At 44.2% G+C, this 1,153,433-nt stretch overlaps 2 protein-coding genes, 2 long non-coding RNA genes and 1 other non-coding gene across 18 annotated transcripts; 1 reads left to right on the plus strand and 4 right to left on the minus strand.

Annotated features, from left to right (window-relative positions):
- Window positions 1–5,377: 5,377 nt before the first annotated feature.
- TOP2B (DNA topoisomerase II beta) lies at window positions 5,378–101,542 on the plus strand. 8 transcript variants are annotated; one of them, XM_060407104.1, is made up of 37 exons: window positions 5,378–5,499; window positions 5,845–5,918; window positions 53,512–53,667; window positions 54,609–54,699; window positions 56,021–56,084; window positions 60,194–60,339; window positions 61,167–61,264; window positions 61,958–62,170; window positions 65,357–65,530; window positions 66,925–67,026; window positions 67,112–67,249; window positions 71,044–71,182; window positions 71,497–71,654; window positions 71,801–71,926; window positions 73,045–73,155; window positions 73,237–73,342; window positions 75,548–75,657; window positions 76,239–76,331; window positions 76,428–76,542; window positions 78,029–78,150; window positions 78,352–78,500; window positions 79,357–79,588; window positions 81,089–81,223; window positions 81,823–82,023; window positions 83,002–83,197; window positions 83,345–83,436; window positions 86,202–86,357; window positions 86,513–86,596; window positions 87,847–88,041; window positions 90,341–90,482; window positions 90,665–90,826; window positions 92,578–92,779; window positions 93,672–93,751; window positions 97,056–97,166; window positions 98,569–98,688; window positions 100,096–100,190; window positions 101,057–101,542. In XM_060407104.1, exons 4-37 carry the CDS (start codon window positions 54,612–54,614, stop codon window positions 101,219–101,221), a joined length of 4,620 nt encoding a protein of 1,539 aa, XP_060263087.1. In that variant the 5' UTR covers window positions 5,378–5,499; window positions 5,845–5,918; window positions 53,512–53,667; window positions 54,609–54,611; the 3' UTR covers window positions 101,222–101,542. The 8 variants fall into 8 exon arrangements, with proteins under 8 accessions (XP_060263087.1, XP_027818426.1, XP_042097426.1 ...); XM_027962625.3 differs by lacking the exons at window positions 5,378–5,499; window positions 5,845–5,918 and adding an exon at window positions 38,963–39,620 and having other exon boundaries at window positions 53,497–53,667; XM_042241492.2 differs by lacking the exons at window positions 5,378–5,499; window positions 5,845–5,918 and adding an exon at window positions 38,963–39,620 and having other exon boundaries at window positions 53,497–53,667; window positions 98,584–98,688.
- On the minus strand, window positions 27,362–40,369 carry LOC132658706 (uncharacterized). Its single transcript, XR_009598652.1, has 2 exons — window positions 40,245–40,369; window positions 27,362–32,432 (listed from the first exon to the last, which is right to left on the minus strand). It is a non-coding gene; the product is annotated as an uncharacterized LOC132658706 (long non-coding RNA).
- TRNAC-GCA (transfer RNA cysteine (anticodon GCA)) lies at window positions 46,698–46,770 on the minus strand. The gene has a single exon. It is a non-coding gene; the product is annotated as a tRNA-Cys (tRNA).
- A 48-nt stretch (window positions 101,543–101,590) lies between the features above and the next one.
- RARB (retinoic acid receptor beta) lies at window positions 101,591–970,948 on the minus strand. Of its 7 annotated transcripts, none has more exons than XM_042241494.2 (10): window positions 970,886–970,948; window positions 689,180–689,231; window positions 547,448–547,902; window positions 250,451–250,599; window positions 204,311–204,452; window positions 129,073–129,233; window positions 123,169–123,345; window positions 105,534–105,738; window positions 104,396–104,554; window positions 101,591–103,002 (listed from the first exon to the last, which is right to left on the minus strand). In XM_042241494.2, the coding sequence occupies exons 3-10, from the start codon at window positions 547,623–547,625 to the stop codon at window positions 102,806–102,808; spliced, it is 1,368 nt and encodes a 455-aa protein (XP_042097428.1). In that variant the 5' UTR covers window positions 547,626–547,902; window positions 689,180–689,231; window positions 970,886–970,948; the 3' UTR covers window positions 101,591–102,805. The 7 variants fall into 7 exon arrangements, with proteins under 7 accessions (XP_042097428.1, XP_060263089.1, XP_027818479.1 ...); XM_060407106.1 differs by lacking the exon at window positions 970,886–970,948 and adding an exon at window positions 892,269–892,431; XM_027962678.3 differs by lacking the exons at window positions 547,448–547,902; window positions 689,180–689,231; window positions 970,886–970,948 and adding an exon at window positions 285,908–286,010.
- On the minus strand, window positions 158,111–179,172 carry LOC132658707 (uncharacterized). Its single transcript, XR_009598653.1, has 2 exons — window positions 160,690–179,172; window positions 158,111–160,619 (listed from the first exon to the last, which is right to left on the minus strand). It is a non-coding gene; the product is annotated as an uncharacterized LOC132658707 (long non-coding RNA).
- Window positions 970,949–1,153,433: the final 182,485 nt, after the last annotated feature.

A 1,153,433-nucleotide genomic window follows, 5' to 3' on the forward strand; every position in this document is an offset into this window, starting at 1 on the left:
TACTGAAAATACTGGCAGTGTTCTCAACCTAAAAGCCAGACACCTGCTAGTATTTGAGAAGAAGCAAAACAGAGACAAATTTTACTCCTCTTTTTCTGTCTCCAGAGCTTCTGAGTTCATCAGTGTGTCCTTGGGGGCTCTCTCAGGGGTCAGCCCCACTTCACAGATGCAGAAACTGAAGGTCAACCAGAATCACTTGCCTGAAGTCACACAATGAGTTAACAGCAAAGTGGAAACTAGAATTAGTCCATTCTAGTTATGGAAACACGTGCGGAGTGTGTGCCAATAGTGGGCATATGGCCACAAGGCCTTCTCCCCAGCCCCTCCTCCCACACCACACACCCTCTAAGCCTCCCTCTCCAAGATTGCAACTGTCCCTTCTGTTTGGACCAAGTAGGGCTCCACCCCCGTCTTTGTCCATTTGCCTCTATAATAAAACATCAGTACCATAAAGCGGGTGGCTTGTAAACAAGTTATTGCTCACAGCCCTGGAGGCTGGAAGTTGGTGCAGCTGGGCCAGGAGAGGGCTCCATCTCCAGGCTGCAGGCGTCTGGTGGTGTCCTCATGGGGAAGAACTCTCTGGAGCCTCTTTCAGGAGTCCCTAATCCCTGCTATGAGTGCTCCACCCTGGAGACTGAAGCATCTCCCAACGGCCCCGCCCACTGAAAGCATCACATCACGTTAAGATTTCAACAAATTAACCTGGGGGTGGGGCACAAACCTTCGGCGCATTGCACGCCCTTTACCCAGTGTTCCTGTATCCTGGAAGTCCTCAGAAAACAGGAGTGATTTCTTGTTACAAAGCAGAGAGGTGCTGGGAATTCCAGAGTGTCAGCATCACGCAGATTTGAATATTTGTGTTGTTGACTGCATACTAGTTGACAACTAACAAACTGTCGGTTGGGTACCTCCTGAAGCACCAGAAGTTAAAGTGTCATTCTACTGTTCTCTTTAAAAAGGCTTTTTAACTGTTTGTTTGGTTTTGTGGGGTTTTTTTAAAACATCTTTTAAAATTGAAGTTTAGTTGATTTACAAGTGTTTCAAACTTACACACACACAAGAAAAACTCTCATCCCAGTTTTGGAGAGCTGTAGGGCAAGGCCTAAACAGACACAGACATATATCCGAACGGATGGTCAGGTTTCAAGAGCAGACGTACGGCTTCACTTTTTTTCTCCCTCCTGCAGTGTTCAAAATATTTTAAGAAGAGAATCTCTGATGAAATAAATTGAGGTATTGAGGTTTTCAAGATTCAGATCATGAGTGGGTTTTATTACTTTCCTCCAAAGCGTAATATATTGCTGGGTTTCTCAGCTATTAGCTTTGTGGAACTGTGTTCTCTTGCCCAAAGAGGAAATTCTAATTAACTCAAAGCACTTTGATTCAACCTCTAAGCCATTTACAGACTGGGGGTTGTGCTACAGTTAGTTTTTTTTTTTTTTTCCTCTCAAGTCCTTTGTTAGCTTCATAAAACTTCTAGGGATATGAATCTTAATAGATTTCAGTCTTGTTCTATTTTCACATTCCTGCTTGTCCTAGGGGAGTAGTATAGTGTGCTTAGTGTTGGTCTGGGATGCAGCTGGAAAAAGAATGTCAAGTTTATGGGAGAGGGGGGTGGGGTCCCTGCTTGTTTCTGCTGCCAGAAATGTGTGTCTTGCAACTCCTAGCGTTTGTGCAAGACATGATATGAAAGGAAATGAAACAGCAGAGGCTAGAGCCTCGGCACATGAAATGGGCAAGTTTGGGGAAGGATGTTAGGGGACAGGATCGAGGCTCCACAACTAGTAAGCCCTTTGACGTCTTCCTTTTGTTCAGGCCCCTCAGCCTGCTCCAGGTGTTGCTTCCCTTCCCGCCCGCCCGAGCCTCTGGGCCGCGGCATTTTGGCTCCTGCCTCACTCACTCTACCACCCTCATCCATCGCTCAGTGGTCCAGTGCCCCCCGCACCCCTGCATGTGGTGAGTCAGGCGGGTGGCCTGTTCTGCAGCCTCGTCCTGCCTGGCACGCTCTGCCTGGGTCCCTGCTTTGAGGCTGCACCCAGCGAACCTGTGCTGGCGTGCTGCAGAGCTGGGCCTGCGGGCCAGATCTCTGTCCTGACTTCCAGCCCCATCTCCTCCCATTTAGTGCAAATACTCAGTTGTCCCAGGCGGAGTTCACCTATGTCTCTCTTAAATCTCCAGCTCTTTTGATGACTGCCAAGACCCTAAGGTCCTTGGGGGGGGTGGGGGGGAGTGGGGAAGCAAAGAAATCAAAAGCCAAGAACCTGGAGTCTTTCGCCTCCCCTTCTCCTCCAAAGCTAATCAGAGCTAGTGCATCAGAAGGCTGACTCTGCTTCGCTCTTCAGTAACCTGGTGATCTCAGTCACTCTGTGCAGAAGGTCAAGGCTTCAGGATGGGACATGTTCATTTGTTCGTGGTGTCAGCAATGATGCCAGATATGGGCCTGGAATATGAAGATCTCCTTAGATAAATAAAGACAGGTTGTGCTATCGTCTTTACATGCGCTGCACGATTGTAAACATTTCCTGAATAACCAGTTTCCCTGGGGAATCCGCCTTTCTTCTAAACGTCTGTGCACTGCCCACCCCTCCTTCCGTGGGAGGAGTTTGCATTTAGAGCGTTGTCTCAATGTATAACTTTCTAAAGGGGCTATAAAGAAGGCCATAGATTTCCTTTAGGATCGCTATAAAGCCAACGTCACATTGCATAGGAAAAAATCATATGCCTCAGCTTCCCTGGTGGCTCAGATGGTAAAGAATCTGCGTGCAATGCAAATGTGGGTTTGATCCCTGGGTTGGGAAGATCCCCTGGAGGAGGAAATGGCAAACCACTCCAATACTCTTACCTGGAGAATTCCATGGACACAGGACTCTGGTGGGCTACAGTCCATGGCGTCGCAAAGAGTCGGACATGACTGAGCGACTAACATTTTCGACACTTTTTGGCCAGGAGACAACTACGGGATTAGGAGTGATTAAATCTTACCTGCAGGGCTGAGTGTTGGGAAGGACTGAGTTGTGGAGCAGGTTCCAGGGGCCGTTGATGGCCTGGCCCTTGGCTCTCTCAAAAAGGACATGATGATTTGGGTTTTACTTCTTCAACCAAAATAATCGTCAAAAAATTAAGGTGCCCATGTTGAGGTTTGGCTTCTCTGCAGGGATTTGTTCAAGTAGAAAGAGCAAGGAGCTGCGAGAGAGCTTGAGTTCCTCTGAGCCATGTGATCTGAACCAGGTGACTTTGTTTCCCCGGCTTCAGTTTCCTCTGCTGTTAACGATTCCTGTATTCCATGTGAAATCATTTTGGACCTCTAGTGAAACACTCAGGAAAGTCATGTTTGGGATAAATATGTTTCTATAGCACAGAAAGACCATATCTTTAAGACCTTGTGATTCTGATTCTAAGAATTCCTGTATTGGTTATTTTTTAAAATTTATTTTTTAATTGAAGGATAATTGTTTACAGAATTTTGTTGTTTTCTGTCAGAGGGGGTATATGCACACCTATGGCTGATTCATGTTGTATTTTTGTTTTTGAGAGCGATGCTTGGATTTGAAGTACTTTAATTGTTGGATGTGAAAAATTAAGTTTAAATTAATAACTTCAGGATTATTGGCTGCGAGCTCCTAGTCGCCAGGCCCCCTTACACAGAATAATGGTATATGTGAAACTGGAGTGTTGTATCCTGGGGGCCTACGAACCCTAAGGAGAGGAGGGGTATGTCCGAGTCAGGAAGAGGGATGGGCCTTCCCCGGAGATGGAACGGGCGGCGGGGCAGCTGGGGAGGGTGGCCGGGCTGGAGGCCCGTCAAGTCAGAGCAAGCCACTGGCGCTGAGACTCAGGCGGCTCCACCGCCCGGGGCGGACCTGCGGCGCCCCCGCAGCGAGCAGGACCCGCGCGCCGGCCGCGCCGCTTCCCCAGACCCGGCGCCGCCCTCCCGCCGCCGCCTCCCCGCAGTCGGCAGTTGTCCTCCCAGCGCTCACGGCCTCGCTTTCTTCAGGCTTCTACCCAAATGCCGGCTTATGGGGGGGACCTTTCCTAGCCACTGCAGCGTCAAGAGCACTCCCGCTCCCGCTTCCTTGGCTCCTGGTCCCTTCCTTTCCCTTACCTGCCTTTCTGGTTCTCAAGCCCCTGCATGTATGCGAGCGAAGTCGCTTCAGTCGCATCCAACTCTGTGAGACCCCATGGACTGCAGCCCACCGGGCTCCTCTGTCCACGGGATTCTCCAGGCAAGAAGACTGCAGTGGGTTGCCCTGCTCTCCTGCAGGGGATCTTCCCGGCCCAGGGATCGAACCTGCGTCTCTTACGTCTCCTGCTTTGGCAGGCAGGGTCTTTACCACCAACACCTCCTGGGGAGCCCTCTCATGCCCCTGCCACCACCTCAGCTCTGACTGTTTATCAATCTGTCTGTCCTCAGGTGAACATCGAATGCAGGGGAGAGGGGATACCTAACTATTATGGTATCCTCAGCACCTAGAAATGGCCCATGGCAGATGCTCAATAGACCATTTTTCCCTTTTATTTCTTAATTTTTACTGGAGTATAGTTGATTTATAACGTTATGTTGGTTTCAGGTGTATAGAAAAGTGAGTCAGTTATGCATACACGTATCTGCTCTTTTCTAGACTCTTTTTCCATATAGGTCAGTACTGTGTAGGCTCCCCTGGCGGCTCGGCGCAAGAATCCAGCTGACATTGCAGGAGACGCAGGTTTGATCCCTGGGTCGGGAAGATCCCCTGGAGAAGGAAATGGCAACCCACTCCAGCCTTCTTGCCTGGAGAATCCCATGGACGGAGGAACCTGGCGGGCTACAGTCCACGGGTCGTAGAGAGTCAGACCCGACTGAGTGACTAAGCAACAGCATTACAGGGTACTGAGACTAGGTCCCTGTGCTGCGCACTAAGTCCTTACCAGTTCTCTCTTTTATATTCAGTAGTGTGTGTGTGTCGGTCCCAAGCCCACAGTTCTTCCCTCCCCCGCCCCTGGCCCAATAAGCCATTACTGAATGAAGAAAAGCAATGCCTCTGAGACTTGCGGAAACAGAGGTGTCTCGGTTCCATCAAAGAGGAACCACACGGAAGGAGCTGAGCACCGCAGGTCCCACGGGGAGGCCCACGGGGTCTCTGGCATTTGGGGGGAGCGGGTGAGGAGTGAGAGGAGGCAGAGCCAGGTCTGCGTCCCGGGGACACCGGCCCTGAGGCGCGGGGGACGGGGACAGACCCGTGAAGGGGACTGAGGAGGGGCAGTGACTGAGGGCAGAGCAGCCCGGCTGGGCGCGGGGAGCCCGGCTGGGCGCGGGCAGCGCTGGGAGCAGGGCGGGCCGCGGCGCCGGGGGTGCGGCTGGGTCCCCGGCGGGCTCCCTCGTGCCCTGAAGGCAGAAGCCGGCGGCGGCGGGCTGAGGAGCCTGAGACCAGAGAAGCAGCCGGTGGTGCAGGACTGCGCCGAGGCAGGACAGCGGCCTTCTTCAGTGAGAGGGGAGGTGAAAGGACGGAGCGAGAGCCGGAGGTGGGTGCAGACCCGCGGGCACAGCCCGTGTGGGCACGCCGCGCGGTCTGCGGTTGGCACAGGGCGGGGGCAGGGGCAGAGGTGAGCCGGGCCCCCCGGGACCTAGGCCGGGGCGGCGGCGGCGGAGGACCGGCGCCTTCGGTCCCCCCGCCCGGCATCACCAGCAAATCAAGGCAGAAGGGGTGCCCTCGGGCTGGCCAAGTGGGAGAAGCCAGGGATGGGCTTGCAAACAGAAGGTCAGCTTTGGGGAAGGGGTTGACATGGGTGCCCAGCGGTGGCCAAGACGACCTGGGACTGGAGACCGCGTTTCTTTCTTTCTTTTTGAAACTTATTTATTTTACACAGAACACTTCAGCAACCTGTGTGCCATCCTTGCCGGGCGGCGGGGGACCGGCTAGTCTTCTCCGCGTCGGTCCGCGGTGAGTGCGTTTGCTGCTGCCGAAGCGAGCCGAGACCGCGAGTCTCGAGCAGCCCCGGTGTTCCGTGTCTGGCCGGCCAATTTTCCGGGGCGGGGGATCACCTGGGGATCTTGCTAAAAACCGTGAATTCGGACTCTGCGGGCCCAGGAGCTCCGCGGGAGGCCGAGGCGGCGGGCTTCCCGTGGAAGGCGCTGGGGGATGTTCTTCGCCCGCATCCTGCGGCCCGTCCTGCGTCAGAGCGCGGGGCGCGGGGTCTGGGGGTCGCCAGGTGGGCTCCGACAGAAGGGAGCGGGAGGGAGGCTGAGGCGGCTGGAAGGCCAGGCCGAGGCGAGGCGCTTCGGCCTGGAGACGCTGGAGATGGACGCGAGCACCACGGAAGCAGGCGCCTGAAGGGTGAGCGCGGCGGACCCAGAATCGGAGGTGAGTGCGCACCGGGCCTGCGCTCGCTGGACCGGACCGGGTCCTGGGCGCCGGGGTGTAAGTGCATCCCCCCGGGGCCGGTACCCGCGAAACGGGGAAGGGAAAATGCCAGCAGTTTACACCGCCTTCTAAGCACACACGAGTTAAGCCAAGGGCATTAAAGTTCTTACCCTCTTTCTTCGTAATTAAACGTCTCTTCTTTTTCCTGTTATTCTTGTTCCGGATTTTAAATGTCAACTGGGCCGAGATTTTCCTTTCAGGTTAACACGTATACCCTGATGCTGGGAAAGATTGAAGGCAGGAGAAAGGGATGACAGAGGATGAGATGGTTGGATGGCATCACCGACCCAATGGACGTGGGTTTGGGTGGACTCCGGCAGTAGGTGATGGACAGGGAGGCCTGGCGTGCTGCCGTCCATGGGGTCGCAAAGAGTCGGACACGACTGAGTGACTGAACTGAACTAACAGGTGTACAGCCCTACATGGCACAGGGAGCTGGCTGGTCAACATGCTGAGGGAATTCCCTGGCCGTCCAGTGGATGGGACTCGGGGCCATCTCTGCGGTGGCTGATTTCAATCTCTGGCTTGGGAGCTAAGATGCCGAAAGCCCGGGGGAGGCCAACAATAAAAACGAACCAACAAACAAAAAACCCACGTGCTGAAATACTTTTCTTCTGGGCAAGCACATGGACTCAAATGATCCATGACTGTGATCATTCTTTATCAGGAAGATCTGTTACCATCATCCTCACATTATTTCACAGTTATTTTTCTTTGGAATAGGGCATCCCTCACACGCCTAGAAACACAACTCCGGTGAAACATTGCAATATGTGGCAAGCCCATAAGTCTTAAGAATTACACTGACCAATTATACTGTGTTTTAAGTTACTTTTTGTTGATTTACAATGTCTTAGATTTCTGCTGTACAGCAAAGTGACTTAGTTATATATATGTTCTTTATTTTCCCTTATGATTTATCCCAGGAGATTGGACATCGTTCCCAGTGTTACACAATAGGACCTGGCTCTTGATCCATTCTCTACAGTAGTTTGCATCTGCTGACCCTCACCTCCCTCCCCTCCCCTCCCGCAGTCACCGGTCTGTGACAGGTTCGTCTGTGTCATGTTGTAGACTCCGTGTGAAAGTGAGACCATATGGTGTCTGTCTGTCTCTAACTGACTGCACTTAGTGTGATCATCTCTCGGTCCATCCGTGTTGCTGCACGTGGCCTTATTTGGTTCTCTTGTGGCTGAGTAATATTTCATTATCTATACACGCCTTCTTTATGCATTCCTCTGTCCATGCACGCTTAGGCTGGCTCCGTGTCTTGACTGCTGTGCATAGTGTTGCTGTGAATATAGGGGTGCATGTCTTCAAATGATACTTTTTTTTCCCCCAGTTATATGCCCAGAAGTAGGACTGCTGGAACATAGGGCAACTCTGCTTTTAGTTAGTTTTCTGAGGGACCTCCATACTGCTTTCCATAGTGGCTGCACAGATTTACATTCCCGGTTATACTGTTTTATACCAAGATGTCTTATATTTGAAGGATTCATTATTGACAATCTTTAGGACATGGTAGTGCATGATGGGAATACAGAGGCCTAAAGTAGGGCCCCTCCCCTCAGCTCTAATCAGAAACTAAGATGCATATGTGTGTATGGGTGTCTTGCAAGCAGCATCAGGCAGTATGGTTAATTAAGTACCAGGATGAAAAAACTTAAGAACTTGTACTAAAGGCACCTTGAAAGGAAAGGTGCTTGCTTAGCCGCTCAGTCATGTCCAACTCTTTGTGACCTCATGGATTGTAGCCCACCAGGTTCCTCTGTCCATGGGGATTTTCCAGGCAGAATACTGGAGTGGGTTACCATGCCCTTCTCCAGGGGATCTTCCCAGCTCAGGGATTGAACCCAGGTCTCCCACATTGCAGGCATATTCTTTACGTTCTGAGTCAAGTCCAAGTAATTCAAAACAAAAAGCAGTTACCAGATTTTTCTGCTTTCGGATCAGTTTGAAGGTATGATTTCCAATTAGCATTAATCCTAACTCCGCCTTGATTGCTAGGTATTTTTCAAAAGCTGACACCAATATTAGCAGTTGTTACCAACCAAACTAAAACTGAATGATTTTAATTATACTCCTTTAAAAGCGTAAACTCTTTCAAGCATACACAAAAGCATAAAGAACAATATACAAAGTAACTATTCTCTCATACTCGCCAATCTTTATCCTGATGGGTGCTCAGTAAATGTTTGTTGAATGAATAAAGGATTCTCATTTATTATTAAATACCTTGTCTCCATATTTATTGCATCCTTGGAACCAAGGACGATGTTTTACATTTGTTTTCTTTTCCATAGTGCCGTTCAATGATGCTTACGTGGTTGGTGTTCAGTCAGTACTTGTAGACTGGCTGATTATTTAAGGTCTAGGCTCCCTATGTTTGTAACTGCTTTTACACTTGAGCCCTAACTGGTAGCTTTTTTTTTTTTCCCCACTCTAAGCCAACTTTAACTTAATTGAAATGATTTTAATTGTAACACATTATTGATGAAGTACACCTCTAAAACTTGAAAGTGAGAGAAGCTGAAAATCATTTAAGCTATAGCTTTTACTGAATTTTATTATAACATCCTAACATCTTTTATTGCTACCTTCTATTTTTAATGTTTGAATTAGCAATTTGTTTAAAGCCCTGAGTTTTAATTAGAGTAAGAATAACTCAAAGGCTGACATTGCAAAATGTTTAAACACAGGTTTCTCTTGTAAGGGGAAGAGGAAGACTTGGTTTTTTCAGGGTCCTCTTGTGACTACTACAGATGCCACAAAATCCCAGAAATTATTTCTACACTGCCACATGCATTTATTTTTGGCTGCTTTCTCTGGTTCACTGTTTCAGCGTGGCTGGAAATCTCTGGGGCCCTTGTGGTACAGGTCCCCGACTCTCACCTCAGTCGTCCTATGTCCCAAGCAGGACGAGGGGTAGCAGGCTGGCGCCAGCACTTTTAAGGGTTCCCTGTGCTTCTTCAAGGTGCTAAACTTGGATGAAGTGTTAACTGCTGCTATCTTAGCTCGGCTTTCTTGTTTGACTTTCCCTCTCACAGTAGCTCTCTGTTTCTGTTCCCATTTCCCCCTTTCTGCTGATCCTTCCATACCCCATCCCTGCCCCCACTCCGGCCCCTCCCTCAAGGGTCTCTTCCCTCCTCCAAGGTCCCCATGACCCACCCCCCAGTTCAGAAACTTTGCGGTAGCCTGGCTCACAGAATCACTACCCCGCCTCACCTAAGTCTCAGGGGATGTAGTCACCAAAGACACTGGAAATCATTATTCTGTTTCAAGTGTGACGGGCTGTAGATCAGAGCTATTCAAAGGAGCCTGTTCAGGAGATAAACTCAGGCTTAGATAATCAATGCACACTTTCCTTTTGAGGAAAGTCTTGCTACAATCTCATATTTTGGTGCAAGCTCAACTCTTCATGGACTAACAAAAGACAGCTCATGGAAAGCACAGTTCCACTAACCACATCTTGAGTATTTGTGCTATAGATTATTTTTGGGGAAAAGCTCTATTGAGATATAGTCGTATACCATAGGACTTCCCTGGTGGCTCAGACAGTGAAGGATCCACCTGCAATGCGGGACACCTGGGTTCAATCCCTGGGTTAGAAAGATCCCCTGGAGGAGGGCAGGGCAACCCACTCCAGTATTCTTGCCTGGAGAATCTCACGAACAGGAGACACTGATAGGCTACAGCCCATGGGGTTGCAAAGCGTCAGACGTGACTGAGCAACTAAGGACACCACAGTCATGTACCGTGAAGCTCATTTCAGTACATAAAAAGTGACTCTCAGAGTTCGCAACTTTCACCACAATCAACTTTGGAACATTTTCATCTTCACTGGGAACTTCAGAAAGAAACGTGATGCTCCTTTAGCTGTCCACCACCTGCCCTTTCATCTCTTTCCCCAGCTAATCACTAATCGACTTTCTATCATGGTATCCTTTTCTGGATATTTCACTTAAAGGGAATCACAGAATATGTGACCTTCTGTGACTGGCTTCTTGTACTTAGCATAATATCTTAAAAGTTTCTCCATGTTGCAGCATGCATTAGTAGTTTATCCCTTTCACAGTCAAATTCCAAAGTCTAGATATAATTTGATTATTCATTTATCAATTGATGGACATAGTTTCCACCTTTTGGGTATTATAAACAACACCACTGTGAACATTCATATGCAAGCTTTTGTGTGGATGTACATTTTCAGTTCTCTTGGGTATATAATTAGGAGTGGAATTGCAAAGTCAAATGATAATTCTGTTTAAATATTGAGAAGCTGTCAGATGGCTTTCCAAAAAGTGACTGAACTGCTTTATGTTCCTATAGCTGAGTATGAGGATTCTGATTTCTCAATATTCTGCAAGCACTTCAGTGACTTTTACGGTCATCTTCCTGGATGTGAAGTGGTACTGTGGTTTTGGTTTGTCTTTCCCTAATGACTGATAATGAGTATCTTTTCATGTACTTATTGGCCATGTGTCTATATTCTTCAGAAAAATGGTAATCCAGATTTTTTTTTGCCCTCCTTAAAATTGCTTATCCTTTTTATTGGAATTATAAAAGTTCTTTATTCTGGCAACAAGCCCCTTATTAGCTCTGATTCGCAATTTTTCCCCCTCTTCTGTGGCTTTTCTTTTCACTGTCTTGATAGTGTCTTGTTGCACAAGAGTTGTTAATTTTGATAAAGTCTGCTGCTGCTGCTGCTAAGTCGCTTCAGTCATGTCCGACTCTGTGCGACCCCATAGACGGCAGCCCACCAGGCTCCCCCACCCCTGGGATTCTCCAGGCAAGAGCACTGGAGTGGGTTGGCATTTCCTTCTCCAATGCATGAAAGTGAAGAGTGAAAGTGAAGTCGCTCAGTCGTGTCCGACTCTTCGTGACCCCACGGACTGCAGCCAACCAGGCTCCTCCGTCCATGGGATTTTCCAGGCAAGAGTACTGGAGTGGGGTGCCATTGCCTTCTCCGTTGATGAAGTCTAATTTGTCTTTTTTTGTTAATGCTCAAGCTTTTGGTGTTTCAGAATTCATGCCAAATTCAAGGCCATGAATATCTACCCTTGTGTTTTTCTCTAATAGTTTATAGTTTTGACTCTGCATGTAGCTCTTTGATCCACTCTTTAATTTTGCACATGGTGTAAAGTAAGGGTCCACCTCCAGTCTTTTGCATGTGGCTATCCAGTGTTCCAGCACCATTTGTTGACTAGGCTACTCTTTCCCTATTAAATGATCTCGGTACCCTTGTTGAAAAATCTACTGACTATAGATACAGGATTTACTTCTGGATTTTCAAGCGTATTCCACTGACCAATATGTTTATCCTTATGCCACTTCCTCATTGTCTTGATGAGTGTTGCTTTTGTAATAAGTTTTAAAATTGGGAATTTGGGGGTCTTCCAACTTTGTTCTTCTATTTCAAGATCGTTTTAGCTGTTTTAAGTCCTTTGAGTCTCCTGTGAATTTTAGGATCAGCTTGTCAGTTTCTACAAAGAAGCCGCCTGGGATCCTGCTAAGGATGGCATTAAACCTGTAGATCAATTTGTGGATTATTGTCATTTTTACCTATTGTTTTCTAATCCTTGAATATGAGATGAATTTCCATTTATTTAGATCTTATTTGATTTCTTTCAACAATGTCTTATAGTTTTCAGAGTATAGTTGGTACTTCTTTGGTTAAATTTATTCCAAAATATTTTATTTTTGATGCTATTGTAAATAGGATTGTTAATTTCATTTTTGGATCATTCATTGTAGTTCTTACTCATTAGGGACACATGGAGGAAAAAATCAGCTATTGCAGGGAAAACTTGGCTAGTCTTCTGTGAACTAACATTTCCTAAAAGAAATTGCTTGAGATTCTATGTAGAGAAAAAGTATTCCATCTCAAGTAGTCTTGGAAGATGTTTCCTGTCTGAAAGGTTCAGGATCTCTGTGAACATATAGAATAATCTGAGAAATCAGGCAGAAGTTTTAAATCCTAAGGAAGCAAAGTCTTTTGTCTGTTTTGAAGTACTTAATCCTGAATGATTTTCAGACCCTTCTTAGGATGTGATGAGACAAGAATTTACGTGGCCAGTGTCTTGAAAGACAAAGTTCAGTTCAGTCGCTCAGTCATGTCTGACTCTTTGTAACCCCATGAATCGCAGCACGCCAGGCCTCCCTGTCCATCACCAACTCCCGGAGTTTACTCAGACTCACGTCCATTGAGTCAGTGATGCCATACAGCCATCTCATTCTCTGTCGTCCCCTTCTCCTCCTGCCCCCAATCCCTCCCAGCATCAGAGTCTTTTCCAATGAATCAACTCTTGGCATGAGGTGGCCAAAGTACTGGAGTTTCAGCTTTAGCATCATTCCTTCCAAAGAACACCCAGGGCTGATCTCCTTCAGAATGGACTGGTTGGATCTCCTTGCAATCCAAGGGACTCTCAAGAGTCTTCTCCAACACCACAGTTCAAAAGCATCAATTCTTTAGCACTCAGCTTTCTTCACAGTCCAACTCTCACATCCATACATGACCACTGGAAAAACCATAGCCTTGACTAGATGGGCCTTTGTTGGCAAAGTAATATCTCTGCTTTTGAATATGCTATCTAGGTTGGTCATAGCTTTCCTTCCAAGGAGTAAGCGTCTTTTAATTTCATGGCTGCAGTCACGATCTGCAGTGATTTTGGAGCCCCCAAAAGTAAAGTCTGACACTGTTTCCACTGTTTCCCCATCGACTTCCCATGAAGTAATGGGACCAGATGCCATGATCTTCGTTTTCTGAATGTTGTTATTGCTATTTCATAATTTTGCCTAGAGTAGATGTTGTCATGGTTGGTCATAATATTCTAAAATGTACTGTTAATGCTAGCGAAAATAGTTCTTTTTGAAAGTGACATTTAAATTCACCCAGTAATATACTGTCTTTTGTTGAATTGTTTCCCCCTTGGATTAAGTATCATAAATGTTCATAATCAATACTATATAATGATAAGGATAGAGTATTCAAGACTGAAGAAAGGGGCCTTGGGGAACTATTAGATGAGTAAGCTTTGAGGAGCTATTAGATGATTAAGCATACACAGTTTGGAGTTTAGGAGGGTAAGGAGAAAAAACAACGTGGCCTGGGAGTTGGACATGCTCATATTAGACTCTGAACTCTGTGTGTGTGACCTGAGTGATAGTGAACATGTGTAAAACTGAATCTCAGTTTTATCACTTTAAAAAATGGCCTTAAGAGCTGTATCACTTTATAAAATGTATAGTACGGTACATACATAACTCAAAGATAAAATGGCTCTGTTCTCTAAAGTGGGGCTATAAACATTTATATCCCATTTTGCATATGCTTTACCTTCAGATTTGTGTCTGATTTGAAAGAATGCTGGGGACTGAATTCCTGGAACAAGTTTAGGGCCTTGCTTCAAGACAGTGGACCCAAGCACTCCATCGACGTAAACTACACTCCAAGCTGGCTGCAGGCCAGCTTTGTTACTGTTGTCGCTTTGAAATTGTCTGTCTTTCTTTTGGCCGTGCTGGGCCTTTCCTGGCGCACAGGCTTCTCGATGCGGTGGCCTCTCTTATGGAGCACAGGCTCTGAGCCCGTGGACCCCGGAGCTGTGGCTCACAGGCTCAGCAGCTGTGATGCCCACACAGGCTTATTTGCTCTGCAGCATGTGGGATCTTCCTGGATCAGGGATTGAACCCGTGTCTCCTGCATTGGCAGGCAGATTCTCTACCACTGAGCCCTTAGGAAAGCCCTGCAGGCCAGCTTTGAGTCAGGCAACTTACCTGGAGTGTTCCACCAACACTTTTTTCCATCTTCTTTCCCTCCAATTCATTCCCTTCTCTCTGAAATATGTCTGTTCTGACAAAACTAACTTTCTGGAAAAGTAATGTCTTTGTCTGAGCTGCTGTAACAAAATGCAAGACTAATAAACAAACCGGTCTCTTAATTCTGCAAGCTGGAAAGTCCAGTATGATGGGACTGCCAGACTTAGCGTCAAGCTTACCCTCTTCTGGGTTCCTGTGTCTTCATGTGACCTAAAGGGCCAGGGATACCTCTGTGTCAGGCCTCCCGTTGCCCTCCCGCTCCCTGATGCCTTCATCTCCCTTAGCATCTAGCTTATTTCTGAGCAGCATCAAGTCACCTTGGAAACAACTGCTCAGTCTCATTTTCCTTGTACTTACTGTTTTCTTCCATAATTTCAAATGCCTAATATACTGCACCAATGGATGATACAGGAAAACTTGTACATTTTCTTTTATTGATAAACATATGATTTTAACATTATAACTAGTGTTACAGATTGTTCTCCCCTGATTTGTGATTTCTTCAAGGGCAAGGCTCTACCGTATTCATATTTCTCAGCCCTTTTTAAAATAAGGGCATTAATCTCTGAGAGTAGACCCTTAGGCTAAAAACTTCCACAAGGCCCCACCTCCTAATACCATCACATTGGGCATTAGGATTTTAGTATGATGTTTGGGGGGAACACAAACATTCCAATAAAAATATGTAAAGTATCATCTAGTTAAGTTGCCGGTAGCAGTGATATTTGGCAACTTTTCTGTCTTCTCTAAATATGGACCGAAAGGCATGGTTTCCCATTAAATGTTGCAACTTTGTCATGGAGGGCGGTGAGAAAGTATGGAATTCTGTTTTGAACAGATGACCCTTTCCTGATACTTCTGGTTTTATTATGTTTGCCTGATGACTAATTCCATTATACTTCTTCTACTGGGCTCTGAATCACCAGTTAACTTTCTGGGGAAGGAAAGCACCAAATTTGGGGTTTTGATGCTTTTTTGGATTTAGATCTGGTCCTATAGGAAGTTGGTGTGGAAAAGGAAAGAATAGCTAGTTACAAGAGATGGAGTATATATAGAGAAAATATCAACAGAATTCATGTCCGACACCAAAGCATAACAGTGCGGGGGCTAGACTTGGTTTTTACTTTCTCCCAAACAATTTTTTTGTGCTGGAGATAACAACTCTCTAAGCATAACTGTTGACAGGATGCTTGAATGATAGCAAGTTACCAGGGGCCATAATAGTGCTTTTGTTTTTTATTCTTGAGTTTGTTACAATTTAAGTTTATTAGCAAATGATTTGGGGACTTGTTTTGAGCTGATTAAAATTAAATGTAAAAAATCAGTCAAGGGGTAGAACAAGGGAATTCTGGAAATAAAAACAACTCAGTTCAATAGAACTTCACCCGGTGCATGTAGAGGCCATTGAGGGTTTGGAGAAATCTAGGTGGATCTTCCTCAGTAGAAGTGAGTGAAGAGTGAGCTCATTTAGGGCCTGAACAGCCTGAGCAAAAGGATCTGTCTCGTGTTCAACTCTCTCCAGTGGAAGAGGCTGGCTGATGACATGACGTGAACCTATCATTTCCAGAAGCATGGCTTCTTCCTCCATGGTCTTTGAAGAGGACATTTTAATGAAAGGAAAATATACCAAAATAACATTTTAATAGCAAAGCACAATTTTAAAAAATGCTATTGGGCTTCCAAATGGCTCAGATGGTTAAGAATCTGCCTGCCATGCAGGAGACCCAGGTTTGATCCCTGGGTCAGGAAGATGCACTGGAGAAGGGGATGGCAGCCCACTCAGTATTCTTGCCTGGAGAATCCCATGGACAGAAGAGTCTGGAGGGCTACAGTCCATGGGGTTGCAAAGAGTAGGACATGACTGAAAAACTCACTTAGACTTGTAGTTGATTTGCAATGTTATGTTAGTTTCAGGTTACAGCAAAGCAAATCAGTTACACACACACACACACACACACACACACACACACTATTTTTCAGATTCTTTTCCCATTTAGGTTACTACAAAATGTTGAGTGGAGTTCCCTGTGCTATACTGGAGGTCTTTATTTTACATATAGTGATATGTACATGTTAATCCCAAACTCCTAATTTAACCCTTCCCCTTACATTTCCCCTTGGGTAACCTCAAGTTTGTTTTCCAAGACTGTGAGTCTGTTTTGTAAATAAGTTCATTTGTATTGTCTTTTTAGATTCCACATATGAGTGTTACATGTGGTACTTGTCTTTGTCTGACTTACTTCACTGAGTTTGGGAATCTCTAGATTCATCCATGTTGTTGCAAATGGCATTATTTCATTATTTTTTTTATGGCTGAGTATGTATTATGTACGTGTATGTTGTTGCCGTTCATCTGCTAAGTTGCGTGTGACTCTGCAATCCCATGGACTGCAGCACGCCAGGCTCTCCTGTCCTTCACTATCTGCTGGAGTTTGCTCAGATTCATGTCCATTGAGTCAGTGATACTATCTAACTGTCTTATCCTCTGCCACCCTCTTCTCCTTTTCCCTTCAATCTTTTCCAGCATCAGAGTCTTTTCCAATGAGTTGGTTCTTCCCATCAGGTGGCCAAATATTGGAGCTTCAGTTTCAGCATCAGTCCTTCCACTGAGTATTCAGGGTTGATTCCCTTTAGGATTGACTGGTTTGATCTCCTTGCAGTCCAAGGGACTCTCAAGAGTCTTCTCCAACACCACAATTCAGAAGCGTCAATTCTTCGGTGCTCAGCCTTTTTTTAAGATCCGACTCTTATATCCATGCATAACTACTGGAAAAACCATAGCTTTGACTATACAGACCTTTGTCAGCAAAGTGATGTTTTTGCTTTTTAATGTGCTGTCTAGGTTTGTCATAGCTTTCCTTCCAAGGAGCAAGCATCTTCCGATTTCATGACTGCCGTCAACATTCAAGGTGATTTTGGAGCCCAAGAAAATAAAATCTGTCACTGTTTCTACTTTTTTCCCTATTTGCCATGAAGTGATAGGACCAGATGCCATGACCTTAGTTTTTTGAATGTGTGTTTTAAGGCAGGTTTTCACTCTCCTCTTTCACCTTCATCAAGAGGCTTTTTAGTTCCTCTTCACTTTCTGTCATTAGAGTGGTATCATCTTCATATCTGCGGTTGTTGATATTTCTCCTGCCAATCTTGATTCCAGCTGGTGGGTCATCCAGCCCAGCGTTTCTCATGATGTGCTCTGCATAGAAGTGAAATACGCAGGGTGACAATGCACAGCCTTGATGTACTCCTTGACCTGTCAGTTGCTCCATGTCTGGTTCCAACTGTTGCTTCCTGACCTGTATACATGTTTCTCAGACAGGTTAAGTGGTCTGGTATTCCCTCTCTCTAAGAATTTTCCACAGTTTGTTGTGATCCACACAGTCAAAGGCTTTAGGGTAGTCAGTAAAGCAGAAGTAAATGTTTTCCTGGAATTCCCTTGTTTTTCCTATGAGCCAACAAATGTTGGCAATTTGATCTCTGGTTCCTCTGCCTTTTCTAAATCCAGCTTGTACATCTGGAAGTTCTCGGTTCACTGAGAACCTATATTATCTAAAGCCTAGCTTGAAGGATTTTGAGCCTTACCTTGCTAGCATGTGAAATAAGCACAATTACATGACAATTTGTATGTTCTTTGGCATTGGAATGAAAACTGACCTTTATCAGTCCTGTGGTCACTGCTGAGTTTTCCAAATTTGCTGACATTTTGAGTGTGGCACTTAATAGCATCATCCTTTAGGATTTTAAATAGCTTTGCTGAATTAATCACCTCCACTACCTTTGTAGTAATGCTTCCTAAGGCCCACTTGACTTCAGACTCCAAGGTTGTTAGGCTCTAGGTGAGTGATCACCATTGTGGTTATCTGAATCATTAAGACCTTTTTTGTGTAAGTGAGTGAAGTTGCTCAGTCGTGTCTGACTCTTTGTGACCCTATGTACTGTAGCCTACCAGGCTCCTCTGTTCATTGGATTTTTTAGGCAAGAGTACTGGAGTGGATTGTCATTTCCTTCTCCAGGGTATCTTCCCAATCCAGGGATCAAACCTGGTTCTCCTGCATTGTAGGCAGACGCTTTACCGTCTGAGCCATGAGGAGTTGGAGGTTAGATTTCAGAGACCTGAAGCTTTTTGAATAGTTCTGTGTAATCATGCCGCCTCTTCTTAATCTCTTCTGTTTCTCTTAGGTCTTTATTGTGTCCATCCTTGCATGAAATGTTCCCTTGGTATCTCCAGTTTTCATGACATCATTTCTAGTCTTTCCCATTCTATTTTTTTCCTCTACTTCTTTGCACTACTCATTTAAGAAGGCCTTCTTATCTCTCCTTTCTGTTTTCTGGAACTCTCATTCAGTTAGGGATGTCTTTCCTTTTCTCCCTTGCTTTTGCTTCTCTTCTTTCCTCAGCTGCATAAAGACTCCTCAGACAACCACTTTGCCTCCTTGAATTTCTTTTCCTTTGGGATGGTTTTGGTCACTGCTTCCTGTACAATGTAATGAACCTCTGTCCATAGTTCATAAGGCACTCTGTCTACCAGATGTAATCCCTTGAATCTATTTGTCAGCTCCACTGTATACTCATACGGAATTTGATTTAGGTCATACCTGAATGGACTAGTGGCTTTCCCTACTTTCTTCAATTTAAGCCTGAATTTTGCAATAAGAGCTGATGATCTGAGCCACAGTCGGCTCCAGGTCTTATTTTTGCTGACTGTATAGAGCTTCTCCATCTTTGGCTGCAAAGAATATGATCAATGTGATTTTAGTATTGACCATGTGGTGATGTCAATGTATAAAGTCAGTCTCTTGTGCTGTTGGAAAAGGGTGTTTGCTATGATCAGTGCATTCTCTTGGCAGAATGCTGTTAGCCTTTGACCTGCTTCATTTTGTACTCCAAGGCCAAACGTGTCTATTATTTGGGGTATCTCTTGACTTCCTATTTTTGCATTCCAGTCTCCTATGATGAAAAGGAATCTTTTGTGTGTGTGTGTGTGTGTGTGTGTGTGTGTTCTAGAAGGTCTTGTAGGTCTTAATAGAAATGTTCAACTTAGGCTTATTTAGCATTAGTAGTTGGGGCATAGACTTGGACTGTTGTGATGCTGAGTGATTTGCCTTGGAAACAAACAGCAACCATTCCGTTTTTGAGACTGCATCCAAGTACTGCATTTCAAACTCTCTTGACTGTGAGGGCTACTCCATTTCTTCTAAGAGATTCTTGCCCACAGTAGTAGATATAATGGTCATCTGAATTAAATTTTCCGGTTCCCATCCATTTTAGTTCACTGATTCCTAAGATGTCAACGTTCACTCTTGCTATCTGCTTGTTGTTCAGGCGCCCAGTCGTGTCCGACTCTTTGTGACTCCTTGAATTGCAGCACACCAGGCCTCCCTGTCCCTCACCATCTCCTGAAGTTTGCCCAAGTTCATGTCCATTGCATCGGTGATGCCATCCAGCCATCTCATCCTCTGATGCCCTCTTCTCCTTCTGCCTTCAGTCTTTCCCAGCATCAGGGACTTTTTCATTGAGTCAGTTGTTCGCATCAGATGACCAGAACACTGGAGTTTCAGCTTTAGCATCAGTCCTTCCAGTGAATATTCAGGATTGATTTCCCTTAAGGTTGACTGGTTGGATCTCCTTGCAGTCCAGAGAACTCTCAGGAGTCTTCTCCAACACCACAGTCTGAAGGCATCAATTCTTTGGCTCTCTGCCTTCTTTATGGTCCAGCTCTCACATCCATACACGACTACTGGGAAGACCATAACACTGGCTATACCGACCTTTGTTGGATGGTTTGTTGGACCTATGTTTGCTTTTCAACGCACTGTCTAGGTTTGTCATAGCTTTCCTGCCAAGATGCAAACGTCTGATTTCATGGCTGCAGTCACCATCTGCAGTGACTTTAGAGACAAGAAGAGGAAACCTGTCACTACTTCCACCTTCCCCCTTCTATTTGCCATGAAGTAATGGGGTTGGACAGCATGCTGCTGCTGCTGCTAAGTCGCTTCAGTTGTGTCCGACTTTGTGCGACCCCATAGACCATAGCCCACCAGACTCCCCATCCCTGGGATTCTCCAGGCAAGAACACTGGAGTGGGTTGCCATTTCCTTCTCCAATGCAAGAAAGTGAAAAGTGAAAGTGAAGTCACTCAGTCGTATCTGACTCTTAGCGACCCCATGGACTGCAGCCTACCAGGCTCCTCCGCCCATGGGATTTTCCAGGCAAGAGTACTGGAGTGGGAGTGCCATTGCCTTCTCTCAGACAGCATGATCTTAGTTGGTTTTTTTAATATTTAGTTTTAAGCTGGCTCTTTCACTCTCCTCCTTCACCTTCATCAAGAAGCAACGTTCCTCTTCGCTTTTAGAGTGGTATCATCTGCCTATCTGAGGTGGTCGATGTTTCTCCTGCTTGTAACTCACCCAGCCCAGCATTTCTCATGTGCTTAGCATATAGATTAAACAAACAGGGTGACAGCAGACAGCCCTGTCGTACTTCTTTCTCAGTCTTGAACCAATCAGTTGTTCCATACAGGGTTCTTAACGGTGGCTTCTTCACCCACATGCAACTTTCTGAGGAGACAGGGAAGATGGTCTGGTATTCCCATCTCTTTAAGAGCTTTCCACAGTTTATTATGATCCACAAAATCAGAGGCTTTGAGGTAGTCGATAAACAGAGGTAGATGTTTTTCTGGAATTCCCTAGCTTTGTCTATGACCCAGTGAATCCTGGCATTTGATCTCTAGTTCCTTTTCCTTTTCTAAATGCAGCGTGTACATCTGAAGTTCTTGGTTCGCATAATGCTGAAGCCTAGCATGCAAGATTTTAAACATGACCTTATAGCATGAGAGGTGAGTGTAACTGTCCGATGGTTAGCACGTTCTTTAGCACTACCCTTCTTGGGAATTGGGATAGGGATTGACCCTTTCCAGTCCTGTGGCCACTGCTGGCTCTTCCAGATTTGCTGACATAGTCAATGCAACACCTCAATGGCATCACCCTTTAGGGATTTGAATAGTTCTACTGGAATTCCATAGCATCCACTAGCTTTATTAACAGCAGTGCTTCCTAAGGCCCACTTGACTTCACTCTCCAGAATGTCTGGCTTTGGGTGGCGGAGCATACCGTTGTAGTCATCCGGTTCATTTGGATCTTTTTTGTGCAGTTCTTTCCAGCTCTCCTTGATCCCTTCAGCATCTACGAGGTCTCTCCTGTTTATGTCCTTTATTGTTCCCATCGTTGGGCAAAATGTTCCCTTGATATCTCCAATTTTCCTGAAGAGATCTCTAGTCTTTCCCCTTCGGTCGTTTTCTCCTAGTCTTATACACTGTTCATTTTAGCAGGCCTCCTCGTCTCTCCAGGCCATTCTTTGGAACTCTGCACTTAGTTAGATATACCTTTCCCTCTGTCCCTTGCTTTTTGCTTCTCTTCTTTCTTCAGCTGTTTGTAAGGCCTCCTCAGATCACCTGCTTTGCCTTCTTGCTTTTTTTTTTTTCCTTTGGGATGGTTTTGTTTGCTGTCTCCTGTACAATGTTACGGACCTCTGTCCATAGTTCTTCAGGCACACTGTCTACAAGTTCTAATCCCTTGAATCTACTTGTTACCTCTACTTCATAAGGGATTTAAGTCGCACCTGGCTGGCCTAGTGGTTTCCCCCGCTTTCTTTAGTTTAAGCCTGAATTTTGCTACAAGAAGCTGGTGATCTGAGCCACAGTCAGCTCCAGGTCTTTTTTTTTTTTTTTTTTTGGCTGATTATATAGAGCTTCCATCTCTGGCTGCAAAGAATGTAATCAATATGATTTCAGTATTGGCCATTTAGTGATATCCATGTGTAAAGCCGTCTGTTGTGTTGTTGGAAAAGGCACATTCTCTTGGCAGAATTCAGTTAGCCTTTGCCCTGCTTCATTTTGTTTTCCAAAGCCAAACTTGGCTGCTACTCCAGGTATCTCTTGACTTCCTACTTGAGCACTGCAATCCCCAGTGATGAACAGAACATCCTTTTTTTTTGGTGTTAGTTTTAGGAGGCCTTCTAGGTCTTCATGGTCTTCTGTGTGACCATGTCCAATTTACCTTGATTCATGGACCTAACATTCCAGGTTCCTATGCAATGCTGGTCTTTACCGCATTAGACTTTACTTTCACCACCAGACACACCCACAACTGGGCATCGTTTCTGCTTAGGCCCAGCTGCTTCACTCTCTCTGGAGCTGTTAGTAAGTGCTCTTTGCACATTGGACGCCTTCCGGCCTGGGGGAGGGCACTCATCTCCCAGCGTCATCTCTTTGCCTTATCACACTGTTCCTGGGGTCTTGCGGCAAGAACACTGGTGTGGTTTGCCATTCCTTCCTCCAGTGGACCATGTCTTGTCAGAATTCTCCACTATGACCCATCCATCTTGGGTAGCCCTGCATGGCATGGTTCTTCGCTTCATTGAGTTGTGCAAGCCCCTCCAGCACGACAAGGCTGAGATCCATGACGTGTGTGTGTGTGTGTGTGTGTATCACGTCTTCTGTGCCCATTTCTCTGTGGGTGGGCATTTAGGTTGCTCCCTTGTCTTGTCTCTTGTAAATAGTGCTGCAGTGAACATTAGGTGCATGCGCCTTTTCAGATCACACTTCTGTCCAGACACACGCCCAGGAGTGGGGTCATACGGTGGCTCTTCATTTAGTTTTTAACAAATCTCTGTACTGTTCCTGATAGCGATTGTACCGATTTACAGTCCCACCAACAGTGTAGGACTTTTGTCCACACATGCCCTCTCCAGCATTTGCTGGCAAAACTCATCTTTGACATTACCAAAACCAAGCACAAAATGGAGCGAGTCACACGTCTCTCTCCTGTTTAACTAGAATATTTGATTTTTGAGCCCTACTCCAAACAATGGATGCTCTCATTCAGTGCTGCTGAAAGAAGCCTGGTTGTATTCATTTTCTCAAAAACCAACAGTGTGGGCAAAGTATGCAACGTTTGGTATCAAGTTACAGAAAAGAAGGTTCTGTAAAATCATGAAGGGGTAAATGCAACTCACTGATCCTATTTCTCAAATTACTCCTACATTTGAATAATGGGAGAACTAAAGGAAATGATGGAAACACTCAGGAGTATCAAATCCAAATTCTTTACATTTTACAGGGGAAGAAACCAGGCACCCCGAGAAATTACGCTTTGAAACAAATGATTTAACCAACAAAACCTGTAAAACTGAGGCCAGGGAATTAAAAACAGCTGTGAAAAACATTCTTCACCGTTAGTTCCTGCAGCTCATTGAACAAACGAGATGTAACATGACCAAGTGAAGATGAGAGATAGCTTAATTAAAGAGCAAGAAATGTGTGATAAGTTGCTGAGAGAAATGCACAACCAGGGTAACGGGCAAAACGTTTCGGGTTTTCACTCCTCTGTATTATCAGGTGAAGCAGTCATCCTGCGGTTGTCAGGCGACAGTCTGACGTCTAGGTTGCTTCCCTGTCTTGGCTATTGCAAATAACGTTGCATTGAACATTAGGGTGCATGTGTCTTTTGTGATTTATAATTTTGTCCTGATATATGCCCAGGCTTCCCAGGTGGTGCTAGTGGTAAAGAACCTGCCTGCCAATGCAGGAGACATGAAATGTGGGTTCAATTCCTGGGAAGATCCCTTGGAGGATGAATTGGCAGCCTACTCCAGTGTTCCTGCCTGGAAAATCCCATGGACAGAGGAATCTGCTGGGCTAGTCAGTGGGGACACAAAGAGTCAGACACGACTGAAGTGACTTAGCACAGATATATGCCCAGGAGTGGGATTGCTGGATCAGATGGTAGCTCTGTATTTAGTCTTTTAAGAATTTGAATGTTGACCCTCTGGAAAGGGTCAGCTCAGATGCTATGGAGACTACTTCATCACCAGTGAAATAAGAAAGCAGTGACTTTCCGGATGGTATCTTTAGGAGGGCAGATTTTAAAATGACATCTCATACCTGGTGCTTGCCTGGACTTACAATCACTGAGATTTTTTTGTTCTTAGAACTTTTAATAGCAATCAATATTTATTCATCATATTATTCTTCCACCAGGTAATTCATTAGAAGGAATATTTTCAGTTTGCAGGTATGAAAAGTAAACAAAACAGAAGCAGAGAATCAATAGCAACATATCATCTGTTAAGCTTTTGAGGACTTGGTTCATTGTTTTGCCAGAGGTCCAAAAATCCCCAGTAAGGGGGACATTTTAAGGTCACTGCTGTGAAGGAGCCATTACTTGTTAAAAAGAGGAGAACAACAACCCTGACCTGCTTTATCTTATTTTTCTAGGGGGGAGAGAATTTGTTATAATAGGCAAGTTAGCCTAATCTTAGAGATTAGATTTGGGCTCTGATTGACAGGAAGGCCTGGCATGCTGCGATTCATGGGGTCGCAAAGAGTCAGACATGACTGAGCGACTGAACTGAACTTCCTTTTCTGTAAGAGTAAGATAACTGTAATAATATTCAAACAAAAAGACTTCGGAAACTCCAAATGTAATCGTGAGACTCCACTGCTCACAAAACCGCCATTGATTCCCCCCCACCTTGGACTGTGTCGGAGCAGAGAGTAAAATCCGTGACGTGACCGCATGTGCCCTGCTTCGCCTAATCCTGGCTGTTCACCTTCTCTCATTTCCCCAGCTACCCCGTGAGCCAGCATCAAGACAGGCCCACTCGTGCCATGGCCAGGCTTGAGTGTTCACTCATGCCCCATTCTCGGAGCGCAGCATGTGTCTGAAGCTTTTTATTTTGTACTGGCGTACAGTTGATTGGCAGTGTTGTGTTTCGGGTGTGCAGCAAAGTGATTCAGTTCTGGATGTATCGATTCTTTCTCAAATTCTTCCCCCATTTAGGTGGTTTTATAACATTGAGAAGAGTCAATGTGTTTTTAAGGGGCCTCTCCCCTCCGCCTACCTTGCTATGTTCACCACTGATCGGTTGTTTAAGCAACTAGTTATCAAATGTCTCTCACATGCTTAAGCCAAGGCAGGCTTCATGCCGCTGGTTTGCTCCTGTATCTCTAGCACCTGGTGCCCCATCTGATACCTAGGAGAGGCTTAAGTATTTGTGGAATGGAAGGCAAGAACAGCTGATTGCAATACGCAGTCAACATTGACAGCTGTTAGTTAACAGATTGATTCTGAATTTGTGTCTCACTCCCTCTGCTGCTTGATCTGCCTGGTTCGCAGTTGCTCAGGGTTCTGAGACATCAGCCCAGCTCTGGGGACTAGCGGTTTGCCGCTGTGTGCTGTAGGAACTTTGTATACGTCTGCACTCACTGCTATGAGGACAGGTCTAGGATCCTGACCTTGGATCTGCTACCGGCATAAACTTGCTTAGCTTTCAGGGCACTTCATCATCGTTGGATATATTAACTGTGGTGATACTACCTCAGCTCTCGCTTTATAAAATTCATGAGGTTTCCTGTTTAAATGTTTATTGCAGATGACTTGTTCTGCTACGGGCACGTTTTAGAAAGCAGAAAGAATTTTAACTCCTGGTTCTGTCTGAGAAAACTGAAAGATGTCTGTGAGAACTGCTTTCCTATTTATTTCACTCTCAGCAGTTAGTGCTACTGTTCAGACAGTCTCCTTTAGCGTGGCTTCTAAAACAACCTCTGGATGTCAACTTAAGCAGAGCTGAAGATTAAAATCACGAACTCTGGTGACAGGAACAGGCTGGGTTCCTATCTCCCCTTTGCTACTCAGAGCAGTGGGACTTCAGGCCACCAACCGTCCTAGCCTTGGGTTTTCCATCCTGTAAAAAGTAGTGTATAATCACATCAAGTTGTTAGGCAAATCCCTTTCGCATCGTCGAAAATAACAATGTGAATATCCTATGCCAGTGGCTCTCACTGGTGGTGGGAGGAAAGGAGTTTTGTCTCCCAGCAGACGATATGTCTGGAGATGTTTTTTCATTTGTCATGATGTGGGTGGGTGGGTGGTTGGGGGGAGAGGTGGTTTGTTACTGGCTTCCAATGGGTGGAGGCTGGGAATGCTGGTAAACATGCCACGATGCATGGGGCAGCTCTTTTGTTTTTTCAATTTGTTTTTATATTTTTATTTATTGGTGAAGGAAAGTGCAGTGTTTGTTTTCTGGCCATACAAGTAATCTGGGACAGCTGGTGTTCAAAAAGCCCAAACTCTCCCATGGGTTTCAGGGAAGGGTTTTTACTTACCAGCTCTATGACCTTGATTCTTTTACTTAATCTCACTGTTACTTAATCTCAGTTACTTAATAAAATGATGGCAGCCTGTATGGGAGAGAAGTTTGGGGAAGAATGGATACATGTATATGCATGGCTGAATCCCTTTGCTGTGCACTTGAAACTCTTCCAACATTGTCAATAGGCTGTGCTGTGCTTAGCTGCTTCAGTCATGTCTGACTCTTTATGACCCCATGGACTGTAGCCCACCAGGCTCCTCTGCTGATGGGGCTACTCCTGGCGGGAATACTGGAGTGGGTTACCATGCCCTTCTCCAGGGGATCTTCCCAACTCAGAGATCAAAGTCAGGTCTCCTGTGCTGCAGGTGGATTTTTTACCTTCTGAACTGGTGGCAGGGGGCAGGGGAGGCGGTTAATAGGCTATACTCCAGTATAAAATAAAAAGAAAAAGGACGGAGGTTTAAAGGCCAGATGAGGGAAGGGGGTCACAGGGGTTAACATCATCAGTCCTCAGGCTACAGCAGACCTGGGGGCTGTGTGCTTGTGGTCAGCAAGTAATTAAACATCTTCCACCTGATGGGAGTTTCAGCATCTGTAAAACAACTCAGGAATGGGCATCAGATGGTGTTATCCAGGTTCTTCAGGGAGGAGCTACAGCAGAGCACAGAGGGGAGGGGTCTGTCCCGGGAAGACCCCGTAGGGTCCACTCGGTTATAGAAGGACTGTTGAAATCCATGCCTCTGCCATCCCCTCTCTGGGCCCCTCTGGGCACTCCAGAGTATGGGGAGTCACCTCCAAAGTGAGGCAGTGCTGGGAGGGAGCTCGTTGTGAAGCCAGCATCAGGAGGCCATCTCTAGGGTGGAGCTGAAACCACACAGCTCAGATGGGGACTCGAACCCTCTGTCTTTTTAACTAAAATCACACACCTGGTCTCAGGTCTTAATACAGCTCAGGCACCTTGTGTCTCATTGCAGAAAGAATGCAGTGAAAAACAAAAGTGATGGGGAAGAGGTGGGTTTATTTAGAGAGGTACACATTCCGTAGACTGCTGGGAGCCAGCGTGAGGAATCCCGCCCATGGCAAAGGTCATGAGGAAGGAAGCCCGACAAAACACAAAGGCATGATCTGGCTTCAGGGGTTCCTCCTGGGTTTTCCTGAACATCTACCCCCCAAAACCAGAGTCTGCCTGCCTTATTGTACTGTGCTTTCCACACACCACCACCTTTCTCTGGAAAACGTTAACTTAGAGCTCCAATTAGTCTTCTGCATACGAAAAGAATGTTTCAGCTCAAACCCCTTTGATAGCTCTCTAACTTGCCTGACAGGTTCCCCTGGACTTTTTGCAGCTTGTGAACTGCTTACCGCCCCCCAACTGTGAAAGGCACAAAGCTTAAAGCATCTTAGAGATACAGAGCCTTTTCTAAAGAGCTAAAAATCATGTTGGTGATGGGTTTCACTGTTGAGTCAATGACTGCTGCCAGGCCTCCATATTCTTTATCCTTTAGGCACCTGAAAGATATTAATCAATGTAATTGGGATATAGGAATAGGAATATAGTAGTTTTGATGTTAGCAACACTAGACTTTTGAGTTAATTACTTTTCTTTGTTATATATCACTGCACTCCTCTTGTGTCCTTGCTATGTAAGAATGTAACTTTATTTAGTGCTTTCTGAGAGTGGCACCAGACTTTGGGAAGAGCAACATAAATAAGTCTTCTGGTTGACAAACTCTTACCAGAAAAGGGCCGTAAAATGTTAATTGGCCTTCTGGCCAGAAGATGATGTAAATCACCTAAGACATGTGTATACGACTAAGTATGCAGAGAGAAAGCCTGGTCTCAGTAAGAGTCAGGGCTGCTGACGCTGCATAATTTTATATTATCCATTGATCTCTATGTACAAAAAAGGTATAAAAGACCTTTCTGAACAATAGAGGAGGGGCCAGTCATTGGAAAGACTGGTTTCCCCTATGTCGTCTTTTCTTACTCTATTTTCTGGCTGAATTCCCATCTGGGGCATGGAGGCTCACCATGTCTACTTACTTGCCCCGGCTTCTAAGATCCATGAGAGAGGGAGCCCAATGCGGGGCACCCCCCTGCTATTCAAGAGGACACTGGTGGCCTAACATAGATGGTGCAAGTTCCTTGTCTTGGAACTTTATTGGTTTTCCATGTAAACCAAATTATTCAGCCTCTTTTCTCCACTAAATTTTCCTACTACACTATTTCTTCCTAATCTCTCTCTATATTTCTAATTAAATAAGTTTCCCTCACCTACTCCATCTCCCCTTTGAATTCCCTGGATCCACTGGGACAGGACCCTGGCAGTAGACAGATTGCAGTCTGGCTCAAATGGTGAGAGCACCCCCAGGGCGTGGGGTCATCTGGGGAAGTGAGAGTGACCCCGGGAGAAACACCCCCAGACAGTGTGGACTGGCTCAGAAAGTGGGGGGCAGGATGAGCCTGTAAAGAATCCTCCAGTCCAGGGGCCTCACTAGTGGTCCAGTGGTTAAGACTCCATGCTTCCAATGCAGGGGGTGTGGGGTTGAGCCCTGTTTCAGGGAACTAAGGGGCTTCCTTGGTGGCTCAGCTGGTAAAGAATCAGCCTGCAATGTGGGAGACCTGGGTTTGATCCCTGGGTTGGGAAGATCCCTGGAGAAAGGAAAGGCTTCCCACTCCAGTATTCTGGCCTGGAGAGTCGGACATGACTGAGCAACTTTCAGGGAACTAAGATCCCATATGTTTTGTGATGCAGTAAAAACAATTTTTTTAAAATCACCCAATCAAAAAAGTCCATAGTGCTCCTGGTTGAGTGCCTGCTTATTGTGAATGGTTAAATAATTTCTGCAGCTATTAAAAAATGAGGTCTCTGCACAGACAGACATAGAAGAATTTCCAGGGGTCACCAAGTAAGTAAAGCCACTCAAAGGCATGTATTTATACTATGATCTCTTAATCACGACCTCTCTTCCGTGCACACGTGTGTTTCCACATACATACGAAAGATCTGGAAGGGCAAACACCAATGTGTTAATCACGGATATCTATGGGGGAAAGACATGTTAAGGAGTGTCTGTATTTCTTACTGGACACACTTTTTACTGGCTTTTTATAGCCAGAAGCTACTACCATTATAATTTGGAAAATTCCTAGCTCATACTGTTCCTGTAAGAATTAAAGTAGATAATGAAAGTAAAATGTTGGTACTGTGCCAATATATAGTAAGCCAATAATAGTTAAAATTATTGTTTATTAGGACAATTCTATATTTCTTGAAAACTGGGAGTTTAAGAAGTGAATATGGTAGTTAAAAGATTTATTATTGATTTTTCCAGAGCTTCACATGTGGCAGCAAATTCATTTTTTTATCACAGAAATTTCCTTTTCTGCTTCCTGAAAGAGCCGTTCAACCTTACATCATTTGGGGGGCACACATAATAAAGGAAACCATGAAGTAAGTTGGTGAGGGTACTCATGCTCAGGATACGAAGCTTCTAAATCAGTGATCAACCCAGAGGCATCACTGAGCCTGTCTTCCCCATATACTCTCATCCTTGTTTCTATCAAGTGTTGGTGATACAGTATTTGTAAGTTTTATTTATTCTTTTGTGGTGCACTTGAAGGATTTTAGTTCCTCGACCAGGAATTGAACCAAGCCCTTAGCCATGGAGGTGCCAAGTCCTAACCACTGGGCTGCCAGGGAATTCCCCAAAGTAAACTTTTAAATTAACATTCATTTAGCAAGGTATAAAATTAAAATATGCACACTGGGATGAACTTTCAAAATGAACATAATCATGTGCTCACCTTCTAGTTGAAAAGATAGAAATTACCAGCACCTAGCCTCCTCCTACAGGCAGCCGCATCCTGACTTCTAATAGCACAGGTTAGTGTTGCCTGTTAAAGGGAATCACACAGTATGTACCCTTTATTGGACTTCTTTAGCTTACCATCCGTTTGTGACATGTTCCTGGTGGGTGAAGCAGTGGTCATTATTATTGCTGGACTGTTTCCCACTGTGCGCACATATGATCCAATATACCATTGGTTGTATCTGATTCGGGGCTCGTACAGAGAGTGTTGCTTTGTACATTCTTGTCTGTGTGTGCATTTCGATTTGTGTATAACCAGGAGTAGAATTTTCCATTCATATTCTATATAAATGTTTAGCTTTGGTAGATACAGTTTGGTAGTCAACTTTTCCAAAGCAGCTTTGCTAAGCTATACACTACTCACAATATATGAGACTTTTTGTTGTTCCATATCCTCACCAACAGTTGATATTTTAATGTTAGCCCATCTGATAGGATGGAACTTCTTTTTAAATTTTAAAGAACTCACTAGCACTATTGTTGTCCCCTTAAAAAAATATGAAAGTATGTTTTTGAGTATTCACAAAAGGAATGAATGATTGTCACCAAATTGTTAATAGTGATGCAATTGTGGGGTCATTTTGTTGTTTGCTTTAATACTTTTACTTTCTAAACTTGTAAAATAAACATGTTACAATAACAGAAATAATATCAAAAGTAGCTGCATTTCTGAAAGCATTTTCATTGAAACAAAAATTCAGCAATGTTACTAGATATCTCTGTAAATAGGTTCAAGGCTAAATAAGTTTGCCTTTGTTCCCAACAGGGTTGCTCGGAGACCTACAGGGCTCGTGTATCCGATGGATCTCTTATGCATGGGTACTACGCAGCAGTGTGTGTGGTTTCTGGGAGTTACAATTTCCAAAATATCCACGAATGACTCAAGGAGCTAGTATATGACAAACATTTGAAAAATGCTGGAATGGGAGATGAAAAAAATGTAATGCCTAAGAATTATTTGCCTTAAAAAAAAAAGTTTTTGGTTGAGCTGGATCTTCATTGCCATGCATGGGCTTCCCTAGCTGGGTAGGGGGCTACTCTCTAGTTTATGGCACGTGGTGGCGGGCTTCTCGTGGTGGAGCACGGGCTCAAGGCATGCAGGCTTTAGTAGTTGCAGTACTTGGTCTCAGTAGTTGTGGCTCGTGAGCTTAGTTGCTCCAAGGCATGTGGAATCTTCTGGACCAGGGATCAAACTTGTGTCCCCTGCATTGGCAGGTGGATTCTTATCCACTGGACCACCAGGGAAATCCAATTTGCCCTTTCGTAATTTACTCTTATCATAGATGGAGTGTCCATAGGCAAGTCTTCCCTGGATGACTGAACACTCTTGAGGATTTTTAATGCTGCTTAAAGTATCTTTGACTAAATGAATTTGAAGTTCTCCAGACTGTGAATCCGAGTCCAGCCCCTTTGTACTTCTATATTTCCCTCCTTACATCTGAAAGTTAACTGTTTGAGAGTCTTCTATGATTACAAGACTGGATTTCTATTATAAGGTTTAAAATCATGTAGATGGAGAGATGTCCCAGGACTCACAGGTCTAAGATCTCAAGTGTTGATGCTTTGGACTGATTCCAAAAAGCAACTTATTTTGTAACAAGGTAGGATAAAGCAGAATCAGGCTAGTTTCCAAAAGCGCTCATCAGTCACACAAATTGTGGATGCTTGTCACCGTAGTTCAACAATAAAATGTAACAATGGAAGGGTTTTACCAAGGGCCAGATTTGTTCACCAGTATTGCCAGCTCCCAAACACGCTGCCAAGTGGGCTCTCTTGCCAAGTATGTTAGCCAGCTTGGCAGTGTGACCAAAGGGTGTGGTTTGGACCAAGACAGACCTGGGTTTGAATTTCAGTTCCATCATTTATTCAGCTCTGTGGCTTTCTATGACATTTAATTTCCTCGACCGTGAAATAGGAATGCTAATAATTCTCTTAGGGTTGTTGAAAGTTAACTAATATGTGTGAAAGTGCCTGCCCAGTACTGTCCTAAACAGATAACAGGGTTCATGATAGATGGGGTCTTCCTTCTTCATAGGATCAAGCATGAGCATCGGCTGGGCTGCAGCTGGGCTTCCATAAGCGGAACATAGTCACTTTCTCCACTCAGTTTCAGTCAGTCTTCTGCCCCCACCCCCCGGTTCTTTTTTCTGGTTCCATAATCTCACTTCTTTCCCTCTTTGTACCATCCTGTTCTTCATTCCTAAAGAAGAGCAATGCTTTAATCAATATTTTCAGAAAACATTTCTATTTATTTATTTGGCTGCAGTGGGTCTTAGCTGTGGCTCCTGGAATCCTCAGTTTTTGCTGTGGCATGTGAGATCTCTAAGTTGCATCCTGTGAACTCAAGAGTTGCTTCATGGGGGGTCTAGTTCCCAGACCAGGGATGGGACCCAGGCCCCTAGCTGATAAAGTGTAAGCAACTTTCTCCTCTCTGGCATTCAACCAAGAACACTTAAAGAAACAAGACTTAAGGATCCAGGCCAAATGTCAGCATCATTGTAAGGTGGGTGAGATGTTTTGCTTTGAGGAACTTTTTGATATGCCTCAAATTCATTCTTTGAGAAGCTGCTTATTGAATACCTACCATGTGCCAGGCTTTCTAGGACTGGGTAGCTCTGTGTAATGTACCATTTACTGATCAGACTGGTCTTTCAGTTTTTCCAAACAACATTTAACCCAGAATATATTCCTTAAAGAGTTAGCATTCTTGGGTTTGCTTTGGGATTTTTCCACATTCAAACAGCACTCTCAAAGTGAAGAAGAAAGCTATTAGACAAAGGTATCAGTTACATAAGATATCTGGGTTAATCTGGGCTTAATTGTTTCAGAAATAGGGAACAGTTGCTTTTTGTTAACTGGTACACTAAACGGTGGAATGTTTTCAAAGTTCTGACTTTAAATTATCACCTTAGGTAACCTATGGGTATCTTTATTGTTCTGTTCCAGAAACCCCTCTAACTTTTGACAGTTTTCCATCTTAGATTCTTCTGGTGTAGAAGTTTCTCACATTTCCTTGCCCTGACCCCCGGCTGCCTGTGCTACTTCCATTACATTAAAAAAATATACTATAGGATATTTTAAAATATATCCTATACATTAAAAAAAATACTTTAGAACTTGACAACTCCAGCTTTAGAGTTCCTAGCTCTTCTGAAATGCAAATAGTTGATTTAGGAAAGCCACTGCTATCTCATTTCTTTAGATCTGAATCTTAGAAGCTTACTAAGTCACTGACTTTGATTCTCCAGAGATTTCTAGTGTCAATACAACATAGTGATACACACGTTGGATCACATCATGTTCTGTGGGTGAAGGTCAGGTGAATGATGGTTCCCCCAAGACAGAGTTTGGGCTTCCCTGGTGGCTCAGTGGTAAAGAATCTGCCTGCCAAGCAGGAGATGTGGGTTCAGTCTCTGGGTTGGGAAGATCCTCCAGAGAAGGAAATGGTAACTCACTCCAGTATTCTTGCCAGGGAAATCCTATGGACAGAGGAACCTGGTAGGCTACAGTCTATGGGGTCGCAAAAGAGTTGGACATGATTTAGCAACTGAATAACAACATAGATGGAGTTTGCTCAGAACAAAATGCTGTTTTGAAAGCTTGAACCTAATGTTATTCCCTTTCAAAGCCCAAGTCCAGTCTTTTAAATGATATGCTAATCACATGCTAATTAATTTTTCATATTATACAATTTAGTATTTTTTTTTAGTAGAGTATTTAAGAGGTCTGATCTATACCATCTGAAATAAGTGAAAATGTCCATTCTGTCTGTTCAAGTAATTAAAGATGTCTGTCACCAGAGGATCAGCATAGTTTGGCTTGGCCAAAACCAATCAAAATAAACTTTTTCAAAGCAAAATGTCAGACAAAAACGAACCTCCCAGCATTATTATAGGTAGAAATCAAAGACCATTAGCCTTTATCTGTCTTCCCAGTGGTGGTAATACTCAGGAATGTGGTGGTCATTAATGTTTTCCACCATCAATAAACACCTGTTATCTTTGGTGCATAAGTATCTTTTTAAAAATAAAAATATGCTTAGGAAATGCTTGGAGCAGTTGGTCTCAGAATTAGTAATCATTCTAATATTTAGGATAGAAATGCAAAAATACAAACGGCTACACTGATGGTAGCTTTCCTCTTTAACATGAGCATATACTTCTCGAGAAATATAACAAAGTAAATTACATTGAAAACAATAGTCATTATCTAGAAAATCATTTATTGGGTTTACTGAATTGTTCTTATTCTTTGCCCAGCAACTTTGTATATGTTATTGGTCTATAAAAGCTAATATGATGAGAGGAAGGGAGCGGTAACATTGCAGACGCTGAATTTTGAGTCAAATATTAACTTCTTTAAATGTCACTGAGTGAAAGCTTAGCACCTCTCCCCTCACCTCCCAACTGAACCTCAGTGTTGGAACAAGATATGATTTGAGTGGAAACTTTTGAAATTTTGCCACGTATCTCAAAGTATAGTTTTGAGTTACTCTCTTAGTAAAACTGTATTTATTGACTAACAAACCTGATGAAAGGTTTGAAACATCAGGTCAACTGTCTATTGACAAGCAAATGAATACATATAAGTTTTTTTTTAAAGTTTCTCTCAAAACTTTCAATATATTACAAAAGGTGTAAACTCAGGGCCAAGACTACATCCTCATAACCTTTTTGAATTATGAGGTCCTGAGTACCTAACATATAGTAGGCATTAATTTTTTGTATTGTCATAATAGGGGAACATAAGATCTAAGACTAAAAATGCTAAAGTAGTTAGATTACGGAAGCTACTCAGAAAGCTTGATTAAATAAAGGACTTTATTTCGACAGTTAATGGTTTTGATTTGTACAATTTTTCATTTTGTCTAGTGCTAGCTATGAGGTGGAACGTAAGTCTTTAAATGTAATGAACACATGAATAAAAAGTAGTATTACAAATGAGACAAACCTTGACCCAGAAGCTTTTTAAATTGAAATGTTGTTGATTTACAATGTTGTGTTAATTTCTGCTGTACAGCAGTGATATACATATATACATTCTTTTAAATATTCTTTTCCATTATGGTTTATCATAGGATACTGAATATAGTTCTGCGCTATACAGTAGGACCTTGTTTATCCATTCTCTATATAACAGCTTATATCTACTAATCCAACCTCCCATCCCATCACTCGCCCAAACCCCTTCCCCTTGGCAACCACAAGTCTGTTCTCTGTGAGTCTGTTTCTATTTCATAGATAAGCTCATTTGTGTCATTTTAGATTCCACACATAAATGATACATGATATTTCTCTTTCTCAGTCTGACTTCACTCAATATGACAAGGACCGTCAATGTTGCTGTAAATGGCATTATTTCAATCTTTTTTATGGCTGAGTAATATTCCACTGTATATGTGTACCACATCTTCGGTGGCTCAGATGGTAAAGAACTTGCAGGCAATGTAGGAGACCCAGGTTCGATCTCTGGATTGGGAAGATGCCCTGGAGAATGAAATGGCTACCCACTCCTGTATTCTTCCCTGGAGAATTCCACGGACAGAGGGGACTGGTGGGTTCTATGACCACAGTCCATGGTGTCACAGAGGGACACAACTGCGCAACTAACACTTTCATTTTTTCACCACGTCTTTATCCATTCCTTTGTCAATGGACATTTACGGTGTTTCCACGTCTTGGCTACTGTAAATAGTGCTGCTTGGAAATAGGGATGCATGTATCTTTTTGAATTAGTTTTGTCTGGATATATGCCCATGAGTGGGCTTCATTGTGGCTCAGCTGGTAAAGAATCTGCCTGTAATGTGGGAGACCTGGGTTCGATCCTTGGCTTGGGAATGTCCCTTGGAGAAGGGAAAGGTGTACCACTCCAGTATTCTGGCCTAGAGAATTCCATGGACTGTACAGTCCATGGGGTCACAAAGAGTCAGACTTTCACATGCCCAACAGTGGGATTGCTAAGTCATATGGTCATTCTATTTTTAGTTTTTTTAAGGAAGCGCCATACTGTCCTCTCTAGTGGTTGTACCAATTTACATTCCCACCAACAATGTAAGAGGATTTCCTTTTCTCCACATCTTCTCCAGCATTTGTTATTTGTAGAGTTTTTAACGATGGCCATTCTGACCTGTGTGAAGTGGTAGCTCCTTGCACTTTTGATCTGCACTTCTCTAATAATTAGCAATGTTGAGCACTTTTTCATGTGCTTATTGGCCAGTTTTATTTCTTCTTTGGAGAAATGTCTACTGAGGTCTTCTGTCCATTTTTAGACTGAGTTTTTTGTTGAGGAATTTGAGCTGTTTTTATATTTTGGAAATTTAAGCCCTTGTCAGTTGCTTTGTTTGCAAATATTTTCTTCCATTTTGTAGGTTGTCTCTTTGGTTTTGTTCTTTTTTTTTTTTTAATTATTGTTTTTATGGTTTCCTTTGCTCTGCAAAAGCTTGTAAGTTTGATTGGGTCTCATTTGCTTATTTTCATTTCTATTGCCTTGGGAGTCTGACCTAAGAAAACATTGGTACGATTTATGTCAGATAATGTTTTGCCTATGATCTCTCATGGAAGCTTTTTAATATGGCGATTATTGCTATGATTACTCAGTAAATGGAAGTTATTTGACAAAGTCCCAGCAGGGAATGCTGTACTGAAGTTCAATGCAATCACTTTTATCATAAATACATGTTGTTGGCTGCTTGAGGTTAAACAGGTCATTGTGTCTTCAGGAGCTGAGAAGCTTGTGATCTAGGTACTTTTTCCCATTTATTGTGAAGCTCTGCTTTAAACTGTTGATTTGCATTTCTATTCAACAGCTCCTTTATTAGTGATTTTTTTAGGTAAGTCAGTATTTTCAAGAGAATAATCTTGCTACGTTTACTAGAGGGTCAAGCTACATTTATTATAGGGTTTTCACGCTTAGAAGGCTAAAGACCTCAGTACCTCACATATGAAGCAAGTGAAAAGATGAACATGAATTTCCATTAACCCATCTGGCTTTTGAATATATGATTTTATTCATTTGAAAATTTGAGATTGAAGAGCTTTGAAAACTGAGGCTTAAGAAAAAGATATGGGTATAAATTTTATAGCTTGGCTTCTATTTAATGCATATATCTTTATTAACCTCAGGGCCCTTATTTACCCCTTTTCAAACCTGTAGAATATATGTGTACTTTGAAGAAGTAAAGACACAGTAAATACAAGGGCAAAAATCCTCAATTTAAGGAGGTGCAAGCAGAGAGGTCCATGAAGGTAAAATAACAAGGCAGGGATACTTAGCTGATCTGGCTCAGCCCAGACTAGACCCTGGTCTGATTTACAAGCTGGCACCTCAAGTTCAAGGTAAAGAAAGGCTTCACTGTTCTAGACTAAAGTCCCAGATATGCCAAACTTACATGGTCGCTAGAGAGCTAATTAAGAACAACTATGTTTAAATTATTTCCACCTTTCCGAGTTCTCCACCTCTTCAGATTCTGAAGTCAGTTGAAAGCTGTGACCCGAGACATTTTTGTTTCCCCTCGAGGGGAAACACACAGTTGGAAGTTCACAAAACACACCGTTTCTCCAGGCAGCAATAAGGTTTTCACCTTCTCAAAAAGCTCTCTTGTCCCAGCTATTTGGTGGCACGTCGCGCCCTCAAGTACTCATGTTGGATGATAGCTCCCTTTTAGCCTGTCTTTCGAGCCAGGTTATAAACGACTTGAAACCAAGGCCCGGGTTTTATCTTGAGCCCGTGGCACAGCCTGGCACAGGGTGGCACGGATTTCTCCCCAAGAGCAGGACCCGAAGTCAAGCCACTTTCGTCGGCCAGGCTGAGGTGCAAGCCATGTGTGGGTGATCTTCTTAGAAAGCTTAAAGGGCAGTGACACGGTTCCTCGGAGGTGCGCTGGGACACTGAGAGGTTACACGTGCTCCCTCTTAAAGACAGGAGGCGGCACGGCTGTGGACCGAAGAGGCTCAGAAGTGACAGATACATGCTCTCATTGTTTGGAGGAGAGGGAAGGTCACCGACGAGGCGAACCCTCACGCCGCCCGGCCTCCTTCCCCTGGAACGTTCTCGGCGCGCCCCTTTATCAGCTACGTTCCTTCAGAGCGGGTTTTTTTTCTCCAGACGGACCGGGTGTCTTTTGGGGAGAGAGAGAGAGGAGGTGGAGGAGGGGCAGGTCTGAGCGGAGGCGCCTCTCACCGCGGCGCTCCCCCGGGGCCTCGGGGCCCCTCCTCGCACCAGCGCTCTGCAACGTCCTGCCGGCGGTCACAAGCGCTCTTTAAAAAATACTTTCCCTCCGGGACGCCCCCGGCTTCTTCCGGCCCCCACCCGCGGTCCCGGGCCGAGGAGCACCCCGCTTCGCCCGCCGGTCTAGAGGAAACGGCAAGCTTGGCGGATTCAAAACCGAGCCGAGGCCAAGTCGACCCTAATCCTCTGCCGCCCTCAGGTGACCCTTGACAGCAGCCCCTGTGCAGCCTTCAAACCGAAAACCCCCTCAGAGACACCACACCACACACACACACTCACACACGCACACACAACAAAAACCCCAAGTCTTCCCTTCGGTTGCTACCCGCAATGACGTTTCCCCCCCTCGGGTCCCGCCCCTCCGGGGGGGCTTGGAATTTTGGGATAGGCCGAGAGGCTTGGCGACAGGGCCCCGATTGGGCGCCGCGGCGTGAGTGACAGCGGGGCAGGCCGCTCGCCCGCCCTCTCCCCGCCGGCCTTCCCCAGCCCTCCCTGGGTGCGAGTGTGTGTGCGGTGTTATGCCGGACAGGAGGGAGGCGACCGCGGCCGCGGCGGCTCCGCTTATTGTCCGTCTCGGCGAGGGGCTGTGAGGAAGTCGGGCTGCTGCTACGCGGCCGACATACGCAGCTTCGGCTTCAGCGGCGACCTCGCTCCAGCTCCCCGAGGGGCGGCCTCCGCGGAGCCGGTGGAGAGACAGGGCGCCGCCGCCGCGTCCCCGGCGCCGCCGCCGCCGCCGCGTCCGGACGCCCGACTGCCGGCCGCGCTCGCCGCCCGCACTCGGGGCCTCGGCCCGGCGGGGAGGAGGCCGCGCCGCCGCCCACCGCCGGCCTCGGCGCTTCCTGCTCCGGCGCCGCCTCCTCAGGGCCGCGCTAGGCCCGGGCGCCGCGGCCGCGCGCCTCGAGTTTGAGGGCGGCGGGCGGCGCGGCCTCCTCAGCGGGCTCGGCCGGGCGTCCGCCCCGGGCTTGGCGATGGGGCGCGCGGGGCGGCGCCGCTAGGAGCGCGGCGGGCGCGCGGTCGGTGCGGAGCGGAGCGGGGGGCCGGGCGGCCGGCGGGCGGCGGAGCGGCGGCCTCGGGCCCGGAGCGGAGGAGGCGCGCCATGGCCAAGGCGGGCGGCGGCGGCGGCGGCGTGGGAGCCGGCGGCCACGGGGCGCTGACCTGGGTGGTGAGTGGGGCGGCGGGGCGGGCGGGGGTCCGGGCCGCGGCATTGTTCCCCGCCCGCGGCGCCGGGGGTGGCGGGGAGGAGGGTCCCCGCCCGGCCGGAGGAGGGCGGGAGGACAGGGAAACCCGGCCTCCCGGACGCGCGCCCCGTCGGGGCGGCTGCCAGCCGAACCCCCGCCCGCCCCTTTCTTTCTTCTCTGCCTCGGCGGAGGTTCGAGCGTGCAACGCGCACCTGAAACTTGGGGCGACTAGCTGTCCGTCAGCAGCGCCCGGAGCCCCGTCTCTGCTCCTCCCCGGGGCTCCGGGCCTGGGGGCGAGGGGCGGCAGTGGTGCGTGTGTGTCCGGGTCCTGAGATGTGTCCTGAGAGCCACCGGAGAGGCGCCCGGCCGCGAATGTGTGTGTGTGCGCGCGCGCGCGCGGGTGTCTGTGTTGTAAATGCTGAAGGGCGTCTGACGCCCTCCTCTCGGAGGAGAAAGGGTTTGGCCGGGGCACTCGGCTCGGGCCAGTTCCCTTCGGTCCCGAGAGGCTCGCCGGGTGGAAAGCGCGTTCAGGATGCCTTCCGCCGCAGTGAATGTTACGGTGTAGGGCGTCCATCTGTCACAGCGGGATTATTAAAAGAAGCGCTTACCTGTGTCAGCATAGCAGGCCAGACGGGTGGGGGCTGCGCGGGGAGTGTTGGAGAGGTGACCCGAGTGGTTCGACCTGGAGTTGAAGGCTTGAGGCGGCGCTCAGTTCCTGCTGGCAAAGTAGTAGAGCAGGGAAGACCTTAGAGGGATCCGATTCCCACGGCAGATCGATAATTCATCCGCATTTCACTTGCTCAGCACCGAGTTCAGACCAGGGTCACTTCCTATACACACACAGCCCAGCTCAGCCAACTGGCTGTGTATCCAGGAGAAAAATAAAAAGCGTTCCGTTTTCCCAGGGACTTTTTCGGGGAACCTTCCCTTTTGCAAAACACCTAAGGAAACTTTCGTATTGGCGTGTTTTTTGTTTTTTTTTTTGAAAGTTCTTCGTTGGTTTTTTTTTTTTTTTTTGATTGGGTGAGGGTTAGGTGAGGTGAATAGCACTTTTGCTATATTGACAAGCATTCCTTGTAAAAAGGATGTTACTGATAACAGGAAACTATATATTTATGTTTGCATGCCAACGTGCAGACTGTTATTGCTGGATCTCACCGAACTTTGCATGTTTTACTTCAGTAATGTATAGTATGCATGAATAGACTAGACCCAGGAAAGAGAAAGTGTTGATAATAAAATAAGTTAGCCATCCCTGTGAGCATAGGGGTTGGGGGCCTTTTGCCCTTGTTACTAAAATCAAACAACTTCTGAAAATAACAACACTTCTATGTTGGCCAGATGGTTCTCATTCGTTGTTTGGAACTGTTGAGGCCCGATCAGTGTTTCCTCTTAGAACTGCTGATTCTCTGTAATGGTAAATATTTTGCTCCAAGATTGAATTGGTTAGCTCTAACAGTTAAAAGCAGCATTTTGTTTACTGTTAGTTAATTTTGTAGATGTTTAAATGACCACTTTTTCATTCATGCTCAATGGAAAAATTTCTTTTCATTCATATAAAAAGTTTGATGAAACTTAGAGGATATCATTCAAAATCAGAAAAATTCATTTAAAACTAAAGTTGACTTACTGATTAAATATTTTCTCATTATAAAAAGTATTAAGGGAAATAGAGTAAAATTAAAGTAAAAATCACTTACTCTTTTATTGATAAATTATTTCCTCCTGTTGAATTAGAAGTTTATTAAAAAGGTGATCACTCCGTAAGTTCACTTTAAGATTTGATGCTTGCTCTAAATTTAAGTTGGATTATGTGGGCATCTTTATGTCCATAATACACATCATTGACCGTAGGCCATAGTGGTCATAGTTAAATTTTATTGGGGGCAATGTAGGGAAGTGGTTGTGAGCATGGACTTTGTCAGATTGAGGTAGATTTGGAACTCATGTCTTTAACTGTCACTGAGACTTTGCAGAAAGGGGCCTAATCTTTCTAAACCTATTTCTTCATCTGTAAAATAAGGTTGCATTGATAATTAAATGAGACAGTATATGTAGCACATTGCTGAGCTTAATAAATGTTTGCCTTTGTCAGTGAAGCTCAAGAAGCACACATTAAGAAATGTAAAGTTGCTTTCACACAGAGTATCTTTGAGCCAGAGTGAAAGCATTTTATTTCTTTGCAAGAGTTCAGGGATTTGTTGTGGAGGTCATCTATTTCTGAAGATGGTTAATTTTGCTTGCTTTATTGAAACATGTTATGTTGCTACCTCTTTGTGGGTAACAGGAAGAAATAAAAATGGAATCAGTCCCTGATACTGTGGTTCTTTTCAGGGAGCTGGGGGTGTGGCAACGCCAAGGGTTGGGATGTGTGCTGCCAGGCAGTGTGAACATGGTCAAACTTCACCGAAGTTTACATTTCAGTATCTGAAACCACAAAGCACAGTGGTTGAACATTATTAATTTCTTTTAATAGTGCGCTGGGTTTACGTTTGATTTACAGTATCTTAAGATTTTTTTTTAAATTAATAAGTGACAAACATAAGTACTATAGTAGAACTATTTTGAGTAAAAATTGACAACAGCTGTGAAGGCTTCTCTGAAGCAAACAGAATTTCTTGAATTAATTTTTAGTTTGTAAAGTTTGATTTGTAGACTAATAATCTATTTCATTCAGTCTTTAATCATGTTTAAGTGGTTGCAAAAAATAAATGTATGGAAATATTAGAATACAGTTAATCTCTTTACGAATATTCATCTTTTCCCAGTACTACTGTAACTTGGTAGGTTAAAAAGAACATTAGCATGGAAAATATTAGGCCTATACAATTATGATGGCCAGAATGATGCAGAGGCTCATCAAGCTTCAGTGGTCATCAGCTCAAGGCCACTCACCTTTCCCTTTCTCATAATTTGAAGCAAAGCAAATCCACTTTATTTGTAAATATTTCAGTATTTCTAAAATGTAAGTTTCTTAAGTATAAAATTACTGTTAACCATGGAGTTTATAAAAATAAAATTGAAATATAAAACTTTTTTGACCAAGAATATTTCTAGTTTAGGAAACATGACTGTGTATATAAATAGTTTAAATATTTGTATTAAAAATTTTGCTTTCGTGGCTAATTTTTTAAGTCTAAACTTCTCAACCAGACTTTCAAGTCAATTTTTTATAAACTATGTTCCAATTGACATTTATTCCATATTGTCATGGATGGAGGAGCCTGGCAGGCTTCAGTCCATGGGGTCGCTAAGAGTCCAACACGACTGAGCGACTTCACTTTCAATTTTCACTTTCGTGCATTGGAGAAGGAAATGGCAACCCACTCCAGTGTTCTTGCCTAGAGAATCCCAGGGACGGGGGAGCCTGGTGGGTTGCCGTCTATGGGGTCGCACAGAGTCAGACACGACTGAGGCGACTTAGCAGCAGCAGCAGTCCTCATAGTTAGATTTAGCTCTTCACTTGTACCCTGGGCATCACGCTTGTTTTTGTCACTTTGTGTTCTTGTCTTCCAATAGGACTGCCTCTTGCTCTTCTCTTTACCAGGCTAAATAACACTTGAAGGCTAGTTCAAAGTCTCATCAAAGTTTTGTTACCCTTATGGATCATAAAACATAAATGTTCTTTTTAATGTAACTTTCACGGTGTGATACTTTTGTTTTAACAATTAGATTATCAGCTCTTAAAGTCAGAGACCATGTATCCTTTATAGTTTTTAGCAATAAGCTGGATACTTAGTCCAAACTTAGTTATTGTTAACCAATTAGATAGTTACATTCTAACTTCTGAAAAGTCTTCTGCCCCTAGGACAAGTGATGAGGTTGCAATGTTCTTTAGATACATTCTCAAGTAACTAATTGCAGTATTTAGAAACAGTTTTTATAGACTGTTCTAACTTTTCTGAATACAACTGTGTTTACCAGTAGTTTCAGATACATTAATACTGGTAGCAACAGTTGCATTTTACTAAGTATGTTAAAAAAAAAAAAAAAACCTCTTCTGTATTTTAAAAAATCTTAATGTAAATAGGACCCAGTTTTAAAGAAGAGGGGAGATCAGTAAAATTATAGCCATTTCCAGAGATGGAAACAAGCTTACAGATTAGGTAACAAAATGTGTGTTACATGGCTAAGGCAAAGGTGGTATTTAAACCAGCCCTATGGGCTTCCCTCATAGCTCAGTTGGTCCTTCATAGCTCACTTGGTAAAGAATCTGCCTGCAATGCAGGAGGCCCTGGTTCAATTCCTGGGTCAGGAAGATCTGCTGGAGAAAGGGACAGGCTACCCACTCCAGTATTCTTGGGCTTCCCTGGTGGCTCAGCTGATAAAAAATCTGCCCGCCATGCGGGAGACTTGGGTTTGATCCCTGGGTTGGGAAGATCCCCTGGAGAAGGGAAAGGCTACCCACTCCAGTATTCTGGCCTGGAGAATTCCATGGACTGTACAGTCCATGGGGTTGCAAAGAATCAGACACGACTGAGCAACTTTCACTTCACTTTCACTATTTTCTTAACCATCCTTTACACATTCCCCTGCTTAAAAAGTTACAACCAAAGCAGTTTGTCTTTGAGATGATGATATCACAAGGTAAAAACAGAAAAGCCTCCTGAGGAATATGTGTATACCTCTTTCTAATAACCTTTCTTTTTCTTTCACATGAAAGACTAGGGAGTACACTTCCTTTTCAAGGTATATGTATTTTGAATAATATTGTAAGCATGATGCCTTTTAAGAATATGGGCTACAAAATCATACTACCTGGTTTCATAACTCAGCTTTTTCCATACTAACTTTGTTAGCTTAAACTCTTCAAACCTCAGTTTCCTTGCTGTAAAAAGGGAATAATTATTAGTAGTGTCTACTTCCTGGAACTTTTATGAGGCTTGAGAGTATTCATTTAATTCCTGCAATACTTTTCATACAGTAAACTCTTGGATGAGTGCCCGTGTGTGCATATGTGTGCGCGTGCACACACACACACACACACACTTGTATTCCCCTTCTTTATATTAAAAAAAAATCCAGTGAGTAGTATTTTCATTTTTGAGTCAGAGAAAATTTTTGTATTGTGAAATGATCGTCACAATGAGTCTAGTTAGTATCACCGTACATAGTTACATATTTTTTTCCTTGTGATGAAAATTTTTAAACCTACTCTTAACAACACAGTATTATTAACTATACAACATGGTGCTGTTAACTATAGTTGCCTTTCTGTACATTACATCCCAGGGCTTAGTTATTTTATAACTGGAAGTTTGTACTTTTTGACCACCTTCACCTATTCCCCTCCCCGCCCTCAACTCTGGCAACCACTAATTTGTTCTCTGTATCTGTGAATAAATAGATACAGATTGGTTTTTTGTTTTGCTTTAGATTCCAAATATAAGTAAGATTGTACAGTATTTTTGTCTTTCTCTGACTTATTTCACTAAATGCAAATCCTCTTTAAATCTACCCATGTTGGTCCAAATGCCAAGATTTCATTCTTTTTTATGACTGAATAATATTCCACTGTATATAAACACCACATTTTCTTTATCCATTCATTCACTGATGGACATTTATGTTGCTTCCTTGTCTTAGCTTTTGTAAACAATGCTGCAGTGAACCTGGGGGTGCATATATCTTTGCAAATTAGTGTTTTCATTTTCCTTATGTAAATACCCAGGAGTGGAGTTGCTGGATCATATGGTAATTCTATTTTAAATTTTCTCAGGGACTTTCATGTTATTTTAGATAGTGACTACACCAGTGTACAGAATGTACACCAATGTACACAAGGGTTCCTTTTCTCCACATTCTGCCAATACTCGTTATTTCAATAATAAGCATTCTAACAGGTATGAAGTAGTGTTTCACTGTGGTTTTGATTTGCATTTCCCTGAGATTAGTGGTGTTGAGCACCTTTCATATACCTGTTGGCCATGTGTCATCTTTGGAAAAATGTCTATATCTGCTGCCCAGTTTTTAATGAATCTATTTTTTGCTCTTGAGTTGTGTGAATTCTTTATCTATTTTGAATATTAACTCTATCAGGTATATGGTTTTCTCCCAGTCAATGATTTGCCTTCTAAGTTCGATGGTTTTCCTTTGCTGTGCAGAGCTTTCTAGTGTGTTGTGGTCTTACACGTTTATTTTTGCTTTGGGGGTCAAGTAAAAAAACCATCGCCTAGACTGGTGTCACAGCGTGTACTCCTGGCTTTCTTCCAGGACTTTTATGGTTTCAGGTCTTACATTCAAGTCTTTAATCATCTTGTGTTATTTTTTCGTATGGTGTAAGATAGGGGTCCAGTTTCATTTTTTTGCATGTGGCTGTCCTTTTTTTTTTAACCCCAGTTATTTGCAATTTTATTTTTGGCTGCGCTGGGTCTTCGTTACTGTGAGCGGAGGCTCCTCTCGTTGCTGTGTGGCTTCTCCTTGTGGTGGCCTCTCTTGTTGTGGAGCATGGGCTCTGGGGTGCCTTGGGCTTCAGCAGCTGTGGGTCCTGGGCTCTAGAGCACAGGCTCAGTAGTTGTGGCTAATGGGCTTACTTGTTCTGTGGCATGTGGGATCTTCCCAGATCAGGGATCAAACCCTTGTCTCCTGCGCTGGCAGGCAGATTCCTTACCACTGAGCCACCAGGGAAGTCCCTCAACACCACTTCTTGAAGAGACTGTCCTTTTCCCAGTGTACATTCTTGCCAACTTTGTCGTAAAGTAATTGCCCATTTAGGCGTGTGTTTATTTCTGGGGTCTGTTCTGTTCCACTGATTTGTCTTTCTTTTTTTTTTAATGCTATTACCACACTGTGCTGATTACTATATTACTTTGTAAATAAGTAATACAGTTAGTTTTTGTTTCTTTTTTTGCCTGAGCCGTAGGGTGTGTGGCAGCTTAGTTCCCCTGCACTGGGAGTGCAGAGTCATAACCACTGGGCTGCCAGGCAGAAGTGAAAGTTGGTCACTCAGTCAAGTCCAGCTCTTTGCGGCCCCATGGACTGCAGCCCACCCGCCTCCTCTGTCCATGGGATTCTCCAGGCAAGAACACTGGAGTGGGTTGCCATTTCCTTCTCCAGGGGATCTTCCCGACCCAGGGATCGAACCTGGGTCTCCTGCACTGCAGGCAGATGCTTTACCAGCTGAGCTACCGGGGAAGCCCCCAGGAAATCCCTATAATAGAGTTTTGAATCTGGGTATGTGATGCTCCAGCTTTGTCCCTTTTCAAGATTGCTTGGGCAGTTCAGTTATGTGGTTCCATATATATTTTAAGATTCTTTATTCTATTTCTGTGAAAAGTGTTGGAATGTTGATATGAGTTACATTGAATCTGCAAGATTGCCTTGGGAAATTGGACATTTTAGCAGTATTAATTCTTCTATTCCATGAACATAGAATTTCTTTCCATTGATTTTTGTCTTCAATTTCTTTAATCAGTGTCTTAACAGTTTTCAATATTGAGGTCTTTTTCCTCCTTGTTTAAATTTATTCCTCGGGAGGGACTTACCTGGCCCTCCAGTGATTACGACTCCAGAGTCCCACTGCAGGGGGTGTGGGTTCGGTCCCTGGTTGGGAAACTAAGGTCCTGCACGTACTGCGCAGAGTGTGCGTGATATATATGTATACCATATTATCATGTGATATAGATTATTATAGATTATGTATAACAGAGATATATTCCTGGTATTTTAATTTTTGTTGTTCCCATTATAAGTGGGATTGTTTTCTCAATTCCTGACAGTTCACTGGTAGTTTACAGAAACAGAGTGGATTTTTGATTTTGTATCTAACAGCTTTCCTAAATTTGTTTGTTAGTTCTAATAATTTTACAGTGGAGTCTTTAGGGTTTTCTCTACATAATATCATTTCCTCTTCAATTAGTGACAATTTTACTTCTTCCTGATTTGGATTCTTTTTAGAGAAAGTATGTTTTATTTTCACTGTGGACATTTAAGCATTTCTTATGATATTAAAGTATCCCTCATCTTCTGACTTCTCTCCTGTCCCTTGGTTTGGGAGGGCATTTCTGGAGATACATTGTGATATTTGTTTTTATTAATGGTGGGTAGATAGCATGGCCCTCTCCATGGTTATTATGGGTGAGGGTTATATGGGTGATAAAATGAATTATCAAAGCCTGGCAGCCTTGAGGGAAAGAAGAGGAGACGCTATTAAGTTGTGATATGGACGCTGAGGGAGTCTGTAGAAGATATAGGAGGCTTGTTGCTAAGCTTTTGCTGGTCCACCTCCTGTTGGCTTGGTGATGGTAAGATTTCTCTGCCTCTAACCCACTCCAGTGTTCTTGCCTGGAGAATCCCAGGGATGGGGGAGCCTGGTGGGCTGCCATCTGTGGGGTCGCACAGAGGCTGACACGACTGAAGCGGCTTAGCAGCAGCAGCAGTGTGAAAGAATGGTTCAGTTCCTTTTTTTTGCACCAACTGGCAAACCATCTCCTTTCCCCTCTTTGGCAGCAGTTGTTTCTCCCACAGAAAAACAAACTATGAGTGATTGCCCCAAATTGCTGTGTATCAGGTGACCACTCTGTAAATGGAAGAATCTTTCTTTTTACAGAATGATCTTGGTACATACTTTCTGAAATTAAGAGTTTGTTTTATTGAAAATTTTTCCTTTCTAGTACTTGAGAAATATTCTTGATAAAGGTTGTATCTTTGATAATTATTAAATCTATATTGTTTTATTAGAAGTTAGCAATGCTGCAAAAATGCTATAAATATATTAATATTTTAAAACAGATTTTTATGTATTTTGACATTCTCATTATAATTTAAAAATTCTCAATGCATTAGTGCATTGTTTAACATGGCAGTCAGCTTTTGAACTTTAGAAAGTCAGTTATGGCATCATCATATGTATAAACCACAAGTGATTAATCACAAATCAAAATTGTAGATATATGGAGAATGTTTTAACATGGGTTTTCTTTGCACTTTCATTGTCTTTAGCTATATGTGGGAGTAAAAATGTTGCCCTCAGTGCTTAGATTCCATTATTTACTGCTATAGTGCTGCTGCTACTGCTGCTGCTAGGTCGCTTCAGTCGTGTCCGACTCTGTGCGACCCCATAGATGGGGGCCCACTGTCTCTGGGATTCTCCAGGCAAGAACACTGGAGTGGGTTGCCATTTCCTTCTCCAATGCATGAAAGTGAAAAGCGAAAGTGAAGTCGCTCAGTTGTGCCTGACTCTTAGCGACCCCATGAACTGCAGGCTACCAGGCTCCTCCATCCATGGGATTTTCCAGGCAAGAGTACTGGAGTGGGGTGCCATTGCCTTCTCTGATTTACTGCTATAAATAGTTTTATTTGTCCACACAAAGACAATAAAATAAATTACAGATAAACTTAACTCCTAAGATTTCAATTTTATCAAACCCTAAAGAAAATTTATTCAGAATGCTCTTGGTTGTTGATTATTTTCGAGGGCATACTGTTAATTTTTATTCAATGTGAAATACTTAGTGTAGTTACTATAGTATAAGATATTATAAAACAATACTTTACATAGTACAAATACTGTGAGCATACAGGATAAGAAAAGGTTGAATCATTTTTTAATCTGAAGACCCCTTGTTTTCAGTGTCGAAAATAAGGCTAATTCTCTTAGCCTATAGGTATTGAAGGGGCTTCCCAGGCAGCACAGTGGTAAAGAACCTGCCCGCCAATGCAGGAGATGTAAGAAACACAGGTTTGATCCCTGGGTCTGGAAGATCCCCTGGAGTAGGAAATGGCAACCCACTCCAGTATTCTTGTCTGGAGAATTCCATGGACAGAGGAGCCCGGTGGGCTACAGTCCATGGGGTTGCAGAGAGTCGGAAATGACTGAAGTGACTCTGCATGCATAGGTATCGAATATGTATCATTCTCCTTTTCATGTGTGGATTGAGAGTACTTTTTATAAATGTAGGTGTGAGCTTGCTGGACTATTTTTGTTGAAGCTAATTTCTTGATCTTTTTTCTGAATATTATCAGCAACAGTGTTTAAACTGAATTTCTACTCAGAGTGACTTTCTTTTTAAGAGCTTGAGATAGTGGTAATAATTACTGTGGGGAAAGTGATCAATGAACTTTTTTCATTTAACTTCTCTGTTCTCAGGCTAAGGATGTTGTATTTACATCTGTTTGTTCAAGGGATCAGGTCATCCCATTAAAGTGTATGGAGTTGCCCTCTCTTTCCTTCTCAGATTTTGATTTTTAGTGGCTTGGACAATATTCAAGGGGCAACTTTCTAATAATAAACAGGAGCTGCTAGAGACCATTAATCCAGGCTTCTCTCAGAAAAGCTGACAGACCGCTCAGGGGAGAGCCTCCTGGGTTTACTGCCTGGAGTCAGTGAGCAGTGCAGGCTGCTGTTTGTGGAGGGTAGGAAGGTACAGATAGGTCCGACCGCGGTGTGGACCCCGTTGCCGGGACCCCTGGGCTTGCTTGTTCTGGCTTCTCTTACCTTTTTGCCTAGATCCTGGTGAGAAAGTGGGGGCTGCGGAAGCAGTAAGTAGGACAGACAGTGCCTCTAGAAGAAAGAGACACCTTCAGCATTGCTCTCGCTTAACTGTGTCTCCATATACATGGATTAATAAGCTTTTGAAGGCTGTAATATATGCTCACTGTAGATTAGAAAATGTCTACCAGGAGAGAAAATGAAAAGCTTTTCTACTTCTCACTAGTAATTTTTGTGGATATTCTGTTGAGTATATTTCATATTTTCCCTAGACATGTACATATTGTGTATGATTTTTTTCTGATGAAAATGGACTCATATTTTTTAATATGTTTTTGTAATTTTATTCTCTAAACACTATAGTTTTATTAAAAAGCAATTTGTTTATGGCTGTGCAGGATTTTCTCTAGTTGCTACGAGCGAGGGCTACTCTCTAGCTGTGGTGTGCAAGCTTCTGATTGTGGTAGCTTCTGTGGTTGCAGAGCACACCCTCTAGGGCATAAGGGCTCAGGAGTTGTGGCTTGCAGGCTTAGTTTTATTCCATGGCATGAGGGAGCTTCCCAGACCAGGGATCAAACCCATGTCTCCTGCACTGGCAGGCAAATTCTTTACCACTGAGCCATCAGGGATGCCCTAACAGTATAGTTTTAATAAGCTACTGATTTAAAAATACTTGATTATGTACAATTTCATATAAAAGTTATAGTAAGAGAAATTTATAATTAACATACTTATTTTTTGGTATAAGCAATTAAGTATTTACTCAATGAAATAGTCAGGTTTAAACGTTTACATGAAGTTTTGAAATTTAAAATCTTCATTGTGAATTGATTTGAAATATTTACAAGCCATCTGTTTTATTGTGATATTCTATAGATAATGTGTATTTCTTAATGCTTTTCACTACTTTAGATAGAATGATACCTTTTTTCCTTTCCTCAGCATCTGTTGTATGATATTTAGGAAGAAATATTTTGGCATAAAATGCTTTAAGTATATCATCACACTTATTTTTTAATATTTATGTATTATTCCTCTGGAAAATTGCAAATAATAATCTGACAAAGGCGACTGCTTTTTGTATAGTCTCTGACTTTTGAGAGTTTATTCTAGCAAAAATGACAACTTTTTGAAATTGATAGGGATCTGGTAGGTGCAAACCAAACATTCCCTATTCTCATGCACCCACTTGGGTGGACAAGTGAGGTAGGTTTCACCCTGTTTTCCATACCTGCGTGCCGCTTTGCGTGTCTGTGTGCATGCTAAGTTGCTTCAGTCAGGTCTGACTCTTTGTGATCCTCTGGGCTGTATCTCAGTGTTATCAGGGCCAAATGCAGAGCCCAGATTAGCTAACCCTGGGCCTTTGTGAGAGTCTAATCTTACAAATGTTTTCTTTGTGGTGGGATTTGTTTTGGAAGAGTAGCCTGAGATACGAAAGCCTTACTTGCATGGTTATTATAAGTTCCATATAACTTTATACCAAAATTGCAAACAGTTCTAAGTTAATGGTAAGAGGTTACTGTTATCCACCTTTGAATGCATGGTATTTATTATTCTTAAGCACTTAAAGAATGTGATCTTAGTAATTATGATATTCTAACTATTCTGAGGATCCATTAATATAATCAGTTATGTTTTTATTGTTAAATTAATTGCTATGAATTATCTAAAAAAGCGAGGAACATCATTGAGATTTGGAGACTGACATTGTAGAAATATAGTTCATTTTTCTGGCCCACTAGTTCATCATCCAACTAACTTGACATAAACAGAATATGAAGACTATGAAATAATTATTATGTCCAAAGCTATTTTTAATTGACTCTGAGCAGTGTTAATGGGTAACCATATAAATCAAAGAATATGTAAGAAAATCTCTTTAGTTTTATGTAAAATTTATGGCAATCAAAGATTATAATTGATGCTTGGATTTCCATAGGTTTTGTTTGTTAAAAGCTTGCTAAGGTTAGGTCTACTCAGAGGTCATGTATTTTGATTTTTAAATGTACATTTGCCGTGCTTTTAAAAATAATAACTTTAAAGATGATGGTATGGATATGTTTAAGTCTCAAATTGAAGTGGTGTGTTGCTTGCTTGTTGAAATGCACAAAATCTCTCCATCTCCCGTTGTTTGTTTTCTGTTTCATTTCTACTAAAATTCAAAGACCTATGAAAATATCTCATTGTGTCTTGAGTTACTTTGGGACTCAAAAAGATAGGCCATCATAATAACTCTCTCTTACTGAGATATCTAATTTGTCAGCATTAGGGAGTTCTAGAAGGAGAAAGATGTTTTCCTTGCTGCTATTAAAAAAAAACAGGGAAATCTGCAGCCTGCAGAAATTTTTTTTTTTAAATCCCTATCTGCTGTAAGTGTTAGAATTACAACTTCTGCCTCCATGGAATTGGCAAAGAAGAGAATTACATACATAGGCTACTATTTCTGGCCCCCCTTTACTGTAGTCTTCAGTGGCTTAATGGGGGGGAACTTGTATCTGTGAGCTTTTGGGACCCCTGCTGTCAGCCAGGTTCAGTCCTTGCCAGCCTATAACCTGATAAGAACAGACATTCCTTGGAAAGTTTTTAAAAACTAATTACTGAGCTGACTTTGGGCAGTGCTGGGTCATCACGGCGGCGTGGAGGGCCTGTGCTGTTCTCTAGCTGCAGCGGGCGGCTCCGCACCACACGGGCTTCTCTTCTGCAGCACTGGGATTAGCTGCTCTGCGGGATGTGGGATCTTCTGGACCAGGGATCAAACCCGTGTCCCCTGCATTGGCAAGTGAATTCTTAACCTGGGACTACCTGGCAAGTCCTTCCCAGGGAAAGTTTTGAGGACTGCAACATTAATCTGGTATCTTATAGAATTGGGAAATATTTATTTCTTGATTGAATAGTTGTTGGCTGTTCTAGCAGCTCTGGTGTCTATGTTGACCTACTTTCTGGGTTCGGTCAAAACTTCAGTTTCACACTATATTACAAAAGAACTAAACTGTCAGTGAATAGACCTGTGTTCTTTCTGTTGTTTAGTTGCTAAGTCATGTCCGACTCTTGGCGACCCCATGGACTGCAGCGTGCCAGGCTTCCCTGTCCTTCACTGTCTCCCAGAGCTTGCTCAAACTCACGTCCATTGAGTCAGTGATTCTATCCAACCATCTCATTCTTTGTCACCCCCTTCTCCTCCGGCCCTCAATCTTTCCCAGCATCAGCGTCTTTTCCAGTGAGTCGACTCTTTGCATCATATGGCTAAGTATTAGAGCATCACCATCAGTCCTTCTAATGAATATTCAGGGTTGATTTTTTAAAATAACGTAATAAAAATGAGCCTGAAGGATAGGTTTTCTCTTTAACAACAAAATAATGTCATGTGTCCATATACATTTTAGTTTACCCTTTGGTAGGTTATTTAAATTTGATTTTTTGGTTAATTTTAGACTCTTTTTGATCAGAACAATGCTACAAAAAAGGAAGAGTCAGAAACTGCAAACAAAAATGATTCTTCAAAGAAGTTGTCTGTCGAGAGAGTGTATCAGAAAAAGACACAACTCGAACATATTCTCCTTCGTCCTGATACGTACATTGGGTCAGTGGAGCCATTGACACAGGTAGTTATTAAATTTTACTGAGATTAGATGTATATCTGTATCTACTGAATACCACTTTTGTGATTATATGGCTTGTGAATACATAATTTCATGTCTCTAGTAATAACACAAAGCAGGGAGCGCGATCTAAGAGGCAGAAATGTCTCCATTTCCTTCTAGAGAGTATAAAACTAGAGGTAAAAACAGAAGTGTAGAGTGTGGGGATGTGTATAGTGAAATGGTGCTGTATGAACTTCTTAAAAGTTCTTAAGTTCTGGCTGTGGTTTATTTTAAATTATAGAATTTGTATGTACACATTGATATTGTTTAATACTTACTTGGTTTACAGTTAATATCTTATTTGATTCTAGCAATTTTGGAAAGCAGGCACTATTTTCTTCATTCTATAAGACACTGAAGTTTAGATAGATTTCTCTCTCTTTTTTTTTTAAGTGACTTGCTCAGATCCCTCAACTAGTGAGAGCTGGGATTCATAGCTAGGTATCTTTGACTCTAACATCATGCTGCATTCATGTTGTTTTACTCCATGCTGCTTATTTATTAGAAAATATAAAACGGGAAGCAAAAATATAAAGTAAATATGATTTGGTTTTTTTCCTGTTTTATTGGCCAAAAAGTTCGTTTAGGTTTCATAACACCTTGGGGAAAAACCTGAATGAACTTTCTGGCTAGTTCCATATTTAAATAGTTATTAACAATTTTTGGTGCCTTACATTAAAGCTGACTTTATGAATAAAAAGACAGACTTGATATAAAACAAACAATTTCTCAATTTATAGGCTATTTAAATTGAATATGGATTCAGTAAGGTTGCTTGTGACTGAAGTAATATGTTTTTCTACTTTGAAGACCTAAGTATTTACAGTGTAGGTGACAAATACAGGCTTATGTTTTGTAAAATTTTACTCTATAAATTCTTTTGAATGTCTTTCTCAATGCAGCTCATGTGGGTATATGATGAAGATGTAGGAATGAATTGCAGAGAGGTTACCTTTGTGCCGGGGTTATATAAGATCTTTGATGAAATTTTGGGTGAGTATTTGTTTAAGATTTAATGAATTTGTTTCTATTGATATCATTTATAATGTTCCTGTGTATGTAAAGCCAAACTTATAAATTTTAGAGGCATGTCTCAGGTTTTTATGTTGAGTATAAATATTCTTTAGAAAATCTGTTACCTGCTGTAATATGTTCATATTTCTGGACATTATGTCTTTGTGTTTGGTCTGTTCATCTGTGAAATGCGTGTATTGTGCTTGGTCAGTAACCCCAAGGTTAGTGTGTGGTCCTGTCTGTGCAGTTGTCTTGGGGTTGATTGCATCCCAGTCACCAGGGAGGGGATGTTAAAGATAGATTCCAGGGCCTGATCTTTGCAGATTCAGTTAGTTTTGGGTGAGACACATAAAATTGTGTTTCTAAACAGCACATTAGGTATTTATTTCTGTTGGGCAACCAGGTTTAACAACCCTTGTTCCAAATACCTCTGTGCTTTCCAAATCACACAGTTAATTCAGTCACAATGAAATGTTGATGTGAAATTGACTCCTGGGGAGTACTCAGACTTTGGGAATGTTTTTAGCCTCACAGATGCATCAGTGCCACTGGGTTTCCTGCCAGGGTTGTGTGGGTCTCTGGAAGCTGCTTTTCATCTTTGGGAAAAAGAAAGGAGAGTAAAACTGGTTACTTAGTTTTGTAAGTTTTGTACTTTTGCTCATCTCACAACTATCTGCCAGTTTTACTTTTAGGTTATACAGTGTTTATCAGGAACATATTCCTTCTGTGATTGAAGTTCAGTTTTACAGCTAGCTTGTGCTCAAATTTTACTGAAGCCATGATTAATGTATGCAAATATTATCAGTTATAGTTCATAGCATTTAGTATTGTGATTTCTGTGGATGCTAAAGAGTGCCTTTCTAATTCAAAAACAACTGGTTTCAGCTCATTCTATCTATAAAATCAGTAGTTTATTGAAGGAGATCAAGAGAAAGTAGTTATTTGTTACCAAGATAAAATATAATTAAACCCGATTTTTAACTTTTAGGCCTGGATAGGGGATTGTAAACTGCAAATGTTTGTTTTTATATATCACAAAATCATTCCCCCACCTACCCCACACCTTGTTTTGTAGAAGACATAATAGTAATTTAGTGTGACATAAAAAAATTTAAGAATATTATTTGGAAAATACGGTCTTGTAATAGAAGTTACCAGTAGCTACTCTCTCTAACTATTGCCGTATGTGAATATGTATGTTCAGCAGTGATGCGCTGGCAGCCATATGTTTATTTATGTCATGTGTGTCTGTTTACTATGACTTTTTATATATTACTCACCAAAATATTTATTTTTGTAGTTAATGCAGCTGATAATAAACAGAGGGATAAGAACATGACCTGTATTAAAGTTTCTATTGATCCGTAAGTATATTTCAAATTTAATTTTTTATGCTAAGCTGTTTTATTCAGATAGTCCCAGTTTACGAACATGTCTCAAATGAATAATTCATATAGTTAGTTTCCTATTGCTCGAGACCCTGTTATTCTTACCTCTTTTAGCCAGAATGCTGTCCTCTTAGATTCCTCTGTTGTTCAGAGTCTTTTTCTCCAAAGTACTTTCTGATGGGAGCTCTCGGAGACCATTTTTCTCCTTCTCTGGTGCTGTGGATGCTGTTTCAGCTGCTAGAATAATCACTGGGTATTTTTTCCTTTTGCTTTGGTACTCAAGGTCAAGTGCACTATCATTAGTACTATTCCAGTTACATTATGGATTAAATGTATTCTTTCACAACCAACATTTAGGCTTTTCCATTATTTATAACATCATTTGTAAATTGGGAACTGCTGGCAGTATAGAATATGTACCGGGTATTCAGCTAATCACTATGGTGACTTTTTTCTTTTTGGAGGACTGAGGGACGTGTAAAAATAATAAAGTTCTAAGTTCAAAATACAGTTTTTATGTTTATGCTAGTTTCACCAGTATGCCTTTTGTAAGATATTATATTTATCCCTTGTAATTTCATTAGTAGGTTAGCATGATTTTAAGATTTTTTCCTTAACATGAAAGTTTAATAATTCAGTTACAACTTTATTGTCAATAATCTAATTTCAGAGGGCATGGTTAAGATAAATGATATAATAAAAATATAATTTATATTTGGTTATACAATGAAGTTGACTATATCTTATATGAAAATATTACTACATAACTATACTATTAAAGTTCTTGATTTTCTTTTTCTTCCTTTCTTATTTTTTACTTTCATCATTCTATAATGAATACACTATACTGAGAATTTATATGGTAAGATGCATACTTAACAGTAAGTGGTATGGTATGACGGACACTTAAAATTTACAACTTATGCAGACATTTAAGATAGTTTTAAGGAAATTTTAGCTGTCAAGATTTCTTTTCTTCCATAGTTAGGAAATTGTCAGTTAAAAATGAGTATATTTTAGGAGGGTAGTATGGAGTAATAGATGTTTAATGTTTAATATCTTCATGCTTTTTTAAAAATCAGAACTGACTGAAAACTAAGGAAGTCCTTTTTAAAAATACATTCTTGATGAACATGGTTACAGTTATTTGATTCTTTTATCTTAATTGTTTTGGCCACATTGATCCAGCAATGTGCAGTTAAAAAACAGCTTAGATAGAATCCCATTATAGCGAAGTGATTAAGAAGTGAGCTATAAAATAGTTATGTAGACCAAATAGTGGCTCATAGTGACAAGCTTTACTTTATTCCAGATTCTGGATAAAGTAATTCTGGGTAACTAGTGCTCTTTCTCTTTTGCATTCTTTTATGTAGCAGATTTTATTTTTCTTTGTGCATGTGTGTTCATGAACTCTTTGTGTAAAAGAAAGGTTACATTTTAATAGTGAATGGGTCAAATGTAGAGTATACCCCATCTAGGTTAGCTCTTACTATTCCTCTTTCGATAGTACTCTGTGACGTGGAGATTAAGTACAAAGCCATAGTTGTAAAAGACACAGGAATAGGTCAGCAAGGGATGCTGTACAGGATTTGGACTGCAGTTATAAGAAGCTAGAGAATTTGAAGCAACTTCTCACAGGGGAGTCTAAAACCCATTAAACAGTATAGTGTAATGGTTAGTATTGAAACAGCTTACTTGACGGCATCAATTTGATTAAAAACTAACACATGTGAAAAGCACAGTAACCAGAGTTCTAATTATTTCTCTAGCTTAAGTATTCTTATTTATTTAGGGTTGAAATTCTTAAAGCTGTAGCTTTCCAAAAAATGGACACTCATAGAGAATATACAGTATGTATACATTTTAAAAATTGCTTTCTATATACTACTTTGTACCTTTCTATTTTACATACTGAGGACAGCCTTCCTTATTAACTTACATAAATCTACTTAATTCTTTTAACTATCCTTAAGTATTATGTCAGTATATCATTAATTAACCTCTTTCCAGTTGATGAATATTGGATATTCAGCTTGTTTCCCAAGTTTCTTTTTAGCTTTAATTATTCTGGAATTTTATTTGTAGCTTATTCAAGCACATCATTCTTTTAATACTTCTGTGAAGATTATTGATGGAGCGAAAAATGCAGTTATATAATTCTGAATCATTGTTTAGAGATTATAGAAATAAGTTCCAGACCTCAGAAGTTAAATAAACTGAAATTTTTTAATAGAGAGGTGACTTTGATAGAAAGTTTTAGTTTCATACTCATATAGGCTTATAGAATGTATGAGGTATCGTCTTATTTTTTTGAAACTGTGAAGATAATGAATTTACAAAGTGCCTTATTTTAATTATAGTACTATATATACTAAGGATGAAAAGATTTTAAGGATTTTTTTCATGAGTATATTGACTTTAGTGTCATTCTGAGATGTTTAAGATCTATAATTTTCCATCCATTATCTTTCTTTGTTTCCTTCAGAATTGTTCTCTATTAGTTTTAAACTCCATGAAGTGTCTTGTGTAAAAAAAAAAATAAGTTACAGGTTTTAAACTCAAGCTAGGAACTATTTCGATATTTAAAAAAATAATGCAATACAGGGCCCTTGTTTTTAAGACTTCACTCTTGACCTTGGGATATGGGACATGCAAGGTAAAGTACAGTAGCTCATTTGAACTGTTACATATTTAAATATTTAGCTGTGTATTCTGTAAAGAGTGTATAGCCACACATTAGATAACCTAATTATGTCCTGAGGTCCCTAGTAAATAATTTAGATTTTTTTATTGGCCAGTTTCAATATAAGGAATGTTGGAAAACATTATTTTAGGCTGGGAGGACAGAAGTCATAAATTGATTATTGAAGTTAAAGTAAAATTTGGCTAGACAGAGAAGAAAAGGATTTTATAGGCAAAGGAAAGACGATGAAGAAATGAAAGAATTGAGACTGAGTAAAACTGTAATAAAGTAATAAAACTGTATTGAAGGAAAACTGACTTGAAGGAAAATATGATGCATGTTGGAGAACAGTAGTTCAGTTTGACTGCAAGTAGGGGTATGCATAACGGCCTTAAACATGCAATAGAGGACTGCTAAGCTTGATTTCATAGAAAACATGGAGCTACTGCTGTGTCCTGGTGCAAAAAATAGTGTTATGAAAGCTGTGGTAAGTCCATCATTGTTATGAAGAATGTATTTAAAGGGAGTGGCTAATTCTGTTCTTAGCTGTGTTACAGTAATCAGTATTTAAGGTGATAACTAATTTAGACTCATACAATGGCATTTGGAATGAAGGAAGATTGGATAGTGATGAAACAAATCTAATAGGACAAACTAAGTTTAAAACATTAAACTCATCTCTTAATGATCAGGAGATATGAATAAAAATAACAAAATTTGAGTCCACATGATTCGGAGAGTTGAACTCATATTGTTAAAAGTGAGGGAAAGAAAAGTTGAGTCTCTGATTCAGAGAGTTGAACCTGTATTGTGAAAAGTGAGGGAAAGAAAAGTTGGTTTGCTGATTTTGGGAAAGAAAATGATGTGCTTTTTAGTCTAACAGTGATTGCTACAGTATAAGGACCCTCTAACATTTAGATGGAGAGTGGGACATATTCTAGGCAGCTTTCCTTTGCTGTCTGCACTCCTCAGCAGTCTGGTGGGAGGTGAAAGTGGCAGTGGCTGCTAGCCCCGTAGAGCCTGTGGTCACAGGGGGTCGACTGGCGGGAAGAAGCATAAAGGTCATGGCTCCTATGTATGAAGAGAAAGTGGAATTGATAGCTAGCTTCTTATACAAGCTTCTCTGCTTTTACTGTTGAGAAGAGTTTTGTTTTCTTGGGAGACTTTTGCAGTATCACCTGCAGAACTTATTGACCCTAGTTAGACTTACGACTCAGGGATGGTAACGTGTGTCCTCAGCAAGGGTTTTCTTGAAAGATGAGTGAGTGTCTTCCAATTGGTAATGGCTGGCCTTTTGCTTGTAATCATTCATGTTTATTCTGGGTCACTTTACTTTTGATGGAAATTAATTGATTTATCTTTAAACTATTTTAAGCTCCAAACTCTGCTTGTTTATTTACAGTGAATCTAACATTATAAGCATTTGGAATAATGGGAAAGGCATTCCAGTAGTAGAACACAAAGTAGAGAAAGTTTATGTTCCTGCATTAATTTTTGGACAGCTTTTAACATCCAGTAACTATGACGATGATGAGAAAAAAGTAACAGGTAAAGTCTGAATGGCTGATCGGAATTTTTATTGAGAAATACTGTTCTCTTAACGTAGAAGTCTGTTACTATTTCTATATGATATTACAGAAAAGGGAGCTTTTCTAGTTTTGTTGTGAGAAAATCCTTTTTAGAATTAATATCTATAAAAACTATCATGTATTACTGTTGTCTTGATTATAGACGCTTAACTGGTAGTACATTGACTTCTGCTAGAACTCCTGGAACTCTGTCTAACCTGGCTGATAGTTTGGGTTTTGAATTAGAGTACTGATGAGAGTAAGATGCATATGATTCCTGTATGTGTGAATTTGTTTTTACATAAGCACCGTGTCATCAATTAAATTACTTTTGAACCATTTTCTTTGAGTCAAGATTGAAAGTCTAGACTCTATAGAGTTGAAAGTGCTTTGACCATAGCCAGTTGTTTTGCTACTTACTTACATTTCCCTGAAGATGATTTTTTTCCAAAACCAAAGTTCTAGAAAGTTCATAGATTAGAGTTTTGTAATAGAAGTGACTGTGATAGAAAGCTCAGATTCACACTCACGTAGACTTACTGGATTGTTTGAAGATACAGTGCTTAATTCTTTTTAAATTGTTATGAAGATAATCTACAAAATGTGTATTTTAATTATATTACTGTATGTGCTAAATCTTAATTGTATGTTTCTTTAAATGAAAAATCTAAATATGCTTTGAAATATTCAATCAATGATTAAAAAGTGGAAACTGTTTTGCAACAGACGTGCCCTATGGTACGTGAGTTAACAAAGTCCCTTTAAAATTGTTTTCATTAAACCTTTCACATTTAATTGTTCTTACAGGTGGTCGCAATGGTTATGGTGCAAAACTTTGTAATATTTTCAGTACAAAGTTTACAGTAGAAACTGCTTGCAAAGAATACAAACATAGTTTTAAGCAGGTATGATAGAAGTGTGACCAATTCTTTCTTAAGAATAATCATGTTTGTTGCTTTGCCAAGGTAATACCTGTATAATACCTTAGATACCTATATAAATTATTATTTTAAGTTAAGCAAGTCATCAGAGTAAAAAGGCTACAGAATGCTTGGGAGATTTTATGTAAATCCATTTTCCTCCCATTCCTTTAAAACAAAATGCTTTATTTGACAGACTTCTTTTTAACGTGTTTAACCAATAGGGAAAATGTCTTGAACCTTGCAGTCTAATTGAAATGCACCCACTTAGCATGTTTGAAAATTTCCTTGTTGATTAATCATTATATTTCAAATTTTTATATTTCACTTTTGTAGACCTTTGAAAATTTTACATAAGCTAAAATAGTTTTGTGAGAAAAGCATTGTACCTTTTTATTTTTGTATAATTTTGTGTATGGTCATTTGTAGATTTTGAAAGATTTAATTAACAATATATAAAGCTGTTCAGTTGATTTTGCTTATTTTCAGCATGAGGTTGTTATAATAGTTTTATCTAAAATTTCTTCATTTATAGTATAGTTTTAAGGATTGGTTTGTTGTGAAAGTTGGAAAATTATTCTAGTTGTGGTAAATGAATGTATTTCATTAGCTGAGTCTTTATGTATTATCTAATATAGAAGCACAATAGAAATATTTAAATATTTTTTCTTTTAAAAGACATGGATGAATAATATGATGAAGACTTCTGAAGCCAAAATTAAACATTTTGATGGTGAAGATTACACATGTATAACATTCCAACCAGATCTGTCCAAATTTAAGATGGAGAAACTTGACAGGGATATCGTAGCTCTCATGACCAGAAGAGCTTATGATTTGGCTGGCTCCTGCAAGGGGGTCAAGGTCATGTTCAATGGGAAGAAATTGCCCGTAAGTGTCTTCCAAAATAACTCGTGCTTTGTTAATTTGTAGACAGCCTGTAGTTAGATCTTGCTTTTTAAATTGTTAGTCTCTTTTAACAAGCGTGTTTAGATGATTGACATTTAAAGTAATTATTGATACATTTGGATTAAAGCTTACCATCTTGTTATATGTTGATTTATTGTATTTGTTCTTGGTTACTTATGTCCTTGTATCCTGCCTTCTTTGGTTTTAATTCAGCATTTTTAAAAAATGATTTCATTTTATCTTCTCTATTTACTTATCGTGTGTGTGCATGTTCTTGGTTGCTCACTTATCTGACTCTTTGAGGCCCCGTGGACTGTAGCCTGCCGGGCTCCTCTGTCCATGGGAGTTTTCAGGCAAGAATACTGGAGTGCTTGCCATTTCCTTCTCTAGGGGGTCTTCCCAACCCAGGGATTGAATCCATGTCTCCTGCATTGATTGGCAGGCAAATTTTTACCACTGTGCCCCCTAAGAATCCTCTTTACTTATTATTCTTATTTTTAAAACTTCTTTAGTGATTATCTTAGGGTTTATAATACTCGTTTGTAAATAATTTGAGTCCCCCTTTTTTTGTCACTTGGTGTGTAGAGCAAAAACTTTATGACAGTGTATCCCCAGGTCCTCCTCTCTGTCCCTGTGCCCTCTTCATCATACATTTCGCTTTGGCATATTCTCTAAACAACAGAAGAAGAGAGAGAATGAGGAGGAAGAAATATTTGGAAAAGTTATGGCAGAAATATTTCCACAGTCAAGTTCATTGATTTTTTTTTTTTAAACTGTGTCAAGTTTCTGACTCGATGATGTTGCTACTGCTTTAAGCAGTCAGTTATACTTTAGAGCAATAAAAAAAATAGTTTACCTTCTTTTATTCCATTTCCGCTGCTCTTAATTTCTTGTTGTAGGCCTAAGTTTCTGATCTGTTTCATATTCCTTCTGGCTGGAGATTTTTCTTTAATATTTATTTCCTGTGGATACCTTTGCTGATAATAGCTTCCCTCAGTTTATGATTGTCTGAGAGAATTTTTTCCTTCACTTGAAAGGATGCAGAGTTTCACTGAGTATAGAATCACAGTCAACAGCTGTTTTTTTTTAGCACTTAAAAATGCCACTCTGTTGTCTTCTTGCTTGCATGGTGTCCGCTGTGACCCCTATCCTTTCTCTGTTGGTAAGGTTTCTTTTTCCTCCCCCTGCCTAGAAGATTTTCTATTTGTCTTTCGAGTATGATATACTCAGTTGTATATATAGGTTTTGTTGTTGTTGTTTTGGGGTGGTTTTTTTTTGGTACTTAATTCTGTTTGGCGTCTCCTGAGCTTATTGGATCTGTTGTTTGGTGTCTGTCACTAATTTTGGGAAAATTTTGGCTGTTATTTCTGAACGTGCTGCTCTTCCTTCTCCTTCTGGGAGTCTAATTATGCATGAATTGTAGGACCCGTGCTCTTGGATGCTTTACTCCGCTTTACTCACTCTGTTTTCTCTTTGAGTTTCAGTTTGTTTGATTTCTGTTGCTATATTTTCAAGTTCATTGACTTTTTCCTCTACTGGGTCAAGTTTACTTCTGAGCCTGCCAAAGGCATTCTTTGTGTCTTCTGCTTTTCTTAATTTCTAGCATTTGCATTTGATTCATTCTTAAAGGTTCTGTCTCTCTGCTGAAGTTGCATATTAGACAATATATATTAGACAATATGCAACTTCCACAAGAGCCTTTAACCTGTTAGGCATTGTTGTTGTTCAGTTGCTAAGTTGTGTCTGACTCTTTGTGAGTCTATGCGCTGCAGCATGCCAGGCTTCCCTGCCCTTCACTCTCTCCCACACTTTGCTCAGACTTGTGTCCATTGAGTCAGATGCCATCCAGCCATCTCGTCCTCTGTCCCCTTCCTTCTCCTCTTGCCCTTTTAGTCTTTCCCCGCATCAGGGTCTTTTCTAATGATTTGGCTCTTTGCATCAGGTAGCCAAAAGCCCTATCTGATAGCTAAAACATCTGCGACATATCTAAGTTCTGATGATTGATTTGTCTTTTCCGACTGTGTTTTCCCCTTGCCTTTTGGCATACCTTTTGAGATTCTGTTGAACACCAGCTATGTCGCATAGCATAGTAAATATGGTGTGAATAGGCTTTAGTATGAGGATTTATATTAATCTGTACAGGGAGCGGGCTGTGTTTGCAGGCTGTTGTTGCTGCAGTTACTAGTGGTGAGGTCTGTTGTTGCTGTGGGCACCAGATACTTCAGATTCTATCTTGTCCTTTCTCTATGCTTTCGGGCTTGCCTTGGAGCTGCTGGTCTTCCAGCTGGAAACCGCTGTTACAGTTGGAGGCCTGCTGGCCTGGGTATAGGTTGTGAGAGACCCCCATATCTGATTAGTCTCAGGCTTTGGACTGCTCAGGGCCTGTGTCTCGGGGTTTAGCCTTCTCAGGAGTGTCTATGCCTCCGCTTGAGGTGGAGACGTTCCCTTTGTCCTCTGTTTTCCTCTGGTTGCATCAGGTCACACCAGTGCTCTCCTCCTGTGCCCTGCAGGATAAGCCTTTTTAAGATGTAAATAAGATGGGCATAGGAGGTGTGGGGCTGGGCAGAAGTACTTTATCCCAGCTCTGGTGGTATTTCACCACTGCTTTCCAGCAGTGTCCTTCCCCCTGTGAAGTAAGCCATTCTTCTTTTTTCTTTTCTGATAAGGGTGAAGGGTCTGGGTTGAATTCCTAGTGGCTGCTGTTCTCCACCTGGCCCCATGAGGGTCACTCTTTCTAAATCCTTTCTGACCTACTGTGAGGAAAGGCCTGCAAAAGACTAGGACCCCCTTCTGACCAGACTTCAGGGGCTTCACACACACACTAGTCCACACTTGTCTATAGAGAGAAATTCATCAGAAGCTCTGGTTCCAGGTTCCTATGGGCTTATAGCACACCAAGCAGCTTCTGCCCAGATAAGCAAATGATTTAGGTTCTGTGTCTCCCTACAAACACCTGTCTCTCTTCAGACTTGGGATGCTCAGCTGTCCTGCGATCTCAAGTTTTTGAAGATGCATAGAAAATTTGTTGTTTAACCAACTCTTTTCTTATAAAGGAGAAGAAAACTTCTTTGAGCCTTCCCTTCTACATGTCTAAACTGGCTGGTGTTCACCTAGTTCAGCTGCCAGTGCAAGAGGAATTGTTCATTGTTTTTGTTTTCCAAATTTTAGGTAAATGGATTTCGCAGTTACGTAGATCTTTATGTGAAAGACAAATTGGATGAAACTGGAGTGGCCCTAAAAGTTATTCATGAACTTGCAAATGAAAGATGGGACGTTTGTCTCACATTGAGTGAAAAAGGATTCCAGCAAATCAGCTTTGTAAATAGCATTGCAACAACAAAAGTAAGTACACTAATTCTTTGTTTCCAAGTCGGTTGTAGAACAGTCTTCATTAAAAACAAGATAAAACAACAAAGAATACCCCTCCACCCTGCTTTTGTGAAATCAAAATTGACTTATGAAAATAAAAGTGTATTTTCTATGAAATATCTGTCTTACAGTTTATTTAAGCGTCCACTGAGAAATAAATTTACATGATTAGAACTTATAGTTGAATACATTTGTATTTTATGGAATTTAGAATGATAACAAATTCCTTGTTCTGTGTTCTGAGTTTTGAGTGTAAAAGAACAAATAATAAGAGATGAGTCTGTTTTGAGATCACATCGTGAAATACCTTACCTGTGGTTCTAAGGAGTTTGAACCTTTTTTGTAGGCTTTTAAATTTCCAAATCAAATGAAATTCTTCTCATCTATATGCGTTTATCCATTGACCATAATGAAATATTGGGCAATATAAGTGTGTATTTTAGAATAAAGCCATGAGCTATCACTTTGTCACTCTTGTTCAAGTTTGAACTTATTTTTTTATCATCTAGCATCACTTTTTCTAGTCAACAGAAATCCTGTATCAGATTGGATTGCATTTTATTATGTGTAATAGAAACCTAGTATGCAGTGGTTTGTAGACATGTGAAGGTTTTCCTTTTCCTCTTCTGGGGACTGATGGCATGCAGTCTTAGTCTGGTTCTGTGACTTTACAGTGTCAACAGGGTCCTGTTCTCTTCCTGGCTTGCTTGCTTTTCTGCCTCTCTTAGCATGTGGCTTTCATTTTCATGCCTTTGATATGTCTGCTGCACCTTTCTAAGTCCTAAGGAGAGAGTGAAGTTGGACAAATGCGTATGTGAATTATATCTCTCCGCTTTTATCAGGAATTCAGTATTGTTCCTGGAAACCTGATCCAGTGGACCTCTGCTAGCTTCTCTGGCTAAAACTGGGTCAAGGGTCCCTTTACCTGCAAGGGAGATTGGTAAATCTTTGTAACTGGACATGTTGCCAGTTAAAAACGCAGTTGGATTTGCCCAGAACATGAAAGGGAAGACACTGTTGATGGCTACCATGGTCCCTAAGTGGCAGTCTTGTGAGCGCCATCGCTACCACCAGGCCAGTGTTCATTCTCACCTCCGTGTCTCTCTTTCGTTGTTTTCACTTGGTGGGGAGTTATATAGAGTTGCTAATTAGCTCTGTGGCCAAAAGGACTATGTTTTAAATCCCAGCTCTTTCCTTCTGAGACTTATCATATTACCTCTGATATATAGGGTGAGTAATATAGTCATACTAACTTAAAAAAGTTGTGTTGAAGATTAAATGCTCACTCTAGAAAAATGTGAATGTTACTGTTTTGCTGCCTTAATTATAGAAGATTTTGTATTCTTTTTTTTTTTTTTCCTCTTTAGGGTGGACGGCATGTGGATTATGTAGTAGACCAAGTTGTTGGTAAACTGATTGAAGTGGTTAAGAAAAAGAACAAAGCTGGTGTGTCAGTGAAACCATTTCAAGTAGGTGATGTTTTATATGTTCTGTTGAATTGTTAAGTAATAATCAATTCTGATATTGACCTTTCTTTGGATATGTTTTCAACAGGTAAAAAATCATATATGGGTTTTTATTAACTGCCTTATTGAAAATCCAACTTTTGATTCTCAGACTAAGGAAAACATGACTTTGCAGCCCAAAAGTTTTGGATCCAAATGCCAACTATCAGAAAAATTTTTTAAAGCAGTGAGTAAAACGTATATTACTTTTCAGTGTTTTTTGTTTAATTTAGAGTTGATTAAGTAGTTTTCTTGATTTATTTATTCTGATTAGTTTGTTATTTTAACTGCAGATACAGGCATACTTATCCTAAAAACCAAAATGCTTGATTCTGAAAACTTCAAAGGTTAGATAGACACTGTTTCATAAAACAGTTGATTATTTTGCCAAGCTTTAAAGTAGGGAATCATGTAACTAATTATGTTTTCAGTTTGCATTGGTCTTTAAAAAGCCAGTTTTGCCTCTAAAAAATGTACAGGTCCTCACAGGACTCCTGTCTTCATCTTTTCCATTCCTTTCAAATTCATCTACTGATTTTGTAGATGTAACTTAAAAAATTATGGTAACATATGTCTAACATAAAATTTACCATATTCTACATATTTTTTTTTTCATTTTACTTAGCACATATTTATTTAGGCTGCCTTAACCTTTCTGAAACAAGATGAAAATATAAATAATAAATCTTAGATTTATAACTAAGCCTTGTGGCTGCTCTATACAGTCAACAAAAACAAGACCAGGAGCTGACTGGCTCAGATCATGAACTCCTTATTGCCAAATTCAGACTTAAATTGAAGAAAGTAGGGAAAACCACTAGACCATTCAGGTATGACCTAAATCAAATCCCTTATGATTATACAGTGGAAGTGAGAAATAGATTTAAGGAACTAGATCTGATAGAGTGCCTGATGAACTATGGACAGAGGTTCGTGACATTGTACAGGAGACAAGGATCAAGACCATCCCCATGGAAAAGAAACGCAAAAAAAGCAAAATGGCTGTCTGGGGAGGCTTTACAAATAGCTGTGAATAGAAGAGAAGTGAAAAGCAAAGGAGAAAAGGAAAGAGATAAGCATCTGAATGCAGAGTTCCAAAGAATAGCAAGGAGAGATGAGAAAGCCTTCTTCAGTGATCAATGCAAAGAAATAGAGGAAAACAGAATGGGAAAGACGAGAGATCTCTTCAAGAAAATTAGAGATACCAAGGGAACATTTCATGCAAAGATGGGCTCGATAAAGGACAGAAATGGTATGGACCTAACAGAAGCAGAAGGTATTAAGAAGAGGTGGCAAGAATTCACAGAAGAACTGTACAAAAAGATCTTTACAACCCGGACAATCACGATGGTATGATCACTCACCTAGAGCTGACATCCTGGAACGTGAAGTCAAGTGGGCCTTAGGAAGCATCACTAAGAATAAAGCTAGTGGAGGTGATGGAATTCCAGTTGAACTATTTCAGATCCTGAAAGATAATGCTGTGAAAGTGCTGCACTCAATCTGCCAGCAAATTTGGAAAACTCATCAGTGGCCACAGGACTGGAAAAGGTCAGTTTTCATTCCAATCCCAAAGAAAGGCAATGCCAAAGAATGCTCAAACTACCACACAGTTGCACTCATTTCACACGCTAGTACTGCTCAAAATTCTCCAAGCCAAGCTTCAGCAGTATGTGAACTGTAAACTTCCAGATGTTCAAGCTGGTTTTAGAAAAGGCAGAGGAACCAGAGATCAAATTGCCAACATCCGCTGGATCATGGAAAAAGCAAGAGAGTTCCAGAAAAACATCTATTTCTGCTTTATTGACTATGCCAAAGCCTTTGACTGTGTGGATCACAATAAACTGTGGAAAATTCTGAAAGAGATGGGAATACCAGACCACCTGACCTACCTCTTAAGAAACCTATATGCACGTCAGGAAGCAACAGTTAGAACTGGACATGGAACAACAGACTGGTTCCAGATAGGAAAAGGAGTACATCAAGGCTGTATATTGTCACCCTGCTTATTTAACTTCTATGCAGAGTACATCATGAGAAACGCTGGGCTGGAAGAAACACAAGCTGGGATCAAGATTGCCAGAATAAATATCACTAACCTCAGATATGCAGATGACACCACCCTTATGGCAGAAAGTGAAGAGAAACTAAAAAGCCTCTTGATGAAAGTGAAAGAGGAGAGTGAAAAAGTTGGCTTAAAGCTCAACATTCAGAAAACGAAGATCATGGCATCCGGTCCCATCAACTTCATGGGAAATAGATGGGGAAACAGTGGAAACAGTGTCAGACTTTATTGTTTTGGGCTCCAAAATCACTGCAGATGGTGACTGCAGCCATGAAATTAAAAGACACTTACTCCTTGGAAGAAAAGTTATGACCAACCTGGATAGCATATTGAAAAGCAGAGACATTACTTTGCCGACAAAGGTCCATCTAGTCAAGGCTATGGTTTTCCAGTAGTCATGTATGGATGTGAGAGTTGGACTGTGAAGAAAGCTGAGTGCCGAAGAATTGATGCTTTTGAACTGTGGTGTTGGAGAAGACTCTTGAGAGTCCCTTGGACTGCAAGGAGATCCAACCAGTCCATTCTGAGGGAGATCAACCCTGGGATTTCTTTGGAAGGAATGAGGCTAAAATGATGCTGTACTTTGGCCACCTGATGTGAAGAGTTGACTCATTGGAAAAGACGCTGATGCTGGGAGGGATTGGGGGCAGGAGGAGAAGGGGATAAGATGGCTGGATGGCATCACCAACTCGATGGACGAGAGTCTGAGTGAACTCCGGGAGTTGGTGATGGACAGGAAGACCAGGCATGCTGCGATTCATGGAGTCGCAAAGAGTCGGACATGACTGAGCGACTGAACTGAACTTGTGGCTGCTAATAATTTTTTATAGTTTTTTCTGAATAAGCTTTGCCTCGTTTCTCTTGTTCACCAGTGCCACCAAACATATATATATTAAGTGCCTTTATGTTTGCCCTGGGAATGTAGAGATAAATAAATTACAGCCCCTCCTCTTTGAAAGTTTTTAGTTTTTTTGGAGGAATATTGTGTAATATTTCAATAGAAATAACATTTTTATCAAATTTTGGTATTGGAATTTCAAAGGTAGGGTCTCATGAACAAAAACAAAAGTTGATTTTTAGGTTTAGCTAAAGGCCTATAGAATAGTACTTTTGGGTCTGATTGTAATGAATTCTGAATACCGCTGACCTGATGCTAATCATTTCCCAAATTTCTCCCCTCTTCACAGTTGTTCTTTTTATAAAGTAATTTGATTTTAATTTTTATACTTTTTCATTTTTGGGAAAGGAGGTTTAGATTTGATAACATAGTTCACTTCTTTTTATATTTGAAACGTTCCAGAAAACTTATTTCATACACCTATAATCAAACTACCCAGGTTGATGAAAAATAACTCAAACTTGGAGACGCTTTACTTTTTTCAGGGAGTAGAGTTTGACATCGTATCGCCCATTAACTCACTGCAGAATGACACACATGTATAATGTTAGAATCCTTATCACCAAGCTCTTTAAAAAATAAGGACTATTCATAAGTTCTTAAGTTTATCCTGATACTCCCTTCATGTTAATATTTTTTTTGTCATAGTGAATTCCAGATTCATGTTTTTGTGTTGAAGGATATCAGAAATGTCAGTGTCTATAATTGCCCAGGTAGTAAATTCATAGGTGGATCAGCCTTTACTGTGTTCATTTTAACAAAACTAACTTGTAACAAAAGCTGTGTATATTTCTTATGGAGTTTATTCTAATAAAATTTTTTTCACATGTGGTAAAGTTGCCTTTTTCTCATGTGTTTACATTTCCATATAATAGGTTATGGTGATTAGCTGCCTCAATTAATTTACTGTAATTAGAATAATTTGCCGTCATATATCCTTATCATTTTGCATTACAACTGCCCAGATTCCAAGTATTACATTAGGTGTGAACTTCTTGCTTGCTTCTTTGATTTTTAGGCCTCTAACTGTGGCATTGTAGAAAGTATCCTGAACTGGGTGAAATTTAAGGCTCAGACACAGCTGAACAAGAAGTGTTCATCAGTAAAGTACAGTAAAATCAAAGGTATTCCCAAATTGGACGATGCTAATGATGCTGGTAAGATTCAGTTTTTGTTTGGTTTTTAGATTTTAAGTTTTTATTCAGTTATAGATGGTTTTAATTTTCCACATATATAGGATTTTATTTTCAGAGGATAATTTCACTAAAATTGTCACATATAACACATATTACAATTTTGGGGGGATAAAACTTCAATAAAATGTGCCTCATTTTTACATTATACTGAGCATAATATAAGATGACTCTTTACAATGTTTTACTATCATTGTGATTGTTAATTTTTTGGTTTCATGCTTTTCATTGGTAAGATTAGGAGATGTGGAGTATGTATCGTTGCTCATCTCTCTTAGGTGGCAAACATTCCCTGGAGTGCACGCTGATCCTGACAGAAGGAGACTCTGCCAAGTCCCTGGCCGTGTCTGGATTAGGTGTGATCGGGAGGGACAGATATGGTGTCTTTCCCCTCAGGGGAAAGATTCTTAACGTGCGGGAAGCTTCTCACAAACAGGTGTGTATCTACATATGTACCCACATGTGTCTATGACAATTTATTACTTTAACTAAAATTGTTGTGTTTTTATGTGTCAATTCTGACTCATCTTTTGTATATTTTGACACTTTAAAATACTTGCAATTCTTTTCATTTTTGCACAGATCATGGAAAATGCAGAAATAAACAATATTATTAAAATAGTTGGTCTACAATATAAGAAAAGTTATGATGATGCAGAATCTCTGAAAACTTTGCGCTATGGAAAGATTATGATTATGACTGATCAGGTTGGTTAAGAGTTGCCACATAATAAAACATCTCTTTTTTAGAATGTCCTTTGGATATTTGTTTCATGAGATTTGTTCCAAGATAGTAAATTGAAAATGATTATACTTCAAGGGGAATAATATTATTTAATGGCAGGGTTTGTGTGAAGTACATTTTACATTATCTAATTTATGGTAGCGACCTTTTTGGTTAGTTATTTTAAACTGTTTTTAAATTCAGTAAATCTGGAAAGAGTCGAACACACTGCAGTATTATGACATTGAAGCTTGCCTGTAAACAGGAAGGAAATGGTGAAATTTAGGAAGATGTCTAATATTTGTTTATGATAGCATAATTGGGGATTCACAAAAAACTAGGAGGATTTGAATAGTAAAATGGCAATAATTAGGCAAGAACTAGAAAACTGAAGAGTTTCATATGCTTCCCTGGTGGCTCTGATGGTAAAGAAGCCGCCTGCAGTGTGGGAGACCTGAGTTCAGTCCCTGGGTTGGGAAGATCCCCTGGGAGATCTTCCGGTTTTCCATTCCAGCATTCTTGCCTGGAGAATACCCATGGCAGAGGAGCCTGGTGGGCTGCAGTTCAGGGGGTCGCAGAGTTGGACATGACTGAGTTTACTGAGCATACACATAAAATTGAATAGTTTCATATCCATCCAACTGCTTGTGTCTCATGTACTCTAACTGAAAGCATTTGTAGGAAAATCTTCAACTGAGAAGCTGCTGTGTAGTTTTAAGCAGAAATTTATCAGTTTTTATGTTAAGAGAAGACTTGTGAATACTTGTATTCCATAGATTTCTCCTTTCAGTGAAGTGGCATTATAACTGTGTTTCTTGTATTTCTGTCTTCTAGTGAAATCTGGGGAAACTATAAAAAAGATAATGGTAGTATGTTTTATAGCAACAGAAAGATTCAGTTTATCACATAGCTATATTCTTTATTTGAATTTTAAGAAAGAAATTCTTTAATCATCCAAAGAATAATCTGTTTTGTACAATGCAGTTCTAAAATGTGAATGGAATTTTGCCTCATTGCTGCATTCATATATTAAAAAATTTGATTATATAAGTAATTATATTTCATAAAATTATCATGACATTCTTTACTGATACTTATTTAGGATCAAGATGGTTCTCACATAAAAGGCCTGCTTATTAATTTCATCCATCACAATTGGCCATCACTTTTGAAGCATGGTTTTCTTGAAGAGTTCATTACCCCTATTGTAAAGGTACTATTTACATTAATATACTTTTATACTATGGTCTTAAATGGTAGCAGAAAAACTAATTTTTTTTATTATTCATTTAAGGCTAGCAAAAATAAGCAGGAACTTTCCTTCTACAGTATTCCTGAATTTGATGAGTGGAAAAAACATATAGAAAACCAGAAAGCCTGGAAAATAAAATACTACAAAGGTCTGTATTCTAAAACACTTAAATTTTGTGAACTTAACTATTGACATAAATTTCCTGTTAAGAGAGCATTATAAAATATTTTGAAAGTTAAAAGCTTTCAAAAACAACTATTGCTGATTTTTAAAGAGTTATTATGGAAAATTTTATGTAAGTAGAATAGGTTAATGGGCTTCCCATGTACTTAAGTGTCATCATTTCATGAACAATCTTGTTTCATCTGAACTCTTCTCATCGCCTTCCCATTAGTTTGAAATATTACGTTGGTGCAAAAGTAATTGCAGTTTTCCTTTGTTGAACTTTGTCATTTGATATTGGAGTACATTCTTAAATAAATGTGGTTATATTATACATCATTTTACTGTGCATTTCTTGCTATATGTTCTTTTCGTTAATGACTTGTTACTTGTTATTTATTATATATTGATTTTGGACTGTGGAGATGATGTTAGACAAAAAGCAAATTTGAGCAGTTTTCTTATTCAGGTTCAAATGGGTTGTAAAGCAGTGGCGACAACTTGTAACATCAATAACACATTTGGCCCAGGAACTACTAACAAACGTACAGTGCAGCTGTGGTTCAAGAAGTTTTGCAAAGGAGACGAGAGCTGTGACGATGAGCACAGTGGCCGGCCATCAGAAGGTGACAGTGACCAGCTGAGAGTCATCTCTTAAGCTGATTTTCTCACAACTACATAAGAAGTTGCTGAAGGACTCAACAGTGACCGTTCTATGGCCATTTGGCATTAGAAGCAAATTGGAAAGGTGGACAAAGCTCGATAAGTGGGTGCCCATGAGCTGAACAAAAATTTTAAAAATCATCATTTTGAAGTTGTCTTCTCTTGTGCTGTGCAATAAGAACTAACCATTTCTTGATCGGGTTGTGACGTGTGATGAAAAATGGATTTTATATGACAACCAGCGACGATCAGCTCAGTGGCTGGTCTGAGAAGAAGTTTCAAAGCACTTCTCAAAGCCAGACTTGCACCAAAAAAATGTTCACTGTTTGGTGGTCTACTGTCCATCTGATTCATTACAGCTTTCTGAATCCTGGCAAAACCATTACATCTGAGAAGTATGCTCAGCAAATCGATAAGCTGCATCAGAAACTGCGATGCTAGCAGCTGGTATTGGTCAGCAGAACGGGCCCAGTTGTCCACAGCAGTGCTCAACCGTTGTCACACAGCCAGCGCTTCAAAAGTTGAACAAATTGAGCTATGAAGTTTTACCTCACCCACCATATTCACCGACTTCTCACTAATTAACTACCACTTCTTCAAGCATCTCAACAACTTTTTTGCAGGGAAACTGCTTCCACAACAAGCAGGAGGCAGAAAATGCTTCCTAAGAGCTTGTTGATTCCTGAAGCACCAATTTTTATGCTATAAGAATAAACAAGCATTTCTTGTTGGCAAAACTGTATTGATTGTACTGGTTCCTATTTTGATTAATAAAGATGTGTTTGAGCCTAATTACAGTGATTTAAAATTCATGGTCTAAAACCTCAGTTACTTTTGTACCAACCTAATAAATTCCAGGCATTAATAATATAATTAATTTATATAGTACTTTAGTATGTATTTCTAAAAGAATTTTTTGCTGCCCATCATACCATTATCATACCTTTCTTTAATAACCTTAAATATTCAATCTGTTAAAATTCTCCTGACTATATTAAAAATGTTCATTTATATATATATATATATATATATATATTTTTTTTTTTTTTAATCAGGATCCAAACAGAGCCCACACAGTGAATTTGGTTCATAGGTCTATTAAATCTTATTATATTGTTTTTCTGTTTTCCTTGTGATTTATTTGTTTAAAAAGTTGGATAGTTTGTCCTATATCATTTCCCACATTCTGGATTTTGTTAATTTCTATAGCTTTTTTTTTTTTTGAGAGAACATTTAATGTCTATTCTAAGTAATTTTCATATATGCAGTATGGTGTTATTAACTATAGGCATTATGCTGTAATTAGATTCTCCAGAATTTATTCATTTCATAACTGAAAGTTTGTACTTTTGACTGACATCTCTCTATTTCCCTCTTCCCTCAGCCCCTGGTAACCACTATTCTACTCTGTGTTACTATGAGTTTGACTTTTGTTTTTTTTAGTTTCCACATACAAGTGAGATCATACAGTATTTGTCTTTTTCTTTCTGTCTGGCTTATTTTTACTTTCATTTTAAAAATTGTGCAGGGTTGGGTACCAGTACAGCTAAGGAAGCCAAGGAATACTTTGCTGACATGGAAAGGCACCGTATCTTATTTAGATATGCTGGTCCTGAAGATGATGCTGCCATTACCTTGGTAACAAAGTTAATTAAGAAATCTCTCTAGACAGAGGGGTGGGGAATGCATTGAGAGAGAGTCGCATTGACTTGCATGTACTACCACGCGTAAGGTAGTTCACTGCTATAGAGCACAGGGAGCCTAGTTCGATGCTCTGTGATGGGGGAGGGAGGGAGGGAGGCTTCAGAGGGAGGGCATACCTGTATACTTATGGCGGACTCATGTTGTACAGCAGAAACCGACAAAGCATTGTAAAGCAACTAAACTCCAATTAAAAATTAAAAAAATCTCTCCCAGTATCCTTTTCCTCTGTCTGCCATCCTCCCCCTCCCAGTCTTGGCTTGCTGTGGTATGTCTCTTTTTAATTCTAAGCCCAGCCTAGTTAATCTTAGTGTCATTCCCCATCACCTCAGATTATGCTCTGCTTTCATAGTTCTTTAATTCAGAGACCTCTATTCAAATGTATTTTTGATAGAAGTGTATTGGAAAAGACTGTATAATTTCCCAGAAATTAATAATTAATTATTTGCTTTTATAAATTTTAATTCTATAGTGAAATTAATTTTTTTTAATGTATTAAATTATCTGGAATTTTTCAGGCATTCAGTAAGAAGAAGATCGATGACAGAAAAGAATGGTTAACGAACTTTATGGAAGATCGGAGACAGCGTAGGTTACATGGCTTACCAGAGGTTAGTCATAAAGAGCTGTGATCTGGGGGAAGAAAGAGAAAGGCTAAAAATCCATGTAGTAATAATGACATAATTGCTGTGTGACTTTTCCCTTAGCAATTCTTATATGGTACAGCAACCAAGCATTTGACTTATAATGATTTCATCAACAAGGAATTGATTCTTTTCTCAAACTCAGACAATGAAAGATCTATACCATCTCTTGTTGATGGTAAGTAGCTTTTGTTTAAGAAGCTTTTTCATTTTTGAATGTTATTGAGCGTATTTTAATTTCATGTATTTTAACCCATCCTTATAATAATTTTTAAAATTCTAAAGTTGCTTTTGAGATGTTTTAGAAGTTTTGAAATATTTTATAGTCTTTAATTTGAATCTTAAGGCCTTTTTGAGTTTCTAAATAAATTATTAATAGCTTGCAAATTTTTGAAGTTTTAGCTCCAACTTATTGGAGACTTTTTAAAATAAAAAGTAAAATGTGATTTTGGTAAGTTCCAGAGTATTTATCAGACCAAATTTTAAAAGTACCTTTACTCCTCAGTACCCGGAACCTCCCATCCAACTACTAACCAGGCCCAACCCTACTTAGTTTTCAAGATCAGACAAGATAAATCTCATTCAGGGTGGTATGGCCATAGACCTCAGTTCCCCAAATTTAATGCTTTAGCTTATCTAACGTGACAAAAAAATTAGACTGCTACCGAGTAGTTGGAGCAGATTTTAGTCTTTTATCTAGAGTGTTTTGATTTTATAACTTTTAAAAAATTAGTTTATCTTTATGTCCCTTGGTTTTTCAGCTAAAACAGATGGTTCTATAATCTATCTAATTCTAGCTTTCGGTCACATCCAGTCTCTGAAGTCTTCGTTAGAAGTTGCAGTCGAAATTGGTCTCAGGTGCTGTCAACTTCTATGCCAGTAGTTGTGTGCCTCTTATTTTACTTATGTTAGTTTTGCCTCCTCAATTAGATTATAAAATTCTCAAGAAAAGTGGCCATGTTTTATTATCCTTTTGCTTCTGCTATGCTCTGGGCCCATGGTAATGACGACAGCTGGGATCCACTGGAAAGTTCACCACTGTGCTCCTTGGTCTACAGCAGGAAGAGTGATCAGGAAGCAGAGTGCTTTGCTTACATTATCTCTTGTAATCTATGGTCACCCTATTAAGAGGGTAATTATTTATGTTACACTGAAGAGACACTGAGACTTAATGGTTTAGTAAGGTGTAGAAAGTCATGGCTAAGTTGAGAAGAGTATCCAGATTAGTGAGATTCTAAAGCCTGCATTCTTAATTACCAGAATATATCTCTACTTTATAAGAGCATTCCAGATTTAGGGTATTCTAATAATAGTTTTTAGGTTATTTGATGACTCGCTGACACTTTCATCACAACTGGCATTTTGGGAATATGAGTGTTGTGAAAGCTCCTGTGAAAGGAATTTGGTGCCACCCGGCAGTTCTTTAAGACTAGAAGGGGTTTTTCAATTGGTTCTTCACTTTCAGAATAGCTTAAGATGATATAAAAATATGTTAGTAGGTACTCATTTTGTTAGAGTCTCAGCAATTTTAGTGATTTTTAATAAGCAGACTATGTCTTTGCTTTTTTCTCTTGAATATATAGAACATTATTGTCACTAAAAGAAACATTGCAACTCAATCTTGAGTAATATTTTTAAAAGAGGGTTTTTCTTTTTAAAATCAGGTTTTAAACCAGGTCAACGAAAAGTTTTATTTACCTGTTTCAAGAGGAATGATAAGCGTGAAGTAAAAGTCGCACAGTTGGCTGGGTCTGTTGCCGAGATGTCTGCTTATCACCATGGAGAAGTAAGCAAGCATGGAGACTGGAATTAATTGAGAGCTATACTTATTGGCATGAAGAATGATAATAGGAGGATAATCCAGCATAATCAAGTGTTTTTGCTTTTATGAGGTCTTTGGAAATGTTAAAGAATTGAGGATTTGTGTTTTAATAAAAATGAGGTTCATGGAGGAACTTTGTGAATGTACTTTGTGTCTGTCCTGCAGCAAGCATTGATGATGACTATTGTGAACTTGGCTCAGAACTTTGTGGGGAGCAACAACATCAACTTGCTTCAGCCTATCGGTCAGTTTGGAACTCGACTTCACGGGGGCAAAGATGCTGCAAGCCCTCGTTATATTTTCACAATGTTGAGGTAATAATTTGCAGATATAATGGCATAAATACTATTTGAAGGTTATTGGAACTAACAAAATGTGTAATAGAAGTGTAGCTATGGAGAGAGAGCCATATTCCCTGGTGGCTCAGACGGTAAAAGCATCTGCCTATAATGTTGAGACCTGGGTTCATTCCCTAGGTTGGGAAGATCCCCCTGGAGAAGGAAATGGCAACGCACTCCAGTATTCTTGCCTAGGAAATCCCATGGATGGACAGAGTAGCCTGATAGGCTACAGTCTATGAGGTTGCAAAGAATTGGACACGACTGAGCATCTTAACTAACTTAACTATGGAGAGAGAAGCTTGAGTGTCATGTTCAGGGTCAATGTTCCAAAGTATTTGATAACATACAGAATGAAATTTGTTGATCTCGGTTTTTATGAATTATTGGTGAAGCCAGTCCTAATGAATGTAAGGATTTTTCTGATCTAACTATTTAGGCTGAAAGTGGGTTTTGTGGTTTAGTCAGAATAAGAGGAAATCCTTATCAGGTGAAGAATTTAGGCAGGTTAGTCAGTAAGTAATATAAGTAAAACAGGGCTGTTTTATTCTGGCTTTGTGCCTGAGAGAAACACATTTGGTAATAAAGTTAAGTAAATTTTATTAAGTTTAAGGACTTGTAACCAAAATTTCTAAATGCATTCTTTTAAAAGATTTCTGACATGTAAAGTAATTACGTGTAAAGTTAAGTAAATTTTATTAAGTTTAAGGACTTGTAACCGAAATTTCTAAATGCATTCTTCTAAAAGACTTCTGACATGTAAGGTAATCACGTGTGAAGTTTTTTTCTCAAACTGTGACATTGCTGCGCGTTTCTCTTTTCCTTTTATTAGCACTTTAGCAAGACTGCTTTTTCCTGCTGTGGATGACAACCTGCTTAAATTCCTTTATGATGATAATCAGCGTGTGGAGCCTGAGTGGTATATTCCCATAATTCCCATGGTTTTAATAAACGGTGCTGAGGGCATTGGCACAGGATGGGCCTGTAAGCTGCCCAACTATGATGCCAGAGAGATTGTGAACAATGTCAGGCGAATGCTTGATGGCCTGGATCCTCATCCCATGGTAATGATGCAGAATTTACTGCTTATATTGGTTTTATTTGTATTTAACAAATGATATTGTGTGAACTACAAAGTCAGTAATTTTAGAAAAGAAATGGAACCATTTTTATATTAGAATGTATTTTAGACAGTAAGGACCTTGTTAGTATAGAACTTGATGTGTGCTTACAGTAAAAGATAAAGTTTGCAAAACCTGCAGATAACGCTTATGGGGAGAAACTTTATTAAAATTTTAATGTAAAAGTATTTCAGACTTTTAAATGTTTAAATTATATAAAGAATAAGGCTTGTATGATAAAGTTATATGCAACTTTTTATTGTTCTTCAACAACTAAATCAGGTTATAGAGTCATGAGGATACTTAAAAACACACTGCAGGTATTTTAATATGTCTCCATATTTACTTTTCCCCTTTCCTACATCATTGATTGTTCAGCCCCAACTCCCTCTAAGGGAAACCTTTCGACATGGTTTACCCTCTTCTACATGGTTTAAAATCATCTAGATTCATAAGCAAAGAGGAAAACATACTCCATGTATATAGAAACTTACTATTTTTATGTATTTCACTCTAAATTTTATTTCATTTTTGTATTTAAAAAAATTAGATTGAGTGTGATTTAAAATCTGTTTCTCCCCTAAATAAAGTACTTTAAAATATTTCTAACAGGAGTATCAAATTACTTATAATGATTATAGCATTTTATTTTAATTATTTCAGATACATTGAGTATTAAGTTAATATGTTTCTTACATATTCATATGTGTATATGTATATATACACATATATATATAATCTTCTATATATGATACTGTGCTAAGTGGTGAGATAAAATATTATCCCTGTCTTCAAAAAGTTAATCTTTTGTCAAGGCAAGACATCTGGGCTTGTAGTTTACAGTGACAGAAGATAGTAATAGTTGCTCAGTGTGCCAGAAGAAATGTCCTGTGCTGTGTACCTAACTGCTTAGTGATAATAACAAATAGGAATTAGAGAAGCGGGGGGTAGCTTGTCGTTTGGCTGAGGGGCTGAGTGAGAGTCATACAGGTGTATAGGGTGTGAGGGCATGCTGGGTAGAGGAAAGTGAGAATATTCAAAATATTCAAGACGTATAAGTAGTGACCTGGAAGGCAGATCATTGGCTCTGGACTGCAGAGCTAACATAACATCTGAGGAATCTGAATTTAGAGAATTTTTTAATCTACAGGAGAAGGAAGGATTTAGGTAATAGACTGGGGAGAGAAAAAAGGTAATATTCTTGGAAGACTAGGAAAGATGATGCTAAGGTTTCAAGGTTAGGGAATGCTGGGCCTTTGAGAACAGATGCTGTGAATTCAAGCCCGAGTGATTGTATGGAGAGGGCCTGCTGTGGACGAGAGGAATTTTGGTTCAGTCGTGTGAACCTGAGCTGGCAAGAGCTCCTGACTGGGGGCGCTCAGAGGTGATGCTGGCACTCGGTGAGGAGTTGGGCTCTTAAGGGATTTTTATTTGTCTCTTCAGCTTCCAAACTACAAAAACTTTAAAGGAACGATCCAAGAACTTGGTCAAAACCAGTATGCAGTCAGTGGTGAAATATTTGTGGTGGATAGAAACACAGTGGAGATTACCGAGCTCCCTGTCAGAACTTGGACACAGGTTGGTACAAGATGCCAGCTGCCTGTGAGGAGGGTGGTTGCATTAGGCAGCGTGTTCTGGTTTGAATGGGATTCCATCTCTGTTTGCCCTGAGTCTGTAGAGTGTTTAAACATTCCTGCATGCATTTTTGGCACATTCATGTGAATATTCAAATTGTAATTAAAATGTTTTTTAACTTATCTAAATGTAGAATGACTGAAGCTAACTTTTAAAAAGACTGTTATCTTGTTTACACTGAAATGAGTAGAATATGAAATGAGTAAGGAATAACGTTTGGAACCCTTGCAAGTGTGGTCAGTAAATTCACGTCAGTCAGTGTAGATGGGTGTCAAGCTGTCAGCTCTAGCTGATGCCATCCTATTCGTACTCTCGGCCCCTTTTCACCCTTCGAGCAGGTCAGAACCGTGCCCTTGTCTTCTTTCTCCATTAAGATCCCTGCGTGTTGTTGACTGCAGTGGCTGGGCTGGAGATGGTGGAGCTGGAGGTTTCCCCTTTTTCTTCCGACTGGAACTGAGAATTTTTAGAAGAGTGTGTGACTTGTAGTTTAAGAACATGAATGTGTGTCATGAAAGAATTACTTATTTTTTAATCTTTTGTAGGTATACAAAGAACAGGTTTTAGAACCTATGCTAAATGGAACAGATAAAACACCAGCATTAATTTCTGATTATAAAGAATATCATACTGATACAACTGTGAAATTTGTGGTGAAAATGAGTGAAGAGAAGCTAGCACAAGCAGAAGCTGCTGGATTGCACAAAGTTTTTAAACTTCAAACTACTCTCACTTGTAATTCCATGGTACGTGAACTAGATTTACTATGAATTTAACCTGTTATTATGTAAGTGGGGTTTTTGCAGCTGGCTTCGTGACACCAGTGAATGTAATGAGTCTGAATGCTTCTCCCCTTGGATGTTTGCTAAGGAATCCAGAGGTACTTTCCTTTTCCTCTAGTATTATCCTCTGCTCTTAATCCCAGCTCTGCATTTTGAGTGTGGGGTTGAACACACAGGGTACACATACTTTCACACACACTGACTTGAAGTTCTGGGAGGGATTATTGCAGGATTTCTGTGTGCCTTATTGTCTGTCTCTATTAGCATTTTAATTGTGAAGTACTTATCTTCTTGTAACTATAATTTGCTTTATTAAGCTTATAAATAATTGAGGAGGAAAATAAAAGTGAGTATGTATGATTATTCTCGTTCCATTCCAAGTTAGCTTTTAAACTTAAAAAAGAAAAATCCAGCACAGTGACTGAGAAAAAGTGCCATCATTGATAGAAAAAGGATACAAAGGATAGAGAAGTAAGATTTCTCTGTAAATTGAGGTTTGAGTGAATTATAGCACATTTCAAAAAATCAAAAGTGAGGCAAATGCACACCCGCTGAATATATGGGAAAGAGAGAACCTTAAATTTAACATTTAAAGACTTACAGAGAGAATGCATTTCTTTTTGGTTTGAAAAAAATATTAGGTGGTTTTATAGCCATAGTTTATATAGTTTTAAATAAGAACCTTATTTTAAGGTCCTATCTTAAAAATTTATTCCAACTTAACATATTTTCATAGTTCTGAGAATTGAATTTTATCCATTTCTCAAAGTTACCAAAGGAATATTCACAGAAATGTGCTGAATAATTTTGGTTCTGGCTTTTAGGAATGGTATGTATTCATGTAAGTGTATTATGGTTATTTAAAATACTGTAGGACATAATTCAAGCTAAAAATACCAACACAGATTTATATAATCTTTGAAAATTTTGTGTTTTGCATAGGTACTCTTTGATCATATGGGATGTCTGAAGAAGTATGAAACTGTGCAAGATATTTTGAAAGAATTCTTTGATTTACGATTAAGCTATTATGGTTTACGAAAGGAGTGGCTTGTAGGAATGTTGGGAGCAGAATCTACTAAGCTTAATAATCAAGCCCGTTTCATTTTAGAGAAGATACAAGGGAAAATCACTATAGGTAAGATGCAACCTTTAAAAATTTGAACATTAGTTAAAATGGAAAAAAAAAAACTTTATTAATAGAAGACATTTTTATCAGTAGAATATAAACAAATACAAATTGAATCTCTTTTCTTGATCCTAACTTTATTTTTCCCTCACATAGAGAATAGGTCAAAGAAAGATTTGATTCAAATGTTAGTCCAGAGAGGTTATGAATCTGACCCAGTGAAAGCCTGGAAAGAAGCACAAGAAAAGGTAATCATTTGCAGAATGAGACATTCAGAGAAGCTTTTAAAAGCAACTTCCAAAGCGAACCAAAAACCCAACCCCTGAATTTTGAATTTAGTACTGCTAACGGTGCTGAGTGGTGTGTTTGGAGACTGAAGTCTTCTGTTTATCCACGAAACGGATATGGTACAGGAATTTGCAGTGACACCCGCCGCAAAGCACGTGGCCAGTGTGGCTCTGCCTGGGCCTGGGCTGTGACTCCAGGTCTGAGGAGGTAGCTAGTCTCCTCGGCCTTCTTTTTGTGAGCTGCTGTTAATGGACGGTGGTGGTGTGTGGTGCAGGTCACTCTGGGAACTGCTCTGGTCGTGCGTAAATGATTCCCCCCGGGCAGTCTGCAGTCATAGTGTGGAGTCACCACTCCCTCGATCTGGTTTTGCTGTACTCTGGGGATATGAGAGATGGAATGGTTCATACTTACCAGTATTTATTGAGCCCCATGGTGTGCTCTGACCTTGGCTTTAGATCTTTAGCTGGAAATTTAAACCCTGGGACTTCAGATTAAAAGTCTGGTGTTTTGTTAATTGTCCATTTTAGATCATAGAGTACTAACACTAATTCAGTGAGTGGAATATTGAAACTGTGAGAGTTCTCTCAAAAATTAGCTTCTTGCTGTTGTGGGTAATTTAAAGAGGTGATAACACATTGTGATTGAGAACACAAATGTACAAAAAAGAAGAAACTTGGAAAGGATTAGTTTTCAGATACTTAATTGAATATTGTATACATATATAATACTGATAATGTTTGCATTTTAAAAAATAGTTATGATTATGTGATATAACTTGCACTGAAACATTAAACCTCCCAGCATTTGAGTTCTCAACCATAATGTTTTTCATATATTTCAAACTACATATAAATACTGCTTTCATTTACATTTAAGTTTTTTTCAATTTTGAACTGTCCTTAGAATGACATATACTAGAATAAGTAAAACTAAAATGAATTATGTATCAATTTACATATTGAGATAATAGGTTGATTCATTGAGGGAAGTGGGTAGGACAAAGTGGGAGAGTGTTCAAAATTAAGATGCCTTAAGCACTTGCTTTCCTTTCAGTGTGTTTTAGTGCATTCTTAAACCCCAAGTTATGGTTTATACACTACTTGCCCATCTGCATCACTGTTGGTTTAAATTATATCTTAAAAAATTTTGCTAGTAAGCTAATGAATTTAATGTTTAATTTTTAAAAATCAAAGTGTTTAGGGTTTGAGAATGCCCGTCTGGTGGAAATAGACCTCACGGGTAAAAGCTCATGCTCGTTTCAGTACTTTCATTGTTACCCTCAAAAATCTCTCAGCATCTTGACCATGCGTTGTTCACTTTGGGGGTTTCAGAAACAGAAGGAGCTGCTCTTACAAGAGTGTCTTGTTATGTAGAGTTGGAGGAGAGAAAATTACAAAGCAGATAATTAGAAGCTCGAAAGCATGGTAGAATTGTCACTGGAACTTGAAAAGCGGTGTTTTTTTTTTCTTTTTTCCCCTGAAAGTATCCTTAGTCATCTTCATGTTAACAGTGATAGATACACACATTTATGGAGCACTCATTAACAATACTTGGTGTGTTATTAAAACCTAGAGCAAACAGACTTCTAAAGTGTGGGTCTAAATAGGATTTTATGACACCTGACACCCTAATAGGATTTTAATAGTAGTGTAAGAAATTCCATAGCAGCACACTATTTCATGAAGAAATTTTAAAAGCTGTAGACTGTATTAATTTGTCCTAAATTATCTAGGTACTTATATAATCTATCAACTGAACAACAGCATTCCTTACTTGGATAATGTTACTTAATTGAGTTTATACTTTGAATGCAATGAAGCACCTTTCTTTGTAATTTTTATTTTTATCTCTTCTAAAATAAACTTAAACTTTAATTTTTGTATATATACATTATTTTATTGAAAATTTAAAATTGTAAAACTTTTTTTAAATTGTAAGGCTTTTTTTCTTTTCTTTTTTGATTACTGGAAGTGAACTTTTTGTTTTATGGAGTATCATGGTTAACTCAGTCATTTTTAATGATCTGAGTGCCTTTAGCAATTGAGATTCAATTTTATTTTAACAGCTGTTGTTATTTAAAAAATTTTAAAGATGATGTCACTTTAATAAATTCATTGGATTTTGAAATTTAGTACTAGTGTAAGAAGATTGTTTTAATTGTAACTATTTCTGTGAAAAAAAGACCTTTGAATACAATTTTTGAATAGCCCTTACAATTCTTACTCTAACCTACCAGCTCTTCAACTCTTAAGTGAATTTTTCTTAGTCCTTACTTGAGTGTTCTTGCTTGAGAAAAGAATTTACCCTTAGTGACTGACTATCTTAGCATATTTATTATAACTGTAGAACATTTTTTTAGGTTTGAAATTGTTCATTCACTCTCCAGTGCAAAGATCTGACAGTCACATGATAGAATATTGCTTCTGCTCTGTTACATTTAGGATGTGGGGTCTTCTCAAGCAGTTAATTTTTCACCAGATTCCTGAATAGAGGCTGAATATACTGTTCCTTTGGATGACATTGTTTTGCATTTTTAGAAAATTTAAACTTTTTATAGGAAATATATTTTCATAGATAATCTTGTAGATAATCTAAAATCCACCACCCTGAAGATATAGCTTTAAGAGTGTAGCATGTGTGGAATTTTAAACTTAGTATTCAGTAAAATTCAACATTGATTTCATACTATACAGGACTTTAATATAAAGTTTATTATTTTTTGCAGGCAGCAGAAGAGGAAGAATCACAAAACCAGCATGATGATAGTTCCTCTGATTCAGGAACTCCGTCAGGCCCTGATTTTAATTATATTTTAAATATGTCTCTATGGTCTCTAACTAAAGAAAAGGTTGAAGAGCTGATTAAACAGAGAGATGCAAAAGTATGAACTTCTGTGGGTTAAATAATTTGAAATTATTTCAGTGTTTTCCATATATTTATTTTTCTTTTCCAAAAATAGTTTTATATATCCTTTATCCATTTTAAAATTATACATTTATAATTGAATGTTTAAATCACACTACTTTTTTATTATAGGGGCGAGAGGTCAGTGATCTTAAAAGGAAATCTCCTTCAGATCTTTGGAAAGAAGATTTAGCAGCTTTTGTTGAAGAACTGGATGTAGGTTAAGTCTCCATTAAAATATATTTGAAAGAGTAATGTGTGTCAAACAAAATGAAAGTTTTTAAAATTAAATTATCTCAGGATTTCTTTTAGCTCTACAAAGGTTAATGTGTTTATAAGCTGCAGAGGATTAAGCTTGTAGCTATATGAAGTCATAGAAAAAGTTATGTCTGATGTAGATGAATAAAAGCTATGGAGTGGGATTTTAGAATGAGTTGAGTTCTAATACTCTCTACTAGTTAAATTTGCTTAACTGACTTCAAATTAGCTTATTGCTTCAATTTTAATGTTTTTCCCCAAAAGAGGAAACCATATATATATGTGATTGAATATAGGTATTTGATTTTTAAAAAGTAGAATGATAGTCTCTTTAGACTTTTAATAGAGAAATTTTAAATTTTTTAAAATTTAGTTTTCTCCAAGTAGAATTCCATTTTAAAAAATAAAAGAAAAAATGTAGAGAAAGATATAAAATACAAACTTTTCCTAAAATTGCCTAATTTATTTTTAAGCAATTAACTCACTTAAAATTTCACGGTAGCAATATGATCATCTAATTTTGAGTAGTACAAGGTAAATTGCTATTTATTATTAATCATGATATTACTTACATTTATTGGTTTTAGTTGTTTCATTGATTTATTGTCCACATGCTCTAGTTTTATAACCTAAGTCAGAATTCGAACTCTCAGGAATGAGTGTGGTATATCAGTTGCCTAATAAAATTTCTGGAATTTTAATGATCTCTCAAGTATCACAGTATCACGTGTTGCCTTGATTTATACTTTTCTTCTGTTGTTAAGAATTAGATTTTTTAAAAATTTGAGGCTTTTCCCTGCTGACTTATACATTTGAAAATTAATATCCATTAAGATTGAAGCATGGTAAAGCAAGAGTAAAGAATGGCTTCATATTTGTTACCAGAACTGCCTTTTTGTATGATTTGCTAGGCATCTGATGATACCAGGTCATCAACAGTCCTGATGCCATAATATGTCATAGGGTTCTAGAGGTGGAAGGGACCATGTAGGTCATTTAGATACAACCCCCTTGTCTTACAAATGAGAAGCTTGTTAGATAGAACTGGGACTACAACCCAGGCCTTCTGATTTAGAATTGTTTTTCCCTTAGGTTAGATCACCTGAGTGAATAAAATGAGATTTGACTTCTTCTGAAGTCCCAGTTGTCTTTTCTGATGAGTTGTTTATGCCCCACCCTCCTCCCCATCCTTAACGATTCCCCTCCAGAAAGTGGAAGCGCAGGAACGAGAAGACGTTCTGGCTGGGATGGCCGGAAAAGCAATCAAGGGGAAGGTTGGCAAACCTAAGGTGAAGAAGCTTCAGCTAGAAGAGACGATGCCCTCCCCTTACGGCAGGAGAGTGGTTCCTGAGATCACTGCCATGAAGGCAGATGCCAGCAAGAAGCTGCTGAAGAAGAGAAAGGTAGAACACTGCCCGTGGGTGGGCTCCACCTCAGTGATGGCATTTGTAGGAATCGAAATTTTACTGTTATGAAATCATGCTGTATTTTTGTTTCAAATGCATCTCTATTTCACTGTGATAGGAAGTCATTTGTTCATGAAAGCAGTTGATCCATACATAGGATGAAGACATACTACTCAAGGACCCACATATATGTAAAGAGTGACTTGACTTGATCCCATTTCTAAAAAGAGAGAAATATTCTACTCAGTATTCTAAATTAAAATCATGGAACAATAGCAACAAGAAGTATAAACCATAAACTTTAGATTTGTATCATGACCAGTTAAGGAAGTCTTACAGTAGAAAAGGGTCTGTTTGGCTTTTGAAGTAAACTGTCATCTTTTACTATTTGTTTTTACCTTTAGTTAAAAGATCATTAGACACAGCCTATATCATTGGGTTGATTGATGTTATAGTGGATTTAAAAGCCTCCTGGAGAATGGGGGTCAGTTAGCCAGAGGAAGGAAACATCTCAGAGGTGAGGAAGCAGGAGCCTGATGGTCACAAGGAGAAAGGCCGACTTTTCTCGGCAGGCTGAGTTTAGAAGCAGAGCGTGCCAGGTGGACCTGGGAACTCGGGAGACAAGCCCGGGCGCTGGGTGAGGCTGGAGGGTTCTCTGTGCAGAGAGAGAGTGGAGCCCCAGGTGGGACACTGGGGTGCAGGGGAGCCCTCTCCTGCTGTGCTGAGGACCAGGGTCTCACACGTTCACCTACACACAGAGCTTTCTCTTCTCAGAGATGGCTTCTCTTCTCTCCATTTCCCATGGTGTTAGTCAGGATCTGTTTTCAGCACATTTCTCTGAGCCTTTTGTACTCCTTGAGTGACTGCGTTTGTGCCCAGAGTTCATCACTTGACTCTTGAATCGATGTCCTGAAGTGGTCATGGTTCCAGGAGAGCTGGACTAACACAGCCATCAGAACACTCCCAAGCCCCATACACTCCGCATGCTTGAATTAATTCCTGGTTTTAAAACTCCCCTCTTGCCTCTGCCTGATCTAGCTTCTGGCATGATCAGCCATCACTAACATAGGCCAGAAGCTGGCAAGTATCTCATTTAATCAGTAACTTAGTCCTACTGACTGACTATAAAAGAGTCCCAAAATCCACGCTCTGCTCTTGGTCCCCACTGACTCTGTTTTAGGATTCAGTCTGTTTTCTCTGAGGCAGTTTAAGGTCAGCCATGTGGCTCCAGCAGTCCTGTCTGTAGTCAGCCAGTCCTGACTCTACCTATTCACTTCTTTCCTCTGTCTTATCTCTTTCCACCAGGGTGATGTTTCAAAAATACAAGACTGGTTATTACACAGTGACCCCTTGTGTGCAGTGATTGACCTTCCACCTGGCTGCCCTCATGCTTCCCAGGTGGCGCTAGTGGTAAAGAACCCGCCTGCCAATGCAGGGAGACATAAGAGACGCCCGTTCTATCTGTGGGTCGGGAAGCTCCCTTCGAGGAGGGCATAGCAGCCCCCTCCAGTACTCTTGCCTGGAGAATCCCACGGACAGAGGAGCCTGGTGGGCTGCTGTCCATGGGGTCACAGAGAGTCAGGCATGATGGACCTTTCCTCTCAGCTGTCCTCCAGTCCCAGCAGACTGAGGCATCGTCTTTTCCCTCGTCACTCTGCTCTCTTGGTGGATGTACCCGAGTCACTCTGCTCACTTGGTGGATGTACCGTCTTCAGTACCCAGCAGAAAGGGCTCCTTTTCCCTGTTGTCTGTCCTGCCCTGGGCAGGATTGCTCACTTCTCTTCACGGGTCAGTGTTCTTTCTCCATTTCAGGGTCAGGGGACTTTGTCTTATGCTTAGCAGTATATGACATGTCATGTTTTGTCCTCATAATAATAAAGATTATTTTTATTATCGTCAATAATCTGAAGGATTTTTCCTAGTGGATAGAGGCCTGAGCTATAGCAATGAAATTTTTTTCAGGTGCCTTTTGGTACCTTGTCCTTAGCTTTCAGTCTGAAAGTCCCTTGGATAATCAGAAGCTGCCTTCTTATTTCTTACAGTTGGTTTTAAGTAGCTATCATCTCACAGAATGCACTAATAGATTAGAGTGGTAAGCAGGATCATTTTCCATAGCTACATAAAAAGCTTGGTCTGATCAATGTCATCTCTTAGGGCCTCAGTAGACCCATGCATTCTTTTTATTCATCTGATACAGAAAATCTATCTATTGACTGGAAATGTACCTCTAAAGCACATATGATATTAGTTCAGCTTGTATTTTTCCTGATGGTTTGGCTTTCTTTTGAATGTGTAGGGTGATCTGGATACCTCAGCAGTGAAAGCGGACTTCGATGAAGAGTTCAGTGGAGCAGTGATGGAAGGCGGAGAAGAAGCATTGACCCCACCAGCTCCTGCAAACAAAGGTCCCAGACCCAAGAGGGAGAAAAAGGAGCCTGGTGAGCAATCATTACACAGTGTTTTGTTTGTGAGAAAATGTGTATGTTCAGGGCATTAGTAGATTCTTTGTGCTTTTTTTCTGGTAGGTGAAGTGATATCTTCAGTTCTCACAAACATTAAAATAAAACTATTATTTAGATGAGTATTGATACATACCTTATTGTTACTCATTTGTTTTTAGGCACCAGGGTGAGAAAAACACCTACGTCGTCTGGCAAACCCAGCGCAAAGAAAGTGAAGAAACGGAACCCTTGGTCAGACGATGACTCCAAGTCAGAAAGTGACTTGGAAGAATCAGAACCTGTGGTTATTCCAAGAGACTCTTTACTTAGGAGAGCGGCTGGTATTCTGATATATTTTATACTTATTTTATCATTTTTTTGTGGTTTGACAAAGTTAGTATTACTTATAAGTTGGTATTGTTAGTATCATCAATATTACTGAAGTAGTAAACCATTAGTATTTCAGAAGTTAGTTCACAAAGACCAAAAAGCCTTCTTTATAGAATGATCTTTTCTAGCAAAGTTGGACATACATTTCTCCAAAGTGAAATCTGGAGAAAGTGTTTTCTTACTGACTTTTACGATAAAGTTTGGGTTACATTCTGTCGATAGTTTGGAGATGTTTGCTAGAAAATGCACCTTGATATGGGCTCAGTAGTAAAGAATCCCCCTGCCAATGCAAGGAGATGCAGGAGACATGGGTTTGAGCCCTGTGTCGGGAAGATCCCCTGGAGGAGGGCATGGCATCCTAGTCCAGTGTTCTTGCCTGGAGAATCCCACGGACAGAGGAGCCTGCTGGGTTACAGCCCAAGGGAGTTGCAGAGAGTTGGATGCAACTGAGTGAGTGAGCTCACACGTGTGTACCTTGGTGTAGGGCACTAGCAGCGGGGGGTCCACAGGCCGTGCTGGGTCCATAGGCCGTGCTTCGTTGGTTTCCTTTTGGTGTGTTGTCTGTCATATCATGAGAAACCCCTCACTTTATCGGCTGGTTCATATGCACACAGCATTATTTAGGTAATTGCAGTGCCAGAGCTCAGGTTGTAGAAGCCCATTTGCTAGTGTATATTAGTGTTAAGCATGTGATTTGATCCTCTTTGAATATTTATTAATTTGAAGTCTTCAAATACTTAAAAACTGATGTGTCCTATTTTATAGTTTCTTCTCAAATTTTAAGTCCTAATTTACATAAAATGAAAAAACATTCTGATTGTTTTCTTTGGGAGATACTTTTATATTTCAGGCCTTCAGTCACTAAGTAATTGAATTTCTTTCCCTAAAGTACATAGGTAGTATAACAGGGGTAAAATTTTTTTTTGTTATAGTTGATTTACAATGTTGCATTAGTTCAGAGGTGAGTTTTAATACTGTATCAAGTTACATGAAAATTAATTTATTAACAGCTTTAAAATTGTATTTAGGCTTTCCCCATACATTTAAAATGAAGTATAAAGTTGCATAGCATCCAAATGAGTTTAAAATTTTATTCCATAGTATATGCTAGAAATTATAGTAAAGCTTATTTGCATTATACCAGTGTGCCCTTCTCCATAGTGGGTGCTTTTTTATGTGTTATATTATTTTGCTAATATATTGAGATCTTAACTCTGTTTCTCCTCATTCATCTGAAAAATTACTATTTCTGTTATTTCATGGTAAAACTACTGTGAAGAGAGATGAGACGTTTTTATGTAAGAAGAGAAAGCACTTTCTAAAGATATACAGGTTGTCTTTTGTAATTGCAGAAATGGGGGAGTCGCATATTAGTAGTCACTTTTACAGTGGCCATGTGCCCTTTCCTCACTGTTTGGAGTAACGTTTAAGTGTGAAAAGCAGCATCCTGACGCTCTCATCAGGATCACGTTGTGTTCTCTGACAGCTGAGCAGGACCCCAGGGCCCCCTGGGAGTGCAGGCTAGACGTTAAGACCATCCGAGTAACTGAGGCCAAACTTGGGCACTTTTATTCTCTAATGCTTGTCTTTTTCTCTTGCATGTGTTCAGAGACTGCTGGATTATTTTTCAAGTGTATGGTTTGGAATAATATTTCACTTTGATAAAGCTGGGTTTAAAGTCATTTTTTTTTTTTTGTCCTAGCTGAACGGCCAAAGTATACATTTGATTTCTCAGAAGAAGAGGATGAAGACGCCGATGATGATGATGACAATAATGATTTAGAGGAATTGAAAGTTAAAGCATCTCCCATAACAAATGATGGAGAAGATGAGTTTGTCCCTTCAGATGGCCTAGATAAAGATGAATACACGTTCTCACCAGGCAAATCGAAGGCTACCCCAGAGTAAGTAACACAGCAACAGCTCTTCAGTGACACGGCGCAGTCAGGTATCTTGGCATCACAGGAAGCACCAAGAAACTGTTACTGTTCTGGGGAAGGCCCGCCCCATGAAGGAATAAATCTGGTTAATATTGTAGCTGTTTCCATAACTGTCCTTATAGTTGAGAGCATAGGGTGGCAAATGTTTTCCATACAAATTTGAAATAGTAAACATTTTAGGCTTTGCAGGCCATATGGTCTCTTGACTACTCAATACTGCCACTGTAGCAAAAAAGCAGCCATAAATGATACGTGAATGGATGCGTGTATTTGTGTTCCAGTAAAATTCCATTTAAAAAGTTAGGCAGCAGGTGTATGGGACATACCTTGACAACCCTGGTTCGAGGAAAGTTAGGGTGTCGCTAGAATCGGGAGGTCACTTTGCCTCCTTTGCTTTGGTCGTGGTTGACTTTTCTTGCTCTGCTGTGTCGCAGCAGGGACATGTAGGATATGAAGTTTGCAACTATTTCAGATTTTTAAGGAAGTATTTTACCACACGCAGTAAAGTATGAGAAATCAGATTATTGCCTCCTCTGATGGAGACGGACTTTCTTCTTGGATTTTTGCCACTTTACTGGTGTTAAATTCTGAAGTGGTTCTGTCAACCACAGAACTTAGTGGTATTTTGATTAACTTGGAACTTTTGCTTTTCTGTTAAGTAATTGCTTTTTCTGGTGTCTGTGTATGCGCACTAATGCTTATGAGAGAGCAAAAAGGAGTATGGTTGCCCTGGTTTTACAAAGAGAAACATGAGAGGGCTAGACTGTTCTGTAGTTATAACCTTGCAGTACATATATATAAACTCTTCAGGTTGAGATAGTGACTGATAGGTGATTGATTTCTTTTTCTTTAATAGAAAGTCTTCCCACGACAAGAAGAGCCAGGATTTTGGGACTCTCTTCTCTTTTCCTTCATACTCTCAGAAGTCAGAAGATGGTATGCTCATTTCATCTTTTCATTGTCTATTTACATATTATTGCTATGGCTTTTTTTGAGTAGTAAACTTACTTTCTCTTTACATTTTCTTCAATGTAATAAGGTTTATTTTTTCCTGATGTGATTTCTAACTGAATGGTCAGTATTGGCATTATGGAAGCACTCAGGTGGAGAGGCAGGTGCTGACATGGTTGTGTGGGTGAGGGGTAAGGAGTGTGAGTGTTTTAAGGAGAAAAAAGTATAGACAGAAACATTGGAAGGCTGAAAATTTTCACAGCAGTGAGAGTAGGTTTATGACAGGATTTTTAAAGCTACAGGCCTACCAATATGCCAGTTCGTTTTACTAAATTCTAGTAGCTATAAGACAAAACCTTCATAGAAGCAAATTTAATCAGTGTGCATACTTTTAAAAATTGCCTACATTTGTGTATAGAATTTCTAAGGTCAAAACAAATCTAGTTATATTTGAGTTACCATTTTCCATGTTTTAAATACTCATCCATGTAGCTAGACAGACACGTAGGCTGTCATCATTCAGTTGCTGAGTGTGTCTGACTCTCTGTGACCCCAAGGACTGCAGCGGGCCAGACTTTCCTGTCCTTCACTATGTCCTGGAGCTTGCTCAAACTCATGTCCATTGAGTCAGTGATGCCATCCAACCATCTCATCCTCTCTTGCCCCCTTCTCCTCCTGCCCTCAGTCTTTCCCAGCATCAGGGTCTTTTCCAACGAGTTAGCTCTTCACATCATGTAGCCAAAGTATTGGCGCTTCAGCCCTTCCAATGAATTCCTTTAGGATTGACTGATTTGATCTCCTTGCTGTCCAAGGGACTCTCAAGAGTCTTCTCCAGCACAAGTTGAAAGCATCAATTCTGCGGTGCTCAGCTTTCTTTATGGTCCAAGTCTTACATCCATACATGACCATTGGAAAAACCATAGTTTGACTATATAGACCTTTGTTGGCAAAGTAAGGTCTCTGCTTTTTGATATGCTGCCTAGGTTTGTCATAGCTTTCCTTACAAGGAGCAAGTGCCTTTTAATTTCATGGCTGCAGCCACCATCCACAGTGATTTTGGAGCCCAAGAAAATAAAATGTCTGTTTCCACTTTTCCCCATCTATTTGCCATGAAGTGATGGGACCGGATGCCATGATGTAAATTTTTTGAGAGTTGTTTCATGCCAACTTTTTCCATCTCGTCTTTCACCCTCATCAAAAGGCTCTTTAGCTCCACTTCACTGTCATTAGAGTGGTATCATCTGCATATCTGAGGTTATTGGTATTTCTCCAGCAATCTTGATTCCAGCTTGTGCTTCATCCACCCCAGCATTTCACATGATATACTCTGCATATAAGTTTAAGCAGGGTAACAATATACAGGATTGATGTACTCCTTTTCCAATTTTGAACCAGTTCATCATTCCATGTCTGGTGCTGACTGTTACTTCTTAACCTGCATACCTGTTTCTCAGGAGACAGGAAAGGTGGTCTGATATTCCCATCTCTTTAAGAATTTTCCAGAGTTTGTTGTGATCCACACAGTCAGAAGGCTTTAGCGTAGTTAGTGAAACTGAAGACGTTTTTCTAGAATTCCCTTGCTTTCTCTTATGAGCCGATGAACATTGGCAGTTTGATCCCTGGCTCCTCTGCCTTTTCTAGATCCAGCTTGTGTATCTGGAAGTTCTCGGTTCATACACTGCTGCAGCCTAACTTGAAGGATTTTGAGCATAACATTGCTAGCGTGTGAAACGAGTGCAGTTGTGCAGCAGTCTGAACTTTCTTTGGCGCTGCCCTTCTTTGGCACGGAAATGAAAACTGGCCTTTTCCAGTTCTGTGGCCACTGCTGAGTTTCCCAAACTCGCTGACATACTGAGTGCAGCACTTGAATGGCATTATCATTTAGGGTTTAAGTAGCTCAGCTGGAGTTCCATCACCTCTACTAGCTTTGTTTATAGTGATGCTTTCTAAGGGGCACTTGACTTCACACTGCAGGATGCCTGGTCCTAGGTGAGAGACCACACACCATGGCAGTTATCTGGGTCATTAAGGGTCATTTTTTGTATAGTTCTTCTGTGTATTCTTGCCACCTCTTCTTAGTCTGTTCTGTTAGATCCTTACCGTTTCTGTCCTTTATCATGCCCATCCTTGTATGGAATGTTCCCTTGATATCTCCAGTTTTCTTGAAGAGATCCCTAGTCTTTCCCATTCTCTGGTTTTCCTCTATGTCTTTGCACTGTTCACTTAAGCCTTTCTTAGCTGTCTTTGCTGTTCTCTGGAACTCTTCACTCAGCCGGGTGTCTTTCCCTCTCCCCCTTGCCTTTTGCTTCTCACATTCTCTCCGCTGTTTGTAAGGCCTCCTCAGACAGCCACACTGCTGTCTTGCATTTTCCTTTTGGATGCTTTTGACCACTGCCTCCTGTACAGGGTCACGAGCCCCCACAGTTCTTTAGGTGCTCTACCAGGTCCAAGCCCTTATATGTTTGTCACCTCCACTGTATAATCCTAAGAGATTAGATTCAGGTCCTACTTGAATGGCCTAGTGGTTTTCCCTGCTTTCTTCAGTTTGAGCCTGAATTTTGTGATAAGGAGCTGATGATCTGAGCCACAGTCAGCTCCCGCTCTTCTTTTTCTGGATGCAGAGCTGCTGCTTCGGTTGCAGAGCATCATCAGTCTGATCCCAATGTGACCATCTGGTGATGTCATACGCGTAGACAGACATACACAGACCTGGTACATGTTCTAAGGTGTATGTAGAGAAAGCCTGTCAGAACAGCCATATAAAAGTCTCACTCACATCCAAGTTGCCATTTTAAGAGTACCTTTTTGGTTTGAGAAAAGGAAGGATGGAGGGAAAAACTGATTAAATTGAGTGTAAAAGTAACTGAAGGTACCTACTTGCCTTTTAAGTTAAACTTTAAGGGTGTAAGATTGGTGAATGTTGTTACTGATATTCATGAAATAGTTAATTAGCTGTGTATATACTAAAATAATCACAGTGAGAACTTTTATTAAATACCTCATTTTAAAATCAGTATTTTTGAATTGACCAGTTTAAAATGATTAGCATTTGGGAGTATTAAGAATTTTTATTACTCTGTGCATTTCTATGTGGTTTTACCGAGTTAACATTTTTGAAATACAACACTGTAATATTTTTATTTCTGCTGTTTGTACATTGTGGACTATATGATCACAAAACAGAAACATATGTTTACTATCTAGCTAGAGGTGTCATCAGTAAAGATGAAGTTTAACTACTTAGTGGTCCTTACAGAATCTCTTTACTAAAAAAATGACTGATTTTTAGATTCAGCTAAATTTGACAGTAATGAAGAAGATTCTGCTTCTGTATTTTCACCATCATTTGGTCTGAAGCAAACAGAAAAAGTTCCAAGTAAAACAGTAGCTGCTAAAAAGGGTATGTACTTATTTTTGTTAAGCATCACATAAACCGTATATAGTTGATTTCAAAGGAAATTTAATACAATTCGAAACTAATTGCACTAGTATTTCAATAGAAAATAGCTATAAAGTATAAATGTATATACAGAAAATCCCTCTGGTTTTCGTAACTATTGAGGTAATTATTAAAATGTCTGTAAGATCTCATTTTAAAGCTCTTATAGAATAATCCCATGTACTGATATCAAGAGACAGCTTTCTAGTGCAGGTGTCCTGTAGTGAGAGTTCGTCCCTAGCGCAGCCGGTTGTGTTGTGTGGGGCCTGCCTTCACTCATCCGGGGAGCCACTGGTCAGTCCCTGGTGTCCTTTTTTGAGTCAGGTAGCTTCTTTCTTTTCCATAACCTTAGGTTGTTTATCAACAGGCTGAGTTGAGTCATGAATCTGTTACTAGCACTAAGGCACACCCCTCAGAGGAGGCCAGTGTTAGTGCTCCGGGTCTACTCACCCAGCAAGTCAGTAAACAGTCTGGAATGTCCCTTTAGCATCTGAGAAAGGCGGCACACAGACCACCACGGTAGATACACGTGTTAGAGGGGCAGACAAGCAAGGGGAGGCCCTGCTTCCTCTGCACACACCAGGGCTGTGGTGAGAAATCGTTTGGCTCATGGGTTCTCGCCCGCACGCCCTCGTCCCTCTCTTCATGGGCGGACTCTCCTCCGCGGGGCTGTACCTGCCCCTTCACCAGTGACTGAGGGAAGCTGGTTTGTCTCGGGGCTCTTGCCCTCAGGCTAGCTCACTCTGGTTTCACACCAGCTCTCAGTCTTGTGCGGTGAAGCGTTCAGAGTGATGGCAGGCTCCACACCCCACCCATTCCCAGCTGCCCTCACACATCACCTCCCAGACAGCCCTAACTGCAGTGTGTGTGAGGGTCAGGGTGGCTTCTGGGGCGCTCAGACTTCCCTGCAAGCATCTTATCTTGATGGCAACACCTGAGAGCCATCCTGAACACTTGGAGCCAGTGCCTCTTCCAGTGATAAGTCTGTTTCCTTCATCAAGCCGTTCACTCCTAACAGGTTAAGAGTTCAGTGTTAAGGCCAGCACAGCTGGCACTCGCCTGCCCCGAGGCTCCGGCTCAGGAGAATCAGGGGTGACCTACTCTCGCCCTTACTCACTCACTTTAATGGCCCTTGTTTAAAATGTCACTTGAATCATCAAAAGGCAAGTTACATATAATAAAAAAAGCATTCTGTCACCAATCAGCAGTTATTTGCCTTACGCTGGCACCAGATGAGACCATTTTACTATGCAAGGCCACTCATCTCCATGTCAGCAGTAAGAAACCCTGTCATTACGGGATTCAGCTTGGGTTGTTGTTAAGTATATTACATTGATCTGTGAAATGGACATTTGCTTAATAGGAAAACCGTCTTTAGATACAGCCCCTAAGCCCAAGAGGGCCCCCAAACAGAAGAAAGTAGAGACTGTGAACTCTGACTCGGATTCTGAATTCGGCGTTCCAAAGAAAACAGCACCAAAAGGTGAGCGATTACCTTTGTGTGACTATCTCAACACATTCCATGTGCAAAGCTTTTGTTTCTTCTACTTATTGAGGTTAGAGAGACTGGGTACCTGTTTTAAGTCTCTTTACTCTTCAATAAACAATGTTCTAAGAATCAGTGCTCAATTAGAATCCTAAGGAAGTGTACAGCAGTTTGGCCCAGTCAGTGAGCCTCAATTTCTTGATCTGTGAAACAAAGATCTCTCTTGCAACCAGAGAATGGGTCAAAGACCCCCTGCAGGGGACTCACTGGAAGTCATTCCTTAAAAGGCAGCGAGGGCTCCTCTTAAAGTGTGGGACTCCTTGCAGGAGGCTGGAGGGCTGGCAGGCAGAGCCTCGTCCTCGTCTCGGGGTGGAAACAGCTGCCCTCGGGGCCCCTCCTGGCACAGCACCAGCTCCTCTCCCCGTGGCCTGTGGGTCTCAGGGGTGCTTTCAGCGGAATCCATGGCTTCTCTAAGGGTAGTGGTTCTGTATTTCACCATCTGATAAGATACTGGCGTCAGTGTGTCTATTTCTTAAAATGGTGGTTGGGGTAAGGAGATAGACCTACGTGGCCCCAAGGGAGAATGGGGGCAGACGAGAAACAGGGACTTGGGAGGTGGACCTGTTCACGTGCATGGCTTAAAACAGTGCCATCTTACTGATTCATCTGATCAGACGTGACATCCCAAGGCCACATAGCTATCTTTTCTTACCATACAATCTAGCCATAGCTCCTGAACTTTAACACATTTAGAGGTGCCATTTACTTCCATTTCCTGTCTCCGGCTTCACTGTAGGAACATTTGGTAACCATTCATGTTTTACCTTTCACTTTCTTCCAGTGAGAATGAGGTAGAGGAAAAAACTAGGCTTACAGGGGGGTGATTCTAATCTGAGAAGGAATGTGGAGATTTGACAGATGCTCTCATGACTAATGCTGGGGTGACTTACTTTAGGATTGTGCTGCTTAAAATGGGATATGCAACTGGTTGTTATTAGTGTGATAAGTAAAATTTAGAGTAGGCATTTAAACCATGTATTACTTTCCTAGTGATTCATATTACATTTTTAAAAGTACTAGTCTGTGGCAAATAGGAACTAATTTTTAGTACCGCATACTCTTTAAGATTTTTGCTTCACGCCCAAGCACCACGGGATGTGCAGATGTTTTATGCATTAGGGGCTTGGTCATTAGAATCTGCCACGAGGACGTCCCCACTGGTTTAAATGTAGTTGTGAACTACCGTACGCTCTGGGGTTGGCGTGACTAGTGCTGCTGACGGACTTTTTCCACGTCAGTCACGCTAAGAGATCAGGGCTCCCAAGAAGGAAAGTGGGTTCTGGCATCTATCTTTTTATCCTGCACTTAACTTTGGGAGAAAAAACTGCTTTGTATCATTTTAAGGTAAAGGCCGAGGGGCAAAGAAGAGGAAAGCATCTGGTTCTGAAAATGAAGGTGATTACAATCCTGGCAGGAAAACCTCCAAACCACCAAGCAAGGTAATAGGAGCATCTTTTAATGTATGGTTTTAAGATGATGTGTAACTGGCTTCGTTTGCTTATTACTATCATGTCTTGATACAGCTTTAACCCAGCATCTCTTATCCATAGGGGGCTTGTTTATGGTTAAAAAGTTATCCAGGTATAAAATTTATATAATCAGGACCATCTCTTGGATACAAGTGTGGCATAAATTAGCTTACTTAAGAGTACTCCACTTCCTCCAGTGGCAGAAGTTACATGCTTCCTTAACTGAAATATTAATTTTCAGATCGAATAAAAGCTATTTCTTTTTTGCAAATTGATTTGACAAGGACCAATTTGATTTTCTAACTTGAAGTCATTTGACTGTGGATAATTTTCCCAATTAGCCTGACGCTTCTCCAGACGTACACTCTCTCTTTTAGGTAAATTAACAACATCACACGCCCCCCTTTTCTCTGTCTTCCTTTTAAAACTTAGAAATACGAACAGATGCTGTTGGCTGTGTAGTGGTCTTTACACTGACCCTTTCCACCCAGCCGTCTGCTGGGACTGGGGTCCTCCCTGGTGACCATTCTCTGCACGTTTATAAATACGCACCTTGTGTGCACCTGCTGTGCACCGTCTTGTTCTCGTCTCATGAGTTGACAGGTACTTAGCAGTGAGCTGAATTTTTATTTTTCTGTGCATAGTTGCTGGGTAACATAAGGTTAGAAAGAAGTAATGGTGTAAGTATTATTATCATAGAGAATTAGGTAATGGGCCTCACACTTCAGTTACTTAGCATTACAAGAACCATTATTTTCCGTATGTCCCAAAATAAGTGAAGGAATAACTAGTCCTTTAACTTTGGTGTTTTACCTTTTTTTTTTTTTAAACCCCAGAAGCCGAAGAAAACCTCTTTTGATGAGGACTCAGACGTGGACCTCTTCCCCTCAGACCTCACCACTGAGCCACCATCGCTGCCGCGGACTGGCCGGGCGAGGAAAGAAGTGAAATATTTTGCAGACTCTGATGAGGAAGATGTCGATTTTGCAATGTTTAATTAAGTGCCCACCGAGCACAGAAACAGTTCTCAGAAGATAACTTGTGTTGTTCTTTTTGTCTTTTCTGTCTCAGACTTTTGTACATCTGGCTTATTTTAATGTGATGTAATTGATGGTTTTTTATTATTGTGGTAGGCCTTTTAACATTTTGTTCTTACACATACAGTTTTATGCTCTTTTTTACTCATTGAAATGTCCTGTACTGTCTGACTGGCTTGTAGAATTGTTATAGACTTGTGCATTAGCACAGATTTTAATTGTCACGATTGCAGACTACAGACCTGCTTTTTGAAATGAAATTTAAACATTAAAAATGGAACTGTGTTCTCCGTCTCTTTAAAGATGAACGTGCAGTAAAAGCTCCCATACACCTTTAAAATAAATATACTTTATTCTTTGCCAGGAGACTCCATGGAAAAAGGTAAACAGCATATGAACATAGAAAGCACTGTTAAACGATCTCAATGTACAAACAGCCAGTGAAAGCACATCACAGACTTGCTAATATATCAAAAAAAATCCACTAGTGCTTAAATGAGAACTAAGAAACTGACACTTGCGTCTGTGAACCACTCCATCCCACCTCATAGTGACTGAACCGGGCCCGAGGATGCAGACTCTGCCCATGACTTTGTGGGGGGGTCGGGAGGTCAGCCCCTACCTCTCAGGACACAGCGTTACCTGGTACAGGTGGCAGACCAGCCCGCCGTCATCCCATGAATCCTCCGTAATGGCTTGTGAACAGGTAAACAAAAACGTATTAACACTGAACAGTGTTGCTGCCTTGGAGGCTATCATCACTGTAAAAATGTCTCTTTAAAAAAAATTGTGTAGTTATGTCATTAAACAAGTAATAAACCATTTTTAATTTAAAGTGACATCAACAACTGAACAAATGGCGTTTGATAACTGAGCTGGCAGTTACACTGATAGAGAACGCTCTCCTGCCAGCGCAGCGGACCTGTATACATTTACTGGGCGACAGGAAATATAAGACGCGGTTTGAGAGCATCCGAAGAGCAAGGACAAGCGTCTACACTAACTGAATTAGAGTATCTTTAGCCTTATCTCGTCACACTTCAATACTCCGCTTCCTTACCTGGATGTCTTGATTGTTCTGTGAAAGCAAAATACGCATCCTTTCGACCCTCTCTCAACCGGACACGCACAGTAATCTGCTCCGTGACCGCGGTCTTGGTGACCTGGAGTGTGGACATGAAAGAGCCGCGGACGCATGGGAGCGCAGAGCCGCACTGCTGTATGTACAGAGTCTCCGGAAATGCGACCAGGGTGAACCGAGCTGGCTGGGTCTTTGCCATGCAATCTTGAGTGTTCAAACGGGAAAATAGAGGCTTTTAACTAGCTTGGGGTTGCATGAAATGGCTGATTTTTAGAATTTAAAAAGTTTGTACTTCTAGGTAAGTTAGACAGCGAGGGGTATATATTGATACATACGAAAACTTCTTGGTCCTTCTTGAGTTTTAATATATTTTCAGTCCAAAAACTAAGCAGCAGTAAAAATGTTTCTTGCATTTTAAATCCCAGGAGTGAAGGTTCTCGGGAATGTTGGAGTAGCCAGAAAGTGTCTCACTGCAGCAGTGGGGACTGGCCGACGCCGCTGTGCTCCACGGAGCTGGGGGAGACGCTGGGGCTGGGCTCCGCCGTGTGCCCGCTGGAGCTGGGGGTCAAGGGCTCGTGCCCTTCAGAGTTCTCCAGCATTTCCTGAATGAGCGGCGGCATCGAGCCAGGGATTTCCATCTTCAAGGTAATTACACGCTCTGCACCTTTTAGAGAGAGAGAATAGAATCCAGTATACCCGGGTCTGCTCTCACCCCCTCACGGTGGGGGAGCTCAGGGCGCTCGGGCCTGCGCGTGGGACGGCGCCCAGACACCCCCGCTCCCTCTGTGGGCAGCAGCGGAGACGGGAGGATGGGAGATGTGATCGACTCCACCACTCGGCCAGTTCTGGGAAACAGTCCTGGTGTGTGTTTACTCAGCATCATTGACAGAGAAGCTCCTGGTGCGAGACCAGGAAGCGTCTCTTGAGAACAGTGAAAGGACGGCAGCGCCCAGGAGAGGCGGCAGGACCCGAGGGCCCAGGGGGGCGCCAGCAGCCCCGCCGCTCGCTACCTGCGGCTCCTCAACACTGAAGGGCTTCGCTCGGGGCTCAGGCGGCAGAGAATCTGCCTGCAACACCGGAGACCCGGGTAAAATCCGTCACACTGCCTCAGGGGCACCAACCACACTGCAAGCGCCCGAGTCCCCCGTGTGGACGAGGCGGGTCACAGGACTCGCATCCCGTAAGCATTGCCGGGCGAGCGCGGGCCCAGCAGCGTCACTGCTGTGAGGTCAAAGCCCTCAAGACGCCAGTGGTCGGCACTACATGTCCTCCCAGGCCTCTGAGAAGGGGCTCGGGGGCCGGAACTGCCTGCCAAACGTGAGTGCTGTGCTTCTAAGCACACTTTCTGAAACGTGACCTGCCCCCTGCTCAGCGGTCCTCAGGGAAGGGGAAGCAGCAGGTCCGCCCAGGGACGCGGCCCGGCCTGCCCTCTGGCAGGATAGCTCTGCTCTCGCCCGCAGCCGGCTTGTGGCTCCACGCACTTCTGTAACCGCCCCAGTGGCCGTGCAAACTGGAAATCACTAGGCAAGAACAGGAACACCTCTCCAGGAGGAAAACTCCCCTTTCTTAGAGGTGCACAAGCAAACCTGCCTGTACCCAGGGTGGCCGGCAGCCTGCGGAGAGAGGGGGCCGCAATGGGCGCCTGAAGCACTGCTGACTTTCTCGTGAGGTTTGGGTGATCAGGAAAAACTGGGATTAAGTGCACACAAACCAGAGAGTGTGTGGAAAGCTGGAATGAAACGTACGCAGCGAGAAAGTGACAGAGCCAGTCACCCGGCATGCAGCATGTTCTCTTGGAAACGCTTTTTCTAATCACTTAAGTCACATGAAACTGTAAAGCCCTTCTCATAATCTGCTAAGATCACTGCGTGGGCTAAGGTATGAGGTTTAAGAGGAGGCACCCTACTTCTTTTTGTGAATGAGAAATGAATTCCAAAATGATAACAGAAAGGTACCTATGGTCAAACGCCCTGCATTAAAACCCTTCTATAAAGGCCAAGTGCAGCAGTCAGGACAGCCAGCCCACCTGGCGGGGGGGTGCGGCGGGCGGGACGCACCTTTCGCGCTGATGCTGCGGAGGTCTGTGATCTTCATCAGGATCTTTGGGAACATGTGAGGCTTGCTGGGCCGTCTCTTTCTGATGTAAATCTTTAGTGCTTCCAGCAGTGGTTCTTGTAGCTTATCTACTTTTGTTGGTTCTTCAAGGTCCTGACGGTCTGGATTCCAGAAACAAGGTATTAAATAATTGAGGTCAGGACAGAATGAGCTCTGTACTCTGGCGAGTCCCTGCCCGTGCCCCCACCTCCTCACATGAATCTTGCGATTCAATCCCATAAGCACATTTGAAGGTGTGTGCGGCTGTTCTGGGCTTTCCAGGTGGCTCAGTGGTAAAGCACCCGCCTGCCACTGAAGGAAACACGGGTTCCATCCCCGGGTCGGGAAGATCCCTTGGAGGAAATGGCAACACACTCCAGGGTTCTTGCCTGGAGAATCCCACGGATGGAGGAGCCTGGCGGCATAGAGTTCAAGGGGTCACAAAAGAGTTGGACATGACTGAGCGTACAGACGCCACTGTTTTAAGCTGTGATACTTGAAAATGACTGCCCTTGTTGGTCAAACCACATTTGGAAGGCTGGTGGCCTTTATCCCAAGCAGAGAATTACTTCGCTTGACCAGGAGATGTCACTACTGAACTGAATTAGAGGAGCCCTCACCCAGATGGTTAAAATGCAGGTAAACCAGCCCCCAATTAAAGGCAGTGGCTCCTAGTGAGCCAGTGAGGCTGTCACCACCAAATAGAACCTGGCTTCACACCAGCCCTCTCGAGGTGGGGGGGCCAATGGCGAGACTACACTTCCTAGTCCCCGCCTTGGCAAACAGCACCAGCAGGCTCCCTGACTCATCCTAAGAATGTCCCCAGGCAATTCACTTTACGATGGTCTGATCCTACCTTTAAAACAGCAGCTGTGCAATGCAGAAGTAGCATTTTGGTATTTCAGAGCAGGAAAACCCCAAATGCCTTTAACTTATAATAATACGGAAAAATGCAACAAACTCTAAGCATGCATGCCTGGTTTCATCCACATGTCCTTTCCATGCAAAATAACTCCAAAGTGGAGATGAAGAGTCTCCCATAATTTACAAGTGTGAGCTGCTCTCCACGGACTCTCACGAGGGTGTTCTGGGCGGTGATACCTCCACAGATCAGGCAGATGGCGCTGAGAAGGCCCGTCTCCGCGTCGTCCATCTCCAGCGGCAGGAGCTGGCCGGCGAAGGTGAACACCAGGTCGGTCAGAGGGCCAAAGCCGGCGTTGTGCATCTGGGTTCGATTCAGGGTCAGGCCATCCGAAAACGTCATGGTGTCTTGCTCTGGGGTGTACCTGGTGCAGATCCTGAGAATCTGGGAGGAAACCACCACGGCTGGGTCATCAGCACGGGCCTGGCCTGACAGCCTCTCCGGGGACCCAGGGGGGGAAGCCCAGGAAGGTTCCAAGGGCTCTAGGGCAGATGGCCCCCCCCCCCACCCGCCTTGGGTGCCAACGCTGCTCCAGCTCTTCCTCCAAAAGACCACACACGTCAAAACAAGGGCAAAACCTTATTTAGGGAATAATAAATAGGACACAAGAAATTTTGAGAAATATCTGTTTATGCTAAAAGTGATTCATTTGACTCAAGTAAACATTCACTGAGTACCTACTTATATCCCAGGCACTGCGCCAGGTGCTGGGGATGAAAAGAGGAAGACTCAGTTTTTTTTTTGAAGAGCTCAGTCCACCAAAAAAAAGGCCAACATTTACACTGTAAGCACCCAGCGCAAAGCCAGAGCTCCGCGTGCTCTCCGTTACGATAGCCGAGGAGCTGGAGGGCTGATGACGCTTCTTACAGACCAGGGGCTCCGGGCTCAGGAAGGCTGGGCTGAGCTGGGGCTGGCCCCCCACCTGGGGGACACCCCGAACACCCCCGTCCGGAGACCGTGACCCCAGGGGACAGGCTGAGCCAGAGAGGGGCTGGACGCAGCGGGGGGCAGCAGGGTAGCCCCACAGCGGGGAGGGGGCTCAGCCCGGAGGCCTGGCAAGGTCTCCTGGAGAAGCAGCCCTACAGGCCAAGGTCACCCCACCGCCGGTCAGGGCGCCTGTAAAGGCCCGAACTGCAGTATCCGCCGGAGGCAGACACCACCGGCACGCCAGCCTGCAGCCACCAGCCTGTCCTGGGGCACATGGGTCCTGGGCACTCAGCCTCCGCCCCCAGACCCCGGCCGCCTCTCGGGGAGCTGGCCTCCCGCCCCGTGAGGGTCTGCCGCCCCCAGCTGGTGTGGCCCTCCTCGGGGACCTCCCCACCGGGAGTGGCGGCCCCATGACACCACCGGAGGGGCTCAGGCGGCATTCCCACGGAGGCCCGCAGCTGCCCCGCTGTCAGAGCGTGGAGGGGCCCGGACATCACGGGCCGAGGTCACACGCCAGGCAGTGCCCGGCGGGAGGGGACCCGCGTCCTGGAGTCCACAGAGGCTCACGGCGCGGGGCCTCTACCCTCGCTTCCGGTGGGGCCAAGAGGCACCAGACGAGCCTCTGCAGCTTCCCGCGCATAAGAGCCCCCCGGGGTCTGCAAGGCGCCCAAGGCTCCCCCGAAACCCGTTCCACCCTGCGGGGCCTCGCTCCTCAGGCCAGACGACAAGCGGTTCTGATGCAGCGATTCCACCGCCGACCAAGGAGAGCGGCGTCGGGAGGGGAGAACGCGGGGCCGGGGGAGGGCGTGGGCCCCGGAGACACAGCCCGGAGCCCCGGCTCGTCCCACGACAGCCCCGGCGGCAGACCCAGCCCTTCTCGGGGTGGCCGCCCCTCGCCGGAGGGCCGGGCTGCGGACGAGTGGCTGGCGGGGGTGCAGCGCTCACAGGCGGGCCGGCCGTCCCCGGGGCAGGCGCCCTCCTCGCCCCGCGGGCGGTCAGGGCAGAGCCGCGCACGGCCTCACACGCCGGCCGCAGTCGTCCCAGCGCCGCGGGCCCCCAGACCCCGGCCTCCGCCTTCCCCGGCACCGGCTGGGCCTGCGACCCTCCACGCGGGTCGGCGGGCAGCCGATCCGCTACCTGGGGCTCAGCGCGCCGTCACCTCCTCGGGAGCAGGGAACACTAGTCCTAAAAACTACCACTTCATACCACTTCACCCTTTCTTTTTTTTTTTTGAACCATGAAATAAAACTGTTTAAGAGCTGAGGTGTAACACATGGGGCGGTGTGAAACCACTCTGTGCGGCCCCTCCTCCAGGGAGTGGAACTTCAGCCCACTTGCAAAGGTCACAGCCCGCGACCTGGCCCTGAGACGGGCGCAGGGGCCGGCCGGGCCGTGACAAGGCCATGGGAGGCGGCGGCCGCATCCCCAGCAGCCCAGCCCTCTGCTCAGCAGCAGCTGCAGCCTCTGGGCAAGTGTGATGAGCCGGCCTGGAAGCATCGGCCGCCCCGGTCAGGCCTGCAGATGAGGCAGCCCCCCGAGTACCCACGGCCACCCTCCTAGAGCCCCGCCGTGAGCTCCCAACAGCGGGGGCTGCGGGACGAGACTGTCCTCGGGGGCTCTGTCTGGGCAGCGTCTCGGGGTCACAGACTACGGACAGCGCACACCCGGGGAACAGAGCGGGACGCGCCCGGCCCTCCCGGCCACACACCCCCACCCGCGGCCTGCACCCGTGCCCCCACAGCTCCCCCTGTGCGCCCTGAGCCACGGATGCCGCCCAGCTGGCTGGCTCGGGGCTGTCACTGCCGCGCGGCAGTGCGAACCCTTCGACGGGGACGCCCTGCTGTCCCCTCAGCACCGAGCGAGGTGGCCACACGGCAGTGACGAGCGAACAGGCACCCACTTACTGAGGAACCTCTCCCACCTGCTAACCCCCTGCAAGGGGCGTATGGAATCCGGCGATTTCTAAGTGCTTTGGGAGAGAAAACACCCGTTCACCATCTCGTTCTCTGCACTGACTGGCCATCGGGGCAGGTCCTGATCGAAGCGTGTAACCCCGGGGGCTGCGGTGTGACGAGGCCGCCCCACGGGACAGCGGCCGCCCGGAGACCTGCGGCACGGGGCTGCCCGAGAAGGAAACGCAGGGCGGTGAGCCCGGCCCTCCCTGCCCAGCCTGAGGTCAGGCTCAGGGAGGCACGCCAGGCGAGATGAACAGGCCACCGCGGGCCCTGGCGTCGCGGCCACTGGCTCGGCCCGTGGCCCCCAGCCCGGCAGGTGCTGAAGGGTCAGTTGGCTGCAGACACGTCTGCAGAGTGGAAGGGGCCCGGGCTCACCAGCTAACTGCGAACCACCATCGGCTGGAGGCCTGGAACCTACTGACACACACACTCCACTTCCAAAGACAACGCAGCGCCAGTGACTGGGAGGAGGGACACTTCCACAGAACGAACGAATCCCACACCTGCTGCGGGAGGGGCACCGACCCACACGCTGGACAGCGATGCCACTGAGATTCTCTCACAACCACCAGAGCCCCACGGCCACTGCCCAGCCCGGGGTCCTGGCGCTGGGAGGAGGAGCCCGGAGCATCTGGCTGTGGAGGCCAGCGGGGCCTGACTGCAAGGATTCCACAGGACTCGGGGCACCAGGGCCTCCACTCGGGAGGCACACAAGGCTCACGTGCACTGAGACCCAGCGAAAGCAGACTCCACGGGAGCGTGGCCCAGACCACGGGCTGCTCGAGAGGGCCTCGGGGGCACAAGGACACTGGGAGAGAGGGGCCGTGGACGCCCCCAGAGGCCGCCGTCTGCACTGAGGCCTGGCCTGGCCAGCGGGTTCCAGCACAGGGACACCTCAGGCCGAATGACGGGCGAGAGGACAGCCCCGCTGGCGGCAGGCCGACTGAGCCCACAGCTGCCTCAAGCGCACCCCTTGACACGGTCCTCCCAGCACAGGGCCAAGACCCAGCTGCGGCCCCTAGTGGGCGGGCTCCAGCCCTTCCCACCAGCAGGGCTGCACAAGTCCCAGAACCAACCTCACCCTCCACCGGGCAGACACCAGAACCCAGAAGAATCACGGTTCTGCCTTGAGGAATGGAGACCACAAACCCAGAAAGTTGGGCAAAAATAAGATGGCAGAGAAATATGTCTCAGACAAAGGAAGAAGATGAAACCCCAGAAAAATAACTAAGTGGGGTAGAGAGAGGCAATCTGTCTGAAAAAGAATTCAGAGTAATGGTCCTCAAGATGGTCCAAGATCTCAGAAAAGGAACACAGAATAGACCAATAAAATACACATGTTTAACAGAGACCCAGAAAATTCAAGCGACAGAAAGCTGTGCAACGCAGGCACTGAAATGAAAGACACACCAGAAGGTCAGACAAAGACAGCACACACACAGCTACGGGCCGGGTGTCACCGGTGAACACAGACGCAAACATCCGCACCAAAAGCCTACCAAACAGATCCCAACAACACATTGAAAACCTCATACACCATGATCAATTTGGGTTCATCTGAAGGATGTAAGGATTCTTCAATATATGCAAAATTGATGTGATATATCATAATAACAAATTGAAAGATATGATAATCTCAATAGATGCAGAAAAAGCCTTTGACAAAATTCAGCACACATTTATGATAAAAACTCTTCAAAAAATGGGCACAGAAGGAACCTACCTCAATGTAGTTAAGGCCATATATGATAAACCCACAGCAAACATTATTCTCAACAGTGAAAAAATGAAAGCATTCCCTCTAAGATCAGGAACAATACAAGGGTGACAAGCTCACCACTATTATTCTACATACTTTTGGGAAGTCCTAGCTTCAGCAATCAGAGAAGAAAATGAAATAAAAGGAATCTAGGTTGGAAAAGAAGAATTAAACCTCTCACTGTTTGCAGATGACATGATACTGTACAGAGAAAACCCTAAAGACGGTATCAGAAAGTTACTAGAGCTCATCAGTGAATTTAGCAAAGGTGCAGGACACAAAATCAATACCCAGAAATCACTTGCATTTCTATATACTAACAATGGAAAATCAGAGAAGTTAAGGAATCAATCCCATTCACCAATGCAACAAAAAGAATTAAATATCTAGGAATAAACTTACCTATGGAGACAAAAGAACTGCACACAGAACATTATGACACTGACTGAAGAAATCTAAGATGACACACACTGATGGAGAGGCAGTCCACATTTCTGGGCTGGAAGAATCAATACTCTGAAAATGACTGTACTACCAAATGCAATCTGCAGATTCAATGTGATGCCTATCAAATTACCAATGGTATTTTTCACAGAATCAGAACAAAAATATTTCACAATTTACATGGAAACACAAAAGACCCCGAACAGCCAAACCAATCTTGAGAAAGAAGAATGGAGCTGGAGGAATCAACCTCCCTGAAGTCAAGGACTGACTTCAGACTATACTACAAAGCTACAGTCATCAAGACAGTGTGGTACTGGTACAAGAACAGAAATGTAGATCAATGGAACAAGACAGAAAGCCCAGAAATGAACCCATGCACCTATGGGCACCTTATTTTTGACAAAGGAGGAGGCAAGACTAGACAATATACAAGAGGCCAAGATAGCCTCTTCCATCAGTGGTGGAGGGAAAACTGGACGGCTACACGTAAAAGAATGAAACTAGAACACTTCCTAACACCATCAACTCAGTTCAGTTCGGTCACTCAGTCGTGTCCAACTCTGTGCGACCCCATGAATTGCAGCATGCCAGGCCTCCCTGTCCATCACCAACTCCCAGAGTCCACCCAAAACCATGTCCATCAAGTCGGTGATGCCATCCAGCCATCTCATCCTCTGTTGTCCCCTTCTCCTCCTGCCCCCAATCCCTCCCAGCATCAGAGTCTTTTCCAATGAGTTAACTCTTCGCATGAGGTGACCAAACACAAAGATAAACTCAAAATGGATTAAAGACCTAAATGTAAGACCAGAAACTATAAAACTCTGAGGAAAACATAGGCAGAACACTTGATGACATAAATCAAAGCAAGATCCTCTATGACCCACCTCCTAGAGTAATAAAAACAAAAGTAAACAAGTGGGGCCTCACTAAACTTAAAAAGTTTTTGCACAGCAAAGGAAACTATTAACAAGGTGAAAGACAACCCTCAGAATAGGAAAAATAATGCAAATGAAACAACTGACAAAGGATTAATTTCCAAAGTATATAAGCAGCTGATACAACTCAATGCCAGAAAAACCAACCACCCAGTCAAAAAGTGGAAAAAAGACCTCAATACACATTTCTCCAAAGATGACATCCAGAGGGCTAACAAACACATGAAAAGCTGCTCAACATCGCTCGTTATTAGAGAAATGCACATTAAAACTGCAATGAGATATCACCTCACACCGGTCAGAATGGCCATTATCAAAAAGTCTACAAACAATAAGTGCTGAAGAGGGTGTGGAGGAGAGGGAGCCCTCCTGCACTGTTGGTGGGAATGTGAACTGACACAGCCTCTATGGAAGATGGTATGCAGATTCCTTAAAAAAAAAAAACTAAGAATAAAGCTACCATATGACCCAGCAATCCCACTCCTAGGCATATACCCTGAGCAAACCAAAACTGGAAAAGACACACGTGCCCCAGTGTTCACTGCAGCGTGAGTTGCAATACCAAGAGCATGGAAGCGAGCGAGACGTCCATCGACAGATGAACGGATGAAGAAGCTGTGATACGTTTATGAGAAAATGTTACTCAGCCTTAAAAAGTAATGCACTTGAGTCAGTTCTGATGAGGTGGATGAACCCAGAGTCTGTTATACAGAAAGACGTCAGTCAGAAAGGCAGAAACAAGTACCATATACTAATGCAAATATATGGAATCTAGAAAGATTATACTGACGAAATAATCTGCAGGGCAGCAATGGAAACACAGACATAAAGAGACTTATGGACATGGTAGGGGGCAGGAAGGAGGGGGGGATGTATGGAGAGAGCAACATGGAAACTTAATTACCATATGCAAAACAGACAGCCAATGGGGATGTGCTGGATGACTCGGGGATCGCAAACGGGCTCTGTACCAACCCAGAGGGGTGGGGTGGGGAGGGGCGCGGCAGGGAGGTTCAGTGGGGAGGGGACACATGCACACCTGTGGCGGATTCGTGTCGATGTTTGGCAGAAACCAACACAATTCTATAAAGCAACTAACCTTCAATTGAGTAAAATACACCAGAAGGAATAAGCAGCAGGATAGCTGAGCAGAATGAAGAGATAAACTGGAGACTAAATGCTCAGAATCACTGCCATGGAATAAGGAAAAAGGAACGAAACAAGGACAATCTAAGAGGCCCAACACGAAATCCACCAACATTCTCATTATGCAGGGGAAGAGAGGAAGGGCCTGAGAAAATATCTGAAGAGGTGATAGCTCAAAAGTTTCCTAACACTGGAAAGGAAACAGTCACCCAAGCCCAGAAGTACAGAGCCTCAGGCAGGACAAACTCAAGGAGCAACATGCCAAGACACACGGTAATCAAACTGAAAAATGAAAAGACAGAGAAAATATTGAAAGCAAAAAGGGAAAAGCAATAACGTAACATACTAGGAAATCTCCACAAGGTTCTCAGTTTATCTTCCAGGAGAAACTGTGGGGACCAGAAGGGAGTGGATGAGGTGTTTAAGGTCATGAAAAGCAAGAAGCTGCAACCCAAAATACTCTACCCAGCAAGACTCTCATTCAGATTTGGCAGAGAAATGAAAAGCTCTGCAGACAAGCAAGAGGCTAAGAGCATCCAGCACTATCAAACCAGCTTTGAAACAAATGCTAAAGGAACTTCTCTAAGCAGAAAATTAAACACTGCAGCTAGAAACACAAAAATCATGAATGGGAAAACTCACTGGTAAAGGCAAGCATACAGTACAGGTAGGAAATCACCCCCACAGAACATGACCTCAAAACCAGTAACTGTGAGAGGAGGAGAGAGCACATGCAGGGTACCGGAGATGCACCGGAAATTAAACGACCAGCAACTTAAAACAGCTTGCTTATGTATAGATTTCAGCATCAAAACTTCATGGTAACCATAAACCAAAACTGTACAATAGATAGACACACAGAAGAGAAAACAATCCAAACACAACAATAAAGGCAGTCATCAAATCACAAAAGAAGGGAACCAAAGAGGGAGGGAGGAAAAAGGCATACAAAAACAGCTTCGCTCCAGAGCATGAGGGCTTGAGCTCATTCCCTTCTCACACCACCACCAAAATCACAACTGATGAAAAATCATCATCATCAAAAAACAAAAACCACACTGGAATCTACTAAAAGGATACTCCACGCCCAAAGACAAAGAAGCCACAATGAAATGGCAGGAGGGAGGAATCACAATAAAACCAAACTTCATAGCCTCCGGGTGGGCAATGCAAAAACTGGGAAACAGTCTCAGCAGAGAAGCTCTGCCCAGGCGTCCCAGCCTGGGGCTCTGGCGATGGGAGGAGGAGCCCCCAGAGAACCCGGCTTTGAGGGCAAGCAGGTGTGACTGCAGGAATTCCAGGCAAGCTGGGGAGACAGAGACTCTACTCCTGAAGGGCACACACGAAGATCTGTGCATCCCAGGGCCTGGGGGAAGAAGCGGTGGCTTCGTGGGAGACTGGCACTGCACGGTCTCCTGTGGAGGCTGGTGGGGTGGGGGCGGTGTGTGGAGAGCACGTGTCTGAGGCTCACTGTGGGGACAAAGGCAGCGGCAGCAGCAAGTCTGGGAAGTGCCCACTGGTGTGACCCCCCTGAAGGCCACCATCAGCCCTATCAAACATCCTGTAGGAGCCTGTGCTGCCGAGCAACACGGCACGGGGACACGGCCTGCTCCATCAGCAGACAAGCTTCAGGTTTCCCTTAGCACAGGCCTGCGCCCCAGAGGGACAAGACCCAACTCTACCTGCTGTGCAGTCCCATCAGGGAGCCCGGACAAGCCTCCCGGCCTCAGCCACCAGGGAACAGACAACAGAAGCAAGAACGACAATTCTGCAGCCCGTGGAACAGAAAATACAATCACGGAAAGTTAAGACAAAATGAGACATCAAAGGAATATTCCCAGAGGAAGGAAGGAGATGGAACCCCAGAACAACGACGAAGTGAAGAGGTGACAGGCAACCTCCTGTGGAAAGAACTCAGAATAACAATAGTGAAGAGGACCCACGAGTTCAGAAAAAGAATGGAGGAAACACAGAAAAGGCGCAAGAAGTGTTTAACGAACACCTAGAAGAACGAAAGAAAAAACAAACAGATAAACAATAACTGAAACGGAAAATACATTAGAAGGGATCAAACCAGAGTGAGGAAGAAGACCAGATAAGCTGAGCTGGAACACAGAACGCTGGAGATCTCTGCCATGGAGCAGAACAGAGAGAAGAGAAGGAAGGAGGAGGCCTCTGGAACAACGCTGAACGCGCCAACACGCACGGAGGAGAGAGCACGGACCCGAGAAAGCATCTGAAGACGTGACAGCTGAAAACATCCATAACACGAGAAAGGAAAGACTCAAGTCCAGGAAGTACAGAGAGTCCCAGGCAGGATAAACCCAAGGAGAAAGATGCAGTAATCACATCAGCAAAAATCAAAGGCAAAGAAAACATATTAGAAGCAACAAGGAACAGTAACAAATAACACACAAAAGAACTCCCTAGGGTATCAGCAGATTTCTCAACAGAAACTCTGCAGGCCGGAGGGGCGTGGCACACTTTTAAAGTGATAAAAGGGAAGAACTACAACCAAGAATGAGCCACCCAGCAAGGCGCTGACTCACACCTAAGAGAAAAATCAACAGATTCACAGACAAGCAAAAGCTAAGAGAATTCCGCATTACCAAACCAGCTTTATAACAGATACTAGGGGAACTTCTCTAAGTGGAAAAGAAAAGGCCAAAACTAGAAACATGGAAATTATGAATGGAAAGCATACCAGTGAAAGCAAACGGACAGTCAAGGTAGGAAATCACCCCACGTGAAATGACATCAACCCAGGCAGCGAGACGCCAGGGGGGCAGACACAGACCGCAAGCGCGTCTGAAGCGAAAGGGCCAGCAGCCTCAGAAGCACACGAACCTTCTTCACACAGAAGATGCCACATCGAAACCTCACAGCAAGGCCTCCCTGGTGTCCGCTGGCTAGCAATCCATCTCGCAAGGCAGGAGACACAGGTCTGATCCCTGGCAGTGGCCACCCACCCCAGGGTTCTTGCCTGGAGCATCCCACGGACAGAGGAGCCTGGCGGGCCGCAGTCCACGGGGTCACAGACTGGGTCATGGGGCCGTGACTGAGGGACTCAGCACAGCACTGGGGAACCAAGAGCTCCTACGCTGCGGAGCTGCCAAGCCCACGCGATGCAACCACTGAGCACCTGTGCTGAGAGTACTGAGCCCAAACACCACAGCGAGTCTGTGGGCCACGGGAGGGAGCCCCGCAGGCGCAACGCACAGCCCACGTGCGGCAGCCAAACAACTCCGTTTTTTGTTTTTTTAAGAGAAACTTGTGGTAATTGCAAACAGAAAAATCGACAACAGATACACCAAGCAGAAAAGGGAATCCAAACACAACGCTAAAGTTAATCATCAAGTCAGGAGAAGGGGCTTCCCTGGGGGTAGAGTGGGTAAACACTGCCTGCCAAGGCAGGCTCCAGAAGATTCCACTCGCTGTGGCCAACTAAGCCCATGCACCACACTGCAGAGTCCACGCTCTGGGGCCTGCAAGCCACAACTGCTGAAGCCGGTGAGCGCCAGCAACTGAAGCCCGCCTGCCCGAGAGCCTGCGCTCGGCAGCAAGAGACGCCTGTGCACGGCCACTACAGAGGGTCCTCACATGCCTGAACGCAGCAGCAAAGACTGAGTGCCGTTCAGCTCAGTCACTCAGTCGTGTCCGACTCTGCGACCCCATGAATTGCAGCACGCCTGGCCTCCCTGTCCATCACCAACTCTTGCAGTTTACCCAAACTCAGGTCCATTGAGTCGGTGATGCCATCTAACCGTCTCGTCCTCTGTCGTCCCCTTCTCCTCCTGCCCCCAATCCCTCCCAGCATCAGGGTCTTTTCCAGTGAGTCAGCTCCTAGCATCAGGTGGCCAAAGGATTGGAGCTTCAGCTTCAGCATCAGTCCTTCCAGTGAATATTCAGGACTGATTTCCTTTTGATCCATTTCAGCCAGTCTATGTCTTTTGGTTGGAGCATTTACTCTACAAGAGACCCACTTCAAATATAGGAAAATGTATTCCATGCGAAGAGAAATCAGAAGAAAGCTCAAAGAGCAATACTCATATCAGACAAACAGACTTTCTTTTTTCAAATTGCTTCTCTGGCTGCCCCAGGAGGCAGTGTGGTGTGCAGGCCCGGCAGCTGTGGCCACAGGCTCAGGAGCTCTGCAGTGTGTGGGATCTTAGTTCCCCAACCAGGGAGCGGATGGTGTCCCCTGCACTGCAAGGTGGATTCCTAACCACTGGACTGCCAGGGAAATCCTACAAACAGACTTTAAAATAAAGACTTGTAAGAGCCAAAAAGAGACACTACATAAAGATCACAAGGATCAACAAGAAAATGTCACTGTGAATCTGTATATCCACCACAGGAGCACACCAATATATAATGCAAATGCTGAGAGCCATAAAAGGGAAAACCGACAGTAACACAGCAGCCGTGGGGACTTTTACACTTTTCATCAATGGGCAGAGCATCTAACACCAAAATCAACAACGAAACACAGGCTTTAAAGGACACATTAAACCAGATGGACTTAATCGATGTTCATAGAGCATTTAATCCAGAATCAGCAAATACACATTCTTCTCGAGTGTTCAGGGAACATTCTCCAGAACAGATCTTATGCTGGGCAACAAAGCAAACCTATGCAAATTCAAGAAAACTGAAAGCACATCAAGCATCTTCTCTGACCACAACTCTATGAGATCAGAAATCAACTGCAAGAAAAAAATTCTAAAAACCACAAAAACCTGGAGGCTAAACAATGTTACTAAACAAACAACGGACTGCTGAAGAAATCAAAGAGGAAACCAAAAAATTCCTAGAGATGAGTGAAAACGAAAACATCACAACCCAAAAACCTACGGGATTCAGCAAAAGCAGTTCTAAGAGGGAAATTTACAGCAATACAAATGTAGCTCAAGAAACAAACAAAACCCCCCTCAAACAACCCAATCTTATACCTAGAGCAGTTAGACAAAGAACAACAAGAAAACCTCAAAGTTTGAAAAAATCATAGAGCAAGGCAGAAAAAATAGAAACGAACAACAACAAAAAAAAACAGCAAAGGTCAATGAAGTCAAAAAGCCATTTCTTTGAGAAGATAAAGAAAATTGATAAACCTTTAGCCACATTCATCCAAAAAAAAAAAAATGAAATGAAATCAGAAATGGAAAAAGAGAAGGTACAGTGCAAAGAAACAGAATCGTAAGAGATTATTATCACAAGCAACTATACGCCGATAAAACTGAGAACCCAGAAGAAACGGACAAACTCCAAGAAGAAAGGAAGACGGAAGGAGGCAGGAAGAGAGAGAAAATGTGAACAGACCAATCAGTCAGACGTCCTGAAACTGAAACTGTGATTTAAAAACTTTCGACAAACAAGAGTCTAGGACCAGATGGCTTCGCAGGCAAATTCTATCAAACATTAAGAGGAAAGTTAATGCCTATCCTTCTGAAACTCTTCCCAAAAGTTTCAAAGGACAGAATGCTGCCCAACTCACTCTCCAAGGCCACCATCACCTTGATACCAAAACCAGGTATGACATCCCAGAAAAGGAAAATTACAGGCTGAGAGTCCTGATGAACACAAGATACAAAAATCCTCAACAAAATACCAGCAAACCGAATCCAACAATACATTTAAAGATCATACACCACAGCAAGAGGGATTTATCAGAGATGTGCGGATTTTTCAGTATCTGCAAATCCACGTCATTACATTAACCACCTGAAGAATAAAAACTGTATGATCATCTCAACAGATGCAGAGAAAAGCGTTAGACAAAATCCAACCCCATTTATGATCGAAAACTCTGCAGAAAATGGACATAGAGGGAATCTTCTTCAACATAATAAAGACCATATACAACAGACACATAACTATCGTCATAAGCAACGGGGAAGAGCCGAAAGCCGTTCCTCTGAGACTGAGAACAAGAGAAGGATGCCCACTCTTGCCACTTTTATTCAACATTTATGGGAGTCCTAGCCATGGCAATCAGAGAAGAAAAATAAAAGGAATCCGCACCGGCAAGGAAGCCAGCCTGCGTCACTGCCGATGGCATGCCACTGCACGCAGAAGTCCTGCGGCGGCTGCAGAAACCTCCTGGGGCTCGGCAGTAAGCGCAGTGCGGTGCGCGCACAAGAGATACACAGGACTCCCTTACGTATTTACACACTAATAATGAAAGATCAGAAAGACAAACTAGGGCAACAATCTCTCTTAGCTCTGCAACAAAAATAATAAAATACCTAGGAATAAACCTAGTATCTAAGGAGGCCAAAGACCCGTACCCTGATACCTGTAAGACGCTGATGAACAAAACTGATATTGATACACGGATGGAAAGACATACCACATGCTTGGATTGGAAGAATCAAAATTGTCGAGATGAAATGTACTATTCATGGCAATCCACAGATTCAATACAATCTCTATTAAATTACCAATAGTATTTTTCACAGAACTAGAAGAAAAAAAAAAAATCCCTAAAAATCTGTACAGAAACACACAAAACCCAGAAGCCAAAGCAATCTTGCAAAAGAGAAATGGAGCAAATGGAGCAGGGAGGATCGAGCCCCGGCTGCAGACCACACTACAGAGCTGCAGGCAGCAAAGGAAGCATTTTCTGGCACAAAACAGAAACAAATATGAGCGGGACAATACAAAGCCCAGAGATAAACCGTGCCCATCATCAGTCCATCGATGACAAAGGAGACAAGGCCACACAGTGTCAGAAGAACAGGCTCTTCAACAAACGGTGCAGAGAAACCCGAACAGTTACATACCAAAAAAAAAAAAAAAAAAAAATCAGATCATTCTTTAACACTACACACAAAAATGAGCTCAAAACGGATTAGAGACCTAAATCTGAGACTGGACACTTAAATCTCCTAGAGGAAAACACAGACAGAACTCTGATATAAAATTGGAACAGTATCTTTTTTGATCCATCTCCCAGAATAATGGAAATAAAAATGAAAATAAACAAATAGCATCTACTCAAAAGCTTCTGCACAGCAAAGGAAACAATACACAAAATGAAAAGACAACCCACAGACTGGGAGAAAATATTTACAAATGATGAGACTGACAAGGGAATAGTCCCCCGAATTTAGCAACAGTTCAAGATGCTTAATAGCTTCAAAACGAACAACCCACTTAACAGACACTTCTCCAAAGAAGACGTACAGACAGGAACGTGAAAAGATGTTTGACATTGCTAATTATTGAAAAATTCAAATCAAAACCACAATCAGATATTAAGATCACCTCACATCAACCAGAATGGCTATCATCAAAAAAATCCACAAACAACAAATGTTGGAGAGGGTGCAGAGAGAAGGGAAGCCTCCTCCACTGTTGGTGGGAATGTAAGCTGGTGCACCCACCCTGGAGTAATAGCGTGGAGGGTCCTTAAGAAACTAAAAACAGACCTACCATACGATCCAGCAACCCCATTCCTGAGCGTATATCCAGAGAAAACCGTAACTCAAAAAGATACATGCACCCTTATGTTCAAAGCAGCACTGTAACAGCCAAGACATGGAAGCAACCTGTATCCGTTGACAGACGAATGGATAAAGATGCGGTATACATGTCTACAATGGAACACCATTCAGCCATTTGAAAAAATGAAATAATGCCATTTGCAGGAATGTGGATGGACCTAGAGATGATCACACTAAATGAAGTAAGACAGAGAATGAAAAATGTCACAGGCTATTGGTTAAAAGTGGAACCTAAACTATGATACAAAGGAACTTATTTACAGAACAGAACCAGACTTTGGGGGAGAAAACCTTGCAGTTACCACGGGGGAAAGCAGAGGAGAGCGATGAATTAGGAGTCTGTGTGAATATGTGCCCACTACTGTGTATAATCAACACGGATCCCCTGTGTAGTAGAGGGAACCCTGCTCAGAGTGCTGTAATAACCTACGTGGAAAACCTCTGGGAGAAGCGGAGGGATACGTATAGCTGAACTGCTTCCCTGTGCACCAGAAACAAGCACAGCATTGCCAATCAGCTGCTGCTGCTCACCCGCCAGGTCGTGTCCGACTGCGACCCCCAGACGGCAGACCCCCGGCTCCTCTGCCCTTCACTGTCTCCTGGCGTTGCTCACACTCACGCCCACTGTGTCAGTGATGCCATCCAACCATCTATGCTCCATTATAAAATATTTTTAAAAATCTAACAATATGTTTTAGTTAACCCAATAGATCCAACATACTGTTTTAACATGTTATCAGCTTAAAGAATCATAAAGGAAATACTTCAGGTTACCAAGCGCTAAGTCTGAAGCCAAGCTTCCTTTACAATTGCAGCTCTCGAGGACGGGCCGCCTCCACGCAGTCCTGGGGGCACAGCTCGAGACAATGCGTGTGGACGTCTGTGCACACACACGTCTGTGAGTGGCTCACACAGACACTGGGCTTGCAGGCGACGGTGCTGGTGAGGAGGGCCCGATGGCCAAAGGGAAGAGAGTACTAAGTGCGGGCACTGAGCCAAGGGTTTGCAGACAAGGCCCCTCGGTTCTCCCGACAGCCTCACTGCAGAGGAGTCTCTAAGACCAGAGTTTAAGCGGCACCAGGAGAGTGGGGGACAGAGGAGCCTGGGGCCTGCCGTCCAGGGGGTCGCCGGGTCGGACGACTCGCAACTGAGCGACAACAGAGCACAGAGCGTCCCTCCTCTCCACCCCCAGGCCGGCAGGCCGAGGCCTTTCTCCCAGGGAGCCGGCCTCCACGCACAGAGCTGCTCCTCGCGGGCCGGGACCCGTCTCCACCGAGGCCCCGTGGCAGGGGGCCAGGGGCGCAGGAGCGCCTCCCTGGATGGACCCCGAGCGCTGAACGGCGCCGGGCGTCGCGACGGCGATCCGCACCGGAGGGCGCGCGGCCTCGGACCGTGAGCATCCCGTCTGCCCGTCTCCTTCGGCCCTGCTAGAGCTTACCCCCCCCCCGCCGCCCCCCCCCGCGCCACGCCGCCCCCCCCGCGCCACGCCGCCCCCGCGCGCCACGCCGCGCCCCGCGCCACGCCGCCCCCCCCCGCGCGCCACGCCGCCCCCCCCCCGCGCGCCACGCCGCCCCCCCCCCCCGCGCCACGCCGCCCCCCCCCCGCGCCACGCCGCCCCCCCGCGCCACGCCGCCCCCCCCCCGCCACGCCGCCCCCCCCCGCGCGCCACGCCGCCCCCCCCCGCGCCACCCCCGCCACCCCCCCCGCGCCACCCCGCCACCCCGCCCACCCCCCCGCGCCACCCCGCCACGCCGCCCCCGAGAGGCCCGCAGAGCGCCATGGAAGACAGCCTGCCTCCGGCCCAGAGCCTGTAGCCGCCCGCAGGCCTCGCAGCCGCTGGCCGAGCCCTGGGCCGGTCCACCCTCTGCCCAGGACCCTGTGAAGGCCCTTCCCGGGTGACCTCATGCCTGCCCTTCACGTGGGTAAACTGAGGCCAGGCCACAGAAAGCGTTTCCCCTCCCTCCTGACTCCAAGGAGAAGGGCTGACGCGTGGGCCCCCAGGCAGACGGAGGGAGCGGCCCCTGGACAAAGGGAGACCCGGTAGCCGGGAGACCGAAGCCTGGAGGCGCCGGGCCAGCGGGGGGCGCAGGGTCAGGACCCCGGTCCCGGGGGCCGCCTGGCTGGGACTCAGCCTCACCGCAAGGCGGGACCCCACGAGGGCGTGCGGGGCCGGGTGATGGTCTCCGAGCGCGGCACGTTCAGCGCCGGGGTCAGTCCTCCGGACCAGCCCCCAGCACCGGGACCCAGGGGCCCGCGGGGCTCCATCCTCCCGTCCACACCAGAACGCCCCGCTCGCGCCCCGGAGCCTCACCGCACTGCCGCGCACCCGCACCCTCGGAGGCACCGGGAGCTCCGCGCCCACCCCCGGCCGGAAGACGCCGGTCTCGGCCCACCGGGTCAGGCGAGCTGAGCTTTACCAAGGACAGGCGTGGGCACGAGACGGGCAGCCCAGCTCAGACATTTCATTGTCCTGAACGTTTCCAGGGCCATCCAAGACCCTCTGATTTCACAAGAAACATCACACACACTCAAAGGATCCCTGGCAGCTGCAGCTTCCAGAGTAACCATTACCACTCTTGGAGAGATCCAGCTCCCTGAGGAAGTCACACACACACTCGTGTGTCCTGCATGACTGGACTGAGTCCTCCTCCTCCTGAGAAGGGCTGTGTGGGTGTGTCTAATTACAGTCACTGGATTTGCTCTGCAGAACTGTTTATACTCGAAGCCAGCAAAGGTGTAACGCAAAGAAAAATCGATGCTTTCAAAGCACCTTGAAAGCTCACTTCACTCTCCCCGCATTCGACTTCCTCCAGAGACCCTGCACACTCCACACCAGGTGGGACACGCCCCTACCACCTCCACCGCTTCCCTGCTCAAGGGCGCTGGCCCGGCCAGCGCTGGGCAGAGGACAGGCGTGACAGGCCTGCACGCCTCCAAGGCCCGGAAGCCACACTGCGGGGTTGCGGGCCCTTTCCCAGGACACCCAGAGGGGCCCCCACCCCAGGGGGAGTAGGTGGTGCTGCCCAGCTCTGGGGGAGCCTGTGGCTGTCAGGCAGCAAACCCAGAGCTCCCGGGGGTCCCCTGAGCACCATGGCCCCTCCTCCCCACTCACCCCGACGGCGGGTGCAGAGCCCACATACCAGGATGTCGAGGCAGGCGGCCTTCAGCAGGGTGATCTGGTCTGCGATGGTCAGGCCGGTGAAACCTGGCAGGCGTTTGGCAAACTCCACGATCTTAATAATGCACTTGGTGGCCAGTTCACTGAATTTGTCCCAGAGGCCCAGGTCCAGCCGGACTCGATGGTCAGCGCTGGAATTCTAGGGGGGAGAGAAAACTCGGTCAGGGCTAGCTGAGGGAAGCTGGTGGAAGGCAAGGGACTGAACCCGCTCCTTCTGAACATGCAGACGATTCACTCTTCACCAGGGAGCCGTTGGTAGTTGATTTTTTAGCTTAGATTCATCTTTTTTAAATGATCAGAGTCTCATCCCCCAGACCAGTGGATAACCGCGTAGTGGAGAAGCTCTCTTCAGCAAATACTCCAGCCAATGAAGGAAGGGATGGGAGGCGGCGGTGTCACCACTTTGTAATCTGATGAACCATTGGCTCCACTCAACCCAGGCCAACCACAGGCAGAGAGGGCCCTTCCTGGGGACACCGAGCTGCCGCATCCAGCCTCACCTGATCACACCAGGGTTTTATTGTTTAGTCTAAGTCGATTTGCATTTAGTTTCTATCACCTGCGACAGGAAGATGTCTAACTGATGTCAAGTTATGGGTTAAGATGGACTAGGGGTGAGAGTTTCACATTCCCCTCGCAGAGAGGTGTCAGGACCTGGAGAAGGGGGTCCCGCCCCACGGCCCCCATCACCTCCTGCCTGGACCTTCCTCACTCCACCCTGGCCTCCTCACAGCTCGTTCTTTAAGCAAAGGAATGTGGGTATCCTTTTAAAGCCTAAGTCACAGTGAGTCAGTGTTGCTCAAAGATGTCCCATCTCACTCAGGCTAGAAGGCTAAGTTCTCCCCGTGGCCTGCAAGGCTGTCTAGCTGACTTGCCTCTCCCAGATCCTTCTGTCCAGGGGAAGACGCCCAGCGGGACATGGCCTCAGGCTCTCTGCCCAGGCTGCCCCTCCTGTTGGCCTGCCCTGCTCTGGGGTGCACCCCTCGCCCCCCAGTCTGGGCAGAGCTGGGCTCCCCCAGCCATTCGGAGACAACCCCCGCAGGGGCCGCCTGCATTCTGGGCCTGCGCTCCCCGCCCTCAGCCCCGACACACCGCCCTATCCCCAGGGGCCACACAGCCCGGCACTCAGCAGGGGTGCTCAAACATCTGGGAGTGAGTGCATCACTGAGTGAGGTGCTTCCCGATGTTGATGTGGACGTGAGCATGAGGCTGGGCTGGGTAGTGGGGGCGGGGGGGCGGGGGTAGGATCTGGCAGGCAGGGAGAGGCAAGGTCGAGGCTGGGGCTTGGGCCCTGGATGCCTTGGGACACACCGCCAACCCAGAGTGCTGGCCCCTCAGCTCACCGAGTCTATACCCGGGGGTCTGCTTGTGAAGGTTGGTTCGGAGCTGCAAGGGAGCCGTGTGTGAGGGATGCTCAGATGCCTGATGCAGGCGGAGGCTGTGGTCCCACTCACCGCCCCCTGTTCCCACGGACCTGGGGACACGGCGCACCCGGGCAGCGGGAGGCCTCCGCGCCTGTCCCTCAGTGTGCTCCGCGCTCTGTCTGGCCGTGGGAAGGTGACACAAGGGCGGGCCCTCCTCTGGGCTTCCCTGGAGCCAGGCCCCTTCTCAGTGCTGGACAAGGAATTCCCTCTCTCAGGAGCTCTCCCCTGGCGGGCGGATCGCCACCCACCTGAGCCGCGGTCTGTGGCCCCGGGCCTGCTTCTCGGGGCCCCGCAGAGCCTGGACTTTGTCTCCAGGAGCCTGTCTCCTGGCTGGAAACCCCAGAGACTGGAAGATACCGGGCCTCCCCATGGTGAGGGCGTGACACGCTGCAGCTCCCTGCAGTCCAGAGACTCAGTGAAGAGCAGCCAGCACGTCCGTCCGCAGGAGGACGGGGCACAGAGACCCCAACACACATGCTGTGTGGTCCTCAGACCTGGGTGCTTCTGCCAGCCCCGCCACTCCAGGAGGCGGGGGAGGCCCCCCAAGACGGCTGGCGAGAAGCAAGGGAGACAGGGCAGGATCTCCCTGAAGGCGATCTTTCAGGGGTGCTCCCAGACCCCCTTCTAAGATGCCTGGGCTTGGACAGGAGCATGGAGGCACCCCTCTGGCTGGCCTGGTGGTCTCAGCGATCAGGGGCCCTGCAGGAGGGCAGGGCATGGCCTCGGGGCACCAGCTGCCAGATGGAGTGTGTCCACCGCTCCTCCAGGAGATCCAGGCTGATCTGTGACCCGCGCGCCTTCTCTGAGGGCGCCTCACGGAGCCACGGTGCTCCCCTCCCCACACCCCCGAGGGCAGCCTGCACCCCTGGGGCCAGCGAGGTGGGAAAAGCCAGGAACAGCAGAGAGTGGGCCCAGGCCGGCCCGCACCTCCTGGAGATCACCTCTGTCAGGCAGAGTCAGGCCCGGGTGAGGCCACACAGGTCCGGAGGGGGAGCCCTGCCCACCTGGTCTCTGCACTGCAAAGTCACGTACGTGTCCCTCTTTTAACCTCCTTGGCAGCCCCACAAGGCAGTCCTCGCTCCAAGGTCATGGAGCCCCCAAGCAACCCGGGCAAGGCTTGAACCTGGCCTCAGAGGCCCTAAGACCAGGATGCCACGGCGATGCTCTGTAAAGAAGCAGAGCAAACGCCCTGGCACTGGGCTGTTTCCTCTTTGGAGGGTGGGTCATCCGCCGCTCTGCCGCCACAAGGACTTCCTCCTCGCTTTGTTTTTGGGGAGGGGTCAGAAGTCTCCCCAAGGAATGCAGTACCTGCCCAGGCCTCGGTGTGGAGTGGGGGCCAGGTTCCTGCGCTTCCCTTCCATAGCCTCCTGGGCCCTGACTAGGGTCCCAAATCTTCCTGAGTTAGGGAAGAGAAGGAGCCACTCTTTCAGGGATCTGGAGATGGGCGGCTAGCTGCCTTTTTAACTCCTCTCCACCCACTTCTGCCACAGGCGTCTGATGGGGGTGCCAGCTTGGCGAAGGTGCACGAAGTCCCCTCGCAGTGGGAGCTGTTGACAGTAGGAAAGTTCTTACAGAAAGACCTCATCTCAGAACCAAGAAGCTGCAAGGGATGCATCGTGCCTGCTGTTCTTTATTTACTCCTGCACGCACGTCCCCAAAAGACTGGAAGCCACTTACAGCAAAAACGGAACTACATCCTATGCTCTGGGGCAGCTTCGGCAAGGGATCAGGCTACCCCAAGGTCAGGGGCACCCCCTGAAGATGGGACTTAACAGTCGCATTCCCTGCTAGATCCAAAGAGGCACAAAAAGGGGTACTGGAGGCTCTCGGGGAAGCCCCTGTCGAGGGCTGAGAGCAGACCCTGAGACTAGGAATCGAACAGAAGCAGCTCCTTTGAGCGGAAATTCCGGGCAGCATGGGGCAGGGAGAGGGCGGTGGGAGGGGGCTCCACCCTGCTGGGGAGCTCGGGGAGCTGGTCATTCTCTGCCATCGGGCGGAGGTTGCTCCCAGGAGTGTCCATCACCTCCCCTCCAACCCTCCGCGTGTACCACACTCACCCCGCAGCCACACAAAGCCTTGAGGCGGGTGGTGGGCCTGCTGCGTGAGCCACTGTGACGGGGGGCAGGCTGGATCAGACCTCAAGCCCAAAAAGAATCCCAAAGGAGAGGCTCCCCAGGAGGAGGGAGGTGGGGAAGGGCTCAGAAAGGCCCACCTGAGTCCTTGTATGCCAACCACAGATGGGACCGTCGTGCGGGGAGGTCTGGTCCCGGCCACGTGCTCTAGAGGGGCAAGTGCCATCCACACTTGTGTTTGCCTCGCCCTCCAGACCCGAGTGCCGCCACTTTACCTGATGATCAGGTGAGTCAGGGGCTGCAAGACGGACACGGCCACCCTAAGACAGCCCCACCAGCAGAAGAGGGCTGGGGCCCCGACTGCACAGCAAGTGACCCCTCAACTCTCTCACTGCTGGACCTGGCTCAGAAGCTTCCACCTCCAGGAAGCTCTCCCTGCTGTGACTGTTCGTCTTCTGGAGCGAAAGGTCTGATTTAAGGATAACAGCCCCTCCTCCTACAGAGACGCCCAGGGGTTCCTGCCTCCATCCTGCCTGGTCACCCACCCTCCTGAGGTGCAGGGTACTGTCTGGGGTTAAAAGAGCTGCCTTCAGACTGCCCGTGTCTAAGGCCGCTTGGTATCTATGGGACGTGGGGAAAGACTTACTCCTCTGAGACACGGGGCCCTTGTGCCGGCCTCAAGGAGGCCTTGGAAGGAACCAAAGAATCCACAAGGCAAGAGACTTGGTATGGCCCTTGGCACAGAGTAAATGCTGAGTATCAGCTGTAACAACGATGATGGTAACAGTAATAAAGACCCTGAATCACAAACTAAGGACTTCTCTCCACTGCTTACGGACTGAAACCCAAAAACGAGGCTGAGGGAAGCCAAGAAATGAGCACAAGGTCCCACCGCTGCCAAGTGGTTAAGCGGGATTTAAACCATACACACTTGGCACCTGGTTCCTGATTCAGAGCATCACCCAGGTCTCTGGCCCCGCTTCCCCTCCCAGGCTGTCCTCAAAGCTCCCAACGCTGCCAGTCCTGCATGTGTTCTGGGCGGGATGGTACCCTGAGCTCAAGGGGACTTGTTTACTAGGTCAGTACTAGGCCAGGCCAGGTCAGCGCCTTCACAGACCGGCCAGCATCTCTTCCCCCTGACACCAGGGCATGGGGCGCCGGGCCCAGAACGTCATGCTGGGTCTCGCTACTCGAAGCGCATCTGTGGCCTTTGCTACTCAGGAGTGTGGTCTACAGACCAGCGGCACCTGGGAGCCACACCTGCTGAATTAGAACCTGCACTTGAAGGGCCACCAGGTGCTCTGTGAGCTGGCCAAGGGGGAAGCAAGCGCTTGGTTCCTCCTCCGTCGGCAAGTCCGCCAGGGGACCTGTGTCCAAGTCCAGGGCCAGCCCTTCAGAAGTTGGTGCCACTGACCACACAGCCTGCGGGCGCCTCACTCCCTCTTTTTCTGGCTCCATTATCGCCTCTTATCTCTATAACCTTTCACGCAATTCTTTTTCTAGTGCCATCAGTCACTGAACCAGCAAAACTCTGCAACATTTGGAGTTTTTACAAAAGAACCCACATCTTAGGTGGGCAACGTGAACTTAAGAGCCCAGAACGACTTTCGAATTACACTCACTCATTTTTGAGGGCTTATTACCTTCTACTCATTAGAAATACATTTACACATCAGCGAACACAACACGTGTAAACATCAGTTTGAAAACATCCAAATACCTGAAGCCATCTCCCCCGGCACAGCCAGACCAGCCAACACAGGCCCCCTGCCCCGTCTCCCCGTCTCCCCTTTCTCTTGTTTCTGGCCCAGCGAGGCCAATGCCCGGGGTCCGGGAAGGGCAGGGGAGGGCCCCTCAGGGCAGCCCCCCTTTGCTTTCCCAGGGCCCCTCCACCCTTGTCCTTCGTCCTTCGGAGGCCTTGCTCCCCTCGGGCTCTCCCAGTTGGAGAGCCCTGTGCTTCGCGCCGCCATCTGCTGAGACCCCCGACTCCTCCCTGGCTCCCCTCGACCACTCACCCCGGGGGAAGGTCCCCGTGAGCAGGAGCCTCGTCTCCATCACCTGGTCCTGGAGCCACGCACGGGTCCCACCTGTGCGTTGTGACTGCGAGGGAGGAAGCGCCCACTCGACGCAACCATAGCTGAAACCCCTAGACTGGACGGGGTGGTGAAGAGACCCCCTTACCAAGCCGGGTCCCTGCAGCCCAGGGTCGGCCGGCGGGTGCACGTGTCTGCTAGTCCATGCTAGTGCGCCGGCGCAGTAGGGCGCGGGCGCATGCGTATATGAGCATATGCGGGAGTCTGTGCGTGCGTGCGTCTGTGCGTGCGTGCGTGCGTGCGTGCGTGGCGGCGCGGGGTGGGCGGGGCCTCTCACCGTGGTGTACTTGCCCAGCTGGCAGAGCGAAGGGAAGGTTTCTTGGTGAGCCTTGCGGATCTTCTCGGTGAGGTCGTCCAGCTCTGCCGTCATCTCGTAGCTCTCCGTGCACTCCTGCTTCGAAGGCTCCTTCTTCTTCTTGTTTCTGTCATTCCTGACCGCTGCGGATGAGAGAGCAGACAGACGGAGCAGGGTCACCAGAGGCCGGGCTGTGCCGCCGCGTGTTGCCCGGTGCGGGGCCGGGGAAGGCGGTCGGCACAGCACAGCGTCCCCGGTAAACAGGCGGCTGGCGGACAGCGGCGCGCCGGCTCCTGAGGAGCGCTCAGCTCACCCACAGGGAGGGCCTGTTTGTTTGGAGGGAACCTCCCGTGTGCACTGGTTCCTCGAAGACTTTCCGGGCACGTTCCCCCCCAGTTCCGGAGGGGGTGGCCCGAGGGGCGTGCCAAGAAAACCCCTCTTGCCTGGGACACACATCCCGGAATGGAGCCAGGGATTCCTAGCTAGGCCTTTCGGTTCACTTTTTTTGCTTTTCAGTTTTCTTAATTAACGGGCAGTTTTAAAGAGACTCATTTTCAAGAGGATGGGATATGGGGTTTTTGTCCCTTCATGTGTTTCTGCTTCGTTAACGTTCTGTGTTAATCACAGTCTTTTCTGTGAAGTTTTAAAAAGTAATAATCCACGTGTCAGGAGCCGTCGGCCTGGGAAGCTGTCCGTTCCTTCATCCCTTTCCTGCCCTGAAGCCCTTGTCCCCACGCCCTGTCTGGCAGCGGGCCTCAGGCAGCACAGCCTTGGCCTCTGCTCTGGGCGTGAGCACAGCCTCTCTGACGGCTCAGAGCCGAGGGCCACTCAGAGCTCTGGCGAGGGTCTCCTGGGGAAGAAAACTGGGACCCAGGGAGGCAGACAGCGGAAACTAGACCATGCAACTCCCCCCGTGCTGCCGAGGGACCCAGGGGTGCCAGGCTGGACACCACCTGCTGGAGCTCCCGCCGCCCTGACCTGGGAGTCTGTGCTGCAAATGACCCAGGGCATAATCTGATCCTTCCTGAGAGGATTCAGCCTGGCCCTCCTTGAAAGCCCCCAGGCGATCTGACAGCCAGCAGCTCCCCAGGTCGGGGTCTACACTGTGAGGACCCCCAAAGCCGTCTGGGAGCTGAGGGCAGAGTGAAAGCAAGGCACCTGCATGGGGGGAGGAGAGAAGGTGGAAGGAGAGAAATGGGAAGGGGGGCGGGGAGACAGGGAAAAGGCGGGTGTGGTGGTGCTGAAAACCTCAGCTCTGTAAGAGCACCTCATGCCTGCCGTCGGGGGAGTACTTGTGAGTGCCTTCAGATCCTTCTGGGAGCCGTGTCCACAGTATGCCACTTGATCCCCTTGCCAGGTAGGCAATTTTAAACCCATTTTACAGATGAGGAAACAGAGCCTCCGTGAGATTAAGGTATGTGCCCATGACTACGAAGCTGGCAAGTCCCTTCCTCTCTACTTGCTTGTTCCTAACAAAATAAACACATTTGAAAAAACTTCTCCAGGCGATTTTCTTTTCCAGGACTCTGAAATGTCACTGTTCTTTGGCTCAGAATGTTTCCAGGTCTAGGACAAGTAAGTAAAGACAGTTGGAGTATCTAAGCCTCACAAGAAGGCAGACTGTGCCCAGGCCACTCCCACAGGTTGCAGACACAGGGGAGGAGAGCATGGTTTAAAGCAGGGAGAGTGCAAAAGTGAAAAGCCAATTCGTTTTAAAATTGCATCCAACAACAACAACAACAACAAACAAACCCTTAGGAATAAACCTGACCAAGTTGGCAAAAGACTTAGGTGCTAAGAACTATAAAACATTAATAAAGGAAACGGAAGATGATTCAAAGAAATGGAAGATATCCCATGCTCCTGGATCAGAAGAATTAATATTGTTAAAATGGCTATACTACCCACAGCAATCCAGAGACTTCATGTGATCCCCATCAAGTCACCCATGACATTTTTCACAGAATGAGAACAAATAATCCTAAAGTTTATATGGAACCATGGAAGACCCAGAATTGCCAAAGCAACCCTGAGGAAAAAGAACAAAGCAGGAGGCACAGCCCTCCCAGACTGCAGACAGCACTACGAAGCTAGAGCAATCAAAATGGCATGGTATTGGCACAGGAAGAGATACAGATCATCAGAACAGAATAGCCAGTACAGAAATAAACCCACTCACCTAAACACCACTTGACTGTTCAACAAAGAAGGCAAGAATATACAATGGGGAGAAGACAATCTCTTTTGCAACTCATACTGGAAAAGTTTAAACAGCTGCATATAAATCAGTGAAGTCAGAACACATCCTCACACCACACACAGAAAGAAACTCAACACAGCTTAAAGGCTTAAATGTAAGACAGGATACCATAAAGCCAGAAGAGAACATAACAAAACATTCTCTGACATAAATCACACCTGTGTTTCCTTAGGTCAGTCTCCCAAAGCAATAGAAATAAAAGCAAAAATAAATGGGATCTAATCAAATTTACAAGCTTTTATACAGCAAAGGAAACCATAAACAAAATGAAAAGACACTCTATGGACTGGGAGAAAATATTTGCAAATGATATGACTGACTGACAAGGGCTTAATTTCTAGAATATACAAGCATCTCATATAACTCAATAACAAGGACAATCCAATCAAAAAAATGGGTAGAAGACCTAAATAGACATTTCTTCAAAGAAGAAATACAAATGGCCAACAGGAACAATGAAAAAGTGCTCAACATCGCGAATTAGAGAAAACTACAGTGAGGTGCCCCTCACACCGGTTAGAATGCCCATTGTCTAAAAGTCTACAAATCACAAATGGGGGAGAGGGTGTGGAGAAAAGGGAACCCCGCTACACTGTTGGTGGGAATACAGACTGGTGTAGCCACGATGAAAAACAGCATGGAGGTTCTTAAAAAAACTAAAAATAGAATTGCCAATGATCCAGCAATCCCACTCCTGGGCATACAGCTGAAGAAAACTCGGCTTCAGAAAGAGGAATGCACTCCTATGTTCACTCTTGTTTGTTGTTCTGATTCCTAAGTTGTGTTCAACTCTTTTGGGACCCCATGGGCTTGTAGCCTGCCAGGCTCGTCTGTCCATGGGATTTCCCAAGCAAGAATACTGCAATGGGCTGCCATTTCCTTCTTCCCTGCCCAGGATCAAACCCACATCTCCTGCATCGGCAGGGGGTTCTTTACCACTGAGACACCTGGGAAGCCCTAGGTTCAGAGCAGCACTATTTATCATAGCCAAGACATGGGCTTCCCTTGTGGCTCAGCTGGTAAAGAATCTGCCTACAATGCAGGAGACCTGGTTTTGATCCCTGGGTTGGAAAGATCCCCTGGAGAAGGGAAAGGCTACCCACTCCAGTATTCTGGCCTGGAGAATTCCATGGACTGTATAGTCCATGGGGTCACAAGGAGTTGGACACGACTGAGCGACTTTCACTTTCCCTTTTCATGACATGGAAGCAACCTGAATGACTAACAACAGATGGATGGATAAAGGTGTGGAACACACATAAAGTGGATTACTGCTCAGCCATAAAACGGAACGAATGGGGTCATTTGTAGAGAGGCGGATGGACCAAGAGATTATCATACTAAGTGGAGGAAGTCAGGCGGAGAAAGACAAACACCATGGGGTATCACTTACAGGTGGAATCTAACATATGACGCAAGTGACCGTATCTGTGCAGCAGAAACGGACCCACAGACATAGAAACAGGTCTGTGGTTGCCACGAGGGAAAGGAGGTGGGAGAGGGAAGGATCAGGAGTTTGGGGTCAGTAGATGCAAACTATAATATATAGGATGGATAAACACAAGGTCTTACTGTATAGCACAGGGAACTCTATTCAACATCCTACGATAAAGTATATGGAAAAGAAAGCGTATAGATATATGTACACCCAAATCACCTTGCTGTACAGCAGAAATTAACAGCACATTATAAATTAACTATACTTCAATAAATTAGGGAGAATGCAGAGAAAAGAGTCGACATGGGAGCCAAGTGGTCACCTGGGTTTGGGGGGCCGTGGCCTGAGGTCCTACGTGAACACTGGGCTCTGCGGGCAGGTTGTTGGCACATGCCCCCCGCCCTCTCCTGGCCCTGCTGAGAACTCTGTCCTTCAGCTAACATGAAAGTCCTACCTAAGCAAGATGGTCTTCTGACAGAACAGTTTGGCATGAGAAAAACAGTTTGGTAGGTCCTCAAAAAAACACATCCAGCAACTCTATTGCTTGGTGGACATGCCAGAAAACAGAAAATACACGTCTGTGCAAACCTACAGCCAAACATTCACAGGCGCATGATTCCTAACAGCCCAGAAGTGGAAATCACCCACCTGCCCATCCATTGATGAATGGATAAACAAAACTGGTCTGTGAACAGTGGAATCTTAATGGGCACAAAAAAGAACAGGATTCAGGCACATGACAACACGGATGAACGTTGGCGACATGATGCTCAGTGGAAAAAGCAAGCCTTCTTTTCTATTCCTGTGGTTCTAATGCTATGGGATGTTTGGAGTAAACTAATCCATACAAAGCCAGTTGGTGGTTGCCAAAGGGTGGGGTGAAGGTGGGGGGAATGGGAAGTGACTGCAGGTGGGCCCAGGGTTTCTTCTGGGGAGATGAAGATACTCCAGAATTAAACAGTGGTAATGGCTCTGCATGCCAAAGAATGTTCAAACTATGCACAATTGCACTCAACTCACACGCTCGCAAAGTAATGCTTAAAATTCCCCAAGCCAGGCTTCAACAGTACATGAACTATGAACTTCCAGATGTTTAAGCTGGATTTAGAAAAGGCAGAGGAACCAGAGATCAAATTGCCAACACCCACTGGATTATCGAAAAAGCAAGAGTTCCAGAAAAACATCTATATTTGCTTTATTGACTATGCCAACGCCTTTGACTGTGTGGATCACAACAGACTGTGGAAAGTTCTTCAAGAGATGGGAATACCAGACCATCTGACCTGCCTCCTGAGAAGTCTGTATGCAGGTCAGGAAGCAACAGCTAGAACCAGACATGGAACAACGACTGGTTCCAAATAGGAAAAGGAGCACATCAAGGCTGCATATTGTCACCCTGCTTATTTAACTTGTATGCAGAGTACATCATGCAAAATGCAGGAGTGGATGAAGCACAAGCTGGAATCAAGATCGCTGGGAGAAATATCAATAACCTCAGATCGCAGATGACACCACCCTTATGGTAGAAAGTGAAGAGGAACTAAAGAGTCTCTTGATGAAAGTGAAAGAGGAGAGTGAAAAAAACTGGGTTAAAACTCAACAATCAGAAAACTAAGATCATGGCATCTGGTCCCATCACTTCATGGCAAATTAAATGGGGAAAAAATGGAAACAGTGAGAGACATTTTTTTTTTTTTTTTTTGGCTCTAAAATCACTGCAGATGGTGAACCTGCAGCCATGAAATTGAAAGACACTTGCTCCTTGGAAGAAAATCTATGACCGACCTGCTGCTGCTGCTGCTGCTGCTAAGTCACTTCAGTTGTGTCTGACTCTGTGCGACCCCATAGACGGCAGCCCACCAGGCTCCCCCGTCCCTGGGATTCTCCAGGCAAGAACACTAGAGTGGGTTGCCATTTCCTTCTTCAATGCATGAAAGTGAAAAGTGAAAGGGAAGTCGCTCAGTCGTGTCTGCCTCTTCGAGACCCCATGGACTGCAGCCTACCAGGCTCCTCCATCCATGGGATTTTCTAGGCAAGAGTACTGGAGTGGGGTGCCATTGCCTTCTCTGATGACCAACCTAGACAGCATATTAAAAAGCAGAGACATTACTTTGCCAACAAAGGTCTGTCTAGTCAAGGCTATTGTTTTTCTGGTAATCATGTATAGATGTGAGAATTGGACTATAAAGAAAGCTGAGTGCTGAAGAATTGATGCTTTTGAACTGTGGTGTTGGAGAAGACTCTTGAGAGTCCCTTGGACTGCAAGGAGATCCAACCAGTCCATCCTAAAGGAAATCAGTCCTGAATATTCATTGGAAGGACTGATGCTGAAGCTGAAACTCCAATCCTTTAGGCCACCTGATGTGAAGAACTGACTCACTGGAAAAGACCCTGATGCTGGAAAGATTGAAGGCGGGAGGAGAAGGGGATGACAGAGGATGAGATGGGTGGATGGCATCACTGACTCAATGGACATGAGTTTGAGTAAGCTCTGGGAGTTGAAGATGGACAGCGAGGCCTGGCGTGCTGTGGTTCCTGAGGTCACAGAGTCAGACACACCTGAGCGACTGAACTGAATGGCTGCGCAACCATGTGAAGTGTTACAGATCCCTGGACTGTATACTTTAAAGCAGGGGTCCCCAACCTCCAGGACCCAATGTCTCATGATCTGAGGTGGAGCTGATGTAATAATAATATAATAAAGTGCACAATAAACATAACGTGCTTGAATTCCAAAATCATCCCACCCTGCTCTGGTCCATGAAAAAATCATCTTCCACAAAACAGGTCCCTAGTGCTAAAAAGGCTGGGGACCGCTGCTTCAAAATGATGAGTATTACGTGACTTATATCTTAAAACGACAAGAGCCAACAACAAAAGCCCAAAGCCCCTGGGTGGGCTCAGTCACCCAGCACTCGGGCCTGCTCTGGCCACGACGGCACCTGGACCGCCTGACTTAGCCACGGCAGCAACATTGCTCACTGACGGCTTAGCGAGGGCCAGACCCTGCCTCAAGGGACTCAGTAAATTCCACAGCGAACCGGGGTGGTGGACATTCTGATTCCGTGTCTACAATCTAAAAACTGGAGGCCCCGGGTCACCCTGTATGCAAGTCATCAGGATGTGAGCGGATCATACGGAGAAGTAAAGAGGGGCCACGTGCACTGCCCACAGCCCCGAGGCGCAAGCACCATCCACTGCCTCTCCACCCGCAGCCCCCGGAATGTGAAGCTCTGAGGAGCAGTCACAGCGCTGGAGGGTCACCTGGGGGGAGGGGCCAGCTCTGAGCGCCCGCTCCCCGCCAGGAAGCAGAGGTGAGGTGGGAAGGGGTACCCGTGAGCCAGGCAGGGAAGCAGCATTGCTCATTTCAAGGCCAGAGCTCTGCCTGCTGTGCTTGGGGTCCAGGCCTGGACGCTCTCAGTGGCTGTCTGGTGGCCAAGGGACCACAACTTGACCTCTATTCCCTTCCAGATGGCTCGTGCCCTCCCCAAGCAAAGTCCCCCCCTCCCCCATATCTCCATTGCCAGAGGACTCCTGGGACTACCGCAGACTCCTCTGCAGCTGCACCACGCAGCACCCCCACCCTGGTGACAATGCCCCGATTACCGAGAGGCTCCTACGGTGATGGACGGGTTTTCTAAACACTGGCTCCAGCCGCTCGCTCTGCTCAATGGTTCTGAAGTGCTGTGGAACGCAGACATGGTGTCTGGGCCAGGCGTGTGGATGGCTGCCAAAACCACCAGCAGCGGGGGACGAGGTGGTGCAGAGCCAGGGGCGCTGGCTCCATCCCCCCTTGGGCTCATGTTGGCGGTGGCCGGGCTGGAGCAGAAGCTCTCTCCGCACAGGGCACTGGTAAGGTATGAGGTGCTGCAGGGCTGGGATGTGACTGCATCCCCTCCTGGAGTGGCCGGCCCCTGTCACAGCCTCTCTCCTCTGTGGTCACTGGGAGGGAAGGGCGGGTCCCCTACTCACACAGGAAGAAGGATGGGAGCCCTTCCGTGTGGCCAAGGGTGAACCTGAGCACCCTGAGCCTGTGGGCAGCATCGTGGGTCGGTGGCTGCAAGTGGCAGTCAGGCTTTTGAAGAAGCCGGCGGGTAGCAGCACCACGTGAGCGGGTGGACCATTGCTTTGTCCGTCCATTCATTCATTGGCCAAATACTATGCGAGTACCCACCCTGTGCCATCTGCTGGGGGCAATGAGGTGGGAAGCACACAAAGCCTCCTGCTCCTACGGCACTCACTCGTGGTGGGAAACGCACGGTCATCTGATAGCAGTGACAGAGGCAGAGGACTGTTGGCACCACTGCTATCACACGTCCTGTCACTCGAGCCAGAGTTATTATGAGACTGGAATGTTAGCACAACGCCCACAGCAGCTATGGGGCACTTGCTGAAGCCCTCTGCTCATGTTAGATCACTCAGTTCCCACGGCCACCTGACAGGGAAGCATCACCGTCACACCCGTTTTGCAGATGAGAACACCAAGGCACAGAAATGTAAGTAACCTGCCCCTTCCTCTAACTGATGTAGAGGGGGTTTGGAATTCAGAAATCCTGGCTCCAGGGCCCTCAGCTGTGTGTGTCACACTCGTACGTGATGCTGCAGTATGGCGAGTGTCATGAAGGAGGCTGCAGGACCACTGAGGGTTACTGGGCGTATGTGGGTGTGTGTGTTTGGGGGGGGAGTGGGTGTGTGTGCGTGTGTGTGTGTATGGGGGGGAGTGGTGTGTGTGTGTGTGCATGGGGGGAGTGGTATATATGTGTGTGTGTGTGTGTATGGGGGGGAGTGGGGGGTGTGTGTATGTGTGTATGTGTGTATGGGAGGGAGTGGTGTGTGTGTGTGTATGGGGGGACTGGTGTGTATGTGTGTGTGTGTATGGGGGGAGTGGTGTGTGTGTGTGTGTGTATGGGGGGAGTGGGGTGTGTGTGTATGTGTGTGTGTATGGGGGGAGTGGTGTGTGTGTGTGTGTGTAGGGGGCAGTGTGTATGTGTGTGTGTAGGGGGGCAGTGTGTGTGTGTGCATGTGTGTGTATGCATGTGTGTGTATGGGGGGGAGGAGTGGGGTGTGTGTGTGTGTATGGGAGGGAGTGGTGTGTGTGTATGTATGTGTGTGTCTGTATGGGGGAGTGGGGTGTGTGTGTGTATGGGGTGAGTAGGGTGTGTGTGTGTGTGTGTGTATGGGGGGAGTGGTGTGTATGTGTGAATGGGGGGGAGTGGGGTGTGTGTGTATGTGTGTGTGTCTGTATGGGGGAGTGGTGTGTGTGTGTGTGTATGGGGGGAGGGGTGTGTGTGTGTGGTGTGTATGGGGGGAGTGGGGTGTGTGTGTGTATGGGGGAGTGGGGTGGGGGTGTGTGTATGGGGGGAGTGGGGTGTGTATGTGTGTGTATGGGGGGAGTAGGGTGTGTGTGTGTGTGTATGGGGGGAGTGGGGTGTGTGTGTGTATGGGGGGAGTGGGGTGTGTGTGTGTGTCTGGGGGCAGTGGGATGTGTGTGTATGGGGGGAGTGGTGTGTGTGTGTGTATGGGGGGAGTGGGGTGTGTGTGTGTGTATGGGGGGCAGTGGGGTGTGTGTGTGTGTGTGTATGGGGGGAGTGGGTGTGTGTGTGTGTGTGTGTGCACGCGTGCACAGGGAGCTGTTGGGGAGGAGGTGCCGGATCAGGCACTGATGCTGGAGAAAGGGGAGGACGAGAGGAGGGCAGGCTGGGCTGGTGGGGGAGGCCCATGAGTCTCTGCTCTCCAGGTCTGGGGAGGCTCAGGCCCACAGGGAGCCTGCGGTGTGTGACGTTTGGTCTCTTCTTTCACTCCCGCTGCAACTGGCTGGCACGTGCGTCAGCTGTGATGCTCCAGGGACCAGGCGTGGTGCAGCCGTCAGAGGGCTGGGGGTGGGGGGCCCCTATCGTCGCCTCTGCCTCAGTGCCTCCATCCCGTGGGGGGACAGGAGGTCTCCCGCACGGCGCCCCCGCCCAGGCTGTGAGCCTCTGGAAGGCGAGGGCTGGCATTTACCTGTCTGTGTGTCTACAGGGCTCGATGCCCGCTGCGGTCCACGGTGAAGGGTTAGCATGGGGTGGACATGGGCTGTCGGCTGTCAGGACCCAACAGCGGCACACAGAGCCCACCTGAGCCTGCTTCTTCCCCAAATTCAAGGTCTCACCCTCACGCGTAGGGGAGTCACGGCCATCCTCGGCCCCAACAGTGCGGCTGATAGACCAGCAGACGTGCAGAGGGTTGCGAGCGTGATTTACATGCCAGGCAGAGCCTGGCCCCGTGTGGCAAAATGCTTCTTGGACGAAAGGCGCTCCATAAAATATCAAGTATTCTCCTTGTGAGGGCTAAGTGCCACAAATCAGATTTGGTGGCATAAAAGTAACATATTTATGATCCACTATCATATTGCAAATGAAATGAATGTAATAAAAATGTCACTTATACAAATACCTCTGATGTACGGATCTCGACCTATGAATATGAAAACAGACACCCAAGCACTTTTATTTGAATGTCTAATCATGAAAATAAATGAAGTCGTGTTCATTTCAATGTGTGCACTTGTGCATGTATCTGGAATATTGATTCCTAGGCACACAATAAAAATGTAATCCAGGAAACACGTGAAAGGGAAGAGATTTCACTGGGACTCAGGAGAAGATGAAACAACACTTCGCTAGAAATTCTTTCACATCAAAAATAAAATAGGAAAGGAAAATACAATCAACAGTGTTTCTGTCCTTTAAAATCCTCTAGATTCAGTCCAGTGAAGGAGGCATAATGGTCTGTTTATTCTTGTTTGAATACTAAAGTCTGGAGTCCCTTCATCCTGACTCTTCACCTCCTTAACTAAATGCACAAATAACGGGCCTCAGCCGGTGATGACAGCTGTCTTGGCCATGAGCAGGGGAGGGTCTGTAACTAACAGACCGCTATACTTGAAAGAAAACCACAAAAACATAGTTTCATCTTAGTTTAAAAACCATTTGCTGAGCTAATTATGTAGATGAACCACCCATGGACTTGAAGGCAGGTGGATTGCAACTAACAGGAAATACTCAGAAATACTTCCCCATGACTTCAGGATTTGGGATTCTTTCTCAAGCAATTAACAGAGCAGGTCCCAGTGCGGCCTTGGGCAGGGCTGGGGTGAGGGCGACACACAGCCCCAGGGTCAGGACCCCCTGGGCGGTGGGGACTACGCCTTTCTCCCAATATTGCAGTCGCCACGGAGGCACGCGGAGAAACTGGAACAAATACACAGAGAAAGGAGGTTAGAGGATGAGGCTTGCGGCTACATTGTCTGCCACCAACACGACACGTGCCCTTCGGACCAGTCTGAGGACAGGACGCCCGTGAGTGTCTGTTAAATGAGTACAGCCCTGGTGGCTTCCCTGGTGCTCTGTGGTTAAGAGCTCAGGCCTCGCATGTGCTTAATCGAGTCCGACTCTTCGCAATCCCAGGGACTGTAGCCCACCAGGTTCCTCTGCCCGTGGGATTTCCCAGGCAAAGAAGACTGGGGTGGGTTCCCATTTCCTTCTCCACCGGATCTCCCCGACCCACTGATTGAACCTGCCTCTCTTTCATCTCCTGCCTCGGCAAGTGTAAACTTCATGGGCTGAACCACCAGGAACCTACGTGTCAATTCAGGAGACACGGGTTCGATCCCTGTGCAGGGAAGATCCCACGCGCCTCAGGCAACTACAGCTGCCTGTGCAGCGCAGCCACGGGGCCTGCTCTCTAGAGCCTTTGCTCCGCAACCAGAGAAGGCTTTGCCGCGATGAGACGTTCACATCGCAGCTAGGGAGGAGCCCCCGCTCACCGCCAGCTGGAGAAAGCCCGCCCAGCAATGAAGACCCCGCGCAGCCAGACTTTGCAACAACACCACAATGAATACAGCCCTGTGCTTGGACCTTGCTTTGGGGGTTTCGAAACGGAGGTCAAAACAGCATCCTCCAGGGGCCGTTCCAGTGAGCCACGAGGCAGCATCTGAGGGCGTTGCAGGCCCTGCACAAGGGCAAAGCCTTAGGAACGGCCAGTGCTCACGGTGACCGCGCACACAGCATACTTAGAATTTTTGGAGAATATTAAATATGCAGGTCTTGGTGGGGAGGGAGAATAGTCTGGACATAGCATTCAGAGAGTTTAACTGGGATCTACCAGCCCCGCTCAGCTTCTTCAAATTATCCCAAGGACTTACAGAAAATCCTCCAATAGCAGAATAACAGAAGGTCCAAATACTTCTGTTAAAGTGGTACGTTCTCCTAATAAAACTCCAAGCGATTGTAAACACACTTCCCTCTCCCTGGCTGCTTGCAGTCATGCCGCGCTGACCTCTTAAGGGAGCCGTGCTCCTCTCCCCTCACACCACCAAGCCCTTCCCTGCCGTGTCGGGGCGGGCAGGCGGGCAGCGGGGTGCGGCCGCCTGTCTCTCCGGTGGGCCCAGTGCGGTGGGCACCCTTGCACGGCAGGAGATTAGAGCTTACTGGCTCTGCTGGAAGGGACAAACCCTTTCCTCTGGAGAAGAATCTTGGATGAACTATAGCAGATACCCTACATTTAACTCCGGAGACAAACCCTCCTGCCTGACGCATGAAAGGCAGCACTCGGCCAGGAGCACAGGCGGCCTCTCGGGGGCGCCACTGGGGCCCTCCTCTGCCCCCGCCTCTGGCAGCAAGGGCCTCTCTGGCCAGGGTGGCTCCCGAAGCCCTCTCCACTGGAGGCGCTGTTTCCCCTGCGCGCCATCCAGCATCATCAGGGCTGAGATGGAGGATTTTACTGATGCTATTAAATCGGATGCTAGGACCGCCCTGCTGGCGCAGCGGCTGAGGTTCACTCTCTGGTGGGGGAAGACTCCACATGCGGCGGAACAACTAAGTCCACGCGCGACACCTACTGAGTTCATGCCCACAACTGCCGAAGCCCACGCTCTTAGGTCGGGTGCTTTGCAACAAGAGAAGCCGCTGCGCTGAGAAGCCTGAGTACTCCAACGAGAGAGCAGTCCCCGCATGCTGCAACGAGGGAAAAACCCACACGGCAGTGAAGACCCGGCACGGCCAAACAAGTAAAGAAAATTATAATAAAAAATGGGATGCTAAAAAGTGGACATTAAACTGTGCCTGGCCATCTGCCTTTAAATCAGGAGTAAACTCACCCACTGCATGATCAACGCACCTCATCTGTTAAAACCTCCAGTTTAGGAAGGACAGTTCAGTGTCCACGTCCAGGAGCCAGTTTCAAGGGCAGGACGTGCCTTGCTACATAAGCAGAAGTTAGCTCTGCCGAGCTCAACCTGCCCTCGTCTGTCTGAAAGGCTGCTAAGTGGGTTTTTCTGACTCGGTAAAACTGCAGGGAGTTTGAGAGTCAGGAATCCAGAGTCTTAAAATAAGGACCATGTATCCAGAGTGACAGGGCTGAGCAGAAGCGCTGGTACTTCCCTTTAGATTTGTTTTCACGTGAAGACTTTCTTTAAGGTAGTATCTGATGCTGGGGTGGGGTGGAGTCTTCAAATAACAAGAACAAATTTCCCAGCAGACTTTCAGAGAAGCCTGCATCCTGCTCTCTGTCCTATTCATCCCTCACAGCAAGTTACAGGCTGTCAAATATGAAACAACACTCTCCATCAAGATTTGTATGGAAATAGAAAGACCCCAAATAGCCAAAGCAATCTTAAGAAAGAAGAGTGAAGCCGGAAGAATCAACCTGCCTGGCCTCAGACGGTACTACAAAGCTACAGTAATCAAGACAGTGTGGTACTGGGACAAAAATAGAAATATACATCAGTGGACAGGGTAGAAAGCTGAGAGGTAAACCCATGAACTACGGTCACTTATTCTGTGACAAAGGAGGTAAGACTATACAATGGAGGAAAGAAAGTCTTCACTAAGTGCTGCTGGGAAAACTGGACAGCTACATATAAGAGAATGAAACTAGAACACTCCCTAACACCATACACGAAAACAAACTCAAAATGGATTAAAGGCCTAAATGTAAGGCCACACACTGTAAAATTCTTAGGGGAAAACATAGAACAGCATATGACACAAATCACAGCAAGATCTTTTTTGAAGCACCTCCTAGAATATGAAAATAAAAACAAAAATAAACAAATGGGATCTGACTAAACTTAAGAGCTTTTGTACAGCAAAGTAAACCATAAACAAAACAAAAACACAACCCTCAGAATGGGAGAAAGCATTTGCAAATGAAGCAATCAACAAGGGATTAATCTCTAAAATATACAAACAGCTGCTGCTGCTGCTGCTGCTAAGTTGCTTTAGTCGTGTCCGACTCTGTGCGACCCCATAGACGGCAGCCCACCAGGCTCCCCTGTCCCTGGGATTCTCCAGGCAAGGGTACTGGAGTGGGGTGCCATCACCTTCTCCAACGCATGAAAGTGAAAAGTGAAAGTGAATTCGCTCAGTTGTGTCCGACTCCTCTCCTCTCGACCCCATGGACTGCAGCCTACCAGGCTCCTCCATCCATGGGATTTTCCACGCGAGAGTACTGGAGTGGGGTGCCATCGCCTACTCCTATACAAACAGCTGAGGCAGCTCCATATCAGAAAACACAACTGAATCCAAAAAATGGGCAGAAGACCTAAACAGATGTTTCTTCAAAGAAACCAAGATTGCCAAAAGGTAACATGAAAAGATGCTCAACATCACTAATTATTGAAGAGATGCAAATCGAAACCACAATGAGGTACCCCCTCACACCAGTCAGAACGACCATCATCAAAAGGTCTACAAACAATAAATGCTGGAGAGGGTGTAGAGAGAAGGGAAGCCTCCTACACTGTGGGTGGGAATATAAATTGGTGCAGCCACTGTGGAGAACAACACAGAGGGTCCCTAAAAAACTAAAAATAGAGCTGCCTCATGACCCAGCAATCCTACTCCCGGGCATGTATCCAGAGAAAAGTCCATTTAGAAAAGATACATGCATGCCAATGTTCACACTACTTACAACAGCCAAGACGTGAAGCCTCCATTTCCATAGGCAGAGGAAAGGACAAAGAAGATGTGGTACCTACGTACTGGAATACTATTCAGCCATAAAAAGAACGAAACAATGCCATTTGCAGCAACATGGATGAACCCAGAGATTGTCATACTCAGTGAGGTCAGACACAGAAAGATAAATTTCATATGACATCACTCCTATATGCTGGAATCTTTTATGTTTTTTAAAAAAGTACAAATGAACTTATTTCAAAACAGAAATAGAGTCATAGTCACAGAAGACAAACTTTCGGTTATTTATGTGGATGGAGAGGGGAGGGATAAATCAGGAGATTAGGACTCACATATACACACTATGATGTGTAAGACAGGTAACTACCAAGAATCTGTCGTTCCGCACAGGGAGCTCTAGTGAATGCTCTGGTAGTGGCCTAAATGGAAAACACGCATATGCGTAACTGAACCAGGGCTTCCCTGCTGGCTCACTGGTAAACAATCTGCCTGCCAAGTAGGAGACACGAGTTCGACCCCTGAGTCAGGAAGATCCCCTGGAGAAGGAAGTGGCAGCCCACTGCAGGATTCTTGCCTGGGAAATCCCATGGACAGAGGACCTGATGGGCTAGAGTTCATGGGGTCGCAAAAGAGCTGGACATGACTAAGAGACTAAACAGGGACAATAACAACAGAATCACTTTGCTGGGCAGTGAAATTAACGCAACATTGTAAATCAACTCTACCGCAATATATTCTTTTTAGAAAAGATGAGTTCCAACAACCAAAAATTTCATTCCTCTGGGCCCCTAAACCCAATTCATTTTCAGAAAATGAATTTCCGTTCTCGTTGACATTCTCCTGTTTTCCCTCCTAAAACATTTTATAAAACAGAAACCAGGTCCTTTGCTTGGGGAAAGTCCTGAGATGCAGCCTCAGGGACTGCCCTACGGGCACAGGATCCCTGACAAGCCCTCAGGGCCAGGGCGGGGGTGCAGCGTGGGAAGGGCAGCGGCCCTACCCTTTGGCTCTCCCCCTGCAGACCCCCTCTGCACCCCGACGCCTCAGCACCTCCATCCAGAGGTGGAGGCTGTTCCCAGCCCCTGTATCAGGGCTGGCCCATGATGAACTCTGACCAGAGCCCAGCTGGAGAGCCTCTGCGCCAGCCTCAGCATGGAGAGCGCCATTACTGCGGGAACAGGCCAGGGCAGCCTGCTGGAGGAGGAGGGACAGCAGCCCAGGCAGGACGTTCCCTGATCAATCAAGAGCCCTGAGCCTGGGAGGGTGCTCCGGCAAGACTGGGGGCAGGGGTAAGTTGGGAGACTGGGCTTAACATATATACAAACTATTATACATAAAATAAATAACGGGTAAGAACCTACTGCATAGCACTGTTTATAATAGCCAGGACATGGAAGCAACCGAGATGTCCATCAGCAGATGAATGGATAAGCAAGCTGTGATACATATACACAATGGAGTATTACTCAGCCATTAAAAAGAATACATTTGAATCAGTTCTAATGAGGTGGGTGAAACTGGAGCCTATTATACAGAGTATGTCAGAAAGAAAAACACCAATACAGTATATTAACACATATATATGGAATTTAGAAAGACGGTAATGATGACCCCGTATGCAAGACAGCAAAAGAGACACAGATGTATAGAATAGACTTTTGGACTCTGTGGGAGAGGGAGACGGTGGGATGATTTGGGAGAATGGCATTGAAACATGTATATTATCATATGTGAAACAGATCGCCAAGTCCAGTTTCGATGCATGAGACGGGGTGCTCAGAGCTGGTGCACTGGGATGACCCAGAGGCATGGGATGGGGAGGGAGGAGGGAGGGGGGTTCAGGATGGGGAACACGTGTACACCCATGGCGGATTCATGTCAATGTATGGCAAAAACCACTACAGTATTGTAAAGTAATTAGCCTCCAATTAAAATAAATTAATTTACAAACAAACAAACAAAAAAAAAACCCTCCCATATAGCACAGGGAACTCTCCTCAGTACTCTGTGACAGCCTATATGGGAAACGAATTTAAAAAGAATGGATATGCGTGTGCATAATCTGAACCATTTTGCTGGACCAACTAGTGTTAGTTTCAACTACCAATGTTGAAACACAACACTGTAAATCAACTAGATTCCAACATAAAACAAAAGTTAAAGAAACAAACAAAAAAAACCCTTCTTTCCCAAAGGACTTCCTTCCCAAAACACACTGTGGGGGGATCCGGCCCCCAGGCTGAAGTTGGCAGAACCATGCTCTAAAAACATGTCCTTGATTTTTAAGAAGTTGTTTGCACGATAAATCCAAATTAGGGAAGAAAGTATTTTTAACAAACAGAAAGGGCTTAACTCCCACTCTCCCACGTTTGTCCTTCCCTTTGATTTCAGTAATCAAGCCACAGGGTGGACGTCAACTGCTTTTTCTGCCCGGCGCCACAGACTTTCTTCTGGAGACCCTCCTTCCCATCTCCCCGCCGCCCCTGACTGTGACCCACAGTACATCCTGGCCCTGGCTGAGAGCTAGAAGTGGGCTCTTCCCCTCACCACACACAGAATAAAAAGGTGTCACTCCGTGAGAGCAGGACTTCAGCACAGTAGTATAGAATCTACCTATCACTGCAGGAGATATGGGTTCAATCCCTGGGTCCAGAAGATCCCCTGGAGAAGGGCAGGGCATGGCTACCCACTCCAGCGTTCTTGCCTGGAAAACCCCATGGACAGAGGAGCCTGGCGTGCTGTAGTCCATGGGGTCGCAGAGTCAGACATGACTGAAGCGATGGAGCAGGCACATATACCCCCTCCTCCCCAGAGAGCATCGGGGACCGTGGAGCAGGAGGTGGGGGGCAGGGCAGCCAGGGGAAACCCTCCCAGGGAGGGAACACCTGAGCTGACAGCAGTGAAGTCAGTGGAGAACCTCCCAGGCCTTGGGGAAGGGTGAGCACCCTGGAAGCAGAGAGACTCGGGGGCCTGAAGTCCTGGTGCTCTGGGACATGTTCTAAGGGTGTGAGGGGGTTCCAACTCTCACAAGGCCTCTGAACAAAGCTTGCAAACCCACCCGGTGCAGTGACGCCCAACACCGATGCCCAGTGCATCCGGCAGACATGCGCCAAAGGCCTCCGGGCACAGCCCTTGCTGGGGGAGGGAGCCTGCATACACGAGGCGCCATCAGTGCAGCGCGCTCACTGCTCCACAGTCTCGTGAAGCAACACCTCAGATGGTCTGGTGCGGGGGGTGTCTCCTTCCCAAATCCTTATTCTTTAATTTCTATTCAGAGTGTCTCCAAAGTTGTTGCATTCCCCTCTGTCCTTTTGCAAGATGGCCTATTCAAAAAGGAAAGTGAAGTCACTCAGTTGTGTCCGACTCTCTGTGACCCCATGGACTGTAGCCTACCAGGCTCCTCCGTCCATGGGATTCTCCAGGCAAGAGTACTGGAGTGGATTGCCATTTCCTTCTCAAAAAGGGGGTCTCACAAACAGTGAAACCTAATTCACATGGAGAAGAAGAGGAAAGATGTAAAGACTCTGGAGATTCTCTAAAGAGAACTGACCTGCACCCTGCCCACCCTTCCTCCAGGGGTGCCGAAGAGCACCCCCGGGCACCTTCCACAAGGAGGGACGGTGAGACTTGCCGGCCAGAAAGGTCAACAGACAGCAGCCAGTAGGGTTCTGTTTTATTCACCCAAGTCTTTCCAGAAAAACAAACAAACAAAAATCTGCACAAGATGGCCAAAAATATCCTCTCCCCAGAACTGAAATTTTAAGACATTTAAGCACCATTACTTTTCATCACTGACTCAATGGACACGAATTAGAGCAAACTCTGGGAGACAGCGGAGGACAGAGGAGCCTGGGTGCTACGGTCCGTGGGGTTGCAGAGTCGGGCTTGACTTCAGAGGCTGAGCAACAACACTGTTCACATATTTCATAAAATTCACCAAGTAAACGATACTTTGTACATCTTCCTTCCTAAGATTTCTGTTTTCATTTCAAAGCTTCAAAACATGAAATTATACCTTAATGGACATGTCATTAATTCTTCCTGTCCTGACAACATGTATTTATATTTAAGTGTATCTATTATGGAAAGTTTCAAGCATGCTACAAGTAGAGAAAATGGTACCACAAGCCCCTAAGCCACTCAACGGCCGGCTTCAATGATCAACTTCTGGCCAATCTCCTTTGCTCCCCGACTCCTCCCTTCAGAGGATTTTGAAGAAACCCCAAGAGGTCAAGATGTTGCGTGCTTTCCTCTGAAATATTTCCAACTCCTTTTTTTAAATAACTTTTTCCATACCCTTGCTTCATTTTAGCGGAGTGAGGTTTCATCTTTTTCTTACAGATTTTAAAAGGGAGAGAGGCCAAGGGGGGGACTCGACCTGAATACTGGACCACAAGTGCAAGACGGTGACCTTCCTGTACTCAGAGCAGAGCCAGCTGCCCTGGAAACGTCCAGAACGTGAGGAGTGGTCACGCCGCCCTCACCAGCCACCGAGACGAGGATGTCTACCACCTCCTCTCCGCATCCCTTCTGACCAGAGCCAGCAGCACTCCCAGCTCAGCATGCCCCGTGTCTTGAGACGCACACAGAACTCTGCAGGCAGTTAAGGGTGGCCGGACCTTCAGCTGGAGAGGAACGCTGGACTCTGTAGTGATAATTCTCATTAATTCCACCAGGCCCCCTGTCCGGCCTGTTCCCCCACTTACCCTGGAATCTTCTGACTAAATTTGGGACACTGCACAATGGTAGGGCCGCTCCAGCAAGTGACATCTTTAATCACACAGACGTTCTGCTACCAGGCATCCTGACTGCAGAGGGGCCCATGGTCAACCATGAGGGTCAACTTGACCCTCCCAGCCAGGGCTCTCGCTGATAGCCACCTTATTTCCAAACTGGGAAAGGTCAGTAAGTTGGACTTCCTTAGGATGCATCTGGACTTTTAAAAAAATAGCAAGAATTATGAAACAGTAAAAAGTTCCTCGAGCTAACTTCAAAAAGAGCAATGCTGGGACGTCCCTGGGGGTCCAGCGGGCGAGACTCCGAGCTCCCAATACAGGGGATTCAGCTTCCACCCCCGGTCGGGGAACTAGGTCCCACGTGCCACAGCTCAGAGTTCACATGCCACAGCTGAAGACCGCAGATGAAGGATCCCACGTGCAGCAGCGAAGGCCCAGGGCAGCCAAACACACACATTCAAATGCAAATACAAGTAAGAGACTTGTAATATTCGTAACAGACTTCCCTGCTGGCTCAGACGGTAAAGCGTCTGCCTGCCATGCAGGAGACCTGGGTTCCATCCCTGGGTTGGGAAGATTTCCTGGAGAAGGGAATGGCAACTCACTCCAGCATGCTTGCCTGGAGAATTCCATGGACAGAGGAGCCTGGTGGGCTACAGCCCATGGGGTTGCAAAGAGTCGGACAACTTCACTTCACTTCAATAGATTTATATATAAATATATTTATATTTAAATATATAGATTTATACTTAAATATATACATATATTTACAGAGGAATGCTGATGAACGTGGACCGGACTTCTCGTCTCCGAGAGCTCTTGGTGATCCCCAGATTCATAAGGAGGTGATGCAGGGCCCTTTTGAGAAAGCTAACAAGAAACACTGCAGCTGAGACAGCCGTATCCTGGGATCCCCACGAGGCCTCCCTGCAGCTCATTTAAAGGACTCTCTACCCCGGGAGCACCCGGAGCCTTCCTCTCCCCCTTCATGAGTCCTGAGATTGTGCGCAAGCTGTCCGAGCACATGCACCCAGAAGGCATGTGCCCCACCTCTGCCCCTGACTCCCCCCCAGTGTCAGAGGTGCACCTACCACCCCTGAACGTCTCCCAGCCCCGCCCACCGACCCCCTCCTAAGGGTGCCCCCGATGCCCTCACCCGACCCTGCCCTGTGGTGCTGTCAACTCAGTAACTCCAGAACTTCCGCCTGGCCTGGGCCCCAGTGGGTCCCCCTCTTCCCGTGGGCCCGCTGAGGTTGGCTCCGTCTGCTTGCATCCTCTCTGTGAGTGACGTTTGCAGACAACAGCCCAGCTGTGAACGCTTGGCAAAGTAATAATAAAATAGAAGTAAAAGTGTTGGAGGTAGAACAGGCCGTTTCCACAGAGCTATCCTGACTCACTCCCTCTTGTGGGGCCCCATAAAGCGTCCAGGGGAGCGCTCAGGTGACCAAGGTCCTCACTACCGCACTTCATTGGAGGGAGTGACTTGCTGCTCCCCGCACCCTGCTAAGACCCTGTCCCTGCAGGCTTCATGACGATCTTATTTTGCAGGTCATGCATGACCTTCTCAACCCCCTGAGACAGACACACATACACACGCTCACACTCACTCATTCCTTTTCCAGAGGCTCCAGGAAAGTAGAGATGGTGAACTGGCCACTGCCAACCATGCAGACGGCATTGACTCCCCAGGACCTTAACTGCAAAGCGGCCCCTGGTCTCCACCCACTGTGTTTAAGTGGCACGTGTTCTCAGGCTAACCTCACCTTTTTTGGGTACTGTGACAGAAGACTCCCTCCCTGTGCCTGGAATGTTTCAAACATCAGGAAGGGACTTTGAACGTGTGTCCTGAATGGAGACCTGGGTGGGTTCCAGCTGCTAGGGATCCCCTTACTGATCCCTGGAGTCCCTCTCTGGATGTCTCAGTTATGACAAGGCAGCAAGCGCTGGGTCCAAGAGCTGGTTTACATCTTGACCCTGGCCCTGGAGCTGAGCGAATCTCAGCAAGGTACCTGGCTTTTCTCCATGGTAGCTGCCCCGACCAGGAGGGCAAGGTACTAGTCCAACACAGGCACTGAAAAGATCCAGAGTGCGAAAACAGTCGCCAACTTTGCGGCTCTCCTTAGGGCGTGGGGCCCCTCATAACGGTTCAGAGCAAGCATCTCCTCCTTGTGGCTGGATCTCCCAGCCCCTGAATTCCCAGCGTGCTCCGTCGTGTCTCCCAGTGGACAGCTGGGTCCCAGGAAGTCCTGCTCCAGCTGCCGTGGATGATGTTCTGAGAATGAGGTGCGCAGAGCAAAACCCGTCAGGGCTCCCAAATGCACTCTGCCCAGCTGCAGAGAGCCCCGCGGGCCTCCAGGGTCTGATCCGCCCAAGATCGTAGGAGCAGACAGGCTGGCCCGCGGGGAGCCTATGGCCTCGGTCTCTCGGGCCGGCCGCCCAGGGCATCCCGTGGCGCTGCATCCGGACACCTCATCTCCGCAAAAGGCGTCTCTGCTGGACCCGCCTGTCATCTGTCTCTCTCGAGATCTAGTCTTCCATGCTCTTCTCCGGGACCAGCTGTAGGTTGGAGGTCTCTCCCTTGAGTCTATCTGTCTATCTGCGGGCCTGACAGCCCCATGCGGCCTCCTCCCCCCGGTCCAGGACCCCTCGGTGCCTCAAAGGGGCCCAGCAGGCAGGGGGACCCTCAGAGGGGCCGCTGCTCGCCAGGGGCCCCGGTGACTGCGCAGCACATGCAGCGGACGGATTCGTCACTCCCAACCCGGATGCCAGTGAGACTTCAACCTGGAGAGGCCAGAGACGGGAAGAGCCCAGCCTCCCTCCTAAAGAGGCGGGCAGGCCTTCCACCAGAGTCAACAGTCAGATGATTACGAGGCTCCAAATGCAGAGGCAAACCTCCTCGAAATGAGATCCCCCGGGGCTCACCCTGAAACATCCGTAATGTCAGCTGCCGCTTCAGTGGGTATTGGAAAAATATTTAGAACTAAAATATGGTATTTCTCCAGGGGGCGTATATCAAAAACGGGGGGAGAGCAGCAATTACTAGAGGAACTCAATAAATCTCCTGGCTCCCTGTCCGTCTTCTCCAGGTGCGCCAGTAACAGGCACTAGAAGGACTCACATCTTGCTGTTTCCTCCCCCAATTTTTTTTTTTACGTTTGTTTGTTTGTTCAAGTCTCGTGAAGCTCCATTCAGATCATGGGCAGGAGAAAAACACACCCTATAAGATGCAGTCAGTGACTTAGAGCGTGCACCACATTTAAAGGAATGGGCTTCAGAAACGTAGAAAACAAACTTAGGGTTAGCAGGTGGAAAGGGGGCGGGAAAAGCGAGGAGACTGAGATACACACACTGCTACATATAAAACAGACAACCAGTGACGACTAATGCATAGCACAGGGAACTCTACCCAGGGCCCTGGGATGACCTATACGAGAAGAGTCTAAAAGAAAGCGGGTACACGCATACGTGTAACAGATGCACTTTGCTATACACCTGAAACTAACACATTGCAAATCCGCTATATTCCAATAAAAATTAATTTTTAAAAAGCGCATGTACAATTCAGAAATGTTGTCCTACTAAATTAAAACAATTAACACCAGAAGAATGGACTTAGCGAAGACTTTCCCTCAGTGCTGCTTACAATCCAGGGAATCCAAAGCCAGTCTTCCTGTATTATTCATTCCATAATTGCTGGGTTTTATTAGAAATATGATCTATTATAACCTTGAATAGAGTACATTAAATGACATTGAAAATTAGATTATTCTGATTATTAGAGAAGTGAGAAATGTGCTGAACATTTGTAAGACTGATAATCAATCAGGGTATCCATCTGAGTGTAATAAAAATCAATCTGGAGCCAGCGCGTTTAAATCTAATTTTTTAAGCACGACATTTTCCTCCGAGTTTCTCTCTAAAATGTCACCATCTTCTACAACGGTGATTGATTCTGTCTCTAGGGAGAAGCACTCACTCCAATTACTTCATCCACTGCACACAAACCACAGTCCACTTACAAAAAGGCCGAATGAATCACAGCAAGAATGATACATTTTGGGGGGCGGGGCACAGATAGATTTATGTCACTCAGGCTGGAAAATCACCAGTGTTCCTCCCCCAGCTCAGACAGAGAAAATATGCTACTTAGATCTCACGCGGCTCTTTAGTATCTTCCAACAGAAACTAAGAATTTCCATAATGGGTTTTTATTTCAACTGAGATTTAAAAAAAAAAAAAAAAAGAGGAAAACACCGTGGCTTATGTAAAAAGCATGCTTCTGTTCATGTCTTCTTCAGAGAAAGAAAAAAAGGTATGGCTGTTGATTCAGCCTTCCTTCCCCACAAACTTCGATCCATCTCTTAACCCATTCACCCACCAGTAGACGATTACTGAACTTCAACTGAGGTTACCAGGAGACTGGCCAGCTGGGGACTCTTTCTCTTGAGGATATTTACCTGGTGGAGGAAGGTTAATGAAGTGACTTCCAAGGGGGACCTCCTGAGCTGACCCCACATTCTGTGGAGGGACCACTAGCTTGGCACTCCCTACCACTAACTCAGCTTGGCCCCCAAGAATGGCACATGAGGATACTGACTTTAGAGAATGTTGGTATTTTCCTGGCAATGGTAGGAGAAAGGGGAAGATGACATTTATGGAAACTTTGCCATGACCAAGAACTTGACGTCCATCATTCACTAAATCCTCAGGGGTGGGGCCCTGGGGCTCCTGGCCCTGGGTTTGCTGAGCCGGTGATCGGCAGCGAGCCTTGGCTTTCTCCCTGCCTCCCGTCTCGTTTTCCCAGGAGCAACGACTTGTCTTAGTGAGTCTGCGGGAAGGCACTGGACGTTCTTAGCGGCAGCCCTTTCAGGCCTTCTCTGCCTCTGCCCTCCTCCCCCTAGAAAAGGGCATCTGGCCTGTTCTCGGTGCTGTGGAAGCTCCCAGGGGCGGGCTCTGCCTGGGGGAGGCCTTTGGGTATCAGTGCTGCCCAGGATAGGGCAAGGAAGCTCACCTGACTCAGGGGTGAAGTCCAGGAAGCCATGAGCCACTGGGGCTGCACATGGCAAGCTGTATCTTCCAATAAGCAAATGACTCCATAAGTTAACTCACACCCATTGAAAGGAACATTACACTGCTATCAAAACTCATCTTTTCAAAGGCGATTTAATGACATGGCTAAATATCCACAATGCTGAATTTAGTATCTCCTTTAAAAAAAAAAAGGAGATCAGAAAAAAATGGAATACACACATATATGCATTGAAAAAAGCAGAATAAAAAAAGTCAAAATATTCATAGGTCTTATATCTGGGACATAAGATTCACTGTGATTTATCTCTTCTTTGTTGATAAATTTCAGTACTTTCCAAATCATCTGCAGTGAGCTAATGTTGCTTCAATTATTGTTTTTTAGGTTCTCATTAATTATCTATTTTATTCAAAGTATCAATAGAGTATAGAGGTCCATCCCAGTCTCCCAATTCATCCCACCTTCCTGCCCTTGGTGTCCATACATTTGTTCTCTATGTCCGTGTCTCTGTTTCTACCTTGCACATAAGATCATCTGTACCATTTTTCTAGATTCCACATGTAAGCGTTAATATACAATATCTGCTGCCGGGGGCCAGAGTGAGGAACTCCGCCCATGGCAAAGGTCATGAGGAAGGAGGCTTGGCATACGCAAAGGCATGATCAAGCCTCAGGAAACCCCCTGTTCCCGAGCATCTAACCCCAAGACCAGAGTCTGTTTTATGCTCTCACCTACACCTCTGACTTTACGGGGGGCTCTCCCCATAACCGTTTCTCTCGGAGAAGGAGTAAACGTGCAGCTCCAAGGCAATAAAAATTCCTGGGCGTGACAAGAGTGTTTCAGCTTACGGACTCCTCTGAAGGTTATCTAGCCCACCTGTATAGGTTTGTCCGGCCACATGTGATTGTTTACAGCCTCCCAACCTGAGAGGCATGAGATGTTTTAGACTTACTAAAGGCAAATTATTTCGGGGAGTTAGAAATTATTAGTACAATGGTTGGTTAGGAATTATATTGGTGAAGGGTTTTTCATTTGTTGTGTCAATAATTGCTGCTAATTCCCTGCTCTGGGTGGGACAAGGATGTCTCAGGTCAAACCTCTCTGCTGACAGACTAGCTTGTGTGACAGGATTATCCATACTCCTGCCACATGATTATTTACTACCTCTCAACCATAAACAGCACAGAGTTTTGGAGTATTTTGAGAGTCTTAATTAGCACAGGGCTTTTTCTTCTTGTTGAGTCAATGATTGCCACCAGGCCTCCATATCCTTAGGCACTTGGGAATATATTAATCAATGTATTTGGAATATAGCAAAGGAAATATAGTAGTTTTTGATGTTAGCAATACTAGACTTTTTGAGTTAATGGATTTTCTCTTTTGTAATAGATCACTGTACTTTGTTATAAATCACTGTGTCCTTGCTATGTAAGAATGTAACTTTATCATATCTTAAGACTAAATAGATCTTAAGGGGAGCATTGGTGAAAGGATTTTCATTTGTTGGGCTGATGTTTGCTGCTAAATCTCCATGTTCCCTACCCTTATAATGAATATAACTAGCATATAGGAAGAAATAAGTATTAACCTTTAAGCATATAGGAGAAATAAGTATTAACCTTTAAGACTAATCATGTTAACCTTGGGTTAAATAAATTCCTTTCTTGATTGTAACTCACTACACCCTCACCCTATAGGAATGTAACTTTATTTGGAGGGTGTTGCCTGATTTAAGAAAAAACACCCTTGGAAGAAATAAGTTTTTGGTTATCAGAAAGAAAGGATCATAAAATGTCAGCAGGTCTCACTCATGGCCAGAAGATGATGTACCTTTTTATACATTTATGTGAAGCACCTGATTTTGATAAAGGTCAGGACTGCTGACCCCCGCGTGACTCTGTATTCATCCCTATGTGTAACAAAAGATATATAAGCAAACCCAAAAATAAAGAAATCGGATCAGTTTCCGGAAAGACTGATTCCCCCATGTCGCTTCTTTCTTGCTCCCGTTTTTCTGGCTGAGTTCCCATCTGGAGCATGGATGCTATTCCACGTAATCCAAGTTATTCAGCCTCCTTTTCTCCACTAATCTTCCTACTACACGATCCGTTTCTAATCTCTCTATATCTGTGATTAAATATGTATTTTTCCAAAGACGCCGACTCTGTCCCCACCTTCGAATCACCCTGGATCCACCAGGGCTGGACCCCGGCAATCTGCTTTTCTCTGTTTTTTGTTCTGAATGACAGTCTCTAGGTCCATCCATGTCTCCACCAATGACCTAAACAATGCAATTCCTTTTAATGGCTGAGTAATATTCCACTATATACAAGGACCACATCTCCTTTATCCATTCATCTGTCCATGGACATTTAGGCCGCTCCCATGTCCTGGCTACTGTAAACAGTGTTGCAGTGAACGCTGGGGTGCGTGTGTCTTTTTGAATCATGGCCATCAACATGGCAAACAACAAATGCTGGAGAGGGTGTGGAGAAAAGGGCACCCTCCTACACTGTCAGTGAAAGTCGCTCAGTCACGTCTGCCTCTTTGCAACCCCATGGACTATATAGTCCATGGAATTCTCCAGGCCAGAATACTGGAGTGGGTAGCTGTTCCCTTTTCCAGGGGATCTTGCCAATCCAGGGATTGAACCCAGGTCTCCCGCATTGCAGGCAGATTCTTTACCAGCTGAGCCACCAGGGAAGCCCAAGAATACTGGAGTGGGTAGTCTATCCCTTCTCCAGCAGATCTTCCCGACTGAGGAAGCAAATGGGGGGTCTCCTGCATTGTAGGCAGAGTCTTTACCAGCTGAGTCACGGTGGGCATGTAGATTGGTGCAGCCATCATGGAGAACAGTATGGAGGTTCCTTAGAAAACTAGAAATAGAGCTACCATATGATCCAACAATCCCACTCCTGGGTATACTCTGGAGAAGACCATAATTCAAAAAGACAAATGCTCTGAGTATTTTTTTTTTTAATGTAGAGTTTTTTGTTTGGTTTTGCCCTTCAAAGGAAAGTGGCTTTTCTCTAACAGGAAGAAGGTTTTCAGGCTGTAAGGTGAGTCTCAGAAACGAGCTGCCAACATGGTGATTCCTGCAGTTACTTCTCAACTAACTCCTGAAGACTCCCACTGCCAGCATCGCCTCGCTGCTCCCACATTCCCTCTGCGGCCCCGAGGTGCTCCCTGCGCCTGCCCTGACCTCTTGATGATGTACAGTCTCAATATAACAGCCATCTTGGACTTACGGAAACCCAACTTCCGCCCTAAACACCCGACCCCTTCCCATCAGACCTGCAGTAAGAGCAGGGGCCTGGACAGATCCCCTGGGCCTCTCTCATTCTTTGCCCTGTCTTATGCCTTTTGTTCAAAACTGGCTTCCTCCTGTGTCCTCAAACATACTGGGGAATGCCCCACCACAGGGCCTTTGCACCAGCTCTTCCTTCTGCCTGGAGCCTCTCCTTCCTGCATTTCTTTATTCAGATGTCACCGTGTAAAGCCTGAAGCCTGCCCTGACTACTTCATCGCAAACTGCAACCCTCCACCCCGTACACCCCCCACCCCACAGTCCTATTCCCTTTCCCGGTTCAGTCTCCTTATTTGTCCTTTTAATTATCTTTCTCCCCCATAAGAAGGTAAATCCCTGGAGGGCAGGGATTTTAGGAATTCTTCACCCCAAACAGCATCCTAAACAAGTCTCTGTTGCTGATGGAGGCTCTGAGAGGGAGGCTGAGTGCTGGGGTGGGCAGGCTCTGCTCCTGGTGGGAGACCTGTGTCAGCACTGTGCTGGGGTGAAGGGCTGAGGGGGTGAGGGCACCTGGCCGGCAGGAAGACCCCGGACACGGGGACAAATCGGGCAGGGAAGAGGCGCAGTCCCATCAGAGGTTGGGCCTCTCGGGCCTCTTTAAGAAGACGAACAGAAGCTCCCTCTGCAGGAAAGTGCAGATGCATGCCCGCCGGGAGATGGAGAAAAAGAAAAGTTCCCTAAATGCTCAGACCCTAGTTCAGGTGAACTTAATACAAGTGTGACGGCCGCAGATTCTGCCACAGACTGCTGTTCAGTTAGGACAAGTCTAAATATTCTAGAGGCCATAAAGGAAAGCATTTGGCAGGAGAGCAGCTCCTTGGAGACACGCCAAGGAATGTCCATCCTTCACCGGAGCAGCACCTTGGGGATGGTCATGTCAAACAAGCCAGGCAACTTCCTCTGTTTTCTAAGTTCCAGCTAGAGCAGCTTACGGGAGGGGGAGACGGGAAGGAGGGAAGGGGGGAGGAGAGGAGGGAGGGGGCAGATGTTTTCATTTTCAACTAGACATCTTAGGAGTGCAGTGCGACCAACCACATGAACTAACTTCCTCTATCTTCCAGATAACGACTGGGTTTTTGGTTAAACTAGGTCTGGGACAACTAGTTTCCTAGAGTCTCCAAACAATACGAGAACCTTCACAAAAAGTTACCTTCTCTGGAAAGAAAAGAAAGAGTAGATTTTTAAAAACAGCAACATACATTCACTGCACACATTTGGAAAGTTATCAAATCTGCAAAGAAGAAAATACAAATTATAATTAATCCATGTCCCAGAGATACACCCTGTTAAGGTTTTATTTTTTCTCTTCCTTTTTATGCATTTATATGTATATTTTTATTACAGATCATAGACCATCTCAATTTTCTCATCTTGTTTTTCATTTAAACTTAACATTGTGGATATTTCCCCATATCATGAAAAAATCGCTTTCGCTGTGGCATAATGTTCCTTTCTATGGAACTAAAGAACCTCTTGAAGGTGAGAGAAGATAGTGAAAGAGCTGGCTTATAGCTCAACATTCAGAAAACTAAGATCATGGCATCCAGTCCCATCACTTCATAGCAAACAGATGGGGCAACAATGGAAACAGTGAGAGACTTTATTTTCTTGGGCTCCAAAATCACTGCAGATGGTGACTGCAGCCATGAAATTAAAAGATGCTTACTCCTTGGAAGAAAAGCCATCACACACCTAGACAGAGCATTTAGAAACAGAAACATCACTTTGCCAACAAAGGTCCGTCTAGTCAAAGCTATGGTTTTTCCAGTGGTCATGTATGGGTGCGAGAGCTGGACCATAAAGAAGGCTGAGTGCCAAAGAATGGATGCTTTTGAACTGTGGTGTTGGAGAAGAATCTTGAGAGTCCCTTGGACTGCAACAAGATCCAACCAGTCCATCCTAAAGGAAATCAACCCTGAATATTCACTGGAAGGACTGATGCTGAAGCTGAAGCTCCAATCCTTTGGCCACCTGATGAGAAGAGCCGACTCACTGGAAAAGACCCTGATGCTGGGAAAGATTGAAGGCAGGAGGAGAAGGGGATGACACAGGACGAGATGGTTGGATGGCATCACTGACTCGATGGTCATGAGTTTGAGTAAGCTCCGGGAGATGGTGAAGGACAGGGAAGCGTGGCGTGCTGCAGCCCATGGGGTCGCAAAGAGTTGGACACGACTGAGCGACTGAACAACAATTACTCAGCCACAAAAAGGAATGACATTGGATCGTTTGCAGAGAGGCATGCATGGACCTAGAGACTTCCTTCATAGAGTGAAGCCAGTCAGAAAGAGAAAAACAAATATCATATATTAATGCATCCATGTGGAATCTAGAAAGAGTGGTCCAGATGGACTTATGAGCAGGGCAGGAACAGAGGCACAGACAGGCACAGAGACGGGCATGTAGGCACGGAGGGGGTGGAGAGGGAGTATAGTGACCTATACACTCCCGTGTGTAAACAGACGGCTCGTGGGAAGGCGCTGTGTAACACGGGGAGCTCAGCTCCGCGCTCTGTGATGGCTGAGAGGGGAGGGTGGGGGCGGGGCGGGCCAAGAGGGAGGGGATTTGTGCGCACATACAGCTGATCCACTCCAGCAGCAGAAACCAACACTGCTTCACAGCACTATGAAGCAACTGTACCCCAACAAAAATGAAAAGCCTGGAGGAGAAACCGCCACCTTCCCCCAGGGACATGGCAGAGCCCCGTTCTGGTACCCAGCACTGGACACAGAGGGGCCAAGTGTCAGTGAGGGAAGGGGCCAGGCAGCCGTTTGGTGGCTGTTCCCCACTCTCTCCGTGACCTTACCAGGTCTCAGCCGCTGTCCCGGGCCAGACTGGATGAACAGAAGATTTACAGGAGCGCCACTACCTTCAATCACTGTAGCCATAATAAGTCAGAACAAGGCCAGACTTGGGGCCAGCGAAATGGAAAACAACTGCCTAAAAGGTCCCGGTCTTGGCTGTGTAAGGGGACACGCTCCTGATTCCAGGCGGAGCTCTCCCACATGACTACCTCTGGGGTCCACCTGTTCACCTGCGAGGTCAAACAGGACTCTCCCGCAAGGTGAGCTCTGGTCGACCCCCAGGCAGAGCTAGACTTGCTCACACGTGCCAGGCACTGTTCAGGCAGCGGGAGACCGCACTGACCCAAATGCCTGAAACCTACACCCCACACAAGTTTCCGCTGAAACGAGGTCAGCGTGGAGATGGAAGAAGCATGGCCAGAGAGAGCAGAGAGGACAGTGAGGTTCGCTGCACCACGGGGGTGAGAGAAGGCACAGCTGTGAAGGATGCTCGCGAGAGGGGAGGAGCCGGGGCAGGGCTTCGGGACCACCAGAGGCCAGATTCACGGACCTGTTGACACAGGACAGAGGCCAGCAGGCTGATCTCTGCGGAGAACCGAGAGCAAGTATTTCACGCTTTGGGGGCCACCCAGCCTCTGTCACAGCGGCCCACGTCTGTGGTTGAGTTCAGAAAACGGCCACAGATCATCAGCAGAAACAAACGGGTGTGGCTGTTCCAATAAAACTTTATTTGTACGTCCAGGTGACCCACTGGGTCTGGCCCACTGGGCTGCAGCTTGCTGACCTCTAAATCAGGTCATTCATCAGCCTGAACAAAGTGGTTTTGCTTCTGTCTGCAGGGGGCCTGGGGGAGAGGCGTCTGGAAGTGAGTGGGGCGTGAGTAAGCCAGGTGGCCCCAGGGAGGCGGCTTCCACTAGGCGGGCTGACTGCCTTCTTCCCTCTTTAATCTTCTCTATTATTCCTCTTAATTACAGATGTCAGACGCACTCATTATCACCTGTGAAACACGGTGATAATGACTCCCTCCCACTCCCCTTCCAGCCCGGCCCCCTGAGGCTACTACCCACATAGGATGTCTGGCGGGGTTCAAGGACGCGGGGGCCACACGGTCAGAGGCTGGGGTGCTGGGGGTGGTCAGATGTCACGAAGGTCACAGCAAAGAGGCCTCCTTGACTGACAGCCCTGAAAAGGAAGGAGGACAAGGGAGGCGGCTAAAACCAACGCACTGCCCCCCTGGGGACGCCCCCCTCCCCCTGGGACGCCTGGGGACGCTGCCCACCTGGGGAGCTGGCCGAGAAACGCGGGTTCTGGAGTCACAGCTGGCCAGGGCTTTGTTAACAGGCTGACCTTACCCTGGAGTGACCTGATGAGAACCACACTACGTGGACTGAGAGAGGTGGGCATTTTCCTGTGCCCTGGGCAGACCGCGCTGGGAACGCCAGGGTCGTCTTGGGGGGACTCACCCATTGCAGGACGGACACTGACTCAACAGAACTCGGGGAGTGGGGACCAGCAGGGCAGGAAGACTGAGGATGGGGTGTGGAAGGAGATTCAGAAGCAGCACAGAGTCTAGAACCAAATCCCAGGACGGAGTCTCTGTATCCTGGGGAGGCAGAGCTAAGCCCACCGGTGAGCGGCAGACACGTGGGCCTGGCGGGAAGAAGGACTTTCTAGCCATCCCTGCTATCCCCCTCCAAGAGGATGCCACCTGCCATGATGCGGCCCTCCCACGGAAGACGGGCTGCCCATGGGCAGGTCAACACCAAGGGTAGCACAGCCCCCAGAGTCTCTCCCAAACCTTGAGCTTCTGTGCAGCTGTGATCTTTCAATTGCTTTGGAAAACATAGGGAACGGCCCATCTGTTGAGGGTCTAAATGATTTTCTGAACGGAGAGAACTCAAATGTTACCATAGGTCACCAGGGTTGACGGTCCACAGAGATCCCTCCGTCTCTCAGGCACGGGCGTCCCTGGTTGTCCAGTGGTTAGGAGTCCGCCTTGTAGTGCAGGGCACACGGGTTCGATCCCTGGTCGGGGAACATCCCCTGTGCCACGGAGCAAGTAAGCCCGTGCACCACAACTACTAAGCCTGCGGCTCTGGAGCCCGGGAACCCCGGGTCCTGAGCCCACGCGCCCCAGAGCTGTGGTCCACAGCAAAAAAAAGCCCCCGCAGCGAGCAGCCTGAGCCTCACAATTCGAGAGCGGCCCCACTCTCCGCAACTAGAGACACCGGATGCGCAGAAGAGAGGAACTGGCACAGCCAGAAATCCAGAAAAGCCTCAGGCAAGAGCTCCTGCATCTCTGCCGGCTCGGCTGTGTCTGTGATTAGAAGCATAGGGTTATCGCAGAGAGCCGCTGGCTTCAGGTGTGAAGCTAGATGGAGACAGCCCACAGGTGACACAAAATCCCTGGGTCCCTCACAAAACTGGAAGCAGCAGCACGTGGGGCGATGGATGCTGCAACAAGCCATTCCCGACCTATCTGCAGGAAAACACCAGCCGTTTGTTTTGCCCACTTGTAACCCACAATAGGCAAATATCTGTATAAAATACAAGACAGATGAGTCGCTAGGAAAATGACACACCCCTTGGATGTTACAGCAGCAACACACTGCTCAGAGTTTCTCAGTTCTGTGCCTCCCTTTTCAAAAAACATTTTACTGAAGGAGAGTCGATTTACAACATTGCGTTAATTTCCGCGGCACAGCACAGCGATGCAGTTAACACACGCACGCCTTTGTTTCCACCTTCTCGCTCCTCGTGGTTTATCACAGGATACTGAGTGTGGCTTCCTGTGCTACATGGTCCGCTCCTCACTTCCGTACACACCTATCGTTCCCGTCGGGTAACAGCTCATTGCCTGGCTCTGGCCCACAAACCACATTGTGTGTAATTCTACTCTAAAATATTGAAAAGTATTATTCTAAAGCAGCATCACTGTGGCGTGAAAACATTAAAAAAGTCACAGTGATAACGACACCTACAACCTCGATGAGAAGATACTGGTGTTTAGCAACTGTAAGGACCCCTTTCTCTTCTGATAACCAGTCTGGGTTCAATGATCATTACTGGGTCAGCTGATGGAAATACCAAGGAAACTCTGCAATCACGAGGCGGGGCTCTGGGGTTCAGTCAGGGGCATGCCAATCTTCCTGGATGTTGATATGGCACCATTGCAATCTCACTTCAAATCCTTTCACAATCAAAGAGCCTGGATAAATTGAGTGTCCGACGAAACAGTTAAAAAGACACCCACATTACCAGGAACCACCATTTCTTAGGGGAAAAAAAGGATTTTCCTTGTTGATTTTCAATCTAACTGATAACCTAGAAGCCTCTGAAAACTGCCTGAGAACATGCCCAGACACAAGGGACTTTGTTTCTATAAAGCATTAAGGCAGCAGTTTGCACAGAGTTAACTCAATAAAATAACACTTTCTACTTGGATAAACTGACCTAGATTCTCTGACTTTCATGCAGAAATGAAACCGGCGGGCTGCCATCTTGGGAGCCACCCGTGAGAGCAGAGGGGTGGGAGACCCAGGGCTGGGGGCGAGTCCTGTGCGAAGAACGGCAAGAGGTTCCCTCCCGATCCTGGTTGTGACTTTCATCCCTACTTTGTGAGTGGAAGGGATCTGTTGCTCTGAGCTTCGAGGAAGGGCTTTGTAAGCTGAATGCCATCCCTGTTGGAGGCTGGGCTGATAGAAGAGGCCCTCTTCTTTAGAATGATTTTATTTACTTATTACTTTTGTTTTTGGCTGTGCTGCACCTTCGTTGCTGCGTGCAGGCTTTGTCTGGTTTCAGAGACTGGAGACTCCTCTCCGGTTGCGGTGCGCAGGTTTCTCCCTGCTGAGACTTCTCTTTTGGTCCAGGAGCTCGAGCTTCAGGAGTCGAGGCTACCTGCTCCAGAGCACGGGCTCAGTATTGTGGTGCACGGGCGTAGGTGCCCCATGGCCGGGATCCTCCTGGACCAGGGATTAAACTCATGTCCCCTGCATTGAGAGGCGGATTCTTAACTACTGCCGCATCAGGGAAGTCCAGGAAAGGCCCTCTTGATCAAGGAGCTCAGAAACACACACGCATCCAGACAGGCCTCATTCAGGGCATCTTTGTGGTCTGGCAGCACGGATGAGTGAATGGATGGAGAGCGCTGCAGCCGAACAGCCCCTGCAGGGCCGCGGCGTCTACGTCTGTGATGCGGGATTACGCTCCTGCCACATAAAGGGGCAAACTGGCCGTCAAATCGGTCCGTGCGCAGTGGTGGGAATGCAGACTCTGACCAAGAGACTCCGGTCACTCTGCACACTCAGGGACACACACACAGACACAGCTCCAGCCCACTCAGAGCCTCACCAAACACACGACAAATGCTGACCTGCAGGGGCAGGCGATCTCAGGGGAAGAAGCACACACAGCTGTGATAATTGATGCGAGCCCACGCTCACATGACTCAGCTTGGCGTGCGTGTAAAGCACTCGATGGTGCCTTCCAGATGCTCCTTCCTTTTAGCCGTGCTCCTTCGCAGGCCTCTCTCCTTTCCACCGGGCCAAGCCACACACTCAACGCCCTCTGCCCCTGAGGATTTGGGGTCTCTTCCTGACTGGGATCCAGGCCGCCCCTCCCGGCAGGCTGCAGAGTCAGCGCTTCCCTCTGGGGGCTCCTCGGGGAAGGCTTTGAGGAGTTTTTCTCGGGAGTTTGGGAATGCAGTCTCTTCCTCAGCTTCTCCGAACTGGATCTACCATCGTGTTCAGGACAGCGTGGGTTTATTTTCTTTCTCAATCCAACATGTCACTGGAAAACTCCCCAGCTTTCTTTCTCTAGGGCTCCTGAAGTTCTCGTTTTATGTTAACGCTCTTTCTCTCCCAGCAGCCCCCCAAACTCCCCACCGTTACCTCCCAAACACCCGCCTCACGCCTCCACGTACCCATCAGTTTCTGAGACATCGTTTCTTCCCGAAACACCCAGCCATATTTGCTGAGAAGAGCAAGGTGTCTGCATTTTATTTTTCACTAAGCGAGGAAGCCTGACGGTTCAGAGGGTAAAGAATCCACCTGCCATGCGGGGCACACGGGAGATGCGGGTTCGATCCCCGGGTTGGGAAGATCCCCTGGAAATGGAGGAAATGGCCACCCACTCCAGTCTCCTGGCCTGAAAACACCCGTGGGCAGAGAAGCCTGGTGCGCGACAGAGCTTTGGGTCTCCAAAGGGCTGGACATGACTAAACGTACGCATTGAGCTAAATCCCTCACACTGGCCAGAGCCCCGAGATTAAAAACAACAACCACCAAACTTGGACTGTTTTCGTTTTGGAATCTCAAACATTATTTAGCTTTGCACCCTGCTTTGTGCGGAAGGGCTTGACTTGAAACATTTTTTTTGTCCTGTAGATGTCTCGGTTCCATTCTGTCTTTTCCCTGGGCTGTGCAATCAGCTGGCTGTGTGGCTCGAACGAAGTGGTGTCACCTCTCATCGGAGCTCCGGGGTGGACGAGGCTGGGCCTGTGAGTGCCCTGGGCATTTACACTGCAGGATTCCTTATTCCGGGAACGCGCTCGCGGGCGTCCTGCCCGAGGCCCAGCCTCCAAAGTCACGGCCGCGGGCCTGCAGAAAAGCCACGGATGCTCTGAAGGGAGAGGGGATGCTTCTCTGCATCTCCGCCCACCCTAACACTCGGGTGAAAGAGCAGGTGGAAAGAAAGGATGCCTGTGTGCGGTGGGCAGAGGCTGGACGGGGGCCCTGGGCCCCCACCACCCTCCCCAGGAGCCTCCTGCCTTAAGTGACCCCGGGCGGGCTTCCCCGGCGCCCTGCACACTTGAAGCGCTTGTACATACGGTGCGTTTCCTTGCCCAGCAACACAGTGAGAGCAAAACTCCTGCCCTCTCCCCTTACAACCAGGACACTGACACACGGGGGCTTCCGGGCCCGAAGTCCAGCCATGCTGCCCTCAGTGGATGGGGGACCCCTCTGGCGTCGCCCCAAGTGCCCACAGCCAAGTCCACACTCGGCCATTTCTTCCACGCACCTGGCCGGCACACAGAAGAGGTTTAGGCTTCTGAGGGACAGCGGGGCCTCCTGAAGGGGGCGGTCTTTACAGGACTAACTGGGCACACCCCCCTCAACCCTGGATCCTGCCCCAGGGCAGAAGCAGGAATTGCTCCAAGTTTCCGCGCACTGGCTGGCCCTGCGTTCTGTCCGTTTAGTTAAAACGACCATCTCTTGGGTGCTAATCCCAAAGCCAACACGGAAGGACTCTACATAAATCGAAGCACAGTAAATGTGTTTGTTTACATTTATTTAATATTTTTTGGTCATGCCACACAGCTTGTCGAGTTTTAGTTTGAACCTGGGCCCTCGGCACTGAGACAGCAGAGTGCTAACCACTGGACTGCCAGGGAATTTCCCGGTAATGATTTATTTGAAAAGAAATACGGTCTCTGGGCTTCCCTGATGGCGCAGTGGTAAAGAATCCGCCTGCCAGTGCAGGAGACGCAGGTTCTATCCCTGGTCCGGGAAGATCCCACAAGCCGTGGAGTGACAAAGCCCGTGTGGCGACGGCTACTGAAGCCTCATGCTCTAGAGCCCGTGCTCGGCAGCAAGAGAAGCCGCCACTGCGAGAAGCCCACGCCCCACAACTAGCCCCTGCTCTCTGCAGCTGGAGAAACCCCTGCACAGTAAAAAACAAAAAACAAAACCAAAATGGCCTCTGGCAAGAAAACGTCATCACCCAAGCCGGTGTATTCCGCAAACAGTGCCCCAGGGGGACCCAGGAAAACCGCCACTAAGGGCCCTGGGGGTTGCTGACACCCAGACGCTGAGTGGAAGGCCGAGGGTGGCGTTTCCGCAGGAGCTGTGAAGCAGGGACCTTCTCTGCTTTTACTTCTGGTGTGAATATAAAAGTAAGCTCAGTTCAGTTCAGTTCAGTCGCGCAGTCATGTCGGACTCTTTGTGACCCCATGGACTACAGCACGCCAGGCTTCCCTGTCTATCACCAACTCCCAGAGCTTGCTCAAACTCAGGTCGATCAAGTCACTTAAGTAAGCTTAAGACCCTTAAACAAAAACTAGAGTCAGCGTACGGTCCAGCAGTCCCACTCCTGGGCAGTATCCAGAAAAGACAACGCCTCTACTAAGAACAGACGCACACACCGCGGCATTCACAGCGGCACTGCTCACAACAGCCAGAGCTCGAGAACCACCTGGATGCCCGCCGACGGGTGAGCGGGTGAAGATGGTGGCGCACAGACAACGGGCTACTCCTCAGCCATTAAAAAGCATGAAACACGGTAATCCACAGCAACCTGGATGGACCTGCAGAGTATCGTACCAGGTGAAGTAGGTCACACAGAGACATACCATAAGATACTGCTTGTATGTGGATTCTTAAGAATGATGCAAATAAACTTATTTACAAAACAGAAACAGACTCACAGAAACAGAACACAGGCTTACAGTTACCAAAGGAAACGTAGGGAGGGATAAATTGGAAATCTGGGATTACAATATACACATTACACTACTATCTATAAATTAGATACACAACATGGATCTGCTGTATAACACAGGGAACTATCTGCCATATCTTATAATAACCTGCAAAGAAATGAATATATATATGTATATACATTTATAAGTGAATCTCTTTGCTGTACCTAAAACACTATAGATCAACTATACTTCAATTTCAAAAAGAAGAGAGGAAAAAAACCCAAGTTTAAGAATCCTGAGTCCTCCTCGGATTCAGAAAAGATAACTGAAGACCCAGCATCAATAACAGTACTACCGATAAAGACTAACATTGTTGAGTTGGGTACTTAGGATGAACCCAGTATGCAGAGCCAGAACACGGCACACAGGTTCCCCTTCAACCTTCTCAATCTTCAAGGTAAGTATTATTTTACGCTAATTTTGCACATGCTCAGATTTCATGGCCAGCAGACAGTGAAGCTGGGTTTCCACTTCACGTGGACCGAATCTAGCTTTCTGATGACTGGTTATGAAAGGGTACACTGAATCATGAATGCTGTAGGAAGTTAGAGCTGAGCTGCATGAAACATAATCTGGGGGTTTCTTCAAGTGGCACATGGTGAAAGCATTTTTTCAATTAGGATCAATGGGAGACACGAGGAAGGACCTAACTTCGCTTCCATGGAGGAATTCAGAGAAGGCCCAGATTCAGAGAAGGCCCAAAAGAGCCCTGGAGTCTCAGTGCATCCATGACACCGCGGGGAGAGAGGAAGCCAGGGCTTAATTTAAGATCGATTCAGGAGAGCTGAAGCGCTAGGAAGTCGGCGTTTCATTTTGCCCAGGAGTTTGCATTTCTTTAAATCACGCTCTCAATTACATAACTTAATAAATTTCAAATTAGTTTCTGCTTTTAACTCAAACTTTGTCAACGGTTTTCTTATTCATTTAGAAGTGTCTACTAGAGTCCGACGGGTTACCTTTTGCTCCTTCTATCAGATTATTTTATGATTTCTATCAATGATTGAGCAGAATTCAACCAACAAAGTAGAAACCTAGATATATCATTTGCAAAGGAAGTGCTTGCTTTATTTGCTGGCATATAAAATGCAATCACCCTTCTTCTGGTTCACCAGTAAAACATGTCCAAACAGTACCCTGCATTCCATGTCCCTCTACTTACAGAAAATCAAAAGCACAAGATGTTTAACAAAGTATTCTACCCTCTTGTGAAATCACAAGCCTCAAGCCAGGCAGCACATTAGGGATTGAGTTTGGTCCATTATCTTCATGTTTTAAAGGTACTTTAGTACTATTAAACCCTTTCTGTTATTTCCTGATATCAGTGTAACTATTTAAACTTGAAGGATTTCTTATTTAAGGTTAGTAACTGCAGCCATGAAATTAAAAGACGCTTGCTCCTTGGACGAAAAGTTATGACCAACCTAGATAGCATATTAAGAAGCAGAGACATTATTTTGCCAACAAAGGTCCATCTAGTCAAAGCTATGGTTTTTCCAGTAGTCATGTATGAATGGGAGAGTTGGACTATAAAGAAAGCTGAGCGCCAAAGAATTGATGCTTTTGAACTGTGGTGTTGGAGAAGACTCTTGAGAGTCCCTTGGACTGCAAGGAGATCCAACCAGTCCATCCTAAGGAAATCAGTCTTGAATTCTCATTGGAGGGACTGATGCTGAAACTGAAACTCCAATCCTTTGGCCACCTGATGCAAAGAACTGACTCACTGGAAAAGACCCTGATGCTGGGAAAGATTGAAGGCAGGAGGAGAAGGGGATGACAGAGGATGAGATGGGTGGATGGCATCACTGACTCAATGGACACAAGTTTGAGTAAACTCCGGGAGTTGGTGGTAGACACGGAGGCCTGGTGTGCTGCAGTCCATAGGGTCGCAAAGAATCAGACACGACTGAGCGACTGAACTGAACTGAACTATATGAAAACCAGAGACATTACTTTGCCGACAAAGGTCCGTCTAGTCAATGAATTGATGCTTTTGAAATGTGGAGAAGACTCTTGAGAGTCCCTTGGACTGCAAGGAGATCCAACCAGTCCATTCTGAAGGAGATCAACCCTGGGATTTCTTTGGAGGGAATGATGCTAAAGCTGAAACTCCAGTACTTTGGCCACCTCATGAGAAGAGTTGACTCATTGGAAAAGACGCTGATGCTGGGAGGATTGGGGCAGGAGGAGAAGGGGACGACAGAGGATGAGATGGCTGGATGGCATCACTGACTTGATGCATGTGAGTCTGAGTGAACTCTGGGAGTTGGTGATGGACAGGGAGGCCTGGCGTGCTGCGGTTCATGGGGTCACAGAGTTGGACATGATTGAGCGACTGAACTGAACTGATATATCTAGAACTTGATATATTTGTTGAGTTGTGGTCTAGAGCATATTATTTTTACACAAACACAATAATGTTCCCCCTATAAAACTACAATACAATTATGTTCAATATAAATATATACAGAGCTTTTTGTGAGTGTACACTGACATGGCCTTTACAATCAGCGCATTAGATTTGAAAGTGGAGGAAACCTCGGTAGCACTTTCAGCAGTGTTATGCTTTCATGAAGGATCTCTTTGAATCCTCTAACGTCGGTCATTAGCGGCACTGATGAGAACGCCATGATCTGAGTACTGCCTGCCACCTAGTGTCAGCATGCCGAAATTGCAAGCATAGACCTCTGGCAGGCCCAGGGCTAGACACGGAGACGCTGGCCTTGGAAGTGAACTCTAAATGTCCTGGCGAGTGAAGCCTCTCTTTCCAAAATACTTAATCACTTTCCCCGGGAGGAATTCCCTCATCTTCTGTGGCTCAGTGCCTTGGCCACTTGCCACCAGGAATGAAGGTAAATTCTCACTCTGGAGACAGTTATGGGAAGCCTCTTCAGGCTCCAGCCATTTGGACCGTGTTCTTAATTATCTGAGAGCTGGATCTTCAGCTCTTCTTCCTGGATCTTAGCCCAGCAGCATCTACTAACCAAATCAGTTGGTCAAGTGTATTCACATAATATATGGCTGTTTTCAAACATACATTGCTCTTGGGAGGCAAAGTGCTACAAACATAAAATAAAGTGTCACCACAGCAACTACCAAAAGCCTCTAAGTACTCTTGCCTCTTTCGCTTTAGGGAAACAGTATCATAAATAGAAGATGCTTCTTTTAAAATAAAAAATACTGTTTGTTTTTAAACAGCACCTCTCTCCTCATCACTCACCCCACTTCCCCGCCTCTGCTGTTAACGACATCTGATCTCACATTTAACCAGGAAGAAAATGTAGCCGCATGATTTAAAAAGCATGTGTTTATGACTTGCCATGTTTAAGCACTGCTGAATAAATGTATATTGAAAACATATTTCAAGTGAGAAGCCATAATAAGGGGTTCGGAGATATTCAATATTACTCTACTAATTCATAGCACACCATAATTATGGAATATGTAGACTTTCTGGATGTAAATTACAATCCATGACTCGGTAAGAGCCCTTTGCTGCTCTCCCCCCATATGACTTTATACTCTTCAGGCAAATTGACACAAAATAGAATAAATTATGTCAAAAAGCTATATAGAACCATTATTTCAGCCTTAAACATTTCATTAAACCTAAACAGCTCAAACTCTCCCCTTCCCCACTCCTACCTCCCAGTCTGTGTTGAATTTAAGCCTAAAGATCTTGAACAACGTAGCTTTTCACATATCTCTGGATGGGAAGATTATTTTTAACAACAGAACCAAATCCAGATTTTGCTTTGGTCCCTTCAGCAAGACCCTGGGCCAAATGACACCGAGCTCGTCTCTGCTTTCCCAAAATGCTACCTGGCAGAACTGATTCCTCACATGCAATTTTTAAAATCCATGGGTTAAGAAAGTGGTTTTCTGTTTTTAAAGTGTCTGTATCTTTTCCTTTTCTTATAAAAGTCTATAAAAATAGAAAACAGACCGCTGAGTGCCTCTGGTTGAATTAGGGATAGATCGGGGACTTTCCTACAAGGAGCCTTGGGGCTTCTCTGTAAAATCCTTCAGAAAACACGGTGGAAAGTTCCTGAACTATCGTTAAAGGGCTCTGTGCAGCGACTCAGGACCGTGATGTCACGGTGTTGAGGTTTCTAGATTTCAGCGGGAGATGGAGCAGGCAACTGTTGGTCCTCCACGTATATTTCACACATACCCTCTAGGTCTTGACTTCTCCAGTGCATTCTGACCAGAATTCCAACCACCAACACTTGCATCTCTGCTTGTCAGCTCTCCCTGGCCCTGGAGTGCATGTGTACACAGCTCCCAGGAGTTAAGTTCCCTCGGGGGAGCCCTCGACCGCAACCCCACCTTGCTAGGGGCGCCCTGTGAGGCCCAGGTGTCCAACCACAGCCCCCAGCCTGGATCCCGCAGGCACCCGGGGCTGCACCCTGAAGACACGCTCGATGCTGTCTCCCTCTTCCCCACCTCCCTCCACTCCCCACCAGTGTTTCCAGGGATTGTCTAAGAAAACCAAACAGAAAACCTATAAGCTCTCAAATCAGGGTCTGCCCCTCAAGTGACTCACGTCAGGATCTCCGCACAAACTAAAACTGAACAAAAGTCCGGAGAGATCCCAAATCCGGGAGGAAGCGCTTGCTGTCACTCAAACTCCATCCATCAGCTCGTTACCGTGTGTGGCGGCGTCAGTGACAAGCTGTCACTTGCCGTGGGCACTTGCCACCTACCTCTGCGAGGATTAAATCGTTAGCCGCTGCAGTCGCTGACCTTTGACACCCCCTGAAAGGGATTTAGGGTGGAGATCAGAAATGAGGTACTCTGCACTGGGGTGTCAGGGGGAATGGCAGAACAGGTCTTCAGAGGGTTGGGTATTTTCAGGGGAAGATTTTATGAGCCCCATTCTTGTATCCCTTCATATCTACAAAAGCGCTAACGGCCTTCATGGTGACGATGGCTCCTGTGATGCAGAAATCTGCAAAAAAACACGTGTTTCACTGCATGCCCCCCCTTCACCAAAATCACAAGTACCTTGACCTCCCCTCCCCACCCCATGGGTCCCCCGCCTCTTTGGAGCAGCTTCTCAGAGCCATCTGAATGCTGTCTCCTAGGCTGCAGGCCTCATTTGGGCCCCAAACAAAACTGAACTCACACCTCTGACCTTGTGCTTTTTTTTTTTTAAGTTGGCAGTGGGAAGAAGAATGCTCCGACCTCATCTCCCCTAAATGTCTCCATGCCAATCCCTGGAATGTGTGAAGATGTTCAGTTACCTGGGTTGGGGGGGGAATCAAGGCTGCACGTCAGCAGACCTTCGAACCCCGAGGCTAGCCTGGGTGGTCTGGGGGCACCGCTGTGAGCCCCAAGGCCCTTAGAAGGAGGGAGACAGGGCAGAAGAGCCAGGACCACAGGGATGATGTGAGAAAGACACGGCCTGCCCCTGCTGGCTTTGAAGATGGACAAGGGCCAGAAGTTGGCGTGCAGGCAGCCTCCGGGGCTGGGAGAGACCAGGAAAGGCACTTCCCCCAGACCTGCAGAAGGGGCACAGCCTGACTGCAGGCCGTCGAGACCCCCTCCGGATGTCAGGCCTCGGGACCTTATCTGAGGAGCCTTCTGCCCTGGTCCACGTCTCCCCCTTTTCCTCCTCCAGAACCAGAGAGGATGCCTGCATCTCCACAAACCCGCCCCAGTCTTTGCGGAACTTCTTCAGGTGCCAGACCACGTGTTGGAACTTAGGCAACTTTCAGTCCAGGGGGAGCCACAGATGGCCACAGAGGCCCACGATTCTGCAAGACCAGCACAGGAGGAAGAGAACGGAAGAGTGGGAACAGGGCCCAGGACAGGAGAGGCGGGCGGGGCAGGGCCCGAGGGCGCTGCCATCCACACCGACAGCCTGACTCTTGTAGCAGTGCCTGCGTGATCTGTGCGGGCTGACTCTGTGAGCCCAGAGAGGTTCTGCAGCCCGCCAGGCTCCTCTGTCCACGGGATTCTCCAGGCGAGAACCCTAGAGTGAGTGGCCATGCCCTCCTCCAGGGGATCTTCCTGACCCAGGGATGGAACCCAGGTCTCCTATGTCTCCTGCACTGCAAGTGTTTCTTTACCCCTTGAGCCACCTGGAAGCCCAGCTGAACTCTTATCCAAGGAGAATGGCAAACCACTGAGGGGTTTTAAAAACAATACCTGTATGCCTACCACAGCAAGTCCCCTACATGCAAACGCAAGAGTGTGTTCCTAAGTCCAGTGTTTCTGTAAGTCTACCAAAGTCAGCCTCGGTACGCAACCAACCATCGGCTGCACTGTACCGGCCACACCGCGGCTGGTTTACGCTTGCCTCCAGGCATCGTGAGCCTGAAATAGAGACACTGCACCACCGTCCTCTGTACATCACTGCAGGGCAAACGAAAGCACAGCCTCTTGCAGAGGATGCTCTCAGCGCGCCAGACACGTGAACCATCCTATGCGACTGGACGTGTGAACGCATCGCATCCTCTCAGCTTTGAAAGCTGGCAACTCGAAGGTTCGTCTGTGGGGGCTTACTATATATATATATACACTCTTCTCTAACAAGCGCTTTTACAGTTGAGCTATAATTTCCATACTGCAGATTTCACCCTTTAGCTGTTTATAGTTCTATGAGCTTTGACAAACTCGCAGTCATATGAACACCTTCAAGATCATGATACAGAATAATTACGCCCCCTCCCGCAAGTTTCCATCATGTACTTTTAAGTTCAAGGACATGTTGTCCATCTGGGAGCCTCCGGGGCGCCCCTCCCCATCTCCTCATCCTTCAGAAATAGCGCTCCTCTAAATTTCATGTTTATCATTTTTCTTGATTTCCTTGCTAACGTTACTACGTTTCCGCCCATAGAGAAAAGGTGGTTTGTCTTGAATGTTTTGAAATGTATAAAAATGGAAACATTCATATTTTGGGTGAGTGAGTGGGGATAGAACCTGACAGGCATCCATGTTCTCAGCTGGACAATTTCATCCTCGTGGAGGACTTCAGGGTTTGAATTTCTGCCTTCTACTGCTGCTGAAATTTGAATTCTTTCCAGCATTTTGCTATTACTTTTTGACTGAAGAACAATTGACTTATAATATCATGCTAGTTCCAGGTATACTGCAAAATGATCTAGCTATTATATATAAATGCATTTCCTCAGCTTGTCTTCCCTTGTAGGGTATTATAAGATACTGAGGCGAGTTCCCTGTCCTGTACAGCAGGACCTTGCTGTTTATCTATTCTATACATAGCAGTGTGTGCAGAGTGGCTTCCCTGTTGCTCACTTGGTAAAGAATCCGCCTGCGATGCAGGAGACCCCAGTTCGATTCCTGGGTCGGGAAGTTCCGCTGGAGAACGGAAAGGATACCCACCCACTCCAGTATTCTGGCCTGGAGAATTCCACGGACTGTATAATCTGTGGGGGTCGCCAAGAGTCGGACACGACTGAGCGACTTTCACTTTCAGTGTGTGCAGGGTGCGTATGTTAATCCTAACCTCTTAAATTATACCCCGCTTTTGCTATTTTGAATACTGTTGTTAAGAATATTCTTGTACACATTTTTGTAGTAGAAAAGTATATATATATGTATATATATTTTTTCTCTCTCTCTACACACACACACACACACACACACATATGCATACTGCTGCTGTTCCTGCTGCTGCTGCTAAGTTACTTCAGTCGTGTCTGACTCTGTGCGACCCCACAGCCGGCAGCCCACCAGGCTCCTCTGTCCCTGGGCTTCTCCAGGCAAGAACACTGGAGTGGGTTGCCATTTTCTTCTCCAATGCATGAAAGTGAAAAGTGAAAGTGAAGTCACTCAGTCGTGTCCGATTCTTACTGACCCCATGGACTGCAGCCGCCAGGCTCCTCCGTCCATGGGATCCTCCAGGCAAGAGTACCGGAGTGGGGTGCCATCGCCTTCTCCGATATGCACACTAGGTATTTATAATCACAGAGAGAAAGGGGTAATTGTTGCTCTCAGGTACGCCATCTGCCATTTAACTAAATATTGCTAAATTCATTTGTAAATATGTTTACAGCCAATCTCTCTCCAATCAGCTGTACATAATATCCCAATCACTCCACATCGCATTGTCCTGTACAACCATGTTCAGCAGAAGAGTCATGACTGACTTTTTTTTTGGCTTCAGAAAGACCACCATGACCAAGAAGATATGAGGAGAAGGACAGGGCCGACGAGCATGAAAGGGCAGAAAACTGCACCGTGAGGGATCAGATCATTCCTAGCGAGGCGGGCCTTCACTCCAGAAGGAAGTCTACCTTCTAAGGGTGGTGGGCTCCTTAGGGAAGGGTCGGGCCAGGTATTCTGTGTGGAAAGACCCCCGCTTCCCCCGCAGTGGGGAGATGAAGGCCCAGGGGTGGAGGGCTCTCCTGGAGGAGGGAAGGGAGATAGGTCTCTGTGATGGACCTGGGTGGCCGGCATGCGACCACAGGGCAGGGGCCAGCCCTCCACTCCCCTGCTCCCTCTCCAGACAAACCCAGGCTGGAAGGGGCCTGCCCTGCAGTCCAACCACCTGGCTGACTCTGGGCCCGACCCCCAGATGGCAATGCGGTGCAGAGCACTCTGACAGGCTCCCTGAGATCCTCGTCTGCCAGGCTCCTCCCCCAGGGCCTCCTCACCTGGCTCCAGCCCGTCCCTCTTCCTTCGTCCCCATGATCAGCCTCTTCACTTCCTTTCCTCCTGGTGCCAGCTCCCCAGCAGGACCAGCAAGTCAGACATCAGCATTTGGCAAGTACCCTCCTGAGGCTCCTAGCTCAGCCTGTGGGCCCCGCACCTGCAGACCTTGCAGGGGCAGCCCTGGCAGGGAGCGCCCCGGCGGCTTCGAGCCGGGAAGATGGAGGGAAGGAGATGACCGAGAGAAATCGGGGAAAGGCTTTCCTTCTGCGGCTCACAGAGCAAGCTGTATGCTTTTTCTCTTTAGTTCTGTGGAGGCAAAGCTAATGACCTAGCATTATCTTTAACTCACTCAGGGAGCACTCATCACATTTTGGTTTGTTCACGGAATGCCAAGAACATCTAGTTACCCTCAAAAAAGCACCCCAGGCCTTGGGACATAAGGGTCTCAAGAGACAGGCTGGGACCCTTTGCTGCAGAGCTGGCACCTGGACAAATATCTCCTCCAGCGACAAAACACCAAGAATCTCTAAAGGACCAAAACCAACTGTGTGAATGAGCAGTCGGGGCAGATTCTGGACAAGATACAGAAAGACCGAAACCGCAGCTGCCACTTCTGAAGAGTCAGGAACAAAATCAGGGGACTGCGCCTGCCCCCTGCACTCAGCACCACCGAAGGGGTGGGCAGACCACCGAAGACAGCCCCAGCCCGGCCCCTGGATCCGCCCATATCCTCATCTTCTATAAGGAACCAGCTCACCCTCTCAGGGAACAAGTGAGCAAGGGAACCTCTTGCTTGTGTTCACTCCTTCCTGCTGCAGCAGTGGCCTCAGTAAAGCCTTGTCTGAATTTCTCGCCTGGCCTCTGATCAATTTCAATTGATCGGGGAAGGCCCAGAACCCTGGTCGGTAACAGTATAAGCATTGCCCTTTGTTCCACTTACCTGCGCTTGGAAGGCGCTGGACTAAATGCCTCCTGTACAGCCTAACCTCTCTCAACACACTATGGAGCTTGCCTGAGCCCATCGATCGCCTGGAGCTGGGGTTGAGCCCACAGCTGACCAACTTCGAAGGCCGGCTTCCTTGACCTCCATCCTAAAGGGAGGTGGTTCACCTGTAACACAGTCATCTTTCACGACCATTTTCAAGGCTTGTCGATCGAAGTCTTCCCAGCAGGTCTTCCTGGGAGAAGTCAAGTCACAGACAAGGGCCTGCCCCTGGGTTTGCACAGGCAGGTGCCTCCCGGGGACTCTCCAGAGCCTTTGCCTCACACAGGGCTGACGCTCGCACAGTCAGTGTTTAGCGCTGAGGTGCAGAACTGCCGCCACAGAGGCCCGGATTTGGGGGTGCTGGCTGCTTGGAACAGGCTTCGGATGTTCTTAACTGCACATCTGCGTCTGGAGGAAATCACTCCTGCTCCACTGACCTGCAGTGACCTCAAGCAAGTGGCCTGCCCTCCCTAAGCTTTAGGTTCCCAATCTGTCTGTACGAGGGGCTGGGCAGCGTCTCCCTCACAGGGCACTCCTCAGGACGAACTGAAATAGCCTATGAGAACACTGCTTCCCAGGTCACGCTAGTGGGAAAGAATCTGCTTGCCAATGGAGGAGGTGCAGGAGACGTGCGTTCGATCCCTGGGTGGGGAAGATCCCCTGGAGAAGGAAACAGCACCCCACCCAGTCTTCTTGCCTGGAGAATCCCATGGGCAGAGGAGCCTGGCGGGCTACAGTCCATGGGGCCACGAAGAGTCAGATGCGACCGAGTGACTTAGCGCAGCGCACCTGAGAACGTTGGCACACGGCCTGGCCCAGGCGAGCCTCCGCACCCTGCTTCCGGGGAAGCACACACAGACCACCACCAGCTGTCTGTCAATCACAACAGCTTTCTGCTGAGATCACTGGTAAATGACGTAATCCCTCACAGCAGTGCTCCGTCACTAAAGCACGGGTGAGGAATCACAGGAGACTGAGGACCCACCTGAGGAAGGAGAGCGTTTCTAGGAATCAGCTCAGCTATCATCCTGTTAAGCGCTGAGACTGGTCCACCAGAACCGTACTGAAGACCAGAGAACCAGCTGCCAACCATCCAGCCCCAACCAGCCTTCCACGTGCCCGTGTGCCTACCTGTCTATCTGTCTGTCCACGCATCTGTCCACCCCGCCCCTTCTGCCCCCACACCCAGCCGCCCACCCGCCCCCCTGCTCAGCCTCCGAGCTCCTCGGGCACTCCCCACTGCCTTGCGTGTGCTGCCAGGCCGGTTCTGTATGGAACGTACTGATCGAAACCCAGGCCCTGCTCCCCTGTATTCTCCACTGTTGTCTCCACTGCCACCGTCTCACTCCAGCAGCCTCTCACGCCTGTGCCTGGCCAGTCCTCCACTCACTCCCCGCCCAGTAGGCCAAGCAGTCTGTACTTTAAAACTGGAAATGTGATCACGCCATTTCATGTTGATCGAGTATCAGTGGGACCTCAGAGCACAAAGAACAAAACCACACTCCTTCGGGGGCGCTGCAAGAGCCTGCCAGTCTGTCTCCGGCTTCCTCTCCAATGACGTGCTAGACCACTCCTCCCGTTAATGGCTATGCACAGCCCCAGCGGTCATCGGGCCCCCAGCGGACAGCCGTATCCCAGCCTGAAGACCTTCCCCCGTGCTGCTGCCACGGCCTGCAGCCCACCCCCCAGCACACACCACCCGCCATATGCAAGGTCAGCTCCTTCTCAGACATCACGCTTCTCACTGCGGTCTTTTCTCATCAACTGATTCGCAGTCGCTCCCAAGTCCCTCCTCCCATTTATCTTCTATCACAGTTTGATTTTCAACTATGCGTGTAGTTTTTGCCACCTAAAGTCCACCTGACCTGTAGATGGAAAGCTCAAAGTACACGGACCAAGACCGTGTCCCTTTCGCCCACCACTCAACTCTCAGCACGCAGCCCAGAGCTTGGCACCTGTGGTTCCCCTGCGCGGAACCACCTTGCCCTGATGCCTCCCTGCCTCACCCTTCACTTCCCTCACATCCCTGCCCAGATGTTCTCTGGCCGGAAGGATGTTCCCCGACCGTCCTTTATCAAAGAGCCCCCACCAGCCCTACGATGCTCTGCTTTATGTCTGTCTTTATACTTCAAGTGCTTAGCAGACATCCGTGTCCTGCGACACAGTCCTAAACAGCGGACCTGCTCCTCAATTACGCCTGTCTGCCCTCTCCCCCACCCCAAAGAATGCTCCATGGTGTTGGGGACCATCCTCAGGGCAGCACTTGGCGCCTAAAACAGCATCTGGCAGATAGGAGGCATGCAATAAGTATCTGTTGCTGGAAGACCACATGGTAGGACTTCCCTGGCGGTACAGTGGGTAAGAGTCTTCCTGTCAACACAGGGGACATGGGTTCGATCCCTGTTCCCAGACGATCCCACGTGCAGCAGGGCAACTGAACCTGCGCACCACAACTGCTGGGCCTGTGCGCTGGAGTCCACGAGCCACGACGACTGAGCCCACTGCTGCAACTACTGAGGCCCTGCCCTAGGACCCGGGCTCTGCAGGGAGAGCGGCCGCCACGCCGAGAAGGCCACGCCCTAGGACCCGGGCTCTGCAAGGAGAGCGGCCGCCACGCCGAGGAGCCCCTGCATCGCAACCAGCAGTGGCCCCTGCTCGCTGCAACGAGAGGGAGCCCATGCGCAGCAACGAAGACCCAGTACAGCCAAATAAATGAATGAAGAACAGTGTAACAGGCCAGACGGTAAACGCTCAGGAAATACTTGACTATTTCCACGAAGCTTCACTTACTTCATGAGTGACCTCCTGAAAGCATGAATCAGAAACTGCAGTTACTGAGGGGTCTATGAAATCAGTGAAGGTAAAATTTTCGACCTCAAGGAGCTTGCTACCGAGGACAGGGGATACGGCAGCCTGGCTCACTTAGCACTCCAATCTGCACCCCTCTTCTCTCCCATGCCAGCTCTCTACCCCTTCTGTCCTCTGCCTCTCACCTCAAGATGAAGCCAGACTTCAATTTTGCTGATCTTGCTTTAGCCTTTAAGTGGACATTGGGCGTTTTGCGCCCAGATGAACAGGAGAACTCGGCATCCTGGGAATTTTATTATCAGCATAGAAAGATCTGTAAGTGTTATTTTCCCCCGTTATTTCCCCATCCATTTAGCGCTGCATGTATGTGTGCAAAATTTTGAATATTTGTCAGAACACTTTAGGAAACTGTGATATAAACTGAAAGTTAAAAAAAAAAAAAGACCTCTACATCACATATCATTTCTGATTGTATTCCCAGAGTCATAAAAGCAAGTCTTTCCAAAACAGAGAAAGAGACCAAGAGTGGGGGAAAAAAGCCGTCTTTTGAAGGTGTTTGTTAGAGGTTTTAATCCTTACTTTTATGAGATGAAAAAGACTTGCACCGCATTCCTTAGGAACCTCCTCTTTATTCCAACCAAGATGAAGATGACGGTGGAAACTGCAGGCCCACTGGCATGTTTCAGATCTAACCCTAATTCCTATGGGAACAAGGTTCTAATTATCCTTTGATCTTTTCCTGGCCAACACCTCCACTAAAGAGGTATTAAAAACTACTGATGCAGTTTACCTTCTGTATAATCTGCTTTTTCAGGGAGCTTGTGTAAAACGAGCGTTGACGCTGGGTGCCGCGGTAACAGAAGTAGGTCACCCTGCGTTGGCCGTGCGTCTGGCTCCAGGAGCGCTGTCAGGCGAGCACCCCAGCTCACACTCCTCTAAAAGCCACGTGCGGGTCAGCTGCACAGAGCGTGGTGGGGAAGGCAGCAGCCGGCTTAGCTGCGACGGCAAGATGCTGCTCAGATGCCTCAAGACTTCCCTCGACTTTTTAAACACATTCCCTCCTAGCTTCGATGAGCAGCCTCTTCTGTATTGAGGGCACAGCAGCGGAACCCCACAGAAAATTAAATGGGCATCAGCCTTAGGCATTGCCCGTAGGACAGACTGCTAGAACTTTTTAAGAGGCAGTTTTCAAACTGTACTTTATATGGGAATAGGAATGAGAGATTGAGAGATTTCCCCGCTAACTTCTATTGCTACAAACGGCTCGTTTTAAAAATTAGGTCATGTCACTAATAGGTCCTGTGGAAGATAAAAAGAGTTTAAAAAAATCGCTGCAGAAGTTTGATGGTTGTTCTTCCCTCTTTTAATTCTGAAAGCAAGAGTGAGGGCTGATGCTTCATTCAAACAGGGAAGTGATAGGTAAGCTATATTCTTATCATTTTCCAAAAAGCGCGTGTTAAGCATTTCTTGAGGGACCTGGACAATATGTTGGGATAGACCCTGACTTCTAGAAGCTCCTAATCTGTTGTTTGTTCAGCTCAGCTGGTGAGAATGCTAAGGAAACAAGGGCCCTCCGCTCAGAACCAGGACGCCTGAATGCTATTTCTGACACAACTGTGATTAGCTACCGACACTGGACAAGTCATTTCAGTTCTATGAATCTTAAATTCCTCAGTCTTTAAATAGGCGCTTTTGGTCTCTCCCTTACTGTTTCACATGGAACTTGCCAAGTTCCAACTACCTGAAGGGGACTTCTCATGTTATAAAAGGATCATTCACTTTACAAAAAACTTACCTAACACCCTATGGACACAGTGATCGCCCCACTCTGTACCTGGAAAAAAAGTCTTCTTATGTATAGGGACTCGATTTATTCTGCAGGAGGCCAGAAATCCAGTAGAAACAAGGGCGGAGAACCGTGTTCTGAGGCAGACATCCCCTCAACTTCTCCTGTGTAAAGAGGCAACACTCTGACAGGTCTGCAGAACCTACCAGAAACCGTTATCAATACCTGTGTGCTACATGCTGGGAAAGCTGTCAGCAACTGAAACATTTCCTTGTCTTAGAGATGAGATCTGGTGAACGCGAGAACTTTCTAGACGCCACCAGGAACATGCACAACATCTGAATAGAATTCTGATCACATGTTCACGGATTCCTTCCTGAACTTTCTGGAAAGAAGGAAATAGCTTAACTGTCACTTCCCTGTCTGAATGGAGCATCAGCCCTCATACCTGCTTTCAGAATTAAAAGCAAATATGATTTTTTTCAATGACAGGGTCTCACTGGCGCTAATGAAAGGGACGTAGTGACAAGTCTGCTGTCTCAGATCCTGCGATGTCTCGCCATCCACTGCCACCGCCATGCCCTGAATGGGAACTTGGAAGACAGCCAGCCTGGGTCCCTGCTCTACAGACAGAGGCTGAGCCAAGAACCCAGGGCCGCACCCCGTAACAGTCGACACATCTGAGTCCACCACATGCGTGGCCCTCGGGGGCAGGACAGGGCCCCTCCCGACGCAGATGCAGGGGGCAGGGGCTCTGGGAGGACCACAGACCTCCCACGCCCCAGGCTGAGCTTCCAGATGGGACGGCCAGGCCTCTCGCCCTCGGCTCCATCCCCCAAAGGGCCCACACTTCCCTGACACCTTCTCCTCCTCTCTTCCCTCTGCCAAGTGATAGGGGCCAACCCACATCACTCTGCAGGATCAGAAAGGGACGCAACCTGCCGCCTCTCCCTGGGGACTGCCCTGTGCTCATGGGTTATAAAGACAAGCTGACTGCAAAGGGAAGAGCCCTTTACAGGTGAGGATGGCACGTCAGTGAGGAGGGGACGGAGCTTGGGACTCGGGGTGCGGGGACGGGTGTGTCACAGCAACGATGTGCCGGGAACCCTGTGCTCCCCAAATGCTGGTTTCTCCCCTGCCACCCACAGCCCGGGGTCATCGGTCTAGGGGCAGAGCGCACACAAGTCTCGTGGATTTTTACATCTACACACTCCAGGCGCCTGGAGACGGAAGAGTGCGTAATTACAACCTCACTTCCTCGCCTCCCGCGCCAAGCAGACAGCTCCTCCCCTCGGCCACGTCTGCTTGGAGTATTCTGTACATTTGTTTCGGACAAGGCCATTAACCCCCTTTGTGTCTGGGTGTCTCACCTCTCCCACGAGCATGCCGTGACGGGAATGTTCAGAGCGTCCCCTGCCAAAAGTGACAGACAAAGCAGAAGCAGAGAGAAAAGTCCATCCCGAAACGGCATTACTTTCCCAAACCACTTTCGCAAGAATTTTCTGTCTGCTCAATCAGGAGCAGAGCGCGGTCCGAATTCGGCTTCACTGTAATCGCGTCCTGGAAGCAAACATGACCTTCAGTGACGGGGGTCTCACTGATGCTAATGAAAGGGCAAGTCTCCTGTCTCTTGCCAAGTCTCCTGTCTCAGATCCTGCGATGTCTCGCTACCCATCGCCACCACCACGCCCGTCTGTGGCAGACGTGTGACACCCAGAGAGAGCATGTCAGTTCTGCAGGTCAACCCCCTGGTAAGGGCCACGCCCAGCCCCCAGGTCTCACTGTTGGGATTCCGGGTGTGTGAAGAGACGGCTACACTACTCCACTAGGGAGCCCAGAGGATGCAGACCACAGGCTCTCTTTCGCACTCGTTCAGGAATCACCGTCCAGCAGGACCAAAGCCCCTGTAGGTCTCTTTTCTTGTTTTATCCCCAGACGTCCTAGAAGCCATCAGAGGCACCAGGAATAACAGAGAAGCAGCCATCAGCTCCCTCCAGCAGCGAATAACACAGATCCGTCCCAGAGGCAGAAAGCTCTGCGATGAGTTTACCTGGGGGGTGAGGTTTGGCACACCCCTCGTTTGGTAGAATTAGATTCCAGGAGGAAACACTAAGAAAGCTGGTAGTTATCTTTCAGAGGAGCGAAGTCTGCAAGCTGTTAATAAGTCGGTCAGGGAAGTCCCACTGGGACGGGAATATGCACGCAGGGCATTTCTCCACGAGGGGTGGGCTCTGAACTGTGCGGGTCGGGGGGTGTCCTGGGTGCTGTGATCCTGGAGAACAGTAAAGCCCTGGCCTGGTCTGATGGGCAGAGTCCCAGACAAAGGTTCTTCTGCAGCCTCGGGCTCACAACACTGCCCACAATTATATCTCCTCTGTGTCTCCAGCACTGTGATTTCAGCCACGTTCACAGCTTTTTTGCCCTCTTGCCATTTTGTTCACAGAAAGGTCAGGAATAAACATCTTCACGTTGAGTTCAGTCACTCTTCATGTTACAAGATGCAAAAACAGCGACACACAAAAGTCTTCCTGTTGCCGGATGAGGAAAATAGAGGCAGTGCTGTTCTGCCTTGAGTCCGTCTGTAAAATGGTCCAGGACGCCACGCTAGTCTGCTGGCCTGTATTTGCTTTAAGTTCCTCTTTGGTAGTTTATAAAAGGTGAAGGAAGGGTGATAAGTTCATCATGAGTTGAAATAAATGTTAAAGCATTTCATTCTTTTAATGTATGGGGTTTAATAGAACGTGTATGGATGGGGCTCAGTGGTTAAGAATCAGCCTGCCAATGCAGGAGACACGGGTTCGATCCCTGGCCTGGGAGGATCCCACGTGCTGTGGAGCAACTAAGGCCCGTGCGTCCTAACTACTCGGCCTGTGCTCCAGAGCTGGTGCTCTGCAACAAGAGAAGCCATCACAAGGAGAAGCCACGCAGCGCAACTCGAGAGTGGCCCCCACTCCCAGCACCTGGAGAAAAGCCCCGCAGCAACGGAGGCCCGGCGCGCCCCCAAATACATACACACGTACGGAAAACAGAAGACCATTCAGACCAAGGGCCATCGTCCTGCAGTGCCACCCGTTCCCACTTTGGTGCCACTGCTTACGACAAATTCCTCTCTCTCCTTCTAGAACTGCTTTCAAAGCCAATTTCTAGCCAAGAAAACCAAGCTGCTTTATTATTCGCACTCACTACACTTCCTTTCTCTAAAAGAGCTGCCAGTTGGATGCTAAAGTTATCTGTGTGTGTTTAAAAAAGTTACATGACTTTAGAAGTTTAGCTGCATTTCAGTCCAGAACAAAACACTTTCATTTTTCCTGCACATAACGTGAAAGGATTTGAGGATACTGTTGGGGAAGGGTTTGTTTATGAATTTTCAATCCGAAGTTGAAATTAGATGTAGTTCTTATTGAACTGTCAAGACACGATTGTAAGGCACGTAACTGGTGAGTGGCTTATGCGAATCGGGTAGAAATGAAGGTGTGGTTACAAACTGCATGTATGTCTGGCACAGAACTAAGCTCTCGTAACCACTGCTTGAATTAAAATAGAAACTTTAAGGAGACGGAATGGATTATGGTAAGGGCTGGCAAACTCCTGCCATAAAGGGCCAGGCAGTAAATATTTCAGGCTTCGTGGGCTCCACAGTCTCTGTCACAAGTACTCAGCTCTGCTGTAACAGCAAGGGAGCAGCCGTGGATGATATGCAAATGAATAGATGTGGCCGTGCTCCAGGAAAATTTTATTGATAAAAACAGGCAGCGGGCCAGACCTGTCTCATAGGCCTAAGTCTGCTGACCTCTAGACTGTAGCCTATTAAACGGAGGGAAATAGGGATGCAGTCCTTAGGTATCAAGGTGTCTGAATATATAGGAATAGATTTGCTTCTCCCTGGGAGGGCAGACAGATGCGAAACTGAATTAATATCTATGTTCTCAACCACTGCTCTCTAAAGCACCATCAATACCTGATGTTACTTGGCCTAAAGTGTTAAGACAGTTAGGAAAGTGAAAGTTCTACCTTGATCAATTAAGGAATTAACCTCTTCTTTTTTTTCCTCTAATTTTTCTAATTTTATCACATGGCTAACAAAAGTATACTGAGGTTAAATAATAAAACTACAGACGAGTTCCCACAAGAATATAACAAGAGCTTTTAACATTTTCAGCACTAACTTCCAAACTTGTTTTTACAAACATGAGATCAAAATGTGCCTGAGTTCAGTTCAGTCGCTCAGTTATGTCCGACTCTCTGCGACCCCATGAAAATGCAAACTAAAACCACAGTAAGATCATCATCTCATACCCAGGAGATGTCTAAAATTAAAAACACTGAAATATCATAAGTTCATTTTCTTTGCTGGGGGGTGAGGTGGGGGGGATAGTTAAGGACTTTGGGGAGGTCATGTCCACACCGCTAGGTTTAAAATGGAAACCCAACAAAAACCTACTGGGCAGCACAAGCTGGAGCGAATGGGGAAGCAAAACCAAGCAGGTCTCCAGAAGGGAGATTTGACAGAGTTTTAAATGATGTAACTTGAAGTGGATCAAGGAGGCGAGTCAACCCTTGTTTGGTGTGAGTCTTTATTGGTGTTCCCTTCAATTTCCGGCCCAGTTATTTCTTCAGGGATCTAGCATCATGAAGATTCCCTTGCTTTTCTGATGCCTTTTTAATTCCAATTTGGAAAAGAGATGAGATTGAACTACATGAAGGGATGTCCCAAGGAACAGCAATGAGAAATGTCAAGGACGTCCTAGAGACGCCTCCCAGGACTCCCTTTAGAAAGACTCCTGGGAGACGTTCCTCTCCAAGTCACTGGAGATTCGGCTGTTTCCACCTCGTGGACGCCGAGGACTCTGCCCCTGACAGCTTCCTTTTGCACTCCACCGGGGTGACCGGAAGCCTTGCCTAGGCTGCGTGAACCTCAGTGTGCTAATCTGACTCCAAGGTTTCTCCCCTACTTCCCCCTAAGTCAGCTAGCCTAGCATTTAAAATATTCATTTAAAAAATGGATATATTATTCACAGACCATACAATCGACCTTTTAAGGAGTGTGATTCGGTGGTTTTTGAGATATTCACAAAGCTGTCACACCACCAGCCCTAAGAAGAGACCCGCTGGCTGCCACTCCTCACTCTTCAATCACTCGTGCCTCTGGTCACTCCCACCTTCCGTCTCCGTGTCTCAGTTTCTAACTAAAAATGTGTTTTAATTCGCATATAGTTGATGGACAGTGCTGAATTAGTGTCAGGTGGACAGCGAGTGATTCAGTTATGCGTACCTCTTTTCTTTGCTTCTGTCTCTATGGATTTGCCTATTCTGGACATTTTGATAGGTGAATTCACACATCATGGAGGCTTTGTGTCTTTCTTCTTTCACGTAACATAACATTTTCAAGGGTCAGCATGCTGTACCATGTATCAATACTTCATTCCTTTTTACGGCTGAATAACATTCCATTGCATGGGGAGACCACTTTTTTTTTGGGGGGGGGGGGTCTCTTCATCAGTGAGCAGGCACTCGTGTTGCTTTCCCGCTGGCTCTTTTTAGGAATAATGCTGCAGTGAACAATTCTGTCGAGTTTCTGTGGGGCACATTTTTCATTTCTCCTGAGTACACACCTGGAACAGAACTCTGACGGGTGATACAGTATCGCTATCTTTAACTTTTCGACAATCGCCAGATTATTTTCCCAAGCGGCTGCCCCACTTTACAGCCCCACCTGCAGTGTGAGATGGCTCACGTTTTTGCATAACTTCACCAGCACTTGCTGCCGTGGGTGTTAGGTGAGAACTCAGTGACGTTGATTTGCCTTTCCCTGATGACTAATAAACCTGCAGAGTGTCATCTTGTGTGCTGATTGGCCATTTATTTGTATGTCCTCTTTGGTGAAATGTCTGTTCAAATCCATTGCCTACTCTCTTTCTTCGTTTTTGGCTGTGCTGGCTCTCTGCCGCTGGGCGGGCTTTTCTCTGGCTGCAGAGACAGGGGCCACCCTTCGTTGCAGAGCGTGGCTCCTCCTGTTGGAGCTCGGGCTCAATGGGCGTGGCTCATGGGCTTAGCTGCCCCGCAGCATGTGGGGTCTTCCTGGACGAGGGACAGACCCCTGTCTCCTGTGTGGGCAGGCGGACTCTTTACCACTGAGCCATCAGGGAAGCCCCATTGCTCTCTTTTTAATTAGGTTGTCTTTTTACTCTTGAATTGCAATCATTTTTAAAACAATGTTTTTGTAAACTCCCTTGCATTCTTGAAGATGGCACTGAGAAATATATCTCTATAAAAAGGGTTGGGGTTTGTTTATATTTGTCTCTTTTGCTGAAATGAAGCTTCATTAGTTTTGATATGCTTAAAAGTGATATTCCATATCCTAAACCAAATGCTTAACACACCAATATACTAAATCACAAATGCTATCTCTTTATAATTAAATTTCAGAAGCTGAATTAATCGCTCCTATTCTCCCAACCGGTATTAGGAAAGGATTTACCATTTTTACTATTTCTCCTTTGTCATCAACATATGGTAAACATTTTTTAAAAATAAAAAGGACAAAGAAATTAACATGGACTTTCTGTAAACTTAGAAGTTTTTAAATGTAAATAGCCTCACAAAGAAATGACTCAATAGCTATGAAAAAAAAATGTAGTTTGTTTATTCTATCAGCCATATCTTCCTGTTAACTTTTCTAAACCACTCTCAGTTAAAGTCCCATTTGCCTCTAATGGATGATTCAAAATGAAAAGACATCTTTTTTTTTAATTATGGAAAAAAGGGATAGTAACTTATTATTAAACTAGAATCTAAACTGGCTCATAAATCCCATTCTGATCACATTACATATCCGAGAGAAATGTATCGACACTATTAGGTGGTAAAGAACCTGCCTATCAATGCAGGAGATGCAAGAGACATGGATCTGACCAGTCAGTCAGGAAGATCCCCTGGAGGAGGAAATGGCAACCCATTCCAGTGCTCTCGCCTGGAAAATTTGATGGACAGAGGAGCCTGGTGGGCTATCGGTGTGTGCACGTGCACACACACACACACACACACACTGATAATTTAACACTAAAAAATAACAACTCTACTTGTGCTGAAGAATTATTATTTGATGGCTGAAATAAGTTTTCTAAAACACAACAAGCTGTTAATGGATCCGTGGGCTATTAATTTGCAGTGCATGGCACCAAAGGGAAAAGCCAGTTAGTTGAGTTGATGAGATTAGAGGTGTGATATGGCCATCCTCAGAGAAGTAAGAGGAAGTCAGGGGTAACACCCCGTGTCCGGTGCTCCAGAAGAGTTCAGAGCTGCAACTGAAAAAGGTCTCCAGTTAGAGGAGAAGATAAAAGGCAGAGAGGGCAAACAGCTCGGGAAGAGATGGCGGTGTGCTGAAGGGAGGGGGAGTCATCTTCCTTTTTAAAACTGAATTGGAGGATAACTTATTTCCAGGATTGGCTTTGTGTCAGGTGGACAGCAAAGTGATTCAGGAACACGTATACACACGTTCATGGTCTGCAGAGCCTTTCCACGTACAGGATATCACTGAACACTGAGTAGGGTTCCCTGTGCTGGGTCCTTCCTGACCACCTGCCCTACATCCTGTGCTGTGCATACGTGGATCCCAAGCTCCTGACTGACTCCTCACACTCATGCTTCCCCTCTGGTAACCAAGAGTTGGTTTTCAAAATTTGCGAGTCTGTTTATGTTTTGAAAATAAGTTCACTTTTTTAATTTTTAAAAGTCTAGATTCTACATACGAGTAATGTCATAGGATATTTGTTCTTCACTTAGCATGACCGTCTCTAGGCCTATCATGTTGTGGCAAATGGCATGATCTCATTCTAACGGCTGCGCAGTGTCCCACTGTACAAATGTACTACATCTTCACCACTCCTCTGTTGAGGGACATACAGGCTGTTTCCATGTCTCAGCTATTGTGAATAATACTTCAATGAACATTAGGGTGTAAGCCTTTCTGGTCGGTTCAGTCGCTCAGTTGTGTCCGACTCTTCGCAACCCCATGAATCACAGCACGCCAGGCCTCCCTGTCCATCACCAACTCCCGGAGTTCACTCAGACTCACATGCATCAAGTCAGTGATGCCATCCAGCCATCTCAACCTCTGTCGTCCCCTTCTCCTCCTGCCCCCAATCCCTCCCAGCATCAGCGTCTTTTCCAATGAGTCAACTCTTTGCATGAGGTGGTTAAAGTACTGGAGCTTCAGCTTTAACATCATTCCTTCCAAAGAAATCCCAGGGTTGATCTCTTTCAGAATGGACTGGTTGGATCTCCTCGCAGTCCAAGGGACTCTCAAGAGTCTTCTCCAACACCACAGTTCAAAAGCATCAATTCTTCGGCGCTCAGCCTTCTTCACAGTCCAACTCTCACATCCATACATGACTACTGGAAAAACCATAGCCTTGACTAGACGGACGTTAGTCGGCAAAGTAATGTCTCTGCTTTTGAATGTGCTATCTAGGTTGCTCATAACTTTACTTCTAAGGAGTAAGCGTCTTTTAATTTCATGGCTACAGTCACCATCTGCAGTGATTTTGGAGCCCCCCAAAATAAAGTCTGACACTGTTTCCCCATCTATTTCCCATAAAGTGATGGGACTGGATGCCATGATCTTCGTTTTCTGAATGTTGAGCTTTAAGCGAACTTTTTCACTCTCCTCTTTCACTTTCATCAAGAGGCCTTTCTGGTAAAGGACCACATTTCCATTTGATGAACATAAAATAAAGGAACTCAGAGAGCCACACAAAAGGCACTATTTGCAGAAACAAACTGGGCGTTGCGTCCTGTGGCCCCAGAGCCCGTTATCATCCGGGAGACACCGGCACGGTCACCTCCAAATGTTGGTTGGGCTCCACGAGGTCATGACGTCTCCCTCCCTTGCTCAGGAGCCCACTTGGAGCTGCGTGTTTTCACATCTCTGAGAGCTCCAAGTCCGGGGGGGCCACAGCCAAGCTTCCATCCAAAGTTGCTCAAGGGCTGTGTCCCCACACTTTCAGGACACAAAGCGGGAACCTTCATGGATTATAGTTTGCACTTGATTCTCTGTCCTCATTAAGTCCCAGAGTGGACAGAGTTTGCTCAAAGCAAGTTTTATCTTCTCCTTGGAAGTTGCTGTATCATGACCGCCTCCTAGGTGGGTCCATTTTGAAACACCAGCAAAAGCCCTCTGTTCTATTTTAAGATTTAAACAATGTTGCCCAACCAAAACACTGTTTATAAGTCTGACTCAGTGATGCTATCAAACACCACCAGAAGAAACAAGCCAAGACGGGATAGGATTTACATCCTCCAACCACGAAACAACATTTCTGTCCAAAAATCATTTTGAAAACAGAACCATCAGACTTTTTAATCATGGAGGGACATTATATGTGTGAAATGAAGCGTTGAAACAAGTGTGAACTTGGGACAGGAACAGTCCTTCTCCAGAGGAAACGGCGTTCTCTCCTTGGTCTCAGCACTGAAAAGACACCTGTCTTCATTAATCGCGTTCATCGGCTCAAAGCAACCCTTTGTTTTCCAGTATCAGAGGGAGAAGGATGGGAGGGGATAACCTGACCGTGATAGTTAATGTTCTGCGATCGCAGACTGGTGTGAGTGCGCAGTCCCGCGGCAGGAAGGGCAAATTCCAGACTGAGCGGTGTGCGTGGATTTATGGAGCAATTTCGGGAGCCACCCTCCAGAGAACTGCTGCCACTGAGAAGGCACTTAAAGAGGGCCCCGCTCGGCCGGAACACAGGGGCTGAGCTGGAGAATCTCGGGTTGCTATTTTCAGGGACACATTTGTTTCCAAACAAAGGGCTCTCTGCCAGCTATTTTAGAAGTCCTTGTATATTTACTCAGCCAACTCTCTTTGCTGGGGATTGTCTTTGGGCACTGAGGTTTTATCATCGGTGTCTATTTAAAGCAGGATGAAAAACAGCTCCAGATGAAAACAGAGCATGTTTCCAGCCTCAAATGTGAGATGCTTGCTTTTCTCACAGGGCTGAGACCTGGCTCCCCTCCCTCTCTCTCTGAAACTGCCACCTGTCTTAACAATCTTCACTGTGTCTTAGTTTAATTGGCGCTGTTTTCTTTTTAGCGGTACAAAAAATTATAGTGCGCCTTAACAAATCACAGATTGGATGAAATATGGCGTCTACGTTTGCACGGTTTTGAGAGAAAGCGAATCTCCATTAGGACCCACTGACAATCTCTATCTGGTTACACCCACCATGGAACACATCACATCAAGATTTCATGTCATGAAAGGGCCAACAGGCTAGTATTCACAGGGTGCGAATTAGGGGAGGGAGAGAAATGAAGAGAGAACAGCAGGCTCAGTACAGCACTATGCTGATTCCAATCTCTTGGGAAGATCAAAGGTCCTGACTCGGGATCCCCACTTCTGAAACACCCTTTGCCTGCAATCCATTCCAGAACTAGCTGTTCAATACAAGGCGCTGGGGACCCAAACAGGAAAGAGACTGCGCCTGCCCTCAGGGTGCTCACAGCCCGTGCAGGGAACACCTGCCGCCTGTCTCTCTCACACATCCCCTACCTTCTGAACTCAGAACAAGTCTGACTTTGAAAGTAACTGAACTCAAGTGTCTGTGGCATGTCACACTGCGGGGAGGTGAGCGTGCCCAGCTGCCTCTGCTGTTGGAGGAGCCTGGGGGCTCGCTTAGGAGGGTGGTGGGTTAGGATGAGGGAGAGGAAGGCGGGGGGCAGCACGGCCTGAGGCAGATCACTCGGGGGTCTTTGGGGAGCAGGACGAGAACCGGCGTGGGGCAGGCTGCAGGCTGGGCCGCTGTGTGGACAGTCCCACTGATTCACATGGGGGGACTCCACAGGTGGCGCAGGGCGGTGGTTCCTGGCATGGGGGCCCCCAGCTCAGTGCCGGCTCTCTGCTTGTGGGGGCTGGGTCTGAGTCCCCAAAGACAGATGTCCCATTGAGGGTACCTCTGTTTTGGGTAAATGGACTGCTGGACTGGGAGCACCAGCTGTACAGTCACTGAGGACCATGCTAAGGATCACACGGGCCATGCTCTAGGGGCCAGGCAGGGCCTTCATCATAGCAGGGGCAGCAGTAACAGGGGCTAAGACTTAGCAGGAAATGTCTTTAGCCCCTGCCGCAGGTTAATCCACCTGTTCCTCACAGTATCTGTGAGAGGGAGACGCCATGGTTATTTCTCTGTTATAGGCAAAGCAGCAGAAGCAGAGGAACCACCTGCCTGAGCGGTGCAGAGCCAAGCAGGAAGGGGCTGAGACCCGAACCCCAGCTGCCTCAGGTCTGCGCCTCCAACCCCACGACACGGCTCTTCATAAGCGGGGACACAGGGCTTCCCCGGTGGTGTGGGGGGTAAGGACCCACCTGCCGATGCAAGGGACCGGGTTGGGTCCCTGGCGCGGGAAGATCCCACGTGTCAAGGAGCAGCTAAGCCCGCGCTCCACAGCTACTGAGGACCAGGTGCCCCCAAAGCCCTGCTCCACCGCAAGAGAGGCCACCAGCCTGAGACGCTGCGTACCGCACCTGGAGATGCCCCAGCGAAGAGCCCACACAGCAGCAAAGACCCAGCTCAGCCAGAAACAGGTAAACAAACACGAAGCGGGGACTCAAGCAAGCCGCCCTGGAGGCCTGCCTGGCCTCTCCCGCTCCCGCGGCAGGCGGTCCGGATGTTTGAAAGCCCGCCCCACAGATCCAGGGGTGACCCACCCTTCATGGCACCAGGACAGGATGAACCCAGGAGGCAAGCAGAGCAGGACGCATACCCTCTATGTGCGGGCAGCTCGGGGTGGGGAGAGGGCTGGGCGGGGGCAGGCCAGAGGCAGGCCGGGGGCGGGGGTGGGGGGGAGGTCCAGACCCCGAGGTGAGGCCCCCGGCTCTGGAGAAATGCTACTCTATTCCTGTCCAGCAAAACTTGACCGCTTGGCTCAGAAAACCAGGCTTTCTCCAGCTGCAGTCCTGACTACCTTCATGGTTTTTCACATGCTCGAAGGCCAGCAGGCTCTGATGACTTCCATCCAAACTAATTTTCTGGTGAGACAAATGTTAGAGAATTTGATTTTATTACTGTTAATATAAAGGGGAAAGTAGTAGCAATGGCCATAAGTAGGAGGTAAGAGTTAAAAAAACAAGTAAACAGCATTTTCAGGTCAGCGGCCTTTGCTTGTAATCAAGTTTTACTAAATAAAGTTTTACTGGAACAAAGCCAAGCTCCTTCAAGAAACTTTCACAGGGCAACAGGAAAGCAGGAGCAATGATACTCAGTGGCCTGCAAAGCCTAAAGTAAGTATTATCTGGTCACCTAGGAAGGTTTGCACACCTCTGAAACAAATATGGTTTCTAACTAAGGGCAGTAACCTGTCCTCTCTGTTAAAAAGAGGGAACATTGAAGGTTCACGCGGAGTTGATCAAGGATATATCAGCATCAACCTGAGACCTTCTCACTGGCAATGAGAAGGCTGAATGAATATTGATGGAAAAGGAAATAACGTCACCACTGTATGATCTGATCCTATTCAGTATTGCCTAAATTATGTTTCACATCACCGTGGGCAGAGTTTACACCAGGGGACATACGCATTGAACCAGTGCATACAGCAAATCAAATCTTATATGTAAATGATAGAATGTGTGACTTGGCAGCAAAGATGGGTGAGGACACTGAAAACCTGGTAACATTAAACTCGCAAAAGAACTTGACTGTTGGCGGCTTAGCTGGTAAAGAATCCGCCTGCAATGCAGGAGATCGAGGTTCGATCCCTGGCTTGGGAAGATGCTCTGGAGAAGGAAATGGCAACCAACTCCAGTATTCTCACCTGGAGAATCCCAAGGACAAAGGAGCCTGGCGGGCTGTAGTCCATGGGGTCGCAAGCGTAGGACAGGACTGAGCAACTAAGCCACTACCGCCGAGCAAAGAGAAGCTTGAGAGGATCTGCGGGACTGGAATGGGACCTGTGGGTTGAAGCTGGCACTGTGAGCTGGGCTGACCCAGGGGGTGACCCTAAGTCTTGGGAAGCTCTTGGTAAAGCACTCTGTGCCCATATCACCCGCATGGCTGATGGCAAAAAGCCGTGCTGATAAACAGCCCGAAGGGCGATAAGATCTAGTTGGGAAAAAGGAGATAATGGGTCCAGGGGAAAGGCAGGCACGGAGACCCAAATGACGGATTCGGAGAGATGGAAGGAGCCATGTGGGTGGAAAAGGGGGGATGCCGAGGAGGAGGGGGCCCTGCCTCCCCGGGGACTCGGCTCGGTTCGCACCACCTGGGCCAGCATCTGCACCTTGAGCTGATGAGCAGGGAGGCCTCCTTTCTAACAGTTCAGCTTCCCCCGTGGAGCAGGGCTCCGTGACGCCAGCAGGACCCTGTCTCATTCTCTGCCCTCACGCATCTCCAGGCGGATGAGCTACCTGCCTCCAAGTTCACAGCAGCCAAGGAAGGCAGACTTTTATTCTAGAAACTTCGTCGGCAAGCTTTGTTCCCTTAACGCTGCGACATGACGTGTGGGCCTTCCATCTGCACTGCCACGCTATGCAAACACCTCCATACAGTCCCCAACCTTCACTTTTGTCCTGAAGGAGAACCAAGGCTGTGGTTATCCAAATCAAACCCAGGGCTTCCCTGGTGGCTCAGGGAAGTGGTTAAATCATCCAAAAGGTTGGTGTTAACGTAGGTTTAACCCTAAAGGGGTAATGATGGTGAAGAACCCACCTACCAATGCAGGAGACACGGCTTCCATCCCTGGTCTGGGAAGATCCCACACGTCACGGAGCAATTAAGCCCGTGCGCTACTGAGCCTGCGCTCTGGAGCCTGGGAGCCACAGCGACTGAGGCCACGAGCCACACCTACTGAAGCCGGGACACCCCAGAGCCCTGCTCCGCCCCAGGGAAGCCACCGCAATGGGAAGCCCGTGGACCACGACTAGAGAAGCCCCTGGGGCCACAACTAGCGAAAAGCCCGCGCACGCACGGCTATGAAGACGCAGCACCGCCAAAAATAAAGAGCATTATTAAAAAAAAAAAAAAAAAAAGGCAGGTGTGGCAGCGACAGCAACTGCACAGAGCCAGTGTCAGCAGCGGAGGGAGACCCCGAGGAACGGGCAGCACCGCCCCGGAACCTGCCGTGCGGCGGGCAGGGTCCCCCAGGCACGAGACCCAGCCCCTGCAAGGCCGCGAACGCCGGGGGCCAGCCCGGCCCTGCCCCAGACAGGAGGGCTCGCGGGCCCAGCTCAGCCCCCATCGCTGCTCCGCGCGCTGAGTGATGCGAGTTCCTCCTTTGTCTAAGGATCCGCTGTGGTTTTCAGGGTCCCGGGCAGACGCAGGGAAACAGAAGCCTGTGGCCAGTGGAATTGGGGAGCGGGTTTTTACCTCCCAGCTTCCGTGACATTTTTAGATATTAAAAAGTTTCAGTCTTTCCTTAACTTCCCCGGGGAGGTGCTTTGAGGGGATTTGTGTGCGGCGGGGGTGAAGCGAGAAGGGGGGTGGTTAGAGCTCCGTCTCCGCTGAACAGAGCAGAAGGGTATCAGTGAACCTCGGAAACGCAGTGACAGGCTAGGGCCCGGGAACAGAGGAAGAAATACTGAAATTAGAAGCATGTTTGCGTGCCCTGATGGTGATTTGTACGTAATTTTCCATGTACATGGGGCAACCTACAATATGAATTTCTTCGTAATTAAGCCAGTAAAATTCAGCCGTAGAACCAATGAGCATATCCATATAATTTGTGCACCAAGAAAAGTGATTTTAACCAAGGTTAAGAGCCTTTCATCCAAAAGGTTTGTTTTAACGTAGGTTTAACACTGAAGCGGAAATGATGGAAACAAAACAACCAGAGCCTCCCCAGGAAGTGTCTTAAGTGTCCGTACAAAGTCCACTTAGTGCATCCAATCCACCCACAGGGACATTCACATCTAAAGTGTAAATTGGAATTTAGAGACTTTATAAAAAGCTGTTTTTAATCTCAGTGTGCCCCAAATGAGAAGCTGTCAATGAGTGGTTAGGGACTCTTAAATCCAGAGATTATTCAATCGTTCTATTTTACAAAAACACTTATGAAACTGTCACAGGGAAAAAAAGCTGTAAAATAAACACTGAATAGAATTCGCACACAAAATCAAAGATGCCTGCCCCTCAAAGGCATGGACTACATAAATATAAACTCAAAGAAAATGTAAACAGGTTCCTTTGAAAATTACCAGCCAGTGGTTTAAAGAAAGGAAAGAAGAAACAGAGGGGGTGGTGGCCTCAGGACCTTCCATAACGCCGTTGTGGAGGGCGCCCATCCTAGAGGCCAGAGGCCCACGGAACCTGCCACACATTAGAGGCACCAGGGCCAGAAATCTCCCCTTATCACAGCTCACCAGTCTTCATCCAGGCTGATTCTCATCTTCCATTTCCACCCCCGAGTCCAGCCTGTCCCTGGATCCCCGCCTTTTGTCTGTGAGCAGTTTCACTACCAATGAGACAGTTAAAACTCAACATTCAGAAAACTAAGATCATGGCATCCGGTCCCATCACTTCATGGCAAATAGATGGGGAAACAGTGGAAACAGTAACAGACTTTATTTGGGGGGGGGGGCTCTAAAATCACTGCAGATGGTGACTGCAGCCATGAAATTAAAAGACATTTATTCCTTGGAAGGAAAGTTATGACCAACCTAGACAGCATATTAAAAAGCAGAGACATCACTTTGCCAACAAAGGTCCGTCTAGTCAAAGATATTGTTTTTCCAGTAGTCATGTATGGATGTGAGAGTTGGACTATAAAGAAAGCTGAGTGCAGAAGAATGGATGCTTTTGAAGTGTGGTGTTGAAGAAGACTCTTGAGAGTCCCTTGGACTGCAAGGAGATCCAACCAGTCCATCCTAAAGGAAATCTGTCCTGAATATTCATTGGAAGGACTAATGTTGAAGCTGAAACTCTAATACTTTGGCCACCTGATGCAAAGAGCTGATTCATTTGAAAAGACCCTGATGCTGAGAAAGATTGAAGGTCAGAGGAGAAGGGGATGACAGAGGATGAGGTGGTTGGATGGCATCACTGTGTCAATGAATGTGAGTATGAGTAAGCTCCAGCAGTTGGTGATGGAAGGGAGGTCTGCCGTGCTGCAGTCCATGGGGTCGCAGAGTCAGACATGACTGAGTGACTGAACTGAACTGAACTGAGACGGCCTGGGACCTGGGACCCTTTGCCGCTGTGCTTGCACCTGGACAAACGTCTCTCCCAGCAACAAAGAAACTAGCAGGGACTAAAAACAACTGCACATATGTGAGCAGTTGGGGCAAATTATGGACAATAAGATATACAGAGAGACCAAAAAACCCAACTGCCACTTCTGCAGAGTCGGGAACAAAAGCAGGGAACTGCGCATGCCCCCTGCACTCAACACCACCAAAGGGGCGGGCGGACCCTAAGACACCCCTCCAGCCTGACCCCTGGACACACACCACCCCCCACCCCTCTCTAGTTGCTCTTTTGCGTCTGACTCTCTGTGACCCCATGGACTGTAGCCCGCCAGGCTCCTCTGTCCATGGGATTCTCCAGGCCAGAATACTGGAGTGGGTTGCCATGCCCTCCTCCAGGGGGTCTTCCTGACTCAGGGACTGAATCTGGGTCTCCTGCACTGCAGGCGGGTTCTTTATGGCTGAGCTACCAGGGAAGCCCAGGACACAGCCCCATCCCTCATGTAAGGAACCAGCTGCCCCATCTTGCTCAGGGAGTGAGCAAGGGAGCCCATTACTTGTTTTCACTCCCCCTTATGAAGCAGGGACCCCAATAAAGCCTTGCCTGAATTTCTTGTCTGGCCTCTAATCAATGTCTATTGAGAGAGGAGGCCAAGAACCCTGGCCAGCATTACCAAGGTTTGGCAAAACAGAGCCACAGCTCGCCCCCCACCCATCCATCCCAGTTCCTCCCACCCTCCCTGCGTTTTTCATGCACAGTCACACGCTATGCCTGCTCGGCTCGACGGTCTCCCCAGTGAACACACTAGAAGAGCTTAAGTCTGCCAGGGAAGGCGACCAGCCAGAGGAAGTTGACGGCAGCAACACCGGCCTCCGAACAGGAGGAAAAGCATCCCTTCTCAGACCATGCCCAGGTGGTCAGTCAGCAGCAAGGCTACGCTCATCCAGGTAGAGAACACAGCCCTGGAGAAGGTGTGTGTGGTGTTCTGGGCCCGGGGCAGAGGAGTGAGTGAGTGACAGTTGAATAGTTTCATCCAGAAAGGCTCTGTGGTTAACAGCTCGCAGAGGCCAGGGTGTCTCTCAGTACAGCCACAGTTAAGCACGTTGACCAACCTGACTTCACTGTGCAAGCATCATGCTAGCTTCTGGGGCTACAAGGTGAGAAACAGACGACACTTGCCTCTCAGGGGTTTATAATCAAGCTGGGAAGCCTCACGGGATAACAATAGCCTGTGGTTCCTAGAGAGATGTACAGAGCCTCCACTCTGGAGCACAGGGGAGAGAGCGGAGCATGCGGAGGGCTTCAGGGAGGAAGCGACATTTCAGCAGGCTTCTGGGGTTCCTCGGATGGGGAAGGGGGTGGCAACCCAACCCCAGGGCACAGGCTTTGCAGGAGCTCAGAGCTCTGAGAGGCTCAAGGGCCAGAAGCTCTAGGGCAGCTGGAAGCTGAGTGATTACCTGTCACAGGAGAAAAGCAGGTGGCAATGGGGGGGGAAGCTGGGGGTGAGGTCACAGAACAGCCGGCAAGGTGACCGCTGGGGATGCCAGGAAGGCAGGAGTACTTCTGGGCCAAACCCACCTGACACCTAATAAAGCTGCACTGGGACACAACCACACCTTTCTGCTCATATATTTTCTGTAGCTGTGATTGGGCTTCTCCGGTGGTCAGTGGTGGAGAGTCCGCCCACCAGTGCCGGAGACAGGGCCTCGATCCCCAGGTCGGGAAGATCCCCTGGAGGAGGAAATGACAACCCACTCCAGTATCCTTGCCTGGGAGATCCCGTGGACAGAGGAGCAGCCTGGCGGGCTACAGTCCATGGGGTCCCAAAGAGTTGGACACGACCGGGCGACTAAACAACAGCAATAGCTGGGTTTGTGCTCCAGCGGCAGAGCTGAGGGGCTAGGACAGAGGTCGCGTGGCCCACAGAGTCAAAGCATTTTCTATCCAACCCTTTTTTAGTTTTGCTGATCAATGGTTGAAAACTGTGAACTATCACGGGGCTTTCTGCCACTGGCCGGAATGCACGTTGTCCGTTTCCCTCCTGTCGTCTCTAAGCAGCGTGGCTTTAACCTGCTCCCTCCCCACCACAGACACAAGCTTGTCTGGACCCAGTGTCTCATTCTCAATCCCAAAATTTCTGTCTTCATTTGCTGCTGAGCCTTTTTTTTCCCCCCCTGGTTTTCACTTTAGGGCTTTGCTGCACACTTTCCTTGCCTGATGTGGTCACCAGCCTCCCACCCACCTGCAGAAGCTCATCACTCAAGCTGAAGTCACATTACTTCCTTTCCCTCCTCACCAAGTTCTTCATAAATTTTTGTACTACTTTTCAAATGCGGCTGAAAATCGATTCCCCCCCCCCCTTGCTGTTACCACTTTCAAATCCCATGCTCTGACACATAGCTACTCTTCTGCAAAAACAGAACAAAACAAAACAGGTTCCCCTCTTGTACAAAGCTCTTGGAAAACAGAAGGTATGCCTACCAGCAAGCTCTTGGAAAATAGAAGGTATGCCTACCAGCATTCAGGGAACAGGAAAATAAACCACCTTGCTTTTCTGATGGGACACACAGTAAAGGCTTTATGTGTACATCCCCATATACTTTTAAAACCAAATTTGATCTACAAAAATTAAATTTGCACAGGATTTTCTAGGGTGGAGATCTCTAATATACAGCAAAGAGTGTGACTGCTGTTTTATTAACCACTGGCAATAAAACCCAGAGTTTTCAAAGCTGCTTTTTAGGGCACACAGTGTCACTCCCTGGGCCCTAAGCCCAGGGCTGCCTCTTACCCACTGTGTTACAGTGAGTAAATTAATCTCTCTGTGTCTCAAAGTCCATATCTTCCTAAAACAGGGGGAGAGAGGAATTGAAACTAACCCATCTTACAGGGTTGCTCCGAGGATCAAATGGGATGACATATGAGCAGTTTACATCGTGTCTGGTACACAGAAAACACCTTGTCTGTGTTAGCAAGCACTATAATTCTGAGGTGTCTTCCCCCGCCCCCCACAGATTCAAGAATAAGAGCATACTGGGGACAGTGCCGTAAGACTTGATGCTTCATGGTGAACATGAAGTCGTTTCTGCCCCCATCTTTCTGGTTTCCCGTACTCTTGGCTCAGGGGGGGCGGGGTCCAGGGATGGACACGGATCGGAACTAGCCAATCACACTATTCAGCCCCCACCCCACCCCACCCCCAAGTCCTGCCTTCATCGAGGATCTGGGTCCCTGTGTTTCTGCTGGGTGGGCTATTGGCTGGAGCTGTTGGTTGGCCATCTTTATCAGCCACTTGGAAAAGCTTCCCAGAAACAAAACCAACACAGTAAAATAACAAAACAAAACAAAACCCAGCTGGGAGAGATGAAGGGGACAATGAAAATGCCCCTAAAACAAACAGGAGCCTTTGGATCTAGTCATGGTATCCGGAAAGTCCCGTTCCATGTGCTGATTTCTGAGCTTATGGCAAGCTTCAGCTGGGTTTTCTGTCCCTTGCATCCAGAGAGTTCTGCAACGTCCTAGTGAACTGACATGAGCTACGACTAGACCTGAAGGCAAACCTTGCTCGTCTTGGTGCTGCGGAGAAGGCGTGGCAAGGAGAGGTGGCAGCCGTGAACTCTAGGCCTGGCTCTGTCTGCAGCCAGTAGGGGATGGCTGGGAGGACCGTTTCGCCTTTCTGGGTCCTGGTGTACTTGTGTGTCAAGGGAGAGAGGTGAATGAAAACCAATCTCTGAGATCCATTTTCAGCTCGACCATCCCAAGAGTCTCTATGATTTCTGGGTTTGTTTCAGTTGCGGATACTGTGGTCTAATTGGTTACCGATTCTCTTATTTTCCTGCTTCCTTCTGTTTCAACTTTTTAAATTTTCTATTAGACTCTCAGTCACTATACTCCAAGTGTTTATTGTCTTCGCCTTTGATTTCCTTCTAAAGAAAATACATTTATTTTTGTATACTTGGGCATAACGATCCCATTTTCTTCCCATTCCTATATTTTTCAAACTAATTAGAGTGATAAGTTCCTTGAGGGTTGAAACTAGAGTTTTCCTGTGGGTGTGAACATTATTATTATTTTTTTTAAATTGGCAACAGATCTGCCAGTTTTTACAGAGCAGCAGGGTATGGGTTTTAAGTAATGTAAGCAGGAAATGGGTCTCTAGCCTACACAAAATAAAGGCAAAAGTACCGATTTACCCTGAGTCCACAGCTGCCTTCCTCTTTTATAATTGCAGTCTGAACCAAAATTCCCCCACAGAACTGCAGTGTAACATCCACATCTAAAGAACGTCAGACCAAAAAAGGGAGTTAAGGGCACAGCCTGTGGGTCTTGCACACACATAAAAATGATCTGCTGCTTTCAGGGCAATATCACTCTTTTCTCATCAGTGGTAGGGTTTAGGGCCTGAACTAAGTAAAGACTACTTTCGTACCATAACATTCGTTGATTTTTCTTTTATTTGATAGCTCTGAAGCCCAGAGGGGATCAGAGGAACTGGCTGAAATCACCTGCAGTCAAAACCCCCGGAGGATGCCGCCTGCCGGATGCTTCCCTGTCTGGTACCCATGGGGCTGGTGACCCCACGCTTGCTCATCGGCAGCTTAATTATGAATGAGAGCCCAGCCCAGGGGCCTTCATGATGACTTCTTGGCAGATACCACCCAATGACCTGGAGGCAGAGGTTCCGGGGCGGTTGGTTCAACAACTCAGGGATGCTGTCAGGGCCCGAGTTTGTCTGTCTGTCCACTCCTCCATCTACACAGCCTGCTCTGACCTGTCACTGACCTCCTTCAGGGCTGAGAGGACCTGTGGGGAGGCACCTGCCTCCCTGAGCACCTGCGGCAGAAGGTGGGACACTTCTAAGCATGAGTCTTTTGTTTTAGTAATTTTACTTTGATAAAATTTCAAATTTGCTTAAGAGTTGCAAGAATGGTACACGGAGCTCCTTCACGGTGTATCCCTTCACTCAGACGCGTAAGGTTTGATATTTTCCACCTCTCTCTTCTTTCTCTCTCATTTCTCTGTCTCTGTCTCACACACACACATCTACACACCCACACACCTACACACACACACCCTTGTCTTTTGAACCATGGAGAGCTAGTTGCAGATACTGAGAATAAGAGCATTCGCTTTCTCATATAACAAAAGCACAATGATCAAAGTCGGGAAATTTAAAGCGGGCTCAATCCTAACCTACGGTCTGTACTCAAATCTCAATAACCATCCCAATAATGTCCTTTATGGACAGTTTCCTGCTCCAGCATCTTCAGGATCACTTAGCTGTAATGTCTCAGCCATTCTGTCTTTCAGAATCTTCGCGTTTTTGAAGAGCACTAGTTTTGTTTTTTTTTTTAATTGGGTTATTTGCTTTCTTATCATCGAGTTTTCGAAGGTTTTCTATCTCTGCATTTAAGTCCTTATCAGATATGTGATTTGTAAATATTTTCTCCTCACCTGTGGCTTATCTTGTCGTTAATTTCACAGTGTCTTTGGAACAGCAGACATCTCTGATTTTAATGAAGTCTACTTAACCATTTTTTTTTCTTTTACGGATCATGAGAGTGAGTCTTGCACTCTTTCTCACTGGTCCAGCCTAGGTTACAAGTTCACCATGAACCAATGATAGTGCCTGGAACAGAATACACTGATGGCTTGAGTCCAGTGAATTGATCCAACCCTGATGTCTTCCCTGAAGTGTAGAAACCCAAGAAGTGGAAAAGCCCATTTAAACCCTGGGCACAGTTAGGAACACGCTGGGCAGGCCACCAAGAAAGAGCCTCGAGTCACAGTTCCCAGGGGAGAGCCAGGCGGCCAGCTACACACCCTCAGTGTGGGCCCGCCTGGCTCCAGGGACCTGCTCCACTGGCACTGAGCCGCATGTCCCAGTTCCAAAATCCAAGACCCTCTGAACAACATGAGCCTTCAAACCCCACTGCCAAACTGTGGATTTCTGCCCCACACTTGTAGACAATGGTGTGCGCGGCTCAGCATCTCCAGAGCCGCTTAGGCCACCCCGCCCAGGGCCCCACGAGACCCCCACGGGATGCAGGGCAGGTGGGCAGCGATTCCGCCAACTGTTCCCCCTGGCACACACACCTGCCTCTTCCTCACACCCGCCCAAGCCAGGGCATTGGTCTGGCATGTTCCCGCTCTCTTCATTTGAAAGCACCAAGGAGAACCCACAAGCAGCGATTTTTCGGTGCTGTATTCCCTCTGCCTGTGTTAAAGCATGTCTACTTCAAAGCCCCATAAGCCGATGATTATGCACCGCTCATTTTTAATCTATTCACGTGTTCTCTTCTGAATTAATCAAGTGTAAAATTGGAGGAAGGGGTGGTGGGAAGGAGAAAAGCTGAATCAAGTTTGGAAAAGTGTCAACGTGCCAAATTTCTAAATGTTTCTTCGACAGCAAAAGTTCGGTGCTCCCTCCCCTCTGAGAAAGGGTGCATTATTTCCACGTGCCTCTGCCTCGTTTTATTCTCATCAATACAGGCAGAGCTCTTTATTCCTCCTGTCAAGATGGGGGAATGGTCTCCGTGTGGTTCTAGGACACGCTTGGGTTACCAGCAGAGACAGAGTCAGTTACGAACTGCCCTCGAATACAAGCACGACACCCAGCTCCTTCCCTTTCACCAAATGCCACTCAAATTTTATCTGAAAATCCCCAGTTTTCTCTTTCCACGCCATCTCTGTTGACACCTAACCGTGGCAATGTATCATTAGTGTCATGCCTGAATTCCACATGCTGATGTCCTCCACAACTTGATTTTGGAGGCTGAGTAATCATATTTATAGATAAAGCAAAGAGAAAAAGAATTTCTGAAGCTCCACTTACATTCTTTGGACATCCCCACTTCAAAGCACTTCTGGAGTCGACAGTACTGGCATCGATTCCTGGTGACTTTATTAATAACACAATTCTTATCTCGGTGACAAGTGTAAATCATGTTCTTCTGAATACTTCTGCGGAAAAAGCCCTGCGGGCAAGTGAAAAGAGGAGGAAATTAGGCAAAACTACCGAGCTTCATTCGAAATCAAAGTCAACCTTATCAATGCATTGACTGAGTAATGAAGTGATGGCAGCAGAAAAGTTAACTTATTTAAGCCTTAAAATCCTTGTATCCTTGTGAAATATGATACTCATATTCATAGTCTCTCCGTTTGCTGCAAAGCAGAAAGTTCCTTTTAATCAAAACTGGACATGACTGTTATTATCTTGCTAAAAGAAAATGAATGCCTCGGGAAATACAATGCAGAGTTGACTTCCCTCCAGACAGGCTTAACTTCCTAAGTGGTTCCCACGTTGGCCAGAGTGATTTCAGGTGAGTCTACTGTCAAGAAACCCAACAGAAGAAGCATTCAATTTGCAGAAGAAATTATATGCTTCATGAAAGAATTAGGTCTTTTCAAAGGTGTCCTCTCCAATCCCTTTTACATATTTAGCTCATGTAACTGTATTTAAAACATAATTTACAGAGTGTTTAAGAAAAATATTTGCCACAGTTGTAAACAAGGCAGAAAAATGACTGCTTGGTCACTTAATGGCATATTAGAGTTATGTTGTGCAAAACGGTACCTGCTAATCACGTGTGGTCATTTAAGTCAAAATTGATGAAAATTAAATAAAATTAGTATGATAGTCTCCACGTCCGTCCAAGTTGTGGCAAAGGCCATGATTCTACTCTTTGCAGTGGCTGAGTAGTATTCCACTGTACTTATGCACCGCAACGTCTTTATCCATTCATCTGTCAGCGGACACGCGGGCTGCCTCCACGCCCTGGCTATTGTAAACAGCGCTACAAAGAACATGGGGTGGGGTGTATCCTTTTGAACCCTGGTTTTCTCCAGATATATGCCCAGGGGTGGGACTGCACCTATGGTAGCTCTATTTTTAGTTTAAGGAGCCTCCAGCTGTTCTCCAGAGTGGCTGCACCGGTCTACATTCCCACCAGCGCTGGGAGGGCTCCGCCTTCCCTCCACGCCCTCTCTGGCATTTCTTGTGTGCAGACTTTTTGATGACGGCCATTATGACTCTTGTGAGGGGATACCTCATTGCAGCTTTGATTTGAATTTCTCTAATAATTAGCGACGTTGAGAGTCCTTATTCACGTGCCTCTTGGCCATCGGTATGGTTTCTTTGGAGAAATGTCGACTTAGATCTTTTACCTATTTTTGATTGGGTTTTTTTTTTTTTTTTCATATTAAGCGGCACAACCTCTTTGTAAATTCTGGAGATTAACTCCTTGTGGTTGCTTTGCTTGCAAATATTTTCTCCCATTCTGTGTGTTAAAAATTAAACAACAAAAAAAATTGCCTCCTCACTTGTACTAGCCACATTTCAAACGCTCAGCAGCCACGTACGCGCAGTGTCTGGACAGCACGTGCCCAGAATGCTGCCGTCTTCGCAGAGAGTCTGCATGCGCGGTGCTGACTCATAAACTCACCCGGGTCATCTAACGGTCTCAGGAGACGTAACGAATTGTGACTTACTGTTTATTATTGACTGCACCCTGACTCTGTAAAGACTGTGGAGGACTGGTAACTTAAGAATCATATTGGTCTATTACAGATGCAAAGATTCCTGCCCAGCTGAGATATGACCCAAGATGACTGTTCTGTTGCCTTGCAGGGCATCAGTCAGGTGTGTCTAACTTTGCCGTCTTACTCCAGCATTCTTTTTTCCCATCACTGTATCGGGTACACTGTCTGCCTGTGCACCTACCTAGGCATTTGCTCATATCCTTCTTTGAACCAATTTGTCTTCCTTCTCTTTTCCTCATTAATGAATTCAGTAAATCCTCAATATGTGTTTACTGCATATTTGAATAAGTTACTGCTTATTAGGGCTTCCCTGGTAGCTCAGAGGGTAAAGCGTCTGCCTGCAATGCTGGAGACCCGGGTTCGATCCCTGGGTTGGGAATATCCCCTGGAGAAGGAAATGGCAACCCATTCTAGTATTCATGCCTGGAGAATCCCATGGACAGAGGAGCCTGGCTACAGCCCATGGGGTCGCAAAGAGTTGGACATGACTGAGCAACTTCACTTTCACTGTTTATTAACTTTTGGATGTTACAATTTGACCAAAGAAGCAATTTATCTTGATTTTTGTGATACTCGGATGAAACAAATCAAACTTTAGGCTCCAGGAGCACAGGGTCCCCACCTTCTCCTCTCTGCTTACCCATCTCCCCACACAGCTCTGCAGAGAATGGGAGACTGAGTGACGCTTGTTAACACACAGATGAATGAATGGTTACTGACGAGGAAACCGGCTGTCTTTTTCCTCCTCCAGTCGCCGGTCAGTAACCTCTCTGCTGCCAGGGGCAATAAAAGCAAGGAGTTTGACCTTACATTTGTGATGCGACTTTTACCTACATCAGACACAACTCTCCTGAACATAAGAAACACACCACCCAGTGTGCTGAACCGCAAATAAGACTCACCATTTGCGTTCACCTTTCCCTGCAGGACATTAACAACACTCCAGGAGCCAGAACTAAAAACCTTCAAAGCTAAAGCACGGTAGCCAAGAAAGCTCATGTAACACACTTCATTTAGGATATGGACGTAGGCACCCTAGGATTTAAATGTCTAAATAACATATTTTCACTGGCATCGTTCAACCGTAAATGCCTAGAAATCTTGTTTAAGGTTTCAACTCCTGTCACATCCCAGATACACACAGTTTTTCCAAGAAAACATAGTTTATTTTTGTACCTCTGGAGCTACAAATATGCTCAGAACCTAAAAATAACAGGTTATAAATACCCTGCAACTCTAAGAGAGTCTGTGCCCTATGGTCACTTCAAACGTATCTTTTCCTGCAGAAAATATTCATACATACAGGACACGTTTGGCCGCCAGATGTACAAACTCTACTTACAAACACTTCACTGCTCTACTGCCAGGAAACACTGGCATTTGGAAGATCCAGTTTCTGCAGGTGTGAGGCCAGTGAGGTGTGGACAAAGGTGGCCTCCTTCGCTTATTAAGAACCGAATACTCAGTTCGGCACACTCTTGGTGAGGGAGCACAGAGGAGAGGAAACCAGTCTCATGACACCGAGATGGAAGGAGAGAGGCTTAAGAACGTTATACGCCACTAATTATCTAGGGAGTGGGGTTCAGCATCAGTGATGGCAGAAACTAAATAGGACTTCTTAGTTTTCCAAATCAGAGTGTAGGCCGGATTTCAGAAGGGGAATCTGAGTTTCACTAAATTATTTCCACCACGACTTGCTGGCTAAGTAGGATGCCATCAGTTACTTTTGCACACAGGCTGGGTGAACGGAAATGCCCTTGGAAGCCACAGAGGGGCCTGTCTTGTCCAAACCTCCCTCCCCTGCAGTAGATACTGTGAGCTGTTCGGTAAACCTCATTCCCACTGCTCGGAGAATCTCGTGTGTGCATGCGTGTGGGTGGCACCATAGCCCCGTGCCACCAACATTTTAACCTACTTAATGTTTTTATCTAGGTTGAGTCTTCTTTTATTTCTAGCATTATTTAAAATAAAAACCTTTAACCTCTGGCTCAATTCAAAAGCTAGCACTGTCATTAAATAATGAGAGGGCACCCACACAATAAACAGAATGAAGTCCAGCAGAACAGAAGTCACGACTTCCCTGGTGGCACAGTGGATAGGATTCTGCCTGCCAATGCAGGGGACACGGGTTCGATCCCTGCTCTGGGAAGATCCCACGTTCTGCAGAGCAAATAAGCCCGTGGACCACAGCTACTGAGCCTGCGCCAAGAGCCTGTGCTCCGTAACAACAGCAGCCACTGCAGTGAGAAGCCAGCGCTTAGCACTGAAGAGTAGCTCCCTACTTTCCACGAGAGAAGAGCCCACGTATCAACGAAGACCCAGCACAGCCAAAAATTAAATACATTAATAATAATAATAATAAATAAATAAAACAATAATCAGAAGTGATTTCACTCTTGCTGGATCCGGGTTGTGCTAAAGACTTGGGAGTCCAGCCTCCTCTCTTCTGGCAGAAAAGGGACAGAGCAAGACTGAGGACGAGATCAGCCCTACCTTGAGACTTCCCTTCAAGAGACTGCGAGATAATAAACACGTTTCTCACTGTGTGACTCAATGTTTAAAGCCAGGAATCTGTCCCACCTAAAATTGAGAGCCTGGTAATTTGGGAATCAAAAAACTGTAGCCTCTCCCACAAAAAAAAAAAAAAAAAACAAACTGTAGCTGAAATTTGTCTTATGTAAAATGTGCTTTAGAAGTATTGAGTTTAAACAGAAACAGACTCATAGACTTTTAAAATAAGCTTATGGTTACCAAAGGGGAAGGGAGGGACAAATGAGGGGTTTGGGGTTAACATACACACACACACGTATAAAACAGATAATCAACAAGGACCTACCATACAGCACAGAAAACTCGACTCAACAGTCTGTAGTGACCAGTACGGGAAAAGAATCTGAAAAGGAGTGGACACACGTGTGCGTGTAACTTTACCACTTTGCTATACAGCAGAAACCAACACAGCATTGTGAATCAACTAGATTCCAATATCAACGTTAAATTTAAAAATTCTTTAAAAAGTCAAAAAACAAATTTCCATAAAATAGTACCAAATTCAAGTGTGCCAGTCCTTGCAGTTGGTAGATGGGTGGAGACACACCTCGAGGAGAAGAGGCGGAAAAGCTGAGCAGGTCCAGGTGAAGGGCCCGGTCCTCCTCGGAGGAGGGGCAGAGCCCTGGTGGGGAAGCTGAGGGGTGGCCTGGGGAGTCCCTGCGGGGAGCTGGGCCCACCCCTCCCCTGAGGGAGGGGCTGGTGGCTGAGTCCCGGGACCCCTCCCAGATGTACATTTCTGAGATCCCAGGTGGGTCATCACAGCAGGGAGGGGCACGTTGAGACAGCCTGAGGGCGAGGACGAGGGGGCTTCTGCGGGGGCAGCAAACAGTGAGGAGGCGGGGCGTGTGGAGACAGGGAGGGACAGACCTGCCACCTGCGGGGCAACAGCCGTGGCTTCTTCAGACTCACGACACAGGGGACAGCTCTGCAGCGGCCGAGGCGGAGGAGGGGTGGAGAAGGGATGGCCCCACAGTCCGGGATCAGTGGCTGTGAACTGTGATATGCAAGACGGATGAACACAAGAGCCTACAGGATAGCACAGGGAACTATATGGAATGCCCTGGGATAAGCCATCCCGGAGAAGAGTATGAAGAAGAAAGCAAGTGTGCGTATAACTCAGTCACTCTGTTGTGCAGAAATTAACACAACACTGTACATCAAATATACCTCAATAAAATGAATGAAAAAAACAAAGCCAGAAACAACCATGATTTCTTGGGACTGGCCTTGGGTTTAAAAGCTAATCAACCAGAGGGCTTTCAGATGGCCTCGGCTTTCTCTTGGAGTGGAGACCTCAGCTCACCTCTGTGGGGACCCAGGGCGGGTGTCTGTGGCCAGACTGAGGCTGCAGTGCCAACCCCAGGAACTGGCTCACAGTCGCCGGTCACCAGTTAGCCTGAGGACCTGGCTTTCTGCCACAAGGTCAAGAAGACAGACCTGCATCACAAACTGAGCCAAGTGTTTCCTAATCATGGATTTTTCAGCCTTTCTTACTTCACGCTCTTCTACTCTTGCTATCAAAGAACTAGAGTTCAACCAAAAAAGAAAAAAAAAAAAAAACCCTCATATGGTAGAGAAGGCCACATAGGCCTTAGAGCCATTTGTGAGCCATCTGCTTCATATCTTAGCAATAACCACAGAACACCCACATCCTACTCAGAATTCGTTTGTCTTCCCTTGGGGATACAAGGTGCCCTTGTACTAACTGACCTACTATCTACAGGACATAAACAATCAGAAATCAGAGGGAAAGGTAACTGTCTCTTGCAAACCTAAGTATTTTCCTATACCTAAATACTTAAGATTCCCAGTTCCCTTGACGAGCTAGTCAAATGCCCCATACCTACACAGGTCATGGAAAACAGTGACCCACCTCACTCTCTCCTTTATGGCAGTGGTCTAGTTGCTAAGTCGTGTCTGACTCTTGTGACCCTGTGAACTGTGTAGTCTACCAGGCTTCCCTGTCCATGGGATTCTCCAGGCAAGAATACTGGAGTGGGTTGCCATTTCCTCCTCCAGAGGATCTTCCCAACCCAGGAATCGAACCCAGGTCTCCTGCATTGCAGGCAGGTTCTTTACTAACTAAGCTACAAAGGAAGTGGTTAAGAATTAGGCTTTACATATAATAAATATAATTATATATAATGTCTTCTTCCAAAAAACTATTAGAACTCTTCAATGAATTTGGTAATGTTGCAGGTTACAAAATTAATATACAGATATCTGCTGAATGTCTATACATTAACAAAAGACCAGAAAGAGAAATTCAAGAAACAATTCTATTTACCATTGCATTAAAAAGAATAAAATACTGAGGAACAACCCTAAGGAAACAAAAGCCTTGTGCTCTAAAAACTATAAGATGCTGATGAGAGAAATCAAAGCAGACACAAGAACATGGAAAGACATACACGTTTGTGGGTCGGAAGAATCAATATTGTTAAAGTGACTATACTACCCAAGGCAATCTATAGATTCAATGCAATCCCTATTATATTACCAAGGGCTTTATTAACAGAATTAGAACTAAAAAAATCTTAAAATTTATATGGAGTCCCTAAAGACCCAAATAGCCAAAGCAGTCTTGAGAAAGAAAAATGGAGCTGGAGGAATCAGGCTCCCTGACTTCAGACTACACTACAAAGCTGTAGTCATCAAAACAGTATGGTACTGGCACAAAAATAGAAATCAATGGAACAGGATAGAAAACTCAGAATTAAAACCATGCACCTATGATCAATTAATCTATGACAAAGGAGACAAGACTACACAATGTTGGAAAGAGAGTCTCTTCAACAAATGGTGCTGGGATACTGACAGCTACATGTAAAAAAATGGAATTAGATCCTTCTTTAACACCAAAGACAAAAATAAGCTCAAAATAAACTAAAGACCTAAATCTGAGACTGGACACTATAAACTCCTAAAGGAAAACAGGCAGAACACTCTGACATAAATTGCAGCAATGTCTTTTTCATCTCCCAGAATAATGGAAATAAAAACAAAAATAAACAAATGGGACCTGTTTAAACTCAAAGCTTCTGCACAGCAGAGGATACAATAAACAATAAACCAAAAAGACAACCCACAGATTGGGAGAAAATATTTGCAAATGATGTGACTGACAAGGGATTAGTCTCCAAAATTTACAAACAGTTCATGATGTTTAACAGCACAAAAACCAACAGTTCAATCCACAAGTGGGCAGGAGACCTAAATAGACATTTCCCCAAAGAAGACATACAAATGGCCAAGAGGCACATGAAAAGATGTTCAACACCACTAATTATAAGAGAAATTGAAATCAAAACCGCAATGAGATATCACCTCATGCCAGCCAGAGTGGCTACTATCAAAAAATACACAAATAGTAAATGCTGGAGAGGGTGTGGAGAGAAGGGAATCTTCCTACACTGGGATGTACATTGGTGCAGCCACCACGGAGAACAGTATGGAAGTCCTTTAAGAAACTAAAAACAGAGCTACCATATGACCCTGCAATCCCACCCCTGGGCATACATCTGGAGAAAAACATGATCCGGAAGGATAAATGCGCCCCAATGTTCTTCGAAGCACTGTTTATAATAGCCAAGACATGGAAGCAACCTAGATGTCCATCAACAGAGGAAAGGATAAGGAAGACGTGGTACATATAGACAACGGAATCTTAGCCGCTAAAAAGAATGAAATAATGCCACTTGCAGCAACATGGATGGACCTAGAGACAGTCAGACAGAGTGCAGTAAGTCAGACAGTGAAGGAGAAATATCGCATGACATCCCTTATATGTGGAATCTAAAAATACATGATACTATGAACTTGCTGACAAAACAGAAGGAGACTCACAGATTAGAGAATGAACTTATGGCTGCCAGGGGAAGGGATAGTTAGGGAGTCTGGGATGGACGTGTGCACACTGCTCTATCTAAAATGGATAACCAGCAGAGACCTACTGTATGTGCAGCATGTGGAACTCACCTGGCAGCCTGGATGGGAAGGGAGTTTGGAGGAGAATGGATACATGCATATGTATGGCTGAGTCCCTCCACTGTTCACCTGATACTATCAAAGCATTAATTGACTAAGCTTCAAAACAAAATAAAAAGTTTTTTAAAAAAAGAATTAGACTTTACAATATTTTTGCAAAAAACAATGGCCCGTACTTTGTGTAATGAATGATTATATGTAATGTCTTACCTTACAGAATGGTTCCCAGTGGGAGCAGGGCTGTGATTTTTGACCCCTAAGCTGAAACTCCAGTACTTTGGTCACCTCATGCGAAGAGTTGACTCATTGGAAAAGACTCTGATGCTTGGAGGGATTGGGGGCAGGAGGAGAAGGGGACAACAGAGGATGAGATGGCTGGATGGCATCACCAACTCGATGGATGTGAGTTTGAGTGAACTCCAGGAGTTGGTGATGGACAGGGAGGCCTGGCGTGCTGCGATTCATGGGGTCACAAAGAGTCGGACATGACTGAGCGACTGAACTGAAATGAACTGAAGAGATGTTTTTGTTGTCATAGTGTACATGGCTGGCAACTAGTAAATAGAAGCTAGAGATGGTGCCACACACCCTGTGATGCCCAGGACCCTCTCTGACGATCCCCCCGCTGAAGACTGAATGTATCCCCCGGTTATTCTTTCACTGAAGTCTACCACTCAATGTGATGGCATCGGGAGGTGGGGCATTTGGGAAGCACTTAGGCCATAAGGGTTTGTTGTTGTTGTTAAGTCACTAAGTTGCGTCTGACTTTGTGAACCCATGGACTGCAGCACGCCAGGCTCCTCTGTCCTCTACTATCTTCCGGAGTTTGCTCAAATTCATGTCAATTCAGTTAGTGATGCTATCTAACCATCTCATTTTCTGCCGCCCACTTCCCCTTTTGCCTTCAGGCTGAGCACTGAAAAACTGATGCTTTCCAATAGTGGTGCTGGAGAAGACTCCTGAGAGTCCCTTGGACAGCAAGGAGATCAAACCAGTCAATGCTAAAGGAAATCAACCCTGAACATTCACTGGAAGGCCATAAGGGTAGAACCCTTTAAGAAGACCCCAGAGAGCTAGTTTGCCCTTCCCTCCCCCACGTGGAGGAAAAGGGAAGAGACATTCGTCCAGGAAGCAGGACTTCACAAAACTCTGAATCTGCCAAGAGTCTTGATTTTGGATTTCCCAGCCTCCAGAACTGTGAGAAATAAATGTTTGTTGCTTATAAAACAAAACAAGCAAACAAAACTCTGACTTAGTCACTTACTATCTGTGTGACATTGCACAAGTTACACCAAGGCCTCAGTTTACCCCTCTGTAAAATGGGGATACTGCAAGTGCCTACTTCATAGGTCCACTTGGTACATCCAATCAGGAAACGGATGTAAAGTGTTGGTACAACGCCCAGCACATAGCAAGGGCCTAATGAATGGCAGCTCTTGTTCCTAGCAAAACCTCTTTTTCCAAAGCTTTCTTCTGGACAGTTTCCAATATACATCTTGTGTTCAAAATAACAATATCCAAATAGGATAGAACAGCGCTGTGAATCTCTGGACAAAACGGGCTACTGTGGGCAGGCAGCCTCGTGACTCCCAAGACCCATTCATGATCCACTCACTCAGGGCCATTTAACTGGGGTAGAGGTGGTGGGCTCTCCCGGGGCACACCAAGACAGAAAAGATGGATATGGACTGCCCTTCTCCAACCTACCAGGAGTGAGAAGTCAAGTGAACTGAGCAGTGCAGAAGCAGAAGAAGAGCCCAATACAGGGCCTAGCACATAGCGGGCACACACAAATTGAGGGTTTGAGATTGACATACACACACCACCGTGTATAAAATAGTAACTAATAGGGACCTACTGTAGAGCACAGGGGACTCTGCTCAATACTCTGTAATGACCTATAATGGGAAAACTCATTAAAAGAGTGGATACACGTATATGTTTAACCGAATCACTTTGCCAGACACCTGAAGCTAACACGACCTTGAAAATCAGCTATAGTCCAATAAAGTGAAAACACGGTGGGTGAGCAGAGGTCGGGGTAAGGAAGGACAGGGAAGGGCCAGCGGTGCAAACTGGCAGAGAGGTGAGTGATGGGCGTGTGTGTGCAGGCATGGCGGGGACAGGGAGCTGATGGGTAGACAGGGTCAGGTCAGGAAGGCCATGCCAGGTGCTTGCTAGAAAGGAACTCCCTCTTCTGTGCACGTGAGGACCAAGGTCGGCAGCGTATTCTGCCAAGCTGGACACTGATTTCATCCTGCATTAATTTAACATAGAAAGACAGCTGAGTGCCGAAGAATTGATGCTTTTGAACTATGGTGTTGGAGAAGACTCTTAAGAGTCCCTTGAACTGCAAGGAGATCCAACCAGTCCATTCTAAAGGAGATCAGTCCTAGGTGTTCATTGGAAGGACTGGTACTGAAGCTGAAACTCCAATACTTTGGCTACCTGATGTGAAGAACTGACTCAATGGAAAAGACCCTGATGCTGGGAGAGATTGAGGGCAGGAGGAGAAGGGGACGACAGAGGATGAGGTGGTTGGATGGCATCACCGACTCAATGGACATGAGTCTGAGTGAACTCCGGGAGTTGGTGATGGACAGGGAGGCCTGGAGTGCTGCAGCCCATGGGGTCGCAAAGAGTCAGACATGACTGAGCGACTGAACTGAACTGAAGCATACCGTCGAGCTCTGGGTATCAAGGGGCCAGGGAATGGGAGGGAGTAGGGATGGGGGAGGGGGTTAGCGTTTGGTGGGGGCAGAGTTTCAACCTGGGACAGCAAAAAATTCAGAAGATGGATGATGGTGAGAATTATACAACAGTGTGAATGTACTTAGTGCAGCTGAACTGAACAATTAAATATGGTTAAAACAGTATGTTTATATGACATGACTTTTACCACAATTAAAAAAAATCATTATTAAAAAATACAAATACCTAAAGCCCTTAGGTTTGAGCAGGAATGTAGGCCAAGAATCTCTGATTTCCGAAATGACAGCACAATCAGCTGCCTCCTGCTTAATCCTCAAGATGATTTTGAGAATTCACAATGCAGTGTTTTGGATGGAAGCTGCTTTTTCTGTTTTAGAGCCCCTTTCGTCAGGTTTAACAAGTGTAGAAACTGTCATGATCTCTGGAAGAAAGGCACGAAATTAAACTTTTCTTGTTTTGCTGAAAAAAAAAAAGCAACTTGGCCCCAAATTCACCATAAAACACACTGGGTCAGGAGAAATTCATCCAAAAGATAGCATGGGCGTCACACGTGTTTGCCCTGGGTTTCGGCGGACTTGATTTCTATCCCGTGCAAAGTTCAAAAGGGTGCTTTCTCCTTCCAGAAGAGAGGAGAGAGAGAGCAGTGAGCAGTGTTAGTCATCGCTCCGCGCTCATTAAAAGGAGTCAACCGCGATCCCAGCTCGATCCAAGAGTAGCAAGCAGGTGGCTGCCCCAGGTGGGCATCCCCCGGGCCAGCAGGCCTGGCACAGAGATTCGGGCTGGCGAAGCACAGACCTGCAATTCCCATCTCCAGCCAGAAGCAGAGGAGCTGCCAGTGGGAGGTGAGGGTGGAATACTCCCATCGCAGCTACTTTGGGAAATGCAGCTTTCAGACCAGGAAACACGTTGCCTTAAACAAACAAAAAACACCCTGCGGACTGAGTAGAAGTCTGTGCGTGACAACGTCTGAGAAGTTATTAATAGCCAGATTTGGGGGAAGAAAGAGAAAAGTGAAGACCTTTTCACCCCACTGAAAGACAATGGTGAGAGGGAGGGAGAAAGTAGAAAAACAGCCCACTGTTTTGATGACAAGCAGAGCGCTTCCTCCCCCGCAGGGAGGCTGGGCACGCATGGGACTGAGAACACTGGCCGGCCAGCCCGGGGGCCGCTCTGCGCCACCCAAGGAAAACGCCGTGGGAGCCACACTCCACACAAGAACGTCGTGTCATCCCAAGGGGCACGGGCATAGAGCCATTCGATTTTTGTTTAAAAAAAAAAAAAAAAAAAAGCCTCTGCCAGGGCAAGACGCCACTGTTGTGAAAGGTGAACAGGTGTCCACATGGAGGTGGACAGCCTAGCTCCTAGGAGGCTCCGAACTCCACAGCGCCACTTGCCTGCTCCTGGGAAGGTGGCCTCTGAGTCCTTCCCCTTGACCACGTGTTTCAGCCCCAACACTCTCCTGCCAGCTCCCTCAGACCGGAAGTCTCCTGACTCTTGTGCAGGTTAGAAAGATAAGCCTTTATTTTGAGGGTGATGGGCAGATAGGGTCAGGTCAGGGAAGCAGACAGGTAGCCCAAATGGTAAGGAATCTGCCTACAGGGCAGGAGATCTGGGTTCGATCCCTGAGTCAAGAAGATCCCCTGGAGCAGGGCCTGGCAACCCACTCCAGATTCTTGCCTGGAAAATCCCAAGGACAGAGGAGCTTGGTGGGCTATACAGTCCGTGGGGTTGCAGAGAGTCAGACACAGCTGAGTGACTAACTCTTGCTTTATTTTGGGAGATGCCTAGAAAGATGGTTCTTAAGAAGGCAAAGATCACAGATTTAGCAAAAACCTCATGTCTGTGGGAGCCAGTCTTTCCAGAAGAGGGTGATTATGGTCTTTTCCTGGACTTTGTCAGGCGAGCCCCTGAGAGCTCAACCCCTGTTAGAGCCAGCGGCCAATACTCTCGATCCTTCTAATCCCCTGTTAATTAGAACTCCCCAGGAATACCAAGTTTGCAAAGGCAGCCTGGATTCCTAACTGCGAACCTGAACTCACAACACCTGAGATTAAGGCTTCCCCTTCTGGAGTCTTCCACGTCCCAGGACGGGCACAGAGCCAGGGCATTCAATCTACAATGTTCTTTATTTTAGAGGAACATATCTGGGGAAGAAAAGCCACTGGGTAAAACGAACCGGGACTAACAAGTAAAAAGAGTTTAAATGACTGGACAAAACGTCTTTCAATTTAGGTGAAAAAAAAAATAGCTTTTTATATTTTCAAAGCATGATCTTGGATAAGAGTTTTTAAAAGTGCTCACCTGCCATATAGTCTGGTTGATTATTATAAACCCATGCTATGGGTAGGCACTCTATCAGGTTTGGGGACCAACAATTACACACAAGATTTGAGGAGGAGAGTTTCACAAGACAAGTAAACACTACCGGTTAAATCAGCAGTTAAGTGTAGGGCTCTGCCCTGGGCAGGGCCAGCTTCCCACGCGTGTCCGGGGCGGCCACACAGAGCCCAGCCCTGGAAGGGTCTTGCCTTTGGTTTACTGCTCTGCTGCCACTGTCTGGAACTTCTGGACCGTTTTTGAACGGGAGGTGAGCAGTTTCATTTTGCCTGGGTCCTGCAAACCAAACAGCCAGTCCTGGCCCTAGAATACCATCTCCAGCAAAGGTCTCTGACTTTCTTCCTTCGTGAGGACCTGAAACTCTTCTCCTCTGGATGACCTCAAGGCTAGCTGTAAGACTGCAGATGAGAGAATTAAGCAAGTCCACCACCAGGATGCTTCAGATCTCCTCGGGATGCTTCTGGGCAATTCAATGGTTCCAGAAAGAGCCAGAAGGGAAAACCATTCAGGAGGTATTTGATGTTCTACTTTGGGCTTTATTCCCCGCTTGGATAAGGGACTTTGGGAGGGAGCTGGGAGGGGTAGAAAGAAGATGGAGAACGTTCTCAGAACTGGATAAAATTTCCTTCCAGATAGCACATACGTTTAGGTGCAGTCTCAGGAGGGAATCTAGAAGCTCATTCATACACCTCCTGAATGTGCCAACTCCTCCTTGGGAGCCAGCAAGAGAAAGAGTAAAGCAGAAAGAAGCTGAAGAATATGAGGCCCAACAGTTACTCTGTTATCTAAAGGATTTCTGTACAGCAGGTTAAGTATTGCAAATACAGTATCTTGAGGACCACTTCCCCACTTTGCAAGAATCTGACTTGAGACAGAGTAGAAAAAAAAAAAAAAACTGTAAGAGAATTAAAAAAAAAATTCCTCTAAAATGGATGATTTCACTGGGCTGCACATAGCTTTCTTTAAATCTGGTCTTGAGAATTTACTTTAAACCAACCAAAGACATCTGTTTTCTAGATTACTTGGGTCAGTTATTTTGTGCCCTTCCACCGTGAAACCCATAGTTACCGATTTATCATCAGGATTACTCAAAATATAACAGGGCAAGAAGCCAGCGCATTTTAAGTTTTAAAAATCTCAATTCTTTCACTGAGAAAAATTGCACCAAAATAGGTCCTCGGCCACAGCCCAGGAGTTAGCAGACCCCAGCTGCTTTGCACATTAATTACTAAATCTCCTCTGGACCCAAGTTCAAGATCTTCATCTGTCCCGAAGATGGGGGAAAGGTAAGCAGGAGGAGACACAGCCAAAATGTGCTTGAAAATACACAAATTCTTTGCAGAGGAGGATGAATTTTTAAATCTCTTTTAGAAATGTGGTATGCAACAAGTCACCATCAGCAAAGCCAGGACTTGCTCTGCCAGGACATGTGGGCTGGTGACAAGGTGCAGCTCCGTGTATCACATGCTTCTAAGGCCTCTCACAGACGCCCATAACTAGGATGTGCTGGTATTGTTTTGTGTTGTGAAGAGGGACCTAAATTAGAAAAGAAAAAATAAAAACCTTTGACCAAAATTTCTTGTACTTTTTCCAAGTTAATTTTCGGGGCCGGTCAGGGATCCTTTTGCTGGAAGTTTTCCATGCTCATCATTGTGTGTGTGGTCATGTCCTGGATCTGGCATGAAAGGGCAGAAGTCATAGAGCATGTGTGGGCAGGAGGAGAAGAAGGCCAGGCCTTCCCACTGAAGTCGGTGAGAGTCCGACGGCTGCGAGATAACGGGCATTTACTGGGAGTGACCTTCAGCTTCTCTGCACCACAGATGCGGCCCTGTCACTGCAATGGTCCGCCAACAGGTTGCTTGAGCCCCAGCTCTCAAAATGCATTCTGTCCTGGTGTGGAACAGCCACAGTGACTCCAGGCTGAGGCCTGCTACGGCACCGTATCCCAAATCCACGCCCTCTGAACGTCCAGGTCATCACTGAAATGGTCTAGACCCCTGCCTGTCCCCCAAAGCTGCCCGAGTCCTTTGTCCGGGCCCCCACCCTGAGTGCACGCCTGCTCTCCTCTGAGCCTTCACGGTGCTGTTCCCCGCAACTCAAGATCCCTTCCCTGCCCTTTAGTTCATGACACGGCCCCCCAGAGGGTCAGGCGCCGGGGAAGCCCCTACGGCCACAGCGGCACACCCTCCTGTGACCTCCGCTCCGCAACACTGCAGCGACAGGTCATCACGGTGTTCCTCCTCAAGGCAGGAAGCCTTTCAGGTGGCATCTTAACCATCTTTGTGACTCAGCATGTGCAGCTGCTCGAATCAAAAAGTAATGCAGTGCACCCCGTGCTCAGAGCAGTCGAGACGCGGAACAACAGGAATGTCCGTCGGCAGAGGGATGTGGTATACACAGCGGAAGATCGCTCAGTCACAAAAAAGAACCAAGTAATACTAGCTGCAGCCACACTGGCGGTCCTGGAGATTACGATACTAACTGAAAAGTCAGACAGAGAAAGACAAATATCGTATGATGTCACGTGTATATGGAATCTAAAATAGGACACAAACGAACCCGTCTGTGAAACAGAATCAGGGACACAGCAGATGGGTGGCTGCCAAGTGGGAGCGGGTGGGGAGGGGTGGAGTGAGCATTTGGGGTTAGTGGATGTCAACTTTTACTTACAGGATGGACACTCAGCAGTCCTGCTGTATAGCGCTATATCCAATACCCTGAGATAAACCACATGGCAAAGAATGGTAAGAAGAGTGTATGTGTGTATAACTGAACCACTTTGCTGTACAGAAGAAATTAGCACAACACTGCAAATCAACCAATATATACTTCAGCAGGAAGATAGCATGGTGGCAAGTTACTTCGCTTTTTAAATATCATATGGAGATTCCACGTAGAAGCAAACGGAAGACAAGAAAGATCAGCATGGAAACTTAAATTCAATAAATATAACCACCAACCAAAATTTTCAGGATTGAGGAAAAAGAGAAAGGAAGTTATACTCTCAGTGTTACTGTTGTTAGTTGCTCAGTGGTGTTCACCTCTTTGCGACCCCGCGGACTGTAGCCCACCAGGCTCCTCTGTCCACAGGATTTCCCAGGCAAGAATACTAGAGTGGTATGCCTTTTCCTTCTCCAGGGGATCTTCTTGATTCAGGGATCAAACCCGGGTCTCCCGCATTGCAGTGAAATTCTAGTATTAGAAATTCAGACAGCAATACCAACTTCGTGATTTATCCCAAACTCCTTTCTTCCTTATTCCAAATTAGTCAGAAATCGGCTCAAATTTCACCCTCGCTCCTCTTTCTTGATCTTTAAAATTAAAGTTGCAATATTATGTCAGCACAGCGCCAAGACCTGAGACTGAACAGGTCCCCAGCGCAAAAGGTAAAGTTCTTTGAACAGCATGAACTCGTCTGCAATTAGCACATTACAGCTCCCACCCAAGCACCTCGAGTTATAAAAGGCGCTTCTGGAGCTGCGGCTCTTGGAGCCCGTGACTCCTGTGCTTTCCGTGCCTGTTTTATAAGAGATTTGGCAGAACGCACACAGCGCACGTTTTAAGTGTTACCCTTCTCGGCTTCTCCATTTCATCCTGGCTTTCCGATGATAAAAGGAGGAGCAGCCTTTTGACTACACGGGAGAGAGCGGGAAAACCGGTCCCATCATAAAGGAGGCACCTGCCAGTTCTCAAGTGCTCTCCAGTTTTCAATTAAAGGCGGCTAATGAATGCAGGGAGACACATTTTATTTTTCCTAACAGAGCCCTTATTTTTAAACACGTAGCTTCATTTTCCAAAACTGCTGGCTTTAGACAGAAGAAACACACATCCTGAATGAAAAACTGTTCTGTTCTCCTGTTTCCTGTATCAAAGGGACATTTTTCTCCTCCGCGGCTACATCCCACTGCGGCTGGGATGGGGGTGTGGCGTCATCCCTGCGGTCAGAGCCCGCGTTCCCCGCCAGCAGGGCACCCCAGGGCGCTCCGGGGCGCTTCACTCACATCTGCTCTTTTCAGATGACCATTCCATGGAAATTCGTTTACCCTTCCAGGCTTTTTTTTTTTTTTTTCCCTTCCCAGGACAAAGTAGATAACTTGGAAGGGTGTGTTTATTTGGAACTCATCTAAAAGAACTTTTCCTCTCTCTTAAGCAGCTGCCTGGACACAGAATGTGGGGAATTATTTTCCTTAGATCAAACAGGACTGAACACTTTCTTGGCCACAGCTGACCTTCTTCTTTGGAACATACACGCTTTCAGGATTGGTATTTTTATCCAGAGTTTTCTCAAATGAATAATTAGGAGATGTCCACAGGCAGGTGTAGGGAAAAAAAAGAGCTTGGGCCCCTTAGCTGGTCCAGCCGACCTGGGACCACCACTGAGCGACTTTCCATGAACAGTCGAGCAGTTCTCTCTGGGACCACCCCTGTCACTGGACTTGGGGGATCTGGACTGGGGCGGGGTGAGGGGCAACAGGGGTCAGAGCTGTGGAAGAAATCCTCCAAGGCTGGAGAAGCTGCTGTGAGTCACATGACTCTGGTCGACTGAGATTTAACGTGTCAGTGGAGGCAAGGAGACAAGACAACGTGTAGAAATCCCTATTTGTTTTAACGTCACCTTAAGCTTGCTGGGTGCACCCAAAGCTGGCTGTGAGAGACGCATCAGGACTGAGCCTCACACCTCGGTGGGCACGAGAACGGGTCTTGTGAAGACACCAGGCAGGGACCCGAAAGAGGTGCTGCTGAATTCATCTGTAATTTCAGGTTTCCAAGTGGCTTTTACGAGGTTGCTTACGCCAGGCATTTTGGAGCACCAGCTCTTTGAATTTTTAATGTTCATCTGCGCGATGCTCCACCAACACCCCGACCCCAATCATGGTCCTCATCTTGTTATCTTAATGGGCTGGGGCGGGGGTGGGGGAGATAGGGTGTCCTGCCACCCGTCTGCATTCGGTATCCTCATTTACAGATTGCAGAAGAAAGTGCCGACCGTGAATTATTTAAAGTCTATTGTATCAGTGTGTGTTCTGTAAGCATTCACTACCGGCAAAGAAGCCTGATCAGTTTTCACTTTTAATTGTGCTGATACCTTATCTGCCTGGTTGAAAGTGGAGAGTGGTACATGACACCGCCTCACACGGTGAGCACTGGAGAGGCCACGAGGTCTAGCTTTGAAAGCCACACTCACCCACTTAGTGAAGGTACCTTCAGCACGCAGCAAGGAAGAGCCATCCCGAGTCACTATTTTCATCTTGTTGTTCTTTAGTCCTAAAGTCACATCCGACTGTCTGCGACCCCATGGACGGTAGCCCACCAGGCTCCTCTGTCCATGGGATTCTCCAAGCAAGAATACTGGGGTGGGCTTCCATTTCCTTCTCCAGGGGATCTTCCCCACCCAGGATCAAACCCACCTCTTCTGTTATTGGTTAAGCAGATTCTTTACCATGGCTCCACAGAGGAAGCCCCATTTTTATCGGTAATGTGTGTCTATTACCCTATCAAACACAAATCAGGGCAGGACAGAGCCTCGTTGCTTAAAAAAAGCTCTCAGCTGAGGAAACCAGTGAGGCACCAACCGCACAAAGGGCGTCCCAGGTAAGCAAGGAGGGGACCACCAGCAACCCCCTACTCCGCCACCAAATCTCAGGTGTGTCTTAAGACGAGAAGCATCAGAAGACATGGCTGGGTATGCTTGCAGACTTTGTCCTAATCTGAAGAAAATATTTAGAGCAACAAAAATACATTTAGATGATAAACTTACAAACCTGTGGCTGGAACCTGACTGAAATAAGACTACTCACAAGGCGCAAGGATTTATTTCTCAGAAATCAAAAACTAGAGACTTCCCTGGTGGTCCAGTGGTAAGACTCTGGGGCGAGGACTCGATCCCTGGTCAGAGAGCTGAGATCCCACGTGGCACAGCCGAAAAAAAAAAAAAAGAAATTCAAAATGAGCCCTAATCCCTCTCCTCAAATGCCCACAGGTACTGGGTATGCCAGTATGTGGTCCAAACGTGTCTCACCGTTATCTAAATTTAAAACATTCCCTCCAGACACAGCAACTCAGGAATTCATTTGGGCGAATCCACGGCTCCAGAGTGGTTCTGATGTGCCCTTATGTCCTCAGCACCACATCCAGTGCCTGGGCTGGCTTTTGGGAAATCTTTGTTCATCTGGATGGATGGGAACGACTCACTCAACCCTCAAGTTTGCCAAACTGAGACTGGCTGGGGCCTGGGACCCTTGGCTGCGGTGCTCGCACCTGGACACACCTCTCCTCCACCCACAAAATACAAAGAAACCGTCAGGGCCTAAAAATAACCGCGAGCGTGGGCAATGGGGGCAAATTCTGGATAAAAAGATACAAAGAGACCAAAAACCCAAATGCCACTCCTGAAGACCTGGAGCAAAAGCAGGGTAGGCCCCCTGCACCCAAAACCACCTTGGGGTGAGCAGACCACCTCAGCCACCCCTCCAGCCTGACCCCGGCCACGCCCCAACCCTCACCCCATATTAGGAGCAAGTGGGCGAGGGCGCCCGCCACGTGTTCTCACCAACCCCCTCTGCAACAGGGCCCCCAAGTAAAGCTTAGCCTGACTTTCCTGTTCTGGCCTGGAGTCGGCTTCTACTGACCAAGGAGGACAAGAACCCCGGGCCGTCACAAAACGACTCTGCCGGAGCAGGGGGCCGGCGAGAGAAAAAGGAGGAAGGCCGTGGGGGGTCTCGGATCCGCCCCGCATGGACGCCAGGAATCCTGGCGGACCGCCGAGCAACTCTTGCGGTTCCGGCGCGCACACATCTGAAATCACCTCGCCCTGCCCTCCAGCTCTGATGTCTGAGATTTCTGGGAGTCTGAAAGAAAACACAGGGTCCCCCCGCATCTCCAGCCTGAGCTCAGGTCTCTGCCTTTTGTGGGACGGCTCTGCTTTGCTCAAGAGAGAGCTCAAGTCTCCCAGACACAACGGACAACTCCCAGCAAAACAGCCAAGTCCAGAGCAGGATGCAGAGATGAACTGCGTCACGTGGGGCATCTGTGAGTTTCCTTTGCATGCTGTCAAAGGGCATCTGTGGCAACCACTCAGGTGAGAGCCCTAAGTCAGCCCCCGACACGGTCGGTACGCTCCCAGCCTGGCACCCCGACTGGGCATGAGCTTCGGAATGAACTCTTGCCCTTCCCAGCAGCTTCCCGGCCATCACCTCGAGTCAGCCAGCGCGCGAGGGGAGCGGCAGGCAGGAATGTTCTGCCTCCGCCCGAAAGGGAACCGGAGAGGGAGAGGCTCCTGCCTTCCTTTCCATCTGGTTTCTCCAATAAAAGGGAAAAAAAATAAATGGAAATGAAAAGTAGACAATTAAAAAAAATTACACTTAACTTCCTTTTGCTAATGTCTGTAAGATGATTTTTTTTTTTTGGCCTGGCAGGAGATTCCAGATGGGCCGTATAATGACTATAATTTAATACAAAAAACTGGAGTTCAAAGCAACAGATTTTTCCAAGTCAGAAGGTAGTGGGTTGTCTCACACTGTGTAATGCAGAACACCGGGACGAGTCGTGGCATTTCTGTTCTTATTGCACATTGGCCTTTAAACCTAATCTCAGGGCGGCCAGACCCCAAGCCATCAAACCAGAAGCTGTCTCCCTCCGACATAGGCCGGCACTGGTGCGTGCTTGCCGGAAGGGCCGGAGACCACTCACCACGAAATGTGTTTTCCTCCGGGCTCTCAGGATTTATACCACCAATTAAGGCCATAATGAGTGCCCCAAGTTGACCTCCTAGGAGCAAGAATTAATTAAGCACAGTATTTCTTAGTAAAGAATGACATTTCTCCCAACAAGGAATAGAAGAGAGCCATATTTTCTGACATTACCACGCGACCATGTACCATCCTTCACCAAAACAGAACAATCCTGGAACATGGCTGAGTTTATGCTTTTAATTTGGTAATAAAAGAAAACAATCTTTACTTTTATCCTTATTTGTGGCGGGGGGGGGGGCAAAGAGAATGTTTGGGGCATAGTGTGTGTACATGAAGCATAAAATTATTTAAATTAGTAGTATAAGGTCACTTCTTTTAATTACCAACATCAAGACAAAAGAAGGAAGCCAGGGCTCACATTTCAAATCTCCTTTCCAGCTTTCAAACATGAAGAGTTGTGTGTTGAAACTATTTGCTCCCTGAAGTTCTTACACTTCCATAAATTCTGTAATCGAGTTTGTTTTGTTTTAAAAAAAGGTTAAGGCTTTATTTTAGAAACTAACTTAGATGGTCTAATCTAGGGGTTGGCAGACTCCTTCCATAAAGCACCAGATGTAAACCTTTTAGGCTGCGAACCACAGTGTCTGTTGTAAAGGCTCAAGCCGGCCGTGGCTGAGTGGAGGCCATGCAGACAATTCATAAATGAGGGAGCATGGCTGTGTTCCGAGAAAACTTATCCATGCACACCACATCTGAATTTCCTATCATTTTCATGTGTCATGAAGTATTCTTTTATAACTTTTTTTTTTTCTGAGCTTTTCAAATGCAAAAACTATTCTTAGCTCTGGGCTGTAGGAAAAAAAAGCAGCCAACCAGATTTAGCCTGTGGGCTGTAGCTTGACAACCTCTGGTCTGAAACGAACGTCTATTTTTAAGTCATCAGTGAGGCTGGAGAAAACATGATCTCTGTCTCTCTCACACACAGACACACACGAATACAGGGTCGCACATAAATCCACCTAACCTATCAACATCAGGGTTCCTGAAACCACTGACGTGGTACACAGAAAATGTGATTTCAAGCACGTGTCTTTAGTGCCCTGAACCAGACGCCAAAACAAAAATATCAGCCTTGAAGAAATATTACGAGGGTAGTAGGAAAAAGAGACCTCCTTCCTCCCATCCTTTCTCATGAAGAAAATCACCACTCTCAACTATGAACCATGCCCTCTACTCCTGTAAGGAGTTAAACGCAGCCCACAGGAATCTGGAAATCCCTGAAGTCTACTTACCAATCAATGTATTTAACTCTAAAGAGCAGGATTTTTTTTTTTTTTTTAATTTAGCCCATCCATCACTAACAGAACATTTTGGTTGAAAATATTAGGATTTCCAAATAACTTTATGGCTCTGTAAATTGCCAAGATACCATCTGCAATTGAATTAACATTTATAACCAAACTGAAATAATAAATAAAGCAAATTATGCTGCAAATATTCGTGAGTGCCCAATACGTACTCGAGAACACTAATTAGCATTTTATAATCACGCTTCATTTTCTTTATCCAACTCCCTGTTGCATTAATGATAAAATATTTTAAACTGTGCTCTCTCAGCAAATGGCAGCACATTCTCTAGATTAGCCATTAACTAATATGGAGACTGGAAACAGTTTGTGCTGCTGGCATGGCACATCCAGAGAACTTTTACCCGTAAGCAGCCTCTCTGGCTCTTCTTATCTCTGGGCTCTGCTGTGTCTTTTTCTCCCCATTGCTACCAAAACAAGCCTCAGAAAGGCAAAGCTTCCTCTGCACCATCCAAACCTCTGTGAGAGCGGAAGGCACGCTCTTTTGCTAGGAGGAAAGAAAGAAAACAGGATTTAAAAAATTTATTCTGCTCCTCTGATCTAGACCACTGAAAGGGGTCCAGAGGTCAAGAAGCTCTAAGTCATTCAAATGGAATAACTCTGGTCCTCACATCGCTGTTTCCAAAGTTCTCTCTCTCCAGGATCTGACATCCTCAGCTGCGCTACGGGCAATTTTTTTCCTAGCTCCAAATAAAAATGAGCTTCTTTAAATAAACCAGTAAAGAGAAACTATATATGCATATTTTTTCCCCAACCAGACTTTCTACCAATTAGTAAAATTCCCCCAAAGTTTCCCATTTTCTTCCTCCAAAATCACTTCTTTAAAATAACTGCGTCCAGATGCTTTCTTGACTCTCTGCTGCCCTGCACCCCTCCGTCCCCGGGACCAGGTGCTGCGGGGATTTCTCACGGGCTTGCGGGCTCTGGGTGCGGCTCCCGCGCCTCTCCGCTCCACTGCTGTGCCATCCACGGGCCAAATGTGGCTGCGGAGTCCTTGACATGGGGCTGGTCCAAACTGGGGTTGTTTTAAGTGTGACCATAACCTCATGTTTGGAGGACTTCAGTATGAAAAATAATGTAAAGCGTCTCAATGGTTCTATTGACATGTTTTGGATCCAGAATAAAGACGGCACGCATTATTGACATTAACTTCATAGATGCTTTTTACTTTTTAAAAAACGAGGCTGCCAGTACACCTCACGTGACACATTTAACTCAAGCAGCGGCCAGCACTGTGTTCTGATCGAACGGCGCTGGTCCAGTCAGTCCTGAATACAACGGTGCCTGGAATCTGAGTACATGCTCTGCTAAGAGCAAAATGATGATTATTAAAATACCTTATCAAATGCTTGTGATCTAAGAAATCCTGCATGAGGCCCAGCAGGCAATGCCAGACATTTCAAAGAGCCGTAAACCTGGCCTCTGCCATGCAGAATCATATCTGCACTGAGATAAAGGTGTGATGAGCCACATGTCACATGGAGATATGGGGCAGGTGGAAGTCACTCTGTGGGTTGTAGACTCAGTCTCCCCACCGGCCCAAGTCCTACAGGGAAGACGAGGGCTTAGCACCCTTAGTGGAGAGTCAGTCTGGTGGCCGTGGGCTTGGGTCCTCTTGCAGGCAGGCCTGGGTTCAAGTCCCACCTCTGCCTGTGATTAACTGTGTGGTTGATTTTGGACAAGTAATAACCTTCATGTACCATGTTTTCTTATCTTACAATGGGGACAGTGACATTTTCCATCTCATGGTGTTGTTATGAAAAGGAATGAGCTAAGTTATGTTGAAAGTGAACGTGTTAATCGCTCAGTTGTGTCCCACTCTTTGCGACCCCCATGGGCTGTAGCCCGCCAGGCTCCCCTGTCCCTGGGGATTCTCCAGGCCAGAACACTGGAGTGGATAGCCATTCCCTTTCTCCAGGGGATTGTCCCGACCCAGGGATTGAACTCGGGTCTCCTACATTTCAGGCAGATACTTTACCACCTGAGCCAGAACACGGTCACTATGTGAGAAGCTTAAAAATATGTGTTAACAGATTAAAAACATTAGGTGCTAGCACTACCATCTCAGAACACAACTGCAAGCAGCAAGAGGTGCAAGTGAAGCGGAAACAAAAAGTGAGGCAAAGTGAGGCAGAACGCGAGCGGGATGTGGGCAGAGAGGGGTGAGGGGAGCCTGAGCAGGACCTCAGGAGTGGCAACTCGAGGCTGGGAGCAGCACTGCCCCAGCCAGGACCTTTCCCGGCAGCCAGGTCTGCCCCTGGCTGCCAGGCCTCAGCAGGGACCGTGGCTCACAGGATGCCTCTGCTGAACCCAGGGACCTATCTGATCCTTTTCACAGCTGATGGAGTCCCACTTCTGGTTATAAAAGCACATGCTGTGGCTTTTGGGACTAGCTTTTCTTTTTTCTTTTTTCCTGCTGTAAAGTTTTTCATGAGACTTTTAGTTGCAGAGAAGACATTAAAAAAAAACTGAATTCTTGTATTCTTGTCCACCTTATCTTCTTAGCATCTAAAGCAGAAGTTGCAAATGACTAATCTGTACGCTGAACTGAACCAACAGATATGTTTATTTTGGCTCAGCGGTGGCCAGCACAGTTGCTTAAAAATGTTTAAATGCGTTGGCAACATTTAAAAAGTGGGAGATTTCAATCACAAAAGAGACTGATGTTTCTGCCTAATATTTTCTTGCCTAATCCTGGTCTGATTTGAGTGGGTTTTTTTTTTCCCTTTCCAGTAGCAAAATGTCAGGAGAACCAGAAAAGACCCTGAAAAAGCCACAATCCTCAAGGAATAGAGAGGTTCACTTGAAATACTAGACAACCTGACAATGCCAGTCCCACATTCCACAGGGCAGCGACTCTTAAATATGGTCCAAGCCCCCGTGCAGGATCCAGAAGTGTGTTGGAAATGCAGAGTCTCAGGGCCACCAAGACCTCCTGAACCTGGGACTTTGGGGGCACAACCCTGCAATCTATGGCTTAACAAGCTGTCCTAGTGAGTCGGATCCACACTAAAGCTTAAACACCACTGACAGAGGCTAGCAATCAATGGGAATACAACCAGTATCTTGATCATGCTTCCATTACTCTCTACTGCCCGAAATCAGCCCACATGACTCACCTGCCTGGCTCTCTGCTACGCACCCAGATTCTCAACTTCAGTAGTAAAACTAACTCCGGTAAGAAAAAGTACACATGACTTCTTAACGGGGTGCATTTTTCCAGAAAATGATCTAGCATCCTTTTCCCTAAAAACTCAGACTAGACTACGTAGTGACTTTTACCTTTAGAATGATGTGCAACACAACCAAAGTGCCTCCTTGCCTTTCAAGGAATAGTGAGTCAGAAAATATTAAAGATGAAAGGTAGTGACCTCAGTTCCCACCTGAATCTAACCTGGGGCCTGGCACAGGTGGAGAACGAGAGGAAAGAGAAAGGAAAACCAGCTGGGGTCTCCCCTGCAACTGGAGCAGTGGTAGCTTCTTCATAAAGCCATGGTGAGGGTGGACCGAGTTGAAATGTGTGTCCAGCACAGGGTACGTGCTAGGTAAGTGCTTTCCTCCCTAAAGAAACACTGGGGGCACACGACAGGGCATGTTTCTCAAACAACCCTAACACTCAGCGGTTATTATCCTTTTCTAGGAAAGATGAAACTGGGTTTCCGTGGCTCTGCCCCAGAGAGTGGGCGATATGACTTCCGGGGCCAGAGAAAAGCACCAGCTCAGGTTGAGGGGATGCAGGAGCCACAGGCCTGCCACCTTCCATCTCACCAGGATTGAGCTTGCTGGGGAGGGGACAGCTCGCTCTTTTCCAAAGAATACAACCAGCCTTTCGTGCTTCAGGAATATGGTCAGTATGTGGGTCATTAAAGCTCTTTCCCAGCTCCCTGGTCGCTGCACAGCAGGTAATGCGTGAAGGGGGATGAAGAGGAAGCCAGATCAGCCTGTGTCACTTCCATGTGGCTTACTGAAAATGTCTGGTGGCGGAGGGCTAGAAACATACGGTGCAATTAACACGGCCTGTGCATTCTGCAGTCAGGGAAGGTCCCACCTCCGTTAGAGAGACGGCTCAGGTGGTGACCTCATGAAGCCAAGGAAGGAACCTGAAGACTCCCAATGCCTCACGACTCTGCTTCACCGAGTCACAGTCAAAACCACAAAACCACTTCAGCATTCTACACGTTTCCTTAAACCCACGACGTGTGTTAGCTGCTCAGGCATGTCCAACTCTGAGACCCCATTGATGGCAGCCTGTCAGGCTCCTCTGCCCATGGGATTCTCCAGGCAAGAATACTGGAGTGGGTAGCCATGCCCTTTACCAGGGGATCTTCCTGACCCCGGGATCAAACCCAGGTCTCCCCACATTGCAGGCGGATTCTTCACCAGCTGAGCCACCAGGGAGGCCTAAGATGTCTGAAACTTTAAACAATCACTGTAAGTACTCACTTATAAGGACTTGAACAAAATTCAATACATTTCATGGTTTCGTGTTTTAATTTTAAGTAGGAACAAAGTAATAAGCAGTTTTGGAGGGTTTAATCTAAAAGGAAATGTACAAAAGGAAAATAAAATGTGTGGTCAGAGAGGGCTATGGATCACATAAGACTGTGTGCAGCAAAGCTGAGATTTTTAAGAGGAGCCATTTAAAACAAAGTCCAACACCGCGCATCCCAGAACACGGTGTCTACCACGATAAAACCCATGAGTGCACCATGACGGATGCACTGAGTAATTTTTAAGTAAATACCCCTGCCTGTTTTCTCACTGCCCTTCCCTTGACACGCTGTACTTTACAAAAATTCATGTCCGAGTTCAAAGAGAGAGAGAAAAAAAACAAAGACAGACAGCATTTTTTAACCAGCCCAACCTTGGAAATATGTACAGAATTTACGCATGTTTCAAGTGCTCTTTCTCCTTTGCCAGAGGGTGTAATTAAAGGCCCACAGACAACTTCCAGGCTGAGGCCAAGAGAATCTCCGCCGAAGTCAGTGGGAGTTCAGCACCCTGACCACGCACGGGAATAGCGTGCCCGAAAAGGAATAAATAACTCTGTTGGCAGGGAGCTCAAGGAAGCATGGGAACATCTCACGTTAGAGCCCTCATTTATAAAAATACAATTCATTCAGTGGCCTGGAATCAATAAGACAATCATCGTGCGACCGACACAGCCTGAGGAGGGCACGGGGCTGAGCGGGCAGCCTCCTTCAAGGCCTCGGGGCTCCCCTGCCTCTGGTTCACTGCTTCCTCCTCGGTCAACAAAGGCACGACGCAGGGCCTCGGTGAGCTTCATTTTCCTCGGTTACCTGTGAACTGAGAGCCCGCCCACAGCAGCTTAGAGGCGGGTGGGAGCCGAGCGCCAAGCTGCCCTCAAGCTCAGGAAGTGCCCCCTTCAGTGCAAGACCGGTGTTGGGCCCTCGCGGCTCCCTGGTGGTCTCCCAGTCCACGAAGACCCAGCCTTTCCTGTGACAGGCTCCCGAGAACACGCCAGCTGCTTCCCCTGGCGTCCAACTGGAGAGAGGGCTGTGGTTCAAACCAGAGCCCCACGGCAGCAGGCTGGACCTCCCCAGGACGAGGACGACCCCAGGATCTCACCCGCCCCCGCCCCCGAGATGCTCTTCTCCGCCCACCTGGCTCTGTCCCAGTGGGAGGAGGCTCTGCGCCCCTTCTCCTGAATCTGGGGCCGGGGTCTGTGACCGGGGTGAGCTGCAGACATGCGACCGCAGGGACACTCGGGGCTTCCGGGACTAGGAAATAAAAGGCCACGTCTCTCGTCTGTAAAATGGCCTCCCTCGTCTCCCGCCGCCCTCGCTTGTGGGCCTCCGAGCCCACGGTGTAATACGTCTGCAGACTCCACGATCACCATCCTGTGAGGAAGCACAAGCCGCACGGAGAAGTCCCGGTCGGTTCTCTGCCCCAGAGGCCGGTTGAGGCCCCGGTTACCAAGCATTTGTCAACCACGATACAGAACTGAAGCCGCCTGCGAGGGCCGCCACCTCCCAGACCTCAGGCACTGAAGACGCTGTCTTCTCAGCGGAGGCCCAGACAAACCACCCCCACCATGTCCTGTCTACACTCCTGACCCACAGAACCCAGGAGGCAAGATAATAAGTAAAATGTTGCGTTATGTCTTTAACATTTGAGACAGTTTGCTATGCAGAACTGGTAACCTGGAACACACTGTTTGGATGACGGAAGGTCATTTTAATCCTGTGCTAATTTTTTCTACCACACGCACTTATTTCAGAAACTAAACCCTAAGAAGGAGGGACTCTACTCTCTGCCTCACCTACACATAATAAATGTGTTATACAAAGCAAGGGGACCAGTGGGAAAGAGCCTGCCCACCAGCGTAGGAGACTAATAGACACGGGTTTGATCCCTGGGTCAGGAAGATCCCCTGGAGGAGGGCATGACAACCCACTCCTGTATTCTTGCCTGGAGAATCCCAAGGAGAGAGGGCCCTGGCAGGCTATGGTCCATGGGGTTGCAAAAAGTCAGACATGAATGAAGTGACTTAGCACACACAAAGCAAGGAGGTACTGTATTCACTGCAAGTCCTGAATATTCATTGGAAGGACTGATGCTGAAGCTCCAATACTTTGGCCACCTGATGCAAAGAACTAGCTCATTGGAAAAGGCCCTGATGCTGGGAAAGATTGAATGTGGGAAGAGAAGGGGATGACAGAAGATGAGATGATTGGATGACTCGACGGACATGAGTTTGAGCAAGCTCCAGGAGGTGGTGATGGACAGGGAAGCCTGGCGTGCTGCAGTCCATGGGGTCACAAAGAGTCGGACATGACTGAGTGACTGAACTGACTGTATTCGTGAATTCTCACTGTGCCCCATACTTGTGAGTAATCACAGGATTTTTCATAATGAAAGGAAGGCATCTGTTATTTCACTGGTGTATATGATGAATGGGAAATGACCAATATTTGAAATTCAAAACCAGTTCAATGTGAGGCCAAGAAGTGACCTTAATAATTGATAAGAAAACAGTCGCCCTCGGCAGACAGCAACACGCCATCTATCTCATCAGGTGGCAAGATGAGCCCAGTGCTGTTCTTACATCACTGGTTCTATGCCAAGAGCAGCGTGGCAGCGGGTGGAGGGGAGAGACAGCGGGACCGTGCGCTGGACGCCCCTGTCGAGTCCTGAGCGCTCAGAGCAGAACGCTCCTCCTGAAGACGGAAGCAGAACAGGTCAGGGTGCCTGCTGAAGCTGTCTGTCTTCCCCTCCTGTCTGCTAGGACACACCCAGCCAATCCTGCCTGAAACATCTTTTCCTCCTTCTGCCCCTTTGGCCCAAGTTATTACAGGGTGGGGGCTAACACAACCATAGGGTAAACACTAGCAATTCTCCCAGACACACAGTAAGACTGCGTTTCATTCCCCTGGATGAGGCAGGGCCACACGAACCGCTTTGGGCAATGAATCGTGCTGCGGGTGGGAGCAGAGAGGTGGCCTGCGCCCCGCAGGGCCTTAGAACCATGTGGACCCACACTTTCTCCTGCTCCCAGGAGGCTTGAGGGAGAGGAAACAGGAGTTGCGAAGGTACAAAGTCTCCAACATGTATGTTCATCTTTTTCTTCCATCTTATTTACATTACTTTTATATTCCTTTGTAGGAACTTCCGCCTTGATATCCTAAAATAAGGTGCTAAAATCCTTACAGGTCACTTGCGGTCAGTTTCCCCCTCTGACGCGGGGGTGCGCCTCGAGTCACTGATGCAGCCCACCCCCTGGGGCCTGAGAGCTGCACAGTGAGCTCCTTGGAGGCCACCACTCTCATCTTCCCCCCAGAGGTCTCATTTCTAACAGTGTGCCTTGAGGACAGCAGGAATATTTCCTTTCTCTTTTTAATTTGCTGTACCATGTGGCGCGCGGGATCTTAGTTTCCCGAGCAGCAGCAATGGAACCTATGATGCTGTGTCGAAGGCTGACAGTCCTAACCCCTGGACCACCAGGGAAGCCCCAGGAACACATTTCTCAGGCCCAGGGCTGATGAAGAATAGAATGGATGGAGAATAGCCAAGCAGAAAAGAAATATCTGCCTAGATTTATTAACTAAAGAACACTCTTTTAGGCTTCTTAAACCACTGGGTCCATGACGTTAATCCGCTGCAAACATCCCACACACGGGTGTAGGGAGAGCAACGACATGACTTCATTATTTGGGTTCAAATCCGAATGTATCCAGTGGTGGCAATCTGCCCTTTTAGGCTTTGCCATAATTCATAATTCTGTGTAGAACCTACAGGCCACAAATATTTACAGAAATAAATACTATATCTATACTATCTACTATGATAGATCCATGAGGCTCAAATTTGTGGTCAAGAGAATTAGCCAAAAACTCATTTAAACAGAATATTTAACTCTTATTGATTCAGGGAATTCACCTAACTCTTATTGATTCAGGGAATAATTTAAGACCAAAAATACCAATGGGTGAGGAAGTTTACATTGAATTCCATTTCAGGGAAAAATAACCGGAAGCAGTGGATCAATCTCTCATGCCCTTTCCCGTTGCACTAATGCCTGCCACACTTTTTCTGTTGCCATTCAATGAACAGGACTGAAAGCTGTTCAAGCATTTTAGCATAGTGTTTTTGATGAGAGCGTAAACTTGATATACTTGCATTCAAATGGAAGAGAAGCCATCAAGCACTATCTCGTGGGGTCTTGGGTCCATACGTGGTCTCATTTAGGGGACCAACCAGCTAAAGGAGCATCGAACACAGCGGGACATGCCCCTGAAACTGATAAATGTCCCAAATGCCCCCCTCAAAATTCTAAGATTCTGAGACTCATTCTTGAGGCTAATGAGGAGTAATGGAAACAAGGACAGCAGCTTTCAAAAGCATTTCTTGGCTGAAAGTGTGTCCGCGTTGCCCGAGACCCCAGATACAGCAGACAAATCCGAGTATGAAATACAGAAGCGGGATCCACACTGAGATTCTCATTTCCCTCAGGAGCAGTCAGATGACCTCTGTGGGGTTTGACTAATCAGGATAATTTTCATGATTTGGGGGACTTTCCAGCCTGTATGAATGGTGGTGCTGTGTTACAGAGAATGCTGCTATTTTCAGACTCAAAAGCATGGAGGAGAATTCGAGTTGTTTGATCATTCTAGTTTCTCCAAATTTGTTTACCCATGAAAATCCTTTGTAAGACCAAAGTTTTCCCTCCCTTGCTGACCTACCTCAGAGTTTTTCCATCGTTCATTATTTTAAGGCTCACAGACCCTAAGAAGTACATGTAACATGTTCCACTTCAAACCTGCAGCCAGTATAAAGGATTTCCACCCCACCCCTCCCCAGGCTTTTTCTGTAAAAAGTCTCCATAGAAACAGAACAGATAGGGTCACTGAAGATTTTGCTTTTTCTGATTGGAATATTTACTTTGCAAATCCACTGATCTCTGTTATAAAGGGAGCATTACGTGAAATCCTGAGAGGGAGGAGGGGGCCGCAATAAAGCCCCGAGGGCTGCCGCAGCAACACTTGAAAACAAGCTAATGAGTTAAATTCACTGTACGCGCCTTCTCGCCTTCTGACACCAGTGGACGGGAAGCAACCGCGCTGGCAGGCGGGCCACCTTGACCGCGCAGACGAGCCTGACAAACAGCTCTGCAGAAACAGCTCTACCTTGGACGCTCACGCAGCCTGCACTGCGCTGCTTCGGGAATAAAACAAAACCAACCCAAACAAAAATGCCCCGGGCGACAGTGCCGGCCACAGAACTGGTGCCAGACACCCGGGCAGGCCGCTGCGAGCAGAGGAATGTCATCTTTTCAACGTGGAACAAGGAACAAGGCTCTGATGGGGCCAGGCTGCCAGAACCCAGCCTTCCCTCCTCCCCAGACAATGCAAGCCTTGTGTGGCGGAGATACACGAAGATCTTCATTCCCATTTCTAGATATTTTTCAGGGATGAGTTTAGGGTCCAGAGAACAAACTTCTCCCCATCCTGGCAGAGCTAAGCCACTGGACACAGCTAGCCACCTTTCTGAAGTGGAAAAATACTGAACTAAAAATAAAAGAAAGAAAAAAAAAGATACAGCTCGTAAAAGGCACAGGAGAAATGCCAGTTCCAAGGAAACTACTGTCATGAAAGAAACTCAGAGACAAGGAGATATCTAGAAAGATGTGTGATTTTCAGGACACGAGTGTTGTGTTGCACTCGTATAATTCCTGTGCTTAAGGACACGTATTTTTGGTACAACATGAAAACGGAAAACAGCTATCTCGTCTGTGGCTCTGCGGAAGGGCTAGCGATCTGCTTCCAGAGCTGGAGGAAGAGGTGGCTTTGTCGTCTTAATGGGAGACATATGTCAGTCTCCAGCCGTCTGCATGCCGGAGGGATTTTCGGGGGTCATTCTGGCTACGTGTGATTTCTGTCTTGTGGGCTGATGCTGGGCTAGAGCCCCTGATAAAGGCCTTCCCAGCCTCTCTGTATGTCAAAACAGAAGATACCAGGAAATGAAGATGTTCAGAATCGCCAACTGTGAAAAGATTTTGACACCATCAGGGAGAATTAAGTGAATAACTGTACAATGTATCCACGCTGGTTTCCACAGTAACCATGTCAGGAGCAGCATCAAATTCTAAATCCGGGACGTGCATTGTAGAACCTGGTGCATTTTCTCACCTGTGAAATGGAAGGAAAAAAAAAAACCCTCCCCCACCTACTCCTCTAATTTTTATGAGGAGCAAATAAAACCTCAGGCAGGGACTCTCAGCTCTCTGCTAAATTCACTATTGCTTTCCTATTGCTGGAGGCTCAGACGGTAAAGAACCTGCCTGCAGTGCAGGAGATCCGGGTTCGATTCCTAGGTCAGGAAGATCCCCTGGAGAAGGGAATGGCTACCCACTTGCTTGGAGAACCCCATGGACAGAGGAGCCTGATGGGCTACAGTCCACGGGGTCACAAAGAGTCGGATGTGACCGAGTGACTATCACTTTCACACCTTCCTATTGCGGACAGCCGGTCGGTCCCCAATCTCACGGCCAGGCTCCACCTCCCACAGCTGCTCTGATGCTAAGACTGGGACCTGGCCTGCTCCGTGCCCCCCCGGCCTGGCTTTGCCCACCTCTGTGCTCTCCCTCTCAGCCTCTGGTTAGAACCAGAGGCAGCAAAGGGCCTGGTGGATGCCACACAGGAAGCGGCCTGCCTTCCTAATCTCTGTGCACAAGAGCAGGGACCAGCCGGGACACACGCCCCGAACAGCTACTTGCCAAGGAAATTCTGTACCAGAGAGGACACATTTTGGAGGGTTGTTTCTCCCCTCCCCTACTCCCACCCTCCCCCAGCAGCAGCAAAGCTCAGCTGAATTTAATTGCATAAAGCGGAAGTGCTTTAGAAAAACTTAGAGGCAATACAAATATAAGATAGTTTTCCTGTTTCTGTAACTTAACACAGGTATGCAGGTGAGGAGAAAGGCAACTGTCTGGAGAGAGAAGACCAGGGATGTACAGCCCTGCCCTTGGGAAGAGCGTCCAGGGGCTGGCAACACAGGCACACCCTCGTTACCAAAGGGAAGCAGGGGCAGAGAAATCAGGAGTTTGGGATTGACACGTACACACTCTTCACTGTACAAAACAGCAACCAACAGGGACCTACTGTAGAGCACAGGGGCCTCTGCCCAACATTCTAGAATAACCTATGCGGGAAATGAGTCTGAAAAAGAACGGATGCAGGCACAAATAGAACCGAATCCCTTCGCTGCACACCAGAAACTAACGCAAAACTGGAACTAACCGCACTCCTATATAGAATAAACTCTAAAGAGCGAACCAGGAGTGCCCTTCCAGGTGATTCCGTTCCTCATGCTCCTTAGAGTCCATGCAGGAGCAGCAAATACAGAATTGGAAGCTCCCTATTCAACCTCTCCAGTAAAAGGTTTGGAGAGACATCTGAACGACTCATCTCCCCCAAAGTCACTAAAATCATAACCTCTGATGGTATAAAATCTATTTCAATAGAAGTGATGTTCGGTCATAATTTCAATCACCTCTCAGGAAACCCCAGACGTATGCTTTTATTTCTCTGACAAAAATACAGTCTCCATGTCGTTCGGTGAAACTGTAATAGATTGTCACAATTCATTTTGGATAATGGTCTCTAGGAATTTTGTATAAGTAACTTAGTTAACCACCCCCTCCCTGGGGTCCCACACTTGGTTTAAGTCAAAAATGGTATTGATTTTTTGCTATTTTTTTAAATTGACAAACTTCTTGAAACACATACACTCGTAACATCACTTGGGGAGCAAGGCATCCCCAAGTCAACAGGTTAACTACAAACCCAGGAGCTTCCTTCTCTGCTGTATGACAAGGGGAGAAAGCTTTACCAAGAACTAGACTTGAGGCTTACTTAACAAAAACAGCAAATGAGAGTGTTCTAGATATTTTTAAACAACAGACAAGCAAAGTAATTTAAACAAGCATTTATGAACTTGGTAACCATTAAAAAACTTACAAACCACTTAAAACTACCAAATGAAATAAACTATTCTCACTCAGCTGACCTGACAAAAAAATAATATAGGATTGTAGGCGAATTCAGAATTCACCCTCCACTTCCTGTTTATTCCTACATCAGACGTGGAAAAAAAAAGACAGGCTTTTCCTGCTTTTTCAATCCAAAATGATTTCTCAATTTAGAACAACATTTGTCCAGCAGAAGAGAAGAAGAAAAGTGTTTTCTCCTGTAGGAACTAAAGCTAGCAATAGCCAGATTGTCATTTCATCTGTCAAGATGTTTCTAGATAGAGGTAGATTCTAGATGTCGAGATTTTTATTTTCTTTAAAGCACTAAGAGCTCACAGTGTTTTTAAGTTCCAGTTGCTAATTCTTAAGAGTTTGCTTAAAGATATCAAAAAGAATGTATCTTTTTCAGTGAAGTATGAACCTTGAAGTGAAAGGCAGCAAATAAGCTGGATTTTGGCCACCCAAGGCTTCATCCTGTTAATAAATTTTGTAAAAATGTTTATGAATATATCATCACAAACCCAATATGTTCCGATGCAATTTGTTATACAATTAGAATACATATAATGATACCACTTATGGGCATTACCATGCCATTTAATCTGATTTATTACCTGTCACTTATTACTATATTCATTACTATACAATTATATCTGATTCCTGATTTAAAACACTACTTCCTTTGGGCCCCACTGTGTGCAGGGCCCTACGCGATGCCCTGGTAGTAATGTTCGGATGCAACACCAGGCCTGGCCTTCCTGAGGCTTATGGTGAGACAGAAGAGCCGGGCAGCAAACACACAAGGTTAACTACATCACCGGGCCACGAAAAAGATGGAAACAATGCCATCTGCAGCAACATGGACGGACCTAGAGGTGATCAGAGTAAGTGAAGCAGATCAGACAGAGCAGGACAAATACCATACGATGCCACTTCCGTGCGGAGGCTACAATACAGTCCAAGTGAGCGTCTTTATGAAACAGAGACAGAGTCGCAGGTCTGGAAAACAGACTAATGGGCATCAAGCGGGAGGAGGGGCGGGGAGTCTGGGACTGACATATACCGACTACTATGTGCAAAGCAAGGAAGTAATGAGAGCCTACTGCGTAGCGCAGGGAACTGTACCCAACATTCTGTAGGAACCTACATGGGAGAGAATCTAAGAAAGAGTGGACATTAGTCTACGCACAACTGATTCACTTCACTGCACGCCTGAAGCTAACGTATCATCGTAAATCAACTATGCCCCAACAAGAATTAATTCAAAGAAATTAAGTTAGTTACAACGGGGTCAAGCGCTACAAAGGAGAACCACAGAACATGTGACTGAGAAGGGCAGGGCTGTCCTGAGGAGACGGACCATGGGTCCTTCTGAGCCCCTTTAACGTTTGCTGACCCTGGAATGCCTGCACTGGGCTGTGCAGGACCAACCAGACCCGAAGGGATATTTGTGTGCTAAGTCGCTTCAGACACGTCCCGCTCCTTGTGACCCTATGGACAGTGGCCCACCAGGCTCCTCTGTCCATGGGGTTCTCCAGGCAAGAAGACTGCAGTGGGTTGCCAGGCCCTCCTCCAGGGGATCTTCCCGACCCAGGGATCGAACCCGCGTCTCTTATGTCTCCTGCCTGGCAGGCAGGTTCTTTACTGCTAGCACCATGCGGAAGCCCTAACAGAATGGATGCATTTCCACTTTTCCACGTAATTCTCCACAGGCTATTCCAGGTTCCCTTGCTTTCGCACTAGTCTTCAGCTTCTGCCTGGAACACTGCCGCCCCTGTCCTCATCTGGGAAGTGCTCACACAGCCTGTGGTCATGCCATCTCTTCTCTGAAGCCCTCCTGGGAAGTGCTGGAGGGACACGGGTCTCCTCTGCACCCAGCGAGCCCCGAGCCCACACGTGTCACAGCCTGGAAAACACCCAGCTCCCTCCTTGCTGGCGCACTCATCATCTCGGTCAGGAAATATCTACTCTATGCCTAGTACTGAACTGCCCCGTTCCGGATATGCGCTGAACACTGGGAACAAAACCCATAAAACCTTTCACTTTTCTACCTAGAGCCTGTCTCACGGAAGGTGTTTAGTAAATGACTGATCAGTGAGAGAATAAATTCTCCATTCTTGACCAGTTTTATAAAGAAAAGTTCTTTGGATCTATGAGGGGACCTAGTTAGTGGCTCAAGGACTGAAATAACGAACTTGACGGTAGCTTCATAATGCAGCTTTAGCTGCGACAGCGTGCAGACATTGTCCCGTCTCTCATTATTGCCTTGAGTGAGTTACACTGTTCTTGGGACCGGACCCTTGCAACAAACCCTTCAGCAGAAGCAACTGTGAAGGACAGGCAAAGCCCGGAATGGTTTCCAAACAGAGCATAATGCTCATGTTTATCGATGTCGATTAAAAACAACAACAACACACCAATGTCATCTTAAATGGCCCTGGTCAAATAAAATAACTAAGTGTGTTTATAATATTTAATAGAAGTTCTAAAATTAAGTGCAGACATCCATCTTCCTGATTGCAAAACTCTCTGTGACTGCACACACTACTTGCTGTCTGCCAGGAAAAAAAAAGAAAAAACACAACCCAAACCAGTGGAGTGGCCGAAGGCCATTCTGGAGATGAGAGCCTCCTTCTTCAGAGGCGAGGAAAACAAAGGCAGATGAGAAAATGGATGAAATGAGCCCCGAGGGACCCAGGGGGCTAGCGGAGTTTACCCTCTTCAAGGCTGCTTTAAATAGCAGGCGGCCAGCGTGACCGTGATCAGACATGGCTCTGGGCCTCCTGGAAGCCTCACCCCCGCTCTGGTGGGGCTGGGCGCTGGCTCAGGGATGGGAAGTTTCCACCCATCGAGGGCGAAGTGGAGGGAACACGGACTGAACACCACTTGGGAGGCTGCCCAGGGCGGGGCCCGTCTGTTCACCGCCCCTCCTTGGAGAAGACCGCCTCGTAAGCCCTTTCTTCTTTTACTTCCTAACGTAAAAGTGTCATTTCTTTTATGAGATGACCGAGATGACAGGGTTGTTGCTCTTTTGACGTACACACCCACCTGTTTTTTTAATTTGCTGCCCCCACGAAACCCCACACTCTGGAACAGAACACACCACGGCTTCCTATCCTCTGGTTCAATGTGGCTGAAGCGGTCGGCTGTTTTCCACACAGGCGGGGGTTGAGGTCCAGCTGTGTGACCTTGGCCATGTTCCTTAACCTCTCTGAGCCTCAGTTTTCCCCTCTGTTACCACGGCGGTCACAGAGCCTACCCGCCGCAGGGCTGTCGTGAGAATTAACTGAAACAGGAGTACAAGATGCTCCCAGGCCTGCTAAAGAGAAGGAATCCAGCGAGCGCAGGTTCTTGCCTGCCCGCTACTCACCTTGGACTTGTAGACACCAGGGACCCCCACACCACACAAGCTATGCCTAACAAGAAATCAGTGCACCAACTGGGGCGTAGGTTGGGGTTCAAACGTGGGGATCTCACACACCTGTTGAAGCCGAGACAGGTTAGGGGGCACCAGAAAGCAAGGAAGAAATGACCCTAGAGTCCAAGTTCAGTTTCTGACCTAAAACACTGTCCCCGTTACACAGTAGACTCCTTCTCAGCCCTGAGCTCTCACCCACGTGCTGAGTCGCTTCAGTTGTGTCCGACTCTTTGCGACCCCATGGACTGCAGCCCACCAGGCTCCTCTGTCCATGGGATTTCCCAGGCAAGAATACTGGAGGGGGTTACCATTGCCTTCTGTGGGGGATCTTCCTGACCCAGGGATCGAACCCGTGTCTCTCACGTCTCCTGCACTGGCAGGCACATTCCTGACCACTCGGGCCACCTGGGAAGCCCCGATCTCCCATCGACCCAGGTTCCACTCCACTCCTCTTTACCAGACCATCATTTCTTCCAACTCCAAACTGTTCGCCTGTGTCCTCCTGTTCCAGGAGGAGCCCGTCTGTCACGCTCACTCTGTATCCATGGGGCCCAGCACAGCTACCCTGGAATACAGTTTTGGGGGACTAATTCCACATGATACCAGGGCACAACAGAAGGAGGTGTGTGATCACACATCAGCTCCGGCATCCTCACCTTTTGCTGAGTGAGTGACTTGGCCACGTGTCCCCATAAGGGGTGGTGTCCATTTCTCCGTCCATTGAATGATGGCATAACCACACCTGGGCAGTGGGAGGGACAAGAGCAAATGTGACGTAGCCAGAGGTGTGCACAGTGGTGCTGTCCTCTTACTGACGGGAGCCTGTCCACACCACACGAAGGAGGGCAGGCTGGGCTCACAGGGCAGCAGCCAGTCACACTGTCAAGGTCCTGACTGTGTAGCATCAGCTGGCCCAAGCCAAGCTAGCCCAGGCAAGAAGACCTGCAGAGAATCGTAACCAATCGGAAATGTCTTTTGTTTTAAGGCAAAAGCATTAAGGCTTTTTGTTAGGCAGGAAAAGTTAACTGATACAAAAGATCAAGGGATTAGATCTAGTAGACAGAATGCCTACCTGAACAACTACGGATGGTGGTTCGTAACACTGTACAGGAGGCGGTGACCAAACCTATCCACAGAGAAAGAAATGCAAGAAGGCGAAGTGGCTGTCTGAGGAGGCCTGACAAATAGCTGAGAAAGAAGAGAAGCGAAAGGCAAAGGAGAAGGGAAAGATCCACCCAACTGAATGCAGAGTTCCAGACAATAGCAAGGAGAGATAAGGAAGCCTTCCTCAGTGAATGATGCAAAAAAAAAATTGAGGAAAACAATAGAATGGGAGAGACTAGAGCTCTGTTCAAGAAAACTGGAAATAACAAGGGAACATTTCACGCAAAGATAGGCTCAATACAGGATAGGAATGGCAAGGACCTAACAGAAGCAGAAGAAGAGGGAGCAAGAATACACAGAAGAACTACACAAAAAAAGGGTCTTAAAGACCCGGATAACCACAGCAGTGTAGTCACTCACCTAGAGTCATACATTCTGGAGTGTGAAGTCAAGTGGGCCTTAGGAAGCACCACTAGGAACAAATATGGTGGAGGGGATGGAATTCCAGTTGAACTATTTCAAATCCTAAAAGATGATGCTGTGAAAGTGCTGCATTCAATATGCCATCAAATTAGGAAAACTCAGCAGTGGCCACAGGACTGGAAAAGGTCAGTTTTCATTCCAATCCCAAAGAAGGGCAATGCCAACGAATGTTCAAACTACCACACAATTGTGCTCATTTCACATGCTAGCAAAGTAATGCTCAAAAACCTTCAACCTACGCTTCAACACTATGTGAACTCAGAACTTCCAGATGTACAAGCTGGATTTAGATAAGGCAGAGGAACCACAGATCAAACTGCCAACATCTGCTGGATCATCGAAAAAGCCAGAGAATTCCAGAAAAACATCTAATTCTGCTTCACTGACTATGCTAAAGCCTTTAACTGTGTAGATCACAATAAACTGTGGAAAATTCTTCAAGAGATGGGAATACCAGACCAACTTACCTGTCTCCTGAGAAACCTGTATGCAGGTCACGAACCAGTCCTGTTCTTGGACTGGTTCACAATTGGGAAAGGAGTACATCAAAGTTGTATATTGTCACTCAGCTTATTCAACTTCCCTGCAGAGTACAGCATGTGAAATGTCAGACTGGATGAAGCACAAGCTGCAATCAAGACTGCTGGGAGAAACATCAATAACCTCAGACACGTAGATGATACCAGTCCAATGGCAGAAAGTGAGGAGGAACTAAAGAGCCTCTTGATAAAGGTGAAAGAGGAGAGTGAAAAGGCTCGTTTAAAACTCAGCATTTAATAAATTAGATTATGGCACCTGTTCCTATCCCTTCATGGCAAATAGATAACAGTGGCAGACTTTATTTTATTGGGCTCCATAATCACTGTGGATAGTGAGTGCAGCCATGAAATTCAGACACTTACTCCTTGAAGAAAAGTTATGACAAACCTAGACAGCATATTAAAAAGCAGAGACATTACTTTGCCAACAAAGGTCTGTATAATCAAAGCTACGGTTTTTCCAGGAGTCATGTACAGATGCTGAGAGTCGGACCATAAAGAAGGCTGAACGCGGAAGAATTGATGCTTTCTAACTGTGGTGCTAGAGAAGACTCTTGAGAGTCCCTTGAGACGAGACCAAACCAGTTAATCCCAAAGGAAATCAGCACTGAATATGCATTGGAAGAACTGATATTGAAGCTGAATCTCTAATACTTTGATGTACTGATATGAAGAGCCAACTCACTGGAAAAGACCCGATGCTGGGAAAGATTGAGGGGAGGAGGAGAAGGGGGCGACAGAGGATGAGATGGTTGGATGACATCACCCACTTAATGGACATGACTTTGAGCAAACTCTGAAACATAGTGAAGGACAGGCAAGCCCGCCGTGCTGCAGTCCATGGGGTCGTAAAGAGCTGGAGATGACCGAGTGAGTGGGCAACAACGGATTATAAAATATATCCCATAAGCGTCTCCAAAGTAAACCAGGTGTTTCTGGAAGTAGCTGACTTATAAGGAAACTGCTCATCTCTGGCTCTGGGTGACAAGGAGGTGGAGGAACAGATAGGGAGAGTGGTCCTGAAGCTGTTGCCATGGACACCGGGCAGGCAGGAGAGGGACGCAGCTGTCTTAGGCCCACAGTCCACCAGAAAGAGCTGATGCCGCCTTTGGCATGAATGCTTTGGGCATCAGCTCCTGAGTTTTAGAAACTGGATGGGCTTCCCAGGCGGTGCTGGTGGTAAAGAACCTGCCTGCCAATGCAGGAGACATAAGAAACAGGGATTCAGTCCCTGGGGTGGGAAGATCCCTTGGAGGAGGGCATGGCAACCCACTCCAGTATTGTTGCCTATAGAATCCCACAGGCAGAGGAGCCTGGTGGGCTGCAGTCCACAAAGTCAGACACGACTGAGCGACTAGGCACACATGCAAGATACGATGTATCACCGTCTACTTTTGCAGGGATCAGGAAACTAGGCCCAGGGGCCAAACATGGTCTACTGCCTGTTTTTGTAAATAAAGTTTTATTGGAACATAGCCAAGCCCATTCATTTACATATTGTCTGCGGGTCCCTTCACGCAACAGTGGCCGAGTTGAGTAGCTGTAACAGAAAGCATATGGGCTCTGAAGCCTAAAATATTTACCGTCTCGTCTTTACAGAACCAGTGTGCCAACTCCCATCCTAGCATAATCAGCGGAGGTGCCCAGTACTGGCTAGGTCTTAAGCTAAGTCTTGACGTAAAGAGGCAGTGTCTCCTTGCGTACAAGGGAATAGGGAGTTTCTGAAAGAACATTACAAGAAAGAACACTAAGATGTTAACCGATGTTACAGGACTGTGTGCTAAAGTCACCAGAATACGTTAATGGCACTGCAAACAATAACTAAGCATATAAACCGCTTACGATGTGCCAAGCACATGCTTCACAGTAACTCATGTTATATTCACAACAGTATTACAAGGTGGTGATCTTATTAGCTCTGTTTTTCCAACTGAGAAAAGGGAGAGGCAGAGAGAATTACAGATGCTTGCCCAAGGTCAGAAAACTAGGAAGCAGCCTAGCTAGGACTCAAATCCTGGTATTCTCACTGTAGATGCCACACCCTTTGAAAGCTACAAATATGGAAATATAAAATATAATAAAGGTCAAAACTTTACACAAACTCTAGCTATGCGCAATGCAACTGTTTCTCAAAGACACCTGAAAAGCAGCTTTACCGATTTATACTGTTACACCTCCTCAGCTAACTACATACACCACATGTTCATTTTATGTACTCTTGGTCCCTGTAAAAATTTTATGCACCCTTTGTCCCCTGTAAAAATTTGCCAACACTTAGCTGGAAATCCCCTAAACGGGACATCCCTGTGGGATAGCTAGTGGTTATGTTGCCATGGTGATGCCATGTCAACACACAGCTGCTGACTGTTCCCAGAGGTAGTCCACGGCCCGTTCATCAGCTTCTGAGGCCGACACTGCCACCTGGTCCCTAGGGAGACAGCGGTTCTCTCCCTGAAACAACAGTCAACAAGGTCACTCTGGTCACGACAGGCCGGAGTCACTGTGGATACTCCTTCTTAAAGATGCAAATTGAGTTCTAGTTTGGGAATCCTACTTTAGAGCAAGGGCTTCCAGTCCAGAGGTGCGATCTTTGATCTCCAGGCAAAGGGTGGGCCCACTCTTACAGGTCAGTGGGGGGCCATGGTGTCGATCTGCTGGTAGCCAGAAGCGGCACCAGGCATGGGGCCCATTATAAACAACCAGATTGTGGTTTGAGAAGTTGTTTCTTAACTCATTACCTTATTATTACAAGGGAGAGAGTCCTAATAGTCTTCAATAATATTAACTCTATCAGCCTAACAGAGCTTACACTGATAAACGTCTTTTAGAAGGCATTTTGGCAATTTGTTTAAGCCTTAAAAATCTCCAGAGCCATTGACCTAGAAATTCCACCTCTACTAATTTATCCTAAGTAAGTTACCAGAGATAAACAAGAAGGCTACTTACCAAAGCATTATTTATAGTAGAGAAACACCAGGAACACCTCAGCTGTACAATAGGGGATTCATTAAATAAACTGTGATGTACCATAAACCACTACATTAATGATACAGCCTTATTAACTATGCAGTTGCTTACATTTTGGTCATGAAAGATTAAATTTAAAAAGAAAGTCAAAACCAGTGTACAATATAAAATTCTATTCTGGTAAAGCAACAACAAGAACAAAAATAACAACGTACATATAACAGGTTTAACAGGGGTTTCTCTCCCAGAGTAGAACATTGGTTATTTTAATGTTCTTTTTTTTTTTTTAATACAATAAAGTCTGCACTGTACTGGTCATTTTTAAAATGGAAACAAAAGTTCTATTTCATTTTTTAAAGTTATATATTTTTTCCTTTGGTGATTACATCATACTTTTGGCTTCATAAGCTTTTCAGTTCTATGAATTTTGTCACTATATCTTCCCAGCAAGCCAAAATGCAGACCAGTCTTTCTCAACAATCAGGGGGCAAGGCGGCCCACACTTTCAGAGACCCACCCATAGTCCAAAGCTATGGTGGGCTTAATCCTTAAGCTGGACAACTGGCTGGCCAGCTCACCTGACCTTAGTGGGCTTACTGTTCTTTCCTGAAAAGATACACCCCAGCAGGACTCTGAACAGCTTTTCCAAGCTCATCAAAGTTGCTTGTACTGGTCCAGGTCTTGTTTTTGTTGGGGTTTTTCCTAAAAAGAGTCAGAATCCTGTGCAGGAGGTCAGAGAACTAGCTGACTAAGAGCTGATTAAAACAGCTTGTTCTTCGGAGATTGTGAAATAGCTTAACACGTGGGCAGGGCCTGGGATCTGGCAGGAGCCGACACGCTGGCTCTTTTCTTTTTCCAGGGCAGAAAGGGAGCAGGTGAGTGGAGTTACAACAGCCCCTATGAAGGTTTCTGGACCTCAGATGACAAAGTTTTTTGAAATAAAGGAGTGTCCTTTCATTTAACTTGCAAATGAGCACTAGAAAATGATGTATTTATGCACTGCACAACACGTGGACAGAAGGAACTGGGGTTCTCTGAACCCTTCCCAAATCTCAGGGTAAATTCAGTAGGTTCAGCGAGGGGTTACTGATATGAGCAGTACTTTGAGGGCACGAAAGCTTCACTTTCCACCCAGCTGCCAGCTGGCCGCCATGCTCACCACCTTGCCCAATCTATCTAAGGCTACAGGAGGAAGTGGCCTTCCTTTCACGCCAACATGATCCCAGAGAAAGAGATGTCCCTCAGGCTATAATGAATTTCCCCAAGCGGGCCTCACCCTTTAAAGGAATACATGCTTATTCAAATGACTTGAGAAGGAAGGAAAAGTCACCTAATCTCTTTGCAGGGCTGACGCTTGGGTGTTTGCTCATGTGGCTCTTCTGGTGGCTGGCTGTGGCTTGAGCCACAGCTGCGGTGAGGGTCTCGGGTCCCCCACCACGTGTTCCCAGGCCAGCAGACACGCAGTGTGGCAGACACAGTGCACGAGGACCCCATCGGTCCTGCCCCTGCGCTCCCGCCTCTCATCTTCTGTCTTGGCCGTTCCTTGGGCTGAGAGGCAGTTTATGTTCCCACCTCTTGCGTTAACAGGCTGGGCTTCTGACCTGCTCTGGCCAACACCAGAACGTGTCAGGAGCCAGAGCCTGCCACCTCTGGGCCTCCGGAGGCCTTGAGCAGCCTGGTGCCCTCCTCTGGAACCCTGCCCGTGGGAATAACCGGGGCCAGCCCATCGGGAAGAGAGGCCCTCACCCCCTAACAGACAGCACCCTCAGAAGCAGAGCCAGCCGGCTAACCTGCAGCTGATCCTGTCCACGTGGAGCACAGCCAGGACCACGCGGACCCCCCAGAACTTGGTCCAGAGCACTGGCCCATGAGTTGCAAACCAAAGAAAAGGCTGTGGTCTCAAAGCCACGCCATTTCAGGATGGTTTGTCACAGACCCCGAGCACACAGTAAGTACCCACCGTCATCAGCCAAAGATAAAATGCCCTGGAGCACCTGGGGAGCTGCGGGGTGGGGAGTGAGGGGCTGGGAGGCTGTAATTTTCCACATTAAACAACACACCTGAACTGCCACCGGTGAGAACAGAAATTAAGCCGTGTATCTAGCGAAGGGCTTCAAGACAGACACAAAGCCTTTGAAAGACTGTGGGTGAGTTGGATCTGCCTATGAAGTCATTCTTTGTCTCTCTTCTCTCTTTAAAAAAAACTAAGACGCTCTTTCACTCAATTAAGCCTGTTGGACTCGATTACGACTGTCTAGTTTGATTCAAAGCAGCCATAGAGTCTCTGACACATGTTCAGCCTCCACGACTCCGTAGCCTGGAATTTTAAATCCAGCTCCCCTGAATTTATGACCCATACACAGTAGCGAGTCCCTACAGGCTGAAAATCAAACTGTAATTCAAAGGCCACAGGGCTGAGGAAACAGCCAGAAGATAAATCCCAATTTCAACCTTGGATTCTCTGCAAGTTGATTCAGGGGACTGTCAGTCATATTTAAAAATAAAATAAAACTACAAAGACACCAGACGGCATGTTCTAAAGAGAAATAGGGTGATGCTTTTCAGGACGCCTTCAAAAGGCTCTTGTTACCTGAAAAGAACTGCTACGGGTTATTTTAAGGGCCCTGGAACATTTGGCTTCCATCAGTCATCTGGAGAAGTTTCTGCATTTTTAACTAATGAGCTATATAAGGAAGAAATGAAACCATCAAACACAGCCCAGACCACCAGACTGATTGGAGAGGCCGGGACAGATGTCAAGGTGTCCCAGACCTGCAGCTGGCACTCACCTTACACCCCTCGCAGGCGCTGACCCCATAGTGGTAGCCCGACGACTTGTCCTGGCAGACGAAGCAGGGCTTGTACACGCGGGGCGGCGGAAGCGGAGATGGGGGGCTTGGGACCAGTTCCTCGGAGCTGGTGCTCTGGGTCTCAATCGCTGTGGCAGAGATGCAGAGGGGAAGAAAAGGGAGAAAAGATGTTTCAGTTCATGACTTTCCCCCCAGTGGGTTCACAGGCCTCCGCTCCCAGTTCAGCTACAACATCGCCAGGACAGGCCCACAGGGCCAGCTGTCAGGGTGGGCACTGCAGGGGGAGCTACCTCTACCATGGGTCTTTGCAGTTCACAAAGCAATCCTGCATGTCTCTCATTGGCAGAACGCTTCCGCACCGGGAGGGAGGTCATGTTATCACCGTTTACCCTCAAGAGAAACAGAAACTCAGAGGAGCGCAGTGATTCATCCAAAACCAACAGGGCCATGGTGGAGCCAGGACAGAGAGTCAGATGCTCACACGGCACACCCAGGGCTCTTTCGACTCCAGTTCCGCCAGCTTCCAGTGTATTTAGGGGTCTCAGGGATGACCTGCTTGGCCCTGCAGTGACTTAACCAAAAGACAGTCTCCTTAGGGCAAAGGGAGAAAATGCCCCCGACAGCCATCCAACAATGGGGAGGGTCTTCAGCACGGGGCCAGAGCTGAGCATGACGAAGAGCAATGGGGGTGAGATCTTTGCTATTCAGGGTCCCCCTTAGACCAGCAGATCAGCACTGCATCAGAGCTGATTAGAAACTGTGGTCATCAGGGTCCAGCTCAAGCCCGTGGAGTCAGTGTGTGCTCAGCTGTGCCTGGCTCTTTGCAACCCCTGGACTGCAGCCCGCCAGGCTCCTCTGTCCATGGGGTCTCCCAGGCAAGAATACGGGAGTGGGTCACCATTTCCTCCTCCAGGGGATATTCCCAGACCAGGGATCAAACCTGTATCTCCTGTCTCCCGCACTGGCAGGTGGACTCTTGACCACTGAGCCACTGTGGAGCCAGATTCGCATCTGAACCAAACCGCCGGGTGACTGAATGGACAAGTAATGCTTGAAGAGCACGGTACTGCATTAATAACGGCTCAGATGGATGCTGCTCTTATTCTAGATTAACCAACAGGGGACCCCCATCTCATTATCTAACCATCCCAAATCCATGAGAAATACAAACTTGACAGAACTTCAACTCCCAATATTCTCCCATCCCCACCCCCCAGATTTATGCTCCAAATCAAAGCAAGATGTGGTTCTGTTTCTATTACAGGCAAAACTGCTCATAAATGATGATGGAAGTAGGGGAAAGAGTGACTGAAAGTGGTCAAATAATGTTCCAGAATCTTCCAGGGTCCAACCACTTCACAATATTCAGTATATTTCTCCAAGTATTAAACTCCCAGTTGTTTCACCGTTCGTCATCTCCCAGGCCAGCTATTCTACTGACTGGATTGTCTTGTAGCCCAACTTTCAGCAAGTCGGCTCTCCAGCCTACACGTACTGCTCATCCATTCCTGTCCGGGATCCTGCCGTCAGGCTAGCCTAGCGATTGCCAGCATCTCCCACCTCAGCTGCTGCAGAAGCCTCTGCACCGGCCTCCCGGCCCGCTCTCTTCTAGCCTCAGGCCCATTCTGCAAACACCCAGTCAGATAGCTGCTCCAGAGTTAAAACCAACCCTCTGCCGAACCTGCCCGAAGCCCTCCAGCAGTCACCGAGGACAGCAAACTCCTTGCTAAGTGTTCAGGAAGGCTCCTCCTGATATGGCGCCTTAGCGATGTCATCGGATGCAATGAGTTTCCTCCCTGACTGACTCTGAACACATGGTGTCTGTTCTGTCCCTTGAGCAGGCCAAGCTCCGGTGTCAGTGTTATGGGCATCACGCTAAGCGTTCTCCGTTTCTGGAACTTCCGAGACCTTCATACGTCTCGAGCCTCTTCTCTCCTACATCTTAGAGCAAATGTCAGCTCCTCACAGATGGGTTTTCTGAATAAAAGGCCCCTTCCCACTCCTGGTCACTGTATCTCATTTTATTTTCTATAAAACCCAACTAGTGTCTAAATTTAGAATGTCCGTGCACACCATTTTATATTCTGCTTGTGCTACCCCACAAGTATGGGTCTCGGGAAACCAAGGAACTTAGATGGAATGTTTATAACTCTGCTCCAGGCCCAGAAGAGGTTCTGGCACATCACAGGTGGGTAATCGATAAATATTCAATGAATTAATACACGAGCTTTTCCAATTTTCCTTCTTTGTCTTCATTCCAAGCCCCAAATGCCCCTCTAAGTTGTTAAATGGTAAAATTAGAAACCAAATAGCTTTCAAATACTCATTTGCTTCCTTTAAAAGTAATTAATTATCCCTTTGGAAGAGAATCAACTATAATTATAGTATTTTCATAATTCAGAAGAATCTTGGAATGAATTCATTAGAGCTGCGCAGGTCTAGTAGATAAATCTAGTATTGTCTTTCCTGGGTAGCTTGGCACAATCGCAGCACAATCCACATTTAAGATGTCACAAAAGCTCATCAGATCAGCTATCAAACTACAGATACAAAAGGATGCCTCACACTAAGCTCATCAGCTTCATCGAAAGCAAATGAGTCATCATAGCATCAACAAGAAAACAGTACAAAATGATATAGCACTGTTTGCTAAAAATCTAGGGGAACAATACCAAATAAGCTGCAAGGATACAAGGAGCTTCCCTGGTGGCTCAGGGGTAAAGAATCAACCTGCAACTCAGGAGACGCAGGCTTGATCTCAGGATTAGGAAAGATCCCCTGGAAAAGGAAATGGCAACCCACTCCAGGATTCTTGCCTGGGAAATCCCATGAACAGGGGACTCTGGAGGGGTACAGTCCATGGGGTCACAAAGAATCACACGTCTTAGCAACCGAACAACAAGGACTAAAAACAACAAAAATGAGGATACAACATGGGGAACAGAGCTAATATTTTATGGAACATAAACTTTAAAAATTGTGAATCACTGCAGTGTACATCTGTAACTTATACAATATTGGACATGAACTATATTTCAACTTTTAAAAAACCCAAGATACTGCTACTGCTGTTGTTATCCTGAGTTACCCTTGATTATAAAATGCATAGTTATTCTACATTATCAGTTAAGAAAGAGTACTGCCAATTAAATTATGATCCATGAGTGCTTGTGAGACACAGCCTGATTTCAGAGAAGTTAAAAAATTAAAAGCTTCTGGAGCCCTGAAAAAAAAAAAAAAAAGAAAACAAACCCATACAGAATTACCCACAATCCTTTCACTCAGAGAAAATTACTGTTATCTCGGCATCTGTCCTTCAAAACATTTTACCGTGAATGTAAATGTTTTTCGTTTATTTTAAAAAGTGGAATTATAGTGTAGATTCTGTTTGCAACTTTGTTTAACTTACTGTCATGAGTTTGTTTCCTTGTCAATAAATATTCTTTCCCATAAAACATTCCATCATGATGAGTATCTTTGTAGCTAATCTCAGCACATCTCTGAGTATGTCCTTAGGATAAAATCTCAGTAGAATCATTAATTCGAAAGGTATAGTTATTTTGTTATTTCCAGAACGGCTGTGTCAACTTACACTCCTAGGTATCAATGTGAGTCTGCCCCTAAATGCCTCCTAGAACTTTCTGATTGGTTTTATCTGTGTGTCTTTAGTTCCCCTCCAGGGCCCAAGCTGGGTCATCACCACCAGGGTTAGTCCTGAGTTGCGTGCAGGGTGGGGAGAGTGTATTTTAACGTCCCACTGGCTCATGTAGAACAGCTAATCTGGCTGGTTTAGCAAAGTTGTAAATAGAGTCCTGTTAGGGCTGGACTCAGCTGTCAGAGCTGCCTCCTAAATTTTAGAAGTGGGTGTAATTTCCATAAATACGCCGCTTCGAATTCATGTGTTGAGAGCGTCCAGCATCCCTCCCTCCCAAAGAGAGGAAACAGAACTGCAGGCAATCTAATCCCAAGCAACTTTGGCAAAGCATCTGAAAGGGGAGAGGCCTCAAAATCCTGAGACATGTTATAAAAGGCCAGTAAAAGCCTTTCCAGTGGAGGAGAGTCACTTATAACCAAAGACAGAATCAGAAGACTTTTTCTGAACAGTTGTACAGATGAAAATGTTCTATTTGGAAGCAATCAATAGTGAACGCTGTGGACTTCTCCTAAGGCTGTGGTGATTTCACCAGCAGTGCTATGAACTTTCCCATATTTGTACAACGGATGCTCATGTGTTTGTTTAAATCCCTGAGCGGCTGTAACATGCCAAGAGTATGTTATATGCTACGGACGGTACATGGTGTAATCCCTTAGCCCTGACAAGTTTGGCCCAATATAGAGTAAACTAACAATTAGAAATAGAATACACTGGTTCTCAAACTTGGCTGCATATTAGAATTACCTGGGGAGCTTTAAAACTTCCTAATGCTTAGGCTGTATCTATGACCGATTACGCCAGAATGCCTGGGAGTGGGAGCCAGGCATCAGCACTTTTTAAAAAATATTCCCAGGTGAATCCAAATTGCAGCAGTTTGGGAACCACGGAGAAATGACATATCAAAGAGGGCTGCTGCTGCGGCTAAGTCGCTTCAGTCGTGTCCGACTCTGTGCGACCCCATGGACGGCAGCCCACCAGGCTCCCCTGTCCCTGAGATTCTCCAGGCAAGAACACTGGAGTGGGCAGAGAAGGCTTTATACGCCTTATGCAGCGCAGAAAAATCGTGGGAGTCTTCCCGGAGATGACCAGGCTGTTTTGAAGAATGAATTGATTCTGCTGCGGTTTTGCCATGTGAATCTTACCCGTGCCATGCGTGCATCCCACACAAACATAAATAGGAAAGACTCAATACGTCACAAGAAACAATGATCTTTGGAAAAAATTTCCCATTGGTGCTAAAGAATTAACTGACTGTATGTAGTCAAACTTCCCCCCCAACTGGATAATCGCTGGTCTCTCACTTCTTCCGTGTGGCCCACGACACTGAGAACAATTCGAAGCAAAAAAAGAAAAATCTCAGTGGTGCCGTGAGACTGCCCAAGCCGGCTTTTAGCAAACAAGCCAACACGAGCTCCAGAATTACAACGAGGATATGGCATCAATATAAAAGCGGATGTGAACTTCAAGGCAATCTCTGGCCTCTTCCGTAACAGCAAAAACATAACTTTGGCCAAGTTTTATTGGCGCTCCTCCTCCCCGTGTCCCCCGTTTATTTCCACCCCGATGAAGACAGCGGGGAACAGGCCAGGTGGGCAGCCCACAGCTCCCTTCAGTTCTGGTGTTTAAGACAGCTACAGAGTGCCTGGCCATTGATCTGCTCCCTGTCATCCTGCTTAAATCAATAATCTATTAGTCCCTTTAAATGAGAGTTAGATTCATCAAATGCCCTTGAGAGGCCTCAAACATTCTGTTCCTTATTCCGAGCAAGCACAATCAGTCTATGGAATGATAAAATTTTTGCTCAAAAACTCTGCAGGCTCAGCAGACAACGTGTCCTGTATTACCTCATTCAGCGATGTCAGGCAGGCCGAAGAATGCAGTTTTTAGACTTCCCCGGGGGGAGAAAAGAGGCTGGTGTCATCCAATAAAACAACGGCACTCCAGCCATCCTGTGGCAACTTCAGTTTGGGGAAAAGCAGCCTTTGAGGACTCATCTGGACCTGCTTTTTCTTTATTTCCCTGCTTACCTAGTGTCCTGTTCAGTTTTGGCTGGTGGCTGCCTCCCCGACAACAGCAGCCTCCAGGGCCGCATCCAAACTGCACACCAGCCCGGCTGTCAGGGAACCGCCAAGGCAGGAACTTCTGTGCTCAGGCAAGGTGGATGTTTGGCTCCACGGGCCCCTGCCCAGAGCAGAGTCACCACCAGAGGTGCCCAGGGGCCTTCTCCAGGCTGCCAAAGGAGACAGCCAGTCCACACCTGCATTAACAGAAGCTTCTAGCCCATATTCTAAATCTCTCTGTTCCCTCCACGCAAAGGAGGCTGTCACTCGGGCAAACAAAGCTAGAGGCACCTTCCTTGCAGAAAAGCCTTCACAAGTCTTGATTGCCTTCATACTAACTCTCCTCCAGGTGTGTCTGGACCATGATCAGCAGCAGGCTTCTTGGGGGTGGGGCGGGGGGTGGGGGGGGGGGGGGGGGGGGGGGGGGGTGGTGAGGAAGGCTTTTGCTTTAAATGAGTGATTTTCAGACTATCTATGGTAAAGGACAATTTCTTTTTTTGTTGTTTTCATCATAGATTGATACTAATAAAAGCAAATCTCGAGGGGGGGAAAGATACAAAATGAAATCTCCAAGAAAAAAGGAATTCCAGAAAAGATGCTCAAAACACAAGCTACAAGTTAAAAAGAGGAAAAACCCCGATTTTTTTCTAGACATAAAATTACTCTGTCAAATTGCTGGACAAATTTCTAAACATCTGCTCTCGCTGCCCCATTCTTCCAGGACTGGCAAGGGGCTGAAGCTGGCACTGCCAGAAGCACAGCTCTGAAGGACTGCAAACTCAGGCTGTTTGCAGACAAAACGAAAACAAACTAAACGAAGTCTCCACTGATCAGACTATGCACAAAAGCAGAATGCCAGCACTCCCAAGTGTCACAGCTTTTAAAACACTGTCACAACTCTGGAGGTTTAATTCACTCCAAAATTAAAAAAAAAAAAAAATAATGCTATTGCATGTTAAGAGGACTTGGTGCTTATAACTTAACTCACCTGAGAAAACAGTATAAATGTCCTTGTTGTTACGACACACCTGAGTGTCATTTAAACACACAGAAAGCTTCTAACAATAGCTCCCTTCACAATTCCTAACATGCCTGGCATACTTCTAAAGGTTAGATTAAGCAGCAGATAACATTTTTAAGAGAAGGCCCCGTATACTGTTTTTCTTTTCTTTTTTTTTTCTTTGTGAGAATTAATTTACAGCTGGGTAAGCCATGTTGACAGACTTCAGGGTTTTACTTTGGGCCTGATTAGACGCGGGCGGGGCAGGCATCCCGCGTCACGAAAGTCTTGCCTTTTTTACTAGAACCTTCGATGATTAAGACAGTATTTTAATGCACTCTCTGGGCAGCCGAGCCTTAAAAGAAAAAGAAAGGAATTGTAAAGCAAAAGGCATTTCCTGCATGGCCCCCGGGGAATTTCGAGCCCCGAGCTCCGGGACCCTGTGGGAGGGAGTCATTTCAGCTAATTAAGGGAGAAGCGAAAAGTGTTGCATTTGGTCAAAACATTCAGTTGGGTTTCATTTTTGTTGGCACCGAAGACAGCCGGTCTGGATTTCCCCCTCCCCCCCCACCTTTTTCTGTGGATGCACTGCAGGATCGCAAGGCCCACAGCTCACATACATTAGGGAGAAAGTCAAAGGAAACGCCAAAGTTCAACCAAAGTACAAGTAATTAGAACCAGATTCTGCGCTGCGGGCGCGTACGCATGCGCGCGCGCGCACGCCGCCCTCTATTAAAATGTTTTACACGTGAGAGCGGGGGGCCTCAGTGCGGCCGCTCATTTAATTTTCCAGTGGGGGTGGGGGCGGGGTCTGCTTTTAATCATCTTTCAGGAAAAGCGGTTTGTTTCCACACTCGGGGGATTTTTCAAATCTGTGAATCGCATTTTGAAAATTAGGTGATTGCCAAAGAAGAAAAACTCGGGTTTGGAACGGTCTCGCCTCGCTCCGCTGCTGGCTTTGTTATCCCTAAGCAGCCCCGAGATCAGTCCCGGGTCTGGGGAAGCGGAGGGGCGGGGGACGCCAGGGCGGGCTCCGGCAGTCTTGACTCAGTAACCTGCCCGTGACCCTGAAGGAGTGTGTGCTTGCCCGGGTCGCCCGGGATGCTGGCCCAGGGCTGGGGCTGGCGCTCTGAGAACCTCTGCTATTCTCACCGCGCGGGCAACAGGTGCTGAGCACAGGCAGGGGACCAGAGCGGCGGGGAGGACTTTGATTTTCAAGCCCTTAAAGAAAGGCTGGCCTTGCAAGCTGCGGCCCCTGCCTCGGCAGCACTGGGAGCCCGGTGGAAGGCGAGACTCCCGCGCGCCCCGCGCGCCCCGCCAGCCCCGCCCCAGAAGTGCCTGCCGAATCCAAACAGGCATGTTAACAAAAGCTCCAGATAATTCCCAGGCCCAGCAGCAACATCGGAGACACCCGGACATAAAAATGCCTTGTTACTGTCCTAACCTCTCCGGAATCCCAAACAATCTGCTGAGTCAATTTGGCACGGGGACCGTGCCGGCTTCCCCTTTGCTCAGGTCCGCCCCGAACCCTCCCCTCCCTGGGCAGTTAGTACAGCATTCACATCTCCAGGCTGCCGGTGTGTTTGTGCTCACCAGAAGCCTGCATCTTCTCCCACGGAATTTTGGCAGTGGGTTTTAGTTGGCGGAGGGGGGTCAGAGTTGGAGGGCTGAACTAACAGCACCCACCATTTACTGAGCACCTACTAAGCGCCCAGGACTGCCTCAGTGTCTGAAACTAAGGCAGAACCTCATTGACTCCGCCTCCAGCCCCTGGGGGAAAGGAGGGGAGGGCCCCCGAAGGAGGCGCCTTAGCATCCCAGAAATTTAAACACAAGACTATTAGTTTTACAAGAGATTTAGCTGGCTGAATAGATACTCTTTTTTAAGATTTTTTTTTAATGTGGACCGTGTTTAAAGTCTTTATTGAATTTGTTACAATATTGCTTCTGGTCTATGTTTTGGTGTGTTTGACCAGGAGGCACGTGGGATCTTAGCTCGGGGAGCAGGGATGGAACCCACAGGCCCTGCATTGGAAGGCGAGGTCTTCACCACTGGACCTCGAGGAAAGTCTCCATATTACTCTTGTTTCACTCAAACCCACAGCTTTTAAAGCTTTTTAACCCACCTCCTTTATCTCCTTCCTCTGCTAGGAGCATCACTAGGTGTGGTCCGCTAAGGCGTATTTACTGGCATTGGAGAACTCCAGGGTTCGGTACCTCCCTTGCTTACAACTGATGGTTATAATTTTCCAAACACTGACCTGAATCAAGACAGGGTTAAATTTGACAAGATCGTTTAGGCCTTATCAAGAGAGACGGGCTGAGAGGATCCACTGACCTTCCTGTACTGCAGCTACACCTGCCTGGGCTCTTGGCCAGCAGCAGAAATTATTCCTGGGACTGACTTTTACCATGGGAAGTGCTGTCATATTTTCCTAAGGGACTATGACACATTCAACACCTACATTTCATTTTTATAATATGCTTTCTTGCTTCAAGGAACATAGTCGAAAATTATCTCCTAGGTTGTTTTAGGTGACGTTTGTAACAGCCGATGCTTTAGATCACTATTTTCTAGGACAGACTAAGATAGCTTGTGACAGGTTAAAATAAATTCTCTCTTAAAATCACTTAACGGCCTGACACATCTAACTACTTATTAATGATGTGAGCAGAGAGGCATCAGAAATGGAAGGCGTTAACGCAACAAACGCTAGACCCAGTCTCTGGAGTCAAGTACAGATGAAGCTAATTGCATCGCAATAGGCAGGTCCCTGAAGAGTTAATCTCCACACCAAATGATTCAGTCTCATATTCTACTTCCAATCAGGATTCCCATATTTCTTAAAAAGCAATTTTTGCACTAACAAACGACATTCTATTATCTGCTCAAATTTCTTATACTCACAGTGAATTAAAACAAGGCCATTAAAATGTATATCATCTTAGATATACAATTCTTTGCTTATATCCTATAAATATATTTGAAAATCACACTGATACCAGCCTTACAGAAAAGTAATGAGAGAAGGATACTTTGGGGGAATAGAGGACATTTTGTCACGCGGAAATTTTTGCCACTCTTCCCAGCTCTGAGTAAGTTCAAGGGTAAAGACACCAGAATGCAGCCAACCCCTCTCTTGCAACAAAGTAATGCTGTACTTACTGGGTCACTGTTTGCTGCAAAGAAGTGTTGTTTTTGTTATATTTTGTTATTTTACAGATACACTCAAATTAGTGGCTTCAAAATAACTTGAAAACCAATTCAATCCTCATCATCTGGGTTTTCTTGTTTCCTAAAAAGAACTAAAATGCCCTGAACCTGCAGAAAGCCGTGTGAGAGGAAGGTCATGGGCTTTGCTGCCAGAACCACCTGGCTGGGATGCCTCTTCTGCCCCTGATTACTTTAGTGGCCAGAAAGTCTTCTTTCCTTCTCTGCACCCCAGTGTCCTCTTGGACACTGCAGATAATCCTAAAATTCCTGCTGGTGAAACAGCATGTTTGCAACTTGCCTGGCACAGTGTTCAGTAAGAGATGGTCAACCCAGACCTCCCCAACCGTCTACTTTTCCCTCCAACTTTTTTAACACGAACAGTGGCTCTTAACTAACACTGATTTTTGCCTCCTAAGACATAGTTGGCAAGGTCTGGAGAGGTTCTGGCTGTCATAACTGGGGGCAACTACAGGCATTTATCATGTTAAATAACTACAGGTTATTTATCAATCACCTCAGATATGCAGATGACACCACCCTTATGGCAGAAAGGGAAGAGGAACTAAAAGCCTCTTCATGAAAGTGAAAGAGGAGAGTGAAAAAGTTGGCTTAAAGCTCAACATTAGAAAACGAAGATCATGGCATTTGGTCCCATCACTTCATGGGAAGTAGATGGAGAAACAGTGGAAACAGTGTCAGACTTTATTTTGGGGGCTCCAAAATCACCGCAGATGGTGACTGCACCCATGAAATTAAAAGACGCTTACTCCTTGGAAGAAAAGTTATGACCAACCTAGATAGCATATTGAAAAGCAGAGACATTACTTTGCCAACAAAGGTCCGTCTAGTCAAGGCTATGGTTTTTCCAGGGGTCATGTATGGATGTGAGAGTCGGACTGTGAAGAAGGCTGAGCGCCGAAGAATTGATGCTTTTGAACTGTGGTGTTGGAGAAGACTCTTGAGAGTCCCTTGGACTGCAAGGAGATCCAACCAGTCCATTCTAAAGGAGATCAGCCCTGGGTGTTCATTGGAAGGACTGATGGTAAAGCTGAAACTCCAGTACTTTGGCCACCTGATGTGAAGAGTTGACTCATTGGAAAAGACCCTGATGCTGGGAGGGACTGGGGACAGGAGGAGAAGGGGATGAGATGGCTGGATGGCATCACCGACTCGATGGACGTGAGTTTGAGTTGGTGATGTTGGTTGAACTCTGGGAGTTGGTGATGGACAGGGAGGCCTGGCGTGCTGCAATTCATGGGGTTGCAAAGAGTCAGACACGACTGAGCGACTGATCTGACTGACTGACTGACAGGCATTTATTGATTACAGGCCAAGGATGCTACCAAACATCCCACCGTGTACCCCAGTGTTCACAGAAGCACTCTCTACGATAACCAAGAAACGGAAGCAACCTAAATGCCCACAGAGGAGTGGATGAAGACGTGGCGCACATATATGTAAAGGAATATTAGTCGGCCACAAAAAATGAAATAGTGCTCTTTGCAGCAGGTGGTGCTAGCGGTGAAGAATCCACCTGCCGATGAAGGACATGTAGGAGATGAGGGTTCAGTCCCAGGGCTGGGAAGATCCCCTGGAGCAAGGAATGGCTGCCCACTTCAGCGTCCTTGCCTGGAGAATCCCATGGAGAGAAGAGCCTGGTGGGCCACACTCTATGGGGTCGCAAAGAGCTGGACACAACTGAAGTGACTCAGTAGGCACACAAGCAGCAATATGATGGACCTTGAGATTATCATACGTGAGTGAGGTAAGTCAGAGAAAGACGAATACCAGACAGTGCCGTTTATATGTGGGACCTAAAAACAGTGGTATAAATGACTCTATTTCCAAAACAGAATCTCAAATGTAGAAAACAAAACTTCCTGGTTACCAAGGAGGAAAGGAGGGAGCTGGGATAAACTGGGAGACTGGGGTGGCATGTACACACCACTGTATATAAAACAGATAACCAACAGGAACCTGTTGTTAGCGCAGGTCACTTCTATGCAGAACTCCGTAATGATCTACATGGGAAAAGTCTAAAATACACATATCTACTTTATACATATATATATGTATATATATGAAACTGACTCACTTTGCTGTAGACCTGAAACTAACACAAGAGTGTAAGTCAACCACACAAGGCTTTCCTGGTGGTCCAGCGGCTGAGACTCCAAGCTCCCAATGCAGGGGGCCGGGGTTCCATCCCTGGTCAGAGAACTAGATCCCGCATGTGTCAGCAAAGATCCTATGTGCTGCTGCTAAGACCCAGAGCAGTCAAATAAATAAAAGCAAATAACAAACATCCCACGGCGCACAGGACAGCCCTCCCCTTGCCTCCCCCGGCAAACATCGACGAACTGTCTGGCCCAGATGAGAAATCATGCTGAGGTTGAAGAACCCTGCTCAAGGGTAAGGAAACTACTTGTGGGACGAACTTTAGGACAAAAAAAAATAATTTCCCGCAGCCAGGGAGACAGAGGCAGGGGCCCAGTTCCTGACGCTGCCTCTGAGCAGTGTTTACATGTAGAATCTAAAAAAAAAAAAAGAGAGAGAGAAAAAAATGGTACAAATGAAGGTCAGGTCAGCTTCCTGGGCCTCAGTTTCCTAATCTGGGAAATGGGGATGACAAGCATGTATAGCACACTGCTGGGCTCACACCAGGTAAACCACAGAACTGCACATTTGAGTCTTTGTTAGAGTATCTGGGAGCAGGAAGGCGAGCCATGTCTTAATGTGACCAACACCTTAGACGACAGGAAACTCATCCAGGCAAACAAGTATGATAGGACGATATTAGCAGCACACGCACGGAGCATGAAAGGGGGTGCTGGCCACCACCCCCATTCTGTTCTGAGCGTTTGATGTGTACTAATTCATTTGACCCCTGGAATGGCTCTGTGAGAGGGCTCCTCTTTATTTCTAAAAATTACTTCCTGGCAAGACACTGGAGGTGCGGACTGGTGCGGTAACTTGCTTGAGGTCCTACAGTGGGGAGCGGAAAAGCAGGAATTGGCAGGCGCGTGATTTGGGTTCAAGAGAACCGGTGTGACCCCGGTGCTGGGCAAGGACGGGACACTGACATCCTGTCTTGTGGTCCTGCAGAGCTTCTTTGGCCGGAGGCTGGCAGAGACCCTGGCAGCAAGTTTGAGAAAATACAGACCGTGTCAAGCAGACCCATGCCTAAGGACCGAAAGTAAAACTGGAAAACTAAAACGGAAAGAAGCCGAAGGGACAGCAAGAATGCGCTTGCTTCTTTCCAGTCAAAGCAGTGTGGTAGGAAAGTCCCCTAAGGCAAACGCCGGGGTCCGGAGGCACGCACAGGGCAGGCTGCAACACCTGCCTCACCTTCCCTGCCGAGAAGCGGGGCAGGGTGGAGCAGCTCAGATGAGGGTCCGAGGGCGGGCGACTCCGCGTGCAACTCAGGCCTCATGTGGCTCGCCCACCCCCAGCTTGGGGGCTCTGCTGGGGAGGGGAGAGGAGGGCTCCCGCCCCCTCCCTGGGTGGTTGGTCCCTTTCTTGCCAGTGGACCACTTCCATTTCCTTAGCCAGGACGTATCTGGCGCAAGAAGGAAACCCGAGGCTGTGTGATGGCTCTGCTGTCCCTGTCTGCAGGTTCGGGATGCCTTCAGGAGGCGTGGGTCTTCCGGGAGGACCAGGGCGTTGGGGGGAGACCGGAAACACCCGCAAAGCCTCTAGTGGAGGAACGCGACGACTGAGCTAGTGAGGGACACGGTGACACACACCCGCTCCAAGGGACGCACTGGGGGATATTTCATTTTCAAAGATTCTTCTGTTTCTACATGGAGTGTTCAGATTAGAGAGATGTTCTAACATGGTTGATTTCTCTTCTTCCATAACCGTGATTTCTGTTTCTTCATGTGAGAGGAACAAGGGAGTCAAAGTGCTATCGTTTGAGTTCTAAAGAAGAAAATTGCTGAGGCTTCCCTGGTGGTTCGGGGGCTGAGAACTGCCTTGCAACGGAGGCAGCAGGGGCTCGATCCTGGTCCAGGAAGACTCCATGTGCCGAGGAGCAAGTAAGCCCACACAGCGCAACTGCTGAGCCGGTGCGCTCTGGAACCTCCTGCACCCTGGAGCCTCCGCGCTCTGGAACCCCTGCGCCGCGTGCTGAAACCCATGCCCTGGAACCCACGTGCTCTGGAACCCCTTCGCCACACTCTGGAACCCCTTCGCCACACTCTGGAACCCCCGTGCTCCGGAACCCCCCACGCTCTGGAACCCCTTCGTCACACTCTGGAATCCCTTTGCCACACTCTGGAACCCCCATGCTCCGGAACCCACGCGCCACAGAGAGAGTGCTGTGCCATAAGGAAAGACACGGCAAGATGTCACATAGATCCTGACAGCTGAATAAACAAACAAACAGTAAAAAAAAAAAAAAAAAGAAAGAAATTGCTAAACAAACTTACGGTTACCAAAGCGGGAAATGTGTGGAGAGATGAATCAGAAGTTTGGGATGAACACACACACACTGCTGTCTGCTTCCCAGGTGGTGCTAGTGGTAAAGATTCCACCTGCCAGTGCAGGAGACAAGAGAGACCCGGGTTCAATCCCTGGGTCGGGAAGCTCCCCTGGAGGAGGGCACAGCCACCCACCCCAGTATTCCTGTCTGGATAATCTCATGGACAGAGGAGCCTGGCGGGCTACAGTCCATAGGAGTGCAAACAGTCAGACATGACTGAAGTGAGTTAGCACACGATTACTGTATGTTAAATAGATTACCAACAAGGACCTACTGTAGAGCACAAGGAATTCTACTCAATACTCTTTAACAACCTATATGGGAAAAGAATCTGAAAAAGAATGGATGTTTGTATGACTGAATCACTTTGCTGTCCACGTGAAACTAACACAGCATTGTAAATCAACTACACTCCCATATAAAAAAAAAAAACAGAGAGAGACAAAAAACAAACCCCCTTCACAGAAACACTCAGAATAATGTCTGACCGAGTATCTGGGCACCCCATGGCACCCCAGGCAAGTTGACACGTAAAATGAACCACTATGATTTTCTTTTCAAGATGATGAAAGTGTTCTAAAATTAGACAGTGGTGGTAGTTGCGCAACTCTGTGAATATATTACAACCCACTAATTGCATACTTTAAAAGGCTGAACTGAATGGGATGTAAATTTAATCTCAGTGAAGCTTTTTAAAAAAAGGAGAGACTGCTAAGGAAAACTTGAAAAAATAATTCAAAGAAACTTTTACCACCTGTGAGAAGGCCTCAAGGCTCAGGTCTTTGGGGATATTCCTTTCTTCGGGGAGCTTTCCATCTTCACAGACAAGCTGAGGCACGTGGTTAGAAACGTGAACTTTGAAGCCTGCTGGTCTGGGTTCAAATCCTAATTCTAGCTGTGTGACTTTGGGCAAGTTCCTTAATGTCTCTGAGTCTTACTTCTTGTAAAAACTGACAGCAGAGCCCTCACCAGATCACCACACCCATTCAATGATGAGTCACGGTGAAGTACGGGGCCCAGCGCCTGTCCACAGACCCTTCAAGCCGAGTTACCATCGTTCTGAGATCAGGGGCTTGTGCCTGTGTTGATCAACCTCAACAGTCTTCACCTCCCATCGCCCTTCTTCACATCAGTCGAAAGTCCTGGTATGCTAAGAACAGATAGGGCGTATTAACACATATCTATGGAATCCGGGAAAATGGTATAGATGGACGAATCTGCAGGGCAGGAGAGAGACGCAGACATGGGCTTGTGGATGCAGCGGGGGCAGGAGAGGGTGGGACGGATTCGGAGAGCAGCATCCACATACACACAGTTCAGTCAGTTCAGTCGCTCAGTCATGTCCGACTCTGCAACCCCATGAATCGCAGCACGCCAGGCCTCCCTGTCCATCACCAACTCCCGGAGTTCACTCAGACTCACATCCATTGAGTCGGTGATGCCATCCAGCCATCTGATCCTCTGTCATCCCCTTCTCCTCCTGCCCCCAATCCCTCCCAGCATTAGTCTTTTCCAATGAGTCAACTCTTCACATGAGGTACTGGAGTTTCAGCTTTACCATCAGTCCATCCAGTGAACACCCAGGGCTGATCTCCTTTAGAATGGACTGGTTGGATCTCCTCTCAGTCCAAGGGACTCTCAAGAGTCTCCTCCAACACCACAGTTCAAAAGCATCAATTCTTCGGCGCTCAGCTTTCTTCACAGTCCGACTCTCACATCCATACATGACCCCTGGAAAAACCATAGCCTTGACTAGACTGACCTTTGTTGGCAAAGTAATGTCTCTGCTTTTCAGTATGCCACATATACACAACCAGGTATAAAAAAGCTGGCAGGAAGCCGCTGTAGAGCAAGGGAGGCTCAGCCCGGTGCGCTGTGACTGTCTGGGGGCGGGATGGGGGAGCAGGCTCCCCAGGGAGAAGAGGCGTGTATCTGTAGAAGTATGTATTTGCTGGCCCTGATGCTGGCAAAGATTGAAGGCAAAAGGAGAAGAGGGTGGCAGAGGACGAGATGGCTGGCTGGCATCATCAACGCCATGGACATGAGTCTGAGCAAGCTCCGGGAGAAAGCGAAGGACAGGAGAGAGCCTGATGTGCTGCCGTCCACGGGGTTGCAAAGAGTCTGACACGACGGAGCTACTGAACAGCCACAATGATAATTACAGCTGATTCATGCTGTTGTACAGCTGAAACCAACACAAAGCTGTAAAGCAATTGCTCTCCAATTAAAACATCAAAAGAAGTCTTGATGCTGCCCCTTCCTTCCATCGTCCTGCTCAGAACACTCATCCCTCCTCATGCGGTCCTCCCTAGGCTAAGAGGAGCGGAGCACCATGCCAGCCCGACCTCCTCACCCTCCCACTCAGGTGTGGCTTCCACCCAGCTCTGCGCATCACCCCAATCCGTGTGCACAGACCCCAGAACAGCTTCCCCAAATGCCTCCTTGCCACGGCAATCTCTATCAGCTTGAGAGCCTTCCACGACTGCTTGAACCGAAAGTTCTAGCACTTTGGATGGGCCGCCGGGGCTGGGGGTGTGCAGACGGATGGGACCGTGATTAAGAGCCAGCAACATCCAGGTGCTGACATGTATTTATTGAGCAACCGGCAAGACCAGACACTGTGCTAAATGCCAAATTAAAAAGAAGTTAGGAGACACTGTTCTTGGCCCACGCAGACGGACAACTAAAAATACCAGACAGCAAAGATGGTTCCCGAGGCTGCCATGGCTGGGCTCGTCACCAGCACACAGAGGCTGCAGCTGCCTTGCCTTTGAATGCTCAGTGACTAAAAGCACACAGCGGGGGCCCAATAAAAGTTGGTGGAAACGTGAGTGTAAGAATGAAGTCTGCGTAGACATGCTTGCTGAGATATCCTGTGCACTATGGAATACGTGATGGCCTTTTCGGCCACTGTCAGCAGCCAGCATCACACCTGGTGACGCAGGACCCAGGGGTTTTCATCATATCGCCTCCTTGCTCCCTCGTGGCAAAAATGTGCAGAAGAGCAGAGATCAGTATCATTATCAGATTTTTAACCTCCATTATTCACAGAAGGGGGCTTCCCTGAGAGCTCAGTTGGTACAGAATCCGCCTGCAATGCAGGAGACCCCGGTGCGATTCCTGGGTCGCGAAGATCTGGAAATGGCACCCACTCCAGTCTTCTTGCCTGGACAATCCCATGGACGGAGGAGCGTGATGGGCTACAGTCCATGGGGTCGCACAGAGTCGGACATGACTGAGCGACTTCACTTTCACTTCCATTCACAGAAGGAAACTGAAGCTTCCAGAAGTGAAATGACTTGGCCAAGATCATGGAGCTGGGGACCAGCTTGGTCCAGAACTGGCTTCCAGAATCCACCTAACATGATTATTACTGAGAAACAAGGCACTCATTTCTAGTCTAACTGTCCTACTAATTTTTTTTTTAACGTTTTAAGACAAGATTAGCAAACTCTTTCTGTGAAAGACTAGACAGTAAATATCTCAGGCTCTGCGGGACACATGGTCTCTGTCGCGGCCACTCAGCTCCGTGGCTTGCAGGAGGCAGCCGCAGGCAAGTGGGTAAATGAGTGGGTGGGGCATGTACCAATAAAACTTTATTTACAAAATAGGTTGCCGGCCAGATTTGGCTCCTGCTTTAAAATAAATAAAATTATTCCTTCCTAGAGTAAATGCACATGAAAATAAAATATATAAAATCCATGCTTTTCTTTGCTTCTAGGGTAAAGACAGAATATGATAGCCATATGTCACAGGGATGTGGGAAATATTTTAAGGATTCTAGCACGAGAGTATATATTTATATACACCATAAATGTGTAAGATCTGCACATTGCCTTCAAAACTAACCTCATGTATACATTTTTATTAGTTAGGGAGGTCAATATGTCTATCGTAAATACATTTGAAAATTCCTTCCTACATGTTCTGTCTATTGGGATTATTTATCATGCCCTGTTCTCTGGCCTAGAGCCAGGAGGAAGATGGGAATTTTAAGACCTTTAATCCATTACATGGATTTTTTTAGAGCTCCATAAGACAAAATAAAAAGCAGTCTCATGGTCATATATGCCATAAACCTGATATGCCACTTACTATTTCACATTCCATTTTACATTTCACCTGTGACGGTTTCCAGCTCTGAACGTACAAAATGACAGTTTCAGCCATCTTTTTGCTCCAGCCTTTTGCTGTTGTTGTTTAGAGAATCCATATACAATAAATTTCACTCTGGACTTTGAGGCGTGATTACTATTTTTCCCCAACACTCTAAATAAGTCCTGAAATAAATGGTCGCTGACATATGTCTTCCAGTATATGGCACTGTGGATGTATTAGGCCACATGACTGTGTATTGAAAGAGGTGTGCATTTCTTTCTAGTTAGTATGTACGTGGCCTCCAAGGAGGGCCTGCCCGGGGACCCACACCTCCAGGGAGCATCACATCACTGGGTGGGCCCTTCCCCTTTCATCTGGGCTGCCACTTTGATTTCTTTTTGATCAAAGGGATACGGCAAGAGTAACACTGTGACACAGGAGGCGAGATCCCGAGAGGCTGTCTGCATCTCCCGGAATGCTCGTTCTGGGAGAAGCCAAGTGACGAGCTTAGGGACCCCACCCTGTGAGGAAGCCCACGTCACAGGAGGCGGTGTGAAGAGAAAGGCTCGGGCAGCCTCCAGCTGCTCCAGAAGCCTCAGCGGAGGACCTGGACAGGACATGGAGAAGCCCACCGCGAGCATCCGGCCTCCTGCGGCCGCAAGAGGGGTCCAGCTCAGCACCGCCCGCCTGCAGCCACGGGAAAGCTCCCAAGGGAGGCGGAGCCTTGGAAGGGAGCAAGGCGCTGGGCTTTAAGGCACACCTACCTGAAACTCATTCTACAGTTATCTTTAACCAACGGTGACTACGTGGAGCTATGAAGGGCCTGTGGAAAGAGCCCACCTCACTCTTTCAGAATCTGGGAGACAGTAATCTGACATCACGCTCACTGATGCACGTCCACTTTCCAGCCAGTTACAACAGCGATGGAGCAAATCCATCTAAAAATAAGGAATTAGGGAGTTCCCTGGCGGTCCAGTGGTTAGGACTCTGAGGTCGCTGCTGGGGCCCTAGGCTCATTCCTGGTTGGGGAACTGAGACCATACAAGTTACGCGGTGCAGCCAAAAAAAAAATTAAAAAAAAAAAAAAAATTAACTGAGAAATTCTGGATAAAAAAGAGCACGATAATTGCTCAGTTATGAATTCAAAGACTGTGGTGATTAAGATAGAATAAGGCTCTTAAAAAGTAAAGAAAAAAAAAATCTACTGTAACGCAATGGGTCTGTTCTCCTCCAACTGCTTGTAAAGCTCATTCCTATCCACCTGAGCCCTCATGTGAATACCGCCTGCCTGTCACCTGCACACACCCTCTTTTATTTTGAGATGCAGTTGTGTGCTTCTTGGGTCTTTATGTTTTTATTTGTTCCTCCAGGGGACAGACTGAATTCTCCTCCCCATGCTGGACACTGCAGCTCAAACTAATAGCAGAGAACCCTGCAGGTGACAGGCCAGAATACTCACTTGATACTCACTAAAGGAGGGTTTAGATCACTTGCTCTCGGTTACCTTTCGTGAAACATCTGTTTCATATAAGCCTGTTAAAAGTGCATACATCTGTAAATGACAAGCCCGTGTGTGCACATAATTTAATGAATTAGGACGTAAAAAGGAATTGAACAGTAGGGCACAGCAATTAGAGTAACTGCCCATTTTGTTAAAAATACGTATTGTTTCCAGCCTTCACTTGAAAACCCTTTCATTATCCTGTGGGTTCTGAGACTTGCAACCGCGCTCCATCCCTCTCCCTGCAAAGACAATGGGGGTTTACTTGGCAGAGCTGGCAGAGGGAAGCAGCCCCAACACCACACAAAGCTGAGGGGGGGCCGCGCCCCACTCTCTCCTGCCTCACAGATCCGGGCGCCCGAACCCCTCTGTCTCAGGAGTCTCATCTGGAGAATGGAGCCACCGCAGCGCCCTTCTCCTCGGGCTGTCGTGAGGATGAGAGGACAGAGCTCATTTTACGCTCTTGGCATAATACGCAGGTGACACACACTTCACAAATATGAACCATGACGATGGCGGTTGTTCAGTAAAATCAGTCACAACCTGAAAACATTCGAGGGGGAAAAACCCTTGGTTCAGAAATTTATCTTGGCGGGACAGACTTGAGTTACCAAGGGGGAGGGGTGTGGCGAAGAGAAGGATGGGGAGTTTGGAATTAGCAGATGCGAACCACTGTGTATATTAATAGAATGGATTAAAAAGCAAGGACCTGCTGTACAGTACAGAGAACTGCATCCAATATCCTGAGATACCGTAATGGAAGAGAATAGCAAAAAAGATACGCAGGCACACACACACACACACACACACAGATACGCAGGCACACACACACACACAAAGATACGCAGGCACACACACACACACAAAGATACGCAGGCACACACACACACACAAAGATACGCAGGCACACACACACACAAAGATACGCAGGCACACACACACACACAAAGATACGCAGGCACACACACACAAAGATACGCAGGCACACACACACACACAAAGATACGCAGGCACACACACACACACAAAGATACGCAGGCACACACACACACACAAAGATACGCAGGCACACACACACAAAGATACGCAGGCACACACACACACACACACAGATACGCAGGCACACACACACAAAGATACGCAGACACACACACACACACACACACACACACACACACACACACACACACACACACACACACACACACACACACACACACACACACACACACACCACCCCCTGCGCTCCCCAGGTGGCACAGTGGTAAAGAATCCGCCTGCCAATGCAGGTAGATTCAGGAGACACAGGTTTGATCCCTGGGTCTAGAAGATCCCCTGGAGGAGGAAATGGCAGCCCACTCCAGTACGCTTGCCTGGAGAATCCCACGGACAACTGAGCACGCACACACACACACACACACACAAACGTACGTCACTTTGCTGTACAGCAGAAATTAATCCAACTTTGTAAATCCAACTATATTTCAATAAAAGAAAAATTTTAAACAGCTTTTCTTGATGGTTGACTTGGTCTTACTTCTATTTAATTTCTTCACCCCCTTTCTAGGGATGAACAGAAAGAGGAAGGGAGGCAGGACTGACAAGGTGAATGGGAAAGACGAACAGAAATTCTGTTCCAGAGACAGCACAGTGAGTGCCAGAGCCCCACGGAAACACCCCCCTCTCATATTTGCGGCCAGTTTTCCAGCTGACGTGTTTATGAGGGCTTGCCATCACCGCCAACATGGCCCTCCCAAGTTCTAGACACCCCCTCAAGTCTGCTTCAGGTGTTTTGAGTGACCCTCAAATTTACAAATAAACGAAAGCAGAGGCCCCCTGAGACGTTCTGAGTTTCCAGTTCGTCTTCCTTGAACCGTATTCAGATACCTCCCAAGGACGTCCTGTGCGCCCGGCACTGGGTTACTGAGCAGCGCAGACACGGGCAGAAGGCGCTGTTGAGAGAGAAAGCACGCACTGTCTAGAACACACACCGAGGCTTCCACAGAGCACAGCCTACTATTCCTCTCTGCCTCCCTGCAGTTCAACATGCTTAAGCAGAATTAAAACCGGCTGGAAAAGGCTGCAAGAGATGGCGTCCATTTGAAACCCATGCAGGCGTGCAGCGCAGGACTAGAACTGGTCCTCTCCCTCACAAGGAGCAGCATTCAATCCCAGTCCACAGGGATTCTAGGCAAGTCTTGGTTGAGCTCTGCAAAATGCGCATTAGCAAAATAAGTGCTAAGTCTTTGGCAAGCCCCAGGAAAAACAGTGCCACCCAGAAGGAAAACAAGTTAAACACTGACTGAAATCACAGCCCTCCAGTATTCTGTTTACATTCTCCTGCAGCCTATTTACGGGCTACATAAAGAGATAATTGGAGCTATTTGAACAGCAATAGAAGAGGTGAATAAAGGCTGAAGGAAAAGGGAAATAAAGAGAATGTACAAATATTGAAAAAATATTAATAGCTGAGTTTATACGGCTGTGTCGTTCAATGCAGTAGCCACGAGCCACATATGGCTACTGAAAGTTAATTTAACCAAAATTAAATACAATAAAAAATTCAGTTCCTCAGACACATTGGCCACATTTCAGGTGCTCAACAGCCTCATGTGGCCAGCCATCACTGTGTCAGAAACAGAATTACGGGTGGCTCCCATCCTCGCAAAAAATCTTACCGGAGAGACCAGGTAACTGGGACCTTAAGGGGTGATGTGCCTGAACACCTATATCTGCAGACTTAACCATGGTTAACTGAGTGCTGATCAGGTACTACACCAGCTGTGCTGACAGACTGCTATTGTACTGGGAAGACAGAGGTAGAGGACACCATAGCTGACCTCAAAGACTTCCCAGGTTGCTAAGGGGACACAATCCAGGTGGCTCAGTGGTAAAGCATCTGCCTGCCAGTCCAGGAGATCTAGGGTCAAGCCTTGGGTCAGGGAGATCCCCTGGAGAAGGAAAGGGCAACCCACTCCAGTGCTCTTGCCTGGGAAATCCCATGAACAGAGAAGCCTGGTGGGTTACAGCCCATAGGGCTGAAAAAAGAGCTGGGCACGACTTACTACTAAACAGGAACAATGACAGAGTTTCCAAGGTAAGCATTATTGACCCATTGTACAGACGAAAACCATCAAGGCAACGGCGGAAGCTGTGCAGGAAGAGTGCCCAGCTTCACTGCACCACAGGGTCCACACGGGAACACAGGCAGCATCTACCCAGAACACTCTACGTGACGCATGGATAGTCACGTCAGTTCACCCATCTGCCTCCTCAAAATCTGTAATTCAACAATTAGATTTCAAACGAAAGAAACAGGTAGAACATGGTGTATAAAAATCCCAAATACAGAACAATACATTGCACTTGAAACATACAGTCAGTCCTTCACATCTGCGGGACCCTGCTTCCAGGATCCCTGTGGACACCAAAATCTGTGGGTGTTCACGTCCCTTATATAAAATGGAATAGAATTTGCATACAACATCCACATCCTCGGTATACTTTAAATCGTCTCTACTTATAGTGCCTAATACAACATAAGCCCGAAGCACATAGTTACAAACGCAATGTAAATACTGTGCAAATAGTTGCCAGCTGTGCAGCAAAATCAAGTTTTGCTTTTTGGAACTTTCTGGAACTTTTTGCCCTGAATATTTTCCATCTGAGATTGGCCCAATCAGTCAATGTGGAACCTGCGGATATGAAGAGTGAACTATTTGAAACCACAGAAATAAGGGCATTATGTGAGGCAAACCACCATCAGGATGATTAATGTAAACTTCGTTAAACAGTCACAGCTTTCTCAGGCTTGTTGTTGCTGTTCGCTCACTAAGTTGGGTCTGACTTTTTGTGACCCCATGGACTATAGCACGCCAGGCCTCCCTGTCCTTCGCTATCTCCCAGAGTTGGCTCAAACGCATGTCCATTGAGTGGAAGATGCCATCCAATCATTTCATCCTCTGTCGCCCCCTTCTCCTCCTGCCCTTAATCTTTCCCAGCATCAGGATTGTTTCCAAAGAATCAGTTCTTCGCATCAGGTGGCCAAAGTATTGAAGCTTTAGCTTCCATAGGTTTGGGACCCTAAAAACAAGCAGATACTGAAAGTAAGTGACAAAGACCAAAATATAAGTTTTTCAGTATTTCCTAGAAGTTTTTCTTTTCTTTTCAGTAATGGAAGATACAGTAGTGCTGTTTAAGAGGTACCACTGCTGGGGTCCATCTCCAGACGAGGGCTCTGAGCAAGCTGGAAGAACAAGAAAATCTTCTTTCTCATCTCTCAGTTCAGTTCAGTTCAGTCGCTCAGTCGTGTCTGACTCTTTGCAACCCCATGAATCGCAGCACGCCAGGCCTCCCTGTCCATCACCAACTCCCGGAGTTCACTCAGACTCACGTCCATCGAGTCGGTGATGCCATCCAGTCATCTCATCCTCGGTCGTCCCCTTCTTCTCCTGCCCCCAATCCCTCCCAGCATCAGAGTCTTTTCCAATAAGTCAACTCTTCGCATGAGGTGGCCAGAGTACTGGAGTTTCAGCTTTCACCTCCTTTCAAATCCTCAGTCCTGACTCAGACTCCTGTGAGCCACAGAGGGACCAGGTCATCGCAGACTCTGACAACAAACAGGATGGAAGACAGAAGGATGAAGGAACAAACATCATCCCAGCTTCTTCTACAGTTTAAAAGGCTGTGTCTTTTATGAGAGAAATGATGGAATCAGAGGAAATTCTGTGGTCCAGTCCTTCACCTCTCCCCCACCTTTCTCCAACACCGAAGCACTCCGTGGTCCACACGTGGTGTTACTAGGGCATAAACATTCTGCGGGAATTCCTCACTCCGCTGTCACACTGCTATCAGACTCACTTTCTCTGAGCCTCAATTTTCTTTTCTGTGAAAAGAGGCAAATCATACCTGCCTCACATGACTGTCTGTGATAATAACGTAGGGACAGTGGTTAGAGTAGGGTCTCGTCAAGTGTTTAACCCGCCTAAAGAAGGAACCAAGAACCCTACCGCAGCTCCTCAAGTTTTCTAAACCAGAAGACGGTCGCTTCTCTCGGGTTCTAAGGCACGGTGTGACGACCGTGGTGTAGACTGGACATGGCGCATGCTCTTGGACCCCCCCCGCCACCATGGAGAGGTGGCCCCACGGGAGCCGGGCAGGCCCAGCTGCTCCCCTACCAGCAGGCAGTCCCAGTGACCACGTGCCAGCTTTGCTCCAGCCTTTCCGAGGCCCAGGAGCTTCTAGGCCCCTCTCTCGGATTACTGCCGCCATGCAGAGAGGCGCAGGAGGGACACGTGGTGATAGCCCAGCTGAGCTCTCTGCCGACAGCCAGCGTCCACTGCCAGCCCCGGGCGCCCAGCCCATGTTAGCCCTGCGCAGTGCAGCCTCAGCAGACATCACCTGGAACAGAAGGTCTGCCCGGCTGAGCCCAGTCCATACACAAAATACTGAGATAATATCCATTAGATCACTAAGTTTGGGGGGCACTTTGTTATACAGCAAGAAAGTCTCAAAAACAATCAGAAATAAAAAGTGACACAATAGCCCACACGTGGAAACAGCCTGAACGTCCATCAGCAGACGCGTGGATAAAGAAGACGTGGTCTGTATACACAAAGGAATCGTCTCAGCCATAAAAAAGAGTGAAACGATGCCATTTGCAGCGATATGAATGGTCCCAGAAATTATCATACTGACTGAAGTTAAGTCAGAGGAAGACAAATATCATATGATATTACTTATACGTGGAATCTAATTTTTTTAAATGACGTAAATGAACTTATTTACAAAACAGAAAACAGGTTCACAGATTTCAAACACAAGACTTATAGTTACCAAAGGGGAGACTGGGGAGGGGATAAATTAGGAGTTTGGGATTAACAAACACACACTATTATAGATTAAATAGATAATCAACAAGGACCTACTGTAGAGCACAGCGAACTCTACTCAATATTCTGTAACAACCTATATGGGAAAAAGAGTCTGAAAAGGAATGGCTGCATGTATGTGTATAACTGGTTCACTGTATACCTGATTTCCCATACATCTGAAACTAACACAGCACGGTGAATGAACTATACTCCAAGAAAACTTTTTCAGAAAGAAGTGATTTTTAAAAAAAATATCTAATCAGACCCAACCCCCTAAAAACATTATTTAACAAACACTCCAGAAACATCCTGTGAGTCTTCAAGAAGTAGGTTCAGAAGGTATGCCCTTATTCCATCGCAGAGGTTAAAACTCTGCTTTGTAAACTGCAGTTACAACGTACCTACGGTGGCTACACCCAGAAAAACCTCTTGCCTGCCTCTTGTGACAAAAATGTGTAACCTTCATGATCCTCTCCTTAGGCACGAGCTCTGGTTCTCAGTGGGTTTAGCTCTGTCTGTAATCAAACCCACTTCCAAAGCCCCAAGGACATCCTTGCGTTTGTGTCACCACAGGGCCCTGTCACGGTGATGTGTGTACACAAGTGTCTCCCTTACACGCAGAGTCCAAAGAGCAAGGGAGGCGTGGACTTCACCTTGGGGGTCCCGCCTCTGCCACCAGGACATGTCAGGGGGAGCCTGGCATATGGCACACACCCAAGAGCTGTTTGTTGAACAGGCCTTGGCAAGATCTAACCCATCCCTGAATGACAGAGCCCTGGGTGAGGCGTACAGTGACAACTTCGAGGGTGACCACGCTCAGGCGTAAAAGTCAACTGTCTGCACTCGTTCCGGGGTTTGGTGAATAGGTGCCACGGCATCGAGACCACAGTGCTATCCCACTGACATGGGAAGTACTGTCCCCTCGGCGACGGGCCCCAGACAGAGGAACCATCTCCCGCAGGAAAGAGATACCAGCTCGGCTGGCACCGTGGCTGTTGGCGAAGGCAGGCGAGTCACAGCCTCGCGCTGAAAGCAGAGGAGGACGACTCAGGGACCTCCGTGTGTCTTCAGGGCAGGGAAGAAGCCTCCTTGACGTTATCTCTGATCTTGCTACAAATCCTGCGATGTCCCATTTCGTGGCTATAGAAATTGATCCTGTGTCCAGACAGGCTATTCCTCCGGCCAGGCGCAGCGCGGGGACCGCAGGTGGAGAGATGCTCAGAGTTATGTACATGCCGGGCAGGCGGAGAGGCCGCAGTGAAATTCTCGGAGTAACGACCCCACAGCCCCAGGGCTGAGAGCCAGGAAGTCACTCCGCCCACCTCTCCAGAGCGATCCCCACCTACAGGTGGCAGCGGAACTCCTGGGAGGCTACTTACAACCTGTGCCTTTAGAAACCCGTGGCCCACGCAGCAAAAGACGACTTTTGCATCCTCCAGCTTTCCCAGCACATCCAAACCGGCTCGCCGTGTCTCAGCTTCCTATTGTTCCCTCTTATAAGCAGGGCCCCAGTGAACAATTAGAGCTTTCAATAAATAATCTCTAAGCACATTCATTTGATTGACTGTTATTTGATACAGCAGTTAGTTTCAATGGGGCAGTTAATATTGATCACATAAAGTACTCCAGACAAACATGAAACAGTTCCAGAACTCCATGGATTATTACCCTTTATCTGCCAGTCATCTGGGTTACTTGTAATGGTCACGGAATTTAAAATCAATAATAACAATTAGTGTTCTGTACACCAAACGGATGGATCATGGGAAATGGGTTTTCCTAGAAGATCAGAGGTAAAATGGGCCTGTCCCTTGGAAGGCGGCTCTCTGGATTTCCAGTCCGCACTTGGCAAGGTACATCCAGCCAAGTCTTCGGCACAGGCAGCAAGCAAGAGAGCACTGGATTTAGGAGACATGATCATAAAAACGCAGGTGAGACCCCTGACAGTCTTAATCCAAAAGGATGAAGCGTAAAAGATAAAAGTGATCAAAATGAGTGCTAACAAACACAGTAAAATTAATGGGACCGGCAATATTCTTCCTCTGAGAGACGCTTCTAGCTACCTTTCCCCACTTCCGATTCATAGGCACTGATCATGATTTTTTTTTTTAATAAAATGGCAACAACAGTATTTTAGCTCCATGGCCCCACTACTGTAATGTCTGGATAATTAAAAAGCAGCAGAGAAATGTTTCATCGTTAAACTGTAACCAGCACACTATGTGAAATCATCCATCCCAAAGACTTGTTTTTCATCAATTATTTGTTATTTATCTGATGTAAATATAAGAAGGACTAATTAAAATGTATGCCTTTTTATACAGCTTCTTGTCATTAAAGCCAATGAAAGCATTCTGAGGACCATAATGAAATAATTATGTTTGCCTTTAAGAATTCTCTTCAATAACACATGGCAGTACTGAGCTAAATTAAAACATCAGGAACTAAATTTCGCTTGCCTCCATTTCCATTTTAGTTAATTATACCCTCAAGCTTTCCAATAGGCCAGACCCTAAAAAATCTTTTGAAGCTGAAACAGCCTTTTTGTAATCATGAACTTAAATGACAAGACAGAGGTACCGTAGCCCCAAAAGCTTTAACATTTTTGAGACAAGGGATTTACTACCTAAGTCTTCATTTGCTCTGAAAATTAGAGAAGTATTAGGATAAATGTGATTCAAATCTTCATTTTCCAGTTAGCTGATGCACTCATCTTAGCTGGTCTTATCTGCATCATTTCTACCACAGTATTCTAAATTTAGCTATTTTTTGATAATTTAATCTGTGACCAATATTAACTGATCAATATCAACAACCACAACAAAAACATTTCACTATATCTGAGTCAAATTAGGAGAATAACTCCTTATTCAATACTAAAACCTTAAAAAAAAAAAAAAAGAGCATAATCTTTAACAGTAGACTATGATGGCAAGAACTGGAAACAACCAACTAGGATCCTTTCATTAGAATTTGACCTTCTCCAAACTTCAAATTGCAGACACTAATAAAGGCAAAAAACAGTAAAAAAAAAAAAAAAAAAAAATTTTTTCCCCCTTAAATCGAGTTTAGGAGAAAAGGACGAAGGAAAGAGGAAAGGAAAAACTGCCAGGCGGTGTCCGGGCTTTAACTGCTGTCAGGTGCTGCTGATGGGGGTGGGAACTTGGAGTTTAGAAAAGTAAACAGGAGTCCCAGGGATTAACTCTGACAATGTGAATTCCCGCCCATTTGGTTCTACGTGGGGAGTTGGCAGGATTCACGGGGGATAATATTTGGTGCCTGCTGGATAGACCGTCTTAGGAGACATCGGAGGGAGGCTGTTCACAGCTGGGAAATGAATACCCAGTGCATGACAACCTAAAATTGCGATTATAATCGAGAGTCTGCTCTTATTAAACCCCCGCCCAGGCAAGCTATTCTTTGTTCTGTTCGGAGAAACCTCCTTTGGGGAAGGAGGGACACCGTCACCCAGGATCGGCCCTGTTCAATTAGCTGCCCGCCCACCCCCCCACAAGCTGGCCCTGCTTCACTCCATCAGCCGGGGAGCCTGTGCCCCGCCAGAGGAAACGCTCCTCTGGGCGGGGTCACCTCCTGACGTCAGTTCCTGTTATCCCGCCTTATCGTGCTGGGGACCAGGAGTCTTATCTTACTGAAAGGCCCCCCTCCCGGCTCCCAACCCTGCCAGGCCAGAGAAAAAGCAAGTCAGCGGTTCCATTGCCTGCTTGAATTCCCACCTAAGCAGCTCTGGGAGCTCCAGACAAATAACAGAATACATGCAAACACATAGTCTACTGCTACCTGGGTGGAGAGAACTTTTTGCAACTTTTATTTTTTATTCCTTAGAAGGGGTTCAGGGGTTGGGATGGGGCGGGAATCGTGCTTCTTAATGATGAAGGAAGGAGGCAGGAAGGAAAAGAGGAGCGTCCAGGGCAACATACTGAGTGATGAGGCTGTTATTAGATCTTACAGATGGGCAGGCTATCTCATCTCCTATTTAACAAGAGGTGCTTAGGCCAAGCCACTTACAGACAGGATGCTGATAAATCTGAAACTGGAGTTAACTCTCCTCTCTCCATCGCCTCCACTGTCAACTTTTTAAGAAGAAGCTGGCTAAGAACTGTTACAGCTTTGTACACAGGGATTTAGTGTGTAATTCCACTCCTCCAGTACTCCGAATACACAGACTTGAGGCATCAGAACCTTGGTCATAGTACTTAAATCCATATTGCAAGGGACGCCTTCTAGTTACAGATCTACGCTTTGCCACAGAAGGAACTCATGTTCAGAAGCACGACCCAGCAGCGCGGGTGATCTGCCGTTATAATGGAAAAATTAAGCTGTGAGTGAAAGTGCAGTTACCCGACCATAGGATCCAAACAAAGGCTTTCTGTGCGGCTCCTGGGTTCAAGGGGCAGCGCTGGGAGATGTCGTAATGCTGGGATATCTGGCATAGTTCTGTGACTTCTGTGGGAATTGTGGCAAGCGTATTTGAAAGTGGCTTATCCTAGAAAAGCTGAGATGTATGATAGCCATAACTACCCTGTAATTTGAAAGGCAAGATTCCACATTAATATCTTTTAGAAAGATTTTCAGCCAAGATTTTTCTGATTAACTTTCATCAAAAAAACTCCCATTCCTGAAATAACTATTTAATTGATAGTTAACTGAATTTATATGAGAACATTTAAAGTATAAAACTGTCATTTAAGGATAAATTTATTGGCACTTATACATAACTCAAACCCTATGGAAGATTCTTTTTAAGATACCCTAAAATGAACATGGCATTTACTATTTTGTAAATCCTATTGGACTCGAAGGGTTTTCTGTTTTGCAGTGTGCTTTTACATCTTCATCTTCCTCTCAGTAATTTCTTAGTTTAAAAAATCCCCAGCCTTTAAAAAACTGTTTTCATTTTATAAAGATTACAGACTCCTTGAGTGCAGAATTTATAATCTTCATCTACTATGTATTTCTCTTCTGAGATCATCTATTGATTACATTCCACAAGAATGTACAAAGGAGAAAACAGTAAGATTCTCTTTCCTACTTAGCCATCTCAGGGGCTTAACATGTTGACGGGAAATTATAAGAACCTGATATCCAGAAGAACTTTCTTTTCTGCTTTAAAGCAAAGTTCATGATGATACTGACTGGTTATATACACATGGTCAGAGCCAGGCCTCAAAAATGAGGAGAAAAACTTCTGATTGAGGTCACCTAACCTATCAGAAATTGCCATTCTGATCATTTATCGACTAAGAAAAAAAAAAAAAAAACCACACAGGAAGGCCTGTGTGGGTGTGAGGGCTTTGCATTTGGGCTGCGAAATCCAATGCTCCCCGGCGTTTTCCCATCCATTCCACAGCCCAGGTTTAAGGACACTCACGTCTCCTTCTGGTGTTTCCACCTACTTTTTAGAATCTCCCCTTTTCTGGTAATAACATTTACTTATTCATTTTTTTCCAAGTTGCACATCAGTGCCTCCCTACCAGAAGTGCCGACTTATCTGCATACTGACAAAATTTTAGTACTGTTTTCTTCCTACGGGGAAGGAAAACTTAGTGAGTCTTCCACTTGCTTTCCAACAGACCTATCGTGCGCTCCCTGAGATGTAAGCAGAATTCCCTTTTCTTCTCTTTTTTCTGATGCTGTTGGTAACCACTGTCATGCGGCAGAGAAGCAGAAAATTATGTCCTACTTTAGAAAAACAATTAAGCCTTTTCACCGAAATATTTATTCAAAACCCCATTCAATTCATACGGTGGCTGTCAGGCTTTATTTAGTCTCTCTTTCAGAGGGTATCTTTGATTTTGCCACTTTGACCCCAATTTATATCTCACTAGGAGAGGATTTAGATACTGTTTAATACTGAAAATTCAGGTCCCGGCACTTTGGGAAGGGTACTTCTTTCCTTCTTTCATTGTACATAGATAGTTTGTTTTTAAAAACAGATATTTCTCCTTGTTGGGGAAAAAAAAAAAATCTTTTCTCCTTTGTTTTTTGATGTGTTGAGTAGGGAGAAGACAGGGAAAGGGGCCAAGAAGTTGTCACACTCATGATTTCACTGAAAGCAACTGCTATATTTAGACCGCAAATATTAGGATTTATCCTATGCCCACTGAGCAATTAATGCTGAAAACATCTGGAGCAGCCTAAACCCAAGATAATCCAGGAGGCATCTGAATAGAAACTTAGTGACTCCCAACACCTCCAGGGGCAGTCTTAAATCGTATTATTCATACCACATGCCCTCAGTAACTCGCTACTCCTGACTTTGAATTTTTAGAAGCAATTCACAGGCCGTACTCCAACCGACAGCTGGTTGACGTATCACTTTTCTGTCTTTAGAATTAAAAAGGAAAATAAAAAGAATATTCTAACACCTTTTAAGGAATGCTTCTGGTATGGTTTACATTCAAAGGGTTTACTCCAATTACTACACATACACAGACACACACACCATAAAAAAAATAAAAATAAAAAGTAGGGATCTCAGAGTAAAAAATAGTTTGGGTTAGAATTTTGTACTATTTTTTCCCCTTCTTGCCCACTGCTTCCTCTCTGTTAAGAGCACAAACAGATCTGCTTCTTGTCAAAACAGTCATTAAGTAAAATGGAAAAGGCTGCGGGGTTTTTTTTGTTGTTTGTACTTACAAACGGAGCCCTAATATGCTTTTACTTCAAAAGCCCTAACTGGCTGCGCCACCCTGAGCCAAACACCGCATGGCAGAGCTTTGTTAGAACTTTTATTTATGCTTAAAAAATGCAATCACTTGAACAACTAAACTGACCCATCAAAAGCCCTCCAACTCTGCAGGGGCATAAGTGATATTTACATTCTATTCATGTAACCTGGAGTGGAGGGTGGGGGTTGAAACCCTTGTGAAACTGACCACAGCAAGCACTAATTGCCCTGCTTACAAAAATAAAGACACTGAAATTTTTGAAATCCCTTTGTCAGATGCCTTTATTTACTTTTTTGAAGGCAAGTTTCTTTGATTAGCTGGACTTTGCTGTTATCAACACTTCTTGCTTATCGGCTGGCCCTAGGTGAATGACACATTCACCACCCGCTCTCCCCAGATAAGGCAAATCCCTTGTTTAACTTGTTCAAGAACAAACAAAGCTTCTCCCCCAACTCCTGCAACTTAATAGGCACTTTTGGAGGGTTAATTACAAAAGGAAGAATGTCTACTTGTAAAACCTCTATTAGGTCTAATAGCTTGACGCCAGGATCCCAGCATTCTTTTTTCCTTCCTTAAAAAACCTTTCATTAAAACTTTCTCTCACAAGAAAAAAGTTTGAGACCTCTCTAGTTCCCTGAGATTCCAAATGAAACTGTTCATACTGTTTTAATTGCTACAGAGGGATTAAAAGATCCCTTAGTAAATTGGAAAATTATTTTGTAACAATTTCTTTGAGCTCTGCAGAAAGAAAACAGGCACCAGGAAAGTAAAGCCATTTCAAGGGCAGCTAACTGAGGGCACCTTCTGAAAAGATATATATATATTTTTTTTTTTCCTACCCTGGTTATGGCTCTACGAAATACTAATTCAGACAGCTAGACTGTTGGCATCAAATGGTTATCGATTTTTCAGCTACAAACCTGTTGATTTCCTGGCCCTGGAAGCAAGTCTTTATTCTTAAGAAAAAGTTTCAGAAGAGGGCGGTTTAAATCTTGTCATTGTCCTCTCTTCCTCTCCTTTTTCTTCCCTTTCTTTAGATAAGCCATCATGTTATTAGGAAAACTCAATTTCTTCCAGTTAAACTTTGACCTCTTTGAAAACAAAGATTTAAAATGTCATTTTCAGGCTAATGCTCCAATGAATTGTCAAATAAAGTACTAAAAACATTTTGATAGATAGCGGGGCCATTTATCTACATCACTGTCAGGGCGGCAATGCTTCCCGCAGGCTCCCACTGCAGACACCCGGAGGTGGGGTTTTCTGGGACTGCTGCTCATTTCCCAAGCCTGCAGCCAGGCTACTGTTGACCAGTGCGGGCCTCGGCACCCCGTCAGCATCAGATAACCAAATAGTCAATATTTTTTTTAAAAACTGGGCTACCCCACTCATGTTTCCCTTCCTTTAACCAACGTCCAGGTTCCCGGCTGAATTGCAAGATATGGAAATAATGGATGGCTCAGCCCAAGGGGTGTTCAATGCCAGTAGTTTTCTAGCAAAACAGCAACTTCTTAGAGCAACAACGTGACTCGGAAAGGTGGCAGCAGGGTCAATGCTAAGAAATATTGCCTTTCCTCTGCAAGGAAAACACTGGAGGCAGCAGCTTTAACTGGTGGTTTGTGAACTTCAGGAACAGCAGCCGCCTCAATTAGGCCAAATTCCTTGCGAGGAAGATGTCATATTTTAATTACTTTGGATTGTTGAAACACACAAGGGGGATATATATATATATATATATATACACATAGCCAGCAGTCAATCCAAAGAACAGCAAAGTGAAATTCCCCTCTGCATACATCTCAGTAAAAACTGTACAAATGTGTCAAACTGCCTCACTTGAAGAATGTTTCAAAGTCCTGTGGTCACCCTCTACTTTTCCCTTCTCCGTGCCACATTTTTTTTTTTTAAAAACACTATTTTCAAGGCACGGTAGGGTTGGTAAGGAGAGGAGCAGGAGTCTGGAGGGGTTGTTTGGGAAGAAAACATCTAACAGGAAATTTTCAGCAGAGGGAATCAATATGCACACCAGCATAGCACACCCTTTCAGCATTAAATCATTAAATCCTTTGTCTGGCTAGCGCTGCAGTTTGTTTCCAGTGTCTTTATTGCATGCAAGAGAGACAATTTTTTTTTTTTTTTTTTCTGGGTAGAAGAAGGGAAAAAATAAACCTACATTGAGCAGTGTGCCGATGCTGCCATTCGGTTTGGGTCAATCCACTGAAGCATGCTTTGAGAGCCTTCTCCTGGAGCATGCAGGAAGACGGGCTCGCAGTGTAGAAATCCAGGATTCGCCCAGGACTCACTGACAGGACATCCATACAGTCAAACATGATCTCCCCTGCACCGAATGTCTGCAAAAGTGCTTATCCTCTAGGTGTGGAGGCAAATGGCATAGAAAAGTCCACCCAACTCCATCAAACTCTGCCCCCTTTTTGGCACGTAGGCTGTTGGTCTTTTTCCCAGCCTCGAATCATGAATTATGACAGACAAGCCAGCTAAAAGCCTGTAATTGATCCAAATGATCATTTACCATTTTCCAGGCTTGCTCGGCCAATCCAGCCGGGGCGGGGGGTTCCCAGAAAGATCCCAAGTTCTCCTTCCAAGCGGACGCCTGCAAAAAGCCTTCGGAATGCGGTGCGGCTCCTACCCGGACGGTGCCCAGACCAGCCCTGCCCGGCTCGCGCGCGTCCTCGGCATCCGCGTCCTCGGGCGGCTCGCGCGGGGACTCTGGTCCCCCCTTTGGCAAAGAATAGACCCTCCTGCCTCTGAACAGCTCACTTCCTACTACTTCTGTCACACAGAATGAAAGATTGAATTGCCTAATATATGCGAGTGAACTTTCGGTGAACCCTTCCCGGGCTGCTAACCTTCAAATGACCCAGCGAGTCTGACATCACCAGCTCCCAGGATTCTCACAGAGCCGAGCACTCCCAGCAGCCCCGCCGCGCGGGCGGCCCGCGGCCCGGGCGCGCGCTCCTCCCGCCCCGCGCCTCCGCTCCGAGCGCGCGGGGCCGGGGCCGGGGCCGCTGGGAGGAGCGCGCGGGGTCGGCGCCCCCGGGAGGAGCGCGCGGAGCCGGAGCCGCGGGGCGGAGCGCGCGCGGAGCGGGAGACACCGGGAGCACGCGGGGCCGCGAGCAGCCGCGGAACCGGGACGCGGCTCCGGGCCCGCCGCCCGCCGGCTCCCGCCCTTCGCGCCCCGGTTGTCGGGGGCTCCGCTTGGCTTCGCGCCCCCCCCCTCGCCCGCCCCCGACCCAGCCCTGACATTCCTCGGTGCGCCTGTCTGTCTGGTAAATGCCTCGTAACGTGTTTTTCCACTCCTGCAAAACCACCGCAAGCCCTAAACTGGAGCACGGAGAGGAGCCGCCCCTCGGGGAAGCCCGGGTCCAGAAACTTTCCATTTGATAGTCTTTTTCTCTCTGTCCCTCGCGGGCCAAAGAGGACTATATTGGCTCGGAAGTAAAATTCCGGCTTTCTGGACTCGTTTCTTAAAAACTGTCCTGAGTCTACACGCAGCATATGAAGGAGCTGAGAAGGAGTTCCTCCCGCCCCGTACACGCGCAATCACGCAGATATGCAGGGTTTCATAAAACACTGATCAAGAGTGTGCGTGTGGGAGTCAGACTGAACAAGGTTCCAATCCAGCTCAACCTCTGAGCAGCTGTGTGACCTGGGACGAAGATCTCACCTTCCGGGGCCTCGGCTTGCTCATCTGTAAAATGGGAATATAGGACTGTCGACACCAGTGGGTTCCTGTGAGGACGAAGAGCAACGGCGCTTGCGCGGCCTACAGCACACATCTCAGGACAGTCAGCTGTGACTCTTCTCAGGGAGGCTCAGGGCTGCCTGAGGCCCACTGCTCAGAATCAGGACTAGAACCCGGCTCCCCGGAACGCCAGGCCTGAATGAAAATCACTTTTCTGTTCTGGAATAGCGGGTGGGTGACCCCTCTCACCACACCCGCCACTCCTGTACCCCTTCCCCGACTCCCACCACCGCATAACTCAATGCAGATTTTGAGAACTGATTGTGTCAAAGTTTTCTATTTCCAAGGGCCACTTTTCACCGCTCCTAGCCTCTCCGAACTTGGCTATTTATTAGAAGATAGTCATTTTAAGAAAAAGGATTTTTTTTTGGGGGGGGGGGGGGTACATCTCCCACACCGACCGGGGGAAGGAAAAGCTTTTCAGCCATCACTGAGGACGACAGACACGGTGTTTACAAATACACCCAGGCAGAGAGCTGTTAAAGGGAGAGCCAGTCCACCCTGCAGCCATTTTGCACAACTTGCTTAAAGGATGCAAGGGTACATCAAAGAAAAGCAGCTCCGGGAGGGATTAAAACACCCTTCGTGATCCAGTGCCCCTCCACTCCGGCCCGCGGGTTCTCTCACAAAGCAGGGAGGGCAAGTGGGCGGGCAGGGGGCCGGCTTCCTCGCCCCTCCCAGGGAAGGGCGGCTGCCGTCTCCTTTCTGTGCGCGGGCTGGAATGCGCACTGGCATCCAGGCCTTTAAAAAGCCTGCCGGGTACCCACCCCGTGCTGCTTGGCTAGCACAGTTGTTAAATGGCACTCATGGCGTAACATGAAATCTATGCATTGCGCACACTTACCAAGTCAAAGACCCTTTTAGGAAGGTACGTTTGAACAGTGTTCAGCCCAGCAAGCTCAGCTCCTGCAACTGAAAAGTCTCGGGTGATAAAAGAGGTACGATTTTGCTGAAACTCCATGCTTGTTATGCTCTCTTTTTTATATGGTCATCATTTTGTAACAGACCTTTATTATAAGAAATCCTTTAACTACAAAGAAAACACCCATTTTAAGCAAGGAGGAGCACAGAGGAATTTACGAAACATTTGGTAACACTCCTGTCATGAAGAAGGTTGTAAAGATACACCAAGCACCACGTCCTGTGCCAGTTGCGCTGAGGTGGGCTACGACTTAGCGACTAAACCACACCACCATGAGACTTACAGCCCCAAATGCTGATTTAAGGTCCTTAGAATTCCTTGGAAACTGGACTTATTTTGTACAAGATGGGTGAAAAGTCCTTGGGTGGGGGGGTGGTGCGCAGCTATATCTAAAGTGTAGCTGAAAGAGCCAGGTTAGAAAGAAGAACCCGCCCTGTCCAGGTTTCTGCATGGGTTGCCTGTGGCACTTAGAACTTGCTCAGCATCCTTCCAAAGGGTCAGGTGCACTGTTCTCAAGGTAGTGAACTTGGGGACAGGGCCTCCCCAAATTCTGTTTACTCTCATTCCTTAAGCTACAGTTTCAGCCTCATCCAGGAAGGGAGGCAACTGTTCCCACATTTCTTTCCTCAATACTCTATCACGGCACAAAAACAATAACAGGGGTGTGTGTGTGTGTGTGTGTGTGTGTGTGTGTGTGTGTGTGTGATTAAGAAAACTTTATGTTTCTATTCACCTTGGAGCCCAGTGTTCTTAACTGTAGAGAAATAAACTTAAGGCTTGAAATGAATGATCAGTGCTTAAATCCTTGTGCATAGGATATTATGTTTTTTTTTTTAATATAGTGCAACAGTATTCACTAATCTATCATTTCTCATCCTGAAGTGACTAGGTGGATAGCAACTCTTAGAGTTATTATTTAATCCAAGTATAATTGAAAAAGTAGCCCCTAAATTGAACCATGCATTTCTTATAATTTCTTTGTCAGTAAATATAATTCTTATACTTGTTGAAAATCTGACTTTTCCTTCAGATTCTTCTCCTTAAGTAAAATTAAGGAAAGATACACAAATAGCCACAGTTCTTTAAATATATATCTGTGCACCATAAGATTAATGAACAGGTAGAAGGTGAAAAATGGCCTAGTTAATTTGTGGATAATGAAATTTAACTTACTGACCTATTTTAAACATTAACCAAACAGTTACTTGGGAAGAACCCTTTCCCAAATATGCTCTTAGTGAGGCATAAAATAACATTCGGATACGTGTCACGGCCTCTGTGTTCTTTGTGTTTGATCAATGATGAAAGGAACGCTAATAAAAGTATTCCCAACCACAAACAAACAGAAAAGCAAAGTTTGAGCCCTAAATTCGTTTTGTTTCAGAGTAACTGCATATTTGTCAGTGTGACACAGCACATTTGAAACCCATAATCATAAAACAAAAATTTATAGCCAGGGTTCAGGGTCTACATCTGTTTCTCTGGTTTCTGTACAGCGATTACCCACTGGACAATCCAGAAAGCAACACCATGAATCACGCCGGGCAAACATGTTCGAACTGGAGAGCCTGGCGAAGAGCGAGGAGGCCTCTCTGCGCACCGGGACTGCAGCCGCCGGGCTCAAAACCGGCCCTGTGCCTCTGATGTCTAAATAGAAGGCTTCCCACGGACGCGGGCGTCCGCCCCACCACGAGGCACGCAGAGTGCAGGCGGGCATGGGGCGGAGCGAGGGCCCGGGACCCATTATTGGAAAGACGCACCTGCCTCCTCCCTGCGTTTCTCTATTGATTTTTACTTTACTTTTGTTTTTTAACTGTTCATCTCATGTAAACCTCTCTTGCCATAATTCTGTCCCCCAGATAAACGACCAGCACGGAGTGGAGTGGGGGTTCCAGCAGGAAGGCCGGGGCAGGGGAGTGTGTGGCTGGCGCAGGGCACGTGCTGAGCCGGTTCTTGGGGCTCCTGCACCCGCAGGCTTAGCGGCTTTCCGAGCTGGGCCCTGGGGCAGCCCTAACACTGATCAGCAGAGGAACCCGCCCCGGCCTGTCCCTCTGGACCCCGGCTCGGGCACCAGGTCTGGCTGTGTCCACGGATCTGAGCCCGGCAGACACAGGGTACACGCATCCCCAAGACTAACCCCCTCCCCGCAGACACTGGGTCTGCTCGGGGCCGAGGAAACAAGTGGTCTTGCTCAGAAATGTCTCTCCGCCTCCAGGGCTGGCCGCTGCGTCCTCTGTGCATTTGGCGCGCCTCTCTCTGCAGGTTCTGCTTTGTCCAGTTTCCCACCGGTCACGTACAGACACTGTCCCCAGGACAGGGGCGCCCCTTCCCTTCCCACTCCCGGGTGGCCTGCTCTGCGCTTCCTGTGTTTGCTGTGGGTGCTGGTGCTCTCCAGTTCCTGCAAGTCCCGCCTGGAGACTAAGCTCCGGCCTGGTGAGCACTCAGGGCCAGCATTGGGCTCAGCCAGTCCTCGGCTCTGGCCACCCCTGCTGGCACTGGCGTATGTCCGGGGGAGCCTACCTGTGGCTATTTCCCCTGGTTTATTGCTTCCCCCTTTTTCATTTGGACCTTTAAAAAAGTAATGCGTTTTCATAAACACTCAGGGTCTAGTCCAGGAGCTAAAAAGGGACAACGATGTGTCCACCCTCCATGTCTGCACTCATCACATGCCGAGCCCTGTGCCAGGGGCTGGGCACCAGTCTCTATACCTTTGGGGGCATCATTCGCTGCTATTCTATAACTGTATTCAAACAACATACAACGTTCTGTGACATTGTTCTGTTTAGTAATAAGCAGTATACATAGAACTAGCTCATGAAAAACAACAAATAGCTCAATTAAAAAAAAGTCTATTAAAAGAATGGGAAGAAGACCTTAATGGACAGTTTTGTTTTGTTTTTCCAAAGAAGACATACAGATGGCAAACAGGCACATGTAAATGTGTTTAACATCACGAATTATTAGAGAAATGTAAATCAAAATCACACGATCGCCCGCACAGGGTGATCGTCAAAAAGACTGCAGGTGACAAAGGTTGGTGACGATGTGGAGAAAAGGGACCCCTCCTACACTGTTGGTGGGAAACCAGTGTGGAGGTTCCTCGAAAAAATAAAACCAGAAATACCAAATGATCCAGCAATTTCACTCCTGAGTATATACCCAGAAAAAATGAAAATACAAATTTGAAAAGGAAACATGTGGCCCAATTTTCATAGCAGCTTTATTATGATTGCCAAGACGTGGAAGCAACCCAAGCGACAGGCTAACGGGTAAAGAAGCCGTGGTGCCAGTGAGATAGCGTCTCACCGGTCAGCATGGCTGTCCTCAAAATGTCTACAAACAGTAAGTGCTGGAGAGGGTGTGGAGGAAAGGGAGCCCTCTTGCACTTTTGGTAGGAATGCAAACTGGTACAGCCACTATGGAAAGCAGTATGGAGAGTCCTTTAAAAACTGGGAATAGAACTGCCATATGACCCAGCAACCCTACTGCTGGGCAAACACCCTGAGGAAACCAGAACTGAAGGAGAAACGCATGTACCCCAGTGGTTATTGCAGCACTGTTTACAATAGCTAGGACACGGAAGCAACCTAGATGTCCATCGGCAGATGAAAGGGTAAGGAAGCTGTGGTACATATACGCAATGGAGTATTACTCAGCCATTAAAAAGGAACACATTTGAGTCAGTTCTGATGAGGTGGATGAAGCTGGAGCCTATAATGCAGAGCGGAGTAAGTCAGAGAGAGAAAGCATACTGACACATATATATGGAATTTAGAAAGATGGTACCGGCATCATTTAGAAAGATGATCCTACATGAAGGGCAGCAAAGGGGACACAGATGTAAAGCACAGACTTTCGGACTCAGTGGGAGAAGACGAGGGCGGGATGACTTAGAGAAACCATTACCATCTGTGAAATACACGACCAGTGCCAGTTCAGTGCATGAGGCAGGGCACCCAAAGCCGGTGCTCTGGGACAACCCAGAGGGGTGGGGTGGGGAGGGAGGCGGGGGGGGGGGTGGTTCATGATGGGGGGACGCATGTACCTGTGGCCGATTCATGTTGATGTGTGGAAAAAACCATCACAATATTGTAATTGTCCTCCAATGAAAACAATTAATTTAAAAAAAAGATGTTGTACATATATACAATAGAATATTACTCAGCCATAAAAAAGAATGTAATTCTACCGTTTGCAACAATTTGGGTGGACCTAGAGAGTATTATGCTTAGTGAAATGAGTCAAACAGAGAAAGATCAATACTCGATGTTACCACTTATTTATGGATTCTAAAAATAAAACAAACAAATGTAGACAACAAAACTGACTCACAAATACAGAGAACAAATTAGTGGTTACAGGGGGCAGGGACAAGCTGGGGGCTGGAGATTAAGAGATATAAACTACTATGTATAAAATAGATAAACAACAAGGATATATTGAACAGCATAGGGATGTTACTTTGTAGTAACTTTCAATGGAGAATACAGAAATTCTGAATTACTCTGCTGTACACTTAAAACTAGCATAAGATCGTGTATTCTTTTACATGAATGCACTGCCATTCACTTAACAGTGCTCAGCGAGTGGCTATTTGTGTTGTTTCCAGTTTTCCAGGGTTACAAGAAACCCTGTGGGTATGTGGACCAAACCACCTGCTGAAAAAAGTCTAGTAACAGTGTTGACAGGTTAAATGTGCATTTTTAAATCTGATGGGCACACAAAATAGCACTCCAAAATGGTTATGCTAATATATGGCCCCTCCCTCCCCTTCATGTTCTAAAACGGAGGTCAGTAGGCTTTTTCCTGTATACTGCTACTACTGCTGCTAAGTCGCTTCAGTCGTGTCCGACTCTGTGTGACCCCACAGATGGCAGCCCACCAGGCTCCCTCGTCCCTGGGATTCTCCAGGCAAGAACACTGGAGTGGGTTGCCATTTCCTTCAATGCATGAGAGTGAAAAGTGAGAGTGAAGTCGCTCAGTCATGTCCAGATCCTAGACACCCCATGGACTGCAGCCTACCAGGCTCTTCCATCCATGGGATTTTCCAGGCAAGAGTACTGCAGTGGGGTGCCACTGCCTTCTCCAAGGGCCTTAGAAGGTGTTCTAGGCTTTGCAGGCTATACAGTGTTGGTTGCAGCTGCTCAGTTCTGCCACTGTCATGTTAAAGGCACCCTGGACCAGATGTAAATGAATCAACGTGTGTGTGCTTTTTATTCGCAAAACCCAGCATTCCCCGGGGTTGATCCCTATGCTGCAGTTTGTCTGGAAGTGACAGTGAAAGTCGCTCAGTCGTGTCCAGCTCTCTGCGACCCCACGGAATATACAGTCCATGGAATTCTCCAGGCCAGAATACTGAAGTGGGTAGCCGTTGCCTTCTCCAGGGGATCTTCCAAGCCCAGGATTGAACCCAGGTCTCCTGCTTTGAGGGCAGATTCTTTACCCGCTGAGCCACAAGGGAAGCCTGCAATCTGTCTACCTCTGTTCTAAACCAATATTCAATTATTTCATCCAATTCTACATTGCTTTGTCTCTATCCCATAAAACCTAACCATATACATTTGAGTTTTCTTGACACTTTAACTTTCCATCTCCTTTAAAAGCTTCACCCAGTTTCAACTTGTGTATCATACAAAGAATAATATGACTCTTTTATTACAGTATTTCATCCAAGGTCATCTTTATTTCTCTCTTGGCTTATCATTTTCCCCTTTCCTACTTCTTTACCTCCTTCTGTAAAGAGTGTAGGATTACATCTCTCCTTCAATGAGCCCAGATGCCACTGTACTTCCTTTTTTCCACACTGAACCCTGCTTTAAAGTCAGTGATTTCCATCAACTCCCTCTTCCCCTAACATACGGTGGCAAGTATTCGGAAGATGGAAAACGTAACAGTGATTCCTGAGAATAAGCGCCAATGGCCCCACCATGCTACAACCTGCCTGTATTATTCTTCCCGAGTTATCTGTTCTATCTCTTTGCAACACATCCTCCAAGGAGCTACAGGGAGCTGTCCACCCAGTGGGCAGAGCACTTAGGAAAATTGAGAGGCTCTTTTGGGGATGGAAAGAATCACAAAGGATTCTCAGAGTGCTTTGGGACTAGAGGATAATATCAATAGCTGAGATGTCTTCCTTTTGCCTAGTTCAGCAGTTAATAATTTTTTTTTAGATCACCTGTATGAAAAGAGGCCACCAGTTGGCTCTTAAACTGTGCTGTTTAAAGTAGTGAAAAATCAATACAATTAAAACTTAGTTCCTCAGTCATATTGGCCTAATTTCACGTGGCTAGTGGTTATTATGTCAACCGGACCACGCAGACAGAGAACAGTTTCGTCATCACAGAAAGTTCCGTTGGACCAGGGTGCTTCAAAAGTGAGCTGAGGGACTTCCCTGGGGGTCCAGTGGCTAAGACTGCACTCCTAGTACAGGGGACCCAGGTTCGAGCCCTGGCCGGGAAACTGCATCCCGCATACAAGTAAAAGACCCTGCGAGCTGCAACTGAGACCCGGGTCAGCCAAATGAATACATATGTAAAGAGTGAGCAGGGTCAGCCAAATGAATACATATGTAAAGAGTGAGCAGGGTCAGCCAAATGAACACATATTCAAAGAGTGATCAGAGAGGTTGTACGGCATGGCGGGTGGGGCTGTGGAGTCTGGACGTGGACTGAGTTTCAACTCCAGCTTCACTTCTTCCCAGCTGTGCGACCCTGACGAGCTACTTCACCCCTCTGTGCCTGGATTCCCTCACCTGTAAAATGCAGATATTAATGGTACCTACCTTCAAGAGTTGTGGTAAAGACTGAATGAGGTGATACAAGCAAAAAGCACTTAGAATACGGCCTGAGATATATAATAAATACTTTGAAAAATGTTAGTGGCGTGTCTATAAGGAGAATGCGAAGTCAGGAACACAGAGCTCAAACCCCGTTCAGCTGCCTCTGGTGTCAGGGACACAGCATCTCCTGTCAGCCTGGGAATTTTCAGCCAGGATGCACAGTTCAGGCTGTGGGGTCCAGGCACATGCGATTAGGGCAAATGCCCCAGGGGATTTTGCTACATAGATGCATGGTTTAAGTTCCTCAGCACTGAAGCATTATTATATACATTACAAAAGGGTGCTTTCTTTTTGTCTCCAAAGCAGACACTGAGTCAGGATGGCAATGAAATATTTGACAAGCCCCACCCTGCTGCTCCTTGTGGGAGGCAGAAAATAGATCCCGTGGCGTGCTGTTTTCTGCAAAGTGGTAGTTAGCCTCAGGAACATAAGGCCAATTATGGTTAATTAAATGGCAAGGATATTGTTCAAAATGGAAGATTTGCATTGTCTATCTCATCTTCCCATCCATCCATCCATCCCATCCACCTACTCACTCTTCTGCTGTAACAGCCACCCACCCACCATTACCCATCCACCATCCACCCTCCTTTCTAGTTATCTGTCTCCCACTTGTCCATCTACCCATCTACTCGTCCACCTCTCCAACTGTCTCTGAGTCATCCTCTCTACCCAGGATCCAACTACCGACGGAGATGAAGGGTGTGTGGCTTTTCGGCAGCAACGTCTAGAGTACAGAGAGAGATAAAAGTAAAGCTTCTCAGATTACGCTTGCATCTTTCTCTAGAATCCCTGAACAGGATTTCTCAGTGACAAGTGCTGGTAGAAATAGGACCAAGGCACCGGCCACTGCTGATTTCCATTAAGGAGGTCTGGTAAATCAGGTTGCCGATGGGGAGCCCTCATCCCTGAGAACATCGAGGAATTTGAAATGCTAATGAAGCCAAGTTCTATTAGCAACACAAAAGTTTCTGACTCAAAGGCCCCAAAGGAATTTCCATCGGATTCTACAGGGAAAGGGAACGCAAAAGTTGCAAATCCATCAGAGAGGCCATTGGGCAGGGAGAGGGGTTTAAATTTATCCTGATGTCTGACCAAGAAAAAGGCAAGTAAAAAGCTCAGTGCAATTGACTGGGAATTGAGGTTAACATAAAGCCACAGAGAAGTCTCTGGGAAATTAGCTACAGGATATAACGCTACCCCCTCAACCAGGGACTTTGAAAATTTCTGTTTGAGAGGCTATATGTTGGCTTCCAAAATTCATTTTTGACATTTTATCATTGTTTGATTTTTTTTGTTTGTTTTATTGAGTTAGAGATGCTTCAAAAGAAATTAGCTGGGATTTTTCAGAAGGCAAGAGTTTCAACATTTAGCATGAAAGTATAGGAAAGCCAAAAGGGAAAGAATAGACAGAAATATGAACTATCTCCCCTCTCTGTTTAAGCAAAACACAATAATACAATGTAAAGTCACTGCAGTGATTCCAAGGGCACGACCATTCCAGGGCTTCCCACCAAGGCCCTGGCGTGCAGACTCCTAGGGCTGGGCTAAGGCAATCAGGTGCTTTGCACACTAACGTGTCAGAGCCTCTGCTCTGCTGGGACATTCTACTTGCTAAACACCAAGACACAGGCCTCGAGAGGATTAGATATTAAGAGAGATGAGTTTCTAGGAGAGCAAATGGTAAAGCTCTGAGCCTAGAGTAAGGTCTGGGCTCTGTGTGGAGCAGCTATATGGCTTTGGTAAACTCATACTTTTTTTTTTAAAGCTTTTTAATTTAGAAAGTTGTTTTAATTGAAATATAGTGTGGAGATTCCTTAAAAAATTGCAAATAGAACTACCTTATGACCCAGCAATCCCACTGCTGGGCATACACACCGAGGAAACCAGAATGGAAAGAGACACATGTACCCCAATGTTCATCGCAGCACTGTTTATAATAGCCAGGACATGGAAACAACCTAGATGTCCATCAGCAGATGAATGGATAAGAAAGCTGTGGTACATATACACAATGGAGTATTACTCAGCCGTAAAAAAGAATTCATTTGAATCAGTTCTGATGAGATGGATGAAACTGGAGCCGATTATACAGAGTGAAGTAAGCCAGAAAGAAAAACACCAATACAGTATACTAACACATATATATGGAATTTAGGAAGATGGCAATGACGACCCTGTATGCAAGACAGGGAAAGAGACACAGATGTGTATAACAGACTTTTGGACTCAGAGGGAGAGGGAGAGGGTGGGATGATTTGGGAGAATGACATTCTAACATGTATACTATCATGTAAGAATTGAATCGCCAGTCTATGTCTGACGCAGGATGCAGCATGCTTGGGGCTGGTGCATGGGGATGACCCAGAGAGATGTTATGGGGAGGGAGGTGGGAGGGGGGTTCATGTTTGGGAATGCATGTAAGAATTAAAGATTTTAAAATTTAAAAAATAAAAAACAAAAAAAAAAAAAAAAGGAACTGGTAAAATTAAAAAAAAAAAAGAAATATAGTGGATTTACAATGCTGTGTTCATTTCTTCTCTACAGCAAAGTGATTCAGTTATGCATGTATTCATTCCTGTTTAAACATTCTTTTCTGTGACGGTGTGTCATAGGATACTGAACAGAGTTCTCTGTGCTGCGCAGAGATAGAGCCTGTGGTCTGTCCATTCTACATACCTGCTAACCCCGACCTCCCACTCCATACCCCCTTCCCCCTCCCTCTTGGCCCCCACCCGTCTACGCTCTGCGTCCTTCACACTCCTTTCATTTATTTTGGCTGCACTGAGTCTTTGCCGTGTGGGCTGTTCTTTAGCTGTGAGCGGAGGCTGCCCACTTGTTGCTATCATGGGCTTCTCGTTGCCGTGGCCTCTCTCATTGTAGAAGGGCTTTAGCAGCTGTGGCATATGGAGTCAGTCATTGTCCCGCATGGGCCTATTTGCCTCACAGCCTGTGGAATCTTCCTGGACCAGGGATCGAACCCTGGTTTGATCCTGCATTGGCAGGTGGCTTCTTCACCGCTGGGCCACGAGGGAAGTCCTGTTGCACTCCTGAGCATTATTTAATCTTCAACTACAAGAAGATAATATGTACTTCCAATGGTAGTGTGTATTTCAAGGGAATAGTGTTGAAGAATTAAAAACTAATGTATGAGAAAGACTTTCTAAATTTCTGAAGTATTAGGCAATGGTATTCATTGCTGTTCACATATTAGGTAAAAACAGACAAATTTTTTTTTCACCGTCTCTTACAAATTCTGTGGCAAACTGAGAGGCAAATTAAGAGGCAGCTTAATTCTGGCAAATTAAGAGGCAGCCTCCCTCTTAATTTAAGTTCCCTTTAAAAATCCACGGTAATAGATTTTTAGTCGAGCACAGGGCTCCCAGACAGAGAGCGCGTTTCCTCTCTGCAGCCAGGTGCGGCGACATGATGGTGTTCTCATCGATCAGACGCGCTGTGTGCAGCTTTCACAGCACATCCTAAAAAGGCAATTTCTCTCTTCCCCCTTTCCTGCCAGCTGAACTGCTCTGGGACCCAGCCCAGTCCACGGGGATTAGGGTGGCAGTGCAGGGAGGGTAAATGCTTATGATGGAGGGACCCCAAGGCCCTGAATGTCCATGGGGGACAGAGCTACTCAGACAGCTTGCACCACTTGTCTCTAGACAATCACATGAGGGAAACTAATTACATCTTTTGTGTCTGTTTGAAATATGCAGGTAAGACTGCCTAACACCATACTAGCCCAGAGGCTGGCATGGTTCAAGGGCCAAGTCTAGCCTACCAGTGAAACAAAGGCCATCTAAATCCTGCTCATTCAGCAAAATAAAGTTTTATGAGAGCTTAGAATGTTCGCCTTTATTTGCTTACATAGTGTCTTTGGGTGCTTTCAACCAATGACAGAGTTGAGTGACCACAACAGAAACAGTATGTCCCACTAAGCTGAAAATATTTATGATCTGAACCTTGAGAGAAAAAACTTACTGCCTCCTGCTGTAGGCGTTCACCACCACTTCACCTGAACTGGCCTTGAAGATGAAGTCTACCTGGAGAAGGAAACGGCAACCCACTCCAGTATTCTTGCCTGGGAAATCCCACGGACAGGGGAGCCTGGCCGGCTCCAGTTGCAAAATGGTTGCAAAAGAGTCGGACACGACTTAGCGGCTAAACGGCCACCGCGTGAAATCTACCAGCAGTCTTGGAACTGCATAATATCGAGAGTTTCTTCAAGATCTAAAATTCTCATTTCAAAGACCCCAAGGACGCTCTGCAGCTATTTTTTTTTAAAGCAAACACACTCCTTCAGCATCTTTGAGTTTATTTTGGCTCTGCCAGGATACCCTTTGCTTGGATATCGACAAGACTTATCCCGTCCCTTTCTTCACATCTTTATGAATATATTGCTTTAATGGAGATGTAGTGATCTGTTTAAAATAGGACTCTAGGTCATGTCCATCACTATCTGTTCCTTGAGCCTACCTTTTACAATTTACGGACACGTCACTGCCTGGCATACATTTATCCTTTACTCTGTAACCTAGAGTGGAAAGTAATCTCCTTGAGGGCAGCGAGGCCATCCAGTTCACTGTGATGACCCCAGTAACCACAGTGCATGGCACACAGTAGTCCTTCAATGAATATTTGTTGAGTAAATGAAAACAGAGCACTTTGGGGAAGAAATTGCGATTACAAATTAGCAGAAATTCAAAATGGGCAGGAAATACAATCCACTGTCTCCAGGCAATTTGAATGGCCTCACTATACATAAAATAAGACTAGGACTAGTTACTGAAACACATCATTTTAAAATTGAAACCTATGGCATAAACTTCATGCTTTTAATTCACTGATAAGGGAGTTCAACCTATATGCAGACCAGGAGGAAGGACAGTCTCTCTGAAAACAGCACAGGGCCAACGAGATATCCACTCCAGAAGGAAACTAACAACGATCCATACCTGACACCATAAACAAAAGCTAACTCAAAACGGGCCAGGGGCCGAAACGTAAAACATAAAGCTATAGGCTGTTAGATGAAAACGAAAAGCAGCTCTCGCGCCCTTGGGTTGGGCATGGGCTTTTTTAATTGGAACATAATTGCTCTACAATGTTGTATCAGTTTCTCTGCGCAGTGAAGTGACTCAGCCACACGCATACGTGTGTCCCCTCCCTCTGGGACCTCCCTCCCTGCCCCCATCCCACCCACCCAGGTCATCACCGAGCACGAGCTGGGCTCCCTGTGTTTCACAGCAGCCTCCCGCTAGCTGCTTTACACATGATAGGGCGTGCATGTCAATCCCGACCTCCCGACTTGTCCCGCCCTCTCCTTCCCACCCTGCGTTCATGTCTGTTCTCTACATCTGCATCTCAATTCCTGCTCTGGAAATAGGTCCAGCTGTTCCATTTTTCTAGATTCCACATATATGCATTAATATATGATGCTTGTTTTTCTCTTTCTGACTTAGATGGGACACCAACGTATGACACACAAAAATGCAAACTGATAAGTTAGGTTTCGTCACAACTAAAACCTTCTTTTCTTTGAAAGATTCTACTAAAAGCATGAGAAGATAAACCACACACTAAGGGAAAAAGCATATAACTGAAAATGAATGTGTATCCACATAAAGAGACGTCAACATTCAAAACCAACAAAGCAAGCACCTGATCCTCACCCCCAGTGGGTAAAGCGCTTAAAAAGAAATGCCACCAAAGGCAGAATATCTTGGCAAACAAACACATGAAAAGATACACAGATACAAAACGTGAAAACATAATGAGATATCCACAAAAAAAACAAAGAACAAAAGATACACAGCAACATTAGTTACCAGGGAAATGCAAATTAAAGCCACAGTGAGAAACCATGATGCACCACCTTCAAGACCCTCTACAATTAAACAAACAAAACAACATCAAAGCAAGTGTTTCTGTGGCCAAGGAGAAGCTGGAACTCTACACAATGGCCGGAAGTGCCAGACCATACAACCACTTGGAAGGGGGTTTGGAAATTTCTTGAAAAGTTAATCGTGTACCTACAAAATGATCTAGCTATTCTACTCATAGGTCTTTACTCATTTAATTCAAGAAACATCAAAGTATAGTTTTACTCAATAGCATGAATGCTCATAGCAGTTTTATTTGTAATAGCCAAAAGTGAAGATAATTCAACCGGTTTATCAAAACTCCAGTATTTCTATACAATGGAAAGCTCTTGGGAATGAAAAGGAATGAACTCCTGATACATGACAGGACAGAAATGAACCTCACAATAGCTACGCTGAGTGAAAGAAGACAAACCCCAGGTGGTATTTACAGATGGTTCCATTTATGTAAGGAAGTTCTAGGAAATGCAAGCTGGCACCCAGCAGAGGACGCAGATCCATGGTTGCCCACAGACAAGATCTGGAGGCAGAGGGAGGGGCAAGAAGACGAGATTACAACCGCACGTAGAGAAACACACGTGGGGTGGTGGGGCTGTGCTGGGCTTAGTCACTCAGTTGTGTCCAGCTCTTTTCAACCCCGTGGACTGTAGCCCACCAGGCTCCTCTGCCCATGGGATTCTCCAGGCAAGAAGACTGGAGTGGGTTGCCATTTCCTTCTCCAGGGGATCTTCCCAAACCGGGGATGGAACCCAGGGCTCCTGCATTGCAGGCGGATTCTTTACCATCTGAGCCACGGGGGAAGCCCAAGTGTGGCATATGTGTTCATTATCATTCTTTCCATTTTTTATTGAGATACACTGGACCTATGTGTGCATGCCTGCTAAGTCGCTTCAGTCGTATCCGGCTCTTTGCGACCCTGTGGACTGTAGCCCGCCGGGCTCCTCTGTCCATGGGATTCTCCAGGCAAGAATACTGGAGAGGGTTGCCACGCCCTCCTCCAGGGGATCTTCCCAACCCAGGGATCAAACCTGTGTCTCATTATGTCTCCTGCGTCGGGCAGGCGGGTTCTTTACCTCTAGAGCCACCTGAGAAGCCCATAATCAACCTATATTTTATATTAATCCCAGGGCTATAACATAATGATTCAGTATTTATATCGATTGCAAAATGATCATTACAGTGAGTCTGGTTAATAGTCACTATTGGTTATAGTTTTTTTCTGGTGATGAGAACTTTTAAAGCTTACCTTTCCGTGACCTTCGCTCATTCCGTCTGCGACTCACCGTGCCCCCCACCCCCCGGCAACCACCAGTCCATCGTCTGTATCTTTGAGTCTGGGGTTGTTAGTTTTAGATTCCACGCATAAGTGACATCGTAAGGTATGTGTCTTTGTCTGCATGACTTGTTTCACTAAGCAGAGCACCCTCGAGGTGCATCCATGGTGTGGAAAACGGTGGGATTTCCTTCTTTTTCTGTGGCTAAGTAATGAATATATATCACAGTTTAAAAATCAATTCATCTATTGATAGACCCTGATTGTTTTCCTATCTTAGCTATTGTCTATAATTATGCTTTGAACATGGGATGCAGATATCTTTTCATTAGAATTTTCATTTTCTTTGAATAATTACCAAGAAGTAGGATTTCTGGGTCGTGTGGCAGTTTTATTCTTAACTCTTTGAGGAACCTCTATACCGTTTTCCATAGTGGCTGCACCAATTTACATTCCTGTCAACAGTGCGAAAGTGTTCCCTCTTCTCAGCCTCACCAACACTTGCTATTTCTTATCTTTTTGATGACAGCTGTTCTAATGGGTGTGAGGTGATGTCATTGTGGTTTTGATTTGTAAGCTCTCTGATGACTAGTGACTCTGAGTTCTTTTTCACGTACCTGTTGGCTATTTATCTCTACGTCATCTTTGGAAAAATATCTATTCAGATCCTCTGTCGACTTTTCAATCAGAATTTTTTTTTCTGCTGTTGAGTTAAATGTAGTTTTTAAATATATTTTGGAATCTAACCCCTTATCAGATTTGCAAATATTTTCTCCCCTTCCATAGGTTGCCTTTTCAGGTTTTTAGTGGTTTCCTTTGCTGGGCACATTATACTAGCTGTGGTGATGACATCCCAGGTGTATATATATGTCACAACTTATCCCGTCTCACACTCTATGTGCAGCTTACTGTATGTCACTTATACCTCAATAGAGCTGTCCTGGAAAACAGTACCTAATGAAATAGTTAACACTCAGTATAGTACAGGCTGGAGAAGGCAATGGCACCCCACTCCAGTACTCTTGCCTGGAAAATCCCATGGATGGAGGGGCCTGGTGGGCTGCAGTCCACGGGGTCACTAAGAGTCGGGCACAACTGAGCAACTTCACTTTCACTTTTCACTTTCATGAGATGGAGAAGGAAATGGCAACCCACTCCAGTATTCTTGCCTGGAGAATCCCAGAGACAGAGGAGCCTAGTGGGCTGCCGTCTTTGGGGTCACACAGAGTCGGACACGACTGAAGCAACTTAGCAGCAGTAGCATAGTATAGGCACTGACCCCTGAGGACAAATACTGGCCACGCCAGTGTGTTACAGCTGAATACCCAACCAGCCTTGGCGGCAAAGGTGCTCAACCCCATTGGTTTTCTGGGAATGAAATTTAAGACCACGGGGCAATAGCACCTCATGCCTAGCAACATAGCTAAATTAAGCAAACAAGGAATGATACGAAGGGTGTGCAAAGATGTGGAGAAACCTGAATTTTTGTTCACTGCTGGTGGCAACTGACATTTGTACAACTATCTTGGAAAAGTACTTGTCAGTATCTACTGAGGTCTGGTATACTTCAGCCTCTAGTACAAGGGGATTGCATTCCTATGGACATACTCAATATACGTTCACATAAAAGACCTGTGGAAAAAAGGCCATAGCAGCACTAATCATAATAGCCCCACATTTAAATCTAACCAAATATCCGTCGTAGAAGGAATAAATAAAACACGATGCCGTCTACCATTAGCTACTGTTCCGCAGTGAGAGTGAATGGACTTTAACCACGGGCAATGGCATGGATGAATACCACAAACCTGATAGTGAGGGAAAGAGGCCAGAAACACCCACAATAGTACAGCTGCATGATTCTGTTTTTATAAAGTTCAAAAATAGACCTAATTAATCTATGCTGTTGCGAGTTAGGATACCTGTTATCCTTGGTCAGGATTAGTGAATAAAAGGAGGCAGTAAGGGTTCTGATGTTCTCTTTCCTGATCTGCCTGCTGGTGACCCGTGTGTGGCCAGTTGCGGGAGAATTCCAAACTGTATATTTATGGTTTGCATTCTTATTTCTATGTGTATTTCAATCGTGTTTACTTAAAAATAAAGAATAGATGGAACAGATGACTTGACAGATTTTTAAAAAACTCCTCTCAGTTGGTCTTTGGGTTGAAAAAGTTTGAGAGCAACTACGGTGGTCAACAATCTTGAGAAGGTGCGGTATTCTCAAGCACTGGGGCGGAAAGAGGGGTGAGAGTCTGGGAGTCACTGCAGAACCAGCTTTGAATATTTAACTCTAAAATACAAAGAGCATCTTGATGAAACCTCATGTCAGCATCTACACCTCCAGGTCTCTTATTTAATAGCAACATCTGGTGAAGAAACACCAAAGCCTCTATATATCAGGATATCGTTTTTACCTTTTAAATAAATATCTAAGAAACTAAACGTAGGAAAAAGAAGAGAATGAGGAGCAGAGGACAAAAGAAAAATAAAATAGCCACTTTCCTCTAGATAATAATTTGCTATCAATTCCCACCAAGAAGCACCTTGACCACCAACGGTGATTAGACAGCTTAGAGGCGCATTTCCAGGGGTTCCCAGCTCTGCGAGGCCCCATGCTGACTGTCCCTCATGCTGCCTACAGTTCCCAGATGACAAGGTTTTAAGCGGGATGGCAATTCACTTGCAGTTGGCCGTTTCCCCACAGTCAGGGGCTTCCACCCTGTCCTCACCCAGCCCCCAGTTCTGGGACCCCTGCTGCCCTGCCCCTGCTGGCCAGGAGTCTCTCCTGCACTGTCCCTCTTCCCGAGTCACCCGCTGCCTCTCCAGATGTCCCTGCATCTTTTGGACTTGCTAAGGGCTTGGGTTGCTTGGTATTTCCTCTCTGGATGCCGGGGGTTACCATCTTGGTTACCAGTCAATTCTCCTGTTGGATACTAGCTCATCAGGACACAGGGGTGCGGGGCAGGCGCCGAAGGATATTCTTGGCATTGATTTAGAGTACTGGGAGGTAATTCCTAGGCTGCCTTGTGAGCCTTTAAGACATACTTTGGTTGCCTCTCTGATTGAGGTCACTCCTGGCATTTAGTGGGTGGTGCTGCAGATGTCTGTGGTTCTGCACGATGAAGAACTACTCACGCCTCACGTGACTCTGGATGGCAGGTAATCCACGTAGGAATGTAACCTAAACCTAGAAACAAATTCCTTCCTGACAAACATACAATCTATTTTTTTCTACATGGTTTTAATATGCAAAAAAATATCCTGGGTCTTCCAAGGTGCAACAGTCCCGTGGATTGAGAGAAGAGGGTGTTTTATGCTGTGAGGAATTTTACTAAGGGTTGCTTCGGAATGTCACATTGATCACCAAAGCCTCACCTTCAGTCTGCACTGTAGCTGCTGCTTTCTTTGTGGTTCTACATAAAGGTATGAACATTATCTTGTTTTTTCTTCCAGTGAGACACGCCCAAATATTTACATATTAAAATATAGTCATCTATTATAAATAGTGTCCATTTTAAAAATATTATCATTGGGATATTATGTTGATTTTTTTTTTAAAAATGTTGCACACATTATACATATATATACACATGTGTTTATATGCACATATGCTGCTAAGTCGCTTCAGTCGCGTCCGACTCTGTGCGACCCCATAGACGGTGGCCCGCTGGGCGCCTCCGTCCCTGGGATTCTCCAGGCGAGAGTACTGGAGTGGGGTGCCATTGCCTTCTTCAATGCACGAAAGTGAAAAGTGAAAGTGAACTCACTGAGCCGTGTCCAACTCTCAGCGACCCCATGGACTACAGCTCACCAGGCTCCTCCGTTCATGGGGTTTTCCAGGCAAGAGTACTGGAATGGGGTGTCATTTATATATATGTATATTGGAGAAGGCAGTGGCACCCCACTCCAGTGTTCTTGCCTGGAAAATCCCATGGACAGAGGGGCCTGGTGGGCTGCCGTCTATGGGGTCGCGAAGAGTCAGACATGACTGAGCGACTTCACTTTCACGTTTCACTTCCACGCACTGGAGAAGGAAATGGCAACCCACTCCAGTGTTCTCGCCTGGAGAATCCCAGGGACGGGGGAGCCTGGTGGGCTGCCGTCTCTGGGGTCACTCAGAGTCGGACATACCTGAAGCGACTCAGCAGCAGCAGCAGCAGCAGCATATATGTGCGTGCATGCTGTCCCTTCAGTCGTGTCCGACTGTGTGACACCATGGACTGTAGCCCGCCAGGCTCCTCTGACCTTGGGATTCTCCGGGCAGGAATATTGGAGTGGGTTGCCACGCCCTCCTCCAGGGGATCTTCCCGACCCAGGGATCGAAACTGTGTCTCCTGCTTTGCAGGCGGACTCTTTACTGCTGCACCACCAGGGAGGGCACACGGAGTCGCTCTGCAGTACACTTGAAAGTAACACAATATTGTAAATTAACTATACTTCCGTAAAAAGTAAATTAATTAAAAGACCATTTTTTAAAAGTGCTGCACAGGTAGACCCTATCTGTGGGCTTCATCCCAGAAGGGAATAGGATGTTCTCTAAACTGCCAGTATATAATGGAGATACTGAGTCTCGGAAGGCTGGGAGCCACTGATTTACAAAAACAGCTCCAGTTCCTCTGAGAATTTTTCAAATGCTTTTTGTAAGATCTCGACTTTTTATGCCAAATATCATTGACCTTTGCCTGGTGTTGTGTTGGTAAATATTTAACAAGTGGGTCTCCATGGGGGAGAAGTCCTGGTTCACAGTATTTGCCGATTTCCTTGCTGTAAACACTCTGTGGGCAAGTTCAAGAGTCATCTAACGTGGCATCACTGAGCCTGGAGCTGGGCAGAGATGACAAACACTAGCTCCCCTAACTCACGCAGGTCAGGGGACCCGAGGTCATCCGTTTCCAGCTTAGACATCATCCCAAGTTTTTCTAGGTTTTCTCTGCCAGGACTCAGGGGAGCAAAAAGTAAATCAAGCAAAGAATAAATAAATGAATAAGTCACAACTTTATATGGGTAACAAAGATACCACAAGGCTCAGGTTCAAAGGAAATGCAGACAAGCATGAATGAAAGAGCGCTCTATATGGTCAGCTGATGTCAATTAAGATTCTAGGATAAAAAGAACTGCCTTGTTCGGAGGAGAGCCAGAGGATGTGGCAATATGTTTCCAGTCCTTATTCTGCCACTGCTTGGAGAGGAACTCGAAGGACAGATTTGTGAAACTGTTTCGGGCAAGCCTGGGGTAGGACCTTTTGCTTAGCCAGCCTGTGGAACTTCACGGGCTGCAGACTGGCCCTCCTTGGTGGTATCTTAGCTTAGAGTGTCGGGTAACCCACGGTCAGCTGCTCTGTTATCAGTCATTTTCAGGACTGGGGGATCCACATGGTGTGTTTGGCCAGAGTACAAAGTCTCATCAAGAGGAATGGTGGATGAATTATCAGCTGAGAGGAAGGGTGAAACAGGGACTGGATTGGTATAAATGACGCTCAAGCAGGAAAACACCATCAAGATCTGTAGCAATGGGAGTCTGTCTGATGTAAACACACACATCTGATTTTCACTTTGTCTAGGACCAAAAGTAGCCATATTTTCTTTCTCTTCTTCTTTTTTTTTTTTTTTTGGCCGCACCAAGTGGCTTGTGGGATCTCAGTTCCCCAACCAGGGATCAAACCTGGGCTCCCTGCAAGTAAAATTGCCTAGTCCTAACCACTGAATCGCCAGGGAGGTCCCCAAATTAACCATATTTTCATTGTTTCTGCAAATCCCCTATAAAGAACACTGAAGGACTCCTAGGATGTGAATGCAAGGCCCTGCTGTAAAAAAAAGGCACGAAAAGACCTGCCATATCCCCCAGGGATATTAACAATGGGATTTCTGGAGAGCAGACAGGAGGGAATTGCTGAGCTGGCTTGGATGGCCCCCAGGTTCTGCCGGTCACTTTAAATTATGCATATGATTTGAGGGGACACCACTAGGGTCCTTTGTAATAAAGAGAGCCAAGTTTGGTACAGCTGACTCTCTGCACCCCCTTCAGTGTCTTCAGATCTTCAGAAATGTGAGTATAGTCCCACAGCTGGAGATGCCAGTGACCAGTGTTACTCTGCGACTTTGCATTCCCTGTGAATCCCTAATATTCCAGTTGTTCAGAGAAGATCCTTCTATCCCATGACACTGAGGAGTTAACACAATGATACAGTCTTGAGTTTATGATGAATGTGTTCCAGACACACAAAAGTTTACGGTGACTGTCAACCAGGAAAATGTGCAACCCCAGCAGATAACGGCATATGGTGTGTGATCTGACGAGGCGGAGCAGGTTCCGAGCAGATGCTTAATGACAAAAGCAAACTCAGTTGTACAGTCTCTTGGGAAAACAACCAGAAAATAAAGGTGAAAGAAGTTTTTTTGGCGTGTCAGTAGAAGAAATTCATGAGCTATACATTTTCTTCCGGTGTCAAGGAACACGTCAAGCTCACGGCAGTGGGCTTAGGCCGCTGCGGTCAGAGGTCCCACGTCGTCAGACAGCATCACCAAGGCCCTGCAGCTTTGAGGTCCGTCTGTGCAAACTGGGAGTGTCAAAAATTAAACCGTCCTCAATAAGAGCCAGTGGGAAGTCGGTGGATGAGTCCAATTTAAGGGCAGAGCTGCGGTTGCTGCTGTTGTAATGCTTTATATGCTGTGATGGCATTTGCTTTGCTTGCTGCCTGGGGCCGGGCGGATCACCCCTTAACAGTTCTTTAGTGGAAACGCTGGCAGTGCTGGAGATACTGCAAGAGCCCTAACGCCAGCTTGCTGTGGCAGCTGTAGAGGGCGTAGGACACCAGCTGGGTCCTGCCCATCTGGTCACGTGTTGCCAAGGGGTCAAGGCAGGAGTGACGGAGCGACCTGTGTAGTTGGTGGAAGATGCCGCTTGCTGCACTGGAGTCTTACATTGGGTTCCCACAGGAAAGAAGGTTCTGAGCACGTGGGTGTGGGGGGCATCTCAGGAAGCAGCGTGGCAGGTGGGCAGTGAGGGACAGGCTTGGAGGCCGCTCACCAAGACAGGCCGCTGCGGGCGGGCGGAGGTCAGTCCTTCTGCGGCCCTGGGGCGGGGAGTGCTGAGCGCGCCTGAGAGTTACTCATCCTCCTCCCCAAAGCACACGGAGGCTCAGGGATTAATCTCCCAGCTTCCCACTGGCTCTTATTGGGGGCTGTTTAGTTTTGACACTTCCAGTTTGCAAGGCTTGAGAGCGGAGGATGTTCCCAGGCCAGGAAACAAGCCTCCAGGCAGAGAGCTGCAGGTATTCACACAAGCGCCTTCAGTTCTTACAGAGTGCGGTGAAGGGTATGAGCGGGGCAGACAGTCTCCTGTAAGCGTGCATGTGTGTGTGTGTGTGCGTACGCGCGTGTGTGTGGTGCACGTGCACGCAAGCATGGACATAAAATAAGAGGGACCTTGAGGAAAGGGACTAAGATGGGCATAAAGAAGGGCAAGGTCCCTGCCAGCTGGTGGCGGAGTGTCAAAGGCGCAGAAAGAGTAAAAGCAGAGCAGAGTCAGGGATGCTCACGCTGACTGCACCTTTCACCCAGGACACGCTATCCTCACACAGCCCGTGGACACATTATAAATGGTCTCTCCAGTGACATTCAGGTTAAGCATCATTACTCTCCTATGACAGATCCCAGGAGACCGAATTTCAGTTAACGTGTCTCAGAGGCCGGTGAGCAGTTCTTACCCGAATCTGCATCGCAGGCCTAGAGAGTTCCACACACACGTGCTGGCCTCATCCTGCTCCGCTCTGGATGAAGGCATTTCTGCACGTGCCCCAGGTCTCCGTCCACGCAGGAGGTCAGGCCGGAGCAGGGCTTCTGTCTTAAGCATCTTTGTATCCCCTCATCACCAAGCCTGGTGCCTGGTACACAGCCAGTCTTTTTGTTTTTAATTGGATTATAGTTGCTTTGAATGTTGTGCTAGTTTCTGCTGTATAACAATGTGACTCAGCTAAATATATATATATATATCTTGCCTCCCTCTTGAGCCTCCCTCCCCATCCCATCCTCTAGGGCATCGCAGAGCACCAGGCTGAGCCGCCTGTGTCATAGAGCAGCTTGGCTGTCTGTTTCACACCGGCTAGTGTATTTACGTCAGACCTCATCTCCCAGTCCATCCCACCCTCCTCTCTCCTCTGTGTCCACACATCCTCCCCCTACATCTGCGTCTCCATTTCTGCCCCGCAAACAGGTTCATCTGTACCCTGTACCGTGTTTACAGACTCCACACACGTGCGTTAGTGTATGATGCCCGTTCTTCTGTTTCTGACCCACCTCACTCTGTATGACAGACGCTAGGCCTGCTCACATCTCCACAAATGACCCAGTTCTGCTCCTTTTAACGGCTGAATAATATTCCCTTGCGTGTATGCACATCTTCTTCATCCATCCCTCTGTTGATGGACATTGAGGTTGCTGAACAGTATGGAGGTTCTTTGAAAAACTAAAAGTAGACCCAGCAATGACCGTAATGACCCAGCAATCCTGCTGCTGAGTGTATACCCTGAGCTGCTAAGTCGCTTCAGTCGTGTTTGACTCTGTGTGACCCCATAGACGGCAGTCCACCAGGCTCCCCCATCCCTGGGATTCTCCAGGCAAGGACACTGGAGTGGGTTGCCATTGCCTTCTCCAATATACCCTGAGAAAAACCACAATTCTAAAAGACACAGGAACCCCGACGTTCACGGCAGCACTGCTTACAATAGCCAGGACAGCAATTCTTAGAACACATTTGTGAACATAATGTGGTTGCCACTTCATCTCAGATCACTGATGAAGTAGATTACTGGCCAATCTTGTGGCTCAAAAGGAAAACCCTTAAATGACTTTCGTGAGTTTGACCAGGTGCCAGGTCTCTGCTCCAGCCTCGGGAGCGACGGATGGTTAAAGTACAGCCGTGGCCCCTGAGGGCTCAGGACTCATGGAAAAGGCAGAGAAGCAAATCTAGGCTCACCACTCAGACGAGCAAGTGCCTTTCGGGCAGGTCTGCAGTCTACCTTAGGAGATTTAGGATGATGCTTCTTGCACTTTTTCCTCCAGTCCTATAGAATCACTTTTCTTTCCTCAGATGGAAAAGATGCAATAAATGCTGGCAGGGCATGAGACCTGTTGGGATCCCTGACAAACTGTTGGCAGTAAATTATGTCTTTGTTCAGAAGCAATCACCAGCGGGAGGGGTGAAGCAGACCGGGAGAGGGTGAAGGTCTTCCAGGCCAGAGACACTGAAAACTTCCCTTGTTTCATGTCATTGTCATGCTCTTGTTAAGCCGTGTCCGACTCTTTGCAACCCCATGGACTGTGGCCCACCAGGCTCCTCTGTCCATGGGATTCTCCAGGCAAGAACACCGGAGTGGGTTGCCGTGCCCTCCTCCAGGGCATCTTCCCACTCCAGGGATCGAACCAGAGTCTCCTGCATTGGCAGACGGACTCTTTACCCCCGAGCCACCACGGAAGCGCCAACTATCACAGGGATCTGCCATCAGAGAAGGTCTTTCTCTAGACAGCGCTGGAAGTTCAGAGGCCACGCCTAACTGGTCACGTCCACTTCCCCACCCATCTCTGGCCCCCACTCTGGGGACCTTGTCAACAGTAGGTGCTCAGAAAATGCCTGCTGAGAATGAACAGGAGAGCCTGTGAAGAGTATTTATGCTTCCTTTCTCTCCACGGGGCCAAATCGCCAGTCCTTAGAACCATATCCTTCCAAACACTGGAGGGTAGCAAGGCAGTTGCCCGGTCTTCCTTTGGTCTCATAGGCAGTAGTAACTCTTGGGAAAAAAACAAACTAAGCTCCCGGTTCATATTTTTACTAGAAAGCAATCTTTTTTTCTTTTTAATCTTACTTCTTAATGTATTGTAATAAGACAGTGAATTTGCCTGGCATGTGGAGGAGATATTGAAAAGCACTCATTTTTCTTTGATTTTGCAAGACCTGGCTTAATTCATATCTAGGACGGGTAGGGAGTAGGTTGTGAAAGTACTTCTGCACAGGAGCCTAACCTGTGATAGACAGATAATGTATTCATTTACAATATAATGGGATAACCAGAGATTCGAAGGCTCTGATTGAGTCCGTCAGTGGTGATACTGTTTTACATTTGGCTCAAGTGACTGTTGAATATCAAGTGGTGCTGAGTTCCTCCTAAGCCCTTCATGACCCCTTGGAAGGAGTTTCACCACAGTCTCAGGAGAAATCCAAGTCGTGAAAAGCACTCATTTTTTAAGAGCATGCAAATAAATCAACAGTGAAGAGGAAACAAACAAACAAACCCCACAGAGCTCCATGAACTTAGAAGGGGATAAGCGTTTACAAGTCAACTTTCTACCCAGGAGCACAGAGGAAGAAGTCGCAAGGACTGCTCCGGAGGGTGGAAAACACCCTGAGAATCCAATGACACGTGGACAAATATCACTCCTGCCTGCTTTCCTCAAATCAGAATCAAGCAGTGGAAACACTTTCCAAATGAGGTTTTGACAGTTCAGGACTGGGCTCTTCCCTGTCTTGTCAGCAGTCTCTGACAGGCTCCAGGTGGGTCCTGTCCTGGGGGAAGGGGAGCAGAAAAAAAGAGGAAAGTCCTGAAATATTCAGTACAGAGTGATTAGGGAGGTTTTGCCCTTCAACCATAAGCTTCTGGGGAAGAACTATTTAGAGGTTTTGTTTTTTTTTTTTTTTTAGAAAAAGGAATTCACAGCTTGTAAAATGTGGCATCTTAAAAAAAAAAGATGATGACTAATTTCATAAAAGAAATGGAAAGAAAAGTGCTAAATACCAGCACTCAAATGTCAAGACAGGATTTTCCAGGAAAATATCAGACTGCTCAAAAGGCTAAAAAAGTTATTAGGATGGCAGTATTGTTTGGGACACAGTCTCTCCTTACTTCAGAGCAAATTTTAAAAAATAATAAAATCACAGAGCCGGTGTTTTCATTTTTGTTCTGGTTCTAAAGTTAAGCCAGGGTAACTTGATCTAGCCTGATCTGCCTAGGTTTGCTCCGGTTTAAAGGCAAAGTTGAGGTCAAGTTGAACAACAGTGCCTCATTCTCCAGCCTCAATCACATGAACGCATGGTTTTACTTCTAAGCCATGAGCAAATCAAGTGTTGAATGGAACTGGCTTTGAGTAGTTGGGTTTTAGCCAACTTGGGATCCAAATTATGTTCTTCAAACTGTAGTGATGTCTTCCATCGATTTGGAAAATTCATGGCTTTTTTTTTTTTTTTGTCTTTAAAATTTCTTCTGTTCTGTTCTCGTCTCTCCCACTGGGAGTCCAAACACACACGCTAAAGCTTTTCAGTATGTCTCCTATGCCTTTTTTCTATTTTCTACCCAATGAAGCCTTTTTCCTGTTTTAGTCTGAATATTTTCCCTGACCTATCTGATAGTCACTTATCCTTTCTCTAGTCATGCCCAGGCTGCTATTCAACTTATCTGATGAGATTTTCATCTTTTTCTTTTTTAAAAAAGTTATTGGTGTATAGTTATTGGTGGATTTATAGTATTGTAGATCTTCATTTCAGCTAGTATATTCTTCATTGCAAAATTTTTATTTGATTCTTTTTGAATAGAGTCGAGTTTTCTGGTGAAATTCTCCTACCATTTATTTCTTGACTATGCTAATGACACTTTTTAAAAAGATAAAGATTGTATTTATCTTTAGAGATAAGCACAGGGACATCACTGGGGGCCCAGTGGCTAAGGCTTCATGCTGCCAGTGGAGGGGGCCTAGGTTTGATCCCTGGTGGGGGAACTAGATCCCACATGTTTAAAAGATCCTATGTGCTGCAACTGAGACCCAGCACGGCCAAAATAAATAAAGAAATAAAAGTGAATTTCAAAACAGAAGGTGAGCCACTTTCTGGATCATCTGTGGGTCTGTTTCTATTGTCCGTTTTTTCTTGGTTCTATTTCTTAGTTCTTTATTAAGCGTTGATGGGGTGAAGACCATTGTGTACGAAAATTTTAGAGGCTCTGGATGGGGTTATCTTCCTTTACCAAGTCAGTCCTCTCTGAAGGTCAAAGTAAATCCCGATATCTAGAGCAGGGGGTGTTACCTCAGGCTAACCATAGGCTCAGTTGAGCTGAGAGCAAGTTTTATCTTGCTCAGGCTGGGTCTACTTTGGATTCACCCACCCCTAGGCGGTTACTTTCTAGAAGTCCCAAGAAGAGCTTGGGGTGTTTATAAGGGCCCCTTCCCAGTATTCTCATTTTTGCTTTTCCAGCACCATGAGATTCTGGAAACCACACTCTGCTTCTGAGCAGTTTTCCTTTGCTTGGGGCCTTAACCTCTTGATTTATGCAGCTAAGACCGAAAAACTGTGTTGTTGTTGTTGTTCAGTTGCTAAGTCACGTCCAACTCTTGGGATCCCATGGCCTCAGGTTTCCCTGTTCTTAACTGTCTCCTAGAGCTTGCTCAAACTCATGTCCATTGAGTTGGTGATGTTATCCAACCATCTCATCCTCTGTTGCCCTCTTCTCCTCCTGCCTTCAATCTCTCCCAGTATCGGGGTCTTTTCCAATGAGCTTTGCATCAGGTGGGCAAAATATTGGAGCTTCAGCTTTAGCATCAATCTTTCCAGTGAATATTCAAGGTTGATTTCCTTTAGGATTGACTGGTTTGATCTCCAGCAGTCCAAGGGACTCTCAAAAGTTTTCTCCGATACCACATCATGTTCAGAAACATCAGTTCTTTGGTGCTCAGACTTCTTAATGGTTCAACTCTCACATCCATACATGATTACTGGAAAAACCATAGCTTTGACTAGATGGATCTTTGTCAGCAAAGTGACATTTCTGCTTTTAATATACTGTCTAGATTGGTCAGAACTTTTCTTCCAAGGAGCAAGTGTCTTTTAATTTCATGGCTGCAGTCACCATCCACAGTGATTTTGGAGCCCAAGAAAATAAAATCTCTCACTGTTTCCACTTTTTCCCCACTTATTTGCCATGAAGTGATGGGACCAGATGCCATGATCTTAGTTTTTGAATGTTGAGCTTTAAGCCAGCTTTTTCACTCTCATCTTTCACCCTCATCAAGAGTCTCTTTAGTCCCTCCTCACTTTCTGCCATTAGAGTGGAATATCTGATGTAGCTTTGCCATATAGATGCTATCTGCATATTTGAGCAAGAATTAAAATTTACTGAAGGAGAAAGAGCTTGGGGCCTTCCTTTCACAGAGGGCCTGACCCCTCAAGTCTTAGTTGCCTTGGCAGCTCTCTGATGCCTTCAGATAAAATTTAATTTTAATTTTCTCTGGCCTTTCTACTTGTTCATCCTGGGATCATTGGTCTGGCCAAAAACTGCTTTCTTAGAGCCAGGAGTAGAAGTAATGAATAGCTATGGTTTTGCAAAAGCAAAATCCCAGAAACAGAAAGCTATAAAAAACTCAACTGGGAAAATTCATTCCACGTACCAGGAAATATTCCTGGACTGGGCTTTTTAAACGAATAAGACAATATCCTGATCCTGGGGGGCATTCACATCCTATCAGGATTTTTCTAAGGCGAACTTGATTCCATTCTGTTTTGCTCTTTTTCACTTGTTAGTATTTAGCTCAAGGCATCTAATAAATATTGGCTAAAGACTCAGGCAAATATTAAGCTCTTCTTTCTCTGAGACCTTGGGCTACTTATCAGCACCTCTCAGATCCTGAGGTTAATAATGGGGCCCTTTACTCCCTGCCTGCACCAGACTGGGAGCTCCCTTGAAGAGAAGAACTAGGTTTGATACTTAGGCTAGAACCTCCATATCACCCAGCATATATTTTTGGCTTTTTTCACTATAATTGTTCACTCCTGTAATTCCAGAGTGTGTTTTGGGATTTTGATTTTGTGTGTGTGTGTGTGTTTTGACTGTGCCTCTTGGCTTACAGGATCTTAGTTCCCCGACCAGGAATTGAATCCAGGCTCCCAGTCCTAACCTCTGGACTGCCAGGGAATTCTCGCTTCCAGCGTATTTTGTATGGGAAAGAATGGGATAAGGCAGTGACCCTCTTTCATGATGGGGAGAGCGCAGAAGCTGTGCTCTAGCTCTCATCTGGGCAGGATCAGCAATGATTTCAGCCCATCTCCATGAGTAGCACTTATTAATGGCTTCCCAGGATGCTTGGCATTATTTTAAGCATGTTATACGTATCATCTCATTACATCTTCTGGACAATCCAAAGAGTTTTTATTATTATGCCTGTTTTGCAAACTAAGAAACAGAGGCAAAGACTGGCCAAGTTACAAACTCAACCCTAAGGCTCACTCATCTGCAAACGGCAGCTGAGACCTTAACTCGAGACCCATTCATGGTGGTGGACCCTTGTCCAAACCTGAGGAATTCCTGGTGATGGACCCCAGCTGGTGGCGGAGGGTTGATGGGGAATTTGCTGATTATATACAACAGTCTCTGCCTGAGACACAAACCTTGCGTTTCCTTGTGGTTCCATTTACCGTCTTTCTTCATCCCATGTCTAGCTTGTTTCACTCGTTCATTTAGAATGGAGTGTCATTACAGCAGCTACACTGGCATAGCCAGCCAGGGGCCTCTGTTTTTCCTGGCACGAGTGGTCTGGAGGTGGACAGTCGCGTTCCACACAGTGGCTCCCTAATGCCCTGAGGGTTCTGGCGCTTTTGTGCGTCTATTCTGTTAATGAAATATGTAACTTTCATTCTCATGCTGGCAAGCTTGCTACTCCCGCTTCAGCACTGTGTGTATTTCAGACAGGAAGGGGAAGGATAAAGGGATCAGATAAAGAGTCAAGCTAACAATTCTGTTCCTAATTAAATAGCTTTCCCAACCCTCCTGCACTGCTGGTGGGAATGGATACTGGTTCAGCCACTGTGGAAAACTGTGAAGCTTCCTCAGAAAACTAAAAAAAAAAAAGCAACTACCATAGGACCCAGCAATGCCCCTCCTGGGCATATATGCAGACAAATGCTAATTTAAAAAGATAGACACACCCATGTTCATAGCAGCACTATTCACAACAGCCAAAACGCAGAAACAATCTAAACGTCCGTTGACAGCTAAATGGATACAGATGTGGTGCACAGACACAATGGAATACGGCCCAGCCCTGATAAAGAAGGGACTAACGCCATTCGTAGCCACATGGCTGCAACTAGAGACTATCACACCGTGAAGTCAGTCAGACGAAGGCAAACACCGCATGATGTCACTTATATGTGGAATCTACGATATGACGCAGATGAACTTATCCATGACATAGAAACAGACTCATGCACAGAGAGAACAGACGGGGTCGCCAAGGGGGAGGGGCGGGGGAGGGATGGAGTGAGGTTGGGGTCCGTAGATGTGAGCTATTGTATATCAAATGCATAAACAACAAGGACCTACAGTGTAGCCCAGGGAACTTGTATTCAATCTCGGGGGATAAACCATAATGGAAACGGATATAAAAAGGAGCGTGTGTGTGCGCGTAACTGAGTCACCTCTGGGGCTTCCCAGGTGGTCCAGTGGTAAAGAATCTGCCTGCTAATGCAGGAGACACAAGAGGTGTGGGTTCGGTCCGTGGGTCAGGAAGATCCCTTGGAGTAGGAAATGGCAACCCACTCCAATATTCTTGCCTGGAAAATTCCAGACAGAGCAGCCTGGTCGGCTACAGCCCACGGAGTCGCAAAGCATCGGACACGACTCAGCAGCTGAGCACACGTGAGTCACTTTGCTGCACAGCGGAGAAGGGCGCAGTCCTGTAAATCAATACTTTAATTAAAAAAAACCAAACAACCAGCTGTCCCAGAAGCCCTGTAAGGGATTCTCTTTACAACCAGCTGACCAGCACCTGGCCCCACGGCCACCCCTAGTGTAAGGAGTCTGGACGGTGGGTACGTTGTTACAATGAAGAACATCAAGATTCTTTCAGTAAGGAAGAAAGAAAAAGAGCGACCTGCAATACCCGTGCTAGTTATGAAAGTTTTAACTGAGGGCAGAAGAGAGAACTCCATTGAGGACCGGCAAGCCCAGGAGGCCAGATTTCTCAGTGAGCATCACAGTGACACGTGGAGCTCGAGAAAGACACCAACATCCTCCTGGGCCAGACCCTGGAGCTACCTTCAGGTAAGTGATCTGTTGTTCAAACATGAGGCTATGCTGAGCCGAGCACTGCATTTAGGCGCAGAGGAACACCCTGCGTTGCCACATATGATCTGGGGGACCCTGGGCAACATATTTTCACAGTCCTTATCAGTAAAATGGTCCTACCCACTCCACAAAATTGGGAAGGTCAGAATAACCAACATGGAAAGTTTTATCATCTACTGAGCCACATGTTTCACTTGCATTTAAATGACATTGGTATTTCCAGTAGTCACGTATGGATGTGAGAGCTGGACCATAAAGAAGGCTGAGCATTGAAAATTTGATCCTTTTGAATTATGGTGTTTGAGAGACTCTTGAGAGTCCCTTGGACTGCAAGGAGATCCAACCAGTCAATCCTAAAGGAAATCAGTCCTGAATATTCATTGGAAGGACTGATGCTGAAGCTGAGGCGCCAATACTTTGGCCACCTGATGCGAAGAACTGACTCATTGGAAAAGACCCTGATGCTGGGAAAGACTGAAGGCGGGAGGAGATGAGATGAGACAGAGGATGAGATGGTTGGCTGGCATCACCGACTTAATGGACATGAGTTTGAGCACGCTCTGGGAGTTGGTGATGGACGGGGAGGCCTGGCGTGCTGCAGTCCATGAGGTAGCAGAGTTGGACACGACTGAGGGACTGAACAGCAACAACAGCAACGTAGGACATTTGAAAATTAGAAGTGGAGAAGTTTAAAAGGGAGCTAGCTGATTATTTTCATAAGTGTTTAAGAAAGTGAAAGTGAAGTCGCCCAGTTGTGTCCGACTCTTTGCAACCCTATGGACTACAGGCTACCAGGCTCCTCCGTCCATGGGATTTTCCAGGCAAGAGTACTGGAGTGGGGTGCCATTGCCTTCTTCAGGGGATCAGATCTTCCTGGCCCAGGGATTGAACCCGGGTCCCCCACATTGTAGGCAGATGCTTTACCTTCTGAGTCACCAGGGATGTCATAAATGTTTAAAAGTCCATCTAAAATTACTTAGGTGTATAAATTTATAACACTTTAACATTCTGTAAATATAAAGAATATGCTGATGTAAATAGTTCTATAACATTATAACACGTACATATACATATGTATGCAGTTGTTAATGAGGTTTTGTGATATCCTTGTAATGGAATGTGGCAAATTTACAACATTCAGTCTTAGTACTTAGGCATCTAGAAGCTCCCCAGTTGCTTAATCTACTTTTTGGATTTATCCCATAGTGGGGAGAAAAGAGAGCTTGGAATTATCAGTGTATCTCAACATTAAAACTGTCATCTCTTCCCCGGAAATATGGGAACAGTGCTGTGGTCTCCAAGATCTTTGCCAGCAATATTTCAAAATATGATTAACAGTGCCAATACCTTGAGAAGTCAGGCGCATCTTTCCTTGTCTTGTCAGCGGTGCCGTCTATCTCTGTGAAAGCTGATGTATTAAATAGCTTTTTAAAAGCCTTATTGCGGCCTTTCTCTCCCCTTGGTATAGGAGTGTAACTTTTATAGATAATAATGGGAGTTATGCTGGAGCATCTGGGGGTTATGTGGCTTCTGTAGTTAATGGTGATGGGCCAGGCTGGAAGCCACGGCTCGGAGTTCAGGATCCCATCTCATTTATTTCAGCTTTTGGGGGATGGCTGTGTCCTTTCAGCTGGCCCCCAAACTTGGAACTTCTCTACCTTTTATTCTGGCAGAAACCCAGTACATGGACACATAAATTAAGTGAGATGGAATGGCATCAAATTTCATAGGAAACTGTATGACATCCAAAATCTAGTGTTAGGAGAATTTTTCACCCCACAGATTTACCTTGATAGAAACCTGAATTTCAGTTAACTCAAACTGGGGCTCTGTAACAACCTAGAGGGGTGGGAAGGGGTGGGAGGTGGGAGGGAGGCTCAAGAGGGAGGGGATACATATATGCCTGCGGCTGAGCCATACTGATATATAGCAGAAACCAATACAATATTGCAAAGCAATTATCCTACAATCAAAAATAAATAATTTTTAAAAAGAGTATATGAAAATTACAACATTCAGTTAAAGGTTATATAAATCAGCTGTTGAGAACTAGATAGGAAATAGATTTATCCTAATTTTAAAAAAGCCTGCTTAATTTTTTTATAGGGTATTATTTTATTTTTTTAATTAATTATTTTAATTGGAGGCTAATTACTTTACAATACTGTGGTGGTTTTCACCATATACTGACATGAATCACCCACGGGTGTACATGTGTCCCCCGGTCCCAAACCCCCCTCCCACCTCCCTCTCCATCCCATCCCTCTGAGTTGTTCCAGTATACTGATGCCTGCTTATTTTTAAAAATCACACAACTTGTGAGCTGGAAAAGCGCTATGTAACGGACTCATTTTATAGTTGCGAAAAGTGAGGTCCAATGAGGTTAGACTGTTCACCCAAGGTCAGTTAATCCTAACCCCGGACCGTGGATACAGAAAATATTAAGATAATGAGACATTTGATTGCTCAACAAATTTAAATGCCTCTTTGGGACAGAATGGATATTCAATAGATACTTTTAGAATAAATTCAACACTGAAGGGTCTTACACAGAATGGAGCTAACTTAAACCAGTTCTTGAAATTATTCATATTTTACTGTACTAGGAAAAGTCAAACTCAGGCAGTCAATAGGGTTAGTGGGATGTCCACCCAGCACATGGTAAGAATTGAACAAACATTTGGTGACTGAAGGGAGTGTGTTAAACGTTCACCACATCTGTAATGAAACGTCCCCAAACAGTCATTTTTCACCTAGGTTATTTTCCCCTTTGATGCTGACTTTTATTATTCTGGAGCCCAAACCTGATACATATGATATGGTTATTCTGTTTGGAATAGACTTCCACTCCATGTTGAAAACCTGGGCTAGTTTTTGAAGCGGAAAAATGAATGTGTCTGCTAATAGCCACACGGGCACTGCTGGCGCGTTCACACTCCCAGGCTGTCTTTTCCCCAGCACACAAGCCTGGACCCCCTGAAGCCATCTCCCCTCCCCAGCCTCGCTCCCCCTCGTCGGACACAAGCAGCGAAGTCTCTCCCGCGTAGCCCCTTCGTGTCTGTCCTGGCACCTCTGGGCATGCCTCCCTACCCCCTCCACTCCCCTTCCCACCCGCTTTGCCTTCTTTCAACACTCAGGTGCTGCTGCTCAGCACAGAGAACTATAGTCAATATCCCACGATAGAGGCTTCCCTAGCGGTCCAGTGGTTAAGAATCCACCTGCCAAGCCAGGGGCCATGGCTCTGATCCCTGGTCCAGGAAGATCCCACATGCCGCAGAGCAACGAAGCTTCTGCGCCACAACTTCTCAGCCAGCACTCTGGAGCCGGCTACCTGCAGCCACTGAGCCCGCATGCCAGAGCCAGGCTCTGTAGCGGGAGGAGCCGCCGCCGTGAGAAGCCCTCCAAGGGTGGTGAGGAGCAGCCCCTGCTCGCCGCAACTAGAGAAAGCCAGCGCACAGCAACAGAGACCCAGCGCAGCCCAAAGTGCACAATCGTGAACAAATAAAAACATTCTGCCAAAAGAATGCTCTGTGATAAACCACAAGGGAGAATAACATGAAAAAGAATGCATATACACATATATATGTGTGTAACAATGCCTGCTGGATAGCGGATATTAATACAGCATTGTAAATCAATAAAAATATATATTGACATATATCTACCCCAATATATCCCCTATCTATACCTCAATAAAATATATATTGATAAAAATTTAATTGTACACATGATAAAAATTGTACAGTCGATGAAAAATTGCATAATCATACAATTGATAAAAACTTGCACAACTGATAAGAATTCTAACTGTACAATTTAAATGGGTAACTTATTTGGTATATGAATTATATCTCAATAAAGATTTTATTTTAAGCAGGAAAAAAAAGAAAGAAAGTCAAATACTTAGCATCTTCTCTTTCAGGTCTTTATAGACTCCCCAAGGCTCCTCTCCGGGCCCCATGCAACCCATACATCACTACCACTGATCAAGTTAATGCAGGCAGCAGGACCCACAGAATGGGGGCCGCCCCTGCGGACTGGCCCACGTCACGGATCTAAACCTAAGTCGGCCTGTGCTCAGGGGAAACACCTGCCAAACGACCCCAGCACACCCCAGTCACAGCTCAGCGTTAGGTGGCTCACCTCATCCTAGAAGGCAAGACCTAGCAGCCTGCCAGGCAGAGCCCAACCTACTTGCACACTGCTTCTCTAAGTCCGGACAAAACTTCTCGCCCCAGACCCCTCGGGAACGATGCTACGCCACTCATGAGGCCCAAACCTGAACCCCCTCTCCCCCGCCCCAATCTTGTCTTCCTTTTAACAGATGACATCACATCTGTTCCTAAATCTTATTATTTTTGTCACTAGGCACTATTATCTCAATTATTTCTATAGGGACCATCTTCTCCATTAAACTGTGAGTTCTGAGCGAGCAGATGCCTTGCATTCTATTTATTCCTTTGGCCACAGCAAGGAAGCCCTCCTGCAGATAGAGTGGGTGGACGGTAGACATCTGTGAGAGGAATGAACGAGAACCGTCACCTCCTCGCCCTGTGCCCTGGTCCTCCGTCTCTGCGCAAGCAGGGCAGGGCTGGCAGGCGTCACCCCCACGCCCCGGGGCACCCTTTTACTGAAGGGGGACCCGACACTTAGGAGATGTTTACTGACTTTCTCCACGTCACACAGCGAGGTTGGATGGTTGTGCGGTGGAAACCCTCGGGCAAGAAACGTGAAGCAAGAAAAGCAATCTGAGCCGAGAGCATCAGTGAAGAAGCCACACACCAAAGGGTGCGAGCGCGTCACCGTGTGAAACAGGAAGGCAGGGCGGCCAGGCTTGAGCCGGCGCCCGGGCAGCTCTGAAAGCTGGGGTTGCCCCGGGCGGATGTCTGGATGAAGGATTTCTGCCAGCCCCACTAGGGGCCTTTCCAGGGGCGCTCCACGGGCAAGCGGGTCCTTCTGCTAACCTGAGTCTGGCAGGCTGCACCCCACATGCCAGTGCCTGGCTCCGCACATTCTATGAAGATATTTCACGCCCTTCCTTCCCTTTCTTGCAACATGTTCCTGTCCCCCAGTTTACGCCAAAGCCTCGTGTGTTTCCATTCGCCGAAATGCATCAGTAGCATTTTCTACCACTAAATCAAAGATCTTTCTCCTCTTCCACCTTCAAAGAGAAACCTGCTAATATTCAAAACATTCCCTAGATTTTTTCTTTTAATGGTAGAAATTCACATGACAAAGGAAGTAGGAAAAAAACAGCTCCCCACCTATCTCCTGCGTTTGTGAATATTTACAGCGCCATCATTGTTTATGTTGAGTTCCGTTCATTTTCGTCAGCTGGCTTCCTTTGTACAGTTTAACTACTTTCTCATCTTGCCAAGCTCTCTGAGAATTGTCACAACGGTTAATGGGAAATTCTGTATCAAATACTACTTAATTTTAAGGCATTTCTGCCAGTTAATTTATTACCAGCTGCAAATTTCATTTTGCCAGGGCAACAACACAAAACAAAACAATTTGTTTGTTTTATGTTGAAAATGGTTTTTCAAATAAAATCTGATGGTATACTTACCAAGCCCTCTTATCTTTCATTAAACTAATGCTTTTGAGCATAATTAAGAAGGGGCTAGAAAACTAAGGATATTGTAATGCTCTGATATTAAGGAAGACATATCAAAATAAATTTGCAATCGTATCATTACATCAATCTCTACTCTGACTGCAGCAGTATTATAACCATAATTAATTAGCTATGGTACAAATTACTAATAAATCTTTAGAAATTAAATGCCTAATTTTTCAAAACCATATGTCTTTGTAAATTGATTATTTAGAATTTAGAGGCTTTTTAATTAGGAAGAAATTTATGCAATGCTGTATGTAATAATTAGGAATCAGCTTTTCTGCAATACTCTTGAACATCAGCAAAAAATTAAATCTTGGGAAAATAGTCTGGGTTAATTACAGTATTTCACTGTCAAAAATCAACATGGAGGAAAAATTTAGAGGTTAATGTGGCCTTTCCATTTCTTTAACTTCCACCTAGCCTTCTGTTCTCAGTGCTGGAATCATTAACGGAATCCAAAAATCAATGAGGTGGGGGGGAATCTCCTCCAGTGATTTATGCCTCTAAGAAAGTTTTCATTTTATCCAATAGTTTCAGCAAACCTCATCAATCCAGGTTAAACATTTAACACTCTTTTTCTCTATTCCCTACGGATAAAGCAGGGCTATTTCTGCGTCTGGCCATCATTTTGGGTAAGTGATTATTTTGACATAAGACACAAAAGCTGCTTTGTCAGGAGGGTGGGGACAGCGTTGGGGTCTAACAAAGGCATTGCTGAAGTGTGACCTCATTAAGTGTATGGGCAAGAGACCCACGGGCCAGGAGGAAGACCCAGCAGTGAGCTCCTGCCCTCCCTGGGCTGCTGGGGTGGGCGGTGGGCATCAAAGCCACAGCCTTCCTGTGTCCAGGAGGCTGGCTGGGGGGTGCCTGGGGCCACGCCTGGTTCCTGCCATATGCGGCCCTGGGAGGGGAGCGCGGATCTAGGAGGTGCCACGACGAGAGGGCAATCCTCCAAAACCCAGATGGTTGCCTACACCACCCAGAAACCAGTGGTTCTTCCCTTCTGGAGTCACCTCCTGCCTCTGCAGCTCTGGGTACAGTCCAGCCGATGCGTTTCCTATCCGTGGGTGCCACAGGGATGAGGCCACCCGGAGGGGGAGGCGATTTTGCTCATCAAAGTGCTTTTCCTTGCATCTTCCTTTTGAATCCATCTTCCTCAATAAAGAGTTGGACCCCGAGTTCTCCCAAAGCCAGTGTCTCCTCGTTGTCTGCCCAGGAAACAGAATTATCCTTCCCCACAGGCTCCCAAAGGCGGGAAGCTACAGTTCTCTGCCATGGGGGACATGGGGGGGTTCTGTTGTGTGTCCCCAGGCCCCTTCTGCTCTGGAAGGTCTCCCGGCAAATCTCTCACAGCTCCTGAGCACGTGACTCCAGGGTGACGGTCACTCACGGCGGCATTTGTGGGAACTGGCCTCTAACGGTTGCTCGTGGGAGAAAGGGAGGAGCAACAGCCCCTCGACCGCTGTTGCTGGCGGATCCAGACGAAGCCTCATGTGCGGGGGGAGCTGCTGACGCCTACAGGACGAGATCTCAGACTCTGGCAGCTGCTGGGTGAGTGAGTGACCACCATTGTATCCTGGGTAAAAGCAGCGCAGCGCAGCTTGCCCATCTCGCAGGAGGAGTGGGGGGCCCGCGGGCGGGGACATCCCCGGGGTCGTCAGAAGGGCGTTCGGAAGGGCTCCCTGCGAGGAGGGGGCGCGGGCAGCCCCTCGGGGGTCCCCTCACCACAGCCCGGCTCCACGTGGGTGCACGCGGAGGGCGCGAGCCCCCGCTAAAGAGACGGAGGAAAGGGCTCTGCGTTCCCAGTTCAGCAGGAAGACACCGCACATGGGCTCTGAGAAAGCCCCACGTGAAAGGCCGGGTAAAAGTGAAAGCGCTCGTCGCTGTCGCTCAGTCGTGTCCGACTCCCTGACCGCGTGGACTGCAGCCCGCCAGGCTCCTCAGTCCACGGGATTCTCTAGGCAAGAACACTGCATCGGGCTGCCGTTTCCTCCTCCAGGGGATTCTTCCTGACTCCGGGATTGAACTCGCATCTGTCTCCTGCATTGGCGGCAGATTCTTTGCCACTAGCGCCACCTGGGAAGTCCAGACTGTGCCCCGTCCAGACCACAGTCAGGGTCTCGGATGGAGGGAGGAGCAGGCAGAGGACAGGAGAGGGGAGGGCTGGGCCCGACACAAGGGTCCGGTATTGCTGGGACACCCATGGGCACAGAACCTCGGTGGGGAGGTTCAGGAAACGTGCATCCTCTGTGTCACGGCGGGCTGGCTGCAGGCTGACCGAGGCAGCTGATGGTCTGGTCTGCGCTGCTGGCAGGCTGAGCCCGGCTCCCCGTGGTGGGTGAACTCCAGGCCTGTTCTGCCTCATTCTGGACTCCAGGCCCAAGGGGCAGCTCTTCCCAGGGCAATGACAGAGGTCCGAGGGGACGCACGCTGAATTTTAGACTGTTCCACCTGGCCAAGCTTGAAGTCCAGGGCTGGGCAAGGGTCCCTGCCTCTGGTGGGAAGGGTGGCCAACAGGCGTGGGTACAGGGCGAGGGGTGAGGACCAGGCCAACGATCCCAACAACGCCCCCCACTTCTGTCCTCTGCCTAGCTCTTCTTTCCAGCCCACGACCCCAGTGATTTTTCAGGGAGGGTGAGGTCACCTCCTGAAGAAGGGATAGCAGCTATGAAGGTAAAACCAGTCACGCCCACCCATTCTCCTGGTTATGCGGTGATGTCCACACGCGCAGCAGACGGGGCTTACTGACCTGACTCTGGGGGCCCAGTCTAACATGGCGCTGGGCAGGCAGACGACGGTTGAAAACGATCTGTTGAATCGAATCCAAGTGATCTGGGGGTTGGAGAGAGGGCAGACATCCAAACCATCTCCTCTAGGAACTTGAAATCTCGTTAGGGAGCCTGCGGGTCACATGAGTAACTAGCAGGAAGCAGAAGGGAGTTTGGGCTCCTCTTGTTCAGACCACATGCTCTGGGCACCATGCAGGGAGGGGAGTCCCAGCGGGGTGTGCTCAGGACGTGTCCCTGGGGCAGGTGGCACGCGGGCAGAGCTGACGGGGCAGGAAGCAGGGTGGTGAGCCGCCGCAGGCCAGCCTGTGTGTGCCCAGGCTGACGGCTGGTGCCCAGTTCCTGCAGCGTCCATCTCAGGGGGAGGCGGCAGCCTGCGGCCCCCAATGTGAGGCTGATGAACCCTCAAAGGTATCCAGCTGGAAGGCAACCGATTCGGATGCAGGAACCTCATCTGCCAGCTTTCCACTGTCTCGCTCAGTGACTGACGCTTCATACAGCGGCTCTGTGAATGTGAATCTATTAGTACAGAGGTGGAGGAGCCTGGCTCTCTACCTTCACATCTTGGGCAAATGGAGAAGTCGGGACAAGGATTCCGATATAAAGGGACCTGTCTGCACTGATGTCAGAGAGGGCACATCCTAGGAAGGCCCGGGATTTCTGGGTGCCCAGGGCAGCATGTTTATGGGGTACCTGGCAAACCACAGAGCTGAGTAGGGGACATGCATGGGGGGCAGGGAGTGTGTCTTAATCCATCTCCGAGTATCTATGAGGGTCACAGGTACCATACGTGACCTGTGTTAGTCACTCAGTCATGTCTGAGTCTTTGCAACCCCATGGACTATAGCCCACCAGGCTCCTCTGTCCATGGGGTTCTCCAGGGAAGAATACTGCAGTGGGCAGCCTGTCTCTCCTCCAGGCACATGCCCTCCTAGTAGAGGTTTATGATGCATAAGACATCACGGAGCATAGCTGCTGTGCAGCGTGTCACAATCTGCATCACGGGCGCCTCACAGTCTTTATTTAGTTATTTTTTATTATCAGCAGATGCAGGGAAGGGGTGCACTTAAGTGGGGAAACTATTTATCCATCACCCCTTCTGAGCTTCCTGAATGAAAGAATCTCGCTGGTCGGTCTTCTGCCTTTAAAGGCACAGTGGGAGCTCCCTTAGGGGCTCCGCGGTAGGGAATCAACCTGCCGGTGCAGGAGACACAGGTCCGACCCCTCATCCAGAAACAGCCCACGTGGCTGCAGGGCTACTGAGCCTGTGCTCTAGAGCCGGGGGTCTCAACCTCGGAAGCCCCCACGCCTAGGGCCTGTGCTTTGCAATAAGCAGCCCGCTCGCCGCACCTGGAGGAAAGCCCACGCAGCAATGGAGACCCAGCACAGCCAATACATCAACAAACAGGTAAATGAAAGGGGAGAGGAGGCTGTGCTTTCGGGAGGTGCTCCTTTCCGGAGAGGATGCAGACAGGTGACGTCAGGTGAGACACACTGGTGTGAGCACGTCAGGCACCAGCCCCTCCTGTGGGGTGAGCTCCCGGCAACAAGAGAATCGTCTCAGGGGAGGAGGAATGTTAGCCTCGTCCTGGAGAGAGGGGAGCCAGCCCTGTGCGGAGACTGTGATTGCAGGGCCAGGGGTCTGAGGCTTTAAAGAAAAAAAGCCACCTGCAGAGCAGGTTCCTCCCCCGATCTCTAGCACCTAGTCCTAGACAACCGTGGAGGACCCTCCCCACCCCTGCCTTCTTGCCCCACCAACAGGAGCTGAGATTCAGTTTGTAGTTCTTCACACAAGGCTCTGCCCACACAGAAGACAGAAACCTTCCATTGTTGGTCCATCCTCTGACTCTCACCCCACCCAGTTGGTTCACAGGAAATAACAACAATAAATAAAGCTTGCGCTCGGAGAGTGAGACCCTGTGCTGACTTTTCAAAACACAATCAGACAATTTAACAACTGCCGGGCGGTGATGGGGGTGTACAAACGCCCAGTCCTTCTAGCTAGACATGGTGTGTGTTTGGGGGGAAACTGGATTCTGCTTGTTTGTTTTGAGAGGTGGCAGGGACAGAGATTTTGCTGTTGTTTTGTTTTAAACAATTTATGATGCATTTTATTTATTATTATTTTTTTAGGTTCTCACTAGATATCTATTTTATATAGTAGTGTCTACATGTCCATCGCAATCTCCCAATTCATCCCACTCTTTGCTTCCCTGCTTGGCGGCCATAAGTTTGTCCTCTACATCTGTGTCTGTATTTCTGCTTTGCCAAGAAGTTCATCTGGACCATTAAATAATGTTTTTGGAGAATCTGTCCTAACAGCCAACCAAAAAATGATCCTATAAACCTGTGTGGTCTAATATGGTAGCAACCACTAGAGGTGATTTTAAACGTTTATATTAATAAAGATGAAACGAAATTAAACATTTAGTGCCTCCTCTACCATATCAGGTAGTACAGACACAAGACGTTTCCATCAGCTCAAGGTGGTGGGAGCCGTGGGAACAGGCTGCCGTTAGCTAGTGGCTGTCACCCCCTCGGGTGGCCGAGCTCCGGGTCCTCCCCAGTTGAGGTCTGGGAAAATCAATGGCGATTCATGGGGTCGCAAAGAGTCGGACACGACTGAGCAACTGAACTGAACTGAACTGAACTGAAAAGCAATGGAGCAGGGCAGTGGCAATCAGCTCAGGTGCTGTCAAATCTAGTGATCAAATCACCTTTCCATTTTGCAGGGCCTGTGGAGGTCCCACGTCCTCCCCACGCTGAAGACCCCCTGTCTATGCCATGTCGGGAGTTGGCGGAGAGGAACCACATGCGGAAGGAGGAAATGCCTGGATGCGATCAGAGGACTTGGGCTCTCATCTCAGCTCGAAGACTAATTCTGTGCCTTTCATTTTGCTGTTTTCCTCTCTGAACCTCAGTTTCGTCATCTCTGAGACAGAGATGACCAAACCGGTGTGGTTGGTTAGGTGAGTACGAAGACATAACTGCCTCCCTTAACACAGACGTTGGTACTTGCAAGGCGACCACATCGGGGCACGCCTTCTGGAATGACGGCTCTGAGGTCGTCATGGACAGCGAGGCTTCTACCTGGGCATTCTCTCTCTGGCTCTTCTCTTTTGGAAAGTGCCTTGGGAGAAGGTGCTCGCCTCTGCTGTCTGGGGGTGCCTCCAGCAGCAGTGGTCGGCGGTGCTTTCCTTTTTGCAATCAACAAGAGGGGTGTGCCTGCCCTCTCCCATGTGCAACAGAGAGGCTCACAGGTCCAGGCGCGTCCCCTGGGGCTTGACAGGACCGTGAACACGGGGGTCACGCTAGGGGCGTGGCCGTCTGGTCCGCATCCCCACAGTGCTCCTTCTCCAGCCACCAGGGAGCTCCAGAAGGGAAACACGGGACATGCCCTAAGGTAGCAACATCAGAAGGTCCTAGACACACCCACAGACGACAACTTAAACATCCAGCCGAGGTCACTGTCTGCAAATTGCCCAGTGTCTTGGTTGTTTCAAGAGGCGAAGGGCACTAGTACTGAAGACTGAGAGAAGAGGCTGGAGCTGCAGCCAGGAAACCTGCCAGACTCAGCAGTCACCAACTAGCACCCCCCCATGAATGGAGGATGTGCGTGTTCTTCTTTTCAGTGAAGACCACCCAAGACCGGTAGAGGAACCAGAGGAACTCATCAGGATTAGGAGACCCCCTGAGACCAAAGTACAGGAGGGCAAGCCCTGCACACACCCTAATTCTTACCAGCAGCCCCACCCATGAACCATTCTATGAATTCACCCGTTTCCCCCAGGATGGGACCACGGGCAGGAGCCCGCCGTGTCTCCCCATTTGCCTAGCAAAGCAATAAATCTATCCTTTTCTACTTAAAAAAAAAAAAGTCTGGACCAACCAGTCTTGCTTCCCTGTGACAGTGAAGGACTTCTCTTTGTTTTTATCTGTCTTCATCTACTATACACTCTTGGATTCTTACTCTTTGAACCGAAAGAAACAAGCAATTCCGCACCACCCCCCACCCCCGCCCCACCCCTGGGGCCCATGGAAGAGGTGATGCTGATATTCCTTAGGTAGAGTATTGCTACCCTGCAGCCATAGCTTGCTCCCCACTTGGCTTGCTCCAAAGAGCATGACCGTGAACCGTACAGAGGTTCACCGTGTTGCTGGTGGGGGTGGGGGCAAGGGGTTGCTATGGTAGAGGCAGTTCTCTTCTGTTTTCTGGACACAACTTTCAAGTAGAGAGTGTATCCACTGTAGGGTCATGGTTGTCGAGCTTCAGCATCACCAGCATCACTCGAAGGGCTTGTTAACTAACACCTGAACAGCCTGGCCCCACTCGTAGAGACTCTGATGAGTCGGCCGGGGCGGGTCTGAGGTGGGGTGGGTTGGATCTGCAGTCCTGACTGGTTCCTAGGTGCTGCTGCTGCTTCTGGTCCAAAGGGCTCAACTCTGATAAACACGACTTCCAAGGCTTCTTAAACTGGAGCACAGAGGGACTCAGGCTAGAGGAGGCGTATTTCCCCAAATGCATGTTTCCTTGTGTCTGATACCAACTCACATGACAGGCAAACCATAATAGTTAACACTTGGCTAATAGTTAATCCATAGCTGCTCTGTGTTATGGGCACAGTTCTAAGTGCTTAACCGTATTGAAAGTGAAAGCTGCACAGTCGTGTCCGAGTCTTCGTGACCCCGTGGACTGTAGCTGCCAGGCTCCTCTGTCCATGGGGATTCTCCAGGCAAGAGTACTGGAGTGGGTTGCCATTCCCTTCTCCAGGGGATCCCGATCCCTGGATTGAACCCAGGTCTCCTACATTGCAGGCAGATTCTTTACCAACTGAGCTACTAGGGAAGCCCTGTTAAATGAGTTAACCGTATTAATCACTTAATTCTCATGAAAATTATATAAGATGGTAGTATATGATCTTATCTCTTTGGCAAATGTAGCCCAGAGAAGTCATTTTCCTAAGGTCCCACAGCTAAGCGGAGATGTAGAACTGGGGTCTGAACACAGGAATCCCAACCGCATCTCCCTCCCACCATCTCCCTTAAATGGCAATGTTCCTTTAAGAGGGGGCTTGGGATGATCCCTGCATGCAAAGAACCCAACCTCAAGACTGTCAGACAGTAGCCTCCGTCAAGTTTATTTTTATACCTTGTAACTGCAGAAGAGCACAGCTTCTCATTTGCTGATACCCTGACATTTTGGGAGCATCCTTGATGCAATAATTAGTTCACAAGTGATGGAGAATGATTTGACGAATAGAAAAATGAAATCTTGGGTGAAGGAAGAGAAGTAATAAAGAGGAAAGAGAAAATAATAAAGCAAGAGGAAGAAGGTAAAAATAACCAGATGGAAAAGTTGAGGGAGAGCAAACATGGGAGATCGGGATTCTATAGGAGAAACCGTCTTGTGAATTAAACACGCATGATAGAAAAGCTAAAGGGTGCAGCCGTCACACTGAGCGGAGAGAAATTTAGAAGCTCAGAGCAAATCCTGTCAGGACAGGACACACGAAAGAAGGAGGAGGGGACGTTAGGAGGGTGGGGAGGGGACAAGCGAGGCCATAAAGTGGGCTTTGAGCTCCTGTTATAATTGGGCATTTAAGCTATGTCAACATTCTTCCTCATCCTCGGTGTATTTTGCAATCTTTTTAAACACAGGAAACGCCATTTGATTTTGTCCCCATGCTGGGCCACTCAAGTCCTGGTTGCTTGCTTATTTTTTCTTGTGCAAAAGAAGTTTCACGAAAGGTTGGCATATGGAATAAATCTTTTAGAGGAAAGAGAAGGGAAAATAATTCAGCGGGAAGGAAGGATTCATTATGACGGGGTCCAGGTCAGGGAAATGACCACATAGCTGCATTCCTGAGAGCAAAGGCCTGCGAGAGGCTAAACCTGCTTGGAGGCTGTTTGCTCTGCCTGGGATCGAGCTGGGGTCGCTCCAGAGGCCAGTCTCCGAGCCTGAGACTCTGAATGTTCTGTTTTAGATTAGAGCTGGGTTCACCCAAGGGGTACAGCTTGGGGAAGGGTACGGACGAGGTCAGCTCTCGTCTGAGGCCTCATCCTGCACGGGAACATCCCCACCCTAGAGGCGGTCTAGAAGGTGGTGGTTCCATTCCATGGGCAAAGACAGGGGTCAGGAGGGGAGGGGAGGAGCGTTGCCTTCTGATTCACCTTTTGCCCATCAGTTGTCAGATTCTTCTCTCTACGTTTCTCTTTTGGTGTAACAGGAAACCCTTGAATTTTAAAATGGAATGCTTGCAAAATTTATCTTTCCTCCAAAACTAGCTCCTATCCAGTTCAAGGTTAATTTTCCAGCCCTGCAACTCACAAAGTCACTTTTCCTGTGAAGTCTTTCAGCATCTGCCCTCCGGGAAGCCACCTTCCTTCTCCCCAGCTCCCTCCATCTTGGAGGAGGGTTGTCTGTGAGGCCATAGCACTATACTGCCTTGAATCCAAGACACAAGTGTGAGAACCAGGCTTCGTTATTTCATGTGCCACTAAAGGAAAAGAGTGCCGTGCATGCTGCACCGCTGGCTGTGGGACGTCCCTCTAACCCAGAGATGTTACCAGGCTAAATAAACACTCTGGCCACGGGAGGGGCATTGCGTCTGTAGACGGTGAGCTCTCGGCCAGCAGCCACTGTGCCTGTGTATTTCCCAGGCTAGCTTGCTAACAACTGTGACTGAACTGAGAGGGAGAGAGAGAGACAGAGAAGAGAGAGTTTGACCATGTGTCTGCACAGCTACCATCTTTATGCTGCTGCTGCTGCTAAGTTGCTTCAGTCGTGTCCGACTCTGTGTGACCCCAGAGACGGCAGCCCACTAGGCTCCCCTGTCCCTGGGATTCTCCAGGCAACAATACTGGAGTGGGTTGCTATTTCCTTCTCCAGTGCATGAAAGTGAAAAGTGAAAGTGAAGTCGCTCAGTCGTGCCCGACTCTTAGTGACTCCACGGACTGCAGCCAACCAGGCTCCTCCGTCCATGGGATTTTCCAGGCAAGAGCACTGGAGTGGGTTGCCATTGCCTTCTCCGACCATCTCTATGCTTTACTATAAAATTGCATACCCTTTCCATCCTTAAGTCTTCCCAAGAAATTCAAGAATGAGGCAGGTACTGCATTTTCCCTGTCTTACCGCTGACCTGCCTGAAGCGCAGGGATGCGATCTTTCAGACCCCTGGCCACATCATCAGGAAGGGTGGAAACTAGGACCGTGATCTAGGCCTGAGTTGAGCCTTTGCTAGGCTTTTCATGTTCAGGAAACAGTAGAGAGTACAGCCATCCCTCATGTCCCATCCCGGCTCCCGAGAAAAACCTTGTCTTTGCTCAGAGATGGAGGGCTGCTCTGTGGCCCTGCAGGCTCTGGGGCAAGGAGTCTATTTTATCTCCGTGGCAGCTCCCTGTCAATGCCTGGTGCTGGCAGCTGCTGGGGGAGTTTGCACACACGGGGACCATCCAAACAGACCGTTAAATGGGAGTGAAGTAACACGGGAGCGACAGGTCAGTAAATCCCCGACAACTTGTGCTGCCTGTGAGGGCCAGGCTATGCTGAGCATTGTGTTTACACAAAATCAATTTTACAAGCCGTCTTAAATAATTAGGGAAGACGCCGTCATACAGCGGACACTCTACATTCACGTAATAACCGCGGCACTCATCTCATTGATCGCTTTTGTCTGATAGCACGTGTGGACCGCTTTCTCCCGAGCAGCTATCTCCTCTGATAGCTTCTTTATGAGATGCTGAAAAGCTACCTTGTGAAGAACCAAGACACACATTCTTATCAGTATTTTACAGAGTAAAGACCCTGAAGTTATCTATTAGCAGTTAAGTTACCTATTCTTGGGCTTCCCTGGTGGCTCAGATAGTAACGTGTCTGCCTGCAATGAGGGAGACCTGGGTTCGATCCCTGGGTTGGGAAGATCCCCTGGAGAAGGAAATGGCAACCCACTCCAGTATTCTGGCCTGGAGAATTCCATGGACAGAGGAGCCTGTTAGGCTACAGTCCATGTGATTGCAAAGAGTCAGACATGACTGAGCAATTTCTTTCTTTCCTTTAATTCTCTCATCTCAAGAACTTAAAATATTTGGGGGGTGGACACATAAATCAGAGGGGGTATCATAAACACTAATCACAGAAGTTGGAAGGAAAATAAAAACTGTCTACATCGGGTTCATGACAACAGCAGAGAAAGAACATTTGGATTAATGTGTATTTTCCATTAATCTTCTAGCTTTCCGGGACGTAAGCATGTTTCCTTCATACAAAATGGATCTTTAGTGAAAGTCGCTCAGTGTGTCCGATTCTTTGCTACCCCATGGACTGTTCAGCCCATGGAATTCTCCAGGCAAGAATACTGGAGTGGGTAACCTATCCCTTCTCCAGCGGATCGTCCCGACCCAGGAATTGAACTGGGGTCTCCCGCATTGCAAATGGAGTCTTTACCAACTGAGGCACCAGGGAAGCCCAAGAATACTGGAGTGGGCAGCCTTTCCCTTCTCCAGCAGATCTTCCCGACCCAGGAATCAAAACGGGGTCTCTTGTATTGCAGCCAGATTCTTTACCAACTGAGCTATCAGGGAAGCCCAAACGAAAATGAAAAGCCCAAATGAAATGGATCTTTGGTTGACATCAAATACCCACTAACCGTGCTTTGCAGGGGTTCAGTGGGGACAGCTTTCTTTAGGGACTCAAGTCCAGAGACACTGCATGGCTTCCCACAGGTAGCAGGGAGCTGCTCTGGCTTGTGATGGAGGCGCTGTAAACCCGCATCTGCCCTGGGACGCCGCGGGTCCCAGCTGTTCCCGCAAGTGCCTCCATAAACGCAGCCCCTGCAAGCTGTCTGCACAGGGCCCTGTGCGTGCGTGCCGGCGTCTCGTGCTCATGCAACGTGGTGGTTTTGCAGCTTCCAATAAGGTTCATTCTCATCGTCACTGTTAAGATCACATTCTTTGCAGCGGTCTCTCTTCTGCAACGATGAAAAGCATAACTTTGATGGCTGACACGAAGGCTGACACGTTCTTGCTTCTCACCTGAACTGCCACGTTTCGCTCCCTATGTCTAGTGTGTGTTTAACAACAGCAGCAAACCTGTGACCACAGAGATGCGGATGGACATGGAGAGAGTGTCACCAAGAGTGAAGTCACAAAGAGAAAAAGAAATACCGTATTTTAACGCGTAGATGTGGGATCTAGAGAAGTGGTACAGATGAACCTATTTGCACAGCGGAAGCAGAAACAAAGACGTAGCGAACACATGGATGGATGCTAAGGGGAAGGGGGAGGGGCAGGTGTTGGGAGACTGGGACTGACCTATGCACACTGTTGACTGGTGGTGTTCGGTTGCTAAGTCGTGTCCGACTCCTTGTGACCCCATGGACTGACTGTAGCCCGCCAGGCTCCTCCATGGGGTTTTCCAGGCAGGAACACTGGAGTGGGTTGCTATTTCCTCCTCCAGGGGATCTTCTCAATCGCAGGGATCGAACCCATGGCCTCCCGTGTCTCCTGCATTAGCAGGTGAGTTATTTACACTGAGCCGCTATGTATGAACGAGACAACTAGCGAGAACCTCTGAACCTGGGTCTCCTGCACTGCGGGCGGGTTCTCTGCCATCCGAGCCCCCAGGGAAGCCCTTCGGTGAGACCCTGCTGCGCGGCACAAGGAGGCCTGCCACGTGCTCTGTGCTGAAGGAAGCAGCAGGAAGCTCAGAAAGGAGGGGGTAGGTATATGTGCGGCGGGTTCACTCTGCTGTGCAGCAGAGATCAACACAACGGCGTGAAGCATCTATATTCCAATAAAAGGTGATTTAGAAAAACCCCATGCCCAGGAAGAGGGGCCTGGAGAAAGACAACAACCTCAGATTAAGGCGTGGGCTCTGGCTGGCGCTCAGCCAGGAAGACCGTGAGCCTGAACCCCTGGGTGGCTCCTGCCCACGTGTAACCGGCATGCTGAGAGAGTGAAAAGGCCCCTGCTGGTCCTACCATGTGGGTCCTAAATTTAGCCACACTCCTCTCACAGGTGATTCTGACCGTGCTTGAATTTTCTTTTCTAGGGAACGTGACCCAATTTGGAAATTCTGTCTCCTCCCTTTCCCTTCACAATCCCAACTAAAACCTTTACAGAAACCAGCCCAGCGAGTTTCAGTTATCATTAATCACCTATTTTAATGAAACTACATACTATATAAAAGATGACTTAATTAACTCTGGCTGGTAATTTTTATCTGCCTAAAGAACCTTATTTCCTATTACTATACTGTAAGTAAAAAATAGAAAAGCGATTTCTATTAAGAGATATCTGTCCTACACAAGGCCATCACATGCCTAGCAGGTAAGAATGCTTCTGTTCTGTTGGGACTGTTTATCTGACCCCTACACAAGCCCATCCGCACATTTCTCCCCTGTCTGCCTCGCAGAGGATAAAGCAGTACCCCGCTCTGAACACTCCTGTGCCCAGTCCCCTTTCCAGCATGGTTGGTATTTAGTCTAACGAGGAAAGCAAAGAAAGACCATTAAAGTCCAGGAATACCTGTGCTTTTAGGGCCGATAAGCTCAATTGCACGGGGCATGTCTGAGCGGAATCTTTCCCTCACACAATGTACTATTTGTCCAAACATCTGTAGGTCACATTATTTCTCTTCAAGCCAGGGAGCGCAAAAGCCAAAGCCAGACGGGCTATTCATCACTTAGTATTTCTCAAGCAACACTGAAAAAAAAAAAAAAAGAGCTAACATAACGGATCGAAAGAAGATTACACAGAAGAAACACGAGGCATTTTTTGTGATTGTGAAATGAGCCCACCCGGGTACTACAGGGTATGCTGGGTGGGCTCTGGGGGCCATGAGCAGTTGGAAACAGGACCCATGCCTAAGGAATTACACCCTGGTAGCTCTCATTTCCTCTGGAAGGAAATGGAAGTTCAGATGTGCACGTCTTCAGTATCTGTGTTGGAGTCGCTTCCACCGGGGGTGCGGGAACCCACGGGGATACAATGAGTCCAGCAGTCCTTGGGACAGACGGACGTCATCACACACACAGGCAGACCTGGGTGGGGTGGGGGAAATCTGTGTCTGTTAATGCTGAGTGGAAAGAAAGGCAGTGGTCTGTGGCTGTCCACAGCTGTTGAGGTGATGGGGATAGCACAGGCAGGTGCAGCTTCACGCATCTGTCAGCAAAAGCCTGTCCAGAGGAGAACCCACTACTTAGGAACAGCAGGTGCCTTGTTGAGCCTCCCGGGAGGACCTCTGTGTCAGGGCAAGAGGATCACAAGGTGATACAAAGACATGGTTATAGATCCTGCATCTAAAAAAATGATACAAATGAATGCATTTACAAAATAGAAACAGGCTCATAGGTTTAGAAAAGAAATTTATGGTTACCAAAGTGGAAAGTTGGAGGGGGATAGGATAAACTAGGAGTTTGGGATTAACATATACACATGACTATATATAAATAAAATACATTTTAAAATGGGGCTTTCCTGATGGCTCAGATGGTGGAGTATCTGCCTGCAATGCAGGAGACCCAGGTTCAATCCCTGGGTCAGGAAGATGCCTTGGAGAAGAGAATGGATACCCACTCCAGTATTCATGCCTGGAGAATTCCATAGACAGAGGAGCCTGGCGGGCTACACAGTCCGTGGAGTTGCAGAAAGTCAGACACAACTGAGCGACTAACACTTTCACTCATAAAATAATCAATAAGGACCTACTGCTTAGCACAGGGGACTCTACTCAATATTCTGCAATAACCTACACGGGAAAAGAATCTGAAGAACAGATACATGCGTATGTGTGACGGAATCCCTTGGCCATACACTCGAAACTAACTCGACGCTGTAAATCACCCGCTGCTGCTGCTGCTAAGTCACTTCAGTCGTGTCTGACTCTGTGACCCCAGAGACGAACCACCTAGACTTCAGCCAAAGAGAAGAGAAAGACATGGTTGTGTCTGGGGCCGTAAGGGTTGGTGATTACTCACAGAGGCAAAATTTCTTGTTCTTCAGTATCTTTCTACACTAACAAAAGGTAACATTTTGAGACCAATTGGAGTCGTGTCTTGTTGGACTAGACGCAGCCCACAAGCTTTCATGGAGCCCCTACCACGATTCTGGGTGGTCGACGGGGAGATATCAACAGGTAAGACCTCCAAAGTGAGGTGAGAAAAATGTGATCTGATGTGGTTGATTCTACACAAATAAATCATAATAGCTTGTCTTGGTGGTTTTCTTAAACAGACCAATACGTTAGATCTGCTGTAAAATAAAGGTGTGGTTTTCAGGGCTTTGCATGGATTAACTCCCTTGCTCCCCATTCATCCCAGAGAGGCAGAGATAACACCTGCATTCCACAGGCGAGGAAATGGCACCCCGGGGAAGCTCTGTGATGCTCCTCAGGGCCATATGGCTGGTAAATGGTTGTGGATACTGAACCCTGGGAGTCTAAGTGGGGAGCCATTCTTTCAATCAGTGTCATTCCAAACAACCCACCCTCTGCCCCGCCCCTGACGGAATGGCTAATGATTGAGGCTGATCACAAGCAGGACGTCAATTTTGATCATGGCACATGTGTCCCGGCACACGTGTATATGTTCATGCGGTCAGAGACTTTGGAGGCAGCTATAATGTGGCTCAGCAGTAAAGACTCATCCTGCCAGCACAGGTGACAAGAAGCCTGGGTTCCATCCCTGGGTCGGGGAGACCCCCTGGAGGAGGAAATGACAACCCACTCCAGTATTCTTGCCCGGAAGGCTCCGTGGACAGAGGAACCTGGTGGGCCACAGGCCATGGGGTCGCAAACACACGACTTAGTGACTGAGCGTGCACGCATGCAGGAGGGACTGTACAGATTCTCAGATTCGCTCACCAGTAGGTGGTGGTCCCCTGTAACTGAAGGGTAACAGAAGGTAGGCCTCCCCAGGATCCAAGTTTGTGTCCAACAAACGGATTCATCAATAACTCAAAAGTGTAAGACGGTGCTTCTTGAGACCTAAACAATAGTCATAAGACCCAAAGGACCCAAGTAACTGATCACCTTGCCTGACTCAATAATGAGCATATTTCAGAGTAAGGGGGTCATCATTGGTATAAATACAACAAGAGCCTTTAGGACAGGAAACCTCATAGTTAAGGATCAAAGGCTGTGATGTTGCCCACAACACTCATGGTTCCCTAGATGGAAAATATCATCATTATGAACTAATTCAACTCCAGCGACAGGGGTGCAGAAATACCTCCTGATTACTGAGAAGGTGCTGGCTCACCTACTATGCGTGGGGCCCTATATTTACTGTCGTGTTTGAAGCTAATGATTTTTTTTTCTGAGGTGGAATATGCTGATGGAGGCTTATTTTCCAGCCTTATTTCCTTTTTGGCAGATACCCTGTAACAGTTTTGGTGCCTAGCACCCTGGAGTAAGGATTCTTCATTGTTTTTTTTGACAACTTGGTTTATGTCTCTCTTGCTTCAAGTTTTCAGGCAAGTCTATTCTCAGCCTGGAAGACCATCAGTTCTTCAGGCCCTAAATCAAAAGTATGGGTTTCAGGAAAGATACGGCAGGGGGGGTGGGGGGGGGAAGCAGCAGCATAAAATAATCTTTGAGTCTTCCCTGTGAACCTTTTTCTGGGTTCTTTCCCAGGCAAATCAAGGTTAGAAGGGCTCCACTGAGCTCAATTTCTGCTAAAGTCACTGACATCCGAGGGGCGACATCTTGTGCAAACTGAAGAAAGGACAGGTCCTACCCATTAGGCTGGACCCATTCAGGCCAGAGACGGGTCTGGGGGGTGGGCTCCAGCTGTCCCTGTAGACGTGCTCCCCACTCTTCTACTTACTGCAGAAGCCTGCCCTGGCTTCCCTCTGGAGACTGATGAGCAGGTGGGAGGGGCTCCCCTGCCCACCCTCCCCCAGCCCCGCGCCCGAACCTTGGGGTCACCGTGCTCTGTTAGGGAGGCCCCACCTGCTGCGGCCTTCGCTGCCTCAGGATGCTTTTGCATCTCTGCCAGACCTCTCCTTCTCCTGCCCACACCCTGAGAGTCTCCACACCTAGATAGACTCTTCCCTGCTGGGAACTCAATGCAGTGCCCAGTCCTGTCCTGGGAGCCCCGCCCCTGAGACTCACCCACCTGTTCCCAGGCCTCAGAATTAGCTTCCTGTTTCCAGCTGGGCCTTGGGGCTCCCGATGCGCCCAGCACGTGGGAAACTGGGCTCTGCAGGTGCTCCTGGGCCCCCAGCCTTCCTCTGCCCAGGGGTCTGAAGGCTTTAGCAGGATCCCCATGTGAACTGAACTTTGCCAGAGGCTCCAAACTTCAAAACGGTACCTAAGGCCTTAATGTAATCATTTGTGACTTGAGTGATAGGAGGAGAGGAAAGAGCTAGGATCTCTCAGCACTAATAAGACTGTTTATTCGGGCCTCTGGGAGCTGCTTTGCACTCCGTGTGTCTCTAGCATAACCAGAGCAGGGTCTTTCCTGCGCCTTGTAACGTCCTTCGCTGTTTTTCTGGGCCCTCCTTCCTCACCGGGCGCTCTTTCTGCGTCTCTTGGGTTGCCTTCTCTTCTGGGAGCCCCCCAGTGTGTGGACCCCATGCTCGGCCCAGGCCCCCTCCTGCCCTCCGTGCTCCTGTTCCTTCCCCTCCGCTCCTGCTTTCTCCAGCCCGGCTCCCCCTCCCCTTCCCTCCCTCAGTAATCTCATCTTGACCGTGGCTCTCAAAAACACCTAGATGCCCACAACTTAAAAGCAGTGCCTCCAGTGTGACCTCTGTCCTGGGCTCCAGACTTGCACTGCTGATGGCCTGCCTGCCTTCTTCCCTTCATGGAGATCTTCGAGAGGTTTCAGTGGACACCCAGAACACACGCTCCCCTCCCCACTCTGCCCCCTACCCACTCCTGCTCCTGCATCTTTCTCTGCGTCAGTAAAAGATGCCATGAGTCACCAGTTGTCCAGGCCACAGAGAAGGACATGGCAACCCACTCCAGTATTCTTGCCTGGAGAATCCTGTGGACAGAGGAGCCTGGTGGGCTGCTGTCCATGGGGTCACACAGAGTTGGACACGACTGAAGTGACTTAGCATGCATGCATGCACTGGAGAAGGAAATGGCAACCTACTCCAGTGTTCTTGCCTGGAGAATTCCAGGGATATGGAGGAGCTGGTGGGCTGCCATCTATGGGGTCGCACAGGGTTGGACACGACTGAAGTGACTTAGCAGCAGCAGGCCACAGGCCTTCTCTGATTCTTCTCTTTCCCCTGCATGCTCACTTCTGATGCGTCAGTAACTTCTATGATTCCACCTCCGACACACATTCCAGGTTCACTCACGTCTCTCTCTCTCTGCTCTTACAGACAGCCGTGTGCTCTGGCCTGGAGCACAGCACAGCCCTCCCACCGGCCTCCTGCCTTCCACTACTAACTCTCCTACCAAGTGTTCCCCTCATAGTAGCCAGAGAGGGGTCCGTTGCCATGTAGCCCACTGCTCCCCATCCAGGGGTGATTTCGTGCCCCAGGGGACAGCTGGCAATGTCTGAAGACAGTTTTGGTGTCACAACTGAGGAGAGTGAGTTCCAGTCGGGAATTCGGCTAAACCTCTTCCTAGCCCCCAGACAAGGAAGGGCCAGCCCCAAATGCCAACAGTGCTCAGGTCGAGAAACTCTGATTTAAACGCACAGGGATCAAGCCGGAGCCTGCTCATATTTACAATTCCTACTTAAAAATATTTTGTGGGCGTGTGGCTGGTTCGCAGCGCTGTGCTAGTTTCAGGCACATTGCCAAGCGATTCAGTTCTACGTACATTCATTCTTCTCCAGATTTTTTTCTCAAATAGGTTATCACAGAATACCGTGTGGAGTTCTCTGTGCTAAACGAGTAAGTCCTTGTTGGTAATCTATCTTTTCTCCTTTATACTTTTAAATTGACGTGGAGTTGATTTGCAATGATGTGTTAATTGCTGCCGTATAGCAGTGACTCAGTTACACGTTTATCCTTTTTCGTTTTCTCTCTCGTTACAGTTCATCACAGGGTATCGAACATGGTTCCATGTGCTATACAGCAGGTCCTGGCCGTCTGTCTATTTTCTATATGAGAGTTTGCATCCGCTGAGTCCCGACTCCCAATCCTTCCCTCCCCTACTGCCCTCGCCCTTGACAACCTCCACTCTGACCTCCGGGCCTGTGAGCCTCTTCCTGTTTGGTAGACAGGTCCATTTGGTAATAACACTCGTAACTGCTATCATACGGTATTTGCCTTTCTCTTTCCGCCTTACTTCACTTGGCATGGCACTCTCTGGGCCCCCCACACTGCTGAAGCGGCATCACCGCCTTCTCTTTCCTGGCCGAGTATTGCTCCACTGTGCGCATGTGTGCCCCTTGCTCTTCATCCGTCCACCTGTCAGTGGACACTGAGGCTGTCTCCACGTCTCGGCTATAATGACTAGTGCTGCTATGAACGTGGGGGTGCGTGTGTCTGTTTGAATTAGGAGTCTGTCTGGATGTGCGCCCAGGAGTGGGACTGCTGGACCATGTGGCAGCGCTATTTTCAGTTTTTTGAGGCCCCTCCATCCGGCTCTCTACGGTGGCTGCACCAATTTACATTCCCACCAGCACGAGGAGGGTTCTTTCCCCCACATGCTCTCTAGCATAAGATCCACACATTTTGCCTCAACCTCTAAGGCCTGAAGTGATGGTTCCTCTAAGCTCTTTGGGTCTCAGCCAGCCCCCTTGTCCCCTTTCTCACCATCCCTCAGACACGCCAGGCCTGTTCCTCATGTTACCGACAGTAGCTGTGGGCCCGAAGTGCCTGTCACTCAGCATCTCCCAAGGCTCAGTGTCAAACGCCACCTCCTTGGTGAAGGCCTCCCTGACCACCCAGCTTCACGTGCCCCTGGCAGGCGTTCTTCCACACCGTCATATTTTGCTTTCGTTTTGTGTTGTCACCTTGCTGTCTTCCGGTTTACATATTGATTGTCAGCTCATGAGAGCCGGGGACATTTTTCCCCTTTATCTGCAAGGCCACAGTAAATGTTCAATAAATAACTGTTGAATGAGTTAGCTTTACAGGAAGGGTTCACTGGCTTTGTTTTTGAGTGACCTAATAAGGAATGCTTTCTCGCAAGAATGATTTTTGTTCTAGGACCAACATTTGTTCCAAAACCACTTCATGAGCACCTCCCTTAGGATAGAGCACCTCCCTTCTGCCTGCCGTCTTTTCTCTACTGACTTTTTTAGCAGATGTATTCATTTGTCCATCATTTCAATAGGCAGCATGTCAGAAACCAAGGATGGTGCCTTGCTCTTAACCGTGACCAAGGAATGTCTCTAGTCCTTGAGGAATCTTCAGACGTGACTTGTCAGCACCGCCTTCCAAGAAACCAAATATGACGCCCTTCCTTCTCTATGATGTGCCCATCAGCATGCGGGCGGGTTAGATGGTGTCCCTCCAACTGCAACACACCTTCCAAAAAAGGATTTGTCTACATCCCAACCCTAAGAAGCCGTGAACCTGACCTCACAGTGAGTCCCCTGCATACAAATAAGTCCTGTTCTGAGAGCATGTTTGAAAGTCCAATTTGTTCCTAAGTCCAACAAAGTCAGCCTACACACGCAACTAACACGATCTATAGAGTGCTATACCGTAACAGGTTATGATATTTTTCACACAAATAATACACAAAAAGCAAACACAAGACAGAGAAGAAATATTCTCAATCTTACAGCGCAGTACCTTGAAAAGTACGGGAGTAAGTGCGAAGGCCGGCGCTTCTTAGCAACACCAGCTGCATTCATCGCTGCTTTTACGTTTGATCCAGGCATCTGGGCTTGGGATAAACGTACTGTACACAAAAGCACAGGCACTTGCAAAGGAGGCAAGCATGCGACAATGTATGCCAGACACATAAACTGACTTAGGGAATTCAACACACGTTCGCACCTCTGAAAGATCACCACTTGAAGGTCCATATGTAGGGGACTCACTGTACTCGGGAAAAGGAGGCTTTATAGATGCCATTAAGTGAAGGATCTCCAGATGTGATTGTCCTGGACTAGCCATCTGGGCCCTAATTCCAGGGACTCTGTGTCCTTACGAGAGGCATGCAGAGGAGAGGAGCAGCCGGGGGAGATGGGGCAGAGGTGGGAATTGGGTGGCTACAAGCCATGAAGCGCCTGGAGCATCAGCAAATGGAAGAGGCAAGGACAGGTCCTCCCCAGGGCGCCCAGAGGGACCACGGCCCTGCTGGCCTTCAGGTCTGGGAGGGAATACATTTCTGCTGCTTCAAGCCACTAAACTGCAGGTAAAACACTGTGGCAGGCACAGGAAACTGGCTCGAGTGCCCGTGTGGTCCACAGCGAGCTCCTCCCTGTGCCAGCCGGGCCCTCCTGGCATTGGCGTTGGCCTTGGCCTGCCTTCCCGTCCCATCTCTGGGATCCGTACCTGCTTTCTGCACGCCACACTTTCCACACAGCCGCGCGAGTACAGGGACTATTCGTCTTCTCCGAAAGCTCACTCCTCTTTGATGCCTCCACTGCTCCTCCATCCACTTCCTGTCCCAGCGAAGCTGAAACCTTCTGCCTGTCCTTCGAGGCCTGATTTCTAGGTCCCTGGTTTCTTTCCCCCACTGCAGGCACATCCCCACTTCATGGTGTCAGTTACTCCCTATGGAATTGCCGTAGGTTGTAGTATGTTTCTTTATCATTTAACACTAACTTTTACACTGCTGTGTTTTGATGATAAGGAATTTTCACTATAAAGTACTTCATGAATATAGTGCATTAAAAGAGCACTGTTGGGCTTCCCTGCTGGCTCAGTGGTAAAGCATCCACCTGCCGATGCAGGGGACGTGGGTTCAGTCCCTGGTCTGGAAAGATCCCACATGCTGTGGAGCAACGAAGCCGGTGCGCCACAGCTGCTGAGTCTGTGCTCCAGGGCCCGGGGGCCTCAGCTATTGAGCCCCCCGGGCTCTAGAGCCCGTGCTCCGCGACAAGAGAAGCCCTGCACCTCAACTAGAGAAAGTCCCTGTAGCAATAAAGACCCAGCACAGCCAAAGACAGATAACCAAAAATCACACTAACAAGAGCACGTCGACAGCACTAACGCGCGGCTCTGGCCACTCCTTGCAGTGGCGGTCAGCAGGACTGCTGGGCCGGAGCCCATATTCAATTTCACAGAAACACTGTCTCTCACCACAGGGTTCGCTGGCTGTGCCTGCTTTACCCCTTTGAACTGAGTTGTCCATGGAATGAAAACACCATGAGGACCAGCACCTCTTCTGTTCTGGTTTCCCGCCCAGGCTCCTGGAACAGTGCCTGGTACGCAGTGGGCATTCAACAAACACCTGTAGAATGGGTGTCAGTTTCCCCTGTTTCATAGAGTGCCAGCTCCTCTGGGCAGAATTAGCTAATTCCTTCCTGCATCCCTGATACCTACAAGGACCTCACACAAATCAGATGCTCAAAAGTTCTTGTTTGTTGTTGAGTTAATGAGAGTGCATTCTCAGCACAATGCCTCCATGTCCTGCACTTCCATTCTCGGAGATGACCGTCAGTGTCCTAAGTGTTGATACCTAAAAAGCGGGCACTGTCTTCTTGATCTCCTCCTGCCCAACTGAAAATGTCACCGTTGGTGATTTCACAACCTAGTATTTGTGTAATTACATGCTTCCTGTAGAGGACAAAACCAAGAGTGTGATGTGGCCCAGTTTCCCCACCTGTATTTCCACAGCCATGCTGAGGATAATCACTGGTACAGCGGGGAGTTATGCAAAGAGGTTGGAGTGATCTGTTATAATCTGTAGGTAGGGACAGAGGTCAGGGCATGGAAAGGAGCAAGGGGACTCCTGACAGATCCCCTGGGCCGGCATCCTGTAACAGTAGGCAGGTTTCAGGATGTCGTGAGCACACCTTGGAAATCTGCTTGCAATTAGAAAGAGATAATGCACTGTGTGTATCTAGGCCAGGTTTGTTTGTCAGCTGCTCACTGCCACCTCTTGCGTTTGTGTGGAGACATTTTTTGTTCTTGAACAACACAAAAGAGAGCGTGTATGTATATTTAAATAATGTATTCCACGAACATCTTTGATCTTGTCTATGTAAGTGTGTATTATGTATGCATAATTTACACCCTAATAATGTCACATATGAATGATAAATACTAAATTTAAAAAAAGGTGGTAGAACTATTCATTACCAACTTTGTTGCCAAATGCGTGGTTTAAAGAATTCTTTAGTTTCTCTAAAAGGCCAGAGAAAATTTCTCAGCTGCTAGTCTAGAAGTTCCCAGATCTTCACATTTCAAAGAATGATTAAAAGAGCAAGCCTATAAACAAATTTAGGGTCTGCTACAGCTTGCCAACTGCTCGTCTCTGCCAAGGAAGGCCATTCAGAAAGATAAACAACTATTATTTACTGCCATCGCGTCAGAAAAGGAAAGATCTTTATGGCCTCCCCAGCCCCCAAAAGGTCAGAAGATTATTCTCGAGAATAAGGGAAGTCTTTTAGATGGCAGAAAATAGATTTATTAAAAAAATTTAGGTTTACAAAAAGATTGCCTTATATTTTCTCATTTCACAGAGGAACACTGAAAACTTGATTGCCTACGAGCCCCAGTGCAGGAGCCCGTGTTGGGAAACCACCTTTCCAGCCTGGCTTCTTCAAGACTCCCTTGATTCTTCTGGAATTTTCCTATGAAATCCAAGAGAGCCACAGTTCAACTGCGCATGGAGGGTAACACAATTCCAGCAGCATTTACCAAGAGCCGACTGTGTGCTCAGCCTTGAGGGAGGTGCTTTGCCAAAGGACACAGAGGGGCAATGCTGTCCTGTGAGTAAATGTGCATTCAGGGGAGGATTTACAGGCAAAAACCAGAACACGAGGAAGAAATTCTTTTGACAACGTTGACTGATGCCATTATACCGGGTGTCAAAGGAGACTGCACAAATGCTACCAGAGCTGGAAACTTCTGCTCAAATAGTGCTCTCTGCCAATGTTGAAAACCCAATTTTCAAGTCAACGTTAATACATATGTCTATTGCTTGCTTTTCCAAGTTGGTTATTCCAGTTTGAGGAAATGTTGGAGAGTTCTTAGAGCTTTAGTTTCACATTTTACAATGGAATACTATTCAGTTATAAGAAGTAACAATGTTGGATCACGTGTAGAGACGTGGATAGACCTAGAGCCTGTCACACAGAGTGATGTAAGTCAGAAAGAGGAAAATAAGTGATCTGTGTTGTTACTCGGTCACTAAACCGTGTCCAGCTCTGTGACCCCATGGGCTGCAGCACACCAAGCCTCCCTGTCCTTCACTGTCTCCCAGAATTTGCTCAAACTCATGTCCACTGAGTGTGCGATGCCATCTAACCATCTCGTCCTCTGTCGTCCCCTCTCTTCTTGCCCTCAATCTTTCCCATCATCAGGGTCTTTTCCAATGAAATGGCTCTTCACATCAAGTGGCTAAAGTATTGGAGCTTCAGCTTCAGTATCAGTCCTTCCAATGAGTATTCAGGATTGATTTCCTTTAGGATGGACTGGCTTGATCTCTTTGCTGTCCAAGGGACTCTCAAGTCTTCTCCAGAATCATATTTCAGAAGCATCAATTCTTCAGCACTCAGACTTCTTTATGGTCCAACTCTCATATCTCACTGGGAAAACCATAGCTTTGACTAGACGGACCTTTGCTGGCAAAGTGAAGTCTCTGCTTTTTAATAAGCTGTCTGGGTTGGTCATAGTTTTTCTTCCAAGGAGTAGGCGTCTTTTACTTTCATGGCTGCAGTCACCATCTGCAGTGATTTTGGAGCCCAAGAAAAGCCAATCTGTCACTGTTTCCACCTCATGCATACACGTGGAATCTAGAAATACGTCCCAGATGAACCTGTTTGTAGGACAGGAATGGAGACGCAGACCTAGAGGACGGATGTGGAGCTACGGAGGAGGCGGGGAATAGGCATGGGGTGAACTGGGAGGTTAGGGTCACACATATACTCCACCAGGTGTGAAACAGCTAGCGGGAAGCTGCTGTGTAGCACGGGGAGCCCAGCTTGGCATTCTGTGTCCTATTGGGGTGGGGGGTGGGAGACCCCAGAGCGAGGAGGCGTATGTGTACATTTATTCATTCATTGTACAGCAGAAACCAACACAACATTATAAAGCAACCTTATTCCAATAAAAAGAAAGTAGAAACAACCCCACTCTGGAGATCCAGGCCGACACAACACAGCCCGTACTCACCTCCCACGAGTCTTCTGCTCTATTACCCACCTAAGACACGTGGCTCCCAGGGAGCCTCTAACACAGGCCACCCATTCCCACCTCTGAGCCCTCGCCTATGCTCCTCTTTCTGCCTGAGACACGGCTCCTCCAGCTCGGCCTCTTGGGTGGGTCTCAGGATGCGTGTGTGCCTCCTGGAAGTGAGGGCAGAACTTTGCGTACATTTGCAGGTGCGTCTCATTCTGGGAAGAGGGTCACAAGATTCAGCAGGGTTAGTGAGGGGGCTGGGAGTCGAGGTTGCTTAAAAACCACTCACTCTCTCCTGCTCCCCTGGAATAACCCTAGGTTCCCCATGAATCCACTTATCCGCTTATTGACACATGTTTATGAAGTGCCCATTATGTGCCAGGCACTGTTTTGGGCACTTGGGGAACAGCAGTGAGCAAAACAAATAGGGGTGCCACCCCTTGGAACTCTGGGAACTGGGCCATCCAGCACAAGGGCAGAGACATTAAACCACACAAGAAGCAAAAACTAGCAACGCGAAATATACAGTATGCTAGAAGGCCAGCCCTATGCAAAAGCAGCGCCTGTGAGGACAATCTGAAGTGCTGTAGGGACAGCACCAGCGCACTCTCTTTTTGTGAAACTGCCCAACTTTCCTGGGCTGCCTGGTCTACGCCACCACTGTGCCCTCACCACGCTGTTCCCTTATCCCGATTAACTGTTGACCCTTCCTTCACTGAGCTGTAAAAGCTGACACGCTTCCCTGGTGGTCTGGTGGTTAAGAATCCACCAGCCAGTGCAGGAGACCTGGGTTCGATCCCTGGTCCGGGAAGATGCCACATGCCTCGGAGCAACGTAAGCCTGTGCGCACAGCTACCAGGCCTGGGCTCTAGATCTGGGAGCCACAACTACTGAGCCCACGCTCCACAACCGCTGAAGCCTGAGCAGCCCAGAGCCTGTGCTCCTCGACAAGGGAACCCACTGCAGTGAGAAGCCTGAGCACCGCAACCCAGACGAGGCCCTGCTCGCTGCAACTGGAGAGGCCTGCGCAGCAGCAGAGACCCAGGGCGGCCAAAGAGAGCGAAACACACCGAGGACTTGATGCAATGCAAGACGCTTTCTGTCTCGCTCAGTTCTGGCCACTCTAATTCTTTCTCTCAGTCCTCATCCCCCTCACAGTTTCTTATGTGACATGTACTACATTGTCCTAAATAATTTACATAAAGTAATAAACCAACCCCGGAGTTACAGAAAGTAAAGGAGCCAGTAGGGAGAAACTCCGTTGTAAATTGTTGTTGTTTAGTTGCTAAGTTGTGTCCAACCCTTTGTGATCCCACGGCCTGCAGCACGCCAAGCTCCTCTGTCCTCCACTGTCTCCTGGAGTTTTGCTCAAATCCATGTCCATTGAGTTGGTGATGCCATCCAACCATCTCATCCTCTGTCGTCTCCTTCTCCTCCCACCTTCAATCTTTCCCAGCATCAGGGTCTTTTCAAATGAGTCAGCTCTTCGCATCAGGTGGCCTGACTCCCGGAGTTTCAGCTTCAACATCAGTCCTTCCAATGAACACCCAGGACTGATCTTCTTTAGCAGAGACTGGTTGGATCTCCTTGCAGTCTGAGGCACTCTCAAGAGTCTTCTCCAACACCACAGTTCAAAAGCATCAATTCTTGGGCGCTCAGCTTTCTTTATAGTCCAACTCACATCCATACATGACTACTGGAAAACCATAGCCTTGACTAGACGGACCTTTGACGGCAAAGTGACTACATGGATCTTTGTAGGCATTTTTAATTAAAATGGTCAAATAGGCTGTGTTAGGAAGATGACACTTGAGCCAGTTGTTGAAGACGGTTAAGGAGCGATCTACACGGATGCCTGGGAGAAAAGCCTTCCAGATTGAGGGAAAGACTCAACAAAGGCCCTGAGGTGAGAGTCTGCCCTGCAGAAAAGAGCAACAGCAAGGGGCCGAGGAGGGCTGAAGTGAAGTCACGGAATGAGAGGAATGGGCGAGGAGGCTGGGGGGCTTTGCCCACTGCGTGGACTCTGAGAGACGTAGGCACAGAGGAGGATTCTCAGGACGGCATGGTGGGCTCTGGAGTGTGTCCTGTTGGGAACAGTGCATGTGTGGGGAGGATGGGGCAAGGCAAGCAGTCCAAGCGCACAGCAGCAGCGCAGCTCGAGATGAGGTGGGGAAGCTGTCCCACTCTGGGCAGACCGGAGGCGCAGCTGATAGGCTGTCCTCTCGGAGCAGAGGTGGTGTGAGAGAGACAAGAGGCAGGGACGATACCATGACCTGTGGCCGGGATGACTGAAGAGTTGTTACACCAGGATGGGGAAGGCTGGGGGGCAGGAGGCCTTGGGGGCAGGCTGGGAATTTGGCTTTGGCCACGCTGATTTAGATTCCAAGTGGAGCTGTCTAGCTGGCAGCTGCAGGAGTCAGGAGCTCCAGGGGCAAGTTCAGCTGGGGATAAGCGTCTGGGAGCCATCAATTACAGATCCCCGGGCAAGCCGTCCCACCAGCCCTCAGGCCTTCCGGGTCCCCTGAACCATTCTGCCCTACTTCCCTAGTGGCAAGTTTTCCACTGCTCATCACACTGTAGTTTTCTGCACATTTTCCTCATTCTCTTTACTGGACAATAAAGAGAGTCCTATCTAACACTGTATCTATTGTTTCACCTTGAAAAAACATTGGTTTAAGCCCCTCTTCATTAGGCTGTCATATTTTAATAGTCAAGACCTTGCAGATGGATTGAGCACATTCTGACTTCTTTTTCTCCTACTCATCAACATTTGCCACCAAATCCAGGCTCTATTTTCATTTTCTTGTGAATGTAAATTATATCAATTTCTCTTTAGAATGGATTATCTTAAAAAACAGACATAGGAAAAGATGCCCAGCATCACGAATCATAAGGGAAACGAAAATCAACTCCACAACGAGACATCACCTCACCCCTGTCAGAAATGGCCATCGTTAAGAAGACAAGAAATATCAAATGCTGGCGAGGACGAGGAGAAGAGGAAACTCTTGGGCACCAACAGTGCGATGTATATGGGTGCAACGGGAACGTAAGTTGGTGTAGCCACTGTGGAAAACGGGATGGAGATTTTTCAAAAAATTAAAACGAGGGCTAGCATACGGTCCAGTTTTTCCACTCCTGTGTATTTACCCAAAGAAAATGAGACTACCAGTGAAAAAGATTGACTCCGTTGTCTAGCACGTGATTTGTAATGATGACGATAGAGAAACAGCCGGAGCGCGTACAGGGGGGTGAATGGCTGAGGGAGACGCAGCATAGACACAGAGAATGGAGCACCACTCTGCCGTTGGAGAGAATGAAACCTTCTACCATTTGTAACAATACGGGTGGCACAGTGGCAAAGAATCTACCTGCCAATGCAGGAGACACGGGTTCAATCCCTGGGTTGGTAAGATCCCCTGGACTAGGAAATGGCAACCTGCTCCAGTATTCTTGCCTGCAAAATCCCATGCACAGAGGAGCCTGGGGGCTACAGTTCACGGGGTCGCAAAGAGTCGGACACCACTGGACACACACACACAACAATATGGATAGACCTTTAAGTGAAATAAGTCAGAAAATGACAAACAGTGTATGATTTTATTTCTATGTGGGATCTGAAAAAACACATCTAAAAAAATGAAAAACTAAACCAAACCAAAACTCACAGATACAAAGAACAGGTTGGTGCTTGCCAGAGGGGAAGAGGGGTGGGTGGGCAAAATGGGTAAAGGGGCTCAAGAGGTAGAAACCTACGCTTATAAAGTGAAAACGTTTATGAGATAGGGACGGAACTCACAGCTGAATGGCTACAGTAGATAATATTGTAGCAGACACTTGAAAGCTGCCGGGAGAGGAAATCCCGAAAGGTGACTTCGCATGGTGACAGAGAGCAGCTAGACTTACTGTGGCGATCAGGGCACAGTGTATATCAACATCGGATCATTATGCTGCCCACCTGAAACCAATGTCATATCATACATGTCAATTAGAGCCCAATAAAAAACTCACTGTGAATATTCACTGGGAACAAAGCAGAAAAAGACGTCAAAAGGCAAAAGGTACACTTAAAAACGTCTCCTCTTATAGTTTGCCTGAAAATTAGCTTTCGTGTTCTGCTTAGCTCAGAGAAGGCGATGGCAACCCACTCCAGTACTCTTGCCTGGAAAATCCCGTGGACGGAGGAACCTGGTGGGCTGCCATCTATGGGGTCGCACAGAGTCAGACACGACTGAAGCGACTTAGCAGCAGCAGCAGGAGCATTCTGCTTAGCTGGGTGCAGATATTAACAGGAAGCTCTGAGAGTCTCATTAACAGGAAGCTCTGAGAGTCTCAAGTTTTTCAAGCAAAAGATAAAGAAACTGGGTTAAACAGTTCTAAAATTCTTCAAATGCTTCCTTTGAAAGACTCGGAATGGCTCTGTTTAATCACGAACATTTCTGGAGACCCAGCATCTGTTCTGCTTAAAACTACATGTGATCGGAATAAATATTAAGGAGAAATAAATCTTGCAGTCAGTAATCTTTACTACAACTCCTTTCTATTAAATTGCAAATAGAGAATATATGTATATATTTCAAATTAGAGGACATTTCCAAGAATGATCTTGACCATTTTCTATGTCAGGATTGATTAAAAGGAGTCTTTTTCTGAGTTTCTGCTTACCATTTTTTCCTAATTGATATTAGCTAAGTCGGTTATAGATGTATTCCATAAAAAAGAGACCTAATCACAAGGCAAGCGAAAGCACTCTCTGTGTTCTGGCGCAAGTGTGTTTCATGAGACTCTAGGATACAATCTGCATGAGTAAACTGAATCTTGTGATTCCTACATTAGAACTATTTTAGCTACTTATGAGGTTGAAACATATCGCGTCCACAGTATCTTGCTTTCTTTTTTGTTCACGTCTACTGACAGAGACTTATTTTTCATCATGAGCATTAATGGGAACTCATGAGTTCTACCTGTGGAAATCATGGTAGTTGCAATAAAAAGGTCAGATCAGGCTCAGGGTTTGGAAGTCAACCACAGGTGGAGGGGGATTAAAAAAAAAAACAAACAAAACCCCGGCCAGCCAAAGAAACCCCTGTCAACAAGAGGCTAAGTGGCTTTGATTGACTTGACTCATTGTGTGACTAAGGGATTAAAACACAGAGATTCCATCAGATTATCTCAGATCTGAAAGCCCTTGGAGCACGAGGAGGCCAGCTAAGGAAAACCTTGCTCTCAGAAGAGATAGATGGAAAAGATAGAAAACTCCAAAACCCAAGAAGCAGAGAAACAAAAGCCCACCACCACCAACTGGTCCAATGGCAGCTATCAGCTGCTCAGGCTCCATCCTAGTTGGATACAACCGTATGAACTCCAATATCACCCTTCTTACACAGGTTTGCTTGAAGAATACATATGTAGCAATTTGTCCCTGTCAGGCAGTCTTCTAAAAGCTTTCATGTTCCTATAAACCCTGTGAGGGTTGGTATTTCCAACTCTCTAGGTGAGGACCGTAGACACAGAGGCTCTATGATTTGCCCAAAGTTGAACAGCTTGTGAGCGGCAGAGCTGGGGTTCAAACTCAGAGCTTCTGTAACCAGAATGTATGCTCTTGGTCACTGTGCTGTTTTGGAAAGAGATGGGGGAAAAAAGGCACTGCAGATTAATTTATGTGATTCAAAACGCCTACTTTTCTCATTTCATGAAACTCTAGGGAGCATCCTTCACCCTGCTATAGGTGGGTAACAGCAAGGCACAGGCTGTCTTTTTAAGTATTAAAAAGTATTTTAAGCATCTCCATGTTCCCTAAGTGTGTGCAACTCTGTTACCAAATAAATCACACTCAACAAAGGCAAAACAAAATACCTTGGCCATTTAACTTGGAAAAAGGCAGCTGGGATGGATGGTTGAGTTTGCACTCAGTGTCTGAGAGGCAGGCATTGAGGAGAAACCAGCAGGGTTAGTTACCAGGTCTACAGTACCCGGGGAGGACTAATAATCTGGTCCTGCTTGGACCCTGAAAAGGTTTTCCATGGCTTATGATGAGCCCTTTTCTCCTTTGTACAAAATGCTATAAAATAAAATAAATTAATAGCTTACACTTCCAGGTCCAAGAGGATGTTGATATAAGTTTTAGAAATGCGAGGCACAGACCACCCCCAAGAGGAAATTCCAGAGAGGAAAAACAGACGATCAGAGTCCACATGATCATAACCTGATTTAGCATCCTTTAAAACCACAGTCTCCTCCAGGATTTTCCTGATTACTGTCTTCAGAAGCATGAAACAGTTCCACGGGATTTTCCTGATTACTGAATGCCAAAGCATGAGAAAGTTCCATGAGTCACACGATAGACTTGTCTAACTTGAAGTCGACTGCCAGGCAGTTTGGAGGGTTACATTTTTATGACTGCTACATAGCAGTTCTGGGAAAAGTAAAATATGTTAGTCATAAGAAGCACATTCTTTAAGTAGGCTAGAATCTTCCTGATGCTGCTCTTAACCTTTTTGGGGGAGGGTAGAAGTGGGAAGGATCATGGATTCCTTTGAGAATATTTGGGGAAAGCCGGGGAGCATGGATAGTGCACAGGCACATTGTCATAGTATACTGCATTTTATTTCAGAGAGGGTATAAACCTCCTATCTCCCTCTCCTTAGCAACCATGCTATACATTTAGGTCCTAATGGAATTTCACAGCTTACGATGCTAGCTTAAGACGCTGCTTGAGGCTAGAATAGAACTGCTCGAAGGCTGGGCTTACTGCTGCAACTGGGTCAAGACCAACGTGCTTAGCTCTGGTGACTCTCTGCTCTCCCCAAAGCCGCCTGGGACAGGAAACAAGGACACACCCAGCTCCATGGCTAAGAGTTATCAGACAGGCAAGGGATAATCCGAGTTTTGGTTTCAATCATTTTTTTCCTCACAAATACCACTGAATCTGCTTGGGGTAAGACAAAAAAAAAAAAAAAAAAAAAAAAATCTCAGCAGCCATTTTAATGAGTTAAGGGGAAATTAGTTTCCAGTGAAAACGGACCGGAATCAGGTAAAATGGGACAAAAAGAAAAAAGGACTTCACAGGCATCTCCGTCGATAGAGCCAAGCACAGGAAGCAGATGGAAAGTGTTCAGGGCAATGTTTCACCCTCCGCCCACTCATTCTTGATTTCTTCATAAATCAATTGAAGTATGTTTCCACTGAGACTCTGCAGTGTGGCAGAGTCCACGGAATGGGGGTGCTCCACTGACCGGACAGCTCCTCCTGGCAGGGACAGTGATGCGCTGCGGGAGCTCAGAGTCAGGCGTCTCTGCAGCTTGTATCACCTCCATCCTCGTGGGTCAGGGAAGGAGGCGCGTGATCCCAAGAGCTCCACGCTCCCCGGGTCTGTGTGATGATGAGAGTGTCGGGGACGGGCCACCCTCAAAGGGCAGGAGGGGCCTCCACGTTAACATCTGTGTTCTGTTGCTGAATATGAGAGAGATCACAGCTGCAATGCGGTACCACCTCACCCCAATCAGAATGGCCACCACAGAACAGTCTCCAGGTAACAGATGCTGAGGAAGGTGAGGAGAGAAGGGAACACTCCTACACAGCTGGTGGGAAAGGAATTTTGTGCCCCTGCAACAGAGAACAGTACGGCGTTTCCTCCAAAAACTAAACACAGAACTACCGTATGAGGCAGGAATCCCACTCCTAGGCATCTAGGAAACTGGGCACAGAGACAGAATCCTAACTCAAAAAGATGCACGCACCCCTCTGTTCACAGCAGCACTAGTCGTACCAGCCAAGACATGGGGACAGTGGAAGCGTCCGTGGACAGACGACTGGACAGAGAGACGTGGTGCATATACGAAGGAATACTACTCAGCCACAGTGAAGAGTGAGACAGTGCCGTCCGCAGCAACACGGATGGGCCTGGAGATCGCCGTACTGAGTGAGCCGGGAGGAGAAAGACAAACGTCATACGACGTCACTTCTGTGCGGACGCTAAACTATGACACAGATGAGCTTGTCTGTGAGACAGAAACAGCCTCCCCCAGACGCAGGGAGCAGGCTTGCGGCTGCAAAGGGGATGGGTTTGGGGGAGGGAAGGACTGGGGGTCTGGGATTACATGATGCAAACTGGCATAAATAGGATGGATAAACAACCAAGTCCTACTGTATAGCACAAGGAACGATATTCAATATCCTGAGATAAACCATGAAAGAAAAGTATATAAAAAGAATGTATGGCACGTATATGGTAATGGAATCACTTTTCTGTGCAGCGGCAATGAGCACAGCACTGTGAGCCAACTGCAGCTCAACAGAACAAATCTGAGCTCTGCCGGCCTCGTGTGACGCGGCACTGGGTGAGCGCGTAGTTAGCTCTGCGCTGCGCGGAGGCAAGCGCTGCTCCTCACTTGGTTCCTCAGTGGCTCCATAACAGGCAGGGTGATCGCGATCATTCCTATTAGGCAGGTGGAAAAGCTCAGTCTCAAAGAAGGCAACTGAATGTCCAAAGGTAGCCCAGTTCACCCCTGCAGATGCTTGTCTAGGATCCAAGACTCCTCAGCCCTCAGTCCAGTTTTCTTCCCACAACAGGCCAACAGGGAGGTGGGACGTGATGAGTGATTCTTATAGATGTCTGAGATGGATCCAGTGAACCACAGAAGATGAGATTCTAAAGCTGAACTTTGTTCTGTTCGAGAGTTGCTTAATAATCTTGTCCTGACATTAAATGAGCAGTAAGCTAAATCGTTACTGAACTGGAACCGGGTGGGAGAGAAAGAAAATGATAGTAAAGGACAACATTGTTCCTTAGAAACTGGGACAGGTTAAACCTTCGGACAGGTTAAATCTGCCTGCAATGCAGGAGACCCCAGTTTGATTCCTGGGTTAGGAAGATCTGCTGGAGAAGGGATAGGCTCCCCACTCCAGCATTCTTGGGCTTCCCTTGTGGCTCAGCTGGTAAAGAATTCATCTGCAATGCAGGAGACCTGGGTTCAATCCCTGGGTTGGGAAGATCCCCTGGAGGAGGGAAAGGCTACCCACTCCAGTATTCTGGCCTGGAGAATTCCATGGACTGTATAGTTCCTGAGGATGCAAAGAGTCAGACACAACTGAGAGACTCACTTTCTCGCCTTCAGAAATCAGATGCGATCAATGCTATAGACATATTTGCTCGCCTAAGGTGAGTCGAGAAGATACATTAACAGTAGAGTTCCGTTGTCAAGGCTTTACAGCCGTTGCCAAATTTAGGAGACTCTGGGACTATTCTAGTTTCAGAGAGCCAGGGACACGTTCACATCTGGAGACAGAGATTCAGACACAGAGAGAGAGAGAGGTAGCTGGTTCCCAAGGGGACAGGGGCTCACAGTATCTTACCCTGAGGTCCTGCCACGCCCATGGCCTTGCCTTGGTTTGCTTCTAGGAGCACGACTGGAGCACTGCATCACCAAATGCCAGCTTTACAAACTCAAGGCTGTTTCTGGATAAGGGTGTGGAGGGGTGTTTGCAAACAGGGTGTCGACTCTAGAGGATTCCACTGTTCTCTTATTTGCATTTAAAACACACACTGCATTCTAGGAACTCAAGGCCTAGAATCTAACAGATCCGAGGAACTTGGTTAAGGTCATCACAGTCAGAAACAACTCTCGCAGTGGTGCTTGAAGAACTTAAGAACATCTCAGCCAGAGGCACCCCCTTTGCAGCCAGACTGGGCTGAGGCCCCTGTGGAGAGAGGCATCACAGGGGCAGGGTCTGGTGGGGGCCGGAACGAGAGAAAGCAAAAAGACGGGCAGGAAAACCCCCAGGACGCGGCCCAAGAGGAACACTTACAGTGCTTTTTCAAAGAGATTTCTTAACCTCGTTGGAAAGCACACAGGTGCCTCTGGGTTGAGAAAAGGGCTGCAAAGTTCAGTGCTCCTGAGTGCTCCTGCTGCAGCACTCCACGCAGGCACGCCCGCGAGGCTGGGAGAAGGGGTTCAGAAGAAGAGCCTTCGGGGGTGAGAACTAGCCAGGGCATCCAGATGGCAGGCCACCGAACGACAGGTCTAGGTGGCCTGTAACCAAGTCTGATGCAAGCACAGAAAATTCATTAAGGAAATCGGATTTTTTCCCCCCTCTGGTCGATAAACAATCCAAAGAGCAGATATACAGGAGGATGAACACCAGTTAGGACTCTAATCTCTAGGACTACGTTTTCAAGGTGATACTTGAGGAAAAAAAGCCAAGAAAGGAAAAAATATACAGATTGGTAGAAAGCAAAAAATGGAGAGAGAAAAGAAGAAAGAAAAATAAGACAGCAAGCACTTCCCGACATCCCAGTGAAAGGCAGAACGGAATGAAAAGCTATCTGGCTAAGCCTCTATTTAGGAATGAATAGCTCATGCTCACTAACCAGTTCCAGCAAGGGGGAGAGGCTATCTGAGGCTTATTTGGAAATAGTCTAGCATTGTACCAGAAGCTGGTCCTTAAAACGAAGGCATCCGATAAAGCCAGGTTTGTGTTACTCCCACCTCTGTATTTGGAAACAGGAGCACAAAGCCTAATTGGCCAAATAAAGGAGCTGAAGGCTCCACAGAAAACCCTCTAAGCCTGGGATTGATGTCCACCGACACCCTGGACAATGACACCATGGGAACCAGCAGAGGAGAAGCAGCAGTTATGATAAAGAGGTGCCCAGCCCAGGCTCTGCAGAGGAGACCCCAACACAGCCACAGCCCTGCGTCAGGACGATGTACGTGGGAGTTGCCATGTCTGCCTCGGAGAAACAGTCTCAACATGACGTTTCTATTTTCATCTCCTTCGGTAAGCATTTTTGCAGATCGTCTCTGCGCCAGGCTTTACTGCTGGTGCTGGGCGTGCAGCAGAGAGCACGGGAGCTGAGTGACGTCTCCTGTGCGTTTTACACTCGATGAACATCTGCCTTGCGGGGGGACAGGCCATCAACAGGGAAACGCTACTTAACGCGGTGTCAGGGAGTGGGGAGTGCTTGGAAGGAGGAAAAACAGAGCAGGGTCGGGGAGAGCGTGAACAGAGGAATGCTTCGGCGGGAAGGGAAGGAGAGGTACCAGTACGGAGGTTCCTTAAAAAGCACCACCGCCAAAAACCACAGCATTCCCATGGGGTCCAGCAGTCCCACTACAGGGATCCAGAGAAAACCGCAACGCAGAAAGACACGTCCACCCCACTGTTCCCTGCGGCACTGTTTACAACAGCCAAGGACGTGGAAACCATCTAACTTTTGTCCATCGACAGATGAATGACTGAAGAAGAGGTGGTGCGTAGAGGAATATCACTCAGCCACAAAAAAGAAAGCAACAGCGCCATTTGCAGTGACATGGGTGGGACTGGAGATTATACTAAGCGAATTCAGACAGAGACAGAGATCATGTGCTATCACTTCTATGTAGAATCTAAAAAAGATACAAATGAACTCATTTACAAAACAGAAACACAGGAGAACAAACTCCTGGTTATTAAAGGGGGATGGGAGAGGGAGGGGATTTGGGACTGACAGATAGACACTGCCTCATACAAAATAACTGACAAGGACCTACTGCGTGGCACAAGGGGCTCTGCTTAACATTCTGTGACAACCTAAACGTGAAAAGAACCTGAGAAAGAACAGGTGTGTATATGTGTTACTGGGTCACTCTGCTGCACCTGGAGCTAGCCCGACATTGCTAATCATCATAATCCAGTGTAAAATGCAAAGTTAAAAGGAAAGAAAACAGCTGCCCTGCAGCAGATACGCATGGTGACGTTCTGAAAATTCTGGGTCAGATACAGCCATAGCCGTTGCTGTGTGTTGGGAGGCTCCGAGTCCTTCCTGAGACGGACCCGGTGCCCCAGTGATCAGCCTCACCGTGGTGTGGGTGCTCTCAAGCAGTGGGGGCTGTGACTGAGGTGCCCTCTGGCTTTGGCGGCCCCGCACTTGCTGGGGTTGATGCCCCATGTAGATGGTCCTCTGGAGTGTGGGCTGGGCCTGGGACTCCGTTTAACCTGAGTACTTTTTTAAAAAGATACTTACTCATTGGTCTGTGTGAGGTCTTCATGGCACATGAGGGATCTTCACTCTAGGTGTGGCTCGTGGGCTTTGTGGCACTCACTAGAGGCATATGGGATCTTAGTTCTCCAACCAGGGATTGAACTCTCATCCCCTGCATTGGAAGGCAGATTCTTAACCTCTGGACCACCAGGGAGGGCTCTAACCTAAACCCTTGAAGGCCTGGGAGTTTCTGGTTTTACACATTTTGGCCCTATATCCTGAGCCAACCTGCTGTGAGAAGCTCAATCTAGCCTCATGGGGAGATTCAGAGAGGAAAACCCAGGCCCCCAAGCACACTTTCCTTCTCCAGCCTGGGAAGCCCAGCTGAGCTCATGCAGAGCAGGGCAAGCCGCTCTGAGGCGGGAGGTAAACGGGCTCCAGGCTGAGCAGCTGGAGTCTGTTCCCTGTGGGCGGACATTCCAAGATGAAATAATTCAGTTCAGTCGCTCAGTCATAACTGACTCTGCGACCCCATGGACTGCAGCACGCCAGGCCTCCCTGTCCATCACCAACTCCCGGAGTCCACCCAAACTCATGTCCATTGAGTTGGTGATGCCATCGAACCATCTCATCCTCTGTCGTCCCCTTCTCCTCCTGCCCTCAATCTTTCCCAGCATCAGGGTCTTTTCAAATGAGTCAGCTCTTTGTATCAGACAGCCAAAGTATTGGGGTTTCAGCTTTAGCATCAGTCCCTCCAATGAATAATCAGGACTGATTTCCAGAGGGGGATAATAGGAAGAGCTGAGTCCTGCTTGGGTAAAAGATCAAGAATCCACGGAATTCTCATTCTTGAGGTCAAGGAGACTGCCCCAACTACACATGCGCAGAAAGGCTCCTTGGGGGTCAAAAGGGAGGGGGCACCATCCCATAATGGGTGCTGTCAACCTTCCCATAGCCCTCTGCACTGGAATCCATCTCGGCTAAAATATGCACATGCCAGCTGGAGAGGGACCTAGGACAGGTCAGGTGTGGAAGAAGAAGTGAGACAACTGGCCAAAGGTAAGCAAAGACTAGAAGAACTGTCCTGTGTAAGAGATTTAAATCACCTCTTTACCGCCTTCCTCTCCATTAGGGAAGATGCCCACACCCTTTCTCACCGGTGGTGGTGGTGGTGGGGCATCCCTGCCGCCTTTCTGGTCTTAAATAAATGACATGCTTCTTTCTGTGTGCTCTCCCATGTGTGCTGTGTCTACTAATAACCTTTGTACCTGTTTTTACAGTAGTAGGAGTGTCTGCCTCTTGGAAACATTGTTGATTTTGAATGGAGGTAAGAGCAAGTCCACTCTGCTTCTAGCCTCTAGCCCCTGGTGGTCTGGAGGCTAGGACTCTTGGTTTTCATCCAGGCTGCCCAATCCCTAGGCAGGAGCCTCAGATCCTGCTTCAGGACCCACAGTTTCACCCATATCAGTTCCACCCAAAGCTGCGCTCGGTGTAGAATTAGGGGTAGAGAAATAAACCAGTTGATGCTTTAAGCCACTAAACTTTGAGGGCGGGTTCGTTATTCAGCAATAGTTAACTAGAACACTGACTTCCAATTTTAGATCCTAACATGATAACATCTGAAGCACAATTTTGGTTGGAGAATTTGTGGCCGGGTGACGATTTTAGATTTTTCTTGGTTTTGCTGTCCATCCCTTTGATTTTTAAAATACCTCCTCATTTGAGAATATGAATTATTGGATCTCAAACAGGGGAAAAATATGTTCTGACCTAAGGCTTAAAAATAGAGATGTCTGCTATTAGGAAGACAAGAGTACGTTTCTGCTGACCTATTCATCTCACAAGGGCCAAACGTAACGTCCTGCCATAATTCTGTAGGTAGGAAGCTGAACTGGAGTTGACCTCAGTTAGCATTTCCCAACTCGAGGGACAATACCCCGCCCTGAATTCCTGACAACACTATCAGCCTCAGACAGCGGCCAGTTTCTGGCTGTCTGAGGAGAGTGCTGGCAACAAAGTCTTGTCCAAACAGGGGACAAATCTGCCTAGCTTTATGCAAAGGAAAAGGAAAAGCAAAGCCATTAATTCAGCCTGGGGAAACGTGCTGGGGCCCTGCATTTACCAGGTGGCGACTGTCAGCTTCATCCTCAGGGAGGACGTGCTGTCCTTGCCCCGCTCCCGGGCCCTTTCCGCCACGGTCGTGGGGCTGGCCAGGGGCAGACAGGGTGTGGGTGGGTGGAGACTGAGGGTGTGAACGGGTGCTATAAACCAGAGCGGAGCGGGGGCATCGCTTCTTGGAGGCGCTGACTTTACCTGCCCTGGTGTCACGCGTATCAAAGGTCACGAGAGGACACCACCAAAGGGTCACCGGGGTGACTGGTGGCAGGGGTTCTCAAAGCGTGGTCCCGGGACCACAGCGTCTGCACCAAGGGGGGCGTGGTAGAGACGCCATCTTCAGCTGCACCCCAGATCAGCTCAATCGGGGCCTCTGGGAGGGGCCCGGTATGTAGCAAGACTGCCAGCTGATTTTTGATGCACCCTCAGGGACTGAAATTCTGGAAGAAAATCTAAAACTTCTGTTTATATCTGTTTGTAATTTAAAGATGAAATACACAGAGTCCTATTAAAATTTACACGCAATAGAGCCTCCTGATCTCATTTGATTCTAAAGTCTTGTGTCCTATGTGATAAGAGATTTTCCACAACCCAAAGGCTTTGTGATTATTATCTCTGATCCTTCATTAACTGTTAACTTCATTAACAGGTATGTTAACATTCGCCTAACATAACATTAACAGTTATGTTAACTTCATTAACATAACTTCATCAACATCATTCTGATCCCTCAGTTTATTTAAAAATATTACTCTTTACTTATGCCATTGGTGCATTTACAAATTATACTGCTGTTGTTGTTCACTCGCTAAGTCTTGTCTCTTTTTGTGACCCCATGGACTGTAGCCTGCCAGGCTCCTCTGTCCATGGGACTTTCCAGGCAAGAAGACTGGAGTGGGGTGCCATTTCCTTCTCCAGGGGATCTTCCCGACCGAGGGGTTGAGGCCGGATCTCCTGCATTCCTGCACTGGCAGGCAGATGCTTTGCCACTGGGCCCTCTGGGAAGTCCAGCAAGTGCACAGGTCGACACCACAAGTTCTGGATACAGTCTAGCCAAGTCATGTCTTTTATCCAAGGTAAGCAGGAAACAGCAAGTGGAACAGAAACAGTTTGGGAGTGGTGACACAGGAGCAGCACCCTCGGCCCACGACCTTCTCCCAAATGCCAGGGAGCCTTGTGAGGCGAAGTGAAAGTCGCTCGGTCGTGTCTGTTTGCGACCCCACGGACTCTACAGTCCATGGAATTCTCCAGGCCAGAATACTGGAGCGGGTAGCCTTTCCCTTCTCCAGGGGATCTTCCCAACCCAGGGATTGAACCCAGGTCTCCAGCATTGCGGGTGGATTCTCTACCAGCTGAGCCCCCAGGGAAGCCCTGTAGGGGCCTCCAACAGCCTTGTCCAAACAGCTGTGTCAAAGCTTCCTGCTGCTGGAGTTGCAGCCAGTCACTTCGAGTTTCCTGCCAGGCTGGTGGGGGACAACAGGGGACAATCTGCAGTGGCTGTGGAGGTGGGGAGCAGCGTCCACACTGGCCAAGGGATAAAGTCTCAGGGTGAAACTGCCAGAAACTGGTGAGCTTCTCTGAGACATACAGGAAACAGCAAGTAGAGATTAAAGGCAGTAAATTCAATAAAAATGCTAATTCATTTAGCCATCAATTTTTAATCATCTGACCATCTCATTAATGAATCAATTAGTTTTGCTTGGACTGTGGCTCCTTCCTGAAAGCATTTGGGGCTGACGACAACAGAAGATGCAAATAGTCCTAAGAGTTATTGAAAATCAGTCAGAAGAAACGTTGGCTTTCTCTCTGCTCCGTCTCAAGAGCATCCAGGCAACCCGGAGAGGATGCGGCCCTTAGGAACGGTCTAATGTGACACACGTGAAAGAAATCACAAAAGGAATTTAGTGACAAGGCCATATTAAAAAATAAATGGAAATGGCATGGAAGTTTCATCCAAGCAAGGGATCAGGCTGAGAGGCCTGGTGGAAAGAGGCCTCGGGCGCCCTTGCTTTGGCCGCCCGGTGATCAGACTGTCCCTGACTGACCTAGCAGCTGACCACCGAAGGACGAGGGAATTCCACTGAGATCAGAGGGAACACTCCTCAGAGCCCATCCCAAAGGGCCGGCACATAGAGTCTTGAGCTAGCTGAATGGTGGTTAGTTCTGGAGAAGTTCGTTACACACCAAACGCTAACCGATACATCTTAACTCTTGAACAGCACAGGTCTGAGCTACACGGGTCCACGTACACAGATTTCTTTCAATGAACGCGTACTCCAGGGCTGCAGGTCTGCAGCTGGTTGAATCCCCAGATGTAGATGGGTGGCTGCAGAGAGTGCTGGCTGTAAAGTTATACGTGGATTTTCAACTAGTCAGGGCTTGGCACCCCTAACCCCTGGCATTGCTCAAACGTCAACTGTACTTCATTTCACACATAATCACCTCTTGAGCAACAAATACTTATTTGCTCCAATCTGTAGCTTGGCCACATGGAAAAATCTTTTTAAGCTTTCCCTGAGTCTGTTTAAATTTCGTCCTTGATGAATTTCATGTAGCTTAACGCCATCAGCCATTGTATGTAACATCCATGGGGGAAAATAAAATACGACAAATTTCCGCTTAGCCTTCTCAGCTGCTTCTTTTTCACGACAAAACCAAAACCAAAATATACTCCAGAGTCCAGTAAACTGGGCTCCTACAGCTCTGGACAAAGAGCTTTGGTGAGTTGTGTGGGTTTTTTTTTTTTTTTTTTTTTTAATGCTTCTGGGGGTGTTAATACTATTGAGCTTGGGTTGAGAACATTTTTTTTTCCCCCTCTCTTTGGAAGCTCGAGTCAGGGGCAAACATTGCTGATCAACACAGATACTTTTTATAAGGTGGTGAATCAAACAATCCAAGTTCAGTGTGTCTGCTCTCCCATACAAAGATGTTTATAAACCCGAAGAACAAGCACAAAGGGAGAAAGACAGAACCTGCTTCAGAACACAAACGCACACTCTAACCTACAAACACAAGCACGCCAGATATTTTTAAGAGAGCGTGCAGGAAAATGACAAGCAATTTCAGTTTAAGCCCCAAAAGCTTTCTCCTCTCTCTGGCTCCCACATGTATATAAAAGGTTTAAATGAACAAGAAAAACATGTTGGGATTAGGATTTGATTCCAAAGAGCTTTTATAGTCATATAGAATGACCAGGAGTTACACTAGCTTCAAAAGACACACCAAACAAAAACTGATTTTTATCAAATGGCATTAATACTTTACGGACCAAAGTTGTTTTCACAACGTATTTACATAATAAGGCGCTTGCCAAGCTGTGTAAATGTTTATGGCGTTAGGATTCCCATCTTAAAGCTTTCAAATTCAGTCAAAGCAAAAACCGCGTACTTGTTTATTTGAACTGTAAAATTCGTAACTAGATATCACCCCAAACACTTCTGAAACGCGAATGGTGGGCCCAGTTCTGATTCAGTTCGCTCCTTTGCCAGTCACGCGCCCCATGCTGGGTACAGCAGACCCGTTTTGATAAAGTTACTTCATCCCTTTGTTAATCGACCCAATCACATGTAACTCTCGAGGACATAAACACTATTCAGAAATTAATTGTTCTTGATTCGTGAATGTGAACGCTTGCCTGAGATGCTCAGAGCCTCAGGCTGAAATTAAGAAGCATAACTGCTTTTTTTTTTTTTTTTTCCACAAAGTGCTAAGTCTTTTCATAAATGTTATCTCACTCTTCTTGAAATAAAAGTTCTCTACCAACTTGAGCTTCTAGCGCACTTTGGATGTAATTTTATGAAAGAAAGAAGGGTTCACTTCTCCCGTTACCTCTGAGGCAATCAGTTTTGAAAAGTGATCCGAGTTGGTCAGAGGAAGTTTCTGGAATATAATACCAGGCTCCTGATTCTTAGCTTTAAGTTGAGAAGTTTTAAACTCTGCCAGCCTGCAGTCTTTGGTCTCCAGGCTAAGCCACACGTTTAGAGACTGTCGTGGCGGGTGTGAAACCCAAGCCTTCCTCTCGTAACTGCTGTCTCTCTCTCTCCGCTTGTTTTCCGTTTTATGAATCACCTTCTTCTGTCTTTTTAGCCCTTCCTCACTGTATGTTCCCTTTGTAAGCCTTATTACGGGAAGCAGCAGTCCCCAGACTTTGCCATGAGAGAGAAGACAATCGGGTAAACATCACCCCACGGGTCTTCCCTCCCTGGAACCCGTTTTGGCGTGTGTCGTTCAGTGGAGTTGTGAGGAGCGGCGGACCAGGTACCGCTCAGAAGAGGCAGCAGCACCAAGCGGCGACCGCTCAGCCCAGGGCCTCCTAAGCTCCTTATGCAAAGAGCTGGGCTCTGGGTGTCTGCCTGAAACTAGGAGAGTGTTGCAATCAATTAGACTTTAAAAAACAGAAAACTGCTGGAGTGGGAACATTTCTTTTTCAAAGCTCAAAATATTCCTTTCTTGAATACAAGTTTTCTTCAGAATGTTTCCTAACTCACTTTTGTCTTCTATTCAAACTGTAGGAACTGACGCTCGGGATGAAAATGCAGAGATGAGGGGGAACGGAATGAATCTCCTCTCCCGGAGTTTCATTACCCGCTCCGACCCCCACCGTACCCCCACCCCCGCCCCGTCTCTCTGTCTCTTTCACAATTACACGTACTTTAGAGACCGGAGAGGAGAAGGCGGCGCGCGCTCGGCTGGGAAGGTGTTGCCTGAGAACGCCCTGCACACAGGGCCCTCTGCTGGGCCAGGGCATCTGACCGCAAGGAAACGCGGGTCTCACCCCCAAGTGTGTCACAGCCCAGCAGCGGAAAACTGGGTGGAGAGGAGGAGGTCGGCGTGAACAGTTCGCAGGAGAGTCTTTGCCTTCACGCAGGACCTTCTAATCTGCATCTGAAATTCTCCCTTCGTAGTCAGCCCCTCATTCCAAGACGCAACCTGTAAATGAGAGGTCTCCAGGCACCCTTGGTGCCATCCCAGCTGTAAATGGGAGATCGCCAGGCACCCTTGGTGCCATCCCAAGCTGTAAACGGGAGGTCGCCAGTCACCCTTTGCACTATGAAGGTGGGTCTTCCCTCCTCTTAAATCACGAGCCCTCTTCGTTGCCCTCGCTGCAACATGGACAGGACTCCCCGTCAACCTTTCAGGGCTGCGGTCTCTACCTCCTCAGATTTGTTTACTTACTTGGGACTTCAGAGGCCCAACTGTGGTAGCCAACATGTCCTTTCCTGCCCTCACTTCATCAGAACAGGGAAAGGTTTGCCGCCAGGGCAGAAGCCTGCATCCTCAGGAAGGACAAGGTCGCCAGCAGGGAAGAGAGACCCCTGGTACAGAGACTGGCTCCTCTGCTCATCGCTGAGTCTGCGTGCAGGCGTTCTGCTCGTGTTGGATTCAGCCGGGGGAAGGACACCTGTGCCCCACTGCCTCTCCCTCTCACGGTGAAAGCAAAGCTCTTCCAGAACCCCCATCTTAGCAGATCTCGCTCCACCCCACTGACAGAGCCGTGCCGTGTGGCCGCGACACAGACTGAGAAAGCGAGGCCCAGCGGCTCTGGCGGGGTCTGTGAGCAGTCGCTGCTTCAGCATCACCCCTAGCTCAGCCTCCAGAGACGTTCTGACATGGCTGAGACCCCAGTTCCTTTGCTGGTAAAGAGCTAAGGTGCTGAGGTCCTGCAGGAAGTCTGCATCAGACACGTGCCCACCAGACTCTCCCTTCCCTCCTCTTCCTGCTGCAGCTGATCTCATCATTTTCTTTTTTTCTTTGGCTGCACCATGTGGCCCGCAGGATCTTAGTTGCCCAACCAGGGACTGAACCCATGGCCCCTCCTGTGGAAGCGCCAAGTCCTAACCTCTGGACCGCCAGGGAAGCCCCCCCTTATTTTTCCCCAGGCTTCACTTTCTTGAACTGAAACACAGAAGCAACCCGAGACCACCTGAAAAACATCTGATGCTTGCGGGAACGGCAGCTCTCCTTGATTGTCTACTTCGCTTAGTGCCTGATAACAGCCATGGGCTGATTCACCCATTCATTCAGCAGGTATTTACTGAGGTTCTACGACGTGCCAGGCTTTGTAGCAGGTGCTAGGACACAGCGGTGAGTGAGATACACACGGTTTCTTTTTCTGGGAGGTTTGGTTTTCGGCGGAAGATGAATATCACACATTTAGTTGTAACTGTGATAAATACTATGGAGGGAAAGCACACAGGGAGACGAGGATGTTATAGGGTGGCTGTGTGGTGTGAGGAGCAGTGAGGAGCTTCCCCAAGCTACACTGAAACCACGGCTTCTACGCTCTGGCACTACGGCATCTGGGTTAGAGAGCTCTGCTCTGAGGGTTGCCCTGTGCAGTGCAGGGGCCATTGTGCAGAATCTCTAGCCTCTTCCCACTAAATGCCGAGAGCCCTCCCCTCCCAGTTGTGACAACCGAAAATAGCTCTAGACATTGACAAATATTCCCTGGGGGGCAAAACTGCCCCCAGTTCAGAAGCACTGACTTAAACAAAGACTTGAAAGATGAACAGGCGATTCCGTCACACCCAAAGGGAGAGGGCCATCTTTCACCAAAGGCCTTGGTAAGTTTTTAAAGCCCTCTTGTTAATTCAAAAGCCTATAAAAATCACTTCTAGAAGTGTTTGTTGAATAATTGCAAAATAGGTGCTCAATTCCCTCTGGTTAGTACCCTGAATAAATGGTATGCCTCATGCCTTATCTTTTTTACAAAAAATTTTATATTGGAGCATAGTTGATTGACAATGTTGTGTTAGTTTCGGGTATACAGAAAAGTGATTCAGTTATACATATACACGTATCCTTTCTTTTTCAGATTCTTTTCCCATGTATGTTATCGCAGAATATCGAGCAGAGCTCCCTGAGCCAGGTGCTTGCTGGTTATCTACCTTATACATGCTGCTGTTGTCTAGTCTCTAGGTCGTGTCTGACTCTTTTGTGGACTGCAGCCCGCCAGGCTCCTCTGTCCATGGGATTCTTCATGGCAAGAATACCAGAGTGGGTAGCCATTTCCTTCTCCAGGGGATCTCCCCAACCCAGGGATGCAACCTGCGTCTCTTTCATTGGCAGGCAGGTTCCTTACCACTGAACCACTGGAGAATAGTGTGTATATATCAACCGCAAACTCCCGAATGGTCTCTTCCTCCTATGGTTTCCTCTTGGTCACCACAAGTTTATTATCTCAGTTATGATCTTTTCTGGGCTTCCCTCATAGCTCAGTTGGTAAAAAATCCACCTGCAATGCAGGAGAGCCCGGTTCAATTCCTGGGTCGGGAAGATCTGCTGGAGAAGGGATAGGCTACCCACTCCAGTATTCTTGGGCTTCCCTGGTGGCTCAGCTGGTAAAGAATCCACCTGCAATGCGGGAGACCTGGGTTTGATCCCAGTGTTGGGATTATCCCCTGGAGAAGGGAAAGGTTACCCACTCCAGGATTCTGGCCTGGAGAATTCCATGGACTCGATAGTCTATGGGGTCGCCAAGAGTTGGACATGACTGAGCAACCCTCACTTCACTTCACTTTGTGACCTTTCCTACTCACTGTCTCACCACCTGCAGGGTGCCACGGGGTCTGGAAGCCCAGATGGCAATACTTCACTCTTCTGCAGGCTGAAGGTGACCTGGGGGATTTCGTGGACGTCCGCCTCCACGTCCTGACTGCACGGTGCCCTGTGCATCACCTCCTTCCTCCTGACGTGTCCACATGCTGGTGTCGGGGGCCTGCTTCGTGTGGGGCTCTGTCCTAGAGGCTGCAGTGGGGATGCAGATGGAGCTGTGCTCCCCAGGAACTCTGCTGCTCGCTCAGGGGCAGCAGCAGCCGAGCTGCAGAGGCAGCCCACCAGTGTGCACGTGGGTACTTTCTGAGAATGAAAGCGGATTGAGGAGCCAGGGCAAGGCCCATCTGGCTCGCGCGATCCAGCGCCGATGATGGTGCAGGAAGAACATAAGCAGATTGGCCACTGGTCCCTCTGATAGCGAATGATGAAGACGGTGACTCTGCACTCACTCGGACAACCTGCCGCCGAAGCGGCCACCCCACTGAGGCTCCGATCTCCCTAATTATTTGCTGAATCCACTGAAACGTGGTTTTCACTTGCTTCAAGCTCTGCTGATGGCTTCCCCAAAGTGAGATCTCTCCTCAAATCCTCTTCTAGGCTGTGACCTACTGCTTCCTTCTTGTCGCTTCTCTGGAAGACAGAGCTTGCCCCTAAAATCCTCTTGTCCATCGTCTGACTGGCTAAGTCATCTGCCAATGACACCAAAACTGAAGGGAGGGAAAGCATGTCTTTCCTGCTTTGTGGGGCCAGATACTTTAGGTGGAAAACAGAGTGCTCGCTAAGAAAACCCTTGGGCTCGCTAAGTCCTGTCTGCTTTGGCCAGAACCACAAAAGGACTCACATGCCCAGGCTGCGTATAAATAAAAGCCAGAGGCATAAAAACTGATAACAACATATATTTCTATTTTTTTTTTCTCTAAGAGAGGGAGCTTGATGGTGATGGCTCCTTTCTCATGTGTGGAAAATGAAACCGAGAGTTTAAAGGAAACAGGGCTTGGTTATCAACGTCAGTAAATGCTGAATAAATATGTGGCTATAACCTATTGTTCTTATCCCAAGTTTGTCAGTTGACCCAATAATATCCTTGATAGCATTACAAAAATTGAAGTATAGTTGACTTGCGATGTTGTGTTGGTTTGCGTGTGCAGAAAGTGATTAAGTATATATATACTTATATACTTTTTTCAGATTCTTTTCCCTTATACGTTAAGACAGTGATCCTTTACAGAATTTTAAAACTTCTGTTATGGAATCCAAAAGTCAAAACTAAATAAAAAGTTACACTTAGAGGGGTGTCTCTCCCTCACCTCTCCCCCTCCCTGCTTCCTTACCCCTGTAGCTATCCTGCTTAATTCTTTTCTTCTTTATTCTTTTTTTGTGAGGAGGAGAGAGAAGTAAACAGACAATTGTATGCTTCCTTATTTCCCCTTTTATGTTACATAAAAACTAGCATACCATATATATGTTAAAATTTAAAAAAAAATAAGAAAACAGGGCTCAGCATGGAGAGGTGGTTAGCTCTAAAATTTGGGTAACTGGGAGATGAAACTTATCCTGTGGAGGTGAGCACTCCCCAGGAGAGCCCGCTCAGGGGACGCAGGTCAGTGGAGCGGCAATGCGGGGAACACGGCAGCGCCCCGAGTCTCCTCTGAGCCCTTCAGGAGCCCCCGGGGCCCGCCTGGCATTGCACTAGGAGGGATGCCGCAACCCCCTCATTTTCAGAGGACGGAAAAGGGTAGCAAGTGTCTGAGCATCCGGGGCCCTTTGTCCCAAGTGTTCCTTCTCTTGAGGGCTCCACTGCCGATGGTTAACAGGCCGAAGGTCTTCTTCACGAGCCGGTGCAGGGCCCTGAAACGCACGCGCAAGCCTTATAAGCTCACGGTCATCGACACTGTGGGGCGCTGAATAGTTTGCTTCTGACAAAGTGTCTAAATCACAGCGCAGAAACCGCGGCCAGAGTTAGGAGACTCGCGCGGGTTGTGTGGAAACTGCCGCGGACGAAGATGAGCGGGCTGCGCAGGCAGCGGACTCACGTGGCACCGTCGGCCGTGCGGAGCGGGGCAGCCCCCCGCCCTTGTGGGTGTGCGCGTTCAAACCAGAACTCCCTTTTTTTGGGGGGGGGAAAGCTCTCAGATTAGGCAAAGGGTGTGAGGCTTTTTTCGGCTGGGCAAGGCAGTGGAAATAGATCCTGGGGGCCTTCTCCTTTAGGAAGCTTCAAGAGAGTGTGATACGTTCACCTTATGTGAGTTCCATTTCAGCTATGAAAGTCCGTGCAAATTTCAAATCAAAGTTTCAGTCTCAGGCAGCCTGCTATTTAAGAATACATCATATGGAAGGTAAGGGCGCTGTTTCTCGGAAAGGACCTGTTTTGGAAGACTCCCTGCGGGGTCAGAAGGACTGTGCAGTGTCGTGATCTTGGGAAGGGCTGGTGAGGGGTTCTGGGGGGACAACCCAGACGACCCTGGGGTGATGGGGAGGCGCTCAGGATACTGGACTCTTGAAGGACGTGGTTCAGGTCCACGTACACATGGCTTTTTCTCAATAGCAAATACTACAGAATTATGTGGTCTGCAGTTAGTGAATCCACAGATGATGGAACCTCGGATCCTAAATTAGATGATGATTTTCAACTGCACGGAGTAAAAGGCCCTAAGCTCCCCATTGTTCCAAGGTCAACTGTATTTCACCATTTTAATAACCAGTGTAGCAGGACAGGAACAAACTGCTGAATACCAGCTTTTACTTTTATGAATAAAATTAAATGGAAAAGATGAGTGACTTATTTACAATGAAGAATCAGGCTGTCCTGAGTTCTCCAGAAATCCACAAAAGCTTCTTTAGGTGAACCCTGTCTTTTCCTAAGAAGTTTTCTCTGGATAAAAGGTTGCTGAAAAACTCAGAGACCGGCAGCTGCCTTCTGGCCGTATGTCAAAGTAACCGGAGAGGGTAAATGATTCCAGCCAAAGACATCAATAATTGACAGCAGGTAATTCAGGACATCGATTCCCCAACCGCCTGTCTACAAAGGTGGTAAAGAGAATGTCTCTCTGTTTTTCTTCACCCATTCAATTTAGACACGAGCCCACCTCCAAATAGTCCCGTACATTCCAATCACAAAAAACAAACAGTGTGACAATTGCCAGGGCCCTCAGACCAGAGCATCTCTTCGGTAAACAGCCTCCAGCGACCATCTCCAGCTCTCCCAGGGAGTGCCAGCTGCAAAAAAGGCTGAAACTCAAAGTTGGGTGGGTTTAGAAATTACGGGTTATATCATCTCTGTGACCCAAATGCAGCACCCGGGCCCTATAAAAGAAAACTTTCATATTTCGATACATGCATTCCTTAATTCTGTGTGTATGTGTGTGTGCACGCTCAGTAATAGCGATTTCATTCTAAGGCCAATGATTCAGTGAAATATATGGCATTAATTATTTTTAGAGGTAACTTACAATTTTCAGATGTAATTTTCTTGAACTTTCAATTATTATCTCTAGGTAAACCTGACTACATTAAATTCTTTCATTTATTTATTCAACCGATATTTACTGAGTCTCCACGCTGCACCATCTATGCTTTTAGGCTCTGGGGATGTAGAAGGAAAGAGAGCAAATAAGAAATTTCTACTCATGGAAGTTATCTTCTAGAGGAAAAAAAAAAACCAGATAAATAAATAAACATTAAATATTTGTCTTACAATTTCAGGGAATAGTAAGTACTCTAAAGAAAAATTAAGCAGGATAAGTGGTAGGTAGGTGGTCAGGGAATGCCTTTGTAAGGAGATGACCTCCGAACAAGTGAGGGGAGAGACGTGTAAATATTTGACAGAAGACCATTCCAGGCAGAGAGGGCAATCAAAGCAAGAGCTTTGGGGTGGGCACGATCCTGGTGTGTGCATGTTGCATCAAGATGCCCAGGGAGAAAATACTTGCCAATGATGCAGCTGACAAAGAGGTAATCTGCAAAGTTTACAAATAGGTCCTGCAGCTCAATATCAAGAAAGCAAACAACCCAATTAAAAATGGGCAGAAGACCTAAATAGATATTGCTCAAAAAAAAAAATACAAATGGTCAACAGGCATATGAAAAGATGCTCATCATAACTAATTGTTCAGTTCAGTTGCTCAGTAGTGTCCGACTCTTTGCGACCCCACAGACTGCAGCATGCCAGGCCTCCCTGTCCATCATCAGCTCCCAGAGCTTACTCAAACTCATGTCCATCAAGTCAGTGATGCCATCCAACCATATCATCCTCTGTTGTCCCCTTCTCCTCCAGCCTTCAGTCCTTCCCAGCATCAGAGTCTTTTCCAAGGAGTCAGTTCCTTGCATCAGGTGGCCAAAGTATCGGAGTTTCAGCTTAAGACATCAGTCCTTCCCATGAATATTAAGGACTGATTTTCTTTAGGATGGACTGGTTGGATCTCCTTGTAGTCTAAGGGACTCTCAAGAGTCTTCTCCAACACCACAGTTCAAAAGCATCAATTCTTTGGTGCTCAGCTTTCTTTATAGTCCATACATGACTACTGAAAAAACCATAGCTTTGACTAGATGGACCTTTGTTGGCAAAGTAATATCTCTGGTTTTTAATATGCTATCTAGGTTGGTCATAGCTTTTCTTCCAAGAAGCAAGCATCTTTTAATTTCATGGCTGCAGTCACCATCTGCAGTGATTTTGGAGCTCAAGAAAGTAAGGTCTCTCACTGTTTCCACTGTTTCCCCATCTATTTGCCATGAAGTGATGGGACCAGATGCCATGATCTTTGTTTTCTGAATGTTGAGTTTTAAGCCAACATTTTCACTCTCCTCTTTTACTTTCATCAAGAGGCTATTTAATTCTTTTTTGCTTTCTGCCATAAGGGTGGTGTCATCTGTATATCTGAGGTTATTGATATTTCTCCCAGCAATCTTGATTCCAGCTTGTGCTTCATCCAGCCCAGTGTTTCTCATGATGTATTCTGCATATAAGTTAAATAAGTGGGGTGACAATATACAGCCTTGACGTACTCCTTTTCCCATTTGGGACCAGTCTGTTGTTTCATGTCCAGTTCTAACTGTTGCTTCTTGACCTGCATACAGATTTCTCAGGAGGGAGGTCAGGTGGTCTGGTATTCCCATGTCTTGAAGAATGTTCCACAGTTTGTTGTGATCCACACAGTCAAAGGCTTTGGCATAGTCAATAAAATAGAAATAGATGTTTTTCTGGAACTCTCTTGCCTTTTCCATGATCCAGCGGATGTTGGCAATTTGATCTCTGGTTCCTCTGCCTTTTCTAAAACCAGCTTGAACATCTGGAAGTTCACGGTTCATGTACTGGTGAAGCCTGGCTTGGAGAATTTGAAGATTACTTGGCTAGTGTGTGAAGTGGGTGCAGTTGTGCAGTAGTTTGAGCATTCTTTGGCATTGCCTTTCTTTGGGATTGTAATGAAAACTGACCTTTTCCAGTCCTGTGGCCACTGCTGACTTTTCCAAATTTACTGACATATTGAGTGAAGCACTTTCACAGCATCATCTTTTAGGGTTTGAAATAGCTGAACTGGAACTTCATCACCTCCACTAACTTTGTTCATAGTGATGCTTCCTACGACCCACATTCTAGGATGTATGGCTCTAGGTGAGTGATTACACCATTGTGGTTATCTGGGTCATGAAGATCTGTTTTGTATCATTCTTTTGTGGATTCTTGCCTCCTCTTCTTAATATCTTCTGCTTCTATTAGGTCCATACCAGTTCTGTCCTTTATTGTGCCCATCTATGCATGAAATATTCCCTTGGTATCTCTTATTTTCTTGAAGAGCTCTCTAGTCTTTCCCATCCTATCATTTTCTTCTATTTCTTTGCACCGATCACTGAAGAAGGCTTTCTTGTCTCTCCTTGCTATTCTTCGGAACTCTAATCATTAGAGACGTGCAATCAAAACTATTATGAGGTATCATTGCACACCAATCAGAATGGCCATCACCAAAAATGTCTACAATGCTGGAGAAGTTGTGGAGAAAAGGGAACCCTCCTACGCTGCTGATAGGAATATAAATTGGTGCAGCCAATCCGGAGAACAGTATGGAGATCCTTCAAAAACTTAAAAACAGAGCTACCGTATGATCCAGCAGTCCCATTCCTGGGTACATATCCAGAGAAAAGCATGGTGTGAAGAGGTTCATGCACCTCCGTGTTCACTGCGGCCCTGTTTACAACAGCCAAGGCGCAGAAGGAGCCTCAACGCCATCGAGAGACGAATGGGTCAAGATGTGGTTCATGCGCACAGTGGGATGTCGCTCAGCCGTCAAAAAGAAAGATGCAGTGCCGTCTGCAGCAACAGGCATGGACCTGGAGATTATTATCCTAAGGGAAATAAGCCAGACATCACTTACATGTGGGCTAAAAAAGGATGATACAAATGAACTTACCTGCCAAACAGAAACAGACTCACAGATATAGAAACTAAACTTATGGTTGCCAAAGGGAAAGGTGAGAAGGAGGGATAAAGTTGATGACCGACTAGTTAAACCCTACAGCACAAGCAACTCCACTCAATATTCTGTAATGATCTAAATGGGAAAAGAATTAGAAAAAGAATGGATGTATGTATATGTATAACTGAATCACTCTGCGGCACACTTTACCACAATGTTGTAGATCAACTCTACTTCAATATAAAATAAAAAGCAAAAAATTTAAAGGTGCCCAGTGTCTGGAGTGGCCTTAATGAGTGTGTAGTATAGGAGAGGAGGCTAATGTCATTCCCGATAAAGCCCCTCAGGGCTCAGCCTTCTGACAGATGGAAGGAGCTTTTCAAATCAATGCTGTAAGTTCTCTCTGAAGAACTGAATGCTTCCTAAAATAGCTACAGTGGTGGTGATGAGGAGACTGAATCAGACAGTCAGGTTCAAAAAAAAAAATTATTATTGTTGGTACCTGGAATGGTTTCCCATGTGATTCTACAGCAATCACCTTCTCATTTTTCGCTTTCTTTGTGGGGGAAAGGAGGGGCAGGATGGTGGCTAGTGGCTGACATACCTAGACTAAGGCTAAATACAAAATAGCAGAAAGTGTGCATTTCTAATGTTTTTTATTATTTAGCAAACGGCCCCAGGGCTCCCTCTTTTCAAGCACTCTCACCATTCAGGGACACCCACTGCAACACACTGGGGCCTGACAGAGTTTCTCCAGCAGAGCTCAGTTCCCACAAGGGCAGAGGTTTGCTCACGGCATTGATGCTGCTTTGCCAATGGTCCCTGAATACCTGGACACGCTTCAGCCAGGCTCCTCAGCTTCCCTGTCCTTGCTGTTTCCTCCCTTAGTCACAGGGCAGGACAGCAGGCAGAGACGAGCACCGCAGCGCGCTCTGATCTCCCAGTCCGGCCCCTCATCCTGAACTCAGCGTGCCTCGGGCTGTTCCATGGGAAGCCCCCTCCTCCTGGTATTGTTCAGCCCCTCCACCTTTCAGGTAATGGCATTAAACTGATGAGCAGTTCCGGGGAGCTCTAGGGATGAGAGGGGGGTCTTGTTTGTCCAAATGGTTCCTGTCATTGTGGAGGATTTGTTCTAAGGATCCCAAACTGGTGGGAGCATCACTCCTCCTGTCTTCAAAGCTGGGCTGCTCATGAGCACTTAACATCAGAAAAGAGCCGGGCCAGGCGCTAGTGTTGAGGCAGGCTGGCACCTGGGGCCCTTTGCCGCGGTGCTTGCACCTGGACTCACCCCTCCTCCAGCAACAAAATGCAAAGAAACCACAAGGGACTAAAAGTAACTGCGCTCACAGGGGCAGATTCTGGACGAATCCGCCAGAACTGCCACTTCTGAAGAGCCAGGAGCAAAAGCAGGGGGCTGCGCCTGCCCCCTGCACTCAGTACCCCCAAAGGGGCGGGCAGGCCGCCTGAGACCCTCCAGCCTGAGCCCTGGACACACCCCACCCTCACTCCATACAGGGACTGAGCTCGCTCCCCTTGGGGAGCGACCAAGAGGACCTGTTGCTCCCCCCACCCTGGGGCTCCACCGGGCAGAGCAGAGGCCCCAGTAAAGCCTTGCTTGAGTTTCTTGCCTGGCCTCTGATCAATTTCTATTGATTAAGGAGGTCAAGTATCCTGGTCAGTAACAGTGTTACAGAGAGGTCTAATGGCTGGTTCTTTCCTACAAGAGGTTTAAAATCTACTGAGGAAAATGGTAACAATAGCATACTATTAAACTAAATTCTAAATGAATAAAATAAACTTCATTACCAAAGTGCAGCGCATGTACAATGATATTGGAAAATAAGTACTCACATGTTTTTGGAATCAAATTTGTGTTATTTATCTTGAGGTTATTACTACTTATTTTTAAATCACATATACTTTTTTTCATGATAAAATAATAGACTTCCTTAAAAAAAAATAAAAAGAGGAGAGAAGGAGTAAGGAAGGAAATGAAAACTATTCATAATCATTGAACCCAGAAAGACCTCTGTTAACATCTTGGTTTATTTCCTTGCAGTTGTCTTTTTTCTTTTTTTTCTTCTTACATAGATAAGATCATATGGAATGTGTAATTTTATTTCCTATTTTCCTCTTAAGATCAAAGCATGCTTTGCATTTTTTAAAGACCTTTGGTGATTGGCTAAATAATCATCAAGCAAATGGCTTATTAATTAGGCCGATTATGTGTAGCGTATTCCTACACACTCCAACAAGATTTCCACATGTGGGTGCTTCACAGTGTCTGTTGTGCCTTGCTTGGCTCTGTTCTCTGGTCTGATAGGTGACAAAGCACCCGCTCAAGGAGAGGACACAGCAGAGCGCGCAGAGGGGCGCCTTCAGAGGCAGAAGTCCAGATGCGCCTGCTCGCCCTTGCAAAAAGTGCCCGTGCGTGCTCCTGGCTGGCTGGCCGAGTTCTCTGTTGTCCAGCGGGGCTCTCCCCAGGAAGTAAACTCTCAGTGGCCTTTCACTCGACAGCCGCAAGATGGGTGAATACGGTCAGCAGTTCCCCTGGAACAGAGACCTCAAGAGGCGACCTCACAGACGGAACCAGTGGGGCCAAGAGAAGGTAATGCGACGCCAAGCCCGGCCCGATGTGCAGAAGGCGGGAAGAAGCCAAGCAGAGACTCGGCACACGCTGCTCTTGGGGAGTCTGCCAAACGGCGGGCCCCTTCTGCAAAGCTCTTCTGTCCAAAATCAGGGCCCTGTAACGAATTATAGCTCACAGTTGTTTTATCGGGGATTTTTGTTTTTAATCCATGGCTTTGTTCCCTAAGCATTTCGGACACCTCTTTAGCAGGCCCGCTGACTGCTTCATGACGTGTGTGTCATCAGCTGAAATACAGCGGTGGTTGCTTCATCCTTAATCGTGTCCAACTCTGTGACCCCATGGACTGTAGCCCACCAGGCTCCTCTGTCCATGGGATTCTCCAGGCAAGAGCACTGGAGTGGGTTGCCATTCCCTCCTCCAGGGGATCTTTCTGACCCAGGGATTGAACCCGTGTCTCTTTGGCAGGTGGATTCTTTACCCCTGAGCCACCAGGGAAGCCCCCCGGTACAGTGGTAACTGCTGCTTACGGAGTAGTGAATGCGTGCGCGGCACCCACCCGGCTTACGCCTCCCAGCACAGCTATACTGCGTGTCTGTTCTAATGCCATCCCCACGCCACGGCACGAGAGGCTGCCCAGGCCCAGCCACTCGCCCGGGCGGAGGGCGCCCCTCCCCACTCTGCTCTCACAGCACCAGGGCCCTGTCCTGCTCCATTGCTAAGGAACTCCTCAAGGAACACGGCTGTGTCTTCTCGTCACACCCTCCGCCACTTACACTGATTTGAACAGAGAAGGTGAGCAGCAAATAACGTTGACTTGAATGGAGTCAACCCGTGTGGGCGACCCTCCTTTCCGTTTCCTTTTAATTCCTTTGCCAAAGTAGTACACACCATCAGGAAAAATAAAATAGTGACAAAAGACCCCTAACAATTAAGCACTGCTCCCCAGTGCATGCCCTAACCTCCACCTCCTTCTTTTAAATCTCCTTTAGCAACTCATTCTGGACTCCAGTTTCCCAAATTTCCAGGATTTCTCAGTGTATTTATTTTCTGTTTGGCATGCGGACTTCCTTTATGAGGTATGAGGATCTAGCTTTTACATCATTCTCTTTTTCACTCCACTGAAGAATATATATTTCTAATGCTATATGAGGGATATCTGTAATTCTTAATAAGATTTTGTTAAATCAACAGTCTTTTAAGTATGGTCTATTATTTACTAAAGAGCCAAATAGTATACTTTATTTTTCATTTCTTATACAAATGACCTCATAATTGCTTCTTTTATTAAGTTTGCTTCATTTTCCATGTGTCTATTATTAATTTTCTTTCCACTGCTGCATTATAAGTTCCAGTAGTCAACTAGAACAGATAATATATCAATTCTCCCCTCCAACTCTTGGAGAACTCCTTCCCGGAGCCCTTCATTTCCTTGCTTTAATTTGAACTCCTCTCTCTCCAGACTCGTGGCTGTGCAGTTTGTCACCTGCAACTTTACCTTTGCGATCGGCTGGCTAGTGCCTTACATTTCTGATTTCCTGTGTTGGATCTTCTATTTCATGGGTCCTTTCTACTTCAGAGCAGGATCAGATCAGGAAAGCAGGCAGAAAAAAAGAGAAATATTCTGAGACTATATCTGAAGATGCTTTATTCTGTGTTCATAAGGGATTAAAAGTTTAGGCAAGTGTAAAATTCTAGGTTGAAAACCTTTTCCTCCCAGAATTATAAAAATACTGCTTTTACGTTTCTCTCTTCTAACTGTGAGTATTAAAAAGTCTGACATCGCTTCGATTCCAGTTACTTGAGTATGACTTGCTTCCCTTTTTGGAATGCTTCCAGAGTCTGTATCTGTTATTGTGAAACATCCCAGTACTGTTCCTTGATGTGGATCTTTTGCTTACTGATTTTTCGGTAACCATATCTAAGCGTGTGTTGTGCCCTTTCATTCTGGAACTTTGGGTCCTGCAGATCCCGGAAACTTTTCTTTATTTTGGAATTTTCACAAGTTCCTCCTATCCACTTTGTCTTTTCTCTTTTTCCAGAATTATGGATAGTCAGATATTAAACTTCTGTGTTGATCTAAATCTTTTTTTTTTTTTCTCCCTCTCATTTAACAATCCCTTTGCCTTTTTATTCTACATTTTGGGCAAGTTTCTTGATATTATCATTTAGTTACCTATTAAATATTTTCATTTCTATAAAAAGATGTTAATTGCCACTTTTCAGATTGTCTCAGAGTATTAGGAGAGGCTCAGGGATTGACAACATAAGTTACAGATCTACTAAGGAGATGCTGAAAGAAGATTAAGCTCACAAATGGAGCTGGTCTGTTGAAAAATAGTTGGACTTGTCAGGCTGAAGTCAGGAAATCATTTTTTTTTAATACCATAGTCTGTCAACCATATTATCTTGAATATTTTCTTCCTCCCCTTGAAAGAAACTTGGACCACTTCCAGGTATTAAAAATAGTCTCATTAGAGACAATTGTCTCAAGAGACAATTGGGGACATCTTGTCCGTCTGGGGGTCCCTTCCAGGATGATGCAATTCCTGGTCCTTGCCATGGTTTCCACATGTGACCACGGGAAGCACAAAGGTTTGTTCAGCCACCAGTGGGATGTGGCGGGCTCTCACTGCAGCCTTTTCAGCCTGCTCTCCTGCGAGGGGAGTTAGGTACCAATCATTCTGTCCCCTTGAATTTCATGGAGACATACAGCAACATCTTTCAGTGTTTTTTCAAAAGTGAATTTCCTTTCTCTGGGGGAAATGAACAGTGAAGCAGCACTGGTACCTCCTTTAAAAGCAGCTCTCAGCACTGCGCTCCCTCCAGAAAGCTCACCTTCTCTCACGTATGCTTAAGGTGGGTGATGACGAGGGGTGAAAGTCCATCTCGTGTTCTTGTGTGGACCAAACAGGTTACTGGCATCTGTTCTTGGAACCAGGTCAAAACTGAGACCACAAGAAAATTTGCATGTAACATCTTGTTTCACTTTAGCAATTTTATTCTTATTTCCAAGAGTTCCTTTTGTTTCTTATTTTCAGTTCTATGCCCTTTATTAACATACCACTTCTTCAAATTTATCTGAGACCACAAATTAGTCATTTTCTTCCATTTCCTTTATTATCTCTGTTTTCTTTAGGTTCCTCTTTTCTTTGTTTACTTTTGCTTTTTTTTTTTTTTTAAATTTTACATCGGAAGCATTGTTTCCTATGCTTGGTAATTTTTGATAGTGGACTGACATTTAAGACTTAGGGACTAGGGTCTGAGTAGTGTTTTAGAACAGAGATAAACGTATAGTTAAATTTATATTTAACTGAAATTTCTCTTAAGCTTTGGGATCATATACTAACTTTAATTTTAAAATCTTTTCATCACACTTTTGGTCATATCTTGTGTGTGTGTGTGTGTGTTTTCTGTAGTTTTCTTCTTGGGCCTGGAGGTCCAGCATCTTTATGTGTGACCCTTCATTTTCCAGGACAGTGGGTGTTCTGAAGAGTTTCCAGAATAGAGCTCTCCAGTTTGGGGCAAAAGGTTTTATTTAAAAATGCACGAAATACAATGTATCAGGCAAAGTTACAGCCTCTACTTTCCCCATATACCCCTTGCAAACACATACAATCATAGTTCTTATTTGGGGGGATATCGAATATGTTGGAAAAAAATCTTGGGTATTTACAGAGTAGATAACTAGCAGAGCTGACAGTCACTCCTACATTACTTACGCTGAACACGAACGTGAGGACACAAATGGCCTGATTCATCTGTTGGGTAAAGGTGGTGCATTTTCCAAGTCACACCATGACTGACGGCTCTCAAGGAGGCAATCCCCTCCTGTCGCCCGGTCCTGAGCCGTCCTGCGCACTGGAAGTCTGCCTCCCCTCCCCCTGGTGCTGGCCCGGCCCAGTGATGCTCTGATGAGCGGCAGGTGGTGACGGTGGGGGTGGGAGGTCGTCGGGTCCAGGCCTCCAGGGCCCGAGTGTCTGCTGCACCGCCCGCCCGCAGCCTCAGGGAGCCTGTGCGCCCTGCTGGGAGAGGCTGCACACGGCGCCCCAGGGGCCGAGCCCATAGAGGCGGAGGGGAGGACCCCCGCGCAACTCTAGTCACGGGCGACGACCACACCGGAAGCAGGGACAAGCTGTACCTGCCGAGTTGCCCCTGAATGTCTGACCCACAGCATGGTGAACAACATAATGGTTCGCGTTTTAAGCCACTGCGTTTGGGGGTGGTTCTGTATCTCAGGAAACCTGGGGCTCACTCCAGGAGAACCGTTCAGAGCAGGGGTTCTTAACTCACGCAGCATTTTGGTGTTTCCTTTCGTGTGTTTGTCAAAGGACAGAGTCCACAGCTTTCACCTGATTCTTGAAAGCGTCTCTGTCTCCATAATGGCCAAGAACCATTGATCTATGAGTTAGACACAGGACCAACACAGCTTTTAGTTTTTGTTTATAAAAATAATACATGCTTTTACTATTATAACAAATAAGATATAAGATTAAGTAAAAGATTGTCCCAAAGGCATGGGGAGAATTTTGGTGTGTACCTCCCCGAGCACACAAATACTAAGACTCTATCTGGAGAAAATTAAAATGGTGTATGTACGCTTATATATGTGCGTATCTTGAGGTGTGTGCATATTCATATGTGAATGAATTACTTTGCTCAGTTAAAAACTCAGAACTTTGAAATATGTATTGTTTATCCTTTGACTTTTGATGAGAGCCTAGTTCTGTTTTGCAGTCAGATATATCAATATCTTACATTTTAAGATATCCTGCCTTTCATGTTACTCCTAGAAAGGTCCTCCCTTCTTTAGCATACAACACACTCAGGATTTCTCTTACAACTTTGCAGTAGCAACTCCTCAAACCTCCCATTGCAATCATTCATTCCTCTGTCCTTCTCAGAAGTTTCAAAATTTCTGGTGGAAGAAGTAGGAGGAAGCATGCTTTATTTTCTCCCCAACATTTATTAAACGGTACACCTGGACATCCCCGGTGGTCCAGTGGAGAAGAATCCACCTGCCAATGCAGGGGACACAGGTCCCACCCCTGGTTCAGGAACCTTCCATACGCCAGGGAGCACCTGAGCCCCTGCAGCACAAACACGGACGCCCCCTGGCCCTAGAGCCCACGCTCTGCAAGGAGAGAGGCCACCACGATGAGACGCCTGCGCGCGAACTAGAGAGTAGCCTCTGCTCGTTGCAGCTAGAGAGAAGCCTACCTTGGCCAAAACTAAATGAATAACTGAAAAGCAAAAACCAACAAAAAAGCACACCTTTCCACCACTCACGTGAAGGCCACCGTATCTGCCCTTCCCTGGATACGCTGGTCGCCCTCTGGACCAAACGCTGCCCCGCCCGTCTTGCTACTCCTCTCTGTTTTCACTGCTGATGCTTATAAAGAATTTTATTATAGGGAAAGGAGGTCTTCTCTTCCTTGTCTCCTTTTTCAAACATCTTTCCCCCTTTGAATTTTTTGGGATGAACTTAAGAATCCCATCAAGTTCGCATCCCTCCTCCGACAGCCTGCTTCCAGAAATCCCTCAAACATCTTTTTTTACTTCGAAAGTCATCCCATTGAACTCATAGCTCATCCTGCGAGGAAGTAATAACTTCATAACACTGCTCTCTCCTACCCTCAAATGAGGTATCTTTGCGGTTGTTCAAGAAGCACAGTGCCTGATGGGCACATTTAAATATTTTTCTTTAGTTGTCTCTGTTGCACTTATCTCTAGATATTATTGCTTTTTTTGGTTAAAAAGATAGTATAAAGTACAAACAGTTGGTTAACTCTGGCTTGTAGGAAGCAAATACATGACTGCAGTATGCAAGTAAACTCTTGATTTTCCTCAAGACGTTTCAAAGTCACCTTAGTCAAGTTCTCAAGGTCTCAGTGTCACACACACAACGTCAGACCCGTCCTGTCTGGCTCAGGGATAACTGCCCTTGACCGCTGTGGTGGTTTCCCAACTCATCCCAGTTTTGAAGCGCCCAGCATGGGAAGGTCTGCCTGCTAAACTGAGGCTGATTTCCACAAAGAGGGCAACACTCAGAACACAGCTCCTACACAGAAACCCCAGGCTCCTTTGTTGGGCTTATACAGCTTATAATTTTAAGGAGGATATAGAGAAAAAATACTTTTAACATATCAATGCTGGTGAATACCTCAGAATTTCCCAGGTACAAGTCTCTGTTCTGTGAATCAAAGTGTTTTGAAGGGATTAAGTGATGAATATTGAGGCTTTACATAGGATTTTACTAGATGCTTCAAGATTGAAAGAAGAAACAGTTGGATGAATTCACTGGGAAAGAAGCCAAATAATATCTCTCATAAAAATATGTATGTAAATCCTAGGTTTCAGAAAAAGCCCCTTTAAGCACTTTTTTTTTTGAGAGACATGCTAACATCAGCAATCCCACCTGTGGCCCCATATGCATGAAAGCCTGGATTCTAAATACTGCTTTGGTGCTAGAAGTAAGACCTAAACATCTAGAATAAATCAGGTAGGTATTTGACATAATGGACAATTAGAGACACAAGGAGAGGGGGGCGCCACGGTGGGGAGAAGGCAGAAGGGGAGCTGTGCTGAGACCCTGGGTAGGGGCTTGAATGGGCGAGGGAGTCAGAGCCAGAATGCCCTTCAGTGGCCAAGCTTTAGACTGTGTGTTTGGGCCCTTGGGAAGCTTCTCTTCTGTCGTCATAACACTGTGGGGATCAGTTTCTAGGGATTCAAACTGAAGCTGCTCTGAGACCATAATGTAAAGAAAACAAGGTCTCATGGGGCAATGGTAAGACCTTACGAACCACCTCTTTTTAAGGATTTTTTTTTTTTTTTGATATGGACCATTTTTAAAGTCTTTGTTGAATTCGTCACAATATTGCTTCTGCTTTATGTTTCGGTTTTTTTGGCCACGAGGCAGGTGGGATCTCAGGTCCCCAATCAGGGACCAAACCTGCACCCCTTGCGTTGGCAGGCAAAGTCTTAACCACTGGATCACCAGGGAGTCCCCAACTTCAATAATTTACTACAGTATTTTGAGGGAAAATAGTGAAGTCATGAAGAAAACAGAAGATACCCTAATATTCTTTATGAAAACATCCTGACCATCTTTGACAGCTGCATAGAATTTATTGTGCAAAGGAATTCTAAATTTTAGGAGCTGGGAGGGGGAGCAGGTTATAGAGGTCAGGGAACCTCTGAGGGTCAGCACCCCTTGCCTTTGTCTCTTCCAGATTGATGTATCAAGAGGTCCAAAAGCAACATACCGATTAGCAAAAAGTGATGGTCCTTATCACTTTCATTTCTAGTTGCTGATTACAGAGAAAATTTCCACACTGTTCCAGAAATAGTCTGATTTTTTTCCCAACAAATCTTTGACCTCCCAAATTAAGTTAGGATATCAAGATATCTCTAGTGACTTTAGGCAGTGAATAATTCCAAGCTATGACACCTTTTCAAAACAACAATAATTTTTAAAACATGGCCCAAGAGTGTATCCTGCATAAATAAGTGTCTGAAATGCACACAGTGAAGACTCTACTGTAAACATGAGTTTTCTGTCCTGGAATGTACGTCTCCTCCCCTCCACCAACACAGCGTTCACTTGGTCGTCAGATAACTTTCTCATCACGACCCATGCCTTTCAGGCAGCAGTGAGATCTGCTGCTGAGGAGAAAGAAAACCAAACGACCACGTACGCATGGAGTGATGTCGAACTGGGTTCTCAGGTCTGCAGGGAAAACGCCTGCAGTCGCAGGCTTGCGGGAAATGTGCCCGCGCCTCAGTCTGGATGGCCATCGCGCTCGCCTGGGCTGACGGCTGGAGAACAGGCGCAGATGCAGATGTGCAGAGGGGATACAGGGTGGCGAGTTCGCGAGAGTCCCGCACTAACCATGTGATGCATAATTCAGGTCCCCTCTCCCCTAAGGATGGCAGGGGCCCTCCACAGGAGAAAAACCAGTTATCCTCCCTGCGAATGGGACGGATGCTATTAAGATAATTCCATAGGCTTTAGTGACGAGGTGGGAATTACTTATGTCATCAAACTGTATCCCAGGAGGACCGTGGATCACAGGACTGCAGGCGTGAGAGGGTCAGAAAACACTCATGTCAAGTCCCTATTCCTCAGGGAAAGGCTTTTGGAAGACAGGATGGCAGCATTAATACAAACCTGTCATCTGTCACAGAAGACTCTCCCTTCATCTTCCAGACCTGAGAACTCAACTATGTTGGCCCAATAGATCATTAGAAACTTTCATATTGTAGTTCATAAAAATTAACAGCTAAACCAGACCTTCTTAATTCTACTTTGTTATTCAGTAATCAACACAGACACAGAAGCAACTATACTCCAATAAAAATAGACAAACAAAAAAACCCCACAATGATAACATCCAAAGCAGCATTAGGTTAAAAAAAAAATTAGATATTTGTATCACTGCCTGTATAACATAATTGATGTGATTTCTAAGGAGAAATATCAATAACCTCAGATATGCAGATGACACCACCCTTATGGCAGAAAGTGAAGAACTAAACAGCCTCTTGATGAAAGTAAAAGAGGAGAGTGAAAAAGTTGGCTTAAAGCTCAACATTCAGAAAACTAAGACTATGGCATCTGGTCCCATCACTGCATGGCAAATAGATGGGGAAACAGTGGAAACAATGGCTGACTTTATTTTTCTGGGCTCCAAAATCACTGCAGATGGTGATTGCAGCCATGAAATTAAAAGACACTAACTCCTTGGAAGGAAAGTTATGTCAAACCTAGACAGCATATTCGGAGAAGGCAATGGCACCCCATTCCAGTAATCTTGCCGGGAAAATCCCATGGATGGAGAAGCCTGGTAGGCGGCGGTCCATGGGGTTGCAAAGAGTTGGACGCAACTGAGTGATTTCACTTTCACTTTTCACTTTCATGCATTGGGGAAGGAAATGGCAACCCACTCCAGTACTCTTGCCTGGAGAATCCCAGGGATGGGGGAGCCTGGCGGGCTGCCGTCTATGGGGTCACACAGAGTCAGACACGACTGAAGCGACTTAGCAGCAGCAGCAGCAGCAGCAGCAGCAGCAGCAGCAGACAGCATATTAAAAAGCAGAGACATTATTTTGCCAACAAAGGTCTGTCTAGTCAAGGCTATGGTTTTTCCAGTGGTCATGTATGGATGTGAGAGTTGGATAAAGAAAGCTGAGCACCAAAGAATTGATGCTTTTGAACTGTGGTGTTGGAGAAGACTCTTGAGAGTCCCTTGGACTGCAAGGAGATCCAACCAGTCCATTCTGAAGGTGATCAGTCCTGGGTGTTCAGTGGAAGGACTGATGTTGAAGCTGAAACTCCAATAGTTTGGCCACCTGATGCGAAGAGTTGACTCATTTGAAAAGACCCTGATGCTGGGAAAGAATGAGGGCAGGAGGAGAAGGGGACAACAGACGATGAGATGGTTGGATGGCATCACCGACTCGATGGACATGGGTTTGGGTGGAATCCGGGAGTTGGTGATGGACAGGGAGGCCTGGCATGCTGTGGTTCATGGGGTTGCAAAGAGTCAGACATGACTGAGCGACTGAACTGAACTGAGCACAATATAGTAATATATATTGTAAGTCTAAAAATACCATGTTTTATGATCCAGGAATTTTTTACTATAGAGAACTATCTTAAAGAAAAAAATAAAGATTAGGACAAGTGTGTGTGTGTGTGTGTGTGTGTGTGTGTGTGTGTGTGTATGTGTGTGTATAAACAAAGACACAGAGTTCAGGGCAAAGACACATTGTGAGTTACTGCAAGTGCTGGGCCCTGAGAGAGTTAAAACATTGCTGGCTAGTGGACACAGAGAGAAAGGACATCATGGACATTGCCTGAGGATGCTGCTGGAAAAAAAATAAAAACCTTCCTGAAATTCCCATGTCTAGTAGGTCATGAGCGTCTCCAGGTGATGATGTTGAAACGTGGGGGCCACTTACAGTTCTGCTAAGCGCTGTGAGAGTTGCCACGTGCTTGGATGGAAATCACCCTTTCAGGAAGATGGGAGATCTCTGCATTTTCTCCTAAAAAGCCCCTTCTTTCATAAGGACTTGAGCAGGCCCCTGTCATCCTTCTAGATAATGGATTACCTACACATACATTTTCAAGTGTAATGACACTCTTGCTTATTAAAGACCTCTCAGCTGAAGGGGCAGAATATTATGAACTGGCCGAGCCATTCATTTTCCTGAATATGTTATTCAGTATTTTATGCTAAACCAGCAATACACCATCCATTTCAGTACAATGATCCTTATGTTCAATAAAACTGAAGTGTTGCATCATAAATCATTAGAGTCATTTATTTTACATTAGACACATTAGCCACTATATTCCATAATCTATTACAATAAGGTGGATTTAAATGTACCCCAAGGAACTGCAATAATAACTCGGGAACCAAATATAGCAATTTATGGATAAAATATGCTTAACCTAAAACTGCACTAGCTATTGTGAAGCCTGTGAACTCAGAACGGAATTGAGCGCTGATGGGGACTGAACCCAGCGGCACATAAAGAGGCCAGAGACGGGCAAAGAAATGGCAGACTTTGCTCGAATTTTCTGTTCATTAGGTTAAAAAATGTTTAAGACTGATAACGTCATGATCTGGAGAGGGAAACTTTGCTGTGGGAAGGTGTGCGCATGTGAAACCTTTTCTCGGAGACGTGTGTTCCAGACCTCAGGATGGCCATTCAACAGGGCGCCTCCTGCTCCCCACGCATGGTGTCTGAAAAGCCCCATCAGTTCAGACTTCTTCTAACTACAAAGTTGTGAAAATGCAGACAGAGGTTGGGCAGGGCGAAGAAAAAGTGTCAGAGAAGTGCCAGAAGAATGTGCTTTCTTTGTTTTACGTTTTGGCCTTGCCATGCTGCACGTGGGATGTTAGTGCCCCGAGCAGGGATTGAACCTGTGCCCCCGCAGTGGGAGCAGGGAGTCTTAACCACTGGACCACCAGGGAAGTGCCAGGAGAATGTCTGTGCATCAGAGAACCATCTAAAACCATCCTAAGTTGGCAGGAGGCATCCTCTTACAACTGAGAGGATGATTACACATTCTTATCGATGAATGAAAAGCTTCCCCCACTGATCTCTTCTAGATAAAGGTTCCTTGGCCTGCTCCGTTTCCTGGGGGGCATCTAAAAGCAGGACAGTTGTGTTCTGCGGTTCAGACTCTTTGCTCACTTGGTGGCCCTCCATTCAGTCACTGATAGTGAGGTCTTGTTGGTGATCACCGGCGACTGATTACTAGCCCTGCTGCGGGACACTTCTCGTGGCAATCTCGTCTACTGACCAAGAAAAGGAGGTGGCGTCTTCATATTACCTGAAACGAAGTCATTGCTGTGTTCAATCCAAGACAGCACGGCTCGGAATCGCCAAGGTCAGTTCATCCTCAGGCAGGTGGAGAACAGACCAAGTTTCTCCTGAGCGCTCAGTCACCTCTGTTTCCACCCCACCGCCTTCCCTTCCTCTCAGTCTTCCTCCCCGCTTCCATCATCCAGCCACCCACTCACCAGCCAGTGACCCAGCATCCCCGTGTTGGACCCGAGGGGAGCCCTGAGGACAAGCCAGAGCAGCTGCCCTTGTAACAAGTTAGGGTCTGTGACGGCCTTATTCCTTTTACCTAGGCAAACCAGCTTGTGATTTGTACACCATTTCTAATCGTCAAACTGGAGAAGCAAGTGACAACACACTCCAGTATTCCTGCCTGGAAAGTCCCATGGACAGAGGAGCCTGTGGGCTCCAGTCCATGGAATCACAGAAGAGCCGGACGCCACTTAGTGAGTAAGCGAGCAACAGTCATCAAACACTTACGGGTGGCTTTGTGTTTTCCCTCAGCCAGTATTGATGGAGTTGTAAATTGATACATCAGGAAGATTCTGAGGGGAGCGAGAGGACCTTGCTTACCTAAATCATTTGACGTGAATTATTTAGCCTCTCATTTCTTCATCTGAACAAGGAGGGGGTAACCAGGCAGTTTTTAGGGTCCCTTCAATGAATCTGGACTTCCCTGGTGGCTCAGACAGGAAAGCGTCTGCCAGCAATTGCAGTGCAGGAGGCCTGGGTTCGATCCCTGGATCAGGAAGATCCCCGGAGAAGGCAGTGGCGCCCCACTCCAGTACTCTTGCCTGGAAAATCCCATGGGTGGAGGAGCCTGGTAGGCTACAGTCCATGGGGTCGGAAAGAGTTGGACACGACTGAGTGACTTCACTTTCACTCCGAATCTAGGAATTGGTAATTTTTGCGGTTCTTTATTGTAACCTGTTTCATTTATGGAAATGTCTCCAATGTACAAAACACCCAGATAAAGCATCACTGCCCCTCTGTCAGTCCTCTCTGTTGCGCCGAACGTCATCACTGTCCTAGCTGTCGGTCCTCCGAGATGCCCTTGATACTTTTTGGTCTTTCTTTTTACTGTTTATACTAACACATTTGCTGTTCTCCCCTCAACCTGCAGTCCAGTTTATGGTCTTAACGAGTTACCACCGTCTGATTCCGGGGCTGACGCCCAGCTCGCTGTCAGCACTGTGTCAGTCCTCTCCCAGCCTCCGTGCCGTCTTGGTTTTTCTCTTCTCTTGGTAGATCTGAACTATACATGCTCTCCCCCAGGCAAGTTATTCCAAACGAAATAGAATTTCACTTCCTGTTCTATACATTCTCTCCCCCAGGCAAGTTATTCCAAACGAAACAGAATTTCACTTCCTGTTCCTAGTTCTAATCTCACTGGATGTTCTGGCATTTTTATAACTATTACATACATTATATAACGTACTTCAAGGGAGTTCTGGAAGATGTGCACCCATAATTAAGGCTTTCTCTTAATAGAATGAGTCACCCTCCATGTGTCTGCAATTGTGGAGAAAAAAAAGTGACACTCTCTAAGTAGACAGGATAGAAATTATGTTAATAAGTAAAAAAGACATATGGATATAATGACCCTTAAATTAACCTGTGGGCTCAGCCTGGTGCCATGTATAAAAAGTTTACTGAAGACAATAGGGATCTTTGATACAAAACCTTCCGGCTAAATTCAGAAACATATAAAAATATCTAAGGATATTTTTCAGAGCAGAAAAAGAGATGGTTCAGGGTCCAGTTAGAAAAAACCACCTCATTTTCGGTGATCCAGGAGAATGCATTTAATACAGCAACTAGTCACGAATGTCTTGTAAGAGCTGCAAATTGAAGATGATGCTGTGGGACTTCCCTAGTGGTCCAGTGGCTAAGACTCTGCGCGCCCAGTGTGGGCGGTGCAGGTTTGACCCCTGGTGGGGGAACTAAGATTCTACCTGCCACTCAGTGCGGCCAAAAAATAAATGAAATTTAAAAACAATGGACAGTAAAAGAAAGAAGCAAGAAAGGGATGTTGACGGAACTTAACACACACAGGAAGCTGGAAGGATAAAGGGAAGAGATGGGGTGGAACAAAGGCTAAGAGGCCCCCCACCCCCCACTCCCTTGATAGTGTCTCCTTTTGAGCAAACCAGGCTGGAAGAAGCGGGTTGAGAGGGAAGACAGTGAGGCCGAGGCTGAGGGGCCTCTCACCATGAAGACCCCTGACAAGGCCCTAGTACCTTGCGTACAATGGTCCTGTGTAAGCAATTTGAAAACCGTATGGTTATGACTGCTGTATTCTGCACGTGTATCTTCTGTGTCACACTTCCTCAGCGGCATTCCAATGGCCTGGGGCTTATTCAGGGGCTGGCTAGGGGAAGGTGATTTAGTTGGCACCTAGTGGGGTGGACGTGGTTCACATTTATTTCTGAGATAAATGAATGAAGAGTCTGCTTGTTGCCATGGGATTGAGGGTTGCCAACACGACTTAGTCCGTAGACATCCCGCAGACGTCAGACTGTCCCACGCCCCTAAGAATTTCCCACACCTGACTAGTCAGACATCCAGACTGGGGGAAACAGTGCTTCCTGGCGCCAGAAGAGCCTGGCACGACTGCCCACTGCGCCATTTCACCTGCTTTCACCTCAGATGCCTTAACATGAGGACATGACGCCACACTGTCTTGTTCCAACATAAGAAATGCAAATTACCTTAAAAATCTCACGGCTCTGCTATGAAAACAAGTTGCTAGAGGCTGGCCCACTGTTGGCAACGATCCAAAAATTCTACATAAAAATTTTAACATTAACAGTGAGTTGATAATGGAAATCAATACATTGTCAATAATAAAAAAGTGGACTCCAGTCAGCATCCTGAGGAAAGACTGAATGGTAGTTCTGCTTTTCCCTACAGAAAATTATTGTTATAGGGAGAGGCGATCTGAGGGCATAAACTCAAAAATTCTAGAGAACAGTAGGAGAGACATCTGCCACAGTCCAATAAAACACCATCTTACGTTTCCAGCTTGTATTTTTTATTTGTCCTTTCATTTTTTTCACTCTAGGTAAGATTTTTAAGGTTTGTAATTTGCTGAGGTTTTTCTCATTAAATATTTCCTCTTTATAATTTGAATTATATTTTGTAAAGGAGGGCCCCCAGTTGCATGAATGGTGGGCCCTACTACCTTGCTGACGCAGCAGGTGGGAAGGGTGCCCGGTGGAGCGGCCGGGGCAGCACAGGGTGGACGGGAAAGGTGGGCTGGGGAGTGGAGGCTCAAGCAAAGGACTAGCACTGCAGGGTCTAAAGCACACCAGGGTTCTTCTGGGAGGGCCTGAGAACAGGGCTTGGAAGTTAGGCAGCCAGTGACGATGGCTCACACTGCGCGAGGGGCTGGGAGAACCCAGACGCGTCCTCTCTGGGCACAGACGCCGCCGACACGCTGCCTCCTTCCTCTGCCGTGGCTGCGCCCACAGGTGCAGCGTCCAAGGTGCAGCACAGCTCTCGCAAGGCGAACCGTGCACACGCGTGCTCCTGTGGGTGACCAGCTGTCAGACCTCAGCCCGCTGCATCCCCCTCTGACTGGAGGAGCCAGGGTCACTCAGCGGTGCCCTGGGTGCTAGGGAGGCTTGGAAAACATGTGAATCCCCATAAGATGGGCCCTTCCAAAGAAAGAAAGAATGGTGAAAGAAAAAATAAAAGTCACAAATATCCAATGTTCATAGCAGCACTATTTATAATAGCCAGGAAATGGAAACAGCCTAAATGTCCACAGGCAGAGATGAAAGGATAAAGATGTGGTGTACATATACGCAACGGAATATCACTCAGCCATGAAAAGGAGGACATCATGCCCTTTACAGTAACATGGATGGACCTAGAGATTGTCATTCTAAGTAAAGCCAGACAGAGAAGGACAAATATCACATGGTATCACCTGTACCTGGAATCCAGAAAAATGATATGAATGAACTTATTTATAAAACAGAAACAGACTCATAGACATTGAAAACAAACTTACGGTTACCAAGGGGAAAAGATGGGGGGGGGCGTAAATTAGGAGTTTGGGGCTAGCAGATACACACCACTACACATAAAATAAACAACAGGGACCTACTGTAGAGCAAAGGGAACTATATTCAATATCTTGTAATAACCTATAATGCAAAAGAATCTGGAAAAGAATACAGAAGTACTCTGTATACTAAAAAAAGAATAAAAATCTAAAAAAAAAAGAAAAAAGTCTTAAGAAAAGGAAAGAAAACACCCCAAATACTCACTACAGAGCCACCAGTATCATCCCTATTTTAGAGAATGCAACTGGAAATGGAAGCCTTGAGAGTGAACGTGAAATAGCCTGAAACTGATAGAGCCCAGGGCCCACCTCCAGACCTTATGGCACATGGTCAAATGCCTGCAGAATCCAACGGCTGATGTAGGTGAGCAGGAAAAAGACAACAGCACAGGTGCGGAAATATCAACTGGCTGCTGGTCTTCAGGGCTGGGGACAAACGAGAGAGCTCATGCCCATCAAAGGGGGTCATTGCTCCAAAGCTCCTGCAGGTTGTGGCCATGTGGGCATGCTGGTCAGTGGAACCAGATACACTGATTTTAAGAGAGATGAGAAATGTAGACTTCACTGTGAACTGTTTTGATTTTGATTTATCCAAAAATGGATACAGCTTTGCTAGCATTTTTGGAGCCACAACGGTGCAAAGCCATCTGCTAGCAGGTTATGATCTTATTTGCAATTTTTGTTCTAAAGTGAACCCGTGCCCACTGAACCACACGGCCACACCTGTCATAAGTGGATTGCATCTTATAAACCTGCTGTTAATTCTTAGGCTTTGCTTCTTGACCAGACCAGAATTCGGACAGAGTTTCTAAAGGGACGACTTTATTGCTTATTAGCTGTGTAATCTTGAGTGAACCCTCTAGCTTCTCATCTGTCAAATGAACATTAAAAACAAAACAAAACACCCTGCCTGCTTCCCAGGGTTGTTGTGGGAATCAAATAAAATGCTGGATCTGGATATGTTTTGAAAACTATCAAGATCTACAGAAAAGTCAGTGCATTATTTTTAATGATAACCTTAACTTCCCGAAAGGTAATTAGCCCAAATTCCTCCTTTCCATTTATAGAAATAACACACTAATTTTTCTTCCATCTCTGACTCCCCGCCGCCCTCCTTGGCATTTCAAAATGATTGCCCGGGATTCGGTATGTTCATTAACCACTTCCCCTTGTACCACAGGAAACGACTCATCTGCCCCCAAATACCTTCCATTTGGAACACAGCATTTATTTTTTTCCTCCCATCTTCATACTTTTTTCTTTTTAACCAAGTACAACATTAAGGGGTTTGTTTTCACATGAATTTTTCTGCAGAGACTCACTTGAACAAGGAGACGGAGTCACTTAGGAGGTCAGCTGGGAGGCAAAGCAGGGGCGGCCTGAGTGTGTGTCTACATCCCCCACTGTCAGTCCCTGTGGTTTCCGAGAGTTTATGTCTTGAGCCTGAACTGTCTATGTACCATATGTGCCCTGGGGAAAGCCATTCTCACTGAAACGCAAAATAAACCCATCACTTAGATGAAGGATGGAGCCCATTTGGCAATGGTGTTCCTTTCCATACTTCGTTTCTCCAAATGCCATTTTTTTTTTAATGGAAAGGCATTTTATTTTACATACAGCAATGTGTACATGTCAATCCCAAACTCCCAATCTATCCCACCCCTCAACTCTTCCGCTCTTGGTAACCATAAGTTAGTTCTCTAAATCAGTGAGTCTGTTTCTGTTTTTTAAATAAGTATGTTTGCACCATTTTCCTGTAAGTAAGTGATACCATATGAGATTTGTCTTTGTCTGACTTACGACACTTAGTATGATAATCACCAGATCCATCCATGTTGTTGCAATGGCATTCTTTCATTCTGTTTTTATGGCTGAGTGATAGTCCCTCGCATGTATGTGCTGCATCTTTACACATTCGTCACGGACATTGAGATTGTATCTGCGCTTTGGCTACTGTGAACAGTGCTGCTATGGACACTGGGGTGCATGCATACTTTTGAAACATGATTTTCTCCAGATATACGTCCAAAAGTGGGATTGCTGGATCGTATGGCAACTATGGAAAAGGCCAGTTTTCATTCCAATCCCAAAGAAAGGCAATGGCAAAGAATGTTCAAACAGTTGCACTCATTTCACTGAATCTTTTGAGCAAGATTATGCTCAAAATCCTTCAAGCTAGACTTTAGCAGTATGTGAACTAAGAACATCCAGATGTACAAGCTGGGTTTAGAAAAGGCAGAGAGAGAAACCAAAGATCAGATTGCCAGCATCTGCTGGATCATAGAAAAAGCAGGAGAACTCCAGGAAAACATCTGCCGCTGCCTCATTGCCTATTCTAAAGCCGCTGACTGTCTGAATCACAACAAACTGTAGAAAATTCTTAAAGAGATGGGGGTGCCAGACCACCTTACCTGTCTCCTGAGAAACCTGATGTGGGTCAAGAGGCAACAGTTAGAACCAGACATGAAACAAATGATTGGTCCAAATTGGGAAGGAGTACAAGGCTGTATATTGTCACCCTGCTAATTTCACTTACATACAGAATGCTTCACGCAAAATGCCAGGCTGGATGAATCACAAGCTGGAATCCAGATTGCCAGGAGAAATATAAACCACCTCAGTTATGCAGATGATGCCACTCTAATGACAGAAGGTTCAGAGGAACTAAAGAGCCTCCTGAGGAAGGTGAAAGAGAAGAGTGAAAATGCTGGCTTAAAACTCAACATTCAAAAAAGTAAGATCATGACATTCAGTATCAACACTTGAAATAGAGGAGAAAAAGCGGAAGCAGTGACAGACTTTACTTCCTCGGGCTCCAAAATCACTGTGGACAGCGACTGCAGCCACGAAATTAAAAGACTCTTGCTCCTGGGACAGAAAACTATGACAAATCTAGACAACATATTAAAAAGCAGAGACATCACTTTGCTGACAAAGATCCATCTGGTCAAGGCTATGGTTTTTCCAGTAGTCATGTATGGATAGGAGAGTTGGACCTTAAAGAAGGCTGAGCACCAAAGAATTGATGCTTTCAAACTGTGGTGCTGGAGAAGACTCTTGAGAGTCCCTTGGACTGCAAGGAGATCAAACCAGTCAGTCTTAAAGGAAATCAACCCTGAATATTCATTGGAAGGACTGATGCTAAAGCTGAACCTCCAGTACTCTGGCCACCTGCTGCGAAGAGCTGACTCACTGGAAAAGACCCTGATGCTGGGAAAGATTGAAGGCAAAAGGAGAAAGGGTCAGGAGAGGATGAGATGTCTAGATAGCATCACCAACTCAATGGACATGAATTTGAGCAAAGTCTGTAAGACAATGGAGGACAGAGGGGCCTGGCGTGTTGCAGTCCATGGGTTTGCAAAGAGTTGAACAAGACTTAGTGACTGAACAATAACAACAACAACAATGGCAACTATATTTTTAGTTTTTTTTTAAAGGATGCTTCATACTGTTCTCCACAGTGGCTGCACCAAAATACATTCTCACCATGTCTTGTTACAGCGTGGGGACAGGCTAACGCCTCCGCCTGTCTCCCTGTGGATGCCTTCAAATGACCCATTTACAGTGATGTGCAATGTCTGCCATCAACACGAGGAGTGTCCCGGGAGGAGCACGTACATCTGTAATTTGAAAATTTTGTATCTATTGTTAATTACATGAAAATTAAATGAATGGAATGTCTGTGATAAAAGGAAAGATCCCTGAGAGGCAAAGCTCTTTTTCTTAGCTATGAAAGACCTTTTTGATTGAAAAGAAAATGAAAAAAACCTTTCACCGCACATCTAGACAGTCTGGGTGGCTGGTATTTTGTCTTTCGAAATCCCATCAGTGGACTCTTCTGCTCACGGCCCACACGACGCTGGTCGGAATGTGCCCCTCACCCTCGTCCTCCGTTCTAGTCCAGCGGGACCCCAGCCTGCCACCACAGTCCATCACACCCTCTCTCCTTGCCTTCCCGGAGGTGGGTCTCTCTGAATGACAGGTCTCTCCCTGACACTGTCCACTTACCTGGAATCTACAGTCCTTCCAAGGTGGACCTAAGTTAGTACCCTCCATGAAGCCCTCCTTGATTACCCTCAACCCCTCCCCCATTCCCCTGAGTCTGACCTACAATTTAGTACAGTAAGCCCGTCACCTAGACTTACTGTGTCTAGGTGTGGGCCCTCTGCCAACCTGTCCCCTGCCCTGCTCCACGCCCGCCCCTTGTTTTTTGCCCTCACTGTGATTATTTCCTTCAGTGGACTTTTTGTTTTTGCTTTTTAACACAAAAGCCACATAACACATAACCAGCGTTTTTTCCCCATTCTGGGTTAGTCTCTCAGAACACCGGGGAGGGAGCCTTGGGGCTGACTGCACCCTGACATGAGCCATCCAGACATGTGTGGGGCCTCTCTGACTCTCAGAGTAACAGATTAAATATCAATGCAAAGCAAATTAGAGGGGTTTAAAGAGAAAAAGAGGTTAAAAGAAAAATAACATAACATGTGTTAGCATTAGTGAAAGCATTACCTATGTTTATTAAACGTTTATTAACTCTGCTCTGGACATTCTGAACATTTCACTCGCACAACTCTCCAATGAATCCGTCGCTATCATCATGTCCATTTAAAGAATGCCTACCTGCTACTCTTCTTGTCTGTCTACCTGAACTTGCAATCAGGGCCATTTTGTATGCTTCTCCTCTAAGCTCCAGAGTATCTGGTTGAAGGCAGCACTTGGCTTAAAATAGGAACTCAGCAAAAAATTGATTTACCTACAAACTCTCACCTTGTGGGGTGGAGTTTCACCACAAAATGTAATTGGTTGCATCGCCAGGCTTCTGGAGCTTTAGAGTTCCAGAGGAAAATCTTGCAAGGAGACACAGGTGCTCAGAAACGGAACACTGCCTTGGGAAGTGATGAGGAGTCTGTTTCCTGAAGTTTTCAAGTAGAGAATGGACAACCATTGGTACGAATGGCATGGAATGGAGTTAAGCATGAGCGGAGAGCGGGAAAGTAAATAGAGACACAGACAGAGCGGTCAGCCCAGAGACACACAGCAGGAAAGGCAGCAAAGCTAACACTCGAATCCTGGCCCTCCTCCACCACCTGGACAGCCTCTGATGTTCTCACGGGTCATCACACATCTCAAGACACTCAGCCTGAACGTGTAACCCTCTGTCTGCCACAGCGTATTTGGAGGAGTCTAGGCCTGCGGTGGCCGATACTTTAAGTATCAAAGCCTCTATTTTCGTGAGGGCAGAGACTTTTGTTCTGTTCACCGTGACAGCCCAAGGGCTTTCACACAGTGGGTACTAAACGAAGATCTGACTGAGCTGGAGTGAATAAGCACCTAAAATACGTAATTCAATGGACATGAACTTGGGAACACTCCGGGAGGTGATGAGGGACAGGGAGGCCTGGCATGCTGCTGTCCACGGGATCACGGACAGTCAGACATGACTTGGTGACTGAACAACAAGAAGTCAGACAGGCCAGGCTGTGTGGCAAAAGCAACCCCCAAATCTCAGCCACTTGTAGAAACAAAGGACTGTTTCTCACCCAGACTCCATGTCCACCCCAACTTAGCAGGGAATCTGCTCCCTGTTCTGGGACCCAGATTCGTACAACAGCCACCAATGTGAATGCTTCTGATCAGCATGCCAGAGAGAAAGAGACCCCCAGCCTTTTGAATCGGCAGCTACAAGCATGGTCTGGAAGTGGCACACATCATTTGCGTGTTCACGATTCACTGGCCAGATTCCATCCTATGGTCTGCCTGGCCATAGGAAGCCGCCGAGGTGTGGTGTCTTTGGTATTGGCCACTTTCCTTCCATTAGAAGTAGACAAAGTATTGATAGGTGGGAGAAGAGTAAATAGTTCAGAAGAAGTCATGTTTCACACGGATGGTTGAAGGGATAAAGAATTCGACATTTATTTGTTTTATTGTCCCTGTTCAGAAGCCACTATCAGAGGTTAAGGAATCAGTTTCCATTGTAAAACCAGACACACAGTTCAGGCAGGTATGATTGGACAGTGGGTGGGAGAAAGAGGACAAAGGTAGGAAAAACAGCCAGATAAGCTCCTCTGTGTCAGGAAAGGAGTTTTAGTTGACACTATGGACTGGATGTTTGTGTCCCCCCAAAATTCACAGTGTGGAGTGCTAACTCCCAAAGTGATAGCATTTAGAAGTGAGGCCTTTGGGAAATAATTAGGTTTAGATGAAGCCATTGAGGGCTGGACCTCATGATGGATTAGTGTCCTCATAAGAAGAGGAATAAGACCCCTCTCTTTACATGCACACACCCAAGGAGAGGCCATGCAGGAACATGGTGAGAAGGTGGCCATCTACAAACCAGGAAGCAGGCTTTCACAGAAGTCAAAGATGCTGGTGCCTTGATCTTCTCGTTTCCAGTTTCCAGAACCATGAGAAACACATGTCTACTGTTTGAGCCACCTAGTCAATGGTATTTTGTCATAGCAGCTAGAGCTGACTAAGACAGTTGATTTTATGCACAGTCTGTATCAACAGTGAGATACCGTTTTCCCAAAGGCAAACTAAATCTTAGTTTTACAGCAATAGGTATATCAACTCTATAATAACGGAGATAACGGCTCTGCCTAACTCCATATTGGTGGAACCACACCTAAAATGCTGCATTAGTGCTTGGGGATGGATTCATGCATCCAGGGGACCATGACTGAACTGGTAAAGGTCTCAGGACTTGAAGATAAAAGGAAACAAGGAAGGAAATTGGAATATCTAACTGGGAGAAGAAAACACTCAGGGAGAAAAGAGTGAAAATTTTCAATACCAGAATGATCACTGCATTGAGAAAGGGTCATGTTTGCTGTATACCTGCAAAGCAGACAGACATGTACATGGAAGGAACCAACAAGAAGATGGACTTTTAAAAGATGTATTTATTTTAAATTGGAGAATAATTGCTCCAATTATTGCTCCAATAATTGCTCCAACACAATAATGTGTTGGTTTCTGTCACATATCAACATGAATCAGCCATAGGTATAATATGTCCCCTACCTTTTGAATGTCCCTCCTGCCACCCACCCTAATCAGATTCAGTGCAATCCCTATCAAACTACCAATTGTATTTTTCATAGAATTGGAACAAAAATTTTCACAATTTGTATGGAAACACAAAAGACCTCAAATAGCCAAAACAATCTTGAGAAAGAAGAATGGAACTGGAGGAATCAACCTTCCTAACTTTAGAATATACTACAAAGCTACGGCCATCAAGACAGTATGGAACTGGCACAAAAACAGAAATATAAACCAATAGGACAAGATAGAAAACCCAGAGATAAACCCAGGCCCCAGTGGGCACCTGATGTTTGACAAAGGAGGCGAGAGTATACGACGGAGAAAAGATTATCTCTTCAATAAGTGGTGCTGGGAAAATTGGACAGCTATGTGTAAAAGAAATTATAATTCTTCCTAACATCATATACAAAAATAAACTGAAAATGGATTAAAGACCTAAATATAAGACCAGAAACTATAAAATTCTTAGAGGAAAACGTAGGCAGACCACACTTTGACATAAATCACAGCAAGATCTTCTATGACTCACCACCCAGAGTGATGGAAATAAAACCAAAAATAAACAAATGGGACCTAATTAAACTTGAAAACTTTTGTCCAGTGAAGAAAACCATAAAGGTGAAAAGACAGCTCTCAGAATGGGAGAAAATAATAGCAAATGAAACAAATGACAAAGGATTAATCTCCAAATTGTATAGGGAGTTGGATTTTCACTTAATACAAAGAAGGATTCCTAATAAAACTATCAAAATACAAAACAGCATGTCTGGGGACTTGAGAGTTTTCCCAAGACTGGAAATGGTTTTGAGGGTAATCAAATATCAGTCAGACGGGATGTAGGATGAGGTGATCTCAAAGATCCCACCTCATGCAAGAAGCCATGATTTTAAATCCGTGATTTAACCTACCCTTCAGTTCACTGCACATAGCGCAGCTTTGACGAGCAACTGTACCTAGTCTTGGCCACCCAGTGGAGAAGATTTTAGAGAAACACAGTTCCACAGGCCAGGGATTAACAGTGTTTTCTTTTTCCTGGGAAGGACGTGATAGCAAATACTTCAAGGCTTTGCTGGCCATGTGGTCTGTATGGCAACTAAACTCTGCTGTTGTAAGAGCCATAGACAGTATGTAAACATATGGACATGGTTATGTCACAGTAAAACTTTATTTAGAAAAGCAGGCATCAGGTTGGAGTTGGTTTGTGGAACTTGCCGATGCCCTGCTGCGGATGCTAAGCAGGATTCTAGTTAGAGGAGCTGCTTGTCCAAGAAATCTACACTCTGTGAATGTCTCATCCTCCTCCTAGCAATAAAGACTAAAAAGTTAGAGAATGAGCTTATCCAAAGGCAAGGAAACCCAATAGTCCACTGCTTAACAAGAGGTAGAGAGCTCTGAAGAAGGTACGTGTGTTTGTGATAATGGCTTGAAATCACAGAATACAGAAAAAGGAGATGGGTTTTTAGATGTTTAAGATGTTTAGATGGGTTTTTAGAGGCAAAAAGATGGTTTTGCTTGACTTTGGAACCTGGCTCACGGTGCATCCTAAGAAAACAAAATTGCAACCAGAGATGCTGTGCAGGCTTTGGCGTGTTGGCCCAGGAACTTCTGAGATCAGCGGCAACTGTGCAACAAAACTGGGCCTGCGCCAGGAACTTTGTGTCGCTTGGTCTCTAAGTCAGGAGAAGGCGATGGCACCCACTCCAGTCCTCTCGCCTGGAAAATCCCATGGACGGAGGAGCCTGGTAGCCTGCAGTCCATGGGGTCACTAACAGTCGGACACAACTGAGCGACTTCACTTTCACTTTTCACTTTCATGCATTGGAGAAGGAAATGGCAACCCACTCCAGCGTTCTTGCCTGGAGAATCCCAGGGACGAGAGAGCCTGGTGGGCTGCCGTCTACGGGGTCTCACAGAGTCGGACACGACTGAAGCAACTTAGCAGCAGCAGCAGCAGCAGCAGCAGTCTCTAAGTCGTGTCCGACCCTTTTGTGAACCCATGGACTGCAGCTTGCCAGGCTTGTCCATCCATGGCATTTCCCAGGTAAGAATACTGAGTTGCCATCTCCTTCTCCAGTGCCAGGAATTTATGTAGCTATATTTTAATTCTTAACAATGAATAGGTACCATAGGTGTTTTCTAGACCATGATGAGGTCAGATGTTGGTCTCTGGCCTCACAGGACATGAAGGAATGTGTCTTACCGTGGCGCAGCCACCCTGAATGGTTGCCCGTTGAGTGATCCATCCACGGCCCTCACTCAGGATGAGGCCAAGCCAGGCAGACAATTAACACAGACACATGGTTTTACATGTGAACTAACAAAAATGTTCAACCCATTCTACTCTCAGCCTGCTTAAGCAGGCATTATTATAATGGTATGCAAATTGTAGAAACGGCAGACATTCTCTCCAACTATGTTTTCATTAAAGATTCAGCTTTTTTTTTCCCCCAGCAGAATAATAGTAAATGACATGCGAACTTCATATGAACTATGGGTCATGAAAGGATTTAGTATTGGCATTTTTAATCTAAAAAGTCTGGTGCCAGAAAATCAATATGTTTCAGTTGCAGCATTCGAATGCAATTTTCCTCACGTAACAGGGTTTCTTTCTTCCCTTCTTTCTTTTTCTCCGTCTTTTTTTTTTTTTTTTTTAAAGAATGAATAATTCCTGGTTTTTCTATGAAACAAGCTGCCGTCTTATAAGGTAATGACATCAATAACACATTACATGTAAACAGAAAATGAACAAAAAATCATTCAAGGCCCTTTTGAAACTGGAGCGCTTTTCATCAGCACTATTACAGGTTCCATTCACATTATCGGATTGAACCGTCCTGCATAACCGAGGTGCTGACAAGTCCTGATTACCCAATAAGTCCTGGATCCCTTTCAGGCAGGTTCACGCAGAGGACAGGGATACCGGGCCTCGCTGGGGGGCAGCCGCCTCGCCACGGAGACCCGATCAGGAAACCCAATGCCTGCTCGCTCGCTCCCCCTTGCCAAAACCCGGGGGCTGCACCTCCTGGAGGGTTCCAGTGGTCTCAGATAGCAACCGAGCAACACAGCAGGGAGTGGCCCGGCTGAGCCTCCTAACCCCCTTCCCCAAATGCAGCCACGCTCCAGGCAGGCTACCCAGGCGTCACCCAAGTAGCAGGATCAACAGAAGAGCTTGCGCTCTTGGGACAAGATGGGGACTGGGCGTGGGTGGTGGGTGGTGGGTGGGGTAAGTCACCTGAAACATGGAACTATTTCAAAAGAACCACCACCAGCCTTCTGTTTCCAACTCTGCGGTGACCCTGCTCCTGAAATGCCCAAGACCCTTCCCTGTCCGTGCTGGTCACATCTCTGGGGACATCGTCCTTTTTCTGAGTGAATGCTGGTTGAAGCCCAAGCTGTCTGTGCTATGCAATGAGCAGGACTTCTTGCTCCTGATGGGGTAGGAAGCATGTGGACACTTTTGACCAGCCGGGGCCATGACGCAAGCCAGTGGCCTGCCTGGTGTCTGTGGTCCAGGGCACCCCTTTCCAAAGGCCCAGAGTCACCAGGCGGGCAGGACTCTGGCGCCTCTTCTCCAGATGACTGTTCAACCCTTGCCTAGAAACTGCAGCCCGTGGCTTGGGGTGCAGCTCTGAGAAGCTGCCAAGCCAACCTAAAACAGCTTTTACACAAACAAACTGTGGCTTTGCCTTCGGGTGGTATATCACCATATATTTGACGTAATCTTCGGCTTGGGAGAGATCATATTTTTAAAACAAAGTTCTTGGCTCCCAACTTGGCTCAAGGGCATTGCTGTCTGAAGGATTGGGCTTCTCTAATTAAATCAGGCTCCAGTCTTTTTCTCCTTCCTTAAAACTTTTCCACCTACAGTTAAAGTCTCACACTGATGCATGAGAACATAAGAAAACAAGCAGTGCTGGGCTCCTCACAGAAACAGTTGAAATGACAGCGAGGAACGGACAGTGTGGCTGCAGCTCATCTCAGCATGGCCTCTGTCTCGAGTGGGAGCTGTGGTCCAGAGTGGGGCTGGGTTCAAACCCCAGCTGGTGTTTCACAGGAGCATCTCCTGACCTCTTTGTGCCTCTGCTTCTTGACATGTAAACCATGGAAAAGGCTTAGAGCAGTGCCCCGCGTAAACACTGCTACTATTAGCATGAACAGCTGAACTCCATGAAGAAAGTCTGAATCACTCGCGTATGTTGGTAGATCTTGGGGAACTTTGAATTTCACCCTAAGTGTGACGGGAGTCATTGGAGGGCTCTGAATAGGGGAGGAACGTGCCTGGCATTACAGTCTCAAGGGACCACTCAGGAAACCAGCCTGTAAGGGCAACAGTGGAAGCAGAAAGACTCATCGGGTGATTCTTACAAAGCCAGTGGTGTCCTGTGCTGAGCAGATGGGAAGCAACGGCGAGACTGTGGAGGACTTCCAAGATGGAGCCCATAGCTGCAAGTCAAAGCTACAGTGAGGCATCACTGCTTTCAGAATGGCCACCATAAAAAGTCCACAAATAATACATGCTAGCGAAAATGTGGAGAGAGGGGGACCCTCACACACTACTGGTGGGAACGTGAATGGATGAACCACTGTGGAAACCAGTATGGAGGCCCCCCAAAAACCTAAAGACAGAACCACCACAGGATTCAGTAATCTCATTTCCGGATGTATATTCAAAGAACACAGAAACGCTAACTCGAAAACATAAATGCACCCCAGTGTTCACAATATTATTAACAATAGCCAAGGTATGGAAGCAATGTAAGTGTCCATCAGCAGATAAATAAAGAAGATGTGCCACGTAGATGCAATGGGATATTACTCAGCCACAAGGAAGAGCGAAATTTTGCCATCTGCAGTAACATGGATGGACCCAAATATCATTATGCTTAATGTGATAAATTAGGAAAAAAACAAATCCTAGACGTTACGACTTACATGTGGGATCTTAAAAGTAAAGCAAATGAATATAATGAAACAGAAATAGGCTAACACATATAGAGATCAAACCAGTGATGACTAACGGGGAGAATACAGTGGGGTGGGGCAAGACAGAAGCATGGGATTAGGAGACAGAAACTACTGTGTACAGAATAGATGAGGAACAAGGATATATTGTACAGCACAGGAAAAAGCCAATATTTTATAATAACTTAAAAGGAATATAATCTACACAAATACTGAATCACTGTTATACACCTAAAACTAAAATAATATTGTAAATCAACTATACTTCAATTATATATGTATCTCTCTCTCTCTTCTTAGAACAATCAAAACAAGCTTAAAGTTCTCAAACCCTGCTGCACATTAGAATCACCCCAGGAGAGGAAAACACAAAAACTGCAACTAGCTGCTGAGCACTCATCCACAGGAGGACGCTGGAAGCCACCGAAAAAAGCCAGCCCACATCCAAAGATGAAGAAGCCACAGCGTGATGACGGAGGGGCGCAGTCACCATGAAATCAAGCCCCACACTTGCCAGGTGGGCGACCCACAGACCGGGGAGCAACAACCCCAAAGAAGCCCTCCCATTGCTGCGAAGGTTCTAAACCCCATGTCAGGCTTCCCAGCCTGGGATCTGACATGGGAATCCCCAGGGAATCTGACCTTGAGGGCCAGTGGGATTTGATTATAGGACTCCCACAGGACTCGGGGAACAGAGATTCCAGTCTTGGAGGGCACAAACCCCTGCACACGCTAAGACCCAAAGGAAAGGAGCAGCAATCCCTACTGATGACTGAACCAAAAGCCCCCGCTAGTGTTGGAGGGCCTCCTGTGGAGGCGCAGGTCGGCAGGGGCTCACCACAGGGACGGGGGCACTGGAAGGTCCCTCTTGGTGCAAACCCTCTTAGAGGTAGCCATTAACCCCACCATAGAGCCCACAGACCCCAGGCCAAATGACTAGCAGGGAGGGGGCGCAACCCCACTCATCAGCAGAAAAGTGTATTAAAGCTTTACTGAGCAAGGTCCTACTCACCAGAGCAAGACCCAGTTTTTCCCACCATCAGTCCCTCCCATTGGGAAGCTTACTCAAGACTCTTAGCCTCCTCCATCAGAGGGCAGAAAGAAGAAGCAAGAAGAATCACAGTGCCACAGCAGCTAGAAGAAAGACCACATTAACAGAATGCTAATCAGTGTTCTTGCCTGGAGAATCCCATGGGCAGAGGAGCCTGGTGGGCTGCAGTCCATGGGGTTGCTAAGAGTCAGATACGACTGAGCGACTTCACTTTCACTTTTCACTTTCATGCATTGGAGAAGGAAATGGCAACCCACTCCAGTGTTCTTGCCTTGAGAATCCCAGGGACGGGGGAGGCTGGTGGGTTGCTGTCTATGGGGTCGCACAGAGTCGGACACGACTGAAGCGACTTAGCAGCAGCAGCAGCAATCAGGATGAAAAAGCAGAAAGTTATGTCCCAGATGAAGGGACAAGGTAAAACCCCAGAAAGACAACTAAATAAAGTGGAGATAGGCAACCTTCCAGAAAAGAATTCAGAATAATGACAGTGAATATGAAGCAGGATCTCGGAAAAAGAATGGAGACGATGCAAGAGATGTTGACCAAAGACCTATAAGAACTTAAGAACAAACAGAGATGAACGATACACTGTAAGGAATCAGTAGCAGGATAACTGAGGGGGGAGAACAGGCAAGTGACCTGGAAGACAGACTGGGGGAAATCATTGCCGCAAAACAGAATATAGAAAAAAGAATGAAAACAAATGAAGACAGCCAAAGAGACCCCTAGGACAACATTAAATGCACTGACATTCACACGATACGGCTCTCAGAAGGAGGAGAGAGAGAGAGAGAGAGGACCCGAGAAGATATTTGAATAGATAATAGCTGGAAAATTCCCTGACATGGGAAAGGAAATAGTCAACCAAGTCGAGGAGGTGCAGAGAGTCTCAGGCAGGATAAACCCAAGGAGGAACACACTGGGACACATGGTAAACAAACAGACAGAAATGAAAGACAAAGATAAAATACTAAAAGCAACAAGAGAAACAGACAAATAACATCCAAGGGAACTCCCATCAGGCTATCAGTTGATTTCTCAACAGAAGCTCTGCAAGCCAGAAGGAAGGGCACAATATCTTTAAAGTAATGAAAGGGAAGAACCTACAACCAACAGTACTCTACCCAGACTCTACCCAAGACTCTCATGCAGATTTGGTGGAGAAATCAAAAGCTTTCCGGACAAACAAAAGTTAAGAGAATTCAGCACCACCAACCGGCTTTACAACAAATGCCAAAGGAACTTCTCTAGGCAGGAAGAGAAGGAAAAGACCTATAGACTCACCCCAGGAGAGCTGAATGATCCTGACACCCAAGCCTCATCCCAGATCAATGAAGTCAAGATCTCTGGGGGAAGGATTCAGGCATCACTAGTTTTTAAAGCTTCCTGGTAATTCCAGCGTGCAGCTAAGACTGTGAACCAGTGCTTGAAGCAGACTTGCGTCTTACTCAATGCTTAAATTCTATATGTGAGGAAAAAATTGAACAGAAAAAATTACTCTTGATACATCCTTTAATTGCTCATGAAGGTAAAGTGGCTTTGTGTCTGCATCTCTGAATGGTCGATAGTAAGTGTAGATGCTGGTGCTCTGAGAGACGTAGAGCATACATTAAGTGGCACATGTGCAAAGCAGTTTCGCTGTATGAGTTATACAACCAAAAGCACACACTGAGTTGCAGCCAGATTACTGACATGTACAGAAACTGAGCCCCGCCATCTTCAGGTGGAGTTAGAGCAGGATTCCTGGAAACGATCACCCTTTACATTTTGGATGGCTCAATGCTAACTTTGAGATCTGAGAGTTTTCATAACATATATCTGGTAGTATTTTTACAACTTCCCTGATGTTCACAATGGAGAAGGCAATGGCACCCCACTCCAGTACTCTTGCCTGGAAAATCCCATGGATGGAGGAGCCTGGTAGGCTGTAGTCCATGGGGTCGCTAAGAGCCGGAGGAAGTGGCCTCTTAAGTGATGCCCAGATTGTGGCTGAACCTAGAAGCCAGGTGTCCAGACTCTGAGAGTATTATGGGGCAGGAATAAGCGTGGCAGGTCACTGGGGCCTCCCAAACCCTGGCCACACATGACTTTCCCCCCTCACTGTCACCGCTTCCTAACAAAGCTGCCTCATCCACTTCCATTGGTCTCCTCTTCCCTGACATCCAGTGTCCGTTCCATGCTTACACCTTCGTTTATGCTTTTCCTCATGCTTGAACGTCGTCTACATCCTCTCTGCTTGATCCCAAAGCGGCCACCTCTGTGCTCCGTCTGTCCTAACTACAGCGCTCTAGTACTGCCCCCTTAGACTGCCTGCGACCATCTCTTGCTTCCTTACTCAGCCTAGCGCTCATCTTTGTTCTTCAGGATGTTTTCTTTAGCTTGATCAATTCCAGCTGATGAGTCCATCTTTGGAATAATCTTAGCCTCTTTCTTTCCTTTTCTCATTCCCGACATCTAATTCTTCCACAAGTCCAATGGGTGCCATCCTTTTTTTTTTTTTCTTTTAAATTGAAGTATAGGTGATTTACAATGTTGTATTAGTTTCAGTAGGGATTCAACATTTTTATGGATTATACTCCATTTAAAGCCATTGTGAAATATTGGCTATATTCCCTGGGCTGTACAATACAGTAAGCGGCTTATTTATTTTATCCTTAATAGTAGGCACCTCTTAATTTCATACATCTATCTTGCCCCTTCCCGACTCCCTCTCCCTACTAGTAACCACTAGTTTGTTCTCTGTATCTGTGAGTCGGTTTCTGCTCTGTTATATTCATTCATTTCATTTTTAAGGTTTCACATATAAATAATAACATTCAGTATTTTTCTTTCTCTGACGTATTTTACTAAACATAATACTTTGGGGTCTATTCATGTTGCTGCAAATGGCATAATTTCATTCTTTCTTATGGCTGGGTAACAATCCTATATACACACACACACATACATACATACCACATCTTTTGTGTCCGTTCCTCTGCTGATGGACATCGAGGTTGCTCCCACATCTTGGTGGTTGTGAATAATGCTGCTGTGCACATTAGGACACACGTGTCTTTTTGTGCTAGCGTTTTTGTGTTCTTCACATATATACCCAGGAGAGGGATTGCTGGATATATGGGAGCTCTGTTTTTAGTTTTTCTGAGAAACCTCCATACTGTTCTCCACAGTAGCTGCACCAGTTTCTATTCCCAGTACAGGAGGATTCCTTTTTCTCCATTTCCACAACAATATTTGTTATTTGTTGTTTTTTTGATGATTGACAGGTAGGAGGTGATGTGTTGCTGTGCATTTGATTAGCGTTTCTCTGACGATCAGTGACACAGAGGCCTCTTTTCATACGCCTGTTGGCCATCTGCATGTGCTCTTTGGGAAAACGTCCATTCAGGACTTCTGCTCACTGTTTTAATTGGGTTGTTTGTCTTTTAAAATATTGAGTTGTATGGACTGTTTATATATTTTTTATATTAACTAAACCCTTATCAGTCATATCATTTGCAACTATTTTCTCCTAGTCAGTAGGTTGTCTTTTTGTTTCTTTGATGATTTCCTTTGCTGTGCAAAAGCTTTTCAGTTTAACTAGGTCCTATTTGTTTATTTTTGCTTTTATTTCCTTTTCTTTAGGAGACAGGGCCAAAAAATATTGCAAAAAAGGGTATTTTGTCTTTAATGTTAGCAAAGGGAAGGTGTGCTTGTACCGATATTATTGCTGTCAGAGGAGTTAAATGTGTCTTCTGTAGGGTCTCTAGGTGCCTGTGGTGGAGGAGAGATGGACAGGGAGGAATCACCATGTTTCCAGTTTTTCTAAACTTTGGAGCTGCTCTGTGTCCCTTTCCATACCAGGGACCCCCGAGCCTCAGGACTGTCTTGGCTATAACCTGGCAGTAGACATAAGTGTTCTTAAACCAGTGGGCCACCCACAGTCACAATTTATCCTTGAATCCTGGACACTGAAGTCTGCAATCAAGGAAAAACCAAGACCAAACAAAACAAAATAAAAACATTCTGCCAGCCTGGCAGTGGCTCTATAGGGCTCAAAAGTAGCTCTACTGAAATTCTGCCAGTGATTGCAATAAGTTATTAGTGTATCTGAGTTTCACAAAGAGGGAAACCTGAGCATCCAAACAACCGTTTACCGGGGGGAGAGACGATGAGTGCCATCATCTGTACTTGATGAGGTTTCGGCCATGTGGTGGGAGCCTGTGATGTCTGCCCAGTTGAGGTCGTGGGGGATGAGAGAGAAAACCAGAAGTCAGGACTCTGGCCTTCCTGGGGGCGCCCACTTGTCCGGGGCTTTGGTTTACTTACTGTTTGGTTCAGCACAAAAAATTAATGGGAATTCAGCTTTGCCGTCACTGTCAACGATCATATTTTAGCTCAGTTGTAGTTATTTCTGAACAGAAAGGTCTGTGACAAATTTAGTCTGCAAGGGCTCACTGTAATTTTTTCATTAAAAATTTTATTGAAGTATGATTGATTTGCAATATTGTGTTAATTTCTTCTGTATAGCAAAGCGACTCCATTATATATGCGTTCTTTTTCATATTCTTTTCCATGATGGTTTATCACGGGATATTGAATATAGGTCCCTGTGCTGTACAGCAGGACCTTGTTGTTTATCCATTTCATATATAATAGTTTGGATCTGCTAACCCCAAACTCCTGATCGGTGTCTCTCTGACCTCCACTCCCCTAGATAGACACAGATCTGTTCTCTGTCTCTGTGAGTCTGTTTCTGCTTCATAGATAAGCTCATTTGTGTCATATGTTACATTCCACACATCAGTGATATCATTTGGTATCTGTCTTTCTCTGACTTACTTCGCTTAGTATGAGCATCTCTAGGTCCCTCCCTCCATGTTGCTGCAAATGGCATTATTTCATTCTTTTTAATGCCTGAGTATTAAGAGCACTTTGAAGAAACATATTAAAGGGGGTTGGCAAACTCTTGAGGATAAAATCAGTGTCAGTGGTTTTTGCTTCTTGAGCCAGCATCTCTCTGAGCTGTTTTTCTCATGTGCAACAGCTCCCAAGGTTCTTTCGTGTGTACTAGGCTCTGGGGACAGAATGCTGTGTGGCAGGGGGCTGCATGTGGAAGGGACCGAGGGAAAGAACACGCGCTCTGATGGGCGTGGAGGTTGGAGACATCCTAAGGAGGACATCCAGCCTGCTGTTCAGATTATCTTTCAGGCCAGCCTCCTAGAACCTGAGGATGCAGGATGCAAAAAATATATACATATATATATGCTGAACAAGCTATTAATATTTGTCTCTCTCTCACACATACATACACTTTGTGACTAGAGAATAGTGCCTTAAATCCAATCCGCACAAGTGGGGGATGAGAGGAATTATTCTCACAGGACCTGGTGTGACCTCTGCCCAGCTGTGGTGACAGCTCATTTTTTTTTTTTTTTTTGGTTCTAATAGTTTAATTGAGATACAATTCACATAACATAGAGCTCACCCTTTGAAGGTATGCAATTCAGTGGTTGTCAGTATCTCACAAGCTTGTGAAGCTATCACAGTGATCTAATTTGGGACTTTATCCCCACCCCCTAAAGAAACTCAGACCCATTAAGGGCAACTCCCTCCTCTGCCCAGAGACAGCCCCCGGCAGTCACTCACCTACTTTCTGTCACAGCAGCCTATTTTGGGCACGTCATCTAAATGGGATCATACAACACGTGGCCTTCTGGGCCTGGCTACTTCCCCGTGATGTTTTTGAGGTTCTTCTGTTGTACCATGTGTCAGGACTTTGTTTTGCTATGGGGGAATAACTTTCCATTTGTTCATAGTCATTTATCCATCTGCAAGTGATAAACATTTGGGTGGTTTCCACTTTTCAGCGATCATGGATAAAGCTCCATGGACTTGCATGCTCCAGCTTTTATGTGAATGTAATTTCAATTTTCTTGACCATGTCTTAGGAGTGAAATTCCTGGTTCCTACACTTTCTCTAGGCTTAACCTTGTGAGAACTGCCGGACTATTTTCCCCAAAACTACTTCAACCATCTAAAATTCCCACTGGAATATGGAACAGTCTCAGTGTCTCCGCATCTTTGCTCACACTGGTTATTGTCTGAGTTTCTGGTTTTAGCCAACTTAGTGAGTGTGGAGTAGTATCTCATTGTGATTATGACTCATTGCTATTTATTCAGCGTGGCTTTCCTGTGAACTTCGTCTGAGAACCCATGTCCTAAAGAATTCATGGCTACTACTTCTTTTCTTTATCATGCTATTTTCTCTTTTTGTGCCCTTTATCAGATGGATGTTGGAAGTTCTGGATCCGTCCTTAGATTAACTTTTTAAAGTTAACTTAAAAAAAAATTCTCATTATTTGTCTTCCAGTTCATGGATTTAGTCTTCACCTGAGTCCAGTATCCTCTTCAGCTTCTTTGTTGTTTTTAACTTTCGTAATAATACAGTTCATTTCTAAGATCTCTGAGTTTTAAAACCTCTGTTCTTTTTAAAATATAACCTATTCCATTTTTAGTGATGGGATTTCCTCCTTTGGCTCTCTGAGGCTATTAAGTTTTTTTTTTAATTTTTAAAATTATTTGATCATTTCTATGTCATCTGGTATCAGTTCCTTCACTTTCTGGGCATGAAGTTTCTTTCCTGTGAAGTTGGTCTTGCTCAGGTACTGGGGGGGCTCCTACTTTTGTGCTCAACTTCCACAAGGGGACTCTGTTAGCAGGTCCTGCTCTTAGGATCTGGTGGTCAGGAGGCCTTGCTGGTTTTTAGGAGGTGCTGAGCTACTTCCAGCTTCATGCAGGTGGTGCAAATATGCCCACCTTTTGCTAAAAACAGGAGGTCTTGTCTGCTTCATCGACTTCTGTTTGGCGGAAAACACACCCTCTTCAAATTTTGTTGTGAGCATGGATATGCAGCCGTTATTTACAGCTCTTGTTTCTTCATTCTGAGTAGGGGTGTGTCAGGAGTTGTCATTTGCACATGTTACGACTACCATCTAGAACTGAAATGCAGCAAAGCTTGAGAAACTTCAGGATTCAGAATCTTAGCAGGACTTAAGGCCCTGAGGAGGAAAATGATGCTCAAGCTCCTGTCCCCAGGAGGCTCTTGCAGTGGCCACCACCATTGTCCCTTCTGCCAATGGCCTCAACCACGGTGGAGGTGGCACCAATACCAGATCAGAGAAGGTATCTTCAGCACAGATGCTGGCACCATGGGCATCAGCACTGGGATCATGGAGGTGGAGAAACACTCCGTGGAGGTGGAGCCCCAGAAACAGAAGAGGCCTAAGGGGTCAGGCAGAAGAGAAGGAAAACGACCCTCACGGGCAAAGTTGGGGAATGTGACACACCCATGGGAGATACCGGGAAACTCGTGTGTGTGAAGCTGGAGACTTCTTAAAATAGTTGGCATTAAAGAGGAGGACTAGAATCCTATAAAGGAGACTGACATCAGAGAAATCTTGGTAGGTGGAGCCCGTGGAAATCTGAGGATTAAAAGAGATGCTGTACATAAAAATTGCCTAACGTATATACCAAGGGGAAAGTGTGGGGAGGGGCAAACTAGGAGTTAGGGATTAAGATATACATTCAGTTCAGTTCAGTTCAGTTCAATCGCTCAGTCGTGTCTGACTCTTTGCGACCCCATGAATCGCAGCACGCCAGGCCTCCCTGTCCATCACCAACTCCTAGAGTTCACTCAGACTCACGTCCATCGAGTCAGTGATGCCATCCAGCCATCTCATCCTCGGTCGTCCCCTTCTCCTCCTGCCCCCAATCCCTCCCAGCATCAGAGTCTTTTCCAATGAGTCAGCTCTTCGCATGAGGTGGCCAAAGTACTGGATTGCTAGACATAAACAGGTGGACACTAAGCCCTGCTGCATAGCCCCGGGAACCCCGTTCCACGTTCTGTAACGTCCTAGTGGGTAAAGAATCTGAAGAGAGACGAATATATGTGTGTGCATAACGGAGCCACTTTGCTGTAACCTGAAACTAACACAGCGCTGTAAATCAGCTGCGCATCAGTTAACAAAAACTGCCGAACAGTCACCCATGGAAAAGGCCGTCCTGTGTTCCTTGAATACGTGTGTGAAAATATGAAGACGGGCTAGCATGGTCTTCATGCCCAGGTCTCTGCACCCGTGACCAAGGCGACATCCAGTCACCAAGGGGACGTCATGTCCACCCTCACTGGCCAGGGGCTTCCCCAGGAATCATTGTGTTCTCTCTTTTTTAAAGCCTTTATGACCCTGTTGTAGAAAACTTTAGCTCCCCTGATTCTTCTGAGATCTGCCCTCCACCTACAGGATGTTTGTATCACAAGGCTTCCTGAGCGAGCCCGGAAGGACCTCAGACTCAGCAGTCACAGTCCTTCTAGAACCTGGAGCTCTGAGATGCAGGCGGCTCTGCTAACGGTTGACCAGGAGGCCGGGTTGGAGGAGGCGCCTGTCTGCACAGGCAGCTTCCTGCGCCCGGTGGAAAGCGGCGCGTCTCTCGGCGCATGCGCGCCCTCGCCGCCTCAAAAGCAGAGGTCTGGGAGCTGGGCCCTGTTGACAGCACCCGAGTCCCTATTCCACACGGAGGGGCACGTGTTTGTGCTGACCAAATGATCATGCAAGGACATTTCCTAGACAACATCTGTGGTCATGTGACAGTGTTTACCAGATGGCCCTCGGCAGTGCTGACGGGAGCACGGCTTAAATTTGGAGCCACGCTTGACTTCAGGCACCCTCCTTTCCTCCTCAGCCACGTCTCACCAAGGCAGAAGCTCTGACTCTACGAAGCCTGCTGAAATGAACGGAGTTTGGTGTTGAAATCGAAGCAAATGAACTAAAAATCGATTTGATGTATATGTAATGCCATGCGTAGTTGTAATTATGTTGCACGGCAATTAGACACAGAGGCAAACTCTTCAGGCGGATTCGCTCAATTATTATGACTTTCCACAGTCAGTTGGAGCTGGGGGCAAATGATTCTCAAAAAGGAGAGAGAAAGGAATGAATATTTCCTAGTCTTGCAGATGCTAAACAAAGTGTCTTAACATGATTCTTGTGCCACGAGCCCTGCAGTTGGCTTGAAGGCTTGGGAACCACTTCTCAGATTAGGGTTTCAAAAGATAAACTACACAGTATTTAAACCACATAGTATTCTAATGGAAACCAGTTTTATTAAAAGGCAGTCAAAATAGACATTTTAAAATTTGTGATATAACTGTTACATATCACATATATAATTGTGATATAATGTTCCTCTTTACGAAGTCATTAAATAGCATATTACTAGTAGGGCTTAACAGTTAGCATCACTTTGAAATAGTGATGAGCATAAGTGATATTTTGAGGTACTACAATAATTTAAATGTGATATGAAAAAAATTACAGGTGCTGCTGGTACTGTTGTGCTTGGCTACCTCCATTAGTAATCCCAAATTTCAGTTAGGAATGAGTGATAATGAAGATACCATTCTTCCCCCCTACCGATGGGCGCTGTGGATCTGTGTTGAGCAGACTTGGGCTGACCTGGTGGTCTGGTGCTTGAGTCTGCCTGCCAATGCAGGGGACATGGGTTTGATTCCTGGTCCAGGAGGATTCCACACGCCATGGAGCAACCAGGCTGCTGAGCCACAACTACTGAGCTCACAGCCAAGGGCCTGTGCTCCGCTCCAAGAGAAGCCACTGCGATGAGAAGCCGCGCATGCACACTGCAACTAGGGAAACACCCGCTCAGCAAGGAGGGCCCAGCACAGCCAAACATAAAACTACATAAATAAAAATGAAGTCTCTCCTGAAGGGAGAGGTCAAAAGCAATTAACCATCATTCTTCAGGAGATGCTTATAAATGTTAACTGTTATAAAAACAAAAGTTGCAGGAATAATGACAACTGTTTTCACGTCACCTAAAACTGAGCTAATACGGTAATTATGTTAGAACAAGTCACTCAATGCCATCCTCCAGAAACCCGTTATAACTGCACGAGTCCACGGTGCCCCTGATGTGACTGGTGCTGCACTTGTGCAGACCGGGCAGCCGTGCTGTGAGGCCTCGCAGGGCTGCAACATCGGTCCTCATTCAGATGCTCAAGCTCCCTCCTGACATGTGGAATCAAGACTTTCCCCTTTTGTCTGAATAAACCTCTGGCAGTTCTTGGATGATTTGGGGAAGGTTGAAGAGGCATGCAAAGAGCTGACTCATTGAAAAAGACTCTGATGCTGGGAGGGATTAGGGGCAGGAGGAGAAGGGGACGACCGAGGATGGCTGGATGGCATCACTGACTCGATGGATTTGAGTCTGAGTGAACTCTGGGAGTTGGTGATGGACAGGGAGGCCTGGTGCGCTGCGATTCATGGGGTCACAAAGAGTCGGACACGACTGAGCAACTGAACTGGACTGAACTGAAGAGGTCCCTGAATAAGGATGTCCACAGCAGTTATTGGAAAGCCCAATAGAATTCTCTAGTTTTCATCCCTGAGCCCTCCCAGGGAAGCTGGGAAGTTCTGTTCCTCCTTGGAATCTGCAGACCCCAGGCATCCAGCCTCCTGGGCCACCCAAGTCTAAGACAGGTGAGGAAGGTTGTGGATACTCCCAGTGTGGTGTCACACCTGCGACAGGAAATTAGAGACCAGTCTAAACTCACCCCTGACCACATCACTGGCTTGAGATCTGATTCTCAGACATACAACGAGTTGTTGAGTTAAAAGCTAGGTCTTTATCACTGTGTCTAAGCCGAGTTTATAAGCATCCACTAGAGGAAAAGATGTGGTAGCAATTCTTAATAAAATTATATGAATGTTTACATAATCAAATTGTCCTCTTGTAAGCTGGACAAATAAATACTACTGCCGCCTCCGTTCAAGCCTCTGCTTTGAAGAAAGCGCGCGTGCTTAGCTGTCCTTCGTCCTCTATTACAAAAGAAAAGCCCCTTTCTCTGGAATATCTGAATCATCCACTGGCAGTTGCTCAAGGTAAACAGAGTAAATTAAAAATTAATGTTTCACATATGTACATATACACAACACATAAGCAAACGCTTGCCTCACCGGGCATTAAAGCAGTTGAACCCATCCGTCGTAATAAAAAGCCACTAAAGAAGTGGAAATGCTAGAACAACATCAAAAAATTCTGAAAACAATCTCCTGGATAAAGACAAATGTTCTTTCAGTGATTCGTCTTATCTAATTAATCCCATGCATGAGACTAGACTGAGGGATGAGGAGAAAAAAAACTGGATCACCTCTTGCCTTTAAAAGGGACAAAACAAGAAGAAAAAGATAATACGTTATAGTCCTGATATCTTAAAGGAAAAAAAACTCACAAAGGTCTGCTTTTTCCTGCCCACGATTATCTTCTCGTCATGAATTAGTTTTTTGATAAAAGCTGCTTCAGATTACAAGAAAACAAACAAACCATGATTCTTGTGAGTTCATATTGTATTACATCTCTGCAGAGGAGGCAGGAAAGCCTTTGACCACTCTAAATCCAAAATAAAATTAAAAGTAAACTGCAAGTTGGGAAAAAGAAAGGTGGCTTCTGGATTCTCTGTTTTTTTGTTTTTTTTTTTTTTTTTTTTTTTTTTTTCAGCTCTGCGATGTCAGGGGTAGGAAGGTTTGTGGGGTTACATGAATTGATTATAAACTCCTTTCTTTCTCTAGGACATTATGTTTCCGCTATTGATCTGATTATTCTGCTGGTGGGGAACCTAGGCCTTAATTCCCCTACTTTACCCTAAGCTGCTAAGTCGCTTCAGTTGTATCTGACTCTTGTGCGACCCCACAGACAGCAGCCCACCAGGCTCCCCCGTCCCTGGGATTCTCCAGGCAAGAACACTGGAGTGGGTTGCCATTGCCTCCTCCAACTTTACCCTAAACCAGTTATTATTTTTAACTATTTGAGAATATGCAGAAAGCAATGAACTCTCTCCTAAGACAGATGCACCCAGACATGGACCGTTGTGCCTGCCATCACAGAGGGGCACGGGTGTCCTATAGTCTCCATACACAGAGCACTTAGAGGTCCAGAGCAGTCAGAGGAAAGGCCTGGGTCTTTAGCTACATACTTTACCATCCACTTCACTCTTTCTGTAGACCACAGACACTTGGGGAAGGAGAGCCTTGAACCAAATGTGAAATCTCCAAGAATCATTCTGGTCCACAGCCTTGGGGACCTTCCGTGACATTGAAGGAATGCCTCCTAGTCCCCGTGAAGCTTCCTCTCCAGATCAGCTGGGAAGTAAAGCATGCTGTGGAAGCTATACTGAGATTGGTGGCTCCTCTGACCAACTCTGGACTGAGGCAGAAAAAAAGTCTTAGGACTTCCAAGTTACAACCAGTAATAACAATATGGACCAGTTCATGGGGTCAGGCAGGAGATCCATCCAGAGGATCCTCGAATTAAGCAGCAGAACAATTTGGACAGGAAACAGTTTACACCCCAGGTAGAAAAAGGTTTCCCTGCCCCAGTGATCCTGATCATTCCTATCATTCTCTTCCTTGAATAATTTACTAAACCTTGACCACCAAATAGTTAAAATAATTGAACTAAGAATTTTGGTTCTTTACTACCTGGCAGATACCATGCTAAGCACTTTCACATACAAACTCAACTCATTTTAAAAACATGTTAATGTCAAATTGTTTAGTCGCTTCAGCCGTGTCTGACTCTTTTGCAACCACATGGACTGTGGCCCGCCAGGTTCCTCTGTCCACGGGATTTCCCAGGTAAGAATACTCGAGTGGGTTGTCATTTCCTCCTCCAGGGGATCTTCCTGACCCAGGGATTGAACTTGTGTCTCCTGCCTTGGCAGACAGGTTCTGTACCACTGAGCCAGCAGGGAAACCCATCAACATCAAGAGGGAGGTACAATTAAAGTCAGAATTTTGTAGATGATGACACAGAGAGATAGCGACATAATTTGCCTGAGGTCTCCATGCTAGAAGATTATGAAGTTACCTGCCGTCTGCCTTTTTTCATGGATATGGTGATCTCAGTTTTCCTTGAAGCAGTAGCTTTCAGCAAAACCCTCATTCCCAGCTTCCTTGGGACAGAAAGAGTGTTTCTGGAATATTCCAGGACTGCTTGCCCTTCAGTGTTTCTGCTGTGGGTGAGAGGATTTTTATTTATGGACATTTCATGATGTGTTTATCTTCTAATATTTTCCTAAGTATCTTCTTTCAAGGTTCAACTTGAGTTTTGCCTCTTCTGGTATCTGACTGTGCCAGCATTTATTATATTATGTTAGATTATACATCCTTGAATGTACTTTTTTTGGACAGTCAATAGTCATGGATTCAGTTCTCCAAAAAAGACATACAGATGGCCAAAAGGCACGCTAAAAGATGCTCAATACCATCAATTATTAAGAGAGGCAAATCAAAACTACAATGAGGTATCACTTCAAACTGGTCAGCACGGCCATCATCAAAACGTCTATAAATAATAAATGCTGGAGAGAAGGGAGCCCTCCTACACTGTTGTTTAGAATGTAAACTGGTGCAGCCATGATGGAGAACAATATGGAGGTTCCTTAAAAACTTAAAAAGAGAGTTACCATATGATCCAGCAATCCCACTCCTGGGCATACATCCAGATGAAACTCTAATGAGAAAACATACATTTACCCCAATATTCATTGTGGCTCTATTTACAATAGCCAAGACATGAAAGCAACCTGAGCGTCCATCTACAGAAGAATGAAAAAGCTGTGGTACAAGTGCGTAACGGAATGTTACACAGTCATCACAGGTATGAAATAACGCCATTTGAGGCAACACGGATAGACCTAGAGATTGTCACACCAAGTGACACCAAGTCCAAAAGAGAAAGTAAAACATCATACGATAGCACTTACACGCGGGATGTGAAATATACACACGAACTTATTTGCAAAACAGAAAGTGACTCACAGATGTAGAAACAAACTTATGGTTACCAAAGGGGAAAAGGGAGGGAAGGATAAATTAGGAGGTCAGGCTTGACATATACACACTACTATATATAGCACAGATAACCAACAAGGACCTACTGTATAGCAGAGGGAAGTCTACTCAATATTTTGTAATTATCTTTAAGGGAAAAGAATTGGAAAAAGAATATACATATAAACACGTGTCTATATCTGTATCATGTATCTCTATGTGCCTGTGTGCATGCTCAGTTGTGCCTGACTCATTGCGACCTCATGGACTGCAGCCTGCCAGGCTTCACTGTCTATGGAATCTTCCAGGCAAGAATACCGGAGTTCAGTTCAGTTCACTCAGTCATGTCCGACTCCTTGCGACCCCATGAATCACAGCACATCAGGCCTCCCTGTCCATCACCAACTCCCAGAGTTCACTCAAACTCATGTCCATTGAGTCGGTGATGCCATCCAGCCATCTCATCCTCTGTCGTCCCCTTCTCCTCCTGCCCCCAATCCCTCCCAGCATCAGAGTCTTTTCCAATGAGTCAACTCTTCTCATGAGGTGGCCAAAATACTGGAGTTTTAGCTTTAGCATCATTCCTTCCAAAGAAATCCCAGGGCTGATCTCCTTCAGAATGGACTGGTTGGATCTCCCTGCAGTCCAAGGGACTCTCAAGAGTCTTCTCCAACACCACAGTTCAAAAGCATCAATTCTGCGGCACTCAGCCTTTTTCACAGTCCAACTCTCACATCCATACATGACCACAGGAAAAACCATAGCCTTGACTAGACAGACCTCAGTCGGCAAAGTAATGTCTCTGCTTTTCAATATGCTATCTAGGTTGGTCATAACTTTCCTTCCAAGGAGTAAGCGTCTTTTAATTTCATGGCTGCAATCACCATCTGCAGTGATTTTGGAGCCCAAAAATATAAAGTCTGACACTGTTTTCACTGTTTCCCCATCTATTTCCCATGAAGTGATGGGACCAGATGCCATGATCTTCGTTTTCTGAATGTTGAGATTTAAGCCAACTTTTTTGCTCTCCTCTTTCACTTTCATCAAGAGCCTCTTTAGTTCTTCTTCACTTTCTGCCATAAGGGTGGTGTCATCTGCATATGTGAGGTGATTGATATTTCTCCCGGCAATCTTGATTCCAGCTTGTGCTTCCTTCAGCCCAGCGACCCCACGCCCAGGGTTAGGGATGGCGGCCGAGAGGAGCAGCCCCACATCCAAGAAGCGGCGGCTGTGTGGGCGCAGGAGTGCCGAGAGGAGCTACTCCACATTCAAGGTTAGGAGGGGCAGCCGTGAGGAGATACCCCTCGTCCAATGTAAGGAGCAGCGGCTGCGCTTTGCTGGAGCAGCCGTGAAGAGATACCCCACATCCAAGGTAAGAGAAACCCAAGTAAGATGGTAGGTGTTGCAAGAGGGCATCAGAGGGTAGACACACTGAAACCATAATCACAGAAAACTAGTCAATCTGATCACACGGACCACGGCCTTGTCTAATTCAATGAAACTAAGCCATGCCATGTGGGGCCACCCAAGATGGGCAGGTCATGGTGGAGAGGTCTGACAGAATGTGGTCCACTGGAGAAGGGAATGGCAAACCACTTCAGTATTCTTGCCTTGAGAACCCCATGAAAAGTATGAAAAGGCAAAATGATAGGATACTGAAAGAGGAACTCCCCAGGTCAGTAGGTACCCAATATGCTACTGGAGATCAGTGGAGAAATAACTCCAGAAAGAATGAAGGGATGGAGCCAAAGCAAAAACAATACCCAGTCGTGGATGCGACTGGTGATAGAAGCAAGGTCCGATGCTGTAAAGAATACTGGAGTGGGTTGCCATTTCCTCCTCCAGGGGATCTTCCCAGTCCAGGGATTGAACCCATGTCTCCTGCATTGGCAGGAGGATTCTCTGCCACTGCGCCACCTGGGAAGACTTATGTATCAATATATCTCTGAGTCATTTTGCTATACACCTGAAACTAACATGATATTATAAATCAGCTATACTTCAATAAAAAAACGTGCTGGGTCAAGAAAAAATAAAAACAGCTATGGACATTTATTGAATTGGCCAACAAGACAGTCTTTTAAGAAGCACCTAAGATATGAGACAAAGTGCCCCTTTCCAGATCCTCCACACACGCCTGCTCTGCCTCCTGATACGTCTGAATCCTCCAGTACTGCTGGGGAGAATGGAAAGTAGAGTCATGGAAGTTGTTCTCAGCGAGCCCCTTCCTGCTTCTGATGGTCCTCCTCACAGATAGTGTGGATCCAACATCAGCAGTGATAACTCAGTCAACACGGAGGCAGAAGAAGTCCCATTTTTATAATCCTGTTCTAGCAATACAAGCTGGAGAAGGCAATGGCACCCCACTCCCGTACTCTTGCCTGCAAAATCCCATGGACAGAGGAGCCTGGTAGGCTGCAGTCTATGGGGTTGCAAAGGGTTGCAGCAACAATACAAGCAGGCCACTGAGATGTCAAAACTTTAGGTAGGGCCCGAGAAAATTAACCAATTACAACTTAGGAGAACATAGCCTAAATGGAAATTAAAATGAAAAGTTCTGTAAGATTGGAACTCTCCTCAATCCTACTTCACAATGAGAAGAGTGAGGAATAGAGAGAAGCTAAACTGCCCAACACCACATAGCAAGTATAGCCAGAATTTGAATCCACGGGTTTCAGAGCTCTGGGTCCTAACCACCACATTGGCCACGCTGCCTCTAGCATAAGAGTTACGTGGTCAGTGGTAACATAGATCTACTGCTTAGGGTTACATATGGTCCTTTAGGGAAAATGAGCAGATTAAGAAGGTCTTTGGAGGAAAACACACAGCAATGCTTTCCGGTGTCCCGTGAGGTTACTGCAGGGGACTGGTGCCGCAGCACTGGGTGGGCTGGGCCTTGGTTACCGACCTCTATGCCCTGGAAGCCTGTGATAAAGAGCAGAGCAAGGTCAGGGTGCGGGCTGAATCTGGCAGATATTCTGCAAAGATTGTGAATTTTTTTTTCTCTTTTTATAGGTGCAAGTGGGACAATATTGGGGAAGGCAGAATATATGGCCAACTGGCTTCCGGAAGCTTCTGCCAGCAGGGGCAGGTGTGGGGAGAACCCTCTGCCTTAGGGCCTTCTCCTGGGTGACTGAGCCTCCTCTGGGGTTCGGCCTCTGCCATCTGCCTCAGGCCGAAGGCTTTGCAGCAGCCCGCTACCCCCCACCCCCCGCCTCAGTTGTTCCTTTAGCTTCCTGTGGAAGCTGACATTTGAGTTGCACTACCTCTAAGATTCCTCTTTCAGCTTTTCCATCAGCTACACAACCAAATCCCTATATTAAATTGCTTCTGTGAGAAATAACTGGATTGGTGTGTGTTTGTCTTTACTCGATGCCAACTGATGGATAGATGGAGTGAATGCAAGACTAACACTTGGGACTTCTCTGGTGGACCAGTGGTTAAGACGCCCTGCTCCCAATGCATGGGGCATGGGTTTGATCTTGATCCCTGGCCAGGGAACTAAGATCTCACATGCTACATGGTGCAGCAAAAAAAAAAAAAAAAAAAGGACTAGCACTTGCTTAAGGCCACGTAGGAAGTGGCCGAAACCTAAACCTTTTGCATTAGAGATGTTCCTCTTCAGTGAGGACACAAAGTTTAAAATTTAACTCTTAACTAATGACAAAATGAGCAATATATATTTTTAAAAAGATCTCAGTCTTCTTCAGTTTTTTACTGATTTTATTTACATTGAAATCGTCTTTATTAGTTTGGCCTTTTAAATATGCTTATTATTGTCCCTAAGTTTAAAGCCTTTATATATTCAGACTCAGCAGTGCGCGCCTTTCTGGCTGCTGTGTCTCACCGCATGCTTACAGGGTTTAGATTCTACTGATCCTTCCAGCAGTCTCCATTCGCTCATGAAGCTCTCACAGACGCAGGGCTCTTTGGCAGGCTGGCTGCGTTTTCCACGGTGGACTCTTTAGTCAGTGTCTCTTCTTACCTCCTCTGAATTCGCTGTCACTTGACCCTTGTGCCAAAGCCGAGGAGACTCACTGCACGGGACAGAGTTCTTTGAACAAATGATGGGTATCAGCACGGAGCCCTGGTTGCCACTCCTGGCTCTGCCACCTGTGGAACTGGGCCCCGGGTTCTGGCCTAAGTTGCAAAAATCACGTCCAGGCTGTGGTCCTGCGTGACTGGCAAGGGTAGTGGGGGGAACCAGTTCTTCCCTTGGGTAGTGGAGCACAGATTGGAGGACACGCGCGAGCACGAGTGCACACCCACACCCACGCATACACTTCAGCCAGAACTCCCGAGCCTGAGACGTTTCCATCAAATAGGGCTGTGAACAGAGATGAGCATACCAGGTGATGATGGCTTTAGGCTAATGGGATGCGTTGCTGCCACAGATACACGCTGGTGTCTATCTCTGATTTTCTTAATGGAGTAACTCCAACCTTGGGAAAGTGATGGTCTTTTTGTCCAGAGCTCTGCAAAGTGTCATCTAACTTGGAAAATGTGTCGCTGTGTGTTGGGTAACATGCACTTCTGCTGCTGCCAACAGTACCCATACAGTGACATGAATCACAGCAGAAACATTAGAAATGGTGAGGCCTTACGATAGGGCCGGCTCTGTTTCACGTGGTTTATTATGACACACCGATCCTCTCAGCAGCGTGATGAGGTGGGTACTCGACAGCGTCATTTTCCGGTGGGGAAACTGGCAGGAGGGGGCAGTCGCCGGTCTGGAGCACCGGAGCCAGTGAGAGGCAGAGCTAGTGTTTGCGCCCTGACGGATCGCTGCCTTTGCGCACCAGTCTGGCTACTGTGCTGGGTCTCCAAGGTTTGTCTCGACTTGGATAGAGACACGCGGTGGAGAATCACACGCGGCCATCTGACCGGTCAGTGGGGGACATCAACACCTTTTGGCCCCATGTGACTCTCAGGCCAAGTCCCTTGACTGACTGTGTAGCATCTTTTTCTGTTCTTGGGGCCTCTCACACATTGTGCTTACTTTGCCTTACATTGTGGGGGCCTTTCAGGTTCACGGACCCTGAAGGTATTTTTATGCCAGTGCTGAGGCAAAAGCTATTTCTCAGTGACCTGCCCTGAGTGCCAGGAGACGACTTCTCACAACCCAGCACTACCACTAAAAAAAAGGGACATGTTCAGACACGCACATTTTGAAATCAACCCTTTATCCGCCTCTTGCCCGTGGGGACAGCTGATCATATCAAAGGGAAGTGAGTGTCTGTAGAGTCTGGTTTCTGAGGACTTTGGTTTCTCAGGATTTGAGAAAGCTAAGAAGAGAGAGATTAGTCTCAATCTTCTCCTGCCTGACTCCATCTGTGATGTGAAGCTTTTCAGAGCAATGCCAGCTCCCTCTTGTTTAGAAGGGCTTTTTCATCTCATAATCTCCTATAAAAACTACAAAGGTTTGTGTCTTTTGGATTTTCCCCATCTCCTCTCCCTCCCTCCCTCCAAGGAAGACAGGGCCTGGAGTTCGGCTGCTCTCTTAAGAGAATGTGTTCACGGACTTGGTGAAGTGACCTAGTCCTCAGTGGGGAAGGCTTGGCGTGTCCCTATTTGCCTTTATACTCCATGACACTAGGGGCACTGACCCAAGGTGGACATTCCTGGGATCTACTTCCAAATTCCACTTTGGTGGGATGGAGTGTGTGATGGCTAACTCTCCAGCTGGTAGCCCTTGTCTAACTTCACGAAGAAGGGTGAAGACCATCTCATTCATTAACCAAATTCTCCTATGAAGGACAAGAGCGCCAACTTCCCTCATCAGCCATTCCTGAGGCTGAGTATTCCACAGGCAAAGAGTAGGGAATCGGAGAAACGATTAATCTCTATCAAGGCTTGGTAAAACAGTGGGAGGACGGCTTGTTCTTGCCTTCTCACGTATGAGAAACAAAGTTGTACCAAATTGGTAAAATTTTAATGAGAGGAACTTCATAAGAGGGGGAAAGTTAAACTCCCAGGTTAAAGATTAATATTCCAAGTTCAGAACAAAAGGATGCTCTTCTGTGGCTCTATGCTTATGCCTCTGAATGTAGACATTGTTCTGAGAGCCATTTTTCCTTTGCCAGATCTTTAAAGGGTAATAAATTAGCCTGTGGACAGCCATACAAGCTGCTACTAGATGTGAATGTGAATGCGTCTGAAGAAAAGGCTGACTTTCAATCAAAGTCCATTGAAAGAATGGTTGGATTTTCTAAAGAAGCATGTTGTGCCTATTAACCAACTTACAAAAGGGGCCATTTCCTTGATTTATGTTTGGTTGCTATAGCGATCCTGCAGTCCAAACTGGCAGGTGAAGCTCCTCTCCAACAATCTCAGAGGTTTTTCTTAGTCACCCTCGGAGGCCCAACGCAGCCCTGTGGGTAAGAGGCAGTGCGCAAACAAGCTGTGTGTGTTAAAAAAAAAAAAAAATCAAACATCTGGCTCAAGCGTTTTCACACATCTCTCTTAAACGATGACTTCTCTGCAAGACTTGGGGGGCAAGCCTCTTTACAGCCCTTACAAAAGTGAGGATAAAGGAAAGTTCATTGTCTTATTGGGGACCCTTGAGGGCTGGTTTCTGAAAGTGCAGCTTGCTCCTTTACAGAATTCACAGTGTTCGGTGTTGACACTACATCTTCAAAGATGGCTGCACCTTCACGGTGCCATGGCCGAGACACAGGTGCATCTCCGCGTGCGCAGCTCTTTGCTGAGCAGGTGCAGCATCACTGCATGCTCATTCTGGAGGGATCTTAAGGCTAACCATGCCTCGACTGTTTCTCAGCGGGGAAAGGAACGGTGGTCAAGGGTGGTCTGGGCCACAGCAGAGCTGTCTCGGCCAAGTCTCTCACCATCATCTGCGACCTCATGAGTGAGCCGTAGGAAATCCCCAGGTCAGAGAGGGGAGAGGCCTTGGATACTGATGCCTGGTAACGTCACACGTAATTCTCAAGGAAAACATTATCGCTGGGTCAAAGACAGAACAGGGTTTATGTCATGGGGGAGAGAGAGAAGAGGGTAAGGCGAGGAGAAACAGCACTGAGCAGGAAGCAGGGGACACGTTTCACTGTCGGCGGCCCTTAAAGATGGATCAGCTTCCTAGAGAGAGGTCAGTGCAGCCTGAGAGGCTGGTATCGGCTGATAACGCACTGCCTCTTCCAAGGAGGCAAACCGCATGGGTCGGGCACCTCTGACCCTGAACCTAAACCATGTGCCTACTTGCAGCCCCCTGCGTCAGACAGCTGGTTGTGAAGTCTTCCAAGTGTCTGGGGGAGCCCGGGACGGAACCTTCTTCCCTGGTCTCCAGGTATGTGGCCTGCGTCCTTTGACACAGTGTAAGTCAGCTCAGGCTGCTAACAAAATGCACAGACTGGGTGGCTCAAGCAGCTGGGAGTCAAAGATCGAGGTGCTGGCATGCCATTTCTAAGGCCTGTCCCCTTGGTTCATTGATGGCCTCTTCTCTGGGTATACTGACGTGGCCTCCTCCGTGAGTGTGTGTGTGTGTGTGTGTGTGTGTGTGTGTGAGTGTGAGTGTGTGTGTGTGAGTGTGTGTGTGTGTTCTAATCAATCTCATCGAGGACACCAGGCCCACTCCCCGTGACTTCACCTCTCTCCCTCTCCCCCTCTTTTTAAAAAGATGTACTTATGTCTGGCTGTGCTGGGCCTCCGTGGCTGTGCTGGGCCTCCGTGGCTGTGCGGGCTTTTTCTCCAGCTGCGGTGAGTGGGGGCTGCTCTCTGGCTGTGGGGCGTGGGCTGCTCACTGCAGGGGCTTCTCCTGGTGTGGAGCACAGGCTCTGGGTAGAGGGACTTCACTAGCTGTAGTATGCAGGATCAGCTGCCCCATGGCACGTGGGATCTTCCCAGCCCAGGGATCGAACTGGTGTCCCTCGCATTGCAAGGTGAATTCTTAACCACTGGACCACCAGGGAAGCCCAGCCTTGCTGATCTCTTTAAAGGCCCTCTGTCCAAAGACAGCCCCTAGTCTAGGTCCTTGGGTATCCGACTTCGACACCTGAGTCGTGAGCAGACACGATCCAGCACATAACACTCACAGGTCAGGAGGTTTGTACTGGAACAGTCCAACCCTCCAGCAGCCTGAAAAAGAAGGGCCTGCTCTGCAGAAGGCTCTCTCCAATCCCTCAAACCCAAGCCCTGGAGGGAATTTCCACAGGCCCCACCAGTACCTGCCAGAGTCTCTTCCTGACTTCCAGTAAAGCCAGGGTTTCGTCATAGCTCAGAGCTGCGGTGACAGCCTTCCAGCCAGGAATTCCTGGGAGTCTCATTCCCCACAAGGTCTTGAAGTCGTTTGGCTAAGAACTGTTTGCTAGTGGCTGAAAAATGAATCCTCTGGTTCCATTCCAAAAATAATTTATGGCTTATTCCATCGCTCTCTGTACTTCCAAGAAACTGAAGGGAATGGCCCAGAGAGAGAGAGAAAAAAAAAAATCCTGTTCCTCTCTCCTACTCCTTTATTATGCTATAAACATTTGTTAATAGAGCAATTATCTTTTGAGCTGTAAAGGCTAAGTAAGTCTGAGGAAGAGGGGGTGAAGGAGAGGTGCAATTCTTCAAGCTTAATGAAGTCAAGTGAGATTATTTCAAGTGGATGTGAGTTATGGTGAACAGAGTCCCCCCTCCCCTTTTTTTTTTTGCTGAAGTTCAGTAAATGATGACATACCATCCTGTTGATCTAAACCTCCCTGCAGCTCAGCTTGGCCAGCCTGCACACACAAATACACAGTAAGGACATCTGTGGCCAGCCCTGGGCTTTCACCAAGGTAACTCTTTGTGGTTGAGAGGTGTCTGTGGCCACGAGGACGTGGATCTGCTGTCTCTGATAATCCGTAGTTCATAGAGCTATCTTCATTGAGCATTTGCCAAAGGTCCTCTGTTGTGTCCACTACTTTATATGCTTATTTCAACCTCACAGTATCCTTGTGAGAAAAGTCTTACTTGTCATTTTTGGCGAATAAAGAAGTAGGCTCAGACACGTGGAGGAACCTCACTAGGATCCCACGGTGAGGGGAAGATGGAGCTGGTATTTGAATTTAGCCTCTGCTCTGAGCCTGGGTTCTGACCTACACTGGGCACATCTGAGCAGGCTTCCCTGCTGGTCCAGGTGACGCATGCGCTTGGACACCATGCAGCGCAGCCTTAGCGGTGGAACTGAGTTAGCAGTTTGGCTCATGAGATTATTATTCCAGGACTTCAGGCCTCTGAATCTAGGTGAAGTTCCCCTGGTGGCTCAGTGGTGAAGAATCTGCCTGCAGTGCAGGAAATTCAGGTTTGATCCCTGGGTTGAGAAGATCCCCTGGAGAAGGAAATGGCAACCTCCTCCAGTATTCTTGCCTGGGAAATCCCACGGATGAGGAGCCTGGCGGGCTACAGTCCACAGGGTTGCAAAAGAGTCAGACATGACTGAGTGACTAAATGACCACACACAACCAAGAATGAAGAATAACAGAGTCTGGTCCTCTGCCTGTTGAAAAATGGTCATCCAATGGGACCTTGAGCGAAAGGGGACAGGTGGGCTAAAGTTCAATGGCTCAAATTTCTACAGTGACCGTTGAAAGCAGAAGTTTAATCTTTAGGAGAGAAGGCACAGCTCCCAAGCAGGACAAATTCTGTGTAAAGATGAAGGCTCTGGATGACTGTCTTTCACTGTCTCTGTTGAGGGCTTCCTGCTGACGGTCCAGAATGGAAGCACCTCCAGGGGAGAAGGGCAGGCTGCGGCCTGGTAATCATTGACTGAATGGGTGCCACCTGGGGTGGAGGCCCTCACACATACAAACTGGCCCAGTCCTCCCCTGGGCTCCCGAGCTGAATGAACAGAACTGGGACTTGATGTCAAGTGGCTGCAGAAATATTGAGAATATTTTGCACCAAAGAAAACAACACAGCAACTATGTCTTGTCTGCTTCCATTAGCTTAGAGAGTCCTCCGGGAATCCCCAGCACCAGTTCAACGAGACTAGGCTGAGAAGTACCGACTGGCTGCTCCAGAGTCTGTTGGAACTCAGATCTGAAGTCTCTCTAGATCATTTATTTTGCTGCTAGTTATTTATTTTTATATCCCAGAACATCTAAACTGTTTCCCTTCTTCCTTTCCAAGTTGGAGCTACAGTAAAAACATAACTGATGGCTAGATACAGTCCCTTATGGGACTCTTCCCTCTAACTGTGTTAGAGTATTTGCAGCTTGCATTTCCTTGACAATGTTTTACTATATTTTGCCACTTACCTTTATCATTAAGTTTGCTACTGTGAGCTGGATAAACACACTATTTAATTTTTATTAAATATGGATCTTATTTTTTTAAAAGCCACTAGCTTTGCGGCCAATTTGTGAAAAGTTTCTTCCCCTTTCCCCCTTTCCTACACGTTGAGTGTATGAATCTGTGAGCCTACAGGTGCTGCCTGAATGTCTGGGGTCACAGCTGATCGCTTTCATTGAGCTCTAAGCGAAGATGGGGAAGAACAAACGGAAAGGAAACAGCTTCTCCACGAACTGCAGGCATTCCTCACAATGCCTACTTGCATCCTTCCTGAATTCAGGTTTCAAAAGAAACTGAAGAGTAAAAACATGAAACCCAGAGGGGATTATACATGCATGGAACACCCTGCTATGTACAAACTGCTTTCCATGCATTTCATCAGTTGACAAAGGGGAAGATCCTTTATAAATTGTGAACTCATGTACAAGGAGCTGGGATTTGCTAACTGACTCCTGATGCTGGGGAGGGCTGCTGGCCTGATACTAAGAGAGGCTGAGGGGTCTATCTGTGTGTGTACCAGGATGGATGAAAGCATTTCCCATCCACGCTTCCCTTTTCTGCCCTGCTAATGACCTCAGCCCTGGCCTGAGGGACCAACATCCCTTAGAATGAGAGGTTATTTAGCTTTGATATGAGTGCAACATTGGGAATCTCTGCAGAGAAATTGCTTACTCTAAAAATTTAGCTTTCTTTTTCTTGTAAGTGGAAACATAGGAAGAAATGTGGTTTGGAAAAAAGAGTATATGGAAAAAACGAAGCCATGCCAGGAATGAGCTTTGGGTGGAGGAAAGAAGATGGATTTTGTGTTGGCTGGAAGAGAAGAAGGTCAGGATCTATAGGAGACAAACTTGGGTGCCCAACTTTCCTCAAGCAAAGCGCTTTTCTGCCCAAGCTGTGAGACCTGTGTCACTGGGAGGAGGTGACTGGATTTAGGAGGGACACAAGCACGAATGGTTTTGAAAACGGTCACACAGTGAGAAACAGAGAGCCTCTTAGTCTAGTGCTCTGAGTCCGGTGGGAAGAAAGTCTTCATCGTCCCAGTGTGTCTTTACTTCTCTGATCTCTCCTCAACCAAGAGAGAAAGTGTCACAAGTGATAGGATTTTTTCCCTGGGTGGCCATTATATATAGTGTCTTATAAATACATTTAAGTCACTGCAGATGGTGACTGCAGCCATGAAATTAAAAGACACTTACTCCTTGGAAGAAAAGTTATGACCAATCTAGATAGCATATTCAAAGCAGAGACATTACTTTGCCAACAAAGGTCCGTCTAGTCAAGGCTATGGTTTTCCAGTGGTCATGTATGGATGTGAGAGTTGGACTGTGAAGAAAGCTGAGCGCCGAAGAATTGATGCTTTTGAACTGTGGTGTTGGAGAAGACTCTTGAGAGTCCCTTGGACTGCAAGGAGATCCAACCAGTCCATCTGAAGGAGATCAGCCCTGGGATTTCTTTGGAAGGAATGATGCTAAAGCTGAAACTCCAGTACTTTGGCCACCTCATGAGAAGAGTTGACTCATTGGAAAAGATTCTGATGCTGGAGGGATTGGGGGTAGGAAGAGAAGGGGATGATGGAGGATGGGATGGCTGGATGGCATCACCGACTTGATGGACGTGAGTCTGAGTGAACTCTGGGAGTTGGTGATGGACAGGGAGGCCTGGCGTGCTGCAATTCATGGGGTCGCAGAGTCAGACACGACTGAGCGACTGAACTAACTAAAGGCGTAGGTGTATTTAAAGAGACACAGTGGAAGAGTAACATTCTAGGTTCTTTTGAGTCTCGATTCACTCCTCTGTGCAACCTGGAAACGTTGTTATGTAGGGCTGTTATGAACACGAAAGAGCTCTGTCCATTCTCAGGCGCGACTACAGCCTTCAGTTAGGTGTGAGTGAAGACGAAGCAAACTGCAGGGAGCTAAGAATCATAGAGAAAGCTTGTTAGGCAGTTGGGTTTGGAGGGTGAAAGGGACAGAGTGAGGCAGTGTGGCTTTCAGTAGTGGGGGCGCTTGAAACTTCTGAATGGGGTGAGTCACTGTGAAAGAGATGGTTGTGGAAAATTAGTCCTGCGACGGGGTACAGGACACATGGGGGAGGAAAGAGGCTGGAGAGGAGAAGCATGAAACCATTACTTTGAAAGTGCTGGAGGGCTGGCAGTAGAGAAGCAACAGAGAATCCAGTGCTGTGCTCCAGAAAGATCGCAAGAGCAGAGTCAGGAGTTCACGAGTTGAATGGTGATGGGGAGCTGGAGAAGGGCACTTGGTGGAGACAGGGTTAAAGGAACAAACGTAGGGAGGGCAGAAAAAGTGGGTTTTAAACATACTTTTCAGCTTGTGTGTTTGTGGACACCATGTCATGGAGTCTGACCAAGCATGCGCAGAGACGCTTGTACGTGTGGATGGGTGATAAGACATGGCTGGAGAAGGAAGGAAGGGGGAGACTAGTCTTGAGCTCCATTGTTTAAGACAGACTTTGGAATCTATAATCTTGCTGCTGTCTTTGGTTCTGCCACTGACTCCAGGCAAGTCATCGCCCTCTTTAAGCCTCAAGGCATCATCTGCAAGATGGAGAGAGTCACGATCCCTTCTCCGCATTGCCTCCAAAATTCATCACGTCACCTGAGACGTGTCCCCAAATGCAGCCCTCCGCACCTCCGTGGAGTACAGCGCCATCCGCTCCCCTCTGGGTGATGCAGGAGCATCTTACTTAGTCTCCCAGGACCAGCTCAGGGTCCCCTCCAGTTTTCCACTCTGTAGTCAGAGCGACATTTCCACAGTGCCCATCCGATCCTGTTGCCGTCAAATGCCCTCCTGAAATGGCTCCTGGCATGGTTTCCACAAACCCCTCCACAGCCTGGTCCTCAGGGCCGTGGCCCACCACCCTTTCCTCCTGGCTCCGGAGGCATCAACCACGGGCCTCCCCAGCACACGCCTCCCTTTACCCTGTTTGCTCTGTGGGAACCCTTCCCCTGGCCCCGTTTGTTGCTCAGCCCACCCCTCAGTATTCACCGTGCAGCTTCCTCCGGGAAAGCCGCTCTGACCACACCCTGATGCAGGTCAAGCACCTTTGTCAGGATTATTCACATCCCTTGGGAGACATCTCAGCTTCTAAGCAGAGCTTCATGGCTGTGGTCCCTGGGGTTCTGTCACCTTTAACCTGGCAGTGCCCTGCCCCTGACGCTGAGCTCAGAGAAGCACAGTCAATACCTCGGGGATCAGGAGGGGACCGTGATGAAGGCAGGACTCTGTGGGCACGGGGCCCCTATCTCGCAGAGAGGCTCTAAGGACGTTGGTAAATGTAATTTGTGAGTGAAGGTGTGAGTCATCATTCTGAATATCACTGAAGGCTCCCTACATGGTTTTATTAAGCATCTTGAGGGACTTCCCAGGTGGCTCAGTGGTTAAAAAAAAAATATTTGCCTGCCAATGCAGGAGACACAGGAGATGCAGGTTTGATCCCTGGGTCGGGAAGATCCCCTGGAGAAGGAAATGGCAACTCCCTCCAGTATTCTGGCCTGGAGAATCCCATGGACAAGAGGAGCCTGATGGGCTACAGTCCATGGGTTGCAAGGAGACTCATGGTGTCGGAACTGAACAACAACAACAACAACAGCAACAACAAAAAGGATCTTGAGACCCTCCTCAACCTTCCACCTTCCAGGGATCAGCAGAGCGCTGAGCATCCATATTTTGGAATTCTGCCTCCCTCGTTCTATTATCTATTGCTGGGTAAAAAATTCCTCCCAGCTTAACGGCTTAAAGGAACAACACTTAAAAATCTCCCGGCTTCTTCTGGGCAGGAAGCTGGGCACCGCTTAGCTGGGTGCTCTGCTTCCAGGTCTCTCACTGGCTGCAACCAAGGCATTGGCTGGGCTCCAGTCATCTTAGGCCCGGCTGGGGCGAGGTCCACCTTCAATTCCATGCCTCTTTTCTGCAGAATTCAGTTCCTCCTGAACTGTCAGAAGGAAGACCTCAGTTCCTAAACGAATACCGGATGAAGAGCACCCTCAGTGTGCTGCCATGTAGGGCCTGCCCGTGTCGGGGCTTGCTTTGTTGAAACAAGCATGAATGACGAGGAAGAAGGGAGAGACAGAGGGATGGCCAGGAAGAGAGAGCGAGCCAGGGCCTCCATAACTTTATCTGGGAAATGACCTCGTGTCCCTTTGGCCATGTGCTGTTTAGAAGGAAGGACCACTGGGCATGCACAAGAGGAGGAGGTAAAGAAGAGAGTGGAGACGAGGAGGTAGGGGTCATCAAGAGTCATTTAGGGTGCTGGGGCCCCCCTCATATGAATGCCCAGAGCTGTTCCTTCGCAACCACACGCCATCCTGTCCAACTGGACCCAATGCATACACCGGAAATGCTTGCGGTTGCTCCCGATGATGGACCAATCCTGCTCGGAACAGCGGCCACCCCACCCCCCCACCCTGCAGATGACCCTATTGATCCACAGCTTAAAATTTCTCTCTTTCTTCACTAGGTGTGTCAAGGAGAGAAACAGTCACTGTGACCCAGTAGGGTCACACTTAATCCATTTCCATTAAATAAATATTCACAGACTCCCGCAAGCCACCTCGAAGGTGTCAGGTATTACGCTTTAATTTCAGCAATTATGTGGCCTCCTGTCAGATGGATATGACACCAGGGATACAGCGGGGCCTAGGAATTTCCACCTGGGGTCAGGCCCCAAACAGAGGGAAGTCACTCAGTGCTGGCTGGAGGCTCGTAATAAAGAACCTGCCATTCTCTGGCTCTGATGGGTTTCAGAAGGCGAGCTCTGTTTCCTGTCTGGAAGGTGGAAGGGACGCAGAGGCCGACCTCCGGTGGCAGGAAGGCTGTCCAAAGATGTGCCCTGTGCGGTGGGTGAGCCTTCCCAGCCCCTTAGCAGCACGGAATCCTGAGCCAGGGGTGCGGCTTCCATGCGGTGCCCCCTTCCCCATCAGGAACCCCTCCAGCTTCCTCTCCACCAGCTCCTCCAGGCGTGCCCCACACACCCAATTCACTCACCAAACACCATCCATATTCCAGGTACCGATGTGGGCCCTGGGGCTCACCAGTGATCAAGAGACTCAGAACCTTGTCCATGGCTCTGATGGTGGAGAGGGAATTGGAAACGCTGGAGCTGAGAATTTTAAAGTCAGCAGCTGGGATAAGCCTCACGGAAAAAGTGACGTTTGAAGAAGTAGCTGTAGGAAGAGGAGGTTGGCCATGTGGGAGCTGTGTGAAGAACATTCTAGACAGAGAGGCTGGTCAGGGCAGAGCCTGTCGGTGGGTGTGTGACTGGGAGCAGGAAGGAGTCCAGAGCGGCTAAAGGTGGCCAAGGACACAGCGGGTCGAGCGAGACGAAGCTGGATCTGGACCCTAATTCCCTCCGTTAAATCCCTTCCTGCTGGAAACCACTGGGATGACCTTTCTGTCCTCTGCTATTAAAGTAATAGATGTGGACCCTTGGCACAATTTTATCCATTCATACTGACATTACATTTGCACCCCCTTCAAAGCTGGGGCCTCATGATCTCTGTACCCCGAACACCTAGCCCGGGCCCTTACGGATCAGGCTCTTCGCACAGAATATTGAACACAACACAAACGTGGCTATTTCCGAACCACTGCCTCTTCCAGACAGGTGACCCCTCTGTGGGAAGATGTAGCCTCCCACACGGCTGGACACATGGAGGAATAAAGCTGTTTCTCATGGAAGGGATACATTCAGTATTCTAATGAAGTAATTATAAAAGTAAGTAATTACTGAAATAGCCACATCAACTCCCAGTCATTAAAATCCTCCTAAACAGAGCCGGCATGATGGCTGAGGCTATTAGAAACCTTGGCAACCACCCAAGGCCGACAATAGCTTCTAATTAATTGATCTCACCTCTAATCTGCTCTTGTGAGCCCAGCGCCATCATCTGTTTGGCCTACAGATCCTATTGCTCCTTCCTTTTGATTGTATTTGTTCCTGCACCCCTTCTATCTCTTTCAATTAAGCACAGGTTAAGTGGTTCACCCGCAAGAGAATACGAGATAATGGTACCAATCAAAGTAATCTCTTTAATTTGCTAAATGGATTACAGGGAAACCCCAGCCAAAGTGAAGTCATAGCCAGTGGCCTTCCCTTGAACTACACATGAAGAGTATCTAATCATTAACCCACCATAAGCCAAACTTGATTGTAGAATAAATGTCTGCAAAGGTAGCAGGTAGAAGCAGTTTTCAACAGAAGAGATGGCTCTCCGAGACTAAATTGTTCCCGCGGTGAAACATCCCCACTGGCTTGTTCCCCAGACTTCTCGCTCCCCTGACCTTACCGTTGCAATGTATATCCTCATATACCAAGCAAAGTACTGCCCCACACTCCAGTCAAGAGACTGGATTTATAATCTCTTTGAGGACATGCTCTGGCTAGAACTCATTTTTCTTATTTGTACTATAAATGCAAATGCAGTTTCATAGGCGTGAGGACTCTGACTTTTGCTGACTCTGAGAAAAAACATGTATTTAAGAGTAAACAAGTTTGTCCCCAAGCTGGTAAGTAATTTTCCCTCTTTTTGTGACCCTGCTTGTTCTCTCTGTTAGAAAACACACACACATACACACCTCAGAGATCCAGGTGGGAAAGAATATAGAAAGATCGCATACCACTAGGATTCTTGGCATTGCGCGTGCCTTGGTTTGTCAGGCTAGCAAACAAGCAAGAAAAGAATGCTAAATTTGGCCATTTCCCAGAAGAAGAAGAGCAAGAGGTAACAGTAAGAATAAATGGAAGGTAGAAAAAGTACAAAATAAAACTTTCTAAGATTGAAGTACCCAAATTGTGACATGAAAAGATCCATCAATATTGATGCAGCCTCTATGTCTTCAAGACTTCCAGCTTTCTGGGGTCATCATTTTTTTCAACATCCAAGTAAAACGACTCAGCCCCCTTAGCCTATGCTCTGCATTAAGTCTCATGGCCTTCCCAACACCTTCATGCATTCCTGAGGAGGCTTATGTCCAGACTATTTCCACTAAGATCCTCTCAACTCATCTCTGAAACTTCTCTTCCTGTCTTGCCTCCTGGGGCACTTGACACCTGCCCCTGCCCCCATCCTTGTCTCCCATCTTTAGACCAAAGTCTGACCTAACTTCTCTTCCTCCATTTCCTAAAGGACCTCTGACACAGCATGTGTAATCTGATTTTAGTGGACTTCTGGGCAAAATCGTCCAAAGGAGTACTGCAACACAGAGTGGAACAGGGGCGCCTGCTAGTGAACGTTAGTGATCACCAGCACTCCAGTGTTCCCACCCAGAGAGCTGACCACTGGCCGTACTTCCTCATGGGCTTTGTCCATCCACCCTCGTTTCAGAGCCACGCTAGTTTCTCCCATCTCCTCTGTCCTGGTCCCAACCTTCCTCTCAAGGTGCCGAGAAGAAAAGCCTCTTCCATAGGTCAATGATAGTTTGCCTTTTCTCTAGATTTGCTTTGGGATCTATCTTGGTGTGGACAAAAGAGTCTTTCAGGTCTTGTCTCCATCAGGAATGCCTGCCACTGTCCACAAGCAATTCCTAGAGCAGACTACTAAAGCTGCAGCTGGCCTGGAAAGGAAGTCCTTTCAGCACCAGTCTGTATAAGATGCAGGAGGGTGCAGAAGGGAGCCAGGCCACGGGGTGGGGGACATGCTCGGCTTTCAGGGTGTCTGGGGTTGGGCGGGCATGTGAATGTCCGCGCCCGAGGCGTGCGGGGAACGGGAGGAAGCTGGACAGCAGGAGGCCCAGGTCTGGCTCCCCTACTTGACAACACTGGACACACAGACAGGACAGACAGCCTCTCTGAGTTTCAGTGTTAAGTCAAACAGGGACACAAACACCCCCTTCCCTGCCTCACTCCCAGGGTGGCTGTGAGGACTGAAGGGAACGATGAGAGCTGTGGAACATAAAGCGTCACACAAGTGTGCCTTCCCGCTGGAGCACAATCTTTTGGGGTTCAGATGGTAAAAGGCTGGTGTCGAGTTTGGCGGGACTAAAAGAAACTAAATGCTCAGTGAATCAAGGATCATCCCAGTGAAACCCCAGCACGTCCTGCACACTCCCCCCAACTCTACACAAGCATTCTTAGCTCTTACACACGGTCCCCTTTAGCGTTTCTGATTGAGAACGTCTTTCATGCTCACAAGACCAGGTTCACATATAATCTGCTACATGCATGCATTTCCCTTGTGGCTGGCCTGAAATTTTGCTCTCTCTCTTTCCCCTAATTCTGAGTAAGCTGTATCTTGGTTTCCACCTTGTTTATCTGACCCACTCAGTATCTCTTTGATACAGGGTGTTATGACCTAGTGGGTTTCAGCTGTGTTACAAATAAAATCTACAGATAGCAGTGCCGCCAGGTAGAGACCCTGGTGTACTTGGGCACACTGGCCTAAAAGTCGACAACTGTTGCTGTAGACCTTATATGAGGATTTGGAAGGCCTGACAGTGGTTAGAGAATGCTCTAAGAAAGATGCTGGACTTTTGCATGGGTACAGCATAAACAGTAGATTGAAGTCTCCCTGGAAGTGGCAACCCTCATATTTGCATCACATTTAAAGTTTGCAAAAGGTTCTCATACATTATCTCACGTAACTGTTACAAGAAACCTGGGAGATTGATACCACTGACTTCATCTCCTGCTGCTAAGTCGCTTCAGTCGTGTCCGACTCTGTGCGAGCCCATAGATGGCAGCCCACCAGGCTCCCCCATCCCTGGGATTCTCCAGGCAAGAACACTGGAGTGGGTTGCCATTTCCTTCTCCAATGCATGAGAGTGAAAAGTGAAAGTGAAACCGCTCAGTTGTGTCCGACTCTTAGTGACCCCATGGACTGCAGGCTACCAGGCTCCTCCATCCGTGGGATTTTCCAGACGAGTACTTCATCTTCTAGCTCTAGTTAAACAGAGACTTGGAAAGGTAACCCCACAGAAATGTGTATACACGTGCCGCCAAAGGCATGGGCAAGATGGATAGAGCTACAAAGTTCACGATGGCTCTAAAGTGGACACAAGCTACATGTCCATCCTCAGGATGAAGAAACACACAGGAAGCCACACTGAATCCTCACAGCAATGAGAACAAACCAACCGCACTAAAAGGACAATTCTCTTAAAGATCACAAGTGTGAAAGAAGGCAGACACAAGAGAGGGAGTACTGAATGCTTCCACTGGGCTTCCAGGGTGGTGCTAGTGGTAAACAGCACACCTCTCAGTGCAGGAGACATAAGAGCTGAGGGTTTGATCCCTGGGTTGGGAAGATCCCCTGGAGAAGGAAATGACAACCCACTCCAGTATTCTTGCCTGGAGAATCCCATGGACAGAGGAGCCTGGAGGGCCACAGTCCACAGGGTACAAAAGAGGTAGACACAACTGAAGTGACTTAGCATGCATGCAAGCATAAAAAGGCGGTTGTCAGAGGTCAGAGTGTATATGCTTGGGGCAGGGTTGGGGCAGAAAAGGAGAATGGAGGGGCCTTTGGAGGCATGTGTTCTGTTTCCTGATCCAGGTTCTGGTTACTCTGGAGGTAAACCCTGACTCATAAACTGTTATTTGAGGGCCGCTGCTTTTGGTGATCTGGAGAAAACCCAGCTTGTCAGGAACTCTCCTTGTGTGTTTCTGATACATAGATTTCAAATGCATATTTTCCCTTTACATTTCCTTTCTCCTGCAAGTGAGAAGCTTTTCCTAGTTGTGACCCACTGGGGCTCTCTGAGGAGTGGAGTAGGGTGGCTTTGGGGTGGCTGGGAATGTCCCGGACCCCATGCCCCAGGCTGCTTTGCCAGATGGCCCAACTGGCTCCAGTCTGCCCACCCTCCACCTATACCAGCCTCCATAGTGCAGTGGGCTGATTCTTTGATACCTGCCTGGAATTCTTCCTCACCAGCTCCACATTGAATTCTGCCTTGTAAGCATTCAGCTAACTTCTGGAAGCTACCTGGGAACACACCGACATAGGCTTTGCTGTTGGTACTATTATTGGCCTTGAATAGAGATACCCTTTATCTACTCTTTCAACTATGCAAATATTCACTGATTCAGTCATTCATTCCCCCCCCCCCCCTTTTTTAAAAGACTTATTTATTTAATTAACAAATTGTATTTTTTTGCTGCACTGGGTATTCATTGCTGTGCACGGGCTTTCTCTAGTTGCAGCAAATAGGGGGCTACCCTTCATTGCAATGCAAGGCCTTCTTGCTGTGGTGGCTTGTTTCATTGCCGGGCATGCATTCCAGGCATATGGGCTTCAGTAACTGAGGCTCCTGGGCTTAGTTGCTCCATGGCAGGTGGGATGTTCCCAGATCAGGGATTGAACCTGTGTCCCCGGCATTGGCAGTAGATTCTTAACCACTAGACCACCAGGGAAGACCTTTTCCCTCTCTTCTTTTCTCCTTTCCTGTCCAAATTCTTATCAACCAGAAAAGATAACCAGTGCTGGATCTAAGACACAAATGTGCAGTTTATGAAATGTCTATGATACAAACTGCAATTCAGATACACTGTACTGGTCAAGATCCCTTGACCTTCAGACCTGTCAACCAATCACATGGGGAGAGGAGATTAATGTGATAAAACTGAGTCTTCATGTAGCCATTGGACTGGCTATCAAGGACCCTGTTCTATTCTAGACATCTGCAAGTGGATTTTGAGCTGGCTTTGTTCTCCCTGGGCCTTTTCCACACTAAGTGTTCTATGATTATTTCTCTGATCACTCTTTGAAATTAGAGGTGCAATGACACTGTCTCTTTTGCCCCAAACTTTACAGGTGGCAGCAAATGGTCTGGGAGTTACTTTGACTAGTTCCATACTTGCTAATGCTGGGCTGGATGAAGCGCAAGCTGGAATCAAGACTGCTGGGAGAAATATCAATAACCTCTGATATGCAGATGACATCACCCTTATGGCAGAAAGTGAAGAACTAAAGAGCCTCTTGATGAAAGTCAAAGAGAAGAGTGAAAAAGTTGGCTTAAAACTCAACATTCAGAAAACTAAGATCATGGCATCTGGTCCCATCACTTCATGGGAAATAGATGGGGAAACAGTGACAGACTTTATTTTTTTGGGCTCCAAAATCACTGCAGTTGATGACTGCAGCCATGAAATTAAAAGACAGTTGGTCATTGGAAGGAAAGTTATGACCAACCTAGACAGCATATTAAAAAGCAGAGACATTACTTTGTCAACAAAGGTCCATCTAGTCAAAGCTATGGTTTTCCCAATAGTCATGTATGAATGTGAGAGATGGACTATAAAGAAAGCTGAGCACCAAAGAATCGATGCTTTTGAACTGTGGTGTTGGAGAAGACTCTTAAAGAGTGCCTTGGACTGCAAGGAAATCCAACCAGTCCATGCTAAGAGAAATCAGTCTTGAATATTCATTGGAAGGACTGATGTTGAAGCTGAAACTCTAATACTTTGGTCACCTGATGCAAAGAATTGACTCATTTGAAAAGACCCTGATGCTGGGAAAGATTGAAGGTGGGAGGAGAAGGGCACAACAGAGGATGAGATGCTTGGATGACATCACTGACTCGATGGACATGAGTCTGAGTAAACTCCAGGAGTTGGTGATGGACAGGGAGGCCTGGCGTGCTGCAGTCCATGGGGCTGCAGAGTCGGACATGACTGCGTGACTGAACTGAATTGACATCTGCTAATACAGGAAAACTGAGGTGTGAAATGAGTCTAACGACATTCCTCCCATTGTATTTCACGTCATTTGGTTTCTTACACTCCTGTTCCAGGCTTCCCAGGTGGTGCTAGTGGTAAAGAACAAATGTAGGAGATGTAAGAGACGTGGTTTTGATCCCTGGGTCAAGAAGATGCCATGGAGGAAGGCATGGCAATCCACTCCAGTACTTTTGTCTGGAGAATCCCAAGGACAGAGGAGCCTGGCGGGCTACAGTCCATGGAGTCGCATAGAGTCAGACACGACTGAAGCGACTTAGCATGCACTCTCGTTCCACAGATTACCAATTTGCATATTGAGTTTTTATGAGGTACCTGTATTTTAAGGCTTTTCCATGAATTATCTCATTTAATCTTTACATCAACCCCATGATGTAAACGTCACACCATAATCCTCACTTTATAGAAGGGAAGCTGTATGACCCAGGGATGCCCTAGTTTCACGTGAGACCCTCTATGTGACTCTGACTTTGTTGCCCAGTTTAGCATAATCTTTTCAATTGAACAAACATGATGATGCAGAGCTTGGCACTGGGAGATTCAGTCATGAACATGAGCTTCATCACCATCCTCCTGGGGCTTCTAGGCAGCAAGGCACAAAACTATTGAACAAACATGGTCTTATGAAGCGGGCAGAGCACTGGGTCCTCTTGTGGCTGACATATAAAGGGGGAGCTTCTGGATGTTACAGGCAATGAGTCAGGTGCTAAAGAATCCCAAACTGAATGCGTTAGGACTCTGAACTCTTAAGGGCATGGCACAGAGAGCCTGTGAACACAAAGGCGCAGTTGTTTAAAAGCCTAAAGACCAGGCCTCTCTATGGATCAATATGACCCAGATCTTACTGGGATCCAAGCTTCTCGTTTAGGTGGGAAAGGTGAAGGGCTGTTCAGCTCTCCAGGTGATTCTAGCATGCGTCTGTAGCTGGAGATCACGTTGGACCTAGTCATTCAGTTGCCCGCTGCAGGCAGTGAAGGAGTGCATGAGAGCATGGAACCACAAAAAGCTTTAGTCCTATTTTAAAAAACACATCTAAACTCCCAAGCTAAAGCTGCCCCAGCTAATCATCCTTAGATGAAACATGGGGTTGAGTGTTGGCTCTCACCTTCTCCTGCCTCGCCTGCCTGGCACAGTCAGTGTGGTGGCAGGACCCTTCCCCAGCCCTGTGTGGGGCTACAGTCCATAGAGTCACATAGAGGGCTGCGTCATGGACCTGCTTTGGCCAATGGAATGTGGGGAGAAGTGACTGTACGCTCATCCCTAAGACTCGGCCTTAGGACACCTCTAATGGTCCTTCTTGTCCCTCCTGTACTTCTGCCACCACCGTGGAAAGAGTGTGTAAAGAGGCAGTTGCTAGTCCATGAGGAGCAAAGAGGGGCCCAACCTGCACTCAGGGCCCAGCCCTGATCCCACCATGCCCTGAGAGGCCCTGCAGAGCTTGGACTGCTACAGAAAGCATCCTGTTGTTTTACACCACTGAGATATGAGGGTCGCTGGTTTCACAGCATCATTATAGCAAATACACAACAGGCTAGGCTTAATTTCCAGCTTCAGGCAGTTAGGCCCAGAAATCTGTCCTAATTTCCCCACTGTAACAGCATCCCTGGGAAAGAGAAGCCTTCCTTGGTCACCCTGTATGAAGGGGTAGTCCCCTACTGGAAAGTCACTCCTCACTTTTCCTTAGATACAGAGAACCATTTTATATGTGATGTATTTATTTACTCCCTGTCTCTCCCCTGCCTCCCTGAATGTGCTCAGCCAATATTACTTTGTAGGGTGAGTAACGGAGTGACTAGGTCCAGCGTGGTCCCCAGCTACAGACACATGCTAGAATCACCTGGAGAGCTGAACAACACCTCACCTTTCCCACCTAAACTGGATCCCAGTAAGATCTGGGTCATATTGATCCATAGAGAGGCCTGGTCTTTAGGCTTTTTAAAAAAACTGCCTGGTTAGTTTCCACATGTAGCAAAGGTTGAGAACCCGTGAGCCATGGGGTGTGGAGGCTGAACTCAGAGATAGCTTTCTAAAGGCAATACCTGATCAGAACCCTCCAAGGTGAGCTGGATAAGCCTGGTGATGAGGGTGTGAAGGGGTCCAGTAGGGTAGCCTATAGCCATCTGCCACATGTCAGGACTTGAAAGGGGTCTAGCTCAAATGAGGATGTCTTATAAGTGCAAAATACACACTGGATTTTGAAGACTTAGTCTGAAAAAGGGAATGTAGATGATTTCATTCATGATTTTTATATGGCCATGTGTTGAAACAGTATTTCGAGTATGCTGGGTCAAATAAGATATATTGTTGAAATGAACTTTTCCTGCTTCTTACTTTTTAGCATGGTGATGAGAATGCTGAACTGTACCTGAGTAGCACAGGGTCTACCAGGCAGCTCTGGGTTGCAGGGTCTTCCAGACCAAAGCCAAGAGAGAGAAATGTTAGGGTGGGGAGGGTGAGCTGAAACACACGGCTTGCTGGGGCTCGTGGAGAGGGCAGGGAGGGGATACACCAAAGGTGGCCCAGAGGCAGGAATGCCGGTGCTTAGGCCTCCAGTCACCTCCTGGAAGTACTTAGAAGGGTCTTTCTTAAAGAAGGACATTCAGAGGCGGAGTGTAAGAGGAGACGGGCAGATACTAAGGAAGTGAAATATTTGTAATAGGGGAGTGAAGAGCCGGCTGGCAACCGCTCTCCTATTCTGAGGCACTTACAGGTTGATTCATGGGCAATTTGAAGCCATGAGCAGTTATGGTGATGAAACATATAGACTGAATGATTGCCCATTCCTTATCTTTGCTGGTGAGCCCACGCTCCCCTCTGCCTGCAGTCACACACACTGTCACCTTGAGAAGTGAGAGCCCATCACTGTCTGTGACGGGATGAGCTGAGAGACGTCACTTCTAACAGCCCATGAGAGATGGGCCCATTCAAAGATGCATTAGGCGGCCTCTAAGAAGCCAGCCTGCTTTGGCAAAGAGCAAGAAGGAAGAAACTCAAGTCAGAACCAGATCAGAAAGTCAAATAAATAGAACTTTCACCTCAGGGCCCACTGGGTGATGATTTTAAAGGCCAGTTGTGAAAACTGTTGGGGAAGGAAATGAAATGATTGCACAAATGAGGAGCTGGAACGACTTGGGGTGTAAAAAGTCATGCACAATCACTGAGACCAACTAGAGCCCTTTGCTAGGTACCCAAACATCAGTGATCATTCTGCAATTGATACAACACATGGATTCACAACCCTCTGCTGGATTCTACACAGCAAATGGGACTGCTCCATGGTGGTGGCCTGTCCCCCCAGTAGCTGAGACCTCAGGGGGTTGTCTGGGTAAGTTCAGTGCTACCTGAGGCTTATAAGGCATCAGCTTATAGTGGATATAAAATGCATAGGAACTAATAGGGATGCCAACAGAGAAAAGATTTCTTCCCATAGTTTCAACATGAAGAGCTTTATTTGATCGGATTGAATAGAAACTGGTATTTTATAGACTGATAAATCTGGGTGTGAAGTAGATCACCCCTCTTACTGAACAGGGGAAGATCCCAAGACCCATCCAGGGCCCACAGCCAGTCAGAAGGGGGCTGGAAGCCAAGCCTGGCCTCCTGTATCTCTGCTTGGTGCTATCTGTGAATGACCCGGGGGTTGAGATGCCTGGGACTAAAGGTACTTGAGGTGCTAGGAACAGGTCTCAGGGCCATAGTTCTCCACCCCAGTTGTATACTGGAATAGGCAAATCAGAGTCACTGATGCTCTCAGGGGATGGGATGTGCAGATCTAGAAGCTTTCCAGGTGATTCTAACTGTGGTTGAGAACTGCTGCCTGACAGAATATTTGAGTGATCTTAGAGAGAACCCAGTTTTAAAAGGCAGAGCATCACCTGCCAGAGATGACTGCCATGTCCACCTAGAGGCCTCTCTTATGGAGAAGAAGGAGATTAAATTAGCAACATTATTGTGACCTCAAGACATTTTCGTTAACCAGACAGACACCAGTGAGTTGCAACGTCACCTTACTGCCCAGTGAAGGAGACCACCGCACACCTTACTGGTCTTGACCAGCTGATGCCAGCTTTGTTTCAGTTGGTGCAACACTGGATTCTCCCGCCAACCTCTCCATGGCACACAAACCAAGACGGACAAGTCTTTGGAGCAAGCCTATAACTGTCCACAGAATTTTCTGCAAAGATGCAATGTTTCATGTCTGCACTAATACACTGCCACTGGTCATAAGTGGCTACTGAGTATTCAAAACGTTGCAAATAAAACCAAGAAACTGAAATTTAACTCTTATTTCCCTTTATTTTACATTTTGATTTGTCACACACAGCTAGTGACTACTGTATTGAATAATGAAAAGAAGGACTGTACCAACCAGGTAGGTGATGGAAAATTTGTAGATGACAAAGGTAAATATTTTAATTTTAAAATGTTTTGTGGTTTATTTATTCTGTACATGTCATTAGTTTGCTTAGCAAGCTGGGACATTAAAAAAACAACCACCTTAGCAGACAGTGGTTTGTGACAATAAAGCACAGGGAATATTGATTTTAAAAAATGCTTTGTGCATTTGGTATTCCTTTATAAGAAAGATTTACTGAATTGTGTGAGGAAATTCTTGCCTGGGCCTGTTGAAATATATGATGAGAAGAGTTTGAGGAAGAACTAGGATCTCAGAGCAACTGCCTTGCTCTCAGTTGCTTGAAAGAATCATATTGTAGGAATGATGGAGCTATTTCTTCATCTAATGACAACCTTTCTGTGGAACCTCTTCCAAAAGCAAGTCACTTGAATGCCAATATCAACTTATTCTCCCAGAGAAACAAAAAGCACCAAATTCTCCTAATACAGAGCAGGCCCCTGGCCAAAGAACATGACTAAACTTTTCCAATCACGTCTTTCAGCTCAGGAAACAGACACTCTCTGAGGCTGTGCATTTGTGATGAGATTCTTGGGATGTTGGTATGCTTATCCTATATGACATTCCAACAGTTAGTTATTTTTGGTTAGCACTTCAATTTTCATGTGAAAAACCATATCACGCCCATGGAAATGCAAACCCCTGCCATCTTTATCGTGATATTTTATCTCCTTCCTAGATGCTTGACAATGCTCCTCAATTCACCCTGATAAAAATGGAAAGATCATAAACTTAAATCATAGTCCTTCAGCCCTGGTTGCCATATCCCTACTGATTTCACTTTACAAACTGTAGATTACAGGTTATGAGAGACCCCCTGATTCTTTGCCAGCCCAAGTATGAGCATTACTTTTTTTTTTTTTACCCTTTCTACCCCATTTATCCATTTATCTTTTTTTAAAAAATTTATTTTTACTTGGGGGATCACTGCTTCGCAATACTGTATTGGTTTCTGCCATACACCAACATGATGTAAAATAGGTAGCTAGTGGGAATTTGTTGTTTGACACAAGGAGCTCAAACCTGTGCTCTGAGGCAACCTGGAGTGGTGGGATGGGGTGGGAGGTGGGAGGCAAGTTCAAGAATAGTACTCTTATCTTGCTGAAAAGTGGGATCGGGGATTCATTTGTGGAGGGGAAGAAGATCTTGTCAAGGGGAGGACTGATGTAGAGGTCCTAATGTCGAACTTGCCAGTAATGCAGCCTTGGGTACTACCTCATTAACTTCATTGAGATCCATGTTTCTCAGGAATAAGAACAATAGTGCCTCGAGCGGGGCTGCGAGGACATCACAAGGGGTACCTGCTCGTATGCTCTGTAAACTGGAAGGGCCACCCAGGTGTGAAGGACCAGGGAGTGGCAGCACGCTGGCTCTTTCCCAGCGAGGCCTGCGTATACTCCTTTTGTTTCAGTGAGGGACAGTTTGGCCTGTTTCCACCTTTTGGCTGGTGTGAAGAATGCTGCTATGAACATGTGTGTACAGATGTCTGTTTGTGCCCCTGCCTTCAGTCCCTTGGCTTTGTGCTCCACAGTGGAGTTGCTGATCCTGTGGTAACTCTATTTTTGATGTTTTGGGGTGCCATCGCACTGTTTGCCACAGCAGCTGACCACCTAACAATCCCACTGGCAAGGCGCAAAGACCCCAATTTCTCTACCTCCTTACAAGTGCTGGCTTTCTGTTGTTTGTTTTTGGATAATAGCCATTCTACTGGGTATGAAGGGTATCTCACTTTGGCTTTGTTCTGCACTTCCCTAACAATCTGAGATGTCGAACACATTTTTATATACTTGTTGCCATTTGTATATTTTCTTTGTAGAAATTTTTATTCTAGTTCTTTGCCCATTTAAACATGACTTAATGTCAATAAGAACTTACCTATTTTGCTAAGAAATGCGTTAGGATCTAACAACAAAGTCATAATACCCTTAAAAGTAACTGTTAAATGACTCTACATTGTTATCATTATCACTCTCATTTTAATAACTTATCTTTCTTGCTGCTATTTAATTAAAATGATTGAATACTAGCCTTGTTCAGGCACTGTGCTAAATAATGTGCATTTATTGACACAGTGTGGAGAAGGCAATGGCACCCCACTCCAATACTCTTGCCTGGAAAATCCCATGGACAGAGGAGCCTGGTGGGCTGCAGTCCATGGGGTCTCAAAGAGTCGGACACAACTGAGTGACTTCACTTTCACTTTTCACTTTCATGCATTGGAGAAGGAAATGGCAACTCACTCCAGTGTTCTTGCCTGGACAATCTTGGGGATGGGGGAGCCTGGTGGGGGGCCGTCTATGGGGTTGCACAGAGTTGGACATGACTCAAGTGACTTAGCAGCAGCAGCAGCACTGACTGAGTGAATCTTCATACCTACTCTGCAAAGCAGGTCTTGTTGGTGTTCATATTTTACAGCTGGGGAAACTGGGGCTTAATGCTGCTAACTAGCTTGCCCAAGGGCCATGCAATTATTAAGTGACAGAAGTGGGATTTGAACCCAGGAAGTCAGATCCAAAGTCTTTGTTCTCATCAACCTGTGTTACTGACTCTCAATGATGGTGGCTGGTCAACAACCCGCTGATGAACCTTACAGGACATCCATCTCAGAAGAACCGCAGGAAAGGGCTATTGTTCATGGTCCTTCATTTCAGAACAGATTCGTGGATTCATCTCTGTGACTATGCTGTGTTCTTCTGAAGTGATCCAGCAATATGACTATGGGTGTGCTATTATTTAATAGCCTGAAGATGAGATCTATTTGAATATACCTGGAAAATTATATCCTGTAGCACCATACTGTCTTGGCTTGACAATTTACTCTGAGGGAACAAAACAAGTCATAATCACTTTTGGTGTTCAGCCTCCTTCTATCCTACTGGAGGAGAATATTTGCATCTCACCTATTTACTCCACAAATCTTTACTGAGGGCTTCTCAACTGTGCAGTACTGTTCTAGACTCCAGGTACTATACAAACAGACAAAGATTTTCTCTTACTAGTGGTAAGGTGGGTATGATGGACAGAGAAGATGCAATTACATAAAGATTTCTACATCAAGTGATGGTGGGGACCAGGAAGAAAAATAAAGCAAGTAAGAGCAGAGAGGGGTTCTAAGATGTGAGATGGTTCAACGTTTTAGACAGGGATGTCAGGAAAGGCTTCTGTGGTGGGATGATGTTTAAAAGCAACCAGAAGGACATGAGAAAATGAATAATTGGTAAAGAGCATCTCAGACAAAGGGAACAACCAGTGCAAAGGCCCTGAGGCAAGAGCGTCTCTGGAATTTGTGGATATCAATGAGGATGGAAAGATGAGTGGAACAGAAAAAAAGGGTGGCTAAAATTCATTAACTCTGCTGTTCCTTGAATTCTCCGTGGTAACACTCCATTGGAATTTATCATCCAGCTGGGGAATATACCACATCTAAGATCCAAGTTAGGAAAAAAACACAGAAATGACAGATTTGCTTTTGAAGAGCACATAGTATCTGGTACTCTTCTCTTTCCTGGGGGATCATGAGTCAGAATAAAAAAGAATGCCCCAGGCTGTAAAGTACTTCCTAGGGCATTTGCCTGCACAGGTATACATCCAACAGAACATTAAAATTCATCTCTTTTACACCAAATGATGAACCCTTCAATGTTGGACACATTTGCTTTTTCTAAAAACCAATGATGGTCACCAAATCCTCTCTAATGGAAAAGGGGAAAATAAGTTCACAAATGATAAAAGATTAAAAGAGGAGGAGGATTCATGTGTGAGAGCTCACCTGTGTAGACTTTTTTGTTATAAAATTTTGTTAAAAATTTTTACTGTCCAGTTATATGTTCCAAGAAATCTGACATTAGAATCACAAATAATTTAGGAAAAATTAAACCTTTCTAGAATTTGACAAAAACCTTTGAGAAATTATTGAAACTAAGAAAAATATATGTTTCAGCACTATATGTATACATTTCAACATATGTATACAAAAAGTCCAATTTTCTGTATTGGATTTCAATAGTTAATTCTAAACATCTTGACCCACAAACACTGGAAAATGAGAGTACTTAATTCTATGCCATTATTATATATAATAGTCCGATTTTTAATGTATATTTAACCAGATGCTGGAGTAACCACAAATTACAGCTTTTCAGTTCCTACAGAATGAACTCCCACCCACACAACTCCCAAATGTGAATCACAGTATTTCAGAATAATACTCAAACATTAAAAATCTCATTTCAAAAGGAGTTTGTCATGTTTTATACAGAATAAAAATAACCTCAGTCAAGTGAGAAAAAGGTAAGGCTTCTTTTGGAGCCTAGCCTCCAAACTCCACTGTCAAGCACGGCATTGTATTCCTCAGAACAAGAGGAAACAGAAGAAGAGGTAGTAAAATAAAGACAGATCAAAGAAGCAGGCAGGAGAGTTAGGAAACAGTTGTGTACACACTATTATATATAAAGGGCTCCCCTGGTGGCTCAGAGGGTAAAGTGTCTGCCCACGATGCGGGAGACCCGGGTTCAATCCCCAGGTTGGGAAGATCCCCTGGAGAAGGAAATGGCAACCCACTCCAATACTCTTCCCTGGAAAATTCTTACCTGGACTGATGCTGAAGCTGAAATTCCAACACTTTGGCCAACTGATGTGAAGAACTGACTTACTGGAAAAGATCCTGATGCTGGGAAACATTGAAGGCAGGAAGAGAAGGGGACGACAGAGGATGAGATGGTTGGATGGCATCACTGACTCAATGGACATGAGTTTGAGTAAGCTCTGGGAGCTGGTGATGGACAGGGAAGCCTGGCATGCTGCAGTCCAGGGGGTGGCAAAGAGTCGGACATGACTGAATGGCTGAACCGAACTGATTATATAAAACAGATAAATGATAGGGACCTACTGTACAGCAGAGGGAACTCTACTGAATACTCTGTAATGACTTAAATGGGAAAAGAATCTCAAAAACAGTGGGTATGTCACACTGCTCTACAGCGGAAACTAACACGACATTGTAAATCAGCTACACTCCAATGAAAACTCTGAAAAATGAAAATTCTCAGATTCTCAGAAAAGAAAAAAACTACTAAATAAAAAATAAAAACAAGCAAATTACCTCCGAAGAGAACTAAGAGCAGCAGTGGGAGGTGGCGGGGAGGAATCGCTGGAAGCCAGGGTGGGCTGACAGCCACTGCTGGCCTCTAAGGAGAGGGTTTCGCCGCTGACCAGCGGGGAGGCTGCGCTGCCACTGTCTCCCCGGCTGCCTAATACACCAGAGCCCCGCAGCATTCCTACGATGCACTCTGTCAGTTAAGCCAAATGCAGGTGCTTAACCAACACTGAATCCAGGTCAAACCAGCACTCCGTCTTAAGGTGGGGGAAGGGCAGATGCCAGTTTCCACCGTAATTATGTGCTTTCTGTGATGCTTAAAATGTATAAGAATTAATACACACGTTAGCTTTCCATTAAACAATTTTTTCCCTTGGATTGCACATAATAAAGCAATATGTAATTTTGGTGAGTTCATCATGAGTAAGTTACTCAATCGGCTCTCACAGACGGTTTGAGGAGGCCGGCCACGGAAGACCAACATGAAGGCTGACTCCACAAGGCACCGTCCCGGCTTCGGCAAGAAGCCCTGCCTCAGCCGCGCTTCCACGTGAGGGGCCGGAGGGAGGCTCTCTCCCGCCACGCCCGCGGAGTGGAGGCGAACCGGCTTCGCTCTCCCCCAGGGCTCCCCAAGGCGTCCTGAGGCGACGCTGTTCCCGCCGAGCCCTGCACGCTTTCTCCTCCCATTCCTCAGAGCACGCGGGGCTCCTGTTCCACAACAGCTCTGAGTTCCGTGAAAAAAGTCGTCAGCTTTCTTAACAAAGTCGTTTGCCACAGTACAGAATCAACAATACAATCGTACGCAAACCAGCAGATGCACGTGACCGGCGTGCGCTGCCGCTAACCGAGCCGCAGGGGTGGCGAGGGGGCTGCCGGGAAACGCACGGCTCTCGCCTGTCGCAAAACAAGCGCCCGATGCCCCCTGCCTCTGAGGGCTTCTGTAACTTTCCAGGGCTCTAAGAGAAATCGGAGTGTCAGAGCGAAACGCCTTCCAGGGCTCCCCCTTCAGAAGTGCTGAGAAGACAGAATTTGTTGACGAGACAAGGCGACGGCGTGTCCCCCGGAGGCCGCCTGAAGAGCGGTCGCTGTGAACAACCGCAGATTCAGTGTGCGCCTCCTGGGACAAAACGATCATGCGTGGACTCACGGTCAGGCCCAAGGATTTCCCCAAAGGTAGTTCTGAAAGATAATACACGGCTGGCTTTTTACACTTGAGGCCCACAGTGTAGAGGTCTGAGAAGTTGCCCGCCTGAAAAATCTCGGATGCAGCCAGCTAATTCATTCAGTGTATTTCTTAAACCCGTGAGGCTAAAGGCTATTGAGTTTCATGAGAAATAAACAAAATTTCACATTAACAATAGCGACCTCCCATTCATGTAGACTGAATCCCACAGAAGGGATTGTTTGGGTTGGCAAAATAAAGTGAATAGCCCAGAGTTACTGTATACCAAGCTGGCTGATAACAGGCAAGTTACTTAATGTCTCATGCCTCAGTTTCCACATTCATGAAATGGGCAATAGAAATTGTACCTGTATCAGAGGATCATTGTAAAAACTAAATGAATTAACAGATGAAAAGCACTAACATTAAATATAGTAAATGTTAGTATAGCAGTAAGAGTAATGCATAATGTAATTTTTATTAACATCACATATTGGTTGACCAATTCTCATAGAAATGGAATTATGAACATAAATAACTCTAATTACTGGGCACAGGTTAATCCCTCTTCTGTGCTGATCCTTTAAAGGGAATCTAGGTTATCACTAGGTGCTTGAGTCATCCAAAATGTTTACTGAGGGTCTGTTATTTATTCTTAATATAGGGATCAAAAATGAACAGATCTTAAAGACGGTCAAAGTTAAGTCAGGAAGAATGACAAACACACAAATACAACAACAATGTATAAATGTATCAAATCAACACATTGTACACCTTAAATTTACACAATGTTACACGTCAATGACATTTCAAAAACACAAAACCAAAATGTTATGATGGTATTTCCTGCATGGAATGATCGAGGTAAGCACAGAGTTCTGCAGGAAGATGGACATGGGCGTTGTGGTAGGCAGAATGACAGCCTGTCCACAGAAGTCCATGTCCTAACCCTCAGAACCTATAAATAGGCTTTATATATATATCCAGGAGGAAGTAAAGTTGCTAAGCAGCTGACCTTAAAATAGGGAGATTATTTTGAGTCCAAAGTAAACAGAAGGTCCTTAAGCGTGGGAGAGGGAAGCCATAGCGTGGGTCAGAGAGACATGATGGGAGGAGAAATCAACCAGCCACTACTGGGTTTGAAGCTGGGGGAAGGGACCACGAGCCAAGGAATGCAGCTGCCCTGCAGTGCCTGAAAAAAGCAAGGAAACAGATCCGATCTGAAGCCTACAGGAACCGACGGGCTCTGTCGAAGCTTTTGACTTAATCCATGAGACCCATGTCAGACTCCAGACCTAAGGAGTCGTAAGAGATTATCCGTGCACTGTTTCATAGCACTAGATTTGTGGCACTTTGTTGGAAAACTGATACAGCGGTAGAATCCAACTTGTATGTGAAAAGAGAGGGGGTGATGGACACAGGAAGCTTCTGAGAGGGGTCAAGGCTGGGCCGAGTGTTAGAGGGTGACCAGTGGCTACCTATAGGGAGGGCAGTCTGGGCACCTTGGATGAGGCTTAGTTTCATTGAGCCAGTGAGCAAAACCCGAGGAGTGGAATGTTTGAAAATGACACTGGATTGATAGTATAGCTTACATAACAGGGAGTCATCCTTAGTTTATGAGAGAAAGGGGACTCACAGGGGCTTTAATCCAGGGAAGGGTAGTGTTAGCTGCTCAGTCCTGTCCAACTGTTTGCGACCCCATGGACAGTAGCCCGCCAGGCTCCTCTGCTCATGGAATTCTCCAGGCAAGAATACTGGAGTTAGTAGCCATTCTCTTCTCCAGGGGATCTTCTTGACTCAGGGATTGAACTAGCGTTTCCTGTACTGAAGGCATATTCTCTACTGTCTGAGCCACCAGGGAAGCCCAATCCAGGGAATAAGAGGGTCATGTTGTGTTTCAGAAACATTGTTGGCATAGCAAGATGGAGGATGAACTTGAAGAGGGCAGGTCAAGTGAAAGGAGACAAGGCAAGAGGTCCAAGTGAGAAGGGATGGAGTCAGAAGTATGGCAGTGGGAGTCAAAGAGAAAGTACAGATTTGAGAAACATTGGCCAGCAGGTTCGGCGGGCACTGCTGATGGTTTGTATTTGAGACGTTAGGACGATGATGGAATCCAGAGCTGCCTCTCCATTCCCAGCTTGGGTGACGGGAGAGAAAGGTGCCCTTAAGTGGCAGAGGAGCAGAAGGAAGAGGAGCTGATTTAGAGGGATGATGATGAGATTGTTTTTGAAAGGCCTACGACCACTAGAAAGCTGAGTGCCGAAGAACTGATGCTTTTGAACTGTGGTGTTGGAGAAGGCTCTTGGGAGTCCCTTGGACTGCAAGGAGATCCAACCAGTCCATCCTCAAGGAGATCAGTCCTGAATGTTCATTGGAAGGACTGATGTTGAAGCTGAAACTCTAATACTTTGGCCACCTGATGCGAAGAGCTGACTTATTGGAAAAGAATGCTTGAAGGTAGGAGGAGAAGGGGACGACAGAGGATGAGATGGTTGGATGGCATCATTGACTCAATGGACATGAGTTTGAGCAAATTCTGGGAGGTGGTGATGGACATGGAAGCCTGGTGTGCTGCAGTCCATGGGGTCGCAAAGAGTCGGACACAACTGAGCAACTGAACTGAACTAAACTGAGGACCACTAGATTGAGACACACAGTGGACAGCCAAATGGGTGCACCTACGTGGGGGTGCAGACCACTGAGATGGGCTTGACATCTGGAATGAGGACTTGGCATCAGCATATGGGGGATACTTTGAATAGTATGATTGGATGACATCACGCATGAGAAGAATGAGAACAGTGGGCTGTGGACAAGACCCTGGGGGACCCAAACATGTAAGAGGTCCACGAAAAAGATGGAGGAGAAATGAGCAGGAAGAAGCCTGGAGAACTAGCACACGTGGTGTCCCAGGAGAGCCAAGGGAATAGAGGGTTTCATGAAGGGAAGGTGGCATAGAGTCAAAGGGAGCAGGCTTTAGGAAAGTAATGACTAAATGGTGGTGGTGGTGGTGGTGGTCATGTTCATTAACAACATCAAATCATAAGGACAAGAGCAACCAGCACTTTTTGCGCATCCATTATGAGTCCAGTACAATGATTTATTTAACTAATACATATATGGCAAAAACTTCCTACCAGAAACGTTTCTAAGTGCTTTATAAGTTTTAACTCATTTAGTTCCTATAACAACCCTATGAGGAAGACACTATTATTAATCCCATTTTACAGATAAAGAATTGATGCTTTTGAACTGTGGTGTTGGAGAGGACTCTTGAGAGTCTCTTGGACTGCAAGGAGATCCAACTAGTCCATCCTAAAGGAGTTCAGTCCTGGGTGTTCATTGGAAGGACTGATGTTGAAGCTGAAACTCCAATACTTCGGCAACCTGATGTGAAGAGATGACTCATTTGAAAAGACCCTGATGCTGGGAAAGATTGAAGGTGGGAGGAAAAGGGGATGACGGAGGATGAGATGGTTGGATGGCATCACTGACTCAATGAACATGAGTTTGTGTAGGCTCCGGGAGTTGGTAATGAATAGAGAGGCCTGGTGTGCTGCAGTCCATGGGGTCACAAAGAGTCGGACATGACTGAGCAACTGAACTGAACTGTACAGATAAATAGAAACACAGAGAGGTTACCTTGATCTAAAATTACTCACTAAGTGACAGTCAGGACTCTAAAGCTCTGCTGTCTCCTTCTCACTTGATTTTCACTACTCATCAGTCAACGAGTAGGTCCCACCATCATCCTAATTGAATAGATCAAGGAGACAAGGATTAGCAAAGTCAACTAAATTGCTCAGTCAGCATGGTGGTGCCTGGACAGGTGAGATCAGGGTGAATGATGGACCTACACTGCGAAACCAATCAGCCCCTGTGTGACTGGAAGGAGACGACTCTAGATGACATCTCAGAAGACATAAGCTCCCCTTTCTGCTGGGTGGCAGATGAGGTGAGGGTCTGACCCACGCCAATCAAGGACTAAGCTGGGTTGAGGACAAGTGGCCTTTTTAAAGACTTGGTTCCATTGTGGTCTATTCTTATCCCTTGGATGTGGCCTCCTGGCTTCTGGTTGAGAGCCTGGTGGGTCTCTGTCTCCTATGGAATTGTGGGAGATCCTATCCCACCTTTCAGAAAGCCTGTTCTCTCTCACTGCAAAGGAGTGTGAACAAGTCCAAACACAATAAACTTTGTGGTCTGTTTAATTTAAATGGTAAAAGGTATAAATAGTAGGCAAATATCTGGCACACATCTCCTTTATATTAGGATTCCTTATTGGCTTAGAACACACAGGTTCCAAAAACACATATATATGAGACATACCTCTATGTTGACTGTAGCACCATTCACAATAGCTGAAACATGGAAACAACATACGTGTCCATCAACAGAGGAATGGTCAAGAAGATGTGGTACTCATAAAAAATACTCAGCAATAACAAAGAATGACAGAATGCCATTTTCAGCAACACGAGAGGACCCAGAGATTGTCGTACTAAGCAAGCCAGAAAAACACAAATGTCATATGACATCATTTACGTGTGGAATTTAAAACATGCCACAAATGAACCTATCTATGAGACAGAAACAGAACTGCAGACACAGAGGAGAGGCTGGGAGTGGCCAGAGGGACGTAGGGGAGTGGAGTGGGAGATTGGGGTTAGCAGACGTGAGCTTTTGTATAAAGAATGGAGAAACAACAAGGTCCTCCTGTGTAGTACAGGACACTATATTCAATATCCTATGACAAATGATAATGACAATAATAGAAAAAAGGATGCATATATATGTGTGTGTGTATATATCTATATATCTGAATGTCATTGTACAGCAGTAGTTAATACAACATTGCAAATCAATTATACTTCAATTAAAAAAATTAAAAATACAAAACTACATATCTGTGTATTACTTATTGTACACAAAATAATCCTGCAGCTTTCTTCTCTGTGTACCAAGGGTTGAAAAGCCCTGGTGTTCGTGCATTTGCTGTCTTCCACCCAGGCCGGAAAGAACGCAGTTGGAGTCCCCTATCGCAGGGAACTCTGACCACGGAGTATCAGAGGCTGATCTCAGTCAGTACAAACAACAAACAAAGCTGCAGCTCAGCTGGGCCTCGAGCCCAAGAAAACCAGCCACACACGAACTCGCACCATGGGGGAAGGAGAGAGGGGAAAAATGTTCTAAAAACAAACCCAGGAGAGAAGAAGGCAGGCTGAGACACTGGCTCCACACTGACTGGCTCCCACATGGGTGTGTGAGAGACAAAGCCTGAGAAAGAAAAGCTTCCCTTGACTTGCCAGGAAAGGAGCCCCAATCTCCTGACTTGACTGGAAAACACTGGCAAAGGCCAAGAGCTCTGAGTCTCCTGAGAAGGGACATGGCTTTAGTTCACGTAGCAACACAGGTTTTGTTTGAAAGGAAAAAAGTCAGAACTGATTTAACATCCTCTGTATTCTTTATATGGAGAAGTCATCCTAAATGAAGCATTTACTGGAAAGTGTATGAGTGAGTTAAGATAACAACAGCTGCTGTAACAAGTAAACCTGAAACCTCAATTGGCTCCACATGGAGTGGGAGAGTAATACAAATGAAGAAGGGACCGAATGAGCTTCAAGAGCAGACCCTTGAATTGTGCTTTGATGGAAAAGGCTAAGTTTTCCAAGCTGAGACGCTAGGGTCTTAGTGGGGTGGCATTAGGGTAATTACGGTAATTATAATTGGCATATGGGACTGGGAGATGGAGGGAGCTAAGAGATTTAGGAAGGAAAGAGGGGCCTGGGAAAGATGGAAGGAAGGGATGGATGAAGAGAAGTGGAAGGGAAGGGAGGGTCTGGGAGGACCCCATGCACAGGGGGAGGCAGCACCTGGGTGAAAGTGGAGGTAGTGAGTGCATCCCTAGCACCAGAGCCTTCAGTTTAAGCATCTCTAGTGAGCAGAACTCCTGATGAAGCTCATTTCCTACCTGAGCAACCTGACAAGTTCTCATGGTCTTCTCAATATTCAGCCAAACATGCCTCACCTTGGTTCCAGCCCTTCTGCCCTGGTTTCTACCCTCTTAGATACATAGATCAAGTATGATCACTTTTCCACAGATCGACCCTTCCAGATCACCACCTCTCGTGGTGTCTCTCCTCTTCTCCAGGATAAAAGCCCTCTTCATATGTGTTTTCCTGAGAGGATGGTTTTAACCACTTCTTCATTGTCATCCTATTCCTTGGGCTGGACACATTCCAGTTTGTGAACTTTTCAGTGGAAATGTGGTCCCCAGACAAAACAGGCTATTCCAAGCATGGTTCCCAGCCCCATCTTTGATCTGCACTGGAGCTTCAGATGAAGTTCCCAAGCAGACATACTTCACAGCTGAGTCACGCTCAGCTTCCTGTCAGCCACAAGAAGGGCTGCTGCTAAGCTCATTCCTAATTCCTCTTAGGGGCAGATGTTTTTTTTGAATGTGAGTGTATAATTTTTCTTTGATCAATTTATGTTTCCCTTGGTAAGATTTGGTCCATTTTTCCAGGCTGTCAAGAGCTTTTGGACTAGTTTTATGATGTCTTGGACAATGATTACAAGCATGAAGCCAAAGTCCTCCTCCAAGTTCTTGACCATGGTGTATAATGAGACAAAGTTAAGATAGGACTCCATAAATTGTCACCCAAGACCTCTCAGGATTAGGTTGTGCCACTTTACATCCTAGGATATTCTTAGCATTCTCCACATTTTAACATCTTCCGTGCCAATATCCAGGTCCATCAGAAAACTCCAAAGGAAGCCAAACTGGTTGTTTGAGTTTCCCTTTCTCTTTTCTGCTCCACTGATGATGTATTCAGAATTTTATTTCTGATACACTCCTGTCCTTTTTGTTGTTGTTGGTAAATTTCAACTAATGTTTGTTCAAATATTTAAAGATTCTGAAGTTGTGGTTCTGTGCCATCATGAGCTACTTCGCAGTACGGTGTTTTGTTTTTTTTCTGTGTAAATTTTAAGACAACATGGATCCCCTTGATGGGGTCCACCTCTTTAATCAATTTCTTAATTCCTTTCATTCCTCCTTAATGATTAGACAAGTTTTCTTCATTGCTGGTCTTGCATTCAAGGAGACTGTTTCAATAAGAGTGGAACAACAAAGTGAAATTGATTTTCTTGACTGAGGGAACACTATGAGAAAAGACAGATGAGCAAGGATAACAGCACATTTTGTAGACTGTGCCTGGATATATGTTCCTTCACATTTCCCAAGTCGACTGGCATTTCCTTGATGGCAGGAAGGACCATATAGAAAAATTCACCTTTAAGAAATCTCACTGGAAAGTCAGTAAATCTTATGAAAGGGAAAGTTAAAGTCACTCGGTCATCTCCAACTCTTTGTGACACCATGGACTATACAGTCCATAGAATTCTCTAGGCCAGAGAGCTGGAGTGGGTAGCCTTTTCCTTCTCCAGGGGATCTTCCCAACCCAGGGATTGAACCCTGGTCTCCTGCATTGCAGGCAGATTCTTTACCAGCTGAGCCACCAGGGAAGCCCAAGAATACCGGAGTGGGTAGCCTGTCCCTTGTCCAGGGGATCTTCCCGACCCAAGAATCAAACCAGGGTCTCCTGCTTTGCAGGTGGATTCTTTACCATCTGAGCTATCAAGGAAGCCTTAAATATTATGAAACAAATGTTATAAATTAATTTACAAACAAATGCACAGTGGCCTTTACTTGCCCAGCACACCAAAGGTATAAAATAATCATTTAAAATTTATTTTTGTCAATAGATATATATTTAAAAGACCAGGTTCCAGTTGTCTTTGCACTTTAGCAGCTCAACTAATGAATAAAATTGTGTTGCATGAACCACTCTAGGATGATATAAAATTTATCTGTAATCAGAATTTATAATTACATTTTTTTCCTCCCATATTATCAGCTCTGTGAGAGCCCTAAATGGCAAGCACTGACTCTTATTCATCAAGATAAAATTTCAGCTTTTAGTTTTTCACTTACAAGGTGCATAATGATTAAGGATTCTGGTTGCCAAGGGTGAAATGCTGCTTCAAACTCGCAGTTCAATTGTTTTGTGAATTTGTAATTGCACCCTTTCTGAGGGATGAGGAAGGCAGAGGAGGAAATGCATAAAAGTGACACAAAGCAGATAATAACAGACCCCATGAAGAATTCATAATGATGTTTAAGGTGTGAGGGAGAGAAGTTGCTTCAGTCACAAAGAATGATCTTGGATCGCCGGCAGCTATCACAGAGATGGCTCTAGATCTCAGGGTGCACACTGCATTCCGACAACAGGTTAAAGTCCAGGTCCCGATCTCCAGAGTAATTCATATTTTCCTTGATCCACTGGGTCTGTGAAGGTGGGGGTGAAGTTGTTTAAGAAAACTCACCAGGCACTCACTTGATGCCACGTCTGGTGACAGAAATCAGACAGTGTTACCTCAAAGTTAGGTCCAAATTTAAGGTCAGCAAAGTTGACCTCTTGACCAACAGGGATGGCAGCCCCTGGTACGATCAAGAGTGAACATAGAAGGGTGCTAGGTTGAGAATGTTGTTGACAATGTGCTAGTTTTAAGTATGGTGCTGGATATTCCTTCAAAGTTCCAGGTTAACCAACTGAAGTCGTGACTTATAATGTGTCAAATTTATAGACGAGAGCTCCAAGCATGATAGAAACATGCCAACTGCCCGAGGCCAGAGTCAGAAACTAGAATCTCTCTGAGCACCGTCATGCTGTCTTACACCTCCTTCCCTCTCACTTTTCTGCATTTCCCTCCCTTCACCCAGCCATTCAGTGGCCGAGCCACCTGGCCAACCAGGGTCCCCGCCCCCTCCCTCACATACCCTCCTTCACCGAGGTTTTGCTTTGAAAGTAAGCATTTTAAGCACGTTTTCAATGCCCCCCTTTCAGGCGATGCATTTCAGGAAAGCTGCCAGAGAAGGAGAATTCAGTTGGCTGCTGACGTTGGTCCTTAGGATGGCGTTATCCCAGGGTGATGATCTGTAATCAGTCTCTCAGCTTTGTGAAGGCAGCAGTAGGGTGTCATCAGTTCATTCAGACACGATCAGGCTGTGGGTGACTAACACTCACCAAACTTCCAGAAAAGCGATTACTAACACAGATGCTGCCTGTGTCCAGAGCTGTGAACCCTGTTCTTCACGGAACAGCTTCTCAGTACAGGGCACCAGAGAAACCAAAGGAGGAGGAAGTGCTCCTGAAGTCTATCATCCCGGCTGTAGAAAGGCCTGCAGAAAGTGATGAACTCATCACTCCTCATTCCACCACAACTGTGTATCTTTAGAAAAATTTAGGTTTGGTACACAATGCCGTGCTAGTTTCAGGGGTATAGCACAGTGAATTACATGCTTTTTAGACTTTCTTCCATTATATGTTATTACAAGATACTGATTATAGTTCCTTGCGCTATAGAGTAGGTCCTGTTAGTTTATTGTATATATAATAGTATATACCAGCTAATCCTAAACTCCTAATTTATCCCTCCTTCTACTTCACCCTTTTAACCATCAGTTCATTTTCAATGTCTATGAGTCTATTTTGAAAATAAGTACACTTGTATCATTCTTTAGATTCCACATATAAGTGATATCACGTGATCTTTGTCTTGATCTAATTTACTTCATTTAGTATCATAACCTGTAGGTCCACCCATGTTGTTGCAAATGGCATTATCTCATTCTTTATATGGCTGAGTGGTATTCCATCGTACACAGGCACCACCTCTTCTTTACCCGTTCATCAGTCGGTGAACAGTTAGGTTGCTTCCATGTCTTGGCTGCTGTGAACAGTGCTGCTAGAAACACAGGAGTGCGTGTATTTTTCTGAATTATGGCTTTCTCTGGCTATGTGCCCAGGAGTAGGATTACTGGATCATATAAATGGTTGTCTGAGGAGGCCCTACAAATACCTGAGAAAAGAAGAAAAGGGAAAGGCAAAGGAGAAAAGGAAAGATGTACCCATCTGAATGCAGAGTTCCAAAGGATAGCAAGGAGAGGTAAGAAAGCCTTCCTCAGTGATCACTGCAAAGAAATAGAGGGAAACAACAGAATGGGAAAGACAGAGATCTCTTCAAGAAAATGAGAGGCACCAAGGGAACATTTCATGCAATGGAATAAAGGACACACAATAAAGGACAGAAATGGTATGGACCTAACAGAAGCAGAAGATATTAAGAAGAGGTGGCAAGAATACACAGAAAAACTGTACAAAAAAGATCTTCACGACCCAGGTAATCGTGATGGTTAGATAACCACTTAGAACCAGACATCTTGAAGTGGGAAGTCAAGTGGGCCTTAAGAAGCATCACTATGAACAAAGCTAGTGGAGGTGACAAAATTCCAGTTGAGCTATTTCAAATCCTAAAAGATGATGCTGTGAAAATGCTGCACTCAATATGCTTTCCAAATTTCCACAGGACTGGAAAAGGTCAGTTTTCATTCCAATATCAAAGAAAGGCAGTGCCAAAGAATGTTCAAACTACCGCACAATTGCACTCATTTCACTTGCGAGCAAAGTAATCCTCAAAATTCTCCAAGCTAGGCTTCAACAGTACTTGAACCAAGAACTTAAAAGTGTTCAAACTGGATTTAGAAAAGGCAGAGGAACCAGAGATCAAATTGCCAACATCCGTTGGATCACAGAAAAAACAAGAGAATTCCAGGAATACATCTATTTCTGCTTTATTGACTATGCCGAAGCCTTTGACTGTGGGGATCACAACAAACCATCATCTTAAAGTGATGGGAATACCAGACCACCTTACCTGCCTCCTGAGAAATCTGTATGCAGGTCAAGAAGCAACAATTAGAACCAAACATGAAACAGACTCGTTCCAAATTAAGAAAGGAGTACGTCAAGGCTGTATATTGCCACCCTGCTTACATAACTTATATGCAAAGTACATCATGAAAAATGCCAGGCTGAATGAAGCACAAACTGGAATCAAGATTGCCAGAGAAATATCAATAACCTCAGATATGCAGATGACACCACCCTTATGGCAGAAAATGAAGAGGGACTAAAGAATCTCTTTATGAAGGTGAGAGAGGAGAGTGAAAAAGCTGGCTTAAAACTCAACATTCCAAAAACTAAGATCATGGCATCCAGTCCCATTATTTCATGGCAAATAGCAGGGGGAAAGGTGGAAACAGCACAGATTTTATTTTCTTGGGCTCCAAAATCACTGCAGATGGTGACTGCAGCCATGAAATTAAAAGACGCTTGCTCCTTGGAAGAAAAGCTATGACCAACCTAGGCAGGGTGTTAAAAAGCAGAGACATTACTTTGCCAACAAAGGTCCATGTAGTCAAAGCTATGGTTTTGCCAGTAGTCAGTAGAGATGTGAGAGTTGGACCATACAGAAAGCTGAGTGTTGAAGAATTGATACTTTTGAACTGTGGTGTTGGCGAAGACTCTTGAGAGTCCTTTGGACTGCAAGGAGATCAAACCAGTCAATCCTAAAGGAAATAAGTCCTGAATATTCATAGGAAGGACTGGTGCACCAGAAGAAGTGGAATACAGAGTGACTGCTAATGGGTATCAAGTTTCTTCTGGGATGACGAAAAATGTCCTGGAATTAGATATTGGTGATGGTTGTGCAACTCTGTGGATACAATAAAACCCACTGTATAGTATACTTTAAAATGTATGTTATGTGAGTTATATCTCAAAAAAGCTATTATTTTATATTTTTGTTTATCTATTTTTTTTGCAGTGCTACATGGCTAGCAGGATCTCAGAATCTTAGTTCCCTGGCCAGGGATTGAATCTGCGCCCTTGACAGTGAAAGCACAGAGTTCTAATCCCTGGACTCTCAGGGAATTCCCAAAGCTGAGAGTTTATCTGAGTTACTGACCAAACAATTATACATGACTGTATTTTTGGAATACAATTTTTAAGCAAAGATTGCCAACCTATGTGAAACAACTGTTTAAACACTTTCCTTGACTGTACTTTAGGAAAATGCCATGTTGTTATTTGAAATGTTGAAGTGGAAAGATGAAAATAACTGACAAAATGGAAATAAACAGAATATTTATTGAGATAATATTCTGGTTACTTTAAAGTAATACTGTTTTTGGAAGCTACCCCGAGAGACTAATAAATTACATCAACTTATTATGAGGTCATTTAAATTCTTTAGTAACCAAATTCTCTAAATGGATTGCCCAAAGTATTGCTGAAGATTGTTCAATTTAGAGTCCTGCTGTTGTGAAGTATTATTTCAGAAAAGCTTTTAACTGTTAAAGGAAATCTTTTCAGATAAAAAGAGAATTTTATTAAATGGAAATATAGCAATTATGATAATAGCTTAAGATAGTCTCTTTCAAGCAATACCAAAAAGTACAGAAAAATATCACATGTGGAAAGAGTCTGATTCGTTCAAGAGTAGAAGCCTAATAGATTGTGTTTAGAGGAGCGTTAGGTGAAGAAAAAGAAGGATAAGAGAGCAGACAATTATCAGATAAGTGTTATCTCTGAGGTTTTAAATTAAAATTAGAACATCAAAAAGCATATTAACTATAAGGATTTATAGATCTTCCAGATAAATAACAATATGTAAATTAAAAACACTTTTTTAAACTAAAAAAATTAAATAGCACTTTTTATTTGATATATTATGTGAAGATGAATTCTGGCCTTTCTTATATCCTCTACCAAATACTAAATCCCACATGAAATGCCACTTCATGGAAACAGCAGCAAAAGAATGTTGATGGAAGAGTCAGCATTTACTTTCCCTGTTTTACATATTTATTGTTAAGAGTTTGTGGCACTAGCTCTTCTGAGTTAATTAAAGCGCCCAGTGAAGGGAAGGTTTTCTCTTGTTCTTCCCTCCCTCTTCCTCCTTTCTTCCTTCCCTCCTTCACTGGCTCTAACACCCCACCCTTTCCTTCTGTTCTCTTTTATTAGGAACATATAGTCATTTAGATAATGTTCATGTTTTTTGCTTCAAGGGTTCAGAAGCTTTTAGAAGAAGAAAGTCAGTGAAACAAATATTTGGCCAGAGACATGTAAAACAAGCAATTATCCATCTGTTATTTTGAGGTAACAATAAAAAGGATAGCACTGTCTTTGAAATTATCTTGAGCTTAAGCACTGTTGAATAAAATAAGGCAAGGTGCTCACCTAGCCACCACATTGATTGGTTTTATTTACTGCTGAACTCCACTGTTCCTTGGCACAATTAGTACTTGTTGAATGAGACTAGAGATATCTTCAAGAAAATTAGAGATACCAAGGGGACATTTCATGCAAATATGGGCACAATAAAAGACAGAAATGGTATGGACCTAACAGAAATAGAAGATATTAAGAAGAGGTGGCAAGAATACACAGAAGAACTATATTAAAAAGGTCTTAATGACCCAGGTAACCACCAAGGCCTTGACTGTGTTGATTACAACAAACTGTGGAAAATTCTTAAAGAGATGGGAATACCAGATCACCTGACCTGCCTTCTGCGAAACCTGTATGCAGGTTAAGAAGCAACAGTTAGAACTGGAAGTGGAAAAACAGACTGGTTCCAAATCAGGAAAGGAATATGACAAGGCTGTATATTGCCACCCTGCTTATTTAACTTATATGTAGAGTACATCATGCGAAATGCTGGAGTGGATGAAGCACAAGCTGGAATTAAGACTGCCAAGAGAAGTATCAATAACCTCAGATATGCAGATGATACCACCCTTATGGCAGAAAGCAAAGAAGAACTAAAGAGCCTCTTTTTTTTTTCCATTTTAAAATTTCTTTCTTTTTTTTTAAATTTTAATATCTTTAATTCTTACATGTGTTCCCAAACATGAACCCCCCTCCCACCTCCCTCCCCATAACATCTCTCTGGGTCATCCCCATGCACCAGCCCCAAGCATGCTGCATCCTGCGTCAGACATAGACTGGTGTAAAGAGCCTCTTGAGGAAAGTGAAAGAGGAAAGCGTAAAAGTTGGCTTAAAACTCAACATTCAGAAAACTAAGATCATGGCATCCAGTCCTATCACTTCATGGAAAATAGATGGGGAAACAGTGGAAAAAGTGACAGACTTTATTTTGAGGGGCTCCAAAATCATTGCAGATGGTAACTGAAGCCATGAAATTAAAGGATGGTTGCTCCTTGGAAGGAAAGTTATGACCAACCTAGACAACATATTAGAAAGCAGAGACATTACTTTATCAAAAAAGGTCCATCTAGTCACGGCTTTGGTTTTTCCAGTGGTCATGTATGGATGTGAGAGCTGGACTATAAAGAAAGCTGAGTGTTGAAGAATTGATGCTTTTGAACTGTGGTGTTGGAGAAGACTCTTGAGAGTCCCTTGGACAGCAAAGATATCCAACCAGTCCATCCTAAAGGAGATCACTCCTGAATATTCATTGGAAGAACTGATGCTGAAGCTGAAACTCCAATACTTCGGCAACCTGATGTGAAGAACTGACTCATCTGAGAAGACCCTGATGCTGGGAAAGATTGAAGGTGGGAGGAGAAGGGGACGACAGAGGATGAGATGGTTAGATGGCATCACTGACTCAATAGAGATGAGCTTGAGTAAACTCTGGGAGTTGGTAATGGACAGGGAGGCCTGGCATGCTGCAGTCCATGGGGTCGCAAAGAGTCGGACACGACTGAGCGACTGAACTGAACTGACGGAATGAGTCTAGAAGGGCATATAGCTACATATACAAGGCCAATCCTTTATACAATTGGATAACTACATCATGAATAAAAGTCAGAAATGGAATATTTCTGGAGGTAACACAAAGAAGGTATCTAGAAAGGCCAAAGAAGATAGAGTGAAAAACCAAGATCCCCTGAAGAGTTCACATGGACTCTTCTCAGGCTACTTGAGGTTGATGATCTTACAGATTATCTAGAGATGCTTAATTTGTGACCTCAGAGTTAAACTTACTGTGAAAAACCCAAGTGATGAATGTTTCTTGTATCTGTGTATCAGATCCCTTTTTGGCATTGTTTATTCACATTGTGGGGGCTTCCCAGGTGGTGCTAGTGGTAAAGAACCCACCTGCCCATGCAGGAGACCTAAGAGATGCGGGTTCCATCCTGGGTCAGGAAGGTCCCCTGGAGAAGGACACGGAAACCCACTCCAGTGTTCTTGCCTGGAGAACCCCATGGGCAGAGGAACCTGGGGGGCTGCACAGAGTCGGACACGACTGAAGTGATTTAACACACGTCCACATTGTGGGGAAAATAATGGAATTTCTATTTCCATCTTCTTGCACAAATAAAAAAGTGAATAACAGTCAAAGAAGAGCTTTTGTAACCAAATATTTCCAGTGGGCATGTATACTGGTGTGTGTGTTTCTTCACTGAGCCCTATTTCTCATAACCTTACCTGAAAGCTATAATAAGTAACAGGAAAGTGGTCAACTGCACGAAATAGCAGATTTGCTTATTACATCTACAGAACATTTTGTCTGCGATCTAAGTGAGTAAAAAGCACGATGACTATTACAGACACAGAAGAGAAAGGAAGCTGAACTTTAACTGTATTGAAGAACGAACACTCTTCACCTTTGCTGGGGTTCTGAAGACATACTCAGCCTCTTTAGGTGAGGAGAAAGATGCTGCTTTTGGAGCTCAGTGTATTAAATCACTTCAAATGTCTCTACACTTCTGAATTGATGGTCACGCTAAGCCCAACTTCCAGAACCTTCTCTGGTCTTCTGAGTGAAATTTTGCTCGTAATACGTGACGGTGAGACTGTGCAGTATTTGCCCTCAGTCTGCCCGAGACTCAGTTTCTACGTTTCACAATGAGAGAGTCCAGACAGAGCAGAGTGACTATCCTGAGGACCTGAAAAGTACACTCTGTCGGCAGAGAGGGAAGAACACCGAAATCGGAGGAATGACCAGCACCACTGGATCCGCTGACGGGGACTTAATGGCTTAACATTCGCAAACTAAGCAATAGGCACGAGGATCAAATATTGACAGACACCCTCTTTCTGACCTGAACAAGGAGCTCATCTGAGCTAGAAGCTGCAGGAAGAACACTTGTGGAGTTTATTTTCCCCTCAGCCAGTCCTGCCCTGCGGACAGTCCCAGCCCCGCAGCTACACTGATGTTGTGGGGACTTCACAGTGGCCACGGAGGCCTGGGTACACAAGACTTCAAGAAGAAAAACTCTCTCTCTGGCCAGGAGGAACCAGAAAAAGAGGTCCCTGCCAGAGCATGTGGGCAGGATTCCTGTAACTTCTTCCTTCCTCCCTTCTCTTGTGGATTCAGCCCAAGGGCAGATGGAGTCACTCAGAAGTGTGCAAGATTTTAGGGGGAGAAACACATCCTCCTGGTCAGAGGAACCAGAAGAGGTCCTTCTGGAACCAGGAGGTGTCAGAAAATCCCCAGGAAGACAAGACTGGGAAGGAGATTTAATTCTCTACTATAAACAGATGCAGGCCCCAGGCACGTCCCTAAGCCAAGCAGACACGGAACTGGGTACAGAGGACAGGTTAAGAGCATGCTCCTGCCAAATATGGCACCTCACCGTGTTGAGTATTCTAACCTGAAGGAATCTGAGAATTGGGACACGAAAGAAGGACTCTCTGATCTTCTCTTTCTTCCCTGAAGAAGGTCATAGAAGGTGCTCGAAGGACTCTCTGACCCCTTCCTCCCCCCTTGAAGCAGATCATAACACCCTGTTATGAGAGGTGCCCTCTCTACATCTGAAGGGGGGAAACATCCTCTTCTCTGGAGATGGAGGGATGCAGAGGACAGTACAGGTGAACAGACCGTGGTAAGTCCCCCCAGTTTACTGTGCTTAGCTCAACCATGTTGCCCTGTCATGCTTTCCCATGACTTTCCCTGATAACTCACCTGGTAAAGAATCCGTCTGCAATGCAGGCGACCCTGGTTCGATTCCTGGGTTGGGAAGATCGCCTGGAGAAGAGAAAGGCTACCCACCCACGAATCACTTCCATTTTTCATCAAACCTAGTACAAAAAGACTCAGATTTAACTATTTATTCAGGGATTACTTTTCTTATGAAGGGCCCTGTGCTGTAAAACTTAATTCAAAATGGATGTTTATGTTTGTCTCTTGTTAAACTGTCTTTGGTCAATTTAGTTGTCATGGCCCAGCCAGAGAAGCTAGGAGGGTAGGACAAAAAAGGATTTTTTCCTTCCCAACTACACACAGAAAGAGATAGTAAAGATAAGAGCAGAATAGGATGAAATTCAAAATGAAAATCTACAGAGGAAATTAATAAAAACAAAAGCAAGTTCTTTGCAAGGATTAATAAAAGTGATAAGTATCTAGTCAGACTAAGCAACAAAAAGAAGAATCATAACTTACCAGTTAAGAATGAGAGAGGGGCTATCACATGGATCCTATAGACCCACACTCAAAGCTGAGAAGAAGTGTACCAACTCCTTTAAAGACAAATATCAAAACTTACTCAAGAAGAAATATATAGGCTAGATAGCCTACAGATATTAAAAAAAATTGAATTTATAATTAAAAAACTTTCTAACAAAGAAAATTCCAAATCCAGATGGTTTCCCTGGTGAATTCTAACAAATATTTAAGAAAGAAATAATAACTTGAAAAAATCTCTTCCAGAAAGTTGAAGAGGAAGTAACATTTTCCTTCTCATATTATAAAACCAGAATTACCCAGATAGCAAAACCAGACAAAGATATTACAAGAAAACTATTGATGGATATCCCTCATGAATAGGTCTCAAAATCCTCAACAAAATATTAGCATATTTGATATACAAAAATATCAAAAGAATAATTATCCAGGGAAACAAGGCTGGCTCAGCATTCAAAATCAATCTAATCATGGTATTAACAGGTTAAAGAAGGAAATGTGATTTTCTTAATAGATAAAGAAAAATCATTTGACAAAATTCTGCACCCATTCATAAAAACATTCTTAGCAAATCAGGAATAAAATAATGCCCTTATCCTGAAAAAGGGTACCTTAAAAACTTATGTTATATTTTTTATAATATATTTATTTATATTATATTTTAGAATGAAAGACTTAATGCTTTCTTCCTAAAATTGGAACTGGGACAGGTATGTCTGTTTTCACTATTTTCATTCAACATTGTTCTGGAAGTCCTCCTAGTCAATACAATAAAGCAAGAAAAAGAAATAAAGGGCATACAGATTAGAAGGGAAGAAATAAAACTGTCTTTGTTTACAGAAGAGATGCCTGTCTACATGAAAAATCTCACAGATTTTATAAACACACACACACACACCTTCTAGAACTGATAAGTGATAATAGTACGATCACAGGATACAAGGCCAATACACATAAAATAATCAATTGTATTCCTATATTTAGGAATTAAAATTTTACTAAGTACTATATATGCTAGCATCAATAAATACTTAGACATAAATCTAAAAAATACTGGCAGAATGTTTATGCTGGAAATTATGAGATACTGGTCAAAAAATTCAAAGAAAACCTAAATAAATGAAGAGATATACTATGTTCATGAATGAGAAGACTTGATACTGTCAAGACGCCAATTCTTCCCAAGTAGGTTGGATGGAGTCACACCGAGATTAATTCTGTACACACCAAGAAGCTGATTCTAATACTTAATTGGAAATGTCAAAGGCACTAAAACTGCCAAAACAATTTCTGAAAAAGAACAACATCGGAGCAGCCACACTATCAACTTCCCAGATTTATGACAAAGCTATAGCAACAAACACAGTGTGGTATCGGTAAAAGGGTGAGCGCACAGATAGGTGGAGAAGAATCGAGTTCAAGAGGAGAGCCACATAACATGGTCAGTTAATTTTCAAAGTAGTTAAATGAAGAATTAACAGTCTCTTTGTGACTCTACAGACTGTGGCCTTCTAGGCTCCTCTGTTCATGGAATTCTCCAGGCAAGAATACTGGAGTGGGTAGCCATTCTCTTCTCCAGGGGATCTTCCTGGTTCAGGGATCGAACCCAGGTGTCCTGCATTGCAAGCAGATTCTTTACATCTGAGCCACCAGGAAAACCCATAATTTTTTTTTAACAAAGGTGGTTAACTGAAGAATTGACAGTCTTTACAACAAATCATTCATGGGAACACTGTCATCAATATGCAAAAGAAAAATAAATCTCAAACAATTACTCATAGATTTAAGATTTAAGAAAGCTGTTAACTTTTAGAAATTATAGAAGAAAATCTATGGAACCATTGTTGGGAAATGAGACTTTGGATATGGTACCAAAAAGGAAAAAAATTGGATAAACTGGGCTTCATCAAAATTAAGATTTTTTTCTCTGTGAAAGACAGTGTTAAGAGAGAGAAAAGAACCAGTCAAAGACTGGAAGGAAATATTTGCAAATCATATCTCCAACAAAGGCCTTATAAGCAGAATACACAAAGAACTTTTAAAATTCAACAGTAAGAGAGCAAGCAACCCAATTAAAAAGTGCACGAAAAGCTGAAATAATCCTTCAAAGAAGATATATGGACGATAAGTAAATGCATGAAAAGATGCTCAATTTCCCTAGTCATTTGGGAAATGCAAATTTAGACCACAACTGATAATCTTACAGGCTGGATAGCTAACATATTTTTTTAAGAGACATTACCAAGTGTTGATAAAATATAGGGCATACAGAAGTCTCACATATTGATAGCTACCGTTATAGCTTTGACTTCTCAGAGGAACAACCCAAAAGGTCTAGGGCACTGACTGCCTTCTAAGTGCTGCTTGGTCGATAGGAGGCAAGACTAAAGATCTACAAGGACTTTTGGGTTTGACCTCAGATGAGCTGGAAGAGACTCAGGACTTCAAAAGACCTTGTCGGTGATTCTGAACTGTAAGGATCTATGTGCGTGTCAGTCAAACAAGCTAACATTAACAGTCTTCTATTTTCTGACAAAAGGAGGCATTGTTTTGCTCTCCTATATACTGATGAACTGTCTTTCAGTTCAGCACGTGGCAAGTACTGAGCTCTTACTTTCCAATGTCTCCCTGGAATGACCCCTAAAATGTTAACAGCAAAGTGTCAATATTTTCTTGGATACTGGGTGTTAAATATTTGATCGTATGAGTGGGTATCGCTAGGAGCTGAGAGCAGCTTCTGTATTTATATAAGACTTTCTCACTTTAGGGGTTTAGATGCAAGGGTTTTAGAGAGCATAGTTCCTGTTCAGTGTGGTGACTGCCTACTGTGGTACAACAGAAAAAACCAGAGAGTCTTATAGAAGATAGCTAGATCGGTATCGTCTAATACACTAGTTCCATGTGGCTACTTTGGAGAAGGAAATGGCAACCCACTCCAGTGTTCTTCCCTGGAGAATTCCGTGGGCAGAGGGCCTGGCGGGCTACAGTCTATGGGGTCGCAAAGAGTCGGACACGACTGAGCAACTCACACACACAATGCGGCTACTTAAATTTAAGTAAAAGTTAAAATTCATTTTCTTATCACATTAATGATAACCTGTAATGATAATTATTGATAGACTCTAACCACAAGGCAAAAATAATTTAACTAAGGAATTTAATTTTTCCTTGAAATAGCCTACTCCAGGATTGAATAACTATTTATTTTGGTGAAGAGGGCATTATTTTGACTTCTTCCTATCAGCCTATCTCCCTGAGATTTGGGGCTTACTGGGAGAAGGGAAAGTGTCCCATTTTTATTTATAATTCCATGGAATGGGAAGGAGAACTGGAACACCATTTCTCTTCCTTTCTATGTATTTGTGTGTTCTCAGTGTATGAAAAGGCACGCGGTGTGTTGGGTCTTGGGAAAAATAAAGTGCTATAAGCTTACTGTTCTTGATAATTATAAAATCACTCTTCTTCAAATACTTACTAGGAAAACTAAAGCATTTTAAGGCAACTGCTTGTATGTAAGAGAAAACGGCAGTGGAAATGCAGAAGAGGGGAGGGGTGTCATCAGGGGCTCCGAGGCTTCAGGGCAAGCACACTTTATTCATTATTTGTTTTTATTCCTTTGGTGTCACTAGGCACCATCATTCATAATATATTTACTCAAGATCCTTCCCTACTCCAGAAATACAGTTTACAATGCAAGTCTTTGATGATCTGAAAAACTACAGTCCACTTCATTACAGACCATACTTAAAGAGAGGATGAACTTCAGTTGGGGTGACCTGTCACACCCGACTCATCCATTACAGCTCTTGTCACAACTGTTTACTTTTTCACACTGTGCCGGAGCCGGTAAGGAGGAGCCCTAAGGTAGGACTGCTACATGCAGCTCTCCTCTTGACCTGCCAGAGAATTAATCTTGAATGCTCAATTTAATGCTTTCCAACAATGACTGCTGGGAGGGGGCGGGGAACGTCTGTTGCATGTTTTTTTTTAATGCACCCATTTAAAACACAGGACTTAACTTCACTGACACATACATCCATCACTTTATCTTTGATAGGAAAATAGTAGCTAAAGGCCCACACATCTCTTTACCATTATGCAATATAGCTGGTGACTACTGGGGTAGGAGCTTGTTTACATATTAAGGTGGACACGTTTCAGTAAAAGACGTTAATTTGTAGACAGTCATTGCAAATAATGGTAATTTATGGGGAATTATAATTTTCTATGGGTTTGAGATTTGAGAGAGGATTTTAAAACTTTATGACATTTATCAATATCAGTTTAGGAGTCTCTGCATTTTGTACACTTTTAAGAAGTCACATGAAACTCCTGTCGAAAAAATGAAGTAAAGATATGCGTATCCTTTTTCCTGAAATTCATGGAAATGAACAAAAGGAATAAAAACAACAGGGTACAAATTAGAGCTCATAATTAAATTAGAAAATGATTACAACCACAAACCACAGACCATGAAGATAGTTTGCCTAACACAGTGACATTTGTTCCAAATTAAGTAAAAAAATAAAGCTAACAGATCCTTGCAAACTTCTATAGCAGGACATGCATTTTTCTGAAGGTGATTTAATGGTAATAGTTCCTTCCCTAGAAGAGTGAGGACTGAGTTAGTAGACAGGGCAACAAGGGCCAAGAAACCTTCGTGCAGACTTCTGGGTCATCTGTAATACTCGGATACTTATTGGAGGTGAGGTGAACAGAGAAGCCAGGGGGGAAAATGGAGGGAAACAAATTGGAATTCGGTGAGAAAACATCACTATGAATCACCCTAACGTCTGCCTCAGTGATTTGCTCTTGTTGAAGAGAAACATTCTTCTGGAGCAGAAGGGGCGTTACTGAGAGGGTGTTCTTGCTACCCTCACTCCCTACACGTGTGCTTTCCTTACACTAGTGGTGAGCACACACTGACACACAGATGACAGGCACCCAACAAGCACCCAGCACGTGACATCTGCACGTGGACACTGTGACGCTCCCGCCTCCCCCACAAAAAGGCCAAGAAGGTACCTGAGAAGCATGTGCAATACACTTCAGGGCTTTGGCAACAAGGATGCCTATGAATAGTCCTAGATACTCATAAAAAAAAAGGAAGGATCCATGGAATCTTCGGCAGGTGGTGAGAACACCAAAGGATCAATACAAGAGATGAAAACAGAGATAATTAAAGAGATAAAAGGTAATCTGCCCAAGCTTTGGAAAGAAATTAAAGTAAGCAATGAACCACTAATAAGTAAAAGGAAACCACATCAGAAGAAGCTAGCAGTACTTAGGTGTCTTGTATAAGTAGAATCAAACTGTATTTGTCTGCACTGCTTTTGAACTGTGGTGTTGGAGAAGACTCATGAGAGACCCTTGGACTGCAAGGAGATCCAACCAGTCCATTCTGAAGGAGATCAGCCCTGGGACTTCTTTGGAAGGAATGATGCTGAAGCTGAAACTCCAGTACTTTGGCCACCTCATGCGAAGAGTTGACTCATTGGAAAAGACTGTGATGCTGGGAGGGATTGAGGGCAGGAGGAGAAGGGATGACCGAGGATGAGATGGCTGGATGGCATCACGGACTCGATGGACGTTGAGTCTGAGGGAACTCCGGGAGTTGGTGATGGACAGGGAGGCCTGGCGTGCTGCGGTTCATGGGGTCGCAGAGAGTTGGACACGACTGAGTGACTGAACTGAACTGAAATGTGTACTGGAAAGCATTTTTAAGGTTGACTTGGCATGTGCCCACAGACTGGGCCTGCTTTCTCCACTCCTCACTGTGCTGCACAACAGGCTCTCACCAGTTACGAGTCTTACACACAGCAGTGCATATACGCCGACCCCAGCCTTCTGACTTACCCCACCCTCTACCCTCTCCTCTTGTTCTCTACGTCCATGTCTCTATTTCTGCTTTGCAACTAGGTTAATTCACGCTTTAGAAAATATTAATTATAGCAATATTACATTAATTAATATTAATTAACACAATATATATGCATTAATATACGTAGAGTCAGAATGCACATTGGCAGCTGCCAGGGGGTTGGGCATCAATGTTTAATGGGGACAGGGTCTCAGTCGAGGAAGGTGAAAAATTCCGGAGACGGATGATGGTGAGAGTTGCACGACAAGGTGACTGTACTTGTTGCCTGTGGTTAAAATAGTATGTTGTTACACTATGTGACTTTTACCACAATAGGGAAAAAAAAATGGCTAGAAGTAGAATGGACACTGCTAAAAACAGAGGCAGTTACCTGGCGGATAACCATAAGAAAATGACAAATAGGTGCTCTTTGAACGTGCAGGGCTGAGGACATAGACCCTCCTGCACAGTGAAAAGTTTACATGTAGCTTCTGACTCCCTCAAAACCTAGCTACCAATAGTATACTCTTGACTGGAAGCCTTGCCAATAACATAAACAGTTGATTAGCACATATTTTGTATGCTGCATGTATTATATACTATATTTTTCTAATAAAGTAAGCTGGAGGAAAGACAGCATTAAGAAAACCATAAGGAAGAGAAAATACATTCACAGAACTGTACTGTATTTATTGATACCTTAAATTTAAGTCATCTGTTTACCAGATGAATCATCTGCCTGTTATTATCTATATCAATATTGCCTTATATGATACAAAACACCATGGGTGCTATATGCATTACTAACACCAGACATCAAAAATGAAAAGATAATGTGAAAAACAAATTCATATTCTTTATGGTATACTGATTCATACATTAACAAAGAAGCAGCCATATAGTCTTTATAGTAGCTTTGGGCAATGGATAAGCTTGCTTCATGATAGCCTAGTCTGTACACTATGAATGAACCATTATAAAATTTTTATGGCACACAGTATTGTAGTCATAATACAGCATTGGAAACACTGTTACATTGAAAAAAAATCCAGTTCCCTGTGATGAGAAGCTGGTACACAGTTTCTCCAGTTAGAAAAGCGAGCCTCTGTAGAGTAACACTGTATGGTAGTGTAATTCTTTGAAACTAAAGATATAAAAGAGTAAGAAAGCAAACATGCTATTAATCTTATATTAAATATCACTCACCATAAGCCTATGTGAAGTGAAAGTGGAAGTCATTCAGTCGTGTCCGACTCTTTGTGACCCCATGGACTATGGAATTCTCCCGGCCAGAATACTGGAGTGGGTAGTCTTTCCCTTCTCCAGGGGATCTTCCCAACCCAGGGACTGAACCCAGGTCTCCCACACTGCAGGCAGATTCTTTACCAGCTGAGCCCCAAGGACAGGCTATTCACTTCAACAAAAGCCTTGCACGTGAAATTCTATGCCTTGAATGCTTAGGTGATGATGATGATGGCACAAGGATACCTCATCTAGTTCTTGTCCTACAGTTAATAGATTTCACATGAAGATACTTACACACGTACACAACAGGTAACTTTATTAACTGTCAGGCATGATGACTACTGACTATTCATTCCATGGAGCTGATCACCATCAAGTTCTTCATCCTTGTGTTCATGTTGAGGCTGAGGAAGAGGAGAGCTGGTCTTGCTCTCTCGGAAGCGGCAGACACAGAAGGGCAAAGAAGAAAGAGAGGAAGAGAGCAGGCACCCTCAGTGGACTTTACAGACAGTCAGAGCCATTTCTCTGACTCCTTTTGCTTTTTCATTTCTCTAAAAATGTTTCTGCATGGTGCTCATCCTTCTTCCACTGTTTGCTGCAGTTTCACGGCTTATATCTTAGAAGAGTCCATGCTGTAAAAAAAGCCACAAGCAGTCTTGAATAATCAGAGCCCTTCTGCAGACTGTCTGGTGTCATCTGGCTCCCTGGTACTGCTTCTTCCTTATCGTCTGGTGCTGGGCAGGAAGCACTCCTCTCTGTCAGGTCATCTGCTGTTAATTCCTCTGCTGTGGTGTCTGTCGGCTCTTGAATTTCTCCAAGATCCATACCTTCAAACTCTAGCCGTTCCCTCCCTGCCAACCTCCGCTCCCACCCGGTCCCACCTTCTTTGCCGTATCCACAATCTCTTTCATGATTTCCTTGATGGGCTCTGTCGTAAATCCTGTGAAGTCATGCACAGCATCTGGACACAGTTTTCTCCAGCAGGAATTTACTGTTTTGGGCTTGATGGCTTTCACAGCTTTTATTAGAACAACAGTAGCATCTTCGGTGATGTAATTCTCCCAGACTTTCACAAGATTCTCTTTATTGGGTTCTCTTGAGTAGAGTTGACAAGCCTTTCCGTAGAATACAGCGTGTAATGAGCCTGAATGGTCCTTCTGATCTGCTGACCTGGAGGCTGAATTAGAGGTCCTGTATTTGGGGGCAAGCAGACCACTTTGATGCCTTCAGCGTCGAACTCCCAGTGTTGTGGGTGGCCAGAGAGACTGTCCAATATAAAAGAACCTTAAAAGGCAGTTGTCTATGGGTAATGTACTTTCTGACTTCAGGGACAATGCCTCAATGGAACTAATCCTGGAAAAGTGTCCTTGTTGTCTAGGCCTTCTTGTTGAGCAGCTCAAAGGCCAGCAGTTGTGGTTTATCTTTCCCTTCATGTCTTGGGTCATTAGAGATGAAGGCAGTACCAGTCATAATCTCAAATGCCTTTGCACAACAGAATAGAGCTAGCTGATCCCTCCAGCCTTAAACCCTGGTGCTCAGTTCTCTTCCTTATTAGTGAATATCCTATGTGGCCTCCCCACCCCATTCCAGAATAGCACACTTAGATTTCCATTAAAAACCCGTTCAGACAGCTATCCTTCACCTTAGTGATTTTCCTGCTGGAGACTGGGGCCTGCCTCCTCTTGGTGGGCAGAAACTGCTTCTTCTGTTATCTTGACACTTTTACTGCCAAATCCCTTTCTAAAATTATTAAACCATCCTGTGCTGGGTTTCAATTCTCCAGCTTTAGAGCTTTCTTTTTGCTGTAGGTTGCCATATGATCTGATTTTTCTTGAAATCATAGTAGAATCTAAGGTTATGTCTTACTTATAGCAATCCTGCACCCACATACAAGCTGCACTTTCAACATGAGATCAAAAAGTATTTCACAGGAAGTATGAGGTTTTCGTGCCTGCTGGTGTATCCACGGTGATGGCTTCACAAATTTCCTTTTTTTTTTTTTTACAGTGGTTCTTCTGCTGGATTCATTTATTCTGAAATGGTGGCAACCGCAGCCGCAACCCTCAACTACAGCACACATCAAGCACTTCAGTGTTTTCTTGTCATGTCGCGGCTTTTCTCTGCTTCCTGGGAGTGCTTCCAGCATCACTTGTGGCACTTTGTGGGCCTTGTGGTGTTATTTATGGTTTACAGTATTGCACTGAAAAAATATGGGAGGACCAGGAGAGATCACTTTTGCTTCAAGAGATAAGCACTTTCCGAGAGAGATGAGCCTCTCACACGGAGACGATGAACGTTACATGGACACCGGCAGTGCCGAGCTCACCACAATAGCAGCAGGCGGCGGCTCGGAAGCTATTACAGTGGTAGACGATGTACCACAGTTAATTCTACGCAGTTTGCTTTAATATTGCATCTTTACATCTGTTTACATTTTTCTTAACTGTGAATGGCATCATACATGTGCATACGTTTTGATAATTTTTTTTGTGATAGATTTGTATATATTCTATGGTAACAGATAATCATAATAAAAAAAGATTAGTAATCTAAATAGTGGGTTGGCCAAAAAGGTCATTTGGGTTTCTCTATAGGATACTGTCCAACCCAATACACTTCATGTATTCATGACATAGCCTAACTTTTTCTTAATTTTTTGGCTAATTGTAGGCTATGCAGTTGGCCTGCAAGTTCTTTTCAAATTGTCACAAGTGTCCAAAAAATTTTCACTGTATTTATTGAAAAAAAATCATATATAAGTGGACCCATGCAGTTCAAACCTGTGCTACCCAAGGGTCAACTCTAAATGCAAAGGAAAATGAGAAATCAATGAAAGTTATCTTAGATATGGAACACTAGGGTATCCTTAAAATTGAGAATGAACTGAAAAAATGAGCAATCCAAGAAACCCAAAAAACAAAAAACAACTCTCAAAGACATAATAGAAGAAAAATTTCCCACGAGAAAGGAAGTTCTAGATCCAGGGGCATAGCAGTTTTTCACACAAACAATTATGGAAAACTCAGTAACATGACATGTTCTGGTGAGGTTTTCAAACCTCGAGGACAGAGAAGCAAACCTGGGGGTGTTGAGACAACGGATTAAATCACCTACAAGACATAAAACCAGGCAGCCGCAGACCTGTCCAAACAGACGCTCCCAGAGCGCACGGAAGCAGTCTGCTGGGGTTTAAAAGAAAAACACAACATACCCGTCCTAGAGTTCAGTCGCTTGTAAAGACACAGGAAGTCATTCTAAACCAAAAAGAGCTACAGGAGGAGTCCGGTTGGTGAAGGAGTGTCGTCCACCAAGAAAGGCAGGAGGAGGACGTACAGCTCAGGAGGAGGAAGGGAGAGGCCGAGGGGCGGTCTGCCAGGGCGGACGCCACGCGAAGGTAGAAGAAGCGTGAGGGCAAGCCGTGTGGGCATTATGATTACAAACGTCATCATAGAGAGGCGATTAATGATGTCAGCATAGAGAGGCGATTAATGATGTCTTCATAGGCGATTAATGATGTCATCATAGAGAGGCGATTAATGATGTGATCACAGAGACGCGATTAATGATGTGATCATAGAGAGGCGATTAATGATGTTATCATAGAGAGGCGATTAATGATGTGATCACAGAGAGAAGGCGGATGCTGCGAACACTTACCATGCAAATCCAACAATACGGTAAACAAAACGTGTTGCGATGGGAATGGGAGGAAGCATAAGTGAGCCACTTTCTTCATCTTCCGCGCGTGGTTCAAAGATGACTTCCCGAGCGTATCTCTACATAAGAGCCTGGGGGGCAGAGCTGGACCTCAAACATAATTTACAGTCAGCCCTCATACCCACAGCTCCTCTGCAGGCACAGATTCAACCAGCTGCAGGCTCTGCGGTACTGTAGTGTTTACTGTTGAAGAACACCCACCTGTAAGTGGACCTTGCGGCCCAAGCCCAGGCTGTTGAAAGGCCAGCAGTATTTGCATATGTGAAGTGAGAGAAACAGTCATAACAGCGTGTATGAAATATGCCCCTAATTGTTAACTTTGGTGGGTGGGGAGTAGGACTGACAAGAAAAGGAACTTTTGCTTATCCCTTGTGAACACTATGAAATTTCTGCAGTGCTTTTACAATTAATACCAAATAAATTCTGCTTTTGAGTGGATAAATGTTATATCTTCCATGCTCAGTGAAACTGTCAAGCTGACGATCTGAGCTATTTTTTCGAATAACTTACTCTTCTGAAAACATTTCCTCTGTTTAAATTCAAGGTGAAACATGCAGACTTGTATTTATTTTTCTAAACTCTTTAATTTTTATAGTTTCAGCACATATGTATTCCTGACCAGTGAGCTCATGAATCCAGCAAATGACCACCTTTTTAAAGTCACACACGTGCTAAGTTCCATGACTCTTTAAGCAATATCTTTACAGTGTGCAAACATCAGCTTCTGGAATAAAAGCAAAAGCTTGAAAAAGTTAAGTAGACTATTTGGACTCATCAAGGAAAGCAAGGCACCAAATCAAATCAATCAGGAATAATCCCCCTAACGCTGAATAGGGGTGTTCACACACAGGTCTCTTAGAGTGTGACAGGTCTGACTCGTGAGAGACAGCATGGAGTTTAGCCTTCCTGAAGGGCAATTAGGGATAACTGTGGGTCCTTCCAAAACTCCTACGCTCGGCCTTCCTGACCCTGTCACATCCTTATCAGTTTCAAACCTGTCCCTTTGTGTTTGACTCACAGAGCAGCATGACAAGCAGGGGCATGGAGCTCGGGGTAACCTGCCAGAGAAGTGAAGGGAGACGCAGTGTTTGATTGGATACCACCAGCAATTCAGACAGCAGCCAAGCTGCCTGGAGACAAGCTGAATGAGAAATCAAATCCGCTTCCCTCAGCAGATGTTGCCGCTGTTCGCCTGTCATATATGCAGTCTAGATAATATGGAAACATAAGGATTGGCAGGTTTTCAGGTTTTCTCTCAAGAAAACAAGAACACTTGTGTAGAGAGCTCCATAAATGCTTGGGAAATTCATCATAAAGCTGATTTTATTTCCCTTTCAAAAGAGACTGACCATAGTACTTCTTTTCCTAAGAGAAATATTGTAATGGGAATATTTGGGGGAAAAACTAAATTATCCTGAACCCAGAGCAACTTTACTGCTATTTAAAAGTCATTGTGGTCCAGTTCCATTTAATAAAGGCTCTTGTACTTCCATCACCTAAAGTAAACTTTGATAATGCAATAGAAGTGCCTAATTTTTATAGAGCAAACATGAAGCTTAATTGAAGATATCTGTATACTGATTACCTAAGTGAACTGGGAAAAATACAACATTTTAAAAACAAATCTGATGGCAAAACTTTTAGAAAAGTGAACATCCTTCCCTTGTGCATCGTATAAAATTGATGATCCTATGGGCCATTTCCCCAAAAAGGCTATAGCTGTCTTGATTGATTAAATTATCCTTCAAACATTTAAACTGCAAGGGAATTAAATAGTACTCTCATTACATATTTCCTGGTTTTATGGCTAATAAGTGAACCTTCTTTTGGAAGATGACCAAAAAAATTTGTGCCACAAAAATCTGTGTCAGGTGCTGGGTTGTTAAAATCTTTTTTTTTTTTTTTTCAAGCCCAGTAAAAACTATCATCACACTATTGAACAAATTAAGATCATCTGCTGATTAGAAACGACAGTTTGGCGTGGCTGTCCTCATCACAAGTCTGTATGTTTCTACGCTGATGTCACCCATGTCGAACTGTCCTGCTGCGTGTAAAATTGTTATTTTTATTTGAACACTATAACATAAAGTTCCAGGTATTTTTATGTCAAATCATGACATTCTGTAGTACCAATGTTCCATTTTGAGAGACTTCAATGTTTTTGTTATGGCATATTAGTTACTGGAAATTTAAGAATTCCAGAAAGTATGGCATCTTAAATGATGCTGACTTCCACCTGTTTGGTGCTGAAATATGACTGAGCCATTTTGGCCTAGGAATGTATATCTCCTTTTGGAAGGATTTGTGTTCTTCTAAAATGGGCTCACAGAGAAGACACTCTGCTTATTGCCCTTTTCACACAGTTCCTTTGCAGTTTCAGGAATTATTTTCATCTTGGTAACCTACTAACATGCTTCTTCTCACATAAAATCTAACACTCAAGCCTCCTTCTCTTGAAGTCTTAATTCTCTCCCCATACTGAGATCCTCTGTTCTTCCCCTTTCCATACAGAGTATTTACTCATCCCTGTGTTAAATAACTTTAGTGCTTAGCAAGCACTTGATAAATAATTTTTGCATTAGTGGATATGGATAAACAGAGCAGGCAGAGTTTTATCCAGTTGCAAGCGGACGTCTAAAGGTTTAGGTAACACTTTGCTGGATTTATAAAACCAACACAATTCTGTTGTATCTTAACGGTTCATTAGATCTGTAAAATTCAGGATATTTCAGAGGCCTGCATCTGAACGTTTTTTGATCAGCCGAATCTAAATCCTTTTGAATGTTAAAGTTTCTAGATAAGGTATATGACAAGAGCCAAAATTAATCTATTACAATTTCAGATGAACATTCTACCTGAAAACCAAATTTCTGGAATATTTAGTGATTTGACATGGAGAATAAATCTTAAAGACCAAGTAAACATTTAGTTTAAGGCATATAGTTAATAGATTCTGCTTCCTGCCAAGAACTCTGGTTAAGTTGAGGTTCAGTCTGTTCCAGTATAGAATTTTGCCTTTTGCTTTATTTGCTTTGATATAAATTCTAATCTAAGCTATGTAGTTTCTCCTTGTGAAAGTTTTGCCCTTAATATGCTCCAATACCACTCAATATAATAAAGGCTGCAAACTACCAATTCTCCTGAGTAAAGTTTGAATATGAACAAGTAAGCAAATGGAACGATCTCTCTATTGCTTTCAGTTCTATTCTGGAAACTAATTGCTTGCTGATTGGAATTAATAGGCTATTAACACATTTATCTTCAAATGTACAACACTTGCCACCAAATGCTGTGTAAATTGGGGCAACTCATTTTAGAGAGTCAGTTTTAATGAGGACATTAGACTAAATCACCTTTAAGTGTTAACCTTCTATGGTGTTCTGTTTTTAGGTGTATCATTCCTTGGTTATACTTCATATGATTAGGAAAATTCTCAGAACTGAAGAGTCTGCACGCTTCAGAAAATTACTAAATATTCAGAAATACTTCAAGGGCAAATAAAAGGACCGGGCATAGTCAATGCATTCAATTGATTATCTCAGAGCCGGGAGTTCAGGATAAAATACATAGGATGACAAATGTTTTAAAAATGCACAGGTGATAGGACCAAAAGTGAGTCCATAAAGAAATGGAAATATGTCCAGAACACCCAGTTACTTTAAAAGCATTTCTATGAGAGTGAATATAACTTTCTCCTTTGTGTTTGATGGTTTGTGGTCTTGAGGGACTGCTCTCTTCACATGAATGCTGGGGTTGGATAAGCATCTACTAGCGTCTTCGTCTTCTTATCTAACAGTGATTTATGAAGTGGCCAGGAAAGCAGGCTGGGGGCTGGTCCTGCAGAGAGAACTGGGGAACACGGCGCTAAGACTTGGTTTCCAAGCTCCCCACTGTAAAGTATTAAAGCACATGTTGGAATTGAACACATTTGGCTCTCTCTTCAGTCAAGACAACACATCGCCACCTCTAAGCGTCTTACTAAGTTCATATGAATATTCTTTCTTGCAACTGCTTTTAATATCCCTCAATTTTTTTTATGAAAATAAATCCTAATGAAATAGTACTCAGTAGTAAAAATGAAAAAACAAAAATCACGATACATACAACAGCACAGAGGTGCAAGAAAAGAAGTCAGAGACGAAAGACAGAACGCATATTTGATGTGTATGGAATTCTAGCAAAGGGGACTTAACAGTGAAAGAAGGCTCAGCGGCTGCCCACGTGGGGTGCTGGGAGAGGGGGCCCACTGCACGAGAACATGGGAGACTTTCAGCAGGAGAGAACTTCTCAGGGGCTTCCCTGCTGGCCCAGGGGCTGAGGCTCTCCGTTTCCACTGCAGAGAGCATGCGTTCCGTCCCTGGTCACAGAACTAAGATCCCGGATGCCACATGTTATAGCCAAGACAAAACCAAAAAAACACAACCAAACCCCAAGCCCTTCAATGTCTTGATTGTAGTGGCAGCCACATTGATTGTTCACAGACACAAAAATACATCACAATGTATACTTAAAAAGGGCAAATTTTATTGATTGCAAATTTTATCCCTCATGAAACTAAAAAAAAATCATAAATTGTTACCCAACTCTTTAAAAAATGTTCAGAGGAGAGAAGTGATTTTAGAGGAAAATAGAGAGAAATGCTCCCATCCATTCCCATAGGTTTTCTAACTCTATTCCCAAAGAAAATGACACACCTGTACCACATTAGCTTTCACAGAAAATGCCTTAAATGAACATATTTTAATTATAATACATCCTTGACTTTATCAAAGGATGAGAACAAGAAATCACTATGAAGAATTTTCAGTGATATTGCCATTAAAGGCAAAGTTGATTATGTTCTTTAACATTCTTTAGGTATGTATACAAATTAAAAAAATTTTAATTTAATATTATAAAGTTTTGAAACAAAATGTTTTTCATTCTTTCAAACCATCATTACTTTTTGATTTTGCTGCCAGTTCACCCAGAGATAAATATAAAACTCAACTGCTCTGGGTATGCTAGCCTTCTCCTTCATGGATCACAGCCTTGTCATGGCGAAAGGGCTTGTGTAACTCAGTAAAGTTATGAACCAAGCTGTGCAGGGCTACCCAAGATGGACGGGTCATAGTGAAGAGTGCTGACAAAATGTGGTCTACTAGAGGAGGATACAGTAGCCTACCCCTGAATTCTTGCCTTGAGAACCCCATGAACAGTATGAAAAGGCAAAAGATATGACACCAGAAGATGGGTTCCCTAGGTCGCTAGGTGTCCAATATGCTACTGGGGGAGGGAGAGGCAATTACTAACAGCTCCAGAAAGAATGAAGAGGTTAGGCCAAGCAGAAACGGCACTCAACTGTGGACGTGTCTGGTGGTGAAAGTAAAGCCTGATGCTGCAAAGAACAATACTGCATAAGAACCTGGAATGTTAGGTCCATGAATCAAGGTAAATTGGAAGGGGGTCAAGCAGGAGATGGTAAGAGTGAACACCAACATCTTAGGAATCAGTGAACTAAAATGAACAAATATAGATGAACAAATATAATTCAGATGACAAATATATCTATTACTGTGAGAAAGAATCCCTTAAAAGAAATGGAGTTCCCCTCATAGTCAACAAAAGAGTCAGAAATGCAGTACTTGGGTGCAGTCTCAAAACAACAGAATGATCTTGGTTTGTTTCCAAGGCAAACCATTCAACATCACAGTAATTCAACTCTACGCCCCAACCACTGATGCCGAAGAAGCTGAAGTTGACCAGTTCTATGAAAACCTACAAGACCTTCTAGAACCAACTGAAAAAGATGTCCTTTTCATTATAGGGGACTGGAATGCAAAAGTAGGAAGTCAAGAGATACTTGGAATAACAAGCAAGTTTGGCCTTGGAGTGAAAATGAAGCAGGGAAAAGGCCAACAGAATTTTGTCAAAAGAACAAGCTGGTCATAGAAAACACCCTTTTCCAAAAACACAAGAGATGACTCCACATAAGGACATCACCAGATGTCAATACAGAAATCAAGTTGATTATATTCTTTGCAGCCAAAGATGCTGCTGCTGCTGCTGCTGCTAAGTCGCTTCAGTTGTGTTCGACTCTGTGCGACCCCATAGACGGCAGCCCACCAGGCTCCCCTGTCCCTGGGATTCTCCAGGCAAGAACACTGGAGTGGGTTGCCATTTCCTTCTCCAATGCATGAAACTGAAAAGTGAAAGTAACTCACTCAGTTGTGTCCGACTCTTTGCGACCCCATGGACTGCAGCCCACCAGGCTCCTCTGTCCATGGGATTTTCCAGGCAAGAGTACTGGAGTGGGGTGCCATTGCAGAGAAGCTCTATAGAGCCAGTTAAAACAAGACTGGAAGCTGACTGTGCTCAGATTATGAGCTCCTTATTGTAAAATTCAGCCTTAAATTGAAGAAAGTGGAAAACCACTAGACCATTCAGGTATGACCTAAATCAGATCCCTTACAATTATACAGTGGAGGTGACAGATAGATTAAAGGGATTAGATCTGGTAGACAGAGTGCTGGAAGAACTACGGACAGAGGTTCATGACATTCGACAGGAGGCAGTGACCAAAACCAGCCCAAGAAAAAAGAAATGCAAGAAGGCAAAGTAGTTGTCTGAGGAGGCTTTACAAATAGCAGACGAAAGAAGAGAAATGAAAGGAAAAGGTATACCCAGTTGAATGCAGAGTTCCAAAGGATAGCAAGGAGAGATAAGAAAGCCTCCTTAAATGAACAGTGCAAAAAAGTAGAGAAAAACAATAGAATGGGAAAGAGTAGAGATCTCTTAAAGAAAATTGGAGAGATCAAGGGAACATTTCATGCAAGGATGGGCATGACAAAGGATAGAAAGGTGTAGATCTAACAGAAGCAGAAGAGATTAAGATGAGGTGGCAAGAATACGCAGGAGAACTGTGCAAGAAAATTCTAATGACTCAGATAAGCACAATGCTTTGGTCACTCATCTAGAGCTAGACATCCTGGAGTGCGAGGTCAAGTGGACCTTAGGAAGCATTACTATGAATAAAGCTAGTGGAAGTGATGAAATTCCAGCTGAGCTATTTCAAATCCTAAAAGATGATGCTGTGAAAGTGCTGTACTCAATAGGTCAGCAAATTTGAAAACTCAGTAGTGGCAACTGTACTGGAAAAGGTCAGTTTTCATTCCAATTCCAAAGAAGGGCAATACAAAGAATGTTCAAACTAACATACAGTTGCACTCATTTCACCTGCCAGCAAGGTTATCCTCAAAATCCTAGGCTTCAACAGTATGCGAACTGTGAACCTCCAGATGTTCAAGATGGATTTAGAAAAGGCAGAGGAACCAGAGATCAAACTGCCAGCATTCACTGGATCATGGAGAAGGCATGGGATTTTCACAAAAACATCTACTTCTGCTTTACTGACTATAATAAAGCCTTTGACTGTGTGGATCATAACAACCTGTGAAAAATTCTTAGAGATGGGAGTATCAGACCACTTTACACGTCTCCTGACAAACCTTTATTTGGGTGAAGACACAACAGTTAGAACTAGACATGGAACAATGGACTGGTTCAAAATTGGGAAAAGAGTTCAACAAGGCTGTATATTGTCACTCTGCTTATTTAACTTACATGCAGAGTATATCATGTGAAATGCTGGGCTGGATGAATCACAAGCTGGAATCAAGACTGTTGGGAGAAGTATCAACAGCCTCACACATGCAGAAAACACCACTCTACTGGCAGAAAGTGAAGAGGGACTAAAGAACCTCTTGATGAGGTGAAAGAGCAGACTGAAAAAATTGGCTTGAAATTCACCAATCATAAAACAAAGTCATGGCATCCAGTCCCATCACTTCATGGCAAATAGAAGGGGAAAAATTGGAAGCAGTGGGGATTTTATTTTCTTGGCTCCAAAATCACTGCAGATGGTGACTGCAGTCATGAAATTAAAAGATACTTGCATTTTGGGAGGAAAGCTATGACAAACCTAGACAGTGTATTAAGAAGCAGAGATATCACTTTGCCGACAAAAGTCCATTTAGTCAAACCTATCATCTTTCTAGTAGTCATGTATGGATGTGAGAGTTGGACCCTAACAAAGGTTGAGCGCCAAAGAACTGATGCTTTCAAATTGTGGTGCTGGAGAAGACTCTTGAGAGTCCTTTGGACTGCAAGGAGGTCAAACCATCAGTCCTAAAGAAAACCAATCCTGATATTCATTGGAAGGAATGTTGATGAAGTTGAACCTCCAAAACTTTGGCCACCGATGTGAAGAGCCAATTCACTGGAAAAGACCATTTCCTGGGAAGGACTGAAGGCAACTGAAGGAGGCGGCAGAGGATGAGATGGTTAGATAGCATCATTGACTCAACGGACATGAATTTGTGCAAACTCTGGGAGATAGTGGAGAACAGAGGAGCCTGGAGTGCTGCAGTCCATGGGATCAGAGAGTCAGACATGGCTTATTGACTAAACAACAACAAACATTAGCCTTGATGTTGGTTTAGTTTTTTTTTTTTTTTGGGGGGGGGTAGAGAATCTTTTACTTTCTTTATGGAGGTATGATGGGCATTATATAAGTTTAAGGTGAAAATATACTGATTTGATAAATTATACTGCAGTGTGGTTGCCTTATAGCAATAGTTGACAGCTCTCTTTCATAATTATCATTTCTCCTAGTGCTGAAAACAATTAAGACTTAGTCTCTTAGCAGCTTTAAAGTTTACGGTACATTTTGTTGTCTGTAGTTCCTATGCTGAGTATCAGGTCTTCCTGACTGACTTACCTCCTACTTGCAAAACCTTGATTTTTAGTATCATTATCTCTTACTTTTTTAAAACAACTGAAGTGGCATCATTGAACGAGTCTTTAAAGGAAACGTATCCAGGGCTCCCACAGTGGCTCAGTGGGAAAGAATCCGTCTGCTAATGCGGAAGACACGGATTTGATCCCTGCTCCGGGAAAATGGCACATGCTGCAGGGCAGCGAAGCCCGTGTCCACAGCCACCGAGCCCGCACTCTAGCCTGGGGGCCCCAACTGCTGAGCCCACGAGCCGCAACACGGAAGCCTACAGGCCCTGGAGCCCCTGCTCTGCAGCAAGAGGCCACAGCGCTGATGATGCTCACACCGCAGCTAGGGAGTAGCCCCCACTGGCCACAGCTGGAGCAAAGCCCAGGCAGCAAAGACCCAGCACAGCCTAAAACAAACAAATAAGTAAGTAAGTAAATAAAAATACTTTGAAAAGTATCCACTTGACAATTATGTAGGGCATGAGTCATATAGAAACTCAGAAGTTTTGACAACATCAGCTATGGAACTAAAGGTTGTTGAGGGGTTCCTCTTCAGGAAAGAACCAAGTGGATCAATTATACACTCAAAGGAATGAAAGTCAGATATCTGTGGGCAGGTAAAGGACTCTGAGTGAGTCAGAGAGGAAAAAGCAGAACAGCCTGGGGACAGACGGGCATTGGTTTGGATAACTTAAATGCAGCTCAACTTCAAAGGGAAAAAATGAAAAATAAAAAGGTAGGGAGATCCCATTCCATAGAACTTCTTGGGGCCTGGACTGCAGTCAGCCTCCATCTGCCCTGGGATGCTTTCTGCATGGGCAGGCCTGCCTGTGGAGTAAGAACACACTAGTGGGATTCACCCTGTTGATGAATGGCACTAATGCATCATCAGAATGACAGGCCCCACTGGCGATGTATTGCCAAGGAACTTAATGAGAGCAATAGCTCATTCTGATTATTCTCCCATGAAAGGAAGGCTCTGTCTTCAGAAGAACTCATCTACAAGTCAACTCTGTTTAATTACAGGATACAACACACACTAATAGTAATGTTAAGATGTTCTTTGGCACCAAGGTTTTGGCACTGATAAAACTGAAATTTATGACTCGACTCTGTACACTTGGAAACATTCACACAGTGTGCATAGTCTTGAAATGAGAAGCGAGATACCCTGGAATCCACTTGGTTTCTAGCTAGGCTGGAAAACGGAATTTCTACTGTAGATCTCTCAATAGATGCTTCAAAGATACAGATTTATGTCAGTCAAGCTGTCCCGGAAGTTGCATTTGATTCAAAAGAGATGAGGGAGGGAGGAGAAGTACTGTGACTTCCCTTGGTAAGAGGCAGAAACTGTTTATTATGCAAATTGAGTCTTCACAATGACATCACTGTCATGTGGCCTGCACCTAACAATAACCCCACCGATGTCTTAAGCTTGTGTGGAATTCTGATGACCAGTGTCAGCCTAAGAAAGCAATAAAACATGATGATAAAGAGGAGGAGGAGGATTATTTATTAAACTTTTAATAATAACCACTACCATTTCTAACCTGCCTATTTTGTGTCAGGTAAGCTGTTGGATGTTTCTCAGGTGTTAACCTTTAATCTTCATAGCAAGGGAAGGTCACAGCATCACCTCCACTTTACAGATAAAGAGGCTGAGGGTCTGAGAGTTTATATATCTCACCTAAGGTCTAGTAAATAGATGACTCAGAATCTGACTGGGTCTGAACCATCCACTGTACAAAACCTCAGTCCCTGTGAAGATACTGTTTAGGGCCAGAAAAGATGAGTTGCTTATACACAGTTGGAAATGGTTTTTAAGACAAACACCATGATACTTCTAACCCCAGATCACACTTGTTAAGTGGAAAACACAAAATAAATGGAAGAGGCGTAGAAATGGGTCAGCTAATGGCTGGCTAGAGGAAATGGGTTTGTTTGCCTGTATAAACGACGACTTAAGAAAGAGAACAACACTGTTCAAATACATGAGAAGCAGACACCTGGAAGGGCTAGCTGGTTTATCCTCTGTCCTCTCAGCGCTAAGGGACAGGGACAAGTAGGAGAGTAGACAGGGAGCAGATTTCAGTGTAAGAAGGACTTTCTAGTGGTCAGATCCATCAGATGGGAACCCATCTACACCCAAGTATCAACCTCCCGCCAACCCAAAGAGCTCAGGGCAAATCCTGCAGACCCTGGGAGGTTACTGTGAGTATGGGATGCAGCTAATGAGATTTCCCTTTTCAGTCCAGACACCATGGTCCAGATTTCGTGGTCTAGACATCACGGAAATTTAAAACCCCAGTGACAGAATAGTCATCAATCCCTTAAATAAAAGCACTGGGGCTGGATGTGTTCGAAAAGCCAGAATTATTCAGAGTTGAGAAAGGCAATTTAGAGCATCTGCCCTTTGTGATGCAAGGTCCCCAATGTTGTCTGGGGCTGCACTCCATAACCAAATGCATAAATAGTCCTCCTTTTGCTCCAAAATTCCACTGAACAGTCAGAAGACTCGAGCCTCACATCAGTTTGGTCAGGCTATGTTTGAGTTTTAAGTAAGGGTTTGCTGTCAAATGAATTATGAAAAATGTTTTAGATTCTGGAAATCTGGGGTTTTGGAACTGGTAGATAAGAGGTGGAACTATAATAACTGCTGTGTGTTGAGTGCCGCCTAGACGGCAGGTATTTTACCTCTAACAGCACAGCAGCTCTGCAAGAGGGATTTGGTGGACTTGTATTTTGTACATGGAGAAACTAAGGATCAGATACACCAAGTGACCTTGCTAAGGTCACCCAATAAATGCAGAGCTTGGAAATAAACTTCTGCCTATGTGACGAGAAAGCAGGGCTGAAGGATGCAGCCTTTAAGACTTCATGGGTCTAGGCAGCAAGCTCGTGCTCAACTTGAACCCTAGGATATATTTGAATTTGGTGAAATTCTAATTTATTTCCCCATTTTCTCTATCACTTCTGAGGTCTAAATATCACTAAAGGATCCAAGAAAAAAGTTTTACATCTGGTCCTATCACTCCGTGGTAAATACATGGAGAACAGATGGAAACAGTGGCAGACTTTATTTTCTTGGGCTCCAAAATCACTGCAGATGGTGACTACAGCCATGAAATTAAAAGACGCTTGCTTGCTCCTTAGAAGAAAAGCTATGACCAATCTAGACAGTATAAAAAAAAAAAAAGATTAGATTTCAAAATAAAAGGGATAATTTTATACATAAAAAAAAAGAAAAAAAATAAATAAAAAGCAGAGACATTACTTTGTCAACAAAGGTCCACCTAGTCAAAGCTATGTTTTTTTCAGTAATCATGTATGGATGTGAGAGTTGGACTATAAAGGAAGCTGAGCGCTGAAGAATTGATGCTTTTGAATTGTGGTGCTGGAGAAGACTCTTGAGAGTCCCTTGGACTGCAAGGAGATCCAATCAGTCCATCCTAAAGGAAATCAGTCCTGAACATTCATTGGAAGGACTGATCCTGAAGCTGAAGCTCCAATACTTTGGCCACCTGATGCGAAGAACTGACTCATCGGAAAAGACCCTGATGCTGGGAAAGATTGAAGGCAGGAGGAGAAGGAGATGACAGAGGACGAGATGGTTGGATGGCATCACCGACTTGATGGACATGAGTTTGAGCAAGCTCTGGGAGATAGTGAAGGACAGGGAGACCTGGCGTGCTGCAGTCCATGGGTCGCAGAGAGCTGGACATGAGTGAGCGACTGAACTGAACAGGTAGGGTGATTCCTGGATATACAAGTTATGATGTTATGAAAACACAGAACTTGAGCCCTAAGGACATTTCCCATGCATTCAACATGTGGACGGAGCACTAGAAAGGTGCTTTTAACAATATTCTGAAATAGGTTTGAGTGAGACTGATTCACAAAGAATTCATCAGCTTTATGTGCAGCATAATGAGCCAGGCGTGCCTGTACGCGTGGCGCCCACTCCAGTGCTCCTGCCTGGAAAATCCCAAGGATGGCAGAGCCCGGTAGGCTACAGTCCACAGGGTTGCAGAGTCGGACTCGACTGAGTGACTTCACTTTCACTTTTCACTTTCATGCATTGGAGAAGGAAATGGCAACCCACTCCAGCATTCCTGCCTGGAAAATCCCAAGGATGGCGGAGCCCGGTAGGCTATAGTCCATGGGGTTGCAAAGAGTCGGACTCGACTGAGCGACTTCACTTTGCTTCAGTGGAGGTGTGAGTCGACAGTGGTCTGCTGAGGGGTCAGGGGCGCTGGCAGCAGCAGATCTGGGAGGCTCGGCCTGTTGGGTGAGTCAGCTTGAAGGAGTCACCATTAGCCCTACCATAGAGACTGCAGGCCTGGGCTGCCTGAGGCCAAAACACCTACAGGGCAGGAGCACAGCCCTGCCCATCAGCAGAAAATTGGATTAAAGATTTACTGAGCATGGTCCTGCCACCAGAACAAGACCCAGTTTCCCCCAGCCAGTCCCTCCCATCAGGAAGCTTGCACAAGACTCTAAGGTACAGCAACAACACTTTAAGTGTGGCACTTTGATAACAAAGATCCTGGTTTCCTAAAAAAGCATTTGGCAATGATCTACAAAGGGGCTTCCCAGATGGCTCAGTGGTAAAGAATCCTCCTGCCAAAGTAGGAGATGCGGGTTCAATCTCTGTGTTGGGAGATCCCTTGGAGGAGTGAATGGCAACCCACTCCAGTATTCTTGCCTGAAAAATACCCCAGGAGCAGAGGAGCCTGGTAGGCATGGGTGGCAGAGAGTTGGACAGGACTAAGCACGAGCGCTGAGCGATGCTCTGCAAATCCTGTTTTAAGCAAGGTACAGCCTACTGCAAGGACGGAGAGAGTTCCCTCAGTCAGACTGCACAAGCCCTGCCAGTCACGTGGCTCCCTTTTGTCTTGACCACTAGGAAGCTTAGGGGATTTTCACGCTTGCAGTTCCTTCCAATTTTTCTTGCCTTCATTATCTGGTTGCTGTTCATGTGTCCCTGTTTGTTTGATTCTATTGTATCTGTGTCTTGTATCATACAGACACTTCAAAAATTTGTGGTGGCGGGGAGTGGAGTATAAACCACAACAAAAAGAGTAGAAGTGCAGAGCTGTTGAGAGTTTGTGTATTTCTGTGTATATGAAGTGTGAAAACAAAACCTAAAGAATGATAATGTCTCACACCAGTCATTGTTGTATACTCTTGCAAGGGCTGTTTATTCATCTCACTTGACTTCCATCCATGATCCCATTAGATAGTCAAGACTATGAATGACCATCTCCACTTAAGAGATGACTGTCCAACATCACATATGGAATAAATGGCAGAGTAAGCTTTTGAAACTGGGCCTTTTAACCTCAAGATGAGTTTTCTTTCTCATATACAGTGCTTTCTTTAAAAAGAATCACAACAGTGATCAAAAGACTTTTGATAACTGTTACGTATCGGTTAGAAATAGAGTGGCTCAGCTATTGCAAAATGAATTCTCCTATACAGAGAAATTGCCCTGTTTCTCTAAAGAGAAGACAACTGTCTATTAGTTGGTGCCTGCTGAACCATGCAGTTAGGGAAATACAGCTGTCAGGCTGACGGGTCGAACCAGAGTTACTGTGCAGGAATCCAAAGGCAGTTTAATTACAATATTTAATCAATGACTGCACATTGAGAGTTTTATGAAACATGCTAAATGGTGGATTCCTTGTTATGTAAGATGATATAGATGCCTTCTTTAAGAAAATCCTATATCCCTATTCAAAATTGTTTATAGAAAAAAAACGAATTCAAGTCAACATGTTTTCAAAAGTCTTTAAGCATCATAACTATAGTTTTAAGATGAGGTCTATGTGCTACATTACATAGGTTTACTTCTATTTTGATCCTAGATTATTTTTTTTCCCCATTTCAAGGCTCACACTCGACTCCTTTGTATGAACCTAAAAGCCTTGGATGAGCAGGTTGGAGTCTGCATTTCAGAATCACTCAGGAGTACAGCTTTGATAAGACTTCCTGAATCCTTGAAGTTGTGGGTTATCATCCAACTGTCCAGATAATACTGTTTCCAAGAACAAAAACATGCTTTATTTAAAGATTCTGATAGGATGGGTTTTGGGTATGTGTGAGGGGAGGGCAACATGCCACTGATGGGAAGTGTGACGCAGCAACCAAGCAGCGAGCCCTTGCAGACCCTTGTCTGGGCACCAAGAGACGCATTAGGTCTTGTGGAGCAAATTGTTGATTTTATATCCCAAGCAACACATTAGTGTTACTTTGTTAAGACAAATTGCAAGGACAAAACGGCTCAGGCCCAACAGCCCAGAGCTGTTAAATGCTTCACTCTCCAACTCTGTGCCTGGACCCTTTCTTCTTTCTTCTTAGAATAGAAGGTGAATGTGAGAAGAAGGTGGCTTGAGACCTCCTCAGTTTTTACTACAATGCGATGCATGAACACACATTGATTTTTTTAACCTAGAGGCCATTGTTTTATTCATTTCCTTTCAGGAGAGAGGATCGTCAAAGTTGATCTTAACAGTAAACATCAGACATAAACATTACATGCACGTGTGTGTGCGTGCATATATGTATAAATTATTCTCCCACTTGACTGCAAGTACCTTGAGGGCGTTTTGCTTCCTACAGCCGGGGCGCAGTGCTTAACACATGGTGGATGCTGACAAAGCACTGAGATGAATGAGTCGAGTACATGATGGGTTGGCTGAAAGGGAAAGTGATAGGATGCAAGTGCCTGCATCAGTGGGGGTTCACGGGCAGAGGCCAGGGGCCTTCCACAAGGGAAGCAAGGTGCATGTGAAGGCAGGGACTCATTGTCCCTGGGAAAGAGTGGAGGCCTGGGCTGGGGTGGCAGGAGGACCACTGGGTGAGGGGTGAGGCCAGCTGAGTGGTAGTTCTGCCCCAGCAGCCCTCTGAGCTCAGGTGTGTATTTTATCAAATGCAAGTAGAAGTATGTCTCCAGCCTTCCTTCAGGTCAGAGGCAAGTGTGCACTTGACCGTCTCTGTGCAGATGCAGTCAAACCAAGTGCAACATCAGGCCTTTGCGAACGACTTCCCGTATCTCTTATGATCAAACATCTAAGTGTTGATGAAGTTTTCCATCTCTGTGGGAGAATGTCCCAGAATTCTCCTTTCTTGCAGGTGGGCAGAGGTCCTCCAGCCTGGCCACACCACTGGTGGATCTACCTAACTGCATCTGGTGTTGGCTCCAGCTTTCAGAGAGCGTTTCTTTCTCTGAAAATGAATGATGATTTTGGAGCTGTCTAAGCTACACAGGTGAAAAGGAACAATTGGGGGAAATGGAGAATAGCATCCTGGGTATTTACACGGATCTTGTGGGGCAACAAAAAAGCAACATGAGAGGTGGTGTGTGTGTGTGTGTGTGTGTGTGTGTGTGTGTGTGTGTTGGAGCAGTGTAGGCAGGGCTCACAACTGTCACACCATTTCTGAAATGAAACCAGAGAAAACTGCCCTCCCTAAAGATTGGAGTCCTTCCCGCTAGATAAAAGTGGCGGTGTCTGTTTTATTCCCGGGGAGCCCACCATGCTGTAGCTAAGACCATCCTTTTCAAAAGCTGGAGAAGCTGGTTTGTGTGTTAATAAAAAACTTCTAGGAGTGACCAGTTAACTTTCCTTAGAAACACAAACGGGACTTCTCTGGCGGCATAGTGGGTAAGAACCCGCCTGCCCATGCAGGAGACATGGGTTTGCTCCCTGATCTGAGAAGATCCCAGGTGCTGCAGGGTAACTAAGCCTGTGCCCCTCAACAAGAGGAGCCACCATACCGTGGAGCCCTCAGATCACAACCAGAGAGAAGCCCCCACTCAGCACAGTGAGGGGAAGCTCACAGGCAGCGATGAGGACCCAGAGCAGCCACAAATAAATAATTAAAAAATATATATATACATAGGCACTGAGAATCGTGGCTCTTTCCAAGACAAGAAGAGAGAAGATGAGACAGGATACGTCTCTTGATGGAGAACACATCACCACCTGAGAGGACGTCTGTCTGCAAACAATCACATCTGAATGTGATTACGCCTCTGGATCCAACACCCAGTTTGCTGGACACACAGAGACCAAACTCAGGATGCACATGGTGGGGTGCACCAGCCGAACACAGCCCGAGGCAAACTCAGTAAGAGATGACCTGCTTTCTCCAGCAAAAATTATCAGTGGAGTAACAGAGATGAAGGGACAAAATTATGGAGGAAAAGAGATCTCAGTGATATTAAAGATACAAACAGACAAGGGTAATGCTAGTGTTTGGGTGAGAAAACTATACAGAAAAGTAAAAGTTGGTTACTATAAAAGTCAGGGTGGTGGTTCCTCCTGTGGGGAGGGGGACAGGGCTGTGTGGGAAGAGAAAGATGGAGGGCTTCCAGGAGCTCAGAAAGTCTGCCTTCTTTCATGGGTGGTGGTTACAAGGGGGTCCACCTTTATTAACTAAGCTATATGTTTATGTTATCAAATCTTTCACAGTTATAGGCTTTTATATAACTGTATGTGAATATGTAAATGTATGTATATGCATGTAAATGTATATATATGTGTTGGTGTATATGTATGTGTGTGTGTATGTATATGCATGTAAGTGTACATATACGTGCAGGTGTATATGTGTGTGCATGTATGTATGTGGGTGTGTATATGTGTCTATGCATGTTCGTTGCATATATGCATTTATATGCATGTGCATGTACATGTCCACACATGTGTGTGTTTATCTGTGTGCACGTGTTTATGTGTATCTGTATGCATGTTGCATGCCTGCATGTGTACATACGTGTGTGCACTTGTATATGTGTATATGTATATTTGTTGCACATATGCATTTATATGCACGTGTATGTATATATCATGCGTGTGTATATATGTGTGTGTATTTGCATGCATGTTGGGTGTGTGTGTGCGTGTGCATGCATGTGTGTGTCTGTGATTGCTCCTCTCCCACTTGCTTCAAGCACACATTCTCATGTGGTCTATTAGGGCTCTGAGCTCTGAGACAGGCCCTGTCTCTGAATGTGAAATGCACTTCCGGGAAGAATTCCTTTAAAAACCTGGCTTATTGAAAATGAAAATGCCAAGGTTCTGTCCTCTTTATAAACTGCAAATTCCAGTTTGGTTTGATAAATACTGGAGTCGCATACAAAAGTATGTTGGGAATTACTCCCTTAAATCGTGGAACGATTTCATGAGCAGCACAGTCCATAGTCCAGGGAAGGGCCTGGCTCTTCTGACTCCGGGACCCAGGCAGCCTGTTACGTCCCCACCTTTATTTCCTGCTGGCCTCTTTTCACTCAGAATTTCCTTTCCAGAGCCTGGAAGTCAGAGGTAATGTGATGAACCAGAGACGGGAAGCACTGGCTTCAAATCCCAGCCCAAGAAACCATTCGCCTTAGCACCCTTCAGCATGCCCTGTCTCCCCCTCCACGCCTCCTCCGGCCCCAGCAGACCGGGTGTCCAATTACGCTACTAAACTATGTTCTCCATTCATCTCTTCATTAGAGTGCTGTATGCGGAACAGTTAGCAGTCTGTCGATCCCTTTCATATATAAGCTTTCATTTTCATGCTTTCTTTAAAAATTACACTCATGATTTAGATTTAATTGCTTAGTCTACAAAAGCATTTAATCTCAATCTGTGGTTTTCAACCTTGGCTGCAGAACCCTTTCAAATACATTGCGGCTGGGACTCCTAAACCAAACGAAACAGACAGGCAGGTACGGGAGCCTGGGTCACTGGTGACCCTGTGTGTGTCTGAGTCTCTATGAGCTCAGGAGGGAGCGACCAACCCCACTGGCTGGGTTTCCCTTTGCAGATTCCCACTGGGTGTTCACTGCACCCAGTTCTGACCACCATTGTCGCCCTCCCCACTCACTCCTTTTGTACTTGTGTGTGGTTTACATGTAACCCAGGGGGAAGCCCCACCAACCTCCCTGAGTGAAAAGCAGGTAAGGAAAGGGAACTGGTGAAAGTCGGAGCTCGACCATGTGCAGCCCACTTCCCGGCACTAGGACAGGTCCTTTTAGCCTCTGTGTGGCTCAGCTGGTAAAGAATCCGCCTGCAATGCCGGAGACCTGGGTTGGGAAGATTCCCCTGGAGAAGGGAAAGGCTCCCCACTCCAGGATTCTGGCCTGGAGAATTCCATGGACTGTACAGCCCATGGGGTTGCAAAGAGACGGACACGACTGAGCGACTTTCCCTTTGCGTACAGAAAATGAGAAGAGTGATGTGACCCTTTCAAAGTCACTGCGCAGATTCTCGGCACAGAGACCCAGGCGGAACCTGGCCTGTGGCTGGCGCACAGAACCTGGGACTCTGACTCCCGCGGCCCCTCCGGAGCTGGTGGCTGTGGGCAGACCCGCGGGGCTCTGCAGGGCTGTCAGGGGCCCGTCTTACACCATCCACGTGCTCAGGAGTCTTCTACCATGCGCGTCTTCAGAAGCCACATCGTTCAGAAACATACACAGCTCACACAAAGATTTGCACCACCTGAATGCATTTGAATTCACATCTAGTTACACAGTCTTTTAAATGGGAAAAGAATAGAAGCCACTGAGTTCCATCACCTCAGTTAGACTCTCCCTCTGCGTGACTGACGCAGATGTCATCCGTGCCCGTCCTGTTTCGAGTCAGCAAGGAGCTCGCGTTAGCAAGGGCCCCTCCTGGCAGGGGATGCTTCAGCACAGCCTGTTTGCTCCTCTCCATCAACCCCTCGAGGAGCCCTCCTTTTGCCAGGCCTGGGCTCTGTCCCTGAAGTTGACTAGAGCTCTGCCAGTACAAAGAGCGAGAAGGCAAAGAAGCGAGGCTCGGGCCTCGTCAGAGAGCTTCCCCCCAGGTCACGGCTCCAGACTTCTGTACTTCTGCTATCCTGGGAGAACTCACACTTGGCATTTAACTTCAAAGTCTTCTGTCCTGACTATGAAAATTATATCTGAAACAGTACAACTTCGGGCTTCCCTGGTGCCTCACATGGTAAAGAATCTGCCTGCAATGCAGGAGACCGGCTTTGATCCCTGGGTGGAGAAGATCCTCAGGAGAAAGGAATGGCTACCCACACCAGTATTCTTGTCTGGAGAATCCCATGGACAGAGGAGTCTGGTGGGCTACAGTCCATGTGATCGCAAAGAGTCCACCATGGCTGAGTAAGTAATACTTTCACCATTCATTGCAACATCAAAGAAATACACGAATATATGCGCAGTTTTGGTGAACTGATGCCTCCGAACTATTCAACAGCCACAATTTTTGCTACTATTTCTACGGTCTGATAACCCAACAGTCTTGAAACAGCACACAAGTCATTAATATATTCACCAAAGAATGAATCATATAGGGCAAGGAGGAGTTGGAAAAAGGACTTTTTTCTAAAAGGGAAGTTTATCAGTATGGAGGAGGAGACTTGAAAAGTGCTGGTGTCGTTACCCAACGTGTCCTCCTTCTGCGTTTTAAACAGCAGTGACTGACTGTGCTCTGACAGTCTTGGTGAGTCAAGGTCTCAGGATTTAAAATTCCTCAGCGCTGCCCTGCCCTGTCCGTCCCTCCCGTGCTGACGAGACTCCGGTCTAACATTGTGTTCTTAAATGCTATGCCAGCCGTGTTCTTAAATGCTATGCCAGCGCTCATCACGGCTGCCATGTGCATGCCCGTCTTTAGAGGGACTGACTTTTAATCTGCTGTTTAAAAACTGCTGTGAGCTTCAGGAAACTGTTTGGTAGACAGTGTTGAAGCCGAGAGTCCTGAGACCCTGTGACCCAGTGTTCTCACTTGTGGGGCACACTCAGTGGAAATGTGCAAGTAAGGCCCCCAAAACACACACACCAGGGAGTTGACAGCCACCAGTGTGCAAAAGTCCCAAACTGGAGGCTTTCCAAAGGCCCGTGGACACTGCGCTGTGCTGAGTCGATTAGTGTGCTTGACTCCTGGAGACCCCCTGGACTGGAGCCCGCCAGGCTCCTCTGTCCATGGGGATTCTCCAGGCAGGAATACTGGAGCAGATCAATGAAATGCGGCTTATATTGACAAACTGAGCATTCAGGGAGCCCTTGGAACGCCACACGGAAATGCAAAAGAGCCACCCACAGCTCCAGGGGACAATATGGGTGACCCACAAGCACACTGAGTCAGGCAGCCAGGCACGAAGAGTCCGGACTGCGTGCCGAAGCACGCAGAGTGCAAGAACAGCCTCGCACACCTCCTCCAGGGGAACTCAGGACGGCGTGGCCCTTGCAGGGCAGCGATGGAGGCGGGAAGGAGAGAGGGTCTGGGTGCAGGTCACCCGGCTCTCACCTGGGTTCTGGGAATTCACTGAATGTCTACTTAGAGAATAGATAACTTTCTGTTTGTGTATCATGCTTCCATAGAAAGCTAGAAATAAAAAGCTGCTGTGTTCAAGGAAAAGCAAAGCATTCAACTTAAAGTAAGATTATGTAAACTGTGGGGAAAGCCTGTGAGGTTCACTTATGAGCCGAGAACAAGAGGATGAGCTGTTATGACGCTTGGGGATCTCCCTTAACTCCTTCCTGTGCGCTAGTCCGGGCTTCCCAGGAAACAATCTCTGGTAATTGAGACTTTACAGAGTTCTGCCTGGAGTTTCCCTACTTACACGGTTTTGATGATTCAGTTCATATGAACATGGATTTCAAGCTAATAATCAGAAGTTTTCAACATATTTTTTCTTCCATACGCATAAAAAGCGGGAAATAAAATAAGTGGCACATTCATGGAAATAGCAGACTAACAAGTGAGTTGACAGATGATATGAAGATTTAGTAACAGCTTCTTGAGGGTACAGTATTTCACATCTACCACGATACTCATTTCTTTAGAAATAAAATCAGCCTCTTGAAGAGATATCTGCAGCACTGTTCACAGCAGGCAAGTTATGGCAACAACCTAACTGTTCATAAACAGATAAATGGATTAAAGTGATGGTATATGTAAACAACGGGATATTATTCAGTCATAAACAAGAAGGAAATCCTGCCGTGGGCAACAACATGGATGAAGTGGGAGGGCATTATGGTAGGTAGAATAAGGCAGACACCGAAAGACAAATACCATGCAATTCACTAATACGCACAGCCCAAAAAAGTGGAGGACATAAAAGCAGAGAGAATAGTGACCGCCAGGGGCTGGCAGAAGGGGAAGGGTACTGCTCAAAGGGTACAAAGGGTCAGCGATGCAGAAAGAGTACATTTTATAAATCTCAGATGTAGCACGGCAATGGTAATGTATGTTATCAATATTAGATTGTATGCTTGAGATTCTCAAAACAGACAAGTTAATCAAATCTCACACATACACAAGGCTAACTATGTAGGTGATGAATAAGTCACTTTCATTGGTTGTGATCTTTTCACTAAGTTTCAGTTCAGTTCACCAAGTTTATGTATATAATAACACAAGTTGTACACCATAAATATATACAATTTATGTCAAAGATACTGCAAGAAAATACACATTTATTTATATAACATTGGAAATATTAAACAGCAAGTTGTCAGAATTATTGATGCTCAATGGAGCATAAATAGTCTATATTATTGAATTAATTTCTGTATTTGACTTACTTAAGTAGTTTATTCATTTTCCCTTTCTCAAATAGAATAAGAAATGGAGTTCAGATAAACTTTTGAATTTCAGTCCTCTCTTTGTTCTTTGTACATTAATGTTTTACAATCTAATTTCAACTTATTCAGAAGAACACGGTAATACTCATTTACCCAATCCCAACTGAATAGAAATACTTGACAAAACTTGACAAATACTTGACAAAATCCCTGCAGATGGTGACTGCAGCCATGAAATTAGCTCCTTGGAAGAAAATCTATGACCAACCTAGACAGCACATTAAAAAGAAGAGATATTACTTTGCCAACAAAGGTCTGTCTAGTCAAAGCTATGGTTTTTCCAGTAGTCATGTGCGGATGTGAGAGTTGGACTATAAAGAAAGCTGAGCACCGAAGAACTGATGCTTTTGAACTGTGGTGTTGGAGAAGAATCTTGAGAGTTCCTTGAATTGCAAGGAGATCAAACCAGCCAATCATAAAGGAAATCAGTCCTGAATATTCATTGGAAGGACTGATGCTGAAGCTGAAGCTCCAATTCTTTGGCTACCTAGTACGAAGAACTGACTCATTGGAAAAGACCATGATGCTGGGAAAGATTGAAGGTGGGAGAAGAAGGGGAGGACAGAGGATGAGATGGTTGGATGGCATCACTGACTCGATGGACATGAGTTTGAGTGAGCTCTGGAAGCTGGTGATGGACCAGGAAGCCTGGCGTGCTGCAGTCCATGGGCTCACAGAGTGGGCCACAACTGAGCGACTGAACTGAACTGAACGTGACAAAACAAACTGAAATTTAGAGGCTTTGACATGCCTCTTTTCCTTCAGATAGACCTCATGTTCCTGGCAAACGAGAGTATTTTATGGGGGAAATAGGCAGTATACTAGAAAATAAGAGAAATAGGGAATATAGTTTGCATATACTTTGCAATTGTTTAAATCCCAGGTCTGCAAATTATGGCCTCTAGGGCAAATTTGGCCACCACCTGTTTTAAAAAATACGTTTACTGGAACACAGCCATGCTCATTCATTTATGGGTTGTTTATGACCACTTTTCAGCTACAGTGACAGAGCTGAATAGTTGCAACAGAGACCGTATGATACCCAGAGCCAAAACTATTTTCTACCTGGCCTTTCACAGAAAAAGTTTGCCAACCTCTGGTTTAAATGACAATATTTACATTTCAGATTTCAAATTTGAACTATGTGGAAATGAGCCAGGCAGAAATTCTACCCTTGGATGTTTGCACTCATGCTATGGAAAAATACATGTATGCTTCCCTATGTGTTATTGATCATTATTAATACAGTTCCACTAGACAATATGCATTTCTATAGCAGACGGCAAAGTACACTACATGTAGGGCAGTGTGCCTTCCACCGCTTTTGAAATTAATCACCGAGGTGCTGTGACGATATATATTCAGAAATTCCTCCTTGCCATGTTTTTGTAGAAATGGCTGAAATGTATGCTAACCAAGAAGAAGGCTTCTCAGAATTCCTCCCCTCTGCTTAGTTCTCACTCTGTTGACAAGGAGACTCTAGGGTCCTGTCCCATTTCATGTTTCATGTTGAAATAAAATAATATAGTCTAGCTCCTTGAACATGTTTTCAGTTCAGTTCAGTCGCTCAGTTGTGTCTGACTCCCAGAGACCCCGTGGACTACAGCACGCCAGGCCTCCCTGTCTACCACCAACTCCCAGAGCTTGTCTTGGTCCTTGGTCATAGGGCCACATCCTCAGGACCAATAAAATCAATGATTTGATGAATGAGATGAACATTTGCTCAGAGTTTATTTTCTCTCAGGCCTGGCTCTGAGTACTCTACATTTATTAACTAAATTAATCCTTACAACTGTTTCAGAGGAGTAAGGTTTTCTCCTCTTTGACAAAATGTGAAAACTGTAGTGCAGAAAGGGAATTTAACCAAAAGCACACATAGGGGTCGGGACCAGAAGCGGAATTTATATCGATATTTTAAAATAGCATTGAGTGGCCTTTTATGTGATGGATCTAGAGCAGAGTCTGCAAAACTTCTTAAAATAAAGGGCCAGGCAGTAAATATTTTTGGCTTTGTGAATCAGACAAGGTCTCTTTACAACTTCTGGCCTTGTAGTAAGAAAGCATGACTGCTTTTGTGGACAATACATACGCAAATGGGCATGGCTGTATTCCAACAAAATCATGTTCACAAAAGGCAACAGACTAGATTTTCCCAGAACTATAATTTGCCAACCCTTGGTCTAGACAAAACTATGAACCTACAAGTGGTATTATGTTGTGTGTTTATCCCTGTGTGGGTGTTGGGTGGGAATGAGGAAAGCTGTGAGCATAATTCTCTCCAGAATCAACCGACACACAAATCTTATCTGCCAGCTGCGATCTATTATGATCCAGCCCCAACTGACAACCTGGGAGGTTATAGAGCACATTCTGAAACCTCATCTCTACAAAGCACAACCAGCCCTGGAGGGAAATGTTGGGAAAATATAGCCGACAAATGTTGGGTTCATTTCAGAAGCATGAGGACTCTGATATGTCATAAATGGGATTATCAAATTCACCTTATTTATTACAGAGTTTCTACTTTTTAACTTTGAAATCCACGTGGACTGTAGGAAGAGTGCAGATGTGAACTTCATGGCTGTCTTATCGGCCACAGCACAGGGCGGATGGGTGTGTGAGGCCCAAAGGACGTTCTGAAGACAGACAGCCTTGCAACGCAGGGAGAGAGAGAGGCTGCTTTTGGTTTGTTTTGAACAGAGCTGCATCGTACGTCTGAGAACTCAGTTGTTTTTAGATTTCCAATGGGATGTGATGGGGAATAGGAAAGCCAGGGAGACAGATGAGAAATACAACCCCAGGTCTCCTTTGCAGAGTTGAGTTGTACGTGCTCCCTGCAGAAGGGGCCCAGCTAAAGGGATGAAGGGGGAAGAAACACACATTCAGAAGTGTGCATCCCCGGATCTGCCTGCCTCTGGGGCGTCTGCTCTTCCAATTCTCACCCACGCACCCTGTGGTTTATACATGGTCCTGTAAGAAATGGACTTTGGCATATCTCTGGGCTAATTATGACTGCGCAGATATGAAGTATGGTCTCATCTTAGCCCACATGATGATGGTTCCTCATTACATCTATATATTTGCCTGTTAGGATTCACTCCCAAGTGTCCTCCACACCCACCCACGGCATGACTTTGTAGCCAAGGAAGGCACTGGTTAGAACCAAGAGAGGTTAAACAAAATGACGGTAAGGCTGGAAATACCAGGGGAGGAGTCAGCAACCTCCTCCGGCCTCCAGCAACCATCGTGTAGCTACCCCAATCTGCTGCTCGCAGATGGAGCTCTGGCTGCCTGACACGGCGCAGGAGGAGAAGCTGAGTCTAAACTAAGCTGGTCTGTGGACGAACAAATATTTGTGGCCACTTGTCACAGTGATGATGAGAACAGGTGAGACTTCCTCAGCCTCCTGTCCCCCTTTTAAATTAAAGCTTCTTCTCACCATAGGGAGCTACAGGCACGTCTGTTTTCAAACATTAGACTGAACGCAGGGCACTAAGCTGCTCCCGTACTGTGCGTGGAAGCACTTTTCCAAGGGAAGAGCTCTTCCATTAGAGGAAGGGCCTTTTCCTGAACGCCAAGGACAATACAGCACTTGGGGGCTTTGCAGGAGGACGACTGGCCCTATGTTCTGGGCTCCTTCTCTTGCTGGTTGAGAGAAGGTACAAGTTAAACAGCTTGGGGAATTGGCAGCCAAATCTGAAGGGCCCAGGGTGATCCCCCAGCTTTGTTTGAGAAAAAGAAGATAAACGTGTCAGGTCAAAGAGCTTTCGAGGACAAAAGAAGCACAAAACAATTAAAAAGAATGGGAGGGGATAATGTGTTTCAAAGACAGGATGGTGCTGTACATACAGCAAAGGAAGCCAACGAAATGAAAGGCAACCTAGGAAATGGGAGAAAGTATTTCATTCATGCCTCTGATCAGGGACTAACATCCAAAATGTATAGAGAACTCATGCTACTGAAAACACTTCAGTTCAACAGTAGGCAGGGGATCTGAACAGACATTTCTCCAAAGACGGCACACAGATGGACGTCGGGCGCATGGAAACACGCCCAGCATCACTAACCACCAGAGCAATGCAGATCAGGACCCGTGAGACAGCACCTCATACCCATCAGCATGGCCAGCACCAAAAAGACACAGGGCCTGGGGAGGATACGGAGGAAAGGGAACACTTGTGCACTGCTGGTGGGAATGTAAATCGGTGCAGCCATGTGGAAAACAGTGTGGAGTATTCCACACCTGGGTGTCTATCCAAAGGAAACGAAAGCACTTACTTGAAAAGATATCTGCACCCCCATATTCACTGAAGCATTACTTACAATAGCCGAGACAGGGAAACAATCTGTGCTCGTCAATGGATACAAGACGTGGTACATATACAAAATGGAATAAAATTCAGCACCAGTAAAGAAGGAATTCCTGCCACCTGCAAAAACGTAAATAGAACTTGAGGGTATTATGCTACGTGAAATAAATCAAATACTGTGTGATTCCACTAGTTTTCGAAATCTTAAAAAAACCAAAAATCCAAAATTCATAGAAACAAAGAACAGAATGATAATTGCCAGAGGCAGGAGGTGGGTAAAATGGGTGAAGATAGTCAAAAGATACAAACTTGTTATAAACAATTCCTAGGGATATAATATTAGCATTATTGTTGATACTTAGTCGCTAAATTGTGTCCAACTCTTTTTCAGCCCCATGGACTGTAGACCACCGGATTCCTCTGTCCATGGGATTTCCTAGGTAAGAATACTGGAGTGGGCCATTTCCTTCTCCAGGGGATCCTCCCAGCTCAGGCATCAGACTTGTGTCTCCTGCACCGCAGGTGGATTCTTTACTGCTGAGCTACCTGGGAAGCCACGTACAGCATGGTGACTATTAACAAAGGACAAAACAGTGCTGGTATTTAGGAGGAGACTGCATCATCGATGGAGGAGGCTCATGAGGTGGGCATTATGTGTATAATTTTTAAATATAGAAAAGCAATGCAAAGTGAGAGCAGAAGATGTGCCTGGAGCACCAACAGTAGAGATCCAACTGAGCTCCTGGGATGAGGCTAAGCAAGCAGAGTCTGACTGCCAATATGTGAGTGAGCCTTCTGATGGCTCCTGATCTCCAAAGGAAATTTATTCTGATACTGTGATAATTCAGAATGTCAGAATAGTAGAGTAGGAGCTTTCTCCTATTCTGGAATTAGCTTACTCTAATAGGGACACAAATCTTTAGATTCTTAGGATCTAATTCAAAACTATAAAACACCCATGCCCTCGCTGTGAAGGATCTGGATTGCATTCATTCATTTACTCAAGAAGTATTGATTGAGCACCTCAAAGCTGTTTTAAGGGCTTGGAGTGCCTCTGGGAATAAAACAGATGAAAATCCTTACTCTTTGAGTTTTCATTCCAGCAAAGAAGGAGAGACAAAACAAATAAGTAAATGATTTAGTATATTAAAATGTTTATGTAGTATAGAAAAAATGAAGCAGGAGGAAAGAGGAATATTGCCATTTTTATTTATTTTTGTTTGGTAATTTGACTAGTTATTACTTGTCAAAAATGAATTGTTGCTTTTTCTATGTGTTTGATACGTGCTTTGCCTTGTATTATGCAGAACGTGTAAAAAGAACATCAATTCAGGAAAGAGGAGCGAGGAAAGGTAAATATATGCCCCACGTCTGTTGTGTTTCTTTGGGCAAAGCATGTGAACACTACAGTCTCAAGTACCTCATCGGCAGGATAAGGGCACTGAACTCGTTAACTGATTTCCAGAGGCTCCTTCTTATCGTAACCTCACAATTTTGTGATTCTAAAAATGAAACGTTACTGAGAGGAATCAGCAATCATGAAAAGAAAGGTGTTGGGAACGAATTCTTTTCCTGAAAGTTACTAACCCGCTTTGACTTGCCTGAGAAGTTTTTAGTGCAGGAACTGTCCATGCCACAAGCCTGGGACTGACCACGGCAAAGTCACTAAACGCTGAATCCAACACCCAGGGCCGGTCTAGGTGAGTGTAGATGTGGGTGAGGAGAGGCAGAGGGTCTGGGGATGCTCCTGGAAGCCGAGAGACACGATGGAGCATCCACAGCATAGGACCACTGTGGCAGTACTCAGCCTAGCCTAATTTTTTCAGGAAGAATAACTGAGATCATTCCAGGGTACCTCCAATCTACAATAAATCCCAGCACAATTTCTACGTGTCTCACTGAGCTATTGTGTGACATCCAAACAGCACTCACTTGGTCATTTTCTTTCCTTTAAATGGTTTCTTAAGCACACAGGAAGCTTGAAAAAATTTATCTGCAGTGGGTAGATACAAACAAACTTTGGAGCTCTAAGCTGGAACTAGATCCCCAGGCGAATGACCCCATTATTCTCTGGCCAACCAGTGACATCGTCAAGGTAGAGCATCAGCAATTTACACATTTTTTAATCATCTGAACATTAAAATATGACCTAAATAATTTAGGTGTAAAAACTTGACAGAGCAATAGAGACTTCCTCTTCAGAATTAGAAATTTCACAAGGAGAAAGCTTAAAATATTAACTTAATAAGGAAATGATGCCAGCTATCTAAACTCTGGAGGGAGGTCTGAATATCGACTGCATGGGCAAACAGACCTAGGGATGGAATATTTCCAGGGCTGGTAAACTGATGTTACACAAACATTTAGCTATAATATTAAGGTCTATAATATAGATATTTGAGCAATGAGATATGCTAGAAAAGGCACCTGAGGGTAAGTAGTATTTGTCTTGTTTTAAAAGTATTTGTGTTGAGTTGATTTTTCATCTTACAAGGAAATATCATTGTGACATTTCTCTGATGATTGAAAGGTTAGCTGGCCATGAATTAGTACGTACTGTAGCAGATGCTGTCGCTGGGGGAGATGAGCCCGTATTCCCTGGGCACTGATCTTTTCAGAGCATCCTAACCGCCAGTACTTTCATTTATTTTCAAGAGGGCTTTCTTTGGGCACTGGAGCCCACTCTCATTGTCGTGTGGCAGCAGAAAGTGCTGAAACTCCGCATCCTTCCTGGAGAACCTCAGTCAGTGGGTCAGTGGATAAACAGTCAACCTCTGTGCACCTTGGGTGGGATAACAGTAGCTCAGTGTGGCTTCCGGAGAAGGCAATGGCACCCCACTCCAGCGCTCTTGCCTGGAAAATCCCATGGATGGAGGAGCCTGGTAGGCTGCAGCCCATGGGGTTGCGAAGAGTCAGACACGACTGAGCAACTTCACTTTGACTTTTCACTTTCATGCATTTGAGAAGGAAATGGCACCCCACTCCAGTGTTCTTGCCTGGAGAATCCCAGGGACGGGGGAGCCTGGTGGGCTGCCATCTATGGGGTCACGCAGAGTCGGACACGACTGAAGTGACTTAGCAGCAGCAGCAGCAGCACTGTGGCTTCCACACTGTCTCCCTTTGGGACCGAGCGTCAGTCGCCCATATGGCAATTTGTGTGATACTGTTTACTCAGCTTTTTTCTCTTACATGTCTTACTCCACACCTCCTTTTAAAACAATTTGCATTCAACTCTTTGCTTCAGAGTTTATTTCTAAGGAACCCTAACCAAGAAAATGATAGATGCATCTGAAACATTTATCTTTTTTTCTGGTCCATAATAGGGCCCCTTCAGTGATACAATAACAGAAAGGCATAAGAATGTCCCACTTAAAAGTCAAGCACTGAGTAGAACATTTCATCATTTTATATACAGATACAAGAGATTCTGAATATTTGAAATTCTATCAGTGGTACACTGGATAGCCTACTCTAGAGCTAGAGGCTGACCACAATGAACAGTTTTTAAATGACTTGAAGCAAAGAAGGGAACCATGCAGAATTCCCCAACAACCTTGTCTGCATTAGCTCACTAACCAAACAACTGATTTAAAAGAGGCACAAATACCAAGCCTAGTAAATTAACAGATCATACATAATTCAGAGATATTTGGCTTTGGGTATGTTATGGAAGTTGTGTACATTCTGATATTATATCACTGTTTTATCAAAACATTATTGTTTTTCCTTGAAATATGTGATTATATCCACAAAATTTCCACATTTAATTTACAAACATTTTTTTTAGTTTATTTTTAAAGTTTTTCCCCACCATACAAAGATATCAACAATATCACCACGCTGTACAGCTCATCCCAATGGCTCGTTCACTGTGAGGCAGGGAGTCTGGACCTCTTAGTCTCACTCACCTCTCCCACTTGTCCCCCAGCTCTCTGCCCTCTGGCAGCCCCCTGCTGGATCTCTGTGTCCACAAGTCTGTTTCTGTTTTGCCAGCCTTTGTTCACGTGTTTTTTCAGATTCCACATTCATATTCGTGAAATCTTACAGTGTTTGTCTTCTCTGCCTTATTTCGTTTGCATAATACACTCTAGGTTCACCCATACTGTCACGAATGGCAAGCTATTTTCCTTTTTCATGGCTGGGTAATATTCCATTATCAGTTGCTTCTATATCTTGGCTACTGTAAACAATGCTGCAATGAAAATAGGGGCACATATATCTTTTCAGACTAGTGTGCTGCATTTTCTTCAGAAAAATACCCAGAAGTGAAATTACTGGATAATATGGTAGTTCTATTTTTAGTTTTATAAGGAACTTCTGTACAGTTCTCCACAGTGGCTGTGCCAATTTACATTTCCACCAACAGTGTAGGAGAGTTCTTTTTTCCCCACACGCTTGCCAACACTTTTATTTGGCGTCTTTTTGATGATAGCTATTCTCACAGGTGTTATGTGACATCTCATGTAGTTTTGATTTTCACTTCCCTGATGATTAGCAACGTGAACATTTTTTAAATTCCGTACAGAAGTTGGCCATCTGTATGACTTCACTGGAAAATGTCTGCTCAGGTCCTCTGCCCATTTTTTTAACCAGGTTGTATTCTGATAGTGAGTTGTATGAGTTCTTTGAAAATTTTGGATATTAATCTCTTATCAGATGTATCAGTTGAAAATATCTTCTCCCATTCAGTTAGGTGGACTTCTCATATTGTTGATGATTTCCTTTGTTGTGTAAAAGCTTTACAGTTTAAGCTAGCTGCATTTGTTTACTTCTGTTTCCCTTGCCTGAGGAAACATACCAAAAAAATATATTGCTGAGACCAATGTCAAGAAGTGAATAAGTTTTATGTATAAAAGTGTATAAATTTTACTTCTACAAGTTTTGTGGTTTCAGGCCTTATATTTAAGCCTTTAATCCATTCTTAGGTTACTTTTATAAATGGTGTGAGAAAATAGTCCTGACTGATACTTTTGCATGTGGTCGTCAAGCTTTTCCAACACCACTTATTGAAGAGGCTGCCTTTCCCCACTCTATATCCTCGCCTCTTTTGTTATAGAATCGTTGACAGTGTGCACATGGGCTTATTTTTGAGCTCTCTATTCTGTTCCATTGATCTATGCATCTGTTTTCAGTCCAGGACCACACTGTTGTGATTACTGCAGCTCTGTTTCTTTGAAAGCAGGGAGTGTGATACCTCGAGCCTTGTTCTTTCTCAAGATTGTTTTGGCTATTTCGGGTCTTTGTATTTCCATATACATTTTAGAATTATTTGTTCTGGTTGCGTGAAAAATGCCATTCACATTTTGATAAAAGTTACATTGTATCTGCAGATTGCATTAGGTAGCATGATCGTTTAAACAATATTAATTCTTCCAATTCATGAACACTGTATATCTTTCCATCTGTTTGTGGCATCTTCAAGTTCTTTCCTCAGTGTCTTATAGTTTTCTGAGTACAAGTCTTTTACTTCCTTGTATTTATTCCTTGCTATTTTATTCTTTTTAATGCAATGGTAAATGTGATTGCTTTCTTAATTTCTTTTTCTGATAGTTCATTGTTACTGCATAGAAACACAACAGATTTCTGTATATTTGTATCTTGCAACTAAAAAAATCCACTGATGAGCTCTAATAGATTTTTGGTGGCATTTTAGGAGTTTCTATGTATAGTACTTCGTACCTGCAAACAGTTGGTTTTACTTACTTCTTTCCAATCCAGAGTCCTATGTTTTTCTTGTCTTATTTCTAAGGTTAGAGCTTCCGGTACTATGCCGGATAAAAGTGGTGAGAGTGTATATCCTTCTCGTTTCTGATCTTAGATGAAAGGTTTTCAGTGTTTCACCACTGAGTATGATGTTGCTGTGGGCTTCTCCTATATGTTCTTTATTATGTTGAGATATGTTTCCTCTGTTCTCACTTCATTGAAAGTTTTATCATAACTTTATTAAGGTATGTTGAGTGTTGTCAAAGTTTTTGCTGCATCTTTCGAGACAATCATATGATTTTCATTCCCTGATTTGTTAAAGTGATGTATCATATTTATTTGTGGATAATGAATCATCCTTTCACCTGTAGGGTAGAGCCCACTTGATTATAGTGCACGATTCTTTTAACGTATTGTCAAATTCAGTCAGCTAATATGTTGTTGAGAATCTTTGCATCTATGTTCATTAGGGATATTGGCCTGTAATTTTCCTCTTTTTGTGGTGAATGTGTCTTGTTTTGGTATAGGATTATGCTAACTTTGTAGAATGAATTTGGAAACATTTCTTCCTCTTTGGTTTTCTTTGAAAAGTTTGGGAAGGCTAGACATTAACTCTGCTTTAAATGCTTTGTAGACTTTTACTGTGAAGCTATCTGGTGCTGGATTTGTTGGGAGGTTTTTTTTTTTTTTTTTAACTGATTTAACTTTATTACTAGAAATCACCCATCCTGTTATCTGTTTTTTCCTGCTTGAACCTTGAGACACTATACATTTCTAGGAATTTATCCATTTCTTCTAGGTTGTCCATTTTACTGATGTATAATTGTTCATAGTTATCTCTTATGACCCTTTGTATTTCTGTGATACTGACTGTAACTTTTCTTTTTTCATGTTTGATTGTATTTGGGCATTCTTCTCTCATCCATTTTTGCAATGATCCTGCCTGAGGGTTTACCAATTTTGTTTTTCTTTACAAATAACCAGCTCTTAGTTCATTGATCTTTTAAATTATTTACTTAGTCTATATGTTACTTATATCTGCTCTGATTTTTATGATTTACTTCCTTCTACTAACTTTGCATTTTGTTCTTTTTTTTCTCCTTTAGGTGTAAGTTTAGGTCTTTCATTTGAGGTTTTTCTAGCTTCCTTGAATCGCTGTGAACTTCCCACTTAGAACAGCTTTTCTGGGTCCTACAGATTTTGAATCGCTGTGTTTCCATTTGTCTCCAGGTATTTTTTTAAACTTTCTTCTTAATTTCTTCACCGGCCCATTGCTTGTTTAGTACCATGCTGTTTACCTTCCAAGTGTTTGTGGTTTTTGCAGTTTTTTTCTTGTAGTTGATTTCTAGTCTCATAGTGTTGTGGTCATAAAAGATGCTTGTTGTGATTTTCATCTCAAACTTGATGAGACATCTGGCATGTGATCTATCCAGGAGAATGGTCCCATGTGCACTAGAAAAGAATGTGTATTCCATTGCATTGGGATGGACTATTCTACGTATATCTATTAAGTTCACATGGTCTAACATTTTAAGTATAAGCCCCATGTTTCCTTATTGATTTTCTGTCTGGATGTCCATTGATGTAAATGGGATTTTAAGGTCCCCTACGATTAATGTCTTGCTGTCAATTTCTCCCTTTATGTCTGTTAATATTTGCTTTATGTATTCAGGTTGAGTGTGTATGTCGAGTGCGTAGATATTTACAATTGTTTTATCTTCATCTTGGATTGATCCCTTTATCGTTATGCATTGCCTTTCTTTGTTGTTACTTTTCTTCTAAAGTCTATTTTGTCTGATATAAGTATTGTCACTCCACCTTTCTTTTGATTTCCATTTGCATGGAATGATTTTCCATTACCTCACTTTTACTCTGTGTCTTTGGTTCTGAAGTGAGTCTCCTGTGGGGGGATGGGGGGTGGGGGTGGTGTGTGTGTGTGTGTGTGTGTGTGTGTGTGTGTGTGTGTGTGTGTGTGTGTCTTGTCTTTCAAGTAACCATTGATAGATATGCATTGATCGTCATTTTAACAATTGTTTTCTTGCTTTTGTAGTTCTTTTCATCCCTTTCTTCTTCTTTTGCTCTCTTCCCTTTTGATTTGATGACTACCTTTACTCTTCTTTTAAAATTCTCTTTGGTCTCTGTATATATTATAGATTTTTGGTTTGTGGTTACCGTGATGTTTATATATATAGCAGTCTATATATATACAAAAGATTATTTCAAGTTGATAATATCTTGAGCTCAAAAGCATTCTAACAACCATGCGTTTTCACACCTTCCTCTCATTTTTATTTTTAACATCATATTTTATATCACTTTGTTTTTGTAACCCTTAACTATTTATGGTGAAAGTAGATATTTTTTGACTTTTGTCTTTTAAGCTTCCTACTAGCTTTGTAAGTGTTTGATCTAATACTTTTGTATATTTTCCTTTCCCAATGAAGTTTTTTCTTTCATCATTTTGACATTTCTGTGTGGAGACGTTCCATTAACCTTTCTTGTAAAGCAGGCTTAGTGGTGCATACTATTGCTTCAGTTGTGTCCAGCTCTTTGCGACACTATGGATGGTAGCCTGCCAGGCTCCTCTGTCCTTGGGAATTTTCAGGCAAGAATACTGGAGTGTGTTGCTTTTTCCTTCTCCAGAGGATCTTCTCGACCCAGGGATCAAACCCCATCTCCTGCGTCTCTGGCATTGCAGGTGTATTCTTTCCAGCTGAGCCAGTTTAGTGGTGCTGACCTCTTAAATTTGTTTGTAAAACTCTTTATCTCACCTTCAAAGCGGAATCATAGCCTTGTTGGATATTCTTGATGTAGGTTATTTTCAGCACTTCAAATAAAATGCCACTCCTTTCTGGACTGCAAAGTTTCTGCTGAAAAGTCAGCTGATAATCTTAATAAGGGAGTTTCCTTGTCTAACACTAATTGCTTTTCACTTGCTGCTTTTAATATTCTCCTTTTACCTTTAATTTTTGTCATTTTAATTACAATGTGGAGCTTCCTTGATGACTCACAGAGTAAAGAATCTGCTTGCAATACAGGAGACCTGGGTTTTATCCCTGGGTCGGGAAGATCCCCTGGAGAAGGGAATGGCTAGACCCTCCAGTATTCTTGCCTGGAGAATTTCAAGGACAGAGGAGCCTGGCAAGCTACAGTCCGTGGGGTCACAAAGAGCTGGATACAACTGAGTGCTTAACACTTTGGTGTGGGCCTCTTTAGCTTGATCCTTATTGAGACTCTCTGCGCTTCCTGTACCTGGATATCTGTTTCCTTTCCCAAGTTAGGGACATTTTCAGTTATTATTTTAAGTGAATTCTCTTCCACCTTTTCTCTCTCTACTCCTGGGATTCCTATAACGTGAAAACTAGTATTCTTGATGTAGTCTCTTTAACTATCCTCATTTTTAATTTTTCCTTTCTGTTCAGTGTGGGTGGTTTTCACTGCCCTGCTTTCCAGTGCACTGCTGTGTCCCTCTGTGTCTCTAATCTACCACTGCTACCCTCTAGTGTACTTTTCTTCTCAGTTATCGTTATTCTATAGCTTTGTTTGGTTCGTCTTTATATCTTCCAACTCTTTTATAAACTTCTTACAATGTTCATTCATCCTCTCCCAAGTTTCTTGAGCATTTTTATGACCGCTGACTTGGAGTCGTTACTGGGTATAGACTGCTTATCTCTACTTCACTTAGCTCTTCTTCTGGGGTTTTATTTTATCCTTAATTTGGACCATATTCTTTTCTTGCCTCATTTTACCTCTCTGTTTTTCTTTTTTCCATTTCTGTATTAGGTAGGTTGTTACACTTCCCAATATGAGAGAGGTTGCCTTTTGTAGGGGATGCCCTATGGGGCCCAGAAGTTCAGTCGACTCTCGTCGCCCAACCTATGTGGTCTAGGAGATGCCCCTGTGCAGGCTGTGTGGATCCCTGTGTTGTCGTGGGGCTGACTACTGTGGGCATGTGGTAGGTAGGTCTGTCCCTTAGCCTGTCTGGTTGCCCAGCTCTGCCTTGTGCAGAAGCTGCTGGCAGGTAGAGCCCTGTCCTGGGTCTGATGCCAACCCATTGGTTATTGGGATCAATTCTCAGGGTGGCTAACTGGGGAACTAGGCGCTTATGGCTGATGCCAGCCCTCTGGTGGGTGGGGCTGAGTCCCAGTGTGGCTGGCCACTTGGGTGTGAGTGTCCAGAGATTGCTGTTGCCTGTCTGGTAGGTGGGTAAGTTTGTGAGTTAGAGGGAGAATTCCAAAATGAAGCTGACCAGCACCAATGTCCTTGTATGGTAGAAGGAGCTCCTGAAAATGGCTGCCATCTGTATCTATGTCACCAGCTGGAGTCCCTCCTGCTGTTTGGTTCTCTGGGAAGCTCTCCAAGATCAGCAGTGGGTCTGATCCAGCATCCTTTCAAATTTCTGCCTCTGTGCTGGGCTGCAGAGCACATGAGGTTTTGCATATGCCCTTTAAGACGGGAATCTGCTTCCCACAGTCCCACTGCTTTCTTGTACTCAAACCCCACTAGCCTTCAAAGTCAGACAGTCTAGGGATTTGTCTTCCCAGTGCAGGATCCCAACACCGGGCAGCCCAACTGGGGGCTCAGACCTCTTGCTCCTTGGAGAGAATCTCTGAAATTATCATTATCCTCCTTCTCATGGGTTCCCCACCTGACGTATGAGTCTTGATGGTGCTGTGTCTTTGCTCCCATATCCAGCTTGTTGTGGTTCTTTCTTTGTATCTGTAGTTGTTGAAATTTTTTCTCCTGGTCTTCAGGTTGTTCTTATCTGTAGCTGCTCTGTAAATAGTTATAGTTTTGCTGTGCCTGGGAGGAGGTGAGCTCAGAGTCTTCCTTGCTGCCATCTTGGCTGCTTATACTACATATAATTTTGATTTAGATTTAACACTCCTTTTTTTTTTCATCCTGGGAATGAAACTATAATTTCAAATAAGTCAATTTTATAATACACTCTACTGAACTGAAATTCACTGTCAAGTTAAATTTTTAATGCACCTTTGTTCCATAAAAACCATTTTAAATTCACTGATCCTTATAACACGCTAAGAAAATGCTTGGGAATTTAGTAAAGTTGGAGAGAGTAGTAACAGAAATGAAACTTGATGGATTTATTTGGGATAAATTCAGAAACTGAATACGATATTAAGACTTACCAAGCTAATACCACAAGTACTCTTTTAAATGTTTGAGTCATATTAAGAAATATTACTTTAGCATGTTACCACTAAAACCCACCTAACCAAATCCAATGACATTAATATCTATTTTCTTAGTCCATGATAACTATAAGAAAGCTTTTTAAACTGAGCATATAAGATGCTATATATTTTTAAATGATCTGATTTCAATAATAAAGCCTGTATTGGTGAGGAATCAGTATACTTCAAATAAATAAATATCTGCAAGTAAAACTATGGAAAAAATTCACATTATCAAGACCTATCAGGAGAACAGTCAAAAGTTCGTATGATATAATTTCATTAGAGCCATACGGACTTTGAATTAAGAAATACCTCCTCTCTTCCAAATACTGACTGATACCCAAAATACTCTTTGAGAGTCACATTTTAATCTCTTTTGTTTAAAACTTTTTCTGTTAAAATAAAATATCCACAGGAAGTATAAGATAGTAAGTTAATTAAGAGATAGTAATTAATCATTAATCATTTGTCTTTTATTATAAATTAGTATCCTTTTCCACCCTACATTTCCAAACATACCTTAATAAGAAGAAGAGAGTCAGGAGAAAAGACCATACTAAGTGTTCAAAGAGGTCCAGACCACAGCAACCATGATAACTATTTGACACTGTTGGTCAGCAGCATCCTGTCGTCTAATCTTAACACACAAATGCTTTCATTTCAACTGCATAGTCAAACAGTCATTTTATGAATTGGTTAATCATAGCCACCAGGCTTCCCTGGTGGCTCAGCTGTTAAAGAACCTGCCTGCCAATGCAGGAGACGTAAGAGACGCAGGTTCGATCCCTGGGTTGGGAAGATCCCCATAAAAAGAAATGGCAATCTGCTCCAGCATTTTTGCCCGGAAAATTCCATGGACAGAGGAGTCTCATGGGCTACCGTCTGTGGGGATGCAAAGAGTTAGACACGACTGAGTGTGCATTGGGCTGCACGCGTACACACACACACATAGATACTTTAAAATACTTATCCATACCTATTTTAATACCGAGTACACTTTCATAGTGGGTAAATATGTCATATACAAAATGTACGCACTGAACATGTTTATATAGTTTCCTCCTTTCCCCCTTTTCCTTTCCCATCTGATCATCTTCTTTCTTACTCTCAAAAGTGATAATCTACATATATAACTGAAAGAAACTTAGAAAGGAAACTCTCAAAATATCTCCCTATAAAACATATCACAACAGCTGTTAGCAAAAGAATATATTCCAAAGTAGCAGAAACAGATAAGAGGAACAGACACTAAAATGATGAACAATGAAATTTGATTATTTCTACTCTTTTTTATGACAAATTTATTGCTGAGAATGAAATGCTGACAAGCAATTACAGTTGAGTTAATTGAAACATATAAAACAATATAAAACACAATCAGACCATGGTTTGATGGAAGAGAGAAGTAATTTCTGAACTTTTTAAGAGTCTTAATGTTTTAATGTTCCTATCTTTTTACTCCAGAGGAAACATTTATTCTTTGCTTTAAAGTTCAATTTTAAAAGACTTCTTTCTATTGGATTGGCCAAAAAATTTGTATGGATTTTTCTGTAAGAGCTGGAATCAAGATTGCCTGGAGAAATCTCAATAACCTCAGATATGCAGATGACACCACCCTTCTGGCAGAAAGTGAAGAGGACCTAAAAAGCTTTTTGATGAAAGTGAAGAGAGTGAAAAGTTGGCTTAAAGCTCAACATTCAGAAAACAAAGATCATGGCATCTGGTCTCATCACTTCATGGGAAATAGATGGGGAAACAGTGAAACAGTGTCAGACTTTATTTTTTGGGCTCCAAAATCACTACAGATGGTGATTGCAGCCATGAAATTAAAAGACGCTTACTCCTTGGAAGAAAAGTTATGACCAACTTAGCATATTCAACAGCAGAGCCATTATTTGCCGACTAAGGTCCGTCTAGTCAAGGCTATGGTTTTTCCTTTGGTCATGTATGGATGTGAGAGTTGGACTGTGAAGAAGGCTGAGCGCCAAAGAATTCATGCTTTTGAGCTGTGGTATTGGAGCAGACTCTTGAAAGTGCCTTGGATTGCAAGGAGATCCAACCAGTCCATTCTGAAGGAGATCAACCCTGGGATTTCTTTGGAAGGAATGATGCTAAAGCTGAAGGTCCAGTTCTTTGGCCACCTCATGTGAAGAGTTGACTCATTGGAAAGACTGTGATGCTGGGAGGATTGGGGGCAGGAGGAGAATGGGCCAACAGAGGATGAGATGGCTGGATGGCATCACTGACTCTACAGACGTGAGTTTGAGTGAACTCCAGGAGTTGTTGATGGACAGGGAGGCCTGGTGTGCTGTGATTCATGAGGTTGCAAAGAGTCGGACACGACTGAGCAAGCGAACTGAACTGAACTGAGGCTAGAGAGTTAAAAAAAGAAAGAAAAGAAAGGCTTTATGTGTAATGCTAAGACACTTTAGACAGTATTATACAATTCATGTGGAGTAATAATTGTGGCTTACAGAGGTTAGTTAGAATAAATGGTTTTCAAAGAAAAAAAAAAAAGAGTTTATGGAAAAACATGGATGAAATTTTTTGCCAACTCAATACATTGGAACAATCTTTGAAGTATCTGAACACTCAAGGGAAGCTGGCTTCCATTCTATGGGAAATTTTCTTTGAATTAGGAAGAATGTAAAATCAAGAGTTTGGGAGAAGTTGGAATGAACGTGGACAATAGAGTCATACAACTAAGCCAAAAGGGTCAAGGTTAAAAGGGGGTTAAGGAAACAAGCGCGGTAATATTTTTCCACTGTTTAGAATGTGAGGCCCCATTCCTGTCATTCAACGTTTTCTTTTGCATATTTATTCGGGTATTTGGTGAATAAAGTTTTCCATATCACCTTTTTCATCTACATGGCCTGAAGCAACATTTATTAAAAGCCTTTTCTAAAATGGAAGTTTCACAATATACCGACTCTTTGTTTTATCAAAAATGTATATGCTAAGTACTAAGAAGAGTGCCTAACACACAGCAGGTGCTCAGTAAGTATTTGTCTACAGAGTGCCCGGCAACCAGTCCATCAACAGCTCTCTACACTCACTAAGATCAGGTCTAGAGACACAGTGGGGTTACTGGCATTTGGAGCAGAAAGATTATGTGTGTGTGTGTGTGATATAGGACTGTCTGGTGCAATAAGGATGCTGAGCATCCTTGACTGGCAGACATTAGTAGCCAGTGGCAGCCCTTAGTTGTAAACAACAAGCAAAAAAATTCATACATATTTCCAGATGCTTTCTGGGGAACAATTAGTTCTACCCACAAGTTGAGAACCAGTGATAAAAAACATAGATGGGCAAATGCTACATTACTAAAAAGCCTAATAAGTCCTTTTTAAAAATTACTAATTCTTACTATAGGCATATGAAAAGTTTACTTTTAGGGTCTATGTAATATTTCATTGAGCAGATATATCTCATTTCCAATAATTTCTCTTTCATTAAGCAAGAAAAATATTTATATTGTATTCAGACCTTTGAAGCTCATATTCATTTGGACCTAACTCTGCCTAGAAGTGTTATATTAACTGAGCAGACTAGAGTATCAAGTTTCAATTACTTTTTGTGAAAAACAAATTTTCAATAATAATTATATCCTTCCATCTACCTGTAAATACAGATTAACTATGGATTAATTCTCTTCCTGACCTTCAAAAACGGAAAAAAATTGGATTGAGATTGGTTGTTAGTGCAGTATTTTTGCACACCTCGTTTCATTCTTGAAAATTTACCCAAAGAAAGTAATTTTTTTAAATGGGGAAAAATTCCTTGAATGTAAAAGTTGTTTATTGTTTTCTGTACTGGTACAAAATATAGGAACCAGCTGCATGCATATAATGGTTTACCTCTACTTTTGAAATATTACACAGAAATTAAAATAGTTATGAAGAACATATTATAATAGTAAAAGAAAAAAATCTTGTAAAAAGGATGCTGCTGCTGAGTCGCTTCAGTCATGTCCGACTCTGTGCGACCCCATAGACAGCCGCCCACCAGGCTCCCCATCCCTGGGATTCTCCAGGCAAGAACACTGGAGTGGGGTGCCATTTCCTTCTCCAATGCATGAAAGTGAAGAGTGAAAGTGAAGTCGCTCAGTCATGTCTGACTCTTAGCAACCCCATGGACTGCAGCCCACCAGGCTCCCCCGCCCATGGGATTTTCCAGGCAAGAGTACTGGAGTGGGGTGCCATTGCCTTCTCCGAAAAAAAGGATATTAAGTGCTTTATATAAGATAAAGTGAACCAAATAAATATATATGTGTGTGTGTGTATATATATATATATACACACATAAATATATTACACACATAAATATATATGTACCACACACATATATAAATATATGTATTTATAAATTTATTTATAAATATATGTATTTATAAATTTATAAATATATATGTACACACATAAATATATATGTATATACATACATATAAATACATATGTCTATACATACACACAAATATATATGTATACACATACACATAAATATATATGTCTATACACACATAAATATACATACACACCCATAAACATATATGTACATACATACACACACTGGAATGCTACTCAGCCATAAAAAGAATGAAATAATGCCATTTGCAGCAACATGGATGGACCTGGAGATACCAAGTGAAGTCAGAGAAAGACAAATATCATTTAATATCACTTATAAATGGAATCTAAAATATGGCACAAATGAACCTATCTGTGGGACAGAAACAGAATCGCAGACATAGAGAACAAGGCTGGCGCTTGCCCAAGGGGGCGAGGGTTGGGGGAGGGATGGACCGGGAGGCCGGGGTCAGTGGATGTAAGCTGTTATATACAGAATGGATAGACACCTTTACCGTACAGTTCCCGTGCTGTAGAGGACAGGAGCTATACTCAACATCCTGTGATAAGCCATAATGAGAAGAATGTAAAATATATATATATATACACATATGTATAACTTGAATGACTCTGCTATACAGCAGTAATTAACACAATAATGTAAATCAACTATACTTCAATAAAAAATCCTTTTTGTTTTATGAATACAATGATATAAAATTATATATATATAGCAACCAATACCAAATTAAATGTAAGGAAAATAACTACAGCTAAATTTTCTAGAATTATATTTTGGATAAATTAGATTATGATACATACTGAGGTATCAAGATTGGGACATTTATGAACTATTTTTATTCTGTAAATGTACTCACTAAAATAAATTGCAGGCTATTTTATCTAGTAATAAACATGAAAAAATAATCTAAGTCATAATAGCTAGTATCTAATTATCTTCATTGTAAAATTAGTCCCTAAAAACACAACTAACTCTACAGTGATTGACCAACAGATTTTTAAACAGTTACATTGATTCCTACCAATCAAAAGCCTGTAAAAAAGTTGCAGAAAATCTGGAGAATAATTAGCTTATACGGATCCCCAAGAGACTACAGCACTTCCTTTGTTTTATCAATAAACTATTTAAGTATGAGAGGTTATTCAGTTGTACCTAAAGAATCCTCTTTCTTATCTTCAAAAAAGGGCAAAACTGGATTGAGATTGGTGTTAATGTAGAACTTTTGCACATCTCATTTGATTCTTGAAAGTTTATCCAAAGAAAGTAATTTTTTTAATGGAAAATATTCTTGGATATAAAAGCTGTTTATTATATTCTGCACTGGTACAAAAATTAGAAACCACCTACATGTATATAATGGCTTACCTCTACCTTTAAAATATTATACAGAAATTAAAATGATAATTGGAGCTTCCCTGGTGGCTCAATAGGTAAAGATTCTGCCTGTAATGCAGGAGACTCAGGTTCGATCCCTGGGTCAGGAAAATCCCCTGCAGAAGGAAATGGCAACCCACTCCAGTATTCCGGCCTGGAGAATCCCATGGACAGAGGACCCTGGCGGGCTACAGCGTGGGATCTGGAGTCAGACATGACTCAGTGACTAAACCACCACCACCAAAATGATAATTATGAACATATTATAATAGTAAAAGAAAAAATTCTTGTTAAAAGGATTTTAAGTGCTTTATAATAATGAAAAAGTTTTTTGATTCCTGTTCTGATATTTACCAAGTCATTGGGAAAAAATACCGCTTTTATGTTCTGTGAGCATAAAATAGATGAAAAATAATGTAAATATTAAGTTTGGAGCCTTCAAACTTGCTGTCATTGTTACTCTTCTAGAAAACTGCTGTGACTCTGTATTATGTCAACACTCCATCTCTCTCCCTAACAGACTGCACATTCTCCCCCGCCCCACCTTCTTCTCCTCTTCCCCTTCCTTGCCTGCTTTATATTAAAGGAAAACCTACATGTCAGCAAATTCACAGGATTCCTTGACCATGCAATCAGAGACAACATGGGCAACTTTTCCCCCAAAGAGTTAATTTGTCATCAAAGCACACTACTGTGCCTTGTTACACTGCATTATAGATATTTTAATCTCCACTGAGAGACTGTAATTTAGGAACACAGAATTTCTGGTTCAGGAGGTACCCTTTCAAGTCCTTGCACAGACGGCATGAACTGAGTTAAAGTCTCTTCCCAGCGCAAGTTACTTAGCGACTGCCCAGCTTTAGTTACGGTAACAGGATCCAGCAAAGTGGGTTAAAAGTTCAATATGTATCTTTTCATTTATTCCCCTCATGTGCTTCAGAATAAAACTTTATAATAGTCATCCACTTTTGGATTCTTTTTTTATTCAACAAAATTAGTGAGGCTCTCCTTGGTGAAAAGCATTAGCATAAGTAAGGTTGTCAACAATGCAGGACTTAACCTCAGCAAGTTGACAATTTCATGGGAGGGATACATATTTAAACCATTGACCACATTATAAGGGCGAACAACCAAAATTCTTCATTAGAGACCTACAGTTCATGTGGTGAGGGTCCAGAGGAAGTAAAGATGAAATCTGAGCAGAATATTCATTGAGACAGGGGAGTATTATCCCATGAGTAAGATCTGGGTATTTACACCACATTGGCGTCAGCATGTTGAGTGACAGAGTCTATATGAGAAACAAGACTGGGGCTTTTAAAACTCTCCCCTTTGACTTCTTCACTGGACTGAAATGTCTGCTTAACACATGAGGGAGAAATAAAAGTTACGCCAGGGTGTCTCATACATGCTCACACCTCCCAGGAACGTCTCACTACAGAATTCTCGTCTACTTCCAGCTCAGATTCGAGGACTAGAGAGAAGAGAGGAAGATGGATGAGGACCCCAACACAAGTCCATGCAAACCAACCAGTTGTCTCCATGGAATTAATCGACTCTGATTCAATTTATCATGTTTCTGAACCGGATGATTTTTTTTTTTTTTTGATGGCACATCTGGCAACATCATAAAAACTCCAAGTCCCAAGTGATTAGACAGGAATTGCTTTTGCAAATTATTTATGACTAGTACTGATGTGAGCTCATTCTGAATAGCAAGTGACAGAACTAGCCAAGGACAAATTGAAAAAAAAAAAAAAGACCTGGGGGTGGGAAGAAGGTCCTTTCACGTCAAGATCCTTTCAGAAAGGGCCACCATTCATCATTTGAAACCAGAAAACTGCTGTCATTAACAGATTGGCATTCATTAAGCATACCTCAAGGAATCGCCTGGCAGTCTCTTTTTCATCTGCCTGTTAAAGAAACACATTCTTTAGTTAAGCAGTTGAAGCTGTCCATGAAAAAAATGTGACCCACCCCGACCTCAGAGAGAACCTGCCAGTTAAACATCTCCTGCTGTGCTATGTGGGGCTCCCAGGTGGCTCAGTGTAAAGAATCGCCTGCAACACAGGAGACGTGGGTTCCGTCATCGGCTTGGGAAGATCCCCTGGAGGAGAAAATGGCACACCTCTCCAGTAGTCTTTTCTGGAGAATTCCATGGACAGAGGAGCCTGGGGTTACAAAGAGTCGGACATGACTGAGCATGCACACGCGCTGTGCCATATAATGCGAGAGCCACAATAAGATCAGGAAACACTTCATACTTCCTGCTCCCAAAAAGCCACCATCATTGACATTTTGTCCCAAATATCAGTACCTTGATGACTCCACAAAACATAGAGCATCTTCTCCCATTGTGTTTTGTTGCATGTGTGGGTCAGGGGGATGGTATTGGGAGGGGAAAGCAAAAGGGTGTGGGAGCATATGTATTGATTATCCCTTCCTTGATCCAAAGAAAATGAATCCAACTGAGGGAAATGCAACCTTGAATCTGTCTGCTTCTGCTGAGGTAGCTTTCCTTCCATGATGGAGAGTCCAGCAATCCCACTTCCAGGCATACACACCGAGGAAACCAGAATTGAAAGAGACACGTGTACCCCAATGTTCATCGCAGCACTGTTTATAATAGCCAGGACATGGAAGCAACCTAGATGTCCATCAGCAGATGAATGGATAAGAAAGCTGTGGTACATGTACACAATGGAGTATTACTCAGCCATTAAAAAGAATACATTTGAAGCAGTTCTAATGAGATGGATGAAACTGGAGCCTATTATACAGAGTGAAGCCAGAAAGAAAAACACCAATACAGTATACTAACACATATATATGGAATTTAGAAAGATGGCAATGATGACCCTGTATGCGAGACAGCAAAAGAGACACAGATGTATAGAACGGACTTTTGGACTCTGTGGGAGATGGAGAGGGTGGGATGATTTGGGAGAATGGCATTGAAACATGTATACTATCATGTAAGAAGCGAAGCGCCAGTCTATGTTTGATGCAGGATACAGGATGCTTGGTGCTGGTGCACAGGGATGATCCAGAGAGATGATATGGGGTGGGGGGTGGTGGTGGGGTTCAGGATTGGGAGCTCGTATACACCCGTGGCGGATTCATGTTAATGTATGGCAAAACCAATACAGTATTGTAAAGTAAAATAAAAATAAAATTTTTTTAAAAAGAGTCTATTACATTTTATTGAGGGCCTCCCTGGTAGCTCAGCTTTACCAGTAAAGAATCCACCTGCAATGCAGGAGACCCCAGTTCATTTCATGGGTCAGGAAGATCCCCTGGGGAAGGGCTAGGCTACCCACTCAGTATTCATGGACTTCCCTGGTGGCTCAGACAGTAAAGAATCCACCTGTAACGTGAGAGACATCGTTTTGATCCTTGGGTCGGGAACATAACTCTGGAGGAATTTATGTATGTCCTATGTATGCAACCCACTCCAGTATTCTTGCCCGGAGAATCCCCATGGACAGAGGAGCGTGGAGGGCGATGGTGCACAGGGTCTCAGAGAGTCAGACACAGCTGAGCGACTAAGCACAGTGCATATATTATTTATCATTTCCACTTTTTCTTCAACTTCTTCATGTCCCTCCTCTTCCTCAAACCCCTTGGGCCGCTATCAGTCAACTGACCGAAGCTTTGGGAAAAACTGAGTCTGATCCAGGATCCACACAGGCTTCCATTCAGCCCACATGCTGGCCATGCTTCCAGGCAGGTAAGACGGGCAGAGCCTCACCAAGAGAAGATGAGAGGAGGCGGTCTCAGCCCGGGGTCGCTAGCTGGGTCCCCATGGAGGTTTTTTTCTGGCCGCAAAACCTACACTTAAATACGCTGTTCTACACGTTTCTGTAACCTGGTGACTGTTGGAACCGACTCAGAATTGTTCTGCGAGGGAAAGTCCTGCTCCTTTGGCTCCGCAGGTCCTTGTCAGGAGAGTATAACCTCAAATTCATGGCTTCTCACGGCTGACAAAAATCTCTGGCTAAAGAAAACAGTTTTTATGGAGAACTGCCTGAAGGCTATGAAGGCCTTTTTTTTTTTTTTTTGGTCTGGACACACTCATATTTATTTTTGGATTAGGTTCAGATTGCAGGAGAGCTATATGTACCTGGAGACTTTGCTTGGGATCCCCACAGGGACCAGCCTTCATGGACTGAACTCTGGAGTGATTAATTTGGCCTGCATTGAGAGATGTTATTAAAAACACAAACTCATGGACAGAGTCAGATTTACTGTGTTGTTGGCCTGCCCTTGGCGATACAGTTGTGTGTGTTCTCTGGGTGGCTAGATGGTTCCATGTAATGAAGCCTGTCATCCGCGTGACTTTGTGGACACTCTTCTTGGGACAGGACTTCACGTCATCCGAGTGACACTGAGGACCTGCCTTGGAGGATGCCCTTCCTTGCACTGGCCTCACATTGGTTTCAACCCATTTCCCCCACACTTATTTTCTCTTTCCCCAGTGTTCTTGTTCCTGTCGCTGCTGCCATTGTTTTAGTTGCTAACTTGTCTGACTCTTTTGTGATGCCATGGACTGTAGCCTGCTAGGCTCCTCTGTCCACGGGGTTTCCCAGGCAAGAATACTGTCATGGGTTGCCATTTCCTTCTCCAGGGGATCTTCCAGACCCAGAGATCAAACCCACATCTCCAGAACTGGCAGATAGAATATTTCCCACTGAGCCACCTAGGAAGCCCTTCCCCAGATGTCTTCCTTGACAATTCTAAAAAGATGAATGTATGACTTTTTGGAAGTTATAAAATTTATTTTCCTCAATGACGTAGGACATACATAAATCTGTTAGTTAAAAAATACCTCCATTTGCTATGGAAAAAATAACTGAATATATTCAGTTTCTTACTGAGGTGGTAATTATGATTTTTATAGACAGTAAGATTGATAACAATTATTATCTGTTTGGGGTCTATGAAAAGAAAAGTGTTCTTAGGAGTGGGGCATGGATGGAGTATGTGGATATCATATGAAAAAGCTTTGAAGAAGCTGAGAGAATAACTTTCCTACTCCAAAATATCTCCTTAGAAATCCTACCACTGTTGAGTCAGGACCTTAAATGAAAAGTTAGCATTTCAAAAGGTAAATGTCCCTGGAAGGGTTAATTCCTTGAAAACAGAATCAGGCATGAATATCTTTAATGTAACTCTCAGCTCTAGGAAGACAAGGATGCTAATTTATGTAGGGTATTTGTTTCAGTTGAGCACAACTGAGTTAGCTCAGTAGAAGGTCTCCTTTGCTTTATTTCAATTAATTCCACAAGCTGCCGTTCAGCAGCAGTCCCCAGCCTTTTTGGCACCATGGATGGGTTTCGTAGAAGACAGTTTTTCCACGGACCTGGGTGAGAGTGGATGGTTTTAGAATGATTCAAGCACATTTCATTTATTGTACATGTTATTTCTATTATTATTACATCAGCTCCACCTCAGATCAAGTATTAGATCCCAGAGGTTGGGGTCCCTTGATTTAATGTATTCATTCATACAATTAAAATTTAGTGAGCACTTATTAGGCATCAAGGGCTAAGCAGCAAGGGTAGAATAGTAAGAGAGACAGACATCACCCAGAATAAAGAATAAAGTTAAAGAAACATCACAGATAAACCCATGACCAGCAATAAATATTATAAATAAGCTCCCCAGGCTTTGTCTTGAACCCATAGACACCCCTAAACATATATACTTGGTAAAAAATAGAAGAATATGAAGTATTCTTAATATTTAAAACAAGTCTATTAAGTGTATAACTTGTCTTCCCCACTAAATATTTTCATGTCAATATATTAATTTCTCCATCGACATTTAAGAGAGTTGCTTATTCATTTCATTCTCTCTATATTTTACTAAATTGGTTTTTATTAGCCAGGAAGATTGTTGCCAGTTTTTTTAAAATTATAAACAAGTCTATGCTAATATCTGTGTTCTCTCAAGCACACTAAAACATTTATTTCTTATGAATAAATTCATAGCAGCCAAAATGCAAAGCCATTGGTATGAATATTTTAAGGCCTTTGTCATTTACTGCAAAATTATTCCATAGAAAGGATATATCAATTTTCATTCTCACCATCAAGGCTATACATATTTCTCTATAGCCTGAGTAACAATGGGAATCTTTCTTTTAAATCTCTGCCTTCTTATAACAAGAGATACGATTTTAATTTGCATTTCTTTAAAAATTTGCATTTGAACAATTACTTTGAAGGCTGAAAATTTTAAAATGTTATTATTGGCTATTTTTTTTTCTTGGTAACATGTGAATTTTCTGCTCAAGGCTTTTGCCATTTTCCTTCACTTTTCCTTTCTCCTGTTTCTAAGACATTAAGGATACAGTCATAGCTTTTATCTTTTTAATGTACACTTAATAACCACAAAAAGTAACCCGTGTGTGTATGGGATAAAGTGTATCAGTAACAGGAATGTTTAGGAGTTAGAACACTATCACTCCCGCTGCGTCTACCACATACACTTTCCCTTCCCATTTAACACCAGGAGATATCTGTAATCTGGAATTTGGTCTTTATTATTCTCCTGATTTTTTTAATGTGCAGTTTTATTACAAACATATCATTTTTTTCTAAACAATATTTCTTTTAGATTTATAAAAATAGCATCCTATGTGCAGCCTTAAAGAATTTGCTCTTCTTTTCAATATTATCATTCTATTGTCTATATGTGCTTTTGTCTATAACTTCATTTTCACTGATGAAAAAAATTGATTTTAGGGAATATGTATTTTTCTGTTCATAGATATTTGGATGGTATTCAATTTTTACAATTTAGGAACAGTGCTACTATGACCATTCTTAAACATGAATCCTGGCATTTCTATTAAAGAGCTTCTCCTATGACCTACAGACAAATTGCTTGGTCATAGGAAATCTGAATATTACCTTTTATAGGATAGTGCTGAGCTATTTTCTATATAAGGCTATATATGGTCACCCTGCTTATTTAACTTCTATGTAGAGTACATCATGAGAAACGCTGGGCTGGATGAAGCACAAGCTGGAATCAAGATTGCTGGGAGAAATATCAATAACCTCAGATATGCAGATGACACCACCCTTATGGCAGAAAGTGAATAACAACTAAAGACTCTCACCAGCAATATATTTCAGAATATGCTGATCAACATTCTACCCAACACCTGGTATTGTTGCCACACTTCTTAATTTTTGCAGCCTGATAGATAAAAAATGACATTGCAAGATGGTCTTGACTTGCATTTCCTTAATTACCAATGTGTGGTTGATATGGGACATCAGAGTTATTTTTTTAGTAAGCTGAAGTCTACTGACTATGTCTGGCTTGGGTTATTTGTCTTTTCCTTCTGATGTATGAGGTCTTTCCCTCTCCTCTGTATATTCTGTCTGCCCAGCACCTGGTGTGCAACTGGACTGAGGCAGCCCCAGCAACAAGCCTTGTCTTTCCCTTTCCTCCACGGCGCTTCTCTGCTTGCCCATTTCTGGACACACATCTCTTACTTTCTATTCTCAAAAACTTTGACAAGTACTAAAGAGATGTTAACCTTTGCAGCAATATTTATTTAATGTATATTTACTTAAACCTATCAGGGGATTCAGAATAGAACGAGACAGTACTAATAGTGGCACATGCATACTTTGATCTGTGACTTGGTTTTGTTTTTTGGAATAAGATTTCTTGTGAAGAAGAAATGAAAGACAAATCCTGAAACTGCCTACAGGGTATCAAAGCAGGTGGTGGTGGAGAGGGTGGTGGTGGGCAGTCAGAGATGGTGTGAAGTCCCGTCATGCCTCACAGATTGCCATCAGAACCCACGGAAATCCCTGGTTTTCCAAATATTCCATCCAGCCATTCTGATGAAAGAGGTTTACTAAGCATGAGAAGGGCTTCCTACGTGTCTCAGTGATAAAGACCCCTCCCGCCACTGCAGGAGATGTGGGTTTGATCCCTGGGTTGGGAAGATCCCCTGGAGAAGGAAATGCAACCCATTCCAGTGTTCTTGCCCGGAGAATTCCATGGACAGAGGAGCCTGGCGGGCTACAGTCTGTGGGGTCGCAGAGAGTCAGACAGGACTCGGTGACCAAACAACAGTCAAGCATGGGATAGTAACTGTCTTTTCAAGCATGTGGTCTCCATTGCGTGCTACTTGTGTGAACACCAAGACTTATGTTTTCCTTTAGGTATCTTATGTTGAGTTGGTGAACTTCATAACCATTAAGCAAGTAACATCAGAGAAATCTGATATTAATAGAAGCAAAACCATCATGGTTGAGAAATGAACGTTATTACAAACATCACAGAAATTAAATCAAACATTATTAGAGACTGTTTATAGAGACAGAGTGACCTGCAGAGCCTGCAACCCTCGGAGGAGAGGAGGGCTCCGCCTTTGCTTGTGTCCCCTGACTCTGAAAGGAGCTTGTCTGTGATAGACAGCCTCAGATACACGTGTTTCTCAAATGTGGACTCTTTATGATAAACACACATTACTCTGCAGGCCATTGTTACTCATGAAAAAAGAGTCCTTTCTAATACCCAAACTTGAGACCAGGATCCCCTGGAGAATTCTGAAATTTAAAGGAAAATCTTGGCAAGATATAAACTCTGTGAAGTGAAAACTTCTTTATGCCTAATATAGACTTTAAAGAATATGGAAAGTACTTGTGTGTACAAGAACAGCTTTTACACTTAGGAAGCCATGCTCAGAAGAACAGTTGATGGAATGACAGTCTTGGGGCACCAAAGAGCTTTGCTTATGAGTGGACCCATTCTGCCAGCGGAGCACAGGTAAGGATGATGACTGTTACTGTTTACTGAGTTCCTACTATTCTAGGACTGTTGTAAGCAGTTTACACGGATCAGTGGATGACAATCTCACCATAGCCCTTTAAAAGAACCATTATTAATATAATTTTACAGATCAGGAAGCTGAAACACAGGTAAAAAAAAAAAAACTTTTCCAGGACACAGATGGGGTCTGGAAATAGCAGACTCTCTTGTCTACCATCCTGAAGACAAGATGTACCTCTTGAACATCTCCGGTACCATCTGTGCCACCTCCCCCAATGATCTGCACTGATCCGGTTTTAATCCAACAAGATGAACTTTCCCTAATCGGTGCTTCTGTCTCGACTCTTGCTCCCACAGCTGAGGGGCAGTCTCTTAACGGTGCTGCTCGCAGTGTGGCATGCAATTCAGGACTGCACACCGGCTACATGACTTACTGCCGCCATCAGTGCCCACAGGACATGGTCATTGTCCCCAGAATGCCCCCAAACTTTTATTTTATCCAGACAGTTGTCAAGCTTATGGGCACTGGGCAAAATATCTTTACATTGAATTAAAAGATTGCATTCTCATTGGAAAATAGTTATTCTCAGCAAATACTACAATGATTATTATTATTATTATTTTTTAGATTTTTGACAACAAATTGAAACAAAAAAACCTTTATATGTACAAGTTTTATACTATTAAATTTGACTCATGATACAAAAGACAGAGACCCAGGTACCCACTTTACTGAAGGCAAAGTTAAGGGAAGAGTTTGGTGAGGCTTGGAATCCTTCCATGTAAGTAAAGCTTACATGTGATGTAACTTTAGGTGGTCTCAAAACAATTTTAAAAGATTTTTGGCATGTATCAGTTGATGAAGCTAAAATAAGAAGCTAAAAACATCTCAGATGTGGAGAACAGACAGAGGTAATGTACAGGGTACAGAACCAACTGTATGACGAAACTAGCTTTAAGCATCAAAGAACGTGTTATTGGAGGAAGGGTGCCGGGGCTGGAGGGGGGAGTTGCTCAGATTTTCCTGTTCAAAGAGGGAGAAGCCACTAAGAATTCAGGACGGTTAGACAAAGCCAATTAAATTTATAGCTCACAAATCCTGAAGAGAGACTGCCAGAGCCAGCAGCGGGATGCTTAAGATACTAAAGAGCCGATCGTGATGATGATAAGATCGCTGCGACCAGTACTCTCCCAGTGACTGGAACTTGAAATATGGACTTGTAATAAGAATGACTCTTCTGGAGAGTCTCATAGGCTCCGACGTGACAGTGATGGGTAACCTGGCAGAATTTTGAGGGTAAGGCTTAAAGACTAAGAAGAGCAAAACGGATGTTAAAGAAGGCATATGGAGGCTGTAGAAGCGGGTGGGAGCTTAACATACATGGCAAAGACCAAGAGAGAGAAGAGGCACAGAGGAACTCATTCAAAGCGCGGAAAACACTGTGGCTCCTGGCCTTGGACTTGCAGCTGCCAGAACCAAGAGAGTCTGGCTACGACGGAAAAAAACCTTTCCCTAAATTATCATTCATCAGTTCAAGCCAACCTTCCTTCTTCCCCTGGATCTTCTGCTGATCGCTTTTCCTAGTGCCGAGTCACTGTCACATCATGCAGAAAAAGAAAGTCACAGTGAGAACAAAATTATATGAAAATAGCTGAATTACTAGATATTTTTTCGGGGGGGGGGAGATAAAAGGCGTAGTTTTTCCTTCTTCAGTGGTAGGAAAGCACAGATACAGTAACAACTAGCCACAAGCGAGTTGTGGAGGCCAGAAGTCCAAAATCAAGGTGCCAGAAGGGCTCTCCCTTCTGAAGTCTGTGGTGGGGTTCTGCCATGCCTTTCCCCTAATTCTGGTAGCTCACTGGCAATCTTTTTTTTTTTTTTTTTGGTTGAAAAAAAGATAAGTCAACTTCATTGCTTAGTAGTTTTGAGTTCTGGTTTCTTTATATCTTGGGTTTTACAATAAGTGGAAAATATAAAGTTTTCTTGGGATCCAGAGAGACTTACACAGGTGGTGGGCAAGATCCCCTGGAGGAGGGCATGACAACCCACTCTAATATTCTTGCCTGGAGAATCCCATGGACAGAGGAGCTTGGCAGGCTACAGTCCCCAGGGTCACAAGGAGTTGGACATGACTGAAGCGACTTAGCATTCACTCACTTAGATAATGTCCAATAAACATTATTTTACAAAATTCTGAGGGGTAATAGATTTCAGGTTGATAGAATTCAATTGTTGCAAGAAACAAAAAAAGGACCATAATGAATTTAAAAATAGGCTTTCACTGTGGTTAGTTGGCAATTCTCTCTCTCTTTTAGGGCTTCCCTGGCGTCTCAGCTGGTAAAGAATCTGCCTGCAATGCAGGAGACATGGGTTCCATCCCTGGGTTCGCTTCCTGGGTTGGGAAGATTCCCTGGAGAAGAAAATGGCAACCCACTCCAGTATTCTTGCCTGGGGAATCCCATGGACAGAGGAGCCTGGTGGGCTACAGTCCGTGGGGTCTCAAAGAGTAATCAGGCAAAGAACATTATATGGAATAAAAATTTCTGTAGAGAAACAGGAATAGGACTTCCCTGGTGGCCCAATGGTTGAGAATCCACCTTCCAGCGCAGGTGATGTGGGTTTGATCCTTGGTGCTGGGAAGACTCCACACGCAGAGGAGCAAGGAAGCTCATGTGCCACAGCTACTGAGCCCACGCTCCAGAGCAAGAAGACTGACTGCTGTGAGAAGCCAGCTCACGGCAGCAACGAGCAGCCCCTGCTCAGCGCAACTAGAGGAAGTTCATGCACAGCGACGAAGACCCAGCACAGACAAAAAAATATCTACTTTAAAAAGAAATAGGACTATATGTTATTTTCTGAGACTAGAAACAGAGATTAGTTTGCACACGTTTGTGAGCTGGCTACACGTGGCGCACTCAAGTCTCCTACTGCGCTACCTCTCCAGATGACCCATTTATCTGCTTTAAGAATATTTAGGTGGCTATATTTAGTAGCATGGTAGAAAGAACAAAACACTCTCCACTACATGTAGAAGTTATAATCCAAAGAGGCAGCTAAAACGTTCAGGCAACAGCCACATTTGGACTGCAAAATTAGAAATATGACTGTTTTAAAAAGGAAAGATCCATTGCATGCTAGGTTACAGTAGGGAAATTTGATTTCTTCATGGAGCTAGAAGAAAGGCAATGGAAGGAATGTGCTCCTTGGGCTGAAATGTAAAGGCGTTGATGTCTTTGGTGTTCCTTCTCTCGTGGCAGCACGACCCCAAATTCATACAGCCTCCTCCCTGCCTCTCTGCCTCTGGGTCCACATTCCCCATCATTACAAGGACGCTGGCGTACTGGACCAGAACCCACCCTAATGACTTCATTTTAACTTGATCATCTGAGAAGATCCCACTTCTCAGTAAAGTTATATCCATTTCATAGATCCTGGAGGTAAGGAGTTCAACATCTCTCGGGGAGGCATAATTCAACCTCTAACAGTCTTGTACGTTTTTCCTAGTAAATCCTAAGATGACATCTCATTGGAAGCAGTACCTGACAGGACACATAAATAAGAACCGATCGCTCTGATGGGTTTCCCAGAAAAGCCTCAGAAAGACTTAGAGGTGCCGACTGCAACACTTAACCCACGCATGTTAAGTAAATACTAGAAGAGTGAACTCGTAAGGAATGATACATTTGGTTCCCTTTTGTACACCTCAGAGAGTCTGACGACACATCAGGACCTGGAGGCAAGGGCTGGACGGGTCCTTGCCAACCCCACATGCCATCCAAGATGGGAAACTTAAAACACCTTCCTTCTTCCCCTGGATCTTCTGCTGATCGCTTTTCCTAGTGCCGAGTCACTGTCCCATGCCTGGCACAGTCATAGGGTTTGGTTTTGCAAACCTTTTCCTGTCCATTTCACCTATAAAGTTTCTTCTGCTCCTCTCAACAGCTAGAACATTTACTTTTTAAGCGGTTTATTTTACACTGTTAGTTATTTTTCCCCTGAATCATTCCTGCATTCCTTCACCTATCCACTCATTCCAATAATCTTCAACATTTTGGATGCAATGCTTCTTTTAGTAACACATTTCATAATACCTGCTTTACTGTATCAACATGAGAACTATAGATAATATAGCCCACGTGCATATGCAATTTGAAAGAAGATAATATGATGGCCTGACTGCAATATCAAGAGTGAATTTTAAAAAGTCACTTATGATAAAATAATAGTTATTTCAGGGTGTAAAAATGCTCGAGCATAAAGAAATGGTAAGATGCTTGTCCCTCTAGGCAGAGTTGCAATGGATGTTTTAACTCCAAATGCAAGTTGACAAAAATGTGTGGTATCGGTGAACAAAATGCCAAGAAGAACAGTGTCATCAGTGACACGATTTCCTGAAAAGGTGAATGACTCTGAGAAACACTCCGAAAGAAACCCCCCAAAATGAAGATAAACCTCCTCTCGGTTTACACAGCAGGAGGAGACCCCGGTTCGATTCCTGGGTCCAGAGGATCTGCTGGAGATGGAATACGCTACCCACTCCGGTATTCTTGCGCTTCCCTGGTGGCTCAGCTGGTAAAGAATCCACCTGCAATGCGGGAGACCTGGGTTTGATCCCTGGGTTGGGGTTTGTCCCTGGAGAAGGGATAGGCTACACACTCCAGGATTCTGGCCTGGAGAACTCCAGGGACTGTCTGAGGGTCGCAAAGAGTCAGGCACAACTGAACGACTTTCACTTTCACTATAGTTCTAAATAACTCAAGATACAATAAAATCTTACAATTATACTTAAAGTAGAATTACAGTTTCGCTTCAGTTAATCATAATTTCTTGGGGGGAGGGCTTTTGGTATGACTAATGGGGGACACTGGGAAGCCGTGAGATACCAGGGAATTCTATCATGCAAAGTGCAGCCCCGAGCCCTTGCCCATCAAATGCTCATAGTTCTGCCAATCACTGTGACGTTCAAAAGCAAATCCACAAATTTCCAAAACCCTCTGGCAGCCAGAACCATCGACTCGCTCACTCCACACACTTTGAAAGAGTTTTAGCTAGGACCAGGTGTTCTGGCTAACAGACGCAGGAAGGGGGAAAAGCAATGAAATCAACTAGACCGCAGAACAGGACCCTTATCATAAATAAAATGCACACAGTAGGTACATGGGTGAGGGGGGATGTTACAGGCTTTAAAAAATCAAGGTCTTCGAAGGCAAAGAGCGTCAGAGTTTTAGATTTAAATGAGTCTTGGTGACTATGACTTCCCAATAGGAGGGTAAGACACAGCGTTCTAAAAACCTTTGCCCCCCCTCAATATCCATTGCCATCAGGAGCTGTGGCAACGAGGATGACTCTGGTCACAGCAGGGGGAGTTCAAACCTGGTCCCACCGTTTTTGGCTGGGGCAACTTTAGGAAAGTTGGTTACCTCAGTCTTTATTTTTTAATTCTTTCCAGGTGGCAGACAGAGGTGACACATGGAGCGTACTAAATAGATGGCAGCTGCTTTTAGCACCATTCTACAGCAAAGTGGAAAACAAGTGAGCGGATGGTACCGCCTGGCTGGCACCGTTGGAGGGTCTGGTGGCCTCAAGCTCTTGGCGGTGGCCTGCAGCCCACAGACAGGCTTCGCCAGAGTCTCTCTCTGTCTTCCCCCTCCCTCTCTCTCCTTTCCTCCTTCCTTGCCTCCCTCCCTCCCTCCCTCCTTCCCTATCTCCCTCCTTTCCTCCCCCCATTTCTTGCTTAAATTTCCAAGAATCATTCGCATGTTAGAGAGAACCAAAGCAGAAAAATCAAGAAGCAAAACAAAATAGGGAATCATGTCAACCCAACAACATGGCGTGAACCCCCAGAGCTGCTGTGGGAGGGCTGAGCTGCATCTTGAAGATGGCTTGGAAGGCAGCCCCTGGTGGCATGCTACTTGCCCTCAAGCCCAGCTACGCGGATGCGTACAGAGGCTAACCTCCCACCACTCAAGGTCATCTGAATGGGTTTTTCATCATTAGAAGCAAAATAACCCATCTGAAATGTATAGGAGTTGTAGATTAATGGACTCATTAAGATAGAGATTTGGAACCCATGGGAGCTCTCGTATCTCACAGCCGACTCAGCCAACTCAGAGCTGCTGTGGTTCCAGTTTTCAGAGGTTCGATTTTCATGAGTTCAAAAATGCTCTTTTTAAATGTCTATGTAGGGGACTTCCCTGGTGGTCGAGGAGCTAAGACTCCAAGCTCCCAATTCAGGGAGCCCAGGTTTGATCCCTGGTCAGGGAACTAGATCCCACATGCTGCAAGTAAGGATCCCGCAAGCCACGACTGAGATCAAATTTCCTGCGTGCTGCAATGAAGACGGGGTCCAGGTAAATAAATACATATTTAAAAAGGGTCTGTTTAATTTACTTGGTAAATCTAAAGGAATTCTAATATAAAGTCAAAAATATCCCTTTCTTTTTCTCCACTCGTGGCCTCTTTTTGGTCTTTTTTTTTTTTTTCCTCCAAACATCCTCTTCCTAGAGATAATCAAAGGAATAAGCTTAGAGGAAAATTCATTCCTGCTTTTATGATCACCTCCGTGGACTGAAAGCCTATTTCTATTCAGAAACATACTTCAAGAGTTGAGATTCTCCTTTGGGCATCGTAGTTAATTTGATGAAATTGAACAATAATCTTTTTGTTTCTAATTCATGTTCACATATTCCCGATCCCCTTGGGGTAAAGTTCAACAAATAGCTCCTCATTAGAACTGTTCAGAGGATTCCACGTTCACTCAATCAGAGTCTGGGGAAATGGTACGGACATCGAGGAGATGGCACAAAGATCCCTTTATTATCGGGGAAAAGAGCCATCTCACTGAAGCAATCAATGCCTCCTCCCCTGTAAGGAACGGCCTCTGATATGATATACACAAAGCCGTAGGTTAGGCCAGACATGAAAACTGTTCAATCACGCCAAAAGCTTAAACTCTATCCAAAACATGCAGGTGAAAGCCTTTGACATCTCTCAGCCTTAGAACTTCAGAGATATACAGCAACCAACAGCAGATGAAACGGGCAAAAATTGTTATTACTGTAACAGTTGTAAAACTGGTACACTTCCTCAAATTCCCAGCAAGTTTAACCATATTTTACTTTATTTTTATTTGGCTTGAAAATCATGAAGGCTACATACATACGAACCATACTGTTACACGCGACATGCACACTACGTGCCAGCAATATATTAAGCCCCAGACACAGTAAAATTAGATGCGATCCCTGTCCAGTGGGGTCACTGTGTATGTTTAAGGACAAATATCACTCGCAGGAGAAAGAAGATAAGACTACAGAGCCAAGGATGATGGATAATACAAGTTAATGAGTTGGTTTTAGTTATCATTAATCTGCATGTATTTGAAACAGATCAACACCTCCGGGCCCATTGTTCTTCACATGCAATAAGAAATTCCAATCTGGCCGCATACTCTGCTTTAGACAAGCTGGGTAAACAAGGCTCCTCTTGGTTGAAGACAAGCGATAGAAATAAGACCTGTTTTATGTCCCGTCATTGTTAATTCTGAGATTCACAGTCTACCTCTCCAGAGCGCTGGGATTTTTTTTTTTTTTAAGTAAACACCAAATTTTGTGATTTTTGACAGCACTTTCTGATCAGTAAAGAAGTGGGGGAAACAACCTTCATTCTAAGATGCCGGTGTTAAATGGAGATCACTTTGACAGAGGCTCCGAAGCCAAAACTCTTAATATTTTCCAGCTTACCACAACCTATAAAAAAGCACATGTGCGGCCATAAAACAGAACAAGCAGCCATGAAAGGAACATAAAGAGAGGCAGACGGACAGTGGGCCAGCGCTCACAGCGAGCCCTGGAACATTAAATTCTGAGTGTCCCTGGCACAGCGTATCGGGCTTCCCTCCTGTTGGAAGCCTTGCTTGCTGGGGACGACGCACTTGCTGCTCACAGCAGAGAGCGGAGCGGAGCCATCGCACTGACTCCCTGCCTGTGGGCCCACCCTCAACCCCTCACTGATGAAAAAGGACAGCCACTCCCAGGGAAGTTGCTGAAACTAAAGAGGCTATGAGGTCCTTCATCCCCACATCATCGCTCTGTGAACAGTCCTGGGAAAGAGACACCCACAGTGCAGCGGGGGATAATCCGAGGGCTTGAGCAGCTCTCACTGCCCAGCACATCGGGAAGCACAAGCACTCTGGAGCCCCAAGATCTGGGCTTGGAATTTGGCCCCAACATTAACTAGCTTACTTTCTCTAAGCCTCATAGTCTTCATCTGTAAAATGGGACTGTGGCTCACGGCCTGGCAGCAATATTAGGGATCTATTTTAAAAGTTTAAGAATGGCATGCATTAAATAAACGCTCAGTGGATTATCCAGGAGGTGCTCAATACAGGGTAGTTTGTTCTTACTACTTATTTTAACTCTCTTTTATGTACTTCCTCATTTCTAAGCTTATAGGGACTCAGTGAAGTAAGGATTAAGTCATAAAGCAAAGACGAGGGCATCACATGGAAGATGCTTTACATTCACTCCTCTCTTGCAAATATATATATATTTTTCCTCTATGTTGGAAGGTTCTGGGGAAGAGAATTTCTGAAAGGTGGCCACGAGATTCTCTGGGAGTTGTGCGTGGTCACAAATGGTCATTCAAATAGCCAGAGGGTCCACCACTGGCACAAACCAAGGACAGATGGGCTGCTTGCCTGAAAATAGTGTGGAGGCTAGGGGAAAATCTGAGCGATGACACAGAGGACCATCTCCTCCTGGTGCTGAAAGGGTCTTGGAGAGGCTCTGATTTCACCCCTTTACAGTACAGCTCTCCTCTGTAATTTATACTCCATCTGTATCCTGAAAAGATCAAATATGATTTTTATAAAAGACAATCCTTTAAATAAAAAAAAATTTCTACTTCATGGAAGAGAAGTTTGGGAAGGCTGAATGACTATAAAGGAGATGTTGGGTCAGGGACTCTCTCATATGTGGGAATGGGAACCTGTGTCCCCTAGGAAGACAGAGATCCAGTTCTGGCCTAGGAACCCTAGGCTGGAGAGTTATGGCAGAGGCAAGAGTGAGGGACAGGGGTAACATCAGTAGCTGCCATGGAAACTGTCCTCACTTGCTCTTGAAGGAGGAAGTTCTTGAGCTATATATAACATGGTGCTGAAAGAAGCCTGTTACAAAGCAGGAGAATTTATGTTCTGGTTGAGCTGCAAAGTCGAGGTGTGTACGGATTATGACAGAAACGCCAGCAGGGTCCATCGTGCAGCGACAGGACCCCACGATGGAGGCATCACCACGTTTGTTCCCTTTGCGTCCCATGGTAGCCAGCTTCTCACCCAAGCGTGTGTTTTGCTACTTATCAAGACTTTATGAAATGTGGCTACCTAACTAACCTCAGTACATAAATAAAACTTAAGTGTAATTTTAGCAAGAAACAGTTTGTGTGTAATTTTTTTTTGACCTGACCCTTGTTTCCCGGTCTTTCTAAACCACAGGCTTTAACAAAGACAACTTCCTCTTGGAGGGCCAACTAACAGACCACATAGCAAGAGTGCCTTCTTTTAATGATCTTCTGAGCAGCTTTCATGTACTTTGTCTACTACAAGAAGTAATTAAACCTGGTATTAGCCAGAGTGTGAAGCAAGCCAGCTTTGGAGTTTCTGGCCTGAACTTTCTGAACTTCATCCTTTTCCTGCCCCTTCTCCAGATACCATCAAGTGACATCTTCCAAGATGCAATCATTCAGCACCCTCTCACCCATGTCCTCAGAAAACACTATTCATCCATCCTCTTTTGTTGAACTGCAAACACTCTTCTTCTAAAAGCTGAATTATATGAAATCAATATTGACTAGCTTTGATCTGGAAAACCAGGAGATGCCTGATGAGTCAGCTTAGTATTGATGGCATCTTGTGCTTTTTTTAGTAATTGTGAAATGAAAAGAAGAGCCTTGTGTTTATAGGTGATCTTGGGTACAATCTAGCCCAGCTTGTTCAGGGTCTAAGGAATTAGAGAGGCTAACAGTTCCTGTTAGAAACAGAGTATGATTAGATTTGGGATGAGTTGATTCCTATCCCAATGTTCTTATCTCCATAACAGGGGTCGGCAAACTTCTGTAAAAAGCGGGATAAAGGATATTTTAGGGTAAGTGGGCTCTATGGTTTCTATCATTGTAACATGAAAGGAACTAGAGATAATAATATGGGGCTTCCCTGGTGGCTCAGAGGATAAAGAATCTGCCTGCAATGCCGGAGACCTGAGTTTGATTCCTGGGTAGGGAAATACCCTGAAGAAGGGAATGGCAACCCACTCCAGTGTTCTTGCCTGGAGAATTCTATGGACAGAGGAGCCTGGTGGGTTATAGTCCATGGGGCTGCAGGACACAACTGAGCGACCAACAGTTTCACTTTTATAGACAATATGTAAACAGATGAGTGTGGCTGTGTTTCAATAAAACTTTATTTACAAAAACAGGTGGTGGACTGGCTTTGCCCTGCAGGCTGTAGTGTGCCAAGTGCTGCTCTGTAGAATTCTAGAAATATCTGCAAACAGATGGGTGAGGGATTTGTATGTTGAGAGCCTGTTCGAGTGTTCGGGGATGCTCATCCAGCATAAAGATCTCACTGTCCTTCCATTTACTCTGCTCTGCGTTCTCCTTACAACCAGCAGCCAAAGAAGGTCAACATTGCTGGCACGTGCTGGTGTATCGGGGCTGCAGCCACCCACCTAAGAGTTGTTTTCCACCTGCAAGATTAGATCACCCAGGATGGCACTAAAACTCATAACTCCAAGGAGTCTTAATTCCTTGGCTACATCTACAAAATATACTTCTGATCTGAGGAAAGGAATGTGTTAGAATGTGTTGTCCATCAGGCTGGCTGTGCTACACAATTAGCTCCTAAGGGAAATTTTAATAGCTTTCAGTTCAGTTCAGTTCAGTTGCTCAGTCGTGTCCGACTCTTTGCGACCCCATGAATCGCAGCATGCCAGGCCTCCCTGTCCATCACCAACTCCCGGAGTTCACTCAGACTCATGTCCATCGAGTCAGTGATGCCATCCAGCCATCTCATCCTCTGTCGTCCCCTTCTCCTCCTGCCCCCAATCCCTCCCAGCATCAGAATCTTTTCCAATGAGTCAACTCTTTGCATGAGGTGGCCAAAGTACTGGAGTTTCAGCTTTAGCATCATTCCTTCCAAAGAAATCCCATGGCTGATCTCCTTCAGAATGGACTGGTTGGATCTTCTTGCAGTCCAAGGGACACTCAAGAGTCTTCTCCAACACCACAGTTCAAAAGCATCAATTCTCTGGCGCTCAGCCTTCTTCACAGTTCAACTCTCACATCCATACACGACTACTAGAAAAACCATAGCCTTGACTAGACGGACCTTAGTTGGCAAAGTAATGTCTCTGCTTTTGAATATGCTATCTAGGTTGGTCATAACTTTTATTCCAAGGAGCAAGCGTCTCTTAATAGCTTTGACAATCATTTAGTCAGGCCCCTTCATGTGTTTGTTGAAAGTAAACTCATTATGCCATTTGCATGTTGGTTGAACTGGGTTTGAACTGGCACCTGGGTCAGCTAGATAGTTCAAATACACTTTTTTTTTTTTCCATCTCTCCTGATAGCCTAGAAGGTATTCTGGCTACATCTACTTTCAATTTCAACTTGAGAAGCATGGGAAAATGCTATTAAGCAACTTAAAAGACTTTATTGGTCACATGCCTAGGCCAGAAATCCAAAACACCGAAGAGAATTACCATCAGGTCATTCCAAGAAGGAAAACAGATCAGTAAATATCAGGCATGATAGCAGAGTGATTGCAGCCAACATTCCTGCAGTGAGAGTCCGTTCATCTGTCCATCCATTCAAGCACCCACCCATCCATTCAAGCATCCATCCATCCATCTATCCAAATACCCAGGCATCCAGAAATCCTTCTCCTATGAACTTTGAAGGCACTATACTAAGAGCTGAGGGGTCCCAGTGAGGTGGGGCAAGCTTCCTGCTCCCAGTGAGCTAAGGAGGGAGAAATTAAGGAGCAAAGACCACAAAATAGCAGATAAATAAGTAAATAAAAATAAATATTAAAATAATTAAAATAAAACTTGCAGCTATAGGAAATGTAATATAAAAATTAATTGTATCACACACACACACACAAAGAAAAATGAAGAGAGTAATTTAAAGGAGAAACTTCTAAGAACGAACTAATATTTGGAACAACACCTCAAAAAGCAGCCAAGTATGAAACAATCAGCAGGGAGAGCTCTGAAGAGCTCCTGCCGAGTTACGAACCTGAAAGAACTTAGAGAAGATGCTGCAGATGCCTGATGCAGCGTTGCTGAACCCATATGCCTTTTACCTCCTGGTGCCAAACCAGGAAACCCGTTTCCAAAAGGTGGAAGAGCTCGCTGGTTACCACAGCCTGTCTTCAAACAGGCAGAACCATTGTTCTTTAAATCACATAATACTGATGCTTTCTATGAACGAGTCACATCAGTTTTTAAGAATTCTAAGTTGAACTACTTTTATCTTAAAATACTGTGAACCCAACATTTTAGAGAAGATTGGAGGCAAGAAGTGGCTCAAAGACCCAAAAGTGATCAAGGACATTTAAAAAGCTTATGTGGCATGAACTGGTAGCCAAGATCCCTGGGAAGCTGAAAACAATGACAGGTTTTATCTGTACCCAGGAAATGAGAAAGAGATTCAAAGGAAGATCTCACCACCCAAATCGATGTTAAAATCAGGATTATCGTCAGTGATTTTTATGGCATCATGTCCTAATTCATTGCTCATGTCGTTTATTAAGTGACCAGTTTCTTCAGGTGTACTGATCACATCTTTGATCAACATTTCTGTTTGCAATTTATCCAATAGAACTAAATACCAGTGAGGTTTTGAACGGACCAAATTCTAAGATTCACCATTTATCTAGTTTAGAGTCACCTTTCTGCTGATAGAACCAAAGGTACAGTTCTAGATCCATAAGAACCAGCACCCAACGAAAGGAGAACGCAGCCTGGATACGAACCACCCTGCTTTCAACCAACCAAGAGAAAAGAGAGAAGACACCAGCGGTACTTACTTGCAGGTGAAGGGGTGCTGCACCCACTCGGAGGTGGCGGGCCGTGGAGGCCGTGGAGCGGGGGCAGGGAAAGTCCGCCGATGACGGGCGGGAAGAGCAGCGGGTAGGGAGCGGTGGGATAGTGAGCCATGTGGCCGTTCACCGCCGGGACGTGGCACGCGGGGCTGCTGGTGGTCATGTTCCAGCCTTCACGGGATGAGAGGCGCTCACGGGCAGGGACACATCACTCCAGGCCTGGCACCAAAGTCAGGTAGGTCAGTTCGGAGCAAGAGTGGAATCTGAGCTGTGATCTGGGCCAAAGTCAAGAAAGTTCAGCAGATGACCTTGCTTCCGTCCAGCACGGTTTCTCTGCCCCTCATTTTGCCTCACTGATGACAGGAAGGATGGCCCTTCGTTCAGCTTCTCAGCTGAAGGCTGGCAAATGCTATCACTTTAAAAGTCCAGAGCTGCTAATCCTGTAAGGAAAAAAAAGTGTATATCACACAGGGCAAAAGTATTTGCTTCTTTATTGTTATTACATGAAAAATCTCTACTGTTAATCTGGGACTCCTAATTCCCAGTTGTTCCCCTATACTCACTACCTTAATTTTCTTAAATTCTCAAATTCTAGTGTAGACTAAAACTTCTACACAATTTCAAACTAACCCTGACTGTCTGATATTAAATTACCCCCCTCACCCTACCCTATCTTTCCCCATATTCCTCCCACCCCCCACCCCCACCACTTCACTCTTCTCCAGGATACTTACACAGTTCCATCCATTATGTGGGAGAGTGTTTATTTCTGTCTCATCCATTACAATGCATTCACTAGGAGGGCAGAGTTTTTCTCTGGTTTGTTATCAGCTATGCTTTAAGCTCCCATAAGAGTTACCTAACATGCAGTAGACTCTCAATGAGTATTTGTTGACTGACTGACTGACTGAATGTGGTCCTCATCTGTGTGGTTTCAAGACGTTAGACGTCCAACTTTGGGTTTTACGTAGCCATTTGGAATGACCTACTCAGCAAGATAAATATCATTGCGAGGGAAAATTATAACCTAGCCAAAGTAAGGAAGAGACACAACCATTAAAGGTCCGCGAAATAGTTTAATATCAGTTCCTCACTGTAAACTTCCCTGTAAGAGCACCATCCGTCCATTGGTCTGCACAACCATCAAATCCGTTTGTCTGCCTTCAGTCATCCATCCATCCATCCAAGCCTCACTTGCCAGTATGTGCCAGCTGCCAGTGTGGGCACTGGAGGCACACAGGATGGTCAAGCGCTACTGCACTTCTAGTTCTCATAAAGCTTCTAATTTTAACAGCTCCTAACTGCGGTCCTAATGTTAAGGGCGTTCAATTGCCCTGTTCCCCATGAAGGACACTCCAAGGGTACACAGCACTCAGACTTCTTTGATGGTGAACTAGATTCTAGGGTGGGCTGACAGTGGACTTCATAGGCTCACTTGGGCCCTAATGACCAATATTCGCCAAAATTCCCAAACTCCTGTGCCCTGTGAATGGCAAGTCCTGAAGGTCAACCATCTGGCATGAAACAAGAACAGGATCTCCAGGCCAGCAGAGTGGTGGCGAAGAGCATGATTTCAGAGCAAGACCGCCAAGGCGCCAGTCATGGCTCTGTCCCCTTGGACAACTGTCTTGCCCATCAATAGGTCAGTTTTTATTGTAAAATGGGGGTAATAGCAGAATTGACTTCTGAGAGGTGTTGTGAGGATGAAATGAAGTAATGAGGTAATACCAAAAGAAAACCAGTTCCTGGTGCAGTGCAAACACCAGGTAAATGATAAACTTTTGGCAATGGTCCTTTTTCGTCTGCTGAGAATAAGCTTGCTGGAATGAACTGTGGCTTTGAAGTTAGGGCAGGGAGGAGACCACATCAGAGTGTTACCCAGGACCCTACGGGCCTTCCTAGGACAGGCCTCTCCCCCATATCCTCTGCTACAGTTCCTCTCTAAGGTACCTGGATATTAGCATCTCATGCATATTTCCTGAGTTTTTCAGATACTAAAGTGAAGTGAAAGTCACTCAGTCATGCCCGTCTCTTTGCAACCCCATGGACTTACACAGTCCATGGAATTCTCCAGGCCAGAATACTGGAGTGAGTAGCCTTTCTCTTCTCCAGGGGAGCTTCCCAACCCAGGGATCAAACCCAGGTCTCCTGCATTGCAGGCGGGTTCTTTACCAACTGAGCCATCAGGAAAGCACTGATATCTGAGCTGAGCCACCAGCTATCAAGAAAGCCTAGATGCTAAAACCACCACCAAATGGAAGAAATGAACTACCTGATGATCATGAGCACGTAGCCCAGACCTGCTGACTCCTAAACACTGATCATCAACCAGTCAGGGAATTGTGGTTGAGCTGATCACATACCCTGAGACATCCCTCCCTCTCCTGGCCTTTAAAAACGCTTTGCTGAAATCCTTTGAGGAGTTCAGGGTGTTTGGGGTACGAGTCATATCTTTTCCTTGCTCAATGCTGCAATAAACCTTTCTCTGCTCCAAACTTCAGGTTTGCTTGGCTTCACTATGTATCAGACACATGAACTTAGGTTCAGTAACAACATAAGTCCTGAGCAAAAAACATTAGGACTAAAATTTCAGTCAAGGAAGTAAGGGAGTAAAGGTGAAATGTGAGGAAAGCTGAGAACAAAGACTTATAAGGCTTACTTACTGACTTCCCAGGTTGGTTTCTGCACACCCTGAAATGTTTTGATCTATAATAACTTCCATTTATTTGTTGACCACATGTCAGGCGCTCCGCTTATGAGCTGTAAGTTCTAGCCCATAGAACAGCCCTAGGAGGCAGTTGTTATGACCCGTATTTTCCAGACAAGAAAACTAAGTCTCCGCGAGTTAAGATGACTTCGCCCGAAGGTCACAGAACCAGCCTGCGGCTGATAGAGATTCTGCACCCAGATCTGCTGGTTCGACCTTCTCTGCAGTTTCTCCTCAGCCATTCTGTGCTCACGTACACTGAGTGCCTGCACTGTGCTAATCGCCCCTACAGAACAAAAAGTCCATGCGCAGCTGTGATGGGAGCGGCTGTCCTCACGCCGATGACCTTCTCTCTGGGGCCTGGATCCCTGGACTGTTAACATTAAACGTGAACATCATCCCCAGGGTGACCAAGGGGTCCCAGGCTCTCCCAGGGCTCCCCTGAGCCTTGCAAAGGAGATGATATCCCTGGCTGACTTATGCCACACACTGAACTCCAAAAGTGATGTCCCCCAAAATATCGATATCCTCTTCAAACACAAAATGCAGCTTGTCTCTCTGATGAAAAGAAAGTCAATGGACTATGAGAGGTCAAAGTTTTCAGTGCTTTCTCTTCTAAAAATTACAGACCATCTAATACACTGAAGACTTTATTTTGTAGTTTGTAGTAAATTAATTAGAAAACAAACAATGCCATTTAGTATTTGCTGCATTTCCACTCAATTTGATTTTTAAATCACACACACGAAGCCCAGGATTGCTACAAATGGTGTTTTCTATCTCCATTAGACAAACTACATCATTAACTGGTGAAGCTGACAGTTAGCAAACCCACCCATGCAGGGCACAGTTCTTAGATTTTTAAAGCTGTTTGTTTGTTTTTACTAACGGGGGACTATTTCTATTTTTAACAGTCCTTCATTTTTCTTTGCTTTCAAACACCGCAGATTTTCAGCACCCTGTCTCTCTGGTTGAAAGGTCTGTTATTATGCCTCAGATCTTCTAGAAAAAAACCAATGAAAAACAAAAAACTACTTATACTGATACTAGGAAAGAGAAAAAAAAATCAATGTGCCAGGAAAATCCTGTTATGTTGGTGGAAAATTGTCTGAACAGTCACTGGGTCTATGCTCACATATGTGACTGATTAAGGCTATTCCTGGAAGCAGAGAATTTCCTTTGTTTCAGGGTGTTAGGAAAAAAGATGGTCATTGGTATTAGCAGTGCTTTCTTTCTTCATGCTTGATTTAAGTTTGGGCTCATTGGGTTTTTTTCCCCCCTCACCACCTGAGGCAAAGCAAACAGGAGCTGAGGTGGCAGATGAAAAGGAAGTGGGGGCCAGGTCAGGGGGTCCTGGATCTAAAACCTATGAGAATCTTTGGGTGTCAGTTTCATCATCCATAAAAGGGGTCAAGAGAAGAGAAGCAGGTTCTATTAACAAATAAAGCTTCCTAAATTGTGTTGTCCAGAAAGCAAGTGTTTTACACGAAGATTTTTAAAAAATGAAACAAAAAAGGTGAAAATAACATACTAGAGGAGAAAATTAAAAAGAGAGGACTTTAAAATAACTGCTTGCATCCTTAATGCTGGGATGCAATAATCTATCCCTGATACATAGTGAGATGGGAGGAGGCAGCACCCACCAGCCACTGGGAGGATATATGCCAGGGGGTGGCAGGGGTCTTGGGAACAGTTAACATTTATGTCTGTATCTGCGAGACCTTTTTATTAACACAGCACACTACATTTTCTTCAGTTGAACTTGTCCATGTTTTTGATCAATTTAAAAGTTTTTTAAAAAATTACATTTTAATCATTTCTTTTCACACAATTTACTGGAGGTTGCTTTTGTATGCATTTAAACCTAAATTAGCATGGAAGCTTCCAGGTTTATATTTCTAAACATTTAAATATTATTCTATGTAAACATGACACTTACATATGATCTTTAAAAAAAAATCACAGTTCCTTTCAGTTCAGTTGCTCAGTCGTGTCTTACTCTGCGACCCGATGAATCGCAGCCAGGCCTCCCTGTCCATCACCAACTCCCGGAGTTCACTCAGACTCGCGTCCATCGAGTCTGTGATGCCATCCAGCCATCTCATCCTTGGTCATCCCCTTCTCCTCCTGCCCCCAATCCCTCCCAGCGTCAGAGTCTTTTCCAATGAGTCAGCTCTTCGCATGAGGTGGCCAGAGTAGCATAGTGCAGTTCTCAAAGCAGAGTCCCTGAACGAGCACATACATATTATCTGGAAACTTACTGAACATGTAGCTTTTCCAGGCTCCACCCAAGATCTACAGAGTCAGAAAGGCTGCAGTGGGCCAAGCAATCTGCATCTTAACAAACCCTCCAGATGATTCTGAGGCAGCTAAAATGTGAGGACGCTGATCAAGATACGAGGTTGACAAATTTCTTGTGTAAAGAGAGTAAACATTTCAGATGGCAGGCCACATATAGTCTGTCACAGCTACTCAACTCTGCTTTTGTACAAACTATGCACAAAAGCAGCCACAGACAGTCCATGAACAGATGGGCGTGGCTTTCTTCCCATAAATTATTATTTACAAAACAGTCTGCTGAATGTGGCCCATAGACCACGGCTTGCGGACTCCTGCTTCAGATGAACAAAAAACGTGAGAGCTGCCATCGTGGACATGCCTTGGGACCAGGTCAGATGCCTCCTCTGCTGTTGCTTTAGTCACTGAGCTGTTTCCAATTCTTGCAAACCCCCGTGGGATTTCCCAGGCAAGACTACTGGAGTGGGTTGACATTTCCTTCTCCAGGGGATCTTCCTGACCCAGGGATCGAACCCACGTCTCCTGCATTGGCAGGCATTTTCTTTATCCCTGAGCCATCAGTGCCAATGAGCTCAAATGCCTTCTACTAATAATTGAATAAAATAAAGGAATTTGACCTGTCTTAGTTAAGCACCTACAGGCATATTGAATAATTAAAAATGCTAGTTAATGCATTGATGACTTTGTATGCACTTCCTTGAGGACTCCAAGTTGGAGTCGGAACTCTTAGTAGAGTCCACAGAAGCCAAACACTTTAATGTGGTGGTGAGAGGTGCTAATTTTACGCATTACTGCTTTCAAGTATAATCTACACAACAAAACAGGCATGATTTTTGGAGAAAACGTATCTATTTCCTCCTACTGAAATTTAAAACATAAAGTTCATACAGACAAAATATAAAAAATATAGGCAGAAGTGAACATAAGATAGATATTTACATTACTTGTGATAAAGAACACAGAACTCTCCTGTATTTCTTCAGCTGATTTAGAGTTTCTTGTGGGGGAAATTTTTGCATTGACAGACACAACATGCATATTGCTTCTTTTCTTACTGTATTTTGGCTCAAATCTCCCTATTTATTTAAAACATTGGTTCCAGGTAATGCCACTTAAAATTTCTCAAAGACATTTGGCCAAGTACCTGTTTTCAGCAAAAATGCTAAACTCAGCACAAATCCCGTGAGTTGCTTTGCTGCTCGTCTTGATAGAAAAGAAACACAGCTGTAAAGAAGTCAGCTTTACATGCCTGGTAGTTTCTCAGTCTTTCTGATATCTGTCATCTTCAGCAAAAATATTACTGATGAAATTACATTCAGCTTAACCCAAAGGGAAGCCACAGTGAATAGCTTGAATGTGGCACACACACACACAAAAAGGTATTTCTTTCATCCTTTTAATTGTGTCTAGGAGGGAAAGATTGGAGAAGGCAATGGCACCCCACTCCAGTACTCTTGCCTGGTAAATCCCATGGCCAGAAGAGCCTGGTAGGCTGCAGTCCATGGGGTCGCTAAGAGACAGACACGACTGAGTGACTTCCCTTTCACTTTTCACTTTCATGCACTGGAGAAGGAAATGGCAACCTACTCCAGCGTTCTTGCCTGGAGAATCACAGGGACGGGGGAGCCTGGTGGGCTGCCGTCTATGGGGTCACACAGAGTCGGACAGGACTGAAGCGAATTAGCAGGAGCAGCAGGAAGGAAAGATGTGGAAGCAAGTCATTAAGAGGGAATAGTGCAGTCGAAGGAGGCCCTGAGAACACCCAGCGAGCAGAGAGTGAGATCTGAATCCCTCTTTGCACCAGGAGGTGCTCATTTGGCACATGAAAGTCTGTTTTTAAAAGCATATACAAAATGTCCCTGTGTTCCCTTTTAGGGCACGTTTATAAGATTCCATCTGCTAAGGAAATATGACTTTCAGAAAATAATAGGCAGAAATATGTTAGAATGTATAAAACTCTAAGATTTTAATCTCATAAATTACGAGAACAGGAATGTAAATATAAGTTTTAGGGCATCAACACTCTATCCAAAGCTGTTACATACACTTCTGAAGAGACAGCTTTCACCAAAGGTTATTTCCACACAGATTCCAAAAACATAAGGTAAAATATGTATAGGCCCAAATGTCTGTGGGATGACTGCTTGTTTTTCAGAAAAGTGGCAGCAAGCTCCTCCTTGCACAAAGGTTACCGTGCTTGGTATCAAGGAATTCTGCCAGACCAAGCCGAAAGGCTGGACTCGGGTTTGGCTCCCAAGGGAGACTCAGCCATAGATTCTTAAGGGAAGGTAACGTATGTGTAGTCTTCTTAATGGGAGCCTCTACAGGGGAGGGTGACTCACATGTCCTGTTGGAGTTCTAGTACCGGTTGGTTTTCAATTCTCAACACACCAAGAATGACGCAGAGAGATGACTGGCACAGAAAGGGGAAGAAAACTCGCAGAAAAAAGCAGAAAACATAGTTTCATGTTGGCAGAAACCATGAGGCTAGAGAAGCCACGAGTCAGGAAGGAACGTGAGGTAGAGAGGAACACAGGATGAAAATATTGGTAACAACAGAGATAAAAGGAAATACAATAGCTATAATTGTACTTCTGAAGTTATCTTTTTAAAAACTCATGACGGTATATTGCTTTCAGATGTACAGTGCAGTAATGTGATATTGCTATATATTACACTCCATACAAAGTTGTTACAAGATACTGACCAATTAATTCCGTCTACTCTACATTACAGCCTAGAACTGATTTCTCTTTATATTTAGTAGTTTGCACCTATTAGTCCTCTTCATCTATTTTGCCGCTCTGTGCAACCCTCTCCCTTCTGGTGACCACTGGTTTCTTCTCTGTATCTTTCAGTCTGTTTTGTTATACCTGTTCATTTGTTATATATTTTACAGTCCATATGTAAGTGAAACATACAGCATCTGTTCACCTCGGTCCACTTTATTTCACCAGATATAATATCCTCCAGGAATATCCATGTTGTTGCAGATGGAAATTTTCCTTTTTATGGTTAATATTCTATTATATATATGCATATCCCTTATATATATGCATATCCCCTTATATATATGCATATCCCCTTATATATCTGCATATCCCCTTATATATCTGCATATCCCCTTGTATATATGCATATCCCCTTATACGTATGCATATGTATATATATATGGATATGTCACGTCTTCTTTATCCATCCATCTGATGATGGATACTTAGATTCCTTCCGACATCTTGCCTATTGTACACAATGCTGCTACAAACACTGGGGCACATGTGTCTTTGTGAATAACAGTTTTTGTTTTTGAATGAATGGGAATTACTGGATCATATGGTAGTTCTACTTTTAATTTTCTAATCTGAGGAACATTTACATTGTTTGCTATAGTGTTTGTGCCAATTTACCTTCGTACCAACAGTGCATGAAAGTTCCCTTTTCTCCTCACCAACACTTGTTATTTCTTACCTTTTTAATAACAGCCATTCTTGTAGGTGTGAGGTGATATCTCACTGTGGTTTTGATTTGCATTTCCTGGATGATGAGTGACAGTGAGCATTTTCTCCCGTGTCTGTTGGCCATTTGTATGTCATCTTTGGGAAAATGTCTGTTCAGATATTTTGTCCATTTTAAAGCTGGATGGTTTGGCTCTTTGGTACTGAGTTTCATGAGTTCTTTATATGTTTGGCTATGAACCCCTCACTTGCAAATATTTTCCCCGCTCACTAGGTTGACTTTTCATTTTGCTGATGGTCTCCTTCACTGTTTGAAGCTTAAGTTCCATTTGTTCAGGTTTGCTTCTGTTTCCCTTGCCTGAGGAAGACCAATATCGAAGCATGCACTGCCTATGTTTTCTTCTAGGAGTTTAATCGTTTCAGGCATTACATTCAGGTCTTTAGTTCATTTTGAATTTACTTCTGTACGCTGTGTGAGAAAATGTTCTACTTTTATTCTTTTACATAAGCTGTCCAGTCTTTCCAACACCACTTATTGAAGAGACTGTCTTTTACTTATTGCATATTCTTGCCTTCTTTGTTGTAGGTTGAATGACCGTACGCATGGGTTTTATTCATGGGCTCTGTCTTCTGCTCCATTGATCTCTGTATTTGTGTTTGTGCCAGTACCATACTGTTTTGATTGTGGTAGCTTTGTTTCATAGTCTGAAGTTAGGCAGTATGATACCTTCAGCTATGTTCTTTTCTTCTCAGGATTATTTTGGCTATTCAGTGTCTTTTGTGGCTCCATACAAGTTTTAGGTTTACTTGTTCAATATACTTCAATGTAATATATACCATATATTACAAACCCACAGCTAATATAATATTCCATGGTGGAAAGCTGAAAGCCTTTCTTCTAAAATCAGGAATAAGACAAGGACATCAATACTTTTATTCAATATATTACTAAAAAATCCTAGCCACAGAAATTAGATAAGAAAAAGAAAAGGCATACAAATTGGAAGAAAGAAGTAAAATCATTTGTAGATGACATGATACTACGTATAGAAAACTCTAAGTGAAAGTAAAAGGGAAGGTCCCTCAGTCACATCTGTCCCTCTGTGACCCCAGGGACTATCCAGTCCATGGAGTTTTCCAGGCAGGAACACTGGAGTGGGTAGCCTTTCCCTTCTCCAGGGGATCTTCCCAACCCAGGGACTGAACCCAGGTTTCCCACATGCAGGCAGATTCTTTATCAGCTGAGCCACAAGGTAAGCCCTTAGAAAACTCTAAAGACTGCACCAGAAAACTACTAGAACTCATAAATGAATTAAGTAAAATTGCAGGATACAAGATTAATGTACAGAAATCTGTTGCACTTCTATACACTAACAATGAATTATCAGAAAGAGAAATCAAAATGATAATCTCACTGACAATTGAATCAAGAATAGGATACTTGAAACAAATTTAACCAAGGATGTGAAAGGCCTAATCTCTGAAATCTATAAGACACTGAGGAAGGAAACTAAAAATGATACAAATAAATGCAAAGATATCCTGTGTTCATGCATTGGAAGAAATAATATCGTTAAAATGTCCATACTACCCAAAGCAGTCTACAAATTTAAGGAAATTCCTATCAAAAATAGTCATGACATTTTCCATAGAAATAAGGTTATCCCTAGTGTTAAGAGTATCATTCCAATGTGAATTATATCTTAATAATTAAAAAAGAGAAACAGGTACATCAACCAACCAACCAATGCAGACAGACTCGGTCCACACAGGTTCTGCTGACAGATATCCAAGGTCTGAGCCCAGGGTCACCTGCACGTCTGATTTCCTGGCCTCTGTCCCTGGACACAGGTCTAGTCTCCCCAGGGCACCCTGCAGTCATTTCTCTTGGAAGGGCCTCATCTCTGGGGGCCTCTGTCAGGATCAAGTCTGGGTCCTGAGCACTCCCAGGCTTTGGATTTTTGTCCTCTATTCATATTTAGGAGACTTCCTTCTCTCCTTCTTTGATTCTTATGCATTTTCTTAAAATCTTAATTCAGTAGTTTAAATATTCTTATCTATTTTTATTCCTCCCTGGAAGGGATTTTGTTAATAAATTTACATTCACTACTTAAAATATTCAACATTTTGAAAAAAAAAAAAAGAAGTGACCAAGATATTTATACACACAAAGCTAGCTCTGCAAAGAGGCTCGCACAAGACTGTGTACTGGGACAAGCGGATGGGCAGAGGGATGGAAGAGGCTGACATTTTGGAGCTGGGAGATCGTGAAGAAAGTCTGGAGAAGAGAGAGTGTAGCTGACTTGCAGTCCTGCCATGAAGAGGAGGTTGCCTCTGTCAGTTTCAGAGGTATGCTGAAAGAACATACCATAGTCTGGTAGTGAATAAACAACAGAAATGTGCTTATCACAATTCTGGGGGCTGGAGAGTCAAGATGCCTACACGGTCCTGTTATGCAGAGGGCCCCCGTCTCCCTGGTATGTAGCCTGTGCCTCCTTCTTGAGTTGTCACACGGTCGGGGAGGCAAGCTGCATCTCTGGGGTCTCCGTTATAATCTCAACAATGAGGGCTCTGCCCTCACATTCGCATCACCCTCAAAAGACTCCACCTCTGAATGCCACTGCCTCAGGGGTAAGAATTTCAGCATGCGGATTTGAGGGGTACTGAAGGCGATGGCACCCTACTCCAGTACTCTTGCCTGGAAAATCCCATGGATAGAGGAGCCTGGTAGGTTGTGGTCCGTGGGGTGGCGAAGAGTTGGACACAACTGAGCGACTTCACTTTCACTTTTCACTTTCATGCATTGGAGAAGGAAATGGCAACCCACTCCAGTGTTCTTGCCTGGAGAATCCCAGGGACGGCAGAGCCTGGTGGGCTGCCATCTATGGGGTCACACAGAGTTGGACATGACTGAGGCGACTTAGCAGCAGCAGCAGCAGCACCCATTCAGACCACAGAAGACATGGACCTCTGCTCTGTAGAAGAGCTGCCTTGAGCCAGCTACTGGGGGCTGAATAATGGCCCCCAAAGGTATCTGCCCTAGCCCTGGAACTTGGGAGTATTATCTTACGTGGCAAAAGGGACTTTGCAGATGTAAACCAAAAAAAAAAAAAAAAAAAAAAAAGATCACACACACACACAAAAGAATAAGTATATGTTAACTGTGTCACTTTGCTGTATGGAAGAAATGAACACAGTATTGCAAATCAACTATACTTCAACAAAATTAAACAAATAACACATTTTTTTTTTTTAAAAAGTAAGGGTCTTGAAATGAGACGATTATTCTAGATTATCATAGCCCAATGTAATCAGAAGGTTCCTTATAGGAGGAAGGCAACGGGAGATTTAATGACACACCAGGATTGGGATGACGTGACGATGCAAGCGGAACTGGAGTGACTTTGCTAGTAAAGCGGAAAAAGGGGCCCAAAGCCAAGGAAAACAGCCTGCCACTGGAGGCAGGAAAAGGCAGGAAAACTGATTCTCTTCTCTGATCCTCCAGAGGGGACGGTTCATACCTTAATTTTAGCCCAGTGAGACTGATTTCAAATTTGTGACCTGCCGAGATGTAAGAGGATATTTGAGGGTGGCTTTAAAAGCTACTGGGTTTGTGGTCATTTGTTGTAGTGACAATAGGAAATTAACACATCAGCTCACTCTGAGCCTCAAAATATCTGGTCAAGAACACAAACCATAAACACTAACATCTTCCCTACCCTGGGGTCAGATCCAATCTGTCAGCTTTATCAAAATAGAATCTTCCTTGTGTGGGAAAAGCCAATGTTTGGTGTCTGGGAAGTAAACGTGAAGATGCTCACCACTGGCTACTGAAATGTCCCACAACATGGAAGTAGAGCAGATCCCCGCCATGCCAGTTCTAGAGCAGATGCAGCTTCGGAAGAAGCCAGGGCTCAGAGCCAGGTCAGAAGAAGAGGCAAAGGGACTTTCCTGGTGGTTCAGTGGTTAGGGCTCCGCGCTTTCACTGCAGGGGGTATGGGTTTGATCCCTGGTCCAGGAATCAAAATCTGGCTAGCTGCAAAGCACAGCACAGCCAAAAAGGAAAAACAAACAAACAAACAAACAAAAAACCCCACATGGAAAATGCAAGAGTGTGCAGTATCTTTGTTAAGAATGTACAGTCACTCCCAAACACCTGTTTAAAATGTTTATTTGACTATTTTGCCTTCCTGCCACGTAATATAAAAATCATGCACGGTCACTTATTTACCTGCACCTCAGAGCACCCGTGAAAGTGACCACAATCTGCACACATGCAATAGAGCTATTCGACCTGAATGGACAGAATGGAGACAAAAAAAGGAGGAAAAAGGCAACTTACGCGTGCAGGAGTCTCTAGAGAGCGTCTGGAACAAAAATAGAGAATTTCAGTGTTTTATTTAAAAATTATTTTTGGTTTACTTTTTATCAACAGTTTCCATGATTATTTTAATTAACTATGGCTCTCAAGAGACATGTATACTATCATGTAAGAATCGAATCGCCAGTCTATGTCTGACGCAGGATACAGCATGCTTGGGGCTGGTGCATGGGGATGACCCACAGAGATGTTATGGGGAGGGAGGTGGGAGGGGGTTCATGTTTGGGAACGCATGTAAGAATTAAAGATTTTAAAATTTAAAAAATAAAAAACTGAGAAAAAAAAAGAGACTTGGGAATAGAAGAAAGAAAAGCTAGCAACCTATTTCTTACAAATAAAGATGTGTGAAATACCCTTTATTCTTTTTGAGAAAAAAAGAGATACTACCTAGAAAAATAAAATATTTAACCTCATTTGAACACTGAAGTTTGATCTTCCACATGAGGGAATAGCTCATTTCCTTTATAAGTCATCCCAAGGCTTTCTTCTTCCAAAGTTTGGCAGTTTTCTTGCACAGCCCCCAATTCCATGCCCCTCTTGACACTGCCTTTCCATCCCATTTGTCAGAAAAACCCTTAAGAGCTGCTTGGTAGACAAAAAACAACAAGTCTTGAAACAGCTTTGCTTATGTCATCTGAATGGAATCATGTATGCAATGTGGAAAAAACATAAAGCCAGCATAAGAAAGCTACCAGAGGGCACCAGAGGCACTTTTCCTTTGAGGTAGTTACAGTAAGTGATTCGGCAATTTATTCATGCTTCTATTCTATGTCTGTGAGTCTCTTTCTATTACAGAAATAAGTTCATTTGTATTTTTCTGTACATACAATACACACTGTTATATGTAAAATATATAACCAACAAAGTCCTACTGTATAGCAGAGGGAACTGTCTCAATATTTTGTAATATTCTATAAGGGCAAAGAACAGGAGAACAAGTATTTGCATGTGTATGTGTATATCTATCTATCTATATATACACACCTATATACCTGGAGATAACGAAGCCTTCCTCAGCGATCAATGCAAAGAAATAGAGGAAAGCAACAGAATGGGAAAGACTAGAGATCTCTTCAAGAAAATTAGAGACACCAAGGAAACATTTCATGCAAAGATGGGCTCGATAAATGACAGAAATGGTATGGACCTAAGAGAAGCAAAAGATATTAAGAAGAGGTGGCAAGAATACACAGAAGAACTATATAAAAAGATCTTCATGACCAAGATAATCACGATGGTGTGATCACTCACCTAGAGCCAGACATCCTGGAATGTGAAGTCAAGTGAGCCTGAGAAAGCATCACTACAAACAAAGCTAGTGGAGGTGATGGAATTCCAATTGAGCTATTTCAAATCCTGAAAGATGATGCTGTGAAAGTGCTGCTCTCAATATGCCAGCTAATTTGGAAAACTCAGCAGTGGCCACAGGACTGGAAAAGGTCCGTTTTCATTCCAATCCCAAAGAAAGGCAATGCCAAAGAATGCTCAAACTACCACACAATTGCACTCATCTCACACGCTGGTAGAGTAATGCTCAAAATTCTCCAAGCCAGGCTTCAGCAATACGTGAACCATGAACTTCCAGATGTTCAAGCTGGTTTTAGAAAAGGCAGAGGAACCAGAGATCAAATTGCTAATATCTGCTAGATCATGGAAAAAGCGAGAGAGTTCCAGAAAAAACATCTATTTCTGCTTTATTGACTATGCCAAAGCCTTTGACTGTGTCGATCACAATAAACTGTGGAAAATTCTGAAAGAGATGGGAATACCAGACCACCTAACCTGCCTCTTGAGAAATCTCTATGCAGGTCAGGAAGCAATAGTTAGAACTGGACATGGAACAACAGACTGGTTCCAAATAGGAAAAGGAGTACGTCAAGGCTGTATATTGTCACCCTGCTTCTTTAACTTCTATGCAGAGTACATCATGAGAAACGCTGGGCTGGAAGAAACACAAGCTGGAATCAAGATTGCCGGGAGAAATCTCAATAACCTCAGATACGCAGATGACACCACTTTCTATGGCAGAAAGTGAAGAGGAACTAAAAAGCTTCTTGATGAAAGTGAAAGAGGAGAGTGAAAAAGTTCACTTAAAGCTCAACATTCAGAAAACACTGAATTCAATGAAGATCATGGCATCCGGTCCCATCACTTCATGGGAAATAGATGGGGAAACAGTGGAAACAGTGTCAGACTTTATTTTTTGGGGTTCCAAAATCACTGCAGACGGTGATTGCAGCCATGAAATTAAAAGACACTTACTCCTTGGAAGGAAAGTTATGACCAACCTAGATAGCATATTCAAAAGCAGAGACATTACTTTGCCAACTAAGGTCCGTCTAGTCAAGGCCATGGTTTTTCCAGTGGTCATGTATGGATGTGAGAATTGGACTGTGAAGAAAGCTGAGCACCGAAGAACTGATGCTTTTGAACTGTGGTGTTGGAGAAGACTCTTGAGAGTCCCTTGGACTGCAAGGAGATCCAACCAGTCCATTCTGAAGGAGATCAACCCTGGGATTTTCTTTGGAAGGAATGATGCTAAAGCTGAAACTCCAGTACTTTGGCCACCTCATGTGAAGAGTTGACTCACTGGAAAAGACTCTGATGCTGGGAGGGATTGGGGGCAGGAGGAGAAGGGGACGACAGAGGATGAGATGGCTGGATGGCATCACGGACTCGATGGACGTGAGTCTGAGTGAACTCCGGGAGTTGGTGATGGACAGGGAGGCAAGGCGTACTGCGATTCATGGGGTTGCAAAGAGTCGGACACAACTGAGCGACTGAACTGAACTGAACATGATATTGTAAATCAACTATAATTCAATTAAAAAAATTATTGTTATATTTCAAGATATGCTTGGAACACTTTTGGGAGAGAACACTCCTGGAAGTAGGGTGGCAGAGACACTGCTATGCCCTTGCTGAATTCCATTTACTTTTCCTTCTAGTCCCACAAGCAGACAATCTTTCCTAACATCCCCTGCAGTTCCCTGGGGGTGCCACACTGAGCTCTGGCCGGTGAAGTGTGGGTAGACATGACGTATGCCATCTCTGGGGCTGGTCCTCAAACCTCCTCCTTGCTCTCTCTTCTCTCACTGCTGGCCGGACACAGAAAACACTCCGACAACCTAGGAGACAGCAGAGCCAAGGCATGGCAGGAGCCTGGTCCTGGGCCTGCTGATCTCATCGGACTGTGATGTTAGCAGGAGATGAAATGGTATCGTATGAAGGCACAGGCGTTTGGAAGTGTATGTGATAACTAAACTAACAGTTATTGATTACATGAAAATAATCACTTCGTGACTTTATATTTACACTTCCATTACTGATTTCCAAATTTTCCCTCCCCATGGTGACTAGACTTTCTTCTGAAATTATATTCTTAAAGCAATCTCTCCTAAGGATGAAGAATAGCCACCGCCCTAAATAAACTAATGCCTTATATCCAGACAAAATCACAATTCAAAAAGATACATTCACCCTTAGGGTCACAGCATCGCTTTTCACAATAGTCAGAACCTGCAAGCAACCTAAATGTCCAGCGAAAGAGCAATGGATAAGAAGATACGGCCGTATATACAACAGAATGGTACTCAGCCATAAATAGGATGAAATAACGCCGTCTGCAGTAAATGGACGGCCTTGGAGATGATCATACTGAGTGAAGTCAGACAGAAAGACAAATACCGCATGCTATCACTTATGTGTAGAATCTAAAATAGGACACAAATGAACCCAACTATCAAACAGAAACAGAACCGTGGACACGGAGAACAGGCTGGGGGTCACCAAGGGGCAGAGCTGGTGGAGTCAGGGACTGGGCGCTGGGGTCAGCAGGCGCAAGCACTGGATGCAGAGCGGATGAACGTCAAGGTCCTGGCATAGAGCACACAGACCTGCATTCAGGAGCCCGTGAGAAAGCATAATGGAAAGATTACTGAAAATGAATGCGCACACACACACATATATACACAGCTGAGTCACTGTGGTGTACAGCAGAAATTAACACAACACTGTAAGTTAACTACACCTCAATAAAGAAAGAAACTAGGCAATTGCAACAAGAATCCAAAGACACTCTGATCATGAGTAGCACTGTTAGAGTAAGGTCTACACTTCTCAAAGAAGCATCTTTGAAACCAGTAACACATTTTAATATATAACAGAGTTTATAAGGGACTGTGATACAGTAAGAATTGAGTCATGGCATTGTTATTAAAGGATATTTTTAAACAACTGCCATTTTAGTAATCACATCATTCTAATTGTTGAAGCATGACTTGGTTTTATGTATGATACAAAGTGATGGTGTGATCTCCCAAGTGAAATTATGGTAGCCCACTCCTCAGGACAGAGTTAGGAGAAGGGAAGTTTGTAAGAAAATAGAGCAGTATTATCTTGCTAGTTTGGCTGGTAATGCATGAATTGTAATGTTTCTTAGCTGCTTATCTGTTTCGGGAGGAAACTGTGTATTTAAATATCACATGATGGGGGAAAATGCCATCATGTGATATTAAATCCTGTTAAAAAATTGTTAAAATTGTTAATTTCTTTTGAAATAAAAAAATCCACATTTTTGAAAAGTTTTAAATTCAGAATGTGTCTAATTGTAGACATTGTAAATCAATGAGAATCTGCGGCATCAGTTCCGGCATGTGTAATTAAAACTGGAAGTTTCACTGCTTTATGAATTCACACCTTAAAAACAATCAGGCGAGTCTTAATCCAGGAAACAAATGATAATAAAGCTAATGTATTGGGTTGGCCAAAATATTCATTTGGCTTCTTCTGTAGGATGTCTCTAGTAGCGTTTAGTCATCTATTAACTTCATTTGAAACAGCTTTGTTAGATTATATTGTGTCAGCTGTCATATCATCATGCATTTAAAAAAAATAACATCAAATTTGGTGAAGTTTTGGGTAGCCAAAACTTCGATATTGAAGATGAAAGAAAAAAAAGCAACGTTTCTGGGATATTATGCTTTACTATTTTAAGAAAGGTAAAAATGCAACTGAAATGCCAAAAAAGATTAGCGCAGTGTATGGAAAAGGTGCTGAGGCTGATCAAACATGTCAAAACTGGTTTGCGACGTTTCGTGCTGGAGGTATCTTGCTGGATGATGCTCCACGGTCGGGTAGACCAGCTGAGGTTGAGAGTGATCAAATCAAAGTATTGAGAACAATCAGTATTATACCATGTGGGAGATAGCTGACATATTCAAAATATCCAAATTAAGCTTTGAAAATCATTTGCACCACCCTGGTTATGTTCATTGTTTTGTTGTTTGGATGTCTCATAAGTTAAGCAAAAGAAACCTTCTTGACCTATTTCTGCATGTGATTCTTTACTTAAGCACAATGAAAATGTTCCATTTTAAAAACAAATTGTGACGGGAGATGAAAAATGGAGACTGTGCAATAATATGGGATGGAAGAGGTCATGGGGCAAGCGGAATGAACCTCCACCAGCCACACCATGGGCTGGTCTTCATCCAAAGAAGGGGACGTTGTACATGTGGTGAGACTGGAAGGGAGTCCTCTGTTAGGAGCTCCTTCCAGAAAGCCAAATGATTAATTCCAACAAGTACAACTCCCAGTTAGGCTAACCGAAAGCAGTCCGGCAGTCAATTCAGTCTCTCAGTCATGTCCAAAGTTTGTGACCCTGTGGACTGCAACACGCCAGGCTTCCCTGTCCATCACCAATGCCCGAGCTTGCTCAAACTCATGTTCATCAAGTTGGTGATGCCATCCAGTCATCTCATCCTCTGTCATCCCCTTCTCCTCCCACCTTCAATCTTTCCCAGCATCAGGGTCTTTTCAAATGAGTCAGTTCTTCACACCAGGTGGCCAAAGTATTGGAGCTTCAGCTCCAGCATCAGTCCTTCCAATGAATATTCAGGACTGATTTCCTTTAGGATGGACTGGTTGGATCTCCTTGCAGTCCAAGGGACTCTCAGGAATCTTCTCCAACACCACAGTTCAAAAGCATCAATTCTTCAGCATTCAGCTTTCTCTATGGTCCAGCTCTCACATCCATACATGACTATTGGAAAAACCATAGCTTTGACTAGAAGGATCTTTGTAGGCAAAGTAATGTCTCTGCTTTTTAATATGCTGTCTAGGTTTGTCATAGCTTTTCTTCCAAGGAGCATCTTTTAATTTCATGGCTGCAGTCACCATCTGCAGTGATTTTGGAGTCCAGGAAAATAAAATCTGTCACTGTTTACATTGTTTCCCATGAAAATATTCACCATGAAGTGATGGGACTGGATGCCATGATCTTCCCTTTTTAAATGTTGAGTTTTAAGCCAGCTTTTTCACTCTCCTCTTTCACTTTGATCAAGAGGCTCTTTAGTTCCTCTTTGCTTTCTGCCATAAGGGTGTTAAATCACAAATCCATTAGGATTAGACAGTAGAAGTGACAAATAGATCCAAGGGATTAGATCTGATAGACAGAGTGCCTAAGGAACTATGGACAGAGTTTTATAACACTGGTGCAGGAGGCTGTGATCAAAACCATCCCCAAGAAAAAGAAATGCAAAAAGGCAAAGTGGTTGTCTGAGGAGGTCTGACAAATAGCTCAGAAAAGAAGAGAAACAAAAGGCAAAGGAAAAAAGGAAAGATACACCCATCTGAATGCAGAATTCCAAAGAATAGCAAGGAGAGATATGAAAGACTTCCTCAGTGATCCAGCAAAGAAATAGAGGAAAACAACTGAATGGGCAAGACTGGAGATCTCTTCAAGAAAATTAGAGGTACCAAGGGAGCAATCCATGCAAAGATGGGCACAATAAAGGTCAGAAATGGTATGGACCCAACAGAAGCAGAAGCTAGTAAGAGGTGGCAGGAATACATAGAAGAACCGTACAAAAAAGATCTTCATGACCCAGATAACCTCAATGGTGTGATCATTTACCTAGAGCCAGACATGCTGGAATGAGAAGCCAAACGGGCCTTAGGAAGCATCACTACGAACAAAGTTAGTGGAGGTGATGGAATTCCAGCTGAGTTATTTCAAATGCTAAAAGATGATGCTGTGGAAGTGCTGCACTCAATATGCCAGCAAATTTGAAAAACTCAGCAGTGGTCACAGGACTGGAAAAGGTCCATTTTCATTCCAATCCCAAAGAAAGGCAATGCCAGAGAATGCTCAAACTACTGCGCAACTGCACTCATCTCTCACGCTAGCAATGTAATGCTCGAAATTCTCCAAGCAAGGCTCCAACATTATGTGAACTGAAAACTTCCAGATGTTCAAGCTGGATTTAGAAAAGGCAGAGGAACCAGAGATCAAATTGCCAACACCCATCAGATCATAGAAAAAGCAAGAAAATTGTAGAAAACCATCTACTTCTGTTTTATTGACGATGCCAAAGCCTTTGACCGTGTGGATCACAACAAACTATGGGAAATTCTTAAAGAGATGGGAATACCAGACTACCTTACCTGCCTCCTGAGAAATCTGTATGTAGGTCAAGAAGCAACAGTTAGAACCGGACAAGGACCAATGGATTGGTTTGAAATTGGGAAAGGATTACGTCCAGGCTATATGTTGTCACTTTGTTTGTTTAACTTATATGCAGAGTACATCATGAGAAACACTGGGCTGGATGAAGCACAAGCTGGAATCAAGATTGCTGGGAGAAGTATCAATCACCTCAGATATGCCGATGATACCACCCTTACGACAGAAAGTGAAGAGGGTCTAAAGAGCCTCTTGTTTAAAGTGAGAGAGGGGAGGGAAAAGGTGAAAGCAGTACTCAGTGTAAAACATCCAGAATTAGTCAGCAAAACACACACACTCTTCCGTGAGGGCAATACAAGATGGCGTATTTCTTTAATGACCAGGCAAAAACAGTGTTTGGCTGGGAAGTTCTGATTCACCCACTATATCCCCAGATATTGCACCTTCGGATGTCCATTTATTTTGGCCTTTATAAATTTATCTCAATGGAATAAATTTCAATTTCCTGGAAGACAGTAAAAGACACCTGGAACAGCTATCTGCTCAAAAAGATAAAAAGTTTTGGGAAGATGGAATTATGAAGCTTTTGAAAAAATGGCAGAAGGTAGTGGGACAAAATGGTGAATGCAATGTTCAATAAAGTTCTTGGTGGAAGTGAAAAATGTGTCTTTTCATTTTTACTGAATAAACTGAAGGAGCTCTTTGGCCAACCCATTAAAAAGCAAAGAGTGAAGTCTGAGTGCCACAGAGTCTCAGTTCCCTGATTTATCACATGGCGACAACAACCAGGCTTAATTCACAAATCTGTGACAAGGGATAAACGAGTCAATGCATGTAAAGTTCTGAAAACGGTGGCACCTAGGAAGCATTAATTATTCCTAATACTGCTGAGACCATGCAAGTGCCTGATAGCTTTAAGCATATTCGATCAACTGATCAAGCCAGAACAGAACAACACCTGCTGTTTCCTCATCCTTATTTTTAGCAAATCACCTTTTCTTCTGTGCTGTTTGTCCATCTATCTAAGCACATCAGATGGATGTTTAAATACATAAATATACATTCTTTTTTAAAAGTTAAATTTCTTAAAAGTCAATTTGGGAAATTTCTTAGGGAAATGACAGATGTATGAAACGGTCCTTATCTCCTACTCACTGATTTTACAAGCTCCTGCCGAAGTCTACAGACAGACTGGCTCCAGCTTTTCTGTGGCCCAGCCAGCCAGGGCTTTAACTGGAAGGCCTGCCACATTCTTAACTATTGTGTCAGTCCAGCAATCTGTGAGAGACAGCACCTCCTTTACCCCTGTTCTCGTTAAGACTCATCCTGTTTTTCTATCGCTTAAACTCTATTTTCAGGAGCAAAAAAAAAAAAAAAGTCAGCCTAAAAATTCCTCTGGGCCAAAACACAGCCTTGGGCATCGTATGCTAAAAAGGACTGGCAAAATCTGGCCGAGGCAGTTTTTGAATCCGTTGGAAGGATGAGAGCATCTCCATTTAGACTGTGTGCATTTTTGTAACTGTTTAATTCTCTCTTTGTGGACAAGCACTTAAAAATCAAAATGAAAAATTAATGAAAACTCCAAATGCCTTTTTTTTTCCCAGTTGGTGCAAGAATCTGTGTAATTGGAGGGAGTCACTTAAAACGAAGGAAAATGAACAGTGAGAAAGCTCTCACTGGTGATGTGAGTGAATGGCCACATTTCCATGACATTTTACTGCATCCACTCAAACAGATGGGATTCCAGAGCTAACTGGCCTCCATTGAGATGAATGAGATTCCACAACTATTAGCACATTGGCATAGAAATGGGCCAGATTCAGTTGCAGAGGCATTCTTACAGGAACAAAGAAGATCACAAAGCTATCCTGTCTCCAGCGCCCATCAATACAGATCCATTTGTTACAGAATCCCATTCATTCAAGCTCAGGCTACATTCAACATCATACGATACTCTTCTTCGGGTGCTGCATGGAAATCCCGAGGATCTGATCAGCTATTAACCACTACTGATGCTGATGCGGCGGTTTTGGCTACAGAAGACCAAACAGCAGTCCCACAAGTGGTGATACGAGTCAGAAAAAAAGCAGCACCAGGCGGAAATCAAACACGCAGAGGAAAAGCCGAGTCATGGATAAGCAAAGGCACTAAGGCCTCCTGGGTTGGCAAAGGTCACCCAAGACATTGAAATTCAATGAAGGGGGTTTTAAGTTAAGGAAAACAGGCAAGCACCAGGGAACCACTGTGTAAAAAGGCTGGGGACCCAGGCCCTCTTTCCTACAGAAAGGAGCCAGCATGGGGCACGCCTTGCAGATGGACGGGGCCAGCACTCAGCCTGCAGAGCACATCTGGCACACAGGTGTACGGGCCAGGACCCTTCAGCCAGACATCAACGGTCCCGGGCAGAGGGTCCTCTTGCTGTTTGGGGTGGAAAGCGAGAGAAAATTATAACTGAAAGATGCTTATGTTTTCAAAAAAAAAAGTGTATGGGTTCTTGCCAAAACAGTCTTCCTCTAGCAGATTATATTTTTAATCCACCTACTTAATTAACTAGCTCCTCGGTGGGTCAAATGATGTTAGTGAGTTAGAGTAATATTGCCACTGGAGCGGCCATTTAATTCTGGCAACTCTAAAGCAAATTATTCCATAAATGGAGAGTTTATTCAATTGTGTTCAGTTCCAATTCAATTCTGAGCCCCTTCTATGACCAAAGCACTGAGCTGGACCCGTTGGGGAACAGAGGGAGGGAGGAACCATCCCTGCCCACAATCTAACAAGGCAATGGTGACTGCTGAGTGAATTATATCAATATGATGCAAATCGAGTGCATGGGTGGGGGCGGTGGGAGAGGAAGGGAAGAAACCCATCAAAGGAGGGAGGGGTTTCCTCAAGTGTACGAAAGCAGAGAACATTTGATGGGGAGACCATGGAAGATGAATACTGAAAGACGCAAGAAGGAATTCAGCAGATAGAGATGCGGAGAGTAGCGATAGTGTAGATAGGATTTAAAATATATTTTGTAGAAAGAATCCAGTGATAAAAATCTAAACTAGAATTTGGCAATTAGAATGGGTAGAAGGGTAGTGAATGCAAGAACGATATAATTTAACAAGTGACTGGATGACTTGGGCAAGTTTCATGAGACTAGGTGGCGCTAGTGGTAAGGAACCCACCTGCCGATGCAGAAGACGTAAGGGACGCATGTTTGATCCCTGGTTCACGAAGATCCCCTGGAAGAGGGCAAGGCAACCCACTCCAGTATCCTTGCCTGGAGAAACCCATGGACAGAGAATCCTGGTGGTTACAGGGCACAGGATTGCCAGGAGTTGGACACGGCTAGAGCAACGCACACACGCACATGAATGATTGCTATGTGATAGGCTTTACGCTGGGGTGCTAGGATATGAAAAGACACACTCAGGCCACACGTACTCCCAAAGTGGTTCACAGCCTAGAGGGGGCTATCACAACCCACTAGAGTCTGCGTCATCCTCCGACAAAGGCATGTGCCTCGCATCCTGGGAACACGGAGGAGGGCACCCAAAGCAACCCACGGCTGGCGGGGGAAGGGCGACAGCTGAGCTGGAGGCAGGCCCCCTGCAGAGAATAGGGGAAGTGCAGAGTGTCAGCCAGAGCATCGTGTCATTGGGTCAGATGGGCCTGAAAAGGAAGGAACTCGATGGAGGAGGCCCTGGACACACTGCTATGGAGACTGGACGCTTCTCCCAAGGGAAATGGCCAGCGAGCCTTCAGTAGGTCTGAAGAAGGGGAGAGACATCATCAGGACACAGCTGGACAACTGGACAAGAGACGATGGCCACGGTCACCCGGAGCCATGGTCCACAGCCGTGGGAAACCTGAAGGCTATTAATGGAGCAGAACGGATAGAATGAGACCTGGCCTGGACACAGGTCATTAAAGACAGTAAAGAATCAAGGTCAACCCCAGCATTCTGGTTTCAGAAACGAAGGGGCTGATGGTGCCCTTCATCAAGAAGGGGACAGAGAAGGAGCAACAGGTTTCAAGGAGGACAGACGCAGCTTTGGGTGAGTTCATCCAAAGTAGCACATACTAGGTGAGATGTTCGTGAGATGTTTAAACAAGTCAAAATCTCATAGAAAATGGAATAAAATAAGGTATCTCTAATTGTGCACCCCAACATGGCTGGCCCTTAAAAATCAGTATGACCACAGAACAGAGTAATTTAGAACGAATGTAATCAAAGGGAAAGGTATACAAAGATAAACTGCCAATGCAAAAGGCTTTCCTGTAGAGTGGCTTCTCTGCATTCTCTTAGCCCTTTACAGACACAGTCCTGGGAAGGCTCACTGAACATCACAGGTTCTGAGCTCTAATTTGCTGAGCTCTCTGATTGCAAGACCTTAGTGAGTAACTGCGGTGGACAGCGTACAATTCTGGGTAAGATAAGGGGTCTCAAGGCACACACAGGCTTGTGCCTAACGTCCCAGAGGTCGTCCACGCGGTCGGTGTGACACAGACGCGAATGACCAGAGCACACGATGGAAGCTGCCTGTGATGAGCAGAGTGCCGCGGCGGTTTAGAGCAAGGCGGGCGTGAGGCCAGGTGAAGGTGAGCAATGGGTGACAATGCTCAGCTGGTCCCATTCAATTTTTGGTATTTTTTTCCATTGTGGAGTTTTTGCATTAATTTTGATTTTTTTAAAGAAAAATTCTGCATTAAAAGTATCAGTTTGATTGCTGAGTTTTCTGGCGCCCCCTTAGACTGTGTGCCTGAGGGGAGCACCCCTCTTGCCCCATTCCAACCCTGAATAACAAATTATCTGTAATTCAGACAAAGGATACAAACAGCCAGGAGTCATCAAGACCAAATCATGACTTCTCCTTCCTAAAATAACTCCAGTTTTGAATTATTTTTCATCCCTCTCATGAACAGAGCTGCCTCCTCAAAACAATTCAACCAACAGCTATAAGGAGGGCTTTCCTTTTGGGCAATCCTCTTTGGCGAATCACCAGGAGAAAGATGATATTAGTCATTAACTGAGACTTTACATTTTGCTTCTTCTAAGGGTCACGACTGAGCAACTGAACTGAACTGAACTGAAGGGTCATTCTCAATTTAACATAAGTACATATCTTGATTTCCCTCAAAACTATTTCTTCCCTCCAACCACTAACAGATCTTTGCATTTCAGAATCCAACAAAAATATTCTGAATAAACAAGCTGACTCCTCCATGGGACCCCAGCTCCCTGGGGAGAGGAACTCTTCCCACAGGTGCTCTGCTCTCTGCAGTGCTCAGGTCTGGGTGGTCAGGCCATAGCTGGGACTTAACACATGCTGACCCAAGGTTCTTAACAAGCACACTTATCAAAACAAGTTATTTAATAGAAGATATTCACATTGTTTAATTACAGCCATATATGTATTCTCATTACTGTTGTATATCAACCTGATGCCCACAGAAATTAAAGGCATGACTTTCCAACCTTAACCGTATTGAATTGTCATCTTCTGACCAGTTAGAACTGGACATGGAACAACAGACTGGTTCCAAATAGCAAAAGGAGTACGTCAAGGCTGTATATTGTCACCTGCTTATTTAACTTATATGCAGAGTACATCATGAGAAACGCTGGGCTGGAAGAAGCACAAGCTGGAATCAAGATTGCCGGGAGAAATATCAATAACCTCAGATATGCAGATGACACCACCTTTATGGCAGAAAGTGAAGAGGAACTAAAAGCCTCTTGATGAAAGTGAAAGAAGAGAGTGAAAAAGTTGGCTTACAGCTCAATATTCAGAAAACAAAGATCATGGCATCTGGTCCCGTCACTTCATGGGAAATAGATGGGGAAACAGTGGAAATAGTGTCAGACTTTATTTTTTTGGGCTCCAAAATCACTGCAGATGGTGACTGCAGCCATGAAATTAAAAGACGCTTATTCCTTGGAAAGAAAGTTATGACCAACCTAGAAAGCATATTGAAAAGCAGAGACATTACTTTGCCAACAAAGGTCCGTCTAGTCAAAGCTATGGTTTTTCCAGTGGTCATGTATGGATGTGAGAGTTGGACTATGAAGAAAGCTGAGTGCTGAAGAATTGATGCTTTTGAACTGTGGTGTTGGAGAAGACTCTTGAGAGTCCCTTGGACAGCAAGGAGATTCAACTAGTCCATCCTAAAGGAGATCAGTCTTGGGTGTTCATTGGAAGGACTGATGCTGAAGCTTAAACTCCAATACTTTGGCCACCTCATGCGAAGAGTTGGCTCATTGGAAAAGACTCTGATGTTGGGAGGGATTGAGGGCAGAAGGAGAAGGGGACGACAGAGGATGAGATGGCTGGATGGCTGATGAGATGGCATCACTGGCTCGATGGACGTGAGTTTGAGTGAACTCCGGGAGTTGATGATAGACAGGGAGGCCTGGCATGCTGCGATTCATGGGGTCGCAAAGAGTCGGACACAACTGAGAGACTGAACTGAACTGACCAGTCCTTTGGTGAAAGCAGAAGTTGTACAAATGGATTTGAGTTCAGATTGCTTTATACTCAGTGAAGAACTCATCTCTGTGTGCTCTTAGTAGGGACTGAAATTTAGAGCCACATTTTGGAGGACAGACTGTGATATTTCTTTTTTGAAGTGATACCTGTTTCTTTATTGGAGCACAGTTCATTTTCAGTGTTCGGTTAGTTTCAGGTGTACAATACAGTGATTCAGTTATAGCTATACATATATAAATGTGTGTGTGTGTACGTATATTGTTTTTCAGATTCTTCTCCCTTATAGGTTATTACAAAATATTGTGCTATAAAATAGATCTTTGTTGATTATCTATTTTATATGTGGTAGTGTGTTTATGTTAATCCGTATTAGTGGTATTTGATGACAAACCTGATTTGGAAACGCCTCGTTAAGAGCCTGGGAATGAGGTGCACAAAGCAAGCCCCTTCTCTGCGCCTCTGTGTGTGCAGAATTGCTGAGCACACTTCCTGGCGAAGGGTAGCTCAGGATACCTCTCCTCTCCTGAACACTCCCATATGCGCCGCCCACGTCTATCATCTGGATGGTCTGGATCATGAATGCAGAAGAAGCAAAGGAGAATTCCCTGAAAGCGGGAATGAACGGCACGCATTCATAGATTAAAACCCTTCTGTGCTTTTCCCCTGGGGAACGCCAATTCTCCTCTTGCCTCAAATGGTTTGCCCACGTACTTAAAAAGGCTTTAAGATATACTTGGGAAGTGTCATCAAGCTAGTGAACCTATCTGACCTTGTTCGGTTTATGAATTCTTATGAGCACATAGGTCAAAGTGTTACTGCCCTAAGTAACATTTTAAATGATTTTAATGTACTCTCATAAAAAGTTAGCTGCTAAGACACAAATCTGTGGACTCCATAATATAAGAACTATGTAGGCCCTTTTAATATTACAACTAGTTTCAATGTACCAGGAGAGTTGGTATTCCTGTGTGAGCAAGTGCATGTGTGCGCATACATATTACATATTATACCCAGAGGTGTAAATGAAAAATGCATATATAGTTTCAGGCAACAGTATATTTGTTTCCTTCCCTAGGTGCAGTAGTTAATTCTAATAAACTATAGTTTACTTCTTCTCACTTTTAGTTCCATTTAAAGAGAAAGCCAATAATTATTTTCCCCTCTGTTGTTTTATCTTTGCAACAGAGTAAAACATCTCTGGACGTAAGAGGAACAAAACGTACCAATTTCTAACCTACTTCATAGCATAACAGTTTGGACCAGGTTTAGTGCAGAAAAGGATAAGATCTTTAACTAAAGTATCCTAAAGTAAAAAGTCTTTAGCACATAAATATGTTAACAAGGTTTAGTGCAGAAAAGGGTGAGATCTTTAACTGAATTATCCTAAAGTAAAAAGCAAGTGAGTTGAAAGCATGGCGATTTAAAATCAGAGGGAAAACCAACTCTATAGATATCTGCACATTTAGAGAGTATTTAAACTATTTCACTTTATAAAATTCAGTGGGGAATGTGATTTCTGGTGTTCTGGCTTATAGAATCACTTGGGAATGAATAATTCATAGGTTTTTACCAAGTCTCAAGTGTAAATCAGTCAAATATAGCAACATGATATTCGTGCTGAATTTCTAAGTACTTAAAAACATTTAGATGGAAACTTCTTTTCAAGAGAGCGGGAGGAAGAATGTCACTTTCCCTCTGCTCGTGGGGCTCAGGCATATTTGCATTACATCTTCTGAAAAATCTATACAAAGCGATTTAAGGAAACATGAAACCAGTTAGGTTGCAGAAGTGAATGAAGAAAAGGAAAGCAACAGAAAACTTTTCTCACTGTTATGTTCTCTCTATTAACATACTGATGTGAAACTGAACAGAAAAAGCAATCTAATAACAAACATTCCTTTGAGACAGGCTCAGGGAGCAAAAGGACATCCTCTTATTGTTCCGCCCATCCGATTGGTCCATATATGGCAATAAAGGTACAATAGACGGAAACAGGAAGCAGACTGGCGCATCTGTAGTATCTTATTAGCTGTTAATGGATATCCGAAAAGAACATGCATATAATGCTGAATCGTCCGGACCAATCTCCGAAGCAATTACTCTTAATTAGCGTGTTCTGTTTATAGATTCAACTTAGTGTACCCTGATGTATCAAAGAGATGAAAGCAGCTGCAGAAAAAGAAATGAGGCTCTTAAAGGAAAAGTGTTCCAAGATGTTGGAAGATTTCTTTTTGGTGACGTGAAAGCATTTCTTTCCATTCTCTCCCTGGCAGAAGAGGGTTTTCTCCTCTGTGAATGATTAAAGAAATGGTAGGAAAGAAACTTCCAAAGCTGGCTAGCTGTTGGAGGTGTTCTTGTCATTTCCTTAGCAAAGTGTAAAGAAAACTGGTCAGAACAAAATAACTGCGCAGGACAAAAATGCTCCCTGAAGCTGTAACTTTAAACACTTCCAGGGGGCTCCATCCACCTCCCCTGGCCGACCCCATGAGCGCTTCAGAGCAGTGGCACCTGCATTTGCTGTCTGCCAAATTGGAAGCAGTGGGGCGAACTCAGTGATGTGACCAGCTGTATCTCCATAAAAGAGAAAACACAAAACGGTCTTTCCAGGCCAATCTAGTCAAAAGAGATTTGAATATATTCACCGAGCTTCTGAGCCAATCATCCACTCTCCGTAAATGGAAAGATATAGTATAGATCAGTCACCTACCCAAAACATACCATTTACTGGCCTTTACAAAAAAAAAAAAAAAAAAAAAAAGGAAATTCCTCTGGGGTAGTGGATATTAAATTTGCACAATCCCATGCCCACATCAACAGTTCTCTGGATATCTTTCTCAGAGCCAGCACTGGGGTACTGCCTCTGTTGTGACAGGAAGGCTTGGCTCTTTAAGCACTGCTGATTATCTCTGCAACATACTGTTCTGCTCTCTTGGAAGTCAGAGAAGTTCTCTCCTGTCTTAGGGAGCTGTGTTTTGAAAGATCATTTTGAATGCACACTTGGTGCACTCATGTCCAACCTGCGGCTGTTCTCTCAAATGACTGTGCTCTGTGCAGACAACAAAACTGGGCTAGATTTCTTCAGAGGGGCAAGGCGGGACTTCTTACTTGTCTGGGGTTTACCACCCTTCAGGATAGGCATGACTTCCGTGCATCTGCCTTTCTGAGTGCCTAGGAGTTTGCATATAAGCCCCTCCCCACATAAGGCAAGAAAAACTAAAGAACTGGCCTTTCCCAGTTTCATGCCCAAAGCACAGGGCGAACGCAGCCCTCCCCCAGGGCTCCACTGGAACGCAGTGCTGCAAACAAGGGCTGTTCTCCCCAGGGAGGGGGCCCTTTGCTTCCAGAAATCTGCTCCAGACATGCCCTTCTGTCTGTTGGTTGAATCAGCCCCTGTTTTACTGTGCTATGCATTAGATTTTTCAGGTTTAAAGTTTAAGATTCTTGGCGAATGGTTCTGTTCTGATGTTCATGAATATAGGCAATGCTATTGAAATTTCATTAACTTTAAAAAAAGCATTCTTCTTAAGGTATCTTGTTGTTGTTCAGGTGCTAAGTTATATCCAACTCTTTGCAACCCCATGGGCTGCAGTGCACCAGGCTTTCCTGCCCTTCACAATCTTGCCGATTTTGCTCAAACTCATGACCATTGAGTTGGTGATGCTATCCAACCATCTCATCCTCGGTCATCCCCTTCTCCCCCTGTCAACTGTATGTCAATGTAAAAAATAGACAATTCTGTGTATCTATCTATATTTTAAAGATTGCAGTGTAGTTGATTTACAATGATGTATTAGTTTCAGGTGTACAGCAACATGATTCAGACATATATTTATATTTAAAACTTTTAAAAATTCTTAAAAAATTCTTCTACATTTATTAGTGTGTACCTATTAATCCTAAACTCCTAGTTTATCCTGCCCCGCCATCCCCTTTGGTAACCATATCTGTTTTTTATGTCTGTGAATCTATTTCTGCTTTATAAGTAAGTTCTTTGATATCATTTGTTTAGATTGTCCATGTAAGTGATATCATATGATATTTGTCTTGCTCTGTTTTACTTTACTTAGTGTGATAATCTCTAGGTACATCCATGTTGCTTCAAATAACAATACTTCAGTCTTTTTTATGGCTGAGTAATATTCCATTATCTATTTATCTGTCTGTATATATATATATGCTACATCTTTTTTTATCCATTTACCTGTTGATGGACATTTGAGTTACTTCTGTGTCTTGGATACTATAAACAGTGCTTTGCAGTGTACACATCTTTTCAAATTAGAGCTTTTGTTTTTCCCAGATACATACCCAGGGATTGCTGGGTCATATGGCAACTCTATTTTCAGCCTGTTAAGGAAGCTCCATACTATTTTCCATAGTGCAGCGATGGTTTCTGACCTCATCTTTTGAAGTGTATGACAGATTCGTAGATAAGGAGTGACCTACACAAATGGAGGCTTTCCTCATTGGAAGGAGAGAGACATGTTGCACCATACATGCTTTCATTCATATGCAGGAAAACTGCATGGTCTGCGGATGTGGGGGACAATTGGGACACAGAAACCATGCACTTGAATACTAGACGGTGACTACCTCCTCCCTGTCTGAGTTTGTGCTCCAGCAGCAACATGAAAGGGGGCCCTGATATGAGGGTCTTCAGTTGGCCTCTCTCCCACATAGTTCTCATGCTGTGCACATCACCCACTTAAGCAGGAAACCGAAATGACCCGGAGAAGTTACTTGTCCACAGTCACACTTTCTGATAAAACTGTGACGGGCACATGTGCTGTTCAGTATTCCTGTCTGGGTTACACATCCACACACATCTGTCACTGCATAGGATTGTAGACACCATGTTGACGGTCCTCCACATGGGTTTTGATGTTCTAGGTTACTTCTGACAGTACTCATATGTCAGTAGAGGCATTTTTCATGGACTTGAGAAACTATTTCCAATGGAAGATTCACCATAAGGCCACAATTTATAATTCTTTAAGACCAAACCATCCTTCCTGCACTCCTGTCTCCCTCCTCCCTTCCACATGTCAATGGATGCTAATTAATTATTCTTTCCCACTTAGGGTGTTATTTCTGGGTGAAGTTCAGACAGAGGTACTGGGATGCCCATGTAACTAGGTGGTTTTCAGTCCGCTTCCATAGCATATCAAAACAGAACTAATTTTTTATTTCTATCCTGGGTCTTTCTGCTGCTCTGCAGTTGTGAAGACAGCCCAGACACAGGGATAAATGCTCAAAGCAAGCTGAGATGATGGACATAAAATGCGAAAGGAAACAGCTCCCAGGCCCTTACGCTCAGAGGCCGAGCTGTGCAGGGGGAGCCATCCAAGCTGTGGCTTTCCAAAGGGGATGTTTAACAACTACTGACCAGGTTAAAGGATCTGTGTTGGTACTCTTTCATGCAATAACTTAACTCAACCCTTTCAGTAACCCTGAGAGCCAGTGAATTATTATCCATACTTTACACAAGAGGAAACCAGGACACAGAGACAATTAGGTAATACACTTAAGTCCGCAAAGGAAGAAAGTTTTTAAACTGGGTCTGATTTCACATTTTCCACTGTACCAGCTACTTCATTAAAGAAGAGCCATAGTTACTAGTTAGTAAGTAGTAATCATTCAGTAACAATAGGAATGGTCTTTGTAAGTCAAACTAAAAGAAGATCCAGAAAAATTTGGAGCTCAGAAAATAAGAACAGATGAATATGGGTATGTTGAATTACAAGGGTAAAAACTAAATGGATGTTTGGGGAGTTTATATGAAAGACCTAATAAATATTAGTGGTTAAAGCATTATCAGGATGTTTCAAAAATTATCAGGAGTAAGACAGTTGTGTTATATTGAGTAAATATATATGGATGATACAACAAAAGAAAAAGACCCAGTACCAAGAGCTATGAAATCTTGGAAGAGCCATCTCTTCTCACCCAGTCTCACTTCAGTGGGGTCTACTGACTCCATGATTTTGGAACACATCAAGGTTATCATTTGTAAAAGCATTTAAAAACTATTTTAATAAAGTAGCTGCCACATGAGTTGACAATTACATTTTCTATTAAAACTTCTGCCCATGATTAATGGAAGGAGTCCTATCTCTGACTAGTGGATAGAATAGCATGTGCTTTTAAAACTTGTCAGAAAAGGGCCTTTCTGGCTGGCTGGCTCATTTATAAGGCTTACATCACTCTGTTAGGGCATTAATGTTTCTGAACCATCACCTCCTCTGTTACAGAGAGAAGTGTAGCTTACGTACCGCAGTTAGGAATTCTTTTGCTTGCATGTAACAGAACTGCTGAGTGGTTTGAGCAGTAAAAGTATTTGAGTGTATCACGTAAACCAGCAAGCCAGAAAAGGAGTTTAAAGAAACCAACAAGGAACTCTGTTCTGACCTTCTTTCTACCTCCGTTATCACACTGGCTTTCTGCCTCTTGGTAACAGATGTGCTCCACAGTTAGTACAGGAAGAAGGGCAAGAGGCTCTGAAGGGTACATGTCCCTCTTGTCAGGACAGATGCTCAGATCTCAACAGCCAGAGCCGTCCATGACCAGCTCATGCTGCAGGGTCAGGCAGGAAAGTGAGCAGCTTTCCTAGCTTCTTTAGTGAAGTCAATAGAGGAGAAATCAGTAGGGCTGACACGGGTCTTGGCAGCACCTGCCTCACTGATGTACTGACTGGGAAAAAGGATTTTGACCCTGGAAGTAACTCCTTTATCAGTGGCTATCCCAGAAATGTGGCCACGGCCCATTAGAACAACAGGCTGCCCTGCATCGCATCTCCTGGTCTAGATTCTGAGAAGAAGCTGCAGATCAAGCATTACTTAATGGAAGAAAAGAAAAGGGAGGGTGAGTTTCCTAAAGTCATCTAAAGATGAGAATCACTTGGAGTACTTGTTAAAAACACAGATTCCTGGGCTTCAATCCAGAATCAAATCAGAATTTGCAGGCAGAGGTCTGGAAATCTGCTTTCTCTTACTAACAAGTGCTCCAGTAAAATTTATCATCAGTGGACCTCACCCTGGCTGTGCAGTAGAACCATCTGGAGAGCCTGCATAAAACAGCAATGGCCGGAGCCTCACCATCAACCAGAAGAGCAGAGCGCGCAGTCCAGCGTTTGTTTTGTAAACGTCTCTGGCAATTCTGCTGTGGCAGGTCTGGCAAAGACACAGGCTCTGGCATGGAAGCTGGTGTGGAAGTCGTAGCAGCTTAGAGAATGACTTGATTCAGCCAAAGGCACTTTGGGACTCAAACAGTACCCTACAGGACAAATTCCATGTTGCCTGCCTTGTAAATAAAGTTTTATTAGAATATGGACATGCCAATTCTTTACCTATTCTCTGCAGCTACCCTCTGCCCACCTACCATATCAGAGCTGGATAACTGCAATGAAGATCACTATGGCCCCCAAGGCCCATATGTTCACTCTTTATCCCATTACAAAGTTTACCAGTCTGAACTCACCAAGCATCTGGTTCAAAAATAGTTAACGAGTTACAGTCATGGCAATAAGCCTGGGTTACAAACAGGACATGGTTCTGTGTGCCCTACATCTACTACCATGATTCTCATTTTACCAAGAAGAAAACTGAGGGCCTGAGAGGTAGAGAAACATATCTACACTTCCAGTGCCAGCAAAGGACAAGGCTGGGATTTGAATGCAGGCTGTGTGTGACCCCAGGTCCTCAGATGACCATTTTAATCATAGGCATGACTTCTGCGGCAAGATTCAAGAAGAGTCATGGTGAGTCAGGGCTTCTCAGGTGGCGCCAGTGATAAAGAACCATCCTGCGATGTAGGAGACATATGAGATGCAGGTTCGATACCTGGGTTGGGAAGATCCCCTGGAGGAGGGCATGGCATCCCACTCCAGTATTCTTGCCTGGAGAATCCCAGGGACAGAGGAGCCTGGCGGGCTACAAAGAGTCATGGGGTCACAAAGAGCCGGTCACGACTGAAGTGACTACACAGGCACACACGCAACAATAAGTCAAGAGGACACACAGGCACCTGAAGAATCTAAGACCCTAGTCTGATCCCTTGAGCCTCATGTCCACGGGAGCAGTCAGACTGGAAAGGGTTCATTCTTTTGTCAAACTTAAAAAAATGGTGAGTGCTGAACTGTAAATTCCTTTTTCTTTCCGAAATGCTCCCTGTTCAGTATGAGAAGCTCTCTAAGCTGGAGTCCTAAGCATCGCTCAAGGCTCCCAGACATACGGCATGATGATCACCTCCTTGGCTGCATTAAGCCTCACACCCTTAATTTGTTCTGTGATATATTCAATATGTTCCTCGTTTCCACAGGGTCAGCAGGATGGACAGTTTGCTGGTAAAGATTGGACATTACTCTGGAATCCCTGTTTGCGGCTGTTTGTCAGAGGATCAGCGGAGCAGGCGGAAGAGAGGAACACTGTAGCCATGAAATGTACAGGGACAAAGACCATGCAGTGGCTGGTGAGACAAAAATAGCTATTTTATTGTCAATATTTTGCTTTACAGGGAGCCAATAAAGCAAGGGAAACATACACATTACATGCTGAGATAACCCAGCCCACACCAAGGCCTCAGTGGGGAAGCCTGTGGATCACCTGCAGGGACCACAGATCCACCACCATCAGAGGCAAGGACAATGCCACAGAGGTCTCTGGCCCTCCAATTGCTCTGCATTCTCAGATGTCACAGCCCTGATGCTAAGCACGCTGTATGCCAAAGTGCTCATCAGACCAGTTACATGCAGGGCGAGAAGCGTGCTGATGACGCTGCCCTCCCAGGCCCCTCCAGTGGCCTCAGTACTGCTGCCTGACCTGCACGGCAGCCTGGGCACACTGGCTATCCTGGCCGTCTCCTGTTCTGGCGTCACTGTCACCAGTTCTCACCAGGCACAGAGAGGACAAGGCTGGCAAGAATGCTACACTCCGATTGAAAGAGGTCCAGCAATTGTGCCATCCCTTAAAACAGACTATTTAGCCTCCAGCAGGATGCCAGATTACTTGAAGAGTGTTCGGTTTAGTCAATGAAACTTTTTTTTATTTGGTCTTGCTATTTAACTTATATGCAGAGTACATCATGAGAAACACTGGGCTGGATGAAGCACAAGCTGGAATCAAGATTGCCGGGAGAAATATCAATAACCTCAGATATGCAGATGACACCACCCTCATGGCAGAAAGTGAAGAGGAACTAAAAGCCTCTTGATGAAAGTGAAAGAGGAGAGTGAAAAAGTTGGCTTAAAGCTCAACATTCAGAAAACGAAAATCATGGCATCTGGTCCCATCACTTCATGGGAAATAGATGGGAAACAGTGGAAACAGTGACAGACTTATTTTGGGGGGCTCCAAAATCACTGCAGATGGTGATTGCAGCCATGAAATTAAAAGACGCTTACTCTTTGGAAGAAAAGTTATGACCAACCTAGATAGCATATTCAAAAGCAGACACATTACTTTGCCAACAAAGGTCCGTCTAGTGAAAGCTATGGTTTTTCCTGTGGTCATGTATGGATGTGGGAGTTGGACTGTGAAGAAAGCTGAGTGCTGAAGAATTGATGCTTTTGAACTGTGGTGTTGGAGAAGACTCTTGAGAATCCCATGGACGGCAAGGAGATCCAACCAGTCCATTCTAAAGATCAGTCCTGGGTGTTCATTGGAAAGATTGATGTTAAAGCTGAAACTCCAATACTTTGGCCACCTCACGTGAAGAGTTGACTCATTGGAAAAGACCCTGATGCTGGGAGGGATTGGGGGCAGGAGAAGAAGGGGACGACAGAGGATGAGATGGCTGGATGGCATCACCGACTTGATGGGCATGAGTTTGCGTGAACTCTGGGAGATGGTGATGAACAGGGAGGCCTGGCGTGCTGCAATTCATGGGGTCACAAAGAGTCGGACATGACTGAGAGACTGAACTGAACTGATGTCTCATTGCTGCTTTTTATATTAGAATGTTTAATGCTGATTTGATCTGAATTCTCTTATTTTTTAAATTGGGGTATAGCTTCTTTACAGTGCTGTGTTAGTCTCTGTGGTACAAGGCAGTGAATCAGCTCTGTGTATCCATGTACCCCCTCCCTCTTGGACTTCCCTCCCACTGCCCCATCCCGCCCCCTAGGCCATCACAGAGCATTGCGCTGAGCCCCCGTGCAGCTTCCCATTCGCTATCTGTTTTATGCATGGCAGTGCATATGCCTGCATCCCAGTCTCCCAATTCACGCCCCTTGCCATGCCCACATATCTGATCTTATCTTTAGCCAGGGAAGTCTGGTCTCTGGTTCATGCTGACCCTCTGTTCCTTGTTCCCCACTCTATACTTTGGGAATTGCTTTCCTTGTAATGCTCTGCCCTGCCCCCACTTTAGAACCTCCACTACAGGGCTCCACTCTGTCAAGATTCTAGGAAAAGACTGTTGCCTCTCTTCACCTACACCTTCCCAGGGAGAGGCTGTCACTCACCTGAATGGTTTCCTAGTGAGGTCACAAATGCAGATTATAAGCAAGGACCTCAGGTGGTTCAGTGCTGCCAATGCTGGACACGTGACTTCAGTCTCTGGGCTGGGAAGATCCCCCAGAGGAGGAAATGGCAACCCACTCCAGTATTCTTGCCTGGGAGACGTCATGGACAGAGGAGCCTGGGGGGCCACAGTCCTTGGGGTTGCAAAGAGTCAGACATGATTTAGCAGCTGAATAACAACAAAGGCTTTAGAGCTACTGCAGGTAGCTAGAAAGCGCAGGTTTGGATGATGGAGGCTGGAGAGAAGAGGAGCTGTATATCCTAGTACCACAGAGCCTCAGAGAGGCAAAGAAACGCATAGAGTGCTCCTCTTCGAAGGGTGCAGTAAAATCTTGCTCTATATTTGGCAGACTCCCTTTCCCAGCCAAACGGAACCACCAAACTGGGCTTCTAGATGCTTTCCAAACAGCCCCCTTAGCCTTGGCAGCTGCCTCCAGCTTGCCGTGTTTCTTCCATCTGAAAACCCTTTCCAATTTCTCTTGGTCGAAATCCTAATACCTCATTCAATTCCCACTTCAAATGGCACTTTCTTTAAGGAGCTTTTTACTGATTTCGAACCTACACTCTAGTGGGTCTGTACCATTTTTAGTTCCTTGACATACTTTGCTTTATATTGTGTGCTCCCCCAGATAAGGAAATGGCAACCCAACATATTTCGCTTTACATTAGCTTTCCAGAAACTTCCATCAAAGCCACCTCTGCAAATTGTCTAATCCTTGAGACTAGAATCCTTGCAGAAGCAGTTGTTCTACAAATTTTGCAGAATGTGTAGACTGTGGGTTGTCAGTGACAGGTGATTCCACCTAAGTCGATAGATGAAGAGGAAGGAAAATGTATTTCTTCAATAGAAATTTCCACTTGGGGACCTTCGGCTGCCGTAAGGCTGTGAACGTCTTTCATAGCAGGTGAGCTGGTGGACCCCTCCCAATCAAGGCTGGAGGGAAAGGAAAGGGCGCCCGACACTGACTGCGGCTCTTAGGCGCAGCGCCCTTTTACCCTCAGCACCAGACTGTGTGCCCAGCACCTCACGCGCATCACCTCAGCCCTCACAATAGCCCATTTGACAAGTCAGGAAATTGAAGTCCCGAGGAAGTCGAGCTACACACTTAAAATTACACAGTTTCAAGGGCCAGGGCAGCTTTCATCCCAGGCAGCCTGCTCCCAAAAACAAAGCGTATGTGGGCAACCACTGAGTTATCCTGCTTTAGGGCTGAGAGTGGGACAGCTCTGGGTCGCTTGTTTCAGAGTTATAATGGAGAGATGGAAGGGATCCAGCAAGGCTAACAAGGCATTTTGTGGGCAGCCCTGTGCCAAGGAGGAGGGCCAGGGAGCACGGTGCCCTGGTGAGGATGGCAGAACAGCCAGGCGGCCAGCTCTGCCCGAGCTTCTGTGCCACACACACCCTTGGGAGTCTGGCCAAGGGAGGCTGTGTTATGATGGACATGGATTAGATTAGGTGGCCTTGCTCTAAGTCCAAAGATGTGGCCAAACAAAGTTACTCAGCTTGCCTAAGTTGCATATTGGATGGGTTTGTCAACACTAAAGAAGAAAGGGCAGAGAAAGGATAAATCTCGCTGAGATTTACACAGGAAATCCACAGCAACCCCCTTCTCTCATCACCTCTCACAGTCAGAGAAGCTTAGACGCTGTCTCCTTCACTGTGCCTCACTGTGTCAACAGCTGCTAGCTAAATTATAACGTCCAGACACAGCGAGGTGAGTGGAGAGACTGGGTCCAAGCACAAACTTCAGAATGGCAAGATGAGCATGGAATTCACTGGCAAGAGAATTCACTGGTATCAGTGGATGGTCCAGGCTAACTTCTAGTCAGGACAAATGGCCTCAGCTAAAAGCTCAACTCATCTGCCTGCACCAGCTATCAGCTCCTTCTTTCGGAAACTGTCCAGAAGATTTGTATCACTGGTATGGCACTTAAAAAACCATGTGTATTTCATTTGCGTATCATCATCTCTGAGGTGTATCTGCCTGCGTAGCAAAGACCAAGACATGGAGATAGTTCTTGTTCTGTCTACTTCACATCTATAATTTCACAGTGGACCTGTTCTCTGCCTCCTCTTGACCACTGTTTTGAGTTAGTGCACGGACCACCAGTGGTGGGCTGCAGCCCTCTGGCAGGCTCTCAGGCTCTACTAGTGGTCCTGGGAGCTTTCTGCAAGGTGGCATTCCCTCTTTGAAAGGCAGATATGGCATCTGTCTGTTAACCCTAAATTACCTTTCTCCACAGCTGATGATGATGGCAAATGGCCATGTACTCAGACATGCCATTGATGAGCTTAAAATAAATACTGGCAGTGATTTCCTGCATTAGAAGAAACTTCTAATGGGAGAGGGAAGGGCAGAGAGATCATAGCATCTCCTCAAGTACTACTGTGAAAGATAAGACAGCTGCAGGGCAGGGATTCTCAACCTGTGTGCGTAGTTGCTCAGTAAGTCCAACTCTTTGCAACCCCATAAACTGTAGCCTCCAGGCTCTTCTGTCCATGGGATTTTCCAGGCAAGAATACTGGAGTGGGTTGCCATTTCTTTCTCCAAACTTGAAGATCTTGCTAAAGTTCAGATTCTGATGCAAGAGCTCTGGAGCCAGTGATCCTGCTTTCCCATCAAGCTCCCAGGTGAGGCTAATGCTGCCGGTCTTCAGATGACACTTGGGATAATAGCGCTAGAAGGAGTCTATATTTGGTCACCATCAGAAGTATTAGCATTCCCAATGCTCAGTCTTACAACCTACAAATCTGTCACACACACACACACACACACACACACACACACACACACACACACCCCACTCACCTGATTTTCATGGCACTCTGCTGCCTAGAGAAGGTGAGGAAGACTCTTTATTATAAAAGCAACTTCATTTTATAAAAATCTGGATTTATTAAACTGATTTTATACCTGTGAAAACAGAACTCATTTCATGGATGGACCCTAGCAATTATCATACTAAGTGAAGTAAGTCAGACAGAGAAAGACAAATATCATATATCACTCATATGTGGAATCTAATTAAAAATGATACAAATGAACCTATTTAAATGAACCTATTTACAAAAGAGAAACAGACAGATATCAAAAGCAAACTTATGGTTACCAAAGGAGAAATGTGGTAGGGGGGGATAAATCAGGAGTTTGGATTAACATATACATACCCTACTATATACACAGTAGCTAACCAACAAGGACCTAGTGTATAGTACAAGAAGCTCTACTCAATATTCTGTAATAACCTACATGAGGAAAGACTCTGGAAAGAATGGATATACATATACATATGTATATGTGTGTGTGTGTTTAATTGAATTATTTTGCTGTACAACCCAAACTAACACAACATTGTAAATCAACTATACTCCAATAAAATTTTTAAAAAAGAATTCACTAGAGGATTCCTAGAAGCAGAGTGCTCCCCTACTAGCAAAAATAATGTTTTCGAAAGCTGTACTTTGCATATAGAGTACAGGAAACCATTTATGATAAAACTGGTAAACACCTGAACTGGGATATGGTGCAAAGATGTTAACGCCACAGGACTGAAATGAAAGCCCTTGGACTCTCCATTTGAATGGCTTAGTCTGTCACAGTCCTCAGGCTTTTAGCTACTCGCAAAAGATGGGTAGCACGATTTCAACGGATGCTACCCCTCCAAGGAGTCTCTGAAATTGGCAGATCATTTCACCTATGGGCGGCCACCTGGGAAGTGAATGAATTGGGTCAGTACAAATAGGTCAGATGCTTGTTAGAAAACCACTAGCGATATAATGTTAACCTTAAAAAGAAGCCAGGGAAACTTAGAGTGGATTTTAGTTGTGCCATCCTTACACATTTAGTAAATTAAATTCAGACACTGGCAGAATATATATTTGTCAGTGTCAAAAAGTTATCCAGGGAAAGGCAAATATGTTTTGAGGGTACTCATCAGTTTCCTGGTACTAAAAATTTTATCCCACAATGTCTTTGAACCCTCTCTTAAAGAACCATATCTTATAGAGGATTATAAACTAAAAGATAAATTTTTCAAGCATAGGATTCTTATTAATTAGTAATTCTTATACTAAGTCAAGTTAAGGTTGAAAGTAGTGGTTCCTTTGTTTTGCTTATATATGTGGACTCAGTTAAAAAGAGTGATCTATGCAGAAACATCGCCTATATTGACAATTCTTCAACAGGTAGTAACTATAATAATACAAAATGATCTTGAACATGTACCTTGATTTTCTTTTCTCTGAAACCAGAACTGTTTTTCAATGTCCTTTCATGCTCAAGTCTATCAAGAATAAGGATTCGCATTGCTAATTAGAACACTGGGCTTAAAGTTTGAGTAGAAACAGTTAAGATGTAATGGACATTGAATCTTTATCTGTTTTACTTCATCCTGTTTACCTTGGTTCCACAGGTGATGGACCAGAATGAGTGAGTAGTCTTGTTTGAACCAACGATCAGTCTAGAAACTAGAAAAACTTCCCTGTTTTAAAGAAGTTTGCCGGGCTTCCCTGGTGGCTCGGTGGTAAAGACTCTACCTGCCAATGTGGGAGACAGGAGTTCGGTCCCTGGTCCGGGAAGATCCCACATGGTGTGGAGCAAGCAAGCCCGTGGGCCCCAACTATTGAGCCTGTGCTCTGGAGCCCGGGAACTGCAGCTACTAAAGCCCGTGTGCCCTGGAGACCGTGCTCCGCAACAAGAGAAGCTGAAGCAATGAGAACCTGGGCCCTGCAACTGGAGAATAGGCCCTGCTGGTCATAACTAGAAAAGCCAGGTACAGCATCGAAGATCCAGGGCAGCCAACAGTAAAATATATCAAAGCAAGTCTCAGTTACAGCGCTGCTTTCAGATGGCTGCATCATAGCCTGGGGGCAAGGGAGACGCGGCTCGCTTTCAGGAATTTCTTCACAGATGTGTCTACTTTCGTCTCTCCACCAGCGTAATCTGAGCACACCCCAACAGTCTCCACTCACCCCCTGACTCTGGGCCACACCAGATGTTGCTTGAAAGGCAGGCCTGTAGCCCCCTGAAGACTGGAATTCCCTCTAACCCTAAGGTATATCATCTGAAGTCAAAACAATGCCTTCTTGACTGTTCTGTCAGCCTTTTATCTCTCGATTGCCTGACCACGTGTCTCCTGAATCTTAAATTTGATCTTAACTGAAAAGGATGTTTTGAGTACCTTTACTCTTATGTAGACAATGGCTATTTCAGAGAGCTCTAGTCTTTCAAAAGCAGATGCTTCTTTTTAACTCAACTAACCCTTGTCTTGGACTTCCTTGGTGGCTCAGATGGTAAAGCGTCTATCTACAATGTGGGAGACCTGGGTTCGATCCCTGGGTGGGGAAGATTCCCTGGAGAAGGAAATGGCAACCCACTCCAGTACTCTTGCCTGGAAAATCCCATGGATGGAGGAGCTTGGTGCAGGCTACTGTCCATGGGGTCACAAAGAGTCGGGCACGACTGAGTGACTTTACTTACTTTCACTTTCAACCCTTGTCTTGGGAGGTCTTACAAAATGGTTCTGTCTCTCAGTCATGGCTGAGGGCTGAAAAGACAGGTGATTGGGGATTAGAAGGGAAGATTCTTTGGCCAACATTCATTAAAAAAAAATGCCAGTGGGACCTTCACTTGAGTACATGGCTTCTTATCACATGGTCATTTAAATGACAATAAACAAAGCTGCAGTTAGAGGCACACACAGGTCTGGTAAATCTCACTCTAAGGCATTAATTCCTGCTGGAAATACACAATCACAGTAAAACTCGACAAGAATATGTTTACAACCTATAAAGCTCTTCAAACTTCAACACCTACATGCAAAAGAAAATAAAAAGATTTCTACCAAATGTCTTTGTTTTCTTCATATCTGACCAAACTGACTTGGCTTTTTTTTGGGCTGTCACAACAAAATACTGATAAAACCAAAACTCAAACCTCACAGTATATATCACCAGTGTTTCTGAATTTCAACATTACCAAGCTTTTTAAAGGCACGGAGAAGGGGACAGAAATCATACTTCTTTATTGAAATCCCATTTCACTATTGAAACAGAAAATGTATCTTAAAATATCAAACTTTATCCTATGTGAGAAATGAGAAAGTATAAGCATTCCAGTTGCATGCAAAATTCCTCGAATTTTAAGTTCTTAAAGCTTGTTTTCTTTGGCTATATAGCCCATTCTTTTAAATACTACTCAGTCACAATGAAGTATTCTTTTAAATAATAGAAATATTTAGTGTCTGGGCTAAATAGGGCTTTCAGTCTATAATAAAAGGCCTGAGACTAATGTACATTCATGTGAAAGCAATGTCTAAGCACCTCAATGATTACAGAGTTTGACATCCATCTGCTCTTTCCTGGGTAACACTTTTTTCCTTTTTCAACACCTTGGGTGCAATGAAATTTCTGGCTCTTCTGTGCTCTTGAGAAATCTGCTAGGTATTGAATACCATTAATGATGTCAACCCAAACTAACTCACCCAATATATATCTCTCTACCTCCAAACTGGACTATGTGCTAAGGATACCACCAACCACGGCCCCAATATTCCCTGAACCCAAATTCATAGCCTATGGAGGCCCTCTCTCTTCATCCTAAATGCTCTCTTCCTTCATCTCTGAAATCCTGTCCCATCACATCTATTAAAGTATCATCTTGCCCAGTTCAGGTCATTGCCCATCATATGTGCTATTAATTGGAGGCAGGAGACACATACTAAATTCAGCTTTGCACTACTTTGTCTGTTGTGGCCCTCTGTGGCTATTTCAATCACTGTCATTTAATTACTCATGCATTGTATTTTCATGCAGTAATCTAATAATCTAGAAAGCCAGCTATTTATGAAACAAACCAATCCAACACACTCTATGGGCTGTGTCTTCCAAAATGTAATGTGAATGCCCCAGTTAAACACTGAGCACAGTTTTCACAATTAAGTCCTAAACTCATCCAAGGAGGGACCACATGTGAATTTTTATACAGCCACTTCTTAATTGAAAACTAAGGAAACGCAATCATTTACAGAAGCACAAATAAAGACAATAGCTTATCCACTTGTATCTTGGTCCTAGCTTTCCATAAGGATTAATTCTGTAGTTCAATCGGCCCTTGCTATATTCAATAGAGCCTCCAATAAGCCCTTTGGATAAAGCTTCCTGCCACAACACATACCGTGACGTTCTCTGGAGTCTGTCTTAAATTGAGCTTTTCCCCTTGTAAATGGCCAGAGATTGATATGTCCTTATAGCTCTTCTGTCTACTTTTTTCTGTTTTATTTCATTTTTATTTGCGCTTCATACACTCTCTGTCTCAAAAAAATGATGCAGTATTTGCCTTTTAAAAAAGTCTTTGCTGTCTTTTTCCTGTTGTTTACCTATATCTTCTCACTGACATCAATGTAATTTGGTTTTCCTGTCTTATTTCATGCAGTTATTTAGGTGAGAGTTGCAGTGTAGCTCAGCATATCCTCAGAGTGTTGACATCACTAAGAATCATTTGCAGCTAAGGCTAATATTTGCCATTTTAGGTTTTCCTACTTACTTCTGTTTTTTTTCAGCTAATGAATGGATGTTTATTTTTTTCTAAAACTCAGATGTCTGGATATGTGGGATTGTGTCTGCAATTTCCAAGGAAACAGAAATGACATGAAGAAGGAGGCTTCAGAACTGTGTTGTCCAATATGGTAGTCACAAACCATAGGTCTCTATTTGAATTAAAATTTATTAGAGTTAAAAATTCAGTTCCCAGTTGCACTGGCTATCCTGTGAGTGCTCAACAACATACATAGCTAGTGGCTACTATATCAGATGGTGCAAAAATGATTTCCATCCTGGCAGCTTTGCTAGACAATGCTGCTTTAGAGGATTAGGAAATTCATGCTTCCAGATCCATAAAACTTAGACTATTAATAGGAAAACAATGATGGACTCAGTAGGATACTTCTCATGCCCACCCCGAATTATCACTATTTTCTTTTTAAGTCATAGCATTCTGGTGTGCTGCAGTCCTTGGGGTCGCAAAGAGTTAGACACAATAATCTTCCTATCAGTTCAGTTCAGTTCAATTCTAACCCAAAATGGATTCATAGCCTTTCCCCTTCAAGTATCAATAGAATGTTCTGTCATTGGGAAGAACAAATAATCAAGTTTTCACAGAAATAAAATTTTTTGTTGACAAAGATTAACCACATGTAGGGTCACATTATCATCCTAGCTAACACCTGTGAGTGCCAGCTGCCTGCACTTTACATGTTATTAGCTCATTTAATTCTTAAAACTTTTAAGAAGGTACTTGGATTTTTCTTGAAGACCAGAGGGACGGAAAAGCCAACCCAGGAAGGAACCCAGGTGACAGCTCATAAATAGTCAAACCTATAGTGACACCAGGCAGGCTGACTCTAGAATCTGTGTCTTCACCATGTACCAATGGTAGTCTAGGAATCACAAGTGAACTTTTGCATTTTTGACCAGTTAAAAGATCCACAGTATATGCTTCTAAATTCTATTAAAATGTGATTTAATAATTCTTTATTGGCTCAGAAAAAAGTTCAGATGCTACCAGATCTCCTGATTTTTATTATGAGCAACAGTTTTCACTGAACTAATGGTTTGTACAGTGCTGGTAACCAAAGACGTTCAGTAAATCAATCGTTGGACAACTGGTTTACTCCTCTATTTTTGCAAGTAGACAGAAAATAAGAAAATAAAGAGTAAAAAGCAGGATTGACAGGAATCGCTGCAAGAAAGGAATGCTCTCTTAAATTATGGCAAAATGTCTTCTTTTCTTCTCTTAAACAAAAACAGTACTCCCCAGGAAATCTCAGTTTTTGTTTTTGTTCAACCAGGACTGTAATATTTAATTAACTTCACAGCTGGATCAACATATTGATGACATTTTATATTCATTTTTCTTAAATGTTTCAGTGTAAATGATCTCTCCCCCAGCCCTTCCCCTGTTCCTCCCGATTCTCTCTTTCATTCTCTCTCTCACACACATTTTTTTTTTTCATCAGAGCTGATCAACTTTTTATTTGGAAATGTGTGTGTGCATGTGTATCTCTATCAAAAAAAATCTCTTTATCACATCTTCATGACATCTTTCTTAAAAGACTTCTGTATATAAAAGAAAGAAAACTACGAATCATATATAGTTATAGAAAACAAGATCTTTAAAAATGGGCATAATTTTTTTTTAAAGGCAAACTTTTAAATTTAGAGCGATTTTTCTGGATAACTTGAGACTTACTGGAGACCTGGGATTTATTCTCAGCTCTGCTGTAAACCACAGAGGCTGTAAACTAGGTGTCACTGATACTAAACCACATACTTTTTCCTTTTCTATTATTTCTGCTTGCAATTCCTGTCTTCAAAGTGCTTCTGTGAGGTGACTATCATTGCCTATATGCATCTCAAAACTTTCAGAGTGAGTGCCAGGAGCCTGGAAAAAATCCTGACAGCAGAAGTGTAGCCTCTTTGAGATATGCTCCATTGCCACTGAGTTTTTGTTTGTTTGTTTAATCTCATGGTGTGTAAACCCAGGAACCCTGGTGCTTGTTAGCAGACAGCATTGTCTAGCTATATACTGTTAAACTTTTTTTTAAATTACAGGCTAACATCACTGATTAAGATAGAGACAAAATTCTCCACAAAATACTAGTAAACTCAATTTATGAAAAGGATTTACATCATGATCAAGCGGGATTTCTCTTAAGGATGTAGGGGTTTTCAATATGTGCAAATTAATCAATGTAATATATCACATTAACAAACATATGGATAAAAATCATATGATCATGTCAATAAACATGACTCTTGAGGCTCCCTTGGACTGCAAGGAGATCCAACCAGTCCATCCTGAAGGAATTCAGTCATGAATATTCATTGGAAGGACTGATGCTGAAGCTGAGACTTCAATACTTTGGCCACCTGATGTGAAGAGCTGACTCATTGGAAAAGATCCTGATGCTGGGAAAGGTTGAAGGCAGGAGGAGAAGGGGATGACAGAGGATGAGATGGTTGGATGGCATCACTGAGTTGATGGACATGAGTTTGAGCAAGCTCTGGGAGTTGGTGATGGACAGGGAAGCTTGGAATGCTGCAGTCCATGGGGTTGCAAAGAATCAGACACAACTGAGCAACTGAACTGAACTGATGTCAACAGATGCAGAAAAAGCTTTTGATAAAATTCAATACCCATTTATGATTTTAAAAAGAGACTCCCCAGAAAATGGGGATACAGGAAACATGCTGTATGCTAAGTTGCTTCAGTCATGTGTGACTCTTTGCGGCCCTATGGCGCACTAGACTCCTCTGACCATGGGATTCTCCAGGCAAAAATACTGGAATGGGTTGCTATTTCTTTCTTCAGGGGACCTTCCCAACCCAGGGATCGAACCCACATTTCCTGCAGCTCCTGCACTGCAGGCAGATTCTGTACTGCTGAGACACTGGGGAAGCCCCAGAGGAAACATACCTCAGCATAATAAAGGGCATATATGACAAACCTACAACTGACAGCATTCTCAATGGTAGAAAAGCTGAAAGCATTTCCTCTAGGATCAGGAACAAGACAAGGATGCCCACTCTTGCCACTTCTATTCAACACGGCAATCAGAAAAACAGGAAGTATAAATTGGAAAAGAAAAGTAAAACAGTCACTTAGATAACATGATATTATACATAGAAAATTCTAAAGATGCTACCAGTAAGCTACTAGAGCTCATCCATGAACTTGGTAAAGTTGCAGGATACAAAGTTAATATAGAGAAATCTGTTGAATTTATTTATACTAAGCATATTTTCACCCTACTTATTTAACTTATATGCAGAGTACATCATGAGAAACGCTGGGCTGGATGAAGCACGAGCTGGAAACAAGATTGCCGGGAGAAATATCAATAACCTCAGATATGCAGATGACACCACCCTTATGGCAGAAAGTGAAGAGGAACTAAAGAGCCTCTTGATGAAAGTAAAAGAGGAGAGTGAAAAAGCTGGCTTAAAGCTCAACATTCAGAAAATGAAGATCATGGCATCCAGTCCCATCACTCCATGGGAAATAGATGGAGAAACAGTGGAAACAGTGTCAGACTTTATTTTGGGGGGGCTCCAAAATCACTGCAGATGGTGACTGCAGCCATGAAATTAAAAGACGCTTATTCCTTGGAAGGAAAGTTATGACCAACCTAGATAGCATATTCAAAAGCAGAGACATTACTTTGCCAACTAAGGTCTGTCTAGTCAAGGCTATTGGTTTTTCCTGTGGTCATGTATGGATGTGGGAGATGGACTGTGAAGAAGGCTGAGCGCCAAAGAATTGATGCTTTTGAACTGTGGTGCTGGAGAAGACTCTTGAGAGTCCCTTGGACTGCAAGGAGATCCAACCAGTCCATTCTGAAGGAGATCAGCCCTGGTGTTTCTTTGGAAGGAATAATGCTAAAGCTGAAGCTCCAGTACTTCGGACACCTCATGCAAAGAGCTGACTCATTGGAAAAGACTCTGATGCTGGGAGGGATTGGGGGCAGGAGGAGAAAGGGACTACCGAGGATGAGATGGCTGGATGGCATCACGGACTTGAGCGATGTGAGTCTGAGTGAACTCCGGGAGTTGGTGATGGACAGGGAGGCCTGGAGTGCTGCAATTCATGGGATCGCAAAGAGTCGGACACAACTGAGCGACTGAACTGAACTGAACTGAACTGAAGTAGCAGAAAGAGAAATTAAGGAAACAATCCCATTTACCATTAAATCAAAAGAATACAGTGCCTAGGAGTAAACCTATCTAAGGAAGCAAAAGACCTATATTCCAAAAACTATAAGACACTGATGAAAGAAACTGAAGATGACACACCGGCTGATAGAAAGGTTAGAAAGGTATACCATGTTCTTAGATTAGAAGAATCAATACTGTTAACATGAGCATAGCATCCAAGGCAATTTACAGATTTAAGACAATCTACAGGTTCAGTGCAGTTCCTATCAAAAAACACCAATGGCATTTTTGTCACAGAACTGGAACAAATAATTTTAAAATGTGTATGGGAACACAAAAGACCTGGTATGGCCAAAACAATACTGAGAAAGAAGAGTGGAGCTGGAGGAACCACATTCCCTGCTTTCAGACTATCCTACAAAGTTGCAGTACGGCACTGGCACAAAAACAGATACACAGATCAATGGAACAGAAGAGAAAGCACCCCCCCCCCCACCTCCAAACCCCTCACACTTATATTCAATTAACGCACAACAGAGGAGGCAAGAACATAAAATGGATAAAAGACAGTCTCTTCAATAAGTGGTGCTGGGAAAACTGGACAGCTATAAATTAGAAGATTCTCTAATACCATATGTAAAAATAAACTCGAAATGAGTTGAAGACCTAAATGTAAGACTGCAAACTATAAAACTCCTAGAGGAAAACATAGACAGGACAGTCTTTTTTACATAAATCACAGCAATATTTTTCTTTTGAATTTGTCTCCTGAGTAATTGAAATAAAAGCAAAAATAAACAAACAGGACCATATTAAGCTTAAAAGCTTTTGCATAACAGAGGAAACCATGGACAAAACACAAAGATAATCTACTGACTGGGAGAAAATATATACAAATAACGTGACCAACAAGGGGTTAATATCTGTATTGTTGTTGATGTTCTTGGGGAGACAAATGGTGATTCTGAGTTGAAAAGTGATTGCGAAGTGCCATTCTTAAGTGTAGAGACATTCAGAAACATTTAGATCAATTCATTTCACTGATTCTTTCCTCTTTACATGTCGTTAAAAGTGATATATGATAAGAATCTATGTCTAAATTAAGTCTAAAAGAACTCTTTTAATAAATTAAAAGTTCTAAATGATAAGAAAGCATAGCACCATAATTTAATTGCCAGTGTTTTTTCTTAGGTACATAAAATAATGACATGTCTTTCTGTGACATCATCTTAGATTTGATGAAATAACCATAATATAGCGGCTCAGAACACTAGACAGACAAACCTGAAATAAGTACTCAGTATTGTACTTATTACCAGTGAGTCTTTGGGTAAATTTCTTTACATCCCTAACTTTTAATTTCATCATCTGTCATAAGAGGATACAAAAGTTCTTGTCAAGTATTTTTGCAAGGATTAAATGGAATAATGTAGGTAAAGCACCTGAGCATACTGCCCAGCACACTATAAGTGAAATGAAGAGAAAGTCGTTCAGTCGTATCTGACTCTTTGCAACCCCATGGACTGTCCATGGAATTCTCCAGGTCAGAATACTGGAGTGGGTAGCCTTTCCCGTCTCCAGGGGATCTTCCCAACCCAGGGATTGAGCCCAGGTCTCCCACACTGCAGGTGGATTCTTTACCAGCTGAGCCACAAGGGAAGCCCATATATAAAGACACTATAAATGCAAGTTTTTGCTATTATTATATATGTTAATATGGGCAAGTCACGTAATTCTTGAATGATGAGTTTTCTTAATTGTCAAGTTGAGTCTAAAATTTCCCACCTGATCCCTTAGGACTGCTGTGATTTTCAAATGCAGTAATACGAAAACACAAAATGGTAAACTGCTACACAAATGTGCTATTACTGTTTATAATTACAGTAACTGGTGCTATTAAACAATAAGGATACTGTCTCCCATGGTTAAGAGCATCTTAGTACAGAAAGGATTTATCACCTGGGTTCTAGAAGAGTTTGAAAGAAGAAAGAGACAGACACCTTTTCTGGAGAGTGAAAGAGGAGAATCTGCATTGGGCCATCTTTAAGGTTCCTTCTACAGGCAGGATTTGTTTGTTTTTTGTTTTTGCAATTGAGCACCAGTAGGGTTTAATGTGGTGAGACAGTGTGATGAGTCAGAATGGAGGGCTGTGTCAAACTGAGGAACATGTACCATAGACATCTCTTGGTGTGCACAGGGGGTCAGCTCCAGGACCCTCAGGGACACAGAATCTCTGAAGCTCAAGTCCCTTACACAAAATGGCATGATGTGTGCTTACAATCAACGCATCCTCCATATAATCTGAATCATCTCTAGATTACTTAGAGTACCTAGTACAATGTAAGTGCTATGTAAATAGTTGCTGGTGCAATGTAAATTCAAGTTTTGCTTTCTGGAACTTTCTCGATTTTTTTTTCCCAAATATTTTTGATTGAGTTTGGTGGAACCTCCAGATGCAGGACCCAAGAGGCTGACTGTACTTGCCTTTTGGTGGGACCCCATCCTTTAGACCCCTTGCTTTTCCCTTTATTGGCTTCAATCCCTCCTTTTCTCCAAACTCGCCATCTTTTCACCCTAATCCCGCATCCTATTCTTTCTCCTAGAAGTCCACAATTTCCTCTGGCTTTCCTTCTCCCCAGCATATCTAGTGCTGGTAATGGTGAGAAACTTCTCAGCTTGATACTTTGTTTCCTTTAACTTGGGGGAGTGTATGGGAGTTGGGGGGAGAAGAAGTGATGATTTTGGCACCAATTCTCAAATTAGAATTGTTAATGTTTTGAGGCCTCATATTCTCTTCCAATGGCTATCCTGGCAAATGGCTCAACCCTCTGTCCCCCTTGAAATGTTTCTTATGGTGAATAGGATCCATCATAGACTTGTGATTCCTGAAATCTAAAGCCTTTGCAAATATATTTTTTTCTTAGCAGATGAGGAACTTTGAAAAATTACAGCATGCCAGACGGGTTTAAACAATTCATCTGGTATGTTGAAGCTAATTAGACATGCAACATAAACACTACCATGATAAAAACGTACAGAAAAGGCATTTCACAAACAATATGACTATAAAATCCTACATCTGATCAAAAATGTTTAAAAAGAAACAACACTATGCCAAGATTTTTTTTCCAAGGTCCATTATTTTCAGTGTGATATCTGCAGAAGGAGCCAAGTTACTGAAGAGCTTGATGTTGAAGAGTGAAGGATTCAAGCTAAACACAAAATGATTAGGAACCCAGGAGGAAGGCATAGTTCTTGTTGTCCTTGGAGCTAAGCTTGTGAACTTTTCTCGAAACTTGGCTGTTTCTGTAGGCACTTCACCTTGCATAACTCTGGGGTCTAATTTCTGTGCATGTCCTAAGACCTCAGCTGACTTTCCTCAGGCTCCCTTTTCAGAGGACAAAGATGCTGAATTCACATAAATCAATGGAGAGATTTGAAAGAATTAACGATAACTATCTTGAAGTCCGTTGGGACACATTATTTTGGTCTACGAAGTAGAAGAAGGGATGGCAATTTTTTCATTTAAAATTTACGGATCAAGCAGATTCTACACATAAAGATAGCACCGTGAGAGACAAGAACAGGGGTGAGATAGGACTTTGGCTTCTTAAATTACTGCAAGAAAGTCAAGGAATTTATAAGTGGTAACTAAAATAGATGATGACATTCAGTGTTGATATTGTATATATCCATTTTACAGTAAAATTACAGTAAAATGCACCCCGCCCTGCCACCCCCCATCCCTCCCCCCCCCGCTTACTGTTTGCTTATTTTTTAAATATATGAAGGCTTAATAGGAGTTGGTGAAGGACAGGGAAGCCTGGCATGCTGCAGTCCATGGGGTTGCAAAGAGTCGAACACGACTGAGCTACTGAACTGAACTGAACAGGAGATATAATATCAGGGCAGCAAGAGTAAGCCAGATGAGGCAAGCAGGAAGGAAAATAAATACAAGGTGGTCCATTGCTTTTATTTAAAAAAAAAAAAATCACATCGTGCTTAGTCCTGTTGGGAAAGTCACTCAGGAACACAATGCCTTAGAACAATTCTTTACCCTCTGGTTGTCAAGATTAGTCACAGAGGTTTTTATTTTACAAAAGACAGCACATTTTCTAGTGGGAGTTTAGTTAAAAGTGTTCTGGGAAAGCTGCCTGCTGCAGGCAGTATTTTAGCCGAGCCATAGAAGGTCAGCAGGGCTTTGGGAGGTTCTGCTGGAAGGAGGCATTCCAAGACAGGGCAAGTGCTTGCAAAGAATGGAGCTGCTGGGGCAGAGCTGCTTTGCTGACCCCACTACAGGAGGACAGAATGGGCCAGATGGTCAGTGGGCCTGCCCTGCTCTGTTAGTCCTGGGCTGTACTCAGATTCTAGACACAAAGAGCGTTTTGCCTACAGATTCCCATAGAATGGTGGTCAAGTCTCAACAAGTCCTTTACCAGAGTCTTCCTGCAGACGTTCTAAGCTGGGTTTTTCGAATCTAAAAGATTTGCTTGTAGGGACTGGAGAGGGTTCTGCAGAGGAAAGGCCACAGAAAAAAGAGCTTCCAAGAAAAAAACTATGTAAAGATCAATTTTAAATGGGCAAGAAATGCTGAAAAACAACTTTTAATCACTTTCTTTCTCTATCACTCTGCACCAGAGTGTGTACTTAACACCAGAAATGGTGACAAATGATGACTAATCCATTTAAGAAAATAGCAAATTCAAACAAAAATAAAAAGCTAATTTGATTTCATTTTTTCTTTTAATCAATCTCCTAAAACCTGAAAATAATTTATAATAGTTCTTAATTCAGTTATCTATCATGTATTTAGTAAATACTAACTATATGCTAAGAGTTAGTCTTAGCACTGGTCTTTCATTTGCAATTAAATATTTTCTGGCCTATAAGCTGGACAGACTGAAGGGTTAAAGTGAGAGTAATTTTTAAATGCAAAGACCAGGACTACTGAATCTACTTCACCTGGAGCTTAAGATCAGTTCTTTTAATACAAATAGAACTTACATAATCTAATTCTAAATATGCCTATTACATATTCATATTCCAGACTTTGCTTTAAACAAAGATTGGAAATCCTTAAACCATTTCTCCATGCAAAGACACACTGTAATGATGCATTAAAATATATACAGAAGATTATATTTTTTATAAAAATTTATCTTTGTCCAAAAACTTAAAAATGGAAATCAGAGGTTTTGATATTTACACACAGGAAAAAAATTTATTTAAAATGTAAAATAATAGTATAATCCTTTTTCACGTGTCTGCTGTTTTTAATAGTTTAATTACTCACAACCTATAAAATAGCAAGAAATACATCTAGTACAATACTGAAAGAAGGAAGAAACAGATTTACAAAAAGGCCACACTTTAATTCCTTGGATTTACATGATAAATTAAGTAGCATCTTTTTGCAAATGTTGTCTCTTCCTTATTTTAATCTATGTTGGGCCTTCTTACCCTCTTCTCTATGTCTTCTACTTTCTCTCATGTATCCTATCAATCACTTTGCCTTTCTCAGCTCCTTTCTTGATATCTGGCTTCTTGTTAACCAATTCTTTCAGCAGATTCTAAACTGCAGGTTCTCCTTACTAACATTTTTTCAGCAGATTACCTCATCTGTTGAATTTTTAATTATTAATATTTTTAATTTGACATTTTCTCCATAAATCTCTCTGAAAGTTTCCTCAAGTTCCTTATTCTGTTTTCAGGGACTGACCTAGAATTCTCCAAGCATATTTAGCTGCTTTCAATGACAGGATTGTTCCGGGTGTTTACTCCACCAGGGCTGCCATTTATAGCCCATTCCATGTAAAATTATACCCTGAATCGGTGCTCCTGGAAATTATTTGCATAGATAAAATGTAAATGGTCATGCCAGTTACATGGACTGCAAAATAAAGGCTGCAAGTGCAGTCCCCAGAAATATAAGCCTAGATATTTCATGTAAATGATTTGAAAATCTCTTCACAACAGATTCTTATTTTCATCTAACAGGTGAGAGTAAGGAGGCTCAGAAAGGTTTGGACACTTTCTCAGAGTCATGTCACTAGGAAGCATTGAGCCCATGATTTGAAAGCTGACTCTGTGGACTCCAGGATACACTGTCTTTGCACTTTCTGCCATGGGCTCAAGGGGAGGGATGAAATGCCCCCAGGTCCCCTGGCCACCCCAGCCTTGGCTGACCATTCAGCAAATGTTTGCTCTATGTCCCAGAATAGCACAGCTAGAGCTCCATCACCACAAATACATTATTCAGAAGGGAGAACCCTCATTAGAAGCATTGTTCTTATGTAAATTCCCTCAATTGATGCCTTTTTTCAACTCATTTGAGTTTATGGAAATAAAAGTTAATGATGTCACTAAAACTCAGCACAGAAATTAACTACTCTTTATAAAATATATTTTAAAGCCGTTAAATTAAATGTGGTAATTTCTGTCACTCTTAGAACATGAGAGAAAGGTAATTTCTAACAGCATTGAGTATTAAATTGAAAAATGGAGAATATTTTAATCAAAGATTTTGAGGTTATCTTCCTTCCTTCCCTCCTTCCTTCCTTCTAACCCCAGTTCAGTTCAGTTCAGTCGCTCAGTCGTGTCCCACTCTTTGTGACCCCATGAATCACAGCATGCCAGGCCTCCCTGTCCATCACCAACTCCCAGAGTTCACTAAGACTCATGTCCATCGAGTGAGTGATGCCATGCAGCCATCTCATCCACTGTTATCCCCTTCTCCTCCTGCCCCCAATCCCTCCCAGCATTACGGTCTTTTCCAATGAGTCAACTCTTCACATGAGGTGGCCAAAGTACTGGAGTTCCAGCTTTAGCATCATTCCTTCCAAAGAAATCCCAGGGCTGATCTCCTTCAGAATGGACTGGTTGGATCTCCTTGCAGTCCAAGGGACTCTCCAGAGTCTTCTCCAGCACCACAGTTCAAAAGCATCAATTCTTCGGCACTCAGCTTTCTTCACAGTCCAACTCTCACATCCATACATGACCACTGGAAAAACCATAGCCTTGACTAGACGAACCTTTGTTGGCAAAGTTGTTAGGACAAAACTGAAGCCCGGACAGGCTCTAAGGGGCAGGCCCGCAGGCAGTGTAGCTAGACCAATCAAAAAAATCCCCGTAGCCCCCGGCCCGCGCCAGACCCGAGCCAATCCAGATAGGGATGCGAGGTTTAAAAGTCCCGCGCGTGTGTGCGCAGTTTAACCAATCAGCTATGCTGTTACAAAAATAAAGAACTGTCTTTATTAAAGTATAGGTGATTCAGACCTCAGGGCCCTTGTCGGATTCCACTGTGCTGGATAAAACCTGGGCCCTGGCTCAAGCTAGTAATAAACCCCTTTATGCTTTTGCATTGCTGTGGACGTCGTATTCTCTCAGTTCTGGGGACTCGGACTCTGGGCATAACAAAAGTAATGTCTCTACTTTTAAATATGCTATTCATTAAATGCCAGGACTTCAAGAAGCTTCTATTCTAGCCTAGTGGCATGAAACCAAAAAATAAACAAGTGAACAGATACAAACAAAAAAAGATGCTTTCAGAGGGTGACAAAAATCAGGCAGGCAGATAATATAGAAGGATGGGGGCACAGCTGATTTAAATAGGGTCTTTAGGTTCTGCCACTCCCAGGAGATGACCTGAAGGATGAGAAGCTACCAGTAGCAGCCCAGCACCCTAGGAATAGCCTTTCAGATGGACAGACAAGTGTCAGTGCAGAGCTCAGAGGCAGGAGACTGGATGGTCCATCGTGCACAAAGAGCAAAAGGCGGGCAGGTGGGCTGGAGTGAGGCTCCCTTGGGAGAGGGGCCTGGAGGAGGACGGGGAGGAGGACGGGGAGGGTGCAGGCTCAGATCAGGCTCTCATTGGCCATGGTCAAGGACTGGGAGCAGATGGGAAGCTGCTGGAGGATTTAAAGCAGGGCGGCACCTTGTTTGATGTCTACTCTTGGACAATCGCTTGGGTGCTGAGGGGCAAGGGGAGAAGCAGGGTGGTGAGTGAGGGCATTCTTAAGAGCTGGGGTGAGTGGCACTGAAGGGTCTGATGGGGCTGGCGTGCTAGAGGTGGAGAGCTGGGGTGTATCTGAGGGTACAGCTGGCAGGATTACGGATGCACTGAAGGACACAGCACTGACCAGGATGCAGGGTTCGCCTTGCCTTCTAAGGTGCCGTTAGGACTAATTCTCTGATGAACGAAGCAACAGCTGAGTAACTCACCTAAGAGACCTTGACAAGCTGTCCAAAAGACGAGAAAGGAAACACAAAGCTATGTTCCAATGACCAATGACAGAGTTTACCTTTCAGGAGATGCCGCTCATCACTTACGGCTACCAAAAGTGCAGTCTGGGGCAGCAGCACTGAGTTACCCAGTTAGAAATGCAGAGTCTGCATCCCCGCTCCAGACCCGCTGCATCGTCTCTGTAACAGAATCATCTCTGTAACAAGACCCCCAGGGGGACTGGTACCCACAAGAAGGCTGGAGATGCAGGGGCGAGAGAGGCTCTGCCCGATTGGAGTCTGCAAACAAGCAGGGCCCTCCAAGGCATTCCCAGGACAGACCCTCCCCAGGGCAGACCCTCCCCTATACACTCTGCTGGCCCACAGTATCGGATGCACAATTCCTGAGTTGTTTTACAGATGCTAAAACCCCACCAAACGTTCATTAACTACTTGATGACCTGCAGCACACAGCCCCCTGCAGCTTGAGGACTAATGATGTCAACTCCCATGACATCACTCTGCTACCTCACCATCAACAAATCAGAGAACTGTGCATGAGCCCGTCACATCCCTGTGACACACCTCCCTCACCTGACCTTTACAAATGCTTTCCTGAAATCTGTCAGGGAGTTCAGGTATTTTGAGCAGTGGCTGCTTGGACGCCTTGTCTGGGGCCCTGAAATAAAGGCTACATTTTGCTTCACTGCGACTGGGGTTCAGTAGATTGTTTCACTGTGCTTCAGTGAGCAGATCTAGGTTTGGTCCAGTGAAAAGGTCACTCCTTTATTTTAAGAAATAAACAAAGGTCCCATGCTTATTTAGTATTAGCAACCTTGAAAAATAGAAATTGCCTTCCCTGGTACAACAACAAAAAATACCAAATGAAACATAAAACCAGCTTCTATAAGCTTGCTTCAAATCACCCTAGTTACCAGACTCCCTTCCCTTTTGCAATGGTCTTATTTTTCCGTCATTTTAGTGATTGCACACAGGAGAATGGAAATCGGCACAAATCTGGTCAGCAGACTTCAGGGCCTTGTGCTCAGGATACTGCTCTCCAGTTACATTTTAAAGGAAACATTACTTTCTTCAATTATAAATAGAGGTCACTGCAATTTCTGTGCAGACTCCTAAATGTTTTATGATGTTTTTAATGAAAAAAAGGCAAAGAAGCCAATGCCTCAATATATCACACACACAAGAGCTGCAAAACATTATAATAAAAATCTATGTACTCAACTACATTTTCACCCGGCAGTGAATCTACCGAGAATGGAACCATTTATATATAGCTCATTTCTTCCTTGAGTCCAGAGGAGCCACACTGTAATGCACTTCCCTCAAAATCTGGGTTTCCTTCCTGAAGACGTCACCTAAAAACTGAATGCAAAAGCCATCTGTTTAAAAACAAAATCAAGATGTTTTGCAGAAGTGGTGCTGATACATCTGTACTGACTTGCACAAAAGGTATTAATCAAAGTTTGGCAAGAATCAAAGTTCAACTCAAGTCAGCAAGTATTGACTGAACACCAATAACAATTAGGTGTGCTTGAATTATGTGCATACAGAGCTACTGAAGATTTTAAAGACAAGAGGAGAGACACTCCTTAAAACTTAAAATGCTCACAACTAGGAAGATTTAATCCCTCTCTGGAGTATTAAATTTATTGTGTCTCCTTTCCCCCTTCTTTCTAAATATCTGCGTCTAGTGATAGTGGCTAGATACTCCCCCCGCTCAGGTGGGCCTTTCCTCCAACCCAGCTGCATGTGAACTCCCCCTCTCATGTAACTCGGCCCTTCCCTGCAGCGCACCAGCACACGCTCTGATTTCTGTGTGCAGCTGTGTCTTCGCTCTGTCTTTCCATCAGATCAGTTCTCACGAGAACAGAGATGTGATCATGCAAAGATGCGCACAGTAAAGGACAGAAATGGGATGGACCTAACAGAAGCAGACGATACTAAGAAGAGGTGGCAAGAATACACAGAAGAACTGTACAAAAAAGATCTTCACGACCCAGATAATCACGATGGTGTGATCACTCACCTAGAGCCAGACATCCTGGAGTGTGAAGTCAAGTGGGCCTTAGAAAGCATCACTACGAACAAAGCTAGTAGAGGTTATGAAATTCCAGTTGAGCTATTTCAAATCCTAAAAGATGATGCAGTGAAAGTGTTGCACTCAGTATGTTAGCAAATTTGGAAAACTCAGCAGTGGCCACAGGACAGGAGAGGTCAGTTTTCATTCCAATCTCAAAGAAAGGCAATGCCAAAGAATGTTCAAACTAACACACAATTGCACTCATATCACATGCTAGCAAAGTAATGCTCAAAATTCTCCAAGCCAGGCTTCAGCAGTACATGAACCAAAAACTCCCAGATGTTCAAGGTGGATTTAGAAAAGGCTGAGGAACCAGAGATCAAACTGCCAACATCTGTCAGATCATAGAAAAAGCAAGAGAATTCCAGAAAAACATTTACTTCTGCTTCATTGACTATGCTAAAACCTTTGACTGTGTGGATCACAACAAACTCTGGAAATTTTTTCAAAAGATGAGAATACCAGACAACCTTACCTGCCTCCAGAGAAACCCATATGGAGGTAAAGAAGCAATAGTTAGAACCCGATATGGAACAACTGATTGGTTCAAAATTGGGGAAGGAATATGTCAAGGCTGTATACTGTCACCCTACTTATATAACTTATATGAAGAATATATCATGCAAAATGCCAGGCTATATGAAGCACAAGATGGAATCAAGATTGCTGGGAGAAATATCGTAACCTCAGATATGAAGGTGACCCCACCCTTATGGCAGAAAGCAAAGAAGAACTAAAGAGCCTCTTGAGGAAAGTGAAAGAGGAGAGTGAAAAAGTTGGCTTAAAATTCAACATTCAAAAAACTAAAGATGGCTTCACAGGAGAATTATATCAAACACTTGGAGAAGAGCTAATGCCTATCCTTCTAAAACTCTTTCAAAAAACTGCAGAGGAAGAAATACTTCCAAACTCATCCTACGAGGCCACCATCACCCTGATACCAAAACCAAACAAAAACAACACAAAAAAGGAAAACTACAGGCCAATATCACTGATGAACATAGATGCAAAAATCCTCAACAAAATTTTAGCAAACAGAATTCAGCAACACATCAAAAAGCTCATACACCACGATCAACTTGGGTTTATTCCAGGGATACAAGGATTCTTCAATATATGCACATCAATCAATGTGATACACCATATTAACAAATTGAAGGATAAAAACCATTTGATAATCTCCATAGATGCAGAAAAAGCCTTTGACAAAATTCAGCACTCATTTCTGATTAAAACTCTTCAAAAAATGGACATAGAAGGAACTTACCTCAACATAGTAAAGGCCACATATGATAAGCCTACAGCAAACATTATTCTCAATGGTGAAAAACTAAAAGCATTTCCCCTAAGATCAGGAACAAGACAAGGGTGTCCACTTTCACCACTATTACTCTACATAGTTCTGGAAGTCCTAGCTTCAGCAATCAGATAAGACAAAGAAATAAAAGGAATCCAGATCAGAAAAGAAGAAGTAAAGGTCTCACTGTTTGCAGATGACATGATACTGTACATAGAAAACCCTAAAGATAGCATTGGAAAATTACTAGAGCTAATCAGTGAATTTAACAAAGTTGCAGGATACAAAATCGATACCCAGAAATCACTTGCATTTCTATATAGCAACAATGAAAAATCAGAATGAGAAATTAAGGAATCAATCCCATTCACCACTGGAACAAAAAGAATTCAATATCTAGGAATAAACTTACCTAAGGAGACAAAAGAGCTGTACACAGAAAATTGTAAGACACCAATGAAAGAAATCAAAGATGACATAAACAGATGGAGAGATATTCCATGTTCCTGGGTAGGAAGAATCAATATTGTGAAAATGACTATATTACCAAATGCAACCTACAGATTCAGTGTGATCCCTATCAAATTACCATTGACATTTTTACAGAAATAGAACAAAAATTTCACAATTCATATGGAAACACAAAAGACACAGAACAGCCAAAGCAGTCTTGCGAAAGAAGACTGGAGCTGGAGGAATCGACCTTCCTGACTTCAAACTATACTACAAAGCCACAGTCATCAAGACAGTATGGTACTGGCACAAAAACAGAAATGCAGACCAATGGAACAAGATAGAAAGCCCAGAAATAAACCCATGCATCTATGGGTCCCTTATTTTTGACAAAGGAGGCAAGAATATACAATGGGGCAAAGACAGCCTCTTCAATAAACGGTGCTGGGAAAACTGGACAGCTACATGTAAAAGAATGAAATTAGAACACTTCCTAACACCATACACAAAGATAAACTCAGAACGGATTAAAAACCTAAATTTAAGACCAGCAACTATAAAACTCTTAGAGGAAAACATAGGCAGAACACTTAATGACATAAGTCAAACCAACATCCTCTGTGACCCTCCCACCTCCTAGAGTAATGGAAACAAAAACAAAAGCAAACAAGTGGCACCTGATTAAACGTACAAGCTTTTGGACGGCAAAGGAAACTGTGAGCAAGGTGAAAAGACAACCCTCAGAAGGGGAGAAAATAATAGCAAGTGAAACAACCGACAGAGGATCAATTTCCAAAATATACAAGCAGCTCATACAACTCAATACCAGAAAAGCAAACATCCCAATCAAAAAGTGAGAAAAAGACCTGAACAGACATTTCTCCAAAGAAGACATAGAGATGGTTAACAAACACATGAAAAGATGCTCAACATCGCTCATTATTAGAGAAATGCAAGTCAAAACCACAATGAGATTTTACCTCACACCAGTCAGAATGGCCATCATCAAGAAGTCTACAAACAACAAATGCTGGAGAAGGTGTGGAGAAAAGGGAACGCTCATGCACTGTTGGTGGGAATGTGAACTGTACAGCCTCTATGGAAGACAGTATGGAGATTCCTTAAAAAACACTAAGAATAAAGCCACCTTATGACCCAGCAATCCCACTCCTAGGCATATACCCTGAGGAAACCAAAATTGAAAAAGACAATGTATCCCATTGGTCACTGCAGCACTATTTACAATAGCTAGAACATGGAAGCAACCCAGATGTCCATTAACTGATGAATGGATAAAGATGTTGTACATATACACAATGGAATATTACTCAGCCATAAAAAGGAACACATTCGAGTCAGTTCTGATGAGGTGGATGAATCTAGAACCTATTATAGAGAGTGATAACGCCACTCACTAACTGAAGGTAGAAATTTTTAAAATTCAGTTTATTTAATTTAGCATATGTGAAAAGCAGAGATGAAGGAACATTCTTTTGTGTTTTTGATTTTTGTTTTGCTTTGTTGGAACTCTACTGTAAGCAGTACATGGCTGGGTATATCTAAGCTTTCTTTAATGAAAGTTAAAACAATTTTTTTTATTTCTCTGAACTCTTTAATAGAGCAATTAATTAGAACTAATGCCATTAATAAACCAAGTGAAATAAACTGAATTATTTCATTCCTTTAAAAAGAAAGAAAGAGAAAGATAAATATCGTATTCTAACACAGATACACATAATCTAGAAAAACAGTACTTAAGAATTTATTTACAGGGCAGCAATGGAGACACAGATATGCAGAATAGACTTAAGGCCATGGGGAGAGGGGAGGAGAGGGTGAGATGTATGGAAAGAGTAACATGGAAACTTTCATTACCATATGTAAAATAGACAGCCAATGGGAATTTGCTGTATGTCTCAGGAAACCCTATAGGGTATCAACCTGGAGGGGGGCGATGAGGAGGGAGGTTCAGGAGGGAGGGGATATATGGGACCTATGGCTGATTCATGTTGAGGTTTGTCAGAAAACAATAAAATTCTGTAAAGCAATTATCCTTCAAAAAAAAAGAAACCAACCAAACAAACAAAGATCACAGCATCCTGTCCCATCACTTCAAGGAAAATAGATGGGGAAACAATGGAAACAGTGACAGACTTTATTTTTTTGGGCTCCAAAATCACTGCAGATGGTGACTGCAGCCCCAAAATTAAAAGCACTTGCTCTTTCAAAGAAAAGCTATGACAAACCTAGACAGTGTATTAAAAAACAGAGACATTACTTTGCTGACAAATGTCTGTCTAAACAAAGCTATGGTTTTTACAATAGTCAGGTATAGGTGTGAGAGTCAGACCATAAAGGCTGAATGCTGAAAAATTGATGCTTTTGAACTGTGGTATTGGAGAAGACTCTTGAGAGTCCACTGGCCTGCAAGGAGATCAAACCAGTCAATCCTAAAGGAAATCAGTCCTGAATATTCATTAGAAGGCCTGATGCTGAAGCTGAAACTCCAATATTTTCACCACCTGATGCGAAGAGCTGACTCATTGGAAAAAAAACCCTGATGCTGGGAAAGACTGAAGGCAGGAGGAGAAGGAGATGACAGGGGATGAGATGGTTGGATGGCATCACTGACTCAATGGACATGAGTTGAGCAAACTCCGGGAGATGGTGAAGGACAGGGAAGCCTGGTGTGCTGCAGTCCATGGGGTCACAAAGCGTCGGACACGACTGAACCACTGAACAACAACAACATGAGAACAGGGGTTGGTTTGACATGTTCTCCAGTGCATATTGGAGAAGGCGATGGCACCCCACTCCAGTACTCTTGCCTGGAAAATCCCATGGCCAGAGGAGCCTGGTAGGCTGCAGTCCGTGGGGTCGCGAAGAGTCGGACACGACTGAAGCGACTTAACAGCAGCTAATGCATATAAACTGCCTAGTGGAGCAGTTTCAGGCAAACAATAAATATTTGTTGAAGGAATGCATGAGTGCTGACAAACTCAAACTCTCTTCTCTGCTCCACTGATTACCTCCTGCTTGCTTCAGATGTGCTGATTAAAACTCATCTTTCTTTAAGTTTTTAATTCATCTGTCTATGCACTTAAAATGCTATGTTGCTGCGCAGAGTCTAGAAGAGTCTAGACAAAGAGTCTTCTCTGTCCAGAAGAGAACAATACAGCTGTGCTAATCTCCAACAATCTTGGAATCTTAGAACGTTTTTATTGGTTTAATTTCTGATTTTTCTCACTTAAATCTACATGTGGAAGCCAGCTATAAGCAACATTACCTTACTCACCCAAGGATTTTCATCAGTTACTGAAAGCTAAATAATGAAGGCCAACTTGTAAGTCATTAGTATCAAAATTTCTGATAAAATCATTTGCTATTGACTATATTATCCAAATGAATGATAAATTTCAAAGAAGCAATCCAAAAAGATCAAGCTACTTACTAAATACATAAGGAACACAGACACAAGTGACCCAGTGGAATGTCCCCAGCTTTACCTGGACCACAGGACTGTGGCATCCAGGCTGACCATACACGGAGGCAGATAAAATGGAGGGACCTCAAATAAGGAGCATCCATCAAGGGCTGCCGTCTATGGGGTCTCACAGAGTCGGACACAACTTAAGCGACTTAGCAGCAGCAGTATCAAGGGGGAAGAGGAAGTAAATAACTCAACCTAAACTTGTCTCCAGGCCAAAACCTCTGAGCTGCATTTTGGTGCATATGCATGTCAGACTCATAGGGAATAAGATAGAGCAGCTGGGAGAAATATTTAGAAAAATTTCTAGAAAAGTCAATTTTGCTTCCGAGAGGAATGTGCATTCCATTCCCAATAGTCAGGTCAGTAGCTCAGTCATGTCTGACTCTTTGCGACCCCATGGACTGCAGCATACCAGGCTTCCCTATCTATCACCACCTCCTAGAGCTTATTCAAATTCCTGTCCATCTAGTCGGTGATGCCATCCAACCATCTCATCTTCTGTCGTCCCCTTCTCCTCCTGCCTTCAATCTTTCCCAGCATCAGGGTCTTTTCCAGTGAGTCAGTTCTTCGCAGGAGGTTGCCAAAATATTGGAGTTTAAGTATCAGGCACAGTCCTTCCAGCGAATATTCAGGACTGATTTCTTTTAGGATGGACAGGTTGATCTCCTTGCAGTCCAAGGGACTCTCAAGAGTCTTTTCCAACACCACAGTTCAAAAGCATCAATTCTTTGGTACTCAGCTTTCTTCATAGTCCAACTCTCATATCCATACATCACTACTGGAAAAACCATAGCTTTAACTAAACGAACCTTTGTTGGAAAGTAATGGCCCTGCTTTTTAATATGTTGTCTAGGTTGGCCATAACTTTTCTTCCAAGGAGCAAGTGTCTTTTCATTTCATGGCTGCAGTCACTATCTGCGGTGATTTTGGAGCCTTCCCAAAATAAAGTCTGTCACTGTTTCCATTGTTTCCCCATCTATTTGCCATGAAGTGATGGGACTGCATGCCACGATCTTAGTTTTCTGAATGTTGATTTTTAAGTCAACTTTTTCACTCTCCTCTTTCACTTTCATCAAGAGGCTTTTTAGTTCTTTGCTTTCTGCCATAAGGGTGGTGTCATCTGCATATTTGAGGTTACTGATATTTCTCCCAGAAATCTTGATTCCAGCTTGTGCTTCATCCAGCCCAGCATTTCTCACGATGTACTCTGCATATAAGTTAAATAAGCAGGTGACAATATACAGCCTTGATGTACTCCTTTCTTGATTTGGAATCAGTCTGTTGTTCCATGCCGGGTTCTAACAGTTGCTTCTTGACCTGGATACAGAATTCTCAGGTAAAGTGGTCTGATATTCCTACCTCCTTAAGAATTTTCCACAATTTGTCATGATCCACACAGTCTAAGGTTTTGGCATAGTCAATAAAGCAGAAGTAGATGCTCCTCTGGAACTCTCTTGCTTTTTCAATGATCCAATGGATGTTGTCAATTTGATCTCTTGTTCCATCAGAACAAGACCCAGTTTCCGCCCCAGTCAGTCTCTCCCATCAGGAAGCTTCCATAAGCCTCCTATCCTTTTCCACCAGAGGGCAGAAAGAATGAAAACCACAATCACAGAAAACTAATCCATTTGATCACATGGACCACAGACTTGTCTAACTCAATGAAACTATGAGCCATGCCATGTAGGGCCACCCAAGATGGACAGATCATGCTGGAGAGTTCTGACAAAACGTGGTCCACTGGAGAAGGGAATGGCAAACCACTTCAGTATTCTTGCCTTGAGAACTCCATGAACAGTATGAAAAGCAAAATGATAGACACTGAAAGATGAACTCCCCAGGTCAGTAGGTGCCCAATATGCTACTGGAGATCAGTGGAGAAATAACTCCAGAAAGAATGAAGAGACGGAGCCAAAGCAAAACAACACCTAGTTGTGGATGTGACTGGTGGTGGAAGTAAAGTCAGATGTTGTAAAGAGCAGTATCGCATAGGAACCTGGAATGCTAGGTCCATGAATCAAGGCAAATTGGAGGTGGTCAAACAGGAGATGGCAAGAGTGAACATCGACATTCTAGGAATTAGCAAACTAAAATGGACTGGAATGGGTGAATTTAACTCAGGTGACCATTATATCTACCATTGTGGGCAGGAATCCCTTAGAAGAAATGGAGTAGCCATCATAGCCAACAAGAGTCTGAAATGCAGTACTTGGAGGCAATCTCAAAAATGACAGAATGATCTCTGTTCATTTCCAAGGCAAACCATTCAATATCACAGGAATCCAAGTCTATGCCCCAAAAAGGAATGCTTAAGAAGCTGAAGTTGAACAGTTCTATGAAGACCTAGAAGACCTTCTAGAACTAACACCCAAAAAAGATGTCCTTTTCATTATAGGGGACTGGAATGCAAAAGTAGGATGTCAAGAGATACCTGGAGTAACAGGCAAATGTGGCCTTGGAGTACAGAATGAATCAGGGCAAAGGCTAATAGAGTTTTGCCAAGAGAACCCACTGTTCATAGCAAACTCCCTCTTCCAACAATACAAGAGAAGACTCTACACATGGACATCACCAGATGGTCAACACCGAAATCAGATGGATTATATTCTTTGCAGCCAAAGATGGAGAAGCTCTATACAGTCAGCAAAAAACAAGACTGGGAGCTGCCTGTGGCTCAGATCATGAACTCCTTACTGCCAGATTCAGACTTAAATTGAAGAAAGTAGGGAAAACCACTAGACCATTCAGGCATGACCTAAATCAAATCCCTTATGATTATACAGTGGAAGTGAGAAATAGATTTAAGCGACTAGATCTGATAGAGTGCCTGATGAACTATGGACGGAGGTTCATGACATTGTACAGGGGACAGGGATCAAGACTATTCCCAAGAAAAAAAATGCAAAAAGGCAAAATGGTTGTCCGAGGAGGCCTTACAAATAGCTGATAAAAGAAAAGATGTGAACGGCAAAGGAGAAAAGGAAAGATATACCCATTTGAATTCAGAGTTCCAAAGAACAGCAAGGAGAGATAAGAAAGCCTTCCTCAGTGATCAGGCAAAGAAATAGAGGGAAACAATAGAATGGGAAAGACTAGAGATCTCTTCAAGAAAATCAGAGAAACCAAGGGAACATTTCATGCAAAGATGGGCACAATAAAGGACTGAAATGGTATGGACCTAACAGAGGCAGAAGCTAGTAAGAAGAGGTGGTAGGAATACACAGAACTATAGCAAAAAGATCTTCATAACCCAGATAACCACGATGGTGTGATCACTCGCCTAGAGCCAGACATTCTGGAATGAAAAGCCAAGTGGGCCTTAGGAGGCGTCACTACAAACAAAGCTAGCAGAGGTGATGAAATTCCAGTTGAGCTATTTCAAATCCTGAGAGATGATGCTGTGAAAGTGCTGCACTCAATATGCCAGCAAATTCGGAAAATTCACCATTGGCCACAGGACTGGAAAAGGTCAGTTTTCATTCCAATCCCAAAGAAAGGCAATGCCAAAGAATGTTCAAACTACTGCACAGTTGTACTCATCTCACACGCTAGCAAAGTAATGCTCAAAATTCTCCAAGCCAGGCTTCAACAGTATGTAAACTGTGAACTACCAGATGTTCAAGCTGGATTTTAAAAAGGCAGAGGAACCAGAGATCAAATTGCCAACATCAGTTCCCAATATAGGATGAAATATCTATTAACTTGCTAAATACATTTTCTTCTTTATAAAAGAAATAAAGGTCATTAGAGAAAATTTGGGAAGTAAAGAAATAAAGGGTACCACTCACAGTTGCTAATACCACCAGAATCACAGATTAACTAACAATGGTAAAATGGGGCAAAAAAATTGTTCATCTTCTATCCATCAGTTTCACATACTTGCCTGCCAAGATTACGAAAAGGAGCTTAGCGTGTTGATTTAAAGAGGTGAGGGGGTACTGAATGTGTTTAGGATAAAAAGGAAATCTTAATTATCGTTATTTACATTCCTTAGCTTCACGCACATTTTACTGTGAGATGGCCTGAAATCTTGGTGCTGGGGGCTCTTTTGCTCCTTTAAGTGTCATTTCTCAGGGAGGCTGTAATGGACTTGGTTCTTAACATTTACTCCGCTTCTCCCTGTTTGACTTTTGGTTACCTAGTTTGAGGATTTAACCTCTACTAAACGGTGGTGGGCTTCCCAGGTGGTGCTCATGGTAAAGAGCCTGGCTGCCAATGCGGGAGACCTGAGAGATGGCAGTTCGACCTCTGGGTCAGGAAGATGCCCTGGAGGAGGGCGTGGCAGCCTGCTCCAGTACTCTTGTCTGGAGAATCCCATGGACCAAGGAGCCTGGCAGGCTACAGTGCACAGCGTCACACAGAGTTGGACACAACTGATGTGACTTAGCACGCAGGCAGGCACAAAGGGGATGTACATTTGGATTGTTCAGATTATCCTTGGTGCTGACTGGTTCAGCCCTGAGACGTCTGGCCAAGAAGACAGGAGAAGATGTTTGCTACCAGCTTTTTGGAAAGTTCTGGAGGCAGTCCCAGGAAGCGCACCTCGCCCACAGTCCTGTAAAGAAGCAAATCTAGAACTGAGTCAGTACCAGCCACGGGAGAGGAGGGAGACGTAAAACGAATCCTGACAACACGGTGAAACAGGTGGATTTACAAACACCGAGCCTGCGCCTGTGAAGCGAAACTGAAAGTGTCCGTCGCTGAGTCAAGTCCGACTGTCTGTGACCTCATGGACTGTAGCCCGCCAGCTCTTGCCTGGGAATTCTCTAGGCAAGAACGCTTGAGTGGGTTGCCATTTCCTTCTCCAGAGGAGCTTCCCGACCCAGGGATTGAACCTGTGTCTCTTGCATCTCCTGCAATGCAGGCGGATTCTTCCGTGTGAGCCACTAGGGAAGCCCAAGGCACTGGCTCACAGATCCAGAACAGTGGTGGGCTTTGGCTCACTCTTTGCTACTTCTTACGAGATGTTACAAGAAAGATGAGGAGAGGAGGTGCTGGTTTGCAAGCAGAGACAGGAGAGAGTGAAGCTGGTCCAGCAGCGGGGTGCTGGCTGAACTCACACGAGCAGGAAGGGGTCCCTCAGCCTGATGTTTCATGTGGTCTCGGGAGAGTCACCATTCACACGGAAGAGACACGGCAGAGCAAGGAGACCTCTGTAGGAGACCACAGAAGGGGGCGGGCCTGTGCGCCGTCAGGAGCGCGGGGACAGGTGAGAAGCCTGCTGCGATTCCGAGGAAATGATGTCGCCAGAGAAGCCACATCACTAGCCTGCAAAGTATGCCCATGATGGTTCAAGCCCTAAGTGGACTCTCACCAGCACACCCTCAAGTGATGCTCGCAGAAACTGGACTGTGAGACAGATGTGCCAAAGCGTACCTTAGGTAACACAACAGAGGATGACAGGTGAGGATGACCTGTCAAAGGATGGAGCTAGAAGACACAGGAGACAGTGAGCAAGAGAGTTTTACCCAGAAAGCAGAAGCAGGCCAGTCTAGGAACTCCTCCTGCCAGCCACCCACCGCCAGACCGAAAGTTACTCTGAAGTGCCCTTGCAGGAGAGTTCCGTGACTGCTATGGACCAGTTCTTCCTCTAAAAGACACTGGGCCATCTGCAGAGAGGCGGATGGACCTAGAGTCTGTTATACAGAGCGAAGACAGAGAAAAACACACATCGTATACTAACATGTGTATGTGGAATCTAGAAAAATGGTACTGATGAAGCTATTCACAGAGGAGGAATGGAGACGCAGACAGAGAGCATGGGCTTGTGGACTCAGTGGGGAAGGGGATGATGGGGACAAACTGAGAGCGCAGCGCTGACAGGTACACACCACCGTGTGTGAAACAGAGAGCTAGAGGGAAGCTCTGTACAGCACATGGAGCCCAGCCTGGCACTCTGTGACGAGCCAGAGGGGAGGGAGGCTCAGGAGGGAGGGGCCGTGTGTCTGCAGAGAGCCGATTCACTTCACTGTACAACAGGCATGAACGCAACACTGTAAAGCAATTATACCCCAGCGCTTTAAACGGCAATCTTTAAATGCAGCTACATCGTACTTGAGTTCCCACGTGCTCGTATGAATGTGTCACGTGTGTGTTTTAGGTGGGCTGGTATACATGACTTGTCTTTTGTTACATAGCTGTCCAGACCAGGAGGAGCTATTCCATCCTTAATGGAAATAACAGGATCTGCAGATGGATTGAACCCTGGAGCAGGAAAGGGTTCGGTGCCTCTTGCTTCTTCCTTGGGGAAAGTGGGGGATGGTCTTTAAGCGGCCAGAGGGTGGACAGTACAGAGACTTAGCTGCCCACCACACTCACTTCCTAGCCACAGTTGCCGGAACTTATGGCCATTTAACTAAGGTCTTGCTGACGGGACATGAGTCAAGTGAGTTAAGAGCACCAGGTCCCTGCCATGGAGAGTGAGGTTTCCCTCTCTCGTCTCTCCTCCCTCCTGCCATAAGCTTGAGCATCGACACACCTGTCTGGCAAGTTAAAGCCGGCACATGCAAGAAGGCCTCAGGGCAGAGGTTCCCCAATTTCCTCATTGTTTCACAGTGCCCATGCCATGAAAAAGTACCTAATGATCCCATTTCAAAGTGGTTAGATTAACAAAAGTTACAAATGTATGTCCTGAGAGTAGTCTAGTAGCTCCATTTGAAAAAAATAATACATAACAAGTTGAGAGAGAAATATCCTCACAGAACCATCGCTGCTTCCTAATGAGATTTGTGCATCTGTTGAGCTTTGCGCAACTTCTCAAACGCCGCCAACTTTACTTCCTCTGCAGTGTTGATTTGGGCACAATATTTACTTTTGAAAATCAGAAGTCCTGAAAACCAGCTTCACACAAAGATATGACATCACTGAAAGGAAGGTAGTGTCAGATCTAATGTTGAAAGTGATCTATCTTATGTGCGTTTTGGGTTACTTTGTTGCAACAATTAGCACTGCCCTAACGACTACATTACCTAACTCTTGGATGTCCTTCAAAGAAATGTGAGGAACTACCACGCTGAGTTAGAATGAGTGGGTTTCCTCTGCTCGCTATTGTTGAGCTGACAAGTATGAGCGGGAGCGTGGAAGAACTGGATCAGTACTCTTGGGATATAACCCTCCAATGAGCACAATGAACCCCTCAAAGAGCCTCCAAGTAACTTCAGTGCTATCATCCTTGGTCCCCATCTCAAATGACAATTCTGGAATGTTCAATAGAGAAATCTTGAAGAACAAGTAGAAACTGGATAAATATAAATTATTTTGACTAGCTTATTAATTTAGAAAACATGTACCAAGCACTTACTGGGCATGCGTTACTGCTGGATGTTAAATGAAACATATATAGTACACTCCATGCGGACTATACTCTTTGCAAACTATTCTTAGGAAAAACAAATCCACATTCCTTACTGCTTTGACAGACTGAATTCTGATACTTTGTTGAGCCAAAAATCAAGTGCCCACTGTGTACAATATCACTGCCTGAGAAAAAAAAAGGTTAGCTTGGTGTGCTCAGATACTTTTCCTATGGACACATTCACCGTCTACCTTGACCAGCTAGTTTGTACATCACCTAACAGCGTTCTACTTTGAAGTTGAGTCAAAGGAGCTATTCTGTAAATAAACTTAAATATGAACCTCGTGCTTCTGAGAGCCGAAAGGGCACTGAGCTGAGACCTTCCCTGCCTCCCTGACTTACTCTCAGGAGTTTTCAGCCGCCCTTTACTTCCTGTCTTCTGCAAGCTGAAATGGTTAGCTGTGATCCCAGCATGCCATGGCTAAAAGTTCTCCCTTCTGCACATGGGGAACTCTGCCCTGTCCTTCAAGCCTAAGTTGAACGTTGCCTTTTCGGCCCAGCCTTCCACACTGCCTCTGAGGAGCGAGGATCCCTCCCTCCTCCAAGTTCTCTCAGCACTTTATGCACAAGCACATGAATTTCTATATACACACTTCTGTTACAGTACTTCTCAAATTACATACTCAGTTTTGGCTGGTGTATTTATTTGGATTAGGGGTTGGTCTGTTTGGATTAGGGGGCTTCCCTTGTAGCTCAGTTGGTAAAGAGTCTGCCTGCAATGCAGGACACCTGGGTTCGATTCCTGGGTTGGGAAGATCCCCTGAAGAAGGAAATGGCAACCCACTCCAGTATTCTTGCCTGGAGACTCCCATGGACAGAGGAGCCTGGCGGGCTACAGTCTACGGGGTTGCAAGAGTTGGGCGTGACTGAGTGACTACGCACACACACAGGGGTTGGTCAGTTTTTTCTGCAAAGGGCCTGATAATAACAATTTTAGTCATTGTGACCTATAGGACCTCTGTTGCAACCACTGAACTCTGTCATTGCTAAGGGAAAATGGCATCCAGAGATTACATGCAAAGGATGATATGGCTGGTGTTAGTAAAACTCCTGCTGGAGGGCAGGTATGGTCAAAGGAAAATCTAAGTTTTCAAGTCAGGAAGGCCTATTTTGCTTATAAAGTTTCCGAGGTCATTCATCTTCAAGAAATTTGCATGGAATATGCTCCATGGCAATCTTCCAAAATCCTGTGGGGCTATCTGAACAATAGGATCCATTTTTGACTGGAAAAGTTTGGCCAGAGCTTTCACTTACAATATATAGCTCACATCCAATAGAATGTGAGTAAGCCACACTGTTTAAGACATCACATTCAACTGGACACACAGACGCATGGTCTTTGGCCTCTAATATTGAGCCATACAATGTATTATATTTCAATTGGTTGGTAATCTTCTAAAACAGAGATCTGACAATTTTAAAAAGATGGTGTTCCCTGCTTTTCTTGCCAAATTGGAAGACATGGCGCTCATCCATCAAACTTCCATCATGGTGACAGTCAACTGGATGCAAACAGCAGCTGCCTTTAAAGGAGTAAGTGAGCTCCAGTTTCCCCCAGTCACCGCTGCTCTCTATTGCCTCCCACTCTGCGTCGTCACCACTGATCGCCTAACATCTGTCCAAACTGTCTTTTCTGTTGTCCTCTTAATACAGGTGTTAAAAATTCCTGGGCGACCTGAGACCACAAGTTTTCGGGTTTTTTTGCACCCATCCAGTTTGATTCCATTCCTGCATGCCCAAGGTAAGCACACCGGTTTATGTGATTGATCCATTTTGCATCTGCACGCCTTGACAGCAGGAGGGAGGGGCCTGAGATTCTCTACTTACCTCTTCTCATCAAAACTTCACTCCTCCTTTTCGCTTCTCCTCTCCTCTAGTCCTTGTTCCACCTTCTGAGTATCCATCTATCTAACCTTATTTATCTAATTAGATCCTTCTTTTTAAAAATGCAAATTCTCACTTTTCAATGATAAGATACAGGCACCAGCTCGTATGCATCTTGAGCTCTAGTAGAGAGTCCATCTGAAAGTTTATAGTAGTCACTTGTTAACCTGAATGAATAAGCAATTATCCAAATGCGACGGCAAAACTCCCTTGCTATTGGCAGGGAGGTTTGTGTCCCCATGAGGGGTGCCTCACTTGTGGAGCTGGGCTGAGTCATACCTGTCTGCTGGTCTGCCTTCAGTCATGTAGCCTGAACTTGTGACAGGGATGTTCTGCGTTAGTGCATCTAGTTCAGCTAGGACTAGTAATACCAGCCAGCATTTACTGAGTACTGTCTGTATCCAAGACTATGCTAAGACCTCTTACAAATACACAGTGTTTACTCATAAGACATCCACGGAGTGTCCACTATTATTATATTCATTTTATGAGGAAACTGATATAAATAAGTAGTTTGCCAGGGTCAAATGGAAGATCATGAATCTGAACCCACGAAGTGGGATTACAAAGCATGTTCTCTTGACCACTGACCCCCAGGACCCCCTCCCTGACTCCTGATAGATGACCACACAGAAGAACCAAGCCTCTTATCCAAACAAGTTCAGACCCAAGGTATTGCCAGTCTAACTGTAACAATGCTGCATTCCAGAACTACCCATATTTTTCTTTAGTAATGAAAAAAATAATGCAGATTTACTATTCCTAGGCTTAGAGAACCTGGGATATTGGTAAGAATTTTAATGAAAACTTAAAAAATTGCATTATGTTTTCTTCAGTGTACGCTGGGAATGACACTGCTCAAGCTTGATATTCTCTCGATACTCTGTTTGCTGAAATTTTTATTTTTTATGACCAAAGTGGGCATTTGGTTACAGCTGCTTTAAAATTTTTCTGAGATAAAGATTAAAGTTGTACCTTAAAACAGGGAACTCTGGGACCTCCATTTCCCATCTGTCTGTGTTATAACGGACTTGGAATGACTTTCTGGGGAGGATCTTTCGTTGCCCGGGACTATTCCTATGGCTTATTGCTAAGCAAAACCAGGTACCCTTCTACTGAGGCATAGCTCATTCTTAAAAACCCTGGCTTCACAGGAGAGTATTAATTCTACATCAAGCTTGGCTGAAAAAGCACATGGCTTTGCACTTTCTGATAAAACGGAGCAGCTGTTCTCTATGTATTTTTCCAGGAATATAACTTTAAACTCATTATTAATCCAGCAACATCTTTTTAAAAGTTGGCTGAGACAAGAAGTACGTATGGAGCATTTTCCCAAATCTATGTCTAGAGTTCAGAAACAGTGAAGAAAGTAGGTTATTTCCTAGTTGACATCCAAAATATATATGTATTCAGAATGTGCATATATCCCTTTTTTTTTTTTTTTAATGCTCAGGGACTTCACAAACACAAAGTAAGAGAAAAAATAGTTCACATTAAATCACTGCAGATGGTGACTGCAGCCATGAAATTAAAAGACGCTTACTCCTTGGAAGGAAAGTTATGATCAACCTAGACAGCAAATTGAAAAGCAGAGACATTACTTTGCCAACAAAGGTCCATCTAGTCTAGGCTATGGTTTTTCCAGTGGTCATGTATGGATGTGAGAGTTGGACTATGAAGAAAGCTGAGCGCCGAAGAATTGATGTTTTTGAACTGTGGTGTTGGAGAAGACTCTTGAGAGTCCCTTGGACTGCAAGGGGATCCAACCAGTCCATTCTGAAGGAGATCAGACTTGGGTGTTCTTTAGAGGGAATGATGCTGAAGCTGAAACTCCAGTACTTTGGCCACCTCATGCGAAGAGTTGACTCATTGGAAAAGACCCTGATGCTGGGAGGGATTGGGGGCGGGAGGAGAAGGGGACGACAGAGGATGAGATAGCTGGATGGCGTCACTGACTCGATGGACCTGAGTCTGAGTGAACTCCGGGAGTTGGTGATGGACAGGGAGGCCTGGCGTGCTGTGATTCATGGGGTCGCAGAGAGTGGGACACGACTGAGCGACTGAACTGAACTGAACTAAGCTGATCCTGGGGTGGATGGCGGACCATCAGAAACTGACAATTGGCTCCAGGAGGTCAAATCTGGTGGAAACACAGCCTCATTTCACAGAGTTGATTGTCAATTAATTTTGACAGCACAGTATAAATGCCATGGTCTATACTGAGGGATTGTCAGGGAAGAGCTGATGAAGGTTATCACTATGTTCCAATAAGGATGTTTGCCGGGAGCCAGTGTGAGGAATCCCGCCCGTGACAAGGTCATGAGGAAGGAAGCTGACATACGCAAGGCGTGCTCAGACTTCAGGGACCCCTCTGGAAATTCCTAAGCATGTACCCCAACAAAAATCTGCCGGCTTTTGTGCTCTGCTTTTCCACTCTTCTGACATTTTCTGGAAAAAGTCAATTCAGGGCTTTAGTCTTCTGCATTTAAAAGAGTGTTTCAATCCAAAAAACCCTCTGATGGCTTTCTAGCCTGCCTGCAGGACTCGTACAGCTGCGCGTGTGATTGTTTGAGGCCTCCTGACCGCAGGAGGCACAGGAAGCTTAAAACATCCTAGGAATGTAGGAGCTTCCGAGGAGTCAAAATCTTTTTAGGACTGATTAAAGGTTTCATTTGTTGAGTCAATATTTGCTGCCAAATTTTCACATCCTTTAGTTGTAGATATAGTTAGAATAACAAGTAGTAGACCTTGTGTTAGCAACATTAGATCTTTGAGTTAAGTACCTTCTTTGTTGTGTCCCACTGCACCTTTGTTCTATAGAGATGTAACTTTAATGTTAATGCTTTAAGGAGATGTAGATTAAAGAAAAACACTTCAGGGGAAACAAGATTAACATTCATTAAGGAAGAGAGCCAAAAGGTGTTAACAAGCCTCTTGGCCAGAAGATAATGTAAATCACCTGAGACCTTTTGTATACCAAATGATGTATAGAAAGAGCCTGAGCTGTGAACGCTACATAATCTTGTGTTACCCATTGATCTCTGTGTTTTATCAAAAGTATAAAAGGCCTTCTGAACAATAAAGGATGGGGCCAGCTTCTGGGGCCAGCTTCTGGGACCAGCTTCTCTAACTAGTCTCCCGGCCTGGTTTCTTGGGGCTCTGGCTCCCCCCGTGTCTCTCTCTCTCTTTCCCTCTCTCTGCTCTTTACTTTAACTTCAGGCTGAATCTCCACCTGGAGCGGGGAGGCTCGCCAGGTCTACTTACTTGCCCCGGCTGTTAAGACCCGCGAGAAAGGGAGCTTAAGGCGAGGCACCCTTAGATATTCAAGCGGGCGCCGGTGGCCCAACGTAGATGGTGCAAATTCCTTGTCTGGAATTTTATTGGCCTTCCGCGTAAACCAAGCTATTCAGCCCTCTTCCTCCACTTAATCTTCTTACTACACTATAGTTTCTTAATCTAATCTATCATTAATAAATAAACAAGTCTTTCCACGCCGACGCCATCCACCCTTTGAATTCCCTGGATCCACCGGGGCTGGACCCCGGCAGATGTTGTTCACAACATCGCATTGTGTCTTTCCAGAAAGACTCACTGGAAGAATTTCTCGACTTCTGGTTTAAGGTGGCCGAGTAGAAGGACGTGCTCTCGCCTGCCAGAGCACCAGAACTGCAATGAGCTGTTGAGCAGCCACTGACAGGGGGATGCTGTGACTCACCAGAAAAAGATACCCGTGTCCAAAGACAAATAAGAGCCACAATGAGACGGTAGGAGGGGTGAAATCACGATAAAAACAAATCCCATGCCTGCTGTGTGGGTGACCCACAAACTGGCGAACAAGAATACCAAAGAGGTTCTCCCACTGTTGTGAAGGTTCTGAGTCCCAAGCCAGGCTTCCCAACCTGGGGATCAGGCAAAGGGACTGGGAATTCACAGGGAATCTGACCTTGAAGGTAAGTGGGATTTGATTACAAGACTTCCACAGAACTATGGGAAACAGAGACTCAACTCTTGGAGGGCAGAGACAAAATTTTGTGTGCACCAAGACCCAGGGGAAAGGACAGTGACCCCACAGAAGACTGAACCAAACCAGACCTGCCAGCTATTGTTGGAGGGTCTCCTGTGGGGTAGCAGTGGCTCGCTGCAGGGACAGGGGCACTGGCAGCAGCAGTCCTGAAAGACGCCCCTTGGAGGTCCGCTTGAAGGTCACCGCTAACCCTATCACAGAGCCTGCAGACCCCAGGGCCTCAGGCCAAACAACGAACAGAGAGGGAGTACACCACCACCCACCAGCTGATAATTGTATTAAAGCTTTATCCAGCAAGGCCCTGTCCCCTCAGAGCAAGATCCTGTTTTCCCCACCAAGTCCCTCCCATCATGAAGCTTACACAAGCCTCTTAGCCTCCTCCATCAGAGGGCAGACAGAAGAAGCAAGAAGAATCATAGTTCCACAGCAGTTAGACCAAAAACCACATTACAGAAAACTAGTAAGGATGAAAAAAATCAGAGAATTATGTCCCAGGTGAGGGACAAGATAAAATCCCAGAAAAGCAACTAAATGAAGTGATGATAGGCAACCTTCCAGAAGAAGAATTCAGAATAATTATAGTGAAGATGATCCAGGATCTTGGAAACAGAATTGAGAAGACGCAAGAAATGTTTACCAAAGACCTAGAAAACTAAAGAACAAACAAACAGAGATGAACAATACGCTGGAAGGAATCCACAGCAGAATAACTGAGGCAGAAGAACGGACAAGTGACCTGGAAGACAGAATGGTGAAAATCACTGTTACAGAGCAGAATACAGAGAAACTTATCTCTGATCTCAGGATCAGACTAGAAGGGGCTTCTCCAAGCAACTGGCTTCATTTCACTGATGAAGCCTACAAATCATGTTTGCCCCCTCTCTTGGATGCTAAAAAGCTCTGCATCAAATGTGTGACCTGACCTCCTGACCTCAAAGGAGGTCAGGCTTCAGTGATGCACTTGTGTTATCCCCAACTCTGTCTCAGTCTTCCATGATCATTTGTACTTATCCTCATCTATTTCACTTTCTGTTATATTGATCAGAGTTTAGTAACATACAGAAGTAAGACTGACACGACTGAGCGACTTCACTTTCAATTTTCACTTTCATGCATTTGGAGAAGGAAATGGCAATCCACTCCAGTGTTCTTGCCAGGAGAATCCCAGGGATGAGGGAGCCTGGTGGGCTGCCGTCTATGGGGTCGCACAGAGTTGGACACGACTGAAGCAACTTAGCAGCAGCAGCAGAAGTAAGACTGTTTTTTGACTGAGTAGAAATAAGCAGTTCCTTCAAGTCTTTTCTCCTGCAGGAACTGGTTCTGCTGATGGCCCTTGTTGCTCAAACTAAGACCCTGATGGTCATCTTTGACTCTTCCTTATCCTTCTCACCCACACTTGATTCTGCTTCAGATTCATCCACTTATAACGCCACTGATGCTACCTCGGTCAAGGCCAACAGCTCTCTTCTGGACCACCACAGTAACTGAACTGGTCTTCCTTCCTTGTGTTTAATCCATCCCCTTATCCAACCTATTCTCTGGGCATCAGCTATGCTGGAAAACCTAGCATGGCTTCAGTTTGGAAGCCTTATGATATGTTCTAAATCTCCTAGGAGACTTTTCAAGTCCCTGGAAAATCTAGAATGAACACTTTTTGATCTAACCCAAGGAGCATCTTTGGCTTCCTCAAAAGTACAGTCCCTGTCCCTCTGTGTTTTGGACATTTGCCCATGGCCTCCTCTTCCTGGGGCACTATTCCATACTTTGGCTCTCTTTTATTCACCTATTAATTTAAATGTTGTTTTTTTTTTTTGACAGGCATTCCTCACATCTTAGATTGGTTTACCCACTCTTGTGGGTAACTGCCCCCAGAAGCGGTTATTATTTGGAAAGTGCAGATTACTGTGTCTGATCAAGTTACTTGATTTGATCATCTGTTTTCCCTGCCACACAACAGATCAGGGATGCATTTTTGCTCACTTCTCCAGGCCTAGTGCCTGCAACATTATAGAAATGTAACAAACATCAATTGAATGAGATAAATCACCACCACACACTCACTCTAAAACACTAGAAATTAGGAACAGCTTCAAGGGGAGGACCCACAAATTTAAGGAAATAACCTGAAAAGTGGCTCTCATTTTTGTGTAAAAAAAATGTCATTACACTTGCTAACTCTCTTTCTATTTTACAATACTTTCACCTTAAAATAGAGGAGAACTCACACAAGCGTATTGTTTCTGGGTTGATTCCTTACTCAGTTGCCAGAAATCACTACGTTTAAATTAACAGGTGAATAAAAGAGAACCAGAGTATGGAATGAGAGAGTCCCAGGAAGAGGAGGCCATGGGCAAGTGTCCAAAACAAAGAGGGACAGGGACGGTACTTCTGAGGACGGCGAAGATGCCAGAAATGCAGCAGCAGAAGACGAAGTTCATCTCCAGGGGTCTTTCCACTTGTCAAGGGATACTCGGTTGGTGAGACATAAAGGGAGGCTTTGGCTGTCTATGTGAGAAAAACAGAGAAGGGGGAAGATTGTGATCAGATTTAAAGACTTCATGTACTTGCCAAGATCACTGGTCTCCTCACTCCCCTTGTAAAGTCAGTGCAACGCAACCAACTCATGACATTCATGGTTTCTATGTTTCTGGTGAAAATAAACTCTGCCGTCACATTTTCTACAAATACGACAAGGCAAGATAGTCAATAAAACATCAGAGACTTCTATGCATGGGCTGAAAGTATGCAAGCAGATCTGGATCTGGGATGGACCCACAGACAGGTTGCTTCACTCCTTTTATTTCCTGTGTCCTTGACTCCTGCTAATTCATAAATTCTAGTGAGATGTTCCTGTCTACTATACACGAAGATCATGAAGGTTATGGCTTTCATGAAATTCAAACAAAATGATTACTCTTACTTCTGCTAAACAAACATTTAAACTCAAAAATGCCTATAGAACACTTCCAACCAGTGAAAATTCTGTTTCAGTTAAGTCTTGAACAAGGCGGTATATCAGGCACTAACTCGGTGCACAGTTGAAAATCCTCATATATTTGTAGTTGGCCCTTCATACTCAAGGATTCTTCCATATTTCAGGCTTGACATTTGCAGATTCAACCAACCACAAACCATTTAGGATCACAGTATTTACGTCCGAAAAAAATTCCACATGTGAGTGGACCCATGTGTTTCAAACCTGTGTTGTTCAAAGATCCACTGTACTTGTGAATGGAGAGGGGACTTCTGGATTACTATGGTACTGGATTTCTCAGATTCAGCGACATCTCAGGCCCTGGGTTCTATGAGCTGCTCTGCATTCTTATATAGTGACATCTGTTACCTGCAACCAAGGGAATCTGGAAGACTAAGGCAAATCAACTCAGTCAAATTCAAACACACGAATGGTCTGAGGTATAAGGCTGTCACAGAGAAAGGAAAGGGAACCCGCCTTGAAATAATCTCCATGGGAGAGAAGCAGGTGTCCCCTCGAAGAGAAATAAAAACTACCTTCCAAAATGAAACACTGAAGAATACAACTGTGATTAGAAATGTTGACTTCTGCACCTAGGTTCAGCTCAGCTAAGTAATCGTCTTTTACATACACACATGCACACACACTCACCAAGGTATTCTCTGCCTCTTTGTAACTGCCAAATTTTATGGACTGAAAATGCCACTAATAGTAAAGCACACTTTGTATAAACAGTAAATTTAAAAAAAAAAACAGCAAAGCACACTAATAACAAAAACAAAGAAACACTGCCAATTAAATGGTGGTACAAGGCTTTCTTATCATTTATTTTTTATTTTCTACTTCTTGAAATGGCTTCTTTTAGATTTAGGTAGACAGATTTCTAGCACTTATCATCTCATCTGAGCTAAATGTATTGATTTAAGTTTTCCTAAAACATCTTTACAGAGTATAGCCCTTTCACATCACTTTTATTGTTTTTTTTTTTCACATCACTTTTCAATTCAGTCTTCGATAGCTACGTGTTTAAATAAAAAAGGGAGTGAGAAGTATTTCTTAAAAGAGTGCTCTACCGTCTCTAAGCTGCCAACCATCACTTGTAAAGTTTTCATGCTAAAGCTTTCTTCACCAGATGTCAACAGAACATGGTCAGACAATAACCTAACCCTCCTTTCTCCAGTGCTCCTTAAATGGTCCTTTAAATGTCAAGAAGTTACGGTTGCCCAGCCATGCAACTGGAAATAGCAACCATGTCCACATGTGCAAAGAGTGACAATTTATGCCACTGCTGTTGTGCACAATGGTTGCAAGATAACATAAATCATAAGCAGTGACCTGATTTTAGTGATACAAAAATGTGTGTTGGAGGGAAGTATATCTTAGAATCAGTGAACTACAACTGAGGCTCACCCCAAGATACAAAGTGAAATTCCTGCAAGACAGGTTTGACCATTTTTACTTACGCAAAAACAAGTGTTTAACTCAAGAATACTTTATTTTCAAACTAGTTAAAACTCTCCATTACTCGCAATTAGAGTAGTTCAGAGAGAGAATAATCAGTCTAAAGAAACTGTTTCAACCAGCTGGCTTGGGCATGTGGTTCTGCTTTAGGAAAAGGACTTTACCACATGCTGTCCTGGTCCAGAGGAGGCAGGGTTTCACCAAGGGTAACATCTCCCGTTTCTCCTACTCTGTAGAGATGGAATGGGTGGTCTGGAATAGATCTGAAACCCAACAGGCTCACACGTATCCGTATCCTTGCTTTACCTCCCACCACCCCGCCCCCACCGACCCTGCCTTGCAAATAATGATGCCACAAGCTGCATTCATGTGAAATAACTAAGAATCAAGCTAGTTCAGGAGATGTGTAGGCTGACAAAATATTTCTTATATAACATCTTTAAACCTCTCAAACGTTAGGGGTTAAGCCACCAACCTTTTCACGCTTAAAGTCTGGAATGATCCTGAAAATTTCCCCCGCCTTCCAGGCAAGCTAGGGTGTTGCCAGTGCAACCAAACGACCCTGTTCTCCACTCGACGCCTTTCTTCCTGGCTTGGTGGCTGCCCCTTGTTGCTAGGGAAGGTTTGAATCAGCGTCTGATGACGTATCACACTTCAGAGGAGATTGGGTGTGTTCAGGGTGGTAAGGCCTAAGACTGGCTTATCATACTTCAAGATTCTTTCCTAAATCTATTGTCTGCTTCCAAGCGGGGTGGCAAGACTGTCTGTGAAACCCTGCATCAGCCTCTAGCTAAAAAGTTTCCAAAGATCTGACTAGCACTGGTGGAGCACATCAGAATTTGATGAAGTTAATACTCCAGAGAATTAAGTGGCAGCTCAACTACTGACAGGAAGTTGTACAGAAAAGAATAATAATGCAAGTTATTCTCATTCTACCAAATAAAGCAATTATCTCTTTTTCTTAGGCCTTGACTAAGGAAGAGGACTTTATTCTTCAAATAAGAAAACAAACGAGCCCAAAATTTCCACTCTACAGTTATTGTTAAATTAAGAAAGGCTTGGTCTTAGGGTTGTCAAAATAAACAGGATATGAAAATTTACAGACTTTTAGGAAATTTACAGTGATGCTGAAACGTACTGTACCCAGTGGTAATTTAATTTCCTTGTCAGTCTTTCCCAAGAGAAACTGGGAACAGAATGTACCCGAGTCCAAGAAGAAACTCTGAAGAGACTGCTGGAAAGAAGCTAGTTGCTCACTACAACCAAACCAGTTCAGATCATACAATTACAAAAGGGCAAAAGCAAGGGAATTCTCTGTGAGAAAGGAACAAGAAGAAAAAGATCAGAACAAAAATAAACCAAACAGCAGATCAATTTATGATGTGATATGTTTTAAAATAAATGGCAAGTCAGGACAATACCATAAAGGGGAAAAAAAAGAAGACTAAAACTAGCTTTCAGTGATGCTGAAGATCTATCAAGAACAGCAGAAAAAATACATATTTACTGGCCAAAAGGAAAACTACCCCAATAATCAGAAAAAATTGAAGGACATACCTAAGAAAGACCACAGAAGACATTACAATCCCTCTAAATCATATACTGTTAGGCTGGTATGACTCTGCATAAAAAATAATATGTTGAATATTAATTTCCTATACATTAGGACTGAGCTTCCCAGGTGGCTCCATGGTTAAGAATCTGCCTGCCCATGCAGGAGATGTGTGTTCGATTCCTGGATCGGGAAGATCCGCTGGAGAAGGAAATGGCTACCGCTCCAGTTTTTTTTGCCTGGGAAATTCCCTGGATGGCTACAGTCCACGGGGTCACAAAAGAGTCAGACACAGCTGAGCAACTGAGCACGCATACCAGGGTTAGAAAAACCATTACTTTTTATAAGAAAATGTTATTTTGAATACTCCATAATATAGTTAGGAAAACTAGTGCATAATGCAAGGAAATGTCTTTTTAAAAATTTTTATATCAAATTTTAAATGAAAGGTCAAGTTATAAGGTTTCGAGAAATTTTCTTTTAGTGTTGTGGCGTAAGTGTTCCAGTAGATTATATTTTAAAATAGGATGGTTAGTTGAAGCTGATGTTGGAAAATATAAACACCATTAAAATGCTTTTAGGCCAATATGTCTTCTACATCAGTGACCCTCAAATCTTTCCATGCATGAGCACCATGTAACGCGTAGTGTGACTCAGTAGGTCTAAACCAAGGCCCGAGAATCTGCACTTTAACGAGCTCCCGAGGGCTGCTGCTGCCCTACTGTGTGTGCCTCGTGATCTGAGTGGCACAGTTCCCAGTGGCCTGTTTCCGGTGGGGTCTTTTACTTGCGATATGTGGGCTGGAAGGATGATCAACTTCTAGCTCAGAATCATGTCTGGTCTCAATTATGGATTTGGGTCTAAGATGACCTAAGTAACTGTTAAAGTCTGTAAGAACCTGCTTTCTCTTTTATTTAAAGTCATCATTATAATGAAAAAACTGTATAGCTGTAGCTTAGGTTACAAATGAAAATACAGACTCCTGTCCCAAGGAGTTTATATTACTAACTGGGTATGGCTATAAATGGGACATTCCAGGACAGACACCAAAGCAGGGGCATATCTTTAAATCACATCTAAATCAAAGGTTTAATCCATTTTCTAAGCGAAAGAAAAATAAATATCCAATATAAAATTTGATGGAAATTGAGATGACTTAGTCAGGAAATTTAAATGTTAATATATATTCTATATTGTCAGTTTCCTTTTGGACAATTCTTACAAAAGGGCATTCCTTTATAAGGACAATTCTTACAAAAGGTCAGAAATGATGGAAAAGCAGCTTTCAGGTTGCAGAGGAGACAGAACTTCTATGAGCCCAATGACAAACAGGGCTGTCCATGTCAGGAGCATTCTTGGCTGTTTAAACAGATGCTGATGAACAGTGGTCAGGGCAATGTGAGGAAAAGCTACAAGGAGGTATCATCTCACACCTGTCAGAATGGCAATTACCGAAAAATAAAAGTGTTGGGAAGGATGCAGACTGTTGGGGAATGTAAGTTGGTACAGGCATCGTGGAAACCAGTACAGGGTGCCTCGCGGGGCGGTGGGAACACTAAAAATGAAACCACCATGTGAGCCAAGAATCCTCCTTATTCAAAGGAGATGAAACCAGCACCTTGAACAGGCATCTGCACTCATATCTTCATTGACATTATTCCCAACAGTTAAGACAAGGAAACAACTGAAGTGGCCATTGAATGATGAGTAGATAAAGAAATCATGAGATATATATGGATGTATAAGAGACTATCACTCAGCCTTTAAAAAGGAGGTCCTGCCTTTAGCAATATCCTGGATGAGCCAAGGGGATGTTATGCTAAGTGGCATCTGCCACACACAGAAGGATCGACATGGCATGGTGTTGCTTACACACCAAATCTAAACATGTTAAATGCAGAGAGGCGGAGAGTGGAGTGGAAGTTACCAGGGGTGGCTGGGGAGATGTAGATAAAAGGGCACCAAGTGAAAGTTGCTATAGAATAAAGGAGCCCAGAGATCTAACCTGCAGGCATGATGATTAAAGTGAATGACATAGTACTGAATACTGGAAACCGGATAAGAATAGATTTCAGATGCACTTACCACACACAAGTCTGTGAGGAGATGAGACAGTTACTTAGCTGGGCTGGAACAGTTCACTTTATATGTGTCCATTAAATAATCATGTTCTACACCTTAGATATACCTTATATCTACCACCTTAGATAATTTTCTTAAGTGGTGGAGGACTCAAGAATGGGTATTAGTTAACACCAACTAAAACCAAATACAGACTCAGAAAATAATTGAGGCACTTCCTAAAATTATGCAGCTGACTCTTTCCTCCAAAAGCTTTATAAAAATATATGCCAGTAAATACAATCAAAACAGTATTAGGGTTGATTCCTTGCATCTGCGAAAACAAGATGCATTTGTTAGGAATTCTAGAATTCCTTGCTGCTGTGGCCCTACAAGCATTTAACTGGTAAGAAAATAATCCTGCCACACTTTAGAAAGACTCAAGAGGCTGGAAAGAGCCAAGATGTTAGAAATATCCCCATTCCCACTGTTCTCCTTTCTGTCAAACTCATAAAAATGTACCTAATCTGCGCACATTTGCAAAAGTGCACTGTGTTCCTGTCAAAGTGAACCTGAATGTGAAGCTTGCTGTGTCTCTCACAGATTGCATCCTATTGTTTCTCTGAGGAAAAAGGACGAGATATTTTGATACCTGGCGGATGCTGAGATTATTCAACTTGAGTTGGGGAATTAAGAACAGGTTCGCACTACTTAGGCTTGATCAGTTTAAACTGTTACACTATACAAAATACTCCTTCTTCCTGAGATTCTGAAATTTAATATCTTTTAAAATGGGAAAACCAAAAGTGATTTCTCTTCTAGATTAAGATATAATTACAGCCTTCTGAGGCTGCAGCTAAATGACTAAGCCAATTTATTGGCTTATCTTTCCTTTTCACCATGTCGTTTCATTCTCTTGTTAGAAGTCTTAATATTTAAAAAACAAAATTTGCTCTACATGAAGCAACTGGTGCTTTTATTTATTTATTTTATATTTTAAATTTTTCTTTAATTTATTTATTTTTTAAAAATTATTTATTTTTACTTTACAATACTGTATTGGTTTTGCCATACTTCAACATGAATCCACCACGGGTGTACATGTGTTCCCAATCCTGAACCCCCCTCCCACCTCCCTCCCCATACCATCCCTCTGGGTCATCCCAGTGCACCAGCCCCAAGCATCCTATATCCTGCATCAAACCTAGTCTGGCAGTTCATTTCTTATATGATATTATACATGTTTCAATGCCATTCTCCCAAATCATCCCACCCTCTTCCTCTCCCACAGAGTCCAAAAGACTGTTCTATATGTCTATGTCTCTTTTGCTGTCTTGCATACAGGGTTATCGTTATCTCTTTCTAAATTCCATATATATGCGTTAGTATACTGTATTGGTGTTTTTCTTTCTGGCTTACTTCACTCTGTATAATTGGCTCCAGTTTCATCCACTTCATTAGAACTGATTCAAATGCATTCTTTTTAATGGCTGAGTTAGACTCCATTGTGTATATGTACCACAGCTTTCTTATCCATTCGTCTGCTGATGGACATCTAGGTTGCTTCCGTGTCCTGGCTAGTATAAACAGTGCTGTAATGAACATTGAGGTACACGTGTCTCTTTCAATTCTGGTTTCCTCGGTGTGTATGCCCAGCCGTGGAATTGCTGGGTCATAAGGCACAAAGACAGAAATATAGATCAATGGAACAAAATAGAAAGCCCAGAGATAAATCCACATACCTGTGGACACCTGATCTTTGACAAAGGAAGCAAGAATATACAATGGAATAAAGACAATCTCTTTAACAAGTGGTGCTGGGAAAACTGGTCAACCACTTGTAAAAGAATGAAACTAGATCACTTTCTAACACCGCACACAAAAATAAACTCAAAATGGATTAAAGATCTAAACATAAGACCAGAAACTATAAAACTCCTAGAGGAGAACATAGGCAAAACACTCTCCGACATAAATCACAGCAGGATCCTCTATGATCCACCTCCTAGAATACTGGAAATAAAAGCAAAAATAAACAAATGGGACCTAATTAAAATTAAAAGCTTCTGCACAACAAAGGAAACTATAAGCAAGGTGAAAAGACAGCCTTCAGAATGGGAGAAAATAATAGAAAATGAAGCAACTGACAAACAACTAATCTCAAAAATATACAAGCAACTTATGCAGCTCAATTCCAGAAAAATAAACGACCCAATCAAAAAGTGGGCCAAAGAACTAAATAGACATTTCTCCAAAGAAGACATATGGATGGCTAACAAACACATGAAAAGATGCTCAACATCACTCATTATCAGAAAAATGTAAATCAAAACCACAATGAGGTACTATTTCACGCCACTCAGAATGGCTGCGATCCAAAAGTCTACAAGCAATAAATCCTGGAGAGGGTGTGGAAAGAAGGGAACCTGCTTACACTGTTGATGGGAATGCAAACTAGTACAGCCACTATGGAGAACAGTGCGGAGATTCCTTAAAAAATTGGAAATAGAACTGCAACTGGCATTAAAGTATCTGAATCTAAGTCCTTGGCTCTTTCACTTACTAACTCTGTGATTTCAAGTATATGGCAACCCACTCTAGTATTCTTGCCTGGAAAATCCCATGGACAGGGGACCCTGGTGGGCTACAGTCCATGGGGTCACAAAGAGTTGGACATGACTAAAGTGACTTAGTGGCTTCTCTGTCTTAGTGGTAAAGAACCCACTTGCCAGTGCAGGAGATGTAAAAGACACAGGTTCGATCCCTGGTTGGGAAGATCCCCTGGAGTAGGAAATGGCAACCCACTCCAGTATTCCTGTCTGGAGAACCCCCTTGGACAGAGGAGCCTGGTGGGCTACAGTCCAGGGGTTTGCAAAGAGCCGGACATGACTGAAATGACTTAACTCTCACACACACACAAAGCAACTTAAGTTTGAGTTTCTTCTTTTTAAAGCTTCTCCCAGACATGAAGGGAGGATTAGATAAGACAGCAGATATTCACGCCCTTTGAAAGCTCTAGAACGCCACGTTAGTTTCATGTCATTTTAGGTAGTGGCAGCAGCAACCATGAAAACAACATAAAGTAAAACACGTGGACATATATTCAGCCGAGACGTGCCAAGCTGTCAATTCACGAGCCTAGCCATCCCCGGACCCCATTTTTAGGGGTTTCTTTCTGGCACCACTCCTGGCATGAACCTCTGAATTGGTCAGGAGACAGAAACAGTGTCAGACAGGATTTAATGTCAAGAATTATTAACCAGATATTGGGAATCTGAAAAGACAAAAATGGAATACACATAAGGTAATAAATTGCAAGAAGCAGCTCTTCGTAACAAGTTGGGGAAAAAGAAAGAGAAAGACTGGAACTTCCACAGCTTAAGGCTCAAAGGAGGGACCAGACCTTGGAGAGGACTCCATTGGTATGTGCTAGTGGCTCTGAAACTGGTTCTGGGGGTGTTGGAAAGACTACCAACCGGAATCAACATAACCACTGAAGCTGTCACTGCCCAGGTGAAGGGGCGTGGGTACAGGAGTGGAAGTTCCAGCCGTGCAAACACGCTTCTTCTTCCTTGTCCTACTTTTCAAGCACCCTTGAGCATTTCTGTGGGAGGCAAACAGGGATCCAGCTGGATGTGACTGAACGTGGTTGTATCGTCTCAGGGAGGCATTACACAGCAGACAGTAGAAGGGTACACTTGACCCCAAGAAACCATATTTTAATAAATAGTATATCCAGCATTCAAACACATTTTGCTTTCTGGGAGAGTGTTTCAAAAGATGGTTCAATTTTAGCATTTTCATATGGGGCATGCATTCACCAGTTAACCACAGTTCCTACCACTCCCCATTATCACATTTGTGTTTTATTCCTTCAGATTACAGTTCTAAGCACCACTGATTCTTCTAAAGATGCTGTGGTACATGCTTCAAATAATATATTCTTAAGAAATAAAGCTGAGAAGCACAAACACTCATGCTTTGTAAAAGTGAAAGTAGCTCAGCCAGGTCCGATTCTTGTAACCCCATGGACTGTAGCCCACCAGGCTCCTCTGTACATGGAATTCTCCACGCAATAATACTGGAGTGGGTAACCATTCCCTTCTCCAGGGGATCCTCCCAACCCAGGAGTAGAACCCAAGTCCCTTGCATTGGAGGCAGATTCCTAACCATCTCAGCCACCAGAGAAGCCCCCATGCTTTAGGAAGTGTTGCAATTCAAAGGATGCAAAAGCTGGGTAGAGAAACATCTTAGTATCCAAACTCAGTGGAAGTGTCATCAGTATTGCGATATTCCTAATACACTCAAATATTTATTTACATGGTTTAAATTACTATACTACAGTAATAGTATTATATTATTATTAGGTTACTGCCCCTGAAAAAGGGCATGGCAACCCCCTCCAGTATTCTTGCCTGGAGAATTCCATGGACAGAGGAGCCTGGTGGGCTACAGTCCATGGGGTCGCAGAGTCAGACACGACTGAGCAACTTTCACTCACACTCACTCACACACTACTGTACCTACAGTTGAATGCTTATTACACAGCAAACACTGAATAAGGTGATTCACATATCTTTTAAAAATTTTTTTTTAATTTTTATTTTTACTTTATTTTGCTTTACAATACTCTATTGGTTTTGCCATACATTAACATGAATCCGCCACGGGTGTACACGTGTTCCCAATCCTGAACCCCCCTCCCACCTCCCACCTCATATCATCTCTCTGGATCATGCCTGTGCACCAGCACCAAGCATCCTGTATCCTGCATCAAACATAGACTGGCAATTCATTTCTTACATGATAGTATACATATTTCAATGCCATTCTCCCAAATCATCACACCCTCTCCCTCTCCCTCTGAGTCCAAAAGTCCATTCTATACATCTGTGTCTCTTTTGCTGTCTCGCATACAGGGTTATCATTACCATCTTTCTAAATTCCATATAAATGTGTTAGTATACTGTATTGGTGTTTTTCTTTCTGGCTTACTTCACTCTGTATAATAGCCTCAAGTTTCATCCACCTCATTAGAACTTATTCAAATGTATTCTTTTTAATGGCTGAGTAATACTCCATTGTGTATATGTACCACAGCTTTCTTATCCATTCATCTGCTGATGGACATCTAGGTTGTTTCCAAGTCCTGGCTATTATAAACAGTGCTGCGATGAACATTGGGGTACACGTGTTTCTTTCAATTCTGGTTTCCTTGGTGTGTATGCCCAGCAGTGGGATTGCTGGGTCATAAGGCAGTTCTATTTGCAATTTTTTAAGGAATCTCCACACTGTTCTCCATAGTGGCTGTACTAGTTTGCATTCCCATCAACAGTATAAGAGGGTTCCCTTTTCTCCACACCCTCTCCAGGCATTTATTGCTTGTAGACTTTTGGTTTGCAGCCATTTTGACTGGCATGAAATGGTACCTCATTGTGGTTTTGATTTGCATTTCTCTGATAATGAGTGATGTTGAGCATCTTTTCATGTGTTAGCCATCCATATGTCTTCTTTGGAGAAATGTCTATTTAGTTCTTTGGCCCACTTTTTGATTGGGTCGTTTATTTTTCTGGAATTGAGCTGCATAAGTTGCTTGTATATTTTTGAGATTAGTTGTTTGTCAGTCGCTTCCACATATCTTATATTACTGTTCATTTACTATCTTCCAGGTCTACTATTATGCTCATTTTACAGATGCAATGCCACTTCAAAAGGTTAAGCATCATAGCCAAGATTCTACCACTGGTGTGTCAACGCAGGGCTAGAATTTAGTCTGGAAGGCTCCAGAGCACAAGATGTCAGCTTTACATTTCCCTGTTTCCATATAAAGATTAATTTCGTATGGAGGGGTCCACTTGAAAACTTGCAGAGAATATCTGCCAAAGTAAAAAGATACAAAAATACTTGGTGACACAGCGAGGCTAATTTTCAAGTGACAGCAGTTTTCTCAAAGTAAGTTTAAAGCTTTATCAGGGCTTCCCTGGAGGTCCAGTGGTTAGCACTCCATGCTTTCACTGCAGGGGTCAAGGGTTAGATTTCTGTTTGGGTGTTTGTAGAACTGGATCTCACAAGCTGCACAGTGTGGCCTAAATAAATAAATGAATAAAATGTAGCTTTATCCTAAATAAAATTTAAAGTCAATTCACAAATAGTTTTAATTTTACACTTTTGTGCAATTTGAACATTGTTAAGAACTACAGAGAAGGAAAAAATGGCTACAGAATTGGCAAAATGAATGTCACAAAATTTCTGTACAAAAAAATACTAAGCAGAGACTGGTATCCATCTATCAAAATCCATTCTGTCCCTCTTCCTGGACACTAAATTAGATGACATTACCCAGGCACCCTTGCAGGTAGGTGTGGCCACATGACTGAGTCCTAGCCAGTTGGATTGCAAGTGGTTGCTGTGTGGTCCTTTCTGATCTGGCCCATAATAAATAGCCTCCCACCATCATGCCTTCATCTCTTCCCTCTCTCTCCGTGTGGGTGCAGATGACACTGGGACTCTAGGAAATAGAGGAAACTCAAGTCAGGATGCCTGGATAGGGAAATCATCTCATGGTGACCTCCACCACTATTCTGGACTTTTTCTGTATGTGAGAAAGAAATTTCTGCTATTTTATGTTTCATTCTGTTTCTACTGCTTCAGTTCAGTTCAGTCACTCAGTCATGTCCGACTCTTTGCGACCCCATGAATCACAGCACGCCAGGCCTTCCTGTCCATCACCAACTCCCGGAGTTCACCCAGACTCACGTCCATCGAGTCAGTGATGCCATCCAGCCATCTCATCCTCTGTCGTCCCCTTCTCCTCCTGCCCCCAATCCCTCCCAGCATCACTGTCTTTTCCAATGAGTCAACTCTTCGCATGAGGTGGCCAAAGTACTGGAGTTTCAGCTTTAGCATCAGTCATTCCAAAGAAATCCCAGGGCTGATCTCCTTTAGGATGGACTGGTTGGATCTCCTTGCAGTCCAAGGTACTCTCAAGAGCCTTCTCCAATACCACAGTTCAAAAGCATCAATTCTTCGGCGCTACTGCTTAATTTCTTCTTAATTAACATAGGCATCATTTTAATAACTACACTGATAATATTAAAAATAATGCTGAACCCAGTTAAATGTTCTTACAATTCAGATTAGATTAGAAGGAGAAAACTAGAAAAGATTTATGTGTAAATAAGATCCCTGATAGAAGCAAGAACTGGTAGCTGATGGCTTGATGGCAAAGGAAGAGGCAGACAGAACACAGAAACCGTGTAAGAGGGAAAGGCCGTCTGGGGCCATCGGGTCGGGTGCAAGGCCGCGTCTCCATGAGTCTGTAAAGCCTTGAGGCCGCCAGCACAATAGTCCCTTTCAGGAGCTGATGTGTATAATGATGACTAACTTAGCAAAAAGTTAAGTCACATTCCCTAAGTTCTGTTTATAAAGCAGAAGTGTGTTACAATATGCCTGTGTTAGCTGACATGGTCCACATTTTAAAAAACCCTGCTACTTAAGGGATGCGCTTTAGCTAGCTGGAAAATGTACCTATGGAACAGCAAGTTTCTAAATGGTGGTACATTACTGTGCATTTATTTATCTGAGAAAGCATCCTTTGAAATATCACAACTATAAATCCTGGAGTGAACTCAGATGGCGTTAGACTTGATTCAAAGCAGACGATAACAAATAGCCTCCTTTTAAATGCATTCCCAGTTCATGGGCAAGAATCGGTTCTGAGGTCAGTCACTCTCACACCTTGTTGGTCATCTTTTCACTGCTATCTTTCTGGGGCATCTGGTGTGAACCATGTATCTGAGCTGTGTGGTTTTCCTGCTGAGATTAGCAATAGCTGTGCCACGAAATATTACTGCGCAATACACCCACGGGCTACATTTAGATGACATTGGATTTCTATACTTGGGAAATACATTAATTTTCCTCTTTTGTTAAAATCCATAATGCATGGAAAAGAAGTTATCAGTTCATGACACCGACTAGTATAGTGGGTATTATTTGCTTTATAAGAGCAACACTTATACCACCAAATATGCGTTTAGTGAATATCCAGCTGATGGAAAAAAAGAGGCTGACAAGTAAGAACACTGGAATGGGAAACAATCCCAAGGGCGAGGCAGATAACAGAAGCTGCTTTTTCTACCTACAAAGGAAATTTCAGGAGAGTACAAAAATTCGGTGCTCAAGCTCTTTCAGTCTTCCCCTCCAAGTGCATGGAGGCTTATAAAGAGCTGAATCCATTATTCACAAGATAAAGGCCAAGCAAGGAACTGAGACCATTATATCAGAAGCAGTGCAGTCTTACTTGGCAAAACGTATGACTGATACCCTTTACGGCACCACAAATCTTTTGTTTTGTTTTGTTTTTTTGCACATGGATACACTAAACAGCTGTCATTTCTTTTTATACCTGTTATGAATTTTTAAAAAGTGCTATCAAAGCACTTGTTTTAGTATCTTTTTACTGTCTTTTCCTTTTTTTTTTCCTTTTACAGTAGGCCTCAGAGAAGCCTGAGGGCATGCCCTAAAGCTCATTAAAGCAGGAGGCATAATGTCCAGCCGCACGTCGGTTCTCTGTGGGGACCTGGGACGTTTGCTATGTGGAGTAAACTGTAGGGAGCCAAAATAAAAATTCTTTAATGCTGAAGGTAATATAATTATGAAAGTATTTTACCTCTAGGATTAAAATGCTCGAATTAGAATGACTTGCCCTTCAACAAGAGTTTTTAAAATATTTAACTTTCTGCTAGACCACAGGGAAGTGCACAAATTCTAAGTGTGTTACTCATTAAATTTTTACCAAACACGCGTGTGACCAGCATTCAGATTAAGAAGCAGAACATGACTCACAAACAGAAGCTCCCTCTGAGTCTCTCCCTCCGTCCCCCAGGGAAATTACTCCTGATCCTTGCAGTACTGGAGACGAACTCTGCATCTGACTATCTACACACTGGAAGCTGGACGCACTAGAATGGACGTAAGACTCAGCGCCGAGTTCGCAGTCGTAGCCTTGTTCATTCTCACTGATATATGACATCTAATTGTTGTTCCATCCCATCCATTCAGACAGTGATAGCCTTTTGGGTAGTTTCTATTTGTGAGCTCTGGGGCATAGCATCAGTATCAGCTTGTTGCACACACGTCTTGGTGAACACATGCCACTGTTTTTTATCAGGCTTATGCTGAGGCACAGAACCAGCAGGTTACAATAGCGTGTTCAGAGGTAGCTGATACTAACAGTTTTCCAAAGTGGCTGCACCACGTTATACTCCACCAGCAGTGCTTTGGAGGGCTGGTTGCTCCGGATAGTCGTGAAAACTAGGTGATATCTGTTTTTCATGTTAGTTATATTTAGTTTAGATTAGTAGCTGTGTGGTATAGTCATGCAATGATTTAAATTTGCCTTTTCCTGCAGATTAACTAATGATGTCAAACAGAATGAGATGTTCTGACGTAGTTTTAAATGAGCGTGTATGTCACCGAATTCTGAGACAGTGGAGGGTCTCGAAGACGACCATCCGGGGAGAGACGGTGTGGGGCACACCTGCCCCTGTGGGGGCCCCCGCACCACCCCTGCCTGCTCCTCTGGAGGAGAACACGACAAAGTAATCACGGGGCCTGGACTCAGCCTCTGGATCTTTTCCAGGACAATTCATCACACAGTCATCTCCGTGCAAACAGAAGAAACTCACCAGAGGAATCTTACTGACCAGACGAAATTTATCAAAAACGGAAAGGCAGGAATTGTGGAAACGGCTACTGAAGATGGCCCTGGGTTTAATTTCAGATCTGCCGTTCATCATGGCAGAAGAACAGGGCCCCATTCACGACACTGACTTTCTCAGGTGGTTTGATTAGCTTTATAGAGGCAAAGTTTGTAGAGCAGCAATTTTTGATTCACTGAACTGAGTGAACTGGCAAGTTAATTCACTTTCAGTTGTGTCTGATTCTTTGCAACCCCATGGACCACAGCCTGCCAGGCTCCTCTGTTCATGGGATTTTCCAGGCAAAAATGCTGGAGTGGGTTGCTACTTCTTTCTCAAGGGGATCTTCCCGACCCAGGGATGGAACCTGTGTCGTCTGCATTGGAGGCAGACCCTTTACCACTGCACCCCCTGGATCAACTAACACTATGTGCATGTTTGCAGTTCTATTCTCCTACCTTTGTTTAAGGACAGCTTTCTCTCTCCCGGGGACAGATCTTTCACCACTTCTGCAAATCTATCTGCTCTTGAACTCATATGCTTCTTAAACACCTGCTGAAGACGGCAGAATTTTAGACCGACTGTGAGTCATTAGGAGAACAAGGTCTGGACAAAGATGAAGTGGTACATATACATAACGGAATACTACTCAGCATAGAAAGAGAACAAAATAATGCCTTTTGCAGCAACATGGATGGACCTGGAGACTGTTGTACTAAGCGAACTCGGATAAAGACAAATACCATATGATATTACTTAAAGTGGGATCTAAAATATGACAAAAACAGACTACAAAACAGAAACAGACTCACGGACACAGAGAACAGACTTGCGGTTGTAGAGGGGGAGGGGGGCTAAGGGAGCTGTGGATCAGGAGTCTGGGGTCAGCAGAGGCAAACTATTATACATAGAACAGATAAACAACAAGTTTCTACTGCGGAGCACAGGGAGCTATACGCAATATCCTATGATAAGCCATAATGGGAAAGACTACAAAAGAAGAATGTAAATATATATATGTATAACTAAATCACTTTGGTGTCCAGTAGAAACTGGCACAACACTGCATATCCATTATACTTCAATAAAAGAAGAGGCATAGCATGGTCTTTCTCAACACTTGTCTAAAGCAAGACACATCTGGGCCATCTAAGTCATCATCTAAAATCTTGGAAAAAGAAGTGGGGTTGTCCAGTGACGGAATTATAAGAAGGAGGTAGGCCATTTCCCTGACATCTGTGATGGTGCGCATCACCTCTGGTGTTTGGGACGTACTCATTCATTGATGCCATGCTTAGCAAATCTCAAAATGTTTCATGAACAACAGTGAGGCCAGCCGCTGGCCAAGAGGGACAAAGATGCTCCTGCCCAAAGAAAACTACAGAAACAATCAGACTCTCGGCAGCTCCTTTTAGCTACCCTTGCATGGTTCCAAAGTCCTCAGCCTACCCTCAGGGGCAGGTGGAGGATTGTCTCCCTGTTTTCTGCTCATCCCCAGAGGAAGTTTCTTCCTTCTCTATTCACAAATCAATACTTCACACAAGCCCATGATGGCTTAATTGCAATTCTGACATCCAAATGGCTCTGAATACCAAAATTCCTCTTCATAACTCATTTAGCAGCAATACCTTATCTGATCCAAACTTATTTCAAGGCTGAAAACTTTCCTGAGGTTTTATCATCGTAGCTTACTTCGTGGGGACATTTATGTGTTTGGTTGCAGAGGTGTCGATGTGTTTGCTTAGGAAGTGCTGGAGCAAACTGAGCTGAGAGTGGTTACTAACTCATGGCATCTATGTATGCCCTCTTTCAAAATCTGGTCCCTTTAAAATTGTGACATAACTCTATCCCCAAGATATTGCATAAAGGAACTGGACTAGGGTTACAGCAGATCTTGCTCTCAAATTCCAGTCCTCTGAGTATTTACCCTTTAATCTGAATTATTTTAAAGAGATGCAAATCAAACCAGAGAGACACGGATTTCCACCTAACAGAGCAGCCAAAATACAAACAGTGAAAGTACCCTCAGTGGAAGAAGATACGGGGAAGAAGGGACCACCATACACTGCTGGTAGGAATGCATATCGGCACAAACTTCCTTAGAGGTTACTTGCCATTTTCTCAGAGATTTTAAAATCCTTGTGCACTTTGACCCAGCAATCCTACTGCAAAGTATTCTGTGGAAAGAGTCAAAACAGTGTGCCAAGGACATGCCCTATTGAATAGAAAAATATAAAATAAAGGTTTATTGATAAAAGACTGACTGAATAAATTTTGGTATAACCACACAAAAAAAGCACTGTGGTGTTAGAAAAGACTCTTCAGAGTCCCTTGGACAGAAGGAGATCAAACCAGTCAATCCTAGAGGAAATCAACCCTGAATATTAATTACAAGGACTGATGTGGAAGCTCCAATACTTTGGCGGCCTGATGCGAAGAGCTGACTCACTGCAAAAGACCCTGATGCTGGGAAAGACTGAAGGCCAAAGAAGAGGGCAGAAGAGGATGAGATGGTTAAATAGCGTCACCAACTCAATGGACACGAATTTGAGCAAGCTGCAGAATTTAGTGAAGGACAGGGGAGCCTGGCGTGCTGCAGTCCATGAGGTTGCAAAGAGTCAGACACGACTAAGTGACTTAACACCACCATAAAATAATACAACGCGGCCTCTAAGAAAGTGGAAACCAGGCAGACCTGGATGTGACCATATAAAAAGATAAATGTTTATGTGGAACAAGTAATCTGCAGAAAAGCATATATGTTAGAGATGTATATATGATATTATACATAATATGGTTTTTATAATTTCTAAGGATATACTCTAGATAAGAACATTTTTTCCCTTACACATACTTTTATGGAAAACAGCAGGTGGTGATGATTGGGGTTGAGAACGGGGAATACGGCTTCCAGGTTTCACTGTACATGTGTTCAACTTAGTTCTCTTTCCCATGTGCAAGTTCTGCTCTTATTATTGGTCCCCAGGAAGCTTGGGGAGTCCTTGCAGGCTCAGTTACAGTGTTGGACATTGAGCGTCTTTCCTGAGACTAGAAGTGCCATGAAGGGAAGCCTCCAGCCACCAAAGACCCCCACAACTTTCTGGTTAAACTTGACCTCCACTCTTTACAGACCTAATAAAAATAAACTCCTAACGTGACATCATGGAGTCTGAGAGATGCCTTCTGCCAAGTAAAGCCAACAATCAGCTCCAGCTGCTTCTTCAATGTGTCCTATATGAAACATGTTAGGTCTAATTTTTCCTTTCTGCTCCGACAGCACGGTCTCTGCTTCTGGTCTGAGTGGTGCTAAGAGCCAACAGGAGTCAGTGATGGGTGGATGACACTGCGTCTCAGCCAGAGGGCAACAATCCCAGGTCCTCCACCTCCCATCCCCCAGCCCACCCAGCAGATGAGCTGGCTTACGTCACCGTGGGTTGGTCTCTCCAATACTTCCTGAGTGGTGAGCAGAATCTCCCCATTTTATTACAAACACTAATCACAGGATGAGAATTTCTGTGGACACCTTCAGATCCACTCCAGAGATGTAACTCTGCTCTAAACTTATCAGGTATTGTGATGGGATCAGAAAGAAGATAGGAAAGAGCTGAGTCACTTTTCATTGCCAAGACATACAGCCTATGCTTGTTTAATATCACTCATTCTTCCTGGTAAAAATATGCAGAAGAATATAAAACAATTTGAGTGGTCAAACTATTGGGGGGTAGCTATATTCTTAAGAATCAGGTATCTGGCTACCCTACAGGCTTTATATTTTGAGTGTAAGTCTTCTCTGTTTTTCCTAAACCATTTATTTTCCAGTATGGAAAACGAAAAAACAAAAACCTAAGTACACTCTATCCTTTGCTAAATCTTAATATGTGGGACCCTTTCTTTCCTGACCTTTGCTAGGCTGACTCTTTCTTGCTGTTTGGATGAAAGACAGATTAAATATTATCTATATTCACTTTTCCAGTCAAGCACCAGCATATACAACTTCCCTTTATATTACTTTTCATCATTTATTTCCTTTACTTGTAACTTATTCAACCATTTTTGGTTTATTTCCTATCCCCCAGAATGTAGAAACAGAAATGCTGTCTGCTCTGATAGTCATCACATTCTGGCACGTGGTAAGTATTTGGCGACCCTTGGATGGAAGAATGAGTGAATGAATGAACACTTGGGTCACCTCTCATCCCCTAGAAGGGCAGCCAGATGCTTTGCTGGTGAAAAAGGCAAAGCAGTTTCGTGTCGTAGGACAAAGGCCAGTGAAACCAGGAAATGGTATTTTAAACTGAATAAAGAGTGGAGCCAAGGTGGTCCCTACGGAAAAGTACATCCTAACAGCCTCCTTGGAAGGAAAGTTATGACCAACCTAGATAGCATATTCAAAAACAGAGACATTACTTTGCCAACAAAGGTTCATCTAGTCAAGGCTATGGTTTTCCAGTGGTCATGTATGGATGTGAGAGTTGGACTGTGAAGAAAGCTGAGCACCAAAGAATTGATGATTTTGAAGTGTGGTGTTGGAGAAGACTCTTGAGAGTACCTTGGACTGCAAGGAGATCCAGCCAGTCCATCCTAAAGGAGACCAGTCCTGGGTGTTCATTGGAAGGACTGATGCTGAAGTTGAAACTCCAATGCTTTGGCCACCTGATGCGAAGAGCTGACTCATTGGAAAAGACCGTGATGCTGGGAGGGATTGGGGGCAGGAGGAGAAGGGGACGACAGAGGATGAGATGGCTGGATGGCATCACTGACTCGATGGACATGAGTTTGAGTGAACTCTGGGAGTTGGTGATGGACAGGGAAGCCTGGTGTGCTGCGATTCATGGGGTAGCAAAGAGTTGGACACGACTGAGTGACTAAACTGAACTGAACAGCCTCCAATGTCTTCCCATACCTTCTCTTCCTCTTGGAGTTGGGAGACTACTTTTGCAAACAAAGGAGAGTCAATGTAAAGAAGAGGTATGCCATGGTCTCCAGAAGTACTTCTGGGAAGACACACCATGTTCAAATCTGTTGATGAGTACTGAGCGGTGGAAAACTGAAATAAAGACAGCAAATGCCCAAATGTGGGACTCCAGTGTTCTTCCCAGACTAGACTCATCCAAATAAAACCTTCACACAAATGTTTACCCTTTATCTACTGCATAGTGAAAGTTTTTCTTTTCTTTTTAATTCTGAAACTACTCATGATAAAGTTAGAGGAAAATTGACAGTAATGGAAACATGTTAACAGCATAGTAATATCTAAGAAGATATAATTTGATTCAATGATACATATACATCTTAATCTTGGTATTTTTCAGATGAACTTTTTCCGGTGCTAAGTTTTTCTTCTCTTTCTAAGATATTATAAAGGAACACTTCACTCAGCCTGTTCATACCCTGTAGATTGTGTTTCCTTTGAAAGTTTGTCCTTGGCAGTCTAGCCCTCACCTTTACCCAACGTCACACAAGAAACTTAGTGTCTGCAGTAGGTCGACGTCTCCCCCAAAACAAGGCTGAATAGGTGATAATGACCTTGACCAAGGGTGCAGCAAAGTTGACCGAGGTAGAGGCAATTTCACTTGGTCTCCCTGACAACTGAACTGTTTTTTTGTTTGTTTAAGCCAAGGGTCTTGAGGAGTGCCCACCTGTTCTGCTGCTGTCTTTCTTCTTGTACACGCAGGCTCATGTCACGAGGACCACTTAATCACTGTGCCTGCACAGTCATTCTTGCACAGCTCCCCTTGAGAAGGACACACAGCCAAGCACGGAGGCTGCAGCAGCGAACGGACCTCGGCCACTGCTTACAAGGGCTGACCTTCTAGTTACTCAAAGCAGAGTTGCTAACAGGCTTGTAGCTTCTGAAATGTCTTAGAGGAAAACATTTTTTAAAAATTCCTCAAGCAATGAGCCTAACAAAATGAAGGTTTACAGTTTAAGTTGGATGCAGGGGTTAGGTTGTTGGTGCTGAGGAGGAGGATAAAAATTTTAAAAGGAGGCACTAATTGAGTCATTAAAAATTAGATTTATCTAGACTAACGACAACAGCAAAAATAATAAATACATGCTAAATGTACAGTTCAGTGATCAGCAAACTTTTCCCATCAAGAAAATGATAGTAAATATTTTCAGCTCTGTGGGTCAGATAGTCTCTGTAGCAACTTCCATGTGGCACCAAAACAGCCTTTGCTGTTGTTTAGTTGCTAAGTCATGTCTGACTCTTTTGCGACCCCATGGACTGTAGCCCACCAGGCTCCTCTGTGCATGGGATTTCCCAGGCAAGAAGAGTGGAGTGGGTTGACATTTCCTTCTCCAGGGGATCTTCCCCATCCAGGGATCCAACCCGTGTCTCCTGCATCGCAGGCAGATTCTTTCCCGCTGAGCTACCTGGGAAGTCCCAGCCACAGACCTAGTAAAAATTCATTCCCAGGGCTGTGTCCCAATAAAACTTGATTCATGAGACCAGTGGGAAGTCTGAATCTGGCGCACAGGTATTTTGCCAGTCCTGACCCAGGTTCATCTTTTCCCAGGAATCTTCTTCAATGAAGACACTGAACCTCTACTGAGTGAAATTTTTGCCCAAGGTACACAGGTAGGGTTGTCCTAACTCACCCTGCATCCTGCAGTTCATCTAGTTGGTGACTAGAGATAAACATGAAGAAAAACTAACTTGAGGGAGACTGTGTGCTGGAGGTCTCTGACTTCAAAGGTTAAGTCCTATGGTTTGGGTAACTAGTTGTGAATAAAAGAAGGTGGTCAGTGAGAGGTGGAGTAGTACTGGAAATCTTCCTGGAGAAGGTGGGCTGGAAGGATTTCTTCCCTGGAAGCCCTGCTCTCTCTTCCCCTACCTGTCTTACCTGTCTGCAAATACCTATCACTGTTCAGGTCTCCCCTCCAGCTTCCCCTCCTACAGGAAGCCTCCCCAGATACCTCAGGAACACTCAGGCCCTCCCTCTGGAAGGATCCCATGGACCCTGGTGAAAGCCCCCAGCTCTACATGTGCCCTTTTCTGCATGGGCACTGTATACTTTTCTGCATGGATATTACATTTATTATTAAAAGGAGAACCAAGAGACAAAAATCAGCTGCACTTCCTTGGTACCATGGACTGGTTATTTCCATGTCGAAATCTCCAAAGGGCTGTGAGCAACCCAAGAGCAGGGACTACTGTTTCATCCCTGTGGAGTTAACCCAGGCTTGACATGCAGCGTATACTCAAAACTCATGACTCCATGAGTAGAGGTAGGATGTGGAGGAGCATAAATGTGGGAAAATACACTCCCCAGAAGGGGAAGCGTCTACGAGCTGAGCTTGGCTGTGAAGCTGGGCCTAAAAGGGGAGAACCCTGAAGAGGGGAGCACAGAGGGGTGGAGCTGGGCTGGCGGTGGGATGGAGGGTACCCTGGGGGGTGCCAGGAGTGAGCCGGCACTGCCCTCCATCAAGTAACTTGCTTTCATGCAGAGTTGGACACTACGTTTAACTGTAGATATTTTCATATAAAACTTTAGTGAAATTGATGCTCCTATTGAAGTCATTCTACCATCTTACAAAAACATTCAAGTAACACCCTATATGTTTTCCTGTTCAGTTCAGTCACTCAGTCGTGTCCGACTCTTTGAGACCCCATGAATCGCAGCACACCAGGCCTCCCTGTCCATCACCAACTCCAACCTAGATAGCATATTGAAGAGCAGAGACATTACTTTGCCAACAAAGGTCCGTCTAGTCAAGGCTATGGTTTTTCCTGTGGTCATGTATGGATGTGAGAATTGGACTGAAGAAGGCTGAGCACCGAAGAATAGACGCTTTTGAACTGTGGTGTTGGAGAAGACTGCTGAGAGTCCCTTGGACTGCAAGGAGATCCAACCAGTCCATTCTGAAGGAGATGAGCCCTGGGATTTCTTTGGAATGACTGATGCTAAAGCTGAAACTCCAGTACTTTGGCCACCTCATGCGAAGAGTTGACTCATTGGAAAAGACAGTGATGCTGGGAGGGATTGGGGGCAGGAGGAGAAGGGGACGACAGAGGATGAGATGGCTGGCTGGCATCACTGACTCAATGGACGTGAGTCTGAGTGAACTGTTACTTTCTTTTAAAAAATTTTTTTCTAGCTTTACTGAGATATAATTGACATACACCACTCTGTATGTTTAAGGTACACTGTGTATCGATTTGATACATTTGTATGTTGCAAAATGATTATATCATATTAAACAGTACTGGCTACCACCTTTATCCCGTCACATAATTAACACTTCTTTTTTGTGGTGAGAACATTTAAGGTCTACTCTGTTAGCAGTGTCAAGTATTGGATTGGCAAAAATGTTCCTTCAGGTTTTTAAGTAGAAATAAAAGACGCATTTTTCATTTTCACTAAGAATTTTATTGAACCATGTATTCACTGTTTTGCTCCATTACATTCTGCCATTTTTCAGGCAGCATCATACTTCTATCTTCCCAAAGATCTTCACATTTTATCTTTTTTGAGCAAAGAACTGCTTCAGGTGCCTTTTACTGTCTTCCAGGGCACTGAAATTGTTTCCACTGAGAGAATGTCGTAGAGACCGGAAGGAAAGGACATCTGCAGGTGCAGTGTCTGGTGAACAAGGCGGATGGAGCTTCGCAGCCGAGTTGCAGTCATCAGAGAAAGCTGCAGCCTTGCGTGGTCCTGACAGAAGGTGATGCGTTTTCTGTCGACTCATTCAGGATGCTTTCGTCGAATGCTGCTTTCAGTCATCTAACTGGGAGCAGTATTTTGGGGAGTTAATCATTTGTTTTTCTGGAAAGAGCTTGTAATACAGGACTCCCTTCCAATCCCACCGTACATACAAGGTCACCTTCTTTGGATGGAGACCGGCCTCTGCTTAGTGGTGGTTTATTTCATTTGCTCCAGGATCTCTTCCATCCCACTTTATTGCACAGTTTCCACTTTTCATTGACCGTCACAATTTGTTTTAAAAATGGAAGTCTTCCCTCATGTTTAAGTAAAGAATTGCATGTGGAAATACAATCAAGAAGGTTTTATTCACTTAACTTATGTGGAATCCAAACATCAAAGCGATTAACATACCAACTTGCTGGAAAGGATTTTTGATACTTGATTTGGATATTTTGAGTATGGCTGTCTCCCAAGTGGCGTAATGTTGATTGTTCTCAACTAATGTCTTGATTTGATTGCTATCAACTTCAACTTGTCTACCCGACCAGGAAGCATGGTCCAGGGAGAAATCTCCAGCAGGAAACTTTGCAAACCAGTTTTGATAAGTTCGATCAGTCACAGCACCTTCTCCACACACTGGAGAAATCTTCTTTTTTTTTTGGTGTTTCAGTTGCATTTTTACTTTTCTTGAAATAATAAAACATACTATACTTCAAATGGACAAGACACTGATGCTGGAGGGATTGGGGGCAGGAGGAAAAGGGGATGACAGAGGATGAGATGGCTTGATGGCATCACCAGCTCGATGGACATGAGTCTGAGTGATTTCCGGGAGTTGGTGATGGACAGGGAGGCCTGGCGTGTTGCGATTCATGGAGTCGCAAAGAGTTGGACACAACTGAGCGACCGAACTGAACTGAGCTGATATTCCAAATGTTGCTTTTACTCTTCCATCTTGAAAATAGAAATGGCTACACAAAATTCACCAATTTTGATAAGTTTTTTTTTTTTAATGCATGCCGATATGACAGCTGTCACAAAACAATCTAACAAATTTGTTTCGAATGAAGTTAAAAATGACGAGGCAATATGAGAGCCATCTTACAGAAAAACTGAACAAATGTTTTGGCCAATCCAACATATGATGCGGTGTTATTAACTGTCCACTCTCTCGTTTAGTGCCTGGGGATATACTTGGGCTGTATTTCTATTCTAACCTATCTTCTTTTCCTTTCATCTCCTTCAGAGTCTCTGGTTGATCTCCATGACGTCTCAGTGTACTGTCTAGCAGGCCACATACTGCCTTCTTCCAGGTGGCCTTTGATTAACAGTACACATATGGAAATTTGATGTGGACAGCATCCTCACCGTGCTGTCACGGATGGCTTCCTCTTCCTCTACCTTTCAGACCACTCGCACCCTTTTCAGTTCAATCACTCCAAAGAACTGGAAGAAACAACTCACACAGCAAGGTCACTGAAATGCGGTGAGACACAGCTCTTATTCTCTGCTGCTAGTGATAAAGGCTTGTCTGTGTCTCCTTATTCAGTCATCTGAGAGGTTTCAGGTAATGCGAAATACAACATCGCTTCATATCTCATCTCACTTCTTAGCTGAAACAGTAACTGACCCATTCTCCTTCCGAGGGGTCTATTTCCTTTTGACACCGTCTTCTCTGTGAATAGATCCGTCTTCCCCAGGGTCTTCAACTGTCGGATAATCAAGAGGCAGGGTCATCCCTAGATTAATCATCTTGAGTACTAGGAGGTGAAACACCCACCCAGCCCAGGTAAAAACAGTTAAGCTGCCCTTCTCCCCACCCTTTCTGCCTCCTTCCCACAGCATTTTCGCTACAGTTTTAGACATAGGTTCTTCATGATGTGTTAGAAACAGAAAAAGGCAAATGAGGTCCAAATCAAAACTCAAAGGCAGTGATTGGCTGATGGTACAACTAAAAGTAAATAATTAAATAATACATAAGGGAATGTTTTGCACATATTAATATTTTAAAGCATCTTAGGATTGGTGACTAATGACTAATGTCAAACAGCTGGATCTTTTGAATCTGTGCAATAAATTTAGATATGATTTCCCTTAATTCCTCCAAAGGTACCCAGTCTTGCATGAATATTTCCAGCTCTTCCTCCCATCCTGGGGCTACAAAGAGTCCTCTGTTTAAACAATTATATCCCATTAGCACCTCTCTCACCCTGACATGCCGGACTCTTAATTCTTTCACAAACCATTGTCCAAAGAGCCAATAAAACAGAACTCAAGCAGATACTAAGCCCAGAGGGAAATACTTGAAAAATATGACAAAAACCAGCCACACTTGAATGAACATGCAACAAAGGGCATTAGGGAAATAGGCTAATATACTGAGTTACTTAAAATTATAATGTTGAAGAAAATAATTGCGGAGGCAGGGAAATGACGCCAATTAAGTGGCCCAGTAATGGTCAGGAGTCAGGGGAGAAGTCACTTTGCTGACCGTGACCCAGCCCTACCCTTCTTAGGCAGGCAGGGAGTGCCTGCTTTCTGCCATCAGCGCGGAGCTTTGGGGAAGATGTAGATTTCAACTGCTCTGAGATTTTCCCCGTTAAGAATACATCCCCGCTGACTTCAAAGCACAGGAAGGAAGGGCCACAAATGACTGAAGTCAGATGACAGCACTTACTGCTTTCATTTCTCTCCAGAGGACAATTTCTTCCTTTTCCTTTTTTCGCTTTTTGATGGTGCAGTACTCTGGCCACCCCCAGAAAGATTCCAAAATCCTCCCTCGGTTCTTTATTCCTGCGGCTGGCAACCTACACTACCAGGAAATCCATCTTTAATACAAATCTGAATACCTTGTACTGTCATTTGGGTTTAAATATATTTCCCCTGAGCTCTGGCCTCAGTAAAAATAGCAGACAGCTGGTCAGCATGCTCCACACCATAAACCTGTTGGGAGGAAGCACAGCCAGGGGGCGGTTGGCTTGCATCAAAAACACTTGGAAAGCTTGTGAAAACACAGATTTTTGGACCTACCCTCAGAGTTTCTGATATACATGTCTGGTATGGAATCCAAAAATTTGCATTTTAATAACTTTCAAGTGGTACTGACGCTGCTCGTGCAGGGACCACACTTTAAGAACCATTGCTGTGTACCAGTCGCAAACCTAACTGTCTCAAAAGCTATTGACAGCGGTCCCCAAACTCTACTGCATGCCAGAATCACATAAAGAGCTTCAGAAATTCCAAGCCAAGCATCCTGTATCCTGCATTGAACCTAGACTGGCGATTCATTTCTTATATGATATTACACATGTTTCAATGCCATTCTCCCAAATCATCCCACCAGATGCTTGGGGCTGGTGCACTGGGATAACCCAGAGGGATGGTATGGGGAGGGAGGTGGGAGTGGGGTTCAGGAGTGGGAACTTATGTACACCCGTGGCGGATTCATGCTGATGTATGGCAAAACAAATACAGCATTGTAAAGTAAAAAAATAAAAAATAAAAAAATAAAAAAAAATTTTAAAAGGGGGGAAAAAAAAGGAAAAAAAAAAAAGAAATCCCAAGCCATTGTATACCAAGTACAGCAGAATGTCAATGCAGGCATCCACATTTTTCGAAGCCAGGCACTGGGACCTTTCAGGGAGTTCCAGGCTCCTGTAACACACAGCCACGTTTGGGATGAAGCCTGGAGACCAGCGAAGGACCAGAGGCCAGGAGACGGGGGAAGAGCAGCCGTTGATCTTGGGACGATCCTCTTATTTCCCTAGTCTGTCTTTTCTCATCGGTCCAACAACATGATGAGCCCTTTAGTTTTCTCTCAGGCGTTAGTAGCAGGAGAAACACTTTGAACAAGTGAAACAGTTTTGGAACTTGGGATGCAAGGGAGGCAGTGCTGCCGAGGGTGAGATGCAGAGACTGTGCAGCCGGGGAGGCCTTGGCCAGCATCCTGCCTCTCACCAGCTCTGTGCCCCGAGCAAGTCCACTAACTGCTCTGTGTCGCTCTTTCCTCCTTTGTAAAGAGAGAATGACATTATCTTGCTCATGGGATTTCTCCAGAGCAATTTTGCTATTTGCCCAGAATGAAGTGGGCGCTCCAGAAATGACTGTTCTTTGATGGTTATCCATACAGCCCGGGCTTCCCAGGTGGCACTAGTGGTAAGGAATCCGCCTGCCGACGCAACCTGAGACTCGAGATGTGGGCTCTGTCCCTGGGTCGGGAAGGTCCCCTGGAGCAGGAAATGGCACCCCACTCCAGTATTCCTGCCTGGAAAATCCCATGGACAGAGGAGCCTGGCGGGCTACAGTCCACGGACTGCAAAGGGTCAGACATGACTGAGCGCACACAGCAGATACACGTGCCGTTATCCCTAGATATGGAACAGGCAGCCTTTGGGGAAGAATTTCAAATAGAGGTTAGTGAAATGAACAGTTGGAAAGGCTGAGAAACAGAACGAAATAGCCCATAAGCAGACAACCGACAGTATGGGTGTGTGAAGATTCAACTGGATTTAGGTCACTCAATGAGCAGATCTTAAGGCATCACGTCTTTAGAATTACAGAGTTCCACCCTCTCTCCCTCCTGCTTTCGGACAAGACCATTTACCAGCAGGTATGCTCCTCGGACACTCGACGTACTCAAGGTGAGTCTGAACTTGCAGTACTTTCAGATCCTGTATCTGGCAGATTATTTCATGTATGTAAGTTTTTCTCCTAGACTAGATGGTAAGACCTTGAATTTCCTGAATTCATGTTTCCCTAGAGCACCCATGGCCTGACAATTCTGGGTGCTTAATAGCCATCAATTTCTCATCTATTTCCACAAGCCCCTTTACATTTAGCCTCCATACAGCTTCCAGAATAATCTTTCAAACATCCAAACACCATCCCTCTACATAGAAGTCTTTTGAGGTTCCCCACTGCTCTGAGGGGCTGGCTCACTCTCCTTAGCCAGTTTATAAGCTTCTTGGTGATCTGGCCTCTGCTGACTTCCCCTAGCTTGGCAGGGGAAACAGATAGGGCTTTGGTGTCGTGGAGATCTGGGCTTGAAACCCAGCCCAGCCTGCAACCAGCTGTGCACCTGCCCAGGCGTTCCATAATCTCCCTGAACCACACTTTCCTTACCTGCAAAATGGGAAAATACTAACTCCTTTCAGGTTTGTTGTAAGACTAGAATTAATTAGCATGAAATGCCTGGCATATGAGGGACTTTTTTTTTTCTTTAATTAACTGTGGGCTGCATTTGCTGGTCTTCTCACATGTAGCGCCTGCCCCAGGAACCGTGAGCTCCCTCTGACATGACGCTAGGTCATGTCTCTACACCTCTGAACAGGTCCCTTCCTACCTCATCAGTGCGGAAGTCTCTCACCCAACCCACAGCTGCAAAGCCGTTCCCTCCCCTGAGGGCAACTGCCATTTGTTTAACACAATCGTGGTTCATGGTTTATTTTACACGTCTGTCTCTCAAGCCAGGTATTGAGTAAAGATTGGGGACCATCTGCGTAGTTGTATGGCCCAGCTTCCCTGTCCTGCTGAAGTCCATGGGGTTGCAAAGAGCTGGACGTGACTGAGCGACAGAACTGAACGGCAGAAATCAACACAACGTTCTAAAGCAATTATCCTCCCATTAAAAAAAAAGAAAAAATCTGAGAGAATAGCACTGAAACATGTATACTGTCATATGTGAACTAGAGTGCTGGTCCAGGCTCAATGCATGAGACAGGGTGCTTGGGGCTGGTGCACTGGAATGACCCTGAGGGATGAGATGGGGAGGGAAGTGGAAGGGTGGACACCCGTGGCTGAGTCATGTGAATGTATGGCAAAAACCACTACAATATTGTAAAGTAATTAGCCTCCAATTAAAATAAATTAATTAAAAGAAAGAAAAATATGTTCTCACACACACTCATGCAAAAGATCAGGGACCTTCCACACTTACTTAGCAGGGCAGGTGACTGGTGTGGAATGGGTGACTGATGTCAGCTAAGGGCCCCTCACCTCTCACTCCTGTCCCCGTGTCCTGGGCAGGTTCACAGATAGCCTGCTTGACTGTAGCTCATGCGGGGGGCATCCTGCGCCGCTGCCGCCCACAGCCCAGGAACACTGACGTCTGGGGGCGCTCTCATGGAATAAGGACATGCGGGCCCCCCTCAGCCTGGACGCATCACAGTCTGCATGTAAACAAGACCCTCAGGTAGTGTGGATGCACACTGGAGTTTGAGAAACTGCTCTGAACACACCTGCACCCCCACCAGAACCACAGAGCGGGCACTGGGTGAGAAGGAGAGTGAGGGGAACCGCTCACACGTGTGAGCAAGCAGGAGGCCTGTGCCCTGAAGACACTGCAGTTCCAGGATGAGGCTGGGCATGGGAGAGTCCAGATTCCAGTCTCTCTCTCTAACACCATGGTGATGGATTACAAGCTCCATGTTCACAGCAGGTCCTGAGAAGGATCACTCCCGACTTCCGCCAATAAAAATCAAACAACAGCAACAAACAATCCCAACCCAGTTACTTGAGAGGAAGGAGAAAAACCAGAGCTTTACGTGGTGCCAGACCACGTAACTAAAAATTACACAGCTGAAAGCTAACAGAAAAGGAGCCGCAATCATGTGGGAGAGCGCGTCCACTGCAACAAGAGAGCTCTCATTCAGAGCAGGGCAACATGCTTCTCACAGACCTAGCTCATCCTAGATATGAAGACATTCAGAGACCTTCTGCACAACTGTGAATGCTGGCTTGCGTTCTTTTCTGGGGAAAAAAAAAGGAGGAAGCCCATGATCTGAGTCAAAGATTCCAATTTCCAGGTAACAGCCTGCTCTTACTGGTGAGGGGTAGGCTAGAGAGCTCAGAGGTTGCGTCTCTTCCCCACACACAGGGCGATGTGGTTTTAGAAACGGCATCAGAAGTAAAACGGCAGACAACTAGTCTTTACTTCAATGTTCCCTGACTTCTCAGGGAATGCCCGCTTACAAATTAGCAGCATAGAGACACTTTATTTGGGAACAGAGCCTCATTATTAGTAGTATTATTTTAATAAAGGATCTTGGGCAAAGAACTGAATAAGCAAAACATCCTACATGAAACAAAAAGAAAACTGCATTTGGAGTATTTGCTTTGCGATCCTGTTCTCAAAAGAGCTCAAACATCACCACAGTTTGCAGCCTTTTCGGCTGGATATCTTTTTTCCCGCCACTTAACAGATGGGAAAGATTCTGTGAACTTTTTAAAGCAATCGGCAAGACTGCCTCCTCTCTAAGTGCCCAGTCAGCAGATTCCGGGAACCCGGCTGTAAAAGCACTTGTTTCCATTTTTCCCCAATCTCAGAAAGATGCCTCTTAAGCTATAGTGAGGCAGGGCATAGCCATTCAATTATCCAAATACTAGAAGTCTGTAAAAGAACATCGGGCTGCAATTGGTTTCTTAATTTGAGTGAAACAGCATGCTCAAACACATCCCCAGATCCTGCAAATAAATCTCCACGCAGCATCTTCTGATTCAACGTCATTGCAGGACACATTTTTATCAATTTTGACATAACTTGCAGAATATGCAGACCACACCAATATGATCACAGTATCACAGAGGGAAAAATAAACCCCAAATTAAACCTTTTCCATGGCTTTTTACAAGCTATTGAGAGTAGCAACAACAGATCCTATTTTTTGCCTTTTTTTCTGTACAGATGTTCAGATTTCAATTTCCAGGATGCCTTTAAATGTATTCAACTGTTTTAATGTGACGCGTGCCTTTTAGTGCCCACTTTCCAAATATCCCAGTCCTCCTTTGCTGTGGGCATCCTGTCTATGACTGCTCAGAGAGTATCTGAAAGAAAAAAAACCTAACCAAACTAAAACCAACTAAACGATAATTGCGAAGTCTATAAAATTTATATCTACCCTGTGTGAAGCAGATGGTGGGTTCTGTAGTAGGCATAAAGCCATGAGCTGTCCAGCTCAAGGTCTGGTTTGGGAGCAATTACGTGCCGGAAGAGAAAGGCTTGTCACAGTTTCTGGACACTTCTGCTCTCCAAAGACTTACCTGTGCTTGGAAAGAGGACTGGAACTTGAGAATTCATTTTCCTAAGGAAACCATAAAATCCACGGACACACTGAGTTCAGCTTCCAGCCTTTGCCATCAGGAGACAGTGCACGCTCAGAGCTCAGGAAGCATCCAGAAGGCATACACGTGCCTTCAATGCTGTACGTCTAGCAAAAAAAAAAAAAAGGCCTCTCACTCACTCCCACAGTGCTCTTTATTGCAGTTGGCATGGACTTGCCCAGGGGACCGACTTGTTGTTCCACGAAGGTCCTTAAATAGGCACTACTGATGAAGCATTTCATCCAAGCCTCAGGATCAAATGGCAGCTACTGCCAGGGACAGTGGTAGAAAAATCTATCCCCCAATTAAATAACTGCACGCTAAGCTATGACTGGTCCTTATGTCCTTTACCTCAGTTCAGCTTTTCTGGAACACAGTCAACAGGCTTCATATTTTATTTTAATAATATGTATGCAGTATTCTTGAGATCATGGATTACTCTAGACATTTCTTGAAGGAAATCATCTCTTTCCCCTACGTGAAAAATGGAGTGTGAGTTTGAACAAGAGATGCTTGCTGTGATACACCATAGAGAAATTTCTCTTTTAAGCTCATATTGGCTGTTTCTGAAATTCTTCTCTGCTTATGGCTACAATGTTACACTTTATTTGGGGGCCATTTCTATTTCCTCAGTACCATGAATATTTTATTTTGGCCTATTTTAACCTGTTCATACACCAAGTGAGATGAGATGCATTAACTCTGTGTTAAGGAGCTATGCTTCCAAAGTCTAAGAAAAAATCTTATCCCCCAGGACAAAACATCCTCACTATATGACAACAGTAGACAACAGGAAGGTGGGTGAATGGGAAACATTCAGAATGATACGTTGTCTTAAAATCAGAACACTTGTAAAGACAAATGAACTTATTTACAAAACAGAAAGGGAGTCTCAGATGCAGAAAACAAACTGTGGTTGCCCAGGGGGAGGAGGGCTAGGGATGAACTGGGAGACGGGTTGACACATGTACACACTACTGTACGTAAAGCAGCTTATTAATAGGGACCTACTACACAGCACACACAACTGCACCGAATGCTGCGTAATGGCCTCTACGGGAGCACAATCTAAAACAGTGCACACGTGTATAACTCATCCACTTTGCTGTACACTAGAAATAAACACATTTTATATCAACTATATTTCACTAAAATTTTTTTAAAAAGAATACTGAAAAAAAACCCCACTTGTACAATTTTGGTTTTGAAATGCAGAGTTGTTAAAACTAAGAACAAATATCAGAAGTTTGGAGAGGTTTAATATCCCCTATTGGAATCTTTCTTCAGACACTTATTTTTCCCAAGAAAGAACTAAAAAACGCTGCAGTACAGGCTTCTTATCTGTATAGGGGTTTTATCTCAAAGTTCTTTCTGGTGATAAGCAAAGGTCCCAAGTTGTTTCTGATGATAACCTATTGCAGAATTTGTCTCCCATCCCCGTCAAGGAAATAGATTTTTAATTCTTCACAGTTGTCCTATGTCTGTGTTATTTTGTGCTTTAATTCAGATTAACTATGGATTTTAATTACCACTTTCTGTCATTTTGTTAATGAATGTTTTTCTGATAAGTCATATCAGAATGATATGGACTGAAGTCTGATACATCTCACATATGGTCAATGGTATGGGATTGTTCTCCAAGACCCATTGATTCTTGTGTCACTGCATGGGGCTCTGAGTACCAACATCTGGGGAATGTCTTTTTATTCATTTCAAAGGATTCTGATCTAACAAGGAATACAATCTAGGAAAAGCACTACTTCCATTTTGACTTTACCGTCATTCACATGGGGATTATTTATCAGTTCAGACCCCTTTAAAGAGGAAGAAATGAATTGTTCTTGCCTTTTCTTCCAAGGAGAGAATTGATATTGCTGAATTTCACTGAGATAAAACAATGCAAAATAAAGCAAATTACTTCAAATAATCCTATATCAATAGGTGCATGAAAAAATGCACTGTGACATGCTTGCCTCAGACCATTTTCAATGCCACTTCAATGGTAAGAGCTGTTTGCTTAGTAAATATAGTAACTGATATTAAGCAATATTGATATTTCAACACAGCTCTTGTCATAATTCGGGATGTTTTTGTAGGATGTGATCCAGTTCCCCTCAGCTTACAATTCTCTTTGGTTTTCTTTTGTTACTTCCTTTATTTTTCCTTGATAGATTAACATTCTCAATCATGAAAACACTTTGTGTAAATAAATCACCTAAAGTTTACTCCATCTAGCAACGTGTTACCCTAATATTGGAAGTATAATTCATTTGTAAAAGTGTGTATGTAAATTTTTTCTCAGTAGGCTATTGAAATATCCTGATATATCCTTAGCTGGCAAGGTAATTTTTATGGAGAAAAACCAAAATAAACTGAAAATAAATTACAGAGTCTGATATCTTCACAAAGAATATGAAAAAATAATGGCTCACTCTCAAGAATTGGCTCTTTCCAATCCTTGAGAAGAATCTCAAATTACTTTCAGAAACTTAGTGTCAATTTTTACATCCTAAAGAAATGTGCAGTTTAGAAAGTTTCACTGACCCTTTTTGAATTAGTAAACCTAAAGGGTGAGGAGGGAACACAGCCTCAAATTCAGCAAGTTCTAGAATGACAGGTCCTGCAAGCTATGAGGCTATCAAAAACAGAACAGAACAGAAACATCTGTATTCTTTTTCCTTTTCCATTGTTAGAAAAAAGATTGTGCCACTTAAAAAGAGCTTCCAAATGCTCTGCAGTCAACGACCAAGCAACTTGTCAGGGGCTCCGAAGAGGCTTCTCAATATTAATAATCTGAAGCACTAATATCAAATTTCACTTTTGGAGTAGCAAGTATGTCTGGTTCATGAGATGGCTTGGTTTTCTTTATAAATGCCCCACAATGAATACATCAGCTTTAGCATCTAGGCTTTTGATAAGCCATCTTGAGGTGGTCTGACTTTTGTTTTCTTTCCTTTCACAAACACGCTCCTCGCCATGATGGATGGCCTCCCATTGGGTATATGGAAAACTTCCCAGCTCTGTTCCCTTGAGAATGTGCCACTACATGGATTTCTGGGCAAAGGAAGATTAAAAGAGGAGGAACATGAGCTATGGTCCTCTTACCCCACAGCCATCAATTATTTGCAGTTATAAATCAAAGTTTTCAGCCCAAACAAAGACCTGTGTGGCAAGCAAACAAGGGTGTTCACGGCAAATTGTTTTGAAGCCGAATAAAACTCTTGACGGAAAACAATGGGGTCAGCAAAGCCACTGTCAATATCACTCTAAAGTTTAGCTGATTTATGAAGAATTAGATATGGTGCATCAAGTCTCAGGAGGACTGATTGAGAGAACAGGAAGGAGAAGTGTGAACACACTTCTGTACACTGACATAAAACCAAACAGAGCTCTTCCTTCATCAAAAAAGTTTAACCCAATAATGTGGTTATCCTCATGAATCTGACCCCTTGCCCGAGAGCCCTATTCTGAAACCTCTAATTATCAAACATGTCCTCCCTACTTACTTTTGGTTTCTGCAGAAGCAAAACGATTGGCATTTCCACCACTCAACTGTATGAACCATGGCAGCAGGCTCATACCTTCCTTTCTATTTTGATCTTACACTTGGAAGAACGTAATTTAAATAGCTTCACATGCTGTTTATATGCCCCACATAAAAATCTATTGTAAATGGTGAAACAGGAAAATATTGACTTTTGTGAGAACAAATAGAAATACCATAGGGAGGCAAAACTAGCTTAGAAGGCATGAAAATAAATAAATAATGCTCTTGTTTTCCAGGTTTTTTTGGTCTTTTTTTTGAGGTCTAACATTTGTCAAGAGCGTTTTGTTTTAGAGCCAGAAATTGTTCACACCTGGAAAGCAGGTATGTACATGGGTGAGAGAATGAATAATAATTCTAATAACAATTGCCATTACTATTATAATATTTGGGCTTCCCTGATAGCTCAGTTGGTAAAGAATCCACCTGCAATGCAGGAGACCCTGGTTTGATTCCTGGGTTGGGAAGATACCTTGGAGAAGGGAAAGGCTACCCACTCTAGTATTGTGGCCTGGAGAATTCCATAGACTCTATAGTCCATGGGGGTCACAAAAAGTTGGACACAACTGAGCGGCTTTCACTTACATTATAATATTTATTGAGTGTTTACCATGTGCCAGGTATTCACAACTTAAAGCAATGTGCATGCATTATCTCATTTATTCTCCAGAGCAAACCTATGAAGCATTCACTGTTATCCTTTCCATTTGATGGAAGAAGGATCTGATGCATTGAGAAGCCAGCCAGCCCAAGGCTGCATGGTTAGGAAGTCACACAAGTAACACAACATGGGTCCTGGCTTTGAACCCAGAAAGTATGACTATATGAGTGCATGATCTTAACTACCACAGCTAAATTCATATTTGGCAGAAAAACATGTATCTTCCTTAAGTCTCTTAAAATTGATTCAAAATCTTCATATGGTCCACAATGTCCTACCCCCCTCATCTTCTTAACCTTAGCAAGTTGTGAAAATCCTAAATGACACAGTGTACCAACAGGGGATGTCCTATTTACCCCCCCTCGTCTTCTTAACCTTAGCAAGTTGTGAAAACCCTGAATGACACAGTGCACCAACAGGGGAGGGAAGTCTTCTAAAACATATGGGCCATCTAAGGTTAGCCGGCCACTATCACTCTGTGTGACTACAGAACTGCTCCTTGCTGAAGACTGCCCATGCCATGTTCTTCTGGTAGGAGCTGGACAAGTGATGAGTGTATGATCCATGTCTAAGTGGACTCCATCATTCCCACAGTGATGCGGGCCACTTCTGGGTCCAGACCATTAAGAGGTGAGTGGCCCTCTGTTATGTTCTCTTCCACCAAGACCTGAGGATGGTAAACCCATCCTGACCATGCTGCCGCATCAAAGGAGCAGAGGGCGGCAAAGCCTCAGGATGGAAGGAGTGCGTCCCCAAATCATCATATGGAGGAGAGCAGCCCAAACACCCACAGCAGGTTGTTTTATAAACAAGAAATAAACCTCTACTATGTTTAAGCACTATAGATTTGGGTCCATTTGTTAGAGCAGTGTAGTTTATCCCAATTCCTGCAAAAACAAAACAAAACAAAACAAATTCAGCTATACTTTCAGTTTAGATGATTTCATTAGACCGGTCAAAATGAGGAGGACGTGAAGGAATCTGGAAGAAATATGGACAATTCTGGAGGCTCTGGGTCAGGAACAAGTAAGACAGAAAGCAGAGGATGAAGCCAAGAGTTTCTAATTCCATCATTCGGGAGAAACTGGACCGTGACCAAGACTAAGAAATTAGAGTTTTAAAATTTAGAGTGTTTATCTTCAGTTTTGTGTTCAGGAGAGGATAAAGGAAATGAACTAAATGGGCAAAGTCATAAAAAAAAAATGTGGGAGTGGGCAGAAAAGAGGCTAGAACAAGAAAATCCATAGGAAAGGAGCTGCGCAGAAGGCAGAACTGTGAGAGCGGCAAAATGAACAAGTCAAATCCCCAACGGCCTCCCCAAACATACCTCTTGCCAAAATCCAGAACATTCGCAAAGAACAATTTATTCAGATTTTTCCCATTCTGCGACATGATGGATAAAAGTAGATTCATCATTTTTTAAAAAAGAATAAAATTTGGGAACTTCCCTGGTGGTTTTTGCTCTGCTGTTTAAGACTACGAGTTTCCACTGGAGGGGGCGTGGGTTCAGTGCCTGGTCAGGGAACTAAGATCCCACACGCTGCATGGCACAGCCTAAATAAATACGTAAAATAAAACTTGAAGCCAAGTTAACCGGAGAACGATTACCTCATGCTTCTCTGTAGGGTGCCTGATCATTCTGTTTCCCAGGGCTGTTGCTACACTTTTAAGAGAATTTCTGCTTTACTTTCACACTACAAATAGATGCCCTTGTTGTCTACCAAAGAATAAATTCCAACTGATAAAATGATCTGGTCTGTTTGAAGCTCAGGTGGCACATTCATAGCCATCTATGTTGGTATTCTGTTTTTAGAATAATGCGTGACTTCCCACATCTTCAGAATAATAGATTCTATTAATTTGTAGCTCATACAACTAAAAGCACTAGAAGGTCTGCCTGGTGATTTTATGTGGAAAGCATAGTACACAAATGACTTCTTGCTTGTGTTGATTCTTACATAAAAATATACTTTAGCATTCAGTGAAGTGGTGGGGAAAAATGTTAGTATTTAGGAAATTACATTGATTTGTGGAGGGATCTATACAAGTTGGCAAATGCTTGGTTTAAAAAAGTACTCAAAATTGACTTTAAAATCTAATTAAAATGCTAGATTAAAATAAATATACATATTAAAAATAGAAATAAAATTAAAAGATCTGGAAATAAAGGTTTAAAAACCCCAAACAGATGGAATATAAAAAGGGGGGAATATAAGAGCAATACAATTAAAGCCCGAGGAAATAATATCAAAAATACCCCTTTGCATTTTCTGATGAATCCTAAAAGAACAGCTTACACATCTCTTTTTAAACAGTATTTCATAAACCCACCCCCAAATGCCAATAATTTTCTAGTCATAAAAAAGTCTGAAACAGTTTGTTCTCTATAGGAAGATTAATTATTGAGTCATTAGCCAAATGCTATTTTCATCCAGAGGGTGTAACTCACTGAGGCCTGGCAGAGAATAGCTACTGACAGTGGGGAGATAAATGAAGCTTCCAAAGGTAACACAGCACTGGGAGGAATTTCAACTCTATTCAAAGTGGACAGACTTCACTGAATAGCCAGAAAATTCAGGTGAAACTTTATAAACATTAAGCCTAGAAGCACTGGTAACTCTAGGCCAATAATCAGAGTCATGTTAGGCTCTGATTATAATGAGACTCCAGCTACTTAAAAGCCAACTAGCACGAAACACAGGCATCTTTAAAGGACGATGATTTAAACTATATCTCAACAATATAGACTTTCAACAATGCAGAATTTACCGTGTCTAGTATACATTCAGTAATTAATAGACAATAAAAGAAGCAGGGAAAAAGTAAACATGAGAGATAAAATATAGAAACCCAGACATGACACAGATGTTAGAACGAGCAAATAAGGGTTTTTAAATGGATTATAATTAGAATTAAACTGATTTAAATAAAAGATGGACATAATGAGTGAACAAGAGGCAAATCACAACAGAGAAATGCAAATTACAAAAGAACCAAATAGAAATTCCAAGATTTAAAAACTGTGTCTGAGGGGAAAAAACTTCACTGATGACATCGATAGCAAACTGGAAACGGCAAAAGACCAGTTAACTTCAAGAAAGATCAACAGAAGGTGTCTAAAAGTGAGGCTCAGAGAAGATTAAAAGATAAAAATGAATAGACACTTAGTGTTCTATGGGACAACATAAAATGGTTTTCATACACATAACTAAAGTCCCTAAAAGAAAAAAGAGATGCATTTTGGCCAAAGAAATATATCTGGACAAAAGTATCCACATTATTATTCCAAAATATTTTTTTTAAACAATTAAAACCCCAGGACCTTAATGAATTTCACACAAAATAAGTATAAGAACAAACAAACATTAAGTAAATCATATTAAAAATGTTGAAAGCAGAAGATAAAGAGAAATGTTTTAAAAGCAGCCACAAGGTAAAAGACATGTCATAAACAGAAAAACAATATAAGAGTAACTGCTGTGTTTATAAAAAACAATGCCGGTCAGAAAGCAATGGAACGTCTGTAAAGTACTGAAATCAAAAAACAAAACGAGACATCTCATAAGCTGTAATTCTGCATCCGAAAAAAAAAAAATTCTCCAGAAACAAAGGCAGTACAAAACCATTTTCAGATTAACAGAAGTTTCAAGGCTTTAGTACTAGAGGATTTGTATTATAATAAGTGTCACAGAAAGTTCTTCAGGTTGAAGTAAAAACATTGTAAGGGAGAAATTCAAGTCCATATTAAGAAATGAAGAGCCCTTGAAAAGATGAGTGTGTGGTAAATCTAAATAATCTCTTTTCTTAATCTGTTAAGAGATAAATGATTGTTTACAAAAATAACTTGTGCTTTAGCATTCATAGAATATAAAAATATGAGAGAAGCAACACAGAGGACAGGAGGATGTAAGCAGAAAGATATGTAAGATTTTTACCATTACACTTGAAGGGATATAACATTAAATCAAAGAAGACTAGGATGAGTTAAAGACACACATATTTCTAAAAAAATACAAACATTAGAAGAGAAAAGCTATGACCAAAGCATATTAAAAAGCAGAAACATTACTTTGCCAACAAAGATCCATCTAGTCAAAGCTATGGTTTTTCCAGTGGTCATCTATGGATGTGAGAGTTGGACCATAAAGAAAGCTGAGCGCTGATGAACTGATGCGTTTGAACTGTGGTGTTGGAGAAGACTCTTGAGAGTCCGTTGGACTGCAAGGAGATCCAGCCGGTCCATCCTAAAGGAAATCAGTCCTGAATATTCATTGGAAGGACTGATGGTGAAGTTGAAACTCCAATACTTTGGCCACCTGATGTGAAGAACGGACTCAGTGGAAAAGACCCTGATGCTGGGAAAGATTGAGGGCAGGCAGAGAAAAGGATGACAGAGGATGAGATGGTTGGATGGCCTCACTGACTTGATGGACATGAGTTTGAGTAAGCTCTGGGTGTTAGTGATGGAATGAAGAAGGCTTCATCAATTAGTCAACATCTCCCATTTTGGGGGAGTTTAGTTCTGCATAAGAGCTCAAAGATACTATTCTGTGTGTCCCTTGGGGGGAAGAAGTAGCCCGCTCCAAGGCTGCACTAGTGTTTCTGGACCCCTCCTCCCCTGCCTCCTCATCCCCTCCCTTGCCTGACTAGCAACTGTTTGAACCTTCCCTTTGGGACACAAGGAAGGACATGGAGGCTGAAGTCTACTCCCTACAGACAAGAATCAAGGGACATAGGAAGGCTTCCATGCCTGCCAGTCCCATAGGGTCCTGCTCAGTTTCAAAAGCCCCCAGGATGCAGTGCAGAGGCCGCAGACTAAAAGACATCCAACCGTTCAGTGAAAGAGGCCTATTTATTTCTCTTAAAAGCCTTGGGCTGAGGAGAAGGCTCCCAGTTGGATGTGCATCTCGGAACTGACTGTAGTCCTCTCCAGAGACTGCAGAGGCCACCTGGACCTTCACTCTCTACCTCCCTTCAGAAAGGAACTGGTCCACGGGTCCAGTGCCTTAGTTTTTGCAGCTTCGACTCGTGGGACTCCCTCTTCCCTTATCATCTGGCTCTGGTGTCCTGTGGGGCTTGTGTCTGTGGGACCTACAGAACTGTAAACAAACACAGAAAGAATTCCTGACCACCATCCTCTAGGGCACACTGTAGAGACCTCAGATAGAAAGGCCTGAAAAAAGGGCCTGTTTGCTTTTTTCAAAGCAGTGTTCTGCTTAAAGTTGTGTCCTGGAGGCACAGGTTACCAATTTAACAAAAATCTAGGGGCCAATTTACAGTCCTTTTCAGAGATGGGGGATGCCAGCTGGCACGGGCTTCTCCTTTACCCTCTGCCACATCTACTCAGACTGCCACTGTGTCTGAGAAAGGAGCCCATGCACATATCCGGTGCCCAAGCTTCTGTGGCTGATACCCAGAGGACGTATCCCTTGATATCCTGGCTTTGGTGACCACTGGTCTTGTGTTTACAAGTAACAAAGAGGTCCAGTTCTTAATTTACTGCGTCCCTAGGCTCAAGTTGCTGATTGGCATTCTCTGCTTTGGGCCATTGACAGGTGCTGGCACCTGTAAATGGCATATCTTCAACTACTAGGATGGCCAGGAAGAACAAAGAAGGCTGCCTGGACAATCACAAGGGTTTCTAACAAAACGAAGAGTTAAGGCAGGGTTGTATGTGAGTCTTACTCCTACACGAGACTACTCCTCAAAGACTGGGAGAGGTGGCTGGTTTATCTAATACACAGGAATCAACACAGAGAGTTAAGAAAAATAATGAGACAGATGAATATGTTCCAAACAAAAGAACAAGATAAGATCTCAGAAAAGGACCTTAATAAAATGAAGATAAGTGATTTACCTAATAAAGAGTTCAAAATAACAATCATAAACATTCTCACCAAGGTCAGGAGAACAAGGCATGAACAAAGTGAAAATTTTATCTACCAATACAGAAAATGGAAGAATGTGCCAACTGAAGAATCACACAACTGAAGAAACAATAGCTGAACGGAAATGGTTAAGAAGTGGGTCAACAGCAGACCAGATGAGGTGGAAGGAAGGGTCGACCAATCAGAGAAGCAAAAAAAAAAAAAAAGACCTAACAATATATTGTCTATAAGAGACTCACTTTAGCTTTAAGGAAACACACAGATTGAAAGTAACAGGTTAAAAAAAGATACTCCATACAAACGGAAACCAAAAATAGCTGAGGCAGGATTACTTATATCAGATAAAACATACTTTAAGACAAAGATTGTATTAATAATACAAGACAAAGTAATTAGGTTATGGTAATGGGGGTCAATCCAACAAGAGAACATAACACTTGTAAAAATATTTATGCACTCAATATAGGAACACTTCAACATTAAACAAAGTAAATATTGACAGATCTAAAGGGAAAAATAAACGGCAATACAATAATAGTAAAGACCCTCTATACCCTACCTTTAATAATGGGTAGATCGTATGGGAAAACATAAGGAAACATTAGACTTAAATGACACATCTGGCCAGACAGACTTAACATTTACAGAACATTCCATCCCAAAGCAATGAATACACATTCTTCTTAAGCATATACGGACTTAAGTCCCTATCTAGTCTAGGACAGATCATCTGTTAGTCCACAAGACAACTCTAAATAAATTTAAAAAGACTGAAATCATATCAAGTGTATTTTCCAACCACAATGACATGACACTAGAAATCTACTATTAGAAGAAAACTGGAAAATTCACAATAGGTAGAGATTAAACAACATATTGATAATACTGAACAATCAGTGGGTTAAAGAAGAAATAAAAATATTTAAAATATCTTGAGACAAATTAAAGTGGAAATACAACATATCCAAACTTATGAGGTATAGCAAAATCAGTTCAATGAGGGAAACGTACAGTGATAAATGCCCACAATGAGAAATAACTTCATACCTCATGGAACTAGAAAAGAAGAACAAACTCCAGAGTTAGCCCAAAGATGGAAATAGCAAGTATTAGAACAGAAATAAATGAAAGAGAGATTAGGATGACAATGAAAAATGTCAAACTAGGAGCTAGTTTTCCTAAAAGATAAATAAGACAAAACTTTAGCTAGACTCAAACCATGCAAAAAAAGAAAAAGGACTCAAATATAATCAGAAATGTAAGAAATGTTACAACTGATACCACAGAAATACAAAGGATCGTAAGACACTTCTAGGAACAATTATACACCAACAAGTTTTTCTTGAAAATTCTACCCTCCAGACCTCTGTCTCATAAGAAGCACACAAGGAGAAGAGGTAACTCCATGTTTGTCAAAGTAGATTGAGAATCTCTTGTTCTTCTACATTCAACTGATTTAAGGAAAGACTGTGTTTGGAGAACACTTTGTTTTATTTAGAAAAAGAAAACAACTTTAAAACTTTTTATGTTTTGCAAGACTTCCTCAAAATTTTTAATATGCACAGGTTCAGCGTGACCCTTCAGAATGGGACTACAGAGGAAACATTTTAAATATACTTGAGCCTGGACTCATTTATTCACTGACAATCTCAGAAATGAGAAGTTCCATGGAACAGACACTTTATGCATTCCAGGACTGAGTAAAGCCTGGTGATTAGTGGACTGCTCAAGTGGAAAAAACGACATGTGGACAAATTCATGTCTAAAATAGTTAGAGACCTCTAGTAATTGCCATGTTATATATTATATACGTATTTATAACCATTATATATACAATTGCCATTATATATAAATAGTAAATAAACATGAATATAAATATATAAGGCACATATTACATATATATAATATATAAAGGATATATAATATTCCCAAATTTACAAAAATAACTGCTTTTATACATACTACAGAGTGTTGCATTTATGAGCTTGTTAATTTAACTGATTAAACAACAAAAAAATTTAACTGAGGCTTAAATCCTTCAATAGACTGTTGCATCCTAACAAAATTCGTTAAGAAAACAAAGCAAAAAACTATATCTGAATTAATTTTTAAAAATCGGGCTTGATGACCAGATGCTGACTCTGACTTTGCTAGCACCATCTTTCATACATCTAGAGGCACAATCTACTTTGGTTTGTCGGTCTACACACCACAGTGTTGAGAGGTAATTTATCAATTTGTTGATTATTCATGGTTATCAGTCAGCAGATGGGCCTGAAATTATCATTTTGCAGACCAGTTCTTCAATAGGAAGTTTTCCTATCCATACTTTCTCACCCCTGCCAAATTATTCTAAAACAGTACATGGATATATCAGCGGACCCATAACAAATGTCAAAGTCATTTGCTTTTCCAGTTTTTATTTGAGGACAATTCCATCACTAAATGATCTTCACCCTCTGTTCCCATCCTCTCTATGGATAATAAGAGGGTTCTTAACAATTAGCAGAGTTCCAGTAAAAATATTTTCCCCTAGCTAAACTGTAGTAATGGCAAAGAGAAATCAGGACAAACATTTTTCTACCTGCTTTAATAAGTGCACATCCAAGTAAGGACATGCAGGATGCCTGTTCAGGCATGCCCCGGGCTCCGCATCCATCTTCCTGCTCCTTTACCACTTCCAGACTGACAGCTAAATTACTGCACAGAATCGTTTCTGTGGGCTGTAACCATAATGCTGCCACTGAAACTAGTTTGTTGGCTAAAGGATAAACAGATTGAAGGACAATTTTCATTAACAGAGAAACATGGCTTATAGGAGAGGAGAGCTGATCTGCATGGGAAAGTAAGCTTTAGCAACTTAGAAGAAAACACGAGAAGACACTCTCTAATTGAGTTGTAATTTTCCTGTCAACTGGCAGGCACTAGCTGAATTCTTGGGAGAAGCCCACATCTGTAGCTGAGACTGTCTAACATGCTTTCTGTTGCCCAATGGTTAATAACTGAGGAAATTTCTACCTGTAAATATAACTGAACTTAGAGCAAAGAAAGAAGTCAAAACTATTTCCAAAGAAACGGACATAGTATTTTCAGGAAAATGAACCTTCTTTGCTGAAGCATCATCAAGGATTTAAAACTAGGACTGAGAAATACGGGGAAAAATCAACCTATGTTTAGTGAATTATTTGACAAATATGTATAAGTAATTGTATTCCATATATATAAGATAGGATTCTGAATTCAATGATCAAATAGCTTAAATTAAGCAGAGTAAAGACATGCTAATACATAGTAGGTTACAAGTGTCCACTTCATCTCCAGCTGTCAGCATACATAATAGGTCTTTAATAAATACTGAATAAATTATTGAAGCAATATTTCTTATTTATGGGAAAAGTAGTAATAACCATAAAAAAGTTATAGATATGAGTAGCGTGCTTCGAAGGGTGAGGCTTATTTTGGTTGGAAGCGTCAAAGATCAGTTCAGTTCAGTCGTTCAGTCATGTCCAACACTTTGCGACCCCATGGACTGCAGCATGCAAGGCTTCCCTATCCATTACCAACTCCCGGAGCTTGCTCAAACTCATGTCCATCAAGCCACTGATGCCATCCAACCATCTCATCCTCTGTCATCCCCTTCTCCTCCTGCCTTCAGTCTTTCCCAGCATCAAGGTCTTTTCCACTGAGTCAGCTCTTCACATGAGGTGGTCAAAGTATTGGAGTTTCAGCTTCAGCATCAGTCCTTCCAATGAACACCCAGGACTGATCTCCTTTAGGATGGACTGTTTGGATCTCATTGCAGTCCAAGGGACTCTCAAGAGGCTTCTCCAACACCACAGTTCAAAAGCATCAATTCTTCAGCACTCAGCTTTCTTCACAGTCCAACTCTCACATCCATACACGACTACTGGAAAAACTATAGCCTTGACTAGACGGACCTTTGTTGGTTGGCAAAGTAATGTCTCTGCTTTTTAATATGCTGTCTAGGTTGGTCATAGATTTTCTTCCAAGGAGCTAGTATCTTTTAATTTCATGGTTGCAATCACCATCTGCAGTGATTTTGGAGCCCCCCCAAAATAAAGTCTGTCACTGTTTCCACTGTTTCCCCATGTATTTGCCATGAAGTGATGGGACTGGATGCCAAATCTTAGTTTTGTGAATGTTGAGTTTTAAGCCAACTTTTTCACTCTCCTCTTTCACTTTCATCAAGAGGCTCTTTAGTTCTTCTTCGCTTTCTGCCATAAGGGTGGTGTCATCTGCATACCTGAGGTTATTGATATTTTTCCCATCAATCTTGATTTCAGCTCATGCTTTATCCAGCCCAGCATTTTGTTATAAGTTAAATAAGCAGGGTGACAATATACAGCCTTGACGTACTCCTTTTCCTATTTGGAACCAGTCTGTTGTTTCATGTCCAGTTCTAACTGTTGCTTCTTGACCTGCATATAGGTTTCTCAGGAGACAGGTCAGGTGGTCTGGTATTCCCATCTCTTTAAGACTTTTCCAGAGTTTGCTGTGACCCACACAGTCAGATGCTTTGGTGTTATCAATAAAGCAGAAGTAAATGTTTTTCTGGAACTCTTTTGCTTTTTTGATGATCCAACAGATGTTGGCAATTTGATCTCTGGTTCCTCTGCCTTTTCTAAATCCAGCTTGAACATCTGGAAGTTCACAGTTCATGTACTGCTGAAGCCTGACTTGGAGAATTTTGAACATTACTTGGTTAGCATGTGAGATGAGCACAAATGTGTGACAGAACATTCTTTGGCATTGCCTTTCTTTGGGATTAGAATGAAAACTGACCTTTTCCAGTCCTGTGGCCGCTGCTGAGTTTTCCAAATTTGCTGACATATTGAGTGAAGCACTTTTACAGCATCAGCTTTTAGGATTTGAAATAGCTCAACTAAAATTCCATCACCTCCACTAGCTTTGTTTGTAGTGAAGCTTCCTAAGGCCCACTTGACTTTGCATTCCAGGATGTCTGGCTCTAGGTGAGTGATCACACCATCGTGATTACCTGGGTCATTAAGATCTTTTTTGTACACTGCTTCCATGTATTCTTGCCACCTCTTCTCAGTATCTTCTGCTTGTGTTAGGTGCATACCATTTCTGTCCTTTATTGAGCCCATCTTTGCATGAAATGTTCCCTTGATATCTCTAATTTTCTTGAAGAGATCTCTAGTCGTCCCCATTTTATTGTTTTCCTCTATTTCTTTACATTGATCACAGAGGAAGGCTTTCTTATCTCTCCTTGCTATTCTTTCGAACTCTGCATTCAAATGTATCTTTCCTTTTCTCCTTTGCCTTTAGCTTCTCTTCTTTTCTCAGCTATTTGTAAGGCCTCTTCAGAGTTAAAGATGACATTATAGAAATGCAGCATGAAGAGAGAAGTGGAGAATTCCTAGGATGAATAGGAAATAGCAGTGGTATTCTTAATTGTCAGCAGCTACGGTCTAGGCTGAAATAAATACACTCTTAGAACTGTTGACTTTCAGCATCTTAATGGAAAGCAAATGCTGTGTACAGCTACCTCTGCAACTGCAAACCAAATCAGGTCACATTATGACTCAGTAAATGATTATGGACCAAACTCTTCCCTTTCAAAATGTCAGATAAACCTTCAGAGAGAGGATTGTATTAGCAATACTGAAAACTGAAAATACATATTTTTATTAGATATTCAGGTTTAGGTCAGAACTGGCATTAGCTAGGAAAAATAATTTAATCCTAGACTCGACTCAGTGACTGGCTTATTTCCTGGTACATAGTAGGTATGTAAGATATATTTGTTGAATATATAAATATCAAAAGTCAAGATTTTGTCATGTACTGAGTAATAGATTATTTTATAGAATGGGCTCCCAGTATCATCTCTAGTTTTACTCTCAACTTAAAACTTGAAAATCCAAACACTCCATAAATGATAGGAACATCTAATTCACAATGTAGCTGATGAAGAAAATCACACTTGTTTCCTACTTTTTACTCCATATGTTGAAGTCATGGCTTCTAACTTTCCAAGGTCACTCACAGGCATCCTTACTTTAGCCAGGCCACTTGTCGGTTTTCAGCATCTGCCATTCCTCTTGGATTTTCACTCAAATCTTCACTCACATTATTGACTGCAAAGTAAACTGCAGCATGGTCTTCCAAAGCATCTTCGTGGATCAGCACACACAGTGAGGGGCTCCAATGGTCAGATGAGCTCACAAAATTCTTTGTGCCCTGAGCTTACTCTTGGAGGATCACTTTGAAAGTAAAAACACTTAAGCTTCTGAGAAGCGTTGTGGTAAAGAAGCCAAATTATCTGTTTAACTCAGTGTTTTTCAAACTGTTACAACCATGGAACCTATTCCGAACAGCTTTCACTCTCTTTCAGAACTAGTTAGTGTTGAGGTGCAATGTTGGGACAAGATACTAAGGTAGAGGTTATAAGCTGCTGACCCACATGGTATTTTATCCTTGAGTGATGGCACACACTGAGAGGGGAGAGAGATGTCCGCACATCTGGAAACACTGGGACCACATCCTCTTCAGCATCCATCCCCGCACCCCTGTTCCGTGGGCATCGCTTCTCTGATTCACTGTGGCACTGGCATTCCCATATTACTCCCAGACCATTTCAGGCACGTACATTACTTGTCTGGTTCTTGTAGCTATTTGACTTTGGAATTCTTGCCCTGGGATATCTTAATCATTCAGTCATTCTTAGTACTCTTAGAGGAGAAAGGAATGTCCGTATTCAAATACAAAAAGAGAGAGAGAGAGAAGTTATTGTAAGATGAATCCCCCTTTAAGCTACTAGCAATAATTCCTACATCTGCTGAACTTCAAGGAAATGATTAGAAGAATCCTATGTCAGCATCTTGGACTCCTAATGGCAGTTGCCCCAATTTTTTGCAGCTGTAAATCTATGACCCTCAAAGTAATATGGGAATCTTGAGAGGTTACAAAACATCACCATGAAGTGTTTCACTTGTGCTCTCCAGAAATGGATCTTTATTTCTGAAGGGAATCAATTCTTATTTCATTTCAGGTCTTTTCAGGCTCATACTCCAATGACTGGCTGCTCTGCTAGTCACATTTCTGGACTGAACTTTCACATTTACCAACAAATAGCCCTGGATCTCATCTTCCCTGGCGGTTCAGATGGTGAAGAATCTGCCTGCAATGCAGGAGACCCAGGTTTGATCCCTGAGTCAGGAAGATCCCCTGGAGAAGGAAATGGTAACCTACTCCAGTATTCCTTCCTGGAGAATCCCATGAACAGAGGAGCCTGGTGGGCTACAGTCCATGGGGTCACAAAGAGTCAGACATGCCTGAGCAATTATGCGCACACGCGCACACACATACACAGCACTGGGTCCAGACAGCAAGCAGATTACTCTCAAAAGGAAGCTCTTGGCACTCCAAAATGGGTCCTTATTTCTCCTTTTGAAAGCATCATCCTTATTCTCTGGTGGTAATATGCTCAACTTCACAGTGTGTAATTAAAAATGTCTTAGCTACTGAAAATAATTTTTCTAAATTTTAAAAGCTGACATACTCTAGTCTGCAAAATATCTGAGGCCCCGGTGGGAGGACTGGGAAAGACGAGAAAACCCCAAGGGGCATTAGGTGCATGACCATGATACAGCCTTCCAGCAGAGAGGCCAACACAGGAACAAGACTCTCAAGAGGAGAGCACTGGCAGGGCAAAGGTGAGAGCCAGTCTGCTCTGTTTGTGCCCCACTTGGGTGCTCCAAGTATGTGTGCCTCTCGTAGCACAACTGCCTTAAAAATAGTAGACTCCAACAGCACTTGAGACATCAAGCTGGGAAGGTGTTTTTGGGGTTTTTTTGCTTTGTTTTTACCAAGATGTCCAACATATACTTTCTTTTCCGTCACCTTATGCCAAAGAGTATATTTCAGTAATGCCTCTCTTTATCCTATAAGATCAGGTTTTCTTTCCTAAATACTTTCCAATTTTCAATTTCTGCCTTTTTAATGATGTCAGATGTCAGCATCTCAGAAGTCATTATTGTCATCCTTCTAAGTGAACTGATTGTATTTTCAACCAACAGTGTTGTAACCTGGGGGCCTGGACCGGAAGTGAAAGAATTAAGGCTGCGGATGGAGTTTCCTGTTTCTGTTTTCTTCACTAAGCAGAAGCAGTTTGGAGCAGGAACACCGCTTAGCGTTTGCCTGGGTGTGGAGAAAAAGGCATATCGCTGGACTTTCTTTCAGCAACATCTCCAAGCACCATATCAAAGTAGTGTTCTATATATTTTTCATTTTATAGTCTAAATATATTGTTTGTGACTATCAAAAGCCAGGAACACCCTGTTTTCCCTGAGTTGATTCAAGCTTTGGGCTTGAAATGCCTGCTGATTGCTCTGAACCATTCATTCTACAAATATTTAAGGAGCCTCTCCTAATAGGCTGACCATTCTTTGGGGTACTACAGGAATAGCAGTAAGTAGATGAAAATTCTAGCTTACCTGGAGCTTATTTTCAAATGGTCATAATTCCTACATATTGGTGGGTCCATTTCGTACTTATTTGTGTCAACAGGATTCAAGACTTGGAGGAAATATGGTGGGCCCAGTCTGGAAAATGTCAAGCCTGCAGCCTAGGGCGAGGGAAGACCTTCAGAGAAATTCATTCTCTTACATTCTGACTGCCAGTGGCCCCCCCTGGCTTGCATCTTCCCCAAACTACCTCAAAGAGGCAGCGGAGACGAGTTCTAGTATACTGGACCTGCTAAAGTAGGTCTACGGATGGAGCTCCTTGGATCTCCTTCTACAGCCAAAACAACTCAAGCCCACAGGGATTAAAAACATAAAACTTTCCTTCCATACCTGCGAGGATTAAATGAACATAGAGCACTCAGAATTATGCCTGGCATCATCTTTGTGCTACTGTTATTATTCATCACTACTTTATCTTCCTCTTCTATAAATGTAAATCCTACTGGTTTCAATTTTTCACAAATTCCTATTTTAAATACTGACTTTTATTTATGTATTTGGCTGTACCAGGTCTCAGCAGCAGCATGCAGGATCTTCAATCTCCACCGCTGCACACAGGATCCTTAGTCACGGCCTGTGGGATCTAGTTCCCTGACCAAGGACTGAACCCAGATGCCCTGCTTTGGGAGTTCAGAGTCTTAGCTGCTGGACCACCAGGGAAATACCCTAAAATTTTTATGTAATTGCATCTCTATCTAAAAATCATTAATAATGGCATACTGTTGTATTTAGGTACTCTGAAGTACCTGGAGGCTGAGGGGAGGGGTGTCTTACTCTGATAACCTCATGTAACTCAAACAACACCTACCGTCTTGATACCAAGGATTTTCAGTTAAGTGTGTATTGAATTGAATCAAAAATGTGTCTTTAAGTCTATTCAGTGAAGACAAACATCTCTTGTACTCACTGTTAAGGGTTAAAGTGTGTCCCCACCCCTCACCCACACAGAAAAGAAGCTATATTGAAGTCTTAATTCCTGAATGTGACCTTATTTGGAAATAGGGTCACTGCAGATGTAATTAGTTAAGGTCACAGTGGAATAGGATGGGCCCTAATCCAATATGCCTGGAGTCTTGCAAGAAGCCCTGTGAAGACAGAGACTGGGCAGACGGCCGGATGCTGGTCAAGGCAGAGACTGGACTCAGGGAGCTGCAGGCCAAGAATGCCGGAGATTGCCGGCAAAGGACCGGAGGCTAGGGGGAGGCGGGGGAGAGGTCTTCCCTGCAGGTTTCAGCACGGCCCTGCAGACCTCCTGGTTTAGGTGTCTGGCCTCCAGAACAGTGAGGTGACACGTTTCCCTCGTTTGTGAAACTTCACTACAGCAGCTCTAGGAAGAAGACTGAAGCCACACCTCTGCCTCCCTGATGCGTTCAGATCAGTAATTGGGCGGCAGGAGCCTCCCCACCACAAAACAGTTTCTCGTGTGACTCAGTATTCACACTAAGAATGGTGCACGTGTACGTGTGCGGGCTCAGTGGCTTCAACAGTGTCTGCCTCTTTGCAAACCTGTGGACTGTAGCCCACCAGGCTCCTCTGTCCATGAGATTCTCCAGGCAAGAATATTGGAGTGGGTTGCCATGCCCTCCTCCAGGGGATCTTCCCGACCCACAGAGAGAGCCTGGGTCTCTGGCAGTGCAGGAGGCTTCTTCATCCTCTGAGCTACCAGGGAGGCCCCGGGAGACTTGGGGAGAGTTTCGAGGCAGACTTTGGAAGGGAGATTACCCTAAGAAGTTTCCAGGATTCTCTTGATGCCCTAAGAACTCTATTCAATGTGAAACCATTCCTAGCTTGGATGGAAAGATGCAGCCAATAAATCTGGTACAATATAACAAAACATCAAACTGTCTGAGAAAGCCCTTAGAAAAGCCTTACTTTCTGAGTCACCAGGGAACTGACTGATAGAAGGAAAGCTCATGAAAATAAGATTTTCTCCAACTTCAGCCTACAGTGAATAAATCAATGGCATTTTCAAGTCCCCTCAATACCAATGAGTTTATCTCATAAGCAGGCAAGTATTTACAGACTCTTAAAAAGAAAAAACAAAGCTCCAGTTTTTTTCTTTCTCTTCCCCTTCCCATTTCAGCCTAATTTCTTCTTTCGTGTCTCTCTACCATTTCTTTGCCCTTTGCCTCACCCTCCTCCTGCTATTCTTCACTTAGCTATAGGAGGAAAAATTTGTCTTACAACTGCTATCTCCTACCTCTTAGCTTCTGAAAGCTTTGATGAGTGTGGGGGGTCTTCACTTTATTTATTTTTTTAAGATTTAGTCTCCCTGCCCTGAACTGGATTTAGGGTAATTGTGTATCTACTTGAGGGCTGAATGCAATCTCTAGCCTTTTTCATAAAGTTTATGGCCCTGGTGCCCCTTTAAAAGTCTCCTGTGGCTGAATGATGGGCTCATTTCTGATACTAACTATAAAGGATTGGCCATCCTGAAGATCAGCCGCTCCTCCCCAGAGCATCTCAGTGGGGAAGGGCAGCCGCCTTACGGACAAGGTCTGTGTTATGGATGGCGCTTCCAGCCTCAAGCAGGTTCATCCTTCAGCGGTCCAGGCTCTGCCCTGCACCGAGGGACTGCACCACAGGGCACGTGAGCTCAGCCGTCCTTTAGCTAATGGGCGTCAGAGGACTGAGACATCATCAGTGGTGGGAGGGAGAATGCGAGAGTTAACACCCTATTTCCCAACTTGCATTCATTTTCTCTTGGCGTCACTAGTCTAAAGAGAAGTCAGCACACTCACAGAGCCGTCATCATTCCAGAACTCGAGCCTTTTGATTTAATCTAAGTTTTCCTCAGATTTCACCCATTAAAAATGTGTTCTCAGTTTTCATGTCAATCTGCCTTTTCTCCTCAAGCTGTCTTTCAAAAACATCTTCATGGGACAAACTGGTGATGGGTGAGTCCTCCCTACTTCTGTCACTTGTATGCTCTGGTCAAAATGGCACTTGAATTCTCAGGGAAGCAGAAACATGGGAGAGAAGACGGCTGGAGGGGGGAAGAGAAGGTAGAAAGGACAGAGTGAGTGAGACAGAGAGACAGGGAGGCAGAGAGGAGGAGGCAGGGAAAGGAGTGGGACGAGAGAGCACGGAAAGGAGTGGGGAGAGAGAGCACAGACTGGAGGCTGAGGAAGGCAGGAGAGGAAGGATTTTAGCAGGCTTACCATTTAAGTTTTAACTGAAGATTTAATTCCCTGCAGGAAGGGGAGTTAATTTGTCACTTGTCAAATACCAAGATGAGAAAGATGCCACCCAAGAGTGGTTGGTGATCACTGGGCAGTCTATCAGGTGTGGTAAGCAGCCGAAGTGGGGAGTCAGAGACCAGTGCACACATGGGGGGTGGGGGGGAACGCAGGTTTGGGGAGAAAGGGTGATCCACCATTCAAATATTCACTGAAGGTTATACACAGCGGGCGTGACTGTGACGTGGATTATTAGAGTTCGCCAACAAGCTTTGGCTGTGAGACAGTCAATGTGCACAAGGAACCCACACTTTAACTACTGGAAACACCAGCAGTGTAACCAAACAATTACATCCAAACACTAAAAGTGATACAAGGCATTTAGAGAGGCTGCCAGCCCCGCTGCATCCACCCGTCTGGTTTCTCACATCACAAAACAGCAAGAACAGAAAGCAAAGACCAAACAAGTCAGCGTCACCAATAACATCCATGCTGCTAAATGCAGGGAGTGTCTTTCAGACCTTATTGTAAGCAAATACCATCTGACCCAATCCTCCATCTCGGAACAGTCTCTTCTTGGGTTTTACTGCATTTTGTGTTTTCCCAACTACTTCTCTGTTTCTTTAACTGTTTTGCAAGGTCATCTCGTCTTGGCAACCATAAAGTGTGGTGATTTCTCCAAGGTTTGGTCCTGTGCTTACTCTTCTTGGGACTCTCTGAGGCAGCTCTGTCTTCAGCGACCCTCCGTGTACCGAGGACTCTCTGATGAGTCCTCCAGGCAGACTTCTCCCTCCGCACCCGCTGTGGGATGCTCTCCCAGGTGCTGTGTAGGGTTAGCTGCACCCTTTTCTGGGCACTTCCTTAGTAATCCTGTGCTTTCCTGTATCTGCCAGTTAGAACCCGTGTGATATCCAGCTGTGTGTCTTCAGTGTTTGGCACGTGGTCATGGTCATGGTTTGTTCAGCTGTGGACTGGAATTCGGGGCAGGGCTTGGGGTCAGAAGGCATGGCATCACTGCACATACTGGGGTGCGGCTGGGTGACTCTGCCCTGGCAGATGAGCCAAGATAGTTGACTACGGGAACAACTTTTCAGATGATAATGCCTTCATGATTGTAATTATGTAACCTTATATGAGAAGACAGAAAGTATACATAGGATTTAACATGGAAGAGTTCTATTTTTTCTGTTACTTTTGTATTATCAGAGTTTTCTACAATGCATAGAAACAATTTTATAATTTTTTTAAATTAAAATTTTTTATGAGGTCTGAAAGAGAAAAGGCTGAAAGAGAAAAGCCTGTGTGTGTTAGACACGCACACAATGAGTAAAGTAGTGAAATGAAAAAGAGGATGTGAATTCCTACCAGAAATTCTAGGAGTTGGAATCCCAGGAGTTAGAACTCTTTTTTGTTCAGAAAAAGTATTACCCAAACTCTTCACTAAGCAGCCCAAATTGCCTTTGCTGCTAAGTGGCTTTTAGGGAGAAAAAGGGCAAAGAGAAATTATTTACTCAAATGGCCTGTCACTCCTGATTTTCAAGAATTAAACACAAACAAGTATTTTTAGATAATAAATTTGATAGTAACATATGCTCTCTGGAATTATAACTCAGACTACAGTCTTTACTGATGAGATCTAGATACTGACATCCTAGTCAAGCCATCCAAGCCATCAAAATAAGCAGCCCCTTATAAAAATGAAAATTGAATATTACATTGGAGAAATTGAAAGCATGTTTTATCAAAGGCAATTTGTCTGTTATCTGACAGCCTTGGAAAACAACAAGATTATTACGTCTCTTACATTAAAATGAAAAGGCAGCAGCTTCTTTCAACATTACAGTAATAAAGGATCCTTGGGTCATTAAAAAAAAAAAACTGTTTACTCTATATGCTGGCACCATCTGATTTCTTTCTTGTGTTCTGGAAGGTGAGGGGTGGGAAGAGCCTATTTCTGAACTAGTTAATGGATCACAGAAGAAAGGAGTGCCCATTTCTTCCTTTTAAAAATTATTCCTTTATTGGTGGGTAGATTTTATTTATTTATTCATTTTAAACTTTTAATTTCACACTGGAATACAGCTGATCAATAATGTTGTGATAGTTTCCGGTGAACAATAAAGGGACTCAGTCATACGTACACACATATCCCTTTTCCCCCAAACACCCCTCCCATCCAAACTGCCGCATAAGAGCTCCTGGTGCTAGACAGCAGGGCCTCACCGGTTATTCATTTCAAATACAGCACAGCCAGTGGTTCCTGATGCCTCCCCGCCCTGAGTGTTTGGTCCCTGTGAGCTGCATTCCTGTAGGGAGTCCACATCTTAGGTTCTCAGTGAGTGTGTATGTGTTAGTCACTCAGTCGTGTCCGACTCTTTGCGACCCCATGGACTGTAGCCCACCAGGCTCCTCTGTCCATGGGATTCTCCAGGCAAGAATACTGGAGTGGGTTGCCATTTCCTCCTCCAGGGGATCTTCCAGACCCAAGGATCAGACCCCCGTCTCTTAAATCTCCTGAACTGGCAGGCGGGTTCTTTACCATTAGCGCCACCTGGGAAGTCCAAACTGAGCATCCTCCAACTCAGAGATGATACCAAGTAGTACCTAACTACACATTTATTTGAGGAACTTTTAGTCTCTGCACACTGTTCCAAGGAGAGCAGTCTTGAACTCCGGTCATGGTTCGGGCAGAACAATCACGCTCATGTCTATATCTTGGTTATGCTTGTTAAGTGATCAGGAGTATAAAGGAAACTTTTAACCCCATATGTGGCTCACGTAGTAGAGATACTCTGTGATGCCTGAGTCAGCTGAATACTGCCGACTACTACTTGCAGCCAAGGCTGCGTGCACACTGCGGAGATGTGGCTATTTCATTGCAGCAGGTTGACATCATTTTCTGAATATTAAAATACATTCAGTTTTCTTTTCAAATGAACCATCTAAAGATTTTAAAATTTAAAAAATAAAAAAAAAATTTAAAAAAAAAAAAAGAAAAGCATAGTTATTAACCCAATAACTAGTTCTTTAATGTCAATATTTCAGAGAGCTCAAATTTCACTAAAGCACTCTATGATGTATGACAACCCACTTCAGTATTTTTGCCTGGAAAACCCCGTGTACAGAGAAGCCTGATGGGCTACAAGTTCACGGGGTTGCAAAGAGTTGGACACAACTGAGCAACTGAGCACCTGAGCAGAGATGAAATTGATGTAAATTGAGTGAATCTTAGATTCCCTGCAAGGGTTTTAGTAACTAAAACAGTTCTATAAAGATTTCAAAATAATATAAGCATGACTCCAGAAACTGGAGGAAAAAAAGTAACTCTACAATGGTGCCTAAAATCAAGTGTTCAGTTCAGTTCAGTAGCTCAGTCGTGTCTGATTTTTTGCGACCCCATGGATTGCAGCACACCAGGCCTCCCTGTCCATCACCAACTCCTGGAGTTTATTCAAACTCATGTCCATCCAACCATCTCATCCTCTGTCGCCCCCTTCTCCTCCCGCCTTCAGTCTTTCCCAATATCAGGGTCTTTTCAAATGAGTCCAGCTCTTCGCATCAGATGGCTAAAGTAATGGAGTTTCAGCTTCAGCATCAGTCCTTCCACTGAATATTCAGGACTGTGTACTTAACCAATTTATGCTTTTCTTACATTCTTCAACTAAATTAACCTTATTGATTGTGACACTTGACCACTACCTTTAACTCAGAGCTTCAGTGGATGAAACATTTGACTTCTTTGTTCTGGGAAGGCTGATCCATGTGTAATGGTTCTGCGGTTCAATTTGTGGACCTTCAAGTATATTGGGGAAGAGAGATGCAGAGCTCTGACACTTTCTAGCTATGTGGTCTCAGAAACTCAGTTTCCTGAAATACAATTTGGGAAAACAATGCTTTCTTCCAGTACAAGAAATCCTAATATTTAACGGTGTTAGCTCCCTTCTTAAAAGAAAGCCCCCATTTTAGGTCAGCACTGGGTAAAGTCACCTTCTTTGACAGATGCTACATTTTCCACCCTCTTGGAACAACCAGCTCCATGAGTCACAAATATACTGTAAGAACATTTCAGTGAACACTAAAAGCAGGACCCCTTTTTTTGGATAGCCTGCAACTGTATGTGGGAAAAAAGAAACTAAAAATAATGCCATTTTTGATTGCTGATGTCATAGACATTGGCAAGAATATTGAAGCTGTACATCAAAAAGATATTTTGGGGATAAGTCAGCGTAAGAATAAAATAGAGCTGTGGAGCTCTCATGAAATTGAGAGATCTCTTTTGTATCAAAGTATATTTATGAGATAATATTTCAACAGAAATGGAGAAAAAATGGAAATCCATTGCCATTATATTACTATTGTGTTGAAATGGCAATCTTATAATGAAATCTAAAATTCCAACTCTCATATCCTAAAGTGGATGCCTGCTTGCTTTAATCTTGGTTATCGTCATATTGCTAAAGCAATAATTGAAATTAGCCTTGGCAGTTACAAAAAGGCAAGATAGGTCTCCTCTTCCCTACTCCCTTTTCACAATCCCCACCCTCTAGCTCAAGGGTGCCCTTGACAACAAAAGTTCAAGAACACCCAATCGCAGCTGAACATTTGGTCATCACATTTTTTGCTAATTGAGTCTTGTAAGTCACGGAGGCATCACTCACTGTGGTCCCGTTCACCCGGAGCACACTCGACGCCTCTTAGCTGAGTCTTGTAAGCCACGGAGGTGTCACTCACTGTGGTCCCGCTCACCCGGAGCAATTCTCGAGGCCTCTTAGTTGTGTGGATTGAAAAGAGTGGCCCCTGCTTCTCTTATCTGGAAACCCTGTGCAAGGCTCCCACCTTGCGAGGGTCTTTGATTCTTTACTTGTAGAACTGAGTCTTCAACTACGGGAGCTACAGATAGCTTTCAGCTCCAATATTTTACGACTATTATTGTCTTTAAGTTTTTTCTTAAACTTTTGTTATATTCAGATTCTACGGGCATGAATTTTGCCTTGTTGGCAAGAAACTTTCTTTATGAATTATTTTTATTTAAGTCAGCACACTTTTCCGTGTGTTTGTTTTTTACCTGAATGGGCTTAAGATGCTTCACTTATCTTAAATGACCTGAACTGAAGTCATTGTTGGTACCACCACTGGTGCAGATCCCCTTGCTGGGAAAACGTCTCTGATTATTAAAAGAGTGTGCTACATCTCAGACTCAGCTGCCCAAATAGGTTGGGCAAATTCTTCAACTGTCAAAATATCTCGACTATACTCATACTTATTCTCAAAAATGAACATTGTATCAACATGAATGACATAACTAATTTTTCCTTAAACTGTGTGCCATAGTTATTATTCAGTTGAGTTCAGTCGCTCAGTCGTGTCCAACTCTTTGTGACCCCATGAATCGCAGCACCGAGGCCTCCCTGTCAATCACCAACTCCTGGAGTTCACCCAGACTCACGTCCATTGAGTCAGAGATGCCATCCAGCCATCTCATCCTCTAGTCCCCTTCTCCTCCTGCCCCCAATCCCTCCCAGCATCACAGTCTTTTCCAATGAGTCAACTCTTCGCATGAGGTGGCCAAAGTACTGGAGTTTCAGCTCTAGCATCATTCCTTCCAAAGAACACCTAGGGCTGATCTCCTTTAGGATGGACTGGTTGGATCTCCTTGCACTCCAAGGGACTCTCAAAGAGTCTTCTCCAACACCACAGTTCAAAAGCATCAATTCTTCGGTGCTCAGCTTTCTTCACAGTCCAACTCTCACATCCATACATGACCACTTGAAAAACCATAGCCTTGACTAGATGGACCTTTGTTGGCAAAGTAATGTCTCTGCTTTTCAATATGCTATCTAGGTTGGTCATAACTTTCCTTCCAAGGAGTAAGCGTCTTTTAATTTCATGGCTGCAGTCACCATCTGCAGTGGTTTTGGAGCCCCCCCCCAAATAAAGTCTGACACTGTTTCCCCATCTATTTCCCATGAAATGATGGGACCAGATGCTATTATTAGGAACACTTAATCAGTACAAAATCCTCTATTCTCCAGAATATAATGTGCAACAATAAATTGACAGAATTATTTCAGTTTACTTCTAAATTTGAAAAAAAAAATGAGCTACTTGAGTTAAGAAAAAGCAACAACAATACTAAACAGAAGAAAGTTATACTCAGTCTTAAAGTATTCAACTGAATGAAACGACACCAGCAGAGAAAAAAACAAATTTATCAAGTCATAAAAAAATACATTAATTCAAAATGAATTAGAAAAAGCAATACAGTTATTTGGAACTGCTATAGAAATTCTGTCTTAAAATAACCAATTGAACTTACTCAATAGGTTCACTTGAAGATAAATTAAAATATGATTATAATAAGAGAAATTTATAGTTAAGTAGCATTACATTAATTCCTTATTTTTCCTAGTACACTCTAATATGTTTTTCTTTCCTATTCTTTGTACATACTTATCTTCTCAATAAAAAATAATGAATAATGAAGGAAATGATGGGCAAATGAAATTTTATTTTCACTATAATTAGATTTCCCCTCTAAAAAATCTTCCATCTCCTTAAATCACTATGAATTAAACTATAGTGTTTCCTTTATTGCAAAATTCCATGCGAAGCATGTTAATCCTTTCTCAGGAAATCTCAGGATCATTCTGGTATAGTCATGTTTACCCAAACTTTGCCAACAGTCTGAGAACATGATTTTTAGAGGGATCTACATGGAACAAGTCTTGGACGTGCTGAGACACCAGTAAATTTGGGCAATTTTTCCTTGCCCAAGTGCTTCACCTACATGAGTACAAAAATCCTGAATTAATTCCCACCCTGAGGGGAAGAGAACTTTCTCATGTACTAACCACTGAGTTACATAAATAATTTCATTTAGTTTTCAAAATAACCTTACAATCTCGGCATTAGTAAACATGCTTTACTCTAGAGGTCAAGGAGCCCACCTGTCTCATCCGAGATCACATCTAGTGATGGAAACTCAGACTAGTTCCCTTCTCTCTACATGCAGGATATTCATCACGCTTCCTTCTCAACCATCACAGTTTTCTAAAATAACTTTTTTCTTTCTGTATTGTAGGAGTTACAAAACTATAACCTGTAGCACAAACATTTCCTGCTTCTTGTCTTTATAAATGAAGTTCTATTGGAACAAAGTCACACAGATGTGTTTACGCAATGTCTGTGCCTGCCTGCTTTTTCACCAGAACAGCGAAGCTGGGTAGTCGTGACAGAGGCTTGGGTCTAAACTGCTTAGCATGTGCGCCTTTCCAAAAAGGTTTGCCAGCCTCTGCTCTATTGCATCTCCATGTTAGCTGAGAGAAAATAGGACTATCTAGACAAGATATATGTAAACGAACAGTTTGTAGAATAATTTTTATACATAGTATGACACTATTTTTTGAAAAAATGTTAACATTTGCTTCTATGTATATATATATATAAATACTTGCGAAGTTCATATGCCAAACGGTGGTTATATTTGAGACATCAGATTATTATAAGGAAACTTTCACGATGCTTTAAATATTTAAACCACTTCAATATTGAATAATTTAAAAGTTTCTTATTTGAATGTATTTCTTCTTTCTTTACTCACCAGGTGTGGGTCCTCAGACAAGTCCCTTCATCTCTGCTGGACTCTATTTTATCTGTAAAATGAGGAGATGGGTTAGACAATCTTTCTAATTCCTTTTAATTCTAACACCTCACCACTGTATGTAACACAGCCACTCAATTTCTTAGTATCATTTAATTTTGGTAAAAACCAACCATCAGGAAAGATGTCTACAGGGAGCCTACAAATTTAAATTTTTCCACTTGTCATTTTTAGTAGGAGTAATCTTCATAGATAACTCACTTTTCTATTGGTTCACTAGAATCTCTTTCAGGAGAATAGTCAGAGGAATTCTAAGATACCATCATATTTCTATAGCAGTCTAAAATTAATTTTTCATTAGAAACCATAGCCAACTGTGAATCTTGGGAACAAATGCTCTCTAACCCAATTTCAAGTTTGCTTTCTCTAAATGGAATCTTTTTTGGTTCCCAGTCTATGACTTATGTTTGCATTTGTAATTTCTTGACTTGCTTTTGTAAGAACATGATATGAACTTTGTCCTCAGGATGCTCATATCCTAGAAGTTCCCATTTCCTCTAAATTTGATTTTGTTTTTAGTTTTATTTTGAAAGCAACATTACAAATCTGAAAACATTATTAAATACATATTCCAATTTTACATCAAATACAAAGTACAGAACACATTCTCATAGTCATTTTGCGACTGTTGAAATGGTGAAAGCTAAAATCAAAGCAAGTACCCAGTAGAAGTGACCTATGGAGACGGTGGACAAGTTTCCATCCAATGGAGGTAGATGTCAGTGTGGTCTTCTGGGGGATAGTTTCAATCATGTATCTAAAACTTTAGGAGTTTAACCAGAAATTTCACTTCTAGGGGTGTACCCTAAGCAAATAATGAATAATGAGGAAAAGACAGGCATCCCACTATTTATAAATTTACAAAAAACTAGAAAACAAATGTAAGTAAGCAGTGAGTTGCTCAAGCAACTGAGATGCAACAGTGTAATTAAGTACTATGCACCTATTAAAGTTATAACGCAAAACCAATGTAAAAGACCACGGGGAAATGCTTGCTCTAAAAAGTAGAAAATAAAAAAATAAAATAAAAAGTAGAGAATAGTTGTAAAATAATGCATGTAGTAGGATTCTATTTCTTATAAAAATGCATAAATGTAAAGATTTGTATGTAAATGTAAAGAAAGCAACTGGGAGACTTCCATCAGTGTCAATGCTGGCTACCACTTGGTGAAAGAATTATAGTAAGTTTTTGGATCTTTCATTAAATTTGCAATTTTTCTGCATGGCCTACATATTATATTATCACAAGAATTATTTAGGAGCAGCAAGTTATAGTTACAAAAACAACTTTAAAGTCTCTAGATTATGCCTACCCATATGATCAGGCTTTTATGGAATCAATCATGTCAGTGATTCAGGAAGCATATCATTTTAGCTGAATCTAAGTAAACAGTTTTTATCTAATGTACACTGAAGTGCTGATTTTTAAAACTTGTATTGAAGAAAATTAAAATGAGCAATAAAGAAATGAGATAATCAGATCATCTATCCCTTCATGCCCCTCTCATTCTCTTTCTTAGGACGAGTAGGCCTTTAATCTCTGCCATTCTAACATGTATACTATCATGTGAATTGAATCGCCAGTCTATGTCTGACGCAGGATGCAGCATGCTTGGGGCTGGTGCATGGGGATGACCCAGAAAGATGTTATGGGAGGGAGGTGGGAGGGGGTTCATGTTTGGGAATGCATGTAAGAATTAAAGATTTTAAAATTTAAAAAATAAAAAAAAGTAACTTAAAAATTGAAAAAAAAAATAAATGTTAATCATTAGTTAAAAAAAAAATTAAATAAGCTGTGATAAGAGTACTCACTTGCTTTTTATACTTGGTTTTGATGTGCCTACCCATTCAGTCGCAAGCTCCATGAGATCAGGTGTCATATCTCTTTGCTTCATTTACCACAGATCTCATTAAATAGTTCAATGAGACTAGGTAAAAGAGCAAAACCACTAAAGCTTTGTAACCAAACCAAAAGCTATCAGACTGGGTAGTTGATTCCTGTAATCTATACTGACCCAAGGAGAGCAAAATGTTCCGTGAGCTTAACCTCTTGGAACTCACAGCGCCCAATCACGTGAAAGTAGAGAGTGCTCTATCAGCCTCCAGCACTTCTGGAAACCAAGGCCATCAGTCCTGAGGATCTAGGGCAAGTTAATCTCCTCTACCTGCGCTGCCCATTATTTAATTTTATGCCTTTAAAAGATTACATCTGATAAATCATGCATAATCAAAACTTTGAACTCCAAATATAATTAACCAGATGACACCCCAGTACCCTTTAGGTGAAGCTGAAGTACAGGAGGTTTATACTGTGAATGTTGCAACCTGATCTGAGTGGAAGTGCACGATTAGACACTGGTCAGCCACATCCAGAGAGGAGGGTCTAATTCAGGAAACGTGCGTGTGTGTACGTGTATGTACCTGTGTGTGTGTGAAAGTCACTCAGTCATGTCCGACTCTTTGTGACCCCATGGACTATATAGTCCACGGAATCCTCCAGGCCAGAATACTGGAGTGGGTAGCCTTTCCCTTCTCCAGGGGATCTTCCCAACCCAGGGATCGAACCCAGGTCTCCTGCATTGCAGGCGGATTCTTTACCAGCTGAGCCCCCAGGGAAAGGTCTGTGTGTGCACGTGCATGTGCACACACACACACACAATGCAGAACTCTGTCTTTGCATCACCTATAAAGACAGGCTTCTAAAGCCAATTAATAGTATAAACTACATGTTTTTTCAACAACTCTATATGAATCATTTTTATCTAAGCAATAATTCAAATTCATTGATTTTCTAAGGGACTATTTATCAAACTTTGAATATATTGTTGTTATTAAAAATATTCTATTTCTTTAAAAATAATTGATAGTTGAGCTCTCTTCATGGTTTGGACTCATCTTCATCCAGTAAGTCAGAGTGAATAAAAGTTGATCATCTTCTTAAAATATAAAAGTAAGCACAAATGCAATTTAAAAGCCAAGAAACTGAAACAAAAGAAATTCTTCTCATTTTCTTCTTTGAAGCTGCTCTCAATACCATAGGATCCTTAAATGAGGAAGCGTTTCTTTTGCCAAGTCTTTAAAGCAAAAATTAAAATGGAAAGTTACTTGACTATCTGGTAAATTCAGTCAATGAGGAAAGCCAATCTAGGTTAACTGAGGCTTGATTTTTAAGTACCAATTTTTGCTTATGGTTTTTCTAAGAGGTTAGGGATTTAAAATTCAGTCTCTAGAGTAGGCATTTCTGTTTTAAATTAGAGGTGGGGAAAGTAACTAGGGTATCAAAACCTGACTCCCATTCACAAATGTAATTTGAAAAATTATGGAGATAACTGTAAGTCCCCCAACAATGGAGTATCTTACTTTAAGTCATAAGTGGTACACAGGAGTGCTTATTGTGAAAGATCCCTTAAATACCTATTCCCCACTGGTTTATAACTGCCAGTGGGGCTGGTTTGCATGTTGAATGCAACAAGCATGGAAGTTTCTGGCAGAAAGTCTTATAAAGCTTAAATGTAGCAGTGGGACCATTCCGACTCAGCCCATAAGCTGCAAGGTTAGCAGCTAACATTTCAATGATCCGCCTGATCATCAATGGTGAATCACTGTGGAAACTGCAGAGATGTCCTGGTATTTGGGCTAAATACTGGGGAGGGCCACCATGAAATACCGCTTTGTGGAGATGTGACAATGAAGGCTCATATACTTGTTTCACATTCAATCCATTTACATGGACTTTGGCCGGTCACTGCTCATTAAAGAGATGTTGCCCTTAGGATTCTGAGAGTGGGGCAAAAGAAGAATTGCACTGACATAGGATTTTATATTTAAAAACAGTATTTTTTTAGTCACTAAAGAATTCTATCCTGCCAAAATGCTCATGGCAAAGCCTTCAGCCAAGAGAAGGGATGAATTTATGTTCCCTGAGATGCACACAAGTATTTAAAAAGTCATCAGGTGGTAGACAGATACTGAAAATTTCATTACAATATAACCTGTTACTACAAATGGCATTATTTCTCTCTTTTTATGGCTGAATAAGCAACACGGATGGATCTACAGACTGTCATAGTGATGTGAGCTTGACAGAGAAGGACAGACATCGTATGGTGTCACTTACATGTGGAATCGAAAAAAAAAAATCTGTACAAATGAACTTATTTACAAAACAGAAACAGAATCACAGATGTAGAAAGCAATATTACTGGCACTGGGGAAAAAGAGGAGAGGAATAAATTTGGAGATTTGGATTAACATATACACCCTACTATATATATAAAATCGGTAACTAATAAGGACCTCCTGGATAACACAGAGAACTCTCCTCAGTACTCTGTAATGGCTTGGATGGGAAAAGAATTTTTAAAAGAGGGGATATGTGTATATGTATAACTGATTCACTTTGCTGTACACCCAAAACTAATATATTATTGTAAGTCAACTGTGCTCCAATAAAAATTAAAAAAAACAGTTCTAATGAGGTGGATGAAACCGGAGCTGATTATACAGAGTGAAGCCAGAAAGAAAAACACCAATACAGTATACTAACACATATATATGGAATTTAGAAAGATGGTAACGATAACCCTGTATGCAAGACAGCAAAGAGACACAGATGTATAGAACAGTCTTTTGGACTCTGTGGGAGAGGAAGAGGGTGGGATGATTTGGGAGAATGGCATTGAAACATGTATAATATCATATAAGAAACGAATCGCCAGTCTAGGTTCGATGCAGGATACAGGATGCTAGGGGCTGGTGCACTGAGATGACCCAGAGAGATGGTATGGGAGGGAGGTGGGAGGGGGGTTCAGGATTGGGAACACGTGTACACCCATGGCGGATTCATGTTGATGAATGGCAAAACCAATACAGTATTGTAAAGTAAAATGAAAGAAAAAAAAATTCAGGGCAGAGAAATAAAAAAATAAATAAATAAAATTTGAAAAAAAACAAAAACAAAAAACCAAATAGCCTGCTACTAAGAGCATCTGTTCTTCTGAGACAGTCTCAACTCTTTTAATTTTAAAGTTGTTTATTATTTTAATTGAAGGATAATTGCTTTAAAGAATTGTGTTGGTTTCTACCATCCATCAGCATGAATCAGCCATAGGTACACAGCTCTCCCCTCTCTCCTGAACCTCCCTGCCACCTTCCTCCCCATCCCACCCCTCTAGGCTGTTACAGAGACCAGTTTGAGCTCCCTGAGTCATACAGCAAATTCCCAGAGTCCCAACTTTTAGAGAGGGGGTAAAAGTCTTGCGGGTTCAACATCGTTCTCCCTTTATACCTGCTTTCTAGTAATACATTTTGGAAAGTTTTCTATCAATGTGCAAACCATATTTGTGCACATATTAAGGTCCTTTGTTTTAGACATTAAGTACTACACACTGATGAGCTACAGGTCAGACTGTTTCCACAGATATGTGTGTGTATTTATACACACACAACTTTTTATTTTGTATTGGTTGGTTTAGTTGCTAAGTCGTGTCTGACTCTTGCGACCCCATGGACTGTAGTCTGCCAGGCTCCTTTGTCCATGGGATTCTCCAGGCAAGAATACTGGAGTGGGTTGCCATTTCCATCTCCAGGGCATATTCCCGACCCAGGAATTGAACCCAGGTCTCCTGCACTGCAGGCAGATTCTCTACCGCCTGAGCCATGAGGGAAGCCCCACTGGGGTAGCCAGTTAACAACACTGAGTTACCCTCAGGTGGACATCAAAGGGATTGAGTCATAATATACATGTATCCATTCTCCACCAAACACCCCTTCCATCCAGGGTACACACCGCTATATTTAAAATGGATAAGGGCCTGCTATATAGCAAAGGGAACTGTGCTCAGTGTTATGTACACAGGTATATGTTTGAGCCACTTCTCTTTAAGGCTGAATTGCAGTGCTTTTAGATGGGTCTATCTCTTTGGCTTTTGAGAGACACTCCCCTACCCCCGGCCCACTGCCTATACCAGCTGTTTGGAAGCTCTGTCCCTCTGACACTGTCTTCCCCGTCCCCCGAGGTTCGTTTTCCTTACTCAGGAACGTGCCTAGCTTGCGTCAGTCTTCTGCCACCAGCCTGTTGCCAGCAGGAAATTAATCTCTTGGCCCCTTTGAAACCTCTTTCTGCACATTGGGCTCTGAATCAAGAAAACTGCCAGCAGCTGGGCCTGTTTCCCAGGATGGTGATGGTGAATTACTCACTGTCATCTTGGACTGACGCTATTAAACCTTCCTCCCGCAGCACCGGGAATACTGGACATTGCACTGCCCACACTCTGCTCACGAGGTCCCTTTCCTAGCTTTGCACACACCAGCTCCCTACGTGTGTTTATTCCAAGCAGTTGGCACCTGCAACTCTCACTGGGCGGATCATCGGATGCAGGGGCGATGAACCTGCTGTAATGACGCTGAGGTGATGTGTCAGCCCCACAACTCCCCAGCAGGCTAGGGCCCAGGCGGCTCTCCCGTGCATCCGTCTTGACCCCACCCCTCTGCCAGTCTCCTCCTTCCAGTCCTTCCTCTCCACGTCTCTTCCTCTGACTTTCCCCCAGTCCTCACCGTAAGCTCTGCTTCCAGGAAATCGACTCAAGAACTCACTTCCCAAGTGGGAAAGTCGGTGATGGACAGGGAAGCCTGGCGTGCTGCAGTCCATGGGGTCTCAAAGAGTCGGGCATGACTGAGCAACTGAACTGAGAGATTCTGCAGCATTTCCATAAAACAAAGGCACTCAAGTTGGAACTTGTGTGAGTTATAATCTATGTATTATCTCTGTACATACAATGCACTTTCCATTCTGAAGGGCCCTCAGTACATAAATCAGTTGCCACAGAGATGCTTGAGGGTGACAGCAGAATCATTCATCAGATGCACACCTAGTACTTGGTGACAGGTAGTCCATGATGGTGTCAAGTTTGCAATAGTGTGCAAAAATTCCTGCTGCTATCAAGGAACTATGGGACACCTTACCGGTTCTTTTTTAAAAAATTTACCAAAGGACAGCATTAATTTACAAACGGAGATCTCAAGTCTCAATATGGCCGTGAATTTTAAATGTGGAATCCTATTTCTGAAACTGACTTTTAATCTGTTACTCTTGAGAACTGCTTTTTGGCAAAAGCAGAATGAATAAGCACAAACGAGGCAGAGGAGCAGGTTCAGAGACCGGTGCTGTGATTTTCTAATACATGAAGTAGTTAAAGACTGATGAGACAGTACATTATATCTGCATGGTAATTTAGTTCAGAAGTTCACAATTATTTTATTTTCAATATTAATTGCTTTTGTCTCTCAATAAATGACTCTGTAGGAAGTGGAATTCAATTTCATTCATTTTCAATAATCGAGATTGCTTTGAACCAGCTCAATAACTCTCACTCTTGGCCTCCGATGTATTGCTGGTCGTAGCACATAAATAATCTTAGTTTTCTTTTTAGATTCCTAAGCAGAGCTGGCTTTTGGCAAAAGAGCTAAGGAGATACAATTTTCTGTCCAAGGCCCTCCAGCATCTACACACCCCCTGATTTTCGGTTCTCATCTTGTGGTCACCCCTGCCTGCTGTCTCCCACTGAGGGCAAGTGGTAGGAGACAGTGGGATCTCAGCCCCTCTCCTCTGCTCACCCGGCACCTCTGTCTGAGGTGTTCTCTGCCCACAACCCAAATACACTGGGAAGTGAGCTGGCGGGGCAGGTTAAAGTCCCTCATCTCCTGCCACTCTGCCCAGGGTGGAAAGGAGCCCGTGACGCCCCTGGGCTCCTCTGAGCCTCCCCATCTCCTGCAGCCCTTCCCGCAGGCTCAGAGGGTTTACACAGGCCTCTCCCCTCCATCAGACAACTGCTTCTCGGGGTTATAAAGCACAAGCCATATATCTACATCAACCATGTAATGCTTAGTTACACTCCTTGTCAAAAATAGTCTGAATTCAGAGGAAGACAAATATCATATGATACCACTTACATGTGGTATCTTAAAAAAAAATGATACAAGTGGACTTATTTACAAAAGAGAAACAGACCCACAGAGACCAAGTTTACGGTTACCAGAGGGGAATGGTGGAGTTGGGGGTCAGACTGGATGTTTGGGACTGACACATACACACCACTGTATCTGAAGTAGATGATCAACAAGGGCCTGCTGTAGAGCACAGGGAACTCTCAGTACTCGTAACGACCTACATGGGAGGATCTGAAAACCAGGAGACACACGTCTATGGACGACTGAACCACCTGGCTGTACACCTGAAACCAACACAACTGTGCGGGTCGGCCGCACTCCAGTATAAGATGCAGATTCAGAAAGGAATGCATATGTATGTATGACTGAATCACTGCACTGCAGGAGAAATGAGCACATTAAATCAATCACACTTCAACTGAAAAATTAAAATTGGAAAAAACAAAGCTTTCACCTGTGCTAAAAAAGGAATAAGTAAGCTAACAGACGAGCTGATGAATGAGCTTGTCTGCATTTTACCCCCATGAAGCTGCTTTCGCTTCTCCAGCGCAAGCTTCATTCACTCATCAGAGTCTTTGTTTGCCCGCAGAACCCAACCTTGGCCAGGCTGCACTGCTTCCGCATCCTAGTGGACTCCCACCAACTGCTGTTAGACTGAGGGCCCTTCTGAGGCGAGGAGCTCAGGTGTTTCTGTGGGATTAATGGGGTCAGTGTGTCCTGTGACTCTATCAGCTTTCGTTGTCAAAATGCGTATCTCAAAAGAGTAAGCCAGAAAGAAAAACACCAATACAGTATACTAACACATATATATGGAATTTAGAAAGATGGCAATGACGACCCTATATGCAAGACAGCAAAAAAGACACAGATGTGTGTAACTGACTTTTGGACTCAGAGGGAGAGGGAGAGGGTGGGATGATTTGGGAGAATGGCATTGTAACAGGTATACTATCATGTAAGAATCGAATCGCCAGTCTATGTCCGACGCAGGATACAGCATGCTTGGGGCTGGTGCACGGTGATGACCCAGAGAGATGTTATGGGAGGGAGGTGGGAGGGGGGTTCAAGTTTGGGAACGCATGTACACCCGTGGTGGATTCATGTCAATGTATGGCAAAACCAATACAGTATTGTAAAGTAAAATAAAGTAAAAATAAAAATTTAAAATAAAATAAATAAAAAAAGAAAAAGAAAAAAAAAAAAAAGATGATTCCAGGCAGGGTGCTTCATGGACAAGAGCAGAACAAAAACACAGGAAAAGCAACACCACTATTACACTTAGACAGTGTTCTAAGTGCTTTACAAAAGTTGACTCATCGAGGTCCCACAACCCTTTGCCATGAGTGGGATCACTAACTCACTTTATCCATGAGAAGCCAGGCACCAGGAAATGAAGTGGCTTACCTCAATTAACTGGCAAGCTCCCTTATAAAAGCATGGTAATGGTGTTGGAGCTACTAAAAGGGATAGCTCACGATGAGAGGGACCATCATCCCAGTGTAAACTAAGCTAACATATCACTATTGCATTTCATTTTAAACTGGACTATAACTGCTTTACAACGCTGTCTCAGTTTCTGCCATACGACAATGTGAATCAGCAATAATTATACATGGCATCCACATCCCATCACCTTATGGTAAATAGATGGGGAAACAATGGAAACAGTGACAGACTCTATTTTTTTTTTGGCTCCAAAATCACTGCAGATGGTAACTGCAGCCATGAAATTAAAAGACACTGCTTGGAAGAAGCTATGAGCAACCTAGACAGCATATTAAAAGCAGAGACATTACTTTCCTGACAAAGGTCCGTCTAGTCAAAGCTATGGCTTTTCCAATAGTCATGTATGGGTGTGAGAGTCAGACTATAAAGAAAACTGAGCGCTTTTGAACTGCGGTATTGGAGAAGACTCTTGAGAGTCCCTTGGATGGCAAAGAGATCCAACCAGTCCATCCTAAAGGAAATCAGTCCTGAATATTCATTGAAAGGACTGATGCTGAAGCTCCAATACTTTGGCCACCTGATGTGAAGAACTGACTTCTTGGAAAAGACCCTGATGCTGGGATAGACTGAGGGCAGGAGAAGGGGACGACAGAGGATGAGATGGTTGGATGGCATCACCAACTCAATGGAGATGAGTTTGAGCAATCTCCAGGAGTTGGTGATGGACAGGGAGGCCTGGCGTGCTGCAGTCCTACAGTGAGGTTGCAAATAGTAGGACATGACTGAGCGACTGAACTCAACTGAATATATGTATGTGTGTGTGTGTGTGTGTGTGTGTGTGTGTGTATGTATATGTATATGTATATGTGTGTATATGTGTATATAAATATATATATGCTTCCCTGTTAGCTCAGCTGGTGAAGAATCCACCTGCAATGCAGGAGGCCCTGGTTTGATTCCTGGTTCTGGAAGTTCCTCTGAAGAAGGGTTAGGCTACCCACTCCAATATTCCTGGGCTTCCCTGGTGGCTCAGGTGGTGAAGAATGTGCCTGCAATGTGGGAGACCTGGCTTGGGAAGCTCCCCTGGAGGAGGGGAGGCAGCCACTCCAGTATTCTTGCCTGGAGTATCCCATGGACAGAGGAGCCTGGTGGGCCTCAGTCAGCGGGGTCACAGAGTCAGACATGATTGAGTGACTAAGCACGCACGCACGCACGCACACAAACATCTCCCTACCCTCTTGAACATCACTTCTTTTGCTGTAAAGTTTTAGACTTGAGGGGAAGGGTCAGTTGTGCTAAACAGAGGATTTAGAGATTCCCTAATCTCCGTCGCAGGCCCTCTCTCCTGGACCTGAGGTTTGTTTGTCACGTTATACCCACATTTCCAGTGTTCTCTTGGACATTTCCAATGGTCTGATAACTCAGACTCATGTTGTCCACAAACAACTCACTGCTGTCCAGGTTCTCCATCTAAGCACTTCACCAGTGGTGTGAGTGGGATGGTTAACCTGGCTAACTGGATCTGAATCACTGACCTTTTCTCCCGTCTCCCAGTCATCTTGGAGCACACTTTTCATCCCTTTCCTCACCTTTGCTCCATCTGCCCACATTCAGTGTTCATAAGCCAGCTTTAGATTTTTTCCTTCCTCTTATTTCTGCAATCATAGCATCCCATCTTCATCAGCTCAGTTCAGTAGCTCAGCCGTGTCCAATTCTCTGTGACCCCATGGACTGCAGCACGCCAGGCTTCCCTGTCCATCACCAACTCCCTGAGCTTGCTCAAACTCATGTCCATCGAGTCAGTGATGTCATCCAACCTTCTCATCCTCTGTCGCTCCCTTCTCCTCCTGCCTCCAGTCTTTCCCAGCATCAGGGTCTTTCCCAATGAGTCAGTTCTTTGCATCAGGTAGCCAAAGTATTGGAGTTTCAGCCCATCTTCATGCCCTACCTTTATGTCCATTCTGTCCTGAAATGTTTTGCCTGTAGTTGCCTGGTTTTCTTCCTGAAGAGCCGCTCTACCGCAGCATCTCACGCCAAGGTCTGTAGCAGCTCTCCACGCTCTACCAAAGCCCACACAGCTTCTACCACTGCAGTCAAGGCTGTTACTGGTTGGTGGAGACATGTAACACTCATTCTCCACATCAGATTTCCATAGAAGGGATGTTCCTTCCAGCCTGGTCCTTCTTTTTCAAGAGAGTGTAACGTTAAAGAGAACATTTACTTCTGCCACAGCTGGTAAGACTAAGGTACAGATCGTTGTCCACCTGGGATGCAGGTGAGCTTTGGTTAATTTCTTTTATGAGAGGCCCCTGGTGCCCTATTTTCCACTGCTTCCACCCTGTTGTCAAGAGGCTCATGGTTGTCTGCATCCTCTGTAGAAAAATATATGCAAAATTTAGAAAACCTGACTAGCTTCCTCCTCCAAACAATATCCCCAGTACCAGCTTTACTGGCAATTCTGCTTGTAATTTAATCTGAGTCCAATTTCTGCTTCTTTATTCAAAATGCTTGAAACTCATAGGTGGAAGAATGTGGATAATGCTTCAAAAACTCTAATAATAAAAGCCCTCTGTAACTTGGCATCAATGTACCTCAGCTCTCTTAATCAACTCTCAAAACACTGACTTGAAGGTTCTCGCCTAAGTTCATTCTCTATTTGGTGTCCTCCAAGGGTATGGGAAATAGATGGGGAAACAGTGGAAACAGTGTCAGACTTTATTTTTGGGGGCTCCAAAATCACTGCAGATGGTGATTGCAGCCTTGAAATTAAAAGACGCTTACTCCTTGGAAGGAAAGTTATGACCAACCTAGATAGCATATTGAAAAGCAGAGACATTACTTTGCCAATAAAGTTCCATCTAGTCAAGGCTATGGTTTTTCCAATGGTCATGTATGGATGTGAGAGTTGGACTGTGAAGAAGGCTGAGTGCCAGAGAATTGATGCTTTTGAACTGTGGTGTTGGAGAAGACTCTTGAGAGTCCCTTGGACTGCAAGGAGATCCAACCAGTCCATTCTAAAGATCAGCCCTGGGTGTTCTTTTGGAAGGAATGATGCTAAAGCTGAAACTCCACTACTTTGGCCACCTCATGCAAAGAGTTGACTCACTGGAAAAGACTCTGATGCTGGGAGGGATTGGGGGCAGGAGGAAAAGGGGACGACAGAGGATGAGATGGCTGGATGGCATCACCAGCTCGATGGACATGAGTCTGAGTGATCTCTGGGAGTTGGTGATGGACAGGGAGGCCTGGCATGCTGCGATTCATGGGGTTGCAAAGAGTCAGACACGACTGAGCGACTGAACTGGACTGAACTGAATTGAACTGAAGGGTATCAAGTCTTCCCCATACCTTATGTCACTGTGCTTCCTGCCTCTTCAGAGAACACACTTCTCACCATTTATCTTTTGCCCCCCAAATCCTATGTTTCAGGATCTTTTTAAGATGTTACTTCCTTCAAGCATAAGAGTAGTTTCTCATCTGCATGGATTCTTAACTCACTCATGTTCTCTTTCATGAGTTAGTTCACTTTATTTGTACTTTTGTCTCACTGCCTTTTCTTAACTATAATTTCTTTGAAGTATCTGTTGTCTGACAATGCAAAGTTCCTAGTGAATTAATAGCAGTATCCTCAAAAATATCAATTGAATTGAGTATGTGGTCTCATTTTTAAATAGATAAGTGATAAAACAAAGCTCTATTAGCAGGAAATTTTCTTCCTGTACTAATCCAAGCATTTATGATCTGATATTTTGCAAATACTCTTCTCCTCTCATGCTTCTCACTTTTTCTGCACTTAAGATTTAAAGAGGCTGGGAACTACTTTGTTTTCTAGGTACAAAGCATCTTTAGACAGTTCTTCAAAAGTATTTGTAAGCTCCCTTTTTTCTTTCTTTATCACCCTCAGGCTAAGACCTGTCTTATTGCTGCAAAAACTCCCTCTCTCCTACACTTACAAATAGAATGTTCACAAGGGCAATTATACCTTTCTATTACTCCTCTGTACATGTACTTTATCTTATTTCTTAATATCCCTGACAAGTAGTTTAAACTCTGCTCTATCTCAACACCTGCTTTTCCTTTGCAATGATTAAACATTTTCACTTAAAACTCTACTTCTGCCTTTTCTGTGGCCCTACCTAGAAAGCCCTATTCTATTTTTTTTAAACACAGCATATCAAAGATACACATTTATCTCCACTTCCTCCCTAAAGGCATAAATCCACAAAGTTAAAGAGAAAGAGATAGGAGACAACGGCAGATGAAAGACATCAATGGAATTTTAGTAGCTGGAAAGCATATGGGAAATTTCACAGAGCAGAGAGAATTAAAACATTAAACTGTAGCTTGAGTCAGAGAGGAGGGGATGGTCACAAGAACCAAGTCAGTTTATATGACAGAAGGAAACATCAACATGAAATACGGCATTTTTGTCTGAGAGCAATGTTCGTACCATTATATGCTCAATATTGAATATTCATTGAATTAAAATTGTGTTAGAACTACATTGGAAAATGTGGGTGGGATCCAATCACATGAGTGTAATGTCCAGTGTATCCAGTGTTAACCACTCAGTTGTGTCTGAGTCTTTGCGAACTCATGGACTATAGCCCACCAGGCTCCGCTGTCCATGGAATTCTCCAGGCCAGAATACTGGAGTAGGTTGCCATTTCCTTCTCCAGGGGATCTTCCCAACCCAGGAATAGAACCCAGGTCTTCTGCATAGGAGGCGGATTCTTTACTGTCTGAGCCACCGGGGAAGACCTAGTGACTGTAATATTAAAGAATTAAATTTTGATTTTCTGTAGTGGGATGACAGTAAATCGTTTCTACGATGTAATAATCACAGACAGTATGAACAACACGTAGGTTAGAAATGTCAGAAGAGAGTCAAAGACAATTGCTGAAAAGTTGCAAACAGCTGCCTCAAGGCCGCAGGAGTCGCTGCTGGAAAACGGTGGAGCAGGTCATTGATGTTTTGTTGGAAGGACACAGAACTACTTGCCTTCTTAAACTGAATGCATGTAATACTTTTGCTCTAAAAAGAAACCTCTTCACCCAAGTGTCACAGGACATCTTTTTAACATTTCTGAAAACATAAGTCTTTTGAGAAGTAAAGCTTTATTTAAAAAGCATCAGCTCAAAGGACAAATAACAAATGCTGGAGAGGCTAAGGAGAAAACAGAACCCTCTTACACTCTTGGTGGGCATGTAAACTGGTGCAGCCACTATGGAGAGCAGTATTTAGGTTACTCAAAAAAAGTAAAAGTAGAGGTGCGCATGATCCAACAATCCGTCTCTTAAACATCAGTCAGTTCAGTCACTCAGTCATGTCCGACTTTTTGCGACCCCATGAATCACAGCACACCAGGCCTCCCTTTCCATCACCAACTCCCAGAGTTTACCCGAACTCAAGTCCATGGAGTCAGTGATGCCATCCAGCCATCTCATCCTCTGTCGTCCCCTCTCCTCCTGCCCTCAATCCCTCCCAACATCAGGGTCCTTTCCAATGAGTCGACTCTTCACATAAGGTGGCCAAAGTATTGAAGTTTCAGCTTCAGCATCAGTCCTTCCAATGAACACTCAGGACTGATCTACTTTAGGATGGACTGGTTGGATCTCCTTGCAGTCCAAGGGACTCTTAAGAGTCTTCTCCAACACCACAGTTCAAAAGCATCAATTCCAATACAGTATACTAACACATATATATGGAATTTAGAAAGATGGTAATGATAACCCTGTATGCGAGACAGCAAAAGAGACACAGATGTATAGAACAGACTTGTGGACTCTGTGGGAGAGTGAGAGGGTGGGATGATTTGGGAGAATGGCATTGAAACACGTATACTATCATGTAAGAAACAAACCACCAGTCTAGGTTCGATACAGGATACAGGATGCTTGGGGCTGGTGCACTGGGATGACCCAGAGAGATGATATGGGGAGAAAGGTGGGAGGGGGGTTCAGGATTGGGAACTCATGTATACCCGTGGCGGATTCATGTCAATGTATGGCAAAACCAATACAGTATTGTAAAGTAAAATAAAAATAAATAAATAAATGAAAAAAGTATAAAAAAACACAAAAGCCTCAATTCTTCAGCGCTCAGCTTTCTTTATAGTCCAACTCTCACACCCATACATGACCACTGGAAAAACCATAGCCTTGACTGCTGCTAAGTCACTTCAGTCATGTCCAACTCTGTGTGACCCCACAGACAGCAGCCCACCAGGCTCCCCCGTCCCTGGGATTCTCAAGGCAAGAACACTGGAGTGGGTTGCCATTTCCTTCTCCAATGCATGAAAGTGGAAAGTGAAGTCATTCAGCCGTGTCTGACTCTTAGCGACCCCATGGACTGTAGCTCACCAGGCTCCTCTATCCTCGGGGTTTTCCAGGCAAGGGTACTGGAGTGGAGTGCCATTGCCTTCTCCATAGCTTTGACTAGATGGACCTTTGTTGGCAAAGTAATGTCTCTGCTTTTTTTTTTTTTTCAGTTATTTAGTTAAGTAATTTTAATTTTAATATGTTATCTAGGTTGGTCATAACTTTCCTTCCAAGGAGTAAGCGTCTTTTAATTTCATGGCTGCAATCACCATCTGCAGTGATTTTGGAGCCCCCCAAAATAAAGTCTGACACTGTTTCCACTGTTTCCCCATCTATATCCCATGAAGTGATGGGACTGGATGCCATGATCTTCGTTTTCTGAATGTTGAGCTTTAAGCCAACTTTTTCACTCTCCTCTTTCACTTTCATCATGAGGCTTTTTAGTTCCTCTTTGCTTTCTGCCATAAGGCTGGTGTCATCTGCGTATCTGAGGTTATTTCTCCCGGCAATCTTGATTCCAGCTTGTGCTTCTTCCAGGCCAATGTTTCTCATGATGTGCTCTGCATATAAGTTAAACAAGCAGGGTGACAATATACAGCCTTGACGTACTCCTTTTCCTGTTTGGAACCAGTCTGTTGTTCCATGTCCAGTTCTAACTGTTGCTTCCTAACGTGCATATAGGTTTCTCAAGAGGCAGGTCAGGTGGTCTGGTAATCCCATCTCTTTCAGAATTTTCCACAGTTTCTTGTGATCCACACAGTGAAAGGGTTTGGCACAGTCAATAAATCTTGAGCATATACTTAGACAAAACTATAATTTTAAAAAACTCACCCACCCCTATGTTCATAGAAGCACTATTTGCAACAGCCAGGACCTGGAAGCAATCAGTTGACAGATGAACAGATAAAGATGCAGTACATATATGCAATAGAATATCACTCAGCTATAAAACAGAAGGAAATGATGCCCTTTGCAGCAGCGTGGATAGACCTAGTTATTATGAAACTAAGCAGAGTAAGTCAGAAAAAGAAAGACAGATACCTTGTGATATCACTTATCATGTGGAATCTAAAATACAAATGGACTTATCTATGGACCAGAAACAGACTCCCAGACATAAAGAACATAGAGACTTCTGGTTGCCAAGGGGGTGGGCGATGACAGAAGAATGGATTGGGAGTTTGGGATAAGTAGATTAAACTGTTATATTCAGTTCAGTTGCTCAGTCGTGTCAGACTCTTTGCGACCCCATGAACCGCAGCACCCCAGGCCTCCCTGTCCATCACCAACTCCCCGAGTTTATTCAAACTCATATCCATCCATCCAACCATCTCATCCTCCGTCGTCCCCTTTTCCTCCTGCCCTCAATCTTTCCCAGCATCAGGGTCTTTTCCAATGAGTCAGCTCTTCACATAAGGTGGCCAAAGTATTGGAGTTTCAGCTTCAGCATCAGTCCTTCCAATGAACACCCAGGACTGATCTCCTTTAGGATGGACTGGTTGGATCTCCTTGCAGTCCAAGGGACTCTCAAGAGTCTTCTCCAACACCACAGTTTAAAAGCATCAATTCTTCAGCACTCAGCTTTCTTCATAGTCCAACTCTCACATCCATACATGACAACTGGAAAAACCATAGCCTTGACTAGACGGAAAGCAGATAAACAACAAAGTCCTGCTGTATAGCACAGGGAACTCTATTCAACATCGTCTGATAAACCATAATGGAAAAGAATATGAAAAAGAATGTATTATATATATAACTGAATCACTTTGCTGCACACCAGAAAGTAACACAACATTGTAAATCAACTATACTTCAAAAAAAATTTTTTTTAAAATATTAGCTCAAGGGACTTATATTTGGGATTGATCCTTCCGTAAAATACTGACCATTTTAGATGACTTTGGCAGTCAAGGTAATGAAATGTGTCTCAGGTACCCAAAGAAGTCTAGCCCTGCAGTGGTGAGCATGCTACCTGCTGGACGCTTTCCCCAGACACCGTCTGGAGGGAGCGGGGGCAGAGCTTCCCAGGTTTGATTCTTGCACAGCCAGCCCATCATTCCATCTGAGTGTTGTCACGTGAAATTCCACGAGTCTAGGAACTTGACACACTTACAGCCTAAAATATGCTTTTCCACGTTTCTGAAATTTTCTTCCTCACCTCCTTTGAGCTTCGCAGATGGCACAGTGGAAAGAATCTGTCTGCCAATGAAGGCAAGAGACGCGGGTTCAATCCCTGTGTCAGGAAGATGCCCTGGAGGAGAAACTGGCAACCCACTCCACTATTCTTGCCTGGAAAATCCCGTGGACAGAGGAGCCTGGCGGGTTGCAGTTCATGGGGTCGTAAGGAGTCAGACACGACTCAGTGACTGAGCACAGCAGCACAATGTACTTTTCCACCTTTCTGAAATTCCCGTCCTCGCCTGCTTGGAAAGCTCTTAGTTATCTTTGAAAATTGAGAGTAAATATTTCCTCCTCCGTGAAGCTGTCCTTCCCCAAATAGTTGGTGGTGTCTCTTCCTGTTTGCTTGATTCTGTCACTCACACGGCACTCACCATCAGTCACCTCAATTCACGTCTTCCCGTCACCAGACTTTGAGCTCTTTGAGAGAGAGGACTGTATCTTATTTATTCACAGTGGCAAAAATATTTATCAAATGAACAGATTCAGGAAACTAGGCAGCTGCTATCAGATACCTGAAATGTTCATTAATTCTACAGGAAATCACCCGGAGCCCACCATCTGCTTACGTCTCCAAGTCCAATCCTTGTGAAGATGCTGAGCTAAAGTCACATCCTTAACTCTCAGCCCTACATAAAAGCACAGAGAGATGTCACAGAGCTAAATGTTCAGATATGCCCTCTCGCTTTTAGGGACGTCACAGCCTGTCCCAGAAAGTCTGCCAACTTTTCCACGACAAGCATCTCAATCAGAAAATGAGTGGCCAGAATGATGGAAATCAGCAAGGAAAAAACTGCTAGTCTGGACTGTACATATTCCAAAGTCAATGCTGAAATTTTTGAAACTCTAAATCAATATTTGGTGGATTTCTAACAATTCACCAACTCAGTGGACATGAGTCTGAGCAAACTCCAGGAGCCAGTGAATGACAAGGAAGCCTGGCATGCTGTATGTAGTCCATGGGGTCACAAAGAGACAGACGTGACTGAGCAACTGAATGGAACTGACAATTCCTGGTCAAAGAACATGGATGCTCAAGTCAGTAGTGGAAGAAGACAAAATCTGTCTAGAACTGGCAGAGAAACCTGCCTCTGATGAGCCTCAGCCCTTCCACTCCTGGCTCCTTCCTTCCAGGTCCTGGGACGTCAGTCCTTCCACAGGCGCCTCTAAAGACCCACTGCTTATTCTGAGCTGCTTCACCAAGGCACGGCCCAGAAGACTTCTCCAAATCAGCTGGCTTTATTTCTGTACCATGGACACTTACATCACTGCTGAACTAAAGAGAGAAGTGAATGTAATTTCTTTCTCTGCTGATAAATCTTTTTCATCCCCTGAAACTATAAGAGCATCACTGGATAAAGCGAAACAATCAGATATAGGGTAAAGAAATCTAAGAGTTAGTGTTTTGCACCAGAGTATCCACTAGTTCTCTAAAAAAGATTAATCAACACACGCAGAATGTCTCAGGAAAAAAAAGTCTAAAAACTGTAGATACTATTCTAAGCACTTTTTCAGACCTTAGTGAATACGCACAAGCAAACCCTGGACAATGAAATGAGTCCTTGGGGATCATAATACACTGCTTCAAGACACCAGCATTCTCTCTTTACCAACTGCATTAACACGGGAAACTTGGATGCATTTAAACGGTATATCCTGTACAGGGGGTCATGGTGCTGCTTTGTACAAAGTGCTCTGCAAGGTAGATTTACTCAGATGAACCATGTAGGAAACACAGACTGGTAATTTAGATGGCCCAGATTACCAAGTTAGTGCTTTTTAATCCAGTGGTTTTCACTGTGTAGACAAGATTCACATAAAATGAAGAGATGAAATGAACAATAATACTGCTAATCTATGCAATCAGGACAACCTGCATGATTCAGTTCAGAAATGTTGGTAGGTAGCAGCACGGTGCAGTGGGAAGGGCAGGGGTTGGAGCCCAAAGGACCTCAGTTTTTCGAGCCTCTCAGTTTATTTATCTGTAGGAATAGGGAAAACATAAGGCCCACCAGAAGAGAGCCCCCAGCACAAGCTTAATAAATGCTGGGGATTGCGCCAAACATGACCCTTCATCCTATTCTATCCACGTACACATGGCCTCCACTTACTATGAAGCACCATTTCCCTTAATGTTTATGGCGTCCTGTCTAGTAGGTGTGGAGCCTGTGTGAATCTTTTAAACTCTCCCTTTTCTTCTTCCACAAGGTTCTTTTACATAAACATTTTTTTAATGAATCCTCCCCCCGTCAAGCCTTTCCTTATGGATTGTGCCCCCGACCTAATTACATAAGTACCTGATGGGCTGGAACGCTTCCAAAAGTGTCTCTTAGGAAAAACAATCTGAAGGGTTTTCTTCCCCTTCTTCTGTAATTACATAATTACTCAGCTGACTAATATGAGTCACCGTGTGCCATTCTAATCTCCCAGGCACAAAATAGTTTTATTATTTTCCTTGGAACTACCTAATTACCCAATGGGTAGCAATAACTCCAGGGCTCTTTTCAGTAAGTAATCGGTAAAACTCAAGGCTGAAATTCCTCCAGAAGTCTTTAAAAAATGGAGGAGAATACAGAATAATGCTATAATTCGCCACACATGGCACTGGAGTTCCGGGGACCAGGGTGGTCTGATGATATACCACGAATAATACTGGGCGGCAGGGGAACTTTTCAGACTCTGGGCATGGGATAAGTTAATGAAGCAGATTCTTCCTGCTGGGTTTGAGAAAATATGTGTTCCTGAGACAGAACAGCAATGTCTGGGAACACATCTCATCTGTTAAACAAGGATTTAGCATACATTCCTGATTCATGCGTTATTTACCAATAAATTATATGGACTTCCCTGTGGCTCAGATGGTAAAGCATCTGGCTACAATGCGGGAGACCCAGGTTCAATCCCTGGGTTGGGAAGATCTCCTGGAGAAGGAAATGGCAACCCACTCCAGTATGCCTACCTGGAAAATCCCATGGACGGAGAAGCCTGGGAGGCTACAGTCCATGGGGTTGCAAATAGGTGGACACGACTGAGTGACTTCCCTTTCACTGATAAATTACTATTATTAGCATCTGGTCTTGTTGACCCACGTGCTAACTATTAGTGAAGCTTAATATTTTGATACAACCTAAATGGTAATACAAATTATGATATTTTTCCACATCCCAGTGGAGGGTTACTGTACCCTCCAGTGGCGGGTTGGAAAATACTGCCTTCCTGAATACCAAAGTCTTCAATATGTTCTAGAATTGGCTTATGATTGGTGTGTAGTTAGTCTCTATTCACTTACGGAATAGATTAGTAGACTGTCTTTATTGATTCTTTCCTCCTCTTTCATAAGGGATGTGAAAAAAATTCAGACAAGCCCATGAGAACATCAGCCTGTCCCTGGATATTTCCTAGGAGATGCTTGGAAACCAGCAAATGTCGGTCTTCTCTCCATGCTGTGTCCGATCCTCTTCCCGTAACTTCCACCCACCCCCAGGAGCACTGGATTTATGACAGCTTCTTTCTGGTCTGGAGTCCAAATGGTTGGGCAGCCTACATGATTTACAGACCTAACATGTTGGCCTATGCCTTGCATATGACAGATTTCTAACAAAAAGAAACACATATTTATCCAAGCTATTGAACTGTTAGGTCTAATCAATATTAATGTTGATCAAGCCATTTTCCAATGTATCATAAAATACTAGGGCATCTTCATAATTCAACCATATTTAGAACTGTCCTCTGTAGTTCATATTTGGGGATCATTTTAAGAAAAAGTCTTCATCAAATGTTATTTTATGACTAATACAAATACTGAACCTAAAAATCTTCTGAAGCTCCAGGAATATAGCTGAACCTGGTAATGTGCTTGTAATTTACTTTAGCAATTATGGATGCAAGTCTATGACAATGAATTTTATATTCCAGAGATTCACAGTTTCCATTTTTTAGAAACAGTTTTGTAGGTTTTAGAAAAAATAAATTTAAAGAACTGTTCAGTCAAGTCTTATTCTTCTGGTAGGTAAACCACATCATACAGTGTAGTAGAAGTAGCTTCACTGAAATCGTTTCGACAGCTGAACACGGACAGAGGCCCCGAACAATGAACACACAGAAGCAGTACACTTCCCTGAGGGAGGCAGCTTTGGCTTTGAGGGTCTGGAAGGAAGCCAGCAGGCCCGTGTATTAACTTAAACCGCTTAGATGACACAGTTATCTCACCTTCTCCTTTGGAAAAGCCTCCTGATCTATACCTCCTGGTCCACTGCGGACACTAATCTCCCTTAACTCTATTAACTAGATGAGAGAATAAAAGAGGGTTTCCTGACATATCTATAAATGTACATTTCACTCTCTTTCCCCAGCTTGGAGGTGGTTTAAAAATGTCCTTTTCCCAGCCATCATCAGGGAAACCTGCTTTGGTAAGGAGGCTCACCCTGGGCTCATCCTAGCTTTTAGACCAATCATGTTCTACAAAGACATATGCCATGCTTCTGCCTCTTCTCAGACCTCTTGGTGCCACCAAACTAGACTTCACCAACTTTTGTACTTTGTCATTGGGTATAGTAAGTTCTCCAACTAGAACAAAAATGAAGGATGCTGATTATAAAGTTGACGACTCTCCTTCAAGCTATGAACTTTCAGCTGCAAACAGGGCATTCACTGAGAATAATGGAGGTGAATAAAGAAAGGTAGGGCGGTCAAAGTGTTCATCAACAGATGGATAGATAAAGAAGATGTGGTATATGAACACAGTGGAATATTACTCACCATGAAAAGGGAAAACAGTGCCATTTGCAGCAACACGGATGGACCAAGAAATTATCATACCAAGTGCAGTAAGTCAGAGAGAGAAATACAAATATCAAATAACACCACTTATGTGAGTGAAAGTCCTCAGTCATGTCCAGCTCTTTGTGACCCCATGGACTACAGTCCATGGAATTCTCAAGGCTAGAGAGAGTATGGAGTGGGTAGCGTTTCCCTACCCTGTTAAATACTTGTTAAACAAGAGAAAGGATGTGTGACTGCATGCTAAGTCACTTCAGTCATGTCTGACTCTTTGCAACTCTATGGACTGTAGCCCACCAGGGTTCCCTGTCCATGGGATTCTCCAGGCCAGAATACTGGAGTGGGTAGCCTTTCCCTTCTCCAGGGGATCTTCCCCACCCAGGAATCGAACCCAGTCTCCTGCACTGCAGGTGGATTCTTTACCAGCTGAGCCACACGTGGTATCTAAAAATGATACACAGGAACTCATTTACGAAACGGAAATAGACTCACAGACACAGAGCACAGTCTTATGGGGAAATGAGGGGGACAAATTGGAAAATTGTGATTGATACATACACACTGCTAGGTATAAAACAGATAGCCAGTGAGGACCAGGGACAGCACAGGGCACTCAATACTCTAACGATGTGTATGCGAAAAGAATCTTAAAAAGAGGAGATATATGCATACATATAACTGATCTGCTGTACAACAGAAACTTACACAACACTGTAAATCAACTATATATACCAATACAAATTATAATTTAAAAAATGCATTAGAAAAATAATTATAGGACTGCTGTCTGGGTGAAGGACTAGTTTAAAGATTTCAGGAGCATCCTCGTAGTTGGTTGACTATTGTTTCCTGCAGACCCCAGCATTACTAGGAGGAAGTTATAGAATATTTCAGTAAGATCAGAAAGACACTTCCTTCAACCTATTATTCATTCAGTCTACAAAAAGCTATCCACTATTTTCCAGACACTATTGATAGGGAACTAGGGAGACACAGTACGTTCACTGCCCCACATATACTTAGACTATTCATTATACCCCAGGAATGTGCTGGCCACACACCACGGGTCCTACCACATGGAATGTACAATTCTAGGTTCTCATTATTACAAGGGGGCCTAATTAGGGAGAACTCAGGTGGCTCAGTGGTAGAGAATCCACCTGCAAATGCAGGAGACACAGGAGACCTGGACTTGACCCCTGGGTCAGGAAGATCCCCTGGAGCAGGAAATGGCAACCCACTCCAGTGTTCCTGCCTGGAGACTCCCATGGGCAGTGAACCTTGGTGGGCTACAGTCCACGGGGTGGCAAAGACTTGGACACATCTGAGTGTACACAACACACACACACACACACACACACACGGATCATGCGGAGCCCTAGAGTCTACAAAAAGAGGCTTTCTTCCTCCTTCCTCTCTACCCCCCACCATCATTCTAATATATACTAATGAAGGGTCTCTATACATTTGGAAGAAAACCAGCACTGAAGATGCTGCAGTGGGCAGACATACCAGAGCTCCTGCCTGACACAAAGCTTGACACCAGTCCAGTTTCTCCAGTTGTGCCAACTGTGGATCGGACGTTCATGTGAGAGTCACACAGGCATCGAACCTGCAGCTGCCACTCGTCCTCAGTGTATCTTTCTCCCCTCCCAGCTTTACTGAGACATAAACTTGCACTTATTTAGGTTGCACATTGTGACCTTTAATGTGTATAAGATCATTGAATATACATATATAGTGGAACTACAGAGCCTTTTGATGAGGGTGAAAGAGGAGAGTGAAAAAAACCTGGCTTAAAACTGAACATTCAAAACAACTGAGATCATTGCATCCAGTCCCATCACTTCACGCAATATACAAGGGGGAAAGTGGAAACAGTGACATACTTTATTTTGTGGGGCTCTAAAATCACTGCGGACAGTGACTGAGTCACGAAATTAAAAGACACTTGCTCCTCGGAAGGAAAGCTATGACCAACCTAGACAGCATATGAAAAAGCAGAGACATCACTTTGCCAACAAAGGTCCATCTAGTCAAAGCTGTGTTTTTTCCAGCAGTCATGTATGGATTTGAGAGTTGGACTATAAAGAAAGCTGAGTGCCAAAGAATTGATGCTTTTGAATTGTGTTTTTGGAGAAGACTCTTGAGAGTCCCTTGGACTGCAAGGAGATCAAACCAGTCTATCCTAAAGGAAATCAGTCCTGAATGTTCATTGGAAGGACTCATGTTGAAACTGAAGCTTCAGTACTTTGGCCACCTGATGCAAAAAGCCAACTAATTGGAAAAGACCCTGATGCTGCGAAAGATTGAAGGCAGGAGGAGAAGGGGATGACACAGGACGAGATGGCATTACCGAATCAATGGACATGAGTTTGAGTAAGCTCCAGGAGATAGGGAAGGACGATGAAGCCTGGCATGCTACAGTCCATGGGATTGCAAAGACTTGGACATGACTTAGCAATTAAACAACAAACAACAGCATACAGTGTGAAATGATTACCACCTTTAGGGGACTTCATCACTTCACATAGCTATTTTGCGTATGTGTGTACAGAACATTAAGATTTGCCCTCTCAGCAAATCTCAAGTGTCCGGTATGGTGTTCACTAAGAATGATGCTAAAGCTGAAACTCCAGTACTTTGGCCACCTCATGCGAAGAGCTGACTCATTGGAAAAGACTCTGATGCTGCGAGGGATTGGGGGCAGGAGGAGAAGGGGACGACAGAGGATGAGATGGCTGGATGGCATCACCGACTTGATGGATGTGAGTTTGAGTGAACTCTGGGAGCTGGTGATGGACAGGAGGCCTGGTGTGCTGTGATTCATGGGGTCGCAGAGTCAGACACGACTGAGCAACTGAACTGAACTGAACTGAACTGAACTGACTGACTGATAGTCACCACGCTCTATGTTAGATCCCAGAACTTGCTCATGGCAGGAAGTGTGGACCCTTTGACCAGCATGTCCCCATTCCCTGCCTCCCATCCCCGGGCAACGGCAGATCTACGCTCAGCTTCTGTAAGTTCAACTCCTCTGGATTCCACGTGTAAGTGAGATCGTAACTGTCACGAGTTCTTGAAGGGGAGGTGGAGAGGGCTGTAGGCATTAAACAGAAGACTCTGGGTCCAAGAAAAAGGAAGGGTCCATTAAAAGTTAACTGAAAGAGCTTTGCTGCTTAAAATTCTTCCCTGAACTCATTTACTTTTTGTTGATTCATTTTCATTTACTTTAGAGGACTTCACTGGACAGAAAATTTTTTAAAAGATGTGGGAAAGCCTGAGAGGTCTGCAGAGCCTCAGGCCCTGGTTGGGATGAATTTTGCTCCAAGTCCTGACACACACACATGGTTTCTATTAAAACCACCAAGAAGTACTTCTGAACAGCATCAAGCACACGTTTCCTCAGCGAGCCACAAAATAAAGCACTATTAATTCTCACCAATATTCACAAAATGATTGCCTTTTATTGCATACGTCTAACCTTTCGCCACAGTCTTGAGGTTTCCTATACTTTTCTGACCCATGGGTGAACCTCTTTGCATCTTAGGGAGCAGGCTGAATGGTCATAAAAACATTCAAGGCTGCCTTAGTTATAAAGTCTAATATGTTATGCAGAGAGAAATCATACTGATGCAATTATAAGTAGTTTTTTTTCTTTTTTTTTTTTTAGAAAAGGAAAGATCAGCAGTGCCTACTTTTCCTTCCCTCTCTCTGAACTTCTTAGTAGGCATAAACTTTCTTTCTGGGCAAAGGCATTCCTTCTGAATCTATTAATATGTCACTAGAAAGTTTCTTGTTTTTCCTCCTTTCTCCCTTTGCTTCTCTGTTTCTCCTCCTTCCTTCCTTCGTGTCTTCTTTCTCTCCCTCCTCTTTCTTCCTTTCCACTTCCAAGTTCTGATGGAAGTTTTTTTCCCTAGTTATTCGGAAAAAGAAAAAAAACCACATTGCATTTTGCATCTGCTCTGACCATTCTCAAGTTACAAGCCTCTGAAGTGTGCTTGGCCTGCTGCTGGGTGCATTTATTACCGTTGATAAATGAGTCGCTGGTGTGAGAATGCAAATTTTATGTGGTCCATGTATAAATGAGCCCGTTATGAATGAGCAGATACATGTCTTACGTGACTGCTAAATAACGATGCCGTAGAAATACAGCTTGTGAATTCAACATTAAAGAAAGAAATGGATCCGGATAATGTTAGAACAAGTATTAGTCAAAACATGGTTTTAGTGAGTTAAGGTCATAAAAAGAGGACAAAGAAAATGTCTGCTGTCTGGGTCTTAGAAAGAGACCAGGAAGCTTAAGCTGACCAGGATGCCCTACCTTCACCTCATGACAGGAGGAAGACACATCTGAAGCACAAAATTGCTCTTATGCTTTCAACATCTCCATTTGTGCAGATGGTATCCAATGAGGACGTCTGAAGTTGTGTCTATAGACAGCCACAAAACATGACATGAGAGCCGAGAAAGTGGCGTCAGGGGACAGCGGCACGCCAGAGGAGGAGCCAGACGTAACCCTGGGGCGCACGTCTGGTGGGGGATGGGACAGGAAGGAAAGCGCGCTGCAGTGTGACCCGGGGGCACTCCCTGGCCGCCAAGGGGCACAAACCAGAGTTCTCTAAAGTGACACGTCCCTATCAAGCTGTCTCATCCAGTCAGAAATCTGGATGTCTACCTAAAGTCACTTCTCTAGTCTGAGCACCGAGAGCAGCTTCAGATACAAGGGCGGGCTCAGAGCAACTGGCAGAGGGGAGAGTCCTGGGCAGACAGACACTGAGGCACCCGGCAAAGCAAAGGGTGGAGGGGCCAGAAACCCCCGAGGGTCAGAACGCTGGTTCCAGTCCAGAGTGGACAGCGACTACTTAATTTTGATCTGAACACAGTTTCAGAATTTCATCTAAATCCCTAATGCCTTCACTAAATATCATAGTATCATCTCTCTCTAATCTGCAGATCTGTCAGTAAACAGGTCGGGCGTGGGAGGGTTTCTTTAGCCATGTAATGCTTTTAAAATATCAGAAACCACTGCCAAAGCTTAAAATTCAGATTGTGCCTAAAGAGCTACATATCCAACTTTCTGCCTTTTGAGTAAGGTCTAGAAACGTTCCCATACTAGCATCACTCAGCAGGAACACAGCAGCGTGCAGCTTCCCTCCAAAACAGAGACGTGCCATCCACTTTACCATAGTCTCTTCCATTCCTGAGGTCATCACACCTTGAGGATGGGGGAAGTGGCCTCACAGACTTTAGACACCTTACCTTTGGAGGCAGCTGCTGTGTAAATTTCAGGCTTTACCAGCACCACGAATTCAGGCAGTCCAGACCTCTCAGTGTCTTGTCTTCCTTTGCTCCCTGGAGGCTTCATTATTACCTCTACTGTACTCCACTCCTTTACCGGCAGTGCCAACACCATCCTCAGCTATTTATACATTTATTAATTTAACTGATATTCACCTATTCTTTTATACTGATTGGGAGTTCTTTTATGCTGACTAACAATATATAAGGTGCAATCACTGTTCTCAAGAGCCCCAGGAGGGCTCAGAGTTGAAAGTGGCAGAGATTTAAATAACTCTTAGCTGTACACTGTTGGTGGGAATGTAAGTGTGTGCAGACACTACGGAAAACAGCATGGAGATTCTGCAAAAACTAAAAACGGAACTACCATATGATACAGCAATCCCATTCTTGGGCATGGATCTGGAGAAAACTATAATTTGAAAAGATACATGCACCCTTATGTTCATAACAGCACACTTTACAATAGCTAAGACATGGAGACAACCTAAGTGAATCAATGAATGGATAAAGCAGATGCGGTATATAACACACACATGTGCACACACAATAGAATATTACTCAGCCATCAAAACAGTGACGTATCTAGAGATTATCATACTGAGTGGAGTAGATCAGCCAGGAAAAGACAAACATCATATGATATCACTTACATGTGGAATCTAAAATATGACGCAGATGAACTGATCTATGAAACTAAAACAGTCTCACAAATACAGAGAGCAGACTTCCAACTGTCAGTGGTAGGTGGGGGAAGGAAGGATTGGGAGTTTGGGCTTGGCAAACTATTAAGAGACAGGATGGATAAGCAACAGGGTCCTACTGTACACCATAGAACTATTTTTCCAATATTCTGTGGCAAACCATAATGGAAAATAACATTAAAAAGAAGAATATAGGTGTATATACACACACACATTCTTTTTTCTTTGCTGTACAGAAGAAATTAACACAATGTTGTGAATTAACTATGCTTCAATAACATGAAAAAAGATGCTCAGCTGGAGGGCGATGTGTAAGACCGTATGTCTTGATCTTCTGCATTTTGTAGGACAAGGTTGAGAACTTTTATGTGTCCTGTGTCCTCTCTCTCAGTCATGCTCTGTTTCTTTTCTCCCCTCTTTAGGGATATAAGGCAAAGAATCTGAGCTGGGCAGGGGAGTGGAGAACAGAATATGTGGTTGAGAGCCGGACCCACAGACCTTTCTGTGTTAACACACGCTCTTAAGGATGGCGTAAAAGGGTTTAAATATTTAAATGCTAAATGTCAACCTTGGGAAAACCTTGTGGAGAAATGTGTCAGCAGAAAAGTTAATCCAGCACAGAGTGTCAGAGCTGAGACACTTCACTCTGCAGCTGTGTAGTTTCGGACTGGCTTCCTCGGTGGCTCAGAGGTAAAGAGTCTGCCTGCCAGTGCGGGAGATGCAGGTCCAATCCCCAGGAAGATCCCCTGGAGAAGGGAATGGCAACCCACTCTAGTATTCTTGCTTGGAAAATCCCATGGACAGAGGAGCCTGGCGCCCTACAGTCCAGGTTGCAAAAGAATCAGACACGACTTAGCGACTAAATAGCAACACAGCAGCAACAAACGGCATTTCTCAGGCCTTAGAGATTAGTAACAGCCAGACCTCAATCTCAGATTTAAACATCCCCAGGTATTTTTTTGTCTTTAATTCTCTAGTAGAAATATACACTAATAATCCCATTGCCCACCACCGCATCCTCTAACTCCTTTTATTAAACGAATTCACCACATTTGAGTTCACTCCCTACACCAAGCACTGCTCTGGATGCTGGTGGCACAAAGTGACCTGCCCCCCAGGAACTGACATTTCAATCTTGAGATATCGCTGAACCCAATCCAGGCTTACAACATACTAGGCAGGCCTGAGACCCTCAGCCCGTTTACCTCCCAGGAATAATGGAACCATCAACTGAGACAACCACCAGGAAAAAAGCTGTGTAACATCAAAGGGTCTTATAAATTTGTTTGCAAATTCTAACATGTCAATGATGAATTCAGCTCATCATGTAAAAGAAACCAGAGTAATTGATTCCATCCTGCGGTGAACCACACAGCACTGTCACTGGCTTCATCTGAACCCAAACCTGGTGAAAATCTGTTGAAAGAATGGTGACAATATTTAAAAAGTCACGCAGAGAACTGAAGATGTCTCAACTGCAGCCCACAGAACATTCGGACTGAATTATCTGCGTTCCCAAAGAGATTCGCTTCTTTGGTACTTCCATTTTGTCTCCTTTGACAGAATTCTTTCCACTGCTTCCGCAACATTTCAGACCAGAAAATAAAATTGTATGTGCAGCCCACATTTCCATAAATGCCCCTGGCCTGGCCAGCAGGGCTCACTTTCAGGACATCAAGGGAAGTCACCATTAAGTGAACTTTCTCTAGTTAACATCTTTCTCCTTTCTGAGCCAAGTAAAAACGTTCTGCGTGCAGCTGTCTCTCTTTTGCTTTCTACCAAAATCTGCAAGATTGTCTTCCGTCCAGCTAAAAGTGATGTATAATTGAGCTGCCCTGTGGCCACATCTCATTTTCTGCAAGAAGTCTGCAGTGCTTCTCCACTTCCGGGTTTCTCCAAAGACATCCTTATGTCCATACATGACACTTTTATGACACTTCCTTTCAGACTGAGGGACTCCCAATAGGAACAAGACTTGAGAAGCTAAAGTCACCTATGGCCCAAAGTTCTGCCTCCAGATTAACCATAAGGACAGAAGTCAAACAATCAGCTTCTTATCCTTAGATCTCAGTTTTCACCCCCCAACGGTCTCCTAGCTTTCCATAGCATTCAATATAAAAACTTTGTAACAGTATCATCCACAGTTATTTAATGTCCATGTCCACCTAAAACACAAGCCCCAAAATCAATCTGTCTCTTTATAACTGTTCTCATCGCCTGATATAATTCTCGCCACATTGGAGGCACTTATATATTTGCTGAATTAAAAGAATACATAAAATAGAGACAATTAATAACAGCTGAATCTCAGATTTAAATATCCCCATTAGCTTTTTTGTTTTTAAATAGCAATAATCCCACTGCCCACCACCTCATTCTCTGACCTCTTTTGTTAAATAAATTCAACAGGCAGGTATGGGGCTCATTCTCCACGCCAAGGAATGAACAGCACTGAATGCCACTTGGGCTGCAAACTCCCTCTGGACAGGCTTACACGGAACAAAGTATTTTTCATCAATATAATCAAAAGGCTTCGCTGGTTTCCCCACCACTGTCTTACTGAATTCACAGCCCACGTTCCACTGAGGGTTGCTCTTGTCTCCAGCCATTTGTGCTGCAGCAGGACTCAACATTCCCATGTCTCCCTCCACCCTGCCTCCCCAGCTCGGTCTCACACTGCGCCCTTTTCATCGAGTGCATAGAACATGCAATCTGATAGGTGAGCGCACGGGCTTCATTTTGATGTATTGCTGTCAAGCCTCTACAGACAAGTGGAAAGAGAAGTGAAACAGAAACTAGGAATCACTGCCCCAAAGGATGTCAGCAGATAACTGCAGAGTTTACCTTCCTATTAGTTCTAAACCTGGCAGGCAAAGTAGCCGCTCTTTGTCTTACAGGTCAAATTGCAAACCTAAAATCAGGGGAAAAAGGCAAAGGAAGTCTCTAATAGAACATTTTTCATCCTATGGTCTCAGAGATTAATTTTTTTTTTCTATTTGTACGTAAAACAACAGAGGTTTATGCCTCCCTGTCTTTCCAAATCATACCCAGAGGCTGGCAATACGGCTCCAGTCAGTAGTAAATAAATCTCAAGTAATGTATCGATCACTCTTCATGCTTTTTTCCATTGTTCTTAAAACATAGGAACTGTCTCATTATGTTAAGAATAAAAGGACAAGTTTCCACACTTAAATGCCAAGCAAGGAAAGAAATCCCTGGGAAGCTAATAATGAAACAAAGGTGGTTTTCTTCAGCAGAACTGTGTGCACTAAATTGCACTTTTATGTGATTTTTAAGGCAATTTGCCACTTTCTTGGCACCACTTCATCACTTTCCTTCAGCAACAAAAAGAAAAAGGAGGGCCACAATGACCTATATATTATAGCTCTAACAATGCCCAGGGCTGGTCGCTCCCAGTGCATGTCTCATTTAATAATGGATATTTCATTTTCTTATCCAAGTTAGAGAAACTGGAGGGTACATTCTCATTACCCCAAGGACTTTTACTCTTCCCCCCAGTTTGTCCATCAGAGAATCTTCATCTTTGCACACAGTGAACAGCTGCATGCCCAATGCTTCACTGTCTATGACGGTGTAGATGTTATACACAACTCCATTTGATACAGAACATATATCAGATTCCCTCATTACAAAAGTTGGGAAACTGGGGCCCTGTGACTTGCCTTCAACCATGCAGACTATCAGTGCTACAGGACTCCACGGCTCTTAAAGCAGAGTTAATAGCCAAGTGGAACTAGAGAGGTTTATACCCAGTCCTGAGCCTGGTTTTCTCCCATGTCGAAATGGGAAAATGCCTACCTGACTGGCTTGTTCCTTCCCAGCTCCAGGGGCTTGTGATGAAAGTCCCTCCGTCCCCATCCTGGAAGGCCCCTCCTCATCTCTCCTCGGACTTTGCCTTCGCTGCCTTGTGTCACGTTTCGCATCTCCCCAGCAGGCCTTAGCTGCTCCTCCCTGCTCCCTTCGGTCCACAGGCGCTCAGGACACCCTGCACGCGCTTCTCCACTGTGACTTAGTCACCACAGCAAGTAAACGGTAATTGCATGGCACGTGGGGAATTTGCTCTGCACTGTTTTTCTGCTCCACTAGATTATACGCTGTATGAAGGTAGCGAGTCAGTCTCCACCCCTGGCCACGCTCATGCTATCAGCTAGCCCACAGCAAGTGCACTGGAGGCATCTGCAAAATGGACATCAAGATACAGATCCCACAAATGAAAGTCAGCGTTCATGTTTCTTCTCAGGCCCTCTGGTTGTTGAGCCAAGCGACACACACACAGCTCTCTGCACCTCTCCCAGGTCAGTCCATTCCTCTCTTTAAAAATGACTTTGTTCATGGTTTCTTTGTATTGATAGCAGCTTCCTGGTGTCTGACATTTTCTCTCTCATTTCGTGTGAACAAAACAATTGAGGAAAAGTCAGTTCTGTGTTTAGCTCTTTTGGCAAAACAAACGTCCCTCTTCCCTTCTCCCCCCACCCAGCATTTGCCCTGAATTTGACTTCACCACAGTCTACATTAAGAACAACAGCTAAACCCTCTTTGAAACTTTATTCACCATGGCCAACAGGAAAAAAAAAAGAGCTGGTGAAATTCCTTTAAAACGCGCCTTAATCTAGCTGGAATGCCATAAATTGCTTCCAGATGTGCACGATACAAAAGTCAATCAAAGCTATTTATACTGACACTCTACAGTCCAAACAATCTGAAGCCAAATGCCATGTCTCCGCTTCAACAAAGCTATAAATGTCAGTTTTGTTGAATCTGGAGAGGTGTTGAAGAGTTCATGCAAGTTTGAGTTCTTGACTCTTATAGAGCCAGCAGTAATTTTGAAAGGGAGGAGGGGGGAACAAAGCCATGACATGCACAAACTTTTGTAAATCCCCGTCTTCACGGAGTGTACCTGACACTTCTCAGATATGACCTTGAAAGTCCCACCGGTCTGAAGACAATACTCAGTTTTATAAAACAGAAAAATGTAGCTCTTGGATGAGATGCCAAGAAACCCGAGGAATCTGGCCAGACCCCCCTCACCCCACCCTGAACACAAATAAGCACACTCGGGAGTCGGCTGGCTGCATGGCCTGTACTCATGCCTTTCTGACACCCTCATAATCCCAACATTCTCACAACAGCCTCCACACAAGGGCAGTTCACGTTGTTGGTAACACACACAGGCACCAGTGTGAGCATAGTGCCTGAGGTCCAGGCCACTGTCTGAGGATCCCTGTCTCTCCTCACATGACATGCAATTCCAGGCTTTCTACCTTGTTAAGCACTACAATCTCAGCGCCCCATGCACAACAAGCCCCAGATAAATAATGGTGAGGGAATGCATACTTAAAGGAAAATAAAACTATGAGTCTAGTAATTTCTTCTCAGGGATACACAGTACGTCCCATACATACAAACGAGTTCTGTTTCGTGAGTTCAATTTGTTCTTAAGTCCAACAAAGTTAGCTTAGGTACTCAACATAATTGGCTGTATAATACTGCACTATATTAAGTTTATAATACTTTCTGCATAAGTCATACATAAGAAAACAAACACAAAAAATGAACATTTTTCATCTTATAGTACAGTACCTTGAAAAGTAGAGTAGCACAGTAAAACAGCTGGCATCCAGGGGCTGGCACTGGGTGAATGGGCAAGAAAAGTTGCTGACTGGAGGAGACAGGGGAGGCGGGAGATGGTAGAGCTGAAGGGTCATCAGCAACAGGAGGCGGAGGGCCTGCTGCAATTTCATTTGTGCCTGATAGTGACGGAATCCACATTCGCATCTTTGAAAGTTTGCAACTTAAGGCTCGTGTTCAGGGGACTTATTGTGCTTGGAATAAGTGAATTCAGAATAGAAACTCCAGACACTTACACAGTAAACAGAAACAGCTTGGGCTTTGGGGCCCCAGACTTGGTGCTTCAAATTCTGCCGATGGGCCAAGGAGTGGCACGGCTTCGTCTGGGAGGCCTCCTGACCTCAGTTCCCTCCTCGGGGTTGGGAGGTTGGGATGTCTGTCTCCCCCAGGCCTGCCAGGGTGCTGTTGCCCTTCCATGCCAGGCCTCTGGAGTTCTCTCCATTCTTCTGTTCCCATGGCTGGCATCTGCAGTGCTTGAAAAACTAAAGGAGCCAGAAGCAGCTCAAATTTGGAACCAAAAATAATACAGAATTCCAAAGTGAATGCTAGCCAGTTTTCATCCAGATTGCCACAGCACCTGGGCAGAACTCCACGCGCTGCATGCAGTTTCCCGAAGTTGCACCTGTGACGGGCCCGGTGAAGGGCCACGTTACAGCTTGCACTGCCCTCTGGGAAGTTCCTCAAGGATAACCACCTCGGCTGCTACAGCCACTGCCTGTCTCTCTAAATACATTCTATTATAGCATGCTGTACCCATTACTTTATTTGCCCATCGTCTGGCTACTTTCACACTACAGGGCGGAGCTGAGCTGTTGCAACAGAGACCATAGGACCTACAAAGCGGAAATTAAACTTTCTACAGTCTGGCTCTTTCCTGCTGACTCTGTTTATGAACCTGGGCTCTCAAGTTGGATTCTGTTTTCTGGGACCCAGAGGACGGCACATCACTTCCTTTGATTTAATTCAGGGAAGGTCCGTAACTCCCTTAATCTCACTTTTTCATTCATAAGGTGGAAATAATAGCTACCTTATATGGCTGAAAGGATTAGATGAAAAAAAAAAAAAAACTTGGGGGGTTGAAGCAGTTAGCACAGTGCCTGGCACCTAAGAGTTATTAATTCAACTGTAGCAGCTTCATCATTACCATCCAAAAATATTTCTTGACTTACAAGACATATCATGTCATGTGTGAGTGATACACGGCAAAGGGGAGCAGCCTTCATGTGGAGACAATTCAGAGCCATGGGGGCTGTGGCCACAGGAGAGCCCTTCGTCCAAAAGGGTCAGTGTCCCCTGCGCTCTGGCCACAGACGCCAGGTAGGAGTGTCAGGGCAGCTTTTCCAGGTTTTAAGAATTTCTAAGAGACGCTGGAGATTGAGATACTTATGCAAAAGCTTCTGTTTTGCTTTTTTTTTGGGGGGGGGGTTGTATCTATCGTGTGGCATGGGCTTCCCAGCGGGTGCGAGTGGTAAAGAATCCGCCTTCAATGCAGGACACCTGGGTTTGATCCCTGGGTTGGGGAGATCCCCTGGAGGAGGGCATGGCAACCCACTCCAGTATTCTGGCTTGGAGAATCCCACAGACAGAGACAGGGGGCGCCTGGCAGGCTACAGTCTATGGGGTCACAAAGAATGGGACCCAACTTAAGTGGCTTAGCGTGCACGCACGCATGGTGTGTGGCATGCAGGAAGCTAGCTCTCCAACCAGGGATCCAACCTGCGTGTCCTGCAATGGAAGCACAGAGCTGTGACCACCAGACCGCCAGAGAAGTCCCAAAAGCTTCAGTTCTTAAATGCTGCTAACGACGAACAATGTTTAACATCACTCTGTAAGTCCAAAACAACACCCATAATCTTGTTTTTGCTTTTATTATTGATGTTTGACTTGGTAAAAAGAGAAGGAGGAAAGGGGAAGGCCTGTGTACTCAGGGTAGAAGCTGGCCCACGATGTGCCGGAGCTGACCTGGAATACCTTGGTTCTGCCACCAAAAACCATTTAGGTGAAGGTTTGCTCTTCACGCATCTACTTCTGTGATAGCAAACAAAAATGTGCACCCATCTCGCTCTGCCTAGAGAGGCCAGAGCGTGCACCTTCCAGCCACACCCTCTCAAGCATTTATTTCACAACTACTCTGAGAAAGGCGAGAGACTACATTTTTCATCTAAGTGGGAGAACACCCTACAAACCACAATGCTCGGTCCTCCTGACATACACCTAAGAGATTTGAGATACAGCCCAGTGTCCATTTTTAACCCCCACGTTAAGCAAGTGAGCAGAGGCTCAGAAACACCTTCAGGGCAATACTCACTCTGCTGAGGTGACTGCATCTCACAGCCTCAGAACAACTTGAAAATTTTCACAGTCCATCATAAGAAGACCTAGATTTTACCAACATTTAAATCATCTACTCTTCACTTTCTTATGAGATGAGGGCTGGGAGAGACCTCCACGTACATAAGTTCTGTCTCATAAATGTGAGATTGAATGCTTAAGCTAACAGTGACCGTGGAACTTTGCACTGAGGCCACTTCTAAGCTGAAGTCTGCTCCCCAGAACCCCCTTCTCTGAAGGGGCTCACGTTACAGCGGGTCACGAGTGACCTGCCCGAGGCCTGGAGGCACTGGTCTTCAATTTCCCGCCGCCTTTGTTCACTCTGATTTGTTCATCCTCCTATTCACATCCAGCTCGCGCTGACCACTGATCTGGCCGTCCAACATCCTCAGGCTCCTGGTCGCTGCCTGGCAGTGTGTCCACAAGGGGCAGCTGCACAGACACGGCCTTCCTCAGCTCTGCCAGTGCCCTCCACCCGCTTTGCAGCCCCATCTTGGGGACTGGGCGGGGGGGCGCTGTGTCTCGGATTTACTAATTGGTGATTTCTCTGATTCTCCCTTTCAGACATTGACTTCCCAGCTCCTCATGCAGTTGAGTAAGATCTGATTCCTTTGCTGTGCACAAGCTTTTAAGTGTAATTAGGTCCCATTAGGTTATTTTTGTTTTTACTTTCATTACTGTAAGAGGTGGGGGTTCTAGAGTAATGTTTGCTGTGATTTATGTCAAAGAATGTTCTGCCTATGTTTTCCTCTAAGAGTTTTAGAGCATCTAGCCTTACATTTACAGCAATCCTACTCTGGGGCATATACCCAGAGAAAACCGTAATTCCACAAGATATGTGCATCCCACTGTTCACTGTAGCGCTATTTACAACAGTCAGGACATGTAAGCAACCTAAATGTCCATCAACAGAAGAATGGATAAACGGATTGGGACTGACATATACCCACTACCAAGTATAAAATGGGTAACTAATGAGGACCTACCATGCAGCACAGAGAACTCTGCCCAGCGCTCTGTGGTGACCTAAATGGGAAGGAAATCTGAGACAGAGGGGACGGACGAATACGTCTAGCTGTATTCACTGCATGACGTAATGCATTCTCCTACGGCTGATAGTTGCGTTGTTAACCACAGCACAACTTTGCCCTTTTATCTTTGTTAAATTTTGTGAGAGGATCTGTAGGGTGAATTCACAGAGGCGGAGCTGCTAGAACAAAGGGAGGGTTCGGTTGCAATCCCTGCCCCGGAAACCGTGCCTGCCTGGCCCCTGCTGAAACACCCTCCACTTATCTCTTAACAATTTATACTTCCACCAAGAGTGCATAAAAGTGCCTGTTTTCCGTACATCCTGACCCGTGCGATATTGATCAAGCTTTTCTACCTCTGCCCATCTGACTGGGGAATAACAGCATCTCAGTGTTGTTTAAAGTCAACGTGGCTCTAGTGAACGCGCAGTAGTGCCTGGAGTTCTCACCTCTGCTTCCCTTCACTGCCACATAATCAATCAATAAACCAGTCTCACCCTGGGATGGATTAACTTTATAAAGCAATAAGGGAGCCTTAGCATTTATGTAGCACTTCAACTGATGGCTGGAACTGGCTTCAAGGGGGAAAAAAGGATTGTAGCTAATTATCCTAGCCCACAGGGACATTAGCTTTTACTGTCTTTGTTTTCCCACTCCTGCCTCAGGTAAGTGGAAGGTGTGGATAGGCAGGCTCTAATATGCAGACTTTGGGTTAATGAGGATAAATAGTGAGCTCACTGATTGCGGATGTCTTTTACAATGCAGTTTCAGTGGAGGCTACTGTTGCCAACGCTGGCTAACGTTGGTAGGAGAAAAAAACAATTAGTGAATTATAGCCCTATTAATAGTTTCTTGGGAAAGAAAATGATTTTGTCTTAATTGATACTCTGCCTTGATTACAGGGTTAGTAGATAGATGGGTGCGGATGTTTGGAGCAAAAAAAAAAAAAAAATCCTTCTAATGGCTTTAATCAGGAGAAAATCTCCCGGGAATAATAAATTATCAGCTATAACAACAGAATGTTAAGAAAAGTAAAGTTTATTAATTCTCTTACTGTATTTTTCCTGATACTATTTATGGCAGCCTTAGTTTTCTTGGTTTTAGTGTCTGAGTCCCAGTATTAATCCCCTAAAACTGGAGGGAGAGCTTAGTACATGTATATAAAGACATGGAATTATTTACAAATGCACTTTTTAGTTGTAATTCTTACTTCATTTGGGGTAAGCTGAAAAGTTGGATGTTCTCAGGTATGGCTGAGGGAAACAAGTCTGTGTGGGGGCAGTTGCCTTCCGGGGCTGGACCCCAAGTTTTTGCTACATAGTAAGGGCAGATGGAAGAGGGTCCCTCAGTTAAGAGAAAGCTCGGGGTCAAAAGAGCACGGACACCAATCAACCTATTTAGTTTCCACTACCTTCTCTTGGGGCTTCCCGGATGGCTCAAACAGTAAACAATCTGCCTGCAATGTGGGAGACCTAGGTTCAATCCCTGAGTTGGGAAGATCCCTTGGAGAGGGGAATGGCAACCCACTCCAGTATTCTTTCCTGGAGAATCCCATAGATAGAGGAGCCTGGCGGGCTACAGTCCATGGGGTCACAAAGAGTCAGACACGACTGAGCGACTCACAATTTAACTTTCACAGGTTCTCTTTGCTCTCCTATCTCCTCCCTACCTTCTCCCCACTCCAGGGTTCCAGATGTCAGCAAAACGTCTATATTCTGGGCAGCGGGAGGGGAGGGAGCATTGTCACGTTTTCATTAAAACAACCGTCTCTCTTCCCTTGGGAACCTAGGACATGCCTCTGAGCTAGGAAGATCAGGAAACTAGCTCTGGGCTTGCCCACATGTCTCTTTATCCTGACAGCTGCAGCTGGAGGGCAGACCTGCAGCGTGTCCAGTGGCTCTCGACCTGGGGGTGGGGGACAGGAAAGCAATTCTAGCCTCCAGGGGACATCTGGCAACATCTGGGCACATTTTATGTGTCCCCAACTGGCGTGACCGGCACCTCCTGAGTAGAGGTCAGGATTGCCGGTAAACACCCTACAATGCACAGCACAGCCCTTCACAAAAAGCAGCATCATGTCTAACTCAAAAGCGCTGAGTCCAGAAACCCTCAGTAGCATCTCAGAACAGTTTCCTCTTCCTGTAATCGGAGAAGACTGGAAAAAGTCCAGAATAACATCTCGAGATGAGACCGCTCAGAGACTGATTTTCTGCTATTTGTGACTGTCGAAAGGGGAGAGAGTGCATTTTTGTTTGGTTTTAAGTTAACCCAACAAATATTTGTGTATCTAAAATAGGATTTTAGGGACAGACACATTTGGTAAACTCAGGAGTGCTCTAGAACACGACAGTGAACACCAGCTCTTTAGCTGGGCCTGATTTCTCCACAGCGTTTCCAGGAAGCTATAGGACTTCCTCAAAATTGCAGAAATAAACCCCAAATGTTCCCTGAGACACTCCAACTGCAGAAAGCTGAACTTTCCTAGGCCTCCATGTATTTGTTTTAATATTGCTCAGGAGGAGGCATATGATAACATCAGTTACAAACATTCACTAAATTAAATTTTGAGACTATTTCCCTCCCTCAAAAACTAGTTAAACACCTTTCACATTGTGACCAAAAGGCCCCAGATAGCAAGATTTTAACCAAAGCCAAACCTGTGGAAAAATCTGGAATTAAATATTGATATATCCAGTCATCTTTATTGGATTATAAATTTCAGAATCACATCCTCCAGCTAGCTTAACGGTCACAGAAAAAGGCAGAAGAAATTACTTTAGGGTGATGATTCAGAGAATAATGCAAAGGAGCCTTCAGCCAACATCGCTAGCTTTAGCGTGTGTAGGGGCTGGATATAAAGTGCACGCTGGACAATGCAATATTTTTCCTCTCCCTGATCTTTCTCAATCTCACACAGGCTCCAGCAGAAGATAATAATTATTTCCCAGTAACATAATAATAGAAAAGGTATTGACCAGCGATACAATCTACTTGATCACCCTGCGTGACTTCATTCTTAGCACCGAAAGCTCAATTTGATGGCAGGAGATATCTGTCTCTCAAAGGAATAAAGGGCTCTCCAGCTACACTTTAACTGAAGGTTGTGATTTGTCTTGCCTGACACCATCTTCTGCGTGTCCCCAGATTCAGAAGCCCGCATCGTACATCGTCAGGCAGGTATCCTCACTCTGCTGTGGTTTCTTGAATCTAGTGCTCTATGGCAGCTAAATGCCGCCAGGAGATTTCAGCCTTCCGCTCTATGCCATGTTGGCTTCCTTTCCCCATTTGGATGAAATAGTAGCAGGCCCTTGCTGCCCACTCCTGAGACGAAGAGCACACAGAGGTGCCACGTGGGGCCTACTCTGGTTTATGGAGCCAGCGCTCTCTGAGGATCATCTTTAACACACACGGTGTCCTGGGGTGCTGAACGGTGCTGCAGGGTCTGGGGAAGTGGCTGAGAAATGGGTCAGAATCACACAGAGAAAAGCAAACTCCCCACCGGCCATACATTTTTAAAAGCTAAGAAGGCTCATCAACAAAGACCAAAGAAAAGGCTCCCGTGGGCCATTTATCCATAAATGGAACCTGGAAATACTTTCCGGTTGGAGTTTATCCCCAGGTCCCTAGTTTTTGAAGCAGTTATGCAAATCAGAGTTGGGCTAAACTCAAAGACCAATTCATCTAATTTATTTCTTACTGTTGGAGTTTACCTTTTTTTGCCAGAGGCTCCTGCTTTCTAAGACAAAGAAACACACAGTCCTTTGCCTTTCGGGTTCCACAGCACCAACCTACGGTTGTATGAGGATCAGAGGGATATTAGATGGAAAAGTCCTGGAGGACAGACCAGCACTCAGTCTGTGAGCAGGCCTTCGGCAAGATGCGTTGCCCTCTGTAAAACGCCCTCTTTACAAGAACAGAATCTGACAGTGCTCACACAAGCTCCACCTGATTAAAAAGGTCCTAGAGTGAAATTGAGGGGCTTCCCTGGTGGCTCAGCTGGTAAAGAACCCACCTGCCAATGCAGGAGAAACAAGAGACAAGGGTTAGATCCCTGGGTCGGGAAGATCCCCTGGAGAAGGAAATGGCAACCCACTCCAGTACTCTTGCCTGGAAAATCCCATGGACAGAGGAACCTGGTGGGCTGCAGTCCATGGGGTCACAGAGTCAGACACGACTGAGCACACAGACAAAGTGAAGTTGAAGGGAGATGACCCTCAATGGCAGCTCGGATTTTACCAGAAAACTTGGCCAAGGATGTGCCTTTCTGTACTTCAGGGAATGAGAAAAAATCTCATCCCTGGAATGCCGGTGAGAACAGGTCTGGGTGCCCCGTGCCAGAGCCGGGCAGAGGCTAGAGCTGGGAGAGTTAAAGATGGGCCAAGGAGGGGAGAGGTCAGGCCTCCCACGTGAATGGCTGTCCTCTTAACCCAGCTTCCCACCCCCACAGCGGCATTCTAACACACCTGCCCACAGAATCATTCCTCCTCACTGCTCCCCCTTCCTCTTCTAAATCCACTGTCTCCCAAACTGATGTTTTACCAGGATAATGGTTTCCTCTCCCAATCTGAGTGCAGCAAGCCGAGCACAGTATTTTAAATTACACTTTGGCAATAATGGTCCTTCTTGCTGATTCCCATACCTCAAGTTCTTAATAAAACAGGTCTGAGTGAGATCCAGGGATTGGCATTCCTAGCAAATTCTCAAGTGACACTGATTCTGCAAGTTCAGGGACCTCACTTTAAGCGTCACTAGCCTACAACCCAGGGCTCTGTGACAACCTAGGGGATGGGGAGGGGGATGGGAAGGGGCTTCAGGCGGGAGGGGACATGTGGTACCTGTGGCTGATTCAGGCTGTGGCAGAAACCAACACAATACTGTAAAGTAATTATCCTCCAATTAAAAAAATAAAACAGATGACCTTTTGCCACCTAAAGAGATGAAAAATGTGATGGAAAAAGGAGAAAATTTGATTCCCTACAGTGACCGATAATAGAGCACGCCATTAGTGAGCCTGTATCAGAGTCATTCGGAAGGCTTATCACAACCCAAAAGCAGCTTCTCCTTCTCATAGACCCTCATTTCTGAAGAAAGCCCTGCTGCTGCTGCTCAGTCGCTTCAGTCGCGTCCGACTCTGTGCGACCCCATAGACGGTAGCCCACCAGGCTCCGCCATCCCTGGGATTCTCCAGGCAGGAACACTGGAGTGGGTTGCCATTTCCTTCTCCAATGAATGCATCAAAGTGAAAAGTGAAAGTGAAGTTGCTCAGTCGTGACCGACTCTTAGCGACCCTGCAGACTGCAGCCTACCAGGCTCCTCCGTCCATGGGATTTTCCAGGCAGGAGTACTGGAGTGGGGTGCCATTGCCTTCTCCCGAAGAAAGGGCTAGGACTCTGAATTTCCAACCAGGGTCAGGGGATGCTGATGTTGCTGGTCCAGGGATGACACTTTGAGAAGCACTGGAGTAAGGGTCCCGCCACAAAATGAAGGGAGTGGGGTGGCCAACATATTGTAAGTTGATTATCTTTATTTCTAGTCAACATGAGGTTATTTACAAGACAGGTCTGAAATGGTTATGGAGGCATATATGTAGGAGAGTTTGAAAAATCCATGAACTGATGAAGATCTTTTTTTTCAGAGACGGTCTTAAGTGCACAAAACCTTCATTTTGCTTTAAAACAACCTTTTCAAGAGTACAGCAATGAGGCACCCTACTGTGATGTAGTCAAAACATAAAGTATATATTGAGGCTTAACTGCTGAACTGAAAGTAAAACCCCTCAGAGGTTGCCTGCATCTCTGATATAGTTCACATAACTGCTCTTCTAAGCCAGATGCATTTTTAAATGGGTTACTTGTAATTGCCTCTGAGGGTCATAAAGAAATATAAGAGATATTTGAAAAACATCTTTCTGTTAAAAAAAAAAACTTGCTAATTATTATCAACAATAGAAGTATGTTCTTTCTTTCCAGGAAAGGTATCTTCTGGGGTGATTGTATTACATGTTAAGAGATAGATACATACTTGAGCTTGGGACTGTGTTTTTGATTGGCTTACAGCAACTCAGACATTAAAGGGACTTGACAATCATATACTAAGGGATAAAATTCCCAATTTTAGAGTTGAGAGTCTCCTGAGAAGTCATTGGAGGGAGATGTATTTTAGAGAGGTGAAAACTGAGCCTCGGAGAATCCCCCTGCTAACAGGCTCATTTGGGTGGGGTTAGGAAAGGAATCGAGGTCACTGGACCACGTTTCCCCACCCCCTCCAGCTGTCTCTGCCATATTCCTCACTAATTCAACACCCACCTAACCTAGCTCTCCCTTCAAACTTCTCCCAAACTCTCCTATTTGTTCATTTTGAATTTTTCCTGCTTATTTTCACCCATACTCTGCAAGCCATCATGCCCAGTAGACGCTCCCTTTATAATTTCAGGATAAGCTGTCTTACTCTCCCATTCCTAGTGACAGAATTCTGCTTAACTGCTACATGACTCAGGGGTGTGCTAGAGGTGGTTGATATTGGCTCTTGAGACCCATTGTTAAATTTTCAGCAACTTGCTGAATTGTTAAACACACACAGCCATTAGTAAAAATTAAATTACATAAATTTATACACAGCAAATGATATTATCAGTAAAGATAATACAAGACTAAAACCCCATCTCATCCTAATTTTTTTTTTTTACCTAATTCACTGTTATTTTCACTGTTATTATAGTTTGGAGGTTATTCATGTCCACTGGATACAGATGGTGGCATTGCCATAGAAAGATGTGTTATCCATATTGGCCCAAGTCTATGTTCAATAACATCTTGTTGGTAACCTGAAGTCAGACATGATAGGAATATTTACAACATAGAAATTGGGCAGATGATACAATTAAGGATTTTCCTCCATAGAGAGTTATTTGTTAAAAATTTTTGAGCTCACTATTTGTCATGGGCTGAATTGAGCTTCCTTCAGCCCCAAATGGAAGTCCCAGTCCCAGGACCTCAGGATGTGACTGTATTTGGAAATGGACCTTTAGAGAGATGACACAGCTTTTTGTAAAAACTCATATTTGTGTGCCTAATCCAATCTGACTGGTACTCTTGTAAGAGGAAATTTGGATACATAAAAGGACACCAGGGACATGCACATATGAAAAAGCCGTGTGAACACACAGCAAGAAGGCAACTGTCTACAGGCTAAGACTTCCAACCTCTCAGACTGTGAGGAAATTTCTGTTGTTTAAGCCACATAGTCTGGCATTTGTTACAGTCTCCTGAGCAAACTCATACAGTACTGTATTTGGACCAGCTCACATCGTTGTTCAGTCATTAAGTTGTGTCCGACTCTTTGCAACCCCATGGACTGCAGCACACCAAGCCTCCCTCGTCCTTCACTGTATCCCGGAGTGTGCTTAGACCCATGTCCATTGAGTTGATGATGCCATCCAACCATCTTATTCTTTGCTGCTCTCCTCCTCCTGCCCTCAATCTTTCCCAGCATCAGGATCTTCTCCAATGAGTTGCCTCTTTGCATCAGGTGGCCAAAGTATTGGAGCTTCAGCTTCAGTATCAATTCTTCCAATGAATATTCAGGATTGATTTCCTTTAGGATTCAGTGGTTGGATCTCCTGGGAGTTCAAGGGACTCTAGAGTCTTCTCCAACACATCAGTTCAAAAGCATCGATTCTTTGGCGTTCAGCCTTCCTTATGGTCCAAATCTCACATCCATACATGACTACTGGAAAAAACCATAGCTTTGATTCTATGAACCTTTGCTGGCAAAGTCATGTCTCTGCTTTTCACTACACTATCTAGGTTTTTCATATGTTTTCTTCCAAGGAGCAAGTGTCTTTTCATTTCATGGCTGAAGTCACTGTCCACAGTAACTTTGGAGCCCAAGAAAATAAAATCTGCCACTGTTTCCATTTTCCTCCATCTATTTGTCATGAAGTGATGTGACCAGATGCCATGATCTTAGTGTTTCGAATGCTGAGTTTTAAGCCAGCTTTTTAACTCTCCTCTTTCACCTTCAATCAAGAGGCTCTGCAGTTCCTCTTTGCTATGCAGAAGTCCAGGTATCTCAGAAAGCCCACCGATTTAAAGAAATTTATCATGGAGCAGGCAGTGGGGATCTGTTCAGTTCAGTCACTCAGTAGTATCCGACTCTTTGAGACCCCACGGACTACAGCATGTCAGTCCTCCCTGTCCATCGCCAACTCCCGGAGTTTACTCAAACCCATGTCCATTGAGTTGGTGATGCCATCCAACCATCTCATCTTCTGTAATCCCCTTCTCCTCCTGCCTTCAATCTTCCTCAGCATCAGGGTCTTTTCCAGTGAGTCAGTTCTTTGCATCAGGTGGCCAATGGATTGGAGTTTCAGCTTCAACATCAGTCCTTTCAATGAATATTCAGGACTGATTTCCTTTAGGATGAACTGGCTGGATCTCCTTGAAGTCCAAGGGACTCTCAAGAGTCTTCTCCAACACCACAATTCAAAAGCATCAATTCTTTGGCACTCAGCTTTCTTTAAAGGCTAGCTCTCACATCCATACATGACTATTGGAAACACCATAACTTTGACTAAATGGATCTTTGTTGGCAAAGTAATGTCTCTGCTTTTTAATATGATGTCTACGTTGGTCATAACTTTTCTTCCAAGGAGCAAACGTCTTTTAATTTCACGGCTGCAAGAAAATAAAGTCTATCACTGTTCCCCCATCGATTTGCCATGAAGTGGTGGGACCTGATGCCATCATCTTAGTTTTCTGAATGCTGAGCTTTAAGTCAACTTTTTCACTCTCTTCTTTCACTTTCATCAAGAGGCTCTTTAGTTCTTCTTCACTTTCTGCCATTAGGGTGGTATCATCTGCATATCTGAAGTTATTGATAATTCTCTTGGCAATCTTGATTCTAGCTTGTCCTTCAGCCAGCCCAGAGTTTCTCATGATGCACTCTGTATATAAGTTAAATAAACAATGTGACAATATACAGCCTTGATGTACTCCTTTCCCTATTTGGAACCAGTCTGTTGTTCCATGTCCAGTTCTTATTGTTGCTTCCTGACCTGCATACAGGTTTCTCAAGAGGCAGGTCAGACGGTCTGGTATTCCTATCTCTAAGAATTTTCCAGAGTTTGTTGTGATCTACACAATCAAAGGCTTTGACATAGTCAGTAAGGCAGAAGTAGATATTTTTCTAGAACTCTCTTGCTTTTTCAATGATCCAACGGATGTTTGCAATTTGATCATGGTTCCTCTGCCTTTTCTAAATCAAGTTTGAACATCTGGAAGTTCACGATTCACATACTGCTGAAGCCTGGCTTGGAGAATTTTGAGCATTACTTCACTAGCGCATGAGATGAGTGCAATTGCGCGGTAGTTTGAGCATTCTTTGGCACTGCCTTTCTTTGGGATTGGAATGAAAACTGACCTTTTCCAGTGCTGTCACCACCCACGATAACTTAAATCTCACTTTGTGTTATTCTATTTCACGTAACTTGCACATCAGTTCTGACAATGCAGACTATCATTCTCAACAGTTTGAAATTTCAAACTATTAGGTTGAACTGTAGGAAACTGCTGATAATTGACCACTACTTGAGCTATAAAAATAGCAATGTCCTAAGGTTCCATTTTACCCACTCCAGTGTTCTTGCCTGGAGGATCCCAGGGACGGGGGAGCCTGGTGGGCTGCTATCTATGGGGTTGCACAGAGTAGGACACGACTGAAGTGATTTAGCAGCAAGGTTCCATTTTATAGAATTTGACTGTGTAGCTTAGGAACTGATTTCAGATTTTTTATTCTTAAACCTAGGCTCACACGGTACACAGACAAGTGTCTGCAATTCAAATTAACTCCCAACATTCAAAAGCTGAGCAATGGCCTAAGAAGTTTGAGATTCTGGGTTCCTGGTTGCATGGATGGTCAGGCAACACTGCACCCATGTCCCTACTGGCAACTAGTTACCCACAGTCAAACACAGCCTCCAGATTGTTCCAGAGCCTTGAGCAAGCATGTTGCTTACTGTGACACCTGCCTGGTTTTAGGCATATGTGTGTGGGTAATTCTGAAACATACAATTCCTACTCTGACTTTCTACTTCTTTTTGGCTGGTTCACATCTCTTCTACCAATTGAGTATATACAAAGTGAGATAATGAGTCCTCTAGGGTCAAGAGTGAAGCGCAGAAAGGTAGGCTTCCCAGGGCCCAGCAGGACACTATAGGGTCAAGTGTGATGTGATACAAACGTTCCATCATATATGTGCACAAGTCAAAAGGAGAAAGTCTCTGACATCCCAAACCAATTGGAACCAAAGTTATTAATCACATAATGTGCTGACAACTCCCATGAGTATCTGCTATCATCTGAATACAATCAAATGGCACCTAAAGTTCGTCTTCCCCTTCATGGATCACAGCCTTGTAGTGGTGAAGGGTCTTGGGTAATTCAATGAAGCTATGAGCCATGCCTCACATGGCCAAGCAAGAAAGATGGGTCAAGTGGAGAGGTCTGACAAAACTTGGTCTACTGGAGGAAGAGATAACTCCCCACTCCAGAATTCTTGCCACGAAAATCCTATAAATAGTATGAAAAGACAAAAAGGCATGACCCCAGAGGACAAGGCCCCCAGGTTGAAAGTTGTCCAATATGCTACTGGGGAGGAGCAGAGAAATAGCTCTAGAAAGAATGAAGAGGCTGGACCAAAGCAGAAAGGATGCTCACTTGTGGATGTGTCTAGCGGTGATGTAAAGAACAATACTGCACAGGAACCTGGAATGTTAGGTCAACGAACCAGGGTAAATTGGACATGGTCAAGCAGGAGGCGGTGAGAGTAAGCATCAACACCTTAGGAATCCATGAACGAAAATGCACAGGACTGGGAAATTTAATTCAGATGGCCATTATATCTATTACTGTGGGCAAAAATCCCTTTGAAGAAATGGAGTACCCCTCATAGTCAACAAAAGGGTAGGAAGTGCAGTACTTGGGTGCAATCTCAAAAACCACAGACTGATGTTAGTTCATTTCCAAGGCAAACCATTCAACATCACGGTAATCCAAGACTATGCCCCAACCACTAATGCCAAAGAAGGTGAACTCGAATAGTTCTATGAAGATCTACAAGACCTTCTAGAACTAGCACCAAAAAAGAGATGCCCTTTTCATCACAGGGGACTAGTGAAAGTCACTCAGTTTTGTCCAACTTTTTGTGACCCTATGCACTACACAGTCCATGGAATTCTCTAGGCCAGAATACTGGAGTGGGTAGCCTTCTCTTCTCCAGGGGATCTTCCTGACCCAGGGATCGAACCCAGGTCTCCTGCATTGCAGGCAGATTCTTTACCAGCTGAGCCACAAGGGGAGCCCAGGAATACTAGAGTGGGTAGCCTATCCCTTCTCCTGCAGATATTCCCAACCCAGGAATTAAACTGGGGTCTCCTGCATTGCAGGCAATTCTTTACCAAGTGAGTTTCAGGGAAGCCCATCACAGGGGACTAGAATGCAAAAATAGGAAGTCAAGAGATACCTGGAGTAACAGGCAAGTTTGGCTTTAGACTACAAAATGAAGCAGGGAAAAGGCTAGCAGAGTTTTTTTAAGAGAACACACTGGTCATAGCAAACACCCTCTTCCAACAACACAAAAGAAGACTCTACACATGGCCGTCACCAGATGGTCAATACTGATTATGTTCTTTGCAGTTGGGGATGGAGAAGCTCAATATAGTCAGCAAAAACAAGACCTGGAGCCAACTGCAGTTCAGATCAAGAGCTCCTTATTACAAAATTCAGGTTTAAATTAAAGAAAGCAGGGAAAACCACTAGCCCATTCAGTATGACCTAAATCAAGTTCCTTATGATTATACAGAAGTGATGAATAGATTCAAGGGATTAGACCTGGTAGAGAGTGCCTAAAGAACTACGATGGCGGATCATAAGGTTATACAGGAGGCAGTGATCAAAACCATCCCAAAGAAGAAGACATGCAAGAAGGCAGAGTGGCTGTCTGAGGGGTCTTTGCACAGCCGAGGACAGAAGAGAAGCAGAAGCAAGGGAGAAAGGGAAAGACATACCTAACTGAATGCAGAGTTCTCGAAAATAGCAAGGAGAGATAAGAAGGCCTTCTTCAACGAAAAATGAAAAGAAATAGAGGAAAATAACAGATTGGGGAAGACTGGAGATCTTTTGATGAACGTGGAGATATCAACGGAACACTTAACACAAGGATGAACACAATAAAGGACGGAAACAGGAAGGGCCTAACAGAAGCAGAAGAAATGAAGAAGAGGCGGGAAGACTACACAGAAGAGCTACTAGAAAAGCTCTTAGTGACTGGGATAACCATGACGGCATGGCCACTCACCCAGAGCCAGACATCCTTGAGTGTCAAGTCAAGGGGGCCTTAGGAAGCATTGCTATGAACAAGCAAGTAGAGGGGATGGAATTCTAGCTGAGTTATTTCAAATCTTAAAACTTTAAATGTTAAAGTTCTGCACTCAATAGGTCAACAAATTTGGAAAACTCAGCAGTGGTCACTGGATTGGGAAAGGTCAGTATTCATTCCAATCCCAAAGAAGAGCAATATAAAAAAATGTTCAAACTACCATACTACTGCACTCATCTCGCAGGCTAGGAAGGTTATGCTTAAAATCCTTCAAGCTAGGCTTCAGCAGTATGTGAACTGAGAACTTCCAGATGTATAAGCTGAATTTAGAAAAGGCAGAGGAACCAGGGATTAAATTGCCAGCAGTCACTGGATCATGGAGAAAGCAAGGGTTTTAATTTCACAAAAACATTGACTTCTGTTTCAATGACTATGCTAAAGCCTTTGACTGCGTGGATCACAGCAAACTGTGGAAAATTCTTAAAGAGATGTGGATACCAGACCACCTTACCTGTCTCCTGAGAAACGTGTATGCAAGTCAAGAAACAATGGTTAGAGTTGGACATGAAGCAATGGACTGGTTCAAAATTGGGAAAGGAGTACATCAAGGCTTTATATTGTCACTCTGCTTATTTAATTTCTACGCATAATACATTCTGTGAAATTCCAGGTTGGATGAATCAAAAGCTGGAATCAAGATCGCTGGAAGAAATATCAACAACCTCAGATATGCAGATGATATCACTCTAATGGCATAAAGTGAGGAAGAGCTAAAGAGCCTCTTGATGAGTGTGAAAGAGGAGAGTGAAAAAGCTGGCTTAAAACTCAACATTCAAAATACTAAGATCATGGAATCCAGTCCCTTCATTTCATGGCAAATAGAGGAATAAAAAAGTGGAAATAGTAACAGATTTTATTCTCTTGAACTTCAAAATCACTGTGGACAGTGACTGTAGCCATGAAATTAAAAGATGCTTGCCCTGTGGAAGAAAAGCTATGACAAACCTAGACAATGTATTAAAAAACATAGACATCACTTTGCCAGCAAAGGTCCATATAGTCAAATTTAAGGTTTTTCCAGTAGTCAGGTATGGATGTGAGATTTGGACCATAAAGAATGTTGAACCAAAGAGCTGATGCTTTCAAGCTGTTTTGCTGGGGGAAACTCTTGAGAGTCCCTTGGACAGCATGGAGATCAAACCACTCAATTGTAAATTGAGCATGATCATAAACCACTCAGTCAAAACAGGATGCTTGGGGCTGGTGCACTGGGATGACCCAGAGAGATGGTATGGGGAGGGAGGTGGGAGGGGGTTCAGGATTGGGAACACGTGTACACCCGTGGTGGATTCATGTTGATATATGGCAAAACAAATACAGTATTGTAAAGTAAAATAAAGTAAAATTAAAAAAAAACCCTGAATATTCATCAGAAGAACTGATGCTGAAGCTGAAGCTCCAATACTAAGGCCACCTTATGCGAAGAGCTGACTCACTGGGAAAGACTCTGATGCTGGGAAACACTAAGGACATGAGGAGAAGAGGTGGCAGAGGATGAGATGGTTGGATGGCATTATTGACTCAATGGACATGAGTTTAAGCAAGCGTTGGGATATAGTCAGGGACATGGAAGCCTGGTGTATGGCAGTCCATGGGGTTGCAAAGAGTTGGACGTGACATAGCAACTAAACAACAACAAGAAAAGTTCATCTTGGAACTGCCATGTAAATGAAAATGTCAAAATTACTACATTTCAGAAGGACAACCTTTATTTGTCAAAATTATTATATTTCAGAAGGACAGTCTTTATCCATATGATCCTTGGAAATTTTATTGGCAGATATGGTTTTCTCTAACCAATTTTTATTTTCTTTAACCTCAAGATTTCATTTAATTTCTTATCTTGCTGCAGCTAAATTCAATCTAATGGCTTTTTATCCTATTAGGTTATTCCTGATACTTAAGGCCTATTTTAGGTTGCTTTATTGATAAGAGGCCTAAGAGAATTTTCTTATCTGCAAAGAAGATAAATAAAAACTGATCTCAAAGCACAATGTGTTGCTTAATTAATGTTTATAATAGTCTCTATAATTACTCTCTAATGTTATTCCTTTTAATCATGTCAGTTTATATGGATTTAAAAGTAAAACACGATGCATCCCCATAGTCTCAATGTTAGAACAACGCAAGTTAGAAAATTTTCCAAAGTATTCTTTGCTAGTTTTTTTTATTTTCCCCAATAAACGTGTGTGTGCGCAGTTGTGACCCAGGCAGAATACTGGAGTGGGTTGCTGGGGATCTTTCTGACCCCGGGATTGAACTGGAGTCTCCTGTGTCTCCTGCATCGGCAGGCAGATTCTTTACCACTGAGCCACCTGGCAAGCCAAGTCGATAAATATTATTAACTAAAATGTTGCATTTTGGCTGCGTTCACTAAATCACATGAACATTTCAAAAAACTAATAAAAAAAAAAAAGACAGAAGTATCTAGTTTTTTCTGGGGCTTACCATGAAAAAAAATTTACAAAACTCTCACATTTCTATATGCTTTAATTATCCTACTTTTCTAATTTGTGAGTAAGGAATTCGGCTGTTGTGGAGGGCTCACTGGAGAGCATGTTACTACAGTTGATTAATAATGAAAAACTCAGGCATTAGAGCTTAATGGTCCTTAAGGATTATCTAAGGCCAATTCCTTCATTTCACTGGCATAGAAACCAGTGTCTAGAGAGAGGTAATGAACTGTTCATGAGTTCATGGTAAAGTCTGGTCTGTGATAATGCCATACTCATATGTGTGCAAGTACGCACTCACACTCACATCTCCTCCATTCCTCAATGTACCTCTAAGGAGACTTCTGCATATCACTTTCTAATGTACTCTAAATTAATTTCCCAGATCATTATGTTGTCATGTTAATGACTGTTTAGATAGCTAGTCTAATCTACTGAGGTTTCACTAGAGAAGCTCACATAAATAACTCCCACTCTATTCTTTCACAGTTGTATGTAAACATCATCGTACCACATTTCTGTATTCCATACTCGCATGACTAATCCCAGTGGCAGAGTCATCCCACGTCCCTAGTGCTAGTGATCCAGAGCCGGCAAACGGACTCTAGTCTGACTGGTAGGCACACAAACCCAGATTCGAGCTTCCTTTGTTACAAACCTATGTCACCTACATTTCCGTTATATGAGAGGAAATCTTGGCTGTGTTGGTATTTTCTGTGACTGCCCACAGACACACACTGAGCTATGAGCCCTAAAAAGGGGCAAAGCCAGTTATGATTTCAACTTCAGTAAATGAAGGAAAGACAACAGAGCCCATCATTTTAACTGCGTTGGTCAATCTACTCAAGAGCTTGGGAATTATAAAATAGGTTTCTTGATTAACTAGATCAAGGCAAAGATTGGTCACACTGCAACAGAGTGTAATCTATGGTTCTGAAAAATAGGTCACATATTCCCAAAGGTCTGGGACCGTGATGAACATCAGGTGGAGCACGGGCTTCTAGGCCCAGACTAACGGCAAAGTCACAGGAAGAAGCCTCCTGCCTAGAGACCCGGTGCCGTCCTTCTGGGTTTCTGCAGTGACTCTCTCTGCATATCCACTTCCTCTCTCCATCCATCAGCCCCTCTAATTTGTTTTCCGTGAAGCAGCTATACTGATCAGAGGCAAACGTAATTATCTCCTCTGTTTAGAGTCTTATGAGGATTTCTGTTGTGCTGAGTATAAAGATAAACCTCCAAGGTTCTGCCCCATCAGATGCCCTGGATGTTTACAGCCATCCACACCTTACCCGACTGCCTCAGCTCCGGCCACACCTGCTCCCTTCCCCAGCTCTGGACTACGCTGCCTCCTGCCACCGGACCTGTGCACAGGGCCTTTCTCCGTCCATGGAATCTGCTCCCCTCCTACCCTAATTAGCTGCAGCGCATCATTTCAAGTCTCAGCTCTGTTCTCAGTTCTTCAGGGGAGCCACTCTTGCCCTCCCTTTTTAGAAATGCGATCAAAATGGCAACGTGACACTGTTGACAATACCAAGGGCTGTAAGGATGTGCAGGGACTGGAACTCTTGTACATTACTCTTAGAAATGCAAAATGGTGCAGCCACTTTGGAAAAGAGTTTTGCCCTCCTACTAGCGATGAACATAAGACACCCTTTGATCTAACAATTCCATTTCTGCCAATTTCACATACCTTCCGAAAGTGAGTACACATTTTCATCAAAACGTCTGGACCAGAACATTTATAGAAGCACTACTGATGCATAAGTAGGCACGAAGTTTAAGTTTGTATCATTTCTCACGTTTTGAATAAGTCTGTATTATTCTGCTACCAAAGGATGAAGATTAAAAATAGACGTTACACGGACTTCCCTGATGGCTCACTGGTTAAGACTCTGAGCTCCCAGGGCAGGACAGCTAAGATCCTACATGCTGTGTGGTGTAGCCAATTAATCAATAAAACTTAAGAAAAAAAAAAACAGACAAAAATTAGAAACAACTCCCATTGCCTATTAATAGCAAAAGGAATAAATTGAAGTCTACACACAGAATGGGATACTATAAAATTCATGCACAACAATATAGATGAGTCAAAGGTAATGTTGAATAAAGTAAGTTGATACTAAAAACCTCACAACAAGCAACACTATTCCTTTTACATAAAGTTCACAAATAGAGGAAGTATGCCATGCTTCACAGATCAGGATACTGGTCACCCTTAGGGTAAGTGGTGACAAAGGGGGCACAAGTGAGCCTTTTGAGATGGCTGGTTATTCTCTGCTTCGTTGTGAACACTCATTGAGGTGAACATCTATGATCTGTTCACTTTTCTACATGTATAGTACACATCGATAAAAAACACAAAAGTCTCATTTAGGTTCTGGAAATAACAAATACTTACTCATTCTGGCACCTGTCTCTCAAAATGTTACCCTTGATTTGGGTCATTATCTGATCAATGCTTCTGTTGCCCTTGAGTTTCTTCTGAAGCTCCATGAGTTTTTAATAATCATTCATTACTCTCTAGTGCCTAACTCATTATTTATCAAATATCTGATAAATTAAGGACAAATGCAACAATGCACATTTTCACAACTAGATGCAAATCGCTGATTATTTGCATATACAGTCCTGCTTCAGTGATTCATACCACGAGGCTGGGCAGCCTGGGGCCCAGGAGCCAGCACTGTCTGTGCCACCAGCACCTGCTTGGTTGAGGCAGGGAGAGACCTGTCTGTCTAGCTGACAGCTCTTTCTCTGGAACTCAGCAGTGTTTGGAACACGACAGGTTCTCAGCTCTGTGCTCTGCTAAGTGAATGCGAGACTGAATGCACGTTAAGTTGGATTAAATGTCTTTCCAGTGTACGACACCCTCAAGTGAATGAAACACAAGATGAATCAATCCGTTTTGCTTCTCTCATCCCGGTTGCAACAGCCTGGGTATATAAGTTCATTTCTAAACTCTTAAGATCACAACCCTGCCAGACTCTGGCTCCTAACCTCTCCTGTCTCTTGGGCTCAGATCCCGTAGGACCTGGTTGTTCCGGTGAGCCTACAGCTTGTGAGGTAGGATCTTGGCTGAGTTATAAGAAAACACTTTAGAGTGCCTTTGAAGAAACAGGTAATAAACTATGGCTTCCAAATGACAAGACTGTAAATAAATCAAGCTTCTACTTTCTCGGTTGAAACAAGTTCTCAACTAACCTCGATATAGAACCTTTAGGAGAGGAGATCAAGTGATTAAATATAGATCAAGGATATTTAATTTCTTACTTTAAAATGTAAAATTATATTACATTAGTAATACAGGTGGTGCTAGTGGTAAAGAGCCTGCCTGCCAATGCAGGAGACATGAGAGATGCAGGCTCAATCACTGGATCAGGAAGGTCCCTGGAGAAGGAAATGGCAACCCACTCCACTGTTCTTGCCTGGAGAATCCCAAGGACAGAGAAGCCTGGAGGGCTACAGTCTATGGGGTCACACAGAGTCGGACACGACTGAAGCGACGCAGCACACACACACTTTCAGAAATCCTACTCCTTCACTGTTTCAAACAATGTTACGAAAACTCCACATGCATCTTTTAAAACTGCCTTCACTATCAAGAGAGTCATAGTTTAAGATTTTTCCAGTGCATAATTTCATTTTCATTTGAGATACTGACTTTTTGAGTCCATGTAAAATGATTCCAATTGGAAAATTTAGGTCAAGCCTTAAGCACTCATTTGTACAACCTTGGGATTCATTACTCACTTATTCATCCTATAAGTGTTTGTGATCTCCACAACACAAGAACTTGCTCTGTTGCTTTTGAGGTATTGTTTTTCAGTTGCTAAGTCGTGTCTGACTCTTTGCAACCTTATGGACTGTGGCCCACCAGGCTCCTCTGTCCATGGGTTTTCCAGGCAAGAATACTGGAATGGGCTGCCATTTCCTCCTCCAGGGGCCAGCAAACCAACCCGTGTCTCCTGCATTGGCAGGCAGACTCTCTAATGCTGAGCCACCAGGGAAGCCCGAGTGGTCTTCAAAAGCCATTCCAGCTAATGAAATCCAGCCGCATTTTAAGTTTGCCTACCTTTGAAAGAATGATGCTTTTCACATGGCCGCTCAGTTCAGTCACTCAGTCGTGTCCGACTCTTTGCGACCCCATAAATCGCAGCACCCAGGCCTCCCTGTCCATCACCAACTCCCGGAGTTCACTCAGACTCACGTCCATCGAGTCGGTGATGCCACCCAGCCATCTCATCCTCGGTCGTCCCCTTCTCCTCCTGCCCCCAATCCCTCCCAGCATCACAGTCTTTTCCAATGAGTTATCTCTTCACACCAGGTGGCCAAAGTACTGGAGTTTCAGCTTTAGCATCAGTCCTTCCAAAGAACATCCAGGGCTGATCTCCTTTAGGATGGACTGGTTGGATCTCCTTGCAGTCCAAGGGACTTCAAGAGTCTTCTCCAACACCGCAGTTCAAAAGCATCAATTCTTTGGCGCTCAGCCTTCTTCACAGTCCAACTTTCACATCCATACATGACCACTGGAAAAACCATAGCCTTGACTAGATGGACCTTAGTCGGCAAAGTAATGTCTCTACTTTTGAATATACTATCTAGGTTGGTCATAACTTTTCTTCCAAGGAGTAAGCGCCTTTTAATTTCATGGCTACAATCACCATCTGCAGTGATTTTGGAGCCCCAAAACATAAAGTCTGACACTGTTTCCACTGTTTCCCATCTATTTCCCATGAAGTGATGGGACCGGATGCCATGAGCTCTGTTTTCTGAATGTTGAGCTTTAAGCCAACTTTTTCACTCTCCTCTTTTACTTTCATCAAGAGTCTTTTTAGTTCCTCTTCACTTTCTGCCATAAGGGTGGTGTCATCTGCATATCTGAGGTTATTGATATTTCTCCTGGCAATCTTGATTCCAGCTTGTGCTTCTTCCAGCCCAGCGTTTCTCATGATGTACTCTGCATAGAAGTCAAATAAGCAGGGTGACAATATACAGCCTTGACGTACTCCTTTTCCTATTTGGAACCAGTGTGTTGTTCCATGTCCAGATATTCAAAACCAGTAACAATGGAGGATATATTGTGCTAACCTGTTTTAACCAAACAAGTCTTGGTTGTTCAACGTAAAGGGTCAGTGACGCTGTCTCTGACATGAGATGCTTTACAAGGAATAGAGTATAATTCACACCTTTTGCTCTGAGGGCTTGAGTAAAATTTCCATCTTATGTTCAGTCAAGTATACACATGCACACGCTCTGTGGAGGCTGGAAAAAGTGGTCTGTTCCCCAGGGTATAGCAGGTGAGAGGTGGACTGAGAAACGGGGAAACAGCTTCTCTGGAGAAGCTTTCTCGGAATTTACAGTGAGCTGGAGTCTCTCTGCTTCCCAGGGAGCGCAGCGGTAAAGAATTCACCCGCCAGTGCAGCAGCCCCGGGAGACGGGAGTTTGATCCTTGGGTTGGGAAGATGCCCTGAAGGAGGAAATGGCAACCCTCTCCAGTACTCTAACCTGGAAAATCCCACGCACAATGGAACCTGGCAGGCTAAGGTCCATGGGATTGCAAAGAGCCAGACATGACTGAGCACGCACGCACGGAGTCTCTCTAATCTCCAAGTCGTAACCCTGTGTTCATTCTGCCCTGCTGCCTGTGATGCAAGGTTCCTCATGGAAGACTTCACAACTCAGAGCCAAACCTCAGCCAAACCATTTGGCATGGGCCGACCTGAGCTGGAGAGGGCTGCTCTCCAAAGTCTCCTATCAGTTTCCGTGAGTACCTGGCTGGGTGGGTATCTTTCTAAGAAGCAAGGGAATAACTGTGCTCCGTCTCAGCCTCCTCCACCCCAACCCCTCCCCTGCAGCAAAAGAGAATGGAAATAAACAGCCTGTCTATCTTTTGAGCTAGTTACAAGGTTTGGTTATTGTCTCTGCTCCTTTCTAAATGGTACAGATAAAAAAAAAGTCTGATATTCACATTCACTGCACATTATATATTAATGTAAATTAAGCTTTCTGAACCTTGAGCGACAAAGAATTAATTTCAGAAGCTTCTAAACCTATGAAGAGAAAAGTGATGGCGATCTGGCACCACTGGCATCCTATATACAAACTGGATTTCACTTGCCAATCCCTACCCAGCACATCCACAACTGTTGCTGGTGTACTTCAGCTCACTTTGTTTTCCTTCATTCTTCTGGGCATCTCTAACAATCATGCTGGGCTTTCCTGGCGGCTCAGTGGTAAAGAATCCGCCTGCCAATGCAGAAGACAGGGGTTCAATCCCTGGATTAGGAAGATCCTCTGGAGAAGGAAATGGCAACCTGCTCCAATATTCTTGCCTGGGAACATCTCATGGACAGAGGAGCCTGGTGAGCTACAGTCCATGGGGTCGCAAAAGAGTTGGACCCAACTTAGCGACTAAACAACAATCATGCTGGCTTTTTTGGCCTTATTTTCATTTCTTGAATTTCTGTTACACTCAAATACAGTTCTAAATCTGAGTCAACATTTTTAGGGCATTAAAAAAAAAACAAAACAATCATTCAACAATACCAGGCATAAAATTCCCTCTGCTCAGTACAGCCCAGTGGATGCTATGGTGAAATGTTCAAATGAGGTGTGACATGAGAACCCAGAGGCTGTAATGAAAAAGTGATTCCCCGAGAGTCATCTCTTAGTTGAAGGCATTTAATTTTCAAAGGAGCTCAGTATTTGAACAAGTTCTGTTTTTCCTTCTTTCCATGGTTTCAACGAGCTGTACTTTTATGCCAATCATAAAAGAGAACATGTTTAATTTAAAGTCTTTAGATATTTTAGTGGTTTTGTGCATCAGTCCCTGAGCTAGGATGGCAAGGGGGAAGTGGCTGAAAGCAAAGCATTTGAAAGTATGTGCCCCCACTTGCAGTGCTGGTAAATGTCTCTTACAGCATCAGTCACCAAGAAAACTTGCTATTTTCAGCTAACTTAAGGGAGTCGAACTCAAGAGCTGGAAGGAGTTACTAGGTTTTACTTATTAGCAAACTTCAGCCTGGGTGGGACAGGTGCTTACCCGAGGTGAATGAGTCATGACTCAAAGCCAGAATTTCTAACATTCTGACTTCACTCATACTGGCTTTTCTAACTTCATGGAATAACAGCATCTGAATTTCTTAAATGAATGGGATTTGTGCTTATGTTCCAGCTTTCAAGATAAAGGAGTGATGTCCTCATAATGACCCATCCATAGTGACGACCTTCAAAAACAGAACTAGTGTGATAAAGGAGGTGCCCTTCGGTTATCAAGACTTTGAGGCACATTGTCAAGATACTAAAATTCCTGGCAACCTTCTAAAATAATCTCTCTAAACTGACTTATCTTTCTTCCACCAACTGCCATATTTGATTCCCATCTATGATTACCAGTTCAGCAACTGGCATTCCAGGTTGGGAGAAACAAGAATGGGAAAAATGACTATACTTTTTGTAACAATGCACTTACCTATCTATAATGGCCTACAGGTTCAGGAAATATGATTTGACTATATTTGTTCTACTGAAAAACAACTGTGCTCATGGTAATTATGCCATCCATCCAGTTAGGCACTAGAAAACAGGTCTAATAGAACTTAAAATCTACCTACACATTAAGGGTTGAGATTATTCTTTGTGACCTCTCCTTTAACAAGGAAATGATTGGCCCTGATTTGGAGGCAGAAAGTTTAGTAGCATTTATTAAAAGTAACTTCTATTCTACCTTAACAAAAGAAGAACCACAGTTGACACATTTCTTTTTTTGACATCATCTTTCAGTTTATCGACACAGTATTAACAAGCTCTCTTTCTGTTTCTATTTATCTCCTGTCGTATAGCTTTCATCTTTAAATAGAAAGGTGCTTGATCAAAGAGCTGAATTCAAGATCATTACTTTCAAGTACACTGCTTTCCTAGAATATTATACAAAAAATGCTTCAGATAAGCCAATGCTCTAGGGGAAGTCTGACCTTCAGATTTCTTCTAAATTTTATATTCGAATTAATGTTGTGGTAGATTTATCAAAAGGGCAGAATCTTTCTTCTCTTTATTTTTCCCTAGTGAACGACTTGTATGAACTTTGGGAACACAACGCGTAGGCTACGTGGGGTCTATACAGGAAGAACTTTTTATTAATAGTCAGAAGAGAAATTAATCACATCCGAAGTGAACTTTCATCTTAGAGTTTTGAGAGCTAGACCTTGAGATAGTAAAACCAACACAAAACAGTCAACTGGTAAGTAACAGGACCAGCATCCAAACGTGGATGTGGTAAACTGTGTTTTCCAATGATGGTGGTGGTTATGTCCATCACCTCGTGTGATCTTCTGCTCTGTGACCTGCCACTCACCAGCAAGTTGTGAAGTCTAACTGTCCTCTCTACGAACCTGGCAGGCTTTAGTGACTCACTTGTAACCAATACTATGTGTGGAAAGTAATGCTGTGTGGCTTCTAAGGTTAGGTCAGAGAATCCTTGCAACCTCTGCCTTGGTCTTTTGAAATGGATGCTCTTTCTCAGGACTCAGAGATGTTAAGGATATCATGAGATAATATAAATAAAATACTAGTGTTTGGCTAGTCATAATCAGTATTTATCACATCAGTGCCACCAAGAAGAGTCAGGAGTTGCAAGAATAGTTCTAACAAGAAAATTTAGGATATAGATTAAGTGTCAGAAGGGAAAAGGAATTCCAGAAAGAGAGGCAAAGGGGAAGCGGGGAGAGGGAAGAGAAGCACAGAGAGAAGAAAAGGAGGGGGAAGGAACAGGAGGAGGAAAAGCGTGGCACAGAAATACTCATATAGATAAGACTGAAGGGTTACCAAACTAGCCATCATTCGACAGAGAGTAGAGACAGCAACTTACTGAAGATACTTGCTGGAATGGAAATCGATTGCAAACTGGAAACAACCCAGTGTGGAGAAAAAATCATATAGAGTACGATGCTAGTCCATTCTAAAGGGTTGTCCAACCAAAGGGTTGTAGTAAGACAAAGATGGCCTCTGAATGTGGGCAGCAAAGATAACATTCACCTTTATTCCAACCCTCACAATTATTTAGACAGCCTGTGGAATTTCTCATCGCTTAGGAGGGTGTAGGAGCAGCAGAAAAACTTCCTCGTGTCTAAGAACAGCACAGACATAGCAGAGGGAGCTACCAGATCTCGAGGACCTGGGACGGGAGAGGAATGATTTAGCACCAGCCAATGAGCACCATGGCTGACGTCCACGTGGAATGAATGATGAACATCTCAAAGGATGTGAGTGTGGGCAATTGTTGCTGGAGTCCCACCTTTGACTCCTGAGCACTATGCCCCTGAAGCTTGGTAAGCTCTGAAGAAAAGAAATATAATATTGACTGTGATTAAATTTCTGGCACCCTGGTGGAATGGGATTGGAGAGGGCATTGCAATAGAAATTAAGTACTCCCCCTCCCCAGTAAGTACTTTCCTGGTGGGCACCATGGTAAAGAATGTGCCGCCAATGCAGGAGGCACAGGAGACTCGGGTCCGATCCCTAGGTCAGGAAAATCCCGAGGGAAGAAATGGCAAGCCACTCCAGTATTCTTGCCTGGAGAATCCCATGGACAGAGGAGCCTGGGGTGCTACACTTCATGGGTTCGCAAAGAACTGGACATGACTGAGTGACTGAGAACGCACACTTTCCCCCAAAATAAAGCTGCATTTCCAGCACACCCAAGACTATGGTCAGATACTTGTGGTCAATACACGAACTTTCTTCTGAGCACAGCCTTGCAGAATAAATGCTGGTTTTGCTAATGTTCTAGTTAGAGTATTTCATGGCAGGTGATTGAAAACTTCACTCCCGGTATCTGTGAATGTTCCAAACCAGTGGTTCTCAACCTACGACTGATTTCCCTCTCCTGTCTTGCTCCAGGAGAAGTTGGTTAAAGTCCAAAGAATTGGTTGTCACAATGGGAGGGGGAAGGTGCTGCTGGCATCTAGTGGGCCAAAGGTCAAAGATGATACTTAACTTCCAACACTCCTCAGGACAGCCTCCCATAATGAGAAATTCTCCAGTCTAAAGTGTCAGTACCACTGAGGTTGAGAAACACTGCTTACCGCTAATGCCCCAGTGGCATCCCTTGGAGATGACTTAATACAAGAGAGACTTATGTGCACAAATAAAAACATCCATGCAATTGCTTCATCCCAGACTTCCACTTCATTTCCTTCATATTCAAACGTGTAAATACACTGTGCTCTACATATTACTTAACAATGCTAGCATTTCCAAACACTGTTTCAAACTACACATCCATGACTCCTATCTCACCTAGACTGAATTTGCCCTCGTTCACCTCCAAGCACTTCTCCACTTATTCATTTAACCAACACATAACACACCTCTATTTTCTTTCTTTTTAAATTTATTTTTATTTGGTGGATACTTGCTTCACGATATTATGTTGGCTCCATCCCTGAAACAACATGAATCAGCCGTAAGCATACATAGGTCCTCTTCCTCTTGAGCCGCCTTTCCTGCCACCCATCCCTCCCATCTAGGTCACTACGGAGCACCAAGCTGAGCTCCCTGTTACAGAGCACCTTTCCGTTAGCCATCTATTTTGCATATGGTGATGTAGATGTTTAATGCTATTCTCTCAGTTCTTCCCAACCTCTCCTCCCCTTGCTGTGCCCAAAGTCTGTTCTCTATGAAAGTCTCCTAAGTAGATCACTGAAGAAATGAATACACTCCAAGTTTCAATATAAGGCCTTTCCATAAACAGAGTTAAAGCAAAATCTGAAAGAATAATCCATTAGGACCACTTGAGCTGTGGTGGGAGAGCAAACATGGGAAAGCGGGCTTTACTTACAAGGAGTCAGCCTTAGGCTGGTCATCAGTTATAATATTTATAATCTGCTATTTGTTACTCTATGTGCTGGTCCACCGACTTCCTGAAATGCCTTGAGTTCATTTTCATGCGCGTTTAGTCCAACATGAAGTCTATTTCATCTATGACCGGAAATAGAAAACACTTCCCTTCTTGAAATAACCAAGAATGTGCAAAGGTGTAAATGGCTTTGAAAAATTTTATGCTCTATCAAGAGGAAAGTTATAGAAACCAGGCTCATTTTGTTGGTAATGTCTAAAGATTACAGTAGATGAATTCTTCATATCAGTAGAGTTATCAACAAATCTTATTAAGAAATCTTCCATATGCCTGGTTCGGGGGGGGAAAAAAAAACTCTTAAGACAAATGAGGGAAGGTGTCAACCAGCCCTTCCACTCTGAAGACAAAAAGATTCAGTTTATTTCACAGTTGCTTTAACAAGTTGTAAAGATAATATTCTCTCTCCGTGAAAGATACAGTTTCTGGAAGATACAAAGAATTTCTCACACCTCTCCATGCAACACACTGTAAAATGATAAGAAATGTAGAGTGAACTTAAAATATATGAATATTAAGTTTCTTGTGCTTAACACATTCCAACCCATAAGCATTTTTCACTCCCTCCTGTGCTTTTTCATTTAATGTGAGTTATTTTGATAGTATTAAGCGGGTATTTTTGAGGTAAAGTCCCATCATCACATATATGGTTTTTCTTTTCTGATTTTTGCTGCAGAACTGCAACTCTTTAGCATGCTATGTATAGGAAGCCATCTGCTTATATATACATTCTCAAAGCCAGATTTTCAAGACAACAGAATACAAAATGTGGAAAGGTCCCGATTATAAGCTCTTAAAATCTGTTTGCAGATAAACAAAGCTCTTTCCCTGAATGTGTCACACTCACAGAGAAATGTGACAAGGAAGGAGAAGTGGTCTTGCTCTTTAGGTACTCCATAAATGCACATGGAAACAGCAGCACAGGCAAAATAAGGCAAATATAACCAAAGCAGATGGGGAGGTGAGCATCTGAGGATGTTGTCTGCATAGTTAGTCCTGTATCGATGTCCTAGTTTCTCTCAGGGCCGCACAGCCCCTACCCCCAGTTCGCTTGTTTCTAGTTTATGGCTAATCTCACCCCCATCTCCATGAGTGTGTACAAGGATATTCCAGCATGATCCTAGGACAAAATTCTGAGATGGTCAGGGGAGGGTGGCGGGGGGTGCAAGGTAGCGTTTCAGAATGCGTTCTCACTTGAACTGTTTTCAACATGAACTGTTGAATGTATGTATACATTTTTATATGTGAGCCTCATGGTCACCAAAAAGCAAAAACCTACAGTACACACACAAGAAAAGCAGACGGGAGTCTAAACATAATAAAGACAGACATCAAACCACAAAGGAAGAGAGCAAGAGAAACAAGGAACAGAGAGGAAGCACGAAACAACCCTCCAGCAATTAAAATGGCAATAGCATAAGCATCAGTTGCTTTACATGGAAACAAATAATTTCTTCAATCAAAGGACTCAGTGTCTAAACGGATTATAAAGCAAGACCATCTATATGTAGACTACAGGAGATTCACTTCAGATGTAAGGATACACACAGACTGAAAGTGAAGAGATGAGAAAAGATGTTCTGCGCAAATGGAACCAGAGAAAGCTGAGGTAGTAATACTCATATCAGACGAAACAGACTTTAATATAAAGACTATATAAAGCAAATACTAACAGATTCAAGGAGAGAGATACACAGAAATACAGTAATAGTAGGGGAATTTAATATGTCACTTACATTACTGGATAGATCATTCAAAATGAAATTAACAATGAAGCTTCTACCTTAGGGGGCATATTATACTAGATAAAAAGATACATATATATATATATACACACACACATATGTATGTATGTATACGTGTGTGTGTGCATGCTTAGCTGCAGAAGGAAACAGCAACCCACTCCAGTGTTCTTGCCTGGAGAGTCCCAGGGAGGGCGGAGCCTGGTGGGCTGCCGTCTATGGGGCTGCACAGAGTCGGACACGACTGAAGCGACTTAGCAGCAGCAGCAGCAGCAGCAGTGCATGCTTAGCAGCTTCAGTCGTGTCTGACTCTTTGCAACCCTATGGACTATAACCTGCCAGGTTCCTCTGTCCATGGGATTCTCCAGGCAACAGTCAAGAATACTGAAGTGGTTTGCCATGCCCTCTTCCAGGGGACTTTCCAACCCAGGGACTGGAACTTGAGTCTGCTGCTTCGCAGTGGACACCCATTGAGCCACCTGGGAAGCCTGTATACATATAAAAATACACACACACATATATATACACACACACAATTCTATCATACACTTGATGAACATAGATGTAAAAATCCTCATTAAAATGTAACTAAACTGAATTCAGTAATGTATTAAAATGATCACATACCATGATCAAGTGGAATTTATTTCTGGGATGCAAGGATGGTTCAACATCTGCAAATCAATCAACATGATACACCATATTAACAAAATTTAGGATAAAATTATAGGATCTCAACAGAAGCAACTTGATAAAATTCAGCATACATTTATGACAAAACCTCTCAGCAAACTAAGTATAGAAGGAATATGTCTCAGTGTAATAAAGGCGATATATAACAAGCCCTCAGCTAACATTACTCAGAGGAAAAAAACTTTCAGCTTCTCCTCATTAAGATCAGGAAGAAGAAAATGATGTCCCTCTTGCCACTTCTACTCACTGTATCTTTGGAAGTCTGAGTCAGAGAAATAAGCAAGAAAAAGAAATCAAAGCTACCCAAGTCAGAAAGGAAAAAGTAAAACTGCCCGTATTTGAGGGTGTGTGTGTGTGTGTGTGTGTGTGTGTGTGTGTGCGCACGTGCATGCGTGTGCGTGTGTGTGTATGCCTTCAGTCATTTCTAACTCTTTATTAACCCATGGGCTGTAGCCCACCAGGCTCCTCTGTCCATGGGAGTTTCCAGGCAAGAATACTGGAGTGGGTTGCCATGCCCCCCTCCAGGGGACCTTCCTGACCCAGGGATCAAACCAGCATCCCCTGTATCTCCTGCATAGGCAGGGAGATTCTTTTGCCACTGCGCCACTTGGGAAGCCCCATTTGAAGATGACATAATTTTATATATAGAAAACCCTAAAGATGCTACTCAAAAATATTAGAGCTAATAAACATATTGTTTGCAGGATACAAAATCAATACATAAAAATCTGTTGCATTCAAAAAACAACTATGAGACAAAGAACTTAAAAAATTCCATTTATACTTGTATCAAAGAGAATAAAATGACTAAGAATAAATTTTTCCAAAGAGGTGAAAGATCATTACCTTGAAAATTATAAAACACTGATGAAAGAAACTGAACAAAACACAAATAAATGGAAAGATATTCTGTGCTCATAGACTAGAAGAATTGTTGAAACATCTATGCTGCCCAAGCGATCTGCACATGCAATGCAATCACTATAAAAACCACGGCAGCAGTTTTCACAGAAATAGAACTAACAATGCTAAAATGTGTGTATAATCACAAAAGACCTTGAATAGCCAAAGCAATACTGAGAAAGAAAAGAGCTAGAGCCATCACACTCTCCAATATCAAACTGTATTACAAGTTACAATAGGAATTTAAAAAGTTATGGTATTGGCAAAAAACAGATACACAGATAAATGGAACAGAATATAACAACCAGAAATAAACCTACATACAGATAATTAGTCTATGACAAAGAGGCAAGAATATATGACAGGGAAAGCAGTTTCCTTCAATGGTGCTGGGAAAACTGGACAGCCACGTGAAAAGAATGAACCTGAGCCCCTATCTAACCCCATACAAAAAATTAACTCAAAATGGATTAAAGATTTCAATGTGAGATTTGATAACATAAAAGTCCTAGAAGAAAACTAGGAAGTAAATTTCTTGATATTGGTTTTGGCACCAAGTTTTTGGATCTGACTTCAAAAGCAAAAATAAACAAACGAAACTATATTGAACTAAAAAGTTTCTGCATAGCGACAGAGTTCATCAAGGAAGTGAAGAGACAACCTACTGAATGGAAGAAAATATCTGCAAATCATACATCTGATAATGAGTTGATAGAAAACCACATAAGGGAGCCACACAACTCAATAGCAAGGAAATGATCCAGTTAAAAATGGGCAGAGGACTTGGACAGGCATTTTTCCAAAGAAGACATATAGATGGCCAACTGACACGTGAAAAGACGCTGGGTGTCACTACTCACTAGAGACATGCAAGTCAAAACCGCAATGAGGGATTACCTCATGTCTTTTACAATGGCTATCTTCCAAAAGATAAGGATAAGTGTTGGCAAGGATGTGGAGAAAAGTGAAACTCGTGCACTGTTGGTGGGAATGGAAATTGCTGCAACCACTATGGAAACCAACCAGAAAATTAAAATAGGACTGCCATACGACCCACCAACTGTATTTCTGGGTATTATCTGAAGAAAATGAAAACACTAATTCAGAAAGATACATGCACCCCTGTGTTCATGGCAGCTTTATTCACGATAGCCAAGATACAGGAACAGCCTAAGTGACCTTTAATGAATAAAGGCATAAAGAAGGTGTAGAAGATATACATACCCACAGCAGAGTATTACTCAGCCATTAGGAAGAACAGAGTCTTGACATTTGTGACAACATGGACGGACCTTGAGGCCATTATGCTAGTAAAATAAGCCAGAAAGAGAAAAGAAAAGACATGTAATTTTACCTATATGTAGAATCTTAAAAACAGAATAAAGCAAAAACTGTCAAGCTCATAGATACAGAGGACAGACTGGTGGCTCCCAGAGGAAGGAGAGTGGGAGTCCAAAGGAACACACTTCCCATTAGAGTGCAAATACACCACGCCGATGTGACGCACAGCATGGTGACTTTAGGGGTCACACTCGATCAGACATTTGGAAGTTGATAAAGTGTCCATCTTTAGAGAGTTCTTTCTCCTTATACAAAAAAAAAACAAAAAAAACCCAAGACTGTACCTGTTTGGTGATGATGTAACTAGATCTATTGTGGAAATGACTTCACAGTGTATACAAATGCTGAATCATTATGCTGACCACTGAAACTAACATGCTATATGTCAATTATACCCCAGGAGTTTTTTTTTTTTAATATTAAAAGACTCTTCCAATCTTCTATTAATGAATGACAAATTACCCCACAATGTAGTAGCATAAAATGGTAACTATCAGTTGCAAATCTGTGGATCAGGAATCTGGGCAAGGCTCACTGGGGTTGGACCATCTCCACTCCGTGTGGTACTGGCTGGACTGATTTACTCAGCTGCGCGCTGGCACCTGGCTCAACTGGCCGCTGTCATAACTGGCCCTTCGTGCCAGCCGGATCTTCCCTGAAACTGCTCTATTCACATTTCCTCAGCCTAATTTCCTGACCTGAAGATCCATGGAAGAAAAATGAATGACAGCAGAAACTCTTACGACTGGGCTCAGAACTGGCACAGCCAAACTCTGGCGTGCACTACTGGTCCAAGCCATGAAATGATTTGCCCTGTCTTCAGGAGTGGGGAAAGAGAACCCGTGCATCAGTGAAAGAGGAGACATCTTGTTAACACAGTTATGTAATGATACAGCACCAAAGATGCACTGGCATGAGAAGGTATCTGTGGCGGGTGGGGGTAGCATGCCACATGAAGCCCTGAGCTATACAGCCTACACAGCAACTAGGAAGAAAGTGTTCTGTTTCTGGTTGAAGCGATAAGGGCGTAAATTATGTCTATGCCATCCTGCCACATGAGTAGGGACCTGCCTGAAAGTGGAGAGAATCCAAAGTTGAGAGAGGCATAAAGTCCTAACAATAATATTTAAACATCTAAAGACCATTCCTGAACACTATCCTGGACTTTCTAATTTTGGGGGTCAAAACTTCTCTTTTATGTTTAAGTTAAGTTTTAACTATGTTTTTGCTTGTAGTGGGAATGATCCTATTTAACACAGCTGGCTCTGTTGATGCAGAGAGAACTCACTCAGCTCCTCCTCCCACACCCTAAGGTGTGGGGCTCTGGATAAGAGAGAAAGCTATTTGATAAGCAGCTAGTCCCTCTTTTTTTTCAGCCCTTACTTCTCCATCTTTCTGAGGAACTATGGATGGAGGTTTCTGACATTGTACAGGAGGCAGGAATCAAGACCATCTCCGAGAAAAAGAAATGCAAAAAGGCAAAATGGTTGTCTGAGGAGAACTTACAAATAGCTGAGAAAAGAAGGGAAGCTAAAGGCAAAGGAGAAAAGGAAAAATATACCCATTTGAATGCAGAGTTCCACAGAATAGAAAGGAGAGATAAGAAGGCCTTCCTCAGTGACTGATGCAAAGAAATAGAGAAAAACAATAGAAAGGGAAAGACTAGGTATCTCTTCAAGAAAATTAGAGATACCAAGGGAACATTTCATGCAAAGATGGGCACAATAAAGGACAAAAATGGTCTGGACCCAACAGAAGCAGAAAATATTAAGAAGTGGCAAAAATACACAGAAGAACTTTGTAAAAAAGATCTCATGACTCAGATAACCATGATGGTGTGATCACTCACCTAGAGCCAGACATCCTGGAATGAGAAGTCAAGTGGGCCATACAAAGCATCACTATGAACAAAGCTAATGGAGGTGATGGAATTCCAGTTGAGCTATTTCAAATCCTGAAAGATAATGGGGTGACAGTGCTTCACTCAATATGCCAGTAAATTTGGAAAACTCAGCAGTGGCCACAGGACTGGAAAAGGCCAGTTTTCATTCCAAGCCCAAAGAAAGGCAATGCCAAAGAATGCTCAAACTACCGCACAATTGCACTCATCTCACATGCTAGCAAAGTAATGCTCTAAATTCTAAAGCCAGGCTTCAGCTATATGTGCACCGTGAACTTCCAGATGTTCAAGTTGGATTTAGAAAAGGCAGAGGAACCAGAGACCAAACTGCCAACATCTGTTGGATTATCGATTAAACAAGACAGTTCCAGAAAAACATCTACTTCTGCTTTATTGGTTATGCCAAAGCCGTTGACTGTGTGGATCACAGCAAACTGTGGATTATTCTTAAAGAGATGGGAATACCAGACCACCTGACCTGCCTCCTGAGAAATGTGTATGCAGGTCAAGAAGCAATAGTTAGAATTGGACATGGAACAACAGACTGGTTCCAAACTGGGAAAGAAGTACATCAAGGCTGTATATTGTCACCCTGTTTATTTAACTTATATGCAGAGTACATCATGTGGAATGCCAGGCTGGATGAAGCACAAGCTGGAATCAAGGTTGCTGGGAGAAATATCAATAATCTCAGATATGCAGATGACACCACCCTTATGGCAGAAAGTGAAGAAGAACTAAAGAGACTCTTGATGAAAGTGAAAGAGGGGAGTGAAAAAGTTGGCTTAAAACTCAACATTCAGAAAACTAAGATTATGGCATCAGATCCCATCACTTCATGGCAAATTGATGAGGAATCAGTGGAAACAGTGACAGACTTTATTTTCTTGGGCTCTAAAATTGCTGCAGATTGTAACTGCAGCCATGAAATAAAAAGACACTTTTTCTTGGAAGAAAGGCTATGACCAACCTAGAAAGCATATTAAAAAGCAGAGACATTACTTTGCCAACAAAGGTCCATCTAGTCAAAGCTATGGTGTTTCCAGTAGTCATGTATGGATGTGAGAGTTGGACTACAAAGAAAGCTGAGCACCAAAGAATTTATGCTTTTGAACTGTGGTGTTGGAGAAGACTCTTGAGAGTCCCTTGGACTGCAAGGAGATCCAACCAGTCAATCCCAAAGGAAATTAGTCCCAAGTATTCACTGGAAGGACTGATGCTGAAGCTGAGACTCTAATGCTTTGGCCACCGGATGTGAAGAATGGACTCACTGGGAAAGATCCTGATGCTGGCAAAGATTGAAGATGGTAGGAGAAGGGGATGACAGAGGATGAGATGATTGGATGGCATCACTGACTCAATGGACATGAGTTTAAGTAAGCTCTGGGAGTTGGTGATGGACAGGGAAGCCTGGCATGCTGCAGTCCATTGGGTCGCAAAGAGTCAAGATACAACTGACTGAACTGAACTGATTTCTCCATTAGCACCATTCAGCAAAACTATTTTCAGGCTCTGGGTTATACTGTGCTTGATTCTCCTACTAGAACTGGTTGAGGGTTTGTTGACCTATGAGGGGAGGGTGAATATGGTTATGGAACCAAGTCAGAGCCTACAGATTATGAATCAGCCCCAAGCATGAAGGCCTCTGTGGCAAGGTGAGGAAAGAAACATGAAAACTGACAAAGTCAGAAGATTAGAGGGTCAGGAATAAGGAGGAAAATGAACACATCAGGACAATGGCTCAACATGAATTCAATGAAACAAAAAGCAGGTTCTAGAGACACATGTCACAGCAGCAGGTGCAGTGGAGTGATGTGCCTGCCAGGCCACAGGAGCCACAGAGGGCCAGCTGACTATGTCCTCTGGGCCATTTCAGGAAGCCACAATCAGTCCCCACATTGACCTAAGGATGTGAGACAGTTCTGAGATTCTTAAGCAGAATTAAATTCTGATCTTCATGTCAAACTTTTTCTTAAACTCTGACTCGGTTTCAGATCTAACGTAACCACTTGGTCCTCACATGAGAGAGCACTGTTTGCAATGAGCTGCCCAAGTCTCTGTTGACGCAGGTGGACTGGGACTTGAGCAGAACTGATCAGGTCAGCAGTAACAGAAGAGTCTGAACAGACAGTATTTGCTGAGATCTCTTACACACCCAGTTGTGCTTCCTCCATACACATCAATTATTTCATGTGTTCAATCTACTTAGAATTTGACCTGTGGAAGGCACAGAGATCTATAAAACAAATAACAGTACCCATTATTACTTAGGAGTCCACACTACATACCAGAAACCGTACCAGTTTGATCAATGGAACTGGTCATTATCACCATTTATCAGGAATGCCGATGATACTGTTCATGTACATTTTTGTTCATTTGAAAAATAGAATAATCAAATTATTCTGACAAGAAAGCAGGGCTTGAAAAACTCATATCTGACAAAGCAGGCTTCTAAACAAAGGCTATCAACAAAGATAGAGAAGGACACTATATAATGATAAAAGGATCACTACAAGATGAGGATTTTACCTGCCTCAACATATATGCACCCAATATAGGAGCACACAAATAGATACAACAAATAATGACAGATACAAAGGGAGAAATCGATAGGAATATAATAGTAGGAGACTTTAATACCCCACTGTGCAAATAATGTGTAAATGGACAGATCTTCAAAACAGAAAATAAGGCAACAAAGATTCTAAATGATACAATAGAATGGCTAGACTTAACTGATATCTTCAGGATATTACATCCAAAAAAAGTAGAAAACATACTCTTTTCAACTGTACATGGGTCATCGTCTAGGACTGACCACATACTAGGGCACAAAACAAGCCCCAACAAATTTAAGAGTATAGAAATTATTTCAACGGCATGAACCTTGGAATCAACCAACCACAGGGGAAAAAAAAAAATGAGAAGAGGAAAAAAAAAAAAACAACACATTGACCTGGAGACTAAAAACCACTACCGAAAAACCAATGGGTCAAAAAAGAAATCAAAGAAGAAATTAACCAACTGATTCCATCACCTGAGCATGAACTCTATACATTACTTGCACAGATTATTTCTCCTTTAGAAATATGATAAAGTATCTCATTTTTCCTGCAACCCAAGGAAAAAGAAATCTGAATCACCTCAAACAACATTTAGAAGTTCATTCATTAGAAAGTCAAAATATGTCAACCTGTGGAAGCAATGATACATGACCTTTTCCTCTTCAGGCCTTTTATGTGTAATAAGACAATTAAAATTGAAATCAGTATATCATTCAAGTTTCTAACATGTGGATGAGAGAAGCAAACAGTCCACGCAATGCTGAGCCCTCCACATTGCACATTTCTGAAGCTGGCTGATTATCTAAATTCATGTGGAGCTTGTTAAAAATACTCATTTTGCTGCCCTTCTCAAGACCTCCTGAATCAAAACATGTGGGTCCAAGGAACAGTTTTTTTAAACACTTCCCAGGTGATTTAGCTTGTCAGCTAGATTTGTGAACCAGTTTCTTATCCATAAGAAACAAACTGCCTTAAAAATTAAAGTAGATTTCCTACATATTAATAATCTTTTAGGATGTTAATATCAGCTTGGAATATTTAACATATGTGTCAAGGCATTTTTGAAGTGCCTTCGACTTCCTGTTCCGTGTTTAGCTGGGCTGATATAATCCAGAGCCATAAGACATGCAGACGTTTACTCTGCTCAAGCTGGAAACTAAATGAAGCTTAATTACGACTTTCTCCACTGACGTTAAATTTACATGGTATATTGGAATTGTTTGTCACTATCTCACCATGGGAGACTTCCAAGGAAGCTTGGGTTATGTCAGTCCTCCCTGCCCTCTTAGCTTTGCAGCTTCCTGTGTCACTTGCTTGAAATGAATGACCTCCTCTTTCCCCTAAATGGCGCATCTTTCTCTAGTGCTGGATCAAGACTCAGCTCTCCTACCAACTCCATGCCTCAGTGATTACATTTTAAGTTGAATTCACATTGCTATTTACACTTGGCCTCAGTAGCCTCTGATTCCTAGATATGCAGCTGGTCTTCCACGTGGATTATAAAGTACACCGAGGACACACTGTTTCTCTGACGTTGTTTCAAGCTCGCCTTACACCACAGAATCAGTATAAGACAGAGGCCTGCTGCAGAGAAGGCGATGGCACCCCACTCCAATTCTCTTGCCTGGAGAATCCCATGGACGGAGGAGCCTGGTGGGCTGCAGTCCATGGGGTCACTAGGAGTCAGACACAACTGAGCGACTTCACTTTCACTTTTCACTTTCATGCACTGGAGAAGGAAATGGCAACCCACTCCAGTGTTCTTGCCGGGAGAATCCCAGGGACAGGGGAGCCTGGTGGGCTGCCGTCTATGGGGTCACACAGAGTCGGACACGACTGACACAACTTAGCAGCAGCAGCAGCAGCGGCGGCAGCAGCAGCAGAGGCCTGCTGAGAAAGCAGATGGATGGAAGAGTAACTGGGATCTTAACAGCACAACTGGGTTTTCAGTAAGCTCTACAATTTCAGTGGTTAATCTAAGGCCAAGTCATACACTTGACTTCTTGGAGCCTCAGTTTCCTCATCTGCAAAGCATAAAAAGAAGAAGAAGGACAAGATAACTTCTAAGGCCCTTCTAGTCTAAGATCAACAAAATGGATCTAAAACCCGAGGGAAAAAGTCACCCAATGTTTTGCTTTCCTGTTAAAAACGTTTTAAACTCACATCGTTTTTAAAATGTCAATGGTATGTATGCATGGCCCAGTCCCTCACCTCCTCAGCATTCGTTCAAGCACTACCTTCTCAGAGGGCCTTCTCTGACCACTGCATCTAGACCTGCGACCCTTGCCAACTGTCCCCCTTCCTTCCTTGCCTTCTTCATAGCACCATCACCACCTGGTCCTCTAGTATCTACTTGTTTCTGATGCTTAGTGCTTCCCTCTCTTCACTAAGTTCCATGAAAGCAGCGGTTTCTGTCTGACATTTATTTCTATACCCCTAGTGCTTAGCCAAGCATATCACAGGCATTCAACAGATACCTGTTGAATGAAAGGCTCAACCAAAAGTAATAAGATGGCCACAAATCAACTTGATTCAATCCAAGAAACACAGAGAATCACAATTTTAAACAGGTGTGATGCATGCTGGACATCGAGGAGGACGTGATACATCGAGGAGGAAATGATACAAAGCCTGGCTCCTGACATCACACGCCAAGAAAATTAGAAGTCTGGTAAGTGAGATGCTTAGAAAGAGAGTAACACAAGACAGGATTGCAAAAATATCAAACAGAACCACATGAAGGATTTTGCATGAGTTTAAAGGAAGGAGGCATTCAATCCTAACCAGAGGAGGATTAGGGAAGGCTTGTGAAGACCCTGGAAGAACTCTGGGGCAAATTACAAAATCTCCTGAGCATCTCCTTCACTCTTCTAGAAGGAAAAAACATCATCGGCTTTCTTACAGGGATGCTGTGAGCATTGAGTGAGCATGCCTACCTCAGTGCCACCAGATGGAAGATTCCCTGTTACCTGAACCTGAATCCCTACTATAATGTGTTGTTCTGAAAACAAAGGTGCCAAACAGTGATGGACAAAGATTTAAAACAGTGGAAATATTATGTTACAAAATTAAAAGCCTGCATGCAAAGCAGAGGATCATACTTTCCAAGGTGGACATATTTACATATCAGGTTTATCATACAATTGTACAGGTATTTTTTTTAAATTTTGTGTAAGCACATCTATAAAACTGACTCACAGCAATTCTTTAAAATCACATTTAAGTAATTAAAAATTCTTATTATTTGTGTCAGTTTAAATAGGACAGAGAAAGAAATGTTTAAGTTTAGAGAAGGCTTGAAATCACTGTAGGACAGGCTGTTATTTAAGATCCAGAGTCTGATGAAGCAAGAATGTAAAATCCATCAGATGTGTGAGACTTGAGGTTTCTTTAGCCCCTCTGTCCTTTGGCCCTCAGCATCAGAACCCTATCTAACAAGAGGAAGAAAGGGAAACTTCTACCTGGGCTAAAGTTATAAAGAATGATTTTCCAAAGGGTCATGACCTGGCACTTTGGACTGGCAGAAGGTAAGAGGGGCTACTTGAATCAGACAGCCTGGCTGTTTTAAAATAAGAAACAGCTTTGACGTCAGTGCTGTCCCTGAACTGAACTGCTCAAAGGTTCAGACTGGGTTCAGTTAAATTATCCCTTCCTTCCTGCGGGTCACCCTTCCCCGGCTTCCCCTAACCCTGACAGCACGGTCACGTTGCCCTGACCTTCCCAGATGGAACACAGCCAACCAGCATAGTTGCCACCGCCCTTCTACGTCTTCTGGAACCAGGCTTATCCCAGCTCAAGATACCGGAGTTGGCAAGAAGGTGGGAAGAAAAGGTTGGCTGCAGTGGAACCAGGCTTGGGACCCCATGGGGATTCACGAAGTAAGGCTTGAACACTTCTGGAAGGCCCCTGGCAATGAACCCATGAAAAGTGTGAATGAAGACATTCCTCCTGCCAGTCAAGAGACTCCCATTCCTAAAAGGGACTGCCATTCAAATCCTAGAGATCTGAAAATAACTCTCTGATGTTAGAGCTGCTTGCTAGAGCCTCAGTGTTTGAGTTTGTGTTCTGATAATTACTTACACTGGTTTGTGAGGAGGACTGCAGGGTGAGAGAAGAGGGGCTTAAGGGCACAATTGTTTTAAGTAGGACTGTGGATGTTGTACATCATTGGGATATTCTCAGTGTGAAAACCATGAGATATATGATTATCGTAAGAGAACAGTGATCCATGAGCTCAATCACAAAAGATAAACATCTTCTGTCAATCTTCCCACCTCTCACTCCCAGAGCCTGGCCTTTCTCTTCTTAGAGTCCTAGGACTTCAGAAATAATTCTGTACTTAGACGAATACCCCCAAAATTAACGGGTTTGCTCAAGGACACTGCCCAACACTGTCAAAGCCTGTATTTGGTCTCCTGACCCTCGTATCAAGGCCTTCTCAACAGTCACACTGCTTCTTTGGGCAAGTAGATTTCATTTAACTCTGAAACAAATTTAAGACTGCTAAAAATATAAGATCTTTAGGAAAGAAAATCAGAGGATACTATTAGTTACAATTAGGATTCAACAGTAACATTATCTTTCACTAGTAAAAGTTCACTATAATGGAAACCTGACATTGATAAATAAAAACAAACTGGAAAAGCATATAAAGGAGAAAAATGATTATTCACACCACCAAACTGTTTATCACTGGCAACATTAAATTGGGACTGGCCACATCCAACGCCCTGAGGATCAGGCTGGTAGAACATGCATGAACCAGACAGTTTAGAGAGATAGACTGGATGCTTCTGGAAACGGTGGGCTTATACGGCATTAGAGAATTGCCAAGGCTCCAGTACCGGAGCACAGCCGGTAAAGAATCCACCTGCAGTGGGGGAGACCTGGGTTCATTCCCTGGGTTGGGAAGATCCCCTGGAGAAGGGAAAGGCTGCCCACTCCAGTATTCTGGCCTGGAGAATTCCATGGACTATGTAGTCCATGGGGTCGCAAAGAGTCGGACACGACTGAGTGACTTTCACTTTAAGGCAGCCAGGACCTGAGGAAGCAAGAAGGAACCAGACAGAGGCAAACCAATTCTGCACCAATTTCCTCTGCAAAGCATTCAAAGACTCTTAAGCAGTACCCTTGAGGAGATGAAAAGATTAGCAGCACGCAGCTACCCATAGATACAACTTAAAGAGATCTGTCACCATCCTCACAAGACTGAATCAGAGTTCAGAGCTGCCTAAACAGCTACGACCTGGGAGACCAAGCTCCTGTGGCAAGGCAAGTAAAGAACCAGGGGTGATATATCTCAGGGCGGTGGTGATTTGAGGGGAAGAATTGGAAAGGCTCAGGGAGGCTCGAGATGGTGTTCTACCCTAACGTAACACAGTCAGAGGGGATGAGAGGGTTCCCTGCAAGCTCTGAGATGTGCACAGTCCACCCAAAGGAATCCGAATTCACACTTCTTAAAAGCTCTGTACAAGCTGAACAAAACCCTGATGAGCTGCATTTCAGCCCACAGGCCAGGGTTTCTGTGTGTAGATGACCTCTTACGAGAGCTACAAATATGTATCAATGGATGAGGCGTCAAGATTCAACTAAAATGAGACTCAGAGCATTCTGTACGTCAAAAGTTGTGCTAAGGCCCAGCAGTGAATTACTCAGAGCTAGGGGGCCTCTGGGTGGTGTGTACACTGGGGAGACAGAAGGCAGAGTATAAAGGATTCTCCCAGGAAGTGAAAAACCGCAGATGGATGAGGGTCTGCTCTGCAATTCTTTCCATTTTTCCCATGTTTAAATTTTTTCATAGTAAAATGTTGGGGAAAAAACAATTCACTGCCAACAAGGGATTAAACAAACTAACAATGCTTTCCTTTTCATGAGAAAGATTTGAAATTCTCAGGGATGTGTGCAGTGACGTTACTAAAAGTGAACGGTTTTCAGTAGTTACCTGTTTTATACACAGTCATGTATATATGTCAATCCCAATCTCCCAACTCATCCCACCCCCCTTTCCCCGCTTGGAGTCCATACATTTGTTCTGTGTCTCTATATCTGCCCTACAAATAGGCTCATCTGTACCATTTTTCTAGATTCCACATCCATGCATTGATATGTGACACTTGTCCTTTTTCTGACTTACTTTTATCTGTATGACAGTCTCTAGGTCTGAGGTGGGGGAGGGAGAAGGTACAATCCGTTTTCAAGTTAGTCTTAAGAATGCGTTCCAGGGACGTCCTTGGCAGTCCAGCCATTCAGGTTTCACCTTCCAATACAGGGGGTGTGGTTTCAATCCCTCATCAGGGAGATAAGTTCTCACACGCGTGGAGCCAAAAACCGAAACAAAAACCAGAAGTGATATTGTGGCGAGTTCCATAAAGACTCTAAACATGGCCCACATAAAAACAGCTTTGGGAAAATGTGTTCCCATATACATTAGGGGCAAATATTGTCCGACTTCACTTGTGCAAGGCACCAGGACTAGTTCAATTCAGAGAGTCACAAAATGCACTGGAAGACGCCTGGGGCTGCAGGAGGGGTAACGTGGAGCTGGTGGAAGCAGGACAGAGTTTCAGCTCAGGAAGGTGAAGAGCTCAGGGGCCGGATGGCGGTGAGGGGTGCGCAGTGATGTGAGCGCATTCCGTGCCCCTGGACTGCACAGGTAAATATGGTGGAAACAGTGCGCTCTATATTATATGACTTTCACCGCAATAAAAAACATTTTTAAAAATATGGTTTAAACTCTCTTAGTAATTGTTTTCTCTCGAAGCTACTTATTAAATTTGTTCCTGTCTAGAACACTCTTCACAACAGATACAGACTCCAATCCCACCTCCACTAATTGTACTTGCTAAGCAGCCACGGGCAAGAAGCTGAAATAAGCCTCAGATGGAGCCTTCTCCGTGTAGACAATAATAAAACTATGCTAGATGGCAGCTGGAGGCACAAATGAAATAACACGCATAAGGAGTCCAGCACCATGTTCGGAAATAAGAAACACAAAATAAAAGTGACTCATAATAATTTTTTAAAAGGAGGTACACAAAAGCCTTTTACATATCATTTTAACAAATCCCCAGGAGACAGGCACAGAACCATCAGCACAGCACAACCACTCTTAAGGTGCCCTGGACGCATGGAGGGCATGAACTCACAGCATGACCATGCAATCCCGTCTCCAGACTGCTGTCTAGCACAGAGATGACCTGTGCAGACTACACAGCAACCCAGAGCCTAACGGGTTAGAATCAGAGATGAAGTTAAAGCATCTCTGAGCCCTAAACCCTCCTGCGTGTGTTTCCTAAATGCGTGTACTGCTCTCAGAAAAAAACAGCAGTGTGGTTTTGGTGACTCGCACTGTGTCCCACACTTAGAGCAGCACCTTTGTTAATTGGGAGACCCTGGGTGACTTCCATCAGTGGGGTAAGATCAAAGAGCAAGTGGTGCGGTTCCCTTTGCCTTCCTCTCCATGGCAACAGAAGGTCCAGGTCCCACGCCCTTTTGCTTTATGGCAGGTTTCTTAAGCATTACTGCATTTGTGTTACATCGTTAGAGCTTGGCAGATGCTAGAAGTTTAGCGTATAAATCAAACTCCAGGTTGAGAGTCACATTCTTTTCAGGATTCTTTATACTATTCAGATTCCTTCTTATTCAGAAGACATGGAAAATCAAAATCCATCAATACTCTGGATTATCACCAGATATTACATTAGAGCACATGAAATCCCTGACCTTTCCCTTCCGCATAAGGAGTTCTGGGACATAAAAACATTTGGTTTTATTGACAAAAAAGGTTCTGACTATCTAGTGACTTTATAAACCAAGCAAGTATATCAAACAGCAAAATTCAAAACAGAACTCCAAGGCGTGATCCCTGCCTCTGGAATAAGAGTGGTCTCAACTAAAGGAACACAGAGAAGAATAAAAACCCATATTCAAGGCCTATAGATGTTTAGCTCATCGCCTGAGATGAGGCCTTCTGGAACTGGCCTTGATTAAACCAGAGGCAGTCAAACATTGAGCCATTTTTTATGCTTACTTGTTTCTGTCTCATGATTAAAAAAAAAAAAAGATTTTTTTTGGAGCAGCTTTAGGTTCACAGAAAAATTAAGAACGTGCAGAGATTTTCCACACACCTCCGGCCCCTACACCTGCGCAGCCTCCCCCACAATCAGCATGCCCCACCAGATGGCATGTTGGTTACAACTGGTGAGCCTACTCTAGCACATTATCACCACCCAGACTCGACAGTATACATCAGGCTCACTCTGGGTGCTGTGCATTCTGTGGGTTTGGACAGATAAACAGCGCTGCGTAGGGCTGCACAGAGTCGGACATGACTGAAGTGACTTAGCTCTCCTGCATGCCTCATTATAGTCTCACACGGAGTATTTTCACTGCCCTAAAAGTCCTCAGTGCTCCTCTTTTTTATTCCTACTCCACTGTCACCCTCAACCCTCTATCAACTATTGATGTTTCTTACTGTCTCCAGTTTGGCCTTCCCCAGAGTGTCTTATCGTGTGTATATATATATATATATATATATGTACATAGTGCTTTCAAGGGCTCCCCTGGTGGCTCAGACAATAAAGAATCCACCTGTAACACAGGGACCCAGGTTCGATCCCTGGGTTGGGAAGATCCCCTGGAGAAGGAAATGGCTACCCAGTCCAGTATTTTTGCCTGGGAGATCCCATGGACAGTGAAGCCTGGTGGGCTTAGCCCATGGGGTCACACAGAGTTGGACAGGACTGAGTACGCACACACACAAGCATGTAGATATCCCATTAGGGGATTAAGACAGAAAGTTTAAGGAATATGGGAGACTGATGTAAGCTCACGACCACTCAAGAAAAGAATCCAGCAACCTAGTAATAACCTACCGGAGAAGGCGATGGCACCCCACTCCAGTACTCTTGCCTGGAAAATCCCATGGACGGAGGAGCCTGGTGGGCTGCAGTCCATGGGGTCCTGAAGTGTCGGACACGACTGAGTGACTTCACTTTAACGCATTGGAGAAGGAAATGGCAACCCACTCCAATGTTCTTGCCTGGAGAATCCCAGGGATGGGAACCTGGTGGGCTGCCATCAATGGGGTCGCACAGAGTCGGACACGACTGAAGCAACTTAGCAGCAGCAGCAATAATCCACACTACCTTTGTGGCTTAGATGTTAAAGAATCCGCCTGTAGTGCAGGAGACCTGGGTTTGATGCCTGGGTTGGGAAGATCCTCTGGAGAAGGGAATGGCAACCCACTCCAGTATTGTCACCTGGAGAATTCCACAGACAGAGGAGCCTGATGCGCTGCAGTCCATGGGGTCGCTAAGAGTTGGACACAGCTGAACGACTTCACTTTGACTTTTCACTTTCATGCACTGGAGAAGGAAATGGCAGCCAACTCCATTTTTCTTGCCTGGAGGATCCCAGGGACGGGGGAGCCTGGTGGGCTGCTGTCTGTGGGGTCGCACAGAGTCGGACACGACTGAAGTGACTTAGCAGCAGCAGCAGCATGACAGTCCTGATTAGACCAAACAGGACAGAGGAGGAGACAACCCTCTCCACTTGTCTCTGATTATAAAAATGTAGCCCTCTGTGTTCTCAGGGCTATGCTCCCTTGTCTGTCCGCTTGAATCTCTCACAAAGTGTCCTATGCTAATAAACCCAGACTTTGCTTGCTGCTTTGCTGAAATTCTTTCTTCTTGAGACTAAAGGATCTGAGCTTCAGTAAGTCCTGAGACCAGGTGAATAGTTTCAATCAAAAGACAGTGGGTTCAAGTCCCAAATCTGAAGTGCTTTCAACTCCTAGCCCATGGGGTCAAGCCCCAGTCTGAGTGTTGGCTGGGTTTGAGTTCCACCCAAGAAAAAGTGTGGAAGGGAGCAAGGAAGCCAGTGTGGCTATGGTATATAGAAAGGGGGAAAGAGAGAGAGGGGAAGACCAGGAGCTGATAATGGGCCTTTCAGAAGCTTCACTTTATGCTGAAAGAAATGGGAAACCATTGAGAAGTTTTCAACAGAGAAAGGACACAATCTGGATTATGTATTTCCAAAGGCTGCCCTGATGGCTGGGTAGAGAATGGACCACAGGGACCATAGTGGTGAGCCCCCAAGATGGCCCCAGTATCCCCCTTTGCAAGTACATACAGCCAGCCCCCCATATCCACCGGCTTTGCACCTATGGATTCAACTGACCAGTGATCACATTGCTCCAGGGAGGTGGAGGGCCATTTTGTGTAAGAGATTTGAGCATTTGCAGATTTTGGAATGGGGAGGGGGTCCTGGAACCAGTCCCCCCAGTGGATACTCAGGGTTGACTGCATTCACACTCTCTGTGGTCCCCTCCCACCATGAGGTGGGCTGACTCATGTAAACCATGGGATGTTTTGGAGGTGATGGTGTGTGACCTCCAAGGCTAGGTCATAAAAGACACAGTGGCTCCAGGTTAGCCACTCCTGAATTCCTGACCCACAGAGATAGTGAGCTGACAGATGTCTGTTTTAAAGCACTGTTTGGGGATAAGGTGTCACAGAGTAATAGGCAACTGACGCAGGCCAGGGTGGAAGAAGGGGGTCAGCAGGCTGTCTTGGTGATGCAGGGCACCCAGAGCTCCGGGCGAACTGGCAGCAACAGAGAAGGGAGAAGCGGTTTGATGTGGAATATGTCAGGAAAGTAAAGCCAACAGAATTTGCTTAGAGATTTGATATGGAGTTCAAGAGAAAAAGAAAGGAACCTGTGGATGCCCGAAGAGTTGTGAATGATCAGAATGGAATTTCCATTGCCTGAGAGGGAAAACGCCCCCAAAGAGTAGAGGATGAAACTTCAAAATTATCAAGTACACAGATTTGATCTATCACTGTTTAAAGAGTCAAAGTGGTAATTATATTTTGTAAACCTCTAAAAATATATTACCTAGTAGCTGATTTCACATCTCATAAATATCATAAAGCTGCAACTTGACTTCTGCACTTGGGTGGTCTCCTTCCTCATACGTCAAAATCTGTGAACGACCCACTGCTGGGAGTCAGTGGAGGCTGGACCACAGCATGCGCGTCTGAATGTCACGCTGAGGAAAGATAAGGCTATGTTTCCACTAAATTCCATGACGTCATTTCTGTTTTAGGGCATACAGAAGGAATGCATATCCAGGGTCTCACAGTGTTGCCGCTGCTGCTGCTGTGTCACTTCAGTCGTGTCCCACTCTATGCAACCCCATGGATGCCAGCCCAGCAGGCTCCCCCATCCCTGGGATTCTCCAGTTAGGTTCGGCAAATCACTGCATTCTGGCCAATAAGGTATGACTGTGAAGGATCCAGTCAGACATGACTCTGAACTCAGAACGATCATGCTCACGCTTCATGCTCTCTTTCCTCCTTACTGCTGTGATGTCTTAAAACAGTAGCATCGTAAGATGGAGGAAGCTGGGATTCCTGAAGCTCCATGTGGAGAAGTGTGCATTAGACTTTGTGTGAGAAAGAGGACTTTTTTAGGCTCAGCCACTGACATCTGAGGTTTAATCTGTCATCATAGCAAAACATATCTCATACTATCAGGCATGATTGCCAAGCTCTGATGAGGTCACTCTTGTTAAGGTTAATTTCGTGGCTAAAAGGTAGCCTGAAGCTGCTGCCAAACCATACACTCTATAAACTGTATTGTTCCAGGAGTATAGATCCCATGAGTGAAAACAGAAGGTAGCTTTCATGAGCCTTTTCTTTGGCTTTTATCCATTCATTCTTCCTTATCTCTCCCCAGACAAGGAATGGACCTTTCCTCCCTTATCCTATAAACTTTGGTTAAAAAATACTTTTATTCTAGTGAAGATCATATTTTATTGTAACTAATTATGAGTTCCTTAAAGGTAGGACTATGTCTTCATTTTCTACTTCTATGAGTGGCTAATACACAGAGAGTACGAAATAAATGTTGGATACTTTAATGAATATTTGTACTGTATCCACTAAAACATGTAGCTGTGCCATTTCTGTCATGATATATGAAATATCTAAGGAGCTGACAAACACATGCTCCAGTGCTCATACATACGTGACTAAGACAGAGACAAGAGGGAAGCCTGTCTCATCACTACCACTGTCATTTTCTGTTTCACAACAGACTTCATTCTGTAACTTCAGAGCCACAGTAAGAACCTGCCCTTGGTCTCAGGTACGCCCTGATATGCTAAGCCTTCCCTGCCAAGCTGGTCTGACTATATCTCATGTCTGTTCTGCTTTTCCTTCCTGGAAGAAACACCCTGCACTTATTCCTAACGAACTCCATTTCAATAGCATGTTTTTTCTTTTTCTTGCATTACAGTCTTTTATCCTCAGAAGAATAATTCAGAGTTATAAACCAAAGAGGAACAAAGCTAAGCAAAGGCCTTGAGGTCGAGTGCGGCCATCAAAGCATTATAGATATAAAAAAATCAGAAGTGACAGAATGCCCAAGAATTGAATAGTTAAATTACATACAGCGTTTAAAAATACTGCAAAGCCAGTAAATCTATGTTCATTGCAGCACTGTTTATAATAGCCAGGACATGGAAGCAACCTAGATGTCCATCAGCAGACGAATGGATAAGAAAGCTGTGGTACATATATGCAATGGAATATTATCAGCCATTAAAAAGAATACATTTAAAGCAGTTCTAATGAGGTGGATAAAACTGGAGCCTATTATACAGAGTGAAGTAAGCCAGAAAGAAAAACACCAATACAGTATACTAAAGCATATATATGGAATTTAGAAAGATGGTAACGATAACCCTGTATGTGAGACAGCAAAAGAGACAGAGATGTATAGAACAGTCTTTTGGACTCTGGGAGAGGGAGAGGGTGGGATGATTTAGGAGAATGACATTGAAACATGTATAATATCATATAAGAAACGAATCGCCAGTCCAGGTTTGATGCATGATACAGGGTGCTAGGGGCTGGAGCACTGGAATGACCCAGAGGGATGGGATGGGGAGGGAGGTGGGACAGGGGTTCAGGATGGGGAACACATGTACACCCGTGGCAGATTCATGTCAATGTATGGCAAAACCAATACAATAATGTAAAGTAATTAGGCTCCAAAAAATAAATAAATTTAAATTTTAACAAAACTGCAAAGCCAGTAAATCTATGGACAAGGATCTTTTATCACTCTGAAGTGATCATAGTATAATCATAGGCAATACTTCAATAACATTAACAGCTATCAGGTACTTTCCAAATGTGTGTGTGTGTGTGTGTGTGTACACACATACATATTCAATTGATCTTCCCAACAGCTGTGTGGATGATATTCACATTATCCCCATATCAGAAATAAAACAAGGCATTAACAGGTTAAGTTACTTGTCCAACGGTCAGGTGATACATTGTGGAACCAGTGTGCAAAATAAAAATGCAGGACACAAACTCTCAATCCTGCTGCTTATCTTATATATTGCAAACACAGTAGAATTTGTCTCTTATGTGCATATATGATACATGCATACACGTGTATAGGTATTTTATGTCTGTGTACATGTACATGTTTAGATTTACATATCTGCATTTGTATGTAGCATAAGAAAAGTTGATGGGAAATATACCAAAATATTCAGTGACTTTCAACTTTTTTATATTTTAAAGATATACTATTTTCTGTGGTAAGCTTTATAATCTAAAAAATAAGGTTATTTTTAACCTAAAAATAAAAAGATAGATGCACTCCAGAGCTTGTAAATTCCACGTGTGGCAGGGGCCGGGTCTGAACAGCACCCAGGGTGTGGCTCCATGGTGCCCATGAGCTGATTCCTTCTTCCTCCACGGGTTCCACCTTTGTTTCAGGTACCACTCTAAGTACAGTGGGGACAGTGTGCAAACATTTCATGGTGACAAGGCTCAGTTTCACAGAGAGATGCAGAGTATCCTGCCTGGCCACAATTACTGCTAGGAGAGCATGTCCAATACTTGCGGGGTGAAGGCTAACAGGCAGGAAGCAGATTCTACATTTCAACTTGAGAAGCAAGAAGTTAAACAAAGTTCCCTCCCTAAATTCACTGCTCATGAATCTAATATATGGATTGCAGTCATAAAATCCAGGGAATACACTTTCATGATCGGAAGAGTGAAAATGGGATTTTAGATAGAAAACAAATTGTTCAGACGACTTGCATTTACCGCAGATGAGATGGAGTACTGAACATCATATTCAATGGATCAGTTCACTCTGAACTGATTTCAAGCAAGTTTGGATATACGTAAGTGGAGACACAATACTAAGAGCTGATCTTCCTGCTTATTCTGAGGAGGCCAAGCTTGCTGTCAGTCATGAAGGTGTTCACCATCCATCATCAATATGTGAAAGAGACGACTCCCACCAAGCTTATTTGATAGGTTTTGGGCACAAGCTGGAATCAAGATTACCGGGAGAAATATCAATAACCTCAGATATGCAGATGACACCACCCTTATGGCAGAAAGTGAAGAGGAACTAAAAGCCTCTTGATGAAAGTAAAAGAGGAGAGTGAAAAAGTTGGCCTAAAGCTCGACATTCAGAAAATGAAGATCATGGCATCTGGTCCCATCACTTCATGGGAAATAGATGGGGAAACAGTGGAAACAGTGTCAGACTATTTTTCTGGGCTCCAAAATCACTGCAAATGGTGACTGCAGCCATGAAATTAAAAGATGCTTGCTCTTTGAAAAAAAGTTATGACCAACCTAGATAGCATATTAAAAAGCAGACACGTTACTTTGCCAACAAAGGTCCATCTAGTCAGTTCAATTCAGTTCAGTCGCTTAGTCGTGTCCGACTCTTTGTGACCCCATGAATCGCAGCAAGCCAGGCCTCCCTGTCCATCACCAACTCCCGGAGTTCACTCAGACTCAGGTCCATCGACTCGGTGATGCCATCCAGCCATCTCATCCTCGGTCATCCCCTTCTCCTCCTGCCCCCAATCCCTCCCAGCATCAGAGTCTTCCAATGAGTCAACTCATCACATGAGGTGGCCAAAGTACTGGAGTTTCAGCTTTAGCATCATTCCTTCAAAAGAAATCCCAGGGCTCATCTCCTTCAGAATGGACTGGTTGGATCTCCTTGCAGTCCAAGGGACTTCAAGAGTCTTCTCCAACAACACAGTTCAAAAGCATCAATTCTTCGGCACTCAGCCTTCTTCACAGTCCAACTCTCACATCCATACATGACCACAGGAAAAACCATAGCCTTGACTAAACGGACCTTAGTCGGCAAAGTAATGTCCCTGCTTTTGAATATGCTATCTAGGTTGGTCATAACTTTTCTTCCAAGGAGTAAGCGTCTTTTAATTTCATGGCTACAATCACCATCTGCAGGATTTTGGAGCCCAGAAAATTAAGTCTGACACTGTTTCCACTGTTTCCCCATCTATTTGCCATGAAGTGATGGGGCTGGATGCCATGATCTTCGTTTTCTGAATGTTGAGCTTTAAGCCAACTTTTTCACTCTCCTCTTTTACTTTCATCAAGAGGCTTTTTAGCTCCTCTTCACTTTCTGCCATAAGGGTGGTGTCATCTGCATATCTGAGGTTATTGATATTTCTCCTGGCAATCTTGATTCCAGCTTGTGTTTCTTCCAGCCCAGCGTTTCTCATGATGTACTCTGTATAGAAGTTAAATAAGCAGGGTGGCAATATACAGCCTTAACGTACTCCTTTTCCTATTTGGAACCAGTCTGTTGTTCCATGTCCAGTTCTAACTGTTGCTTCCTGGCCTGCATACAGATTTCTCAAGAGGCAGGTTAGGTGGTCTGGTATTCCCATCTCTTTCAGAATTTTCCACAGTTTACTGCGATCCACACAGTCAAGGCTTTGGCATAGTCAATAAAGCAGAAATAGATGTTTTCTGGAACTCTCTTGCTTTTTCCATGATCCAGTGGAAGTTGGCAATTTGATCTCTGGTTCCTCTGCCTTTTCTATCTAGTCAAGTCTATGGTTTTCTCAGTGGTCATGTATGGATGTGAGAGTTGGACTGTGAAGAAAGCTGAGCGCCAATGAATTGTTGCTTTTGAACTGTGGTGTTGGAGAATACTCTTGAAGTCCCTTGGACTGCAAGGAGATCCAACCAGTCCATTCTAATGGAGATCAGCCCTGGTTGTCCACTGGAAGGACTGATGGTGAAGCTGAAACTCCAATACTTTGGCCACCTCATGTGAAAAGTTGACTTATTGCAAAAGGCCCTGATGCTGGGAGGGATTGGGGGCAGGAGGAGAAGAGGACAACAGAGGATGAAATGGCTGGATGGCATCACCGACTCGATGGACATGAATTTGGGTAAACTTCAGGTGTTGGTGATGGACAGGGAGGCCTGGCGTGCTGCAACTCATGGGGTCACAAAGAGTCGGACACGATGTAGTAACCGAACTGAACTGAGCTGCTGCTGCTGCTGCTAAGTCACTTCAGTCGTGTCTGACTCTGTGCGACCCTACAGACGGCAGCCTTCTAGGCTTCCCCGTCCCTGGGATTCTCCAGGCAAGAACACTGGAGTGGGTTGCCATTTCCTTCTTCAGTACATGAAAGTGAAAAGCGAAAGTGAAGTCGCTCAGTCGTGCCCGACTCTTAGCGACCCCATGGACTGCAGCCTACCAGGCTCCTCCATCCATGGGATTTTCCAGGGAAGAGTACTGGAGTGGGGTGCCATTGCCTTCTCCGTAACTGAGCTGAGGACATATCAAAACCTCTTACAAGGTTTTGTTCTTCATAGTAGCTGTATCAATCTATATTCCTACCAAGAGTGGAAGAGGGTTCCCTTTCTCCACACCATGGACCCAGCCAGCTTACTACTGAGCATATACCTGGAGAAAATCATAATTCAAAAAGATACATGCCCTCCAGTGTTCCCTGCAGCGCTATTTACAACAGCCAGGACATGGAAGCAACTGACAGCACTGACAGATGAATGGGTAAAGAGGATGTGGTATGTACATACGATGGACTATCACCAGCCATAAAAAGGAGTGAAACTGCATCATGTGTAGAGACGTGGATGGATCTAGAAACTGTCACAGAGAGTAAAGTCATCAGAAAGAGAAACGCAAGTATCATGCATTAATGCGTGTGTGTGGAATCTAGAAAACTCATACAGGTGAACCTGTTTTCAGGGCAGGAACAGAGACGCAAATGCGCGGGATGGGTGTGTGCACGGGGGATGTGTGCACGGGGGCATGGGCGGGATGAGCTGAGAGACTGGGAATGGCACACGTGTACTCCCCTGTGTGAAACGGACTAGCGGGGACCTGCCGCGTCACGCAGGGCGGTCATTGGTGTTCTGATGACCTAGAGGGGTGGGATGGGGGCAGGGTGGGTGGAGGCTCAAGAAGGAGGGGATGAATGGACGCTGCCTACGGTGATCCACTGCATCGCACAGTAGAGACTAGCGCCACACTGTAAAGCAACTATACCCCAATTTAAAGATTAAAAAAAATTAAAAAAACCTTTTGTGAAAGACATTGGCTCCTTTGAACAAATGAGAAGCTTAGGCGCAATGGCTTCATATCCTTGGAACATGACCACTGCTAAAATGTTCTAATGCTCAGCAACTGCTTTTCTTTAGAAATAAAAGCCACAGCTGGCTTTATATCATGTACTGTGATTGGAAACATGTTACGACTTGCCTCTATTTGTTTATTTTCAGCACTGTTAGTAGAAAACCTGTCATCTACTTCTGATGGTGAATGGGACTCTTACCTCCTTGCCTCCCCACTCTCACCAAGTTCTAAATGTTGACAAAGCATCACATGGCTCTGTTGCTGAAAACGCAGTTGGTTCCAAGCACCCCTGTTTTAAATTAATGGTTCAAGACTTTGGGGGGGGGGCCACTCAACCAAATCCTCATTTCAAGTCTATCAGCTTCTAATGTGAAAACTACACGTGGCTGAAACAACTTCTCTTCTCTTTAAAACAGACTTAATTTTGACAAGTCCTTCCAATAAACAAACATACATACTTTATAGTCAGTGCTCTACACCCATAGTTCTTCCATATCTGAGGTTCCTCAGTATTTGCGGTTCCAAATCCATGAGTTCAACCCACAAGGGAGCATGTAGCAAATACTATTGAAAGGTATCTGCATATAAGAGGACCTTGCAAATTCAAACAAATCGGTTGTTCAAGGGCTGACCATATATAAAATCTATAACCCTCGTATACTGTTCTAAAGTTGTGCAAACGGAGCATTCATGAGAATAGAATTTCGCGTTCCCACCAGCTGTGAGAGAGTTCCTATTCTCCCTCATTCCCGCCAGCATCTAGTGCTGTATTTTGAATTTCCAATTTTCTAGTAGGTTTGCTGCGGTACTGCACTATCGTTATAATGTGCATTTCCTGATGACATACGATGCGCAGTTTTTTCGTATGCTTATTTGTCGTCTTTGTATATTCTTTGGTGGACTGTTAAGGTCTTTAGCCAATTCTTATTAATAACTGAGTTAGCCAATTTTTATTAATAATTTTGTTTTTTGCTGTTCGGTTTTAAGTGTCCTTTTTGCATCTTGAATCGCCATCCTTTATCACGTGTGCCTTTTGCAAACATTTTCCTCCAGTCTGCGGCTTGCCTACTCATTCAATTGTTTCTCTCAGAGTCAAGAATTCGAATCAATCCAGGAGTACAGAACAAATTATATTCATCTGTTGAAAACCAAAAAGATTTTCTTAAAAAAAAATAAATTTATTTAATTGGAGGTTAATTACTTTACAATATTGTATTGGTTTTGCCACACATCAATATGAATCCGCCACGGGTATACACGTGTTCCCCATCCTGAACCCCCCTCCCTCCTCCCTCCCTGTACCATCCCTCTGGCTCGTCTCAGTGCACCAGCCCCAAGCATCCAGTATCGTGCATTGGATCTGGACTGGCTATTCATTTCATATATGACATTATACATGTTTCAATGCCATTCTCCCAAATCGTCCCACCCTTGCCCTCTCCCACAGAGTCCAAAAGACTGTTCTGTACATCTGTGTCTCTTTTGTTGTCTGGAATACAGGGTTATCACTACCATCTTTCTAAATTCCATATATATGCTTTAGTATACTGTATTAGTGTTTTTCTTTCTGGCTTACTTCACTCTGTATAATAGGCTCCAGTTAAAAAAGCCAGGGGAAGTTTGATTTTAAAACTTAGCCTTGCAGGTCAAGAAAGAACTTACTTCCAAAATGGGAAAAAAAGAAAAAAAAAGAGTAATCCACAGAAAAGAAACTGCAAAAAAGGAGAATTTTTCTGTTTAAGTAAGAAAGTCACCATGGTCCATAATTAATTGAATCCATAGAGGTATCTGGGTATTCCCCATGGTATTGTTGGACATGACTCTTTCTTATTTTCCCCTGAATGTGCAATGTCTATAAAATAATTATATTACTTTTACTCAGCTTAGATGGGGCTGGTCTAAAATTTACATTCTAGAAATAATTAAAGCACCAGTACCTTAAATCTACGAAACGATGAGACTCGCTAAGTCACTGCGCCCATGTGAAAACAGAAAACGTTGTAGTTGACATCTGCTGTTTTGACTGCTCAGCACCCTGCCTCTCTTCTGGAAATGTAACACCTTTTTCCTTGTATAAATTGCCGGTCTGTCATTCCAGCATTTGAAGCCTGATCTCCACTGCCACTAACTGGGTGTATGACCCTGACTAGCCGATATAACTCTTTTCCCTAGTCATGGACCTCAGGGGTGAGTTCAAGATTCAAGCAAAGCAAAGCTAGTCAAAATATTTTCTTGGATGGATGTGGCTGTTGAGGGGAAAGGGGTCTGCCTCTGTCTCTCTTTTTCTTACATCCAAGGCTGTAAAGGAGTAATCCTGGAGCTTTCTGGGGCCACCTTTGTTACTTGGGAGGAGAATTTCTCTGAAATTAAAATTCACACAACATATGAAAAAGATGGAGAAAGATACAGAGCATATTGCCATGGCTGGAGACCTATCTACTTCTTTAGAGCTTACCGAGGAGCTGAGAAAGTCCACTGAGCTTCAGCATGTCTAAGCTGTATTCTGAGTTCATACAACCAACAGAGTCTTGAATATGAGCAGTCTTGTCTTGCCGTTTTCTTGTTGGTCCTTGATTTGCACACACCAGTCCAAGAAACACCAATCTCTTTTTTTCAAGTAGCACATTCTATTTTTTCTAAGCTCAGAAATAACTGGAGACTGGACTATCCAAGCAATGAATTAGGACGCATGTTACCATGAGTCTCAGGAAAGCGATTCGAATGAAAATATTTAGTTACAGGACAAATTTGAAAATGTCAGGCAGCTGGGAGAAAGCAAGAGCAAGAAAAAATCAGAACAGACTTTGCTAGACTGGCGATTTATATAAATGGTGGTGACATTTTTTACGAGTGTTTTTTTGCAAGCCAGGCATGTGGTAACTAATTTCATCCTTACAAAAATCCAATGAGAAGATTTGTCTTATTGGATCAATTTAACAGATGAGGAAATCAAGACTGGAAAGCGGCAAGGCTTGAACTGAAACCCAAATCAGTCTCTGCCTTTGAAAGCCAGTGCCCCTTCCCCACCTGCTCCCAGGACTGAGGGCAAAGGCATGGAATCCACACTAGTGAGTTTCTGATTGTTGTTGCAGATTTAGGAAAGCTTCACATTCTTCCACAATGGAATGCTGTCAGTTATCTTCATTGTTTCATCTTAGATATAAGAGCTCAGGTACAGAATGCTCAAAAGCAGGCAAAGATAAGCAGACCGTTGTTCATTTGGAGGAAGCATGTTGACCTCAAAGAAACTTTTTTTTTTTTTTAATTTTTCTTCTCTCTCTGGGTCTGACCAATTGATGTCATCAGACACTGATTCTAAATGAGTTGGAGCAGACACGGACAAAAGCACACACTATGGGCTCTGATGCCTCATAGCACCATGCTCATGGGACTGGGGGCCATGCACAATAAGGAGCTACCTTCACTGCTATCCCAAAAGCCACTTGAAGATTTCTCCTCCAACTCGACATGCTCACCAGCAGGATCTGATGCCTCATGGGAATAAATGATTTTTGCAAAGTAAAGGGCAGACATGCAATAAATTTGTACAGCATGGCTGGCTGTATACTCAAGATTATACAATCATGCAAGATATCTCTAATTGCATATCACAAGATGAACATTCAGCAAATACACATGAGGACTTGTGTCTCTAATACAGTGTATCATTCTAAGTCACATTAGAGGCTATTTATCAATACAACAGAAAAAGAGGATATAAAGAAACTAGTCACATAGGAAAATGCATGGAATACTTGAGTTCATCTGAGAAAGATTCCACTCCTCCTGGAGTTTATACAAATTGTTTAACCTTTTTGAATCCAAGTTTCTCACTTATAACGTAAACATACTCCTTCACAGGTGACCTCTAGAATATAATAAAGTCAGACGTATAGAAGTGCCTAGCAGACTATCAGCTTGTAGTACATATGTATAAATATTACTTTTCAAGGATATGGTATGGAATTGATACCCAACAAGTTATTTAGAAACATTAAAACAACAGTCACAGGAATTGAAATTTTTATAAAGAATATTGGGATTTAAATAAGTTTAAGTAGATATGTGCAAACAAGTTGAGTTTCTAAGAAGTATAAAAAAAGGAACCCCCCAAAGACAGAAGTAAAGGAGGAATGTAAAAACAGAGATAGCATCCCTAGAAGACTGTAGAAACACAACAGATATTGCTGCACTAGATGTAAATCCTTAGGATAAAAAGCAAGGAACAGACATGTGGCTGAAGGTCCATTAAAGTCTAGGCTTTCAACTGGCTGTCCTCCTGGACACTAAAAGGAATACTATAAAAACTCCACTTTTGCTTTTATTTACTTTATTATTTTTTTGATGTGGGCCATTTTTAGTTTTATTGAATTTGTTAAAATACTGCTTCTGTTCTATTTTGGCAGCAGGCATGTGGGATCTCAGTTCCCCAGTGAGGGATCAAACCTGCAAAGTCTTAACCACTGCACCACCAGGGAAGTCCTATAAAAACTCCATGCTTAAATGCAGCAAGGAAAGTTACTTTCAGTCAAAGGTCTCAGAAACGAAAACACATCTTAAAGGGAAAATGCAAAATACCACAACTGTGTGACAGACATATGGTGCATGTGGTGTAAGATTCGATGATAACAGAACAAACCTAAGGACTTCTCTAGAAGGCAAGTTCTAGGGCCCCGGAGGACACAGGACTCCGTTGCTTTAAATGAAGAGTCAACTGAATGAAACCACGGAGAGAATCAGTCATCATCAAACTAGAATTATCTGTGAGCATTTTTAAGAATGCTTGTAATTCTTGAAAGGCTGAAAATGAAGGTAAAAACCATTCTCAAAGAACAAATAACTAAGAAAAAAAATACACTTGTTTGAAAAGAAAGGAAAACTTCCAAAATTAAAGGTGAATGAAAACCAAAGAGATGTTTAACTACTCATGTTGTATAAAATATACCCATTCATTGATAAAGATTAATATAACTCAGAACTTACATGTACTTTTTAGTGCACGTTCACAGTGAGAATGAGGAGGATTTTAACAACTCAAAAAGTTAGATGTCGTGCATGTATGTAGAACATTATATCAATATACTTAGAAAAAAATCTACATTTTACATGTGTACACGGACTATTTAAAAATTTAACACTGAATAGATTACTAAGTTCCCACAATTACCCATATATGAAGAATATATAGTCCAATAAATTTAGCACTCAGTTCAAAGTGCAATGTTATTAGAAATAAATATCAAAAGAGCAAAAATATCCTTATGTTTAAACATTTTAAGATATAGCTAACTTATTTGCAAATGATGTAAACGACAGGGGCTTAATTCCAAAAATATATGAACCATGCATGCAAGTCACCACCAACAACAAAAATAACAAACCAACTGAAAAATGGGCAGAGGACCTAAATAGATCTTTCTCTGAAAAGAAATATAGATGGCCAATAGAGACGTGAAAAGATGCTCAACATCACTAATTATTAGAGAAATGCAAATCAAAATTATAATGAGGTATCACGTCACACCAGTCAGGATGCCCATGATTAAAGCGCTGGAGAAGGCATGGAGAGAAGGAGACCCTCCTACACTGTTGGTGAGAATGTAAATTGGCACGGCCACCGTGAAGAACAGTATGGAGGTTCCTCAGGAAACTAAAAAGAGAACTACCATAGGATCCAACAAGTCCATTCTTCGGCATACATCCAGACAAAACTGTAAATTGAAAAGATACATGTTCCCCAATGTCCACAGCAGCACTGCTCACAATAACCAGCTCATGGGAACAACCACAGAGGAGTGGATGAGGAAGGTGCAGTCCCTACTAGCGTACACAGTGGGCTGCTGCTGCTGCTGCTGCTGCTGCTACTGTTGCTGCTGCTGCTGCTACTGGTGAGTCGCTCAGTCGTGTCCGGCTCTGTGCAACCCCACAGACGGCAGCCCACCAGGCTCCGCTGTCCCTGGGATTCTCCAGGCAAGAACACTGGAGTGGGGTGCCATTGCCTTCTCCACAATGGAATACTAGTCACCCATAAAAAAGAATGAAGTAATGCCCCCTGCAGCAACGTGGATGCAACTAGAGATTATCAGACTAAGTGAAGTAAGTCAGAACAAGACAGACACCACATGGTATCACTTACGTGTGGAATCTAAAGCATGACCAAAAAACCTATTTGAAATAAAGTCATGGACAGAGAGAATAGATCAGTGGTTGCCAAGGGGGTGAGGGTTAGAGGGATGGAGTGGGATATCTGGGTTAGCAGATCTAAGCTTTTATGTATAGAATGGATAAATAACAAGGTCCTGCTGTACAGCACAGTGAACTATATTCAATATCCTAAGATTAAACCATAATGGAAAATAATATTAAAAACAGAATGTATATATAATTAAATCACTTTGCTATACAGCAGAAATTAATACAACATTGTAAATCAACTATACATCAGTTTAAAAAAAAGTGATCAAAGAAAAAACAATGCCAAAAAGTTAAAAAAAGTTATATTTTATAGACCAATGCATCATTCTAGAAATTTCATTTAAGTAAGAATGAAAAATACTACATGTAATAATTCACAGATATTCAGAGGGAAATTTGCAGCTTTAAATGTATGTAATAGTAATAAACACTGAAAAATCAATGAGCTTGTTTTTCAACTCAGAAATTTAGGGAAAAGAAATAATGGAATAAATTAAAGAAAGTGAAAAGAAATACAGACATAAGCAGAAATTAATAGAAAAATAGGAAAAAAGGTGTGCAACAGAACTGTCTAGGTCCAATCCTTTCATAGGGGCTCCAACCTCATGACCTAATTGGCTTCCAAAGGGGTCCCTTTCTAATGTCGTCATGTTGAGGGTTAGGATTTCATCATATAAAGTTAGGGGGTGAGGCACAAACATTGAGTCCATGACAGTATCATTCTCAATTCAAATATTCAAGAAAATTTGCAGACAGACTGTTAGAAATAAGATAATTCAGCAAGGCTGCTGATTACAACACCAACATATAGACTATAAAATCCCCATACACCAGACACTTTCAATTAGAAAATATAACATTTTAAGTATTCCTATTTACAACAGCAACAAGAACTGTGAAGCATTTAGAAATCCATCTAACAAAATACCCATGACCTCCAAAGAGCAAATTATGAAAGTCTGCTAAATGACATAAAAACATCCTAAATAAATAGAAAAGATATACTATGTCATAGATGAAAGGATTTGATATTTAAAGATATCAATTCATTTTAAATTGGTCTATAACTCAATGTGGTTACAAACCAAAATCCTATCAGCTATTTCTTGGGTGCTTGTCAAATTAACTTGGAATTCACATGAATCTATTCACATATGAGTTAAGTATCTAGAAAAAGTTAGAAAACTTTGGAAATGAGTTAATAGTAAAGTCGCTGTTGTTGTTCACTTGCTAAGTCATGTCAGACTGCAACTCTAGGGACTGCAGCAAGCCAGGCTTCCCTATCCTTCACTATCTCTTGGAGTTTGCTAACAGTAAAGTGGCTAACACAATATTACAAATCAATTATATTTCAATTAAAAAATAGTTAATAGCAAAGTGTTGCTAAACTGAACAAAGAACAACATGCAAGGTAAAGTTAGTAAAACTTAAGACAAAGTGGTGGTACTGATAGAAAGCTACACAAATAGATATAATGGAGCCAAATCTCGGAGGCAGAGAAGTCTCACATATGTATTTAAACTTGGCTTATGCTTGCATAAAGATAGCAATCAGATTCCTGTCTGATATCATATTTGAAAACTCCAATGCATTAAAATAATTTTAAAAACAAGTTTACAATTTCAGAAGTATAACTAAGTACATTTATGATGTTGGACTAAGCAAGATTTTTTTTAAACAGGATATAAAAAATTCAACTATATTGAAATGCAAAACTTGTATATGACAATAAGCAACATAATAAAAGTTGGAAATCGAACTGTGGATTGGCAGCTGTATTTGCTTTACATATAATTCATAAATCATTAATATTGAACACAATAATCAAATAGCTAATGCTTAAATAAAAAATAATAAAACAAACAATTCACAAGTGGTATAACCTGAATGGTTAATAAATATATGATGAAATGATGGTCAGCCAAACTGATAATCAGCAAAATATCTATTAAAAGTCAGGGAGCGATATTTCAAATCCATCAAGCGATTATTAAAATGTTAATATTCTGCAGTATCAAGAATCAGTGAGGATGCAGGGAAGTGGGAACCCTAGCAGAGCTTGGGGACTGCTGACACTGCAATGCGAGAGAAAGTGAAGGTGACTTTGCAACCCCACGGAACAGTCCCTGGAATCCTCCGGGCCAGAACACTGGGGTGGGCAGCCTTTCCCTTCTCCAGTGGATCTTCCCAACCCAAGGATGGAACTCAGGTCTCCCGCACTGCAGGCCAGTTCTTTATCAGCGGAACTACCAGGGAAGCCCAAGAATACTGGGGTGGGTAGCCTATCTCTTTCTCCAGGGGATCTTCCGGACCCAGGAATTGAACTGGGGTCTCCTGCATTGCAGGCAGGTTCTTTACCACCTGAACTCCGAGCAAGTTCTACCTGAGAAGATGAGTGTTTCCCTACCACACAACCACCCGTGCTTCGACGTGCTCACCTGGAGGTACCCTGGAGCCAGGGACGTTGTTTAGCAGGCGTCGACCCCTGCTGCTCAGAATCCTAATCTCATGGGCTGGTGCTCACGCTGCACAGATTGCTAAATAGTCTGAATATCACAATTAAATAGCAGTTAAACTGATTTATAAGATCTGCACCTAACAATAATTTAATATTGCTAAGTATACAGCACAAAATTTTAAAAAATCAAGTTGTAAAAGGCAAGTACAGTGTGATAGTATTAAGGTAAAACATCCAACAGAAAGACCAAAGCTACAAAATGTTTAAGGAAACAAGCAAATCTGACCAAGGCACAAACACATGAGCCAGCCTGCTTCACAGCTGTGATGACCTACCTGTGGAACAAAGGAAGGATACAGGGCTGAACAAGTCATCAACTACATGTGGAATGTTTAATTTCAATGTTTTCAATGAACATTTGTAAAGTCTGATGGAAAGGAACATGATGTTAAATTTTTATTCATGTTTTCTAGTATATTTGAAACATTTTATTATTTGAGAAAAAAAACATAGCAAACATTAAAAAAAAAAAAAAAAGAATGACAACCCAAGAACTGATTTTTTTTACCTTGAATCAGAGAGATCTATTTGAGGGCCTCAAAGGATGGGCTCAAAGGATAATTGATTTTATTTTTGAAATTTGTTTTATTGAAGTATAGTTGATTTACAACGCTGCATTAGCTTCTGCTGTACAGCAAAGTGATTCGGTTAAACACACGTGTGTGTGTGTATATATATATATTATATTCTCTTCCATGATGGTTTATCATAGGGTATTGAATATAGTTCCCTGTGCTATACAGTAGGGCCTTGTTGTTTATCCATTCTATTTATAAAAGTTTGTATCTGCTAAAAGGGATGCCATATTTTAAATTCAATCATCCCATATGGTAAACCAGTAGTCATATTAATCACAGTATTAAAATACATGGTAACCATGGACAATCCCAAGACATGAGTGATCCAGAAAACAGTATCATATTCGAAATGCCTTGGTTAAAGGTTTCCTTTGGAACAATTACACCCAGCATCTCAACCAAGTTCATTCCAAAATAGAGACAAGTTCTCTAATATTTTACTGTAAAATGTTCCAATTAAAACTAAAAGTGATATTTAGGGGGAAACGCAGCAAAAGTTTCTACTGATGAAAGCAGGGAGGTAAGGGCTGCAGGTTTTTGCTGGTGCTGTCTGCATTTGGTTTTGGTGTTTTATGTTGGAGCATGTGTGTTGTGTGTTTTATGTGTGAGCGTGTGAGTGTGTGTGTGTGTGTGAGAGTGAGACCTCTGGGTCTGTATTTGGTTTTGGTGTTTTATGTTTGAGCATGTGTGTTGTGTGTTGTGTGTGTGTGTGTGAGACCTCTGGGTCTGCATGTGTTGGGGGCGGGAGAGCCCAGATTACGAGCAGGAAGAGAGCCCTGTGGCTAAAATTCAAATCTATTCCCTCACTTTCAACTTACCCACTTAAAAGTATTTGAAGCCAAATTTGAAAATTCTCTCTCATTTTCCACCAGACCTAAATGATCTCCGCATGTATTTTTCTTTCAAAACCTGGTTTTTCTTTAACTGTGCTGTACGTTCCCTCAGGAGGGATATATGTCTCTTGTCTTAAACACGGAATATATTTCTCACGTGGCCCCAAGGCAAGTGAACAGTGCGACGGTTTCGCATGAGAGCAGCTCTCCCCCGCCTTGCTCCAGTTCCCCTGCAGAGTGTGTTTAAGATCAGGGCTGCATCTGCCCCTGGGATTCATCGTTTTTCACACTGCCTCTTTTCTCCTCCTGAAGCCCTTTCTTCCTTGCTGGACCCCTTTTCACAGCCCCTAAACAACTGTACTGTTACACTTCCATCCTGCTCACCTTCCAAAATGCTTTAGTGGAGGTGAGTCTTTACCTTGAAATGTCTTAATATAAAAGGAGGGAGGGGGCCTAAAGGTCCAGAGGCTGCTTTTGAGATACACATGGCTGCCCCATAGAAACGGCAGATGACGAAGGGCTATCTTTAGAACAAACTCTTCTGAGTTTCCTGCTATGAATGTACGTTCAACTCGTCGCCCAAAGATTTAGTCAAGTAACTCCCTGAAGGCTAATAAGAATGACAGTACTGGAAGCTGTGGGATTACAGGAAAGTTTTCTTGGGAGAAAGCATTTCGTTTTCAAACTTGCATTTTTCTGAACGAGTATCAGATTTCTGAAAACAGAAAGATGACCCCGGTTGACTTCTGAATGTTCTAGAGCTATGAGGTTTTGATAGGCTACTTCTGGTTCCTTCCGCCAGACGAGAGAGAGCACAGAGCCCCACAGAGGGAAGGCTGTTGAGGTTTGCTTCTCTGCTCTTTGGGCAGAAGGGGCGGGATTCAGGGCACAGCTCTGCAGAGGGCCCAGGACAGGGCTGCCACGCGGCCCACCGCGCTGGTTGCCAGTGAAGTCTCAGTACTGCTCAGCTTCTCTGAAACAACATCTGCTACTTGAATCATAAAACACACACACTGCAATCTTCCAGAAATTAACTACCAATTGTTTTCATTCTCTTGTTTAATGATCTTTTTGAATCAATTAGAACAAAAAATACCATTATGCAAGCAGAATCCAGAGAAGACAAATTAAATTTCAGCGATACAGCATTAACTACTATTAATATTTCTTTAACTAAAGCCACAAATATCATTTGGAGATTAATCCCAAAGTAATCAGCAAATGGCCAAGACTCATTTGAGGGAAAAAAGTAAAACTCTGGCCAAAAAAAAAAAAAAAAAAAAAAGAACAAACACTGCAGAACCTGATTTTTAAAAATATCTCAAAAATAATTTTTATATTCTATATCTTTGATCTTTATTTTCATGATAAACATTTTTTTCTTGAAGAAGAGGCGGTACAAGTTGGACACATGGTTAGTCGTATTGAATAATTACACATACACACAATATATTTGGCATTTTTACTACAGTGAAAATATTTATTATAATCGAACATGTTCTGTATCATCATAAAGTTCTACGTTATTCACCTCTGTATTTTCAGACCCAACAAGGAGCAGGAGCACCCAGACATTCCGTGAATATTTCCTGAGTCAATGGACTCTGCACCGTGTTCAGAGTCACAAGATTTACAGTTTAGCACTTAAAATCAGCTTGTCACCGCTCTAGGTGATCTTACCCAGGGTTCTTAAGAGTTATATTCAAATATTCCAAGGCTGTGGCGAAAAGTGTGCTCATATTTAATCCCATAAATATTTTATGGGATATTTAATGTGGACACAGATGAGCGCTAAGTCTCCGCTGCCAGTCTATTGTCTCCGCTTTGCATCCGCGGCCCCTTCAGTGAGCGCTGGCTCTGTCTGCGGCCCACTGCCATGCGTGCAGGCTCCTGGCTGCCAGCGTGGCAGCAGACGCTGGCCTCAGCACTGTGACATATCTATTTAATTAACACAGCTGTTGTAGCTACTGTGCGAAGTACAAAAGGGTAGAACTGCCTTGGAAAAGGCATGGTTACAAAATGGGAAAAAAGGAACAAAATTTCTGGAAACAAAAGGCCCACGCATCTCCCCTTTCTCCAAAAGGCAAGCCTTAACTCTCCATATTTTACCAGCCTAGAGGTTCAAACCAAAGGGCACTCTGCCATGCATTTTGTGACTTTTTGCATCACAAGCCTTGTTTAAATTTTTCTCACAGAGAAACATGTAAGATAAAATTGCCCTGTGTAAAATTACTCATTAACTGAGCAAAGGTTTGTCTGTTGTTTGTTTATCGTTTCAGATTTAATAGAGGAGTCACATCAACTATCTCCTTAGCTTCATCCAAATATAGTATTTTTCAGCTGGGAAATATTCACATCAAAAATAACCATGAGCAAAACGTGATAGTGGAAACACAGTAACCCACTGTGGTTTCAAAGGTCTCAGGATGTTCACATGCAGTTTCAATGCCCCAGTAAATTCCATGGTGAGGAAGCCCTATTCTTAGGATCTGTTACAACATGCAATAATCCATAGTAACTGCTAAGTTAGAATGTGAATAACATATTAACTGCTAACATTTGGGGAGAAAAAAAAAAACACGAAAAACAAACAAAAAACCCTGACCCTTTCACACTAGTGGTGTTGGCAACTAAACGGCCAGGACCATCTGCAGTGTGATGGAGAAGACAGAGTCAAGTAGCTGTTTAAGGCACTGGCAGAATCAGCAAATGAGATGACCCCTGAATTCTAGAAGTCAGACTCTCCACCTTACAGATGAGAACACAGCCTGAGAAGGAAGAAGTGACTTGCCCAGGTGGTTTGCCAAAGAGTTCAGATTAGAATGGGTTATAGGTTGTTCTTTGTGAACTCACATTTACTGAGCTGAAGGTGTTCTGTGAATTTTTAAAAACCTACTCCCCCTGAAACACATGTTACTTCCTTTCCTTTCTCTTATATTTTCCTCAAAACATTCCCAGCACCTAATACTACGCTTCTCACTAGCATGTACTAAAGAAATACTGGCTGGATGAAGAACAAATGAGCGCACTGTTGCAAGCATATTTCTATACTACGTATGGTTGCGCTATGCTTGTTTCCCGACTGTTATCGCTTTACATTTATTAACATTTCCACCTGTTCTTTGCTATTTCTGTCACTTTTACAGTGCAAGGAACACCATTTGTCTAGTTTATTTCTTCCCTTTTGCTTGGCTTAGCTTAAATTTTCAGGAAAAGAATTACCAGATCAATAAGAATGCACACTGTAATGACTCTAGATTATATGGCCAAACTGCTCTCCCAAATAATCTTATTAATCTATAATGGTACCAACAGAGTAGCGGCAGAATGACTTCATCACAACCTAAACTGGAGTCAGGGAGAATCATGAGAAATGAAAACTAAGTAAAAATTAATTGGAAATTACTTGTGCTTTTCATTTGGTTTATTTTATTGCATTGTCTATTTCTACGTATCTTTTTTTCCCTGTAATTGCATTTATCCTGTTTTGAGCTATATTTCATACTCCTTAGTATCTTATGTGAAGACTTAGGTGAAGACCTCCCTCCTCCCCGTATTTTATAAGATAATCACTTTCTTCCACACTCAGGATTGAGCCATGAGACGGAGGTCATGGAAAAAAAGCAGGATAGACTGAAGGTACACTTTTAAAAAAATTGCATAAAATATCCTGAAGTGAGAGTCCCAGAAAATATAATCTATCTACAAACAGAAGTTTAAAAATCAATAATAGTTCTCTAACAGTAAGGTAAAGGATAAGCAAAAGTAAATGATAAAGATGTAATATTTGTTTTCACATGGAAGTACTCAGACACAATTTCACTAGAAGGCATAACGAGGTAGGCAGATGTATACACTGATATGCAATATCATCAGGGATGTGATAGCTACAAATTCTGACAAGCACCTGTGTGTTTATTGGCAACTGAAATGCCAGCAGGGGCATTACTATCGGTGATGTGTGCAAATTTACAAACAAAGAAAAATTCTTTCAATTTGGTTGTTACATTTTTGGACAACTGAATCCAGATACTGAGTAAGTGAGTTGAGTGAGTGAGTGAGTGAGTGAGTGAGTGTGTGTGTGTGTGTGTGTGTGTGTGTGTGTATAAGAAAGTTATAATGTAGGCTCAGATAATTTTAAGCAGGCTTCTTATGACAATTTCTGGAAGGACATTTGAAGGTCATACAGACACAGGAGGTGTACATTGCAGGATAAGGCTCTCATGCTTTTAAAGATGTTCAGCATCCCTGGATTAAATGCTCACAGAGTCCCCCAAACATCATGGTATCCCAACCACAAAATACCCCTGATGCATTTCTAACCCTTCCCACTCCCCAGGATGGTGTAACTACTATTGAGAACCTCAGACTGAGAAGAAGCTGGGGCTGGGTAGAGGGAGGGAGTTTAAAAAAAAAGAAACAGCCACTGCTACAACTCTAGGGAATGACAGGAAAAGACACTAAAGTGCTAAAGTGCTCTTCTATTCTTTTTTTTTTTTTTTTTCCCCCAGAAGAGAAAGTACTACATAAATGGAAAGGAAAGTCAAAGACTTTCCAGGAGAGATCCAGCGGACCCAGGACTGTGAGAGGAGGTGGGCTCCCGGACTGCCCCATTCTGACCCCGCGTGGATGATGACAACCTGAAGCTGATGAGCAGCTCGGGGTGGGCAGGCAGAGGAGATGCTGGGTTGAGCTCTCCTAGCCAGCGGGGGATCCCCTGTGGCTTGGAAGAGAAGCTGAGAGGGTGCACAGGCTGGGGAAGAGAAGGATTAGACTAGCGGGAGTGACCGTGTGGGTGTCAGAGCGGCCCTGGGCAGACGGTCCAGCCCAGTCCATCTCGGGGGGGCTATGAGACCCAGCAGCAGAAGCAGGGCCAGGTTAGCAGAGAGAGTAGCTGGGCCCCAACCAAGCTGTGGGAGCACTGGGCCGCCAGGCCCACCAGCTGTAGATGCCGTCTGGGCACATGGACCAGCAGGGCACACGGTGACCGGACAGCCACGAGACACCCCTGCAACGGAGGCCGGCTCCATCCTTACCTAAAGAAGTTTGGTTTGTCTCCTCCTCCACAAAAATACTCAAAAATCTAAGACAAAATTGCTGAGTAGAAGGCAATTAAGTACTTAAATCCATCCTCTTCCCCATCCTCTCAGACAGGGGGTTGAGGGGAAACATAAGATCAAACAACAGAAAAATTAAACATACACATCCTCTGCATACATGTCAGTGTGTCATGAGCAAACTTCCACCTCATGAAATCATCTAGCTGGAATTTAATTCAATAATTCTTCACTAGAAGCTTAGCTCCACGAAGGGAAGGGCTTTATCTGATTATACCCCCAAAACCAAGAACAAAATCTGGCATGTAGTCGGTGCTCAAAAAATTACTGAATGTTAATTTTAATAATATTTATAATAATAGCAACTCTCATTCACTGAGCAACTCACATTAAGGATGCAGAATTGGAATAACCTGCCCTCGTCACCTCGCACCATGAAACCTAGGCTTTAACTTCAGTAGTTCAACTGATATTCATCAGATTCTAACCCAAAGTCCTTAAGCTATCCACTAGGAGTAGACTACAAGCACATCCTTGATTCATTTCAGAAATGCATTTCAATTCAAGTGATTAATTAAAATTAAATGGAATTTAAGATGCATTTCCTGAGACACACTAGCCCCGTGCTAAGGGGCCATTCAGTAGCCGTCCATGACTGGGGCCACCCAGAGTGGGCACAGAGCTTAGGAAAACGCGTGAACAGCACAGACCATTCCCATCAGTGTTTCGCTCTACAGGACAGCGCTGGCTAGAGTGCTGTCAGTTTTTAGCTGTCTCTAAGAAGGACCTCTCCAAAGCTTCCTCCTCTTCAAAATATTGATGGCTGGTTGAGAGAAAGTGTTCCTCTAGTATCTTTCAGTGTCTGAGAAAAGCTGTAAGATGTACATTTGCTGACACATATTTGCAGGCTTCCCAGGTGATGCTAGTGGTGAAGAACCTGCCTGCCAGTGCAGGAGACATGAGAGACCTGGGTTTGATCCCTGGGTTGGGACGATCCCCTGGAGGAGGGCATGGCAACCCTCTCTAGTATTCTTGCCTGGAGAATCCCATGGGCAGAGGAGCCTGGCGGGACACAGGGTTGCAAAGAGTCGGACATTGAAGGGACTCAGCACAGCACAGCACATTTTTGCAACTTCTGATGCATTTCTTTCTACAGGAAGACCTAGGGATACTGTGCAGTTGTTCTTGCATATGTAAACTCACATGAATAAAGAGCTTAATGATTCCACCGAAACTTATTGGGAGGGAACACTGTTATTTAATGGGGCTGATGAAAGTGATGGTGAATAAAATAAGGAGATCTCTCCCCCTTTCCTCCAGAGCCTGTGTGGGGTCAGGTCACTCACCCAGGCCATCACACACTGTCCACAGAACAGGGCATGAGGCAGCGACACAAACGGCAATGCACTGGGCAGCAACCGTGCTGAGTGCTTACGCTCCCTGTGGACTTCTCTCCAAAGGCGAGGCTTCTCAAAGGTCATATTTTTCATGATATTCGAAATACATCAATGTTTGACATGAAATCATGAAAATATTTTTGATCCTCTGGATACAGAACCTTTCTGAGATAAAGTAATATATTCTGTACACCAAACAGTCAAACTGTACCAAGCCCAAGTTATACGGTTTTAAAAGCTCATGAAAAGTCAGAAGATTAATACACTTACTTCCCCATTTATGGGAGCCACTGCCCTGCACTGCTGTCCACCTCCCTCATCAATACCTCCCTAGACAGGTATGTGCCACCGATTTACAAAGACAGCTTTCTAAACAGCACTTAAATTTTTTAAAAAATATATGTTTTGGCACTTAAAGAGTAAGCTTTAATTATCTATAAATATCACTTACAAGAAACACGCCACAATATCAGATGCATAGGAACTACTAAATTGGTATATTTCTGATGTAAAACACAAATGTTATTCTAAATCTATTATTAGAATTATATGTGTGTTCAAAAGCTAAGGATCCCTCTCATCTAAAACAAGATTTAGCTTCTCACCTTTTTGTTGTCAAAGAAAGACAGGCTCGAGTCCAAACAAGCTCCTTCCCGCTCCACTGCCCCAAAATAAAGATGAGGTGACTAAACTCCTAACTTCAGTTTCCTCATCTGTTGAATGAGAATTGTATCTCCCTCAGAGATTTGTTGGGAAGAATAAGTGACATCACGCATGAAGATGACTGCCGTGGTGCTTAGCGTAACAAAGCTCTCAGAAGGTATCAGAAGTGCTACCATTTATACATGAGCTCATCTGCTGATATGACCCCCACGCCACCGAGGACAGCACGGCTCTGAGCTGCCCGAACAAGAGCAGCAGGAGCCAAAGAAACACACCTGATATCAGAGGCGCGGGTTCAAATCCCAGCTTAGCCTGGTAGGGCACAGAAAGCAAAAAATCAGGCCAATTCCTCAGCTTCTGCTCTGGGTCCCAGTTTCCTACTGTGTCACTTAGTTTAATGAATGCTCAGCTCACAGGATTTTTAATAAGATTCAATCACCATCGTCAAGAAAGCAATTAGCTGTTAAGTGAGAGAAGGGCAGTTCTCATGCATATCTTTAAAAGGGAGGCATTCACTAGAGAAAATGGTTTGCGCGTCCAGGAGAAAGTGATTCAGTTGACATTAAAGTCACGAAACTCCTGAGAAGTGTTTCTATGCTGACATGTACGCAGAATAGACAAAGTGGCAGTCTTGAAGGAACCATCTGAAATATGAGCTTGTGAACTAAAATCGTTCCATGACAAAGTATTTATGAGCAATGAGGAAAATATAGACTGCGTGTTACACAACAGTCTGTTTTCCCAACTTGAAGGACTATCCTTTAAAGCCCTCTAATCCAGCACCAAAAGAAATGCCTTTCTTACAGGTATTAAAGTAGATGGTGACAAAGGAGTTGTGTGTGTGTGTGTGTGTGTGTGTTTAAAGACTTTACCAGAGTTTATTTTAATCAGAAACTGTGTTGCTTGAATGCTTTTATTTAAATTTACTGGTCTGTGAAATTCAAAAGTCCAGCCAAATACGCCATTATCAATAGCCATTTTCAAATATAAAAGACGTAAAGGATGACGAAATGGAATCACTAGAAAGAAAACAGAATCATCTTCTTGCTTGGTTATCTTCAGTGTTTATGAAGGAAACAGAGGTAGTGGGGTTAACTACAGCTCTCACCATCACAAACAATTGTCTGAGACTTGGAAAATAGTTCCCGGAGTTGGTGATGGACAGGGAGGCCTGGCGTGCTGCAGTCCATGGGGTCGCAAAGAGTCAGACACAACCGAGTGACTGAACTGACTACAAAATAGACATTCTTTTCTCTCTGTTAATTGCTTGAAAGATTTAGAATTCCTTTTAGGTCAAAGGTCCGTTAACTATGCCACCGACCAAAGCTGACTCACTGTTATTTTGGTAAATAAAGTTTTATCGGAAAAGAGTTACACCCATTTACCTTTGTCTGTGGCTGTTTTTGCTACAAAAGCAGATTTGAGTAGTTGCCACAGAGACCTTATATGCTACAAACCTTGGACTTTTTGCTCTCTGGCCCTTTGTGGAAAAAATTTGTTGTCTTTTGTTTGGGGTAATAGTTTTATCTTTCCCTTTAAAATCAGGTCATAGTATACAACGTCCTGTCCAATATGAGATTTAGTGATAGGTTTGAACATTGTGTGGTAGGCAGGGCTCTTCAGCTACGTATAAGCTTTGCTTGGGAAGCAAATGCATTGCTAAAACTATATTTAACAATGAAAACGTCATGCTCTAAATGGACACAGCGCTCTCCAAGGAAACATCCCCACGTCTCCTATTACCCAAAGCTCTGAAGCAGAACTGTGTGCCTCATCAGAGTCATCGGGAATTACAGAGGGCTTAGTGAGAAAACAGTAATTGAAACTCAATCCACTTTCTCTTCTTCTTCTTAAAACAAAATTAGCTGGGAATTTGATGTATTGAGAAAACCATAATGAGTATCTATGCTCTGGAATGGTGAAATGAAACAGCACATAAATATAAAAGAGCTGGGAAAATGTACACACAATTATGCAAAGATTGGCTGTTGCATCTGAAAGGTGGGTGCACTAGAGAAAAACAGTGGCTGGTCCAGATGGATTTCTGGCTTTTGTATGATGAAAATCTCACTTCTCAAGGAGATGCTGTGACCGAGATGATTATTACTGCGTAACAAAGCGACAGCAGCAGAGGCGCCAAGGTTGCTCCAGACCGCCCCTTGCAGACAACATTGACGGGGTGCTTGCTGTGTGCTGAGCAATGTGTGAAGCTTTTAATTTAATCTTCACAACAGTTCTATACGGTAGGTACTTTTCAGCACGTTCTTTTTGTAGAAGGAAAATTAAAGGTGCAAGGGAAACAAACATGCAAAAAAATGTGACACTTATTTTTATATCTGTGTAATATTGGTATGTATAAAAAGTCATAGGTTGATACAACGTCAAAAGACTTGTATTTATCATGTATACATTATTTTCTATATCATGCAAAATGAATACTGTATCAACGCTAAAAACCACTTGTTCTGTCCTTGTGTCTAAGCAGGTAATTTATTGATTATAGGAAGCCTAATTGATTTTCCCAGTGGCCAAGTATAGTTAAAATAACTGCACACTCGCTTTGGCCAGTTGTTTAATAGTAATTGTGAGGGAGGATTTGAAATGTGCTTGCACACTGGCACCTGCCCTCGCCTACTGTTTGTGAGAATGAGCCCAGGCTTAGCCTATGGGTGGATGGAAAACACGTCACCCAGGCCCAAGCCAACAGGCAGCCAGTCGCTGGAGATCTGAGTGAGGCCCTAGCCAGCCCTGCCCACCACTCCCCACCTGTTAGCTGACCACAGGAGGACGCAGCCCATATAAAACCAGCCAAATTCAACCCAGCTCAGAAGAACTCGTCCAGCAGAACCATGAGCTAAAAGAACTGTTGTTAGCTGAATTTATTATTCTAAGGTGGTTTATTGCATGGCAAAGTTAACTGATTCTTTACCCCACAAAACAAAGTACATTATTTTTGTCACGAGAATAATGTGAACTATAGTCTTAGCAAAAGAATGAAGACCTTACTACCCACTCATTCCTGGGAACATTGCTTCAGGGAACCTTTTAAATCTGATTTATGAGGTTGGTGTATAAAGACAACTAGTCAAATTGGACAATGTGGCAGATGGTATTGGATTTATACATATTTATGGAGCACATGTTTAATTGTCTACTTTGCTGTCCATCTTTTTTTGCCTCTCAAATAGATGATTATTTATAATAATGGTGAAACTTTAACTGGCTGACACGCGAAACCTAGTTTCTTCCTTTGGATGCACTAGGGGAAAAAAAAAAAACAACCAAAAACCAAACCAAACAAAAAAGGCCACCAAAGCTCCAAAGAGCTGTTCTAATTGTTTTACAGTTTCATTAGAAAACATCCTGTCTATTATGCTTGCTTCCGGAAATTCTAATGATAATAGTGTTTGTTGCTACTGCTTAATTCCCCCTCAGGGTGTCTGCCTTTTACAGTTACAATTACAATTGGAAAGTCATTCAACCACATGTTCACATCAATTTACCCATTAATTTATTTGACCTGTTAATCCATTCTCGCCCAGTAATCCATTAAACTGCTTAAAATAATATTTGCAGTCCCTGGAGTGGGATGCCTTTGGGTCAAAGATGATGAACTCAAATTATTAATGATGACGCTATTTTATTCATTTTGGAAACTTTGATAGTGCCATAAAGCAAACTGCGAATGCCTTCTTAATTACATGACTGCAGAAGAGCACATAATGGCCAGCGACAGGGCAATAACTCATCCCTAGGTTGCTACTATCACTCAGCCGGCTCCTTCTGTACCCAGGAAAATATGCCGAAAGACACATGTATGTTGGGGGAATCCTGTCCTTGCCGCCTTCAGAGACAAGTGAGAAGGGACTGGATTCTGCCTTTAAAAGAGGACCATGGGGGAAGCTGAGACAAATTTACAAAGCAGCTACTTAAAATTCAGAGCAAGGACATCAAATACTGTTCCCATGATTTGCTACAGGAAACCTAAGGGCTCAAGCTGACCCAGGAGGCCTTGAGGGATGATCCAACCTCCACCCCAAGGTCTTACCATGCTTAGATCTTAGAGGACAGAGACAGATACTTAAGGGAATGAACCCAGCCCAGGGAAAGAAAGGTGGATGGGCATGGAGGCAGCCATGAAGGACAGAGGGTTTATACCCGCCAGTAGGGGCAGCCACCACGCAGTTCTGGCCACTGCTATGGAGGATCATGAGCAGAGTCCCTTCTGACTTTTCCAGATAATATGGAAATCCGTGACTGCAAAACAAGAAAATCCATACATGCAAAACCGTTTCCTTCTGAAGTATTTGGAACTAACTCAAAATTTTAAAATTATACAAAGCAAATAAACTGCATCAGTGGATGCATTCTTGAAGAAAGGGAGCTGGTTTGTCTCTTCCATGATAGAATACATTCAGAAGCAAAGTACGGGAGAATGAAAAAGTACAGGGAATTCAGAGAAGAGTGTGGGTCAAAAGAGTTGAAAGGGGCAAGGTGTGATCAATTAATGTAACAACCATATAAACTATGTTAAAACATTAAGACTATCTAAGGAATATTTTAAGCATTTATAACCAAAACAGTAAAAGCTGAGGTTGAATCTTGTTGCTATTGTTCTTTAAAATGACTTAGCTCTGACTTTAGCCGTCCCTGGCCTGTTAAACATCTGCGCGGTATCTTTCCTGCTCTGCTTTCTGTTAGGGACTTCAGAGAGAGATGAGGTGACGAGCGTAAACCAAGGTCAGACGCGGAGGATGGTAAGGTGACCCCTGACATTCCTGTACTTAATCAGACCAAGGCGTGTGCTAAGAAAAACACACACTGAGGTGTGGAAACCATAAAATATCACCAGGGAAATGAGAGTGGAGTTGGTTAGAAATGCAAGCCACCCGCTGACACTGTACCTGCGAGAGTAGGAGACAGCACGAATAGAAACCCCCAAGTCTTGAACCAATGCCCACTTCCCTTCTGTCATTTCCCCAAACTGTCTCTCCTAAGCGTCAGATACTGCCTCCTGTCTCCCCACCTCAACCACCTTGTGTCTCACTCCTGGGTGACCTGAGTCTCCCCTCCTCCAGTGTCCCCAACTCGATCAAAGACGTTCGCTTGTCCTCTGCAATTAAGTATTAAAAATGCCGTAGGTCAGTGCTAAGGAAAAACACTTGAATGACATTATAAACCAACAAAGGAAGTATTCAAAGGAGGAGATGTTACTTTAGCTGTACTCTTCACCGCCTTGAGTAAGTTTCCCAACTCACCCACCATAATGAAGCCAACCAGCTCTAAGTGTCTTTCAACGATAAGTGGCACTTTTCTTTTTTTTTTTCCCTAACGCAAACCTAAGATATGCACTAAGAAGGCAATATTAATACCATGTTACTTTTCTTCAGGGCTTTGGGACTACAGATTGTTTCACAGTTATCTCCCTTAATCTTCACAAGAGGATTATAACGTGGTATTATTATTGGTGGGAGGTAGAGAGAGGAAGCTGGGACTCAACTACCACGGCAACTCAATAAAAGCTACAGAATCAGATAACTGCCCCTGTAACAAAAGGATTTACCGAGGTTTTACTATGTAGCAGGTACCTTCTCAGATTTGACATATATTATTTCAATTAACTCTTACAACCCAGTAAGGCAGGTACTGAATGTTCTTCTTCTTCTTTGTTTTTTTTTCCCCACAGTTGACACAGATGAGGCACAGAGAAGAAAAATAACTAGTCAAGGTCATCCAGCGACCTTTGGGGCAGAGTTGGGATTCAAGTGGACCATTTGACCCAAAGCCGAACCTCCTCAAGCCATAAAGCACTGCCACTCCACAATGCAGACTCTGGTTCCCTGATTTCAAGTCTTTCCTTTTAATTCCACTGCAACTGTTTCACTCACAAACCTGAAAGACAAAACCTATTGCTTTCTCCATTGATTAAGATAGGGTAGGCCATTAGCCTTCCTCAGAATGACTCTAGCGAAAATCTCTCTCACTTTAGACTTTATGAAGTTGTGTTATGCTTTGGCATGCCCATTCTACTCCAGGATCCGGAATTTCTATATTTATTTTCATACTCTCCTGGGTACTCCAAATTTGCAAACACCTAATGAAAATATATTCAATAATAGAAAGTGGAAAAACACAGATATTGGTGTTATGAGACCTGCACCATCACTGGAGACGAGTCTCGTCAACGAGGCCATGAGAGATCCAGCAGCTGACGTGGGAAGGACGATAATTCATCACACGAGATATACTTTAAGTCAGAACTTCGGAGAAGGCAAGTACTCTTGCCGGGAAGGTCCCATGGATGGAGGAGCCTGGTGGGCTGCAGTCCACAGGATCGCTAGGAGTCGGACACGACTTCACTTTCACTTTCATGCATTGGAGAAGGAAATGGCAACCCACTCCAGTGTTCTTGCCTGGAGAATCCCAGGATGGGAGAGCCGGGTGGGCTGCCGTCTGTGGGGTCGCACAGAGTTGGACACAACTGAAGCGACTTAGCAAGTCAGAACTTAGTTCCAGTTCTGTCTTTCGAGTCCAAGAACATCACCTTCACAGGACCTTTCCTCGGCAATATTTCCTATCATTACAAACAGCTCGGAAGTGAGAGTAATACACAGGAGCACCTGCCCATGCTGTTAGCAAGAAAAGTGCTCGCAGCTTCCCCACTGGGCGAAGGCTGCCTGAAGCACCTGCCGTCACAGCGCTCACTTGAACGCCAAGGCAGCATGTTACTCCTGAGGACTTCAGGGATGATGTTCAGGCTGCCTGGCAGAGAGAAGATTCTAGAGTGTTCCTCTACACATCTCCACATTTGCAAAGAAGAATTCACCAGATTAGTCAATGACCACTCCTGGCTTCACCAGCTTGTGGGCACTATCTCATGGGGAGGGCACACACTAGCATCGGTATAGCCACATGCATCAATTTATCAACAAGCCTCAATGTATCCACACCCCTCAGCATATCCACATGCATTAATGTATCAACATGCCTCCATGTAGCCACATGCGACAATGTAACCCACACATATCAATGTAGCCACACGCCTCAATGTAGCCACACGCCTCAATGTAGCCACACGCCTCAATGTAATCCACACCCATCAATGTAATCCACACGCATCAATGTAATCCACACGCATCAATGTAATCCACACCCATCAAGGTATCCACACGCATCAATGTAATCCACACCCATCAAGGTATCCACATGCCTCAAGTGTATCCATACACCATCCACATCTACTTTCTCTCATGTATTCAGAATACCTGTGTGCCCAGAAATGGCAACCCACTCCAGTGTTCTTGCCTGGACAATCCCAAGGACGGGGGAGCCTAGTGGGCTGCCATCTATGGGGTCGCACAGAGTCGGACACGACTGAAGCAACACAGCAGCAGCAGCAGTGGCCCTCACTAGTCTTGGGTGTCCTTTCAGAATCTAAACTTTTCCAAATGTTAAAAAGGACTAGAATGTAAAAGGGGGATCAGAGAGAAACTGTCTGATAAATGAGATTCTCTGGCAGCCAGGAACCAAAAGCAAGGTTCAAGAACAATTGCCAGAGATAAGCAAATTTGGAAAACTCAGCCGTGGCCACAGGACTGGAAAAGGTCAGGTTTCATTCCAATCCCAAAGAAAGGCAATGCCAAAGAACGTTCAGACTACCGCACAATTGCACACATCTCACACGATAGTAAAGTAATGCTCAAAATTCTCCAAGCCAGGCTTCAGCAATATGTGAACCATGAACTTCCAGGTGTTCAAGCTGGTTTTAGAAAAGGCAGAGGAACCAGAGATCAAATTGCCAACATCCGCTGGATCATGGAAAAAGCAAGAGAATTCCAGAAAAATATCTATTTCTGCTTTATTGACTATGCCAAAGCCTGTGACTGTGTGGATCACAATAAACTGTGGAAAATTCTGAAAGAGATGGAAATACCAGACCATCTGACCTATCTCTTGAGAAACCTGTATGCAAGTCAGGAAGCAACAGTTAGAACTGGACATGGAACAACAAACTGGTTCCAAATAGGAAAAGGAGTACGTCAAGGCTGTATATTGTCACCCTGCTTATTTAACTTATAAGCAGAGTACATCATGAGAAACGCTGGGCTGGAAGAAGCATAAGCTGGAATCAAGATTGCTGGGAGAAATATCAATAACCTCAGAAATGCAGATGACACTACCCTTACGGCAAAAAGTAAAAAGGAACTATAAAGCCTCTTGATGAAAGTGGAGGAAGAGTGAAAAGGTTGGCTTAAAGCTCAACATTCAGAAAATGAAGGTCATGGTATCTGGTCCCATCACTTCATAGCAAATAGATGGGGAAACAGTGGAAATAGTGTCAGACTTTATTTTGGGGGGCTCCAAAATCACTGCACATGGTGATTTCAGACATGAAATTAAAAGATGCTTACTCCTTGGAAGGAAAGTTATGATCAACCTAGATAGCATATTGAAAAACAGAGACATTACTTTGCCAACAAAGGTCCGTCTAGTCAAGACTATGGTTTTTCCTGTGGTCATGTATGGATGTGAGAGTTGGACTGTGAAGAAAGCTGAGCGCCGAAGAATTGATGTTTTTGAACTGTGGTATTGGAGAAGACTCTTGAGAGTCCCTTGGACTGCAAGGAGATCCAACCAGTCCATTCTAAAGGAGATCAGTCCTGGTTGTTCACTGGAAGGACTGATGTTAAAGCTAAAACTCTAATACTTTGGCCACCTCATGCAAAGAGTTGACTCGTTGGAAAAGACCCTAATGCTGGTAAGGATTGGGGGCAGGAGGAGAACGGGATGACAGAGGATGAGATGGATGGCATCACCAACTCAATGGACATGGGTTTGGGCAGACTACGGGAGTTGGTGATAGACAGGGAGGCCTGGTGTGCTGTGATTCACGGGGTCGCAAAGAGTCGGAACATGACTGAGCGACTGAACTGAACTGAAATACCAGTGGTATCCTGAAATCAATGTTTCATGGCGAATGTGCGGAGAAAGGGGCTTCCCAGGTAGCATTAGTGGTGAAGAACCTGCCTGCCAATGCAGGAGACTCAAAAGACACAGATTTGACCCCTGGGTTGGGGAAGAGCCCCTGGAGAAGGGAATGGCAACCCTCTCCAATATTCTTGCCTGGAAAATGCCATGGACAGAGGGGCCTTGTGCGCTACAGTCCATGGGGTCACAAAGGGTTGGACACGACTGAAGTGACTTCTCGTGCAAAGAGTTTTAGCAATGAACATAGTGTCTTGATTCTATTTGATTTGTAAATTTCTTTAAAATATCAATCACTCTTGGCACAGGCTTTATCTAACCAAATAAGTAGAAAACATTCCAATTCTAACCTTACTTTTTTTTTTTTTTAACAAACAAAGGAGGCCAATTTTACTCTATAGAGTATATGCAGGGGAAAAGAAAACCCTGCAAAAATGTTTCGCAGTTGAGTAGAAACTCAATTTGTAAGGACTTTGGTAAAAAGAAGGAGGAAAAAAACACTAAAAGGAAAATGTTAAAATATTAAAAGAGATTTTCCTGCTCCCTTTTGTTCTGTTCCGACATCATTTGTCAGGTATGGAAGCCCTCTGCTGGTCAAGACTGTATACAAGGCCATTTTACTAGAACTTTGGAAAAGACTTTTTAAAGAGAAAGTGAAGTTTTTTTTTAACCCCCTCCAAAATTGCAGCTTGTCTCTGAAATCTCTTTTAAAGATTAATTAAATATTGATTGAGCATCAATCAGTTCTTTTCTGAAAAGAAAGAGGCATTTATTCTCTTTCCCTAAAGTTGCCAGGTGAGCGTTTATAACTGAGGCTGGGGACGGCCCTGTGGGTGGGGACCCCCAGGCACACTGACCCACTCTTCACCGCGCGGTGTTAGGAAACGTCTGTCATCCCTGTGGCTGGTGAGCTCTGGCCAGGTGGCTTGAATTCTCCAAGGCAACTATGTTTTTCAGGATTTGGAGGGTTTAGTTCTAAAAGTTATTCTGCTTCCTGAATTTGGTTCATTAAGCAAATAATAGTCATAGTGTAATGGAAAATAATCTCATTGTCAGAGGAGGCTAAAGTCAGGCCAAAGCAGGCACGAGAAGGCAAACAAGATCAAGAAGCTGTGACCGTGACCACACGGAGGGGGAGCCATTAGGCCCTAATGTTCTGGATACAGCGCAGCTGACCAAGGGCAAAAACAGATGAGTTCCCAGGGCTCTGCCCCTGTGAGAGCCTCCTTAATTAATTCATTGGCATTTATATTAACGTGCTTCTTTGCTTCATGTTGCAAAAGAGCTCCATTTCAAATAGCCAAGGGGTCACAGAGCGAGCCGCCAGGCCTTGTGGAATAAGACACAACTTCCCTTTGTTAGAAAAAATAGTAACAATGGGAAATAAAAGACTTCAGGTATCTATAAGAGAAATTCACAGGGTATTAAGAAGCATGGTTCATTAGCAGGCACACATTACTTAGCAGAACAAAAAAGTGTAAATGGGGAAGGTTGTAGAGCTCCACAGCCAGGCTGAGGGGGTGGAATTACAATGGCAAGTTACTTAACCTGTGCATCAGTTTCTCAAATTATAAGGTAGCTATGAGAATTAATGGGTTAACACATGTAAAAGGCTCAGAAGAGTACCTTTCACATGACAGCAATCGTGCATAACATTTAGCACCATGGGAGGGGGTGGCTTTGAACCAGAGGTGATTTTGTCCCCAGCAGACATTTGGCAACGTCCAGAGACATTTTTGATTATCATGACTGGGGGGTGCTACTGATATCTGGAGCATAGACACCAGGAGTGTTGTTAAATATCCTACAATACACGGGACAGTCCCCCAACAATAAACAGTTATCTGGCCCCAGATGTTGATGGTGCCAAGGTCAGGAAACACTAACAGAAAGATATGATATAAGCGACTCTACACAGGAATTAATGCCATTTTCAGCAACATGGATGGACCTAGAGATTACCATACTAGGTAACTTAAGTCAGAGAAAGACAAATATCATATGTCACTTATATGTGGAAATTAAAATTATACAGATGAACTTACTTACAAAACAGAAATAGACTCACAGATATAGAAAACAAACTTATAGTTACCAAGGGGGAAAAGAGGGGAGGGATAAATTTGGGATTAATATATACATACTACTGTATCTTCCCTGGGGGCTCAGATGGTAAAGCATCTGCTTGCAGTGCAGGGGACCAGAGTTCTATCCCTGGGTCAGGAAGATCCCCTGGAGAAGGGAATGGCTACCCACTACAGTATCCTTGCCTGCAGAATCCCATGGACAGAGGAGCCTGGTGGGCTACAGTCCATGGGGTCACAAAGAGTCAGACACGACTGAATGACTAACATAACACACACAAACATATATGAAATGGATATAACAAGGAACTACTGCATAGCCCAAGGGACTTCATGCAGTATTCCGTAACGACCTATAATGGAAAAGGATCTGAGAAAGAGCAGACATACAAACACACGTGTAACCGAGCCACTCTGTTGCACACCCGAGACACTGTAAGTCATCTGTGCGCGGTGCTGTGCTCGGTCGCTCAGGCATGTCTGACTCTTCGTGACCTCATGGACTGTAGCCCACCAGGCTCCTCTGTCCATGGGGATTCTCCAGGCAAGAATACTGGAATGGGTTGCCGTGCCCTCCGCCATAGGATCTTTCCAACCCAGGGATCGAAGCCAGGTCTCCTGCATTGCAGGTGGATTCTTTACCAGAGTTACCAGGGAACTATACGATATTAAAAAAAAAAAAATTAAAAAAGACTTTGCATGGAACACAAACCCTGTTATATGTCTCTTTCTCATATAAACACATACTTAACATTGTTTCTGTAAACATTATTAAGTGCACAGTGTCCTGAAGCCTAGATCAGGTATCTCTAATATGATGGAATCCACTGTGGGCTTTGCTGGTGGTCGGATGGCTGCTGGGAGCCCATCTCCTGGCCACCCTGTCGTCCGTGCTCTGCACTGGTCCCACCTTTCCAGCTTTCTGAGGCCTCTACAGCATCAGAAGCACTCGGGCCCTACCTCCTCCTCCTCACAGTTTGGCAAGCTTCACTGAACCCCTCTCGCCAAATGCCCTGAGAAGTCCTAGATGATGCATCTTACAGAAATGAGTGATCACATTTATTAGTAGAGGGCTGCTTAACATAAAAAATTAACCTACTTTTACAAACTCTCTTAGATACAGAAAATGGCCAATTGTAGTGTAATTTATCAAGTTCATCATCAGTTAATATCCACAAAGCTGAGTGATGAAGCCCTCAGTCTTAGGACAATTTCAGTGAGAACGTGGTTCTTTCCAAGTTATTCATAGCACAATATTTGGACAAAATTTATTTTTGGTTTGGAAAAAAGAGGGAAAATTAGAGCTGTTTTATAACTATCCTAGCAGGGTGCCTTGCACAGTAGATGCTCAATAAATATTTACTTACTGAACAGCAATCCTAGGCTCTTATTTATCGTTAATATTTATAATGGCAGAGCAGCTTACAAACATGGAATAAAGCTGTTGCACAGTTTCAAAAATGCTTTCTAAGTTCCCCCCTCATTTAACAGTTTTAACAAGACATACTGCATTGACTAAGTTTGACAAATAAGGACAGAGCACGTGAGAGAAGCTAAGTTCTACCCTTCCCCGCAGAGCCTACCACTCGCTACGGTCAGGGTGCCGGAAGCCATTCTTTCCCGTTTCGCCTCTTCTGCTCAGTGTTCCAATACCACCAACACATCTGATGTGGATGTCAAGAACCCTTCTCCTATAACCATATTTTATTCAATGTTTTAGTAAAAAGTAAACATAGAGTCAGATTGAAAAGAATTTTATAATGTTAACCTCCAAATATGTAGAAATGAAAAGTGTTATGTGACACACCAATGTGAAAAAAAAAATTGAAAGCCCTTATTCTCAGCAGGAAGTTGCAATTTTCTATTCTTTTCTACAGTCTATGATTATAGCTACAGTGTCAAAAACTGTTTCATCCACAGCATTTTATATTGGGTTTGTTTCAATAAAGAGCAAGAGGTTGCATTTTCAAATTTAGTGTCCCCAAAAGGATGCCACAGTTTTCCATCTCATCCCCTCTGACTTGCTATGCACCTAAGGCCAAATGTGTGGATGAAAAGAGCATAGGGTTCACAATATGTACACACACACAAACACACACACACACAATTTGATGGGAAGTCTGATCAACTGAAAAGAAAGAATGGAGCTCTTCACAGATAGGGAGAAAATCTTTTCAGGAGTCTTTGTGTGCGGAACTCACACGATTTTTCCTGGGAGCACACGTCAACATTTACAAAAGCCATTGTGGTGCTTAACTTAGTCTAGTAGATTGTACTGACACTGATGAGTGTGTGTGTGAGTCTCTCAGTCGTGTCTGACTCTTTGCGACCCCATGGACTGTAGGTCATCAGGCTCCTCTGACCATGGAATTCTCCAGGCAAGAATACTGGAGTGGGTTGCTATTCTCTTCTCCAGGGGATCTTCCTAACCCAGGGATTGAACCCAGGTCTCCCGCATTGTAGGCAGATGCTTCACCCTCTGAGCCACCAGGGAAGCCCAGTAAGACTGATAGGTTCCTGTTAACAGAACAGGTCAATGCCCTAAAAGGCATCTCAATAACGTTTTGAAGGCAACCTTCAGATAGTCAAAGATCTGTGCACTAAAAATTTCAGTGAAAGTACTACATGAATTTTCCTCCCTCAAAATAGGGAGCCCAAATGCCATTATAGGGCTTCCCTGGAGACGCAGTGGGAAAGCATCCGCCTGACGATGTAGAAGATGTGGGCTCGATCCCTGGGTCAGGAAGATCCCCTGCAGAAGGAAATGGCAGCCCACTCCAGTATTCTCGCCAGGGAAATCCTATGGACAGAGGAGCCTGGCGGGCTGCAGTGCATGAGAGAGCCAGACATGACTTAGCGACGAAATAACAATGTCGCTGCAACCACCAGCAAGTACTCAGGTGCAGAGGAGCCTTCAAGAGGACGACAGTGGAGGGCGAAACAGAGGAAACTGTCTCCACGTGCTCCGTACCGCCTTTTTCTCGCTGTGACCTACTGAGCATTTAGAGTGGGCACTCTGATTTGGGGTTCAGCCACTGTCTAGGGGCCCAAGGACAGACTATGACCCAAACCCCAAATCTGATTATCAACTGCTAGAATTTGGGTAAGTCTTCTAAATTATCTGAAAATTCATTTTTTTTCAACTGTAGAAGTAAAGATAATAGTGCTGGTTTTATAGGATTTGTAGGGATGAAATAATACAAATGAAGGGCTTGGATAAAAAAGGAACAGAATATTATCATTTGCAGCAACATGGATGGACTGAGAGATTGTCATACTGGGTGAAATAATTCAGAGAGAGAAAGACAATTATGATTGCTTATATGTGGAATCTAAAAAAAAAATGGTAGAATTGAATTTATCTACAAAACAGAAATAGAGACACAGATATAGAAAACAAGCTTATGGTTACTAAGAGGGAAAGAGGGAGGGATAAATCGGGAGATTTGGATTGACATACACACTACCATTCGTAAGACAGACAACCAGTAAGGACCTGCTGCATAGCCGGGAACACTCCTCAGTGCTCTGTAACCACCTAGATGGGAGAAGAATCTAAAAAAGACTGGATGCATAAGCCTGTTAAACAGATTCCCTTTTCTGTACACCTGCAACTAATACACCATTGCAAATCAAGACAGCCAGTAAAAATTTTAAAATAGAAGTGAAACGAATGAGACTTGGGACAGTGTGCGCTCTCCTCTCTGCCTTGGGCCCCTTGCTCCTTGCGCCCCTTTTTCTGATGGGAAAACCCACAGTGCTCACTGTCAAATGTTCTGCTTCCCGTTTTAATCCCAACCACCTTGTTGACTTAAAGTACTCCTAGAAAAGACGTGAAAAAGCTCCAGTGCAAAACCCAGCGTCAGTCTAAGGGAGCGACTGTCTGTGGGCCATGGCCCAACGGCCTTATCTCATCAAGTAGTAAAAACACATTGCTAAAACACCCTCAACTTCATAAAACCAAGACTCTGGAAATCCTCTTAACTTGGACACATACTGGGTGTCTTTACAGATCGGCAGTCTCCGTGAGGCTTGCCTGGCCCCGCGTCATGCATATGTCCCCGAGTATGGTCATTCGAGAAGAAATGCCAGGAAAACTTGCAACCAATGAAAAAGAAAAAGAAAACCTACAAGGAGCAGCATGCATTTCTAAAAATCAGAAAGTGAGAGAATTTTAATGACTCTTTGTTTAATTAAATTGCCTTCAGGGTTGCTTCAGCAGACGTCTGGAAACCAAATAACTAATTAAGAACAGAAAGAACAATTTTTTTCCATGCCTTTATTAGAGGACATATAAGAAAGAATGAGCTGTGAGTAAGCCATTAATTCTCAAGTGGACTGCTTCCGGATGGTTGAGGAAAACTTCTAACTGGCTGGGGAAGGCCTCTTCCTTCTCTGTGTGTTTTTAATGAGCCTAGCACCTGATACAGTTTACTGTGAACATCAGAGGTCAAAAATTTGACTGTCAAAAACTTAGGAGTCAGAGCTGCCACAGTCCTGCTGGTGGCGTGCTGAAGTTGGCAGAAAATTACATAAACTTACAATAAAACTATATTAAGACAAAGGTAATAAGTTCTCAAAACTCACCACATGCTAACCTTTAGATTACATTTTACTATTTTCTTGTGTTTATTTATATCTATTTTAACCATATGGTGTGAACTTACATGATGGCATAAAGACTCCTATGATTATGCCGGAGACATGAGTCACGTTTTGCCCACCTGATTGCTCTTTCTAAGGCAGTCTGTTCTGCCCACATTGGCGGTGGCCTACTGGTAACTGGACTCTCCCCCAGATCACTGACTGAGCCTCAGATAGGTGCCTGACACAAGGGTGCCAACCCACTGAGGGCTGCAGCCCTGAGTCATGCTAGTGGCCCAGCACGAGAGGGTCCTGGAGCCGCCTAGGGCCCAAAACTGTCCTCAGCTTCACACTCCCTGAGCCTGCAACACACAGCGGCTCTTATTCTGGGGTGGCTGTCCTCCTAATTTCCCCACACATACTCCTATGACTAAATACCTTTATCTGAGATACATTGAGTGGCTTTCCTTTTCATACAGCCAGATACAAATTGAGGCAGTGACTGTAAAGATTTCAGAGGAATAGCAAGAGCAATCCCAAGAAAGAAAAATGGTATTGGAAGAGTCAGACTCCTTGACTTCACACTATATTACAATGCTACAGTAATCAAAACAGTATTGCACTGACAGAAACAGACATACAGAGCAACGGAACAAGACAGAAACCCCAGAAACAGACCCACACCTATGGTCAATTAACCTTTGACAAAGAAGCCAAGAATACACTCTAAAGAAAGGGCAGTCTCTTCAATAAAAGGTGCTGGGAAAACTGGACAGCTATATGTAAGAGAACGAAATTAGAATGTTATCTAACATTATATACAAAAATAAACTGAAAATGGATCAAAGACCTAAATGTAAGGCTGGACACTATGAAGCCCTAGGAAGAAATCAGGCAGAACATTTTTTGACATAAATCATAGGAATATCATTTTGGATCCACCTCCTAACGTAATGGAAATAAAAGCAAAAATAAACAAATGGACCTAATCAAACTTAAAAGATTTTGCACAGCAAAGGAAACCATAAACAGAAATAAACTACAACCCACAGAATGGGAGAAGATATTTACAAATGAAGCTGCTGATAAGGGATTAATCCTTCAAAATATATAAATAGCCCATACAGTTCTCTGTCAAAAAAAAAAACTAAACCAATAAAAATGTGCATTAGACCTAAATAGATATTTCTCCAAAGAAGATATACAGATGGTCAAGAGGCATATGAAAAGGTGCTCAACATCACTAATTATTAGAGAAATGCAAATCAAAATACAATGAGGTGTGGCATGGCTTGGAAGGAAAGTTATGACCAACCTAGACAGCATATTCAACAGCAGAGACATTACTTGCCAAAAAAGGTCCATCTAGACAAGGCTATGGTTTTTCCAGTGGTCATGTATAGATGTGAGAGTTGGACTGTGAAGATGGCTGAGCACTGAAGAATTGATGCTTTTGAACTGTGGTATTGCAAGAAGACTCTTGAGAGTCCCTTGGACTGCAAGGAGTTCCAGCCAGGCCATTCTAAAGGAGATCAGCCCTGGGTGTTCTTTTGGAAGGAATGATGCTAAAGCTGAAATTCCAGTACTTTGGCCACCTCATGTGAAGAGTTGACTCATTGGAAAAGACTCTGATGCTGGGAGGGATTGGGGGCAGGAAGAGAAGGGGACAACAGAGGATGAGATGGATGGATGGCATCACTGACTCGATGGACATGAGTCTAAGTGAACTCCGGGAGTTGGTGATGGACAGGGAGGCCTGGCATGCTGCGATTCATGGGGTCGCAAAGAGTTGGATACAACTGAGCGACTGAACTGAACTGAACTGATGGCTTCACACCAGTTAAAATGGCCATCATCAAAAACAAGAAGTGCTAAAGAGCACATGGAGAGAAAAGGGAACTCTCCTATGGCAGGAATGTACAGCCCCTATAAACAAGAGTATATAGGTTCCTTAAAAAAAAAAAAAATAGAGTTACATATGATCCAGTAATCCAACTTCTGGGTGTGTATCCAGAGACAATCATAATTTGAAAAGATCTCTGTACTCCGGTGTTCGCTACAGCACTATTTAAAATAGTCAAGAGATGGACGCAATCTAAATCTCCATTGACAGAGGGATGAATATAAAGAAGATATGGTGTATATGTGTGTGTGCGTGCATATACATATATACAGTGGAATACTACTCGACAATACAAAAACTATATTAATGCCATTTGCAGCAACATGGATGGACCTCGAGATGATCACACTAAGTCAGAGAAAGAAAAATACTATATGATATCACTCACGTGTGTAATCTAATCTTTAAAAAATAATGTAAATGAACTTGTTTATAACAAACTTACAGTTACCAAAGTGGAAACATTCAGGGGATGGGGGGATGAATTAGGAGTTTGGGATTAACATATACACACTATAGATACAAAAAACAGGTAAACAACAAGGGCCTACTGTAACCCGGGAACCACACGCAATATTCTGTAGTAACCAGATGGGAAAAGAGTCTGAAAAAGAATGAATATGTGTGTAATGGAATCACTCTGCCATACACCTGAGACTAACACAACACTGTAAATCACCTATGATAAAATTTTTAAATTAAATTTGAAAAAAATATTTTTTGGGGAAATAGACCTAACAGAATCATCCAGAGAGTAAATTTTTAAATCATATTAAATTATAGAGTGAACCAATTATGGAATTATTTTGATAGATTGTTCTTTCTGCAGGGCATAGAAGGAAAAACTACAGTTCTGAGAACTCCAAGCACTTAATTAACCTGATCAAAAAGTAATTTGTATCTTATGCTTTATTTGACTCAAGAATTATTACTTTATAATTAAAAGCCAAACTTCCCTGCTGTTAAGAGCTAAAAGCACCATGTATAACATTCTCATCTATTAAAAGGCTAAAAAACATAAGAGCACTTTCTGGACCTGTATTAAGTGCCAAGCCCTGTTCAAGACATCATAAATCCAGAGGAAAGGATAATCCTGCCCTTGCCACTATTTCCCTTCTAATTGGAGATAAAGACATGTATGTAGACGACCATATTTCTGGGAAAGTCTGAATGTCTTGACATATAGGGAAGCACAGAGCAGGCAGGCAACCTGGCAGGGAAGGAGCAGCGGGTGCGGGTCCTTAGAGGAACACTTCATGGCAGAGGCGATGCTTGAGCTGAGTCTTGGGTACTAAAGAGTTACTGGGGATGAAGGACATGTCCAGCCATGGCAAGGGTCATGGGATGACAGGCAAAATAGTTTGGGTTGAGTGGGACAGGATTCCACGAGAGCAAGGAAAACCTAATGAAGATGAAGCACCTTGTCTAACATTCACAGGGATCTCACATTTATCCCGAGGGTATGAAAAGAGAAGGCAGGCAGATTTGTTTCAGATCATTCTCACCTTCTGGAAGGTGACTGGAAGGAGCCAGGCCAGCTTTAGAGAATCCCTGGGAACTATAACCAGGTAAGAGACAACCTCAAGAGATAACTGGGTCCAGAGTAAGGCAGTGGAGGCAGAAATTGGAAGACACAGACGAGGTATTCAGAAGATAGAACAGGCAGCATTTGGTGACGTATTAAATACACAAGGTACAAAAGAAAATTAAGTTAAATATGATTTCTACATTTCTGTCTTTGGCAACTGAGGGAAAGAGGATGCTATTTTCTGAGAAATGGGATTTATTACTGTTTCAAGGAGTGTTTACTGCCAGCCACAGGCAACAGCAGGGACAGGTGGGCAGACAGGGAGGAGAGGAAGGAGACTTTAGCTCTGTTTCAGCCCTCTTCAGTTTTGTTTCCTAAAAGAGTGGCTTTGGGAAAACCAACCACCCATGGGGGGGGGGAATATTGATTATTCATAACATTTCTGGTAAAAAAAAAATTGGTCTCAAGAGCAGGGTTAAGGTTGAATTATCTAAATTGTCTTTGGATATAAGCACATCAGTTTATACATGCTTTAACTTATCCGTACCAAAGGCTTTACTATGATTTCACTTTGCTCAGGCAATGGGTGAATCAGCTGGGCTATGTCCATAAAACTGATGTGGAAATTGCTAACATGAAGAAATGAAGACATAATACAAAAAACTCTTAGGGGGGTATAAACTCTTGGCAACTAAATGAAAAGAATACAGCTTAGTTTAGAATCATAAAACTAGAGCAACGGTGGTTTATCTCTGTGTACAAAATAGGCCACATTTGAACAAACTGTCCGTAAAATTCTAGCAAGTAGCAAATAGTTTTGCTTGAAAGCTCCAAGGTGTGAGGTTAACCTCTAGCTTCATAATATCTGGATAATAATTCTGTTTTCTCTCATTCTGTGAGCGATCATAGCTTTCCTCAGAACCAGCCAGTGTTCTTCACAGTTGTGATGAGTACACTGGACCTTCCTCTTGGCGTTTGCTCACTCTCCAGTAGAGTGAGGAAGCAAACTAGGGGAACATTCGAGGTGTTCTCTCCGGGTGCATGGGCTTCCCAGGTGGCTCAGTGGTAAAGAAATTACCTGCCAAGCAGGAGATGCGGGCTGGATCCCTGGGTCAGGAAGATCCCATGCAGAAGGAAATGGCAACCCACTCCTGTATTCTTGCCTGGAGAAACCCATGGACAGAGGACCCTGGTGGCTACAGTCCAGGGGTCTCAGAGTAAGACACAACTCCGGTTCCACAGGCTGACAACTTTGATGGACCTGTTTTCAACTACAGTTTCTTTAATAATATTTATAAAACAATGGAAGGAGGGTCTGGCTTTAGACTTCTTAAGGAGGGACAAATGACATGTTGCTTGTGTTCCCAGGGCCTGGAGTCCCCTTCCTATTTTAATGGGAAGAACAAATCTGACCCTGTGTTAGTTCTGCTGCTTTTATAATATGCTAACTTTTGTAGTCTATTGCTTTTCTTCACTTTAAGAATGTTGCCTGAAATATACAGGAGAGCCCATTCTCAAGGCTCTCAACTTTCAGGGGGATAACACACTTTTCCATTTATATAGAGATAAAATGTTACAGACCAGAGGATAACATCTGTCCTGTTGGAGGTTTGCAGGAATGTCGTGACCTGACTTATGTGGATGGCTGCAAGAACAAAGGATTCCTGCACCAAGAAGTCTGTAACAACCTTGCGTTTAAAAACAGTTTGCTGAAACCCTTCGAGGAATTTGGGGTTGCGGGGGGCAGGGGTGCACAGACCATCTGTTTCCTTGCATCATCCTGCAATAAGCCTTTCTCTGCTCCCAACTCAGGTTAGGTTTGTTGGGTTTCACTGTGTGTTGGGGCCACAAATTTGCATTCAGTAACACTCTGATTCAGGGTCCCTAGAACACAACCCAACACCTCCCAAGCTGCTCTGCTCTGCATGTGAGACTGTGTGGACTTCCGTGCTGGCTTCTAGAGTGCTCTGTCTATAGACTCCTCTTTAGGAGAGGCCCTCACCATGCCTGCTGCCTTAAGTCCCCTGTTGACTATCACTCCTCCTCCACAGGGCAGCCAGCATCCAATAGTCTACTGATATGGGGCAGGAAGACCAGCCCTTTCGCATCAGTTCTGGACAGTTCAAGAGAACCATCCCAATGGCATGACCCATCAAGGGTTTGACTGAGAACCATATCAGCTATTGCAACTGCATTGAATTCTTTTTCCCATCTGATCCAGCTTTCTCCATTTTCTCACAGGTATGGATCTGAAGGGCACTTTGTAATAAGCTTCCTGTGTGCAAATATCCAGCTAATAGCCTGTTTCCTGGGGAAGTAAACTAAGTCTACTCTTGAAACGTTGTACAACTTGTAACCATGATCAGCCACTGTAACGTTAAGATCATTAACATTAATTGATCAGCCTTCATCAGAATTGAGACTGAGTTACAGACATTTTCACATATGTGGCACCAGTTAATCATTTTTGACAAACATTTATCCTGTCTGTCTGTCCTATTCTGGGTACATTTGCAACCCAACAACTGCAACTGATTTTACAACGAACAGCTTGGAGCCAGATTTTCAAATTCTGATTTCAGATTTGGATGGAATTAGCTTGCACTTCAGCAACCTTTGGGTTTCCCTGGTGGCTGAGATGGTAAAGAATGTGCCTGCAATGAAGGAGACCTGGGTTCGACTCCTGGGTTGGGAAGATACCTGAAGTAGGAAATGGCAACTCACTCCAGTATTCTTGCCTGGAGAAGCCCATGGACAGAAGAGCCTGGAGGGCTACAGTACATGGGGTCACAAAGAGTCGGACACGACTGGGCGACTAACACTTCAGCAACCTTCAGCTTGTTGAAAACCAGCTTCAGGAACTCCAGACCATCGAGATATGAGCGCTAACTCTTCTTCATAGGAGGATGGTTAGAAAGAAGGCTCAGTCACAAATTCGGAAAACCAGTAGTTCCTGTCTGGGTGCCTTCTGGGTATCAAGCCCTCTACATTTTTCTCACTACCCAGGACAACAGACTTACAATGAAAATACTGTTATCTTCACTTGACAGATGAGAAGGCTGAGATCCAGAGGTGTTTCTAATTATTATCTTCATGGTCCTCCCTCTTCCTTCATCTTCAGAAGAAATATGAGTCTCGGTCTTTTATCCTAAAAATATTTCCTTTTGCCGCTCTCCCCCAACTTGAAGAAGGGCCCCGAGTTCTCCTCCATTAGCAGTGATGACTCTCCGTCCTCTCTCACACAGCCTTTCTGTAACGAGGTGGACCAGGAAAGCCACTTGATGAAATGCGGGCATCTCCATTTAGAGTCTTGGAGTTGTCACAGTTACAAAACTTTGAGCAAATCACAACTTCTCTGCACCCCACTTTTAACCTGCAAAATGAAGGAACTGAATTTGTTCTAAAGTGGCCCCAAAAAGCACATCTCAACTTCTGATTTCTTCATGATTTCCTGTGGCTTCCAGCACAGTTTAGGACTCAGTTGCTGTTTAACGGCCCATAAAACAGGGGCTGATTTTTCAGGCTGACAGAGGTTAACACTGCAGAGGAAATAATAGCTCTGAGCCCACGTGTGAACCTACTTATTCTACAAAGTCCTCTCTGGGATCCACACCAGTGGGATATACCATGTTTTAGGGTAAGCTTCACGATCTCATCTCATTATTGTTTTCTGAAATGCATAGGTCTGTCTGTGGAAACTGCCCATGGCCATTTTAAAAATCGAGTGGACTCAACGTGTTAGCATATCTGGAATTAGAAAAATATACACAGATGCCCATAGAAAGAACAAAGACAGAAAGCAGAGAGGCGCGAAAGCCTGGGGACACAGAGATGGGATAAAGAAGGAAAGGAAGGAATGAACAAGTCAAAAGAAGGAACAAGAGGGAGTTCCCTGGTGGTCCTGTGGTTTAGACCCAGCCTTCCCAATCCAGGGGGCATGAGTCTGACCCCTGGTCAGGCAACTAAGATCTGATATGCTGTGAAGTATATAAAAAGTAAAAAAAAAAAAAAAAAAAAGGAAAAAACTGGTCTGAATACAAAAAATAAAGACAAAATAGGAACAAATGAAGCCCTAATTTACTGTTAAATAAAGAAACCCGAATGGCCAGCTGTCTTTGCCTTTGCCCCCAGCGCTGGTAGTGCATTTAACCTCTGAGGAAAGTTAATCTCCTTGAGGAGAAGTCAGGCAAGAATCAAATGGGCGGAACCCATCACGAGTGTGATAATAAGAAAAGAGCTTTGGAAAAGTAGCGGAATGCATACAGAGTGGGAGTAAAGCAAGAGAGTTCTATTTTTGATTTTGACAGAAGAATTGTTTTTCAAAAAAACACTTCTGTAATTTCCTAGGCACAAAGGGCTCTTCTGACATATGGGATCATTTACCTACTATCTCTTCAGCGTCTGTCTATCATCTAGCTATCCATCATCCAGTTGTCTCTATGGCAACGACTACCGCTGCTTAGAGGTGTTTTGACACCCCAGAACGTAGCTTCCAGAGCGAGGGTCTGTCACCTGAGGTGAACACCACACAGAGGAAGTGTTCTGGACCTTTCTTCACTGCACGGGCATGTTCAAGGCTGCGTTTCCCAAGGAACGCACTGCTTACGCATTGTCGAGTGGTGCCCTGGCCCTTTAAAGCGACTGTGACCGAGATGTTTCCCCTTCTTTTAGAAAATCAATCAGGCAGAGATCGCTTCTGCAGGTTTGGCTTCCTCATTCTCTCTCTCCCTTTTTTCTCTTCTCCTTTTGAATATGCATTTCTTCCTCCCACCATGCCTGCTGGCAAACTTCCAAGGATTTTGATCAAATGTTCTGGGGAGTGAATTACTCATTTTAGGTTATTTAAATGAAAGAGATGCATAATACCACTTTACATTCAAATTTCATGAAACCCTGCCCATGACCTCTTTCTATCTGCTTGCATCTATGTGCTCTCAGAACCCAGCTCATCCTTTCCACAAACATCTCCCTAAAGGGGCTACACCTACAGTCCACTTGACACTAAACGATCAAAAAGATGTTTTTGGCCACAATTTGTAGTTTCAATATTATATATTCTTTCATAATTAATGTGCACTGTGAGCTACATTATGTCTCTAAATTACACAGCTTCTGATGCAAAAAAAAAAAAATTAGTTTTACTATGGGCCTTTGTTACCTTTCAACATATTAAATGAGGTGCATAGACAATTTAGAGAAATTGAGGACTGGGTTTAATGTCTTTGTAATGAACCCATCAGGGAGAGGGGGGGAGAAAGAGACCAAGAGGAGATAATGGGAGAGGGAACAGTTTCAGAAACAGGTATGCAGAGCAGTCTTTCCCAGCCATTCATTGGTTTAATTAATGTTTATTGAGTACCTACTGTGCCAGGCACTGGGCTGGAAGCATGGAGCGCTCAGTACCTCATGGTCTTGCCCTATGGGACTTAGTAGGGGCGGGGGGCGGGAGGGAGGCGGTGGGGGGTGGGGCGTGGTGGTGGTAAGTGCTTAGGATTGGTGGTAGGGTAGGAGAGATGCATTTTGGGAAAGGAAAGCCTAAAAAAGCATTTTAGAGAGGTTCAAAGACAAGCTTAAAAATCTCAGGAAATGTGTGTGCATTTCATTCTGTAAAGCTGGGGAAAAAGTGAAAGTGAACTCATTCAGTCGTGTCTGACTCTTTGTGACCCATGGACTGTAGTCGGTCAGGCTCCTCCGTTCATGGGATTTTCCAGGCAAGAATACTGGAATGGGTTGCCGTTTCCTTCTCCAGGGGATCTTCTGACCCAGGGGGTCGAACCCGGGTCTCCCTCATTACAGGCAGACTCTTTACCGTCTGAGCCACCAGGAAATCCCAAAAAGTTGGGGGAAAACTCATCCAAATAATACATAACGAAAACATTATTTATAGTACATTTCCCTAATCATTTTGAGAAGACTTTTTATAAGGACCATCCTTTTAAAATCTTTGTGGAATTTTGCTGTGACATTGCTTCTGTTTTATGCTTTGGTTTCTTGGCCCAGAGGCATGTGGGCCAAGGCATGTGTGCACCCACTGGCTTGGAAGGCCAAGTCCTAACCACTAGATCATCAGGAAAGTCCCCTAATCATTGTTTAAAGCACTGAAAAAAGCACATGCTAGTTTTTAATAAAGGAAGCTTATGGAAAAGGCTGAATGTTTCTATCTAGCTAAACTAAAGAGAAAATATTTTGAAAATCACCCCAAAATACAAGGCCAACTTCAATGCACTGCCTACAGCAAGAGTATTACCATGTTTCCCGTATTCCAAATTTTCAAAATTAATTCTCTCTAGGAAACCAAACACGAGTCAAATTCCTCTTGGCTAAGGTTAAATGATAAACCGTTTGTCCTGAATATTTTCTTGAACATGAAACAGAGGAGCGAATGCCCTCAGGAAGAGAATCACTCCTCTTGCATCTTCTGCTCTTTGTGGGGGTGGCTGGCATCCATTTCTTATTGACTAGATGATTTTCATTCTCTCAAACATCCAAACAAGTCCCTTGGGCCAGACTGAAGGCAGGTGTTTCAGAGTGAATGTACCAGAGATGGTCCTCTCGTAGGGGACAATAAGAAGGTACTGACCCCATTTACTGTGGGGCCCAAAACTTTGTTGCTGGGGACACTGATCTCACAAAACTTCCACAGGCATTTTAGTTCTCACAGGATCCAAATAACATCATTGTCTATCTCGGGTGTCCAGTGACTCCTAAGCCTTGCACACGCGGCCACGTCTCTGACATCACCCCCTCATCACTTGTGTGCAGGCTCCCCTGACTCCTTCGCAGTCCCCCAGGGCACTATGTCCCTCTACCCTGCCTGGATCCTCCTTCCTGCGGCTCCTCCTGAAGAAGTGGCTGACACCAAGAACTTGAGGCTGGGTGGGGATGCATCATGAGACAGGACTGGCCCTCACTGAGTGGTACAGTGAACACCTGTCCTCCCCCTCTCCCGCTCCTTGGACTCCATGTCTCACATGGTTCCTCCAGCTGTCTTGACTCTGTCATAACACGGTCACCTTAGAGGTCACCAAAAAGGTGCTGCTTTCGAGACATTAGCTCTGCAGAAAGCAACTCTCCCCTGGACCTCCACCAGCTGGGGTCTGCTCTCCACCCTCAGGTCCTGCAGGTCCCTGACTCTCCCCTTCCTGCCACTGGGCTCTGTGTCCTTCCACATGGCTACACAGCCTCTCAAGCACCCAGCATGCCGTGCAGAAGCTGCTGGGACCTTCCAGGAGACTGGTCGTTCACAATCAAAAGTGCACATCAGAATCACCGGGAAGGTTTGGTCACCTCCCTGGGCCCCTTACACACAGACTGATTCAGGATGGGGACAGGGGATGGCACCAGGAGCATCTGCACGTCAAACAAGTTTCTGACTCATGCTGGTGCTGAGGATCCAGGGACCGTACTTGAAAACCACTTTCATTTCTTTGCATCAGTGGAGCTTGTGTGCACAAGCTCTCTTTTATATAATATGGTTCTTTTTCTTCTTTCCCTCTTGCTTGATTGCCTACTCCTTCCCATTTATATTTCCCTTTTTCAGCTTCCTCCGCTCCTATCTGTGCCTTGGGTCTTCCAGTGACCCTGCTGGGCCTAGCCCTGCTCACAGCAAACAGGACACAGTGGTTCCCATCTCTGGCTCCATTATGTTCGCCTCTAAAATATCAGATGTAGCTGCGCATTCTGCCAGGCAAACTAATCTGTGATATTTCAAATGTATTTCACGGACCAGAATAAACTGGCATATTTGAGCAAAGCCATGTTCCAGCTATATTAGAGTATAAAAACTGGCATGAAAATCAGGTCTCATGTAAACAGGAGATTATTATTACTTAGAATCCTATAATGTGCCCATCATATGGATCTCTAGGGCATTTGCAAACCCATTTTTACATAATTATGTGAAGAACATGTATTTTATATGAGATGGTGAAATTAAATACAAAATAGGGCATTTTGAAATGGCTGTAATGTTTTAAATGAAGAAATGAAACTGTTTCGAGACATATGTAGGAGAGAAAATTTATAGACAGCAGTTTTTAAGAGGCTCTATTAATTCCAAAGAAAACACAGGATGAAAATGAAATACGCAAAGAATAAAATAAGAGGTCTCCCATAAAAATCAGGCTATGTGATTCAAGTGGTCCGTCTGCCTCCTAACAATGTGAATCTTACGAAGCGGTGCTCACCCGCATTAGCATGTCAATGGCACAACACTTCTGTTACACTCTGCTGGACTGCTGTGATCAGCCCCTTCCCTCTGCCCTCCAATCTCGAGAGGCTCCCAAAGCGGGGAGGATGTGACTGGCTGGTGAATCTCCTATCTACACCTGTGCCAGCCAAGCCTGGTATTTTCTAAACAGTTGCTGGATATTGGTGGAAAAATTAAAGACACAAATCAAATTCATCTCGTATCCATTCCATTCAGGAAGCATCCAATTTATAAAGCAGCTTTTGGAATTACAGACTACTTTATTCCATCCCAGAATGTCCCACACAGAGGCTATTCCCAACAATGCTTACACAGGTCTAAACAATTTTTAGATCAAATGGAAATATTCAAGAAACATATATTATCATTTTCAAATCTGATAGTAATATTTTCCTTTTTTATGTAACATGTCCTTGTGAAAAGTGAAAAAGTGTTAGTAACTCAGTCATGTCTGACTCTTTGTGAACCCATGAACCGTAGCCCACCAGGCTTCTCTGTCCATGGGATTCTCCAGGCAAGAATACTGGAGTGGGTTGCCATTTCCTTCTCCAGGGGATCTTCTCAACCCAGGGATGGAACCCAGGTCTCCCGCACTGCAGGCAGATACTTTATTGCTAAGCCAGACAGCACGGTCCTTATATAAGCATAATATGCATTAAACTGTTCTATACAACTTCATAAATTGCTATTATATTAGTTACTTTGACAATTTGCCTTTCATCCAGTTAGAGCCTCACCTGTACTATGCACCTTCTTCTTAGCAGGAGAGTGGGAGGTCCACCCATGTGCACAATCTGTTCTAGGGGAGAAAGAGAATTACATTTTCCCCAATCCTCGAGGAAGTTCTTTGGGTGTGTTCTGTGACAACTCCCTTAAGTGGTTCCCTCTGCAGCCTGGCTTTGGGAGAATGCTGACTGTCCCCTCTCAAAGACCAAGCAGCTGGGGGCCAACATCAGCTCCAGGGTAAGCAGCTGTGCTGCTTTGCCACTGAGGAGCAGCCAATCCGAGCCAGACGGAGGCCTCCTGAGTTTACAGGTGGCTGTGCCACGAGCCACGCAGTGAAGTGGGCTGGGAAGATCGCAATCCTTTGGCAGCACCAGGGCGCATCCTGGACTTTGCTCTATAAACCGAGGACAACTAAGAGTGTTTTCTACCTGGGACCAGGTAAAGGAGATGATCAGACGGCCAATGTGGACAGAGCGTTAAACACACTGAGACGCAGCATGAGAGCACTTTTGCCTCTTGAGTGTCCTTCAGCCTTGATTACACAAACAGAAGAGAGGCTCCAGAGGTTTCCCAGCATAAAATCAAGGAAGCCAACGGCAAGGATGGGAATAAACGCACGTCTTCTCAGCTTCTTCTCACCCACAGTCCCCATGGTTGACTGTCCACATCCTGCAGAGGAAGATGCTGCTCAGCTGGAAATGCAGGCGCTGCGACTGGAACCCAGAATCCTGCCGCTGTCTGCATTTCTTCCTCCATCTACCTCTGACCCCCTTCTGCCTGGCACAGTCTGTGCACAGGCTGGAAAATAGTTTCTGGACACGAGGCAGAATGAGAGGAGAAGAGAGATTATTAGAGCAGGAGATGCTGTTAAAAGAGCGGGCAGGTTCAAGGGAGAGCCGATGCTTTCATGTTGGGCTACTAGCCAATTTTTAGAGCTTCTGAACAAAGAAAAATCCTGCTGAAAGGATGGTATTAGGTGGTGGGTTAGGGTGATATAGGGTGGGTCATAGGGTGGGTATTTTTACCTAATATGGGGTCAGGGCGCTGGCTGGTTTAGGTCATGGGGAGCTCATGGCAACAGTTGCTATGGGACTTGGTCAGTTCCGGAGATGACCTTGGGTTGCGTGTCTGAGGCCTTGGGACAAGGCCTTGCACCTGTGACCTTGCTGCTGGGCTCCGCACTGCCCAGACTCTCCAGCACCGTGGCCTGAAGCGTCTGCTTCTATGACTGATGCTACTCCAACGAGCACATGGCCATTTAAGTCCTGAGGATGCCACTGCTTCCTCCTCACAGACCTCTTCAACCACCTCTAATGATCTGGGCCCCACTCCTCCCGTCCGCTGGCCTGAGACATGAGCACTGAGTCGTGGAGCAAAGAGGAAGCTGAGGAGATGTCCATGTGTGTGACTCACATAGCCAGCTTTTGAAAAAATGTAACCTTACTGCTGTGGTTAAGGACTAGGCTTTACTAGGGTAATGAAACCAGCCAAGCTACTCAAACCCCACCCGACTCAATGGACTGCAGGTTACCTGCATATGTGAGCCTCCCCTGCGGCCACGGAGGAGACCATAAACACAGATGCGCGTGTTTCCATGCAGGAGGAGCTGCCCGTTTCTAGCCCGGGGCTCCCTTAGCCTGACTTCATAATTTACGTGTGTTCTATTTCTCAGCATGAAGCCACAATTTTCTTCAAACATCAAATGTCCAAGATTCAATCAAATGAATTATCCTTCCAATATCCTGATCTACTCAGTCTTTTTATTTTTTATTTTTTTGCTACAAAATATGCAGCTGTAACACAAATTAGCACTATGGGACTGGTTGGCAGAGGCATGATGTCATCATAAGGAGGCAGTTACACAGGTGTGTATATGGCTTTCCTCGGTACATTTCTATTTCTCAGTCAGTTACAGCAGTTGAACTCAAGATATTACAGTACACGGAGCTGTGGGAGAATTCACAATTCACCAGGTCCCTCAGCTCAGATTGGCCGTGTGCTTTGTCTTAGGAAGACTAACCATACAGGTCTCCCCACTTGACCTGAGCTCTGTAACTCAACAGCCTGAGCCCTACCATCAAGTAACTCTCACTTTTCTTCATAGCAACATCTTGTATGGAAAGCACTCCTTTATGAGGAATCAAGCATGTCTTTTCAATGGCACTAGTACTCTTGCCTGGAAAATCCCATGGACAGAGGAGTCTGATGGGCTGCAGTCCATGGGGTCACTAAGAGTTGCACACAACTGAGCGCCTTCACTTTCACTTTTCACTTTCATACATTGGAGAAAGAAATGGCAACCCGCTCCAGTGTTCTTGCCTGGAGAATCCCAGGGATGGGGGAGCCTGGTGGGCTGCTGTCTATGGGGTCGCACAGAGTTGGACATGACTGAAGCGACTTAGCAGCAGCAGCAGCAGTGATTTTAATTAGGCATTTCCATGCTGAGATTACAAAGTCGCGTATCTTCTGAGTTGTCTGTTCTAACACTTTTTTCCCATGAGCCTTGCCATTACCCATGTCATTTTTCAGAATTCCAGGTTTTTCCAAGATTGCATATACTGTACTATAGCAAAACCCCTGAAATCTAGTTAGCTTGGTAACTTCCTCTGAAACAAAGAGTGCAGAGTGCAGAACTTTGTTGAAAATGAGGTGACCAAGCTACCTGGCGCTCCTGCCGACCCAGTCTCCCCGCAGCTTCCCACACCCTCTCAGTTTCTATGGATTTGGTTGTTATCACTCTGAACTGGCTGAGCTTTAGTAAAAATAAGGTTAAATTGATAAAAAATATTGTCCACTACCTACAAAACCACTAGAATCACCGCTGCTGCTCAGTTGCTAAGTCAGGCCCACTCTTTGGAGCCCGTGGGCTGCAGCTCAGCAGGACTGCCTGCCTTTCACTCATCTCCCAGAGTTTGCCCAGATTCATGTCCACTCAGTCAGGGATACCATCGAATCATCTCATCCTCTGCCACCCACATCTTCTTTTGCCCTCAGTCTTTCCCAGCATCAGGTGGCCAAAGTGTTGAAGCTTCAGCATCAGTCCTTCTAATGAATGTTCAGGGTTGATTTTCTTTAAGATTGACTGGTTTGATCTCATTACAGTACAAGGGACGCTCAAGAGTCTTCTCTAACACCACAATTTGAAAGCACCAATTCTTCGGCGCTCAGCCTTCTTTACAGTCCAACTCTCACATCCATACATGATTATTGGAAAAACCATAGCTTTGTCTATATGCACCTTTGTCAGCACAGTGACATCTTTGCTTTTTAATAATACGCTGTCTAGGTTTGTCATAGTTTCCTTCCAAGGAGCAAGCTTCTCCTAATTTCGCTTCTCCAGTCACCATATGCAGTGATTTTGGAGCCCAAGAAAATAAAATCTGCCACTGTTTCTACTTTTTCCCCTTCTATTTGCCATGAAGTGACTGGAACAGATGACATGATCTTAGTTTTTTGAATGTTGAATTTTAAGCCAACTTTTTCTCTCTCCTCTTTCACCCTCATCAAGAAGCTCTTTAGCTCCTCTTTACTTTCTGCCATTAGAGTGGTATCACCTGCATATTTGAGGCTGTTGATATTTCTCCTGGAAATCTTGATTCCAGCTTGTGATTCATCCAGCCCAGTATTTCACATGATGTATTCTGCATATAAGTTAAATAAGCAGGGTGACACTGAATTACTCTTTTCCCAGTTTGGAGCCAGTCTGTAGTTCCATGTCTGGTTCTAACTGTTGCTTCTTGGCTTACATACAGGTTTCTCAGGAGACAGGTAAGGGTCTGGTATTCCCATCTCTTTAAGAATTTTCCACAGTTTGTTGTGATCCACATAGTCAAAGGCTTTGGTGTAGTCAATAAAGTAGTACATGTTTTTCTGGAATTCCCTTGCTTTCTCTACAGCCCAAAGAATGTTGGCAATTTGACCTCTGGTTCCTCTGTTAAGTTCTTGGTTCATATATTGCTGAAGCCTAGCTTGAAGGGTTTTGAGCATTACTTTGCTAGTGTGTGAGATGAGTGCAATTGTGCGGTAGTTTGGACATTCTTTGGCATTGCCTTTCTTTGGGATTGGAATGAAACCTGACCTTTTCTAGTCCTGTGGCCACTGCTGAGTTTTCTGAACTTGTTGGCATATTGAGTGCAGCATTTTAACAGGATCATCTTTTAGGATTTGAAACAGCTCAGCTGGAATTCCATCACCTCCACTAACTTTGTTCATAGTCGTGCTTCCTAAGGCCCACTTGACTTTACACTCCAGGACGTCTGACTCTAGGTGAGTGACCATGCCACCGTGATTACCCAGGTCATTAAGACTTTTCTCGTACACTTCTGTGCATTCTTGCCACCTCTCCTTAATCTCTTCTGCTTCTGTTAGGGCCATACCATTTCTATCCTTTATCATGCCCATCCTTGCGTGAAATGTTCCCTTGGTATCTCCAATTTGCTCAAAGAGATTTCTAGTCTTTCTCATTCTATTTTCTCTTGTAATTCTATTGAATTGTAAGTATGCTTAAATAAATATTTTGAGCTTTTTGGCATAACTTGAGGCATTATTTGGCTTCCCTTGTGGCTCAGCTGGTAAAGAATCCGCTTGCAATGCAGGAGACCTGGGTTTGATCCCTAGGTTGGGAAGATCCCCTGGAGAAGGGAAAAGGCTACCCACTCCAGTATTCTGGCCTGGAGGCATTACAGTCTGGGTTTATATGGAGAACAGTGGCAGATAAACTTCCAGGTACGAATTAGTGTCCACTTAAAAGCAGAATATTAACTACTATGAACTGGTCCCATTGCTCATTATCCCTAAGCCCCATGGATGCCTTACTGACCTCAGAGAGAAGTAATGTCACATGGAGTTATGGTATCAAGGAGGACAAGAAATACATCCTGTTCTCTTGTTCAGGTTTGCAGTTCAGTGGCTGGAGGCCCACATATAAAGATATTACAGTGGCCAAACATGCCAAGCGAATGTCCTTTCACTTTCTGGCAAAAGAGAGTCATGAAGAATAAGATTCTGGAAATACACTGGTTCAAAGAAGCCATATTTCTTTGGTGCAACAGTAATTGAGAACACAAGACATGCACTGAAAATCCACGTGGTTCAGCAAAGCTGCATCAGGCACTGTCGCTTGTGTCAAGAGCAAATGCTGAGCCACAGAAGATGCCAGCCAATACTGCTCCAAACTCCCACTGCCCCCAGTTGTGTTTCATGGATAGAACCGCATGTGCGCACAAGCGCGCACACACACTCACACAAGCATTATACTGATCTAGTTTCAGTTTTATCCCTGGGGCTCATGTGATGCCCACAGGCTGATGTAGATACTCACACCTCAAAGAGTATACAGATTCCCTTGAGAAGGAAAACATCTGAAAAGAACCAAAAAATATTATGCCCCCTCAATCTTCATAGATGCAGTTTATTATTACGTATATATGCACAAACATGAACGTGTAAATTCCTTATGTCTGAAGAGCTCTACACCCATAAACAAAATAAAGTTATAAAGAAAAAAATACATAAGATTACAAAAGAATTTGAAAATCACCTCTCTGCGATATAATGGTTAATATTAGTTTATCGAAACTGTACCCCTGTTCCCTGCGTGAACACAGCCTGCTGCCTGGCCAGGCTCAGCTTCTATGGCACTGCCACCTCGCCATTGCTTTCTGCTCTGTAGAGATGAATTTCATCCTCTCTAGTTCTGAATTTAAACCATTCCACAACCCTTTATGTTGTGGAAACCTCACTGGCAGAAACACATTGTTATCTCCATATTTCGTCTGCCTCTGTTGCTCCCTGAATAATGTCCTACAATTAAAGGAATACTGGTTGGCACTAACATGATGGTAAAACACCATCACAATACAGTCACCCAGATGACCAAGAACACACGCAGACCCGTTCTCACCATCACAACGCAGTCACCCAGATGACCAAGAATATGCTCAGGTCCATTCTACTAGATCAGCACTGCAATGAAAACCACCCAGAACACAGAGCATTGCACCCGAGGAAACACCAGCCCTCAAGAATATACTCGGAGACAAGGATGTGAGAACAATGAACTCAGCAGCGAGGTATCTAAAAGACAGAATCCATACCCTACAGATGGGCATGGGTCACTCAAATGTTTTTACGTTCAAATTCCACCTCTACTGCTTTTATTTTTGTGATTTAGGCAAGCCATTTAAACTTTATTGAGCTTCCCTGGTGGCTCTGACAGAAGAGTCCCCCACAATGCAGGGGTGGATCCCTGGGTCAGGAAGATCCCCTGGAGAAGGAAATGGCTACCCACTCCAGCATTCTTGCCTGGAGAATCCCATGGTCAGAGGAGCCTGGCAGGCTACAGTCTGCGGGGTCACAAAGAGTTGGACACAACTGAGCAACTAATAGTTTTAATCTTTTTTAGCCTCAGTTTCCTCACCTGCAAAGCCATGAGAGGAGCACCCGTCTAAGAACGCAGCAGTGTGGATTAAAAATAAGATGATATGAGATGATGCTGGCCAAATATTTAGTACAGTAAGTCCTCAATGCATGTTAGCCATTTCTATGGTTTCAGCAATACTTATTCAACAGACATTTGTTGTGTGTCAAGCACTGGACTTTATGTTGGGGGCTAAGAAAGAAAAGGCAGAGTTGACATCCTCAAGGGGATCAAAGTCTGTAGAAAACACATGAGAAGACAAGACCATGGGACATAAATGTCATGCTAGAGAGATGCTGTAAGTGTGCTGATTGATTGGGGATTGGTTGCCAATCAGCTGCTTTCTTGCCAATTTTAAATCATAATCTCAAGAAGTCTGTAAGAAGAGAGACAAGGATATAAGTGAGGTTTACCACAGCCATTGTTCACACATTTGAAACTTCATGATTTCCAGATAAAGGGGGTGAGCTGAAGTCCCCTCCTGACATGATTTAGGACCTGAATGCTCCCCATGCATACATGCTAAGTCACTTCAGTTGTGTCCGACTCTGCAACTCTATGGAATGTAGCCTGCCAGGCTCCTCTGTCCAAGGGATTCTCTAGGCAAGAATACTAGAGTTGCCATGCCCTTCTCCAGGGGATCTTCCCCACCCAAAGATCAAACCCACGCCTCTTAAGTCTCCTGCATTGGCAGGTGGGTTCTTACCACTAGCGTCACTTGGGGAGCCCCCTAAAGTTCCCCAGACCTCTATAATCAATGCATGCCGTGGCACTAGCTTATTTGTCATACTCAAGGAGAAAACATACGTCACAATTTTGCAGTTCAATTTCTGCTTTGAATCAGAGCCATTCCTTTTCTCTCTCACTTGAATTTTGAAAATTAAAATTCAGGAGTGCTGGATATTGGTGTGAAATGTCCTTCTAGAAAGTCCCCAGCCTCAGTGCCATAATGACATCAGCAACTGGCCCCAATGAATGCTAAATTCTCAAACTCACAGCAAGACTGCAGATTCTAATCGTTGACTTTCTGTCATTCCACTCTGCTTACTCAGAAAATGGATCCATCTGTAGGTGCAAAATGCAAATTTCAGGGAAATGGCACCTTAAAATATTCTGACATAATGTTCCATCAGCAGTCCTTATAGTTAGACAAATAAAGACAATGAGGAGCCGCGCAGACCTGTTAACATCTGCTCAAAACCTGCACCCGCGTTTCCTTGCCTCTGCTTGCACTAACTCAAGCTAGAATTCATTTAGGTAATTCCTTAAGCTCCGAACGCTTAGCATGTCACATTTCCACCAAGTCTCATTTATATAATTAGTGCTAACATATGGCCCACAATCAACACTGGAGATTTGGAATCATTTTTAGCATGCCGTTAGACCTGAAGGGGTATGGATTCAATATGGAGGGAAGAGAATTAGGCATGCAAATTCCATTTGCGATAACAAGAGCGTAGCAATGGAAATTTACCCCCAAAAGGTTCAGCTGCTAATCACATAGCAAGCAGAAAGAATTACATTCTTAATAACCTTCACCAAGTGCAATAAAAGGAAATAGAAGTTTGTTTTATGGCAAGCTTTTGGTTACTATTGCTCCCCCTAAACGCAGAAGTATTTTACAAACCAGTGCTACCAACTAAGATCACCTCAGCAGAGTTCGCCCTTGCATAGTCTGCTTTCGGTATCTGAATCAAGACACCCTCTCGGCATCATTCCATTAGAGTTCATATCCAACCCTGTATGATCTACAGAGATCACTCTTTTCCTGTATTGAACTCAATGGTCTTCCGATTGAGGTGTCATTGATTCTTATTCCAAAACTTGACAGCAGAAATTGACTCTTATTCCCTTAATTTTTTTTAATAGTTATAAAGCTCTGAGATGATGGGGATATAAGAAAAAGTATGGATAACTGGTGAAGCCAGGTTCTAGAAGCTTCATAAATCAAAAATTGAATCCATAAGTTAATGGGAGAATCTCCCTAAACCCACACATCTTACTTTTTCTCATAAATCAATACCACTATGCTCTTGGTAATAATACTTACCTACTTTGGGCCAGGCAATATACTATAAAGAATGTAATACCACTCTTCAGTTCAGTTCACTTCAGTAGCTCATTCGTGTCCGACTCTTTGTGACCCCATGAATCGCAGCTCGCCACGCCTCCCTGTCCATCACCAGCTCCCAGAGTTCACTCATAAAACTCCTAAAGTTGAGATTATCTTAATTCCACAGATGAGTAAACGAAGGTGACTTGATACAAATAGTAATGGCAGAGAACTCTAAAGCCTGAGTTTTTTTTTTTCTTAAATTGGAGAATTATCGCTTTACAATATTGTGCTGGTTTCTGCCAAACAACATGAATCGACCTTCGATATATACACATCCCCTCCCTCTTGAACCTCTTCCCCACCTCCCACCCCATCCCCCTCCTCTAGAGCATTAGGTTTGAGCTCCCTGCATCACAAGGCAAATTCCCATTGGCTATCCATTTTACATATGGTAAAGTATATGTTTCAATGCTATTCTCCTAATTTGCCCCACCCTCTAATTCCCCAACTGTATCCACAAATCTGTTCTCTATCTTTGCATCTCCATTGCTGCCTTGCAAATAGGCTCATTAGTACCATCCTTCTAAATATACACACACACACGGACAGACATATTAATATATGATATTTTTCTCTTTCTGACTCATTTCACTCTGTATAATAGGCTCTAGGTTTGTCCACCTCATTAGAACTGATTCAAATGTGTCCCTTTTTACTGCCGAGTAATATTCTATTGTATATATGTACCATGACTTATTTATCCATTCATCTGTCGATGGACAGCTAGGTTGCTTCCATATCTTAGTTACTGTAAATAGTGTGCAGCGCATGTTTTTAATGACTGTGCTATTCTGCTCCCAAGTTCTTAATTCAAGTACACCTTTGACCTCTCTATCTGTCATTCTCCATGGCAAACTAGACATCAAGCCTTGTTGACTCTGAACATCAGAATTACTCAAATCTGTTCATCCCAAGTTACTTCATTAGATTAGGGCCTCAATACCTTAAATACAAATTAGAGTAAATAAATCCAAAGTCCATTTTAAAGTTTGATACATCTGTTTGTTGCTTTCTAAGTGGTTTCTTCCCAACAATTACGAATATAGCCACGAAACCACGTGGCTTATTATTGCTTCTCAAGGCCTCAGGCGACAGTGGCCCCGGGGAAGTGTTGCGGCAGGTGGATATCTAGATGAGCCAAGGTCGTGAAACCTTAGTTCAGTCTCATTTTTACCATCAAGCAGCTGTGTGAGCTGGAATAAATCACTTAACATGTCCAAACTTACATGAAAATGTCTATTAAAAAATCACCTAAGAAGGCTTCCATATCAGTATGACCAAACCACTCCCATCCTGCAGAATCTGTCTTCCCTTCAGGAAAAACCTTCAGCCTGGGACCCTGATTAGTTGCACTTCCTTCTCATGGGAATGTCTGATGAGACACAAAGAACCACAAATGTAAACCTTGCAATTACTCCTAGATGATGGGCCCCCCAACCACGGAAACCAGGCAGCGGTGTGTGTGTGTGCAGGCACACTCAGCTGCATCTGACTCTTTGAGACCCCAGGCTCCTCTGTCCATAGAATTCTCCAGGCAAGAATACTGGAGTGGGTTGCCATTTCCTCCTCCAAAGGATCCTCCCAACCCAGGGATCGAACCTGTGTCTCCTGTATTGGCAGGAGGATTCTTTACCATCAAGTCACCCGCAAGTCCTCAAACTGGGTATCTACCTAATATAAATGTCAGTCTCCTTAGTGTTTGATTTAAGATTCTCACATGGTCTAAGAATGACATAATGGCTAATCCACAGGAAAACAAAGCAAAGATAAGAACAATACATAAGGCTGTATTTACTCAGTGCAAAGGGATATCTTTTGCTCTATGATTGTGTCTTAGTTCTTTTGCATTAAAATCGCTGAAGAAACAAAAAGTTTTTTAAAAATAAATCATTTGACATAATAAGAAATTGGCAATCCTAAATTAGTCCAGTGTCTCCAGGAATGCTCTGGAATGCTCCATTTCCCCTAACAATCACTTAGTCTAGTTTTCTGCTTATGGTGACTTCCCCATATAGGATACCGTATAGGATACTGTACGTTGCACCTATGACTATCGTCTTTGTCCAGGCTCTATTAGCTCAGAAGTTAACACCCTTTAAATTCATCCCCATTCTAAAGTATCAGCAATGAAAACAACACACACACACACACACATGCATTTTTTTAACAAGGTGTAAAAAGAAGAAGATTCCATTACAACATGGAAGGTGAGAATTCTACCACTTAACCACACAATGTCTTGGCTCCATTATAGCATGGGATGACAGGCAACTTAAAAATTAATGTTGCTTGCTTTCGTTTTTACAAGTCCTTTGGGCAACTCTATCTCAGATAATCCCTCACTGTCCATCTTCTCTCCCTGGGTTCCAATCCTCATTTTCTCCCTAAATTCCTACAATTCTCATAAAGAACACAGATGAAGAAATTTAACGCTCCAAGAGGTTAACTAACTTGCTAGAGTTGACAGAGTCAGTAAGGGACAGACTCAGACCCCAAAGCCAGAGACTCATCATTGCACAGCCTACTCAGTCCGCAGACCCCATCACTGTCGAGGGGCAGAATGAAATCCTGGGGCCCACGCCTTACTTCCAGCATGTGGTAAATTATACTGGCTGGCTATACCAGGAACTCACACAGGCAGGAACTCAATTTGGGACAGCTAACGGGAGGGTGCTTACAGAATATTGCCACAGAGATGCAAGATAAGGGGGAAAACCATAGGAAAGGAATTAGATGGAAAAGAAATCTGAGTTGCTACTTAAAAGGCAATTCACTTGAGTGATTACTTTGCAAACTAAACTGATATAAAATCCTTCTGATCCATCTGATTGCAAAATGTAACGGGAAATGGGATTAACTGAGATCTTTAAACACAAGACAGAGCTCCTCCTTTCCCACACTGAGTCTCCGCCCCACACTGTCAACATCACAGACCTGGGTCTCAGTCCTGAGAGTGTTTTGAGTCAGTGAAGCAACTCCCACCCATGGATGTGCTCCTATTATTTCCACGGCTGAATAGAAGCGACTATTTGATATTAAATTGGCAAATGAAACTCCTTTGTACTATGAAAACTTGAACCCACAAGCCACACCTTTGACTACAGATACAGACCTCACCACCATTTAAAGGAGACATGTTTACATTCCTGCCAATCAAGACTTTTCAACCAAAGTCAGCTGAAAAGACTCTCAGAGCTCACTTTAACCCTATGCTGCCATCCACAAAGCTCATTTAACATAACAAAATTGAAGTGTGCTGAAATGAGTAAGAACACTGTTTCGATGAGAATCATAAAATTTATTTAAAATGAGTGACATTTGCTTATAAGGAAAAGCATGGCACAAGACTGTCACTGGTGGCACAGACTGCACGGTGTGTGGGTTATTCCTCAGTCACGTGTGCATGTACACTCGTTTATCACACTGAGACCACATGTGTACCCACATGATTACATACAGGCACTCGTGTGGTACATGCTAAAATGTGTTAACAAAGTAACTTATGGGATTAGAAGACTAGGAATCCAGAGTTAACTTTATTAGCTGTGCAAAGAATAGGCTCATCAGCTGTGATGGTTTCACAGAAGAATTTAAGTTCTAAATATCATTATCGGAACAGTTAATCTGAAACTAAAAAGTGCTACATATGACCTTGGAAACCTGAATTGGTAGGGTCTCTCAAAACTGGACACTGATGAAACTCTTGATGAGAATATTTAGGAGGAAATCAGATTTTCTCTGACCTGACAAATATTTTTTATGGCAAATGGTAAAAAGAGCCTGGCTTTATTATAATACAAAAGGGAGTGAGGAACTTCACCATTTAAGGCAGTTGGTATTTGTCACCTCTGTAAAACTATAGAGCAGACAGTTTTTCTGAAAGTTAACCATAGAATGAACATATGATCCAGCAATTCCATTTCTAGGTATATGCCCAAAAGAACTGAAGGCAGGGACTCAAACAGACACTTGTATATCAGCAGTCACTGCAGCAGTATTTACAATAGCCAAGAAGTGGAAACAAACCAAATGTCCATCAACAGAAAAACAGATAAACAAAATGTGACATATACAAACAATGAAATATCATGCATCCTGAAAAAGGAATGTAACTCTGATCCACGGTGCAACACGAGTAAGCCCTGAAAACAATACGCTGAGCGAAACAGACAGACACAAAATAAAAAAATATTGTATAATTCAACGTGCATGCAGTACTGAGAACAGGCAACTCCACAGAGAAATAAAGTAGAACGTAGGTTACCTGGCAGTGGGAAAGATGAATGAGAGAATTATTATAGGACTGGGACAGAATCTGTTTGGGATTATAAAAAAGTTCTGGAAATGGACAGGGTAGTGGTTGCACAATATTGTGATACACTTAATGTCATCAACTGTACATCTTCAGTTCAATCCAGTCGCTCAGTCGTGTCCGACTCTTTGCGACCCCAGGAATCGCAGCACACCAGGCCTCCCTGTCCATCACCAACTCCCGGAGTTCACTCAGACTCACGTCCATCGAGTCGGTGATGCCATCCAGCCATCTCATCCTCGGTCGTCCCCTTCTCCTCCTGCCCCCAATCCCTCCCAGCATCAGAGTCTTTTCCAATGAGTCAGCTCTTCGCATGAGGTGGCCAAAGTACTGGAGTTTCAGCTTTAGCATCATTCCTTCCAAAGAAATCCCAGGGCTCATCTCCTTCAGAATGGACTGGTTGGATCTCCCTGCAGTCCAAGGGACTCTCAAGAGTCTTCTCCAACACCACAGTTCAAAAGCATCAATTCTTCAGTGCTCAGCCTTCTTCACAGCCAACTCTCACATCCATACATGACCACAGGAAAAACCATAGTCTTGACTAGACGGACCTTTGTTGGCAAAGTAATATCTCTGCTTTTGAATATGCTATCTAGGTTGGTCATAACTTTTCTTCCAAGGAGTAAGCGTCTTTTAATTTCATGGCTGCAATCACCATCTTACATGGTTTAAATGGTAAATTTTATGTTCATTTTATCACAATGAATATATATATATATATAATCTTTCTGGGTTCACAGTTATTAAAGCTTAGCATCACAAGGCAGTGATTCTGTCTATAAATTATTATTTATTTTTAACTGGAGAGAAACAGAGTATCTGCTGGGCTGAAAAAAAAAATCGATGGGAGAAATCAAAAAGCGTGTTGTTCCCTAAAATATGAGCCTGGAAGACAGAAGTCCTTGGGACCTAAAAGGAAAATACACCATTCTCTAACAAATCCCATGGAACAATGAAGACCCCAGGGCTCTAACAGAAATTTTGAAAGGCAGGAGGAAAGTGGGTTGTATTAATAGATATAAAAGTGCCAACATGATGCTTCTGAACTATAGAAACATCAATTTCATATGGTCCAAATTAAACCTGGAAGGCTACCTTGCCTCTCTCCTTACCCTTGTCATCACACTGACCCAGCCAAGTTGATCTGACCACCTCTCAAGTCGTCTCTCTCTCTCCCTCCAAAAAATCACCTCTAACCGCACATCATTGACTGTGCAGGGGTGTGGGCGTGAGGAGACAGGTGAGGGGAGAGGGGTAAACTCCATCTACCTGGGGGCCAGGCAGTAATGCAACAGATCCCATTGGTCCTCAGTAAGTGCGGCCACCCTGTCACCTCCGGTCACCCCGGGTTGAGTTTAGAGAATACAGATGCGGTGTTGCCAGTCTTCGGATTTTCCAAAAGATTGGATTGATCTAGACATCTGGATTGGGATGAAAGTCTGTTAATTTTTAAAACGCTGGATCAATTTTTAAAAATACAATGCATGCCAAATGAGACATCTGTAGACCTAACTCTCTCCACGCAGCTGCCAGTGCTGTATACAGATGACCCAACTGCAGCGGGCAACTGCCTGGACAGACGTGCTGAGGCAGTCCCTGAGCAGTGCAGAGCTTCCTTCCTGCTGAAACCACAGAGGAATGAGAGTCTTTCCCACTTCCCATGTTACCTGCCCTCCTCCCCTTCTTCACACACTTTCCTTGTTCTGGGTCCGAGGATTTTCCTTGGGCTCTTGGAATGGAAACAAGCTCCACATCCTTTGGGGCAACATGTGCATTTGGGTGGGGAGGCATTGCTGGGAAACAGTGGTAAGGATGGGAAACGAGATGTTCTCCACTCACCCTTGCACTTAGGGCAAGTTCTGGCAGCTGGGTAGGCTCTTCAGGTGAGAGTTACCGGTGAGAGTTACAGGCCCGCCTCAGCGCTGTACACAGAGGCGACGTCACAGCAGTGTACCGCAAGTCCTCTACAAACGAGCCTTCACGTTGTGAGCTTTCAAAGATGCAAACCTGCACACGCGCATGTCCAACCATGCAAGTTGACTGACGAGGCTGGCACACACTGTCACATGCGTGCGTCCTCTACAAGCGGTTGTGCTTTTGTGTACTTTATTGCAGCTGGCGGGCTGGAGTCCATGGAGTCACACAACGTCAAACAGGACTTAGGAGCTGAGCACGCACACACTGTACAGAGCACAGTGTAGCACGGAATCTTCACTTCCAGCCCAGGATGTCCAGAAGTAAGCGTGCAAGCAGCGACACACAGCCGACTGCAGTAGTTGGGTACCTAGGCTAACTCTGTCGGACTTACGAACGAACTGGACTTTCAAACATGCTCTCAGAATATAACTCATTTGTATTTAAAGGGACTTACTGTATTGAATCAAACTGAGTGACAACCAGTTGTTTCTGGCACAGAATGAAGAATTGTTACGGAGAAAGATAAAGGGACAGAAATAGGGAGGAAGGAAGACAAGAGTTTATTTTTCATTTTCATATATCTGTTTTACTCATTATTAAAAATCAGGCATGCCTCAAATGAGACAATTACTTTTTGAAGTCACATCCTTAAATTATACAAAAAGATGAATCTTACATTCTTCTACACACAATAGTCAAGAAAGATTTAATTTTACTTCTCATGACAGCTTCAACAGTCATAGAAGACAAGCGCTGAAGATTTACCCAGACTCCTTGTAGATATTTAACCCAGGGATGGCCTTTTCCCTCGGAATTTTGGCAAAGAACACCCTACACACTCCACAGTATTTAATTAACCAGAGACCATTCTCAAGTACACTTAATTACAGGTCAGTATTCCGACTATATAAATCATGGAAAAGGAAAGGAAATGACACAAAAGCCCTAGACTAATATAATTTATAGCTATCTGAACTAACACAAGGGAAGGATGGTACTGTGCTATAATTAAAGATTAGGTTAGTGCCAAAAATCATAATTTTCTGCCTGGCTTTAAAAGCAAATGTCATGTTAATGATAGTTAACTTCTGATTACGCAAGGATGATTATATATAGTTTGTGGATTATCTATGCCCTCATTTTCTTTCCCTCCTCCTCATGTTGCTTTATTGCTAATTAATCCCTCTATCAGAATTCTTATTAAGGAAAGGAAGAGAAGTCGAAAATCAAATTAGTCCTTTGGGCTGATTGTTAGCTGCCTCAGATAAGAGTCTTAGTTAAGCTGATGTGAAAAAACAATGTCTTTCTGGACTTGCTCTTTATACTGTAGTGCTTCCTGACTTTCTAACTAAGATCATCTGAAGCTGAGCTTCCTGAGATGCTAAAATATCATATTATACATAATAGTGTGGAGATATTTTTATTTTGTCATGTGACCTGTGGTCCCAACAGATAAAATTCAGCAAATGTCTTCATTCAATATATTAATACGCAAGACAAATAGAATCTCAGGAATAGCTCAGTACCCCAATCACCATCACACAACTCAGAATTATGATGCTAAAGAAGAAGCACTTATGACTGCGCCATATCCCTACCCCACACAAACATGGACAGGGAGATACAATTACAAAGTGAAAACATTTCATTTCTAGAAGTGCGATTCTAGAATATAATTTTGAGACTCTAGGAGGATTTTCTTAATGGTACCTTTGGCCCTTTAGCAACTATGCTGTTTCCAAATAGTTAAGCTTCAGAAGACAGTCAGATCCTCTCAAATAGGTATTCAATTTGTATATCTTCCTAAAATACTATGAACAAAATTCACCTATTCTGTACCAATTTGTCAGTGGTGAAATTAAGAGAAGATTAACATTGAGTAGAAATGATGAACAACCAGACAGAGCTCTCTGCCAATGGGCCTGCAGGAAAAATCGGCCTGCAGACAGCCATGCTTTGGCAACTCAGTTAGGATCGTGCTATATCAGAGTCATCACATAAAAAATGAAAGACAATCTAATTTCTGAATCTAAACAAGATCTCCACCTCCTGCCAGGCCTGCTTGAGGACATCTCACCCATCTCCCACAGGAGAGGATCACAGGACCCTGGCTGTAGGAGACAGCAGCGTGGGCCACATCCTGGGGACTGCGAAAATTCAGCACAAACCTGGTCCTTTTCCACTATCTGCTCACAGCGCTAGAGGCGTCAACGTTTCTGCACACTAACAACAGATCTTTACTCTCGCTTCTGTGAAATCAGAGGAGACTGTAATTGTAGGGATTACACACTAAGGAAGGCTGAGAGGGGGCGCAGAGCCAGGACAGGGTCAGCTCCAGGCTCTCACGCTGCCATAGGCTTGTCTGGGGCTTTCTTAAGGCATGGCGAGTTCGTTTGTTTGCTTTGGAGGTATATACGGCATCTATGGCTTTCCAGAGAGCGGAGGAACACAGTGCGGTTCTCTTTTGGTACCTCTTGGAGTTCAGTGAGACGTGGATATATAGAATGACATAATGCCTTTGTTCTATACCTAACTGTAACAAAGCAATTTGACTTCTGCTTAAAACCTGCAACAGAGTATGAAAGTGCATTATGGATTAAATTAGCCAGCTACAGCCCATTACTGCGCTTTATGAAGAAAATGACAAAACATTAATAAACAGCCGCCTTTCAAAAATACCCACCTCTGGAAAACATAAGTTAATGCAATCACAGTCCAAAAGGAATGTAAACCAATATTATAATACCACATGATATGGTTCGTTAAACACTTCAAGTCTTTAGGGTGCTTTTCGGAATTGCAAAATATTTCTATCATCTCCCAACTGTAATTTGGTACTCCAAAATACCATTAACTTTTAAATGTACCAATTTGCTTTTTGCTGCTTGATAAATCTTATTTGTCATTCACAGGCTCTAAATTCATTTTATGCTTTATGATAGCTCACTTAAAAACTTTTTCCAGTGCAGCAAATTCCTCAATAAAAAAGCCTGAAAATGAAATGGTGTTTGATTCTAACAGTATAGGAGTACAGCCAGCCATTTTCTCCTTTGACATTAAAATGGATAAAATTATTTATGGTAGGAAATTATTTATACTTTGATTACAGAAGCAACCAACACACTTATTAAAACTCAGTATAGCTAGCGCATAAGAGGTGCGAAAGAATTAGTTTCATGCATCAGACTACAAAAAGACAGAAGTTTCTATTAAAAGAGACTTCAGGCTTATTCATCTACAGTTTATAGACCAAGACCAAATCCAACTTAACAAAAAGTAAGAAATTCAGAGCATATGGTAGGTTTCCCTCAACAGACATGCCAGTAAGAAAGACAAAAGCAGTTTAAATCTTCAAAGTCACCTAAACAATATATTAAAAAGAGCCATTCTTACCAGAAAGATCTTCCAGATTATCTCTGGGTTACAGTGATTCAGGCCGAGACGTGCCCATAACTTTTCCACGCTCAGCCAGAATGGTAGGCGAGCAGCTAACAGATTAACAACTATTAACGCGCGGCACCTGACTTTTCACGCCGAGAGAGAGCCACGGTGAAATGGCTTCGCCTTTTCCCTGCCCTGGCTAGCTAGGGCCAGCAGCACAGCTGGATTTCACAAGTCACAACGAACACAAAAACGCAGACAATACCTTTCAGCAAAATAACAATTGAAATCGCTCGATTATTTATCATTATGTCCTTCAAAGGGAACTTCACTGAGAAGCTGAGACGTCTCTTAACAAAACAAAAACGTCTTCTCTGAAGGATCCAAGGATATTGAAAAACTTTTCTTTTTTTTTTTTAAATATATATGTAGCTTATTACCTTATTAGAAAATACAGAGAAATACGTTTATGTGTACTGGAGTTTAGAATGCCAATATTTTGTTTTCTAATGTTTTATTTGATGCTCTCTTACCAGATTACATCCTTATACACTACAACACAAAAATAAAGGGGTTGTGAGAAAAACGATCATTAAAAAAACTATGGATATTTTTCAAGTTCACTGTTTTAAACTTTGTTAGATGGGCCATTGTTTAAACAGTAAGGCTCCTCATCTTCTGGAGCACGTGTGTCTCCGAGTGTTCTAGAACCGTCTTGCTCTTGAGAAGCTCAGCTGTAGGTGCACACGCCAGCTGTGGGCCCAGTCTGCTCTAACCACCAGTCCACACTGCTGCTGCTGGCTGCAAGAGGTAAAAACTCTACTCAGTGACAAGACTATGAAAAGACAGCGTCACTAAGAACCTAACAGAACTACCAAGTTTGAATACCCAACTTTATTTAAACTGGCTTCTGAAAAAGTCTTGACCAGAGTATGAAACATCATTTAAGGAATTTCTTTTAAGGCTTAGGGAAAAAGAAACATGCAAACTAGTCTTTCCTAATACATTCGTATTTTAAACATTTATTATTTTCATGAAGATGTAAAGAACTGTAAAGAAAATTGTGAAGTGAAATACTATCGTCATCGGTCTTTTTCCTCAATCAAATATCTCTACTTCAACAAACTGAAAAGACGTACGTATTTTACCCTTGCTTTCAGAAAAATAGATTCACATACAAGGAAACGACCCGAAATTGTTTTTCTGTTCAAGTATGCACCCTCTTTCTTCCTATAAATTATTTTTCCATTATTTATGATAAGGGAGGTTATTATGACTTCACATTGAAATGTCACAAATCTGAGTCATACTTTATTTCAATTTTTTAAGAAAGAAGATAGATTTCTTCATCTACTTAAATGATTTCTCTAGTTCTCTCATTTAAGGATATTTTATTAGTAAACGAATTATATAGGCTTCCCCTCTTCCATAATGGTTAATTACTTTTTCTGAGCAGGGAGAGAAATAAAAGGGAAAGAAAGATGGAAGTGGAAGAAAGAACTCCACGAGTTCTGTCAGTCAGCAGCAGCTTTCCCAACTGAAGCAGCAATAAATTATTATATGATTTGATCCTGCTGGATGTTTCTTGGGTTTAATTAATAAATACTATTTTTCTGGGTGCACATCAAAACCTCCAACAATCTCTCTGAATACATATTGAATACAATATTATTTGTCTCCATATTATTTTCTTTAAATACCAAAAATATCAAAGCAGATTAATTTGATAAATTCAGCCCATGATAAACACAGAGGCAGCTTTGAGGTTTCTGGAAAATGGCAACAGATATATTCAACATATGGATACATCTATTCTCCTCTGTTTTTTTAATGCTCATTCATGTTCAACTCTTTGGGACCCGGTGGACTGTAGCCCATCAGGCTCCTCTGTCCATTGGTTTTCAGGCAAGAATGCTGGAGTGGGCTGCCCTTCCTACTCTAGAGGATCATCCCAGCCCAGGGACTGAACCCACATCTCCTGCGTCTCCTGCATCGGCAGGTGGGTTCCTTACCACCACACTACCTGGGAAGCCTAGACATATCTGCGAATATGCAAAAGAGACGTGTGCCTATGCACACACTTAGAACAAATGAAGATCCATGTTTAATGAGCTCTTTAGAGTTGCTATTGAATATGAACTTGACGGCAATTAAAATGATAAAGCGAAAGTGTTGGTCACTCAGCCGTGTCTGACTCTGCAGCCCCATGGACTGTAGCCCTCCAGGCTCCTCCGTCCATGGGATTCTCCAGGCAAGAGCACTGGAGCGGGGTGCCATTTCCCCCTCCAGGGGATCTTCCTGACCCAGGGATTGAACTTGAGTCTCCTGCATTGCAGGCAAGTTCTTTACCATCTGAGACACCAGGGAAGCCCAGAAAATGATAAAAGAAAACACACTGAAGCACCTTCAACAATTCCAGCTCGTGGAAGTCACTACACAGTGAGATGACTGCCCCGGTTGGGACTGGCCTTCCATGCTGGTTCTGGTGCTGGAGTCTGGCGGTGGAGGAGAGGTGCACCCAGTTTGAGAACTGTGACTTCTTGAGACCTGCTGGGATTCACTGCCTTCCTTTCCTTTCTCTCTGCTTGATTATAGATCAGGAAGTGCCTTTAATCCCCTTGGGTGAGAAGGCCAAATTTCTTTCTCATCAGAGTATATGGTTAATGAACAGATAAAAATAATATTTTTTTCTGTCAAGCAGCCTCCAAAACTTGGGAATTTTTATTTATTGTGGATCTCAAAAGTATCCAAAGGTATAGCTCAACATTCAGTTAAAATCACTGCAATTTTTCCACCAAATAGTTTTGTGGAAGGAGATTTAAATTTAAAAACGTAAGTCCAGAAACCAACTGAACGGTCAAAGCTCTCCAAACAACAAATGGAAAGACAGAGCCAGACTGGATATTCTTTGGCCTCATGATAGCAAAAATAAGTGCCTGACTTAGTCAACAAATCCTTAAGGAGCCTCCACTAGTCACCAGAAGGCTGCCCTGCACTGTTGCGTCAGTGTGCACTGCCCAAATCCCAGGCCACCACTGACATCGTAGACTACGGGAATACCATAAATGAAGAGAAGTCTGAAACGACAGTGCCAAGAAGGGTAAGGCTTTTCCTTATGTGGTTAGAAGGTAGGGACATTTTCAGGCAGGAAAGAAGAGAAATAATTGGCTCAAAATATATGCATAAACCATTCTTATTAATCATGAGAATCAGTGGCTCTTCCTAAATTATCTTCAACTCAGTGAAGCACAGTCAAGAGATTAAAAGCATGAACTGTGAAGCTGGACTGTTCAGGTCAGAATCCCAGCTCCTCTACAAGTTATGTGATCTTGAGTAAATTACTTAACATGTTGGTATTTCTTCACCTTTAATGGGAATGCATATCTCACAGAGTTGATTTAAGGATTAGGTCGTTAATATTTGCAAAGCATTTAGAACAATGTCTGGCAGAGAGTAGGCAGTGGATAAGCGTTTGATAGAGAAATAAATACTAACTGAACTCCTACCATGTACCAGACACTCAGGATGTATGGATGAAAAAGACAAAGAACCACCTGCTCTGATGAAATTTACAGCAAAGCAATATTCAAGGCTCCACGAAATGGCTTTCATTGGTTTTCTTTAATGTGTGTGAATTAAAATTACTTCGGTTTGGGGAATTTCGTTGAGAATTTTAAGACCATTAAGTACAACCATATTTTGCAATTCCAACAGGACTCATAGACACTAAGTTAATGGCGGTAAAGCTTCTGCCCCTCGATGCATCCCACCCCCCCTTTCATTCAGAATCATCAACGGGTAAGACCCCCGGCACATGGCCCTCGAAGGAGAACTCTGTGCACTCTGCCTAAATGCAGACAGCTGTTATGTTATAATTTTACTTTATACTTGCTCCTGTCATTAATTGTGTTTTAATAGACCTGTTTCTGTTTTCAATGTGTTAGAATATTCTTTGACAGTATGACCTATAAAAGAGGAAAATAAAAAACTGTCGCTTTTTTCATTCAAATTAAAATATTCTCTATCAAGATAGATTCTAGAATGTCAATATCTTTTTAAATACTCTAGACTTGTAACTTATTGAGCTATCATACTGTGCTAATTATTATTCATGAGAAATGAAAAAAGTTAGAACAGCCTATTAAAATAGGTAGAATGAGCTATACATTATTCTTCCTAATGATTAAGAAACACTGTTTATAGTTAATTCATAATTATTGGTTTTCAGAATTTTTAATAAAGTATTCCTAAAGAAATCAATCAAAAGAAGCATTCCCCTCTGTAGCAGCACTGTCCAGGCATTATAGGCAGGCCACACTGATTATGTGAATATTAGTATTGGGTAGAGTCTGGAAGATTGGGTTCTTCTAGAAGTGCTAAGAAGCAGAGCAAAGAGGAGGAATAAAAAGAGAAAAAGGGGGATACTTGAACAATCTAGCTGCTAGAAATGAACCATAAATTACTGTGACTTTTTAAACCCTACATTGTCAAAGTCTAGCATGGTGTTTATAATCATGTAAGGGGAATTCGAAAACTATTTGGGAAATGAATGAATAACGACCAGTGTTTTGCTGGCTTTTTTGTCTAAAATCATGTTTTTCAAATCCTAGAATAAAACTGCTATTCTTTGCTCTTTCATAAGTGATAGTTCTAAAGCATCCTATTATAAACTACAGCTTAGGACATTTTTCCCCTTAAAATGCATTTTTGTTGAATATCACCAGTCACTTTTCTGCTTACTCTCAGAGCATGGTGAGACCTTCCTATAATTTATCCGTAAGAATAGCGAGCGCAGTGTGCAGACACTGAGGTTCACTATGCACTCGGCCTTTCAGCTCATTTATCGCGATACTCCGCGAGGCCACGCCCAGGCTCGCCGGCTCAGACTCCATCAGCGGCCTGCTGTCCCCACTCTTTTGCTCTTGGAATATTTTTTTAAAAAATCTATTTATAAATGTGTTTGTTAATTAAATTCAATGTTTTATTTTAAGAGAATATTGTAAATTTGAGTTAATAGTAGTTGGTTAAGTATTCATATCATTGCTTTTATACCATGTCTTTTCTAAAGCTCTTTTTTCTAAACAAAACAGGAGCTGTTTACAATAAAGACTAGGAGAAAACATGATCAATATATTAATAGTGTGATCACTTCTGGGCTGTTGCTTCAGGGTTTGCTGTATCCGATACTGAACTGCACGAGGCAGAGGGAATCAGTCCTGTCTGATTCCCCACGGCCTTTAGCCTGCCAGGCCCTTCTGTTCACGGAATTTTCCAGGTAAGAATACTGGGGTGGGTTGCCGTTTCTCCTCCGGAAGATCTTCCTGACCCAGGGATGGAACCCTGTGTCTCTGGTGGCTGCTGCATTGGCAGGCGAATTCTCTACCACTGTGCCACCTGAGAAGTGGGACATAGCTTTCTAAAAACAAACTTCCTAGGAATTACTAACGCAAAATAAGGAGGATTTATTAAACTAGATTACTCAGAAACACTGCGTGTGGTCTAAGGAATGAGAAGAGAGGACCTCTACAATGGAAGAAAAACACTCCCATAATCGAAGGGGGAGTCTGGGAGAGAACCTGGAGACTGAGAATCTGAATCGAGCCCGGCTCTCTCTGTGGAAGAACAGGTAGAGCTTGGCCCTCATGACCATACGCGAAAACCCAACATTTTTCTGAGAAAGAAACATTGAAAAACCAGAACCACAAAGCAAGAACTTTCTTTCAGTGACTGAATATAAACTAAAAATGATGAAGACTTTGGGAAGAGAAGGCTCGCTTAGCTGAAGAAAAAATCCTTTAAAATTGAAAAAATTCTTTTAAGTACAAAAAATTTCAAGAGTTAAGAATTAGCTGTCCCCCTCCAGTCTTTCTACCTTTCTGTCAGATGACACATTGAGAGAGGCGTTAAAGTGCAGTCACTTAACACACAGGTTAAACTTTGGTTCAGACATGGATTATACTCTCAGTGTGTAACAGACGGACAAAAGCATTTGATCTTTTGAACCCTGTCCACTAAGACCATGAATACTTTCGTAAGGGGTTAATTAACCCCTTCGTTTATAACACGGTATAAGCAATGCTTTCCAAGCCACAGATTCCTTTGCATGTTTCTAGATTCTGGCCATACACCTTCAGCTGTTACCAGAACTACCACAGACACTCAAGTGTTTAAGACCTGGTAAATAAGCAGATATTACACAGAGTTTTCAACCCTATACCTCCCCAACCAAAGACAAAGATCACGGCACTGAATTCCATTGCTGTGTAGAAGCCACATGGCCTGCAGTATGTAAATACAGGTTCAATACATGCAATTTTGTGTTATCCTTAGGGACAGTGGAGTATATAGTTTCCCTGGGAACTTGGAATAAGTTAAGTGATTCTTAGACAGTGATAAATAAACACCATGCTAACTAAGCTCCTTGGTGGAAAGTTCCAGGTTTTATTTTTTCCTGCATAGATCAGAGAGTCTAGTTAAATATCACAGTCATCGAATGAAGTGTTTGATTTGGTACTGTAAGGACAAAAATGGCTCTACAAGAAGAAACTTGAGGAGGAGGGCGGTCAGGTTGAGAGCATTACCGGGCCGATCTATTCGGCTGGCACACAGATGGGAGGGTGACTGGGGAGCATTCTTCTCATCTTTTAGTGTCTTGTGTGACTCTGTAAATTAATGGAACCAACCCTCAGTGACTCTTGTTTGGAAGTGCAGCTGAGTGATGGCAAGAAAATATAAGACTGGCCCCTTCACTTTATTTCTTAAGCCAAGCACATTTGGCATGAGAACAGGGTGGTGATGGGAGTAACATATTAAGCCTCATTGGGGTAGTTTATCCTGATCTACCCATAAACCATCTGAGCAGTATAATTTGTTCTTATAGCAGCCTCGAATATAGCACCCAGGGGCACTGGGTGTCAAAAGCACACTTTACTCCTTCTTATGCCTGCTCTGTTCTCGTCTCCATCCTGATAGATCCAAAACCAAGCTCTGTCTTCTTACCACACAAATAGCTCTTAATCTCTCATTCTTTGGCAAACCCATCTTCTCCATCAGCCTCAAACACCTGACAGTCATCACTGTACAATCCTTCTTGTCCTGGGGCCTGGCTTGCACTTTCAGTGTTATTTCAGGCCCGTGCATAGATAACTGTTCTTCTCCTTAATTCAGATATATTTGTGGACCAGTATGATTAGCAACTAAACAACAACGACAGCAATTTCTCCAGCTGAACCTGTATTTGAGGGCAGAGACTGTGGCATTCATATTTGAAGCAACACTGAATTGAGCAGTGAGCTGCTGGAAGACAATGCTTTGGTTCCTATCACTTCAGGACAAACTTCCCCAGAATGGGCTTCAGGCCCTAGTGGTGACGACCCTGCCTGCTGATGCAGGAGAAGTAAGAGACGTGGGTTCAGTCCGGGTCAGGAAGATCCCCTGGAGGAGGTCATGGCAACCCATTCCAGTATTCATGTCTGAAGAATCCCACGGACAGAGGAGCCTGGTGGCTTACAGTCCATGGGGCCACAAAGAGTTGGACACGATTGAAGTGACTTAGCACACACTCACTGCATTCTGGTTTAACAGTCCGATCATCCTCCTCTTCCCCTAATTCCTACTGCTTCTGCTTCATTCTCTGTGTTCAAAGACTCAACATTTTTGGAAAACTATAATACATGAAGTGCCAAGACATGTCTTCCTGGGGATAACTTGCTGCATTGCCAGAAGAGTGGAAGGGGCTTTCAAAACTATCAGCCGTCCTGAGATTACCTCTGAAAGGAGGTATCAATGTCAAACATGGCAGAGCGTTAGCAATCTGTAAACCTAGTTATGGGCAAGGGGAGTCTGTTGTGTTTTCTGTGGTTTTGTAGGATTACTAACATTTTTACAATTGAAATAGATTAAAAATGAATAAGTGAGAATAATACATTCTTGCATTTAGCAAGTATTTGAATGCCTTGGGTACTGCAGGCAGAGCATGAGGCTGTAGGGATATAATGTTTGTTTCACTAATACAATGCTTCTCAGAGGGCTGGGGAAAGGCCGGCAGGAATAACAAGATTAAACTCTTGTTACCAGGTACTGCTCTGTGGGAAAATGAGGAGGGGCAAGAGTGTGGGGGAGAGTGCTGGTGTTCAGCCCAAGGAAAGGTGAGAAGTGACTGCAGTCTCTATAGAGAATGTTAATTAAAAAAAATAACCCCCCAAATCTTGTCTGCATTCTACTATATTCCAAGCCTCAGCAATTCTAAATAATCTCTGATAAAACACTCCTTGCCACTGTCTGTTCTCCTCAGTACATCACTACTCTGTAATTCTTTTCTAAATACCCAGAAAGCCGTATTCGAGGAGTCCCATCAAGAAGCAGCACCCACCACCGTGGGTCCTGCACACAGAGTATTCACCTCCGCCACTACTTTGCACACGTCAGTACACATAATCAACTCCTTTACTCTTCACTTCATTCCTGGATTTCCCAGGTGGCACTAATGGTAAAGAACCCACCTGCCAACGCAGGCGATGTAATTAGTCACAGGTTCCATCCCGGGTCAGGAAGCTCCTCTCGAGAAAGGGATGGCTACCCACTCCAGTATCCTTGCCTGGAGAATCCCACACGCAGAGGAGCCTGGCGGGCCACAGTCCAAAGGGTGGCAAAGAGCCAGACACGAGTGAAGCGACTTAGTGTGCACACACATCCTTGGGGAAAGGAAACTTCTCTGCGACAAGCTAAGATGCTGACCTGAATCACACCTAGTTGCTAGTGAGGGGTTCGGATCCCAGGTCCTGCAAATACCTCTTATAAATCACGATGCTATGATCCCCCAAAAATCTAGGACTGGGACTAAAACATGGGCATATTCAAATGGTAAACATCTGTGACAACACTGGGCTGTCACACCGACTTGTCATCTGGTTTTATATGTTGATGGAGCAAAAATATTCAGACGGGTGCTGCCCGGTGCAATAACCGCCAGCCACATGCATCTCAGATGATAGTTAAACTGCCATTGTAAAATGACCCTAAAATCCTCAGTCATACTGGTCACATTTCTCGTGTTCAGTTGCCACACGTGGCCAGCGTCCTGGACAGTGCACATGTCGATCATTTTTGTTATCATGGAAAGTTCCACTGGACTCTCCTATTCTGGAGTCTAAGGCTTCCTCAACCATGGTGCCCTCAGCTGAGCCAAAGGATGCAGAAATCCACCTGAAAAATTATTTTCACAATTTTCTCAAAGATGGTATAAAGTCATTACCATTGTAGATTCATTGCATTCTAGATGCAATGCCCTGAGAATGTCTAGATTCTTAGGACATTGGGATTCCTTTGTTTCCAGGGTCTCTTGTTGAAAAGGACTGATTCTGAATGCCTACAAAAATGAGAGCTTGTGACTAGAAGACTGTGATTACTGGATGCTGACAGGTGGGGTCTAGATGTGGCTGGGTCATCAGATCTTGCACGTGAACCAGTCATACAGCCTCAGTCATATAGCTTCAGTTGCTATTACATAAAGTGATACAATTTGGCATGTTGATTTCGAAGATCTCATTCTGTTGAAATTTTTAAAAATCTACAAACACAGAAACCATGCTCCTCGCCTCTTTCCATGCCAAACAGACTAAGTGCTTTTAAGAAAGACTAAACATCACCACAACACACGAATAGGATTACCTAGGTACTTCCTCACACTGCCAGTTTTTAAGCTTTGTTAGCTTGTAAAGAATCCTCCTGCCAAGCAGGAGACGCAGGAGACTTGTGTTTGATCCCTGGTTCGGGAAGATCACCTGGAGGAGAGCATGGCAACCCACTCCAGCATTCTTGACTGGAGAATCCCATGGACAGAGGAGCCTGGTGGGCTACAGTCCATGGGGTGGCAAAGAGTCAGACATGACTAGCAACTAAACTGTACCACCACAGCTAGTGAAATTTAGGTCTGTTCAGTCCCTTTTGTTTTCTCAAGACTTCTCAATAACTCCATGGGATCTGGCCAGGCATTTTCAGGATTATAGTCTCCTTTAAGGTAACTCTTACACCTTACCCTAAGCAAAGGGTCTCTAAGGTTACTTCTAAGTCTACTAGGGTTTATTCTTGATACTTTTGCTCAGTATTTCAAAAAGCCCATTGTCAGAACTTAGAGTCTTAGACTCTACATGCTGCAGATTCAAAATAGAAAAAGAAAAAATGAATGCCTATATAAGGTTTTAAAATAACGATTCTATAATTATTGGTAGATCTCAATGGATTTAGTACATCACTAATTATACTGCATTACTGTCAAATGAATTCTTTTAGCATGATTAATGTTATTATGCCAAATCCCAAATTAATTCACAATGAGTATCTTAAAGTCTCAGCAATGCTTTAAAAGGAGGGGAAAAAAAAGATGACAAATTAAACTGGGCCATTATAGTGAAATAGAGAGAGGTCTGCTATCTAAGCACTTCAAATATATCACCAGATGAACCTATATATTTATGAAGCACCCTTCTGATCTTAGTTCAGTTTTTTCAGTAGATTTCCCAGCTGGGAAAATAATGTGCTAAATGAACAGCTCAAATACTCAGTGTCTTGACCTTTTACCCTTGTCTGAACATTTCTATTGTTTGTGCGTCTTTTGTTGCAACCTGCCACAAGTCAACCTCTGGAAGTCAGCAGGATATAAATAAAGAACCCCAGAACAAAGAGGAAGTATAGTCTCTTTGCAGTTGAATTCTTAACGTACAATTACTCAGTTATTTTTCTGACACATTTAGCCTTGTCCAGTTGTCCCAAGATCTGGGTATCTCTAGCCAAGCTGACCCACGGAGACCCTGAGTGTTTACACCCTTAGCTACCCCCCTTTCAGGAGGAGATTCTCAGAGAAGCTGGAAGCAGCCAGCTGCATCACTGAGCATTTAGTCTTTCTATTCTGAAGGGGAGGCTCTGTATTTCAAATGCGATCCACCTGCTCTATATCCTTTCCCAGCATCCATGAGGCCGCCTAATGTAGCAGTGAAGAGAGCAGACTGGAGTAGGCATGGGCTTCCTTGGTGGCTCAGATGGTAAAGAACCTGTCTGCAACGCAGGAGACCCAGGTTCGATCCCTGAGTCTGGAAGATGCCCTGGAGAAGGGAATGGCAACCCACTCCAGTATCCCTGCCTGGAAAATTCCATGGACAGAGGAGCGTGGTGGGCTACAGTCTATAAGGTCACAAAGTGTCGGCCACAACTGAGCAACTAACATTTTCACTTTTCGGAGGAAGGCAGCTTGCCTGTATGTCTAGGGTCTCCCAAACTGAGTGTGAATGTTTCTATCAAACTCAGTATCCTCATCCGTGAAATGGGAATGATAAACATCTCCTATAAATATGTACACAACACGACTGCTGTGAAAATGGAAGGGTTTAATAATGCTTTACACAGCACTTAGAAAAGTATAAGTGCTTGATACAAGTTGGCTTTATTATTATCTGTTCCCTGCAGATGAAGCATACAGTTAGCAACAAAAACCCAGTATTTTCCAACATGATCAGCACTCACTTCTCCTAAGATGAAGTGCCGTGTTAAGCACTTGCAACCATTCATATAAACATATGGATCTTCATTTCCTAGACTTACACCTACAGCAATGGCAGGACAAGGATTTGAACCAAGGCTGTTGAGCTCTAGAGCCTATGTTCTCAATGTGACAGAGAAGTCCTTTTAAAAGGAATTCAGCCGCATCACCTGAGCCTAGGGACACATACCATCTGATAATAGATCAATGAGGAAAGAAACAACGCCAGGCAGGTAACAGAGAACTGCATCCGATCTGAAATCTGCAGCTCAGTGAAGGCATCAATCGCTACCAGACTGAGGGCATCGGAAATGTATCATTTCTTAGAACTGCTGGATAGTCTAAGAATTGCTGCACTGGGTCACTAATTGCAGAGTTGTTCTTCACAAATTAATTCTGTTCCTGCTATTTTTACTTCTTGGTCTAGGTTCAGAAATATTTCAGTAAGTCTCAGCATCAGAAAAAGTCAAGGTTAGTTAACACCAAATTCATAAACCATAACAGCCCATGCTTAAACTCCTTTCAAAAGTGTCTGTGATGGTGTTCTTAGGGAGGTGAGGGTGGCAGGGAGTGAGGGTGAACTGGGGGTGGGCGGTGGGGGCGTCACTGAAGGAATGAGGACTGGCGCAGTCATTCGGGGAAAGATGGTACAGCCTGCATTCGACTGCACAGAAGGGGAGTGAACTGGAGATGAGGAGGGTCGGGGATCTGAACAACAGCCACAGGGACCTCCTTGATGATCGGGTGCTGGGAGGAAACGAGGCTGAGTTGAAGACAAAGTAGGAAACTCACTGGTAAAGGCAGGCATGTGGCCAGGAGGAGCAGAGACGCCGTGCTGACGCAGGCCACCTACATGCTGGCGTCATGTTCATCTAACCAAAGACAGAGTAGGCTCCCGAGTCTGGGACTGGGCTGAACTTAAGTCAGGTTGGGAAGAGAGAGGCAAGGGTGGTACAGCCTTCAGGGAGCAGAAGGATGCAGAAAACGTCCTGATGCCGGGGAGCCAGCGTCTCCTCCGCTGGCTCGGCACTGACTACAGAACACAAGCGTGCGCGCGTTCCGTGCTGGGCGCCCAGCAGCGTCGCAGGGCCTGTATTTGGAATGAAACGATGGACTTAGAGAATGGAGAGGCTCATGGGCTACATGCACAAACTGCTAGGACTGTTCAGTGCTTTAAACAGTGAAACAGTCTTCCAGCATGTACTCATCAGGAGACTTTACCTGGAAACCTGGATCTACCATCGGGCAACACTGGTAGCACTTAGCTGATGGTGAACAGTACGTGCTCCCCATAGAACACACAGGAGCCCGTTTGACTGTTCCCACCTGCTTGGGTTCGGAGGCGTCTGTACTGGTAAACCTTGGCCTAGAGGTGTAGCTGCAGTCTCTGACAGAATTAGAGACTCGAGAGAGAAGGCAGTGTCACAGAAGGCTTAAGAGAGCTACTTGAGAGGGACTTTGCTTTGCCACGCAAATCCTATTACCTAAGCAGAACCGACTGTCTCTGCTTCCTTTGGGGAGGTGCTATCAGTGCAGCCCTGTTCAAAGAGGACTAGCAAAGGTGAGCGAGACTGATGGGAAATGATCAGCATAGCCACAGGCTGATAGCAGGCTGTGGAGCAGAGCTTATGGCCCACGGAGGTGAAGACAGATGGAAACAGCTGTGACTGAATCAGAAGTAAGAGTCAACACAACGGACTGGACAGAAAACGGAACTGGGGGTCAGGAAACGAAAGCTCCTGTCCCGTGCAGCTGCCAACAAGCGTTGTGACAGGCCCACGGTCATATCACCCTTTCCTATTCTTAAATTAGTTTCGTAAGGTCACAGAAACTAACGCTAAAGCTGAAATGTGTGAGAGACCTGGAAGATCAGAGTGACAATGGGAATGAGGAAGATGGCCATTTTCAATACAATATGTAGGCTTGTCGATCCCAAATTTTCCAGTTTTAAATCTCTATCTTTCCTGAGTTGGTTGAAAGGCTTTCTACCATACATGTAGGAAACTTCTGCTCCACACATTAACAGATTAATAGACTTCTTTTGGACTGTGATCTTCATTTAGAGTGGGGGGACTGTTTAAGGACCTCAGCACATTCTTGATTTGTATGTAAATGATGCTGCTAACTGCCAAGTTGAAAGAAGCCCCAGCAGGACCCCTTCATGGAAACACTTGGTTAACAGCTACTTCACATGGTTAGTGTTCTCGAAAAGTAATAAAATTGCTTTTTATTTTCAAATAATCTTAAATTCAGTCTCTTCAGTTTGGATGACTGGCATCCGCCCAACTTCTGTGAACAGAAATTTAATTCTTATCTTCTCCTTAACACCTGCTGACCTCCCAGCAGACTTAAACAATACCCTATTTTCCTTGAGAGGATTAGCTCTCAAATGATGTCAACCAAAAATTACATAATGAAAAACAAGCCTATAGGTGTCTAACAAAGTCATCACCAAACGCACATGTGAAAACTGCCACATTTTATTGTGTAGGCAAAGACCTCAGGCCCTCTTTGAACTACGGTACACTTCTCGTGTCAAGGCAGACCATGGCTCATCGGCACGACAGACAGCTACAGCCGAGGAGAACCAGGAAGCTGCTAGGGATAGCACCCTGAGAACTCTGTGAGGAGAAACTAAAGGCACACGGCCAGCAGGGAGACAGGGTAAAATCAGAAGTTGGATGAGGACCTAGAAAAGCATATACCACCCAGACTCTTTCAAGAAGGTCCCTGACAAAGCCCAATGCCAAATCTTGGGAGCAAATACTTTCATTTCATTTAAGGTTAAGATCTTTGAGCCAAAAGAAAGAGTGAAAATACATTCAATTCCCCTATATCGTCGTCATCATCATCATGGTAATAAGAGTTAATGTTTGTTACACTCTCGGTGTGCTAAATGCTGCGCTAACATAGTTTGGGCTTCCCTGGTCAATCCACCTGCCAACACAAGAGACCTGGCTTCAGTCCCTGGGTTGGGATGATCCTCCAGAGAAGGAAAGAGCAGCCCACTTCAGTATTCTTGCCTGGGAAATCCCATGGACAGAGGAGCTTGGTGGGCTGCAGTTCACAGCGTCACAAAGAGGTGGACACGACTGAGCATTTAAAATAACAACACAACAAAGCAGTTTCTCTCATTTAAATTGTTTAACCCAGGTAAGAGGCAGACACGACTGCTATTCCTGTATCATAGAGGAGTAACACAAATCACAGACAGGTTGACTTCTGGACGCACACAGTAAAGGTGAGGGATACCTTTAGCTTCTGCTCTCAGAGCCACCAACCCCTACTATCGTATCACTGCAAAGAGAACCCCATCTTCTAAGCTCCACTAGTCTTTATGTTTCATAACTCTGCTTAATAGATCTGAGATACTAACACACATTCTTCCATTTTAAGTGTAAAATTTAGTGATTTTTCAGTGAATTTATAGAAGTGTGCAGTCCTATTCACAATCTAGCTTGAAAACATTTCACCCTTAAAAGAGCCCTCTTGTTCACTGGAAGCCCCTACTTGTTTCTTCCTAGGCAGTGTTTCCCTAATTTCTCTAAATATAAACTTGCCTTTTCTGGACAATTACTACAAATGAACATGTAGTGGACGAGGTCTTCTGGTAACTGGCTTCATGCACTTGGTAAAACGTTTAGGAGGTTCAACCAGGTCATAGTACATATTAGTAGTTTGCTCCTTTTTACTGCTGAATTACATTCCATTATATGAATATACCATGTTCTGTTTAGCCCTTCACCAACTGGACATTTGGATTCTTTCTGGTTTTTGTGACCGTGAATAATGGAACTCTGAGCATTCCTTTTCAGATCTTTACAATCGTACCTCGTTTTGTTGTGCTTCATTTTATGGCACATTACAGGTAATGTGCTCTTTATAAATTGAGGGTTTGTGGAAACCTTGTAACCAGTAAGTCTATTGGCACCATTTTTTCCCAAATACATTTACTCATTTTGTGTCTCTGTGTCGTATTTTGTAAATCTTGAAACATTACAAGCATTTCTATGAAATGACTGTATAATATGATTGTATAAAATGATATAATATGATTATTATATTTGTTATGGTGATCTGCGATCTCTGAAGTTACTATTGTACTGGGTTGGGGTGCTATGATCTGCACCCATGTAAAATGGCAACTTAGTTGATAAACTTGTGTGTTCTGATTGCTCCACTGACAAGCTGTTCTCCACCTCTCTCCCTCTCCTGGGCATTCCTATTCCCTGAGACACAATAATATTGAAATTAGGCCTAATCTTACAATGGCCTCCAAGTGTTGGAAGTGAAAGAAAAGTCACACATCTCCCACTTTCAATCAAAAGACAAAAGATTAAGCTTAGTGAGGAGCACATGTCAAAAGCTGAGACAGGCTGAAACCTAGGCCTGCTGCAACAAAGAGCCAAGTTGTGGATGCAAAGGAAAGCTTCTTTGAGGAAACGGGAAGTGCTACTCCAGCGAACATAGATTATAAAAAAGTGAACCAGCCTTATGGCTGAAATGGAGTAAGTTTCACTGGTCTGCAGAGAAGATTAAACCAGCTGCCCCATTCCTCTAAACCACAGCATAATAGAGAAAGGCCCTAACTCTCTTGAACTCTATGAAGGCTGAGAAAGGTGAGGACGCTGCAGAAGAAAAGTTTAAAGCTAGAAGAGGCTGGTTCGTGGGGCCGAAGGAAAGAAGCCGTCTCCACGCATAAAAGCACAACATGCAGCAGCGAGCTCTGACGCAGAACGGCAAATTATCGAAAAGACCCAGCAAGGACAATCCATGCAGGCAGCTGAACTAAAGAACAGACTCCAACATAGATGAAACAGCCTTATACTGGAAGAAGATACCATCGCGGACTTCCATAGCTAGAGAGGAGAAGTTAAAGCTTCAAAGGAGAGGCTGACTCTCCTGTTCAGGGCAGATGCAGCTGATGGCTAAGTTGAAGCCCGTGCTCATTTACCATTCTTAAGTCCTGGGTCCCTTAGGAATGAGGCTAAACCTACTCTGTCTATGATCCAGAAATGCAACAACAAAGCTAGATGACAGCACATCTGTTTGCAACATGGTTTATTTTCATAGTTTATGATTTCCAGCCCATTGCTCAGGAAAAAAAGATTCCTTTCAAAACATGACTGCTGATCAAGTCACCCAAGAGCTCTGAGGAAGACGTACAAGGAAATTCATGTTGTTCTAATGTCTGTTGACACAACGTCCATTCTGTAGCCCGTGGATCAAACAGTAATTTTGATTTTCAAGCCATGATGTTTAAGAAATGCATTTCATAAGGCTGTAGGTACTATGGATAGTGACTCCTCTGATGGATCTGCTGCTGCTGCTAAGTCGCTTCAGTCGTGTCCGACTGTGTGTGACCCCACAGACACCAGCCCACTAGGCTCCTCTGTCCCTGGGATTCTCCAGGCAAGAACACTGGAGTGGGTTGCTATTTCCTTCTCCAATGCAGGAAAGTGAAAAGTGCAGTTGCTCAGTCGTGCCCGATTCTTAGCGACCCCATGGACTGCAGCCCACCAGGCTCCTCTACCCACGGGATTTTCCAGGTGAGAGCGCTGGAGCGGGTGCCGTTGCCTTCCCTGCTGATGGATCTAGAAAACTGAAAACCTTCTGGAAAGGATTCACCGTTCTAGAGGCTATTAAAAACATTTGTGGTTCACGGGAAGAGGTCAAAACATCGATATGAACAGGGGTTTGGAAGTTGATTCCAACCCTCTGGATAACTTTGAGGGGTTCAGACTACAGGGGAGGAAGTAATTGTTGATGTACTGCAAACTGCAAAACAAAACCAAATTAAAACTCCAAAAACCGAAAGGCAGAGTGGAGCCTAAAGACGGAACTGAACTGCTGCAATCTCACGAGAAAACTCCTAACAAATGAGGAGACGCTTCTTACAGGGAAGCAAAGACAGTGGTTGCTTGATATGAAATCTACTCTCGGTGAAGATGCTGTGAAGACAGTTGAAATACTAACAAACGACTTAGAATATTACATAAACTTAGTTGACAAAGCAGCAGCAGAATCTGAGAGAAATGATTTCAACTTTAAAAGAAATTCCACTCAGGGTAAAGTGCTATCAAACGGTATTGCATGCTACAGAGAGATCAGTCTTGAAAGGAAGAATCAATCAATGAGGCAAAATTCACTGCTGTCTTATTTTATGAAATTGCCACAGCCACTTCTGCTTTCAGCAACCACCACCCTGATCCGTTAGCAGCCACCAACATCAAGGCAAGACCCTTCACCAGCACTGTTGGTGGGTATGTAAGTTGGTGCAGCCACTGTGGAGAACAGTATGGGTATTCCTCAAAAAACTAAAAATAGAGTTGCCATACAATCTACTTCTGCATATATATCCTAGGAAAAAAACATTAATTCAAAAGACACACTCATCCCAATGTTCAGAGCAGCTTTATCTACCATAGCTGAGACATGGAAATAGCCTAAACGTCCACTGGCAGATGAGTGGATAAAGAAGTGGTACACGCATAAAATGGAATATTGCTCAACCAGAAAAAAGAATGGAAGAGTGCCATTCACAGCAGCAGGGATGCAAATAACCACGTGAAGTCAGTTAGAAAGAGAAAGACCAAAGCTATGTGATATCTACGTGTAATCTAAAGCGCAACGCAAACGGGCCTATCTGTGAGACAGAAACAGAATCCGGGGCGTGGAGAATAGACTTCCGGTTGCAGAGGCGAGAGGGACGGATGGGGTGGGAAGCTGGGATACAGAACGGATAAACAAGGTCCTATTGTCTAGCGCAGGGAACTATATTCAGTTTCTTGTGATAAACCATAATGAAAAAGAATATTTAAAAAGAAGGCATGTATAACTAAATCACTTTGCTGCATAGCATAAATTAACATAGTACTGTAAATCTACTATAATTCAATAAACAAAAAATATTGGGGGACAAAAAGCTCTTTCATGAAAAATAATTTGGGGCCTTTATTCTCTAGTCACACACTTCTCCGATGGATCAGGTATGATTCTGAGGACCGTGACCTTTGGTCTAGAGTTGGCCTGCCCAATGTGACAGTCACCAGTCACATATGCTATGGAGATGCACCCTGAGCGTAAAGTGCACTGATGTTAGAGACGGTTCAGCCACAGTCAGACAGGCCAGTTAGTTTAAACCATCTTTTGCACATTGGAATATTTTTGGATTTACTAAAGTTAAATAAAATTAATACAATTTCACCTGTGTCTTTATTTTCCTCAATGTGACTATCAGAAAACCTAAAAATCATATATTTGACAGGCATCCTATTTCCATCGGACAGCATGGATCTAGGGCATTGTAAAGGAAGGCCTTCCTTTCAGAAGGGTTTGTTCTTGCTTACTTCACCTTGACCATTTCTCACCTGAGTCAACAAGGTATTCAAAGAAGTTGTGGTACATATGTATAATGGAATAATACTCAGGCATTAAAAGGAATGGCACTGGGTCATTTGGAGTGATGTGGATGAACCTAGAGCCTGTCCTACAGAGTGAAGTAAGAAAGAAAAAAGCAAATATCATATATCAACACACACACACACACATATACATGGAATCTGGAAAAATGGTACTGATGAATCGACTTGCAGGACAGGAAGAGACACAGCTGTAGAGAATGCATTTGTGGACACAGCAGGGGAAGGACGGGGGATAAACTGAGGGCAGCCCTGACGTATATGCACGATCATATACAGAACAGATAGCCCGCAGGACGCTGCTGTGCAACAGGGAGCTCAAGCTCTGTGATGACCTAGAGGGGTGGATGCTGAGTGGTAGGAGGCTCAAGAGGAAGAGGATAAATCAGTTATGGCTGATTTCCTTTGTTACACAGCAGAAACCAGGCTTCCAGGGTGGCTCCACGGTAAAGAATCTGCCTGCAACGCACAAGATGGGGGAGAGGCCACAGGTTCGATCCCTGAGCTGGGAAGACTCCCTGGAAGAGGGCACAGCAACCCACTCCAGTATTCTTGTGTGCAGAATCTGTGGTCAGAGGAGCCTGGCGGGCTACAGTCCACAGGGTCGCACAGAGTTGGAAACGACTAAGGCCACTGAGAGGCATGCATGGCAGAAACCAGCACATTTTAAAGGAATTATCCTCTACATATACAGAAAAAAATGTTTCTTACAGAAGGTTTTTCTCCTCCTGCACTAAGTACACAGTTTTAAATGGTCACTTGCATCTTTTAATTCCAATTTTTAAAGCCAAGCAGTGTGGGTCTCCACGTGCTACACGTGGTATACAGGTCTCCCGTGCAAAGATAAGGCACCATAAGCACTTTCACAGACAGAAAAAGTCTAAAGTGCCACAGAGATGGAGCACGCTGAGGCACGCTTGTAACGTGGCGGTTAGGACTGGCAGCAGCATCTCTGTTAGTGCGGAGATGACCACGGCATCCTGACCAATGCCTTTATACACATCACGTGTAAGATGCTGTGCGGCCAACCTGAGAGGCTTACTTGCCTCTCCTTGTAACAACGTGAGGCCCATCTGAGAAGGCGTAATGCCTGTCCTGCCCTTCCTCCACTAATCCTGGGGCATCACCTCCCACCGTGAAGAGCTTTGAAGCTTCAGTGAGTGGCAATAAGCCAGGAATCCAAGAGTACCCCACCGCCCCGTCACTGAGATGCCACAGGAAAGCCCTGGAAAGTGTGATTGCTCAGGAGACGTGGACTGGTTCAGATCCTTCCTGTGCTATTAAGGGATGCTAGCACATGGATGTTAACTAGCTTAGCACAGGGATGTTAACTACTTAGTAGCTTAGTAAGCATAGCTTACGGCCCATTCCCCGCCGCTGACTCTAAGTGATAACACACCGGGGCCTGCAGAGGCGGCAGGGAGAGGGCCTGAAGGACACCTCTGGCCCCTCTCACACTGAGTGCCTGCTGCCCTGCATCACACAGGCCCGTGTATGGCTGGCATTGCTCTGGCCATTCCCGTCTTCTCCCTGTGACTGACTTGTACATATTCCCACTGCACAGAAGCAGACAAGCTGGCTTTGCAAAGAGCTTTACAGAGCTGGCTCAATTTCCAAAATTAACTATTCTACTGCTAAGACATAGTGAGTAAACCCAGAATGCTAGTAGGTAGTGATAAAGTACTATGTTAGACTGGACACTCAGTGTTCTCATGTTAACTTCTGGGTTTCTTTATATATATTTGCAACTACTGACCAATCATTCAAATTAACCTTGATACTTCTCCAAAAAAGTTGAAAATATGGGACCATAAAGACCAACATCTACAAGGGGCTCATGAACAAACCCAGATGGTGAATCATTTTAATTTAAAACATGATTATATTTTGATAGGAGGAATTCCTGGCATATTGTTGTCCACTAATTGTGACAGAGTTACTTTCTATAAATACTATTTCCTAATACAGTATTTCATTTAATTTCAACCTTGCTGTTCTGAAAGAAATTAAAGCATAAATTTGTTCTGACAGTATATTTTTCTGGCTTCCCATGAGTTAAAGAGATATGCATTAACTGAATTTCTGTATTCATTATTATAGGTGATCTCTGATTTAAGAAAAAAAAAAGACTATACATTTGCTACATCCCTGCAGAGTTGTTTATAAATTGAAGTAAATAAAAGAGGAAAAACCCTCTGTTGAGCAAAGAACAGCTACATTAAATGTGCACTGTCATTTCAGATACTCGTGGGTCATCTTTTTTTGAAGTAAGAAAAGACCTTCCTATATGGGATCATTTTCCTATCTTCCAATCTCTTCCTGGAGTTGAGAAATTTAGTGAATTACTCTTTGAAAACCTATTTTTCTTGAGGTCAGGAGGTAGAAAAACATCACACAAATTATGATCAGATTCAAGTTCTTTCTAACAACCGAATCTAGGGAGTAGTTGCAGAAAATACTCGTGGAATATTAACTTTAGAAAGGAAGTCAGATGCAACTTAATCACATAGATTTTCTCTTCTTGCAAGAAGTGGTGGCGTCTTCCATTTAAATACTGCTGATGACAGCACTCATTGCCCTGTGCCCTGGTTCTATTTTTATCTGTTTCTATAACCATTATAAGATTCTCCCTGTTAAGCTGAACTGTGTCTTCCTATAACTCTGTTTCTAGCTTCCCTACAGGGCCCCCATAGTAAACCTCATTCATCTTATTACCTGACAGACATAATGTTTAAAGACAGCAAATATTTAGTAGTACTTGTTGAGATTTTACTGTGTATGGGGCACCATACTAAGTATATTCAGTTCAGTTCAGTTGCTCAGTCGTGTCCGACTCTTTGCAACCCCATGAATCGCAGCATGCCAGGCCTCCCTGTCCATCACCAACTCCTGGAGTTCACTCAGACCCACGTCCATTGAGTCAGTGATGCCACACTAAGTATGTTACATGCATTATTGATGTAGTCTTCATATCAATACAAAGCCATAGGTGCATCAATCCTCCTTTTAGAGGGGAACAGATGGAGGGAGGGTGAGCGTCCCTGTCCTGCTGGAGAAGCGGGTCTTGGCCCCTGGTCCTGATGCCGGTGCCTGCGACACAGCACCGGGTGTCCTCCCTGCCAGAGCCCCCGCCCACTCCGAAACTTCTAGCAGCTCTCTTTCTTCCATTACAAAATGGAAGCACAACACAAGCCAGGGAAAGGGCAGGGAAGTAACACTTGTTTGCTGACTAGTGCATGCGTAAGTGCTAACAAACATGGTGCTAGGGCTCCATGTCCACGCTTTTCAGCATTCCCAAACACTGTCTAGGTCTGCAGACCTGAAATTCTTTAAAGCCACCATACCCTCTACATTTCATCCATCCGAAGACTGAAGTCTTCTTATATCAGCAGGCTCCAAGCCCTGTAGGGGGTTATCACAGGAGGCTTTGGCAGTGGAATGAGAGATATGAACTCTCTTCCCAGGAAAGTGAGTGAAAATGAAGTCGCTCAGTTGTGTCCAACTCTTGGCAACCCCATGGGCTGTAGCCTACCAGGCTCCTCCGTCCACGGGATTTTCCAGGCAAGAATGCTGGAGTGGGTTGCCATTTCCTTCTCCAGGGGATCCTCCCAACCCAAGGATCAAACCCAGGTCTCCCACATTGTAGGCAGACACTTCACCATCTGAGCTACCAGGGAACTCACCACCATGGTTTGGTGGAAAATACACTTCAAAGACACACATTTTGACCTTCAATTGGTACATGCATAGATCCTCTACTGCCATTCATGGAGGGAACATAGTATCCAGGTTTACCCAATTTTTTGCAGTGCTAAGTTGATGCTACTTTACAGAAAATAAACAAAAGGTAAACACGGAATAACTCTTTGTTTGGCATCAGGTAACACTAATGCTTAATCCCAATCCATAGAAATATTCTTCCCAGCCTCTTTCTCCAAATATACATCAGAAATTGGTTGGTTTTAGAGTTGTCTTTCAGACACACCAGCTCATTCACGGATTAGCATTCCCAAAGTAATGCTCAGACGTTTCCACCACTCTTTTTTACGTTATCTCTGTAAGGAGTCCCTGTCTAGATTTTGTACAAGTTCTTTTCTTTTACAGTCAAGCCAAACAATCCCACCCATGTCACTTACTGAGAGGTATGCTCATTTATTTCCTAAGAATTCTAATTTTCTTACACAGTATATTGCAGCTGTGAACAAAGCCAAATAAATTTCCTCTGAGAGAAAATATGGTTTTATCCTAGAGATACTTTTAATTATTAAGCAGTCCAACTTAATTCATCATTAGCACCCATAATGAAAGGCAATAAGGCAATTTAGAAGGCATGGAGCAGAGGCGCTATAAAATGAAATAGAAAGTCACAACATTCATCACAGCTTGCCAGAAAGAAATTTATTCTGCTGGAAGCAATAGTTTTAGATGTAAAACTTGAGCTGTTGAAGAACTTATGTCCACCCTGTGGTAGATAGAAACTGGCCGGCTTTTCACAGAACGTAGTTCCTTTTCCTTTTGGACACAATAAGACTATATTCCTTGTGCTTAAAAGTAGCCGGATGAGTGAGTTCTGGCCAGTGGAAAGGAGCAGCGATTTAGGGCTCTGCACATAGAATCCTCCTGGTGAAACTCTCCAGTGTTTCTGCTTCCGGTTGGCTGACATGGAGATGACCCCCAGGGCAGTGTGAGACCCATTCATCGAAATTTTAAGGTTTCAAAATGGAAAGAAATGAACGCTTTAAATTCAAGCTTGGAGAAGTTGCCAGATCAGGAAACCTCAAGGCTGACTGCTGAGTGACAAAAGAAGCTTGCTTATGTGAGCTCTGAGGGCCCGAGGTGCAGCTGCGATAGCAGCTAGCATCACTGGAACAGACAGAGCTCCCCTTTACGGAGAAGGAAGTGGCAATCCATCCGTGTTCTTGCCTGCAGAATCCTGTGGACAGGGGAGCCCCGTGGCTGCCGTCTATAGGGTCTCGCAGAGTCGGACACGACTGAAGCAACTTAGCAGCAGCAGCAGCAGCTCCTCTTTATAAGTACATATATCATGGGCCCTGGGAAATCACAAAGCTTATTTACATTTACTCTACATTTATATTTACCATTTACATATCATTTGGTTATTCTTGTGCTTATCTTTCAATGAGATATTGCTAAGGAGTTTCATTATTAGAGGGTTTGGAGTAAAATGATAAGACATTCATGTTAGAAGGACTAGACCTAAGAGGGAAACTATAAAACTTACCTGAAAGGCTTTGAAGGTAATGTAGAAGACCAACAATTTAACATTTTTTGCCAGCACTTTAGGCTTAGGTAGAACAATATTTAAGATAAGACATTCAATATTTTGTTTTTTATAAAGCGAAAATAGCATTAAAAAAGTAGAACAGGAAGTGTTATAGAGCTACAGCCTGCTCTGATTCAAATCCTGGGTGGCCAAAAGTGAAGATAGGAAGACCTATGTTTACATTTTTTGTGTGAAAATTAAACGTTCAAGAACCTAGGGCAAAGTAGTGTTCCCTTAATCCCTAGACTAGAATAATTAAAAGTGATACTCCTTTTTATTTTGAGACATATATAGTTCAGGGAAAGATATGTTGAATTTAGACACTTGGTAGAGAATATACACGCAGACACAAACACATATGCCTATTCATTAGTTACACAGCAAGTACAGGCATCTATGGAAAGACACAATATATACAGTACTAAAGTCCTTATGCTCTGCAAAATTACACATTAAAATCGGAGGCAACAGAACAAAAATAGGTCAGGGAAGACCATTCTAAATGTATGCACCTAGTGATCAGAGTAGAAACAAAAATATCAAGCCTAAAAATACTCTGGCAACATTAAAGCACATGATGAGTACTTAGTATATAAAACTACAGCATACAGAAAGACTTTAACTTACGAACGAAAGGTAGGAACAGCTTGACGGAAGTAACTTAAAGAGGTGGTTAAAACTTGGTTGTGTTACTGAATTTTGCAGCAACATGGATGGACCTAAAGATTGTCACACTAAGCTAAGTAAGTCAGACAGAGACAAGTATCATGTGACACCTCTTATACATGGAATCTAAAATAGGACACGAATGCACCCGTCAGTGAAACAGAAACAGACTCACAACATAGAAATCAAGGGTTTTGCCAAGGCAGGGAGGAGGGAAGGAAGAGGAGCTTGGTACTAGCAGAAGCAAACTATTATACATATGGTGGATAAACAACAAGGTCCTATTGTATAACCATAGGGAACTATATTAACTATCTTGTATGAAAAAGAATACACTCATATATGCATAACTGAGTCACTCTGCTATACAGAAGAAATTAACACTCCATGTAAATCAACTATACTTCAACAAATTTTTAAAAATTGGGTCTTAGGGGGAAGGTAAAAATGCAAAAAGATGAAGACTAGCATAATAAATGCTTCCCGGACAGAACACACAGACACACAGAGTCAAGAGGACAAATGTAGAAACGGGCCCGTACACATAATCCCAAGTCCACATAGCTAACTGCATCCAGCTGCGTAGCTTCGAGTATACAGCAAGACGATCACTACAGCAATACATATTCACGTGCATACACACACGCACACTCTCTTTTCCAGATTGTTCCGTTACAGGCTGTTACAAGACACTGAGCAGAGTGCCCTGGGCTATGTGGCAGGTTCTTGCTGCTCTTTACCTATTTTATATATAGTGATGTGTATTTGGGGTCCTGACTCTTTGAGACCCCATAGACTGTAGCCCTCTAGGCTCCTCTATCCATGGAAGTCTCCAGGCAAGAATACTGGAGTGGGTTGCCATTCCCTTCTCCAGGGGATGTTCCTGACCCGGGAAGTGAACCCAAATCTCCTGCATTTCAGACATATTCTTTAACATCTGAACCATGAGGGAAGCCCAATATATAGTGACGTGTATACATTAATGACAGATTCCTAACTTACCACTCCCCCCACCCATGACTGCATGTTTTGACATCATTTGACTGAACAGTCGTGTATGTGCTAACATGTATTACAGAAACATGCAGCGTAACAGAATACAGTAGGGGCTCGACAAATATTTGTTGAATGAATAAATGGGTAAATAAGTGTCAAATAGTTCTATGGGGGGAAAGACAGGCAAATAATAGAGAATGGAGTATAAAATTTGTAGCATACTTTCTTAGGTCCAAGTCTACAACTTTTTGGCATTTAAGATCTTGGAGACTTTTTCTTTTCCTCCTTTAATACGCCATCATTATGATAACTTGTTTCCCAGGGTTATCATGAAGACTAGGAAGGATATATTTCATAAAAATTCTTCAAAATTTTAAATGGACTATAACAAATGACTGTAATAAATATTGTCAGAAGCATGCTTTCTGTTGAAGTCCTCAGCATATAAGCACTTCCTGGATAAATCAGGATTCAGCCGGCTCGTGATGGAGAATTGCATGTGGACAGTTGAGGAATGTTGAGAACAGAGTGTGGGTCAAGGTACAACAGGCGGAACAAAGAGATTTACATTTTACTCAAACATTAGCGAGTCAACTAGATGGCTTAACGTTGATAGTTAATAGGACTAGAAAGGTAAGATGCTGCTGGTCTAGGAAGAGCCAGAACACGCCGATGCATTCTCTGTTTCCATTTTTTCTCTGTATCTCTTCCACACTGTGAGCTAACTTTCATGCTAGCCAAAAATCACATAAGTGATTATTTCTCAAGAAATTAGATTTTAGAGCTAGAAAAGACTTTATGTTTATCTAGACAAGTTCTCCTCCTCCCACTAAGGTCCTTGATTTGACCTTATTTCTGTTCCTCAAGGAAGCATTTCAAAACCAAAGCAGCTAAGCGGTGCGCACTGTGTTGCACTAAGCTGCATCCGCACATCGGTCTCACCGAAGAGAAGACCCAAACTGGTAAGGTTCTTGCTTCCTTGATTTTCCTTGACTGAAGACATGCATGTATTGGCTTTCAATGTGCAAAGCATATGGTGACTGCAATCTCTTCTAGTATAGATTTGCTGCTACATATTTTAAAGAAAAGAGGTGTTTTAAAAAAAATAACACTAATATATATAGCTATGTATGTTACAAAGAGGTTATCTTTAACTTCAGACAGCATTTGAAAGACATAATTTAAGGGAGTAAATGCATTAAGTATCAATTACTCTGGTGATAAAAATCCAAGTATAACCTACCAAATACCTGAGCAAGAATCAGTATCTTATCTCCAAGTTAACTATCATCCAAAGACTTGGAATATGCTGCTAAACTGTACAGGGTTTATACACAGTCCAAGTTCCACAAAAGAAATTCCATTCGAACCCCAAGTTTTCTGGGAGGTTGATGAAGATGTGAGACCTCCTTCCCCAGTTCTAAGCCACAGTCAGGATTAGAACAGCACGTAGATCAGTTCCAAATGGTATTCCTTGGATCACGCATCCTTAAGGCTTAGACGTATAAAGGGATGATTTCCAAGGGGGTTCTGGGACTACTTGTCCCCAAGACAGTGATACAGAAAATATATATTTCATTGTTACATAATTTTGGAAAACATGCTTTCTGAATTCCTCTATTGGCAATGTGCAAAGTTTATTTGCATACAAACGGCATGCAGAGTACTGCTGAAAACAACTACGCTCAGCTTTATTTCAGATAGTGTTTAACCCGACATTTACCCAAAGAAACCTTCTTTTCAAATACAGTTTCTCTATCCCAGCAAGGCTAAGTGTTAGTCACTTGGTTGTGTCTGACTCTTTGTGATCCCATGGATTATAGGCCACCAGGCTTCTCTGTCCATGGAATTCTCCTGGCAAGAATACTGGAGTAGGTGGACATTTCCTTTTCCAGGGGATCTTCTGACCCAGGGATCGAACCTGGGTCTCCCACACTGCAGGCAGATTCTTTACCATATGAGCCACTAGGCAAACGTGCCACAAGGAAAAAATGTGTCTTCTCTATGCATCACCTTGAATCCTTACTGCTCCTCTAGTTATGCTCAAAATCACGCTTCTGCTCAGCTTGTCTTGCCCAGTGTACTAAATCCAAGGCATGTTTTTGATCCAGTTTGACTTTTTAGAACTCTCAGCAACATGCAGCAGACATACCTATTGCTTCCTTTACACAACTTTCATTATCTTGGCTTCTCCTCGTTTCCCCTTCTGTCTTCCCCAGCAGTCTTCTTACGACCAAGCCTTGTTTCTAGCCTGGAGCCACCACGAGTGGAACTTAGACCAGAAGCAGCATCCCCACAGAGGGGGCTGTCACAAATGCAGACGCTCAGCCCTCACGTCAGACCTACTGCATCAGATGTCTTGGGTAGAGCCTGGAAACTTGGTGACAAGCCCTCCAGGCGATCCTGACACCAGTTTTGAGAGCTACTCCTCTACCCCTTAACTATCCTGGTTCTTCAGGGGGCTGACCAATGGCCCTTTTCTCCTGGATCCAAATACCATCTCACATTAGTGCCCAGGGTAACACTTATTGTATGGTGGGTGCTCCGTAAATATTGGGTGACTAAACACACACATGATTGCTAGTCTGTATCTCCAGTCACCTCCAAATATTTTGTCTGGATATCTACATTCAATGGTCTTTTGGTCTCTCAGACTCACCATTTACAAAACTGCCCTCTTTCTCTTCCTTCCCTGACTCAACAATAATAACTAATGTGAAATATGATCACTATGCTCCGAGCCCCATGTGAGTTCTCTCAGTCCTGTTCACCACCTGTGATATGTCCATGACCAGTGCAGCAGCACAGATAAGGTCTCTTGAGGATCGGAGTCAACCTCACCAAGATCACAAGCTCAGGAAGGGTGAACTCCCACAGACGCTCAAGGATCTTTGACCCAGCAGTCTGAACCACACTGTGGTCCACAGAGCACCAGCCTGCCCATCTGTTATTCCACTCTTGCCCCAGACCTACAACACATTCTAGATGTCCCTTCTGCCTGTGATTTTACCTCCAGTCAATCCAAACACTAGTGCTCGCTTATTCTTCTCTAAACCCACTTTCATAACTGTACCCCAGAACTCCAGTATCTCTCCCTGGAATCTGACAAAATCCTCCCTGTCAGATCCCCAACCCCCAGTCCCTGCACCACTGCCCAGCTACTGGCCTACTGACTTGCCTAGGGACTCTGGGGTGTGTTCAATCGCATGGCAAGCTTCCTCACACACAAACAGGGCCACAATACCCTCCTTCATCTCATCCCTGAGAACACTATCTACCTTATCACAGCCTATGAAGTCAGGTCTTGACGCCTTCTCGTGAGCTTTCCGTCCCCCTTCATCATTTACCATTCTTCTCTTCCAACTCTCCCTACTGGCTGCACCAGGCTCCTTTCAGGTAGGTCTTTGAAAAAGCGGAAGTCGCTCAGTCGTGTCTGACTCTTTGTGACCCCATAGACTGTAGCCCTCCAGGCTCCTCTGTCCATGGGATTCTCCAGGCAAGAGTACTGGAGTGGGTTGCCATTTCCTTCTCCAGGGGATCTTCCCGACCCAGGGATCAAACCCAGGTCTCCTATATTGCAGGTGGACTCTTTACTAACAGCCCCCAGGGAAGCTCCTTTCAAATCTTTAAACACAGTGAGTGCTTTCTGCTAAGTCACTTCAGTCGTGTCCGACTCTGTGTGACCCCATAGACGGCAGCCCACCAGGCTCCCCTGTCCCTGGGATTCTCCAGGCAAGAACACTGGAGTGGGTTGCCATTTCCTTCTCCAATGCATCAAAGTGAAAAGTGAAAGTGAAGTCGCTCAGCCATGTCCGACTCTTAGCAACCCCACGGACTGTAGCTCACCAGGCTCCTCCATCCATGGGGTTTTCCAGGCAAGGGTACTGGAGTGAGGTGCCATTGCCTTCTCCACAGTGCTTTCTAGGATTTTGAAATTCTAGAAAGAATTTCAAACTTATTCTCAACTACCATCTCTCCCTCCCTCTACCTGGTGACTCTCACACTCAGGTGGCCATGGCCCCTCCCTGCCTAGATTAGACTCTCATTCAACAGGCTGTCTCTGCACTCACTCCTTCAGTATAACTTTTTGTTGAGATGTATGTATTCTTTGAGAGGGACTGAGGGCTTCCTTCTATATCTTAGGACTCAGCTCAATGCCTTAAGCAGAGTAAGGTGAAGAAAAAAGTCACCGGAACGTTCACTGTCTTGTCCAGTGCAGACGAGGATGCCAAGCAGTTAAAACACCAAGCCTTGAGTGCTTCACTAGGTGAAATACAACTGCGGCAAAATAGTCCCAAGAGCATCTGCAACAGAAAACCCAACTCAAAGGTAAGAACAGATGTTAATCAAATTCCTATGAAAAGTCTGGCAAGAGGCAGCTTTGGCTGGTGCAACTGCTCAGAGATGTCTCAAGGATCCAAGCTCTAGCAGGTCTATGATTTACCATCCTTGTGATGTGGGGATGTTCCCCATGCTTGCAGGCTCACAAAAAGAGGACTGCTGCTTCTCCAGCTTTCAAGCGGGAGAAAGGAAAGAAGGGCAAAGGATAAGATGTTTGCCAGCTCAAACCCTTTCTTCTTTTAATTGGAAAAAAGAAGTTTGTCCAAAAGCCCCACCCCAGTCATCTCTCCCAGGGGTCCACTGGCCGTAACTATGCCACTTGGGTCCCCAGATAGCAGGGGGCTGCGGGCAGAGGTGGGCCCGCCTGTCATGGCTGCGTACCATCACCACTATCACTGGGGCAGAAAGATGGACCGAGTGAGAACAGATATGGTCAGAGGCAGAGCAAGCAGAGAGGCGTTCACATTGTGCTAAACCCAGCCTCAGACAATGAGAGAGACAAAAAGAGATACAACTGGATTTGTGTCTTAGAACACTCAGTTGTACTACCATTCTAATCACATCAGAAACTACCAAATTGGCAACTGCCAAGGGCCCAAGGTTAGGAAGAGATAGCTTTTCACACTACCAGTGGTGAGATGAATTAATCACAGGGTCACCATTCTTTAAGTCAGTACTATGATAGAGGCTTCAGTTAAAATTAAAAAAAAAAAAAAAGTAGTAAAGGAAAATATGGCTTAAGAAAATTGACTAACTGAAGCCAGGAAAGGATGAGACTTGACTCCAAAAGTACGGAAAGCAATGCAAACTGGAGCAGGGTACCCGCTGTATGCCAGGCGCACCAGAAACACAATGTCTTCCACTTGAGGATCAAGGTTCTGAACAGAGATTTACTGGAAAATTCTCTCATCTGTAGAGTTGCATTGTTAACATTTTATTAGTATATTGACTTTTTATCCCCAAGTGTTTGTCATTATTGGTAATGTTCATGGTTACTAAATCCAATGCCATTTTTCCTCTTTATTTTTCTCTTGTTTATAAGCAAACTCAGCTTGGAAAAGGATCAGAAGAATCTGAACCTTCCAGCCCAGGGCTCAGTCACAGGGCAAATCCCTCTGGTCAACCAGGGCATCTCTGGGCCTCAGTGAACCCTTCTGAAATGTCTGATTACGTCACCTGCCCAGAATGTCTGAAGGATTTTACACAAAGATGAAGCATATATACAGTTTTGTGTGTGTGTGTGTGTGCACGTGTGTGTACTCAGTCACTCAGTCGTGTCTGACTCTTTGCAACCCCACGGACTGTAGCCCGTCAGGCTCCTCTGTCCATGGGATTCTCCAGGCAAGAATACTGGAGGGGGTTGCCATTTCCTCCTCCAGGGGATCTTCCCCACCCGGGGATCAAACCTGCATCTCTTGTGTCTCTTGCACTGGCCGGCAGATTCTTTACCACTGAGCTACCTGGGAAGCCCACATACACAGCTGACCCTGGAACAAATCAGGGATGAGAGTCCACCCAGACTCAGTCAAGAATGCCAGTTTATACGGCATGTCAAACCAGTCATCTACACAGAACACCAAGGTTTTGAGAGAAGCTCTGGTCACTGGACCAAGAGCCATTCCTGCAACCTACTCCACACAGAACTGTCCTATCTGCTTTGCTGTCTGCGGTCCCATGCTACTTCTCCATCACAGGGCATCATTTTCATTTTTACTTCCTATGGTCCAAAGGCTGTCCCACTATGAGAAATAAAAATTCTTTTGAATTATCATTATGGTTATATCCTATTTTTAATTAAATATTACAATTCTTCTAGCTATTATACATATGGAGAAACTGTATTAAAACTTCTATTTTAATGAGATGGAGATTTTTAGTCAACCTTGGAAGCATCTCAAATGGTTTTTCTGAGACTTATCAAATGACTATGAATTGTGTCTCTTACTCCTTCGTTTAGGGGAACCTCATTCTTACCCATATACTTTGAAAGCTTTGAAAAATGTAAGTATTAACTGAAAAACACCTTTTCCAATATAGAGATTATAAAGTAGTTTGATCTTATCATGTGCTTTGTATTTGTGCTAAAACCTTGAAACTACAGATTTAGTGCACAGAATGTATGTAAACTATCTACTATATAACAAGGCTGGCAAAGTCATTGTCAAACCAGTCAGCCAAACAAGACTGATTTCTTCATTTTCCATTTCAAACAGTGTGTCAAGAAACATCTCTCACATGACAATAACCTTCTATTTCTGAGAGAGAGGCGGCCAGGCAGGCAGGTGAGTTCAGTCTTCTTGGACATGCTGGGAGATGAAAAGGGGACGCAGTAGAACTGTCTCACCATTCTCATTTGACTCTAAGTTCTATTTAAATTCAGACATTCTCAACAGAAAGCCATTTACCCATTTCTATCATCTCAGATTGTCAACAGATTATGTCGAAATCTCAAAGCTCTACCAACGAGTCTTGGAAGACTTAGGAGGGTAGGATGTGTTCCTTCCTTTTGCAAAGCAGGAAAAAGTAGGAAAGAACTGGTTTCAACTAAGGGTAGATGTGAGCTTAGAAAGCAATTCCCTGGAAACTCATCCTCTTTCTGCTCCATTCATTCACTTCCTCGAGAGGGTTTACAGGTTAGGTAGAGAGACACAGCCCACACATAAAACCTAACAAAAAGACAGAGAGGTGTTGTGGAAGCAGCGCTCATAGTCTCTGGGGAGCAGCAAGTCTGGTCAAATCCTAGATCTGTTACTTCCCTTGCAAGTTCCCAAGCAGGACCCTGGACAAGGTAGCAACCTTCTTGAATCTGAGGAACAGCATCAGTCTCATAAAAACAGTTAGCAGGTCAGATGAACACACATGTATAAACACTTAGCACCTAGAAGAGTAAATGTTCCACAAAATATTGGCAGATGGACTGGTAAAGAAAATGCGGTGCATATACACAATGGAATATTACTCTGCCGTCAAAAGGCACAAAATTGGGTCATCTGCAGCGACGTGAATGAAACTAGAGTCTGCCATACAGAAGGAAGGCCGTCAGAGAGAGGAAAACAAATGTCGTATGTTAGCACATATAAATGCAATCTAGAAAAATGGTCCTGATGGAGCTATCTGCAGGGCAGGGATGGAGACAGACGCAGAGACAGGCTTGTGGACACAGAGGGGAAGGGGAGGGCAGGACAAACCAGGAGATTCGGATTGACATAAACGCCAGCCTGTGTCAAGCAGAGAGCTAGCAGAGCCCGGCTGCAGGGCACACGGAGCTCAGCTCACTGCTGTGTGATGCCTGAGATGCGGGCTGTGGAGGCAGGCTCGCAACGGAGGGGATACATGTATACTTCAGCTGACCCGCTTTGTGGAACAGAAGCTAACCCAACATTGTAAAGCGATTATACTCCACTGTAGAAATTCAAAATAAAAATTTCACAAAGACAGTTAGCAGGTGAGATGACTATCTATAGATTGATATTATATATAAACACTTAGCACCTGGTATAGTAAATGCTCAACAAAATATCATTTATGTACATATAAGTGCCTAATGAGTGTATGATTAAAAGCGCTTCTAAAGAAGTAGAAAATAGGAGAGGAATTGCTTCCTCCTCCTGACAGTCAGAAGAGGGTCCCCAAGGGAGAGTGGTTCAGGCGTCACCAGAAGATGCAGCTACAGCAGGAAGAGGGGACAGCGATGCTGGCCAGTGTTTGATATCTTCTACGTCAGGTCTTAAGAACTGGTTACCGCAGGCTTTGGTGACACGATGCTTTTTTAATCCCCATAACTGTGGATTTTGTTCTCATTCTGTTATTTTTCTTTCAGATAGGCAAGTGAGTGAGCGAAAGTCACTCACTCGTGTCCAGCTCTTTGAGACCCCATGGGCTATACAGTCCATGGAGTCTCCAGGCCAGAATCCTGGAGTGGGTAGCCTTTCCCTTTTCCAGGGAATCTTCCCCACCCAGGGATCAAAACCCCTGCGTTGCAGGTGGATTCTTTACCAACTACACTATCTGGGAGGCCAGATACAGGCTCCATGATAATGCACTATTTCCCTATTCTTTTTATTTCCTTTGAAGATATTCTGTTTAATTGGTTTGTGTCCCCCCATCTTGCTCCTGGGCTCATGTAATGTTCCATCACACATAGGCAACTCTCACTCCCAGCTTCCCAGGAGAGGGCACGGCCCTTGAGATTGCTCTGCTGCTGACACTGGCAGCCACGGGGAGATCCTCCTTTTCCCTTTTTCATGCCGTCTGCTGTCAATCCACACCAAGATTTTTATCAACTTACACTGAATCTTATCCCTAGCTAAGATATTTGTTGTTTGTTCACTGAGTCGTGACTGACTCTTTTGCAACTCCGTGGACTGTAGCCCACCAGGCTCCTCTGTCCGTGGGATTCTCCAGGCAAGAATACTGAAGTGGGTTGCCATTTCTCTCTCCAGGGGAATCTTCCCTAGCCAGGGATCAAACCCCTGTTTCTTTCTTTGCAGGCAGATTCTTCACCGTTGAGCCACCAGGGAAGCCCAACTGAGATATTTAACAGAACACAAATTCCTACTGGTAGAGGGAAGAAAGCAAAAGATAAAATAAGTATTTTAAGTCTTGGATTATGTGAAATCTATCATGTTGTCTTCCAATATTGGATAATTGAACCTTGTACATATATATTCCAAAGTATGTAAATAGGTTATTATTTAAAGACTCAAGCTATATTATTTAGTGCCTTGCATTTCTTTCTGTTATAAGCATCCAACTTTCCCCTATAATTTTATTACACCATCACTGTCACAGTGTGACTGTTCAAACTGCATGCGCTACTTTACTCAAATTAGACCCACTTAGCAACATTTTTAAGAACTGAAATTATGCTGAAATGCATTTACATCAGCCCTCTCATCCCGTCTTTAGAGAAACAGGCAAACAACTGTATTGTGCCAATTTTCAAAAAACATTTTTTAAAGCAAGCTTTGGCAAATTAGATAATTATTAAGCAAAACAATACGGGGCTCAACATGATGCATTAACAGCTTCTAATGTTATTGAACGGAACGACAAGAGAGGCACTTTGTTCTTACTTACTTGGCAGACAATTACTCTTTGCTCCAGCAATACTTCATGTGCATACTTCCAAGGAAGACTCATGAATGCAAAGGTTCATTAAGGGAATGAGAGAATCGATTGTAAAATGGAAAAGGCCGGGTGAGGTCATATTTCAAAGAGATGAATATGGTACACTCCATTATGTTGTAATCAGCCCCTCTCTTTCATGCCACAAACTGTCAGAGTTTATCCTAATTTTTAAAAGAGGAAAAACAATTCCTGCAGCCTTCAGACCACCTTCATCCTAAAGCCAGGGAAAGAGTCACTCACGCTGCAGGCATTTTCCATTTCCCGTGGTCTTTGGAGTCCACCAGACCAATGTGCCTGGCCATTTTTCTCCTTAATAAGAAAAACATTCAAATGCTACTATTATTGCTGCCCTGGCAAACCACACTTAATAGATGGTACTTGCCCTGTACATGACACTTACAACATCAATCAAGACTGAATTTTATTTCAATTTATTATGGTTGCTGTCCAAATGAAAAAATGCTTATATCGTAAAAATGTCTTACAATATAAATGTGCTAATGATGTAATCACAGATTTCAGACCAAAAAAAAAAAGAAAAATCCTGATTTGGGTTAAACATTTGCACATCCTTCCTCCTAAATTTTTCATTGAAGTTAAACATAACAAAATAATGGAACCATTAAGAGGTGATGTTGGTACAAAGCAGAAGTCACATGTTAAATATTTTATGTCTTTATGAGGGAGCTTTATTATATTTTCCTTCTTTAAGAAGGGAGTTGATACTTCCAAATGATCTGCGATAAATGACTTTAATTTCACTTTCATTTAAGGCTCATCTGCAATTTTTTTTTTTTACCCCTTGAAACGACCATTTATCAGGGAGCAACACTACCCAGCCTATTAGCCTGGAATTTATCCCTGGCCACAGCTGTTGGCCGCTGGAAGCTCCTCTGGGTCCTACTTGGGTCCTACTAGGCTCCTGTCCCAGTGAGGGGGGAGAGGCAGATGTCAAGTGATGCTTCTCACCAATGGCAAAGAAAACCATGCAACGTTCTGCCTCTCACATGACTGCCAGGGACTGTATCTCCTACAAACAGCCCAGCAGATTTCTCAACAGGCTAGATCTGGGAAATAAAGTAGCTGTTCTGCACTGCAAAATCTCCTCCTTCAGTGGTTCTCAACTCTAAGCTCCTGGAGAGCTTGTTACTCTTTCTGTTCCAGAGGTAAAGCCAACTTCATGGACCTTGGTGCTGTGGCTCGGCACAGGGCTCTTGTTCGGTATAAGGCTCTGTTGTTTTTGTCTTGAAATTTTAAACAGCTTTTGAACTAGGGGTTCTATATTTTCATTTTTCAATGAATCCTACAAAATTACCAAATCAGTAACTGGTCCTGACAGAAGCTCAGGGATACAGCAGGTGAACTGATATTTCATTTTTTTTAAATTTGGGGTTTAGTTGCTTTACAATATTGTATTTGTTTCTCGGTGCAGTGAAGTGAAGCGGCAGTAAGTATACATACATTCCCCTCCCTTGTGGACCTTCCTCCCCCCACCCCCATCCCGCCCCTCTAGGTCACCACAGGGCACCGAGCTGAACTTCTGTGCTGCACAGCAGCTGGCACTGGCTGCGTTTACATGGGGGGGTGTACCTACGTCGACCCTGATCTCCCAACGCACCCCCCATCCCGTGTGCACGTATCTGTGCTCTGCACCTGCGTCTCTATCCCTGTCCTGCAAACAGGTCAAGATCCCAGGCGAGTCTCATCTAGAGACTACACTTGGAGAACCACTGCTAAGTCAGACTGCTAAATATCTGATTTTCTAATTTTGGCCAATTATGAATAGAATTCTACTAAGGAGAGCCTCCCTTGCTGAGCCCACAAAATTCTCCCCCCGACCAAAACACAAGATTCTCCACTGTTCCCCCTGCCCTTCTTGCCTGGAATGCAGTGCAGAGCCTGGCAACACAGCAGCCATCTTGCAACCAGAGTTGGAGGCTGAACATGCTGCAGCAGATTTCTGCCCTATGAGGAGGAGGAATTCCCAGGAAACAGAGCTGACCAGAGAAAGAACTGTGTGTACGGCGGTTATTACGCAAAATTGGAAAGTATTACAAAAGAGCTCACCCCAAACCCTCACCAAACAAAGACTGCTAGCACTTGTGCACTGTGGCTTCTGATATTTTCGTTCTACACAAAGAGTTATTTTTGGACACTGCTGTGATAATACTATGTAATCATACTGTATATTAGATTTTGTATCTCAGTGCAATCCTAGAAATAGTAATTACCAAGGCTGCTGTCTGACTGTACTTATCATGCTCACGGTAAAAACACTCTGAAAATGTTTGCGCTTCACACTTTGCAGGGCTATTTCACAGGCATTTTCTCCCTTGCTGGCAACAATCCTGTGAGTTGGGTATGAAAGGGAGCAAGACCCCAGGGCAGCAATGAAGCATCAGAGCTGCAGACATGACTGAGGGTGCCCAGCTAACAGAGCAGGGACCGAACTCTTGGCCTGACTCCTAACCCCATGCCTGTCCACTCCAAGGGGAAACTCATCTTTTTCAAGGTCATACATCGTCAAATAAACCACGAGGCCTGAAGTCTTCACTTCCTCAATTTATCCAGTGAAAGAAGTCATGCTAACTTTCCATGCTCTCCTACTTCTAAGAGATACCTCTGGGAAAAGAAGTTCCATAAGGGGTATGTTCTGGAAACCTGAATTCTACAAGTGTCTTCTTGGCAAGTCATAAAGCAAAGGTTCTTAAAAGCCCTGCAGCTATTTTCAAGTTTTGTTTAAACCAAAATTTGTCAAAGGTGTTTGACCATAGAGACTGTCTTTAAGGAAAATTTCATCAAAATTTCTCAGAACATCATGTTCTATGGAACACACTGTGATAGGCTCTGGATTGAGGTCCCTTCTGGTTTTAAGATTTTATTGAGAAAAAGAAATGGAAGACCCAGAAAAGAAATGACAAGCACATCTAGTTATCATGTATCAGATTTGTACCCAAAAGCATTTGATCAAAATAAATATAATGCATAGTCTTTAAATATAGTGTTTATACTTTAAATACACATTTATAGTATATAGCTATGGCACGGGCAAGGAATAAGATAGGTGGTCACTTCATGAAATGAGATTCATGTGTCATGAAATTTTTATGAAAATAAAAATGGGGTGTTAAAACCAGAAGCACTCTTCCTATTTACAAAAGCATAATTCAGACAAAAGGAATTTCTTTTGAAAAATGTCAGCATCAAGAACTACACATGTTACCCCAAATTAATAGTCTAACTTGAGTTGCAGAAATCACCCTGAGCATTTTACTCCATATATTTATTTTACTATTAGGTTTTTCAACAAAGTTCACTTTGGTAACATTTAATTGAGTTAAACAGCTATGCCTAAGGTTAGAAATTATGAAATGATGGATATGAACAACTACCCCAAATGGCAAATGCTCTGCTTTATGAAGGAGGAGAGACAGGGCATGATGCCGGCTTTACCCGTTTATTTAATTATCAGCCGTCTAATTTGGACATAAGTGTCAGAGACAGACGTCAGGGAGGCCAAACCAGACAGCCTCTGACTCCCAGCCGTTTCCTACGAGCTCAACTTACAGACAATGGGTTTCCATTCAGACAAACGGAGATGTGCTCCTTTCCTGCAAGTCTGGCCAGTGGTTGGATGTGAAGGACTAACTTCTGGGCAAGTTCAAAGTGTACATTATTTTTCTAGATCAGTTTCCATAAGAGCTCACATTTTGGTATGAGAAATATCTAAAACGGAGATTTATTTTTCCACTATAGGAGTAAATCCTAGCCCATTCTAAATTCATCAGTCTAGATTATTCAAACAAATCTAGATTATTCTAGCAAGCTTTGGAGAAATCCTGAGACAAGCAGGAGGGAGGGTATGGGGTATGCGCTTTACAGTCCTTCTTACTGTAGTGAAATATGCATACCAAATTCATAATGTTACTGATTTTTTAGCATACAGTCCAGTGATGTTAAGTATATTCACAACGTTGGGCAATCATCACTACTATCTGCAGAACTTTATCATACTAAACTGAAACTCTACCCATTCAATTATTACTCTCCACTTGCCCCTCCCTCAGCTCTGGTAACCACTATTCTACTCTCTGTCTTCTTGAACTGACCATCCTAGGAACGTCATTTAAGTGGGGTCGTGCAAACTTTGTCCTCTGGATTCTGGCTTATTTCACTTAGCATAATGTCCTCAAGGGGCATCCACGCTGTAGCAGGGAATTCCACGTCCCTTACACACACTCTGTGTGTGTGTGTGTGTGCGCGCGCGCGTGCGTGCGTGCGTGTGTATGATACAATTTGTTTGGCCATTCATCCATCCATGGATATTTTCATTGTTTCCATCTTTTGGCCACTGTGAATATTGCTGTTATGAACAAGTATCTGTTCAAGTCCTTGACTTCAATTATTTAGGCCATATAACAAGGAGCTGAAATGCAGGATCACATGTTAATTCTACACTTATTTTTATTTTTTGCAGAACTACCAGACAGTCTTCTCCGCAGATGCAGTTTTATATTCCCATCAACAGCACATAAGGATTCCAATTTCTCTGCATTCTCACCAAGTCACCAAGACTTGTAACTTTCTATACATTTCACAATTCCCATTCTAAAGGGGTCACTGTTTTCTTTAAAAGATCCAACTGTAGGGAGCAAGTGCGAGAGAGATCCTTGGTATATGAAAAAGACAGAAATGTGTGTTAGTACATGAGAGAATTTTAAACGTTAACACTTAGATAAATAAGCCTTTTATAATCTAGAGTACTGGTTCTCAAAGTGTGGTTTGTGGATCCATGTTCTGGGGCTCTACCCCAGACCTACTGAATCAGCATCTCTGGGGGTAGAACCCAGCAGCCTGCATGGGCCATCCAGGTGATTCTGATGTACACAGAAGTTTCAAAACCACTACTCCAGAGATCAAGATTGTTGAGAAACAGCCTGTGAAAGATGCAATCCCAAATCTAATTGGGAGCAGCCTATAATCTAAATAGATTGATCAAATCAATTTTTATGCCACCTGTTTCATGAATTAGCTACACAGTATTAGTCCACAAGATTCTGAGCTTCAGTTCCTTTATCATAAATGGTTGAATATACGATCCAGTAATTTCACTAATGGTCAAAACCGTAATTCACAAAGATACATGCACTGCAGCACTATCTGCAATAGCCAAGACATGGAAACAACTCAAATGTCAGTCAACAGATAAACGGATAAATGTTATTTTATTTTAAATTGCTTGAATTTGCTTTTTATCTAACATTATTTACATAGTCCAAAATAGATATAAAATAAATAGCAAGCAATAGGTCATTAGGTCGCTATTAGGTTGGTGCAAATGTAATCGTAGTTTCAGATCATGAATTTTAAATCTTTATAAGTAGGCTCAAATACATCATTATTAATCAAAATAGGAACCATAACCATTAACACATTTTGCCAATGAGAAATAAGCTGATGTACTCCTATAGCATAAAAATCCATGCTTCAGGATTCGAACAACTCTTGGAAAGCATTTTCTGCCTTCTGCTGGTTGTGGAAGCGTTTTCCCTGCAAAAAATTGTCCAGATACTTGAAGAAGTGGTTGTTGGTTGTGAGAGGTCAGGTGAATACGGCAGACGAGGCAAAACTTTGCAGCCCAATTCGTTCAACTTGTGAAGCAATGGCTGTGTGGTGTACAGTCGCTGTTGTCTTGGAGAAGAATCGGGCCCTTTCTGTTGACCAATGCTGGCTGCAGGCGTTGCAGTTTTCGGTGCATCTCATCGATTTCCTGAGCATACTTCTCAGATGGAATGGTTTTGCTGGGATTCAGAAAGCTGTAGTGGATCAGACGAGCAGCAGACCACAAGAGACCTTGACCTTTTCCGGGTGCAAGTTTGGCTTTGGGAAGTACTTTCAAGCTCCTCGATCATCGCCAGTTGTTGTATAAAATCCACTTTTTACCGTATGTCACAATCTGATCAAGAAATGGTTCATTGCTGTTGCACAGAACAAGAGAAGATGACACTTGAAAACAACAACATTCTGATTTTTGGCCAGCTCACAAGGCACCCACTTATCAAGCCTTTTCACCTCTCAAATTTGCTTCAATTGCCGAATGGCTGTAGAATGGCTGACACTGAATTCTTCAGCAACTTCTCATGTAGCTGTAAGAGGATCAGCTCAATGATTGCTCTCAATTGTCCGTTGTAACCTTCTGATAGGCAGCCACTACACTCCTCATCTTCAAGGTGCCTGTCTGCTTTGCAAAACTTCTTCAACCACATCAGCAATTCCTGGGCCAAACGCACTGTTGTTGTGAGTTGCCTCCACTACTTTATGACCCATTTTGAACTCAAATAAGAAAATAGCTTGAATTTGCTTTTTATCTAACATTATTTACATAGTCCAAAATACATATAAAATAAACAGCAAGCAATAGGTCATTAGCAAAAAAACATAATGTGAGAAATGTGCATTAAAATAATGTATATATAACATAAGCACATTTATTTAAGAATGTCTTCTAATATCAAATGGTAAAGTTCAACAATGCAAAACCTTAATTACTTTTGCACCAATCTAATACACACACACACACACACACACACACACACACACAGAGGAATATTATTCAGTCACAAAAAAGAATGAAATAATATCATTTGTAGTAACATGGATGGATCTAAAGATTATCATATAAAGTGAAGTAAGTCAGACAAAGAAGGACAAATATATGATATTACTTATGTGTGGGATCTAAAATACAACACAAATGAACATAAACACGAAAGAGAGACTCACAGACACACAGGACAGACTTGTGGTGCCCGAGGGTGAGGGAGAGGGATGGGCTGGGAGTTAAGGGTTCGTAGATACAAACTAGCATTTACAGAGTGGATAAACAGCAAGGTCCTACTGTATAATCAGGGATCTATATCCAATCCTGTGATAAACCATAATGGAAAGAATATGAAAGATAGTATATATGTGTATAATTGAGTCACTCTGCTACACAGCAGACATTAACACAACATTGTAAACCAGTTATACTTCAACATTTTTTTAATTGAAAAAAAATGGCTGGGTAAATCAAATAATTCTTTGTATTCACAACATGGCTAACTCTGTGGTGCAGGAGGCCTAGCTTTCAGCCTGTCTCAGCTTTCAGCATGCCAACCTCACTGAGCTTAATCATCTCTAGCTTATCGATATAATTCGGATTACAGGTAGAGGCATGTAGCTCATCCTTCCACTTGGACACTTAGAGGCCATTGTAAGGTTATTAACTGGCCTAACTTCAATACTGCTGTGTCTTAGGGAATAGGGAGGCCGAAGGGAGAGAGAGAGATGTAGGAACAGCTGGTCCATGGAAGAATCCGAACGCATACACCATTTATCCATTAAGTTCACCGTCTTGTACAAGGGTGGCTTGTGATACCCCAAACAATCATTATGGAGACTTCAAAGATCACTGATCATAGATCACTATAACAAATACAATAATAATGGAAAAATCTGAAAATATCACGAGAATAACCAAAATACGGCAGAGAGACATGAAATGAGCAGAGAGTGCTAGAAAACGGTGCTGATGCAGACTTGCCTCAGGCCTTCAATCTGTGAGACACCACCACCCGCAAAGCACAATGGAGCAAGGTGTGCCGTCTCCCTGGTGGAGCGAAAAGGAAAACAAGCCTGCCTCGACATGTCCTTCAGCTCAGTTTAAAGGACAGCCCTTTGAGAAGCCTCACCCCACACTCTTAGCTCAAACCTTGGCTATAACTTGTACCCTTCTGGTTTGTTCTCGTTGGCCACTGGTCTCCATAATGGCAGGTCCTGCCTCCTCCTTACCTGTGTTTCTCTGGTATCTAACACATACTTAATATATTGTGGTTACTCTAGAAATATGCTGGATAATTGATTCACCTTCTTACTGATATAATTTATCATTGCTAGTCAAAAGCAGGCTGACTAGCTAAGTCACAGAACTTTGAGTCATCATCACTGAAAAGCACAGGCTCACATTAAGCAGACTAAAGCTACCACTGTGCTTGTCCTTTTGAAGTCACTGGCTTATTTGAAAAACAAATGGAAGCGTTATAAACATTCTTCCTAGAAAATGCACAGGATTAAGTGCATAAAAAGCAATTTTTTGTATGCAAGCATTTTTATTAGGAGAAGATACTTGCAGTAAAAAGCCCTATTCATCTCTATATCTTATAATACCTTGCACAGAGTGGGTGGTCAAAAGATTAAAGCTATGAATAACACCCTGAACATTCAGATGAATAGTAGGCAATCCATTCTAAATATTCCTTTTATTCCTTTATTTTCAGATTGGGTTTACTTGACAAATCTGGGTAACCATACATAAATATTGTCCTATTGAAACAAAAGCTCTCCCAGGGACCACCCTGATGTTCGACAAGGTCAAGACAGCAAATGAATTCACATCGTTCAGGTGCAAATTAATTCCATGTGGTTGATAAAAACACTTGTAAAGTTGTCTTTAAGCACCGTCTCACTATTGGAGCTCAAAGGTTCTCCCTTTAGGCAGATACGGAAGAGACTCTGGCTTGATAGCTAAATGTCACCCTGGGGCTATACATTTGTGTGGTACAGGAAACACAGAACTCTCTGGAATCAGCTACTCTGAATGTGGCCACCCTGCAGACTTTGAGGACAGCATCCTCCAAGCAATTGTCCCAAGATCACTCTCAGCACTGTATCCTGGAGAAGGCTTCCGATCTCTAACATCTGACTCCACCTCACATTAGATCATCAACCGAATTTAACACCATGCTTTACGTGTGCCTCTTTTATACTTCTTTAATGGCATATATTACACACGAATCCATGCTGGAGAAAAGAAATACAACGGTAACTAATGCTCCTTGCCTTTTACAGATAAGAAAGCACTTTCAGGAATTTTCTTGGTAAATCTTTGGTGAAGTCATAATCCCTTGACTTGACTGGGGGTGAGGGAGGTCACCGATTCCTTTGAGAAGGAAATGAAAGTGTCCTGGTTATTTTCCCTGGAAAATGTTTACTGAAAAATTCACAAAAAGCACACATTTTACCTATTGGTTTACATCGCAAAATTTAAACCACAGTATGTGCTGAAAAGTATCTTAAGTCTCAATCAATCTAGCCTCCTCCATCAGTCCCCTCCATTTGGCTGGTGGAGGGAAACCACTGAGCAGGTTATAGCATCAGTTTGCATAAGCCCCTAGGGAGTGTATTCAGCTCCGCTTCATAACAAGGTACCATCTCTCAGAGCACCCTCAGCCTTCCACCTCCAGCCTGTTTTCTCCCTAGGACAGCAACAGGTGCAGGATTAGGGAAAGCTACCCACCTCCCTCTTTTTTCCTAAGATGACATCAAGTGAACTGGAACCGGTGTGTCACTATCTACTTGTCTCAGAGTGGAAGAGTCAGGCTCCTTGGGGACCATGTCTTGGGGCCTGGAGCGTGCCCTGTTGATGTGTGCTGATGGCTGAACCCACCGTCTGTCTCCCCACAAGCTCTTACTCCCTCAGAGCCCCAGCTGTGCTGCCACTGGACTTGGACCAGCCTTCTCAGCAGCTCTCTGCCTCTTCATGCCCATGATCCCCGCTGGCAAGTGCTCAGCCTCCCTCTCACCTATTGCTACAGATGCATGTCCAGAGTCAAGCGTGACTCGGGAAGTCTCAGCCCCGGAGGCGTGTACCCAGCTGTGAGCAGCCTGGACGGTGGTGCTCCCCACCATCCTCTGTAGGTCAGCAGGTGAAAGCTCTGCCTCTGTCTTTACTCCTCCCTTCACCTACTCTAAAAAGTTTGACTCTTTTTTCCCCCACTTTTCGTAGGCCAGAAAATGGTTAGATATTTCTTTAGTACCCCTGTGTCTGTTCGTGCTGCCTGACTTTTTTCACTATTAATGCCAATATTTAACTATCCATAAAGAGAAATTCTGATAAAGTCAAATGATGGTTGGCATTAACTACCTGCTTACAGGAATAGGGATGGGTAAGGAGTGGGTAGCATTTGCTAGATGTTTATGATCCACTGAGAAACACATATAAAGCACTTAAGATAGTGATAGGTTGTTGCAGAGCCGTGAAATATGGTGGGATCCTTGGCCTCTGGAGGAGAGGAATTCAATCCAGGGCCAGTGAGGAGGCTTAATTGCTCAGAACTTTTGTGTGACAAAGTTTTACTGAAGTATAAGAGAGAGAAAGCTTCTGACATAGACATCAGAAGGGGGCAGAAAGAGTGCTACCCTGCTAGTTTTTAGCAAGCTGTTTCATGTCTGTTAGAAAGCTATTAATCAGGTAAGAGAGACACCTCAAGGCTGAGGTGAGTTTCACTAGGTCCCTCTCCCACAATGTGCATTTTTGAGATAGGATGGCACAAGGTGTCATCAATTGATACCAATTGATATCAATTCTGGTTTGTTGGGATATTATCAGCCCAAGGTCTGAGAAAAGAAAAAAAAAAGTTAGTCTTAGGTGGAACCAATTTGAAAAAAAGGCAAATTCCAAACCAAATACATAGTTTCATTAACATAGCTTAAGAAAAATATTTCCATAAGAAAAACACATCGGTTAGCTCAAGGTTTGAGAAAAGTTAAGTTCAGCAGAAACCAGGTGTCGTCATGGCAACACAGAATTTTAAGAGAAACCTCCTTTTAATTTTGTATGGAGAAGGAAAAAAACCTGACACCTGTAGCTTGCTTCTTCCTACCGCTTAAGGGAGAGGCAAAAAATATCTGACACTTGTAGCCTGTTTCCTCCGTTTGGAGATCCCTGGCCTTCCCGACTGTTACCCTCTCAATAGTATCTCATAATACCCAAAGCTAACCTGTAAGTAAAGGGGGGTGGCCTCCCAGTGGTGCTAGTGGTAAAGAATCCACCTGCCAGCGCAGGAGATGCAAGAGACATAGGTTCGATCCCTGGGTCAGGAAGATCCCTTGAAGGAAATGGTAACCCACCCCAGTATTCGTGCCAAGGAAATCCCATGGACAGAGGAACCTGGCGGGATACAGTCCATGGGGTTGCAAAGAATCAGACATGATTGAGTGACTCAGCACAGACACATAACCTATAAGGGAGGTGATGTTACTCTTCTCACTCAGGAGATGGGAAAGCTGAAACACAACCAGACTAAGCACCACACCAAGGCCACTCAGCTAGAAAGAAGACAGACAAGATTCAAGTGCAGGCTGTCTGAGCTCCGGAACCCACAGTGTGAGATACACACCAGGGATCACCTCTAGCGTGAAATGCAGCCTTGCTTTGAAAACAAACTGGGTAAAATGCCATGCGACATCACTGAAAATTAACACATACAGTCCTTGGTGGGATTACTTTTTTTCATCTAGTACTTCATTTGCTTAAAATAACAATTTATGGGCTATATTGGTCACAATGCTGTAGACAGATTTAAATGCACTTAGCCTTTCCACATACATTTTAACCTTGATGCTACTTTATTTACATGGGTTAAGCCATAGTTTACTGAGGCTGCTGATGGATATACATCCCAAAACACCCCTTGTTATCCCTATTTTACAGGTGAAGAGATGGAGGCTCCACAGGGCCCAGTAATGTGTCTAAGGTCACACAGCAGGTAAGTGAACCCAAACTCAAGATACATCTGTCAGACTCCAGAGCCCCCAGCACTCGTCATATAATAGTGATGAGCTGTGTAGAAGCACCTATGCAAACAACCAGACTTTTGTTCGACAACAAGAGCAACTCTGCCCAGCAACCCATACGCAGGTGCAGTGAGTACACAGCATGGCCTCCAGAGTCACCTGGACCCCACCCCACCCACTGCGGGGATCTCAGAGACCGAAACTCACAGGCATATGCCTCCGGCCACCCTTCTTGCAGGACCGGAGTCACCTGGACCCCACCCCACCCACTGCGGGGATCTCAGAGACCGAAACTCACAGGCGTATGCCTCCGGCCACCTTTCTTGCAGGACCGGAGTCACCTGGACCCCACCCCACCCCACTGCGGGGATCACAGAGACCGAAACTCACAGGCGTATGCCTCTGGCCACCCTTCTTGCAGGACCGGACACCTGGGGGCCCTGGGGCGAGAGGGAGCCATGGAGTCTGGCCCACTGCCTCACCACAAGTGCTGACCGCGACCTCCTGGTACAAAGCAAGAGCGGCCACACTGGGCCTTTTTACGCTCACCAACCTCCAGGGGTAGACGCTACTGTTCTCCAGCATCACTTTCGGTTTGGACGAGGGAGGTGGCCAGCCCCGTGAATTAAGAAGAAAGACTGGAAAGGCCCCAGGTAACGAGGACCGCCTGACAAAACGGAAAGAGTGCGCTTGATCTGAGTTCAGGAACAGGCACCAGGGATGCCCACGTGCAAAAGGGTCCCAAGGTAGGTACGCAACTGGTGACTTGACCTGTCCCAGTCAGCGCTGGTTTCTCTGAAGTGGACTGGAGGGACCCTGTGGGCCGCTCATAAGACCAGGAATCCTGCACCATTCTGTCTCTCTCTGCATGGGTGGGGGGCCTTGGATGAGGCTTCATGAACCTCCACTAAGGGCCTATCCTGGCATCAGCCCAGAACAGCAGCTGCCCAGTGATCTGGAGAGCACCCCAGGGATCCCTCATGCCTTTAGCTCTTGCCCAGCAGGAAGTCTGAAAACTCCTCCTTTGGGGCTGAGAGGAGAAAAGAGAAGACCCTGCCACCCGCTAAAGGGCCCAAGAAGTCAGGAACTAACAGAGCTAAGCTGCCGCCAACCCAGAGGTCTCCCCTCTACCTCCTGTGGGATATTCCAACTGTGGAGGGGCTATTTCAAACACAGGCCATGACAAACTCAAGGGGAACCCCAGTTATATCAGAGCCCATGCCCTTTTGATGCCTCCTGTTTGGGTCTTTTGAGAAATCCATTAACCGTTTGGTGCTGGTTCCAAATTTCCTGAACCAGAAATCTTACCAGGCTCAAATCTTGTGGCCTCTGGATGCCTACAGATCACTCCAACCACCCCACTGCTAGTTGGAAACAAATCCCTACTCCTTGAAAGCAGATCTAAGATAAGGGAACCAAATGTCCTCCATACTGAAGGACAGCCCGTTAGCATGCATCCCGGCAGAACTGGAAGTTTTGGGGGGTATCACTCCCTGACCCCAAAACATGTAACCTTCCTTTGTAACACAGACCAGCCCTGAGAGATGAGAGAGTTAGCCCATCAACTGGTCTCTAAATTTTGTTGCTTCTGATTGCCTTGCTCTGCATGCAGTAACCTCAAGTGATAAGATAAAGTCAAGTGCGTTTGGACTCCTGGCTGGTAGACCTACTTCCCAGGCACAAGAGAAGGAACACCTGAGCCCCCTTGAAATGGAACAACTCAAGCAAGCCTCCCCGCCCCCAGGTGGGAAGAAATCAGGAGAGCCTCACAGAAAATGGGAACAGGTGCTGCCCACCCACACTCCTGGCTGGCCCTGTACCCGCTTGGAACAGGAGGCCAGGTGATCCTAAAACTCTGAAAACTGGCAGCCGCAAGCTCAGCTCACTCCTGAGCGGGACAGAGAGCACCTGGTGCCTCTGACCACCCATCTGTCCCGAAGCTCCAGGCGCCACTCCGTGGGGACATCACACTCGAGGGCAGAGGCCCCAAGCCCCAACTGCCAGAGACGCCGCCTGGGGCAACGCCCCCTGGACTACCTGTGCAAAACCCCTCTCTGACCTGAAACTTCTCTTCCAAAAAACCACCACCATGTGACGGGGGACATTCAGGCCAGGGTGGTGACCCTAGGCAGCAGGGCACCCTTACCCCCAGGCAAAAGACCGAGAAACCTTCATTTTTAGGGAAAAATCTGACACATGGCTGTCTCTTGCCCACAGTGGGTCCACACATCCTAAGCCATCTGGAGACCTTCGTCTCTAAAACTTCAACCGGTGGGCACTCAGGGCCCCAGCGCTGAGGCCTGGTAACAAACACACACGTCTGATGGCAGACGGGGGGAGGTCCGCTGGGCTCCAGGTGGTCAGGATGCCAGCTCCCCGCTCCCCAAAACCACGCGGCGCGGTTTGGAAGACGGACCTTCGACCCTCAAGAATGAGGACTTGGATGAAAAGCACAGGAGGGTTTTTCAACGGCAAAGCCCACGCACAATTCCGGAGAGACGCGGGTAACACAGTGAAGTCTAACCTTTCTGCTCCTCGGTGCTGAGTCTACTCGAAGCTGTTGACAGGAGGCTGAGGGCAGAGGCCTTGCCCAGGGCCCGTCTGACCAGAGCCCTGCGTGTGACACGGCCGCGCGGACGCCTCAGCTCAGCACGCGCGACGCCGGAGGACGGCGGCGAGGCCCGGGCACAGACCGCGCAAGGCCTCGCGAGATCTCCGGCCGCCGGCCCGCCGACGGGGCCTGAGAGGCAGCCGCGCCCGTGGCCCGCTCGGGGGAAGCCAGCCACAGCGAGGCTCCCGCCCCTGCAGGCGCAGAGAGAAGAGCAAGCCTCCCCTTTGCTTCCGGAAAAGAGAAAGTGGGTCTTGAGTTTCCTGGAATTCTCCCTTCTCCCCTTAACTGTGAGAGACTAAGCAAAGGAACTTCAGCGTCAGCCAGGGTCAGGGACTGACAGGTGAGAAACGCCTGCAGGCTGGGGCTCAGCGCCGAACAGGAAGAGGCGAAGTCCCCAGCCCCCTCCTCGAGCCGCTGTGGCCAGCAACCGTGAGGCAAGTGCTGCTACCCCGGCGCTGTTACACCTAGCGAGAAAGATGACCTCTAAATGTCCGCCGAGAGAGGAATGGATAAAGATGTGGTGTGTGTATATATATATAGTGTGTGTGTGTGTGTGTGTGTGTGTGTGTGTTCAGTCATTGAGTTGTGTCCGACCCTTTGCAACCCCATGAATTGCAGCCAGACAGGCAATGGCACCCCACTCCAGCACTCTTGCCTGGAAAATCCCACGGACGGAGGGGCCTGGTGGGCTGCAGTCCATGCAGTCATGAAGAGTCGGACACGACTGAGCGACTTCACTTTCACTTTCCACTTTCATGCACTGGAGAAGGAAATGGCAACCCACCCCAGTGTTCTTGCCTGGAGAATCCCAGGGATGGTGGAGCCTGGTGGGTTGCCATCTATGGGGTCACAAAGAGTCGAACACGACTGAAGCGACTTAGCAGCAGCAGCAGGCTCGTCTGTCCAAAGAATTTTCCAGGGAAGAATACTGGAGTGGGTTGCCATTTCTTATGCCATTGTGTATATATATAGACACACACACACATATATGTGTGTGTATATATATATATATACACACACACAATGCAATACTACTCAGCCATAAAAAGAATGAGATAATGCCATCTGCAGCAACATGGATGGACCTAGAGATTATTATATTAAGTGAAGGAAGTCAGAAAGAGAAATACAAATATCACATGATATCATTTATATGTAGAATCTAAAAAAAAAGAGAGAGAGATACAAATGAACTTATTTACAAAACAGAAACAGACTCACAGACTTAAAAAACAAACTTATGGCTACCAAGGGAGGAAGCGGGGGATGGGGGCAAGGATGGATAAATTAGGAGCTTGGGATTACTATATACACACTGCTGCTAAGTCGCTTCAGTCATATCCGACTCTGTGTGACCCCATAGATGGCAGCCGACAAGGCTCCCCCGTCCCTGGGATTCTCCAGGCAAGAACACTGGAGTGGGTTGCCATTTCCTTCTCCAATGCATGGAAGTGAAAAGTGAAAGTGAAGTCACTCAGTCGTGTCCGACTCTTAGCGACCCCATGGACTGCAGCCCACCAGGCTCCTCCGTCCGTGGGATTTTCCAGGCAAGAGTGCTGGAGTGGGGTGCCATTGCCTTCTCCGATATACACACTACTATATATAAAATAGATAATCAACAAGGACCTACTATATAGCACAGGGAACTCTACTCAAAATTCTATAATAACCTATGGGGAAAATAATCTGAAAAAGAATACATATATATGCACATATATGTGTGTGTGTTGATGTATAACTGAATCACTTTGCTATATACCTAAAACTAACATGACATTGTAAATTGACTATATTTCAATAAATTTTTTTTTAAAGATACTAAGTGCAACACATCAAAAGAAAAAAGAGTGATAACCTCTCAGGGATGAAAAGAGTGCATCCAGGTCAAGACAAGTAGAGGCGAACCTTGATCACACGTTGGTTGCCTGAACTGTATACCGTTTTCATCTAGTCATGCAGAGTTGTTACAGACATAGTCACAGTGCGTTCCACTGTTCACACAATAACACTGAATGGGCTACACACACATTTATTAGTAAAGATTTTTTCAAGACAATCCAAGAAACTTTTGAGTTCAGATTCTTTTCTTACATTCTTAGTCTGAAGCTAACTGCTTTGAATAATCTCCCCAGATTCTCAACAATGCTATTAATAATATGAAACTTATTTCCAGAATCCATTTCTATCTTGGCCCACATGTTAAGAAAAATGCAAAAATTAGAATTTGTGTCTTTATTGCATATACCTTTAAAATGTGTATGTGCAGATGCAGAAACTTGGACCCATAATCTCATCAACATAAAAATTTCTTTGGAAATAATAAAATTATCATTTACACCTGTTATTTCTCGAGCTGATTTTCACCACTTTAACAAACATAAAGTAATAAAAAAAATGTAAACACTGTAGTAATTGGAGGTTGAAAAGCATCAGTTTTTCAAAACATGATTTTTATAAAAAAAAACTTGACTGTCTCTCCTGCTTTGGTTCCTATATGTGAATGCATGAGGTTGGCCCTCTTATCAGTGAAATTCAACCATCCAGGAAGAAGGACTCAAAGGAAGCAAAACTACTGAAAGAGGTGGCAGTGGTTTGTGGCAAGAGCACGCACATCAGCAGTGAAAGGAAAAAGGAAAAACAAGTGAAAGGACACAGAAGCCCGAGGACCCTGAGCTCCCGCACCTTGTGGGCAGACTGTGTACAGTGAGCTGTCAGGGAATGCCGCCCACGGAATGTCACATCTTGCCCTCAGCAGGTCATCCCCTTGTCTATTTGCAAAATTCTCAATAATTCCATTATCCAATTACCGAAGGAAATAAACAATATCGTCCAGAGGAAATTAGCCAGATATTTCCTGTTTTCCAGCTCAATAAGATCCAGGACTGTCAGCTGTAAAGTGAGGTGAACTTACTACAAATGGAAGGAGTTGAACCACAGGCCTGAAGCAAGATTTCTGAACACACCCTACAGAGCAGGTTAAACTACAAACGCCGAAACAAGAGTATGGGCACCGTCTACCTCTCTTACTCTACGGTTCCTCTCCTGTGTGTAAGCACCAGACTGCTTTATACCCATCAACAGAAAGCCCTTCTGTGTAAATCTCTGGTAGTTCAACTGGTAAAGAATCCACCTTCAATGCAGGAGACTCTGGTTCGATTCCTGGGTTGGGAAGATCCTCTAGAGAAGGGATAGGCTGCCCACTTCAGTATTCTCGGGCTTCCCTGGTGGCTTAGCTGGTAAAGAATCTGCTTGCAATGCGGGAGACCTGGCTTTGATCCCTATGTTGGGAAGATCCCCAGGAGAAGGGAAAGCTACCCAGTCCAGCATTCTGGCCTGGAAAATCCCATGGACTGTATAGTCCACAGGGTTGCAATTAGTCAGATATGACTGAGCGCCTTTCACTTTTCATTTTATAAATAATACTAACATCTACTGAGCACATTCTACATGCCAGAGATATCACCAGAGATATCACAATTCCCCAACTATGTTTGGGTTCAGTTCAGTTCAGTCACTCATTCGTGTCCGACTCTGCGACTCCATGAATCGCAGCACGCCAGGCCTCCCTGTCCATCACCAAGCCCCGGAGTTCACCCAAATTCATGTCCATGGAGTTGGTGATGCCATCCAGCCATCTCATCCTCGGTCGTCCCCTTCTCCTCCTGCCCTCAATTCCTCCCAGCATCAGTCTTTTACAATGAGTCAACTCTTTGCATCAGGTGGCCAAGGTATTGGAGTTTCAGCTTTAGCATCAGTCCTTCCAGTGAACACCCAGGACTGATACCCTTTAGGATAGACTGGTTGGATCTCCTTGCAGTCCAAGGGACTCTCAAGAGTCTTCTCCAACAACACAGTTCAAAAGCATCAATTCTTCTGTGCTCAGCTTTCTTCACAGTCCAACTCTCACATCCATACATGACCACAGGAAAAACCATAGCCTTGACTAGATGGACCTTTGTTGACAAACTAATGTCTCTGCTTTTCAATATGCTATCTAGGTTGGTCATAACTTTTTTTCCAAGGAGTAAGCGTCTTTTAATTTCATGGCTACAATCACCATCTGCAGTGATTTTGGAGCCCCCAAAATAAAGTCTGACACTGTTTCCACTGTTTCCCCATCTATTTGCCATGAAGTGATGGGACCGGATGCCATGATCTTCGTTTTCTGAATGTTGAGCTTTAAGCCAACTTTTTCACTCTCCTCTTTCACTTTCATCAAGAGGCTTTTTAGTTCCTCTTCACTTTCTGCCATAAGGGTGGTGTCATCTGCATATCTGAGGTTATTGATATTTCTCCCAGCAATCTTGATTCCAGCTTGTGCTTCTTCCAGCCCAGCGTTTCTCATGATGTACTCTGCATAGAAGTTAAATAAGCAATGTGACAATATAAAGCCTTGACGTACTCCTTTTCCTATTTGGAATCAGTCTGTTGTTCCATGTCCAATTCTAACTGTTGCTTCCTGGGTTAGATCCTATTATTTACTAAATTAGATTGCCAGCACTTAAATCCAACTTTGGCTGATCACAGGGCCTTGGCTTTTAGCCACCATGCATGATGTTTGGTGGGGAAAAAAGTAAGCTTGGGATTGCCTGGGTTCAAATTCCAGCTCCACCACTAGTACCTTTGTGAGTTGCCTTCCTTTTCTGTCCTTGTTTCTCACAGGGTTCTGGTAAGTGTTTATCGAATTAATATATATGAAACATTTGCTTAGCATGTGCTGAAAACTACCAGGTGTTTGCTGTTACCGTTATCCTTATGGTTGTTGTTCACTAACTGAGTTGTGTCTGACTCTTGGAGGCCCCATGAACTGCAGCATGCCTGTCCTTCGCCATCTCCTGGGGTTTGTAACTGACGATCCTTCCGTAGGAAACCTGGATCTGCAGGTATTTGGAGTACACCAACTTTCATGCCTTCATAGCAGTAATTTGAAGAAGCAGGAAGCAGCCTATGGTTCTTATGTGAGGAACACTTTTCAAGCCATAAATACTATATTTTGTGTAAAATGTGAATCTCAAATAAGTATTTGTAGCTACGAAATTAACCAGTTTATATGAAAAACTCCCAAAGGGAGAGAGAATACTTCAGAAGTAATTAGAAACCTCTTGTGAGAACTTGGACATATATGGAGGAAAGAAACGTACAACAACATGGACATATCCATATACATAGGACATAAAGAAAATATATTTATATTTAAAATATTTATTTATTTAACAGATAGGGTGCCTATTTAACAAATTTAACAAATAGGGTGCCTCCTTTATTGTACTGCCTTTTATAGGCAGATATCTTTAGCCTTTATATATGGATGAGGCTGCCCTAAGGGAAGCAAGTTTCATGTAAAGATCCTTTCATCTGGGAGGTCACAGGAGGCTCCCATGAGTCCCTCTTCTCAATTAAGGATCAGGTGAGCCCAGCTCAACTAAATAACCATCCATGGGGTGCACCATGCTAGAACTCCAAGGAGATGAGCGACTCTGTCCCTCAGGCAAGGGATGAGCAGTGTGATTAGAGAAGCCAGATGTACCCAAGCCACAAGTGGAGGACAATAAAAACTGGGATATTTCAATGCCCAAATTTGGCATGCAGACAAGAAGTCCCACCAGAGGCTGAGACAGGGTTGCCCAATTTTAGCTGTGGCTCACAGGAAAGGTCTTGCAGGGAATGTGGGACTTGACCATGAAGAAATTAAGTTTTTGGCTTGATGAAAGTCAGCAGTAACCATAGAGCTTTGAATCTATGTCAGCAAAGGAGAGTAAAATTACAAAGTTAAGATCCCCTAAATCACTCTATAAAGTACATTTTAATATAGAAAAGACAGAGGACAGTTTTATAGCACGACTTAATATATACCTATATAGCTCAAATTGCTTAGATTAAAGGCATGTATGAGAATGCTCAAACTACCGCACAATTGCACTCATCTCACACGCTAGTAAAGTACTGCTCAAAATTCTCCAAGCCAGGCTTCAGCAATACGTGAACCGTGAACTTCCAGATGTTCAAGCTGGTTTTAGAAAAGGCAGAGGAACCAGAGATCAAATTGCCAATATCCACTGGATCATGGAAAAAGCAAGAGAGTTACAGAAAAATATCTACTTCTGCTTTATTGACTATGCCAAAGCCTTTGACTGTGTGGATCACAATAAACTGTGGAAAATTCTGAAAGAGATGGGAATACCAGACCACCTAACCTGCCTCTTGAGAAATCTGTACGCAGGTCAGGAAGCAACAGTTAGAACTGGACATGGAACAATAGACTGATTCCAAGTAGGAAAAGGAGTATGTCAAGGCTGTATGTTGTCACCCTGCTTATTTAACTTCTATGCAGAGTACATCATGAGGAACACTGGACTGGAAGAAACACAAGCTGGAATCAAGATTGCCAGGAGAAATATCAATAACCTCAGATATGCAGATGATACCATCCTTATGGGAGAAAGTGAAGAGGAACTAAAAAGCCTCTTGATGAAGGTGAAAGAGAAGAGTGAAAAAGTTGGCTTAAAGCTCAACATTCAGAAAACGAAGATCATGGCATCTGGTCCCATCACTTCATGGGAAATAGATGGGGAAACAGTGGAAACGGTGTCAGACTTTATTTTTTGGAGGCTCCAAAATCACTGCAGATGGTGATTGTAGCCATGAAATTAAAAGACACTTACTCCTTGGAAGAAAAGGTATGACCAACCTAGATAGTATATTCAAAAGCAGAGACATTGCTTTGCTGACTAAGGTCCGTCTAGTCAAGGCTGTGGTTTTTTCTGTGGTCATGTATGGATGTGAGAGTTGGACTGTGAAGAAGGCTGAGCGTCGAAGAACTGATGCTTTTGAACTGTGGTGTTGGAGAAGATTCTTGAGAGTCCCTTGGACTGCAAGGAGATCCAACCAGTCCATTCTGAAGGAGATCAACCCTGGGATTTCTTTGGAAGGAATGATGCTGAAGCTGAAACTCCAGTACTTTGGCCACCTGATGCGAAGTGTTGACTCATTGTAAAAGACTGTGATGCTGGGAGGGATTGTGGGCAGGAGGAGAAGGGGACGACCGAGGATGAGATGGCTGGATGGCATCACTGACTTGATGGACGTGAGTCTGGGTGAACTCCGGGAGCTGGTGACGGACAGGGAGGCCTGGGTGCTGCGATTCATGGGGTCGAAAAGAGTTGGACACGACTGACCGACTGAACTGAAGTGAATGATACAACTTCACTGTAAAGAATTTAAGGGGGGTTGTTTGCAACAGTATTCTGAGTTCTCTAAAGTCCAAGCAGAAGATCCGTTCAAGGGACTGCAGACGTTCTTCAAAGAGATTTTTTTCTTTATGTCCCAAGGTCTGCTATCTATCTATACCTTAATTTTGTGTCTTACCCAATTCTAGTTTAGTGGTCCTAACACTAGGTCCTACCACCCAAAATTAGGATCCTGAGGTTTTTTCTCAGCTCATTCTTGACCAAAACTGGGATTCATTCTGATGTCAGTGATTTAGACCTACATTAAGCCTTGCAAGACTGCATGCATTCCAGAAGCAATTCTAGAACCAGACCTTTAAAACAACTTGCACTGGAATGCACAACTCTCCATGGAATATCTTCATTTAAAATTCAGAACCACAGATGCTCAGGCAAAAACAACATTAAATGCCTATGGTCCAACCACAGCTCTGATCCTCAAAACCCGCTAAGATGACCTTGATCAAATCCCTCCCAGTCTTCTTTGAGCAACTCCATTCTCATAGGCAGGCATCTCATTTGATCCATACAAAGTTCCTTATATTTCTTCCTCATTGAGCAATCCAACGTCTGTTTGTTTCTCTCTCATGGATCCTGCTTGAATTCTTTCAGGCCAGCATTCGAAGTCTTCTTTTTTAAAATTAGGATGGCCACACAGCCTGCTTCACTTGGTGCAGTCCTTGGATATGACTGTCCCCGCTTAATCTTCATTACTGTTGTGTAATTGTTCTTTAGTCCCTAAGTCTTGTCTGACTCTTTTGCGACCCCATGGGCTGTAGCCCACAGCCTCCTCTGTTCACGGGATTCCCCAGGCAAGAACACTGGAGTGGACTGCCATTTCCTTCTCCAGGGGATCTTCTCAACCCAGGGATTGAACCAACATTTCCTGCATTGGCAGGCAGATTCTTCACTGCTGAGCCACCAGGAAAGCCCAATCATTATGACTCCCTCCCTTTTATTCTCAAAGGTGCCTCCCCTGGAAAATAAATTATGTGGCCATCCTAACATAAAAGATCTTGACCTAGTAGACAACCTGAGTCTAAGCCTTCTTTCCTCGCAGCGAAACTTTTCCCGATCCTTCAGTAATACCCCTGACGTGACGCAAGCGCTGTAACCTTCCTGTTGCCCTCTTCCCACGGCAGTCGGCCTCTTTGTAGGTTTGGGGAAAAGAGGGCAGATCCCAAGTTCCCTGTGCTCTGTAAATGTGTTGTTTTCCATTGACAGTCACTTAACATCTTGTATTTAGCTTGTAATATTTTCTTTCTCATGAATAGTAGCTTCCATTTCTGAGTATTTTTGCAGTGATCATTTGGACCTCATCTACTCTTCAAAATGAGGTTCCCACAAGGACTTAGCCTGTTACTGAGGTCAAAGTCAATGCTAGGCCCCACTCAATGGTATATAACCACCTACTTGAATAGCTTCACAAGGGGGCTTCATAAAGAAATATAGAAATAAAAATGAAAGCACAATCGACTGAGAGTTGGAATGCAGTTCATCATGAAACGCGAGGAAGCAGCACTAAAACAGAAAACCCAAGCCCACATCTACCATCACTGCGCTGCTGCTATTTCAGCATTAGAAACCATCCCTGGCGGGGGGCGGGGGGGGGGAGAACTTGGAAGAGTTTGGGGACAGTCTTTTGAAAGTCGCGCCCTTGGTATTACCACCCTTGCCCATGTATGACTTTAGAAGGGCATGCTTTCCTTGAAACTAGTCCTTCACAAGATGTACCCTGAGTAGAGCCCTGATCATATTCCAGCCTAAAGGACAGCAAGGCACTGCCCTGCCAACCTCCTTTCCTAGAGAGCCAACACAGTCTCGGGGACACACTTTCCTTTCAGCCTGATCCCATCCGTGGCATTCACAGGACAGTGGCGCTAACATTTCATAGAGCTTGTGGCATAAAGCACTGCTATGGACGCCTGCAAGAGAGCTTTGTTTTCCTTCAAAGTTCTATTAGAGCTGCTACATTTTTCTGCAGTGTTTTATATGACTTGCTGGAAATGATTATTGTATTGCATTAAACACAACAAAATCATTGGTGCCAGGCAACTAAAAAAAAAAAACAAAACAAAACTATGTGACCAGACGCCTGTCACCTATTTAGAAGAGAGAAGCAAATCTAACAGGACACAAAAGTACCTAGTTTTGCTGGTGAGGATAATAAAAATTAAATAGCCACATAGGGCCTGCAATGGGAAATTTGACATGATGACACACAGATACAAATGAAATGTAAAAATACTAGCAAGTTACACAAAAATTATTGATTTTCCTTCCCCCTCTGATTACAATTCCAGTGATCTGAGTATATTAGGTGCTTGTTTGCTTGTGATGTGTTTTATTAATGCTCTGAATCTGACACTCAATTTGGAAATCAATGTTTATTTCATCATTTTTCTCGGAGGGGTTCTATTATTTACAATTGATTTAACAGGAACGAAAGGCTTACCATTAACAAGACTCAGTGGCTGACACTTCGCAGATGAAATATTGAAATTCAAAAAGTGAATTAACCATTGCCAAGACTGATGGTTTGATAATTTTTTGCACCAAATCTGATGTATTTATAATTAGAATGCCAACACAATAGTGCTCCTGCTTTGCCCTTTCCTGATTCCTTCACTTTAAAATATTTAAAAGTTTGTTTGCTTCATAGACCATCATTCCTTTGAGTTAAAGTGCTCCTTCAGTACTCTTAGACACAACAACAGCAACAACAAATTAAGAATGTGCAAAGTCTAGCTTCAAAAATGTCTAAGGAAATATGTATCTTTCACTCCTGATATCAGAGGAACAAGGCATATGAAAAGATATAATTATTAGAGTCAATATAACTATAAAATGGAACTTACTTTTGGAAAAATATCAATTAAAGGGATAGTTTGGGATTAACATGCGCACATTGCTCTATTTAAAATGTATAATCAACAAGGGCTTACAGTACAGCACAGGGAATTCTGCTCAATATTATGTAACAATCTAAATGGGAAAAGAATTTGAAAAATAGACACATGCATAGGAATAACTAAATCACTTTGCTGTTTACCTAAAACTATCACAACCTTCTTAATCAACTATGCTCCAATATACAATAAAAAGCTTTTTAAAATGTTAAGAAAATGACTTCAGTCACAGTTTTTAAAAATTCAGAGTCAACTGACTGGCTTAAATAAGGAGATTTACAAAATCTAAGCTAAAATAACCAACAAACCTGAGGTTAGTTCCCAGGGCTGGTTGGTTTGCGGTGCCACGATATCATAAGGACCCATGGTCTTACTCTCATTCCATTCTGAACACTCAATTTCAGCTCCCCCTCAGGAAACATCACCCCGCTCAACACCATCTGTCAGACAAGAACAAGATCTGTTCTTGTGTTCTCAGAACCAGGCAACCCTTTCCAGACATCGTCAGCAGTGAAGTCTCTCAGGTGGAACTGATCGGAATTCGTCACGTGAGCATTTGTCAACCCGGCCCTGGGAGGAGAGTGGGATTGCCAATGTGGGTTAAACAGGTATCAGAGGGGAGCAGAGTGGAGTTCTGAACAATATGGGCATTCTGCCTAAGAAAGGATGTGGAGAATGAGACATGGAATATGTTCAAGCAGGTCTTTATCTTACAGGCAGCAGATAATAAGGCCTTCCCCTGCCCCCAGGAAATCTTATCAGTTCAAAAGAAACCACAAGAATTGACACCATGAACTCCCCAATAAATAGTACGTGTACTTCCTCTTGCAGCTGTGGTTCTCAACCACGTTGGTTTTGCACCCTACTCTCGGTTCCAGGGAACGCTTGGCAATGTCTGCAGGTACTTCTGGTTATCACAATTGGAATATACGGGTGGCATTTGATGGATGGAGGCCAAGGATTTTGCTCAACATCCTACAAAACACAGCATAGCTCCTAATAACAAAGAATTATATGGCTCCAAATGTCAACATTTGGAAATAAATGTTGCCAAATAAAGAAAGCTGAGCACTGAAGAATTGATGCTTTTGAACTGTGGTGTCAGAGAAGACTCTGGAGAGTCCTTTGGACTGCAGGGAGATCCAACCAGTCTATCCTAAAGGAAATCAGTCCTGAGTGTTCATCGGAAGGACTGATGCTGAAGCTGAAACCCCAATACTTTGGCCACCTGGTGCGAAGAGCCGACTCATTGGAAAAGACCCTGATGCTGGGAAAGATTGAAGGCAGGAGGAGAAGAGGGCGACAGAGGATGACATGGTTGGATGGCATCACCGACTCGATGGACATGGGTTTGAATAAGCTCTGGAAGTTGGTGATGGACAGGGAAGCCTGGTGTGCTGCAGTCCATGAAGTTGCAAAGAGTCAGACATGACTGAGCAACTGAACTGAAATGTCAACAGTGCTAGCATTAAGGATTTCTGACTTAAAGCAATCCTAATCATGGATTTCTGAGAAGGCAATGACGCCCCACTCCAGTACTCTTGCCTGGAAAATCCCATGGACGGAGGAGCCTGATAGGTTGCAGTTCATGGGGTCGCTAAGAGTCGGACACGACTGAGCGACTTTACTTTCATGCATTGGAGGAGGAAATGGAACCCCACTCCAGGATTCTTGCCTGGAGAATCCCAGGGACAGGGGAGTCTGGTGGTCTGCCATCTATTGGGTCGCCCACCTACCCTTTCAGAGCCCCTAGTCAGCTTGGTCCCCACTCCAACTCTTAAAGCATCAACCAGGGCTTTTACCATGTATGCTAGGAAAGCATTTAAAAATGGAAAATAGAGAAGAAAGAAAAGAAAGAGATAGACCCAAATGGGCAACATGAAGGAACTATGTCAAGCAGGAGAAATAAAATTTTGAAAACAAAATCCAGCTATGTGCTATTTATGAGGGACACACAGAAAGCACGAAACATTTTTAAATGATGGGGAAGACATACCAGGAAATTGCCAATGAAAAGAAAATTGGCCTGGCTATATTAATATAGACAAAAGGAGACAAGGACAAAAGTCTGACTGGAGGAGATATTATGTAATGATAAAAGACTTCATTCACCAGGACAAAATAACAATTCTAAACATGTATGCAGCTAACAACATAGCCTCAAAGCACTCATTTTGTGCCTTTCTTTACCGTTCTCATTTTGAAACCTTGCACATATACTACTGTTATTTTCCTTTTATGTCAGCGGGGGGCTATCTAGGTGGTAAATTGGGCCATTTTCCCTCTCATTCTGAATGTGTGTCTATGTTGTAAAAATACCTACTCTATGATATATTTTGAAAATTAAATAAATGGAAAGAAAAATCTGATCATATCTTTCAAAGCTGATTAGAGAGTCCACATGCCTCTTGGAAGCTTGTCGAAAGGTTGATTTCCTATTAACAGGCGTTCAGTCATCACTGTCTGTAAGTCTTTTTTCAACCCGAGGTGCACTTGGCATCTTGGCTTCAGTCTCGTGGGCTTGTTGGATCAATACCTTTACAAGTGAACCTTTAGGATTCTGTAGAGGAGGCTGAAGTCATTGTAATTGTTTCTTTTACAGACTTTCAATAAATCTTCCTATTTCCAGCCACATCTGCCCTCCACTTTTTAAAGGTTGCTGGAATTTTCGAAGTCTTTCTAGAATTTTAGAAAGATTATGTGAATTCATATATTTAAAAAGTAAAGTTACTTTCTTTGAAAATACATGACTAAATCATGTAAAATTTATTATGACTAATTTCAGATGTTGCAAGAAATGGGTCAGAACCCTTCAGTTTAGTGAATTTATCCTTCTTTGAGATAAATGGTTACAAGAGGGTTGCTAAGAACCACTGTGCAGCTAAGAATTGTTTCCATTTCAGTGGAAACAGCTTTCAAAGAGTTGTGTAGTTTACATAGCACATCTAACCATTAAATTAAACATTCTTCCGATTCAGGGCACTGCTAATAAAAATTAGAGGAAATCCGCGTGATAGGACAAGTGCATCTGCGTCTAGGTGAGACACACACTCATTCTGATTTGTACCGCTGGCTGTCCGTCCTAAACGCTCTTGTTAATATTCCAAGATAGCCTCAGGGTTAATAAAATTATATATCTCTTGCTACTTACTATTTATGATAAATTTATGTAAATTTTGCTTCTGAATATGCTTATGCCTGGGAATGAGACTATATATTGTAATTCTTCATTAACCCGTAGCAATAAATGCTTGATAAGTAAAATACCACTGTCTAAATTTCATTTTTCTAATTGGCACTGTTTCTATTCATGAGAAAATGTTATTTTCTCAGATGTTTTGGTGTAATATAACATGGCTAGTTTTTTTGTTTCTCAAAGCTAAAAATTCCCAGCAATGAATATGCTGTGGACCCTTAAAGATACACATTTTAAATTACAATAGAATTAAGACTTTGGTTTATACTACATGAGATTTTTGAGAAATAAGACTTGTATAGTTCAGGAGAGCTTTGGTATATTATGGGTTAAAAATTAAATGTTAAATGCTTGCTAAGTAATATATTTGCATACTCAAACATCTCAGATTTGATTAATGTTGGATATACTTTATAATTCTGAGCTGTTTGTGGTTCTCTCCTGCCTCCACACCATTCACACCATTGCTGTAATTCATTTTTATTGGAATATAACTCATAATAATTGAATTAAATAAATTAGAATGAAGGTACAGGTCTTCCTTATAGAAAAAACTCTGAATTACTAAAATGGAAAAAAATCATTAAACAAACACGCTACCAATGGGTGTTGTCAGGCAAGACCCATCAATGGATGCTAAACTTAGCGGTTCACAGCTGGAGGAGAAGCAGGATATTTGCATGGTCCAAGCTACTCGTTAATCACCGAGTGGAAAGCGTAACTTTATAGTGGAATAGTGCAGCGGGCACCACCCTAACCAAGCGCTCCAAGCCAACGTCATCATCGTCATCAGACAGGGGAGACTGGGGGGCTGCAGTCCACGGGGTCGCACAGAGTTGGACACGACTGAAGCGACTTAGCAGCAGCAGCAGCACAGCGGACACCACCCTGACCAAGCACTCCAAGCCAACGTCATCATCGTCATCAGTAATAAAAGACACATCGGCATCAAGCGCCCCTGACGTAAGGCTCTACGAGAGGCACGTCGGTTCTGCGGTACTCTAGTGAAAATATGCAACCTCAACCCAATCTCACGTTGTCAGCTCCAAACCGAAGGATGTTCTGAAAAATACCCAATTAAAATACTAATTTTAATAGTGTCAAGGGAAGATTGAGAAACTCACAGTGTGGGGGGAAGCTAACATGCCAGTGGAATCGTGATTGTGATCCTGGGATGCGCTCTGGAACCCCAAAAGGACAACTGGTGGAATCTGACTAAGATCTGGAATTTAGTTAACTGTATCGCTTAATGTTACTTTCTTGGTTTTGTTTATTTAAGATATTAGCGTCAGGGCAAGTTGTGTAAAGACGTATGGGAACTGGCTGAAATATCTTTGCAACCTTCCCATGAATAGAAAATTCCCAGCTTTTGGGCTGATTGTTTCAAGGAACAAAGTCACCAGCAGTAGAAATCGAGAAGTCACGTGTGGAGCAGCTCTGGTGGGTGTGTGGCAGAGAGATCAGATCTCAGTCTTAAGACTTATTAGATGTAAGGTATCTGCAAGGTGGATGCAGAAGGCAGAGTTGCAGTTGGATATCCAAGTTTTGGAGAGGAAACCGGGCAGAAAATATGAATTTGGGGATGTAGTCATACAAACTCAGGTATCACCCAGAAAGTAAACGTTGAAGAGAACAGAGTTCTGGTACCCTCAGATATACAGAGACCTCCTTGCTCCATATCCGCATCTGAAATGGAGCAAGGAGAAAATCCAGGACGGAAGGGACGGTGAGGGGAGCCTAAATGCCAAATGAGGGAAGTGTATCAAGGAAGAGGCATGGACAGCTGAAAAGAGGCCAATAGATAAGACAAAGGGTGCATGCAAACTGACCGTTCAGTTCAGCACCAAAAGATTTAGAGAGAAAACTATAACACTGTCTTAACAGATGATTTAGGAAAAGGAACACTGAATAAAAATCAGCTACTATGGTAAGAATTCTCAGAAAATTAAGACTATAAGTAAATTCCCTTATCCTAGTAACGTGCTGCTATACAAAAACTTCTAACTCATGGATAAAAACTATTTCCTTAAAACTTAGAAGCCAAGACAACCGAGAGTTGGCCACCGTCACAAGTTCTTAAAAAATGGTACTAGAGGTCCTAGTGAAACAAGATGTACTTATCTACACTTTTCCTCCTTCAGCATACTCATATGGGGCACCATGATGGAAGAAGAACAAGAATCACATGTCGTATGACCCCAAAGAAGTCACAAATTATTAAAACTAATATGAGCTCCTAATGCTCTCTGGATATAAAAAAATCAATTATATTTATAGTCTATGAACAAACAGAAAATGAGGTTTTTTAAAAAGCCGTCATTAAAATATTAATAAAAATAATGTATCCACAATACTCCAAGCAGAATTTATGTCACTTCCATGAGGAAGAATATAGAAGTTTTTGAAATACATTTAGAATTCAAATAAATAAGTCATACCAGTATTCATGAATTATGTCTGCCAAGATTGATCCATATAAGCAAAACTATTCCAACCAAAATCCCTATGGAATTTTTCATAGAACTTCATGAGCTACTTCAGAAAATTATAAGGAAAGCAAATGAAGAGGAGGCAAAATACTCCTAAAGAAGTACAAAGTAGAAAAAAAGTAATGGTAACAGGCTTAACCTAGACTCAGTGTAAAGAAGTGCAATTTAAAAAGCAGTATTAATAAACAGCAAACTTATAAACAATGAGACAGAAGAAGGGATTCAGAAAGACACACACGGAAATTCTATTTATGACAGAAAAGATATTTACAATTAAAATAAGAATAGACTGTGAAATAAACAATGTTGGAACAAATAATTTCCATATTAGGGGGAAAAAGTGGATCCTTACCTCACACAGTTACAGAAATCAACTCCAAATGAATGATGTGAAAGGCAAAACTAACATATTTATAAGAAAATAAAAGCAAATACTTAATATTTGTATTTCTTTGATATATGTTATAAAACAAAATTAGAATGCATTAAAATTGATAAGCTGTGTTCACCAAAAGACACCACAAAGAGTAAGATATGCTTAAATCTAGGAGTATATACTTATAAAAACACATCACTAATAAGGAATTAGTCTCCAGGATATATAAAGAACTTATAGAAATCAGTAGATCACAGATGTTTCATAAAAGGTAAAACACAATATTCATTGAACATGAAAAGATACACAACCTCATTAGTAAAATAGGTAAATGCCAAAAAAAAACACTGAGATACTTTTCCAAACCAAGCAAGTGCAGTAAAATAAAGTTTAGCAATACCAAGTGTTGGTGAATATTTAAAACAACTGCAATGCTCATATATATAATATATTATTTTGATATACACACAAATGACAGCATCATAAACAAGAAGTAAGTGACATACAGCTCAGGGAATGCTAAGGCTCTAATAGAAAAAAGAGGCAGAGACAGCATGAAGGTGAACCAGGGGCTTCAAAGGTAATGACAACATTCTGTTTCTTATACTGAGTGTGGAAAATGGAGGTTTTGTTTATATATTATTATATATTTTGCTATTCGATTGTTTTTATTATTGATTACTCTAGTTTTATTATTTTATTCTGTTTTTCATTATATTATTTATTTTCATATTTTGTCACTCATTGTGTCTTTATGTTTCTATAGTAAAGAAATATTTATTTGTACTTGTTATTTTGTGTATTATTTTCAAATATTTTCTTCATTTTATCATCTTTTATATATATTCTTCCATACGTATTAAGCTTTGTGGCTATAAATTGCCCTGAAGAGTAAACAGTGGAAATTTAACCCACAAAGCAGAATGAAAATCTCATATAAAATTCTTCATTATCTCAAAGCAGTGAAAGAACAGATGACCACTCTGAAACAAGAATACAAAGATGGAATGCAAGATTTCAAAAAAAAAAACATAAAGCAACAGAAAGAGATGAAAATTGAGCTAGCCTCGCTCTGAAAAGAATGGAAATGAAAGACAAAACTATTACAGAAATGAAATTACACTAAACCAACCAGTCAGGCAGAATAAAAAATAGTCAGCAACCTGAAAATCAGGCTGAGAAAAACCAAGCAAAATGAACTGAGGTATTAAAATGGAGAAAAGGATTATTGATGTCTAAGTCAGACAAAGGTTATACAAGAAATGCATACATTATATCCTTAATAAAGTGAGGAATATTCAAAGAAGTTTTTCTCTGAAATAAGGGAAGGTCTGAACCAAGAAATGAAAAGGGTATAATGAATGGGGTAGAGGGTAATGATACAAAATAAATAAACAACACTAAGGCACCCCACACTCCGTATAAGAAACAGAATGTTGTCATTACCTTTGAAGCCCCTGGTTCACCTCTATACTATCTCTGCCTCTTTTTTCTACTCTTGCCCGGAATATCCCATGGACAGAGGAGCCTGGTGGGCTGCAGTCCATGGGGTCCCTAAGAATCGGATATGACTGAGCAACTTCACTTTCACTTTTCACTTTCATGCATTGGAGAAGGAAATGGCAACCCACTCCAGTGTTCTTGCCTGGAGAATCCCAGGGACAGGGGAGCCTCGTCGGCTGCCGTCTATGGGGTCGCACACGACTAAAGTGACTTAGCAGCAGCAGAAGGCAAATCTTGGTAAAGTCAACAGTCTTCAAAGACAAAACAAAAAATAGATAGGCAACCACAGGGATGAATAAAAAGCCAAATATATCCTGGGTTGGAAACTGAACACTGCAGTGATGAACATTCTCCCTGAACCAAAATTATGTAATACAAATTTGATTCAGAATTTCAAATGAAGAAAAAAATAGTCAGGTGTGAATAGCCAGGAAAAAGCTGAAACCAACAAAAAGTAATAAGAGAAACTGAGACTTTCAATTATTAAAGTATTATTATGAAGTTATAGAAATTAATGGCTTTCCTTGCTGGCTCAGACAGCAAAGAATCTGCCTGCAATGCAGGAGACATGGGTCTGATTCTTGGGTTGGGAAGAGTCTCTGGAGAAGGGAATGGCTACCCACTCCAGTATTCTTGCCAGGAGAATTCCATGGATAGAAGAGCCTGGAGTGCTACAGTTCATGGTTTCAAAAAGAGTTGGACATGACTGAGTGACTAACAATAGAATGGGAAAAACTAGAGATCTCTTCAAGAAAATTAGAGATACCAAGGGAATATTTCATGCAAAGATGGGCTCGATAAAGGACAGAAATGGTATGGACCTGAAAGAAGCAGAAGATATTAAGAAAAGATGGCAAGAACACACAGAAGAACTATACAAAAAAGATCTTCATGACCTAGATAACGATGACGGTGTGATCACTCACCTAAAGTCAGACATCCTGGAATGCAAAGTCAAGTGGGCCTTAGGAAGCATCACTATGAACAAAGCTACTGGAGCTGATGGAATTCTAGTTGAGCTATTTCAAATCCTAAAAGATGATGGATGCTATGAAAATGCTGCACTCCATATGCCAGCAAATTTGGAAAATTCAGCAGTGACCACAGGACTAGAAAAGATCAATTTTCATTCCAATCCCAAAGGCAATGACAAAGAATGTTCAAACTACCGCACAATTGCACTCATCTCTCATGCTAGCAAGGTAATGCTCAAAATTCTCCAAGCCAGGCTTCAATAGTACATGAACTGTGAACTTCCAGATGTTCCAGTTGGATTTAGAAAAGGCAGAGGAACCGGAGATCAAACTGCCAACATCCGTTGGATCATTGAAAAAGCAAGAGAGTTCCAAAAACACATCTGCTTTATTGACTATGCCAAAGCCTTTGACTGTGTGGATCATAACAACTGTGGAAAATTCTTCAAGAAATGGGGATACCAGAGCATCTTACCTACCTTCTGAGAAATCTGTATTCTCAGGAGAAGAAGCAACAGTTAGAACTGGAAATGGAACAACAGACTGGTTTCAAATTGGGAAAGGAGTAAATCAGTGATGTATATTGTCACCTTGCTTATTTAACTTCTTTGCAGAGTAGATTATATGAAATGCTGGGCTGGATGAAGCACAAGCTGGAATCAAGATTGCTGGGAGAAACATCAATAACCTCAGATATGCAGATGACACCACCCTTATGGCAGAAAGCGAAGAAGAACTAAAGAGCCTCTAGATGAAAGTGAAAGAGGGGAGTGAAAAAGTTGGCTTAAAGCTCAACATTCAGAAAACTAAGACTATGGCATCCGGTCTCATCACTTCATGCAAATAGATGGGGAAACAATGGAAACAGTGAGAGACTTTATTTTGGGGGGGCCCAAAATCACTGCAGACGGTGACTGCAGCCATGAAATTAAAAGATGCTTGCTCCTTTGAAGAAAAGCTATGACCAACCTAGAAAGCAGAGACATTACTTTGTCAACAAAAGTCCATCTAGTTAAGGCTATGTGTTTTCCAGTAGTCATGTTCAGATGTGAGAGCTGGACTATTAAAAAAAGCTGAGTGCCGAAGAATTGATGCTTTTGAACTGTGGTGTTGGAGAAGACTCTTGAGAGTCCCTTGGACTGCAAGGAGATCCAACCAGTCCATCCTAAAGGAGATCAGTCCTGGGTATTCATTGGAAGGACTGATGCTGAAGCTGAAACTCCAATACTTTGGCCACCTGATGTGAAGAACTGACTCATTTGAAAAGACCCTGATGCTGGGAAAGACTGAAAACAGGATGAGATGGTTGGATAGCATCACTGACTTGATGGACAAGAGCAAGCTCAGAGAGTCAGTGATGGACAAGGAAGCCTGCCGTGCTGCAGTCCATGGGGTCACAAAGAGTCAGACATGACTGAGCAGCTGAACTGCACACACACAGACACAAACACACAGTAATTAATGAAACAATAGACACAGAGAGAAACCAGAGAAACCAGAAACAGACACAGTTGAGACACAACCCTCAATTGCTACAGGACATTTTAAAAATAAGATATTTTAGAGAACCAGATGGCAGAGGAGTAGCTGGTCGTGGAGTTCATCTCTCTCCACGGATACATCAGGAATACACCCTCTGACACAAAAAGTGCAAGCAGAGCACCAGCTGAGAGCAGACAGGAGTGCTTGACCAGCGTTAAAGAATATATGGACCCACGCAAAACTCGGCAGGACTAAGGAACTTGGGGGAAAAACAAGAGTGTTAGTAGGACTGGACCTGCCCTCGGCGGTAGGGGAACTGAGGCAGGGGTCTGACCCCCACATTGGGGCGATTGTCTGAGTCAGAGAAGAAACATTTGAGGCTGAGAGTGAAACAGGTGATCTGTGGCAGCCTAAATGGAATGAGAATCAGACAGTCCTTGCCGCAGCTGCACACACCCCAGAGAGGGACGCAGGTCCCCCTGACAGATGCAGCAGCTCGGAGCTGGAGTTTGGGGATTGTGGAGCAATCCCAGGGCAAGAGCTGCTGTTGACTGTGGAGAGATGGACCGAGGGGATGTGAGCGAGGAGACTGTGGTGGGAAATGCCTGTGGAGGAAAGCCCGGCAGCCTTGGAAGCAAGGCAATACTGCTGAGTCACACGTAGGGGGCGGAGCCATCACCATAGCCTCTCTCTCTCCACAGGCCAGCATTGGCAGCCAAACAATAGAGAGGCTGGCCCATCAAATGCTTGAGGCACTGAATTACAGAGCAGGACCCCACCCACGGTGCTCCTTTAAGTACCTGACATGCTGATCTACAGAGTAGAACCCCAGCCAGGGGGGCCCCCTCTCTGTGCCTGATGCAGCGAACAACAGAGAAGGACCCCAGGCAAGGGAGGCCTCCAAGTGCCTGAACAGGCAGAGCTACGGAGAAGACTGGCCAAAGAGGCCTTCTGATCGCCAACTACATGAGGCTCGAAAAAAGACTACTGCTGCTGCTGCTGCTGCTAAGTCGCGTCGGTCGTGTCCGACTCTGTGCGACCGCATAGACAGCAGCCCACCAGGCTCCACCGTCCCTGGGATTCTCCAGGCAAGAACACTGGAGTGGGCTGCCATTTCCTCTTCCAGTGCATGAAAGTGAAACGTGAAAGTGAAGTCGCTCAGTCGTGTCAGACTCCCAGCAACCCCATGGACTGCAACCTACCAGGCTCCTCCTTCCATGGGATTTCCCAGGCCAGAGTACTGGAGTGGGCTGCCATTGCCTTCTCTGCAAAATAAGACGGAGAGGGCCGTAACTCCCGGCGTTGAGGCAGTCCATGTTCCTGCACACTTGATGCTGCCAGGGTCCCCATAAGCCAAGCAGCTGCGCCAGCTTCACGCTCAACCCTCACTGGGGCAGAGCTGCCACGGCAAAAAAAGTCTTGCGTCTATGCGCGCAGGGCGGCTTTGGTCGTGTCCAACTCTGTGTGCCCCTGTAGGCTGTGGCCTGCCAGGCTTCTCTGTCAGAGAGGGGGTTCTCCAGGCAAGAATACTGGAGCATATTGGCCCATACTGGTTGCCATACCCTTCTAGAGCACAGTATTTCCTGCTGCCCTAGCTGCCAACCCCCCTGAGTACCTGGTGCTGCCAGAACCCCTGTGACCCAAGCAGCTGCACCACCTCCACACCCAGCCCTCACTGGGCAAGCCCAAGTCCTCCAGGGCAGCCCCAGGAGCAAACCCCAGTGGACGACCCACATGCAGAGATGGAAAGAAAACCACAATTGTAACTCAGGGGCAGCGTGGCTAAGGGAAAAGACCCAAAACCTTCCCACCAGCTGTACAAGCTGCAGATTAAATCCACAGGATCAACTAGCCAGACTGTCTATGGAATATGTAAAAGGGCATTGAGAGCTCCCACAAAAGAATACGCACTAGTTCTGATAGCTGTGGACATTGGAGGCAAGAACACAGGAGGAGGACCAGATTCGAATCTCAGCTGCCCCCGCAGCAGATCCAGAGACCAGTACAGTGTTGGAGGGCATCCTAGGAAGGTGAGGTGGACTGACTCCCAGCAAGGGAAAGGACTCTGACAGCAGTGACTCAAGAAAAACACTTATTATTCTTATGTTTTGACGTGTTCTATAGATTCTTTTGGATTTTCTTCTTTTTTCCTCCCCTGCCACTGCCCCCCCCCCTTGCTGTAGTTGTCAATTTTATTGGCACTATGAAATCTAATTAAGCTTTTGAGCTGTTTTTTTCTCAGTCACATTTTTTAATTGTTGTTATAAACCTCTGCCTCTATGTTGGGCTTTTGCAGTTTGGTGGAGTTTCCCTTTTTTCTTTTTTCCTTTTCTCTTTTAAAAAATTTTAAACCTGTTATATTTTTTCTACATTTTTTCCTTGGTTTGCTTTTCCTACTGTTCTTTTCCCCTTGCAACTAATGTTTAATGTATACAAACCTTCTTTATCTACCTCTATCTAACTTTACATATCTATTCTTTCTTTCTTTCTTTCCCTTCCTCTCATATATTTGTCAGTTTTATTTTCATTGCTTTATTCCCCAGTTGGCACCTTGTTTGAGTTTTATTTTCCAGTTTGTGCTTTAGTTAGTTTTGTTCTGGTAGATATAATTTTTTGCTTCCTTTGTTCGCTGGGTCAATCTATTGTATGCTATTTTTGTTGGACTGTTTGGATTTTGCTTATGGGTGAATATGCATATGTTTATACTCAGTCACACTTTTTATTGTTGTTATAAACCTCTGCCTCTACGTTGGGCTTTTACAGTTCTGTGGAGTTTTCCTTTTTTCTTTCTTCCATTTTTTTTTCTTTTCTCTTTTTTTATAATTTTAATATTTTAAACCTATTATATTCTTCCACATTTATTCCTTTGTTTGCCTTCCCTACTGTCCTTTTCCCCTTGCAGTTAATCTTTAATGTACATAAATCTTCATCTACCTCTATTTAACTTTGCATATCTAGTCTTTCTTTCTTTCCTTTCTTCTCAACATATCTGTTAGTTTTGTTTTCATTGCTTTATTCCCCACTTGGCACCTTGCTCTAGTTTTGTTTTCAACTGGTAAATATAATTTTTGATTTCTTTTGTTCACTGGGTCAATCTACTGTATTTTTGTTGGACTGTTTTGACTTTGCTCATGGGTGTGTGTGTGTATGTGTGTATATATATGTTTGTGTGTGTGTGTGTGTAGGTTCCATTATTTTACTCATTATTTGCCTGATTTTCTAACTGCCATTTGTCTGGGGTTCATCTTTGGCTTCTCATTTCTGGATATTTGTTTTAATCTCACTTAATGCCATAACAAGCCACTTGTGGAATCCTCATTCCTGACCAGGGATCAAGCTCTGAGCCATTGGAGTGGGAGCACTGCCTCCAAGACCCTAGACGACCAGAGAACTAACCCTAGGGAGTGTCAGATAGTGAGAACGCACACAAAGGAAACCACTGGAATACAAACACTGAATACCCAGCATCACCCAACCACCAGTAGCACTCTGCAGGACGCCTCATCTGAACAGCAAACAAAACGAAAATACAAACCCAACCACTAGCAGACAGGATTACCACCTCACTCAGCCTTGCCCATCAGAAGAAAAACAAACAAAGACACAAAAACTCAGCACAAATCTCACCTTATAGGAAGCTGACACAAACCACTAGACCAACCTTAGGAGGGCGGCAACCAACAGGAAGAAAGAATTCAACCCTGAAGCCTGGGAAAAGAAGACCTCAAAAACAATAAGTTAAAAAAAAATAATGAGAAGGCAGAGAAATACTACACAAATGAAGGAACAAACTAGAAACACAGAAGTCCAAATAAATGAAGAGGAAATAGGCAAGCTACCTGAAAAGGAATTCAGAATAATGATAGTGAAGATAATCAGAAACCTTAAAAACAAAATGGAGAAAACGCAAGAATCAATTAAGAAAGACCTAGAAAAATTAGAGAATAAACATACGGAGACAAACTACACAATTACTGAAATTAAAAATACTCTAGAATTAATCAATAGCAGACTATCTGAAGCAGAAGAACTAATCAGTGAGCTGGAAGATAAAGTGGTGGAAATAATTTCTGAAGAGCAGAATAAAGTGAAAAGAATGGGAAAAACTGGGGATAGTCTCAGAGATTTCTGGGGCAATACCAAATGCACCAACTTTCGAATTATAGGGGTCCCAGTAGAAGAAGAGAAAAAGAAAGAGTATGAGAAAATTTTGGAAGAGATTATAGTTGAAAATTTCCAATTTCCCTGATATGGAAAAGGAAATAGTCAATCAAGTCCAAGAGGCACAAAGAGTCCCATACAGGATAAACCCAAGGAGAAACACACCAAGACACACTATTCAAATTAACAAAGACTAAACACAAAGAAAGAATATTAAAAGCAGCAAGGGAGAAGCAACAAGAAACATACTAGGGAAACCCTATCTGCTTAACAGTTGATCTTTCAGCAGAAACTCTGCAGGCCAGAAGGGAATGGCAGGATATATTTAAAGTACTGAAAGGGAAAAATCTACAACTAAGATTACTGTACCTGGCAAGGATCTCATTCAAAATTGATGGAGAAATAAACTTTTCAGAAAGGCAGAAATTAAGGGAATTCATTACCACCAAACCAGCTTTACAACAAATGTTAAAGGGACTTATACAGTCAAGAAATACAAGAGAAGAAAAAAGATATACAAAATCAACCCCAAACAAGAAAATGGCAACCAAAAGGAATATATATATATATAATTACTTTAAATATAAATGGATTAAATGCTCCCACCGAAAGACACTGACTGGCTGAATGGATACAAAAACAAGACCCATACATATGCTGTCTATAAGAAACCCACTTCAGACCTAAAGATACATATAGACTGAAAGTGAGAGGATGGAAAAATATATTCTATGCAAATGGGAAGCAAAAGAAAGCTGGAGTAGCAATCCCCATATCAGACAAAATACATGTTAAGGCCTATAAATAGACTTTAATATAAATAAAGAAGATTGCAAGAGATAATAAAGGACACTACAGAATGATCAAGGGATCAATCCAAGAGGAAGACATAACAATTGTAAATATCTATGCGCCCAACACAGGAGCGCCTCAATACATAAGACAAACACTAACAGACGTAAAAGGAGAAACTGACAGTGACACAATAATAGCAGGAGACTTTAACACCCCACTCACACCAGTGGACGGATCATCAAAACAGAAATTAATAATGAAACACAAGTCTTAATTGAGACTTAATTACATGAGAAGGATCTCATTGATCCTTCAGGACATTCCACCCAAATGCAGAATACACCTTCTTCTCAAGTGCATATGGAACATTCTCCAGGACAGGAACATTCTCCACTCTCCAACATTTGCCAGGCTCACATCTTGGGTCACAAATCAAACCTCAGTAAATTTAAGAAAACTGAAATTATATCAAGCATCTTCTCTGACCACAATACTGATATTAGATATCAATTACAAGAAAAAAAAAACTGTAAGAAACACAAACACATGGAGATTAAACAACACATTTCCTAATAACCAACAGGTTCCTGAAGAAATCAAAAGGGAAACCAAAAAATTTCTAGAAACAAATGACAATGAAAACACGACAACTCAAAACCTAGGATGCAATGAAAGCAGCTCTAAGAGAGAAGTTTACAGCAATACAATCCTACCTCGAGAAACAAGACAAAATCGAAGAGACAACCTAACTTTACACCTAAAAGAAACTGGAAAAAGAAGAAGAAGAAGAAGAACAAAAATTAGAGAAGGAAAGAAATCATAAAGATCTGAGCAGAAATAAATGAAAAAGAAATGAACAAAACAATAGTAAAGATTAGTAAAACTAAATGCTGGTTCTTTGAGAAGATAAACAAAATTGACAAACCTTTTTTTTCCAGACTCATTAAGAAAAGAAGAGAGAAGAATCAAATCAACAAAATTAGAAACGAAAAAGGAGAGGTTACAACAGACAAGGCAGAAATACAAAGGGTTACAAGAGACGATTATGAACAACTATACGGCAATAAAATGGACAACCTGGAAGAAATGGAAGGATTCTTAGAAAAGTTCAGTCTTTCAAGACTGAACCAGGAAGAAGTAGAAATTATGAACAACCCAATTACAAGCACTGAAATTGAAGCTGTGATCAAAAATCTCCCAGAAAAATAAAAACCCATGGCCAGATGGCTTCACAGGTGAAATCTATCAAACATTTAGAGACGAGCTAATGACTATCCTTCTAAAGCTCTTTCAAAAAACTGCAGAGCAAGGAACACTTCCAAACTCATTCTATGAGGCCACCATCACCCTGATAGCAAAACCAGACAAAGACAACAGGAAAACTACAGGCCAGTATCACTGATGAACATAGATGCAAAAATTCTCAACAAAATTTTAGCAAACAGAATTCAGCAACACATCAAAAAGCTCATACACCATGATCAAATTGGGTTTATTCCAGGGATACAAGGATTCTTCAATACATGGAAATCAATCAATGACATGGAAATCAATCAATGTGATACATGATATTAACAAATTGAAAGATAAAAACCATATGATAATCTCAATAGATTCAGGAAAAGCCTTTGACAAAATTCAGCCCCCATTTACGATTAAAACTCTCCAAAAAATGGGCATAGAAACACAGTAAAGGTCATATATGACCAGCCTACAGCAAACATTATTCTCAGGGGTGAAAAACTGAAAGCATTTCCCCTAAGATCAGGAATAAGACAAGGATGTCCACTTTCACCAATGTTATTCAACATAGTTCTGGAAGTCCTAGCTATAGCAATCAGAGAAGAAAAATAAATAAAAGGAATCCAAATCGGAGAAGAAGTAAAGCTCCCACTGTTTGCAGATGACATGATACTGTACACAGAAAACCCTAAAGATAGTATCAAAAAATTAGTAGAGCTACTCAGTGAATTTAGCAAAGTTGCAGGATACAAAATCAATACCCAGAAATCACTTGCATTTCTATATACTAACAATGAAAAATCATAAAGAGAAATTAAGCAATCAGTCCCATTCACCAACAAAAAGAACAAAATATCTAGGAAAAAACTTACCTAAGGAGACAAAAGAACTGTACACAGAAAATTATAAGACATTGATGAAAGAAATCAAAGACAACATAAACAGATGGAGAGATATTACACTTTCTGGGTAGGAAGAATCAATATTGTGAAAGTGACTATACCATCAAATGTAATCTACAGATTCGATGCAATCCCTATCAGATTACCAACAGCATTTTTCACAGAACTAGAACAAAAAATTTCACAATTCATATGGAAACACAAAAGACCTCAAATAGCCAAAGCAGTCTTGAGAAAGAAGAATGGAGCTGGAGGAATCAACCTTCCTGACTTCAGATTATACTACAAAGCCACAGTCATCAAGACAGTATGGTATTGGCACAAAAACAGAAATGTAGATCAATGGAACAAGGCAGAAACCCAGAAATGAACCCATGCACCTATGGGTACCTTATTTTTGACAAAGGAGGCAAGACTAGACAATATACAAGAGGCGAAGATAGCCTCTTCATTAAGTGGTGGTGGGAAAACTGGACGGCTACATGTAAAAGAATGAAACTAGAACACTTCCTAACACCATACACAGAGATAAACTCAAAATGAATTAAAGGCCAAATGTAAGACCAGAAACTATAAAACTCTTACAGGAAAACATAGGCAGAACACTAGATGACATAAATCAAGGCAAGATCCTCTACGACCTACCTCCTAGAGTAATGGAAAAGAAAAGTAAACAAGTGGGACCTGATTAAAATTAGACCCAGTGATTGAATCCAGGTCTCCTGCACTGCAGACAGATTCTTTATCATCGGAGCCTCCAGGGAAGCCTTTTATAATGGCAAAGAAGCAATAAAATAAGTACTTCCATTCACCAGTGAGAGCAATGCAAATTTATCTACCTTATCTGGAAAGCATTTTATAAGTGTGAAAGAGGCTCCTTTTTTGACTTAGTGATTCAGTGGTTCCATTTCTATGAAGCCATCCTAAAGGAACAGTCAGTATAAACACAACTATGATTATCTTTATGTTTATGAAATATCAAAAATATAAATATTTTATGCCCACAAAAAGGAATGGTTAGAATATTACGCAGACATTTTTTTAAAATATCATAATTTCAAAGAATACTCAATGATGGGAAACATTCTTGCTTAGAAAATTGCTGATTTAAGTATGATTCTAATTTAGAAGAAGGAATACATTAACAAGTATGTGTACATTTTAGAAAGCTGGAATATTTTGTGAGTGATTTGTCTTCTCCTTTATGCTTTTTCTCTATCTTCCAAATTTTTAACAGTTGGACATGTTATAATTATTTAATCAAAAAGAAATAAAGGTTAAATTCAACTCTCTAAGGATCATGAAGCATGATTTTAATTGGTTTAAGTAACTTTCATATTTGTGCAAAAGCCAAGTGTTCTAAACTTGAAACTTTCTGTACTTTGTGCCCCTATTAAGATCTTTCTCTGACATATCAAAATATTGTACACAAATGATAAAATCTGTCAGACTTATAAAACTGCCTAGGAAGCAATACTGTATAAAAAATCTCACATATGCAAATAATTGCTAAAATTTTCACTTTTTTACATTTAATCTAAAATATTTACATAACTATCTACATAAGTGAATAAGGGGCCTTATTTAAGAATCATTCAGTCTCTTGAAAAAAGGGAAAAATATTATAGCATGGAGTGTTTCTTGCTTCATAGAAGTGAAAAGTAGCCACCGTGGAGTTAACATAGGAAGTATTTTAATAATGATTGACTTGTTAAAAGCCTTATCAGCGTTGCTTAAAAATGGATTAAATTAAGTTTAGCATCATTTGTTATAGATGTGTTTCTGAAGTGCCTTCTGTTCTTGTTGTATATTAAATTAATTCTTTTGATCTCAAAGACCCAGATTTGCTACATCTAGACAGTATCATCTGGCTATCTCTTAGAAGAGGCTAACACCCGCATGTCTCACATGCATGTTATACCATTTCAGTGAATCACCATTGAAAAGCCTGGATTTTGAGTGCTAAGTCATTTCAACAAAATTATTGTGATCTGATAGTTCTTACAATACAGATATCTAGCCCCATTTTCTCTACAACCATCCAGAGATAGGGGATTGCATTTTCCTCAGTAGGAATGAATCGTCTCAAACACCAATCACTTTAACAGGCACCTGTATGTAATCTCACAGTTGAGTCCTCTGATCTCAATGGGAAGCCATATTTGACACTTGACCTGGAAATCTGCCCGGTGGTAGAGCTGACTTTAATGGCACTCAATGGAAATGTCCCAAGTCTCTGCTCATTCATCTGCTCTTTTTGTAGATTTTCCTTGAGAGAATTCCCAAAGTTGATTTTTCAACTTAATGAATCATTAAAGACCTAACAGGACCCGAACACTGTGAGCAAACATCTGAAAGGACGCTGAGGGCCAGATCTGAGTGGCAGGGACACTGAGCCAGCTCCCCCGATGCTAAGAAGGGGGGCACACCCCAAATCAGCTTCCAGTGGGACCACTGGCCTCACCTCATCACCCTTCCCCCCACACAGAGGGATATGCAGCTTCCCTGGGGCTTTATGGTTTCCAGACATTGGGAAGGTGGCTTTCCAAGACCACTCTGAACAGCTGCTACCCCCAAGTCAGGTCTCCCTGGTCAGATTGTGAGATGACCCCCCAAGTGAGAAGTCTGCTCATCAGCTTCCCCCGGGAAAGGAAGCACAACAGGGAAGAAGATTCTGCATCTGGAACAGAACTGTGACCCACAGCACCTCGGGGTGGGCGAGGGAGGTTGGGGTCCCGCATGCCCCCTCCTCTTCCTCCCTTTCACCACAAGGCGATGTGGGGGACGTTGTGGAATTCATCTTGAAACTCGGTGCAGCACACGAGGCAGCTCACAAGGGCCTTGCCCGGCATCACTGTGTGTCATGAGCTGCTTTCCACACACACTCGTCAGTTGGATGGTCTACAAGGTGGCCACGCTGAAGTGGGTTTTAAAGGATGAATAGGAGTTGGGGATAGAGCAGATTTGAGGCATGGATTTGAAAGTAGGAAGAGTGAGTCATTCAGAGGAAAATTTCATACAAAAGCCTAAGGAACAAAACAGTTTGGTGAGTGCCTGGACTTACAGGCAACTGAGTATTGATGAAAGGTGAAATATGAGAAAGTAGCAGATGACAAGAGGAGGGGTGGGTGGGGATCTGGTGGAAAGGGCCTTGAGCATCAGCCAGAAGTAAGGTTTCATCCTGGGAGACAGTGTTCTTCAGATTGCGGGCTACTAACTACCTAAGAACCCAGAATCCCTGTGGCACTTAGAACCAGCATTTTCCTTTTGATTCTATTGGTGACAAGTTACACCCTCTGGAAACAGTCTAAGGAGGGGGAAACAGGCCAACGTAATACTTGTATGGCCCATTCAGGCCCCAAATCGTCATATGATGGTATAAAAATGAAGGTTTCACAGGAGTTTGAAAAAGAGACACGTGCTAGAACCTGTCTCAGGTAATAGAATCAAGCCAAGCTCGAAAGAACCTCACTAGAAGGCAAACCAACACCAATTTATATAGCAAGAGACAATTCAATATTCAGTAAAAACCATGTATCACAGCAATTTAATGTTAAGTTCGATTTTATTGGAATTACAGTTCTGCATTCACTCTGGTTTGGTTTTAGACTTGCACAGGAGACTATATCTAGGTTTACAATTGTATGTATTAAGGTACTATATGATAACATCCACCAGGGCGGGGGTAGCAGGGAGAGCCTCAGCGTAGCATCAAATTCTAATTCTACTACCTTCCTGCCATTTGGCGCTGCCACTGAAACTCAGTCTGCTCGTCCAAGTTCCTAACATGCCAGGTCACCGTGAGGACTGAATGAGTTCGTGCTGAAGTGCTTGGCACAAAACAGAAATCGCTCACACGGATGCTGTGTGGCCGTTGTCCTTCTTCCTGGGACCCGTAACTTACTCAAGCTGATGAAAGGCATCTGTAGGTAGGTGAACGACCCTAAGAAGTTGTCATGTTGTAGATAGATATGGGTATTACTGAAAACTCTTTTTGTCGAATTGATTTGATGAAATCTCTTTTCATGATTTTCAGTGGAGAAGAGAGATTTACTATCTATGTAGATCGACGAGGGAATGGCAGTGATTGGGAACACAAAGCGCAGTTCCTGGACCAACACTGCTTGTGGACGTGTCAGAAACACCAATTCTCAGGTCCCTGAATCCAAAACTCTGGACGTAGGAGCCAGCCACTGCGTTTTCATGAGCCCCTCAAATAATGCTGCGGCTACTGGAACAAGAAGAGTAGGTGAACTCTGGTACAGGGTCAGATAGTAAATAGCTTAGGTTTTCCAGGTCCATGCGTGTGTGCACGCTAAGTTCTCTCTCTTAGTCTCCTGGCATCGGCAATGTGCAGCTGAAGACCTGGTCTGGAGCGTGAAGGAAACAGCTTTTACAGATTTAAAAGACAGGGGTGGGGGCTTCCCTGATGGTCCAGTGGGGAGATGGCACCAGGAATCTGCCTTGCAATGCAAGGGACACAGGTTTGATTCCTGGTCCAGGAAGATCCCACACGCGGCAGGGTGACGAAGCGCAAGCGCTACCGCTACTGGGGCCCTGAGCCACAACTACGGAAGCTGGTGCGCCTAGAGCCTGTGCAGCGAGAGAAGCCGCTGCGAGGAGAGGCCGGCACAGAGCGCCAAGGAGCAGCCCCTTCTCAGCGACTAGAGGAAGCCCAGATGCAGCCACGAAGATCTAGTCCCGCAAAAATCTAATAAACAAACAGGTATTTTAAAAAAGAGACTGGGTGGGGCACTTATTTAAAAGGTGGGTGCAAAGGACAACTGCCCCCGGGGCACATGGGCAGACGCCACGGACGGCCTCCAGAGGACCTCCAGCCCCGACAGGAGGAAGAGAAAGCTCCAGGGAGGAGGAGAGCCTGATGTCAGAGGAGGTGGCGGTGCTGGGTGGCCCCAGCCTCCCCAGCAGCGCGAACACTGCGAGCGGCCATCGCGCCTGCGGGCATCGCCTGTGTGCTCACAGGGGCGTGCGGCGGATGGGGGAGCGGTGAGTAACTGCAGAGTGACGCGGTGAAAGGAGAGGACAGCAAATGCGTGGACTGTGCTCACCTTCCTAAGAGAGGGCAACAACATCCAGGAGCAGAGACGAACGAAGAGAACAGGAGAGAGAGGAGCACCTGAAGGTCGAGGCCCCCGAGGAAGGGGGAGGGTGGCACCAGGAGCCTGGGGGAGGGGCGGCTGAAACAGGAAGGGGGCACCCCTCCCCCACACCTCCAGGGAGGACGGAGACAGAGGTCTTGGGATGGGCAAGACGTTCAGCATCTTTATTTTTGATAACTTCAGTTTTATCAATAAGTTCGGTTTGGTTCAGTCACTCAGTCGTGTCTGACACTCTGCGACCCCATGGACGGCAGCACACCAGGCCTCCCTGTTCATCACTAACTCCCGGAGTTTACTCAAACTCAGGTCCATTGAGTCCGTGATGCCATCCAGCCATCTCATCCTCTGTCATCCCCTTCTCCTCCTGCCTTCAATCTTTCCCACCATCAGGGCCTTTTCAAATGAGTCAGCTCTTCGCATCAGTTCTTCCAATGAACACCCAGGACTGATCTCCTTTAGGATGGACTGGTTGGATCTCCTTGCAGGCCAAGGAACTCTCCAGAGCCTTCTGCAACACCACAGTTCAAAAGCATCAATTCTTTGGCTTTCTTTATAGTTTATCAACAAAGTGGGAAGTAAAGCTATCAAGTAGGATTAGAAAGGTATTCTATGTCTGTGGGTCTATCTCTGTTACCAAAGGAGAAAGGAGGGGGGAGGGATAAATTGAAAATTTGGAATGAACAGATACACACTACAATATATAGATAGATAAACAACAAGGATCTCCTATATGGCACAGGGAACTACACTCAATATTCTATAATAACCTATATGGGAAAGAATATATACATACAGACACATGCATACATATATGTACGTGTAACTGAATCACTTTGATGTACACCTGAAACCTACACAACATTACGTAAATCAACTACACTTCAAAAAAAAAAAAGTATTAGGCTGGGGACATGAGGAAAGTGGGGAAGACAATAAAGCTGCAATTCTTTAAAAATGAATCAAACTTTTTGCCAATTCAGAGTGTTTCCCCAATTCAGTGTTTCCCCATTAGTGTGAATTCGTGGTGCTCCCTAATGACACTGGATTCATGAACGGGTGAAGCGCAGGAAGATTCTGCCCCCTCATTTCTATTCCGGCTTTCACTTCTGAATGCTTTTTTTCACCTAACCCAAGTTACGCTGACATGATCTTTGACATCCCACCGAGAAGCGTTCATTTTAACTGGCAGGCAAATGATATTACACTCTGAAGGCCCATCATGCTAAATGACCATTAAACCACTCCACTTAAGAACTGCCTCTCAAGACGGACGCCAAGCGCTTCACACAGTATCACTGCTTAACGCTCAGCATTTTATAGACAGGGAGATGTCATCAAAGATCTCAATGAGTTCCTCTGGTTGTAAACAAAACATCTGTGGCTGGTTAGCTGAGTTGGCTCATCCATGAAGTGAAATGACCAAAGCCTTAGGTGGAAACCCTGTAAAGCTCTCTTCACGTGGCTCTGTTGAGCCATTTACCGCAGCCCCCCTGAAATGAGACGCCCCACAAAGGAGACTCGGATTCGGAGAGGGTGTGGTGGCCACCGCCCCATCCACCAGCCTCCTCTCTCCTTATTCAGCGCGGCCCTTCCTGTGTGGGCGGCTCTTCTCCTTCCCAGACAGCTGCCTCTGTTCCTTTCCTCACTTTCTCCTTCCACCAGGGTTATTCTGTTGCCATGTGATCCCTCTCTGCTGGCCTTTGTACTCCAGTCTCACCTAGTAGCTTTCTCAGCTCATCCCAGCCTTTATGAGTCTCCCTAGAGCTTAATGCACACCCTTGAAAACTCTGTTCCATGGTTTGCGCTCATCCACTCAGTCGTGTCCGACTTCTCTTTGCTCATATGTGTGTACCCTGCAGTGTCCAGAGCCTGTCGTGACCTGTGATATCACAACAGCTTCAAGGCAGAAGCAGACAAGCAAATCAAGATGCCTTTATTAAGCCAGACATTAAAGAGACTTGCAAAAATGTAGGAAAATGCTATACTTCTTACTAGTCATTGCCTGTCATTTTTCATACAAAATTTTATTTGTGGTGCCATATAATAGGCTTATACTCTCAATAAAGCGACAGTCACATGTCTCTAACATGTGCCTTTTGGTTTTTGGTTTCTAATATGGTAAATATCAGTAGCTATAACTCTCAGGCAAAAGAGGGCTTCTCTGATAGCTCAGCTGGTAAAGAATCTGCCTGCAACGCAGATTCGATTCCTGGGGTGGGAAGATCCGCTGGAGAAGAGATAGGCTACCCACTCCAGTATTCTGGCCTGGAGAATTCCATGGACTGCATAGTCCATGAGGTAGCAAAGAGTCGGACATGACTGAGCAACTTTCACTTCTTCATGCAAAAGAACTCTGTAATAACTTTTAAGAGTTCTTGGATGAAAACATGTGGGAATCGCTGTGCTGTGCTGCGCTTAGTCGCTCAGTCGTGTCTGACCCCTTGTGACCCCGTGGACTGCAGCCCACCAGGCTCCTCTGTCCATGGGATTCTCCAGGCAAGAGTACTGGAGTGGGCTGCCATTTCCTTCCCCATGAGAATCACTTCTCTGTATCATTGAGGATATGAGATAAACATTTGTCAAAAGTAAGAAATAAATTTGACTGTGAAATCTGGATAAGACATGAAAAATCCACCCACGGCAGAGTATGACTGTCTTTTACTGACATCTGGGACGCTGAGCATTTTCCGAAGGATGGCAATGAGGTCCAGAGAATCCAATCCCTTTCTCATCCAGCCCCTCCACCTGTTAATTCCCCAGGTTAGGGGCGGCAGGGACCAAGAAGGGGACCAGGCTCACATGGTGACCTCTGCTCCAGCAGGTCACTTCAGGGGTGGAGACTCTACACAGCTCCCTTATAATCTCACGCAGATTACTTTCTAAGGCTGTAATAACAAAATAATAGAGAAGACTTGGAACAAATTTAAGGAAACATTATTTAAGTGTTGCTTGCAATTATTTCTTTCATAAGGAATTATTTTTCCAATAATCATGCCCCCGACTTATTTGTGTATTCTTATAGGTGTGTGTAGAGAATAAGGGGTCAGGAGGCACATGGATTTGTTCGTTTCTTACACTTGGGTTTGCCGACACCAGGGCACGTCCATGTTCAAACGGTCCTTGCCAAATGTTTGCAATGAAACCCTTTAATCAAAGAAAAGCGGTAGACGCAGAATATAAAGAATCTCCTGCCACATAACTTGCTGAAGAACAGCCACCAAGTGTACAAATTCCTCCTGCGTGGGTGTTAAGTCACTCAGTCCTGTCCAGCTCTTTGCGGCCCCATGGACTGTAGGCCGCCAGGCTCCTCTGTCCATGGGATTCTCCAGGCAAGAACACTGCAGTGGGTTGCCATGCCCTCCACCAGGGGATCTTCCCAATCCAGGGATCGAACCCACATCTGTTACCTCTCCTGCACTGACAGCTGGGTTTTTTACCGTTAGTGCCACCTGGGAAGCCCACAACTCCCTCAAGTCCTGCTAACTAGTTAACGAGCTCAAATAAGACTGCAAAAGGGTGGAAGCGGGTAAAAGGCCACTGGCTACAAAGGAGATGGCCCAGCTGTGCACACTGGGTCCTGGACACACAGAACCAGCAGGCAGGGGCACACGCTGGGCGTCGGCAGCCTCTGACACTCCTTCCTTCTGCAGGCGCAGTGAGGATGTGTAGTCTGACCTCGGAGGCACTCACTCCCCTGATGGGAGCCCAGCTGCCTTTGAGAGGCCATTGCTGTAACACGAGCAGAATAGGACGTCTCTGCCACGCTCCTGAGTACAAGCTCAGTGGAGATTCTCAGGAGAACTCGTCTGGGTTCTTATCCAAACTGTCATCATCCAGGCCAACTTCAGAGTTCTACCCATTTGTTTTCATTTGCATTCCCAACCTTTGAGCTGGGAAAAAAGGAAAAAGAGAGAGAGAGAAGGAAGGAAGACAAGAGGAAAGGAGGGAGGGAGAAGGGAAGGGAGGCAGAAGTATTTTATGACAACAGAAAACAGACTTCAGATTTCAGTGTCATAAATAAAATGTCACTGGGACATGACACATTCACAGACACATTGTCTGGCACTGATCTGGTTCTACAGCAGCAGACCTGAGCATGACAGAGACCACACGACCTGCAGAGCTGAAATCACTACCTAGTCCTTTACAGGTCAAAGCACTGCTGACAGCAAGCACCCTCTTCCAACAACACAAGAGAGGACTCTACACGGGGACGTCACCAGACGGTCAACGCTGAAAGCAGATTGATTGTATTCTTGCAGCCAAAGATGGAGAAGCTCTATCCAGTCAGCAAAAACAAGACCGGGAGCTGACTGTGGCTCAGAGCATGAACTCCTTATTGCCAAATTCAGACTCAAATTGGTGAAAGTAGGGAAAACCACTAGACCGTTCAGTTCAGTTCAGTTCAGTTGCTCAGTCGTGTCCAACTCTTCGCAACCCCATGAACCACAGCACGCCAGGCCTCCCTGTCCATCACCAACTCCCGGAGTTCACCCAAACCCATGTCCATCGAGTCAGGGATGCCATCCAACCATCTCATCCTCTGTCGTCCCCATCTCCTCCTGCCCTCAAATCTTTCCCAGCATCAGGGTCTTTTCCAATGAGTCAGCTCTTCGCATCAGGTGGCCAAAGTATTGGAGTTTCAGCCTCAATGTCAGTCCTTCCAATGAACACCCAGGACTGATCTCCTTTAGGATGGACTGGTTGGATCTCCTTGCAGTCCAGGGGAATCTCAAGAGTCTTCTCCAACACCACAGTTTAAAAGCATCAATTCTTCAGTGCTCAGCTTTCTTTATAGTCCAACTCTCACATCCACACATGACCACCGGAAAAACCATAGCCTTGACTAGATGGACCTTTGTTGGCAAAGTAATGTCTCTGCTTTTGAATATGCTGTCTAGCCTTCCAAGGAGTAAGTGTCTTTTAATTTCATTGCTGCAATTGCCATCTGCAGTGATTTTGGACCCCAGAAAAATAAAGCCAGACACTTTTTCCCCTGTTTCCCCATCTATCTGCCATGAAGTGATGGGACTGGATGCCATGATCTTAGTTTTCTGAATGTTGAGCTTTAAGCCAACTTTTTCACTCTCCTCTTTCACTTTCATCAAGAGGCTCTTTAGTTCTTCTTCACTTTCTGCCATAAGGGTGATGTCATCTGCATATCTAGACCATTCATTTATGACCTAAATCAAATCCCTTATGATTATAGAGTGGACGTGAGACATAGATTCAAGGCACTCTGAAAGAGTGCCTACAGAATATGGACAGAGGTTTGTGACATTGTACAAGAGGCAGTGATCAAGACCATCCTCAAGAAAAAGAAATGCAAAAAGGCAAAATGGCTGTCTGAGGAGGCCTTACGAATAGCTGAGAAAAGAAGTGAAAGGCAAAGCAGAAAAGGAAAGATATATCCATTTGAATGCAGAGTTCCAAAGAATAGCAAGGAGAGATAAGAAAGCCTTCCTCAGTGATCAATGCAAAGAAATAGAGGAAAACATTAGAATGGGAAAGACTAGAGATCTCTTCAAGAAAATTAGAGATACCAAGGGAACATTTCATGCAAAGATGGGCACAATAAAGGTCAGAAATTGTATGGACCTAACAGAAACAGAAGATATTAAGAAAAGGTGGCAAGAATACACAGAAGAACTATAAAAAAAAGATCTTCATGACCCAGATAACCACAATGGTGTGATCACTTGCCTAGAGCCAGACATCCTGGAGTCTGAAGTCAAGTGGGCTTGAGAAGCATCATTGCAAACACCTAGCGGGGGTGATGGGATTCCAGCTGAGCTGTTTCAAATCCTGAAGGATGATGCTGTGAAAGTGCTGCACTCAATATGCCAGCAACTTGGGAAAACTCAGCAGTGGCCACAGGACTGGAAAAGGTCAGTTTTCATTCCAATCCCCAAAAAAGGCAATGCCAAAGAATGCTCAAACTACTGCACAATGCACTCATGTTACATACCAGCAAAGAAATACTCAGAATTCTCCAAATGAGGCTTCAACAGTACGTGAACTGAGAACTTCCAGATGTTCAAGCTGGATTTAGAAAAGGCAGAGGAATCAGAGATCAAGTTTCCAACATCTATTATATCATAGAAAAAGAAAGAGAGTTCCGGAAAAACATCTACTTTTGCTTTATTGACTATGCCAAGGCCTTTGATTGTGTGGATCACAACAAACTGCGGAAAATTCTTCAAGAGTTGGGGATACCAGACCACCTTACCAGCCTCATAAGAAATGTGTATGCAGGTCAAGAAGCAACAGTTAGAACCAGACAATGAACAATGGACTGGTTCCAAATTGGGAAAGGAGTATGACAAGGCTGTCACCCTGCTTATTTAACTTCTATGCAGAGTACATCATGCAAAATGCTGGACTGGATGAAACAAAAGCTGGAATCAAGATTTCTGGGAGAAATATCAATAACCTCAGATATGCAGATGACACTACCCTTATGGCAGAAAGTGAAGAAGAACCAAAGGACCTCTTGCTGAAAGTGAAAGAGGAGAGTGGAAAAGCTGGCTTAAATCTCAGCATTAAAAAAACTAAGATCATGGCATCCAGTCCCATCACTTCATGGCAAATAGATGGGGAAACAATGGAAGCAGTGACAGACTTTATTTTCTTGGGCTCCAAAATCACTGCAGATGGTGACTGCAGCCATGAAGTTAAAAGGCACTTGCTCCTTGGAAGAAACGCTTGGTGACCAACCTAGACACCATGTGAAAAAGCAGAGGCATTACTTTGCCAACAAAGGTCCATCTAGTCAAGGCTATGTTTTTTCCTGTGGTCATGTACGGATGGGAGAGTTGGACCGTAAAGAAAGCTGAGTGCTGAAGAATTGATGCTTTTGAACTGTGGTGTTGGAGAAGACTCTTGAGAGTCCCTTGGACTGCAAGGAGATCCAACCAGTCCATCCTAAAGGAGATTAGTCCTGGGTGTTCATTGGAAGGACTGATGCTGAAGCAGAAACTGCAATACTCTGGCCACCTGATGTGAAGAACTGACTCATTTGAAAAGACCCTGATGCTGGGAAAGATTGAAGGTGGGAGGAGAAGGGGACGACAGAGGATGAGATGGTTGGATGGCATCACCGACTCAATGGACAAGAGCAAGCTCCACAAGTTGGTGATGGAGAGGGAAGCCTGGCATGCTGCAGTTCATGGGGTGGCAAGAGTTGGACGTGACTGAGTGACTGAACTGAAGCCCTTTACAGAAAAAGTTTGCAAACATCTGATCTAAACACCTGAGGCCCCTATCCCCAGGACAAAACACATCAAATTCATGTTTCTGATTTTAATATCTGTACCTTTTTCACCTTGGGAAAATTCAATGATATGGCAAAACATTCTGATATTAGTTAAGTGTAAGATTTTGTAAACTTGAAAGATTCAGAATTCTAAATTCCACTTAGAATAGCCAGAATACAGTGGTTAGGGACCAAATTCCTCTAACATGAGAGACTTGCTCTAGAAGCTTCTATTTGCCTTCTGGGTGGGTGAAGAAAATACAAGATTCCTGAAGTCCTTCCAGTGTTTAACTACAGTAAGTCCACTACATACAGATGAGTTCCCTTCCAAGAGCGAGTTTGTAAGTCCAATTAGCCCATAAGTCCAACAAAGCTAGCCTGGGTACCCAGCTAACAAAGTGGCTACATACTACTGCTTTTACGCTTGCTTCTGGACATCCTGGGCTTGAAATAAAGACACTGTACTACTGCGCTGCACACAGTATTGTAAACTACACAAAAACACAACCACTTATAGAGGATGTGTGCACATGACAATGTACACCAGATGCGTGAACTAACTCATGTGACTGGGTGTGCAAATGAACATTTGCATCTTTGAAAGTTTGAAACTTTAAGGTTCATGTGTAGGGGACTTGAAGAGAACTAAGTTTTATTTATGATGCTATTGGGATCCTGCAATAGCAAATAACTTCATGTAGGTAGTCTTAAGCAGCACCATGCAGATAAAGAATTTAAATTCGATTATTCAGAGTTTTTGCCTGCTTCTTCACTTATCTTCTTTCCATTCTTGTTGATGTTCAGTCCCTATGTTATGCCCAACTCTTTGCAGCCATGGCTTGTAGCATGCCAGGCTTCCCTATCCTTTACCATCTCCCAGAGTTTACTCAAACTCATGTCTATTGAGTTGGTGATGCCATCTAACCATCTCATCCTCTATCACCCCCTTCTCCTCCTGCCCTCAAACTTTCCTAGGATCCAGGCCTTTTACAATGAGCTGGCTCTTTGCATCAGGTGGCCCTAAGTACTGGAGCTTCAGTTTCAGCATCAGTCCTTCCAATGAATATTCAGGGTTGACATCCTCTAGGAGTGACTGGTTTTTGACTCCTTGCTGCCCAAGAGGCTCTCAAGAGTCTTCTCCAACACCACAGTGCAAAAGCATCAATTTTTCAGTGCTTGGCCTTCTCTGTGGTCTAGCTCTCACATCCTGGAAAAAACATAGCTTTGAATAGACAGAGCTTTGTCAGCAAAGTGATGTCTCTGCTTTTTAATATGCTGTCTAGGTTTGTCATAGCTTTTCTTTCAAGGAGAAAGTGTCTTTCAATTTCATGGTTGCAGGACGTGGATGTTTATCCTTCTCACAATGAAGAGGAACAAACAAGTTCCTTTGCTAAATCTGAAACCACATGGAACAGCTCCACTAAGGCTGTGGCTGTGAAGAGGGAGGAGACAGAGCGAAGGGCTGCAGGCCTCCTGCACGAAGCTTTCTAGGAACTGGTGTGAGCAACGGCTCTCAGGTGGGCAAAAGGTCTACCACGAGGATGGACCTTGACCCGAGAGCATCGAAGTCCTGGATAGAAGACTGGATAGAAGTCCTGCTATTATCCAGATCATAAAGATTCAAAAGAAGAAAAGGAGACATGTTGTGATATTTTGGGGGTTCTTTGCTTTTTCTCACAAGAAAAAAGCCCTAAGGTCTACTGAGAAATATCTGTAATCACTGCCTGGCCATCTTAGGGAACCCTGACAATGCCTTCCCATCCTAGCTTTTCCTAAAAGAAAAAAAAATAAAATAAAATAAATCCTAGGTTCCATATTGCCTTTCATTCTAAGAATCAAATTCCGTTTTCTTAATGTTCTTCTGGTAGAAAAGCCAAACAGCTTTCTCTCCGAGATACTCTCAGGGTGAGGTTTAATGATCACAAGAGGACATTCTTGAAATCCAGTGGCATTAGTCCAGAGAAAAGCAATGAGGGCTGCCAGACTTAACAGATGGAAACGCAGGACACCCAGTTAAATCTGGATCTCGGATAAAGAACCAAAATATTTCCAGCACAACTATCTCCCCAGATGTAAGTATATCCGAAGTGAGGCCTGGGCTATGTGGTGGTGTGGTGCTCAGTCGTGTCTGACTCTTTGCAACCCCATGGACTGCAGCCCGCCAGGCTCCTCAGTCCACGGACTTTTCTGGGCAAGAACACTGGAGTGGATTGCCATTTCCTCCCCCAGGGGATCTTCCCGACCCAGGGATCGAACCTGTGTCGCCTGCAACTCCTGCACTGGCAGGCACGTTCTCTCCAGCTGAACCACCAGGGAAGTCCATGCATGAGCTATGTAAGACAAAAAGCGTACTTGTTGATTATCCGAAATTCAAATTTAACTGGGCATTCTGTATTTTTTCTGACAACCCAAGGACAACTTTAATTGAAAATGGTTCTTGGTGGACAAGTACTGGGGAAAGTTTGGTGACTATGTTGAGGCTTCTCCTGGACGGTGACCAAGTTCGGTTCAGACCAGACCCAGACACCTTGAATCTTCATTCCTCCAATCTGAAACGTGAGGCAGGGTATGTAAACATTTCATGGGTCTGCACTGAGAAGTAATTAAAAGTAATGACAGTCAGTTATAAGATAAACCTCCTTGATTTTTGACTACCTTAAATTGCTTACATACACATCTTACTGATTAATGTAATTAATTTGCAATACGTAGGTGAACTGAGTGGACAAAACTGTTTGGGTGCTTTCAGTTTCATTCTTGGCCATCATCATGAACTATTATGATGAATGTCAGCAACTAAATAATGAGAAGGCATTTTCCCTTCAGGCATGATGTGTTTCCTCAACGTAATAAATCAGTATAAAACTTTATCTTGATACTCACCCACCTCATCATTTCAATGTCAGAAAAAAAAAAAAAAAGGAAAGGGATTCACACCAACTAATCCAATTGCTTTCGCCAGACACAGGCTCCTAAGTGTTGCCCCAGACCATGTCTGACCTCTTGAACTCACAGAGGGGAAATTAAGGCAGACAAACCTAGCCGTGGTTTAAACCATGGTCATGTCACGATGTGCTAAGATTTAATCTCTGAGGTTCCCTAAGGCAAATAAGGTTGAGCAAAATAACCAAGCAAAATAACATGTTGAAGAATGGTCTATTTTTAAAGACTAAAAATGGCCCTAAACACTGAGCATTTAGAAAGAAGAAGCTACAGAAGTTCAGAGTTCTCATATTCCATTACCAAAGCACAAGGACATGTGTCCTCATCAGAGGGAGGTGAATTCAATGCAAAAACAAACAAAAAAACTGAGATAACTCAGTACAAGGAATATTTTGTCTTGGATGACTTTAAACAACTTCAAAAACACCATGGTGGACATAAAACCTTATTTACCTCAGAGTTACTTTCACAGAATGGATAGAGAAGTGTTTGTTTTTCTTTATATTATTGATTGGCTTGAGAAAACCACAAAAGGAAAAGGAATTAGTTCCCTCTGCGTGGTCTCCTGAATGTTCAACCCAAAGAGCCCCACCGTGAAGTTAAAAGTCCCTCAGTGAGATTCCCTGGGCATCCCATAGTAGGCCTACCAGCTGGTCTCCCGTTGGGAATGCCTTTGGAACCTCATGTGTTCATTTTCACACCTGGAAAATCCCACTGTTAGGGCATTTCAAGTAATTAAGTAGGGACCAGGATACAAATAAATATATGAAAAGATAAAGATTCTTAACATATTGTATGTATTCAAGAACTATTTGATGGACAGAAGATCTAAACAGATATCTCTCCAAAGAAGACATGCAAATGACCAAAAAGCACATGAAAAAGTGCTCAGCATCGCTATTATCAGAAAAATGCGAACCAAAACTTTCTTGAGTTATTCCCTCATACTGCTTAGAATGACCAACATCAAAAAGTACACAAACAATAAATGCTGGAGAAGATGTAAAGAAAAGGGACCACCCCCACTGCAGTGTTGGTGGGAATATAATTTGGTACAGCCTCTATGGAGAACAGTATGGAGGTTTTTTAAAAACTAAGACTAGAGCTACAACATGGTCCAACAATTCCACTCCTGGGAAAACCATAATCTGAAAGGATACATACACCCCAGTATCCACTGAAGCAATATTTACAACAGCAAAGACATGGAAGCAACCTAAATGTCCATCCACAGAGGAATGGACAAAGAAGATGTGGGACACACAATATACAATGGAATATTGCTGCTAAGTCGCTTCAGTCGTGTCCAACTCTGTGTGACCCCATAGACGGCAGCCTACCAGGCTCCCTCGTCCCTGGGATTCTCCAGACAAGAACACTGGAGTGGGCTGCCATTTCCTTCTCCAATGCATGAAAGTGAAAAGTGAAAGGGAAGTCGCTCAGTCGTGTCCAACTCTTTCTGACCCCATGGACTGCAGCCCACCAGGCTCCTACATCCATGGGATTTTCCAGGCAAGAGTACTGGAGTGGGGTGCCATCGCCTTCTCTGATAAAAAGGACAAAATAATGCCATTTGCAGGAACAGGGGCATACCTAGACATCATTACACTAAGTGAAGTAAGTTAGCCAGAAAATGACAAATGTAATATGCTATCACTCATATGTGGAATCTAAAAAAAGATACAAATTACCTTATTTACAAAAAGGAAGCAGAGTTACAGACATCAAAAAGAAACACATTACCAAAGGGGAACCATGGTGGCCGGGAGAGATTAAGTACACACACACTGCTATATATAAAACAGAAACCCAACGAGGATCTACTCACACCACAGGGAACTCTACGCAACAGTCTGTAATACATACATGAGAACAGTCTAAACAAGAATAAATTTATGTATATGGTATACAGGGGCTTCCCTGGTGGCTCAGCGGTAAGGCATCTGCCTGCCAATGCAGGAGATGCAGGTTCAATCCCCGGGTCAGGAGGATCCCCTGGAGAAGGAATGCAACTCGCTCCAGTATTCTTGCCTGGGAAACCCAAAGGACAGGGAAGCCTTACAGGAGACAGTGCACGGGGTCACAGTGCGTTGGACCCAACTTAGCAACTAAACAGCAACAATATGTACGTGGATAACTGAATCACTTTGCTGCACACTTGAAACTGATACAACATTGAAAATCAACTATACTTTAATAAAATTAAAATATTAAAAATAAAAATAAAACCCAAGAAAACACACACACATACACATACACAAGAATTGTTTGGGAGAAAACTGTTGGAAGTTCAGATTACCAGTCTCCAGAACAGAGATGCTGATATGACAGGTCTGAATTTCTCTGGGTTTAGTTTTATTTACTATGCATGTAATACGTATTGATCACGTACTATGAGCAACGCAATGTGCTAAGCATGAAAAGTTCAATAATGTAAGTGTACTGTATCCTTTCTTAAAGGTTTACCATCAGTTGACTATGTCATTTTTCAGAGCAGATCCATAAGGGACAAGTACTCTTCCTGCTTTATAGAAGGGAAAGCTGAAGTCAAGAAGACCACAGAATATACTTAAAAAACCTAGCTAGCATGTACAGAAATCAAGTCCAGAAACAGGTGACTTCATTCATTCATTCATTTCTTATTACTCTCATATTTTCCCAGCTACTTTCTTTCCTCTTTGACTCCACTACTCTAGGCTGCTTACTGTCCTCTGAGCCTCCCACACATGTATCAGCTGCCCAGGACCTTTGCTGTCTTCCTTCTCTCTGCCTGAAGGGTTCTTCCCATCATCGCTGGATGCACTTATTCACTTCCTTCAAGTATCACCTTCTCAGCGAGACCTTTCACAACTGTATTATTTAAAATGATACCCTTCCCCTCCCCCAGAATACCCTGGCCGCCCGCCTTCTTTCCTGTCCTTTCAAAGCATGGCATGGCATGGATAAAGTGAAGATAAACGCGTCTTCACAAGCGTTAGGTGCAGCACACCAATCTCTCTGAGTGGTTCAGGTATGTGTATACATGTAATTGTTTTCTGCCTGTGTCTCCAGGTAGTTCTCAAAATTAGCAGCATCAGACTCACCAGAAGGGTTTTTTTTTTTTTTTAGGATTTTGTTTTTAAAGAATTTTTAAAAATTAATTGTTTTTTACAATTTTTGGCCATGTTGCATGGCATGTGGGATCTCAGCTCCCTAGCAAGGGACTGAACTCAAGCTCCCTGCACTGGAAGAATGAGTCTTTACCACTGGACCACTAGGGAAATCCAGAAGGATGTTATAGAAGTTATAGAACACAGATTCCTCATTCCCGCCCCAGAGATCTGATAGAAGGGATGCCAACAGTTCAGGTCAGCCCACCATTTGAACAGCCTTGCCCTAACAACTGCTTCCCATCTCGGGTGCTCATGGAACCAGGGAACCGCTATCACCATCTAGAGACGTTTCTATAGTCAGAAGTGAAGTAAGGGAGCTACTTAGCATCTTGTATGCTAAAGAGCCTACTACGTACCAGACGGCCACCAAAACATGGAATTATCCAGCCCCAAGTATCAAAAAAATAAAAAAAGAGAGAGAGAGAGAGATCATTTTGCTGACAAAGGTTGGTATAGTCAAAGCAATGGTTTTTCCAGTAGTCAAGTACAGATGTGAGAGCTGGTCTATAAAGAAGGCTGAGCACCAAAGAATTGATGCTTTCAAATTGTGGTGTTGGAAGACTCTTGAGAGTCCCTTAGACAGCAAGGAGATCAAACCAGTCCATCCTAAAGGAAATCAACTCTGAATATTCACTGGAAGGACTGATGCTGAAGCTCCAATACTTTGGCCACCTGATACGAAGAACTGACTCATTGGAAAAGACCCTGATGTTGGCAAAGATTGAAGGCAGGAGGAGAAGGGGATGACAGAGGATGAGATGGTTGGATGGCATCACCGATGTGATGGACGTAAGTCTGAGTAAAGTCTAGGAGATAGTGAAGGACAAGGAAGCCTGGCGTGCTGCAGTCCATGGGGTCACAAAGAATTGGGCACGACTGAGCAACAACAAAATGCCAGTCGTGCCGAGACTGAGAAACCCTCTGCCAGATCAATGTATCAGTACCTAGAAAGGTTGTTAAACTCTATACTGTGGGGCTGCACCCCCAAAGTTCTGACTTTTAAGTAGGTCCAGTAACTAAAAATTTCCTACTAACTACTCAGGTAATGGAGATGCCGTTGGCCTAGGGCCTGCTCTTGGAGAAGAATAGACTGCAGGAAGGCTCCACCAAGCAGGGATCTTGGTCTCTTTCACTCACTGCTGCTACCCTAGTAACAGAGGGTGGCAGAGTGCAGTCACTCAAATTTCTCACTTTTTAGTAACAGAACTCTCGTATCCTAGCCCCCAACGAAGTGATTTTAATACCAGCGACCCTCGTCATAGACACTGAGGAAGAGAGGTTTTTTGTCTGTTTGTCATTGTTTTGGAAGCAACTTTGAGATCCCTTGTCTCCCCAGTGACCTCTCAGCTCTTCAACGAAGCCCGGTAGGAGTGCCTGCATGAGCCCAGGCGCCCCTAACTGTCCACTCAGAGGGTGTGCAGGTTACGTCTCCACAGCAAGAGCCTCCATAAAATCAGCCACGTGCAAGTCCTGATATTCGCTATTTATTTATGTATGATGGAACAATACGGTCCTATAACCACTGTCAAGCAATTCCTGCGTTCCCAAAGTAAGGCCAGAGAATTCACACCCACCCACACATACACAGAGGCCTGCATAAACACACAGGGACTCCCCCGTGGTTCAGTGGCTGTGACTCTGCACTCCCAACACGGGGGGCCTGGATAAGTAACTAGACCCCGCATGCCGCAACTAACGGGCATGCGTGCTGAGCGAAGAGTAGGTGCAGCCTAAAGAAATAACTGTTAAAGAATCCTACACACCCACTTAGCTCTCAAATCTGATGCTTGAGTGAGTTTCCCAGCATTTTAACATATGGGGCTTGGGGCGTCTTTTTGAATATACTTTTGCGTCTACAACCTCATCTATGGCAGCAGCTCTAAGACAGCACCTTCCAGGCACTGGCTACTATCTTTCCTTACATCATTTTCTGGGGGAATATTACATTCAGCTCCTTTTAACCTGTGCCCAGGGCTAGCAGTGGAGCCATCGATCTCCATAATTCAAACATGTCTGATATCTTAGATTCAATTGCCCCACTAAAGACAGGCATTTGATGAAGACCTGGTGAATGAGAGGTTTAATGGCTACCGTGAAGACACTCCATCTTACAAATCTCTTTTCACTCACGTGGACTCATCAGCCAGTGCTATTGATTTGCATTTACCAACTGAACTTTCTATTGTTTTTGGATGTTAGTGTCCTCAGCCAATGCCTGCAGGCTATTAGTTTCAGGGTGAAGCTTGCCCACTGAATTGAGAAAGTGGAAACATCCATGATGGCTAAGAGAATCCAACATATATCAGAGAAAAAACAGTATTTCATTGATTGTCTTCATCTTACAGTGATGAGAACCAACACAGAATAAAAATATTTTTTAAATGAACACAGTTCACTGTTTTGAAAAATAGCATTATTGAGTCGTCATTTACTTGCTGTATTCATGTGCCTGATGCACAGTGAGGCCAAACAAACTGAAACTTCTGAGTCTGGAGCAGAGAAAGGTTTATTGTTGGGCAGAGCAAAGAATACTGGTGGCTGACGCTGAAAAGACCCAAACTCCCCAGCGGCTATCAAGGAGGGCAAATTTGGAGGGGAGGGCTGCAGAGCGTCTGACCTTTCTGATTGGTTGGTGGGGAGGTAACAGGGTGATGTTCCAGGATCTCAGTCTTCAGCTTTCTGGGCCAGCCAGTCCTGAGTTCACATACTGTGTTCAGTCCCAAGTCATCATCCTCCACCTGGGTGGGGGCCTTACTCCTCCAGAAGAACTCAAGAGATCTGTGTCAGACTGTTAAGTGTACATCCCCTGAGGAGGAACTAGGACTCTGCCTTATCACTGCACTCAGTTCAGCTCAGTCGCTCAGTTGTGTCCGACTCTTTGTGACCCCATGGACTGCAGCACACCAGGCCTCCCTGTCCATCACCAGCTACCGGAGATTACTCAAACTCATGTCCATCGAGTTGGTGATGCCATCCAGCCGTCTCATCCTCTGTCCTCCCCTTCTCCTTCTGCCTTCAAATCATTCCCAGTGTCAGGGTTTGTTCCCAATGAGTTGACTCTTCACATCAGGTGGCCAAAGTATTGCAGCAGCTTCAGCTTCAGCGTCAGTCTTTCCAATGAATATTCAGGGTTGACTTCCTTTAGGATTGACTAGTCTGATCTTCTTTCAGTCCAAGGGACTCTCAAAAGTCTTCTCCAACACCACAGTTCAAAAGCATCAGTTCTTCAGTGCTCAGCATTCTTTACGGTCCAACACTCACATCCATACACGACCACTGGAAAAACCAGAGCTTTGACTAGACAGACCTTTGTCGGCAAAGTAATGTCTCTGCTTTTTAATATGCTATCTAGTTTGGTCATAACTTTTCTTCCAAGGAGCAAGCATCTTTTAATTTCATGGCTGCAGTCACCATCTGCAGTGATTTTGGAGCCTCCCAAAATAAACTGTCACTGCTTCCATTGTTTCCCCATCTATTTGCCATGAAGTGATGGGACCGGATGCCATGATCTTAGATTTTTTAATGCTGAGATTTAAGCCAGCTTTTCCACTCTCCTCTTTCACTTTCAGCAAGAGGCCCTTTGGTTCTTCTTCACTTTCTGCCATAAGGGTGGTGTCATCTGCATATCAAAGGTTATATTTCTCCTGACAATCTTGATTCCAGCTTGTGCTTCATCCAGCCCAGCATTTCGCAAGGTGTACTCTGCATAGAAGTTAAATAAGCAGGGTGACAATATACAGCCTTGATGTACTCTTTTCTCAATTTGGAACCAGTCCATTGTTCATTGTCTGGTTCTAACTGTTGCTTCTTGACCTGCACACAAATTTCTCAGGAGGCAGGTAAGGTGATCCGCTATTCCCATCTCTTGAAGAATGTTCCAGTTTGTTGTGATCCACACCATCAAAGGCTTCAGTGTAGTCAATAAAGCAGAAGTAGATGTTTTTCCGGAATTCTCTTGCTTTTTCTATGATCTAATGGATGTTGGCAATTTGATTGCTGGTTCCTCTGCCTTTTCTAAATCCAGCTTGAACATCTGGAATTCTCAGTTCATGCACTGTTGAAGCCTGGCTTGGAGAACTGTGAGCATTACTTTGCTAGCGTGTGAGATGATTGCAAATGTGCAGAAGCTTGAACATTCTTTGGCATTGCTTTTCTTTGGGGTTGGAATGGAAACTGACCTTTTCCAGTCCTGTGGCCACTCCTGAGTTTTCCAAATTTGCTGGCATATTGAGTGCAGCACTTTCACAGCAGCATCTTTTAGGATTTGGAATAGCCCAGCTGGAATATCACTGCACCACTGCTTCTTAACTCCCTTTCCTTTGTTTCTGCATTCCCTAATTAGCAGCTGTCTGAATCTGTCACTTGCGATTTAGGGAAGGTCTACAAACAAAAACCAGGGGACAGGGAAACACTTCTGTCACTAGGAGGGCCCTGAAGGGTCCAGCTCTCTTTCAATCCCTTCTTTTCTTTAAAACTCCTCCATCTTGAGGGGGAATGGACGTGGAACAAGAAAGGGAATAAAGATGTAGATACAGGAGACTCCGTTTCAAATTCACCTGTAAAAGTGTACAAAGCGATGATTTGGGGTAAAACCATATAAACGGAAGGAAACTCTTTGTGGCCTTTGGTGCCTGGCTCCTTTCACCTAGGACAGTGTTTCTGAAGTTCATCTATGCTGTAGCATGTATCAGCACTTCATTCAATTTTGTTGCCAGACAATATTCAGTGTCTGGAATATGCTGTGGCTGCTGTTGCTTAGTTGCTCAGTCACGGCCAGCTCTTCTGTGCTATCGTGGTCTGTAGCCGGCTGGGCTCCTCTGGCCATGGAATTCCCCAAGCAAGAATGTTGGAGTGGGCTGCCGTTTTCTTCTCCAGGGGATCCTCCCGACCCAGGGGTGGAATCCACGCCTCCTACGTCTGCCAGTGGATCCTTTACCACTGAGCCTCCACGGAAGCCCCGTCTAGATACGCTGCAATCCGCTCATCAATCACTAGGGGATGGGCTTCTGTTTTGGCTGCTAGGAGTGATGCTGTTATGAATATTTGTGTACGAGTGCTTACGGGGACATACTTTCATTTCCCTTGGGCAGATCCCTATAAATAGAATTTCTGGGTCACATGGTATACCTATCTCTAACATTTTAAGAGAATGCCAAACTGGTTTTCAAAGTGCTTTCGTATTAAAATCTCATGAGCAGTGTCTGTGGGCTCCACTTTTTCCACATGCTGTCTAATACCTGCCCATCTCTAGTTCACTCTAAATGCTGAAATAAGAGTGACTTCAAAGGCACCTAACATTTTACTGAGAGACTACTTTATGCAATGTTCTCTAAATAATTTGGGTTGGCCAAAAAAAGTTCATTTGGTTAAGGAATACATTGTTCGAGAAAGGTCTTAGTGGAAATGAAAAACGTAGTCTTTTATTTTTGCTTAAAACGGAATGAACTTTTTGGCCAATCCAACTGTTACTGTTCAACTATCACTGACACAATGAGATGTTAGCAAGGGTTTACAGGTAAAGAAAGGAGGCTCCAAAAAGTTCAACAGTTGCCCATGGCACCTCAGCAAGCAGGTGGCAGGATCTGAATTTAGTGACAGATACGTTTGACACAAAACTTGACTGCAAGAGTTATTCACACAGGAGTTAAGACATGCTTGAAATATAATGCGGCCAAGACACTGCTGTTAATGTCACCAAAGAGAGGACTCAACAAACAATAAGTTAAACTCTTCCTAATAACTCTGGATTTTCTTTCTTTCTAAATTTTTATCAGAGTATAGTTGACTTACACCATTGTGTTAGTTTCAGGCGTACAGCAAAGTCACTCAGTTACAAACATATATAATAACTACAGATTTTCTTTTGAAGAAATTATGCTGAAATTCTAGAGAACAATTTCACCTCGAAATTCTCTCTTCACATGTCAAATCCCATAGCTGTAGTTTTGATTCAGGATTTAACTAGCAAGTTATTTATGACAATCAAAACTCAGATGAAACACACTTCATAGCAATGAAATTGCTGAATGGTTTTTATTAACTGTACTGAATCATTTGCTACTATCTAAAGATGGGGATTCTGACAACTGCTGTTCATGTTTGAGTGCTCAAAAGACACTGACTGCAGTTTCTGGAGTCCTGCCTGTGATGGCAGAGCGCTGCTGTCTCGGCCGACTCCCACGCCGTCCCAGACAGGCTGCTGGCAGAAGGGGAGCCCCAGAGCCACGGTGTGGAGCCGCTCCCGCCCAGCACCTTCCACCCTCTGCAGCCACCCCACGCGGCCTGCCCACTCTGCTGTCGCCAGTCCCGAATCCATCTGATCTATTCACTGTCATTCAAAGAGACTTTCTGTTATCTCAAAGCCCAGTTCATCTCTGCCTTGGAGATGCTCTGAACTAGAAATGCCCAACATTTCAGAACAGGTACCTTTATTTCCCGGGGATTTACTATTTGGTCTGTTTGACCCACGTGGTTTGCAAATGAATGCCTGTTTCCCTCTTTTGTGTCAGAATATCTGATGATGTAGATCATTGCATCTCAAAGTCTAGCCCCTAGATGGACACCACCAGCGTCCCTGGGGAACTTGTTAGAAATGCAGAGTTTCAAGCGTCATCCCTGATCGACGGCTCAGATTCTGCCACTTACCTGCCTGCCCAGGTTGATCCTTATTGGCTAGATCCTTCACTGTAGCTAGTGTGGACTTTCAGGTCTAACCCACAGACCCAGAACCCCACCTGACCCGAAAGTCTGCCCCTAGCAGGACTAACAGAAGCTTTTCCTCCTCTCTGCACAGGTTTCTGCCCTCTGCCTGCAAACATATTAAAGGCACTCCATTTCAACCAACAACACAAATCTCTTGGCCCCGCGGCCTCTGGGAGGAAGAGCGCATTGCTGCTCACATCGATGTGCTTCCTCTCTTTGCAGCAGGGCTAAACAGCCCCATCCCGTGGAACCCGGGCTTGCCTCTATGACTCCTTCTGGCCAAGGAAAGGGAAGCAAAGGCGATACGTGTCATTTCTAGGCAGAAGCTCTCCAAGTCAGCTGTGCCTTGCCCTCCCCATCCTCACTACCACAAGACCGACGACGGCCCAGACGGAGGAGGTTCTGTCGACCTGAGTCCAGAAAGAAGACAACACAGAGCAAACCAAGGGTGACCTCTGGAGGGCAAGCAGCTTTGCTGCTGAAAAGCCGCAGAGACGCGGGCCCGTCTGTTACGGAGCTGATGGACACACACTGAGCCACGATTTCGTCTCTTTTTACATTTGAAGAGAAAACAGGAAAGAGTGTGTCTAAAGACGTAAATATTATTGAAAGGAACACTTACATCTCAGTTCTCTAGTGTTCACAGTGTCCCCTTCTCCACCTCTGCCAAGCTTTTTTTAGAGTTATCATTTTTCTAATTTCCAGATTCCTCCCAGGCTACACAATAATTTTTATTTTTTTTCTTTACAACAGGGACCAGCAGATTAATTCTGTACATGCAGATAGAAAACATTTTGGACTATACAGACCAAACAGTCTCCTTCAGAATTAATCAGCTCGACCACAGTAGCATGAATGCACGCTTAGAAACTATAGAAATGAAAGGGTGCAGCTCCGCACCAATAAAACTTTCCTGATCCAAGGTTCAACACTTAGGGGGAAACTTACTTGTCCCGCACTTTAACCCCTCTAAACCAAGCCGGGCACTAAGTACTCACAGAACCACCTGAAAGGGGAGTAGGTATCTTTCAGCATAAGCCTATAATTTTATAGATGAAGAAATTATTACCAAAATAAAATAAAAAGTCATGTCAAAACCAAAACTCTAGTTAATTCTATGCACATTGAAATATTAAGGGAGAAATGCACTGATGTCTTCAATTTACTTTGTTTTTTTAAAAAAATATTTATTTATTTTGGTTGCACCATGCCTTAGGTGTGGCAGGAGGGACCTCAGATCTTTGTTGCAGCATGCAAACTCTTGGTTGTGGCATGTGGGATTTAGTTCCCTGACTAGGGATTGAACCTGGGCCCCCTGTATCGCGAGTGCAGAGTCTTAGCCACTGGACCATCAGGAAAGTCACTCTTCAATACACTTTGAAACACACAAAACAATAAGATGGATTGATGAATGGGTAAAGGGATAGATGGATACACAGATCCGTGAAAAATCAAGGATAGTAAAATGTTAGGATATGGATGGTGGATATATGGATATTCACTGTGAAAATCCTTTAACCTTTCTGTATATTTGACATTTTTTTCATAATAAAATATTGGAGGGGTGAGAATGCTGAGGCTAAAGTTTACAGGCCTTGAGAATCAACTGATTTGTGAAATATAATTCTACTTGATAAATATCCCTTGGAAAGTTATCAAACAGTTTAAAAAACTGATATAAGTTAGCCCTTGAGACATCAGGTCAAATACTTCCACGTTTATTCAAAAAATACTTGAGATCTCATTATACGGCAGGTAGTGGGACACAACGGTGAAAAGACAGAGGTGGAGTCTGCAGCCTAACAGGAAAGAAGAGGGCTTCGCAGGTGGTGCGGTAACAAAGAATCTGCCTGTGAAGGCAGGAGACACAAGAGATGTGGGTTCAGTCTCTGGCTGGGAAGATCCCCTGGAGTTGGAAATAGCAACCCACTCCACTATTCCTGCCTGGAAAATTCCGTGGACAGACGAGCCTTGCAGGCTACAGTCCACTGAGTCACAAAGAGTTGGATACAACTGAGCCCACACGCATAGGAACGCAGGAAAGAAAAACTAGCCCATCCCTGGTGGGTCTGAAACTCTCCACCACCTATCGTCTACAGTTCCCATGAAGTGCTTCATGCTTATCATGTTGTGATAAAGAGCCTCCTTTCCCTGGGAGACTGCAAGATCCCTGCAACACGGGGATTCGTGCATGGAGGTTAGTCCCTTCTACATGGTATCCAACAAAGCTCACTGTCGTGTTTGTTCATAAAGAGGGCTCTGGATACTGGTAAGAAGAAGGTGTTGCCAAGGAGATGACGTGTCTTCATTCACATGAAAGGCAGGCCTCTATCATCACGCTTCCAGCAGCTGTGCAATGGCTGAAGCAAATCTTTTCACCCTCTGTGAGAGCAGAGTCAATGAATTCTTGTCCTTTCATAGACTGAGCAAAGCCAGCAATCAAGAGAATGGTCATATACAAACACCACATGATAATCACATATGTGGAATTTAAAATACAACAGAAATTAACTTATCTATGAAAGAGAAACAGACTCACAAACATAGAGAACAAACTTGTGGGAGCCGAAGGGGAAGGGTGTGAGGAGGGGTGGATTGGGAGTCTGGGGTTACTGGATGCAAACTAACACATATAGGATGGATAAACAAGGCTCTACTCTTCAGCACAGGGAACTATACTCAGTGTCCTGGGATAAACATTACATAAAAGAATATGAAAGAGAACATATATATATGTATAATTGAACACCTTTGCTATACAGCAGAAATTAACACATCATTATAAGTCAACTGGAGAAGGCAATGGCACCCCACTCCAGTACTCTTGCCTGGCAAATCCCATGGATGGAGGAGCCTGGGGTTGCTAAGAATCGGACACGACAGCATCTTCACTTTCACTTTTCACTTTCATGCATTGGAGAAGGAAATGGCAACCCACTCCAGTGTTCTTGCCTGGAGACTCCCAGGGACGGGGGAGCCTGGTGGGCTGCCGTCTATGGGGTTGCACAGAGTCGGACACGACGGGAGCGACTTAGCAGCAGCGGCATAAATCAACTATACTTCAATAAAATGTTTCAAAAGAAACAAGAGCATGGTCCTATAACGACCCATTATTCATACAGTTAATCATTATTCATACGGTTCATATTTGTGAACTTGTCAAATAAACTACGATTTGTCACCCCCAAGTCAATACTTAAGGCACTGTTGCAGTCACTGGAGAACATGCCCAGAGCTGTGGAACATGCGAGTCACCCTGTGCACACATCAGTGGAGGGTGAGCAAGGCAGCGCTCTGCCTTCTTATTTCAGCTCTCACAGGGCAAATGGATGTCTTCTTCATGGCTTTTTTAGTGCCGTAACCTTCACATTTGTGGTGTGTGCTTTTTGCTGATGGCGCTGTTTACAATGGCTCCCAAGCACAGCACTGCCATGCCGTCTAGGGGTCTGAAATGCAAGCAGCCTGCGCTCACCTTGTGGAGCAAACAGGAATGTTAGATAGGCCGCCTCCAGGCACGGGGTGGGTGCTGCGGGCCCTGAAGCCGCTGTTAGTGAGTCAAGGACATGAATTAAATACGGTCTCTTTAAACAGAAACGCATGTAACACAAGGTCATGCGCTAATCAGTTGAGAAAAATGTTGTGACCATCAGACCAGGAACCGGACCCTAGACATCCCCTAGGGCCAACTGTTCAGTTTTTGCTAACTCGAGAGCTGGAGGTGTCTTTATAGACAATAACTAGCACAAACAATGAGAACTCTGCACGCAGACAACTTCATACATTATCAGAAAATCCGACCAGTGGCTCCTTGAGAGATAAGTAAGCCCGGCCACAGACAGAGCCACCCTCTCTCTGTCCATGAGCAGCAAAGGCACACAGCCTGGAAGACTGACCACAACAGGGTGTCAGCAGGATGAGACAGACGTCACAAGGCAAGAGAGCTCAGGGCATGACTGTGCGTGTGGGGAGTAAGGAGAAATCACTTCCTCAACATCAAACAAATTGTTTCTTGTGCTTTGGGTGGTCACAACATGCAAACACAATTTATGAGGATCTTAAAGGTCATATGAAGCCTGACTTTTTTTTTTTTAAGTAACTCATTAGGACACCCTGAAGTAAAAGACAATCAATCATGGAAACAGATGGGCTATAGAACGTGCTGCTGTGTTGCAATTAGTAAAGGAGGCTATGGATAAAGCAAAACTCATTAGGCTGAAAAGCAGAAACACTGCAAAAAGCAAAAGACCCTGTGGTCAACCACAGCTGTAAAGTCAAGGACAAATGTACCATTTGCAAGGCGGAGACAGGACCGAAAATGACAGATACGCCATCCCAGGTCCTTTGCGGACGCTCAGCCCAACCAAGGAAAAGTATTAAGTTGTACTCAAACATGAACTGAGATCAATAGCCTTGAGAATGTTCCTTTCATGGGTCAACAGCAGTCACCTCTCCTTGTAAATAATTTTTTTAAGAGTATTTGGATTCGATGGGTGAAAGATCTACAGCCCAGAACTGTCTGATTTGTTAGCATTCTATGTGTGCTCAGGTGCAAGCCGTGTCCCACTCTTTGCAACCCCACAGACTAGGGCCTGCCAGGCTCCTCTGTCCATGGGATCCTCTGGGCAAGAATAATGGAGTGGGTTGCCATTTCTTTCTCCAGGGGATCTTCCCAACCCGGGGATTGAACCCAGGTCTCCTGCATTAGCAGGCGGATTCTTTACAGTGAGTCACCCGGAAGCCCACTAATATTCTACAATTATAGGCCGAATACACAATCCTACAGCCTTGCTTGTTGTTTAGCCACTAAGTCATGTGTGACTCTTTGCAACCCAATGGACTGTAGCCTGCTGGGTTCCTCGGTCCATGGGATTTCTGAGGCAAGAATACTGGAATTTCTCCTCCAGGGGATCTTCCTGACCCAGGGACCAAACCCACGTCTCACGTGTCTCCTACATTCCCAAGTGGGTTTTGTTTTTTTTTTTTAACCACTGAGGCACCATGGAAGCCCCTAATGCCTTGGAGACGGCCCTAAAATTCTCTCTGGATTTGTTAAGGCCAAGCAGCCCACCTGCAGTGTGAGCGGCTATGGGACGCCCCTGACTGATCTGCACCTGGGCCAGCTTGGAACCCAAGGCCGACACACCGCTTTGCTACCCAAGTGTGGTTCAAACATCAGCAGCAGAATGTCACCTGAGGACTTGTTGAAAATGCAGATTCCCTGGCTCCAACCTAGGAGTACCAAATCAGAGCTTGCCTTTTCACAAGACCACCTAGTGAGTTGCTCTTTGCAGCTGTGCCCGCAATAGCCTGCAGTTGGGGTGACGGACTGTCCTTGGTTACACCAGACCTGAGTGTCAACACCACAAGTCCCGTGCTGTGAAAAACCGCCCCAGCTCAGGCACATCCAGACATCCTATTTATCCCAACACCACAACCAAAGAAAGTTCTCGACGGGAATATCTGAGCCTCATAGCCACTCAGGAATTGTTGTACGTGAAACAATTTCCCAGGCTTTATTTTGGACACACATTTGGTTTTGCACGGTCCTCATATAAGGAAAGGGCCTCCCTGGTGGCTAAGTGGTAAAGAATCTTCTGCTAGTCCAGAAGACACAGGTTTGACCCCTGGGTTGGGAAGATCCCCTGGAGGAGGGTGTGGCAGCCCCTCCAGTATTCTTGCCTGGAGAATCTCATGGACAGAGGAGCCTGGTGGGCTACAGTCCATGGGGTTGCAAAGAGTCAGACACAACTCAGCAACTCTGCAGGCACATAAGGAAAGCAGAACAGTCACCGGAGGATGAACAGGCAAAGCTAAGCCTTTGAAGAGCCATCTCCCTCCATCCCATCCTTTCTTGCCAGGACGTAACAGCCCAAGGAATCCAGTTTGAGTAGAAAGAGGCCAGGAGATGTGCTCTGGGAGCCCAGAACCATTCTTAATGATCGGTTACATCCTCCACAGGACTTTCAAACCCAGGGTCCGCTACTCTAGCGCAATGGTTCTCAGACTTCCGCCCTGTCAGAATTACTTCCAGGAGCCTCACACAGAAACTGCTGGGTTCTGGCCTCCAACTCCCAGACTGAGGAGGTCTGCTGTGTGTGTCGGGGTTGAGGGGTGGGTGAGTGGGGTGATATTCTGCATTCCCAACATCTTCCCAGGTGGTGCAGAGGCTGAACTGCTGAGATCACATCTAGCGAATCACTCCTCTAGAATCCCAGCTTCTCCACTCTGGGGCAAACGGCTGCCTTTAACCCAGGTTCAGTTCCTGGGTTGGGAAGATCCCCTGGAGAAGGGCATGGCTATCCACTCCAGTATTCTTGCCTGGAGAATTCCAAGGGCAGAGGAGCCTGGTGGGCTACAGTCCATGGGGTTGCAGAGTTGGACACAACTGAGCGACTCACACACACACACACACACACACACACACATTTTCTCCAGAATACAAAACAAAAAGGCAACAATGAAGCAATGCAGTATTTCGCTACTCCAAGTGTGGCCCCAGACCAGCAGCCCCCAAATCGCACGGGAGCCTGTTAGCGATGCAGAACCTCCAGCCCCACCGAGACCTGCTGAGTCGGGATCTGTATTTCACCAAGGTCCCCAGGCCCTGGCTCACAAAGAGAATGATACACCCGCACCCTGTGTACAGCTGCAACTGCTTCATCTCCTCAGAACCAGTATCGCTGTGCCTCTCTCCCATTTATCTGTATATGTATGTATGCATGCCTGTATGCATATTTTAACCATAAGGGAAGAAAGCTTGTTTTCTTACAGCCACAGAGACTCATTCCTCAGAATGGATAAAACACGTTACCTCCAACACCAAGAGAGCTCTAGGAGGCTGGTGGAGGAGCATTTGCTCTGACTTGCGGGACATAAAGTCTCTGGTCTCTCCAGGGAAGCAGTCACGCAGAGGAAACCCCCCACCACCCACCAAAGACAGCTGGGCAGAGCCAGTTTGCACGGCCAGACCTCAGAATCCCTGCCCTTTGAAGGAGCCCCTGTACCTTCTGAATGAGAGATGGCATTTATCAGCTGTGCTCCTGGGAAAGTTAGATTCCAACCTATTGAACCTACTGAAATCATCATTTCCCTTCTGCAGAGAGATAACGCTGCCCTCAGATTTTCTACCTTCACTCCACTCTTCCAGTAACAGAAGGCCACATGCTTTGTAATTTCTTCTTTGGAGCCCCTGAACTAAGTACCAATCCTCCTGGCATTAAAGAAAAGTAATAGTCAATATTTATGAAGCATAGAGGTTATGTTCCGGATATCATACTAGAAACTTAACATCCAGTATCTTATGTACTGCATACATCAACCCAGGAGGTAGCTACGATGATTAGTCCCATTTTACAGATTAGGGAATTTGAGACACAGAGTAACTGATTCGCTTGTTCAAAGTTATCCAGCAGATTCCAGAGCCAGCATACCTATTAAAAAAAAAAGTTAAACCATCGCTTTTGTCCTATATTTTCAGGCTAGCTCTTTAAAAACTGTAATCACAGAAAGGATACGGCAGGCAGAACCCTGTTGCACCGGACAGTGTATCTTTTAACCTGTGTGTATCTCAGATTCCGTCTGCGGTGGGCAGGGTAAGAAGTATTATGTCTCTCACTGCGGAATTGTGTGAGTCTGTGCTTCCACCAAGGAAACTGCAAAAGCACAGGACCAAGACGATGACCCCAAATAATTTACTGTCAAAACATCCTTCTGAAATACAGGAAACTGAGACTGGCTTAATTGTTGGCAACCGTCAAAGTAAGGCACGCCAAGGTTCTATTCTTGTTCTTCGGGTGGGTGGAGGGGGGCTGTTCCCTGAAAAGAGCTGCCTCTCAAGAGGAGGAGGGAAGGTCGAGCCTCTCTAAGGAGCTGCAAGAGAAAAAGGAAAAAGGAACAGCACAGCTCCCACGCAGACAGAAGCAAGGATGGGTCCCCAGGCCTGGCACTCAGGCAGGCTGCAGTTCCCGGCTCCTTTGTGGTTAAACTTGACCATGCAGTTCAGCTTTGGACAGTGGAAGGGGAGCAGAAAGCATGCGTGCCTCCTCCGGCTTCTCCCCATAAACACCTCCCTGCCTCCATGGTCTCTCTCCTGTCCGGGGTAACCCAGGAAAGCCGAGTGGCAAACAGCAGGCGGCAGCGTCCCGGGGCTCTGAAGGACTGGCTGGCTGATCCTTCTCGCTGCTGCCCCTCAGCCCAAGCCTGTCCTCGTTACAGTGCTCCCTGCATCTCACACCAAGTTCAACCTCATGGAAGCCACTGAAGTCACTGAAACGGGGGTGTTTGTCTGCTACCGCAGCTGCTATTAGGCAAACTATCTTACGGATGGATCAATGTCCCCTTTAGCCCCTAAATCTGCTGCGTGCTAATGTCACTCAGCTTGTCGCAAGTTCCCGCGAATAATGGAAAAGGAAATGGCAACCCACTCCAGTATTCTGGCCTGGAGAATCCCATGGAGCCTGGCAGGCCACGGTCCATAGGGTCGCAGAGAGTCGGACACGACTGAAGCGACTAAGTACGCCTGTGAATACAGATTCCATCCAGAAGGAAGAAGCATCCTTCGGAGAACTAGGGGAGCTTCGACTTTGTGTGTTCATCTGGCTGTTTTCTTCTAAGTCCCATCCAGAGATTGGCCACGTGGGTCAATGAGAGTTTTGACCGAAGGACAGACCAGGAAGAGATTGTACCACAAGGATGAGAAGTCTGCTGAAGAGGAAGATGCTGGTCATTGTGAGTTCAGCAGACTCCCAAGGTTACAGCAGCAGCAGGAAGTGAGGTGGGGTGGTTCCAAAAACAAGTACCTTGACCCGACAGAGTCGCCAAGACCGGCCTAGGGAGCTGGGGAAAGGGGAGTGTTAAGAACGCTAACCAGCTGGGGAGGCAGATTATGGACCACTGCGGTACAGGGGCCTTGGGGTAAACTTCACTGAAATACACTCTGGTGTAGACTGACAGGGGCTTCCCAGGTGGCGCTAGTAGTAAAGAACCTGCCTGCCAATGCAGGAGACAAAGCAGACTCGGTTGGATCCCTGGATCCTCCCCTGGAGGAGGAAATGGCAACCCTCTCCAGTATCCTTGCGTAGAGAACTCCATGGACGGAGAAGCCTGCAGGGCTGCAGTCCATGGGGTCGCAAAGAGTCACACAGCTGAGTGACTAACGCACACAAACACACACACAGACTGAGAAAGCTTGCCTGAGGTCTACTTATCACGATTTTACAGATTAGGAAAGTGACCGATCTGATCTGCCCTCGGTCATGCAGCACAACTCACTGACCACACCTTCAGGAGCCCAGTTTCCCGCTTCTCCCAGCACCCAAGGCAGCCAGCTCTGTCCCCCTCCTCATCGCCCTTGGGGCACCGTCAGCTCCCCAGTCCCCTTGTCGCAACCATGCCCTGTGCCAGCCTATTGATCAGCAACTTGGAAATTTAACACCAATAGAGCAGAGTTGAGACGCAGGCCAGCCGGTCGCAGATGTGCAAAAGTATGATGCCGGTACGCTGGACCGAGCACATTCCTATGTCCCCGCTGAACCAGAAAGACAATCACGGAAAGAAAACTGCTCCCCAAGCACCACGGACACACCGCCTCTGCCAGGCAGGGCACGGGAAGAAGCGAGCGCTCTCTCCCACCGTGGTGCCAGCTGCACAAAGCTGACAGGCTCCCCCAAGCTCCACACACTTCCAGGCACAGCAGCCTCGGGCAAGGCCCTGCTCCTGGCACGCCCCGTGTGCGCCTTGGGCAGTGACCTCCCGTGCAGGGATCGCTCTCCAGGCCCCTGGAGGGCTGCTGTGAGTCCGCGGAACTCATGGGCAAGTCGGCCTGCTGGCCGCTCAGTTTCACTCTGGACGAGCAGGGTGACGGGCTGTAGCCTTTACCCCCAAGCTCAGCTCAGCTGTCCATCCCCCCAACACCACCCCAGCAAGCAGCAGAGACACGGAAGAGACCCCCACAATGCAGAGCACAGGGAACCGACAAGGTCGGGGGAGGACCCACAGCACCCTTCAAACTGGACGCGCATCAACGGTCACCTGGCTCAGAGGCAGCTTCTGGCTGCGCGGCTCTGGGGTGGGGCCCAGGACTCTGCATTTCTCACCAGCTCCCAGGAGAGGCTGCTGCCGCCCACTGAGGACCCGACCTGGAGGAGCGCAAGGCTTACCTGGTCTTCAGGCTCATCTGACAGGAGCGGGCTACTGTGTGGGCAGATAGGGGGGACACATTTTATTTAAATCTGAGCACCCATCAGAAGTGAGTGCATGGAGCTCACTCTACACGATGAGTCTGTAATGTGCCAGTTACTTGGCCCACGTAAATTTAACACATCCTTGTGGGCAGGTGCCCAAGTGAGAACGCCTAAACCCAGAGTAATAGTCACCTGTCTGCGGCCCACAGAGAGTTAGTAGTAAGGGTAAGGTGGGAAATGAAGTCTTGACATCTTTTAAAATCTACCTTTCACCAAATACCAACTCCCCAAAACTGACCCCTCATCCATTTAGGCTGATCTCTGTCTGGAAATAGATTGTTCGAAGTCCACAGAGTTTGAAACGGAATTGCCTTTCAGGTGACCCTTGAAACCTAGTAAAACACGTGGCCCTCTGCTCGCCAGCACTGCCCACCTAATCCATCTCTGTTTTTAAACCACGACTATCATTGAAACCTTGAGGTGGGTGTTCAAGAACACCACCACCACACTGGTAGATTTCCTCCGTCTGGAAACAACCTGACCGCAACGAACAGGTATCAGTACCTGGAAGGTGATGGATTTCTTGTCCTGTCAGAGCAAAATGATAACAATAAAGGCCAAGGGTGAAATTCCTTCCAGCATAAAAGGAAATACCGTGAGGACTGTTTACCAGGCCCCCTTTGGCACGGCCCAGCGGTCTCTAGAGAACGAACACAGGAGGATTGCTATGGCAGCCCAGGCAAGTATTCAAAATATATTGGGTTTCCCGCTTCAAGAATTATGTTTATTGTTTTCCCTAATCAATTTTGCCTCACAAAATAAAGAGTGATAGATCACTCTTAAATTCTTGGAAGAAAGGAATGTCAGAAACCTTACAAATCAAGTATGTGTTAAAGCAAATGGGCACAGTGCGGCTTCCTAACTGGAGGGAGGATGTATAGCCCTCTGTTTAGGCTCTCCGGAGACCGTGACCTCAGAAAGCACCCATGATTTCTCAAGAGAACTATTACTTAACAAAATCTCCACAATGGCCAAGAATAAGAGCCTGCCAAAGAATATAAATAGAAAAGGATTTAATATAGATCCCATAGTCGGGAGATTATTAGCCAAGGGAGTCTGGTGCTAATAAGATCACTCTCAACTCCCAAATCTCATTCCTCACAAAACAATATTCATATTGCTAACTCTTCTAGGGAGAGACGACAGTCCTCTATAATCTGCAGCCCAACTGGCATTTCTTCTGCTATAAGGGAAATAATTCAAAATGATAAAATAATTCCACTTTGAAGTGGTTCTTAATATGCTGATCTAACTATAGCTTTGAATTTATAATGGAATAATTTCTGTGTTTTATATATAAGTATAATGAATCTCTGATAAGAACTAAAAATGAAAATGGCCTGCATTATTTCCCATCATAAGCTTATTTCCATAACTGTAGTCAGTCTTGGGAAGTTTTCAATCTTTTCCCTCCCGACTTCATTCTATGACTTTCAGGAATGTTCCCCAATAGAAAATCGAACCAACAAAAATGGAAAACTCTTAATGCATCATTAGGCCTTTGGAGCACGAAAATAGACAACATCAATTAAAAACAAGAGTCCAGGGATATATTTTCTGTCTCCTGATTATTAAAACTCAAAAAAGCCATTTTTCAATAAGCTCCTTCACGTTTAATTGTAGTACGTCTATATAATAACAGAAAAGGCAATGGATAGAAAGCTAAAAAAATGTGCATTAATAAATAAAAGTTAAATAATTTCTAAAATGTCAATATTTCAATTGTTTCTAAACCCATTGCAATCCATTATCATTAATAGCTATAAAATTCCTATTTATAATTATAAAATGTCTGCTAATGATCTCACTGAGAGTAAATTATTTTATTAGTTATTCTCCATTATATTATAAAAGATTATTAGTAATAGAACCATGTAATTAACTTGCCTGCTGTTGGTCTGATTTTTCTACTCATCTAAAAAGTGAGTATGCAATAGCATTCAATTTTGATTTAAGGGGTTACTATAAATTTAACTTGTTTTCTTTGAAATCTAGTTCTAAGCTTGACCTTACTAAAATACTTTATGGTATTTCACAAGTCATCAAAACTGAAACACACCTTCCAGAATATCTTTAAGGAAGGATTCTCTCTGACTCCCAGTAGCAGTTTTAGAAGGTTACGGTAACCCTGACCGAGGCAACAGCTCTGACCAATCACAAGCTCATGGCCATGTGCTTTGGCATCTAGGGCTACGGCAGGTAAATTTCTTTCTTTTTTTTTTATAATTGTATTTTAAATCTTATGTAATATTTTTAGAAAGATGACCGTAGGTAGGAAAACTGAGGAAATATCCATGGAATTACTCCACTGAATATATAACTCAAAGTTCAAGAAAGCAAATAGACAGACATTTGGTTTTGTTTTTCATCTTTGAGAGCATCTCCTAGATACTAACCTCCAGCAAAAACACCGTAACATATTTCATTCCAAGTGTCTTCCTAGAATCTGCCCCAGTGCTCTCCAAAATACTTTGCGAGAATTTGAATCGCCATGCGTATCACAAGGCATTACAATGTTTATCTTCAGAGCTAGAGCCCAGTTCCCCCGGGGTCAGGCACTGTGTCATTGGTTTTTGTGTTTTGATTTTATCCTGGACACCTAGTGTACCTGAAACAGGTTAGATGCTCAATAAATATTCATTAAGTGATTCAGTAGTGACTAGTGACTGGGTGTCACCTTCACATTTGTGCTTCAAGTCATTTTCAAGTTTTGCTTTTCTCTTACTCATGCCAGACCAAAGAAAACAGCCCAGCAGGTGTACTAGAAAACGGCAACCATTTGGATTCCTAAGCCATAAATGGTATTTATATATGTTGCCTCCAGCAATCCCTTCAAGCCCACCGTGAGTGAGATATCTTAATTTTCTATTTCATACAAAAGGCTCAGATAGTGTGTGTCTTTACCACGTTCCTATGGAGAGGCTGGTGTATCGTAAAAGCAGTGTGTGGATCCAGGTCCTTGGGCACAAATTTGAAAATGCTGCCATGAAACCACAGCAATATTCCATGCTGGGAATTTCTGGGAAAGAAGAAACCCTCAACTAAGCCAGCAACAGTCTCAGAAGAGATGAAGCTTCCACCCAGGGTCTGAATTCTACCTATACCACCCCTTCATGTCCTCACTGCTTCATTTAGCAAGGGGCAGATAAACCCTGGCCCCATATGGGCAGTTACACCTTTCAGTTCAGTTCAGTTTAGTCGCTCAGTCGTGTCCGACTCTTTGCAACCCCATGGACAGCAGCACGTCAGGCCTCCCTGTCCATCACCAACTCCCAAACTCATGTCCATCGAGTCGGTGATGCCATCCAGCCATCTCATCCTCTGTCATCCCCTTCTCCTCCTGCCCCCAATCCCTCCCAGCATCAGAGCGAAGAGTTATATCTTTGGTCATTTTTAAATCCACAGCATGAGAATTGATAGTGGTTGATAAAATCCTGGGTGTTCCAATCTAGAATCATGTAAGAAGAACCCAGATGCTTTAAGCCCATCAGTCCACTTAATCTTCACAACCACCTCTGAGTTAGGTGTTAATGATCCTGTTCTACAGCTGAGAAAACAGTCTCAGAGAAGTGAAATAACCTTGCCAATGGTCACACAACTGGCGGGCGATAGAGCCTTAAGTCAAAGCTCTATTGTTTGACTCACAGCTGTTCTGCCAACTATCCCACCATCCTTTTACCCGTTTCCACCCAACAGGAGGCAATTATTGGAAACCTTATGAACCTCAAGCTCAGCCAGTAGAAGGGGATTTCAGTGCCTTCTCACGCACTTCGTTCTAAGATAAACTGTCCCTTTAAATCGGTGTCTGTAAAGAACATTCACCCAATTTCTGAAAACAAAAGTCATTTTCTGCAAATTGGGACCCACGTTTGGGTTATCCAAACTGTTCTTCACATTCTTTCAAATTCAGTGTATAATTCACTACACTTTTCCCTGGTCCCTTTTGCTTGCGGAAACCTGAGGAGTATCACCCAAGAAAAAGTGGCATTCTAAACACTTCTGTAAGGTTAAACCCTCAGGAAACAGCATTAGAGTTTTACTTCCTTCATTTTACAAATGAAACAAAAATGGGTAACCAAGGCTCACGCTCGCATCTGGAAGCCAAAGGCAAACATTTCTTGGTTCTACTGGAGTAGCTGACAACTTTGCCCACACCAACTCTGAAAGTATTTTGTATCACATTAAAAACCTTTTCTTACTCAAACATGCACCTTACTCACTGTGAATAAAACTATACATTGCGAACTGGCAGCCAGAAAGCCAAGTTTAGGCACCCAATATGTTAGTTTTGCTGTTATTATTTTAATTTTGATTTAGTTGGCATTGGGAAAAAAAAAAAAAAAAAAGGAACTCTGGAGATTTTACACAGATTTCCAGACTCCCGGAAAAATTCAGATTTCAAAGCCATCATTTCAAGTCTCACATTTGTCATTAAGAGGCTGAAATTGCTCCAGAGCACAGCAAGTGCCTGGAGCTGAGCGGCCACCTCTGAGTTCTCAGCCACGAGTCCTGCTGAGCCCCTTCTGATCCAGGTGTATTCCACCACAGGACAAAAGTGTTTCCTTTATTTACTTAAGCTTGCTTTTCAGAGTTCATGTTTCAATACTAAAAAAGCAAGGTTTGTTTTGTTGTTTGAACACCAAGGGTGCCTTTAATCTGCAGTGGTTTGAGTACAAGATTTACTAAAAGAACACCACTTCCTCCTTCGCCAAAGGAGTATAGGTTTCAAATCCACCTACTTGTCAGGTCATCTGGTCTGTCTCAGTTGACAAGGATATTCCCAAGATGGACAAAATTTTAGGCCCCCATATTGTCCGCTCTCTGATAGCTCTCCTGTGAATGTGTTGCCTTACTAGGGAAAAGGAACTTTGCAGAAATTTAGATTACTGTATTACACAGGGAACTATATTCAATTTCTTGTAATAACCTATAATGGAAAAGTGAAAGTGTTAGTTGCTCAGTCGTGTCCAACTCTGTGTGACCCCATGGACAGTAGCCCACCAGGCTCCTCTGTCCCTGGAATTCTACAGGCAAGAATACTGGAGCAGGTTGCCATTCTCTTCTCCAGGGGATAGTCCCAACCCAGGGACTGAACCCGGGTCTTCCCCATTGCAGGCAGATTCTTTACCATCTGAGTTTCCAGGGAAGCCCAAGAATACTGGAGTGGGTAGCCTATCCCTTCTCCCAGGGATCTTCCCAACCCAGGGGTTGAACCCAGGTCTCCTGCATCGTAGGCAGATTCTTTATGGTCTGGGCAATGAGGGAAGCCACAATGGGAAAGAATCTGAAAAATAACATCTATCTATCTATATATCCATGTATAACAGAATCACTGTTATACTCTGGAACGAACACAGCATTGTAAACTAACTAAAGTTCAGTTTTCAAAACCTGAAAAGGAAAAAAAGATTACTCATCAGCTGACCTTAAAATAGTGAGACTATCCTGGATTACCTGGGTGGGCCCAGTCTCAGGAGCTCTTACGGAGCAGGCCACCTTCTCTGGCAGGAAGGAGGAGCTGCGTGGGCAAAGGACAGCAGAGAGGTTTGATGAATGAGGAGGACTGAGCTCACTGGTGCTGGTTTGGAAGGTGGAAGGGTCCACGGGCCAAGAAATGCCTCTGGAAGTTGAGGACAATCCCCAGCTGACAGCCAATGAGGAGGGGAGGACCTCAGTTCCACAACCATATGGAACCGAATCCTCCCATCAGTGTCAGTGAGTCTGGAAGCAAATTCTTTCCCAGAACTTCCAGATAAATCTCAGGCTGGCCATCCCTTGATTCTGGCCTTGGGAGAAACCCTGAGCAGAGTATCCAGCCAAGTCTGCCTGGACTCACCTACAGAAGCTATGAGATAATAAATGTGTAAGGAGATCAGCCCTGGGATTTCTTTGGAAGGAATAATGCTAAAGCTGAAGCTCCAGTACTTTGGCCACCTCATGCGAAGAGTTGACTTGTTGGAAAAGACTCTGATGCTGGGAGGGATTGGGGGTAGGAGGAGAAGGGGACGACAGAGGATGAGATGGCTGGATGGCATCACGGACTCGATGGACGTGAGTCTGAGTGAACTCCGGGAGTTGGTGATGGACAGGGAGGCCTGGCGTGCAGCGATTCATGGGGTCGCAAAGAGTTGGACACGACTAAGCGACTGAACTGAACTGAACTGAATGTTTTAAGCCACTAAGTTCGTGTCACCTTATTAAAGGCGGTGATTGAAAATGAATCCAGGCCCCACGGTCACCTGTGACCCCACCTGGTCGTATCAGAAATGCTCTGAATGCTTCATCCATAGCAATCATCATTTCTTTGATGCTAATTGTTCACTCTGTCATTAATTATGTATGTTTCTAAGCCAATCCTATTGATTCAGAACCTGTATTTGTGTTCTATCACTGCCATGATGAATTAACACCAACAAGAAAATAAAGGGGCTAAAGTGGTGCTGAGAAAATTAAGTAATGAAAAATCACACGGAAATTGAACCTCTTTCAATTTAAATTTTTCAGAATGATCTCTTTTAACTATAATGTATTGATGTGTGAAGGCAAGAAAAAGCTCTTTACTCCATGTTTGACTTCTTTATTAAATTATTTTTCAAAAGAATACTACAATTGCCATTGTACCCATGAAACACTGGCTACAGTTTTAAAATTAAGTGCAGAGTTGATTCACAGAAACCACCACTCCAGGACCTTCTTTTGTCAAACTCTTTGTTTTTCAAATAATACTTGTACAGTAAGTCTTAATAGAGAGAAGGCAATGACACCCCACTCCAGTACTCTTGCCTGGAAAATCCCATGGACAGAGGAGCCTGGTAGGCTGCAGTCCATGGGGTCACTAAGGGTCAGACACGACTGAGCGACTTCACTTTCACTTTTCACTTTCATGCACTGGAGAAGGAAATGGCAACCCACTCCAGTGTTCTTGCCTAGAGAACCCCAGGGATGGGGGAGCCTGGTGGGCTGCCATCTATGGGGTTGCACAGAGTCAGACACAACTGAAGTGACTTAGCAGTAGCAGCAGGTCTTAATAACTAGTGGGAAAATCTTAAGGAAGACAAGGCAATACAGTCAGACTGTATGAGACTATTTAAACTGTACTCATCTTTGCATTCAGTATGATTTTCAGCACAGGAGAGAGGGGGACAGAGTTTAAAACCAGAAAGGTATTGGGATCCACAATTAAACTTCTCCTCTCACGCCTCCAAGCTGGAGTTTTCTTCATAGGATGGACTATTCCCTGACATTATCATTTTGTCTACTGAGTTGTAATATATTTCTCCTAATAGATGTCAGCCACAAGAAGCCAGTGACTGCTCATTCACGGAAGGACAGACACCCTTTAGACTGGTGCCTGGTACACAGCCAGTTCTCAGTAAATACTTGCCAGATGAATGAAAAAATTGATCATGCAAACTCTTGATTACCAACCAGCAGTTCTGACAGTGCTGAAGAAGACTCGTGGGAGTCCTTTGGACAGCAAGGAGATCAAACCAATCCATCCTAAAGGAAATCAGTTCTGAATATTCATTTGAAGGACAAATGCTGAAGCTCCAATACTTTGGCCATGTGGTGCAAAGAACCAACTCATTGGGAAAGCCCCTGATGCTGGGAAAGACTGAAGGCAGGAGGAGCAGGGGACGACAGAGGATGAGATCGTTGGATGGCATCACCGATTCAATGGACATGAATTTGAGTAAGCTCCGGGAGTTGGTGAGGACAGGGAAGCCTGGCGTGCTGCCGTCCATGGGGTCGCAGAGTCAGACACAATGGAGCGACTGAACAAGAAGTTCTAACAGCCACCTTTTCCTCCCTTCCTCCACTCACTAAGTTGTCCCCACGCCTTTTGTGTCTAACGTTATCTTTGCTACTGTCACCACGGAAACAGCAAGTCTCTTCTTTATTTGTCCAAAAGACATTATTGAGCACCTTCGATATCCCCTGTTCCCTCAAAAATCATTCATTTATTCAATAAGGAGGCCAGTGGATGAGGCCACAGGATAACCAAGGGCAGCGCACGCACACAGAGCCTCCTAGGCCCCTGCAAGGTCTTGGGTTTTCAGTAAGAGTGAGAAGTTGGACGGTGTGAGCAACCCCTCACTAAGTGTCTTATTCTGATTACAGGAAGTCCCCTGCATAGGAACCTCCAAGTTGGGAACTTTCAAAGACATGAAGGCACGTGCCGTCGGCATCAGGCACGCGTGAGCCTGCAGCCTGCCCTCCATCTCCGGTTGCTGCTGGTCCTTCAGCGCTACTGTCTCCCACCTCCCCTTCCTCCTGCCGTATCTCTTCCTGCCTGTCCGCTCGATGCCAGCCCCGGGACGCCAGCTGTGGTACTCTACTACTCTACCTTTCAAGGTGCTCCACTGTAAGATTTAAAATGTTTCATTTTTTTGTGTTTGTTTTTCATGCACGTATTACTTATGGAAAAGTCTTATAAACCTATTACAGCGCAGTACTATATAGCTGATGATGTTAGTTGGTACCTTTGTCAGACTTACTAACAAACTGGATTTACAAACGCACTATCAGAATGGAACATGATTGTATGTACGGGGCTCAGCGTAACATCTGAATAAGGCCTGTCTTACGAGGCCAAGGGCTTCCCTGGTGGCTCAGCTGGTAAAGAATCCGCCTGCAATGCGGGAGACCTGGGTTCGATCCCTGGGTTGGGAAGATACCCTGGAGAAGGGAATGGCAACCCACTCCAGTATTCTGGCCTAGAGAATTCTATGGACTGTATAGTCCATGGGGTCGCAGAGTCGGACATGACTGAGCGACTTTCCCTTATGAGGCAAAAGTAGAAACAAGGTCATCAGTCAGGGAACTCTAGAAAGACTCCTGTGTTTTGACTGCCCACTTCCTCAGATACTTCAAACTAGGCTCTGGAACGGACTCTATCAGAGCACAAGGCTCATCTTGGAAGTCCTTATGAGGCACTGACTGCCCACTGCTGCCTCCTTCATGCTCAGCCCTCCTCTCACACAGCAGTCACGGCCTCCCAGGCGCTGACTCTGCAAAGGATCAGAGAGATCACCTCCGCTTGTGGAAGGGCAGGTGGGGGGGGGGGGGTCCCATCACACTGGTTCCTTGGACAAGGCTCACTTCACCACACAAGGCCACGGTGCTCCCTCTCTGCTCAAACCCAGTCTTTGTACCATTCATTGTCACTGAAGACAAACTATAGCATGTCTTTTTCAAAAGTTAAAAAGTGCATTGATTTAGAGAGGCTGACGATCAAGAAGGCCCTCAAGTCCCTCGAGGCTTTCCCAAAGCTGTGAGGCTTGGCTTAGTCCCACAGGAAAGCCCCTCTAGTTTTCAGGCTTCCCAGGAGCCACACCAGAGAGAGAGGACCATGATGAGCAGCCCTCACTAGGCTTTCCTGTAAGGCTCTCGCCCTAAGCTGGACCCAGTTGACCTCTTCTACAAGCTGAGCCCACAGGTCAAAATGAATGCCATTCTCTGCCCCCCACCCCACCCCTGCCCCCCATTATTTCTCTGAAGTGTTACTAGAGCAGATACTGCGGCTTCAGGGCATTCCTGCAGCCCGTCATCAGTAGGACGTCATCAGAGACACAGAATATGAGTGTCTCGGCAGGATGGAAGGGCACCACAGCTAAGAAGAGATGAGCTGCCCCTCCCGAACTTTGAGTCCTGCAACCTCTCCTCAGGCAATTAGCCGCGCTTGGGCTGTTTCCTCCCCTCTAATATGGGCTCACTGGGAGTGAAGAAAAACTAACACACGTATCAAGCATTTAGCGCAGACTCTGTCACACAGCGAGGACTCCATACGTATTAGTTATCACCATTTAAACCATTATTCAAGTTGTCATCATTACTGCGAAGATGGACGCAAACAGTGCCTGAGCTCTAGAAGCAGGGAGGGCCCCGTTATGTCACCTGGTGGCAAAGACTCCTTCTTGGAAAAAGGTCATTTTACAGCATGGCAGTATGGGTCCATTTCTTCCACTTCTTCTATGCTTCTTAGCTGATACAGGGAAAACTGAGGCAAGAATTATAAGGTTCTTGAAACAAGCTCCAAGTGATGGATGCAAAGACCAGCAAACAAAAGGCAGGAGCTGAGCCGTAGATTCAGTCCTACGACGGTGGTTAACAACTGGGCAAAAGCGCCCGCAGACATCTCCATTTTGCTTTTGCTTATACTCCCTGGTGGCTCAGGTGGTAAAGAATCTGCCTGTAATGTAGGAGACCTGGGTTTGATCCCTGGGTCGAGAAGATCTGCTGGAGCAGGAAATGGCAACCCACTCCAGTACTCTTGCCTGGAGAATTCCATAAACAGAGAAGCCTGGTGGGCACAGTCCATGAGGTTGCAAAGAGTCAGACACAACTGAGCGACTATGCACACACACGAAAGATGAAGGAAGACAGTAAGAATAACGAGGGACAGAAGAAAGGGAAAAGGCGCTGATGCTGAAAGCCCAGCTTCTCTGTGCACTGGGGCTGGATTGAATGTTGGAGATCAAGTTTTGGGTGAAGGAGAAAAGGCTAGCCTTATTACTCTGCCAGGCAAAGGAGGACAGAGCAGGGTCATGTCCTTAGAGACATGTGTCCCAGCTTAGGGAAGATACTCAGACGTCTTATAGTCATGGTTCAAAGAGGACACCATCAGCTCGGTGACATTCTTCTGATGGGTTGGTGCTAAGCAGCAGTCAGCACCATTGACTTTCAGGTCCGACTGGTCTGAAATCTACATGCCTGTGGGCAGCACACCATCATTGATCATTAACTTCTCCCACCTGGACGGGATTTCAGTATCTGCAAAACAACTCAAAGATACTGCTGTGTGTGTCCTGTGGGGAAACAGGACCCTGTTCCAAGGCTGCATGACTGTCTCTTGACTGTTCCTCCCTTGTCTCTGCATCCCCCTCCCTCCCCTAATTAACAACTGCTCAAATCTGCCCATTGGAACTCAGGGAGGGTCATGGAGGCTGAATGAAGGCTGTTTACTGTGATCAAAGAGATGGGGGACAAAGAGAGGCCTTGTGCCCAGGAGCCCCACGGGGCCCTGCTCGGTATCAAAAGGAAAGGAATAAGAGAAGCTGTAGAAACAAAAAGGAAGCCCCGAAGAAAGCAGAGAAAGGAACTAAGCAGTGGAAGAGCAGGAAGAGGAAGAAAGAACAGGACAGGGAGACAGGAGGATCACTGAGAGGCTGGGCCTACCGCCTCTGTCACCCAAGGGAAAGGCTGGGACCAGACCAGCAGACTCCAGGGGACACTCACAGTGGAACCAGCTCTCGCGTCTCTGTGCCTCTTTTGTGAATGAAAATGCCTCTGTCTTTAGAAAAGTGAAGCTCAGACTATTCTTGATCTTTGCATTCCAATTACGTCACCAAGACTTGTTTACACGGTTACATGGACTTCATTGCTACCTCCTGGAAGTTAAACCTTGTTAACTCTCAAATTTGATGACTGCAAAGTAATGTGGACTCAAGGATGCTCATGTGGCTAAGAATGCAACTTCCCAACTGAAAGAGGGGGCAGCTAGAGAGACAATGGCTTGGGTGTTGGCCCCAGCAGTCCACTTACTCCAGTTATTTTGCTTTCGGTTTCTAGCATTTGTCAAAAATTCTGTATGTCAACATTTACAGGCTCGATACTCATTCTCCTAATTATGTTCCTATATTAGCCTTTGTATTCTGTCAGCCATGAGAAAAAACAGACCATTCAAAAGGATGACTACTTGAACTTTCTTTAGTTGTGGAACTTCATTCGGGTATGGGATGGAGACACAAGAACGGGGCCCAGGATGCAGCCACAGGTTGGAAAAATGATCCAACCTGCATTTAGAGACAAAGCAGGAAGAGCCAGCTGAGAAACAGGAAAAGTCTAACGAGGAAAATTGGAGATGGACAGTGTCACAGAAGCCACTAAAATCACTGATGCCAAGAGAAAACAGCCTATGAATTAAAAGGGACCAGTCAACTCTTTCAGATGCGCCAGGAAGTTGAAGAAGTATGCGGCTCCCTGGATCTGGCCACACAGAGGTCACTGCTAATCTCAACAGATGTTGTTTCCAGAGGTGGTGGGGGCAAAAGCCATGTGGGTGTGGGGTGAACAACATGGAGAGAGGGTGTGCAGACTTGGCATCGCTAGAAGCATGGCGGCAGCTGGGGCGGAGAAATGGCGTGAGAGACGCCGAGAAGCACAGGCTCCCGGGCTGTTTTCTGTTTTTAAGACGGAAAACATTAAAATACGTTGACATGTCATCTTCAGGACTCTGTGATTCAGAGATGTATTATTTCCCCGCCTTGACCAGATAAGAAAACTGATGCTCAGAAAGGTTAAAATTGGATCAAGGTCTCACAGCCAGTAAGAGGCAGAACTGAAAGTTGAACCCAATCTGTCTTATTCCAAAGTCCTAGACAAACTTCCACGGATGACATTTTATTACATTTATTGCATAACTGTCTTCCTCACCTTCTAAGTACAGGGACTGAATCCAAGTCATCTTTGAATTCCTAGCACCAAGCACAGTATCTCATAGCTAATAATGGGTACTTAGTAAATATGTCACAGCAGTGAATAAATTAACCAGAAGTCAGATTTAAGCCTTTAAAACAAAGAAAAATAGAGAACTTCCATATAGAACAATGACATAAGAAACAATACAAATACAGAGAAATTGGCCAGTGTTTCAAATATTTGGAATATAAAAGTGATAACAGGAATAGTGACTTTCTTCAAGGATGAGCATAATAATTAAACCTGTATTGAAAATGTACTTTGTTCACACAGTTGCATTTCCCAAATTTGTAACCAGCAAAACTATAAGAATACACCCTGATCTTATACAATCACCAGTCTCCACTATAATGAACAGCTTGCTTGTCACTTATTCTTTCTTCCCCTCTGCACTTAAAATACATACAAGGTTCCTATTTCCATACAGAATCCATTCTCAGGTAATACTGATTTCATTGTGCCGTTCCACATGAGACTAATGTATTTGTATAGGAAGGAAAAGGTGCATTCAATCATCATGATGATATTTTGTGTGCTGGCAAGAATAAATGGATTTTTTAAGACATTGATGGGATCAACTGATTTCCCCAACCACACACGTTCTGCTCAGCTGTTCGGCTGGCATGTTTACTTCACAGCCCTCTTAATACAGTTATTAGTTGTTCCCTTTGCCATATGAATAAGACAATTTTAGCAAAGATCCTAAGGTTAAAATAATTAGTAGTTCTAAAATCTGTGACTTCTGATGTTTGTCTTAAAATGTTATTAACTTAAAATTCTGCTGAAAGGATTTTGTTTTGAGCTTCCTCCAAAAAAACTCTTCCTTCATTTCAGAAAATTTATCCTTTGAAAGTTTGAAAAGAAGAAAAAAAAGATTTTTAGGTTAACAAAAATTGCTTCATGATGTAAGATAGAATACTTCGATTTGGTTTGTTAAGATTAGCTAGGAAAGAAGTTTAGGATTTGCCCATAGACTAATTACATATATAGTTAAAAAGTACTTGAACCAAGTTAAATAAATTAAGGATGCCTAAAGTAGGCTAAATTTGCTCTGATTATTTCCAGAAGGTTTCTAATCCCACAAAGTTTTTAAAAAAATCTTTTTCGTGCTTAATGTAAGAATTACCTACCATTCCCTCCCCTCCCCTCCCTCCCGGTCTATCTAAAAGCATCAAGTATTTTTTTTTCCTAAAAGGGATATACTATACAATTTAGCTATTCATTTATGCAAATGATGGTAAACAGAATTATAAAGACAGATAATAAACAGCAAATGAGGTTATTTTGTTTCACGCTTTATGTTGTCAGAGTTCTGAGCATGGTTTAGTGTTTTCTATTCATGACTTTATATTACCAAATTACTCCCTGATGGTGTCTCAGATGTGCTTTTGTCTGCAAATGAGAAGGAATAAAATACCAGGACATTAACGTTAAATTACAATCGTTAATGGCGTAAATACGAAAATAATTACTGCATCATACCATCAATTGTTATGTGTTCATTACTGAAGTTCTTGTAAAGCCTTCATTTTCTTGTTACAATTATTTTTTCCTTTATTTTTGTCTGGCTATTTTATAGTCCTGACAGTACTTTAGCAACATTCAGCAGTTACACAAGCCATTTAATCCTGCTCAAAGCTTCATTTAAACTTAATTTTAGCTGCATTTTATTTGTGTATATATGCCTTTTACTTCTTTCTGACAGTGAAAAGGTACTTCTGCAGTAGGTACTGGAAAGACTTGTCAAAGGCGATTATCTAAAACAAGCAATAAACTTGGGAGGTCTCAGACTCACTTGAACACCGGTCGCTGAAATACCTTTATTAATCAAAGTTACTGCGTCCCCATCCTCTAAAATTTTAGTTCAGCAGCCCGCCCCGCTTCTCTCCTTAAAATGAACCTATTTTACAGCTAATCACGCGAGGTGGTTTTAAACGTCTGCTCTCCATCCCCCTGAGGGGTTCTGTCTCCTCCGCCCTACCTCACCTTTTCTCCGCACCTCATCCCTCTGCTACCAATGCTGTCTCTCTAGCTGGCAGGAAAGGGGACCCAAACACACACTCACACGTTCACACACTCACACAGACACAACCCTCCCCCCAGGCGCCTCGCCCTTGGAGGGTCGTCCGAGTGCACTCTTTGTCTGCTCCACTCCGTGACCGTCACCTCGGCTGTCACCCGCCAGCCTCAGGCGAGGAGTGGCAGGAAAACTCGCACCGGGGTCTGGAGCTGGAAGGGGGACGAGGGGCGCAGGGCGGGAGGGAGGAGGGTCCGAGGGCGGTCCAGCATCCCTGGCCGCTGCACGTGCGCGCGCGCGGTGGAGCCCACACACACACGCACAGACACGCGCGCGCGCGCGCGAGCACACACCCCCAAGAAGTCTTCTGTCACCTGTTCGCTTTCCAAACCAGCTCTAGCACCGGGTAAAACTTACCCGTTTCTCGTCTCCACCCCCACCTCTGGGAGTTCCAGTCTGAGGAGGCATCCTTACAATATTCCAAACTATGTTCAAAAAGAAAAGTGTACATTGGGTACTATATTATATATATATATATATATATATATATATATATATATATGTATTTATACCTCAGTCTTCCTCTCTTGTTCGCCCTTTCTGCAGTCACACCAGCCTTGCCTTGCCCCTGAGCGCACACCACAAGCCTCCCACCTCCGCCGGCAGTCCAGGCTTAGAGCCTCTGCCCTTCACTCGGGACGAGTCTCTTCAACCAGGACCTCAGTCTCCAGAGACCCTCTGCGCGGCGCCAAGCCCCAAGCACTGTCTCCACCTCGTGCCGTGTGCAGCCGGGCGCTCCCGGCTCCAGAGCACTAGCCGAACCTCCAAACTTTTTCTCGCCTTCCCTCCGGCCTCAAATCACGCGCATCCGGGGGGAGGCGGGGGTGTCTAACGCCCGTGATCCCAGAGCCCAGGGGACCCGCGAAAACCGCCGGCCGCGGTGTCGAGGTGACCAGCCCTAGGGACCCTGCCAGACCCGGCAGGGACGAGAAGGGAGCCAGCAGGTGCAACTTGCCAGCGGAGCCCGGGTTCACGCCCTGGGGGACCGGGGGTCCGGCCTGGTGAGAACAAAGCTGGAGTCTGGGGAGACTGTCGGACGGGAGGCGACGAGACAATAGCAATACGGGGAACTTAGAGTAGGACCGCTGGGTAAAGTTGTCTCCGAGTCCGGACGTCTCGGGCTGGCCGCAGGCCCCGAGCCCCCCGCCCCGCCCCGGCGCGAAACAAGCAAACCCCCGGCTCCGCCGCGAGTCCCTGGATGCTCCGCAAACGCCCTGGGGGCCCAGACCCAGTCTGCGGGCCGGACGCTCCGGGGCTGAGCACTGCCGGGCAGCAAGACCCGCCAACGCGCTCTCCCGGCTTTACCTGTCGGCGGGCTGCCCGGGAGCCCGCGGCGCGCCACCCGCCGGCCGTGCCCTCGGCCCTTGCAGCCGCCGCGGAGCGCAGACAGCGCGAGCCCCGCGCGCCGCGCCCCGCCCCCGGCACCAGGCACCGCCCCGACCACGCCCCCGACCCCGCCCCGGGCGCCAGACCACCCCCCACCCGCGACCCTGACCCCGACCCCCCTGGGCGCCAGGCCCCGCCCCCCCACGCCCGGACTCCAGGCCCCACCCCGACCCCGACCCCAGTCCCCGGGCACCAGGCCCCACCCCCGATCACGGCCAGGGCGCCAGGCCCCGCCCCGGCTCTGGCCCCGCCTCTCCACGCCGGCGACCCCAGCGCTGAGCCAAGCGAGCCCAGCGCAGGTTTGCACGCGAGCAGTTGCGACCCCTGCGGCTGCTCTCCTCTGGCTTCAGAGCCTGCTGCCTCCACCGCCGCGTGGCCGCTGCTGCTGCTGCTGCTGCTGCTGCATGCCTTAGGCCAGGACGCCTGGAATTGTCAAGGGATACCCCCGAATAAGGGAATGATGGCAGATCACCCCTAGAACACGGCGGAAGGGCCACGCACTTGAAGAGCATCTGAGGAGGTTGGTGGAAATGCTCGTTTCTGAGCCCCACCCCAGATCTACTGAGGTAGAATCTCCGAGGACTGAGGACGAGGCCTGGCCCTGTTTGACCAGCTCTCGGTGATCCCAAGCCTTTAAAGGTGGAGAAGCACTAAGAACTAAGGGGCTGCTCAGATGGAGGCCTAAGACCCCGGAGCCCACGCGTACGGAGGGTCTAACTTGTCAGTGTTTGCAAAGCCGGGGAGAGTACGTATGTCTTCTGTGCCCTGGATGCCATTCATCTTGCTTTATTGACTGCGAAGTCTTTAAAGATAAACCGAGGAGGGAGCACATTTACTTGGGATCTGACAGCTCTAATGAGCTCAAGGAAGAATTATGTAAACATTATTAAGTGTAATAAACACGTGGCGGCATCAGGCAATCTTCTCCTGAGAAGAGTTGGCAAAAGCCTGCCAGAGCCAACGTTTTACTCATAATGTCTTTTTAACTTTATGTTGCCTGTGTAATAGGCCTTTGGCTTTGCTGTTGCCCAGACGGAAAATCATTACCCTAGTAATGGATGAGCCAGTTCAAAAGGAGAGCCACTGGGACGCTGAGCACTTCCATTCCTGGGTGCCATGAATCAGAGATGGGAGACCATCCCCTACCCAAGTAGCCATTTTACCTAAACAGCTCTAGTCCAGTCTTTTTGTTTCAACTTCCCCAGACATTACTTGCCTCAAACTCTAAGCACCAAATGGACGTCACCTCACTGTCTTATTGCAAGCGAGCACCCCCCCACACACACACACACCCCTTTTCTGTTCTTTCCAGCCCCAGGTATCATTAAACACTAGAGGAACTGGTGATTGTTTGCCAGAGGAGAATGTGAGGGGCTGCCTCCGCGGCCACTGCTCCAGGAATTGAACCTGGCTTTTCGTCCTTATTTTGGGTAGATTGGAATCTGAAGTCTGGTCCTCAAGGAAGACTTGTCAGCGGTATCCAGAGCAAAGATACTCTGGAGCCTCTTACTCTGCCCCCTTCATGTTCCTTTATCCAAAAACAACCAACCAAACAAAAGACATCCTGTGCTCGGCACTAATAACATTACCATTTTAAGCAATGAAAGGGGAGTACATTATTAAAATAATTATTAATAGTCCATTAAAAAACCCAATGCTTTCCTGGTGGGATTGGTGGTTAAGAATCCTCCTGCCAATGCGGCAGTTGCGGCTTTGATTCCTGGTCCAGGAAGATCTCACCTGCCCTGGAGCAACTAAGCCTGCATGCCACGGTCACTGAGCATGTGCCCTAGATCCCAGGAACCACAGCTATTGAGCCCACGTGCCTCATCTACTGACGACCACGTGCCCTACAGCCCGTGCTGCGCAACAAGAGAGAAGCCCCTGCAATGAGAAACCTACGCACTGCGACAAAAAGTAGTTCTCACTTGCGGCAACTAGAGTTGCCGCGCAGCAGTGAAGACCCCGCACAGTCAAAAATGCATAAATCAATAAAAGGATCCAAAACAGTTTCACTTCCCCCCGCCCCTCCAAATTCTAAGAGTGATATGAGAGAAAGGATTGGAAGTCTGGCGTCACAGGGCTTGTTCTAGATGAAAGATGGAAGGAAAACGAAGAAAGAAGAGAGGAGGAAAAGTGGAGAGGGAGGGAGGGAAGGAACTTTGCTCCTCAGGCCTTAGAAACGAATGAGAAAGAAAATTGGACAGAGATGACAAGGTAAAGATGGGGGGAACTTTAAGTCCGAGTCTCCAGAGAAACAAATCCAGAAGGAGGTGCATAAGGCACAGAGACAGAGATACATATGAATGTAGCGAATAACATGGATCTCAGGCACTGGTTCACACCAATCTGGAAGCCGAGAAGTGCCACCATCTCCTATCTGCCAGCTAGTGGCCAAGGAGAGCCGGTGCTGTAGTTCGAAGGCCTGGGGGCTGGACCACTGATGGTGTGGATTCTACCCGGAGTCTGGAGGCCTGAGTACTAGGAGCCTGGGTTCAGGAAAACCCAGAAGTCGCAGCTCAAGCACTCAGGCAAAAAGAGGAAAGATTCCTCATTCTTCCCCGTTTTTGTTCTACTCAGGCTCTCAAAGGATTGGCTGAGTGCTACTCACGTTGCGGAGGTCCATCAACTTAACTCAGTCCTCCAGTTCAAATGCTACCTTCTTCTAGAAACACAGACACACCCAGAAGTCATGTCTAATCAGAAATCTGGGCAAGCAGTGAGCTGATGAAATTGACTCATGAAAGTGTCACAAGGGCAACGATGGGAGAGCTCCATTCTTACCCAAGACCACATCAGGTTCCCCACAGGCAGGCCCTGAGTGAGGAATTATGGGCCAGCAATTTATTAAGAAAGTGCTCCTAGTGGAAACCACTAAGGGAACTGGGGTGAGAAGGGCAGGGAACAGGAGAAAGCCCCACAGGTCCAGAAGTCCCACGGTGAGTTGGGCTTGGCCTCATCCTAAAGGGAAGCTCACTGCAGAATTTCCCTCAGTTCACTCAGGAAGCAAACTGAGTTAAGAAAGCTGGACATTCATATTCCTTCGCTGGACAGCTTACTGGTTAACAGTCTCCCAAGGGGAATAAACTCCTTGGCCCTTGGGTAGGCTCCAGTAGTTTGAGGGCAGTCTTTCAAAGAGAAGTCAAGGGTACTAGCTCTTGAAACCAATGGAACTCTGAACTTTGGAGGAGGCAGGATGTCCCACAAAAAACAGTAGGAAAGATTCGAGAGTGTCAGCTGAGCACTGACTTTGTTCAATATGTGAGTTTTCACCAGTCATGAGCTGAGTGGCGGAACGCCCCCTCACTCCCCACCAGGGGTCCACACTAAGAACAGGAGGCTCACTGGCAAGCCCCATGGGCTGTGCTATGGGGCCATGTGGTAAGGACCTGGAGGCTGTGGAATCACATCTGGGAGCTGAGCTGAGGGTGGCTTGGCAGCGTCCTCACGACGGTGTTGCCTGGGAGGACAATGTGTGACAAACAGCTCGCACCGGCCAGAGAAGCAGGGCAACCCACCCGAGGCAGCAACACAGCCAGAATCTGCCCTCCCCCCTTGCCTCCCTGCCCAGCCCCGAAGAGCAGAGAAAAGGAAAAGAGATATTCCCCAAACCAAACATTGATTCCAGTCAAATTCTGGAAGCTGCTTTGAGAAAAGAAATTGGCACAAGCTACAGCCTCTCCCAGTTAAGACTCCTTTGGTTGCAAGACAGGCCTGGGATCAGAGCGAGAGCTCTGAATTGGAGAAGAGACTGGAAGTTGAAACTGGATGGGTTTCTAAGAAGTGAAAGTGAAGAACTGAACTGACCCAGAAGATCTGGAATCTGCCCAGGGTCTTATAAAGGGTTCTTCTTCCCGGTCAGAAGAGGGGTTTGACATACATACATGGGGCCAGTGGTTTGAGAAAAATACAATAATTTCTTGAGTATGCTTCCATTTGTACAATAAATTGGTTATATTTGGAATTGCTTACATCTCCTGGCTGCCTCCTGTGATGTGTCCTCAAGTAACTTCCTCTGCCGTAGGGGAGCCTCCACACCAGTGTTTCAGGAGATGGCTGTGGCCCGGCTAGGCTAGTGCACTGCCTGAGGACACGTCCTGCCCACTTCCCATGTGCCCTGATATGCTGGAACATTAGCAGGGCAAGATGAAAAGGAAAAGCGACAATACAAGTACACATGGCCCAACACCAGGTACTGGCCCGGTTCTTTTGCTTTCTCTTAAGGAAAATTACTTGTTAGAAATATGCAGAGGACAGGCTCCTCTCCTTTCCATTTTTCACTAAAATATCTGTATAAATATTTCGATTTATTTCTGTTGGAACATTTGGCTCTGGTTGTGTGTCCTTGGGGAAACTGTTCTGGGTATCAAGTGGAAATTGATTTGGATGAGAATCTGATAGGCAGGAAGTTAGATGAGAGCAACAAGGGGCGGCCCCTTCAGCTCACTCTCCAATAGCCGCCTAATCCCAACAAGCAGTTTACCAGACCCACCTCTAAAGCCCCCATCAGTCCTCCAAAAATAGTCAGGGGGGCCGGAAAAACCCCCGGCAGCCTGGCAGGGCTTTCTTACTCCAGCACATGTGCGCACCTCACACCATCCTGGACTAAAGTGGCCGTTGCCACTGGACTCATTCACTGCTATTAATTCCGTGACCACACACATCTAATTACAACAGAATGAATAATGGGAAAGACGTGCACGGCAGGGCATCTTGTTCTATGACCTGCAGCTGTCAATCAACGACCCCCTGGATCATCCAAATGACCCTGCCTTAAAATCTCTGCATGCCAGTCCTCCGGGGCCACTTGCCTCTCGTGGCGTGGCCCACCTCTCTCGAGCTGTTCTCTCTGCTCTTTATGTGTGCCCAGTCACTCAGCTGTGTTCAGTGACCTGTTCTTTCCTCTTTTCCTTATTGTTAGTAAACTTCCTTGCCATGGGTAAGACCTTAGACTCTTCTTTGCATCCTTACCGAGAGCAGAGGCCCACAGGAGGAAGAGTCTCTAGCCTCTCCTTCCACTGACAAATGCCATTTTTCCCATCATGCAACTGGCAAGAGCCCACTGTGGATTTTCACCCATGTTTGGAATGCTCTGTGTAGTCCCGACTAAAAGGCCCAGCTCAAGTTTTCTTTCCCTTCCCCCTCCCTCTCTGGAGTTCCCTGACCTGCCTTCTCATCCAGCTCTATTCCCACTCCTCAGTTGCTCTGCTTCCCACTTGGACCACGTCTCTAAGATATGATGATACCCAGTACCTTCTGTGCTGTAACAGAGCATGATAAATATGATTCATTAAACACAGCGTACATCAATATCAGGTCAGGGTAGAAAATATAGAGTGTAATGAATGGTCTAGTTTGAGATTCAAGAAAGTGCAGTGGTCCTATGGAGGGCCTTAGCGGCATCATCAATCATGGACGTAAAAGCAGAGTGCTGTGTGGTGTCACTAGAATGCCACGGAGACAGGCGTTCTCCACTCCCCCTTGGTCCCTCACTAACCCTCACCTGCTCAACTTAACGATGCTAAGAGCAATCCACTACCTGTGAGTAACTGACAAATCACCCTTCCCCCCATTGGTATAACCTTTTAGGGCATAGGTTAGTATCATCTTATTATCTAAATAAAGCTTTCCATGAATAAATTAATAAGCTGCCAAAGTTTATTCATGGACCACAACCTTAGACTCTAATAACTCAGAAGGGAGTTGAGTTACTAATCTCCCAAAGATTAGAATTATTTTGGAAAATATCACAAGATCTATTAACAGCTCACACTGCCCACTTGAAAAAAAAATTTCTTTCTTGGTAGTTCAAATTATTTCTTAAAGACTCAATTTTTGGGGAACTAATAATAGTGGTTGGGAAGGCCTGTGAATTTTTTGAGAAAAATAAGGAATTATGAATAGTCAACTAGGTCTCTAACACAACCAACTTAAGGAAATTTGTATGCATAAAGTTTCTTGTTGAATTTAGCTCGATTGAATAGTTTTTAAAGAACAACCGTGAGCTGCCTGCAATACAAAAGAACTCTTTTTTTTTTTTCAGTCTGCAAGTGAGCAATATAAAATTCATTCCAAGAAATATTTGCTGAGTGCCTACTGTGTGTAGTGCAATATGCCAGGTATTTTAAGGAGTTTAGAAATAAATCCTTCCCTCAAAAACTTAATGCCTATTTTCCTCCTTATAAAATAGTATTATAACAACAAATTATGAAAGGAAAAAGAAGGCAATGCATGATCCCATCTTCCTAATAACAACCACTTTACTTTAACTTTTACTTCCTACCTATGCATACCAGAGTCTAACACCATCTTACATTCATGGGCCATAGTCATGCTGTGACAGAGGATGAGATGGTTGGATGGCATCACCGACAAGACAGACATGAATTTGAGTAGGCTCCGGGAGTTGGCGATGGACAGGGAAGCCTGGCATGCTGTAGTCCATGGGATCGCAGAGTCAGACACAACTGACCAACTGAACTGAAATGAACCGAGTCACACTGTAGGCAGTTTTTTGTGGTACTGGAAAATCTTCAATAACAGCTCAGTAGTTTAGAAATGAATGCCTTTCCAAATTTGCCTCTTCCAAATGCCTTGGTTTTTTTTTTTTTTTTTGTTTGTTTGTTTGTTTTGCCAAAATTGACAAGCTGACCTTAAAATTAATAGGAAAATGAAAAAGGACCCAGAATAACTAACACAATTTAAACAAGAAAAAAAAAAGTTAGGAGACTTATACCAAAACTTACTACAGATGTACAATAATTAAGAGTATGTAGTACTAGCAGAAGGATGTACGTACATATTAATGGTTCAGAAAAAAGGAGTCCAGTAATAAATTCATACATTCATGTTCAGCTGATTTTTGACAAGAGTTCTAAGGACATTCTGGAGAAGGAAATGGCAACCGGCTCCAGTGTTCTTTCATGGAGAATCCCAGGGACGGGGGAGCCTGGTGGGCCGCCGTCTATGGGATTGCACAGAGTCGGACCCGACTGAAGCGACTTAGCAGCAGCAGCAGCAGCTAAGGTCATTCAATGGGGGGAAAATATAACTCATTTTCAACAAATGATATTCTGACAACTAGATAGCCATATTCAAAAGAATGAAGTTGGAGTCCTACCACATTCTATATACAAAATAAACTCAAAATGGATCAAAGGTTTAAATACCAGAACAAAAGCGACAGAACCGTTGCAATAAAACACAGAAGTAACTATTTTTGACTTTGTATCCGGCAGTGGTTTCCTGACATGGCACCAAAAGCACAAATGGCAAAAGAACAAGTAGGTGGATTGGGCTTCGTCATGATGGAACATTCTGCAGTGTGTTATTGGGCTTCGTCACGATGGAGCCCTTCTGCAGTGTGTTCACTGACTGAGGATGGCCAGTTCTCAACAGGTCAAAATTTCATTGACCTGGACAACTAGCAACACTTGGGCTGTTCTTTACTCAGTCTATATATTGTGGCCAATTCTTTGCTTTGTTTATTTTTTATTAAATTTTATTGTTCTTGATGAAGGTGAAAGGGGAGAGTGAAAAAGCTGGCTTAAAGCTCACATTCAAAAAACAAAGATCATGGCATCCAGTCCCTTCACTTCATGGCAGATAGATGGGAAAGCAATGGAAACAGTGACAGACTATTTCCTTGTGCTTCAAAATCACTGTAAATGGTGACTGCAGCCACGAAATTAAAAGACACTTGCTTGCTCCTTGGAAGAAAAGCTAAGACAAACCTAGACAGCATATTAAAAAGCAGAGACATTATTTTGCCAACAGAGAAGAAGAGAAGAGAAGGCGCTCAGTTGTGTCCGACTCTTTGCGACCCCATGGACTATATAGCCTACAATGCTCCTCCATCCATGGGATTATCCAGGCCAACAGAGTCCATACATCCAAAGTGTTAGTTTTCCCAGTGGTCATGTATGGATGTAAGAGTTGGACTATAAAGAAAGCTGAGTGCCAAAGAATTGATGCTTTCTAATTGCGTGTTGGAGAAGACTCTTAAGAGTCTCTTGGACAGCAAGGAGGTCAAACCAGTCCATCCTAAAGGAAATCAACCCTTAATTTTCATTGGAATGAATGATACTGAAATTCCAGTACTTTGGCCATCTGATGCAAAGAACTGACTCATTAGAAAAGACCCTGATGTTAAGAAAGATTAAAGACAGGAGGAGAAGGGGATGACCAAAGATGAGATGGTTGGATGGCATCATGGACTCACGATGGACATGAGTTTGAGCAACCTCCAGGATTTGGTGATGGACAGGGAAGCCTGGCGTGCTGCAGTCCATGGTGTCACACAGAGCTAGACATGACTGAGCGACTGAACTGAACGGACAGTTACTGTACCACACTGTTAGTCTCTTATTGTGCAGCAAAGTGCATAAGACACTCTTTCTTAGCTTCCCTGCTCACTGAGGTCACGACCAGCACACATTCCCTGTGCTATACAACAGGCTCTCATTAGTTGCCTATTTTATACATACTCGTGTGCATTTGTCAATCCCAGCCTCCCGATTCATCCCATCCCCCTTCCTCCCTTGGAAACCACAACTTGTTCTCTGTGTCTGTGACTCTGTTTCTGAACACAAATATGTTCATCTGTACTGTTTCTCTAGATTCAACATATAATCAATATACAATATTTGCTTTTCTCTTTCTGATTATTTCACTCTGCATGACAATCTCTAGATCCATCCACGTCTCTGTAAATGGCACTATTTCATTCTTTTTTATAGCTGAGTAACACACACACACACACACACACACACATGTATTCACACCATATCTTCTTTCTTCGATGTGTATTTCTGTGTCCTGGCTATTGTAAATGATGCTATAGTAAACATCAGCATGCATACCTCCTTTTGAATTATTATTTTTCCTTGATATGTAACTAGAAGCGGGATTCCTGGGTCATATGGTAGCTCTATTTGTAGTTTTTCAAGAAACCTCCAACTGTTCTCCATAGTGGCTGCATCAATTTACATTCCCACCAAAAGTGTAACAGGATTCCCTTTTCTCTATACCCCCTCCAGCATCTATCGTTTGTAAATTTTTGATGATAGCCATTCTGACTGGCACAGGGTGATATTTCGTTGCGCTTTTGATTTCATTTCTCTAATAATTAGTGATGCTGAGCATTTTTTCACACGTTTGTTGGCCATCTCTGTGTCTTTGGAGAAATGTCTATTTAGTTCTCCCACCCATTTTTTTTTATTAGGTTGCTTTTTTAAAATATTGAGCTACACGAGCTGCTTGTATGTTTTGGAGATTAATCCCTTGTTGGCTGCTTCATTTGCAAATATTTTCTCCTATTCTGAGAGCTGTCTTTTCATCTTGATTACAGTTTCCTTTGATCAAAACTGCATCAAAGTATCAAAACTGTGGTGTTTTATTTTTGTTTCTGTCTTCATTGCTGTGGGTAGTGAACTGAGAAAGATCTTGCTGTGATTTATGTCAGTGAGAATTCTGCCTACATTTTCCTCTAAGAGTTTTATAGTATGCAGCCTTACATTTAGATCTTCAGTCCATTTTGAGTTTATTTTTGTGTATAGTGTTAGGGAGTGTTCCAATTTCACTTTTTTGCATATAACTGTCCAATTTTCCTAGCATCACTTTTTGAAGAGCCTGTCTGTTCTCCATTGAATATTCTTGCATCCTTTGTCATAGATTAGGTGACAATAGGTTCATGGGGGTATCTTTGGACTTTCAACCTGTTCTGTTGATCCATATTCCTGCTTTTGTGCCAGTACCATACAATTTTGATGGCTGTAGCTTTGCAGTACAGTCTGAAGCCAGGGAGCCTGGTTCCTCCAGCTCCATTCTTCTTTCTCAAGATTGTTTCCCCTATTTGGGGCCTTTTGTGTTTCCATACAAAGTATAACATTTGGCTCTGTGAAAAACGCCCTTGATATGGCTTGCATTGAATCTGTATATTGCTTTGGATAATGTAGTCACTTTCACAATATTGCTTCTGTTCTTTCAGTCCAAGGACATGGTATATCTCTCCATCATTTGTGTCACCGCTGATTTTTTTCAACAGTATCTTATGGTTTTCTGAGTATGTCTTTTGCCTCCTTCAGTAGATTTACTCCTAGGTATTTTATTTTCTGATGCAATGGTCAGTGGAATACCCTTAATCTCTCTGCTCTTTCCTTGTTAGTATATAGGAATGCAAGAGACTTCTGTGTATTCACTTTGCATCCTGCAACTTTAGCAAGTTCACTGATGACCTCTAGCAGTTTTCTGTAACATGTTTGGGATTTTCTATATATAGCCTTGTGTAATCAGGAAACAGTGACAGTTTTACTTCTTTTCCAATTTGAATATTTTTATCTCTTTTTATTCTCTGCTAGCATGGCTAGGACTTCCAAACCCATGCTGAATAAACATGGTGAAAGTGGACCTCTTTGTCTTGTTTTCGAGCTTAGAGGAGATGCTTCCATCTTTTCACCACTGAGCATGATGTCAGCTGTAGGATTGTTGTATGTGGCCTCTATTATACTGAGGTGTGTGTGTGTTAGTTACTCAGTCATGTCTGACTCTTTGCGACCCCATGGACTGCAGCCCACCAGTCTTCTCTGTCCATGGGATTCCCCAGGCAAGAGTACTGGAGTGGATTGCCATTCCCTTCACCATTTATTGAGATAGGTTGTTTATTTTTATTTATTTATTTATTTTTTTTTTTAGGCACTACCTATTCAGCAATACACAAACAAACAGGAATCCTTCCCTTCCTGGAACTCATATTCTTTTTTTTTTTTTCAGTTTTTTATTTTTTTAATTTTAAAATCTTTAATTCTTACAGGCGTTCCCAAACATGAACCCCCCTCCCACCTCCCTCCCCATAACATCTCTCTGGGTCATCCCCATGCACCAGCCCCAAGCATGCTGTATCCTGCGTCAGACATAGACTGGCGATTCAATTCTTACATGATAGTATACATGTTAGAATGCCATTCTCCCAAATCATCCCACCCTCTCCCTCTCCCTCTGAGTCCAAAAGTCCGTTATACACATCTGTGTCTTTTTTCCTGTGTTGCATACAGGGTCGTCATTGCCATCTTTCTAAATTCCATATATATGTGTTAGTATACTATATTGGTGTTTTTCTTTCTGGCTTACTTCACTCTGTATAATCGGCTCCAGTTTCATCCATCTCATCAGAACTGATTCTTTTTAACGGCTGAGTAATACTCCATTGTGTATGAGGTAGGTTGTTTTAAAACAGGCTGTTAGAGCAGTTTTATGTTTACGGTGTAACTGAGCATAGGCATGGAAGTTTCCCATATACTTTTGCCCCCACATAGGCACTGGCCTCCCCCACTATCAAAATTCCCCACTAATGTGTTACATTTGTTACAACTGATGAACCTATGTTGAAACCTCCTAATGACCCAAGTCCATACTTGATGTTAGAGTTTACACTGGCTGCTGTACATTCAGTGGGTTTGGACAAATGTATAATAATACATATTCACCGTCATAATAGGTTCACTGTCCTGAAAATCTTTGTGCTCCCTCCTGCCCCTGTAACCCTTGGGAACCATTGATCCTTTCATTGTCTCTACAGTCGTGCCTTTTCCAGAATGTCATAGAGTTAGGATCATACAATAGGTAGCCTTTTCAGATTGGTTTCTTTCACTTAGTAATATGCCTTCAAGTTTCCTCCGTGACTTTTTATGACTTGATCGCTCATTCTTTTAGCACTAAATGTTATTGTATTGTCTGAATGAACCATGGACTATTTACCCATTCACCTACTGAGAGACATCTTGGTTGCTTCCAAGTTTTGGCAGTTATGAAAAATAACTGCTCTAAATGACTCTGTGCAGGTTTTTGTGTGGACTAGATCGTCAACGTTTTTAGGGAAATACCAAGCAGCAGGGCTTCCCTGGTGGCTGTCGGTAAGGAATCCGCCTGCAATGCAGAAGATCTGGATTCCATCCCTGGGTCGGGAAGGCCTCCTGGAGGAGGGCATGGCAACCCACTCCATATGCCTGCAGAATCCCCATGGACAGGGGAGCTTGGTGGGCCTCAGTCCATGAGGTCACAAACAGCTGGGCACAACTGAGCGACTAAGCACAGAACAGCCCCAAGGAGCAAGATTGCTGGGTCATATCTTGCGAGTGTGCTTTGTTTTGTAAGAAACCTCCAAATGATCTCCTAAAGCGGCTGTATCACCTCGTATTCCCACCAGCGGTAAATGAGTGTTCTGTGTGCCCCACGTCCTTGCCAGGATTTGGTATTGCCAATGTTTCAGACTTGGGGAACTCTAACAGGTGTGCAGAGGCATCCTTCATGGCATTAATTTGCATTTCCCTGATGCCATAAGATGTGGAACACCTTTTCATGTGCTCGTCTGCCATCTGTATGTCTTCTTTGGTGAGGTATCTGCTCAGATCTTCTGCTCATTCTTAATTAGGTCTTTCATTTTCTTCTTATTGAGTTTTAAGGGTTCTTTTTTGTATATCAGATGTGTCTCTTGAAAATGTTTCTTTTGGTCTGTGCCTTATCTGTTGATTCTCTGGACAGTGTATTTTACAGAGCAAAGTTCTTCAGCATGTCTTTTTTGGGTGATGAAAATGTTCTTAAATTAGGTAGTGATGACAGTTGACATACAGTATGTCACTTCCATGATTCGTGGAGCTCTGTCTTGAGCGCTCTGTCTTTTTTTCTGTGCTGGAAGTAGCTGCCATGTCTTGAGCAGCCTGTGGTGAGGAGCTGAGGCCAGCCTATACTACCTGAGTACTCTTGGGAAAGGAATCTCTGGTCCCAGGCCTCTTGAGATCACTGCGGCTTTGCTGCAACCTGACCCAGAACCACCCATCTTCCCTGGATTCTCGACCCTCAGAAATGATGAGAGATAATAAATATTCATTATTTTCAGCTGTTAAGTTTTGTAGTAATTTGTTAATTTTGGAGCAGTCCTGCAGTTGATAAATAATATAGTTCACTTATTGAACTAAGTTTGACCACTTTGCATAAGTTCACTTTTAAGTGACTTTAATACTAATTTCAAATCCTGATAAATATTTAAGATCTTTACAATGCAAAAATATCCTTGGAAGCTGGTATTTCTCTAATTTGAAGAACACGCTTCCCTGGTGGCTCAGACCTTAAAGAATCCATCTGCAATGCAGGAGACCCAGGTTCGATCCCTGAGTGGGGAAGATCCCCTGGAAAAGGAAATGGCAACCCACTCCAGTGTTCTTGCCCGGAGAATTCCATGGTCAGAGGAGCCTTGCGGCCTGAGGTCCATGGGATCACAAAGAGTCAGACATGACTGAGCAACTAACACTTTCACTTTTCAAGAATTTATAAAATTATGAAGATTTTTATATTCGTCATATTAGTAATTGTTTTTATACATTATTATTTGTTATATCTGTCTCTATTTGCATTGGAGATAGCTTACAGCAGAATGCATAGAGATAAATAGACAAAGAATTACTGTTAAAATAGAAATATAATATCAAAATTAGGTGAAAGTAGAGAAAGCTAATATTGTTGTGGTTATTAATCTACAAAGTCAGTTTTGAGATTTTGACAGGACCTAAAGGGAGAGATCCCTATAAGCTGAATAAAGCATATACTTTCTAAGCAATACTAGTTTGGTGCAAAAGTAACTGTGGTTTTGCATTGTTGAAATTTTCTGTTTGATATTGGAATACATTCTGAATATATGTGGTTATGTTATACATCATTTTAATCACATTTCCCACTTGATGTTTTTTTTTGCTTATGATTTATTACTTGTTTATTTTATATTTATTTTAGACTATGGAAATTATGTTAGACAAAAAGCAAATTCTTATTTTCTTATTTGAGTTCAAAATGGGCTGCAAAGCGGCAGAGACAACTGCAACGTCAACAATGCATTTGGCCCAGGAACAGCTAACGAATGCATAGTGCAGTGGTGGTTCGAGAAGTTTTGCAAAGGAGGCGCGAGTCTTAGAGATGAGGAGCACAGTGGCCGGCCATCGGAAGGTGACAACGACCAACTGAGAGGATCACTGAAGCTGATCCTCTTACAACCACCCGAGAAGTTGCCAAAGAACTCAACGTCCGCTGTTCCGGGGACGTTCAGCATTTGAAGCAAATCGGAAAGGTGAACAAACCGTGACAAATGGGTGCCTCATGAGCTGACTGAAAATCAAAAAATCATCGTGTTGAAGTGTCATCTTCTCTTGTTTTATACAACAATGAACCACTTTTCATTCAGATTGTGATGAGCAACAGAAAGGAGATTGTATATGGCAACTGGCGGTGACCAGCTCAGTGGATGGGCTAAGAGGCTCCAGAGCACCTCCAAAGCCAAACTTGCACCAACATAAACAGTCCTGGTCACTGTTTGGTGGTCTACTGCCGGCCTGATCCACTACAACCTTCTGAATCCTGGTGAAACCATTCTGTCTGAGAAGTACGCTCAGCAAATTGATGAGATGCACTGAAAACTGCAATGCCTACAGCCGGCTCTGGTCAACAGAATAGGTCCGGTTCTTCTCCGCGATGACACCCAACCACACATTGCACAATCAACGCTTCAAAAGTTGAAAGAACTGGGTTTCAAAATTTTGCCTCATCTGCCATATTCACTTAACCTCTTGCCAACCAACTACCACTTCTTAAAGCATCTCAACAACTTTTTGCAGGGAAAACTCTCCACAACCAGCAGAAGGCAGAAAATGCTTTCCAAGAATTCAACGAATCCCAAAGCACAGATTTTTAGGCTACAAGAATAAACCAACTTACTTCTTGTTGGCAAAACTGTGTTGATTGTAATGGTTCCTATTTTGATTAATAAAGATGTCTTTGAGCCTAGTTATAATGATTGAAAATGCATGGTCCCAAACCATAATTATGTTTGCAGCAAACTAATACAAATATTTTCCTGGTACTAAGCTCTAAAAGCAACTCATCTCTGGGTTCTTAGCAAGGAAATAGTAAATATTTAGTAGACTGTGTTTCTCATATTAGCTTTATAGATAATAAAGGAACAATTTTTCCTTACTGTCCTTATATTAACTATCAATGAAAACCAAGGGCATAATATTGATTTGGGACTAGCCTTTTTCTTCTTGCCTTATAGGATGTTAAACAAGCAGTGAAATAATTAGACTTGCTGATTAAATAGCAGTTTCATTGTTACTTTTTTATTTTTATCATTGTACTGTAGTTATGAAGGAGATTATTTTTAGGAAATACCTGGGGATTTGGGGATAGAGGAGGATTAAGTGTGTACCTTACTCACTCAGATGTTCATATGTGTATGTGTGAATGTGTGTGCGTGTGTATGTGTGTATAAAATAACAAAGCAAAAAAAGTGAAATATTAACTGTTGGAGAATCTGAGTGTATATAGGAAATTTTATGTAAATCTAAAATTATTTCTTCATGATTAGAAAATCAGGAAAATCCTTTTCAGGCATTTTTTTTCCAGCAAGTTTCACGGGGGTGATAACATTTATTACCTGTCTGACAGCATCTTTTTGTTGACCTTTACCATGAACAATAGTCTAACCAGGAATAAATATGATTAGGAATGAAGAGTGTTTCCCCTAAAATGTATGCAGGTATTTCCCAAATCCCTTTTAGCATTTGGATTTTGATATAAGCTGATGTGTTTCCTCTTTGGGTAATATGGTATCTACATACTGGTGATTTAATTCTTGAAATTAAAGAGATACATTAGGAAATGTTTGATTACAGGTCATTTTCAGTAATGCGTTGATTACTACTCTAAGAGTGCTTTTATCCAAGGCTCAACATTTGCAGGGAAATTTTCTATTTTTTAATGTGGAGCAGAAAACATTCATAATTCTTCTCCCTATCTAACAGGACCTTGATTTTACTCAGCTGTCTGCACGCCTTCCTGCAACTATATTTAAGGAAAGTAAGAGGGTAAATATAATTGGTCTAAATCAATCATGGGGGCCCTTTACCTACTTTGGGAGCATGAGGATAGGATGCAATTCAGTCAGTGAGTCAAGAGGAAAAGTCCGAATGTGTGTGTGTGCGCATGTGTGTGTCTGTGTGTGTATGTGGGTGGGCACATCAAAAGTTCTCTACTAATAAAAAGAGGGATACACAGTTTATTCTTTTTTGGGGGACCACCATCTTACGACAGTCAGACAGCATAATATGATGAAAGGTGGAGTGTGGAATGATGGAAGAAATCTTGCTGACGCTGTTGGGTCTCTCAGTTATTCAGGTTAGAGCCATCTTATTTGAAGGCTTCTTGTTTTATAAGAAAATTCAACTCCATTGTTTGGAGTTGTCTTATTCTACTTAGGCAAAAGTATTACATTTTCATGCTATTTTATCTATTCTCTTTTTGTTCTGTTTCTAATCTTTTATATAGAACCTTCTGGGTATGTTAACATTTTTTATTATGAAAGATGACATATTTTCAGAAAATGACACAAAATGTGAAATATAGAGTAAAATGAATTATTATAAGGCAAACACTACTATGAATATTCCTCTGGTCAAGAAAGAAGACAGGAACTTATATGGTTCAATATAAAAAACCCTACAAACAATCCGATTGAAAAACAGAGAGGACCTGAATAGATATTTTTAGTATATTGTTTTTGTTGTTTGAAGCACTGTGTGGCTTGTGGGATCCCAGTTCCCCCACCAGGGATTAAACCCTGGCCATGGCAGTGAAGCCTGGAATCCTGACCCCTAGGCCACCAGGGAGCTCCCTGAATAGATGCGTTTTAGAGAAGTACAGAATGCCAACAGGCATATGAAAATATGCTCAACATCACTAATCAACAACAGAAAAATGGAAATTAATGCCATAATCATATATTACCTCACAACTGAGAAAGGCTTCTATGAAAAAGCCAGAAGTCAAGTGTCAGCGAGGCTGTGGAGAGAGGGGAGCCCTAGTATATCGTGCTGCTGCTGTTGTTCAGTTGCTAAGTCGTGTCCGACTCTTTGCAACCCCTGCTGTAGCATGCCAGGCTTCTCTGTCCATCGCTATCTCCCTGAGTGTGCTCAGACTCACGTCCTTTGAGTCAGTGATGCCATCCAACCATCTCATCCTCTGTCGTCCCCTTCTCCTCTTGCCCTCAATTTTCCTCAGCATCAGGATCTTTTCCAATAAGTCAGCTCTTCATACCAGGTGGCCAAAGTATCGGAGCTTCCGCTTCAGCATCAGTCCTTCCAATGAACACCCAAGGACTGATCTCCTTTAGGATGGACTGGTTGGATCTCCTTGCAGTCCAAGGGACTCTCAAGAGTCTTCTCTAACACCACAGCTCAAAAGCATCAATTTTTGGTGCTCAGCCTTGTTTATGGTCCAACTCACATCCATACACGACTACTGGAAAAGCCATAGCTTTGACCACATGGACCTTTGTCAGCAAAGCGGTGTCTCTGCTTTTTAATATCCTCTCTAGGTTTGCCATAGCTGATATTCTGAGGAGCAAGCACCTTTTAATTTCATGGCTGCAGTCACCATCTGCAGTGATTTTGGAGTAAAAGAAAATGAAATCTGACATTATTCACAAGAAGATGGAATCTGACTCTGTGCCCACGTTTCCCCCATCTGGTTGCCATGAAGTTATAGGAACAGATGCCATGATCTTAGATCTTTGAATGTTGAGTTTTAAGCCACCTTTTTCACCCTCCTCTTTCATCTTTATTAAGGCTCTTCAGTTCCTCTTCACTTTCTGCCATTAAAGTGGTATCATCTGCATATCTGAGGTTGTTGATATTTCTCCAGGCAATCTCAATTCCAGCTTATGATTCATCCAGTCCAACATTTCACATGATGTACTCTGCATATAAGTTAAATAAGAAGAGTGACAATATACAGCTTTGAAGTACTCCTTTCCCAATTTTGAACCAATCCATTGTTCCATGTCCAGTTTTAACTCTTGCTTCTTGTCCTGCATACAGACTTCTCAGGAGACAGTTAAGTATACTATTGGTGGGATGTAAACTGGTGCAGACACCATGGAAAAGAGAACTGGAGGGTCCTCAAAAAGTTAAAAATAGAACTACCATATGATCCAGCAATTCCACCTCTGGGTATTTATCCAAGGAAAATAAAAACACTAATTTAAAAAGGTGATCACCCTTACATTCATTGCATCATTGTTTACAAAAGCTAAGATATGGAAGCAACCTAAGTGTCCATTAACAGATGAATGGATAAAGAAAAATTGTGGTATATAGAGAATGGAATATTACTCAGCCTCGAAAATAAGGAATTCCTGCCATTTGCAAAAACACAGATCTAGGAGACAGGCTAAGTGAAATGCCAGACAGAAAAAGACAAATTTCATATGGTTTCACTTACATTTGGAATTGAAACAGCAAAACAAAAGAGAAACAGATCCATAGACACAGAGAACAAATAGGTGGTTGCCAGAAGGGAGCTTTGTAGAAGACTGAGCTAAACGGATGAAGAAGGAAGAGGTTCAAACTTCCAGTTATAAAACACATGCGTCATAGGGAGGAATATATTCAGTAACACTGTAGTAGCTTTGTATGGTGACAGTGGTTACTAGACTTACCGTGTTGGTCATGTCATGGTTTATTTGAGATCTAGTCACCATACTGTATACCTGAAACTAACATAGTATTTTACACCAACTATACTTCAATTAAAAAAAAGAAAGAAAACATGGCCAGCTGCCCAGCCGCCTCCACCTACCACTCTCCACTACAGTTCTTGTCATTCCCCTGGGAAATACCCATTCTCTCGATTTTCACAGTAGTCATTTTTTTTGTTCTTATCTACAATTTTTCCAGGGCTTTCCAGGTGGCTCAGTGGTAAAGAATTCATCTGCCAATGCAGGAGATGTGGGTTCGATTCTTCCCTGGATCAGGAAGATCCCCTGGAGATGAGAATGGAAATCCACTCCAATATTCTTGCCTGGGAAACCCCATGGACAGAGGAGCCTGGCGGGCTGCGGGCCATGGGGTTGCAAAGAGTCGGACACGGCTGAGCATGTACACATTATTTTTCTATTCACACATGCATTCTTAAACAATGCAGTTGATTTAACGCTTCTGAAGTTTATATGATTATAAAAATGCATGTATTAAGACTACTTTTTTACTTTATATCATGTTTGTGAGATTTATCCACATTATTTTGAATAGCTGCAATTATTTTTTTCATTTGTTTTCAGTATAGCATTTAATGTATAGAAATAACACAATTCTCTTATCCGTTATGCTGGCTAATGGATTGTTCCTGAGTTTTACTTACTGCAGGCAAGGCTGCTATGACTACTCTACATAGCTATCCTCATGGTAATATCCCACCACTATTCCCAGGCTCTGCACTTTAAGTGGATTTGCACGGTTGTCAGATAAACTATGTTACAGTTGATTTTGCTAGAAAAATGATCAATCACTTTTCATGTGATTGTACCAATGTACACTCTCTGATGAAACATATGAGAGTTTTCTGCTGCTTCAGATCTTTGCCAACATTATGTATTATCAAACTTTAGAGAATTTTTGCCAATTTATTGGGCAGGCAGTGATACCTTACTGTAGTTTCACTTTGCATTTTCCTGGTTATTTATGGGAATGTCTAAAACATGGGACTTTTCATCAGTTTACTGGTCTAATGTATTCCCCTGTTTGTTAAATGCCTATCTTGGTCTTTTCTATGTTTCACTCAGGCATTTATTAAAGGAAATTCTGATTTAAAAATCTTAACACTGACAACATAGAGCCTTTAAAAGGACTTGGTGATGTTAAAATGAATATAACTCATCATTCCCAATGCACTTAAAAAGCATTTGTTGCAGACCTCAAGTCCCTTTTAACGTCTCAGTGACAAACCAAGCCAATAATAAATTGTGAATACGGGAGGAAAATTAATACACTTAAATTCATTAATGTGTCTACATCTGGAAGATGAATTGTGTAAAGCTCTTAGCAACAATCTGTAAAATATATTGTAAATACTTTCAAAATCTCTCCCTAGGGGTGTTCTTACTGAAATTTTAGTTTAAATATCTGAGGTACCATATTCTGTCTCTTTGGTATTGGGTTAAATTTTTAGTAGACTCTTACTATATTATGGAAATAAAAAAGCTTAATGGCACTATCATTTATTGAGTTTTTCTCCACTGAGAGTAAAGGTCCTGGTGGAAATTGGTTTGGTAAGTTGAACTCTGTCTTTAAGAGACAAAGGTCTCTACCGGAATTAAGCATGATTTGTAGACTCCAAGTAGAGGTGATTTGATGAAATAAAGAAATAATTAAGTTCTTCTTCCTTAAAGAAAGATTAAATATTTTAAAATATAATGCTTAATTTGGAACATAAATATATAGAATCCCCATGACCCATTTCTGTCTTTGAATGTGCATAAATATAAAACATTGCTCCTAATCAAATTGTGAAGAAATTTATAGATTAATCTACTTTTATTAAAATATGTTTAACCCATGTTATATAAAACTTCTAAAGAATTTCTCTGTTTTGATAAGTTTGGGAAGACCCCCTGGAGGAGGGCATGGCAACCCGCCCCAGTATTCTTGCCTGGAGAATCCCCGTGGACAGAGAAGCCTGGGGGGCTACCGTCCCTGAGGTCACAAAGCGTCGGACGTGACAGGTGACTCAGCACACACAACATGTTTATGTGTAATAGGGGGTGTTGGGTTTTGTTTCTTTGGAGAGTTATTTAAAACATCCTAATGTGCTAGCTGATTTTACTGTTAAGACCAGAAGTGTTATAGAAAACTGGTTTAAAATATCTATTTGGGAGGGAGGGATAAATTGGGAGACTGGGATCGGCATATATACACTGCTGTATATGAAACAGATGACTAATAGGGACGTACTCTATAGCACAGGGATGTTGCTCAAAACTCTGTGATGACTCATGTGGGAAATAAATCTTAAAAAGAGTGGATATATGTATATGTATAACTGATTCACTTTGCGGCACAGCAGAAACTAACACAACATTGTAATCAACTATACTCCAGTAAAATCAAGTGAAAATAAGATATCTGTTTGAAAACAACATTTACAAAACAGTTTTCTTTTCTTCGGCCACACTGCATGGCATGCTCCCTGCCCAGGGATTGAACCCGCACCCCCAGCAGCGGAAGGAGGGGCCCACATCTGAACACTGGGCCACCAGGCAAGTTCCGGAAAACAACTGCAGCTTGTAATCATGGCAGAGTAACTCATAACAGACACGCCCTTTCCCCAAAAAGAACTATAAAGCTGGAAAATATATGAAGCCATTGTTTCAGAAGTTAAGCGGTAAGACTGTGATCCTTGAAAGAAGAGAAAGCTAAGGCATGACCTGGATCATGATCACTCCACCATCACTCAGCTCTCCCAAAGGCAGGAAAGCAGGGCTGACAGGAGGGTGGTCTCACTGACCCAAGGAAGAAGAGACTGGTAATCCACCCGGGCTGCTGAGATGTCTGCAACTGACCAGGCATGTTACCTGAGAAACTGCCGAGGGCTGTCCAGCAGTGTGTGAGGATGGCCAGAGAGTGCTTAGCCAAGGGCTGGGCTGCACGCGTGCAGAAAGAGACTCCACGGGCCTAGCAAAGATGGTTCTCTCAGGGCTGAGAGCCAGACCCTAGTCCACTCAAACTGAAGAGACCTAGCTTCTTCAGCTGGGACTTCACAGAAATGGCACCGTAAGCATAAAGACCATGCTTTTGAGTGAGGACATGCCCTTGAATGAAGTTTAAAATTAAATGTACATGAAACTTTAATAAGAAATAAATCTAAGCCTAATAAGAACAAAAGTATCCACCAGTGATTTATCTGTCAGCCATAAAAAAGTCCATATTGTTTAAGGGAAACAGCATAATCAGACTTCCTTTATTTTATGATTCATAATGACCACTATATGACCAAAAGTTACCAGAAGTAAGAACTTTTAAAACACGTGATTCCTATTTGAGGCAAAAAGCAGTCTATATAAGTCAATACCAAATATCTAGATGTCGAAATTATCTGACAGGGGCTTTAAAGCAGGCTTTATAAATAAATATTTTAAAGGACAACTCAGTCATGATGAATGACCAGACAAGAAAGCTCAGAATAGGAATGGAAATTATAAAAATGAACCAAATAGAAGTTGTAGAATTTAAAAGAATAATATTTGGAAAAAAAAATCACTAGCTAGCCTGTGATTACATAGATTGGCAACCTAAGACAGATCATTACATTCAATGAAATGCCAGTATGCAATTATGCAGTTTAAAGAACAGAAAGAAAATAAGTTAGAAAAAAATGAATAGTTTAGGACCTAGGGAATAGTATCAAAAGTTATGAGAACATAATAGGAGTTTCTGAAGAAGAAGAGACGAAAAGTTAGAAAAGAAGAGGAGGAAGAGGACAGAGCATAATGGCAGTAGAAATATTAAAGAACAAAATCCTCCTCAGAGGTAGTAAAGCAATCATGAAATGCATATGGAACCACAAAATACCTTGACTAGCTAAAGCAAGGCTGAAAAAAAAGAACAAAGCTGGAGGCATCACACTGCCTGTTTTCAACATCTATTACAAATCTATAGTAATCAAAACTAAATACTAGTATGTTACTGGCAGATAAACAGACATACATATCAAAGGAACAGAATAGAGAGCTTAGCAATAAACTCAGGTATACATGGTCAGGTGATATTTGACAAGGGAACTAAGAATAGTTTCTTGAATATTGTTGTGAAAATTGGAGAAACACAAGCAAAAGAATGGAATTGGAATCCTCCTACATACCACTCAGAAAAATTAACTTCATGTTTGGGAACGCATGTAAGAATTAAAGATTTTAAAATTTAAAAAATAAAAAGCTAAAAAAAAATGGATTAAAGGCCCAAATGTATTAAAGACCCAAAACCATAAACTCCTAGAAAACATATGGCAAAAGCTCTTTGACATTGACATTAGTCTTGACAATGATTTTTTGGAAATGACACCAAAGTATAAGCAACGAAAGCAAAAACAACAGGTAGGATTACATCAAACTAAAAAGTTTCTGCACAGGAAAAGTAGCAATCAATAAAATGAAAAGATAACCTATGGAATGAGAGAAAATACTTGCAACCGTCTATCTGATAAGAATTTGATATTCAAAATATACAAGGAATTCATACAATCGGCTAACAAAAAAACCCCCCAAATAATCCAAGTTAAAATTGGATGGAGGACTTGAATATACGTTTTTCCAAAGAAGATATAAAGATGGCCAGTAGGCACGAGAAGATGTTCTAATGATCAAGGAAATGCATATCAAAACCACATGCAATATTACCTCATACATGTTAGAATGACTATTGCCAAAAAAACAAGAAATAACAAATAATGGTGAGGATGTGGAGAAAAGGCAGTGTCCATGCACTGTGAGAATGTAAACTGGTGGAGCCATTGCAGAAACCAGTGTGAGGCTTCCTCAAAAAATTAAAAATAGAACTACCATATAATCCAACAATCCCACATCTGAGTGTACTAGATATCAAAGGAAATAGAATCACTTTCTTAAAAAAATACTTCATTTCCATATTCATAGCAGCATTATTCACAATAGCTAAAGCATCGAAACCACCCAAATGTCTACCAAAAGATGAACAGATACAAATATGTGAGATATATATATATATAATTCTAACTCATTGATTCTATATATAGGGTGAAACCCAGTACAAAGAATAGAGCATTACTCAGCCATGAAAAACCCTTGACTTTTGTCACAACTTAGATGGACCTTGAAGGTGTTACACTACCTGAAAGAAGTCAGACAGAGAAAGAGAAATATTCAATGCTTTTACTTAAATGTGGAATCCACAAATGTCAGATTCACATAAATAGAGAATAAAAAGGTGGAATCCAGGGCCTCGGAGTTGGGGGAGGCAGGGAGGTGTTGATCAAAGAGCACAAAGTTCCAGGTATAAGGTGAATAACCTCTGGGAATCTAATGTCCAGCATGGTGACTATAGTGAACAAAACTTTATTATACACTTGGAAGACACTAAAAGAATAGATATTAAGTGTTATCACCACACACATATAATCATTACATGTGAGGCGATGAATGTGCTAAATAACCTTATCGTGTTACTACTACCACTACTAAGTCGCTTCAGTCGTGTCTGACTCTGTGTGACCCCATTTTGCAATATATAGGTGCCTCAAATAATCATGTCTCAAACTTCCATACGGTATATGGCAATTTTATCTCAATAATGCCAGGGGCAAAAATATTACGAAGCCAGCCTAACAATCTGTGTCTTGGTCTTCCTATGTGTTATCACCTTCCAGATTTAGTCAGGGAAGAGAGTTCTAGAAAAACATCTATTTCTGCTTTATTGACTATGCCAAAGCCTTTGACTGTGTGGATCACAATAAACTGTGGAAAATTCTGAAACAGATGAGAATACCAGACCACCTGACCTGCCTCTTGAGAAACCTATATGCAGGTCAGGAAGCAACAATTAGAACTGGACATGGAACAACAGACTGGTTTCAAATAGGAAAAGAAGTACATCAAGGCTGTATATTGTCACCCTGCTTATTTAACTTCGATGCAGAGTACATCATGAGAAACGCTGGACTGGAAGAAGCACAAGCTGGAATCAAGATTGCTGGGAGAAACATCAATAATCTCAGATATGCAGATGACACCACCCTTATGGCAGAAAGTGAAGAGACACTAAAAATCCTCTTGATGAAAGTGAAAGTGGAGAGTGAAAAAGTTGGCCTAAAGCTCAACATTCAGAAAAGGAAGATCATGGCATCTGGTCCCATCACTTCATGGGAAATAGATGGGGAAACAGTGGAAACAGTGTCAGACTTTATTTTTCTGGGCTCCAAAATTACTGCAGATGGTGACTGCAGCCATGAAATTAAAAGACGCTTACTCCTTGGAAGAAAAGTTATGACCAACCTAGAGAGCATAGTCAAAAGCAGAGACATTACTTTGCCGACTAAGATCTGTCTAGTCAAGGCTATGGTTTTTCCAGTGGTCATGTATGGATGTGAGAGTTGGACTGTGAAGAAAGCTGAGTGCAGGAAAGAATTGATGCATTTGAACTGTGGTGTTGGAGAAGACTCTTGAGAGTCCCTTGGACTGCAAGGAGATCCAACCAGTCCATTCTCAAGGAGATCAGCTCTGGGATTTCTTTGGAAGGAATGATGCTAAAGCTGAAACTCCAGTACTTTGGCCACCTCATGAAAGAGTTGACTCATTGGAAAAGACTCTGATGCTGGGGGGGATTGGGGGCAGGAGGAGAAGGGGACGACAGAGGATGAGATGGCTGGATGGCATCATGGACTCGATGGACGTGAGTCTGAGTGAACTCCAGGAGTTGGTGATGGACAGGGAGGCCTGGTGTGCTGGGATTCATGGGGTCGCAGAGTTGGACACGACTGAGCGACTGAACTGAAATTGAACTAACTTTACATCATAGTTGTCAAACTGAAGATGACTTCAAGATCAAAGGCTCCCATTGTGAAATATTGAAAGGCTGATTTCACAGCTTCACCTGTAAAATGCTGAAACACTGAAAATCTTTCAGATAGAAACCGTGGAGAACAATTCTAACGAGCCTTTGGTAAAGAAAAGCTATTTTGCCGTTTAGTGACAGTTCAGTGATTTAGATATGAGTGCAAGCAAGCAGCAGAGAGAAGGAAAGGGATGCAGAAAACAGAGAGAAATGAAGGTCAGGTTAAAGGAAAAGTAAGACAGTGTCTGATTTAAACACTATGCTGGAAGTCAGGGCTCCTGAACAAAATACGTCAAGAAACTTTGAGGCTGTCAAGATATAGCAAATGATGTAAGTAAAACGGAGATAACATAATTTTACCAAACCAGATTTTCATGGAATAACAGGCAGTCTTTTGAATTATAATGCTCTATATTTAATGATTTTCCTTGGCATATAGAAAAAATCAATATTCATTTATTCTCTTCAGAAAATGCTTAAGGAGCAGTTCCTAGAACTGCTTACTAGGTGTGGTAGACAAGGTAAGGAGAAGGAAACCAGCTATTAGAGAGCTTTCCCAGGGCTTCAGGCAGCATACTAGACTCATATTTAGCCATCTGTTATTTTATTTTTCCCTCGTGAAATGATAAGCTCGGTGTAAATATGCACCTCTGTCTTTAGAAGCTTTGAAAATACTCGGGGGTTGGGGCTGGGGTCAGCACTGAAAAGGCTAAAAAAAATCAGCAATAGATAAAGTATATAAAGTGCTTTTATTTTTCAGGTATTTTACATTATTTTTATGTTTTGATTCATTTAATCCTCAAAACAACTCTATGAATAGATAACTATTTCAGGCATCTTAAAGAAGAAAGGTGAAGAAAGCCAAAGGGGATACAACAGTCTAGCTAGGATTCTAGTCCAGGCTGTGGGTCTGTAGGCTATGCCCTTAACCGTGACTTTTACTGTCTCTCTTTCTTTTCATGAACAAACATAAGTCATCGGTGGAAGTGCTGTTACCACTGGGGGATGAGTGACTGTTGCCTTTGCAATAACAGCAACAGCCACAGAAATATTTATAGAGCACGTACTTTGTATCAAGTCTTAAGTGAAGCACTTTACATGATTTTTACCGTTTAATAGAGCTCAATATTTTTTTTTAATTAAAGGAAATGAAAGTATGTGACAAGAAGAAGTGCTGTAAGGCAACATAGGAGGAGAAATTAAAATAGTCTAAAAGGAAGGTGGAAGGTAGGGAGTGATTTTTACAGCTAAGGTGGAATTTATTCTCAATCCAAAGGACTATACAGAGAAGACAAATTAGGATTCGTTAAGCACTTTATGTCAGACTTTATAAGCATGATCTCATTCAGTGTTATGAAACATTATTATCTTCATTTATAGATGAGAGATTTGAGGACCAGCCAAGTTAAATAACTTGTCCAGGGTCCAGAGGTTGGGGCAGTAATCAGGATCAAGACTGGTCTATGCAACTTCAGGTTCCCAGCATTCTACTGCTCAGAGGCAATGGATTGACTAAAAAGTCATAAAGGCCTAGATGGGACCAAGGCTTCCCTGGTGGCTCAAATAGTAAAGAATCTTCCCGCAGTGTGGGAGACCTGAGTTCAATCCCTGGGTTGGGAAGATCCCCTGGAGAAGGGAACACCTACCCACTCCTGTATTCTTGCCTGGAGAATTCCGTGGATGGAGGAGCCTGGTGGGCTACAGTCCATGGGGTCGCAAAGAGTCGGCTACGACGGAGCAACTTTCACTTTCACTTTCGGAGGGGACCTAGGGGCAGAGATGTGACCAGGTGAGAGTTCAAGAGACAGCTGACCACGTGTGCCTGGGCATCTCATAAAGGGAAGCACCCATAGCAAGGTAATCAGAGGCAGTGCGTGGCCGGCCGGGTTTAGAGTCTAAATATCTTGTTTCAGATGTGCCAGGGCCTCTGAAACTCTGGAGCAGGAATACAGTGTGACGAATATGACATTTTAGAGTGACGTAAGAAAGCAATTCTGCAGCTGGGAATCTACTTTTAAAAATTTGCCACTGAGCATTTATGAAGATGCTCATCGAAGAGTGGTTTGTAACATCACGAACAGGAAACAACATGAACGTGCGTTCATATGAGACAGTTACCTAAATACGGCACCTTAGGTGCTGGAACACTGTTTAGTCGCTGAAAACAAGGAGGTTCATCAATACACAGTAACATTATAAAGTCCCAAACAATGTTATTAAGTAAAACAAAACAAAAAGCAAGGCTCCCAACACACACCTAGTGTGCTATAGTTTGAACAAAGAGAAAGATATATATATATATATATGAGGAGAGTGTGGGTGCAAATGTGTTTATATATAAATACATTGCATGAATATGAAAATCTAGAAACAGTTACAGGTAAACTGTTCATTGTGTTTACTTTGACATAGAAATACTGAGAATAGCGGGTTCTAATTTAAGAAATCCGCCTCTTCTCCAAGTCACAAAGATTTTCTCCTAAATTGTCTTTAAACAATTTAAGTATTTCTTATTTCACTTTTAAATTAACTCTTATGTTATTTATTATCATATAATGGTAACAAGCCAAAATTCCATTTTATATGGATAACTATATTTGGGGATATCATAAATTTTTCTTATTCAAAACCTCTACTGAATTTTAACTTTTAAAAGAATTTCTTGAATCCTTGTTTTGTTTTCTATAAGCCCTCTCTTCACTTTTAAAGACGATGCTATTCTTGTTCTACAGATGCACTGCTTTCTTACGTCTTCTGGGAGAATATGAACGGAATTATAAAATTGCTCTCTGTGGTCAGGCTGCAGTCTCTTTATTCTGGTCTTTTCTCTTGCGCAGTGCAGGCTCTCCTCACAGTTTCTGTGGCCTTGGGTATCCAGTCTTGGATGGAAGACTGGCTGGCAGCTGTGTGGACCAGAGCGGGGCTTGTCAATGGCAGGCTTCTCAGAGCACAGGCGAGGAGACACCCGTCACGGCCGGCACCCACTCCACGGGCCAGCACTGTGTCCAGCGAGTCTTCCCTAGGATTCTGCGCCTCTTTGGAGTGCCCTGGTGTATACGCGGGGCCGAGGTTTCCTCTGCTCACGTCCACGTGCCGCCACCCTTGAGTTTGCTTTTGGTGAGTCTGGACGTGTTGGCTTCACTCCCTACCTCTCCTTTCAGCCTTTCTTTATTTGGCTGCTCCGGGTCTCGGTGGAGCAGGCGAGCTGGCCCATCGTCGTTGCAGGGGTGGGGTCTAGTTTGGCCAAGGATCAAACTCGGGACTCCTGCCTTGGGAGCCAGGAAGCCTATACTGGGGGCCGCTGGACCGCCGGGGAAGCCCCACTCAAGCATCTCTGAACTACAGAACTATACCCGCGGTGGCATTCCTCCCATCCTCTGTGCTCTTGTGAGTTTAGCTCAGTTTTACGCCTATATTTATAACTTTAATATAAAGGGATAGGAAGAAAATGGACTTTCTCATGAATCACTTTTTACCCTGGAGTCCAAGAACTAATTTTCAAGCAAAAGAAAAAAAAAGTTGGGTGTCACCTTAGATAGGATTTTTATGCATTGATGAGAAGCACTGAGGAGAAAATATTCTAAATATTCTAAAGGTTTTTATAAATTCAGGGGCTGGAGCAAAAGAGAACATGTCATGTATACATTACTATATTTAAAACAGATAACCAATCAGGGCCTACTGTATAATACAGGGAACTCTGCTGAATATTATGTAATGATCTAAATGGGAAAAGAATTTGAAAAAGAACTGGTACATGTATATGTATAACTGAGTCACTTTGCTGTACGCCTGAAATGAACGCAACATTGTCAATCAACTACATTACAGTATGAAATAAAAGAGAGAAACGTCCCTGCATTGGGAATGTCACTGGAAACGCATGGGAGAAGGGTTTGCGTTGATGGGACAAAGACCCCAGTTGCAAGTGTGTGAGCAGTTAATAGTGTCCACCCATATGTGGCAACTTAAAACTCTCATGCTTGTCCCTAAATATCAGCCATCACCCTCTGTTGAAGACCTGACTTCAGACCACTGTCTTTGAACCATTTCTGGTCACTACCTCTTGAGACCTCCCAGATACTGATCTTCAGTTCATTCTTCTATTTCAGTTTTGCTCAGCATACAAACACATCGTATTTCCAGGTCCTGTTCTGTCTGGAGCTGCATTAGGGTAATCCTGTCTGATGCAGCCCAGGACTCACCATCGTTGCCTTCTGCAGCTTCCCACCACACGCAAGCTAACTGAGATGACACTGTCACCCATCTTGCTCTGAGAGGACCGAGGGAAGAGTGAAGCAGTGGACAGGGAGAATACAGAGCCGCAGCTGCCAGGGGACCAGTGTGACTATAAAGGGCACGGACGCACACACTGCTGTATTTAAAGGACCCGCTGTGTAGCACATGGAGCTCTGCCCTGCATTACCAGGCAGCCTGGATGGGAGGGGACTTTGGCGGGGGAATGGATACGTGTATGTGTGGCTGAGTCCCTTTGCTGTCCACCTGAGATCATCACAACATTGTTGGTCAGCTCTACTCCAACACAACATAAAAAGTTAACTTAAAAAGGGCACTGAGAGGGTCTGGTATTTCTTCCCCCTCTGAGCTAACACAACAAGCACTAAGTGAGCAGAACTGGGCTGAGTGACGCGTCTCCCAGCTCTGCAGTCCTTCACGCGCCACCTAAATCACCCTCTCCGCACATCTAGGAGGCAGGCAGGGGTAAACGCTCCTCATCACGGATCCGAAAAAGGCAGGACTTAGACTCTCCAATTCACTGCTGTCAGCGCATACATCCCGACCCTCCCTTTTCCCAACAATGTGAAATACAACCGTTGCTCCCTTTGCATACCCTTCTTCCGCAGATATTTACGCAGGACCCTAGGAGCCAACCACGCTCTGGGCATTGAATAAAACACTGCCTTCTGAAAGTTATGTTGTGTGATATATGTAACACCCAAGAGGCAACGTATGAAAACATTATTTAAATTCTACTTCAGAGGGAAAGGGATTCCTTGATCCCTGGATGGAAAAGAATCTATAAAGGCGTAAATGCCTCCTGCTCACAATGACACATCTGGGCTCTCCAGGCAAAGCCGCCGTGGCCGGTGACTTGGGTCAAGCAGAGACAGCAGCCCTGCTTATGTGGGCACCAGACCTGTGTCTACAAGCTCCAACCGTCGGGGGTGTTTGCGGTGTTTGTTGGTGAATCCACTCATTCACATCTGTGCAGTGGGTGTCCATGTGCGAGAACAAAGTGGGGTCACGCAGGCAGAGCAGCTGAGCCCATGCCTGGTTCCCCACATGGCCCAGCCTGCAGCTAATCTTGGAGAATGTGATTCAAATTGACCGTAAGACCAGAAAGAACAGCCAAAATAAAGCTTTTTTTTATTATTCCACAAAAGCTTATTTTTTTTCTCTTCCCTGAAACCTTACAAAGATTATGTATGATCCAGTAACAGCACAGAACAAACATACCCTATACTGTGCGAATGAAATAAAAATTGCTCAACACACCCGTTGCTTTCATACTGCATGTTGTACAAATTTCTGCTCCTTGGAAGTGTCCATATTTAAAGAGAACCAGTTAAATGTAACCAGAATAGACTTCTACAATAAATACCTTTTCTTTCCCTCCATATTGTTTTAATTTGTGCCAGTCATAACGTACCCTAAAATAATTAACTCATAAAATAGAGTGGCTGTACAAATGACACCAGCTAACTTTTATCTTTACTTATATTGTATTGGCTTTCAAAAATATGAAACCATAAATCAAAAATAATGGAGTTATCTTACTAAAACCCAATGTCACTCTGTTCATTTGGTTCCCAATCACGGCAAAAATAAATAAGAAGATGGGAGAAAGATGAATCAGATCTATACAGTGTGGGGCATTCACTTTTTCCATTTGTCTTACTCTGTCAGCTACAAAAATGTTCCTTTTAAATTGTAAAGAGGAATATCTATCAATATAATCTTGGAGGCAACTAGAAACAAATTTAATCAACTGAGAACAAGGGTGACTAATAAACTCCAATGAGAATTAAGAAGCTGTTCAAGAAGCAGAATAAACATTGATGTATTGCTTGAAAATACGACTATGGTTTCCCTGAAAAGTCTATTCATATCATGCTCTTTAGATGTCTGGATTTTGGCAGTAGCTCCCAGAAATGGAGTGAAGGTAATCACACAAGTATAATATATTAATTCTGTCACCCACGGTGGAGGGGCAAGCAGGGCTGCTGGGGGACCGGCATAACACGGGCAGCAGACAAAAGAACAAGAAACAGGAGCGAAAGCAAGCATTAAGGGTGTATTCTCGCATTTCTCTCTGCTTGCTGGTACGCAACCATCTGCTCCCCATCTACAGGGGATGAATAGTGCAATCAGAGTGGGAATTAGCATGTGTTCTGATACGATCATGGGAAAACAAGCTTCCTGCTATCTTAGAATGTGGAAGGGTGGGAATCTTTTCTATCACGGCATGTCCCAGAAGCATTGAATCATATCTGAAGATAGCTGGTAGGTCTATAGGAGGTTCAGTGATGAATAAAAGAAACCCTGGACTGGTGTACACTTGGCATCAGACAGTATGGAATGGGATTCCACAAACATGCCCGGCCAATGACAGAGACACTGTGGCACCTGGAAAAAAAAAAAAGCAAAATGAAGGAAAACTTTGGCAGAATGGCTCAGTCAAAAGGCCAAGAAACAGTTTACAAGGGAGCAATGATTGCCCGGGCATGTGATACTGTAACACCCAGTATCAGCTCTCTACCCCTCCCAGAATACAGGCGTGTGCTCTGAGCGGGAGAGGGATGAGGCATAAAGCATCCTTGCTCAGGCTCTAGGGAACCTGCTGCACTCTTGTGAAAATGCAGATTCTGATCCCATAGTCCAGGGTGGGCAGGTGGGCCTGAGAGTCAGCACTTTCACTTCTCCCAGATAACGACGGTGCTGCCACTACACAGACTCCACTTTGAGTGGCAAGGGTCAAGAAAGTCGCCGGGTCACCTAGGATAAAGCTTTACTCTGTGAAACGCTGTTCATAAGAAGCAGAAGGGGCTTTTCTTGGTCTGAAGGGGAGAAGACCAACCACGCCCACCAGTATAGAGGGTGCAGCGGTGCTGGGCAGCCAGGAGGCTGGAAGGGTAGCCCACGGGCCATGTGGGGGAAGCAAAGTGAGGATGTGCTCACGGCTTAGTACGAGACTGACCTGAGCTAGCCTCCTGAGTCTGCCATCTTCCCAGCTACGCACTCTCAGCTCAACACCTCTGGGTCAGTTTCCTCATCTCTACAACGTGGGGAACAATTGTAGCTGCTTTAAAACAACATATTGCTATGAACTTCCCTCTTAGCACTGCTTTTACTGAATCCCATAGGTTTGGGTTTGTAGTGTTTTCATTATCAGTTGTTTAGGTGTATATTTTTATTTCCTGTTTGATTTCTTCAGTGATCTGTTGGTTATTTAGAAGCATGTTGTTTAGCCTCCATATCTTTGTGTTTTTTATAGTTTCCTTTTTTTTTTCCCCCTGTAGCTGATATCTAATCTTACAGCATCATGATCAGAAAAGACGCTCGAAAAGATTTCAACTTTTTAAAACTTACCACGGCTAGATTTCTGGCCCAGGATGTAATCTGTCCTGGAGAATGTTCCACGTGCACTTGAGAAAAAGGTGAAGTCCACTGTTTTGGGGTGAAATGCCCTGCAGACATCAATCAGGTTTAACTGGTCCAATGTGTCATTTAAAGATTGTGCTTCCGTGTTAATTTCCTGTCTGGATGGTCTGCCCATTGGTATGAATGGGCCATTCAAGTCCCCACTATGTGTTACTGGCAGTTTCCTCTCTAACAGCCATTTGCATTTGCCTTGTGTATTGCGGTGCTCCCATGTCAGGTGCATACATATTTATAATTGTTATATCATCTTGGATTGACCCCTTGATCATCATGTAGTGTCCTTCTTTGTCTCTTATAACAGTCTCTATTTTAAAGTCTATTTTATCTGATATGAGTAGTGCTACTTTTGGTCTCTATTTGCACGAGCTATCTTTTTCCAGCCCCTCACTTTAGTCTGTATACGTCCCTAGGTTTGAGGTGGGTCTCTTGTAGACAATATATATAGGGGTCTTGTTTTGTATCCACTCAGCCAGCCTTTGTCTTTTGGTTTGAGCATTTAACCCATTTACATTTAAGGGAATTATTGTTTAATGCGATCCCATCACCATTTACTTTACTGTTTTGGGTTCATTTTTATATAAGTGTTTTCTGTCTAGAGAAGATCTTTTAGCATTTGTTGGAGAGCTGGTTTGGTGGTGCTGAACTCTCTCAGCTTTTGCTTGTCTGTAAAGCTTTTGATTTCTGCTCCGAATCTGGATGAGATCCTTGCCGGGTATAGTAATCTGGGTTGCAGGCTTTCTCTTTCATCACTTTAAGTATATCCTGCCATTCCCACCTGGCCTGTAGAGTTTCTGTTGAAAGATCAGCTGTTATCCTTATGAGAATCCCTTTGTATGTCATTTTCTGCCTTTCCCTTGCTGCTTTTAATATTTGCTCTCTGTGTTTAATTTTCGTTAGCTTCATTAATATATGTCTTGGTGTGTCTCACCTTGGGTTCACCCTGTTTGGGACTCTCCGGGCTTCTTGGACTTCTTATTTATCCATGTTTCTCTGCTGCGCCACACACCCGGGGCTCGCAGCCTTCGTTGCAGCACGCGGCTTCTTTAGTTGCGTGATCTTTGTCTTCAATTGTGGCGTGCGGCTTCTTTAGCTGCGTGATCTTTGTCTTTAGTTGCAGCATGCGGCTTCTTTAGTCGCGTGATCTTTGTCTTCAATTGTGGCGTGCGGAATCTTTAGTTGCAGCGTGTGAAGGCCTCAGTCGCAGCCTGTGGGATCTAGTTCCCCGACCAGAACAAAGCTCAGGTCCCCTACATTGGGAGCACAGAGTCTCAGCCACTAAACCACCAAAGTTAAAGTGAAAGTTAGTGAAAGTTAAGTCGCTCAGTCGTGTCCAACTCTTTGCGACCCCACCAGGCTCCTCCGTCCATGGGATTCTCCAGGCAAGAGTACTGGAGTGGGGTGCCATTTCCCTCTCCAGGGGATCTTCATGACCTAGGGATCAAACTCAGGTCTCCCCTATTAGAGGCAGACACTTTAACCTCTAAACCACCAAGGAAGTTCTCAAATGTAACTTTCTGAAGGTCATTGTGAGGATTAAATGAGATGATGTGGGTATGATCCCGGTCCTACTTAGTACATAAGAAGTGTAGTATGTACTACACTTGGTTATTTGCTCTTAGACTCTCAGCTCCGTCTCTGACTTGCCTGCCTCAAAGCCATGTGACCCCCTGACTCCCTTGCCACATAATCTCTGATTAGCCCCTCTTAACCATTGGGAGGTACTGGTGGAGTCAAAGGCAGAGGAAAAGATAATATATTTTCCTTCCTCTGCTTCTGTCACTGGAAGTGGTGGGGGCAGAATCCCAAAGGGCTCAGAAACGTGGGCTCATGGACTCTGGCTCAGCAGCTGGGACAGAGGCAGGCAGGTGTGGGGGCTGCTGGGCTCTGCGCAAGTGTCTGGTTATGGCAGCTGTGGCAGCAGAGACAAATCACGGTCCCTAGAAGCTCAGCTGCAGCTCCAGCAGCTCCAGCAGCTTCAGCGAGACTGGGCTCCAAGGGCCCCTGCAGAGTCTGCAGGAGTGCAGATGCTCAGCCTCCCGTGCAGCAACAGTGGTGCTGGCGTGATAACAGCCGTGTTACCAGTGACACCCCAGCACCTCAGCAGCACAGCCCACGTGGACTCCACAGAACACCACTGTTCCTTCTTACCTTGCAGCTCTAGGGGTTCACTAATCTAGACCTCAGCCCCTCTCCCTTGTCTCTGAGTATCACTTCATCCTTTTTCTGCTTGATTCCCTGGTCTTTCCAACATTTTTATAAACAAATCCCTTGGTTAAATTATGTTTGAAATAACTAGAGTCATTTCCATCTCCCTAACTAAACTGGCAAATATCATTATCATTATTACTGACAGTACCAATTATTTTCAGGCTAGGAGCAAGGTGAGCAAGGCAAGTAGCAGTGACCTCTGGATCTGTGTCCATAGGAGGTGTGCACATGAAACCATATTTTTGTCCTTGCCCCCGTAGTAACCCTCTTGTAAAAGCCATATATATGTAGATACAGGTGTAGGACTTTTGCTTATAATGGCAGATTTTTGACATCAACCATATGATACCATATCTAAAATTAAAAAATAGGAAGACTGAGAAACAGAGTTGAGGCATTGTTCCATAAAACTTATAATGAAAACATGATTTAAAAAAGAATTTTTAATACAGGAAATTTGAGAACTACTCAGGAGGTCAAATTTCTAAATAATAAGAGTTTCAGGAAAAGAGAAGATGAAAACAAAGGGGAGGAAATTATACAGAAATCATAGAAGGCATATTTGCAGATCTGAAGGACAGGAATCTCCACTTTGTAAGAATTCCTTGAGAGTCCAGATCAATGAAGAATCATACAAATAATACCAAGACACAAAATCATTTAATTGCAGAAAATATGCATAAAGAGAAGATTCTGAAATCTTCCAGAAAGAGAATATATTACAAACAGAAGAGGTGGGATTATTATAATAATACTGACCTTCTCAAGAACAACACAGGAAACTGAAACACAGTGGTGAACTATATTCCAAAATTGAAGGGAAATAATTTTGAAAATAACTATAATTTTACCTAATTGTTGTATATAATATATTATTTATCACTTAATGTAGATAGCTAAATTATAAATCTAGTGTGAAGGCTCTTTTTTGACACATAGGATCAAAATAAATAATTGTTCCTTCTGTTGATCCTTCCTAGAAAACTACTAGATTGTACTCCAATAAATCAAAAGAGCGAAACAAGAGAAAAAAATATGAGATCTAGGAGAAAATATATCATCTCACTTTGCATTTTCCAGAGTCTGACTCTGAGACATACGTCTCAGCACTGGCAGGGCAGAATAGGGAGTGAGACAGGGAGGGAAAACCAACAAATAAGGGTATATTATCAAGCAAGGCATCACTGTAGGCAACCAGAAGTTGATCATGCTTGGGAAATTCGCAGATACACTGTAAACCATGGGCTCAGAGTTTTCTCACTTGAAGGATGAAGAAGATAGTTTCCAGCTTCTAACCTGCTTATGTGAATGGGCAAAGCAAGCCCTGGAGGACCATCTCCAGGAAAAGAAAGGCAGGTGCTGGCAGTCGGCAGCTGGACTGCTGTGCATGAGGGCCAGGAGGGCCCGCAGTGACACACACCAACCCCACTCATTCACTGGCAAGAACTGGCCATGTGGCCCCATCTGGAAGTAAAGGGGGCTGCGACGGGCAGTCCCTGACTGCGGAGGCCTTTCCTGACAACTTTCTATCAGCAGTCCCCAACCTTTTGGTACCAAGGGCCAGTTTCTTGGAAGACAATTTTTCCATGGACTGGGATGGGCGATGGTTTAGGTGTGATTCAAGCACATTATACTTATTGTGGGCTTTACTTATAATCTCATCTAATCTAAGGCTGCCACTGATCTGATGGGAGGTACCAGTCCATGGCCTGGAGGCTGGGGACCCTGCTTTACATCATGGACAATGGGGAGGGATGGGTAGGGAGAATGTAAAGCATTGGTAAACATCTCTCTCTAACGCCTGGCACAGGAGTTAGGGGTAGAGTTAGAGGAGGCCTCCTGAGAGCCACTAAATAGAGCAAATGCCACTGGGAGGCTTGTGACGTTGTCCTTGCTTTTCTGTTTCTTCTTCTAAATCGATTCTGTTCCAGAAGACGTAACTAATGGCACAGCACTCCTTATCAGACTGAGTTCTAGTTAGCCCCAAGAGTGGTGCTTGCGAATCTCAGAAACCCATTCAATTCAACAAGTCTTCATTGAGTCCTTTCCAGGCTGCAGAGCCTGGAAACTATAAACAGAACACTGTAATCTCCTAAATCCTAAATTCTGGAAACTGACACTACCAAGTGGTGTCTGACACCATAACCATAACGTATCTATCCTCACAGGTTTCAGTACATTTTTTCTGATGTAAGTGATGACTAATGATCTCAAGTGAAAAGTGCTAGTCACTCCAACTCTTAATGATTCTTCAAATGTCAGCAAAGCTCCTGAAGTCGCCTGTGCAGGAAGTCCACTCATCTGCCCACATCCAGATCAAATTTCATCTTTTGGGTGAACCTGCTCCCAGAAATTCCAAATGCAATTATTGACCCCTTTCTGACTGTTTTCACGGTACCCTGTAAAGAATATAGAAAAGGAGTTCTGGATTCTACTTTAGTTAGAATTTTGCTTCAAATTTACTCCAGAAAAATGCAGGCTTCTCCAAGACGGGAACTTAATGGTTCTTCATTGTATTCCAAGCACCTAGCATAAAGTGTGCACGGATGTGCTCTCATGTGAGTTTGTGAATGACTGAAGTAGGACTCCAGGCTGCGAGTGTTTCTGATTTTTATAACATCTGGAATCAACTAGTGAGCACTGTTAGAGAGCGACCTACATCTCAGTGCTAGGCGTTTTCTTAGAACATGTTATATATTTAGATGTCTTCCATGGTACCTCTAAAGAACACACTTTGGAAGCCATTCTTCTTGGTTGTTAGCACCATTCGTCAATGGGTATTTGTTGGTAATTGATGATGAATGATAGATGATGGATAATAATGATGATTATATGGGGCCCTTTTGATTTAGCAGTGTAGCAGGTATGTACAGAAAACCTACTCAATAAAAGTCAATTATTTTGTAGAAAAAGTTCAGGCTCTCATACTGGAGATTCTGGGTCCTTATCCAGCTCCACCACCTAGTGGTTATTTGACCTTGGCAAGCTATTTAACTCCCCTCAGCCTCTCGTCTTCTTCCACAGAACGCAGAGGCCGATACCACTGTGGGCAGTACAAAGCTGTAGATACGTCTAACTACGCAGAAGCTGCTCAAATGTGTTTAGATTCTGCACAGAGAGTGAAGCCAAGAAATATCTGATGAGATTGCTCCTAAGCAGCTTATAGTTCTGCTATAAATCAACATGAAAAAGACAAATAGCCCTTTAGATAATCTGCAAAGGGCATGGGCATTCAGCTTGTAGAAAAAGAAATACAAGTGACCAAACTCATACCAAAAAGACACACAATCACACTTAAAATTTTAGAATCCAAGAATGTTTTTTAAAAATTAACGTGTGTGATAACTTATACGAGAAAAGAATCTGAAAAATATGTATCCATATATATGCAGTTGATTCACTTTGCTGTACATCTGAAACTAATACAACATTGTAAACCAACTACAGTCCAAGAAAATTTTTAAAATAAGTAAAATCAAAGTACAGTGGATTTACAATGCTTCAGGTAATGAAATTTATTTTTCACTGACAAGATTGAAAAAGAATTAACACTTTTGAAAAACCTAAGTGTCCATGAAGATGCGAAGAAGGAAGCATGTTCAAATACTATAGAAAGAAATAATTTGAAGGAAAAATTAGTATAGCTGCCAAAGCACCAAAGTTTTCAAAAGTGCCTTTGATATATTACCCTATGGAGCTACTCAGAAGCAAAGACATATATACCAGATTATTCCTGATATCATTCATAACAAACTCTACCAGCAACTTAAATGCCTTACCAACAAGGGGTGAGTTAAATGAATAATGATTCTTGTAAGCAATGAACCATGCTCTTTAGACATTAAAAACAGTCAGTTCTTTCCTGCCTGCATGTATAGGTTTATGGCAACACCAACTGCTGACTCTGAACTCAGAATTTCAGGGTCTTAACATAATGAAATCCATTTCTTGTTCACGTTATTGCCCCGTGCGAGTGTTCTGCTCAGGGTCAAGGTAAGAAGGCTAGGAGGGGATTGTTCTTTGCATTCATTCAGACATCCAGAGTGATGGAGGCGCTGCTGTTTTCAGCATCTGGCTGTCCTCGTCACCTTGGTCATCAACATCCAGGCAGCGGAGAGAACGTGGGGAGAGGAGTGTGCATGGATATTTCCAAGGACTAGATATATGGAGGCATACATCTCTCCCACTCTCATACAATGGTTAAGTAGAACTCAATTGGCCACATCTAACTGTGTGAGTATTGTAAGTGTGGTCTGACTATGAACCCAGAAAGGAGAGGAGACGGATTGGTGATGGAGACCGTCCCAAGACCGGGTGTGACACTTTCATGCAGTCAGCTCTTGACGCAGAGAGTTAAGAGGAGAATGCAGTGTACAGAGCAGCCTATGTGTTACATCTGTATGTACACGAGTGTGCACGTGGGTATACCCATTCCATTTCTTTAGATTTTTAAACATACTTCTAGAAAAGCATATGCCAGTGTGTGTATTTAGTTTTTCTGAATGAACCATCAAGGACATCAGTGCTTAATTTGGTGGGAGATGAACACTGTAGTGAGGAAAGCAGCTTGACTCTGCACCTTTCTTTCCGGCTAAGTTTTCTTAAAAACAATGTGTTCATGATTTGGACTCTTAAAAATTACTTTCAGCATTGACACAAATATCCAGTTGCAGATTTGTTATGATTTTACAGGTCTTGATTAGAACATGATACAGTGACAAACCAAACCCATGTAAGTGAGTGAAAGTCGCTCAGTCCTATCTGACTCTTTGTGACTCCGTGGACAGTAGCCCGTCAGGCTCCTCTATCCATGGGGATTCTCCACCACAATATTAAAGTAATTAGCCTAGAATTATAATAAATTGATTTAAAATAAATAAATAAAGATTTAAAGATTGGGGAAAAAAAAAAGAAAAAGAAGAATACTGGAGTGGGTTGCCATTTCCTCCTCCAGGAGGATCTTCCTGACCCAGGGATGGAACCCAGGTCTCCTGCATTGGCAGGTGGATTCTTTACCACCTGAGCCACCAGGGAAACCCAGGGACAGTGCTGCTTCGATGTGGAATGAATGAATGAATGAGAAAACTATATAAATGACATCAGGCAACATGAATTCAACCAAGGGAAGAAACAGGTGTTGGAGTTGTCCTGAGTGCCTTCTCGAAGGATACAGAATATTGGGTCATGCAGTAGGCTTTAATTTGTAACAACTTTCACATCAACACTAGAGCAGAGTAGTGAACACAGGAATGTTCAAACCTTAGAAGAGCAGGCAAAAGACAAAGGTGCAAGCAGGCTTTGGTGTCGCTAGAACTTCCTGTGTTCACCGAGTTTAAATTAACCGTCACTTGGGTTCCTCTTCCACAGATTTTAGAACAGTCCATGCTGCTGTGTTTCATTTATTTTTTTGGACCTCGATACGACCAGGATTTTTCATTCTTGTTCTGTTTTCTGGGTGCCTGCTCATTTGTAATTTCTCAGCATCCCCAGGGCCTTCACATCCTCTTGCAAGACTCCCTGTCTTTATGGGCGCCATCTTTCTGTGCCCCATTACCAAGAAAGGCTTTGGGACCTTCACTGCTTTCTCGTACCTCCAACCCGCTGCTTGCAATCATGGGAGTAATGCAATTTTACTGATGGAGGTATATTTTCCTTCTCTCCAGAAACCTTTGTTTTGTGCACCATACTTAAAAAAATATGTACAGAGTTATGACTATTGTATTTTATCAGCCAGAAGAGAGGACAGTATATGAGGAGGAATGGGTGGCTTATAAAAGATATTATACTGCTCTCTGCTTTTGCTCTATATCCTGCAGGTAAACTGACTGATATTTTAATTTCCTCAGACACTTTTGAAAGCTTTCTAAATGAATGTTCTGAAGAAAATATATAACTTTGGTTATCATGCTTTATGGTTATTACTGTGTACACATTAAACGTGAATTAATGCAATAAAACAGTGCATTTCACATAAAAATACTATGAATTTCACTGCCGCCACTGACACAGCCCATGTATCAGTGTAATTATGGGATACAAATCTTTGCCAAGAGAGGAAGTAACACTTATTTGATATTCACTTATAGTGAGAATTCAAAATAAATTTGAATTTTGATATCACTTTGATATCGTACTCATACCTGATCTATTCCTCTTGCCTGAGGATCCTTTGAGGAAATTAGCATTTGCTTTGGACTTAGGTTTAAATCCATAACAGATGCTGGCACTGGAGACACTGAACCGGCTTCTCCCAGGTGGCGCCAGTGGTAAAGAACCCGCCTGCCAATGCAGGAGACACAGGAGACATGGGTTCGATCCCTGGGTGGGGAAGATCCCCTAGGAGGGCATGGTGGCCCATTCCAGCATTCTTGCCTGGTGAATCCCCATGGACGGAGGAGCCTGGTGGGCTATACTCCAGAGTCACATAGTCAGACACGACTGAAGCAACTTAGCACACGTGCCAATGAAATTCACTTGCCACTAAACGTGGATGAATGACTCTCAACTTTGAAATTAAAAGAGATTCTGCTGTCTTCTTCAAATATCATCAATTTTAACAAACTATTTCAAAGTCTTATACTAGACAGATAAAATATCATATACATTGTATCTAGTGATTCAGTTCAGTTCAGTCGCTCAGTCTGTCTGACTCTTTGCGACTCCATGAATCGCAGCACGCCACGCCTCGCTGCCTATCACGAACACCCGAAGTTCACCCGAACTCATGTCCATCGAGTTGGTGATGCCATCCAGCCGTCTCATCCTCTGTTGTCCCCTTCTCCTCCTGCCCTCAATCTTTCCCAGCATCAGGGTCTTTTCCAATGAGTCAACTCTTCGCATCAGGTGGCCAAAGTATTGGAGTTTCAGCTTTAGCATCAGTCCTTCCAATGAACACCCAGGACTGATCTCCTTTAGAATGGACTGATTGGCTCTTCTTGCAGTCCAAGGGACTCGCAAGCGTCTTCTCCAGCACCACAGTTCAAAAGCATCAATTCTTTGGCGCTCAGCTTTCTTCACAGTCCAACTCTCACATCCATACAGGACCACAAGAAAAACCATAGCCTTGACTAGATGGACATTTATTGGCAAAGTAATAGTTCTGCTTTTGAATATGCTACCTAGGTTGGTCATAACTTTCCTTCCAAGGAGTAAGCGTCTTTTAATTTCATGGCTGCAGTCACCATCTGCAGTGATTTTGGAACCCCCCAAAAATAAAGTCTGACACTGTTTCTACTGTTTCTCCATCTATTTGCCATGAAGTGATGGGACCAGATGCCATGATCTTAGTTTTCTGAATGTTGAGCTTTTTTTTTTTTCTTTTTTTTCTTTGAATGTTGAGCTTTAGGCCAACTTTTTTTTTTTTTTTTTTAGGCCAACTTTTTAACTCTCTTCTTTCACTTTCATCAAGAGACTCTTTAGTTCCTCCTCAATTTCTGCCATAAGGGTGGTATCATCTGCATATCTGAGATTATTGATATTTCTCCCAGCAATCTTGATTCCAGCTTGTGCTTCTTCCAGCCCAGCATTCTCATGAGGTACTCTGCATATAAGTTAAATAAGCAGGGTGACAATATACAGTCTTGACATACTCCATTTCCTGTTTGGAACCAGTCTGTTGTTCCATGTCCAGTTCCAAATGTTGTTTCCTGACCTGCATACAGGTTTCTCAAGAGGCAGGTCAGGTGCTCTGGTATTCCCATCTCTTTCAGAATTTTCCACACTTTATTGTGATCCACACAGTCAAAGGCTTTTGCATAGTCATTAAAGCAGAAATGGATGTTTTTCTGGAACTCTCTTGCTTTTTCCATGATCCAGCGGATGCTGGCAATTTGATCTCTGGTTCCTCTGCCTTTCCTAAAACCAGCTTGAACACCTGGAAGTTCACAGTTCACGTATTGTTGAAGCCTGGCTTGGAGAATTTTGAGCATTACTTTACTAGCATGTGAGATGAGTGCAATTGTGTGGTAGTTTGAGCATTCTTTGGCATTGCCTTACTTTGGGATTGGAATGAAAACTGACCTTTTCCAGTCCTATGGCCACTGCTGAGTTTTCCAAATTAGCTGGCATATTGAGTGCAGCACTTTCACAGCATCATCTTTCAGGATTTGAAATAGCTCCACTGGAATTCCATCACCTCCACTAGCTTTGTTCATAGCGATGCTTCCTAAGGCCCACTTGACTTCACATTCCAGGATGTCTGGCTCTAGGTGAGTGATCACACCATCGTGATTATCTGGGTCATGAAGATCTTTTTTGTACAGTTCTGTGTATTCTTGCCATCTCTTCTTAATATCTTCTGCTCCTGTTAGGTCCAGACCATTTCTGTCCTTTATCGAGCCCATCTTTGCATGAAATGTTCCCTTGGTATCTCTAATTTTCTTGACTATCTATTTTCTAGACTATCTCTAGTCTTTCCCATTCTGTTGTTTTCCTCTATTTCTTTGCATTGATCGCTGAGGAAGGCTTTCTCTCCTTGCTATTCTTTGGAACTCTGCATTCAAATAGGAATATCTTTCCTTTTCTCCTTTGATTTTCACTTCTCTTCTTTTCACAGCTATTTGTAAGGCCTCCTGAGACAACCATTTTGCTTTTTTGCATTTCTTTTCAGTGGGGATGGTCTTGATTCCTATCTCCTGTACAGTGTCATGGGCCTCCGTCCACAGTTCATTAGGCAGTCTGTCTATCAGATCTAGTCCCTTAAATCTATTTCTCACTTCCACTGTATAATCATAGGAAATTTGATTTAGGTCATATCTGAATGGTCTAGCGGTTTTCCCTGTTTTCTTCAATTTCAGTCTGAATTTGGCAATAAGGAGTTCATGGTCTGAGCCACAGTCAGCTCCCGGTCTTGTTTTTGCTAACTGTATAGAGCTTCTCCATCTTTGGCTGCAAAGAATATAATTAATCTGATTTCGGTGTTGACCATCTGGTGATGTCCATGTGTGGAGTCTTCTCTTGTGTTGTTGGAAGAGGGTGTTTGCTATGACCAGTGCATTCTCTTGGCAAAATTATATTAGCCTTTGCCCTGCTTCTTTCTGTATTCCAAGGTCAAACTTGCCTGTTACTCCAGGTGTTTCTTGACTTCCTATTTTTACATTCCAGTCGCCTATAATGAAAAGGACATCTTTTTTTGGGTGTTAGCTCTAAAAAGTCTTGTAGGTCTTCATAGAACCGTTCAACTTCAGCTTCTTCAGTGTTACTGGTTGGGGCATAGGCTTGAATCACTGTGATATTGAATGGTGTGCTTTGGAAACGAACAGAATCATTCTGTCATTTTTGAGCTTGCATCTAAGTACTGCATTTCGGACTCTTTTGTTGACCGTGATGGCTGCTCCATTTCTTCTGAGGGATTCCTGCCTGCAGTAGTAGATATAATGGTCATCTGAGTTAGATATATCCATTCCAGTCCATTTTAGTTCGCTGATTCCTAAAATGTCAATGTTCACTCTTGCCATCTCCTGTTTGACCACTTCCAATTTGCCTTGATTCATGGAGCTAACATTCCAGGTTCCTATGCAATACTGCTCTTACAGCATCAGACCTTGCTTCTTATCATCAGTTACATCCACACCTGGGTGTTGTTTTTGCTTTGGCTCCTTCCCTTCATTCTTTCTGGAGTTATTTCTCCACAGATCTCCTGTAGCATATTGGGCACCTACTGACCTGGGGAGTTCCTCTTTCAGTATCCTATCATTTTGCCTTTTCATACTGTTCATGGGGTTCTCAGGGCAAGAATACTGAAGTGGTTTGCCATTCCCTTCTCCAGTGGACCACATTCTGTCAGACCTCTCCACCATGTCGTGACCCCAGGGACTATACAGTCCATGGGATTCTCCAGGCCAGGATACTGGAGTGGGTAGCCTTTCCCTTCTCCAGGGGATGTTCGCAACCCAGGAATCGAGCCCAGGCCTCCCGCATTGCAGGCAGCTTCTTTAGCAGCTGAGCCACAAGGGAAGCCCATTTGGTGACTAGATGTCAGCTAATCTCCTTAACAGACACCAACAATTAGTAAATGAATTCTCGGAGCTTCAGTTTGGAACCTTTGCATATGTATCTACTAATTGAACTTTAAACGAACTAGCCCAACTTCATTAAAAATCAGTAGTATTTATTAGCAAACGAATTTCACACATAGTCAAGCAATATTTAGATGTATAAACTGTAAGACCACGTTGAAAGATGAGTCTCGAGTCAAACTGTAACTGTGGAAGGCTTTCTCCCCATCTCCTAGAGCACCTAGGCGAAAGCGGGGGCTGCCAAGTAGTGACTGTCGTGACTTCTCAGAATTTCTTGCACTTACTTCTTGCCACAACTATTATTCATGACCCGAACTTCGCCACTGTGGGTCTGAATACAAAGGTGCATGTGTGTGCATGTCCCACAGGAAAGGCCTGTCACATGTTTACACCAGAGGCCGACTGCCTGACTGTCTGTTTCCCCATACCCTTCACGGGTATGGGCCATTCCCCGACCCTTCATCCTCACTAGCAAAGCACACCTTTATATTTAGGGAATTAGGCAGAGAAGACTTGATTTCTAATTTCTTATTATTTAAAAAATTGTTTTTCATTGGAGGATAATTCCTTTACAATATTGTACTAGTTTCTGCCATGCAACAACACAAATCAGTCATAATTATATATGTGTATATATATATAATATATTATTTTATATATTATATATTCCCTCCCCCTTGAGCTTCCCTCTCACCCACCCCCATCCCAGCCCTCTAGGTCATCACAGAACGCCCGGCTGGGGTCCCTATGTTATGCAGCGGCTTACCACTAGGGATCTATGTTACACATGGTAGTGTAGAGATGTTAGGGCTACTCTCTCAATTCACTCCACTCTCTCATTTCCCCACTGCGTCCACAAATCCATTGTCCACATCTGAGTCTCTATTCCTGCCCTGCAAGTAGGTTTATCGCACCATTTTTGTTCTAGATTCCATATGTGTGTGTTAACATATGATACTTGTTTTCTCTCTTTCTGACTTACTTCACTCTGTATGACAGACTCTGTGTTCATCCACCTCAGTTCAACTGATTCACACTTGTTCCCTTTTATGGCTGAGTAATATTCTAATAAAGTGGACCCAGACCCTGATCTAGGGATGGGCATGAGCCCATGTGTTATAAGGGGGTGTCTTCTGAGAAAGAATTTTATTCTCTAATAAGTGAAGGGTTACATGGAGAGAAGTGCTCTCGCAACACAGTTGCAATACTCTCTGTAATACAGCACTCTTTGCAGAACAGTCCTGTGGCTGGCCTGTGATTCTGTGTCAGGTGGACTGTGGTGTTCGAAGCTGCTGCAGCCACCTTAAAACTGTGTTAGAAAGACCAAGAGGCCGCTGCCTAGCACCTTGACACCTTGAGTTTAAAATCAGCCTGCAGACGCTGGCCCCTGGACTCTTCAGTGCCTGAGAAAAGGTACGTTACAGATGGCTTTGTTTTCCTGCTGCGTTTTGTTATTTGAGCGGCTATTTGAAGTTTACCATCATTTCCATAAGGTGAAACCAGTCATGAGGGGTGTGGTATTTTTTCAGCCATGTTCAGATGAGCCAGTTTAGATGTGAGGAAGTGTGGATTCCACAAAGGCTAGGGTTTTACCTTAGTAGCATAATAAAGGAAAAAGGAATGAGAGAGTTTCAGTGTGTAAAAGACATGATTACAAAGACAGAATGGCTAGTACCACACAGGACCTAGATAATTTCAGTCAGTTTCACAATCTACATGGACAGAATAGCAAATAAAAGAAAAATTATATATTACAGAAAGTGTCAAGTAGTTTGATACCTAATATAGAACCATGAGACACGAAACAATATTTTGGATTGAACTGCAGAATTTTCAAAACTAGAACAGTCCATAACAATCAAGACTTAACCTAAATGCAAATTCATATTGCAAATTATTTTCAATACAGGGAGGTTAAACGACTGACTTATTGGGAAATTTTGCATTAAGGAGACAAAACTCTATTTTAATTTATCTCTGTCTGTTAGTTCTTGTAGAATATGAGCTCTCACAGTTCTTCACTCAAATCCAATTTTATCTGGAGAAATAAGCTAGATTGTATGTAAAGTAGAACTTACAAACATGTAAGATTTTGCTCGGGATGATACACTGAAACTGTTTACCTTCCAACTTAATTTCTATCACAATTACCCGTGTTCTTTGATATACTTCTGACATTCTTAGATTCATATTTAAAGATCAACTAAAATTTTTTTCATCATTTATCATTTCATAAAAAACTGCTTACAGATGATGTTAATAAGTCAACATCTGGGAAGCCCCTGATTTTAATAAAGGTGATGCCATATCATCCAGAGGCCCATGGGAAGACGTAATTTCATATGACCCCATGCAACCACTCTTTTCTTTTTTAAAACTTTTTGTCACTCTAAAGCCAGATGCAAATTTCATTATTATTTCTGACACTGGCCACAAACACTAAAATTTACCTTTCCAGTGGTTAAAAACTCCACTCAAGGTTATTATATCTCTACTGGAGATACCTCTATAAAGATAGAACTCGGATAGGAATGTTCACATATACTAGGAGACAGAGGAATAAGTACCACGAACCATATCTTTTCTATTTGTAGAGGCAGCAGAAAATATCTGACAACAAACATTCTTATTTCCATTTGTCACATAATGCCTTTAACAACATATCATCAGCTTATATACCAAGAGGTTGCCATTGATGTTATGTGTCAGGAAGATGCTTTTCTGATGACCTTTAAATAGCACAATCCCAAGTGATGATGCGAAATGACTTCCTTTTTTCCTAAAACCTCCTTTAAAAATTCAAATGCTCTGGGGTATGTCGCCAGGGCACTGATGCAGTGGTCTATCTTTTGCAAGATGGTAGAAGGAGGAAAGGCTGCTAAACCTCAAATGTCAGTCGTTACCGTTTACCACACTATTTTTACCTTCTGTATTGGTAACATTTTTCATCTAAAGAGGACAAAGGACTTTGTACAAGAGAGTACCAAGAGCTCCCGATATTCTAAACAGTTGAAAGAAGGTGGGGCGTAGTAGGGGGCGTGCAGCTGTGCAACAATATAAAAATTTTGTAAAGCAAATCTCCCTTATGATGAGGGTGAGGAGGATCAATTTGAAACTAGGCTGTTCCATCCACCAGCTGCCACAATTCAAGGGCAAATCGGTGACACTTACCAAACCACTTGCACAGATCAGGTGCCTCCACTCCCAACAGGAACCTTAGTGCTGAACCAGCTGTCAGTATGTGAGAGGGAATGTCTCCTCTATTTCATTGTTGTAAGCCAGATCCATGGGGTAATCAGTTCAGTTCAGTTCAGTTGCTCAGTCGTGTCCGACTCTTTGTGACCCCATGAATCGCAGCATGCCAAGCCTGCCTGTCCATCACCAACTCCCAGAGTTCACTCAAAGTCTTGTCCATAGAGTCAGTGATGCCATCCAGCTATCTCATCCTCTGTCATCCCCTTTTCCTCCTGCCCCCAATCCCTCCCAGCATCAGGGTCTTTTCCAATGAGTCAACTATTTGCATGAGGTGGCCAAAGTATTGGAGTTTCAGCTTCAGCATCAGTCCTTCCAATGAACACCCAGGACTGATCTTCTTCAGAACGCACTGGTTGGATCTTCTTGCAGTCCAAGGGACTCTCAAGAGTCTTCTCCAATACCACAGTTCAAAAGCATCAATTCTTTGGCGCTCAGCTTTCTTCATAGTCCAACTCTCACATCCATACATGACCACTGGAAAAACCATAGCCTTGACTAGGTGGACTTTAGTTGGCAAAGTAATGTCTCTGCTTTTTAATATGTTATCAAAGTTGGTCATAACTTTCCTTCCAAGGAGTAAGCGTCTTTTAATTTCATGGTTGCAATCACCATCTGCAGTGATTTTGGAGCCCCCCAAAATAGAAGAGGCCAATTTTCTTTCTTCTATAATTCCTATTTTTTGGCATATCTAATAACATGGATAAAATTACTTCCCAGAATTATTCTTGGGAAAAATACTGTGTGTATTTGGAAAAAGATGCTTTATTAAATTAAAGTTGAGGAAAGCCCCCAAAGGCATACTAGGGGCAATACATGTCAACAAAATATCTTAAATATCTTCTAAGAAGTAGGGAGAGGAAAATACAATTAAGGAGCATTTTTTTTCTTAACTCTATTGCTCACTTTATTCCAAATTTAAGAATTCAGTTCAGCATGAAACAAAGGCAACTGACTCAACAAGCTACTAGGACAGCTCTTTGTTAACATTTTTTTTAATGAAAGTAAAATCAGCCTGTTGATGGTATCATTTCCGAAGGTCAGGCACAGAGCCTGAAAGTTAACAGCATTTCCTTCTTTTCTAAAATAGCTTCCATTATGTGAAAGACCTTCTAATCAATTTAACGAACAGAAGCTGTTTATTGCTCTACATTCTATACTTAGGAAACGTTGTTTATATTCTTATGTGCCTTTTTTTTTGCTAAGGGGCCTTTTGCTCCTTGAGCACAGTGGTCAGTAGGACTTACACATATAAGAGCAGAGCAGGATTGTTCCACCAAATAGGGAATAGCCTAACATTTCAAGAGTACATTTATTCATTTGGCTGTTCTGGGTCTTTATATGGAACCTAGTTGCAATGCCGCTGTATATGGAACCTAGTTCCCAAAACGGATTGAACCGAGGTCCCCAGCGTTGGGAGCACAGAGTCTTAGCCACTGGGTCACCAGGGAAGGGCCTTAACATCGTTTTTAAGGAGTGCAGGAAGCAGGAGGGACCATGAAGACAGCTGTCTGATGGACGTATGAAGACGTAGTGTAAGTATAATTGTGATGTGCAAGGAAAACCCTGTCTTCCTCCCCTGTGAAATCAACATAAAATTTAACAATATTCAATAGTAACTGTGATGTGATTGGCTCATTCAAGACAATGTGAATAAAAGTGGGCGCAAGGCAAAATCAGAGGCATTGCAACCTTTGACATCTCTTTGGACAAAGACAGGTATTCATTTCTTCAAGGACTTTTTCTCTGCTTTCCTGTGCCGAAGAAAAGTGTCAGTTAGCCTTACTTTGTCTTGTCATGGTGCAATGGAATATATCTTATAATCTTTTATAAGGGCAAAAGAAGAACTCTTGCCTGTGGGAAAACCTTGGTTAAAAAAAAAATGCTAGTAGCACTAAGCTTCTAGCTCTGTAGAAGCTAGTCATTCAACAGTTGAAAATTCTACTTTCCCAGTCCGAATCTAATTTTAGAATCTATCTTGAAAGAGTCAACAAATGTCTAGTTTCCACTTGGAATGCAGAAATCTGGGGAGAGGGGTACTCCTAAGCTTTGAGCACAATAATGAAGACAAGCCAGACAAGCTGCAGGTTGGCAACTTTCCTTGAACACATCAGAAAGCAGATGATGCTAGAAACCAATCAGCTAAAATCTAAGGACACAGATGCCTGTAGGAAGAGACGGGATTTGCACACTTGCCCATCTGGAGCAGATGCAGCCTGACTCAGGTAAGAACAGTTAATGAATGGTGGAGGCTGAATAGGGGCTGGTGAGAGACTGCAGAGCCACTGAGGACATGGGAAGTTTCAAGCTTCCTTTTCAAGCTCTCCGGCACACAGACTCCATCATACTCTCAGAAAAATGACCAGTGAGAGTCCCAGGAAAGCGTCCTTCATGGGGCAGGTCGAGGATAGTCAAATAGCATCACTGCAGAAGCTCACATCTAACCCGAAATCTTCTCCCCTGTCTCTCCTATGCTGGGGTGGGTGGGGATAAACTGATAACCTCTGTAGTGAAGGACAGTCAACACTTTCACCCTGAGGGCAGGGCTCTAAGCCTATTGCAGCCTGGGAAGGGAAAGATAAAACCTCTCTCCTTGGGGAAAGACAAGGACCATTTGCTGGACGCAGGGCTACAACTAAGGGATGGAGGGGAGCACTGGGAGAGTCAACCCTGAAAGCAAGAGATGCAGGACCTGCCTCGGACTGACACGGGGTCAGAGGCCCAACCCAACATGCATAAACTGAGAACGCTACATATATGAGTGTAACTGTATCACTTTGCTGTAGAAATTAACATAACACTATAAATGAACTGTACTTCAATAAAATATATAATCGAAAACTAGGACAGGGAATTCAAGAAGTGTGGAATGATATCAAATAGTTCAATAATCTAACAAATTTAAGACAGAGATAATGGAGCAATTTTTTTTATTTTTTAATAGTGGCTTTGGAAATTCCCTGGCAGTCAAGTGGTTAGGGCTCAGCACTTTTTGACAGCTAAGGGCCCAGGTTCAATCCCCAGTCAGGGAACTAGGGTCTCACAGGATGTATGGTACGATCAATCAATAACTAAATAAATTTAAACGATGGCTTATAAACATTCTAGAATAACTGAGGCTGAGACACAGATCAAAGAGGATCAGAGAAGTTCAAGCAAAATACATATGTAAAACTCACATGCAAGGATATCAGCCAAGCTTCTGAAGACAAAACATAAAGAGAAGAACCTGATACAGCCTGAGGGGGAATTACACATGAAGAGCGCAGACGAGGATTCAAAACCACGCCAACCAAAACACAACGGAGGGCTACTTTTAGGGTACTGAGAAAATGGTTTACTTACCAAGAAAAAAGTTTACACAGGATCTATATCCAGTAAAAAAATGTTTTTAATGAAGGAGAAATACTTTCTCAGACAAACAAATACTGAAAGAATTCATTAATAACAAGCTTACACTAAAAGAAATGATAGAGGAGCTGCTGTAGGCAGAAGAAACATGAAATCAAACAGAAATCCGGGTCTTTGTAAAGAAACAAAGAGAACTAGAAGTGGAATAAATGAAAGTAAACTACAATCTTTTTCTTATTTTTTGATGATCTAAAAGATAAATCATTGCTTAGAAGAAAAATGGTGGCAATGCATTGCATGTTGACAGCAAAGATAAATCTAAGCTGTGTGACATCAGCAAGTCAGAGTCTGAGAAAGAGTAGTTGAGAGTCTGCTGTTTACGTTTCTTAAAGTCCTTAACTAAATATTAAAGCCCTTAACTAAATATTAATGTCCTTAACTAAATATTAAAGTCCTTAACTAAATATTAAAGTCCTTAACTAAATATTAGTAGTGCTATTTGATGGTAGACTCTGATTAAAGCTATATCTTACAAACTCTACGGCAACCACTAAAAGATTTTTAAAAGAGGTATAAATAATAAGTCAAGATTTGGGATAAAATAGAATAATAATAAATGTTTCATTAGCCAAAATGGGCAGAAAAATAGAGGAGAGTAGCAGATGGACCAAACTGATAGCACTTATCAAGAATATGTTTTAAATTGATAATATCAATGATTACAATAAATATGATACCTGGAAAGATATCTGGAAAATCCTTAAATATATGTAAAATTTTAACAAAGACATTTCTTCATAACCCAGAAGTCAAATATGGTATTTTATGAAAATTGAAAATACCTTTAACTTATGGAAAATAAATATTAAATATATCAAATCTTATTGTATCAAATAAAGTAGCACTTACAGAGAACTTTATAGCATAAATTTTTATATTAAAAGAGAATAAATGTCACAAATAAGTAATCTTCCTCTTCAAGAGACTAGGAAATGAAGATTAAATTAAACCCAAGCAAGCAAACAGAAGGAAATGATAAGAAGCAGAAATCAGTGAAACTGGAGATAGAAAAGCAATAGAGAAAATCAGCACAACTATACACTGTTCCTTTTCTTTAAAAAACCAATAAAATTAATAAATCTCTAGCCAGACTAACCAAGAGACTGAGACAAGAAACAAATTACTAACATCAAAAGTGAAAGATGAAAAGAATATTATACAGATCTCACAGGGTTATTAAAAGAATGATATGGGACGACTGTAAACAACTCTATGCTCATAAATTCAAAAACTTAGATGAAATGAGCCCATTAAAGGAAAGACACAAAATGTCAATACTTGCTCAAGAAATAAGTAGATAACTGGAATAGCACATACCTATAAAAATATTAAATTCATATTTTTAAACCTTTCAACAAAGAAACTCTTTGCAGCAGATGAGTTCTACCAGAACTTTAAGAAAAATTATGGCAGTTCTGCAAACTCTCTTCTAGAAAATACTAGGGAAGGCAACACTTCCAAACTCATTTTATGGGGTCAGTATCTCTGGTGGCTCAGAAGGTAAAGAATCCGCCTGCAATGCAGAAGACCCAGGTTCAATCCCTGGGTCGGGAAGACCCTCTAGAGAAGGAAAATGGCTACCCACTCCAGTGTTCATGCCTGGAGAATTCAATAGACAGAGAAGCCTGGCAGAGTCAGACACAACTGAGCAACTAACACACACACACACACACACACACACACACACACACACACACATCATCATCATCCCATCATCCTAAAACTGGCAAAGTCAGCATAAGAAGAGAAAACTAAGAGGAGCTGAATTCTTCACGGACAAGGAGACAAAAATCTCTTATAAAATATTATCTGATCAAACCCAACAAACTATGAACATGATAATATATATCTAACAATTGCGTTTGTCCCAAGAATGCAAGGCTGCTTCCATATTCAAAAGCAAAGTAATTTACCTTATTAATAGACTAAAGAAAAAAACACAAATGATTATCTCAATTGATGTAGAAAGAGCACTGGATATGTTTCAACATTAACGCAGGATAAAAACTTTCAGGAGACAAGGAGTAGAAGGAATCTTTCTTAATCTGATAAAAGACATGTACTCAAAACCTCTTACTAACCTTGTTTAATAAAAAAAGTGCTTGTTTCTCCCTACGGCAGTTAAGAAGACATGGATGCTCCCTCTCATCACTTTTTCAACACCTTCCTGGAAGAACAAGGCAGTGCAGGAAGATAAGAAAAAGGGTTTGGGGAGGCATAATAACAGAAAAAGAAATAACAAAAGTATCTCTGCTTGCAGGCAACCTGACTGGTCACACAGAAAATTCCAACAAAGTCACACAACCAGAAATAGTAATTAAGCTTGACAAGATGCAGGGTTCAAGATCAGTAGGAGGTGAAAGAAAGGACAAGTCCACGGTGGTTGCCAACGCCTAGTATGCCATTGCTGATCTGAGGTTAGGGCCAACAGCGCTGCGTGGGGCGCAAAGATAAAGACGCTTCTGTCTGTTTTGTTTTACGTTGCTTTGCTTTTTGCCTGAACAATTGGAAGGATGGGGTTGTCAATTATAGGCAATGGAGAAAAGGAGATGTTTGGTTTGGGGACATGACAACTTCAAGGATGTCAATTAGACATTAGTACAAGATCTAAAGGTTAGGAGACACACACACACAGACACACACAGACACACACACACAGACACACACACACACACACACACACACACAGCCTGCACAGCACCAGCAAATGACTGGTATTTAAAGAAAACCAGAGCCAGGTGGAGTCATGCAGAAGAGAAGAATACACGAGGAGGAAGCGGGCTGGAGGTGACCCCGACCTGTGCCAGCCTTTAGAGACTGAGCCCTTTTATGAGTATTCCACGAGTGCTTATCAAAGAATGCACATTCTCTTTTTATTGTGCACGTCTCTGCTGGTTAGCGTCTGCTGGCCTGATCTCTCAGTTTCTTGAATGTGTCAAAATTTCCAGAGTGAATTTTTTGATTTCTTTGCTTCTCTCAGTAATTCTGTCATTTGTTGTTTTCTCTGGTAGACTTCATCTTTTAGAGATAGCTTTAGATTTACAGAAAAATGGATAAAGTAGTGCTCATACACCTCCACACATGGCCTCCCCTGTAATTACTATCTTGCATGAGTATGGTATATTTGTTACTGCTAATGAACCCATATTGCTACATCATTATTAACCAAATGGTATATTCAGCTTTCCTTAGTTTTTACCTGTGGTCTTTTTTTTTCCTGTTTCGGGATCCCATCCAGGACACCATAATGCATTTATTCTCTTATCTCCTTAGGCTCCTTTAGACTGTGATAGTTTCTCTGACTTGCCTTGTTTTTGACAATCTTGGCAGTTTTGAGGAATAAGTGGACAGATGTATTACATGGTGTCCGCTTACTGGAATTTGCCGCGTTATTCAGGGGTTATGCGTGTTATGGAGTAAAGTGACACTTTCATCATTTCATATCAACACCATTCCTAAGTGTCGACAGTGACAATCATCACTGGTGGAAGCTGTGTTTGGTGGCTTTCTCCACCACAGAGGTATCTTTGCCAGCTTTTTCCATACTTTACTCTTTGGAAGGAAGTCACTAAATGCAGCTCACGTTTAAGGAGTGGGAATCATGGTCTTCCTTTAATGCAGAATCTCCACATAAAATTAATTGTTCACTTATGCCGTCACATAGTGCAGAAGATTCTTTTCTAAGGTTGAATACTATTCCATTGTGTGTATAAAGCATTTTCTTTACCCGTTCACCCATCGTTAGGTGTTTGGGTTGCTCTCATAGCTTGGCTATTAAGAATAATGCTGCAGTGAACGGATCGGCACAGGCACCTTTTCAAGACTCTAATTTCAATTCTTTTGGATAAATACCTAGGACTGGAATTGCTGAATTAATGTGGTGGCTCTATTTTCAATTTTTTGGGGGGGGGACTTCTATATTCTTATCCATATCAGCCGTTCCATCTTACACGCCCACCAAGAGTGTACACGTGTTCCTAATTTTCCACATCCTCATGAATATTTACCTTTTGATGTTTTTAATAATAGCCATCTTAACAGGCGTCAGGTGATATTTCATCAGGGTTATGATTTGCATTTCCCTGATGATTAATGGCACTGAATGTTTTTTCATGAACATATTGGCCATTTGTATGTGTTCCTTAGAAAAACATATGTTCAGGTCCTTTGCATACTTAAAGACTCAGGTTGTTAATGTCCTTCCTTGGAGTTGTGGAGTACACGTATACTCCGGACATTAACCGACTTTCTGGTATGTTGCCCTTGTGGTTGTTCGGTCACCAGACTGTGGCTAGCTCTTTGCAGCCCCCTGGACTGCAGCGCGCCAGACCTCCCTTGTCCCTCACTATCTCCTGGAATTTGCTCAAGTTCATGCCCGTTGAATCGGTGATGTCATCAAACCATCTCATCCTCTGCCCTCAACTGAGTTCTCCTTCTGCCCTCAATCTTTCCCAGCATCAGTCTTTTCCAGTGAGTTGGGTGTTGGCATCAGGTGGCCAAAATATTGGAGCTTCAGCAATGAGTACATATACACTCATATATACAAAATTACACACACACACACACACACACACACACACACACACACACATATATATATATATATATATATATACTATGCAGATGGTGACTGCAGCCATGAAATTAAAAGACACTTACTCCTTGGAAGAAAAGTTATGACCAACCTAGATAGCATATTCAAAATCAGGGACATTACTTTGCCGACTAAGGTCCGTCTAGTCAAGGCTATGGTTTTCCTGTGGTCATGTATGGATGTGAGAGTTGGACTGTGAAGAAGGCTGAGGGCCGAAGAATTGATGCGTTTGAACTGTGGTGTTGGAGAAGACTCTTGAGAGTCCCTTGGACTGCAAGGAGATCCAACCAGTCCATTCTGAAGGAGATCAGCCCTGGGATTTCTTTGGAAGGAATGATGCTGAAGCTGAAACTCCAGTACTTTGGCCACCTCATGCGAAGAGTTGACTCATTGGAAAAGACTCTGATGCTGGGGGGGATTGGGGGCAGGAAGAGAAGGGGACGACCAAGGATGAGATGGCTGGATGGCATCACGGACTTGATGGACGTGTCTGAGTGACCTCTGGGAGTTGGTGATGGACAGGGAGGCCTGGCATACTGCGATTCATGGGGTCGCAAAGAGTCGGACACGACTGAGCGACTGAACTGACTGAACTGAACTGACTGATATATAATACTCATACTTCCATTGAGTATTTAGGGTTGATTTCCTTGAGGTTTGATCTCCTTGCAGTCCAAGGGACTCTCAAGAGTCTCCTCCAGCACCACAGTTCAAAAGCATCAATTCTTCAGCGCTCTGGCAACCCACTCCAATACTCTTGCCTGGAGAATCCCATGGAGGGAGGAGCCTGGTAGGCTACAGTCCATGGGGTCACAAAGAGTCGGACACGACTGAGTGACTTCACTTCGCTTCACTTTCACTGCCTTCTTTATGATCCAGCTCTCACATCTGTGCATGACCACTGAAAGGACCATAGCTTTGACTATACGGACTTTTGTCAGCAAAGTGACGTCCTCGCTTTTCAATACTCTGTCTAGATTCCCACTGCTTTCCTTCCAAGAAGCAATCATCTTCTAACTCCACGGCTGCAGTCACCATCTGCAGTGATTTTTGAGCCGAAGAAAAGGAAATCTGTCGCTACTTCCAACTTTTCATCTTCTGTTTGCCACGAAGTGATGGAACTGGATGCCATGATCTTCATTATTTTTAATACTGAGTTTTAAGCCAGCTCTTTCACTCTCCTCCTTCACCCTCATCAAGAGGCTCTTTAGTTCCTTTTAGCTTTCTGCCATGAGAGCGGTATCATCTGCACATCTGAGGTTGATATTTATCCCAGCAATCTTGACTCCAGCTTGTAACTCATCCATGCAAAACTCATCATTTTGCATGATGTGCTCTGCATAGAAGTTAAATAAACAGGGTAATAATAAACAGCCTTTTTGTACTCCTTTCCCAATTTTGAACCAGTCAGTTGTTCCAGAAAATGTTCTAACAGTTGCTTCTTGACCCACATGCAGGTTTATCAGAAGACAGGTAAGACAGGCTGGTATTCCTATCTCTTCAAGACTTTTAAGCAGTTGGTATGGTCCACACAGTCAAAGGCTTTAGCGTAATCAATGAAACAGATGTTTTTCTGTAATTCCTTTGCTTTCTCTATGATCCAGTGAATGTTAGCAATTTGAATTCTGGTTCCTCTGCCTTTTCTAAACCCAGCTTGTACATCTGGAAGTTCTTGATTCAAGTACTGCTGAAGCCTAGCTGGAAGGATTTGGGGCATAATCTTACTAGCATGGGAAGTGAGCTCAATTGCCCAGTAGTTTGAACATTGTTTAGTACTGCCCTTCTTGGAAATTGGATGAATACTGACCTTTTCCAGTCCTGTGGCCACTTCTGAGTTTTCCAAATTTGCTGACATATTGAGTGCAGCACTTTAATAGCATCATCTTTTAGGATTTTAAATAGCCCTGCTTTCTGATTGTTGTTGTTATTCAGTCAAGTTATGTCCAACTCTTTGCAACTCCATGGACTGCAGCATGCCAGGACTCTCTGCCCCTCACCATCTCCTGGAGTTTGCCCAAGTTCATGTCCATTGAATTGGTGGTGACATCAAACCATCTCATCCTCTGTCTCCTTATTCCTTCTGCCCTCAATCTTTCCCAGCATAAGGGTCTTTTCCAATGAGTTGACTGTTGGCATCAGCTGGCCAAAACATTGGAACTTTTAACTCCAGCATCAGTCCTTCCAATGAGTATTTAGGGTTGATTTCCTTGAGGATTGACTAGCTTGACTTCCTTGCAGTCCAAGGGACTCTCAAGAATCTTCTTCAGCACCACAGTTCAAAAGCATCGATTCCTTGGTGTACTGCCTTCTTTACAGTCCAACTCTCACATCCATACATGACCACCGGAAAGACCATAGCTTTGATTATATAGACCTTTGTTGGCAAAGTGATGTTTTTGCTTTTTAATACACTGTCTAGGTTTGTCATCTGCCTGTAATGCCGGAGACCTGGGTTCGATCCCCAGGTTGGGAAGATCCCCTGGAGAAGGGAAAGGCTATCCACTCCAGTATTCTGACCTGGAGAATTCCATGGACTGTACAGGGTCACAAAGAGTCAGACACGACTGAGCGACCTTCACTTTCACTAGGTTTGTCATAAGGGATTCGATTTAGGTCATACCTGAATGGCCCAAGAGTCCCTTGGGCTGCAAGGAGATCCAACCAGTCTATCCTAAAAGAAATCAGTCCTGAACATTCATTGGAAGGACTGATGCTGAAGCTGAAACTCCAATACTTTGGCCACGTGATGCGAAGAACTGACTCACTAGAAAAGACCCTGATGCTGGGAAAGATTGAAGGCAGGAGGAGAAGGGGATGACAGAGGATGAGATGGTTGGATGGCATCACCAACTCGATGGACATGAGTTTGAGTAAGCTTTGGGAGTTGGTGATGGACAAGCCTGGCATGCTGCAGTCCACGGGGTCGCAAAGAGTTGGACACGACTGAGCGACTGGACTGAACTAGGTTTGTCATAGCTTTCCTTCCAAGAAGCAATTTGGCAAATATTTTCTGCCATCCAGTGGGTTGCCTTTTCACTCTGTTGATTGCTGTCTTTGCTGAGCAAAATGTCTTTAGTTTGTTGAAGTCCCATTTGTCTATTTTTGCTTTTGTTGTCCATACTTTAGATATTATAGTCATCAAGATGTCATCAAAACCAATATCATGAAGCTTTTCTCTTGTTATATTCTATGAGTTTTAGTTCAAGTCTCATGTTTAAGATTATTTTGAGTTGATTTTGTATAGTTTAAGGCAAAGTGTCCAATTTCACTCTTTTGCCTTTGGATATTCCATTTTCTCATCATTATTTATTAAAGAGACTAAACTTACCCCAGTGTGATTATTGATACCAGTTGTAACTTCTTGATCTATTGTAGCTTTTTCCTCTCAATATCCCTCTTTTATTTATATGATTTTACTCCTGATTTCTAAATTGTCTGATATTAAAATTGCTATGCCAGTTTCCTTTAGATTCATATTTATCCATCTGAATCCTCTAGCACATTGTTTCCAAACCTTCTGAATGTTATTGTTTAAATATGCCTCTTATAGGCAACATATTGGTAAATCTCTTTAATTTAGTCTGAAAACTTCTCTCTTTAAATGGTGGGTTGAAACTTCACATTCATAATAATTATATTTGTAATAATTTGATATGGTGGGACATTTTTTTACATCTATATAATTTTTTTCTCTTTACCATGGTTTCTTGTTTCTTCATCTTTGTATTCAAATGATAAATAGTCTGGTCATAAACTCTCAGATAAAGGCTTGTTCCTTTGCCATTCTGGTGAGTTAATTCTATCGGCTTTTTTATCATCCGACAGTTGCCACAGAGAACTTGGTGTTGGCATGACTTTGCTCCTTGCAGATATTGTGTGCCTGACCTCGCTCTCAGTTATTTTTAGTGGCACTGCGGCCCTATGGACTGCAGCCCACCAGGCTTCTCTGTCCACGGCACTTCCCTGGCAAGAATATGGAAAGGGCTGCCACTTCGTCCTCCAGGGCGTATCCACGACCCACAGACCAAACCCATGCCTCTTCCGTCTCCTGCACTGGCAGGTGGGTTCCTTACCACCAGGACCACCTAGGAAGCCCTTTCTAACATTATAATGGGTCTTATCAATTTTTTTAACTGAAGTGTATAGTTGACTCAAAACTCAGAAAAAAAAAACATTCAGAAAACTAAGATCACAGCATCCGGTCCCAATACTTCATGGCAAATAGATGGGGAAACAATGGAAACAGTGAGAGACTTTATATTTTGGGCTCCAAAATCATTGCAGATGGTGACTGCAGCCATGAAATTAAAAGATGCTTGGTCCTTGGAAGGAAAGTTATGACCAACCTAGACAGCATATTAAAAAAGCAGAGACATTACTTTGCCAACAAAGGTCTATCTAGTCAAAGCTACGTTTTTCCAGTAGTCATGTATGGATGTGAGAGTTGGGAGTATTAAAAAGCTGAACACCAAAGAATTGATGCCTTGACCTGTGGTGTTGGAGAAGACTCTTGAGAGTCCCTTGGACTGCAAGGAGATCCAACTAGTCTATCCTAAAGGAAATCAATCCTGAATATTCATTGGAAGGACTGATGCTGAAGTTGAAACTCCAGTACTTTGGCCACCTGATGCGAAGAACTGACTCACTGGAAAAGACCCTGATGCTGGGAAAGATTGAAGGCGGGAGGAGAAGGGGACGGCAGAGTAAGCTCGGGAAGTTGGTGATGGACAGGGAGGCCTGCTGTGCTGCAGTCTGTGGGGTCGCAGAGTCAGACATGACTGAGTGACTGAGCTGACTGATACAGTTTACTGACAATGTTGTATTTTGCTTGTTTTTTAATTGTTCCCATGGTTCTATTAATTTCTGCCCAGCATCTTTCTTTACATTTTGGAAATGTTTAGTAATTTTTTTCATGCATTTCTCCTCCTTTACTTTTTCTCTGTTTTGGGGTCTCATTTACAATCAGTTTGGCATTCTATCATTATCTCTCTTCATTCTGTTCTGAATGCATCTCTGACCCAGTGTCTCAGCTCAGCAACACTTTCCTTGACTACTCTCTTATGTTTACATCCTCCTCTGGGGTCAACGATTTCATGTTTCCAGTTGCTCTTCTCTGCCTGAGTTTCGTTTCATGTTTCCAATATCCTCTTGTATTTTTTGAGTGAGTTATAATGTTTGCTCCAAGCTCTTGCTTTGTCTGCCCCTTGTTCCATCTTCTCCGGTTTGTTCCATGCATTCCCTCTATGGTGCTGCGCTCCTCAGACATCTCCATCCCCCTGTGCGTGTAGACCCCATGCAGCATTTATGACTTGGCTGGAGATGCATACCTGTGTGGGGACTGAAGGCCCAGCTTGGAGCTCCAACTCAGAGGGTCTCGTCCTGACCTCCCTCGCTGAGAGTTAGGAGGTTGTGTCTTGGGTCTGGGAGGGAAATTTCTGGTGGAGTTTGGGAAAGGAGAAAATTTTTCTGTCTGCAGCATATGAAGCCTACCCATCCTACTGATAGATTTTCTATGAAATCATTAACTTGATGCTTTTCATAAATGTTGTAAGCTCTGTCAATTCTCCTTTGCTGCTTTATAAACCACAGCACAGCGGTTTAAAACAGCAATTCATTAATAAGCATTACAGTTCTGTGTGCTGACGTGTCTCAGGCCGGAAGCTGCCGTGAATTTGCAATCAGATGCAGGCTGCTCAGGAGTAGAGGGTAGACTGGGTAGCCTTATGGTTCCCTCATGTGCTGGCACTGGATGTTGGCTACAGGCTAAGGTTATCAACCAGCCGCTGCCATGTGACTCTACGTGGTTTGGATTTCTCAGAGAATGAGGACTAGGTTCTGAGAAGAAGTGTTTCAAGGATCAGTTTCCCCAGGGGCCCAGGAGGAAGCTAACAGGCTTTCTGTGGCGTCACGTGGGCAGTCCCAGACTGCCACTCCCATTGCATTCGACTGGCCGAGCTAGCACCCAAGTCCAGCCTCAGGAGGAAGAGCAGGCTGCACAGCCCGTGAAGGCAGGCATGGTGGGGACCCTCCAAAGACTAATTTCCATGCACACTTCCCTTCAGAATCACATCCCTGCTCTCTGACATACGTCAACATGGAATAATTGTCTCGGTGACCTCCATAAATGAAAACTACTGACTACTGCTTTTTCCTAGCAAAGAAAATGATGCCTTCATCTGTCAGTTTTATTTTGTGTTATTAAAAATAAAAATCACCATTATGTCAGCAGGGTAACTTGTATGCACTTTATCTTGGAGCACTGCATTCTATATTGCGTATGTGTGTGTGTGTACTTACACACATTGTCCCTCCTTTCTCTCATCACACACACACACACACACACACACACACACACACACACACACACACCACACACAGTCTCTTCCTTTCTCTCTCTCTTTTTCTTACTCACTATGCGAAGATCCTAGAATTACTAGACATTTTAATTTCAGCCTGTTAGAATTGTCTAGCTATAAAGCTACTTATGCTAACAAGCCATTTATCTTCATAAGTCAGTTACAATTTAAAGAAAACACGTGCTTCTCAATCATAGGCATCTATCATCTGGAAGTAAATGTCTCATTCAATTATACTGCATCACGCCAAATAAAATTCCCAGGAACCCAAAAGTATGGTGAGCTTAAGAAAAAATGGGAAAAAGCTTAAACCATGAGAAATACTATAAATTGACTTTAAATTCCTTGTTTGGTTAAGAGTTGATACAGTTTGTGGTGATTTCAGTGAAGTAGAAACATTAGCCTCTGTATTAAGATATAAAATTCTAATTCTTAATATATGTTTCTCTTTCCTAACAGCGTTTACTTACTCTTTGTTTTGTGATTTCTACTGTCATAGGTGCTTCTATATGTCAAATCATAAAACACATAAAAGATACGATGCCTAGGTCATTTTGCATGTCCTCTTACATGAGAGGCATAAATTCAAATTGAAAGATTCATACTACAATAATACAAATAGAGAGTATAGCCAACATAGTCAAGAATTTCAGCAAAAGTCAATTTTGAAACATAAATGATATGAAAAGAATTTACAAAGTATAAGTACAAGCTACCAAGGAACATAGGAAAAATGTTCAGTTCAAACTTATGTAAAAATGCAGATTAAAACAAAAACAGGCTACATTTCCCAGGACAAACTATCATATTTTAGTTCAATAGTATCAAATGTTCAGTTTACAGGAACAATTAGCCCAAAACTGAGAATTTGGGATTGTTCCTCAAAGTTAAAATATACATATAGCAAAATTTCACATTTTGCAATGTGGAGATACTCTATTTAAACGGGAAAAACAGCAGCTGAAAGAATGCCTGAAAGCAGGCAACCAAAACACCAACGTGAAGTTAGAAATTATCTTCTGTTTCTAAATCCTAAAACATGCCGCTAATGTTCTCAGAATTGGCCTTCTAGTTTGAGAAGAGCACAGTAAATAAAATCATTATCACTGTTTACTTAGTAACTGAGGCAATGCTTGAATAGCTACGACTTAGAACAGCAGACGCTTCCTGTAAGGACCAGAAAGTAAATGCTTTAGTCTTGAAGGGCCCTTCTACTGCAAGTGCTCAAATGGTGCTGTATACGGAAGGCAGCATATACAGCAGGGAAATGAATGGGTGAGCTGGTGTTCCAGTAAAGCCTGACTTACAAAGCAGCCTGCAGGCTACATCTGACCTGTGGGTTGTAGTTTTCTGACCCCTGCCTTGGAATATACTTATACATTGTCCCTAATCTTAGCATATAGTGTATTTTTATTGATTTATCTGAGGAAGGAACTAGGAAACTTGGAGATAAGGGAGAATTTGGAGATCAGACTTAACCAAACATAAGCAAAGAAAGAATAGCAATCTAACAGAATAACTTACAAGTTTAGCATCCTGTTTTACAACTTAAAAGTATCTAAACACTCAGCATAAACCAAGAGAAGAAACACTTTCAGTGGTAATTACACTCATTTCCTTCAGAAATGTTTTGGTCAGGAATGAGACTCTCAAATCTCTATCAGTCAAGCAGTTGAGTAGAGTTTGAACAGAAAAAAAAATACCCAGGTCAACTCAAAACTCCCAATTCATCTCACTCCCCCCAGCTCCCCGCTTCCTCCTTGGTTTCCACACTTTTTCTCTACACTGGTGTCTCTGTTTCTACTTGGTAAATAAGATGATTGCGACCAATTTTTTCAGATTCCATGCGTATGTGTTAATATGGGAGACAGAGAATGACATCTATCTAACTGTATATACCGTGTATAAAATGCATACAATGTGTATAAAATGGATAGCCAGTGAGAACCTACTGTATAGCTCAGGACACTCTACTCAGTGCTTTGTGGTGATCCAAATGCCAAAACAATTATAAAACAGAAATCTCCGAATTGATGCAGTTGCTTGTATATTTTTGAGATTAGTTGTTTTGTCTTGCTTCAGCTATTCTGGGAGGTGGATCATAGGATCCTGCTGTGATTTATGAAAGAGATTGTCTTTACTCCATTGTATATTCTTGCCTCCTTTGTCAGATTGCATTGCTCTCAGAGATCCATGAACATGGTATATTCTAAGTATTTTTATTCCAACTTTACTATATTCATTGATTAGCTCTAGTAATTTTCAGTCATGTACATGTTCGTGAGAGTTTACTAATTTGGATTCAATTGCTCCAAAATTCCAGAACTCCACCGCTTCCTGACCTTTCAACCATTGAGGATAATGTTCTCTGCATCTATTGAGATAATCCTGTGAAGCCATCTGGACAAGATTTTCTGATTACAGTTTCAATATGGGTCTGTTAAGGGTTCATATTCTGGCTAATAATGTATATATGTATGCTAACAAGCCAATAACACAATAATAGTGAGACTTTACCTACAGATCAACTAATTCATATGCCTAATGTGTACATTAGAAACTAACACAACTTTTTAAAACAATTATACTCCAATAAAAATTAAAACAAAAATACCCAAGTTGGGGGGCTTCCCAGGTGGCACAGTGGTAAATAATCCATCTGCCAATGCAGGAGATGCAAGAGATGTGGGTTTGACCCCTGGGTCCGCAAGATGCCCTGGAATAGCGAATGGCAACAAACTCCAGTGCTCTTGCCTGAAGATTGCATGGACAGGGGAGCCTGGCAGGCTGCAGTCCATAGGGTCACAAAGAGTCAGATGCAGCTGAGCAAACACACACACACACACACACACACACACACACACACACACCCCTCAGGTCAGGGGTGGGCATCGCAGTGAAGAGCAATCAGAAAAGGTAACCTCATAACATTTCTTGAAAACATGGAAGTTTAGAATAGAGTGCTGGAGAAGAATGCATTTAAATGTCAATAATGGGATCCTCTCTGAAGTAGACCTTCTATGCGAATCACCTTCATGGAAGTGGGGGAAACCCGCCCTCTGATAGAATAGCTATGGTTTGCGTGAGCACTTTTCCTCTCTCCACCCCCACCACAGTGCCTCTTTCCCTTTTCCCTCCTAAAGCCGCCCTGACCGCCCACCACCTGCTTTGGGGATGATGATGAAGGCGATGGGAGCACCCCAATCAGAAGTCCCTGAGTGGGGAGTGCGTCCTTGGTTATTTAACCGTGATGGGTATTTCTGAGAAGGTCATCGTTTCTTTCCATCGCGATGAGTGATCGACTCAACAAGGAGTTCCTATTGCACCAAACACTTGCAAAAATGATTCATGTTAATGGCATGTCTCGGGGGATTGATGCCAAATAGAAGCTACAACTAAAGCTTAAAAAATGATTTAGCAATATGAAATCCCACAGACCACAGCGCACGTAGGCACAGTTGATGGTAAACATCAAAGGATAAATACAACTAGAAGTCATAAAACTGGGTAGACAATAAATCTGACAGTTCAAGACCTTTCGGGGCTTGAATCATAAAAAATAAAATGACTTACTCGGGCATTCCTAGCTTTATTTATTTTTTTGCCAGGCATCTTTTACAGGGCAGGGAACCAAAGGCAGCATCATATTTCTGACATGTTAGTGTGGTTTACAAGGTGGTTGCCTCACAAAATAAAATCAAATGGACATATTGAAGAAACACCCTCCTTTTGTCCATAATATTGATCACTCCTTGAGGGGGGAGGTTATTGGGAATTTATCCAGGAAAATCAGACTTGAAGCTTTTATAATCTTCCCAAGGCAGCCACAAAAGTGTAGCAGAAAAGAGAACTGATGTACATCGCTCACTTTAGTTTTTTAAAGAATCTCCCTATAGTCCTTTTATTTTTTGAAGGGGTTATAATTAGGCTTTTAGAATCTTTTATTTTATTAGAGAGAAAAGAATTATCCTGTTCTAGATGACCTGAATGCAGGGAGAAAAGAAAGATACGAACATAACATATTAAATGGAAGAAAATAAGAATTCAAAAATTGTTTTTCTTTCAATATAAAATCCTTCCTTTGAAAGCTTCTTTTAATAGATATAAAATAGAGATCATCCTAAATATATATTTAAACAAATGAAAAAGAGAAAAGTAAGTGGATTTATAGTTCTCTTTATCCACAAGACTTGCATTCTATCTTAACTATGAGTTCATAATTCAAACAATATTCAGACATCTTTTGAAGGCATTGTGTTCAGACTCCTGCAGCATTTAACAAAGAACAAGACAAGGTTCCACCCTCAAGCTTTTATCTAGAAAGCTGCTCAATGGAAGGACTAAATCTCCACTGAGGAAGGGAAAATGACCTCGCTGTCTCTCGTAGCTCGTCCTACACAACTCTTAATAGGCTCACGCACACTTCTCATTTTCACGTGTCTTGCCCTCATTTCCCTTTTAGACATTAAAATCTTTATTGATGTATTCCAGAAGTACTGGCTGCCTATTTTGTGTCAGGATCTGTTCAAAAATGGCCGAGACAGACGTGCTCCTGCCCCTACAGAATTCCCGATTAAGGAGGATATAGGGACTTCCCTGGTGGTGTGGTGTTTGGGACTCTGCACTCCCCATGCAGGGGCGCAGGCCTGAGCCCTGGTTGGGGAACTAAGACCTCACGTGCTGTATGCTGTGGCCCCCAAAGGTATCAGATAATTACACAACGAACCAGCTAATTAATTTTATCTATAGGAAAGACAATGATAGGCGTTGCCTGGGAGATTAATCTTATACATGCTCCTCCTGCCCACATTGTTTGAGACATTTGTCTATAAAGGCAGTAAATAAAGTTGGTGGTTATTGACAAAATGGATGTGAGGGTTTTTCTTAGGATGCATAGTTTAGGCCATGTACTTTCAATGGAGGCCCCCATGGGGGTGAAAACTAGTTCTAATGCAGATGAAAAAAATCTTTCTCTTATAAAGTATAAATCACAGAAACATACACAGCACATAACCAGATGCATAGTGTATCTGAGATATTAAAATTTTATTGGGGAACAATCAGAAGGGCTCTTTGGGAGGGCCCACCAAAGAGATATCAAAACATATACCCTTACAACAAATTTAGGACTGCTGATAATTCTTGTCACCTTTGTGAATTAAAGATGGAGCCACAAGTTCTTTGTTCCTATACCTGCTAAGAGGTAGAGCAGCCTAAGAGACCTGCACCTTGATCTTGGGTTTTCCAGCCTCCAGAACTATGAGAAAATAAATTTCAATTTAAGCCACCCAGTCTGAAGGACGTCTTATAGCTGCCCAAGAAGATAAATTCTCCAAGGTCACAGATTTTACTTTTTAAATTTTTATTTATGTATTTACTTGGCTGTTCTGGGTCTTAGTTGGAGTTGCATGGGATCTTGGATCATCATCGCAGTATGTGGAGACTAGTTCCCTGACCAGGAACCAAACCCGGGCCCTGCATTGGGAGCACAGATCCTTAGCCACTGGATTGCCAGGGAAGTCTCTGTTCACAGAGTTTAAGTGGAAAGAAGCTTATCAGTGATCATTTCCACCCTATCCATTCTCCTCCTCTTAGGCAGTAATGGAATTCGGAGCTGGGCACTTGGCCACCCAGATAAAAAGTGCATTTCCCAGCCTCCCTTGCAGATATGACCATGATATAAATTTGAGTTTGCATGACTTGAATGGGGGCAGAGATTCACCCACAAGTTTGTACTCTTTAGGAGAAGAGCATGATTTCTGTGTCCATACTCCCCTGCCTGAAGGTTGGAATGCAGAAGTTCTAAAGAGCTGGACCATGAGAGGTAAGTCCTCATGGAAAACGGCAGAGTAATGTGCCCCTTTGTACAGGGGAGCTACCTAACCAGCTCAGACCTCTGCTTGAGTGAAGAAGAATAATTCAGAAATAAATATGCATTTTAAAAAGCAGCCCGGTGCCAAAGGAGACGGAAAGCCCTGGAGGTGAGTTAATCACGGTATTCTTGCACTTGAATAAGGAATTGTGTTTTTCCCTCGTGGATAATTTTGGTTCCATTTTACAGAAACCAAACTGATATTTTCACTAATTCACATAGTCACTGATTTCAGGGATCGTGAAGCGGTATCTGTACAGGACGAGAGGACAAATATTTCAGGTTTTAGGAGCTATACATTTTCTGTTACCACTGCATCATTGTAGACAGCATGAAAGCGGCCGTAGGCTGCTATACATAAATGGGCAGCAAGGCTGTATTCTAATAAATTTATTCATAAAATCAACTGGCAGGCAGGATTTGGCTCCTGAACTATGGTTGCCAATCCTAATTTATTGTAGCTAACTCTATCTTATGGGTGACGAAACTAATACATGCAGAGTTCAAATTGTGATCACACACAGTAAAGTCAACACAAATACCAGCCTAGTTCCCTACATTCCCAGGTGAAATGTCTGTCTGTCTATCTCGTTCTCTGCTCCAGGAGCTCACAGGGGTCTCTCTGCACTAGCTCATTGTAAAGTGAGTCTTAGTGAAGTTGCTCAGTCGTGTCCGACTCTTTGCAACCCCATGGACTGTAGCCCACCAGGCTCCTCCGTCCATGGGATTCTCCAGGCAAGAAAACTGGAATGGGTTGTTGCCGGGGTCCAGCCTCCACAGGATCCAGGGGAACCTGAAGGAAAAACGGCGTCAGCGAATGATTTAGAGAGAGATAAGGAAAGAATATTGTAGATAAGAAAATAGAGGAGAGAACGAGGCTGATATTCCTTGGTTTACATAGAAAGCCAATAACACTTCAAGACAAGAAGTTTGCCCTGTTCACGGAGGCCACAGGTGCCTTCCTGGTCTCCCGAGGGAGTGAAGACGCAGAACGTCTTCCATTCAGGTCTTAGAAACCCGGGCAGATAAGTGAACGCAGGGAGCCTCTATGCTCCAAGAGATCAGCCTGAAAAAGAAAGTAAGAGAGAAAAAAAGACAGAAAAAAGAAAAACACGGGGTGACCAAGCTTTTTCAAGCAAGGCCCAACAGCTTTATTATTAAAAGGTACTTTTATACTTTGTCTTACACATAGAGGGAAATGAAAGACGCAAAGTCATACAGAGTCAGCCCAAACATTATATCTGTTTTGTCTTTATCGAAACCAGGATTTTGTCTGCAAACCTTTCCCATAAACAATATTGTGTACATTATCTTCTGGCCTTGGAGGCCTGTGAACATTTTATGACCCTCTTTTGATAAAGGCTTTTCAACCATAAAACTTATTTTCCCTTGAAATGTTTTTTCTTATATTTCTAATCTACGTCAGCCTCAAAAAGTATTAAACAGAGTTACATTCTCAGGAAGCAAAGGTGCAGTGAGTTACAAGAAAGAACCAATTAGCTCAAAAGTCTGATGTGGTTAATTTCAAGGCTACACTTGTTTTTTTTTTTTACTTTCCAACCATATTAACTAATGCACTCCCAGGTGCAGAGTGGATAAGAGATATGGGAACTTAGCAATGAGCATTGGCCCAATAATGAAATCCTACATTAACACTACTCTAATAACTTTTAACTCTTTGAAAGGCTCTATGTTTTAGGCTTTCTGTGCCTCTCACAGTTGGGAGGCTGTGAATAATCACATGTGTAGCTGTAAGAGTCTGGATGTATCTGCCAAGCAAGCTAAAATGCTAACAGAGGGTTTGTTTGTTTGTTTGTTTGTTTAGTTTTTTATTTTTTTGAATTTTAAAATCTTTAATTCTTACATGCGTTCCCAAACATGAACCCCCTCCCACCTCCCTCCCCATAACATCTCTCTGGGTCATGCCCATGCACCAGCCCCAAGCATGCTGTATCCTGTGTCAGACATAGACTGGCGATTCAATTCTTACATGATAGTATACATGTTAGAATGTCATTCTCCCAAATCATCCCACCCTCTCCCTCTCCCTCTGAGTCCAAAAGTCCGTTATACACATCTGTGTCTCTTTCCCTGTCTTGCATACAGGGTCGTCATTGCCATCTTCCTAAATTCCATATATATGTGTTAGTATACTGTATTGGTGTTTTTCTTTCTGGCTTACTTCACTCTGTATAATCGGCTCCAGTTTCATCCATCTCATCAGAACTGATTCAAATGAATTCTTTTTTACGGCTGAGTAATACTCCATTGTGTATATGTACCACAGCTTTCTTATCCATTCATCTGCTGATGGACATCTAGGTTGTTTCCATGTCCTGGCTATTATAAACAGTGCTGCGATGAACATTGGGGTACATGTGTCTCTTTCAATTCTGGTTTCCTCGGTGTGTATGCCCAGCAGTGGGATTGCTGGGTCATAAGGCAAATCTATTTGCAATTTTTTAAGGAATCTCCACACTGTTCTCCATAGTGGCTGTACTAGTTTGCATTCCCACCAACAGTGTAGGAGGGTTCCCTTTTCTCCACACCCTCTCCAGCATTTATTGCTTGCAGATTTTTGGATTGCAGCCATTCTGACTGGTGTGAAGTGGTACCTCATTGTGGTTTTGATTTGCATTTCTCTAATAATGAGTGATGTTGAGCATCTTTTCATGTGTTTGTTAGCCATCCGTATGTCTTCTTTGAAGAAATGTCTATTTAGTTCTTTGGCCCATTTTTTGATTGGGTCATTTATTTTTCTGGAATTGAGCTGCATAAGTTGCTTGTATATTTTTGAGATTAGTTGTTTGTCAGTTGCTTCATTTGCTATTATTTTCTCCCATTCAGAAGGCTGTCTTTTCACCTTGCTTATATTTTCCTTTGTTGTGCAGAAGCTTTTAATTTTAATTAGATCCCATTTGTTTACTTTTGCTTTTATTTCCAGAATTCTGGGAGGTGGATCATAGAGGATCCTGCTGTGATTTATGTCGGACAGTGTTTTGCCTATGTTCTCCTCTAGGAGTTTTATAGTTTCTGATCTTACATTTAGATCTTTAATCCATTTTGAGTTTATTTTTGTGTGCGGTGTTAGAAAGTGATCTAGTTTCATTCTTTTACAAGTGGTTGACCAGTTTTCCCAGCACCACTTGTTAAAGAGATTGTCTTTACTCCATTGTATATTCTTGCCTCCTTTGTCAAAGATAAGGTGTCCATATGTGTGTGGATTTATCTCTGGGCTTTCTATTTTGTTCCATTGATCTATATGTCTGTCTTTGTGCCAGTACCATACTGTCTTGATGACTGTGGCTTTGTAGTAGAGCCTGAAGTCAGGCAAGTTGATTCCTCCAGTTCCATTCTTCTTTCTCAAGATTGCTTTGGCTATTCGAGGTTTTTTGTATTTCCATACAAATCTTGAAATTATTTGTTCTAGTTCTGTGAAAAATGTGGCTGGTAGCTTGATAGGGATTGCATTGAATTTGTAAATTGCTTTGGGTAGTATACTCATTTTCACTATATTGATTCTTCCGATCCATGAACATGGTATATTTCTCCATCTATTAGTGTCCTATCAGAGGGGTTTTGATTGGAAATATTTTTCTCTTGTGCAGGAGACTAATTAGCTATAGCCCTAAGTTAATTTTCTCCAGAGAAAGGTGGTCAGGAATAGCCCCCTGTTAATGTCAGAGGAGTTGGTGAAAGTCATGAAATAGTAAAACAGACAGATTCTGGTTTTGGGGTAGACATTCAAGAAAGCCTAGGGAGCCCATTGAGTTCTGAAGCCTTGCTTAACAGTTCTCTTCCACATGACCTTGTCATGGGTGGGATCTCCCGTGGTGGCTCCTGGCAGGTTGCCATTTCCTTCTCCAGGGGATCTTACCGACCCAGGAATCGAACCCAGGTCTCCCACATTGCAGGCAGACGCTTTAACCTCCAAGCCACCAGGGAAGCCCCTCTTTAAAATTTTTCTACGTCATTCTCTCTCTGTCTCTACTACCTTCATTGCATCTTTCTTTTCCTGTTTATTTTTTTCATTCTAAAACGTGTGTTTTATTACGTGCACATTTACCCTGCCCTTATGGGTCACTTGTATTGCATATTAGACATTAAATTTTATTAGCCAAACATACGCAAACATTGATCTTTACTTCTATTGACAGCCTCAGGTTTTTTAAGAAGCAAGATTCTGACTAGATGACTTCATTTCTAACTACTACAAAGGCATAACTTTGTTCGTAAGAACAGAGGAAAAGTGCTGTGTGCGTGCGATCCTAAGTGGAAACTAAACCGCTGTGCTTTCTCCCGGCTCATCAACTAAGATTATTTGACTGTTATGACAGACTTCCTGAGCTGTTACTCGCTCAGGCATCTGAGGTTTAAAAAAAAAAAAAGTGTCATTTCTTGTAACAGGGACACAGTGTCCACTTTTTTACAAAACAATATAATCAACCTTGACCATTATATACAATCCCTCCTTGAACTTAAGACAGGAAAAGATTTCTCTCTAACCAATGAATACCATTTTCGTAAACAATGTAAAATGTTTAATCCAACATAGTTTATATTTTTCCCTATGTTACCAGGAGATTGAAAGCTGCTCAAACCTTGTCTCTCCTAATTAGGTATCTAGCTAGTGGAGGTGATGGAATTCCAGTTGAGCTATTTCAAATCCTGAAAGATGATGCTGTGAAAGTGCTGCACTCAATATGCCAACAAATTTGGAAAACTCAACAGTGGCCACAGGACTGGAAAAGGTCAGTTTTCATTCCAATCCCAAAGAAAGGCAATGCCAAAGAATGCCCAAACTACCGCACAATTGCACTCATATCACATGCTCAAAATTCTCCAAGCCAGGCTTCAGCAATACGTGAACCGTGAACTTCCAGATGTTCAAGCTGGTTTTAGAAAAGGCAGAGGAACCAGAGATCAAATTGCCAACATCCGGTGGATCATGGAAAAAGCAAGAGAGTTCCAGAAAAACATCTATTTCTGTTTTATTGACTCTGCCAAAGTCTTTGACTGTGTGGATCACAATAAACTGTGGAAAATTCTGAGAGAGATGGGAATACCAGACCACCTGACCTGCCTCATGAGAAATCTCTATGCAGGTCAGGAAGCAACAATTAGAACTGGACATGGAACAACAGACTGGTTCCAAATAGGAAAAGGTGTACATCAAGGCTGTATATTGTCACCCTGCTTATTTAACTTCTATGCAGAGTACATCATGAGAAATGCTAGACTGGAGGAAACACAAGCTGGAATCAAGATTGCTGGGAGAAACATCAATAACCTCAGATATGAAGATGACACCACCCTTATGGCAGAAAGTGAAGAGGAGCTAAAAAGCTTCTTGATGAAAGTGAAAGAGGAGAGTGAAAAAGTTGGCTTAAAGCTCAACATTCAGAAAACGAAGATCATGGCATCCGGTCCCATCACTTCATGGGAAATAGATGGGGAAACAGTGGAAACAGTGTCAGACTTTATTTTTCTGGGCTCCAAAATCACTGCAGATGGTGATTGTAGCCATGAAATTAAAAGACACTTACTCCTTGGAAGAAAAGTTATGACCAACCTAGATTGCATATTCAAAAGCAGGGACATTACTTTGCCGACTAAGGTCCGTCTAGTCAAGGCTATGGTTTTTCAAGTGGTCATGTATGGATGTGAGAGTTGGACTGTGCAGAAGGTTGAGCGCCAAAGAATTGATGCTTTTGAACTGTGGTGTTGGAGAAGACTCTTGAGAGTCCCTTGGACTGCAAGGAGATCCAACCAGTCCATTCTGAAGGAGATCAGCCCTGGGATTTCTTTGGAAGGACTGATGCTAAAGCGGAAACTCCAGTACCTTGGCCACCTCATGCGAAGAGTTGACTCATTGGAAAAGACTGTGATGCTGGGAGGGATTGGGGGCAGGAGGAGAAGGGGACGACTGAGGATGAGATGGCTGGATGGCATCACGGACTCGATGGACTTGAGTCTGAGTGAACTCTGGGAGTTGGTGATCGACAGGGAGGCCTGGCATGCTGCGATTCATGGGGTCACAGAGTAGGACACGACTGAGCGACTGAACTGAACTGAACTGAACTGAACTGAAGTCCCCAGGTAACAACGACATCCTTTCAGCTGGTTTTATTCTCTATATAAGCCACATTATTGCTCCACTGTGTTTGGTATTGCTAATTCGGATGATTACACTCTGGCGTTGCTGGGATCTACGACAGTTGTCGAGATGGCAACATGAAGTAGCTGTCGGATGAGCCACAGGAGGGTCACACATGCACTGCAACACTCAACAAAGCCCTTTCAGGAGCGCCCTTCAGCTTCCCCTGATCCTCACAAGAGGACGGGCGAGGCAGGAGAGACAGATGAGGGCCAAGGGGCCAAGCAGCCACCTGTGCAGACAAGCTCCTCAGGCACTGCCCTAAGCCTCGCCTGCAAGGCTCCCCATCTCCAGAGGCAGTCTTTCTCAAAATATGGCTTATCAGTTGCTTTTTAAAATGCAGATTCCTTAATCCCCTCCCAGACCTACTGAATCAGAATGTCCAAGTGCAGGACACAGTCACCTGCCTTTTCACCTGCTCTCCAGGTGACAAGAAGTGAAGTGAAGTGAAGTTGCTCAGTCGCGTCCAACTCTTTGCAACACCATGGACTGTAGCCCACCAAGCTCCTCCGTCCCTGGGATTCTCCAGGCAGGAATACTGGAGTGGGTTGCCACTTCCTTCTCCAGGGGATCTTCCCAACCCAGGGATCGAACCCGGGTCTCCTGTATTGCAGGTAGACGTTTTACCATCTGAGCCACCAGGGAAGCTCTGCCAAAGCAGGAGACCATTAGCCTAAAGACAGAAGCAGATCCCTTCACGTGCAATGGCCCGAGACCCAGGCCCTCCTTTCTGCCCTGACACCCCGCAAACATGCCCTCCCAGCCCCAAGGAGCGCCCTGAGGCTGTCCAGACCAGCCGGCTTTCTCCAGCAGCAAAGATCTCTACCCCCTCTCCTGGGAAGCATCCCCCCGTAGCCCCCAAACCTGAGACACGACGTCCTGTCCCGTAAGGAATAGCTCACACGCCCCTTCCTCTGATAGTCTCCCTATGGACCTAGGACCACAGCCAGGACGTTTTCCTCTCTGTTCTGTGGTTCCTGCTCATTCTCGCCACAAAGCACTTTCACAGTATCATAATTCCGGGTTTTCAGGCCTTCCCTATTAAGCTAGAAATTGTTTAAAGGTCTGCCTTGTTATTGACTCATTTTTCTCTGTGTATATAATTTGAGTCCTAAAAAAAATATGAGTGACTCAATAAGTAAACAAATAGCATGAAATGTGTTCATCGTGTGTCTGATGGCTGATGGCCTCTAGTTACACTCGAGGGTCAAATTAAAGGCAAATTCTGCCCACTTGGTCCCTCAGTCCTGTACAGTCACGAGTATAATAATAACTTAGTAAACTTGTGCACCCAGCTCTTGGTTGGTATTCATGCCTCTGCTTGAAACAACAGTGCCTCTAATTTATGAACTGCCACTCTGAACTAACTCCTATTTCAGTTCAAATGGCTCAACGGTTATTTGAATAGCTCTATAAGGGTTTAAGCCTTTTAAAAAATGATGTGGTATCTCATAAAACGATGGCTGATATGGTTATAAATTTCAGGAATGAGACCTCGGCTCTTTGTGCACCATTTGGGTTCAGGGAACATCCCAGCCAGGGCGTCTCATTCCTTGGAAAGGGTGGAGGCCCCCACTCTACGCTAATTATGAGGCCACATTAGTACCTCCTCCTCTGATCATGAAAGCCTTTGGCTGCCTTTGAATGAGGCACTTCAAAGTCTCTTTTTCATAAGATTTTTGGAATCTCAGCCCATTGAGACAAGGCTGACAGGCTTATGTGTTTGTCATACTTTCTGGAAGCCCATCTCTAATCCTGGACCTAGGACAAGCTGAAAGCTCTTCCTGATAACACTTTCTTGGGGCGAGGGGAGACAGCAGATAAAGTAAGGAAAAATCACTCCTTTTGGTGCAGGGATTTTAAATGTGCAGTATTTCCATGGGCCCAGAAGGAAAGGCTTATGCCATCTGAGCGGCTTCTCTGGGCAACACAGTGTGTGTGCGTGCTCAGCTGCTTCACTCATGTCACTCTTTGCGACCCTGTGGACTGCAGTCCACCAGACTCCTCTGTCCATCGGATTCTCCAGGCAAGAACACTGGAGTAGGTGGCCATGCCCTCCTCCAGGGGATCCTCCCAACCCAGGAATCGAACCCAGATCTCCTGTGTCTCCTGCACTGCAGGCAGATTCTTAAGCACTGAGCCCCCAGGGAAGCCCACACAGCGGGTGTCAGACTGCAGACAAGGAGCCAGTAGGTGGACGAACGGCAGTGTCCTGGCGGGAAACACTAGGGTATCGGGGATGGACTTAGTGAATATTTAAACCTTACAAAGGTAAAATCGCATTTAGGGAAACGGTTGGGATGGCATGGTACCCCATTAACTACCTACAGAGAAGAAGCCATTAGCTTCTCACACCTGCGGGAAAGGGAGGCGCTCCAGAAACCCAGAGAAGTGACCAAATGGAGCTGACCACACCACAGGATCTGTGGCCTTTCCCTGAGGGCCGTAAGCATCCCCCACTCAGCAAGGAGGCAGGTAGGGAAGTGAGTGCTCCGGCCTCTCTCCCTCCTCATCCTCCAGAATCCCACCCGTGTTTCCCGTGACCTGAACTTACAGCCAGAAGGTCAGGGAGCCCACGGCACTACCCACGTACATCAGCCCTGTGGGCTGCAATGCAGGATGGAGGAGGCCGAGATCGTCCTCATGGAGCACACCAAGGGTTACAAACAGGCCTGAAGTGAGCACACAACAGTGGAATTTGCTCCGCTCCTGCTGCAGGAAGAACCAGAAGTTTTATTGGAAATAAAGATTTTCTGACCATAAAGAATCCAGTGACTGATACCTTCTCTGCTTTAAGTTCTATTAAGGTTTTGAAAATCTGGACCCTTGACAGTAGTTAGATGATGCAAATAATTTTTTCTAAGTGACATGCTGAAAGGTCACGATATTAAATTCTGAACTTGACATCTAGGAATGGACAGTATCACTGAATGCCAATTATGCAAATACAATTTTTTTAAATGTACACAAAACAATGATGGCTTCTCTCCCTCATAAACATCCAGATACGGTCACTGTGGGGACTGCTGATCTCAGGACCAACTCCAGCACAAACAAGAATGAATACCTACATGGTGAGACTCAACCAAGAAGAATCTCCAGTGCCATTGTTACCAGTCTTGCCCAAAGCCAGCCACTCTTGGCTGGGATTCTATCATCACAGAACCACATTTCTGCTTCATATATCCTGGGTTTGCTAGTAACCTCAAAATGCATGTACTCCTATGACAAATCCTTACCACGTGTGAGACAGTGAGTCCAAACATTAAAGAAGATGGTATTTCTAACAATACTTTAAGGCACTTTTCTATATTTCACGGTCATATTTATTTCTGAACCACTTGCAAGTCTATTACAATTTACCAGTTTAATTTATGTTTTTCCAAATAATGCATTTTTCTAGTTTTGTCAAGTTGCTTAAGACATTTATGGGTTACATTAAATTTAAGCAACACAATAAATCCTTCATTAAAACGTTCATGCTCTCACTGTCTAAGGAAGACGGGCTTAGATGAGATGTCACCAGGTGGTAAGACAGGGAGATGGTCTCTGGATAGTGAAGGGACCCCAGGTAGTAACTGGGAACCAGGGTCAGAGCAACAGTACAGAAAGGACTCAAAGAGGAAGAAGAGTATCAAACTGATTCAAGACATTACACTTGCTTCACGTCACTGCTTTTGTGCAAGGCATCATGCTGAGCTGCCTACATGTGTTGTATCGGAAGTTTTTATTTCAACCCTGTGACGGGGGCCCCCATTTTTCCAGATGAGAAACAAAGAGGTTTAACGAGACTCTGTGATCTGCCCAAGGCCACAGAGACAGTCAATGAAGAGAGAGAGTGAAGATTCTGAATCCCCTGCCTCATCTCCTCTGAGATATGTTCACCTCCATTCTTGCCCTCTCTGCCAGAGACTTAAAGAAGGATGAATTGGAACTGGCAATAGATTCAAAAAAGAACTAGAAAAGGCCTGAGCGCGAAATACATGCACACTGTCCCCCCTCCCCTCAAGAGATATTCAGTGATCAGTTTGCTGTTCACACGCTTTTATCGAACGCCTCCTCTAGCCTGGGCTTATACTAAGTTCAGGGGCTTCAAAGGTGAAGAGGTGTTTCCCTACTTCATAAACTAGAAATGTGATTCAAACTGTTTCAAGAGTGTCCTGAGAACACAATCCAGGTTTGGTGAGGCTGTTAGAGACCAAAGAGAAAGAATTTAGGTCAGTATTTGGTGCTGGTGGTGGTGGGAGAAGATGAGGCAGATAAGGAAGCACCTGTATTAATCAGCATAAGCTAAGCTCTGCTGCAGTAACAACAAATCCCAGTGGGTTTACAAGAAAAGGTTTATTTTTCACTAATTCAGAGTCCACTGTGGGTCTGGATGACTCTGTAGGAAAGCCATTCTCTAAATGATGACTCAAAGATCTCATGGCAACTTTCTCTTTGGGGGAAACAAAAAAATGTTCATTATCCCAACACAAGGCCTCCTTGTCCATCCCCAGAGCAGAGGGCAAGTGCAATGAAGAAAATACAAGGGATTTTTTACTGACTTGGCCTGGAAATGAGATGCATCACTTCCAGGAGTATTGCATTGGCCAGAAGTGTGCACACAGTCCCACACACCTACAAGGGCAAGGAGAAGAGAGCCCTGTGTTAGGGTTCCCTAGTAATGTCTACTGAAGTGCTCATCAGCAAACACACACTGAATGCCTGTGGTAACACAATGCTCTGCTGTGCAGCAGTGATTATCTGCGGTATCTCTGATTCTGATGTGGAACGGAAGCCCAGTGGAAAGTAGACCAGGTACTGAGACGAGAGGCCCGCCTAGTCGTCTTCATCCCAGCTAGGCAGCAGGGCTCTTCCCGAGAACTGACTCTTGTGACCAAAAATACAGGGAGGGAGGGACATTCACTTGGCCTCCTGGCTGCCATCAGGCATCTGCAGGCCCTCCCTTGGCAGCAAAGCACTTTATTTCCAAGGGAGGCATTTTTCAAAGATGGTTTAGCTTAGGTCAAATTGCAGAGAAAAAAAAAAAAAAAAACTCCCAAAGTCACAATTCACAAATCAGACACATGCAAGACTTAAACACACTAAAATTAGTCAATACAGTAAGGCTACTCTGAAATTATGGCTAAATTGCCTGAAAAGAAACATGCTTGGAACTGAGGGTAGAAATCGAGAATTTGGAAAATTAAACTCATTACTCCATATACTTCCGTTATGACTCAATTCTTTTTCATTGCCCTCCTTTGAACCTTTTCTGTGTCTGTTGTGCTCCTGAGATGAGTAATGGAATTTAATTTTAGGTTCTTTCCTTCCCGTTGCAGGTGTTATTTGGCCTTGCCCAGAGCAGCAGGACACTTAACCATCTACAGAGAGAGGCTTAGACAATGCTCAAGGAAACGTTTCTTCCCAGCAGGCTGAGTAGAGCTGTTCCAAGGGAGAACAGCGGAGAACTCTGGAATAGTGAGAGTGGGCTGAAACGACCCAGGAACAAAAGACCAGGAGGCAAAGCTGGGGAGGGAAGAGCGTTCAGCGAGGAGCCTGGGGACTGGGTCCAAGTCCCAGCCGCTCTGCAGAGTCACTGCCCGTAGCAGATGCTGTGACGTGCTCCCTGGATTCTCCCTGGAGGACCAAAGGGCTCATCTCCCGTGCTGCTGAGAGTAATCCCAGGAGAGCATCTCAGTGTTGACCTGTTCAAGGACTTTCTCTATGGAAGAGCACAGCTTCACCTGGTGAAGTCCACGTTCAGTGACTGGTCAGTGAGGAAGCTGGCCAGCCCTCCCCCATCACAGCCTGCTACTGTGAGAAACAGACGTGCTCCCCAAAGAGAGGGCACAGCTATAAATTACTGCGTGTCTGCTACACGCCAGTTGCCCTGTATTCTCATCTTACTTAAGCCTCAGGCCAGCTGTCACACTTCCAGTAAGATCTTACCTGAAAATTTTGATTCTAAACTTCTCTTGGGCCATCTGATGGTCCAACAGCACTGGGCCTGTATTTTCTCCTGAAAACCAAACTCTAAAGCTGAGGAGTGACTGCTCCCTTTAAATTAACTCTTAAAAAAAAAAGTCTCTAGTTTTTCTACATCCTTACAGTTTGTTCTATCCCATTTCTAGCAGGCAAGTGTTAAAATCTCCTACAATGATTGTAATATTTTTTATTTTCTCCATAAAACCATGTCAGTGTTTGTTCTATATATATTTAAGGCTGTGTTTTTAGGCTCATATACCTGGCTGTAATACATTCTTGGCGAATTGCTCTTTTTATTATGATTTAGTGTCCATTTTTGTTCCTAGAAATTGTTTTGCTTTAAAATCTATTTTTGGCTGAGTTAGTGCCGCTGCACTGGTGTTCCTTCCATTTTTGCTTGCCTGATAGATTCTTTTCTGTTCTCTCATTTTCCTTAACCCTCCCCTGAATTCCAATCTTGACTCCTCCCTGACTCACAGTTTTGAAAAATCTCTCACCTGCTCAAAAGAACCAGCTCTTAACACCCGCATCTGGGGCTACCATCTGAGAATGACTGGGAATTCTGAAGAATCCATTAGCCTGGAAAGGCCCAAGGGGAAAGGATGGGCTTGAGTCCCAGCTTTTCAAGTTACTTGTCTTCATTTTATCTTAAATTTTCTCTTAAAAAATATTTATCTGTCATTATGATGCATGGAATTTGAAGGTGCTTTTGGCTGTTCTTTAAGGCATGAATGTACTGTTAGGGAAATTAAAATGAAGGAAGCCTTGTTCCTGCGTAAGAAGCAGGAGAGAAGGCCTCTGACCTGCTTCTGATCTACCTGGACACTGCTGGGTTTCCATGCCTGCCTGTAGGAGGCACTTTAAATAAAGAAAGGGAGCGGGTCTGGGAATCTCTTAGGCCCCTGAGGGCCTGGCCTGCCCCTCGGGGCCTGAGAAGTCTTATGACTCACAGAGGGAAACAAACAGCATTGTAAAAGTTAAGCAGAGCTGCATTTTGGCATCCAAACTGAAGATGATATCAGCCTGTGGCCTGGGATTATAAGTGGGCGCTCCCAGGGCTGTGATTTGAAGTTCACCCTTGGGTGGATGCACTACCCAGGACCTTCTCCCAACTGGGACTCCAGGTTGCTGTTAGCAAGGGACTTCCCAGTGCTGCTCAAGTCTGGATAGAGGTGTTGGCCCAATCTGGGGGTGTGTACATTGTTACTTCTCTCTATTGTTTCTATTTCTTTTCTCTAAATGACTGTATATTGAAAGTAAGTCAAATAATCTACAAAACCTAAAATTGCTTATTTGTGTGTTAACGAGTGGTTTCTTTTGTTGATTAATCCTTCTAAGCTAAAAAATGAAAGTAAAACTTTTGGCAAGAGGTCTACAAAACATAGACTGAACATCCAGGGTATGTGATTAAAAAATTGTAAAAAATAAATATAGAGAGCTCCTAGTTCTGTGAGGGGACAAAGAGGTCTAAGACCCTCCTTCCTCAGCAAAACCAGGGATGCTGCGCTCCCAGCACACAGATGCCATGAACAGCACTTCCATGATCCTCCATCCATCGCTGGGGAGCAGGCACCAGAATGCAAGCATCAATCCCAGGGGCATAATAAAATCCAAGGACAAACGTCTTGAAATATGTTGTGTATTATCAGCTTGGGGGCCACGTAAGCACATTGGATGATTATACATTTAGCCTCAGTGGTGTATCGCAGAGAGCTCATCGGCACCATTAATATGTCATTTTATTAATTAATGATGCAATGATATTAGAGAAAGAGAGAAAAAGCAGAGACAAAGGTAAAAATAGAAAAGCTGACGTATAGGAAAAAAACAGTTACCATGAGGTTGAAAAATGTGCAAGTTTGAGAGCTTAAGTTTAAACAATACTTCTATACACTGAAAATCAGCTGGCCCTGCCAGGTCCGTTCAAATTTCCCTAATCTAACCACCTCAATTTATTGTTCACTAATTAGATAGAATTGCTGTCCAGAACAGAGAAATCACCAGCCCGTAATCACTTCACTGTAAAACGCAATGCGCATCCAAACACCGACACATACTGTAAAACATGGCACAATAAACAGAACGCTGTCTCCCAACAATAACCCGGCAGTGAATTCTGCTAGTGTATTTCTTCGTGAAACATGTTTATGTGATAGTCTTCCAATTTTATGGCGGAAGTTTATCACCATAAGGTGCATTTCATGACAGCCGAATAACCGCATTCAGTTAGGCTTGCCACCCTGTGCCGTCCGTATCAAGACACATGCTGATTGTATCAAACACTGTTGACTGTCTCAGTGCCACAAACAGAAAAGATGATTAGGCTGCTCTCTGTAGATACGAGGCAATATTATTCACGTTGCAGGAAGCTGAAGGTCAAGGTTGTCTAACAGCGTTAGAAAGATTGGGTATTGAAAGCTTCTTAATGCAGTGATGACTCACTAATGGGCCCATGACAGGTTCACCTTAATATTAGTCTGGATGATTCTTTACGTAAACGAACAGGATAAAGGTCTATGCACACGAAATCGCTGAGTGCTGCTGGGTGGGGATATGGGTCATTAATTTATCTTTCAAAAAATAAACCAAAGCATGCTTACAGTGCACTTGTTCATCTTAGAGGGCTGCACTGGAGGACAAGACATCTGAACTTGTGCCTCTGTCTGGGATGGACGCGTCCTGCGATGCCACCGGCAGATGAGCGAGCCCTGCGCCTTGGCATTCGCCCGTGTTTCTGGCTTCAGCACAGGCACCATTGACCTTTACTCTCATCTAGTAGGTCCTGCCTCCAGCACTCTTCCCTGGAAAATCCCATGGATGGAGGAGCCTGCTGGGCTGCATTCCACTGGGTCGCTAAGAGTTGGACACTGAGTGGCTTCACTTTCACTTTTCACTTTCATGCATTGGAGAAGGAAATGGCAACCCACTCCAGTGTTCTTGCCTGGAGAATCCCAGGGACGGGGGAGCCTGGTGGGCTGCCATCTATAGGGTCGCACAGAGTCGGACATGACAGAAGCGACTTAGCAGCAGCAGCAGCAGGTCTTGCAAAGCATATCCTCATCAGGGCACACAGTCTCTAAAAGCAGCAAAGATTATTAGCAAATTAATCAAATTTGAATGTATTTGCATGTCACTGTCAAATATCTGTTATAGTCTGATCCCAGTTCTGCAAGTGATACAAAATGGGTGACTCTAGAAGTTTAAATTCTCAACTTATCGTTTTGAGGTTTGGTATCACAGATGTGATATTGTTTTGGTTTTATAGTTCTTTTATAATGTTATGTAGATCAAAAGAAAAGAAAATAAAGATTTATTAGAATGATTTTTACTATAGCCTATTTTCTCAATTCTCCCTATACATCTCCCTACTCATGAACTAACTTAAAACATCATAACATTGTGAGTTCAATAATTTATCAGAGCAGAGAACCATTAATTTAGAAAATTAAGCAACTATCCAGATTAAATTCAACCAGGGGTTCAATGTAATTGGATTGTCTGTTGACATAGCAGTTATGTCGTTGGGGATTTTATTGGATTTCAAACACTAGACGTTAGTTTGGAGAAGCAGAGTCACAGATACAGAGAGCAAACTATTGAGTCCCAGTGAGGAGAGGGAATGGGGGAAAGGCAGGATGGGAGGAGGGTCAAGAGGCACAGACTACTGCATATAAAATAAATAAGATACAAGGAAACACTGGACAGCACAGGGAATATAGTCACTATTTTATAACAACTTTGAATGGCGCATAATCTATAAAAATTTTGTACGCTTGAAACCAATATAATATTGTAAAGCAACATTATTTAAAAAAATAAAATTTGGTGTACTTAACAACACACACGTGTTTGTCATTTAATCACAGCACTGTGAAGAATATTTGAAAACCTCTAATCCACTGCCTTTTCTAGCGTGAGCCGTAAGTGTCCTGGGAAAGCCTGTTTCCAACAGTTGAATGGGCAAGTGAGAGGCACCCCGACCTCTGATTCGGACAGGATGTGTGCTGGATAAAGGTCCAGCTGAAAGATGCAGCAACATGCTCGCATCAGCCAGGAGGAGCGGGAAGTTCAGTGTCTGCACTCGGAGGTCGTTGGAAAGAGTGTCTTGGGAGAGTTCAGAGAGAAACGATAAAGGGACCTAACAACTGGGAAGTGCTGGGGAAGGTGGACGCAGTCGCAGTTGCAGGTTCCTGTCCGGTCACCGTCACCACAGGCTGCTTTGTGTGCTGAGGCCTCAGCCAGCGCTGCAGGTAAGGCAGGGAGAAGCCACCGGCAGAGACAGGCTGTGCGTGGGATGGTCCCACGGATGGGATGGGGCTGGACAAGGATGTGCATCCCTGCAGGGGGCAGGCCTGAGGAGGCTGGGCTGGGGAAAAGACTGCGGAAAGGATCCAGGAGACCATTTCTGTTCCACAGAGAAAAGAAAGGGCGGGACGTGAAAGATGGAGCAAGGCTGTGCTTTCCCAGGTAAAAGCTACATACACCGAAGCTCAAGGAACCGGTTGCGGGCAAAGCTCAGAATCAGGGGTCTGTATTAGAGGACACTCCCTTTCCTCCAGAGTCTGATCTAGGGGCTCCTGGAGTGGGCTGTTTGGATGAACTGAATCAGTCAGCTGAACGTTTGTAGTGAATCAGGCAAGCTGTTTATTTCAGTTGTTTTTAACAGCCTACACTGCCCCAACCATGTTATGATTAAATAAATCTTTGCCTATCTCACCATTATGCCAATACAATAAATCAAATTAACACAAAAACAGGAACAGTCAGTACAGTAAAAATGCAACATGTTCATGATGTTTGGGTATTATAGGGTCTTTCAGAACAGATAAGCTGGGACTTTACCAAAAAAAAAAAAAATTATTCTGAACTTTGTGTGTGTTGAGTTGTCTCATTACTTAAAGATTAGAAATGCCTGGTTTAACCCAAGACCTCAACAAGTTATCTCTTCGTTAAATGATGCTAGTGTAGTAGCTGCACTTTTTATATGTCCAAAATAAATGTAAACTCTACTTTGAGGGGAGTAGTACTTTGGATATTCCCTAGAAGATAAATCTTTAGTTCATGGACTCACAGTCCCTAAAGCTTCAATTAAGAAGTATAATGTGACTGCTCTCTGGGTGATATCACTTTACATTTTTTAGGGAGTATAGCAGTCTAATCTAGGAATGATACAATTTAAAATAAATAGTTCACATAGCTCTAGGGCTGGAGTCAGGAAACTTTTCCTGGAAAGGGCCAAAGAGTTAGGATTTCAGACTTTATGGATGGAGAACCTGTATTGTAGCTGCTCTGCTGTTTTGGCAGCCACAGATGATATGTGATGCTTTGTAAATGCATGAGTGTGACTATGTCCTAATAAAATTTTATTTATTAATACATGATCAACAAAAGTTTTTTTTTTAAAATGTAGTTCAAAAAAGGTTTCTCACAAGCTTAAATAGATGCATTTAGTCCATGAGCAAATGAATGGATAAAGAAGACGTGATACACATATACAATGGAATACTACTCTGCCATGAAAAAGAATGAAATAATACCATTGGTAGCAACATGGATGAAGCTAGAGATTGTCATACTAAGTGAAGTAAATCAGATAAAGAAAGACAAATATCATATGATATCACTTATATGTAGAATCTAAAATATGATATATATAAACTTATTTACAAAACAGAAACAGACTCATATACATAGAAAATAAACTCATGGTTACCAAAGGGGAAAGGGGGTAGGGAAGGGATAAATCAAGAGTTTGGGATTAGCAGATATACAACTACTATGTAAAAAATAAACAACAAAACAAGGACCTACTGTACAGCATAGGAAAATATATTTAATACCCTGTAGTAAATCATATTGGCAACTGAGTATGAGCATAAGAATAAATCATAATGGAAAGGATATGAAAAAGAATGTACATACACAATATATATTTAAAATATAGAATATGTATTTAATATACTTACAAGTATCACTGAATCACTTTGTTGTACACCAGAAACTAACACATCATTGTAAGTCAACTATACTTCAACTAAAAAATACTGATCACTGTATGCGGCACTCTGCAAAAAGTTGTTAGTCACTCAGTCGAGTCTGATTCTCTGCAACCTCATGGACTGTAGCCTGCCAGACTCCTCTGTCCATGGGATTCTCCAGGCACGAATACTGGAGAGGGCAGCCATTCTCTTCTCCGGGGGGTCTTCCCAACCCAGGGATCAAACCTGGGTCTCCCCACATTGCAGGCAGATTCTTTACTGTCTGAGCCACCAGGAAAGCCCCTGGCACATTGTAAGTACCCAGTAAGTATTTATCATTATTGTGAAAAAAAGATACATTTAAATTCATGTTTTCTGTATCAACTAGACTTTTCATTACTGAGTGTAGCATATGTTCTTCCAGTGGGGTTTGTCAATGCAGATATTTATCTAATATGATGTAGATTTCTCTGTCTACTCATGCCTCCATGATTAAAAATGTCCATATTTGCATATATGCTCAGTGAAGTGGCTAGAGTTTGACTCGGGAAAAAGAAATGACTGGATAGTTGAGAAACTAGTTACTTGCCCCAGCCGTCACCAGCCATTACCCACACTGCAACAGGAGCAAGACTTCATCAGTCCTGTTTCTAAAATTCCCAGTCAGAAGTGCCAAAAACATGAACATATTGGCTGACTCTATCTTCTTGGTTTAAAATTGAAACATGCTTATTAATTTCATACATCTTTTATTCATTTTTGACCACCTACTATCTTTTGGAATTTCAATTTCCTCATGTGTAAAATCACAATTCTTTGGAGTCTGATATTTTATCAATTTTGTTAATAATTTTTGGTAGTAAGGCTCTCTCAAACATTTAAACGTGGGAACAGAGTTGTGATAATAAACACAACAGATTGTTATATTAAACACTTCTCCCATTGTAACAAGTTTCGGGTCATTAGCTTATATACAAAGATAGATGGTTTCCCACCTTGCCTTAGTGAAATAAGTCCAGAGCTATGGAGTGAAATATCCCAAAATATGAGAATTCTGTGGGGGGAAACTATGTGTGCAGAGAAAAGTCGGGGGGGGTGGGGAGGAATCATACCTACAGTCTGGGCAGACACATTTCACTTCTGATAAATGCTTATTTGAAGGAGAAAAAAGGAAAGAAAAATAGGGAGGGAGGAAGGAAGGGAATGGAAGGAAAAAGAGGCAGAAAGAGACAGAAGGAGACCTCAAAATGGATGACAGCAAGCCATCTAGGAGCTTGCAATCTGTCAAGGGCAACACAGTCACTGAGCTTGAACGTGTGCTCCAAGAGGCCACTGCCCATTGACCCAGAACGGGCAATTTGACCCCAAGTGTTCTCATTAGCACCCAAGTATCCGTCACGTCTTGGACTGTGTCAGAAGCTCCAAAAGAATTCTGCACTTCAGCTCTGTGGCCCCTGTGAATTCAAGGCGGAGGGGTGGGGGTGGGGTTTCCTGCCTCTTCTGTCATTAACATTAGTAGCTCGCAATCAGTCTTGCCTGGAAAATAGGCCTAAAACACAAAGGGAAGAAGGCTACTGTTCCCAATCGGGTTTCCTCTTCCTGTGCACTGGTTCTTCCTATAGTCGAGGCAACGGTTTCCAGAGCTAGAGCAGTGTTAGCATCCAGGAAGAACACTCCCAGGCCAACAAGCTGGAGGCCAAACACAGAGGTGAGTGGCCCCAGTTGTTCTGGCCTGCGCCACCCCTAATGGCTGACTCCCCTGTGTATGGAAGAGCTCAGCCAAGATCAACAGAACCATGAGCTGCTGATGCCTGCAGTGGGACCAGAGGGGCCACCCAGCTGGCTCACAGATTTCCCATCAGTGCGGACGATTTGAGCCACCAAGTTCTGTAATTTGTTACTCACCATTACTGTGGCCATTGATAATTGATACACTGCCTATTAATGCTCTCGTGGTACTGTCAACCAGGGTTTTTATATAATTCTTAAATTGAATCTTGGTATTTTATATGATAGTTGTAACAATACCTTGTATTTCTTGAATGCTTTCTATGTGCCAGACACAGTATTTTTTACTCATTCATTCAACAAATGTATATTTACACTGCTGTGCATTGAATGCTAAGCCCTGTGTTACATGTTAGAGATGCAGTTACGGAAGAATGGACAGAGCTCCACCCATTGTAAGCTTCGTCTTACAATGGAAAGACTTTATAAGTCCTATAAAGGAAAAGTCCCAGTCTGGTTGCGGAAAATGTGCGTTAAGTATCTTGCAAATGTATAACAGCTATGATAAGGGCTAGGAAGGAAAATTGTAGAGGGCTGGTCAAGCTTAGAAATGAGACTTATTTAGCCTGGCTGTCAAGAAAGGATGATTTCCTGAAAAAGCAGCATTTGAGGGGGAAGGGGGCAGAGTGTTGCAGGCAATTGAATCGCACATGCAAAGGCCCGGAGGCAGGAGGAGGCAGGCCTGTCACAGCCCCTAGGGCTGGCACAGTTAGCCTGCGTACGGCATGTGGGCGGGTGGGCAGGAGCTGGCGTGAGCCCTTGCAAGACTTCTTGGTGTTTATTCTCGTGCAATAGAGCCCCTGAAGGGGTTTCTCATTCAGTACTCACTATGCCCCTAGCAAGGAAGAACTTTTGTTATGTCTGTTTTACGGATAAGGAAACTAAGACTTAAAAAGCTAAGGAACTTGGCTAAATCCATCCCGGTCAGAGCCAGCACTGGTACTCAGCCACCCATCTCCTTTCCTGACACTTTCGTTAATATCTCGAGGGCAAGCTGTGCGTCATACTCCGTTGTTTCTACCAGCTCAGGTCCTTAAGAGGCCAGTTAGACAAACAGCAGAGGCCTCAGAGCTGGGCATACCTGAGTTCAAAGGGTGACCTTGCCAGGAGGTGACTGTGAACGAACAATTCAGTTTTCCTAGACCTCTGTGATTTCATTTTTTCAAGTTCAAAAAGGGGTAATGACTTCTCTTTTGAGGCAAGGACACGGGACCTATAACTAGAGGACTTAGAATAACAGTGGATTCCATAAATGCTGGTTCCTATTCTGATCACCAGAGATTCAGCAATAGCTGTGGCTCTAATGTCTGCTTATCACCATTACCAACACAAGGCAACCAGCCTCACGACACTCATAAGCCCAAGGATGACCCTGACGCTGAACTTTACAGGGGAGTAAATGGCTCAACTAGCAAGAAGTCTTGCTAATTTCCCCAACCACATCCAAGCCTTGCTAATTTTCCTGTCCACATCCCAGAGTACTAAGGACTTGGGCCTCTGGTCTTAACAGTCTACACACATAGCCCATCATCTGCCCCCTCAATATCCTCTGATGCAGAGCGTGGTCCAGGGGCCCCTTCAAAGCTGCCCTCCCAGGAGCAGCTTCAGTCTCAAGGTGACTTCAGGAAAATGCAAGCCTCTGACCTTCTCTGCTATTGTTCGTGTCTCTACACGTCTTGCTTTCTAACCACCGTCTCTCTGGCTTAGTTTGAAAAGTCTAAGTTTACTTTCTGTGTAACGCCATTGGGAAAAGCAGATTAGACAGTAGGAGATATACTTCCCCCAGGAATGTTTACTAATAGACCCACAGGTTGAAAAACCAACATCAAGAGGTTAAAATCAATGTAAAAGCCTCCTGCACCCCTAACGCAGGTCCACAGAGGGGCTTTGTGGGGGAATGCTGAGTGCACACTGCCCCTGGAGGTCTACATGGGATAATGAATGGTGAGGAACAGCCTCTGGATTCAGAGACTGCCTTCTTGTGAGCTGTGTGACCTTGGGCAAGTTACTAAACCCCTCTGAGCCTGCTCTGTCTGTAAAATGAGCTTTTGTAAGGAGCAAGCGAGATCATGTACGTAACGTCCTTGGCAGAGTGTCTGGCACTCCTTATGGGCTCCACACACACAGCAGTTACTGTTACTGTGAATGCTGTCCAGGCCCCCAGCAGTCAGTGTGTTTATTTATCTACTCAGGAGGGAGAATGAAGCATAGAGCAAAGAAATATTCAATTAATATTTCCTTTCCACACCCCCGGCCCCCTTCCCCAGCTACTGCTTCACGGTTCCTCTCCTCAACCCACAACAGGCCCTTGAAGACACACAAATCCTTTCACTACTTTTTCCAAGAGTGGATCAAAAAAGGAAAAAAAAAAAAAAAGCAACTAAAGTTCTCTACAGTAAAATTCATCTTATGCCAAAAATATTAGGAAGAAACTATGAAATTGCTATTTTTGTAGGTCAATATTTGACTGTTTCTGAGCTAATAAAAATAATCCAAAGAAACCCCATGGCTAACCAGACTAGGACAGTCAGGGTAAGTCAGTAAAAGTTTGTTATGTTTTAAATTATTTGTTTGTTATAATATTCCTCTTTCACGAATTCCTTTTGTATTAACCATGAACTAAACGGCCTGGATTCCCCTAACACCCACCGCCTCCCACAGGACGGGGCTCACAACAGCCCTCCTGTTTCCTTTGTATCGTTACAGTCCTTTCTGTGGGGGCCGGGGACAGCCCTCAGCAGGCAGCCTCCAAACACAAGCCATCCCTGACGCATGGCCCGCACTCTGCATTCCCAGAGGTCCACACGTGGTCTCCCTTGCTTGGACTCCCTTGGTCTCCCAGGGATCCGCGAGCCACGCGGGACACATGGGTGCATTCAGATTCCTCCTCCATCACAACGTGGCACTCGCGGTCATCCTCACAGCCTTCACCTGGATTCCAGGAGCCGACGCCACCGCTTTTCAGCGCTGGGACCCTCCGTCAGTGGAGAACCCCAGGGAGCCTCAGGTCCCCAGCTGGGAAGCTGGGACCATGGCGCCCGCTGCACTCCAACCTTACAGAGCTGGGATAGGGCTCAGATCCCATCTGACATGCAGAACGTTTTGAAAAGCTGTCACTGCCTTTCAAGTTCACTATCACCCATACCTGGACAGCTAATTGATGCTTTTGAACTGTGGTGTTGGAGAAGACTTTTGTGAGACCCTTGGACGGCAAGGAGATCCAACAAGTCCATCCTAAAGGAAATCAGTCCTGAATATTCACTGGAAGGACTGATGCTGAAGCTGAAGCTCCAATACTTTAGCCACCTGATGTGAAGAACCGACTCATTGGAAAAGACCCTGATGCTGGGAAGGATTGAAGGCAGGAGGAGAAGGGGATAACAAGATGAGATGGTTGGATGGCATCACCAACTCAAAGGACATGAATCTGAGCAAGCTCCTGGACTTAGTGATGGACAGGGAGGGCTGGCGTGCTGCAGTCCATGGGGTTGCAAAAAGTCGGACATGACTGAGCGACTGTACTGACTGACTGGACAAGTAAATAACATACTAGGGAAAACATGTGCCCTCACTTACGTTAGCTTTGAAACTAGTTTATTTTGAGCACGCCAGTGTAAAAGTTCTGAAAGTGGGAAGCACATGAGCCCTGGGACAAGACTCAAAGGCAGAGCAGTACACATGCAGTGGTTCCAGGTGCTACTCAGGCCCTGAGACTCAGGATGCCACAGGTAAGGTTAGAGAAGGGTCTACAGGGCACCTGGCAGACCCCACCCAGACCCCCACACCCTCGCCTTCCTGCTCAAACCCCTGACCTGCTCAGAAATGGAAGCAGGCGCTTCTCTCCAGCACTCTGCCTGCTCCAGACCAGTGGGTGCGAGCACTGGCTCTCAATGCTGATTCCACCTCAAGAGCTTTATGGCCCCGGACAGCTACTCAGCTGCGCCTGGCAGTCCTCACTGAGAGTCAGAACAGTATCTACCACACACGCTTGATGTGAGAACTCAGCGAGTTTCCAATCGATATTGGGGGCCTGGGACATATGTTAAGTGTCAGATATTTTTACTTTGGGAGAGGGGCACCCAGGGATGGAAGGATGAGGAAGACTATTTCCATCCAATGTTGCCAACAATTAGGTTGATTTGGATTCCTGCCCCTGCCTCTCTTTTTCACATGGCTTAGAGTACCATGGTTTAAGAGGAGCGTGTATGATTGACAGTTCCCTTATGCCGTATCACAGACCACTGGTAAAGCTTCATTTTGCCTCCTCCCCAGTCCCACTCCCACTGTGTACATGGGCGACCACGGATCCTCAGAAGCGCCCACAATACAGAAACACCACCCAGGAGCCTGCCACTCTAGAGTCAGAGCAGATTCAAGAACAGAGGGAAATAGCAGATCATCTTTCAGAGAAGACTCAGCAGAGAAACACAAGTTTCCCAGGTCATCACTGACCAGAGAAATGGGAATCAGGGCTGCGGTCCATCCCCACCAAGCCAGGCCACTAGGCACTGTGGGAAATTCTCCCACCTGATGGGCGGGGAGTGCCACGCCTCAGAGTGTGGCATCCCTCTTCTTCCAACAATTGCTGCAGGATGGGAGCCTCCAGGGTCTACGACTTTGCATAGTCTTACAGGTGTTGAATGTTGAAAGGGGCAGGAGGAGACCCTAATTTAGCAAAGTAACGCAAGGAGGGGAGAAGGGGCCTGGATGGAAAGAAGAAAGGACAGGCATCCGGCCCTTGTTCGAAACAACAGCTGCAAGTCTAGGCAGTGAGAGAGACCTCGCAGAGGCACTGCGGTGAGGAAGGCAGGTCACACAGGGGTCTTCTCTCCAGGAAATAACCTTCAGCGGCACTTTTCTAATATGGAGGATAATGAACAACACTGCTGATCCAATTTGCTCTTTTTCTCAGAATAGAACTTATCCCTGTGCTGTCAGCTCTCTGGATTTATTGATACTATAGGGAGTCTGGAGAAATATAGACATTACTTTGGCTTTAGGGCTCTTTGTTTCAAAAGAAATGTTTGAATTGTCCTATTTGACAAAAATAAAAGGCAAAAAATTGAAAATAGTCCCGGCAGTCAGAATGGCTATTCCTTACACTGAAAGAAAGAAAAGGAAAGATGAAGGAGACAATAAAATGGGTTTTACTCAATGGTTTTTCAATTAATGATACAGAACATGAGTGATTTTGCTGGGAAAATTGTCATATAATAAAAGGAAAAACCCACACCTAATAATGGAGCAATATTTGTTATTAGCTTGATAGCTTTGCCCTGCAAATATTGTTAGAGCACTGGCCAGAGTATTACTCGAATGTTTAAAATATATCTATCCTTACCACTGATAGTACAGAACAACTCAGGTCAGGACCCATTACTGAATATACCTAATATTGTTTTCTAAATTTTCAACACCTATTCAAATAGAAGCCTGAAAAGAAAAATTGCCTCTCACGCCAAAGCTTTAAAACACACAAAAAGGCACCATATTGCCACTTTAGGGACACATTTGTTCCCTGCTGTTGCTATTTTATATGTCATTTCAGTCCTGCAGTTAGCTATAAAGCAAATCTTTGCTTTTTCCGGGGAGGAATAAGAGCTGCCTGAAGGGAAACAAGAATGAGAGGCATCCTTAAAATGACTGATTTACAATTGGCGAGGAGATACAATATGGAAATGACAGCTTCCTCATGGTGAACGTGGAAGCCTCGGCTCTTACTCTAAAAGTACCCCCCAGGGCCCCCTACTGGCACGAGAGCGGGGTTATCATGAAGGGGCCATTTGGGTTTTCAGAAGACCTGGGGAAAAGGTGAGATGTGTGTGGTGTATGTGAGCTTTTGTGGTTAGTATGCCTGAACACGCGTGTGTGTGCTGTGTTTGGACTCTGTGATTAGCGGCGGGGGTGTGTAGAGTCAGGTGGGGGGAGGGATTCTGTCAGGGTTAGCTAGAGCCCGCAGGAAATTGAGAGAAGTCCAGCACACGCTCAAGCTCATTACGCCCGACGTGGTCCAGTCAAAACATAGACATGGAATCCAGATACCTGGAGTTGCTGCCCCTCTCCTGACAGTGATGTATGCTGTACCCTTGGGCACGTCCCCTGACTGTATTCTAACTCTAGCTTAGCATCTTTAATAAGGAAAATAACACCCATCAGAGAGGAATGTTGTGAAAATGGAAATGTGTATTACCAAGGGCATGGGGGAACATACGGGAAAGGTCGAAAACAAGTCAAAGAGTCTTTGCCCATTGACCACTCATGCGGAGCTCCTGTGTAGTTTCCATGGGTTTAACCTTCTCTTTATGGCCTTCCCAAACATCACTCTGCTGTATGGCCAAGTGAAAAAACTCTGACTCCTCTCTCAAAGGGGAGGCTTCACACAGCCTGGCGTGATGACGGCCTCACGGCGGACCTGTGACCATCGCCTCCTTGTGTTCTCTTGTCCTGTTCCCTCTAACACTGAATGACTTCCAAGGTGAGGTCACAGAAGGCATTGATTGCGGTTTCCACTTTGGCCTGTTGGAAGGCTCACTCCGAGGAAGTCAGTGGGTGGTTAGAATACTTATGAAGCCTGTGGAGAGGCCCATGTGGAGAGGAACCAACTTACCAACCCCAACGTGCCAGCAACATCAGTGAACCTCTCGGGAAGAGCATCCTTGGGTCACAGATTTCAGACAACAAAGCCACAGGCAACATCTGGCTGCAGCTTCCTGAGAAGGCTGGCCTAGACCTGCCAACCAAGAGACTCCTAAATGCCTGGCCTGCAGAAACGCAAAATGACAAACTGCTCTTCTTGGCCTAAGAAGGGCACTAAATTATGGTGTTGTTTGTTACACACGAGAAGGGCACCTAATACACCTACAGTAGACTGGGTTGGGGTAATCTTTGTGCCATTCTGTTGAACAATCTACCTTCAACCTACTGACATCTCTGAGACTCTACCAGTTATAGACCCACTTATCCTGTAATGCACCAAATATTTACTAAGCATCTGCTGTATCCTAGACTCTGCAATACACACTAGGAGGATAGGAGGCAAGGAAACATATTCCCTTAAGAGCTCTCATCTAGTGAACCGGTGGAGACAAATACATAAACAGACAATCACAACGCATCGCAGCAAAAATTCTATTATAATGGAGAATTACACAGAGGAAATGGTGGGAGCCCTCGCTTCAGGGAGAAGCTAACTCAATCTTGAAGAAGCAGGAAGGACTGCTCTGAGTGAGGGACATTTAAGGGTGCTCCCAAAGGTCAGGTAGAGGTTATCAGACTGAAGCAGAGAAAGATCACAAGGCCCTTCAGCAGGAAGAGGGAACAGAGGGTGCAGAGAGTGTGTTAGTCAGAGGCCCCCACACCCGGAGAGAAAGGGAGATTCCCCCTTGATTTCCACCTTACGTGAACGGCCCTTTTCTTTTCTTTTCTTTTCTTTTTACTTTATTTTACTTTACAATACTGTATTGGTTTTGCCATACATTGACATGAATCCACCACGGGTGTACATGCGTCCCCAAACATGAACCCCTCTCCCACCTCCCTCCCCATAACATCTCTCTGGGTCATCCCCGTGCACCAGCCCCAAGCATGCTGTGTCCTGCATCGGATTTTTTCCTATAAAGTCAAAGAACTTCTTACTACACAAACTCTAAGAAAAGCAAGGAAACAAAAGCCTTCGTGTCTGTATTCAGACATGTTCAGATGTGCTTAAATTTCGCCCCAGTTCTTCCCCTCCTCTGAAACCCACACGCTCTTCATTCCCTTTCACAGGACTGCTGAGAAGCATTTATTCCCCAGGAGAAGTGCTCTGCGTGTGCTGGTCATTAATTAGATAATAAGTTCTTTCAAGGCGAAGTGTTGCCTCCTCCAAGAGGCCTACTCAGAGCCTTTCAAAAAGACTTAGGACGCCTCATTGGTGACGCTAGCATAGAACCCGGCAGACCCGACCACCATTCACTGGGGCATCTGCTCTTTCCCTGTTTAGACTAAAACTCCCTCTCCTACCGCAGGGGCTGGAGTTCTCACAGGAGGTTCCCAGACAGGACACCGGCCCCTTCACTTCCTCCCACACTACCCTGGTCTCCTCGCTACGTTTTTTCTTAAAATGTATTTTACTGAAGTTTAGTTGATTTAAACATTGCATTAATTCCCACTGCACAGAAGTGAATCAGGGGTACATACACACATCCGCTTCCATCTTCTTTTCCTTTATGGTTTGTTACAGGGCCCTGAACGTGCTTCCCTGCAAGAGTACTGCAGTGGGGTGCCATTGCCTTCTCTGGTGTTCTATGCAATAGGACCCCGCTATTTTTCCACCCTGCAGATAACAGTTTACATCCACTGACCCCAACCTCCTAGTCCATCTCTCCCCACCCCGCCCCCTGTGGCAACCGCAGTCGATTCTCTGTGCCTGTGAGTTTGTTTTTGGCTCCGTAGATAAGTTCCCTGGTGTCACAGTTTGGATTCCACTTACAGGTGCTATCATACAGTGTTCGGCTTTCTCTTTCTGGCTGGTTTCACTTAGGGTGATGGTCTCTAGGCCCTCCGCGCCGCTGCAAGCGGCCTGGCGTCACTGTTCTGTGGGTGAGAAGTACTGCACTGTATGCACGCGCCACACCTTTACCCGCCCACCTGCTGACGGACATTCAGACGTTTCCACGTCCTGGCTATTGTAGACAGTGCTGCTACACGTGAACGAAGGGATGCATGAATCTCTTCGAATCAGTTTCCTCCAGGTATCCGCCCAGGAGTGGAACTGCTGGGCCATGTGGTAGTTCTATTTTTGAGGACCTATTTTTATCATACGAGTTCTAATATTACAGTAGTTTCTTGAGGACCCTCCATACTACTTTCCCCAGTGGCTGTGCCAATGCTTTATATTTTTGTATAGCATTGTGTACACTTTCATCAAATGAAAGTATTCATATGGAAAATTTTTAAAGAGATGAGAATACCAGACTACCTGTCCTATTTCATCAGAAACCCGTATGTCAGTCAAGAAGCAACAGCTGGAGCCAGAGAAGGAACAATTGGTTCCACATTGGGAAGGAGCACATCAAGGCTGTGTATCATCACCCTGCTGATTTAACTCATATGCAAGAGACACCACGGGAAACACAGGGCTGGATGAAGCACACGCTGGAATCAAGACTGCTGGGCAAAATACCAACAATCTCAGATATGCAGGTGATACCACTCTAATGGCAGAAAGTGAAGAGTAACTAAAGGGTCTTTTAATGGGTGAAAGAAGAGAGTGAAAAAACTGGATTGAAACTCAACATTCAAAAACCTACAATCATGGCATCTTGTCCCATCACTTCATGGCAAATAGAAGGGGAAAAAGTAGAAGCAGTGATATGATTTAATTTCTTGGGCTCCAAAATCTCTGCAGATGGTGACTGCAGTCACGAAATTAAAAAACACTTGCTCCTTGGAAGGAAAGCTAGGAAAAACCTAGACAGCATATTAAAAAGCAAAGATATCACTTTGCCAACAAAGGTCTGTCTAGTCAAAGCTATGGTTTTTCCAATAGTCGTGTATGGATGTGAGAGTTGGACCGTAAAGAAGGCTGAGTGCCAAAAAATTGATGCTTTCGAACTGTGATACTGGAGAAGACTCTTGAAAGTCCCTTTGATTTCAAGGAGATCAAACCAGTCACTCTTAAAGGAAATCAACCCTGAATATTGATTGGAAGGACTGATGCTGAAGCTGAAGCTCCAATACTTTTGCCACCTGATGAGAAGAGCCGACTCACTGGAAAAGACTCCGATGCTGGAAAAGACTGAAGGCAAAAAGAGAAGGCAATTACAGGAGCTTAGATGGTTGGATGGCATCACCGACATGAACGTGAGCAAACTCTAGGAGACAGTGAAGGCCAGGGAAGCCTGGCGCACTGCAGTCCATGGGGCTGCGAAGAGTAGGACAGGAATTAGCGACTTAACAACAACAGCAAAAGCAATTCATGTGCCAAGGGCTTTCCAGGCGGTGCTGAAAGAACCAGTCTGCCGATATAGGAGATGTGAGAGGCACAGGCATCTCTCACAAGTTCAGTCCCTGGGCCAGCAGGGTCCCTTGGAGGAGGACATGGCATCCCACTCCAGTATTCTTGCCTGGAGAATCCTTATGGTAAGGGAAGCCTGGCATGCTGCAGTCCACGGGGTTGCAGAGTCAGGCAGGATGTAGTGACTGAACAACAACAATAAAAACAAATCATGTATATACATTTATTATTATCTTTTGCTTCATTTGTTCAATATTTCTCCCCGCTATCTGGCCCATGCATAGTAATATAGTTATGTGATAATTTCCCACCATTTATAAAGCCTGCCATAGTGCTTGGCAATTAGGTGTCCTCAAAAATATATATCTGAAATAAAGAAAAATATAATTTAGTGCTTGCTATTGAATGGAAATTCACCCATTCTATTATATCTACTATTGTGGGCAGGAATCCCTTAGAAAAAATGGAGTAGCCATCATGGTCAACAAAAGAGTCCGAAATGCAGTACTTGGATGCAATCTCAAAAACAATAGAATGATCTCTGTTCGTTTCCAAGGCAAACCATTCAATATCACAGTAATCCAAGCCTATGTCCCAACCAGTAATGCTGAAGAAGCTGAAGTTGAACAGTTCTATGAAGACCTACAAGACCTTTTAGAACTAACACCCAAAAAAGATGTCCTTTTCATTATAGAGGACTGGAATGCAAAAGTAGGAAGTCAAGAAACACCTGGAGTCATGGGCAAATTTGACCTTGGAGTATGGAATGAAGCAGGGCAAAGGCGAATAGAGTTTTGCCAAGAGAATGCACTGGTCATAGCAAACACCCTCTTCAAAAAACACAAGAGAAGACTCTACATATGGACATCACCAGATGGTCAACACCAAAACCAGATTGATTATATTCTTGCAGCCAAAGATGGAGAAGCTCTACACAGTCAAGCAAAAACAAGACCGGGAGCTGACTATGGCTCAGATCATGAACTCCTTATTGCCGAATTCAGACTGAAATTGAAGAAAGTAGGGAAAACCACTAGACGATTCAGGTATGACCTAAATCAAATCCCTTATGATTATACAGTGGAAGTGAGAAATAGATTTAAGGGACTAGATCTGATAGACAGAATGCCTGATGAACTATGGACAGAGGTTTGTGATATTTTAGAGGAGACAGGAGTCAAGACCATCCCCAAGAAAAAGAAATGCAAAAAAGCAAAATGGCTGTCTAAGGAGGCCTTACAAATAGCTGTGAAAAGAAGAGAAATGAAAAGCAAAGGAGAAAATAAAAGATATAGCCATTTGAATGCAGTTCCAGAGAATAGCAAGAAGAGATAAGAAAGCCTTCCTCAGCGATCAATGCAAAGAAATAGAGGAAAACAACAGAATGGGAAAGACTAGAGATCTCTTCAAGAAAGTTAGAGATACCAAAGGAACATTTCACTCAAAGATGGGCACAATAAAGGCCAGAAATGGTAAGGACTTAACAGAAGCAGAAGATATTGAGAAGAGGTAGCAAGAATATTCAGAAGACCCAGAGAATCATGATGGTGTGATCACTCACACTAACCTAGAGCCAGACATCCTGGAATGTGAAGTCAAATGGGCCTTAGGAAGCATCGCTATGAACAAAGCTAGTGGAGGTGATGGAATTCCAATTGAGCTATTTCAAATCCTGAAAGATGATGCTGTGAAAGTGCTGCACTCAATACGCCAGCTAATTTGCAAAACTCAGCAGTGGCCATAGGGCTGGAAAAGGTCAGTTTTCATTCCAATCCCAAAGAAAGGCAGTGCCAAAGAATGCTCAAACTACCACACAGTTGCGCTCATCTCACATGCTAGTAAAGTAATGCTCAAAATTCTCCAAGCCAGGCTTCAGCAATATGTGAACCTTGAACTTCCAGATGTTCAAGCTGGTTTTAGAAAAGGCAGAGGAACCAGACTGCCAACATCCGCTGGATCATGGAAAAAGCAAGAGAGTTCCAGAAAAACATCTATTTCTGCTTTACTGATTATGCCAAAGCCTTTGACTGTGTGGATCACAAGAAACTGTAGAAAATTCTGAAAGAGATGGGAATACCAGACCATCTGACCTGCCTCTTGAGAAACCTATATGCAGGTCAGGAAGCAACAGTTAGAACTGGACATGGAACAACAGACTGGTTCCAAACAGGAAATGGAGTATGTCAGGGCTGTATATTGTCACCCTGCTTATTTACCTTCTATGCAGAGTACATCATGAGAAACGCTGGGCTGGAGGAAGCATGAGCTGGAATTAAGATTGCCGGGAGAAATACCAGTAACCTCAGATACGCAGATGACACCACCCTTATGGCAGAAAGTGAAGAGGAACTACAGAGCCTCTTGATGAAAGTGAAAGAGGGGAGTGGAAAAGCTGGCTTAAAGCTCAACATTCAGAAAATGAAGATTATGGCATCCAGTCCCATCACTTCATGGGAAACAGACGGAGAAACAGTGGAAACAGTGTCAGACTTTATTTTTTGGGGTTCCAAAATCACTGCAGATGGTGATTGCAGCCATGAAATTAAAAAATGCTTACTCCTTGAAAGGAAAGTTATGACCAACCTAGACAGCATATTAAAAAGCAGAGACATTACGTTGTCAACAAAGGTCCGTCTAGTCAAGGCTATGGTTTTTCCAGTGGTCATGTATGGATGTGAATTGGACTGTGAAGAAAGCTGAGCGCCAAAGAATTGATGCTTTTGAACTGTGGTGTTGGAGAAGACTCTTGAGAGTCCGTTGGACTGCAAGGAGATCCAACCAGTCCATCCTAAAGGAGATCAGTCCCGGGTATTCACTGGAAGGACTGATGCTGAAGCTGAAACTCCAATACTTTGGCTACCTCATGCAAAGAGTTGACTCACTGGAAAAGACCCTGATGTTGGGAGGGATTTAGGCAGGAGGAGAAGGGAACAGAGGATGAGATAGCTGGATGGCATCACCGACTTGATGGACTTGAGTTTGGGTAAACTCTGGGAGTTGGTGATGGACAGGGAGGCCTGGTGTGCTGTGGTTCATGGGGTCACAAAGAGTCAGACACAACTGAGTGACTGAACTGAACTGAACTGATTGAATGGAAAAAATCAATCTAGTTGTGCATTTTTCTGCCTTTATGAATCTTCTGATTTTCTTAGAAAATTGATCTCAAATGCCAAAAGCATGGATGCCATTTCTCAGTGACATATAGTGAGTTTTAATTTGGTTGAACAAATTTGTTTTTAATAGGCTCATTACCTACTACCCTATTTTGGGCGAAAATGATTCAGAATCGCATAAACATGGAAAGCCAAAAGTCTGTATTTTTCCAGGACTTAGAAAATTAGATGTAATTATATATTTTATTAATAAATTACTGTGTGAATGCTATATTAACACTTAACAAGATTGCATGAACTGGCAAGTAAGATAACAAAATACCCCAGCATGTGTACCAGCCACTGTGTTTTCACACCATGTCTAATGAATGTAAATAGTGCCTTTGACACAAATCTAATGCTATTAGCCTTGGATTTCTTTCTGCCAACTGGGGGTGTGAACGCAAAGCTGCAGGTTGTTTTCTTAAGAAGAAAGAAGGAATGTGTTTATTTGGGACTAGCAGCAAAGTGGCAGGGACCTGAGCAGACATCACCTCTTCTCACTGCTGACTGGCAGGTGGAGGTGAGAAAACAAACCACAGGCCTTCCTTTCCAGCGGCGCTGGGGAGGGTCCAGGGACAAAGAGGCAACAGCTTGTGTCAGAGCTGGGAAAAAATGAGCCCTCCCAGAACAGAGGGTGAAATACTGGTCTTTAGCCTCATGGAACCCAACTCCAGTGCGACTGTCAATTCTTACAAGAGGAGGGCAACGGAGAAGTGAGAGGGGCTTCAGCCTTGGCCAGGAGGGAGCCCTCCTCCTGCCTCTCTGGGCAGCTACACCAGTGCCACAGCTGAACGGGCAATGCTGGGCTGAAAACTCAGTGGACACCCAGGACACCCACATATGCCAGTGCTGGATCAGTGGAAACCTGAAACGCTGGTTTCCCTAAGGTCTGCCTCAAAGAAGAAATTTGCACCTGGGATCACTCTAATGCCAGGTAGAAAGGCCAGTATGGAGAGATTTGCTTATTTATTTTGAATAAATCACATATGTCCCTTTTTAAAAATAGCCCTGTACGTAGAAAAGTCATGTTTTGGTTCAGAGCTATAGTCAAGTTATAAGATACAGTGAAGTGAAAGTGACGTCGCTCAGTCGTGTCCGACTCTCTCTGACCCCGTGGACTGTAGCCCGCCAGGCTCCTCCATCCATGGGATTCTCCAGGCAAGAATACTGGAGGGGGTTGCCATTTCCTTCTCCAGGGGATCTTCCAGACCCAGGGATCGAACCCAGGTTTCCCACATTGCAGGCAGACGCTTTAACCTCTGAGCCACCAGGGCAGCAGCTAAACTGATTGGAAATTTGGTTTCATCATTGTAAGATGAGGGTGCTAAGAACTAAATTATAATCCTATAATGTCACAAAAAGCTAAAAAAGAAAGCCTGAAATTGGATGGGAACATGGCGAGTCACAGCTGGCATAAACAATGGGGGGTGGGGAAGAACTGCCTCCTTACATGCCAGCGTGACCACTGGATGCACTGGAAAGAGTCCCAATGGTGTGCGGAAGGCAGACAAATCTCTGTCTGGCTTGAAGACTCCTGGAGTTTTAAACCTTTCTCTCATCTCCTTATAAACACAACCTGTTAATTAGTTTATGGCAGGTAGGATGGCCAAGCTGTCCTCTACAACAGGCCTCTCCCAACTTTGGGAGTGTCATAGCTTTCAGAGCCAACACCAGTTTCAAGTGCAAGGCTTCCATCATCATCCATGTTGGTTCTTCCCTGTTTAGCTTACTGCAATTTTATGTGTCAACTTGGTAGACTATGGTGCCCACCCAGTAAAGCACCAGTCTAGGTGTTGCTGGAAAAGTGTATCTTTTTAGATGCAATGAACATTTTGGAGAAGGCAACGGCTATCCATTCCAGTATTCTTGCCTGGAGAATTTCGTGGACAGAGGAGCCTTGTGGGCTACAGTCCATGGGGTCGCGAAGAGCTGGACATGACTGAGCAACTGATAGACACAATGAACATTTTTTTTTTTATTTTTTTTATTAGTTTTTATTTTTAAATTTTAAAATCTTTAATTCTTACATGCATTCCCAAACATGAACCCCCTCCCATCTCCCTCCCCATAACATCTTTCTGGGTCATCCCCATGAACCAGCCCCAAGCATGCTGCATCCTGCGTCAGACATAGACTGGCGATTCAATTCAAATGATAGTATACATGTTAGAATGTCATTCTCTCAAATCATCCCACCCTCTCCCTCTCCCTCTGAGTCCAAAAGTCCGTTATACACATCTGTGTCTCTTTCCCTGTCTTGCATACAGGGTCGTCATTGCCATCTTCCTAAATTCCATATATATGTGTTAGTATACTGTATTGGTGTTTTTCTTTCTGGCTTACTTCACTCTGTATAATCGGCTCCAGTTTCATCCATCTCATCAGAACTGATTCAAATGAATTCTTTTAACGGCTGAGTAATACTCCATTGTGTATATGTACCACAGCTTTCTTATCCATTCATCTGCTGATGGACATCTAGGTTGTTTCCATGTCCTGCCTATTATAAACAGTGCTGCGATGAACATTGGGGTACATGTGTCTCTTTCAATTCTGGTTTCCTCGGTGAACATTTAAATTAGCCTTTAAGCAGAGCTTCCCTGGTGGCTCAGACAAAGAATCTGCCTGCAATGCAGGAGATCTGGGCTCGACTCATGGGTTGGGAAGATCCCCTGGAGTAGGAAATAGCAACCCACTCCAGTATTCTCGCCAGGAAAATCCCATGGACAGAGAAGCCTTGCAGGCTACAGTCCGTGGGTTCACAAAAGAGTCAGACATGACTGAAGCGACTTAGCATAGCACATAAGCAACAACCTCAAAAGCCCCTGCTGTGGAAGGAATTCTGCCTTTAGACTCTGCCGTTGGAGTCAAGACTACAACAGCAACTCCTGCTGGGATTCCCAGCTTGCCAGGACTTCAGACTTGCCATCTCCTATAATCATATGAGGGCTTCCCAGGTGGCACCAGTGATAAAGAACCCACCTGCCAATGCAGGAGGCGCAAGAGATGCGGGTTTGATCCCTGGGTCCAGAAGATCCCCTGAAGGAGGGCATGGCAACCACTCCAGTATTCTTGCCTGGGAAATCCCATGGACAGAGGAGCCTGGTGGGCTACAGTCCATCGAGTCTGAAAGAGTCAGACACGACTGAGCGACTCAGCACAGCACAGCACAGAATCATGTGAGCCAATTATTTAATTATTTTATGTCTATGAGAGGGAGAGGGAGAGGGAGGAAGGCTGTTGGGAACAAAGTCTCTTGAGTTGTTTGTTTTCATTTTACTTTGCTTTTATTTCAACATAACACGCAGTTTAAAAAATTAACATGATTTATTAGCATTTGCAATGCTTACAAAGAAAAAAGACACTAGAAGAAGGGATTTAGTTCAGATTTAAGAAATAGCTCTAATTACATACTTATACAATAAATCCATTTCCAAATGTTCTATTTGAACCAAAATTTAAGATTGCATTTGGTAGATATTTGTATCTGCTGTTTTTGCAAGAATTTTTATATAATCTCTGATTCAACCCCCAGTTTACTCAAAGTTCTCTCTCTCTCTGAAGATCCTTGACTAACACACTTACTAACCAGCATTTGTATTCACTTCAGCTAATTAATTTTCAGCCTTTTTAAAGGTAGATTTTCTAAACGATATAGATAAATGGAGTTCTTCTCAAAAGGTGGCAACTGAAGTGCCACATGGATATTGGTGCGTCCTTTGCCAAACCTAAGTCTGAGATTCAGTGACCTAAAATTGACGGAATTTCCTTTGTAGTTTGAACAGCTTTTTCTGATGGATTCAAACTAATATCAAGCAAAGTTCATTTGATTTGTTCTGCTCTTAACCAAATTTCATAAACCGAGATGAACATGAGAGCCTGGAACGTAAGTGACCTAATGAAGCACATCATGGAACAAAGAGACACGTTTGTTCTGTTTTGTTTTCACTTGAGTGCATTCACATACACATCTGTATTTGAAACTAGGAAATTCTCTTTAAGCCAGGAGAACAATTAAAAAATTTATCTTTAAAAAATCGGTTCAATCTACCCCTCAAAACTGATGTCCCTGGTGGCTCAGAGGTTAAAGCGTCTGCCTGGAATACGGGAGACCCGGGTTCGATCCCTGGGTCGGGAAGATCCCCTGGAGAAGGAAAATGGCAATCCACTCCAGTACTCTTGCCTGGAGAATCCCATGGAGGGAGACGCCTGGTGGGCTACAGTCCATGGGGTCACAAAGAGTCGGACACGACTGAGAGACTTTATTACTTACTTACTTACTTACTTACCCCTCTAAACAGCAGAGTCCACTATATCTGTAGGGCCTGTAAGGGTATTTTGACAGGTGAGATATCAAAGTTTGGTTTGTTTTTCTCTTCAACTCTAATGTGACTTATAGAATCTCAGGCAGTGCTCATAGACTTGTGGCTCATGAACTACCTGTATCAGAAACATAAAGATGCCTTTTTAAGATGAAAGTTGTGATGATGGAACCTACGAATCTGCATTTTCTAAAAGTGGCCCCGGTGACTCAATGTACACTGAAGTCTGAAGACAGCTAAGCTAGATAGAATTTTTGGGCTAATTATTTTTGTAGAATAGAGATATTTCTTAATCTACTATCTAGTAAACTAGATAAGATCTCTTGGGGTTGAAATGGTGTAGAAATCCTCTCTGAAAAAGATGCCTCATTGTGGTGATAGCGAGAAGGCCAGAAGGTACGTGGAAAGATATTCAACATCTGGAATCATCAGAGAGACACAAGGCAAAACCACAATGAGATATCACCTCACACTCATGAGAATGGCTGTTACCAAAAAGGACACAGATCACATACGCTGGCAAAGATGTGGAGAAAAGGGGACCCTCATACCCTGTTGGTGAGAATGCAAACTGGCACAGCACTGTGGTAAATAGTATGCAGGTTTCTCAAAACACTTAAGAGTAGAACTACCCGACGGCCCAGCAGTTCCACTCCTGGGTACACGCCTGGGAAGACAAACACACCAGTTCCAAAAGATAGACACACCCCAGTGTCCACGGCAGTACTATGCACGATTGCTGAGGCATGGGAGCGACCTCAACACCCATCACAAGATGAATGGAGAAAGAAGATACATATATTATATATATAACACACACACAGACTACTACTCAGCCATAAAAGAACAAAACTTTGCCATCTGCAACAACATGCGTGGACTTGGAGGGTATTATACTAAGTGAAAGAAGTCAGATGGAGAAAGACAAATACTCTATGCCTTCACTTATATACGGCGTTCAAAAAATACAACACACTATGAATACAACAAAAAAGAAACACAGATATAGGGAACAAACTAGTGGTTACCAGCTGGGACAGGGAGAAGGAGCAGTACAAATACTGGGTATAAAATAGGCTACAAGGATGTATTGTTCAGCATGGGGAATATAGTCAATATTCTGTAATAACTGAAAATGGAAAGCCACCCTTAAAAATTGTATAATCAGTCAGTGCCAATATAGTTCAGAAATCCAAAGAACTGCAGGGTTTGTTGTGGAAATTCTAATGAAAATTTTTTGGAAATTCCAGTATTTAGAATTTCTTTGACTCAAGTGCTGAATAAAATTCTTTCTTCAGCTCACAGAGCCTGGTCTTTGGAAAATACAAACAGAAGTTCTACCAATGAAAAGAGAAAGTGTGGTTCTCAAGGAGAACCAGATATAAAAATCAGAGATAATGTATAAACACACAATTTCTTATAAACCAATAAAATACCCTAATTTCAATAAAAATAAAAGTAATTAATAATAAACCAAAATAGATTTTCATCCTTACACAATGGTCCTGAAAATGACACAGTAGTTGCATATCTGGTAAAAGACAGTTTAATAAAACTGGAAAAAAATGAGGCTTATACATCAGATTTGAGTGTTAGGTACTGAAAATTATCAAGAGATTTTTTCGTTGAAACAAAGGGCCAGCTAGGCCTTCAAATGTTTTGTGGGAGTAACACAATTATTCATTGTGTGGCCTCCTCCAGGGTGCAAGACGTCTAAAGAAAACCTGCCCCACCCACCATGTGCCAGTGCTAATCATTCGTCAAGGAGATCCTGTGTTCTTGGACAACTGCACGTCTCTTCCTTATAAAGTCCCTTTCTCCAGGCCCCAGGTCTCTAACAGGAAAAGGGACCTCAGGGTCCACTTTCTCCCATTTAGTGCTTGAATCCCTTGTGCAACAGCATCTCCACCAAGTGGTTGTCTAACCCATGTCCTAAAGCTGCCTGTTCACATACCTCCATGACAGTATTTCAGTACTGCAACCCCCCTCCTTTCTTGTATCCCTGAAAGACATACGAAGGTGGATGTGGATATTCTGTCTGAACGATCTCTATTGCAGATGGCTTTGGTGAAAATTTCAGATACCAAAATCTTAAAACGACTCTGGATATGCTTGAACACATCATGTATAATTCTGGCTATTTGGAGTGGTAGATTGCCCCCCGTGTATGAAGTCATGGGTTTGACTATTTTCTACATATTTTAGTAAACACAGGTGTATAAAAAATTAAAAAAGAAGCTATGTACCATCCAAAATATCCTGTAGCCCACACTTGGGTACCACTGGTCTAGTCTATCCTCAAGCATTCATGATGTAAACCACAGTTTTGTTAATGTGTTAACCTGAGGGTCTGGGTCTGTACTCTGAATTCTGCTTACAGTGCACTAGGGCTGAGTTCATGTCCAGACCTGAGGCCGACATTCTGGTGCTAGTGCAGGGCCTCTCTCCAGCCCAACAGCCTTTTTCTACAGAGCATCTTACCTCCTGAATCTCTTGAGTCATAAAGAGATGACATCTCCTTCCCAGGGCTGTTTGGGAGAGCTCCACCCTCATTTTGAAGGCTCTCTCCTCCAGAATCCAGCTGTTTCTTATGAAGAACATGGGCTCTCTCTGCCCTCTGGGATGGGAACTTTCAGCTCCTCACCCATCACCAGGGAAAAGGTGGAGAAACATGACTGGAATTGCTACACAGAGGGACTACCGCCTAGCTTTTTTGTTTACCCCTGAGGCTGCACAGTCACACTGCTCGGATGTGAGTAGAAGTTCAGCATCCCTTTAATACCCATGATCCTTCCACACAGTCGAGGCATGACAGATAAGAAAAGCAAAGTCTTCCAAATATTTTCCAGGCTTGATATTAGAGTCATGAACTTCTCAGTGATTATTATTTCTAACTGAGGTTGTTGGTTAAAGTGGTAGCCGCCAACTTAAGCTCAGACCTCTCCTTGAAGTGTTTCCACTGTTAGTAAGATCCCTTTATTGAGTAGTTCTGCTGGGGTGGTATCTTGGTCTGCTTGGGCTGCTGTACAGGATACTATAGACCGAGTGGCTTTGTAACAACAGACCAGGACTTCTCACAGTGCTGGAGGCTCGGAAGTCCGGGCTGGAGGCATCAGCAGATTCGGTGGTTGGTGAGAGCCCATTTGTCCACCAATGGCCCTCTTCCCTCTCTAGCCTCATGAAGTGGAAAGGGCTGGGGAGCTTTCTGGGGTCTCTTTCACAAGGGCACTAACCCCTCTGTGAGGGCTCTGGCTTCATGACCTAATCAGCTCCCAACGGTCCTACCTCCAAATACCACCAATTTGAGGGCTAGATTTCCAAATCTGGAGGGACACAAGTAATCTACACAGAGCAAGAAACCCTCTACCAAGACTGCTTCTACCGAGAAACAAGTGTTTTGCATCACCAGGCGACATCTGTTAAGTGCCTACTGTATATACGTTACGGCAATGGCAGCCGCTCCTCTGGGAAAACCAAAGCAGACAGAAGTTGGAGAAAATGTTTACACCCAAATTATTTGTGGGGGATTGGCTGCTCCTGCAGACATCTAAAGAGAGTGGAAAGACCCAGAATACTAGAGACAGGAGAATCTGGAACTCAGTGGGGAAACTCTAAGCAGGGCAGAGTGGAGGGCAGCAAGAAAAATAGAAGGTAGGGGTCACATGCATTCTCTGCAGGGTGGCCACTAATAATCAGAACCTTCCCCAAAGTGATGTGTATATTTTCCTGAAACTCAGGAAACACCTGTTATAAATGGATCTCTTAAGGAAATTACTGGGTTTTCCAGGTGGCTCAGTGGTAAAGAATCCACCTGCTGATGCAGGAGCTGCTGTTTCGGTTCCTGGTTTTGAAGATCCCCTGGAGGAGGAAATGGCAACTCATTCCAGTATGCTTGCCGAGGAAAACTCCCACGGACAGAGGAGCCTGGCTGGCTACAGTCCATGGGGTCACAAAGAGTCAGACACGACTGAGGGACTGAGCACGCACACACAAGGACACTATCAGAGCATCTGAGTTAAAAGCACCTGCAGTGATACGGCGTGAAATACAGACAATACTTATAGGCTTAAGAGTCAGAGACAGAAGTTGACCTAGGGATTACAACTCAGTGCTTGCCTTAAAAGAGCTTAAAATCCAGTGAAGGGGAATGGTATATACTCACGAACACAAGCTATAATGAAATATATAATGCCAAAAGCACGACAGTGATATTATAGGTGTTCAGTGATAATCAGAGGAGGAGGGTCTCTGGGGCTGAATGGTGAGGGAAAAGCACCATGATGAAGCACCTGAACTGGCTTTAGGATTAATCTCTTACTTTGGAAATCAAGGTCTACACCATAATGGATTGGTAGACTGGGGAAAGGGCTTAAAGTTTTTAATAGAATGAATTCTTTGTCTAGAATTATTTCAGTTAAATCACTTCTGTGACTGTGATTTGATTACTTTTTAATATTTATTTATTTATAGTTGATTGATGATTGCCTTACAATATTGGTTTGATTTCTGCCATACATCAACGTGAATGAACCGTAGGTGTTTGGAAGATCCATATGTTCATCACAAACACTAAGACATGAATCTACAAGGACGTTTCAAAAAGGGAATTCTCCAGCAGCAGAAATATGTCCATTTCTTGAGGCTTTCAATACATCAAATACATCAAAAAAAAGTTGGAGAAATGCCCTATTAGATTAAAATAATTGCGGTGTATGTTAACTGCTTACACTTTATAAATTACTGCTTTTACTATAACATACAAATAGGAAGAGCTTGTTGTTTCTAGTGCTTAAAAGGTATATTTTCATTTTATCCCCAACAATTCCAAAAGGCGCATGTTATTATTCTCCCTGTCCTCCCGATAAAGATGAAAATGCTTTCACAGAAAGACTGCATGTGGCTGAAAGCCACACGGCACTGAGAGGAGGTGCCAGAACTGGAAAGCGGCAGCCTGACTCTAGACCCACACTTTCAACTACTAAGCCATAAAACCACCTATCTGTATACCCTTATTTGGAGAGAAGAGCAGAGCTTAAATTCAAGCTACATCAGGATCATGAAGCCACCGCCCCACCATTCCGCATCACTCTTTGTGATAGGCTTTGAAGACGCACGCACGCTCAGTCATGGCCCCATGCACTGCAGCCCACCAGGCTCCTCTGTCCACAGGAATTCTCAGGCAAGAATACTGGAGTGGGCTGCCACTTCCTTCTCCAGGAGATCTTCTAGACCCAGGGATCGAACTGGTGTCTCCTGTATTGGCAGGCGAATTCTTTACCACTGAGCCACCTGAAGCCCCAGGCTTTGAAAAGACACACAAGCAAACCACTTAATACATGCACATGTCTGAAAGAATCACATTCTTAGAGTCACAAAGACAAGGAGTTAGGGACCACCCCTGGAGGCAGAGAAGCATCAGAAGAACAGCTTCTCATATCCAGAGAGCAGCAGAGTGTGCCTAAACTTCCTTCCCTGACCTCCCCTTCTCAGGCAGCAACTCCTATAGCCACACAAGCATGGAATGAAATTATACCAACTAATTGTGTTCTGCAGCTCAGCATAGGTTACTGCAAGTGCAAAGGGACAACTTTCCTGATAATTAAGTCTCAAAATTAACTCCCCATTCAGAAAATGAACAAACATTTATCTCCTAGTGAGATTATTTTAGTCTGGCTGCTGATTCAAATAAATTAGCAGAGATTAATTGACATTCTCAAGAAAGTGGGAGAGGGAGGTGGAAATGCCTCCTTGGAAAAGGAGGCAAACTTAGGTCATGGTTTGACATCTCAACCAAGTGAGCCAAAATATGGTTTATTTATGTCTGTTAACTCCCAGCTGCTTAGCCTCTGACCTTGGCACGACAGTCTTAGAATCAGGAAACCTGGGTTGCATCCAGTTTCTGCCACTTAATAGTGTCATGACCCTGAAAAGGGCATTTGACCCCTCTGAGTTTCATTTTTCTCATCATTAAAATGGGGATCCCACGCCAACCTCCCTGTACTGGGAATGGTGTCTCCATGGATATAATATGTGCAGAAGCCCCGCAGGGACTCCATAGGCCACAGATGATATAACCTTGTTTATTCCATCATTAATATGAACAGGGCCAACCATTACTCCATTACTAATATTTCTTCCATCTGAATAATTCAACTCGGATGACAAATTTTGCAAAGAGCTCAAGCCAAGATCCGAGGATTAGAGTCACTTGGTTCTTACTGCCACTGTACTTCTGAGCCAAAATTATTAGAACTGAAGTTTCCACTCTTAGAACAAACTCTCTGGCCTTCTATTATCCAGATGAAAATGAGCCTCCTAATTCAGACACTGAATTCATTCCCTGAAAGTTCCTTCATAGCTGATGAATATAAATATTTATGTGTGTGTCTATTACATTAGTGCCATAGCAAGAATCAATATACAGTTTTTGAATTAGAAACAATTTTCTATAATCCTATGCTGTCACTCCAATTATTATTTTACAAACCATGTGTTTACAGATAAATAGTGTTAGTCACTCAGTCGTGTCCAATTCTTTGTGACCCCACGGCCCTCCAGGCTCCTCTGTCCATGGATTTATGCAGGTGAGAATACTGGAGTGGATTGCCATTCCCTTTTCCAGGGAATCTTTCTGACCCAGAGATTGAATTCAGGTCTCCTGCATTGCAGGCATATTCCTTATCATCTGAGCCACCAGGGAAGCTGTGAACAACAACTTTATACATAAATAGTGACAATCTAGTTTAACTACAACTTGGGGTTCTATTTGTGTGTGTAACACCATATCACACATATTTCCTGGTAAATTTCTCCCAATAAAATTTAGTAATGGTCATGTCTAAAGCAACAAGTAGATTAACCAGTTTTGGAATACTTGAGATACTTTCTTCTTCTAGGGTATTGTTTTGAGAAACTGCTGTTGTTCAGTTGCAAAGTTGTGCCTGACTCTTTGTGATCCCATGGATTGTAGCACACCAGGCTCCTCTGTCCACCACTATCTCCTGGAGTTTGCTCTAACTCATGTCCATTGAGTTGGTGATGCTATCTAGACATCTCATCCTTTGCTTCCCTCCTTTCTTCAATTTAAGTCTGAATTTTTCAATAAGAAGCTCATGATCTGAGGCCACAGTCAGTTCCCAGTCTTGTTTTTGCTGACTCTATAGAGCTTCTCCATCTTCAGCTGCAAAGAATACGATCAATCTGATTTCAGTATGGACCACTGGTGATGTCTATGTGCAGAGTCGTCTTTTGTGTTGTTAGAAGAGGGTGTTTGCTGTGACTAGTGTGTTCTCTTGACAAAAGTGTGTTGGCCTTTGCCCTGCTTCATTTTGTGCTCCAAGGAGAGACTTGTCTGTTCCTCCAGGTATCTCTTGACTGCCTACTGTTTCATTCTAATCCCCTATGATGTAAAGGACATATTTTGGGGGCGGGGGGCTGTTAGTTCTAGAAAATGTTGAAGGTCTTCATAGAACCAATTAGTTTCAGCTTCTTCAGCATCAGTGGTTAGGGCATAGACTTGGATTACTGTGATATTGAATGGTTTGCCTTGGAAATGAACTGAGATCTTCCTGTCATTTTTGAGACTGTACCCAAGTACTGCATTTTGGACTCTTCTGTTGACTATCAGGGCTACTCCATTTCTTCTAGAGGATTCTTGCCCACAGTAGTAGATGTAAAGGTCGTCTGAATTAAATTCGCCCATTCCTGTCTATTTTAGTTCACAGATTCCTAAGACTTCAGTGTCTACTCTTGCCATCTCCTGCTTGACCATGTCCAGGTTACCTTGACTCAGGGACCTAACACTCCAGATTACGATGCAGTATTGTTCTCTACATGACTGGACTTTGACTCCACCAGCGGCACATCCACAGCTGAGTGTCGTTCCACTTTGGCCCGGCCACTTCACTTTTACTGGTATGAGTGTGTGCTCAGTTGCTCAGTGGTGTCTGACCCCATAGACTGTAGCCTGCCAGGCTCCTTGTTCATGGAATTTTCCAGAGAAGAATACTGGAGTGAGTTGTCATTTCCTACTCAGGGGGATCTTCCTGACCCAAGTTTTGATCCCTCATTTCCTCCATCTCCTACATTTGCGGGTGGACTCTTTACCACTGTGCTAGGTGGGAAGCCCCATTCTTACTGGAATTGATAGTAACTGCCCTTTGCTCTTCCCCAGTAGCACACTGGACACCTACCGACCTGGAAGACCCATCTTCCGGTGTCATATTTCTTTGCCTTCTCATACTGTCTATGGGGTTCTCCAGGCAAGAATACTGGAGAGGGTTGCCAGTTCCTCCTCCAGTGGACCACATTTTGTCAGAACTCCTCACCATGACCCATCTGTCTTGGCTGACCCTGCACGGCATGGCTCATAGCTTCAATGAGTTACACAAGTCCCTTCGCCATGACCAGGTTGTGATCCATGAAAGGGAATTTTGAGAAATAGAGCAACATTAATAACAATGATGACAGTGCTAACAACGTCTCACAGAGCTGCCCTATATGCTTGTGTGGGTCAGATGTGGAACGATGCGAAAGGCCATTGCTGACACTTCTTCTAATCACCGTAGGTTTACCGTTCCTACGCCAGCATTACAACAGAGTGCAGGAAAGTCTCAGCATGTGGACTGGCTCTCTCTGACTCTGAGTTAGGCTGAAGGCAAGCTGCTCCTACTTACAAAATCTGCACCGTGTGCCACGCTCTGTGCAACAAGCTTTCCCTGAAGTACCTCATGCGACCCTCTCCACAGTCTTATGAATGTGGACTTTATTATTGCCAACCAGGTGTCACAAGCGCCGGAACCTTAGTTCACTCAGCAAGTGGCAGAGTGAGAGTCAGTTCAAGCACTTTCTGATTCCAGAGTCTACATCTGCCGAAGTGCCAAACTTTCTGTTCTGCTTCACTGCGTTGCATATTGGCGACAGCTGCACAGTCACACGGCATCTACAAGCCGCGAGTGACTTTCTTCTCTGAGATTCTTTCCTCAAAGGCAGGATTACAGGGTCAAAGAGTAGATCCATTTTTGGGGTCACAGGACTCTACTTCGTCACTGGCAGTGTAGCTGAGTCTTCTCGCCCTTCATTCAGGAAGTGTTGACTGGGCCCCTGCCACACTGCAGGCTCTGTCCTGGGATTTGGAGACGGAGGGCTGGGTAGGCAGCCCGCTTTCTTGTCCTGAAGCAGCTGGAAGTGAAGCGGAAAGCTGACAAACCCACCTTGTGTGCTGTGGCCCTTCTTTCTGTTTCCTATTTTGACCTGCAAATGTGTGAACTTTACCCTGTAGATTTACACGTTGAGTACATGGTGATGGTGAGTGTGGATCCCCGTGAACGCGAGTGACGGGTACGCTGGTGTGCGTGCAGGAGACAGGAAATTGCAGCAGGAAAGGCCAAAGGTCGTTCACAATTATTTCCACCTTCCAAACACGCATACAGAGCTTTGTTTCTACATCATCACGATTTACGATTTAGCTACTTGTACGAGTGTAACATCTAGAATTCTTTCAGGCAGTGTGTGAAACTTTAAAAAATACGGTTTTTTTGGTGGACACTTGACAGATCTGTTAAATGAATGAAAACACTACATGAATGACCAGTGATATCAAAGAACCTAATAAAATGGAATAATTAGTAATTTATTCTACACACACACACCCCACACACACCATTTATTGGGTACCCAGGTCTTTGTTTTAAAGACAGCCTCAGAGATTGTGACTCTACACATACAATTGAGTGTACCAAGTAGGCAATAATTTGTAATACTCTTTTTTGCTATTTCCAAATCCTGCCTGATTATAAAACCAGTTGGAAAAAAGTCATTCCCAGGTTCCTTTTCATAGTATCTGATCTAGTTGGACTAGGAATCTATTTTTTTCAAAACAATCTGCAAATGAGTTTTATAATCAGAAAAAAAATTAAAATTAAACACTACTCTTAAAAGAAGTGAGACATGTCAGAATTTGCAATTGATTAAAACTATGAAGAGCAGAGAGTTCTGAATAGGTGAGCAATTTCTACTACCTTACTTAGTGGGGCTATCAGTCCCAAGATCACCTTTGTGCCTCTTAGAGATTCATCGGACACTACATTGTTACGTTGCCATCCTTAGTTTTGAAAATGGGTTCACAATGTGTCGGTATATAGAAGTAATCATTTAAGTTGCCTAACAAAGTCACTGTGATATATGATATACTATCATTAGATTATCATAAGGGGTTACTGTATTAGAAAATGCTCTCCTGAAAGTGGAATTTGAATTAAGTGATACCCATGCTATGAGAGGGGACATCTTGTTTGTTTCAAGCAATCCTGTACTAAGTTGCACATACACAATGCTACTCATAAACATACAAATGCCAATTAAACTCTGTAAACCACAGCAATTTAATTTCTATGTATAATCCAGCAGAAGGTCTTTACATGTCCCCAGACATGTCCTAGAACGCAAGAATGCACACACACAAGAATGTTCATAGCAGCCATATTCCTAACAGCCCCAAGCCAAAAACAAACCAAATGTCCATCCACTATAAATAGTGGACTAAATTGGAGTATATTCATGCAAAGGAATATTTTAAAGCAATGAAAATATTAATAAACAAAGTACTGCTATAAACAACAACATATGAGGGAATCGCACAAACATAAAATTTGTGCAAAAGAAGCCAGACAGGCGAGAGGACACACTGCACAATTTCATTAGACGCAGTAGAAGCCCAGGCTGACTAATCCATAGAGTTAGACGGTGGGCAGAGTGGCTGCCTGCGGAGGCGGCTCACTGAGAGCAGATGCTCGGGGGCTTCTCGCTGCAGTTCCTCATCTGGTGCTGGTCATATGGGTAATTTTGGGGAAATATGTTGAGTTGTACACTATAGCTTGTGCACATTTCTGAATGTATGCCATATACTAATGTGCCGTTTGCTTTCAGGAAAAAAAAAATATGATTATGTTTCTCCTTCAGTTTTGTGGGGCAGGTGGATTTTTGCTGGTTATCTTCACTGATACACAGTCTCCCATCCTACAAGGAAGAGCTGCAGAGGTTCCATACAGGAAACGTGTGGCGATGCTCGGTGCAAAGATTATGCCTTTTATCTACTTTCAGTCTGTTATTTACTCTGAATGTGTTTTCCAATAATGGCCCCACATTTGTGCTGATTCATCCTCTTGACCCTGCCAGATTCCCTGGAAGCAGCCAGGGCAGAGAGAAGAAGCCATAACTCATTTAGGTCAGTAGTTCTAATGAAGTCTGGGGAAGAAAAAAAAAAATACAGGAGGGCTGGCTTCTCAGTCAGCCCCACCCGGGGCAGGCGTCCTGAACAGCCATTCTGTGGCGGTCTCACTACAGCTGGGCTAACAGGCCTCCGAGTCCAGAGAAGGACTGTGAATGACCACACGGAGGCTGGTGCGGGGACCCAGCTGAGGGGCGCGCGAGAGGTGATTACTGGAAAACGGCCTGCAGAGCAAATGATGTGGCTGTCCCTGGTCTCCATCAGTTCTCTGCTGTTTTGGGTACCTCCCCCCCCAACCCTCTCCTCTGCTCTCCCATCCAACAGTGAGCTGCTACAGGTCATCCTCAGATGACCTGGGGGCCCCTAGAACTGCTCCCCCAGCTCGGAGAGCTGGGAATCTGGAATGTCCATCTCCCCCCAAGGCAGCCCGGCGGGGCCAGCCCCAGGCCCCAGCCTCTGCTCAGAAGCGCCCCGGACAAGACCCGAGCAGGGTGAGAGGAGGGGGACGCAAGTGAAAGGGCGCCGAAACACTCGGTCCTGAAAATAATCAGGATTTCCTGCAGTGTTTTTGGAAGTCAGGGAGAATGTAAAAATCCACGAGTCAAGAGAACAAAGCTGTACATAGAGACAGGCTCAACTGTTCCCCATTTTCCCCTTGCCTCACCCGCCCAAGCGGTTCCACACAGCGCTCCCGAGATGTAACCTGAGCCAGCACTCCCCGCTAGACGTGTCCCCCTCTTTGGGGGAAAAGGTCTGATCTGGGGCTTTCTTTTGCCTCACAGAACTTAAACCCTCCCTGGCCCACAATCATGTTTTCAAACAGCTCCATCTGGTTTCCAAAGGGTCCTCTCCCGGAAGTGCGGCGTGGCCCCGCTCAGCCCTTCCCGGTCAGCGTGCTGATCCACCGGGACTACTTTTCACTGTCGTCCTACGTTTTGTGGTCTATCTTTCTTCTGGTGATAATTTTAGCTCATTATCCTTCTTTTCTCTTTCACACAGTGGGACCCAATGTGAGGGAGAGTTTCTGTGGAAAGTGGTATTTAGTTTCCTATCCCCCAGGTAATACACTAAAGTTTTTGACTATATTAAAGTCTCTGTGTGGATCACAACAAACTGGAAAACTCTAATAGAGATGGGACTACCAGACAACCTTACCTGCCTCCTAAGAAACCTGTATGCAGGTCAAGAAGCAGCAGTTAGAACCAGACACGGAGCAATGGACTGGATCAAAATCAGGAAAGGGGTACGTCAGGGCTGTATACTGTCACCCTGCATATTTAAACTTATATGCAGAGTATATCATGAGAAACGCTGGGCTGGACGAAGCTCAAGCTGGAATCAAGATTGCTAGGATAAATATCAATAATCTCAGATATGCAGATGACACCACCCTTATGGCAGAAAGGGAAGAGGAACTAAAAAGCCTTTTGATGAAAGTGAAAGAGGAGAGTGAAAAAGCTGGCTTAAAACTCAACATTCAAATACCAAAGCCCACGGCATCCAGTCCCATCATTTCAAGGCAAATAGACGGGGAAACAATGGAAAGAGAGACAGCCTTAATTTTCTTGGGATTCAAAATCACTGTGGACAGTGACTGCAGCCATGAAATTAAGAGATGCTTGCTTCTTGGAAGAAAAGCTATGATCAACCTAGACAGTGTACTAAAAAGCAGAGACATTACTTTGCCAACAAAGGTCCATCTAGTCAAAGCTCTGGTTTTTCCAGTAGTCATGTATGGATGTGAGAGTTGGACCATAAAGAAGACTGAGAGCTGAAGAATTGGCACTTTCAAATTGTGGTGTTGGAGAAGACTTTTGAGAGTCCCTTGGACTGCAAGGAGATCCAACAAGTCCATCCTTAAGGAAATCAACCCTGAATATTCACTGGAAGGACTGATGCTGAAGCTGAAGTTCCAATACTCTGGCCACTTGATGCGAAGAACTGACTCATCGGAAAAGACCCTGATGCTGGGAAAGATTGAGGGCAGGAGGAGAAGGGGATGACAGAGGATGAGCTGGTTGGATGACATCACCAGCTGACTCAATGGACATGAGTTTGAGCAAAGTCCGGGAGATAGTACAGCACAAGGCATACTGCAGTCCGTGGGGTCACAAAGAGTCGGACACGCCTGAGCAACTGAGCAACAACAAAACTCCCAGGTAATGTGAAGTTTGTTCCGCAAAAGGCATTGGACTTGTGTAACCTTACTTTCATTGTCCATCAGTGTAACCGTGAGGATGTTTAGAGAGATTCGGATTTACTCAGTTCCTACTATTTTGGGCCCCAAGAGTTTTCCTGCCTCCACGTTCTGACCCCTTATAGAATGTCTGGAGAATGCACAGGCCCCACCCTGCAGCTGCCCCATTTCACCTTTCCCCTGGGCGCGCTCTCCCCTCCCCAGGCTGACAACATCAGTAGTAGAAAACAGGCGAAGAAGAGCAGATAGACCTTCATATTCCAAGCATTACACAGAAAATAATAACCCCCCCCCCGAAAACAGTGCACAATTCATTACAATTCATGAAGCTCTGCTATGAAAATCAAAACCCCATCATGCTCTAACTACACGTGTAAGCAACTACAGGCTCTAAGTGAAGTATAATGTCGGATTCTTGCTTTTAAATCATTTCATCACTCGCTCTATGGTGGCAAATGAAATGCTGGGACACCAGAGGGAGAAGGGACTGCTGGTTCGTGAGGTTCGTAATGTACATGTCAGATGCCATCTCCTGGCGAGAGTGTGCCTGTACCTCTGAGCCACAGATGCCTTTTATCTCTGATGGTGTGCTGTGATAACGGTATCTGCCCTATTTATTTGTAGAAAATGGAATTAAAAAAATTAAAAGTTGTCCAGGTGTCTCAGTAGTAAAGAATCCGCCTGCCAAGGCAGGAGACGTGAGCTCAATCCCTGGGTCTGGAAGGGCCCATGGAGGAGGACACGGCACCCCGCTCCAGTGTTCTTGCCTGGAAATCCCATGGACAGAGGAGCTACAGTACATGGGGTCACAAAAGAGTTGGGCGTGACTTACTGACTGAGCATGTTATTGAGTCGGTGTCAAATAGGTGTCTTCCAAATAAGCTCTGTGATTATGTGGATATCAGCTTGCCAGATCTGACAGCATACTACGTGATATACGCTATGTTATCATGGCAGAAGCTGAGTAACAGGTGTAAGATGCCTCTGTGTACTTATCTTTGCAATGACCCATGTAACTATGTCTCAAAAAGGCACGTTAAACATTTGACTAGCAACAACAAAAAAGGTTTCTTCTAGTTCTCCAGGGAAAGCTTTTGGTTTGAAAGCTAGGATGGTGCTCATTACCTGAGATATAAGAGACAGGCTGTGCAGATACACTGCCCAGCAACCTCAGGTCCCTGGCAGACAATGTCATCTATAAATGCCCTGTAAACAGAGCAAGGCTGCATGCACTTTGAGAACCAATCTGCCCTGATACCCACTGCTGCCCAAACGGCTGCCTCAGTGCTTCAGCTGACGATTGCCCCGGAACCCCACGTCTAAAGTCTTCCTGAGCATCTCAGGAACTATGCAAAACTGTGCAAAACTGTGTGTGACAGGCTGAGTAAAAGCCCCCTAAGCTATCAAGTTTTAACTCTCAGGAAGAAAGGGGGTCTTTGCAAATGTAAGTACAGGGGAGTGGGTAGATTATCCTGGATTTTCCATCTGGGCCCTAAATGCAATCACAAGTATCCTTAGAAGAGAGAGACTGGTACACATTCCATACAGATGCACTCAGAGGAGAGGGCGATGGGAAAACAGAGCTGGCCTTGAAGCCTCGAGGGATGCGGCTGCGAGTGGAGGAAGGCTGGTAGTGACCAGAGGCTGGAAGAGGTATAGGTGTCCACAGGCCACCTCGATCTCAGCCCAGGAATAAGGACTGGGGAATTCTGGCCTGAAGAACTGGGAAAGACACGTTTTTGTTGTTTTAAACCACCACCTTTGTGAGAATGTGTCATAGAGGTCACAGGAAACTAATACGGCAGGACAGAAGGGAGTTCGCGGTAGCTGCCCTCATGCTAAAGGTGAGCGGGGGCCTTTGGACGCTGCAGATGCAGCACCTGATACGGAGTCAAGGGGCTTCCCTGCTTGTTGCTCTCTGAGATCTCTATCGACAGAGATAACAGCATGTTACCAAATCCTGCTTCTATGTCTGCTGTGCTCGGTGGAGGGGGGAAAAACGAGTCTTCTAAAAGCAAATGTCCTTTTTTAAATCTCACATTGCAACAGGCACATTCAAATGCTGATCAAAGTCTTTCATTTTGTTCTGTGATATTCTGTGTATGTAGTCTAATTAGTTCCAAACTGTCCTCCCCTTGGCTCATTATGTTGCAACTCAAAATGTGATTTGTCGTTGAGCGCGGCTGTCATCACCTGGGAATGGGTAAAAATGCAGAGTCTCAGGCCTCACCCAGACTTGCTGAATTGGAAACTGCGCTTCGACAAGACCCTGGGTGATAGTACTGGGCATGTCAGAGTCTGAGAAGCTCTGCTCTAGGGCTCGGAAGATCAGTAGCATCTTACGATGAACGCATACAGCTAAGCCTGTGTGTGAATCCCCATTCCACCGAGAAACGCCAGGGTTTTAAAACTCCTTGCCGCATGTGTGGCTACAGCATCTACTTCATTGGCTGGGACATAATACATCCCACTAATAACACTGTAAACAAGTAGTTTCTTTAAGAAATAAAGACTCTATCTTCTCCCCTACATTTGCTAGAACACAGCTTTTATTTGGGGCTCCCTAACTGCCAGGCTTCGTGTTGTTTTCTTCAAGTGGCGTTATTCTGGGCCCAGCTGAGAAGAGCAAGCTCAGCTCTGCTGGGTTTTTCCTTTCCTGTTGTGGCTCACTTAGAAATCAGCAGTCTCCGCCTCTCTGGGTGCCCAGTGTGAGAGCTGCGTGGGTGCTCCCTGGGCTGATAATTGCACAGAGTTTTTTGGGAGCAGTCATGCTTCCACAGTTCCAATTGCTGTTTGTCTGCCTCTCCACAACCAATGTTTTCGATCTCAGGGAGGCTTGGGAGGCCAACTTGCTCCTACTGGTCCCCCTAGTTTACAGCAGGGCAGCACTGTGACCTGATTTCCCAAAACCACGCAGTGCTCTTCTCCCCCACGTTACCCTAGGTCTTTAGTTTATATTATTTAGAGTTTGCCCTGTTTTATCAGGATTAAAGAAAAAGAATTGATGCTTTTGAACCGTGGTACTGGAGAAGACTCTTGAGGGCCCCTTGGATTGCAAGGAGATCCAACCAGTCCACCCTAAAGGAAATTAGCCCTGAATATTCACTGGAAGGACTGATGCTGAAGCTGAAACTTCAATACTTTGGCCACCTGATGCAGAGAGCTGATTCATTTGAGAAGACCCTGACGCTGGGAAAGATTGGAGGCAGGAGGAGAAGGGGACGACAGAGGATGAGATGGTTGGATAGCATCACCGACTCTATGGACATGAGTTTGAGTAAGCTCTTGGAGTTGGTGATGGACAGGGAGGCCTGGTGTGAAGCAGCCCATGGGGTCGCAAAGAGTCAGACACGACTGAGTGACTAAACCGAAAGTAAAAGTTGAACCCAGATTTTAAGCCATTCTAGCCTAAACTGCATTGACGTGAAAGAGGCATTCCTGAAGCTAATACATGTGGACACTCATTTTTTTCCTATTTGTTTTTAGAGGAAATAATTCTCTGGTCTGTATCTGTCCACTAGAATATTGTCAGTGATCACCAGGATAGAAGGAACCAAAAGAATAGCTAATTGTTCAGAGAAAATATCTTTACCAATGATATTAAATAAAAGAAATACAGACCTCACATCAAACTGACTTATAGTTTTTTCCTCTGGAGTAAGGCCTCCTGAGGCTACAGACTATGCCATCAAACCCCAAAACAGCAAATAATCCAGGAAATCATGGGGCAGGAGGATAAATATGAGCCAGTCAAGTTTAATTCCCCTCTCTTGGCGAGGAAAAGCAGTTAGAGAAAAAATCGGAATGGACTCAAATGCTGCCCATTCTTCAAACCAAATATTTATTTAAAATAACCATATGGCCAAAATTCCCCTTTTTGCTTTTTTTTTTACTGATTTCAAATTTGTCTTTGCTTTCTCTTTCCTCCTGGGCAAACTACAAAACGAATGGCTATGATTTTAAGTAGAATAAAGTGACTTTAAATGGAAACTATACAGCAAAGTCAGATTTATTTCAATGTGAGAATCTCATGCGAGCAAATGAGGGCATTATTTTTGCTCAAAGGGAAGATTTCCTAGACACCAACACCTCTGAAGTTGCTATTTCCAATGAGCATTGCTCCTATTAGTATGACATTTCATAATATATATTGCCAGACACCAATTCTAACTCAAAATTAGGATAGATTCTATTATTCAGATGGTAATCAGCCAACATAAAAGTGAAAATGCCTTTATTGTTGCAGATGAGTATTGTGTTCAAAACAACACATGAAGTGAAGGATGATGTCTAAAAAGTTTGAGTATTTACAGAAAACTGTTAAAAAAAAAACCATGGGGCAAATTCTGCAGGACCCAATTGAGATAAGAAGGAAAAAAAATAATCAATGTGACCTTGTCCAGGTGGGAAAACCTTGGGTCAATCAACCTTTCTGAGACTCTGCTTACTGCAGCATGGAAGTGTATTTTCATCCACATGCCTGACGGAGGGCTTGAGCAGATGAAATGAGATTCCCCCAGATCAAGCACCCCACCCTCTGGCCACGGTAGTTCAGGTCCTTGCTTGTTTGGTGTTCTTGTTGTCAGTAACTACAGGTTAAGAGCTTTCCTTTTAGTGTGCAAATTATATACCAATATTAAAAATAATTCTCCACAACTTGCTTCATTTCTGTCCCCAAAATATCCACACACAATCCCAGTCCCCTAGGGGGTAGAGCGAATGTTTGCTTGAGTGTGACCAAGATTATCTCCTTTTCTCATCACTCTTACTCCTCAGGTTTGTCCCACTGAGCACCCTGATTCTTCTGGTCCCCATCTCTGAAGGAGAAATCTCTATTTAGCCTGAAACAGAGAGACCTGAGGTTCTGGTCTTGACCAGATTACAGTGGGTGACAGATAGCCTCACCCAGTGACAAGGTCTTCTGCGTGAGGTCCCATAGGAACCCTTAACATCTCCGAGACCTACAAGTAGTTTGCACTCCTTATCAATGGATGCAGTGAAGAACATGTCACAATACCTTCTTGTGAATTAAGTCAGTAAATGTAAATCAATGACTCATACAAATAATTTGCAGCTATAACTTTTTTTTATTTTTTATTTTTTACATGATAGTATACATGTTAGAATGCCATTCTCCCAAATCATCTCACCCTCTCCCTCTCCCTCTGAGTCCAAAAGTCCGTTATACACATCTGTGTCTTTTTTCCTGTCTTGCATACAGGGTCGTCATTGCCATTTTCCTAAATTCCATATATATGTGTTAGTATACTGTATTGGTGTTTTTCTTTTTTCTTTTTTTTTTTTTTTAAATTTTAAAATCTTTAATTCTTACATGCATTCCCAAACATGAACCCCCTCCCACCTCCCTCCCCATAACATCTTTCTGGGTCATCCCCATGCACCAGCCCTAAGCATGCTGCATCCTGCGTCAGACATAGACTGGCGATTCAATTCACATGATAGTATACATGTTAGAATGTCATTCTCCCAAATCATCCCACCCTCTCCCTCTCCCTCTGAGTCCAAAAGTCCGTTATACACATCTGTGTCTCTTTCCTGTCTTGCATACAGGGTCGTCATTGCCATCTTCCTAAATTCCATATATATGTGTTAGTATACTGTATTGGTGTTTTTCTTTCTGGCTTACTTCACTCTGTATAATCGGCTCCAGTTTCATCCATCTCATCAGAACTGATTCAAATGAATTCTTTTTAACGACTGAGTAATACTCCATTGTGTATATGTACCACAGCTTTCTTATCCATTCATCTGCTGATGGACATCTAGGTTGTTTCCATGTCCTGGCTATTATAAACAGTGCTGCGATGAACATTGGGGTACATGTGTCTCTTTCAATTCTGGTTTCCTCGGTGTGTATGCCCAGAAGTGGGATTGCTGGGTCATAAGGTAGTTCTATTTGCAATTTTTAAGGAATCTCCACACTGTTCTCCATAGTGGCTGTACTAGTTTGCATTCCCACCAACAGTGTAGGAGGGTTCCCTTTTCTCCACACCCTCTCCAGCATTTATTGCTTGCAGATTTTTGGATCGCAGCCATTCTGACTGGTGTGAAGTGGTACCTCATTGTGGTTTTGATTTGCATTTCTCTGATAATGAGTGATGTTGAGCATCTTTTCATGTGTTTGTTAGCCATCCGTATGTCTTCTTTGGAGAAATGTCTATTTAGTTCTTTGGCCCATTTTTGATTGGGTCGTTTATTTTCTGGAATTGAGCTGCATAAGTTGCTTGTATATTTTTGAGATTAGTTGTTTGTCAGTTGCTTCATTTGCTATTATTTTCTCCCACTCAGAAGGCTGTCTTTTCACCTTGCTTATATTTTCCTTTGTTGTGCAGAAGCTTCTAATTTTAATTAGATCCCATTTGTTTATTTTTGCTTTTATTTCCAGAATTCTGGGAGGTGGATCATAGAGGATCCTGCTGTGATTTATGTCAGAGAGTGTTTTGCCTATGTTCTCCTCTAGGAGTTTTATAGTTTCTGATCTTACATTTAGATCTTTAATCCATTTTGAGTTTATTTTTGTGTGCGGTGTTAGAGAGTGATCTAGTTTCATTCTTTTACAAGTGGTTGACCAGTTTTCCCAGCACCACTTGTTAAAGAGATTGTCTTTACTCCATTGTATATTCTTGCCTCCTTTGTCAAAGATAAGGTGTCCATATGTGTGTGGATTTATCTCTGGGCTTTCTATTTTGTTCCATTGATCTATATGTCTGTCTTTGTGCCAGTACCATACTGTCTTGATGACTGTGGCTTTGTAGTAGAGCCTGAAGTCAGGCAAGTTGATTCCTCCAGTTCCATTCTTCTTTCTCAAGATTGCTTTGGCTATTCGAGGTTTTTGTATTTCCATACAAATCTTGAAATGATTTGTTCTAGTTCTGTGAAAAATGTGGCTGGTAGCTTGATAGGGATTGCATTGAATTTGTAAATTGCTTTGGGTAGTATACTCATTTTCACTATATTGATTCTTCCGATCCATGAACATGGTATATTTCTCCATCTATTAGTGTCCTCTTTGATTTCTTTCATCAGTGTTTTATAGTTTTCTATATATAGGTCTTTAGTTTCTTTAGGTAGATATATTCCTAAGTATTTTATTCTTTTCGTTGCAATGGTGAATGGAATTGTTTCCTTAATTTCTTTTTCTACTTTCTCATTATTTGTGTATAGGAATGCAAGGGATTTCTGTGTGTTGATTTTATATCCTGCAACTTTACTATATTCATTGATTAGCTCTAGTAATTTTCTGGTGGAGTCTTTAGGGTTTTCCATGTAGAGGATCATGTCATCTGCAAACAGTGAGAGTTTTACTTCTTCTTTTCCAATTTGGATTCCTTTTATTTCTTTTTCTGCTCTGATTGCTGTGGCCAAAACTTCCAGAACTATGTTGAATAGTAGCGGTGAAAGTGGACACCCTTGTCTTGTTCCTGACTTTAGGGGAAATGCTTTAAATTTTCACCATTGAGGATAATGTTTGCTGTGGGTTTGTCATATATAGCTTTTATTATGTTGAGGTATGTTCCTTCTAGTCCTGCTTTCTGGAGAGTTTTTATCATAAATGGATGTTGAATTTTGTCAAAGGCCTTCTCTGCATCTATTGAGATAATCATATGGTTTTTATTTTTCAATTTGTTAATGTGGTGAATTATATTGATTGATTTGCGGATATTGAAGAATCCTTGCATCCCTGGGATAAAGCCCACTTGGTCATGGTGTATGATCTTTTTCATGTGTTGTTGGATCCTGATTGCTAGAATTTTGTTGAGGATTTTTGCATCTATGTTCATCAGTGATATTGGCCTGTAGTTTTCTTTTTTTGTGACATCTTTGTCAGGTTTTGGTATTAGGGTGATGGTGGCCTCATAGAATGAGTTTGGAAGTTTACCTTCCTCTGCAATTTCTGGAAGAGTTTGAGGAGGATAGGTGTTAGCTCTTCTCGAAATTTTGGTAGAATTCAGCTGTCAAGCCGTCTGGACCTGGGCTTTTGTTTGCTGGAAGATTTCTGATTACAGTTTCAATTTCCGTGCTTGTGATGGGTCTGTTAAGATTTTCTATTTCTTCCTGGTTCAGTTTTGAAAAATTATACTTTTCTAAGAATTTGTCCATTTCTTCCACGTTGTCCATTTTATTGGCATACAACTGCTGATAGTAGTCTCTTATGATCCTTTGTATTTCTGTGTTGTCTATTGTGATCTCTCCATTTTCATTTCTAATTTTATTGATTTGATTTTTCTCTCTTTGCTTCTTGATGAGTCTGGCTAATGGTTTGTCAATTTTATTTATCCTTTCAAAGAACCAGCTTTTGGCTTGTTGATTTTTGCTATGGTCTCTTTTGTTTCTTTTGCATTTATTTCTGCCCTAATTTTTAAGATTTCTTTCCTTCTACTAACTCTGGGGTTCTCCAATTCTTCCTTTTCTAGTTGCTTTAGTTGTAGAGTTAGGTTATTTATTTGACTTTTTTCTTGTTTCTTGAGGTATGCCTGTATTGCTATGAACTTTCCTCTTAGCACTGCTTTTATAGTGTCCCACAGGTTTTGGGTTGTTGTGTTTTCATTTTCATTAGTTTCTATGCATATTTTGATTTCTTTTTTGATTTCTTCTGTGATTTGTTGGTTATTCAGAAGTGTGTTGTTCAACCTCCATATGCTGGAATTTTTAATAGTTTTTCTCCTGTAATTGAGATCTAATCTTAATGCATTATGGTCAGAAAAGATGCTTGGAATGATTTCGATTTTTTGAATTTATCAAGTTTAGATTTATGGCCCAGGATGTGATCTATCCTGGAGAAGGTTCCATGAGCACTTGAAAAAAAGGTGAAATTCATTGTTTTGGGGTGAAATGTCCTATAGATATCAATTAGGTCTAACTGATCTAATGTATCATTTAAAGTTTGCGCTTCTTTGTTAATTTTCTGTTTAGTTGATCTGTCCATAGGTGTGAGTGGGGTATTAAAGTCTCCCACTATTATTGTGTTATTGTTGATTTCCCCTTTCATACTTATACTTGTTAGCATTTGTCTTACATATTGCGGTGCTCCTATATTGGGTGCATATATATTTATAATTGTTATATCTTCTTCTTGGATTGTTCCTTTGATCATTCTGTAGTGGCCTTCTTTGTCTCTTTTCACAGCCTTTGTTTTAAAGTCTATTTTATTGGATATGAGTATTGCCACTCCTGCTTTCTTTTGGTCTCTATTTGCGTGGTATATCTTTTCCAGCCCTTCACTTTCAGTCTGTATGTGTCCCTTGTTTTGAGGTGGGTCTCTTGTAAGCAGCATATAGAGGGGTCTTGTTTTTGTATCCATTCGGCCAGTCTTTGTCTTTTGGTTGGGGCATTCAACCCATTTACGTTTAAGGTAATTATTGATAAGTATGATCCCGTTACCATTTACTTTATTGTTTTGGGTTCGGGTTTATACACCCTTTCGTGTTTCCTGTCTAGAGAATATCCTTTAGAATTTGTTGGAGAGCTGGTTTGGTGGTGCTGAATTCTCTCAGCTTTTGCTTGTCTGTAAAGCTTTGATTTCTCCTTCGTATTTGAATGAGATCCTTGCTGGGTACAGTAATCTGGGCTGTAGGTTATTGTCTTTCATCACTTTAAGTATGTCTTGCCATTCCCTCCTGGCCTGAAGAGTTTCTATTGAAAGATCAGCTGTTATCCTTATGGGAATCCCCTTGTGTGTTATTTGTTGTTTTTCCCTTGCTGCTTTTAATATTTTTTGTGTTGGATCTTTGTTAATTTGATTAATATGTGTCTTGGGGTGTTTCGCCTTGGGTTTATCCTATTTGGAACTCTCTGTGTTTCTTGGACTTGGGTGATTATTTCCTTCCCCATTTTACGGAAGTTTTCAACTATTATCTCCTCAAGGATTTTCTCATGATCTTTCTTTCTGTCTTCTTCTTCTGGGACTCCTATAATTCGAATGTTGGAGCATTTCATATTGTCCTGGAGGTCTCTGAGATTGTCCTCATGTCTTTTAATTCGTTTTTCTTGTTTCCTCTCTGATTCATTTATTTCTACCATTCTATCTTCTATTTCACTAATCCTATCTTCTGCCTCCGTTATTCTGCTATTTGTTGCCTCCAGAGTGTTTCTGATCTCATTTATTGCGTTATTCAATATATTTTGACTCTTTTATTTCTTCTAGGTCCTTGTTAAACCTTTCTTGCATCTTCTCAATCCTTGTCTCTAGGCTATTTATCTGTGATTCCATTTTGATTTCAAGATTTTGGATCATTTTCACTATCAATATTCAGAATTCCTTCTCCGGTAGATTCCCTACTTCTTCCTCTTTTGTTTGGTTTGGTGGGCAACTCTCCTGTTCCTTTACCTGCTGAGTATTCCTCTGTCTCTTCATCTTGGTTATATTGCTGCGTTTGGGGTGGCCTTTTTATATTCTGGTAATTTGTGGAGTTCTCTTTATTATGGAGCTTCCTCACTTTGGGTGGGGTTCTATCAGTGGCTTGTCAAGGTTTCCTGGTTAGGGAGGCTTGTGTTGGAGTTTTGGTGGGTGGAGCTGGGTTTCTTCTCTCTGGAGTGCAGTGGAGTGACCAGTAATGGGTTATGAGACATCAAAGGTTTTGGGATAATTTTGAGCTGCCTGTATATTGAAGCTCAGGGGAGTATTCCTGTGTTGCTGGAGAATTTGCGTGGTATGTCTTGTTTTGGAACTTGTTGGCCCTTGGGTGGAGCTTGGTTTCAGTGTAGGTATGAAGGCATTTGATGAGCTCCTATTGCTTAATGTTCCCTGAATTCAAGAGTTCTCTAATGTTTTCAGGCTTTGGACTTAAGCCTCCTGCTTCTGGTTTTCAGTTTTATTTTTACAGTAGCCTCTAGACTTCTCCATCTATACAGCACCAATGATAAAACATCTAGGTTAAAGATGAAAAGTTTCTCCACACTGAGGGACACTCAGAGAGGTTCACTGAGTTACAAGGAGAAGAGAAGATGGAGGGGGTAGTTAGAGGTAACTGGAATGAGATGCGGTGAGATCAAAAGAGGAGAGAGCAAGCTAGCCAGTAGTCACTTCCTTAAGTGCGCTCTATAGTCTGGACTGCTCAGAGGTATTTACAGAGTTATACGGGGAAGAGGAGAGGGAGGAAGTAGACAGAGGTGACCAGGAGGATAAGAGAGAGGGATGAGAAGGAGAAAGACAAGTCCTGCCAGTAACTAGTTCCTTAGGTGTTCTCCACCGTCTGGAACACACAGAGATTCACAGAGTTGGATAGAGAAGAGATAGGGGAGAAAAGAGACAGAGGCCACCTGGTGGAGAAAAAGGAGAGTCCAGAGGAGGAGAGAGTGGTCAAGCCAGTAATCTCGCTCTCAGGTAAACTTGGGTAGTGATTTTTGGGTTTTTAAATGTACAAAATTGACAACAAAAACTTAAGAGCAAAGATTAAAAATCTAGAGTAGAGGTTGGATTTTCAAAGATACAATATTAAAGAAAAGCAGAAGGAAAAAGGAAGAAAGAAAAAAAAGAATTATTAAAAACAAACAAACAAACAAACAAACAAAAAACCACCAACAACCATCCAAGGACTATATATGGTGTTTGCCTTAAAAAAAAAAAAGAAAAGAAAAAGTCTTTTCTTTAAAAATAGTAATAATAGGTTATAGAAATAAAAATTGGAGGAGAAATAGAAGACTTAACAATTTTAAAAAACTTAGAAAAAAAAGAAAAAAGAAAAAAACCCAAAAAACAAAAAAGCAAGAAAAAAAAAAAAAAAACAGGAATGATTTTTAAAATAGTAAAAATATTTCTGGCCCTTCTCTGGTGTTATGGGCCGTGTGGGATCACTTCCAAGGTGGTTCCCTCTGTTTAACTTCTTCTGTTTGCTGGTTTTTTAGGCTCACTAGTTCAGTCGCGCTGTGGGGAGGGGGGATGCTGCAAACAAATAGCACTGTCGTGTGCACACAGTATCTCTGCCCCACTTGACCTGTCCTTTCTCGCGGCGCACAAACCGCTCCGGCTCTACGATGCTCAGCCGGGAACCGTCTGGGGCCGGCCCTAGGCTGCGTGCACTTCCCCGGTCCAAGCCGCTCAGGTTCGGCGCTCAGGCAGCCCTCAGAGGCACAGATTCGGCTGGGACTGCGCTTTGTGCCCTTCCCAGGTCCGAGTAGTTCAGGAGTTTGGCGAGCGCGATCGCCGTGGCTTGTAACCTTTTCTGCCGCTGCTACTCAGCTTTCTGGGTGGACCGCTGGCGCACCCTGTGAGGCAGATTGTGACTGTCCAGCACCCCCAGAAGTCTTAGCAAAGGAGCCTGCTTGCAGTTAGGTAAGTAAAGTCTCTCTGGGTCTGCAATTGCCCCTTTCCAGTCCTTACGGCTCTGGCTGCCTGTCCCCGGCGGGGGATGGTCTGCAGCCAGCTTTTCCGTTCCGTCCTTTGTTCTGTGCTCGGTCCTGGCGGTGTCTTATGTTCGAGCTTTTCGCGTGGTAGCTATCCCACAGTCTGGTTTGCTAGCCCAAGTTAGATCGTTCTGGTTGCGCGTGGGGCGTTCCTGCCCGATTCTTACAAAGCTCTGCAGCCCGCGCCTCCCGCGCGTCCCTGCCCTGCCCCACTAGCTTGTGGCGGATGCAGGCATCTGTGCTGCTTTTCCGCTGGGGGAGTTACTGGTGGGCTTGTAATCTCTTGGTTTTAATTATTTATCTATTTTTCCTTCCTGTTATGTTGCCCTCTGTGTTTCCAAGGCTCGCCACAGACTCGGCAGGGAGAGTGTTTCCTGGTGTTTGGAAACCTCTCTTCTTAAAATTCCCTTCCCGGGACGGGCTTCCCTTCCCGGGACGGAGCTCCCTCCCCACCTCCTTTGTCTCCTTTTTCGTCTTTTATATTTTTTCCTACCTGTTTTTGAAGACAATGGTCTGCTTTTCTGGTTGCCTGATGTCCTCTGCCAGCCTACAGAAGTTGTTTTGTGGAGTTTGCTCGGCGTTGAAATGTTCTTTTGAGGAATTTGTGAGGGAGAAAGTGGTCTTCCCGTCCTATTCCTCCGCCATCTTTCCCCTGTCCTGAGTATAGTTTTAGACTCAGTGACCCTCCAAGACCTGTGACAGCTCAGCAGGATGTGCCTAACGCAGGAGAGAGGGGCCAGAGATGCAGACAGCTGTCCACTGGATCTAGATGGTGATGAATCCAGAGGCAGTGGGCTCAGCTATTATCTTGAAGCAGACAGTACTGAAAATGATCTGGGTTGCCTTGGCGCGGCCAGCAAGCCGCTCCGCATTCAGCTTCCAGGAACCCAGATGACCATCTTGTCTCTCTATAACTTCTTTTAGTCTGCATTACTTAGATCTTAAGTATCTTTAGAGACAAGATGCTGTAATTATATACCAACTCAAAGTAGTAGCAACAGCAATATTATATCCTGTCCCCAAGCAATGTATGTCATCTTATGCCAATAGTTTGATCAGCTCATAGATGTTATATACACATATAGTAAACTCAGATTTTTTTAAGAATTACTGGACTTGTGCATGTTACTTAACATTTTTTGGATTTTCACTTGAAAACCAAGAATAATACTATCTTCTTTACAGGACTCTTGAGAAGACTGAAATAACAAATAAAGGAAGAAAGAGGGAAATAAAGAAACTTAAACATAATGGTGGGTTTCCCACCACATGGCTCAACCCTTGTGTTGGAAGGTATCATGGAGAAAGAAACAACAACCCATTCCAGAATTCTTGCCTGACAAATTCCATAGCCAGAGGAGCCTGGCGGGCTGTAGTCTATGGGGCTGCAAAGAGTCGAAATGACCGAGCATGCACACAAGCATACGTCGTGGTTCTCGAGTATTACTTCCCATTTATTCCCAGTTAACGAATACTTATTGCAGGATTACCATGTATTAGTCCAGGTTTGGGGTTACCAGGGCCAAGAGAGAGCTTACTTTATAGTAGTGCACGTGTGTGCAGTCGCTAAGTTGTACTGAACTCTGAGACTCCATGGACTGTAGCCCGCCAGCCTCCTCTGTCCATGGGATTTCCCAAGCAAGAATACTGCAGTGGGTTGTCATTTCTTCCTCCAGGGGATCTTCCCAACCCAGGGATTGAACTCATGTCCCCTGCATTGGCCAGTGGATTCTTTGCCACTGAACCACCTGGGGAGACCAGTTGACAGTGGTAGAGTCTAACAAATGAATAAATACACGAGGCAATTTCAGACAATGACGAGACCTGTAAGGTAGTGACTATATCAGTTAGCTATTACTGTGCAGTGAAGTATCCTAAAATTCAGTAACTTAAAACAATCAGCATTTATTGCTGCTATAGGTCGCCTAGATGACTCTCCTGGACTCAGAAGGCTTCACTTCTGCATCAGTGGTCAGCTGCACGTTGGGTCAATGACTCTGCTAGTCTTGACTTGAGTCTTTAACATGTATGATGATCAGCGGGACTATGCTGGGGAACCTGGGTTCTCCTCCACGTGAACTGTCGCCCTTCAGCAGCCCATGCCTGCTCTCATGTCACTGCGGTTTCATCCTATTGGCCAGATCAAATCGACAAGACCCCACCTCTTGATGGGAGGAGCTGAAAACTTAAGAATAATGGATACGGGCAGGGATGAAAAATTACTGCTACCTTTGAAATCAGTCTATGCTAGTTCCACTTTAAGGACAGCAGTCAGAGAAACCTCTTCAAGTAGCTAAGTTATTCTCTGAGTTAAGAATATCCTGGTTAGTATTACCCTCATACTAAAGCCAGATGAGGACATTATAAGAAAAGAAAATGATAGACCATTATCTCTGATCAATACAGATGTAAAAATCTTCAACAAACTCATAGCAAATTGAATTCAGGGACGTTTCAGAAGGATTATTACACCATGACCAAGTACAGTTTATCCTTGGAATGTAAAGACGGTTCAACATATACAACTCAATAAATCTGTGGCACCACATTAATAGAATGAAAAATAAGATTCACATGATCATCTCAACAGATGTAAAAAATGCATTTGACAAAATACAACAACCTTACATGCTAATAACCCTCAACAGTTTGGATATAGAAGAAATATACATGAACACAATAAAGGTCACAGAGGACAAGCCTACAGCTAACAATACACTCAATGAAAAACTGAACCTTTTCTTCTAATATCAGGATAAAGAGCTCAAGAATAGAAGTGGAAGAGCTAAAGATCTAAGACTATAGGATCCACAGCTGGGTTGATCCTTTTGTCAAGATCAAAAACAAAGTTGCTGCTTCCACACAGAACCCCTATCTGGTAGGTCCTCCCCATCTCTCTAAATCTACACGGGCATCAAGGATGGATTTCCAGGCGTGATGCATACAGACCATTTGTTATTGCAGAAAACAGTAAACGTTTCTAAAGTAGATCACTTCCATCCCTTCTCCAAATACCATGCAGCTTTTCATTCTAGGGCAGGATTGTTGAATTTTCTTTCCGAAACAGTTTCATTTGATTATTTTTTGCTTGTTTGTTTTATTCTCACAAAAATTTTCCTTCCAGTGACTCAAAGTATAGAAAAGTCTTAAATCAAGGCGCAATGGAAATAGAAAAAGAAACTATAAGAGGTAGAAGGACAGGTCAAAGCAAAGTAAGATTTTGGCCCACCTCCCCATAACATCCCCATGGCCAGTAGTATCGTAGTTGCTTTAATGTAAAAGAAATGGCGTGTCTAAGCTAGGAGAAAGCTTGGTTTCCAACATGTTGTGCAATCTGAAACAATCCAGTATCCTTCTAACAAATCCAAATTTCTTGTTTAAATTTCTATAAGCCACTTGAAGTTGGATTCTATAACTTGTGCTAGAATTTTGGAAGCATGGATTTTTCTGAAGCACGGGTTGCTGGGGCACAATGGCTTGAGTTCTCTTGACTCATCTAAAGCGTGTACTTCCAAGACCCACTGAAGTGTGGCCCTACCTGCCATTGCCTCCTCCCTCCCTGTCGTTCCACCTTCCCGTAAGCTCGCCAGCAACGTCCTCACACTCCAGCCCCAGCTCTGCCTGGATTTCCTCCAGCCCAAGTACCTGTTCTGTGAGCCAGCTCCTGGGTTTATGATTATCCACACCAGGTCCCATCCACATAGGTAAGCTCATTTCAGTCGCTCAGTCATGTCCGACTCTTTGCGACCCCATGAATCGCAGCATGCCAAGCCTCCCTGCCCACCACCAACTCCCAGGGTTCACTCAAACTCATGTCCATAGAGTTGGTGATGCCATCCAGCCATCTCATCCTCCGTCGTTCCCTTCTCCTCCTGCCCCCAATCCCTCCCAGCATCAGAGTCTTTTCCAACGAATCAACTCTTCGCATGAGGTGGCCAAAGTACTGGAGCTTCAGCTTTAGTTCAGTCCTTCCAATGAACACCCTATTGATCTTCTTTAGGATGGACTGGTTGGATCTCCTTGCAGTCCAAGGGACTCTCAAGAGTCTTCTCCAACACCACAGCTCAAAAGCATCAATTCTTGGGTGTTCAGCTTTCTTCACAGTCCAACTCTCACATCCATACATGATCACTGGAAAAACCATAGCCTTGACTAGATGGACCTTTGCTGGCAAAGTAGTGTCTCTGCTTTTCAATATGCTATCTAGGTTGGTCATAATTTTCCTTCCAAGGAGTAAGCATCTTTTAATTTCATGGCTGCAATCACCATCTGCAGTGATTTTGGAACCCCCCAAAATAAAGTCTGACACTGTTTCCCCATCTATATGCCAAAAAGTGATGGGACTGGATGTCATGATCTTCGTTTTCTGAATGTTGAGCTTTAAGCCAACTTTTTCACTTTCTCTTCTTTCACTTTCATCAAAAGGCTCTTTAGTTCTTCACTTTCTGCCATAAGGGTGGTGTCGTCTGCATATCTGAGGTTATTGATATTTCTCCCAACAATCTTGATTCCAGCTTGTACTTCTTCCAGCCCAGCATTTCTCATGATGTACTCTGCATAGAAGGTAAATAAGCAGGGTGACAATATACAGCCTTGACGTACTCCTTTTCCTATTTGGAACCAGTCTGTTGTTCCATGTCCAGTTCTAACTGTTGCTTCCTGACCTGCATACAGGTTTCTCAAGAGGCAGGTCAGGTGGTCTGGTATTCCCATCTCTTTCAGAATTTTCCAGTTTGTTGTGATCCACACAGTCAAAGGCTGACATAGTCAATAAAGCAGAAATGGATGTTTTTCTGGAACTCTCTTGCTTTTTCCATGATCCAGTGGATGTTGACAATTTGATATCTGGTTCCTCTGCCTTTTCTAAAACCAGCTTGAACATCTGGAAGTTCAAGGTTCACATATTGCTGAAGCCTGGCTTGGAGAATTTTGAGCATTACTTTACTAGCATGTGAGATGAGTGCAACTGTGTGGTAGTTTGAGCATTCTTTGGCATTGCCTTTCTTTGGGATTGGAATGAAAACTGACCTTTTCCAGTCCTATGGCCACTGCTGAGTTTTGCAAATTAGCTGGCATATTGAGTGCAGCACTTTCACAGCATCATCTTTCAGGATTTGAAATAGCTCAATAGGAATTCCATCACCTCCACTAGCTTTGTTCGTAGTGACGCTTCCTAAGGCCCACTTGACTTCACATTCCAGGATGTCTGGCTCTAGGTTAGTGTTAGGGATCACACCATTGTGATTTTCTGGGTTGTGAAGATCTTTTTTATACAGTTCTTCTGTGTATTCTTGCCACCTCTTCTTAATATTTTCTGTTTTTGTTAGGTCCATACCATTTCTGTCCTTTATTGTGCCCATCTTTGAATGAAATGTTCTCTTGGTATCTCTAACTTTCTTGAAGAGATCTCTAGTCTTTCCCATTCTATTGTTTTCCTCTATTTCTTTGCAATGATCACTGAGGAAGGCTTTCTTATCTCTCCTGGCTATTCTTTGGAACTCTGCATTCAGATGGCTATATCTTTCCTTTTCTCCTTTGCTTTTCGCTTCTCTTCTTTTCACAGCTATTTGTGAGACCTCTTCAGACAACCATTTTGCTTTTTTGCATTTCTTTTTCTTGGGGATGGTCTTGATTCCTGTCTCCTGTACAATATCACGAATCTCTGTCCATAGTTCATCAGGCACTCTATCAGATCTAGTCCCCTTAAATCTATTTCTCACTTTCACTGTATAGTCATAAGGGATTTTATTTAGGTCATACCTGTATGCCCTAGTGGTTTTCCCCACTTTCTTCAATTTATTTGTTGTAGGTATTCAAAAATATTTATTGAACACTGTAGAGACATAAGATTTATCAAGTTCTGGGTGTTAGGGAGTATGATAAGCATCACGTAGAGCTTGTTTTGGCCTGCCCAGCGTCCATGTCCCTCTTTTGGTAAACTCACCCTGGGATTCCTTTGGTAAAATAATTTCTCCCACACCCTTGATCAGTGTGCTTTGAATAAGGCAGAATTCACTGTAGGCTCTGAGGAGCAACAGAGGAATCAAGACTGGTATTTTAAGCATCTTGGACCAAGATTCAGTATAACTTTTCTGCCCAGCTCTAATTAATAAAATGGTTCTCTCATAAAGTGTTGAAGTGAGCAGTAAGAATTCTCAAAGGGGGTTTTCAACAAAAGGCCTTTACATTTCTGCCCAAAGAGATCTGTCACATAGCCTGGGTCCAGAAATCCTCTGTGGGATGTTTATCAGCCAAATTTTCTAAAAGTCTGCTGGCACACCTGGCCAGTTGTCAAGCCCCATCCTTCTGACCACAGTGAGCGGTTTGGGAATGGAAATGAGACCCGAGGCTGAGAACTTAGTTGGGACTCTTAGCAAAAAAAGATCCCTCTTCCCGCAGAGTTGACTGAGCCTGGAGCTGCCGCTGGCACCCTTGAGAGGAGCTGGCCTGGGACCTGGAGTGAAGAAGCAGACTGGGAGCAGGAAGGTCCTGACGAAACCCTTGAGCACTTGGATTAACTGTGTTTGAAGTGAGACTGATCTGAGACTGGTTAAAATTTCTGTTTTTCCTTTAAGCCAGTGTGGTTTCAGTTTATGTTATTTTCAACTGGAAAGTCTTAACAAATGCCATGTGCAGAATCATGCTGAATTAATATCTTCAGACAGCTGTTGCTAACTTTCTGCTTTAGAGGCTTAGCAACTGGTACCCAGGGACTGACTGCCACTATGTGACCTCTCCCAAGGTCACACCCCAAGGTCACAAATTAGTAAGTGACAGAATCAAGAACGAGGGCATGGTTCACCATGGCTACAAATGTCAAGTTTTAACCACTGTACACACTGCCACCCACATGACGGCGGGGGGGGGGGGGGGGGGGGGCGGGGGGGGGAGGCGGTGAGGAATGAAACAGAAAGGCCAGCAAAACCACGAACATTGTCAGAACACACAGCTTATGAAGAGAGCTCACTCTCTGGATCCACACGGTTCCACATGCAAGGTGCAGTCAGATGAGAAGGGGAAGGGGGTCTGGCGTGTTTCCTTGCCTGGAAAAGAACATGCTACAGGTATCCCCTGATGCAGAAACATGGATTCTTACCATGGCCCAGCTCCCTTCTTGGTGACTTTCTGACCTTCTTGAGATTTCACAGAAGTGTTTCTGTGAAACACTCTCCAAGTATTCCTGGGAGACTTCTAGAGATTCTATTCTTATCCACTTGTATCATATGTAATGAGGGGGCCTAGAAAACGAAAACAAACTGGCTGTTGCAGGCCACACCAGGAAGGTTAATAAGGGGCCAGGTCTGGAATTCTCCACTCTCCCTGTTTCCAATATGGTTCAGAATCAGAATGGCCATGATTAAAGAATTCTGCAAACAATAAATGCTGGGGAAGGTATAGAGAAAAGGGAACCCTCATGCCCTGTTGGTGGGAGCGTAAATTGATACAGCCACTATGGAACACAGTATGGAGGTTCCTTAAAAACTAAAAGTAGAGCTCCCATAAAGTGAAGTCACTCAGTCGTATTGGACTCTTCAAGACCCCGTGGACTGTAGCCTATCAGACTCCTCTGTCCATGGAATCTTCCAGGCAAGAGTACTGGAGAGGGTTGCCATTTCCTTCTCCAGGGGATCTTCCTGACTCAGGGATCAAACCTGGGTCTCCCACATTGCGGGCAGACGCTTTACCATGTGAGCCACCAGGGAAGCCCCCAGTGATACAGCAATCCCACTACTGGGCATAAGCCCAGAGGAAACCAGAATTCAGAAAGATACATGCACCCCAATGTTCACAGCATCACTGTTTGCAACAGTCAGGACGTGGAAGCGACCTAATGTCTGCCAACAGAGGAATGGGTACGTGCACCCCAATGTTCACAGCATCACTGTTTACAACAGTCCGGATGTGGAAGCGACCTAATGTCTGCCAACAGAGGAATGGTAAAGAAGGTGTGGCCCATGCACTCAGCCCTAAAACGGAAGACAGCTGGGTCATTCGTAGGGACATAGACGGGTCTACAGAGCGCCAAAGAGCAGAAAGAGAAAACTGGAATCTAGAAAAATGTAGAGATGATCTTATTTGCAAAGCAGAACTAGAGACACACACGCAGAGGACAAACGTACGGACACCGAGGGGAAAGGGGCAGGGGAGGGACCGGGAGACTGGGGCTGCCACAGAGACTGTTGCTCCTTGGAAGAAAAGCTATGGCCAACCCAGACGGCACATTCAAAAGCAGAGACATTACTCTGCCAACAAAGGTCCATCTAGTCAAGGCTATGGTTTTTCCAGTAGTCATGTGTGGCTATGAGAGTCGGGACTCTAAAGAAAGCTGAGTGCTGAAGAACTGATGCTTTTGAACTGTGGTGTGAGAGAAGACTCTTGAGAGTCCCCTGGACTGCAAGGAGATCCAACCAGTCCATCCTATAGGAGATCAGTCCTGAATATTCATTGGAAGGACTGATGCTAAAGCTGAAACTCTGATACTTTGGTCACCTGATGTGAAGAACTGACTCATTTGAAAAGACCCTGATGCTGGGAAAGATTGAAGGCAGGAGGAGAAGGGGACAACAGAGGATGAGATGGTTGGATGGCATCACCGACTCAATGAACATGAGTTTGAGTGAACTCCGGGAATTGGTGACGGACAGGAAGGCCTGGTGTGCTGCCGTCCATGGGGTCGCAAAGAGTCAGACACGACTGAGCGACTGAACTGAACTGAACTCTTCCTGTGGATAAACTAGACAACCAATGAGAACCTGCTGTATAGTACAGGAATGCTACTCAGTGCATTGTGGTGACCTGAATGGAAGGAAAGTCAGATGGGACGGGATATATGTATACGGACGACTGATTCATTTTGCTGTATGGCAGAAACTAACACAACACTGGAAAGTGACTATACTACAATATAAATTAATTTTGAAAAGAGTTCCTGTTGGATGGGCTGGTTCTGGTTGCACTGACTGAGGATTGCTAAGGAAGCTCTACCATTGAGGCGTCGTAGGAGCCCTCATTGAGGCAGAAGCACACAGGCACACTTAGTCTCTCCACCTTGTACCCTACTCCTCCTGGTGCAACTCCTAACACGGTCTTTGAGGAGACAGTTGGCATAAACTTAACTGCCATCAAGGTCATTGGTTTCCAAACTGTAAAGACATGTCGTCCAAGAAATCTGTCTGTAGGCTTGGGGACCCAGGGGATGGGGGAAAGCAGGTCGACATGGGAGGGCCTAGGCGGTTTTGTCCTTCATTTGGCCCTGAGGCATCCAGTTCACTTCCCATGAGGCACCGTGGTATAGAGAGGATCATATTTACGCACTGGTGCCTGTCAGGCTTAGGCGCAAATCCTTGCTGTGTGACCCTGGACAAGTTACTTCATGTCTCTGAGCCTCAATTTGCTGAAGCACAAAATGAAGATAATAAAAGCACCTGCCTCAGAGTACTGCTGCAAGAATGAATAACTTTCTGACACGTAGTAAGGACTCGATACAGATCAGCCATTGTCAGTGTCTGCGTGTCTCCTGCACATACATGTCGACTGACAGGTAACAAAAGGACCATCTGAATTATTGGTGCCCAAGAGACCATTGTTCCCTGAAATGTCTGGAATTCTAGTAACACTCTGTATCTTTGCCTTGTTTGTTAGGGACTTGTCCTCTGTAGATCCAGTCTCTAAGATCCCTCAATAACTGATTTTGTGTTTACTTTTCCCTTTCTTTACTGAAAAAGCCACAATAATTGCAGTGACCACTTGAATGCAAATGTGTTTACATGTGGAACTGGCCACACACACACATGAATGCTAGTTAGACATTACTCTATCTGTCTGCCTTCCTCCATTCTGCCCAAATTTTAAACCTCACCTATGTTCTTCTGGACATTTGTTATATGCTAATCTTGCTTGTGAGTCTTTAAATTACTCCTTTGTACCTAAGACGGTGGAATTTTCAGGAAGACCCTCCTAACCCAAGGCCAGCTCCATCCTTTGTGTGATATTGTGATTAATAATATCTGGTCTCCATCCCATTTCGAGAGAGATGAAGCTGTCTCCTGTTATGCTAAAGTGGTGACTTTTAGACTGTGCCTAAGGTCAGGAGCTGGTTGCCAGGGGAACCAATCCTGCCCTCTGAAACGGGAGGTGGGTTGAGGTTGACTTCATCACCAGTGACCAATGGTAAACCGACTGTGCCTATGTAACAAGGCCTCCATAGAAAACCAAAGGGAAGGGGACCAGAGGGCTTCCAGGTGAGCAAACATGTGGGGGTCATGCGAGGGTGGTGCCCTTGGAGAGAGCGGGGGACTCCAAACCCTCTCTGCACACTTTGCCATATGCATCTCTTCCATCTGGCTGTTTCTGAGTTAAGTAAAAGTAAAAGTGAAGTCGCTCGGTCGTGTCCGACTCTTTGCGGCCCCATGGACTGTAGCCTACCAGGCTCCTCTGCCCATGGGATTCTCCAGGCAAGAGTACTGGAGTGGGTTGCCATTTCCTCCTCCAGGGGATCTTCCCAACCCAGGAATCGAACCCAGGTCTCCCACATTCCAGGCAGACGCTTTAACCTCTGGGCCACAGTCCAGTCAGTCATGTCTGACTCTTTGTGACCCCATGGACGGCAGCACACCAGGCCTCCCTGTCCCTCATCAACTCCAAGAGCTTACTCAAACTTATGTCCATGGAGTCGGTGATGCCATCCAACCATCTCATCCTCTGTCGTCCCCTTCTTCTCCCACCTTCAATCTTTCCCAGCATCAGGGTCTTTTCAAATGAGTCAGTTCTTCGCATCAGGTGGGGCCAAAGTATGGGAGTTTCAGCTTCAACATCAGTCCTTCCAATGAACACCCAGGATTGATATCCTTCAGGATGGACTGGTTGGATCTCCTTGCAGTCCAAGGGACTCTCAAGAGTTTTCTCCAACACTATATTTCAAAAGTATCAGTTCTTCGGCACTTGGCTTAAACTGCTAAGAGCAAAATATTTCTCTGAGTTACGCGAGCCACTCTGGCAAATTAAAGGAACCAAAAGAACAGGTGTAGCTGGTTTGTCAGAAACCCAGGTGACCTGGGCCTTCAGCTGTCGTCTGAGGTGGGCAGTGGTGGGGGCAGTCTTGTGGGGCTGAGGGCTCAATCTGTCGGCTGCAATGTGGGCTCCAGTTAGACAGTGTCAGTATGAGCTGAATTGCAGGACACCCAGCCAGTATCCAAGAAAGACTTGTTGGCACAGGAAACCCACACCCCCTCTATCAAAACTGGGTACAGAACCTTTTACTTTAGTAATTTGTCTTAATACAAATACCTTAGTGGCAGGTAATACAGCTTTCAGGCATCACTGCTTTGGTGCAAATAATAGGCTATACAGAATCTAAAAAGGTCTTTTGACTCACTGGTCTTACAAGTTTGCTTAAGACCATGAGATATCACTGAAAATTCTATAAAGCAGAAAATAAATGACCTCAAATAGCAAGCTAGATCTTCCAAAGATACATTCCTGGCCCTGATTATGTATGAGCAATTTTATTTAAATGATATCGAGGCTTCCAGAAAATGATGATGGAGTTTAAGTCTCTTCATACACTAAGAAATGCTGGTGATATACAGCTTCATTCTCCCTACCCATCATTTTCACTCCCCTTCGCTGATGACTTTTGTAGGTTGTAAATGTCTCTTCCATGTTTTTGATCCTGTAGTATAAAGTCCTTCTCTTGTGATGGCCGCATGCAAGTTATCCTCTTAAAAGCTTGTACAATTTCATTAGAACTAGAAAGGGCTTTTGGAATGTTACCAACCTGGCAGCATTCATCTGGCAATAGATCTTGGCCTTAATAGGACAGGATTGGATTGAATTAAAAGACGAAAACTTCTAAGCGAATGACCCAAAACTTTTGGAGGGGGTAGCAAAAGTGCTGGCCAAACTGAAACAGATACCTGTGGGTCCAGGCAGGTGAAAGGTCCTTTTACTCTGCTCACTTTTTTTTTTTTTTTTTTTTTTTTAGCAAATGCCATTTACTGGGTTTCTTAGCTGTGTTTGTTTCTTTTCTTTTTTTGAGAAATACTTATTTTTGGCTGCGCCGGGTCTTCATTGCTATGCTCGAGCTCCCTCCAGTTGTGGAGAACAGGGGCTGCTCTTTATGGCAGAGGGGGCGCTTCTCATTGCGGCGGCTCCTCTCATTGCGGGCCCGGGCTTTAGGGGCACATGGGCTCAGGAGGTGCAGCTCTCGGGTTCCAGAGCACAGGCTTAGATGCCCCGTGGCACGCGGGATTCTCCCAGATCAAGGATCGAACCCGTGTCTCCTGCCTTGGCAGGTAGACTCTCTACTACTGAATCAGCAGGGAAGCCCCACTCTAGGCACTTTTGTTCATACATTACTTATTTCAGTGGGAGCCTCATCAAATGGCTTCTTGAAAGGGTTAATTATTTGACTTCAGAAATGTCAAAATTGTCATCCAGCCCTCTCGGTCAAAAGAATGATAGCATTGCCTGCTTTTTAATTTTAAAATGCTTTCTTTATCTTACACAGGTAAAACTCAGAGTGTTTTCTGCATGATCTTGCTGAGCCCCAAGAGCAGTGGTCCTCAAATAGGGGCACTCCACCCTCGAGGACACCTGGATACAGCTCTGGTTGTCATAACTGGGGGTGGGTTCTCTTGGCATCTGCTGGGTAGAGGCTAGTTCAGTTCAGTCGCTCAGTCGTGTCCGACTCTTTGCAACCCCATGAACCACAGCACACCAGGCCTCCCTGTCTGTCACCAACTCCCAGAGTCCACCCAAACCTAAGGATTCTGCTAAACACTCTTCCCAGGACATATCCTAACAGAGAACTGTCTGGCCCAAAGTCCGGCGGTGCTGAGGTTAGGAAACTCTGGTGTGGAGCCTGTAGGCTCCCAAAGGAACAAGAGCCAACTCTGGTCTTGGAGTTCCTTAGGATCAGCTTGAATAAGACAGTCCTCTCAAGGCATGGTGCGTGCATGTGAGCCGTGGAAGCAGTCTCTTATGCTACATTTGTCTACCCACTGGATTGAAAACCCTCTGAGGCGGGACTATCTTTACCATTTCTTTGTCAGAGGTGGTGGTTAGTTAGCTGTTCTCTGACCTTCAGGGAGACCTGAACAGTAAGGATGTAATCAACTCTCATGCTCAGCACGATAAGGAATCAGAGAACCAGAAGATCCAAAATCATGATTGAAAATAATAGTCAAAGTGTGCTCAGGTTTTATGTTAATGTAAGTAAAGTTCTATTTAATAATTTTAAAAGTACTTACCATTCTAATATGCTCATAAAGTAAAGGTAATCAGTAGCCTTAATAATTAAGAAACACGAAGAATTTCCTGGTGGCCCAGTGGTTAGGACCACACTCTCAGTGCTGGAAGGCCCAGGTTCAGTCCCTGGTTGGGGAACTAAGATCCCACAAGCCTCACAGCCAAAAAAAAAAAAAAAAAAGAAGAAGAGAAAGAAAGAAACACTAAATATAAATTACCTGGTAAAAAAACATTGCCCTAAGTTTACTGAATATTAAAATAATACACTATCCCCTGCTTTTTAGGTGGCCATATCAACCTCATTCCACGCCCAGACGTTAAAAAAGAAGCACAAAGAAGTCAGCAAAGCAATCTCCAGTATTTGTTCCTTTCCTTCCTCACCTAATCCCTCCACTGCCTGATGCAGGCATAGCTCTGATGTTACAGGAATCTATACTTCTCTGCATTCCTCCTTCCCTTCTCTATGCGGCCAGCCTCTGCTCTGGTTTCAGGAGAAGCTATAATCAAAAACGGAAGTGGTACTTTGCCTGATTTTAGAGCTGAAGGCATATCCCCAAATTATGGTGCCTACCTTGGGCACTGATTACTCTGAATTAATTGGTATTTTGCAACATGGAATTTTTATTTCTTGCTGATTTATAATACTAATATTTCCCAGAGTACTTGCCTACTTAAAGATGAAATTTATGTTCTTCTTTTACTAAACTTTTTTTTTAAATTTTGTATTGGGATATAGCCTATTAACAATGCTGTGAGAGTTTCAAGTGGACAGCAAAGGGACTCAACCATACATATATATGGATCCCTTCTCCCCGAACCTCTCCTCCCCAAAACTTGTGTTAAATTACAAATATATACACCTTCCCTATGTCATCAAAACGTGATAACATTTTGGGATAAAATAAATTTAGTTTTTATGTAAAAAAATATAGATATATAACCAGCTGAGAATAAGCTATTAAATCCTGAGAAAAGCATCCTGAAAGCACTTATCAAGGAAATTTCCTTTAAAAAATTCAGTAAACTAAGTTAGGTCCATATTTGTCTGCATGATTTAAAAGTGAAGCAGTAGGATGATACCAAAAAAAAAAAAAAAACAAAAACAAAGACAAAGCTGCCCCACAGTTTCTCAGTTCTGTGACTCTCTCTGTGGTTGCTCTGCACAATACTACTACCATGAACCTCCCAAAGCTGCAGTCATGGCGTGCTGTTGGCTTATTTACCCCTGACCAGAAATGGAAATATTACATTGAGGTAGGATAACACTGTCTTATGAAGAGGAGATGACATATCAGATGCTCCAAATCCCTATCCAAAAAAAGTAGAATTCCTCTGAGCTGAGAAGCTTTCACCTGGTTATAAGAATGAGCTAAATAACCAAAGCACTGTCCAAATCCAGTCTCAAATCACATCTGTTTAATCTCCCAGTAATGACTTTTGGTAACTTATCCCACCTCCGTATAAAGATTCCCAAGAGAACTCAGAATTTTATAATCACATGGAAAATGTCCAATGGGAAGATGATTGTTTGTGAAGAAGACGGGAAATCCCTTTAAGAGATTTAAAACTATGCATAAAAATAGACATTATAGTCACTCAGTTTAAAACGCTTGGGAACATTAACTTTTGCAAATAAAATTAAGAAACTGAACTTCATACCAACTCAAACCTTAGCATTTTAAATAACCTTATAATAAAAGAACATAGCTTTAAAATAAAATTTCAGGGCTATGAACCAAATATATAATTTCTTATAGTGGAAGTTCAAAGGAAAAGAGAGAGAGAATGGAACAAAATATATATATAACTGAAGAATCAGTGAAAAATGTTTTCAAATATGATAAAACACATAAATATATGGATTCAAGAAGTTCAGTAAAGCAAAACAAGAGAAATACAAGAAAATCACCAAGGTACATCTTGGTCAAATCGTTAAATTCTAAAAAGAAAAGAAAAATCTTAAAACCAGAGAAAAGTGACATTACATATAATAGTTCAAAACATTGCTGCCTTTTCATCAAACACAATTAAAGTCAGAAGAAATAAAGCTTTAAGAGCTAAAATAAAAGATAAACTATCAATTCAGAATCTTATATTCAGCAAAAATATCCTTCAAAAATGAATGTAAAATAATGATATTTCCAGACAAAAGAAAACTAAAAGATTGTATCACCAGCAGACCTGACTGTACTACAATATGGGGTAAAACAATTTCTTCAGGCTGAATACAAATAATATCAATAGAAATGTTAACTTTCAGAAAAGAAAGGAGGACTCTGGAAATAGTGAATGTAATGAGTTTTTTAAAACCAATCCCCCCCTTAATAACTTTAACTACAACAGGGAGTCCTGGCGTGCTGCAGACCATGGGGTCGTGAGCAGGGTCAGACATGACTAGGTGACGGAACAACAGCAACAGCGGTTTAGAGCCGTGATTGTCTACACAGCGGGCTTCTAACGTGATGTGATGTGGTACGTACGAAAACCACACAATAAATGACTGGACAGGGATAAATGGGCATAAAGGTTTTGGCATTTTACAAAAAAAAACTGGTACCACATCAACCCTAAATTGTCTGGGTCAAGTTAAAGCTGTTTATTCTGATCTCTAGAATGACCAACAAAATAAAATTCAGATGTAGTTTAAAAATCAATGACTAAATTAAAGGAGAATAATAAAAATGTTCAATCGTTCCAAAAGAAAGCTTCAGGAGAAACAGAAAAAAAAAAAAAAAGACGGAGGAGATAAATGAAAGTTAAACTATAAAATGGTAGACTTAAATTTAAACATGACAATAATTAGCTTTAAATATCAATGAAATAAACACTTTAAAGGAAAAAGTTTCAAATGAATTTAAAAAGCATGACCAAATGCTGTACCTCCTATAATGTGAAATAAATAGATGGAGAAATACGTACCTTGACAATAGTAACTTTAAGAAGATTGAAGTGATGGTGTTAATATCCGATAAACTTTTGCAAAGAAAAGAAATAATGATAAATGGGTCAATTTATCAGAAAGACAAAACAATTTTAAATACGCATGTCCCTAATGGCATAGCATCAAAATCCATGAAGAAAAACTGATAGAAACAAAATGAGGAATAAATAATTCCACCGTTATAATTGGAGATTATAACACCTCTTCTCGGAAACCAATAGAACAATTAGATAAAAACATCAGAAAAAAATATAGATCTGAACAACATTATTAACCACTTTGTCCTAACTGTGTTGACAGCACACTAAACCCCAAAATTGTAGAAGTCATACTTCCTGTACAAATGTACACGGTGTATTTCCCAAGACAGACCACCTTCTAGACCACTATACAAACTCAATACATTTCAAAGGACTAAAATCACAATAGTTATGTTTTTTTGACAATAACATTAAACTAGAACTGAATGACATAAGATAGCGAGAAAAATACCAAATATTTGAGAACTAAACCACAAGTTTCTGAATAATCTTTGGGTCAAGGAAAAAATACGATGGAAATTAAAAATATTCTAAGTTAACGGCAATTAAAATTGTTGTTGTTTAGTCGCTAAGCCATGTGTGACACTCCGCAACCCCACAGACTGTAGCCCTCCAGGCTCCTTTGTCCACAGGATTTCCCAGGCAAGAACACTGGAGTGGGTTGCCATTTCCTTCTCCAGGGGGATCTTCCTGGATCAGGGGTCGCAGCCATGTCTCCTGCCTTTGCAGGTGAATTCTTTGCCACTGAGCCACCAGGGAAGCCCTATGATTAAAGCACCACATATCGAACCTGAGGAACGCATCTTCAGTGCTTGGAAGGAAATTCTGAGCGGTAAATGTTTGTATTTGAAATGAAGGCAGATCTGAATTCAAGGATGTGAAGTGCTACCTTACAAAGCTGGAAAAAAGAAGAGCAGAGTGAACCTAAGGTAGGAGGGGAAAATGCTTTTTAAAAAATAACAGAATTAAGGAAATAGAAAACAGAAAAACAGTGGGAAAATTAGCAAAGTCACAAGTTGCTACCTCAAAAAGATGAAAAAAATGTAATAAACCCCTGCCTAGAAATAAAGAGAACACAAGTTACCACTATCAGGATGAAAGCAATTCTCTTATTAAAAAGTAAAAGAGCTGAGGACAGAAAGTATGATGAATGGACTTTTCATCGCTCTCAGAGTTTGAAGCCCTGAAAACATGAAGAGCTAGTGCTGCCATAAAAAAATACCATCGACTGTAGACCTGGTGGCTCAGACAGAAATTTGTTTTCTCACCGTTCTGGAGGCTGGAAGTCTGAGTTCAGGTTACCAGCATGGTTGGGTGCTGGTGAAAATTGTTTTCCTGGCTTGCACACAGCTGTCTTTTCGCTGTGTGCCCACCTGGGCTTTCCTGAGTGTGTGCTCTTGGGTGGAGGGGGCGGAGTGGGTGGAGAGGTCTCTTTCTTTCTCTTGTTATAAGGCCACCAATCCTATAGGGTTAGGACCCCACCCTTATGACTTCATTATCCAATGCCTGTTCAAGGTGCTAGCTCCAGAGGCAGTCACACCAGGGCTTAGGGCTTCAGCATATGAACTTTGAAGGGGCCACAATTCATTCCATTATAGAGGGGACAGGTTGAAGGTTAACATTCTCAGGAAATAGATTCTGATATGGTACCTAAGACGTTTCTTAGGGATGCTCTTGGGGTCCATGGCTGTGGGAAGGCAAACAAACGGGGTTGTGGGGAAGAGTTGGACTATACTGCAGTCCCAACAAAGGCCCCCGCTGACCTCATGGGGAGCTCTGGAACTGGATGGCCCTTTAGAAGTGCTCCCAGTTAGGACAAGAGATAGTTTACATACAATATAACATGATGAAGGGCCTTTCTTCTATGACATTGACCGGTCATTGATTGTGGGCTCACTTAGGCAAGGTGACCCTCTTCAGCAGGGACAATTCCTCACACAGGTGATGGATGACAGCCCTCCCAATGGCCAGGTGAATAAATCCTTTCATTCTGATGGAGGAATGTGAGACCCACATTGTGCTTCAGCAGGGTCTTACCTGGGAAATGTGGACCGCACACCCTTCTCTAGACATACCCTCAGTCTAGCAGACTTGAAAGCTCCAGTGCAACAAGGTTGTTCTAACCAAGGATACAAACTCAACTCCACAAGGCTCACAAAGGCTGGCGTATACAGTTTCTATACTAATTAATTCATTTACAAAGACCTATATATCTGTCAAGGAAAATGGGTGGGTTGCCAATCTATAGTCAGATATTTCTTGCTTGACATGGGAAGAGGAAAGACCATCAGTCATATAATTCGGATGCTGAATGGCATCAGACCCTGATAACCCAGCATCCACGGAGTAGAACAGAATCAGATCTGCACCAGGTCTTTACTGCAATAAAAGAGTCATGTTTGCCATATTATGGAGCCGTTGAATTTCTTTCTCCTCTATTTTAGGCTTTTTCACTTCCTCCTACTTGTCCGCAGTAATTAAAGTAAAAATATTCCATGACCTGACCCTGAGAGACAGTCAACACACTGTTCCCCTGAAGAAATCAAACTAAATGATGAAACCAGCAAAGCAGAAACAAACGACTTCCTTTCACCCTTAGGGTACCAGGAAGCCCTTGCTCTGGACTTGTGAGAATTTCAGTTCCCAGGGCTTTTTTATGCTCCCTGCTAAAATCTAGAGCATCACTGGTTTTCTGCTAGCACCACAAAGTGGAGTCAGAATTTGATTCTGTAATTATGTATTATCAGCAGTCTGTCCAAATGAATCATGGCTGTAATAAACAGAATAAAATTATTCAGAAAGGACACGAGGAACTGTGTAGAACATGTATACAAAGTATGTTTAGGGGAAATAAATAGTTTCAAGGGGTGAATGTGGTCATATTTTTATTTCTAAAAATAACTCATTCCTTGCCAAGTTCAGGACTATGCTTTAAAACAACATTTTTTTTTTTTTGGTTCATGTAAAAACATGGATAAATTTCATCTGCATGTTGAGCTAAACACAAAATAAAACATACTGTATTATTCCATTCTATGAAATGTAAAATTTGACAAAATTATTTGATGGAAATTGAGGTTAAATTAGTGACTATTTGTGAAGGGAGATATTAACAGGGATGGGGGAACAGGATTGAGCCACCCATAGGGCAGGGAATGTTCTCAGCTTTGAAATGAGTGGTCACAAGACCAATCAGAAACAGATGCATCTCACGCTATGAACATAAGTGCACCTAAGAACTGTGCCCTTTCTGCTCTGTAACACAGGGAGCTCCACTCAGCGCTCTGTGAGGACAGAGGAGGAGAGACGGGGTGGAATGGAGGGAGGTTCAAACAATGGGAGGGGTATACGTGCACTTACGGCTGAATCACGTTGCTGTATGGCAGAAACTAACACAATGTCATAAAGCCATTATCCTCCACTTAAAAACGAATTTTAAAAACAGAATCGTGCACTTTTATTGTGGATAAGGTATACCTCAAAATGAAGTAAACGTGAATGGAAGGTTTAATCTATTCTTGTGTATCATGAATAGTTTACAAATTTAAAGGAAATAGTAAGTCCCATGTAAAATTAAGGGTAAATGCTTGTATTGGTTTCATAACAACCACAGAGCCCAAGAATCAGAGAATCTGGATTCCCTAGATTATCCACCAGGCGACCGGTGTAGGCTGACTTTCCACGACGTGATAGCATTTTTCTGTAACTTATCTGAAAATTCACAGTCATCATCTTCAGTTTACAGTAAAAAAAAAAAAAAAAAAAGAACTCTGCTGTCTTGGCTACTGATTCACAAGGATCCTGCCACCAACCAGATCAGTGACCTCATTCCACCATGGTACAGCCCTGGGTTTGTGCGGGAACAGAGAGCCACCCGAACTCTCACAGACATTCGTGTGACAATGTGCTCAGAGAGACACCTTACAGAAAAGCCACAGCCACACCTTGACAGCAGATGGCCTGATGACGGGTTTGTGCCAACGGAGAGGAGGGAGAAGAGAAAGGCTGAGGGGAGGGACAGTCCCGCTGATTGGGCTTTAAAAGGTAGACATGGAAGTTACAGCTGAGATTACCGACTGTGTGGATCACAATAAACTGTGGAAAATTCTGAAAGAGATGGAATAGCAGACCACCTAACCTGCCTCTTGAGAAATCTGTATGCAGGTCAGGAAGCAATAGTTAGAACTGGACATGGAACAACAGACTGGTTCCAAATAGGAAAAGGAGTGTGTCAAGGCTGTATATTGTCACCCTGCTTATTTAACTTCTATGCAGAGTACATCATGAGAAACGCTGGGCTGGAAGAAGCACAAGCTGGAATCAAGATTGCCGGGAGAAATATCAATAACCTCAGATATGCAGGTGACACCACCCTTATGGCAGAAAGGGAAGAGGAACTAAAAAGCCTCTTGATGAAAGTGAAAGAGGAGAGTGAAAAAGTTGGCTTAAAGCTCAACATTCAGAAAAGGAAGATCATGGCATCCGGTCCTATCACTTCATGGGAAATAGATGGGAAACAGTGGAAACAGTGTCAGATTTCATTTTTGGGGGGCTTCAAAATCACTGCAGATGGTGACTGCAGCCATGAAATTAAAAGACGCTTACTCCTTGGAAGAAAAGTTATGACCGACCTAGATAGCATATTCAAAAGCAGAGACATTACTTTGCCGACTAAGGTCCGTCTAGTCAAGGCTATAGTTTTTCCTGTGGTCATGTATGGATGTGAGAGTTGGACTGTGAAGAAGGCTGAGCGCCAAAGAATTGATGCATTTGAACTGTGGTGTTGGAGAAGACTCTTGAGAGTCCCTTGGACTGCAAGGAGATCCAACCAGGCCATTCTGAAGGAGATCAGCCCTGGGATTTCTTTGGAAGGAATGATGCTAACGCTAAAACTCCAGTACTTTGGCCACCTCATGCGAAGAGTTGACTCACTGGAAAAGACTCTGATGCTGGGAAGGATTGGGGGCAGGAGGAGAAGGGGACGACTGAGGATGAGATGGCTGGATGGCATCACGGACTCGATGGACGTGAGTCTGAGTGAACTCCGGGAGATGGTGATTGACAGGGAGGCCTGGCGTGCTGCAATCCATGGGGTCGCAGAGAGTCGGACACGACTGAGCAACTGAACTGAACTGAGCTGAACTGAGGAGAACGAAGTATTTGGGGGACTTCCCTGGTGGTCCAGTGGATAAGAAGCTGCCTGCCAGTGCAGGGGACGCGGGTTCAATACCTGATGCAGGCAGATTCCACACGTTGGGGGGCGACTCAGCCTGAGTGCTGAAACTACTGAAGCCCCTGTGCCCACTGCCCGTGCTCAGCAACGGGAGAAGCCACAGCAATGAGGAGCCCACGCAAAGCAGTGAAGACTTGGCATAGCCAGAAAGAAAGAAAGAATGATTATTTTTAAAAAGATGCATTTTTATCACTAACGTCAGCTCGCCCCAGATCCCTCACCAACTTTTAACAAGGATCCTGTTCAATCGCCCTGCAGAGTTTTCTCTGGGCGCAGCTCCGGGCTGGGTAATTCTCACCTGGGATTTCTCATATGACAGCAGTAAATGGCTTTTGAAATGGTGGTCTTCTCGGGGCCCCAGCGGGCTGGACACCCAAGAAGGTGCACCGCAGGGCTGGCAGTTTCTGCTGCTGCCAGCTGGGGCTGAGCCGGGTCAGCCACAGGGACTGCGTGGCCTCTCCAGTACGGCAGCCTCAGCATCTTTACTGTCCTGGCAGCTGACTCTCACAGGGCTCCTCTGGGTTTCCAGATCTAGGGCGGTGCTGTGCTGTGCCGAGCTGCTTCAGTTGTGTCCGATTCTTTGCGATCCTATGGACTGTAGTCCACCAGGCTCCTCTGCCCATGGGATGCTCCAGGCAAGGATACTGGAGTGGGTTGCCATTTCCTCCTCCAGGGGATCGTCCCAACCCAGGGATCAAACCTGCATCTCTTAAGTCTCCTGCACAGGCAGGCGGGATTTTTACCACTATCGCCACCTGGAAAAACTCCAATCTTTAGGCCACCTGATGCAAAGACCTAACTCACTGGAAGAGACCCTGATGCTGGGAAAGATTGAAGGCAGGAGAAGAAGGGGACAACAGAGGATGAGATGGTTGGATGGCATCACCAACTAGATGGAGATGAGTTCGAGCAAGCTCTGGGAGTTGGTGATGGACAGGGAGGCCTGGCGTGCTGCAGTCCATGAGGTCACAGAGAGTCAGACACGACTGAGCGACTGAACTGAGGGCAAGAAAACCCAACTGTCCATAGCTGGGAAATGACTCTGAGTTTTTACTCAAGGGACGAGGGGAGTGGGATGGAATGGGGGCAATACGCAGTTTGCATCAAGCACAGACAGGCTGCAGCAGGAAGCAGGGAATATTCTACAGAAAGCGCAGTGCGGAAAAAACCCCACCCCCCTAAGATGCCGAAGAGCCCGAGCCAGGAAGCACAAGACCCATGTTCATGTTAGGCAGAAAAATAGGTAGCTAAGCTTCTTTGTTTGACTGGAAAGGCTTTTACGTGTCAATAAAATGCTGGTTTGTCAACATTATGTGGCAGGTAGGCTCATAAAGAACAGTTGTGGAAAGTCTTCGCACATTTAAGTGAAAATAAAACTGCTGAACAAAAGCTCCATCGTACATAGGTCTAAACTTGAATAGCTTGAGGGAGTTTTATACGAGCCTTTTTAGTGACAGCGCTGAGAACATACCTATCTCTGGTTCAGTGCTTACCGAGGAGCCAGGAGTTTTTAACAAGCAAATGTATTCGACTGAACTCTGTGTATTTTCTAAAGGACTTCTTTCTACTTTCAACTGCATTAAATTCATATGTAAAAGCCCAAAAAACAACAAGTCAGTGAAAAAGCGGACAAGTCATTTAATGTCTTACTTTTTAAAACATTATTTTTGTCCACCGTGTCAAAAATGCACGTGGAAACCAAGGGCTTTTGTAAGCTTTGGTGAAAGAAGAGCTCACAGCTTCAAACTGTCCCTGACCTCAATCCAAAACCCAGAGGCTCGGAAAATCCTCATCTGACATTATTTTAAGACATCAGATGAAAAAGGCAATCTTAAAATAAAAAGTCAGAAACATATAAAAATGATCCATATACAAGAGCCCCCTTTATCCACAGAGACAGACCACTCTGAGGACCTCAGAATCAGGCATGTGCCCTTCCCAGCTCCTGGCGATGGGTCTCCCCAAGCACCCTGGCCCCCACACGCTCCAGAAGAAGGCTGCCGCATTTGGGGGATTCACCAGGTAGGTGGCTGGGATCTCTGGATCTGGCGGTGCGTTCATAAAGATGAAGAAGGTGTTCAATCCCAGAGTCCCCCTCTTAGAGGAGAGTTTCTGCCACCTTCCTGGTCTGCGATGCTGTATCTTAGGGAATCAGGTTATAAATGACAGCTAGATGTGTGCACAAAAGCAGCTTCATGAGAAATGGGCCAATTTTAGAAGCCGACTTTGCACTCCTGTAGATGATGAAGTTAACACAGTTGATTGTGTCTGAAATTCCTTTAACACTGTGAAGGGCAGTGAGCCCGGAAAGAGAGACCACAAACCTGGAACCTCTCTTCCTTAGTTTTTAATGCCTGCATCCTCAGTCGTGTCCAACTTTTTCTGACCCCATGGACTGCAGCCCGCCAGGTTCCTCTGTCCATGGAATTTTCCAGGCAAGAATAGTGGAGTGGGTTGCCATTTCCTCCTCCATTCTTAGCTCTTACCTTCAGCAAAACAAGACCCTTTTGTCTCTGTTTCTTGTCCTAAGGTAGATGATTTTTTTTTTCCTAGTTCTAAAATTATATGATGGTAAGAAGGAGAAAAACAATCGGTTGGCTCTCAACCTGAAGAAACAGCTTCTGCTTAAGGAGCTAGAAGCTTTGGAATAAGGCACTACAAAAACATGCTGCCCAATAGCACAGAAAGAACAGTGGCAGCAATTATCCTAATGCCATCAAGGACATGAGTATGCTACACTTTTAAATTCCATCTACACCAATTAGGACTGAGAAAATGAGTTGGAAATTCAGAGTGGGTAAAAATAACACATATAAGGTAAAACTAACAATTTTCAAGCATTCTGTATTCTTTGTATCCTTTAGTGAACAAATTTCGTTTGGTTTTATTTTAGCAGGGATAGTTTTCAAGCATTTCCACAAATTTTTCACTAGCAATAACGATATTTTTAAATGTCTTTTTTAAACTACGTCTTTTCACATTAATTTTCAAGCCTTTCGCATCATCATCGCCTTTAATCAGCAAGTCGTGCTCAGGCTTCTCGCATGTACTGGTTGCTGTTGTGTGTTGAGAAAAAGTACGAGTTAATTACATGTTGACATTCAGTAAATCGAAATGTTCAGCTAACACTTCCAAAGCCGCCTACTCTCCCATTCACTTTTAAAATCGCTGGTTTCACTTGAAGATAGGATCCAATCACAGGGAGCCTCTCTGGGTCTCGGTAAGTGTGCACACTCACTTGTTTCTTCAGGTCTCCGCGGGTCCCAGCTGCAGCACGACGGCTCTCCGGTCCTCACTGCTGCACGCGGGGTCTGCAGCCGCAGCGTTCAGGCTCTTGGTCGCAGCAAGTGGGACCTAGCTCTCTGACCAGGGGTCGAGCCAGGGAGCCCTGCACTGGGAGAGCAGAGGCTTGGCCCCTGGATGCCAGGGAAGCTCCTCCTTTGGCCTTCCATTTATTATTTATAATTTGGTACTTGATTTTTCTATGACGAAGTCTTCCTCCACTGCTCTGCAACTTGGCCTGAGGTCAAGTGGCAGCGTAATTGCCTGATCAGAGTTTCAGGAGGAAGAGAGAGGACCCTTCTCTGGATCCCTTGGGTTTCCCTGGTGGCTCAGATGGTAAAGAATCTGCCTGCAATGCAGGAGACCTGGGTTTGACCCCTGTTCGGGAAGATCCCCTGGAGAAGGGAATGGCAACCTACTTCAGTATTCTGGCCTGGAGAATCCCATGGACAGAGGGAAGAGTTGGACACGACTGAGAGACTAACGCTTTTCACTGGGATCCCTAAGGCTGAGGCTCTAGAGATACAGCCTGTTTCGGGGAAGCTGGCGGCCACAGGAGCAGGCCAACGGTTGCCAGATTTTCTTATTTCTTCAGAGAAGGTAGAGATCCGGAATTTCACATAAAATCTCAAAGGCTGCTGGAAGGGCAGGTTAAGAGATCAGAGTGTTTGAGGTATGGGTTTAATTTAATTTTTAACAATATAAGTGAGCCTGAATTAATTACATTAATTCCAGGTGTGATAACAGTAATGACCTAATGATACTAGAGAATTAGCCACAAGCTCCAGTGGAGAGTATTCATGTCAACACGCAATTTTAAGCAATATTTTCTTCTTTCAATACCTGATACCAGAGCAACCAGTGATTCCTATGTTTAAATAAATATCCAGCTTCATAGAATTGTGGGTCCTGACTTTCTCTTCTGTTTAAATCAAAGATTTGTACAGATTCACAGTCATATTATTTAGCAACGTCACAGAATTAGCTCAATTAGAACCAAACTAGTTAGCACAAATGAGACTCTCTGGTGTATAAAAATAATCATAAGCTGTCACTTTGACCTGGAACACCAAACAAAAATTTCCAAATTTCTTGAGAGTCTGACTTGATGATTTGAGTAGTATAGACCTGGAACACAAAGCAAACGCCGTGGAAATGACAGCTGGGGTCCGGGACCCTTGCAGGGACCTGTGTGTGGACCTCACCAGCAGGTGGCAGGAGAGGAGAGAGAATCGCTGACTTGGGCCGACACTCTGCTTCCAAGCCAGAGGGAGACGATTTTTAAATAAACGTCTGTCTGCTAAGATGTCAGTCAGCGTAGTCTTTCCTCCCTCCTGCCTGCCAGGCGTTTGCAGCCCCCAAAGTTAAGTCAAGGTTCAGGGCATCCTGCAAAAACCTCAGCGGTGGACACAGGACGCCCCTCTTCCTGAGCTGTCCGCGGGAAACAGACGCCAGGAGGCGCCACCCCCACGGTCCCCGTCCAGCTGCACCCGCAGGAGGCGGCCTAGGTTTCCAGGGCCTTTTCTTTTTAAACCAAAGGGATCCAGTCCTACATGGCGTTGAAGAGGTTATCATTTTAAAGTGAACCGGGGGAGTCTTTTAATACCTTTGCCCCCTCCTTTAAAGCAATATTTCCCCAGGCCTGGGCTGCCAAGCAAGCGGCATGAACCAGGGGTGCTCACGCAGGGCTCACGCTGGCCACCTCCGGATGCCTCAGAACACAGCCTGCACGGGGCTCCCCAGGAGCTGGTCTCAGCTGCCCCGCCCTGCGGAACGCAGGCCAGCAGCTTTAGTGAGCCAGATTCTCCGAAAAACTTTCAGACAGCCCCACACTGCTATTCCTTTACAACTGACCTTGGGATTGTTGTGGCTTTTTTTTTTTTTTTCCAAAAAGCATGAGGGGTGTGTGTGTGTGTGTGCACATGTGCGTGTGCATGATACATACATGACATTGACTTAGAACGTCAGAGTGAGTTCTTTACCCCTCACTTTGCTGAGAGCAGAGTAAAGCTGATTACTGAAATCCTGTGCCTCAACTGTGTCCTCTACAAGGTGGAGCTGACCACCATTTCTGCCCTTAAAGTTATGTTTGTGAACACGGAGGGGACTCCCCGGGGGCCCAGTGGATAAGAAGCTGCCTTGCCATGCAGGGGACAAAGCAGCAATCACGGGTCTGAGAAGATCCCACATGCCACAGGGCAACCAAGTCCATGAGCCGCAACCACTGAAACCTAGAGCTGTGCTCCCCAAAGAGAAGCCACAGAAGCGAGAAACAGGCCCCGCTCCCCAAACAGAGCGCATCCCCACCCCACTGCACCCGGAGAAAGCCCACCCACAGCGACGAAGACCCAGGGCAGCCGAAAATAAATAAAAAATAGCTCTTTAAAAAGTCACAGTGAGCAGGGCCATCCAAAGACATTCCTAGGCACCAGCCCTTTGGCAGTCTTACCTTAGGAAAGAGTAAGCATATTTTTCAAAGCCCTAAAACTCACTAAATATAAGAAATCATTTAAAACTATTTAATAAGGTTTATAACTTTATTGTCAAAATGATTACTATTCATTTCAGCTGTTCAGTTTTTCTTCTGTGCTTTTGAGCCAGCGTATTTCTGCCAAGACTCAACCACTTTCACAATTTGCTGCAGAGCCATAGGCTCCAGACATCACTCCTGTAGGGGTAGTGGACAATGCATCTCTTACTGTGAGGCTTGAAGAGACAGTCCACACGAGGCGGTTCACACTGTGCAGACTCATCGAAAACAGTGTCAGCCGGGCCTGGTGATCGTCTTGACTGTGTGTCCTCTGAGGCTATCCCGACTCCCAGGAGGAGACCAGCCAGCGCCAGAGTGCTGAGCAGCCGGCCACGGCTCTCACGTGGCATGTCTGAGCCACCCCACGGGTTTACATCCTGAGGTCCAGGCCGCTTGCCTCTCTGCCAGACTGTCCGGGCGGGAGAAGGGACTAGGCGTTGGTATTTTTTACCTCTCCCCAGGTGATCCCAGTGTGCACAGCTGACATGTCTGAGTCAGAGGTGAGTATTCTCCATGTGCCTCCGCCATCGTCAATTAATCTCTTTACGGAATTTTTGAGATGGTAGGACGGCATCACTGATTTGATGGAACTGGGTTTGAGCAAGCTCTGGGAGGTGGTGATGGACAGGGAAGCCTGGCGTGCTGCAGTCCATGGGGTCACAAAGAGTTAGACACGACTGAGCGACTGAACTGAACTGATATGTACATAATACACACACATATATATATCTCACAGGACAGGCATCTATATATATATACACACATATATATGTGTATATATATAATGGAATACTACTCAATCATGAAACAGAATGAAATAATACCATTTACAGTAAATTATCATATGAAGTGAAGTAAGTCAGAGAAGGACCAATATCATATGATACAACTTATTGTGGAATCTAAAAACTGGTACAAATGAACTTATTTACAAAACAGAAACAAATTCACAGATTTAGAAAACAAATCTATGGTTACCAAAGGGGAAGGGAGGGGGAGACCAATTAGGAGATTATGATTCACATGTACTACTATATATAAAAGTGGTAAACAAAGGTCTGCTATGTAGCTCAGGGAACTATACTCAATATTTCATAGTCACCTACAATGGAGAAGAATCTGGAAAAGTATATGTAAAATCAGGGTCAGGAAGATCCCATGGAGGAGGGCACGGCAACCCACTCCAGTATTCCTGCCTGGGGAATCCCATGGACGGGGGAGCCTGGCGGGATACAGGCCATGGGGTCACAACGAGCCGGACACGACTGAAGCGACTGAGAACACACACAGCACAGGCTGCTGTGCACCTGAAACTAACGTGACCTTGTAAGTTAACAGCACTTCAATCAGAGCTTTAAAAAATCCACGTGCTCAGGGTGCAGTCAGACTCTGGACAGACAGTATCATCACAGTTGTCTTTCCCCATAGATTCGTTAAACTCTCCCGATTCGTATTCTCTTTTCTCAAGAGCTGAGGCTGGGGTGAGTTGAGTCAGAAGTTCTCCTCCCTCCATAATCGTTGATTCTTTGATCTGTAAATTCTCCTTCCATAAGGCTCTTTAAAAACCTCTCTCTGATCGTTCGTTAGAATCAGGGCTCATGGGCAGCTCCCTGGACCTCCTTAACCCTACCTCTCTCTCCTTCCTAGGAGTGATGCACCCCTCAAAGGTGCTCCCAGACCCCACTGGTGGGGAAGGGCGGGCTCTCCGGGCTCCTGGAGGGCTGGGACACGTGCCCATCGTCCGCGCCAGCATCACTTCCTGTCCTCTGTTTGCTCCACACACAGCAGCTCCCCTGCACCTGGCTTCGCATTAGGAGGGCAGAGGCCCTTTGAAAGAACACTGATGCTTGACTCCCAGCTCTAGAAATTCTGGTTTAATCAACCTGGGCTTTGACTAGGATGTCAGGAGCTTTAAAAGGTTTCCCAAGTGTTTCTAGTGTGGAGCAAAACTTAAGAACCACTGGTCTATAGAGAAACACATGGGCCGAAGTGGTTCACAGGCCTGTAAACCCGTCAGTCTGCAGGCCCAACTGCCTAGCTCTTTGCTGCCCTCTGCTGGCCTCTGTCAGCCTCACCTGCCACAGGACCCTCTGCTTTAAAAGAGCTTAGAAAAGTAGGTATCCAAGAAATCCGCGTTTGAAGTCCTAATCTCCAGCATCTCAGATGTTTTGAGACAGAGTCCTTAACGAGGGAATGAAATTAAAATGCGGTCATCAGAGGAAGCCCTGATCCATCTGACTCACGTCCTTACAGAAAGGGCGTGTGGACACAGGCGTGTCCACAGGAAAGATGGTATGAACACACATGGAGAAGGCGGCCGTGTACCGACCGTGGAGCGAGGCCTGGACAGACCCTCTGCACGTGGTCCTCAGGGGGACCCAGCCTTGCGGACCCTTGATCTCAGACCCCCAGCCTCCAGAGCTGGGAGAAGTACCTTACTGTACAGGGCACCAAGTCAGCGCTCTTTCTGACAGCGCCCTGGTGAACATAAGGTGATCCCCCAGGGTTCAGAGCCAAGCCTGACCAATTTCAAGCTTTTGCTGAGTCAGCTACACCACACACATAATCCTTTAGACTGCTGCTGCTGCTAAGTCGCTTCAGTCGTGTCCAGCTCTGTGCGACCCCATAGACGGCAGCCCACCAGGCTCCCCCGTCCCTGGGATTCTCCAGGCAAGAACACTGGAGTGGGTTGCCATTTCCCAATGCATGAAAGTAAAAAGTGAAAGTGAAGTTGCTCAGTAATATCCGACTCTTACCCCATGGACTGCAGCCTACCAGGCTTCTCCATCCATGGATTTTTCAGGCAAGAGTACAGGAGTGGGGTGCCATCGCCTTCTCCGTTAGACTATGCACTGTTTTATATAAGCTGGTACTGTGGGTGAGTGTGAAGCCTTGTGCCCTTATTTTTATTTCTCATATAATTCCTTTCTGCACCTCGAGGTGGAATTGCCTTTATATAGTACATACTTCCCACTGTATCTTTGTATGTAGACGTTTTAAATGCTGGCTTTTTCTTTCTGGCTCTGTCACAGAATTTCCCTTTCAAAGCTTGAACTTCTGCACCCTTCAGGTTCAATTCAATCTAAAATTGTTTTCATTTATCTTCCTGAGACCCCTGTTTTCACCTCTATTATCTGATTTCCCTTCCACGGTCACAGTTTCAATAGTTCTTCCCTATTCATGAGAATTCTGAATAACTACCTGTTTTTCACAGTAAGAAACAGATAAGCGTGTTCCACTTAACTTTTTTCCAATAAACAACTAGATAATTCAAGTTGCCCATGTGAGCCAAGGCTGTGATTAGCTAATAACTTTACAAGGTGCTCAGATAAGGACTCATCCATGTTTTTGCTAACTTAAAAAGGTGCCTTTTCTGCCTTCTTGTATAATAAGCTCCTTGTTGATTTCCACTCTGAGGAATCAATGAAACCCCCATCCACCCTCCGATCTTTTTCACCTTTGTGCGTAAAATAACACCTATGCCTTTCGGTAAGTCGCTTCCTTCTCCTTAACCCCTCTCTGGCTCACTGGCTTGTGTTTTGAAAAGCCTGTGTTAATGCCTCTTTGGCATTTTGAGGCCAGCAAGCAGGATTTACAGATCATGCTTCTGCGGCATCATCAGGATGAAAATACCACAAACATTTCCTGAGCCCCACAGCCCGCCTGACGTTTCCTGTGACTCGAGACACCGGGACAGTCTCTGGGAATGATGTCACCGGGCAGCCACAGGACGAACCTCAGTCCCCACCTCGGAGGAGCAGCTGTCTAGCGGCGCCTCCTCTACGCAACCAAGCAGGCCTTTCCACGGGCTCTGCAGGGAGCTGGGTCCGGGGTTCCTCTGGAGGTGTAGCTGGTACCGCACACACGTGTGGGTTCAGAATGCTCAACCCTCAGAGATGGCGCTTAGAGTGGTATTTGGGATTAACGGTACGTACCACTCGTTATAAAATAGACGACCAACAAGGAAGTGCCATGCAGCACAGGGAGCTCTACTCAGTACCTTGTAATCATCTACAAGGGCAAAGGGCTTTCCCAAGCCGTGGCGCTAGGGGTAAAGAGTCTGCCTGCAATGCAGGAGACCCGGGTTGGATCCCTGGGTCAGGAAGATCCTCTGGGGAAGGCAATAGCAACCCCCTCCAGTATTCTTGCCTGGAGAATCCCGTGGACAGAGGAGCCTTGCGGGCTATGGTCCGTGGGGTCATGAAGAGTCGGACACAGCTGAGCGACTGTGCGCTAAGTGTGTCTGAATCACTTTGCGATACACCGGAAACTAACTCGACACCGAGAAGCAGCTCCACCCCAATTAGCAAAGAGAAAGAGTGCGCCTGTGGGCTCCTCGGTGTCCAGCGCAAGCTTCTTGGTTGGAAGAAACAGAAAATGACCGTGGATGATGTAAACAGAGAAACAGGCCACTGAAAAGTTATTAGGGAACTTCCAGGATTACCGTGCAGGCCAGGGAACCGAGCTCAGAAAGTGGCAGGAAACACGGGCTGGCTGCCAGCGGGCACACCACACCTTGGCACCGACCCCATCTGGAAGGGGTCGCTTCACCTCAGAACTGAATCGCGTGGCTGCCTCTGGGTGCTGCTCAGCTGCAAAATTGCTTTTTCACCAACTTGAATCCAGACCAAGCAAGTGTGACGGGCCACACCTGAGCCAGGTGCTTGCCTCTCGGTGGCCATGAACGCTGTACAATGGAGCACTGAACCTTCTCAAATTCTAAATAGAAATAGAATCTGCCTCCCATCAGGACCCATACAAAGGGTCTTGCCAAACATAGAAGCAGAGGTTGAGGTGCCAGGTAGCTGAGAGCAGAGGTGACCTGCACGGCCCTCTTCTTCAGCAGCTCAATACTCTGCTTCCCAAACTGGATCTGGGTTTTGTAACTGGAGAGATGGCTGAGCTCCATCTCTGAAGGTTCTGACCATCACCAGGTACCACGCTCACTCCTCCAGCTCCCATTATGTAGGAGCAGCCCTGTATCTCCTTGATAATTAGTATTAATTATCAAAGCCAACACTGCAACCAACTTTGACCTGTTCACTCAAAAGTCACAGAAGCCGCAAACAGCCAGGTGGGCAGCCTCAGTTTACAATTCAAGGGAAGCATTTGGTATAGAAGCTTTCATTTCTAAAGCGTTAAAACATCTAAACTGGCAGATCTTAGAAAAATAGGGAAAGAGCACATCTCTTCCAATGGATTCATTAGGAAAAACAGTGATAAACCTACCCCATCTTCCATCACTTCTGTTGTATGGGTTCTTGAGCCCACACGTAGGCTATGAAAAATCTCTGCATCCTATATAGGTCACTCACACATACCTATCTTACAAGACAGCACACAAATCCGATAGTGTGTGGCCTCCTGGTTGCTGCCCTAACAGCTCTCAGCAGACCATGCTGTCACTCCATTAAGGGCACATTTTCTATACGGAAGACAGTGCGCATGATCAGCCCAGTGATTCTGACGCCCATCAGCTCATTGCTCTTCTCCTCTTGCTATAAGCAGTTCACACAGTATCCTGAGGTGCATGGCATTCAGGAAGTCCCTGGACAGCTAGTGCTTGGGGTGGCGGGGTCGGGGGTGGGAGACTGCATCCACCTACTCCACGACACAAAAGGCTCCACAGTGGACACTGCAGCTTGTAGAGCCTACAGCGAGGGCTTCCCTGCGTGCCCAGTGGTTAAGAAGCCGCCTTGCAATGCCAGGGACACTGGTTCCATCCCTCGTCCAGGAAGATCCCACATGCCACAAGCAACTAAGCCCGTGTGCCACAGCTACTGACTCTGTGTGCCCTAGAGCCCGTGACCCCCTCCACGGGAAGTGCTGGGGTCCAGCCCTGGTGGATCCAGGGAGTTTGAAGCGGGGACGGCGTTGGGGAGGAAAAAAACTTATTTATTTATTAATATAAAATTAGATTAGGAAGAAATAGTGTAGTAGGAAAATTTAGTGGAGAAAAGAGGCTGAATAACTTGGTTTACATGGAAAGCCAATAAAGTTCCAGACAAGGAGCTTGCACCATCTACGTTAGGCCACCGGTGTCCGTTTGAATATCGGAGGGTGCTCCGCCTTGGGCTCCCTCTCTTACGGATCTTAGAAGCCAGAGCAAGTAAGTAGACATGGCGAGCCTCCATGCCCCAGATGGGAATTCAGCCTGAAATTAGAGTAAAGAGGAGACACGGGGGAAACCAGTCCTTCTAATGACTGGCCCACCTCTATTGTCTAGAAAGGCCTTTTATACCTTTTTGATTGTACATAGAGATCAATGGGTAATACAAAATTATGCAGCGTTAGCAGCCCAGACTCTTTTCTCTCTGCATACCTGTATATACAAGTCTTAGGTGATTTACATCATCTTCCTGCCAAAAGGGCCAATTAACATTTTATAGCCTTTCTTCTGATAAGGGTTTGTCAACCAGAAGACTCATTTGTGTTGATCTTCCCAAAGTCTGGAGCCACTTTCAGAAAACACCAAATAAAGTTACATTCTTACATAGCAAAGATACAGCAAATTATAACAAGTAAAAGGAATACAGTGATTTATAACAAAAGAAAAGTAACTCAAAAGTCTAGTGTTGCTAACATCAAAACTATTATATATCTTTTCCATATCCCATTTACATTGATTAACATCCTCCCAGGTGCCTAAAAGATAAAGAATATGGAGGCCTGGCAGCAATCATTGAGTCAACAGTGAAATCCATCACCAATATGATCTTGAGCTCTTTAGAAAAGGCTCTGTGTCTTTAAGATGCTTTAAGCTTTGTGCCTCTCACGGTTGGGAGCTGTAAGCAATTTACAAGCTGTAAAAAGTCCGGGGGAACCTATTAGGCAAGCTAGAGAGTTATCAGAGAGGGTTTAACTGAAACATCCCTTTCAAATGCAGAAGACTAAAGCCCTGAGCTGACTTTTTCCAGAGAATATCAGAAGACTGGAAAAGCAGAGTACAAAGGCCGGCAGATTCTTGGTTTTGGGGGCACACACTCAGGGAATTCCAGGGGGACACCCTGAGATCTGACTCGCCTTGCCCATCAGATCTCTGCTGCATGACCTTGTCACGGGTGGGATTTCTCATGGTGGCCCCCAGCAGGGAAGCCTGCACAATGAGATGCCCACGCACTGCAAGGAAGGGCGCCCCGGCTGGCCACAGCTGGAGAAAGGCTATGCAAAGCAATGAAGCCCCAGTGCAGCCAAAACATTAAATGGGTAAACCAATCTCAAACACACACACAGTGAAAGACCAGACGCAACACTGGGGCCAAACACTGCCGAATCTGTGGAAGTCACAATCCAAGAACAAAAGTAAAAACTGCATATATTCAGATAGAAGGGGAGCTAGGTCCAAAGGTTTGGAGTCCATGGAATGTGCTTAAGACGGTTTGCCGTTTCTCTTCTTGTTTTCCCCTGAGGTGGGATTCAGAAACATGCAAGCCACCTGTTCACTTATTCATCCACTCATCACTTATGAATGATGAAGCACGTATCAAACCAGCCACTGTACAGGTAGGGAGGAGCTCAAAGAGGGTCTCGGGGTAGAGAGGACAGCGCAGGTGGTCAGCCCACCGTGAGGAACTGAATTGTCAGGCACGAATAAAATGTCCTGGAGAGAAGATCTAGGTGAGAAAAGGAGACACTCTAGTTTCAGACTTTGAGAAAATCCAACAGTTCATGAGATAAATAGAGCTCTGCTGTCTTCCATGTCCCCAGAAAACATCTAAATTAAATATAGCTGATGAACATGGAAAATAGACTGCAAAATGGAAAACATGACACTAATCGAAGGACCAATGTAGAAATGTGGCGTGCGTGTGCGCACACACACACACACATTGCTGAAACAATTCTGGGTGCCTCCAGCACTACCCAAGGAGAATCAGTCAGTTTTGCAAGCAATTTGGAAAACATTTTTGCTCACATGGTGCAGTTTACAATATTTGATAGAAACGATGGGTGAGGCTTCTCACCGTATTTTCTGTAACACTAGAGGCAAAAGGGTGACGGTGGAAAGATGGGTTTGAAGAGAAGGAGAAACGCACTCCTCCTTTGACCCTGGAGGGACAAAAGGAGAAATACACGTGTCTAGAAGAGTGTGTTGGAGAAGGCAATGGCACCCCAGTCCAGCACTCTTGCCTGGAAACTCCCATGGACGGAGGAGCCTGTAGGCTGCAGTCCATGGAGTCGCAAAGAGTCAGACACGACTGAGCGACTTCACTTTGACTTTTCACTCTCATGCACTGGAGAAGGAAATGGCAGCCCACTCCAGCGTTCTCGCCTGGAGAATCCCAGGGACAGAGGAGCCTGGTGGGCTGCCGTCTACGGGGCCGCGCAGAGCCGGACACGCCTGGAGCGGCTCAGCAGCAGCAGCAGAGTGTGCAGCCCTGGGGCAGACAGGGGAGGCAGCCCACAAACAGCTAGTGAGGCCTGGCGCACAGGTGGGCGCTGGCTGAATCAGGCCTTGAGAGGAGTGAGGAGATGGTGCTCTTCACTAATTAAGTGAACAGACAATTGGCAGAGGATAAATAAGGAGTCAGACAGGTGCCAGCGAGGTTTCTGTTCAAGTCAGTGGCCATGGAGTTTTAAATAGGGTGGCTTTATACAAATTCAGGGCTTCCCTGCTGGCTCAGATGGTAAAGAATCTGCCTCCAATGCGGGAGACCTGGGTTCAGTCCCTGGGTCAGGTAAATCCCCTGGAGAAGCGAATGGCAACCCACTCCTGAATTCTTGCCTGGAGAATCCCAAGGACAGAGGAGCCTGGCAGGCTGCAGTCTATGGGGTTGAAAGCATCAGACCCGACTGAGAGACTGGGAGAGAGAGAAAGAGAGGTACAAATTTAAGATAAAACCGCCTTAGTAACTTTAGTAGCATCTTGAACTTGGTCATTGACACCCAAGCAATCAGCTATTTCCATTTTTTTGAAACAGGAAACTGAGAATTTGGTGACTCACAGATGACATTTTTGAATTGCCAAAATCTTACTTTGGAGCCAGTTGTTTTGATGGTGAAGACACTCCTTATTTTTCCCCCCAGCAGATAATTAAACCACTGGCCTTCTCACTGTCCATCTGGAGGAAGCTTAGCCTCAGCCCTGATTTTATAGGAACATAAGTGATGGAGGCTTAACAATTACTTATGCTTTGTCTTGTTGTGAACAATAACTTCATGCACTTTGTGTGTGTGTGTGTTTCTTTTATAAAATAATTTTGCCAAGTAGTGCACTGGGGTTACATTTTCTTTCTTTCTTTCTTTTTTTTTTGATTACTCTTTATTTTTTTATTTTTTAATTTAAATTTATTTATTTTAATTGGAGGCTAATTACTTTACAATACTGTATTGGTTTTGCCATACATCAACATGAATCCGCCACGGGTGTACACATGTTCCCAATCCTGAACCCCTCCCACCTCCCTCCCCATCCCATCCCTCTGGGTCATCCCAGGGCACCAGCCCCAAGCATTGTTTATTGTGTCTGAAACACATTTTTTGGCCACATATTTTTCATTTACTTAATTTTTCTTGACTTGCAGGCTAAGTTCCAACCACTATGTAACATGCTGCTTAATAAAATTGTCTGTACAATTTAAAAAAAGAAAAGAAAGAAAAGCTAAGACTGCCAACAACCTTTAGCCTCTTGTGTCCCTTGCCGTGGGGCTGGCTCCAGGGGGCCCCCACTCCCTCGCGCCCCAACAGCCACACCTCCCAGCTCTGGAGGCTGCTGTGCGCCCAGTTATGTCCGACTCTTCCCACCTCCATGGACCATGCCCCAGCAGGCTCCTCTGTCCATGGAAGTTTTCCAGGCAAGAATACTGGAGCAGGTTGCCACTTCCTTCTTCAGGGGATCTTCCTGCCCCTGGACCAAACAAGCATGTCCTGCATCTCCTAACACTGCATGTGTATTCTTTACCCACAAGCATCACCGGGGAAGGTCTGAACTAACCACAGAAGTTTAACCTAGTTACACTGTAAGCCACAGCCAGATTCCATTACAGCCCACCAGGGGCTGTCTTCCCATTCTCCAAGAAGGTTAAGGAAGTGAAAGGGAAGAGAAAATGATCTGAGCGTGATGGATGGGTAAGAAAAAGACCTAGTCTCCATCCACATTGCACGCCTTTTTCTAGGTAACATGGACTTCTTCCTGTGGGCCTATATACTATCCTAGCTTCTCTTGAAACTCAATTCCCATTTTCTAAAGAAATGTTACTGGATCCCAGAGACACAGAAACATTTTTCAGGATATCAGTGCTGTCCATTTTTGTCAAATACACATTAAACAAGCAGTTTGTTGATAAACCCATTTTTTGAGTGATTTGAGTGCTATTTTGAGAATGTTAAATAAAATTTCCCTTTTCCAGATATGCATTTCTCCAAAAATTATTGAATTATATCAGTATATCGTGTTTCCTACATGATCTTCTAGCCAGCCTCTCCATTAGGGAAATCAACTTGAAAGCCAGTGGAATATTTCAGCGAGATAGGAGAGTTTTAATATCAGCTAATGAAATGAATTTCTCAACTCATCTATTTTTTTCCCCCTGAGGGCACCTAACAAAACAGGATTTCAAAAAATTTAATATGTTGTCTTCCTTTTATTAAATCAACTCTGAGATGTTGCCCAAAAGCATTAGGGAGGAGTAATGCAGCTCTGCCCTCTAAATTCTGCTGTGTAACCTGACTGAATCCGACGTTCAAGACTCATCAAAACGCAGCGGCCTCATGAAGATGCATGTGAAATCTACTGCCTGCTCTTCACTATAGTACCGACTTGCTCTCAGTTAAGCTTGATGCTCTTGGTTTCCCTTTCGGAATTGATAAGTATTCACATCTTGTCCATGCGCCACTCTTAGCAAACTGGCTACTGCCTTGTGTTCCTTTAAATCTCGTAAAGGGTCTGGGACTTCCTGCTCAGTGCAGCACTCTGTCTCCAGAAACGCTGCTCTTAACTCTTTAAAACAGAATTGTTGCATGTCTGTGCGCTGTGTGGTAAGTCGTTCAGTCGTGTTCAACTCTCTGTGACCCCATGGACTGCAGCCCACCGGTCTCCTCTGTCCCTGGGATTCTCCAGGCAAGAGCACTGCAGCGGCCTGCCATGTCTGGCCCCAGGGGATCTTCCCAACCCAAGCATCAAACCAGGTCTCTTAACGTCTCCTACACTGGCAAGCAGGTTCGTTACCAGGAGCAGCACCTGGGAAGCCCTGTTATACATGTATTGTTTATTTTATATTCTTATTGCCGTTTAGAAAAGTGCATGCGATACTTACGAATGGAAGTTAAAGACAGGTAAGCCAGTTACTAACGAAGTTGCTATACTCTGTCCCCACATTTCTCCTCATATCCTTCCAATGTGTCTGTTGTACTCTTTCCCTCCGGCCATACGTCCTTCTCTCTGGCCCCGTCTCCTGAATCCTGGACTACTGGGACTGCCTTGTGGGGACACAGCACTGCCCCACCTGGATCCCTGGGGTCCTCCCCCTGTTTTGTGTGTCCTCCAGCATCCCCGTGTTTTCTTGAGATTGCGATAGTGCACTGTCTTCAGAGGGCTGCCCTGGCCTGCTGAAGCTGTGTCACCACAAACGAGGAGAGCTGGCAGTGTCCAGGGGGCTGCATCTTCCTGGGGAGGACCCACAGCCAGTGGGATGACTGGCTAGCAAGGGTGCAAGGGCCCAGATGCTTGACTCAGAGGCTGATCACAGACCACAGTAGAGTTTGGTCAAACACCAAAGTAGCTCTCAAAGCTCCCATTGGGGTCAGACTGCACCCGGGACTCTGCTGAGAATGCACCCTCTCGAGGCTCCTTTCCCTCTCCTGTCTTGCTTCCCCCACTTCCTTCCAAGTCTCCTCAGGCAGCACTACCTTCACAAATCATTGATACAAAGTCCTCACCTTCCAGTTAGCTTCTGGGGTCCAGACCTAAGATAGAAGGAGCGTTTTGCAGCAAACTGCCCTTTGCAAGAAACCCCTCTTTGTCTTGTCACTGTAGCAAAGCTATAGTGTAACTAGCTTCTAAATCAGGTGCCTGCACTCATCTCCAGCCCTAGCACAGCTTTCAAAACTTTTTGCTCACACAATATCTTGCCTAACTTGCTGGTTCTTTCTGTAGATCAAAGCAGTAGGAATAAAGAACAAGTAATTAAGAGATTAATTAGGATTAATTAAAACTCAAAATTCAGAAAACTAAGATCATGGCATCTAGTCCCATCACTTCACAGCAAATAGATGGGGAAACAGTGGAAACAGTGTCAGACTTTATTTTTTGGGGCTCCAAAATCACTGCAGATGGTGACTACAGCCATGAAATTAAAAGACGCTTGCTCCTTTGAAGAAAAGCTATGACCAACCTAGACAGCATATTAAAAAGCAGAGACATTACTTTGCTGACAAAGCTTCGTCTAGTTAAAGGTATGGTTTTTCCAGTAGTCATGAATGGATGTGAGAGTTGAACTATAAGGAAAGCTGAGCCCCGAAGAATTGATGCTTTTGAACTGTGGTGTTGAAGAAGACTCTTGAGAGTCCCTTGGGTGCAAGGAGATCAAACCAGTCCATCCTAAAGAAATCAGTCCTAAATATTCACTGGAAGGACTGAAGCTGAAACTCCAATACTTTGACCACCTGAGGTGAAGAACTGACTCATCTGAAAAGACTCTGATGCTGGGAGGGATTGAAGGTGAGAGGAGAAGGGGACACCAGAAGATGAGATGGCTGGATGGCATCACTGACTGGATGGACATGAGTTTGAGTAAACTCCGGGAGTTGGTGATGGACAGGGAGGCCTGGGGTGCTGTAGTCCATGGGTTTGCAAAGAGTCGGACATAACTGAGAAACTGAACTGAACTGAATTAAGAGATGATCAGATCTCTTCTCTAGTTTCCTCTTCATAATCTCACCAACAAACTGTGTGAACAAGACAGCATCTAAAGAAAGAGCACAAGTCTGCATACAGTGGGGCATGGTGATGACTCTGACCCCCCATCTCAATGGTTCCCTGAGACTGTTTTCCTTATTCCCTTTAAAAATTTTCGTGGCCAAGCAGAATCATCAGAGTTGGTCTTTGGGGACATGAGTCTGCCTTCTCCCTGGACTGCTGTGTTTTGAATTAAAAGCAACATTTTTTTTCTGTTTTTTACCAACACCTGCCTCTCAGGTATTGATTTTCGAGGGTTTCCTGAGTCCGGTAACAAAAACAGTCTCCAGAGGTTGCTGTGTCTCTAGTATTGCCTTCACAAGCTCTTGTTCGCGGTAACAAGAGCAGCCCTTCAGAAATGCAGCGGGTCCAGCAGGCCTTTCAGAAACGTCCCCCTACTCTTAGGGCCATGCTAACGCCTTAGCAGGGGGCGCGCTTCTCCTAGACCTTGCCCTGCACAGCTCTTCGCCCCCGTCTCCTCACACTTCTTAGCTCCGTTAGGCTTTTCCAGCCCCTCTGGCTCTCCTGCTCTGGCCCTTCCTCGGCTGTTCCCTCTCCTTGGATCAGTCCTGCCCTCCCCAGCCTGGCCCTGTCCACTTCTGACCAGGTCAGTGCTCCCAGCCTCTGGGAGCTGGACACGCCTGCATCTGCGCCTGCCCCACTGTCGGCCTCCTGGGCTTGAGTGCCAGCTCCGTGTGTGGCTGGGCCATGGCTGCCCCCGGGACCTTTGCAGCCCATGGCACAGAGTTGGTGCTGGGTGAGAATGTGCTGAGTGCCTGCAGTGGCAGATTAAAAGGCAGGCTGACTCGGCATTTGTGTGGAGAGCCAATCAATACAGGATGCTCAGAGCCTAGCAAGGAGAAAATCTCATTGGCCAGAATCCCCTCAGGAAGAACACTGTGTGTGCCTGGGAGAGGTCCCTGGGTAAGCAGCTTGTTCCCTGCTGAGATCTGTAAGGGCAGACTCTGTCAGCAATGGGCGAGCCCACATGGCTTTCCTGAGACAGTGGGTCTTGGGAAGGGCAAGGCTTTCCTTTTGCTAGGTGGTTGGTACAAGTTTGCAGCCAGAGCTGAAAGGCTGGGGTCAGTAGAAGATAGGAAGAGGCAGCCTCTAGGGGGCCTTCCTCTGCCCGCTCCTTTTTTTTTTTTTTTTTCCCCTCTCATTTTTTGTTTTTGTTTAGTCACTAAGTCGTGTCTTACTCTGCGACCCCATGGACTGTAGCCCGCCAGGCTCCTCTGTCCATGGGATTTCCCAGGCAAGAATACTGGAGTGGGTTGCCGTTTCCTTCTCCAGGGGATTTTTTTTTTTTTCTCATAGCCTTTAATAAAAGTTCCCCAAATAAGGAGCATTCATTTGCGAATGAAGCATCAAAATCATTAGCCTATCCAGGGATCCTACAATCTCCTTTTAGATCTGAATAAACAAGTATATATTTTTTTTTCCTAAAATGAAACAGAAAGCCTTTTCCATAACAAATTCTAGTCCTCATTGTAATTCAGATTCTCAGTTTTCATTTCTATTTTTGGCGTCACCATCCAAATGATGCTCCGTGATGATAGGACAGCAGCAGCAACCTCACAGAATTTTCAGCAGCGAGGAAATGTGAAAGAGAATCCAAAAATCTAAAAGGTGGGAACCATCTCCCATTCACTCTCAGAACTGGCTGGAGAGGAGATGGTAGAGGTTTCAGAGGAGTACAGTTTCACAAACTGATAAACAAACCGACCCATTTCCCGCTCAATTACTTTAATTCATTCCTGACAACCTGGCCATTAAGTGAAAAGCTGTTAAATTTTAATAGGAGGAAAGCAGAAAATGTTCCATCACAGGCTAAGATACCCTAGTAATTTTATAGATGCAATGAAAACAAGTGAATTTAGGTTAAAAAAAAATGTAAGTAAGTTGTACATTTTGAGCAAAAAGAGTGATCCGACTCAAAGTTTATCATGCTCTTTTTTTGACAACACTTTCTTCATTAATTTTTTTAACTTTTTTCTTGCTAAAAATTATCTTGAACTTAAGAGTAATGTTCTATCACAGATAATTACCTTTACAGGCAAATGCAAGCTAAACACGAGAGCCCTCAAAACACGGGGAAACAGCCATCAGGTGGCAGAGAGATGAGCCCCATTCACCCTTCTGCTTGGCACGTAAATACAGATCAAGATACTGGCCAGCATCCAAAGACTGGACATAGTTCAGATTGCTTAATCTGATAGTTTCTGACTTGAAATTGTTCAGTCAAGAAAACTGGTGAGACTTCTTCACCAGAAAATATAAGATTACAATGTTACTTCTTATATTTATTTAGTGCGGTCTTGGATGAAAACAATTCACCAAAAGAAAAAAAAAAAGTACTCGTTGTTCTCAGAGTGGTGCTATGGACTGAATACTGGTAAGCGCCCCAAGTCAGGTGCAGCCCTGACCCCCCAATCTAATGGCATTTGGAGGTAAGCCCTTTGGGAGGTAGATTGAGGGGGGTCATGAGGATGTGGCCCCCACAATGGGATCAGTGCTTTCATAAGAATAGGAAGAGATTCCAGACCTTCTGTTCCTCTCTCTCCACCACTGGCACCTGGACCTTGGACTTCCCATCTTCTCTTCCCAGAGAAATAAAAGGTTTTGTGTACATTACCCGGTCTGTTGCATTGTTACAACAGCTGAGCAGATTAAGATGAGTTCTATAGCTCTTCAAGTGCTTTACAGTAGACGTCATCAGCTGAGTCTCCAGTGTATAACATGAATCTGAAACACACAGTTTACTTTCTTTTTTCTATTTTCTTGGCATTAACGAATTCTGACTTCAGACTACACTACAAAACTATTGTAATCAAAACAAAAATATGAATATACTTCAATGGAACAAGATAGAAAGTTCAGAGATAAACCCTGCGCTTATGGTCACCTAATCTATGACAAAGGAGAAAAACAGGCTCTTCAATAAGCAGTGCTTGGAAAACTGGACAGCTACATGCAAAAAAAAAAGAAAAAAAAAACTAGAACATTCTCTAACACCATACACAAAAATAAACTCAAAACGGATTAAACACCCAAATGTAAGACCAGATTCTACAAAACTCCTAGAGGAAAACATAGGCAGAATACTCCCTGACATAAATTGTAGCCAGACCTTTTTTGATCCACCTCCTAGAGGAGGGAAAATAAAAACAAAAACAATTTGGCTTAATTAAACTTAAAGCTTTTGCACAGCAAAGGGGACCATAAACAAAACAAAAAGACAACCCACAGAATGGGAGAAAATAATTTGCAAATGAAGCAACTGACAAGAGATTAATTGCCAAAATATCCAAACAGCTCATTCAGGTCAATATTAAAAAAAAATCAAAACAACCTAACCAAAAAATGGATGGAAGATCTAATTAGACATTTCTCCAAAGAAGGCATACAGACAACCTCAAAAACATGAAAAGACTCTCAGCATCACTAATTGTTAGAGAAGTTCAGATTGAAACTACAATGAGGTTATTACCTCACACTGGTCAGAATGGCCATCATTTAAAAAAATCTACAAAAAATAAATGTTGGAGATAATGTGGAGAGAAGGGAACCCACCTGCAATGTTGGGTGGGAATGTAAATGCCGCAGTTACTATGGAGAACACTCTAGAGGTTCCTTAAAACTAAAGACAGAGCTACCACACGATCCATCGGTCCCACTCCTAAGCATGTATCTGGAGAAAACCATAATCTGAAATGATGCATGCACCCCAGTGTTCACTGTAGCAGTATTCACAACAGTCAAGACACAGAAGCGACCTGAATGTCCACCAACTGGGAAAAGGATAAACGTGATACATATACACAATATGGTTCAGCCATTAAAAATGAATGAAATAATGCCATTTGTAGTGACATGGACAAGCCTAGGAATCACCATAATGAGCGAATTACGTCAGACAGAGAAAGACACCCAGTTTGCTTGCCATTCTCCTTCCCCTCTCGAGCTTTTCCTTGGAGGTGTTGACTGTGAAATGACCTGGCAGAAAGATGGACGGGAATTCCCTATTGACTTACAAAAAATCTCTGGTAACAAATTTGATGTCTCTCATCGTTTTCAGTGATTACAGTTGTTTACTTCTTATTATTGGGTTTCAATGTGTGTGTGTGTGCTAAGTCGCTTCAGTCGTGGCCGACTCTTTGTGACCCCATGGACTGTAGCCCACCAGGTTCCTCTGTCCATGGGATTCTCCAGGCAAGAATACTGGAGTGGGTCACCATGCCCTCCTCCAGGGGGTCTTCCCAACCCTGGGATCAAACCCCTGTCTCCTTATGTCTCCTGCATTGGCAGGCAGGTTCTTTGCCAATAGCGTCAACTGGGAACCCCTTGGGTGTCAATACTAAACACCATTAGTCTGTGGAAGTTACTCATGTCCATCAAAAGTGAAATTTCAGAATGTCAGTCCAAAGTTCTATTTCTCTGTGGCCTGAACCATCTAAGCAAAGGATCTATCTGTACAGCAAACAGCCCTAGAAGCTAGAGATGATAATACATTCCTCTGGAGAGACCTGGAGACACCCTAAGACAGAAAAGACTGATTGCTTCTCTTTCCTCTCTGGAGAGATTTGCTTATATTCCCAGGGGTTGAGTAAGCTCTCTCTAAACGGAAAGATGGGCGGATGTGCCGGCAACCCCATAAAAGCTTCAAGTCTCCTAATTTCAGGCTGTTCTGGAGATCTGCGCCTGACAAACACTGCGTTCGTTGTCTTGCGGAAATCAGGGCAGGGACATGGGAAAGGCTGCTGGGTCAGTGGGCGTCTCAGACTGATTAACCTGAGCGTGTGGTCTCCTCTGCAGCAAAAATACACAAAAGCATGCAGAGCTAACTTGTTTGCAGTTATGGCAACATCTCAGACCTTCCACAGTATCTGATTTACCACCCAGTGTGAAAAAGTCTAGGAAAGTGATTAGGCATCATTCTGATACATTCTCCCACAAACACAGCTCTGGGATATGACATGCACTATAGTGAAATATACTCTTAATTTTAAAATTACATCTTGTACTGAGAAAAATGTGTTTCCCTCGCAGCTCAGTGGTAAAGAACCTGACTGACAAGGCAGGAGAAGCGGGTTTGATCCCTGGGTTTGAAAGAGCCCCTGGAAAAGGAAATGGTAGCCCATTCCAGTATTCCTGCCTGGGAAATCCCATGGACAGAGGAGCCTGGTGGGCTACACTCCATGGGGTTGCAAAGAATCCTACATGACTTAGTGGCTAAACAACAACAACTGAGAAAAATACAACATCAAATATCACCAAGAGGTTATTCAAGACTTTTTTAAAATGGAAACTGGCCAATTTAGCTTTAGCGTCATTTTATATAGTCTTAGTTCAGGATTTCTTGACTGATTCAGACTAATGATATGATTTATCTTTTCTAACAATCATTTGGTAAGATGTTATCTCTTTACCTATTTCCTTTTGTTTGCAAGAGCAAAAATCTTACGTTTCAAACTTCAAGCATTTGGCAAGTATTTATATGAAGCTATTTCAACAAGGAAATGATGCTCTGATTCAAACGATATTCTAAATCCCCTAAAATAGGTTTGCCCTTTGTGGATGATGGTGTTTATTGCTCAGAGCCACTGCACCACTTTTATGTTGACGGAGTGGGTGGAGAATTCTTGATCCTGGGAAGCGAAGCCTCTCCCAACCTCTGGGGACAAAACCAGAAATGATGATTCCTCTTTGCCAGTGATGGGCTGGAGAGACAAGTGATCCACTTCTGGCTAAAGAGATGTAAGGAAAAGTTTACTGGGAAGAGGCATGCAATTCCAAACCGAGTGAAAAGAGCCAGTCTTCTCAGGAGAAGGCCTTCTGTGCTTTTGATCATCCTCTGGAATACGGACTTGAGGCTATGTTTGTCACAGCCACGTGCGGACTAGCATTCAGGATGTGAGAGCAGAGTGTTAGGAAGAGCTGCGCTCCCGACAGCCCCATGCAGTGGCTGAGCCAACCGAAACAACCCTTACCACCAGCTTCTCACTCTACAGAAAGTATAAACTTTTGCTTATTGAAACCACCCCCTAAATCAGATTTTCTGATTAGCAACTGAACATGTTCATAATTGATATGCAGAGAGGGCTTATGGACAAGATATGTTGGTAAGAAAATAACCCAGTAATTTACTTACTACCTCAGCGTTTTCATTTTAAAGTATTATATCAGTATAAAATAGTTTGTAATATTGATTTTTTTAATGCAAATCCAACACAAAGACACATTTAACTGTTCTTTTTTTGTAGGGTTATCACTAATAAATCTAAAAGTTGGCTTTTCAACCATGTGGGTACATTTTATAAACAAGATTCTTATGCCAATTTTCCTTCAGATGCAGGAATAATATTGTTCCTTTAACAGTCTTCATTGTCTAGTGGTATTTGGAATAGACAGATCAGTCTGCTTTTCTAAATAATTAATGAGTTCTAAAAGAAACATAGTTAAAAAAAAAACAAAAACTAGTAGTTTACCAAGGCCACTTGCTCTGAGCAAGACAGAGCCTCAGGTTTTGTTTTTGTTTTTCTGAAAAATATAACAGAATAAAATTTTAAATCTTCCTATTGCAGACAGCTGCCACCACCAGTCAAATCTGGCACATACTGTAAAACATGTACAACCTTCATCCCATGGTTTAGCAGTTAACACAAACTGGATTATTTACCTTCACTTTAATCAATTAGCAGTTAATTTAAGCATGAGCCTTTTATTTCCCTTATGATCTCCAGGTAAAAAAAGTAAAATAAGGCCACTACTGCTAATAACTCATTGATGTCATAATCACACTGATTCTATGACCACACAACAGAAAAACCTTTCCATAACATCATTAATTTACAGGCTGAATAATAAGTTTTCTACTTAATGTCTTTTGCTACAACAATTGCAAATAATTAACTGAAGATGCAAATAATTTCAATTGACTTATTGATTATTTATATATTTGAATGTATATGTATTCATGCCTTCCCAGATGGCGTTAGTGGTCAAGAACCCGCCTGCCCCTGTAGGAGACATAAGAGACAGGGTTCCATCCCTGGGTCAGGAAGATCCCCTAGAGCAGGGCACGGCAACCCATTTGAGTGTTCTTTCCTAGAGAAACCTGTGGACAGAGGAACCTGATGGGCTGCAGTCTCTAGGAATGCACAGAGTTGGACATCATTGAAGCAACTTAACACGTAAGCATTCATACACATATATGTATTATGTGATCTTCATATACAAATATATATTATACATATACATTTTCAAGCTCCTGAACAGCTCAGAAGAAAGGAAGATAAAAGAAAAAAAACAGTCTTTTCAGCCAAAATTTAGAAACTGGCAATCAAATGTGGAACTGATCAGGGCACAAGGATGTAGGGGCAAGAATGTCAACTTTGCAGTTGGATTTGAGCCCTAAGTTATGATATTTAACTCTATAGAGTTACCATGAGGTTTAAGTAACATCTTGTTAGCTGCCAGAACATGACAGACCCTCAGTAAAGGCTGGTTTCCTTTTCTTTCTATTAGAACGAGACTGTAAACTCTTAAGGGCAGCAATTATTCCCTGACACCTCTATATCCACAGACGTCAGCATACATACAAAACAAATACACACAGTCAGCACAACTAACGGTCCATCAGCCACTTTGAAAGGGCAAGGGTGCTGTGACTGGCCGGCAGTGTCCGTGGTGGACAGACTTCCCTCCCAGCAGGCTTTGAAGCGTGCCTCTCTGGCGCCTCCAGACTATGACACGTGGAAGGGGACTGAATGAAAAACCCACTCATGATGAAGACCCTTGGGGTGGTGGCAACGTCAGCTCAGCAGCAATGTTCTATACACCAACTCCCAGAATCCAACTCATTTTCAGACCTCAAGGTGAAATTTTGCCTGGAGTTGAATAAACAGGAATACCTCCTCTGAGGATTAAAAAAAAATCTATATACAAATTCAAGAAATGGTCTGGTACATTTTTCTTCAGAATTGCTCTGAATGGTGCAAATGCTATTAAAATAAAGAAGTAGAGACAGGGATTTCTCATTCGACCGTAGAAGCAACCTCATGAAGGAAAATGCTTTATCCTTTGACTTGGATGCTAAAACAGTATAAATACCTGTCCCAACCTACAAAAGAGTAAGGAGTAAGGAGACGCTAACCCTTCTGCAGCACAACTTTGAGAGGAAAGGAGAGAGAGTCTGAATCCTTCAGGTCTTTTGGATGCGGGTCATTCATTTCACCTACCTTCATATTCTGTCCATGCTTCTCTAAGTGTGTCTGTGAGTGTGTATGCACGTGTAATCTTAGCTGCTATAATCACGGCAGCAACCTCTGCCATAGCCCTGGGTGAAGGCTGGGGGCTAGACGGACAGCAGTCTGCCTGCCTTAGTCTCTTTTCAGCAAAGCTGGAGGGAACTAATCAGCTTGCCAAAGGCTCCCTCCGTATGGACATGAGTGTTATCACTTGTCTCCTCTAATATTTTTAGTGATCCATGTCGGAAAGTACATCAAAGGCCTGACCCACTTACCTCTGGTGCATCGCTGGCAGCTGAGACTTGGTAGGAAACTCGCAGCTCCGGTTTACTGCACTGGGCTGATGGTCCCGATTATGTAAAAGTCACGATGCAAACGATACTGGATATTATCTTAGAATAAAGGAAAGTGCAGAGAGCACACTGTGATTAGAGTAACCGTACGAAGAAAGAAATTGTGAAAAACCACTGCCAGTAGAGGAGGCACTTTATAAGTACTTTTAAATATTGAACATTAGATTTGCAAGCATTTTCATTTCTGGAAGGATATTGGATTAGATATCTAAAATGTTCTTTTACTAAAGAACTAAAATGCTGGGGGAAAGGAAGTTCAAAAGCCTTCTAGGACTGCCCTGGTGGTACATAGATGGGAACCCACCTGCCAGTATGGGGGACGTGGGCCTGGTCCCTTGTCCAGGAGGATTCCACATGCGGTCCAGCAGCTGAGCCCACATGCCGTGACTACTGCAGCCTGCAGTCTCCAGGGTCCCCAGATGTCAACCCCTGGACCATGTGCTGCAACGACTGAAGCCCACAGGCCCTAAAGCCGTCGGACTGCAACTTCCAAAGCCTGTGTGCCTAGAGCGCGTGCTCAGCAAGAAGGGCAGCCGTCACAGTGGGGAGCTCATGCACCACACCTGGGGAGGCCTGCTCACTGTAACTAGAGACAAGCCAGAGCCTGGCGGCGGAGACCCAGTGCAGCCATAAGTTAATCAATTAATTTTAAAAATTTAAGCTTTCTAAATGTGTCGTGGAACTAGCAAAATAAATAAATAAATAAAGAGGAATCCACAAAGCAAAAGCAGAAATTGGGGAAATCAGTGGCAGGGGGTGGTTAAGCAAGCACCCAGGTCTGCTACTGACCTTGGGGATCTGGTGTTTCATGAGGACACAGGAGCCTGAGGCATAAGCAAGGATCGCAAAGGGCTCATCTCAGTGAGAAACACGTCTGCAGCACAGAGGGAGGCGGCAAGGATGCTCGCCCATCTCTTCTTGGCCCCCAGGGAAGAGTCTTCCCTGAGGATTAGTAACACACCAGCCAGGTGCGGACCCAGAACTGTGGGGCCCCAGGCTTTAGTGACTTACAGAAGGAGCCCTCTTTAACAAAAAGATCACCAGATTATAAAAGTAAGGTTAAATATTCAAAACCTCTACTGAGGATAAGAAATCATGACACAATATAAACTTTCAAAAGGTGGCAACTATCACAAAGATCAGAGAAATCCAAGATTTCCCTGGTGGTCCAGGGGTTAAGAAGCCACCTGCCAATGCAGGGGACGTGGGCTCCATCCCTGGTCAGGGAGCTAAGACCCCACATGCCTCTGGACAACTGTGCCCAGGGCCCACCGTGGGAGAGAAGCCCATGCTCAGCAACGGAGAGCCTGCACATTGCAACCAAGACCCAGCACAGCCAAAAATAGATAAATATTTTAGAAAAGAAAATCCAGAAACATATCAGATGTTCTATTGAATAACTGCTTAACACATCACTTTAAATGGTATTTTCTGACATTTTTTGGCAGCAAATATCTTGATCTCCTCTTTATACAACAAAAATTTTGTCTTACCAATTCTATTCAGAGAATAGAAAGGTAATTTAGTCTTTTCCAGCATGTTTGATCAAAAACAAAGTTTTTAAAATTAATGCTCTAGAAAATGTCTTCTGTTTCATAATTTCTCATTGATAACATGGAAATTGTTAAGATCATGGTGAAGTATGGGAAAGCTTCTCTTGTTTCTTTGTTTGTGAGGTGTAAGTTTACAGGGTAT

The sequence above is a fragment of the Ovis aries genome, chromosome 26, assembly GCF_016772045.2.
Source record: "Ovis aries strain OAR_USU_Benz2616 breed Rambouillet chromosome 26, ARS-UI_Ramb_v3.0, whole genome shotgun sequence".
NCBI lineage: Eukaryota > Metazoa > Chordata > Mammalia > Artiodactyla > Bovidae > Ovis > Ovis aries.

What these genes read in the sequence shown, in the direction of transcription:
- RARB (XM_042241494.2), bottom strand. Translation starts at nt 547,625, where the DNA reads ATGACCACCAGCAGCCCCGCGTGCCACGTCCCGGCGGTGAACGGCCAC. An exon ending in CCGCCTGCCTCGACATCCTG is followed by an intron (nt 105,739 to 123,168) that starts GTATGTGGGCTC and finishes GTTTCCTCCCAG; the next exon opens with ATTCTCAGGATCTGCACCAG. An exon ending in CCGCAGCATCAGCGCGAAAG is followed by an intron (nt 103,003 to 104,395) that starts GTGCGTCCCGCC and finishes TCTCTCTAAAAG; the next exon opens with GTGCAGAGCGTGTAATTACC.
- TOP2B (XM_060407101.1), top strand. Translation starts at nt 39,555, where the DNA reads ATGGCCAAGGCGGGCGGCGGCGGCGGCGGCGTGGGAGCCGGCGGCCAC. An exon ending in TCAATGGGAAGAAATTGCCC is followed by an intron (nt 62,171 to 65,356) that starts GTAAGTGTCTTC and finishes TCCAAATTTTAG; the next exon opens with GTAAATGGATTTCGCAGTTA. An exon ending in ATAGCATTGCAACAACAAAA is followed by an intron (nt 65,531 to 66,924) that starts GTAAGTACACTA and finishes TTTCCTCTTTAG; the next exon opens with GGTGGACGGCATGTGGATTA.